The sequence below is a fragment of the Falco cherrug genome, chromosome 3, assembly GCF_023634085.1.
Source record: "Falco cherrug isolate bFalChe1 chromosome 3, bFalChe1.pri, whole genome shotgun sequence".
NCBI lineage: Eukaryota > Metazoa > Chordata > Aves > Falconiformes > Falconidae > Falco > Falco cherrug.
Genome location: NC_073699.1, coordinates 106,609,074 through 107,517,244, shown reverse-complemented (window position 1 = coordinate 107,517,244; position 908,171 = coordinate 106,609,074). Strand labels below are relative to the sequence as shown.

The following is a 908,171-nucleotide window of genomic DNA, read 5'->3' as shown; positions in this document are numbered from 1 at the left end:
GTCCAACCGTGGCCGGTGGCGGCAGGCGGGGGCGGCCGGGCTCCCGAGCGCCGGTCTGCTGGAAACGCGAGACGTGACGGCGGAACACACAGCGCAAATTACGTTATTTTTAAAAGTTACGCAAGCCCCTGAGCCGAAGGGGGCAAAAAAGGGGGAAAGGGGGAGGGGGAGGGAAGGGAGCGAATAAAGACAGACACTGACGGAAAAGTTACTGTAAATAAATATTTTTCAAATGAAAAATAAAAGCATGACTAAAATAGGCACAATTACCAGATGACACCCGTTAATAAACTCCTTCTACAGCATTGCTATTCAGTAGCGGTAATAATCGTAAAAATAGTAATATAATGATAATCACCTCTTTATAGGATGGCACCTTGATCCTTAAGTATTGTCCAGTGTGTAAGGTCAGTGTGCGGAGGGTTAGGAGCGGAGAGGGCTGATTTTTCTTAAAGGGGCAGATCGGGGGAAGGCGGTGATGGTGCTGGGAGAGAGGAGGGGGGAGAGATAAGTGGTCTGAAGAAGAGGATAGGACAAAAAAAAAAAAAAAACCAAACCACCCTGATGATGATGAATACATTGGAAAGTTTTTTTGGCCCTGGTGAGGGTGTCAGATTGAATGCTCTGTGCGCATGTGCGAAGGTGTCCAAACTGACAATGCTTGGGAGATGAAGATAGTGTGTAGCTGCTTCTGGGCTCAAGGAGGAGGAGAGGAATCCACAAGCCGACACGATGAGATCCAAGGCGAGGGCGAGAAAACTGCCCAAAAGTAGGTCCTTTCTCTCCTTTCTTCCGCGTACCGCCTCCCCGGCGGCCGGGGCAGGAGGGCGCGGAGCCGGGCCGGGGGCTGCGGGGCTGCAGCCCCTCTCCCTCCCCGCGGCGGCGGCCAGCCGCGCCGCCCGCCCCGTGTGTGCGGAGACCGGGCGTCCCGCGCTGCTCCGCGCCGCTCCGCGTTGCTCCGCGCCCGGGCGCGCTATAGCGGGGCGCCGCGGGCGGACGGCGAGCTGCGCGGGGCCGGGGGAGAAAAGCGAAAGTTAGCTGGAAGTTGACGAAAGGGGATAGCAACTTTTTTTTTTTTTTTATTGAGTCGTTCCAAGTCTTGTGAAATAATATTCCTGGCTTTTGAAATAGTGGGCGCTAGAGGTCTGCGTTTGGCATCTGCCTGCGAGAGCCGGAGAGACTTAACGCTGGGGGGGGGGGGGGGGGGGGAAGAGGGAGAGAGACAGGCAGAGACGGGGGGGTGAAAGGAACCCTTCTAGTCTCGGGAACAATTATCGAGGAGAGGGAAGGAAGAGAATTTGTAGCAAAAATGGATCCGCTCTCAGTGAGGGGCTTTGGATTCGCAGGTCCAGAGGGAAGATCCTGAACGCAGCTCGGGTGTCCCAGCTGGGGGTTAAGAAGGTCTGGGGGAGGGGAGCGTGGGGGAGTGTCTTTAATTTTTAATTTTTTAAAATTTACTCGGGGGTGGAATTGCAGCTCGTAAGTCTCGCGCAGCTCTTTTTTTCCTCCCTCTTCCAGCGGACCCTTTCCCGTTCTTTCCTTTCGAGCCGCTTTGGGGCTGGATTTTCGGAGGCGGCGAGCGCGGCTGTGTCGGGCGGAGCGGGGGTCGCTCGCCCCCGCAGGGCCGGGCTGTGGCTGCTCCGCCCGTCGCCTCGCCGGCGTTAGCTCTGAGGCTCGGTGCAGCGCAGGATCCCGGTGCCCGGGCAGCCCGTCTGTACTTCTCCAGCAATAGTTAGTTTCTGTTTCGCTCTGGGCGAAATATCCGGAGGCTGCAGGAGTCCCAGCGCAGCGTGCGCCCCGCAGGAGCCCGGCAGCGCTCGGAGCAGGACCCGGCGCGGCGCTGCCCGGCTGGGGCAAACCCCGTGCGCTCCCCGGGGGAGTCCTGCGGGCGGGCTCGGGTGCGTTAAGAGCTGGATGATGGGGCTGAGAGTGGGGCTCCCTGGCAGCCCCCTCGCATGGAAATGGCCGGGGGGGGAGCGCTCCCCAGGTGCGACGACGGGGTTTGGGTTCAACGCCGGGGGGTGCAGAGCCCGGCGGCGAAGGGTCGCGGGCGGCGGACCCCCGCCGCGCTCTCACACGTGGGTGCAAAGCTTTTATTTTGTAATTCAAGTTCGTTATTCGGGAGCCTCTTCGACTCTTCAAGGTCAACGGGCATTTCTTGCCGCAGGTCTGGTCCCGGCTCCCTGGTACAGGCTGCAGTTCCGCCCCCCCCCCGCCTCCCTTCCCGGAGAGGACATGGCTCTCGTAAATGCTGCCCGACAGAGCAGCGCGGCTTCTCGCTCCGGCTTGCTTAAAAAAAAGAAAAGAAAAGAAAAGAAAAAAAACCCAACAAAAAATCGCTTTGTTGCTGAGTTTGCTGGCGGTCGCGGTCGCAGCGAGTCCCGCGGTGGCCCGGCACCGCCCGCCGCTCCCCGCTTTTATTTTCCAAACGACGCAAGACGCAGGCAACCCCAAGGCCCAACAATTTACCTTTATGTGGCTACATTTTACAATGCGCTCCATTAAGATTCCCCTGCTCCCGAAACAGCCCCGTGCCTGTGTTTGTGTGACATCCGAACACCTTCCCCGGTCCAACAAGCGCAGCTCTGTACGCAGAAATGCTGCTCGGAGGCGGGGATGCGGTACCGTCAGCATGGCCAGCACACCGCTGCCACGATAGCTGGGAGCTTGTCTTTTAATTAATCCTGCCATTTTTATTTCTTTTTCCCCCCAATAAACACACGCTTTAAACGCCCCCGTTCAAAGAATAACTTTTTTCCAAAAAAGTCATCAGTTAGTGTTATAGGTTGTTAAGGGGGAGAGTAATTTTCAGAGGTGTCTCAGCTGTGAAAGCGAGGTTGAATAGAATGGAATTATTTCTCCCTGTAAAAAAAAAAAAAACTATTTCCCCCCTTTTCCCCCCTCCCTTTTTTCTCCTTTTTGCTTCTGCGAAAGGCACACGGGGGTTTTCCAGCCGTGCGCCCGGGCGCGCAGCGCAGGGGCCAGCCGCGCAAGCTGCCCCGGCCTCTCCCCGTGAGCTCGCCCGGCTCGGGAGCGGTAGCCATGAGGCTTCTGCAGCTGGAGGGCTACGAGGTTGCCGGTGGCTGGGGAGATGCGCGGGGGCTGCCGTGCCGGGGAGCGAGCGGGTCCCTCCGGCAGCAGCCTCGGGCCGGAGAGCCCCGGTTCTCGGGCGAGCGCCGCTGGGGCTGGAAGTGTCTGTTCGGAAGGCTGAACTCTGATTAAAATCAGGTGTTTAATACAATACAAGGCCCAACGGTTTATGGGGTTTCAGCTGAGGATTTTTTAGGGATCACAGTTCAAAACAGTAGTCCAAAGCTAAGGTTTCAATATCCCAGGAGTATTTATTTGCAAAACAGATTAAACACGGACACGAGTGTGTGGATCTCGCTGCATTTACCGCGGTGAGAAGTTCGGCTGCTGGCCGGGATGCCGGCCGGCCCTGCCCGCACACCTCCCCGCCCGCACCCCGAGGTGCCGCAGCCCCCGTTAGCCCCCGGTTGTATTTATTAACGCCTGCACGTATCCCGGGGTAAAGCCATCCGCACGCGCTCGGCCGACGAGGTATGCGAGGCAGCAGTATACAGTATATTAAAAACACAATATGTTGTAGAATTTCATTTCATTGGACAATATTTTAAGCAGATGTGAAGCTCCTCTGGGAATTCGACTCTATTACCTGACTTGGAAAGGGGATGAACGTGTGTGTGCGCGCTGGGGAGGGGGCGAGAACGAAATTCTCTACAATTTTAATGCGGGTCTGGAGGAGCAGGGCAGGTATCGGAGGAGCTGAACCGGACGGGGGTGCCTTCGCTCGCTGCCCCGCTCGCCTCGGAGGGTGGGAGCCCCCGGCGATGGGTGCACATCGGCGGGGGCGGGGGGGGCCGCAGGTGAGCGGGCACCGACCGGCCCCACAGCCCCCCCGACGGACGGGGCCGGTGCCCGGCGCTTCGGAGGAGCGGGGCGAGCCGGCAGCCCCGGGGGGGCTGTCTGCTGGAGCAGGCAGGGAAGGCCGGGCCCCCGCAGTCGGCAGGCCCCGTCCTTCAGCCGGAAAATAAAGTGCTGGCGGCCGGGGAGCCGCTCCTGCGGGAGCTGCCCGGCTCTTCCCCGCCGAGGGGGAGGTGGGGGACGGCGGAGGGACGGGGCAGCGCTGCTCGGGCAAAGCTGGTTCGTTTCCTTCCGAACCCCCCGAGCGGCGTGTGCGGGGCACGGCTGTAACCCCGATCCCCGGGCGGGCATTTGTTGGGTCTTGGGCTCGAAATAAAAAAGTTCGTGCTGGATAAACGGCGGTCGGGATTTCTACGGTCCCGTTTGTTTTTCGCTCTTGGGAGTATGACAAAGTCAAAGTTCCGAGCCGGAGTTTCCAGGCAGAGCTGCCGCATCCCGCGGGCAGCTGGAGCGACGGGAAAATGGTCGCTGTGCTGGTACCTGCTCCCCGGGTCCCGACCTCGTTCCCCTGGAGGACAGGCTGTTCATTTGTGTTTTATTTTATTTTTTAACTAAGGCTGACGAGATGGTGGAGGGAAGAGGGAGCGGGAGAGAAGGGAGCGCAGAGGCTGGAGTCCAAGTACCACTTCTCGGCGTGCGACTATGTTTGCGCTTGAACAGACGGTTCCAATATTGGAACACACGGAGGATGAGACTTTACGGCGGTTTTCGGCCGTGTAGGTTTTTTACCTCTCCGAGCCCGCCAGCTCTTCTGCCCGGAGCCCCGGTCCCCGCTGGCAGCGGGCCCCTGCCCGGGCAGCAGCTCCCCTGCCAACGAGCGAGCGAGGCACGGGCAGCCGCCGAACGGCAGCGCGAAGCCGCGGCTCGGCCCGGGGGCTGGGGGGGGTGTCCCGGGCCCCCCCTCCTTGCTCACCCCGCCACGGCCGGGCGCTCCCCCTGCCCGCCGGTGCGCTCCGCGGCTGGGTGCGCGATGCGCTGCGGGGACAGGCGCAGGTGTGGTGGGCGCTGGGTCCCCCCCCGCAGCTGCTTCGCCCTCCCCCGGATCCTTTCAATTAGGCAATTAGGGGTGCTGGGTAGGGAAAGGGGGGAGGTTGATCCGCTAATTAAGGTGATGTGTAATTAGCGCTTCAACAAAAATTACCGAGGATTTAAGATGGGTTTAGGCTTGGAAAAAAACCCCAATCAAATTCTACAAATATAATTTATCAATTCACCCGCCCTCCCCGCTTGATTTATTTAAGAAAGTGCGGAGGGAACAACTGCAGAGCGCTTGCCCCAGGAGGGGACGTGGCGAGCGGGAGCCGCGGGCCGGGTCGCAGTGCCAGGCTGTCCGAACTTGCCCGCAGGCTACCAGGTTCAAGGTGCCCAAGCCTGCGGAAGACCCCCAAAACCGGGGGCTGAGTTTTGACCCGCAATAAAGCGGTTGCTGGGGGTGCCCGTGCGGTCTGTGTGTGCCCGAGGCTCCTCTAGGTGCGCTGGCATCGCGGGGCGCTCGCCGGTGCACGGAGGAGCGGGAGGTAAAGCGCACCCAAGGGTGGTACATCATTCCAATCCCACTAAATTCCTGTCTCCTATAAAAACACCGTGCCGATGCAAACGGTGCCCGTGCAGATGCGTTTCCCTGTGGAACTGGCGGTGGCCTCGGAACACAGGGTGAAATCGTAGGTACCGTGTGGTCAGGGGCAGCGCGCTGTATGCAGCAATTGCGGCTTGTGTTTTAAAAACTTCGTTTAATAACAACTAAATGCCTGATGTTTAGACTTTGTATCGGAACTGCGGTGTAAGTTCAAGTTCAGCGACAGCAAATTAGGGCTTTAATGAGCTAAGGGCGGGGGGGAATGAAAACAAGCATTTTTCTAAAGGTTGCTGTTAAAAATACCAAAAAAACCCGAATTGCTCTCCTGCTCCCCACACAAACGCACCCCGTCCAACGCTCAGCCGGGCTTTAGCGGTGTCATACGGCTTTGAAATGGGCCGGATTCTGAGTTATCCAAGGGGAGAAAGCCCAGCGTACCTGTAACACGCCAAACCTCCACCGCCTTGTAGGCAAAAGGCAGCGCAGGAGCTAGGGTTTCACACCGCGGGAGCGGTGTAACTCACCGCTGCTGCTCACTGTAATAATACCCCAGCTCCGCATGGGATGTAACCGCTCCGTGACCGCTGCTACAGGAATGCTCCAGCCCGCTGCTGCGCAGGGGTTACACCTGCCCGCACGGGCTGCGCTGCTGCTGCGCAAACAGGCTCCGTTGGCAAGGAAATACCTGAAGGGAATGACAAGGGAATCTTCTGTCGAGGAGGGAAAAATCCGTCTGCGGCGTGGCTGCGCTCATCCGTGTTTGTAAAGCACCCTGAGATTCTCAGAGGGAAAGGCCCTACTGAGTGAAAAGTATTATTATTGTTATTATGGCTGCGATTATTATGGCTTATATATTTTATAAAAGCTCTGTGCTATTTAATGCAGTGCTTCAAAGACAAAGGCCTGCAGAAGTTTGCAAACATGCCCGAGGTAAAGCTCAGTAGCCACCTTGACGGTGGGGCATGTCCCGCTGGCTCTGCGGGAAGGGCAGGCACGGTGGGATGGAGGATCCTGGCCCGCTGCAGGTGACAGGGTCAGGAAAAGCACTCACATTTTTCAGACTTGCAAATGTTACAGTTAGAAAAGCATTCTCTCTGTTTATCGTGTGTGTGTGCTATTGCAGTGTACTTCTGCTGTGTAAAATTCAGTAGAAAAAATATCTGTGTTTTCAGTCTAGGCCTTTTCTGGTGCCAGGCTGATGGCACAGCAGACTGCTTGTGCTCTCTGTGGGCTGGGGCATGCTCATGCTTCCTTTCTCCAACTTGATGGCTCTCCCACTATTATGGGATATGTTTATTTTTTCCCCAGTTAGAGATTATTTAAATGATAAACTCGCACAATTCTGAATGCTAACAGAAAGGATCAAAAATCTTAGCTGAATAATGATTTTCTCGTGCCTTTTTCTCCAAAAGATATTTTTAATCCTGTAGGGGTAAGTGACCAGCATATCAATAAACACCGATGTACAATGTCCATCTGTAGTTAAGAATGAAGACACCTGAAGGATATGTGCCAACACATTTGTTCCCACTCTCTGGGTAACAGCCTGTTGATACGTCAGTACTTCACAGCGTTCCACACCAAAATCACTGCTGTGTTTTCTGATCTTAAATGTGCACAGCCCCCCCCTTTTTTTTTTTTTCTGGTGGAATTTCAGGTCAGGGATGTGGTAGTGGAAGAGATCTATGACCTTATTATTTCTTTTATTTTCTTTATGGATTTTCATGCATCGCTGCTACCTACTCATGGGCTGTTTATTTTTATTTTTATTACAGTAGGTGGTGCGTTATGTAGCATCCAAATCTGTAGCAGAGTACCCCTGTCCTGAAGAGTTTGTTTCCCTCTCTTCTTTCAGTGAATGATGTGATCCTCTTTGCTAATAAACATGAAATATGACTTTCATCCCTGTAATAAGTGTACTTCTTTGTGCTCATGAATGCTCATACCTGGTATAAGTGGCTTTTTTTTTTTTCCTCCCGATTGGGAAGAAATTGCCCTGTGGTAAGGGTCACAATGTGTGCTTAGCATCAGTAGGTAGGGCTAGAATCTGAACTTTTTTTTGTGGAGTAAAGTGTTTCTCTGTGCAGAGGTACCAACTCATGGGCACTCCGTTCAGCAGCGCTTGCCGTGCAGGACAGTGGGAGAAATGAAAGTTTCTCTTCAGAGGGTGGAAGCTCTCATCACGTCCCCCCAAAGATGTGCTTTGCCCAAATTTATGACCGACAGTTAGCAAGGCATTTTTTGTGCCACTGAACACACTTTTGTACTGCAAATGAGGCCACTGGCCCTCTTGGGGAGACGTTTTCCAGGTGAAAATGGACCGAGACAGCCAAATTATTTCCAGTAGGCCACAGAATAATGCTTCTATCACAGTAAATCTTGGTCTCTGTTGAGCTGGTGGGGAAAGACTTCATCTTCTCTTACCCGTTTGCTTTTTGCAATACGGTGGACTAAACTGGGGGAGGCTGGCCCACAGCTCTCCAAAAAGAAGTGACTTCACAAGCGTTTGGGGTGAAATGTCAGACCAAAATAAACTGGCTGGTGATTTATTTTTGTCTCGATAGTTTTACATCTTTCAGGTGTTTTGCTTTAAGGTAATATTTTGATGTGGCAGGGTTTTGCTGGTCTGTTTTTTTTGGCTTGCGAACTCTCCCACCAAGGTACGAGACACAATGCCCCGGCGTCAGTTGTTGGGATCAATTTAGCCATCATTACTAGATAATGCTGTCAGCCCGTTTGAGATACATATTTGTTTAATAGTTAATGTTCTGTACAAAATATAGAGGGTGGGGAGAAGTCGAACTGTAGTGAATGCTCTGCTTATTTTATAACCACTATAACTATTTTTGTCCATGAAAATTGGCTTAATTATATCAATGGAATGTTTCTTTTTCAATTCTGTATGCAATTAGTCCATCTTGCTGGCTGCAATTTATTTTAATAAAAAAATAAACCAGTGGCGTGTTCAGTTCCTCATCCCCTGGGGACAAATGCGATTGGTGTGTTTAATTTCATTAACTACAATGCGGCCTACTGGAAAAATGTATAAAATCAGCTTTATACAGCTTAAACACTGGCATTTGAAACAAATCATTACTGCATTAGCTGTCACACTGGTAATTCTAGAATCCAAGACAAAAATATTATAGCTGTTTTTATAACCCTCTGCAAATACACTGTTAAAATAATTTGTAATCATTTTTTAAACATGCCCTGATGCTTTCAGTTAAAATATCTTATCACCACCAAAGAAGGCTGGCTATTCATTATCGCATGTATGTTTTATTGAATGACTCATAGGTTGCTTCCCCCCTAGAAAATCCACCCTTGTCTGCCCAGAGCTCCCCAGTTTGAAGATGGGCTGTTAGCATGGAGTGAAACATGCTTCCCTCTCTATTTTTTTAACTGAATTTGCTCAGCTTTTGCTAAGGCAAGTGCAAGGATCGATTTTTCCCAGCAGTGTAGGCTCAGGACATCATGCAATGCAGCATCACCTCAAACACCGCCGTCCCCTTCCACTGGCTTTTTTCTTTACGTGCTACCCGGTGTGCAACACCTTTTAAAGTAGTTCTGAATATTTATTTGGTCTTCTGAGGTGGGAGGGAAAGAGGGGAGTGTGCACACATCCATCCCTCTTCTGGTATGTTCCTCAAAACAGATTTCTGCTGCCATTCCCTGCGGTTGTGGCAAGGGCCAAACGCAGCCCACCAGTGCAGAGCTGCCCAGGGCTCAGCGGGGCTGTAACCGGGGGGGTGGGGGGGCACAGCCTGGCACTTCGGTTCACAGGTATCTTGCCTGCACTTCAATAGACGAGGTCTTTTCCAGCTACCACAATTTAGCCACAAGACTGTTCTTTACCATTTTTGCTAATACGTTTTATCTTTTGTATGTAAGCGCGTGCAGCCGGTTTAAGACACACGTGTAATCCATCGCGAGTAACGCTGAGCAGCACGCGTGTGCCTGACTCTTTTCAGTGAAAACAGGTTAAACTAGTAAAACTCAGGATATTTTTGTTTTTAAATGAAAGGCCAGATCCTCAACTCATGTAAATAAGCATCAACATCAATGAAACTAATTTTCACCAGCTGAGGATGTGACCCAAGAGGTTTTGTGCATATGTGCATAAAATATACAAATATTGGGATATGGCTGGTTTAAGGGGATTCACTTTTAGCATCTGCAGATCAATATCTGATGGAGAACCGTAGCTTGGTTTTTTTGCTTTTGTTTTTGTTTTTTTTTACCCTTAACTTACGGAATGATCAATTCTATAACCTCAGCATATTTTAGACAGATTGCTAATTTCTGAAGTGGCACAGACTTCCTTTCCAAAGCAGTAATATACAGAGGATGGGCCATACTGGACATAAGCCATCTGTTCCCTTGCACTCACTGTGCTTCCCCCCCCCCTTCCACTGCTGTCATAAACAGTAGTTTATTTTATTTTCCATATCTTTACTTTATAGCAGCAGTGTTTTGGTAGACATGCTATTGAGTTATTGTTTTATTGGTATTAGGGGGTGTGTGTGGGGGAAAATCAGCTTTATTTCCTACTTGGTACAGAATAATTTCGGGGGGACTAAAGGAGCTCAATGCGGTTTCCCTGGTCAGGCTGAGGGAGCGAGTGGGTCTGGAGGAAGGTGGAGGTAAGCGCCGCAAACCACGTAGGGTGGGGATGGGACCACATTTGTGTTTTGGTTCCCCTGCCTTGCTCCCAGGCTCCGTGAGATGTAAAGGGAAGCTGCAGGATGAGGGAAAAGACTTTTCCTTGGGTGCCACATAAGCCTTCCTGGCTGAGCGGCTCCACCTGAGCCCTCGGCACGGGGCAAGGCTTGGGCCAGCTCTGCACCATGGCGTGGCTGCCGCCGTATGGGCTATATTTAGCGTGTGTATTTATTCTCTCAGCCCAGCATTATTGTGCTTTGAGCGTAGGATTCGTTGGCTGTAAGGAAACGTGGAAAGTTGGATGTGGAGTTTTGCTCAGGACATGGAAAAGTAGAACTGCGCAGCAGTGGAGCCGGGGGTGGGGTCCTGTGCTATTATTAAAATGAAAAACCACCGCCTTTGAGCGTGCTGAGACAATATTACCTGGTCAGAGACTGGTCTGAGAGGCAGGGGAAAAAAAAGGGTGGAATTATGGTTTTTGCTAAGCTGATGAACTAACTTGACCAGCTTAAGCCAATAATTTACCCTCAGCTACTTTATCTGCCAAACAGGAGGGGTACACATACCTGTCTTTGTCGTTTCGGGATAAATGTCTCGTTACTGATCTCTGTTTGTTCCAGCTCCCACCAAGGTCATTGGGATGTTTTTTGCTGAATTTACTGGATTGGAATTTTTTTCTTTTTTTTTGCGAGTTTCAGATTTGGCTAAAAATCTTTTATTCAGTCTCAGATGCTTATAAAAAAAAAGCTTTTGTTTACAGCAGTCTGGCATTTTCTTTCAGGATAGTATTTAGTGCTTTTTATTTCACAATGAATGGACCTTTTGGGCTCAATCATGTAAATTAATTTTTAAATGGCTGCGCTTGAAGTTGATGTAGTATAAAATTGCTTTACCATTTTTTGTTCTGTTTATAGAAAAGGACTGGTTTCGGTTTATATTTTATTACATAAATGTGAAATAAAGAACATGCACAACTTGCAAGTGATCATATATTTTATTTTAGAATTATCACATAGGAATAAAATAAATTTAAATCCCTACATGGCACAACAGTCATATTTAAAAAGCAGTTGATACCTCATGGAGAACTTTGAAAAGCCCTCTGCTCAGAAACAGTTCTGCTCGTATATCCCATACATAATGAATAAAAACCAGATCTTTGCTACTTTGGGAGTTCTTAAATTCTTCCTGCTAGAAAACTCTTCGAGTATTTATCCAGATAAAGTTTAGAACAGAATTTTGTTCTTTGTCTTCTGTTCATGGAGGTATCTATTAAGGAGTGGTTTTAAGAGCTGCCTGGTACTAGCGACTGCAGGGGATCCTTCGGGAAACCCCAGTGATCTCCATGGATGTGTCCTTTCCTTATGGAAATGCCTGCAGAGCCGCTGGTGCTCCCCAGGCTCTCAGCGATGCGTACTCTTCCAGACAAGTACAATATCTCTGCGGTTCAGGCCCTTTACGTAAATTCTAGCGCTTCCTTTATGATTTTTTTTTTTTTTTTTTTTTTTTAAAGCATGCACCTGTGAAGCACATTGGATATCAACCTGTTAAATGCGCCTCAAAGCTGGCTTCTAGATCGTCTGGAGCTGTTCAGAGAAGCAGGTGGATGAGGCAGGTGTTGAAGATCTGCACGTTTCAAAGCCTGAGTTTCATTTTCGTTTCCTTTTAAAACTTGCGCCTTACTTTTTAACTCTTGTTTTGGGTAAACCATCATCGTTGTGTAGTTCTTCAGGTGATGTGCAGATCTCCAAGCATTGAAGGAGAGCAGAGGTTCAGTGCAGCTCGCCACCCGCGTAGCCTCTAGCTATAACCGGAAAGTTTCTTGTATGATCCGGCAGTCAATACCTGAGCTAAACATTGATTTTTCGTAATAGCACTGTCTGTTCCAGTAGATCAGGAAAAGGAGCCTGCCTTTACAGCCTACCTATAAATCTATCTTTACCCAATGGACAGTAACTGTTTTTTTAAAATTTTTTTTTCCCCAAAGTATGGTTGTTTAGCAGTTTGTGAAATAAGTCTTAGGCATTAACCGGAGAAATGCCCTGCTGCAGAATTAACTCTATGAAGCATCTCTCCAGTGTGTCCATGGCCGTGTTGTTGGGGTGACTTGCATTATATTGGTGAATTTTGCTGCTTAGCATGACAGTCATGGAAGAAGTAGCTGCTTGGCCTGTCTGGGGAAGCTGAGGCTTGCATGGGTCAGTGACAGCCCCCACCCCACGCCTGCAGACACAGCTGGGCGCCGTGCTCTGCCCACCCTCTGTGCCCAGGGACCTCCCCTGTCCTGCCCCGAGATGCCAGCACTTCAATAAATGGGGCAGGGGGGAGAGAAGGGAGAAGGGACCTCTGGAAGGCTTCTGGAGTGTTGCTTTGGTCTGGAACTTTCCTTTCTCTCCGAATGAGAACACTTGAGGGCATGACAGGGCAAACCGAGGCTCCTGTTGAGCTCCCAGGACGAGGAAACGTGAATTCCCGATAGAAGGCTGCCCTTAGCTTTGTGCAGCTGATCCCTCTTGCAGGGGATCCCTCAAGGGGATCCATCTGCTTGCAAAAAGCAGCGTTGCGACCATGCTGCTCAGGACCTGCATCCCGCTGAAGTCCATGGTAGCCCTTCCCTTGCCTTGGCTGGACTTTGGAGCAGGCCCTCAAGGCACTGAACTCGTAGGGACATCCATGCCATTGGCATGCAAAGATATATTTTTCTTATATCTGAGTTTGTATGTAAAGCTCGTTAATGATTAGCTACCAAGAGTCTGGTATAAGATAGACCTATTCCCATGGGTGAAATCAGCTGTGCCTTTGTCTCTGCTTCTAAAGTCCTTTTTCTCATGTGACCTGACTTTTAAAATATTGATAAACAAAGGTGGGTTTTTAAACCTGTAATTTGAAGGGCTGTGTGCCTGATTCTTCTCAAACCGCCTAGAGGAATGTGTATTTGCTGCCCCTCCAGAATTCCAGCATAAATGGAATGATCCCATCCTGTAGTCACATTTCAGCTACTGAAAACTGAAGAGACAGCTTTGAGGACTTCCCTGTGTGTATATATATATTTATATATATACATATCACCTAATTCCCAGTTGCAAGCTGCAGCTATGTAAGGGGTATTCTTCTTGCGGGTAATAGCAGAATCTTAATCTTCCTTTTTAGTTCTTTTGGTGAAATTACATCATACCTGTTTGAAAAGAGAAGAATCTCTGCAAACACAGACAAATCTCTACCTGCTGATCTATCTATCTAGGGACTAAATATTGGAAGGGTGCTCATTTAGATCGCTCTTGTGCCTCTGCTCACGTTAGAACACACACACACAAAAAAAAAAGCACTCTTGAAAAATTACTGAATTCTCCTTGCAGTGTCAGGTTCCGAGATAATGATGTGTCTGTGTGTGAAAATATTAAATTGCAATAACATGCAGAGTGAGTGGCTTTCTGAATGGGGTATTCAGTTCACAGCTTGGACTATACATAAAGCTAGTGAGTGACAGAATACAAATGGTGTCATAAAACATCAGGGGAATTTACAGCCAGTCTCAATCTTTTTGATCTATATTCTATCTATGGAGCGCTCTCAATCTATCTATCTTTAGTTAAGGAAACAATTAAACGTATTTAATTATTTATCGCTCTTTAATGTCAAGAGTTATCAAAACAGATTACATACGCCCCCTGCCCCACGCACACACTTAAAGGTATTAGAAGAACTCTAAATTGTATGTACTAAGGTCTGGGATGTTGCCTGTCCAAAGATAATGCTTTAAAAAGCATATGTACATGTTTTTAAATGGCAATTTTTTGGCGAAGGCAGACCTTTTTATTTCTTTGCCTGACAGCATGCTTTATTTCTAAAATGTTGTTTCTTTCTGACACAAACTGCTTTTATCCTTCACAGAAAAAAGTAGGGAAATGAGAATTCAGGTTCATTGGAGATGTGAAATAGAGCGGGACAGTTCTCGGAGGGTGTAAGGTGACCCACCTCTCTGATACGGCCCAACAACAAAGAGCCCAAGTGAAATATCATTCACAAAGCAAGTGTGCTGTGCCCACCGCCTGGTTTGTAGAGCTCCAAAGACTAAGCGCGCTGCGTGTTCCTGCGGCTTCCCACCGCCTGGGTCTTCTTGCACACATATGTAGGAAAGTAAAATGTTATATGTCAGTTCCCTAAGCCACCCCTTGAAGCTGGCAGCCCTTCGGAAGCGCCGGGTGCGGGTCGCAGGGTGAACCTGCCCATCTCTTGTGTTGTGGAAAGACATTTCAGCGCTGCAAACCTTCCAGGAGGTGAGGTTCTTACTTTCCTCCCCTCATGCATCTCCCCCCAGCAGAGGTGTTAATCGCCACCCTCCGAAGGCTGTGCCGAGCTGCTAAAAGCCGCTGTTTGTTACTGAATCTCATCTGCTAATTCCGGGCTGGTGGTAGGTGTTTGGGATCCCCCTCTGCCGTGCCACCTGGGTCTTCTCTATTGGCAGCCCTGATAAGAAATCATTCTTTCTTCTCTACCTAAGCTCTCTCTTTACCAGTGGTTTTGAATTGCTTTCCACTCCTGACAGACTACCCTCGTTCAAAGAGAAATGTGGAGGAGGCTGGTGGTTCTAGTAAGTATTAGGAGTCCATTACCAGAGGACTGAATCCTGTTGGGATCTCTTGGGAGACACCCCTCCTTGGCCCACCAAACAGAGTATGGCATTGTGAGCGGGAAGGGCAGGCGGACAAAGGAATCCGGCCTCGCTTTTCTCTGACAAAGAAACCTCAATACTTTTATTCAGTGGAAAATGGAATAATACTTCTGGGTTTGCTTTGAAAGCTACAGCCACTGGCTACTTTACGCCCTGTGGATGGTTTCTGTACGAGGAAGAGCTTTTTTTTTTTTTTTTCCGAGGGGAGAGGACTTTACACGTGAAAAGAGATTAAAGGCATCTCTGTGCCAACACGGTAAACATTTTGGGGTTTACAAGGAGTATCAATGTTTCATTGCAGTCACGTGCCAGCTGGGAATAAAACCCCTGCCGCGCTGCTGTGCAGCACCACTCGCCGCACAGATGTGTGGGAAGCAACCTTGCCTGCTGGAAATAAAAGTGGTATTGTATGTCATATTCCCTTCAAAATGCACCACGTAAGGGATGCTCTTTTGGTAAAGGAAGGTGGGGGACTGCTCCAGATATTGCAGCACTTAGAAGAGAGTCACTTTTGTGTAGCTAAGTGGCATCCTGGTATCGTTAAGGTAGCCTGCCATAAACCCCTGCCATAAAACTGCTGCCAGCTGCAGAAACCCACTTGGGTGATGTCACCCCCCTTGCTTTTGCATGTAAGAAAAGGCTTCGTATTGTAGATATCCATAAGAACACGTGAGCCACGTTTGAAAGTATCAAGGTTTTTCATGTCTCTGTTTCTGACGTCTTGAAGTCTATTTTCAAATTTCAAAGTGAGACCAAAATTTACGTGAAAAGTAGAAACACACCGTTATGGCAAGGTGCAAGACTCTCTGTTCATACAAGAATGATATTGGAGTTGGCATATTGACATCTGACTTGAAATCCTGCACTCCCTGGTGTTTCGGTTCCCATTTGGAAAGGTGCTAGTGCAACGGCCGTTCTCTACCGAGAGCTGAGGAAAGAGGACAGTGGGCCAGGCTGAGAGCCACTGTCAGCAGCAGACGCTGCCTCGCTGAGCCACATCCTCCCGTCAGGGCTCCCACGGACCATGGTGGGGGCAGAAGAGGGGAGAGGCAGCACGGTCCGCTCCTCCTAGGGCTTTATGTGTCTGGGAACTGCCTCGGGTTTAACTTTTGTCTTGTTTCTGTTTTGTCAAGAGAAAAAGGTAAAAATTCCCAGTGCATCTGCTGGTTCGTTGTATCATCTTTGGCTATCTGCAATGCTGTCGGCCAAGAATTGACTATGCTGTTAGGTTAATTAGTGCACTAGGCTATACGATTACAGCTGATGAGCAAAATTTTTAATACAAGGTGTCAGAGCCAAAGGGAAAGATTTTAGCATCAGGAATAGATAGTGTGGCGCTGCAGATAAGGTTTTCTGCCTTCAGTGTCTTGCGAGTAGTTTTGTGGTGGTAAATATGGAGTGTTGTAGGTAAGCGGACTTGAGGTGAAAAAGAGGAATCCCCATTTTCCCATGGGATGGGAGTTGCTGGGACAATGTCTGTAATCCACATTGGAGGAAGTAGAAGGGATGTTTTGGTGACTGCAGTCTTGACTCTGGTCCTGAGCTCTTCAGCAAATGTATGTTTCAAAGCAAGTGCCGTTATTTACAGGGGTGGAGTTCTGCTTGTAGTGAAACATTTCTGTAACGGAGCTTGAGTTTATGGTCCTCTGTGTTCCAACCTGCCTACTTCTGGCTCTCAAGAGGGTAGGTAGAATAAAGATAAGGGGGGGAATGGGGGAAAAGGCACCGCTTTCAAATAGCTATTTTATGTAGACATTTTTCTCTGTGTTACATAGGCTATTTTTTACCAAATCTTTCTCACTCCCCTTTCTTATGTGACTTACAAAATCTATTGCTAGTTTATGTTTTAAACAGTGTAAAGTAGTGTTGGGTGGCACTGGCCACTTTTAAATGCAACTGAAATTTGTTGTGGCCTTAGACCCTTCGAAACAGGGCCCAGGAGATTCAGGATTGTTTGCTCTCCCTGCTAGCTGCAGTCTTAAAACTAAATAAATATACATCTAAAAACCAAACTTGATTTTTGAAAGGCATGAGCTAGGTCATTGGGATCAAAGTCAAACCACTTTTTCTGTCCTCTAGAATTAATATTTTCATTTCTAATCCTTTAAAAATTGCAATAATTTTTGGTTGTCATGCTCAAGTTTGCACATGGAAACACATGGTAAAAGCAAGCACTGAGCTCGGAGTTCGTGCCGTGCTGGGCCGGGGGAGGAGCTGCTCCGCTTGCATTCAGAAAAGGGAAAAATCAGCAGAATTTTGCATATCTGTAGAAGAAAGATATTAGAAGAGAGATGTTAGGCTTGGGATCCCCTCCAGACTACAGCTGTTACTTCAGTGGGTCAAATTTCCTTTTAGTTTTGTCTCTTGGAACAAAGAGCTGGTACTTGGGAAGACAAACGCTTCAAGAATCTCACGGTTCCTCTTCACCCTTCTCTCCTGAGGTGGAACAGAAATGCTTAGAACCTTTGCTACAAGCTTTGCAGCACCTGAAATATTAAAAGATTGGAACGACCGCTGTTTGAGGTACCCACCTGTAGGACCCAGTCCTTCCTGATGCTGTCGTAGTTAGACCAGGGTGTGTTTTTGCTGCCGAGCCAAGGTGCCTGGAGGGGGCAGGCAGCAGCTGAAGCCATCGCTGGGTGGGTGGCCCGCACGAGGGGAATTGCAGAGCTGTTGCGAAGTATTTTGATACATGCATGCTTCAAGAAGTTCTTGTTGTCAAAGGAAGGTCAAAAATACGCTCTTGGGTTGTTGTTTTTTCTGTGCTGTGTTGCCTCATTCCTGAAAATGCCCAGTGAAAGTATCTTCCCTGGTCCAGCCCTTGCCCTCCGTGTCTCTCTGATGTGCTGCAGAGATGCAGTGAGCTGTGGTGGCCAGACCAGACCTGAACAGACATTTTTCCAGAGGTCAGTCCTGTGGACAGATCTTTCTGCGGTGTAGCAGGGAGGTTATTTATAGTCTTACAGATGTCTCAGTGGAAGAAAAATCAGAGTCCATAATGTCATATTAAAAATATTGATAAATTATTGATTATTATTTAGTCCAGGCTTCAAGTGTGAGTAACTGGTTTCCATAAATCTCCTGATTCCTCCAGGACTCCAGCAAAGCGGAATGTCGCTGGGCGGGCAGGTTTCATTTAGGAAGTAAAAGCCTGGCGGTGTTTCAGAAAGTGATGAGTGAGGCTGACGCTCGATGCCAACTACCGAGGCTGCCACAAATGCAGAATCCAGATGCTCGTATTGTTCAGCTGCTGCTTCTCTGCCAAGACAGGTGATAACTTCTAAACCGTTTTGATGTTTGAGTAAAAGCTTGCTCAAAATCGGAGCTTTCAGTAAACGTATTTGTAAGTCTCACACACCGGGCACTGACTGCCGAGGCGTAATTCCGCTGCGGACAGGGCAGTCGTGGGGGTGATGCCATCACCCAAGGGACAGCATCTTAGTTTTAAAGTTCATTTCTGAATGAGTTCTGTCTACACAATTATTGTGGGAGTGGTTTCTGGCAAAGGGAGGAGTCCTGGTGAATGAGGGGCTGGAATTTTAGAAATGGTCTCTTGGGCTGCTGCGGAGCTGGTCTGCCCTGCGCGAGAAATAGGCGACGTCTAAGCAGCGTTGTGGGAGGGGGACAGCTGGAATGAGAAGGGATACCAGCTTCCCAAGGCAAAACTCTTTGTAAGGGAAATGAATTCTGAGAGTTATTTTGCAGTTGCAGAAAAAGCCCAAATTCTATTCCTATACCTTGACCTACACCTTGTAAAGATGTGTAAGACAAGAAGTTAGAATTAAAATGAATTTATAGCTAGAATGAGATGAGATCTTTCTCACTTGGGTGGCAACAAATCTCTCTCTCTTTTTTTTTTTTTTTTTTATTGGGTGCGTATTGCTCTTCCTTAGCTCGTGTCATCCAAAATAGCTGTGAAAATTGAGTACTTCCGTAATTATTAATTTTAAGGTATTATTTTATTCCTCATTAAACTTCAAACCAAACATATTTTGTTGTGAAAGCTTCTATACAGAACAGGAAGCAAATTTGTTAAAAGGAAAAATAATCCCACCGTTAACATAAGTCAGACATTTATTCCTGTTATTTCTCGGTTTCATTTCTTGCTTCTCTCCTTCATCTCAAGAATGTCTGTCTTCTGGTTGCGGTTTCCACACTAGCAGAGGGAAAGTGCTGTGATATTGTCCCCATGTGCTATTGATTAAAACCCCGTCACCCAGAGCCACTTGGCTATATACTGATTTGCCATGTACAGGGAAAACAACCCAAACAACCACCAACCCGCACCCCAAACCCCCACTGCTGCAGCGAACCAAGTGGATCTTCTACCCTTTATCTAGAGACAAGCCTTAAGAAAGCAAACGCGATCTGATACAGAGCAGATTTCCTGGAGACAGGAGGTGGGTCAGTGAGGAGCTGCAGGCATTTTCCATGTTAAGATAGCTCGATGTGATGGAATATGCCAATGGAATTGCCTGTGGCACGGGGCAGAGGGATGGGGCATGCACAGCTCCCTGCGCTGCCTGCCCCCATGTGTGCTCTGGGCGTCACACCCATGCATGCATGCTCTCCCTCGTTCTAGACCGGCCAGATTATTTTGCAGGGACTTGGTTCACAGCTTTGCATGCTTCTACTGGGAGAACACTGTGTGAGTGATTCCCAGTGCAGGTTTTTTGCTGGCCAAGAGGTTTGGATAGCTGGAGGAATCCCTAGTCTCTGGCAGTGCCTGGAAGCAAATGCCGAAGCTTTTGAAGTCTCCCTATTTACATGCGGCGTGAGTTTCCCGTTTGATTAAACAAATGATGCTTTGCTTAATTTGTCTAAGTTGGCTATTTTTATGAAATATGCACTTAATTAAGCAAGAGAAATACAGAAACATGTTTATTCTCAAGATTTATGCGAAAAAAAGAACCCCACTGAAATTTCCAGTAGTGAAGCAATTAAGTAATGGAATTCCACAGTATAAACATAGTATAATTCAACTATAAAACCGATGTCTAAGTAATGTTAATGAGCTGACTTGAAGCTACAAAACCTAGAAAAGTTCACAGTTACAGATGAAAATTGAATTTGTTCTGAATTATAACTGAAATAAAGTTAGTTTGCATGAGGAACAGCCTGCGGTCCAAGCTTGGTCCACGTGTACGGTGGATCAAGCTAAATGTCAGCTAAACATCGTCGTAACAAACCTGCTCAGGATGGTCTCTAGGCTTTGTGTGTGTGGCTGTGGTCCATAACAGTATTATTATACAAATTATAATTTGCTCAACTGGTAAACAGGGTTTGCCGAGAGAGTGAAGGGAACAGGAGTGCTGTGAAGAAAATAATTTCACAGTTTTACAAGGCTTCCTATAAATCACCAGTTCCAATGAGCGAGTCAGGTTCTTACCGATCTCTTGTTGAAAGTTTGCATGCGCAACCATCCCACCCCCCTCAAAAAAAGAAACGGAGATAAAAAAAGTGTTCCCTCCAGAAAACAAAGGAAAGAAACCCTATTTCTCTGCAGGCGGAGCCCCCACATAACTCCTCCATGGTTGGGACTGACAGTTTGCAAAATTTGCAGTTGTTTGTTTAAATATTTTTCACAGTCACTGCTTAAATATTCTATTTGCTGCATGGTAACGCAGAGCCTGCGCTATAAATCAGTTATTGTGTGTGTAGAAAGAAGCTCAAACCAATCTGATACTTTAGCAAGGTTCCAACTTGAACACTGACAAAATGTTTTTTTTGGATTTAAACCCAAACTCTGAATTTATATTGAAATTTGGCAAACGTGGGAGCTGATCTTGTAGCTGGCAATTTTAATCTCTGTTTTCTGTGTAGCCTCCCCCTCACATCCCCTGGTTTGGGATGGAGTGCTTCAGTAGCATGAAGGGAGCAGGGCCTCTGCAGTGGCACATTTTGAGAACTTTTATTTGTGTGAGACCCCTTTGCCACTAATTCTGACCTGATTTATTTTTTTCCCCCCTTTCTATATTCTTATCTCTTTCGGTAAGTTTCTTTCAAACCTTTTTGCAGAGCATTAACTAAGTTGTTTGCTGGGAAGGTGCGCGTTTACAGTGCTGAGGCAAATTCTCCCAGCTGCGGCTGTGCAAACCTTGGGTGAACGTTTCGTGTCGAGCCGCATTTTCAGCCACGTCCCGGGGGATTTTCCCGTGCTCCAGCCTCCACGCTACGTTTTCTTTTCTCATTCCACTTCAGAATGTTGTTTCTGTCACCTTCTCAGCCTAGTAAATAGCACGCTGAAGATTTATGATGTTTAAACTTTTAATGCCATAACATATTTTATATATTTTTCGCAGTATTATTCAGACGTGTTATGTTATGGTTAGTTGAAGTTCTAGCGCTGCCGCTCCAAGGAACCCTTTCCTCGTGGGCAGTCCCTCTTTGCCAAATGGTATTTGCACTTGCTTCGGAGGAGGAGGGAAGGAATGTTCCATAAATGTTGCACAGGATTAAAACTGTAGATGGCCAAACCGTTATGGATGGAGACTAAGCCCTGCAGCCTGGAGGAAGCACGCAGCACAGTTTCTCTTCACGGGGCGACCTGTGCTCGCCGCCTCTCGGCTTTCCCAGCACCAGTTTAGTGCAGAATGATGCTGGCGGAGTGGAGGGAGGAGGGTAAAGACAAAGATCGTGCAGGGGTGCCAAGGTGAGAAGCAGATGAAGAGGCAATGGGTGGGTTTGGGTGGACATGGGGGTTTTCAGCTCGGTTGCTTTCATGTTGGGCTTCTCCCTGTACCCCTCGGGGCAGACCTCTGCTGCCCACCCCCCACCCCCAATGCGGTTCTGAGCATCCCTCATGCTGGGGATGTGCTGCGGTAAACAGTCACCTTCACTGGGATTGTCTGCTTCCCATGTTGGGAAGGGTTTTTGTCAGGAAAATTATATATAGAGTTGAATAAGCAATATGCAACACTGAGAAGGGCTGAATTCACCTTTTGGTTTTGGGAAAAGTCCTGGTCTTCCCTCTTGCACCATCCCTGTTGAATATATGACCAACAAAAAGAAAAAAAAACCCAACGAAAACCCCACCTAGAATTAATTAGTTGTGGGGCACATCTGCTTTCCCTGAGTTACTTTCACAGTGATACTAATTCTTCTGTGAAGTTTCATGAGTTTATAAAACATTCACTACTTCTAAAGAACAACAAACGCTGCTCTTTCCTCCTGCAGCTCCTAAACCCCAGCTACCAGATGGACCAGGGCTGGTACCCAGCAAGGGAATATTAATTTTGATGGAGACAAACTTAGTGTTCTGGGTATTAAATTATACGCCTTGGGAAATGCAGCACAATAGATGTGTGTTTGTACTGAGTAGCGTCTTTGTCTTTCATATATAAAAACACTAATTAAAATATAATGTAAAAAACTGAAGTATGCTGGTTACATTTTAGTATGCTGCTAAGGTAAATAAAAATGAAACAAAAGATATATATATATAGGGTCATTAAAAGTGCATTGTTAAATCGCTTTATGCCACAAAATTTCCGAATTAAAAGCTGAACAGAAATACATCTGGAATTGGACACAAAAGCAGATTACTGTTACTTTATCCGGAGTTCTGCGTTTGGTCTATGGTTCATTTGCGCTGCCGGTAACCACTGTGCAGAGAAACACAAGCAAGTACAGCTTCTGGAACTGTACCTTGCAAAATTTCCTTTTTACAACATCTCCAGTGGTCCAGCGTAACCCCTAGCAGTTTTACCCCAAGGCTTGGGGAGCTGAACTCCATATGCTGTCTGGTGCTTGGGATATAAGGTCCCTTTTAATGTCTTCAAAACAGAAACAGCTTGGAATATTAACTTAGCTATACCTTACAGCTTACAGTGTGTAACGAGAAAAGTAGACGAGCTGTCAAACTTAGCAATTAAGACTGATCTTTTACAATTTAAAATGTGGAGTATCGCATATAAAACTGAACTATTTGATGTTGTTTAATCAAAGCACGTTACTGATGGCAAACCACCGTGGGCTTACAACAGCAAATCGAGCAGCTAGCTTAGTTTGATATTATCTTCTGTGTAAGCCAGTATGTGACCTCCTGATGCTTTTTGGAACTGGTGCAGTGCATGCATTTATGTCATCACTTCAGCCTTTCGTTGTCTAATGGCCAAAGCAGGTGGCTGGGGTGGAAGGGGAGCAGTCCCTCAGTGGGGAAGGTACCTCTAGCAGATGGCGGTGGTACCCTCTCCGGGATGGCTCATCCCGTGTGCCTGGTGCGGTTCCCTGAACTCTGGTCCCTTGGTGAGAACAAGTACCCTGCACTGGGGACAGACTGGTGTCTAGGGGACACTATGCACTTCTGGAACAGGGCACCTTTCATTTGGATGCTCAGAAGGAAGGCTGCTGGTGGGGCTGGGGGGACCACTGGAGCCTGGAGCAAAGCAAAGCACCCTTCCTTGGGCAGCAACTGGCAAGCTCGCGATGTCTTAAGGTGACAGTGGGGTTCTATGTATTTCTCTTGGTGCATTAAGGGTACCACAGAGCAGTTGTCCAGCACAGGATGGACATCTGGGCAGCTTCGCAAGGCTTAATCCAAAACCCACCAGAAACTGTAATATTCTTTCCATTAGAGTCATCCAGTTTGGGATTTGTTCTTCAGTGTGTGAATGTAATAACTCCTCCTCGGTACTAGGGGTATCGATCTCCTTACTAATAGATGTCTTTCTGGGCAGAAATCCAAGGTCGAAGGCCTAGGGTGCAATAAAGGTTACAAAAGGTCACTTTATCACCACTCTGTTGCTATGATGGTATTTATCTAAGTCCCCTCCAGAACATTCTCCTGGTCTTCCTGGCATAGAATATGGCCACCTTGGTAAGAAGAGAGGAGGAAAAAAATGAAAAAGGAAAAACCCTTTCTTTGTGCCACTATCCCTCTGAAGAAAAAGCTTAACATCTGATTTAAGTTTACTGAAATAACAACAGATGTTTATCTTGTATTGTATGGCACATGGCACTACATCTCATAAACCCCCTCCTGGAGCTTAAAGCAGAGTTTCTGGTCCCTCATTTGGACACTTGCAGGCTTTGTGCTCTTTTTTAAATGTTTTCATTTCTCTGGAGCTTAATCTGCTACCAAAGTATTTATAAGTATCACATTATAAACCGTGAAACGAGGAATAGCAAAGGAGATTTTCAATACTTCCTTCCACTAAGCACAGGACTGCGCAGCTACTTACCTGCAGCCTCAATAATGAAAAAATTGTGCAAACTTTCTACAGGTTTTCATTAAGAAGAATCCACTTGGGGTATGGAACAGGGGACAGATCAATAGGGGGAAAAAAAATAAAAATTGTGCCTTGGGAAAGCAAAAACTGGGGAGGAAAAATGTAACCACCACCACCCCCCCCTCTGTTTTTCTGGGACTTGTAAAAAGTGGAACATTTTCACTTCTAAAATCTATGTATGTTTTACTGTGAAAGCAGTGAGTGCCTGTAGCTGGTGTACTTTTTTTTATATTTATACACACAGATACTTAATTCCTGTCATTGCAACTGTTGAAAAATCTGCATGACAAACGGCAATTTTCCTCCAGCACTAATCTGCCCGTGTTTGAAAATGTCAATATTCTCATGGAAACAGCAGTGAAATTCAGACTAGTAATTTCACACAACTCTTCTTGATGCGCGAGAGGATTAATTCTGGGTTAGATAGACATCTCATACGTGTCAGAAGGTAGGCTGCTGGTACTCCAGGTGACAAACTGTAGAGGCTGACGAGATGTATGTAAAGAAGCCGGTGTCTTGGGAAGAGGAACAGTGGGTAACGGTGCTGATGCTGCACGGCAGGTGTGGGTCTGGTAAGCCCAGCGCGGCGTTATCAAGGACCTGTAATACCGCAGGGGAGGGAGGGAGCACAGAGCAGGCAGCCAAAGGGTCATTTGGTTGTGGAAGGGAAAGGGGAAGCGTGTTGCTTATATGCACCCAGCCATGTTGCTTTAGGTTTAATTGCTCTTTCCCAGCAAACTGGGAGGCTTTGACGACAATTCCTCGTCGGCTGCGTCAGGACATCTTTCCCTCGAGGTCTAGACAGACAGTACGTACGCAGCAGATGCCTTCCTCTCTGCAGAATGTTGCATAGGTGCCATGTTACTGTCTTCAACTGAGACAGATATTTTTTTTTTAATATTTTCTAGATATTTCTGAGCTCCACTGATCCATGAATGTTGCGGCTTCTTTTTTAACATACTCTCCGAAGGCATGGTTTATTTTATGTTTGAATAAATGCAGTCTTCCTTTGTTTCCTCCACTGAATTCTTTATTTATTATTTCCTAAAATGATTTGATTTTCCCCCTCCTTCAAAACACATATGATTGCAATAAGCAGATACAAAATAGAACCAAGAAACAAAAGGCTGAACATGCTGATAATGTACATTTGGTTTGTATTTATCGTTTTAAGATGTGTTTTAATTGGTTCACTACCAACATCCTGTAACTTTCAGTCAGTCAGAAGAGAAACCTGTTTCATTTTAAAGTCAGCTCATTTCTTCCCTCTTTCAGCTGAGAGCAGCGGGTAAGGCCCTACTGTAGTATCGTCACATTTAATTTCATTAAAACTTTTAAATGAAGAGGATTATAATACATCTTGTTTTGCTATTCTCTGTAGGATTTCGTTGTGAAATGGGTTTTTAAAAGAACAACAACGCAAAACACATTTTGTTGCTTTGTAACATAAACCTTCATGCGCAATTCCTAACAAAAATGTGCAGCTGTAAACCCAGCAATGAACAGTTTGCCTGTTATTCCAGAAGCTTAATCGGTTTAGTTTAATGAAGAGAAAGTGAAAAGGTGACAGGAATGCCATCTTAAAGCACTTACCTTCCAACAAAATTTGATTCAATAGGCTAAAGGTGTGAAAACACCCGATTTAATACAAGTCTTTATTTTAAAAAAAAAAAAAAAAAAGTAGGAATCAAAGAAAATGGGATGGGAAGAGTGATCCCAAAGACCAGCTCGTGCCTCCCGCTAGACCCCAGCGAGATAAACGTCACCTATCTGCTTCTGCCAGATGTTTGTTGAGCAGGTTCTTAAAAACTCCCCGGGATGGGGTTTCCATGCTTGGACAATTTGCCAGTGACTTGTAGTATATTGGTGACAATTTAAGTGCTGAGGTTTGCTGCCTCCTAAAAGGTCTGCGTGTACCAAAGAGGAATTAATCTGCGGAAGCCTCATTGTGCAGGAGGTCAGCCCGGAAAACCACAACACAGTCCCTTTTGACCTTGCCTTTATGAGGTTACTGTCACTATCACTTCGGACTGCCAGCTTCTATCTTCAAGCTATAATTTTGGATCGTCAGTTTTTATAAACATCATCAGTTTTCATAAATATTTTGTATTTTAAAGGGTAAAAGTGTCTTTTTGCTCTGACTAAAATCAGAGATAACTAAAAGCAAGCCAGGCTTGAAAGGGGACAGTTGCACATATGTCTGTCCTCCACCTCGTTGCAACATGCTTCACCAAAATTCTCGACTTTGTTTCGCAAACAGCTGTTCCAAAAGCTGTATTTTAATCATGAAACTTCTTGGGTGCCTGTCAGCCTGCATCTTGGGGGAGTTTGCAGGGTGCTTGTAAATGGGGGTTGATTACCACACTGAGGTCAAAGCGAGAGCAGTGTGGATGGCAAGGGTCTTACCTGTGCCTGCTGGGTCCTTTGTCCCCAGCAGCTTTCAGAAGATCCCCAAACCATTGCTGTCCCCTCTCTGGTGATTCTGAACCAGAGATGACCAGAGTTTCACGCAGACAAACTCGCCCCTCCATGGGAAAAAAGCTGCCCCTGCAGAGCTGCCCTCCTGTGTGATAATGAAAGTTTCTGCTCCTGCGGTAAAACTGTTTAATGTGGTTAGTCCAAATCAAGAAGTTTATGAACAGAAGTGGTGAGGAGGCGGAATTACCTGGAAGTTTATCTTGGGTAGTGTCACACAGCGTTGAGGAGACCTGCAGGAGCTGCTGGAGCCCCAAGCAGGGCACTAGCAGCCCCTTGGTGGGCTGGGTGGTGGAGCCCAGGGGAGATGGGGGGCTTGGCATGAAAGATTTTTTCCCTGAAAACTGAACAACTTCGAAGGTTTCAAAACTAAGGTCTTGAAAAGAAGTTTTTGTGTCTTTGGGGAGGATGAGTAGTTGGACACTATTCAGGAAAACATACGGAAACTTTTGTTTTAATAAAAGTTATGGAGATTCTCTTTTCCATTGGCTGCTTGGAAATGTGCGTGGGGGGAAAGATGGAAAAAGATTCATTTTGTTTGTGGGCCAATGTGGTCAAAAAGAGAAAAACTGGGAAGCATCTTTTTCCATAAAAGTTCTTGCTTAAAGCCTCTGTCCAGCTCTGCCGTGCCTGAGACCCAGCTCTGCAGGGAGCAGGGCATCCCCGTCTCACCAGAGGTTTCTGTGGTGTTTCTGTGATTGTTTGAAAAGAAAGAGAGATGCAAAAAGGAGTGGAATGAGTGGGATTCAAGCCACTGCTTGGAAGGCCTGAGTCAGAAAATGAAGGGCCGATATTGCACTACCGTGGGATGTAGTTACTGCAGGCAAGAGTTATCCCTCAGGCGCTGTGGTGACAATACAAATAGTTCCCTGTGCCACAAAACAACTACAGAATCATTTCTTTAGTTCAGCATGCTGGAAGTGTGCCAAGTTCGCACTAATTATATGGTATCTCGTTTTTATCGTATATGTTATAAATGATTTGTTATGCCAAAACGTCTGGACGCTTTTTTCCCCTGGTATCCTATTGCTAGTTTAGGTTACCGAGCATCTTCTCGCTTGTGTTGATTTTTTCCCCGTAGTTTTCTGGAAAACAGTTGTTACCTGCTGCCATAGCAATGCTGCTTAGCCAAGTTCTCTAGAAGTGTGTAAGAAAGGCAGAAAACAAAGTTGAAGTGCATCAGGAGAGAAACACGCCCTGCAGTGTATCAGCCTGTGCCGTACGTGCTGTCTGTATGACCCCCTACTATGTATTTTCCCTTTTGGCAATAACACAAGCTTTACTATCCGTGAAAATTTTGCAGAGTAGCATTAAAGCTAGAGCAGCCATACAGCGAATGAAATGGCTTTTCTTCTGTGATATTCAGTGGGGAGGTAGATAAGTGTCTTTGAAAGTGGAAGGCAAAGGGGCGGTGGTGGTGTGGGCCAGAGCATTGCAGAACTTGGAGAGAGAAGAGCTGAAGCGATGGAAGATAAGAATAAAGAGGATGCACAATGAGGAAATGGGATCAGATGCTGAAGGGGAATAAAGGTAAAAAAAGGTGGCTGGGACAAATGGTGTCAAAAGGCCACAGAAAATAAGTGGAGTGGAGGGGGAGCATTTCTGTGGTAGTTTTTTGTGAGATTTTCTTTTTTAAATAGACACTAGCTGCAAGAACCTCAAAAGTGATTAAATTTTATAATTTCAAGGACAATCAGATTTAGATTGGATTTCCTTTTTGTTTTAGTGAAACTCTTCACCTTGAAAGCTTTAATAGAAACAAAGGTGACTCTCACTGCAGAGGCAGATGATGCACGGTCACAGGAGTCCCCAGACAGCTGAAGTGCCCAGAGCGCCGTGTTTAGGTCGGGGGTCTCTCCGGGGCTGCACGACTTCTGTGCATGGGGCTCTTGGTCGACAGCAGTGAGCAGTGTGGGTGCAGAGGTTTTTGCAAGGGATAGCGGATCTTCAGTGTAGCTCAGCAAGAATAATTTTGCTGTAACTACCCATCCGATGCTCTGTGCGTATCCAGTTCATGGGAGAAGCCAGTCACCCAAGGATGACAAAGAGGTCCTTACTCTTGAGGACTGAGATGCTGATGAAACACCCTTTGAACTGTCTGAGGTTTCTTTGGTTTCTTTCTTTTTCTCCTTTTTTTTTTCTTCCTTGTGGGTTTTTGCTTTCTTCTGAAGAACAAAAAAGTAACTTCCCATGCAGATCTGGTCTGTGCAGGACAAGGGCTCTTTTGAACTATTTTACATACAGTCCCAATTCAAAAGAATTTTCTTGCAGCTTCCGAAGGAGCCCTGACAATATTACGTTTGGGTAAAGGCAGGGCGAGCTTCTCTTTCATGACAGCAGCGATTACAATGGGCCGAAGGACACTGAAGGGATGCCCGAAGGAAAGCAGCAAGCTTGCTTTGCCCTGGTTCATGGAATCTTATTCACTGTTGTGCAGTGGTGAAACCGACCTGAACATCCAAATTCTCACGAATTTTAGTTTATTCATCTGATGAACACACACAATAGAATTCTTCCTCGCCACTCTGTATCGCTCTGCTCCCTGTTACATCAGCACGTGCAGCTGCCTGCAGGGTCCGAGGGCTCTGATGCCAAGAGTCATGTCCAGGGTGGAAGAGACTCCAACCTAAAGCTGAGCAAAAAACTTCTGGCACATTTTCCACACAAACATCTCAAATTTATACTTTCTTTAGCAAAGATTCAATCCACTTCTATTTTTAAAAAAGCCTATTTTTAATTCTGTAGATAAAAATAAAGAAAAATAAAACATACTGGTATTTCCTTCCCATAGGATCTGAACATCTGGGGGGTTGTTCTTTGCCAATTTTCCCCAAAAAACGTTTGTATCCAGAAGGAAATGGCCTTTGCGCAAACTTATTTTGCTCAGATGACTTTGGAGCGTGAAGTTCTGTTGAAAGCTAAATAAAAGGTGACAGGAAAGTGATACTGAACATAGTGAAAATAAAATGTGAGTGAATCCAGGGATGTGAGTCTTGTAAGTGAACGTGCTGTTCAGTTTTGGGGTTTGTTGTTGTTGTTGTTTTGTTTGTGTGTAGGGGTTTTTTTGTGTGTGGTTTTTGGTTTTGGTTTTGGTTTTTTTTTTTACTTGGGGAAGCAGTACCTTCTGTGGAAAAAAACCTGCAGTACTTCTGCTTGGCAGGGTTACTTGAGATGTAGGTTAGCGGAGACACAGCTCACCCCCTGATGGTTTTGGGTGGTGAGGTGGTTGCTGTCCTTCAGGAGGTTTGCCTGCTGGTTTACACACGCAGTGAGCGCGTACGCTAAAAGGGCTGAGAAATCCAATCCTCACAATGTGGCAGGTGCCTGTGCCAGCTGGTCACCAAGGATGCATTTCACCCTTTGCAGCACTTAAGCCATGTTTAGCAGGTCAGTAGATGGTTAGCAAAAGCTCGGTTTGATAAGAAGTTGCCTGAATTAGGCTAATGATGGGTCCTCCTGGGTAATGCAGGGGAGAAAAAGTTCAAAGCCTGGTATTTATGTGCACAAAGTCCAAATACCTGCCAAGTCTCTTTGATGAAGTGTCTTTGTCAGAACAATTAAATGAAGGTTAAAAAGGCCAGACCTTTTCTCAACATATTTGACTTGCTCTTTCTTTCCTCTCTTCAAGGTGTCTTCATGTTACATTTATTTGCTTCATGAATTCTTTATTACACTAATCAGTCCTGATGTACAAACTCATTAGAAAATGAGCTGGAAATGTAAGATCTGTCAAATTTCAGAGACTTCTGACATTGTTAGACTCAAGGGCCTTTTTGCAAAGAAAAGAGAGAAAGGAAAGAAGCTAATGAGGAAATGTCAGATAATGTAGAAGTCAATCCATTTGGGGATGAAGTTTTACAAAGTTCAGAAAGAAAAGTTGTAGTGTTGCCAGGGTAAGCACCTAATTTTTTTTAATGTACACTTTGGCACAGAGGAGGGTTGGTTGTTGGTTTTTTTCTTACTGGTGTTACTGAACACTTCTGGTTTGGTTTTGTAAACAACATCATACATCGGTTTATCATCTTACTTTTTTAATGATGCCACAGAAATGAAGGGAAATAACTATTTGAATGGAGTTTCCTAATTGTGTGGATTACCAATTTGCATTTTGGGTCTCATGCCAGTCTCAGCTGAAACCACTGTCTCGAGATGTGAGGTGCTATACAGACGCAGCAAAATAAATGCTGCCGTAAAGCAGGTTTCGGTGCGCTTTGTAAAGAGCTTGGATGTGTAAGAGCTGTCAAATCAGGCCGTCAAAGATCCCATCGCCCCCCCTAACCTAAGCAGAAAAAGGTGAAAAAAGCAGCAGTGGTGAAGGGAGAAGTGACTTGGCTGCCGTCACGGCTTGGGCTGTGGCGCGTGCCCAGCTGGTGCCCTGCTCGCTGCCCTGCACCTCCTGCTCTCCACACCGCCAGGGTCAGGGCACTTGCTCCAAGCAGCTCCAGCTACACTGGTAGGTCAAAACTGAAGTGGCTTATTTAACTTTATGGAAAAGGAAATTTTTAACATGGAAAAACGGTCAGATGTGCCCCATGCGCTTGGGGAGTGGTGGTTACTCTGTCTGTACAAGCAGCGCAGCAAACAGAAACCTGTTAGATATAGCTGTCAAATCACTCGGGATATGGAAATGCCTACTGTTTCCATCGTTTGCCTTAGGAATATCAGACTCCCAACTGGCAAGGAGTGTGTCTGTGCCGGTCTGTGACACTGTTATGCACCTGTGAAACTTCATCCTAGATGAGAGTTGCTAAGGCAGAAAATTAAGGCTATCACATCGGACGAGGTGGACTGGGGTGCAGGACATCTGGGTTCGGTTCTGGGTCTCGTTATGAACTCATGCGTGACCTTGGGCAACTCTCTTCATCTTTCTTCCTTGACACAGACTACGTGATGCAGCGCCTGCCGCGCATGCACAGCACTGTCTTAACTACAGCTGGGTCTCACACACAGCAATTATAAAACAAGCATCAAAAATAGATCGTTCTTGCTTTGAGATGACTTCCCCCCCCAAGGCTCCTATAAAAGCATTCCCCTTGGATTCCACCTGGGAGATACACTGGGACCTTGAAAGGTGCAGGAGACACACAGCAAGCGCCGGCTCTGTGAATGCCGAGTGACTCGCAGTGCTGGGGCACGGGGGGAGCCAAGGTGGCAGCTCATGTGCTCACTTTCACTGCTGCTCCAGCTGGATCAGCTGGTGACAGACATGTGGACAGCTGCTCATCCACCAAAAAGGCGGATATTTCTTACTGTGATTGCAAACACAGGGAAACAGAGGCATTGGGCATCTTCTGCTTGACAGCGTCGTGCTGGCAGAGGAAGAAAGAGTCTGAGTCCACTGAGCACAACCGCTGGCATTGCCGCTGGAGAATGTCTTTAGCCCTTGGATCAAGCTGTATTACCGCACAGAGTTTAGAGCAGGCAACTCGTCTGTTCATATAAACTAGGGGAGAGCTGCGCGCCAAGAGAAACCTTTCTCCAAAGCTTGTTCCTTCCCTCTTTCGCTGGTAAAGAGCCAGGTGGCAACTCGGATGCCCAGGTCCAGAGGACGACCTGCTCCTCAGGCTGCGGGTCCCAGCTACAGGTCCCCAGCTGCTCACCCAGCCTGTGTATTCCTTAAGGACGTGCACGGCAACCCTCCTTGGGGTCTGCTTGGCGGAGGTGCTGAGCTGAGCATCCCTGCCCTCCCACCTCCAACCGCAGCGTAAGTGAACAGGAGCTGTGGTTGCTCAGCACCTCATAAAATTCAAGCCCCTGTGGGTTTTGGGGGGGATAAATGAGAGAGAAACTGGGCTCAACGAGTGAGATAAGTTTGCTGGCGAATTGTTAGTAGCAGTGCAAGCAAAACCCGAGGCATTTACATACCCATTAGAGGGGGATTTCGAACCTGGACTCTGGCCTGCCTTGCAGTCATTGGTCTCCTGGGGCCACCTCACCGTATCCTGCCAACGCTGCACTGAAGGACAGCTGCCATTGGTGTCCACCCTTTTGATGGCACTTTAAGCACCTCCATCCCAGAACTTGGCTGGGGTTTACGGCCACGACTGCTCCCGCTAAACCCTGCGCCGTGCTGGGCAGGTATGTCTAGAGTAGGGTGCAAAGGTGAACACACAGAACCTTTTGAAGGCAAAACTACTGCAGCACGTGTGGCAGAGAGTGATGATTCCTTGTGATTCCCTTCAAGGAATTATTTTCAAGTCAGATTAGACAGGGTAGGCTGGTGAAAGGGAAGGGGGTATGTTCTGCTTTGCAAATCTAACCCCATCCAAAAGGTGTCAAAGAGCTGGTGCTTCCTTCTTTGTTCTTCCCCCTCTTTCCTTCCTCTTTCTATCTCTAGCTGTTGTCTTGACTTTTTTGCAGACAAAACCCACATCTCAAATTCCTCTTCTTTGAAACCTATGGTTGGTCAGGTAAAGCAATTTCATTAGTCCCTTAGGAAAGACCCTTGGGTATTTTCTTTACCCAAGGGATGTGGATCTGACTTCTGAGGAGCAGTCTGAGTTTCTCTACTGCATCAGACCCATCCACAGAAGATTTCCAGGGAAATAAAATCTGAAGAGCATTGGATCGTTTTGGCTGCTACCAGACTCCTGGTATGTGTTTCTATTTGCTTTATTGAAGACTTTGTTTTAAAAGTCCCCTTATTAGAAGTCTGTAGGTGTTTTTGCATGAGTCTGCTTAAACTTTTCCCTGAATGTGTCATGCCGCTGTGGTGTTACCAGCTTACCAGCCACATCTTTGAGATTTCTTATGGTTTGCTTTCATCTCTAGCGTTCTGAGCAGTACTGGTCTTTTTGTCTTCAAGCGTATCTGCTTGATAGCCTTTAATATCCTAGTGCTCCAGATGTTTCTCTTGCCAAATAAAAACTACTCACTAGGTATGAAATCAAAATGCACACCTAATTTGTTGTTCTTGGCTTTGGTGTTTACAGCTGTTGGCAAACCTTCATTTTGCCTTTGGTCTCAGTTAGGATTTCAGCCTGTGACAACCCATTTTGGCTTTTGGATCTGATTTTGGCTATTTTGGCTGTTGTGCTTTCCAGATGGAACACCAGCCTTGGAAGTTTCACTTCGGTCATCCTTTTCCAAGGATGACCTTCATCCTTCCACTGAATAGTTTCCAGATCCTTCAGCAGTTGTTCTGCTCCACTACAGTGGTCAGGTTCTGCTCTAGGGCGAGGATGGCTGCAGAAGTAGGGAAGAAAGGAATACGCAAAGCGCATCATGAAAGAATTGACACGTTTTCTTTCACCAGACCCCAGGATTTTATGTATGTTGTAAGGAAACTTCAAAATCATACTTTTGGAACAATTCTCCTTTAGAAAACAGCTCGTAAAGAGCTGCAGAAACTGCAGGAGTTTTCCCCTCCAGAGTCTGCTTAGTTCTTAGTGATCTCCCCTTAGAAATGCCTGCCGCCGCTGGGTGTCTGTCTTGCTGTTAATCATTCCTTCTGATTGCAATTCGTTTGCGTTCATTTCTTGCCTGTCTTACCTGCTTTTCCCTCATCTACCTTCTGCAACTGGGAGAGCCAGTGATGGGAGGTCGATTAGATGCTGCATAACCTTTTGATTTGGATTTGCACTAGTGGATTATTTCTGTAAATAAATAAGCAGTTCACTATCAAACCTATTACTTTTATATATATAAAAAAACTTTTTATGCTTTCTTTTACTTTTTCCTCTCTGTTGTTACCAAAATATATCCGCTATGTTAATCTTAATGCAGTTGTTCCCCCTTGAAAACTTAAAAACAGTAGATGAAGAAAAAAAATTTTCCTTCCACAGTATAATATACCTGGGTTGCCTTTCTCATTCGGAATCTGAGGCTGAAAGGGCTGGTTGAGTTTTTACTCCTTGAGATGCCTTTAGCTGTTTTTTCAGCAAGTTCAAACAAATGTATGAAGCTGTATATGGGGAAGTTTACACCTCTGCCAAGTGCGTGTTGATAAAGGGGAGACTTTGATCCCTTGGCCTGTCAGTTGTCCCTTGTATGTGCCAGGTCAGGACAAAAGTCTGTTTTCCTTAACAAATGGATTATGCTGCCTCCGAAGTACGGCATCTCTGTAACAATCGGTAGTCGGTTGGCACGATTATGTTTTGAGAGATTTTGACTGGGGAAAATATTTGTGTAAGAACTGATTTGTAGCATCTACCGCTAACTAGGTGAATGCGAATCATCAAACAGCTGGCGATGGGAGACAATCTCCCTATTTATAGAGACTGTAGATATTTAGAAGCAAACACACATGCCTGCACATTTAACTGAAAGGCCCTATAAATAGAACACCTGACGCTACCTCGATTAGGAGTTGTGTTATTGCAGTGACTGCAACTCATACAGACAGGATTCTTCTAGAATATGTAAGTGGATTATTTGAGGAAAAGGTGTAATTTTGTGAAGAGTTAGTGCTGCTGCCAAAATGCGGTGATTTTAAAGCAAAGAAGCTTCCCGAATACTTGTACTTTTATGTTCGCCTGACCTGGGGCTTGGGAAGTTAAGGATGTTTGAAACAAAAACCTATTAGAAAAACAAGGTGAGTTTCTATGTATAATAGCTATCGCGTCACTTAGTGGCTTTGGGCAAAGACTGGTGAAGGGCAAAGGGGTTTATACTTGGTGTTGAAGAGCTTTGTGCTGCTAAACTCCAAGGCAGCAAATGAACCGCTAAACCAGTTTAATGTTAAATGTAACCTGTAACGCAAGCAGCGGATGCTGAGTTTGTATTTAATTTTATTTAACACTTATTTTGTTGGTGCTCAGGGCTGACGTGCGTGGTTTGGACAAATCTGTTCTTTGCTAGGCTGGCTTTGTGGGTCCAGGGCTCAGGGGCAGGCAGGCGAGCTGCCTGGCTCTGCCGCTAGCCTGCAGGACCACCTCTGCCAGCTCATTCCTTCTCCTCGCTCTGCACCCTTAACAAGCAACGCAAAGATCCATTGGTTCTTCAGGGAAAGGACTCGCTTTTACTAACAAGTTGTACCATGTCCAGCATCAGTTCGAGGCCCCTGGGGATTACTGCAGCACAGTAATAACCTTAGATGGGTTAAGGCAATGTCAGCTGGGTTGAAGAATAGGTGTTAACTTGCTTGTGGGCAGTGCTCCACTTGCTCAGAAATCCAACCCCAAAATACCTGCAAACAGTGCAAGGTGGGTTTTGGTTTTGTTTTTGTTTTTTTTCCCCTTTGAGTCTTGTATCCCATCGGGGTCACCTGGCTTGCTTTTGGCTTTGTAGCTCTGGAAGGGCTCTGTGTAAGTGTGCTAATAATAAACTGCAGACCAAATAGAAATGTGGTGTCACACAGTGTCGAGTGAGTCCCACAGATTCATCTTGGGCACTGCAGAGGGTGTGCAGAGCCTGGAGAGAGGGGACCTCTGTGAAGTGTGAGCAAGTGCTGGAGAAGTGGGTCTGATGTGTTCCTGATCTCCTCTCTCGGCAGCTTCTCACAAAGCAGCCGGTCTGAATGACCTGAAAGCAGTCATTAGAAATACTTTTTTTTTTTTTTTTCCTTTCCTTGAGTGAAGAGGGTGAAGGAACACTGGTTATTGCAGCTGAGTGTTTCTTTCTTAGAGGAGCACCTTAGCTCCAGAGGGCTCCTCTGAAGCAGCCGTGAGCTGCTATTTGCATGTACCACTATCCTGGGATATTTTGACACACACAAGCAGAAGACCTGAGTTGCTTGCAAACCTTGCCAGACATTGCCAGCTCAGCTCAGTACTTGTATAATGGCACTTGTTACTGTTCAGCATCCTCGGCCTCCCAGGGTTCAGCTGGAGTTCGACCCTGGAAAATGGCATTCGCCGCTCAGGGTCCCTGGGGAATAGATGCAGCTAAGGGAGCACCAGGGTATGGCTGATGTGATACTGCACAGGCGATCAGAAGACATAGTCAGCAGGCTCTCTGCAACCTGCGGCGTTGTTCAGTGTCTGACTCCTATCTGGGGGCTGAAGGCCCTGCGATGTCTGACCCCTGAGGTTTGCATCACGGATTTGGCCCTTTGGGTCTGAAATTGCCCATCTTGAAGCAGGGATGCCAGCGCCCTGTGTAAGAGCCTGGTACAGCTGCTCCAGGGATTCACGTTTGGAAGGGTGTCAGCCTGTCTCCCTGCATGCTGCCCACCCGCTCCTATCGCTGCTGCTGGTGGCTGTTCTTCCTGCTTGCTTCTCTGAAAGGAGGTCCTGGCACAGCCCGTGGGGCCATGGAGGATGTCTTCGGTCATGGCCACGTTGCCCAGGGACCTCACCGCTTGCTTTGGTGCATGTACTGTAAACACGAAGGAGAGGAGGGGAAGCGTAGCTTCAAGTTGAGGGTGCAAAAGCCCTTGCTTTTGGCTCCAGGACCTGCTGCAAAGAGATCTCTGAAAGGCAAAGGGGGAAGGAGCTCCTATGGGCTGTGTCAGCCACCGATGTGTCCCCTCCCCGCAGCGGAAGAGTGCAGTGATGGGTACGGCTGGCGCTGGCCTGGTGGGGGGACCAGTGTGGTCAGGGTACTTGCTAAATGAATTTGATTTTTATGCTGTATTTCTTCTAAACGCAGATCTCTTCTACCCTCCTGCTGCTACCACAAAAGTCCCTCGTAGTTTTCAGGAAGCCTGTACAGAATAATTTTCCTTCTACTTTCCCCACTTCCTCTAAATGCTGGGCCAGACAAAGGTGCTGTAAAAATTATAAGCCACAGTTTGATCTCTCTGGGTGAAATGGAGTGACTCTGGGTTCACAGTGGTTGAGACAACATGGGAATTGGGCCTCAACATTTGTTTTTCTGTGGGCTCCCTATATGGTCTTTTATTTTAATCTTATTTTTGTTCCTCTTGTGTTCTCTCCTCCCTCCCCTCCCTCCCTCCTCCCTGCATTCACCATTTAAAATAGAACAGAAAAACACTGCTTGAAGTCGCTTGGAAGGCAAAATAGAAAAAAATATTTCCAGGATGCCCATGTAGCCCCAATTGCCAATGTGCAGCGGGTCCAGAGTTGCTGGTGGGCTCTGGTGCTTTTTAGGGAAGAGAAAGGGCCGCGGCTGGCCCAGCTGAAGGCAGCGTCACTCACTTGCTAGAAGCCACCGGTCTCGTACATGCCTGATTTACGTAAAGTGATGTGGAAGACGGGGCTTTTATCTTTTAAGACAGAGGTGTAGTAAAAGCAAACCACAAGCCCATCCGCAAGTAGATTGTGCCGGGGGATGTACAGACGGGCTGCTCGGCTCGGCGTGTTAAAGGCGCATTGTAGCTCAGTATGAAGGTGTCGAAAAGGTTCCCAGGAACTCTAGTGAGCCCTCAAAGGAGCCTTGAGTGAGTTCACAAGAGTCAAAGACAAAAGCAAGAAGGCAAAGGGTGCAGACAGGGAGTCCCTGCTACGAGATAGCAGAATATATTAGTGGTTTAAACATCCCTTGGTGGCATTTGCTTTATAGACCTTTTATTCCACAAATTAGTGATTTCTGTCCTGAAGGTTCCCGGAGATGTGTTCACAGAAACGCTGGCAGGTGAGCAGTGGTGGGCTGGCAGTCCCCAGCGTGTCCCACAAAACAATCTGATTGCGGTCAAATTAAAAAAAAAAAACAACAAAAAAACCCCAAACCCAAACAAACCAAAAATAAAAACAAAACCTTAAAATATTCTATTAACCCTTTTCTTTTCAACACATTTACATTTAAAGGCCACTCAAAAAAAACCCCCATTCGCTCAGCTGATCTCATTAAAGAGACTGAAGAACTTAAGTGACTCCTCAGGGACTTGAGCTTGTGGTTAAAGGAACTGAGAAGTCCCAAATGTTAAAGAAACCTTAAACTAGACCCTCTGATGGCCCCATATTAATGTGAGTTGAGGCTTAAGGGCTCTGATCATCTTCCATGTTAATTTTCTTAGTGCAGAAATAAAAACATAGTAGTGAGAAAAAAAATCTACTATGAAGGTACATTTAATAGCAACGTAAGGTGTCATCACGTGTAATTAACATGCAAGCTTCAGTCACTGGTGTTGCTCTTGGACCTCTCAGACTGTTCATATGCTGCCTGAATAATCTCATAGGCTTCTTTGGGTTTTGGTTTTTTTTGTTGATAACGGAAACCTGGAAATTCAGAAATTTGGGGATTCAAAAGATGGAAAAAAGGAGGCCCATTAATTGTGATAGTTGAGGCAACTCTAGGTAGTAGTTCATGAGAACCCTGCGGATGAGGCTGAGCATCTCTGCTTCCTTGGGCTGGGAGCAGGCAGGCACCCCTGCCCTTTTGTGAACAGCAGCCCACGTGTCATTTGGTTTCCACAGTTTTGTGGCAAAAATTATTCCAACTGGAGAGAATGTGGTACGGAATATTCTTCCTTGCTGTTTGCAACAGCCCCCCAAAGCGACTGCCACTGCAAACCCAGCAATGGGGAGGGGAGTGCCCACAGGGAATAGCATCACCCCCCTGCTTCTGCTCTCCTCTTCCTAAAGCAATAAACACCCGGTCACGTGTTACTCCCAGGTTAATCGAAGGAGTAGCCACTGTTCTTAGTGGACCGAGAGCATATTCTCTCAGGGGAAGGATTCGTGCCACCCTGCGGGCACCCCACATCCTAAACGTGTGCCTGAGTCTCCGTGGGCACGTCAGTCTGTTGGTGGCCTTGACTCAGCTGTGTCTATTGGATTACACACTCCAGTCTCAGTGCAGGGAGAAACATATGCTTTTGCTTTTTGGCTCAGCTGCTCCCAAACATTCACATCAACAAAGAGAACACTGCAACATTTCCCCCCCACCCCCCCAACTGATTGAGTCATCCACATATGCAGTTGTAGGATCTGAGAACGGAGGATGTGATAGCTAACGCAGAGCATCTCTGAGCCAGCCCATGGGCCATAGGAAAGGAGCGATCAGTGCTTGCTGATCCTGCTAATGCTTTAGAGCTCAGACTGGTCTGGCCGTGTAAGCCAGCGCAGCACCTGATGGTGTTGTGCTGCAGCTGATGCCCACAGGTACTAAGACGTAAGTGATGCAGTCTGACCTGATGGGTCCATGCCCTTCACTAGCTGGGGGTAGGAAACCCATAGAAGAGCCCTCTACACTTGTATAACTTATTTTCCTCAATTGTTGCAAGAAATCCCCAGTGGGCAGGTCTCAAGAATGATGAAAATTATTTCTCTTTCAAAAGTAAACTTTTTTTTTTTTAAATCTTACGACCATTTGCATGCACTGGTTCTGTTCTACTTGCTGCTTTTAGCGATCCAGATATTAGATGCTAGATTAGGGTTGCTGAAGTCTTTTATCGACTGCAGCTGCCTGAGCTGCAGAAGCCCCATGGCTCCGATCCAGTGCCCTTTGGGAAAGGTGACAGACGGCATGTTTGCCTCCCTTGCAGCCCCTGGTGCGGATCTTTTCAGTCCCATCTCCCCACTCGATGTCAAACAGGCTACTGTCGTCTTCCGTGGGAGTTAAGAAACTCTATGATGGAAGGCGCATGTAGCGATCTAATTTTTATAATAAACAGAACTCTTAAACTGACAATGAATTTCCAACAAAATGAAAAATTACATTAGTTTGGCAGGAACTTTTCCCATGAAAAAAGGGTCTTGACATTGCAATGCCTCAATACCGACCATTATGACTGAATTGCCAGAGTTACTGTAATAAACATCCACTCAGAATAGCGTGATGCTATTTTTGAGGCTAAATCTGTATTTCTGCTTATTACCAAAACTGAAGCATTGATGTCCACAATATTTTCTTTCTGTAAGAAGAACATAAACCATTATTTTTTTTGCTACAAAGACTGATTTACAAATTAGCATCACAGCAATGGTTGCCCCTCACTAGGGATGAGAAGACTTTTACTGGTGGTGAACTTTCCAATGATGGAACCGTCTTCACCAGGAAAGCGGAAGAATCTGTAGCACTTTGGGCAGTGCAGGGATGGTGGAAAATGCCTCTGTTGCAAGGTGTTTAGAGCGCCTGCTGTATTTGCAGGTGTTTCTGAAGTACCAGCTCCCCATGGCTGTTCTCGCTATGGTAGCTGAGTATCTTCACTAGGCAAGTACAGAACTTCAGCGCCTTACTCTAAAGCACGAGCACAGCGGCTGGTTTAAGAGCAGGTTTCAGGGCATGCTGGGATTTCTTCCTTTTTGGAAAAGTACTTATGCTTAAATTTAGGCGGCACGTATCTAAGGACCAGTGGATTCCAGCCTGTGACAAGTGCTTTCCTAAATAATGACCATAACGAAATAAACGAGGAGCTTCTGTTTGTTGAAGTAAATCGACAGGGCCCTGCCCAGTGCTCTCCCAGAGGTGACAATGCCAGTATCCATCTGCTTTGTCACCCAGCCCTGCCTACTGCAGATAGCGCTGGCATCTGTCCGGGCCCAGTCTACAGCCTCGCAGCATTTCTCCTAGATGAGTTAAACTTTTCCCCCCTCCCCTTCCTTTCTCTTCTTCCCACCTCCCTCCCTCCCTCCCTGGTCCTTGACAGAGGCGCAAACACTCTTAAATGAGAGATAGTGGCTTCCATCCAATGGAGCCCCGGTTAATCACCGAACATCGTGGGAAAAGCACAAGATGAGGGCCGAGAAACAGCCCATTGTCTGGGCAAGATTAAAGCCCCAAAAGCCGTATTGTCTACTGAGGGGATAAATCTTCCTGCTGTCACTCAAGCACTGAATTAAATTCCCCTTCATTTCTAAAGGGGCTTATCTGTACTGAATAGGCTGTTGCGCCACAAGCGTAAGGGAACGTATTAAGTGAGCTCCTGTCTTGGGCACCTTCACAAATAGACGAAAAACAGGAGCAAATCTGGAAGGGGCGGGTGGGAGGGGGAAGAGCAAAAGTGCTTTGGACTGGGGGAAAGAGGAGGGATGTTAATTGTTGTTGCAGGTCGTTATTACTGAGTGAGGTAAATGAAATGGCCATTTTGTTTGACTATCCAGCTTCCTCACTGCTGAAATAAACGCGATGGGGAGTGTCGGGGGTGAGCATCCTCCTGCGCAAGGGTGGCTTGGGCAAAGGGATGTCCTTGCGTGGTCCAGGCAGTCCGAGAATGACAGCGCGATCCTCTTGCAGGGTCCCGAAGGGAGGAACCGGCCTTTTGGTGATGCCAGGGCTTGGGCTAGGTGTGCTGCCAGAGAGTCTCTGCCACCCAGGTTGTCTCAGGAGGGATGGCTGCAGCGGGCTCCAGGCAAATATTTCCGCATCGATTTTGTAACGCATTTGCTCTGCTGCTGGCGCTGGCTTGCCCTTAGCAGCCGAGGGGCTGGGCTCTGGTGGTGGCTGCGGAGAAGAGGAATATTTTGAGCAGATGTAATGTCTCAACGAGCTCACAGGCAACACCACCACTGCTTCTTCTCTGAATGCTTCCTCTGGCCTTTGGCAAGGGCCCAGCACTGCAAGGACACGGGACACGTGCAGCCATGGTTTGGCTCACTGCGATCCTCTCCTCCTCCCCTTACGCTCACTCCTGCAGCGTTCCTCACCGAGCACCACCGTGCTCTGCCATCCCACTTGTAGCTGCCTCAACGGGAATGAATGTTGTTCTGTTATTTTTGGTGGTTCAGAGAAGCACTTTTGAAAGGCAGAAAAGACAGGCACTCCTGGTCGGGGGATGGAGTGTTAGATAATGAGTGTGACGTGTTCAAAACCAAGGGCTGGCCTGGGGCTCTGTTGTTATGGGATGCTAAAGGCTGAGGGTGCGCTGTGGCTTCCTCTACGCTCCAGGTGCTGAACTGTCATTCTTCTCCAGTAGGTTTATAACCCAGAGGAAGGTCAAACAAACTTTGAAACAGAGATCAAGCGTTTTTCACGTCAGCTGGTATTCCTTAGTGCCAAATTATAGTAATCACGCCAAAGCAATTTTTAATATTTGCAAATCAAGGGCAATGCGTTATAACTCTATGTAGGTGAGACTGAATTCTGCCCATTTGTTGATATTATTATTTTTTTGCCCTTTGATTGGAATATTAAATATTACTTTGCCTTTGGTGATGATTAGGGTGCTTGATGTTGTGCTTGTCTGCAATCTTTATTGATAGCCTGGTCAGTTTATGTTTCTGCAAACTAAAGCACATAAGGAAAAAGTTTTCCATCACAATTCAGGGTTGGACAGTAACTGTTCTTGAACCACAACTGAGCATACCACCGATTGCAAATGTCAAAGGACAGCAACGTTTATATGTTTCTATTCACCACGTAAAATATTAACATGCTCAACATAGCAGTCAGACTTTTCAGTTTAAGAAAACAGGTGATTATGCTTCACCTTGGTGTTAGAGTATTGGATTAGAAGCAGGCTGTGTTTCGCGTTTGGTGTGATTTGGTAAGCACTAAACAGGATTTTCTGCATCCTGAGTGCAGTTTCCTCTTGTTGATAGGGTTTAATGCTCCCATGTACAAATCTCTTACTGTGCAAATACCTCCAATCTTTCCTTTTAGCAACCCAAACCATTGCTTAAACAAGTGGGTTTACACCTGCTTACCAGATTAATTTAATTAGCCAAAAATAGAGCGAAAGAACTGGCTTGAGAACAATAGTTCGCATAGAACACTTTTTTCTATTTCTTGTTGAGTCTGGTAATCTACTGGAAGCTGGATTGAAATATTATTCCTCTTAGTTTCTTGGCTTCTTGTTTTTATAAACTAACTTGAGAAAATAAATGAACAAAATAATGTTTTGATGCTTTTATATTTGAAATAATGCAAAGAAGCCTTTTTCTACTTTTTCCAACCTTCCTATGAAAGACCCGATCTAGTTGCTCGCTATTTCAGGAAATCCAAGCTATTTGCTGTCTGAAATTGTCTCAGGTCTCAAGTTTTGCTCATGGAAAATCCAGAGCCAATCTCTCACAAACCCCACATTATTTCAAGAAGCCTGCATGAGTGCAGAAAGGATTGCAATTCATTTGCTAGAGCTGCGATCTGCGTCGTGGTGTTTTGCACCCACTGCAGACTTATGCGACATTGACTAGTGTTGACGGAGGGAAATGGAGCACTGGGGCACAACTGCCCCATCTGCCCCTAGCCCAGCGGCCAGCGCCTGGTGCCCTGCCTTGCCACAGCCAAGAGCCCTTTGCTTTCTGACAACTGCCCCCGTTCCAGGCAGGCTGAGTTGGGTTTGAGCATTCTTTTAAAACCACCAATTGTTAATTATTTGAAGGGGAAAAAAAAAAAAAAGGATTTTGTCAATAGAAATGTGTTATTTCCGTGACCTTAAATATTTATTTCAATTTCACCCTTACTTTTAAGACTCTTTCTTTACAAGCCAGACCTCTCAATTTAAGCAGACGGCACTTTGCAGCAAAAAAGGAGCTGTATAGTAAATGCCAAATTGTCTTTTCACACTGATCCTCCTTTATCTTTTAAAATTTTCTTAAAAAGACACCAGACAAATCCCCATTTCAGTAAATCCACGTTTTTCTAATAAATACAGTTATTTAGAGGTACACTGGATTGGACAATTGTAAACCCACTGAATTATATACATTAATTTGGTTAGAAATCAGCTGGTATTTTCTTACTGAATTGAGATCACGGACTGTTCCACGCATTTTTCTTCATATTCAACAATCTTTTGGAAGAGGCACAAGATTTAAGTAAAGCACCTTCAGAGTCCTACATAATGCTACTTTTAAAGTAATTTGTATTTAAAAAATAATAATAACAAGCAAACAAACTTGTTAGCCCATAGGATGCTTCTGCCCTGTGGCTTAATGGCACAGGTCTTTATACATCCAAATCCAGCAGCTTTCAATAACAAAGGATGAAATTCATGAAACAAATTGCTTCTCTCCTCATAAGTCACACACTCATATGCCAGGGTAAAGATGTGTTGATAACATTAAAATAGTTTGGTCGCCGATGAATTGTAAATTCCCACCGAGCCTTGGGCCTCGCAAGTGAGCTGCGAACAGCATGATGCTGGACACAGAATGCATTCAGATTGTGGTATTCACTGCTTCACTTTTTATAATATTTTTGGGTAAGAGCTAAGGAACACCACTGGGAGACTTTGGTAGGCAGCTTTGAGGGGGGAAAAAAGAGCAAAATATGCAGAGGCGATTTAATGAACATCCACGGTTCTTTAAAGCTGTACTGGTGTAAATGTGATCTCTGCTGACTGTGACTTTGGGGGGCAGGGGAACAAAGGATAAATTTACATGAATTTCCTTTCTGACAAAAGGTAGCACGTTTGCACTCTACCCAGAGAGCTGCTCTTCACCCACAGAAGAATTATATTAAGCAGGTACTGCTTTACGGATGCTTCACTCCGCGGTGCTCCTCCACCAAAGCATCAGCTCTGGGGGGAGCAATTCTGAAGGCAAGAGCCAAGTTTGGGGTTTGGGCATCTTGGGTCTCTTCTGCCGATGTGATCGAAGAAACATGGAGGTGCATGAGACCTGGACTGCAGAGCTCCCATTCCTCCAGGCACCAGAGAGCATCCTTTGGTGGTGGTCCTGTCTGCACAGGCTTGCTGGGGGGACTGCAGCCCTGTGGCGTGGCACGCAGAGCACGCCAGTGTTCCCCAAGATGCTGTAACGGGGGCTGGTGGTTAGCTTCTTGTTTGAAGACCAAACTGACCTCCCATGGAAGTGCTGTAGGGTGGAGCTGTCACAGCGCTAGGCTGGACTTGTGCCCAGGGCGTTTGTTTTGCAGGATTCCACACTGAATGCTTGAGGGACCACGTATATCAAATAAATAAAAGAATAATGCCGTAGTTCTGCTCTTTAGTTTTTCCCAGTTACTGTTTTAATCAGATCTTTGAATTATCCAGCGCAATTTGAACCCGACCGATCTACAAGTGAAAAAAAGCAGTAATGGATGGCTCGCCATGCCAGTTTTGGTGAATACCTCACTAATTTCAGCACGTTTGGAGGACAGCATTCAGCCTGCCCTCTGCAATTAGAGCCCCAAGCTCTGCAGCAGGATGCTGTGACTTCAAACCCAGGGCAGGGGAGGGGGACCAAACGGCAGGGAGTTCTTCGTGCAGGTCAGGACACTTTGGCAGGACCCAAAAGGGTTAACAAACAAACTGCCTGAATTGCTTTGTTCACTGGAAATCTAATCAGATGTTAACCTACAGTCTATATCCAAGCAATCCTTTCCTTATGATAGTGATTAGTATTACACTCAGAATGAATAGACCAAGGAAAGATTCCTATGGTAACCTTCAAAATGCATTCCATCGGCAGGCTCTGCCTACTCACAATAATTACGTTCTTAACTCGTCTAACAAACGGCATGCTAATTAGCTGCTTAACCAGCCTCAGCTCATTATTACCAAGGTTGGGCAGGCTCGAGTAAAGTGACCCAGAGAGAACAAGCCCACTTAAAAAAAATAATAGTAATAATAAGACATTTGTCAGATTTGCCGTGAAGATGGACCTCCTCCATAACGCCGGGGCTGCCTTTGTGCGCGGATTGGCCTTTTGGCAACGCCGCATTGCAGCTTCCAAGGAGCTGCCCTCCCTGGCTGCGCGCGCTTTGGGTTGGCGTTGGTGGGTCTTAATAATTAGCAACAAGAGCATCGTCAGGGCCTGTCCCCGCTTCGCTGGGTGCTCTGGGGAGCGGGCAGCTGCCTCGCTGCAGGACGGGTGCGGGGCTCGCCCCCCCGGCCGTGGCTGCCCTTGCTGCCTCAGTGACACGCTCCACCTCCACACCTAGGAGAGCTACTGAACGCAGCTGGCCGGTTCCTCGATATTTACTCCTCCTAGCTTTCTCCAGGGCTTGGACCCGGCTCCCTGCATGGTTCAGCAAAGATCTCTCAGGCAGGACTGAAGCAAGTGCCACCCGGATCCATCGTGCAGACCAAGGCTGTACTTGCTGAATCATGGAAGCCTTGGTTGGAAGGGATCTCTGGAGGTCACCTTGCTGCCTGAAAGACATTATAATCTGATCAAGTGCATTTTGAGTACTAACATGTAAAGAAAGCATTTTCTCAGGGTTTGCCTCATACTGGGATTTGCGCTAATCTGGTCTAATCAAAGTGGTTTTTTCTGAGGATCTCTTTAAACTGAGTTAACGTATTTCATGGACATCGCTATTTCACATTAAACCAGACCTGGCTTGATTGAGTTCACTCTAGCATAGGTCAGCTCAATCACAGTTAGGCTAGTGAATAAATCATGCTTTAGCACAAAGGGCATGAACTGAAGGAAACGGGGCTACCTACGTTCCTGAAACATGGTGAAAGCATGAGGACGCTTGTCTCGTTGGGCACTGGGCTTTGCCTGTCCTGTGGTTTGAGAAAGCCAGTTGGGGTTTGTTTTGAGGGATAATCTGCTTGGGGTCTTTCCCTGGATGCTGCCTTTTGGTCCTGACAGCCATACTCCATCCTGCACCTCTGTTCTGTAGTTGTGGTGCTGCTTCTTTGAGGATGAAGGAATTTCCTATGGTTTGGGAGTTCATCCACTGGCTCCAGATTAAAGCAGGGTAGAATGGGCTCAGCTACTGAAATATCCACGCCATCGTGCACCTTTCCTATTGGCTTTAAGATATTACCTCTAATCAGAAAGAAGCTAATCTGCACCCCACCTTGTGTTTCATCAGCTGTTTTCTTTGTTTGCTTTCATTGTTTTCTCACAAAATGTTTAATTTCCCACTTTAGCACTTTAAATTTCTTAATTCGAAATACATTTTCTTTAACATTCGGCATATGGAGAATAAGGAGAACAGTACTTTCATCGCTTCTTTTGGAAAGGTGTGTGGTAGGTTTTTTGGTGTTTGGGGTTTCTTGGGTTTTTTTCATTTTATTTTTTTTTAAGGTTAACACCTGAGATGGGGGAAAGTCCCAATCGATTCCATTTCAGTAGCCCTTGCAAAGGCAGCTTGCAAATAGGAGTATGTTTGGGAGGCTTCTGCTTAAAAAAGCACTCAAGATCCAGTTGTCTTTGCTGCTGGGCAGGTTAGCATACAGTAGCTGATGTGGTTAAGAAAAGATCACAAAAGTGAAGGGGTTTAAAACTCTTTTTACAGTTCTTCAGTGTCAATCCACAAAGTTAATCCTAACGTAAACAAAGAATAACACAATTTATATGCCACTAAATGCAAGCTTGTGATGTCGCAGAACACTGCAATGGTAAGGTTTGGTCTAAATACAATCTGTTCAGTTTTTATGTCCTTACACCAGCTGGAAATGCAAGCTCTCTTACCACGATTTCAAATATTGATTTGGTTAGCATACATCAAAACATTACCTTACTACATTAAGCAGAATGTTTGTTTTGGGGTTTCACACTTCCAACCCTTTTAACACCTTAACGTGCTCTTGCATTTTGTTGTGCTCCTAATTATTTTTTCCCCTCTTCACCTCTGCAGTTTATTCTTATGTTGTTGAAATCTAACCGTATGAATAATGAAACAAAGCTAGGCACACCGTCCCCAACAGAATGCAGTTTCTTCCTTGTATATGCTTACAGAGAACCGCAGGCCACAGAGCACAAAATCCCAGTAAAAAAAAGTAGCCGCCTTTACAATTTGTGCCAGTCAAATGCATTACGCAAGGTGGTCTATGCTGAACGAGAGGCAGTTCTGTACTCAAGTATAGGCACACACAGTTTTAATAAAATACTTATTTCTCTTATTAACAGCAGTGACTTTCTTCATCTTTATCTAATCCTGTTTATCAGTGGAATAGAAATGCATATGTCTGAGAGCAAAATATGTTGCTATCTCTCCTCCTCTTCATAAAATGTTGGCAAACTTTATGTCAGTAAAACCTGGAAATGGTTTTTGTCCCCATGCGTATACATGTTGATTTTTTTGATTGTTAATTCACGCCCTTCTTTGTAGAGATGGGGTTGGTGAAGAGGTACGTACAGCTCTGTAGGCAGATGTTAAAAGGTTTAGGATTTGCAGTTTCAAGAAGTCAGACACCTTTTAATAACCCTGTATGTGCTCAGCAATTTTACGGTTCCCATCAGCAATGGCTATTCATGGACCAGAAGACACCTGTACTGGGATGGTGCCAGGCAGACTAAGAATGATTAAGGGATGGACACATATTTTGGTTATCAACTTATTTTTCTCCAGTGTAATAATTATATGTATCGTGCTGCATACAACTTTATCTTGGCTGGATGAGAAATATATACTGGTGGTAATTTTCACAAGTATCTTCTTGGGTTCTGACTGTGTTTACCCTTTGGGTTTCCTTGTTAATGACTCTCCTACTAGCTGGTCTTCCCTGCAGGTGGAGCAGTGTTTGGGAACAGCGTGTGTCTGTTGTAACAGAACTTAAATTTCTACTTGAATGTAAAAAAAAATCCCAAAGAATTTGCGTATGAGTTCCTTTATGTTCACCAATTGCAGAATAGAAATGATACCATGTGAACGACGCACCCAACCAAAAAAGAATAACGGAGCTCGTATTTCAGCTCTTGTTCGGAAGCTGCCTATTGCTTCAAGTTGAGAGCTGGGCTAGTGAAACGATTCAAGAAAATTATACATTGCTTTCAGGCCAACTCACATGCAGAATTATTATTGCATGTGACTCTGCTATGAGTGATTGGGTCAGCTCTAGCAGCTGCAGCTATGCACTGTGGCACAAAGGGGAGAAAAGCCTGGTTTTTTTATTTTGTATTTTTCCTATAAGGCATAATATTTTAACCCAAGTTCTGCATTGAATGCTGAATGTGAGTTTAACCATCGCAAATGGAATGAGAAATCACCAAAGGCTTCCACTTTGCAAAGAGTCCCTGTCCGTCAGTCACATGTGACAGTTGTGGGGGCTTGTCAGAGGAATGCAGTTTGCTGAATGCCCGTCTTTCCGCTGGAACGTAATAAAAGCTCAAGTAATGTGGCCAGTGGAGAAAAGTATTTTAAAATCATGTGGAGAAATAGAAGCTTTCTTATATGTTTGGGAGGGGGCTGCTTGTATTTTGCATTGGTAATGAGTAGGGCAGATGACAGTGTTTGCTATTTTTGAAGGCTGAGCAGGTTTGCGTGGAAGCAATGCCGAGTATTGCATTCATGCTAAATTTGCAATGAACCTTTCTAAACATCATTGGTCTCTTCAAAGAAGCATCACCCTTCCCCGCAAACCAAAAAAGCTTACCAAAAGAAATGTGCATCTTTCCTCAGAGCCAGGAAAGCACCAAAAGGTAGCATATAGTGTGAAAACAAATTCTACCTGGTTAAAGGAGAGGAGCAAACAAAGTGCCTGGCTTAACCAGATAATCGGGATGCCCTCATACCATGTCCTCACCTCATCTTTGTGTGGTCCAGTCATAAAAGTCTCTTCTAGGGATGGGATCCATCTGCCAGTGGTGATCAGAAACACAGTTATTTCTGTTTCCCGCCCCCTGGAGACATATAATTAGAGGAACTGCTTCCCTAGGTGATCAGTGGCTTTCTGGTGGCTATGGTTGCTCATCCATCCCTTAGACCTGACACTGCTGTTCACACGCATGGCACGCAGGCTGGTCGGGGTCACACTACCAGAACCACTGACAGCGTGGCACCACGGGTTGTCACCCTGTGGGGACAGTCCCCAGCATGGGCAGGTCTGGTACCGGCTGTCCTTGGCACTGCAGGACCGCTGGGGCTGGCTCCCTGTGGAGAGGATGGATGGGAGCGGAGGTACCAACTGGAACATTTTGTTTCTTTTATTTCTCCCAAGTGTTAGAACGGTGTAGCGGTACCATCTAGAGTAACTCGGTGAACAGGAAAATAAACAGCTACGTGGGTGCAGAAGACTTCAAGTTGTCTGGCCCCAGGTTTTTCAACGGTGTCAAGTGATTTTTGTATCTAAGAAATTTCCTTTCACCGCTGACTCAAGCCATGATATGTGTTAAGAACCAGCTGAAACTTTTGCACTAAACCCCGCAGAATCCTCTAGCATGTCAGAGAAATTCTCTCCCTCTTCCTCAGACGAGCCGTAACTTCCAAATTTCCCAACCCTGTTGGCAGGGAAAGTAGAAGCATCAGCAAGGAGATGCCTAGCTTTCTAGAAGTAAAGCAGAAAGCACTGGAAATCTTCCTTGCTGTTTGAAAACTGCTGGGGTTTCGGGTTGTTTAGCTGTTGGCAGCCAGGACCCTAAGCCAGCAGATTTAGGGGGCTTGTTTGAACGGCACCTCCAAAGCTAACGGAGGTCTCCCCTCCTAGTACAGCTGCGGCTTGCGGTTCTGGATGAGCTGCTAACTCGAAACTGGAGCATATTCATAACCCACCCCCGTTTGTCTAATGCAATGAAGGAACAAGGAATATGAAAACACAGCTTCTGAGATCTCTGTGAAAGATTCTTATTATCCTGCCCCAGATGGCACCAGCTGTACTCCTGGACCAACACTAAATGACTGTGGGTTGTGCCAAATATGTACTTGAGTGGGTTGTACATGCCCTTTACAAATAGAAGTTGAATGTTAATAGATACTGAATGAAACCCATTGCCAAACCAAACAGAGCCCCTGGATATATACAGGGCATGCAGGGAAATTATACATTTCAGCAACGCTTGCTGCAGAATGCGTGCAAAGGATTTCAAAGTGTTGGTGGATTTAATGGGGTTGTTGCTAATTCTCTGTATGCTAATAGCTGTGCAAAGATGCACGAAGAAGAATGGGGAAAGGTTAAAAGACCACTGCACTGATATCATGTAAATTCAGGATAGGGTCAGCGTCTGATGTTGTAAACAACATCACATCTCGGAGTACATGGAGTTCTGATCCTTTCAGGTATTCGAGCCTTTGTCTGCTGATATAACGCTTGCCTGTCAGCCCCACGGTCAGAGGCCCAATCTTTTTTTCTTCAGTTGCTGAAAAGGTCCCAGCGCCACATCGGGGCAACATACTGGCTGCCTATTCTCCTTCCCTATGGAACGCAATCACTGGACAACTCTGCTATAATTCACTCCCTGGCCAGCCCTTTGAAAAGGTGGGCTGCCTCAGTGCTGTTAGCCCAGCAAGATAAATCATGTACTCGAAATTAACTTCCATTGAAAGGAAGGGGTGGAAGAAAAGCCGACTGGTCAGGCGGAGCATGCTAAAGAAAAGATGACTAGAGTTGATAAATGTCATTGCGGATAATTTGGGGGCTGTGATTAAGATCTTATCTAGGTAGGAAGTAAATAGAAAAGACTTAATAAAAGTCCTACCCAGGGATCCGTCCTTATGAACTTGTGCGGTTTTAATTTTTTTAAAGTGAATATTGAAGAGAGCACCAGAAAGGTCTTCATTAAAGGGAAAGTTGTTTTCAGGGTGCTGCCTGAAGAGATTTGAAAAGCGCATGGGCAAAACTGTACGTCTTCCCCCCACTCCTTTTTCTTTTCCAGAGGAGAAAGAAAGCATCTTTGTCTAGAAATTCCTCTAAAAAGTTAAAGGATAAACAACTGGGGGAGAGTCGATGAGGATTTCTGGGTAACAATCATCTGTTTTTTCTCTTCTCTTTTTCTTTCTTTAATGAATGGGCTTTACTGCCATAAAATTCCCTACAAATAAAATGTAACCTTATCCCCAATATGTGTAAGGGAGAGAACGCAGAGGCCTGTTTGTCCATAAATTCACATGCTGTTTGCTCAGAAAGCATAAACTGCCTCCTTTTTTTATTGTACTGCCTAGAATTTGCTTTTATTATATTATTAGAAGTAGTTTGCCTTTTTTTTTTTTTTTTTTTTTTTGGTTCAACCAATTACTCCAGCAACCTGCAAGCAATGAGCAGAAAGCGGTAGTAAACTCGGTTAACATCTGTGAGGCTGAGTGACAGGGATCCAGAGCCCAGTGCGAATTCCCTGTCACTGGAGAGGCGGGAGCCCTCCCCTCCTCCCTCCCAGCACTTGGCTGGTAGTACTGCCTGCGCTGCCTTTACAACGCGGAGTGAGCACAGACAATCCTTAACAGCTGTACAGCTGTTTTCTGTGTATAGACTTCTGTTAGCTAATGAGAATGTTTAAAGTTTTATTGAAGAGTGTATCCTGTGATCTATAACCTACCTAATCCAAATCTCTAAGGGATATTGAACTGCTAGAGGTTTCCAGAACCCTCAAAATGCCACCTCCTAAATTACCCAGGCTTCTTATTTACTTCCTCCGTGTCTTTTTACTACTTTCCCCAGCATATAGAACATATTTTGATAGGGAAACCGGGTAATGTACTTTAAAAAAAAATAAAATTTGCTCAAAAGAATAGTTAAGGGCACATAGAAAGAGATGTGAGGAGCCAGGGGCACTGCATTATTACCTAGACTCAAGCAAATCAAGTTTGGAGAATTTGGGAGATAGGAAAAGATCTTGGTGTGTCTCTAATCTCTTTGTGTCTCAAAGTGCGCTTCATGCTGTTGCAAAAACAAATGGGAAAAGGCAAGAAGAGCGAGCGGTTACAAGCTGTATGTCTTTCAGAAAGACTCTGATATTGAGTAAATTATTATATGGTAGTGAAGGACAAAAGCAGAACCTGCAGTTGCAAAGTGCTGTTATTGTGCTCTCAGACGAGCAGTGCGGGAGGCTCTGGTGTGATGGGGACATTTCTACAGAAAAAAAGACATTTTTGGAGCTGGGTGGAGGCTGGTCTTCAACGCGGATAAATTTGTGTATGCAGAGGTCAGTGTCATACTCACTGTGCTTCAGTTGACTAAATATAATGTTAAACCTCCCCAGTTGCAGGTGTGGGATGGGGAGGGCCCGATCCTGTTCCACAAAAGGTGGTGGAAAGCATTCTGCTGAACCTTGGGAAAGGAAAAGGACAATCAGTCGTGTGAGGCTTTTACGAGGGCTGCACTGGCTTTACTAGGTAGGCTGGATAGAAGGTGCATTCGCTGCAGCTTCAACTCCTAGATGCCTGCAGCTTTCTTTGTAATTAAACACTTACTTAAGTGTGTGACTGCATTGTTGCTTTCTTAGCCTGGAGACTGTTGTCTTGCTTGTATTTATTTTAAGATCCTGCAATAACAAAACTTATACAGTTCCAATGCAAACAGCAAATTTAAAAAGTGCATATCCCAATCAACAAAAACATTGATTTGTAGGAGCAAGAGCTGAAAACTTAAGTCTTTTCTTTCCATTTGTAAATTCCCCGTGTGCTGATGCAGGTTTCTATGCGTATACTCACTGTTTATAGGCATGAGCCAAAGTTTAGAGCTTTATTAAAAGAAATGTCTGTCTTGGGGAACTGGTTAGGCACTACTTGCCATACGTGTGTCACTGGGTGCTTGAGTCACAAGAGACTCCGCTGCTCCAATATAGGTTATCTGCATTTAAAAAAAAATAAATAAAATGGCTATAAATGCTGGCTAACAGACGATAAACAGATGCTGTTCTAGTGGTGCTTTTCATGCCCGCAAGTGTGGAAATACCAATGGTCGTGGTAACAAAACGTCTGTGCAAGCTAACTACCGTTTATATGGCTAGTAGTGGATGAGGAGGTAGAGGAAAATGATTAAATGGAACTTTCATCAGACTTTGGAGGGATGGTTGTGAACTCTGTTATGAGATGCAAACATCTCTTAAATATAAACTGTAAAAAAGAAAACTGCGTGTTTGTAATAGAGCAAGCATGCAGCATGCTTCTGTTTTATCTACGTGAATGCTTTCTGCGAGCTGTCTGCTCTGCTTTTGATAACTGATGATAGTGCTGGTGCTTCCATTCTGAATTCTACAAATTCTGAAGGTAGTTACTGAGCCAACTTTTCTTCCCAAGTATCCTTATTGATTTGATCACCTGCAGTCTTCTGCTGGCCTGTCTTTTCTGTATGTTCGCTATAGGAAAACTAAATGTTCTTTAGAAATTTCTCCACTGAAATCTAGCTTTGAACACTAAAAACATCCTTGTTCAAAATACATTTTGTGTCTAATCCATGAATGCTTCCCAAGCTATTGACATCATCGTTTTCCAGTGATCTCATCAGCATGTCAAAATCTCTGTTGTTAATGACTCTGAGAAAACTGTGGACCCAATAAACTCCATGTCAGGTAAAGAATACAGTGAGGATTGGAAAGTGACAGATAAAGCAAATATCCTGCTCCTAAACAAACACAGCAGGACAGGAGAAGATGACAAATGATGGGATTGTGTCAGCTTGAAAACAGATTGGACTAATGGCATGCTGGACTTTGCACTCCAGGGGATCAATACTCTATCAGGCAAGAGAGCTTGAGACCTTGTGAACAGCATTTGTATGGACAGAAGAAAGATATTTGCTGATAGCATGTGCGTTCGCTGCTCGCACAGCACTGTCTCAAGCACCCGGTAAAACTCGAACGTGAGCCTGAAAGGGCTCTGTGGTACGGTTCCTGCAGGCTGAGGGGAACCTTTTCTTCTGGGAGCCCTTCCTTCAGTGCTGGAAACGGAGATGTGGGGGAAAGTCTGCGTCTCTGCAAAGTTCTGGCACTGCGCTGGGGGCTGCCAGGCTTGGGCTCGCTTACTGCTTGCTTTCAAGCCTTCTCGTGTTTTTTGGTTTGTTGTTGATTTTTTTCCCCCTTGATGTCAGGGATGTGTAATTGAGTAGTTATGAAGAGAGGAAAAAAAAAAAAAAAGGTTTACTTCTTGGACTTTAAGGGAGGCTGTGCACATAAAAGGAATACATTTTTTCCTGTCTTTGTCCACTTCTGTTACAAAAACCTCCAGTTGGTATAAACTGGGTTCGCTCTAGGTGGAGCTCAGACAAACTGATGGGATGTGATTTTTCTGTTGTATTTAGCTGCATGAGGCAGAAGCATGGCCCTTCTTCCATACAAATACAATATGTGGGGAAAAAAATAGCTGGCAGTCATTTAGGCTAGGCAGATCTTGTGTGTGCGTGATCCCGACAGTGGGTGTAATGCCAAGCTGCAGGCAAGGGGTGTCCCTGTGCCAGCTGTCAGGAGCCCTGCTGCTGTTCCCCAAGGATCACCTCCTTGTCTGGCAGAACCCCTCTGTTACCTGGGCCCGCTTTAATTTTCACCTAATGAAACCTTTCCACTAGTGGGGGCCACTGGAGGTGTAAGGCTAAAGATTTGTTTTCAATAGCCACATTCTTTTCAGTTGCACTGAGGGCTTAAAATTTGTGCTAACCACCGTGCTGATTTTCTCGTTGGAGGCAGGGGACGTGGTCTACAGGCTCTTTGAAAGGGAACGATCCTCCCAAATGAAGGGAGGAATTCCCAGGGGATGAGATGGAAAGCAGTTTAGGGCTTTCTGTTTTGGCAGCGGGGGAAGAGAAGTAAGGATGTGTGCATGTTTATGTGCAACACTGAGATGTCACTCTAATAAAAGGAAGGGAAGAGTGTGAAAGGTGCTTCGAAGTGAGGAACATGCAAGCCACTGAGCAGGCAGGGAAGCCCCGCGTGTCTCTCACAGGAGCATGTGGTGTCAGTCACTGGTGCTCAGAACCCTTTGGTGTAACTTTGCCGAGCTTTTCAGTTTTCTGCCCACCGCTGCCCCCAGCGCGCACAGTTTTTTTAGGGGCCAGTTTGGTTTTTCTTGTTTTGTTCTGAAGTGAAGCTCTGGAGGTTCCTCGCCAATTTAGCAAGTCCAGATCCCTGCCGCGATTGCCACCCCAGGCTGCACCCTTCCTTTCCTTCCTTTTCCAGGGACTGCGACACAGCCCCTTCCCCTGCACCCCATACAGCCATGGCACGGGGCCCCTGGGCTGCCAGCCAGCGCTGGGGGGCCGCCCCTGGCAGAGGGGCACTGAAGCCTTACGGCGGCAATTTTATATATTACACCAGCAGCGAGGAGATTTAATCCAAAGGGCTTCCCGAAGCTGCAAGTTTCCCGATGGGCCTCTTTTACATTTGAGTGTTCGGACTCAGTCCTGTCCCTCCTCTTTTCACGACTCAAAAGCCTCCAACAGTTTCAGGAAGAGCAATGGGGGCAACTGCCCGGGGCTCTGGGCTAGTGGGCAACCCCCGGGCTGGGTTGGGTAACCCCGTAAGTCACCCTGGCTCTGAGCTGCACCCTGCCTGGGGGGGTGAGGGTTGACCCCAGCCATGGACCGAGAAGAGGCCCCAGGCATCTTCCTGCAAAAGGCACCAAATCTGCTGTGTTCCTGGTCTTAAAAACAGACATTCCTGCTGCTCTGAGAGTTTTCCCCTTTCATCTGGCATGCTCAAAAGGGATAACTATTTCCTGATAAATTGCACTCTCTTTAATAGCTATTAGTTGTTTACCTGAGCTAATAAGATTAATGTCGTTTTGAATATGGGGGGGAAAAAAAATCCCTTGGACAGACCAACACATGCTTTTAGATTTATATGCTAATCATCACGAGCATGAAATTAATGCTAAGGAGACATTGCAGGAATGCTTTTGCTTGATCAAGAAAACAGAAAGAACGAACAAACTTCAGGATGACCTTATACCTCCCATCCTATAGACCACATTGGAGTGCTCACAGGAATGAAATCAGTAGGACCGCTCGTGTGAGCAAGGGTTCGGAGGATCAGCCTTGAAAATGTGTATTTTTAACTTTGAAAGGTCAGGTTCAGAACCCAGGAGATCCGTATATTGCTTGTGCTTTTCCAAGGTGTTTATTCAGCTTTAAAGTCTCTTCAGAAAGAGAAGGAAAGAAAGCCTCTTGTGTGCCTATCAGTTTCTCTGTTGATATTTCTCTCTACCCATTTGATATTTTAGATAAATAGGCATTATCTCATCTGAAGGAACTCTTTGGAAGGCAGCAAGTATTTTTTTATTAGAGTCTAACAAGCTGCTATTTTAGAAATTATATATATAACTATGCTATGGAAAGGCGGGGTTTATATGAAGGCCATTTAATAAAAAAAAAGCAAATTAAATTCCAAGCAAAATATATAGAAATAAATTGGAGAAATTTAGCTATGAACAGCGTAAATATTTTCAATGGTGTAGTATTTAATTAAAATCAAGAATTCTCAGATTGCGCAGAGGTCCTAGAATGCACGTGAGTTGCAATAACCTATATGGACACTTAGCAAAAGAAAACAATTTAAAAATAAATGCATTTTGGCCTCTGCAAGGCTATACGTATTCCCCCTACCTTCCTTGTCTCATAAACACTGATGCAATGGAAATTAACAGTCAATGGAATTGATGAAGTTTAAATGGAAACACGGTACTGCTGGACTTGTGCAGAAAAAAACCCCTCTGCAGGTATGTGCCATGTGCAACCCCCCTTCATAAACGGGGAAGATTTGATGAAAATCTTCAGGACGGGCTAAATACCAACTTCCACTGCCATGTGCTATGATTGCTGCCCCCCGGTCACGCCGCCGCAGCCTCACGGTGGGTCTCGCTGCGCGTGCAATTCCCGACTTGCATCTTGCGCCATGCGTGAGGGCAGCCAGGGAATTCGGAAGGCCGGGATTTTATTCCTACCTGTCTCCCTCGGTAAACGAGGAGCCTGCAGAAACCAGCCTCCACGCCCCAGCTGCAGCCGCACTTCCTAACCCTGCCTGCTCACCTTGCCAGGCTGGGGGGCGTTTGTTCTCATACCAATAACACATTCCGAGGGCAATAAAGCAGCCAAAAGGGAACTGCTAAGGCACAAGAGCCATTACAAAGCTGGAATTTGCTTCTTAAATACTTTTTTGACTGACACCTTCTCTTTCGAAGACTGCTGGAGGAGAGGGAATGCTCGTATACCTTGCTTTTATTGCAAGAAGAGAGAGTTGCCAGTTAAGGATCTCTGCTCCGCGGGAGCTGACCTGCCTTAAAATCAGATTTAGGGGTGTGTACTGGGGGCGGGGGGGCAGGCAGGGAGAAGTTTAGTCTCAGTATTGTCTGGCTGGCTTGGTTACTGACATGATCTCACTGCTTCTGGTTGTCAGACAGTACTAAAATAATAGAAATGATATACTGAGAATGGGAAAGTGAAGCCATTTTACATATATTTCCAGTGTTGCCTCTCTTTTTCCAAATTTTCTTGGACACCAACAATTTAAACCAACTAACAAGCAGAAACCCTCTCTCTTATTATCTTTCCTTTTTTCTGTAATTTACACATAACGTGTGCTCAAAGAAGCTAGAGGAAAAAGGAGTGGTTTGCATTTATTTTGGCTTGTCTTCCCTTGTAACACGGTTGCTTGGGCCAGAGAAATTGCACGTCATATGGGTGGTGGGGTGAGGGCAAGCTCTGAGAATCCCAAGAAATGTTTACATCTCTTTTTTGCTCAGCTTTAATAATAAATGCATTGCTTCACCGAGGCATTAATTGGAATCAGTTGCTGTATATAATAAATTAAAGCTAATTCCCCACTCAAGTGTCTCAAAGGAATCTACTAATTTTGTTTTCTTTAAGAAAATCAGAAAGCTTGGATGTGTCTGTGACCAAAGCTACTGGCCAGCAGATTCCTCACCTGTGCAGCACAAGGGATTTGTGTGCCTGCATGTGTATTGCATGAAATAAGGACACTTTGCATTTTCAGAAGCATTTTGCCAAAAAAAGGAGCTCTGCAAAGAGCCTGGATGCACACTATGAGCTACCCGTGGCATAGCAGGCTACTGCAGCCAGTTACCTTAACAGCCAGCTGCACATGAAGGAAAGTATGTGCGTTGTATTTGACAAGTAAAAATGCATTGAATCTGCCACAGTCATTTGTCTTTATTGTAGCCCTAATTTGAATGAAAGCAAGTGCTAATAGAGGACACGGTTTGAGAAAACTCTGCGCATTGGCATAAATACCTTGCAGAGGGAGAAACTTGTAGTATGATTTAATAGCCTGGTTTATCTTTGCTCCTGGCAAAGTTTGCTAGTGTGGTGATGCTGGTTACTGATGCAGTTTTTATCAATGCATAATGCTTCCTATTCCCCTGCCCCCCTCCAAACTTCCCCAGTGAATTCATCTAGAAACATATCGATTCCATGCTGCGACAGTGGGACAGTGCCCTGCTCTGCAGAGAGCTCTTGCTGTTTCCCTTTTATGAACAGTCACAGACTGTGTCTGTCAGCACTGCTTGTCCTGCAGTACGTCTTCCTTGTGATTCACAATACGAGCTGCTCATCAAGGCAAGATAGACATGTTAAATAAAGTGCCATCAGGCCTGCTCGCTTGCACAGTGGTAGCCCATTGTGCTGCCATACGGGTGAGCCGGGGATGGGCTTGTCCCTTTGGAATCCTTTTTAATTATCTTCAACATGATTCCAGCTTGAAATGATATTTCAATTGAAAAGAACTCAGGGGACAATTACCTTCTTCCGCGTCTTTGTAAATATTCATGTGCTGATTTGTTCGGATGGGGAGTGGGGGTAGGATGCGGGGACAGGAAGAAGTGGAAAGAATCTGACAATTTTAAGCGTAAACATTAAGACCCTAGAACGGAAAGCCACCTACTTTCAAAGATGTGTTTTAGGGTTTGGGTTTTTTTCCCTTCCTTTTATTTATTTTTAATGCAACATGAAGTGACGTACAACCGTTCTTTGACCAAATTCAACAAGTGCAAAGGCTGTGAAGATCTGTCGTGCTGTTTGGGGAAAGCAGACAAACGATAAAAACTTTCTTGTGAACAAAAATCAGCTACTCCATTTTTCCCTTTTTTACTTTCCCCCTGCCCCTTCTTCCTATCTTCTAATATAGATCCTAATATTTTATGCTGTATTGAAGAACCTGATATATGACTCCTTAAGATCTTTGAAACTGGTTTGGGAATTATTCCAGTTTTTGTGACCAAATGGAGATACTTGAACAAGGCTGCAGGTTTTGCCTCTCAGATTCTGCTTAACCCTTTTTCTTCTCTCTCAGTTTCCCCATCTCCTGCATGAAACTGGGTGGTCCTCTCCAAGTACAGACCAACAGTGGCCCTGTGGGCACTCTGACTTGTGGGCTTCCCTCCAACAGATGCTGCTGACTAGATGCTAAATTCCCTTGTGATGGTAACTTGGCAAGTTTGTGCTAGGTACTATCTGAAGACCAAGGCATTAATTCAGCTCTCTAAGAGAAAGAGGCTTTGTGCAATCAAACCCCTCCCAACTCTCTAAGAACGATGTTAAGGCTTTTAATATCGTGCTTTCTGGGTCCCATAGGAGGCTGGGGAAAATAGAAATACTTTCACCAGTCAGGTTCTAGTTTAAAAAAACCCAACACACCAAACCCTAAATAATTAAAAAGATGGATACAGTCTGGTTTAGACCTCTTGTTTATTCAGCATTATTTAATTTCACAAATATTAAGTTTCCCTTTTCCATCATCAACACCCCTCCCATGGGATGCAAGTTACCACCAATTTCATTCTTCTGAAGCCTCATTAATGTCACCAGTTGTTCACTTTGACTTATGGGCTTAAATTACCAGAGACTGGAACAAGTGTAAATATAGTTGTGCTGCCCTTGAAAAGCCCATCCACACATAAAACTTCTGCAGTAAACAAGAGCTGAGAAAGTCAGGAAGCTACAAACGTGGTTGGGATATTACGATAACTCACCGAAAACCTCCTTGACAGTAGACAGAACCTAAACCAAACAGCGTAACCCAGTTGCAGTAACATAGTAAGACCAGAAGATGTGCAGGTACTGGACCCAGAAGGAATAGCATGTTAAATACCTATGCAAAAGTAAGGTAGATGGGTAATTGATGACTGCTTATTCTTCTTTTGTGCTTGCAGCACAAGGAACACAGGTGTCTGCTCTTAATTACACAAAACATTTGAGGCAAAAGTTAGCAGGGTATCTGGGATGTAAAGTTCATATTCATGACAGGAAAAAATCATGGATTAAATGGGAATGGTGAGGGATGTGAGACACCCCTCATCCCATATTTCTGAAGTTGTTTCCCCTAGAAGAGAAAAGCAGAGCTGGAGCCCACCCAAGGCTGAGAGTGTAGCATCGCTGCTTTCTCACAGGGTTTTTTTCTATTAGCCCAAAGCTGGGGAGAAGCATGAAACCAACACACACATACAGCTCGCTGTCATTCTTTACTGTCTCCTTAGATGCAGTAGTTATAAAAGTACACGTTGTTGACTTCTCTTTCTATGCCTTTTAAAGCTTTGAGGTGTAAACCAGAATGTAATTACTAATGAAACATATGCAAGTAACAGGGGTACTCCAGACTGTAGCCTCAGATGAGCTTCCTACGGGAGGGGGCTGAGTGCTTTTAGAGAAATACAGCCAGGGGAGAAAATGGGTTGCACATACAGACTGTCAATAATTTTGGGCCAAGCAACACACACTTAGAAATATTTCCTGAACCTCATAGTTTTACTACAGAGTGTATAATACTGGCACCGTAGCGGGATGATGATTTAGCAAGAAAAAAACCCTATATTTGAGTCACACGCTTACAGCATAATGAACATAGCCACAAGAGTTAAATAATTTCACATGCAGATGTTAAGCTGTTAGTACAATAATTAAGCATTAGAAGTTTCACCCTCACCATTTCTCCTCCAAAGAAGAGCTCTTTGGTATTTAGATTAGCAACAGGGTATAATAAACTTGTTAACATGTCAAAAATCTTGTGTTGGGAAAACCTGCGTGGCCAGTCGCTTCTCTTTAGGTTTGTTGTGCAGTAAAACAGAGCAATTAGTGCTGTGACTGGAGGAGCAACCCAGGCGCAGCCAGGGATGGCTTGGCAAGGCTCTACCAGGAAGCCTCGCCCGGTTTCCAATATAACGTATATTAAGCCAGTGAGACATGAAAATATATGTTAACAGAGTGCTTACACGACTGTAGACGTACAAGGAAACCAGGACCTCAGAAGTACAAATGCACTGTGTTTGCAGATACAGCCAAGTATTGTGGATGTAGAAGAGTGAAGGACACACGGGTTTTCTAGTGCAAAGTTTTTCTGGGAACAGGTAATACAGATTTTTGTTGCACCTATTTTTTATTTCTTTTAAAGCTTTCGACTTGTAAGCTGTTTGGGCAATTACAAACTACAAATGTTCATTAAAACCAAAACAAACCAACAACAGGCAATAGGAAAAAGTTCCTTGATGGGGAACAAAAACATTTTTGTTGAGGCCTAACAGAAGTTTGAGCTTTGTCCTAAAGCTCTCTCTAGTCTGCAGTGCCTCTCGCTTATTGAATAAGTGAAATGAAGCCCTTGGCGAGAGCTAGTAAGTGTGGGACAAAGGGCAGCAGTGAAAAATGAACACAGTTTCAAAATGCAGAGAAACAGATGTGAATCTGCACCAGAGAAAAGGAGGAAGGGAAGCCCATTACAGAGACCATATCAAGGGCAGAATTTAAAGCTGCAAAACATTTTGCTTACTGTGTTGCCAGCACCACACAGTATTTTACAGACTCATCCTCTTCATTATCTCTGAGAGTAGGGTATAGAGTGGCCACTTTTCAAACAGTGTTGGACATCTGAAGATTCTGGAGGAATATGCATCAAAAGACCTCAGGCAGGGCGGGGGGAAGGAGAAGGTGGGCCCTTATTAAGTCCTGCTAATGTTAGTGATGTATTGAGTGAAACATCATGCAAAATGAAAGCAAATCCTACTATAATCTTGACAGAACAAAAGGCTTTCAGTTAAAATAGAAAAATGCTAAGGCGGTATATATCAAACATAACTTTTATATTAAATGTGCATGTGGTAGAATATGGATCACATTATAAGAAATGTTGTTTGGCTTTTTGTCTTCAACAAGCACCTAAAGCTCTTGCTTGGGAAACATTTGGACAGTGCGCTGCTTTCTGTTGGTAAAATTAGATTTTCTTGTGTTTTGTAATTAGGAGGGATTTGCCCATCTGCAGTTGGAAGAGAAAAAATTTTGCTCATCAGTCATTAAGTACAAGGTTTACATGTCTAGCCTGAGTGAAAGTAGCTGTACTTCTCATTCATCTTTCCTTGACAGGATAAAACGAATATATTGAAGCAGTTATTCTTCTTTTTAAAGATCCCACCTTTTCTAACCACTTAATGGTATCAAATTTATCTGATGACTTAGTTTCTTTGAGCACAACTTCCCCAATTCTAATTACTGCAACCTTTTGTTCTAAGAATAATAAAATATAAGCCAGAGTTGGCACAGAGGCAAAGTGCCCCCTAGCAAAAGTCAAGTGCTTGCAAAGAAAATAAAACTCTCCCAGTTCCTCCTTGAAGTCCAGTAGCTCTCGCAACAGCAGTTGCTTCCTTTAATGCATTTAATTTGTCACAACTGGAAAAAAGTCTTTTAAAATACCTCTATCCTTAAAAGTGAATGTAGTCCTCTTTGGCTCATCTAGCCTGGTGCCGAAGTCGTCATCTTGGCAGTGAAGAGAATTCATGTATTAGTTTAGGGCTCAAGCAACATAAACAAAACTCAAGTGGCTGGAGGGAAAAAAGGATCATTATGTGAGTGAAAAAAATTAAACATCTTGACTCAACAAATGCTACAGTCCTGTCTTATACCAGACTGTCTGTATGCCAAGTTACAAAAAAGTCATCTGACTTAAGGGGGTGGGGGGAGAAAGGGAAACAGGGTTTATGTTTCGATGTGCAGAAACGTAATACAGTAAAAAAAGTGGAAAGGGTTTTTCTAAATATAATTTTTGTCAGCTCTTTTTTTTCTTTTTCCTTTTGCGTCCTTACAACAGTTTCACTTTAAATATATGTTGTGCCAAAAGCAAATAAGGGTTGAAAAGGAAGTTTATATGCCTTGCGATAGTGGGGAAAACCAGAACACAACTCAGGCTTATTTCTTTATGGCTGTCCAAGGAGGACATCGTCACATGTTGGGCCGTCTTCTGGAAAGAAACCATGACGGATTGGAGGAAAAAGATTTCTCTATCCATCTTGTTATGTCACCTCTTATAAATCAACATATCTTAATTAATTACATTCTTTTCATACCAAGACTTAAAAATTGATGAGGGTGTGCCAGTGTGTATTTATTGCTCATTAGCTGCATGACTCTACAGACTTTCTGTACTTTATTCCCACAGGTTTAAAAACTCCGCAGCATACTGTGGACATCTCATTTTACTTACTGTATGGATAATTGTCTCGGTCATGGTGACTTAATTGTGTTGCTATCCTGCAGCAGACATAGGAGATGCATAAAATTATTCTCTGTGTGTGTATGCATTTTTACCTGTTACACATGCATGGACATAAATATCTGTACCTAAATGGCTATACGCAGGGGCGTCAGGTTAATTCCACTTAAGAACAGCAGCATATTTGGGGGATCACAGATGCATGTCTTTTGATTGCTTTTCTCATTTGTAAATTAAGGTCAGCAGCCAAAGGGTTAATTGTGTGTGATAGCAGTAATAGCCGTTCCTTAGACAACCCCGCAACGCAGAAGGTCACATACTAAATATTTCTGTCTCTCATTCTGATGTGCCAAAATTTCCTTGAAAAAGAAATCGAAATGAAGCTGAAATAGGTCTTTTAACTTAGCTAATAACCAGGCACATTTGATATAAGCTACAGTCTGAACTGCAGAGATTGATGTCAGCAAATAAAACAAGGCAAAGTTTAAAGGGAAGCAGTCTAAAAATGAGTTCTGCTGGTGACACCGGAGCAGAAATACTGAAGGCTGTGGGTACAGATCAGTGTAGCTATCTGGGCAGACCATGCTCGTCCTGTCTCATTATTTCGCCGGTTGTTTGAAGAGCACTAGCCATTCCTGCCAGAGCCGCAGAGGAAATGGTGAGGGGAAGAGGACAACATGGAGAGTTTCCCAGACTACAGCTAGCATAGGGAGATAGCAACCAGATGGAAACTGTCAGTAATAGTGAGGCTATTGCTACTGCTGTTTGAAAATGGACAGAGTAAGGAAAAGAGAGGGGGAAGAGGCCGAGTGAAAGATGGATTGCACTGAAGAGCAGAAGAGGAGGTAATGACAAAGAAATGGGGAAAGGGTGCGTGAGTAGATCTGGGTAAGAGAAGCCTGGCTCCACAGAGTGCTAATGAACAAGAACTTTGTTACAGAAAAATAACCGAGCTTACCAAATTTCTCTTAAATTTACCCAGGGAAAAAATGGAGATCTTTCAGCATTTGCATTTCAATCCAGACAGATTCGGTCTCCAAAATACTTAGTAAATAGGGCAGCTGCTTGGGATGAAGGTGCAGGTTCAGGTTCCTGTCTGTTTAATCTGGAGCTGGAATTAAAACCCGGGTTTCTCTCAGCCTGTCACCTGCCTGAAAACAACCCCATGCAGGCAGATGTAATGCCTCTGGTGCAATAAACACTAGTTCCCTGGTGGAGGGAGGGCACTGGGGAGAGCAACTTATTTTCCAGCTGGACAGTAGAGCATTTACCTGCAATGAGAGGGATGTAGGTTAAAACTCCCATTCTCTACCAGGCAAAGTTCCCTAACTAGCACATTTTTAGCTATTTTGAGGTGGAGCTGTGGTTTGGATGAGAAACAGAGAAAACTTAGACAAAAGTTCCTGCCAGGTGTACCCAAGACTTTCTCTTCATTCTTGGTGCTCAGAAATGAAGAGTGGCCCCAGGCAGGCACCTACTAAGTCAAGTCGGTTTGTCAAAACCAGCAATGCTTTCTCTGTTAAGTGATCCTCACTGAGGCAGGAGCAGGGTAGCAGCTGATGGGAGTCGGGTCACTTCCTAGTCAATACTGAATTCAGATCTCAAAGTCCGATTCACTTGCCTACTCATTACCTGTGAGAGTTCCCCAAGTGCCAGGGTTTTTTTTTTTGTGCTGAAAGATGGCATCACTTCGCTCTCAGCTCTGGGATCCTAATAACAGCACGGATGCTGCAACGTCCCGTGTGCCCTCCTGACCCATCTGTGCTGTTGTTTTGACAGTGCTGGGCATGCCTCCCTAATTTCTGGACTTTGAGTCGGGGTGAAGCTCAGTGTTTCTACCAAAGATGCATCTCTTGGATGCTATCAAGCATTATTTACGATACAAGAAAGCTTGGGAGACCAATTGCTTCAAAACACAACTGAAAGGAGTGTGAGTCTGTGCTAAAAGCACTAAGGGAGAAGTAGGGCTGCTGATGTTTTTTGATGGGAACTGAAGCGCTGGGTTTCGTTATCAGCCCAGACCTAGAATTTGTTTTGTCCAAACACCAAATTTCTGCGTCAAGAGCCAGTAAACGGCCTGATAGTGGAAAACAAACATCTGGTCCTCAAGAGAAAAGAGGAGTCATCCCTAATATAGCTTTTAATAATTATTATTTCTTGTTCTATTAATTGATGTTCAGCATTTTGTAATATCTGCTACCTACTCCATCTCATGATTTAAGATGCCTGACAAATGAATATTTTGAAAACTGCTAAAGCACCTTGGCATTTTTTATTTCTGCTGCAAAACACAAAAGTATGCTTTAGTAATTCATTTAAAAGACCTTTATTTCTTATTGTATTCTTCAATCTTTGCACTTTAAGAATGAGTTGCTGTACTTGTGGTTTAAGAAAGTGCTTAGCTTTGTCTGTATGAGGACTTCTCCTTAAATCATATGTATGGGGCTAAAAACTGGTGAAAAATTAGGAATGTGCATAAGCATCTTCCAGATTGGGACCTCAGTTTTCGTAAGAAACAGATGCTGGTAAGAAATGGTTTGTACCTATACCCGTTCTTTTTAGGGTATGAGTTATTTTTATTGTGCTACTGGATTTTTTCACACATCTTTGTATGAAGAATTCTTCATTCAGTTTACCAGCAATTTCTTTAAGTGATGTCAAAATAAAAACAGCAATAAGAACGGCTGAGTTTGGGCATGTCCAGTAGAACTTGCACTTTGGTTTAGTTAGTTTGTTTGGACTCTGCTTCAGTGGAGATCTCAGTCTGGTCTTGCAACTCATTCATGGTTTTTTACTTTATCCAAAGTTGTCCTGTCCAGCAACGTAATACAATTTATGTATTCTTAGTATAACTGAAAATATTTTCCACGCGTTATAACAGTGACTCTTCAACGACAGTACAGGTCACTCAGATACATGTTCAGGATGCCAAGATGTCTGTGCTGAGGGGCAGAGAAATCAAGGCTATTTTCTAGCTTCCTTTCTTGTTGACATGATGGATGGCTGTTCAGTAACAGGGAAGATCTATGCATTTTTAGGTATCTCACGTTAAGAGAGATATACCTAACTGCAGTTCTCAGGCTCTGGAAGATCTTGTAAAGCAGAATTTTAACTTGCCCTCTCATTACTAGTGATCATGTGTTGCTCTCGGGGCTAAAGAGACCAGCCGCTTTGCAGAGTGATGCCTCTAGCTGGTACCTGCAGCTAGAGCTGCACAGCTCTGTCCTTCTGTGGCAGAGAGAGGGGGGTAGCACTGGGAGGGGATGCATTCATTTGGAGAAGTCTGTTTACTCTGAGAATAATGATAGGAGCAGCTTGTGAGAAGATGTGAGCTGAGGCAGAGGTGCATAGCTCAAGTCCCTTACAGTCAGGCCTTGCAGTACTGATGGCTGAGGCTGGGAGTAAGAAAACTTCAAGGTTTTTTTCAGATGTGCCTTTCTGTGGTGTAAAGCTCAGCACAGGTCAAAGCCCTGGTGTGCGTGCTGTGCCGAGGGTGCTGTGCCTGCTGCCGGGAGTGCTCGCTCGCCGCGGCCCAGGCCTCCCTCTGCCTTTGGCCCTTCATCCCGCGTGGGCAGGAGCCACCCACAGCCGTGTGCCTCGTGCCTGAGCCAGGGCCTGGGCTGCTGGGGTGCCCCGGGGACCCCCAGGCGCTGCAGACCCTCAGCCGGGCTCACCGCCACCGGTGGCACCCCAGGCACAGCTCCTCACGCCGCCGCCTCCCCCGGCCCCCGCTGGGAAGGGGCCCTGTGCGTTTCACGCTGCTGCATGCAGCTTTTCCTCCCCGGGAGCCTTGAAAAATCATGCGGCTTCATCTCTGTGTGTGCATGCACGCCTGTCGAAATAAAAGTCACGGTGAAACCCTCTGGGGGGCAAGCAGCACTCGCCCCCTGCCACTGCCCTCCCGGAGCCTAATCTGTGACAGGCAGACAAGGCCCCTCACTCAGCGGCTCACCGGTGGAATTTCTCCCGGACTAATGGAGTGCGGAAACCGGAGTCCCTCAGCTGGAGCCACATGTTATGCTTAGCCCCCGGCCGGGGGATGGGGCCCTGCCCGCAGCCGAGCCCCGGCGGGCCCCCCCGCGGGCCGGCCCCGCTGACCCCGCGCACAGCGCCGGGGAGCGGCCGGGGCCGGGCGGCCCCGCAGGTGAGCAGTCGGCGAGGGGCTGAGCGCGGCCAGCGAGGGCTGCGGGCCTTTCTCCTCAGGTTCAGCACTTTTTGCTGCCCGCTCTGGTAAGTGTTGAACATTTGTAACTTGCTTTTTTTTTTTTTTTTTTTTTTTTTTTTGCTGTGAGGGATGATGAAATGATAATGAAATGCCGCCCGCTGGAGGCGACGTGCCAGTGCCCGGCTCCAATGCCGGCATTAGCCTAATTCAGTAAGTGCTAGATGCCCGCTTTGTTTGTGTGGAGCTTGCAGCCCTATTGATGTCAAGCAGGCTGTTAAAAAGCATAATGACATGGCATTAGAGACCCCGAGAGCAATTAACAGGCTGCTTAATTAGCAAAAGGAATTAGAATTTGAGTGGCTGATCTTTGCTTAAAGACTTGTAAAAAAGCTGGAGCAGTTATCTGATTATGCATTGATCAAACAGGCTAACCCTGTCCTTAGGTAATTCTCTTCCCTCCATTGTGGTCTTTGAATATACAACTGTTTAAATATTCTGACCTGCCCCGAGAAACCAGAGGGGAGCTGGGCCCGCGGGGCTGGGCGGCAGCAGGCCCCATGCCTCAGCCCAGGGCCGGGCGCTGCAGGGCTGAGGCCTGGGAGGGCCATGGGCCAAGGCCTGGCCTAAGGGCCACAGCCCAGCCGGGGGGTGGGGGGGCTGTGGGGCCAGCGAGGACCAGGCACCGTGGGGCCGAGGCCTGGCCTGAGGGCCACAGACCAGCCTGGGGCTGAGGCCTGGGGGGTGCCATGTGCTATGGGGCTGAGACCTGGCCTGAGGGCCACAGACCAGGCTGGGGCTGAGGCCTGGGGGGTGCTGTGGGGCCAGTGAGGGCCAGGCACCATGGGGCCGAGGCCTGGCCTGTGGGCCACAGCCCAGCCTGGGGCCACGTCCCATGGGGCTGAGGCCTGGCCTGAGGGCAGTGGCCCAGCCCAGGGCCAAGACCTAGCGTGGGCTACGTGCCCATGTGGTAGCCAGGCCACATACATAGCCACGCAGGCAGCACCTGCTGGGCACTTACACTGGGTGTGGGGTCCAGGGCCTACCTTTGCCCTGTCATGGCTGCCCACACTGCCAGCGGCCGAGTCAGCTGCCCGGGGGCACACAGGGCCCCTTTGGCAGGGAAAGGGGGCTGTCACGGGGCAAGGCCGAGAGGGAAAGCTGTGCCCGCTCTCTGGCCGCAGCTGGGGAAGGCGTGCAGGCCACACAGGGAATGGGTTGGCAAAAATGAGTTTCTTTGCAGCAGCCTGCGCAGGGCTGAGCTCAGAGAAGCTGTGGGTGGGGATGGCAGGCCCAAACAGTGCTGGCCGACCCCCCCATGCAGACACACGCACGCTCTCAGCGTCTCCACTCAGCTGTTGGCAGCCGAAAGCCAGAGAAACCCAGAGTGATTGATTTTTACACAAACACGCACACACACACTGTATTGTTTGTTCTGCCTGCCTTTGGGTTTGATTCACTCCAAGTGTGTTATGACACTCTCCCTCATCAAATAATTGTGGAATCGCAGTTGGGGTGGGAGCAGAGAGTGCTGCTGGGGAAGGGGAGAACTGTGGGCATCACAAAATGCTTGTGTTTATTTTGGGTGGTATGTGCAACAAAATAAACATGTTGAAGTTGAGGAAAAGAAAATAGACCAGACAAAAAAGCAAGCTAGAAACCTACCATGCTACTATATGAGACTGTTTCAGTGGTGGTTGCTGTGGAAGGTCAGAGTAGATGATCACAGAATTTCTTTGGCTGTAACATGTATGTGACACTTACTTGACCTTGCTGTGCTTTTGGCAGGTGGTTCCCTATTACTGTGTGGCACAGAGTTATTAAAAAATCCATTAACGGTTGTGTTTGTGCTTGCCAGAAGCCCACCTTCCCCAAATATATTTTTTTTTTTACACAGGTTTTCTTGAATATTGTTCTTCTTTTTGCTACACATAATTTTGGCTTATTGGGAAGATGTTATTTAACATTTCTTGAGGCAGCAAGTACCCTTTTTTTTTTTTTCTGGATTTGTGAGAGTGAGGGAAGAGAATTAACCTTTACAAGGCAGGGGAATTCTGCTGTACCCAGTATAGTTTTCATTGTTTTACTTGCAAAAGTTTTGTTTGACCAAGCATGATTGTGTTTAGTTCCTGACAATTTTATTTTGGAAATGTTAGTTCCAAACATAACCACCCAGTCTCTAAAAGGCCACCATTGTTTATTGTTTTCCTTTTAATAATCTTATTTTTTCCTGTCTTCTAGATGGCTAGAAAGAGAACAAAAGTCACCCCTACCCCCCCAACTTAGGGAGTGAAAAACATCTATAAAAACTTTCTTAGTGTGGATGCTGTTTGCGAGTGTAATTGTACTGTGAATCTTCCTCCAGTGATCTAAGTTCTAGTGAGAGTCTGATTAGTTTTTAATGCTCTGAAATGAGTAGATTGTGATTTGGGCTACATTAAATCTCTGCTTACGGGAAAGTTATTCTGTAGGGAAATATTTATTACTTCACTATGAGTTTGTGTGAGGGAGATCAAATTTGTATTTTATTTCATGCTGTAGAATTCACTGAAATATTGTAGAATATTATCAGACTGAACTTAATCAGCTAACCCTTAGATCATTGACAGTACATCTCTAATTCATTCCTTTCACACTTTCCTATACCGAATGCAGCATTTAAGGTTTTTTAAAGTTGGGGTTTTTATTTTGTTTGGTTTTTTCCCCTTGGAGGCACAAGTCACTAAAATAGAAAGAGGAGGGAAATGCCTGCTTGTACTATTGCTTTTTCATATCAGTAGGCTGTGTGATGCAATTGCCAAGGAAATTTCGAAGCTGACATTCCAAGGTCTTGATCTAGACATCGGCTCTATGTAGGCAGAGCTCAATGCTCATGATTTAATTGGGATTGCTTGTGTCTTCAGGGATCTGTCCAGACGGGCACCAGTCTGCTATCAGAGAAAAGCCTATGTTGCATACAAGCATTTCCCTCATCTTTCTACTTTAATGACATATTTCTCCAAGAAAAATGCTGAATCTTTTCCAATAACTGCAAAAGTATATTTGAAATAAAAAACTGATTCCTCTAGAGACTTTCCTCGCTGATAAATGGACTATTATACTGTTCAGCCAAAGAAGATACTCGTATCTTCCAGAAATTGAAAGAGCATATTAATAACTGATCCTGTCTTAAATAAATTGCATATTAAGTTGGATAAAACATATTTCTAAGAAAAGGAAATGACAACAGACCCACATGTGATACGCATCACTGGGTAAATAAGTGTGTGAAGTTATACTTGTGTTTCAATGTTTGTAGGATGAAAAATTAATTGCTTTAGGCCTACTCTGCTAAATTTCTGTGGAACTTCTGACTTTCTCAAAACCTTTACCCTGAAGCTAACCAGAAATTTTGATAAAGCCTTTCCTAAAGGAGGTTCCTAGTCATCAGGATCAAATTGTTTGTGAGAGGGAGAAGTAAACACCCAGCCTGACTCAAACCAGAGACTCGCACCTTTTTCTGCCATGACGGTTTATCATGGAGTTATTCTGGGTTGTCTCAGCCATTTTAATAGAATGTAAAAAGATCCAAAATATTAAAATTTGTATCTGGAGAAACAAAAACTTGGAAATATCAGCAAGATGGGTAAATCAATTTTGTCCTAATTCTGCTTAATTTTGCACTGCTTATTTAGTGAGCGGATGCTTTTGTCTTAGTATAAACTTAGACATACGTAATGTAATTGGTGTTGCATTGCCTCTCTGAGGTAGCACTGTTCTACCATCCCCCTTTTACAGAGGGGAAAGCAAATTCTGTTATGAAACTTTTAAAGCAAGCCATTGTAGCTTCTGATTGTCTTTAAAACTACACTGTGAACTGCAGCAGTTCAGGAGCTGATGCACAACATCTTAGACATCTGTGCTGCAGGGGCAGGGCTGACGACTGTGGGGCAGTAACCTTGTCAGCCCTCTGTGCTCATCCGTCAAAACTTTAAGGGCACCCAGTCAGCAGAACTGTCCCAGCTGCTGCTGGTCTGGCTGTGGCTCCCAGCCTGGCCTCACCTGCTGTCCTTGCTCCCTGCCAGATGTGGCTGACCCTTTGAATCTGACAGTTTAACTGTTCATCTTATCTCTTTGCCTTCTGAGTCTGTAACACGACAAGTGAGTCCTTTTAACTCAATTGGTTATTTTTATGCAGGTAATTTCATAGAAACCAGTACAAGCAGCAGCTAGATAGAGAGGTAATGGAGAGCAGTTGGTGTTAACACTTGATCAGGTTCAGCAGCACTTGGGTCAGTTGATCTTACTGGTGAATTAACAAAGGTCACAAGAGAAGTCTGTGGCAGAGCTGGGAACTCATGTGTGATAAGGTAGTATCTTAACTGTTTCGTGATCTGTCACTATGTCCCTGTTCTTACAGTCTTGAATATTCCTTCCCCATATTTTAATATCTATTAAATTAATCTGTGCTATAGTACATTTAAAAAACCCAAAACACCCACCCCCCAAACTTCCCCCAAACCAGCAGTTTGAAAATGGGACAGTTTTTCAACTATTTGAACCCTGAATCAGTAAAAATAGATGTAACTTAGATGTAGATTAAACTCTTAGCGTGAAAAGTAGGTAAAATAAATACTTAAAAAAATACAGCCAAGCTTCTTCAGACATGTAAACAAAAACATGGTAGCACTTAATTTATAGGAAACCAGGATGTCTGCTGACCCTAAGCTGTATGTGAAGTTCACCAGATTTTTTTTCTTTATCCAAGCCAGGCAAAATGCAAGTAGGCAAAAGCAGCCAAGTATGAAATAAGAATCGGGGTGTGTGTGAAGTTTCTCTGATCTTAACGTTCATTTGTATTTTGTAATCCAAGGTGCTTAAAATAATAGGAGAGTATTGTTTTCTAGGAACTGATTTTAGTGTCTTTTAGTAGTGAGAACTGCCTGTCGCATCTTGATGACAGTGGCATATCTTTGTAAACAATTTAATTTGCAACAAAGTCTTTCAGTCACTTGTGTGCATTAAGTACATTTCTTGTTATGCTTCGTTCTGTGGTGAGTGATGATGATGTAATTATTCATGTAAATAAATTTTACCATGTTTTTAAGTAATACCAGTTCACTCATTTAAGCTTAGCAACTAATGTCAGTGACATTTCACTTAGTCCATGCAACAGCAAATGCCATTTTTATTCTCTTTGGTTTCTTGGACCACTTCATAATTCCATTTTTATTAATATAATGTGATGCCACTTCTTTCCAAAATACTAGAATTTATTAAGTATGATTATGTTTGTAGTTTGGCTATTTCAGAGACTGAGATTACTGTATGGAGAAGTTCAGAAGCTGAGATATTACTGAAGCTAGAATTATCTGCTGTGCTTCTGATCCTTTGTTTTGATAGGCATGATTCACTAAAATTTCACCTCCTTGTTGAAGGATGATTTGCTAGCAAAAGGCGTGGCTAGAAGACGGGCTTCTCTGAAAGCGTGCCCTGTCTGCAGAGCTTTTAAATTTCACTAGCATAGTAGAAAAGGTTTATATAGTTCAGTTATGACAGTGCAGGATGGTCATCTGCAGTATAGTTCCTAGGGCCTTTTCTGTTTTAAACATGTAATAGTAACAACAACAGTATTTTATTTTTTTTAAAGATTTGAGTTGGAAAACATCCTGGTGCTTCTACAGCTGATACACCTATAACCTGCAGAATCTGAGACATCTGCCACGTTCCTTTGTGAATGGTAGTTCTGTTTGGTGTTCAGGACACACTGTTGTGTGCGACCAGTGGTCAGGCTGCTAGTGCAGCTGAACATCAACAGTGGCAAAGCTGAGTTTCAGAGGCACACAGACAGGCCTTCCTAGGCGAGTGCAACTTGCCTCTTCACTGGTAGAGTCATGAAGAGCAGCACTAAGAATGGTTTTGGGGCTGGCTGTTGATGTGATGTGGCTCAGCAGCACTTTGCAGACTGTTCAGACAGTCTTAAAATAGCTGAGTGCTAAAGTAATGGTTTTTAACTGCTCTAAATTTAATTGCTTTTGAAGCTAATGTGAAATGTTAAAAGCATCAGGTGAACTGAGGTAATATACCTGCTGAGAGTTTGCTGGGTGAACCTCCCCCTTTTCCCTAACACTTTTCCTACCTAGATGACAGCTTTTTGCTTTCTTGGAGGAAGGGATGGGATGAGAAGAAACAGCACATCAGTGTACATCAGCGTTACTGCTTATGATGCCTAGATTACTCTGATATAGTCTAGCTCAGTGATGAAACTATCCACATCCTCATTTTGAGGACATAAAAGATGAAGACAGGAAGGTGGTATCTCACGAAAACCTGTTTGATGATCAGAAGAAAAAATGATGAGAGAGAGAAAATATATATGCGTGCATACACGCAAACTCTCTTCCTCAAGGGGAAACCCTGCTTAGATACCACTATGAAATCATGTTTCTGTACTGTTGCTGGTTTAATCTATTACAGTACATTTGACGTAATGCCAGTTAAATGTATTTGCAGCTTCAAATGCTAGTAAACTACAAATACTTTTACTCAGAACCTTTAGCAAAACTCTTGTATTTCCACTGAGCTACTTTTAAATAGCTTCTTTAATGTTGCATATATTGAAGTGCACAACAGACTCCTAACTTCTGTAACTTAGAAAGCTCTAGCCTAGCGGTCTGGTTTCCTCTGAGGATCTGCACCCTGATTCTTTTCCATTCTGTCAGGTTACCCCAGAGTCTGTGTATCCTTCCAGAGTTTTATACAATAAGCCTCTCATGCATTTAAACCCATTCCTGAAGTGCAGCACCTCTTCTAGATCTGAATTGACAAGGTGTTTATATGAGTATGGAATGAGGGCAGAGCAATTTAGGAGCTGAGATGAAAGCAGCATGCTGATGTGAAGCTGTGCTCAGGATCCAGTTTTTCTGTTGTCTTCTCTATGGCAGCAGCAGGCAATATTCCTGTCCCACAGACTGTAGAGATGGTGAGCTGAAAGACTTCTGCAGATGAAAGACAATGCTGACTAAATTCTTTGTGTTCTTTGTAAGGATGAAATTGAGATGTTATAGTATCTAAACTCCCTAGATAATACTGTAACTGAATGGGTTTAGAGTTATCTCAGTGATATTCAAGGGTAGAAATGGAAGACAAAATGTATTTAGGTACTTTGAAAATTATGACTGTATATATATACTTTTAATATACTATGATAAGCCAATCTCAGTTCCAAACTCCTAATTCAGAAGAACTGTCTAGATGAAAAGTGAGAAAGCTTAGAAGAGGAAGGGGAAGAAGGTCCTCTCATGAATGACAGTGGAAGGAATGGGAAGCTGCCATAAAGAACAGGGATGAAAACTAAATCCTTTGGAAAAAAGGACCCTTGAGACTTGTACTGTACCCGCATTGCTTTCTTCCTGATCTAAAATGAAAAAACCCTGCATGCTTTATTGAAGGGTGGACTAAGGGGAGATATGCAAGGTTTGAAGCACTTTTGCAGAGATTAAATGTGGGTCATTACCTTCTTTTTCGTTTTGTCCTTCTTTCATATCAGCAGTATTGATTTTTCTGCCTGGACCTAAATCTTGAACGCTCAAGCAGTATCACAGGAGTGCATTGTCCTGGGATTTCCAGCCTGCTTTATGCAACTTAGTGATGCTGGGATTACTAGAGACAGGCACTAGACTGGTCTCATGCTTTCATGAAGTGCAGACCAATTCAAACACCTTGAGGTTCAAGTAGCACTCGTTAACACTCACTGGAAAATTCTACAGCTTAGGCAAGAGCTCTCAGCGTATTTTTTTGCATAGGGGACGGACTTTTCACACAACTCTTCCTGCAACTAGAGCACTGGCTTGTTCTGCTCTCTTGTGAGGTTGTATGTGCTAAGCAAATTATCTACCTTCTTCCAGGAACTGTACGCATTTTAAAAGCTTGCAAGTTGTACTTTCATTCATATTCTGAAAGGTCCCAAATAAAAATAAGTAACTTTGGTTTGATTGTTTTGAGTAATTAGTCACAAGGCTTGGATAACATGAAATATGCGGGACTGTTCCCATAGTTATTTAATGATGCCTTTCAGAAGGTGCTTGATTTCAGTGGGATTTAGATTCTGAGGTGAGTTGGGGCTCCCTTTGTGGGGGGGGGGGGGGTGTAATGTATCCTTTTTCTTAGGTATTTGTGTTAATGTTGAACCCATGAACCAAACAGCCCACTGTTGTGCTGGCTGTGAAGAATATGAGAAATCTTTACTGGAAAAATACAGAAACTGAAACCCATCCATGGAGGTTGGTCCAAGGGGCAGGTGGATGATCGAATGTACCAAATAGCAATGGGTGTTCTGATTGATAAGCAGTGCAAGCAAATCTCTTAAAAGTTTGGTTTTAAATCCACAAACTATTTTATATTTTGCGATGCTTTAATTAGTTATTATTTGCTTTAATGGGTATAAAATATTTAAAACTTTGTGAAAACCTCAAAAACTGAGAAAAGCAATAAAAATACCATCTGTCTTTTTTCATTAACAGGAAACTGTTGACTTGTAGAAGTGCTAAGTTGTATCCATGTTGTAAAGAAAGCAAAATATAAGAATATAAGCAGACTTTTTTTTTTTTTTTTTTTTTGAGTGCTATTGAGCACGGCTGTCCTGAAGTCAGGAAATATTAGTAAAGTTTTGTCCAGTTTGGACTGATACTGAAGACTGAGAGAAGAATCCCTTGGATTTCACTTTAGCAGTCATTCAAATTTTGTTTTGTTTGTTTGTTGTTTTTTTAAAATAATATTTGCTCATGTACTTTGTGCTCTCTGGGGGAGTACAGAGAAAAAGGGGATAAAATTCCAAACAGTGCAAGTTTAGGGACAGGAGGGAGGGATTGTAAATTGAGTTGGTGGAGTCATACCGTTTTAGGTAATCTTGACCTAATTAGTCTAATGGAACATAGTCCAGCACTAAGCATCTGTGCTCAGATTTTTCAAAAAGTAAAGATTAAATTTAAAGAGATTAGACAACTTTTTTTTTTCCCTCTGCAAGATATTAGCTGTTCAAAAATGACAAAAATGTTCTTAAGCCTCTCTGAGGGAAGGGTGACCAAACAGACTGCCTTTTGTTTAGCGATGGAGCTTGCTTGCAAGCCACTGAGAGGTGGTGTCCAGTCACTGTGTGCGGGACCCAGAAACATGACTTATCTATCGCCAGTAAAGCGAATCAGGCTGGGGTATTAGCAGGGGGATTAAAAGTCGAAGTTGCTAGTGCAGCAGTGAAAACACTGGCCACCCACAAGGTCTGTTGGAGAGACAAAGTTGTAAAAGCTTTCTCTAAATGAGAGGAAAAACTGGGGCAATGATCTTCCCAGTGCTAATGTAAATGAGCCTTGGATTCATTATATTAATACTGACCTGGTGTTAAGGTATGGATAACAGATGCTGCTGACTTTAAATAGCACTTAGGCTTCTGCATGTTCATGTGACCTCTGAAAATGAATACAGGTTCCTAAATCTCACCCTTAGGTAGTTTTGAGACCTTCATGATATGCACATGCAGATGGTAAATGCTTTAAGTAGCTATATCAGGAAGGAAGTTACAACGCTGATTTTGCATGAGGTATGAGCTATCTGCTGCCTTGTGTGTAATCAGGTCTTAGTCAGATGATCTGTTGTTAATTTTTAATGTTTCATGTAAGGGGATAAAAGCTACTCATGAATATGCAATACTGTGGAGATTTCAAATGGTGGTCATAGTTCTTTAGTCCACGTAGGTCATATACAGGGCATTGTCCAAAAACTTTTCCTCCTGTCCTTGGCTGGTGGTCTATGTGAAATGAGTTTGTGACTTTAAACTAGTTCTTGATAAACATAACTGTATATTACAGACCCATCAACTTGATGTGCAGTAATCGGCTTCCACATTTTAGTGATTGCACTGGCCATGAAGGATAAATTGTATTGTCATTTTATCTTGCCTTTCATTTTCTGCCTTTCTTTTGGTAAGGATATTGCAAGACCTTGTGTTCATAGTCTAATGGACTTCCAGATAAATGCAGTACTTAATCAGGGTTGGTCTAGCCTGTTTATATATGCACATGTACATCGTATGTCCAGTGGTAAATTCAGGATTTCTGGGAAACTACAATGCCTATAGTTAAAAAGGACTTCTTAAAAATGATGATGCAAGATTGGGCGTGGTAGTATTTTGGTCATAAATTGACCAAGGGCAAGCTGAGTCCTGTGGACCAAGAATGAAGCAGGATATGTCAAGCCTGATTTAAAGCACTTGAATGGATTTTACCATTTAAACTGGTAGCAACAATCAGACTTTCTAATACCATTCCTGAAAAAAATCTTATATTGTGTGTCTGTGGTAAGATATCAGAGCCTCAAATCATCTCAGTCAGTGCCAATATGGATTATTTTTTTTAAGTATGGCGTTTTTCATAGATTTATCTTGGTTTGTTTTATTGTTGTTGTTGTTTAAATGGTTGGCATTAAACAGCATCACTGTCTGAGGATCACTGGTAATTATAGGGGTCATATTGCCTGATGAGAAATAGGTATTTCCATACTATCTACAAACCCCTCAGAGGTGAGCCACACAACTGCAGCACAGCTATTTTGCCGTCAAACTTCAGCAGAAATGTTAAGATGGAAAACAGCTTCCTAAATCTTCCTTTTACCTGTTGGTTAAAAATAAGCTTGATTTTCTTTTCCCTAAGATCAGAACCTTAGAGAGATATTTCTAAGCATTTTACCTTTATGTGGTGCCATTCATTGTTCTGCCTCTGTTGATGAAGTTCAAACCTATGTAATGATAGTCAGATTTAAATTAATTTCATGCCCAGCTGTATTGTAACATAAGATTTTGGGATGTATAAAGATTCTCTAAAAGCTGTTGTACCTCCGCTGTTTTCTCATGAGCTTGGTTATTTGTTTGAAGCATGCTTACTTTCTGGATAATAGATTGTTGTGGGCACCCAAATTTGCTACATCTTGAATCTAGAAAACAATCTCTGGAGCAAACAGATAATGAAAGTATGGATGGGGTTATTTCTCAACCAGTTCTGTAACACACTAGGGAAGTACAGCACTTCTCACCAGTTTCTGACAAGTGTTGTGAAGGGTTCCTGACCTGCAGAAACCTGGTATTGCAGTGTGCAGCTCCACAGTCTCCTACCCAGGAGCTCTGTCATGGTCTCTGCTAGTCTCGGGGGTGTACAACAGCACTGTCTGTACTGCTGGAGGAGCTCCTCTTTCTTGGCTTAGGTATGGGACATTCTAGTCTCAATTTGCACTCATCTCTTCCTCATTATTTTTGGTGATTTAAAATGGACAGATTGCTGGTGGAAGTTTTGTACGCCTCTGGAGCAGAATTGTCCCAGACAATTCTACATGAAATAGCATTGGCAGTAAAGATGGGCTCCAGCTGTAAATGCTATGGAAATTTCTTTCTGTAAAATCTGTAAGTCAAAATATCAGTGTTCCAGATAGCTGTAAGCCTTAGAATTGTGGAACCCAAACACAGAGGGACCAACTTTGCTTTCCATGAGAGACAGGTGAAATAGTAAGACACTGGTATTGCTGCTTTCAGACAAAGCAGTTAGTGTTAGTTGTGTGTAGATACTTTAATCTCAATTTTTCTAAAGCATATGGAAGAGTACAGCAAAACGAAACAGTTTTATCTGCCTTTTTGGTAGTTTATTAGTGATCTGATTATCTACCTCCAACCTATTCCAGATGTGGCTGGCTGTGGTCTGGTTGAGCTTGATTTGTAATGAGAATTTGTAAAGTGCTTGGGAGTTGCCATGGAGTTCTGTGAGGCTTTTTGTAAAGTAACTAAGTACAAGTTTGATACGGTTTTTCAAACTGACTTGTACTTCAGCTTTGCCAGGAGAATGCTGATACTTGCAAGCTGCATGACTATATGAATAAGATCTTGTGACAGTCTGTGTTGGATAGTTAATGAGAGAGGGGTATGTTACGTGGCGTATATTTCAAAGTAACTGTGGACACTGGCAGCCTCCGTGGAGTTATTGATGCACTGTAAATTTTTATACTCACTTGATGACCTGGGAGAGTTGTATGCACAGAGCCATACCCTGAGCATAAATGCAGCCTCTTAGGAATTGGAAAGTATAGCAGACCTAGTTACAAATATAGTTGTCTCTGTTCATTCCTTTCAAGTCTCCGCTTTGACTTTCATTATTTGAAATTTCAAATATTTAGATTAAAATTCTAAAAATCATTGTATATGATAAAAAACGTCAGGTGTACTTTGTACCCATCCTCCAAATTCTCTCCTTAGAAAAACACTGTCTGCTTTTTGCTGTACTGGTTCTCACAGTCTGGGACGTGGTGCCTGTCACTGTCTCCTGAAAACACATACGGGAGTGGCGTCGAACTACTTGGGATGCTGTAAGGATGTGCTCCCTAGAGAAAGGAGAACTGCTTTGCCTGAGAGAAACTCACTGCAAACGTTTGCTTGTTTTGGAGTGTTGATTTGAACAGAGTGCCTCCATCTTATGACATGGCGAGAGCTATTTGGTTAACAAAATTGGGATCAGTGTTGGCCCCATTCACTTCCACTGGTTTGCAGTAGCTCATTATTGAGACCGATGATCTGGGAGGCTTTTGGATATGGTTTTGAACTTGTTTAATCTTTACATTTTGTAGTTTTTGGAGAGGTTTGAATAGCTTTTCTGCAGAGCTTTGCACTTTCAGGTTCTGACAGGCCAGAAGCAAAACAGAAGTGTCTCAATTAGTTAAAAAAATACTGCTATTTGTTAAAAATGTGGTGAGAAACCCTATCCTCTTGACCTAGATTTTGTTGGACCTGGAAGGATTTTAGTTATCCTAGGGTGTGTTAAGGCTCAGTCATCTAAGGTGGAAAGGTTGTGAGACCCCTAACACTGCACCCACAGTCTCACCCTTGCACCTGTGCCTCTTGCAGTCCTTAAATACATCTACACAAAAGAATAAGGAATGCTCACAGTATCTTTATGAAGTCCTGATTCTATCAGTGGGATTTTTTTTTTTATTAACAAACCCTTTGACTTCGAAGCCTCAGCTGAAATACTTCTTGACCTTTACAAGTGAATCGGCGAGACACTAACCATGTGAGGTGGGTCATATGGAACAGATTTAGATACAAACTCGTATCATCCTACCAGAGGAATGCAAAGTCTCTCCCGATCCCTTCCACAAAGCTGCATCATGTGTGTGAGATAAATCCAAGGGACATGAGAGGTTGCCAGACAGCGCAAAGGACAATAACTTTGCTATCTCAAACAAAACAAGACAGCACTGCTTTGAAATGTCACTCTTAAAGGTGTAGTAACCTTCTCTCTTGAGCATTGTGAATTACTAAGTGAAGTGTTGGGGAGTGGAATGAAGAGGGATTTATAGCTGTTTTGAATCTGTGGTGGTCTGGCAAAAGGTATAAGGGACTGCATGAGCATGAAGGTGACTTTGGCAAGCTGCATCGGATTTTAAGAAGTTGGAAGCAGTAAGTTCAACTTTTTTCTGAACCCCAGAGCATCTTGAGAGAAGGTTCCATCAGTTCTTGTTTTACGCTCACCAAATCATTTCTTCCTGCAACAAATCTACAAGGGTAGCAAGGGCTTTCCTGAGAGCTTGGAGGTGAATTTTCTTCTGCCCCTATGTCATCACTTGTCAAAATGCTAAAATGCGTGCTGTTTGAATGCTTTTATAGGAGAGGTTATGTGAAATGTGTACTGTGCTGAGAAATGCTGCTTACAATCCCAAGTGAAGTATGCTGAGCAGATGAAACAAGCAACAGTGGGAGTTGTGGAGGTTATGAAGTATCACCCACTTCAGTGTTTCAGGTGTGCAGTTAGTGATGTGGATCCTCAGAACCTCCACTGTGATAAGTGTTACCCTATTTTGAGATGTGCTGCTTGCCTAACTCTTCTATACAGTAACCCTGTTAGGTACTCACCTAAGACGTGGAGCATCTCACTTGTTTGTTTTGATGATACTGGATAAAGGTTCTGTGGAATTTAGAAAATTTTTGAAGAAGATGCAGTTGTTACTTTCCTTGCACAGTCTATGAATGAGAACAGTGTAATTTAAACCCTTAGGCATTAGCTGACTGGGACATTTTCTTTGTTGTCTCGCTTTCTGCAGGAGGACCTGCTTCGGCAGGAAAGGTTGACAGCATGCAGGCCCCTGTGATTAAGACATTTTTCTCCAGCAACAAAAGGAAATTGCATCTTCCCTTGTGTAACTGCTCCCGTTCCCAATAGAAGACCATTATTATCATCTTCTGCCACTCATTTTGATGAACCCACAAGTCCAGCTTGTAGAGATCACACTTAAGCTTTTGACCAAGCCAGACCTTAAGGCAGACCCGTTGTTTAGCATTTTATTTGACAAACCATAAGTGGCTAACTGTATAAGCGCTTCCCTATTCAGTATCATGGTCCTTTATGAATCTTTGTCTTGCTTTCCCATCAATTTCTAAAAGGAGAGTAGATGCCTAATGGCAGTAGTGTGTCCAAGAGCTGGGCATTGTGATGTGATGCCCAAATTCTATTTAGGCACTGCATAATAGCATAATTTTTCTGAAGGTTTGGGTATGCAGCGAGCGTGGAGTTCTGTCGGAAATGTAGCCATCGGTGTGTTATAATGGGAGCTAGTGAGGCGCAGAGCTTTAGTGGTTGGGCCCCTGTTGGGACTTCTGAACCCTGGTGCCTTGCCTTTTTGCTGGGGAAGGGAAAAATGTGGGCATCAGGCCTGCTGAGACAAACCTTAGCAAGTTTAGTTAGAGAGGTGTCAGGCTTCTGACCAACATCATTCTTCATTCCCTTATTTCAGAGCTTTTCCTTTCAAAGTGTTTTTGCCTTAGGACTCTACAACTCTGACCTCTAGCACCAATATTATACCTTTAATTATGTCTGCCAGACAAATATGTCACTTTCAACTTGCTTTAGTCCTGGTGTGCTATGAATCTCCCTTGGCCAGTGTACTGTAAGGTTCTGGGTCTTGATAATGCTATTAGCAGGGAAGTATTTTAAGCTGTTCGTTGTATAATCATCCCTGTAAGGTGGTGTTTTTCTCCAAATTAATCAGCAGGGCTTGTATTTAATCAACAATGATACATGTATATTTTTTCTTAAGATTACAGACTTCTGTCTCAGTATTTCATGGTAAGCTGGATTCTGCAGTTTATCTGATTTGTGAGATTTTAATAAGTTTGGCCTGCACATAAATAAACATATGTTTGACCTTGAGCATAAGAGCAGAAGAGGAGCTATAGCCCCTGTTGGTGTTGCTGACAAAGCAAACAGTTTAAACGTGGAAATGAAAATTTTATTTTCTTTTAGTATGTATCCTTTTTTAGTTAATGGCAGAAGAAAAATGCAGCTGCACCAGTCCTCAGATTATTAATATTCCTATTAAAGAGCAATGAGGATAAAGAGCAAATGGGAAAGAATAGGAATTTCGTTTGCTTGCTGGCACTACAGCGTAAAACATTATTAAGATGATTTGTTAAATAATAGAAAGGGTTTTTCATTTCCTAATTTTCCAGCTGCAGCTAAAGCTATCTCCTGGCAACCTGCTTCTCATTCCTTAATATTTAGACTTATGGACCAATTTGAGAGTATTTTCTTTCCTGCTATGATTAATGCTTCTATGAAACAATGTCATCGCAAGCCATCTACCTACCTTGTCAGCTTGGCATCAGTCTGGCTGTGCTGTGCTGTAATTTATAGCTTCAGCCAGTAATTTGCAAATCTAATGTTGGGGAGGCTATGAGGATCTGAAATTTGAATGCTTTTTACTGATTTGGTAAATATCTCCCCCATTAGTAAAACAAATGGCACAGGGATCAGACATCATCTCTAAGGCTCAATAAATATTTTATCAGCCATAATGGAAATTGTCAAATTGATCTAATTGTACAATACGTTATCAACAAGATATCAAAGTTGGACATGGCCTCTGCCCTTGTCTATCATTTGCAGGCTTTTGTCTTCGATTGCGACTTCCTGGGAGAAAAGTAGGAAAGTGCAGAGTTCGTTGCAAAGTAGTGTGAATAACATATCAAGTGAATATCCATTCAGAAGATAAATTCTGGAGAAATAATTAACTCTCCCCTGCTTGACTATAAAGCAGGACTGCAGAAGGTTCATGTAAATCTCCCAAATGGTTACTGATATATTTATGTTGAACCTATACACATCGATCTAATACATAAAGGCAAATTATCCATCACTGATTCTGCTTTTGAGGTAACATTCATGGCTTCATTCCTTTCAGAAGAGACTGAGGGACTGAGGGATTGAATGCAAAAGCAAATTTTAGCACTCTGACAGCAACTGGGGGGATTATTTAAATAATATATTTTACAAAGTTTAGGAGAAAAATGACCTAACTTTGGCTAAAATTGAATTTAATTATTACTCTGCTTGAATTCATGGAAAATGGTCAGTTACAGGAAATCTAAATTTGTAAATAATTAAAGACTTATTTGGATGCCTGATTAAAAGACTTTGCCATGCTAAAATTCATGCTTGTATAGTTGCCTTGTTAAACCTCATCCTATAGAGATGTTTAATTAAATGTAGCTCTTTTCAAATCTTGTGTGTGTGGAGGTGTGGGGAGTGGATGTAATCCCATTCACTGATAGAGAAAAATCCATTTGCATAGAAGTGATGAGAACAATTTCATTTAAGAATTTCCTGAAAAGTGAAGAGTGGGGAGGGTTAATCTGCCTGTTGGGGTGAGAGAAACAGTATTGGGATGTTCTCCAGTTGCCTGTTCATTGCAGTAGATCTAACTGGGCAGCTGGTGTCCTGAGGGGCTTTAAACTAGTGGCTGATGGGAGTAAACTTCTGATATTTCTCAAGGTGTCATCTTTTCTTTCAAAGCATTCAGCTTTCAGCCAGCCATTTAATATTTAATGGGTAGGGACGTAGGAAGATACCAGGGCTGTGCACAGAACCATTCACAAAAAAGCATGTGGCCACCTTAAACTGGACAACCAGTATCCAGCTTTTTTGTTCATAGTCATTTTTTCCCCCCAAGTACCCATCGTCTAGGGGTGATAGGATGCTATCTTGAATCTGTTTTTTCTGTGCCTCAGGTTGCTTATTGCTAAAAGTGAGCATGTTGGTACTTTACTGCTTTAGTGGGGTTGTAGGCATTGCCTAAGTGCTTCAGTTCTTTGAACAAAAGGTGAAGAAGGAATGGAATTCTTCCTTTCTTTTTCTTGAAATTATTGTTTGGGTCTCAAAATACCCAAACTTGCCAGTGTCTCACTCTGGGTAACTAGCTGAAGAATGTCAGTAGCCTTTTCATAATTAGAGAATCTTAAATGTGTTCTTGGATGCAGCCCCTAGTTATGTTTTTCATTAGATCTCTTGGAGACTTAAATAAAAAGTCTTCACTTGATGTTTTTGGTTTCCTGTCATTTTGAATAAAAATAAGGATGGAGCATGTGGTATCTTAATAGGAACCTTGAGTAAAAGTAGCTTTAGGTAGCGCTGTCTATGAGAAAGTGCTTAAAATTTAAGCTAACAAACGGCAAACATCCTGTAATGCATTTTTACTGTTAGTTTGTCAGGTACGGCTACTTTCTGCATTGTAAATAGGGAACAGAAGTAAATGGAAGTGTGTGTGGAATTAGAATCAATTTCAGGATGTTAATAACTGAGCACAAGTAAGATCATAATATTCATTAACTCAATGAAGGGTAAAGGGGCTACTTTAACAAAATACAGCAGGCAACTAAGACCAAGTTAAGCTTGGACTTCAATGCAGCCTGTAGCCTCGGGGTTGTTGAGTCAAGAGAGGTTTCTAAACATAAGCCATATGCTTGTTCTTTCTTTCAAATGTTCTTTAAATGTATATGTTCAGTTTTCCACCCCTGCACTTGGTCATTCTGTGCTATGCACAGTAAGCATGCGAGTTATTTAATAGAGTTTTCTCCAAAGGAGCTCTGGGTATGGTTTTTTTATTTTTAAACAGGATCTGAGCATGATGGAGCGGTAGCTCAGTAGATAATACCAAGATCTTGACATTGTTAAAAAATGTTTTAAAACACTGAATTCCGGTATCTGTGGACTCTGTTCTGTAGCAACGTACTAAGAAGTGGATGTAATTCACTTTTTGCTTAACAGGTGATGTATCTGAATAGCTGATTGACTTAGTTGCAACATAGACTAATTTTTAGAGGAATGTTTTCCTAGGTCTTTTTTCAGACCAGCACCATAGAAGGAAAATAAGTGGCTCCCTTGCCTGGCAATGCAGACAAATGTGAAGCGTTTTTTATTAATAATTCTTTCCTGTTAAAATCTATTAGTTGGTGAAAGTGAACAGTCTTTGTGCTATTGGGGAGCTAGGGGGGGATTGCAGCGTAGACCACGCGTAGCTACCTTGGAAAAGAGGCACGTGTTCCTCACTGTGCAGGTGTCTGGGAGAGGCCCATCAGTGATGTCAAATGTTGGTGCTTCCAGGCCCGTGTTAGATGACTGTCGGCCTGAGAACATGCAGGGTCTTGGAGGTTTAGGAATCCTTAAACTGCACAGCACTTATGCTTAGTGATGCAAATCTGAACAAGAAGTAAGTTACTAAGTGCCAAGCCAGTGTGGTGCATGGTCCTATAAGGAGGGAAGAGAAGAGCTTTTATTTGGTATTTCAGCTTTTGATAGCGTTTTAGCAGCACAGGTCAACCAGGGACCCAAGTAGTTCTGCATACTAAAGGGCAGACAGTGAGTGAGAAGGGCTAGGGCAAGCATATTAAACTGTCTGATACTGGCCATACATCAGGAGTCTTTAGACATCCTCTGTATCAGAATATACGGAACTGCCAGCAGGAGAGACATGAGCTGTGCTCAGCACAGATTGTTTTAGATCCCATGGTCTTGAATCTGCTAATTTATTTCATATCCACCACTCTTCGTAGAGGGGTACAGATGCTTTATAGATTGGGGAACTAAGAATTTTTCTTCCCTCTTTCCTGTTCTCCTCTCTCCCAGTGCCAACTTCCATGAAGATGCACACTTACGACTTTGTGGAACAGTGAAGGTTTGAGCCATAAAATCCCAGTTATGGGTTCTTTTCTGGCCTGACTGGGGGGTGACTAATTCCCAGTCTCTTGCCTTCTGACCACTGTGTTCTCTGTAGCATCTTGGAAGCGCTGCGATATTTTGTTTCTCTCTAGCACACACTCGCACAGAGCACAGAACCCCCTTGTGTGAACAATTCAAGTGATGACAAACTTGTGGGTGTGAACAAACCCAGAGTTTAGCACCAATGATCTGCTGCACGTCAGTTAACTTTGGTGAAAGCGCTATTAATTTTTAATGCCAGGTTCATGCAGTCCTTCTTTTCTTTACATCCCATGCACACTCCCACCTCCAAATCAGCAGACCTAGATTTTTATCTGTAATGGCTTCTGGTGAGAGAAAAAAAAAAAAAAAAAAGTTGTTCTTAAGCATTCATTTTCTAGGCCAACAATAACCGTAGCCTAGACGAATAACTCCCTCCTAGTTCCTACAGAGAGAAGTGTTAGACTACACAGACAGTGAGGTCATTCATAGTCACTATTGTTTCTTGATAACCCAATTAAGAAAGTGCAATTTATCTAGCCTGTTTCCATTTAATTATCTAATTTGTCTGACTGAGCCGGACTAGCTATCTTCTCTGCACTCTAGGGTTGCTATCACACTAAGGACTTGTTCTGCAGCATGCTCCCCAGGTGCTTTTCATTCATTTGACCTATAGTCATAGACAGTTATAAATCAGGAAGGTAGAAAGAGCCATCACATTGCTTTCCCTTACTTTATCATTAGGCGGGAAATGTGTGCACTAGATTGAGAGCCACAGTGCTAATCTAAGACCAAACTTTAATAAAGATATTTTATAGTCTTCCATTTAGAACTAAATATGGCTTGAAAAAAAGGTTTGTGTGTGGGCAGAAAGATTTGTCAGTGTGGATGTTCCACAGCAAAGGGTCAAACCCACAATATTGATATCCAATAGAGAAATTATTGATACCTGTATATCACTGTTACTAATGTGCTCTAATGAACGTTGTGTTTGTAAATACTGTCTTTACCAGGATTTTCACTGCTGCCAAATGCACTTCTGGAGATACCTATCTGAAGCAGAGGAATAATTTCAAATGAACAGCCCATTACCTTCAGCCTGTACAAACTGGCAGCTAAACTGCAGGAAGACTGTTTCTTGAAGTTTACTTCTTTTGTCTTCCTTATTGCTCTATCATTTTACTCAGGGCTTTCTCATTTGCAGTGTTCAATTCACAGATTTAGGGATCTTGTTCCTAGAAATGTGTTTAGTAAAATTAATATGGTTGGCAAAGGATGCTGAGGTCTTCACTCATGGATTTGTTTTGTTTTGTTTTTACTGGGTTGTGATTTTACTGGTTGTCTGGCGTTGGACATCAGCTTCCCCTTCTAGACACTTATTCAAGTGATATAGTGTTTTAGAGGTGCTTGTGTTCTGGCTCCCTGTAAGAGTGGTAACGATGTCCTCAGTTTATCTGCCTGGCATGTTGGTGTTGATGCTTGGGAAGGAATTGATGTTACAGATCAGACCAATGGTTCAGCTAATCTGTGTCCTCTGTCTAATGGGAACAGGTGTTTTGGAGGAGATGGAGGGAGAGCACCTGTGGGGGAAAGTTACCTTACAAAATAGGGATTTCACCTTAGTTCAGATAGCATTTTTGTGACAGTTCAAGTGTGAAAGACGTAACAACAGTAGGAGTAACAAAATCTACTTCTCTGATATAGTGCAGTTGCTATTGTGCCTGCTGTTACTTGTGGTTCTGTCCTCTTTGAAAGGCCCACCCATAAATGTTATGCTACACACACTGCAAACATTTATCAGAGATAATAACCACCTCAGAGATTTGTAGTCTGGTTGGAGTGAAGATCTACAGGCCCAAAAGACATCTTTTGAGGCTTAATGTGGTGGAAATGAGCCACCTGAAAAATTCTGTTTTGTGGGGATCAGAGGATTTTCCAGGGTTTCCCTGCTGTTGACTTGTAAGGACAGCAGCGATGATCTCGTTTACATTGGAGTTTGATTTTTGAAAGCCAGGGCCATCCACCCTTCCTAAGGTTGTGGGTGTGTGGGGTTTTTTTTCTGAAGTTGTTTGAGCTGCTGCTGTTTCTGAAGAGGTGTGTTCTGTGCTACTTGAAGTTAACCATGAACTGTGCTATCTGCTGATAGCATGGAGATTTTGTTTGCTTTGCTACAGTCCTGTGCAGCCCAAGCAGGTGGACAAATACCTAAGAAGGGTTTGGTTTGTTTGTGTTGTGTTGTATGTGGGTTTCTTCCTCTCGCCTCTCCACCCCTTTAACCCTGTAGCAGAAGCACTCTTGCCCTTCCAGAGGTGCATGTTGCGTCTTGCTGAATCACGTTTAGAGAAGATTTTCACAGTGTAATCAGAAACTTGGTGCCTGCATGTGTTTCCAGCAAATCACTGAACTCTTTGACTAACAAGTTAGCCAAAGGATCGCGGAGGAGGTATTTGAATTTATCTGATACATTGACAAATGAATATCCCACGCCATGTTTGTAGCCTGTTACAATTCAACTTAATTGTATGGTATGATTTCATGTAATCTGCTCTCTCTGTTTAACAGGGATTATCAGATCACATGGCTTATACAAGGTATTGGGAAATGGCTTCTGAGAAGTTTCTGAATGTGCTAATCTGGCGTTATATATTCTCAAATACTTAGGTGTTTGGCATATTATTAAAATAAAATTTGTAATGCACTGATACGCAATTTAAGCCATAAAGGTCGAATCACCTAGGTGCTTCCTTTATGCAGGCATGCAGACTGGTGCGTGGAGAGCAATGTCTGTACTGGGTTTATGCAAATGTTAAGATGATTCTATTTAAAGCCCTGTACTGTTGCCATCTCATGATGTGTTGCCTCTCCAGTTCCTGACAGTGTGACAATAATGGAGCTTTTTTGAAGCTGTGATCCCTGAAGTTGATTCTGTTCCTGAATACATATCAAAATCTGTCCCTCCAATTTCTGCATCTCCTAGGCTTCTAGACAGCTTAGAGACTGAAGTGTAGGTCCATAGCTGATTGTCCCTTTGCCGGTGTTAACAGAAACTCTGTATATACACCATATGATCTCCTTTGCTGCTTTTCAAGGTTCATTCATGTATTTCTTGATTAAAATGGCGATGTTGCATTGTTTCACCTTCACAAGGGCAATGCTGATGTGATACCTAACAGTTCTTCTCAAAGGTGTAGTCAGAAGTTTCAGGCTCCAAAAAACCCAATCCCATCCATTGGCCCTGACAAAATATGCTGTATAGTAATAGTTCATCTTTCATATTCTTGTGCATAAAGGATCACAGTAGCAAATTTCAGCTTCTGTGTGCTGCTAATATTTGGGGCTCAGCAGAACCTGTGCTTCAGATTTCCTGGAAGCTATTAATAAAGCTAAAGCCAGTTGCTAAGTGTGCAAAAAACTATTGCACACTATATGCTTATGGCTTTATTTTCTTATTCTTCTGTGTAAAGGCTAGGTTGTAAGAATGAAAGTACTGTTTTATATTGAATTAATATTTTGAGCTTTCTTTAAATAGTCATTCATGGCTAAAAATATATTTGCATCACGTTTACTTGATATTTCTCAAAAGTCTGTTGTCAAGGTGGTCAGTAAATGAGGTTTCGGTGACAATGTAAAGTGGTTTTAAAATTAAGATGTACTTTGTTATTATCTTTAAAAAAATTTGCATATTCTCTCTTGAAACATGGCCTTTTTTAAAATTGCCAATCAAGAGTATGTTGCTTTCTGTGGAACAAGTGGTATGTGTGTCTGTAGTTTTGCAAATATATCTCAGTTCTTAGGACATCTTTGGCTTTTTCTTAGACCTTGGGGGGTGTGTGTGTGCTTTTCTGATTAGGATGTGTCTCCAAGGATTGACTAAGAGGGCAGAACTTCCTCTTCTGCTTCTGACCTCATACCTGAAACAGGTTTCCACCTGGAAAGTTTTGTAATACAGAGAATGCTAATTTCTTTTACACCCAATATGCACAGTGAAGGAGTGAATGTTCCTGTGATTGCCGATTGAATGTAGCATCCCCAGTATCCTCTCGTCATTGTAGGAACATTCCAGAGTGCCAAGGTGATGAAGTGTCTGTCTGGTCTTCTCTGAACATTGTTGCTACTAATGGGTGCTATTAACAATTCAGTTGCATCCCTTCAATGAGCTGGGAAGGATGTTGTGTGTCTTAAAGTACCTGTACCTATTCATCTTTTCCAAGAGAAGTACCAGTTAGTTTACTGTAAAATGTAGAGAAATAAAGGCAGGACAAAGCACTGCAGTGGAAATCACTCCAGTAGTACTGACTAAGGGTTTTTTATTTGATATGGAGAAATAGTGTGAAATGGGGACAATGGACACCGACTGTGATTGTATATGTCTACTCAGGAATGTGGGTATGGTGACTAGTCATGGGTGCGGTGTCTGGTCACATAGGCACACAGCTCTGAGGAGACAATTACAGTTTTGAGGAGACGCCTGCCCCTCTTCCTCTAACAAAGGGGAGACGGGGAGACGCCAGCCCTTCTTCCTCTAACAAAGGGGCTATTTAAAAGAGAATGAGAAAAGGATGAGAGACATTCAAATGCTATCTAGAGGGAGGGAGTGCTAAGTCTCCTTGCTGGAGAAGATCGGATGGTCACAAGAACATGAATCACCTACAAACCTGCAAGACCACCACATTCCAGGAAACGGACTGATAAGCTAATTAACATACGAAGCGGGGTTTAGGTAACGAATATGTATAGGCGTTAATTGAATATTCATTTGTTTTATTGTATAAATGTGAGATGGTTCGTCACTTCGGGTATGCACGCTTGTGGAGGAGCGATCCCCCGTGCATCTGCGCGCAGTAAACATACCTACTTTATAACTTTCGAGTTATAGAGTCTAATTCCGTACGTCATATTCACATATGAAGAATGGAGTTGGGTGATTTGATCCTGACACAGATTTTGTCCAGTAGGATAAAACCTGCCTGTTGGGTTCATAATTCTGTGCAGCTGGTGCCAGAAATCATGCGTTTGCTTAATGTGTGTGAGAGTAGAAGCAGGCTGGCTAGTCAGAAGTAGTCGTCCATCTTCTGCTTCTCAGTGTTCCCTTCATCCTTTCATCCCTTCAGTGTGATATTTCATGGAACTTTTCATCTGGCTAAACAGGAGGATGGCTAGTTTTCTTCCATGAATTTGATGAAGTCCAAGTCTCTTCTCACAGGTAGAAGTACCTTGGCCAGCTAAATCAGGTGCCCTACGGTCTAATGTACCATTTTACACAGATTTGTGACCTCCATCTGTCCTGGGAACTGTGCTGTCCGAAAACTTGTTAGGAGTGTTAGTATTGGAGCATACTTGCAATGAAAAAAATGAAATGATCGACTTTTTTGCACCTGTAGTTACATTTGTGCTTCGTAGCATAATATTCTGTTAAGTGCTTGGCTGAATGCCAGGAATTTGGAAAAATGTTTGTAAATCCTGAAAGCTTCGCATATTTCTCCTGCATGATTATTAGTTTAAATATTTATACTGCACAAAGACAACAGGCAGTATTTGTTATCCACTTGTTTAAAAAGGTAGGTTGCCCAGCTGGGGCACTGTTTGGCACTGGCGTCTGCGGTGACCAGCCCCCCGGTTTGTGCAGGTAATTTCAGAAGGTCAGCTCCCGGAGCCCCGTGTTTGATAGCCCTTGTGCCACTGCCTTGCAGGAGGAAACCCTAGCAGCAAAAGTGAACGATTTGAGAAACCAGTGAACTGAGTGTGATTACTCCAACCATTTAGCAGATACTTAAAAACGTCAAACACATTCAGAGAAAAAACGATCTGTTAGCAGAGTTAGGGACTAAGTTTATAATCTCTACCCACTTGAATCCACAGTGGATTTCAGATCCAAAAGCAGAGGACCTACTCATTGGGTCACTGGTTGGCGCACTCTTCTCCGCGAAGTGTAGCAAGGGCTCTTGTAGCTTATCAGGGGCTGACATCTGGCAGATTATGTGTAATACTTAGGCAAATGTTAATTCATAGAGTCCAAGAGTAGAGTTTTGGGTCTTGCTAGCTATGCAGGAGTTGCTGTATTACCCTCAGTTAGCATCTTATTTAATCCTTCTCCCACTGCTCACCCTCCCCCATCCTTCTGAGGAACCACAAGAGTAAATTCTGCATCCTTTCATATGGCAGAAAGCCTGAGAAGGATCCTGTGCTCGTTTCCATTATGATAAAAGACAAAACAACTAAATTAAATTGGAAGCAATCTCTGCATTACACAAGTCTGCATACTCCAAAATTCTCAAAACAAAAGAGGTGCAGGGGAAGCCAATCACTGTCAGAAAGGAGGAAAAAAGTGTCTCTGTACTAGAACTTTTACTGTTCCTTAACTCAGACCTGAAATATTTTAACTCCGCCACAACCACAGCCATTTAAGTGGCAGAATGCAAACAGCAAAGCCAAGGAAGTTGCGCTGAATCTGCATGTTACCTGAATGTTGTGCTATTGAGAAGTCACATAATTTCACAGCAAATATGCCTGTAGTGAGTGCCAGTGACTTTGCTACAGTGGGATTGTCTGAGGCAGCAGTTTGCACATTTTCACCAGGGAGATGCGTTAGCCAGCTAGAGGAAAGTGTGCTAGTGACTTGGCAGTGTAAAAAGGCAGAGGAAATCCAAACTGTCTTCTAGCACTCGGGTTCTTTTTTCACCTACAGAAAAAAAAATCATTGAAACTTTGAAAGACTAGACTATTATTTATTATGGTTAAATTGGCCACTGACCCACTGGCGTAGAATGCAATCTTTTGCAAAAACTTGTTGCTAGATTTTATTTAATTGGAAATGGAGGAATGGAAAAGTTAACTGATCAGGTATCTTGCCTCATCCAATTTAATTATATTAAGCAAAAAAAAAAAAAAAAAAAGTGGTTGTGAGGGTGAGGGGAATTCCTTGGAGCTCAAGTCACAATGTTATTATCAATTCAAATTCAGCTTGCTTTTCTATCCCTTCACTCTGAATGGAACCTGATCTTAAGAAACAAAGATGCTTTGCCTGATTCTGTGTGTGTGCGCGCGCATATGTGCACTGAAAATTGCTGCTAATATTTTTAGCCGTCTTTAACCTTTGTTAGAAATAAATGGAATAGTTTACATTAATTTTTTTATTATTACACAATATTATGGTACATTACAATAATGAAAATTATTTGCATACATATAGGTTTGGAGTTAACGTTCAGCTTTTTCAAAGATCAGAGGTGTTCTTTGTTGTCTACTTGTGAATTAAATTTTCCAAAGGAACACAGGAATATCAAGTCACACTATGCCACATACTGAAACACATTGTCAGTGAAAACCTTTGTCAAGATGATACCTGTAATCTTTAAGGAATTTTATTGCTCAGTGCTTGGAGAAGGGGAATGTCTCTGGAACTCACCGACTGGATGGGATGTTTCTAGGAATGCACTCAGCACTTTGCAGGATTGTTCCTCTCCTGTTGCAAAGTGCTGCGTGAATCGGGACCAGGACTGGTTTCTGCTCATGTTAGAGATGACCCAAAGTGCCTACCACAGACAGCCCTGGCAGTAGGGTTCAACTATTTATGTAGCCCTGTGTGAGTGCCAGCAGTGAAAAGGAATGATGGTTTTGCAGCAAAGGCTCTAACATAGGATTTAGTAAAAGCAGAGATAGTTTCCTAGCCCTCACTCTTATCACCTTGGCGAAATCATATCTCTAAGGTTTAGTTTCTCAACTGTGCCTTTGGCATAAAAATTCTGTAGTTTTCTGTTTGTTGAGGTATAAAGTGTTTCAGGCACATATCTTGTGTGGATTTTGCTTCTATGGCATCTAGCACAAGATCACCTTAATCTTAGTTGTAGCCTGTATAAACGACAGTACTGCACACAGAAGCTATAGTTTAAACTGGGGCTAGGTGCAGGCATTTAAGGACAAAACTTGGCCCCTAAAATGTATATGTAAATATGTGCAGGAGACCTGGAAAATCTCATAAGCCTGCAGTTTGTGGCTCTGAATTTTCCTCCTTGGTTACAATTGATGATGTCAACAAAAACTAGCACAGTGTGAGGACCATGGGTTCCTTTTCTCCTTCAGCTGTAAGCAGTATCAGGACCTGTTTGTATAAAAATACAGAATTTAGAATTTGAAGGTTGGCAGGTAATAATTCAGCTTTATAGGTTTCTCAAGAAGAATTTTTTTGCAGTGAATTGTTCAGCAATGAGACCAGCATGGCATTGTGTTTAATAGAACTTGAATTATCCAGGATGGGATCAGAAGTAAATGGTGCAGGGATTACAAACCAAATCGAGCAAAAACTTTGTTATTTCTGCAGACTTTCCCATTTGAGATGACTACAATAAAAAAATATTTCTGCAGAAGTGATGTAATCCCATAATAAGTTTGTGATGAAAGTACAACTTGCCTTTTCAAAAAAAGGGGGGAAGGTATGTGCCTTTGGAAAAATACGTCTGGTTTTTTAAAAGCTTTTCAAACAAACCGTGAGAATTCCAGGTTCTGTTGATAGACCCTGCAGTTACCTGGCTGTGTCTCCCTCGTGACTGATAAGTTACAGCTTTATTTTGATAATGTACCCGTGGTGAGATAACGGAGACAAAGGAGGGGCTTTCTCCAGTTACATAAGTGGCTACCCTCAGGTAAAGCAACTCAGTTGTTCATAAGTTGACCCATTGACCTTCTAATCACTGACAAATTATCCACTGCTTTATTCTACAGTCTTCATTATGCACTGTTATTAAACAGACTAATTTCTTTTTTATTAGGACAGGATCACTGAGGTGCAATAATGACCCTTTTCATCAACTTCAGTGAGGGGTTATGGAAGTATTTCTGTAATTTTTACATAAATGTTAGTACATTGCGACAGTTCCCTTGGCAGTTTTCAGACATTTGTGATGCGGAGAGTGACACTGGGGGCTTTCAGGTGTTGTATTTTATAAAATGTTAATGTTTTAAAAGCCGAAGTCTCTGTAGAGGAAGAGTCTTTGTACAAGGTATCCCCAGACCCAGAAATAAGAAAGTCACACAAGTTACTCCCATGGCCCTTCTTCCTCCTGCGTTTCCTGGAGCGCAAACGTGGTCCGACCCTCTTTGCAGCGCTGTGGCCTTGTCAGCAGCGGTGGAATTTGCAGCTGGGTTTGTGTGTGTTGCTGAACTGGGTAAAACTCTTCCCACGCAGACCTGCTGCACCACTGTAGGCTGGAGCTTGTGCTGGAGCTGCTCGCTGTGGTTCCTGTGCCCACAGCAGGGCTTTGTACAGGTGAAGGTACTTCTACAGAAGGAGGTTTGTACACTAGTAAAACCCCAGTATGAGTGACCTCTCTAACCGTTGATTGACAGAACAGTCTGAAGCCTGAGCTCTACAGCAGACTGTTAGTAAGTCTGAAGGGAGAAAAGCAGGAAATAAGTTTTGCCTAAAATAACAGAGATAACTTGATGTTCCTTGCATGATATTTTTTAACTTTTCCCATCAGTCTTTCAGGAAAGCATTTCCAGTTTTTCAAAGGATTTATTGTGAAGGTGTAGGGAGCATGGGGCAGGGCAAACAAATTAGGGGTTTAAAATTACTATTAAGTCTCTTATTTTCAACCCCCTTGACTGAGATCCTCAGTTCAGAAGGAAAGAAATCAATGAACCATAGTCTACATTTTGAAAGAGAACTAGTGAGCTTAGGTTTCCGATATTAAACATCCTAAAGAAACACAATTTTTCAGAAAGCTGTAAGTACCTGCGTTTTTTCTGAATGCAGGACATTTCCTTTTTGACGTTTCCAGTGGGGGTAGCGAATGCTGGGACAGTTTTGAAATCAGTCTTGAAAGCTTAAAACGGTACGTCTGGTAAGTGTTTTATTTCCCAATGTCCTTTCAGCTATGAAGGAATGGAATCTATTGTACTGCATAATGTAGGAACTAAAAAATGCCAAAGTAACTATTTCCCCAAATTTTATTTTAGGAGTTAATGATTGGGAGAAGTTACCAACACCACTGAGGGAACAAGTAGATCAAGTTAGAATTTAGCCCTCACCAGGCTTTTGAGAAGCTTAGTATTTGATCTTTTTCCTCCCCCTCTGTGTTTATTTGGATTCTTTTGACTCTGAGCTGTGTCATCAGGAGCAGAAGCAGAACTGTTGTGTACTCCGATAAGGTATATTCAGTATGTCCTGTGCATAAAATCAAGGAATTTCACAAATTACCATGCAAACCTTATCTGGCCTTTCAGAACGAAATTTCTGCTGTTCTGGGGTCTGCTTTTTGCCACCTGTGTTGGTCCTTCTTTAGCTCCATTTATTATTGGCATTAGAAAGCCTGAATTTATGATACAGAACCTCGCGGAGCACCCTGGCGCGCTGTAAGAAATACCAGGTAGAGAAGTAGAAATGAGAGTCAGGTGACAACATGTTGTACAAATACTGCGATAACATGTTCCTCTTTTGAAGGACAGAGGCCTAAAGTGCAAGAACCTTTCAGTTTATGAGTTTGTTGCTAATCCCTTTAAAACTGGGAGATTAACTTTTTTGTCAATGGGAGCAAGAGTAGGTGCTTAATCTATATTGTTGTTATGCTTAAATGGTTGTATGTTTAAACCTTCCATTTTCAAACAGAGTCTCAAGTGCCTAAACCCATAGTGGTGCAGAAAATAGAACAGAAAGCTCTCATTTTTGGACATTCCAGTTGTGCATCCTTACTCTCTGTTGAAGGGCTTTTGCTTTCCCTTAAGCACATAGAGAGAGAATCCCAGCAAAATCTTTGTGATTCTGTATTTCATCCGTGAGTGTTTGTAGGATTGAGTTTAATCAGAGCAACATATAATCTCTTAGAAGATTGTCAGTGAAAAAGCCCGAGACCACATTTGTTGAGTAGATGAACTGCAAATAATTCAGTCAGTTGCTGCGCTGCAGAATGGGTGATAAATTCTTGCAAATGGGTGGGTATTTTTTAAATCACTGGTAGGTATAAACTCTGGGTATTTTAGTCCTAAGTCTTTTGTTGCAAGATTAAAAAAAAAAAAAATAAAAAAAAATCAAGTGAAATCAAAGGCTTGGGTTTGCATGATGGGAGCTATATGAAGATTGTGTCTGGTGATTAGCAGCTCTCACAAAAAGTACTCTCAGTTCAGGTTCACAGAATTATTTCCCTGTTATCTTTGTTGTCGATGGCATGATTGTATATAGATTTCCACAGAAATGTTCTGTTATTTTGGAGTGAAAGGGACCTGTTGTATTGTTTAAAACGCACTTGTTCCAATTCTGAGTACTTTCCATCTGTTTTCCTATTTCCTTCCTCTTGATAGGAGCAGCATTTCCTCCCCTTCTTACTCTGCTGGAGCGGCAGAGAGGGAGACACTGTGCAAAGCCTCACTTAGCTCTGTGCTACAGGATATTGCCCAAGGTTTAAGCTCTGTCTTCAAGAAAAGAAAAGAGAGGAGAAGGAATAATTTTTATTCACTTGTTTCAAAGGCTTTTGGAGAAAGCCAGTATGGAAGGCTTTACACAAAGGGAGCCCAGATAGGGTAGGATCGCCAGTTTTGCTACCTAACAGCTTGACCCAGGCGATACAAGTTTGGGCCCCAGTCCAGGTCACGGTGAATTAAGGGTCCACAGCAGAAAAAACCTTCTTCAGTAAGCGCTAATTTCTCCCTCCTTCCTCTCCCTTTACCACACACGCTTCTCTTCACAACTGCAGCGAACAGCCGAACGTGCTGAGTTGGCAAAGGAGCGTTTATTCTTCTCTCGCCCTTGATACGTGGTTCCTTCCATGCCCCTCTGTGGGACTTGGGGAATAACCCGTCTGAGGCACATCGGTGGTCTTTCTGCCCGTGCTGTGTCCAGTCTGAGACAGGCAGAACTGGTCTAGGCTGTCAGCCACCTCGTGCCTGTGTTAAATAAAAGTGCAGAAAGAAATGAAGAAGAGGAGAATATTAAAGAAAAGGAGATTTTCCAGAAAGACGCCTGGGAGAACTGAGCATGGCAGGGTGATGGCAGCGGGGCTCTGTCTCCAGCTGACCCCCAGCTGCCTATAACAGTTCTTATGTAACCTTGTCTTCCCCTCAGAGCTGTATGGTATAATGGATTTCTTTAAATTAATAATGCGTAAAAGGAGATTTACACCGCAGTGCTAAAATATTGTCTTTGCCTTTTATTCATGCATTTGTCACTGTAATCTCTAATAGAGGTGTTCAGTGGGGGGGATAAATAATGAAGGGTAAAAAACACTGTCATAATCCAGAACCATTTGCAAATTCATCACCAATATTCTTTTGGAAGCAGAGACAGAGGGAAATGAAAAATATATACTGGTGCTAATATATCTCACTGATTTCCATCTCCCATTTATTCAGAGAACCTACTTTGAGCTATGATAGAATGTGAATCCTAGAAATTGCCATTCCTTTTTAAAGACGAGACTAAGGCTGCTACTGAGCCTCTCAAGCTACAGATTAAATATCGTCAATGCATACTAAGTAAATGTGCTTTATAGTCAGACATAATACACTTACCTTGCATTTTTTGATTAATTAGGGTTTAAGTTATCATGTACAAAACAGTAAGGAAGTTGTAGCGATTCTTTAGCATTTAAGCTGTTGTGGAAGCTTTTTATGACATGTTTAAAAAGTCAAGAAAATGAAAGCAAGTATTTTAAAGCAGAAATCTTGTAAAGAATTTTTTATTCATTATTAAAAGTAAGAATGACTGAAATAAGTTGGAAGAGCTGTCCTGAAGCAGATGCAGTTTCTCATGAAGTTCAGAATCCTTTAACCTTCATAAAAAATGTTGCAACTCCAGAATTTTGAAATTGTGTTCTTGGGACAAAAAAAAATAAATGTTATTGCACAAGAGCTTCCCTTGTCATATTCCCTGACCATCTAAGCCTGTGAATTATTACAAAATTTAGAGGGTGAAGACTTTTTTTTCTTTGTTGTTTGTTGTTAGACAGGGGTTATTTGGGTAATGTTGGGATATAGCATAGTGTGCTTATACATTAAGTTAAAAGTAAACATGGGATATTTTATACCTTTTACTGGAGCCTTTATGATTGCCCTGGTACCAAACGGGATAGCTTGATCAAACGCAAATTGGGTTCAACAGTGTTCCTAGCATCCAGACTGCAAAGGGAAGTGACTGAGGGCGAAGGAACTGAAAGAACAGGCTCAGCTGGTCGGAGGGGGTTCCCTTATCAGTAGATAACGGGCAGTATTGTTGCCGCTCTGATCTCTCAGCAAAGCCAAGTCTGTGTTTTTATTGACTTTATGGATGCTTACATGGCAGCAATGCTGCAACTGGTGTAGAGTGGTAGAAGATGTTCTGGGGTGTGAAAAGTTTGGACCTAATATATATACTAAGGGAGTAAGAGTGTGTTTTGTAGTCTGTGAGCTTAAAAGTTCTGGACTTAATGGAATCTGCTGTTGTATGTGTGACTGCTCCCTGCTGCCAAGCTGGGGCTCCGTTTGAACCAGCAAGCAGAGTGAAAACAGAATGTAGTAGCACTCTGAAAAGGGGGAGAAGATGAAATATATCACAAGATAATAAGAAAATAAACCATTAAAAGGTTCTGTTTGCTATTATCATGTGGTTTTATGTTAATGAAGTTGTTCCAGGCCTGTTTGAGTTTAACTCAAGCAGGGGAATATGAGTAATATGAAAAATATGTGGGGATGAAGACCCTAAGTTAAAAAGTCTGTGAAACATTTAATGTTTTCATTCACCATGCATTTCAGAAGAAGATATAAAGCAGCCAGAAAGTGGTACGGAAAAAACATTAAGCACCAGATTTTCGTTTTTGTGATCTCTAGATCTCTGAATCTGTGTTTACAAAAGGAGGGCAAACTTGACATGGATGCTGGCATGGACAACTGTGGAGATGATCGAATTCAGATTAATGTGCTCAGTTTACACATATTTACGTAAATGCCTTGATGAATCTTAGAATCCAGAAAAGATGACATGAGTGGTAAATTGCCCTCTCTGTAGAGGGTGTCTGTCTAGATTTAAGTAGTGTTGGGTTTTTTTAAACAGGTAATTGATTTATAAAAGAAGAAAAAGGTGTTGGAGGCAGAATTTGGAAAGCAGCTTTGGTCAGAAAAGTGGAAAATCACAAAAATGTCCAAACAAGAGACTTGAATATTTTTTTAATAGTGTTTTATTTCAGAAAAGCTAAAAAATTTGAGCTCTGACCTGAAATGACCTAAATTTAAAAAAGGAAAAGAGAGAGCATGCAGGGGCTAAGATGTCCCAGATTTAGAAAAACAGATTCCATTGTGAATTAAGTTGATCTAAATTTTTATTATTATTATTTTTTCAGTTAGTTGAGAACCTTGAAAAAAAACTGCGGTCATTTCATATGCATTGAGCTTTAATTTGTTTTGCTTTGAGAATGAACTAAAAGAATCATGATCCAGGATAGCAAGAATCATATCCACAAATTGATTGGAAAAGGTTTCTTATCTTGTCGGGTGGCAGCAGCAGGCTTTTGCAGCTGTTATCATTTACTGTACGTGAACATCCTAATTCTTGCTCCTCAGTTTTGTAGATCAGTAGGGTCCAGGGCACAGATCTAAGAAACATGGAGGTGCTGTGTTTCAAATAGTGAGCTGAGTTCAGTTGGAAGAGCTCTCAGGAACGGCTAAGACCTGACAAAAATAAAGACGGAGATGCTCATTTCATTGTTCACTGTCTTAGAGCTGTACTGGCTGGTAGTCATGCATCACACCTAGCATTTGGTCAGCCAGAAGAGGTAAGGGGTTTTTGGTGTTTTCTTTTTTTGTGTGCGTGTGTTCTGATTTGGTTTGGGTTTTGTTTGGTTTTGTTTGTTTTTTTAAAGTGCCTTTGCTTTCTGTCTTTGTGCTGGATATAACAAGAGCAGTAAAGCTAGGAACTCTGAATCTACACCTTGCCCCAGGCAAGTGAAAGATGGTCTTTCTCTCTTTCAAAGCCAGACATCTGGTTTCTCAAAGAAAAAATCTCTTAAAAAATCAAAAAGAGACAAAGAACCTACCACTGATTTAAGAAATTAATTTTTTAAAAAATTGTTTCAAAAAGAAAACTTTCTGTAGTAACTTCCATGCATGCAGTATTCTAAATCGACTGCAGAAATAAACAATATGTAACGTAGGAAGAAAGACATGAATGCAAAGGCAGGTGATAAGACAGATTTTCAGGTGAGATATAAAATCACCTATTGAAAGAGGGATAGAATGGGAATTGCCATGAAAAAGGAAAGCAAAAGGAGAGGCTTAGCAGCAAACTAGGTGCAGAGATGGAGTCTGATGAAGTTTGGTGCTGCGCACACTAAGTTTAAACACCAGAAAATACAGAAGATACAAAAAGTGAAATCAATTTATTTATTTAATTAATTTTAAAACGCGATCTTTACAGGGTATAGAGCTTTCTTGAGCATCTGGGAAGAGTTTGTTTTGTTTTGTTTTGTTGTTCTGGGTGGATGATGTTAACATGCAATATTAGAAGACAGTAGCTGTATTTAGTTCTGAATAAAAATAAGATGCTAATTTTGATTGGTGTATTTTCAGTGCATCTGCATGTTTTCCGGAAGGATAAACAGTGAAAAATAACAGTCATTTAGACACCTGGTTGAGAGCATAAGGATTTTTCCTCTTAAGGAGAAAGCTTTAAGTTCCCTTTGGTAGCAGTTAATATTTCAAACAATGTGGGACTATTGCTAGCCAGTCAAAAGCAAAATGTAAAAATATTTTTATCTTAAATATTTTTCTTAATAATAGCTTCAAAGGCAGAAAAATTGCCTGTTCAATTGCAGTTGACTGTTGTACGCTGTGGCCTGGCAAAGTCCAAGCTGTAGAGAAGAGAAGACCTTGCATTTCGGTGGTGTTACTGGGCAGCCTGGAACATGAATCATTTTGCTGTGGTATGTGGCCCAACAAAAGTATTTCTAGCACGAGAAATACAGGAGGAAGAAATGTTGTGTTGTGTAGATCTACTAAAAGATACTAAAAGAGTGGTATCAAGTTTTATAGTAAATCCTTCCGGATTTAGCTATCAAGTCTCAATGAAAATCTTCATAACCAATAGTGGAGGGAGTAACTAGCCTGGGTGCCGATGGGATGAAAATGTGGTGGAATGGAGAGGCAAGCACCAGTTGTGAAGTGGGACAATTAACAGTTTCATCACTCAAACCAGTCATCTCTTGCCTGTGAGTGAGGAGATAGGGATGCTGAATGTAATATTACTGAGGAAGTTGAAGAGACTCATGGTGTGGACCTGTAGGGGAGGGTGTAGTATGGCTGACTGTTTCATTCCCCATCTGTTTCTGTCATGTCCTCTAGCAGTTGTGCTCTCTACGTAACTCAAGGAATCGGACAGGGAGGGAGGAACGGCTCCTGCCTGAGGGAGGTGGGTGCTGGAGGCTGCCCTAGAGAGCCCTGGTTTTGCCGTCATCTTTAAAACCTGGCTGGATTGGCTGGCGCTGGTGAGCTAGTCCTGGAACAGATCACTCCAGACAGGTGTTCAATGCAGCACAAATTTTAGGTAGAATTCTGTTTATTAGCATTAATGCTATTTTTGCCTCCAAACTGAGTCCTTAAAAAATGAAAGGTAGTTGATTGTGTTGTGTATAAGGCCATAGGAACCTTTGCTAATCCAAATGGGTGAAGTCAGCTGTAGAACCAGGGTTAGTGGTTTACACCTAGACCAGTTCATGTTCCTGCTTTGATTTTAAATTCGTAGAAGTTGTACATGGGGCAAAATGGCTTCAGGGTGGAAGAGTATAAATCTGCACAAGGTGGGTACTTGGTGCTGTCAGTAGTGCAGTGAAAATGGCAGCAGATGGGATCCCTTATAGCCCCTGGTTATTACTGTATCAGTGTTGCAGCATTACACAGGAATATCACCTTGCCTTCTGTTTTGCTGAAATGAATTAACTGACAGGAAATCATGGATTTCCGAACCCAGCTTTCCTTACGACATTCCTCGCTGCAAAAGGAGAATTAAACTGGTGAAAGGGAGTAACAAGAAACAGGTTCTAAAATTATTTTATATGGTAAGAGTGAAACATCAACCTGTTTAGTAGCAGTTCCACTGCCTTTAAAAAAGGGTTTAAGAGAAAGATAAACGGTGACTGAGGGAATCAAGAGTGCAGAGAATTGATTAGTAGATGGTGGGTTGCAGTGGAGGCATAATGTCTGTTAGAGGTGGTGATACACTGCAAACACCCCAAGAACTGCTTTATGGCACCGGTCCTCACCGTCTGTGTTACGGCAGCCCTAGTTACAGTGTTTTGCTGTATGTGCTTTTGTAATTGAGGGGGAAGAATCCACTGGGCACTTCTGAAAATTCTCCGTTAAATCCCTTATTAGGTCATGAATGGAAAAAAAGCAGTAAAAACTTTCGAAAGAGATTTTTGGAATTCTCACCATGGTTTTATTATCTTCATAACTTTCAATGGTCTCACTGTTGAAACTGCTTTAGTGGGAGTTATGAACTGATGGTACAGGGCAAGACCGAAAGAATGCAGTTTCTTTGCCACTGCTTGTACAATACAGCAGGAACATTCAAAACTATTGCAAAGAATCATTCTTTTCCCTGTTCTTCCACTACCGCAGAGCATGCGTAAGTCTCCTTCCTCATGCATTCGTACGGGAACTGCATTTCTTCAGATTTCCCTTCTTGGCTGTTTCTGCTGACGCTGTTTTTCAATTTAAAAATTGCAGTCAAATACATGTATTGTTTTGGATTAGTGCAGCACTGTCATAAAGAGCACAAAGACTGTGCCATTTAAAAAACATTACATTTTCAAAAAATTGCAGTGGTTGGGTTTGGTGTGTCTCTCTTCTGAATATTTTGCACAATGTTAAGAAACTTGAAATTAGAAGCCATGTTAAAGCAAAAAAAAAATAAAAATGGGGCTATATGCCAGAAAGCACCGTGGTTTATGCTGACAGTTTCAAAGTGTTTCTAGGCACAAGTGGTGTGTGATCTGGAAGCCAACAGTTTTCAGAGACTGTTATTTTGGAAGTAGGATAGGAGGATTCATTCAATTCCTTATGAAACATGGTTACTTGAAATCTCCGGAGAGAGAGAGGAGAGGCCTTTGGGAATAAGCTTTGATCAAACCAGCTGTATTTCCAAGAATTTCCAAAATTGGCCCCTGTTGCTGTTTTAAGAGGTTACAGTTCCTGCCTTCTCTCTCTCTCTCTCTCGGAAGTTACAGAAGGGATGGCAGAATCTGAGATAGGAAATTTTCTCGTCTAAAGCATTACCTTATATACCGCCACTGCTTTTAGTTTCTGTTAATGTACAAAGCTGCAGACTGCGAGAGAAGGAAATGCTGGTGTGGAAGGTGGGGAGGGGAGGGCAGCTTGGGACAGAAACTTGACATTAGACCGCAGCAAGTCACCGCAGCTGGTTTGGAGGCTTGCTGTGTACCTAGTGAAAGTCAATGGAATAAGCTGTCTGAACCACCTAGGCAATTAAAAAGAAATTAATATGTGATGCTTAAAGTACTTTTGAGTTACATACAGTAGGTGACTTGATGTTTCTCCTTCTTTCCGCCTCTTCTTAGCACCTTTGTGCCTTCCTCAGTTTCCATGTGTAGCTTGCTCCTGCTCCACCGTTACTCTCTGATTTCTTTCTCTATCCCTTTTTTCCCTGCCTCAGCAGCTTAAAAAAAAAAAAAGGGAAAAAAATCCTTTCTTTCCTAGCCCTGTGGCTGTGCTCTCCTTTCCTCTGCTCGTGTCCCAGAGCCGTGCTCGGGTCAGCAGCAAGCTAACGCTTTTGTCAGCGTGATTAATAGCGCTGTGGATTGTCGTTAATTCACTGGCTAATGACTGCAACTCTGGCCGCTCCTGGAGTAATCGGGTGATGTATGTGGGGAGCGCGCACCTCATGGCAGAGGTGAAAATCATTTCGACAAGTCAAATATTGTCACAGGGAACAAATGGCTCTCCCTGTTAATAAAAATTAATGAATTTTTTTTACCACTGGCCTGCTAAATGAAGCTGTGGAGTGACTGAGTGGAGGGGACAAGCTCGGTGGAATTAAGCACTTTATTTGATGGTTAAAACTATAAACATCTTTATTACAGTTGTGATAGGATGTGGCAAGCGTTGGGGATTTTGTTTGTGTTGCAGAGAGGTTTGTTCAGATGCATAGAGGCTTTTTGAAAGTTTGTGTCTGTGTTTGCATTGGGAGGGGGAAGAGAGAGAAAACAAAAGAGGTTTGATCTGGTATAGTGGGGATGAATGGTTAATATTAGTATGTCGTGGCTCCCTCCTTCCCTTTATTCTTTCAAGGTTGTATCCAGAGTGCCCTGGCCGCTCTGGGGCACAGAACTTTGGCAAAGCCACCTCTCTGTGCTTGCCGAGCGCTGCTGGCTAGTGCCTTCCTTTCAGTTCCTTGCCCAATCAAGCCTCCAATTAACACTAGTAATCAAATAACTGTTGACACTTGCTACCAAACCTGGGCATGGAGGGGTCCTCTGGGAGAGGTGGTTCTTGTTCCTGGTGGTTTTTGAGGTTAGGCTGGAGAATGGGGTGAGAGAGGAAGAAATGATATGGCAAAGGCAGTATCCATGAAGAAGTCAGCAGAATTTTTTGATGCTGCAGCAGGAACTGGTACTTGATTACCTGTTAACTAGTGAGCTGCGCCTCGTAGATAATTACAGAAGAGTTTGGCTTGATTTCATGAGGACTTTTGATTCTGTCTGTGCTGGTGAGAAATGCTGGGTCTTCCTGGTGAGGTAATTGCTTCTGTAGAGCATATGACTAATGCAGGGTGCAGCCCAGTGGTACCTCAGAGTCCAGAGAGATGGTGGGAACGCTGCTTGGCATCCTCGTGGTGTTGGCTTTTGGAACCACACTCTGCAGATGCGCTCTGATGGAAGTGATCAGGGAGCTTTGACCAACTTGTTTTTGCTTGCATTACCTGCAGTTTTTATACTCTTGCCAAGCTGACCAATGAAGGACGATTTTGAAAATCCTGGTATTAAGTAGAAAACAAATGTCAAATAACCCTACTATAAGGCCTTATTTGTTTTATGCAGTACGTACGGGAAATCTTTAAGCAATTTCACCATTCTAAAGTCACGTATATGAAGAAAAATACCATTTGACCTGTCAGAGATCTCGCAAGTTATCATATATTTGACTATCAAGGGAGCAGAAAAATGGAGGCATTAGAAAAGGAAAACACTGGGAAGCTTGAAAATAAAAACCAGAAGATCTCAGCGCTGTGCAGGAATGAACATCAAGTGGCCAGGTTCACTTTGCAGACAGGGGCACAGCAACAATCCTGTAGTATTTGTGTGTGTGTGCACATGTGCACGCCGTAGGAAAGGCTGTCTTGCATGCTGCTGCATTTCTTCTGTTTTCTGCACAGATGCTCTGACAGAGGCTGTGTCAGTGAACACAAGAAGAAATATTTATACTACTTAAAGATACATTGCTTTTCACAACAATGTGTGGGTACTGTCTTGAGAGAAGTAAAGGCTTTGTATACTTTTGGGTTGTGCTTCCCTTAATGAACTCTCTTTCCTGTCTGAATTTAATTTTGATGTAAACATGTTTGCTGCATCTAGGAAAATGATCTCAAAAGAAGAACCACAAGAAAGCAGAATGCCATTTCTGCAATTTTAATCCACTTTATGTGAATACAATTTTATGGGTAGCAAAGTTTAGAAATGTGTTTAAATTGCTGAACAGTACTGAAAACTTGCTGCATCAGGGACTGTGACTTGTCCTGTAATTCAGGATGGAGATGCTCTCGTTCAGACCAAACACAAAGCGAAGTCTTGATCGATTGTCACTGTTAAAGGTCTGGTTGGGATGTTTACTCCCATTTCCTATGTGAAGATGCAGTAATATATTGCATAATGAAGCATGGTCCAGCTTTAAGGTTTTTCTTTGAGGTGAAGTGTTTTTCTCTTACGCTGTCAACTATGTGCAGTGCTTCCAAGTGCTGTTAAATGAGGAATTTGATTCCAAACACGATGAGTTTAGAGATTTCTAAAAAAATCCTGCAACGCCTAGTTTATAATTTATACATTGTATTAGAGACCGTGGGGATTGTATAAATGCAGGAGAGCAGCAAACAAGATTTTGCAGCAGCTTCTGCTTTCAAAGTATATTTTATTAGTGTGCTTGAATGCTGGGTTTGGCATATATTTCATAGGAAAATCTACCCTATTTGTCAATGTGAGAGGCAGAATAAATTAAAACTTGATTAACCAATCCCAAATCTGGGTTAAGCATTACTGTGTTGAAAAATTCTTTGTGGTACATAAGGACTGAAGAGCCTGCCTTTTGAAAAGACTTTGAAAATTACAAATTTAAACTTAGTAACTTAGGTAGAAGTCCACTGGTACTTAAATAAACCAATTCTGTATTAAATAAAATACACATTATTTTGGTCTTGTCTGGGACACTGTAGATCCATTAATATTTTTAATAACATATTTGTGAGCTTACACGCAGATATCTGGTTCTAGGAAATTAGACCAAGAACTGTGTGCGTTCAGTTGTAAAAAGTTTCTGATGGGGCTGGTCAATATTTGTTGAATAAATCTTAATTGCTGTGTGGGAGTTTATCAGTATCATTTAATTTCCAACAAGAAAGGGAATTTTTTTAACAAGGCTAAAATATTGGTTGTTCCTTAAAGTTATGCTGAAATATCTTGAAGTGATTTGGCAGCGTTGAACTGAAATATTTTGGAGTGTGTTGTTAAAAAAAAATAATCTTAATTTATGCTTTTCTTCTAATGAAATAAAATTTCAAAGTTGTGTATCATTTTTTATGGGATTGCCATGAGGAGTTTTGAAAGAATGATGTTTCTCCAAGCACTTCTGTATCAGTTCCTTGTGCCACGGATGCTGATGCAGAGGGAGAAGCCCTAGCTGCCCAGCAAAGTGTCACTGGTTCATCTACATACGAACGTGTAACCCGTGTAAGTTAGGCTTTGGATCCCATTCCCAAACTGTTTCACGGAGGTTGACTGCCTCACCTGGTATCAAGGCTCATTGCTTTAGTCATCTTGTACTGCTATAGCTCAGTATTCCATATTGCTACAGTTTGTTGCTTCTGTTGGACTCCTTGGAGGTCCAGGCAGGTCCCTGATGGGGGCTCATGGCAGGATTTGGTTTATGTCTTATTTCCAGAAGAGGGGCCTGGAAGTATAATGTCACTTGGGAAAAGGTTTAAGCTTTCCTACAGCAAATGCTGTTATGGTGGGTCTCCTTAAAAGAACCAGTCTAGCGAAAGAACGGTAAAGCTGTCGAGACTTGGGTTTCTTTTCTCTGTTGTCTTGTGGTTTTTATGGTTTTAATTGTAACTTTAATCGTGCCTTTTACTTGAGGAAGCCCTGTTCTTTTTACTTAGGATCATGGGCCTCTGATAGCCAAAGTCTGCTTATCCAATGTGTTTGAGCCCATTAGCTATCTGTACCACACTTTTTTTTTCTTCTACTTTTTTCTTTTTTTTTTCTTTCGAATATTTTTGTTAGCCTGGACTTTTTATTTGAAGAGAACAGGATTTTCTATTTATTTTTTTAAAAAAGCATCCATACTATTTTTTAACTTAAATCAAGCTGTTGCAATACATATCTCTGAGAGAATTGTTTTCAGTGGGGAATTGGAGCTTCCACAATGCCACGTCTAAATTCTCGTGTGTTTCATTATATGTTTTTTCCATTTATATTATATTCTAATATATTCTTCTGCAGTTATTCTTCCAAAGTGTTTTTTAAACTCCTTGAATGAGATTGAAAGTTGTCAGCTGAGCAGAAGATATTTATTTTCAATTTTATGGTAAATGACTACATGGCTGAATATACCACTTTCAGAGATGGCTGAATTTGCCTCAAATAGTAAATAACATTAGCCAGAGCTTCTCCTTCCTGCCTTGCTCTTAATCAGTGCAGTCTCTCCTTTGCCAGAGCAGATTGACCAGTCCTGACATGCATCTCTTTAACGTGGCCATGTGACTGCTAAAATCCAGGAGTTGAAGAGTTAAGGCACAAATAAAATCTCAAGTTCAGACTGTCAGCTTAGATAGTGCTTAGCAAGGGTCGAGGAAAAAAAGCCAGTTGTGATTTAGAAGAAAAACAGTGAGATTTGACCAATTCCATGGAATACCTTTCTTAGCCCCAGGGCAAGTGGAAGTGGTATATTAACCAAGGAATAGAGCAGAGGAGGAAAAAGGCCAAATCACATTTCTTTGAAACAAAGAGGCTTTTTACCAGGAACAAGCCTTGATAAAAATTACAGTGGCATCGCAAGTCATTTCACCCGCTCTGCCTCGGGCTATATTAAAGCAGTGAGGAAATAGGGGATGCAGCAGCCCTGAAATACAAATACAGTAGTCCCGGGAGTGTTTTTACTATAAATAATCCTTTTTAGAATAATGTAGTAGCTTTAAATAGGGCCAGGTGGTGGGTGCAACACCCAAGATTGCTTTGGAAAAGAGCAGAGGGAAGCAGGTTAGCGTACCTCTGCCCAGATGTGGCTACGTGCCCTGCAAAACACCCCATCTGCCTCATGCTTCCACATCTTCCCAGCTTAAAAATAATGTTAATGGATCTGTCAAGCTAAGCCATAAGAATACTGCAGCGTGATTGTGAACGGAGTGGGTATAAAACTACTGCAGAGTTACCTGGTATCGGGAGATTTTCCATTGGAGATCGTGAGATTCCTACAAACATTATCCACTGTTGCCTGACACTCACTCTCAGCTCCTTGGGAAAGTCCTGTAACCCATCTGCCAAATGCTCAGGAAACCTACCTGCTGAGCAGTACCTCTTCACAAAGTGTTCGAGAAGGGTTATATGTACTGTTACATCCCACTGTCATTTGTTGAACTTGCTGTCATTCCTGTCCTATATTTTGCAGAAAAAGTCTAGGAGCACTTTCACAGTCCAAATGACTTGTAAATAGGCTTCAGTGGCAAAAAGCACGAGGATTAAACATATGCTTAGTCCTTTGTCAGGACTTTTTTTTTTTTCTTATCGAGAGGAAAGCCTGACTTTAAAGACCACTTGAGTGAGCAGGAAAAAATGCCCCAAACAGTAGTCTCTGCACTGGTGCTCACAGTGCAAACATTTGTTGAAATGAGGATGTGAAATATTTAGAGGTGAAATAGAGCTCTCTGCAGAGAATGGGATTAGAAAAAGTTGTGTTTCTTACTGTCATTGCTTGCTCCATTAAAATTCCCTTTTTTCATAGTAGTTAAATATTTCTGTAATCCATCGAACATGGTAGCTGGAGGAAAGGTGCTTGGTCCAGGAAAGGAGTTCGGGTTTGTTCCCATAGTATCAGTAACCTGACTCCTCAGCCTAACGGTGGGAAATCTTCGGTAGACCTCTAAGTCAGTCTTTGCTGAGTTTTCCTTGTTTGCATGTTTGAAATCTGACAGGTTGAGTCTCAGCTGGAAGTTGACAGAATGGATTTAGTTAGAGCTGCACCTCGGCCACGAAGGTCAGATGCAAATTTGAGGTTCAGTTGCTGTTGGTTGTGCTTGATTGTTACGATGTTTTTCTCTCCATGAAGCTGCATCATCAGTTTATGGGCAGTTACTGTTAAGAAAAATCAGTGGGTGATTTCTAATTTTAACAGTTGTGAAAAAAGGCCTGACAATATGGTGACAAGGCTGTCTAGATGCCCAGGACACAGAGAAAACACAATTATTTGTGACTTTTGTTGCAGGCCACCATTAGGCTTGGTGGGCTCTAGAGGCAGGTGAAGGATGTGTGGGAGCACTGAAATAAAGCTCAAAGCCGGGCAGGGGCCGGCTGTGAACCCCTCCAGCATTCCATGTGCTTCGAAAGCGAATCCGCAGGGAGTGGGAAAGCCATTTCCAGTTGAGTTTTTGAACACCATCCTCTGCTCCCAGGCACTGTCAAATCTCAGAAAGTTGGCTCCGTGGTTCTAGGAGGGAACCTTCATGGTCTAACCAGAGGTCCCTCTCTGCAGCGCCCTGTCTGTGCTTGGGACAGTGACGTGGGACCGCGGCCAAACCATGCTTTCTGTTGAGGAAAAGTTGGGGGTCGTGAGTAGGAACTGGGGAGCAGCAGCCAAAGCCAGGGTGCTTTCTGTAACAGGTAAAGTGAGCCTGTGCCCCCCCAATGTGGGCAGAATGCTCAGCTCTGGATGCAGAAGCAGGCAGACCTGCTGCTAAGCCCAGGCAGGGCAGCGCTTTGGGGGGTGATGTGCCAGCCCAGCTCCCGACCACCGCACGGCGTGGGGCACCCAGCTCGGAGCCTCTCGGCAAGGTGCAGCCCTCCCAGAGGGGCTCGGCAGCGGTGGAGGTGCAGTGCCGTGTCCTCATCCATCCTCCGTTCTGGCGATCATAAGGTTTGCTGTGATCTGCGCACAGAGACAGTGTGTGTTCTTTCAGCGTGCCCGTTAATGTGGTTGTATAAAAAATCTCCAAAGATAAAAGCGTCAGCTTAACGTTTGACAACCCTTTGTGTGTCCTGTTTGGGGCAGAGCTCGGGCAGCCTCTTCTGTACAAAGAGGAGTTTTCGCACAGATCTTCACTTGACTTTCAGGTCTGGAAAAAACATTCTTGGGTCAAAGTGAAGTTTGAGGTGGCTGCAGATACGTGTCTGTGAATGTTGTGAATCAAACCTCCACTGGTCGTACACAGTTCTAGGGGGACTCAGCTCAGTGACTGGGTGGGATTTATGTTCTGCTAAGAGGTCTTGAGTTTGATTTGGCTTAAGCAACACAGACATTGGGGGGTGGGTCCTTTGGGAACCTCTTTAGCAATAGAACTGTGCATTTGACTTCTGCTGTTCTTAACTAAAAAGTATGTGAGATGATGACTTTCAAAGACTGAATTTTAAAAAACTTGACTAGGCTAATCCATTCAAAAAAATGCAACAAGTTTTACAAAGTTTTTTGCTTTAAAATAGAAAGGGTAGGTGGTAGAAAATAGCTTGAAATAGAAATCTAGAAATGTGGTAAATTTGTGCATATCTGAGTTTAAAAAATACCTATATAGTGTTGTGAGTGTTGAGGAAAATCAGGTTTGTGGAGTGCAGTGTTACTCAGGATGGTAAAAATAGTATGAAGCAATTTGTCACTGTTTTTGCAGAGCTCTGCCGTTTATTGTATGATATAAAATTGGTGAGCTTCACTGGATTTTTTTTTCGGCCAGGGATGGAAAATCCAACTTATATTGTGGCATTAAATGTGTGCCTCTGTGCCTCTGAAAATAGAGCTCTGCTTTTGACACCCACCTCACGGCTCAGTCCTCTGTCCTGCATTGATTCACTGATTCCCTTTTATTCTGTATAGTCTGTTGACACTGTCCCTTTCCTTGCTCTGCCCTCCCTCCTCTCCTCCATGCCTGGGGTATGTTTGTCTGGCTCATGTTAGGAAATATAAATTGTTATCGATTAATATTAATATTTAGCATGTTTGTGAAAATGTCTTTTCCCACTGCTATTAATCTGCTATGTTAATAATGCCAGGACTCCTGTTCTGGACCCTGGGGAACCCACAGTGAGTTGAATGACAATGAGACGGTGACAACAGCCGAAAAGCACTTGGCAAAGATGTGAATTCCAATTGCAAGGTCTCCTTTTGGAGACTTACAAATGCTTTATTCTTGTTCTATGGTTTGACATCCAGGACTGAGAGAAATATCCAGCATCATTTGATAGTTTTTGGAGAGCTAGTCTAACTGCATTTATTTATTTATTCTAAATAGGTAACATTTCTCTTAGCAGAAAATTTATCTTGCAGTCATTTTTAAAGTTCCACTTTACTACATTTCCAGGAAAGAAATTTCTGTAGAATTGGACCATTTCTATAGTTTTATAGATTTTTAAAGGGGAGGTATTTTGTAGCAAAAATAAGCAAGCCACTGAAAAGCAATTATGATTTTTCTTTACGAAGTGGAGCATTTTCTTTAGGCTTTCATCCCTTCCTTTCTGCATTTTTCTGTTACATTATTTCTATAGATTCTTCACAAATGTTTGTTATGACTGTATGTGTAATGCATTGTACATTTCTTGTGACGCTTCATTGGAGCTATTATTTTGTAAATAGTTTAGAGACAGAAATCCCAAAGGCTAATATTTTTTCCAGTGGCTTTAATAATAAGATAGTAGAGCTTTTTTTGCTTAAAAGAACCTACTTTATCTACTGCAGCCAAATATGCATTGAATTAATTTTTTAACATAGCACAATTTGTAGAAATATTGTCTTAAATTCCAATAGAAAACAAAATGCTGAATACAGAGAGATCAGGTGAAGTGTAGTTACTGACAACAACATTCTCTTAAGTTTGATTCTGAAAGGATCTTGTATGGAAATATTTTTGATGCCTGGTTGAACTAGACTTTTACTGGAAATATAATACTGGCATTTAGTGGAGAGTAATTTGGACACTTTCCCTGCTGGTTTTACTAGAGGAAAATGCATATTAAGGAACACATTGAAATACTGTTTCGAGCTTTATTCTTCATTTCTGCCAGCAGAAATCCCTTAATAAAAAAAAACACTTATATTTTTTTACTTAAAACCGAAGGCACTTTAAATTCTTAATACCTGTTCTTCTTACAGCCAAGTTCTGAAGCAACTGATTTTTTAGGATGTTTATCTAAAAAGACGTCTGATTAACTCTCCTGCTCTGTAGTGAGTCATCATCTGTTCTTACAGCTCACTTCTGATGTAAGGTGTTTCTGTTTCCTTTTGATAAAAGGACTTGAATCTGCTTTGAGAGGTACAGTTACAATCAAGCAGAACAGACCATAAATGGGAAACTTGAAAAATGAATATACAAAGTAAACATGGGAAAGGTGTTATATTTGCAAATAGTTAATTTTTATCATAGTCCTTTTCCTTTTCATTCGTCCTGTCTCCTTCTGCCTCATCCCTCACTGTCTCCATCTCTGAATAACTCTGCAGTTCTTAGTATTCTCCAGGACTAAATTGTTTTTTAATGTATTCCACAGCAGTTCTACATTTGACAGAGGTTCAGGGAAGTTTCAAGTATTACACCCTTAAACATCGATTGCAAAGATGGAGTGATTTGTATGCTAGACTAGGACACCGAAATACAGCAGTAACAGTGAAAGTTTCCTGTTGTGAGAGAAGTGCAAATAGTTTGCTCTTTTCTGAAATGTTACACAGGAGATGTGTTAAAACTTGTGTCTCCTTTGGACTTAATTTCAATGACTTGCATAAATAAAAATTTCTATGAATAGTCCTGGAAATGTGTTTTGCGATGGCATGATTTTTATGGGTTTGTCAGAACAGGTGTTAATTGCTGCAAAGTGACGTGACTGAGGTACAGTGGGATTGGCAAATGGATTTTTGGACAGCTGGATCTGTCAGGACTGTGTTACCTGAGCACTCATTGCCAGGATCCTTTTTACAAAATCAGCATCTTCCGGCTTCTTGAGCATTCCTGAAATACTGTGCTTTGTAGTGTGTAAGTAAAATATAATTGCAGTGCTTTAAGGGAAAATACAGACCAACAGGCTAAAAGAGGTGCATTTGAATGTCTGCTAGAGCTGGGTAAGGAGGGTGTGTGCTGGTGTCACCTCTGATTTAAGGTTAGCAGAATCTGAATCTGAATTTTATATGCACACCTATTTAGTGGAATTTAGCTGGTTGGCTTGGCCATTGGAACAAAGCCAGTAACTTGTGACTTGGCCTATTGCAACTGTGCAACCGTTCTGTCCTGAGCAGGGGATATGAAATACCAGACCTTTACCTGGAACCATTTTGATTGTCCCTAGTTCCTTTGTATTGTAACATTTTGGGTGCTTTCAGATAGTAAAGTTAGAGAGCCTGTGAAAGCCTATGGATGTGCTCTAAAGGAGAAAGAGGCTTACTCCACTGAGAAATATGTCTACAATGTTTTATGTATTAGTGTCATCAGTTATTCAAGGCGCAAGACTTGGGGGGGGGGGGGGGGGGCACGCAGAAATTAGAGCTAACCAAAGGGAAGAAAAATATTATTTCAAGCTGGATATTTCCAGGTACGTTCAGCATCCATGGAGGAAAAAATAGGCATAATCACAGCAATTTATATAGCAGCAGTGCCCATTAAACTAAAAAATTAAGTAGAGGATTGTGTTAGCAGTGTAATTTCTCAAAGGTCACATTGGATCGTGTGGCACTCCTTTGGCACAGGGGCATGTTGGCAAAACCACTTCCCATTTGTGACCACTTCCCTCCCTGTACGTTTATTGCGCGTCTTTTTTCAAGTATGAAACTTGTGAAGATGAAGGGTTTTCATGAATGAATGAAAGAAAAAAAAAAAGACATACTAAACGTTCATTTGAAGCAGAATCTACTTTTCCTCTTGTGGGAGTTAGAGCTGTATGGAACCCTCCGGAGCATGGCTCTGCAGCTGTGTGCAGGAGGGTGCTCTTCGGCACTTCGGCTGGGTTGCTGAATGTGTTGCTCTCTGACCTGCATCCACCAGCAGATGCTGTAGATACCGGTACAGCTTAGTTAGAGGAGAAAGGTTCTTGCAATGAATGGATAGAAGAAATTGTGTGACGGACTTGAGAATCTTAAGTAACTTAGTCTTTACTGTTGTTTCTTTACAGCCATTACAATTAAGTGAATATTGTCTGTGGATGGAGTAGAAGCCATTTTTGTATAGCTGTGAAACATCTCGTGCTTCAGTCCCATCCTTAATGAAACAGCAATAATTCTTGTCACCAGTTTTGGCACTAATTTGCATCCTTTCTGGGGGAAGGAGACCCAAATAATTTAGACTAGCTTCCAGAGATGGTCTTGCACTGAATTTTAGGTCTTTGGCTTACATATGCAAACTCTGTGAGGTGTTACTAACACCAGCTACTCTTTCCTTTACTCTGAAGACTCCCTGTGTGTTGAGGGAAATGTGCCTTTGGAGGTGAACTCTCTTCCCAACAGTCGGTTGCTTTCACCAGTGGAGTGACTGGGAAACCATGCCTAGATGAACTGAATAGTGGAGTCTCGTTGAGGCATGTGTTGGACACCTTGACTTTTTTATTTTGATGCTGGCGTTTGCAAAGCACTCTGCAGAAGACCTGCGTCCTAAAGAACGTGAGCCCATGTGAAATGAGATGCCAGTTCCTGGCGCTGCAAAGTGCTTGAAGTTTGTGGAAACTGGGCTTCATAACCAAGTCCAGACAGATTCAGTCCAAGTAGGGACGAGGTTTCTGATTTTCTATTGTATTTCAGCTGTGGCCATCAGGTGGCAATCTGATCACTAAGATCATTCACTGTTCTGAAGTCACTGTTTGGGTGGGTGCCGTTTGGTGCTTTCGAGTGTCCTGTGTGATTTATAGATGTGTCTTCTAAGTTTTGGTCTGCACCTGGCTGTCAGCTTTCCACCCTGTCCAGGACAGAGAGAGCAGGCAGCAAAGCTCATGCAGAATTCCGAATGGAGTAAGGCAGTGTATAGTACAGGTACTTGTTATAATTTATCTGAAGTAAGTTATAGATGGGCAGCACAATATTCAGAGGTAATGAGCCCTGCCAGTTGTTGGCAGTGGCTAAGCACATACTTGCTTAATGTAAGTATTTGCACTCTTGGCTGGATTAGGCTGTAACATTGATGATTTGTTCCAGCTCTGCTGGTCTACAAATCGGTCATAAACATGACTTTCATTTTGCTGATGAAACATACTGAGTGTACAGCAAATAGAGACAGAATCCTGTCGCCCCAGAGTTAAAAATGTAGGCGGTCTTGTTTTCTGGCAGTGTGAAATATTCTGTGTCTTCTTTCTAATGTAGCACTGTATCTGGTGATTTTTTGTTTGATCGCTTTGTTTTCTTCCCTAGGGAGTGTTTCTAAAGGAAAAGTCATACAGCGTAGGAACCTCGATACGTTCCATGGAGTTGTAAGGGTGGTGGTGACATTCCTCTTTGGGTTGGAAAAGGTGTTTGGGGTCACCCACTGCTCTTCCTCTAGAGTCAGAAAAATGGAAATGAATCCCAGGGAAGTCCTGGCCTAGTGGGTATTTTCTGATGATACCTTTTCTATTATAATAGCCCAAGAACAGACAGTTCTAGACAACGCTACAGTTTTAATACCTGTATGCGCTTCTAAACTTACAGCTCAGAATGAGTTGCAACGTTTGACTAACTGACTAAAAAAACCTTTCAACAACCTAAGGAAAAAGAGTCTGTCAATCTATCACTGCATTGTTTCAGTCTTAGGTATGAAGTCACAATGCTGGGTGCATATTTATATTTTCTACTGTCTTGCTCACATTCTTTTCTGGGGCCAGAGATTCCAGGTTAGCTTCAAAGGCAAAGTGTGAGTTCAGTGGGTGCCTGTAATTCTTCTCCTTGTTGTGTAGAAAATGAAAATACTTGTTTTTTTACACATATTTTGCATTAATATGGACCAATTCAACAAGAGCATCCTCTGACCTGGCAGCATTGTGGACTTCAGCCTGTTGTTACCTTACGCACAAGTAGAAGTGAGGTGTTTCTGTGAACATCCCATTCTGGAGCTGTCTGCCAGATTTGAGCCTGGAAAGTCACCACGTGTCAGCAAACAGCACAGTGCCATGGAATATAACAACAGTGTTAGGGGCTCAGTCCCGTCGTCTCTTTGCTCTGAATATTCCCATTGCTCTCGATGGGAGTTCCAAGTACAGAAGGAATGTGGGATCGGGCCCAGTTTTATATTTATTTCAAGGTCAGTGCTGTTCAAGGCAGATTGTGCTTACTGATCAGACATGAGCAGTCCAATATTAATTCATTCTCGGTGTGTTTGTAAGTGTCCCTAGCGAAGGGGTTGGAGATGCTCTTTGCAATGCCTGTGAGTGTAGAAGGTGCTTAGTCATTTCAGATAAGCAGACATTTCCTTAGCAGAATATAATAATACTCTTAAGAAATGTATTAAAAAACAAATACAAAACCTACACCCCCCCCCCCGAAATCTAAGGCATTGTTTCTTCTAGCACCATTTCCTTTAACATCAGACTTTCTTTTTCTTTCATTACAGCTGCTAAATAGATTATTCATGAGATCTCTCATCAATACTAAAGCATCACTTTCATTGTTGCAAGAAACTCATTGGTGTCACACAGATTTTAAGCCTGTACCCATATCTGATTATCTGTGGAAATATCCTTTCAATGGGTCTTTTTATTGAGTAATTTTGCTAGTGAGCTTTGAAGGACTAATTTTAGTTTCATGACAATAACAATAAGGTCAAGTTGTATTTCTGTACTGCTTTTCACACAACCAGACATTCCAGAGTATTGAAATACTTGCCATTAGAAGAGGGACAGATGTAGGACAGCATGGTTGTCATCAGTGAATGGCCACATCCCACATGCAGCTCTCGAATAGCAGCCAGCTGATTTGTGTTGAAACTCAGCAGAAAGGAAGATTATTCCTAAACAAGATGTTTCTCTGCTCTTTTTTTTTTTCTTTTTTTTTAAAAAAACCAAACCAACCAGTTGTGTTGCATCTAGAGTAATCCTGAGAAGAGCAGTAAGGTCAGCAACTGGTGCAATAAGCAGCAATGGCAATCTAGAAGATTCCGCCGTGCCATGATTCTAGGCCTATTAGCAATGTGATAACCAGAAATTAGCGAGGTTTAATCAATATTGAAGAAGTAGTGTGAGTAGATGGACTTGTCACAGATGCTTCAGCTCCAATCAAAACTAAACCCCAGCTGCTGAGTTTGCCTAAAATCCCTGGAATAAGCATGAGCTGTGGAGAATATCAGCTAGTGCATCTGTGTGGTTTAGGGGGATCTCTGGAAGCTCTTTCCTAGCAGGGCTTACCGCTTCCGAGGCGGACTCAGAAGGCACGCTGCCCAGAGTTTTGCCCAGTGATGTTCTGGAGAAGGCAGGTAGCAATGATAGGAAGGGTGGATGAGGAGCTGTGCTGTCCGTGCACCCACAACCTCCAGCGGGTCCTGGCCAGATGCAGGCTGGCTGCCCCTTCTGCTGGGCAGCGCACGGAAGGAGCGACAGGTACAGGAGCAGCTCTGATTTTCTTTGAGAGCCCTGGCTGTTAATAAATACTATGTCAGAGCTATTGATCTAAATATTTGATTGTGGTGACGAACCCAGCGTGCATCCACATACCTGTTTGGTGATTCTGCTCACACGGATGCCGTATGGTATCTCTTGTATCAGAACTATCATGACCTGAAAACATTCTGTTTCATTGTCACCACATGCCCGTTGCCAGTCCTTGATAACTGATTTTAGCAACTAAAAAGGCAGGAGGAAAAGATGACCTGTGTTTCATGATTTCTCTTAAAATATGAGGTCAGTCACATACGGGTTCAACTTTGGAGTAAATTAAGTTTAATCAGAACCAGCCTGATTGTCCCATAGAAGAAATAAAATTACCAGTGTTCAGTAGCGAGGTGTCTTTATGCTCTACTTGTATCATTTGAAAATTTTCACAGGTTGTGCTCCAATAAACCTAGTTTTGCTTTTCAACTCAGTTGGAATTCCTATTTCTTAAGTGCAAAAGAGGCTAATCATAGAGTCGAATATAATTTGACTTGCTAATACTAGGAGAGAAAACATTTACAGCAACCACAAGTATTTTCAGGATTATGGAGTATATCATACTTATGAAAGCTTGTTTCTGGCTACATATTTGAGTAAGGAGGGTTGCACTTTTTAGCAGAGGAAACATTTGTAAGCTGTAGCAGGCAGTTCTCTGTATTTCTTAAAAGCTGGAGCAAAAAAATGTTGGCAAAGGAATGAAAATCCTCGTCTTTAGTGAAGTCTGCCACCAGGTTTCTTAGGCATGAACTCAGGAAAATCTTTATTAGGCATAAAAAAAAAAAATAGAGAAGGAGATGTGTCTTTCACACAGAAGGTATATTCTGAGGGTATAGAAGACGTGTAGTATGTATACCTTAAGTTGAGCCTTGCTTTTTCAGCTATTCTTCCCTGATGGTTTCTATTTGGCAGCAAGAACTGTCTTCCATGCTGCAGTGAAAACTGTAATTTTTGTTGGGTGCTGTTTCCCCCCCGATTACATCAGAGGTCGGTCATTAATATGCACTGTGGGAGTCCCTCTCATTTCTGCATGGTCCACAATGAGGCGGTTGTTGGACTTGTTATCATAGTGGAAACTACTGTGCAATGAAAGCACAGTCATGCTGCCTCATGTTTAATTGAGAGATGGCAAATCTGTTCCCAAAATACTTCAACTACTTGTATTGTATGACAAATGTGTTTTTCTTTTCCCCTTCATCTGTTTCCCTCCCCCACTTTTTTCCTTTTTGGATGAAAAAAAAGCTCCGTTTTCGTTACATCTGAATGTTGTAGCTTAGCAATTGACTCCTCTTGGAAAAATCCCCAAACATTATTGCTCTCCAAGTCTACCGTTTTCACCCTTTAAGCTTCCTATCTGTTACGTATTTCAGGCTCCCTGGGACTTGTGGTTACACCACCCCCCCACCCCCTTTTTTCTTTTTTTCCCTTTAGCATGTTGAGAACTGGTTGTGTAACTTGCTTCTCCAGCTTATTTCATGTTCATGCTGCTGTTTGGCATCACCACAGGTGTGTTCTGGTGGGACCTGGTTAGCAGGGATGATGCCCTTATGCCTCTAGCGGGTGAGACTGGCCACATGCGGAAGGCGGCCCTGGGGTACCACCTCTTGTCTGATGGTGTGGGACAGTCAAAAAAGGCCTGGTTCTCCGCTTGTTTACCCTGAATCTTCTTCACCTACCATAGCTCCGATGACTCTTTGTACTAAGAGTTGATGTTACGAAATGCCGGGGCCTACTGAAAGGTGCTTCCAGATCATGCATCACCACTTGTCTGATGGGTGTGCAAGAGAATTACTTTGGGTATCACTCATTTTTTGATCCAGAGCAGTTGTTCAGTCTATTCGTAATTCTCCAATTGCTGAAAATTATTTAACATTAAATTAATGAATTAGACCATCCCTATACCAGCTTTATTCCTGTCAGGTAGAATTTCCAGAATCAGAACTGCAGAGCTCAGCTGATTTTTTGGTCAGTACCCTGCTCAAAGCTCACCTTTTTCCAAGTCAGTTTGTTCATCCATCTCGGTTGCTTGCCACTTCTTTTGCACTGTTCCCTCTCCTAAATCTGCTTTTACATTTCAGTACACCTCTTTTACAAGTTCTGCTCTGAGACTTCCCCACTAGAATAATATTTTCGTGTGTAAGTAAGCAGTGTTTGCAATTCCTTGAGATGCTCTCCCTTTCAACAGATAGGATATCTTTTGTTTAGTGTTGAAAAAGTTGGGTACTAACAAACATCCCATTTTGCTCTGTGAGCTATGGGATTAGAAGGAAATAATAATCCACGCTGAGTTTCAATTAATGGCTGGAATTGTACACTACAAAGTTAATGCACTAGCTGATGGGAATATTTGTCTTTTTGTTAAATCAGGATTAATTTGTGATTTATAACTATGGATTTATTATGGGGTAGCTACAACTAACTTAAATGTAATGTCATGCGAACCATTTTAGCTTTACACAACGAACCATAATTTTCTTACTGACCGGTATTTTGGAATATTACTTAAACATTTTACCCAACTTTCTGTTAAAACTACAGTTTTCTTGCCAGCTGATCCCCCCCCCGCTCCGTATGTGCATGTATTATCGATTGTGCTTCAGATTGATACAAGGCATGTGAACGTGCATCACTCAGTTCAAACAGGGTATTCTAATGTGCTGATGTGGCAAAAAATTTGAAGATGCGTAGTATTTACTTTTTTTGTTTCCTAGTAGCTTTCAGGGAAGATGTCTGAAATTTACTTCTTAATCTCAAACCATTAGAGTAAAAATGCTCTTTGTTAGTTAGAGGGAAATCTCATTAGTGGTCTTTGTGCACTGGAAAGTTGGACCTAAATATGTATGTATATCATGTTTCAGATATAGGAAATAGAAGATACAAGAGCCCAATTCTGATAACTCTATGTTGAAATGATTGATGATGCCTGAAAAACTGTTCACTTAAATACAGCCTATGATGTTAAAATATTATACTTTCTTTGTATGATAAAGATTGTAAAATCTGTAAAAGGTCACATTTAGCACTAGGAATCCAGAGAGGTAAATGTATCCCAGAGATTAAGCCTGTTGTCTTTAGTAGAGCTCCTTTGATAAATTTATTTGATTTTATATATATAAACTAATTTATATTATTTTATGTATTATATATTACAATATATATTATCTATTATGTATATAAAATATGTATTATATTATTTATAAACTCACTGGGTTTAGCACTTGCTTGGATGATCCTGGCATCCTCTAGCCAGTTCTAATATAGAGAGTTCAAAAAAGTTGTTAAAAACCCACAGATGGTCCAGTCAGGAGTCTTTAAGGGGTTGGAAACACACATTTCAGTGAAAGATATTCTATCCTATGTAGCTCATTCAAGAGGTTAAGAGGTGACATCCTCAGAAATTGAAAAGGGAGAGATGCTGAATGCGGAAGGTAAAAAGGAGGCAGACGGCTTGGCAGGGAGAGAGGAGACAAAGGGGCTTCTAATTCTCCATTAGCACTTGCTGTTGAACTGTGTGCTTCGTGGGGGGGGGTGGGTGTTGTACAAGCCCTTTCCCCTTAACGGTTATTGCTACTGGGCAGGAGCCTCACAGTGCGGTGTGACGGTGGGGCGGCGTACCAAGGCTTGCTGGCCATTGCTGGGAGATCTTAAAGCAGGGCATTTTTTCAGCCTCAAACATAAGCAACGTACCACCTTTTGATCTTGAAGATGGAAATAATTCAGAGGAGTCCCGTGGTCTAAGTAATGTAGGAGGTTGTGTGGACTTAGCACAAATCCTCTTTTCTGTCCTTAAAATCTATCAGTGCTGTACCTATTTGCAGATCTGTTGGTTGTTTATGGTACATCTCTGCCTCGCTGCATAGGGGCTCTCTAGTGTGGCAGGCCAGCTTGGCTCAGGAAATCACACCACCAGGGTTTTATAGTCAGAACACAGATGCTACAGTGGATAAGAGAGAAACTAGTGACGTGGGGTTTGGTTTTTGTTTGATACAGCAGCTTGTGTTTTTATTTTTTTTTATGCTCACCCCCAAATTGCTTCTTTTGTTTGCCCAAAGAATGTTTCAGAATGATCGCTACAATTATAAACCTGTAACATCAAACCTTAAACCCCCTGAAAATGTCAAGATTTTTAAAGTGGAAATAATGTACTATTGTGCAGCATATTTTTGGAGTCCTAAAAAGAACTCAAGTTCTTGATTTTCCAGCAAGCTAGGAGAGACTGATGGGAAACACTTGCGTTACAGCTGAGGCCTGGTTAGCTGTGACCGTGGGCCTGTGTTTGGATTGCAAACTGTGGCAATACTTTTACGAATTACTCTGCTCTATTTTTTTCCCCAGTGAGTGGACAAACCCAGTCTCATGTATTCCTATGCAGTATAGGTGTTTGTGAGGTTAGAAGGCATTTTTTCAGACAGGAACTGTAATGGCAGTCTTGCCAACTGAAGTATCTCTCCTTTCTGTTGTATCTTTGGAGTAAGGAGGTTGCTTTCCTCATGAAGGTGCTTGGCTAAGACCTCTGAGGTTCATTTTCCAGCTGTGTAGCAACCTGTTTATTCTCATACGGCTATGTGTCTCACCTGTAAGACTCTGTAAACTATTTCCCCTTCTGTCTCTTTGTAAATTCTTTGAAGAACGAGCTCTCTTCTAAGCAGGGCTGGTTCATCAGACTGAATAGGAGCTTTCAGCAGTGGTGTCACGATAATAGCTGCATTTCATAGGAATAAGTGTATGCCAAACACAAGCACGTCAGAATGTGGTTTGAGTGTGGGAATTTCACTGTGTACAAGTCCAAGGAAAAGTTGGTCAAAACCCAGAGTTTTCTGTCTTTGGGGAATTTTGTAAAAAAAGTAATAAGTTTTTTTTAAAAAAATCATCTTACTTCTGTAATCACAACACTTAAATTTCAGAATTTGGTGTGGTCAGGAAAGCAAAGGAGGAAAGGGGATAATTAACTTTGAAATGATTGGAGTGTTTGGTTCCGAAAACAGAAAAATGAAATGTATTTTTGCGTTCTGAGATCTGATGTCCACTCAGCTACGATTCCCTGCAGCCCTGTGACAGGGAGGGAAGAGTCCAAGCAGAGCTCCAGCTGTGTTCTCCAGGCTCCTGATGTGGAAATGCGGCTGAGTCTCTGTTAGAACAGCAGGTCCAGGGACTTGTAGGAGCCCATCTGCACAGCATGGAATAGCTGGAGGAAGCCCTAAGAGTCCATATGGCGAGGCTACCTTGGAAGATTGGCCTCTTTGGTTGACACATACCTGAACTTGGAGGAAATGTGGCAGTTTCTTAGCAGAACTGCACCCAGCAAGCAGAATTCTGCCGTGAAATCACTGAAATGCATGTCTGAATGAAGCATTTTGGATTTGACAGACTATCATTTTCCGGTTAAAAGTATTTTTCTGAAAACTTCTTAGTCAACTATTTTTCTGAAAACTTCTTAGTCAACTGCTGTGCTCACAGACTTTTTTCTTTATTTAGTTTTCTTTCGGTGCATTCTGGTAAACATATCTCAGATTATTTGTTTTTGGCAAGTAATGGAAGAGCAAGGGATGTTTGAAGAATACTTTTAGCTTGTACAAGCCAGTATCAAACCAGAAAATGGATACATGTTCTTACAGTTTAATAATGTAATTGACTTGTAATCTGTGAAGTGTAATAATTTGTTGCTGGAAAATGAAGCTTAAAAATCCTTGCAGGATTAAGGGCATTTACTTTGTGTGTGTGTGTGTGTGTGTGTGGTGTGTTTGTTTTCCCCAAACACACACGCGCACACACACACGCTCCCATCCTATCCTCTGAACCAATTTGATTCCCACTCTTTTGTAGTCACTGAGCTGAACAGTGCTGTGATCATACTGAAGATGCTAAGCATGAAAGATTTGATATGGTATTTCTAACTGGATGGCAGTTACCTATTCTGGCTACTAATATTAAGTCCTTATACTTAAAATTTTGCCTTTATTCTATATACATCCCATTCAAATTTTCTTAAGTGTTTGTGTGGGTTTTTTCTACTACCTTATACCACTGAAGAAGTTGAGGCATAGGAAAAACAGCTGCAGTTTTGCAGATGTTTTGTGGAAAGACCACACAAATCATTATTTTAAAAAAGGAAAAAAGAAATAGTGACTCGCCTCCGAAATTCTTACATCCTAATAGTATGAAATTAAATAAGCATTTTAGGCCTGTGTTTTTAAGTGCTTGGGTTTCTTTTTAAAGAATAATCTTATCGTACTGCTTGGGTTCATCTGTTCCTGTCTAGTTTCTGAGATGTTGTGTGGCATAGAAGAGGGTACAGCCTTTCCCTAGCCCTTTGACCGTTGTTGCACTGCTGCAAACCAGATCCTTGTCCTGTGGAGTTCAGTGAAACAATATCTGTACTGTGGCTGGGAGTGTAGCTTAAAATGCTCACTGTTCGAGCACTTAGGACACATTAGCTCAAAGTAGTGTTAAAAACTAGCGATGCTTTTGTTACACTTGAAAAGGTACATTGCTGAGACGTAGCTGGAAGGTCAGATCAGGCACCGCTTCTGTTGTGTGACACATTGAACCCAAGAAACCCAAATACTAGGCAAGCAGTTCTTGCCAAACGTAACTCAGATTTTACCTTAATTTCTCTTTTATTTCCTCTACAAAATATACTGAGCCAGTTAAAACAATAAATGGTTACAGGGAACCTCGAACACTTCTTCTGTGTTTTCTTCCCTCTTTTTGTTATTGAAAGACAGCCCCCCCCCCAGTAGCCCTGATCCAGTATGCCGGGGCAGGCCGGCAGTTAGCTTCCATCTCATCCTTCAGGAGCACTGAATATTGTGCAACCAGCAGGATTATTCTTACCTCAGTTCCACCTGAGTTCTGTAGGTGAGGATTATCTTTTTTTCTGCCACTACTTTTATCCTTAAAGCATGTGAACTAGGCTTTATGAAACTTTGTCCCAAGAAGAGATTAACTGATGTTCACGTGAGTATTTCAGTGTGTTTTGTTCTGCTGTTTCCCCTTTTAGGTGACAGCGAGATTGTAAATAATATGTACGAGACCGACCCTGATCTCCTTGCTGGCGAAAGTGCAGAGGAGGAAACAGAGGACAGTATTATGTCCCCCATTCCTGTCGGACCTCCATCACCCTTTCCCACCAGTGAGGACTTCACTCCCAAGGAGGGCTCACCTTATGAAGCTCCCGTCTACATTCCTGATGACATTCCAATCCCACCAGATTTTGAACTCAGAGAATCTTCGATTCCAGGGGCAGGGCTAGGGATTTGGGCCAAAAAGAAGATTGAAGTTGGGGAAAGATTTGGACCCTATATGACAGTACAAAGGAGCACATTAAAGGAAACAAACTTTGGATGGGAGGTAAGCGTGCTGAATGTGCTAATCACATTCATTTGTCTTCTGTGCAAACTGTTCATAAAGCTAGACTGAGTCCCGACTGGCCTGGGGACACCAGTAGTGGCTTTGCTAATGCCGTATTTCCCTGCGTTATTTTGCATCCCCGAATACCTGCAGTATTTAAAAAGCAGCAGAAATCCTTTTTAAGATAGCTTCTTGGGCTACAAATACTGCCCTAGCACCATTTTGGAAGGTTGGTTTTAAGTGATGTTGGGTCACTTCTTAAAGTGCTTGTCATTTTCAAATTGTGTTCAGAACTTGTCACAATGGAAGAAATATGATTAGTCGCATCATGTTTTGTAGTTGGGTGTGTTACCTTTGACTTCCAGTCCATGTTAGCTGTGCAGGCGTTATTAACTGGTCATAGAAAAATAGCATGTACCCATTAACACTCTAGATGTTCTTGAGTTCTTGTTCTGCAGCAAAGATAAAGAAATGTGAAAGTCATTTTCCCCTAAGAGCTAAACAAAAAACAATCTTCAATGGGAAAACCAGCACTATCCCAGAACTCCTGTCTTTCTCCCTGCTTTTCTGGGATTGTTCCAGAAATCATCTTACTCTCTTCTGCTCCTATATTCTTCATTTGAAAATATCTCTACCCCTACTAATTACCATCAATTATAGTAGATTCTGTGAACAGTGAAACATAGCCTAGGATTTGTGCTCTGTGTCCACAGCCCTATCCCAGTGCCTCCAGTGTCCGTTATAGAATACATAATTGCTTCTCTGTTGTAGCCCCATGTCCACACCAACACTGCAACACCCGTGATGGGCATCAGATCTGCTGTCTTGTCTTGAGAAAGGGCTGCATCTGGGGAAGCTGGTTCAGGCTCACGTGCTATTTGAGGGCTAGCCCTGTCCATCCAAACACGCCGAAGGTGAATTTTACCTCCCTTTTGCCCGGGTGAAGCAGTAACTTGGCCTGTTTCCTCCACCAGCCACTAACTGACATGAAGCCACGGTTTAAAAGCTATTTGAGTACAGAGGTGAGAAGCAACTAAGGGATAAAACTGTAGGACTTATCATGTGGGCAAGCCAACAGTGCAATCACAGCAGCTCTGTTTTCTTAGAAAACAAGGTCAAAAAGGCCAAACTTAAGCATTAACATTTTAAATTGTGTCTGATTATATTTACACTCTTGATTGTGAAGCCTGAAAAATCAGTGAGCAGTTTGATCCTGTGAAGCCCAAAGAAGTATGTCCAGATGTTTTAGTTTACTTTTTTAATTGTCCAAAGTGCAGAAAAAAAGCAAACCCCACTTGCTAGAAAACCAAAACTCAGTCATGTTTTGTTGTTCAGCAGTAGGAAGTGTCTGAATGAAGAGCTAAAACCAGAGTTTGGTTAAATGGCAGAAGTTTGCTTTTCTCTCTCTCCTAATGCAGGGGAAGAAGGGAAATTCAACAGAGTTTTGATTCCCTGTCCCCCCTGCCGACGACATTGCTTAGAAGTTCATCTTTGTGTTAGCTTCTCTTCTTGTGAATATCATGACAGAACATTTGATTAGTATTACTGTATTGGCTTCAAAACACGGGGATTTTTTGGAAAAAAACCCATCCCTGTAAATACACTGGAAACACTTGCCTGTTTCAGGGAGGCTGTAGTTGTAGGGCAGCTTGAGGTTAGCTGATGCACTGATCACTTTAAGGTCTCTCTGAGACAAAGCACAATTTTCCTCTAGGAATATGAAATATTTATTATTTATAGGCTGCAATGTGGAAGTGGCTCCTACAGAAAGGTGAAGTCTCTTTTTCTGAACCTAGATTTTATAGGTGGCATTTGTTGTTTGGTGTTTTGTTTTAAGGTTGATTTTTTGGGAACAAAAGTTCTATCCTCCTTGGCTACTAGAAGTAAGATCAAATTTGAAAGGCAAATCTTTTTTTCTATGACCTTGGCAAAACTTTGTCCTTGTATTTCTGATAAAAGTTTGTATTTACATTCATGTTTTTAAGAAATGTTCCCTATATCCATTCTGCACTGAGTGCCAGGCCTGATACAAGCCGTATCTATTCACTTCGGTCTACGTTGACTTTGTGATACTGTTTATTTTTGTAGCGTAATTGAACAAACTTTCTTTCTCTGCGGTCCTTCTCGCATTCCAGCGGCATTCTTTTGTTCTCTGATTCGGCCCGTATGTTTCATGCCTGAAAGGAAGGACTATGTGTCCTCCATCAGATGTCCTCAAACACTGCCTTCGACCCGCCCTGACACTCTCTCTTTTGACCTTGCCTGCACTTGCAGACACCTCTTGAAGTTTTCCACTTTAAAGGCAGTTCAGAAACCCATTTTTAGTCACTCGGTACCTTGTCATTTCACCGGGGAACAACGTACATGGATACCTTCGTGTGCTAAATGGGAATTAATGTAATCAATACTGTCTGCTTGTGGGTTGGTTTCTGAGCAGTTTCCTTTGTGTGTAAGGTTGAAAAGGCCTTAAAGAGATGTTCAAGGCAACTTGACATGATGTCACTAGGAATGATGCTAGGAAATTGTAACTTGGGCTATGTTTCCGTCCTCTGTTAAGAAAACTTTAGTTGGCAGACAACCGGCAGCAAGGGAAAAAAAGAAAAGGGAGGGTTTTTTTGTCAGCCTGTAACTTGTTGACTAGACTTTTGCCTCTACGTGTTGTTTCTTACAGTAGTGATAAATCTAACAGATCTAGTTTCTGTAGCATTCCTTGAGAAGTGTTCCTCATGCTGTTTGATGTTATTCTTTGACAATACTTCTCTGTAACCTGTCGTTTTGACTTGCAGTGACTTGAGAGGTGAATGTGGTTGTAAGACTTCTTACACGTGACTCCTTATTGCTGGTTAACGAGATATTACCATTATACCTGAAGTGCCTGTCCTAGTAGTTGTATTAGTATTTGTGCTTCAGGAAAGATGTCTGTGCTTCACACCCAACCTTCTTATCTATTCATGCTTCTCAGTTCATTTTCTATGGTTTATACTCTTGATAATGCCACTTCTCTGGACACCCCAGCTCACGCCCTCAAATCCTAAAAACCTCATGTTTTTTGTTTGTTTGTTTTTAATAGTCGTCAGTTCCTTAATTTTAATAGTGTTTCTGCCTTTCGCACAGAAAGTTCATGCCCTTCATCACAGGAAATTTGTTGTCAGTCTTTGACTAAACAAAGAGTGCCACTAGAAGTGGAAATATCTAAGAATGCTTTACATCACATTTTAAAGTGGCCTTTCATTAGCAACATCTCAGTTTTGCTAGAAAACTGTTGTTTATGGTGTTGTATAGGATGCATCTTTGTGCTGAAAAATGCCTATCTGGCTTCTGAACATGGTCAGTGTGCAAATTTCTTAATGGGTTTGGACTTGTGCCCATCTGTAATGGGCCCCCATCTGCTGTGGGTAGCCTCAGGCGTGAAACAGTGTGGGGGGACGCTGAAGTAGGCTCTTTATGTGTAGGTGTGTAGGAAGGCATGGCTTTATTGCTGTTCTGTGGATTTTTGTAGTTAAAGCTTAGGCATGCTAATTCAGCGTATTAAAATACAACACAAATTTAAAAATGCTTCAGTTTGTACTTCACAATTAAGATTGGTTTCTTCTAATTTCTGTAATTAAAAACATCCATTGGGAGGGGGGCTGGAAAATGGGCTGCTGAGGGCTTTGATTTGAAAATGGGTCTCTCTCTTCTGTCCAAGGCATTAATGCTGCAGAAATAGCTTTCTCCTTTCAAACTTCAATAAGACTAGATCTGTGAAAATTAAAATGAAACAAAACAGTTAACTGTGTTTCTTTGCAGTCTGCAAGAAACATGGGCTCCTGTTTGGAGGCAGCGGCCAGCTCTTTTTTTTTTTTTTTTCACCTGAACTGTTTGATCCAGACCTGGCTCTGGTGTAAAACATCTAGCTCCAGGAGGTAAAAGAAGAATGTTCTTTGCTGAAACTTTCAGCTTTACTCATTATTTCTCCTAATAGCCTAAAACGTCATAGAGAATACAGAATGCTGTGTCTTACTTGCCGTATCTTGAAAAAAAGATACGTATTTTTTTTATTATAGATGTTTTTCCTTTTAGTCAGACTGGAGGGACTGGGTTAAGACTGGGTGAATACATGTCCTACTTTATCTGCAGCAGGTCTTTACTATCTTGTTTCTTTGAATGTTTTTCCTCCAACATTTGCTTTGTGGAATATGTTGTAAAAAATATTCTTTAAATTAAACCACACCTATTATTCAAGGGCTTTTTTAACATGGGATGACAGTGAGTGATTCATGCTCATTTCATAAAAATAAATGAGATGTGTCGGTCTTCCGGCCCCCACCCCCTCACAGGGATGATTCAGTAAGTGCTTGTATAGGATGGTGTGCCGTGTGTTTTCCCTCTGTGCCTCATTCCCTGACACTACTGTGCTGGTCATGTTTATCTACCTTTTTTTCCTTAAAAGACACCACCCAAACTAAAAGCCTTGTGATTATTTAGTGTGACGTGATTGCATTTCTGCTCTGCTCTCCTGATCCTATTACTTCCTTGCCTGCTGACACAGAACATACCATTCAGAGTACCCCAAATAAATCACAGCATGTTTTCACTTTATTGCCTCTGGGACCTAAAAAAAAAAAAAAAAAAAAAAAAGGCGTAATGATTTTGATCACTTTGTTGAGCAAATAGTGATATTTATCATAGCACTGTTTATTTTGCTAATTGAGAGAAGAATGGGAATCACATCCTGGAGAGAAATATAGCAACTGAATTCCAGGGAATTTGGAAACAATCAGATACGCTTTTAGCTCAGTTTGCTTCACAGGGTAAATACCATTAATAAAATTTAGTTATTAGTTTCCTTGTTTTGATTTGTATTTTAAGAGAGGTTATTTCCTGAAACACAAGAGACTTCTCTTACGCTAAAGTGTAAGAGGCAGGCTTCTTCTTTACATATGGAAAATAAGTGCTTTCATTTGATACTTTAGGGTGAAGATATAAGCTGTCCCATGGAAGACAAATAACTGTGGAAAAAATAAGAGCCGGCAGCTAAGGATGCAGCAGACATTCTTGGCTTCACATCTGTGCCAGTGGAAAACTCTGCTGTTTTTTGAACATGCTTTATAGTGTCAGTGATTCATAGTAGTTCAACCTCCCTGTTCCCACAAAATAGAATATTGAAATTTTGGTGGGGGGGTGTCTTTTGTGTTTATTTTATTTATTTTTTTTTTAAATACTTGTGAGTGCCAAGGGAAATTTATTTCACACGACTGGCTTTGAGTGCTGAGAGGAGAATTATATTGTATTTCCTGGAGTCTTAAAAATATTAAAAAAGGAAGGAGACTCTAAGCATTCTTCTAGCAGTGATGGTTTTGCCGTGCTTTCCAGTTAAAAGAACATGAGGCTAAATTCCTTCAGTTCACTTTAAAGGCTGATACGTTTTGTTAAAGAAGCATGTTCTTGTCTGTCCTGTTTCTTAACAAAAGATGCTAAAAGAAGTATGAATCCTTTAAATGAGCAAAGAAATCCCAAAACCTGTTTGCACTCATCTCTTGCTAATGTTCTTTTAGCTCTTAGACTGAAAGGATGTGATGACATTTCCTTGTAGTTTTTCTTCATGTGTCTTCTGATTCATTCATTTTCTCTGGCCTCTGCCTTTCCCTTTGGCTTGAGAATAATGTTACTGTAACAGCTTCTATTGCTCAGGGTAAGAGCTTATGAATTGCTGTTTTCAAAACCACATCTAATGCTCTTGCAGGGAATGAGCAGTCTTGGAAATTGCTGAAGAGTGGTGTGCATGGCCATTCCCTAGATGGAGCGTGTTACCTACGCAGAAAACATTTCCCATGCAAGATTACTTCACAATTTCTCAAAGTTTTGTTTGGCTAGAATAATTCTGAAAAAGAAAGAATCTATGGCTTCATAAGGTAAACAGAACGTGAGAGCACTCTGGGACCTCCCAGATATGCTCTTAGCCACTAGTAGTTGCTAGTGGGCATCTGTAGTTAGAATTTATATATATGTGCATTATAAAACTGCAGGTAAACTTTTGCTTTAGACTGAAAATGGGCACGTAAGTGAAAAAACTAACCTCAAGGAGGACAAAAAGCTCACTGAACTCTAAATATTGTAAATACTCTGTGATTTTGGGCCAGCAAAGTTGCTCAATGTTATATGTGCTAGATACTGTCCCCTTTCCAGAGGACAACTGTGGTGAGAACAGCAACACTTTAATTTGCTCCACAATACATGGCCTTTGTTGTGGTGAGGAAGGGGAAGGAGTTAGCTTCCAGGTCCTGTCAACTATTGGGCTGTTTCCTATGCCTGGTATTAAAAACATGCCAGTAGGCACATGCTACGGGCTTTTGATTCAGAAAAAGAAGCAACAAAGAAAAAGCAGGGAAGTGTGCAGGGGAGCTGCTTCTTGTATCAAAGGCAAACCCCCATTCTCTACAACTAAATCTGTTGGGGGGTGGAGTGTAATTTATTAATTTCAACCCTGGATACAAATGAAAAATGCTCTCCGTGACATCCAAGTGAAATGACTGAAATTTGTACCATTTTTTGATGTTTCACCAAATGCTTCAATGTCAGGGTTAAAAGAGTAAGCCTTTTTTAGGCCCAAGAATGCCAAGATATCTTGCTCTATCTTAGGCCCTTCTCTAAAACATGGGTATATAAGGAATTAAGAAAAAAAAAAAAGAAGAGACAGGGGAAGGGAATGACTAAGAATACCTCCTGATATTTCTCCTTTATTTCCATAAGGGGTAATAACTCATGAGCAATCCGGCAGAGGGCACTTTCTTTAAATAGAACATTCTGATTCACAAGCAGAAAAAGGAAATAAATATTTTCTTTTCGTCTTTGAGAGACATCCATGAATATCAACTTCTGAAACAGTATTTTATCATCCACACTTAAAAAAAAAAAAAACCCAAAAAAAAAGGAGAGAGAGAAAGAAGAAAACGAGGAAAAGAAAATCCCACAAAAAGCTCAGCGGTGACCACAGGGTTTGAAAAATAGCTCTTCTTCTTGTTGAAAGCCTTGCAGAACACAGGGCACTACTTTCTCTGGAATGTTAACCTATGTAGAAATCCAGCCTTTATTTTGTCTGTTCCCAGAAAAGCCTGGCTGATGGAGCATTGGAACACAGTAGGCTTTTGTAAAGGAAGTGATCAATAAGTTAAGAGTTAAAACATAAATATACATGGGGCTTTAAAGGACACATCACTGTGGAGTCTTCCAGTTGCAATTTCAGAAGGTGGAAGCAATGCAAAATAACTTGCTTTGCTGTTCATAGGCTGCTTCTGCATGGTAATCACAGATGTGTTTGCTGTTTGAGAAGACAGCACTTGTGCTACTTAGTAGTAGGTGTGATAGTATGGCACCGAGGACTCCAGCATGAGCTAGCCATACCAGAATGTACCTGAGTTCTCCAGTGACCTTGGGAGGTGTCTTCGAAGGTCGGAGCTGCTGCCGCTTTCCTACTTAAAGGTAGGCTATCCACACCTCTCTAGTACGGTCCTTGCTGCGTGAGGGACCCTGCCAGCCAGGTTCAATGTTTTATGTGTTCACCCAGTTATTTTCTGGGGTCCTTTTTCTGCGTAGCTTATCCCTAGCCCCTGAGTCCCAGTGACCTTGTGCTAAGACATTAGAGACAGTCGTTACTCAGCTTTGAGGTAAGGCTTAATTACTTGGAGCTGTGTTTAGACTCCTAAGGTTTGTGACATGAGCAAACCTTTCAGTGAACCTCATTTGAGTTGCTGGTTAAACATGAAGTCTGAAGGTTTTAAATTAAATTTCTTTGCTTCAATCTGTATGATACAAGAAGTAGCAACAGTGAATTTTCCAGAATAAAATGTTCTGTTAATTACTTTCAGAGAAAGGAGAAATCACATTCTCTGCATAATTTGGCACTGCCCTCCTCTCCCCATAGCAAATATGGAGCAGCACCGCAGGTTTGGAGAACTGCTAAATGTAGCAACTCTTACTTTGTGGTATTTAGCACTTGACACATTTTGGCACTTTGATTGCTCCTTACTTGGCTCTGGAAATGCAAGTGGGTTACCTTTTTGTATACAGTGATGAAAACGACCCCTTTGGTCTGTGGTTCTTTCTGAAGTAGTGGGATGTAGGTGGGTCTTTGGTTTTCACTGTTGACGTATTAGTTATTCATCCTTTCCTTTTTTTTTTTGGTGTATTTCATCACAGCAAAATACTGGGACCTGTACAAAATGAGACAGTCTTTGTACTGAAAGTTTACAACTTTGGAATGCAGGACCTGTTTATCCAAGGAAGGTGCGAGGCTAAGTTTGAGTCACATTTAGAAACATTAATGGAAGAAGCATGTCTGCAGGAGGAGGGCTAGTGGTCAGACAAGGTGGCCATTGGTCAGTCAGAGTGGAAGGAGTGTGTCCATGCATAGGGATGTCTTTGAAAATTTTATTACTAATCGTGGGCTTTGTTTCTCGAGTTGTGGCTAAGGCCAGCTGCTTTGCAAATTGTCCTTGTAAAATACCCACCTCGACTGGTTTGTGCATCTCTCATTTCCTAGTTCTCTCTGTTCTCTCTGAAAGCAAACAGATAAGAAGATCATCAGAGGCACAGGCCTAAGTGGAAGCTGGTTAGCTAATTGGGTTCCAGACTGGTAACAGTATGCTGTGACCATTTAATGTGTTTGCATTGATCAGAGACATGCACATTCAAGTGGGATGAGTAAATAAAGGAGAGGCATCTCTCTTGCAAGGGAAGTCAATCTGTGTACACATCAGGAAGCACAGACGAGAGAGCGGTTCGTCAGAACTTGCCATCACTCACTCTCTTTGCCCTAGAAATACACAAAATGTGCTTAAAAAAGGTAAAGTGCTTTGCACTGAAGAGTATTCTCACCCAGACACCCTGCCTGTGCGCGCTCTTTAGTGGGGCTTATTTAGGCTGCTCTTGGCAACATGTTGCGAGCGAAGTAAATCTCCAGCGTGTCCTGGAAGCAATGTAATGTACAGTAAATGATGCAGTAGTTCAGAAGCCCTGATCTTTAAGAATCAGCTTTGTGTTTAATGCATTTCATAACCTTTCTGGTATAGAAACGGCAACGTTCGGCCCACTCATGCCTGCATTTGTACTGAGGCAGTTTGTTCCACACGCAGAAGTGGGTATTTTCTTCCTTTTGATCTGATTAGCAAGCAGTATGTTTCTTCACTTTCAGATAATGCCTGGGCAAGTCATTGCTTTAATTGTACATCTTATTGTGTCATCCCTCTTCAATCATGTTCAAAAATACCTACATTTCACCCTTGTCCCCCACCTCCCTTTTCCCATTTAGATCTCACTGAAGTCCATTCTACCTTATCAGCACAGTAATTTCATGAGCAGAGCTAGGATTTCTGCCGTTTAGGCCCCGGCCATTGTCTGTCGCAGCTGCAGTCAAGATAAACCCTCACCCAGAACAAAGTTGGAATGACCTTTTACAAGCAGAATCTGCCTTGTTTCCCTCCAGACTAATTTATCAGCCTTCATTTCAGCCTAGTCTCTCAGCAGAGGCCTGAAAGAACATTACAGAGAGCATGAATGAACAGGGGGATTAAGATGCTTGGCTAGTCCCTCTTTTTCCTCAGACACCTTCTGGATTTACTGAGATGTAAGCTGTAAATGACCGTAAGTGGTGAACTGCCTTAAACTTGGAGTAAGGGAAAGGGAAGGAGCCGGGGGGTGGGGTGGGGGGTGAATCACCAAAGCCAAATGTTTGGAAAAGGAGAGTGATGTTGGGAACTGGATAAACCTCCTGTCTTGAAGTCAGAAAGTGGTAGGTCTGAGCAGTAACGGAGTCCCCCGGCTCCGCTGACCGTTGCAGGGAGGGCTCCTGCTTGGTAGGCCAGTCTGTCCCCACACGAGGGGCAGGGAGGGGGGACAGCCTGGGCAGAAAACTGCCCCGCAGGGAGAGGGGCTCCAGCTTTTTCAGAACTGCTAACAAGGGGGTCTTGCAAATTTAAATCCAGTTGCTTGATTTAAAGCAAATTTTAAAAACTGGATTACATATGTGTGTGCTACCAGTATTTTTGTGCAGCAGACCAGCAAAAATGTTATTGGGAGCATGATTTTAATGCTGCAAGAGCTGTAGTTTTTTTAAAGTGAACTTGACAAGTGTCAAAGAGCCTAGTGTGAAAGAAAAGATCCACTTTTACACTTTTAGCTGGCAACAGCCATAGTCCGAAGGACGTGCTGTAAGCAGGGAAATAAATATTTGTCTCTTGCAGGAGGGGAGGGTTTTCAGCTATAGTCTGGGTGAACAACCTGCCTCTACAACATGGGTGGTTGTTGTTAGCTTTAGCGGAATTGGGTAATTCCACCCCTGATACCATAAGACATCAGGTATCTTTTTAGTGCTTACACCTTTTAGCTTTCTTCATCTTTTATATAATGCACGAAAGGGTTGTTTAACAACTTTGAAACATTACTGTTAAATCACAAGCTGCTCAGTTGAGGGGGGCGGAATCCTTGTCTGTAAAACTTGAATCATTGTGGTGGATTACTTTAATTGAGTTGACTTGAAAGCTTTTGCAAGGGAAGAATTAAACACAGCTCCAGTGATTTAGCCTTTGATATTGGTAGCGGTGGTTATTACCGGTGCTGTATTACTGCATGTGTGTCTTCTCCCGTCAGTCGAGGAACACAGCCGAGGCACAAAGGCAGGCTGGGAACCTGCCGGCGATGCTCCCTTTGGAGCCAGGTGTGCAGTCCTGCTGCTGTGGGGTGGGTCGGGGGGGGCTGGCCAAGTGGTGGAAATGTCTACATAGAAAAATGTAATGCAAGCAGATTTTTCACCCTCGGTAGATTATTTGAGCTTCTGGTATATTTGAATGTTTTGGAATGTTTCAGCTTACAGTGAAAAAGAAGTAAGAGGCGAAGGATGGAATGAATGGCGGGTGTGGGGGGAGTGTGGAAGCAGTCAAGTGAGCAGCAGGGCAAAAACATACTGAAGAACCAACCTGTGAAATTCATGTGGCAGTGTCAAGCAATGGTGAACATCAACCGCAAGATGTTTAGAAGCTGGATGCAGATAAAAGACCAATGTTTTGAAATTATTTTAAGGTTATGAGGAGTTTAGCGTATTCACTGGACAAGCCTGGCATTTTGGCTATGAGAATTTCAGATCTTCCTGTGACTGTACATACCAAAAAACCCTACTGCAATTAATTGGTATTTTCCTTTCTGAGCAGTAAAAGCCCTCAAAATGCAGTGACTTGTGATTATAACAGAAACGTCTAGGTTTTTCTAAAGCTTTGGAAGACTTCTGATTTAATTTAGATATTTGGGTGAAAGTTCAGGCTGTGATTGCTTTGTATCTTCTGTGTGGCTAACCCCTATTTGTGCCTTGCCAGTCTTTTAGCTAGTAATGTGGAAGTCATAGGATTTCTAGAGTTGATGCAATCTTTTTTGCTCTCAGTAGCGGGTATGTTTAATCTCTTATTGAGAGAGCTTAATAATGCAAAAGTACTATACTGTTATGAAGCTTGCACCATGTTATATGTTTACTTGCATTCAAACAAGAGGTGTGTGTATCTGCTCTCGTAAATACTAACCAAACTGTTGTTCAAAGTACTGATTTACGGACACTTCCACTCTCAGAAGTTAACTGTCTTTTGCTATTCATAAGTGCTTAATATCATCTCCAAAATGAATTTCAGCAGTGTGGAAGGGAGATAAAAAGGCTGTCTTTCTGGAGAGTTGTTGAGGCAAAATGCAGATAGTTACTTATAATGGGAGAGATTATTTTTGGCTTTTGTCCAGTTTCCTGGGAAATGGACAGAAAGAAGCTTAATTTCTTGTAGTCCACTGCAGCTGTGCTTAGGTTTTAATAAACACACAAGCTTGATTAAAAAAAAAAAAAAAAAGGAATCCAGGAAGTTCAGATTCTTGTCAAGTTGTCTATGTTCTTTGGAGGAGAAATTGGGTTTTACTGCTAAGTGGACTAGCAGTACGTCACAGACATAAGTTAAGCGTCAGGGATGGTGCTGACCGAAATGTCAGTAACCCTGCAAAACTTAGTAAGTGAGCGAAAACAGTCACAGGTTAACTTCCATTTACATACGTGTAAGGTCATGTAATTTAGTGGAGAATAATCTAAGCTGTGTCTGTGCAATGCTGAACTTCAAACTGGCAGAATGGAGGGAGGAGAGCTTGCAGTCTCTGCTGACAGAGCTGTGAAATCATTGCCTCAGTGTGCAGTGGCAGCCAAAAAATAGTCAACAGTACACGGGGCTTACCAGGAAGGATGTTGAGTAGAAGGCAGAGGACATCATTGTGCTGCTGTATAGATCGTGGTGGGCCTCCATCTTGCAGCTGTGGTGTGAGGAGAGGTAGAGCAGAGCTGGGGAAAAAACAGGGGAGGGACACTGAAATTTCCCAAGGACTGAACAACTTTTCTAGAAGGAAGAACTAGAAAATCTGGTTTTGCTGACTTTGGAGAGGAGAAGGTGTAGAGTAGATAACTGTTGAAGTTTACAAAGTCCTGAAAGCAGTGGATAAAGGGAAATTGTAATTTCTATCTAAGAAATAATGTAATACCTGTAGTAGGAGCATTTGATGAAACTAGTAGAAAAAATGTTTAAATTAAATACAAGCAAGTACTACTTCATGTAGTGAAAAGTGAATTCCAGAACATGGTATCTGCTGAGGCAGGTAGATCAGAAGGTTCTGAGAGGACTGGGGTGGTGTGAATCCAGCCCATGGATGGATGTATCAGCAGGAGTAGGCAGGGATATTGTCTCTAATATCTCTTACGTAGTGGCTCTGGATACTGGAGGACTACGAGGCAAATGTAGTGGTAATGGGCTCCCTAAATACTGTCTCCAGCTTTCATTGTCATCACTGCTCTTGTCCTAAGGTCAGGCAAAGACCAACCCTGAAAACGTCCTTGAGGCTGTCCTTTGGCAGAAAGGGGCATCAAGGGCCAAAAAACAACCAAGGAAGAAGTTAAATGTTTCTGGGTGGTAACAAATGACGTAAAGGGAGAAGTTGTGGGGTCAAGGGACTAAAACAGGGAACACACCAAACAGTGCCCCAAGTTAGAGGGGGACATGCAGCCCTCCTAAGGCTTCTGGGCTGGGCAGACCATTGGTCTACTCAGGGCATTTCTTAGGACCTGATGAAGGTGTAAGTGTTCCATTCTGTTCCCTGCTCTCTGGCAGTGCTGCACTCGTGTTAGTGGTGCACCAGTGTTTCTATTGCAAATCTCATTTTCAACTCTTTATTTAGATCCAAGCCAACAATCACACTGTAAATTCACGTCTTGCCTGCAATTTATTAGGAGATTTTGTAGTGATTGGCTGGAAATTTCAGATTTAGAAATTTGAGCCAAAGTGACTTTTTTTGCTGTCTTTTCTTGGTTTTCAAAGTTCCTTCATTTTGTAAAGGACGTGTGTGTGTGATATATGTATTGATAAATGCATGTGTAAATTTACTGCTTACTATAAACTGTAATTGGCAAGAGTAGTAATATAGCAAATTCAGAATGTGAATGATAAAATACAGATACTGTATCCTTTAATTTATTACCTGTATTATCCACACTCTACGTTTTCCACTCTGTTCCCTCTCCTTCATGAGTTGTGTTTTCACTAGACTGGCATTTTCCTACTCTGATGAATTAACTGTCAATTGAAGTTAGTGAGATAAATCAAAACAAATGGACACACTGCTCCATATTGACTTTCTCGCTGCCTGGTTCTGAGAACCACTTTCTGAGCACTGTGCTGCTATTATGCTCGCTTGGTTCTAAGCAAATGTACAAGAAAGAAGGAACTGGGGGAGGTAGGTGTTTAATAGCCATCAATTACATTTTCACTATCTTTGTTTTATTTAGGATCTTGTCAACAATGAGATCTGTCCCATTTACCTAGAAAGAAGACACTTGGCATTGTGTCAGAAAAAGAAATGTTAGATGGCTCTCAGGAAGCATATGCTGAAGTTTAGATCTTTTAAAATGTGGTCTTAATCTACACTAGAAAAAAGTTTTTGAAATAACCACAACAGTTTTAAGTAAAAAGGAAGGCACATTTTTATCAGCAGGGGCTATGTGCAGGCACTGGCCGGAACAGAGGAGAGAGAAGTCTGTAGTCTGAATCAAGTGAGATTTACTAACATTTGCTGTGGGAATTTGCTGCATGTAATCACATAGTCGTTGGGTAGGGGACTTCAAGATGTTGAAGTCTTGGCTTTTATCCCAAGATAGCAGAGCTGTTTCTAGCCTGGTTTATTCTGTTTGTGCAAGGAGATGAGTGATGATCAGGCGCCCCATAACTAGGATCATCTATGTTGCTGATCAGACAAAACAGTGTATACTAAAGTAATCTAATACTAAAATAGTATTAGAAATTAGATCTGAAATACGGACATGTTTAAGACTGTTACCCTTGCAGACATGGTAGAACTTTCACAGTAAAGAAGACATGATTGCATAGGTACAGGCATTCATTTTATTGTCATCAGAGTTATAATTGTATGATAGAAAAGTGATTGATGGTTTTTAAATAATGAGAATAGAAAATCCATCCTCATGTCTTAAGCAGTGCTACTGCAGGGCTGCGTAGATGAAATACCAGCCATACCTCTGGCTGACCTTAGTTACTCTGCACAGTTTCAGTAATAAGAACAGGCATATGCCTGTCATACAGCAAGTGTTGAAATTCTTTTGTTATTTGTTTACTTGCATCTTAAAAATCTGCGCCTTAACACTTGGCTTTGAAATGCATTCCAGATCAACCAGATTATTTTTCCATAGCTATGGCCCGATTGTGTGTGTTGTATCTTCCTGTGTAACCAGTACCACGTTTAGCAAATAAATTTAACACCTTCTCACCTGGAAGAGATCTTATAAACTTTAATTCAAGAAGTAAGAGGTTAAAAAGATGTATGTGCAGAGGAATGGATGGTGGAAAAGGGGTAAAGCCTCTCAGCAGTAGGTTAATTGGAGAGTGGAATACCAGTGTAGATAGGAGCACATAGTTTCCTTGGACAATGTGCTAAAGAACTGGGAGCTGGGAAGGACCAGCTGGGATTGTTAGTGAATTAGCTGAAGTCAGAAACTGCTGAATGGAGCAAAGAAGTAAAGGGGAAATGAAGGTTAGGGTATAATTCAGTCTAAATTAGGTGGGCCATTCACAATGCATAAAAGGGCTCTGAGCTTCCTTTCTTGGGGAAAATGGGTAGGAAAGCTCACTTTTATTTGGATGCGTGTTGAGTGGTTGATTTTAAGAATGTGCATACCTAGAGCCTACTTTTTGGAAGTGCATTATCCCACATGAGTTTGGAGGAAGCATTGAAAATGCCATGAGCCTGAAAGACAACAGATTTAGTAAGAAAGACTCACAACTGTTATGCTGCAAAAGCATGTAATTTTAATTTCTTATGAACTGAAACAAGTTCTCTTCATTTATTCTGTCTTTGCTTGCTTGTTATTAATGATGAAAACTCTGTATGTGATCACCTCGAAATCCTGAGTGCTTGAAATCTGATTTAGTTTTGGCTCATCGCTACTTGTAATTTTTGAAGACTTTATTTTTGTATGTTTTCATCTATATGAATAAGAATTTATTACAGCACCTGTGTATACTTTCATTAATTTCTAAGTTTTGTTTCTAAATCGTTATACCCATTGAAAGCAATGTGGCAAACAGCAAATGTTCTTGGAGACTGTATTTTTTCTACCTTAAATTGTGAAACAACAGGGGAGCCCCTCTCTTGCATGAATTTAATATACTGAGAGTTAATTTCAAACAGTACCTCAGTGAAGCATAAGGCATTGAACATGCAAGGGGAGCTCTTGGGTGGTTTGGTAAGGTTCTGTCAAATCCCATGTACTTAAGCAAAATTAGGAAGAAAAGCAATAAAACTTTATTTGTTTGTTATTAGGAAATGGCAAGTCTAAAAGCCTCCGTGATACTTACTGATATGAACCTGCAGAGGTTAACGTGGCCTCACCACGACCAGAGCAGTCTGTGATGACTGGGAGCAGCCAGACCCGAAGAGGTGGCTGGCATTGCTACATGCACAGCCATTCACAATCCACACACACGTGGCAGCATCCATTTTCTTCACTGAAATCTGGAAGGAAGGAAGGAAGGGATTTGCAGCATCTTTGGAGATCAACAAATGTTGACTGTTTCATAGAAAGTGGATAAAAACATTTCAAAGCTGAGGGTTTCTCAGAGCAGCCTGCTAGAAGAACCTTCTTGTCAGAGCTGACCCATGCCTCTGTCTAATAATCAGGTGCACAGTCACTTGAGTCACCTCCGATGGCTTCAGTTAATCCATCTGTTGAATAGTATCTTTAGAGTAGGGTAGATACAAACAGCCCGCTAAAAAGTTTATGCAGGGTGAACACTTAGGACAGTATCATAGAGGTAAATGCAAAGAAAGTTTGTGTTACAGATGGTTTTTCTTTTTCGTGTTAAAACAGATATCTTGCAGCGATACTTGTCTGTGGTGCATTGCTTTCTAATTTCATGGAGGAGTTTTGCTGCATCCCTTCTGGTGTGGCATTAGGTTTCTATGTAGACCTTCAAGCTTGTTTTCCCTCAGTTTGCTTTGTATCCCCCAGAAGTACAGGATCTATTTGATGACAAAAAATTGCCATTTTTCAACTTTGCAGATATTACAGAACTCCTTAGAGATCAGCGTTACTCTGTTGTGTATGTTGTCTGCGAGTGCAAAGTGGTTGTACCTTCTGTTTAAGTAATGTGGTCTTTGTGGCTGCGCAGAGCGTGCTGAAGTCACGGAGCCGTCAGGTCCACAGAGAGATAATACTGAGTTTCTGGTTTAGAAACGTGGGTGATGCTAGATGCTCTGTGTCTTACGAACCTACCTGCTGAGACATTGTGCTGGATCATTAATAAACTAAAAGCCTGTCTGACTGTTGGTATTCTGGTTTTATCAGACATAAAATGCTTAATAAGGAATATATTACATGGCTGATTTTATCAGCGTGCAATTCCAAGAAGTGCTGGGGCTGGAGGTGGAACTTTTTTCCCCTGACACAGCCCGGACTCATTTCTGTGTTCACTCTAAAGGCTTATGTCAAGCCCAGTCAATTTAAATGAGATTCAGAACTGGAACAGCAATAAGTGTTCAATCAAAGTATTTGATAAATCACTTAAACAATCTTGCAGATTGCAAATTCTGTAAATGCAAGTTCTGCACTTATTCAAAACTAGTGAATGTGACAAGACTAAGAGACAGCAAAGTCAAAACAGCAGGAAGAAAAACTCAGATTCTTTGATGAGATTAAAATACCAGCAATTTAAGTGGCAAACAGGTAGGACTGCTGCTCATGTAGCTTTCTAGCCAATACTTAAGCATTTACAAGGAGAATATACAGATGGGATAAAGAAGGGAAGGCTGATTTGATGATTGCAGCATAATTTTACCTTTACTTTGGGGTATGTGTGTTTTCTGTAATATGGCATAATTTAGATGGTCAGGAAAGTTTTCTCTCTTATTAAAGGGAATGACAAGTGACTGTAAAAGTAGAAGGGAAATCTCAACAAATGCCAGATTGCTTTGAATGCTAAACAATTTTTCTTTGCTTAGTCAGATTGGAGCATGAGCTTCCTCAGGGGGAATTTGTTCTGATAAGTGTCTGCACATAGAAGGTGAAAACAAAGTGTTGAAACAAACTCTTTGACTTGACTTTAAACTGGTTTGTTATCCACTGCAGCTATGAGCATGCCCAACTGTGTTTAATGATTTTATATTTTGCTACAATCTTGATTATCTTGAAGAAATATGGCAGAAATTAAAGCAATTTTTCTTTAGGTTTCAGAATGAAACCTTGCATTTTCCCTTTTAACCTTTTCCCTTCTTATTAATGAAAGAAGTTTAGCAGATAATGATGGGAGAGGAATACACTTGTTGTCAGTACCAACACAAAGGCAAGAAGCAAGATCTGAAATAACAGTTTTCATGGTTACCAGAAGGAAGATGAAAAATCACATCATTTGAGGCTGTAGCTAGTGTTGATGTTCAGCATTTTAGTCTAAAAAAAGAGTTGTTGATTCTGTGTGTGACTAGTTCAATGTTCTCTTAGCATCTTTGTCCTTGTTGTAGTAGGAGTGTTTTTATTAGGATCCTCATGCCAATCTTTTGTTTACAGTGTATTTTGCTCAATTCCACCATTAATATGGAAGAATCCTCAGAAGTCAGGAGTTGGATCACTTTTTGTTAAGATTACAGTAGGAGCCAGTTGACCTGAAATTTGTGCTGGTTTCCTCCCAGGCATTTATTTCCAAGGACATTAGCAAGTGGCTGATCTCTTTGTCTTCTTTTCCACACCTGTTTTACCGCAGGTGTGAAATGTCTTAATTGGTGCTTAAAACATGCATTCTGAAAACATATACATCTATTTTCAGGCAGCATGAGGCCTGATTCATGAAAATTTTGAGGGACTTTGAGATTGTTGAATGAAAACTACTGTACTAATCACAGTATACTACAAATTTAATGTTTTGCCCAACTGTGAAGTTGGACAGATTTGCATTATGCTGGTTGTAAATACATATGTACGTGTCTGTGTATATTTAGATACATATGTATGTATGTATATGCATGCACACATAAAAAATGCTAAATGCTTCCTAGAGGTCTTTTGCGTCACTTCTGTGATAGGCTTGCTGTGACCTCCTGTCCTCTGAGAATGTTTCAGGCAAGTCACTCTTAGTTAAGCTAGTTTTCCAAAAGCTACCTGAATACAAGTGATTTTAGTAACTTAGTTAAGATCTGCATTCTAGATCAGTAGCTAATGAAATGCCTTATTCTATTAAAAAAAAATAGAAACAATGCTAAAACTACTTCACGAATGTGGATATAATTGTTAAAAATATTTCCTCATTAATTGAAACCAATTCTTTGCTCTTAAAAAAATGTAATTTTTCAGACTTGCTAGCAGTCGTTATTCTTTCTCCCATAACATATGCACGTTTGGCACATTGCACACATATTAGTTAATGGAAATCAGCAGATTTAAGGATTCATGTAAAACTGTATGATATGTACAAGTTAAAATTGCTTTTAAATCTTGATTTGCTTGCATGATGCCGGTGCCTTTATTTTCTGGTATGTCTGTGGCTCTGTCTAGCAGATTCAGAGAGGTTAAGCTGTGTGTGTGCGTGCAAGCGTGTGTGTGCATGCGTCTGTTGTTTCTTTCTTCTTGAAATGCTTCACCACAGTAGGCAAAATGGATGAAACATAGAAAAAGAGAGACAATAAATAGTTTCCTAACCTGGCTTGGATAATAGAGAAAGTTCGTTAGATTTATTAATCCTCATTTTCCTTTGGACTGTCAGGCTTAGAGTGACAGTAAAAAAGCTTGTGACGACTTTGGCTAATTTGCACTCCATTCACTTTCTCATGAAAACCCATCAGGATGACTGAAGAACTGCTCTGCAATTGACCTTATTCAATGGCAGAGTGATATACTGGGAAACAGGCCAGTTTTTACAATGCCGAAAAGAGCAAATTGGACGGAATCTTTGTTCCTCTCTTTTTTTCTCTTTCCTTTTTATGCCAGTCTTGCTCTAGTTAAGCTCTCTCATTTGTTCCAGCAGTAGCTCTAGGGCTCAGGTCACCCTCTGTGGCTGCCATTGCAGGTGATCACTGGACTGCTTGTCTTGGATGCAGAGAGGAGAGAGAGAAAGGGAAACGCTGGAAGATTCTGCTGCAGTGAAAAAGTCTTAAGGCATCGTGCTCAGCCAGATGTTCAGGGACAGGAGGCTGGTTTTGTCTTTGCAGGCAGAAATCGCCGGTGCTCAAACAGATTGTGTGCATCTAACAGCCAGGAGGCAACTGATAGCCACCTGTAGTATTTTCCTGCTGCTCTTCGGGGGAGGCGTTAAAGCTGGTGGCTGGCTGGTGGTGGTCACGGCAGATGAGAGATGGGGGAGACTCTGAACTCATCTGTGAAACTTTTCTGCGTTCCTTTTATATGCACAGCAGCAAACCCAGGATCTTTTGCTCTTCCCCCACATGAAGGGAAAATGGGACACACTTAGAGTGGCCTGCAGGCAGACAGGGACAGCTTTCGCCTAGGGTGTAGGGACAACTGTTCCCTTAAATGAACATTTAATGTTTTATGCAAAAGAGAACAGCCATGAATGAGAGGCTGAGTCAGATTAGCACATGAACAGTCAGTAGTCTGGCAGATAGCGGATTTATCTGGGGCAATGGAGGAAGGCAAAACAATTTGAATTTGAGTCTGAGAACTGGGCTGTTGCTGTTTTGGGGTGGATTCGCTCTCTCTGACTAAAATTACTGAAACTGCTGCTTTGTTTCAAGGTTGCATCGAGAGTGGGTTGTGTAAAGATTTCTGACTAGTGAGATGTTCTGTAGGTCCTGTCTTTACTGCTGCACAAAGCGTGCTGCATTTCACTCCTGAAGCAGCAGGCTTTCACTGGGTGGCTGCCGTGTTCTTGGTGCGGTGCCTTGTTTGATGAGGCCCTTTTGAGGAAGCCAACTGAACATGACACAGATCAGTGTAAAGCTTTCAGATGGCTTTTGAGCACTTTGGTGACCATTTCAGATTGTCTGAGCCAGCAGCCTTGATCTCTCTTTGCAGAGGTCAGGATCCAGCAAGACAAGCCTAAGAGTTACCAGTTCAAAGAAGTGCTATTCAGTTGCACCTTGAAACAGCAGAATGAGCAAACACTTAATCTGTCTTCCACCTGTTAGAAAGAGATGTGTGACAGCTGTCTGCTTGTCTCTTATGCTGTGTAGATGCGCTTATCTTGTTTATCCGAATCACCCAGCGCCTCCCCACGTGCAGTTCCCGGGTCAGCGGTGCACAGCTTGGGGCGCTGGCAGACTGGGAGCAGGAAAGACCTGCGGTCAGTCCTGGAGTGGAGTGGGAAAGAGACGTGTCTGTCAACCCTTCTGCCTCAGGCCCCTTGGCCAGCCTCTGGGGACAGTGACTGTGAGCCCCAGCAAAGTTCTTTGGCAGAACAATGACTGTGGGCCAACTGGAATGCCACCTCTGCGTTTATGTGGCTTCACCACCTAGCTGTAATCCTAGGCCAGCTGCCACGCCAGGCATCTATTATTTGCCGCTTTATAATCTGTATTGGGTCATTTAACCCTGTAAAGAATTCCTTGATTTTACTTACGATATTTTAAATTAATTTGCAATTGCAAATGCAATTGCAAACAAAAGTTTCCTCCAGGCAACACTGTGCCTCATGGGGAGCTGCCCCCCCAGTCTGAAGTGCTAAGTAGAGGTGTAAAATTTGTTCTCCAACTAGTACACTCATTTCTCACACCAGAGAAAAACAGTTACTTTGCATACTTGTATTTTGAGACCAAATGAGAATGTTTCCGTGTGGTCCAGCTGCTCTTTTACTATATCCTTCTTTCTAGAAATGTTACACATAACTTGCTGAACTATTAAATCCGATACATGTTAGATGTAAGATTTTTGCTACTTAGACTTAAGCTTTTTGTTAGTGGTGTTGAACACAGACAGTAAGAACAAGTATAGCGGCACCTCAGTGAAGCAGCAGGTGAGAGTGATACAAAGTTTGAAGCCACAAATATCAAATTCTGTTCAATCATATTTAAGTGCTTTTGTCTGCTACATTATCAAAAAGTCTGAAGATTTCTGGATGCAAAAAAGATTTTACTGGATCTTAAAAGATTGCAGTCATTTTTCATTGCTTGTTTTAAACTTTTCTATTATACACTTAATTTTTTTTCCAATTTAATGCAACTAAAGAAAATGTGGTGACTGTATGCTTCAGGCTTCATTAAGCCCGAACCACTCGACAAGACTCAAGAAATGTATTGTTCTTCTCCTACAACTTGACCAACTGATTAAACACATTGTAGGCCTAGACTTCTGAAAGGACAGGTGGGTTTCTTAAATAAAAAAAAAATAATAAAAAAAAGCCATATCACATCCCCCAAACTTTCAGCCAGCCAAAAACATCTCTGGCTTTTCAGTGTATGAATGACCAGCATAAGTACTTTTGATTTATTCGCGTGAGAAAATAAAAGACATCCTACTGAAATAATAGGATTTGGAAAACTCTTCTCTTTACAAAGCGATACCAACCTAACGCTCCCCAAACATCCTGAAAGCCTTGATCTGAGTGTTCTTTTTAAGCACAGTCGTTATGTGTGTTTTAGACTCCTGCAGGAAAGGTTACAGGCCGCGGTGTGTTTAGGCTCTGAAAGCAAACCAACAGGCTGGAGACTGAGGTATGTCTGGAAGAATAGGGGAAGCAACAAGGCTTTTTCTACCAATAATTTTGGGGGCAAATGTTGACATGAAGGAAAGGGTTATGTTGACACAGCAGGTCTTGACATGCAGGATAAACCTAGAGAGAGGTGCGACAGTCTCTGAAGTGCCCTGCTGTCACTGTTAGGTCTTTCCCAGGATAGAAGAAGTCTCTCCAGCTATTTCGGGTCTTTCACAGTAGATGGCCCCCAGTGGTGTCACTTCTGCTGCTCGCTGTTTCCACATAACTGCGCGGAGTCACTGGCATCGTTCTAGTCTTCTCTCTGTCATCTCCTTGCCCTCCTCCTTCTGGTGCCCTCAGGTCCTCCAATTTCCCCTTCTCTCTCTATCAAATTCTGCCCATGTCCGCACCCTCATTAATCAATGTCAAGTCACAGAGTGTACAACAAGGGCTGTATTCTTCAACTGCCCCCTCAGCCCTCATACATCCCATTGTTCCAAAAAACTGATTCAGATGGCAAGAAAACAGCCGATGCAGCACATAAAAGAGATGAGACAGAAATGAAAAGAATCAAGGAGGGGAAAAAAAAAAAAAAGAGGAGGCATTTTTTTCCCCTGAAACACTCGAATAAATACTCGGCAATGATAATTTAAATTATTCATACATTTATGAAAACATCCATTGAAAAGTGAAGTGTATGATGCTCTTTGTCTACTTTACTTGTCTCTTGTTTGTGATTAACCTTTACTGTAACTTGGGCTGGCAGTGCCACAATCACAAAGACCAGACTTTTCTTTCCATGGGAAAAAATGTTTCATCGTATCCAAATGAAAAATTAAGTGGAGGTATTTAGTGCTGATGTGGCAATTTGTTGCAAAGCATTAAAGATGCAGTATTATCTGTGCCTGTAGTCCAAACACTGCCTATTAAAGAAAAAATAATAATAATAAAAAAATAGACAAAGCCAGCTTTTAACAGTATGTTCCCTTACATTGTAGTTTGACATATATTCTACTTCCAGTACCATGATGTCCTTCAGGAGCCAGAGAGCTTGACACCACGCAGTGTACGGGGGTTGCTGCACTCAAATAATGGGAATCTGTATGTGTATGAACCACAGACAGAGTCTCAATGGAAATTAAAAAATCAACTCCGTTATTTTAATTACAACTCCTGAGATGTGCAGACTACGTAAGACTTACTTGTAGAATGGCAATAATTTAATCAGAAAATGTGAGACGTTTGAGACCTGACAGTCTATGGAAGTCCAGACAACATTTCTTTTGCCTTTTAAATAGACTTTTTTCTCAGTCTTTGTGGTCATTGCCTGACTTCAGAAAACCTTAATTTGCAGTGAGATGAGTAGTAGAATATTAAATGCCAATACTGATAAACAGTCGAATATTGGGAATAGCAATAATAATTTGTGAGGTTTTGGAAAACTCGGATCTGTGGGGATTGTGTTCTTTTGGTCTATCTATGCAATTCTTATTTTTTTGCTGAGACCAAGAGGAGTAGTCAAAGCGAAGCTTCTCTTACGTTTGTGTCTTGCTTGTAATTCATCAAATTTCTATCCAACTTCCAAACCAGAGAGGTCTGGATAGTGTCATATAATTTATAGATAATCATCCAAACATTTATTCTCAAGTGAACATACTTAGTCCTGCAGATATGCATTTATGCCTTTCCATAACTGGTTGATTACGTGGGAGGGGGAGCCATTGTCTAGCAGTCAAAGCCAAGGGATTTTAAGCAAAGATCTAGTTACTCTTCTGTTGACTCTGCAGTTGACTCTGTGTGTGACCTTGGACATGTCACTTATACTCTGAATGCTTCACTTCCTTCTGTAAATGGATATAACAGTTTTGAGCACATGCAGAAAAGTGTGTCTGGAACTTGGTAAAGCATTTTGAGATTTCCCTTATAATAGGTGCTATTGGGTCTTGGCAATTAAAACTAATAGCACTCTTCACTAGCTGGGTTTTGTTAAGCATTATTATTGTGGCACTCGTCTCAGGAATTTTGCAGATTTTCTTTCATGCCCTTTTCAGTCACGTTCCACTTTTGCATTTTGTCTTCTGGTTTTTCTACCAGCAATTTCTGTACAGAATGACTCCAGAAGTTTTTCTTTACATCTATCTTGTCTAGGATTTACTGGTATTGTATTTTAATACTGTCTCTTGATTTGTCTTTTGCCGAGGTGAAGCATGTGCCCTTGTTTCAACAGAAAACATTTTTAGTAAATCCACTAATGGATAAATCTACTAAAAGAGGCTGTCAGCCATAGGATACAGTATTTATATAGAAAGTGTGGTGGAAAACTGTATATTAAAAGAGGAAAGGAGCTGGAGCAAAACTCCTAAATCAAACTCCTGGCAATATACTGTCTTGGTGTGTATTTCTTGCTAGGCTGCGATTCCTTTTTCTTGGAAATGATCCAGAACTTCCTGGCTCAGTGATCTGGGATACTTTTCAATATACTGGATATATGGAGCAGTGGGCAGACTTCAAACAGCTCTGAGATTTTTTGGGGTATGGAGAGACATCCAAAATATCGGTTCCTTTTCTCAGCTGATTTGCATAAATCTTCCTTCACTGCTTCCAAGCCTTTCTGTAGTTTCTGAGCAAGAAGCAGGCATCACATCCCTCCCTGCCGTTCACACACTGAACCAAATTGTCTTTGGGGTCAGACAGCCAGATGCAGGTCCCACCAGTCCTACAGCTCTTTTCTAGCTTTGCACCTCAGCTCCTCTCACACCTTTATTAATGAATGGGCAATGATACAGCCATGCAGAAATAGCCTGAGTGCTGCTGGCTGGTAGTAGGAGCTGCGGGAAGGATGGATCTCCTGCGTGTTCACACCCGCAAAGACACCCCCAAACTTCTCAGTTTGGATGAAGATGGCTTAACTGGGTCTGGTTCTTCCCAGCGCAAAGTCATCCTGTTAGCTGGTTGTCAGTGCCTGCGTTTATAGTAACCATCGCACCCTTTTTTTTTTTTTTTTTCTGCTAGGTCTTTCTAGGCTGAGGAATTAAAAATGCCTTTTTTGCGGGCTTCATATTCAGGTGGTGTAGAAATAATAACTGTGCCGTCCGTTCCCTGCGTGGCTGTTCCAGGGCAAGGCTGAGTCCTGCCGTGCCGCTGTGCCCCGGCTGCGCTGGCGGCCGCCCCCCCGCAGCCCCCCGCACGCTTTGCCCGTAGAAGGGATGGAGATGCCTTGTTGTGCAGCACTCCCTCCTCCCACCCAGCCACCAATACTGGGGTCTGGGAAGGTAGCCAAATGCCACTGAGGACACTGGAGCAATAAATCATCCTCCTTCCAACATCTGCAGGCCCCAAAGGCTAGCCCCTTGCCGATGATGATCTCGCCTCCCACCCCCTGCTTTTTATCCTGTCCCTCTCTGACAAAACACCTATTGTCACAGCCTGAGTGAAGAAGAGTCCTTTTTCCTTTACAAAGGCCCTCTGAAGCCAAGTTGTGAGCTGCCAGAGAAGATGCCTATGTCTCGGCAGGGAGTCTATATCTCACTCTTTTTCTCTGTAGTTCATACTTTTTCTCTCTCACGGGGGTCACCCAAAGCCTTTCACTCTGGCTTCATATTCACATAAAGACATCAAGAAAAAGAAAAACCACACCAGAAAGAATTATTAGGCATGGCTGTCAAATGCTTTATGGGGGGGGGGGTGTGGGGGGGGGTGTAGGGGGAAAGAACAGTAACTCTTTATGTGCTGGCATTGTTATAAGAGCTAATGTACTACTGCTGGAGCGCAGTTTGCAGGAAGACATTACACGCTGTAAGAACTGGAGAGAGACACGCTAAACTAAAATACTGTATTTCAGCAAAAGGGCATTTTGTTTTAATTTCTAGTTTCTTAGCAGGTTTTCCTAGATTATAGGAGGCTCTTTCCTGATCCCACTTTCTTGAAGAACTTTTTTTATTTGAGGAAGTCATTATCGACTGCCATTTGCATGCCGTTTCTTCACTGCAGTGATTTTTAGGATCAAATAGATCAAACTGTCCCCAGTCCACTTTTGCATGTGAAAGGAGTTTCAAATTCCAGACACCGTCACCACCAAACCCTGCCCAAAGTATTAATATTTCCTCATTAAATGGGCAAAGCTGCATTAATGCAAATGAGCTGCAAAAATGGAAGAGAAGAGCCTCCTTGCCCCTCTTCCCTAGCAGCAGGGATGGAGGGGCCAGTCGTTACACTTCGGGTCTGTTTGGGGTGCAACTGCTGCGCTAAGATGCGGATTCAGGGTTATGAAATTGCCCGTTTGTGGCAGGTTAATGCTGAAAAGCATTCCTGAATCTGCTACCCATCTCTCTCCACCATGCTCGTGGGGAACTTTGGAGAGCTGTGAACTGAAGGCTTCGCAAACAAATCGCCTGCCCAAGGTTCATCCAGATGCCACGTAGCCGTGTATGTTTTTAACCCTTTGAAGTTGTGTTCCCTTTCTTTGCTTGCTGAGAAGTGGGCAAGCTGTGCTAGGCACTACTTTAAGAAGACCCTGCTGCCTTGGAGAGGAAGATAAATTAAAAACTTCATTTAATCCTTTGGAAGGCTGAGACTGTAAAGTTAACAGTCAAGTAACCTATTAAAATTTACAGTGCAAGGCATCAAAACAGAAGAAAAGTGCACATGTATAAAGTTTAAAGCATCCTTATAAAAAGCCGGAAACCTAACACTGCATTCCTACAAATTATTCCCTTAGCAAACATTTTTATTTCCAATTAGTAAAAGAAAAATTGCTAATTTGCTGCAGTTGGACAGGCCTGACGTCTCAATCTGCAAAGTGTCAGTGCTGTGAAAGGAAATGTTTCACACTGTGCTGGAGAGAGAGAGCAGCTCTAAAGAGGGTCAGGGCATTGGGCCCAGAAACCAGATTGACTGGCCATAGTGCTAAATTACTCACACAAGACATACATTGTCTGCAGTGCCAGCTACAGAGTACTCACTTTCTCATTCTTTCCCTTTTTTAGTTGGTGCTTGTGGGGGAGGTGAGGGGATGGTAGGGTACAGCAGAAGGGGGGCACGGAAGAGAAAAGGGAGGAGGGCTCTGCTCAGCAGCAGCAAAGTGTATGGTCTCATCCTCTGCTTCTGTCTGAAGGCAGAGACCCCAGACAGCTGCAGCGAGAGGTGGGACGCCACTCCGAGCCAGCTACAACCCCTTTGGGAACCGGTCGATAAAACCAGGCACCCTTTGTTATGGCACAGATAGTAGGTGGACCAAGGTGAATGTTGTGCTGGGGAGAAAGGCTCAGGCTGTTGATGAACAGCCCCTCTACATCCTTAACAAAACAACGTGTCACCCAACAGCAGCAGTGGTTGTTTTTTAACGATAGTAGTGGTATTCCTGGGTATTGCTTGTGTAAGAGGAACAGATTTGTATGACATGTCTTACCACGTGAAGAGTGTAATCCTTGAGAACTGCTGGAGGATTCCAGCAATGTGACAAAGGGGTAGAAAGAGAAAGGAGTAGGGAGAGAACAGTGCGAGTCTGCAAGGATATGGAAGGCAAATAATAATAAAAAAAAAAACGGTCTGTGTATTTCAGCACTGTTGTGGTTCTCTCCTTAAAATACCCATGTTGTATTTATTTCATGGGGTCATCAAGAGCCCTTGAATCAAAACGCTGTTTTTGAGTGTACTGTAATACCTTCATCAGCATGTAAAGCTGGATTTTATGAAACTTTAGCGATCTGGATCATCCCCACTGACTAATGAGTGATTGCTGAACCTTTCTGAGAGCTTCAGAAGGTTTCATTTTTATGGCTTTGCCTTGGTGTTTTCCTGTTACGCAGCTGCGTTGAGCAGAGCTGAGACTAACAGATTGACATGGTTCAATTTTATATTATACAGGCTGGTATTTGAATTTAAAGAATTGTTATAATTGTTTTATTAATCATTTATAGAAAAAAAAGAACAAGGCAAGGATCAAGTTAAAAAATAATTACTACTTTCTAAATGGCAATCTTATTATCTGCCTGTAAAAAAGTTATTTTATTGTTTTGGTTCCTGTTTCCCCCTTGCTGCTCCCACCCCTCCATTTGTCTCATTCTGTGTATTGCGAGGACTAATTAGCTGAAGATGGAGCAGTGATATTGAAGGTGTGAAGTGCTTGTAAGCTTTAGACGACGTTTGATTCATCATAATGGGCAGTGCGGTGCAGCACTTGGATGTATAACAGGGATGAACTTTGTACACTTCTTAATGAGCTGCTTGAAAGTAACATTTTATTTCGCTAAGATACTGGTACCTCTTGTAGAGCAACTTCAGTATGCTAGGCAGACATCTTAATTTCTCTTTCCTTTCTACAAGGAATCAGCACGAGGCAAGCACTGATTTATTTCTGCTAAAAATCTTCCATGTGGACACAGAATTCCAGTTAATTTGGTGGAGGAGACTAATTAGTAGCTTTTAGTTTTGCCTGAAGGAAGCTATTGCACCTTGACATAACAATCTCCGCAGCCCTTTTCCCAACTAGACAGGTTCTGGGTTTCTTTCTACTGATAATCCCATCAGGACCTTTGTTTTCTGATAAAACTGGATTCCGCTGGAGAAACCTAAACACATTAGAGGCTCCATTACATCCTCTGCGCACTTCTTGAAACCTGCCCTGCGCTTCCTGTGTGTTAAACAGAGCAGATGCTGCTCGGTGCCTCTGTGGCATAGTCCAGTCCAGCCAGCACGGTTATTACTGATAGCTGCGTACAGCTGCCCTGATAAGACGGTAACATTTTCAATGCGTCCCTATTAAAAAAAAAAAAAGAAGAAAAAAAAAAAGGACGAAAAAGACCTCGCCTTTAGTAGATAACTGAAGCACAAATGTGATGGTTTCTTTCTGTCGAGAATGAAGATGCTATTTCTAAGAGTCGGTTTACAGTTTTCATTCCTGTGGATCTCAGCAGGCAGTTATTTATGATCTGATATGAAAACAGTACTACTTAGTTGATATGAAGAAAGGGAGAGAGAAAAAGCAGTTTATTTTGGGTTCCAGGTTTGAATGTTACAGAATGGAACGCGAAATATGTGTTTCCTTTTTGAGACGGGCCTTTCACAACGCTTACTGCCAGAACAGGGAGCTCCAGCACTTTGTGCATGAAACCAAGCCCATCGGTGAATCCAAGAATTAACTTCCTTTGAAGAGGCACATTCTAGCATCTGGTACAGGAAGGAAAGGAAAGGAGAGAGTGATTCAAACTTCTGGGAGGATTTAGGAAGTTTTTGTTGGGGCTGGGTGGAGAGATCTGTGAGCCATGGACTGTACTAGAATGAGTAAGTAACCACAGTTGCTTCCATTTCAGTTTTCATTTTCTTTGCCTTTTTGGGGCAGAACTTTGCCCTATGCAATTTGAAAAATAATTTTAAGAAGAAACTTTTATGGGAAGCGGCTCAGAAAGTTACTCCTTTTTTTTTTTTTTTTTTTTTTTAAAATCATTATCCTGGTATCCAAAGAATGCAGAGAGTGAACAGTGGTGGACTGAGTTCCCCATGCTAGCTTGCCATGACCTCCTGTGTGCATTGCTTCAGTGAGGAAGGCATTTGTGGACAGTCAGTGCTGAAGGGAGCGGTACTCATGGTTCATAAATTTTTCAGGGTGAAGGAATTCAGTTATTTCTCAAGTCAAACGAAATAAAAAGCCCTGAGTTGCCTTGAGCCACTTGGTCATTTTTTGTTTCTTTGTCAGCCAGTGAAAAGAGAGTGCTCCAAGCACGAGCCAAGAGTGATACGGGGTGTGCTTTCTCACTGTGCGCGCAGCCATGGACATACACCCCATGCCAGAAGCCAGACACGGCGGCAGAATTAGCCTGAACACCGTGTTCCTCCTGCGTCTTAGTGCCTCTGCATTTTTCTCAGTTCTGTAGGACTGGAAGCAGTCCAGGCACTTTACATATGCAAACACCTTCACCTCCGAGCTGCTGCTCCCATCACAACGGGCACATTCTGTCAATCAGTCCATGGACACAGAGCAATGTAGTAACCCTCACCACAGAGGGTTACTTTGAATTTGTTTCCGTGCATCTGGGAGCTCGTGATGTGTGCGAAGGAGGGAAGTCGGTGCCTTCCATCATATGGGGTTTCCTTCTTTTTTTTTTTTGTTGTCTTTTTTTTCCTTCCAGGCCTTTAGTGTCATCCTTAAAGCCCAAAAAATACATTCATGTTCTCTACAAATTGTTGCTATAATTACAACTGTGTGTGGCCACACAGAGATCCTTTGGAAACCAGATGTCACATTTTCTAACCTCTGCTGCAGGGGTAGTGGCTGGCCACATAAACTTTACAGTACAGATATTTATCTTTTTGTGGAAATGACCTTGATGTTCAGAAATGGTTAAGGAAACTGGCCTTGATCTGTAGTTTTAAAAAGGATTTGTCCTAATTACCTGTTGCTTGTTGTCTTCCTCATACTCTTTTTTTCTTTTTTTTTTTTTTTCTTTTTTTTTCCCCTCAGTGTTTCACAGTTCAGTGAACCAGCACTGACTACCCCTGGTGTGTGGTTGGTGGTGGTGGGGACCTGCGTGTCCCGTGCTGGAAAACATCTTCCAGCAGCAGGAATCTCCAAGTGGCCTTTCTGAAGCCTCATCTTTGGCAACCAGTGCAGGTGCTGCTGCCATACCAGTGTGCAATACTTTTCTTACCTGCTCTTACAGGTCCATCAGGGGTGGGTCTAGTCCTCTGAAGGGGGACATTTAATAAAAACCTTTGGGTTGCAGGGATTGTGTCACTTGTTCTTCTGAGCTGATGCCCCAGAATGATGTTCTGATGAACCTGAGCTATTAAAGAGTTGACTTTTCAAATAGGGGTACATCAGAAACTCCTAACTGGTATCCGCCAGGGTTTGATGACCGGATTTGAACCTGGATTATGACATTCCGCATTCTCAGGTGCAGCCAGCAGTAGCCAATGGAAATGCTACATCAGTATTTGTCCTTACCTCTTCTGCAGGTTTGCATGGGGTTGTTAGATACTTGCTGTGGTTCCTCTCTGAAGCTGGTCATGCTTCAGTTAGGTTTTAATAGATTCCTAACACATACAGAAACTACAAAGCACTTTGGCTTTGGCAGGTCAGAGTAGAACGTAACAAATGCAAAACACTTGCTTCTGACCTGAGCTGTAGATTTTGTTTTTCTTTTTTCTTCCTTGACTGTTTGTTTTTTACTCAGCTATCTCTGTTAGTTACAGTGGAGGGGACAGTTACACTACAGAGAGATAAGCCAGGCTTCAAAGTCTGAAATGATGTGTGTATAATTCTGAGCTTACTGGGGTCAAAGGTGTTTGCATCTGAGGAGGAATGACAGCCTTATTGTTAAGATTAGGTCTAAGGAGCTTGAAACTCAATTTCTAAAAGCCAGAGACTGTGTGATTTGGGCACGTCACCTAATTTCTTGTCTCAAGTCTTGTCTGTAAAATTGGGATAGTAATCCTTCTCTTCTTCTGTTCTCAATGTTTATCTGTTATGTTTACTTGTTTCGCAAGGTCTTTTAGGCAGACTCATCTTTGTATTTTATGTATCAGCTAGCGCAGATGGGCTTTGGTCTTTTGTCCTGGATGCTCCTGATAATAATGGTGGGAAACTTCGGCGGGTAGTGTTGCACCAGGAAGTTCAGTCACAAGGTTATCTGACATGGTGCTTCCTCATTACTTAGAAATATCAGATGTGGGGAATAATGGAGAAAAATGTGTCCCTGAAAACGGTGGAGTTTGTTGCTGAGATTCTTTTAAGTCTACCTGCTTAAAGATAAATTTTGCATATTTTTCTTCACAGCTAGGCAGAACACATTAAGGGAATTAAGATTTTCTTATGCTAATTTCCTGCATTTCACAAAGCATGCATAGCTTGGTGAAGCCTATACGTGGGTTTGAGCCAAATTTGCCTTTTGAAACAAACTACTGTGCTTTGGAGAAACAACAACAGTGGAAGCTGGTGCTAGGTTGTCCAGCCACATAAGGCATTTCTTCAAGTAAATTATCAGATAAAGGTCAACTTGTATCACCTTAACCGTGATGCAGCTAACAAAAGTGTTGTTTGTGAAGCAGCTGCTGATTATCATTGGTGAGCAAATGTCTTTGAATTTTATAGCTCCGGTTATCTGAAACTAATAAAAACACAATGCCAGTGACGAGTCGAAGGTCATCTCATCTCTCTGTTGAGGTGGGTAGTACTCAACAAAGCTCAAGATTACACACCCCTTTTTGTCTAAATATAGTCTGTAAACAAAAGTTTGTAAACGAGGGATGTAAATCAAGGATGTATTCTGTCCTTCCATTAACACTTAAAAGTTTTCCTTTTCCATTTTCACACACTGCTTCCTAACCTCCATGCTCCAGAAGATAACAGGGAAGAGGTAGCGTATTTCAGACTCGATCAGGTGCCATTTCAGTTAACCAAGCACTGGGAGGGTTGTGAGCCACTTCTGAAAAATCAGATTTAATAGAAAATCTATTGAAACAGTCAAAATGCTCACCTTTCAGAGAAGCCATTGTGCCAAGTGCAACGTAAAGAGACAGCAATAAATCACCATGCTATACACCTCAAATAGATAATCAATTTAATTGAAAGCATCAATAATCATAGTTTGACATTTATTACCCTGTGGATGTTTTATCTTTTAGGCTAGGGGACAGCAGGGCAATGATGAATACCAGTTCTACCACGGAACACAATTACGTGGTGCAAGGGATAGGATTTTATATTCTGCAAAAAAAGCAGTCAAATTCATAATTGAACCAGATTGCGCGAAATCTGTGAGAAATAAAAGCTTATAACTCAAATGCACATAACTTGAATTCTGGTGTTATGGCCCGTGAGATAATGTCACAAATGCTGCTTTGTGTATTCTTTTAGAGTGACTTAGGACAGCAATTGTACAGGGCCAAATCTCCCTCTACAAAATACCATTGTTTTTTATACGTGCACAAGAGAAAACCAAAAGTAAGCCTGGATTGTTCCTTCCTTGGCTATCTTCCATTGTTTGTGCTCACCTGGTCCCTTCGTTGTGCATCCTCAAAGGTGAAAAACAGTGTACAAGTTACACCGGTTGTGTAGACAGAAGGCCCTGAGAGCAAAAGAGGGGTGGAAATGTTCTTTCATGCTTACTTTCCAGTAAAGGAGGAATGTTCCTTTTCACCTGAATAATTATTTCCATGTAGAATGCCTGCGTCACACCATCCAGCGTGCTGTCCGAATAAAATAATGGAGTAGATGTATCTGCTGAGCTTGTCAGGAAAGCCCCCAGGACTGCCAGGGTTGCCTTGCGTACAGCTGCTTCTGATGCACCCTGGAAGGCTTTCAAGAATGTAAAACCCCCAATCTTTATAACTTGGAGTTGTGGAATAAGTGATTCCAAAAACCTAGATTGTCTGTATTAGTTTGAGTCATAATTGTCTGTATTAGTTTGAGTCATGCATTTATTATGCATCAGTTAAAGCAGGTATTTTACCTTTTTTTTTTTTTTTTTTTTTTTTTTTTTAGGGCTCTCTTAAATAGCTTTTGCTTTCAGAACAGTGAATTAAACACTTAGTACTTTTGCTGCCTAGTACAGCCTGGATACGTTGTTGTAAAGTTCTCTTTTCACTTTTTCTTATTTGAACTAAAACACAATTTAGACGCCATATAGACTGGCAGATAATGCCACTGTCATTACACTGCTGGCAAAAGTGAGAGCGTAAAAGTAAGTCTTTTAAAGGTGAGTGATTTAATCAAGTCAAGCTCTTGTCCCAGAAAAATGTCAGACAGATTATTGCTTTGGATATAATTTTAATGTTCTTCTAACCAAAAGGCTGAATTGCCTGCATTAGGGAAGGAGTATATACAGTTGTGTATTATAAATTTACAGTCAAGTTGACAGTCTTGGCTATAGCAAAATAGCTAATTATTCAATATAGTATGGGGTTTTTTTGTTGCTTCTCTGCTTTATTCCATTGCTTATCCTAATACAAGAAATCATTATTTTATTGTTTTAAACAAATACAATTAAAATGCACATTGCTTCTGCGTTATAAAAAGGCACATCTTAAATACAGTGGTGGTATTTAGGAAGCCTGGTATGGAAGAGTGTGATGACGTGGTGTCTTTTGAGAAACTGAAGACACCACAAACTCATCCTGAGCCTCAGAGTCCCTTATGGAACTGTCTGAATGTTAGCACGATCTACAGTATGATGCCAAATGTTCATAGCAGTAGATAAGCCTTCAACAAGAAACATAGGAACGTTCCATTGAAGATGACCATATTTTTCTCTGTAAAAGCTACAATATTCATTTTACAGCTGTTCATCTGTTTGTGGTCCTGGAACAGCCAGGACCATCCAGCTTGGCAGGTTTTGGTCCGTTTCCCACTTGGTCCCAACAGGTGCCATGGGCAAACAGGGGGAAATTATCACAGCCTTTCGCTAATGAGTTCATCCTTCCCTTCCTTAAGTCAAAGCAGGACCAATTGACCCTGGTGACCCAGCAGTAGGGACTGACAAGCGCTAGGGAGTTTGTTGCTTTTGCAGTGCTTGCTTTACGCTTTCTCAGTCCCAAGAGGTTTAGGGTGTTGAGGAAGACAAGAACCAAGTTTAGGAGAATGTGAAACTGCTGTGTTGTTCTTCCTACAAAGCAAGAGTTTCCTTGATGGCACATTCAGATTATTTGGTGAGTAAGACAGGATCTCTTAACTGTACTCAAATCAGTGATTATTTACTTTGGGCTGGCAGTTAAAAAAATGCTTTACTTCATTAAACCCTCTTCAATGGCTTAAATACATTTTGTTTCCCGCATCTGGATACATTATGGACATTTGTCTGTGATCTATAGGTGGTAGTTTTTAAGACATAAACAGAAATGCTATTTGGCAAGTTCATGTATGGAGCCATCTTTTAACCTCAATGTTCTTTTTGGCATAAGATGAAAAAACTCCTTTTAATCAATACTCAGAGCTGGATCTCCCAAGTTTTTCATCAGAACTCGGAGTGTTTAATAACAAGAAGAGCTGTGTGTGCTTTTCAGAACTTCTAATGAAAAAAAAGTCCTTTTTTTTTTTTTCCTGCTACTGTTCTGAATGAAGCTCCAACTGTAGAATCCATTTTAATTCTGATAGCAAACAACTGGAGTTACTAAGGATAACATATGAAATAAAAAAAAAAAATCTGGTAGCATTTTGGCTTACTTCAGGAAAGTCTTTTGCAAAGATTTCAGAATTTTCTGAGCCACCGCTCTGACAGCTAGGACTGTTGCTTGAGAATCATGGTCAAAGCTGAGGGAAGCGTTTTGTCAGGTGTCTGTTTGAAGTGCTGGCTGTGAGGTCTTTTTACAGAGAAGATGTGTAATCAAGAAAACGTGAGCAGACAGATAATGGTCATGTTCTCCGACCTCAAGAAATGAAGTGCTCACTGTATTTGTAAGCTCATTTCCCTAGTTATTCACTGGCTCTTTTAATCAGTGTTCTGCCTAGATTAGGACTGGCCTCTCTGTTGGGGAATAAAAGCCCATTTCTGTCCTGGAGGCCAGAATCAGTCCTGGTGGAGAGGGTGGTGTTACTGTCTACCTCAGTTTTCACATATCCTATCGCTGATTTATTGTATGTACTTTTAAAGTAAAACAGCCCCCTCCCCAATGCCCGAAAAGTCTCTGCTGTGAGTTCAACAGCTGTCTGGAAAGGCAGATATAATGTGAGAATGTGTAAAGAACACATTCTTTCAAGTCCCATTGAAAAGGGAATTGTTATATAAACAGATGGGAGGATGCCATTGCCCTGGAAAACCGTCTGAGTGCTGCCCCAAATTACACTTTGGCAGAAGGAGGCTGAAGGGCAGAGCAGAAGAATGAATTATGCTGTGGAAAGACCTGCTGGAAAGGACTATGTGTAGAACTGTTCAGTTTGGAGAAAAGAAAAATATATGTTGAGGAGCATAGACAATAAGGATACGTGACTGCCAGTTCCTGTAAGGCTGGAGTGCAGAGGATGCAGGACAGGTTGATGCTGCACCTCTTCTCGTGCACCGTGGCACTGGTGCCGACAGTCTGTTGCCCGTTCTAGTCTTCAGGCCTCCTTTCTTCACTGTGTTCACTGGGAAAGGCGAGGGTAGGTGCCAAACGATACCTGGGATGCTATCTGAAACAAAGGGAAGGGAAAGAAACAGATCTTCAGTGCTTTTGCTATGGGATTTAGTGTGGGGACAGAAGCTTAAGCAAAAGCTTCTAAATCTTACTCATAATCCACGGCTCAGGATGGTTTGTCCATTTCTCTGCAGTGCAGTGTGTGGTACAGAGGGTATTGAGCTACATCTGGCACCAGTTGCGGGAGAGTTTCAGCTGTGGTTAGTCTTTCTCTGGTGCTGCATGGGAAGAGGAAAGCAGCAGGTTTGAGCTTCTGAGAGGGATGCCTCCCGCTTGTGTAGAGAGTGCAGAAGCTCCTCTGGCCAGAATATGCTGCCTGGAACTTGGTGGAAGAGGTGCTCATGGGATCCATAGTGTAAGGGATCATAATGAGCTAAAACCTCCACATTCCTTCATCTTTGAAGTTCCTGAGAGGCTCAGTGCATCCTTCCACTTCTCACCAGCAGGTTTTAGTCTCTCCCAGGAATTACTTTAAAAGCCTTTGAGGGGCTTTTGAGGGATTTACTGTTAGGGTTCCATCCTTTCTAGAAGCTTACTTGGGACAAATGCCAGATATCTACATAGATAAAAGTTCTCTCTCCTCACTCTGGATGTCTTTTTACTACCTGTTTTAGAAAGTTTTGGAAATGGGACCAAACCAACTAACAGTCTGTGTCTCAGTGACTGTGTTGTATACTTGAGAAAGTGAAAACTTCCTTCTAAGCTCATGACACGATGTGCAGTCATAGATTTATTTTGAGGAGTGATTCATATTTGTAGTTTATACAGATGCTCTAAAGATTAAAGATTACCTTAGGTTTAATGTTTTTTAGCTTGCAGTTGTAATTCTCTTATTTGTCAATGCCTGACACATAGCTGGTTTACAAACTAGATGCAAAGTGAAGCTACAGATCCTCAGGATGGCATTCCCCCCGAAGCAGCACTGGAGCTACACCCAGCCCTGATGTATGAGTGTCCAACCCTTGGACACTCTAAACACAGATTCCCACCTGTGGAAGACATCAGCAGCCTGAGAAAAAACCAGAAACTTATTTCCATTTGGACTCCCTGAATTCCTCTCTCAAGAAAATGCATTGACATTGCCACCCACTCTCTGTCTGGCTGATTAAATAAAATATTGACCTTTTCCAAACACAATATTATCACTCCAAGCATAATATTATCCAGTTCTGTCTGAGATTGTTTCTACAGCTCTTAAAAGGGAGCTCACCTGGCACCCCCTATCAATACAGATAAAACACCCTACGCTTTTTGAATAAGAAACTGATTGTGCTGATGTCTGAAGTTAGTCCACACAATAATTCCATATTTACTTTATAGAGAGTATCATTTGCTTAATATGACTTCTGAATAAAGGAAGACAAAGTGCCCTTTTCTGTCCCTCTATCATTCTCTTTCCTTGCACAGAACATCACTTACGGGGAACTCCTCTCCAAGTTAACTTACTAACTCAGAGTAAGTACTTTTTCTGTATTTGAGCGGCAGTGCATCTTGAGGATGAGTGGCATATACAACAGCAGAAGCTGTTCCTTCTTAACCTGTGTGGTTAACACAACTCATACCATGGAAGAAACACACCAGTACAGAATATTCCCCTCCTGTTTAGAGCCCGTGCAAGGCTCTTCATAGCTGCAGTTTATCAAAGCCCTGTTTTGCTAAATTAACTGAGAGTTAAGTGATGTAAACTTCCTTCAAGCTGTCTGTGGCAGGCACCCGCGGTGGCTATGCTAGTGAACGTTGTCGTCTTATTCTTTCAGAAAAGGTCATCCCTGCAAAGAAGCACGAAGTATCTGCATCTTCTGCTAAAATAAACAGGATTCGAACATCTCAAAATCAGCCTTATGTTTCTCTTCCAGTTCTTCTCGAGCTTTAATGGGCCATTTTTCTTGCTGCAGCACACTGGCTGTCTGTGACCTTGTCATGTTAAAGTGACAGTTAGGTTATCCTGCTGATGGGTATCAAATTGACATATCCCATCCTTTCTGTCTGAGTGCCAGGCGGGGATACATTCCCAGACAGCCTATGCTCCCCCTGGACGGTACCAGCCATTAGGAAGGCTGCTGTTTTCATTCGGTCCTTTCACAGTGTGAGCAGCAAAACTAAGCTGCTAAATGAGACAGTGCATTTCCCACTTTAGACTTTTGAAATTGGTGGGAACGTTGCATATTGGCTTTATTTTCCTTCAAGTGTGATTAACGATCAAAAACCTACATGTCACAGCTTAGCTATTTAGCTTTGGTGCACTATAGTGGTTACATCGAAGGCCATTATTTTGATGGAACCGAGGATAAGCTCTAGATACAGCTGCGGTTTATGGAGCTGGATTTTGGGCAAATTCTGTACGCGGTGGTTCGCCGGTTGGCTTTTATGTTTTATGTTTGTGCTTGTGATTTGACATACTGGCATGTAGAGAACTTAGAACACTTTCAGTGAGCTCACAAAGGTGTGTGTTACTTGAGCAGAGGGAAGACTTGCCTTTTGAACCAAGACAGGCGAGCATGCCTGTGAAAAAAAATTATCCATTATATACTCTTGAAAAGCGGTAAACCAGTTTGTAATTCTTATCAGTGTCTTTTTAAGCTGTGAGGAAGAGAATGAAATTATGTCATTTTTCTCTGTTCTTTCTCAAAGTCCTAACTGTAATTATTACATTTTAATAAGGATGGAGGCTGTGTCGTTCAGCATGGGTGACAGAAGAAGGCAAAGCCAGCTGGCCCTGCTCTGTATCTTGAGACCCGAGGAAGAAAACCTTTTACCTGGGTGCATTTAATCCTAGTCCTTCTCTTTGGCAACTGTGTGTACAGGGAGATGGAAGTGCTGAGGCTTCCCTGTTTCCTACAGTATTGGTGCTCGTCAGTTTCAGCATCAATAGGCTACAATGAAGGGGATTTTGTAAGAAAAAAGAAATAGTGTTGATGTCACCATATAGGTTGGAAGGGACTTAACCTCTGCTGCTGCAGGGAGAAGGGCAGGAGTCTTTGAAGTCTTGCCAATGGAACTGGAAATGAATGCCACCTCAGTGATACCAAGAATGAGGCAAACCAGTTGATGAGCTGTCTGTGAACCTCACCCAAAGGGAGGCATACATGACTGGAGTTCGAGTAATGAGTTGTTCTAGGGACTAGGTGGTATATTTGTTGAATCCATTTCAATACACTTCTTCCCTTTGAGGGTATTTTCCAAGATACCCTAGTCATAACAGGTAGGATTAGATATTAAGGTTTGAGTGCATTGCCTTTATAGATTCATATGTCAATGTGTGTCCTGGATAGAAAGGCTGCAATTTAATATGAACTATGAGCTCTTCAGCTGAAGCCCAGAGGTCCCCATACGTCAGATCAAGTGCACGTCAGCATTGCCATTACAAGAAGATGTATGATCTCTCTTTATTTACTTATGATTATTACTGATCATCTTAACAAACAGGTTATCAATATATGAAGTACAGAGTAAGTTCATTTATATTATTCTGTCAATATCAAGGTCATTTTTATAACTAAAAAGGGTCGAGAATAAAGGCTAGATGGATCATATATGACTAAAGCTAACCGTCCAATCCATTTACATTGCTGCAAACAGCAGAGCTTTATCTGTTAACCAAAACATTACACTTCACTCTTCAAGATGATTTTTTGCTCAGATAATAAATAGCTCTAGCTACATTAAGTGATTGTGTTATGTAGTTCTGTGGCAGACAGAATTTAGAGTTGATGACCCTAAGCTTCTGTTCTACTACTATTTTCTCTGTGGTTAGAGTGGAGATGTAACGGGTTTGCAGTTCAGAAGCACGTTGTCTCAGTGAATCTCATATTTTATTTAGTATAGAAGTCTGCTCAGCATGTTCCCAGGTTTGAAGGTGAGCAAACTGAGCAAATATAGATACAATTCAATAGATACAATTCAATACTTACAACTTCTGGTTTAATCCACAGACTGTACACACTGCTCAGTGCTAGACACGAAGAGAAGTGTCCCTTTCATCTTTTCAGAATTCAGTTTTATAATGGAATGTCCCTTCAGGAAAAAGGGAGTTCAATTTAATATTGGTAAGCGTATTTAAAATAGAAAATCATGATTAATTTAATGTTTTTTTTCTTCATTGTGTGTACAGTTACATATTTCTTTGCTGGGAGGTGTTTCAAGAAATGAGCAAAATACTAGACAATAGACTTGCAGGCTTCTGTTATTAATTGGGACTTACTCTGCCTTCAGGAATCACTATACACTGGAACAGGGGGATGCAGTGGGTGTGCACTTCCTACGTAAATGTTTCATCTCCACTCCAGGGTCCTTAAAGATCTCATTCTCTGTAGTTGGTAAGACTAAGGTATTTCCTTTGAATTGTAATAGTAAATAGACGGTTGCTAAAGGTGATGTTGGATTGCTGAAGTGGAGAGGAAGAGTAGGGACAGGTTAGCCGTGGTGTCCTATGGAAGGAAAATGCATCTCTAACTTGGATCCAAGGAACACATGTAATGAATGAAATATATTTTCTTTTAGCAAAACTGCCAAACTATCAAGCAGATTTCTCATGCTCATTAACACTGGACTTTAAGGACTCGATAAGAATGCAATATAAAATCAAAGAGCCCCTAAAGACTGTGAGATTATATTTAATACTCTCCTATCACCAGTCCCTGAGTGCTTGGCAAGAGAAACGGTGACATTTACTAATCAGTACCCTCTCTTATTTGTCTTGGCTGAAAGTCTCAAGTCCTCAGCTTATTGAAGTTATTACAAATGCTCTCCATTAGATTCTGTTTAACTTCCTGGTATTTGCAGCTGAACTTGATCGCAATGCCACGGAGGAGTTCTGTCTTTAAAAAGTGATACAGACGTTGTGATACCATGTATGTAAATTGCGTGTTTATTTTCTGTCTTGTTGTCTTTGTCTTTAAGCACGTTCTTAATGTTTGATGTTCATTCTTCTTAATATTAACTACCCCTGGCATTTTCCTGCACCTCTGTGGATGCGTAGAAGGATGTTTCATGTTATAAGAAGGTTCTGTTTCTTACTAGAAGATGACTTAGGATGTTCTTTTCTCTTGAAAGCCCCTTGGAATAACCTGTAATGATTTACCTCTGTAAACTGCAGTTTGTTCTCCTGAGAGCTGGCAAGCAGGAAGAATTCCTCTGCAAAGCCGTGCAGGACATAAGGTGTGAGCAAGTGCAGAGGTGTTCCCTGCGGCAGGTTACCAGAAATTTGGGCCATGAACCCCTCCTAATTTTGCATGTTTTTCGTGCAGTGCTGTACCACCTTTTTGTTCAGACTTTCAGCTGAAAAATAAATGGTTATAAAACGGGCTGTGGAGTGCATACCACAGCTTTGCAGACTGTTACTGGTCCGCAAACCACAGTTTGGCTGCTCTACAGTGTTCCCAATTGTGCTGGGGTTGCCCTTAGCAGTGAATGGTTGGTTTATTCTTTATATTCTTTTCAGCCCTTGGCTTGTTTCTTGCCAGTCAGAGTAGTGCTGTTCATCCTCCTTCACTCACCAGCCAGGAAAGGAAATTCTTCCTCTCAGACAAGAGCTTTCCTCCCTTTCCTCTTAATTCCAGGCACATTTGTTTCAAATTCCCAAGGCAGGATATTGAAAATTTCCTCAAGTTAATAGGGCTTCACAAATTTACGTACTATAGAAAAAGTAAAATTTGGGTAAATTTGTGGCCAGAAAGTGCTCTGAAATCCCTGTATTTTAAAAATATGGCTAATAGAAAAAATACTTAAGTACTGAAATGGTTTTCCACGGGTCCCTTCTCCCTCTGGCTTTACTATGAAAGAACATCATCTTTGTGACTTAGCTATTGTGGCGTTGTTAGCCGGTGCGGTTTAAAGGACCGTTCCAGCTCCTGAATGCAGAGTTTAACAACACGCTTACAGTTATCACCAGGGTGAGCCCATGCCATGCTATTTGCTGTTTTCAAAAGCCTGTCTTGCTCATCCTTCTTGCTCCAAACTGCAAAGGAGGTTGACAGGTTTCAATAGGCTTATTCTTCAGCAGTTTGTGCAGTGATGGGACAGCTTCCCAGTGGAAAAACCAAATGACAGTAAAGAAACACAATGTAAACCTGGCAATCCCAAATTAGGTTCATGTGTATTTTATATCTGTTTTCTTTAATACCACTCTTATATGGTTCTTATGTCCTCGTGCACCAGCGTTCCTTTGAAGTCGGTTACCATCAGAATTAATCTTGTCTGCATAAATAGCATTACAGTGCTTTTTCATCAACTCATTTGGCCTACGTCAGCGTATATAATTTCTGACCTTTTCCATAGCTCCACCTTGGGGGGTCTTGGGATGATCATCTGAAGGCATTCCTGGGCAAGGCTTTCCTAACTGGGTGACGTTATATTTATAAAGACAAAAGCATCAAGTATCAAAAATGGGCATTAATCATGAGAGTGTTTAAGGACATTAAGGAAGCTCAGATGAGGAGTGTCTCTTTGTGCTGGGAGGTAAAAACAGATACAACACTGAAGGTGAAAATGTTTACACGGAAAGCATCTGGATCAAAATTAATATTAAGCCAGCTCATTCCCTGCCAATACTCAAACAGCATCATGAACTGGATTAACACCCTTAACGGTTTTTGCGCAGGCTGTTGTCGCTCATGAAGCACTGTTTGGCCACCCATATAACATTAATGCAGAGAAGATAACCAATAGTCCTGTTTGTATTTCAGGACTTGATAGCTTTGGTGACAATAGATCGGATTATTAATTATTCCAGTTTATTCATTTGGCAGGCTCCATAGTCTGTTAGTGAAGGCGAAAGAATTTTGCCACTGATTTACCATATAACTTCAGGCAACTCAGTCTTTGGACCTCAATTATAGGCTTTTCAAGTAGATATTTTCCTTTCACAGAGAGCTCAGAACTCACCCAATTTTCTGTTTAATTTTTTCATATTTATATAATGATTGATTGACAGATCTTGGGTTGGTTCTGTGTGCTGTTTGGAAGGTCTGTGGTGCCCAGGGTAGTGTCTGTATTTGGTCGGTGATGCTCCTAGCCTGTGCGATGGAAGGGTGTGCTGCAAAGCAGCAGTGAGGCTTTGATAACCCAGCTAGATGCTGCAGGAGACCTTCACGTAGAACGCCAGACTTCACGGAAGAACTAGAAAAGCAACAGCTGTTCCGTCAGTGTTATGCTTTGCACAAATCAGTTTTTTGGTTTCACTTCAAAATTGGCAAAGTGTTAATAAATAAACAAACGCTTTCCTGTGCGTGCATTCACTATTTGCAATCTACAGAGCTGTTAATGGCAGAGTTGATTAGCTCTTTATTGCTACAGCAAGAGCATTTGTCAATATAACGAATGATGGCTTTTCATGTCTCAGGCAAATAGTAACAATGAAAAATACTTCATGTGATTTGTTTGGTTTTTTGTTTGGGTTTTTTGGTAAAATTGTCCTTGGGCGCCAGGGAGTGAGAATGCTGTTGTGATTTTTGCGAAAGCTAGATACAGACAGATGTAATGAAGAGTCTCTGTATGTGTTAGAGCCAAGTGAGCCAACGTGTACTAGCAGCCAGTTGAAAAGAAGATTCATTTTTTTGTACCAAAACCCCTATATCCCAACTCCAGCCTGTGCATCCTGAACATTGCCGGTTCTCCATGGAGGCTGAGGTGCTGCAGCACAGCGCAGGGCACCTGGAGGTGGGAATGTCTGCCCAGTACCCGAGATGAGTTTTGGTACTAATTTTTGATTCTTTGATACTCATTTTGATCCTCATTTTTGATACCCTCTGTGCTTGGAGGGCTGTATCCCATAAGGTGCATCCCGTAAGGTGCTTTGTGCTGCAGGCCTCTGGAAAAGCCCTTATGTATGTGAATGTTTCTATCAATATCACCGATACTACTTGCTGAAACACCTGACTGGGTCAGGGCTAGCACTCTCTGGAGTTTGCAGGAGGCAACTTTTAAAGGAATAATTAATGGAAATGATGAAGAACAAGATTTGTAGCTTAGTAACAGTGTCGGAGCTGAACTGGAGCAGAGGTACAGCAAGCAGGTGAGCTGCTGCCTGCATGCTGGGCAGGAGTGGCCGTTCCCTGGGGATGCTATGTGCTGTAGGGATGCAGGGATGCGTACCGCAGCTGGGCAGGTGGGTTTTTATACTTAGGGACCATGTCCTGGAGGTGGAGGGTACCAACCAGGATTAGGACGCCCAGTGTCGGGTTGGTATGATCGCTGTGCTGGTGTGACTGCTTCTCAGCAGCACGGCTGAGGCGGATTTTAAAGCCTGTAACAAGGTGGCTGGAAGAAGATGTTTGCTCTGCAGGTCCTGCTGTTCCCATGTGCACCGGGTGACGGTGCAGACAGTATAGTCATCGCATCTCAGTCAAGCGGAGTAAGTTACCTATTAACAACAGCAAATTAGACACAGTAGACACATAATCTGTGCTTTCGTCTGAAGTATTAACGTGAACTTGGGCACAAGTAAGAATCACAGCGCCTCAGCTAATTTAAGGCTAAAGAAGTGTCTTCAAGGTAAGTTTTTTTATGATCCGGCTGCATGCTGCCCCCTGAAGAAGGGGCAGGTTTAAGACAGCGTGGGTGGCACAGCCTGGGTTATGGAGTTGGAAGCGATGCCCCTGTAATGCTGACCTAGGCTGAGCAGGGATGGGGGTGCAAGGGGCTCTACAGTGTGGGTGTAGGGCAGGATAGCTTGGAGAGCGTGGGCTTCAAGGGCAGGTGCCTGGGCACTGATGTAAACATTGACATGCTGGCTTAACTTTACATCTCACTGACTTCAGCCGTGATGTATTGAGGTCTTACTAAAGAGTCAGATGATAATGAAGAACAAGTTATTGAAAAAAGTGCTAGTATCTGCACACTGACTTTTGTGGAATTATTGGGCATTCTTTTCTGTTTCCAACTCAGAGCAGATGTGGAAATACTTCTTAAAAATAAGTGATACAGCAGGGGCAGGTTCTAGTCTGCCATCTTCACCGTTAGTTTGCTGAATGCATCAAGCCATGCTTATTCAAGTTTTCTTTCTTTTTTTTTTTCTTTTTTTTTTTTTTGAATGACAGTTTATCTGAGCTCACAGAATGAATGGATAACGTTACTATTTACATAAGCTCATTGTGATCTGTCTCGGTAATGTAATCAAATTAGGGCTAACTGCAGCTGGAGAATGCCAGCTTGTAAACTGTTTTTCAAAAAGAATCACATGGTGTTACTTGACATGTTTAGTATACATTCAGGAGGCTTTGCAAAAATTATAGCACATCCCTAACTAATGTAACTAAGTCAGGATTCTGTTGCCACCAGTTTGCTGAATCCAGGAAATGAAATGCAGTGAAATTCATCAACAGTCAGAGGAGATACACCTCCAACCAGATTCCTGAAACACAAGTTTTCCTGACGTGGCTGCTGCTGACATGTTGTCTTTTTTTGGCTAAAATCAACATATCAGTTGATAGAAAAAGCATATGGTGTAAATTTTGAGTACATTTAAGAACATCTGTGTTAACTGCAAAAGTGCAGCCCACTGTACACGTCAAGCACTATATTTAGTCTTATGGCATTCGCATAAGATGAAGTCCAGCCTGAGCTAAAATTACCCCATGAGTAGATTTTCAAAGTATCTTTTGTTATTCTTATTAATAAACATCGCATCTGGTACTTAACTTTCCCTCTTTCTTCCTTTCTCATTTAATTAAGAGGTACTATTTACATCGCGATGTTGCAGTCATCGGGTTCTCCTCGTGCTGCGGGGTGAGCTCACAGGACTTTGCCCCTCAGAGCTTGCAGTGTGCCAGCGTGCCCAAGCCAGCTGCTGAACTTGTGTCCATCTAGAAAGGTGGTGGCAGCAGTTTTCATTCCCAACTGGGAATGCAGAAGAAGGATTTTGGCATTTCCTCCGTAGCCCGGGAAGGTTTCTGAAGGCTCTGTCGGAGCCGTGGCAATGGCTTTGGCAGCAGGAGGTTTTGGGTTCTAGCCTCTGCCCCCACAAGCACACAATACTCACCACACCCTGCCAAATACCCAAACTATCTCAGTGTCAGACTGCCAACCTGTCCTACTGACAGGGGCAAATAGGAAATGTGGGACGTTCAGGCTATGGGTCATGTCCAGCCTAAGGCAGAGTGGCTGTGGCAGAACTTACTCCCATGCTGTTGCATTTTGGACGTAACCATCTTTCCTTTTTACAGTCCGGTGTGAAGGAAGGATGGATGATACCATCTAAAAAGAGTTCCTAATCCCCTATTACTGCTAAAATACCTTTTTCCACACGTAAATGTTCTGATAATTTGAGGGTGGAGATGGTTTCATTGAAACAAAACCTCATCATGAAATCAGGGCTTGTTTCCCCAGAAGTTCTGTAATAGAAGGAAACTGAAAAAATATTTCACCTTGTCAAAAATCAGCCATTTTGCAATATTCTGAATGAACAGTTAGATAAACAGCCACCAATGCTTTCCTGTGGAAGTGCCATTTTTTAATATGTATGAAATACTTTTTACAGAAATTCTCTTCTCTTAAGAATTTTGAAATTTGGGATTGGCTATGAATTGAAAGGAAAAAAAACCCCAACAAATACAGTTTGAAAAACAGAACTTGCCCCTTGAGTGTGGATCTGTCCAAACCAACAAAAGGAAGCTTGTGTTGGCATTTAGATTCAGACTCAGGAATTCCTGACTCTTAAGCCTGTTTATATAGGACTATACCACAGCCCAATTTGCACTTCATTTTAGTTTTTTTTCCCCTTCTACGTTTATGGTCATGTTGAACGGGTGGATTATGTACTCTGAATGCACATACTTAACCAATTGTATTTAAGGGGTTTTTTGCATATAATAATTATAGTTAAGTGTCTTCATTTGGAAGCAGCAGTGTTTCATGAAGGTTTTTAAGGCATTTAGCACCATCATATTTATATTACAGCTCTGAAGGTTTCGTGGCCTAATTCTCAAAAGGCTTTTGAGGGTCACTAGTTCCCAGTGAAAGTAATGGGAGCTGCGAGTGCTCTGCGCTGGGGAGTGGTCAGCACCCGCCAGCAACCCCGTGACGTGTGCTTCTCGCTGTGCGTGACAGATATTTAACTTTCCATAATTCAGCGTGAGATTTCAGCTTGCGTATGTGCAACACACAAGTGCAGGAACACACAGATTTTTATTGCTCTGGTATTCACCTCTTGGTCCTGTTTGCTTTCAGCTACTTTCTAAACCACAATTTCAGTATCTATTAGAGCTGTTGTAAAACACAGAATGGTTTAGGATTCTTATGATTTAAAACCTGACAAGTTGTTATTACAGCTGAGCTTGGGGATAGTTGCCAACATTTTTGAAATTGGTACATTGGTCAGTCTCACCTGGGCATGGTCAAAGGGGTGCACGAACTCTGTGCCAAATCCTCGGCTGCTGAAATGCAACAGAGTCTCCTTGGCCCTTTCTTTTTGTTTCTTTTTATTTTTATTTAAGCAAGGGTCCTTCACAATGTACAGCCACTCTCATTTCATTTTGGGTTTCCTCGCGTTTTGGTCTCGGTTCCTTGGAGCTTTTTTCCGCTCTTCTTTGATAGCCAAAATACATCGGGTGGGCCTGGAAGCCCCGAGGACCTCAAGCCCACCCTAGCACTTGAGTATGTGTTTAACCTTAGACACCTGAGATCCCCACTGAGGTCAGTGAAACTGCTCAAATACTCGGGAGTCCAGCTGCTCCATCGGGTCCTGGTAGAGAGTGTTTATCCTGGTGGGGCTAGCCAGTGTGATGGGAAGTGCAGGTACTTGACCTCCCCGAATGCCTGCTGACCTAGATTTAATCGGAGGTAGAGCACAGCAGCGTTTTAATGACTTGTATCACCACACCTCTGCTGGAGGAGGAATTAAAGAGCTTCCTGCGCAGCTGCTGGGAGCGCCGAGGTGCCAAAGTGGTCCCCCAGCCCGAGCCCCAGCCCCACAGGCGGTCCCCGCTGTTGGTGTGGGCCCTGGTGTGCTCTGAAGCTCAGCACCTGGCTGCAGGAGGGGAGAGCACGCATGTTTGTCAGGGGAGAGGCGCCTCCAGCATCGTGTGGGGAACGCGGCTGTCACCAGGGCTGCCCCTGTCACCAGGACTGCCCCTGTCACCCGTCGTTTCGGCCAGCTGGCACAGCGAGCTGTGGCACTGGCAGCTGGCTTTGGTCACCTGCACCAGGGGACTCACTTTAGGAGAGCCCGCAGGTCCCCATCCTCTTAGTGACCACCTTCTATATCACCTGCCATTTGGGAAACATGTTCTTGTCAGCTAAACCTAAAGAAATTATTTCTAGAAGCTGCAGAAAACCTTAAAATATGTGGGAGAATACAATAGTAGTTCTGGTATAAGCCTTCCATCTAACTTCCAAAATGTCCGTGGTGCTCTGTTGCAGTTGAGAGTTTGCATTTTAAAAAAATAAAAACAGCAAAAACCAAAACGTAATCATCATCATCATCATCATGTTCTTTTATTATTTTGTAACGTTCTTAGCTGCAACTCAGTTTTTTTCCTGTTTTGTTTTTTTTCTTAGCAAATACTGACTGATCCTGAGGTGACCTCCCAAGAGGGCAATATAAAAAAGGTAGGACGTGGATCAAACTTACGCAAGTTGTTTTACTGTCTGGCTTTGAAATACACGTAGACACTTTTTTCCTCTTTTGAACAAAGGTGTGTATCACAATAGCATCGTAAAAGTTTTCCAATATTTGCTGTTGCTCTTTTGGATTAAGTATTGTGGTTCTTTTGGCGTATTTTTCTGTCTTTTTGTGATTCCAGTATTTATGAAAAGGAAAATAATAGTTTGAAGTGTTTCTTGATTCAGCTACAGAATAAACAGCTACTAGTCCAAATCGAAAAACCTCATTTACCTCTTTTCCAGTAAAAGAAAATGTTGGTCCTTTGTTAAAAGTGCTAAATTTTTAGAGGTCACTTCACCATGTAAATGTGGCTTATGTGAAGTCCAAGGGAAGAGGAACAGATATATGAAAGGATAAAATGTAACTCATATGATGTATTACTGGTGCTTTTCATTGCGTTGTGATGCTTAAACTATAATACTGACCAGAGAAAAATGTGTTCCAAATACAGCCCAGCTGTATAAATTTCTTCGTAGTAGCTGTGAGGCAGCCTCAGTACTACATATTTCAGTAGCCAGTCCACTCTTTTTGTTGGGGTTACTCTCAGTAACACTAAAATGACATTCTTTCCGTGACTATCTGTTGGTTAACAGCTTTACCAAAGTGAAGTGTTACAAGTCATATTGGATTATACCCTCTCTAGACGTCTAGAGGTAGTGCGTCCTTGTTGAAATAATGAGCGAGCTGTAATTCTTTTCATATGCAATTGTCTTAGAATGGCTATGCACAGTCCTATTCATCAAATATGATTTTTCGCAAGTGGAAAATATTTTAAATCGGAACTCGCAACTACTGCCATTTTTATTCATCCATTTAGGCGAGCTTCAGTACTGTTTCTTAACTCTGAAAGCTAAAAGGAAACACTTGTTTCACCCTGCCAAACAAAGTGAAATATAATACTTGTCGGGCTCCGAAGTTTGGGGAAAGATATTTAGACACATGTCCAGTATGGCCCGTTCTATTCTTACCATGTCGAAAAAAATGGGCTTTTATTTTAGAAAGCCAGGCTACCGATACGAAACATCCTTTGACCATCCGATGACCTTGCGAAGGACCTATCGCAATACCGCTGAACTTTTTACCTTGTTCATCTCCATAACTCATTTGGTGTTCGTCTCTGCCTCTGTGGGATCCTTTTGTCTGAACAGACATGGTGACAAGGTGGCAGGTTCTTATTATCGCAATGCACTTATCACAAGGATGGAGTGAATTCTCCATGGCCTAGGACTGCTCAGCTATTTCTTTCTCAGCCTTTAATTACAATATCACAAATAAATTCTGCATCCCTGCCTCGCAGAATCCACGTTGCCCTAAAGAGAGCAAGCTTTGTATGAAACCAGGGCAGAAGGAAACGTTAGACTGGCAGCTTTATATGTTCAATACATGGTTTTGGATTTAAAGTTCCTTACTGTTATTTCAAAGGGAAATGCTGCAAAACTACAGGTCTTTGAAAAATCCCGTGCCCTTAAATATTTTTTTGTACAGCAGGTATAAAACTGGACAATTATGATATTTGACAAGGGGGGAAGAACTGGCCTTCCACTTCTGTCTTTTAAATGCATTGTAGAGAAGCACTAGTGGGAGTTTATGAGGTGATAAATTTATTGAAGGATGGGCAGTAGGGTTTTACAGCTAGGGTAAAAAAGGTCAAAGCAGTAAGGTAAAGAGTTCAAGTCTAAACTTTATGGCTTGTGAAAAGACTACTGCTAGACAGCTTTTCAGTCAGAAGAAAATGAAAAATAAAGAATGAAAAATCATTCTGTACAATTTTTGTAGTATCTTAAAATTGTTTGTAAGTAGTACTCTAGCATTTTGCTCCGGTGGTACAGAACCCTCTTGGGAGAAGATTTCCTTTTCCAGCCTCTCTAAATCATTCAGTTGTCATATCCCTGAAGATACAATAGTTGAGATTTGACTTCAATTTATTCCTGTTCCTTCAGAGATGGGTTGGTGGTGAGAAGGTGACTGAAGACAAATGTAACTGTAGTGGGTGGGCTGATTTAAACTAGTCGGAGCCAAACTGAGGGACTGTAATTTTCAGTGGCTCATTTGACTGACTGCTGTATCACAGGTTTAAAATTGGGTAGTAACAAGGGCTAGAAAGAGGAAAAAAAAATCTCTAGAATGCAGAGAAAATCTGTAGAAACAGGAAAAAAACAACAGAGCAGCGAAGGGGAAGCATGATAGCAGTGAGAGGTAGAGGAAGATGCACAGGAAGCAATCTCTGCTTAAAAATTGACCCCAGTATTATTTCTGCTGTTAAGCTGCCAAAAAAAAATTATAAAAATTAAATGCTCTCTTGCCTAACTTTTCATACACTGAAAGGCAGTGAAAAGTCTGAAGATGTAGCACAGCAGACACTATTATATCGTATAATAAAGCAAGGCCTTTTTTGGCTTGGAGCAAAATAAGAAGTGTTTTTCCACTATGCCCAGTATTTTTCAGTTCGTATTACTGTTAGTTCTGCTGGGACCACTAACACCAGAAAGCTGATTTGTTTGGTGCTGGTTGTCTCACAAGAATTCAGATTTCTAGCAATACTATTAAAGGACCTGTACCCAGGATCATTTTTCCTTATCTGGAAACGTGCTGTGCCATAGACTAAAACGTGGTGTACTCATGGCAAGATTTCCTTGTATCTGCTTAGCTTGCTGATACTTAGTTTAACTTGCACGCAAATGTACATGCCTGTTTGGTTAATTTTAGATAATCGATTGTGAAAGTAATGCTAAAAAGGGAGATTAACTTCTTTCAGTGCACTGAAGGCATATATTCAGAGATGTGCACAAATGCATGTCATACCTGTGGGTGTTTTGTCCTATACTGTCTCACAATCCCAAACTTCTTTTTTTCCCAGCCATCTTCCCGCAGTCTGTTTATTTTGCTTAAAGAGCAGCTCACATGCTCTTGCCCTGAATTTTCTAAGCTTCTCCACTGCATTTAATACATGGAAAAAAATGGCTTGTTATCATTATCTCCATTGTCATTTTGATTTAACTTTGAGAGGGAGATGAAAGATGTAGACTTCCTCCAGCAGGAAACAAGGCCAGCATCCATTACGAGACACCTTTTTTTCCCAAGGAGCAGTGCTAGGTGTATTTATCTCTCCTCAAAAAGTCACTTTGGATGATGGTTTGAGAATCATATTGAAGGAGGCTCTGTGTGTAGAGCTCCTAGCCAGCCTCCCCTGGATGGGCTGTTTTTCTGACTGTGGTGACAAGAGACCTCAGGGACTTCTCTCTTCAGTAGACTCTCTATTTAGTTTCTGTTTACTTAGAGGGAATAGCCTGAGGGGCTACTGGAGAGAAAACATCTGTGGGAGATAATCTATAGAGTTATCTATCTATCACTCTTGTCGACCCTGTCTCCCTTGAGAGCAAGCTGAGAGACTTGTAATAAAAAGGCATCGCTGAAGAGGCTTTAGGGACAAATAAAGAGACATGTTAAGGGCCAGCTGAAAAAGGATAGAAGACATTATTAAAGCTCAATAGCCGTCTTATCAAAATCCAATAGGATAGGCATTTGGCAAAAGGCTTTAAATTTATTCTTTGACTTTCTCGAGAGCTTGAATTTATCCATTAACAAGAATGTACTACACAGGGAGCGGGAGATGCTATCGGCTTCAAAAGAGTTGGATTCAATCTGGTATTGTACAAAACACAACAACAAAAACTGAAGACAGAACCAATTTTTTTTGCCTGCTTTGGCTGACTTTGTACGTACATTGCAAAATACTAGAAGCTGATAATGTAATGCTGATGATGCTATAAACTGAAAGAAATTTATCCAGCATAGTAACTAATTCTCTACTCCCAAATCATGTAGATTTTTTTTTTTAAATAAAGTTGCTGTTAGAAAACGGGGTGAGATTAGAAATCTTGACCTCTTAAAAAGCATCAAGTAGTAAAGAAGAAAGCTAGGTAGATGGAAAGGCTTTATTCCTAAAACAAAAGTAAAAGCCAACTACTGTTGTGTTACTGCAGATGCCAAGTGGGATAGGGCCATAAATCTCTCCAGATTTATTATTATATACAAAACGCTACAGGTCACAGGAACCATCTGATACTTCAGAAACACATTGTTCACACAAGATGATTGATTGATAATTATGATAATTTGCAAAATGATTATTTAGGTATTATAACCATAGTTTGTCCCACTGGATTGCTGTGAAGACATTTTCTATATCATGGGCCGTCAGAAATGGCCTCTGGCAACAAGGGATATGGAAAGGTCTGGTCGGTCTCTCCCGGTGGGATCTGTAGGACTGATGAATGATGACCCAGAGGAGTAAGAAATCAGACTTCAATAAGCAGTCAGGAAGGTAGTTAGAGAAGAGCAAGGGAACTGTTAACTGTCTTTTGTGGAGCAATTACTAGCTGGGCCATACACCCTCAGGCCGGAGCACAGACTGTCGTAATATTATACATGCAGGGAGAGATCGAGATTTTAACCTGAGCCGTTTAAAGTTCCAGGATTTGCAGCACTTTGCACAAAGTACATTTGCATGCCTGCATTTAATATATACTATGAATATATTTATTATCTATATCTAATAAAAGGTGTTTTGAAACTGTTAGTAAGGATTTAAAAATCCCAATTTTGGTGATATTTCTTCATCTTTCAGTTCTGTATATTGGAGAATCAACCCCCCAGTTTTAGTGGTTTTAAAACAGTCTTCGTACTCACTGAGAATTTACACTATGAACCAGACTGAATTATTTTTCATAGAGCGCCTGCTTCTGTGTGCTTAAGTTTAGGTGAAGAAAGGAGAGCGTGTTCTTATAAAAGGGACCAGGCTATCGAGAGCTGGAAGGCAGCGCTGCACAGTGACCAAAACTGGAGGTTAATGATGCTTCACAAACCCCTCTGAGATTGTGTAACAATACCAGTTATCATAGTTAAAGTCCAGTTTCAACATCCTCACTGCCTTACAGTTACTATTTCAGAAAGAGCTTTAATTTGCTTGTTTTATAGGTTGTATCTTTATGAAATAAAGGTATGTTTAGCTGCCACAAACAGAGGCAGCTTTGAGTTGATTTTTATAATCTTTTCTTGAATAGACTTGCGTCATTCCAATAAGCCCTGGACAAAAGAGTGGACAGTTGTCTGAGAGTCTTTTTTATAACATTTCTCTCTTTCTATTGTTGGAGAGCTGCTAATAAAAGAACCAGGAGTCCATTAATTCAGTGAATGAACATATAGTAAAGTCAGTTCCCTCTTGAGAACAATAATGTTGCGGTCAGCTTAGGTTTCCATGGAAACTAAGTACTTCTAAGAAGTTTGCATCCTTGATTTTGCTGAAATGAAGCATGTAAAGTAAAAAAAAGGTGTAAGGCTGGCACAGAAAAGTCGGGGGAGAAAAGCGATGGTTTAAATTATTTTGCAAGAATAACAGCGCACGTTTAATTTCTGTGATACAGATGTTTGGGCTTGATTGTATAGAATGTGTGTGTGTGTATGACAAATGATTCCACGAAGAGGTCTCGAGGGGTTTTGAACCCATAAATCAGGCCATGTTAAGACGACTAGCAGTGGTTAACTTTGCTCCCTCCATATCTCCAGCACGTTCCAGTCAACTATGGCCACATGCATCACAGCGAGATGTGGGCAGCGTGCCTCAGCACGGGTCTGTGTCCAGGAGTTTCAGTACTATAGATGTTTTGGGTGGTGAACGGCAGTTCACCATGTTCCCTGTTGGCAAGATGATGCAAAGGATGGATACAGTGTGAACACCTCATACATACAGTTTGAAATCCGACCTTTTCATAGATGAAGTTGGTTCTTTTCCTCCCTTCCACTCTAGGCAAGTTTGTGTTTAAATCACTGCAGCCACCAGTGTAAACCGAAGAGCAGTGATGCTGATTTGTTCTTTTAGCACTAAGTTTTAACCTGCTGTCTTATTTTCTTGGATAAGTGAATTGCTGTGGCTGAGAGGGCGGTGGACAAATTTTGGACAAATGTATTGCTGAGCTATTTATACACCTTGTCCCAAATGACGTGCATCTCTGTTGAACAGTGTCTCTTAAGATAAAAGTGTCCATTTAACTTCAGGCATAGACAGTTACGAGAGGTCACCTTGTCTTCTTACAATGCATCTCAAACATAAACACACAGCCTTTATGGTGGCCTCAAGTTATTAACAAAACCAGCTACGCTTTTTTGGAAGCGAGAAGGCAGGAGGCTGTTCCCTTGACAAAACAAACCAACCCGCTCATGTCGATTTGAATCACAGAGCTGCTGCGTCTCCGAGTACAAAGTATGAGTAGTAAGAGTCAAGTCCAAATTGCTGTCTTGTTTAACCCCTGTGCCCGACTAGTGGTCTGCTTGAGGGGGAAAAAAGCCAAAACCACTCCACTAGTGATTTATAATAAGTGTCAGAGTCATATTTCAGCATCAGTGCAGCCTCATCTCGTTAGGGCAGAAACGGTAATTCATTAGCTAGCTGGCCAAGTCATTCATTCTATCCCTTTTTTTTTTTTTGTAAGTGGTTCAAAATATCTTGCGTTCTGCTGGTGAGCATTCCTAGAATCCCGCGGTCAGCTGTCCCGCAGCCTGACGCCGTGTCCCCTGTCCCTCTGCGGGCCGTGCGGGGGGCTGGGTACCTCCCCTAGAGCGGCAGGCGGTCCCACAGGACAGTGATGGTAAAGGAGACTTGTTAAGGCATTTTGGCTGAGTAATCGGTTATGCTAAAGATGTATGCAAATTTAAAATTTATAAACTTCTTTTACAGCTTAGAGCTTCCTAAAGGGTGCGAAACCCCCGTGCCCCAGCGAGTGGGCTCTCTGCTTGGCGTTTGTGAAAACGTGCACGAGCACACACTGACAGTTTTAACACTTTTCTCACAATCCTGCTTCTCTGTCTGTATAATTGGTTTCAGTGATTCCCTGTTGAAAAAACACGTGTAATTTCACATGTGAAATTAAAAATACTCTACGCACGTGTCTATTAATTTCATTCAAGAGATGTTTTTAATGGTTTGCATCCCTTTGAGCACATACGCTTTTTTTTTTTCTCCTGCTAACAAAATGAATTGCAAACTGAAAAGCTGGCATTTATGTACCGCCTGTAAGACGATTACTAGGGAAATAATATTCTGGATGATTAGGAGGTATTACAGCCTCTACTCAGTTTAAAAATGCCAGAATGCCCCAGAGATCCCCATGAATCTGCTGCCAGCCGGCCCCTGTCAGAGCTGAAGGCAGCACTGTCTGGAGCCCAAAATCAACTTCAGGAAGGTCATGTGAAAGAAAATCCTCCGTCATCAGGAAGCCCTTGGCCTCGTGGCCTTTCTGACATTTTCTGACAAACCTTAAATCACCAGAGTAGACAAAACATCACAAATTTTGGAATGATAGCCTCTGGGATTTCAAAACTGTATGTTAACTTGGAAGGTAACCCCCACCTCGGTCGGCCCCCGCAGTCCCTCCTTGGCTGCAGAGGGTGAGCCTGCCCGGAGGTGTTCCTGGAGCTGGGAACCTGTTCCTGGAGCTGGGAACCTGTTCCTGGAGCTGGGAACCGCTGCAGGATGGGCTGGCAGTGCCAGGAGCCTGCGACTGGTACCCCGCCAACGTGGGGCTGCGTGCAGCCCTGCCCTGGTGTGTTGCCACCAGTTACACAGTACTGGGAATACATCAGTGTTGTAAGGACAGACTGTGCCGTGTAGGACAGTTTCTGTTCCGGAGTGAAAGTTAGGATCAGGATCTGTCGTATATGTTACATACATTATAGAAGCCAGATGGTTCTATTAATATAATCTGTGGTCTTGAGGTGTGTGCAGGATTTGGTTAATCACACTGTGCAGCTATTAAAGGGAGCATCTATCGGGAGGGCGGGGGGAGCTTAGAGCTTGCTAGCTAAAATGAACAACTTGGCTGGTAACTGGTGGGGGGGAAGGAAATGTGGGGTTTGGGTGGAGGGGGTGGATAGCAGAGAGTGACCCGGAGTCAGCTCCTAGCACCTATGGTGCTGCTTTCAAAAGAGAAAAGAAAAGCCAAAAAGCAGGGAGCTGGATGCCAGTGACCTATAATTAAATATATATATCATAGCAAAACAAAAAATGATTTTGTTCTCCCCCCCCCCTTTTGCTCTAGAAATATATCAAGGGTTTACAAAGCAGTAAAGATATGACTGTTGTCCCACACACGTTCCAGGAGTGCAGTATATTTTGATGATGCCAGTTAGATGGGGTTTTAGATTAGATGAGGTTTTTATGAGATTATAAAATATGTGTTCTGAAAAAAAGCCCCGATTTATTTTTCATAGGGCACTTTGGGGAGAAAAATAATTACTAGAAGTCAACTGTTCAGTGATATTCACTAGTCTGGTCTGTCTTTATCCGTGGAAGTTTCAGCATGCAATAGCAGCACTTCGTAAGCTAATTAAGTTAATTTCCTTTGCTCCTTGTAGTAGATACAGTAGTTGCATGAATGAGTGCTGTATGCTCAGACCCGCCATATGAAACTGGACTTATTTGATGGTAATAAGAAAATTTTGGCTCCACATTTTAATCATTGTCCTCAAATTATTTTTACTCAATATGGATGTTTCTTTTCACAACATTGTGAGTTTTCAAAACTGTTTCGTTTTGAGTTGGGCCAAAAATATTTCACTTAAACTTAATTGAGTTATACTTTCAGATTATTTCCTTTAACTTCTGATAAATCTAAATTTCTGTAAATACTTTGATTTAATCAAATTGTAACTTTTCAACAGTTTGGGGTTGAGAAATGTACAACCAATTCTAGCCTTAGTGTTAATTTATATCAACAATAGCAGTGAGTATTTATGTAGTACTTAAACTGACGGGGACTTGCCAAGTTCACAGTCCCAAATCCCCTGCATGCTAATTCGGAGGCACAAGAGCTTGCAGGGTTGATTTCGTCCTTCCTAAGGAGGAGATAAAGCAGCAGGTGAGGAAATGGCAACATGTCCAAGATTCTATACTGGCATCATTCATTTTCAGCCCTGCCTGTTGCGTCGGTGTTAGCCCGTGCTTGCTGGGCTGGTGGTCTCTTCTGCCCTGGTGGTCTCTTCTGCCCTGGGCTGTGCGCCGTGGCTGGCAGCTGGGGTTGCTCAGCATCCAGAAGAACAGAATGTAGCCTCTGCTTGCGCGGGTGGACTTTGGGTTTGATCTACAGTAGGTTCAGGGTACACCTCAAGGGCCCTGTGGCGCTGGTCCTGTTAAAATTGGCAGATCTGAGTATTCTTTCACACGGGTGGGTGTTTCTCAGAGTAGTAGGGAGAAGAGGTGCAAAGTCGGGGGGGGGGGGGGGGGGGAAGCACTATTTGCAATTATCTCGAAGTTGTTCAAGGTGACCTATGAGTTACTAAGATTGCAACCTGGAAGTCAAGATACGTAGTTCACTTTTCTTCTCCCCGCTAGCTGGTCAGCAGTTTCTAAATTTATCAGCTGATCACAGAGTTTGCAACTGGTGAGCAAGGAGCGTGCCTGATGGGGGACACACGGCTTGCAAAGCCCACGGGCTGCCCTTTGACTGTCAGCGGTGCTCCACAGCTCGGGGTTCTCTCCCTTGTTGCCTTTGGTACCTTCATTGAGTTGGCAGCAACTTCTTTCTGATAGACCCTACAGAGAAGATAATGGGGGCGGGGGGGAGCATGAAATGTGAACGTTATCCTTCCATCTTCAGTTACTGAGTAATTTTCACTGAATTTGTAGCCTTAGCTTGATGTTAAGTTTTGAAGATCTCCTGATTAATTTCCTGAGCTGAGCAAAATGAATATTCTCTCTCTCTTGACACTGCAGAGGGTTTTTTTATACCAGTTTCTGTCCAGTTGGGCAGCTGTAAGGCTTTGAAGTCTGGTTACTTTTCTTTGAAATGTACAGTTATACATGTACTACGGTAACTTTCTGTTACTGCACAGAGAAAGGTTGCAAATAAAAAAAAATATTAATAATAGTAGTAGTAATAGCAGAAGTAGAGGAACCTAAATTAAGTGCTTAAATCCTTACTTGGCTACCCACATGATTTGGGTTTTTTTTTTCCTTCTTTTTTTCCTCCCTCCTTATTTTATAATAAAATACAGAGGTGTAGAAAAGAAGTATAGAAAGCTGTGGAATAGATTACAAACCAGTTTATAAACTCCTTCTATTTACTTAATGTGTCCTGTAAGTAACTGTCCTATAAGTAACTGAAATTAAGAAATCTTCTTTTGTATCCAGGCATCCTATCTCCTAATCTTCATGAGTTAGCTGATTATTTTAGGGGTTCGTTGAAGTGAACGCTGGCCTCAGAGAAGAGTGAGTTCAGCTTGCTACTGAGCATTTTTCCAGATCATTAATAATTACTGTAGAGATAGTTACGCATATCTGCTGTCAGAACATTTTAGACCCTGGTTGGTGCAATAATTCCTTCTGTTCCAGAAGAATAAATCCCAAGTCCTAAAGAAATTGTTTCTCTTAATTTCCACTGGAATTTCAGTCTTCAGCTTTAGCTTGCGTCACCCAGAAGGCGACTAGTTCTTCCTTCTGTGCAGTCTGGTGGAAACTCTGGAAGTCTGCATAAATGCTGTCACATCCAGGTAGTTTTTATGGTAGTGCTAAAATGTTATAATTCTTCTTTCCTTAGGAATTAAGTTTTGAAATTAATCAAGAGGAATTTTCATTTTTCCTCTTTCCCCCTGCAATTGCATATAATTTATATATAAACCCAGAAAAGTATTGACTTTCTTGTTCATTCACTTCCCTTAATATCTGGTTAACTTTTTTTCTCTTTCCATTTTCTCTTTCCATTTTCTCTTTCCATAGTTATGCCCTGAAATAGTTTGGGGCTACTTGCTGAGTTGTATTGGCAAATTCAAGCAGTCTTTTACTCACTACCACTACCTTGAAATAGAGATTACTAATTTTCTTCGTCGTGAGAATCTTAAAAAAGGTGAATCCTGAAAACTATGTGGAAAGAGCTCATATATGATGAGGCCCGGGTTGCCCTGTAAAATCTACACACTAAGAAAAACACTGTCAATCTTCTGAGACTGCTCAGCTCTACTTTGGTCTGTCTCGAGTTGCAGTGGTCATTATTCTGACATAATTCCTTTTCTGTTAATTCATATGCTTAATACAGGTAGTTGTTTCTTTTTCACCTTAATTCCTGTTAGGAACAGAGATCTACAGCAATCCTGTTGGGTTATTTTGTCCAATTTCCTACAGTCGCATGCGGTAAGGATGTACGATCTCTCACAGAAGGATTGTGCCCCCGCCTAAGTAAGATAATTTCTTTCAGGCTTTCTGTCTTCTGATGACTAGAACATGTCTGCTAAGTTCCAATGTAAATTTATTCCTGGCAGTTTATATTTGCTGGTCCTTTTGCCAATAAAAACTTTTAATTTGAATGGTATCCCATCTTCCATTCCAGTTCTGATGTTCACCATATGCTCATTTGTTCTTTGCTTTGATAGGCTTACGGCAGAGAGCATCTATCTCCTGCTTGAGCAAACTTCAGTGTATCTGTGCTGCCCTTGGTAAAAATGGGGCAATCCTGGTGTACAGAGATGTCAGGCTTTAAGGTCACACTCGTTTTCCCAAGGCATTGCTGTATTGGTAGATAATGTCTGCAGCAGTGGCATTCAGCAAATCCCGTCCTCATCCCGAAGCTGGAATGACTTCAGGCAGAGCAAGTCACTGCTTTGTGCCCAGATTGCTGTTCACACAGCTGTAGGATCAGTTTTGCTTTTTAAAGTTAAATTTAAGTCCAAGAAAAGAAGGCATAATATTAAGAAATAGACATTTTAATTATTATTATCCAGATGACAAGATTTTCTCAGAGTAAGGAAGTCAGAAAAGCAAGGATTATTATTTAATCCTGGTATATGCCTATGTTATTTCTGAACGTGGACCAAGGCTTTAGCCATTTGCTATATGGATGTTTGTGTTCTTGTGACTTAAAAGTGTTACACAGACGGAGGTGAGTAAAATGACCATGACCATGAAAGCAGATTATTCTGAGATGATTTGAAATGGCCCTTTTTGCTGTGTGATAGGAAGGTTGGCAAACAAGTCGCTGATGAATGTCAGAGTTTGCAGTCTTGTTTGGTTTGGAAACTTGCTCAGAAGTTTGGATGCATCTCTGAAATTCATCAGAACCCCTTTGGTCTGAAAAACCTTGATGAAAACTTTGCAGATGACATTTTTTTTACATTAATTTCTTCTAATTCCTCACACTAACTGGGCTGGAAATACCCAAGAAATAGGTTTCCTTGTTGTATTTTCTCTGTTCTGTTTGTAATGCCAGCCAAAGTCTTAAAGTGTTAGAAGCTTATGTACATAAATAGTGAGAAAAGAAGCTAATGGATTTTTTCTTTTTCTCTGAAAGTTCAGAAATGCTTTGGAGCTGGACAAGGTTTTGAGATTGTGTTTTCCTTCTTGCGCTGGTTTAGTAGAATTAAAGAGCAAGGACTTTTTCTTTTAGTATGTCTGAATGGATAGTTCTATAACAAAGCAGAACCACAAACGAGGATATGGTTGGCATAATGAGCAAATTTTAGAAGCTCACTAGCTATTAAGTAAATGGTAAATATTATGAATAACAAACTTATATGCCACTGATTTATTAAAAAAAGGGATGGATAACTGGAAAAAATGCCTGACTGCAACACTGGTAGATTTGGCCCCTGCCTTCAACTGCCTTCAGACGGGTGCAATCCTGTGCACATCTATTTGAATGACTGAAAACAGTTGCTTTTAGTATTATGTTGTTTTTAGTATTTAGTTGCTATAGTATTATGCCAGAGGAAAACCCTTCACATTTTTAGGCTTTGAAGAGGGAGAATATATTTTTCAGATATGTGGTTAAATTAATATTTAGTGTCAGTCAGAAAATATACTGGATTCTCTTTGGGTAGGAAAAAAAATATCTGTTGATCTCATTCACTGTATCATCCTGTATCCCTGCTTGTTCTGTTAGCCTCGTGCTTTTTCTGCTCTTTTTCTGTGATGCTGAAATACGTCAAACGCTGGGTTATAATAGCCATGTGTTTGGTAAGCATCCTTCCCATTTGTGAATAACCATACCTCTCTCTTTGTGTTTACGTGGCCATGATTTACCTTTGTTAGTAGCCCTTCTTCCCTCAGTTTGTTTTCACTCACATAAAACAGTTCACCTGCATTTACTGTGCTTACACAGTGCTCCCCCTTTTCATGCTAACACAGCACATCAAATATTTGTTCAATTTTTCTTTAAATATCTACTTAAATGAATAACTATTTCCTTTTCAAAAAGAAAAGGAAAAAAACCCTCCTGAGCATCTTAATTCATGGGTCACAACCGCAAAGCCAGTGTGGTGTCAGAGGGAAATCCTCTTTAAAAGAAGCAGAAATACTTTAAATAAATAAATTCAGTTTAATTGTGCTTCTACTGGAAAAATTCTTTAAGATAAGCAGATGTCATTCTGTAAAACAAACAGCTGAAGCTAAAATTCATATTCTGCATTAACCTGGAGGGCGATCATCTGTATCACACATCCATCAGAATAAGATGAGAAGAAGCCAGCCTTGTAGCAAGAAAGATCTGGGTTAGATGTGAAGAAAAATGAAATACTAGACTAGTTTAGTACCTGAGTAGACTCTCTAGGGAGGAGATAAAATATCTGCCACTGAAGGCTCTTAAGAGGTTTAGACAAATACCTGCCAGGCTGGACTAGATATACACAATCCTGCATTAGAATAAGGGAAAGCCTAGGTGACTTCCTGAGTTCCTTTCTAGCCTTACGGGTTTTTATGGTGCTTATAAGTTTATCTTGTTAATCAGTGGGAAAGCAAGCCGTGGAGGGAACGAGGCCGGGAGGCTCAGCCTGTCCTTTCATTCTCCAGGTCGGCTGCACGTGCAGGCTGAGGCATACTGAAAAATGGGAGATGGGGCATGGAATGCTTTTCTTCCTATTTTAGACTTTTTTTGCTTTTCTTTTAATGGCACCTGGTAAGTTTTATGCTCTTTGTTTTCAGTGTTCCTTATCAGCCAAACATTTTTGTCCATTTTCAAGTGGATTTTGTGCTCAGGAGAGCTGGCAGGTTAAGAGAAAGTCGATGTGGAGGGCTGAAAGTTACCTCCTAAACTCTGATGTAGTTGAGTTTCCTAGTATGGAAACTAGTTGATCCAGGTTCTAAACTATGTATTTATACACACCTGAATAATAGAAAACAAGAAAAAAAGAAAAGAAAGAGGAAAGAAGAAAAAGAAAAATAAAAGCAACTGTAAGCCAGAGTTCTGAATTAATATAATAAGGAAAAACAAGGATGGTGGAATATGGAGTAACAAATGCAATAAAGGATAGCAAGTTAATGCTGAAACGTGTTCTGCTTTTATAAAGAAGAGTTAAGGTGTCAAAATATTTTCCTGTTTCAACATGGAAGTTATTTGTCCTTGTGGCTGACATTGCTTAGTTTCTATGTATCGTTGCAATGGGTGGAAACATCCTTTAACTGCCAGACAGCACTTACCGATAAGCCAGCCAATTAATAATGTTGATTTGAAAAGCCCAAGAATAGGTGAGAAAGCAAAGTCCTTTGGTAAGTCATATTTGCACAGTATTAAGAGTCCCCTTTTACCTGATCTCGTAAACATGGTATTAGGAACTCTGTGCTATTGAAAAGTTGAGAGACTATAATGATATGTGTAACTGATAATTGCCACTCCTAACTATTCAGCACCCACTTATCATGCCTTTTGTACATACATACCTTTGAAATAGACAGCTTATGGCATATGTATTTCTCTTGCCCTAAGTACTGATGGGGTGGTGGGGTTTTTTTCTGATACATTTGACCTGTTTTATCAAAGAAATAAGTGTAGAAGAGGAATCAGTGTTGCCTTCAAAGTTGGTGCCCCTCAAATTGTAGACTTTACGTTAGGTCTGGATATGCAAACAGCAAGCCTCTGTTTGCTCAGCTGATGCCATAGTCTTCTCTTACTGCGTTGCTGTGTGCACCCAAAAGACAAGATGAATACCGTTTCTGATGAAAACAAAAAGTCATCTGAATCTATAAACGAATGCAAAAGCAATTCAGTGTGGTAATAGTAGCTAATTCCCCACAGCCTTGGCTTGTTACTTTCGGTCTTTGGCGTGCATCTGCTCAGTCTTGAGCAGGAGCGATACTAAAGATGTAAGACGGTGACGCACAGAACTAGGCTCAATCATGAGGGAGACTTGAGCAGAGCAGAACTTGTCAACTGGCAACAGAATGTACTCTATCATCTGTGTCTTTGTATGTTCCTGTACTCTTAAAAAGGCATAGAAATGGAATTAATTAGAAGTAGATGAAGCTCTTTGATTAAAGGGCTTATTTGTTGCGTAGATGTATGTATAGGTATAGAAATGCAATTAGTTTGAGAGTGCCATTAGCAGTGTCAGAGACCAGAAGTAATAGAGCTTAACCCTCACAAGAGCGGCCCTGTAAAGCAGTGTGCAGTTTTGATCCTGTCGTGAAGGACTTGTGTTATACTAGAAGAACCGATTTTACCTCTTAACTCTTTCTGCGGAGTAATTTCCAGCAAATCATCCTGTTCTGGGAAAGTACACACAGTGCCAGCTCTTTCCTTCCTGCAATAGAGAGGGTTGAAAACAAGAAGTACGTCAAAGGCTTTCTTTAAAATATGCAGAATGCATAAATTCTGCAGCTTTGTATGCGCTGAGGATCGGGCGGGGAAAGGCCCTGCTTCAGTGGCTGCTCACGTGCCACCGTGCAGCTGCTGGGGTGCGGGAGCCTGGTTAGATGCGTACGGGATTAAAAAGAAATCTTTCAGAAGTGACAGTACTGGGGTGCTGCACGGTGCTGCTGCCTTCAGCAGTTTATCAGTGGCTGCCTAAGTTCACGTAGGTGGTATTTGAACTTACCTGCGTTTCTGGTCGGAGAGTGGACTTTGGATGCTGCTGTGATCTGTTTTAGTGAGTGTCGTGCAGTCTGTGAGTGCTATTTGTTGTCTTCCTAGATCTGCAGAGTATGGGGAGGGGAACACCGAACGTAGCGAGTGCCAATGGTTTACTTGTCCTGGTTGAGTGACTTTTGAGGTTCAGTATTTCTGCCCGGTGCATGTTGTGTTGCTGCTCTTTAATGAAAACACTGTTGACTTAAGTGCTGTAGTGCAAGTATTCGACCACGGGGTTCACCACTGCCAACTTACTAATACGTTGTGACGGTCCGCAGTCATGGAATACTTGAACTCCTTCTGCGGGAGAAATATCAGCATATGTGGTACCCATCGTGTGAGAAAATGTTCACCAACATCAGTCAGGGTTGGAACAAACCCACCCTTAATCATCATAAATGTATATTATATATCTGTTCTTTCCCTTGAGAAAGCACCTTACTTTAGATGAAAAGAAATGCACTTCATATTTCAGCTGATAATGAGAAGTTAATAAAATTGGGATTTTGTGCAATGCAGGACCTCTGACATCTTAATCTTTATTAAAGAGACTTAAACTACCAGGAACTGCTGGTGCTGACTGGCACAGCCAGACTCAAGAAACACCAGGAGAGACTGGTCAAATGAACTGTTAAACAACTCTTCCTAATCCATCAGGAAGAAACAATAAGTGCTGGAAACATCTATTTACCATGCATCAATCACGCTTACCTAAGCAATTTCTAAGTAATTATACTTCTGTTATATAGTTCCCGAGATGACTAGTCTGAATGAGACATTTGCTTTATTAAAACAAAAAACTTTACTTTAGTTGACATATCAAATGTTGTTTCACATTCTGACAAAGTAGTAATTTTTCTGGACATAACCTCTACTAATTGTTGTGTTAAAATCCTATCTGGAATTCAAATAGCTACTTTTCCCTTTTAAAAGCTTGAAAAAAAGGAGAGGTTTAAAATTTTTAAGTGGTAGAGATTTTGTCTTTTGAATTTTGCTAAGTCAGTAAAAAAAGTATTAGGACCACCTTGCCAAGATGTGACCTACGGGAGGGTAATATTTTAGAGGTGGGGGAGTAAGAATTGATCTTTGCTGCAGTAAAAGCTTATTGCTTCTATCTTTCCTTCCTTCTTTTCTCCTCTTTTCTTTTCTTTACTCCTCTTTTCTTTTCTTTCCTCCTCTTTTCCTTTCTTTCCTCCTCTTTCCTCCTCTTTCCTCTCTCCTCTCTCCTCTCCTCCTCTTCTTCTTCTTCTTCTTCTTCTTCTCTTTCTTCTTCTCTTTCTTCTTTCTTTTTGTTCTTGCTTTTATTCAAAGATGTCCATGCAGGTGCACTTCTGTAAGAGACTGCGATGGTCTGCAGAACAGAGCAAGCTGTATACATCTAGCTGTTCTTGTTCTTAGTTCTGAAGGTTTAAAAGTGTCACTTACATTTTTCCTGACCAATATATAGCATTCTAGACTGATAGATAAATTAATGAAGGGCCATTTGTATCTACATTTTATATAGCTGTAGAAATGTAATATCGTGTGTCTTGTTGACCTCTGGTGTTTGAACATTGTGGAGTTATAAAACCATATATTTGTGTGTGTGTGTGTATATATATATATGCGCGTGTGTGTTTTACAAACCCATCGTTGTGTGGGGCTTTGAAATGTCGTTTTCTAATCCACTCAGAGAAAGGGGAGGGATGGAGTCTTTGTCAGTATCCAAGCAATTAAGATAATTAAAAAAGAAAGCTTATTGGGTAAACATGCTCTTAGATTGTGACCTCTTAATTAATGGACTACAGGGAGAAATTACAGCAGTGGCAAGATAATTAACACATGCATTTAAAAAGAACTGTTAGACAAGGGTATTATAGGATAGTAAGACACAGATTTGAATCACCGAAGGACTATGGAGGTGAACAAACACAGTTGAACAAGACAAGATTTGCATGTATGAGTGCCCCAGCACACAAGGGGGAACAGATTAAGTTAACTTTGTTATCACATGTAGGCGGCTCTTTTAGTAGCACATTCCCCTCAGCAAAGTATTTTAAGAGTCCATGCTGATTTTTGTAGCCTCCACGGAGAAGAATTCTGCCACAGAATGTGTTGCCATTTCTAATAATTGTGAATATTTCTAGTAGAGGGTTGGAAATATCCTTGCTCTCTTGAAGTGCATGTTGCCAGGCGCCCATCAGCATCGGGGATGCAGGATGGAACCCCTGCGGGAGGCGGGAGGGTGTGGCGATAAGGACCTGAACGAGGCTCTTCTGTGGCACCTTGCACATGTCTTCCTGGTTTTGTTGCTCTTACTAACTCTAACCATTCCAGTAAATAATTTGGAAATTGTATCACTCATTTAAAAAACCAAAACCAGTTTAAGAACCAGATTGTTACATTTAGAAGTGTTCTGTATTTCCAGGAGACAAAGAGGAGATCTTATGTCATGTCAAATTTTCTACGCTTTAAGAGATCTTCAACTTTGTTACATCGCAGACACATGTAATTTTTCTCTCCCTTCATCTCCATGCTGAGACATTTATTTAAATTGAAACTTCCAATACATTTCCAAAGAATATAGAGTGGACTTAAAAAAATCCTTCTGTGCTTTTCCCCGTGCCTCTGTAGAGGTGTGCACCATTTGTGCATGGCCGGAGAAGGCTCCCACAGAGCTCCTCGATGCCACCCCTGGCGGAGAGGGGAGGAGGGTCTCACTCACTGTGAGCCTGTGGGAATTTCACAGGTTTTTGGTACACACAAATAACATATAGCTGGTCACAGAAAGGAAGCCGATTATGATAGTCTTGGCTGTAGTAAATGCTTAGGAAAGTGTGGAAGATGGTGAGGATAAAAATTAGCATATTGCTAACGAACCCGATGAGAGTGTTGTGAAGAAGCAGTCTGCTAGGAAAAGGGATCTGGGGGGATCTTCCTTAGGATTACAGCCGTGTACTGAAGGGAAGTTTGAGATCATTTCCTGGCCCTGAGTAAAATCAGTTCGTTACTGGGTTTTGCTCAGACATCACTGCTAAAAGTAACCTGAAGCCGTCTTCTTCAAATGCCCCCACCTGCTCGTAGCCCCACGTTACCAGTACAGTCAGGGGACCTGGCTGCACCACCTCTGGCATGGCCACCCAAAGCAGGGCCCTCCGCGGGGTCTGTCCAAGCCTGGGGGGGTGGAATTTGCATTCCCCCAGAGAAGCCACCAGCGTACACAGGGCACGAGCTGCTCTGCGGTGTCATCTCATGTGATCTCTGGGGCACCTCAGTCCTCGGCAGTTAAAGCTCGGGAAGGCAGGTGGGCGATGGACCGTCTGTGCCCCCCTGCAGCTGCGGAAGCAGTGCGGCACGCGATCGCAGCCGGAGCTCAGGCGTTTGCACACTTCTTGTGAGAAAGCAAAGGGTGAATTGTAGGGTTTGGCTCATGTGCGTGCTGGTGGGGCCCAGCAGCTGATTGCAAAACCAGTCATCTCCCCAGTGTGGAACCAGCTCAGCCCAAACGAGCTGGAATGCCCAAACCAGACACGGTCGGATTGATTTGCCTCTGCACTAAACCGCTCTGCTCCTTCGCAATTGTGAAGCGGCGCTGTGCCGGTCATCGAGTGGGATCTCTCAGGCCCCTGTCTTTATACATGAGCAAGTAACTTGCACCAAAATAGACGTGCGGTGGTTACCACTCATGGCTATCGATAATTCAGGAACCGTAGCTTTTAGGAGACACTATGCCACTAAATGTGCCTGGCAAGCGGGGAGCTGAGTGGGGGAAGCAGGCATCTTGCTCGTCTGTGCTTATTTTCTGCCCCCTTTGGATGTACATCCAGTTTTTTGAAAAAGAAGGGCACAATGACGTGTGAAGGTCAGGCTGTCTGTGAGCATCAGAACTACCTCTGGCACGTGCTTTTTCCTGTGCAGAGTGTTTCTGGGCTCACTGTCAGGATGTTCGCGTCTAAACAATATAGGGAAAAAAGGTCACGCCGTTAGAGCTAAGGTCTCTCTGATGGAGCATCATGGGCTTCGCAGTGACCAGCAGCCAGTGTCTCGAGAGGAGTATAAATACCTAACAAATATGTGATGACAGCACGTAGAATTGTCCATGAATTAAGCTCAAGCTCGCCCAAAGCGCAACCAGCCTGCAGGCAAGGTCTGAACTTTGGGTGGGATACGGGGGTGCTTTGTCTGTGTAGAAGCGCTCTCGTACACATGGTACATGTAACAAAGCAGTTTTCTGTGCTCTCTATTCATTACATTTCCTAAACTATGATTTGTAAAAAGAACAAACTGGAGAAAAGTCTAAAACTAAAATGATTTTTGTTAGGCGATCAAGCCTCATGTTATAAAGGTACACACAAGCCAAAGCCGAGCCATTACGTACAGTTTAAGAACATGTGATTTGCATAAGTTCCCACTCCCTCACAGTATCATGGGGAACAAAGAGATGCTCTGCCAAGCCAACATTTCACATATCCAACCGTGCACTTATCCCAAATCCCACCCACTTCTTGGTAAGTCTTAGCATTGCTTCTTTTGTCTGTATATAAATGTCCCTGTTCAGTACAGTGTTCATCCTACCTGGAACATTAAAGATGCATGTAGACAAAAAAAAATAATAAAAAAAAATAATGCTTTATGAATGTTTGATTAGTGACTTGGGCCCCAAATTTTTAACTAATTGAGTACATTAAATAGTATGTCTCTGAAAGACTAATACAAGACACTTTTCAAAGCTTCTTTAATAAAAATTCTATTTGGGATTTGACCATAATGGCTATCCTTGCTTGCCAAAACATGACTTCTTAGCAGGTGACTTTCATCAAGTACATCTGAAATAGTACCTAAATGAATTAGCAATAAAATGGACTTAGGCCTAGCAGTAGGAGCCTCCATTAATCTTGGGTTAATCACTAAAGAGATGCCATTCACTTTTCTTAAGAAGTCACATTTTTCTCCCCTTGCTGGCGACCAGATTTCATAAAGTAACATATTTCTAATGAAAGGGCTCTGCTTGAATTAAAACCCTGAAGGTTTATGCAGATTTTAGTTTTGATTACTGCTGGCATGGGCTCTTAGCAGACTCCGGAAGGTAGGTCCGCAGTGAAAGAGTCCCAGCATGCAGTTCATAATATTCTTTGAAATAAAATAGTGCACTTGTACTTAGTGGCTTTAATCAGCTCTGACTTTTGATAGTCAAACAATAGCTAATTACAGTAACACCTGCCTTCTAAGTCATGTCATGTAGGTTATTGCCAACAAGAGACCTTGTATCTTAGCTGCATGATTATTATAGAGTCTAAAACCTATCTGTTAAAAAAAGAAGGGGGAGAGAAGAACTGAGTTTGGTAGCCATTATACGTATTTTTATTGTCTGATGCTTTTCTGGCTTTTCTGTTTGCAGCTTTCTGTGTTTGAAAGGCAAAGAGTTGGTGTTTATGACCAGATCAGAGAGGGGAGCTTCAAGGAAAAGGATATGTTTTTGCAGCTCTCTGTGAAGTAACGATAGATAATGCCGAATGTATGAATTTCTAAACATATTTGAATGTGTCTCAATTTTCAACGTACCACAAAATTTAAAATATGTTGCGAGCTGTTCCCATCATCTAATCTCTGGCGTATAGCCACAGAGCAGAATTTTATTTCACTGCCATTAAATGCAATGGTACAGTGAGGGGGACAAAGGCCCATTTATTTCAACCTTCATCAAATTTGGAAGGGCTTCATAAAATAAAATACCCAGCTAAGAACCTGATTTTGAAATAACAGACAACGTTTCTGAAAATCAGTCCACTCCTTTTTTCCCTAATATTTGCCTTTGCTGTGAAGACTACAGTCAGATGAATTTCACTGTACATGCTAGCTGCTGCGGAAGCCATAAATTATTGTCTCATTGAAGACTCTTCTCATTAATTTTGCTAGCAAATAAGGCTTCGTTTTCACAAACTCAGTCAAGTGAATAATATCAGATGTTCGCCGGAGGCTCAACAGCCACTGTAACAACTCTCCAAGAGTCAGAACTACAGAGGGGTGTGCTGACATTGCAAGAGACGCTCCCTTTTCCAGACCCAAAAAGATAACGGGTCAAATTATGCACCTGGTTCTGCCAGACTTGATCTCAGTACTGTGTGACCAGTAAAGCTAAAAGGGCATTTAGTAATCTGAGCATTTAGAGAAAGCTTGCTAATGAAAAAGGGACAAAACTGAGCCATCGTTAGATCTTGGTTTACAAAGCGAATTTCTAGGAGCATGTTTTAGAAGAGCCTTTACATTACAGTTAGGTGATGCACAACGCAGAGAATTTCACCACTTTCTCTCCATGGTTTTGGAGGCAAATAGATGAAGTTCTGGGAAGAGTATTGATCTCAGACAGCTCTGTTCTGACTGCCAATAGACTTCTCTTCAAAATATTTTGGGATTTTGACACAATGTGATGTAGCTCTGCCCTAGGCTTTTCATCTGACATCTTTTCATTGCTGTCAGCAGTGGCGAAGCAGCTCATTTAGACAAGGCACTTGCATATTGGCCTTTATTATTGAAGCTGCAGCGGAACACTTACCCAGGACCAAGGCCTCATCGGGTTAGGCAGTCTGTGTATTCTTAATAAGTGACAGTCTGAACCTCTTACAGTGTAAGTACATGAGTTTGAGGGAGGTGGTCTGGTCTGCCTAAGGTGGCATACAGGTTGCATCTGAGCTGTGGGCTGAGTGTGTTTGGTAGCATGCCCTGCAGCCCTGGTACCAGGCAGGGGCAGTGGAAGGGACTGGATCTGCTGTATGAAGTGAGGTCCTGCAGCTCCGCTTGGCCAGTGGAGACACCAAAGTGCAAGGTGTGAAAAGGCTGTTTGAGACTGAACCGATCAGGCTGAGCAGGGAGTCACATGTAGGGTTTCTTTGATCCGAGTTCCAATCCAAGGCTGTGTCATGCTGCTCCCACCCTGCCCCGCCCCCCCCCCCCCCAAAAAAAAAATACCCAAACCAACTCGAAAACAGAAACAAAAATTTAAGAAAAGACAAATTTGAAGTTGTGTAGAGTACTCTGCTGGCTATAGGCATGTTAAGACTCCAAACCTCAATGCATGATACAACTCAGTCCCCTAGGACAGAACAGTTTTCTGTCTTTCCTGGCACCCGAGCACCTCTCTTAATACAGATTTTGCCATTTTATTTATTGCTTTATACAGAACTTTGACTCAGAGTTGTACATTGGCTACTCTTCACATTTTAGACAACTGAATTGCTGCTCAGCTGTCATACGCGACAGAAAATGAGCCATGAAACAATGTATTACCTGCATCATATCTGAGTACTGAAGACCTGCATATGTGGTTAGAATTTCTCTTTACAATCTGACTGTACATTTAAAAACCATTCCTTCTGGGTTATACAAGGAGTATGCAAGGGAATGCATTCAGGGTTGCCTTAATGAACAGGGAATATGAGTGCATGTTAAAAGGAATTGTTGTTAACTCTGCTTCCCAAAGCTACTTTTAAGTTCAGCATTTAATGGGCTATTTTCTTCCCCTGTAAGTTATTCTTTCTCACTCTACCATTTGTCATGTTAACCTCAAACTGTGTAGTAAGAAATCTTCTTTATATCAGTTACCATGTTTGCCATATCTGATCAGTTTGATTGATCATTGCCCCAGCCACAGGTTGGTAATAAGCTGTTTTGAGAGAGACACACATTTCCCATAGGACAAAATTGGCATGACAGCATTATAAACTGGCCATTTATCAACCTTCTCCCTCGTGGTCACTGTCTGAACACTGTTAGGCAGGCAGGCAAGCTCGACTCCTGCAGCACTTGGGGGGTGGGGGGGGATAGAATCGGAGCCAGTGGGCACTGTGGTGCAGCTAATACAAGAGGCAGTAATAAATGACACTGTATTTGAATCAAAATTGTTAGTGCAAATGTCACGCCTAAAGTCTACCAACTTCCTTTTCTAAAAGCGTCTCCTTCAGATGCGTGTCAGGTCGTGCTGTTTCCTCAGCTGGATGGTCCTGCTCCGAATGGGAGCAGGTCAAAACTATCAGCACAGGGAAAGAACTGCTTCACAAGAAATGATGGGATGCCTTTCCTGTACCACAGGGTGACGATGCTCTCTGTGCTGTCCAGAATACTGACTTAGCAAACGCACCTTAGTCAAAGCTTTGCATGCCGTGGGGTTTTATAGACCGTGTTTCTGTAGATATGTGTGCAGGAAAAAAACCACCAACCAACCACACACACCACCTGAAAACTGTTATGCAGATATTCTTCACTTACATTTTTACTAAAATCCAGGGAGGCAATAAGGTGGTGCAGGGCCTCCAACACGCTGTAGTACGGTCACGTAACTCTTCCTTGCACTGTTGCTTAAGCAGTGGCAGCAGATCCCAGCCCTGGGAGGAGCAGCAGGCCTCCTGGTCAGAGCTGGGTTTTGGGAGGGCTGGGAGTTTTGCAGTCCTGTATCTTACACCTTTACACTGCTGCTGTGCCAGCTGTGGGTTCCAAGGGTCTGGAGGGTTGTAGTAACTCTTGGAACTGTTACTGCAGGTACCTCAAAGACTCAGCAACCAATCTTGTGTTAGCTTCAGGCAGTCAAAATGATGACTTCTGCCTTTCTGTCTTTAGCAAGATTAAAGGTATCTTTTTACCAATCCACAATCTGGGCAGCTCCTTCATAAGTGAAGAATTATTAGGGATATCATCCATCCTACTCTCAGCAACAAGCTTAGAAAGGGAGTGGGGAAAAGAACAAGAATTCAACTCCATGACTCTTAAGACATGGGTCCTGAGCTGCAAGCCTGTATTTCCTATATTTTAATTAGACCTTTATTAAATTTGATGCTGGAGTTGAAGAATCCCTTTAGTTAGAGCTTCAGAGTGAAACATGACTGGAGAAACCCACAGTTCCCTTTAGTGGATGCTCCTACACCTGTCCTGGTAAGTCTACAAAACCCATCCTGTGCCTCAGCTCCATCCCTTATCTGGAGAGATTATTACATTGTGTATGTCCTGCGGACGCCATGTTACCCAGATGAGCCACGGGACCGTGACGTACTAGTGCGTCCTTTATTACTTTTGTGCACAAAGGACAAAGGATAAGCAGAAGCTCTTCCCCATGGTGCAGCTGTGGAAGTCCAGTGGATGGGTCCCACAAATCCTGCCCAGGTCTGATTTGTTCCTTGTTACATGGAAATGAAGCTAGAATAAGCTAGCAAGGAAATGTATCAACGTAGCACCCTCAGTATAAATCTTTGGAGAAAAGTTTTTCTAATACCTGCTCGGTACAGTCTGTTAAGCACACTTGGCTTAATCTCCTGGCAGCAGGCCTTGCTGCAATCTTGAATAATATATATTTTTTTATTGCAAAAAATTTAAATCTATTAAAATATTTCAGATTCCTCATGTATTGCCTTACTGTGCAATACAAGGACCAAATGATGTTCCTAATTAGATAGAAATTCTTGTATTTTGCAAGAGAATATCTGTGTTGCAGAAATAAAAACAGTGGGAAGCTGACTTTGCACTAAAATACGTATTTTATAAGATCTCGCTTGATGTAGAAAGGTGTTTAATCACATGCTTAATTTGACTGTAGTGGAACTGTTTACATGCTTAGAGGTAACGGATACCTAAGCTCTCTGCTGGTTCAGGACCTGAGTTATTGTCGTGTTGTACACTGTGCTTGCTTTAGTGATGCTTGGTTCCCGGAACCCCCTGTACGCAGAGTTTCCAAGTGCTTTAAGGAAGTCTTCCCCTGTATCTTGCCTGACTGAACATCTTTAGCTTTAGCAGTATGTGATGCACATTAGGGGAAGGAATTAATCTTCTGAACAGAACTGAATGAGGTGTTAGAAAACTTTTCTTCTTTTAACCTGCTCGGTGTGCTGTGTTTTTTTCCCCGCAGAATTTTGGTAAAGTGACTTTTATTTTACAGCTTGAGTGTGAAGTTATTCCCAGACTGCACAAACTGCGATTTTTAATCTTAACGATAGATTTAGTGACCACTGAAGTGTAAAATAAACTACTGTGGCCTAATCAATCAAATCTGCATAGTTCAGAGAAAGCACCTGTATGAGGCTTTTATATCAGAATGTCTGTAATGGTAATAGATGTTTATTAGCAACCATAAAGCTGTTTGAATTTAATATCTCTCTAAATAACACCAACAGCATTAAAACAAATCTCTAAAGCAAATGCAACTGCACCATAAACAGCCCACAATGTAAGGTTTAAAAGCCATTACAAGAATCCTGCGAGATTCATGGTTTGTTCTGTGGCTTTGGACACTCAACTGTGAGTGAAAAAACACTGTGGTTATTGTAAAGAGCCCCTAGAATTGAAGCATTGCCCAGATATTAATGAATTGATAGATTTTGTATTTTAGCACAAAATGTGTAAAGCTATCTTGTTAAATGGAACAGACAGCGGAGGCTTCCAACAAGGCCATGTTCACAATGCAGCTACATCTGAAATGTCTTTAGAAAATGAGATTGTAAACCATCAGCTTTTAACCCAGGAACCTGCACCTGTGAAGCACTGAAGACTCTGAGGTTGTTTTGAAGCACCAAAGTGGTTGCAAGCACTCCAGACTTGTTAGGTTACTTACTAATCCCTCACAGTTAGAAGTGAACAGGAATTACCTCATGACCAGTTTTTTAGGCCTTCTTGGCACTTTTCTATCTGTAGTAAACATACATATGGTTCTAAGAAAACAGCATACAAGCAAAACCGCTAATAAACCATTAAGCCCATGTTGAATGCACTTTTGAGGATTTTAAAGATACTCAGAATTTAAAAATAGGTCAGGTTTTCTTCTGTTTAATCAAGAGTCTTTCTTTGCTCCCTTGTTTTGTAAAACATCCTTGGAGATGGATATAAGCTGGAAAATCCTCAGACGAGCTGCTTTTAAGTCCTGGTCTCCTGCTTGCTTTTCAGGTTTGGCCCTGTATAGTGAAATCTACAGCAGGGTGCTAGGTCTCGGTTTCATTACCTGGGCTCCTGAGGCAGGAGGTGATGGAGTGTACATCCTTGTTTATGTCCTTGCCTTCTCAGCAGATCAATATTCTAAATTTCATCTGGGCCCCTTTTTAAAAACTTACCAAAATGCAACTTTTTTTCCCCGCCTTAAAAATACAGTTTTGACTGAGTGAAGCTACTTGTGGACTAGGCTCTGAAGTGTTTCAAAAACAAATAAGCCACGACAGGAGTTTTGTGCATGGCTCCTTTCTTGAAGGATCAAGGGTAAGGGAAGCTTTCTGCACAGATAATGTGGGCAGTGGCTGGCTAAAGCGGATCGATGGTGATCTTAGCTGCGTAAAGCTCTTCCTGAACGGTGAAGACAGCTGCTGATCTCCCATACGTTTATAGGATATGGAAGCGAATAAATCGTTGTTTTGTGATACTGACGCAGTCTGAGGTCGGGGCCCCCAAGAAGCAGTTGTTTTTTTGGGTAAATGTGGTCAGATCAAAGCGTTTGAAAAGAACAAGACATTCAGATGACAGGAGGTCATGGACGCGTTGGAGAATAAGGGGCGACAGTGTTCGGCCGCAGCTGCGGTTAGCTGCCGGCAGCTCTGAAGGTAGTTCGCCCCGGCGGGGAGCGAGTCGTGCCTGCGAGCGAGGGGAGCCGAGCGGCCCTTGCAGCCAGGGAAACATTGCTGCACTCTGTGCTTTCAGCGCCAGCCGCACAGAGCCGGCACACACGCTGCCCCGTCCAGCCTCCGCGGGAGGATGCCTGCTCCCAGGATGGCATCCAGGGGGGTGAATTGTCCCAGAGAAGGGAGGCCCAAACGGGGTTTTATTCCAGCACAGAGGAGGAGAAAAGAAAAGAAACCCAGCAGCCTTTTACTGGGAGTGAGCAGTGCCCGGGCACCTGATGCTTAAGGAGCAGGGATGAGATCTCAGTCGTTTCTGGGAGGAACTGGAGTCGGAAAGAGACTCTTTTGCTGTTTGCAAAAATGAGATTTTAGGACAAATCTCTTTGGTATTAAAAAATCTAGTTGGCCCCTGTGGTGCTTTCAGCTGGCACACAGGACGCACTGATGGCCTGCCTGTTGTAGCTGTCGTGTCCAAACACTGAACCTGGTCTATAAGGAGTCTGGCAGACAACTGTATGTAATACCCCATCGTGGTCACCGTTGTGGTGAGCGCTCGGAACACGCCAGCTTTACATTTGTGCTCTGCGGTGTGTAGAGGCATCATCTGCACCGAACAGAAAACAGCCTGGTCCTGCTCCCAGGGATGCTACAGACCAGCTGCAGACAGTTTGGGGGAAGAGGTGAGAGACTGAGAGAGAAACCTATCACTTACGAACTCCCAAAACAACTGGGATTAATCAAAAGGAGTGTTACTTATCGTTTATAGGAAGTTAAAGATTGATATGTGGCATATGGAGGGTGTTAAGAAAAAAAAGCTGTACAGTCAGGTCTGCTGTCTGTCTCCTGTACATGAGCAAGTGAACAGCTTTTCCTCCACTCTTTAAATGCAGCTAAATAAGGACTCTGTGTAGTAACAGAATGGTTTCTGTTATAAGAAATCATTCTTATTTTGCTATAAATTGCAGAACACCATCGTCACCCTCCCCCCCCCCCCCCCCCCCCCCCCAAAAAAAAATAATATCTGACTTGAGCAAAAACAATTCCAGGAGACAGCTAACAGTGCTGCCTTAGTGTGATAACAAACCATGATCTCAGCGAGGGAAGCTGAGGGGGAGACAGTGCACCAGTACTAGAGATTTTTTTTCCATCAGAGAGAAAAATTTGAACAGAAGGCAAGGAGGGTGAGATTGGATACTAGAAGCCATAAACCAGAGAGAGAGACAGTCATTGTCTCAGGGAATTAAAGTAATGTAATTGGTGCTCGGACAAATATGTTCTGTGTTTTGTTGGGAAACCCACCAATAATAGGAGCAAGTATTTTGAGCGTGTTTCGTGTATCTATCTATCAAACTGTGCACTGGAGACAGGTTTAAGTTTTGCCCATTGTTGCAAACTGCTGTTGGTTTTGAGCCATATTTTCCTAGCACCCATTGGCATTTTTTCTGATTCACTGTTAAGTAAGTCTGTGAGTTTGCCTTGATCCCAGAAATCTACCGAGTGTGATCACCTGTCGTGAAACTGTACACGACGAGCTCAGGAACAAAACAGCAAACCCACAGTGACCCGGAATGGCTGGTTCCTCCTTCCTTCCTGTTTCTTTGTTGCATCTAACTTCGATGTCTTGCTTCACTCTTGACTTACTAATTCCTTGAAATAGGACCTATTTTATGTGTCACTTGACTACTTGGCATTTCCTGCAAGGTGCCAATCCCTGACTGAGTTTCCTCGGTGCTATGACAGTGTACTGAGGAATGCTGAAGGAGCTTCTCACTGGAAATACAGTTATTTTTTGTGAGGCAGGCATGAAGTGCAGAAGACAGAAACAAGATGTTCTGGGTCTGTTAAGTGGTTACACTGCTTATTGTATAAGCATTTACAGTTGTGTGAATAGCTGGGTGCAAAGCTGGCATTGTGTCTGCTAGTTTTCATACTCTGCAGGGTGATGAATGAGTGAACTGAGCTCAGCAGGTAGCAGACCTATCTTGCAGTGAGTGCATCAGGACAAGGGAAATGAAGTAAGGAAGAAATGGAGAAACTGGTGCCCAGCCTTCCCTTAGGTGTAGAAAGATAATTCAGTCCTATTTCGTTCATTCCTGCCTTTTGAACTTACCTTTTAAAACAATTTACCAGTTTGTACAGCTTGTCCAGAAACATAATCCTTACTATATCAAAACACGCCCCATTTATGAAGTTCCAGTATTAAATTAAAGTGTGGACTAACAGTAGTAGACTAAAGCTAGTATTGAATCTTAAGCAAGGTACCTTAATGTGCTACTTGATGACAAGAATAATCCTTTTACCTTATAAAAAAGTTAGTACCGATGCTTCAGAAAGAGGAGTACTTCTTAAGTTTGGGTAGTTAGCGCACGAGAGGAAGGTGGCCTGTGTTCTGAGGGCTTTGGGTCTTTCTTACCCTAGCGCAGACCTGCTATGACTGCTTGAGCAACGTACGGCGGTGTCTCAGTTCATGGATTCCCATTCCCAAAACCCGGGGAACTAGGCTTTGCCTTTAGGAGGTGGAGGACTGGAAGCTTCCTCAGCAACGTGGTGGTTACAGCACCTTGTATAAAGAGCCTGGTGCTCTGAGACTTCTGTTGCAACACCAAAAGCAGTAATTATCCCCCGAAGTTCCCCAGTTAGGCATTTGTGAGCAAGGTTACGGTAAAGAAGCTGGAGCCTGCTGCAGAATGCCAGCTTTAGTACAGAGATTACACAGCACGAGGTGCCATGGATTTGCAGTGAAGGTGTAGTGTCCCTACAATGCAATGCCGTTAAAGCCATGGAACTGCAATCTAAAGGAGTTTATATGAGTTTTGTTAAAAAATAAATGTACTGTCCAACCACAGCACTCGTTTTTCCAAATGAAATAATTTGTCTTTAAAATGCATCTTTTCTACTTCTTCAGGCAGAGCCAAAGGCCTTAAGTCTGCCTTCAGGATTAGCAGCCAGTACAATTTCAATTTATAAATGAAGCCCTTTTTGATTTGCAAATAAAAAGCATCTGAAACCACTAACCAACTTGGCTTTTATTTTTATGTCTATAAAAATGTCTGAACCATTTGTTTTTTAAATTTTCTAACTAAAATGTGCTCCTACGAGCAAGTATGTCCAAGTTTCAATTGGAAGAGAACTCTTTTTTGATGAGAGGAGTTAAAACATCCTCATGTTTGCAAGGAAACTCAGAGCAATTGGTCCTCTAGAAGTAGGCTAGCAAAGAATTTCATTTTAAAATAACCGTCGGTACCTTGTTGCTGCACCTGCACAAGTGACACGAGGGGCTAAAGGGCTAGTTGTACTTGGAGCCAAAAATTCAGGTGCAAAATTGTGGTCCAAAGAACACAAGGAGGAGTTTTCACGTGGATTTCGGTGGGACAGGGGCTGACCCAGCATGACTGGGAGGCCCGTGTGTCGTCTCAAGGGGAAGCATTCTCCCAAGAGCCATTGTATGTGGTGTGATGCTGACAAAAATGCCATGGGACTGGGTTTTCTTACCATGTTTCTCTGGCTGTGTTTGCCCATGGAGCCACTGAAAAATACTAGAAATAGTAATTTACAGCAAAGTAATTACAGTTTGGTTGCAACTTTATCAGCAAAGCATTGTCCTAGTGTAAGAAGGCTGACCGTTGGTAGCTCCAACACGCCGTGCAGGTAAGCGCCTGTTGCTAAAAGGCTGTGTCTGTGAGGAAGGGATCTCTGCTGGCGCACCTCTGCCAGTCCCGCTTCGTACCTTTTCTCTGCCCTGATCTGCGCAAGAATGTTAGGAATATTTTTGTGGCCTTGGTTTCACATCAGAACAGGAAAATAAAAAGTGCAAAAAATGAAAACACAAGACGGTCACTTCTTTTTAAATGTTAACAAGTTGATCTGGGCTAGGGCTGTGGTAGAAATTCAGGATGACTCCTTTTCTGGTTTTTGTTTCTCTTTTGTTTGCGTTGGAAAGATTTAAGTAGTCACCCCTTTTCCCAGGTCCAGTTGCATAATTTCTTAAAACCCAGTTTAAAAGTGGTTTCTGCTGATGAAAGGTGAACATTGCTTTGCCAGGCAAAACACTTGAGACAGCGAGGCAACCATTCTCTGCTCCTGCAGACCTGAGGCAGAAGAAATGACAGGTTGCAGGAGGGTATGCTCTGCATTTGGTTTTACTTGTTACTTTAGAAACAAATTTAAGAGGAAAACAAAACGTATGAACAAACAAAAAGCCTTTGCTTCCAGGGAGTTTGTATTTTTCTGGGTTCAGGCAGTGATTTTCACTTTTCCTGCAGCTGGTGCATCAGTTTTGGCTGTTGTTTGTGTGTGTGGTGGGAAGTGTTGCTGTAAACCCACAGGGAAGGAGCTGGAGGGCTCAGTGGATGTGATCCCTGCAGGCCATTTCACCTCATCTCTGCCTCCGAAACGGTTCCGATCTCATTGTCTCTCAGCACTGTTTTAAAACGTTTGTGTTGGGTCTGCGTTGCCCTTGTGAACGATCCCTTAAAAAAGATGTCTTTTTTTTTTTTCTTTAAACCGTTTAAAAATGGTTCTAGGAAATGGGTGGAAGAGTGGCACGGATGAGGCCGGCCTGGATGAGGCCAATGTGGATGAGGCTGGTGCAGCTGAGGCCGGCCTGGATGAGGCCACTGTAGGTGAGGCTGGCCTGGATAAGGCCAGTGTAGGTAAGGTTGGCGTGGGTGAGGCTGGCACAGCTGAGGCCGGCCTGGATGAGGCCAGCATGCCTGACAGGGTGGTGGCCACAGTTCCCCACCTGTGTGAGGGAGGGAGAGCCCCGGACCCGCTGTCCTTCGCCGGGCCCTTGGCCGGGACACTGCCCCACTGAGGGGCTGCGGCCAGCCCGGGCTCTGGCTGTCACGGGCAGCCGCGTCAAGACACAGTAGCTTCAGCCCAGGATTAAGCGAAACTATTCTTAAAAGAAATCAATGCGAACCTCATTAAAGTTATATGCTATTAAAATATAAATGGGATTTCAGCGCGGTGTGCGAGATGGAGGGTGGGGGCGGCCGCCGGCAGCGCCGCGGTGCTGTGCCGGGGTGCCCGGCGAGGGGGGCTGCGGGGGCGCCGCGGCTGCCCCGTCCCCTTCCCCTGCCGCCGCCTCCCGGGGGGCGCCGGGAGCCGCGCTCGCTCGCCCGGGGGCGGCCGGCGACGGGGGGAGAGCCCGCCGCCTGCCGCCCGCCCTGCCCGCCGCCGCCCCCCGCCGCGCCCCGCCGCACGGCCTGTGCGACGGCGCCCCCTGTGGGCGGGAGGCGGGCCCTGCCGCGGCCGGGGCGAGCCTTCAGGCGCGGGGCGCTCCGCCGTGCGGCTGGACCCGGCCTTCCTCCCCCGCGTTGCGGGGCCGGCGGGGCGCCGGGCCGCGAGCAGGGCCGTGCTCGGGCAGGTGGCGGGGCACCTCGGGCCTCCTCACGGGCCGCTGTCCCCGGGGCGGCAGCCGCGGAGCCGCTCCGGGCGCCGCTGGGTCCCGCCGCCCGCGCTCCTGCCCGCGGGCGCCCACCGGGCTGCGGGTTCGAGCCCCGCCGCGCCCGGCCTTGGCGCGGGGTCGCCCGCCGGGGCTCCGCTGAGGCCGGGCAGGCCCGGGGGCAACGCGGGGCCTTGCTGGTGGGACGCGGGGAGGCGGTGGGAGGGCAGCGAGCCTCCTGCCACAGCCGGTCTGCTATCGAGCAAAGTGCACTTTGTTCCAGATGTGAACTTTGAGGTAACGTGGTTTTTTCAAACGGCCTTTGGCTGGAAGCAGAACCGCAGTGAGAGGTGGCCGCTGCCTCCTGGCAGCAAATGCCAAAGTTCCCAAGGTTACGGGCAGTGTAACTGTATTTCAAAGTTGTCCTTTGGAAGAGGGAAAACCCCCTATTTTCCACTTGTTTTTGCAGGTCTGATCAGAGATAATGTTATTAAACAACGATGAGGCTAAATTCTGGTCCTGATTATGCAGGTATTTCTTTTCGTGGAAGAGCCGTTCCCTTCCACATCGCTCCAAGTGGGAGAAGAATTTGCTTCGACAAATGCGCTCTTTTGTTTCGAAGTGTCAGCTTGGAGGAGGGTTTGGTTTCAAAGGAACCATGTAGTAGTTTATGTCTCTATCAAGTCCTTAAGGATTGTGGTTCTGTTCCTAATAGTAGATCTGTGAACAGTATATCAAAAATGACAGCGCTTTTCTGGATATTATTATTCCAATAAAATAAACTGTTCCTGGATACATGACTTCCAGGGCATGGAGAGTAGAGCTCTGTGGGAAGATTTGTTAGAAATAAGATACAGCTTAGAAGTTCATTTATCCACGTTTAAAAACAAACGCTGAAACAAACACGCAAACAAACCCCGAAAAAGCCCTACAATACTTTTAGTCCTAAAATACTTTAGTTTTGCACCAGAATGGTGATTTTCAATTTTGCCAAAACAGCAAAAGATTTAACTGGAAGATTTCTCTGGAAGTAGCTAAATGTTGCCTTGTAAGTCAGTTTATTAAATTATTCCAAACACTGTTGAAAAAATACCACTTTTTGCATACCAACGCAAAGAATTTGGCAGCCTCGCTAACGTGGAATTTTTTTGCTTTGTTGTATGATTATATGTTCCTTATTGTATTTGGGGGTGTCTCCCAAGATGAGAGATGGTACCGTGCCGTTAGCCTGCCCTGCTGTGGGAGCAAGCCCGGGGGATGCCAGCTCCCTGCTCCGTCTGCCCTGCATAGAGTGGGAACGTGGAGGGAAAAGGCTATAATACAGATATCAAGTGGCTTTGGTGGTAACAAAACTTTTCTGAAATTCTAGATTGATTTCTCGAGATATTAGAGCCTGCAGTACTTTGGGAAAAGTTCCAGGTTTTGAGAATGTTGAAATGCTGTTAGACATGTTCTGAATTTGTGGTTAACTTGGAGCTGCCTGAACCTTGTTTTAATACTATATGCTTCCCTTTAACCCCTGAACCATGGCAGAATAAGGCCCTAAGCTAACAAAATAACTGTGAGTGCCCTGTTCCAAATTGTTCACATTTATAATGGCACTGGAAATATTTCTATGGCATGTGTGTGTGACATTTGCTAAAATTTTATTAGACCTACAGTTGGAAATTAATTCACAGAGGGCAGAAGCAGAGAAATCTTGATGAACCGTTAATCAGCCCCTTTTTAACAGCAAAAGCAGCCACATGTTTATATAACAAGTTGAATGCATTCAATGATAATTTTCTTTATCGGGAAGTACTCTCTCTGTTTCAGAGTAACAGTGAATGCAATTTGCTTATTATTGCTACTTACAAAAATACGTTTGTTTAGTCTTTTATTTTTATATAGCTCTTACTGTCTGGAAATACTCGGAAGGCTTTTTCTTTTGTCATAAACGATAATACTTTTTTGTACACGCGTGCACGTATATAGGCAAACATGGGTACATATGGGTATTTATACTTGTGAGTCACGGGTTAGGGAGTTCAGTCTCTCTCCTAACGCTCATCATCTCCTGTGTTTGTGAACCAAAACTGTTCTCGTTTAACGTGAGGGACGTTTCAGCTTTTACAATTTGTGGGAGCAAGGGAAAGCCGCACGTCTGTGGATCTGTTCGAACCCCACTGCAAGCTTCTGGGCAGAAATCTGGGCACTGTCCACCTCCTGCGGCAGAAGTCTGGGCACCATCAACCTCCTGCACTTTGCTCTTCTGGCCCTGCTTCACCAAGCTGGAAGAGTAAATGGCACATTGGCACGACAGGCTGGCTCAGCGGGGCAGGGGCCATGGGAGAATCAGACCCCCTGTTTCTGCTGAAGTGGAAGATGGCAGAGCACAACGTGGCAATCTTCTACTGTGGATTACTGCTAAGCCTTTAGTCTTCACCTTGCTGCGGCTGATGTAAAAGTTCTTAATGACTAGTGTATATGACCAGTATGTATTCCTGAACCAGTGACTGGTGACTCGGTAACATCATAAACCCTGGGGCAGTTCAGCCGGGGGGGTGTGCATCACTACTGACCACTTGTGTGAGTGAAGGGATTCTGAGCATGCCCAGGAGACCTTGGTTATAAACCCCCTTAGCTACTGTACATTGTGTGCAAAAGAGCCACTTGTGTTTTAATCTAAATAGCTTGAATGGTTCATTATGGGCCAACACGGACTGAGGAACTGCAAAATGTTGGGCGTTATCCAAGTTTGTTCCCAACTAAAAGACCCTCTTCAAATGTTACATATATGTTTGCTCTGGACTGGGTTTATTTGATTGTTCTAAACACCAGTTGTATATACCACGCTTTACAGACACTTACAGATAACAAGCTACCAGTATGAACGACTGCCTTGCGGTCAATGCCAGTACAATACAGCGTACTGCAATATAGCACAACACAAGGAAGGTATTCGCATTTTCTTGCATTTTCAGCTTGCTTTCCATTAATTTATGGGACATTCTTAGTCTATTTTTATTTGACTATACCTGTAACAGTTGGTTTGAGAGGTGAAAAGCCTCTGGTTCCAGATACCTGAAAATATATATCTGTGTCTATTCAGCCTAGAACTGTGCCCGAAATCTGCTGAGTCGGGACAGGCCCCTGGAGATTTCTGCTGCCTCCATTTACCCACGCGTGAATAGCGGAATCCAAAAATCTCTTTTGGTGTGACTTTCCAGCCTCAGTTAGGCCTGAAAAACAGGCGCAGAAATTAATTTGAATCTAAGCAATGTCTTATTTTCTGATCCTCTTAAATTTCTTCTGAACCGTTTTTAAAAAGATCTTGAAAAAAAATCACGCTTTATGGAAGTGAATTTAACTGGAAATAAGCAGGGAAAATGGGAGGTAAAGGATCTCATCTGTCTCATGGCAGATATCAAGCAGTTTTTCTCAGTGAAATTAGCAGAGTTTGTAAAGACAATTTCAGGTCACTTAATCATCAAAGGGTTAATTCTAATTTTGAACTTCCCAAATGTCAGTGCTCTTCTATCCAAAAATACAGCAACTGGCTTTATCAACATACGCTTTTCATTACCTACAAGACTTACAATATTTTTGGTGTCTGTATCAACTTGATTCAATTACTGGTACCACTGCAAGGGAACATTACCTCCAGGGAAAAGGGGGTGAATGCATCAGTGCCCATGGATACAGTGTACAGAGCAGATTAATATAACAGATTTACATCAAGACTGCTGACTCCATTACTTTAAAACTCCTGTAATTGACTTTTTTAAAAATGACATTAGCATTTAAATGGTACTATCGTTACAAGGGTGAAGGTTCAGCAGAATATGATCAATTTATTGAGCTCTTCAAATGTTCTTTTGATATTTATTTTTTGTTGTCATGCTGGAGGGTTTTTTAGTGTTTGTCAGACACAAGAAAAAGTCTATACCATTGAGATCTTGGTCTATGCAGCTACTGAGTAGAAATGCATGAAAAGCTTACCTAAAGCAGGGTGTGACCTACTCAGAGTTGTCTTTCTCACCTTCATCCCCCACACCTCGCAGCTTTTTCTGATGTGTAAAATTCCTGTATGACAGAAAGAAATAATTTACAGAAGCAGTCTTTGGTCTGTGAGAAGAGACTGGTGTTCGTGCTTCTTACGCAGAAAATGGCCAGGGAGATTATCCACCTTTTTCAGCATTACACATCAGAATTATTTCCATTGCATTTGAAACATAGATAGCCACCAGTTCAGCCAGTACGGCTACTACGTCGAGGCACTTTGCCAGAAATTTCAGATTGGCTTGGGAGAATGATATGCTCTGTACGCCATCGCCTTTTGGGAAGAGTTGGATGCCTAATGCACTCCGTACCTGTTCAACATCTCAGCACAGTGCAGGTTTTCTGCTGGGGCATTTGTTCTGCAGAAGGTCTGTCACAATCTCATCTGCAGGCTCTCAGGCACAGGCAGTGCTTTCCCACAGGTGAGGAGCTCCACGTTCCACGCAGACAAAACTGGCTTTTACTGCACTAATGGAAATTTGGAATGGTTTCGTTAGAGCAGATGACTTAACCATGGTAGTAAGTGCTCAAAAGGGTCATCTTGCAACACCCGGCACTTTGCAGTTATAACTCATTAAAGACTGAATTATTGTAAAGAAATGTTGTTTGGGATGTCTAACAATTGGAGCGCACGGCTGCAAAGCATGTTGTGAAAAATCCCTCTTAGACAAACTTAACAGGACACAGCCTGTTCTCATGGAAATTCTGACCCAGAAGACTGGGATGGCCCACAGCTGATGCCTGCCTGCAAGATTAGTCCCCAGCAGTCAGCACCGATCTACATATCTTTCTAGATGTATATGTATCTATACCTGAGTGCAAGAGTGTACGCATCTGTATCTATCAAATCGGTTAATTCTAGTCTAATATTCCGATGTCATCTATGAAGTAAAGTTTTGGAAATCTCTGAAGACAGATCAAGGACTACCCGTGGCACTGAAATGGCCTAAGAAGGGCATCTTTTTCAAGCCTACAGGCAATGCAAGTAGCGGACGTTTGAGAGTAGATCTGTGGTAACTTAATCGAACGTCCCCATTTGTGTGTAAACAGGCTTTAAGTCTTTTCCTCTTGAGCCATCTAATGTCACAAAACCACACACAAAAATCTAACAGTCCCTGGGGCTTTGCTGAGTCTCCTTTGTTTTCTCCAATTTTAAAAAGCAAAATCTAAAAGAAGAAGGGTAGAACAACTGCATTGATTATTTTTTTTACAGTTTTAATCGGCGGCTCTTTGGCTGCTGCTGCTGCAAACGATGGATCCCAGTCCCATTCTGTGTGGGAAGGCAGGGCTGGGATGCAGCGGCAGACTTCAGACTACAGCGGCAGTAGGTAACTCAGTATCCCTCCTGTTTGCCTCGCTATAAAAATGCTTCGTAATGACCCAGTTCGACCCTGCCAGTTCTCTCTGACCTCCTCCTTTTCAGGATGCTGCTTAATTTGCACTAATTACATTCCATTCTGACAGGAACTTGGACATTGTCTCAAGCTTTCAGGTATTTTCACTGCTGTATTCCAATACAGAGTGCTTTTGAGGCTGAGTACGAAAATGGCAAGAAGTAATTTATGAAAATACACTTGGTTTAAACGTGGTTTAATATAATATGTAAATAGCTTGCATGTAGTGGAATCTATATGTATAAATACCCCTTCAAGTTTGACTTTGCTTTAATCATGAATTCTTACTAGGATTCAGGAGGTCTTGTTAAACCCAGCAGTAGCAGATTTGAATAATTAATACATTTGTTGGCTTTGGGGTTTTGTGTTTGTTTTTTGGCGGGGTTTTTTTGGTGGTTTGTTTTGGGGTTTTTTTGGTTTGCCTCCAGAATCCCAGGTTAAATTCCTAATAATACTTCTGGGGTTGTTGACCACTACAGAAAATTCTGCTTCAAAGAGGTCACTAGTGTAGGAAAGATTTTTTACAAAAAGGAAAAGTTAAGGGACAGGTTTGGCTTTGCTGCTTCTAAAATCAAAGTTGAGCGGGGGCGTCTGTGTGTATGTATGTGAATAGATAGATGGAGAAATATTCATTCAAGTGTGGGAGTTTTTTGTTTTATAACAGAATGAATGAGAAACGTGTCCAATAAGTGATTTGCAAAATTGAACGGTGTCAAAATGTCTGCTTTGGCCTAAATATAGCCTATTTACTGAGGAAGGATTGGGGGCTCTGGCACAAGTGTGTGTGAAAGAACACGGGACTTCTCTCCCTTGCTTTGCATTAATAGGCTTTCTGTTCCCTGCTTTGCTGATTTGCATGGAGTTTGTCATCCCAGAACCCTCTGCATGGTAGAGAAAAATTCCGTGAACAAAACGTTCCGGATGCTTTCCTCCTCATTTGTCACATGTGGATCGCAGGTGTGCAATACTGAGGATGGCTCAAAACCTGTGCCTGCCTGTTTCAGAATCACCGGGTCGCAATTTCCTTTTGCAAAGAGCAGGTAGAAACCGCTTGGTGTTTCCAGCAGTGTGGCAGCAGCGCAGCCCTACCGTGGCACAGCTCCTGGGGCTGGGAGGAAGGGACCGCTCTCCTTCTGGAAGCAGATCTCCCTATGAAGTCTCAAAGCGACGGATAAAAAAGTATCAAGCACATGCCAAGGCTTTGTATTACTTTCAAAAGAATAAGATACGAGCCATTGTTGGAGCTGCACTAAGGCTTTTAGGCACAGACAGTATCAGTAAAGTAGTTGCATGTTTCAAAATATTGTATCATTTTAAAGTGCAGCACGCATTAGATCAGTGAAACGGGATATGCCAATTTGAACTGTGTCATATAATGCAGCTCTGTGTTTGGAGAGACAGAGGCACCCCGGACCCAAAATCCCTGGAGCTGTCTTTCAAAGAATGATAGTTACGGAAATTAGCAGTGCAGAAATCCATACTAATCATTCATCGGGAGTCTTATTAACTGTCTTACCAGTGTTATTAGGAGAGGGCCCGGCCCCCGAGCGGTGCAGCGGGGCAGAAGGCAGCTGCTCCCGAACCGGCACCGCCGGCTTCCCTCCTGCATCTCAGCCTCTTGCTCACTGTGGGAATCAGTTTGTAAACTGTCGCGGCACAAGGGAAAAAAATGACCCAGTCTTTGCGTAAACTTAAGCGACGCCTTGTGCCAGAGAATCTGACGCGGAGCGAAGGAGGTGAGGCTCAGCCCTGAGGACGAGCTCCTCCTGCTCCTCCGTGAGCACCTGGGGCTGGGCAAGAGCGTGGAGAGGGCTCTGGTTCGCGGCAGGGGCGGCTCGAGCGTATTGGTGCCAGAGGCTGGTGCCTGCTTTGAGTAGTCACGGCTGTACATGCTGAGCGCCCTGAACTCGCAGGCTGTCTCTCCAAATTTTGTACTTAATACGCTGGGAGTTACCATAATGTCTCTTTACTTACTGACAAACTTTTACCTACCTAGGAAAAAAACAGTAATATTCATCCTGGCTGAGCTTCCCGTAGGGAATTTTGCAATATGCTTTGCCCTTAGTTGTATCAAGTGATTTTGGAGTATCAACTTGAGACCTATTTCTTAGGAAAAAGAAAGCCTTAGTGTTTCAGAAGGGTGAGTTTCAAGTGTGACCCTTGGTATTCCCATCTGATGTGAGTTTAAAATGAAAGAAAATTAAATTACACACTTGGGTTCAAGGATTTAAGTCTGTGAATCTTACTCTAGCTAGTATCTCCACCATAAGGGAAACAAAGAACATAGAGGAGATAAATAATACTTGAAAAAGACAGAATCTTTTTTGTCTGCTTCTTTATCTGTAGTTTGACTGTGTTCCTTAAGTGTTGAAAGGGGCACTTTCTTGGCAAGTATGACACAAATAACCTTCACCCTTGACTGCACTGTCTGAGACTGTTATAAATTTGAGGATAAAGGACGTGAACAAGAGTTACTTTATATGACATTTTCTCATAATAACAGGGGATGGAGAAATGAATGAGTAGTCCCATCGCACTTGTCCTGAGATTGTTTTGTCAAACCACCGGATTTATAGCCCGGCACTTTTGCCGTGTCGCAATGAGTCGCCCGTGTCGGTTCTGGTTTCTGTGGTGCGGCGTGGCACCTGTGCAGGCTGGGTGCTGGGTGGTCCCGGTCAGGCAGCCTGTTCCTCATGCTTGTTCTGTTACGTGCTTACGTACCCGTAGCTGGTTTTCCTCCTGAGAGGGCTGCACTGTGGCGGTGGGCAGCCCCGGCCCTTCACGAAGCAGAAGCAAAGCATCCGAGGAATTGGCGATCTGGTGGCACAGTGGTGTTGAGTAGTGAAACCTCCTAAGTGTTTGCACAAATGAAGTATTTCTGGCTAAGAACGCAGGTTTCGTTGTAGTAGTTCCACGAAGATAGTTTGCGCAGTCCTCTGTATGGAACTCAGGGGGAGATTTCGGATTGCCCATGAAGGAATTGTGTGCCCAGCCAAGGGGCGAGCCGCCTGATTCCTTGGGAGCCATTTGGAAATCTCAGCCTCAGTATTTAAATTATCTGATCTAGTAATCTTGTGCCCTCCGCTGGGGGCAGGGGGAGAGTCATCTTGTCATGAGACAGCTGAAAAGAATCATTTTTTCAAAGAAAGTGTTCATAATTTTTAAAATTAAGCCTTTTCTGTTGAGGGTAAACACATAATCTAGAATTTCACCATCCCGCTTAAGAGATACTACACATTAGTATATTGGCATAGTTTTAAATGAACGTGAACAGTTGAAAGATAGTAATTAAATTTATCAGCGATATATTCTTAGAAAGAATTTTGTAATCCTTTTAGATAGATTCAAAAGCATTTCTCAAGATTTTTCACTGTTCTAAACATTTTTGTTTAAATTACAGCAATCCGCAGCATATGGTTGTATTTATGCTGTGAATAAGCTTCGGGTATTTTCTTTCTATGTATTCCTATTGCAGAGCCTTTTAGGGAATTTTTCAGACTTCTATAAACACATTTTTAAAATTTTTAAAAATGTCTTCTTGAAGGATGGTATTTAGCGAATTGCAAAAGTCTGCCTTAAAAAACCGCCAATAACATGACATGTTTGACAGAATCTTTAATCAAGAAGCACTGACGTGATCGGGGCGCTCCTGTGTACGATTTGTGGATTTATTTCTCCTTCTTCCTCAACCCTGGTTTGTGCAGTGGGTGCCCGCTGCCGGGGCTCAGCTGGGGGGTGGGGACAGCCCGGCACCTGGCAGGACCCAGAGATTCTCTGCAAATAATTCATCATCCGTACTACAGCAGTTACAGCTGAAAACACTCAGGGACCTTAGAGATGACAATCAGCATAAAGATTTGCATCTCAGCCCCACACCTACATACGGTATTATAATGAAACCTTCTAGACTCGCCATGGACACTGGTTTTGATAATAGTATCTGGCTAAAACTGTACTGATGTCTGTATAGTGATTCATCCATCTATGAACCAGGACAAGGCATTAATAAGAGGTGTAGTATTGCCAGGGGCAAAGTTAGAGTGCAAACTTATCAAAGGCGCTGAACTTTGCTTCTGCGCTTTAAATATAATTCCATTATTACTTCATAAATAAAGAGATTAAGGTATGTAAGCCATGAGCTGGTGATTATATGGGAACGTGGTTTAGGTAAATTCATGGATGCTGTTTGGTTTGGGGAGCTGTTTTTATCAAGTGACATTATGGGCTTGTTTTCAAAGAGTTTGTTGAATAGGTTTTTGAGCAATTCTGTGCGTATGGAGCTTGGTAACACAAAGTAACAATTGCTTTAGATTCTCCATCCATCTTTCTCATCTATTTCCTTTCCTTTAAGAATTGGGATTAATTCTCATGGGCCTTTTTTTGCTGTGAAATTTCAACTATTAACCCAAACCAAACCCCAGCCAAAGGCAATCCCATCTTCAGCTGTGGTTTCTAACTTGTGGTTTCTTGAATAATAAAATCTATTCCCACAACGAAGAGAACTCCTCAAACATTTACTTCTTAGCTGTTTGCTGTACTCAAACATGTATGCTGCTCATCCATAATACGCAGAAGTACGTGTGAAAACATACACGGATGTATTTTCTATCAAGGTAGCTTCCTGGCTAGCCACTCGGTAAGCAGAGAACTTTTCCAGACATGCAAACGTACCAGTGCCGTATCAACTTTGCTCAGATATATTTTCTTCAAGGAATATTAGGTCAGTATCACTGTGCCACGAGGTGGAAAGGAGTGACTTGATCTCCTCTGCTCCATTTGTTATGTTCCTGGGTGATTGGTTTTTAGTATTTTGTCCTCTCTGGTTTCGTAAGACAAAAAAATATGGTCCTCTCCCATTTCCGTCTAGGGCTCTATTGTCTGAGAGTTTCACCTGACACTACATTTAGTTACCCACTTGCTCTTAACATCTTTTGGATATTTGTAAACTAACATTGCTGGACGTGCAAAAAAGTGTGAGAAAATAAGAAGTGTGGCTGTGGAGCTAGCAATTTTGTATTGAGAAAGAGGAAAGGGAGAAAATAGAATAAAAAGATGTTAGGCATCTTTATAGGAAAACTACTCATTTTGAAACGGGATCTTTTGTAACGGGAAAAAAAAGGAAAATAATTGAACCGAAAGTGAAATAAATCATCCTGATTTACACCATTTATAGAGGGGCTGCTGGGCTGCCCAGAATGCTGGTGAGAGGCAGCGAGGCACTGGGTGTCCTGAGACTGATGAGGCAGAGTTGCATGGGGTCTGGCTGGGTGCCCTTCACAGCCCCATCCCTCAGGGCAGCGGGGGGAACCTCAGGATGAATCCCTGCCTCTCATCTGGGAATGACTCCTGGAGTTGCCTTCCCATCAGCTGGCTGAAATGGTGTCTTGTGGCTTTTGGCACATGACTGTTCAGTAGTGCAGCGTGTTGACGGGGGAGCTTGGCCATCCTTTCGTGTCTTGTGCCTTTTGCTTTAGCAAAACTCTGCTGCTGGGGTCAAAGAGCCTCCCCCTGCGCTGCCTGGCAAACAGGCATTCCTGCAAGTATTCCCGCTGCTGGAAGGGACGCGCAGCGAGCCCAGGGTTGCTGTTGAGCAGGTTTTCTGTGTACTGTATTCCTGTGGGATTCTGGTACAAGGTGTGCAGCTAATAGTTTCTTTAATATATCTGGGAAAATTATATACAAACATGCATTAGAGCAAAACACAGCGTATACTCAGTACTTCTTTTCTGGAGTGTTTGGATCTTTGATTTCACAGGGAAAGGGTTTCCCTGGAATGGGAGGAACTGTATAGCCTTTCCTTGCAGAGAATACAATTGTCCTGCTTCCTAGAGGAATGCAGCAGGTCTTTCCCCCTCATCCTTTTGTTTAGTCTGGACTGTGTTTGGTTTTTAGGCTTTCTTTTTCCTCTAGAGCTTTGTAGGCAGAAGACAGTGTGTGAGGAGCCAACAGTGACTCAATAAATTCTGACGTGGCAAAGTTCCTGTTTCTGCCTAGGGCAGGTCGGCCCTGGCTGCACCAGGCAGCCTGCTGCATCATGTGAAGGGCTGTCCCATCCTTGGAGCAGAATCTCTGTGTCCACTAGGAATCAACTTGCAAGCAGGTGTTACTATATCTTGTAAAGCATTTCTCGTATGGTAATCTAACCTTAAACTCCCCCTACACGTTACATTTTTCAGCTAGCCCGAAGAAGTGTGGCTCTTTTCCCAAAACACAGCAAGACAAGGTCTTTCCCAAAACAAGCAAGAAACAGACAACGTTTCTGTCTGTTGCAAGGACTGTGCAAACCAAGTCTCATTTTGTGTATAGGCTTTTATATAAATATTTAAAATATATATTCATTTTCATACCATACCACTTCAGTGTCTGCATTGCAAATGATAGTTCCATTTTAAGCAAGTCTGTGTCCTTAAGTCTTTGCAGAATGGGGAGCAATGCAGAACTCTGCTCCAGAGTACTCAGCAAGCTTTTTCCTAACTGTGCTTCGTAACTCTCCATTGCAGGGTGTTTAGGATAGGAACCAACCTAGGATGCTTAAACAACTTAGGCTGTTTTGTTAGGTATTTGGTAAAATAAATTCCTGGGGGAGATGATATGAATGACTTTCTCACTTAACAAGTGTTTTTAAGGTTGCAGGATCGATGTATTTACACTTACCCTGTTCATAATGAAAAAGTAAATTCTGCTTTAAAACATATTTTTGTTCCAAAATGTAAGCCAACATTTTAATACAAAGATTACTCTAACTTTATACCATCTCAGCTCATGTCAGTGGAAATGTATAAAGCATGCTTCAACTCTTCAATATAAGTAGGAATTTCTTACTGTGCATAACAGAGCACTGCTTTTGAGGGCTTTGAGCCCTACAACAGAATGAAGAAGGGAGGAAATATTAGAGAGCTTCATAGGTGGAGCAGAGATGTTGTCCAAGTTTAGTTCTAACTTTGGGGTCTCGGAGCAGCTGCTTGAACTTGACTGCCCACATTCAGGCCTTCCCCATTAGATTTCTTCCCTACTGTGGGATTATTTTAATAAATTGCAATTTTAATTATATTACAGCTGCTGCTTAAGTTTGCTCTGTTGCTGGCCAAAATGTAGCAAACTTTAGAAATAACTGTGGTAATGTAAAGCGAGCAATGTATTAAAACATTGAATAGGAAAGGAATGCCTTATTATGTGGTCTAATACATATTGCAGTCTGCTTAACCTTCCAAGCTGGGCGATGAAGGAGGTCTTCTGTTTGTTCCTGATGAACTTCATTTTTTGTAGGATTATCCATAATTAGAGAGGCCCAAAATTTCTGAAGACTCAAATTAGGCAGTTAGAGCAAAGTATTGTAGGTCAAGACTCTTCGGTTTCCTGACACTGGTCGGCTGCGGTCCTCCTCTGCACCCCGGTTCACTATCTGCAGAATGGGTATGGTAGCTTTCTGTCTGTCTTTCAGCAACATAATCGTATTTAATTCATACCTCTAAGCATTTGATTCCATTCAGCATCAAGCATTCACATTTCTTTCCTAGGATTTCTTCTGGTCTTTATTAGCCGCTGTTGGGAACATGACTTCCCATTGATGGGACAGTGTGGGCCGGAGCAGCGTGATGTCCTCTCTGTGTAGGTGCCTTGGTGTCAGGGGAGCTCTGTCACAGGTCCTGTATCCTGTTCTTTCCTGGGCAGAATTGGTCGGCCCTTGTTCCTCCTTTTCAACTGGAAAAGGTACTTGGCACGCCTGCTTCGGGGGAACTGTGGCCTTAATATGCATGAGGATGCTTATCATCCTCCCTAAGTGTGGAAAAAAAAAGCCTACTTCATCTTTGGTGAATGTAATGTGTTGTTTTGTTGTTTGTTTTTTTTTTTTAACTCCACACTACCACACACTTCTAAGTTAGAGCAATATACCATTGTTTTGTTTTTAAAGAAAATCCCTCTTTATTTTTCCTGTGATTAGTTAAAGCTGTATTTTGATCTGTATATAGTTTTGTATATATGGCTGTATATGGAACCGTATTTTGCTATAAAAGAGATACTGCAGTTGAAATTGAAGTAAGAAAACAGAGAAACAACAGGCATTGCTGAGATTGCAGCACTGATTAGGAGTGCAAATTAGATTTAGATTTCCTGAGTATCTAACAGCAGCTAAGCATTTTTTTGCCCTTTGTGTATGAACATTTCCATTAAAATTTACAAAGGGTTTGAACTGGATTAGACTCCCACAGTCACTTTGAAATAACAAAATACAATTTGGCTGACAGGGGCTGTTTAGAAACCTTTTGCAAAAATTATCTTCAGAAACGTTAGCACTTAGCAGTTACAAAATGTCTACTTTTGTCTTGCCCCCTCTGCCAAGTTCCCTTTTTGTCTTGCCATGAGGAGGATAAATTATCCGACTTGCAGAGATAAACCACAGAGAGGTGAGATTACTGAAGCTGAATACTGGAAACTCCCAGCGCTCTGTCCTCCTCAACAGTTTGAATTTAAAACCCTGCTTCTGGCTGTGTCAATCAGTCACTTAATGAATACATTACTAAATGTAGTTGTTTTTTTCCTTTCCAGGAGATGCAATTAATGTTTTGGCTTAAGACACCTAGTTTATAATAAACGTATGGAGTGCAGCAAAAGGTCTTTGAAGTAATTCAAGGAATTATCAGAACAGAAAAAAGGCATACAGTACATTGCTTTGGAGAGTCTGAAATGCATTGGCATAGGGCAACCAGGGGCAAACACTACCTTATCCATGCTACCATAAATACTTTACAACCTGACGTACCGTGCTTATACTAAACATCACCCAGGGATTGGGCTACGGGCAAGGACACAAATAAAAGCCTCTTCTGCTGTTACAGTTTTGTGCTCTTCTGTGGCATATAGCTACGAGAGTGTGTTCAATATAGTGGGTGGGTGTCTAAGAGGTTTCCCTCCAATAAAAGGAAGAGCAGGGTTTTCCTTCCAAGATAACTTTTTCCAAAGAACCGGTGAAATGCAGGCTGGCTGAAACAGGAGGGTGGAAAATAATTTTAGCAGTAGGTGGTGACAGTTTCTTTTAACCTTCTTTATGTTCTGCATGTATTAGTTTAGTGGCTGACTAACAGTATCTTTGGATTTATCTAACCAAGGAGCCTTTTGACAGAGTAATTTTTTCCACTTATTTATTTCTCAAGATTTGCACTCTGAGGATGTGATGGTGGTGACATTGGAGGGGTCAGAGGCTTCTGGTGGCTTCCTCTCTTTTTCATGGACAGGTATAGAGCTAAGGGTGATGCAACAGGGCAGATCTGTTTGGAGCAGGTTGAAGAGCAGCGGTGGTGGTTGTTGAACCGGGTGAGATTGTCATTTTCTATCTAACATCTACTCTGGGAGCAGTTTTGTGAATGATGTTTTCCTGGTCCAGGGTGTTGGGATTGGTAGGGGAGGTGGCTTGTTGAGAAAAGAGGAGAGGCCAGGAAATCTCATGTCAAGCAAACGTTTTATCCTAACATGTTCTGCTTAGTGTTTCCATCCTGTGTAACCTGGAGGTAAATCAAACCCAGTAAATAAAGCTTGGATGTTGTATACATGTTGTGTCTAATTCTGGTAGTTAGGGCCAGGCACTGACTGCAGTTTTCTTTTGGGTCTCGTACTCTGTAGATAAGGTCTGTAGTATCAGATCTGTCTGTCATTGTTAATCTTACCCTCTTTCCTTGTTTGCTCTGCGTATCTCACCCACACTTCTTCTCGTCTTGGAAATACCTCAGTGTTGCAGTGGGATGCTGTGTGGGTGTGCAGTGAATTTACTGTAGAATAAGGGGCTTGACTCTGAGTTCCTCTTGGCAGAGGCTGTGCTTGCTTGTGTCCGTGAGGAGCACCCAGAAGAACGATCTGGCTGTGGCTCGGGGCTCAGGCAGTGTGATGGGACAGGTGACAAGCCACAGGAATTAACTCTGTGATCATTGCCGCAGCTTTTGTTAGTGCTGGAGCTTGCAAACCCTTCAGCCGATTTGCACTGGATTCAAGGTCCATAAAGGAAATGAAACCCTGAGTTTCATGTTTCAAAACACAAATTTTGCAGTGGCCTGTGCGGGAGGATATGGTGTGAACAGTGCTATATAAAGGTAGGATATTATTTATAAAACTAACATGAGGAAAGTTTTAGGGCTTTGTAACCAGCTGCAGGTGATCTGATTTGCTTACCTTACCCTGAAATCTGAAAAGCATACGCAAACGTTTCCACATACAGCCGCCTTCGTTTGGGCTGGTTACTGCAAAATGGATGCAGTTTGAAAAATCCTTAGGTTGAAAGTGTGCTAGTACCCAATTACCATTTTTTAATGAGATTGTGGACCTCCCTTCGGGGCCTGATGTGTACTGCACCTCTTTGGCCTACACAGTATGAATGTTGCGGCCTTGCGGTGCACAGTCGCTGGGCTGACTTGCTGTAACGTGTTACAAGCGGCAGCAGAAGGAACACTTCAGACGTCTTGCCCAGCGGCCCTGAGCACCCTGAAAAAATCTTCCGACCTTTGAAATCCAAGACCCTTGTGTGTCGTTGGGGCAGTGCTGGCCACCGAGGGGGCAGGTGAGCCTGGCTGGGCTGGGGGGCGACGGACGGCCATGCGTGGTCCAGCAGGAGCCCTGAGCGCTGCCCTCACCGGGAGCCGGCTGCCCATGCCGCTGCTGCTGCCACTGCTGCCACTGCCACCGCTGCTGCCACTGCCACCACCACTGCCACCCAGGAGGCTTTTAGGCTTCCATAGTGCCAGCTCTCCCATTTCCCACCAGAGAAGAAATATGTGGAAATTTAGGAATATGAAGGTTTGCAAATATTGGGCCTAATTCTCTTCACTGATATATATATATCTACACACACAGAGACATGAAATAACTTTAAAAGTGGAATTATACTTCTAAAAGTCTTTCGCTGACTGCTTTTATACCCGTTAATTTATCCCACCTTAATTAATACATAATGTAAATGGTGGCATTGATACTGATGAATTAACTCATAAATAGAAAACATTTCAAGACTTGAATTGTTGTCCTGTGGAAATTTAACAGAGACGCTAATTTTTAGCTAGTCAGATATGGGAGTTTTTATCAACATAAGGAATAAGGACTGAATTTGAGGTGACCTGCTTGCAAAGCATCTGTAAATCAAGAAGTATTCACAGACGTGCACAAAGCCAGTGAGTCTGAGTAGTGAATACATTGCAGAGTTTGACAGCTAATTCACAGAAACTTGGGAATAAAAAAAGAAGCTAAATTAATTCAGTAATTCATTACCATTGTGTAACTGTGGGATTTTGTCGTATCTGGAGAATGTGAAACTTGGACTGAACACAGAACAGTTTACTGGTGACATTAGTGTATGCTAATATCCTAATATGCTAGAATGAAATATATATGCATAATTTATATATAATTTCAATTAGTGTCTTAAAAAAGAAGTTAGCAATTCCAAAGTGTTTACTGCTGGCTTTGCCTTGGTATCTCCCCAGTAATTTGTTCATTACCATGTAATGTTTCTTGGGGCATGAAGGCAGCGCAGAGAAGGACATCCCAAGGACATCCCGAGGACATCCCTTTCCTGCGCTCCTGGCGGGAGTGGTGGGCTGCAGAGGTGGTGGCTGGGATGGTTCTGAACCCGCCTGGTGAATCGCCCCATGGCATCTTCCACAAGCGCTAAATTTGCCTGGAGGGCCACCTGGTCATGCAACAGTCAACCTGGTCTTAATTTGCATGCATGGAACTTCAGCCAATTTATAGCTGTCAGTGCATATATATATGTAAGTATAGATACTTTTCCCCTCTTTTTGTGTAAAACAGTCTCTCCAGCCCATGATCTATTTCTAAATTCCTTCCAACTTGAGATCAAAGACAAAAGCTTGCCTATCCACTAAGCTTGGCTACAAACACCACCTGGAGTAATTTTACACTGCTCTGTGTAGACCTGAGGGGCCGAGTTCAGCCCGTTATCCCCGCGTGTGCCGTGCCAGGAGTGGGGAGGACCTGGGGGGCAGGCTCCGCCACTCATCAATTAAAGGGTTAACTGCCAACGCAGAACACAAACAAGAGATGCAAGCAAACAGTCCCCAGCAGAAATTGGACCCATCACTTCCCTCTAATGAAAACCAGATTCACTCCTGCAACAATCATTCCACTGTTCCTAGATACCCTTCTTAGCTTGAGAGAAGCATTATTGTTGTTCCTATTAAGAAAAAAAAAACATCCCACAACTGAGCCCATACACTAAATTTGTAGAGTTGATCTATTTTATCATCTGATTTTCTTTCTGGGAAAAGAAAAACTGAAGTAAAAAGGTTTGCAAGGTCTGAGTGTTGAGTCTTGGAGCAAAAGAAAAAAGGGAGGGAGTTTGCAGTGCCGTTGGTCCAGATCCTAATGTGAATTATCAAACAAAATAACTGAATGTATGCTAGTTGGAGGTTTAAATATGTGTCTTGCATCCCCACCTCCCCCCTTTTTTTTTTGGAGGGGGGTGGTGCAGGCAGATCCATGCATAAGGGCTGTTTACAGAAGGAGTGTATTTCACTTCGTTAAGCAAACGTTATTCTCCTGCTATCTGCCCCGTTCCTTCCTGCCTCTGAGCTTCACTTACATACCAGACTATGCACCAAAAGAGAGACTTGACCTAAGAAATATTTACTTTATAGTGCACAGTTTGCCTGTCAGATTTAGGATGAAGGATTAGAGTTTCTCTGGACTGGATCTCATTGGCCCTCGCATGGACCAAAACACTTGCTTCTGATCTCATTAGGCAGATGTAAAGTGACTACAACTGTGACAGGTTATTTTTTTTCCTTAGGAAAGAAAAAAAAACCACAACCAAAACAACCAAGTTTAAACCCAGTCTAGTTTTCATGAAACCTTGAAAACACGGTTTTCTCACACACTTTTGCTTGAATTGCGAATATTTTTGCACATCCTTCTTGAGATCTCGCGTCTCTTTTGCCTGTTTCTTGGATGACACATGAAGGCTTTTGTGTGCTTTCAGCTAGCTGACCTTGTGAGCAACATAAACTTGGTCTTTAGCAACCTGATCAAAATATGCAGTGCTGAGGCTTTTTTTTTAGCTGTTGGTTTAAATTTCATGCTTTGTAGCTGATTTGGTAGAGGGTAGAACGAGATTCTGATTTGGCTGCAAAGAAATCAGAATTCAGACTTGTCTTACTGAGCATTTCTTTTAAATAGACAAATCAACTATGAGGTCTTTATAGATTTATCCTGCTCCTTGGTATCTCTCAACAGTCAAGCTGTTCTTCTGTGAAGGCTAGTATTTCAAACTTACACAAATATTCCAATGCTTTTTAAACATGTTCCAAATAGATATTTATTTTGGCTACAACAATATTTTCCTTTTATTGCTGTTATGAGATTCAACATTTCCAGAAATAACTTCTGAAAGGTGCTTGGGGGTCTTGGATATAGGTGTTGTCAGATACAGCGGAGAAGTATTTTACAATGCACAATGTATACTAACATGTATTTTGAAAAGCAAGGAGTGCATTTGGGAAACTGAAATATTTTTTTCAAGAAATTTCTTGTGAGTCATTATGAAACAATACCCTTTCCCACACCCCACAGACTTGTTATTCCATAAATTCACTGTGTTGGAGTTGACTTGGTGCATCTGGTGATCACTGACTGATGCTTAGAGTTTTGAGTTTCTTCTGAGTATATTTTTGGTGGTGTGTGTGACGATTAGGATGCCATCTGTAAAGCTTTCTTTTGCGGTTAGATTTAAGGTATTGTGTGATATTTAATTGACTAGCAATCTAGTAATCAACAAATTCCTTTCTGTCCTCAACCTAATGGCAAATTCGTCTCTTTCCATTTTGAAGGGACTGTGTAACCGTCAGTCAGTTCCCACATGACCCCTATCGAAACCCCAAGTATTAGCATCACTTCTTCCAGGTAGTAAACTGAAACTCCGGGAGATTCAGTGACTGGCTAAAGGCCAGAGCAGGAATTCAGTGGTAAAACCCCGAGTTGTGTCGTTCTGAGGTGCTGCCGCGTTGCAGTCTCCTGTGCTGTCTGTTGGGTGATCCTCCTGTCTTCTGAGTAAAGCTCACGTACAAAGGTAACTGAGGGAGGAACATCAGCGGTTGCATGGGAACACACAGCAAGTTACAGAAGCGTTCAGACATCTCTTTACGGTATCTTGTGTTCTCCTGGATCCTTCTTGGGTGATCTGGGTTCTGCTAGACATCAGTAAAACTACCACAGACTTCACCCAGGGCCAGACTCTAGCTCTGTTCCCCAAGAACAGAAGTCGTGCTTCTTATTTCGACTTTGGTTACCGGGGGTTCCCTTCCCCTTGCCTTCCTGCCCAGTCACCCAGCGGCTGGGGGCTTCTCTGACTGGGCTTGCCTGGAACCAGATAGTTTGGCCACAGGAAAAATGGAATTCCAGTCTATGCCCAGTTCAAATTCATACTTGTGTCTGCTGCAAACATTTCTTGAATGCTGTGCAGTTGTGATTTTTGTGAATGGTCTGGTTAGTTTTGAATTATATGACTTATACCTAGAGTCATATAGTGGGGCTTCTATAGGACTGAAAGAAAATCTGTAATGTTGCATTTCTGTACATTAATTTTAGGGGGTTTTTTTGCAGGGCATTACACAGACATGCAGATGTGTACACCTATATATCTGAGCGTATAACGTAATGAACATACATTTCTGAAGAACTCTCACTGTTAGAGCCTGATGTTTAAAGAGGACTGCATCACTTCCCATTCATTTCTGCAACACTCCGAAATCTGCTGACCCAAGCCAAAACCTCTCCACTCTCTTCTGCTCTTTGGGAGGAGTTAGGGATTTGTGAATGTGTGAAAGTATTAGCTGCCAGTTATAACTGGAATCAAGCCTAGAGGAACCCAAATCCTTCAGCGGGAAAGTTTGTAATACATTATCTCTGGAATCGGCCCAGCTTTCAAAACCAGGAAGTATTAATAGGAATAAATTTGAGCACCATTAGCACTTCCAAAGGATGATTTATTATCCATTTTGGTTGCAAAATATTGTTTAGTTGCATAACCTTGTTCGTTGAAATAGGAAATGTCATTAATGGATTAGTTTATTAAATACACGGACGTGAAGGCGAGGGAGTTCCTGTTAACACAGAGCCTGAGCAGGCAGGCGCTTTGCACTGTCTTTGCCGTGTTAGCATTTACAGCCATGCTGGACCTGATTTGGGAGAGGGGGAGCGTTACTTTTTCTGCTTAGAAGAAATATCTGAGCTTTTGAAAAGGAATGACAGTAGAAGAGAGTGTGGACAGGAGGCGCAGAGTCCTCTGGCCGTGCCAGGTGGGGATGCTGTATGCATGCATCCTTGGAGGGACTGGGAGCTGCGGGTCTGGACGGGAGGCAGGGGAGGACTGAAAGCAGCGTGCCATGCTCAGCGTGGTCTTTTCTGTTCAGATTCTGGGTTACGTATCTGTGCACATGGGGGGATGAAACTGGGTATCTCATTCTTTCCCTGGCTCTGAATAACACACAGCAGAGAACAAGGCTGCTTGGGCGTAAGTGACTGATAAGGCTGGCTTCAGGCAGCGCTGCTTTGGGGTCGATGCTGTGACAGTTGCCCAGGATGTCCGAGCAACTTGCTGGCCTCTCAAGTCTTTTGTGCACTAAATATTCTGAGGGTTGTGAAGATTCTGATCTTGCTGTGGTTCTGTTTTTTTCCCAGTAAATGAAAAGTGAGTTTTCCAGCACTTGTATGTGACTGGCTATTACCACTTACAGAGAAAATTTACTTAAAACATCATGTTCTACTTCAATAGGAATAAAGGGCTGGCCAGTGGTCATTATATTTAGTTATCTGCTAAGTTTTACTTGGTATCTGACTGATTCATGGAGGCAACGCTAATTATACTGGCTTTTTTCTATTACAAGATATTTTTTTTCCTCTAATGTTTTGCCCCTGTAGTCAGTCTGCTCCCTGTAAAATCCTCTCCTTTCCTCTCCTCCTTTGATCTGCTGGGTAGGGTTCACCTCCTTCATTTTTTGCAATTACCAGTCGGGAGTGAGGATGCCCCTGACCTTTTTCCAGCAGTCTGGCAGACACATGGGACAGGAAGCTTGGGTTTTATTTCAGGCTTTTCTACTATTCATCTTGGATGGATTACAACAGTAGCAGCTCCAACTGTCTCAGAGCCCTTTTCGTGATAAAGCGAAGGTAACCTCCCAGACACAGAAATGTGCAGGCTAGTGCTGTCTGATTTGGGATGGACGGAATAAGCGCACATCTTGGGTGGGTGATCCCATGCAATAGCCCCTCATGTTCTATATGTTGCTATAGTGGGAAGAATTTCTTTTCTGTCAAGTTCAGCAGCAGTTACCCGAGAGCACAGTCTGTTCTGGAGAAGAATCTATGTGGATGTCAATGCAGCAAATGAGTCACTTGCTCAAAAAAAAAAAAAAAATAATAAAAGGACTTGCTTCTGTTCTGCTGCTGCTTTGCTGCATTCTTTTGCTTTCAAAGTTTTGAATCTACAGCAGCAGTGGAACAGGCAAAATAAATCAAACTGCCATAAATACTTTGCAAAAGATTAGGATAGAGCTTCGGATTTATGTTTAAATTTCAAGGAGATGGGTAAGTTTCTTATAAAGGAATGCTGTTTCTGCCTGCCTTAAGTCTTGACTGAATTATGTTTTCCCACCTTGCAGAAGTAATCAGGAAAGCTGACACTGTCCCTGACATTGGTACAACTCCACAATAAGAAGTGGCGGTAATTCTTACTTTCCCTTCTTTGTTTAGATAGCTTAAAAATACAGAGAAATCAATTTTTCATAGCTAGTTTTAGTAGACAGGTGATTAAGAAGCTCTGTGTGTGTGAGCTTGCCTTTCTGTTTTATCGTTTCACAGCAAAACATACAAAACCAGACAGACATCTCCAAAGAAAGAAAATGTGATAATTCCTTTAGAAGTGCTGTGATTTGTAACAGCAAGAAAAAGTGAAGACAAGCTCATATGCAAGAGGAAGGGGGTGGGGAGCTGGAGAGATGAGCCTGTGGAATGACATTATAACTTTACCTGCTTGCTGAATGTATCTGTGGATTTAAATGACATCTCAGGGGACAGTATCAAACTTCTAAATTCCATTCATCAATCAGATGGGAGAACAAGACCTGGCTTTCAGTCGGGCAGGAGCTGGAGATTTCTCCTGGAGTAAATGAGCTCCGACCACACAGATAAAGAACGTCTTCTGTTCCGTTTTAAAACATTTCAGGGGAGAATCATCTGTCACCCGGCTCCGGGCTGGAGGCCTTTCAGCTCCGACTGAGGTGCCGAGTCCGGTGCAACAGCGACGCTTTTCAAACTCTTCCCAGTCCTTCATTCCATTTTAACTTCCAGAATTTGCTTCACAGCTTTTCATAGTTTAAAACAAACTGCCCAGCACGGTCGCTGCAGGTAATTTCATGCGGGCAGGGGGAGGCTGGATCGTGCCAAGCAGGCATTTGCTCCCCAACGTCTTGCAGAGCTGCTGCTTTATGAATTCTCTGTGTGTCTGTTCACTCTTTCCTAGCCAAAACCAAAAAGGAAATAAACAAAACAACAAAGGAAGTAGATTTTTGCATGGGGAATCACTTTTCCTGGGTGGATCCTGGACTCGTCTTGTCTCGAGTTTTATCGAGATTCAAATGTAATTTGTACTATTAATCTGTTAGTACAAATCCAGAGTAGACAGTGACTTGTTCTCTTAATGTGGAATGATGCCTAGGGAAGAACTGAGGCTTCATCTGTTAGCTGAACTGAGTGTCTGTGATCTTTTTTTGGAAAGTTTTACACGTTTTATTGTACCACTTGTGCTCATCTAGTCCAGACAGCCCTGCTGGTACTCCAGACTATGATAGCTCTTTTGAATGTTAAAAGCTGTTGGTTCACCAGAAAGTTCTGTTTCAGGAGGCTGAAACTAATCACAGACTTGGTCAAGTTTAATGGATGTTTTTAACTGAAAGAAAGATGAATTTTAAAATGCCAGAAATCCATAGATGGTTTCAGAGAAGGGCCTTCACACGATTATCCCAGTATACTTTTCCTTCCCAGTGGCTTTAAGACACTCCCACTTGAGGCTTGCCCAAACTCCCTGGTTTAATATCTCGGTCTGTCTAAATAATGACGTTTTTATTTGGCTGAAAGGGGATAACAGCTTTTACATAGTAGAATGGAGATGCCTGCCTGTGTATGGAGGAGAGGGGGGTATGGGCAGCATACAACAGAAGGAGGAGAAGCCGGTGGCGTGTTACACCCACCCCCCCACCCCCCATCTTATAACTTGCCCCTTGAGGGGTAGGGACGGTGGAGACTGGTGTTCAGCTCGCCCTTTTCCTCAAGAAAAATCCTTTGAGCCTGCACCCTAATAGATGGCATCTCTCAAGGCTGGGTTAGGTGGACACCTCGGCTTCATGGTCCTGCAGGGTGAGTGCTCCTGGTCAACGAACTGACCCGCTGCTGCATCCGCTGCGTGGGATGATGGGCTGGGAAAGCCTGTCCTGCCGATGCATGGAGCTGGGGGCGCAGAAGGGGGAAAAGGCACAAGGAGTGGTGTGAGCTTTGTAACTTAATTGCCCAGAAAAGAAAAAGTGAGCATAGAGGTGGAAGAGAAGAACTTCTTCCAAGACAAACAAAAGTACCTAAAGATCAAACCTGGTCTCTCTGGCTTCATCTTTAAAGGGAAGCAAAACCACCAAGGTGTAATGAGATGCCCTCATAGTCCCAACCTGTCAAAACCAAGAATTGCTGGAAAATTCTATGTCTGTTTTTTTTTGTTAAATATTTCATCTTGATTTCCAGAACAAATGAGTTTGGGTAAACTGGAGATAAGGATCTGAAATGTGAATCACTGGCTCATTTCATTGAAAGCTGCCATGGAAACATATCCCTGGTTAACTTTACTATCTACAAAGGCTCGATCAGTACATATGATCCTAATGATTTCCACCCAATTCACAGCTATCTGGGTCAGACACAACTTACGTAGTATCACAAAAGAATGTGTGCCTCATGTATTTATAGTATGTTTTTCCATGCAGAATGAGAAAAATACACTGCGGGGGAAAAAGGGGGGGAGCATTTAAAGCAAAATTTCATTTTAATTAAAATAAAAAGCAACTTTTCAAATATGAAATGTCAGGCTGGTTAACCTTTCATCCTGAGTCTGGAAAGATACATTTTCATCTTTGCAATCCCTTAGTTAGTGGTTCCTGGCACATTACATTAACTAATTTGAGATCGAATTATCAAATTTGCTCATTGCTGCTAGCACTAATTTGAAACCTTACAATAAAGAACAGTTTGAGAGGCAGATGAAAGGTTGCCACCCACAGAGGCTCCAAGACCTGTCCCTGGTGTATCACAGCAAGGTTCGGAAAGATTTGGGGTAATTGCAGTCATGAGCTGGAGTTGATTGAAGAAAATTATACCCCAGTTTTTTACTACGAGCTTTTTTTTCCCCTTTTTCTTCCTTTCATTGTGTGTGTGGCTTTTCTTAAATTATTCTGTGAAATACTACTGCAAGAAAGACAAAGTATTACATTTTTAATAACTTTATTAAAACTTCACCTACAACTCTTTCAGCTGTAATACTACTGAAGTTTCTGAAGAATTATTTCTATAAATGTTACCTGTATTTTCCAAGTTTTAAAATTTTATTGTATCTGAGGTTTTTGTCTTTGCTAAACTTGTAAACAAAAATACATTAATGGCTTTCAAAATGATGTAAAATCTTTTACATTCCTATTAGCAAAGATCCCCTGGCCCTTCTGAGTCTTACATTTTTATAAGAAAAATTTCTCATCTGCCAGGTTTAAGAATGGCAATCGTGAGCTGCAAGCAATTTTCTAAACATCAGAGTTTCGTAATTGTTATAAAAGTGATGCCTCAGTTTCTTCGACGGCTTGGTTGAATTACCATCCTCAAAGAACTTGCATTTTAACAAGTTATCCAGGCTGAAGCAGCAGGGGTCCTGAGAGAGGCATTTTCTTTCTGACCTTCCTGAGATAAATAATTAAGATGGAGTCTAGATAAAGATCACTGTCAAAGGTGAGGGGTCAACCTGGCTGGCTGACCCAAGAAGTAAAATTGCCCTGCTTGCTGTAGCAGCAACTTGAAGGCAGCTGTGTGTCAGCAGGAAACAAAAGTTTTTTTCTCTGTTGAATAGGCAGAGCACTGGAAAAGAAGAGATGGGGGAGTAAAGGTCTCCTATTTACAGTGTATATCCATCAAATGGTGTTTATAAAAAAAAAAATTCCTTCTCTGGTCAAGGTTAAGGGAGCAGATTAGGGGATGGTAACAAGGCTTGAAATTTGAAGAGTGCAAAGGTTAAAATGTTCTTCTAATTTGGAGCCTGTAGGCATTATCTGGGTTTGGAGCAGGCTTTTCAGCCATTTGGATTTTGTTCTGTGAAATAAGTCATTATCAAACATGTGCTTCTATATTACACCCTCCCCCAGGGTTTTTGTTGTAGTGAGGATGCTTCGACACCTAGGAACCGAGCTAAGCAAGCTTTAGCTGAGCAGTGCCCGTGGGAACTGTGGGTACCCGCCTCACGCCCATGCTTCTCGCTTTCCAAGACCGTGGAAGTCATCTTTTCATCTGAGGAGCATCCTAAGGGAGTCACAGCAGGCCCTGGGATGGGAATCACCTCTTTTAGTCACACCATCGCTTCTTGGAAGGGACCGTGTCCTGGAGGGAAGGGTGCACGTCTGCAGCCAGGTACAGGGGAGACAGGCATCAGCTAACTGCCGGTGACGGGTGGAGGCGATGGCACTTGTTGCCTGTGCTGAGCTGGTCCCTGTGGTTGAAGGTCACTCACCGACTCCCTAGACGCAAGGAAATTTTATGCAAATTAAGGTGCCTTGGAAGGAAAACCATCCCTCTTTGCCCTGCTTCCAAAGTTGTGTGGCTGTTCTGCAGACATCACTTCATGAGTCGGTGGTCACTGAACAGCAATTAAAATAAGCCAAAGGTTTAGGAGCAGTTTGGAAATTGTTTGTAATGAACTAATCCATTATCATTAGAGAACCAGAATGTGAGAGGGAAAAATGGGGGGGAAAAAATCCCTCCTCTCTCCAGACCCACCTCCCCCCAGCCCCTCTGTTCCTGAGCTCACTCCTGTTTGCAGCACCCTGCTTTGGGAAACATTCTCATGAGACAGCTCAAAATGTTGGGCTTTACCCCCCTAGCAGTTGCAACCGTGCGTGCCTTTGTCCCCAGGATGGAGCAGAGCTGCACGTGCTGGCTCCGCGGGCAGATGTCGAGCGTGTGGGTGCAATGCGGAGCAGCAGGTCCGTGCTTCAGCGGGGAGCAGAGCCGGCCTGGGCTGCTCTCGCACAGCGGGTGCCCCTGCAGAGCTGTGGGGCCAGGGCTGGCCCCCACCTTCAGCCCCTGCAACAAAGGAAAAAGGAGCTGTGCCTTTAACTGTCCCTGCAAGATGCCTGCAGTTGGGGCTGCCTCTTGTTTGGAAGAGGGAATGCTTGGGGGCTAGTTCCAGAGCTCAGTGACAGAGAGGAAACAGGGCCAGGAATAAATGGCCTGTTGATTTACTCAAGTTACATCATTTTCTTCCCCTCAAGAGCCTATAAATCTCACGCTCCTTGTAAAAACAGAATTTAAAAACAATTGAGAGCTTCTGAGACGACCCCATAGCTTCCAGCCGCTGTGGCCTCTGAATATAGAGCTGCCTTTCACAGGCTGGACCACTTGTTTCATATTAGATACTAGGGGAGCCCTGCTTCCAGCTAAGCAGCAGAAGCTGTTAAGATATTTTATAGTCGTCCAAGCGGTTTAGATAACACTCTCCCCATACATATCACCGGGCTTTAGCTAAATAGCAGGCTTCCTGACTTGGCCGTGAAGCTTGGAGAGTCATTAATTCACACGTTTGGGTTTCTCCTCTCTTCGGTCATATTTCTGATCAAAGACACCCAGGCTGGCAGAGGTGCCTCAGTTAAAAAGTGGATTCTTCTGATTATTTTACAATTTATAGCCTCTTTGCTCTGAGGGTTTGCATTTTCAGAAAAATGCTCAATTGTTGAGCTTGCTACACTGCTCATTAGTTTTGCATTCAGCCTCACGTCTGAAGAGGGTTTTAAATTCAACAGGGATTTGTGTTTTATTATTTTTTCGTTGCTGATGTGATAACGGTGGGCTGCAGCTCTTTCCATAGCTGGGTTAATCTTTTGGGTGGTTATCGGTGTTGTGGAGGGTGAAAAGGGGGCTTGTGTGGAGCAGGGCATCTTCACTGTCACTGCCCCTGGCGAGTGGCAATGTGCCACTTCTCACCCGTGAGCGAGGTGCTAACCCAGGAGAGCTGGTGTGTCGCTTGTCTTGATGTTAGAAGCCACGTCTCGATGATTTTTTTTTTGGTTTTTTTGTAATTGTTGTATGGGGATGTGGGGGTTCTGGAGAAAGGACTGGAGTTGCTAAAGCTGAGTGGGTCCTCATTCCTTAATCCGTGGCAGTAAAAACTCTGGTTCAGAAGTCTCTAGGAACCTTGAAGAAACAGAAGGGGCTTTTCTCAGTCTATTTGCAGCCTTTTGCCACCCTGTGTAACAGTGTGGGATCTTGCCTAATGATGTCTAAGAAGCATTGCTCAGCCTGATCCAAGCTTTCTAATGGCTAACATCCAAGTTTTAACACCAAAGCCCTGAAGTTCTGTGCTCTTTATTGTAGCTGATAAGCTCTAAAGTGGCTTCCATACTATTAGGTATGTAAACATACAAAAATCTGTAATTTAAACTGCTTTCTTAGACATACACCATGAGCAAAGATTGTTCTTTTCATTCAGTAAAGGGGAGAATAATAGTTACTACACTTGGCCGGGCTGTTACTGGCTAAACTTACAGATGGGAGAGTTTGTATTTTACTTATCAAGGGATGCTTTGGTAAAGATATTGTGGTTAAGTGCAGGAAAAGCAGATCTAAATAATGAAACCAGTAATTCCTTCTAGACTGATTTTTTTTTTCCCCAAGAAAAGAAATAAACATACAACTTGACATAATTCAAAAATGCTAGTATTTGCTCGTTTCTGGCTTGCTGCCATCCCAGAGTTAGCACAGGGGTGAAGAAGAAGGAATCCCTGCAGGCACAATTCATATAAACTAAGTAGATTTACTTATCATTTATGAAAACAAAAAGAAGGTATCTGATTAATCACTTTGTGGATTGAGGTCTACATCGCGATGGTTTAAGCGGCAGTTTTTAGTGTGCTGTGTCCCCACTATATTCTGATCTCAATTTGTGCTTTCTTTTTAGAAGTTTCCAAATGACTCAATGGCTGGGTTAAAACATCTGGTGGATGCTTCCCTCCCCAAACCTTTTAGCCTGATGAAACTCAGGTAACCAAAAAGGGTGCCTGTACACATTAAGGCATACATGCTTCTATAGACACATGTTTAAGTAAAATTTATGGTCTATATTTTTGTATGTCTTTACAGGGATATGTATGTATGGGTTGTGGAAGTCACTGCCACTGGAAAACATGATACAGGGCCCCTAGTAGTAGGAAATGTGCCAAACCAGGTGGAAAGTGTGAGGAGGAATACGAACAAAGAAACGTGGCTTGGTAGCAGGCTCGCTTTCTGTAATTTCACTCTGGCCTCCATCAGGAGTGTGTTGTGGAGCTAGAACAATTATTAAGTATTTCTGTGAAGGTACGTAGCACGCTTTATCTCAGAGTAAATATCTCATTTGTATTCCTAAAAATACTGTGGACATAATATTACCCAAAGATTCTTTAACACTGGAAACCTAGTCATTTCTCTAGGCAACAGGTGGTGAGGCCACGGCTTATTGCTCCTCAGCTTCCCTGAATTAGGGAGCCTGATTGCAGTGAAAGGGATCTGAGACTGCAGAGTTTTCAATTTATGTAGTGTGCTGCCTCTACCTTGTGATAAAATAAAAAGGGTAAACCCTTCTATTTTCATGTATTATCAAAAAATATGTAAGTGAGAGACAAGTTACTTCAGGGTGTGGGTGTGTAGTGAGGCGTAGGCGCAGGACGGAGCAGCACCAGGTGAAGGGTCAGTGTATCTTACATCCAAATAAGATGATAATTACTACAGAGCTCAGACTGACAGTGTTGCGTAAGGGTTGTTGTTCTGTGTCAGATACCAGAGATCGCAAGACTTGGCATCGCTTGTCAGAGGGACAGGACACTAGCCTGTTGGCCTTTGAAAAGATTTTCCTAGGTCAGATCTGCAGCTGAATTTGGAAGTCAGGTGTGTGCCAAAGGAGCATGTGTGCGGGGTGCTGTACCCAGCTGCCGTCTGTGCTGTGCCAGCGCTGTGCCGGGAGCCGTGTCCGTGGCCACCGTGGAACTGCCACCCGCCGCCACTGCCGCTTGGCTCCAGCCTGGTGCTGGTCTGTCAGCTTCTCACTGGTCCGTGCAGGAGGTAGAAAACTGTCCATCATAATGCAATCTTAAGACTTCATGTGGTGTTAATTGCTTCCCAAATCGTCAAAATCTATTTTACTATCACATCACAGAAATCTTTCATTTTATGTAGTGAAGACTACATTGTGCTTATGACTGTAACTGCGCTTGAAATGCCTGGCGCCTAAATATTGAACTCGTGTTTTGTCAAAGCTTTCACTCAGAAAATATCCAGGAGGATGCATTGGGCTGACTGTGGATAGCCAAGTCGTTTTGTAATACATGGAGCTTAAGCCCTAAGAGAGTGCTAGGATCTACTGCCAATATTACTCTTGATTTGTGTGTCTTTCTTCCATATTATACCTGCACATCATCCATTTTACATAAATTATAATCAATTAATATGCAGATGCAATAGAGCCACAGTTTACCCCAGTTCATAATATAAACCTGATTTTTCTGTAAACCTTCTTTAAGGAAATACTTGCCTGCTACAATTTGGTGCCCTGGGATTTGGCAGAGTATTGCCATATTCATAGCACGTACCTTTCTCGTTCGGTCAGCGGTGTGGTACCCAGAGGTGACGTGGCAGGCAGCGCTGCCCAGCCTGGGGGACATGCTGGGGCAGTGGTGATCACACGGTGAGCTTCACGAGAAGCTGAGGGCAAAGTATTCCCATTGGAGAATAAAAAGTTACGGAGTAAAATTCCAAGGGTAAATTGAGAAAGTCTGTGCAAATTCCCCCGTTCTGAAAAAAAAAAAAAGACTGTCTTGCGTAAGTAAGAGAAGTACTTGTACCGCTGGTGAGCTCCCTGTCAGAAGCTGCATAAGAAAGCCTGCCAAAAGCTTTTGGGAGCAAAAAAGCCTTTTGGGAGGAGAAACTCTCTGCCAGCTAATAATTTTGAACTTGTCTTTGCATTACCCTAATGGCATTGATTTTGCGTAGAAATTTGTAGGAGGGTAACATAATCAGATCAGGACTAATCCACCTGACTCTTCAGTTCAGTAGCTGAAGGGACTGGATGTTACAGACCTTTTCTTACGCTCATGGAATTTTCTTTCTCTTCATTCTCAAATACTACCTAAAAATGAAGAACATTTTATGTAGCTTAATCAACTTCATACTTTCAGTATTGTGAAAGGGAGTTTAACTGTTTTTTAAATTGGCATAGGCTTTTTTGTTTGTTTGTTTTCTATTGCCTACTGTTCCTAACATGCTTGTTTACACAGTGTATTGGTTTATGTCTTCCAAATTAATTGAAATCTGTAGGGTTGGTTAGATGTGGTATTGAATAACCACCTGGATTAACCAGCTGCAGTCTCTGAAGCAGAGCAATATGGGTCATTTAAGAGTGCTAAGCTCCTGGCAGCACCTGAAGGTACTTTTGGAGCCCACCCTAACAGACCACTGCCCCAGAAGGTGCTGTTCGGTGGAATAACATGGGGATTGGTCCTGAGTGTCGTGGCCTTCAGGTAATGCCAGGGAGGAAGACATTGGTTGACCTGTTTCTGATGTATAATTGCAAATAGTAGTATACTGTCTTCTTGTGTCCATCCATGCCGTATTTGACCTTTTCAAAAGCGTTTCTGCAATTTTTTTAAGTGCTTCACTTACACTTTCTATTCTCATGTCACTGCAAACTGCATATGGTTTTGTGTGAAACGGCAGTGGCAAAAGCCTTCGGTAGCAAATGCAACTTCTCAGCAGTGCAGGGTGGTGTCCTCATGCCTCTGGTACACTTGGTACTTCTCTTTGGGTCTGTTTCCCTGTCCCCATGAGCCCAGCGCCGTAAACCAGATTGGAAACCTAGTTCACATTCACGCCATACGCTGCAGAATCTGCCTGTTTTCCTCCCCTTTCAGGAAGAACAATGCCCGTTTCCACATCTCCAGGAACCACCCGGCTGACCAGCTCCCGGCACGTTTGGCGAGCCGAAGCAGGTTCTGAATCCCACTGGTGCATACAGTATTTTCTTTCACCGGGGTATTAAAAAGCAACTAAGAAAGAGACCTCACAGATGCCAAGAACTGTTGAGCATTGAGTTGTAGCCTCCATGGTGCTTCAGTTCCTCCGCTCTGTAGATAGGCAGCGTTTTTCATGCTGTTTGACAGTTATCTCCTCAGCAGCATTACTGGGCTTATACATCTCCTTTCAGCAGCTCCAGATAGAGCTGACAGCAGGGGGATTCTGTTTTGTCTCAGCGCAGGAAAAAAAAAAAAAAAAAAGGTGGTCTTTTGGCAGTAGCCAAGGCCACACTCAAGCACCAAGGGGCACAATGTCTCCTCTGTCTCGGAGAGAAAATAGCTTCTGACAGGAATCAGCTTTCAGTCAACTGCCAGGCATCTCTCATTATGGGAGGCCCGACCTGCAGGCTGCTATGTAGATAACCTGTTATCGTAGAAGATTGAATGCGGAGTTAAATTGCCTCGCGCTGCTGTTTCTGCAAGTTCCGGGGAAAAAAAACCCCGTAAAATATTATCCTTGGGAAAATTTGTCAGAAGTGGAAAAAAATGGAAGTTGAAGGAAGGCAGTGCCCCTCGGTGGGTGGACGGGCCAGCAGAGCCCGCGTGTGCCTCGACTTCTTTTAATATGCCACACGATGTGTTCAAGACAGGAACGCTGAGCACACGTATGTACATACTCGGTTCATTGTAACAGGCAGCACTGCGCTGGAATGAGCTTGTGCAAAATGTGAGGCTGATAGTTGGGCTTTGATTTTTTTCTGATTATAATGTGAGAAGTCTCAGTGACTCGGTGTTCTCTACAAATCGGTAAGCTGGCCCTTGCAGCACCCTTCTGGAATGAGTATAGAGCTACCTGGGTAGGCAGAGACAGGGAGACGGGGAGGACAGGCTTTCAGACACATCTTACTTCTGTGTGTTCCAGTTACCCCACTGGGCACCGTGTTCCTGGGGCACTGCGCAGGGGCATGTCCTCCCTGTTTCTCAGATGTGGGGCACGCAGCCCTGCTGATAACTGTAGCCTTTCATGTTTCATCTCAGCCATCCAAAATAGCCTGACAAAATACTCTGACAAAAACCAAACCCAAAAGAAAACATGGAAAGCAAAACTTCTGGTGGCTTCAGCAAGACCGATGGCGAGCGCAGCAGTACCTTGTGATTGCCAGCTCTTGGGCAGCTTTCCGTAAATCTGCACTAGGCTCAGTCCAAGCATTTTCTTTAATCTGTGTGTCTTTGCATGTGGTGTGAAAGGAATCAGCTGCTGCACCCATTTCACTGAGCCCTTCCCCACGCACCCTTTTGTGCACTGGGAATCATTTTTCATTGAGGCCATATACAATTAAGGCCAACACAGTTAGATGGGCCTATTATAGTAATTCTGTTTATGCTGACAATAAGTTATTTGACCTTCAGGCTGATCATGTTTCTGATACGGAATATATCAGCTCACTGACTTACCTGCTGATAATGTGAAATCCATTGCATTGGCGTCTGGGATGCTGCAGTTGGACCTGTGTTCACAGGCAGAGGAGGAGCATTGGGGAAGAATATGTCACCTTAAAAAAGCTTTTAGATCCTCTAGCAAAAATGCCTTGAAATTACCATATTTTTCTTTTTTGTGACTGGGGAGAAGGGTCTTCTGAATAATTCATTCCAGATTAACCGTAGTAGCTGTTTGTTCAGGCTGCCTGGAAAGGTGATAAACCAATTAAGAGGGGATGGAGGTGAAGCTGAAGGCTTCTGCTAATCGCCTGTAGATGCAGTTAAACATTCCTAAGTTGAACTGGGATGCTTTAATTACAGCAACATTTTGAAAAATGGATGCTGTATTAAGCTCTCTGGAAACATCCTTCCAAACTCTTTTTCAAAGGCTCTGATTCTTCCCAAATGCTTAATGTAAAAGGGATGTCCGGGCACAACTTGTGTGCATGTAATTCAGTGCGCCTTCGAAAGGGGACCTGGTGCTGGCAGGAAGGCTTTGTCAGTACAAAGTGGGATGTTTCTGGAATGGGAACTCCGTTTCCCACTGAGGAGATGGCCTCAGTCAGGACTTCAGCGTTGTGTTCCTCGCTGTCTGTTGTTCTGTGATTTTAAGCGAGTCACTTCTCTCTGTTCTCTGTGGATGTGTGCAAATTGCTACAAGATTCTGGGGGGAAGGGTGGTATTTTTGAGGTAGTATTTATGTCTCTCTGTCTTCATATCAAAGCAAAGGAAATAGCTGTGCAGGCAAAGAAGTTACTTTCTTCTGCCATGCATCCCAAAGGAGCTGCCTGAAATCCTTGTGTAGTGGGATCATGCTTGTATCAGTTATGGTAGCAAACGTCTGCTCGTCTCTCATGCCCCTCAGACCAGGCGTCTGTGCTCCTTGCAACCCTGTCTCGATCTTTTTGCACCACCTGCCTCGGGGTCTGGAGCAGTTACAAAAATAAAGAGGAGAAAACACACAAAGCTCATCACGAGTTCAAAGGACCACAGACACTTTGTTAAATGCAGGCTCTTTGTGCTATCTTGTACATGACATAGTTTGCTGAACAATTTGGTGACTACTGTACACTGTCAGCTATCGCTGTCCCGCCACGGGACACGGCAGGGCTCTGAATGCAGCAAAGAGAAATGCTTTCATGTCACTTTTATCTGACACTGGACGCCTGAGACAAGTTTACCGAGGTAGCATTGAATTCTTTTTAGTAAATAGTTGTGGGATCCTGCACGGCTTTCCCTGGGTGCGCGTGTACTGTCCTGTTTCACCCGGTCACTCATCTGAGTAAGGACCACAGCGTCCTGTAAGATCATCCAGCCTGTGGGATGATTCCCCCGGGGATCTGTTCCCTCCCGTTACCCAGGCAAGGGCGGGTAAGGCAGGGTGGGAGCAGGCTGCAGCTGACCCTCTCTGCTTTGCTGTGGCTGCACAGGTATCAGGGCTCAGCGCTCCACTCCTGGAATTGCTGGAGGCACAGTCCTCTCTCCAGGGTGTTCCTTCTGTTCCTGCTGCGTGCACCAGCTGCAGGACCAGAGAGGCTGCAGCCATCGCAAAAGCCAAAGAGCGATGGCAGGCGGTGGCACCGCTCTGCTGCTGCATCCGTCGCAGGTGGCCAGGCCACAGCTCCGTGCCCTCCGGTGGGCAACCGCTGCCCTGGGAAGCATCAGCAGCCACAGGCAGGGTGACAGAGGTGCAGAGCCAGGGACTGACGGCTGGCATGGGGAGGGCCATCCCAGTAGGTCCTCATTGCCAGGCTGGCTGCCTGCCCATGGCCCAGACATGGGAGTGCTCGGTTCTGATGAGTGTTCAGGCGTCTCCTGCGTGCCGTGCCCTCTGTCACCTGCGCTGTGTTTGCTGCTTGCCCTCAGCCAGCTGCCTCTTACCTGGCCTCTTCCACCAGTGCCAACTTTGGTCAGCGTTTGGCTTTAGCAGTAAGATGTATTTAGTAAGATGTATTTTAGAAGAAATTGTAACAGGAGTTTTAGGAGCCGCAAATAGGAAACCCAATTTTACTATGAGGTTCGGAGTTTTTGTGTGGTTTTGATTTGCAAAATACCAAGTAGAGCTTCAGGCTGAATTATGGAAGTCCATTCACATGTGAGGACAACGCGCTGTCACTAAGCAGGGGTTGAGGGCAGAGCGTAAGCCCACGGGGCTAATGCCTTCTTGAAATACAGGTTCTTAAAACAAAAATAGTTACGCTTCTGAAGGCCAGTAGTTAATTTTGAAGGGTGGAAGCGTGAAAGTTGTCTCACAAGTAGATGATGTTTTTTCTCCCAGATCATGAATACTACACATCTATTTCTGCCACTTTAAATTTTCATGGGCGCTCACGTTGTAGTTGCCTTAATTGTCTCGTGTCCTTTCCCCACTGAAGCTTCTCAGCTCAAGCGGTGGGGCTGTGAGGCTCGATAAACCTCTTTCGAAGCCAGGCTGGCTATGAAAGTAAGCTATGATAAGGGCTGTTATGTTGTGCGTCTTCGCTAAAGCAGCCAGTTGTCTGGCAGTCACTTTGAATCTTGGGCTTTAGTGACAGAGAAAATTCACTGACCATTTTCCTTGCTGAAAATTCTCATACTTCAAGGTGATTCTGATTTTAATGCAAGTGTCCTGCTAATTTCTAAGGTGCGTTTACAAACGGTAGATTGTTTTAAAGGGCGTTTGCCGATGGACATTTACCGTATTCAACACAACAAAAATATATCGGAAGGTGGTGTTTCTTCTGTTCTTTAACGACACACAGAGCCAAAGGACTTTGTCACCTGTTAGCTGCCCGGCAGAAATAAAATCCTGTATTTTCAGCCCTGATTCAGGGTCAAGAGGTAAGGAGATAAGGCCCGTCTTTTGTGAATGGGAGCTTGACTTTCAGAGAGCAGGAAGTGGGAATGAATGCGGGAGAATGGCAGGAGTCAGGATGGTGAAACCCCAGCCCGCACTCATCTGATAAGAAAGAGACACTAAACTTAACGCTGACGGGGCGACTCCACTCCGAGGCCAAGGAGAAAGGCAGCCGCTGGCCCGCCGGAGTTTGTTTTGTGTATTTACAATCAAAGCAGTAATATCATTTAGCATTCATCAACGGGAATAACGCTGACCCCTGCTCCTCTCGCCCCCCGCCCCTGGCTCTCCCTGTCTGCTGGCCGCTGGCCTTGCTGCGGGTGGCCGGCGTGATGCTCCGGGTGCTGGAAGCTCCGAGTCTCCCTCTCTCTGCCTTTTCCCCCTTTCTACAAACATTTTTGAGTCTGAAGGAAAGCAAAGCTTCGACGGGCAGAATTTTGAGAGGGAGGTTTCAGAAATGGTTCCGTAAGTTATCCCCGTGCAGTCCCAAGCTAGGAATGTCACCGTGCCGCAGGAGCAGCCATATACGTCGCTCTGAGTATCCGGACCGGGGGGGGGGGGGGCGGGGGGGAGGGCAGCAGCAGGCAGAGCAGAAGCTCCAGGCCCTGGAGGAACCCAGGGCAGCACAGTGCAGTGCTGGGTGGGTGCCCTGGAGCCACCCAGCTGCCCAAACCCATCCCTGGGTGCCTGCCCCGCTGGGACGGATCCCCAGGGAGAGCCCACCGGGCTGGGGGTCCATCCACGCGGCAGCGCTTGGCAGGTACGGAGAAACAGGGCTGGGACAGCCACCCGTCCCCTCCCCCGGTGGCGGGCTTGCACGTGAACAGAAATTGGTCTAATGAAGCGGAGCAATGTTACTTCAAAATCTATACTGTGATTTCAGTTTTTTCCTAGACTCTGTAAATGTAATTAGAATTTGCCTGCATCAAGTAGCAGTTCCCCAGAAAATCATCAATTAATTGATTCCAATTACTCGTAATTGTTTCTCATACATTTTAATTAGTCTGCTGTGTTGTTACCAGCAGTACGAGTCAATTATACAAGTAATCAACATGCCTTTAATAACTGTCATGAAAAGAAGTTGTGAAAAAGAGTTTAGGGAGGAAGAACAACATTCTGGATGTCAAAAAAATGCCTGTTAGGCTGATTGATGGTTCAGCTGCCATGATTTCTGGAGACAGAGAAAGTAACCAAACTGTACAAGGCAGATGTTACGAGTAGGCAAAGGACTCGGAACCTGAGCTACACCCCTGTTACTCCACAAATAATGGAAGCGGTTAAGGATGAAAACCAAACCAGCTTAGGAGTAATTAACATAAAATACATTAACTCATCATCCGTGAAGGGCAATTATATTTCTTTTATAAAACAGGAATGCAAGTTTGCAAGAGGAGCGTAGGGGCCAGGGTTTTGAAGTCTGGAAGTGTTGTGTTTCCTCCTGTACTGTGACTGCTCGTACAAGTCACAGTGATCTATTGGAGATGTGAAAATAAGGGAACGCCAGGTTTGCCGACCTCCCAGTAAGTCAGAAAGTTAAAACACAATCCTATTGAATGGAAAACATTTGCATCCAACAGCTTTACGCGTGGTCCATCCATTCCAGTTTTCTGTTGTAGAGGGGTTTGTTGCCTTCACGCAGGAATTCACCTACGCACCACAGCCCAGCTCATTGCACACCTGCTTCACGTCCAGTGCCAGGGCAGCCTGCGGACGGAGCAGCCACCGCCGTCTGCAGCTGGACAAAAGTTTTAGTATTTTGTGCTGCCGTCCCAGGCTCTGTGTCTCTGAAGGATGATGCTGCCTGATGTGCGTGTGAGACTCCATAAGCTGCAAGGTTTCATTTTACAGGCATTTTAATGCTAGCCTGCCTAGCGATGCTGGCAATGAGCAAAAGGGGATTTATTGTGCAGCTTCTCTCACGAAACAGTCAGTGGCCACCGCAGGACTCGCGGTGGGAGGACGCGTTCCCTGCTGCTGAGCACGCCGAGTCCGAGTGCTCGTGTCGCCTGTCGATGTAACCGGAGAGGGTAGGAAATATTTTTGCTAAACTCTCCTAATGACAAGGCAGTAACACTTGTTACCAGTGCTTTTTCCATCTGTGCTGGGACCCTTTGGAAACAGGGAGAACACCCCTCCGAATAGCATTGTGCCATTCTAAAATGGGTTTCTCCTTCAAGCGGCACCAGCTTGCCATACAATTCTGTAATCTTTCTGTTGGGAATCTTTGCCTTGGTGGCACTGTAGGCATGATAGCCCACAGACCGGGACTTTGGAGGGGTGGTCTGGACTCCAGCATCCCTCGGGCACTGGAGGCCATTGCCTGCGCTGCAGTGGGGTGCCAGCCCCCGGGACACCTGGGCAGGCAGTAGGAAGCTGGGCCTCAAAATGCTCAGTGTCCTCTTGAGGATCGGCTTTGGCCCTGCATGGTCCCCTCAGCATGGGAGAACATAACTTTCTTACCTTAAATTATTCTCGTGTTTTTGCCAGTTTGCCTTTGAGTATGTAAAAAAGATCCTTTAGACTGGGAACCGGTCTTACAGAAAGGTGGTGACAGTCACACCACCATTCGTGAGCAAGTTACTTTAAAATGATTCAACAACAAACCCAAATAAATAGTTTTCCAGGAGCCCAGCAGCTCTGCAGACCTGTGGCATTTAACCTTTACGCTTGGGCATTAAGAATCTGTGGACGCATTAATCTAAAAGGACATTCCAGTGGAAAACTGTGCACGTTGCTCTGTGTGTCACCTTGGGTTATTTCACTGCTTATTTACAGTAGGTGCTTCGTAGAAAAGGGGAATGCAGGTCACTTTTAAAGATTTAAAGAAATGTTAATGTTCTTAAATGTCTGCCTGAGCAACCTTCAGAATTAGGCTGTAGACTTACTCCACGTCTTTTGTGATATAACTCAATTTAATGGACTCGAGTTCTTCGTTGTACCTAAGCACAAGGCATCCTGCCTAGACAGTCCCTTGCCCCCAGCTGGCAAACATCTCAGCTCTGCCCCCACCTCTGATCCGTACAGAAATCCGAAGGACTGAAACGTCAGAGGTTTATCAAGCCAATAAAGCTAGTGAAATAATTAACAGGAGAAGTATTGGAATGATTATAGTAGATCTTTTCATATTGATTACAGATGTGATTTTAGTACAAATATTTAAAATCAGTAGCAACTTCTACTTCCAAATGTTCGCTAAGAGCTCTTGGAGCGTGGGTCTCTGTGCAGAGCATTCCTCTTACAGCATTCCTGCCTCAGAAGAAAACAGTGGGAGAAGCTGTTTCTAGAGGGGGATGTTCCGGCTTATTCAACCAGCAACGCTCTCATGGCTGCGGAGGGGAAATGGTTTGTTTCTTCAAAGTCAGGCTGTTTTCCATGTTTGGGATGTGTTCAAGAAATGGCAAACTGGAGTCCCTCGCAAGTTGGTTAGACCTTAGAAATTCTGCAATTCTAAGAACTGAAAAGTTCTTTTTCCCTGTTTTTTTCTTTTAGATTTGAGGTAGGAAAGGAATGTCTTTATTATTGTTGTTACTGTTGCTGTTATTATTTACCCGTTTGCAGTTGTTTTCTATCTCCAAGTCTCTATCCTTGTCGGGAAGAAGTAGATGGAGTTGGCTGGCGCTGGCCAGCCCTCCTATGCATAATGACATAATTTCCCATTGCAGTCATCAGTGGAAAGAAAGCCAGATCACTCTCGCTGTTGTGACAGCTAGGCTTGGCTGTGAAGTTTTAGAAGAAAATGTCGACATTCTGAATGTACTCTCTACATTTGGACAGCACTGAAAATAAAAAAAGGAGGTATTCATACATCGTGCTTTAAAAAATCCCCTCGTAAAGGTATTCTCCCTTAGTCTAATAGCTTACGTGTGCCACAAATGGCTCTTGCAGGTGCCCGCCCGATTCTGATCTAATGCTTTAAAAAGTCACTCAGGAATAGGAGGGGATTCCCAGATTCTCTTCTGGATTCTGTAGTGCCTTGCAGCACCTGTACGGGTTGGTCACCTCAAGGAACGATACCCTCTTTTGTCATCTGGGCCAGAGTTGTAATGATGTCAGGATTGAATATTTATGGTATGCTGAGGTATCCCTAAAAAAAAAATAATATTATACTGATCCCAGGTAATACGGTTTATTCCCATCATACGCACGTACAGACTCCACATTCTGTTACTTTGAGCCTGTTGTGCCAGGCATCGCCAGAATAGCCACGTTGCCAGAACATCCATTTTGCAGGCAGACTGCTGATAGTTACGTGTTTAATAATGAGGTTAACTATTTTTCCATCAGGAAGAGAATTGTGTAGACTCTAAGTACATGTCTGTAGAGTACTGCGCTGTGTATAGATAGGTTTTGAACAGGTTTCTGACTGTAATGATGTAATAACCACTAGTTCAAAGATGAAAGAAAGTATAGGAAATCTAATATTTTGAATGTTGCCAGTAGAAAAGCGTTGCTGAGGCTACTCAGCGTGGCTTGAAAAAGCCCATTATTCAGTCAAGTGATAACAGTATCTGTGATTTAATTAATATTGGTGATTTTTTGATGCGTATGGACTCCATTCTCAACAGAGTAAAGATGTAGCACTAAACAAAGCCTTAGGGGTCCTTAGGTCAGGGACTGTCACTATGGAGCTGATATCAGTTACAGAACAGACAGGAACAGATTTCGTTTATCTGACACTGAGCATTGTGTTGGAAAAGTTGGCAGTGCTAATAATTAGAGATGTGAGTGCTCACTAAAGAAACCCTGCTTAGCATGTAATCAATCTTTACGGGGGAAAAAAAAAAAGAAAAAGGAAAAAAATGAATCAACGCACACCTGCAAGGTTACAGGGAACTTAAAAGGAACAGAGAAAGTAAGGTCCCATCTTAGGCAAACACTAGATGCTTTCTGAGCATCGGACCGCAGCTTTGAATATAGAGAGAAAACAATCCAATTCCCGTTTTCAGATCAATTTCCTCTGCTGCTTTTTGCTGTCATTACTGGAGGGCGCTTTTTGGTTATTCTTACTCAAATAACGCTATACGGGGCAAGGTTGTTCAGGTCAGTATTAAGGCAATTACAGGATTCACAAACAACATGATAGTGAGATCTAAATTTTTTTGCGTTTTAGTGCTTAGGAAAGTAAGGGGGAAAGTTGTCTGATCTTCAGGCAAGACACTTGGCTTGCCAGAATTTATTATCATCTCTTTGTGGGGCGGATTAGCCATGCCCCTGCCGTGCTTTGCAGTCAGGTTACTGCAGTGCTGAATTTACCTGTGTGCTGAAGGGTCGTTTTCACCTTCATTTTTGTCTGAATGCCTTCTCCTGCTGTGGGCATTGAATAGATCCACGTTCCTTGCGTGGTACTGAACGATAATCGGTGCAAAAGGAGCATCTTCTTGTTGCAAAGTTCAGTGCTTGCAAGCAGCTACAGCAGACAGAGTAAATACTTTGAATTTGTTTGAAAGAGGGGAGGAGAGGTTCTGGAGCTATCTGCCTCCACCAGCAGGATGTTTGCGAACTTATTTTTTTCACATTCTACCTTCCAGACAGTCCTTTTCATACAGATAATACAAAAATTAAAAGTAGGCTACTGAAGCATAGATACATATTTAAAAAATCTCTTTAAGTTGGTAACAAAACACCAACACAGGCAAAAGCCTTTGAACTTCCCAAGCTTCAGCTTTAACGGGTTGGTGTATGAGAGAGTGTCTTGAACATCCCCTGAGAGAATAATTATTTTTGGCAAACTTGCATCGATCCAGTCTTAACTTTTCAGCAGTGTGCTCTGCACAGCAGGTATCCTTTGCACTCTCTTCTATGTCTTCAGGAAATAAAACTGACAGAAAACTCAATAAACCAACTGTTTTCCCATTGATCATATTTTGATTCAGAAAATTCAGCAGGCAGCACGGTGCTAAATTATTAACTGAACGTCATCATTCACAGGGGACATTTTTTTTGGATGGTCTTTAGGGAAACAAAATGGTCCTTTACATTTAATAGGCAAAGGAATATCATCGGCTCATGAAAAGAACTCCTGCCATGCAAACAAGTTGGAATGCATGTTTGAGTTCATGATAATTGTATGGAAAAGGAAAAGATTGTACAGACAAAAGCATATAGCATATAGTGAGTGCTTGTTGCGCCAGTCCTGTTTGCCTTCCTGGGACACAGAGCTTCCCACAGGCTCAGGGCTGGTGCCCGGTGATGTACGGTCACGTACGCACGTGCACACACGCACGGGGGTGGAAAGGGCACGTGTGTGCGTGGTCAGGCTGTTCTGATGGGCCGGGAGCAAAGTGGCTGGCGGCATCCCTGCGTTGGAAATTCTGGATGAGGGCAAAGACTCGGGGTGCAGCCAGCTGGGGAACTGCTGAACTGTCCTGTTGCTCTGACTCCTAACAGTGTGCTTGGCTCTCAGGTAATTCTGTATTTTGACTTCTAATAAAGGCCATATTAGGCCCCGGAGACATGTGACATCATTTGAAAAATATGACATAAAAAAATTCCCCAACTGTTCTAATGCCAGAAAGCCCACATACCTTCAGTAGTCATGTAGGTGACAAGAAAAAGAACAAATACTTCCACATTGAGGTAATACTGCCATAATACTTTAACATAACAAATATATTTGCAAAACAGAACAATTGGATACTCTGTCTTGGTCTTTTTGTTTTTCTTTCTGGGAAGAAAAGAAAAGTTGAAAGAAGAAGGAATTGGAACAAAAATGTGTATTTGTTATGAAGTGAAATGTCGTTTGGGGATCGGGTTTTCATGATGGAGAAGTGGCCAAAAAAAAAGCGTGGCGTTTCGTGCCGATCTCTGCTCAGAAGAGTCTCTGCCAGGGTGGGCCGGGTCTGCTGTGACTCGGGCTGACGACAGATAAGTTCACAAAGCTGCCACGGCTCCGTGGGACAGACGTCTAACGCCACAGCGCCCTGGAGCATGGCGTGTCAGGGGCGCGCTGGAGAGCTCTCTGAGACCTTCAGGTGCACCGGTGTCATCCCTTTGCAGAGCACTTCCTAAACACGAGCCATTAGCGACGATGCCATGGGAAGGGGCTGGCCGGTGCTGAGCGGCCACTTCCAAACCCCAGGAGAAAGCGAAGCCCAGTGGTGCTGTGTGAGCCCGGCGGTGCTGGGCAGGATGGTGCTGGTGCTGGTGCTGGCCGCCGCACGCCATCCATTAGACAATGCTGCCTCTAGAGTGCACAAAGGTGCATTGACTGCTTGCAGAGGTTAAACAATACGGGCTTTGTGATACGCTCAGCTACTTCTGCTGAAGTGGAACCTTCTTCCAGCACCAGGATTCTCTTTTATTTTTCAAAAAATGACTTTTCCTGGCATGTTGGGTATGGAAAGTGTTTATCGGGTTTTGCTTTTGTTTATATCAGTTGAGAAAAGTCACGATGATGTTCCTGGTCAGTTTAATCCGTGCAAAAATATGTCAGCCCGATGTGTTTATGTTTTCTGTTCTGTGCATTTAGTCAGCCTCTTTTACAGCTTTCAGCAGGACACTGAGTTTTTCTGGCAGCTTATGTTCTGACATGGTGTTACCCAGCAGGGGAGAAATAAAGGGAGGATGTTTAGGTTAATGTGGTTTAATAAAAGATCTGGTTTTAAGTCTGGAAAAGGCATAGAGAAGAGCCTTTATCCCAGTGTTGATTGTAAGGGATCTTTTAGTCTCCAGGCTCAGTAACAGTTTTTGGATATGAGAAAATACTATGGAAGATCTAGTGATTTTTCATAGTTTAGCTGCTGGGAACCAAATTGTCAGACCTGTGAATTTTACAGCAGTTAGATCCACAAGTTGTTCTTTCCTAGTCATGCTGTTAGATCATTTACAAAAGAAAAGAAAAAAAAAGTGAGAACAAGATGCTCTCTTAAAAAGCAGAGAATAAAGGACAATTAGAAAAAAGAGAACACTTGAGCTGGTATGCAAAACTACATTTTAGTACTCCACAGATCTTGAAGTGGCAAGAAAAGCAGCCCTAAGCATGGGAGATAAATGGTATTTCACCAGGAGAGCCACAGACAGAATAGGCTCAAACAAAAACAGCAACACTTTTGACAAACCTACCTTTAGCTCACCAGATCTCAAGAGGGTGGTTTTGCTTGTTTGTTTGTTTGTTTTTAATTCAAAGGTGGTAAATTCACTTTAGTGAGATTTGGCGTTTGTCTGGTGCAAAGCGATTACATGGTCTGGGGCTTGCGCTGGCTGTAGTCGCCCTGGGTGTGTGATGAGCAGTTGTGCCGCTGTTAGGCACAGTGAATGCATTTGCAGTTTTGGATCTGTAGAATGGGAATTTCGGGTTTTACCTAAAAAATCAAGTTAGAGAAAAGATTATTACATCGATTTTATAGATGAGGCATTAAAAAAAAATAAAAAATCACAGAACTTTCTTGAAGTTGCACGGAGCGTCAGTGACACATCGGGGCACGTGCCCTAGCGTTTTGTCATCGTAGCCGGATGCCGTGAGCAGCAGATCATCTTACCTATTCATTGCTCTCGACAGAGCGGGCTCGCCAGCTGCAAGGCCAGAGAGCAAAGAAGGCAGGGGATTGTTCCCAGCTAGGTTTGACGGGATGTGCGGTCTTTCCTTTGGCCATTGCCTGTTTTGGTCTCTTAACGCCTCCTGATGCGGGCAGTAGTGACCAGCACGCTCACACTGTGTGTTTACTTCGATCTAAGCCCAAGGAATTTTTCCATGCCGTCTGGGTTTGTTGCTTTTTTCTTTGACATACGGTCTAACGGGCCCATTTGAGTTACTTTAAAATATCCACGCCTACTGGATTTCATTTTAACAACGGCAGCAACGTGTGTAGAGGGCTCCTTATAACTCTCTGAAAGTATGTATGCTGGTGACTCGAAACCACCCCATCCCTGCGCTCCACTCCCTGCTGTGCCGAGCACTCCCTGTGCACCGAGAGGGATACACAGCTTCTGCCATGTAAATGTGCCATTTTCCTAGCAAAGCACACCTTTTAAAAACTGTCTTTAGAAGAATAATACTGGGTAAACCAGCGTAAGACATTCTGGCATGATTTTGATGTCTACTCCAGCTCGCTGGGAGCGCTGTGTTTTGGGTGGGCTGCTTTTTCTCCCATTATCCAATTTGTGAGATGCAAAGAAGGATTTTTATGTGAAATTAGGAGAAAATACTCTTGTGATTTTCAGATACGGGAAGAGATTTCCACCTTCCAACCACTAGGAATAAGCCTGTGTTTTTGTAAGTGAAAGATACTGGACCTTGCTCATGTAGTGGTGATGAGAGGAGAGGAAAGCAGCTGCATTCTGGATGCAGAGTGATGGAAGTGTCCCAGTAGCTTTGCTCTGAAATTACAGTAATAATTCTTAAATTATAGCAGTCAGAAGTTAATGTATTTCTGCTCAGTATTGTCAGTGGCGAACCAAAGCCCATTAATTTCCCACTCAGTGTTTGTTTGAGAAATCATCCCCTGTCAGCTGCTGCTGGTGAACTTGTCTCCTAGCTGCATTCCTAGACATGCTCTCTGTCTCCCAGCGAGGGTCCTATCCCTGCAGGAGATAAGATACAACTGGTATTCACTATGAGGTGTCAACGGGCGGCTTTATGACACATGATGAGTGATAAAGGCTGTGGAGAGGTGCTGATGTGGCCACATTAGTTAATGAGGTCATAGCTGAAGTTGCTGCCCCACTGATAACCTGCAAATCCAAATAATGTGAAGATATCAGTAGGGTGTTCAGAAGTCCTGTCCCCGTATTCTCTTGCTGTCCATCACGTTCAAACACCCAATAAAAAAAAAAAAAATAATTAAAAAAAAGACTATACTTCCAGAAGGGTAACGCTCATTATTTTGGCAGCTCCCAGAGCTGGTCCAACTCTGGGAAAGCAGTGGGATACAAGAAATTTCTGCACAGGCTCAGTAGAGTGCTGTTGTAGAGAGCCCTGCATTCTTTCCGTGTCTAAGAAGAGAATTGTTATGTTGGATTAATAATTCTGAATATGACTGGCAAAGCGGGGCCTCAGTTAGCTTGTGAGCCGGCTGCGGAGAGCGGTACGTTTGGTTTAAATGTACTAAGGCTTAGCAAAAGCCTCTTTGCCCCTAAACGCATCTCAAAAGAGTTCCTGTCCTCAGACAATGATCTTTTTCATTGATGGTTCTAAATATGTGAAGGGAACATTCCTCGTGTCTCACAAAAAAAAGCGTTGGGATTTCAGGAACGGTATTTTTAGAGAGGAGCGGAGGGAGCCTCCCCGCAGTGGCACGTGGAGGCTGGCAGGGACAAGCCCCAGGGCCACCGCGCTGACCATGGGGTGACGTGGGAGCATCCTCATCCGAGGTGTCCCGGCAGCATCCCAGTGGTGGGGGAGCCTTCAGCGGGCTGGAGCGATGCCTGCAGTGCTGGATTGGGGATGGAGCAAAGCAGCTTCCTTGGAGCCACGGGAGGAGCGCTGGGACGCAGTGGCAGTGGTTGGGCTGCGCGCGGAGCATCCTTGGCTGGGTCCTTCTCCCTCGGCTGCAGCAGTTGTTGCTTGGCAGCTGTCAGCGCCGTGCGAGGGGCATTGTATTTGCTTTATTCACAAATCACATGCGATCGGGTAGGTTTGAAAATCACGTTGTCACTTAATAAGCAAAAAATGCCTGGAATTTGGAAACCTGTTAAAATGTGCTGGTTTTCCCCCTTTTTCTCGTCGTAAACAAGTCAAGGCCTGGCAACGTCTTGTGCTGGTGGTGAACTTTCTGTCCTTCCCTTCTTAGCAGCTCAGGTCTAATTTATTTAATCATTGGAGCAAACTTTCAAAGTGCTCCGTGCCTCCTCTTTTGTTTCTAAGGTTCAGATGTATTTTTAGTGCTTGTTACTGAACTGGGTCTGTGCATTGGAGAAGAATTAATTATTGTTTTGGGTTTGTTGTTATTCAGACATTCAAAAAAAGGGGATTTACAGACTTTGAACACCTCAGGGGCTTTGTTATATGCCGTTTGTGTGTTGTTGGGGTTTTAATGATGATTTGGTTTTTAATATAAATTCAGCGCTGGTGAAAGGTGACAGCCCTACCAAGTCAAGTCCTCGGTCACCCACAGGACAATTTTAACCTCAGGAGCAGCGCAGCCTTCCCTGGGGGCCCTGGTGACCTGCCCGAGGGCTGGGGCATGGGGACCGGCTCAGAACGTGGGAGGGAAGAAGCTCCCTTTAAGAACCAAATGCTGAGAAAGTCACTGAAGTTCCCCCCTTTTTTAATAAACAAAGATAGTGAGTCCATCAAGCTGTTTTTACATGCCTCCAGCATTCCTAAATAGAATATTTACCATTGATTTAGCACATCTTCTGATAATACTTGTGGTTCTAAACCATACGGATCCAGGAAGGCAATTGATAAGCTGTGTATGTGATCTCAGCTGTGTTCCTTCGATAGAACAAATTGAATTTTTTTGTTCCACAATGAGTTGATTGTAGAAAAAATGCTCCGGTTGGCCATCACGCATGTGAATGCAGCGTGCTTTTTCCAGCATTTGAATGCAGCTTTGTACAAAGTTCTTGCAAACAAATACTGACTTTGTAAAAATTTGTGGAAATTGGAGATGGATGGGGTACAAATATGCATTGGGAGTATTCATTAAAAATGACCGAAAATTCAAAGAAAAGATATCTACAGTATTCAGTAAGTTGTGATTTTTATTTTGTTCCATTTGTGTACCCGAATGCTGAATGGTGACTGCATCTTTATCCACCTTCAAATCCAGAAGGAAGAATCCAGATGTTAGGTGAATCTGGAGAGGTTTCAGGAAAGAAGTTGAACTTTTAAATGCTTATTCTTAGCCAGGCTCTGGAAGTTGACAAGAAGTTCACAAGAATCGGTGCAGTGTCTGGGCTTTTTGCTAGATGTGCCATGGAAAGTGCCAATTTAGTAGTTGTCACTGCTTTTCAGCAGAGGAGGTGACAGTTACCTTTGAGGTCAACATAGAAACTGTAAAAGTAATAATAAGGTCCTAATTCCATGCTCACCTCAATCAATGTAATATTTATTCTGGAAGATACAGAACTCTCCTTGCTCCAGTTCTTTCTTTCCAATTCTTTAGAAGATTGGTTCTGTAGTGAGCATGTTGTTAAGCCTTGGGTTTTTTTAGGTTTTTTTTTGTTGTTGTTTGTTTGTGGATTTTTTTGTTATTGGTTACTTTCTTGCAATCCATGTCTCTCACTAGCAGCAGGAATACTTGGAAGGGATGAAGTCTTGATCTTACTACTTTTATTTAAATTTTGCATGTGTGGAAGAAAATAAATAGGTGTAATTTGAAACTTCTCTGTCAAATTATAAAATGGGAGATAGAAGAGCAGTCGCAGTATCTTGCTGGTACTTTGTTTCAAAATAGAGGCGATGTGCTGGAGGTGAGGGGGGTAGAGGATGCTCCGCTGGCTGTTCATGCCCAGTGTGCTCCTGTCTGCCATGGGCTCCTGCAGCTGCTGCTGCTCCCAGTAGGGATATTTTGGCTCTGCAGGTTTAGGAGAGCATAAAAGTTTCCTGCCTGTGAGAGCAGCTCAAAAACTTGCATCCTGGACGTTTAGCGTGTGGCCCTGAGTCTACACAACCCGTGAAAAGCCATGTTTTTAAAAGGCTTCGTTTTTGAAAGTGCTAAGTACAGACTGTCTGCCTTTGCCTTCGGTGGGAGCTGCTAAGCGCTCAGCACTGCTGAAAACAAGCCAATTTACTGCAGAGTCTGAATAGTTTTAGGAACAGGACTTCATCTGCCTGTGTTTGTGGCTTTTAGCCATTTTCTTCAAAGAAGGAATCCCTACTCCACTTGGTATCGAGCAGCGTTTTGCCGGTATTGCCTCCTCCTTGCCAGCACGCTTTGTACTTTATAGCAGACCAGGTGAGTAACATGTAACGTTTTAGTGGCCCAACCAGTCCTATAAAAGGTGTCACAATCCATTAATCTATTTCCCTGGTATAGTCAGTCCCCAGGAGTGACAGCATCAAACCTTTCTATTTAGCATGTAGATATTTTACAGCTTTTCTTCACGGTGCCCAAGCTAGGTTCCCCACAGCCCTCTTGTGATTGCAAAGCTGGGAAAGCACACCCGGGCTGGGGGCTGCCTCCTGCCCATCCCCGGCTACTGCCCAGCCCGTCCGTCCGACTGGTCGTCGTCAGGAGGGCGAGAGGCAGGTGCCGGGGGCTGGCACACCGGGGGCTGGCACGCCAAAGGCCGGCACACCGGGGCTGGCACACCGGGGCTGGCACACCAGGGACTGTCTACGCTGGGGGCTGGCACACCGGGGACTGTCAGGCCGGGGGCTGTCATGCCGGGGCTGACACACCGGGGCTGGCCCACCGGGGGCTGTCACACCAAGGGCTGTCACGCTGGGGGCTGTCACACCAAGGGCTGTCACGCCGGGGGCTGTCACGCCAAGGGCTGTCACGCCGGGGGCTGGCACACCAAGGGCTGGCACACTGGGGCTGGCACACCGGGGGCTGGCACACCAAGGGCTGGCACACTGGGGCTGGCACACCGGGGCTGGCACACCGGGGACTGTCACGCCAAGGGCTGGCACACTGGGGACTGGCACGCCAAGGGCTGGCACGCCAGGGGCTGGCACACCAGGGCTGCCCCACAAGGGCAGCCTTTGCTGCAGGGCAAGATGTTCTGAGGGCTGGGGTCGCTGTCGGGATTCGGCTATATGGAACATCCTGGGAGTTTTATTGGTGCTGATGGCTTTGTCGTGTTGGAAACGTTGTGTTTCTCACGAGGCAGGCACATAACCTGCCAGTTAATGCTCGATAAGACTATTTTCTGGATAATGGACTAAATACCCAGTCCTGGCTGAAGGTCCAGACTCTCCGGTAAGATGAACTGAGCATCTCCACGTTGTTGGTTTGTTTTTTCTCCTGTGCTGGAGAGTAAGTTCTTTGGTAGTTTGCAGCCCTGCACAGAACCATAGGGAGAACTGGGAAAATGGTGCCTAGGGTAGTGTTTTAAGGATCGTTAATATTTGAAACCTCTGAACACCAAAGAAAGGGATAAGAGGGAAACAATTAGCAAGTGGAACACCGGGATCCAGATAGGCTCCGGCACTATGTGAAGTATCTACTGACTGGCCTTCAGTGCTTCCGCACCTTCTGGAGAAGCCGTTTGAACATCACCAGGTCCTAGCTCTGTCCCCTGCAGCCAGGCAGCGCAGCTGCTGTGGCAGTTTTCTCCTGCTCTTCGCCTGCTGCATGGAGCACTCACCTTCACCTTCCGAGCCACTGTGCTCACCCCTGTGGCTCTGGTTTCCTCTGTGCTCTTGTTCTAAGACAGAAATGGCAGAACATCCCCACCATTTTTGCTGAGTACATTGTCCCGAGTTCTTCAGACACCAACGTGTCCCTGCACTAGGGACTTCCACGCTCAGCGTCCTTCTGTACCCTGCCCAGGTTATTTCAAAGGGAGGATGCTGAATATTTAATTACACAGATTACGATACGAGCCTCGCCTGAGAGATCATCTATGGTTCTTTACTGTGAGTCATTGACTGTACACAGAAGAAAGATGCTGTCCCACTGTGCCAGGGGTCAGGAGGCTGCTGGGGATTCAGCCTGGCTACACTTGGAGCTCTCAACGTTCCTGCTGAGTTCCTGGAGACCTCAGTTGGGTCTGTGTTTTGTAATGAGGTTTCCAGCCATCCAGAGATGACTCTGACTCTATGAACTAATAGCAAGGCACCAAACAACAGTAATGACTTACAGTGCCTTTCTCTGGGTGGCTTATTTTCTCAGATTTCTCACCTAAAACTGTTTTGATGCATTTTTCTAGGGCCTACTGCCATATGAAGCATTAGTGTTACCTCTTCTGCTTTTGGTCTTATTTTGTCTTTCTAAAATTTTTGCTATTAGACCATAAGTAATTCTCACCTTCAGCTCTTTGTTACTGTCTCCTGCAGTCTCCTAACCCTACCTGCTTCAGCTTTGAAAAAAGATGTTACGTTTGAATCATTTTTTGGACACAGATTTTTTTTTTTTTAAAAAAAACCTCACCTGGTTTCATAGCTGGCTTGAGCACGAGTTAAGCCCCGCTGTCGTGCACCTCTGGTCGGTCATTCTATTCATTCTCTCCTTTTTTTGTATCTCACTCTTCCTCCCTCCATGGGCCCAGCCTCTGTGATTAAGTCTGCAGCTCTCCTGCTGTTTTTAATAGGCCTGTAGACCTGACCATCTGATGAGAACCAAACTGCACAGCGTGCTCCTGAATACTTTCACTGGAATCTCCTAATGCAGGGTATTAATCATTACTGTCAAACCATTCAGGCCCTAAATGTGTCCACCCAGTATAAAATTATACTAAACAGGAGGGGAAAAAGGACTTGGCCCATATTAAAAACAGACATCAGGCAGTGCCCAGAGCTCTCGGGCATGATGGCCGAGGGCACTGTCCGGTTTAACCCACAATAGCTTATTCAGCACAGGCTGTTTGTGATTGACGTTCATACAAGTTTCGGAAAATTAGCATAATGAGTTAAAGGAAATATAGAAAGGCGTGGCTTCCTCTTGCCTTTACTAACACAAATTCCTGGGAAATAGTTTGCTTGTGTGTGTAGTTCGGTCACATCTACCTTAGCGATCTTAATAAATATTTTGTGCGGTTGGGTCGTCTTTGGCTGCAATTAGAAAACAGTAATTGCTAAATCAGTTGCTGTCATACTGAGTTATTGTATATACAGAGCTCGGGGATTGCTTGCTTCACAGTATCACTTGAATTTGATCCTGGGAAGTGCCGAGCACAGCGTGTTAGTAAGGCATGGGGTTACTTGACAAGTCTCAAGAAAGGTAAGGCTGTTTCTCTGTTAGCTGTGATTTAGACATGCATGTTTTGAACTGTATTTGTTCTTGATGTTTCTAAGCTGTCAGGGAATGCAGCCCCTAATATTAGAATGCGTCTTTCTTCTCCCTCCCCCCCCCCCCCCCCCCCCCCCAAAGGCTGTTTCTAATTCTCTACAGTAAGAATGCCTTTATTCTTTGGAGTTGGTTATAAAAGTTAATCGAGTGTAAAATAAAAGTTACATAAGGTGAGTGGTAAAATTTTATTATTACTGATGTTGGATTTATTGATGACTCCATTCGGTGTTATGAGCTATGGCATACCACCAACCCCAATGTGCTTTCCTGCCAGTCCGTTACAAAGGCTGTGTTCGCAGACGCCCTTCAGCGATGCTGTGCGTGGAGGATGCGATGTGCGGTACCACACAAACCCTCAGATGTGCCTGGCATGGCCATAGGAATTTACAGGGAAAGCTCTCCAGCTACCAGTTACTATATTCTTAGGTAAACGCAGGAAATTGTACTGGCAATTGAGAGGAACTACTGTTTATTCCAGTAAGGCCACTGCTCCGTGCTGACAGCATTGGTGAGAGAAGGCTGCTAAGGATGAGCCTGCCAGCTCTTACCCGTACAGGCTAGTGTCAGTAGTCAGCTACCACTGTCATCCCTCACCACAGACTTTTTCCAAGCCCACTTAGATAAATAACTAGCCCTTAGCATACTGATCAGGGATCCTTTTACGCAAGCTAGGAGGGAGGGGTGAGCTGGTAAGGGTACCAGTCCTGCGTCACTACTACAGCAACAGGCAGAAGGTTCCCACTGCTCAATATAGTTGTGTTGTTTTTTTTTTTACTTGCTTTTCACACAATAAATTTAGATTATCTTCACTAATCTTTCCCTTGTTTTACTCTATGCCTATCAGAAGGCTATATAAAACCAACAAAAATAAAATAAAACATCTGTATATGTTTCTGTGTACAAACTGAGAAAGTTAGCTTCTTTTTGCACCCATCATTAGCTGTATTAATTGCTCTGAGTGGCTAATGGGGTAATGTGATCGTTAGTGGTTTATACATCTAGTTCAGTGTACTACTGATTTAATGTTCTTTTTTTCCATTCGGTTATCTCTTTGATAAATATGGCTTGGAAAGTCAGGGTGTTTGGCACTTCTGAAAATCTTGCTAGGTTTTTCTTTCTTTAGCAGCTTTTGCATTTGTCCCTCTAAAAGCTGATTGAAGCAACAGCGACAAATAAATAAGCCAACTGATACTGGAAAGAACAGTAACAATGCAGCGTTTCCTACCCTGACTTGCATTTCATATTTACCATGCTGTGCAAAAAACCCCAAATCCTCCCAGAATTGTGGTGCAGTCGGTTAGTTGTCACTGATCTCGGCAAGAATGCTTAAACCTGCCAACTGTGTTAGATGCTTGAGGTCTAGACGAAGATGTAGCAACCAGGCGGGTTTCAGCCGGGTTTTGCTTTTGAAATTATGTAGAGATTCCAGAAATCGGGGTGGAGGTCAGTGCTCAGAAACAAGAACGTCACAACTCTCCCTAAGAAGATCCGGTTTGTTTGCTTATCTGAGAGGGTTCAGCTGCCAAAATAATGAATTTATGGTGGAAATGAGAGAAGAGTCTTCTCTCCCTTACTCTGTCCTCTCCAAGCGATACCACTGAATGCTGGAGGAAGGAAGGAGCTATTCCTACTCTCATAGCAGCATCGGTGGAGATCTCGGGGCTCGGGAGGTGCCGGGGCAGGTTGTGCAGTCCCTGCTCTCTGACAACGAGATCTTGGGTGAGCTGCGCTTTGCAGAAAAGTTTCTCCAGGTTTCGGCTTCGTTACTGTGGGATGGACGTGACCGTTGTCACGACTCAAACCGAACGGCTGGCAGTGACAGCCGCCTTTCTGTTCCCCCCAGGTGCTGGGTGCTGGGATGCAACAGGGTACAACAAAGTGGGAACTGGGGTAAAGAGCAGTGCGAGCCAGCTTTCTGCATGGGACCGTGCTTAGTAGCACCAGAGGTGCAGGTCGATGTGCGGGTGCACACAGACGTTTTGGAGCAGCTCAGGAAGGATTCCCAAAATTCCTGGGAATTCCCAAATTCACTGGCTGTAAAGCACTGGGAGCCAGAAATGCTGGATGTCAGCATATCAGTGTATCTTTCCCTGGCTTGTTCTTGGATGCTTTTTTGCTAAAATTACTGGAGAAAAAACAGTATGAAGAAGGGACCAGTGTTTCAAGTAAGTTCCAGTGGCTGCGGTTTCGTTAAGTGAGGGGGAATTAAAAATTCACGTAGGAAGAAAGTCACTAGGGTAAAGTCCTTGCACCCCACGCCCGCAGTCAGTGTGCGTGTTTTATGTCCCCGGCATCACTGTTTTTATAGGCAGTACTGTCCTCTGCGTGCGCTGCCACCGTGGCTGTTGTCTTTGGGGCTGCTCTCCCCATTACCTTTTCCCAATCTGTACGTTGTTGCCACCCTTCGGTCCTGGGGCTCATGGGGCTGATGTTGGTGCTGTCCCCTCTGCAGTGTCCTCGGCTGGTGGTCCTGGTCCACGGTCCTGGCACGCGGGCACCTGGGCTGCGAGTCCGACCCCCCCGAGCAGAGCCTTCCTGCTCCCCCAGCCGTGCCGCTCGCTCTGCCACGCATCTCTCCGACGCTCCAGATACATTTCTTGCCCTCCAACGCAACATCTGTGCTCTGCTTTTATCCCTTTCCAAACCTGTCTGCTGGGCCGCGTTGCTCCCCGGCGGAAGCACGGCTGTTGGGCTGCTCTCAGCAGCACTTGGCAAAGGCTTCGCACGGGTCCGGGCTCAGCAGAGCTGCCCGGCTGCTTGCTCTTGCTCTTCTTCAGTAGCTGTGCTGCAGGCGATTGGGAAGGTCTGCGTGTGATCAGGACCACGCTTTCACCTCCGTGGCTCCCACTAGCCCTTACCCATCAAGGACAGGCTGTGTCTGCCCCAGCCCTCGTACCGGCTCGCCACCGGCACCCAGCACGCTGCCCAGCCAGGGCAGGGGCAGCTCCCTGGTGCCCCCAGCCCTCTGAACTGGGCAGGGGGCTGCTCCCTCCCTGCCCAACGGTGCCATTTCAAACCATCTCCAGCATCATAAGAAGAGCAAATGGTGCTCTTAACGAGGGGAGCCAGGCTGGGCTCATGGGACGCATGCCTTGCCATACTTAACTCTTACAAGTAGTTACTGGTGTTAATTTGACATGACAAAGGGGATTTATATATGATTTCTATCTTATATCTTTCCTCTACAAATGGTATGCCCAGTGACTCATGCCAAGAGAGAGGCAAGGATATCACACAATTCAAATTGTTTTGAAGAAAAGGGACCCTCAGTGCCCTGAATAAAATAGAAAATTGTTAATAGATGAAAATGGCAAAGCGTTCTCTTCTGAAAAGTCATTGTGAGACAATTATAGCCACCAGCGCTAATACTGTCAGCTTACGCTTTCTTTTAGCAAAGGTGAAGGGGAAAAAAACCCCATTTGCCAAATGCAGTCTTTAGAAAATAGAGAATTATTATTCTCCAAGATCAAAAGATCAGTGTCTCAAATTAAACATGTGCCACAGACCCACGTGCACACACGTGTCCATGCACGTGTGTTAAGTGAGATACATTTATAACGTATTATATATTTCTGTGTATGAAGGACTTACTTCACTTTACCTATTTAAAATACACGTGGTTACTGGTTCCAGCTATGCGTCTCTTTATCAAAATTTTATTGATCTTATCTTGCTCTCTTAAGAGGATAACTTAGGTGTATTAAAGGCCATTTATTCCTTAGGTGTCTGTACTAGTGTAGCATGTTTCCATAACTGTATTATTAGTTTTGTCCAGCCTACAGGAAAAAGTGATACTGTAGCTGGCATCCCAGTGTTAGGTCATATTAAAACCATCTGTAACAAATCTTTATTTGCAGTTACTTTGGAGTTCAAATTTCAGCTTCTACTCCACCTGTCATCAGTGTTTATCCTCATAAACTTTCACAGCTTCTTTTATTCTGTTTCTTTTATTTTTTTTCTTCTGAGAGACCTTTTCAGAATTTTTGGCAGTCTTGCACTTACTTTGCCTAGCAAAATGTCACACTCTTTCATTTAGAAAAGACACAGGTTTTAATGACTCTACAGTATTTTTAGAAGAATAGAATATTTTTTTAATGTGATTTCCAAGAAAAACTAGCACTGTTGCTAGCTGCGATTTCTGTGGCAGAGGAAAATAAAATCTTCAGGGGAGTCGTCTGCAAACTGTTGCAGCAGAGGCATGCTTTTGTTTTGATGTGAGTAAATCTGCTCAGACTGAATAGCTGTGTAAAGAGGATACTAACGAATTTTAAAGGTGGGTTCATTCAGATCTATTCAGTTTGCTGATGAAGATTATAGCCAGTTGTTTTTAATATTGTCCAACGAAAGGTAACAGCATTATCAAGTTGATAATTATCTAATTAAGAGCATTATCAAATGTGCAGTGTGCATTTCAGAGTGCTATTAAAAAAAGCCCTTTACTTGGCATCATCTAGGATATGTTGTTATCAGAATAGCCTTATTAAAGATGGTGTTTGCATCTTGAACCTCTGAGAAAGCACCGTGTTTGCCAAGACCACTTTGGTTTGTGTCTTATGTCAGGGCAGACAACATACATACTGCTGATGCTGGAGGCAGCCAGCAAATCTGTACCATAGATGCCTAACTTTGTTCATGCAAAAAGACTCATGTTCTTAAAAAAAAAAAAAAGTCTGTAGTCTTCCATGTCATTTGATTTTGAAAACTAAAAATATTCTCGTGTGTTTCCTTAAAACAGCTCTTACCATCTCTGATTGCTTCTTGTATCAAGTGGGCAGTCTCACATCCCACTGCAATTAGAGGAAGGCTGAGCTTGGAACCCCAGTTCACAGAAAATGCAGATTTGAGGAAAATTTTGTTCACATGATTATGTTGTGATGGCTGTCTTTTAACAATCGGGATGAGAAACCTGGATTTCAAATTCTTCTTTGACCTCCGTAGTGGGTACTGACCGGTGTCCAGGGAGGACACAGCCACCTGGAACAGGCAGGGATGCGTGCCTCCCAGGAACCACATCCATCCCTGCGGGCCGCCCATCCCTACGGGTGTCCTGGGGGGGTGGCACTGGCCAGCCACCAGCTTGGGCAGGCTGCGCGGGGAGCAGGCAGCTGCAGTGAGTGCAGTGCTGGGGGCAGAGGCAGCTCTGCAGCGCCCGTCGGCACATGCCGTCCAAGCTGGTACCACCGTGGGGCACGGCAAGGTGATGGAGCACTAGCCAGGACGTGAATGAGAGCTGGCTGCTCCGGTACGGTTGTGTATCCTGTCTGAAATTCCATTAAGCTTTCTTTTTTTCCAGCAAACCCATTTATGTTGTATTTAGTAAAGATGCTTATTAGACAATCAGCGTTGTGTCTGCTAGACAGCACTGCGCCGAGCCCCAGCAGCCTCTCCGCAGAGAGATGGGGCTGCAGGCACAGTGCTACCCCACACCTACGGTTTATGGGCTGTCCTTTGAAATGGGGCTGTTCTTAACACATTTAAACTTTTATTTGTTGCTGTGTCGGCATCCATATTGATGGGGAACTCCTGCCTTTTTATCGATGCTGTTGCCTGGGTCGATTTGCAATGAGACCATCTGTCAGAAGGTTGTATCTAGCTGTGGTTCCTATAAGGTGCAGTGAGCTCATGGGTGCTGACTTCCTGGAAAATACTGAAGACACGTCATTTTAAAAGTAAGCAGTGGCTCAGGTACTTTGATTTTAGTGTCTTGCTTGAGAAAGGGGAGGCTGCTCATCGCTACCTTTGATGTCTCTTCTGTACGGCTACGCACTCGCCTGCACCTCGCAGCTGACGCGTGCTTTGTCAGGTGTGCCACATCAAACGGCTCAGAGCCCTGAAAGAGCAAACACAGAAACCAAGTGGCATTAGCAACTTTAAAATTTTGTTAATTAGAAGGTCTGATTTGGTAACCGCTTGGTATGCATAAACCTGTGTGGACTGGGCTCGTACAGTATAAGTTTTAAAAGCTTTTTTTCCCCAAATTTATGGGTTTTAATCAACCTCCTTGGTCTTCCGAGCAGAACTGTTTTTAAATGTCAATCATTTCCGACTGTAGTTTATGCCGTCAGATTGTTGTGGTGAGCAAAGACGGGCATGCCAAAGAAAACAGACGTTCTACTGTATTGGAAGAGTTGTAGTTTCAATAATTTTCTATAAAGTGTGTTTTCCACTGTGATATCTGCTGTTGTTGTTTCAAGTGGGGTCTGGGGAACAGTTAATACGCACATGTTTTCTCTCAGAGTTTCCAGAGCTGCCCAGTGAAGTAAAGCCAGTAACTCACATTCCTGTATCAAAGCATGGTGCAATCTTGAAGGAAATAGGACACTCTTACAGCTGCTGGGGGTTTTACCGTGTTCTCAATAGTGTTGTAAACACACCGTGAATCAAGTGATTGATTTGAGGATCATATAAGATCTTATTAAATGAATGAACCCTTGGAAAGGAGGCAAAACAAAAGTCACTTATTCTACAGAAAATGGCTCTTGAAATAGCTGATGATCACAGCCATTGAGGTTATTGTGATAGGCGCTTGTGTAAATAATTTGTCATGTTGACAACTTGCAGCCAAAGGAAGAGGACCATGTGCTCCGGCTCCTCATAAACGGCGCCTGCCTGGGGCTCTGGAGCCAGTGTCCTCTTTCTGGTCCTTTCCTCTTCACCTCTTACTGCTGCAGTGCAAAGAACACGTGAGTCTCCAGGTGATACAGGTGTTACAGGATTTGATCCAAACTGTCAGTGTGTTTTCCACCTTGAGACATATTTTATTTTCTCATGCATTGTTGCGTTTGATTTTTTTTGTGAGGCTTTCTGCCTCTTATCCCACAAATCATGTTTCTAGGCCCTCAGAATGTCAGAATTCAGCTGATCCAGCATCTCCTCATCTTTTTAAATGATTGGCATAGCAGTACCTCATCCTCAGGCCAAACAGAAACGTGGTTTTGTTGGACTTGCTATTTACTACAAGCAGAATGAAGCAGAAGACCACGTTATGAAAGAAATCGGTGGGTAAATAGCACATAGCTGAGCTCAAGTGTGTGCAGAGTTATTTGTAGAGGTAAGAGCCTTCCAGAAATTTGACGTGAGGGCAGTGGGGTTCAAAACACAGAGCAGACAGGTTGCTCACACGATGTTCTGTGGTTTTATAGCAGAGGCACCATCAGGTATCCTTCATCACAAACTGCGCTATTATGTACTGGGCACAAACAGAAGACTAAACACTGCACGGAAAGTGAGAGTAGTTAATGCCTGCGTGCATATTTTGAAAACTACAAACGTGAGCGGTTCTGGAGGATGGTTAACTTGCCTGCCTTTGGTGATGCAGATTTTGATCATTTCATTAGCTTCAGCCTAGGGTCTTTTGTCTCCGGTGGGAGACTCTTGCATCCAACTGACCAAAGAAATGACACAAAACGCTGTTTAAAATGTAAAGGAAAAAATCTGTATTTAAATGGACTTTTGTGAAGTATTTTTGAAGTCTGTCAAGTTTCTTGGTACTTTTGTTGGTCTGTGCCTTCCTTTCCCGATACCAAGCAGAACGGCAGGGGAAAGTGGGGTGCAGTTCTCTAAAGCACCACGGAATCGTGCAGCTGGCCAGGAGAGGGATCCGCTCACAAGCCTGACATTTCCAGCTTTGTCTTCCATCAAGCGAAGTATGAACGGCTGTATTTTGGGTGTCTAAGCAGGGTTCTAGGGCTTCTTCTGTCACCACGCCGTCTAGGTTGGCTTTCTTTTGATGTGTAAGTAAATGCATACGTAGATGTATATAAAAAATAATAATTGCTCTTGTCTGTCTTTTGCGATCTGTTTTCCTGTTTAATGATTCTGTTGGGGGTGAGGGTAGAGAGGCGGGGGAGCTGGCTGCAGCCATAAAGCGGACAGAAAACAAGCTTCATCTTTGTAACTCAGAAGAGTGCATTATGGATGTTTTTAATCTCTTTGACCTCGTGGCAGAGAAAGAGGGAAGTGAAGAAATTGTGACAAACACCAGCTCTTTAATGCCAGGTTTGTTACTGCTTGGAGTGCCCTAAGGGTTAATGTAACAGTTTTAAGTCCTTCAATCACACCCACCCCCAACTACAGAACACTTCCAAATAATCCCTTTATAATAGACCTTTTCCACAGATTGTATCTAACCCATGCATTAATGGGGCCCATTGGTGTCAAGCATTTCAACAAATATGGGCCAGCCGACTGCTCTGGGAGCCCCTCTTTCGAGCTGCAGACGTTAATGATCTTTTGCCCCTCTGACTTAGCTCCCCTGCTGCAGGGACAAAATTAAACTACTGCGGATGGCAAAATAGTTATTTGCTGCCCAGGCAATTACATACTTCCAAAACTCTCCATCGCGGAAGGCCAGATGGACTTTATAGAAACCAGACCCAGGCCACAGTTTTAATTATCATAGTCCTGTCAGAAATGAGTGAAATTCTGAATGACCGCATGAAACGAACCAAAAGCCTTACACATGGATTTTTTCCTCAATAAAATTTTATGGGTTCTTAAAGAAACAGCATTCATATATTTTACGAGGCCTAATCATTCACTAATGCCTATATTAGTGCACCTGTGGCACTCGGCCCCATGGAAATTACAGCGCTGGTCTCAGCTATGTTCTTGTGCGTGTTATTACAAACCCCTTGTCAAAAATACGCAGCACATGTTCCAGGGATAAGCTGGGTTCGTTTTCATTAGCTGGCAGTCATTGTAATAAGGTAAAGAGATTTATGAACCTTTATCAGCCGACATTTTTGTTTCGTGGTGTGGGTAAGACTTGTATAAAGAAAATGACCCTTCATCATGCAAGTATTTGCAAAATTTGTCACAGGGCATGATTGGAAGGGGTTGGATGTGTTGTCTTCCTGTGCTGATTCAATGTGAGAAAGAATTTCCACGGAATGCTTTCCTCCTCAGAGCGTAGTGCTTGCTGAGTAAGTGCTCGGGAGCAGTTTGCAACTATTTGCAGAGGGAACCAGGTAACACCTTTGTGTTACTCGCCTGCTCAACCCTGCAGAAATCTCCGTTTCCAGTTCATGTCACTCTGATGGGCAGCGCTGTGCTTTTCTGCCACTTCTCTGCAAACTTGTCCTCGCTGCTGGGGTGGCCCTGGGGTGCAGAGGGGTGCTGGGGCGGTGCTGGGGTGGCCTTGGAGTGCAGAGGGGTGCTGGGGTGGCCCTGGGGTGCAGAGGGGTGCTGGGGTGTCCTTGGGGTGCTGGGGCGGTGCTGGGGTGGCCTTGGAGTGCAGAGGGGTGCTGGGGTGGCCCTGGGGTGCAGGGGGTTGTGCAGTGGCCTTGGGATGCTGGGGCTGGTGGCCAAGCCTCCAGAGTGGAGATTCAGTGTGGGGCAGACGAGCTCACACCCGTCTCCTCCCTGGCTGGGGCTGGAGGTCCGAGCTGACACCTCTCTCCTGGTATCCCCTTCTGTTTGGTTCTGGTCCCAAAGGGACTAATAGATGTGCAACAAATTTAATTGCTTAAGATTTTTCCCCCATGGATAACGATTCTAGATCCTGCGAGAGCCCTACTTTAATCGGTTCATGTTTATTTGTGCAGGTGGCCCAAGTGTTTTATTGTACCACAGCATGTTTAATCACACAGAGGCTGCAGAAGCTCCTCATCCCCCTCTGACCAGCGCGGCATCTCCAGGGCATCTGGGGCAGGTATTTGTCTGCCCTGTTGGTTTCAGGCAGAGGCTCTGCAATCCCTGTAGGTGATTGCCCTTGTGTTCATTGCTCTCCTGACTGTTAGACAGCGCCCTAACGTCTGAACTGAAGGCTGTTGTTACATCCCATCACTCAGTCTCACCAAGGCTGAACACCGCCGGTTCGGCCCGCTTTCCTCACAGCGGTGCTTTGAGACTGCAGCTCATTGCCCTGCTCTGCCCTCGACTGTCTCTGCTTGCTTTGCCTCTTCCCTGGGGAGTGCTGCCCTGCCGTGGCCGTACCAGCGCTGCGTGGGGTGAAAGTCCCTGTCACCTCTCCTGAGGGCTCTGGTCCCTTTGTATACCCCAACACGTTGTTATTGCACAGAGGAATTTTAAGGCTAACCAACAGAGAGAGCGTTTTGCTTATATCAGAGGGGCTGGACGGTGACAGAGCCAGCCCGGCACAGCATTGTGTGCAGCAGGTCACCCGTGTCCGGAGCTGCATCCCCCGGCTGCCCAGCAGACCTCATGTCCCCCAGCTGAGCCCTTTGTGTCCTGCCTGGCCGCTCTCCGGCTGCGTCCCTGCAGGCTCGGGGCTGCTGTGATCGGCATCACCGGCCACAGGTCCCGTTTGGGGCGGCAGGGGAGTGGTGTTTAGCCCGGGACTCTGGTGTCAGCCAAGGGGAGGATGAGCAGGTCAGCTCGCAGCAGAGGGAAGGTGGCACCAAGGAATGCATCTCCTCGGGTTGTTAAAGTCAAATTTGCTAACGAGGTCCACTTCAGCGACGTGCTGACAGCCACAGAACATACTGGGTGTGTTAGCTCCAGTGCTGCTGGAATGAAGTCAGCTTTCTCTCCCTATGCTTTCTCATTACTTCATGCATTTGGCAGCTGCTAACAGACTGGACAAGCTTAGCCAAAATAAGAACTGATGTAGAAACATGGAAAAGGCTATTTAGCATTTCCAAACATTCTTCCCGAGGAGATGGCCGGAGGGGGAGGAGAAACTGCTTGATGTATGTATTTTCTTTCTGTGGAGCTATCAGACCTGAGCAGCTCTTTGTCGGGGAGCGGGATGGGGAGGGCCGGCGTCTCCAATGGGCACGTGCTCGATTCCTTGCACCGGGCGGCTTCATCCCCAGCCCCAGCGAGCCGCCCCATGGCATGGTGCTGGGGTACAAAGTGCACTTGTACTGCATCTATCGGTTCCGAAAGGGGCTAGTAGTAAACTGAGAATATTTGGATAAACTTGCCAGCCCCCAGGACTAGAAAAGGACTTTTGTTCCTGTAAAGAAAAAGACTGTTACATTACCATAGGATGACTGGATCCAGTCCAGTAAAAACTGAACTGCAAGTATAAAAAATGATTAGGAGTGTCAAACGAAGGATCTTTTACTTGAGGTCAGATATTTATTTTCATTTATTAGAATGTGAGATCTACATCTACGGCCTAGCTTTGGTCTGAAGCGATGTCTCTCTTAGGAATACTGGCCGTCCACAAAGAGAGCGTTGTGCCGAGGGAGGGGGCTGCAGGCTGGGGCTGCTCCTGGTGCCATCCTCTGCGCCGGCCCTGCCATGCACCTCTGCGTTCTCCAGCTTGCTTATTTCTGGCTTCCTGATTTTGAGTGGCAGGGGCAGTGCCCTGGTGTGAGATGCTTCAGCTTAGCCCAGTTCCTGTGTCAGCGGTGGAAAGGCCGGGGGTAGCGCCTGCCGGCCTCAGGTGCATGGCAGGGATGCGGCAGAGTATTTTGTACACACCCCACCATCAGTGCAGACTTGTTTTCCAAACATTCTTTCCATCCCCAAAGCGGTTTACAAACATGTACGTGGTTCTTTGCAGACAGACTCTTCCTTTTTGCTCTTGGAAACAGAGAGAACAGAGCTGGCAGAGCCCCCGCTGCCGGTTAACTCTTTCCCCAGTCCACCAGCAAGTGTGTACTGGTGCTTGCTGGCCATCACGAGGCAGAGTGGGACGGGCCGTAGCTTCGTCCTCTCATGGCTTATTTTCTGAACTTCAGGATGCTACAAAAGGGAGCAGGAGGCGGGAGGTAGCAGTTTTGGATGGAAGAGGTAGGTTTGTTAATCAAAGCAGAGGAAAAAAGAGAGCGCGCTAGCTGAAGTCATATGAAATCACCCGCAGAGGTGCAGCCAACAGATTATTGAGTCCATGCGCCTGCTTACGTCTTTTTTTCATGATATGCTTCAGTGTAAAACGTAGAAGACATATTTGGTGCAAATGTTTTCCTAAGATTTATTTTTATCTAATCACTTATGAAAGTTTTACTGACTTTAAAGAACAGATTTGCTAACCACCCATAAACCACGTTTTTCTGCTTTAATTAAACCATTTTTGTCCATGAGGTTTTGTTCACACACTGACAACATCAATATAAATATATCTCTGCCAGAGTAATTAATAAAAGCAGACAGCTCAAGGGAGAAAGCATATGTGTCGTATCATCTTCGTAGACTCTACTATTGTATAGTTCTTCCAAAAAAAGTTAAGAGTTGCCCCAATTAAATTGTTATGTGGCTTATGTATGTTCAGATTTAATTTGGTATAATTGAATTTATGTTCATCCTTAGAGAACTCATGGGGCTGCCAGATACAGACAGAAACCATTTATACCATGGAAATACTATGCTGTTAGATTTTTTTAAAGGCTGTAGGATTAGGTCTCAATAAACTGTTTCAACAGCATTTCAAGGCTTGTACGGTTGCTTCAACTTACCGTGGGTATTTGCAAAGGGAATGAAGACAATATTGTTGTGTTCGCCGCATGTTTCACTTACTTTGCATGCTAAAGCACTGCTAAAAATGGGATATGGTGCTTCCTACTTAGCATTAAATTAATGCTTGCTATCATGGTTGAAAGGAATTTGTGAAGTCCTGTGTTCTATAATGTATGATTTTTAACTTCAAAATATGTTACAGAAGAAGTATCTCCATCTGATAATGAAGAAGACTTTCAGATTACTATCAGGTGGACCTTCAAAATACCTGAAGTCTTTGTATTTTTTTCCAAGCATATTTCAGTGGTGGGAAAGTGTTCGGTTTGAGGACACAACCATCCTCATGTCTAGTGTGATGGGGAGCTGACTTGGGAAAATAATACCATTTTCTGTGCTGCTGATAGATTTAAACAACCCCCCAGCCTTTTTCCAGGCGTTTGGCTTCATGTCCCATCTTGTGTTTGGCCGACATCAGCAGGGGTTTGGGGCAGTTGTCCTGGGGGGAAGGTGCACATGTTGCAGTAGATGCTCGCTTGCTGCAGTGACAGTGGTGATGCTGAAATCCCAGTCACAAGCAAACTCTGTACAAGGAGCAGATGTCTGCCCTGTTTAACACGCAGGGAATGAGTGGCCCAGACAGGATGGAAGTTCTCTTTTCCTGACCTGAGAATCCTGATGTGCTGTCTTCATTTTAACAGAGGAACCATGTTCTCATTCTGTAGTGGGGACCTTTTAGAAAGCAAATATCTGTCATCCTCAGCTCCATCTTCTGGCTTTCTGATAGCTGAGAAAACTGCTGTAAAAGGCACATGCTATTCTTTTTTGTTTTTCCTTTCCATTTGGCTTCAAAACAGGTCATCTTAAAAAGAACAGAAGTCTTCTCCTGCTGGATTAGAAAGTGGATCAAAATGCAAAACTTTGGCTTTAGTTGTCCGGTGGCGTCTCTAAGGCTTCAGACAGGTGCCCACAGAAGATAAGAAATGCTGCATGGAGGTTATCAGAATCTCCTTAACTCAAACCTGACTTGCTCAGGCACAGCAAGGTATATGGTATGTCAGATTATGTATTGTTTTGAGACCTGCTGTCAGAGAACCAGATGTGTTGGAATTGCCTCGGTAAAGTAACCCGAGCAGAGGCATCTGGGTACCTTTCATTTGACACTTTGCTGTGGCTTTCCATTGGAGCAGTTACCTTAACAACATCGTTCTGCTGAACTGTCTTCTGACCCAGAGATGGTCTAAGATCTGAGCTGGAGATTTTGAAATGTTGTTTCTCAGCATATTCAAAGGGCAGATTTATCATTAGAATCAATTCCCTGGAATATAGCATTTCATAAGTAGGTGAATTGGCTTGGGGTAAAGTTCATCCAGGCGGCACTTGGGACTGTGTAGTTTACCCTTGTACTTCCTTATAACTAAGATTTCAGTTTGTGATGTCAGACAAGATACTTGTTTAATTTCAGCTGCAGAGAGGTCAGATCACTGAGCTTTAGAAGGAAATAATTGAACCAGTCCTTCATTGGTCATAGTTTTGAAAAGAGAAGCAAGTTATGGCTTGAAGAATCGTAACACTTGCTTTAAAAAAAAAAAAATTCCACATGTTTGAGTGAGAAAGGGTAATAGTCATATTTCTTTGGGGGATGCAAATGCCTGAAAAGGGAGGTAATTGTTCTGGGATGGCGTATGGAAGTGCCTGTAGGTAAGAGGCTCCCTGAGCCAAGACCCATGGCTGTCACTTCTCCTGGCAAAGAGTGGAACAAGCCACTGTCCCATACCAGGGTTGCTGGTGACAAGAAGGAACAAGCAGTAGTAACGGGACAGAACTGGGCAGTGGAACTGGGCTGTGGTTCCTTTGCCTCCTTGGAGCGGTGGAGCTGCCCGGGCTGGAGCCATTTAAAAGGCGATTGGAAAACGGGCTGGCGAAGGCATCGCAGGGAGGACTCCTGTGGGCAGGGGTGGGCCAGGTGACCCAGCGCAGCTCCGCGTTACGGACCTGCAGCGACACTTGGAGCAGCGCTTCAGATACAGAGACACCATCGGCTCAGGGACATCACGGTGTCTCAAATGTTCTAGAGCTGCCAGGGTCCGTGGCTAGCACTAGCCCAGCCTCCCGGCTTGCACACCATCGTGTTACGGCACTTGTCCTGCGGGACACATCGCAGGCAGCGTGCTGCTGCCACTGGGCTGGCAGATCGCTTGTGGATCACTGGGTGGTGGCCCGGACCCCGCTCACCGTCAGGTGTGATGTACATGAAGTATATTCAAACAGGCATAGGAACGTCTTCTAGACAGCGGATTGTTCAGCTGGCAGGAATATTATTGCTTCTGAGATTGTGGTGAAAAATGAGCGTGCCAGAATTCCTTTGCAGTTTGAGTAAATCTGTTAGAGGGCAAAATGACTATACTCACTGCATAAATTTGAAGGGAAATTACTTTGCTCATTCTGTTTATGTGTATCTGGTGGGTGAGAATGATGCTAACTTGCGGGTGGCTGTCAGGTGTTTACTCTCCTTCTGTAAAAACACTTTTCTATCTTCAGCTGAGAAGCGGCTCCAAACCCCTTTTTTCTGGTGCAGAACCAAACCACGTGAGGCAAAGATGTAAAGATGTCCACCCTGGTGTCCCCAGTTCTCATTGTAGTGATGCTTGGAGTGAAGACAAACCGTGCATAAGAATTGCAAATTGAAGTTCTCCTTCAGGGTGCAGCACATATGAAAAATCTTCATTTCCCTTGGGGGGCAGATGAGCCCAGGAGCAGATTCTCTAGCAGCTGGAAGTGCTCTGAGGATCTGCTTTCCTGGCCTTGCTCTCGTTATTCAGCAAATATCCCAGTGCTGTGAGGCAAAGGGATGGAATAAGCCTGGATGCTTCCCTGCTGGCTTCTCTAAGCCCAGGACAGAGAGGAGGCTTTAACTGAGGAACTGCCTCCCCAAGCCCTGCTCTCCCAAACCGGACAGCTGTCCTCCTTGGCCCTCTAGCAGCCCAAGGCAAGGTGAGCAACTGGTTATGGATTTTCCTTCCTTCCCAGCCCATCTCTGAGCCTCTCCAAGCCCCCGCGGGTCTGTGCCAATGGGTGGCATCGTGCTGTGGCCGGCTGGTGCTGCCCTGGGACCTGCCCCTGCTGTCCTGGCCACACTGCCTGAGCACCCCGGGGAGCCCACCAAGTACCCCCCGCACAGAAGGGATCGGTTCTGCCTTTGTGGCAGGTCCTCTGGGAAGGTCTCTTGTGATCTTGTTTGTCTATAGTATTGTAAGGACTCAATAGGCAGCTGTTACGCAGGAGGTCACTCAGTGGGTCCGGAGCCTCGGGTGCTGCTGTGGAACGGGTGCACAGGCTTCGGCGCCTTGTTTTTGCACCTTCTCTTGGTAATGTTTTCAGTAAATATCAACTATAAAGAAATCACACATTTCAGCTTTGTTCACACATTTCAGCTTTGTGCGAGGTGAGCAGCGCATTGTTACTGCATCAAGAGAAAATTTCTCCCGGCTCCGTGTGAGATGGCTGCTTTGTTTTCAAGTCTCTTTAAACAGGGGTCTGCTGTTCCTGTTTTTGATCAGCTGCCTTGTTCAGGAGGGAAACCTATAATATCCTTTCATTCTTTTTCTCAGTGCCAACCCGGTTCACAAACTCATCTATTTCACACCTTCTAAAGAGCATGAGAATAGTCTGCAAAGCAGCTGCCTTACTCATTTCTGATAAGAAAGGTTACAAGGACTGTGCTTCCTTGTACGATTGTGGCACCTTTGGGGGGTTTCCTGTGTAAATGAAACCCTGGTGCAGCTGTGCTCACACTGGTATCAGCTCTGGGGGAGGGGAATGCCTTGATTTGCTGTAGGGTTTCTTTTTTTTCTTTCTTTTTTAAAATCTCTGTTCTGACAGTGTAGGGTCATGGCTAAAGCTATGGTAACGTGCACCCTTTGGGCCTGTAAATTCGAGGCATTTGAAGCTAATATGTGGAAATGTATACACTTTCAGGTGGATATTCCTAGGCTGCTTGATGGCCATTACATGTGCTGACGTAGAAAGGAAAGAGGGGCAGCAATCCTCTGTATTAGACATACTGTTGCTGGTACATGTTGTTCTGGAAGAGCGTGATACCTGCCTTGCTCAGGGCTCTCCTCCTCCTGCCTGTTTTGCTGCTCTAAACCACCCCTTTGGCATCTTGGGTGCTGGTGGTGCCTTTCTTTCCGCCGTTGTGTGTAGCTGTGGCGTGGCCGTGCACAGCAGTACTGAGCAGCCTGACCCTGGTGTAAGCAGTGCTACAGGGTGCTGCTACTCAGGTGCTCGTGAGCCAGCAGCCCTGGGTGAAGGGAGACCTGAGACCAACACTCATTGCATGGATGTAACTGGCACCAGTGACGTACAGAACAAAACCTCATGGCCTTTCCTACCTCTCGAGACGTGTCTCAGCTCAGTCTTGTTGCATTGTCGTAGCCTATACTGCCAGCAGTTTTGATGCCCTGTACTTTTGATTCCCAGTAATTTTTGACAGAAAGCTTGATTTGCGGTATGCTGAGGTGTTCAAAACGTGGCCCAACCACCAAAGCCAGGTGTGCAGATAACTCCAGGTATTGAGCTTTAGGAATAGTTCTCTTTGCAGTTTTAGGGACTGAGACCCAGCAGTTGTACCCCTCAAATACGCAGCAGGACGTGGGCTTAATTATCTGGACATCACTTAACTGTACCTTCCTGTTACTGGAAGCTGGGCCATATATCCCCAAATCTGTCAGTTAAATGGAAAATTTGTGCCATTTCAAGAACCTCAGCACTCCAAACTCATTCACCTTTCCCTGGGGTACCTGGATAATTGATGTTATAATTTGTTTCATTTATTATTAATGATCGAGTATAATCTGAGAGGTAGGGGAAGGGAGTGGAGCTGCCAGGACTGTCGGATGACAGTCCGAATTCTTCCCGAGGAAGAGGCTCGTAGGAGGCTGTAAGATCTCCTGCAGGTCATCTTGTTCTAGATTCGTCAGTGGACTTTGCTAGTGCTGTGAAGAGGCCGGCATTTTGTAATTGATATTAGTATGAGTGGGCAGTTGAGGTCTCTGCTACTTTTTTGGCCAGAGTGTAAAATGCGGCAAATGGTTTTGGCACTCAGTGCTTTCAATAAATCACTCTGAAGAGGCCTACATGTTAGTGGTGTTCCACAACTCCATTCCCAAGACGTTATTAAAATAAAGTTGCAGTAATAAGAAATGATTTAAAACAAGCAGCAGCTACCTCCACACATACAGATCTAGCAGAACACCCAGCACACACCTACCGAAGCTGATCAGAATTTATTTTTAAGGTTGGCTGTGTTTTCGTTAGAGCAGTAGCACGTTTTGAGTATGAGTGAGGGGAAGGAGCCAATTTCTTTGGTTTTATCATAACAGATGATGCCTGTCTTGCCACTCTTAATGTTCAGTGTAAAGCCCCAGTTCCTGGAAACAAGCGATTAGTAAGGACCTAGTAAGGACCTCAGGGTTCTTAATTGCCAGGCGCAGGGGAACCCCAAGGTCAATCAATTACAGACAACAGACCCAGAAACCAAAAAGAAAGCAAAAAGAATCCGTCAGCCTTTTTTGTCATCTCATTAATTTTAAGACAACCACGTGATTTTGGACCCTAATTTGCAGAAATTGCAAGAAATAACTGTTTTGTACTGGGTATGTTGCCCCTATACCTGAGGATGTTGTAATGTTTGCTTTAGCTGAGTCAAAAATGACTCTTAAGCTCTGCAGAGAATCATTCAATTTCAGACCTTGGCAGCACGTATGTGACTATTTTAACAAAAGGACCTGCATGGAACTGGCATCTCCACCGTGCCGCACAGCTCAGCCTGCTAGCCTGCTGAGGGACCACAGGTACTGAGCAGGCAATGAGGAAAAGCCACCAGCAAGAGAGCAGACGGACTTCCTTTGGCACCTTCCTATTTCCTTGGCACTTCTGCTTCAGGAATCAGGTGTTTATAGGACGTCTGCCATTTCCAGAAGTCATGCATGGCTGCTAAAAGCGGTGAAACCAAGGCTGAGCATCATTGGGATGCATGTAGCAAGCTTGTGGAACAGCGAGGCTCAGGCTTGAAGTCTTACAGATCTGCTGGGACTAAGGGTGAGCCAGATGCTTGGCTTAGTGAGCACTCTGGAGTTCTCCACCTCCACACGGCACCAGCGCCGTGAGCTGCTGGGGGTTTTGTCCTGTACAACAGGACTGCACTAGTTAGGGAAATTTAGGAAGAAGTCTTACATGTCCGGCTTTGCAGTGCCTTCAGCTGGACTGTGGAAATGGTTCATGTTTGAAAAACAGCAAAACTCATTAGCTGGAGCACTGGGGAAAAAAGGCTGGGGAGAGCTGTTAGGGGAGCTGCGTCTCAAGTGGTAAGAGGACTCTTGGAGAAATTACCATCAGAAAATGTTCTCATCTTAACACAGCAGTGTTCTGTTCGGCTTCTGCGCCTGTGTTTGCTCCCTTTTGCCAGGAGTGCTGCCTGCATCTTCCTTCCACTTGGCTAATTGTCACTTTCCTTAAGGAGAGCCGTTTTAACACCACATCTTACTGTTGAAATAGCACCAGGCTAATCACCCTAAAGCATTTTCTATCTCCACAGAAGCTCTAAGAAGCTCCAGCGAATCACGCCTGGTTTAATCCCTTGGAACGGCACTGGGAGTTCAGTGCTGCTGGGCTGAAGTGCTCCTGCTCCCTCTTCCTAATTAAGTGAAATGAAATGTCCTGAACTTGAAATCCTCATCTGCCTGCAAGTAGACTCTGCCTTTTGTTTATCAGATGAGGACTTCTTGCAAGCTCCCATTTGTTTTTCATCTCTTAAGCTTTTAGAACTTTACTAATTACTGTTTTTCTAAAATGAAGCTCGATGAAGTAGAATGCAAAAGTGCGACGTATTGAACTCTTCCAGGGGGGAGGAAGACTTCAAAGTTTTTGTGTGTGTATTTTACAAAGAACTGGAAATCCCTTTCTTGACTTGTGTGTACAATATCCGAGGCAAGCCTGTGATTTGATTCAAGCATAATTTTTTACGGTTTACTATTTAATTTAAATCAGTGTGGTATGAATTATGTTACTAGTGAAAAACGAGCTTTTGTGGAGATAAATGCTTGCCATCATCTTGAAAGTTGTCTTCTGTTTTGACATTTTTACTTTATGTTTTTCTGCATGGTGATTAGATGTTGCTGTGCAAGCGTAGCTGATTGCCCTCAAAGAGAATGAGGGTGGGAGAGAAATACAAAGAGGTGGAATTGGTTTCATGCATCAACAGGAGTTGGCACTGGTAGCACCTTCTCTGACATCCTGTTGTATTCGGGGTTGTCTTCTGGGTAGCAAAACTACACCTCCAAAGCAAGAATATAAGGGGTGATATGTGCAGGGGGGGGAAGCGGAGCTGGTGTTGATTTTTCTCAGGAGTTCTCGGCTTCTCCTCCTTGTACAGAACTTGCTCTGCCCTGTAATCAATACTGCGTCTGAAATACTGTGGTGCCTGTTGCATCAAGCTGCTTTGGAGAGCAGGAGATGCTTTCATGGAGATCATATTTAACGAGCTCTGTAAACGGTGTACTATATAATTATTGCTGCTGTTGGTTCCTCCTGCGAGGCTTTGTATTTACGGTCAGGTCTGATGTACGTTCAGCTGGAACGAATCTGCTGTGCTTGAAAGACACATCGATGACACTGCGATTTTGCAGGCTTTTTGCCCTGATGCAATGCTAACTGACACATAGGAATTACTCGCTGGCTGTTTTGTGCAGGTACGTAAGAAAATAGCAGTTAATAATGGGCAGACCTTCAAAAGGCTCAGCTGGATTCAAGTATGCTCAAGAAATTCAGCCTTGCTTGCAGAGCTTGTGAGCTATCCAGACTCCTCTGCTTTGGAAATTGAACAGGGCGTTTTGGTAGGAACCAGCCTTGTTTCATGTGATTTCTCGTGTTCTTTAGATGTGGTGGAAAAAAGAATGAGAAGGTTCTTTTTTCGTGGCAGAAGTATGTCTCAGAAGCAGCCTTCCCTGTAGCTTGCTGATGTTTTTCCTCCAGATCCTTCATGAAACCAGATAGTACGGTAGCACCACAGCAGACTCAGAAAAACATCCACCAGTGGAAAATTTCCACTCCTGACGTGTGGCTTGAGTGGGAGTGAAAGTTCAAAAACATTTGTTCTTTTAAAAACCTGAATCAGCCTCTCTTGCGTTGGCTGCTGCAGTACGGTGCCTCCCATGAGCTACCAGTGGTACTGGGCTCGGAGGTGGCATTGGGGTTGGCAGTGGCACTGGACTCAGTGGTGGCACGTGGCTCAGGGGTGGCACTGGCCTCAGCAGTGGCACCAGGCTCGGTGGCAGCACTGGGCTTGGCGGCAGCACTGGGCTCGGCGTGGCACCAGGCTCAGTGACGGCACTGGGCTCAGAGGTGGCACTGGGCTCAGAGGTGGCACCGGGCTCGGTGTGGGCACTGGGCTCAGCAGTGGCACCAGGCTTGGCAGTGGCACTGGGCCTGGCAGTGGCACCAGGCTCGGCGGCAGCACTGCGCTTGGAGGTGGCACTGGGCTCAGAGGTGGCACAGGGCTTAGCAGCACCACTGGGCTCGGAGGCAGCACTGGGCTCGGAGGTGGCACCGGGCTCAGCGGTGGCACTGAACTCAGCAGTGGCAGCGGGCTCGTCAGCGACCGCTCCTGCCCCTGCCTGGCACTGCCAAGCCCGTTGGCCCCGGAGCAGTCCAGCTGGGTTGCCTCACACCCGTGATTCTCCCAGCTCAGTTCCAGGCAGGAACCCCTTGTTTGAGAGCAGGAGATCCATAAAGATCGCTCTGCCTCTCCGCTGGGCTTTTGTCACGGAGCCGGTGGTTTCTGTGCACCCGCCGTTCCGCTGAAAGTTGGTGTCTGCTGGCAAACTGGGCTGCGTGTGGATGGGGAGGACTCTCCTGAGGATGGTCACACGGCCAGCTCATGGAGCTGGACAGTCTGTCACAGATGAATTAAGTTCTCTGATCCTGCAGGCTTTTCATAGCCCTTTGAACTTGACCCTGGAGTCCCCTGCACTACACATGTACTTGCTTCCCATGGGTGCACACGCGTGGTTTGGAGATGAGGACCTGAGCGATGGCAAGGGGTCTGCTGCCCGCTCATACCTTAAAGCACAGGTGGGGGCTTTCAGGGAATAGCATTTTCTCTCTTTATCTGGCGTTTTTGGGGATGGGGAGCTGGCTCCGGGCTGTGCTGAAGGACCTTTCGTTTGGACAAGAAATTAACTATATGCAAGGAAAATCAGTTCTCGCTGAATACGCTTAAGAGCTTTTCCTGTGGCCCTAAGCTCGGGGCAGCAAACCAGTTGGGTTTGGCTCAGCTGCTCTTCCCATCGGTTTTCAGTGCTATGACCTGTTTTTGTCTGACACGTTTCTCATTAATTCTTTGTCAAATCACCAGGAAGCCTGCTTAATTGCAGGCAGAGCGCTGAATTTACGAGTTCATCTAGGCTTCGTGTCTACACATTGACAGAGGTGTTTCTCTGGATGAAGTCTTTTTCTCTTCATTTTGTGGCAAGAATGGTCTTTCTGTTTCAGTTACTTCTGAAAGTCATAAATTGTAGCAGTCCCTCCCTCCCCTTTATTTAAAAGAAACACAACAAAACTTCATGGCAACAGTTTATTGCTCTAAATCAGCTTGTGGGTCATTAAAGCAAAAAGGGGGGGGAAAAAAAGGAAAAAATCTCCCTCTAACTGCTGCCAAATAAAATGTGTACATCAGCCAAACTGTCAAAGGCAGATCCTGCAACTATGGGATGAGAAGGTTTATTACACTTTCAGCTTCTGGGGAGGGATGTTATAGCAACAGGACGCTGGGTCACTGATGGCAAACTCATGGTTGCTTCGTTTCTTCAGGCACACTAGGAATCCATTAAGCTAACTGACGACAGATCCCTAGGCATTCCAGTCCTACAGCACACCTCCGCGGAGGCCAAATGTTGGACGCTGCCCATTAAAACGTGAAAGAAACAACCCAACAGAGAGCCCACAAATTAGAGAAGCAGGAAACCTCAAATGATGTGCAAAAAAAATTGTAAACGTTCAAGAGAATTTTTCCATAACTTTTGCTTCATAACTCAGCATTTCTGATGTTAATAAATTATGAAACAGAGCCTTTGCAGGATCAATGAGCCTTTTGGATTCAGATCCTGAATGCTGTTCAGCAGACAGCAGATGAAGCTGCAGAGCGAGTCCTGGAACATGACAACAATTTCCTTTTGGCTGGGTCGAGATGAGCCTGAACCACAGTCACCGCCAGCATCCTGGCTCAGCACCCAAAATCCGCGGCTCTGTGATGGGCCGGTTTAAACCCCCGTAATCCCGGTGAACACGAAGGTGCCGCTGTGTTAACCAGGCAGAGTGAAGAGGAGAAGGATGGGGACTGCAGCGTGGGGAGAAGGGAGCACGCTGTGCAAAGACAGCAAACGGCTCAGCAAGACAAAACCGTGATGCTGTTCCTGGCAGGGAAGGGAGTGGAGTTGGGAAGACTTGGATGAACTGTTGGATTTGAAGGCAAAAGTGATGGGAGGTGCCTTGGGTTAATAAATAAAAGTATATACTGAACTCGCCATCTGCAGCAGAGGGAAAAAAGAGGAACTTAGTTTTCAGTGTGTTCAGTGAAAAAAAACGCAATGAGAAATCCATGATTGGGTGGGTGGGATAAAATGGAAGATGGATCAGAGGGAGATGAGGCAGAAGAAGTGCTCCCACAATAATTAACTTTATGAGAATGCTCACAGGCTGCAATCCAGGTGAAAGCTTGCTTTTCCAGCAGATCCACAAGTGCATGTGGCTGTCCCAGACCGCCTGTAGTTTAACTTGGGGAAAAGGTAAGACAGACCAAGTGTGTTCTTGCACTGAACGCAGCTCGGTGAGGAGGTGAGCCTCGGGTTCGGATCTTCGGTAATCAAGAAGGTAAAGCGCATTGCCCCAAAACTGCCTGGAACATCAGCACGCAATGGTTTTAGACTTGCAAAAATGTTACCAGTTACCAATTATAAATTTCTCTTTTCCTCCCCTCCCTTATCTTCCCCCCTTTTTTCCCCTCTCCTTTTCCTCTGATAACTTCTTTTAATGTCTAAACCAAATTATCCACCAGAGGACCTCTCTACAACCCCCCTGATCTCAGAGCTAGCCTGAGTGCAAAGAGCAAGCAGAAGGACAACTATTAAATTTCAGCTCCACCAAGTCAGATTCCTGCTAATTACACGTGATCTTCTGTTGGGTTTTTTTCTTCCTGTGGTGTCTTTTTCTTGCTGTTGGTGCTAAATACCTGATGTCAGCCTTCACCTGCCCAGGAAAACAGGGATATCTATGGATGAATGGTCTTATGATTAAAGCTAATGATTAGTCCTTGACAGAGATGAACTCGGTTCTGGTGCTAACTCTGAATGACCAGTTGCTTTAATATATGACCGTTAATAAATATGACCGTTTTAATGAGTAGGTCCCGGATCAGGTGGCTGTGGTGAATTGAGCCTTCCAGCAGGCTGCTGCGGGCTGGATCCCTCTGTGCTTGCATTTGCTGTTGGTATTTTACCCATAGATAACACTATTCGCCTCCTTTTACTTTCCCCATTTGGTCTTCTTCAGAGCATCAGTCATCTCTTAGTGCTGGTCATGCTTCTTCTAAAAAGCATATACAAATGAATGATTGATGTGCATTCCAAAAGTGTGCCTTCAAACAGAAAATCTTTTTTTGTTACTGAAAACGACTTCTCAACAGTTGGTTTGGGCAATTTCGGCAGAGGAAATTTCTGATTTCCTTCTGGTCTGAACTGGAAGAAGATGTGGTAAAAGGTTTCAGTTTGTTTTTCCGGAGTTTTTTCAGGTGGCAAGAAGAGGGACTTAGAATATTTTTCTCTCTGTCTACGTTTGACAGAGGAAAAAATATGTACTGTAGATGGTAATTTGCGACTACTATTGGATTTTTTTCAGTATTTTTGAAGTTGTGATATAACTTTCATATAGAACAGCAGAAAAAAGCATGAGTGTGTGAACTTGGTCTTTAATTAGAGGTGTCAACCACAAAGAGCTGGGCTCAGTCAAGAATGCCCCTGCTCTGTAGCAGGTCCTGCAGCACTTTGTGCTATCGGCTGATTACACTTACTGTATCTGGGTCTGAGAAAAATCATCCTTTCCAGGCAGTTTGACACTTTGTTAGACAAATACTGAAGCATCCTAGTAAACTAAATTTAAGGTATTTGCCAACCTTGGAGTTACCACCTGTATTTCTTACTTCAGCTGTAGGGGAAAGGCATATACTACAGGTTTGCAAATACTGATATTTTAATGAAACAATAGTTACTTAAAGGCAGGATTTATAAGACTGGCCTGCGTTCTTGTAGGTAGTCTCTTGCTTCTATTTTTGTACCTGCGATAAACTGCAAGTATCTAATGAATACCTAACTAGCAGGGACCGAATAACTAGTAGTTTAACCTATACTTACCTTCGCTTACTCCTGGATCATGGGCACACAGAACAAATCACTATTATTAATCAGGCAGATAATGTTCCTTGAAAATTAGAAAGCTAGATAAATCTAGACTTACAGAGGTTTACACCAAGACAGACTGTAGACCAGCCATTCTAAACAACTTTGCTAATAATCTGTTCCACATCATTACATCCCATTGTGATTGATTTTTACTCATTCCTGATGAATGTTTCATCTTTGGAACTAGTGAGCAAGTGGAACTGCAGCACGTGGAGGAAGCGCAAGTGGCGTCAGGTCTCTCTGGTCCACATAAAAGGTCGCACACCTAATGTGTAGAGTTCTGAACAATTTTCTGCTTCACTGTCTACACTATGGGTGGCAGTGGAAGCCCAGCTCTTTGCCCCGTGGTGACAGGTGCTGTCTGGATGCAAAGGAGGGGACATCATTCCAGGAAGACGCTTACAGAGGTTCAGAACTTAATCCTGCCTGTCTTGATTCGCTCTTCAGGGGCATGATCACAGGCTCAGCATCTCCTGTGCTGCCGGCGGGTGATGCTTCCGTGGTTCGGGGATGCGACGACGGGGTGGTATTCCTCCTTTTCTGGTGTGGTTCAGGTGCTCATACATTTTGCAGTTCTTCCCAGAACTGGCCAGCTCCACGTGCAGACATTCCACTGCACATTGCGCTGCCGCTAGTGCTATCTTAGGGGCATCCATCGCTCAAACACGATTGTATTGTTTTGTCTTGAACTGTAGCCCCTCTGTGGACTGCCCGCATGCTGCCATTGTGATTGCAAAGGAAAAATGTGTTAGCAAAAATCCTAGGAAATGCCCTAGTCAAAAGTAATGCCTTTACTAATATATGTAATGGGACAGGAGAACTCGCATAATTGCTTCACTGTGGTTCAGCTGGAAAGCGCTGACTTACAGCTGTATGGCTGGTAATACTTTGTCCACTTTCTCCTACCTCCATAACACTTTATTTGTTTCCAGCAGTTTCAAAGACTCCTTCTTGATAACAACAGAAGCGTACCATTTGATAAGGGATAGTAATATGCAAAATGCCGTTCAGTGATGCTTCTGGACCTTGGTTTGTGATGCCTTGTTCTATTTATGGTGTGGAGTGAGTGTGTGTGAAAAACAGGGGCTAAAGTTCTCAGGGTTTCATACAACCTCTTTTTTTCTCGTTTTGATCTGTGAGATTTCACACCCCCTGTTTGGGTTTTAAAGCTCCTCTCAGATAAAACCACAGAGTTTCAGGTGATTTCTAGCTAAGGCAAAAAGACATTCTGAAGCTGTCGAGCCTTGTGCAGGGGCCCTGCAAAACAGCTGGTGAATTTGAGCTGAGCGTCTTCAACCCAACAATTCTAGAATATGAAAGAAGGCATCTGTAAGATACAGCTGTGGAATAAAATAGACTATTAGTGTAGTCCTGGAGTGTGCCATATTGTATTCCCAGGGTGACTTAATTTCAGTGGTTGCTGCTGTATAAATGAATGGTACTGGGAGGTTAGTGGGCTGCTGCTTATTCAAACCATTAAAAACTAGATGCTGTGTACCCAAACTGTTCAGTGGCTTCAAATCAACAGCGGAACATTGACGATTCATCTTGGTTTTGTTTTCCAAATGATTCCTGTGGGACCTGTTGCCGCTGTCAGTGTCAGTGTGTCCCCTCCTGCCCCTCAAGGTGCTGCACTGGCTATTCCACGTCGTTACCTAATTGAGATAACTGCTTCAGTCTCAACAGCCACCAGCTTCAGTCAACCCCGACATTCCTAGAGGTTCCCTGAGATAAAGCAGAAGTTACTGCTCTTTTAGCTTGAGTAAACTCAGTAGAGTTGTTCAACCCACATCAAGAATACTTTTGTTTTTTTCTTGCAAAGTCCAAACTACCTTAATTCAGCTTCCTGTGACATGACTGCTGTGTGTCAGGCCTTTGCTGTGAGGAGCAGAGCTCAAGGGGAGGTAAATAAGGGCATTAAAAAGTACCAGTTGTTGAGAAAGAGTCTAGTTAGGGAAGAGCAGGGACTTTTGTGGGGTCTCACTTCCCCTACAAATCGCTGAAGGGAAAATTCAGCACCTCCAGGGTAGATCTTTTAATCAGGTTGCTGCATAAATGCAACAGATTTTAAGGGGAGTATCTACAGTAAAAAAAAAGCAACCAAGCACACTCCCAATATCCCTTTGCATGCGATATGTCCTCAATTTGATTCACATATGTGTTTAACATTTGATGTAAATTGATGGCTCCTGACGGGGTTTTCACATCGCCCTTTCCCTTGGCACGAGCGCCTGCCCTGGTGCGCTCTGGCAGGTGATGGGTTAATTCCAAGTGCACAGTTGTACCTGTTGGCTGTGGGAGTGGTGCTTACGGTTGGACGAAGGGCTGTAGGTGTTGCTCCCCGGTGTAGCCCTCAGCCCCTGGTGAAGACCAGCAGCTCGTCCTTCGAACGCAGCAAGCTGGAAGCCCTGGTGCTCCTTGCCGTGGGGCGGCTCACCCACTCAGTGGGGTTCAGCTCTTGGCTGTGTTCAGTAACACGTTTTAATGGTCTGAGACTCATTTGCCTAAGGAAATTCTTCTATTCCCTTTCTTTCTCCCCACCTAGAAAAGGGAACCGTATTTATTGTGGGACAAGAAACCGGGAGATGCTGTGTTTGTGGTAGAGAATGCAACTGGGAGCTGAAGAGAAAAGGCAGGCAGGGCTGGGGTGGGGGAGTGACCGATGAGTGATGAGAAGTGATGGGATCAGGCATGACTGACTGTGGGGACTGAATTCTTCCAGAGTCATTTAGGTTGGAAAAGAGCTCGAAGATCATCAAATCCAGCCATTAACCCAGCACTGCCAAGCCCATCGCTGACCCATGTCCCTGAGCGCCGCATCTGCACGTTTTTTAAGTGCTTCCAGGGATGGCGACCCCACCACCTCCCTGGGCAGCCTGTTCCGATGCTTTGACCACCCTTTCAGTGAAGAAATTTTCCCTAATATCCCATCTGAACCTCCTCTGGTGCAGCTTGAGGCTGTTTCCTCTTGTCCTGTGGCTTGTTACAGCGATGCAGGTGGTGGGGAGCGAGCCAGGGCTTTGCTAGTGAGGACACCCGGTGCCAGGTACCGTGGGTGTGGGATGCTGGGAGGAAGGAGCTGGCACGCGAGGAGTGGGGACCGAGGCTTATCCTGGCCAGGGGACAGGCATGGAGGATGTAAGAGGAGAGGTTTGCAAGCTCGGCAACAGGCACTGGGACGAGGCACGGAGAAGATGCTGGGGTTGATGGGCAAGGAACCTGGGCTTTGAGTCCTGAAAGTCAGAGCAGTCTGGCAGAATGCTTGGGAATGGGGTTCGGAGACAAGCCTGGATAACCTGGGGTGAACTAGGTGGCATGGGCTGAAATTTGTGGAAATGGGCAAAAGATTTGTGTTTACTGCCCTACAGTCCTCTTGAGTGCCTGAATACATGTCATTTACCTTCTCCTCTCCCACAAAGTCTCGAGACTCGAGGGCAGGGAGCTCGGGAGCTGCCGGGGGGCCAGGGATGTGCCGCGGTGCCGCCGGGGTTGCTGTGTGGTGCAGCGGCAAGCCACGCACCTGACCTAGAACACCACACAGGAGCGAGTGCTGCAGTTAGAGTCTGGTTTGAAACCAAAACAAACTAGAAGAAAATGAAACAAATGACTGAGAATTAGCTCACATAAACCAGAATTTGCTACTATAATTTTAACAAATTCGCCAGCAGGAAAGGTCTTGCCATGTAGTTTTTGACTTGTGAAATGTGTGTTTGTTTGGACGGGGGAGTTCTCCTTCATTTACTGAACCTGAACGGATAGATCTGCTCCAGAAATTAACGGGGGCAGTGTGGCAAAGGACGTTGCCAGTGCAACTCCTGTTTTATTTACTCAGGAAGCTGGAATGTGAGGCGTGAACAAGGCAGGGTTTTTCTCCAAGAGGAAGGATGATGTTTTGTGGCCAAGTCAGTTGAATTGAAAACTATAAACTCCATCACTGCTTCTGCTGCTGTGTTCTGAGGAAGTCGCTGAAGCCAGACTTGCCTGAAGTGGCCACTAATTGCATTGTTCCTCATTATCTTTGTCTGAATGCCCAACTTGACACCTGGGATGCCAATCCACCGAGGTGCCGGCAGCATCAGGCAGGGCTCTGCTCTGGGCGCTGGACGTGAGCAGTAACCTGAAAACACGGGAACAGCAAGAATGCTCCAGGTGTTTCGTGTCCCTCTCTTCGTCTTGTTTCTTGGGCTATAAAGTGAGTTTATTAGGAATCCCTCACAGATGTGTTATAAAACTGAATGGCAGTTTGGGTGCGTGATGTTGCCACGCGTGTAGTGTTTGTTTAAAATAACTTTTGTGCGTTGTTTGTGCACCTTCTGTGCTTCAGCCTGGTTAGAGTCAGAGCCTGTCCGTGTAGCTGAACCCGCCCAGGTCTCATAGGTAAGCAACCGGGAGAGTATTCCCAAGCAGGGGATTAATGACACTGAACACAGGGAGTGTTGTTTCTCACCAGTCCTGTCCCAAACACACATATTCTGGGAGAAAATGCGGTATTTCCATGCAGCTTCAGTGCCATCGTTTGGTTAGGAAGGAAGAAGCCAAATCCTGACACCGTGATTTTCCCTTCCTCCGTTGTAATACACGTAGCTTGAGAAAAAAAAGGGTTAGTGCCGGAGGTGGGAGACCAAGGTACGTCTGCTGGGAGCGGTGCAGGGAGTGTGAGCTTGCCTGGTGCCGCTGGGGCTGCCTGGCTGGGTGGCGCTGGGCTGGTGCTGGGGGCACACAGCCAAGACTGGCACGGTCCTGATTCTCCACGGGGGTCCCGAGCTGCGCAGCCAGGGTCCCAGCCGACAGCAGCGCTCCAAGATTTCGCAGCCTGACCTTACACTTGATCTGTTGCTGTCATCGCTGCATTTTCGTTTCTCCTTTCCTTTGTTCCTATCTTTTCTTTTTTTCTCGGTCGTGAAGTGGATGGGAAAGTATTATCGTATCCCATGAGATTTTGAGAGAATTAATTGCTAGTAAAAGCATGTTAAGAGCTTTTGATGACTGAAGTAATTTGCAATGACACAGGGTCTGGTAAGGGTAGAGGGAAATCTAAGTCTAGGGGAAAAAAGAGTTTCTGTAATAAGGAGGCCCACTTATGAGCAGAATACACCCTCGCCGTACTTAGGACTCAAAGGGCTTTTCCTCATTTTGGTGGTGTCCTGTGTTGTTTTTAAAATGTGCTTTTTTCAGTGAGTTGCAGAATGGGTCATCACAAATGTCGAATGGAATGCCGAACATGTTTTCTGTTTCAATGTCATCGAACTTACTTTACTGTCTTAAGAAAGAAAAAGTGCTAAGTCTCTTCCTGGTAAAACAGCGATTTTCCTTAGACCAGGACCCTTTATTTAACCCTTGTTTTTCACACTTGGACTTTTAAGCATTTGAGGGTTTTTATTTGGAAAGATCCCTCTTTTGCTCACTGGCCAAATTTTATCTCACCTTCAACCACACAGATCCTCTGCTGTCAGTGAACTTCTAGTGGTGTACTTAGATAAATGAAAGCGTCACTTGTTACAGCATTTTCTAAAATATAATTTCACAGCACTGGGGTAAGTGACCTGTTTTGAAAGTTTACTAAAAAACAGAATGTCATTATTTATAATAAAACCTGATCCTGTGTGGAAGGATGAAACAGTGTGAAGATGGAGCAGTTTAAGGGCCTTGTCATTAAAATGAATACGGTTTGGAGGAGTTATCTGCTTTGATTACTGAAGTGGTGTGGATACTAGAAGTGTTTGTCTCCTAATAATTGTATTCCTGAGCCTATTATCATGGACAACTGATATCATGTTATCATTGTAATCATGGATGACTCTGATACATGTCCTTGGAGGTTCTGCTAACCAGGAACATCAGATTATGACTAAGAGCTGCTTTTAGTCTTCCGTATGTCTCTTTTTTTAATTATATATGCCAGCCAGCTTTCTCCTCTCTGTTTCTTCTTTGGAATCCTGCATTGCAAGTAATTCTCCTTTCTTTCTTCTTCCTGTAGCTATCATTTTACAGCAGATGACCCATGTATTTCTTCTTCTCCTGTTCTACAGATTGCTGATGACCTGGGAAATGACAAGTTCTGTATTGATGCTGGCCAGAGTGGAGCTGGGAACTGGCTGAAGTACATCCGCGTGGCCTGTTCCTGTGACGGGCAGAATCTAGCCGTGTGTCACGTTAACGACCAGGTAACGACTTCGGCAGCTCCAAGGTTGCTGTGCCCACCTCGCTGCTTCCACAGCTGCTGGGGTGGGTTGGCAGAGGGTAGTGTAGAGTGGCAGCACTGAATGGAAGCAACCAGCGGGGTCATCTGTTCAGCAGCTCTGCTGCAGCATCCCTGAAATGATCTAAAACCCCTGGACTCATGTGATCTTCCAGTCCCTGACTCCTTTTGTGGTGGGGAAGATAATTTGAAATGTTAACACCTGGTGTGAAGTGTAAGTTGTGTTAACAAAACACAATGAGACAAATGGAAACCAGTGTTGGTATTTCGTTGCCATCAAAACCATAGGAAGTTCATGTTACCGGTTGACAGTGGTGGGTAGGGAGTGTGATTCCAAGCTCTAAAGTCAGCTGTTCTCTGATCTAAGAGGGGAGTGAGGGTTTGGGAGTCTGTGGAGGAGGAAAAGTAAAAGCCTAACAGGCATATTTACAGAAATGCTGGTAGAGCAGCCTCTAGGTGGGGGTGCGGGCGAGGGATATTACACAGAATTAATAGGATTTTGATAATGTTAGCTAACGTTTATAAAGTTCTTTGAAGATTAAACCCAAAAATGGATTCAAGATGAGCAAGCCAAGCTGGGAGTTTCACAAACCTCGGAGTGCAATCCAAGTACAAGTTACTGTTTCAGACCTAACTTAAATGAGAAATGCACTCTTAATGTTATTACCAGTCCGCAAACAGAAGGCATGTTTGGATGCACACAAAAAATGAGCTGAGGATGGGAAAATACACTTCTAACAGAAACATTTTAAAACCTGTATCTGACAGGGAAGCTAGAGTGAATCTGAAGCCAGCTCACATAAAATGAGAATAGCTCAGGGCGCACCAAAATATCAGCTCACTTTGTGAACTTAGTTCCTGTTTTAAAATGCTTTTAAATAACTTAATTTTGGATGCCAAAAAAAAATTACAGAAATACCGCAAATGTTCATGATTCAAGCAATCCAGAAGAGATTGAGGCACAAAGCTCTAAATTTCAGCCTGCTTAGTTAAAATGAGCTGCTGATTGCTGCAGTGCCCACTCACCACTACTCACAAGTGCTCTTACAACAAGGAGCCGTCTGAGCAAGAGCCAACATTTATCATCAGCTCCTTGTCTTACACCGTGAGCTGCTCAGTGCCTTCTGTGGCACACACAGGGCTGCTCCTGTGTCTCAGTTTCACAGACCGACAGGATAAATACCTTCGGGGCCGTTGCATTTTCCCTCACCTGTTACTTAGGTCTTTCACCATCCTTCATTCTGCACAGAAAATACGGGTTTGCAGGAGCCTGCGACTGACCCGGCTTCCTTGCTGTGCATCCTGCAGCTTGCCTGAGCACAAACTGCTAGCCTGAGGGATACCTTTTTAGACTTTCCAGAAGATTCAGCAGGACCAGTGCAACTGCCTGTGCTAATACTTCCCAGCACTGCAGCACTGTGCATGAAATACAGCTTTAGCCAGCCGCGTGTGTTCACTTCTTAACAGCAGTTTTGCTCAGTGGTCTCTGCAGGTGACTTTGAGTGCTCATCCTCGCAGCTGCTACCGAGAATGTTTACCAGCAGCAGTAGAAAAGCACAAATATTAAAAGAAGAGAAAACCAAATATTTAGAGGTTGGGTTTCATAAAAAAGATCTTAGACTGGGGAACAAAACTGAATTAATACAGGGGTTTTTTATATGAATACACATCTCTTCTTTTTAAAATGTTAACTTGTACACTGCTGGCTTTTCCCAGGTTCTCACAAATGCTTAGACTAAGGACTAGACATATATACAAAATCTGCCAAAAACCTGAAGGCTGTATCACGTTTTATTCTAAGCCCGGTCACTGCATGTCCTTCTGTTCTTGTCCCTCATCTGGAGATTTTTGGTTGTGCATATTTTTAGTGCATGCAGCAATCTGATTGGAAAGAACAGCTGTTTATCATACCCACTCATCTTCTTTTCTTTATTTTTTCTCTGTTATGACCACTCTCCTACAACTCTGTAGTAAATAAATTTACTACAAGTCACATAAAAGGGGGTAGGTAGCAAGCAAGTGCTTCTTCAGGAGGAAGAAAATAAGAAGCTGCAGAACACAATGAAACAGTAGCAAAGGAAAATGCTTTCTTCCCCTCAGCCTTCTTTCCGGAAAGATTGAGAAGTCTTAGGTCAGGCCAGCTGGCTGGAATGAAAAAATCCAGTGTAAAAAGCAGCAGATGATGGTGATTGATAACTAGAGGCACTGGGTGCTTTGGGGGGGGAGGAGTAAAGTCAGAGTAAGGATATACTGTTTCCTCAGATATTGATTAAGACAGCCTATGGACTCATTTCAATGGCACAGTACTTAGAGCAGTCAGCAGCACATTAAAATCTTTGTGGACTTGTATTATTATTTATAGAGGAGACAATTTAACCATGTTTGTTCTGGAATTTCCTGTTCGTTCCAAGTTTTCTCTCACACCACTGCTACACAGAACCAAGCCTCACTACTTTGTCTCCTGGAAAGATTCTGGTGTTAGTTGGTGGTTACTTGTTTTACTGAAACGGATCGTTGTTCCAGATTATGAAGCTTCAAAGGGTAAAGGTGGCTGTGAGTGTCTTTGGTTGGCATGAAAACTAAGAGCGTAAGATGCAAATATAAATAGAAAAATGTCCAACAGTCCATAAATGTATATGTCTGCAAGCTGACACGTGCTTTCATCAAACTCAGTGAATTCATAATTCACAGGTAGCCAAGGTGCCTCTTGGACATAAACCCCTTGTATTTGAACTCTTTAGACACTCAAAATAAAATTACTAGCATGCAAAATCAGGTTCTTCGTCCTGGTCCTAAGAAACCCTGGCCTGCTGAATACCAAAGCAAAAGTGGCATGCATTTTCAAAGATACTGTAGTTAGACAGTTGAAGGGTACAAAATGTTTTTACACTTCCTTGTTTTTTCTTTAGCTGATGTCAGTGTGAGGTCCATACTCATAAAAAAGGGGGTGTGGGGGGGTGTTACAGGTCGTCTTCCTGCAGATACCTCCGAGGGTGAGCAGTTCTGCTCGTGTGATTGCTTCACTGAAGTCAAGGGCACTGAGCTGGATTCCTCACGGGAGTGTGTGCTTCTGGCCAGGGCCGTTGCATGCTTTTAAAACGAATCCACTCCTTTTCCCTGCAGGATATATTTAGAAAACCGAATTTGTGTTGAGTTCAAACTTTCTTTCGTGCGCACAACACCCCGCGCAGTCCGTGCAAGGGGAGACTCTGCTGGGTGCCGGTGCTGCGCGCATCCTGCGAGCGAGAAAGGAGACATCTCAGGCCCTTACGAGAGTGACTCCTAAAGCCGGAAACATGTTATAAATTTTCAGAGTGACTAAGCATTGCTAATTTCTACCTAGTGCTATATCCTAATGCTGCTGGTTTTAACTTCATTTGATTTCACTTGCTAGCCAGGTACATTTTTTTCCATAACAGGCACTCAAAAAAACAGGGAGAAAGGCTTTGTGCAGTAGGTGTGCAAAGATTTGGGGGTTGTTTGTTACGTACATAAAGAAAAGCTTTTGCAATAAAAGATTATCCACAAAATAACTAAGCAGCACTGTGATGATAAGAGCCAGGATAAGCTTTTAATCAAAACCACTTCCTTTTCAGGAAAAAATAAACATTTTTACATGGGGAGATGGTTTTTTGACACACACTGTGCTACCACCACATTCTGTTCTGCTCTGCACTCCTGTAACTTGGGAATATTCCCAGGGATGTACAGAGAATTTTCCTTTATTTTTAGTGAAGAAATTGACAGCAGAATCTGGACCTCTGAGTATTTTGGGGTGGTTGGTTTTTTTCCCAATTTAAAGATTAAAATGTTGCTATTTAGAAAGAGATTAGTTGAGGCATTTCATTAACTGTTTTTCAATTGTGAAACCAATTTTCAAATGTAAAATAATGTTATCCAGTTTTCTTTATGTTTATTCTTACTTGACAGGTATTTGAAAAGAATAGAAGATCCTTGATTGACTGAAATAATTGTGTGCCTAAAAGAGGGCTAGAAAAGAATGGTAGAAAAATTATATGATTTGCTAAATGTATCTGGAAAATGAGACATGACTTCTGTTTTATTTTTTCATGTTGCTACTACTGCCTTCATGGGGCAAATACTTCAGCAGTTTAGCTGTTCTCGTTCAGGAGACTGTAATATTAAACAGAATACATGTAATAAAGGTAATAGCCATGAGCTTGCTTTCAGGATGAGAGCTACTGCTTTTCTTTGTGTTACATATATTGGAAAAAAGAAGGAGCTGCAGTGATGGAAAAAATCGGCCCTCTGTTTAATAAGCCAGTCTTCTGGGTGTGTGTATAATAGAGGTATTTTATATGTATTTTACATACATATTCAGTGACTGTCTTCAGGATTCCTAGTTGTGTAACACAGTGCCTTAAAAAGAGGAAATAAAAAGCAGTGTGGCTTAGTTGAAACAAAGGGAAGGCGATTCCAAAGGAGGAAGACATCTGAACAAAAGCAAAATGTGCAGCCCCGTTCTGGCCAGAAATGCACGAGGCCAAACTTTTACGTGTTCGCTCCTCCTTGAGCCAGCCAGACACACACAGGTTTGATAGTTGTCTTAGACGAGCAGTAGGTAGGAATATTTGCCTTGTTACTCCAGCGGATTGCTAGTATAGTTAACTATTTGCAAGACAAGAACGTAAAGCAGCAGCTTTTTAGCTCGTTTTGAATTGTCCCTCGGCCACTGCCGCACACTGATCCAATTAGTGGGTGTGTGTTTCGATCTTTAGGTAAACACTGCAGCTGTTTTCTCCATTCTCTAATGCCGTTTTTTTCCTAAAGCACAAACGTGTTGCCGCAGTGAAGCTAAGAGAAATAGTAGGCATAACTCATACAGCAGGTAAACAGTGCTGTTTTTTATGAAAGATGCCTAACTAATGAGGTAATATACGGACGTGGTTTTCTCACTTGACGTGTTTCATCTCCATCTATTGCCTTGATACTGGAAACAGTTAAACAATTACTGCATTGTTTCTGAGCTGTGTCTGTCTCAAGAACACTTTTTCTCAGAGAAAAGATGTACAGCTTTGATTACTTTGTGCTCCGCTCGGGGTGAGATCAGCCTCAGAATGCGATTGTGTGCTGTGGTTCTGCATTATCGATACTTTCAGTAATTGTACCAAATTGCTTGGTTATAGGCTGCAAAATGTTATAGCCAGAGCCAGCTTTCTATTACATCGCGTTTACATCCACAGAAGCAGTTATAGAGCAGATCTGTGTATCAAGCCTAGACTGGAAAAGGATTCCTCTGGGTTGTTTTTTTTGTTTTGTTTTGTTTTTTTCTTTCTTATTTTTCATCTTTTTCTAGTGCCCTGTGCCTGAAATAATTTTGATACAAACTAAGCAGCATGGTATTTTCAACTGTCTGTGAGAGCACTACCCAAACCCTAGTTATATTGTTAACAATTTTGTGTTAAATAAAACTGACTGGTAATTAGGAGAGGTGCCTCTTTTGTTGTGAGAAATAAGAAAGGATAATGTGTGCGTTTTTTATATAAATGCTGAACATAAATGATTTATGAATGTAAATGTTCTGATGGATTAGTAAATCCGATCTTGGTCGGCGCACAACAAATAAGAAAGGAAAGGAAACACAGCAGTGGTTTTAATTAATTCAGACCATCAGTAGCATGATTGCAAGATGAAGTTAATTATTATAATGAAATGTTTGATGAAATTAATGTGACTCCAGCAGAATCCAGCTTTTCCCTGATCATTAATGAAGCTTGTACTATGTGTCTTGAAAGACCGTGACAGGCGTGTTTTCACCTACAGCTACTTTGTTCTGAGCACAAGCAGGAGAGGTGGAGGAGCTCGGGATGCTGATGCCGTGGCACTGTTTGCCTTTGTCCTAGTAGAATCCTGACGGACTTTTCGCAGTGTCAGATCTGTGGATGTGTCTGTGCGCTAGGCACACCTTTTAGGATGTGGTTTGTACATGAGTGCTGGTTTGGGTTGGGTTACTAGCCGAAGGAGAAGTGTGTGTTAATAGCTGTCTTGACTTCTTTTTCGCCTCAGCTGGCTGCAAGCGGCGGCGCAAGGATGATCCTGTTCCTCCGAGTCGAGCCCCAAGTGCTGTGCTTATTCCAAGTCTTTTCTTTTTGTTTTTCAGGCAGGTTTGCCACGGGGGGTTTAGTCCTGGGGAAAGCTCTCCTCGCTGAGCGAGCGGGCAGGGGATTGCTGAAGCGTAAATCAGAGAGATGGTGAGGGGAAAGAAGGCGGATTTTATACCACTCGCACTTTGCAGCGGGGTCGTGGAAACCGGTTACAACCCGGTGGGAGACTGGCGGCGGGTGGGGGCCGGGCCGCCTGGCGGGGGTCAGGGCGCCCCTCGCGGCGGGGCCTGCGGGGCCGGGGCGCACCGGGCTGCCCAGCGCCTTGCCCGGGGAACCGCGGGACAGCCGGGCTGGGCTGACGCGGGGGTGCCGGGCCTGGCCCGCCCCGCCGGGGGCACCGCGGTACCCACCCCCCCCCCCCCGGTAACCCCCGGGCCGGGCCCCGGGCGCCACGGCCCCGACTTCCCCTTCCTCCGTGCGGCGCGGCGGCTGCCGGCGGCCTGCCCCGACGGGGAGAGCCCGGGGTGCCCCCCCCGCCCCGCCGCCGGGCCGCGCCTCGCCCGGAGCCCGCAGGTCAGGCGCCCCGCGCTGCCCGGCCCCGCGGCCGGTCACGGCGCTGCCGGGCGGCCCCGCGCTGCCAGGCCGGGCCGCGGGTGGAGTCTGCCCCCTGCTGGGGCGGGCCGGGCCCCGCGCCCACGGCCCCGCGCCCGCCGCCCGGCCCGCCGCCGGCTGCGCAACCCCCGCTGCCCGGCCCGCGGCTGCCCCACAGGCGGCGGTGGGAGGGGGGGGTCGCGCCGGGGGCAAGCTCGCTGCGTCGGTGCCGGGGAAGGTGTGTGGCAGCCCCGGTGCGGGGGCAGCCGCCGCCGGGAAATCCCGCACCCCCGGGGCCGGCGCGATCGCGCCGCAGCGCCCGGACGGGGCCCTGCCGGCCTGCGTGTGCCGTTGTACCGCGGTGATCGCTCCGTGAGGGTTTTCCTCAGCTCCATCAGGAGGGAACGCCGGCAGCAGTACCGGGGTTTTCCCGAGGTGCCCGCGGCACCGTGGGCAGGGGGAGGCACCTGCTGCCCCCCGGGCTCCAGCCACCCGCTTCCACGGTGGAAGGGAGGGGGGCTCGGGGGGGGACACGTCCCGGTGAGACCCTTCACGCAGCCCAGGGTCGGAGAGGTTTGTGTCTTTGTGCCCTGCAGACGGAAGGGTGGCAGCTCGTGCAGGGACCCGTGCTGGGTGAATTGTAGTTGATGTCCCAAAGAATAATTTCATGCCTCACTGTTAAAGGCAGAGCTAGCAAAACCTGGCGGTTAATAACTGTTACCTGTTGAAGTCTTACGGTGTTATTGTTAAAGAAGACAGGGTCCAGCATACTCTAAAAATTTGGAAAACATACAGAAGACAACAAGTTTCTTGGATTTCACATAGTTCTGATCCTCTTTGTCAGTCATGCAAACTCCCATCCTGCTGCTGGTCTCCTGCTGCTGTTTCTGGCCTTCCCTGCAGTGGTCTGCACCAGCGTCCTCCCAGCCGCAGGGACCGACTGGCTCCCCATGCCCCGAATGCCCCAGTAACCGCGCTGGGTGCCCACCAGCAGCGTGCCACCACCAGCGCCTCAATGGTTACAGGGGACCAGCCCTGCTCTGCCTGCCGATGCGAGTGAGCCCCCACCAGCACGCTCTCCCCCCCCGCAATCTGCCGTTGTGTCAGGGGTGATGGGGTCCGCTTGCCCCCCCAGTTGTTGCTGGAGATGCTGCCGTGGGTTCGATTCAGTTCAGGGGTAAAACGGTAAGGATGGGTGCGTGGTACCTATGGAAACACACTGATACGTTGCTGCCTTGCGACATTCGGCTTTGTTGCACCTCAGATGCAGGGGATTTCTTTCTCATTGCCCTGTTTTCTAAGGAATGCATCCTTGGCGTGTGAGAATTCATTTTGGTTCGGGAAAGCTGTACTAGGTGTCCTTTAGACCACGTTCTGCACACCGCAGACAGCAATGTGAGCAGGGCGTACAGCGGGTAGGCGGCCTCTGCCCTTGGCTGAGGGCTCTGTCTGTGCTGGGGTTTGTCCTCCAGCATGACAGCGAGGGCGCGATAGGCGAACAGAACCATGGTAGGTGAACAGAACCACAGAAGGTCCAAGTTCTGTGGCTAGGCAGGCACTCTGCGTGGGATAAACTGCTCACCGGGAGCGATTCACATCTTGTCTTTAGGGGTCAGCTCCTCAGGCTTCAGGTGAGAGTAATCTACAAAATAATTCTGTGAAGATACGCTAATTCAGCTCTCTAATCATCAGGCCAGTTTCACCTTAGAGCAGCAGAGGCTCAAATGTGTCAATTCCATCCCTTTAATCTTCCCTTCGCTATAACAAATATACTAAGCTTATAGGAGGTAGGGAAAACAATGGGAAGATTTTGCGTAATTTGAATGAGAGAGGCTGTTACTGTAAATACTATTTTATTGTCCAAGCCACATGAAACACTTACACACATAGAGTAAAATAAAGGCAGAAAAAAAGAGCTCTCAGTAGCAATTATCACACAAATCAAGTGACAGCCTCCCCTATTAGCTGGAATAATTTGAGTTATTGGTAAAATGTAAAATGCAAGTCTTTGCACATTTAACATGTCTCTCAATTTTTGTTTCTGATTCCCAGATCTATTATAAAGTTATTAAAGAAATTGAGCCAGGAGAAGAGCTCTTGGTGTATTTGAAGGAAGGTGGTTATTCACTTGGGAACATGGCGCCCAGCATGGAAGGTAAGGCCTCGCTTTGCTAGACAGGACCTTTTTGCACCTCTCACCAGCAAACCTAGGAACGCTGAGAACCTCAGTGAGTGCTGGACTGGGACAAAAACCTGGTCCGGTACCTGCCCCTTCTGTATCTGTTCATATTTTATGCTTATTTTCACTCTTTCTCTGGTGAGAGTAGCTGTCCTAGTCAACGATAGCAAGCAGCGTTTGTGAACCTCAAGGCAACGCAACAGATTAACTTGCTGCTTCTCTTTGAGGAATGTTGTGGGTTTTAATGTACTTGGAGGTGCCTTTTTAATCCTCAGGGTCACTGTGTTTCTTTGGGTGCAACAAAAATGGGCCAAACATTCCAAGGCTTGCAAAGCACTGGTCTTTAGAGCTTTAGATGACACGGAAAAGGGGTGGCCAGGCAGAGGGTGGAGGAGCCATCGCTAGAATTGTTATTGCTAGAATATAGACACCTCTGAAACCCTGAAATGATGCAGTGAAGGCCAAAGGAATGATTGTTTTTAAAAGAAAGGTCACATTTTTGTTACTGCAATGTCTCTCCTGCCTTCCTCCGCGGTGTTTTGCCGGACTGGCTGCATGGCTCAAACAGGCTCGCAGCTGGGGGAGTTCCCTTAACCCTGTACTGTGTGTGGTGTGGAGCAGCCTGAAACACTAACCCGTAGTCACTTCCATATCAGCATAACCATTTTCCTCTAAATATCCTGCTGTTAACTACAGAAGTTCAATAATTGCACAGACTGTCTAAAGGACTGGTATGCTCTCCAGGTTAAGCGAGTGTTTTCTAGTAAGCTAGAGGAGTGACGAGCTGAGATTTTGGGATTCTCTTCCTATGCCAGAATGGCGCTCTGTGAAATTCAATAGGACAGGTAGAGAAGGATGGGAGAAGAGAGAGAAGACTTTGAGTCCTTGTTTCTTCTTCATGGTGCACAAAGATGGCTATAAAACACCGGTTTGATACACAGCAGCGTGGAACTGTGCTGGTCATTTGGTTAGATGGTTGAAAGCTTTGGGTTCAATTTTAGTTTCACAAGGAGGAGAAGCATTTGGTACTGAGAAGCAGGAATAGCCAGAATTCCTACAGTAAAATGACAAATCTAATTCAGGGGTTTGGGAAGGAAGCGCAGGCGGAGCTGATTCCCTGAAGAGGCAGTTGGGAGGCAGCGTTCCCTGCGGACGGGTCGCTGCTCACCTGCTCTTCGCAGGGTCCTTGCACACTTCCCTGTAGTAGCTGTTGCTGGCTCTTGTCAGCAGTGGGAGAGCAGGTTAGCAGGACACGTGGCCTCAAATAGTCTGGCAATCCCAGAGTGCTGCCAGGATTTCCCCCCCCCCCCCTTTGTTAGAATGCTTTTCTCAGCATTCATCTGAGACGCTGACTGATGTTTGTATCCCAGCTCTTTCCCTGCCAGTGACAGAGCCTGTCAATGCGCACTGCGCAACAGAAGTGATCTCTTGGGAAAACTAGGAAAGATGGGCTACACCATTCCCAAAATTATTATAAAAACAAAGCAACACCACATGCATGTCTAAAGTAATCAAAAAATGCAGATTCTTATTTTAAAATGGTTGTTTGCAAGCCCTGAGATGAGCACAGGACCCTGCTGTGGCAGAGCATTGCAGAACCCTGACCTCCTGGTAGGTTTCCCGATCCTGAAATGAAATGAAATGAAATTAAATTAAATTAAATGAAAATCAGTCTGGACTCGAAAAGTTCTGCTCTGTTTTCTAGGGCTCTTAGTTTCCTTGGCATTTGGTGACAGTGAAAGTTAGAGAACAATGTAAAAGGTACATGATTTTTTTCAAGATTATTAGGGCATATTACTCAGCGCCTTTTTCTGTTCATTCATTGAATGTAGAGGCTGTTGCAGGCTTCTCATTATTATTTGGTGACTGAGTTCTAGAAATATATTATTAATCTACCAGTTGGTTTTAAGCTATTAGTTGGAAATACTGTTTGACATAATTAATTGCTGAAACTTGAGTTGTCTCACCTGGGCATCCTACAATACATTTATTTTCTGTATGTGCCTGTAAATTTCAGTTTCAGATTTGCAGTGAAACTCTTTCAGAGTGCACATACTTACGATATGCATAAATAGTGTGAAATATTTCTGAAAAAAAATGGGTGGTTTGAGGATTAGTGCTGCTGAAAGCTCTTTTGGTGAAGGTCAGTGGGTGAAGTAGATGGGCAGGCAGTGCCGTAGCTACTGTCTCACTGAGATATCAGCTTTGGGATGATTTTTTCAGTGTTCTCCTCCAAAAAGTTAATAATTTTCTTGAGACCAGCACAGAGAGATTAATAGTTTCTGGTTTTCACAGTGAAGGAGTAACGCACGGGGGGGGGGTTTGATGTCAGGAAGAAATCAGAAAGGAAACTCACCACTGTTTTGCATTTTTGTTTCTAATAGGCTTCTGTTCGAACAAGCAGAAAGTGCTCCTTGTTTTCCATCTTTGTCATTATGTAACATTTATCTGTATCTTCCCGGTAACGTCTAGTGCTTTTGCCACATAATTGCTTTCAAATGATCGTAGGCCAACATTAAACATTTGACTTCTTAATACTTTTTACTTTCAGCAGTGCTATCTTCCTGCTGCCTCGCACCCCCATTTTGATTCTGAATTAACAAGAAAGAAAATGCAAAATTGTTCCACACAAAGATAATTATCATAAAAATCTTTTATCCAAACCCCAGCCAAACACAGCAGACCCCTTATCACTGCAGGAATTTTGAGTAGGGCACTTGAACTCCTTTGAGATTCAAGTCTGGTAGATTAGCATGTAGATGCCACATAATTGTGTTCCCCTTGGTTTCTCTGAAAGCTATTAGGCGCTGATTTATTTTTCTGTTACATTCCTGCTTTGTCCTGAGTGTTACTGATGGAACTTAAGATAGGCACATATAACCATAGATTTGACAAACAAGACATAGAGAACAGGCAGCAATTTTTTTGTAACTGGGTTTTCCTTTTCTTTTTATCCCCTTCTCCCTGTCAGATACTGAACTAGCAACCTTTTTTGAACGGCAGTATTTTCATTTGTGGTGCTGAAAGGAAGAAGAAAACTTTAATGAGAACTTGTTTTGAAGGGCCTTTTTTTTTTTTTTTTTTGGTGCTTAAAGAAAGGAAAAAAAACAAACTTCAATGAATCTGAAGTCTGCAAACTGGATGTCTGATATAAAGACACAAAATAGATACCGGGTCTTCTTAGTTTAGTCCTGAGCCTCCTTTGTTGCTGAGGTTTCGTTTCTGCAGGGTGATGGTCTGGCTCTCAGGCTACAGGTCAGTTCCTTTCCCAGCACAGCAGCGGTACTTCCTGAGAAGTGTGATGTCTGACCTTCCCAAGTGCAGAAACGGGGATGCCCAAGGGATGGCCGTTGGATATTGATATGATATAATCAGCTACTCAACCAGCCAGTCAGTGCTGCCTCTGTTTAATCTGTCTGAACATCAAAACAGTGTTTGCAACCAGTGGCAACATGAATAACATGGGACTACAAGGCTTTTAATCATACTTTTGTCAGTTCTGTAGTTTTTCTTTTCGATAAAAATTTCTTTTTCTACACCCAAATATTCAGAAGCACATGCATTTCTTTTCTTGCTGTCCATCTTTTCCACCTATAGAAAAAGTGGTTGTGTTTGGTGATGGAAGAGGAGGGGTGTTGTTACTGAAGCATGAGCCTGTACAAAATAGACGGGGTTGTTTTTTTTCAATTTAGTGACATGCGAGGGCTCGAGCTGTAAAATCTGAGCCGCTCTGAAAGTATGCAAATGCGGAAGCAAAAAATGCACATGCCTCAGCTGAGCTGTCTTCTTTCTTACATCTCTTAATAGAAGGCTGATAGGGGCAGCTCCTCAGCTTGTATAAATGTAGCTACACCAGCTTTTACTGGCTGAGGATCATGTTATATTGTGTGGGATCTGTGTGAGATCTGTAATTCTGCTGACAAAGGCCAAGGAGAATTAGAAGCAGAATCTCTTTAAAAGTTATTATTGAGGCTATTAATGTATTTCATCTGTCTGTCTGTCTGTCTGCCTGCCTCCTCTGTAATCTCATAGAAAGGAAAAAATGATGTTACTGCCATTGATAGCAAGAGGCAGTGCAGGATCAGGATGTGTGCTGTGGGAGGGGGTGCTTGCAATTGTCCATCTCTAGCCAGGTATGCAGCAAATTATTCTCCGTGGGTAGTTTTCCAAACTCAAGGTGAGTTTCTGGTTCCTAGAGGATAGTTTGGGTGAAATAAGATGCAATTAATTGTGTAAATCTCAAACTGAAGTAGAAAGAATTTAGTATGAGTTTGCAGAAGGTACCTAGATGCATTGACTCTGAAGTCCAAAAAAAAAGAAAAAAATTAAATCTGTTTCCTCCATTCCAAGTTTTCTGGTCTGGGGAATTGCCAGTTTGAGCTTGAGACATGCTGGGAGTTTTGCAGGAGCTTCTTAAGAGATGAAGGTACCTGGGAGTTCCCAGTCTGGAGGGCTTTCAGTCACCTCCGCAAAAAAGCCTTCTTGCCTTGAGCCATTATTTATGAAAGAGTGAAGAAGAGAAACATTTGATTCATGGGGTGAATTCTGAGGCAGATGAACACTTCACCAGAGCAGTTCCACATTATCTGGAGCTGGTGAGGGATTTATCCTGTTACTCTACAGTTCAGTGGGCTGCATGAGTCAAAGGAACTTCCATCCCACGTACGTCTCTAGGAGTCAGAAAGAGAACAAAAGTAAGGTCATGTTTATTAGTGCCAGTGACACTTCTGAGTATGCCTTGACGTCTGAGACTATGAAAACTGAATGTTGCAGCAGATAAAACACTTGTTCCAGGGCTAACGTGAATTCATTAATAATGAGGAGTGATGGCACGATGAGATTATTGCCTCAGCCCATGCAGTGCGTGCGCTGGGGACACTTGATGCTGTCAGGCTTGTCTCTTCTCACCCGAGTTAGGGACGTGTGGAGGGAGAGAAGGTACCTAAACCCACCTAATCACAGCCCTTGCCCCCCTCGCTTGCTGCTGTCACACTGAGAATGTTTTCGGTCCATAAACATCTGCCTATGAAACTTTAAATTTTGCTGGGTAATGTTGTATGCTTCGTGCTGTTGTTACAAGTAAAATGCAATAACAAGACGTACCATAATGCTACAGTTCTTTATTTTTTTTCTCTTCCTAAAAAGTAATTTGGTTTATTTTAATGGTAGTTTATACACAGTCTCTCAATACTGCTAGGTAGTTTTTATGTCCTGATTTCCAGTTTTCCCCTCCTGGGGACACAAAACACATGAGATATGTATCAGTACTGTTCTACAAAATGCAAGTAAACAGAATTTCTCTAAGGAGTAGAGCAGGGCCTGATCCACCTCCTTGTGAGGCTGCTGATAGCAATTTCAGAGTATGCGATCTGTCAAAACTGGGTGAAATGGGAAAGATATGTGTGTTCTCTTCCTGTAGGTCTCCTTTAGTAGTCAGAATCCCTTCCCACCCCCCCACCCCCAGCAAAGGAAAATGATGACCTACTGGATTGTATTTCTTTTTACATCCCTCTCTTCTGCAGTTCAGGAAATCCTGTAGCATCTCTGTATTTTATTAATTCCTTGTGTAAATGGGGTATAGTACCAGGAGACGTGCCGCTTGGATAAATAGCAAGGCTGCGCTGATTTTGTCTTGGTGATATTTTCTTTTTTAGCTGTGTTTGACTTTTTCCAGTTTGTGGGCATGTCGATACTTTCCGTGTAGGTGTGGGCCACTTTGGGTTTCATCTGCCTACATAGCTTGCTGTAGCAGCTTATGGGATCTTGTCTGTCTTAGTCACCGCAGAAGCAAGTCGCGGACTCCCCGGTGTGCAGGGGCACGGGTTGAAAACCACAGCCTGAGTTTAAATAGGCTGTATTGAGAGAAACGGAGAAAGGAGATTATTGCCCGAGCGCAGGCGGGGGAGCGGCGGTCTCGGGGTGTGACACTGCCTGTGCTTGTACTCGTGCCACACTTCTAACAAAATTAACCCTGATTTATATAAAACACGATTTCAGGCCTTAAAGCACAGCCTAAGTTGTTGTTACTGTGCAGAACTTCGGGCAAACAAGTGCACGGGGGATTTTAAACCAAGGGTTTGCCAAAAGGCTGCCAGTTTTGAAAGCAGCTGCAGGCGGAGAAGCAGCCACAGAGACGCAGCAGCAACCGCGGAGACGCGAGTGCCACCCGCATCACGCCCGTCATCCCCTTCCCACAGCATGGCCACGCTCGCGGATGGATCAGCTCCGTGGCAGCATCGGCTTTTGGCTGCATCTCTTAGAATATTTCCACTCTTCCCTCTGAGCTAGTGCGTTTTGCCACAGGCTTTCCTGTTGACAGTAAAGTGATCAGAAGAAGAGAATAGAGCTTAACACGGAACAGAGCCCCCGAGTGCGGAGGGTGGGGGTAGGGGAGGACAGGGAAGCACGGCACCGGTGACGGAGTGGTGGCTGGAGAGCTGCTGTTTGAAGCTGGCTGCTGGGTGGAGAAACCCAGAGCTTTCCCAACTCCCTCGCAGAGGTTGTTCTCCTGGAAAATTTACAGCTCTGAGCTGATTGTTTGGCTTGGCACTGTGGTCAGGATGCTGCCTTGTAAACTTAATAATAGCTGCCCTCTTTTTAATTTGTTTGACCTTGACTACAGTAATTTATTATGTGCATTAGATCTTTTTTTTTTTTTTTTTTTTTAATACAAACAGCACAACAACAAAGAATTTGGCTCCCTTTCCTTTCTTCCATGGTACTCTGGTTTTGAACTCCTCAGGTCTGATGGCGCACTGTGCTTCTGCAGTTGTGTGGGACGAGTTAAGAGGGTAGCATTAGAAAGACATTTTCTCAGAAAGGAGCTTCCCCAGGTTTGTGCTGTGGCAATTTGCTTTTCCCAGTGTCTGCCCTTATATGAGCGTGGTTTGTTCCTTTTCTCCCTGGCAGCCCCTTTTGAGGAAACGCTCATTCGTATTTTCAAAAAAACCCATTGCAAACAAGCGCAATGCTCCAGAATAGCCCCAGTATTTCATGTGTCTGCTAATTGTTGTAGGTCTCTGTATCTTGGCAGAAGCCACGACACACAGAAAACTGGTTGTGTGATTTATTTTTTTTTTCTTAATGCTTAAAGTGAAAGCAATCTGCTGGCACAGCCTACCTTGGTTTCTCTCTCCTGTCACTTGCAAATTTCCTCTTTGATTGTTTGATAGATCCTCACAGAATACTATGTTTTCTTTACAAGCCCAGCATTGGGTACAATAATTAGACTTGCTTGAACTGCCTGATCCACAAGTCAAAATCCTTTTCTCTGTCTGTTGTAGAAGAGCACACGTTTCGCTGCGAGGACTGTGATGAACTTTTTCAGTCAAAGCTCGACCTGCGGCGACACAAGAAGTACGCCTGTAACGCTGTCAGCTCCCTGTACGAGACCCTGAATGACGAGATCAAGCAAGAAGGTCTTGGGGATGGACAGGTCTATGAGTGCAAAGACTGTGAGAGGATGTTCCCCAATAAATACAGGTACCAGAAAATGGCCAGAGCCTCCTCTGACCTGCCCCTTTCCATTCCTCCTGCGCAGTCATGTCTGATGATGGAAAATGTGGGACCGAGGTGGGAGCTGGGTGGCTCAGGACAGCTTGAGGGATATGCCTTTCCTTTCTCCTTGGGGTTAAGGAATGTTGTTTTTAGCATCCTTCAATGTCATTAGCTGTTGGACAGCATTGGGTTTCACCTCTGTTGCATAGACTGTGATGCTTTGCATTACTCCTTGGTAGAAGCATCCACAGATTATTGGCAATATAAAGTTTTAAGTGGTTGCTTTCTGAATTCCCTCTGACTTTTCCAGGGCTGTGACAGAGAGGTTGATAGACCTGGTTAGTATCTTCACAGGAACTGCTCCCATGTGATATGGTTCTGAGGGAAAAAAGTGGCATTACGTTCTGCCAGTATTTGTGTGAGGACTTTTTTTATTTGTAATTCTTGGTCATTTGAGATCAGCGGGTATAAAGAGGTGTTGTTACACTAAGAACTCTTAATGTGGTCATGAGCTCCTATTTGCTTCTGCAGAAGCAATTAAAAAAATTCTATGCCAATCAAATTTTCAGTTTTCATTTTTTTTAAAGAAAGAAAATGTTCATGAAAAAATTTTGTGTTCACCAAGCATTTTTGTAATGGAAATGTGAACAGGAAAAAAGAAGATAGCATATTCTCCTGCTGATATTTTTATTTGCAGTAATTATTCAATTGTTATTATAAGGCAACTCTAAACAAGAGTTAAACTGTTTTTACAAAGGAAAAATTATTTGGCCCAGTAAGTTTTAACTTAAAAATTGCATCTTTCAAGCATAACATGATAGTACTCCACTGCAGCTTTAAAGCAGAGATCTTTGAGATTTCTGGTTCATTTGCAATGTGAGACTCAAAGAGTTAAATTGTAGGGGTCAGCTTTAAAAAGTTGAAGGGTTTTTTTTTCATCATTTTGGGATTGTGTTTATATGCATCCTAAGCCTTCAACTCCTGGGCCATAAGTTCAAGGTTTTCTCCGCAGCATAAGGACTCGACTTTTATCTGCTTACCGGAGGCTGAAGCTCTCACATACTCATTTCAGTTGACTTCTTAGATGAACAAACACCACAGGCAGCAAGTTACAACCTTGTGAGAACTGGCAGTCCTCTGCCATGTGCTATATAAGTAGAGCAAAACCAGTGAGTTTAAAGCCAGTATAAGGTCTGTTTCATTTCAGGTAAAAAATTAAAAAGATGATGTTCACCAGCATTAGTCATTTTGAACCTAATTATGTTGTTGCTTTCAGTTCTTTTATCTACGTAAGTGAAGAAAAAAACCTGATTTAAAAAAAACAGAGAAAGGTGAAACAGAAGGAACATTCCACTAGTTTATCTGTATTGAAAAGCTTGGCTCTGGCTGTGTTGTGGGTGTTGTAGGGGTTGGTAATAGATACTGTCTGCCCGTGACAGCTGTGTAGCCGTTCTGGTAGCACAGTTTGCTATCTTTATTCCTCACCCTGTGTTTCTACGTTGTTGATTAGCTACTAGGAGGCTGCAATTCTCTTAATTTCTTTACCTGACAAGAAAAGGAGAACATCCTTTAAATGTTTTAAATGTCTATGATTTCAGTGGAAGTTCCAATTCTTTTATCTCTCTGGCTGTGTTAGAAACTTTTTCCTCTTTAGCTTCCAGCACTCTGTAGTTCGTATGTTAATTCAGGAAATACCCCTATGAAATGTATGGGTCCTCTCCTCTTTGTAACATCTGTGCGTTCCTTGGCTGCCCCCGGGGGCTGGACTTCCATGGTCTCTGTTTTGCAGGGGTTAAGAGAAGCAGGAAAATTTTAAGGGGAAAAAGTCCCTTTAGTGATTACACATCCCTGTGAATAAGATGTTCAGAGTCGTCTGGCGGAGCTAATTCTGGCTGTTCAAATGATGCGGCTGAGTTAAGGTTCCAGTTTCCCTCGGGTTTTGGGGGGGAGAGGGTAGGTCAGACCGGGACTCCATCCAAGCCTTGGCTCAGCACGGGGCACATTCCCCTTGCGAGCATCGCTGGCGGTGGAGCGGAGGGCTCCGGAGCAGGCACTGCTTCTCAGTGTCGGTAGGCAGGAGGGACAAACAAATGACTTGTTCAAAGTCAGGTCAAAAACCCTGGGGAGGGCCAAGGACAGAACACCCATTTTAGAAGCCCTGTCCCGATTTGTTTTCAGGACCTTCTTCCCATTTTGATTCTTCTGAATCATCACTCTGAACAGTTACTTCACAGACCTAGTGATTAAGAAGGAGATGTGGCAGAGCATCCACCGGTCATCGGTGGGCTCAGCACAAGCATCTCGAGCCTGAGGCAGAAGCCCATGTGTGTGCTAGCATGGATTCCCAACTTTTGAGCACCCCTAGGTGATGGAGGGGCCTCTTTAAGGTATCTCCAACTGAAGGAAGATGGAAATACTCTGGAGTCATGAGCCACAGACCTGTATGCTTGGAAAATGTCTGGAGTGGTTAGAGGCTCCTGGGCTCATTGGGTGCCTTGCCTTGTAGACGATGGATTCCAAACTTTTGCGTTGGGGTTTTCTTGAGCAAATAATATAAAGTTCAGGTTTTTGACAGGGGAAAGATGTAAGTCAGCAACATGCTGATGGACTTGATGGAGCTGGGAGAGAATGTTCACCCCTATCCCTCCCCCATCGATCTGCTGCATTTTATGTTCTCAGAAAGACACTGAAACACAGACTATATCCAGTCAGTACCTTGATGGTCTTATAATTTTTCGGAAGTTAATACAGATCAAATCAAGAGGGCCACTGGGGAACTAAAATTGAGCATTTAGCAGCTGACTAAATAAATAAATGTTTTGCTAATCCCAGTAGGCACTTGCCTCTAAACAGCCTATTAGTTTGTCCATATTTGCTCTAAATAAGCTCATAAATCACAGTTAACAGGAACATACTTTTGTATATGTATATGAAAGATATATATTTCTTTGTACGTGTAAAAAATTCTGTAGTGTTAAGAACACCATTTCTTTAGCAAAATGAATATTGCTTCTTTAAAATTAGTGAATTGGCAGTTTGTAAGGGGCATGTTCAGGAATATGAACTATCTGACTTGAAGGAAGGAAGGGGCAGGCTGGTGGCTGCTTGGATTCGTATGTAGCATTTCGCACCAAGCCCACCTGTGATGGAGCCACCTTCCACGAGGTTGCCCTTGTTCCTGGGCCAGCAAATGCCTTCAGGGCACAAAGATTTCAGTGCTAGTCAGCTGCCCGTGCTGTTAGCCTTTACACTGGGAATTGCAGAGGATGCCAGTGTCAGGTCCATCCTGCTCCGCCTCGGCGCGGGCTGGTGCTGGGGTGCCTGTCGGCGTATGGTCCCGCTGGGGACCGGCTCCCCGTAGGCAGCTGCGGACAACCAGAGCAGTGCAGTCCTGTGGATGTGTCAAGGCTGGATCAGTTTCGAGGTTTCTAAATCCCTCAGGCTCTGTGGAAATGCCCAGGGGTTATCTGCTGGGAAGCTGTCCTGTACCATTTAATGAAGACTGGCAGGATTTTCCAGTAGTGTTTAGTTTTAATGCTCCTATAAAAAATACAGCCATGCTTTAAAGTTCCATAGGAACGTTTAATATCGATCTGTAGGGGATTTCAGGCAGTAGTAGATTTCACGTGTTTGTCCATCAGAATTCACAGTAAGTAGGAGTATTTGTAACTCTCCTTCAGCTACGCTGACGGCAGCAAAGGACACAGTTTTTTTCCTTTGTTTCTCGGGGCTGGCCTGAGACGAGCGGGATTTCCAGCCCACTCGGTACATTTTACAGCACTCCATCCCCAGCAGAACAGTTTCCCCGGCTCCGTCCCTGCCCCCCTGCCACTGACGGTGACCTCCGCGGAGCATCGCGCCGGGGCCGGTGGCTCAGCTGCCTGCTGCTGCGTGGGGGATAACGCAGCTCCCCACGCCTGGCTCTCAAGCCATCCCCGCCGTGGCCTTGTTTCAGCAGCCGCTTCGGTTTGCCATCATCCTCCCGGTTTGGGAGAGGCTGCCAGTTGGCAGAAGTCGCAATTGCCGAGTTAAGTAATCAAAGATGTCTGACATTTAGAAGTGAAATGTGTTTGCACCTTATCATGTTTCTTTCCAATGTTAAGTTGCTGTGTTCTGGGAAGCTGTGGGCTTTGTGCCCATGAAAACGGCAATGTGATAGTCTCAGCAGCAACAGCTAATATCTTGTCTTTCCCTGTGGGGATGCCATGGAAGTCTTGGTCACAAAGTGCTCATTTTTCCCTTCAGGAACCTGCGGGGTCAGGTCTGGCTTTACCTTCCTTTTCCCCCTTGTAAATGGACTCGGGTATTTAATAAGAAATACCATAAAACACAGTGACGTTTTGAGGCGGAATAGGGCAGCTTCCATCTGTGAAATAAATGGCAAAAAAAAGAAATCGTATTCACCTGTCGACATGCTGCTCACCCCCTGTTCACGAAGCCCTTTGCATTCACCCCCTGCAGCAGCAGCCGGTCCTGGCCAACCCCCCCACCCCCCCGGACCCCCCAGGCTCGCAGCCTGTTTCTCTATCACCATCTCTAGTTGCTTCTCTGGGTTTCAAACCTCCCCGATATGGGGCAGGAGTTCTGTAACGGTATGTGCCTTGGCAGCGAGTGCCCGCCAGGTTGAGGTGGGCGCGGGGAGCTGGGCTCCGCTCGCCGCCGGCTGGGGGGCTGGGGGCTGCTGTGCGAGGTCAGCCTGTCTCTCTTCCCCAGCCTGGAGCAGCACATGGTAATCCACACCGAGGAGAGGGAGTACAAGTGTGACCAGTGTCCCAAGGCTTTCAACTGGAAATCCAACCTGATTCGTCACCAAATGTCTCACGACAGTGGGAAACGGTTTGAATGTGAAAACTGTGTGAAGGTACGGTGCAGGACACGGTTACCATGAGCAGCTTGGCCTGGGGGGCTGTGTGCTGGGACCTGGGGGAAGGGGTTCAGAGGATGGGTTACCCGTGCTGGTGTGGTTTGGTGCTCTGGCTTGGTGACACAGGGAGAGAGGTGTCTCAGCTGGCCCCGGCATCATGGTTTGGATGTGGAGCTCAGCCTTGCCCCGAGCCACTGGCCGTTGGGCTTTTCCCGGGTGCTGGAGAGGCTGCCGGGGCGGCGGTGACCTTGCGTGGGGCAGATGTGGGCAAGCAAACAGCTCTTAAACTGGGAGCACTGCACGGTGCCGGCAGCCTGGCAGGACACAGCTCAGCCCTGCTCGGTTCATTAGGTGTTTGCAGCGGGAGGTGAATACCCCGCTCTCCCAAAGCCAGGAGTGGTGGAGACATACCAAAAAAAGTAAATGCAAAAAGTCACGCTTTTGACATACGGGCTCTTCTCCCTACTGCTGTGCTTCCCCTTCCTCAAGGTGTTTTCTCTTTCAGGTGTTTACGGACCCCAGCAACCTCCAGCGGCACATCCGATCCCAGCACGTGGGCGCACGGGCACATGCCTGCCCCGACTGCGGCAAAACCTTTGCCACCTCTTCTGGCCTCAAACAACACAAGCACATTCACAGCACTGTCAAACCTTTCATATGTAAGTTGTCACGGCCATCACCGAGCTCCGGCTTTTGCTATAATTGCACGTATCCTGCAGGGCCCCCCAGTACTAGCTGTCCCTCTGTGAGCAGCCGCTGTAATTTTATAGGTCAGAGCACAAGATGAAATTCCGCAGCAATTCCGCGCCCCCCCCCCCCTTTTTTTTTTTTTATGCTCCCTGTTTTTTCAGTAAACATCCATGGCAGTTTTTGACTTTCTTGACAAGTTAAAAGCTGAGTCTCTCAGCAGTCCTAGCGATGCCATTTTCTCATATCTTTTCTTTCTCTCGTCTTTTTTTCCTTAATAATTTTGGAATGTTCATGTTGGTGACATAAATAAATAGCTGACATGGCCTGATCTAAATGTTTTTCAGGGGTGCCTCAAATCCTGTAGCCGTTGTAAAGAATTTGGAATAGTCACAGAGACAAGAAGAAGGTGTTTTTTAAAGAGTTTTTGCCTTCTTTATTTACTGCATGTTTCATCTAGATAATGCTTGGAAGCCAAATAAATAGCAGATTAACTGTGTCCTTAGTGCTCTCTTTAGTGGAATATTTCTCATTTCCCTTGAGAGCCATTCATCTCATTTCTTGTCGTTCTTGGGGTAGTATATTTTTTTAATTGACACAGCACCTATTGGATTTTGATAACTGTGCAGAAAAGTGGATTGTGTCACAACAAAGCTATAGAAACTTTCGGGACTGCTTCCTGGCACTCTTCAGACAGCGTAGCTCAAGCACAGGACAGGATCTGTGTTTGATTCCAGGCTTTGATGTTACGGTAGGGAAGCCACTGAACCCACTCCTGCCTTTTTTTCCCTGTTGGTATAATGGGAACAGTATGCAAGAGTATCCTGGGAGACTCGTTTCATTAACGTGTTCTGAGATAATCAGATGGGTGTCAGTGGAGGAAGAAAAAATACTCTTATTGCTCATTTTGATGCAATCTTTCATTTGATGACGGGCACATGAAAGAGATAATTGGAATCTCATAGTATCGCTGCAGTGAGATGAATGATTTCTTCTCATAATCTCCTCACTCTCACCTCATAAGAATTAGGGAGTTGTCAGTCTAAATCAGTGTGTGAAACAACTGGAGGCTGATCCTGCCTAGCTCAGATGTGCCAGGTGGAGTCACATGCCTGAGTATGGAATCCATTAGCCACTTCAGGGAAGCCGTGAGGCAGGATTCGCTGGAGTTTTTCTTTCCTATTCCGTGGAAGAGAAGGATTTGGGGTGGGGGGAGGGTGTGTGTGTGTTTGTTTTTCACAATATTATACTTGTCATTAAAAAAAACCCTGAACCCATAACTATTGCTGCAGAATACAGGATGGCAAGAGGGGACATCACATGCAGGGTTACTGAATCATTCTCTAACTGGAGATTTCACCAAATGTTTTCCAGTTTTCCCTGTTTTAGAATGATGATGTCTGCTGTCATATCCGTAGCACTTTCCTTTAGGGAATTTTATGCAGCATCATCTATATCTAGCAACTCATTCTGGCGTGGAAAAGGGAAAACCAGAACCTGATTCCCTTGGCAGACTTGGCTTTCGTTATCCTTAGTCTTCTCATAAAGTTTTGCTACATGGGAACAGTATAACTTCTTTTTTGTAATATTGCGAATGCATACAATAAAAATAGTGCATCCACCACAAGCAGAGTGTTGAGCCAGTGAAAACTCAGAAAAGAGCACTCAGTTGTGGTAGAATCTGCTTAAGCAGACGAGCCATTTGTTATAAACTTGTGCGTATCTTCTAAACCACAATATAGCATCCCTTGGCACATGGCAGGGGAGATGATTAAAATTAGAAAGAGGTAGTTTTGTTCTGGGAAGAAAAATAGACAAGCATCTTTTAAAGAAATCCACCCAAATGTGACATGTATTCAGATATTACTAGTAATTGGAGAGGGAGCTTACTCGTGGTATCTTTACACGTGGAAGTATTTGCACCTGCCTGTTTGTTTGGACACACACGGTCACTCCCGCAACCCTAAAGGTTTTAAATATTAAAAAATATTTAAAATGTATTTTAAAAAATATATTAAAATATTTAAAATTTATAAAAATATATATTAAAAATATTTTCTTAAAAAAATAGACGAGCAGGACAAGAAAAATACTCACCCATCCTGGGACCGAGGGTATCAAACCTGAGAGGCAGCCGTGACCCGGCTGTGCTGGGTTCAGCTGGCCATGCCTGCGGGGATGCGGCACTTGGCATCCCGCTGAGGGTCCCGTGGCCAGCGCATCCCTGGTGATGGCAAAGCACAGGAGCAGCCTGCAGGGACAGAAGGAGTTTGTGGGACTTGTGCGTTACATGGCTGCTGGCGTATCCTTCTGCTTAAATTTCTATAGGAACGGGGATTGTTGCATCTAATGGACTGTTAGCTTTATAGAAAATAAATCGAGTAGGGTTCCCATGAAGAGTTCTGTTTAGATGCTTTTCTAAGAAAACATTTTAAAATGAAGTAAATAACCTAAAGAAACCCTTTCTTTGAAGGTCTGAATAGCTGAATTAGTACACCTAACAGCCATAATGCTGTATGGCTGCAATAACAGTAGTTCAGAAGACCTGGAACAAGGTTTTAAGGTGTGATGGCCAAAAACTAGGGGCGGCTTTAGCATGCTCATTTGAACACGCTGTTAGTCAAACCCTGAAACTCTTGTGGTGACTTTCTAGTTCTCCTCCTTCTGTGCTTCCTTTGCAGCTCCTGTATCTGGGTCCAGAGCAGAAAGGCTGAAATACTGTGAGGAAAGATGGCTCATGCTAAATTCCTAGTGCAGTCAGAAACCAGACCCAGCAGGCCCTTCAGTGACAACCCACTGAATTTTGGGATGTTAATTCGAACACAAATGTCAAATTTATTAAATTTTAATAATCTTTGCTCTGGATTTTGACAGAAGGGGCTTCCCCTTATATTTTCAGAGCTGAAATAACTCAGCTGACAAACATTTGATATTCAAACGCTGCTGTAAATCCTAAAGATTTAGGGTGAAATACAGGGAAAGTCGGGCTTGCAGGTACCTGTCAGTAAAAGCTGGGAGGAAGGAGGGAAGGACCGCTCCGTCATGGAGCTGGAGGACTGGGTATCGGGGGGGTGGGCCCTTCCCTGCCCATCTCCGAGCGATCCCCTTTCCCTCTGTTTGTCCCAGTTTCCATGTTTACAAAAAGGTGGTAACAGCAGTTCTCCAGTGAAAGCAGCGTGTTAATTCACTAAGTAGAATTTATTCCCATGTTGAAAGAGGCATCAGATAATAAAAAGTTATGGTGTTTTCATACACAGAAGAGTTTGGGTGGGATTTTTTTCTTCCTTTGCCCTGTTCCTTCCACACCAGCAAAGGCTGCAGGTGAAAGGGGTCATAAAAATTCACATTTTGAAAGCTTAGTATTTACAGGTCGTTAAAGAAAACACCGGTGTAGCGTTAACTTAGCATTGCTAGGGTGTCTTACTAATTTAACGACTGCAAGATCTCACCCCGCTTCTAGCTGAACCGAGGCCTGGCTGGCAAAGTATTTATAGAACATCCCTATGGAGTGGTTACTTACTATTAATGGCATTAAAGAAAGGGTACGTTTGATTAAATGAGGCAAAATTCTTCTCCCTTCAGCCTTCAGCGCTTCCTGCCATGCCAGGACTACAGGGAAAGCAGGCTAGCTAATATGAATCGATATTATCATTAAAACACATAATTATCTTTATGGGAAATTCCAAAAAATACTTGGAACAGGAGTAGTGCATCCCCTCACACATAGAAGGTGGCTTGTTGAGAGGGTTGTGGAGGGGAAGGGTGGTGTCACCTTGCCGTGGTGGCAGCTGGACGGGCGATGCCTGGGCTCCCAGCGGTGCTTTGCTCTGTCCGCTCTCCCTCAGCCTGCTCCCCATCCTGGCTCTCCCAGCGCCGCGGCTCCCAGGCTGCCCCTTCCTTTCCTGAGCGTAGCCGGGATCGCGGCTCGGGGGGGCTGACCCCGTACGAATGCTGGGAGAGGGAGACAGCTTTTCCCGTGGACCGAGGGGACCTGCTGGGCTCAGGAGCCTGGTTTTATATGGGGGGAGCTGAACCCCAAAGAGACTAAGCGGTGTGCTGAAGGCTACGGAGGGAAGCGCCAGCAGGAGGGATGCGGAGGCGAGTTTCCAGGGGTCCAGGCTCTGGCTGCCATTTACCTCCTCGCCCTTGGGGGAAGGGACATTTCAGGGGTACGGGTGGGGGACGCTGCTGAAGCGCCCGCTGAGCTCCCTGCCATTTGCTGTTAATTTCATATCGCTTTTGTTGTTGGTTTCTGTTGATGCTTTAGGTGAGGTCTGTCACAAATCCTACACGCAGTTCTCCAACCTCTGCCGTCACAAGCGGATGCATGCGGACTGTCGCACCCAGATCAAGTGCAAGGACTGCGGCCAGATGTTCAGCACTACCTCCTCCCTCAACAAGCACCGGCGCTTCTGCGAGGGCAAGAACCATTACAACCCGGGGGGGATTTTTGCCCCTGGCCTCCCCCTAACGCCCACTTCCATGATGGACAAATCCAAGCCCTCTCCCAACCTCAATCACACCAGCCTGGGATTTAATGATTATTTTCCATCCCGCCCGCACCCGGGGGGGCTTCCGTTCTCACCTGCCCCCCCAGCGTTTCCTGCCCTCACTCCAGGATTCCCAGGGATTTTCCCACCATCTCTATACCCCAGGCCCCCCTTGTTACCACCCACGCAACTGCTCAAAAGCCCCCTCAACCACACTCCCGACGCAAAGCTCCCAAGCCCCCTTGGGAACCCAGCGCTTCCTCTGATCTCTGCAGTGAGCAACAGCAACCAGCCCACCTCAGGGGAGGAGAAATGTGAGAGCAGCCTGGAAAACTCCTACCTGGAGAAGCTAAAAGCCAGGAACAGTGACATGTCCGACGGCAGTGACTTTGAGGACGTCAATACAACCACAGGCACAGATCTGGACACCACTACCGGCACCGGCTCTGACCTGGACAGTGACGCAGAGAGTGACAGGGACAAAACGAAAGAAAAGAGCAAACAAATGGAGAGCAAGCCAGATTTTGTCAGCAGCTCTGTGTCTGCAAGCTCCACCAACAACACAAGTGAGATCCCTCTCTTCTATTCTCAGCATTCCTTCTTTCCCCCCCCTGAAGAGCACCTGCTGCCTACCACGGGAGCAGCCAATGACTCCATTAAAGCTATTGCCTCCATTGCAGAGAAGTATTTTGGGCCTGGCTTTATGGGGATGCAGGAGAAAAAGATGGGTTCGCTCCCCTATCATTCCATGTTCCCTTTTCAGTTCCTCCCCAATTTCCCCCATTCACTCTACCCTTTCACGGAGCGGACCCTCAATCACAACTTGCTGGTCAAGGCAGAACCAAAGTCACCCAGGGACCTCCACAAAGTAGGCAGCACCAGCTCGGAGTCACCCTTCGATCTCACCACAAAGCCAAAAGAGATGAAGCCAATCTTGCCGCCACCTAAGGTCCTGCCAGCCCCGTCTTCAGGGGAAGAACAGCCGCTGGACCTGAGCATTGGCAACCGCATCCGAGCCAGTCAGAACGGAGGGAGAGAGCCACGGAAAAACCACATTTATGGGGAGAGGAAGCTAATGGCAAGTGAAGTCTTACCCAAGATTTCCCAGTCTCAACTGCCTCAGCAGCCATCCCTGCACTATGCTAAGCCATCACCCTTTTTCATGGACCCCATATACAGGTATTAACATACCCTGCCTTAAGCATTTCCTCTAACGAGCTAATTTTCTAGCTGACGTGGCAACTGGAGGCAGGTTGGGATGTAGGTTGTTTAAAGAGGGCAGCGACACTCTGCTGCAGTTGGTTGTAATTCTCTGTCCTTTGTCACAGCACGTTGAATTTTCTGGATTGAAAGGGCTGAATAATTGAAAGGGGCACTCATAATCAATATGTATAAAGTACACATCCTTATTTTGATAAAGAAGAAACTTGACCTATTTAAGGACTCTCCCACGAGCCAACGCTAAGATGGCACTTCTGCTGGGGAAATTCCAGAGGTTTGATTCGATAAGAATGCAGAGTTCAGATGCCTCGGAGCCCAGGCTCTCATGGCTTGGGAATGAGTCAGGAGCCCTGGGAGCCTGGAAATGCAGCTCTCCCACTGACTTACTTGATGGCCTTTTGTGAGCCACTTCACCTTTCTACCCATCCCCCCTTTCCACTTCTTCTTTCCAATTCCTTTTCTTAGAGATTTTCAGTTCATAGGAGCTGCTGCGGTGGACCCAGACCTTTGAAACATTTGTAGGTCTGGAGTAACAAGTCGTGTGTCAGTACACGGTGGCGTGTGGTTATCTGGATCTCTCCCAGACATGTTTCTTGCAGGCTTAATATCTCTTAGAAGATAACAAGGGTTTTGTAGTTTCACTTGAAACGGCGGGGTTTTGGGGAAGGCCCAGTGTGTTATGTCATGCCTAGAATAAGCCGGACACGAAAGGCATGTGTAAAGCAGACGGGATGGAGTTAGCTAAACACCAGTTAAACTTCCAGAAGGCATGAGTTCCAAAGAAGATGCAAAGGGAAGACTTAAGTCTTTTGTCATTTTAGAGCTTTGTATAACACCTGCTTGTAAAGGAAGGTTATTTTAAGCTTTATGGTGAGGGCATCAGTAAGTTTGTCTATTCCCCATCCAGGCACTGGCACTACCCTTGTTATTGTCCTGCTGGGGGTGAGAGCTGTTTGTTGCATAGCGAATACCGTTTGCTTGTTTTTAGCAAAGTGTGCGCTTGTTTTTAGCAAATACCGTTTGCTTGTTTTTTAGCAAAGTCTGTGCTTGTTTTTAGCAAAGTCTGTGCTTGTTTTTAGCAAAGTCCATGCTTATTTTTTAGCAAAGTCCGTGCTTGTTTTTAGCAAAGTCTGTGCTTGTTTTCAGCAATGTCCGTGTTTGTTTTTAGCAAAATCCAGTGGAAAGAGGTGTCCTGAACCAGTCTGATGTAGTCGTTAACATGGCAGTTTGTTCTCCCATAGGACAGGATGCTTCATAACACCCATTTCGGTACATGGGTTCGGCCCCAAGGGCTCCTGGGCCCCGTTGCTAATTAAACAGCCGGTTCCTGGCAGCGGGTGGCCTGTGCTTGTGTGAGTGGCGTGAGATGCGAGCGGTGAGATGTGCCGCAGGGTTGTGTGGGGAGCCTAGTGCTAACCCAGCCTGCTGGAAGTTAATGGATGTGCTGCAGAAGCTGGTGTTTCCTTAGCGCTGGAAGGACTCCTAGTCACCACAGAGCGATTATGTCAGCGCCGGGATGGTTCCTTGAGCGTTCAAAGGGCTGCGAACAACAACGGGGTGGCGTGGCCTTCGCCGCCGGCTGGCAAAGTGGGCCAGGAGAACAGCACCTATGTCACTGCCTTGCCGCTATTGTACAGTTGATAACTGTGGGAAAAAATGATGTCAATGTCTAGCCAGGCCAAAGAACTGTCAGCTGAGATGAGGATTAGTGAGCCCTCGTTGCTCGCTATTAAGAAAGCGTCTCTCGCTTTGCCAGCACTCTCGGGGTTGATGCTGTGTTGCTTGCTTGCATGCTTACCATCTGTGATGGAAACGGCTGCATCACAACCCGGGATATGTAATGTATTCTGTCTGCAACCCACCATGGTCATCTCCTCCTGGAAAAATAAGTAATGATGTAAATAGTCCGGCATTTATTTTTGTAAAAAGTACTTCTGGAAAAAAAATAAATAAATGGGAGAGAAAGGCAAAAGCTTCGAGTTAGCTTAGGATCCTGCCACCTCTGGGCATTCTCAGTAGGAATGTTAAAATAACATGGGTTGAAAAAGCCGTTGCCAATTAAAATAGCAGCCTCGGGAAAACCGTAAAGGTCCCGAAGGCAGATGGAAGTGAAGGATGGGGGCATCGTTTGTTGCATTCCATGGGATGCATATAGTTTTAGTAATATATTAAAATAGAAAGTCAGCGGTGGAGTTGCTTGCGAATCAGACTTCTGATGTAATGAGCTAAACAGCAGAGCTTCCAAGTCCCAGCTTAAAAAATATGGAAATATTTTGTTTCTAAACTTCTCTTTATCAGACTCTCTCACATCATTTGGCTCCTTCATTTTTCTCCCAAAGGCCACTTAAATCCTTGACATTTTCTCCTGGTGATATAATTTAATGCAGCCAGACAGCCTGAAATCAATGCAGTTTTTAGCTCAGCCTTGTTAAGGTAACATTCTCAGGCACTGGGCTGAAAAGATCAGCTTAATCCTCTGCTCGCCGCAGAATTCAGCTCTGACGAGGAAGTTTGTACGTTGGTTGTGTTCTCGTTACCCGGCACCGGGAGATGGGAAAGCTGCTTGAAACTCCGTCACTTTGCTGAGGTCTTACGTTTCTGATGCCGGTGGGGCTGCCTGTGGGGCCACCAGGGCCAGGGGACATTCCCTGGGGCACCGGGGCCGGCCACGCCGCGTCACCGAGAGCGATGCTTCGCGGGTCGGGCTGGCGCTGGCGGTGCTGGGCTCTTTCACCGTCTGCCAGCGACTTTTGACGTGTTGTTTTACAGATTGTCGCTTTTCTAAAAACTCGTGCCCGTAAAAACACGCACCTTCCAAGGCGCAGCGATTCTGACTGCATTTCAAACCCAGCTCTACTCTTTTCTTCTACCCAAGAAAAATGAAATGCAGATTAAGTACAGTTCGCTAAATAGCACGCTGCATGACTCTTCTTTTAAACTCTTCGGTAATTTGATCCACACACCAATCAGCTGAAATGCAGCAAAATAATTTGCTCTCATTTATGCTGGACTAATGTAGTTAAAATTACTTACTATTGGATTTCTGCTAGTTTAGCTGAGATGGACTCTATTCCAGTAATTTAAAGATGCAGCTGCATTTATTTGAGTTTTTTCGTAACACTTTTTTTTTCCCACAGAGGACATTTAGGTTTCTCCTTTTGGTGGTTCCATACCACGTTTTCCCTGCAAGTAGAATATTTGGTGAAAGTGAAGCCAATTGTTTTCAAACCCAGGAGCCTAACTATAGATCGTTCCTCCATAGCAAGGTGCTTAAGCATGGGATGTTCGAATGGACCAGAGCGACATCAGAGGAACTCGGGTTCCTAAGTCACTTCAGAAATCTCCCACCAGTTCCTAACTTTTTAAATTGTTGTCCGTATATGCTTGCCAAAGAAACTCAATGCAAATTATATCTCAGCTGCAAGGGAGGAAATAAATATGAAACACCTAGTGATTTCAGCACACTTGGGGCTGCAAAGTCTGGCCCCGTGTTAACTCTTAAGGTAAACTCTTGAAGACAATTTTTTTCCATGCAGTGGCTGCCTGCTGTGGACTCTAGAGCTTCTCCCACTTAAATGCTGCTTTTTCTGTAAATGTAGGTTTTTTCATGATGTTTCACCACAGCAGAGGCTTATAAACCACTACAGCAGAGGCATTAGCTCTCACATAGAAAGATCAAAACAATTTCTTAGTCGTCAGTCTGCTGACGGCTAAAAAAATAGCACCCAAAGGAGGGGATCCAGTGCCTTTAGTGGGGTAACTTGCGGGTCATAATTTGTAGTATCCAGTAGAAGGGGAAGAAGGATGTTTGTGTCAGGAGGAGAACAGCAAGAACTGAAACACCTCGGCAAATGTTTTGGCTCTGTCTTTGCTGCCTGTAGCCCTGTAAGGTATGTAACCCTCTGTGTTGTTGTCCAGCAGGGTGGAGAAGCGGAAGGTGACAGACCCTGTGGGTGCCCTAAAGGAGAAGTACCTGCGACCCTCCCCGCTGCTTTTTCACCCCCAGGTAAAAGCAGTGACGTTCGTATGCGGTGTTGGTTGAATGACAAGAAGTTTGAGGTGGGGCTGGTACGGACAGGTCGCTTGGATCAGACTCTTTCTCACCCAAGAGCCCAACTGGAAGCTCCACTACTTTCTGCCAGTTACTTTCAGATACTTTTAATGTCATACCTGGTTTGAGGATGCTGGTAGTTGTGCCTTGCTGTTTCTTTTGCATTAGCAAAACAGGGGTGAGGTCTGGACAGTGCATATGGTCGCCAAATTCCCCTTGCCCGTGCCAGAGTGCCTACGGAATTTTTCCATTGGGAACACCTGGTGCAGTTACCCGCAGCAGTGCAAAGTGGGGGACCGTCTGGCATCCGAGCAGTAGCATTTTATACCTGTCTGAGGGTCCCTTATGTCATCTAGAAGGTGTGAAATTGCAGGGCAGGGGAGAATGGGGGTTCAGTTCTGCCTGCTCCAAAAGGTGACGGGACACCTGACGGAGAACTTGTGTTCTCCTTCCTGCCCAGCTGCTTTAGGCTCTGTTCCTCTGACAACTCACGGATATTTGCTCCCTCTGCATCTCCTTCAGGTCTGAGTCACTGCAGAGCGATGGGAAATGCTGCAGGACAGCTTTCCCATTTTGCTGGGCTGGGAATGCCAGCCCATCAGCCCACAGAGCAGCCGGACCAGGCTTTTACCCCAGGGCATTTGAAAGGCGCAACTAAGTCCAGTGCAACCAAGACTGTTCATGGGAACCAACCCCAGTTTCCAAAACCCCTTATGAGCAACAGATGAACTCTCCGAGCAGCGATATTACTCTTTGCCCTTAGGATTCCCTGCTCCAGAAGGATCATGCAGCGAGTCCTGCCACACGCTGCCCGACATCCTCTCCCGTGCGATGGTCGCCAGCTATCCTCCATCTCCTGCTGCGAGCGCATGCTGGGAGTGAGCAATGTGGTCCTTATTGTACTCTCCTTTATATTCACATGCATTGTTCTCCTCTGATAATGTTTCCCACCTTAGATAAATAACTTGCAGGTTTGTGAAAGCTGGGTCCTGGTTGCTTTCACAGCTAAACTTAGTTCCCTCATTGTTTCGCATCAGCCTCAGAGTTTGGTTAATAACTTCCCCTGATTTTTCCTTCATACAGGCTGGATAATGTGACAGGCTGGCCAGGAACATCCTGTGTTTGTGTGAGTTAGAATAGTAGGGATATCTGCCTGTAAAGAATCTGATAGCAGGGAGGAGCTAGTGTGGCAAAGCAACCCAACAAGATGATGAGAAACGTACAGACCCCGAGTAGGAGCAAGCATTGGGTGGAAGCTTATTAACATTGTTCCTGAAATCCTGACCACGTCCTCTTCCCATGGCAATGAAAAGATGTGGAAGGTCTGGTTATCTCTAATAGCTTATCACACAGAATAGCCTAAAATTTACAATCACTCAAGCCCGAAACTTCCTGGTAACTGTTTTTTAATAAAGCGGGTCGCTGTGTAAAGATCACTTGGTCTAGCGAGTTGCTGTTCCCGTGCTATGAAATCGGTCAGGTATTTCAAATACGGTGAACGAAGACGGGTCATTTGTTCAGGAGCATGTGAGACTTGTACTACCAGATGCCCAGCTGTTATTGTGGATCTTTTCCTAAGAAATCGTATTTTCAGGGCCTCCTGCTTCTGCCGTCCTCATTTGGACCAGCGTTCACATGCCGGCTCAGCCAGAGGCATGCTCCACGTGTGTTTCTTTCACACTAAACACAAGTCTGGTCTCAGCCTTTTCTTCTGTGAACAGTTCTGCGGCTCTCCTGAGGGCCCTGGGTGGGATGTGATGAAGCCAAAAGATGTGATATGACTGAGCATTCGGAAGATGCTTTCTCTCACAAACTTAATTGCAGGCAACTTTTATTTCTGAGCCAGTCGTCAACAGTAGTTTCTCTGCTCTGATGGGAGTTATTCCTATATCATCTATTTTAAATGAAACTCTGGACAACATTAACAAATGGTGTAACTTTTTGATAACTCAATGGAAAACCTTTTCTCACCTGTTAAGTTTCTTTTCTTCTCCCCTTCTTTTTTATTATAACCAGGCAGTTGTTCCCTAAATAGCAAAGTGCCTTTACCACTATGGCCGGTGTTTAGAATTTTAAAATAAGCCTACGGCTATCAAGCCAGCAAACATCTCTGACTAAGTGCCTAAAGAACAGGGCACAACAAAAGATATCTCCAGGTACTCCAGCAAAGGGCTGAGTGGCATAGCTCTGAAAGATCCGGATAGCATTTTAACATGATGGTTTTGTTACATGACTGGCAGCTGGGGCAGAGCTTTTGCTGTAAATGATCAAGTAACCTTTTCAAGTGGCTGGCGCTAAGTATTACTTACTATTTATCATGGGCTGGGAGCCTCCAACTAAGGGGCTGTGGATCTATTATTGGGAAATGGGTTTTACTACTCCTCTTTTTTACAGCTTATGAATGGTTGTCAGCCTTCCACAATGTATTCTTTGGTGATTAAGACAACTTTTTTTTATAGTCATACATTTTAAACAATATCTTGGCTCTCTTCCCCCCCGCCCCCGAGCCCAGTTTAATAAAGTGTAAACGTGCAAAAGGTCAGCCCTTCCTGTACAATAGAGCATCTAGTTTTGATATATGGCTTCCTACCGCCTTCCGCTCGCTCGCTGTCGCCCCAGCGCTCGGGCTGCCTCTCCATTCAGGCTCCCACTCCCCCCAATGCTCCCTTCGTTCCCGATGATGTCATCTGCAGCGAGGAGGCAGCTTTATTGCTGCCTTGTTTGTTTTATCCGTGTTTTCTGCTTGGTATCTTAAAAGTGCTCTCAAGAGTGCATAAAATTGAATGTTGGAGATGTCAGCGTAGTCCTCGAAGTTGCATTTCTCTCTTGGATTTGGATTTCCTGCTTTGCTCTAATGAAAGTAAAAGTGGTTTTCTTTAGGTAGGATTTTTATGCTTTTTTTTTTTTTTTCTTTCCCCTTCCCCTGTATCTCCAGGTTTTTCCCTTTGTCCCTCTTTCTGGTGTGGCATTTAATCCAGTGTTTATGTGAGAACATGGCCATTGCAGTCTCGTGCAAACCAAAGCCGATAAAGGCACCCAGAAAGGTTTTGTTCAGTGCCTGCCGCCCCCCGCCCGCTCAGCGTGGAGCTTGTGGTCCTCCTGACCGTAACTCATCCAGCCACAGCTGACACAGAGCATTTTGGCTGGAATTCCCTTTCGCTCCAGGAAGCCCAGCCATCTCCCACCCATCCTTCCATCACCTTTACTGGCTTCTGAACCTTTCTTCCATATAATTAAAATGTTGGCCTCTTCACCCAGCAAACTCTCTGTGCACCCCTTCCATCCTGCATCTGAGCTTAACTCCTCCTCTTCCCCAGCTGCTCCCTCCTTACCCCTCCAGCCTCTCCTCTGTCCCAGCTCCCTGATCCACAGTCACGCATCCCCCCTGGGCTCCCTCCCACTCCAGCCAGGATTCTTCTGCCCCAAACTTCCCTGCCTTCTCCAAGCAGGACTGGGCTGCCTGCCCTGCCCGCAGCTTCATGTCCCGTCCCTCCGTGCCTGTGCCAAGGTAGTGGGTGCCAGAGGAGAGCCCAAACCTCCTCGTGATCCAGGACTTTTGTTCTTTGTTTGAGAGGGGGGGTTTGGGCGGTGAGTTTTACATCCAGCAGTTGACCACGGTGCCTGATTTCAGTGTCATCCCTGGGAAAAGGGAAGCCAGTATTCTGAGATAATTTTTAATCTGGAATGCTGAAAGTAAGCCCGTGCACATTGCAGGAGGTGAACAAGTGCCCCGTTTCTGAGCTATGATGCTTCCTGCACGGCTTTGCCAGTTGTATCTTTTATGGTTTCTCTGAGCCTGACACGCTATTTCTGTCTTTCCCGGCTGGATTTGGTGGCTCCATTTCACACGGAGCAGCTAGCTTCTGACAGTAAGTGCAAACATCAGCAACGGGCTTTGACCAACACACCAGGGGTAAAAGACATGTTTTTATGCATCAGATACTGTTCTTCCTGTGGATTTTTATGACGTGAGATCTTGCCTTGTACTTGTAGATGTCAGCCATAGAAACAATGACAGAGAAACTGGAGAGTTTTGCAGCCATGAAGGCAGACAGCGGCGCTTCCCTGCAGCCCCTTCCACATCACCCCTTCAACTTCCGATCTCCGCCGCCCACGCTGTCCGACCCCATCCTGCGCAAGGGCAAGGAGCGTTACACCTGCAGGTAAGGGCCTGTGCACCCCCGGCTGTACCCCCGGCTCTCCCCTTGTTGCAGCAGCCCTGGGAGGATGCCACCACAGCCGGGATGCTGCACCAGGCACCGGCATGCAACATCTCTATGTCTCGGCAAGGGTGGGAGTTAAAACAAGAAGCGGCAGAATTAGAACAGAGCTTTCTGATGACTAATTCGCTCTGAAATAGCTTGTTTTGTCTGGTAGAAAAATCAGCATCTTCTATTTTCTTTGTAATTTTGAATAACCTTGAGAGCAGATCTGGAGATTCTCAAGCAAACAGAATTTGCCAAGCCAAGTCTCCTGTGCGTGGTAGCAAACGCCCCGGTTCTCAGTGCGAGTGCAACCTCAGCTGTGTCCAGTCCCAGCTATGCAAAATAATGGAATTTAAAAACCAGCATACAGTAAACAGCTTTTTCAAACACAACTGTATCCACATCGATACTTACATATCCACTGCAGCTCTAAGAGCTCGTGTTGGAGCAGATCACTGGGGAATAAAAACCTTTATCTGCTTGCACAGTTACCTGCAGCTGCTAGAGGTGGCTCCCACTGCATTTTTCTTGGGTGCAGTAAGGGGGTACGTATTTTGTTTGATGGATCTCTTATGTTCAATTTGCCACAAAAGCTGTGGATTCAAATTCATTGGATAGTTAGAAATTTGAGGTTTCTACCTGCAATAGGAACTAAGCACGTTTAGATATGCACTCACAAGGTAACATTTGGATTTTTATTATTGATGAACGCCCACCTTAACCGTTCATCTTCAGGACATCTGAAGGTGCTGAATGTCTCTGAAATTAAGAAAGTCTGCTCATGCATTCCTTCTGTAACAGTAAGCATCAGCTTTTAGAGTCACAGACTGTAACCCTTCATCCTTAATATTTTATTTCCCGATTATTATTATTATTTATAGCTCCCTTCCTTTTGAGTTTACTGTGAATCAGATTTATTGTGGAATGCAGTTCATTCTCTTTATTTCATTTCATATTGCTGCATTTCCTTATTCTAAGCAGGCAGTCAGACTCGCAGCAGCATACCCCAGTAACAGAAACACAGTGCTGCAGCGTTTAACTAGAAGAAAATTCTGTGAATTCCGGGAAGGACGATCAGGATTATGTATGCTAAGCTACTAAACAGGGCTGTGAAGGAGATCCATAAAAATCTCAAGCGACAAACAATATGAAATGGCAGTGACTAAAGAATCTTGGTCATGGTGGTACGGAGTGCAGTGCCTGGGTGGCAGGTGCAGACAAGCAGGAGGTTCTGTCGCACGACACACAGTTCAGTGGAGGAACTCATGGCCATAGGAGGCTGTGGATGTCCAACGCGTATGTGCGTTCAAAAAGCTTTTAGGAAAATAGATGGAAGAAACTCAGCAAAAGGGTATCATTGAGAACGGGTCTCTTCAACCATAGGCTCAGGAGGATCTTCAACTTCAGATGGAAGCTGGGAGAGTATCCTGGGGATGGGTTGCTGTGCTCCGATGCACTGGCCCAGGCCTCCAAGACGAGCTGCTCTGTCAGCCAGCATTTGGCTCTGGCTGTTCCAATGGGATTTTTTCTTTTTTCCTGCCCTTCCCAGTGATGCAGCATGGTCAACTGTTGTGCTGTGTCTGGGATGGGGATGGGTTGCACCAGTTCTCTCACCACTGAGAATCCTGTTGTTCTGGGGTGGGTGTTGCTCTGTTAGTTGTCACCTCCCCATCTTCCTCCCCCAGTACATCGGTGCTGAGAGTCTCTAGGGAATAAAGGGATTTTCAGGGATTTCCCAGTGTTGGGAGCGGTATGACATGCGCGAGGTCGATGGTAGCTGCTGATAGAGTGTTTGTAAGTGACCTGGTGTGGCAGGCCTTTCATGCACTGATGGTGACTTTGCCTTTCACTCTCTAGGTACTGTGGTAAGATCTTCCCGCGCTCAGCAAACCTGACAAGGCATCTGCGGACACACACTGGAGAACAGCCCTACAGGTGATGTTGCCCCCCAGACAAAACCCCTTTCCCAACACACTCCTCATTCACCACTCTGTTATTTTTTCTGCTTTCTATAAACCTGTGCCAACATAATACCGTGGCCCCATAGCATTACATATAGTGATTCATAGGATTGTATATTATGTGTACCAGCCAAAAATAATCAGGCTTGGCAGCTTGAAGATAGACACTTAACTTATATTTAGATGTATGCTGGCAAATGAGTGGTCTGATTTGCAGTGTTGTTTAACACTCACATTAACCATTCATCTCAAGGACAGCTGGAGGTGCTGAATGTCTCTGAAAATCGGGCTGTTTTGAAGGGCTTGCCAGTAAGTTAACTGCCGGCTCTAGGTAGATTTTAATTCTGTTTTTTTTTTCCTAATGCATATCAGAGGTGCCTGGAGTGGTGGATCAAAATGTGAAAGAGAAGCCCTGTAGTGTTGTCTGCTTTTAAAATCCCAGTTTGGAGTTTCCACCTATAATTGGTAAAGTTTAAAAAGAGTGCTGAGAGCGGGGAGAGCCGCGTGCTGTTTCACACGTTCAATGGGTGTTTAAGGGAGAAGGCTGAACGACTGTTTCTGCCAGTTTGTGGGGCAAGGTGATGTGATTTTTATGCTTGAGTTTGCGTGGTGTCTATGCAAAAGGGTGCTTTGCAAAACTGCAAAAAAACCCCTCCATCCCGGGCCAGCACCCTGCGGGCGGGCATGATGCTCCAGCCTGGGCACACGCAGGTTCTGCTTCTCATAAAGGGGCTCCTGTTTAAGTGAGTGTTTTAAATTTGACTCAAACTCACAAGAAGGTACATGCAAGCGTGTATGTGTGTGTAGGTATATAAAGGAATATTTCTCATGGAAGACAGAGTTGGATTTTTTTCCCCCAGTGTTTTCTCCTGGTGTTTTGCAGTCCGTTTCAAAAAACTTTGGCAAAAAAAGCATGCTTCGATTGTTTTCTTGTTAGAATAGGTACCTATATGAGCAAAACGGAATGAGTGATGACTTGAGAGCTCGCTGAAAATCAAGCACTGTGTTTTCCATAACGTGAGTAAGTGTTTTGCGCATTGTCAAACAATAGTAACAATTCAGTTAGTTTCATTTTTGGTAGCTGATACTATGGTATTTCCATACACAGTCATAAGTTCACAACAAAGCTAATGTAATAGTTATTATATAAAGAGAAACACAAACAAATTTATGAGCAGCAAAAGGCCATGTGGTCAAATACATCAAATTTTTATGCTTAGTTTAACTTAAGAAGCTACTCTCTCGCACATTGTAATCGCTGGTGCATACAGAGTCAAATTTTTTTTCCATACAGAGGCATGCAGAATTTTGAGTGTAGACATTAGGTATATTAAAAATAAAAAAAACCCCAACTCTCCAAAGCAGACATATATTTTGGAACCATTCCCCGTTCTGATTTTTTCAGTTGCATTACTTGATACGCCTTGAATGAATAGTGTGTACTCACTATACACCCCTGTCTGACTAAAATGCTTGCTCCCGATTATTCAGAGATTGTTAGTTCAATTTTCTTCCAAAAAAGGAGACTTGCAACTTAACAAAGGTTAGGAAAATAAAGATTTATTTGATCTGGTCTTCTCCCATAAAATGGCCTGTGTGGGTTTTTTTGTAACAGGGTTTTGACTTCTGGACAATGTTGCATTATAATAGCACTCCTGAGAGTTAGTGCTGCGTTTACAGAAGAGCTTAATTATCGTTTACAGAAGAGCTTAATTATCATTGCTTTTCTTTTGCTCTCAGAGAACTGAGATTTCCAACTTTTGCAGCAGTAATTGTTTGGAAAGCTTGGGTCTTTTTTAAGTGCCGACTTTTTGCAGGTAAAAGGAGGTGGCTGACTTCTCAGTGTTTAACTGATGCCTTTCTCATAACTTTTCATTGGTTAACTGTTTTTTCTTTTGACTCTGTCAGTGTTATATAGTAATCCAAATATGACTTAACGTGTTCTTAAAGCTAAAATAAACTGACCAAATGTCCAAGTGTAGACCAGGGAATGGGCAGGCCAGAAAATCAGGTGTTTTGGTTGTGATTCCTGCTTGTCATTGATATGTGGTGTGTTTTTTACCAAGTCACTTAAACTTCCTAGGTGCCTATTTACTGCTGTATAAAGGAGGAATTAATAGCACATGAGCAATAAGGAGGCAAAATAATTCTTTTTGTAAAGGGAAAGTGCTACGTGAAGAGTAAGAAATACCTGTGATGCCCTTCACTTCCTAAAAATCAACCGATTCCTGAAAAGACTCAGACAATATGCCCTAGGGTGAAATTCGGCATGCTTCTTTTCATTCCTTTTTCCCACACTACATCCAAAATTCCGTAGTATGTATTTCAAAACCCAGTGGTACAAAGGACTATCGACCTTAACTGTTTCTTTCAGAGAAATGCAAAAGAAACATTGGGCTTGTAAAACCACATCAGGCTTACCTGGAAACTCAGGTCATAAACCCCAGGGCTTTGCTGTCGGTCTGAGCTTACCGGGCAAAGGCCAGAAGGGGCAGATTTTGGGGAAGCTCCTTGTGACCCAAAGGGTGCATCGTTGTGGTGGGTTTGCTTCTTAGTTTTGATTTCACTCCCTGGAATCACAGAATCACATAAGCTGCATCAAACCTGGACTGAGGACAACTAAAAGCTGCTTGATTCAGCAAGACTTTATTTTCTTCTCTTAAATGTCTGTTCCCTCCAGGATGCCTTCTAATTGATTCTTGAATTACACCCAGTCCTGAAGCACTGCCTGTAAGGCTGTGATTCCTCCTATAAAGATGTGCTTCCTGACGTCTGTTTTGAATTTGTTTTTCTTTAATTTCCTTGTAGGCCCCCATGTCCTGTTACCTGCATTAAGTTGAAACTAACAACTAAAGCTGATGTCTACCAGGTCATTTAAGATTGCATATAGCTCACTAAGTACCTCTTCTCTCTCGTTTTCTCTTTTTAAAAATGTAGCCTGAATTCATCCCTGGCATAAATGTGCTTGAGGTTAAGGAGTTACTCAGAAGGAGATTAGCTGTCCATGTGGTTTGTGCTTTGTTCCTGCAATTTGGTCTTTACAGCTCACATTGATCATCAAATAAGGGTAAAATTTTGCAAGTGCTGTTATGCTGTTGGAACTCTACAAAGCCTGTTATCAAATGCCTGACTGTCGCACGTGGAGTGTTCCCAAACCGTGTAGTCACACAGTGATTAGCTACGTGACTCGTTCTTACGTTACTGGGTCTTGCCGCCTGTTTTTCCCCGCTGGTGGTGTTATCCCAGGTACCCGCGCTCCTCGGGGCCCGAGGGATGCTGGCCCTTCCTCAGCTTTGGCTCCTTCTTCCCTTTTGTTCACTCCTACTTTCTGTTTTTTTAGCCCATTGGTGTGTTACTTTAAACTGATAAGGAAAAAAACTTTACTAGCATTTTGTCAGCCTGTTTACAAAGCAAATACCGCTGCTTTTGAATTTTATTCTTCTCCTGCCTCTGCGTTCACCCCTTCCCTGAATTGAAGCTGGTTCCTCTGTCTGGGTCATTTATTTAGATTAAAACCAGCAGAGATCCAAATACCGACCCCTCTGGGACCACAAATAATACAGTACGTCTCCCTCATCCCTTTGCTTTCAGACATTAGCTATTGCTCCTTTCCAATGCCCCTCTGTTTTCTATTTTTTTAACAAGCTCTTTATCCTTTCTCCGTACCCTACCCTGCATCCACATAGCTCATCGTTAGAGCAAGGACCTGTCAGGGGAAACTTTTCAAAGACTTCCTGAACATCTAAATAAATGGACATACCGGAGGCCCAATCGTTCTTGCCTTGCGCAGGCGAGCGCTGCCTTTGAAGTCCCTGGGGCTGCTGGTGTGAGTAATGCAGGAGCCCCGGCGCGGGGCACCGCAGGCACGGCGGCATGGCATGGCACAGCATGGCACAGCAGAGCCTGGTGCTGCCAGGCATTAGGCAAACACCAGCAACGCAGCAGTGCCCAGCTGGGAAGGGCACGGAGCATGGGGACAGGCAGGGAGCAAAGCCCTTGGGCATCAGCAGGGGCGAGGAGGGGGCGGCTGATCCAGCACCGGCAGAACTGGGCTGGGCAAAACTGCGTGTGGAAATCCCGTGGGGTAACAGGGGTTCTGGCTGGTTTGGACACCGCAGTTTTCTGAAGCGCTGAACAGTAGGAGCTGCCGAAGCCTGGCAGCTCCTGAGAGCAAATCCTGCAGTGGCTAACGGAGAGGAGGAGAGCAAGAGCTGGAAATCTGTGCGTGATCAACCCTCTGTGTATAAACCGTGCTTGTTCTTGCTGGTGTTCAAATAATGCCTTGCTTTCCTTAAACAAGTTTTTTTTGAGAAACCTTGGGTTTTGGTTTCAAGGTTTTTGAGAAAATGAAAAACTTTTGAAGTCTGAGAAAACTGTGGCTTAAAAAGAGATTTTACTTTCTTCCTAGGTTAATGATAATAAAGGTTCATTATTTGAAAGCTCTTTATCCTTTTTGGTGATTTAACGGTAGGAAATTTGGAGGTGGACATGGAATCCATAAACATTCAGCGAGAGAGAGTGTTTCATAAATGTATCTCTGCTATTTCCAAAAATAATATCAATTTCTTTTTAGAGACCAAATAAAAATCACAGCTGTGGCACATCTGGAAATTATGTGTGTGTTTCACAGCATAGATTTTTTTACACTCGCACCTCCTTCCCGCATTTGAACCTGTTGTGTTTGTAGGGTGTCCGTAGGGTCAAGGCAAATCCCGTCTCATACTGGAGGGATGGAGCAGAAGGTGGGGAAGGGCTGGGTGCCCTCCTCGTGTAGGGAACTAACGCCGTTCCCAAAATGTGCCCATGTGCATCGCCAGCTTCTTGCCTGATCAAATAGTGGCTCAGCCCAGCGGGGAAAATTTTGCTCTCGGTTCGAGGAGCGCAGAGCAGTTCTGCTAAAGCAAGCGGGTTTGTTCTGGAATTACGAGGGCTTTAAGGACAGGTTTTATTTGGTGCCGTAAGTGTCCAGGATTTGCAGAGGTCTGTAGCGGGGAAGGGATTCTACTTCTCATGGGGTTTGGAAGTAGAGCCATGAGGAGAGCAGCTTTGTTGAGCTACAAATGACGTATTTCAAGGGAGAGCTAATGAGGGGTTCAGGCGGATTCCAAGAGGAATTAGGTTTTCTGTAGCGTTAGCGCTGGAACTCTCCACCGCGGCTCAAAGCTGCCCTCTTCAGTACATGGCCTGCCTTCCTGCTCTGCTGGGGGGGGCACTTCACCAAGCACCACGGTTTAGCAAAGCCTTGTTGTTATTTGGAGGGAGTCTGGATCCAGAGAGGGGGGTGGCAACTCGGAACAAGCTTCCAACGCATCTACCACGGGTCCTGCAGAGGTTCGTTTCAAAGAGGAAACATTTCTTTACTCAGCCAGTTTCCCTAAACATTCTGGCTTGGCTTCTTAGATTCCGCATTTTTTTCATCGTAAACCAGATATTTACTCCATAGGAGTAAATCTTACCCTGTTTGGAAACTCCAGTGTATTTCTTGGGAGCTATTGTACTATCATAATAATCATAATTACCTTTAAAGTCATGCTGTACTGCCTGCATCCTGAGTACAACAAGGAATTTCACAAAGTCTGGAATCTTCTGTATGTCCAGATTACTGGGTCGTGTAGAGATACACTAGCTAAGAGCTATTTTGTACATTTACCCTCCCGTCTTTCTTCTCTTTCTGTCTCCTTTTTCCTCCCTCCACAGCCATATTTCACCTGCTTCCCCTACAAAATGAGAAGGGTGGAAGAAATAAATTCACCTTTCTTATTTTCACATTCACGTGTGGAAAAGTAATTATTTTGTTTGAAATTCTTATTTGTTTGGATGACTCACTTCTTAATTAATCCTAATCCTTTTTTTTGTGCTCCTTGAGTAACAATAATATCAGATTTGTCTGGAATGATTAATGCCTCGTGCTTCCCAGGTCCTCAGCTGAGTAAAGATTTATAGACCAACGTTTTCTGGTTTTCTGATAGTCAGATTTTTCTTTTGCATTTTTTTTTCCCCTCACGTTGCACTCTTTGGCATTTGCTTCTATTTTTCAGGTGTAAATACTGTGACAGGTCATTCAGCATTTCCTCCAACCTCCAGCGGCACGTTCGAAACATCCATAACAAGGAGAAGCCATTCAAATGTCACCTGTGTAACCGATGCTTTGGGCAGCAGACCAACTTGGACCGACATCTTAAGAAACACGAACACGAGAATGTTCCAGGTAGGAAAGGACATGGCTGGGTGGTTCTCTTGCAGCACTGGAGAGAGAAGACACCGTGGTCTGGTCTCTCTGGTCCTTGGGAAACCTTTCTGGAAAGCAGTTTCTTAAGGCTGAATGTCATTAGGTAGAAAAAAGCCAAACACCAGCTCCTTGTGCGTCCTGAGACACGTTTATCTGCGATGCCTGATTGTAATGTGCACACAGTCATGCACGGTGCTCCGCGCTGCCAAGCTCTTGTCAGGTATTACTTACACGTGCCCTTTTGCAATCCATAAAATAGCAGTCGTGATGCTCGCTTCCTGGGGACTCTGTCCAGGGAGCATAACCTCACCTTGTGAGACCTCCTGGTACAATGCTGATGTGGACATGTCAAGCTCTACCAATCTACCAAGAGTTTTCATCCCGAAATGCCTTTGTAGGTACGTGTGAAGCTCAGGAAGATAAATTAGCTTTGCCTTAAAATAAAAACTGAAGGAAGACATTCCTGTGCTGAATCCTACTAAGTGATTTCCCAGCCTAGGAAAAAAAAAAAGTATATACGGAAGAGTTACAGGCAAACACTTTTGCAATGGACAGTGGTTCTTAAATTGTATATAGCATCTGTAAGTGCTGCATCACCATATTTCTCTCTGTAGTTCAAGTCTGGAAAACACAAGCTTTATTTGGCTGCTTTGGCCCATGAGATTTCTCTTAAATGTTAAATCATTAATATATAGTGAGGGGATTGTTGCGTAACATTCGTCTTTGATTTTTCCTCTAAACAATAGCTTTGACAGTATCTGATAGTTTCTCCTGTTCTCTTTTCTTGTTTCCCTCACTCAGTGAGCCAGCACTCCGGAGTCATTACGAACCACCTTGGGACCAGTGCCTCTTCCCCCAACTCGGAATCAGACAACCATGCACTTTTAGATGAAAAAGAGGATTCGTATTTCTCTGAAATCAGAAATTTTATTGCAAATAGTGAGATGAACCAAGCATCAACTTTAGCAGATAAAAGGTAGACAAGCAAATAAAATTACCTGGTGACATGTGTTGTTAACGTGGTTGAGAGACCAGTCAGCCTCTGCCCTGCAGCACTTGGTTTAAAATGCACAAAAGAGAGAAGTGTAACAGTTTGGAAGGAAAACGCGTTCAGCTTCAAGCTCTAAGCCCAGTGTTGTCTTTTCAGCCAGCGACTGAAGGTAGGAGGGCTGACACCAGGGAGCCGCTGACGGTCGGACCATGGCTGCAGCTGGTGGGGCACATTTCAGGAGCAGCTGCACTAGAAGGCAGGGCGGCCCACGGCTGCTGTTGGCTCCTGTTGGCTCCAGCGCAATAGTTGTGCGAAAATACAATTTGTTCTCTAGATAAAAATGTCATTATTGAACCGTTTCCTTCTGCCATGAAGCCACATGGCCTGTTCCCTCACTGCTCAGAGTGCCGACTAAGGGAACCAGAGGCACCTGCCTTACTAGTCTGTTAGTTCATTTCAAATTATCCTTATTTTGACAGAGTGATATTTCACCTGCTGCTATCCTGATTTCCCAAATAGCTATTTAATCCCAACGCTAAGATTTAAGTCCAAAATGCAAGTATGAGAAATCCACATGGCGGTGTGACCCACCTAAAGAACAGCAAGTCGTGTGAAACATGCTGACCTAAAGTTTCTGGTGCAGATGTTAATCATAACTTTAGGTCACTTGGTGGCATCCTCTTGGTTCCAAGTCCGTGGCGCTGGCGATCCCACTCTTGTTCTCTTGGTCAAACTGCCGGTGTTGTGTGCTCCGCTGGGTCCACGTGGGCATGAATAACAAAAATAATAGGAGAGAGGATTTAGGCTGGCTGTTGGATTGCACCATGAGAAAGCTTCCTCCTCATGGTTGCTCGAAGGCAGATTGTTAGAATACAATAGGACAGAGAAGGAGGAAAGTCACTTGTCCCACAGATGTCATATTTCAAGAGATGGAAAGCTATCATTTAAATCCAGATCAGACAAAATTCTAGTTTGAAAAGCCTTGGAGTTGGTATGTACTTGACAAGCGTATTAGCCCTCAAGACATGGTGGAAGGCTGACTTTTAAATGCCTGAAACATGTCTGTTTTCCTTTTCCTTGCTGTTTAAATAATATGCATATGTACATAAATATGTCTCTATATTCATACACGTGCATAAAATTCTCAAAGTCTTAACATCACAGCGAAAATGCCTGACTTATGCACTTGGCATCTTTTTTTTTTTCTTCTTTTCTTTCTTCTGCCCCCACCCTCGACGAAATATTTCAGGCCAGAAATCCAGGATATTGATGGCAATTCCCAGTGTCATGGATTAGCAAATGAGAAAACAGAAGATGTGGATGATGAAGATGAAGAACTGGAAGAGGAAGATGATGACAGCCTGACAGGGAAGTCACAGGATGAAACGGTATCACCCACCGCAGAGCCCCGAGGAGCATTTGAGGATGAAGAAGATGAAGAGCCCACATCTCTCACCATGAGCTTTGACCACACCCGAAGGTGAGGTGGGCTATTCCCTTCGAGAAGTCACACGGGGCTCAGACTTCTGGCCCTGTGTCAGTGGTAGATTGTGAGTGCTTTTGTTTTATTTTTCAAGCCATGTATCATACCTCCAGTTTGATTTAAGCATTCACTTGAGAGATTCCATTTTCACCATGGTGGGGGACATGAAACAAGTGGACTGCAAGGAGGATCTGTGCTGAGGTGTCTATCCAAGACTTAAGAAGTTAGTTCCACACAGAAAACAGCATTTTCATGGTACCACAGTTCAGCAAATAATGTCTTTCTCGCTAAAACACTGGTCAGGGCAAAGGAAGAGGCATACGTGTTGTGCTGCTCTGGCCATTTTAGTTGTAGCAAAATGTGGTTGACTTCAAGTGGAGTTCTCAGAGCTCGGGGAAAAAGTGAAGCCTTTTTTTCCCAAGGTCAAGCCATGCCTAGATGCCTTTAAAATTGAAGTTTGTTGCACATAGTGTAGGCTTAGCTTGCTTTCTGCCTCGGTCTGCCTCCAGTTTCCCCGCTGGTATTCGTAACAAACGTCCCGTGATGCAAAGTAGTATCTATCTTGATTTCAGCGCATCACTATTTTAAGAAAATTCAGCAGTGTTCTTCAGGCACTGGTCCAGTGTCAAACATTTCAAGGAGTGGGCAGCAATTGGACATCTCCACACAGAAGACCAAAGTGAATCGTAGCCACGCTGAACGACAGATCTCTATAGCACTAGTGCTTGTCTGTGCATAGTCATGCTCTCCACTTTTTCTTTGCTCCTTGCATTTCGTGTCATTTTGGTGTTTGTCCGTGTCAGTTCACGCATGTGGCTTGTGAGACCCCCATGTATGTGCATGCAGGCACTGGGTTAGCAGCACTCACATTGGCTAGATGTGAACGGTGAGATGAGCTAACAACAGGTCAACCCCTTCCCCTGGTCATTGGTACAGGTGTATTGAGGAGGACGAAGCCGGCTTGTTAGATTTGGAGCAGATGCCGAATTTTGGGAAGGGGCTGGATCTTCGCAAAGCAGCCGAGGAAGCATTTGAAGTTAAAGATGTGTTTAATTCCACCTTAGACTCTGAGACAATAAAACAGACTCTGTACAGGCAGGCTAAAAACCAGGTAGGTATATGACAGACCATTTTATCTAGCTTGCCGCCGGCACGTACGGTAGGGTTAGCAGGCAGCTGGCCTCCTTTAGCTAAGGTTTATTTTCCTCTTCCAGTGAGCAGGAATTCTAACTGTAATGTGTGAATTGTGTGTGAGCTGTGTCTTGTTGCAATTACACTGAAATAGAGGAGAAACAGAGTGGGCATCGGTTTTAGGTCACCAGATGAATTTATCATTTAGCCTGTGCTGTGGGAACATGCTTATCTAGAAAGATAGAGGCATCTGTCTGTTTTTCTCTGTCTGTATAAATGTTTTTATAACTTATCATTTATTTACACTTTGGGATGGGTCTTTAGTTGGTATATACTAAGAAAGCATCCTTGGGTTTGATTATCAAAGGTGCAATAGGCAACAAGATTTCCAGGACGTGCAATCCAGCAAGTCTAGAGGACTTCCTCACTTACCTCCCTGATTTCTAAAAGCAAACCTTAAAATAGAAATCTGCCCTGTGAGCTAGGCCAGTTCAGACCCACCAAGAAACCTCAGAATGACGTCTTGGCACGTGTTGGAGTTCTGAGAAAAATCTGGGGATATGGGGCAGATCCGTTTGTGCTTTCTGCTTTGTCATTAAACCAAAATACTCAGTCAAGTTTTATGAAGTTCACGTCTTGATCCCTACAAAAGGATTCTCACAAAAGAACCAGTCAGTGAAGTTCCACCACCGGACTGGACTGGAGAGAGCATACCCACCCCTTTGGGGGGGTGAGTGTAGCTGTTGCCTTGGAATCCCTTTCTAACCTTCCAGCAACAGAATTTGTCATGAAATCTATTCTCAATGTCCAGCAAAGCAGTAGCTTAGTGCAGTTGCCAAGCAGAACATGATTTTTGATTTATGGTCACCCAAAATTATGAAATTCTTGTCCTTCTTCACAGTAGGCGCTAGTGCTGAAGCTGGGGAAGGGCTGCTTGAGGCTAGGACACAGCTTGCCTCTGGGTGAAATGAATTTAAACACAAGCTGCTTGCCTGACTCTTCCATGTGTCCTGTTACTAATATGCCAAACGTGCTAACGACTCAGGAACAGCTCACTCTTTTAAAATTTACACTGCACTACATCCAGCCTGTGCTTGGATGGGGGGATATTTTGTTTTTTTGAATGGATTTTGTAGTGTATGATACGCAGGACTGGTTACACTGGAATCGCAAGAAGTGAATCACTCGAACCATCTCTCATGCAGAAAATGTAACGGTAAAACCCAAGATGTGCGTGAGCAGCACGGTCCTTTGTTGCTCTTTCTTTTAAGCAATTTTAGAAGCGTGCATGTCCGTAACACTACCAAGCTGTACTCTCCCAGCACTCACCTACAGCACCTGAATGTGTTGCCTTGACAAGTAGAACTGACTCTCAGCTTTTACGAGGGGAGGCTGAAGTCGGGTAACTGGTTCGTATGGTCACTGTTACAGTTGCATTACTCAGGGTCCTGCTGTACTGAGCGTCGTACTGATGTCCCAGATAATGTATGGTCTTTGTCTTCTGTCCTGCAAAGGGTTGTGTGCGGCTGGGGGCAACCTCAGTAACCTCAGTGTGAAGGAGAGGGCTACACAGCCACCAGTTCAGTGCCAAGTAGGAGTGTGCGTTGCACCAGCTGATGTAGGCAAGGGAGGCTGGGGACAAGGTCCTCCTGTGTTCCAGGTTGTGGGTGGCGGTGACATTGCCTTACACCTCCAGTATGTGAGATTGTCGTCTCCCTAAGCCTTCACATCACTTGTGTGGGCTCTGAAAGGATGCGCAGCTGTATGAGACAAGTAGTCCTGGGAGAGGGAGAGCATCCAGATTACAAAGAAACAAGCAGATTGTTATAGAGAAAGCAGAAGCCTCAATGCATTTTTCTAAGCAGACACTTTTAACCGTTTCACCGCAGCAGTAAATCTACCCTGACAAGGACATACGGACACAGCGGTAATGCCAGTGAGCATTTCATGCCTGTATTCCTGAACATACGTGCAGGTTTCTGCAGGCAGCGGTGGGCACCTCCAAGCAGTGAGTCACAACAAGTAGCCCGCTGCCCATCGGGTTCCAGCTGATGAGGGTATGGCTGCGCCACTGCTGGGGCCCCTGCCTCGCTTAGCCACTTGCTTGTCTGTAGGTGTACTTTTTTGTGAACAAAACAAAATAATTGGCATTCTGCTGGTAGCTGCTTTCCCCTGAGAGCAGAGCCTAGACTCAGGTGTGGGGTTTGTGGCCGAGTGCAGAGCCGGCACAGAATGGATTTGGTCCTTTAAAAGCTGGTGGGAATGATGGCCTCTCCTGACTAACCCTACAGCTGCCTATACACTGGCAGATCTGCATAGCTGGAGTGATGGGTATCATCCTGGTGTATGGATATAAATTGAGACCTACTGGCAAGGTTCTTTGCCGGGGCCCAGGGGTGCTGGCTGGCCTACATGTCCTGTGTGGTTAGATGGTGCTGTGCTTTGGAGGGTTTGTTATAGCCTGTCCTGTGTGTGTATTCACACGTGTCCTCTGCATTGCTCTTCTCTCCTCCAGGCTTATGCAATGATGCTGTCCCTGTCTGAGAACGCTCCCCTCCACGCGTCCTCCCAGAACTCTCTGGGTGCTTGGTTGGACATGGCAGGAGCAGCTTCAGAGTCGGGGACCTTTAACCCCATCAACCACCTCTGAGAGGTCAACAAGGCACTGGCCAGAGTCCAAGCGAGGAGGCGGTGGTGCTGCAATTATCCTAGCAAAAAATCCTAGCAAGCAGAAGATGGATGAGAGGGCCTCAGGGAGTCGTCTGGACTTTTGGCTGAGAAGGAAACCTGTTGCATCTGACCTACAAGTCCTGCATTTTTATCTATCCGGAGTTTTCATTTCTAATTTATCAGAACGGACGTCTCCAAAACTGGATAACCCTGATGCAGCCCTAGGATTTCACAGTCTATAGGAATAGCATGAGCAAGACACGAATTGCAACAGTGCAATCAAATATTGGCCCCTCTAATGTTACAAACCAGTTTCACTGAGCCAGTAAAGCCTGCGTATCAATGAAAGCTTGAAACCATTCGGTAGCATTTCCTTTCAATTCAGCTGAACAGCGAAGCAAGAAGGAAAGGGAGCCAGGTGACCTATCCCTGGTGCAATTCTGACACAGCCACTGAAGAGTTATACCAGGGAAGGGTAAATTCAACCCATTTAATTGACGCCCAAAAGCCTTTGAAATTCTGTGCTCTCACAGAAATTCCGTCCTATCCTTTGTTCCCCACAAAACATACCAGCACAGTGCAAAGCTGCTGGAATGCGAGCCCACGATCCACCACGTGCAGTGTCCTGGTTGAGGAATCTTCAGCCCAGAGCATTGCTGAGGTTGGGGTTATCAAGGTGTCATGCAAATACGTGGCTCACGCGCATCGGCTGTGCCCTGAACACCCTTCTGTCTCCACCAACACTGCAAGGTTGCGAGAGCTTTCGATCTCTGCTGCTGCCCGTGAGTCCAAGCTGCTGCTTGGACTTGAAGCATCGGGAGTGTTTCAGAAAACGCCATGCTCAGCGAGTCTGTGGGGTGGGAGGACGGGGGGCTGTGGCACTGCCCTGTGCTGGCCTGGCTGCCCCCAACTGAGCTGCTGAAAACACTCAGAATTTCCCAGGCAGAGAGGTCCCGGGCTGAACCCCCACCTGGAGCGGGGAGCTGTGCAAGAAAGCGTGGGAGGTGGCGAGTCTCGCTTTATGAAGGGCAATTGGGACACATCTTCTAGTTTATCTCCCAGGGTTTTGTTTAGAGTGACATCCTTTCAGTGTTGATAGTATCCGGGAATTGTGGCAGAAATTTTTGACTCGTGCAGTTGTTTTAGTATGCTGGATGGTTGCTTATGCATCACACACTGCTACTTGGCCTATAATTTAAGTAGAAAGGTTAAAATTTCCTTGCTTGAGCAACCTCAGGGTTACAGCCCTCTATTCAAGCACATCACTAAGAATAGAATTGTCTCTCTGACTCTAAATTGCTCACAGGTGTTTTATGAGTGATTTTAAATCACTTCAAAGTCTCATCTTCGTTACTGATACAAAGCAGCCTCCAGAAATACTGTGATGTTGATGCTAGTCTACGTTGCGATTACAATCTGCTGTGGGAGCAGTGATTTGCAGGTAAAGCTGAATTATGGAATAATCAGGAAAGCAATTAGACCTTGCAAAGGGTACCGTCAGCTACGCAGATCAAGTTTAGAATGCGTGTCCTAAGAATTGTTGCATTACAGCATCTAAAAATTGGAAATGCTGAGGACTGGACTACTGCTACCACTGAGGGCAAGCACGTGCCTCTGCATCTCGCCCATTGCAGTTCTGCGTTGGCAGCTGCGGGGAGTCTGGGTGCTCTGGCAGGCTGGCTCTGTAAGGATTGCATCCAAAGCCAGTGAAGCCGAGAGGAGCTTTTCCCATTTACTTCAGCATATTTTAGTGCTGGGTCTGCTTCTGCGAAGTGCTTTGATCAGGTAATAACGCCTGCAGAACTGGGTTAATGGCTGATTTCAGAGAAGCAGCACGCAGCCGTCAGTGATCGCCTGTAAGTACTCGAGACGCGCAGCCGCTCTGCCTGCACGGGGTGGGAAAGGACGGATGGTGGCTCCTGTGTCATCCAGTGGGGAGAGACGCAATGGGGAAGCCTCACTCCAGCAAGCTAAAAGAAAGGAAACAGCTACCGGAATAAAGCGGAGGGTGTGTTAGGAACGATGCCGTGGCAATTCGCTCTGCGCCCCAGAGCGCACGTGAGGCTGTTTTCAGAGAGCCGGGAGCCTCCGGCTGTCCGCAGAGGAAAGCATCTAGGGTGGCTTTGGTACAGAAGGAACAAAAGGTATATTAGCAGCATCAGTGTATTTTCCAAGAAAATTTACCCTTCCTTTTTGGTTTTTGACAACATCCTGTGAAAGTGCCCAAGGCTCTGAGACCAACAGTCAGTGTAACCCGAACTGCTTCATATATTTGCACAAAGCTCTTGGGTAGGTCGGCCCGAGAGCTGCCAATGTCGAGAGAAGCCAGGCTCTGCGAGGGGCTGGGACGGCCCCGTCCCCGCACATCTGCCTCTGCTGCTGCCGCAGCACAGCCCTGCCCAGGCGCTTGGCCTTTAAATTATTCCCACGGGGGCCAACTGAAAATAATAAAAGAATTGTTTCTTTTCCTGATGGAATTTATTTTAATCTGTATATAACTTGTAATTTTTTGCTAATTCTTTTCTTATTTTATTTCTTCCTTAACAGTATTTTTTGCATTAGGTATCATTATTGTGAAGAAATAATGTTAATATAAGTACGTAGTGAAGGACCAAAATTGTGTAATTAAGGTTGTATGTTGTATGATTGATAACCAGGGAGTAGGAAGATGTTGTCCATGTGCCAAATGACCCTGACCAGCCCTGCTCTAGTCGCGCTGCCGATTCTCCAGACAATCATAGGGTTTGTTAGTTCGCCTTGACGTGACCGGTGCGTTAGACGAAGGTTTCTCTGTAGTTCCTCGGCCGCTTGGAAAGCAAACGCAGCCCCCACCCGAAAGCCAGCAGCCCCTCCCCGCGCGCCCGGCCACCGAGCACCGGCAGCCCGGCTCCGCAGGGCAAGCAGTGTGCCGGGACAGACCCGGGAGCCGGCGGGTGCAGCTGGGGGGCCGGCAAGTGATGCCACCGTGCCAGCAAGCCACACCACCATGCCAGCAAGCCATGCCACCGTGCCAGCAAGCGATGCCACTGTGCCAGTAAGCCATGCCACCATGCCATGTCTCACCCAGCAGCCCTTGCTGCCCACCGGCACTGAGGTGCAGAGCCGGGAGCTGGGTGACGTGGTGGCGCTCGCGGGTGCTGCCACCCCAGGAGGGAGCAGCCGACAGAGCCAGGGTGACCCCGCTGATGGGATGCAGCGTGTCGGAGTTGGCGGCAGCGCTGGGTCCACAGCAGACGTGCACTCCGCTGCAGCACCCCCATGCCCTGCCCTGGGAAGGCCACCGGCTTGCAAGCCCTGAGCTGCGCCAGCTGCTCTCCCCGTGCATGCCAAGGGACTCATCCAGTGAGCGCTGGTGGCACTGGGGCCCATTGCCACGGCCCACAGAAGCACTCGGCCCCGATGGGACTGTCTGGCCCTGCAGGATCCTGGACCCCACTCCAGGAGAGCACAGAAATGTAGCCCGGCCTTACACACGGGGATAGATGGGTCCTGTCCCGTTACAGCACGAAAGCCTGAGCTGCAGCTCCGTGGCTCCTGGTACCTGCCTGGAGGAAACCGTACATCTGAGCATCTTTCTGAAGGGACCGCAGCAGTGTCTGTCTTGATGGAGCAAGATCTGTGGGTAACAGTAAGTGTTTGCGTGCTCTGACCCGATGTTTTCTTCATCACTGAAGCAATCTTTGAAGAGGCTGGCATCACGCTGCTCAGCGTGAGGAGGGAACAGAGCAGCTGAAGGAGCAGCGATGAGCTGGGTTCCAAAATGTGGGCCAAGTACTAAGAAATGCAAATGTTACTGCGAGGATTTATTTGGGGTGTCTATGGTCTTCCCTTCGGTATCCCAGCCCTCCTGGCTGTCTCGTTGTTCCTTCAGAGGCTGAGTTTGCCAGCAGCTCCTCACGCTGCCTCAGCTTGCGCCGTTACTGCCCTGGGGCTCCCCAGGAGCAAGGGCATCTCCTGCTGCGTGCTGCTGCCCGGGGACAGGGAGGTCCAATCCAGACAGGGACTGAGGACATTAAAAATTAGTTCCTAAAATCATGAAATGATTTTTTTTTCATACTTCCTGATTAAGTTTTCTTCCTGTTTTCTTTAGCTAGTGTCTGTTTGTTGTAGGATCTCCCGACTCCTCTAATTTAGCACTGATTACAAGTTTTAATTTTTCCGCAGTTAAGATAAATAAACAGAAAGCCTCACTGAATCTCTGTTTATCTCGTAGCTTTCATTCAATTGCACTTGAAACGTGTTGCAGCTCATAGCAGATGTTTAGGTTTTGATTTGCTCTTGGAGCAATAGCAATCCCTTGTTTTGCAGGATGTTTCCCGAGAGGTGCGCGTGTTGCGGAAGGTTCTGTGCTTCCCAGCGGGGGTGGGGTGCAGGGGGCAGGCCCCTGGGCTTCGGTGGGATGTGGAGCTGCCGTGCTGGAGGCCATCCCACGCCGCTAACGCGTTGTGCCAGGGAGGTGTGACACAGCAAGGTGCGAGCCGCAGGGATGGCGATAAGATCTGCTGTTAGTTGGAAAGCCAGGGCACCGCTCGAGGTGTGATTTAACCCAAGAATATTTGCGTAGGATCTATTTATTAAAAGTGTTTTCACATCTCATAGCCATATTGCCACAACAGCGAGGAGGAGAGAAGGGGAGAAGCCCTGTGAATTTTTTGTGTCACCGGGTGAGGTGGATGCCACTGTCACTGGCTGGTCAGTGCTGCCGCAGGGACAGTGCTTCGAGCAGCATCCTTGCTTCTGAATGCGACTTCGACCCCAGATAAACCTTTCAGCTAGTTAGGGAGGAGAAAATCGGTCTGCTGTATGTGCTTTCCCTTTCTCTTGCCTGCTGGGATGCCGGCGGTCGGTACTGGTGTGAGTCACTGCCTGATGCAGGCAGCCGAAGGCGCAGCACGTGGTGTCGAGCGCGCGGGCGCACCGGGGTCTCCCACGGGATGTGCCAAGCAGCCGCGGGTCAGAAGCACCTGGTTTGCTCGTGGATGCACAGGGGTGTTCCTGCGGGGCATCTGGCTGCCTGGGCGCGTGCCTTTGTAACGCACCCCGTGCCGGCTGGGTGTGCGCGCCGCAGGTTGCAGCAGAAACGAGTAGGTGCGCACAGGGCTCCAGGGCGGCAGCCGAGCGCCGGCAACAAAGCCAAACCAAATGGGGTGAAACAGCAAAACACGAGCCAAGTTGGCTTGAATGCGTTCCAGGATGAAACACAAAGCTTGGTTTGTGTCTTGCTTAAAACAAACTAGTGGAAGCTTTCGATTTCTCCCTAACCAGCACTTAGACTTTCAACAGACGTTCTTGAAAACGGCTTCTTTTTCACTTCATCTGAAGCGTTTTGAAAAGCACTTGCACAATGACATGAACACGTTTGACTCTAAGCATCAAAGCACTGGATTGTGAGCCCACTCCCCTCGGCCGATTTCAATCTGCTGACTTACATTCGACTTTTACATGCTGTATTTTGTGTGTGTGTGTGTGGCGGGGGAAGGGGGAAAGCATCACGGTGTAGGAACCTGCCCGTTTCTGCCTGTTGGAAGATGGGCGGGGAGCGATGCGGTCCGCTCGATCAGTGCTGGTAACGTAAGGGCAAAACCCTCTGCTCCCAGACGATGGTCAGTAGTGCTTTCACAAAGCCATGACACTTTTTCTCTGTAGTGTTGAGTGATACTGTGACTAAAATGCTATTGAATGATTCCAAGATTATTTTTCTCTTTTCTTCTGTCATTACTTCTTGTTACCACTTTGGAAAAAGAATGAAAACGGAAAAAAAAGGCAGCTTTGATTTCCAAATGTGCAATTCACATGTGAACAAAGTAATTCTGAAAGTAATTCTCAATGTATTTTACGTTCTCGTTGCTCTCTTCAGAGCAAGAGATGTTTTGCCCTGATGTCATTTCCAGCCTGCAGAAGATGTAATTTAAAACATATATATATTGTGCTTGCAAGAATCATGAATCTGTGCATCCTATGTCATTCCTTTTCCCATTGTTACAATACAGATATGATTTAGGGTTTGGGTTTGGTTTTGTTTTGTTTTTTTCTTGCTTTAGAACTGTATAGTGTTTTTTAAAATCAATTGTAAATGTCTGGTTTTCATATGTTTAAAAAACATTGAGAAAGAGGATGGTGCTTGTTCCATATCATTCTTGATTGTATATTGCTTCTGTTATGTTTATAAGTAAACTGTGCATGACTTGTGTTTAGCAGTCATTATTGTGTCTGTTTGTGAAATTTTTATTAAAAAGAAAAAAATTCCGTAGATGCACTTATTGTATATGTGATTAGATTTTGCGTCCGAGGCTAGAAGCCTTGAACTGCCAAGGAAGGAAAAAAAAAAAAGTGTTGGCAGTTATTAATTAATATGAAATCGCTTTGTTGGGAGCATAATGAAATAAAAGATATGAAGTGTAGAAAATAATTAAAAAAAGCGATTTTACAAATTTCATTTTGATGCTTGTGATAAAAGACAAATGTACTTGTGTAGAGAAATTCCTTTAAAATAATGAATAGAAAAAGCTGATTTTGAGGTTAATGCTGTAGAATAGGAATGTATACCAAATGTAATCTTTCCAATGCTACAATGAATTTATACATGAGATTGATATGCAATAAACCTGTGTGCTTTTATAAGCCATGGTCCTGTGAGCTTTTTTTCTTGGAGGAGTGGTGGAGACGCAGCGGCATGCGCAGTGGGGGGGTGGGAGTGACTTGCTGGCTGTGCTAACGGGAGGCTGTGAAGGTGCAGCAGGGCCAAGCGAGCCCGGGAGCTGAAGGGGAACGTCACAGAAGGAGAACAGTACACAGGAGCAGCATGAGGGTGTTCGGGGAATTGAAGGGGAACATCACTGAGAACCCTGTACAGGAGCAGCGAGCTGGGTGTTTGACGGGAAGAAACAGTCTGATGAAGAATTGGATTTCCAAATCTTTATAGGCTGCAAAGATAACAGCTTTTACCCCTCTTCTTCCCAGGTGGCTTGTTCAGGTGGAGAAGGAAGCTGGTCCACCACCGCCTCGGCTGCTTGCCGTGCCGCGCATCCTCCCGGCGAGCCCGTGAGGCTCCATGGCACTTCCCACCCTCGCCCGTGGGTTTCGCTTGCCTGTTCTTTGGTCTTGCTCTGATGGGGGGGCTGGTTTCCAGGGAGGTGGGGGGGGTGAGCAGGGAGCCCTGGTGGGGCTGGCAGCACCTTCCTGTCCTCGTCCAAGGGCTACACGGGATGGCTGCCGGCGCTCGTGCCATCCAGAGCTGGCAGGAGGGTTCCACGGTGAAGAATATGGCATAACGCTGAGGAGCCCTCTCGCTTTGCTGTCGGGTACTTTATGTACTTGGCTTGTAAGACTTCAAAAGACCTTCAAGAAATGAAACAACAGACCCTGAAATGAAATGACGGACACCCCTCCTTGCTGCCGGGGCCCGGGAGGACCAGGCGGTGCTGCTGAGCCATGCCAGCATCCCGCTGGAGGGATGCGTTCTTCTCGCTGGGGAGCTTGTGTGGGGCAGAGTGAGGATGTTCTGGGGTGGGGGGACGGGCTGGGATGAAGCATTATCTGAAAACGTCAAGGATATTTCCTTTCACAACGATGAGCTGAGAGTTGGTGAACTATCTAGTGATAGCGGTCAGATGGTTCAGCAGGGGCCCTGGGAGCAGAAATGACTTGAAAGCAGGGTCTTTGCGCTAACACCGTGCATTACCGCACTGCTGAATGATCTCTGCTCAAAAAGTCATTCATCGGGAGCAAATGATGGCATCCCACATCCAGCATAATAGCCCTTCCCTGGAGTTTGCCGGGGAAGGTTTCAGTCTCAGCGGCTGAACTCTGGAGCAGAAACCCTCAGCCCCGCCGTGACGGCTGGCAGCCTTGCTCCTTATTAGCCCCGGAGCGAAGGGGGGAAAAAAATCTGTGGGATAAGAAAGCCCTGATAATAGAGGGATTGTCAGGCAGGCTGCGGCAAGAGGAGAACGGAGCCTTTTAAAAGGCTTTTGCTGACAAGTGGACTTTGTCATCCAGAAAGCACTTGAGCTTCACCACAGATCAGCGAGAAAAAGGCCCGTTTGTGGGGATGGGGAGAACCGGGGCGGGGGGCGGCAGAAGGTCAGGGAAGGGGCTGTTCCCAGGGAGCGCGCGGGAGCCGCTCGGGGCAGCGGGAACTGGGGCTGCCGGCGGCCCGGCCCGGCACGGCGACCTCCGGGCACGGCGACCTCCGAGCGCAGCCCCGAGCGCGGTCCCGAAGTGCATCCCCGGGCGCGCCCCCGCAGCAGCCCGCTCCCAGTCCGCTCCCGGTCCGCTCCCAGCCCGGGCCCGGCCCGCTCCCGGCCCGCTCCCGGCCCGCTCCAGTCCCTTCCCAGCCCGGGCCCGGCCCGGCGGGCTGAGGGCGCTGGGCCAGCGGCGGCGCCGTCCGGGCGAGCGAGCAGCCGCCCCTGCGGGAGCAGCGGGGGTGCCGGTGGCCCGACCGACCGGGGCCGGAGTGGGGGGTCTGTCACCCCCTGACACGGGGGAGGGGGATGCCCAAGAACGCTGTGACCTCAGTGACCTTGGGGACAGCCCGGGGCGCAGGGCGGCGCTGCGCAAGCCCCGACTCGGGGGACCGGCGACAAGCCCCGGCAGGTGGCCCGGGGGGGAGGGGGCTGCTCGCTCCCGCCGGCCCGGCAGGCCCCGGCACGGCGCGCAGGTCGAGCGCATCCTCCCGCCGAGCGGCACCGCCCCGCCCCGGGACCCTCCGCCCCCGCCCGGCCGAGGGGGCCGGGCCGCTGCCGGTCCCTCCCCGGGGCGGCCCCAGCCCGCCCCCGCCGCGGCCCGGCCGCCGCCGCGCTGGGCTCCGCGGGGCGCGGGTAGGTGCGGGGCGGGCGGCCGCCTCCCGCCGGGGGGTGCGGGCAGGGCCCGGCTGCCGCGCTGGGCCCCGGGGGGAGGCGGGTCCCGGCGCTGGGAGCAGCCGGGGGGGCTTCGGCCGCCCGCTGGGCCCGCCCGTCCCGGGGATCTCTGTGGCCGCAGCGGGCCGGGGCTGCCCCCCCGGCTGTGCCCCGCTGCCTGCGCGGGGCTGGGGGGCGCGGGAGTTACCGGGCCGAGGGGACCCCCTGCGCCCTGCACCCGTGATGCGGCAGGGGTGGGGGGGGCGAGGGGGAGCTCCCGTGGGTGGGGGAGTCCCGTGGCGGAGGGAGGGGTCTCACGGGGGAGGGGAGGTCCTCATGGGAGGTCCCATGGTGGGGGATTCCTGTGGGTAGGGGAGTCCCATGGGGGAGAGGGAGTCCCATGGCAGGGGGTCCCGTGGGGGGGGGGTCCCTTGGAGAGGGATCCCTATGGAGGGGGGGTCCCATGGGAGAAGAGAGGGTCCCATGATGGTGGACTCCCATGGCAGGGGGGCCCTATGGGAGGGGCTGTGTCCCTTGGAAGGGGATTCCCATGACGGGGGGGTCTCCCATGGGGGAAGAGGGGGGGTCCATGGTGGGGGATTCCCATGGCAGGGGGTCCCATGTCGCTGTGCAGTGCCGGAGGAGCTGGCAGCACGCAGCACCTTGGCTGCAGGCATGCCTGCTGCTGGTGCTGGGTGCTGGATGCTGGTGCTGGGTGCTGTGCCGAGGGCACACGTGGTCCTCAGCTCAGGGGTGACGAGCAGAAGGCAGTGCTCCTGAGGGGCTGTCGGGCAGCCCCCTGGCCAGGGGCACATGCCCCTGGGCCCAGGGCAGGGAAATGGGGGCACCTTGCCCTGGGGAGCTGCTGTCGGGGCTCTGGCGGGTCCCCCCCGGTGCAGGGCAGCACCTTCCTGCCGCAATTTCTGTCCCTGGTCTGTGGCCTTGGCGAGGGAGCGGCCAGAGGTGACGATGGCACGCAGCAAGGTTGTGGCTGAGAGCGATTAAACCAGGGGTTTTTCCTCAAATGGTGCAATGGGGTGGGCGGTGGGTGTGAGGGGCTGTGGGCTGTTTGCTCTGTGGGTGCTGGGTACGTGGTGTGGCACAGGAGGAGCTCGGTACGCTTCGCCTGGGGCGAGGAGCTGTGGGGACGGGAACGGTGCCTGTGGTGCTGTGCAGCCACCCCGGGGGGTCTGGGACAGGTACCAGTCCGCACGGCACGTCAGCCTGGGGGGGTGGAGGCCAGGAAGGTAAAGGGTGGCCCTGGTGACTTGGGTGGTAGCACCCCTAGTCCCTGAAGGGGGTTTCGAGGGGACATGGAGATGTGGCGGAGGAGGAGCAGGGCTCCAGGCCTGCCCTGGCTGCTTCCCAGTGCCTGGCCGCATCCTGCACTGCTCTGCCTGAAACTGGGCACGGGTGTCAGGAGCCACCAGCCCGGCTCTGAGGGATGCGCGGGCAGTGAGGGGGTGTCTGTATGGGCTCTGCCCGCCTGCAGCGCCTGGGGAGAGCGGAGCCTGGGTCCTGCACTGTCCAGGGGTTCCCCATGCGCATCGGTGCGTTGGCCGTGGCTGCAGAAATGCCCTCTGCCATGCTGGAAGAAGGTGCTCAGCCGTCTGTCTCTGTCTTATGCAGCTTTCTGGTTCACTGTGCCGCCACCATGTCTCAGAGCCCCCCTGGCAGCTTTGTGGACGACAAGACCTTTCTCCTGGAGTACCGATGCCACCCTGTGCGGCCGGAGCCCCCCAGCCCGACCTACCTCCCCAGGAGGCCCAGCTCCACCACGGTGCCCGAAGCCACCTCTCCCACCTCGGCCGAGCCCCACCGCATTGTCCTCAGCACGGACAGCCCGGCTGCGCTGAAGGTGGGAACCCAGCAGCTGATCCCCAAAAGCCTGGCTGTCTCCACCAAGACCAAGACCAACCCCTGCCGGCACCAGAGCCTCGGGGTGGCTGGGTCCAGCCGGGAGCCCCTGGGCCCCGACACGAAGCGGGTGTCCGTCCCCAGCCTCTCCCCGGAGGTGGAGGATGATGGTGGAGGGGGGCTGAAGCGCAACCTGAGGAACATGTCCTATCGCGCGGCCATGAAGGGCCTGGGCACGGAGCCGGAGCCGGTGGCCACCATCCCCTCGCTGAAACCCGTGTCGGAGGAGGGCAGCGCCCTGCCTGCCCGCAGCCCCGGCAGGAACAAGGTGGGTTTCTGCAGCCACTGTTGCCCACTTGCTCTGGGGTGGAGATGGAGCCCTGCTTTCCCTGGTGATGTGCTGCTGCTGGGGACCCGCAGAGCCCTTTTCCTGCAGCTCTTGTGGGTTACAGAGCTGCGTGAGCCCGGCGTGGAGCTGGCAGGGCTTGCCAAGCCTGCTGATGTGACTTGTGCCTTGGGAAGCGTGCATGGCCCCGCAGATGCTGTAGGTCCCCAGAGAGCCTGGAAAGAGCTGACATGGCTCTAGGGGGGGGAGACTGGCTGTGCCGGGGCCCCCGCTTGTCGGCAGGCAGCTGCGGGCATGTTTGCAGGGTGGGGCTGGCCGGGTGTGTGGCTCCGAGATGGCGGCTGGTTGTACATAAACATGGGTGAAGCCGGTCTGGGGAAAAGGAGACTCCAGTGCAGGCAAAGTCCAGGTGTGAGGCAGATAGATGTGAAAGGCAGCGGTGTAACTACAGAATGGCTTAGATGGTGACCCCGATAACGCAAGGTGAAAGCTGAGTCACTTTGGTAAGGCAAACAAAAGCTAAGAAAAATTGGGCTGAAAGAACGGGGTGGTATTTGCTGACTGGCTGCGCGGGTACCTTCCCTTCCCTGAAGGTGCTAAACGCTTCCCAGGGCCACAGAAATACAGTAACTGCGGTGTGTTCTCCTCTTCCTCTTGCAGAGAACCTTTGGGCGGAGGCGGGTGCAGAAGCGCGGTGGCTCGTTCAAGGACCGTGAGTGCTGCCTCCCGTCTTACCAAGAGCACCGGCTCTGGCGTCCCCCAGCCTCGCAGGGCACTTCTTGGGGATGTGAATCCCTAGAAGTCCCTTTGCCACGTGTGCTGCCGCTTGTCCCTGGCCTGGGGCCATTGCTCTTGCCTCTGTTTCCCCACCTGCAAGAGGAGCATTGCAGCCCTGCTTTCCCAGGGGCACGGTGATGCTCAGGCTGCGGCCGTGCTCGCTCCCGGCTTGGCTTGCTCTGGGCAGACGGGGGAGAGCTGTGTGCGGTGTGTGGCTGTGGGAAGCTGTCAGGAGCAGGAGCTGCTGGCTGATCGGTGCAAAGTCCAGCCTCAGCAGGGAGGTGCTGGCTCCTGGCCCTGGCGCTCATGGCAGGGCTTTTGGCCGACGGGGTGAGGTGGTGCTGGGAAGGGGAGCCATGGGCTGCAGCTGGGACAGGCTTCACTGACCTCATGCCTTCTCCTCTGCAGAGCCCCGGCTGTATCAGGAAATCCGTGAGAGAGGTCTGAACTCCATCGGCCATGAGTCAGATGAGGATTTGCTGGAGGAACCCATCCCAGAAGAGCCGTCCCGTCCGGATGCCGCTATCGTGGTGCAGAGCTATCGCCCGGCGCAGGTGACCTGGAGCCAGCTCCCAGAGGTAGGGGCAGCAGCCCAGCCCGGAGGGTCCCAAAGGCCACGGTTGCCCTCGCCACAGGCTGCTCCGGTGCTCGAGTTGTGTTGCAGCCCCAGCTGCATGTCTTTTAAAAGCTTGCCGAGCTACCAGACAAGCTGTGAGGGGCTAATTCTGCGGTATTAGTCTTTGCAGTGGGATGTTCTGGGGCTGTCCAGCCCCGGCTGGGACGCGCAGGTTCCTGCCCAGGCTCGTTGGGATGCCGGCTGAGCCGCTGCTTGCGGGAGCTTCACCCACAGACAGGGGAAGGCTTTCCCCGCTGGCCCTCGGGAGGGTGGTCTCCTCCCGTGGAGCAGCATCAGCGAACCGCCGTGGGCTGGCAGCTGCGGTGGGAGCTGCGCTGGTGGGATGCGCGGGGTGGGCGCAGCCGCGGGCCGCACTAGAGGGCGTGCAAGGACCGCCGGTGGCCGTGGAGGCGGCTGCGAGCGTAGAATCTTGTGATGGTTTTGGGTTGGAAGGGATCTTAAAGCTCGTCTGTCTTTATTTACTTATTTATTTATTAATCCCGGCCTCTCGCCCACAGGTGCTGGAAGCGGGCATCCTGCGAAAGATATCCCCTGAAGAGCGCAAACGGCAGGAGGTGAGAGGAGCCTTAGACATGCCCAGGAGTGCGGCGTAAGCGCCAATAGCAGCAGGGACGCGTGTGGCCATGTCTGAGCCCCCGAGCCCAGGGGTCGGTGCGGAGCAGGGCTCAGCTCCTGCCTATGGGGTTTGTTGTGCTGCTGCTTCCAGCTCTGGGACTGGGTGGTGCTGGGAGGGCTCATCCCCGTGTCCTGGCAGGGAGGCAGGCAACTCTTCTGGATGCTGATGGGAAATAGCCACTGGAAGGGGAAATGTCTTAGTGCTGGGGCTTGTTAATGACCGAGTGTCCTAAACCACGCTGAAGTTATTGGTGTAGGCCAGGCAGTGCCTGAGATGGTAGAGGCAATGCCGTACTGTTGGATCGAAGCTATTTCCAGTGGCTTCGTGCCAACCGAATGTAAATAAGATACAGCAAGTTTTAATTCACTGCCTTGTTTTGTCAGTTTGTGCTGTCACATCTCCAGTGCCCTGCTTTTTTCAGGCAATGTTTGAGATCATCACTTCTGAGTACTCCTACATGCACAGCCTGGGCATCCTGGTGTGCCACTTCATGAGGTCAGAGGAGCTGAAGGAGACCATGACGCAGACGGAGCATCACCACCTCTTCTCCAACATCAGCGACATCCTGACTGTCAGCACGAGGCAAGTGGGGGCCGTCGGCGGGGGGTTGGGACCAGGCAGGTCTGGAGGGGGGGCTCTGACCTCTGTTTGTTTCCCATTGAAAACAACCGTCCCTTGGATAGTTGGTGGTACTGGGACATCCCGCCTAGTGCCTTGTGCCGTGGCACGCTGCCGAGCAGCTCCTTCCTGCTGTTACACGCTCGGCACTCAAATGTCTAGTGGAAATGTCTGTTATCCTGACACCCAGTTTTTTACTGGATTATTACAGTGGTGCTCAGCCCTGTGGCTGCAATGGGGCACCAAAAGCTGGCTGAGTCCCATCCCCCTGCTCTGCTTTGCCTGAAAATTCCTCCTCGGGTGCCCGGCGCTGCCACAGCGGTGGTCCCTCCCTTTGCCTCTGGGCTGGGGAGCCGGGCAGGGGGAGCCGGTAGCTCTGGCGTGGCCGAAAGCGGGGGCCGCTGAGGCTGGGGCATGGGGCAGCCGAGTTGCTGTGGCTGCTCCGAAGTTGCTGTTCCGAAGCGCGGGCTGGGGATTGCTGCGGTGCCAAAACTGCAATGGCACCTTCAAAGAGCCGGCGCAAGCGTGGGCTCTGCTGCCGGGGAGAGGGGAGCGAACACCCCGGGAGCCAGTGCTGGGGGCGTCCGGCGAGCCGTGTCCGTGTGGGAAAGCAGCCGGAGGAGAGCGCAGGCAGGGCTGCAGCAGGCCTGGGAACTGCTGCGGGGGCGGCGAGGGCTTGCGGCTTCCCACAGCTGGGCAGGAGCGGCCCTGATGGGGCAGAAATTAATTTTCCCAGAGAGCTAAAGCGGAGGAGGGATCTTGTGCGGGAACGGAGGAAGCGTGTGCATCTGGGGGCCGGGGAAGCTCTGGAGCTGCGTCCCCCATCTCTGCAGCGGAGCTGCTGGGAGCCACACTGGGGATGTGGCTGTCTCCGCTGCACGGAGCTGACCTGTGCAGAAGGGACCCTCTGGGAAAACGGGAAGAGTTGCAGTGGGAGCGTTGTTAAACATCTGTTCAGTTTGTCCAGCCCTTATGGGTCGTGTAGTGAAGTTACTTGAAATTCTCTCCTTAGCTTCTTTGAAGACTTAGAGAAGCGACACCAGGAAAACGTTCTAATGCCTGACATCAGTGACATAGTGGAAGAACACGCCTCAAACCACTTCAATCCCTACATCAGCTACTGCTCCAATGAAGTCTACCAGCAGAGGACACTTCAGAAGCTGCTGTGAGTACTGCTGAGGGCTTGGACTTGCAAAGAGGTTGCCTGCAAGGGGTCTCCGGGCTGCAGGGGGGCTGGCTGGCTGCACATGGGGCAAATGGGGCCGTGACCTGCACGTGGCTCCCTGTGGCTGTTTCCTTTTCCCTAGGGAAGGCTGTCTGCTTTTTGAGCAGAGGTCAACTTCTAAACCTCAGTGTGTCTGTGCAGGGTGATTAGGACATGATTTGAGTTGTGCTGTAAGAAGGACGAGGATAAGTGGGGGTGATGCTACCATGTACTGAAGTCAGGCAGGTCTTATAATATACATCTATATATATATATATCAAATACATCAATAACACATATGGGGTGTGTTAGGGACTTGTATGGAGGCTGTTCTCCCCATCATACTGGTGGTACAGGTCACGTTTGTGTCCGCTGTTGGCACATCTATGGCATTACCCTTCTGCCAGTGGACTCGACATCTCCACGTGCTTTTCTATTGCCTGCTTAATGGATCAGTCCATTTTCTGCCCCAGCTGTGTGCTCTGAGCGTGGCCACCTGCCACGGAGCACCAGAGGCAGAGCGGTCACTGCACCGCATTTCCCATGCAGGGAAGGCTGCTGGAGAATCTTGATAGCTGAAGAAGAGAGTTAATGGTGCTTTCTTGTCCTGTTCCAGAACCACAAACCCCTTATTTAAAGAGACCTTGAAACAAATTGAAAGGAAACCAGAATGTGGAGGCCTGCCAATGATCTCATTTCTCATTCTCCCTATGCAGAGGGTAACACGCCTTCCTCTGCTGTTAGATGTAAGTAAGTCACACTGTGGCGTTGCTTGGCCCCTCTGAAGAGGTGACTGTTTATACCCTTCTTGGTTTGCTGAGCTCAGGACAGCCTTCTGCTTGGCCTTCCATCCCATGGGGAGCTGAGGCTGGGATGCTCGAGCCTGTATTCAGGATTTGGATCCAGAGTGATCTGCTTCTCGTGGGTGTCAGATGCGCAGCTTAAGGCTTTGTGAATAACGCTTCCCATCTCGGCACTGTCCACCTGAGTGACATGTGGTACTTCAGTGCCCCGTGCTGCATCTGGGTACCCAGGGTGTGGTGGCATGAGCGTCCTCTTTGATTAATGGTCAGGTGGCCCAGGAAGGGAAAGCAGGTCTTCACTGAAATCCAGGACTTTGGGACCCAGCAGCTCTAAACAGCAAAGCTGCTGGGTATGGGATTTCTAGTAACTGCTCCCAGTCTGTAACAGGCTGCAGGGGTGAGGGCTGGGGGGGCTGCCCCGTGTGCAGGGTGACGTTGTTGGTCAGGCACGTATCTGATGGGAAAGTCCCAGCAGAAACTGGCTTCACAGCTACCAGCACTGTTAAACCTGGCTCTGACCTGTCCCACTGCCAGGCTGGCAGCTGGGGACAGCTCGAGCACGTGTCGCATCCCGAAATCCCAGGGAAGCAGTTGGTGCGCAGTCTTGCAATATCACTAAAGCGTCTTATCTTGAAATTCTAGACCCTCTGTCAAAAAACAAAAGCAGGCACTGCAGCGTACGGAGCTGCCACCCAAGCGCTGAAAGCCATCAGCAAGGTGAGGCCCGGCTGCCCGCCGTCCACCTTTCTTCCTCCCAGTGCACCGCTCCCTCACCCTGCCCTTCTGGCCTCTTGGTTTTCCTCCCTGCGTCGGTTCACTTGAGACTTCTCTTCTCCAAATAGCTGCTGGGGGTACATGTCTTCTCCCTTGGTCACCTTTTTCACCTGATCTTGGGTTTTTTCCTTTTCTTGACTTCTTTTCTTCTTCCCTATTTGGCCCATCTTTTGTCCTTCCCTCAGTGTCATCTTCTCCATTAGTGCTCTCCTTTCTCAGAACTTCCCTTGAGGTGACAGCGAGCTGCGACGCTTGCCATGGTTTTTGGAGATGTAGGCAAGGAGCAGTAAACAAAGCAAAGCGTGGAGGAGTGAAGGAGCAGCAGAAGCAGTAGCAGTCATGAGCCGTGTGCTGCTCCTGCTCCCACGTCTCATCTCCATCTGCTTTCCCACCTGGTGGTCATCCGCACAAGGCAATGCACCATGGAGGTTATGGCCACCAAAGTGGCGGTGGCAGCTCTTCCTTTTGTGTCCCTGAAGATCGGCTCTTGGCAGTGCGCTCCTGCCACTCATGGTCTGTCCTGCTCGCTCATCCAGTGGGGGGACAAAATGCATGTTGCCTTGGCTGGGCCAGCGGGACCACCCTTCCGTGGGCTGGGGGGGCGGCTGGCAGGGGGGTCTCTGCTTGGGACAGGCAGCGCGAGGGGCTGGGGTGCCACGCGGCCGCCCTCTCGGCGGTGCAAAGGGCGCTGCTGCTTCCCCTGCCTGTGGAAGGCTTCTGTCCTCCCCTCCGTCTGTCTGATTGCTCATCCTCCTGTCTAAACCTCCTCTCTTCAGATGAGTCTTCCTCTTCCTCTTGCCCCTCGGTGAAGCTCGGTGTTGGTGTGGTTTCACTTTGGTCCTTCTGCAGGCAGAGCAGACGTGCCATCTCTCCGCTGGAGATCCCTGGCAGGGGACCCTCCGGCTGCCTGTCACGGGTGCCGGGACCCGGCTGTTCCCCCTGCCCGGGGACGCAGGGCAGCCTTCGCCGGCAGTACTGGTGCCAGTGCGGGGGATGGATGGGCTCAGCACCCCGTCATTCTCCACTTGTGGTGGTTTTCTCCTTCTAGCTTGTGAAGAACTGCAATGAGGGAGCTCGTGCTATGGAGAGGACAGAGCAGATGTACACCCTGCAGAAACAGCTGGAATTTGGAAAAAAGAAGGTGAGGTCCTGTGGAAGTGGCAGGGGGAGATCTGCTGGGGTGCGCTGTTAGAGTGGCCCAGCCCAGGCGTGTCAGACCTGTCCCGGGAATCCTTCCAGGAAGCCTTGGCCAGCCGCAGCATCGCTGCTGCCAGGAGCAGCACCACCGCTCCGTGCCCGGGGTGACCGTTCTTCCTGCTGTTCTGACTTCAATAGAAGTGTCTGGGCACCTGCCCTGCCAGCTCGGAGGGTTCAGTCCTGGATAATCCGCTGTCCCTCACAACCCTTCACTGTCTCTTCTGCCTTGCCCTGAGCTTTCACCTCCTGCACGCGAGTGGTGAGAGCTGGACTCGTCTCTGACGAGAGGAGGTTTTACGTGGGTGGGTCGGCTGGCAGCAATGCCTGCCCTTGCTGTCTTGTTCCAGACAGACCTGGGGCTTCGTCTGTCTGTACGGACTGTCAGATGTGGGCAGCTCACTCAAGGGCAGCAGTAAAGCCTCGACATTGTGCCCCACGGCCGCAGTTGGGGGGGCTGCGTCTCCAGATGGGCTGCAGTGGGGTGCACTGCTGCTCCGCTTGCCCGCCTGCCTCCTGGAAAAGATATCTAAAAGCATGTGATGTGTCCATCCTGACCGAGCCCAGGGGCCGCTGCAAGTTCAAATACAGCTTCTTGGCTTGATTTTGCGTGCCGCTTGTGAGAGGGGTATGAAGTCAGACTTCCCCTGGTTCCGTTTCAGCCTTTCCCGCTGATCTCTGCTTCCCGCTGGCTGCTGAAGCGGGGGGAGCTGCACCTGCTGCTGTCGGAAGAGGTGGGCATCTTCCGCCGAGGCGCCGGCAGGCTCTGCTACCTCTTCTTGTTCAATGACGTCCTGATCATAACCAAGAAGAAGAGGTAAGGCTCAGAGGGGCTTCCTTTCCTGGGAAGACAACTAGGGGGATGAAAATCTCATTGACCAAGCAGCACGTGGCTTCCTTTCCCTGGAAGACAACTAAGGGGGTGAAAGCCTCAGCTGCCCAAGCAGTGTGTAGCTTAAGAAATTCTTGAGATTTCCCCGTTTTGACCTTTATTGAAGTGTCCCTTGTTAGCCAGAAGGGAAGCGCCCAGCTCCACTGCCCGTGGCCTTGCTTCTGTTTGTGGGTTGCTGGCAAGGTGACAGAGCCATGTCCTGCCCCTGGGCATCAGCTCATGTCCTCACTGTGACGGCTGAACGTCACCTGCCGGGGCTTTGAGCTGGCACTGGGTGGCAGCTGGGTCCTGGCCGGCTGCATCCTCTCTCTGGCTGCGTGCGGCTGAGCTGCGGATCCCGTCTTTGCCACAGCGAGGAGAGCTACACCGTCATGAACTACACCACGCTGGACCAGGTCATGGTGGAGAAGATCGAGACTGCAGACCCACCTTCCCCTCCTCCTGGCAAGAGCGGGAGCGGTGGCACAGCCCGCGGCACAGCCGGTGGGCACCTGCTCCGGGTGGTGATGGAGAAGGACAGCGAGGGCAAGCGGGAGGAGATTGTGCTGTCAGCAGAGACACTGTGAGTGGGCCGGTGGGATTTCACAGGGTGCACATTCTTGTTTGTGGGATAAACTGGTGCCCTGGAAATCCCCCTGAGGCTTCTGCAAAGCGCCCTTTCCCTCCCCACTCCTCCTCCCGGAATGGGGGACCTGCACAGGCTTCTCCCCTTGCTCTGTTTGTTTCTCTCTCTGATTTCCCTTATAATTCCCATATAACGCTTCCACTGTCCAAATTAAGCAAAGCAGCTGGGTGGTGTGTACTGCTTGTGAAGTATCTTTAAGTTGAATGCTCTTGATCAAATGCTTGTCCTGCAGGAAATTTCCAAGCTACTGCTGGCAACACGGATGCCGTCTCTAAGGCTTTCTCTGTAATCTGGTCTTTCCCTTTGCCAGGAGTGACCGGGCCCGGTGGATTGCTGCGCTGATGCACAGAGGAAAGGAAAAGCCTGACACCACTCCTAAAGGAGGTACCAGCATCCTGGAGGGCAGGGCTGGCTGTGCGGGGATTAGAGCTTGTGTTTGAGCTGGAGCATTTGCAGGTTTCTACCCTGTTCTTACCTGCTCCTGCCGGAGAAGGAACTGAGGATGTGTGTGGATGGAGAGGGGAGCTCAGGGTACCGCGCCTTGCTCGTTGGGCATTGCCTCCCATTAAGTTATCAGTCACAGTAAACCTTAAATACATTTCCTAGGAAGCACAATGAAATTCCAGGAATGCCTCAGGCTGGTAGTAGGCTGGGATTTGGCTTTCCCTCCCCGCGTTCGTGCTTGGAGGGGGCAGCAGGAGAGGCCAAGGGGAACGGAGCAGGACTTGCGGTGGAGCCTGGAGGGGTGGGCAGCCAGGCTGGGCTGGGGAGGGGGGCACCGCCAAACAGGGGTGCTGGTCCTGCCTTTCACTGGGTCCCTGTTGTCCTCTTGCTGTCGTCTGCAGAGCTGAGCCAAGTGGAGATCACCCACGCCTACCTGGCTAAGCAGGCAGACGAGATTTCCCTGCAGCAGGCAGACGTTGTCCTCGTGCTGGGGGGCGAGGATGGTAAGTGCCAGCCACGGCGTGGAAGGCTTACCTTGGGCAGAGCTGTGTGTGGGGAAGCTTCAGTGATCCCACTGAACTGGGATTTTGGCAATTTTTGGAAGCCTCCAGGAAGCCCTAGCTGCTGGTGGGGTCCATGTCGCTGGCTGGCTCTGTGTCCCAGCAGGTCCCCAGAGGCTGATGACGGTGGCACTGCCATGGGCGGCTGCTGCACTGCTTACCAGTGCCTCCTGTGTGCAGGCTGTGGCTGGCAACCAGCAGCAGAGACCTCAGAAGTGAAATAAGCCCCAGAACAGGCAGTAAATCCACAACCTCCTCCCCTGCAAAGCTTTCCCCGGGTGCCTCCAGCTGGCCCCGCTGTGGGAAGGGGAGCAGTGCAGCCCTCTGCTTCCACCTGCATCCCCAGGAGTCCTGGCCCTTCCTCGTTGTGTGACCAGCTCTGTTCTCCTCCTAGGCTGGTGCTGGGGTGAGAGGCTCAGGGACGGCGAGAGGGGCTGGTTTCCCCAGTCCTGCGCTCGGCAGATCACCAGCCGCACGGCGGTGGAGTGCAACGTCCGCCGGATGGAGCGGCTGCGCGTCGAGACCAATGTGTAGGCTCATGGCCCAGGGAAGGTGCCTCTGCCGTGGCGTGTCAGGGGTCTTCAAACCTCTGCGGACTGAGCCCGTAGCGAGAAGGGAGTGGGAGAGCCTTTATTCTTGAATTTCATTTCCCTTGAGCTGTCACAGGCGGCAGATCTTACCGTTCCGCACTGGCCTTTGTAGTGGCCGTGACAGCAGCTAATTAATGTGAGACCTGGCATTTGAGCGCTCCTGGCCAAAGCTCATATTAATGACCTGGAACAGGCTTCAAGAGGCAGCCAAGGTGCTGGCTGAAGTTGAAAAGGCTGCGGCTGGGTTCTGGGCTCTGTGAAGCGGCTCGTGCCGCCGTCTCTCTCCCTCTCACTGGCTGCATGCCTTGTGGGGTAAGACCCGGCACATGGGGAGTGTATACCTGAATCAAGAATTTTTTAGGAACTTAAGTCTATATGCTAGGCTTATTCCTTCACCCCGTTTTCCCCTCCTGTTTCTTTTTTTTTCTCTCCCCCTCCACAATTATTCTTGGTTTTCGTGCACGCTCTACAGGGCGAGGGTGCCCACCGCCCATCAGTCCCACGCTGAACTGGCAGGTGCTGGGGGCTGGTGCAGTCCAAGCTGTTCTGGAGTCAGCTCTGGGGCCAGGAATGGGATGCTCCGGCCAGTGGGAAGCAATCTGTGAGTCCTGCCAGCCGAGGAAGCCAGGCACACCAAGAGGGAGCAGTGCTGTACCCCCTGCTGCGCTTCCCATCTCCTGAGATGGCCAGGCAGAAGCAGGGGTTTTGGTCCTCCTGGAGAGGGATGTAGTTTGGGGGGGGGTCAAAGCTCAGCCTTCCCACAGCAGAATGGTCCCCTCTCCTCCCCTTCTCCCTCAGGATTAGCACCAACAAGTCATTAACGAAGAGGGCTGAAGAGGGCTGAGGCAGGGTCGTTAGTCACAGTGGAGCAGTTTGCATCTGGGGTTTTTATGGGTCAAATCTTTAGTGCCGCTGGCAGGAGATGGGTGGGCAGCTCCGCTGGGGGTCTTCGATGCTCAGCCAGTCACACCTCGTGGAGGGGAACCAGCACCTACTATTTCAGGATGAGGCAGCTCCGTGTGCTGCCTGGCTTTGGAGTCACAGGGGCAGCATTGTTGGGATGTGGCTGTTTTGATTAAACTGTCAACAGATTAATTAGATTAACAATAAATTCTTGGAGCCCAGTGAAATCCGCGTTCTCCTCGCCTAAATAGGAACTGCACGCAGTGTCAGCAGCACCGGTGGGTCCCGGTGTTTAACCTGTTAGTGGCAACGGGTGGCCCTGAGCATGCAGCTCCGTGTTGCGGGGACACTGGGGAGCCAGTTTTCCCCACCACGAGCTCGGAAAAGCAAGCGTCCTTCTGCTGGCAGCATCGTTCTGGCCTCCACACCTGCGCTTCTAGGAAAGCATCCTGCAGAATAGCTGACTAAAAATCCACTGTCAGTTGCAACACATTTGAAGTGTAATCCACTGAGACAGACAAGGTTAAGTACGAGATTTGGTGAGGCTTTCTGTTTATTTCTCTTAACTGTGGAAGAATTTAAAAATTTTCATGAGTGCTAAGTTAGAGGAGGCGGGATCCAAAAAGAGACAGTAGCTACATGAAAAGAGGAAACAAACAAACTGTATTAAGAAATATGAACAGGAAAAAAAATGATGATATAAAAAAATACAGGTACAAAGTTGCTGCAGTCCCACGCTTAGACGTACAGTTTACTCCAGGCAGGTACCAGGAGCCACGGAGCTGCAGCTCAGGCTTTCGTGCTGTAACGGGACAGGACCCATCTATCCCCGTGTGTAAGGCCGGGCTACATTTCTGTGCTCTCCTGGAGTGGCATCACTTGCTGGCAAGTAGCATGGCATGCCAGCACGGCGGCATGGCTCTCTGGCACTGTGGCATCAGTTGCCAGCACAGTGGCATGGCTTGCTGGCACGGTGGCATCACTTGCCGGCCCCCCGGCTGCACCTGCCGGCTCCCGGGTCTGTCCCGGCACACTGCTTGCCCTGCGGAGCCGGGCTGCCGGTGCTCGGTGGCCGGGCGCGCGGGGAGGGGCTGCTGGCTTTCGGGTGGGGGCTGCGTTTGCTTTCCAAGCGGCCGAGGAACTACAGAGAAACCTTCGTCTAACGCACCGGTCACGTCAAGGCGAACTAACAAACCCTATGATTGTCTGGAGAATCGGCAGCGCGACTAGAGCAGGGCTGGTCAGGGTCATTTGGCACATGGACAACATCTTCCTACTCCCTGGTTATCAATCATACAACATACAACCTTAATTACACAATTTTGGTCCTTCACTACGTACTTATATTAACATTATTTCTTCACAATAATGATACCTAATGCAAAAAATACTGTTAAGGAAGAAATAAAATAAGAAAAGAATTAGCAAAAAATTACAAGTTATATACAGATTAAAATAAATTCCATCAGGAAAAGAAACAATTCTTTTATTATTTTCAGTTGGCCCCCGTGGGAATAATTTAAAGGCCAAGCGCCTGGGCAGGGCTGTGCTGCGGCAGCAGCAGAGGCAGATGTGCGGGGACGGGGCCGTCCCAGCCCCTCGCAGAGCCTGGCTTCTCTCGACATTGGCAGCTCTCGGGCCGACCTACCCAAGAGCTTTGTGCAAACAGATGACGGGGCCTGGCTGGGGCAGGCGGCAGGTCCGGGAGCCCGGTGCCCTTGCTGGGGTGACACGGTCCCCGCTGCCGCAGGTGGCAGCCTCCTGGCTGCTCCTCCCGCCTCCATCCCCTTCCCAGCTCCTCGCTGCAACTGGAACGGAAAAACAGCGCAGGGTGCAGGCTTGGGGCGAGAACACTTCAACTGGGATTTGCATTTACCGGACCATGCAAGAGCTTTGTGTCTATCCACACGCTGTCTTTGATTACTACACTTAATTAAGGCTTACTTTACAAACGACACGGGCAGCTCAAGTGGGCTTTTCCCGGTGTGAAAAACAGGCTCCTGCCCCCCTGCAAAGCTTGTCAAGAGCCCCCCGCGCTGCCAGCAAGGCAGGCATTGCCTGGTGCTGGAAATGCCAGCTGGGGGGCTCGTAACCGGAGCTGGCAGAGGGGGTCGGGCTGTGGGCACTGGCTCTGCAGAGGTGGTGGGGTCAGTGCCAGAGCCCAGCGCCTTCCCCCACGGCACGTGATAATTTACAATAAAATTACATTGCAAATTCAAATTTTTAAAAAAATAACAATTCATGCGGGCTGATGCTTCTTACAGGAGTGCCGGACACATTCAGCCATCAGTCCTGACAACACTAGTCCCGTACTTTTGCATAAATACCTATTTCAGACCGTAACTTCAGCCCCCGCCAGCCCAGCCCCCAAAAGATGAAGGCCAGCAATTTGCCGTGAGCCACCAAAGTCCGCTGACCAGAAGCAAAAGCTTCTCAACTGTTCCTTCTGGTGCCTGGCCAAGGGTGTGCGCCCGTGCTGGCATGTGTGCCCCCGCAGTGTGCCCGGAGGCCAGCCCCTGCTGTCACAGTGAACTGGTTATACTGGGCACTTCAGCCTCACTCAGCAACTCCAAGAGCAGCAGCTTAGGCTGTCAAGAAATGATAACCTCTCCCATGGCTTGTAAACAAGTTCATTAAATAGGATGTTGGCTTCTTCAGGTGGCTGCTTGGTCACACTGAGGGAGCGCTGGCGGCAGCTGCAGGACCTAGTGCCCGTCCATCGCGAGCCCCCCCTGGGGCGGGGGTGAGCCAGTGGGTGCTGGGGGCTGCACAGCTGGAAGGGAAGCCGGGACAAGTCAGTCCTCGTGGTCTGTGCCGTGGTGGTCACAGCCAGCCTATGGCTCTGGAGGGGAGATGCTCCAGGGCTGACCCTCCTGCCTGCTGCCCTGCCTGGGGGCTGCACCCCCTGCCCTGCTCCCTCCCCGCCGGGAAGGCAGGACCTGGGAGCGCTGGCCCCGCTCTGCTGCTGCACATTGGAGCAGCATTTTTAGGTTGCTGCCTGCAGCTGGGGTGTGCAACAGGCCACTTGTCAGGGTCTGTTACTGACCTGGGACTGAGGAGGGGTGCTCGGCCAGTGGCAGGTGAAGGGTACCACTTGCAAAGCAAGCCAGACCATCCCGCCACCCATCCCCGCAGCAATGCTCTGAGCCAACAAATTCAATCAGGGTTTGGGCAGAAATAAGGTGGGGGGAGGGAGGGTGTTCCACTGTGGTCAGCCCATGGGCTCATTTTGTTTTGGTGTGCCCAGAAAAGAGTGGGCTTTACCCGCACAGAAGGGTCCTGGCATTACCACCGGCACAGTTGGGGTTTAGGCTACTCAACAGCTTTATTTCCACGGCACTGTCAGCACACAGCCTGCATCTTCATAAAACCTCCCTCATGGCTGGGGTGACAGTGAACAAATCATACCAAATGAGGGCCTTGGGAAGAGGTAGGTGCTACACCACATAACTTGTTTTAGTTGATAGTGCCACTGCCAAAACCAGCCCACCAGGGCATGCACCACAGCCCACGCACGCGTACCGCAGCATCCTCCACAGCAGCTGCTTTTGCATTTGGATCCCCCCACCGTGCGCCTTCAGCGGTACTCACTGCGCCTATACATTACCTTCCCGACACGTCGGCCCCATGTACCCGTTCAGACAGAGGCACTGGCCGTTCTGAGCGTTGCAGTAGGAGCTGCTGGGGGCACACTGGCACATCAGGCTGCAGTCGGGGCCATACCTGGTTGGCCGGCAGTCTAGTGAGGGGGCAGAGAGGCACTCAGACCGCTGCTGGCAGCTTCTGCGGCTGAGCAAAAATGCTCAGACAGTTCCCGCTGTGCAACAGCCAGAGCCTGCAGTGGCGGCCGAGGGCACAAGGCGGGGAGCTCTGCCTGCCCCTGCCCCAGCCTGCTCTTCAGCCCTGGTGATACAGGACATCAGAGCATTCCCAGGCCAACAAGGTGGCCCTTCTGCATTTGCCCCTCATCCTTTTGAGTCTGGCGATCTAAATACAAAGGCACTGGAGGCTGGGGGAGGATTTGCATTCAGATCTGACTACAAAGCGAGGTTGGAGAGGTGACTACCACTGTTCAGATGCCCTCTTACTCTTTGAGGGGACGCACACAAAAAAGAAAGTCCCCTTCCACACGAATTCAGCTCCAACAAGAGGGGTTTTGCATCCACGTTATGACTGGGCTCCTAGCTTACTGTCAGTGCCCCTCTTGTCCGCTCCCCTTTCTCACTGCCCCAGGCTGTGGCTTGACTCACCCGAGCTGCACTTGGGGCCAGTTTTCCCTGGGGGACACAGGCAGCGCCCCGTGGCCGGGTCGCAGGGCGCATCACCGACACAGTCGCAGAGTTGCTGGCATCCCTGGCCGTACGTTCCCTCCTTGCAGGCTGTTTTGAGAGGTGAGATACGGCACACGCGCTATGAGATCTCACCTTGGGAGCCAACTTGTTTCTCGGGAAGCCAGAGGAGGATGGGGTACCTGACTGACAGCGCTCGCCGCCGAACCCAGCAGGACACTGACAGCGACCGGTGGCTGGGTCACAGGCTGCTCCGTGCTCGCAGTCGCAGCGCTCCCAGCAGCCAGCTCCGTGGAAACCCGGAGGACAACCTGGGACGGAGCCAGGTGGAGAGCTCATTAAAGCACGGCTGGGTGGAACTCAGGCTCTGCTGTAGGCAGCCTCTGCAGCAAAGCCTCCATCAGCCCACCAGAGAGAAGCAGCGAGCTTTTTCTCCAAGTGCCCAGACGCCTGCGGTTGTTCAGTGGCCGGGGACCAAGCCGCAGCGATGCTCAGATGCAGAGCACAGCATTTCAGCCCCGAAGGGTTTGCTCAGCACCCCCACACCAAGCTGCGCAGTGGTGACCTGCACACCCAGCTGCCTTGAAACAGCACCTCTGTATCCAACAATCTCACGGAGAGAACAGAAACTACCTTCTTGCAACTACTTCTGCCGCCCGGGACGGGTTCGCTGTGAACACCAATAAGAGTGAGCCCACCGGCGCATGCCACCACATGTGCAACTGCAGCAGGTCACACCTTTGTCCCATGGTCCTGCCCTCCAGACCAGCTTTAGAAAACAACCGCCCCTCGCAAAGCCAAAGGTTCTTCCATGGGCACAACTCACTGTGCTCGCACAGGGGCCCGTAGCGGCCGGCGGGGCAGCGGCAGGCTCCCGTCAGGGAGTCGCAGGTGGCGTTGTGCAGGCAGGCGCAGCGCAGCTGGCAGTTGGCACCGTACCTTCCCGGCGGGCATCCTGCGGGGGAGATGCAGCAGCAGAGCTGCTCAGTGGGCAGCGAGCCGGCCCCGGCCCCGCTCCTGCGCCTCAGGTCAGGCCAACAGGCACAGGCAGGGATAACAGAAACTGGACCCGGTATGAAACAGACTGAGCGAGCCCTGCAGTTACTGGGCTGGTGAAGGACAATGCACTCAAGTCAGGTTTACCTAATTCACAGGATTTCCCCGTCCACCCAAGCGCACACAAACAGGAGCCGTTGGCTGCATCACACAGCCCCCCGTTGCGGCAGGAGCAGGTCTGCTGGCAGCCCACCCCGTACCGGTGCTTCTCACAGCCTGCAGGACAAGAGGCAGTGGCAGTGGGCACACAGAGCATGGTGCAATTCGGGCAGGAATGCCCAAGCACAGGCAGAGGTCTTTGGGCAAGAAAACAGGTTCCTGCTCAGGACCTTTTCCAACCCACTGCCTGAAATGCCTGCTTGCCCCAGTGCATGACCCTGCAGCTGGTATTTACCTTGCTCACAGGCGGGACCAGCTCTCCCTGGTGGGCAAACACAGTCTCCGGTGACCGGGTGACAGGTAGCACCTTCCCCGCAGGAGCACACCCCAGCACAGTCCTGGCCATAGCGACCAGCAGGGCACCCTGGCGGGAGGAAAACCTTGAGCAGCCCTGGTCATGCCAAAGCACAGCTGGCTACGTTTGAAGCCCCAGAAAGGAAAGGCTTCTCAGCGGGGAGGCAGAGGAGTCTGCAGCCCTGTCACTAGTGCACAGGGTGGCTGGCAGGCCAGGGGAAGAGCTGTTAGGTTTCCTTCTGCCGGAGCAGCAAAGCATTTTTAGCAGGGAGACAGCAATACAGTGATGGCATGATGCAAAGGCTCATGTCTCAGGCCTTTCGTAGGGGAGAAATCATTTTGGCATAAAACAAAAGGAGCAAGAAAATATTTCCGTGGTTAAGACTGACAGCAAAGGACATCAGCTGCAACTGCATTCCCGCAGCGAGGGTGGCACTACATACGCCAGCCTCCGTGCTGAAGCAGGGAGGGCACTGCTGACAGTGCAGGTTGCAAAGTGAGAGCAGGAGCTTTTTCCTGCTGATGGGCCGATGCAAGAGGCAGCCACTGGGACGCTTCTCATCTCCCACAGGGTCAGCAACCTGGCTGTGTGCAGGGTTTGCATCTGCCACCATCGACCTTCTGCTGAGGAAACTCCTGCCAGCTCATGTCCCCTCTGGCTGACCCAGGCACTCACCAGTACCGCAGTCAGCACCGACGTAGCCAGCCGGGCAGTGGCACATCCCCGTGGTAATGTCACACAGGCCCCCGTTCTTGCACTTGCATGGCCTTTCGCAGTTATGGCCGTACCAGCCAGGAGAGCACTCTGCAGAAAAAGAAAAGAAACAATGGCCTCAGTCCCTAAAAAGATGAGAAAGCAGTACAAACACCCTGGAAAACCCCACCACATGGATTCGCACAGCCATTTCATCAGACAGCTCTTGCTGGAAGCGGGTTCATGCCTGGCTGGTACAGTCGATGGGTTTCTGATCCACTTTGTAGCACAGAGCTGCTCCAAAGCACTGAACGGGTCAACCAGAAATGCGTCAAGGGCACACGACTCGCATGCATCCCTTCCATGACCTGATTGTGCCAGATGTGCCCCAAACATCACAGCCAACACTAGCTCCATGCTCAGGTGCCTCTGCCCTCCCGGCAGCACACGCCGGCACCCAGGAATGCGACAGCTGGTCTTTAGCAGGAGCCAAAGACAACCCCACAAAGCATTTCTAAGTAGCCTCATGGCAAAGAAGCAACACCACCAGACAGTTTTGGACTGTTCAGAACCCCTCTGCTGAATAGGTGGTAAATATCCCACAATTTAAAAGGAAAACAGCAAAAAAATCCAGCCTGAGCAGAGATGAGAATGATGTTTTGTTTAGATGAACTCCTACTTGCAAATCACTCAGCAAGAGACACTGCAGAGGTCAGAGCCTCTCGTCTGTGCGCAGGGCTGGGCTTGGACAAGGGAGCAAGAAAACGCTTGCTTGGACAGATTCAGCTCCCGAGCTGTGAGAGCTGGGCAGTGGTAAGAACAGAATGAGAGCAGACCTCAGCCGTGCTGCTGAGGACAAAGGCAACATGGCAAGACACCAGGGAAGACAACCCGTCCAAACCTGTGCTTCAAAGCCACTCCAGCAAGCTGGCTGCTCCCCAGGCTGAGGCTTCTCCGGCGGTCAGCCCAGCACCGTCCCCTGCATCGGGGGTGATGGCTCGGCACTGGCGCCACCAGTGCTCCCAGCACCGGCACTGTGCTTCCAGGACGAAGCGCAGCAAACTGCAAAGGTCTGCGAAGCGGTGGAGGAATGGAGCATGGACTCACCCAGCTGGCAGGCAGGACCGTGGAAGCCAGCGGGGCAGACGCACGCCCCGGTGACTGGGTGGCACTCCTGGGTGGCTCCGGCACACTGGCAGATCTGACCACAGCCCTCACCGAAGGTCCCTGGCCGGCAGGCTGTCAGGAGAGAGGGCACCAAGGTGATCTGCTTAGCGGGAGTTATCCCACCCCTCTGTGCCAGATTTCTTTTCCCTTTTTTATTTTAAGCCAGGATTTAGGAAGTTGCTTTTATGACAGCGAAAGTTCTCTCTGCTACTCAAAACGCAAAGGGACCCACACGCAAATGGTTCCTTGACTCCGAAGACCTGGCTTGAAAGGAAAACCGAGTACTTAAAGGCATTAGATGCCTTTTACAGTGCTGGCCCTACCGACCCTCGTACTCCTGCAAGCTTCCATCCACACACAGGCATCTCAAACACAGCCCATCCTCTGGGTCAGGAATGTGCTCACATGCCTATGTCTCTTCCAGACTTGCTCATACCCACAGGAGCTCATTTTAATACTGATTTATTGCTAATCCTCTGGATAAATACATAGCTCTGATTTCCCACTTGGCTCCCTGTGCTTTGCTAACATTTTGTGGGCATGCACCCAGCTGCCAAAATGTGAGTTGCTCCTTGGCACAGCTTGCTGTTGGGTTTTTTTTTTCTTGTTGTCTTCCCCCCCCCACCCCCACCCCCCGCCCCCTATTTTATGTAGCAACTGCTTGACCCGTCATGTCCCAGAGCCTGTCAGCAGAACTGTAAGAGGATCGCTGCCTCCTCCGTACATTTTTCACATCCAGAGCCCGTGAAGCCCGGCGGGCAGCCGCAGCGGCCAGTGATGTGATCGCACGGCACTCCCAGGGGACAGGCACAGCGACTGGCACAGTTCTTCCCGAACGAACCCGGCAGGCAGGCTATGGGAAAAAAAAAAAACCAGAGATGTGAGTCTCCTGACGGGCTTTCAAGTTAGTGTCAATGCTCGAAAGGTATCAGAGCCCAAGAACCAGCTCCTGCCCTCAGCACCTGGCTAGACAGCATTTTTTGCAGCAACCCAAAAGCCTCTTTCAGGCCAGGCTCTCAGATCCTCAAAACGCGTTGCCACAACTTGTAACTCTTATTAAAAACGTATTTTCTCTCCTTCCCAGACTCCAGAAGGAGCCTCAGTTTGTCCTGAGCCACAGCTGAAGGGATGCCGTGCTGCTGTGGGGATGCTGGCTCCGAAGGGATGCCGAGGGGGTGCTGGCTCCAAAGGGATGCCGAGGGGGTGCTGGCTCCAAAGGGATGCCGAGGGGGTGCTGGCTCCAAAGGGATGCCGAGGGGGTGCTGGCTCCAAAGGGATGCTGAGGGGGTGCTGGCTCACCTTTCTCACAGCGCCGGCCCCTCCACCCCCGGGGGCAATCACAGGCACCAGTAACGTGATGGCATGACACGTTGTCCCCGCAGTCGCAGTGCTCTTCGCAGCGTGCCCCGAACAGCCCCTCTGGACAAGCTTCAGAGATGCAAACATGGGAGAGACAAGTTACACAAAAAAGGTGACGTGGGTCTTCTTTCACTGCAGTTTCTGTAGGCACACACTTCACACTTTCTGTCCCTTTCATGCCAGTGCTGTGACAAGGCTGGTGACATCGGCCAGCCTGCAACGGCATTATTGCTCCGGGAAGTGGCATGGCCAGAGCCAACGGACGGTCTCGCCTTTGGTTTGGCAGCGATGGGCAGTGCGGGGAGGACGGTGGTCCCACCCTCACCCCATGGCACGTATGGTGCAGGAAATCAGTGCCCAGCCCTGAACGCGTGCCCGCGGCTGCTGGCATGCAGGAGCACGACTGTCTCGGCAGCAGCACCGGTCACATCTGCAGAGGGTACGCGAGCAGGAGGCACCACTGGAGGTCACCTCATTCGATGTGAAAGTCTCTGTTTAGCTGCACCACATGGCTTTGCAAGTGTTATTCCTGGCACTGTTTAATGACAGCTGGGTGCCAGAACAGTATATTTTAATCACGGCAGCAATCGTTTAGTTTTGCTGCTTCTCCCGTTGTCAGAGGCACCTGGTTTCTAAAGCAGCTGCAAAACAGAATGTGTGCAGCACCAGAATTATGCAGAAGTCGGCAACTGCAGGTGCAAAATCTATGAATCTAATTTTCACTTCTGCCTCATGAATGAATGAAAAAAAAAAAAAAAAAAAAAAAAAAAAGGCAGTCAGTCCCTGTACAACTGTCCAAACAGGTTACTTGTCCACACAAGGGCCAAGTTTGTACATGCAGCTGTGGTGAGAGCGCGGCTGCACCGCGCACACAGCGAGGCGGATATTTGCACATACACGCAGTTTGAAATACAGCTCTGTGGGAAGCCAAGTAGGGGAGCCTAGATTATTTTTTTTTTTTTTAAAATCATATAATTTCTGCATTTGCGGGTGAGATTTTTAGTTCATTTATATTGCAATTATAAAAGTGGCCCTGCAGGTGAGCTCAGTGCAAGCAACTGTGGGTAGGGTGAGGCAGGAAAAGTCCCCGGGGTGTGATGGCCAGGACCACAGGGGCACCTGGAAGCCAAAACTTCCAAACACCCGTCTTCTATAACCTCCACCCTGGCAGAGGGACCTGGCTGCTGGGGGTTCCAGGTGCAGGGTTTTGGAAGCGCGTGCTGTGATGCTGGGAGGGGATGACGTGCCCGAGGATGCAGCACAATGCAGCTACTCGCCCTTGGCCGGTGAGGTGAGCTGGTAGCTCGACTCTGTGGCTGCCAGCCACGCTGCTGGCAGCCTGTGAAGGGGGACATCCCCAGCAGGAAACCTGAGAGCACTTCGATGCGGCCAAGGGCAGCCACAGCAGCAGCTAACTGAAGCCAACAAGTAACGGCATTGGACTCGGTCGCGCCTTTTGCACCACAATATAAGGAATATGCCAGGCTGAGGTGTCATGACCCCTGAAAGGGAAGAACCTTGTGGATCTCTTCTTGGCGTGCTGATACTCAAAGTCCCTGTTGCTGCTCTTTAGTAAGGCCAACAGGCTTTTCAACACTTCCTCATAGCACAGGGATTGCCAGGGTATGTGTTACAGTTAAAGATAAGGCGAACACAGGAGCCGGCTGAATGACAGATGTAATTATTTGCTGGGGCTTAGGACCGAAGCCAGGCATTTATGGCCACCATAATACAGGGAAGTGCAGAAGAAAGAATGGAAAGGCGATGATCTTTTGTTGCTATTAAAATAAACAGGCCACAGGAAGACCTTCACTCAGTATTTTGGTTTCACTGTGCAGGTAGTGGGGGGGGGATTGCGGTCCTGCCTTACATCCCTGCTTGGAGCCTGCAGCTCTGCAAGGATGCCATGGGGCCTGTGCCTTTGGGGACGCCATCCCTCTCCCACTGGCATGACCACAGGCTGCTGTGTGGCCTCTGTGTGCCTCATCGCTTTTAGGACAGCCCTCAAAGGAAAGCCGAAAGCTCAGTGGTGGGCAAAACCAGAGCACCCACCAGAATCATGGCACCCACAAGCTCCCTCTGCATGCTGAAACCCAAATTTTATGTCCTTGCTTAAACCGCCCCCCCGGTCCCCAGAACCCCTTCGTGCAGCACTGATGTACCATCAGCATGCGGTACCCATGGCCAGGACCCCGCCTTGTGCCCCCACTTACGGCTCTCACACTTCTTGCCCGTCCAGCCAGGCTGGCAGGTGCAGTGGCCCTCCTGGCGGTCGCAGAGCCCTCCGTGATGGCACTCGCAGCGCTGCCGGCAGTCCGCCCCGTGCTGCCCCTGCGCGCACTCTGGGAGGAGGCACACGGTGAAAGGATGCCCTGACACCCAGCTCCCCGCGCATGCACGGGGAAGGACCCCACTCTGACACCCACCTCCCCTGACACGCACGGGGAAGGACCCCCACCCCCCTCACTCATGAGCTCACACCACCCGCACCACGCACGTCACTCCCCGGTGGAAGACAAATCCAAAATGGGACCCGTTTGTGGCAAAGCCCATTCTGTGGCACTGCTGACGCACCGTTACTCACCCAGCTCGCAGGCCAGCCCTGTCCACCCCTCGGGGCAGGCACAGAGCCCTGTGGCAGGGTCACACGTGCCACCGTTTTGGCAGAGGCACCGCTGGCGGCAGCTCCTCCCGTAGAAACCCACCGGGCACACTGAGGGAAAACCAGGCCAAACACCCCAGTCAGAAACCAGCTCCGAAGGCAAGCATCATGCCTCTGGCCACCTGCCAGGGCAATAGGTGGACAGCCCAATATAAAACGAAGCCCTTATTTCTTGCGATGAGAGGCAGGGAGAGGAGCCAGCAACACCCTGAGGCTGCCGAGCTGCCTGCATAAAGACATTTGGTATTTTAACCTGCTCAGGTAAGAGTCAGGGATGACACACGGGACCGGGTGCTTTTAGAGCCTCTTAGCTCTGGTGGTGGCAAATATGCAAAATAAAGGTTGGGAGAGTTCAGCAGCCAGGAGAGATGCTCCATTGGTAGCCAAAGCCTTTGGTCCTGAGCTGCAGAGCACCCTCCTCTCTGAGACCCAGACAGTGCCAGTGCTTGGCAGAGAAAAAAAGCCATTTAAGCACATGAATAATTGTTCTGTGCAGAGTTTCACTGAGCTGTGCCTAAAGGCATCACTGACTTGGTGTCAGAACGCTCAGTGCAGCGGATGAACAAGATGTTCCTCTTATGTGCTGCTACAAAACTGCAAGTCCACGCAATTTCTGGTGCTCTCAGAGAAGGCAAATTCGGCTTCTCTCTTTGTGAATGAATCAGGAAGCACCACACAGCTAATTACCATCTTGGTTACAATCTGGCCTTGCTATCATACTGTCTCGGCTTTTGGTAGTCACTACTCATCGAAAACTCTGACCCACCTAGAGAAATGCCGTTTTTAGCACACACTGGCCGAGTAAGCCGGCAGTCTGAGTTAGGAAGCAGCCATAAGGTGCGTTACCTTGCTGGCACGTGGGTCCCGTCCACCCGGCTGCGCACAGGCACCGGCCGCTGACGTGGTTGCAGGTAGCGTTATTGAAGCAGTTGCATGTCTGGCTGCAGTTCTCGCCATACCTGTTCTCCTGGCACACTTCGGGGGAGCAGAAGCAGGCAAAACTGTTAGGTAGCAGGTATGAATTACACCAGCCAGACTCCTACTAACCATCCCAAATGCACTCATCCGGGAGAGGAACCCACACCGGTGCGTGGCTGCTGTGGATGGCTGCCTAAGCTGGTTTTTACGGTGCTACGGGGAAACTACAGCTGTATGCTACAGATGGCTGCCAGCCAAACGTGGACACTTGTTATCGTCAGCGTTACTTCATTTTATCTATTTGGAAAGCGTTTTGCTGGATGCCCAAGCCCTCATCACATTCAGCAACAACGTGCTCAGCCAGAGCCCCCTGCAAGTCCCTCTCCAAACCCAAAAGCTGCCCTGCCACAGAGAATTAACTTCCACCCAGAGAAGCACGCACATGGGGAGCAGACCCCCAAACCTCTGGTCTCTCTGCTCCAGCAGCACAAAAGACAGTGAAAGCTCTGGCTGGAGGGCTGCTCCTGCCTCCCCCCGTCCCGTCCCCCGCCACAGCGGGGGGGGCCAGGCTGTGGGGCACCTACCCTGGCCGCAGCGGGGGCCAGTCCAGCCCGGGGGACAGCGGCACTGGCCCGTTGCAGGGTCACAGTGGGCACCATTCAGGCAGTCGCAGGCTTGCCGGCACTCCAGCCCATAAAATCCATCAGGACAGGCTGTGGAAAACAAAGGAGAAATCCCCACAAAATGCCTGTACGGGGAACTGGAAATCCCCCAGCAGAGAAGGGATGCCCCTTGGTAGCCTTTTGGCTGTGCCTGCATGACAGCCACCTGTTAACAGCTCTCCCTGCAGCAAGCAGGGCAGGAGAAGATGGGATGCATGTCCGTTATGGATGGTCAAGGTAGAGGACGAAGCTGTGGTGGATCAGAGGAGCAACGGCATCACGTTTCTGACCACCAAGAGCCCAAGCAGGCTGGTGGGGGGAGCCAGAGCCCTGCACCCAGGGACCCCTTTGAGAGGCTGCTCCAAGACCCTGTGTGCAATGCGTGTATGCACATGGGTGGCCAAGGCAGCTGGGCATTTACTTCTACATTTTGTTAGTTGGGGGGGGTGGGGGGGTTGGGTTGGTTTGTTTTTGGTGGTTTTTTTCCCCTAAACCTTCTTCCTTCAGAATTAGAACCAGAGACTTAGCAGCTTGCGGACACGCGGTTTTCCCCATCACCATCCCGAGGGATTCTTTTTGCTGTAACAGCATAGCAAAGTCAGACAAGCAGTACAGACCCTGCCAGCAAGGAGCCCGCGGTCTGTGGGAGCTGCTGCCACTGCCTCCTCCCCGGGCACAGGGACTTACCGTGCTCACAGAAGGTTCCTCGCCAGCCTGGGCTGCAAGTACAGGCGCCGCTGACGTGGTCACAGGCAGCCCCATTGTCACACTGACACCGGTGCCGACAGCTCAGCCCAAACCATCCCTCCGGGCACTCTAGCAAGCAGAAGCAAATGAGACTGAGAAGCCTGTCCTTCCCTGGTGTCGCTGGGAAGCTGTGCTAAGGCAGGAGCTCGGGCTTTGCATGGAATAACAGTATCTGGCAGCTGCTTTTTTTATAGCAGCCAGAGAGCTCTACCCTACCCCTTACAGATGTACACCCACGTCACCCAGCCACCCTCAGGGTGGGACTGGACTGGCAGCATCACTGACAGGGCACGGGGACTGAGCTTCTGTGGCCAAACCAAGAAGCACCGTGGGAGAAATCTGCACCACGGCTTCCTCTGCTGCCTTTCCAGGGAGAAGGCAGAAGCCTCCCGGCCCGCCTCTCCAACGCCTTTCCCCTGGCAAACACATCTGTACGGCCTGGCTGGGTTTCAAGGCAGCAGGGCGGCCGGCTGGCAGCACTCACTCTTCTCGCAGCGGTTGCCCGTGTAGCCAGCTTCACAGATGCACTGCCCCGTCTCCGCGCTGCAGCTCCCGTCGCCGTTGCTGCAGTTGCAGGTGTGAGCGCAGTCGGGGCCCCAGCGACCCGTATTGCAGGCTGAAACACAGGAGGGAACCAACCCTTAGCAGCGAGCGCGCCACTGGCTCAGCTTGTCGTTGGCACAGCGCTGCCTCCTCCTCGGGGTGTTGTTCCCATTGATCACAACTGCTCGCTTGGGCAGAAGGAGAAATGCGGCTGTTGGAGCTCAGAAAACCCAGTGGGACAGTGAGAGCAGGTGCTACGTTAGAACGTAGTTGATGTGAATTCATTCTGCAAGCAAGCCCGCTGCAGCAAGGCAAGTGGCACCCGGTGGCACCAGCAGGACAGACTGGAGACACCTAAAGGATCTCAGATTTTTCTGGCTGGCACAGCATGATGGTGACAAGGAAGCAAAGGACGGCATAGCTTTGCACAGGTCAGCACCTTCTAGAAGCGATGGACAATGAACAGCGGGTACGATACCTCTCTGACAGTTGTGCCCCGTCCAGCCAGGTGCGCAGCTGCACGTCCCGGTCACAGGATGGCAATGCCCATCGTTCCCACAGCTGCAGCTTAGCTGGCACTCTGGGCCAAACCAGCCAGGCGGACACACTGCCAAGACAGACATGGACCGACTGCAGGCGGGTGCCGTAACACCACGGCAAAGGCTTCCCTCCTGACTGACCCCAGGGGACCTGGCCATGAGCACTGATGCTCCTCGGCACAGCGTGGCGCTGAGCGGGATGAGGGGTTACGGTTTTACCTCCCATTTCTGCTGATGCCAAAGCTACCGCTGTGAGGACCAGAGGGACCTCAAGGGAAGAACCCAGCCCATGCCCTGAAGGCACACGCAGTGCCAAGCCCTGCTCTGCTGAATGTGGCGGTGCCTGGTCAGCAGCTGGATGCTCTGCTTGCTAAAGCAGCTCCTCCAGGTCCACCTAAACAAGCCTCACCCCAGCTGGAGGCAGCCGCCGCGGCGTGAGGGACCCGATGGAAGATGGCACTCACCATCCTGGCAGCGGCGGCCAGTGTAGCCGGGTGGACACAGGCAGGCTCCCGTGGCAGGGTCACAGCTGGCGTTGTTTGCACACTCAGGACAGATCTCCTGGCAGCCCAGGCCCCAGCGCCCGTCAGGGCAGGCTGCAGCATGGGCAGGGAGAGAGGACACGCAAGCCGAGGCGTAAGAGGGAAACGCTTGTTTTCTGGTGCACAGAAACGGGTTCCCTTTTCTTGTTCATACTAGCAAGGACAACAACGCTTTGTTTGTTTTATAAACAGTGTGTGAGCCCTCGTAAGTGCTATTCTGATCTCATTCCAGTACTTTCATGTCAATTTTGGATTCACATCTACTTGTGGGGAGCTCAAGGGCTCCCTGCTCGGAAATGGTGTTGCTGGCAAAGGGTCTTCACAGCTGCTGTCACATGTTAGTCAGCATTCCCAGATCCACTTTTAGTTGCAAAGATGAAGCAGAAGGCTAAGAACTGATAGAACTGGGGCAAGAATCCTTGTCTAACTGCTCCCCAGCTGCTCCAAGGCATGGTAAGCACTGTGCATGTGTCGTTTTATTGCTCAGTCAAACCACTAGGAGCAGGACATCTATCTATGGCCAATATCTTCCAGCTGCTGTAATACTATATAATCATGTACAAGTTTTTAATTTAGAATTATCTGGTTTTCCAGAAGTTAAAGAGTAATATGGTGCAGTCAATTAAAAATACACATTAGTTGAGGAAGACTGCTTTCCTATTTTAAGGACTGCAACAACTGAAAGATCTTCATCTTTTTTTATTGCACATGTTTACTTGTACTTCCCTCAGCTTCAACAGCAGAGCCAAGCTAGCTGAGGCTATTGTTTAAGACTTACCACCAAAAGCTGCATTTTTTCTAATTTTCCATGAAGATGATTCTAATTGCACCAGACGTTTTTAAAACTAATTCTAGCAAAAGAAAAATAATGGCTAGATGCCTAAATCCCTACCTCGGCCCATTTGCTCCTGTTGCCTCCTCACCTTGGCCGCAGTCGTGTCCCGTCCAGCCTGGCAGGCAGAGGCACTGCCCCGTGCTCCGGTCGCAGGGTGCTCCCCGGCAGGAGCAGGGCTGCCGGCAGCCCGCCCCGAACTTCCCCGCCGGACACTCTGCGTTGAAAAGAGCCAGGTGAGAACCGCTCCCTCCCCAGCCACCTTTCCCAAGTGCGTATCGCTGACCAGAGCCACACAGCAAAGGAGCCTCTGGCTGCGTAAGGAAAAGCTGAGCGGTGAAAGGTTCCTGTGCTGCAGAGGGAAACGGTGCTCACGGTCCTGGTCAGGACCCTGTCACGCACATGGGTCACCTCTAGCATTTCACCCCACTGCCTTGATTTGCCTGTCTTAGCATCGCTTCTCTGCTGTTGCTTGTCCTTTCAAAAAGCAGTTCTTCATACGAGAGCAACCGGTCACATGCCCAACAGCTGAGGCTAAAGTGGTCTCCGACCTGTGAAGGCGATTTTGCAGAACGAGCCGCTCCCTTGCCCTGCACCCCGCAGGCTGTGCCCCGGCCGTGCTGCAGCCCTGCTACAGGCACCCACCGCCAGGGAACAGGACAGGGAAGACACGCTTTTGCTTTGCCTTGAGACAGACGCTCGTCCCCCGGGCCATGACCCCAGCCACCCTGCTCTCTCTGTGCTGGGCTGCAGCACACCAGGCTCACAGCCCCCAAACCCCGAGCATCCCTTGACTTTTATAAGATGCTGTGAGGGCTTTTTACTGCCCTGGCCGAATGTCTCCAGGATCTGGAAGCCAGCCTTTTAAGAAGCAGCAAGGCTTGCAGCGGGTACGTTGACATGAAGCAACAGAGACAGAGCATCCTCACAGGGCAGGAGGAGTAAGGGCTTTTCCTTCCCCCTGCTCTGAGTACCAGGGTGGTACTGCTGATAGCAGAACACTGGGTTTGCTCTTTGTACCCAATGATACAATTTAGCAGCCAGCTAATTACGTGCAGACTGAGGGCCTCAGTCCCAAAGATCCTTAAATCCTATTTTGAGTCTCCCAGAAGAGCTCCATTGCTCGCAGTCCTTTTTGTTCACTGAAGCCAATGTTTTGTAAGGCTCTAGCAGATGCAAATACACCAGCATTCACAACGCACGGAGGAAAAGCACACCAGCGCGTAGATTTCAAGTGACACAGTGGAGTTTTTGTTATTCCTCCTCCTTGCTAATTGATGGCAGATGTTTGTCTTCACCCTTTAATAATTTCCAGATCCAAACAACAGCCAAGAGCCTACTATTTCTATACAAATATTTGTGTTATTTCCTGTGACTCCCCCCTACAGGCTTAAGCTCCTTTCTTATTCTTTTTAAAAATATCCCGAGCAAGAGCACCCAGCCCGCCGAGGCGCCGCATGGCTCTGGAGGCAGCAGCATCCCGCCACGTCGGGGGGGCTCTGGGGCTGTCGGGACCCCTGCAAGGGGGCACAAGCCCTGCAAAAGCTGCTCACACCTCTCCTCCTAATGCTATTTCAGCTCTGTTAGCACTTTCTTGCACTGGAACTTTTTGTGCCCATTTGCAGCTTTTGTTCTGACCACAGAGCAGCTATGTTCTATCAGTTGTGGTGTTATGCAAGGCAATCATGTGCTAGCAGCTTAATGAGGTTGGTTAATGGTTGTAACTTTTGGGTTGGGTGTGGATGGAGTGCTTGGTTAGACCTAAGTTAGTGCAGAAACTGCTGGGACGCTTGAAGCAAAATTCAGGTGCTGACCCTCACAAGCCTCTTAATGCAGTCTGTCTTCAAGGGCGGACTTCATTAGTCCAACCTTTTGCATTTTCTGCTGGATCCAAGCAGTTGAAGTGTGATTCGGAAGGAAGCAACCTCACAAGAGGAGGAGGAGGTTGGTTTTTCAATCGTTGGGCAGCTCTGAGGCTGGCAGAAGTTATTTTCCAGGAACCGTGCTCATGTTTTGTAATCATCCCCTCGTGCCAGTGACTCACTGCCTTTAGGTTTGCCCAAAACACCTTTGTTCAAAGGCAAACTCTCTGACACCCCAGCCATCTTCCGGGATCTTGAAAAGCTGCGGTCTCAGAGCCCGAGCGTCAGCTGCACGCACAGAGCTGCGCAGTTCAGTACTGGCATGCACAAAGAGCAGAAAACTGCTCGGAGGTTCATGCAGAGGCAGTTCAAACCCTAATGTAAATGGAGGGTAAAGTTTTCTGCTTGCAGATCAAATAGAGTTTCAATATGGAATAGCGAATGGAACGGAAAATATGATACTGTTCTGCTGGGCACTGATTGCCTGGAAGGAACAAGATATCAAGGGGGGTGAAAGATAATTATCTAATTAACGTATCGATCTATCACCTTTATCTACAAAAGCTGAGATGCCCAAGTAGCAGGATAAAGTAAGACCTTGTTCTCCTTTTCTGAATAAGGCTCATTATGCTTCCCTGCCTCAAAGAGACTGCAGTACTTTACACCGACCTGCAACGGCAGCTCGTGTGTCCTCTAAAGGCATTTCAGCTCCTCGTGCATTCGCTCAACTGCACTGGGCCAGGGGGCAGAGCACGGGAGGAATTCTGGAAGTCCTTTGGTGTTGTTTTGTGAAGAAAAAGGTGGTATGTGTGAGGAATCATGAGTTTACAGCACGCTCCGGGTGGCCTGGCACGGCCCCTGCCTTACCTTGGTCGCAGTTCTCGCCGTGGTAGCCCCGGGGACACTCCTTCCAGCACTCTCCGGTGACGTGGTCACAGGACACTTCGGGAGGGCAGCTACATTTCTTCTTGCAGCCATCCCCGTAATAGCCAGGGTCACAGTCTGTTAACAATCATAATGAAAAAGAAAGAACATCTGGCATTACTCACTCGACCCTGGAAGAGCAGGCAGCCCCAGCTCGCAGTGATGGGCACTCACCAGCACCCTCCCGAGCTGACAGCTGGGCACAGCAGGATGGATGAGGTCCACCGTCCACACACACAGGCACTCCCACCCAGCTGTGCAGGTTCTGCCCGCTAATTTCACGTGACTAAGTTTTGTTCTTAAGTTAAACAAGAGGCGAGACACCTTCCAAGGGTGGAAAGTGAGCTGAGCTACTCCCCCCAGAAAACCAGCTAGGAAAAAAGAGGCTGCGGGAGGAGGAAGGGCGATGCTCTGTGAATGCTTCTCGGCAACTCACTCATCTCACAGCGCTTGCCACGGTAGCCAGGCTTGCATCGGCAAGAGCCATCCCTCTTGTCACAGTCCTGCGTGTTCTGCTGCATGCAGCGGCACTCCTCCGAGCAGCCGGGGCCGAACGCCCACTTCGGGCAAGCTGGGGGCAGAGGGGAAGAGCTGGTCAGTGACCTGCGCGGCTAAATCACACCCGGCAAGGGACATGAGCTTTGTCACCAACACCGGCCCTTGCCAGGGGTGGTACCTAGAAAAGGCTGTAATCTAAGAATAATTTCTCTCATAAAAAAGGCAAGGACAAGCATACCTAAATGGCAGTACCGTCCGTACAGGCCAGGATCGCACAGACAGGCTCCGTAAATCCGATGGCAACGACCCCGGTTGGCACAGTTGCACTTTTTCCTGCATTGTTTCCCAAAAAATCCTTTTGGGCACCCTAGTAATAGAGAGAGGATTTTCTGGGAAGATGAGCGGAATTCAGCCTGTCATTCTCTTTCCGGCACGCCACAGAAAACGCAGCAAAATCAAAGCTGTACAACACCAGAAATGAACCTAGGCAAAGGATGCAGCGAGTGTCGCAAAGGTGGCCGGCTTCTTTTCTGACCAGGAGCGCGCTTGTGCCATCAGGTAACAGTAAGAGCGAGCAGGTCCCTGCACCAGCTCAAAATAGGATTGCTTCAGTATCTGGCACTCCTGTCCTTGCACCCAGTGGCACAGCGCATTTCGCTTGCTGCCTCTCTCCAGCCATACGAGGTGCCTCGAGGGCACCCGTCAGCTCGGCACCCCGCTTGAAACGGGAATGCTGGTCGTGCTAGAAGCCTGCCCTGCAGGGCGCTGGGGAGGGAAGTTTGTCATACATGAGAAAGTAATCCACGAGGCTGTTCCTATTGGTAAGTAACAGTGATATTTGCACTATTAAAGGAATAAATTTACTGTCCTTTCTCTGTTATGCTAAAGATCTCACTATTAGAAGCACATGGCAGCCAGACTGTGTCAGCAGAAAGCTCCGGCCACCATCTGTCCAGGCAGCATGTGCCTCCTCCCCTACAAAAAGAACAGCACAGACAGTTTAAGCGGAGGAAATGCCACCCTGGGACACCAGATCAGTTCTTTGTTGTTTATTTTAAACCTACCTTCCTGTTTTCTCTCTGTACCCCTCAATCACCTCCTTCCTACTGAAAGAAAAGGTTGGGGTATCTCTCACATTCATTTACATTCTGCTTTGGTCTCCTCCAGTAATAGTTCCCATATGCTCCTAACCACTTGTCTAAAGTCGTTTTGTCTCAGGCTCTTACTGGCTCATTTTTTCTGTGTTTTCAGATTATGTCCCCCAGATTTTAACTCTTTGGGAGCAAGAAACAAATACCAACAGCCAGTGACAGCTCTGTTGGGTACTTTGGGTAACTACTGTTGTCACAACTTTTCGATTCTTTGGTTTTTCTTCAGCAGAAGAAACCTCCGCGGTTCTGTACATTCACCACTGAATGTCCGCTTTCGACTTCCTTTTCTGTGTCATGGTGTAATACGGACAGATGGCTGCTCGCGGTCATTGCTGGGGACTGCAAAGGTCTTCCAGTGCAAAGACAAGGCATGCTACCTGGAGCACCACTTTGTGGGTGAAGAATGCCCTTTATCATCTTTTCCTTATTAAAACATTTTTCCACGCAAGACTAGGTGACTCAGCGAGTCAGATGGAGCAGGGATGTGTCAGAGCCACTTGTGCTGGGATGGTTCCACAAAAGAGTTAGAAGATGCTTTCAGTGAACAGCTACAAAGGGACCGGTGTAAGGCATTCCATGGAAAACACTTGAAGGGTTCAGAGAAGCACAACGGGAACATCAAAGAGTGGCGTCAGAGATGGCTGTAAGAGCCATTTATCAAATTACAGCAAACGCTCTACGCGTTGAAACAGAAATGAGCTACTGCCGCAGGCTGGGGAACATCACTTGCAACTGGCAGCTCAGGAATATTGCCATTTTCTTGCAGGAAAACGTTTTAGGAAGAAAACTGCAAGGGAGGCCCCTGTGTTTGGTGCCGGATTTTGGGACCCCACAGAGGTGCCGTCCTGGCGAGGTGAGACACCCCGTGCCCCACCAGGTCCCTGCGCCTCGCCACGGCTGTGGTGCGCAGGAAGGGGACAGCGATGGAGAGCCGCGGGCTTACCGTCTTGGCAGAGCTCGCCAGCCACCCCAGGTGGGCAGCGGCAGGCGCCCGTGGCGGGGTCGCAGGTGCCGCCGTTCTGGCAGCGGCACGCCAGGCTGCAGTTCCTCCCGAAGGTGCCGGCTGGGCAAGCTGGGGCGAGAGAGAGAGGCGAGGCTCAGGTGGCTGCCGCAGCCCCGCATGCAGCCACTGCCTCCCTGCATCCCACAGCAGGGGCCAGAAGAGCCGTCTCGCCCGCTGCCCTCCAGCATCACTCACTCTGGTTGCAGAGGATGCCGGTCCAGCCTGCCGGACAGTCGCAGCTGGTCTCCTCTGCGTTGCACGTGGCTCCGTTTTGGCAGTCCTCACACGTCAGGCTGCAGTCGGGGCCGAACGTGTGCTCCAGGCAGACTGCAACGAGAGGCACTGCGGGTGAGGGGCCCTCCCCAAGCCTGCCTCAGCATCTCGGGGACTTTGGGCAGAGAACCCCCACCATGTTCAGGCTGTGGCAAAGCTAACGCACCTGTGCTGTAACACAGGTTCTGTGTACACAAACAAGGCACTCGACACAGGCAAATAAACAACCCAGCATGCATGGTTAATTCTGAAGACTTCCAGGCAAGTTATGCCAGCTACCACTGCTGCAAAATGCCCACCAAATTTTTCTGAAAGCGTGTGCTCTCCTCTTGCTTCCATCTCTTCCTCCTCATCTTCATAGTCATCATTAAAGAGCTGGGTAAATTCATCTCGCAGGATTGCGACATGAGGGATTGGGCGGATAACGGGGCGCCGACTATCCAGAGCTTCCACAGGGTCCTCTATAGCTAGGGAGGCAGTCACAGAGATGACAGTGTCAGAGTGGGAGAAGAGACAAGATCTCTAAGAGGTGAATGGCAGGACAGAACCTCTGTAATAGGAAAGGGAAAGCCGAAGTATCTATACAGGGGCGGCGCATCTGGTTTGGCATGGTTGGCACCACTGATCTCTCTCTGCATTGACACCTCCAACATTTTTGCAATTTGTTTGCTTGTTTTGGCTAGAATAAGCACGGGCCAGCTAAGTGACTTCAAAATCTATGGGTGAAGCTTTGATCTTAACCTTGACACAGCTCTGGCTTCTCAGGATCCTGAGCTCGCACGCATCCCATCACCTTTGCCCTGCTGTCATTCTGCCCAGACCGCTCAGCTTCTTTGGGTTTTCAGGCAACTTAACTCTTTCGTGGAAAATTAAACAAGACCACCCATCTAACAAAACGAAGCATTTCAGCTTGGTTCTCCTTTCGGAAGGAGTATCTATCAGGTATGGCTAAAGGTTTCCTTCCCTTGTGGGGTTAAAAATCAGGCAGCCAAGGGATGCACAGGCACCCTTGGGAGCCGGGGCAGGTGCTGCAGAGCCAGAGCTGGTAAAAGCCAGAGGGGCTGGAGGATGCTCAGGCATTTTGCCAGAGCAGTGAGGTACTGAGTGCTGCTCTTCCGGATCCAGCTTTCGGGAAGCCTCTCCAAGAACCTGGACAACACTGCTGGGGGTCATCAGATGGAGTGACGTGGTGGCTGCCCTAAGTAAGTTGGGTAATAGTGTGTTTGGTGGTGGGATAAAGGCACTACTGCTTAAAAAAAACAATAATCTGTTATTTCTTACAAGGAAAAACCGTAGAGGCTGGCGACCGTGGAAAGGACTCCAGTACTTAGGTTAACGTGGAGCTCTCGCTGCGCTGTGCAACGTGGCTGAAATAGGACTGGCCCTGTCAGGGGAAAGCTTTCTGCTGGTGGTGCGAGTCATTTCCACTGCTATCAGTAGTTAAGTGCTGTGGAAAAGGTGGTGTGCAGGGCTAAAGAGCTCAAGCCCACACTGGCCCGGGCTGCGTGCGGGGGGCTGTGCTGGGGGGCAGCCTGCTGCTCGACCACGCGGCAGCGCAGGCGTCGCACTTACAGACACAGCTCCTTCGGTCCTCATCCAGCCTGTGTCCGATCTCGCAGCCACACTGGAAAGACCCTAGCTGGTTCTGGCATATGTGTTCACATCCACCGTTATCTGAAGAGCACTCATCCACATCTGAAAAACATGGGATATGGCAGTGTAATGAGAGCGGAGCCTCTGTACAGGACCGGGGGGCAGATATATTCCTGTCCACAGGTCAGCAAGCAGGTTGGTGGCATCCTCACCACTAGTTATGTCAAGCCACCTGACTCTAGAAATTGAGTGAAACCACCCAAAGTGTCTGAGGGAGCCCTGGGTTTCAGTACCATATGCTGAGTTTCAGTTCATGTCTCCCACTAATTTTGTAGAAACAGGTAGGTCAGCTTGGATTTTCACCTGGGAAATATTACGGAGAACTTTGGTAGTGAGAACAACTCATTAGGAGGAACAGCCCCACATTGTTACTGCTAAGAAGGCAACTCATCAGAGAGCTGACAGGAAAACTGGCACAAGCTGGGAGAAACGGGAAGAAACACCTGGCTGTTTGAAACCAGGTAGGACAATTCCTTGTTTTCTTAAAAGCTTGTGTTAGTCGCTGTCTTAGCATATTTTCTACAGACACATTTATTTTCCTGTATCTCTTGGGTGAAAATGATGGGCAATGTTAGCCTCTGGGGTTGAACATAAATTGATTTCTGTGAATTAATGGAGTCAGACCTGGACCAACTCCCTTGGAATTCGAACTGGGATAACGCCATGTGTTTAAAAGCCCCATCACTACTCTTCAGTTGTGCTGGACTAGCATATGGGTTAGAATAGCTGAGTTGCCTTAGCTCTAAGCAAACTGAGGAGGCTGACAAAATACAGAAAACCAAGATTAGTGGAACCTGTTCCGTGTATCTCTCCTGCCTTGCGGCGAGGCTGAGGACCGTGGCGTTGCTGGTTTACTTGCGGGAATCCAGCTAGATATTTCTGCTTACCATCACACCCGCAGCCGTCCGTGCTGAGCCTGTATCCAGCATAGCAGGCACACTCGTAGCCTCCAGGATAATTGTAACAGTCTTGCTGACAGCAGTGAGAACCATCATCACATTCATTGATATCTAAACAAAAAGCGAAGGGCACTGGATGTTAATGCATGTCTAGCTTTGCAGTGGTGATACTACTTGTTAAAACTGCTCCGTGACTAGTTCTGGGAAGATTTTACTGATCTGACTGCCAAACCCTGAGCTAGTAGTCTTGTTTTCCTCTTGAAATGAGTGAGGCTTATGTTAATGGATCATCCTCTGCAATGTGCTCCCCAGCCAAGGAGGAGTCCTGAATCCTAGAGGCCTGTGGGAAGATAATTGTGATTTTCAGCTCAAGATTGTTGTTAAAGGCTTTGTGTACTTACAAACAGGGGGAAGATTCCAACTGTAATACTGGCTCTTGTTTCTGATTTACCCTGTTAAAAATACTGATGCTGAGTTTGGAGATGGTTGAGGTCTGCATGGTTCCTACAAACTGAGTGAAGTCTCTGAAGGATGGGTCTAGATAACCTGGAGAAAGCAGAGCTCCTGCAGCTTGACATTTCAAGCCCCTTGTATTTATGGGACTCCATTTGTCTGCTGTGAAGTGGAATTACCGCAGTGCCCGTGCAGTAGAGGGGTTTGTGAAGCATCCCCCTACCAGTGGAGGAGGCTGGACCAAGGAGGTATCTAGCAGGAAAACAAAGAGCACTGCTGGGCTACAGAAAGTTTACCAGGCGTCGTAGCATGCAAAGGAATAATGATCTTTCAGGGTAGACTTCAGTTCCGGTCCTGCCTTTTTTGCTCCCATCTCGTGATGCTATATGGAGACAGCTCCTACTGCTTCCTCAGAGCCACGGAGGAAAGCCAGTATCCTGAGGATTTTGGGTCCCTCTCCTCCGGCACAGGAATTGCCCCTCTTTGCACAAGAACTGTGGGTGCCTGCGGCAGCCTGCTGAGGAGCGAATCCATCCCTAACAGATGCCCTGGACCGCCGTGCCCCTTGAAAACTGCAGGAAGAAGGTGGTACTGAACAAAGACGGAACAAATTCAAGAATTACTTCCTGGGTAAGATGAACTGCAACTCTACACTGCATGGAAATATGTGAGTATGGTTTTGCATCACTAAACACTGTCACTCTTTGCTAGCAGCCTCTTATTTGCTGGTTTTCTAGAAAGTATAGGTATATCTGTCTCTAGGTATAAGTGCCTCAAACTAACCTGCAGGAAGGGCGCCAGGGTTTCTTACAGCTTTGGACTGCCTGAAGGATGGAAACATTCCCCCAGCCTTGCTGGGCAAGCCTGAGCCACAGCCCTATCGTGAGCACGACGTAAACCACAGCCCTATCGTAAGCAAGGTGTAAACCACAGCCCTATCGTGAGCACAGACGTAAACAACAGCCTGACACACCGGTGAAGTAAATGTCTGGCTACTGAGCATTACAGTGGGATTCTGACTAGGTTATTTGCTGCAAGGGGCTCAGTAATGCAATATAAAGTGCATGCCTCAGCTGTGTAGCATTTACAGAGCTCGAGGTGCATTTCACCCTTACCTCTCCATCAACACATATTTATAGAACCGGATGGGGCTGAACTATGTAGCTTGGCTTGCACATAGTGACTCATCCACATCAGTCATTTACTCAAATTACATGGAGATAACAGGCAGGATGGTACATTTTGAGTATCATCCCTTCCAGATGTAGGCTTATAGGCATCTGAGATGCTAGTCTCCGTATCTGCCAATGCTGCCTTAGATCAGTTTCAGCAGGCACGAATTAACTAGTCCTGAAGTCAAGAGTTAGTGTCCAGGGAGGTCCTTGAGCACAGCTTTGAGGATTCCAAGCACAGCAGTATCTCACCTCCTTTCCCTTTGCATCTGTTTCTAGCCTGGTTAACCTTTTTGTAGTGCACATACACAAAGTAGCTAACACACGGAGGTCCTCATCGTTACGAGATGTACTTGTAAAGACAAGATTATGTACCTTTTCCCTTGCCTTACCAGTGCATGTCTTCTGGTCCTCTTCGAGCCGATAGCCAAAGTTACAGGTACAGACTGGGCCAGAGCTGGTGTGGTGGCACGTATGGGAACAGCCACCATTGCTGGCTTCACAACTGTTCACAATCTCCATTTCTATCCCTGGAAAAGGCACACCGGTTAGGATCCTGCAGCATGTGCTGCACATCCGTCTGTACATACTGGCTGCCCCAGCCTTCCCTCGGTGCTGCCCTCAAGCAGGTACCCACACGGCAGCTTCCAGCCCAGCTCCTCGCATGCACATTTGTGTGCGAACAGCCCTGCTGAGAAGTGCTCCACAGTGGGGGAAGGATGAAAATAGTTTTGCACAGAGGCCACCGTTGGGCTGGGAAGTGATGTATAAAAATAAATGGATGGATCCCAGGCAACGCCCCACGTAGCCTCTTAGGGACAGACTGGCGGAGCAGGCTCTGGACAATCTCTGAGATGAACCAGACTGCAGACAAAACTGCTCCCATTCCTGACAAGCTGCAGTATGTGCTGCCAACTGAAAGTTGGCTCGGTCTTTGTGAGTACAGAGCTGTTCTGATGCCAGCTAGAAATGGGAGCAGCAGAATGCAGCTAACTATGGAAACATCCAGATGCCTACAGCTAGAAATGTTAGTTACTGACACGTCAAAAATGGTAGGCGCAAACATCAATAGCAGCCATATATCTTCTTAGCTTGGCAAAGTTTATGTAAACTTGTCTAGTCAATTAAGCTTTCTTAAACTAAAAAGAACTTGTACCATGGAGCTTTGACTCAGTCCTGAACCTCAGGAAAATAATTTCTGCCTTCAAGAACATTTTTGAGTTTTTGGTGTGTTCAGACCCAAGGAGGATGAAAGAAGGGGAGCTTGATCCTTCCCAATGGATCTGTGTGCGTCAAAACCAAAAGCTGTGCCCTGGTGGAAGACTATCTTCCAGATTTCACACCATGAATATAGTCTATCTTTCCTTTTCTCATTAATGCAAGACAACCAGAGTTTTGCATTAGAAACATGCTAGAAGGGGCAAGGAGAAACACTTCCCATACAAGAACGCTACTTAATTCTATAGCTGGCACCTAAGTAGAGGTATTGTCGATGTTATGGCAATGAGTCGTGACAACTGGAGAAGCCACGTCCAAACATGAGTGGGGCTTGTGCTTCCACTGTCCCTGATGTCAAGTGACCCTCCAGGGTTAGCATCTCTTACCAGGGGCTTACTTGGAAAACCAAGACTTGAGTAGCAATGAAGCTAAGCTTTTTGTCACCGGTCGGCCAGCTAGCTGAAGCCACAGAGGGTGATCTTCCCTCCTGCACAGTCACAGGGCTAGGTGAGGAGGTAGGATGCATTAGGCATAGACCTGGCTTCCGAACCCTATCCTCTGTAAGCCTTGCTGGCAATCACACACCTTCACCCCAGCAGCTGAAAATAAATGTGCTGTTGCACATGAAACTGAGCTACGGCATTTTCTTTCACAGAATATGCAGTGTGAAAGAAACCATGTTCCTAGAAAGAAAGGTGTGTGTGTGCTTAGGTTGTTACATAGCATGTCATCAGTCTAGCTCCGTGCATTGCTCTGTTTGATGCCTTTCAAGACCCATTTATGGTCTGCACAGCCTTCCCCTCATGCCCTTGGCAGGCTCACAGTGAGAGCTGCTGCAGAAGTGGAGCATCACGGGTTCCAGTAACACCAGCTGCCAGCACTGGGACTACCATGGTGGCTTTCATCTGTAAGGGGGTGCTAGTGCTAAATGCCAATAGCTCTGCTTTGGGCTGTCCCCGCTGATGTGTATTAGCTGAACAGACGTTCAGGCAATCTGGCTTATTCTTGCATAATAGTGTTTATTTTTTTCTTGATGGGAGCAGATGCAATCACTTCACTAGCTCAATTCCTTCTTCAGTGACACATCTGCAGCTGCCTGAACTGGTCCAGCAAAGTCCCCAAGAGCAGAACTTGGCCTATTTGGAGCCAAATGGCTCCAAATACATTGCCTAAACAAGGAAAAGTAGCTTCATGGTAATTTTAAAGATCAGACAAACTTTTTTATCTTGGTGGAGAGTAAACAGTCCCAAACCTGCTTGTGAAATCCTTCAAAAAAAAAAAAGAAAAGAAATTGCTATAACTTGGCCCCACCAATTCACAGAGGATAGTGCACAAACACTTGCCTGCAGAAGCAAACCCACCTCCCATCCCTGCCTGAGAGGGGGTCCTGCATGCAGTACTCACGATAGCATTGCCTGCTGTCCGCCCCCAGCTCGTAGCCTGGGTTACAGGTGCACTTAAAGGAGCCGCGAGTGTTGAGACACTGGTGTGCACACATGGCCAGCCCAGTCGTACACTCATTCACGTCTGCAAGAGATGAGCAATCAATAAGCAAAGCAGGCTGAACCATCAACATTCTTTCAAAGGGATGATTGTTACCATCATCAAGTTTTTCACCGGTATTTTGCACCCTAAATTCTTCACCAGTTTTTCACACCCTAAATTCTTCACTGGTGTCCAGGCCAACAGAGAAACAGAGTTAAGAGTTCAGAATTGCTGTGAAGCTTCCTGGGAAGCTGGATCACATGAAACTCAAGTGTTGTTCCAGAGAACTTGAGCAGGGCTCTTGGACAGACATCAGCTGAGCGCTCTCATGCCACCCCCAAGAAGGCTTGTGCCTCACTCGTAAATTCACAGACGCTGACAGCTGCTACTGCTGAGCACTATTCTCCCCCATCAGTTGTTTTTCTCCGTGGAAGCTTTGCCGCAGGCGCTTACCCTCACAGGCCCTGCTGTCGGGTGCCAGCCGGTAGCCAGGGTGGCACTCACAGCGGGCAGTTCCGTGGTGGTTGTGGCACCGGTGCATGCAGCCCCCGTTCCTGTCGCTGCAGGGGTTCCTCACTGCAGATCAAAGCAGAAGAGGCAGGCTTATTGCATACCAGTCCGAGCTCTTGCTGGCATTACGCTTATGGAAGAACAGAGCATCGAGCAGTTTCTAGCAAAAAAGTCTGCATCTGTGAAAGACCATTCTCCACCAGACAGAAAGTCCCTGCTGCTGCTCTCTGTGTGCTGCTGCATCCTGGCAGGAGGATTTACGTGGTGCAAGATCCTGCAAAAGGCAGGCACTGATCTGTGTAAAACCTTTCCAGCAGAAGCTTGGCAGGGGCACGTCCCTCTGTAGAGATTACAGAGCAAGCGCCAGGCAAATTTGCTTCCAGTGCTCCTGTCGGGAGGTTCTGCCAATCCCTGACCTGCTCCAGGACCTGGACAGATGCTACAATCCCCTACCACTGGCTGTGGTTTTAACATCCCAGTTGTTCCTTTTCCCTTAGCAACTTCACAGCTAAATACTTCCCTCCTACTACTTCTTGAATACCAGCTGCTATGAATGAGAAGATTAAATTTCTGCTCTCTGTCCCCTTCAGTTTCTCTCCCTCCTGCAGCTGAGCACAGGTCAGCCAGAAAGTTGCAAGCAGGGGGAGAAGATCCCGTCCTGCTGCGACATGTTGCTGTCCTTCACTTTTCCAGAAGCACGCGCCTTCGTACAACCTCATTTTTGTTGGCTACGCTCCTTCAGCTCTTCCTAGCCTTTGCGAATAAACTGCAGAATAGAACCACAACATAACACGCAGAGTTCTTACTGGGGAGAAGCACTGCAGAGTGCTCTGTTTTGACATCTGAGTGTGCGAGTGCGTGCTCCCTATTCCCCCCACCCCTCAGCCACCCATGAAAAAAAAGGCCAAAGCTCAGCTCTGCCTCCCCAGCCCCCCATGCGTGCCCGAGGGGACTCACGGACGCAGCGTTTGCCGTCTTCCTGCAGCTGGTAATTGTGCCGGCACCGGCACTGGTGCTGTGCCAGCGTCACCTGCACGCAGTCGTGTTCGCAGCCACCGTTGTTCAGGGCACACGTGTTCACAGCTACGAGACAAAGGGACATGAGTATTTGTCGCAAAAATAATGGCACCTGGACAAGTCTCCTGCACAGGACCAGGGCAAATTGCACACGCTGACACAGAGTCCTGCTAATGAGAATTTAAAATTGGGGCATATTCAACCTGGGCTAAAGCCAGAGCTGTGCTAAAGGTGAGCTGTTGCTGCAAAAATCTGTGTGCAGCACACGAGAGAGGTCACCGGACCCTCTCCAGATGGGGCCCCTTTTCTTTAAAGGTAAAATTGGCTCAACAGTGTCGTATAGCAGCTTAAAACCACTCTTTTCTGCAAAAGAAGATCCCAGCAGCAATCCTGGGAGGTAAGACCGGGATGTGGGAGTCTGGGCTAGGTCCTCCGTGGCGTCACACAGGAGGGAAGGTGACAAGCGGCATGCTTCCTAACAGGGACCTGCCCTCTCCGAAGGGTGCCCGTGTCGGCAAGCACGCTTCCGCACTGCGTTATTGCCAAAATCCTCGTACTTTTATTCAAAGGCAGTCACTGCAGGTGCAATGCCACCACTACTTTAGCTTAATTACTGCTCAGAGTTGCACTCTGGTGTACTCAGGTTTCCCTGTAACAAAACGATGCGGAACACTAAGTTTCTGCCTCCATGACGTGCAAAAGACGCTGACTTCACCATGCAAAGCCCAGCTGGTACCATCAGTTCTTCTGGGAACGTTTAAGGAAAAATATTTTAAGATGCATCCTGCATGTCTGCACCTCAATCAGGTGTTATAACCCCCAGCTCAGTGCTTTGACTAGGAGATTTCTACACGCAAGCCAGGACATGTGCTCATCCACACTGCAAGTAACTGATGCTGTCACCAGCAGTGCAGCTGAGCACAGAGATATGCTGGTGGGAACCGTGATTTCATCTGAAGTGCAGCCAGGACTGGGAATTGAGATTCCCAACTGGTGTTCCTGGCCGTGCCACAGCGTTTCTGTGTGGCCTTGCGCAAGGCGCTTTCCTGCCCAAAGGATTTCAAACAGTCAGAAAACAGAAGGCTTTGCCTAGGCTACGGCAGAAAACAGATCTTATGACCAAACACGTGGACTATCTTTATAAGTTTGCTATCGTTAATCAGCCCTAAAATAGCCTTCTCCTCCCCACTTTCTGTTCTTATAATCTGGGACTTCTCTGCAGGATAAGCACCAAAAGCACGATGTTTAATGGGAGATGTGTGCACCTTGCCACCGGCAAGCGGGCAGTTTGCCTGCTTATTTTTACTAGGCTGCAGCTATCCAGGACCACTGACCTTGTTGTATCCAGGAGAAATTTGAGACAGAAAACAGAGCAGGGAAGGACTTTCCAGAATGGAATTCATGGACTCTGGTAGATAAGTCATCTCAGGGTAACTACATATCTCCAAAGTGATGAAGCCTCCTCTTGGACCATTGCATGACTCTTGAGTTAGCCTACTCCTAAATCTGTGAGCATCTCAGAGACTGAGAGTGCTGCAAAGACAGGTGTCCCTTACGGGGGAGCTGGGAAATCGGCCTTTAAAGCCTGTTCCTCCACTCAGGAGACACGAACGTGCACGAAACGCACCGTGTGCTGCACATCAAAGCTGTGTGGGTGCAACACGGCTAAAACCCAGCCATGGTGTGGGATGGAAACCCAGACCTGGTTTCCATAAGCAGAATGGTACGATGAGTTGTGGTATCACACATTTCTGACCTGTTTTTCAAACTCCAGAGTAAACTAATGTGCTGACTCTGAGGAATCTTATAAGCAAGCTAAAAATATCTCTAATGAAAAACATCTCTCCACAAACTAGCACTTCAGGTAATCACAGTGCCCTCAACAACCTCGAGAGTTTTGCTAAGCAGGCGAGCCTGGAAAGCATACGCTAGTAAATGCCTCTGACTTTTAACAAGGTCTCTGAATCCCAGGGCAAGCTGGGTCTGTCAAACACCCATGTGTGGGGCACAGATGAGCGGGTGGGCTGCAGGCACCATCATCAGGTGCATCATGCATGCAGCCCACCATCAGGTACCAACGCCCTGCAACAGGCAGGCATGCGGCACTGCTCTGCCAGGCACTCAAAGGAATATTTCCTATAGAGAAAGCACAGCAAGTAATTTGATTAAGCCTGTCTTGTATATTAGTGACAAACAAACATTTGGCACAGGAGGAAGATAAAAGGCAGAACAGTATATTCATATATTTTTTTCTGCAAGCAGTTCCCTTCCAAACACTATGCCTTGACTCAGAGCTGAGGAGCATTCGCATTTCAAACTTTTAAAAACCAACTTCCCATTGTATGCCTCTAATTACTTAAACAACATTTAGGGGAATTAAAGCAACTTAATAGAGTCGAAGTACTGCCATACACAACGTACAGCTGGAGCAAAACCTATCAGTTTATGTTAGTTGTGCTGACATTGTTTCCAAATCCATTTGGAAGGAAACAACAGAAATGCTCAACGTTCCGGAAAAGTTATGGGTCAGAGTTACAGTACTTAAGCTTTAACAGAGATGGGTGGTCATTTTAGAAAATTCTGATATATTAAAGTGTTTAATAACATATATTCAGAAATACCCATAAATAATGTGCTTGTTGGAGTGTTCTTTTTTTAAAAAAAAAATAAAGTAAGACTATGCTAATGCCTGCCAAAATATTCCTTCATATGGGAAAACTACTGGGCCAATGTGTAACTAGCCAATGCATCTTACATCTAAAATAACCTCCTAGTATGCAGTTATTTGTATGGATTTGCAGTCTAAATAACCGCCCTCCTTGCATACCCCTAAAAGACAACATTTCAGAGTGGAAAAAACTCATGTCCGGGTTCTTCTTTAACCTACAAAATGTAAGCAGGCAGAAATCCTGTCAAGTCTGGACACAGCAGCCTTTCCAAAAGCGTTACTTCTACACACTAAGCTCAGCGTGTCTCTCCGGGTTGCACCGACCCACGCACCAAGGCACGCTGCCGGCACCCACCAACTGATGGAGCTTTGCAAGGGCAAAAGCTGCTCCTGGACGGCAGAGGAATCTTCAGGCACTCGACACGTGGGACGTGGCAACGCTTGGGCACTGCGAGCAGCTGGAGGAGGATACGGACGCAACGGAAGGGACACGCGGTCCTGGTCCAGTGGGTCCTCCTTGGCCAAGGTGCTGGCCAGGCACACACAACCGAGTGCCTGAACCGCTTGTGCCGATCTTAACCAAGGCCGTCTGCCGGCCACTAAGAGAACATAAAAGGTGAAGCACTGAGAGCACAGGGGTCTTGTAGAGCATTGTTTCCTCCTGTGTTTCTTTAGTACAGCTTATTTGCTAGCAAATATCCTCTTCAAGACTAATAACCCCATCTGAGCCTCTCCATTCTGCGATTGCACACGATGACGAAGGGGCCAGCGCACACTGCTGTCTCAGCCATCGTGGGCACGTTCCAGACCACTACGGGTAATGGGAACCAGAAGCCCTTCTCTGCCAAGAGATTCATGCACAGGGAAGAAGTGGCTGGCATCACCGGCTATACGGTGCTCGTAAGCTACACAGCGCTGGTGGCACGCACACGACGTAGCAAGCAAAGCAATTGCATCCTGCAGCGTCGCAGAGCTGCTCATGCTGCACAGACTGGCAAGGCTGCTTGTGCAGTACCACCATTTTGCTAAGATACAGACTAATTAAATTTAACAATCAGGAATAATCAGATGAAACAAATGAAAATGTGTTAAAATTGTTCTGGGTGTCTTTCCATCAAAGCAAGGGCCTTCTAATTCTGGTCTCCTTAGCTGGCTTCTCGCAGAGTTAACAGCCAGCAGACCTCACTGCTGGCCTTGCTTTAATTACTGCTCTTTTTTTCTGTTTACAGAACCACTCTAAAAATATTTCCATTCCCAGATGCTTTCCCGAGATTAACATTTCTGTGACAGCGTTGCCAAATCCAGTGTCATCTTGTACATCACACAGACTTTTGTAATTAAAGCTCAGACAGATTTTCCGCAGATGATATTTCATCGTCTGCAAAAGGGACATTACTTCCATCCCCTCTGTCTGAAGGGAGTGCAGTGCTGCTGAAAGATGCTAACTCCTACATTCTGACCCTCTCAGGCCCAGGAAACAGATAAAAAGGGAGGAAAAGGACGTCGTTTTTACCAGCTGCATATGGGAAGTGAGGCTACAAAGCAGCAGCCTAACACAGGAGTCAATCTAATAACCAAGCTACCCAAGCTCTGTACATCCAGCTGACCTCCTCGGACTGGGAAGAGCTGACCCCAGCCCCTGTAGGTACGCTGAGACACCCTGGGACCCCCTCACTCAGCCCAAGGGCCGTTACCAACCCCCCGCCGTCAGCATGCGCTCCTTCTGTGTCTCTCCCCGCTTGTCCCCGGGGCTCAGTGGCAGAGACCAGTGTGTGGGTCTGCAGCATCCTCACAAACCCAGAGCGTAACCCTCGTGCCACAGCGAGGTGGGGGTAACGCTTCGCTTGGGCTGACTTGGGCTCCTCCACTTAACTTCCCTTCAGATCCGTGTAACCGGCCGGCGGTGAGCTAATACTTTAAAAGTAACTGTAAGCGGCTGTAAGTAGAACTGAGCACAACGTTTCCTTTTGCAGCGTCACACAAAACCATCGATTCTGAGAAACAGCTGAGAAACGTGCCACTGGACAAAGAAAAGGTCAGACTTTCTGAGACGTGCAAGCTGTCTGTACAGCGCGTGCAAATGGAAAAACTCTGCAAAGCCCATACGGGCGGTCACCCTCCGCGCACAGTTCGAACCCACAGACCTTACAGCATAGTCCTTCTGCACGCCGTATAAATTGCTGCTATATTTGAGATTCCTTCATTTGAAGTACTCTTAATGGGGATACATCATGTAATCCCAAACTGATTTATTCTAACCTCAGACAATTTCCAGAAACATGTTGTGTGTTAATACAGACCATCTCGCTACTCTGCAGGCCAACAAAAGCAATTGGCTCAGATTAAATTCTTTGCCTTGGACTGGATTTCATCCCTCTGCTGAAACAGCAGAGAAGGACCTGAAGATGTCAGCTTCCTGCCTCCCGCCCATGTGGTTCTGATAAAGAGAGGTAATTTCAGGACGTCCAATGACTCGTTTTGTTCTGTTTCACTTTCAGTAGGATTTTTTTCTCCTTTTCTCCCTCCCTTCTGCCTTAAGATCATCAGTGACTTGCTACCTTTGAACAACAAAGATGCAACGACAGAATCTCGCACAATGGAGCTGCAGCTCACCCAAAGCATCGATGACGGTTGAGAGCTTCTGCAAGAGGAGCAGGACACAGGGAAGTGGCTTCAAGCCATTCTTTGTGCTCTCCTGAGCCCCAGGCACCAGAGCGGTTCCAGGTACGCATTAACCCCGGAGAGCTGCTGCTGCCTTTTGGGTCGCATGGGCACACCCTGAGATGCAGGATGCAGGATGCGGGATGCAGCCCCTGCAGGCTCCTAACACCCCAGCTTTCACACATCACAGCCTGACGCCGAAAGCTTGGCCTTGGCTGTAAGCTTTTATTCCACTCCTGCACCACAGGAATCGCGGTCAGGCTTTTGGAGCCCCTCGCTCCCATGCTGACTGATAGGGGCAGACACAGCTCTAGGGAAGGAAGGGATCCTGAGGTGTGAGCGTGCGGGGACACTGGGAGTCTGTCATCAACTGCCCTTGGTTCTCCAGGCCATGTCAAAGGCGGGATTTAGGAATCCCCTGTGGGCCTGTGTGGAGAGCCAAGCTCTGTTCATGCTGTAAAAGGTACTAACGGCCTCGAAGAAAAATGCTTTTAAAGGCAAAACCTTTCTTCCAATCCTACAAAACACAAGGGCTAATCCAAGCAGCTATTTACACAGAGCTGCAACACACTTCATAGGAAATTTCTTTTAAAGGTGCCTAAGTAACTTCTGAAAACTGTTACTGATCTTCCCTGCATTGTGCCTTTTTTACCATCTGCGATACTAAACACAAAGACGTGAACAGTTACCTAGGGTGCAAAGCCATCAAAAGAAAGTAGCAAAAGGTTTCATCTGTTTTCCAATTCTTTGACACCTTCCAGAATAAAATCAGCTTCAACCTTCCATCACAAGCTTGGAATAATAGTTCGGTCTGAAGGTGGAAAAGGACCAATCTCCCTGAGTCCACCCTGGAGAGGCGAGCTCTGCGCCCAGTCCTGCACTCCTGGGGTTAACGGCCACCAGCCTCCCAGGGGAATTCAGGATCATCCCGTTTCAGGCAGCGCTGCCAATTAATTGAAGCTTTTGCGGCTTTTGTGGGGATCGGAAAACATTTAAAGAATTAGATCCGTGGTTTTACAGACCTTAACAAGAAACTTCACGGCAATAGTCTTTTTCTGTCTCCAGAACGCTCCCTGGCTCGCGCTGCTGCTCGCTGGGGCTGCCAGCAGCTTCCCAAAGCCCATCTCCACGCCTGACCCAGCCCAAGGTGCCAGCATGCTGGCAGCCCTGGCTCAGGCCACCAGCAGCACTTCGCCAGCCTCCGAGGGCAGAGAGGAATGGGCAGGAGAGTCTCGCCATCTCCAGTTCCTAGCCTCTTCTTTTTAGTTAGTGGCATTTTTTTTTTTTTTCTGTTTTAGCAGCACTGAATCTTACCTGTCCAGCAAAATCAAAGCATATCCCAAGCTGAAGAGAAATGTAGCTTTTATCAGTTAACCTAATCCCTCGGAACCACGCAGGGAAAAAAACTATCCTGGCTGAAGTCAAGTTAGTGCCTGAAACTTCACAGGGCTGAAGAAACATGGTTCTGACCCTCCTGAGCAAACCCCACTGACCTGCAGCCGAGGAAGCAGCTGCCAGGCACTGCAGCATCTCTGCTCTGCTCCTTGCGACGGTGGTTACCTGCCCTGACACACCTGCTCTGACCCACGCTGCATCATGCTCCGGCTCCAGCCCTGCCCTGCACCACAACCCATCTCCTCGCAGGTACCAACCAATTCAACAACCATACAGCAGCTCATTACCAGGTAGAATTTCAACTTTTTTTCTCCCCACACAGGGGGCTATCATGCCTGCTCTCTGCACTGCCCTCACTCAGCCTCCAAGGCATTGAAAAGCTCCTCTGCTCCAGGGGACACCTTGGTGCCTATGGCTTTGGTGGCTGCTCATGCTGCTTTCCACTGCTCAGTCATGTTGTTCTGCCTTCCTGTTGGAGCTGGCCTCAAGGTCAGCATTGAAAATGCCTTCCTCTTCCCCAGCAGCGCTGGGAAAGCACTCCTGAAACAGCAGCGTGGCAGTGTGGAGGGAAGGCAAGTGGAGCAAAGCCTCCTGCCTTCGCTGCTGCCTGTGCCCTGCCATCGCTGCCTGGTAGCTCCTCAGCAATACTAGCTTAATAAAAACTGTGGGATTTCCAAGACTGGAGCAAAGCCTCTGCCTTTGCAGCGTAAATATTTATGTAGATGGAGCACTAAAGGAAAGAACCACTTGTGGGTACTTGTGAAAACACCACAGAAAGCGAGGGCTTGCTCAAGGGCTCGGGATTACCCTAATGTGACCCATGGAAAGCCACCTGACCGGACCACAGCTGCTGCCAGGCTCACAGGTGCGCTGCCCCAGCGTCAGCGAAGGCAAGAAACCGGAGAGCGCATCCCACTGCAGCAACCAAACCGGGGGCAAAAGCATTCCCTTGGTGGCCTCCCCGCTGTCACCAGCCAAGGTGCTGCCCTCGCCAGGGCTCTGCTGTGGGGTGGGCTTGTTCCAAGGGCACCAATAACCGGTATTTACACAAATCAGGGCTGTGTCAACTCAAACCACGTCACGCTGGGCTGCGCGTGACTGCTGCCGTGCAGCTGGCAGATGCAGGAGGACAGCTGCTGGGCTCCGGCACCAAGAGCCACCATATGGAATCCATAGTGGCAGGGAGCTGTTCACCAGGGAACAAGCGTCAGGATGGGGAGTCGTGGCACGTGGGCACCTGGGGCACAAGGCAGCCTTACATCTCGGGTACACAGAGGGCAGCCACAAACCCCAGCAGAGGAGTAACCTCTAGGTCTGTGCTCTGTCCCAAGCTTTTACTAGAAAAAGATGCTTACTCCTCCCCCTCCGCACAGCCAGCTTAGTAGCTTAGGACAGAGCTATTACAAAGGTGTGATACATACGCACACTTCTGTCACAAAAGCGTAAAGAACAAAAGCCACCAGCCCTGAAGCGAGAAAGCCAGATTTTTAGGTCTGCTCTGTTGTTACTTTAGAAACCGCATTGGACAATTACGTAGCGAGAGTTTTGACTCACCCTGCCTGGTCTGCATCTACTTTCCTGTGTACTTTGTGGATCACAGGGGTACAGGCACCACTGAACTAACAGCAGATCCTGCCAGCTCCACTCCCCAGAGCTTCCAGAAACTGCCCAAGTTACTCCTGTAGTAGATCAGGTTTCATGAATAGAGACCCCTTAATTTTGGCAGATGAATTCCAATGCTGTGCACGTTATGGCAAATACTTGCTCAGAAGTTTAATGCAAAGCAGGTTTGCAGTGCTCAGCGCAAGCTGCACGGAGCAGGGAAGCCCTGCCTGCCCAGATCCCGGCAGAAATGCTCCACACGTTGCAGCCACACCAGCAGGTAAGCCTGAAGAAGGAAAGCAAAGGATGGAAATTGCTTTTGAACAAGAGATTCCTCCCTCTAGTGATCCCTTTTGTACTTCCTCTGGAAATAGCTTCACCTTCTGGGGCTGACCCTGCTGAGAACATCCTCATTTCAGTTTGCCTCATGTTTTATTCTATGAGGCAGAGGCGGCAGAACCACTGTATACCACAAAAACAAGAACTACATATTACAAAGAAAATTATTAGATGACAAACCGCATACATGCTTACAGGCAAAGAGCAGCAATGCATAGCCATCAACACAAGTTTAGATGCTCAGTGCTAGAGCAGTGGGCTGGGAATAATTGGCTTTTTTCTTTACCTTGTGGTCCTTTTGCTTCTGGATTTTTCCAGCGAAATAGAGGGCACTGGGTGAACTTGCACCATAAGGGCATGTCTCACTGTGCCTCTTAGAGCATCGTCATATAGCAGGGGCAGCTGCAGAAAGATGTGCCATTTGTGCTGCTCTGGGCATGGTGGGTACCACTTCCTTAGGTGGCATTTTTTCTACTTGCATCACCATTCCCAGCTGCAACACACAGGCTCACACAGTCGTTCTTAATAAACTCTGGGACACAGCTATATTCTGAGAAATAAAACAGCAAATGGCCTTTGTAATACCATCGCCCAGGAATTCTTTCCACTTGCATGAAAATATCCCTCAAAAAATGGAAAAATGTGTCAAAAAAAAGCTGTGAGGGAGAAGTGGTTTAATAAAAACAACAGCAGCAGCAGATGCTGGGAGGCAGACTCCAAGCTCCACCCTGGTGTCTCTGAGCCTCTAGTCTGGGGCAGGCAAACAACAAAATCTGAAGAAATTGGCCCAGAAAGCAGCTGCAAGCCAAACCTGGCATCTGAATTGTAATGTCTGGACACGCACCGTCCAAGCGGACGCATGACCAGCATCCCAGGGAAGCAGGTTTGGGGATTATTATGGCCACATCCCCACACACAGCCATGCTTATTTTCACTTGTCTGTCATACCTAGTGCATACTGGGCAGACTGGGGAAACAGCCGAGGCAGAAATGGAGACTAACTTCAACCTTTTCATCATCTAGTTTATGTATTTGTTCTGAAAATGCTGTATCTGATATATCCTGTATCAAAAGCAGAAGCTGGAAGTTACTTCTGAACCAGAATAAACTCAGGAACTCCAAAGAAGTCAAAATTGTACATGTCCACGCTGAGGAACAGCAAACATTATGAACCCAGTAACAGAAACACGTTAGGGAAGACTACCAGGATCCTGAGAAACAAAGGAACTCGCAATCCATCACTGTCATCTACAGTTCCCTGCAGAGAGGATGGATGTGAGCGGGGAAGCCGGTGTAGGCACTTTTTGTACAATGCCACACATTCACAGGTAGGAAAAGGGCTGTGAAGAAATAGAGATTCTTGAGAAACGTAGGACTGTGACTTACCAATGCAGGTCCTGCCATCTGTGTGCAGGCGAAAGCCTGGCTTGCATTCACAGTAATAAGATCCAAGGGTGTTCACACATCTGTGCTGGCAGCCACCATTGTGGACCTGGCACTCGTCAACATCTGCAAAGGAAAAGGGAAGAGGGGAAAACAATTAAGTGGGCATGACGGTATCTGAAGTCAGGATTATTTATCCTCTGTTGACTGACTCCACATTTGAGAAAGGAATGCAGAGGGAACAGAATTGCCATTTCATTGTTTAATCAGTCAAGCTATTTAAATTTCAAGGACAAGCATGCAACCAGTGGGGGGTAAAGAAAAAAAAGAAAAAAAAATCAAGCATCTTATTTGTCAATTAGCATAAAGCATCCTTCATCTCGTTCACCTCACAATGGTCACTTTTCCCATTCGCTCTAAGATTGTGGATTAATTAATACTTTACGCTTCCATACTCTTTATATGTGGAAAACAGGCTGGGCTGGTCCATCCATTACTTCCATCAACGGTGGGAGCAAACAGCTAACGTTACAGACCGAAGTGAGGAGGAACGATACGAAACAGCCAAGTTCAATGCTGCGGTGCCACAGCAGCAGATGTTCTCATCCTTTTGAAGCACAGAAGCTGGCTTCCACCGAGCTCAGCCAGGGGTCACAGGTGAGAGGTTTTACTGCCGTGCTTCTCATCTCAGTGTTTTGCAAAGCGTTTAATGCATTTCACACCATTTGCACCTGGAACTCACTTGACCTGCTGCTGAAATGCAGCAAAATCTGGGGTATCTAATGATAAGCTATGCTGAGAATTGCTACGCATCACCAGAGACGAGAAAGAAAATGTGTTAATACCTGGAGAAAGTTATTAAAATGGATTTGTTCATAATTATACGATGCTTCAGAACATGATGAAGTCCAACTGGACCCCTAAATGTTGCAGAATGCAAATGGTGAGACTCTGACCACAGGTCCCCAGCCCTCTCCTCCCAGCCCTGTGACAGGAGCAAGCCCGGGAGAACGGAGGCAACAAGGAATCCGTAGGGCCAGTAACTCTGCATGTCCATGTTTCTTGGTAAAGCTACAGGTCCTTGAACAAAACCATCCTTTGAGCCAGCAAAATCTTCTGCCAAGCACTGAGACATCTTTCAAGAGCTGAAATAGGAACTAGCCCATGAGACAAAAAGTCCTGTTACATCTTATTATCAGAGCTTCAAAACCAGGGAGGTAGACGGCAGCGTGTTACCAAAGGGAGATCCCTTCCTGTTTCACAGACCTTACACTGCCTTTAAGCGCTGGGAATAACTTCCAGAACTGAGAAGAAATGTAAAAATGTTTGGAGCGCCCAGTTACATGGTGCTAACTAAGATGTGTATCAGAAGCTTGTCAAAGGCAATTTCAAGTTTCTGAGACATAAGACTCTTTCATATGGCTATAATTAGAAATAATAGAGATGTTTGCGGATATGGCTGCACAGCTCCTTAATTCCTGCCATTTGTGTGTGTACACGTATACATGTGCACTATCTTTCAGACTGGAAAGGATCAAAGATCTCCAGTCTGAGGGGGGACCAGATCACATTGATGCTGCCAGCACAAAAGCCAACCAGTAATTCCTTTTTCCATGGAGAGAAAATTTCAGTAGCCTTGGGTCTATTAGCGTTTCTACACACTGTCTGCATTTTGCAAAGATGTCTTCAGCACGCACAACTATTTCCCGCTGGCACGGCAGAGCGGGTCACGCAGGCAGCAGGACACTACGGAGCCAAGCTGAGCAAGGAACCAGCACCGCTTCATCAATGGCTGTTACTAATAAGATAAAGAAACATTTCCACGGTGCAAAAACCTGCTCAACCCTCACCCTTGCTCCGCGCCAGCAATCTGCTCCCCTGCCCGAAGCATCGCTCCGCTTGCTCTGCTCCCCTGCCCTCCCCCCCCCCCTTGCAGCCACTGCTGCCGCCAGGGTGGCACGTAAAAACCACAGGAGGGGGAGAAATGCAACCTTGACCAAAGCCAATGCTAAAGTTTTATGTTAATTAGATTAATTTTATGTTAATGAGATTAATTTTAGGTTAATCAGATTCATCACCAACAAAATCTGCTAGCAGCAAGTAAATGGACTGGAGCAAAGAAAAATGGGAAGCAAAGCTGGAAAGGTGAAGCTTGTTTGACTCTGTGTTTTGGAGCCACACAGTAATAAAAAAAATAACGATTGTTTATCAGGTTACTTTTCATTAGAAGGCTTCTCACTGCTTTGAAAGTTAAGGTCAGGGAATGAGAATGCCCCTCTGCCCTTTCTGTCCTAGCAGTGTCCACTTGACCTCTGATGTCCTGCTGCCTCACGGGGCTCCCACTTCAGAGCTCCCCATGGCAGTCATTAACCTGGCAGAAAACAATCATCTCTGTAATGCCAGGCCTTTGCTCAGCATTACAGAAGGTTTTGGTGTTTTCTTCCTGTTTTTTTCCAAGACACTTAATTTTTAAAGACAGGAAAATGAATAGATTTTTGAGGTGGAACATAAGCTTTAAGTGATGCTCTCCAAAGTGTAACCCAAATCCAAACCAGCTTTTCACAAGGGAAAAAATGCTGCGGCATGAATCCGAGATGCCTGTCAAAGCAACTGAGTTCTAATTAAATCATTTTCCTTTGCAAAGGCTTTACACAGTTTGGATGCTACTGAGCCCTAGAGCCGCCAATGCACTCACTAGTCGCGCAGCAGAGCAGCAAGCTCATCGGGAACCCACTGGAGCAGGCGTCCCCACGAGCCCTGCAGCTCCCCAGCAGCCCCACCAAGCTGGAGCTCGGGTGTTCAGGTCCGACGCCTCTGAGAGGAAATCGCCCAGGGTCTATCGCTCACGGGAAGGAGGATGGTGCTGCTCATGGCACAGCACACAAGGGAAAGGCACTGCCCTTCCTGCAGCTGCCCAGGGCCAGGAGAAAAGCGACGTCCCCAGGCTGCACGGTGGAAGCAGAGCCAGCCCTGCGCCCGGCCAGCCACTGCGGTGAGCAATGGGTGCTGTGTCCCCGAAAGAGCTCACGGGAACACAGGCACCGCTTCCCGGCCATGTTCCATATACTGCATTTGTGCTACTGCTTTTTTTCGTTGTCGGGTTTTTTTGGTTTTTAACATCTCTATGGGCAGAATTAGGTATTAATATACACAATTGGCTCTATTCAGGTCAAGAACAGGAAAACCGGGCTTTGGGAAGATTTTATAGAGTAATAAAGTTTTTTGGTCTGCATTTCAATGACTGTTCCACTGCTTCCCTTCAACTCTAATCTGAAACCACAGAGAATTTACCATCCAAAAAAGTTAGTGATGTGCTGAATAAACTTCTTACTTTCACCCCATTACTCATACTCAGTAATTACACATCTCCTCTCTAAACATCTACTCTTCCCACTTTCTCTTTTTCACCCTCTAAATCTCAGTATTATCCAGGGCTGTCCCCACCCCACAGCCCCCCCTGCCCCATCCCACCTTGGCTGGGGAAAGCGGACAGCCCTGCCCCTGCCGCACAAACACCCATCCCTGCGCCACCGCACGCCGTCCCCGCAACCTGCCACATCCCCCTCCGGAGCCTCGCTTATCTCCTTCTGCAGTAACTGAGAGATTTTCGGACATACACTACCACGATGGTGCGACCAAAACAGAACCTCCCATCCTTCGCAGCAGTGGAGGGCAGCAGTGTCAGCACCCAAGAAATCTTAGGTTTGCATCTTTGGAAATAACGCAACTCTGCAATTTTTCCAAACCAATTCCAACTCTGGTATGAGCGTGCAGAGAGACGAGGCACCTCCCAGGCGGATGCTCTACAGGGAGTTTGCATTTTCTGGTCAAGACCCATTGCTTTTGGTCATCAGCCTACGGAGCCATGGGCTGCGAATGCCACAGCAGCTGCGTGAGCACTCGCAGAGGGGAGAGGAGCCAAAGCTTGCTCGTGGCTCTGTCAAGCAGCAGGGTTTCTTCTGGTGTGACCTGAAAGGCATTGCTAAAAAGAAGGAGCCGCAATGATGGTGTGCTGGAGCCCATGCTAGATCCGAGAGGATCACTCTGTCCTGCCTAAGCAACAGCAGCAGCTCATGCTGGGGAATGGGAGTTGCTCCCGCTCCACCAGACACCCCGGGCAGCCCTTTCCCGGCCATGCCCAAGCATCAGGGTCCATCCCGCAGCCCAGGACTTCTGTCTGTCCCACACCCTGCAACAGACAACAGAGTACAGAGAGAGCAAAGAGGCAAGAGCTGTGTTTCCCAGCAGGACCTGGGATGGAGGAAGGGCAGTGCATTGGTCCCGGGGATGGGGAGGGGGCAGGTCCACTGGCCACCCCAGCAGAAGCATCTCCAACCTGCCCAGGCATGCACAAGGCTCACCAGCAAGTGATTCACCCAGGAATATAAACTGTGAAGCAGCAGGAGCTGCCTCCTGGGGTCAGGACAGAGCATCGCTGTGAAGGGTCACGTTGCCCTCAGTGCACATCTTGGCAGCATGAAGACCCGAAAATTTACGTGATGCTTTGCGAGATGCGGTTTGTAGCACGCTGAGGTTATTTTCCTATTGGAGAACTGACAAAATCTGGTTGAAATTAGTATACCAAAGAAAGAAAATTAGAAGCATACAGGCTTTTCTTCAGGGGAGGGTAGCTGACACTGAGCAACCCAGAGCCGTGCCAGGATGGATGGGGCTCGCCAAGCCCAAGTGCCTGCATGCTCCGCTGCGCTGGCACGGACAGGGAAGCAGATACCGGCCACAGCCCACCAAGGCAGACACAAAAACCAAACGTGGCAAGAGCCTGGGAGTGGGACTTCATTTATTGGGTGGGGAAACCTCCCTGCTGTGTAAGGAAACCAGAGTTCATGTCCTCATCCATAAGGACACAGGGCTTGCCCAAGAAACAGCTGATGCTCTGTCAGACCCCAGGTTCTGGCTATGTGGACCAACAGGGGTAATGCTGCAATCAAATGTAGACAGGATGAACACAAGACAAAAAAAGAGGGAGCAAGGAGCACTTTGGTTAAGTGCACTCCATGACCATGCACAGGTCCTTTGAGAAGAAATACTATGATTCATCTCCACCAAGAGCTCCATGTCAGAGGAAAGAAAGTGGCAACAGCAGCTCTGCAAATTACAAAATATTTGGTACAGAGGCAGTTTATCTCCTCTGAAAGGCTGAGGAGGAGGAGACGGATCCCAGCTGGAAGCACAGGCAGTAGATAGGCTGCTGAGGCTCACTCTGTCAGGCCAAAAAGCAGTGCCAGGCTTTAATCCCTGTGGCAATTAGCCTGGATTACAGAGCAGAGCTGCAGGGAAAAGGTTAATTAAAATCCATCAGGCTGAGCATGTGTGGGATTTAGTGACTTTATCTTTCTGGTACCAGTTTGTTGAAACTACTTCAGCAATTTATAGAAGAGACTGGAAGGAGACAAACCAAGAGAGCAGCACGCTGGGCGGCCAAAGCTGGCTGCTCCCGAGTCGTGGAGCAGAGCATCACCGCTGCTGCCCCGACCTACAGACACCCATCAGAAACTCAGGGCACAGAACAGTGCTGGGATGTGGTAAAAGGAAAACTCCTATGCATTACTTCGTCTCTTGCACAGTCCCTAGCACGGATAACCTGGAGATGTGAGAGGCCCCGTTCTTCCACCCTCCCCTTGTAGACAAGACTCAGCAACAGCTGGATCCAGCAGCGCAAGGAAGACATGGGAGCAGGCGATGCCCTGCCCTGTCTCGGCTAACCTGGAAGCCTTTCCCTTCTCCAGTTAAATGAAGAACAGTACCTGCCTCAGGCTGGTCTCAGCTCAGAATCCAAGGGACTCATGTGAGGAAAGAAGAAAGGTCATTTTGGGCAGTCAAAATGCCTCCACACCCTCAGTTTTCATCTTCTTGTAAACCAGGCATTTAGAAAAGCCTTGAAGGCACTTACAGAGCTCCACAGAGTAACTGGGGCTGGCGTTCCTTCTGCTGCAGCCACTCCTAGGCAGACAGGAGATGCCCACAGCTTTCCCACACTACTTGGGCCACCCTCAAGAGCAGCAGTCTCCAAAGGTGCTTCAGAAACGGGTGCATTGGTTTTAGAATAATCTGATGAAGTGAAAATGTATCAGGGAGCTGTTTCGCCTCAGTCACTTGCTTTGTCCTCAGCTCACCTTCTTTTGCCTTCAAGCGCAGCAGCTGGGAGAGTCGCCCAGCTCTCATTTGTGCTCACATTTCTGTCTCCGGATGGTGCTGATAATTAGCTATTACTCAGAGCGGAGCAGAGGTGCACGTAACAACAAGCAGGCAGCCCGCTCTTGACTTGCTGCTATACTCTCCCACTCAAACCTTCTTTCATAGCTTTGTTTTACCCCACTTCTCTGTGGTGTTTTGAGTTTTGAGGGTGCCGTTTTGAGAAGACATACCTGTGCAGAGGCATGTCGGCTTGGTCCCTGCGCCATGCCATGGAAGCTAACCGCATGGAGATAAACACTGACACGCAACAGTACCGACGGATGGAAATGCAGGTCGCTATTGAAGAAGCTAAGGGAAACCATATAATCAAATAAAAGCGACCAGCTATGCTCTGTGCTGTTTTCTGACATACTTAGAGAATCACAGAGAGAATATCAAGGTACCAGGTCTACTCACACTGTGATGATTTAATGCCAGTCCCCAGCAGAGCACGACCTCTCCTGTAAAGGTTAGCTGCGTAAGGGCACGATGCACAGCACTGCAATTAGCCACTCTAACACAAGGATCCAACAGAGCACTGTTTGCACACAGAAGGCATTCTAAGGCACTCAAAACCTCAATGGAACATCCACTGCCATTACACAAAACACCTCTTCATTCTCCATTCATACGATAAAATTGCCGATGAAAGGCATTTACAGCAGTTCCTTGTGGTCGCTTTGCTTTTGCAGCTGGCTGATGAGAGAAACACGTCTGCAGAGTTTGCAGGGCTTGGACTGGCAAGTGGGAACGCACTGCAAGTAAACCAGTGCGTGGTGTTGTAAAAATCACAGGATCAAGAGAACGTCTGCTACTACCTGTTTAAGAGACGCTCAAGCAGCGGAGGAAAAATTACCGACCAAACCCACAGTAATACCGAGTTTGGGATGAACAGCGCCCCTACGATTCTCTCCTCTGCCCTACTGCCTGCAGGCGTGACACCAGCTTCCTACCACCCAGCTCCTGCCACCCGAGCGCTCCCGCGTACCTTGGGCTATCTACCTGCACGCTGGTGGGTGAGGGGCTGCAAAACCCAGGGGCCACATCTTCAGGGAACTCCCCCCCCCCCCCCCCCCCAGCACCTCATCTCAGGTCACCTCTCCTGAGGATCAACTTGCATTTAAAGCCAAAAATTAAGCTCCCTGAAAAATCATCTTGTTTCTGATACCAGCACCTGCAGAGCAAGCTCTGGACAGCAACTGGGGCAGTGCAGGGAACAGAGAGCACCTCCGAGCGCTCCTGGCAGATGGGAGGCTGAGACCCCCTCGCTCTGCTAGGGGCACGGCAGTGGTGTGAGCAGAACAAGCTCGTCCTGGGGGAGGAAAGGACCAAGGTGTTTGCCCGAGTCAGCCTTCACCCTCCATCTGCTGGCTGTGTCAAAGCACCATTCAGGGGAAAGGTATTTCATGCTGCAACATGTCCAAAATTCACTTGTTTCAGAGGTGGAAAGAGAGAATACATCTTTTTTTTGGTGTCTTTTTCTGTTGTTCTCAGTTGGGTGGGCCTGAAGGCTGTGGTGGGTGCGCTTGGGCTTGTTTTATTTTGTTATCTGCACCTACTTCTTTGTAAACTATCTAAGAACATTAGACACAGCTTCTTGGAGGAAAGACATACTTAGCTTACCTGCCTGATTTTGGCTTGGATATTCACTCCTTTTCTAAAGATGAAAAAACCCAGCTTCCTGAAAAAAGAGGCTTAGAGGTAAAACTTTTCAGTAGATTACTTTTTCCCCCAGGTTCAGAGCACTTGCAAGAATGGCCAAAAGGCCAGGGTGAAGGTGCTTTGCTTTGCTGCTCGAAGCTTTAAATTCCATTCCTCCCAAACACAAGAAAAGACCTCAGCCTTGCAGACTGAAAGATACTTCACACAAAAATCAGGATAAAGCCACGAGCGTGCACAGAGCTACCTGTCTGTGGATAAGCAGAATCAGGATCGGGCAAATTACACAGTAGGGAAGGGAAAGCTGGAGGTTTATATTCCAGACACAAAGCTGGATCTCAGGAGCTTGTCTTGGAGAAGTCGTATGAGCTAGTGTAGTTGGATGGAGACAGCAAATGCGATCTGAATTTGAGACAAACATCTGATCTATAAATAACAAAACAGCAACTCACCCCATTTCTGAAGGTCTGGCACATCTCACAAGTGTACTGATATCACTTTTATAAATGCTTGGGGCATTTATTTATTAGGATTATCTCATGATGAGATAATGCATTCCTTGATGTCTACATTACTCATAAGCATCCTTTAGTCTTTAGTGAACTTCACATATTCTCCATTATTACCTAAATCTTCAGGCAACCACAAAATTTATCTGCCACTAAGTCAGTTGAACACACAAAGAGGAAGGGGGGGGTGTGTGTACTTGGAGAGCATACACCTCGCTCAACGTACCCATCTACTATCACACATAAGCCAGTGGCCAGTGCACAGAAATGTTCAACAAAAGGGATCAGAAAGTGGCAAAAAGACATTTATCACCTCCTCACAGTGCCGGACACAGCGCAGCAGAAAGCACAAGTCTTGCAAAAGAAAGAAACAAGCACAAGTTAACCCATCGATGAGAGGGAAGAACCAAGTTTTGCTCCTTACTGACGGGGAAATGGAACGACTGAAGCTGATCGTGTACCTTCTGGTATGCTGGAACCTCCATCTATTGCTAGCAGCCGCAGGCTGCTGATGCCTCAAACTTTCTGACAGGATGACAAACTGCTGGGGTACCACTGGCCGCAGGCGCTGCCGCACACAGCGGGAGCACAGTGTGACTCCAGCCCCTCCACCTGCCCACTGGGACACCCAGGCTGGCCGAGCGCCACGCACACAGCAAGGGCTCGGGGTGCCTTTGCTGGGGATTTGCTTCAAACAGACGCTGCCGAGTCTGAACATTTCGGCGCAGAGCAGTAAACTGCGAGATGTGGCTCCTCCGACCGCATCCACCAGCCGCAGCCCCCACACTCCTCATCCCCCCACGATGCTGCCAGAGGATTCCCCTTACGCATCAAGTGCCACCAATGCTGAGCTCCGTCCTTTGCAAGGCTCCACCGCACGATCCTCGTGCAACCCCAACTCCGAGAGCCTCACAGAGAGAAAGGCAGGGGAGTTTCCTGATAAAACAGCATCATCTTTCATTTATTGCCCTGGACCAGAGTAAGATCCTTCAGAACCGAGGAAAAACTTAACCAACGTACTGTAACGGAACGCGTATGTTTGTTTTTTAAAGGACCGTGTGAAAGAACCGGCGCAGCGGATGGAAAGAAACTCCTGGTTCTTTCTCCTCCTGGCAGAAGCAGCCCCCGGACCGGCAGCCCCCGCAGGCTGTGCTGGAGCAGCACTCGGGGCCGGTGGGAACGCGGCCGGCGGTGCAGCCTGGCCGCCCGCCGGTGACTCCAGCCGGTGACTCCCGCTGCCAGCCCCGGAGCCCCCGCCGGCAGCCGCGTTATCCGCCCCCCGCAGCAAGCGAGGCGCGGGGAGGGGAGGGTACGGGGGGTCACCGGGTGCCAGCACGGAGGGAGAAAGCCCCCCGCAGCCCTCCTCGGCTACCGACCTGCCCGCAGCCCCCCCCACCCCCCCACCTACCTGCCCGCAGACCCCCGCCCCGCTACCTACCTGCCCGCAGCTCGGGGTGCCCCGCCGCGTAACCCGCACGCCCCCCGTAGCAGGGGTAGCAGCTCCTCCAGAGGTAGGGGTAGTGCGTGCCGGCGGCGCCCGGGGGGGCACCCAGCAAGGCCAAGCACCCCAGCAGTAGCCAGAGCCGCCCCCGCCCCATGCCGGCCACAGCCCCGACCCCGCGCAGCGCCGCACCGCGCCGGGAGCGCAGGGTGCGCAGGGCAGCGCGGGGCGCGCAGGGCAGCGCGGGGCGTTGCGGAGGGGCGGCTCTGCCTGCGGGCGGGCTCCGCGCCGCCCCCGCCCCCAGGTGAGGCCGGGCCCGCACCCCCGGACCCCCCCGCGGGAGGAGCGAGCCTGGGGGAGCTGCTGGCCCGCAGCCCCGGGGCGACCGCCCGCGGGAACGGGGCGGGGGGGGGACCCCGGGGGGGTGGGGGGCGGCGCTGCCCCCGGGGCTCACGCCTGGAAGGGGCTGAGCCGCAGGACCCGCTGCCACATCGCTGCCCCCCGTAGGGGGTGGGGCGGGCAGAACCAGCTCCAGGAAAAAAGTAATAAACCAGCGTATTTGTCCCAGATCGGGGCACAGCGGGGGGGGGGGGGGAGGGGCAGGGTGCCCCACGGGGGCCCGGCAGGGTGCCCCACGGGGGCCCGGCCCAGCTGCGGCGTGGGGGGCTTCACTCACACATCACATCACGTGCAGGGTGCAAGGCCAGGGCCCCGCAGCATCCCACCGCCCCGCCAGCATCCCGCAGCTGGTGGCACTGCAAGCAACAGCAAACCTTCACCGGGCTTCTCTTAAAATAATGCCAGAAAAGAAATCTTCATCCACAGAGTCAAGCCCAGATGAGGAATGGCCACTGTGGCTACCCCAAGGAAAACCATAACATTACTGTTTCCTGCAAGACAGAGCCTAGATTTTTATTTTACCTTTTTCATTAAACAAGACTAACAGATTGGATTTTCCAGAGGCAAGCTCAAAAGCCTCATTCAACTTTCTGGAATGTTTTGAAACAATGTGCTTGCAGGGTTGAGCTGAGGGAGAGCACAGCCTGCTACTTTGAGATGTTTTAGCAGTATTATTTGGCTGTAGTAAAATTCCAAATTAAAACTTGTGGTTTAGGCTGCAATGAATAGCATTCCATGAAAAATTTTGAAACACAGAGAGAAGCTGAATCCAGAAAGAAAATAACGATTTAAGGCTATTTCTGCCACGGTTTCCAAAGGAAGGTGGACTCCAGTCACAAGTCCCCTCTGTAGCCCATTCCAAGCGGAAGCATTTCAGGGACCGCTTCAGCTCATCCGAATAGTCACCCATCGCAACAGTTCACCTGCTTCTCATCAATATTTCAAGTTTAACAAAAAGATCTGACTCAAAAATTTCTCAGTTACTTTATGGCAAAAAAAGATAATCTTTCTGAACTGCACATTGTTAGAAACGGTCTGTGGAGGTAAAAATCTGTGCAAACCACTGATGTGCCACAGCCCGGCAGCCAATTAACACGCATCTTCCTCTCACTGCCTGGTAGGTGCAGCAGCATCCCCCCGAGATGCTGCTCAGCACCGGGGCAGGGAGGACACTGGGCAGAATAGGGACAGGAGGAGGGGAAATGCTGGAGGGGTATTCCCAAGAGGCACCAGAAATTATACCTGCCCTCCCTGAGCCCCGTGATGGGCTGTCCCGGTGTGGTGCTCTGCAACACACCTCTGTGTGCATGGTCGTGGGCTGCCGTCCTGCTAGAAGCCCCTTTTCCATCTATCCAATACTTCACCCGTTTAGAAATAACATATTGCCAGGCGTCAAGAATTTTCATTGCTGGCCCAGGTCGGGTCCTCGGGGGTACGCCCTCCGAGCAGTGACATTTAAGCCGCTCCGATGGCTAGTGTTGACACTTTTCCTGTAAATGTTTCCAGTAGTGTTGACATGCAAAAATGAATGTTGCCACAGAGCTATGAAAAACGGTTTAGACTGACTTCCTCAGTTCAGTGGTGTTATTAAGACATTGTCTATATTAAATCAGCCTTGCATGGAATGCAGATGAGTCACAGCGAGCGCAGCTCTCCCAGTGACTCCCGGACTCCACAAGCACCAACCAAAGGGATCTTTCCACTGGCTCCATGACCTGGAAATTTCTACTACCTGGGTATAGGCAGCCCCCGACAAAGAGTGCTTGCTCCTCACCCTGCACAAACGGATGCTAGCACAGCCGCTGATGTTCAACAACTTATGTGACAAACTTGTTCAATCTCATCCTTTCTTAGACTGCTAAGAAAAAAAAATCAATAATGATGAGAGGCTCAGAATTTTCCAGATGGCTCTGTATCAAAAGTACATCAGGCTTGAACATAAACAGAATCCTGCTTATGTAATAAGTTATGCTTGGCCAGGGTTGAGCCAGCTCGAGCTTCCTTGTCACCTAATTTACTTCAGCTGATTAAGTACTAAGAGTTGGTTTGAGTATGGCAACACATTACAATCAGCAGCAAATCGTTACTGCTTCCTGTGGAACCAGCTAGGAGAGCATGAACATCCAGAGGGGTTCTTTAAACAGCGACCGAGCTGGGCTGAACCCATAACTCTCACAGAATTTCATTCAGATTCAGTCTCGGCATTAATAAATTCTCGTAAGAACCCAAACAAATCACAGCTGATGATGCGGCACTTTGCAGTTCAACAGCACGTTAAGTCATCCCTGCACAGCCACAGGTCAACCGGCTTAGGTAAACACAAGTGCTGGAACCTTCATCCAAAGAGTACCCAAACCCCAAACCAAGTTTCTTCTGACGTTTGAAACAGGATTCTACAGTTAAAAGGAAAACGCCGAACAGAAAATATGGAAGCAGTCCAGAAAAATGCAAAAGGTGAAACACAGAAGGGGAGCGGGAAGGAACGCGGCTGAGGCACAGGGTTTGCGATCTCGGGGTCAGCACAGCATGAGCCGTCGCCTCGTCTGGTGTGTAAAAAGCACGTGGCGCATGGCTGCCAGGGGATACAAGCAGTGCAAGAAGATTTACAGCTGCTGGCTCACGCAGCTTTGCACAGCGGAGGTGGCCAGCAGTGGATGTGCGCTTTACAACCCCTGCTTCAGCATCTTTTATGCGCTTTGCTCTTCCCCGGGGGGCATTTTCCCTGTTCAGGGTTAGCTTCCCAGCCTCAGCTACCTGGGGCTACTGCAGGCGAGGTTTTCATCTTATTCATCAATTATAGCTGAAGAAGATACCGGAGGAATACAAAGTGGAAAAGTTAAGAGCTTGTAGTTTTTCCAGGTGTGGAGTCTGAACTCTCCCTCTTCCTTCCAGTCAGGAGTTGGCTTATTTCAAACAAGCCATCGAGCCCTCCCTGACCCATTTCAAAGGGAATTTAAAGGGGGGAAAATCCCCGTAATACGGTGTTCTGTAATGGCACCTGGATTAACCAGCCCATGGCACTGGTACGTAATAGTTCCCCGAACCCCTCATGACACTAAGGCTTGGCTGGTGCAAATCCCAGGATCATCCACTCAAACGGTTTCAGCAGCTGGAAGAGGAAGGTTCACCACTGCGGTTAAAGGCTAGTCCACAGCAGAGGCTACCCCTCTAACAGGCAGTTACAGCTTAGGGAGGTCACTCGCCACTTCTCTCTCCTGCTAGTCTTTCAGCCGAGGTCAGAGAGAACTTTGGCACCACCTGGATCTATCTGCCTACACCAAGAGGAACCTCAGGTGCCAATCTCTTCGGCTATGACATCTTGACTCCATGGATTCACAGCTCAGGCGCTCTGTCGTCATGCTGCGCCGTAATGTTGGCTGATGAAGAGTCAGATAAACAAATAGCTCAAGAAATTTAGCATGTACCAGTTATGCATGCTAATAACTGCATGCTGAAATGTATTCCAGACAGATTTTTGAACCCCTCTGCATGTGCATAAGGAAAACGTTAGCTGGCAATTAAATGAACTAAGACCCCCCCTGTGTGCATGAACAATCCAGCTAAAATGTGAATTTTCATTTAATTTTGGAGCTAATGCCCTTGTCCTAAGAAGGCTATGAAAAGTTAAAATACTCTTCTCTATGTGAAGTGGTGCTTAGAAGAATAAAATAAACAAGCCTGTGAGAATCGCATTTTAGAGGTTTGGTTTATGATGCTTTCTAAGACCTCTCTCCACTGCATACTTGGCTGAGCTCTCTCCATCATGCCTGTCACTAGTGCAGGACCCTGTGCATGCCGACTCTTCCAAAAGTGTGTGCAAGCACCCTGGTTTCCTGCAAAACCTCCTTCAGCGAAACAAGGAAGTTGAAGGATGACTTAGTACCACTGCAAAAATGAGCTCCTTTCCCTGGGATGTAACTTAGACCTGAAGCAGTGGTGGCCGATGGATCTAGAAAAGGGGCTTCCACATCTTTCAAGTCTCTAACACATAACGTTGTATAGCAGAACCTCAAGATGTTGTTCAAACAGAACTTGAGCTCCCCTAGAATTTGCTATACCTCAAAAAGGCTTGTAAAAAAGAAAACCTGTTTGTTTCTGGTAAAAAAACCAACACATAATGTCCCCAAACCACTCTAAAGACAGCTTGTCTGCTATAGCCAAAATTAGAAATACAGCAATGCTTGAGAGGCTCATGGTTACAGGTGTAACCATCCCATAGTCAACCAAACAGAAACACTCTACAAGCCCCTGCGTAGCTGTATATTATTGATACTGGTAAATCATATGAGAATTAGTAGCGTATCAAATATATTTCTTTGTGACTCTAGATCACTAGCTCATGTTCACACCATGTAAATAAGGATGAGAGCTGGTACCACCCAGGGGCTCAGCGCTGTAATGTCAGCTTGTCAGACCCCAGATGGGTACCAGAGCTGACTGGCCCCTTCCTGGTAGCATTAGCAAACAGCCCAGGACCATATAAATCCAAGGGCAGATTTTCTTTGTAACTATAATCCCTTTAGCTCAGAAGTGAAAACACACTGGACAGCCAAACACTGCTGCTGCTACTGCCCGTCTCTGCCTGTTTCGTGGATAAGGTCAAGCCAGGAGCCATCCTGTAAGGTACCAGGCCAGGTCTGAGCCAGCAGCGTGCATGCACACACATGCACACACACGCACAGACACATACCCCAGCCCCGTCCTGGGGTGGGCATTACTGGCACTGGGACATGGCAGCCAGCGGGAAGGAACTGGGGGGGCCTGTTGCTCGGAAGATGCCACATGTGACCATCTCAGCTCATCGTTGTGCCTGCCAAGCGTGCCAAGCTCTGGACAGCCAAAGGTTTCAAGAATTTCTTACATTTCTTTGCAGTGTTTCAGGAGAACATTTGCACTCATTTTAAGATCCCAGTCATCAGCCAACCAACCGGCACCCTGGCATGAGCAAAACTCCTTTTCTTGCCCCTTGCTCCTGCAAGGGTATTCCTCCACCTCCATATTTCTACAGTGAGTGAATCAGCATAACTTCAACCAATTCTGGGCAGGAAAAGCAGCAAGCTCGCCCTGAGCCATACCATCCCTCTGTTTCTGAGCAGAGGTTAGGTTGGGAGGGCCTCACATAGGCAAGATTAATTTTTTCTAATAAAAAAAATCTCCTACCTTAGAAGCAAACACCGAGTCCTGGTAGTTTTCCGCCTCCCCACACAAAACATCCTGCTGATGTTATTGCGTAGTTATTTGTTTAGCAGATACTTCAAAGAGGAGGACTCTGAAGAGGCCAGCTTGACGTCACTCCCAGCCGGGCAAGAGCCAGGAATCAAGTCACAAGGGTAAAGCAAGTGAACTGCTGGCTTCTGAACCCACGACTCATCTCCTCGGGCCACCCTCAGAAAAGATGCAAGGTCCAAACCCTCCTGCCCAGCACAGAGCCAGCAAAGGGCTCCAAATATATAACCTCATCTTTGGAGACCCAGGCTGCATTGTTCAGGCTCCATCAGGACTTTGATCAAGAAGAGCTGAATATTTTGCAAACTTTAAACATTAATGAGTGCCTCCTGTCTTTTCAAGCTGCCCCGTCTCTACAAACACGGATCTAATCCCATCCACTTCTTCATACTCGCATTAGCATTCAGGGTGTTTGGAAAGAGTTCCTTACCTGACGCAGAAATAAAAGTTAATGTCAAAAGTGGTGAGTGCAGCAAGGTCCACCCACTGTCACGCTAGTAAGACTGATGGAGAAGCACAAACCACAGAGAGGGTAACTAACACCTGCTTTGCTGGTGCGTAGAGATTTACACTTGAGCAAAATGGGAGTATATGAGTGATGTGACCCAATGCAAATTGTAGTCTCTGTTTAATTTAGAGCTTAATCTTTCCCATGGTCTTTTTTTGTGCGTGATGAAACCTGCACACTGAACAAGGAGCTCCAGGAGGATGATGGCAATGACCGCTCCACTGCCACCAACACCGCATCGGGGAGGGACGGAGGCAGGCTGCCACCTCCACTGCGACAAGGGGATAGAGGGGGCAACTGCCGGCTCTGTAGGCATGACTGGTTACAAATAATACTAAGAATATATTGACATGGATTCACATTGTCTCCCCTAAAAACGAACAAACAAACAAAACAAAAAAAAAAGGAAAAAACCACCCCAGATTGTTTGTTTTCACCAAAATCCTGAACCTCTTAATCATCTGAGAAGCTAATCCTCATCAGGGGAATTCTGGGGAAACCGAAAATATTTTAGCTTGGCTAAGATAAGGGCAGAGCTGTTTATTTCACACATCTCTACAGTGGTATAGAGCCAGGAAATACTTTCCAGTTATTTTCAACAAAACAAGACAAATGTACCAAATTGGCAAGAAAGTGACATTTTTCTGCAGAATTCTTTAGTGTCCAAACCGATATCCACAGAAATGACTCTTTCCCAGTTTGTCAGCAATCTTTGTTAATTATTTGGAATACTTTTGGACTTCTGCTAAGCAAACCAGTGCTGAAAATATGCGAGAACTCCACCACAAAAACGTGACCATCCTAAGCAATCAATAAAGTACCCTGCAGCAGGCATTTTAGTGTCACCCTAGAGAATACCTGAGCTTCAGATTTCTGGATGGCAGGAGCCCGGTAAAGGTGGGTTTATGATATTGTCAGTGAATCCTGGAACTGCAAGATACTCTAGAAAAATGTATCTTGCTCTTGGCTCTGATAAGCAAATAGCTTTTTGCATTTTTCTGACTCTCAGCTCCAGCCGACTCAAACATGCAGCACTTGCACAGATAACAGTCAGGGAGAAAAGGACGGGGAATCTACTCGGTGCAAAACAGATTTGAGCCATAGGAGAAATGGCCACGTGAGGTGAGGCTTGCTCTGGATGCTACATAAATCCCATCCAGTATTTCCATTTTGCAAACACAAAGCTGTGTCTTCTCTTTGGCTTTGGTTTGAAAGCAGGAGATGTGAAGGGGAAGGCAGGGAACAGTGTGACAGTATAGATGCCGAAGGAGAAATCTCACCTCTTTAGAGGCAATACAATACATGCCATCGACTTGAACAGGACCAAGATGTCACCCTGAAAACATCACTTCTATCAGGTCAGGCTTTCCTTCTATGCCCGTTACTTGCACCTCTAAACCTTCAGCAGACAGAGAGCACCTTGGGTGGCTAAACAACATCAGAAGCGTGCACTGTATGAGAAGGTTTCCCCAAAAGCCTCTCCTCTGACAGCCACCCTGCCGCCCATGGCTCCAGTGCCGATCCCCCCGCAGCCCCTCGCTGCTGGGGCTGGGGTCGTACCAGGCGGCCGCGCACCCCTACCTGCGCATGCCTTCCCGTCCTGCTCCAGCCGCAGCCCCGCCGCGCACTTGCAGTAGAAGCTCCCGATGGTGTTGCAGCACTGGAACTCGCAGCCCCCGTTGCCCGTCTCGCACTCGTTCACGTCTGCAAGAGAGAAGGGGGAGCACAGGTGAGCTGCTGCCGCCGGACTGACTTCGGGGTACCGCACGACAGCAAACCCAACCGCTCTTATTGCGGCTTAGTCTCCTAACTTTTCACCGCCAACAAGAACATTAACCAGTACAAAATGATCCCCCTCGTTAGATGCTCAAATGCTCAAGATGGCACTATCCAAAATAATCCCATCCTGGATGAACACTGGCACTCATATGCATGAGAATATATCTGTTATCACAAAGTGATGCTACACTCTGTAATAGCCATCTTGCTCATGAAAATAAGCAAACAAATTTTTTTCACATTAAAAATCTGTTGGTATAGAAGTTTTATCTTCTTGTCTTAAATCAGAGTGGTGGAACTATCATAGCTTCCCACGAAAATGTCTTCAAAGAAACCCATGCCAAGTTGCCTGAATAGTATTAATCCAGAGAAGACTAAACTAAAAGGTCGACAAAACCAAAATATCCATGTAGTACACATTTTCTACTATTTTTTGTAACTCAAGCCCAGAATAAATCACATTACCTTACCAAAACCAGATATTTCTCTTCCCTTCAGCCTGGGGTGGGCCAGACCCTTAAGTAATGGGGAGCACCTTTCTCAAATTACCTTTTAAATAGAGTGAATGACTCATTACCAGGTAAAAACAGAGGCATCACCCTCCCCCCACCCTTATTTTCCTTGTTACCTAAACACAGGCTCCCTCTGCTCCTCCGTTCAGTTCCCAGGGATTTAACAACTGGGGACCCAAAGGAACTGAACCCTGTACTGCCCCTCTAACTCCAAGGCAGCATCCCCCCCAGAGTCCATTGGGGAGCTATTAATAAGCACTGGAGATGCTTCCCATTCAAGCATTTTCACACCTCGTCAAAACATGACAGCTACTTTAATTAGTAAAAAAAATAAAAATAGTGTAAGTTGCCAAGGTTCCCAACATACAGCGCATCAACCGGTTACATCACCCTGGGTGAAGAGGCTGGAATACCCGAAGCCCGCTGGCGACAGCCTACCCGCACCAGCTGCCCAGGCTCTTCAGGAAGGTGTGGGAGCGGGAGCCAGCCAGGGAGCTCTGCCTGACTGCCCATCCCTGCTCCAGCACACAGCCTGCATCCTTGGTCCCTGGGAGAAATACCAAAGGCTCAGCTATGAGCATCGCTCCTGCCACAGCCTCGGGAACATCTGCCTATGGAACGGCGGGGAACGGAGACCGGCAGCGAGGTGGGAAGGAGGCAACCTTGCGCCACATCGATGTTAGGCTGGTGTAATATTTTCAGTTACAGATCAAAATCGAGCCCAGATTAAGAAACGCTAAGTTTCAGTTCAACATGTGAAATATATGGGGAGGTTTCAAAAAGATTTATCAGCTGTTGGCAAATTTTTGACATTTGGCACTAAGCGAGGCACTCTAAAAATGTATTTGCACTTAAGAAGCCACTTTTTTTTTTTCTCTCTTTAAAGAAGCATTTCCTTCTTAAAAGAAAGTAGAAATATGGAGACAAATACTGTTTTAAGGCATTTGGTCTGGATGGAAGAATAATGAGCTGTAGCTTTGCCAAAACCCTGTGCTGCAGCCATACTATACTCTGTACATTTCCCTCTGCTACTGCAGATAAATCTTGGTTTTCTTTTGCTCACCCAGAGCCGGCAGAGCTTGCTGTCTGTCAGCAGCCAGCCCCACTCCCATCTGCTCTTCGCTCTGAGCCCGACTCCAGCTCTGCTGCCTTTGTGGCCAGAGGCAGACGGGATCCTTCGACAAGCCCCAGGGAACAAGGCTAGGACAGGCCCACACCGAGAGGGAGCACTCCTCGAAGGGCAGCCAGCCTGGCTCTGCTTCAGGATGCCACAAAGAGGTGGCCTGCAGGCAGCTGGACCGCTGTGGACCTCTGCACGTGTTATTAGCACGTCCCATGGAAAGGAAAAAAAAATGATATTGAGGTGAGCTATTGTGTTATGCTTTAGTGGTCTGCAAATAGGGACCGTGAAGTAGCGCAGCGCAGCGCTCGCTGCAGGTGTGACTGCCAGTGGTGATGGGGACGAGGATGGGAACAGGGATGGGGACAAGCAGAGCTGCCACCGTGCCCCAGGCACCCACCGCACTCTGCCGGCAGCACCTCCCCCACCTGCAGGAAAGCTCTTTGCAGAGGCATCCCTTGCAGTGATGCTCTTTATTCAGGATAAAACAGGCCCTCGGTCGCTCCTGCGATACCAATAATAAAAGGTGTCTGCGGGTAGTGCACAAACCTGTCAAGTCGTAAAGAATGAAACGTATTACCAGCCAAGAACAGAGGCAGGGAAAGACAGGGATCAAAACAAGGCTGATGTGATCAAAGAGACGCAGCGTTTAATTCCCTCAGCCTCTTCTAATTCAGTCCTGTCTGGGCTCGGAGTTCCCTAACTACTTCTGAAACACCAGACCGTGCAAGTTTTGTTTTACCTTTCAGAAATCCTAAAACCTGCTAGAGCTTAACAAAATCCCCAAGGGTTTATACTTGCTTAATCCTCTCATTGCAGCAACCTGCCAGTGTTCAGAGACCCATGGCTTGTTCCAAAGGCTTTGTGTAAGACAGGTTACTGAGTGGTGAGCAGGGCTACCCAGCAGTTCCCCTGCCTTCTCTCTGACAATGGATTTTCATGCTACAGGTGTTACAAAGATGAATTCAGCAACACCATAAATTGTAATTAGATTTTCATGTGCTGTAACTGCCTATTGCAGTGTCTGTTGAAGAAAGGTGTGTTACTGTCACAACTGTAAGGGGAAGAGTTTTATAAACCAGTTCTGGGAACGAACGGTTCATCAGTTAAAGCTTTTCCTCCTTTCCTGTTCTCCCCAAAGACCTGGCAAACCTTATACATGTTGTCCCACCGTGAACGGTTTCCAGACAGACGCCAGCTCTGGCAGTGACGCTAACTGGTGACAAGACAGACCCTGGTTTACGTGCTATAAGAAAAGTGAATCCAAGTGCTGTGAGTGATGCTCACCACTACAAGAGCAAATTCTTGTTCCTGCTTTGTGCATTGTTCCTATAGCCATTATCACATGGGTTTTACTTACACAAACAGTACCAGTGGTTCGACGCATTGACCGGGCAGTGCAGTATTTCAAAGAAATACTCACTGACTTGTTATGGAGAGCAGAGGGGGAATTAGGAAATGCGACCCTGGGGGATTTTATAAAACTTGGAGAAGGCTTAAGAATTTGAAAACCTGATGATTTAGAAGTTAAAAGGGCACCGAAACATCTGTCATGCGGAGTCAGGCAAGGGGGGAGGAGGAAGAAAGGCTTATCGGTTTGAAGGTCCTTCCACAATGCAAGTAGCCTGCTAGGAGCGTTCAGGGAGAAGCTTATAATCCAGAATTTGTCTGTCTTGGCCCTGCTCATCCTCATCATGTTTCCTGGTTTAATAAGCCTCTTGTGAGATGGTCACAAATCAGCCACTGGCTTTTCAAAAGGCTTTGCTGTCAGGTTGCGTAAACTCTGACGGAGAGGAGTTAGTCAATGAGCTTGAAGGGTTTCATATGCTGTGTCTGTGCTGGGTACAACTGAAGTCTAGCATATTTGAAGGGGGTTTTGTTATTATAATTTTTTAACAGCAGCTTTTATATAAAGTTCCCTTTAATCTTTTAAATGGATGCAATCTCTGCAGCTTCCCCGTGAGCCAGAAGTTTCCCCAGAAGATGCAGTGAGAGCAAGAGTTATTCTTGCCTCCACGTTTTGTAAAAATAAGCATTGTGGTCAGACTCTGCAAACACTTTTTTCGGTTTCATAGAGCTTGTATTTATCAAAGCTTTGTGAAACTTCCTTCCTCCGTGACTGAAACATATGATTCATAAATAAAAGGATGAGTGTTCCTCATGCCCTGACTCACCCCATGCTCCGGCACCACCACGGCCTGTCTAACCCATACGCCTTGATCCCGACCCCCCATGTCCTGCCCAGGAGCTGCTCCAGCTCAGAGCTGACCCCAGTTTGATTTTGTGCCACTGCACCCAGCGAGGCATCCCAACTTTCGAAAGGAGGGAGTCCCAGCAGTGCTCTCGGGGCAGTCAAGCAAAGCATGAAAGCTGTCAACAGAGGGAAGTCCCTGCACTGACCAGGACAGGGACGGGGAGGCTCAGTGCTTGTCTCCACGGCTCCTCCTAAACCTGAATCGCCTGAATGCCAGAGCAGGCTCCTGTCCCCTGCCACCGCCGGCACCTCAGCCAGTGAAAGTGCCATCGCACTCCCAGGGCACTAATTGCCAGCGACCGCAGAAAAGCAGCTCGGAGATACTACGGCCCATCCTTGTTTCAAAAAGCGGGGAGGCCGAGGTTAACTATTTCGCTATCATCAATTTAGGGCTGTTTGGCCATCCTGAATTAGAAGATCTTTGAACAAAGGATACCTCGAAATTGCCAGCAACCCCCCAGCACAAAAGTACGAGATTTATTTTGCCTCTGCCAGGCAGCCATGAATCAGCTGTCACCACCAGCCAGGTGTCACGAGCAGAGAGCGGTAAAGCTTGGTCCCTAAATCAAACCTGACCCTCCCGAAGCTGCGAGCTAACTCAGAGCAGCTGGGCTGGAATCAGTCCTCGCGGGCCCTCGGAAGGCAAGAGCCTGTATTATTCCCTGGAGGTTATTGTGCACCTTTGAAACAACCCATCAGTATTCTAGAAAGGTGTGATGGCTGCAGGCGCTCCCTCGCTCAGCGTGCTTGGCTTACACTGAAGCATTTCGGCATGCATGCCATATGCCACCCACAATTACAGACACTCTTCTCCTTGCCCCCAAGGGACGGTGCCTTTGGTGCCACAGGCCACCAGCCAAGACCTAAACCTGGCCCACGGACCGTGTGTTCCTGAAATCACTGCCTTGCGTCCAGCTTCTTTTGCTACAATATTAATCCTGCCTAGAGCTTTCTTGGACTAATATTTCCTGACAAACATAAAACTCAGTTCAAGTTCACTGAAATGTCTGAAATACTTTCACGGAAACCAGGGCTGGCTTTGAGCACAAGAAGGGACAAGTTACCATTTCCCACTGAAGCCAGGCAAAACTCGTGGAACCTCCATGCTTCTCGTAGGGAATCCAGCCAAAGCATGCAATTCTGGCAAAAGTCTTAGCCCTGTCCAAACTCCATCATTCAAATCCAACCTGAGAGACCATGATCCTCACTCAGACTTGAACATTGCATGTTTTTTTACAAGACAAGCCTGGGGTAGAAAAGAGTGCAACATTGCATGTGGCTCAATAGCAAGGAACGAAACGACTGCAAACAGCCTCGTTGGTGCTCAGAAAAGTGCTTGCAGGTACACAATCACCTGTAAATGTTTGGGGTCATGGATGTAAGTCTGCTGCAGCTTTCTCAAAAGCTCAGCTGGAGGGGAGGGGTGAATGGAGGCAGGACTGCACGAGACCCTTCAGGTTATTTTGATGCGGTTTCTGTGTCCAGATTACTCCTGTTGTTCCTATCACCTGGGAAACTCAACTTTTCACCTGCATTGGATGGTTTTTCAAAATGAAAAAAAATAAAGCCAGTATCCAATACTACTGAGCCCATGTGAACCTCAGCAACGATGGGCTGGCATTTCCTGCACTCGTATTTTCGTGGCGGTAACACAGCAGCCAGAGCATGCACTGCAACGTGCTTGCTCCTCTCTGTAGATTCCCTGCAGACCCTTGAAACCAAGTATGGGTCGCCTCGAATCACACCCACAGGCTCCACCTATACTTGATTTCTAAGGTCATGGGCAGTGGATGTCAAGGAGCTCCTGGAAACCTGTTCCCCAAGAAAGGCTTCTTTCTATCCTTAGTTTTATTCATACATTATTGAAGTGCCGTGTAAATGTAAATCAATTGTGAAACTCTATACAAGATTTCTGTTAAAAATTGGTTTCAACTAATCTGTTTGTAAAATACATACATTTCCTTTTTATTTTTTAAGAGAGTTAGGAACAGATAAGAAAATACTGTACTGAACATTCAAGCACATAACAAGTTTCTCCAAATAATCTGTGCTCATTTAAAAACACCAATCTTCAGATAATTCACATCCCCACTAAATTAAAGGTAGGCAGGAATCAAAGGTTAATTAGAGGAAAGATGCTCCAACACAATAAAATTTAGACTTTAGATATCACCTCACTTTTCTAGCTCTGTGCTCCCTCTAGGCAGTGATCACTACAGGTTTTACAGCATTGCAGTAGTTTATATTCATGCTCATTATCTTTAGCAATTGTCTACCTACCTATGCAGTGCCCAAGCTAGCCAGAAACAACCACAAGGTTCCTATGATAGAATCACCCCTGAATTATTTAATCCTTCCCAGACACAGCCTAGCCTTCAAAGATTGAAAGCAACCTCGACATCTGAAGTGGCAGGGCTGCAATATGAAAAGAAATACATCATTTTAGTTAATTTTTTTTTTTTAAATATCCATAATTTTAAGCAGCTTTGCAGAGGAATACTTAAGGCTTTTTATAGAAGTTCAGTCGCACCCAACCAATGACCACGTTTCTCATAAGACTGAATTCATCCGCTTTGGAAGAATTTCATACTGCTACTTTAGCCTTGCACCTGTGCAAGGTTTGTTCCAAATATATTCCCAGTTTCCAGCTGAGTCCAAGTCCCTCCCAGTATCAGGAAGGGCAGTGACTGACTGTCTTTGCATTGTGCCTTTCCTTCTGCATGGCACTGTACAGTCTGCTTACCTGTATTATCCTCCTGGCATTTCTCTCTGCTGGCCCAGAATAGTCCTTTTAAACGCATCAATGTATGTTCTTATGCAAAGCCCGGACAGACAGACAGACCAAAAGCTGGGGTGGGTTTTGGGCTGGCCATCAGGAGGGCTGTGGCATTAGCACTGGGCTCAGATGCTTGCTCACGGGTCCAGCTGAGGTCCTGCCATCTCCTTTGCTCCATCCCAATTTGGTGCCTGCCAGGAGCTGCATCCCTGTCCCCGTCCCTGCCCAGCCCTCTCCCAGCACGGGCCAGGGCTCCAGCCAGACCGAGAGCCCTCCAAATCAAAACGTGAACCACATCTCTTGAGAAACTAAACGTCTTGGAGGATCTGCATTATTGCGATGGGATTTGGAATTGCAGGTAAACCTGGCTTGATCTGAAGAGTTCAGAGCCTCAGGACCATGGCTGAGCGCCGCAGTGGTGGTACTCATTCTGCATTGACCTGGCTGCTATGCTCCAGCATTCACAAACCCACTTTGATACCTTTTGCTAGGAAAGGATTGAAACGAAATACTGGTAACAGTAGGTATTCCTACCCTGTATGAGAATCCTCAAGTCATTTTAAGGAAAGCAGAATTCAAGCACATCTGGTATTTTATTTATGGAGGTTACACACTCCCACATGAAAGAAACCATCCACTTAAACTGATAACAAACCCCCCCCCCCCCTTCCAATCTGCCTTTGGGCTAAGAGACCATTAATATTCACAGCCTATTGTCAAGCAACTTTACAACATCTTGTAAAAAGGCCTGAAGGAAGTTTAAATGCCAAGAGGCCCCAGTTTCCAGCATCTGGCTTTCCCTTGAACAATGGCTGCCCCTTTTCCAGCACACCCAGAAAACACACCATGAAGCCACAGAGTCATCTCCCAGCTCGCAAGCACACACATCAGCCGAGTTTTGGGGATTCAGGGCAGAGAACGTGACCCTCGCTAGAAAAAGGAATGTCTTTGTACGTTATCCTGACGACTCATAAAAGGTAAGCGCACTGCAGACCACAAAATCATCTCAGCTATCTGCATAACTTGCAATTCCCTAGAAAGGAGGACCAGGGTCCAAATTTCGGTGCCAATGTGCCAACCTCTTCCCCATCCCACCAGGTTAAGATTTTACATGGCTTAATTTCCCTTAATTGAGTAAAATCAGCCAGCAGGAAGGTGAGAGGAGCTGGCAGGAGGTTTTCTCGTGTTCCACTGCCATCTCTTCCTGGCTGAGGATGGCAGCCCTGGAAAGTGCTGCAGTAGCAATGTGCCGGTGGATTATGAATGAGCAGTTACCCACGGGTGTCAGCAGACAGGTCTCCAGAACCCCACCACCACCACCCCCACACACGCGCTGAGGGGCTGGCTGCAGCGGGGCAGCCCAGGGCATGGTCCAAGCCTGGAGAGCATCACCACCGCTTCCAGGAGCCGGGGGCAGGGAGAGCATCTCTCACCGCAGCCCACGCCAGCCTGGCAAAAGGAGTGCCAGCGTCTGCTGAAAGCACAACTGCAGGATTCAGACTGTGAACAGGGACCTTGCTGGCACCAAATTCCCTCTCCAAATCAGAAAACAATGATCACCATGTAGGCTGTGGAAAGAGGGTGTGAAGCAGGACTCCGGGAGGGACGATCTCACTGGGATGTGTCTCAAAGGTGAGGCTGTGTGTGTCAGGCTGCCAGCCAGGAGAGCGTGGGTGGGAACATCACGCGGGGCTGCAGGTCACAAGCTGCAGCACCAGGCTCGGCTCCCCCTCACAAGGGCCCTTTCCCCTCCGAGCGCAGGGAAGTTGCAGATTTCCCAGCCACGAGCAGACTGATTCCTCTGCGGTTCTTACTGTGACTGTTCTGTGGAGCCAAAAGCTTCCACTGTGCAGGTGGTTTTGACTCTCTTTGCTCTCTCCAATCCTTTACGTTCATCTTACCTCATGCCGGTGTCCAAGGAGGCTCTCGTGCTGCCGGGGTTTTTCCCACAAGCCGTGAGAGGGACCCAGATGCTGCTGGTGCTCTGCCGACAGCCAGGATGCTGCGGCTCTGCCCGAGAGGGAGCAAGCGAGAAGCAGAACCTCAAATACTGCTGTCTTCATTCTTGTTCCTTCTGCTTTCAGCAGCCCATTTCCTCACCTTGGATAGAGCAAGCAGACTGGATTCATTCCCAGTATTCAGGGAAAACCCTCTTGCTGCTGGGACTCTTCCTTTTGCACATCCTCTAAAGGTGGCTGCAGTGACTCTCCTCCCATCACTCAGCCAAGACATCCCTGGCAGATATCGCAGCAGCTCCCTAACCTCACAGCCACTTGCACACCAACAGCTCATTATTGGCAGCTCTCTCCTCTCTCTCTTCATTTAAACACAGCCTTTATTATAAATATAGGGGCAGATATTTCGGAGATCAGCTGTGCACTCCAAGCGAGACAGCTGTATGGCCTCCCCGTTCCCCACTGGTGAACCAGCATCCCCAGGAAAATAGAATTACTTATCTGGAAAATGCAAAGCTCATATCCTCAGCTGGCTCAGTCCCAAATACCTGTCAGCGATACTGACCTGATGCCTATAGAGAAAATCATCTGTCTGGATGCTGTGTAAGTGGTTGCTGGATGTTTCTGCTCTGTGATGGTCCGGAGATTGGTCTTGCTGCCTGGGGCCTTGTGCCAGCGTGGTCTCTCTGGCTACAGGAGAGATCCAGTGCCAGTCTTGGCTTCAGAAACATGGAATGGGTGTCCGAGACCAAGTGTTCCTACTGATGTTACTGCGCTGGCTAGGTCAGTAGAAGAATGATTTTGATTCCTGGTTTCAGAAACCATCTGCCTGACTCAACACCTCTGCGACGACACCTGGGACAACGACCATCAGGGTGAAAAGCGCGGTGATGCTTGGACTGCTGTCTGCTGCTGTCTAGTGAGAAACAGTGTGGTTGCTTTTTCCCATCATCAACTTTTTCCTTTTTTTCCTAAAATAATTTTTAACTGCTTCATTATTTATTATTGCTAAGGGAGAATTTCCATTTCCTGAGCATTTCAGATCCCGAGACCTGCCTTTTTCCTCTTTAGCACGGACAATTGCGAGCCAGCCCAAGCTGGCCGCACACAGAACTCCAGCAAACTCCAGGTCAGACGAGTGTAAGACTGACCCTTCACATCTAGTACTTACAAGACTGGAAGGTTTGGGGCATATACTGCTGGTAGGGCAGCATCCATGCCCGGACAGGACACTTCAGTTTCTTAAATACCTACCAAAGGTGGATGGTTCAGGTCCCCAGAACTCACAGCATGGAACTGGCAAGCCAGCAAAGACCAAATGAAAAAAAAGCCAGATTAATTTCTTAGAAGGGAGTCTCCTGAAGAAAACAAAACCTGTGAAATCTGTTTTTCCAACAGAATCTGCACTTACACATACACTATTACATACACATAATATAAGTTCTATCTGTAATGATTTTTCCCAAAAAAAAAACCTCCATAAGCTTTGAAAAAGCATGATTTTTTTTCCTTTCTTTTGTAGGGAAGTGACCTTTAAGAAGACAAAAAAAATTAAAAAAAGTTGCTGTGTTATGTTTGACCAAAAAAACCCAAAAACTTCTAGAGTTTATATAGATTAAAAGTGGTTAAAATGGGGATAAAATATTTTTTATTTAACTCCAAAGGGGTAACCCTGCAGCTCTTCAATGGGACAAGTTCTCACCACAGTCCGAGGGTGAGGCAGGCGCTGGAAGGAGCCCCAGCTCCCGGGATGGGTGAGCAGCACAGAGGCTCTATCCCCTCCCTCTGGCCGAAGGAAATTTAACAGACGCAGCAGTTTGGAAAGGGCCGCTGAACGGGATGCACTCACGCAAAGATGAAACTTCGGGTAGTTCTTTTCTAAAAATCAAGTTGCTGTAGCGTATCTTCATTAAAACAGCGGCACTGGGAAAGGAGCTGGGTGATGTCCTGAGAATCTGAGCTACCCTGGTTTACAGCCCTTATAACAACCCGTCCATCCAACCTCACGGAACATCGTCCCAGTGACGAGCACTCCTGATAATCGAAAGGAAATAAGAGAATATGCCTTATCTAAGCAGTTATGCACAGAAATAACAGAACTGCATGGGTCCTACAGACACTTCTGCCTGCCTGAACGTGGGTTGAAAGACGGTATTTGCAATTGTTTCTCTGAAAATCTGCCAAACCGATGAGCCTGCGGCACGAGCACATTGGTGTTACAGCTTTGCTGCTTCTTCAGTAAACTTGTTCAAAAAGTTTGTCAGCAAAGCAGAAATTAAACATAACAGCCATGCTTGGTGGGGATTTTTTGTTTCTTTGTTTCTTTCTTTGTTGTTTTTCTCATTTTGGTTTTGTTTCCCTTTCCTACAGCTCAGCACACCCTGGGCTTTGGCAACCAATTATGTAAAAACGGCTTTTTCCCATGGTGTAGGCAGGAGGTCCACCGGGCTACTGCCGCCCAGGGAAAGCGTGCATTGGGGTTGCAGCCCTGGAGAACACAAGGGTGTAACCGAGGGAAGAGTTTGGCCCCAGGACAAGGAACCCAAGGCATGGGACTCTCCCCTCACTGCTCAGTTCTTGCTGCAGAAAGCGACGGAGCCCCTGCTTTGGGCAGAAGTGCTTCAGGTGCAGAAGGGTATTGAAGGTGGAAAAGACAAGCTGCAAAATACAAGGTTATAACCAGATTTGTAAAAAGGAGAAACTGTAAGGATGGATTATATATTTTCCTGTCTTTCAGATTCACATCTTTACCCATCTAACCATCTATAAACTCAATGTCTTTCCACGGATTATATTAAATGCTCAGACAACCTCAGCCTGTCTCCTCCTGATCTACAATAACAAAGACATAATAAAACAGCCATGACAGGCAGCACCTCCAGGAAATCTCTCTTTTTTTTTTTCTTTTTTTTTTTTTAAAAAAAAGAAACAACAGAGCACAGCTTTTCAAGAGAACATGCCTGATGCGATCTGCCGCGGTCTGCAGGGAGCAGATTATCTTTCACAACTCTGTAGCTTCCTGCAGTGCTCAGATAAAACTTACGCCGTGCAATGTTCATTGCTTTTCACAGGCTTTTTTGTTCACCCATAATTTCTTCCGTAATTCTCTGTCCAAACTGACATCATCTTAATTTTGTTAGTCGCTTATGCATCATTTTTCAAACACTTTTGATGTATCTGGGCTTTTCTAATTTTTTTTTTAATCATAATCTTTGCGTCATAAAGCACAGAGCACAAGGCTGTACCTGCTATGATGCCAAGGGCAGCGTGCGAGTCATCTCTGCGATGCTTGTTAGGGCATGTTGATGTAGGAAATGCAACAGTATGCATATAAAGATGCATACATATGTATATACATGCACTGTCTGCTGTAAGCAGAGGTTTGGAGAGCTCCAGGGGAGACGGCCTAGAGGCCACAGGTTCATTTCACCGCAGCAGGATCATTCCCACATGTACCAACGGTGGATGTGCAATCTTACATCTCCTGTTTAGTAAAAGCCAACCTTTCCAGAGGGATTGCATTATCATTTTTGGCTCCCGTTAAACTTCTCACAAATATAAATATGTTAGATGGCCAAATTACATTTAATCAATATCACAATGAGGGCTTTAAATTTTTATGAACTTCCATTATGAATTTTTATCAAGTTGCAGAAGACAGTGAGTTGATGTACGTTGACTGTAAACTTTGCAGGTCTTTTTTAATTCGACCCCTGGACATGATGGGCTATGCCATGAAGAGTTCCAAAGGATTTTGTCTACTCTTTAAGGTATTTCTTTTTTTAAAGGTAAGGAAAATGAAGTTCAACCATGTCAGTGGTTCAGTTTGGGTAAACGCGTGACAAGAGGTGCATTTCTGCTCATCACCTTTCCCAGCTGCATGGCTTCCTCCAAGACAACACAACCATCTTTCCCATGAAACTGTGACCAGGGACTTCCCAGAGTCTCCCTGACCTAATGGAGACTCAAAATCATGCCTGCAATCTCTTCACCTGCATCGAAATGCAGAAGCAAACGGCTTGCTGGGATCGGTCTGTCCCTGCTGGAATGTGTGCGAATACCTGCCAGATCAGTGCCAGTTACTTCTTTAGGCTGTGCAAATGTTCTGGAGGGAGGAACATCTGCAAGAGATAACAGCTTCACGGATCTGAAAGTATTTCCATACACATAACTAGGTGTGCTGGGTATCTTCCATGAGGCTTCCATTAAGGGGCGAGACAATGATTTTCATCGATTGTTCTCACTCCACTCAGAACACACACATTTATTCCTGTCAATGTTGTATGATTCCTGATTTCCTTAGCTCCTTGCCCATCGCAAGCCTCAGCCAGACTTCAGCCCACACCACCAGAGATACTCTCCTCTTTCTGTCTGCTCCTGTACTGTGTCACTGGTTTCCACTAAGCTCCTCGCTCTCTACTGCCATGCCCAATCCATTTCCAGTTTTGGCACGTTTCCACTTTATCTTCCCGAGGGTCCTCAGGAGATGGAGAGGTGGGACGGGCAACAGCATTCAGCCAGGCTATTTCTTTACAAAGGTTACCCCCGCACTCTACAGACCTGCTCCCACTGAAGTCAGAGGCAACAGTCTGGCGAGCCTCAGCGAGAGTAACCTTAGACTCTCAACTTCTGCCATAAAACCTTACGGACTATAAACATCTCTCCATAGTGGAGAGAATTCTTTCTTGACACATTATATAATGGATGCAATATAAAAATATACTGCACTTGGCAGGCTTTCCAAGGCTTCCCTTCGGGAGCTCAACAAATGGGCTGGTGTTTGATGATTTTTTTTTCCCACTCTATGGCCAAAACTGCATTTCATGGAAAGACAGCAAGATGGCTCTCCTGGGAAAGAACCTGTATTCCTCTTACGGAGGAGCTTGAAGAGACTTCCTTCACAGTTTCCACATCTTTGAAGTGACCTCAGCTCCATGAGATCACGGATGTGTTTGCCAAGGCTGAGTGTATGAAGGTGTGAATGTCAGCGGCACTTTTGTCCTGTTATTAATTGCTTCTTGCAGAGAAGTCCGTGCCAGGGTGATGCTCTGCATTCACCAGGTAGCTGGTGATCTTTAGCCACATGTCCCCACGGCACATCACCCCTGAACAGAGCCCAGTTACGCCTCCTGCTCTTGCAGCAAAGCGGCCAGGCTGGACCAGGCTTCCAGCTCCGCACCTGATGAGATGAGGCAGCAAAAGCACGGAGCTTTGTTCTCCCGGGTTACATCGTCCTGATCCAAAGCCAATGCAATCCACAGAGAATCAAGGAAACATTATCAAAATGGAGTTGGAGGGTTCAAAAGAAATGCTGTTGCAACAGGCTAAGCTGCAAAGAGTTCAGATAGGGACTGAAGATGAGTGAATTGGTCTGAGCGCCAGGCGCACGTGCACTGGGAGGCAGGAGATCTGGGCTCCAGATACATCCCAGACTCACTGCCTTGCCTTCCCACCGCCAAGTCACGTAACCTGCCATTCTGATTTCTCCACCTAAAACATCAAAAGACATACCTACTTCACGAGCCCTCCTAGCTGTGATGCTTAACACATCTGAGTTTGTTAGTGGTTTTATTAGCTGCTCCGTGCATGGTGCAGGAGGCTGCTCATCAGTGGACCTCACTCTCCTGGAACCTGAAATCGGCATCAACACTTGCTTCTCCCAGACATTTGCAGTTAAGCAGGGGACTAACCAGGATAAAGAAATCAAAGTTCTCTTCTTCTCTCATTTAAAAAAGGAACAAAGCATTGACTTTAACATAATTATTCCTGATCTATAAAATGGCAATTCCATTGTAATGTAGACAGCAGTGAAATACAGCTGCCTTTGTTTACAGCAGTGTTGCAGGAGTGTAGTCAAGTGGTTTTCAAGAAAAATATTTCCTGTGAACTAGGTGCACTTGCAATTTAGCAAAGCTCTCAGTGTCATTACAAACATACCATGCCCAAAGTCACCAGAGCATTCAAAAGAGAAGAATCTGAACAGATGCCTGTAAAATCCCGAGGTTTTGTTCTAACTTCTTGGTTATTGGATTTGGTCTTTCCCCAGGAGGAGGAGGATATAGTCTGGTATAACAGCCATAAATCTGTTCCTATCCCTAAACAATGCAAACAACATAAACCTCCTGATTTTTGCTTTCAAACAAACCAGAACCAGCAGCTCTCACACAGCGTCATCCTAAAAATGTGTTTGCTAGCTACCTTTAAGATGTTATTGTACACAAATATAAATAATATAAATTAAATCATAAACAGAATGCAGAGACATCCAAGAAGAGCTTACCTGCTGCATATCCCTTCTTCAACCAATTAACTAATGCTTCTGGGCTAGCCCCAAATGGTCCAAAATTGGTGATTTGACAGCTCCTCTGAACAGCTGACCGTAATAACCGATACAGTCTCCCAGGGTCCTGACATGCAGCTCCTCCAGCTGCTGACCTTGCCAGACAGGACCACCTAAGCAGCTGACAGAAGACAATGTCAATTACAGTGAGATTTCCAAATATGACTTATGGCCTTTTTTAAAGCCAAAAGCTTTGATGAAAGTGATTGAGTGGACACTGATGATGACCTGGCAAAGACTGTGCAGCTGGAGAGGTAAGACTTGACAATGTATTTTCAGGAGCAAGCACGTCAGAGGAGAAGGCTCTGCTACCAAAGTAAGAAATGAGAGGAAGAATCAGTTTGACATTCAGCTATTTCACCAGTCAGGCTTAAACTTACCCATCTGAATTCTTATTCAGATAAGTAAGAAGATATTATCCTTAGCTACAGGATCCACTCTCTTTGTTCAAACGGAATTCTAAACCAAGCATCTTTCAAAGCTCTGAAGCATTGACTATCAGCTGCTCCTTCCAGCAAACTTCCTTTTTTTGGCTGGAACAGCCTCAGAAGTGCCGAAATACCATAAAGATTATGATCACAGGCAGCAGGGTTATAACCTGAATGTTCAGCTACAAGAGTCCTTCTTCGTCCAGTCTGTCCTGGCACTTTGCAGAATTTTGATTGTATGCAACACTAACGTAAAGAGCACCTCTTTTCTGAGGCTTGCTCACTCAGCTACCAGCGCACAAAGGGCAGTACATGTCTTACTCTGAAGAACTGGAAAGTCCCTGGGGAAAAAATAATCTTCTTCTAGTCTCTTTGTCTCTGTATAATTAAGCTCAACACAGCAAAGCACCCAAGGGGAGGAAGCTTTTTGTACGGTTCTCAAGAGCTGCAGTAACATTTATAGTACAGGATGGTCTATGTAAAACTATTGATCACTGATCTCATTATTTATATTTCACTACAAAAGCCCTTCATGTTCCCAGATGCATAATAGGTGTCAAGAGTAAGAACCTTGAAAAATAAATTGGAAAAAAGTTACAATAGCAAATGGCTTGTTTATGCCATAATTGGTATTAGGCAATTAATGGCGGGATGAAACATCACATTGCTTCTGAAAACAAAAAGCAATACTGTTTAAAGAACATTTAATGAGCATGTTTTATGTTGTCCTCAGCAAGTTTACTGCCAAGCCACAAAAGACATTTATACACACTTCCTTTTGTCTCTAATGAAAGGGTCATTGCTACTTGCTTCTTGTTAAATTCACAAGTTTTTTTTTTAAAAAAAAGCACAAATGTAATGTTCTAAACTTGAAATCCACCTTCCTGAAGGAGCAGTTGTTTAAGTTCAAAGATGTTTGCTCAACAGGGACAGCCACAGCACTGGGCAGGCGGTCAGAATTAGAGGCAAAGCAAACACCTCCATGCAGAAAGACGGCATTCAGTGACCGCCTGCCACAGAGATCTATTGTATAGCTCTGATACCCAGATACTCCAAATATTTGACATTCCAAAATCTTCACTATTAATGAGGTGAGATCCTGAGCAACTGGGGAAAAAGAAGGCGGAAATAATGTATTTCTTTGCTAGGAGCGAGCATTTTGCTGTGCAATTCAGGGCAGTTTCCCAGACCACAATGGAGGGGGATAATGCCTAAATCATTTTAAACCAGAAAAATTACCTGATCTGCTATTTCCCAAAAATAATTTGCTACATCTGTTTCTGCTATGCATTTCAAATATGACTGCTCTCTGCTGTTACATTAAAAAAGGTCAAAGCCAATACGCTGCACAAGAAAGGTGCTGCATTTCCAGCTACGGAAAGTTTCAGTACTGCAGAATGGAAAATGGTGGGGCAAACATCTCCAAGCACTTTTAAGAGACCAGAGTCCTTTTTTCCCTTATCTCCTGCAACTTGGCCATGGAAGCACCATGCAGCTATCCAGACAGCTTCCAGCAGCGCCTGCACAGCGCTGAGCTCTCACCTTCCTCCTCCTGAGCCAGACACAGCCCTAAAGGAAGTTCCAAGGAGAAAGGTGTTAACAGTAGCACCAGTGTTCGGGAAGGGAAGTTAGCGGCATTGTTTTCCTAACAATGAAGCTTTTTTCTAGGTTTGGGGAAAAAAGAAAAAAAAAGAAAAATTACCTAACAAACCATTTCAAGAAAATAATTTTCTTGATTTTCTGCCTGGGCTATACATGCAGGAAGGAATGGACTTCAAAAGACTTAGAAAATGGTATATTCACAGAATAAATAAGCCTACTACGGAGATGTATCAACCAACACATATGAAATTTCACATAAACCTCAGATTCCTTCTGATTAAAAACCTGTGTAAAGTACAAATATTTTCATAACAGATTTCTCCCTAAATATGCCATGATGCATTCTGTATTCATACTGTCTGCACGGCTTACTGTTCTCCTTTTAACCATTTCTTCAGTTTAAAAATGTGCATTTTTAAAGAGCGTATCCTGTTACACTAGAGACCGTAAAGTGAAAAGCCATGTCTTATTCCCACATAAGTACAAAAACATCTCTGGCACTCTTTCACTTAAACCCTTGGAGTTTTCTAGGGATTCATTTTACAAGTTAAATGTAGAATATAATTTTCCAGGCAAGTTTATCAAGGCAAATCATAACTGAGCTCCTGAACAAATACAAATCAAAACACATTATTTGACTTTTGCACATGTGGTTGCCTTGGGACTGCACAAGCCCATTACGTATCAGGGAAAGAGAAGCCTGATAGCATCTGAGATATCAGTAAATTGTGGGAATTCAAGCTTCTCGTGATGAAAATGCTCAGCAGAGGAAGTGATGGACAATTTGCAGCTGGTAAAAAGAGGCATCCTCTAATGACATACATCTGGCATCCATTATCTCCGCATCTGCTGCACTGAAATCCAATATGCCTTGCAAAAAACAATGGTATGCTGAGGAAAGGCACAATATCCCCTGGATTCTCTTTAACAGCTTAAGACCCACCCGTCCCCTTTATGCGCTGCACACCGTACCGTTAAACCAGCGCAAGCAACTCAGCATCCTACCGATCGCTTGCATTTATTACACAGGACTGCATTGTTTTGGCCCTTTGATCTCTGACAATCAGATTAGGACCATGAATCAGCATAACTGACTTCCATTATCAGTGATTTGAAACAGCTCCTGGCTGAAAGAGCCAAGAGCTGGTTTGGAACTCTGGTAATGATCTATCCGGTCTTTAAGCAAGCCACTTAAATCTCTAAAGAGAAAGAACTCTATTTTAATCTGCAAACACAGGCTATCCTACTTCTTTGTTCTCACTGTTCATTTGTATTGGCATAGCTGTCCACAGCACAGTCCACCTCAAAAAGACCTCTTTCAGAAGCCTGGACCGAAAGCATCCCAGAAAGGCAGATGCACTTAAGGTGAAAAACATCAAAACCAGCTTCTGCTGCAAAACTGCTGATGGCCACTGCCTGTGTGCGAACGGAGCGGGACCGGCCTGCCCAACGAGCTATACGCGAGACAAAACCCAACTGCGATGACAGGGTCCTAAAAGCTGCAGCGTGCCAGGCTTTTCAACTAATGTTCCAGAATAAATGGAAAGTAAAACACAAATGCGTTACTTAAGAGAGCAGCTAAAGGCCAGCAGCCCTGGCGTCTAGTCCGTGAGTGTGCTAGACAGCCCGCCGTGGAGAAGGGAGCTCGTTTGGACTTTTTGGCACCCCCGTGCAGAGCTGCCTGCTGGTCTGGTGTTGAGTGGAGGATTTCCAGATTCAACTGTGGTTTTATTTGCTTGGGGAGGCGGGAAGAAAACCAGTTAATATGCATTCACATACGGCAAACTAGAAACACCTGTTGGCCTTCAAAACAGTTTTCTGGCTGGCTTAGAGAGACTGAGGGTCTAACAGGTGTCCCTCTAGCCAACGGGAATGTAAAGAGCTTACAGAGGCCCCACAAACACTGCATCATGCAAAGGAAAACCGTCTGCACAGCTATATAGAGCACATGTGTCTGTGTGTGCAAGCTGAACCACAAGAAACTGAAGTCCCATAAAATTAAGCGTGTCTGGGAGGAAACCAACTACTCTGGGACTGGGAAATCTCACCCCAGAATAGCACAGGCTGCCTGGATCCTCCTTTCCGTCTAGAGCCGCTGCTGCCACCACCGAACGCTTGCTGTGCGCCTGCTTCCAGCAGCTAGCACTCCTGCCCTGCTCCCGGGCAGGGGGACCAGCCTCAGAGCTGGGAACCAGTGACACAGCCCTGGCACAGCGTGATCCCAACACTTCCCTGCCACGTCAGCACCAACACCATCACCACCAGCACGAGCACCGCACGCAGCTCACACCTGGCGGGCCGGGACAGCACTGACTCCGGGGGGAGCAGGGTCTGGGCTTGGCTGCCTAGGGCATGTGGGGCACTAGCCATACACAAGCACCGAAGGGTCTGCGTGCTTATATATGGCTAGAAAGATTAAGACTCCCCAGTCAGGTAAATACTCACTCCACTGCAAACCATTTCCATGTTTCCCACGAGGGAACCATTAAAATGCAATGCATATTCTTGAATACTAGCTATAGGTGGTATTAAAATACTACAAACCATTTCTGTACCATGCTATCCTACCGTTCATATACACACACATACATATGTGCTACAGGATGAATTTAGAACCCTGACATAGCTGTAACCAGCCAACTCAAGCTAAGCACATGGGAAACCTGAGGATAAAAGAGCTGCAGAGGCACAAACTCCCTGAGCTGCTGCTTTGAACCTGGTGCCGCAGTCTCTGGAGAAAGAGGAATCCTATTTGCAGAGATACCATTTTTCATCTGAATTTTACAACATACCTAGCAGTAAAAAGTGACTATAACAAACTCCTTTGCTGGCTGGTGCCACCCTTGATTTGTTTGAGGGCGTTGTCGGAGGGAGATTTTCCTCCTCCTCTGCTATCAAGCAGCTTGGTTTGGGTTAAGGCTGCACGGAATGGCAAGCTTCAGCCCAAGTGAAGAAACTGCATTGCACAACAGGAATGCACAAGCATTTGAATTTGGATCAAGTAGATACAGAAAGTGTCCTCCCTTTCTCACATACCTCTCATTAATTAAACCTCTGGAGCAGGAATCCTCCAAGCATCTTCCCGGGAAAAAAAAAAAAAAAAAAGGAAAAAAAAAAAAGTATTTGTAATGACTGGAATCTCAACATATCTTTGTTTCTTGAGGTATTACACAAATGACACTGTGTCATTTGTGTAATACAAAGGACATACACAAATGAGACCATACAGCAAAGGAGATGAAATAGACTGAAACAGAACAAGGGAAGCAAAAATTAAAGGGAAAGCTGTGGCTGAGGTGGAGATAAGAAGTTTCAGAAGCTGATTGAAAGATGTTATCACCTGCTAGAGAACACTGCTTTAAAAAGATGCTTTGGAGAAGGCAGCGCATAATGAATAACAACGTTTTCTCCAACCTTTCCAAACCCAGAAATTGAAAGCATAACATACTGACGATTTATTACAGACCATACTATGTATTTAAGCATAAACTAATCCTAAAAATTCCAGGAAGGTTTACAGCAATACTTATCTTTTTTACTTTGGCCTTCACTCCTCATTTCACTCACTAAACCCCCTGCTTTGGCTGGCACGTGTTTCCCTTGTGCCCACAGCCAGCACAGAACCCCACACTGCCAGTTTGCACAAGACCCCCGGAAAGCAATGGAAGATCACAGGTCCCGAGAGTTAAGCCACCCTGTATCATTTCTCTTCTGTAACGTAAACTGGCAAAAGGCAGAGCTGCTAGGGTCCGCAGCTGGGGACACGAGGCACGGCTCAGATGTGCCTCCAGAAACTGTTCTTCTGCACAGACTGAACCGGGCTATGGTTTATCATCATCTTCTCTCATTTCCAGAAAGCAGCCAACTGGGTGAGCCAGTGAAAGCTTGGGATGGCCCTTGGCTACCTGACCTGGGCGATGGTCGTGTCCTCTCCAGTTAACGGTCCAAGGATTCAGCATTAATTCAGTCTACTTGGCAACCACGTATCATTCTTATTAGCAATTACACAATGGGATCCCAGCAGTCCATTGTTAGACTGCAATATTTTTCATTGCTTGGAAAACAATCTGTTCTCCTACATAAATATCCCTTGACTCACCTCTGTGCTTACAGTCTGACTTTCAACATATGGTTTATGAGAAGTACATACTTAGGGTAGACTACATGGCTCTCAAAAATGTAATGCTCTTCAGACGCTTAGCTCAACTTTGCAAGTCGCTGAGGTTTCGCAAATGCAATTCCCCCTTTTTAATTGGTCACAGCTGGCTGCGAACATTCATGGAAATCCTTGCAGGGAGATTAGAGCGGGGCCTGACATTTTGCCATGGTGCTGGCACTGCAATAATTAAGGAGTTTCAATCCTCACTAAAGGGAAAGCATGCACCGCTTTGAAGATGGCATCCAGTGCTTCACATGACTTGGCCCAAGGTACCAGTCCCTCAAAACAAAGTGTAGATTTGGCCTTCTCCAGGTGGCACAACAAGCAGTTTCCTTCCAAGCTTTTCTTACCTCTGACAGATCTTAATGCAAGAAGCAGCAAAGATCTACATGAACGTTTCAAACCAGTGTAATGTCAGCGGTAGGATTCCTCTCCCGTTTATTTGCCAAAATCCAGGCAGAGGGCTACAATTCATCTAAAAGACTTGAGCCGTTTATTTTCTTTCACCCAATAGAATAATCTCTTTTAAATGATAATGGAATCCTTAATTCTTGACTTCAACCCAACGAAAGCTTGAAGAGAACATAGAAAGCCATATTTCGAATTCACTAAAGCCCTTAAGATTTTGGTCTCTTTTTCACCCACTATCATGTTCCTTTAAACAAATGTGTCAGTAACATTTTTGCCTGTGCATATGCTGCATCACTCATCGGTGAAGCTGGACAAAGCTGGACAACTTTAAGCATGAGAGCGTACATCCAAAAGGCTGTTTGCTGTACTCCAGTTAACCTTTAGAAACTCAAATCATATGAACTATGAAGTTATTCACAGAGTAATTGCCCTGCATTTACATCCAGATTTGTAAAATCGAGCTCGTGCCAGGAAGCTCGCAATGAACATGGGGCGTCTTGGTGAGGGATGCTGGAGCCCAGACTGCCTCGCAGATGGATGTCTGAGGAAACTTGTTTTGCAGGTACAACCCCAGCCGCTCCCCCAGCTTCAGAACATTTTCTCTTTTCTTCAAAACTCACTTCACAAAAGATTATTTTTTTTTTAACTGAATGAGCCCCTACATAGCCTTGGCTTGTTTCCTCTCACTAACTTTTTCAAAGAGCTCAGCGCTACCTGTTTGCCAGCTATTAAATACCTAACATTTGGCTGATGGACAAGCAGATAGCACCGGACGAAGCAGAGCTCTGCACAAGCTGCCCTTGTTCCACTGCCTCCCTGAGCCAGAAAGAGAGAAAATCTCAGCAGGCAGAGCTGCACGGCAATGCCGTGAAATCTCTGGGCTCAGGCTCTTCTCCCCTCCCCAGCAGAAGGCTAAACTTTTGAATCAGGAGGCTGTTTATAAATAAAAGTACTCGGACTTCTTGGCTGTTGGAGAAGTGCTCTGCTTAATTTAGCCCTGGTATTATTAACAGTGGATTCTCTCCAATAAACTGACAGCTGAAGAACAATTGCTGCTATTTAATCCCGTAAACGGATTTTAAATTGGCCTCGTGAACTGTAAACCCACGAAACATCGAACACAATATCTTGCTACAGTCATTCTGAAATCGGCACCAGGGTGCCTTTGGCCCAGGGAAGTCACCCAAGTCCAAGCAAGGATTATCGCACGTGCACACTCGCTGCTGGTGTCTTTCCACCTCGGAAAGAAGCATCTGGCTCCTGCATCCAAGAAGAGTCTACAAGGTGCTTTCCTTTGCTTCCAAGGATGAGAAAGACCTTTCCCATTTTGATTTCAACACCTTCAAGTGCTTGGCACTCCTGTTTCTCTTTGAAAATCCCCTCCAGCCCGAAGGCTGCAGCAAACCCCTCTCTCCCACCCCTCCGCCCAAACAGCCCCTGCCCTAACACATCACAAAGGCTTCCAACTGAACAGCTCGAAGAGATTAGCGGGAGAAATAGGGTCATTAGTCAATCAAACAACACTGAGGGCATGTCAAACGCTTGTGTAAATGAGGGCAGCGCTATAAAAGAAAGAGACAATAATGGTCTCCTGAAGCAGCAACAAAGCCATTTCAGCTGGCCTTGCAAAAGCAGACACTAATCACGGGCCCTGCTTGCTTACAGTTGACCTCTCCTTTGTGCAAAGCTAAAGAAGATTTGGGCTGGCCGATCCTTCAAAACGCAGCCGGGCTAATTAGGAAGGGTCCCGTCCCTACGGCACGGCGAAGTTCCCACACAAGAGCCCCCAAAGCCTGAGTGTTGCTGAAACGATCCACTCCACCGTGAAGTTTTCAGTAAGCAAACGTTGAAGCCAGGCAGCTGATTTACAGGACAAGATGCAAACAACAACAACCTTTATGCTCCGTGTCCCGCAGCCGGACGGTCCCTGCCACCAACACGCAACCCCCCGGCATGCAGAGGTCTTGGGCGCTGCCAGAGCCATGCGGGCAGCTGCTCCGTGGCACCCACTCGGGTACACCCAGCTCACCAAAACCGGGCCCTGAAGCATCGGGTGGTCTGAGGGTCCCTGGGAAGGCAGGGCAGGCTTGGAGCAGAGCCCAGGTTCACCAGCACCCCCTCCCTCCCACCAAAGAGCCCTGTACAGAAAGGTCATTTACATCCCAGCTCAAAGAAGGGAACTCCTAAAGAGAGTCTCAGCCCAAACCAAACCTCCAACACTCCATTTACAACCCTTTCATCTACCAGACACGGAAGATAACGAAGGAGTTCAGGACAACCCAGCTGCTTTCTCAGTTCAGAAACACTCTCTGCAGCCACTATAATACCGTTCAGCTCAAACTCTTCCTCTCGTTTGCTGCACCAGCAAAGGCCCACTTACGGCAGGTTCGCAATGCCACGCTGCAAGGGATCAAAAAGACGATAAATCTTTACACTGACAGCACTTTACAGGATCAAAAATGCAAAAGGCAACAGAAAAGGCATTGAAACCCAGGCAGGTAAACAAGATGCACTGCAAGACCTTCCTGGAAGAGCTCACTCATCCCTGCTGAGAGGTCTGCCTTCGGAGCACAATGATTTAACACAGACGGAGGGTGCTCACATGTTATCGCTTTCAGCAGTTCAGGAGACCAGGAAGGACAGCATCTCACCCCTGGAAGCCAGGCTGATTGGGTACCGCTGGTTTTCCAGCCAGAGTAAACACAGGACTGCTGTTGCTCCAGGCTGGCCAGTAAAAATATCCCATGGTGAAAGGTATGATAAGAGTCTGGCCAGGACAGAGAATGTCCTGCCTTTAAAACAAACACGTCTGTATTTCTTTCCAGAAAAGAAAAAGTGATACCATTAAGATCAGACACAGAGATTTCTGGAAGACAAATGACACCACAGAATACCGCTGTGGAGCAACTTCATTCACTCTAGGTTATTTTCACGTTGTTTTTAATCAAACAGCCTCAGCAGAAGCCCTCCGGACCACATCCAGATCTACCCCAGTCAAATGCTACACAGCTACATTTGGGGGAACAATTTCTCAAGAAGGCATCATCATCTCAAATACCAGGAGAGCCTCTTTTATAGGTGACAGATGAGGAAAAATTGATTCACTGACTAACCATTATGCGTCTTTTCCCAAAGCTGCCTTCTCAGAAGCAGCCTCCAGCCTCCCATCCCATCACTAAAATCCAGCACAAATGTTGACTGACGGGCACAGAAGTCAACCACCCAGAGTACTTTTAACAGTGAAAGACAAAATGAGAATCCAGGCAATTAGGTTTCCACCAGAAATTTGTCAAAAAAAGTATTTACTAAGAAAAACTATTTACAGTAATCAATAATAAAAGAAGATGAAGGGAAGCATGAGTTTCTTGCCAGAATCTTCCCATATGCTCAATCAGCACGTTCTCTGTGGCAAGGACCGTGGCTTTTGGAAAATACTATAAATAATGAAAAGCACCAAGAAACAGGGAAAAAAAAAAAGATTAATTTTCTTCAAGCTAGGGCTAATACAGCAATTTCATTGGTCTTTTTGAGTATTCAGGAGCAATATCTGTTTAAAAGTGGGATGGTAACAAAGATTAAAATGAAGCCTGAAAGCTAGGAAAGCTTCCTGAAGATGCTTGCAAAGCAACTTGTGTTGCAAAATGAACGCTGTCCCTGGTTTACTGTATCTATACACTTCATTCCTCTGCAGGCGATGAAAACGTGCCATCATTTGCAGAATCTACATCAATGGGTTTGGGGTTTGTTTTCAGGAGTGGGCGAGGCTTATGGAGCAGTGCCCCAAGAAAATAAACCACTCCTCTTCTCAGCGTGCTGGCATCTTTCATGGCCACCACGTGCCCTCTCCAAAAAACCTGCTGCAGATACGAACTGGTATTGATCACATTGTATTTTCTACTGCTTTACCAGGAGGCGAGGGAAAAAGTGGAAATCCTGAGCCAGCCAGCACGTCCTGCTTGGGTGTGGGCTTTCAAAGCCCCTTCTCCTTCCGTCCAGCCCTTTAAGCAACCAGAGAGTCCCATCTGGGTGGATTTGCTGATGAAGCAGGACAAGGGTGCCTTTGCAAGCTTTACAAACAACAGGCCTCGGAAACAGCAGAGCATTGTCCCAGCAGAACGGGATGTCAGGGGTTGCTATTGCCCTGAGCGCAAAACGTAGATCACTTGGGAATGAAAATAATTTGAGGTTACAAATGCAGAGGAATGCTCCCAGTTCAGCCGGGCTTTGCTGTTTCAGAAAGCAATAGAACAATTAGCACTTTATAAACTGACAGTAAGCAGCATGAAGAATGATTTATCCACTCTATTTCACATTCTTCCCTGTTGCTTGTAATTAGCTCACTCCAAAATAACGAGTTTGGGTTGGTTTCTTCCTTTAACTTCAGGTAGCAGAGCCATAATTTGCGTATCCTTGGCCATCCCTCATTTGATGTAATGCAGCCCATCCCCCCTGCTCTGCCAAGATACAGAAGGTAAGGATGTGGCCATGGGTATTCACGACTTCAGATACTTATTTAAATTTGACAGGCATACTGGAGCTGAGCAAAACAGGTAAGGAGCTTCTCTGAGCTGACACTAAACCCATGCTTTTAGTAAAGACATTCTAAAAGTTCAAAATAAAGATCAGAAATCCAGTAAGTTTCAAAAGCTCTTCCTTCCTATTATTATTATTATTATTATTGATGATTATAATAATAATTTTTAATCTGGTTTTACAGTTTGGTTCCTTGCTTCTAGGTTCCAAATAGAGGCACATCCCAAAACATCACCATAAAGGTAAAATATCCTGCGGAACAGCTCAACAGCCAATTCATTTAGAATTTAGAAGAATTAAAATAAAATCAAATTGCTTAGAAATACAAGTGAAAACCATGACACAGATAACTTGTGCTTTGTTCACTGGCAGAAAAATCCTGGAATTTTTTAAATTTTTGTTTTGTAACTCAATTTATCACTTCCAAAAGGTGCAAATGTTGTCATACTTTACATGATTTCCCAAAGTGCAACTACTGGAGGGTCACTAACATCTGATTTTTAACCACGGACTATAATTGTCCAATTTTTCTGACTAACAGCCACCTCTTAACTGATGAGACCATCCTTTTCCCCAGAAAAGGGGAAAGGCTTCTTGTACCAAGGACCTGTTAATCCGGAGGGGGGAAGCAAGCTGCAACCCACAGCTGCGGTCACAGCATCCTGCATTTGCCCCCTGTCTTTCTCTCCCCTCCTGAGCAGCCCTGGGGTGGCACGCAAAGACAGCACACCACACCGAGCACGCTGGTGACACGAGCCACTTTGTCCTCCTTTGCTGCCTTTTTTTGTCTGCAAAAAGGTTTTGCAGGGCAGTAAAATAAAATCCGATCCTCAGCCATCCCCAGGCTGACCTTTTAAGACGCAAAGCACCAACCTGGAGTCCCTTGCCCAAGGAGGTAACACCAGTGCAACTCCAGATGTATTTTCTTCCCCTCCAAAACAAGCTAGTCATTTCCCTTTTAAAAAAATATTTGGGGGTCTCAGAAACATGTGCTTTATTTTCAAAGCTGCAACCAATTATAATTGCAGGAATTGTTAAACATTTCCAAATGTGAACATGCTTTTTACCTCTCAGGTTCTGGACAGGAAAATGCCCGGTGTTTATTTTATTAATTTGTACAAAAGAAGCTATGACAAAAAAATTTCAGGGACAATTTCAGGACTGTTTATTTCCTAGAAAACCCTGTAACATGTGCAAACATGAACCTCAGCAGCGGCGCAGGATCATGCGCATCTCTGAGAATTAGCCATGCTTTAATCCTTTGGGGGGTCAAAGGATGAGAGGGAAGCAGTATTTTAAGTAACATGTTTAGACTGCAGTTAGAAAAGTGTAACTGGACGGATAAATATTTTGGACTCACGGTAGTATTGTGTCTGCAGCGTGACTATTTTAGAAATGTAAAGCAAAAAATCAAAACAACCTGAAAACTGGTTCTATACTAAGCAGCATCCTCTTCACCTTACTTAAAATGTAGAGTTTAAACCATTAGCACTAAAACAGCCATAGAGCTTCACGTGAGCAGCAATTAAAGTTGGACTGCTTGGGTCCCTGGGCATTGCTCTGTTTCCTGCACAGCAGTGGGGAGGCTCCGTGGTGCTAAACCCCAGTGCAGCAGCGAAAAGCTCAGCCCAGGGAAGCTCGCGCCCTGCTGCATCTCCGCAGGCACAGCGGTCCCCCAGCCGCTTGCATCACCGTGCTTATGACAAGTAGAAATTCATGTTGTCCCCAGACAAGCAGAAATTCACGCTGTCCCCAGACACCAGCCCATTTTTAACACGCTCACACAGGGACAGAGCACCCTGTATTTATAGCACACGGTGTTAACTCTGGGTGATGCCTTTGCAAATGCTGTGGGGAGAAGGACAACCAGCCCGGGAGAAATGGCACGCCTCGCTGTAACAGAGATGAAGGCTGGCTGGTAACAGGAGGCTCTAGCAGAGATGCAGACCTATGGCCAGAACTGTCTCAGACTCCAGGAGTGGTTTATGCCTCGTGTCAGAGGTGTCTGTGCCACCTCGCTGCTTGACAATGCCCAGGCTCTGCTGAAATCCCACCGGCTGGGCTCAGGGGCTGGCTGTAGCCACACGGAGCCTGCACTTCTACAAGTAGCTCCCGTTTAGCAGCAAGAGAGCAGCAGCCAGGCTCATGATCTCTACTCTGTGGTTCCGGGCACTTCTTTTTGATTCTTCTTACCAAGGAAATTGCTTCATTGCCTAATTGAGAACTTGTGCTACCACTGGAAAAGGGGGCAGGGGACTCCTAACCATCACACACACCCCCACTGTCCCAGTCAAGTTCCAGAAAGCCTCCGACTGTAATACACACACCTCTAGTTCCAGGTAACAATACATATTAAAGAAAGAGGAAGGAAGGAATAGCGCCTGAAGTCAACTGCATCAAGGAGGTTTGGCCAATCTAATCAGATTTGCCAATCTGCAAATCAGCTACAATCAGTTTGTATCTGACAGAAAATCTTCTTTCTTTAAAGGTACTATCTAAATGTGTAAGGGCCTTTTAAGCACTTCTAAATTGGCACTTGTAACAACAATTAAGGTTCCTTAAAACAGATGCACCATGAAAAGTGCACAAGAGCAGGCTGGTTCAGTGGCAGCGAGACCTCACACTGTCCCTGGACTGATTAACTTGCACGGTCACCTTTCCACCTTCTGCTCCAGTTACTCTGGGGTTGAGGGGCTTCAGGCTTTGCAGAACATGCTCCTCTCCCAGCCCTTCTCGGTGGGAAAAGACCGGCTCCTGCTGAGGACTATTCCAACAGCAGCTCCCCTCACCTCCATCCACCTCCTGTTTGTGAGAGAGCACGGAACCACATATCTCTGAAGGAAGAGACATACATTGATGGATGATTAAAAAAAAAAGTAGTCTTATTATTATTTAATTTGCTATTATAAATCCATATAAGCTAAAAATCGTTTGAGTAATTGTTACCGCCCTGTACCTCACAGACTTTGCAGTTAGAGGGAAGAAAGGGACGGCCGTTTCTCCCCACAGCAGCACGAGGCACACTTTCCCTTACCGTATATGCAGCATGCAGAACCATTCCAGCTTTTAGCATTTGTTTGCTATAGACTATCATGTTACCAAATCAGAACATCTGTGAATTACCAAACATAGGAAACTCAATAACCTTCAAGAGAGAATTTGTATATTGCACAAAGGTTAATTAAATAAAGCTTAGCAGCCCCAAAATAAAGCCCAGCCAAAGATATAACTGATCCAGCTAGTCAGAGAACTATTTTGCTTTCTGATGTGGCAGCCCATTGCCATGCTCCCCCAGGCTGAGCTGCACTCCACAGGCCATGACCCCAGGGTTTCTTTGTTTGACCCAACTTTAATCGCCTTCCTTCTCAGATTCCAGCAAATCCCTCTGCTGATGGCAGCCAGGAATAAAGGCTATTGTACAGTACAGAGCTATGTTTCACAGCAAGTTGTGATAAGCATTTCCTTTCCAAACATCCAAGTTCCCCAAACATTACAAACAGTGGCCAAAAAAAGTAGAGAGCAGATTATTGAACTTTTGCAGATAAAACAATGGTGAGGATAAAAAAAATATATTGGGGCATCCCTTGCTCTTTATCCTCTCCACTTCTGACTCAAAATTAAAGGAAGAATTTGAAAAGGCTCCTTACCGTACTGACAGCGAGGTCCTTGGAAACCAGAGGAGCAATGACAGAGCTGGGAAGATCCCTCCACGCAATTTCCACCATTGAAACAAACCCCATAACTGCAGACAGCTGGAAGGAGGAGGGAGAGAATAATTCCCGAGGTCACAGTCAGAAGGGTACATGCACTAATAAGTAACTGTTCACTGATTAAGTACCCATAGCCCCGTAGCAAACTTGAATAGTTATAAAAATACTGTGGAAAAGTTTTTGAAAGGTGACTTTTTTTTGGTTGACAATATATTAAACTACAGTGTCTCTCAAAAAGTAGGATAGGAAGTAAAATACCTTAGGGCAATGTCTAAGGGCTTTTCTTAAGGTGCAGCTAAATGAAAATACACAAGAAAACATCAGTAGAGCTGCAGGGTTGTTGCTTTTCCAGCCCACAAGTGGGTAAAATAGTCAGAAAATAACTTGTGCAGAATCGTATCAGACCTTGTGGCAACAAAGATGAGTTAGTTATTTTGAAATCGGAGGCATCTTTCAGGAAGAAAGCATTAGAAGCTGCTTTCCACCTCTCCTCTGAGCTTCCCTGGAGAGCTGGCTACCCAAATGTGGCGTCACCTTCTGAATGGGCGAGAGGATGAAATAGAGCTAAACTGTAAGTAAGCCTGAGCAGCCACATTTCTCTGTTCTCACCAAGTGAAGTGTAAAATGTACACAGAGACAAAGAATGCTCAATTAGGCTTCTGAAATCCACCTTTTCAAATCATCTAAATAAAACCACAAACAAGGATATGTTTTTCCAGTGAAATGTGTATTTCTCATAACCCGTGAAATGCTGCCAGTATTTTATACTTCCCACTAGAAAATGCACATCTCAGAAGGAGAAATGTTGTTAACAAGTGATGCTGTCACGTGTGCCATGCTTTGTCAAAGTGTAAGGATGCAGAACAAGTGCTTATCTTCCTTTTTAAGTCCATTTAAAGATTCAGACAATGAAATGTTCTCTCTATTCACTGATCTGGACATAGCTATGTTGCCAGCCAATTTCTCTTTTCTTTCTTTTTCCTGTACCTCCTCTTTTTCTTTCCCTTTTCACTTTCATTGAACAAACTGTAACAAAATCCAAGAACAATGGGACTGGGTAGGAACACATTTCACAAAAGCAGTGGCAAACCAGATGATAACAGAGAGCAAAAAGAGCTTAACCTGTCAACACGGTACAAGAGCTATCACAGTAGTAGCTGGTCCAGCAGTTCCCACTGGCCTACCCTGAGATCCCTGCTCAGCCCAGGCTGGATTGTGGACAGCCCTGGGCCAACAGCAGCAACGGGGACCGATATGCATCCCGGGAAGGAATGCACTGCAACTGCCAAGTGTGTCACGGTCGCCTGTGTGAGGGGCCCTCACGTCCTATTGATCCAGCCGATGGATCCAGAGAACGTCTTTATTTCAAGTAGCTGAAATTACAAAAGACAGACCTGGCAATCCAAAACCTGTTGGCTCAGAAATGCAGATTTACTAGAAAGAGCACAGAGCAGAGGCGAGCAAGCGCTGACAGAGCCAAGTGCAGCTTACACTGCGATTTACTGTGGATCGTGTGCCGGCTGAAACACGCTGCTGCCCTGCGCGGTCGCCGGCTGAAGCAGCTTGCCAACAGAATAAGTGAACCATCAACCTGCAAATGTATATTGCATCCTTAGGAAAGCTCCTCTGCTGAAGTGAAGCGGATCTTTGTCTTTGGCTTTAGTGGAAACAATAGGAGCGAAAACGAGAGCAATGTTTTCTCCTGCTAGGAGAGCCAGGGGTTGTTCCAATCTCAAGGCACTCATGGGTGTAGCGGAGCTGATGGTTTGTGTAAGGTGATCACAAGCCATTAGTGACCCCACTCCAGACCCACAGTCACAATTTACCCCAGCTAAGAGCAGTTGGCTTTGCTGATGCAGCACATGTACACACAGCGATTCTTCATGCTCAAGAAAAGCACCTTCCAGAACGATATCAGAACTGGCCTCTCCTAGAAACTTCAGCAGTCACACTTGCTTTTAAAAAACCAGATTGTGTGGGTCAGGCTAAAGACCATTTTCAAGGATTTCACTTTGTAAAGAAAAAGCCTGAGACATTTCAGACCGACTGCAGAGTCCTGCATGCTGCTGGCCACTCTCATGACATGTCTGCAGCTCCTGACGGTAAATTCACATCATGTGGGAAAACAACACAGCAACATCTCCTGCGTTAACATTACCTGGGCTCATGAGTGCAGACAGGCTGGAATGAATGAATAAATAAATAAACACACACTCCTGGAAATGCCATTTTTTTCTTCTCTTGAGCTGCAAGGCTGCCAGTTCCGCATGTCCTGACTACCTTAAGGACAAAGGTGGAGAATTAAGTACATCTCCGGCAGGTACAGCCTGGGGAACCACTGTCAGCTGCTCAAGCACGTTGAGTGAGGACCCCAAGAGACACTGGTGGCACTGGCCAGTGCAGAGAGCAGCATGTGGTTCTGGGCATGTGCTGGTGGAGAAGTCCCCAACCAGAAGGCTCTGGACCATGCTCGAGGCCAGCACTGAAATGGCACCTTTGCAGTTACCAATTGAACATACAAAACCTGTGATTAAATTGCAAACCGACGTATGATATGGGACCACGTGGAAACAATTATAACCGTGCTTACGGGACTGAGGCTTCCACACGCATGCTGTCTGTAACTTCCCGCTCCGATTCGCAAGTTGGGAGCCCCCCAGCTTCTCTTTCTATTCCAGCTAAAGCTGTAACTAATTAGTAACAGAAAAAGCAGGTCTGTGATTACACATTTCATTTTGTGTTATTATAACTGGGGAAGAAAGGCACCTCGTGCAGGCTTCAAAAATGGCTGCAAAATACTTGGCACAAAATACTCCTACCCCAAAACACCAATTGTGCACTCGGAATTAAAAGGAAACACAGATGGAAACAGTGCAGGGAAGCGTTTGCCTTTCTGGGTCACGCTGGCAGGACATTTTGTGTGCACCAGAAGATAAATCTGCAACATTACCAATCCATTCTGAAAGGTAACTCAAAACTTTAAGACATACACACCAAATCAGAGATAGGAAAAAGCATGTACGGCCTGCATGAAAGAAACCCAAATCTTGCAGGTGCCAGCTTGCACACCTGAAAAAATCCTTCCCTCCCCCCTATAGGTCTGCTTGCAGCTGCACAAATGGGAATCATGTTTTGGTGGTACTAGCGTCCCCTATAACCAAAGAGGATAACCTGGGCAGTAAAGCAGGTCCTTTTCCTCTCCCCACCCTCACCTCCAGCCTCCTCTCTGCTGAGTAATGAAGGCAATGTAGTCAGTGCAGCGCAGATTCATGTCCTCAAACCTCCTAAATGCTGAATGGTTTCACCAGCACGCACAAAACTGCCCTGACAATCTCTGCCTCCTGACGATATTTTGGAGAAAGACAAGGCAGCACTTTGTTTCGGGACTCAGTGCAAGTCAAATCACTGGCTCAGACCCTGGAGGTGGCCCACCCCTGTGCCCTACATTGTCAGGTATCTACATAACTCTTACCACAATGCAGTCAGTTACAATCCGCTGGACATGGAATTCTAATAACCATGTTACCAAGTTTCCCACTATTCCCCTCCTACCCTTGAATCCTCTGTATATCAAATATACGCCCTGGTTTTTCCTACAGAAACACAACTGACTTCCTAATTTCTCCTCTATGCTAAAATTCGATACTGTTTTGCGCGACACTTTCTGCCTAGTCTGCGGTGATTAAGAAGTTTTTGTGAAGGTTTAGGTGAACATGACATTCCACAAGTTTGCACATTTGCTGTCACAACACACACTCTGGCTAGAGAAACTACATACCTACCTTCAGGATGTTTGCTCTATCACCTCTTCCACAACAGAGCTGTCAGAGCACCCCAGGGTTAGGCATGGCTGGGGGATGCAGGAGCTGCCTCGCAGCTCACCAGCTGAGCGATAGCTTCAGCTCCTTCGAGTCTCACTCTCACTGACATCCCAACTCCCCAAACTTTGCACCTTGGATGTACCAGGTCTGAAATATCTGAGCCTCGGTGTCGGCTCTTTTAAAGACCTGATGATTTTTCAAGTCTCCCTTCCAAAAAAAAAATTACTCAGTAATACAAAGGTAGCATTGAAGTCCAAATACTCATCTACCCAAACTAATGAAATGGTGACGAAATGTTGTTTCGGAAAGCCAGTTATCTTCTCATCTAATGTTTTAATCACTTTGCATAGCCATGTATCCTCGGGGACCATGGTGATCCTTTACCAGTCCTGTGCTGGCCTGCTGGTGCAGAACACTGGAAGTAGGGAAACTCTTCCACAAGCACCCTGCCCAGCTGAGCCATGCCGTGCGATGCCTGTGACTGCAAACACTTCCCCGTGTGCGTCCTCCCCCAGGGTGAGGCAGAAGCAGCTCTGGGCAGTGAGCAACTTCCCATCTCCAGGTGTGCACCAAGATTCTCCTAGGGCTGCAGCCTTAAGTTTTCGCCAGTCCTAGTCTTGCAAGAAGTGCCGTCTTCTGTTTTGTCCCTTTCCTTCAGGCCTCAGCACCACTAGATCGATTTGACTGCATGGCTGCACGGTAAGGCAGTTTGGTTTTTTCCTGAATCCTTCGCCTTAATCACCCAAAACCCAGACTTTGGGCAGGGTCCCAGCAAAGCTCAGCCTGGCTCCACGATGCCCTGTTTGCCAGCCTTCGAAGGCAGTTCAGTGAGACCCAAAGCACAACAATGGAAAATATTAGAAGCAATTGCAGCAACACAAATCAGGGATTAGAAGATACGGGTGTTATTCTTGGCTGTGCCCCAGATTTTCTGAATGAGCTGGACAATTCCCTGCTCTGTGATTCAAGCCGGCACATACAGAGTGGAAATGATAATAAGCTACTTCCCAGCCCAGTGGGGCTGAGGGGCCTGTGGGTCTTTTCCAAGCCTTCTGCAAACTAGCTCCTAATTCAGAGCGACATAATTTAATGCAATGAAATTTGGGAAATGGGCAGCAATGCTTTGCTAGGAAACAGGAAAGAAAGGATAAATTACAGAAAGCATTGCTGCCTTCTGCTTGAAAGGTCAGACAACGTCCTTTGTGAGGATTTAGCAAGGCAGAATTCTGGGGAAGTCAGAGACAAGAGACTGGTTTAAAAGGAGGAGTGATGGAGGAGAGCAATCCTCCTGTGAGACGTATGGGCTCACTGCAGTACAACACGGCCATTCCCTGCGCGGCCAAAGACGGTCTCCCAGGGGAGCGTACGTTAGAAGTTTAACCAATACTAGGCTTGATCCCAGGCGAAAGGTTCAGAAGTTCAGTCAAAGCCTTTCAGCTGACAAAACAATGAGCCTCCAGGAGCCAAGAGGTGATGTACAAAGGAAAGCCAGCCTAACAGGGAAATTAAATTGTTAGCCGAACACATTTCCTGCAGAGCCTTCCAACCTGTATCACAAATAATGGAGCTGCTCCCGCCGAGGCCGGCTCAGCCGGCTCCTGCGTGCCTGTGCATGCTCGCCTGCGTGGCCGAGCTCCCGGGGTTATGTGCGAGCTGGGCTCGGCAGTGCCGGCGGAGCGAGCGCGGCAGCCGAGCACGGCTACTGCAGCGGGCCCTGCTGAGCGCTCTTCCCCTTCCTGGCCAATGATATGCTAAAGCTAAGCAGAGCTGGCAGGAAGAAATGTGGTTCAGTGCGGGGTAACTCGCTCTGGAGCCTTTTATAGAAGTTTCTCTTTTAATGAGGCAATTAAAATTCAGTGGTTTTCTACTTAGCCCTTAGGATGTTCGAAGGGGCTTTCATCGTGTCTCACACTCCGATACTTCCTTGCCCCTCCTTCACACTAAGCGAGCATTAATTCTCTAACTAGAGCCAGGCTCTACCTCTACCTGAGCTAAAAACCAGAACAAAGCACGATCCTAATGAGGGCTGGATAAAAACTCCAGTTAAAGATAACTCGGGATGGCGACGGAAGCTTCAGACCAGCACCTCACGCTGAGCTCCTCCCCTATCTCCGCAGAGGCAGGTGAACAGCACACTGCGCCTGGTGCAGGCTGCCAGGCAGCAGCAGCTCTCCGGACACGCAGCTGCACAATGGCCAGAGCTGGCTCAAGCTTCTCGGCCAAGCTGTGCTCACCTAGGCTGTTCCATTTCCTTCAGCTAGCTCACTGAAAACCGACTCGGGTGTTTCCATCCCACTTGGCAGCGGAGCCGGGCTCTCTCCCCAGCTGCAGTCCCAGTTACGACTTGGCCTCGCTGCCCGTCCAGCCTGAGCAAAGAGCCGTGTTTTCTGCAGGAGTGTGCAGCCCCGGCAGAGCTGGCACGGGCATCTCCTGCACAGCTCACAGGCAAACGCTGCAATCGTGACAAGGTCACCGGTACTAAATCTTCTAGCAATGGCCTTCTCTTTAGCCTCCTCCATATTTATTGCTCTCCTCAGTGCCTTTCTGCCTCATCGTGTCACTTCTGAACGTGGCAGGGGCTGGCCCAAGAGCACAGACGTGGTGTCTGCGGCTGAGCTCCAACTCCTCATGCACATCAAGAGCTAAAGACTTGGAGGGACCCAGCTTTTCAACATCTTGAGCTGAAAGTAGAGATCATGGGGATTACCAGACATGCAGGCCCCTCATCCTAATCAGCAAGGGCTTTAACTGTGTTATTGAACCCATGTGGAATTTAAGTAGCATCTCAGAGGCCACTTGAAACTGAGAAGCTTAGTCTGAAAGTCCATCTATCAGTAATCGGGCAGGGAAAGAACCTGAAGCCATGCTAAAAATGCAAAGGGTGTCTTGACTTCTGACCTTTTCCCTTCCCAAATGGGACTGGGTGGATGAATGCTCCAAGACTGAGGGCAATGGAAACGCAGTAAGATCTCACACTTCTGCTGCCAGCAGAAGAGATGGGACAAAACGCAGGCACACTCCGAGGGAACCGGGCACTCTGCCTTTACAAGGTGAGGTCTGACAGCTCCATGAGGTGCTACGAGCAAGCACAGCTGTCACGATTTCAAATGGCACAGTAGGAGTGGAACAAAGAAACCAAATATTCTTTGAGACCCGTGAGATCTCTGTGGAGCCATTACTCTTCAGACCACTTGCTTTAGCACTGTTTTACAGGGTGTTTCTATGAAATTTTCCATCTCTTTCCAAGCTACTAGCTCCCAGCAGAGCCCACGCACTCTGAGTCACCAAGTGCTGTCCTCATAGCCCCTTACTAACAATCCTCTCACCTCTATGTGCTTAGAGACACCAACCTGCACGTGAGGAAAAGGAGTACACCCTTTTTTTGCTACAGACAGCCATCAATCTAGGCAAACAATGAGTATGCTCGTCACGGTGGCTGCAGTGGGACAAGCCCTCTTCTTCCAGGCACCAGTGTGGGCTCTGAAAACCCGAACAATTTCACCACGGTGCTGGGACCACCCATTTCACGGTGCTATTTAACATTGCTGTTCAAGTAAGAAAGCAGCAGGCTTCAGCCAGCTACACACAAGTCTACAGTGGTGAAAATTTCCCCTAATATAACATCACATGGGTTGGGCTTTTTTCATTTTTGAAGGAAAAGCAATGAACAGTCCCGCATTTGGAGCAAAGAGCACCCTGCAGTGAGGAGATGCCAGCCTCCAAGAGAAAGCAAGATAAGATGTCCTTATTGGACTGATTCCACCACACAGTGTCCAACAGCTCTAATTAAACTGTCAACAGCCGTGGCCTTCCCCACCTTTGTACTCCTGGAACATGATCAATGATCTCTGAAGACAGATAGGAAGGGCCACAAATCCTGTTGACATATTTTGGCATAGCTTCATTGCGTTCAGCAGAGCTATGCCAGCGAACACAGGCTGGCTCACGATTGCTATATACAAAATAGAAAACCCTCGAACATACATAATGCCCTGGCTGTGGTTCCCTGCCTCAGCACTTCGCTAATATTTCCTGACTCATTTCCCCTGCCAGGCCTTCCTACACCCGCTTCTGGTCCACTCTTGTACTAAGGTCAAGGCCGCCAGCAGGAAAAGTCATCACACCCCTGCAAACCAAAAAGCTGGGAGCTCCTCAGGATGAGGATCTAGTTACACAGAAACCAGAAGCGTTCCCCAGGACAGTCTGCAGACTGGGACAGACGGTCCCGGCTCAGGGCACTGGCCATCCCGCAGGAGCCAGGCAGAGCTCTCCCGTTTGCCTGGGTCCAGCCAGCGGGATGCTCAGCCAGCTGCTGCTAGACCAGCACCAGCGGCAGGGGAGGTCTGGAAACAGGGAGCAAGAGTCCCGTTGCCACACTTTAGCCACCTAACCAGATGACTGGTCTTCTGCTGCTCTCAGGGTATTCAGATGAGATATATTAATACCTGTTTTTTCAGTCCCAGCAGCTTAAGGTTACAGCCCCATCCCAGTTTTAAAGTTAACAGTATTCAGCCAGGTCTGAATCCCTGAATGGAGACAAAGCCCCACGCATCAGAAACACACGTCTCCTGGTGAATGTGCAACACTGAAGACGGAACATTTATATTTTCAGCATCACAAGAGTATTTAAAAGACTTACAAGAAATCAAGCATTGAAATAAAGATGTTAAAACGTAAGCTCCAGCAAGGCACTTGGAAATCCCAACACACGCTTCCTTGTGAGCTTATGCCAGGTATGATCAGGGCAACCTCTAACTCTGGAAACAGAACCCTCTCTGCCATAAACACCAGCACACCCATGATGCTCTTACATTCTGCTTTCTCCCTCCTGCCATGCCAAAATTTCTAGTGAGGTGGTTTTAAGCCAGCCATGATCCTCCCTGAAGCAGCACATATAGCTTGTCTGAGTTGCTCACCAGCCAAAGGTCGTGATCCATCCCAAAATCCCACCGACAGCTTGGCAGCAATTTCTGCTGAATGTTTTGAGTTGGTGTCATTCTGCTTTTGCAGAGAGCGCCAGGGCTGGCTGTCCCTAGGAGCTGTTAAAAAGGAGAGAAAAACACACAAGCTGCCTATCACAGGAATATTATTTAAGATACTTTGAGTACTTGGGGTTAGCCAAATGCAGAGAGTTGGCTGACAACTGCTGGGACAGTTCAGCAGTTGCCAGAGCAGACGTGGGAGTAGATTTGCAGTTAACCAGCGCTACACCACGGCACAGGGCACATTGCTGGCCTCAATTTGCACGTTCGTGTCCTTCCTGCTAAAATACCATTTAAATGATAGTGTCATCCACATTGTCACTTTGGAATATAAAGTTCAGTGGATGGAAACAAGGAGGGGGAAAAGGACTTTGCAACCTGTTCTTCAGCTTACACTTTGCCTGCAAAACATCTACTAGCTTTCCTACTCTTGGGAATAATGCACAGAAAACACATAAACAAGACCCACTTAAAAGAGAGCAACAGGAACCACTGACATCCGAGAGACAAGAAAATAAACAGCAATGGCTTGCCTGTCACATCAGCAGTAAGTTTGACATCAATAGCAAGAGTGCCCGAAAGAGCTGGACCTCCCTCTCTGTTTTCATTCCAGACCGACTGCAGTGAGCAGCTGGGTGAAGATCATTGCCCAGCCTCTGAGTGCTGGTCCTAATGATGAGGATGATGAGTTAAGAGCATGCCCTGAGCAGCTTTATTTCCTACTCTCTGCTTCCTTCCTGGATGGAATTACTCACTTCCTTGGCCGGAAAAATCATTACAGAACACACTTTTTCTGAGTTCATCTGAGGTTATTATCTGCTTGCTGACAGCAGGTTATTAGGCACTGATGGAGTTTCCTCTTGCACAGTGGGGCTGCTCTCCTGTGTTGCAGGCTTTTGAATAGGAAGAATAAAGATTGCTTGCTAGACACACCTTTTTTTTTTCTTTTTTTCTTTTTAACCTTTGCTTCAAGCATCAAAGCACACGGAAGGTATACGCAGCCTCTTTACAGAACAAAAGATGACTAGCTGTGGGAGACATTTTCCTATATTGTAGGTCAATTACAATCAAAATTGCCTTTACAATGGAGTTGGACACAGCCAGCTTTCATTCCCTTGATGACAAGGTAGGTTGGATCCCAAATGCTTTGTTGGTTCGCCTGCCTATTACTTAAAAAGAAAGCTGCTTTTCTATGGCGAGGGTAGGAGTGCAACTCCAAAGCCTGATCCCGAAAAGATCAGAGCTCCATTATGCAACTAGGCAGAGAATTAATAATATATCACAGGGAGTGTGTGTGATTCTGCCTTGATGGTGACATTTATTTCGACACGTGCTCAGATAAACCTTTGTTTGATTCAAGAGAAGATTTTACTTTGCTCTCAACATCTCAAAAGCAAAGTTTAAAGTTAAATATTTCCCCAGCTGGATGCGGCCGTAGGATAGAGGAAGGAGCAGGGAGCTACGCAGCATCAGCCTCCCATGGCAAGCAGGGCAGCCTGGAGAGGGAGGCGGGAATATGGGGCCCATGAGGATAAAGCTGCCTCTGTCTTCTGCAGCAGTAGCGTAAAATCATTTTATATACTAATATTTGCACATCCCTAGCCTGACTTGTGCAAATCTGAATACATATTCCAGCTTCCCTGCACAGCTGGGAAGCAGATACTTCCACACCTGTTTTGCAGAGAATTACACTAGACCAAACAGAAAAGAGCAGGAAAGCTAGACACAGAATCCAAAAAAATCTCAGGGTTTGGGTCTCCACTTCAAACCTTAGAGGTGCAACCACTTCACCCATGCTGGCAGTTTGCCTTCTCCTCTGAGGCCAATGCTGCAGCATCCCTTGCTGGATCCTACCAGTCCCGAAGACAAACTCTCACTCTCTGGCTAGAGGAGGGAGCAGGCGAAGGGGAGGACTGCAGAGATCTCTAACCTCTGGCAGGGGGATCTCAAGCTCAGTAAGTCTTAAAAATAACACATTGAGTACCTGATAGATGCCCCTTTCCAAAGGAGTTGAGGAGTCACATCCCTTCACAAGTAAGCTGATCCCGCTCCCACCCACCGGACAGGGCAAGGAGCAGGGAATGGCCAGGGAGCACACTCAGAAAGTGACCACACGCTGCTGGCCAAACCCCACCGCCTTCTGCAGCACGGCACCGCCGCCCGGTTTCTCAGCCTTTGTGCAATTAGTCAAAGGCTGCCTCTTCCAAGGAAGCAGCTCTCGCAAATGCTGAGTAAGACCAACTAGCCGGCAAATAAGCCATCACCAGCATGTTCAATCACAGAGACAGCAATTACTGCTTTTGATAATGAAAAGTCCACTCAGAGCTTGGATAACAGCTTTCCAGCTGCCACTGGCACCATCTGAAACACCGGTTCGGGCTTGATTTTAAACGTTTAGTAGCAGTTGGCAACTGGATAAATGAATGCAACTCTGAAAACCCTTTCACGCTGCGATGAGGAAATTCTCCACAAACAGAAAGCACCACACAGCGCTTCCTGGGAAGCCAGAGAAAATTCCTTCTGACACACAGTTAAAATAAACAAAAATAAAACCTCCAAACAAACAACAAAAAACCCAGCCCCGTTTAAAGACATTTTTCTAGCATTTAATGCAGGCACAGGACTTGAAATGAGCACCCTCAGCCAAAAAAACAATACGGACAGTAGCAAATGAAGAATTTCATCCAAACAGTGTGATACTTACGGTAGAGACAGCCAGCATCCCCTCCCAGCTGCGACCATCCTGGGCAACATCTGTATGCAGTCTGGTATTTCACCTTGTACACTTGCCTGTAGCCCGTGTAGTATGCAGTTCTGAAACACAACAAACCAAGATACCACCCGGACAACGTTAATTCCGGCAGAACGAGGAAACTGGAAAGAACAGAGGTTGTAACACTTAACTGTGGATATAAACAAAATGAGGTTTTCAAATGCACTGACATTTTTTTCCACCTGGTCTAGCAATGATCACTGATGCTAAGAAAATACTTCTTAATTTACTCTAATCAGAAACACAAGAGATGTGTGTCCAGGTCCTCATAACACCCCTGACTGTTTTCTCCTCTTCTAAACTATTTCACAGCTCTGAGCTCCTCTCTTAAACTTGTTAATGAAGGAAATTTAAACTTTAAGAGAAACGGGTATTTCAGTCCAGCTTTAGCGTGCATGGGCAAGTGTCTCCAAGGGGCTGGTGAGCTAAAAAAATTGTCAGAATCCTGATGGGAATATCCAGCTATGCAAAAAGCTCTCCATGCAGGTACGATTTATATAGCAAGGTTCCCACAGGTTAAAGCCAGCAGAACCAATCTCCCTGATGGAAAGGGCTTTCTCCTCCTTGCTCTCCTCCCGCTCTGCCCTGCAAAACCCTCAGCTAAACATTGACAAGCCCAGCCACGCCACGTGCGATCACATCTCCCCCATCTTCCAGAAAAAGCAAAAAGCCCTCTCCAGCACGGCACAGTCCCGGGACGCGGCAGCACTGTTGCCTGCTCAGCAGAGCCAGCACAGCCTCCGCAGGGGATGATGCACTCAGGTGGAAGCTGAAGGTCCCTGCAACAACTCCTACGAGTAACTTCCAGGGTGGGAGTTGGGGTCTGAAAGCAGGAATTGATCTGAAGCAAAAATAAATATAAGTGACGCTTTTTTTTTCTCTGGAAATTTGATGTTTTGTGTATGTGAAAATTGAAACACAGATAAAACTCTTGAAGGCAATTTTTAAAAAGATCCTTTGGCAGGACATGAAACTACTCCACCAAAGCAAATCAGACAAACAACAACAAATATTTGGCACAGCAGATGTGTTGTACATGTCCCCTGAAAATATTTATCCTAACTCAGTCTAGTTGTTTGATTTTGTCGAATGTTTCTAAAAAAAACCTAAATAACAGTGAACCATGAATTCCCATGAAGAAAACCTTTGGCTACTCCTCTGTGCCAACCAGCATATGGAAGCACAACTGAGAAAAATAAAAGCAGATACCATTTTTTTTGTATGAGCTATTAACAAATTATGAAGGAAATGCTCGTGTTCCCGAAGCAGCTGAGAAAACAATTTACAGTCCCTCAAACACCAGGAGAGCAGCAATCAGGCTCAGATCCACCCAGATCCTCTCGGTACCAAGAGCTATGTCCCAGCCCAGGGCTGCAGCGCGGTGGGCAGGGTGCGTTAGGAAGCACAGGAGGACATGACAGCAGTGGGCTGGTGCTAATGCAACAACCATTCCCTGCATGGGCTATTCTGGAAAACACCATCCTTCTCATCCAAAATGAGGAAGACTGCATGGCCACAAGCAGCCCCTTCCCTCTGCCCTGCACGGGCTCAGAAACGGGGAGGAAAAGGTATACCAAGAAATAGCAATGTAGGACAGCTCAGGACTAATCCCGGGCTCCTTTCTGCCCCAAACATTACCCTGAACAACCTCATATCCACGAATTTGATGGGCTCGTCTGGACACTTCAGATCCTTAAGTCAGCCCAAGTGGATTCTAAGGAGATGCAAATATTTTGACAGCCTCCATTGCCTGAGGATATCTGGATGCTGCAGACTGGAAAGAACCACATAGGCGATATTTTATCTTCAATGTTTCTGTTTTCTTTCATGTTTTAAGGAGTCCCTGGCACAGAAAATGTTGAACGAGCCAGAACTAATGGAACCCAGGCTTAAAAATCTTGCTATGTCCTGCTGCTGGAAAATCCACTTCCAGCCTCTCTGGGACAGCTCTGCTGTTCCTCCAAGTTTCGTTACTGAGGGCTGAGCAAAGCTACCTTCTGTTGTTACCTAATTCAGGAAAGTTACACAACCAGTAGCAAAAGCATTGCTTTACCAGGAACAACGAGAAGCGCAGCCCAGAGGATGCTCAGATCATCGGCTGAAGAGCAGATGCTGGCTCCCTGAGCAGGCAGGGCCCGTGTTGTGAGTGTACGGAGCAAGGTTTGTTCTGACTTTTGGGAAATCTTTTATCTCTGCCTAGAGTACAGGACTGCAAGTCCTATAAAACCAAATGCAACTGGTTCTGAAACACACAAACTCAGCAGATAAACATCCCCTTGGCCACCCTGGGTCCCCTGCCTGCCCCAGCCCACCCTCCTCCCCTGAATCTCGCTTACAGTTTAGGCAAAGCGATGGAACTGTAGTGGCGTCTGCAGCACCCCAGGCATGCATGGGAATTTTAGAAAATTAGCTCTAACACTTATGAACCTTGCATGTCAGTGACTTGTGCTTCAGCCCCTGCAGACAGCTGGTCCTTGCCAGGCAGGTGAGCTAGGCAGCGGCACTAAACGGTGCACTGGGGAAAGGAACAGCAGATGCTGGATTTCCCTAGTCATGTCCATGAACTCAAAGGCACTGAGGCCAATTTCAGGCTAACCCTGTGTGTGTCAGATCCTGAAGCTGTTAATATGCTTCCTGAGGCCTGTGCTGCTGGAGCTGGGTCCAACTGGAGCAGCTCCAGCGGGTGAGACAGAAGCTGCGTAGCATCTCTCCGAATGCACAAACTGTGCGCTCCACTGCCCTCAATTGCTCAGCACAAGGGAGCTTGGCAGGAGATCACCCATCTATCGCAATAAGCTTGCTGCGATGGGAACTCCTGAAAGAAGTTTAGAGCAAGGGGATATAGGACAAAATCTTGCCTAGAATGACGAAAGTTCTGTGATAGTCCTTTTACCATCTTGCTTTTAAAATTCCTTGGGTGAAATCCCTCACAGAATCTCTAGGCTTCATCTCTGCATTTTCATCAAGGAACAGAGTTATAGCACTAGGCTGTTCTAATATTCACAATGAAGCACAACAGAAATTTTTTTCATTTCAGTTCCTTGATTTACAATGTCAAAACAGCACATTAAAGAACGCGAGGGACAGCTGGGTCTGAAAAGTTCCCAGCCTTTGAAGCAGGAGGAGACAGGGCACCTATCATTTCAAAGCCCTCTCTTAAAACACGGTCAAAAGATGGACTCTGTTTGCTCCTTTATTACCACTACACAGATATCATCACCAAGATAATTACTGGCAATTACAGGTTAGGAGGAATTCCTAAAGTCAAGACTTAAAAGCTGTCTCTAGTCCAAGATACTTCTTTGAAACTACTGCTATCATTATTATTTTGTAAAGGCTTGTAACTGCCTAACAAGGCAGGAAAAGCAGGTGGAGCACAGAAGAAGATGGGGCACACTGTAGTTTGGCTGCTATGCAGGTAAAAAAAGTTCATTATTTGCACTGTTGCACACGTTCATAACCCTCCCCCTGCAACCCTTCCTTGCCTGGCCTCCCAGCTCCCAGTAAAGGCCAGTCAGCAACTCAAGGGCTGTACCATTAGCTGAACAACTGCATCCATTTTCTGCTCAGTGTACAGACAAATTCCTTTCTTGCCCGTGCAAGCCTACCTCCACTGAGCTGTACACTCTTCTGAGGTGGGCACAGCCCCACTCTTGGTGCGAAAGGAAGCCGGTGACCCACAGCAAAACCTGCCAACGACCACCACCTGTCCTCATGGAGCATCACTTGCACGATGGCCACATTTTTTGTGGTATTTGTTATTTTTTTTCAGACCATACACAATAAACCTCACTTGGACCCAGCTACTGCCTTCAGCTTTGTAAAACTACAGAGGCACTGAGATGCCTCCGCCATGAAGCTGAGACATCTAAAGATACAGGAAGAATGCACGTGATGCGATTAAGTCATTTGGTTAACATGGCAAGATCATAGGAAACAGATGTAATACATCGTCAGATGACTGCAAACAGCTAACCAGAAGAAAGCTTCTTTAGAACAAAAGCAATATATCTTCCCTTTGGGAATTCCTTAACAATTTAAAAACTCAGTATCAAAAAGGTGCCAGGTAGGGTCAGAAACCCCTCCAGCTAGACACACGTAGGGTTTACAAATCTCTCACAGTCTCCAGGTTTTAGCCAAGAAAAAAATATCTAATAAAATAGATTTACTCTTTACAGCTCATTTGTGGGTTCAGAGCCACATCTCCCCCTGCACGTAACTTTCTGTTTACATTGGCCCCTAAATGAACTGCTTTGCTACCCTAATGCCAGACCCGCTGACGGCCAGGTACCAAGTGCAGGGTAAGTCTCCCCTCTCCCTAGAGAGCTGCAGGGGATTGAGGAGAGCCACAGCCATGCTGGCTGGTCACTGAGGCTCCTCGGAGGGTACCACGCAGTTATCAATGCTATTTCTTGTGCCAGACCCCAGTGTGGGCAGCAAGACAGGCACACATGCAGCTGCTCCCAGCCCTCTCCCCCTGTGCCCAGACCCACCAGCTGCGTGGCCGGTGCAACGGGCTCTCCCCTTTGCAGATGCCAAGTGAGCAACAAGCTCGCTTCCCCGCTGCTGATGATGAGAAGGAACCAATTTCCATCACGCAAGGAGCAAATCAAGCTCCAAGGAAGAACACATACCTCCGCTCGTAGCCCGTACACCACTGCCGTCCCCCGCAGTCCTGCTTCCACACTTTGACGGTGCGGGTGAAGGCCTGGACACAAGGCTGCCGGTGCCCCACGACCGCCAGCTCCTGCTCCGCACAGACGTTTGGCCTGCCACAGAGAAAAAGAGGTGTCTTTGAATTTCCTTACTTACGAGCTTATACAATATATGGTGTTTGCCTCCTCCTTTAATTAAATCAGTGTAGGGAAAAGAAATCTGCCAGGTTGACCAGCCACAGGCAGTTGTCAAATGCAGCCTCTCCAGCTGCCCCCAGAATTCTTGGATTAAATGCTCTTGTGAACAGATAGAATTGTAAGAGCGTGACACTGGCACCAACAAAACACACAGTAGAATAGTATAATCTGTATTTCTCAAAAGCATGTCAGTAGGCTTTTGTGAATCAGTTAAACATTGGAGAACTACAAGGTGAACATCACAAACCCACATTTAGATGGAAAACGGCCATCTAAAGCAGAGAGGACACGGGGAGTAATCCCACGCTATAAGCCAGTGGCAGACATGAGAAGCCTGCTCCACCCTGAACCCCCTCCTTGAGTCTCCAGACCTGCAGCCTGTGATGAGGCTCAGATACAGGAACAGAAATCTAAAGCAAGATGTTTTTATAACATTGCAACATAGCAAACTTCAGTGAGATCGGGAAGCCGACATTTGGTACCTCTAGGTCCTGGGATGCTCTACAGCCCACTTGAAAAATGCAGCAGTTACTTTTCCACTGATAAATTAAGGCTGATTTTTAGCCTTGAAACAAAAAAGGATGGATCAGAAAAGATCCGATAGCACCATAATTTCTATGTTTGTCCATCCTGTCTGATCTCAGTTAAAGAAGAACACATTCCTTCTTTGGACCTAGGGCATTATTTTCCTGACTATTGTCATTGTAAACACAAATGGGATCTGCATCATCTGACAGCAATTGGAAAAAAAAAATATTCAGCCAGTAGAAATGATACATCATTTTGTTAATACTGCTTTAAATCTGTTTTAGACATTTTGCTGTCTTAGCTGCTCTCTCACACATTCAGAACTGCAAGACTAATTCCAGTAAATAAAAGTGAATATATATATAATTTGGTAAGAAAATAAAGAAAATACCATTTGTGTTTAATTTCTTTTCTAATCTAACTCTCCTTCTCCAAGTACAAATCAGTAGTTTTAACTAAGAACAAAGAGGGAATCATTTATCCCTGACTTAATAAGTTATGAGCCATTCATTATTTGGGACTGCTTCTGTTGCTTCAAAAGGAGCCGAGAGTTTTCACAAAAATACTTTCTATAAAAGAAGTTCAACTAAATAGTTTGGACATGGTGAAGCATAGAGATTGCAGCTGGCATCTGACTGCTCCAAGATGTTCAATTACACTGCTCTTACAGCAAGCCTGGCAATGCCTTTGGGATTAATGGCATGTTTTCTTCCCCCTCCGGTTTTGCTCTAAAATCTCCTCTCGTCATCCCCACATGTGGCCACTGCTGAGCTGCTTGGCTTGCAAAGCTCCGCACACATCACTTCACCGATACAACAGTTCCCAGCACTAATGGTGACTGCCAGAGAAGCTGTTTTATTTTGTGAGCGTCTCCATACACGGCGAGCTGCAAGCTGATGCCAAGAGCGGCATCTCCCTACCCTCTGGACCTCCTCTGCTGCAAGCCTGCCGGCGCCTCACCTCCCAGCTCTCTGCACGTCCAAAACCAGAACTGAAAGGAACCACAAGAACAAGGCTGGCAGCAGTGCCGTTTTGGTGTAATTGATTACAGTGAAGAAAGGTTTTTGTGTGCCCCAAACAGTGGTTGTGTGTGCAACAGGCATCGTCCGCAACGCCCCATGGGAAGTGACAGCCCTGCCCCGGCGCTGGCAGATTCTTTTCTCTCATGCTTTGGCACACATCTCATCTCTAGCATCTCATCCAAGAAGACCTAAAAGTAATTGTCAAGGCAGGAGCACAAAATCTCTGCCATGGGGAGAAAAGGCATTGTCTCGCAAAACCTTTATCTGCTGGAAAGGACCCCTTTCCCATCAAAAAGTTAAAAACATCAGGGAGAGCAGCTTGGAGTTAGCACACCATGCAACACCGAGTTCATTTACAGAAAGAATTAGAGCAATCCCCCTGCATCGAGAGATCATCTTCTGGCAGGAGACCAAACTTGCAAGGAAGTTTTCCAAAGAAGCCAAATGATTAACACCAAACTGTAACTGTAAAATTTAATTAAAAAGAACGGACCTACGTGCTGCTAGCCTAACAGCAAAAGGGGGAAAGAAGCATGCACCAAGAGATAGACAAAGTGCAATAAAAATAGCAGGTCTGTGAAGAAAGGTCAAGCTATTTACACAACAATCACCTCTTGCGCTCACACAGTAGCAACATTGTGGTTAAAAACAGTGAGTTACCTCCTGCAAGCAAAGCCTATCCAGATTTTCAAACGTCTATTCCCCTTTATGTACATCTGGTGCTAGATAAAGAAACACAGAGCAGCCCTCCCTCCCTTTCACTCTCTCTGCTCCTGCCTTCACCCTTGATTTGAAAATACTGTATTCAACTTCTGCTTTGCAGTTCCCTGCCCTGTAAGAACACTCCAGCACTCTTTTCTCGCTACTTACGTATGGGGCTGCAGTTTGTTCCCAGAAGCCAGAGAAGATATTTGCAATGCAAGGATGAATGACAGTGCCACTGCACGAAATTCCATCGCAACACCTTCTCTCTCCCCTCCAAGGTGCTTCCAGTGGGTGCCTAGAAAATCTCACAGCCTTCTCAAGCACGACTCGCCAGTTCCTGTATCTCAAAGGACACTCCTGGCCATCTCCTGCTTCTAACTTGCCGGTGTCTCTCTTTCTTGCAAAAGACAATGCTATTGGAGCACACGGGAATTCTTGCACAGGGAGAGCAGCTTTATCATTTCTAGATGCTTCCTCACATATGGGTTCAGTTCAGCAAGTTTCTTCAGTCCATGGGAAATGATTATAGTGCAGATTGTAGCTGGGTTTTTCCCAAATCCAAACCAGGCTTCTTATGCTCATTTGCTCGCATTGAAATGTACTGAAGTGACTTTTCCTTCTGGCATTTGCTTCTTGCCAAAGCCCGAAGACCTGGTGGCTCACAAGACCTGGGTTCTGTCCAGCGATGAAGCCCCATGTGGGTTTAGCTGATTTGGAATTGCGACCCACTGCACAAGGCAATATAAAAATCAGCACCCATCAAGTGAAAGGAAACAGGAGGCGTGCTCTGCTGCGCACCGAGAAGTCCACTTCCAGGGGGCTTTTCCAAAAGCAAGCAGAGTCTCTTTTACCCCACCTGCATAGGTGAAGCCATCCAGCTGCTACAGCCCCCCACCTTCCTCCGGAGACGGGCTTGAGTAACTCCTGCACGCACACACACACACACTAAGAGCAGCTTCCCTGCATTTCAAGGGAGTAACAAAACTTTCCTCCTGCCTTTCCCAGGTCTAGCTCCTTTCCCTCACGTGCTCTCTTGTTTCTTTTCTTGCTGACAGTCAGAAATCCCTCCCACCAGCTGTGTCCAACCCCGAGGAGAGGAGGGGGGAAACCCTGCAGAACAGTAGCAGAAATGATTCGGGTTTGTTTCTCCAAAGACAGCTCTTTTGCACTACCCAAGGCCAACTCTGTACACACCACCCAAAATCCCTTTCCCAGCAGCTCTAAAAATATCCCACAGAGACTGAATCTTTCCTATGCACTTTAACAGATAACAAAATTGATCACTTCCCAAGGAAATTCTGCTGTGCACATAATACGGACAGGGACACATCTGACCTGCACTCAGCTGCTCGAGTGCTGTTAACAACCAGGTCCCAGGGTGGTGGGGAAATACACTGGGCAAAGAGGGAGCTGGGGAACAAGATGAAATTGCTATCTGCCTTTTCCCACCAATCTCCCTACTGACCAGGGAGAGAGCACAAGAAGTCATTGATGAGGATTTTGCTGAACCTGGGTGACAGTCCGCTGGCCCCTGCAGAATGAAAAAACAGAGAGGAAAGTGCCCAAGCCTGGCTCTGAGTTGGTTCACTGCTGAGTTTCCTCTTCCAAAAAACCACCACAAGTATCTCCAGTTGTTATTGCCAGGCTTGGCGGCACTGGGGAGGGCCAAGGAGCTTACAGAGAGCGGAGCTGCCTCCTGCCTGCCTTCCTGGAAGGATGGGTGCATGCATAGCAGCCAATGCAGCAGGATGGAGAAGACGAGAGCGGAGCAGGGATGCTGCGCTAAAACTTTCCTGCCTCAAGAACCCACCATCAAAGCCTCCCACTGAGGGCGAGGACTCGTCAAAGCAGCAGCTGGGCACTGCTCCACTGCCCTGGGGCAGCCCCAGGCAGACCTGACCTTTGGCAAACACCGATTTCTGCGAGTGAAGTAGGATAAGAAAGTTTGCGCAGTTTCAGTCCCGTGCCAGGCGTGTATTCTGCTACTGAAAGACAACGATTACATCAAGACTGAAGTCACCCACAATCCATGCCCAAAAGCTGGTAGCTCTAGGAAGAAACCAAGGCAGCTGCTTTAACACCTTAACCCTTCCAACGTCACAGCAGTTGTATAAATCATTTAGGTCACAGAAAGAGTAGGTATGGGGGGGGCTAATGTTTCCACTTAGAAGTAAAGTATCTGCCAAGCCTAACAGATGGGAAAACAACATCTTTCATTCTTCCTAAAGAAAGGCAACTACATCAAGATGTTTTGTAGCGATGGAGAGCGTTCCAGGATACAATAAATTCAGGCCCACGTTTTCCTGTCAGGACTTAACAGTTTGGACTTTTCTTACAGTAGGAAGCAGTGAGGTAGCTCCTGGTTAGTCTCTCTGTGCTGACTTACCACCACTAGCCAAACGCTTTCTCTACACACAGCTGATCCTCTGTTTGGGCCCAGCTTTGGCAAAAATGGTGCTGGGAAGGCAGTGTCTGCACCTGTAGGAATGGTTTGGGTTGGAAGGGACCTTAAAGATCACCTAGTCCGACCCGTGCCAGGGGCAGGGACACTGGCCACCAGCCCTGGCTGCTCCCAGCTCCGTCCATGGCCTTGGGCACTGCCAGGGATGGGGCACCCACTGCTGCTCTGAGCAGCCTGTGTCAGCGCCTTGCCACCCTCAGAATGAAGATTTTCTTCCTAATATCTGATCTAAATCTCCCCTCTTTCAGCTTAAAGCCATTCCCCCTCGTCCTGTCAGAACATGCCCTTGGAAAAAGCCCCGCTCCAGCTCTCCTGTTGTCCCCCATAGCACCGCAGGGTGCTGCAAGGTGTCCCTAGAGCCTCCTCTGCAGGCTGAGCAGCCCCAGCGCCGCAGAGGGGCTCCAGCCCCCCCAGCATCTTCGCCGCCTCCTCTGGGCTCGCTCCAACCGCTCCGTGTCCCCCCGGTGTCGGGGGCTCCGCAGCGGCGGCAGGCGGTCCCGGTGGAGCCGTGCGCCGGGCCGGGCCCGCCAGGCCGCGGGCGCTGCAGCCCGGGCGGGCAGAGCCTGGAGTGTGGCTCCCTCTCCAGGCCGCGGCTCGTCCGCGCCGGCCGGGCCCCTGCGCTGGGCCTGGGCTGACGGGGCTGGCCGGGCCACCATGCCAGGAGGCCACCGTACCCTGCTGGCCGACCACCATGCCCAGGAAGCCACCATACCCTGCTGCCCACCATGCCCAGGAGACCACCATGCCCTGCTGGCCGACCACCATGCCCAGGAAGCCACCATACCCTGCTGCCCACCATGCCCAGGAGACCACCATGCCCTGCTGGCCCGGCCACCGTGCCCAGCAGGCCACGATATCCTGCTGGCCACCATGCCCTGGCAGCCACCATGCCTAGCAGACCCCCCATGCCCGGCTGGCCAATACACCCAGCAGGCCCCCATGCCCAGGAGACCACCATACCCTGCTAGCCACCATGCCCAGCTGGCCACCATGCCTAGCAGGCCACCATGCCCAGCTGGCCACTACACCCAGCAGGCCCCCATGCCCAGGAGACCACAGTGCCTGGCTGGCCACCATGCCCTGCTGGCCACCATGCCCAGGAGGCCACAGTGCCTGGCTGGCCACCATGCCCTGCTGGCCACCATGCCCTGCTGGCCACCATGCCCAGGAGGCCACAGTGCCCTGCTGGCCCCCATGCCCAGGAGGCCACAGTGCCTGGCTGGCCACCATACCCTGCTGGCCACCATGCCTAGAAGGCCACCATGCCTGGCTGGCCTCCATGCCCAGGAGGCCACCATACCCTGCTAGCCACCATGCTCTGGCCACCATGCCCGGCTGGCCACCCACAGAGCAAAGGACAGGCTTTGGTGGGGGAACAGCTGGGCCTGGAGCACAGCAGGAGACCCCACAGCGTGTAAAGCCATCCCTGCCACCCTTTGCAAGCCACTTCAAAGGCAACAACAAGGCTTCCCACTTCAATGGATTCATGTGAGCGAGCGCTGCAGAGAGAGCACTGAAGGGAATAGGTGAAACACATGAAAGATGGATATCGAAAATGCAGCACTGTTTAATACAGTCTTAATTTTGTATCGTTTCCCAACACAAGGACCTGCTGAAGATGTCATCCTTTGGCTCGGGGTAAAACAGCCCTGGAAAGGGCCCAAAGATACAACACGGTCCGACAAAGACTGATGATAACATCTGCGATAACACCAGAGACCACAGATTTAGAAACATTAGCTTGTCATTCATTCCCTAGCATTATTTAACCTCTGCCACCAAGCGTGCTGAGTGTGGAACGGGCTTCGGGGCTCTCAACTTGGCCAGTTCGGCATCGCCCCGTCACCCCACATCCCCCCTTCATCCACCACACCGCCCCGGCAGTGTGGCGGTAACGGCTGGACACGATGACCTTCAAGGTCTTCCCACCTAAAGGGTCCCGCGACACCCGACCGGGCGGCGCGGAAAGGCTCTGCCCGCCCGCCCCAGCCCGGCTCGGCGGGGAGCCCACGCGTGGCCCGACCGCGCCCCGCAGCCCCGAGGGCCGCCCCCGGCGGGGGGAAGGCGGGCCCGGCCAACCGCCCGCCCCGGAAGGCGGCGAGAGCCCGGCCCGGCCGCGATGCTGCAGCTCCGGGACACGGCGGAGGGCGGCCCGGCCGGCAGCCCCGGCAGCCCCGCGGCGGCGATGCTGGTGCCGGAGGAGACCGGGCCGCCCTTCGAGCCGCCCGCCGCGCCCCGCCAGACGCTGCGGCCGCTGAGTGTGCGCACCGCCACCCGCGGCGGCCGCCTCCGCCAGTACTTCGTGTTCCGGGTACGGAGCGCTGCCCCGGGCCGCCCAGCCCCGCACCCCGCCGCTGCCCCGGGCCGCCCAGCCCCGCACCCCCCCCGCCGCTGCACCCCCCGCCGCTGCCCCGGGCCGCCCAGCCCCGCACCCCGCCGCTGCACCCCCCGCCGCTGCCCCGGGCCGTCCAGCCCCGCACCCCCCCGCCGCTGCCCCCGGGCCCGCCGAGCCCCTCACACACACCCCCGCCGCTGCACCCCGGGCCGCCCAGCCCCGCACCGGGCCCGCCGAGCCCCGGCACCCCCCGCCGCCTCTGCCCGGGGCCGCCCAGCCCCGGGCCGGGCCCCGCCGCTGCACCCCGGGCCGCCCAGCCCCACAACGGGCCCGCCGAGCCCCTCCCCCCCTCCCCCGCCGCTGCCCCGGGCCGCCCACCCCCGCACCCCCCCCCCCACCCCACCCCCAGCCCCTCGCCGCTGCACCCCGGACCGCCGAGCCCTGCACCCCCCACCCCACCGCTGCCCCGGGCCCGCTTAGCCCCCATCCCCCTTAACCTTGGCCCCGGTGAACTCCGCATCCCCCAACCTCTGCCTCGGTTAACCCGGCACCCCCCGACTCTGTGAACCCCGCAGCCCCCCGACCTCTGCCTTGGTTAATCCATCATGCCCCAACTTCTGCCTTGGGCTGCTGAACCCTGCATCCCCCCCTAACCTCAGCACCGGTGAGCCCCACATCCCCCTGACCTCTGCCTCAGCCCGTTATCCCAGCACACACCCCCAACCTCTGCCTTGGTTAATCTGGAACCCCACAACCACTGCCTCAGGCCACTGAACCCCGCACCCCCCCAACCTCTGCCTCCCCCATCTAGTCTGGCACCCCCTAACCTCTGCCTCCCCTGTTTAGCCTGGTACCCCCTAACGTCTGCCTCCCCCGTTTAGCCCGGCACCATAGAGCAAGCAGTCAATGAAATCCGCGTGGTCGTGATGCCCACCGAGGACGGGGCAGTGCAGAGCGTCTGGCTGCTGACCGAGTAAGTAGCGCTGCCGAGGGCCAGGCCCCCTCCCCTTGCACCCTGCGGCAGACCCCAGCCCTGCAGCCCACCTACACCTTTCAGAGCCGTGTGTTGTATTAACGCTTGTGAAGTGATGTGGAAGCCTCAAAGTGGCCTCGCATGGCTGTACCATATCGCTGTTCCTGTGTAATCCAGCCCACTGGGGGATTTCGATGAAAGCTCCCAAGTTCACTCGTTACAAAATCCAGTACAATAGGGAATTTGCTCATACCCTAAACCCACTAACGCAGCTTTAATAAACTACTTCACCAAAAGGCAGTGAGTTACAGGCCGTTAGCCCTGCAATTCACCGATCAACGAAATGGAAGCTGACAATTTGCAAGGTGTCTGGACTAGGGGATAGGAGCAAAGCACGAGCCGAGATGCCTGATTCTTCAGAACAACGCTCAGCCAGCTCTGCCAGCTCCAAGCACCCCCTGGGGTGGGCAGAAGGCAGGGGGCGATTTCGGTCCTTTCACTGTGGGACAAGTCAAACCAGCAGAGAGAAAGGTTCACGGCAGGTGGAAACGCTCCAGCCCACCGCCCGGCCCCACTATTTTGCACTTACCTTGACACAGTAAGGGTAGCTGTGGTCTCATCAGCTTGACATCAGTGTTCCTGTTGAAACAGACAATTTTTAATTTTTGTAAGGGAAGAGAATTAAATCAGTAACACTATCAATAAGCTGTTGCAGATTTCAAAGCTGCTAGTTTAAAAGCTGAGCTCATTACCCTTAAGAGTAAAAATATGATGTACTCTTAGGTTGCCCTGATAGTATTATAGCTGTGATGGTTCAACTATGCAGCATGGCAACACACTCCAAGAAAGGTAAGATCTTTTAGTTAGGAAATTTGAAGAAACAAATCAGTTTTGAACGTACAGATTGTTCTTATGGAGGGAAATAAGAAGTCAGACCACAGAGTTAAAGAAAACTATTTCTCTCCCCTGAACATGCACCAGTGCAGTTAATAATTTAGCAAACATGGCAACACACTAACAGCATGGTACCAAACTACTGGAAGAGTCATTGGAGACTCCACTCTTAATGGAGGATGCATTACATAGCATTCAAGATCTTCAGACTTATCTGATTTTCTTAATATTTTCTTATGTTGTAACAAGATGACGTTGTGACGTTCCACCTCTCACCAGACTTGCTGATTCAAAGCAGAGGCCATAATGGAAAATAAGTATGACTAAGACATCAGATTTGTTCTCCTTAGCAACTCTTCTATCCATCAAGCTGTAAAGTGTTTCCAGCCAGTAAAACTGCTAAAGCTCAGTTGTGTTATCTTACTAGAATTGATCACTGGAACAACGAGAAGGAGCGTCTTATTCTTATCACAGATTGGTCCCTCCTGATCTGCAAATACAACTTCATCAGCCTGCAGTGCCAGCACGTGACAAGGATAGCCCTCAGCGCAGTCGATACCATCTCGGTCGGGGAGTTTCAGTTCCCACCTAAATCGCTGAACAAGTAAGCTGGCATCGTAATACGGTAGCGTCACTGCAATTCCTGCGTTATCATTATAAGCAGTTTGAACTGTCAACCTTTGTCACTGACTGCTGGACAAGTTTGAGGTTTCCTTTTGCGCATGTGGCTTTGCAAATAATTACTGAAGCTTCATTAGAAGGCCTCAGAGTAGCTGCTGTTTTGCTGGGATAGTTACTAGTTACGTTAAATGCCAATTGCTTAAGGACTTTCAGGGTAAGACAAATAGATTCAGAAGTTCATTGCCATTATGTAATGCAGTAAGTAGCAGCAGCAGTAGTAGCACCCTAGCATTACTAGAAAGCCACGTGTACATGTTGGTTCATGCATAAACACAGGCTGTCACAGGCGATACAGTTCAGGCATTGTGTCCTAAGTGTCTAATGAGCTTAACCTTTTTGCACTCAGCTTATAAAAATGTTCCTTTGCGTATTTCAGGGGCTGAATTCTTAACCGCTGTAGAGGAAAAACTTACTATCAAACTTATATTTCAGCTTCCAGTTTTAAGTAGGTCTTTTCCAGACAGCACACTTCTAATTAAACTTGCCTCAAAGACTCCAAAGTCTTACCATATTAATTCCGCTGTCTTCGGTATCAGGCGAGAAGGTACTGGTATCCGAATTCAGTGGGACAAGCAAAGCCGCGCCTCCTTCATAAACAGATGGAACCCGTGGTCCACAAACATCCCGTACGTCACCTTCACCGAACATCCGATGGCAGATGCTGATGAGAAGATTGCATCCCTTTGCCTAGTAAGGAAGTTGCCTCTCCTATTCCAGATGGCTTGTTGGTCTCATAAGCTTGATACGACTTGTATTATTTTGAAAAGGTAGAGCAGTTAATTCAAAGGGACAGAACGCAGAGCTGTAAGCTACGTTTCCCCGTTCTCCAGATTTTGACTTGCAGGGCAGCCTAACTGTCAGTTTTGGCCAGCTGCCTATAAGTGGTTTAGACAAGAAGGAAGCTGAAACTTCCAAAGGTGTAGAGTTATGTAAAACCCAAAAGAAAATGGATCTTGGTGCTATTCCTGCTCTTACTCACCTGACAGGCTGATGCCTGACTTTTCATCTAGGACTGCTAGCTAATTAAACAAATAATTCCTAACCGTTAACCTTCACTCAGGTGCTTCAGTTTTTCTTGCAATAGCTGCTGCTTTCCTCTGGAGGTTTCCTTAAAAATAGAACACTATAGTAATTTAACGCACCAATGAGAAGAGCAGAACTACAGTCAGAAATAAACTATGCAAGTCATTGATAAATCTTTATGCATCTAGCTGATGTTTAAGTTACATGTAAGTAGTGTCCCAGTATGAAATTAACTGTATCATTAAGGTTGAATGCCAGAATGTAAAGTTTACCATGGCATGAGAGCTCTTACGACTTCTACAGCTTTAGCGTTAATCCTTCACAATTCAGTATCAGTAGCTGTGTGCTCTGCAATTTTTAGAACAATGGAAAAACAGAGAGGTGGGTTTTTTCTTTCTTTCAGTTGGAAAACTTCAAAACTCAGCTAATTCAAGCTGTGAAGAAAGCCCATAAGGAGTGTCCGTTGCCAGGAAGGGCTAATGGCGTGCTAGTGCTGGAGCGTCCTCTTCTGATCGAGACCTACCTGGGATTGATGTCCTTCATCAACAACGAGGCCAAACTTGGCTACTCCATGACAAGGGGCAAAATCGGATTTTAAAATCCACTGCATTTAATCTTTTCAAGGGGAGGTGATTTTGGTCTCCTGGGGGGAGCACGCTGTGTGGCAGAATACGTGATAAAGTGAAGATGCTGGGAGAATGAAAGGAGGCAGCTGTAGAATTAACGGTTCACAGGAGGCCCTGGTTGTTATGGAGGATGCACAGGTCAGATTAATCTGAAGCAAACACAAGGTAGTGTCATTCTTCTATTTTGTGTCGAATTTACAGTTCTTACTGGTTCTCATACAGGGCTAGTCAGCAGTGGTGTTTTCCATTTCTAACTGCGTGTTCGTCCCCATTAATTAAGTGCAATTGGTACCTGCTACAAACACTCCACACAAATATCCAAGATACAGGAGAATGTACATGCCATATTACAGCTGTATCCCTATATATGGTGTCAAATCATGTAGTGTGCTCAGGATCGATCTGTATTGTTTAAAGAGGTATTGGTGTTCACGGTTCACTGTAATCCTAGCATTTTGATTAATGCCTGTGAAGAATTTCAAAAGCTGTGTCAGTCATTCTTTAGCAAAAGAGTCAGCTAATTTTGTAACAGCTGTACTGTTTTGTCTGCTCAGAAGCAGTGCACATGAACTATTACTCTGTAAACCGAAGTATATGGCTGAAAATGTGTTTATTAGCTTTTTATAAATATCCTTCCGTCTAAGAGTGTCTTAACTTCCTAGCTTATTACATGTTTTCCTGCTGCAGCCATAGAATAAAGACTCTTTCGAGAAAATATTGCCAAAAGCCTCAAACACATTTGCCTTCAAAGCTATTATTTATAAAACTAAAAAGGAATTCTATTTTGATTAGATTTATATTCTTAGCAATTTTTCTTACATCTACTCTAGTTTGGGACAGCAGCAGTGCAGGACTTTTTAATGGAGACAGATAAAACTTTAAGCACTGTATGCCAATCTTGATTTATATATTCCTGCACTTCACCTCCTACAAACATCCAGTAATGAAATTCAGAAGCCACATAAGAGACAAGTAAATTGCTCATGAGGTTACTCTAGCAAGCTTTTTCATTGTGTGTGACCTTCTATACGTGGTGTTTTATCAGGGTATTTATCTGCAGAACTACAATACTGACTAAACGCTGCACTGCAGTGGTGTTTTTTGAACTTCAAGTAGATGTGTCTTTATGAAACTTACATAAAGCTGAAATCATGGTGGAATGCAACAAGGCGCATGCCCCTCTCAATGCATTTTCTAAGATACCGGTTTAATTTTCATTAATCTTGCAGTAAAGTTACATTTCAACTCTATTTGTTCTTCGTTCTTCATTTCGTGGAGACTGAGGCTGTGAAACTAAGTAGCAAAAATATCCAATAAAACCTTAAACAATGGGCTCCCTTCTTTCGAAGGATACTGTGGCTTGCTACTTGGGTTAAAGGATAGTCCAGTGGCTCTTTCCCTGCTGAGCCATCCACTCCACTTTGGCACTGCATAGTTGGGTCAAAAGCTCCCATTTCAGTTGCCTGTATCAGCTACAATCCCTCTCAAAAGATTCAGTATACTAAATCTATGCTAGACCAGGCCCAATTACTGTCACCTGTTAACATCTTAGTCTAGAAAAGCAAAATTATTACAGATTACTTAATTTGCTTTCTGAACAAAGAACTTGTTTTGCTTTAACAGTAACTGATTTGCTAGAAAGTATCTACTTTGCTACAGTATTTAATTCGAATTAGAAAAATCTGTTGTCTTGCAAGACTAGATGTAAGCTGTACACTGTTGTGTGCAAATAACTGTTTCCTTGTGCTGGGATAAATAGCTACATAACCACAACACTGGTCATATAGAAACAGACTTTAGAGTGGAGAAGTGCAGGTTTGTAGTTAGAGTCATACCAAGTTTGTAACTATCAAAATATTTATTGGCAATTATAAACTTTAAATAATAGCTATACATTATATACTCAGAGCTACAATTTTAGAAAAGAAGGGTTCATAGTTCACAAAGTTCAAGAGAAAGTTCAACCACATCAATGCTAAAGTTTTCTTGAAATGCAGACTTCATTCTCTACACTTCAGTTGCTACGTTACTTCGAGTTTGGGTACACTCCTTCAAATAAATAATTTATAAATACAGAAACTTCAGACTAGGCAACAGGCTTTGACCCCTTTCCTCATTCTTCCTCAAACAAAGCATTTTTAATGCAAATGATTGTTATTTTACCTCTTCTCTTTCTAAGTAACACACACAAAAGTTGTCCTTACTCAGAAGCACGATGGAGTCTCCACTGGAATGCCAGGAGAGAGACACGATCTGGAAGTCACCTGCAGAAACAGATCAGAATTTGTCAGCAAGAAGCTGACAGGCCATGCTCTTACTCCAGGAAAAGGTAGCTGGAGCAAGTCACACACAAGCATAGATTTTTCTGGACTTGTCATTCTAATTCAAACTGATGCCACAAGATTGCTCACCACTGCAGAGCTGCATACCCTGATGATAATTGCTGCTCTTGTGTAGAGAGGGAGAAGCTGAATCTTTGCTATTTCTTTTCTGTTTAATAGGCAGAAAGGCATTTATGTGCTCTAGCTAATGGCCTTGCATCACTTACTGCCAACCATAAGACTTCAGCACACAGGCTGACTTAAGAGTTCAGGTTCACGTATGTTCTTCTATCCTTCCATATCCTATCCATATCTATCCTGATATGGAAGCGTACTATGTTACCATGAACATTTTTCCCCAGTCTTGTTTTGTTGTTTAGTTGTTTTCAGAATACCCAAAAAGTAATTTTTGGAGTTTTTATTTCATTAATTATTTCTGGCATTCTGCACAACTGCAGTGTCTATGTAAATAAACCAGTATGAATATAAATCTTGAGAGAGAATTCCACATACCATACAAATAAAGCAACAATTAAATCATTGCTAGCCCCCGTGCCCTGTCCTTGATATATTTTATCACATTTACTATGTCTCATCATGAACTCTTTTTTTGAGGAAGAAATACTAGCTTTTAAAAAGCTCCAAGGACACATCTGAGCCATTTACATGGTAATGCTCAGACCAATTTTAAGTGGAAAAATATTTTTTAAGTAGGAACCTGCTGCTGACCTATGGAGGTTATGGCAGGCAGCCTTACCTTCCACCGGGACCTGCACTGACACACAGCCAGCTGGGGACCATAAGTAGACTTTGTTATTTCCTGTACATACAGCAAGTCGAGGCTGTCGTGGATCCCACTGGAAAGACTGGATCGCACACAGCTGCTCTAAGACTACAAATAGTTTCAGCTTTTGAACATCCCAGATCCAGACAGCGTTAGGAATGTTATCTGTCAGGAGAGGAAGAGGTAATCACGTAAATAAACACCTGAAGGATGAAGACATCTTATTTTTTTTAAAGAAATGGGCATTAATTGAGGTCTTAACACAATACAAACCATTTAGGTATGCTGCAGGTTTAACACCACTAGAATTTTGCTGAGCAGTTCCTTCAATTTTGCCTTGGAAATATTGCAAAAAGGATAAAAGAAGTGACTTAGTTTGTCTTCTGGTCCTTCACCAGCTTTTATCAAATTATTCAGTTATGCTGCTGTTGATGGGGTTTGCATCCAGACAGAAACAGCCCTTCAGGACCATCGAAGGGAAAGATAAAAGATTAATTCTGTAACTTCCACCATTTGAGGTAATCGGAAGCCCCCCTACTACAGGTTGTGAAGAACTCTGCCTTTCAAAAGATACCTACTGTAAGTGGAGGAGGAAAGATCTATGTATTTCATTTTCTAATACAGTGATCTTACATTTGAGGGAATATGAAAAAGCACACTATTTTCATTGAATACAAAGCCACGACCGAGTTAATGCACTGATAAGCAGTTCTGGCAGCTCACAATACTTCATATGTGAATATGAATATGCTAGAAGACGTAGGCTGAATTTTCTCTGTAGTTACACATTTCCACAACGGAGACCTGATTTTAAATGGGGCCATGAGCCTTCTCATAGCACAAAATAACTGACCAATTATCGTCCTAACTTCTTTTATGAAAACACACCACATGCAAGGAGTAGGTTTCCCCTTTAATATAGGGCAGTAGGAACTTACCATTTTTGGTGGCCAGGAAACAGTTATCTGGACTGAATGCCATCATCCCAATTCCCATTTTGGGATTTGCCCTGTCAGCAACTGGTTTGACATACTGTAAGGAAACTGGCACCTGGGAAATGTCATCTGCAATTTGAAATAAAAGTACTTTACTAAGCAAGCTTGAATGGACACAGTATTTAAATGCCAACTGTTAACAAACCCTCTTATGTCTGAAGCAATAGGACCATATTTTAGTCTTCTCCAAGATGTTCCCATCAATGTAAGATATTGCATCTTCATATAAACAGTTTACTATTTCGACAAAAGAAGAAAGGCTGGAACAAGCCTGAGATTAAACTATGAAAAAAAGGAGATGCACTAGTTAAGTAGCAGTGGAAATCTTGATTTCAAACAAACACCAATGCCAAACAAAGGTGATTTACAGTACTATGAACAATGAGATAGTAGAAAAAGGATAGAAAAAATATTATAATAATCATACATTGTCTACCACCTCCTTAATATTTCAAAGCCTGTTACCTGCAGGCAAGTTTAAAGCATTTCTGCTACTACAGCTTCTCAGACAAAAGCCAAATGGCCTTTTCACAGTCCGCTTCTTTATATAACCTCATACCTAAGGGATTAATCACTATCCTAAAACAGACAGCAAGACTGTAACACCTTCTGATTATTTTTTTATTATTATTATTGAAATTGCCACATACTATAAGATTCTCAATTGTAATAGTTATCTGATTCTAGCAATTATTGGCAACAGTTAAACTACGCCATTACATCACACTGCATGGATAGAACAAATGAGAAACAAATGCACACAATATTAAGACAACTTTTGCAAGCAGCTCCAAGACTGGACTGAGATCTGGATGCTATTTCTGCACCCAAGCAATTCAGTTCCTTCCTGCGCTATCCTGCCCATCTTTAATCTGCCTTCAAAGCACCACACAGACAGCGTCCCCACTAGCAGGGTGCTTACTACCTGTGGAGCTCTTCAGTGAATTTGAGAGCCTCAAGCAGAGTATCCAGAGGATCAATTCCAATATCGAAGAGGCAGAGTTCTCCTATAAAGTTTATTTATAGAAAGACTTCACATGGCAAACTCAAGTGTCTCATTTTAGTAAATTTTGGCTTACATTTACTTTGTGTGCTGAAGAGAGAACTAGCCAATGCTCTTGTTGGAGGGAAAGAAAGTCTCTCTGTTTCAACAGATGGGGATTTCTCCACTTCTTTATACACAATCTACAAAGAAACAAGCAAGAGTTCTACAGAAGGGCCCCGGAGAATGTGAACATGGGCTGTTAACAAATCATCCACATCCTGCTAACTCATGTGCAAGTGTATTATATCTCAGCATCCCCTAGTTTATCAATGGGGAAAAGGCCTTTGGTAGGCAAATACCAAATCCAGCATTCTCAGCAACTCATTTGCTATTTGGTACCATGATCACGAAAACACTCCTGTGACAAATAAATGAACCCTGAAGTCTACAAAGAATGAGTCTGCCAGAGTACACCTCATTCATTATTCCCAAGCGCTAAATCTGGCAGTACAATAAATCACCTTCATTACAATGGGAACATAGATTTTATTTTTGCAACAAGGAATCTTTAATTGGGTACTATCATAAATAAGTGCAAACAAAGTGCAACATTGCAGAAAGAAATAGCAAAAATATTTTAATGGTGTCCTTACAACGTATTAGTCCCAAATGCAAGCTTAGGATAAAATGCACCAACTGCAATTCCTGTCTGTGTAGTAGAGATTAACAGAGCTATTTCCATTTGTCTTCCATTACATATTTCACACATAACTGGAAGTAAGGGTACTTTTCAGTCATGAGAAGTTTTGCTGAGGTGCATTTAACGGATCATGTCTCACTTCTGGTTAAGATGCATCAACACAGACACATGAATATTGCAGACTTGCAGTCTACACACGTAAAGTCTTACAGGATATCAGTCCAGACGCGATAATAGTCTTTCCTCTGCAGTGGCATGCAGCACTACTACACTGTGTGTTCTTTTTACCTTGACAGATGAGAACAGCTTGTGATTTTTGGAACAAAAGCTATAGCTCTCCACCTGCTGCTGACTACCCAGAATCTGCTGGGCCTTGCATATGCATGTATGCAAGGATAAAAATAAATTATGACAGATGTTTACAGGAAATGCTCTTTAGGTGAGCTGATGAGTTTGTACATACAAGATGTAAGTCTGAGCACAATCCATTTCCAACGCTGTTTCAAGTCATGAATTGTATAAAGCTGAGACAAGTCTCTCCTGTTAAGTTTCCCAGTTTGCCATCATCTACATACCTAAATGTGTAATGCAATCACCATCTACATCAAAATACAGTGGCATATGACAGAAGTCATCTGAGAAATCTGTTAGTCCTAAAGCTGAGAGGATCATATGCATGTGTTCCTTGAACTTGAAAGGATTCATCCGGTTTTCTTACATCTCCAATTTTCATGCAAATTCCCAAGCCCTATTTACACATTAGGAGGGGGAGAAAAACCCAAGATCCACAGAATGAAATGGATACAAACGGCAGCAGCAAAGCACTGTTAATGATTCAATGGATTGTGGATCCATACTTACAGTCTTTGTATTAGCAATTGTTGCTGGATGCTCAAACTCTGTGATCTTCTTCCACGTTATATGGTTCAAGATACGCACCTAATTCAACAAAGCATTGCAAGACAGAACTGTTAGGACAATGTTCTACAAATGGTTTAGATAAAAGAGAGGAAATAAACCTGTTTCCTACCTTTTCACCATAGCTGCCAATTGCCAAAAACTGGCTGCTGGGACTCCAGGCAACTGATTTTACGCCTAGAGACCATTCATAAGCCCGATACGTGGACAGCAGTCTGCCATCAAGGGAGTACAGCAGTATTTTGTACTGAAACATAAATAGATGAATTCTAAAGACTAACAATATTGTTCAAAGCCACAGACATGCAAAACCATTCCCTCCAAACTCTCCCTGCTTGAAACACAGCAATGGGCATGGTCTCATATCTGTGACTTAAGAGAAGAGGCACTAGGCTTCCAGTTCAGCTCTTTTGGCACTTCCAGAACATGCCCACCCTGACCCCAAGAGCACAAATGCCCCACTGGGCCCGAACAACAGCCCATCCAGCCCAACGCTTCAACAACAGCAACAGGTGCCATTACAGAAGACTCTCATGCTCCTTCAGCATCTGCAAGCCACCTAACTAGGGATGTTACAACCCTGCCCCTTCCCAGGGTTATTTGTTTCCATCACGCTGTTCATAACTTCATGGCCAGAGGAGGACACTTTTCTATACCTAGAAGTTCACCTACTCGAGCAGGAAGGATAGCAATTTATATGTTCCTTGCTAACTTTTTGGATGAGTACTTTTACTTAACTGTAAAATTACTGTGCAATGCCATGTAAAGTAAAATAGTAGAAGAATCTTACAGAAGAATTATTTCATTGTTAGGTCAATAGTGCCTTCTGCAGTGTTTACAATCAAGGGGTTTTTTCCAAGGCAAATTAGAAAGAAAGCTACTAAGAATTTGCTGTCATTAAAGATTTACATAACAGCTTGACATTCACTTGTAAGGGCATCCATTACCAATACAAGGATATTCTTTAAAATTGAGTTCAGCTTTTGTTATGTTTAAAAGAAAAAACAATTTTAACACTAGTTATTTTAATTACCACTTTATACATGGTGGCTAAAAACCAGCTTGAATTCTCCAAGAAAATAATGTGCTTTTTCCTCATACCTCCAGACATGTATCCCACACTGCCAGAACACAGCCATTAGGAGCCCATTCAATCCCAACCAGATCTTGTGTTTCAGTGTCAAAATGCTGCCCGCAAAAGAGAAAAAACAAAACCATTTGAAATATTACGCTAACAAAGACTGTTGCACCCGACCTAACATAATTGTCAGTTTTCACCTTTAAATGCTACTGCAAATGCAAAAAGAGCCTTTTGTACACTAGTGTAGAAAAAGAAATACTTCCTTTTGTAATAGTATGCTGCACTCACCATTTCTTTGGTTTCCCTCTACAGGAAAGAGAAATAGTTGCTATACCTCAAAACAAACAGCATTTCAGAAGAGAATAAAAGTAGTTACACTGAATCAGTCAAGAAATCTAGCCAGCCTAGTTCCTTGCCTCAGAAAGACCAGTACAGGATCATTAGGGAAGAGACTGGGAACAAGACAAGCATTTAGTGGTGTTTCTCAGATTTTGCTGTCAGCTTCTCACAAGACTCAGAATTCCTGCACCAGAGGTGACACGATGTGTGGACTGGCTCTTCATGGGTTTTAATTTCTCAGATCCATCCGGTCCTCTAAGACATGCCAGTGTGCATCCTTCACAGACCGTTCTCATTGTTAAACAGAGAATGTGACAGTTTATATAATACATTCCAAATGACCACTTTATCAAGCATCTGATACTTTCATTATTATTAATGTAGCATAGCTTGTAAATCAGCTCATGCAAGAACGTAAAGGTGGAACTTTCACATTCCATCAGAAATTCTTTACCAATATATAGAATATATTGGCCTCCTGCACAGAATACTGCTGCAGAAGTATGCCTGAAGGCCAACAAAGGAGCCAGATGCTGGATAGAAAAATGCATTACCAAGCCTAAAATCAGACTACCAAAGTGACTGAGTCCGAAGCAGCATGCACCATATGTTTGTAGTCTATGCAGAAGCAGCGGAAGGCAAGGACATATCTTACTCTCAGTAGCTGCCAGTCGCTGCATACAAAGATGCTAACAAAGTCCTTGCAGTCACGTCTTTCTGCTACTGCCATATAGCGGCCGTCCTTGGTGAACGCTAGCCCTGCCAACAAGACAAGGTTAATTAAAAAAGAGAGAAAAAAAAAAATAAGACAGACTAAGTTGACAGCTCTTCAATGAAGAGCATTTACTCCCAATTCAAAGGAGAAGTCAAAAGGAAAAGTATCTTCACAGAAGATCACATCAATCAAGGCAATGCATAGTTACTAATTCGCTTGTGTCAGCCATTCTTAAACTTTGTACTATTTCTAAGAACATGGCTTCATAGCCATTTCAGAACTTCAGCATGCTTCAGAAAAACACATTTAATCCCTGACACAGTTGTTCTATAAAACACACAGATTTCAAATAAACAGTTCATTAAGTCTAGCTAAGTGGATTAGTTAGGCAACCGCTGGTATTGCACCAACTTCCAGGCATCAGTCCCCATCCACTCTTATTTTACATGTAACACATAATTGCCTTTGTCATATATAGAATACAAGCCTCAGGCAGGAAACTGTAACCACAGCCATGTGGCTACAGTCCTAACATGAGCTTTCCTTTCAGATCTTTCCATGTGTAAAAGATGACAAAAGCCACTTTGGATTAGTGTTTTTCATCATCAACGCATCCAGCTTAATTTAATTTAAGGTCCCTTTGGAGAAGAACACACCAAAGATGCATATCTGAAGAACAGGCAGACAGAGCAGATGTAACCCCTCATCCACAGCGAGAACATGACAAGCCCTGAGCACACCTTGGTGCACTTGCAGGAGGCGGCACACAGGTACTGATCTCAGAGCTGTGCACCCCTGTGGGCAAGCTAACCCCTCAGCAGGGAGGGTGCCAGAGCCAGTTTTGAAACACATCTTTCATCGTTACATGTCAACTTAATTCTTCTTTTCCGCCATATTAAAAAAATACCATTCCTGTGTTTGGTTTGTGGCACTTACCCTGCTGACAAGCTTTGGGATACTTGATGTACGATATAGATTTTATACACAAGGACCACACGGTTATCCGCAGCTGTCAAAGAGAAAGAGACAAGGAAGTATTTGTTTATTTTGTAGGTTAAAAAAACCCCTAAGTAAATAGAAACCCATAAATCCAATTTAGCAACACAAAGTAGATCAATACACGTACTGTGGCTAATTAAGCTTTGCAGCTATTCTATGTAGCTCAAACACAAAGCCCTGAGAAGTAACTGCAAGGAATTCCCTCCCAACTCCCTTCAGTTAGCAAGGTTACTTATTCCAAATTAATATTACAGGCACACTGGATACTCCAGAAGGGTATATAAGATGCAGAACACCAACAGGGAAAAGAGCTCCTCATTATTAGTGACTTTAATGTTGTTATCATGAATCCAGCTACGTGGTTGCCAATGTATCATACATAGACACTTTTTAGTTGCTAAAAAGTTTAAACACAGAATCTGGATGATAGATAAGAAGTTTCTTGCATTTAAGAATGAATAAGAAGTTACAGCAACTTAAGAACATTGTACCTCTTGCCACTAAGTATGAAAATTTTGGTGTATTTTTCAGCTTTCAGACACATTCGGCTTTGACAGAGAATTTGCATTTTGCTCTTCCCTCCTCAGCCACACACAAGACTGCAACGTTATGTAATTACTGAGAGAATTAGAAAAGAACGAAAAGATGCTACGCAAAGCAAGGCATTAGCCATCATGTTTGGGGTATTTCTGGATGCTTGTGCATCCATAAAACACTAGAACTGCAGGGAAGGCAGTCAGGTGTAAAACAAGCCTCTCCACCACTCTTCAAGGTCACAGCCTGCATTCTGGAAGCTCTGTGTTGCCATCTGCAGATTATTCAATTAAAAACAAATACTTACTCTCCCTTAGCAACAGCAGCCACACCAGACATATGTGCATTAATCAGTATGTCATGTGAACCTTTGCATTTATATCTGGAGTGAGGAATGTTTCCAATGTAATTTTTTTCTTGTGTTTTCCTACATTTTATTGCACCAAGGTAAGAAATTCTAGAAGAGACACAGGTAAAACTATTCTTGCAGTAAAGCACCACAGTCATAAAGCTATCTTTCACAGAACTACTGAACAACAAAATTAGTTCTGATTCATTACAGAATTAAAACTTTAGCTCTGTCTACCATTTCACCATCCTGCTTCAGATGCAGATCATCAGCATTAGCAGCAGTCGGGGGAGGAAGCTTCTGCTACACTCTTTTGCATGTTTGTCCTCAATGCACACTCTCCTTCCCTAAAGTAATTGGAACTACTCAATGGTGACTAAGGACTCCAAGGCAGCATCCTAGAACAGATTCACTGTTCTATGTGGTAATGCTACAGACTGTGTGTTGCAACAGGTTTTTTTTCATTGCTGACACTATCATTTTTGCTAGAAAGCATGATTCAAGTAATTGATGTGGTGTCCAAACTGAATTTTGGAACCCTAGTAAGTGCTGCCTCCTTCCACAGACATGTGGAGTCCCAAACAAGAGCCCTACTGCTTTGTATATACAGAAGCAGCTTTTGAGATGTGAAGGGACAACCCAGAAATAATTAAAAAAAAAAAATTATTACAGGAAAGAGCACAACCAGATCAGATTCCAGTCTGCTTCTACCCAATGTTAGCAAAGGTATTGGACCACTATTTAATGTGGTGTTTATGATTCTCTTTATTTTACAGGTATGAAATTACAACTAGACATCTATAGTACCACCTTCAAGTTTAGCAGGTCCTAAAGGAATCCACTACATGAACAACATTAATCAAGTTTTATATGAGCTGCAACTGCTCACTTCCGGACATACAAAAATACAGCATTGTTAGTCTGCTCTTCATGCAAGATTTACTTTAAAAATACCAACACAATGCCTACTCACATTCTTCTATAGCAACTGCAACAGTGATATGCTGCTTGCTCCTATTAATTGCAGCATTAAATGTACTTGCTGCTGTTTCTCGCTTGACCAAAACACGCAGCATACACAACATGCATTCTACACCCACTTAATACAAGCTTAGCAGCTGAAGCTTTGAATGCTGAGGTCTGGATCATAATTTTTTCTGACAAAGGCATCCACGTTTACACTTGTGTGGCTTCTTGGGCTCACAACCAACTCACCTGGCCTACTGTGTGCCAAACACACTTCTATCCTGGACCACATCGGCTGGCTCAGAGCCTCAGAACAAGGTAAAACCTTACCACTCACACCAAGCTCAGGTACACAGGAAGAAGAAAATCTTTACAGAGGTGAGAAACAGCACATCACGTGCTGAGCTCTTACTGTCACCTCCGCCTTGACTGAGACTCCACCGCAGAAGAGGAAAGGCCAGTACACCTTTGTTTTGAAAAGTCTTTCAAGCATCCACCTCCACGTCACCTTCAGGTGCAGTCCTCTGATATTCAGACAGAATATTCCCTTAAAGGGTCAAGTTTTCTAACTCCTCAGAGAAGGCACAGATAACAGCTTCCCTGTTCATTCTTGTCAGGTTGTACTTAACTGCCGAGCACACACTTCACCAACACCAAAAGTTTCGGTAATGCTGAACTCTGATATTGTTGGAGCAGTACCGTGTTGCACTCTGCACCTCCCCAGCCCATCATTTCTAGCATGTACAGCATAAACTGCAATAATGTCACTGCAGTGCTGGGGAAAGGCTACAGAGCACAACCAGCACACTCATGGGAGACCGTGTATATGCTCTGCCATAACTTCATCGCAACCTCTTGCCCAAGTCACATGACACAACCTGAATGCTTTGGCCTAGGGTAGAAATGTGTAAAGGCAAACCACTTTGATTCTCCAAATTAGGGTTCTTTCCAGTTGTTCTATTTGTACACACTCAAACACTTTTATAAACTGAGAAAGTTACACTGTGTGCTTGATGTATGGACTTCACACCCATCTTACATGGATTAGCAATATGTTTACAGTTCAATTGTGACAAAATGGGAGAACCTTCCTATTCCCAACTGGAACAGAAACATTATTCCACGATCTTGCCCAAGCTGCCCGTGTAAAACTAGCCCAAGAAAAGAGTATTTCACAGCTAGCAGATATGATTATGAGAGACAGAAACCTAAAATGCCGAGGGTGAAAAAAGCCAATCACTTAAAAAATTACAATACATTGCATCAATCTTGTTTGCTTTTCTCAGAGACTTTGGGGGAAAGGGACAATTGCTTTTACAGCAGGAGAACAGATTGTGGTCAGCAAGCCCTTCTTCACTGATCATTTTGAGGGGTACTTTCTCTTTAGCATAGATGACTTGATTAAGTGGAGTTGTCAAACTCAAATCCTAATGATAATGGTGTCTGAGAAGTTTTCAGCTGTTGTTTTGCAGTGGAAAACCAAACCAAAAGCAGACACATTTTTAAAATAGCCTAAAAACAGCTGAGAAATAAAAAGTATTTAGATGGTAACGTGATAAACAGTCTCCAGTGCTGGGTTCAGGACCACGTCCCAGTGTTGACAGCTATAGGCAGGTGTAAGACTGGTGATTTTCAATAGATAAAAACACACTTTTAAACAACCTTGCATCTCAAATGACTGTCAACTTTTGTCCCAGACTTGACTGGGTCACAAGGCCTCCTTACATAGCAGTGTCTGTCAGCACCGGATTTCAAAAGATTATTCAGAGCACATTCCTCGACAGAGAGCATTTTTCAACCAACATAGCCATTTACAGTTACTAAGGATTAGCTCCAATATACACAGAAACACAATTTTTCCCCCGCTGCTGTAGTTCGAAAGAAGCTCCTTAATGATTCAGTACCTAACATGGAACTAAAGAAAGAATATATGCAGTTTATAAGTAAGGCTCTTAAAAGAAACACTGAAGGGCAATGCTGCTGGTCTTCAAACTGTTTATCATAAAATACGAGTCATGAGGAAGCACAGGATCCATTTGCTTTCTTTGTATCTTTTATCTTCAGCTCTTTTTTAAGCTCTGTACGTGCCTATGCATTCAGGTGGAACAAGGGCGCAATGAGGAGAGATAACTGGTACCACACCTTCCACTGGACAAACTGGTAACATGGAATCTTCTAGCCATGAGCTTGCCATGTAACACACTGCAGGCATGCAGAACTGCCTCGCAGAGTGCCTTTCAGCAGAAGTACCACCTACTACAAAATAAGTAACAACCAACAGATAGGGGACAACAAGCTGCTTTCCAGTGCACTGCATCAATCAATACAATCAACATGGGGTTCCAACTTTTTCAGACACCAGATGAGACTTTGCATAGCAGGCTTTCAGAACATGGTTTTCCAACTACTTTAGATTTGCTCTTCATTAGTTAGATGAGAAAAAAGTACCTTCATTCCCCCACTCCCAAACCTGCTTTTCCTAACAAAACTGTACTCTAGCTTGGTATAAAGAACAAGGTGATGAAAAATCAATTTGCAACTATTCTGGCCACTTCTCATGTGTACCTGTGAGATATAAGCAGACAAAGAAAAGCTTTCTAGATTTGGATGTACCTTGGAATATATCTGGCTGCCCAGTAAAACTAGTTTTTGTCTGGCAAAACCTAGCAAGTTTGTATCCGTGTGGTTTGCCAGTCTGGACAGCAGCACTGACACCCCCCAATGGAAGGAAATCCTTCAATCCAGCTTAGCAAGAGTTTAAGTAACAAACCTACATCATTTCTACATCTCAGCAGGACTTCCATCCTAGATGCTGACAGAATGACACACACGCACATTCTTAAGCTGACACACGGCACAAAGACACTTTCAAAATTTTGGGTCAAGTAACTAGGTACTATGTACACTTTTGCAATTAAGCATGGTAAATTCCTCTGCCTCTGCCAGTAATCTGTTACTGTGAAAAACAACCCACTATCAAGTGAAAAGACAGAGTTCTCTATATACTTCCTCCAATAAGACTGTACCATTTAGTTGCCTTGTATATCATGCTGTTTATCACAGTAACAAAGTTTCAGACAGGTACCTGTGCCATTCAGTATTACTGTACACTGTGCAACAATTCTGGGATCCAAAGACTTGCACATCATTACAGACTCATCTCCGATAAGACCATCACATTTGCAGAGTTATGTTAATATTAAGTGCACATAGAGCGTGGCTGCCCATCTCAAAGACTGAAAAGAGTCAAAACGGAATTTTGAAACCTGCATCAGTTCTGCTGTACTCATCTTGAGTTAGGAACTGCACACCAGTCACATCAAAAAACCCACAACATTATTCACTAGAGTGCTGACCAAAAAAAGAACTTGACTGCAAGTTAGCCAATGAATAATTTCTCTGTGGCACAAGTATGTATCGCTAGAAATAAATTAGCACCATCATAACCTTTAAAAAAGTTCTAGGAATAAGAGAGTTATTTGTGAGCTTACAGTGGAGCTCACGTGTTGATCTGAAGAATTAAAAGTATGAGTAATTAGTTGGTGCTGTTTGAAAATGTCAGGCTACCAAAGCCGAGCTGCATTGATTTACAGGGAACCCCCAAGCCCTCCAACCAATTGCTGAATTTGATAACACACATAATACACCATTATTAAGTGTCCTGACAGTTTCTGTCACAAGCACTACTCATGTCTGTCCCACCAGACTATGGATTTAGCAGAGAGAGAGTAAACACAACTCAGACATCGGCATAACCCAGGCAGCTGTCTGACAAAAACTAATTTAGCAACCTGTTTACAGCTGGAAAGAAAACTTATCCCAACACATATGCCAACTTGGCAAAGGCTTAATGAAATCCTCTAAGGTCAAACCAAGTTCTGTTGGGAGGCAATAAATACTTGCTAGTCCACCCACACACACACGTGCCATGAGATACTCACTTGTAGCACATAACACCAGCCTTCAGTTTGGGTTACCAACTACAACACTTCTGCCTGATGAGCAGGCATGTCTTTACTGACTTCGGGTTGAAATTCCGGACTCATTTCTTATTTTAATCGCCATCAGGGTGATTAATTCCTGGGAAAGCTAAGGCCTAAATTCATCACTCCTCCTAACCCACTATCTAAAGAAGCAGGGGAATGGGGCGGGGGGGGGGGGGGGGGGGGGGGGGGAATGCTTTACAACCACAAAATCTTTACCCCAGTCAGCACTAAAAATCCTGGCCAGCACTAAACACCCTTGCCAGAGAATTCTGCCACATGTGCAGCAGGAACCACACCACAGCTGTATGCCAGTTTCTCCACAGGCTCCCCCGAGAGCACCAGCATTTGCACTAACACCAGTCCACAGACACAGATGACAAAGCCCCTCATCTATGCACCACTAACATTGGGATTCACACAAAACAAGAAAAAAATCTTGCAGCGTAAATTTGCATTCAGTGCTAGCAAGGGTTACAGTGCAATAACCTGTACTCTAAAAATCCGTCTACAGGTTTGAAAACAGCAAATACAGCAAAAGAAAAATGTCTTGCATCTAGTTCTTGGCTATTTTCTGACTGTTCATCATTGTACTGAATAACATGGATCACCAGCTCTAATGCAAAGACTATAAAGGTGGAGAGTCAGACTTCCCCATGACTTCCAACAAGCCCAGTGCCCAGCATCCACAAACTGATTTGGATTCTACCTTAGTTTGGAATCCAGAATAAGACTCTTGACCGCTAAGCACTTACAGGTGTTATAATTTTAATTTCACAAGTGGTTATATCAACAGCAGTCTGGCTCCTATGTGTAAAAATCAAACAATTATGAAAGTATTTCCAGGATGTGGATCTAAATCTCACCTCATAGGTCAATAAACCTAAGACAGTATTTTTTCATTCCATACCCACTCTTAAATGTTTATGGTTTGGGGTTTTATTTGCTGGAAATCCTGAGCCTTTGCCAAGCTACAAACAACACATTTGATTTCTAAAATTGCTTCGATAAATGCTAGTTATCCCTACACTTTTCTCAAACACATAGTTTTACTTTCAAAGCTAAGCATCCATTTTCTATCTCATCACCAGAAGCAAGAAAATAAAACGTTAACAGAATAACCAACATCTAAACTGAAATTAACCTAGATTACATACAGGAATATGGGAGAACTATAAATGTATTCTTTACCACCACTACAGCTTTAAGAGCTTTAGGTTATTTTAAGAGGCAAAGGGCAGACAGTAACATCTGATACTGTCAAGAGTAGTAATCATGACTTCACACTCACATGGAACTCAGTCGTATTGAGAATGTGACGACCATCCGGACTCCAGCATGAAGCCACCAATCCTGCCGACCCCTCGTCAATCTTACAGTGCCAGTCTGGCTGCTCCAAGGACCAGACCTAGGTCAGAGAGGAAACCAAACAGACACTGCAGCAAACAAACAGCTTATCAAAATCTCTTCTCACAAGCACACGCTACAGCTGTGAAAAGCTTCCTGCGTTGCATACCAGAGAGGTCAGGAAACTTGAAAGCCCGTGGCCATGAAGGACTGGCGCTGGATCCCTCTGCAAAAGTAAGCCCCACACCTCTATGTGTTAATACAACCATAAAGTAAGGTGGGGGGGGGGGGGGGGGGGGGTTCTGTGACAAATATTCTGAACGTGCAACACTAGAAGTTTTAGTCCATTTAACAAGTTTGTATATATTTATTTCCTACTGTACTAAGAAACTGGCAAGATATTCTCCAGCTTTGATGTGTTTTGACAAATATTTTTATTCCTTGGGGTTTTTTGTTTTTGTTTTCTTCAGAGATGTTTGTCATGGTTTTAAAAATAAGGGCATGCTGTATTATCCTCAAACCACATGTTATCAATAACAATGTCAATTACTTTGGCAACAGCCTTGAGCTAGTGCTTGCTGTTAAGGAGATCCCACTCACAGCACACACGAATCCCCAACAGGAAACATTCTGCCCCGTTTTTGTCCTTACCTGAACAATCCCTCGCTTGTACATGGCACACAATATGAACAGAGAATCAGACGACCATTCTATATACTGGATCTGATCCAGGCAAGTGTACAGCTGGAGGATCTGGAGGGAATTCACGTCCCGAACCACCAAACGGTACTGCACACACGAAGCCTGAGCAAGAACAAAACCAAAACCAAGTTGGCACACCAACACCAGGCTCGAGAACCGCAACTTTTACAGCGCCGTGACAAAACACTGTGCTGCTGCCACCTTAGACACGCTTCAGACGCCACTGGGATTTTTTATTTCAGAAAGGCTTGACGTGTGCCATGCTCTACTGCAAACTGATAGCCAAAGCAGGAGGGAAGGGGGGTTATAGTAATAAAAAGAATCCTCATTCACTCTATCACTGCTGGTTAACTAATTCTACGTTTTTTCAAAATTATTCATTGGCTCATAACTGTTATTTTATTTAATTAACCTTAATCAGGTCTCCATTACAACGACCCTCGTTAACTAAAAGCCTTTTAGCAGGCAAGCCGTCCCACAGACACGGGTTTTACTCCAACAGCGCTGCCGCTGCTTCTCCAGCACCCGGCTGGGGGGCCCGCCCGGTACCACACGCCCCGGACTGGCGGGGAGAAGCCGCTGCGTGGCCGCGGGCCGGGCCGGGCCGAGGGGCCCCCGCTCCGCCCGGGCGTTTCGCCCAGCGCTCCCCTCAGGCCGCGGAGCCACGGCAGGCGGGCGGGAGCGGCCCCGGTGACACGCGGCGCCCCCGCCGTACTCACCAGGCACTTGCCGTCGGGGGAGAACCTGCCAAGCAGACCGGAGAGCTTGAACAGCTCCGAGAAGTTCATAGCGGGGAAGGGATGGAGGAAGGGAGAAGCGGTCGCGCCGCGATTCAAACACGCCCGCTCCACCCGCCGCCGGCCCGGCCCGGCCCTTGCCCCGCGGCGGAAGCGGCCGGAAGAGGCGGGAGCGCGTGGGCGGGACAGCCAATCAGAGCGGGGCGCCGCCGCCCCGCGGCACGCCGGGAGTTGTAGGCCTGAGGCGCGGCTGGGCCGGCCCGCCCGCGGGCGCCCGGCGGCGGGAAGCGGGCGGGAAGCTGCCTCATTGAAGTAATTGTTATGCAGATGAGCCGTGTAATGAGCCGCAGTGCGGTCAGACGCCGGTTCCCCCCTTCCTGGTTCCACAGTCTGCCCCCTCCCGCGGCCTGCCGGCGTAGGCCAGGCCTCCCCTGGCGCGTTTCCGCGGGCCCTGGCGCGCGCCCGGTGCCCGGACTAATTACCCCTCCTGGCTAATTACTGACTGCAACGGGAGACCGGGCGCGATGACCTGAAAGGTTCCACAACTAGGACAAGGGAACTGCAAACTGCAATAGAAATACCCCAGTAAACAGGATGCTAATTGGATTAAAATGAATAAAAAAGGAACGTTTTGGGAGGAGGATTAGCCAAGGATCACTGGAGAGGGGGGAGCAGCCTGAGTAACCCCTCCCAGGGTACATATACCTTCAGGAAACGGCCACCCCAGTGCAGCCAGCTGCAGAGGAGCCAAGGAAGGGACCAAGGATTTTGACAGGGACATCTGTGTCCAAAAAATGGCCCAGTGCTTTGGGCACCAAGCACAGAAACTGAGGAGGCCTTGGTGTCCCTTCCTTGCTGAACTGCCACCCAGCAGTGGGGGGGTACACAAGTCTTCCTCCTTTGGTCCTGCCAGCTCATATTCTGCATTTGTGCATGGGCAATAAGCCCCTCCTGGACAGCAGACTGGCTGCCAGGCCCCGCAAGAGCAGCTGTCTGCGTGGAACCCACCTCCTTCTTCAGGGTGTATAATCACCACCATTTAAAAATCAAACCTTGGGATTAGAGCAGACATTTGAGTCTTGGTCTCTATGGATTAGGTATTTAGGCCCCTGAAACTGGTTACAGTGACTCTGATGTGTTTAGGGGCTAGTAAATGCATCTGTTTTCTGTCCCTGCCCATACCAAAGGGACAGAATGTGACAGCTGCTCCACAGCCACCATCTGCCCTGGAAAGCAAAGTGTGGGTGCCTGCGGGCAGGGGGTGGCTGTTAGTCCCTGAATAGAGGCGGGTGACTTCATGGCACAGCAACAATTTACCAGTAATGAACCCCGCTCGCCGTTTTCCCCAAGTGACCAAAAGACCAAAGACTGACCGGCAAACTGGTAGGTTTTGAAAATGGCTGTCAGTAAGAAGGTGTATCAGTGAGTCCACACAACACAGATAATAATCTCATGGCTGATGGTTTTAATCAGAAATACTCAGTCTTCATCCACAGCCACTCTATGTGCGCCTCAGCAAGCCATTTTTCCCCTGGGGGAAGCAGCATAGCGAAATGCAGGGCCCTTATTGGTCCCCCAGGCAGGCTGCCCCAGTCCTCTGATGCCCCAGGAGAGATGAGCTGGTGATTTTGACCAACGCAAGCACAAAACCAACTCAGTCTATCAAACTGGTGAGGGGAAGAGCCTCCTTTGGTGCAGCAGTCTACGTTGAGTCTCCTTCCCCGCTCCATCGCAATTAAACCCCAGCAGCCGCCTCAGGCACAGCGCTGCTGGGTGGCTGCCGCTGCTGGAGCCCCCAAGAGCCAGCTTGCCCCGGAGTCACTTTGGCACTGGTGACCAGCTTAATTCCCCGGCACGCTTGGCTGAGCATTCCCCACCCCCTTGCAACTGCCTCCTATTCCAGGAAGGAGTGCACAGGGTTTTGCCTCACTTTTCACATAGCTTTCAACAGCTCCAATGTCATTGCCTAGGCGACCGGGACGCTACTTGATTGTAGTGCAGTAAATAACATAGATCCTCAATCCCAGGCCGCTCCTGTCCGCGGGAGACCTCCGGAGGAACTTGAAACGCTCGGGAAGCCAAAGCAGGTAGGAGGAAAAGAAAATGACTGAAGGAAACCCCTTGCTATTTTTGTGCGTGAGTTACTCAGCACGACCCTCTCTCGAGTGCTCGAAAATGCAGCTGTAAGATGATTTGCAGCTCCTTTGCTTGTAGGCTAGTGACACGATATTAAAGTGTCTTGCAAAGTTTGCTCCCAAGTGGCTTAGATCTGGAGTTAGAGCACTTGCGGAGAAAAAAGTGGCCAAACCTTGAATGGGAAAAGCAGAGGTGGGGCCAGGTACTGGCAGGATGCTGAGGCTGGCTGCCTGCTGCCAGGTCCCTACGCAGGGCTGATGCTTGGCTGACAGGGAGGGAGGGAGAGTTGGCTGGTTTAGCCTCCTGCCCCATCATGAGTTGCCTGTCAATGACTCTGGCCGTCAGAGAGGATTTCTGTTGGACCTGCCTGCTTCTTGGAAAGAAAATTGTTAATAAGCTGCTGGACCCCAGGGAGGTCTCCTGAGGTTCAAGTGTGCTGCAGGAAAGCTTGCTCACTCGTTTTTGGACACTTTTACAAGCCTTGTTTTGCAGGTGTGAATTTAATAATCTGGGACAAATGAGCAATAGCACAGGCTAGTGTTGGCATCTTGGGAGCCATCAGTGTTTTGCAAACTTTTATGTGCTGGGGGATGGATGAGCCTGATGGTTCTCATTTTGCAGAGGAGAGAAGGTCCAGGGGCCAGTTCACAAGACATCAAGTAATACACAGCAGCTTGGTGTGAGACTTAGAAATGGCTCTCAAAAGCCTTCCTCTCTCAGGATGGGCCAAGAGGCTTTTGGAATTAGGAATAGCCCCATTATACAGGTTCTCTGCATGTATTTCCCTTTAAGGTGGCTGTAAAATGCTGTCACATTTCATTCTGGGCTGTTGGAGTGACAGGATAGTGGTTAATACATTATTGCTAGGTGAAATAGCAATGCACATTTCTAGGTGTCTAAAACCAAGGCTTAGATTTAATGCTGAGATCAAAGATGCACATTCCAGAGAGTGCAGAAACTCAGCTGCCAGGCATCACTCTCGGCAAGGCATCAGCCCCCTGCAGTACCCTCCTTATATTGATGAAAGAAGGAAGTTGAGTTTATAATAATTATAAGAATATATTCAGACCCTGTGGTCAAAACACAAACCGTCAGCTGAATGAAGCATGGTTGAATATATGCAAGTTCATCTGCTCTGCTTCTCCAGAGAGTCATTCTCCCTTCTCGGGATGGCTGTAGTGGGCTTTGGTGCATGCTTTTCATTCTGCTTCTGTCCCTGGGGCTGGGGGAGAAACGGCTGCTTCAGCTGGGCTGGGGTTGACTTGGCATCTCAGACATAGCCAAAGTCACAGCAGTGGGAAAAAGACTGAGGACACTGAGCGTTTCCATACTAATCAGTGGAAATCACTTCAGTGGCAATTTACAGGGAGGGTACGTGGCCAGAAGGAGCTGGCCCCGGAGCGAGCCAACCCGCTCCCGCAGCTCCAGAGGGGTGGCAGCCCCCACCTTGGTGCTAAGCCGGCAGTGGGCTGAGCTGAGCCCCAGCGCAAGCGAAGGTGGTGGATCGCCGCTTGGTAGGGTTTATCTCTGTAGTCTTGGCCTCTTTTTTCCATGTGCAGTTTCCCTGCAATGCCCTGACTAGCAACAGAGGGAAGCAGCAATCCAGCGAACAGTGGAGCCGGCTTGGGGAAGCACATGGAGAGCAGCTTTCCCAGGTGAAATCTGGCAAATCACGCCAGCAGCCTTGGCACCAAGCACCAACCACCCTGCTTTGCATGATTTGGTCTTTCTTCCCCCAGTAGCCTTCAATAAATGTGGTGTACATCCTGTGGCAGCCCTCGTGCCAGCCCTGCCAAGCATCCCACATCGCCTCCCTGCTGTGTCAAGGCAGAGGGGACAGAGGACCTCTTTGCCCTTCCCTGGGCAAAGAGATCTGCAGTTTAATAAGCAGGTTTGGGTCTCTAGTGTTAAACTCTCCTGGTGGGGGTTTGGCTAGAGAACTCTTTCTGGCAGAAGTCAGGGTGATACCTCAAGTTTTTCTTTTGGTGCTGTGAAGCTGGGGATGTCAGGGAGCTGACACAGTTACAACAGAGGCGAGATAGTCTCCAAATGGACCAGGGGGGCTGGAGGTGGCAGAGAAGCTGAACCTGAGCTCTGGCTGATCATGAGCTCTGCCACTGCTGATGTGTTTAGCCCCAGGTCATTCACTTCCCAGTGCCATTTACATACCCCATAGGCACTGGGAAGGTAGTTACATCCCAGCCATTTGTAATTCTTATTTAGCAACACAGAATTAGTCTCTAAAGCTCTCCCTAGTTCACCTTTAATTTAGCTGTGCCACAGGGCCTCCACTGCTTCTGATGGTGATGGTGTGTCCTTTCCTTCTGCTGGACCTCACCATCAGAATGCTTTCCCAGCTTCCCTGAATGTGACTGCCTTCACTGTTCATTGCATAATGGGACTCCAAATGGCACCTCATTTTTCTTACTTTTTCTAGTAAATGACGTTGTCATCAGCACCACTGCCAACCTTGGGGAACCCTATTTGCAAAGGCTTTTGTGATTCTTGCTCATTTTAGATGCTCAGCCATCAGGCTGTCATTCTTGCAGCAGAGGTACTTTCCCAAGATGTTGGATGATCGCAGCAGCAGGGATGTGCATTAACAACACCCACAGCCTGAGCTTCTCTTTTGTACCATGGAGTTTAGAGCACAAATGTGAGAAGATACTGGCCTGGCTTTGCAAGTGCTGATTGTGCTTTGAAAGAGAAAGGGAACTTCCAAAACGCCCTTAAAATATTCAGATTTTTTTTCCTTTTGAAAACGAGTGCAGCCACGTGGTTAGAGCTGGTGTCACCCATCATGACCACGCAGCCGGGGCGGTGCGGAGGTGCTTTCACCACTGAAGGGAAAGGCCTGGCTCCTTCCTGAAGCTGCCGCTGCCCTGGGCCAGGGAAAGCAGCATGGAAGAAGGGTAAGGCCACTAGCAGTCACCTGCCTCAGCTCTGAGCTCTCCTTTTCTCAAAGCTGCCATGTAGGTCCTTTCCTTTCTCTGTGTGTCACATGTGGGACGAGGAGGGATGGGAGGACACAGACTCTCACTGCTAGCTATTCCGCAATGACACCCATGGGGAATGAGCCCTCCTCTGCTGTGGCAACCCCTCCTGGAAAAGCATCTGCAGATGTCTTGTCTTGCAGATGCAGCAGAAAGCAGCTCCCAGCATCAGCTGTCGGAGGGCACCACACTGCTTTCGTTTTAACTCCTGGCCCCTGCAGCCACCCAGTCCCTGGCTGATTCAGAGGAGCCCGGGCGACCCCGAGCATCACTCAGAAAGCTGCTGCCCTCATGCTCGGCAGCTCAAGCCCCAAAAGCAGGAAGTTCTCAGGCTTTCACTATTAGATGTCGGTACCAAGTTGAAATGAGATGCTAACACTGGGATGGGTCAGAGGCGTAGTCAGGTGGTGCCTGGGGCACATCCATGTCAGCCAGGGCAGGGAAGCAGCCCCACTGCAGGTAAGGGAGGAAGAAGACGATGGCATGGCGGGGCTGCCAGCAGAGGAAGGCAGCATGGGGATCAAGATGGCTTCGCAAAATCTGCCGCTCTGGCTGCTGGGGTCAGAGAGGTGCTGGGCACAAAGGGAGAGCTGCGTACTTCCTTCCGCACTTGCAGGAGGCCAAGAAATGTTGGCCAGGGGCAAGGGGAGCCGACTGGATTGAAGATGACTCTGCTTGTGCCTATGCAGTAGCATTCAGAAGGCTTTGGCTGAAGAGTGGGCTTTCCCACAGACTTCCCGTATGCAGTCTCGGATAAACTGTGCTTTCTCCCATTAATACTTTCTTGTCTGCAAAGCAAAGGCAATGTTCCTGCCTCGCTTTATTTGGGGGGCATCATATTCCATTCAATAAAGTTTGCAAGCTGCTTAGAAGTGGGAAGGTCATTTTAATGTCTGAACAAGTAAGATTTAGGATATCTGCGTCATGGCTTCACTAAACTTGCAGTATGCATCTGGGTGTCTTATGGATTTGTGGGCATTTGCAACTAGAACTTCCTGAGAAAAATACATTAGCCTGTTGGCAAACGATGTTCCTGGGATAAAAGGTGCCCCATGCCCAAAATGCACAAACCAGGATCAGAGCTGAAGGGCTATCTATCAAGATAGAGCACAGGCAGACTTTTGAAGTGAAGTGGGCACTGGTTCAGGATGCCTGAGCTCCTGCCAGTGCTCAGAGCTCCTGCAATCCTGCTTTTTTGGCACACCTTGCTCAGAGCCAGTGGCACCCGCAGATGTTTCATGTACCAGTCCATGGGGTATACAGCCTGTGGCCTGAATTTGTGGCACTGCTGTGATTCAGAGACAGGAATGTCTCTCCCGCATTCCCCAGATTCACAGAGGTGGACTTCCACATGCAGAGCAGAGCAAAGATGACACCATGCAGCCCAGCAGCTTGGACCTGGGGCTGCAACAAGGGTGCACTGATTCTTGCTGCAAGATTATTTTTCTGCCACCTAGCTTAGGGTTTCAGTTTGATTCAGAGAGCTGGTACTCGAGAGTTTGGTATCACTTTGTCTAACCAGAGAGCCCAAGATGTTTGCTGAATGAAGCCAGTCCAAAGTGATTACTAAGAGCAGTTGGGCAAAGCCTCCCCAGGGCTGGGAGAGCTGTTTGTAGCCACACTGAAGCACACCACAAACATCTGAAATGGGAGCCTTGAGTCACAGAATGAGTGCTTAGCAGAAATGGGCTGATGTCCCAATGCCCTTTCCAAAACACCCACATATTTGTAAGAGCACTGGCCTGCGACGTCATCACCAGAGATACCACCCCTACGGGAAAGCCTGGCAGTTTTCTTTTGTTATCTGTAGTCCTGGTCTGCAGTGAAGGTGTTTCCAGTCACCTCCCATCCTGTGTATGCTGTCTTTCCGTGCAGCAGACTCCAGGGTAGGCTAAGCTTGGGTCACCCCTCCTGCACCCCACTCCTTGCCTGCAGCTTGCCATGGGGGTGAGGGGCACGGTCTCCCTGGGCCTTCTGGGGCTCTGGTCCCTGTCGTGCTGCAGGGAGCAAGGTGGGACACTCCTGCCCTTTGCCAGCCATTTTGCTGACATGAGGTGGCTCTCCAGCAATGCTAACCTTGCTGTTTCTTTTTACCCCTAGAGTGATTTATCCTTTGTCAGACTCCCCCTCCGCAAAGATGTCCCAATCATCTCCAGCTGATGAAGGCACAACGTTTGAGCACCTCTGGAGCACACTGTAAGTGGTGGTTGATCATTTGCCTTGAGGTTTATTCTGAGTCAGAAGTGACCCTTTCCTCTGTAGTCTGTGTTAGCACCTATTATTGCTGTGGCCTGAAAGGAAACAAGTTTCTTTCGCATGTTCCAGTTGCCACATATTCCTTTTCTACATTGAGAGTTTTGCTGCCAGACTCTGATCTCTCTGCTCAGACCATTTCATTTGCCAAACCCTTTTGCCCTGGTGGCAGTAGGCAGTTCAAAGATGGTGGAGTGTGCGTACCCTGAAAGCAGAGCCCCACAAACCTTGTCTCCAGGTATTGGACACTGTTTCTGAAAAGCCACAGCATTTTTGATGCACACATTAAATATAAAGGCAGGAGAGCTGCAAATTGCAGCGTAGCATTCCTACAGCATGGATGCCCTCATGCACATTGGAGGTCCTTACTGGGGCACGCTTCCTCTCACTCAAGGAAGCAAAGGTGTTCGGCGAGCAAAAATGCCTCAGCAGCAAGCTGGGAAAGGGAGCCACTGACTCGTGCTTGTGCAGAGGAGAGCAGCTGGGCCACATCCTTCATGCCCTGCCTGCTGAGGAGCCCCACTGGCCACAGCAGCACCCTGGGGACCCTGCCCATGTCCCCATGGGCACATGGAGCCAGCTCTGGTGAGCCGCGGCTGAGTACCAACACACCTGCCTGCTTTTCCTGAACCGTGGCACTAGGAGCTGGCATTGATAGGTGATTTTTTGATGCGGTGCTCCAGGACCACACGGAGATGGTGTCAGGGTCAGAGTAAAGGACCCCTTTTGGCTGGGACCCTTGCTTGGGGTGTGGTGGGAGACACTGGCGCCAAGCCTGGGAGGATGCATTCTTACTTGTTAGTCTTCACTCATCAGGTCATGAGGCTTGGTGACTGCCCAATTAAAATGGGTATTTTCTAAAATTAAGCGCCAAGTCACACCAAGACTTTTGCAAGTCTTCTGGCCTTTGAGCCTCACACTCTAATCAAAAAAGGAGGAAGAACTGTGCTTAATTTTATCCTCTTTCTTCCTTGGTATCCTCTCACTTAAAGATATCCCAAGGTGACAGATACACTAAAGCAACCAGATGGATGAAAAACTTCCCAAATCTCTGGTTGCTTTACCCACCAGGCAACAGTTTGAGCAAAACCTGCTCTGCCATGTGAAAATAAAAGCAGAGGATGGAGGAAGAAGTCAAGAAGGGGACAGGGATCAAGGGAATTGCAGGTTGTTGTGTGGTTGTGGTGCAGGCTGTGCTGGAGAGCTGGAAGGCTGACTGTGCACATCACCTTTTTTGCAGGGAGCCAGACAGCACCTATTTCGACCTCCCTCCATCCAACCATACAGGCAGCAGTGAGGTCTCCAATCGCACAGAGGTCACGATGGATGTCTTCCAGATGAGAAGCATGAATGACTCAGTCATGGTGAGTGTGCTCAGACTGCACAAATGGGAGCTGGGGTAGGAAGTGGGATACTTGCTGGTTCATAAACCAAACACAAACACAACAGGTGCAGCTGTCATTTGTGCAGGGTGTGATAACCTGTAATCGACTGCACCCCAGGATTGCAGCTGGATGGTGCAGTGGTCAGTATAACAGTGGCTACTTATTAATAGATAATATTGCTGCAGGCAGCAGCGGGGACTCCGTGCTGAAACAGCAGCAGAGCCTGAGTACCTCAACAGGAGGAGAGAATAATTTGCTCTGGTATAAACATGACGTGTAGTAAAGCCGTTTGTAAGCTGCTGACAGTGCAGAGCTGCTGGAGGGGCAGATCACACTCCCAACTCCCAGCTCTGCTCCCGCCACATCCCCAAGCATCTGTGCCATTGCCCTTTCCTCCAAGAAGCTGGTGTGCCTGTGTCTAAGGCAAAGCGTTTGAAAAGCATAGCGGGTGTGTGAGACATCTGAGTCACTTCTGTGTGTTAAGAGCCCTGAGCAGGGCAGCCTCCCAGGAGCATACCTGAAGCAGCTCTGGCTGTTGGCAGCGTCTCCCTCCAGAAAGCTGCAGTTTCCCTCCTCGCCAGCTTGCATCCCCTCCCCCAGCCCCCTTTTCCCTCGCTTTTCACTTGCTTTCCCTCCCTTCCCTGGCCTTTGTCTACAGCGGGCAGGAGCCTGGCAGAGGGATCAGGCAGGGCGGTGGTGCTAATTGGGGAGCTGCCCCTCGCTGAGCTTGCTGTCGCCTTCCTTCTTGTTCCCGCTGTAACCGAAGCTGAGCCTGAGGAGCCGGTGCAGCCCAGGGTGCTGCCAGGGCCACGCAAGCCCTGGCTTTGCAGCACTCTGCACACAGCGGCTGCACACAGGCAGGGCAGAGCCAGCTCCTGGCCCTTGCTTGGGATAATGAGCCGGTAGTAAATATTTACGTTGGCCTGGTCGTGCAACCAAGCTCTGCGCTGCTGAGCTCCCAGTGAGCCGCGGCCAGCTCTCACTGGCTGGCATCACCGAAATGCATGGCAGGGTGATGTGTAAATAAATACACAGATAACATGATGCCACCATCCTGAAGGAAAGGCAAGACACAGGAGCCACAGCAGAGGGGCTGCTCAGCCCTGCTGTGATGCCTGCTGCTCATGGTGCTCAGCAGTACTGGAGCGGATGTGTGGGAAGCAGCAGGTGTTGTGGCACCCAGCAGATGCACCGGTGCAGATGCTCGGTGGCTGTGAGCAGACCATCAAAATGCTCTGTGACCTGCCCTCCAGCCAGGCATGATGCTCCCCCTCAGCATTGCATGGGCACTGTGTTGCTCCTACAGCTTGCTTCAGGGTCTCGTGGGAGGAGTTGCTGTAATTAGATGCGAACAATTCCTCAGCCACCCTTTTTGCTTAGAGATGACAACTTTAGGACTGGTAGTTTGTGCAGTGCTTCAGGCTTTCCATACGACACCATCACAGACCTTCTTGTGCATGGGTGTGCATGTGCAGGCCACTGCTGGGCAGTGGGTGATGCACGCTGGTTTTGCCATTCAAAATGTGCCACATCACTCTTTGAACTGCTTATCTGCTTCAGTATGGAGCCCCGCACAGTGGGGTCTGGCTGAAGGAAGCACCATTCCCCCATCTGCCTTGAGTCAGAAGGAAATCAGCCTGGTCACTCCAGATATCTATCTATCCATCTACCTGTATCTGTCCATCTAGATATCTATCCATATCTGTCCATCTAGACATCTGCCTGGCCATCTATCCCGATCTATCCCTATCTAGCACCTAGATATCCATCCGTCCATCCACACCTACCCATATCTACCCATCTAGATAGGGATAACGCCATATCTCTGAGATACGGAGCTATCTCAGAGTCACTGCATCACCCAGTCGATGCAAGCACAGCCACCTCGGTCTGCTGGTAAAGGGTGCCAGCCAAATGGGTTTCCAGCCCAGTGCAGCTGCAAGTAGCTTTGTAGAGTGGAGTCTGGCTGGGTTTGATGATGGAGCTGGACCCCCTCTCTCCCTGCAGTGGGAATGGTTGGTATCGCCTAGTCCATCACTGGGCAAGCTGGGGCCTGCCCTGTGCTTTAATGAATAGTCATGAGGGACAGAAGGGGTGGGCCCCGTTTTGTTGTTGGATGCAGCTAGTTGACAGAACTAAGGGAGATGAAAAAAGCAAAAAAGCCAACACACAACAGCACACAGGTGGCCAGCGCAGCATCCCTGGCGCTGCCCGCCCCAGCCCTGCTCCCGCGCTCCCTTGTTCCACCTGCCTTCCTAGCCTGGCCATCCCCACCGCCGCCCCGACCCCATGACTGCCGTGGTGGGACGCTTCCCAGCGCTCTGTGAATCCCGAGACAACTAAAATGCTGTACATTAGTGACCCGATGCAGCATTATACCACGGTAGGTGCTACTTGTTATTAATGGGGTTTGCCTTCCTGCTTTTATTTGAAATCGTCCTCCGCTGCGGAGGCAGCAGCTGGGCACGTGCTCCGGCTCTGTCTGCTGAGCTTTCGTGCCTGCTGCTGCCTGGGATGCACCAGGGGCTTGTCGTGGTGTAAGCCTTTCCCTGTCCTGTGGCTGCACAGGGGAGCTGTGGCAGCTCCAGCCCCAGTCATGCAGGATAAGCTGTGCCAGTGTGGGATGCTGCAGCCTTGGCGGCTCGGTCGGCATTCCTCTCTTGCTTTGCCTGATCTGATGCTTGCAGAGCCCAAGGTGTGATTTAAAGCTTTGGTGCGAAGGGGTGCAGGCTCCCTCACCCATGTATGTGCAGACAGGAGCGGTGTTAGCTGGAGCATCCATCCGAGGAACGCCCTGTGGTGCGGGGCACCACCAGCACCAGTTTGCCTTCCACTGGGAACCTCCTCAGCCGAGTTCATGACATGCACCTGAGCCCCAGGCAGGCTTTCCTTCCCTGGTTTAAGGTCTCAAAGTCTCAGGGAGGGTAGAGTGGCTGAAACGGTACCTGTGCTGCAGGTGATACATTTTCAGCCTTGTCCTCAAGCGCTGAGGTTGCTTTCCTAGTCAAAAGGGGGTTGTGTCTGCTCTCTGGCATTAAGAAAAGGTAGATACAGTTAGAGATAGAAAGGTGTGGTGTTGCACTTCCTGACTAGAAATTACTTCATTCCTCTTTTTTGTCTTAGGTGTGTTGGTACAAAGCATATATGTACCGGCTTCATTTTGTGTTGTAGTGCTGTTACTTGGGAGGTCGTTTCTGCAGTCATGTGAATATTTATCTATGTGTGTGGATAAACATATGTGCGTATATATATATTTACAGACACAGACACACAAGCCCTGCGTTGGGTTTGTTGACACACATACACACATAAACACTCATGCCTTCAATTTGTCTTTTAAAGGAATGTTTCCAAAATTTACTCAATTTTAAAAAACAAGTTGGTCTTTTTTCCCCCTGCACCTGACTTTGCGAATCTCTGCCAGCAGATTTCCAAAGCCCCAGTACTCGGGCACTGCCTGTAGCTTTGTGCTGGCAGGGGATCCCAGCTCGGGGTGGCCAGCCCGGCTTGCGGAGGTGGGGCTCTGGGTCTCGGATCTCCTTCATGTGCAAAGTGGTGACCGTTTTTGCCAAGGGAAGGCTTTCTTCTGTGTGGAGGTCAGGATGCTTTTCTCACTGGGTTGATCCCAATTTACCTGCCCATTAAGATGTACAGCTGCAGGTTTCAGCTGCTCACACCCCTGGCTCTAAGCTCCAAAAATGCACAAAATCATGTGGGGACAACTTTTGCAGATTTTTTTTCAGCTACTTCCAAGAGCCACCTCACCCCTAGCCTGCCCTGCAGCTCCAGAGCAACAGATATTGCCGGGAGGGGAAAGGCTTCCCGGTTATTTCCCATTTCGGCAGGAGATGAGCAACCATGGCAGCACACGCACCGTGTTCTGCTGGGTGGTCCAGCCTGAGTACACACGTACATGTGTGCAGGGGTAGTGCTGAAGATGGCCTGTTTACTCATCAGGTGCAGAGCATTTACTCTCCATTCATTCCTAAAAAAGGCACGTGGCTGTGCTCCGTGCGTGTGTGCAGCCTGTTCCCTGGGGCCCTTCCGTTGTCCCAAGAGAACAAACCAGTTCAGTCATGATACTTGTGGATTATTTGGAGCAGCAATCCCTTTTCCCCTTGCTGCTGTCCTGGTTGAAGCTTGAGCTTTTCTTTTTGAGGGTGACTTCTGCCGCATGGCTTCCAGCCAGTGTCACCCACCTCCAAGGCTGCCCAGCCCTGCAGTCCCCACTGGCTTGCTGGCTGGACTGCAAGGGCTTTCCACGTGCCTTTTTAACGCTTGTTTTGCTAAAGTTTCTCATAACTTTTTCTCCAGGTGAAGCCTGGGATTGTGGAAAGCTTGAATGAGGGTGGTTTGTCTTCAGCTGGGCTATTTATAGAGCAGCAAGAAGGAATAGAGGGGTTTGTGCACATATTTTAGGGGAGAAAATGGCTGTATGTGTAATAGCAAGCCAGATCTTGTTCAGCATTCCTCCAGTTAGTCACAGGCTCCAACGACCTTGCGAGAGATGCAGACAACAGGAGAACTTTCCTGGAGAAGGATGATTGCCTTTAAACCATTATACATCGTAGATGTTTGGGTGAGGTTGGGATCCCAAGTTAAAACACGTCCCCTGATTCCTAAGCTGTGAGCCTCACAGCCCTTCGGAGCAGAAGGCTTCCTGCAGCTCTCAGTTGCCCAGAGCTGCCCCAACTGTGCTGGTGGCTGGAGGGACAGTCCCCGCCAGGGTGCAGGGGGACACAGTGGCTGCAGCTGGGTGAAGGTGGGGTGCAGGCGGGTGGCCCCAGTCCTCCTCCAGTGTTGGGTGCTGTGGGGAATTGGGACAGCAACTGGCAATGCAATGGCCACTGTGTGTGGTCACCAGCAGAGCCCAGGCAGCCACCAGCAGCACCCGCCTTTGGCACTGCCATGATGCTGCTGGCTTGCAAACGTCAGGGAGCAACCCTTGAGCAATTTGGGAGCTGCAGATTTCTGGGGGGAAAAACATCCTGTTTGCTTTGAGAAACAGTTATGTTTGAATGGTTTTTTAAAAAAAAATATTTGTTTATTTCTCTACTATAGAAAAAATGATATTTTTTTTTGTCTGATTTTCAGATGAAAGATGAAGGCTGCTTTAGCCATGCAGCTTTTGAGAACGTAGCTTTGCTTAGGCTATGCCTGCAGGTAAAATAGCTGCCAGGTCTTACTGGAAGTATCTGACAGTAATTGTTCAGAAGAGGAATAAGAAAAAGAAAATACAAAAAGTCAGGATTTGGTCCAGCATGTCTGGAATAAGAGCCAGTACATGCTTGAATAGGTACATTTGCTCTGTGACCTTTCTGCAGTGCTGCAGAAAGTGCTGCAGCTACACACTTTGTAGGTTTGAGGTTTTCCCCAAATTAGAGCTGCATCAGGGAAAGCCACTGAAAGCAAACACCCCGGCTAGGAAACGAATTACACAAACCACCATTCAGAGCTGGCTCTTCTGAGAGAAGTGGTGTGCCTGCGTACCTTTGTGACAAGTGAACGCATGTGGGGGACCATCTGGCAAACGGGTCGGACATTCAGTAACGCTGTGGCAATGGGAGTGACACCATCGTCAGTGGGCTGGTGGTCGCTCTTGCACTGGTGCTGAGTGCTAGGGCAGCTTCACCAAGCCTTGATGCTCCAGCTGCTGGAAGGGCCACCATCGAGCAGAGCCCTGCACGCAGGATTGGGGCTGCTGCTCCCCACCCTGCAGCGAGGCATCTCCCACACCTGAGCGAGTCCTGGAAAATCCCTGCCCAGTGTCCCGCTGGCAAAAGAGTGGCTTTGCATAGGCAGGTGCATTAGAAATCTGGGTATCTTGGCACCTCGCTGCCTCCAGCAAGGACGGAGTGGATAGAAGGGGATGATTTAAGTGTTTTGAGTTTATCCCTCGCACAAGTGGTGACCTGTTCAAAAACCCAAGCGACCCAGACCAGCTCTTTGGCTGGCTTTCCCGCATGCTGGCCCTTTAAGGAGGCTGTAACAGGACACCTGGAGCCCTGGAGAAGTGTGGCTGAGGTTTCCATGTCTCTAAACTGGCTGGTGTTTTCTTTTTTCCCTCCTCCCCTTTTCCCTTCCTCCAGTCCCAGTTCAATTTGCTGAACAACAGCATGGATCAGAGCATCGGCAGCAGAGCAGCCTCCACCAGTCCCTACAGCTCCGAGCATACCTCCAATGTCCCAACGCATTCGCCCTACTCGCAGCCCAGCTCTACCTTCGACGCCATGTCCCCAGCTCCCGTCATTCCCTCCAACACTGACTACCCTGGTCCCCACCACTTTGAGGTGACCTTCCAGCAATCCAGCACCGCCAAGTCAGCCACCTGGACAGTAAGTTGCATGTCTTCTTGGCTTCGCTAGAGAGATGCTTGCTACTGCCGACAGCGTTTTCAGCTGGCTGGCTGCAAACACCCGAATATCTTGGTGGTGCTTGCAGCGGGATGCAGAGGGTACGCTTGCACGGGGTGGCTGCAGGGTGCAGCCACCGTCCCACAGGGACTGCGCCTGCACAGGTGGCTCTGGAAAACAAAACATGCGGGAAACATCAGTGCTTGCTTGGCAGGGATTTTCTCCAAAAGGGCCGTTAAGCACAGTGGTTTGAATGGAACATCTCTCACAGCAATTCCTTAAACTGAGGGTAAATGTCCCCGAGAACTGCAAAGCTGGAGAAATGTCCTGGGGAAGTACCTGCCTTGTTCTCGTGGTGCTTCCCTATGCATTTGCCAGTGACTGCTGTCAGAGGAGAGGCAGCAGGCGAGACGGACCTTTGCTCACATCTACTGGGACCGTTCTCAGCTTTGCCCTAAATTCTTGTCATTTACAATCCTTTTTCCTCTTGTATCGGAAGAGTAACTTAATCTCTAGAAGCCACAGCAAAATAACAGAGTAGGTTCTTAATCATAGAGGGATCACTGCATGGCATCATGCCGGTTGTGATGTGGGTGCAGCAGCCTGGTCCTCGGGAGTGGAGATGCAGGGCTGGGCCACTGGTGGTCTGACCACACGGCTGCAGCCCGGCAGAGGAGTCCTCCACAGATCAGGGACCCAGGAACAGGGCAAAGCATACAAGGGCTTCTTTGCTTCTTGTGGCAAAAGGACCTAAATTCACATCCTGGCTCCCGGCTTAGTGTAACACTGTCCCTGTTTTTAAGAAAAAATTGCACTTGTGGCTGGTGTGGGAGATATTTCTGCAGCGGATGCCTCCCTGGGTGCCTGGGAGAGCCGCTCACCAGCATGTCTGAGGCAGGCAGGTTTTCTCTTCTGGGAAGTGTTAGCAGAGCAGAAAGGCTGGGATGAGACAACTGACACAACGAGGGAGCAGCAGGGTTTCCTCCGGTGCTGCTGTTTGACATTATCATGAAATGGGCAGAGCAGACCAGGAGCGATATATCAGCCCAAGGTGTGATAATGACTTTTATTTTTGGAAGCTGATGTGTTTAATTGCCAAGACAGTCCTTCCCATGGTAGACAGAAAGCATCCTCAGATGCTTCTGTGCAGGCAGACCCCGGGCTGCAGCCAGTGGGTGCTGCTCCGCTCGCTGCTGCTGGTGGGCTATGCCAGGCTGCTGCCAGTGCCTTGTGGGAGGGGGTGGGCTATGGCAGCTGCCACATCGCTGCGTCTGTCTCCTGCAAAAACCAGCAGGTGGGCAGGGTGGGCAAACCAGCAGCAAGCTGGCAGTGAGCTGATGTTTGAATGCAGCCAAATTCATGGCTGGGGCAGCAGAGCAGCTTCCCTGTGTCCGGTTGCTGGAGCTTCACGGCTTCACTGCTAAGTTGCACTGAGCAGGGGCTTGGGACCAGCACCGTGATTAAATTGACTTGCCCTCATAGGAGCAGTTCAGCCTTCACTCTTTTCCACTGTCTTTCCTTGCAAGATGTTGTTAAACGATGCGTTTCATTAGATATTGAATAAACTGCAGGTCCTCAGGGTAGGATGTGACTGCAGCCCCATCCTATCCCTACTAGGGAAAAAGTCACACTAGGTAAAAGTAAAGCTGCATAGGACCGGCACAGGGAAAGGAGGTATTCCTGAGGCACAGAAGCATCCAAATGGAAATCTAACCCACAGTGATGCAGGGTGTCTTGTCCCAGCTGTCACGGCATGGAGGAAGGAGGACTGGAAGGTGTCTGATGCTCACTCACCACTGTTCCCAGCTAGCAGTGCTGGGGAGATGGCTTTGGGATGGAGCAGACACAGCTGTGGGCAGGGCTGGACTGGGTGCTGCAGGACACCCTCGGACAGCACTGTGGACAGGGTGTGCACAGGCATGTCAAAAGATGTCGAGAGCACCTACTAAAGATCCGCTCTGTGCTCACTTTAATTAGCAGTAAGGAAATACCCTTCCCTCATCCCAGATGATGCATCTTGCAGCTGCAGGGAGTAAATGGAAAAAGCTGTTAGGGTCTTTTTGACTGATTGTTCTCAGAAGAGCAGAGGGAGCAGCAAGAGGCTCCCTGAGGCAGTTCCCGTGGCAAGGGAGCCTGTGACAGCCCCCTTCCCTTGCTAGCACCATCCCAGCCATCTGGGATCTTTCTACATCTTTCCTAACTAAACTGAGCCCAGACTGTCTTGGCATCACCCCGTGCTGACCGTAGCTGTTGTGTCCTGCTGGGAGCAGTGCTAATCAGGACAGGATTGCTTTTTTTTCTCAAGCCTTTGTGTTAAGGTCTCCTTTGTACATCAGAGCAGCCAGTGCCACATCGATGCTGTGCGAGCCCACCCAGCCTTAGGGGAGCAGCTGGACGCCAGAGATGCCCAGCGAATGTGCCACGGGCAGCTGTAAGCACCTGCGGAGGATGCGCCTGCCAGCCATGGCTGGGAGCTGAGGCTGCTGAGTGCGCGGTTGCAAGGGGGGGGCCTCCTGGGAAGTGGTCCAGAGTGGAGGAGTTAAATGCCTGAACTGGCTTTAGTACTTGGCAAGGCAGTCAGTGAGATGTGCAGACCTCCAAACGGTGATGCTGAGCTGATTGTGCATCCCCCAAAAGCAGGCTGGCTGCAGGACTAGCACCAGCCAGCCCACATTTCACTGCGCTGAAGCTGAGCCTCGCGGAGAGCAGAAGTGGATCAGCAGCATCTTGCACCCTGGAGAGCGCAGAGGATGTTTCATTTGAAATAGTAATTTCTGCAGGAGTGCAGATGTGGGTGCAGACTGTCCAGCTTGCCAAGGTTGCCACATGAAGAATGGTCCTGCTGTGGCGACAGTCAGTTTTGCTCCATGTCCTCCTGACTGATGGCTGTCACAGCCACGCAGCTGCACGTTTTGTGCTGAAAGACGGGGCTGCTGCCTTCCTCCTGCTTGCCTTGTGCTCTGTATGGCCACTGCTGCACTTGAAAGTCTGTCCCGGTTAAACGGGGAAAGGAATTCAGCAAAACCCGATATGTTACGATATGTTATGTGTTGCCAGTCAGTTAACATACAAAGAATGATGTATGTACACAGTGAGATTCCTACAGAAGCCGTGAATGCATATATAACAGCGTACAAGTAAGACTAGGAAAGCCATTGGGAAGGGCAGGCACTTGGGAAGGAAAGTTAAATGTACAGTCGGTAGGGCTGGGGACAGTGTGGTGATGGTCCAGCCAAGGGTGGCTGACTTGACCATCTCAGTGTGCTGAAGGATACAATGGTTTGATTCAGCACTTTGAAAGAAACAACACGGCCTATTTCATCCACAGCTAGAGTAGCCTCATGGCTTTCCAATACTTTAAGATTAACTGCACTAAATATATTATGCCAGGACCATGAATTCAGCAGAGCTGCCTTGCCAGGCAGTGTTTTGGAGCAGCGGAGATTCCTCCACCCTGGAGGAAGGCTCTGCCAGACCAGCAGCTCCAGAGGCCTCCTGCAATCTGAGGTTGGATCATGGGGAATGCAGCCAAGGAGGAAGGGACAGCTGGTGCATAGGCAATGCCAAACCAAATAGTTCAATGCAAGTCACCTTGTCAAATGATTTGGTATAGGTTTTCTGATACAATCATACGCTTTGGTTGATGGATGTGTGTAGCCCAATAGACTCCTATTTTTGAAGGGTTTTGACTGAATCCCTCTGGCTATTCCTCTGGGAAATGCAGTGTTATCCATCCTTCTGTGCTTAGCAAAGGAGGCTCCTACAGAGCCCAGGGCTCCTGGCCAAAGACAGTTTGGAGATGAGCTGTCTGCATGGCAGGGTGGCTTACTCCACAGGGGCTGGGCAGGCAAGCATCTCCCGAGCAGGGGGAGCAAGGCAGCACCGAGCCTGCTGCCCTCATGTGCACACACAGTTCTCATGTCCACACTTCAAACCCTCTGTTGACAAAACAGAAAAGGTTTGGGAGGGAGATCCAAAGAAGATGAAAGATCTGGAACAGATGCCTTCTAGGGTGATACCAGAGAAATGTTCTGCCTAAAAGGTCTCCACGAGAAGAGTAAGGATGGCTTGATCGCAGTCTGCACAAGAGATGGTTTCTGATAGCAGACAGCTCTTTAATCTAACAGAAAAAGACATAATGAGATCCAGTGCTTGGAAGCTGAAGCCAGGCAAACTCAGACTAGAAACAAGGTGGAAATTTTTTAACAGTGAGGATAATTAACCATAGGAACAATTTACCAAGGAATGTGGTGAATACTCCAACTCCTGAAGTATTCAAATGAAGAGTCTGCATATCTCTCAAAAGATAAGCTGCACTTCAAGCACACACCATGGGCTCAAAACAGAACAAGCAGGCAGGGGTCTTAAGCCAGCAGCGTAGGGAATCAAACCAGAGGATCATCACCTGTTCTCTCTAGCCTTAAAATGCCAAACCTAAATTTATTAAATGGGTGAATGGAGAAGAAGCGAAGACCTGGGACAGGGGTTTGGGGCTGGCGTTCCCAGAGCCAGGTCTGTCCTTGCAGAGGGGTGCTGAGCAGCGGGTGGGTGCCGCTGCATGTCCCGACTCCTGGGCTGGGCTCTGAGCACCGCATGTTGCCCCAAACCCTGAACCAAAGCAGCTGCACTGGTTTGTGCTGCGGGAAGCCCTCCAGGCTGCCACCACCTCCCTTCTCATTTGTAATGGCCTTCTTATCAGCAGAGAGCAATGGCCAGATGCTGAAAATAAGGTTTTCCCTGTAGGTTCTAAGCCCCCCTCTGGTAGGTTGCTTCGATGGGGCTGGGAGGAGGACCAGGAGCTGCGGCGCTGCAAGACAGGGCATGCCAGCAGCCTGCCTGTTTGTTGGAAGCTATCAGGACTCTGGGTTCCCTGGAGCTGCCCATACATGCTAGAGCCGTGAGCCGATCTCGACTGTTTTCTCACAGGCAGCCCCTCGCCACGCTAGCCAGCTGGTAACTGATAGATAATTAGTATTTTTCTCAAGTCGGGTTTGTGGCAGATCGGTGCTCCCTCCCCTCTAAAATGCTGTCACGTGCACCAGAGCCAGAAGAAGCGTTAATAGGGTCTTTGGCCTCCCGCAGCCTGGCTGCAAAAGGACATGGGGGCTCGAGCCCCCAGCACAGTGCAGCTGCCTGGGCTCACACGGAGCCCCTGGCAGCGGGGGAAGATGGACAAACCTCAGAGCTAAGTGGACAGGGGGACCCCTAACTCAGTCGTGGGCACAGGGGGCCCCCTGCCCATGTCCAGGGCCTTGCTTGCTGCTTTGGGGAGCAAACAGCCTGCAATGGAAAGGCTGGAGAGGCTCAAAGCCAAGGTGAGGTGCTCCTGCTATGATGGACAGCTGTCCAGCAGTCACCTACAGCAAACTGGTCTGCATCCCAGCGCTTGGCCAGTGGGAGACTGCTGTGTTGTTCCAGTTGCTCTGTAGCTTTCAGAGCTGGAGAGTGGGCACTGGAGAAGCTGAAATGGTTTGTCTGATGCTAACTGAATGAGGAGGATGGAAATCCTTGGTGTGGCAGGAGGTAGGTTCTCCCTTGCTGGTCACTGTCTGAAGCTGTGTGGGGGAGAGGCAGTTGTAAAGAGGAGGGAAAAACCTTCAGGAGCATGTATAGAAAATGAGCCCCCTCTTCAAACTTTCTCTGGCACTTTACCATATTTTAGGGAGGTACCTGTCCAACAGCAATGGCCTGCAGATGAGTAGGGAGCACGCACAGCTCAGTACGCTCTGCCTCTGAGCCACAAACATCTTTGTTTTTACCCGAGTAGCTGGGCAGAAGAGTGTGGATATTTTGGCACGCCAGAAGTAGAAAAGCAACCTCAGCATCAGCCTGCTCCAAAGCCCATTGAAACCAGCCCACTGGAGGCTTTCCACCAGCTTTCGCAGGGCGTGGATGAGGCTCCAGGAGCTCCAGACACAATGGAATTAAGAAAAAAGGCAAAGGAATTCGGTGTGCGATGTTCCAACACGATCCCGCTATCAGCTCCACTATCTCGAACGTGTATGGTATGCACAGGTCAAGGGAACGACTTACTGGCAACTGCTGCTCCAGCAGGAAGGCAACACTCTCCTGCAGGAGAGGCTGGAGAGAGATGGGAGAGGATGCGCCAGGGAATGAGGCTGCTCCGATCAGCTGCTCTGCATTTGGGTCTGAAGCATGCAGAGGACGTGGGGACGGAGGGACCTGCTGAAGGAACAGAGACAATAAAGGCTGCAGGAGGAAACACACGTCCATGCTCTGGCTCAGCAGTGAGCTCGAGTGGTGGCTCCAGCAGAGCCCCAAGGCAGCCCGACGGCAGCATCCTGGTGGGTCAGCCAGCGGTGCTCCCCACCACAGGTGCCCCAGCCAAGTCCCTCGGGACTGGATGCAGGGCCTGCTGCCGCACCGCTGGAAGTGGGGATTTACCACCTGGGATTGCATCCCACACCACGAGAACCACAGCTTGGAAGCGTTCTGGGGAGCCCTGACCTCCAGCACTTTAAAGAGGAGGGGGATGGATGCTGGGTGTGCCCTGGGTGAACCACGTTCTCTCCCTGTGCCCACTCCAGGCAGTGGCTGTCACAAAGCAGGAGAAGCAGCTCCCTGCTGCTTGGCACAGCCTGCCAGGGATGCTGCGAGGGGCAGTGGTCTCCCCCCAGAGTCCAGGACTTGCTGCTGTGGCTTTTTGCATTTCGTTTCCAGCAGCAATTCCCAAGCCAAACCCAGTCTCTTCCTTCCTCCCCTCCCAGCTTGCTCCCCTTATCCAGTTTTGATAATGCAGAATGAAATAACTGTTTTGCTGGATTTTCAACTTCCTTTTTGGATGAGAGGGAACTCCAGCACCAGCTTGGTCAGGGGACCCAAGTATCCAGACATACAGGAGTCAGACTTACTAGAAGAGGTTAAAGCAACCCAGAGTGTGCCAGCGCTGGCTGGTTGAGCAGTGACTACGAGAGGCTGTCATCCTGGTTGGCAGTTATTTTAAGGATGTGCACACTAGGGAAGGAAGGGAGAGGACTCCTTTGGGGGTTAACCAAGGGATTTTAATTAGCAGTAATGGCATGATAATAAAGGTAGAAGAATGTAGGCTGTAGCGTGCACAGCCTGTCTGTGCTGGTTCTGCTGTGGGGACAGCCCCAGCCCTGGATGTCACCGGTGGTCCAGCGCTGGTGGCAGTGGGGCTGGGGGCATGGCATGCAGGGCTCTGCATGGGGCGCTCTGCCAGGCACCGTGAGAACCCCCGAGTCCTGGGCTCTGTCAGCCTGATGTGTCACCAGTGTGGTGCAGGGGCTGCAGGCATGGGGAGGCAGGTGTTGGGGCATCCCTGAGAGCCATCCCCAGGCAGTGTCTCTGCTGCCCAGCCTGCCCGTGGGGCTTGGGCACCAGCAGATGCTCTCCCCTCAGGCATCAGTGATGCACCAGACATATTTGAAACCAGCTCAGAGTAAATGAGCAACAAAGTAGCTTTTGGGGAGGAATTTGCAGCTCGATGAGAAGTTGTATAGGCCAGTGATTAAAAATATGGTTATTAAAAAATTAGAAAGAAAAAAACCCTAGCTCTGTGGTCGGTATGTCTTCCAGGATCTGTCGTAACAGATTCGTCCAAGCCGGTTAACGGTATTTGCGGTTTGCAAGATGCTACATGTCTGAGTAAGATGACAGACACGTTATTATCACCTCTCCTCTGCGATCTGTCTGAACCTGTCCCAGGATGCAGCTCCGCAGCTGCTTGCTGGGGAGTGCAAGGAAATTAGCAGCCGGAGGCAGCACTTTTCTTCTCTCTCTCTTGCCAGGCTAGTGGCTTTATTGGGATCCATTGACTGCAGTCCTGGACACGTCTTGAGTAGAGCTAATGAGGAGACTGGAATGTAGAAAAGGAGGAGGAGGCGGCTGGTAGGGAGGAGGGGGGGGGGAGGATTTGTGGAAAAAGTAATTGTTGAGCAAATCATTTCCTTCAAGAGGGAAAGGAGGACTTGGCTGCAGCCCTCCCAAAGCAGGCAAGTCTAGACGCTTCAGTGTCAACAGTTGAAGATAAATAAGATTTTATCAGCTTCGAATCTGTTGGGACACATCCTCCTAGCGGTTCTGCTGCCCAGGGAGGGCTAGGACACATGGACTTTGCCCATAGATCTTTCCATGCTGAAGATTCTGGTTCTTTTTTTGTATGAGGCTGTCAGCATCCATAGGGAAAAACACCTCTCCCTACTCTGGTTTCCTGTGCTGGAGCAGTAGCTAAGGGTCTGAGCAGCGTGGTGGCCTCTTCCAGAGTGGGTCCTGGGTACTTGCTCAGGGTGGGCAGCAGTGGATGCTGAGACCTAATTTAATGCTACTTCACAGCTGCAGCTGTATCGGTCACTGTGAATCATTGCGGGGCGTTAGCTCATTTGGATCTGGTGATGTGCAAAACATTTCCTTGGATGCAGTGGCAGCAGTACCAAGGTAACCTTGGTAAAGCCCTGCAGCAGCCAATTGCACCGCGGGGCTCTGTCACCCTGCTGTGCTTATTTCCCATTATGTTCGTCACTGGTGCAGCAGAGTCTCCATCTTGCCCAAGAAGTAGCTGTGTTTTGAACATGGAAGTGAAAGGAACCCCATCTCAAGACATATTGGGGTACCAAGTCCCTAGAGAAACAGAGGTTCATGCTGATATACCACTGGTATTTAAACAATCCAGCTTTTCCAGTTGTTCCTAGTGCCCTGGACTTGCTTTGCAGGACAGATCACAGTAGCAGGGAAGGGATGGCAATGGAGGTAACATTATACTTTCAGCCCAGCAGATGAGGGCAGACATTGAAATCAGCAGGACTACAGAAAAAACCCAGAGGAATATACCTTCTGCAAGTTTACATACGCTTCAGGTAGATCGCTCAGTGCTGTTACTGCTGTTTAAACCAAACCAGCACCCACGAGCCACACTAACATGCGAACCTGTTGTGCACCGCAAACATGCAATAACAGACACTCTGGCTTTTTCTGTGAACAGAGATGACCTTAGTAATAACGTAACTTTGGACATGAACAGTCCAAAGGGTAGAGCAGGGACTGAGAATAAAGGCAGGAGGTGCCCAGGGGTAGAACTTACCCAAGCTCTTCTGGAGGTGTGAAAGAAATCTTGGGGCTGAGCTCAGGCCGTGCTGATGCACCAGTGCTGGGAAGGCATTCAGGTGTCCCAAAATGTTGTTCCCGTGCCCGGGAGTGGCAGCGAGCTGGCAGCAGTGTGAGTGATGTGAGTGCTGGCTGTGACCCCGCTGCCACGTGTGGCTGGTTTCACGAGGTCAGCTTGTCCAAATGCTGCAGAACGGGAAGGGTATGAGTGACCAGCCTGAGGTTCAGCGCTAGGATAGCTGGCAGAACCATGGCCGTGGCAAAAGAAGTAGTACCAAGCAGCGAAGCGGCTGCACTAGCCGATGGGATTAAATACTGGCATTTCGATCTCCCGGGTTCCACTTTGCAACTGTCTCGTCTTGTGCTTGAGGAAAGCGCGGTGCCTTTGTGCTCCCTGCGAGCCGGGTGTGCACATTTCAGCTGCAGCTTGTAAAGCACCAGTAACTCAGATTACGTAGTGCAGCCCTGCGCAGAGATGCAGGTCTGATTGATTATTAGCAAATACAGATAACCACATAGGAGCAGAGGCGTGCTCTTCCCCTGAGCAAGACGTGCATTTTGCTGTCCCCTATAGAGAGGGTACAGCCAAGGGCCCTTCCTGGCTTCAAACATGGCTGGGGACATGGAGCCTCTGGGGATCCCCAAACCTTAATGCTCATTCACCCCATGGCCATCAACAGGCCAGGTCTGCGAGACCAGGCGCACTTTGCCTTAGCAGCAGCTGGAGGTACAGCTGTGAGGAGCCGGGAGTGCGGCCGCACAGGGCACAGCCCTGACTGTTCTTGCCCAGAGTTATCAGCATGGAGTTCCTTAAAAGAATAGTTTGTTATTGTGGAAGGATCTTTGAAGGCAATCCTGGAGCTGTTAAGACATGATAAGGTTATCAGTGGAGGCATGCCTGTGTTGAGCGGCAGCCTTTCTCCCTGCGGGGCAATTGCTCTGCTATTTAACAGAGATTTATCCATGTCATAACATGGTATAATGAGAGAATTTGTTACCAAAGAACTTGCCATAATGCACCTCTACTCTTCCAGAGCAGTTATATTTCCCAGGCATGTTGAGGACTGCCCGGGAATGTCTACATGAAAGGATCCTTTGACAGGAGTTGTCAGTATTTTAACACCTGGCAAGGAAGAGCCCCCCTCCAACTAACCCTTGTTTTGCCATGTTGTCTCCTAAAATGAGGGCGTGAAACCCCCATTGCACTGTGGGCGAGTAGGTTACGTGGGCCACGGCCGCACGAGTCTCCCCTCCCAGCCGGGCAGGAGGGAGCGACTGGGCGCTGAGCAGAGCCTGCGCTTCCAGCCTAGGCACAATCGCTGCCGGGATCGCGCCCAGGAAGCTAACCTGGCTGTAAAGCCAAGGCGTGGGCAGTGTCATCAGGTATCGCTGCAAAATTTGGGGATTTCCATGAAAGGTGGTGTTTCCGCATGTCCTCTCTCTCTGAGAAAGTCCACATGCCTCCAATACTGAGGATTAATTCTTGCTGCCAGATTCAGCTTCATATTACACCTCCCAATCTCACCCTCTAATGACCACAGCATTCTCCCACTCTCTCTAGCCCGGAGCAGGCTCTGACCCCAGCATACACCCCCCATGAGCCGCTGGCGTGCCTCTCTGGGAGCTGGTACCTGCTGCCAGCTGGCCGTCAGTCCAACACATCCCCACCATGCCCAAGCTGCTGCAGTTTGCCTTGGTAGAAGCCTCTCCCCTTTATATCTTCCCTGACCTTCCCTAGAAATACCACCTGGAAAGGGCTTATCATCTTGTTTGCCTCTTCAGCAGTTTCTCATTTGCCTCTGCAGCACTTGCCAGGCTGATGGGAGCCCATCCAGTCCCAGCAGGCTCGGTGGGAGCCTCTGTGGGCAGGGAAGGCTCGCTCAGCCCACGGGTGGATCCACTCCTACGGAAAGGGCAGCAGGATCAGGAAGCACAGATCCCTTCTGCAAACCCACCTGATGCATGTGTGCACCAGACTAGGCTGGCAGCAGTGGGAAGACAAGGGCTGAGCCACCCGTGTCAGGTCCCTAATGCCCTCCCAGTCCCATGCCAGCTGCCAAGCCCTGCCATCCCCCGGCTTCAGGCAGCCCCGCCACCCAGAGAGCGGAGCAGATGGCTCACGGTGGGGCAGAGGGAGCCTCACTGGCCTCTGCACACCTGTATTCGGATGGCTGAGGACAAGCTTTAACATCCTCACAAATACTCTGCACGGTGGTATTTTCTTGGCATCGGGCATTATGTTGTGGGGATGAGATAAAATACTTTGAGCAGGAACATGCCCTGCCATGCAGGGACTGGCTTCTCTCTGTGCGGCAGGGGTGGGCTCTTGTATAGCAAACACATTCTTTGTGAGATGGAAAACAGCGTGGCACTGGTGAGGTGGAAGGGAATTGCACATCCCCACACCTGGGAGCCGAGACACGCGTTTACTGGAAGGTGAAGGACGGGCCCTGCCTCCCCCACCCCTCCGCTCGAAGCGTGCAGCCTGCTCCTGCCTGCTGCATGCTGCCAGCCCCTGCCCACTGCACGCTGCCAGCCCCTGCCTTGCTGCAGCCCATCACCTGTGGGTGCGGTGGTCCTGGACCAGCGCTGGGTCCCTGTCCCGAGGGTGCTGTTGCCGAGGGGCTCTGCCGTGCTCCAGGGCCGGCTCCCAGGCACGCTGCTGTCTTCAGGCTGCCATTCCCATTTTCAGTGGCCACCAGGAGCTTCCCCTGTACTGAGCAGGTCCACAGCCCTTGCAAGGGAACCTTACCCCTCACTCCAAACCGAGCAAATCCCTTGTGCCTTTACGAGGAGTGTTTAAGTGGTCATGAACTGTTTTCTATTGATGCCTGCAGAGCATCCTCCTCCAGCAGCCAGCCTGGGGAGCGGGTCCCGCCGTGTCTCCTCTGGGAGCCACTGCTGCTGCAGCAAGCAGCTGCAAAGCATCGACTCATGGTCAGAACAAACCCTGTCTGTGTCATTCGTGCTACTCAGAATTAAACTCTGAGGTTTTGCATAATTAGCTGTGATTCCATTAACGACGTTAAACACAATTTCCTTAGGCTGTGGTGCGTCAGCACCCTCAGTGCTCTCAGCTCAGCCAGGAGCTGTGCACAATAGGAGACTCAGGGTTACGTTTCCAAAATGGGCTGAGTGATGTATGCATGAGGGTTTCCACTGATTTTCAGCAAGATTTCCTCTAAGGCACAGCATAGTGGATGCTCCTGCTTTGCCGGAGCAATTAGGCTAGCTGGGAACCCCTTCCTACAGCGCCCAGCCCTTCGCCCTGTAGGTGGGTGGTATCTGGCTTACGTGGGAAGCGGATACGATGTGGTGCGGGTGAATTTGGTCACATTTAAATATTTCCACGGGAAAAACAAATATCGAGCCTAGAGAATAAACAGTTACCACAAAGACAGGCTGAATGTCCTTTGGTCACCGTCCCCTACAAAGCACTGGGAGTAAGCACCAGCAGTTTGCAACGTGGAGCAGCCACGGAGGCCAGGTGCCACAGGGGTGATTGCTGGTACCTGGAGCAGCTTTGCACTGGCACAGTCCCTCCAGCGTGGCTGCAACGCAATAGGTGGTAATTGGTTTTATAACAAGTCATTATTTTAATTTGCTGCTTTACTGCCGTGCTCGCATTTTGCTTGGAGTGGTGAGAAAGCAGCAGGCGGGTGGATGTGAGGAGCCGAGGGAACAGAAACGCCTGTCTGGGTGCAGTGGGAGCGGGGGCATCAGCCTGAGCCCAGCACGAGCCCCCGTGCCAGGAAGGGGAGGGAGCCCTGCACTTGCACCGCAGCAGCAGAGGAAGCCGAGGGCAGGCAGGGGAGCAGTCGCTGCCCCATCAGGCCCAGTGACATTCACCCGTCTCTTCTTTTCCAGTACTCCCCTCTGCTGAAGAAACTCTACTGTCAGATTGCAAAAACATGTCCCATCCAGATCAAGGTGTCCACCCCCCCACCGCCGGGCACCATCATCCGGGCCATGCCCGTCTACAAGAAAGCAGAGCACGTCACCGAGGTGGTGAAACGCTGCCCCAACCACGAGCTTGGCCGTGACTTCAATGACGGTGAGTGCTGCTCTCCCTGCTCTGCCGGGGACCACCCTGTCGTCGCGGGGGGCCATGTGTCCCGCCCTGCGCTGCAGCCCTCGCGTGCACAGGACCAGCATCCTGGGCAGCCACGTCCTCTAACGCAGAGGTTTGCCTTGCAGGCCAGTCAGCCCCAGCCAGCCACCTCATCCGGGTGGAAGGCAACAACCTCTCCCAGTACGTGGATGACCCCGTGACAGGAAGGCAGAGCGTGATGGTGCCCTACGAGCCCCCGCAGGTACCCTGCTGCCCTGGGGTGGGGGGGCAGGATCAGCCCCTGCCTCTAGCTGGGCTTCTGCCGGTGCTGAGGGTGAACCCATGGGTGACAGGGCAGCTTGGTAGGACACAAAGGGCAGGAGCGTCCTGCTTGCCCTGGCACATCTAAGGCCACCTGCTGCTTGCTTCCTGCACTGGTGGCAGCTGCATTTGAGCATCTGCAGCTCCCAGCCTTGTGATGCATCCCAGAGCATCCTATTCCAGGGGAGCAGGTTGCAAAGGGAGACCCCTCACCGTCCTTGTATGGTCCCCTTTTCCCAGCTGGGACCATCCCCACACCACCCTTCTCTGGTGCTCCCCTGCTCGTCCTGCCAAGGCGCCAGCCCTGCGCTGGGGGCTGGGAGGGCCCAGCCTGCCTCCCCCCATCACTCCCTGCTCAGCGCCGGCTCTCCCCTCCTGGGCAGGTGGGAACCGAGTTCACCACCATCCTGTACAACTTCATGTGCAACAGCAGCTGCGTGGGAGGAATGAACAGGAGGCCCATCCTCATCATCATCACCCTGGAGACGAGAGAGTGAGTGGCTGTCGGGGCATCTCTCCCTGCTGTGGGAGGGCTGAGGGCCCTCGGGAAGGAAGCCCCCCCTGCAGAGAGCACCCCCAGGGGAAGGGGATGTGGCAGCCCCCCGCAGCCTCAGCCTGGCACAGGGGAAAGGCTCTTCCCTGCTGGCTAGGAAAGGGCTGGCCTGGAGGGACTGGGGACCCAGCCCAGCACCAGCTGCAAGCTGGAGCCTTCCTCTGCCTCAGGAGCTCCTCTTCCCCCAGGAGATTGCTGCCAAGGGGCTCCCTGCACTCAGCACCTTGGGGGCTTGATTGCTTCCCAAGCAATCCGTTCATATGGAGCGATGAGAAGATGCTTGACTGGTTTGGTTTCTGAGCTGGACCAAAACATGGACTGAGCTGCGACACACTTCCCAAGCAGAAATAGGGTCACTGAATTCTCTCTCCTCCCAGCGGCCAAGTCCTAGGAAGGAGATCATTTGAGGGACGGATCTGTGCCTGTCCCGGGAGAGACCGGAAAGCTGATGAAGACCATTACCGAGAGCAACAAGCCCTGAACGAGAGTGCAGCTAAAAACGGCAATGCCAACAAACGCAGTAAGTCTCCTTGCCAGGAGAGGGAGGGGGCTCAGGGCACTGCTCTGCTGCAGCCCCAGGCTCCTGGCCTGCACCTGCACCCCCTTGCCACTCAAAGCCACGCAGAGGCTTCTGCCTCAGCTCCGTTCCCATTGCACCCAAAATCACCGTGCTCCAGAAGTTTCGGGTCCAATCCCCATCCAGGCACCATGCTTTGACCTTTCTCAACCAAATCTAAAGTCTTATAAAGAGGACCCACTCCCTTTTCCCTCCAGAGTGCAAAGCTGTTTGTGCAGGGCTTTCATGTCCACGTAAATTTGCTCTTCATTATTACTAATAAAGGGACATCATCGATGCCAGAACCCAGGTGAACAGCCAGCACGCTGCATGGCTTGAGCTTAAATCCTGCAGGGAGCCAAGGTGCTCCCGGCCCGGCTGCGAGGACAGCATGCTAACGTTCTTCCTCTCTCCTTCCCAGCCTTTAAGCAGAGCCCCCAGGGCATCCCAGCGCTGGGTGCCAGCGTTAAGAAACGGAGGCACGGGGAGGAGGAGATGTATTATGTGCCTGTAAGTGTTGGTGAGCTGCGCTGGTGGGGAGCTGGGCTGGGAAAGGCGGTGGCATTGTCCCCTCCGCGATACACCCCTTGGGGATGTGATGTTGAGCAGGATGGGGTTGCATGGTCTCCTGCAGGGCGGCAGGTGTGTGTAAGAGCAGAGACATTGAGAACAGAGGCGAAAGCATCTGTGGGTGCACACATCTGAGGGAGTTCTGGACCCCCAGGTAGTCCCTGGCCCCAGTGAAGCCGCACCTTCGGCTGGGTGGAAAAAAGGGGCCACGAGGAAGGTGGCTAGGTGGGATGGGAACAAAGCAAAGCCCTGGACTTGTTCCCTCCTCCAGGTGCGAGGCCGGGAGAACTTTGAGATCCTGATGAAGATAAAGGAGAGCCTGGAGCTGGTGGAGCTGGTCCCGCAGCAGCTGGTTGACTCCTACCGACAGCAGCAGCAGCAGCTCCTGCAGAGGCAGTACGTATCACCACAGCCCCCCGAGCCTACAGCCCGGAGAGGCTGGGCAGCCACCCCGGCTACAGGAGCCCTCAGGCAGCCCCAGTCTGGGGCTGGTTCACCGGCTCACAGCACGGCTGCCCAGTGCCAGGTGCTTAGCGAGGGCTGGTGACCGCTATAGGGCCGGTATCGGTGCGGAGTGGCTTTTCTGTGCCACAGTCCACGTCGGCACAGCTGCCTGAAGCCTCAGCGGGGAAGTCTGATCAGCCAGAGGGGAGGTGGGCTGGGGCAGGGTGCCTCCATCCCCCCCTCTGCTGCAGGCTGACCGGCCGCTTGGTTTCCCCCGAGCAGGAGTCAGCTGCAGACGCCTTCCTCCTACGGTCCTGTCCTGTCACCCATGAACAAGGTTCACAGCGGAGGAATCAACAAGCTGCCCTCTGTCAACCAGCTGGTAGGGCAGCCGGCACAGCACAGCTCGGGCTCTGCGCCCAGCCTGGCGCCCATGGGTAAGGGTCCGCACCTCACCGGGCTCGGCAGACCGCAGGGTCCCTGCCAAGGGAGCGGGTGGTTGTCACAACTGGGATGATGTCTAATGGATCTATTTGTTGCATTGACATGGCTGCTGCCCAGGACCCGGCATGCTGAACAGTCACCCCATGCAACCCAACGGAGAAATGAATGGGGGCCACTCGTCCCAGTCCATGGTCTCCGGATCACACTGCACCCCCCCTCCGCCCTACAACCCCGATCCCAGCCTCGTCAGGTAGGGAAGGCATCCGACGCCCTGTCTGTCTTGTCCTCTGATGTTTCTTGCTGTTGTCCCTCACTCTAACCTTCAGATCTGTCTAGCAACTGGTCAACTGGCCACTGGTCCCAACTGAGAAATCACTGCTCACGCAATCACGTAGACCATTCTTCTCATCTCAGAAACCAAAGCCCAGCTACCTACCAGTTAGAAACCTCTATCGCCCTCACATACCTCTATCTGGGTAATCCGTCCCTGCTTAATTAAAAATTAAATGCATCTGAACAAGAGTCTTTTCCTGCATGTCCAACCAGCACGTAGCTTTGTGAGCTTCCCCCTTCCCCTTCCTCACCCGCAATGCCTGGAAATCAGTCCGCGTGGCTTATTTCCATCAGGAAGGCATTAACAGGTATGCAGCCACTTTTTAACATGTCAGTCTTTAAAAAGACCACAGACATTTCAGCAGACACCCTACCGAAGTCAGGGAGGCTGTACGTGCAGTTGAACTAGAGGCGCGTAGCCACAGCCCGGCACGATGTACAAAATACCCCCGGCAGCCCCAGCCTGCGCTGCGGAGCTCGGCCTCGCTGCCCAGACCGGGCATGGCCCCGGCTCCTCCCCGGGAGCTCCAGCTCCCTCAGGTTATTCCGTGTAAGTCACCGAGCTGAAACTTCTGACAATCAGGAGAAAAATAGTAATAATAAAAAAAGTAGTTCTAGGAATGAACGTCATCTTGCTTCACTTTGACACGAGTGGCAACCGAGGGCACAGTAGGGATGTATGACACAGACAGAAAGCCTGCCCGAGCGGTTGGAGCATCCCAGAGCTCCGTCCCTTGCGCCTGCTGCAGTCCTTCTGCGCCGCAGGGCTGCGGGAGCTGCCAAGGCCGTTGGCAGCAGGAGCTCGCCGCAGCCCCTGCCTCTTCAGCGACCTGGAGCACGGTTTGCACTACAGTGATGGTTGCGAGCACAGCTGTTATTCGTGAGAAGTTAATGCCACTTTATTTTCCAAATTTTTTCTGCAGTTTTTTAACAGGATTGGGGTGTCCAAACTGCATCGACTATTTCACCTCACAAGGGTTACAGAATATTTACCACCTGCAGAACCTATCCATAGAGGTAAATGCTTTGGGAAGATCTGTTTTACCACTTGTTTCTGTCAGCTGTTGATCTGAAAAGCATGGACAAAACTGTTTTAAAGGAAAGGGAAAACTGTGCACCAACCCCTCACACAGAATATACGCTCCCCAGGATTCGTCCCTTCCCTTTATGCATCCTTTCCAGTCCTTCGGATTTAGCGGTAGTTTAGCCATCAGTAGCAGCCATGATGGTCTCCATGGGTTCTTCCAGACTGTCAGAAACAAAAGAGCTAAAAGATCCCCAGCCCAGCCCTCAGGCAGATTTTCCACCTACCCCAGAAAAGCCGGCTGAGGTGCTCAGCAAAGTAACCCAAAGCCCACTGAGCTGGCACGAGCACCTCCACTGCAGTTCGGTGAGTTTTAAATCTGATCTTATGTCTGCCTTATTAGTCTTTAAGACAAAAGGAGCTAAAGTAAGGGAGTCAAGCCTGGGATGTTTGTATTAAGGGACCCCTGGAATGAAATAGCACAGGTCTGGCAAAAGCTGGCATGAACAGCAGTAGAGGGGGTGCTAGAAGTACCTGCGCTTGCACACCGCGCCAGCCCTCTGCTGCTGCCGTCCTCGGTTAAAGCACAGTCTCTGCAAAATGCGGTTGCGGGTGGCACCAAAGCAGGAACTTCCCCAGCCCATCAGGGTAATGAAAAAAAATGGGGGAAAAAAAAAAATATTCTTAAACTCTCTGAACCATAGCACGCCCTGTAAATCCCAGTGTTTTGGCTGAGACAAAGCTCCTGCCCCGATCCCATTTGGCCCCCAGGCAGTTGGTAGAGATGTCACCTGCCTGGCAGTGACAATAAAATGCGCGGCCGTGCGTTGGTGATGCAGCTGTTGGAGACACGATGATTTTTCATTGGTAGCTGGGGCCAGTTGCGTAACCTTAGCCTGGTTTTGGACCATTTTCTGAACTAACTCCGTGACCGTCTGTAAGCTGTCAAAGGGAAGGTTTGGTACGGCCAAAACTTGTACCAGACCGCTGAGCTGTGTGTCCAAGTCGGCATTTGTAATTACTAATTGCATACTCACTGTCTTCTCTAGTTAACACTCACGTGAGTCTCTGTGTTTGGCATTAACATGGATCTCTGGCAGCTCTCCGCTACGACGGTGTTTGTCCTGGTGCAGGGCCCCCAGTCCTGAGGTTATCGACCTCATTTGGCTTGATGAGTGTGGCCCATAGCATCGTAACAGCCCGCTGTCGCCCGCCTGGGTGCGTTCGGGCATGGCGCTGGCCCCCGTGGGCAGAGGCTGCTCCAGCTTCCCGGTCCAGGACCGGAGAGGCCAGCCCGGCCGATGGCTCCTTGCCCAGGTGAACGGACATGAGGACGCTTCACATGCTGCTCTGCAACCTGCGTCCGAAAGGGATGGGTCCCCTCCCTTCGCATTTCCACATCAGTTTGATGTGAACCCATGCCCTCCAAAAAAGAAAGCAAATTTCTAATGAGCAAAGCTGCGTTTGAGTAACTGGGCAACTGGCCACCGGTTACAAATGAGAAATGGCCTGTGGGGGATGCGCCCGTGGCCTTGGTGCTGTGACCCAGAGGAGGTCCAGCCCCGCCACCGGTGGGTGCTCAGGGATTGTGCCCATGTGCTCCCCCCCAGGTTCGGGGGTCCAGGGCTCGCTGCCACAGGCAGCCGCATCTCTGCCAGCTGCTGGCTGTGCCTCAGCGGTGCTGTTCTTCCAGGATCTCGGAGCACTGAAGATCCCGGAGCAGTACAGGATGATCATCTGGCGAGGTCTGCAGGAGCTCAAGCAGAGCCACGACTACGGGGCCCAGCAGCTCATCCGCTCCAGCAGCAACGCCTCCACCATCTCCATCGGCAGCTCGGGCGAGCTGCAGCGGCAGCGTGTGATGGAGGCCGTGCACTTCCGCGTGCGCCACACCATCACCATCCCCAACCGCGGCGGGGCCGACGAGTGGGCGGACTTTGGGTTTGACCTCCCAGACTGCAAATCTCGCAAACAGTCCATAAAGGAAGAATTCACGGAGGGAGAGATCAACTGAGGGTCTCCAGAAGGCAGCAGCAAAAGACCGGAGGGGGGAAATGAAACCCCCTATGAAAAATGTTTTCAGCCTTGGGCATCTGGAAAAGTGTAATTTTGTTGTCTGGAGGGGAACTGCAAGCCCTGTGTGAAAGCACGGCCCTGAGCCGCACGGGGAGTGTCTGCCCCGGAGAGGAAACCGTGGTGGCTTCGGCGGAGGGGAAGAGGAGGGTGGCGGAGCCAGCTCAGCCACGGGCGTGCGGGTTGTCTGCCCGCTGCAGGCACCCGCTGGTGCTTTACACTGTTCTGTGTTTTACTGGAGGATCCCCGCATCCGACAGACGTGGTGTAAAGACGGTACATTTTTCTCTTTGCAAGACCAGCCTTCGGTACGGCTTACCTACCCCCGTCCCGTATCCCCCGTCGTGTCCAGAACCGACACCATCGTGATGGTCTTCACCATCGTGACGAGGACTCGGCCCTTCCCTGCTCCATTTTCTGTACAGAAACCTGCCAGTGGCTGCTGCGAAGCCACACGACCTGCTCCCTGCCCGACTGCCACCACCCACCCCTGCCCTTCAGGTCTCTGTGCAGCCGCAAAGAACCGCAAAGTTCCCGATGTGGTCACGTACTTAAATATTTGTGTATATAAACAGAAGCAAATGTACATACGGTATGCTCATTGTGCTGTAAGGAGAAAAAAAAGATTTATTTTCATGTACGCTATAAAAATTGATACTTACTCCTGAGACACTATAGTGCCAAGTAAATTAATTTCATGTTCTAGCATGTAAAGAAGAAGAAAATCGTGTCTCCAGCCTTATCTACTCAAAATTCGTATTTTTTCCTCCTCTGAGTATCTTTCACACAACTGCAAAGGAGGGGGCAAGCCAGGGAATTCTGCTGGGAAGTCTGAGGTTGGCTGACCCCTCCCTGCTCCAGTGGGGAGCGTGGCACACGGCTGAGCCCCAGCGAGCAGGAATGCAGGAGGGGACATTTGATCCGACTTTGGAGCAAGGAGACAGACTAGGTGACCACATGAGGTCCTGCCAGTTTCGTTTTCTGTCGCTGGTCATTGTTTCCAGGCGTAATTTGTCTGTTGATTCAGGCTGGAAAAAACCCTGAGCAGAAAGCAAGGCCACCGGTGGGTGCGTTCCCTCCCTCGCCAGCGCCTGCACGTGTTGAAAGGCGACGTCCCACAGCCATCTCAGCAAGGCGCAGAAAGTCACCGGGGCTGCCACTGCGCGGAAGGAGGGGGGGCGGGAGGGCAGGGAGCTGCTTCTCAGCCCTCAACCTCAGGTCGCTCAAGATTTTGGGCAGCTGGAGGGAATCAATGCAGAAACGACGCTGCCTGGCACATTCCCACTGCTGCGTCTCCTCCCCGCTTTGCCTCTCTGCCGGAGGCAGACCGCCCACCGTGTCCCAGCTCCCCCAGGCCGGGGAAGGAGCCAGGGGGCCCTTCACAAAGCCTCCAACCAGCAAAGCAAAAGAAGAGGAGCCGAGTCCCACCTACCACCTCCAGGGCCGTCTCCTTGCAGGCTTGCAAGGAGGATCCCGGGGAAAACAAGCATGAGCTCCGACACTGTACCAGCACCCCCAGGGCCCAGGTCCTCCCTCTGCCACCTCTGTCCCAGTGTCCCACAGCGGCTCTGAGACTTGGGCATGCAGGAGGTGGCCTCCTCTCCCTCCCACCCTCGGCAAGGGGCTCAGCTCCGCTCCCCCAGCCGGATTGAGCCGCAGGTGCCAGGGCAGCATCCCGGAGGCCGTTACGCCCCTCTCCACTGCAGCAATTAGGAACCTGACTCCTTTGGTGTTGCCGAAATGTGAACCTAAGTCCTAAGATAATGACTAATTAAAGCACTTTAATGCTTTAAAGGTTTTGAAACAATCATTCGTGTTTTTCAATGTTAACTAAGGCTTCTTCTGCCAGTATTAACTAATACACTCCCACCATGGTATGAATGGTATTTTTTGTAATGTTATCTTTGGAAAATGTGTTATTTTTATAGCTGTGGGGTTTTTTTGTTTTGGTTTTTTTTTTTTTGTAACACAATAAAAACATGTGGGAATGACAACATCTGGCAACTAAAGTCTTGCTTACACCGTACGGCAAGTGCCCTCCTGTACCAGCTTAAGCCCTAAAGCGTAAGGCCTCGAAGGGCCACAAGTTGCTTTGCTTCACCAAGCAACTGCAAAGATACACAGAGACGCAGCCCTGTGCAGGAGCAGCTGCCAAAAGTGTCTTTAAGAGGCCTTCTGCTCCTTGCGGACACGGGGGCAACTGGCCTGCGGCAGCAGAGAGCTTCCTCCAACACCACGGTCCCTGTTTTGGGGGACCCCTGTTCTGGGGGAGCAGGGAAGCGCAGCTTGTTCCCTGGGCACAAGCAGCCTTACCCCACCGCAGGCTCTCGGTGCTGCTCCCTGTTCCCAAGGCTCCGCTGAAGGAAGCGTACGTCACGCAGAAGTGACACCCACGCAGAGCCAGCCTCGACACCCCAGCACAGCGGAAAGAAACCTGCCTGCGATAAAACAAGTTGCCACAGTGACTACAGAAAGGCAAATGCCGACTTCTTTATATGTAAAACTTCTCTTTTTTCAATAAATGACTAGAAAATAGAGAATGAAATCAATAGCAGCCTTTATCATTAAGACATAGCTTTTCTGAGTTTGAAAAATTACACCATTAAAACCAATTTCCACCAGAGAATTGTCTTTAGTTATAAACATCACCACTATTTCTAGTTTTAGTAATACATATTCCATATGTAGGAAGTGGAAATTGATTGAATGAAAGAATCTTGCAAGAAGTGTCATTTCCAAACTAATACTTAAGGCAAGAACTTTATTTTAATACAACACAAAAAGCTTTCAAAAGATCTTGGAAACTGACGCGTGAGAAAGAGACTACAAACAGTCAAACCCACACATCAGCAGTAAACTTAATGCAAGAATAAAAATGAACAAAGAACCTGGCTGAAAAGCAAGACCTGCCTGTTGCTGAAGGCACTATCTTGTCCTGTGACATGTATTCCAAATCTGCTGGACTGTAAAAAACCATACCTTTAAAATATGCCATCAGATGCCCTTCCTACACTCAAAGGACATGATTATTAGTTCAGTTGCTACAAAAATGTAACCGTACAACTCCTGCATTTAAGCAAGGCAAAGAGCTGCCTGCAGATCGCTCCCATGCTGCTGCAGCGAGTGATCCAGACAACGCTAAGCCTTGAATAACCCGCCCGGCGGCCGCACGTCTTGGTCGCAGACGTTGTACAGGGCCCCCGTACATACTCACAGATTACGCTCTGACACAAGCCTTTCACAGCGCAGTGTTTGCTACCGAAATGCCCAAGTGTGTTGCTCCCCCAGAGCAGCCTTGTTTAAGGCCTCACTACGAAGACTCTCATCTAACATCAGGGCAGCCACAGGTCTCCCTCCCTGCTTTATTACTTCCTTCCCCCTCCCCAGAAAATTAGATCACAACTTATTTTCAAAATGTTTTAGAAAACCCAGTAAAAACAACCGAAAAAGCAATATATACAAGGCCCAGAGGCAAGTTCAGCACAGAAGTCACATTCCTGTATATACTGGAAGGAGAAGAGCACGGACCAGACTGATCCTCCCATATTTTTTTGGAGCATTATGTCATCTTGCTTGCAAAGCTGCCAGGGAAGCCACCCACTTGCACCGTTCCCATCATGGCTGGTGGTGGCCTACACCACCTTACCACAGCCTGAGGAGCAGCCGTCTTCTCCCAGGAAAAGAGAATTTCACGACCAGCAGAACTCTCCAGGAGGAAAAGCTGCCTGGATGAAACTACCCAGAATTTCTCGAGGGCTCTGGCTGATGCACAACAAAAGACACACAAGCCTCAGCACCGAGCACTTCTGGTTCAAAAATTCTTCCGTCTTCTGGGACTCCCAGCGGAAAGGTTAAAACCGCAGGTCTTATTTTAAGGTTACAGTAGAGACATCCATTGCTAGGTGGAAAGACCTCCCTGTAGCACAGCTTAACGGTTATCCTTCACCTCAGAAAACAGCGCTGTGTGTCACACTATCTCAGTCTTGATCACGCATGAATCTATTGCTTTGTTGCGCAAGTCAACAGCAGATCCGTTTCTCCAGGACTGTTCAGCAGCTGCAGCGACCTGAATCGTCCACAGAAACTGCTCTTTGGTGATCGCTGGGGGCTCCTTGCCTGCAGGGACAGGGACGAAGCGCTGGCTGAAACCCGCATTATCGCCTGCTCTGCCTCGCAGCACATCACCCACCATGGCATCGCTCTTCAGCTCCCAGAGCTGGGGCCTCTGATTTTAAAAATAAAGTTTCTGCCCCCTCCCCTTACTGCCCTGTGACCAAAACACCGCGTTTCCCTCCATGCAGCCAGCAGAACAGAAATACTTTGATTCCTCCTGGGTAGCCAGCACGCTAGGTGAGGGTCTCTTGCTGTTACAAAGGGCTGCTGTCTTCACAAATGGCAGCAAGGTCCAATGTAATTTTCCCTCCCAATTTTAATTTCTTCTCAGAACACAGTTTCAGATCAACACTCCATCCCTCACCCGTCTCACTGACTTGGAAGTAAGAAGAGCAGCAGCCCCCCCAAGGAAATAGTCATTAATTTTCATTTACTGAAACGAGATCAGCTGTTCGCATTTTCACCGAACTAGCCACTCCTTCGGAGGGTGACCGCTCCACGCATGTTTTTTCCCAGCCACGTGCGCTGTTGTGCTCAATACGCATCTGCTGAGAACATCAGGGTTTGTTCAGGGCAGCAGACCAGCCCGTGAAACCCCATGTTTGCTCACAGGGAGCTCCCTCAACCACCTGCACAACGCTGGCTTTCACTTAACCAGGATGAATCTCTCATTCCCAGTTTTCACACCGACTCGTTTCTTTGGGGGATTCCAGCCACGCAAACACCAAACTGCAATTGCTATTGGAACAGCTTCCAAGGGAAGTTTTCCCTGAAAGCGAACCCAGAGCAACACTGGTCGTTAACGCAAGCTTCCTCCTACCTTTCAGGGTTCTCAGAAAGTGTCGGAAGAGCTCCCTGTGCGCATCCCTGTAGCGATCAGCTTGGGTCTGTGAATAAATGGACACGGAAGTGCCATGCTCCGTAATCCCCAGGGGATTCTGATTATCTACTCGTAGCGTCCCTCGAGAACCGTGAACCTGCAGGGAAGGCAGCAAACAGGAGAGAAAGCAACGTTTTTAATTTATTGTGCTTTCCATCTTAACACCTGGCTAGTCTAGAAAAGCCCTGGTTCATACAACCAAGAAAAAAGTAGCTTCTAAAATTAGGAGTTACACCGACATACCCCCTTGTATGGCTCAAACGCGACAGAAAACACCAGGTATGCGTTGTGGTACAGTGGCTTCTGCTTATGCGATACCTTCACTTTTCTTTTTTTATTTTTTTTTCCACCTGAGCAGAGCTCCTTTCTTAAGTATTTAACAGATATTACTCCCCAAATCCAGCCCATGCATCTGTTATAATTCATGACTTCAGAGGCAAATTGCCTGTAAATTCCTGAATTTATGCTTTTCTTCCCCTTTAATATCCTTAACCCCTGGCTTGCTATACACCTGAGAACACCTTGGAAAGGCAACAAATGAACTGTGCGACAACATTTCAGCCTCGGGAGAGCTGACACCAGTTCCTGCTCCGGTATGATTGCATGCAGCTCATAACCCCAACAGAATACGCGTGAAAAATCGGGGTAATAGAAGAGAGAGCAGACTGTAGGTTACACAAACACAAGCAATCCCCTGCTGTTGTGGTACAGAGGTGTTTTGTGAAACGTGCTTGCAGGTGCAGGCACAACATGCAGCGCCCCACATGAATGCATACAGGGGAAAACTTGTGCTGGCCTGCAATGTCGCGACAGACTTAAAAGTAAGAACGCACCTCTAGTCTGTGATCACAGCTTCTGGTGCAGTGCTGACTGATGTCCAAAGTAACAATTGCTCCGCTAGGAAACTTCATGCTGACTGCTACAGTGTCTGCATCCTTCAAGCAGGCCATATCTGAATGACAAAAAACAGGCACTTGTTCACACCAGGAACAGCAAACCAGCGAGTCCTACGACTACAAAGTGTTCTTCTCCCGTTAAGAGGCGACACCGGCTCTACAATACCTTCAGGCAGGAAGCAACGGTGACAGCAAAGCGCTTTCCGCAACATACAACAGCTGGTTTACCTTTATTGGCACTTCTGATGGAGGGCAACAAGCTCTGCAGAAAGACACAGCCCCTGGGCCTGCACTCCACCTTCCCAGCCCGTGGCTCTCCCTACAGAAGGCTTTTGCTCCTTCTTCCAAACACATTTGCCTCCACAGCTTATTACAACCGGGATCAGGCAACTTTCAGCACGTAGCTAGAAAGAGCCAGATGGTACAAAATCCTCCCCAGGGCATTTTGTTTGTTGCATTTCAATGCTTCACCATACATTATAACATAGCAGGCTACACCTTCTAAAACAGCCAGTCAAGGTTGGCGGCAGCTACAATTACCTTAATTAAAACTTTGCATTTCCATTTTAAAAATGGCAGGTTCCAATTTTATGGTTAGTTTAAATCAGGCTGGTAACCCAGAGCGTGCCCAGCAGCTTGACGTAACGCAGAGTAAATTCACATCTTTAACTGTGCCGAGACCAACAGGAAAGTGCCAAAGAAATCAGAGAAAGCACAGAACGGAAAGAGACTGCACTGCCATTCTTGTAAGCACAAAGCTTTGCTCAGTGTCTCCTGCACTCTGGTTTTCCACTGGCAAACTTGATACCCTTCAATTGCTGTAATACGGGGTAGAGTTCAACACCTCTACAGCGACCGCTTCGCATCAGCAGGGAGTCAAGACAAGTCAGAAATCATCCCTGAACACCCTGTCTACAGCGACTTCTCGAAACACTTGCCTTATGTTTCGCTAGACTGTTTTTTCAACTGTTCTGTGATGGAACAATTCTGTCAGAGCTACTGTGCTCTTATACACGCTTTCCTTCCAATTTCAGTACTGATGTCCAGAGATAGACAATAACCCATCAACAGATTTATTCTTACCTGCGCAGAACGCATGCCCCAGTGAAAATATTGTATCCAGCGCGCTCTCTCCCAACAACAAACTGATAATATCTATATCGTGTACAGCAGCATTGTAAAAAATTCCACCTGGAAGAAGCAAAATAGGACAGTAGGGTCTCCGCATTTAAAACCCGCAGCCAACGTCGATTACTGAACTGCACTGAGATCGATATAAAAAGCCCCTGATGTCGAAGAAACTAATACTCAAAGCCAACAGAAAAACGCAACCAAAATAAAGACCGGTAAGGAAACGCTCCCCAGAAGAAAACCCACATGGCTTAAGGCTACGCAAACAGGGGACTTCCCACCAGAATACGGGGCAAGATACATTTCCAGTCCTTTGAGAACCAACTTTTCAGAAGAGAGCTGCTCGGTACCTGATGCTTTCAGGAAGCTCGGGGACGCTGCTGGATATATGCTGCTGATGGTCGATATCCGGTGAATCCTCCCCAGCGCCTGGCTGTCGCGAACTTTCTGGTACAAGAACTGCAGCGCCGGGTCAAAGCGCCTTCAAAGAGAAGCGAGGAATGCGGCAGAGCGCTCGGAAGAGGCAGCAGCCACCTGGGGCCGTAACCACCGCGGCACACGAGGCCGACTCCGCGGCAGATGACATGCGACACAAACCCCACCAGACTGACGGGGTCAGACATGGCTTTCTAAGTTTGGTCACTTATTGTTATTATGAATTTTGCTTCGTGCAAACAAGCCTGATATCTGCACTCGTGAAGACAAAGTAGTAACTGTAACAAAGGAATTAAATTAAACAACGGGGACTAAAAGGTCCAGTGAATTACCTACAGTTCTCGTATACAAAATACATATATATTTGTCCAAGCAAGTTTTATTTGCAATGAAATTAACTATCCTCAGCAGAGAAGCACAAAATGATCACACGTGTTTACTAACCACCCACATCCACTCAGCGCATGGTGGTAAATGCTGAGCACAAATTTAAGGTGGCTTTTTCTTGGCTTTTAGCAAAGCTCCCCAAGTTCCTGCAAGTTTAACCGAGTAGAAGCGAATTAAAATTCATCTACTTTCCTTCTGTTTCAATCATTTAATCTAAAGTGTCCAGACGTAAGGTTACAAGTGGAAATATCATTTTACAAAGATCAATAAATCTGTTCCCATCAGACAGGCCAGTAATTCTAACAAGCAAGTGGAATTTTCACAGCCACACAGTTTGCAATCCTCAAGGTAATCCTCAAGCACCATCCCTTCCAAAGGCGTTAGAAAAAAGTCAGAGGTAAAACGCAGCTCTGTGCAGACCCCAGTGCTTGGAAATTCAATTTGAGCGGCAAGTTAAATAGTGGACGAGGGTCAGCGCGTCCCTAGAGACGGTGCTCTAAAAGAAACTTCAGAAGGTTGCTTGTTCTTTCATTGAAGAGTTACTGTAAGCTTCCACTAGTACTTGCTAACACTCATACTTACGTTTCACAAGGCATCATCTAATTACAGAATGTAATTAGCAAATTGCTGAAAATACAGAAAAGTTACAAAAGAGTTTTCAGTATTAGGAAAATACATTCAGAGAGCAGTCGTCTTCTCTATCTTTTTAAAGAACGTGGCTAATTCACTGTCACCTTCCAACATTATTTCTAGTTTACTGCAACAAAGCTGTCAAACGATGAAAGGCCAGATACCCTCAGGTCCAGACAAAGTATAATACATGCGGGCAGAACTTTCATATGGAAGTCTAAAACGTGAGCAAAGTTTAATGTCATCAGGCATTACTAGACTGAACAGGGTTGCAAACTAAATGCTTTACAACACAGCAGTGAAAAGCAGCCCTCGGTAGCTGCACGCTTAACGTAAGTCACAGATCTGCCTGACCTGGCGGTTGTATGTGCATGAAAAACCAGGAGCAAAAACCGTCCTAAAACCACAGACCAAGAAACCGCCTCAGAGAACAGCACAGCACCATCAGAATATTTCCTTCTCTGAAGCTCCAATGGGCTGCAGCATTTGCAAAACCTTGGAAGGACGGCAGAGACGTGGACCCCAACTGCCTTTGGCTATTCTAAAATAAAGCAATGGAGCTTTCACATCAGGAAAGCTTCACCATTTGAGTTCCACTAGCATCCATTCAAGTGAACATTTATTTTAATCTCATGACAGCTAGATTTTTATCTCCAGTAAGCATGAAGAATTAATCCACTCCAATTAACTCCCAGATGAACAACGTTAACAAGCAGCAGTGAAACTAGGTTTATTTGAGGACAAATTCAGGAGAGCCTGAGGAATCAACACTACTTTCAGGCATGTACTTCTTATCAAGTATAAATCAGAAGAAAAATACAGGTCTTACTTGTAGAATCCGCACACCAACGGTCTTCCACATCTGTCAGCTTCATCAAAACAAGCTTCTGCCGTCTGCCTGTCAAAACTGGGCAGGCTCTCACAAAACACACCTTTTCCTGTGCAAAACAGCAGAGAACACAGGACTGAAGGCAAGGCACAGTCTGCACAAAACGTTTGTAGCTTGCAATACACGTCATGACATTCTAGAAAGCACGTTTAATGAAACTGGAGCACAGCTTTTTGTTTGTCGATGCTGCTACCTCCCTTCTGGCCTCTGGCTGTGGTTTCACCAGCTGGTTACGGACGCCAGGAAGCACGAACGTTTTGACAGCTTTGAGTCCTAGTGCTATTTCTAGGACTAGACACTCTGCATGGCCATGCTGGGACCAGTACAGTGCAAAAAACATCGGTGTCCAGCCATTAACATCAGTGTCAGCAGCAGGCTAATTTATCTTTAATAACGCAATTAGCCTGCACAACTCAAGGGCCGCTGCTGAAGCAAGAGGGCGTTCATGTTGAAAGCCTTTAGCAAGCACACAAAGTCTGCCTCAACGCGTGCTACTGACTACAGAGAAAAGCTGAGCTTGCAGCTGTTCCTCTTACCCGCTCGTAAAGCATCGATTACAATCTTGGAGGCTTCTTCAGGTGGTGAACAAATAATGGCTCCAGAGACTCTGCAGAAGTCAAAAGACAGACCTTCAGTGAAGACAAGGTTTTTACTAGAACAAACAATGTTCAAAAGCTCCTTTTGGTTACAGTTATTTTTGTGACAGACAACTTAAACTTGAGGAAGAGTTAAAAAAAGATGTAAAACCTCTGCAAGAGCCAGTTACACTATAAAAAGAACTCGATAACCTGCCTCCAAGGATGAACTACGGGATGACACACACAGGTTAAAATGACACACGTGGAATTCTATTGCTTTTCCTGCACCTGAAAGGTCTTTTAAAGGTGTCCTTTGAAAACAAGTTAAATCCTGCTAGTTAACACGCACAGTGAAATCAAAAGTATTTATGTGGTAGACCTGCTGAACAAGTGATCAGTACATCTCGGCTCATCACAATTCTCTGGTTTCCAACACCAAACCCATCTTCCTAAAAAGCTCTGCCTTTCAGTTGTGCAATGGTATTTCAAACACCAATTTGAGAACCAACTGTAACCACATCACCAGATGTTACTCATTCCGTTCAACTGTAAAGCAGAATGCCACAATCTTTCCTATTTACAGCAACCCTCATTTATCTCAAAGTTTCAAAAGAGCCACCCAAAGGCAGCCAGCTGCTCTGAGGCAGAAAAACCAGTAGGCAGCAGCAAAGCATGTAGTTTGTTGCTCTACGAGAACGGAGAAGAACAAGGGGTTGTTATATTTCTTAACAAAAGTGCCTGCAGCTAAACTCCTGAGTTTCCACCGGCTCTGGGCACACGAATCAAGCCAAGCTTCTCAGGGACTCCTGAAGTACCTGTGGGTAGATGACATCCTACGTGAGGCTTAACCTGCAACAGCCCCTTGGTCTCACTCCGTTCCTACACAAGGGGCCAGACAAGCACAGCCTGGGTCCGCTACAGTGCGGCAGCGTTTTACAGAGAGGGAAGCAAGCCTTGCGCAGAGACACTCGCCCCCAGCCTCGCAGCTGGGAAGAAGCACGCACAGGAGTTAGCGGCAGACAGTACCGCTGATCGTTGAGTGCGACATCAGCATCCTGCTGCCGCAGCACCATGGTGACGGCCAGGAACTCAGCACCAAAGGCACGCTCCACCTCCTCCAGCTGATCCGCCACAACGTAAAGCAAGCAGCAGCCATTTTCCTCCATCAGGCTTTGAAACAAGCCTTTATTAATGAGCCCAATGCCAAAAAGGGCAAGGCCGACACTGTTGCTGTCACTGCCATGCCCTAAGGTGGGCATCGCGCCGTTGGAAGCCTCGGCTGTCGACGGGGTGGGCACGATCCTCATGTGGGAGGTGGCAAGCGCCGAGGGGTGCCTGGCAGAGGTGGAAGGCGTTGGGTCTTCCCTGGGGGTAGCCACACTTGCTGGGGAGCTGGCGGTGATGGGGTGCTGGGGAACCAGCGGCTTGTGGTAGGAGGGTGGAGAGGGGTCCATGCCGTAGCTGGTGCTGGTGCCAGCGCTGGCGGCGAGGATGAAGGACGGCTGGATGAGCAGTGAGGGCGCGTCGAGCTGCAGGGGCAGGCTGGTGCCAATGTCTGGACCTGCAGAGCTGGGGGAAAGAGAGGAGAGTTTGGGGTGAGGCTCTGCACCTCCTCGCCGCGCAAAAGGCTGGGGCCACGTGGTTTCAACCTGCTCTGACACCGGGGGCCGACCAGTGGGGCCAGGGGCTGGGGGACAGCCTCAACCCGCTCTGACACCAGGGGCCAGCCGATGGGGCCAGGGGCTGACCGGTGCGGCCGGGGCCGCCAGCCTCGACCTGCTCCAACATCAGGGGCTGACCAGCGGGGTGAGGGGCCGGCCTCAGCCTGCTCTGACACCAGGGACCGGCCGGTGGGGCTGGGGTAGTCAGCCTCAGCCTGCTCCCCACCGGGGGCTGACCCGTAGGGCCGGGGGTCGCCCTCAACCTGCTGTGGCACTGGGGGCTGGCCAGTGGGGGTAGGGGCCAGCCGACTGGTGGGGCTGGCCTCAATCCGCTCCGACACCGGGGGGCAGACCAGCGGGGTCAGGGGCTGCCTTCTGCCTGCTCCACACCGGGGGCCGGCCGGTGGGGCTGGGGGGCCCGGCCTGGCGCTGGCACTCACAGCAGCAGCGGGGCGCGCAGGCCGTGCTGGCGGAGCAGGCGGCGGTTGCGGTAGTGGCGGCCGGAGGAGAGGTGCTCCAGGATGCGGTCGCGGCGCACCCGCATGGGCAGCTGGCAGGGGGTGCAGTACAGCGTCTCCACCACCGCCGCCGCCTCCCCCGCCGCGCCGCGCTCCAGCAGGTGCCGCTTCACCGCCAGCTCCGAGAACTCGGCCGCGTAGTCATGCAGCGTCTTCTTCTTCCGCCCCATGGCGGCGGCGCGGCGCGGCCCGGCTGCCCCGGAAGCGGAAGGCGCGGGCCCGTTGCCTGGCAACCGGCTGCGGCGCCGCGGGTGGGGGGCGGAGGCTGCGGTAACGGCCCCGGGCCGCTCCCGGCCAGGCCTGCTCCGGGCCTCCCTCGCCGCTCCCGGACCCTGCTCCCCTGCCCCGGGCACTCCGCTGTACCGGCCCCCGGCCAGCTGCTGCTCCAGGCCCGCCCAGACCCCGCTCCGGGCCCTCCGCTGCTCCCGGCCTCCGCTCCCCGGCCCCGAGCCCTCCGCCGCTACCGGCTGCCACTGCCCCGTCCCGGGCCAGCCCCCGCCCCCCCCCCCCCCCCCTCCCAGTGCACCCCCGGCCCCCCGCAAGGCGCCCCCCGCGCCCAGCCCACCTCTCGGGTGTCGCTCTCCCCTCCCGGCGCGGGGATGGAGGGCGGGGGCGCAGCCGCAGCAGCCCCCGGTGAGGGTCTCCGCCAGGCCCAGGCCCCATCGCAGGGGCAGGTGGGGGCTGCCGAGCCCCCCGAGAGGGCGGCAGCCGACCCAGAGCTGTGGCAGGAACTGTGCAAAGCGAAGCATGAGTGCAGCGTGGCCGCAGGTACCGCGTCCAGAGAACACCTTACCCAGCCACCGAGCTCCTATTCTTGTGGTTCTGCTCCTGTTGCCTCGAAAAAATTCTATGTCAAGCTCTCGTGGGTGCAAACCCTCTTGCTTTTCGAGTGGACCTTAAGAGTGAGGCTGAAATGCCACTTGCCGTGAAACCACTTTCTCTCTTCCCCTGGAAGCAAAGCGCATGAGAAAACCCAGCAGGGAGGGAGACAGACAGACAGACAGACACACACACACATACCCCCGAGTGCTTGATTCTGGGGCACCTGGTAGCATTTCAACAAACCTTTGCTTGCTACCAGCTCTAGCGGTCCTCAAAGTAGCTTCTACCTCACACGCTGAAGTTAGCTTTGTACCTACCATAGTACAAAATGCATTATCAACCAGCATCACCGCAGCTGCAGCATTAACCCCACACACAGCCTATACTCAGCCGGTTACAACAGCAGCTCTGCTTATGCTTACCTGAAAAAAGGAGCCGTGAAGCTTTTGACAGGCATTTTGTTTGCTTAACAGCAGTATTCCAACTTGACAGGTACCATCTCTTCCCTGCAAAGACAACTGGAGATCCAAGAATCCCAGCTTCGGAAAATCCAATCTGAAAAGGAAACGCTCCAAAAGAAGCTCAGAAAGCAAGAAAATCAGCTCCAAGCCATGTCTGCCAAGGTACTGCCCTGGGAACATGGTGCCCATCAGCCTGGGGAGAGTGGCGGCAGGGAATTCGGGCTGTCTGCAGCAGTTCCCTGTCTCATAAGACAGGAGGTGCACCTGCGAACTGCAAAACTGAGGTGTAAAATACTTTTTAAGTTTTGCAGCCTGACCGAACAGAAACATGAAGAACTGATGTTGATGATAGAGAAGGAGAACTGCAGCCTTCTACAGGTAAATTTGGTACAAAGCCGCTATAGCAAATTCTTATATTAGCTGCTTAGTTGTGCTTGGTTTAGGCCTGGGGGAGTTCACCACATTAAAAAAATTCCTACTCAATCCAGCAGTTTTAGAGAAAATGCCAAGTAATAACAGTTACCAGTACTGGCAAGGTTGTTAGTCTGTAGACTCTGCCCAGGAAATCCAAGAAGCGTTTGGACCTGATACTGGGAAGAGGCGGCCAAGCCTGCTCACTTTCTTCCTCACGGTAATGGCTTGATTTACATATTCCTTCAGGCTGTTACAGAACAAGAATCCGAAGTGGCCAAGCAGAACAAGCTGATCAGTGAGTTACAGGGGACAGTCCGCGACCTGCAGGCAGAGCTTCTGACCAACCAACACCACATTCGCAAGCAGCAACAGGCCCAAGAGGCGATCCAGAGGGAAGCTGAGACACTGCAGCACAGGTTGCTGCAAACTCAAGTGGCACTGCAGCGCATCACCAGCAGGGTAAGCGTAGCTGCCTTCGCTTCAGACACCTCCTTCCATCATGGGAGACACTTCAACCGTTTCGAGCATAGAATCTGAAAGCTTAGAGACGTTCTTGGGCAGGAGCACAGTGGGAGATGCACCAGGGCAATGCAGCCCTTTGCTCTCAGGGCCCAGCTTCCCTTTGTGGCCAGAGTAGCAGGAAACTCAGTCCATTTGCTTCCCAGCTTTTTGGCATGCAGCTCTTCTGTCACTTACAAAGCAAACAGGCCTCAAATACCAGAAGCCCTTGAGAAACTAGAGTTCAGAACAGGTACCTCACCAGACTTCTCATATCTTTTCAGATTCAGAGTTAACAGGTGTCACCCTAAAGCCAGTTCCTGCAGGCATACGTGCCTGGTAGCAAGTGCTGAGCCCAGTACCTGGGTAAGGGACTCTGTCCACCCATCGTTATCTCAGCAGTTGCAGTGAAGCCTACCCAAACTACCTGTAATTCCACATAAACAGCCTTTCCATTTCGTCACTCACTAGTACTCTCTCCCACAGTGGAATCCCTAAATCCAAAGAGTTGCATATAAAGACTAAACATACCTACTTTCCTTTTTTTTTTTTCAAAAGTCTGAAAGATACCGAAGCAAAATAATTCAGGCTACATTCAGTACAGCAGGCATCCAGCCTCCCCAGGCAGAGCTCACGGATGAGGAGGTGCTGGAGGCAATGCAGGTATGTGGCTCTGCTTCTGGCAGCTGGCAAGGGACTGATGAGGTAAGAGAACACTCTGCAGTACTGCTTTCCACCTAATGCATTTCCACCTCTTTACACACCCCTAATTTTCAGAAAATCATTAATGAACGGATGGAGTTCTATCAGATGCTGAAACAGGAAGGCATCAAGGTCCCACCACTCTAAAGCGTCAACACGTCTACTTCATTGCCTGCCAGCGCTAAGGGAAGGAGAAGTCCTGCAACGTGGCGCCTTGTAACACCTGAGAGGCAGCCCCAACAGCCTGGTGAGAATACATCACCAACTTCAGGCCCCTGCTCCTTGGCTTTGAGATGGTGACTTACTAACAAATTAAAACCCTTTTACTAAAATAAAGTTCCACTGGAATATCTAATTCTTTAATTGTTTAAACTGACTTAGAGCACAATTCACTGTAAATCATTGGTACGTAGAAACATTCAAGTTCACAGGGAAGCTTGAAGCAGTACTAAGGACTGCTTGGCTCCAAGCAGCTAGAAAGCATTACGTCACCATTTTTGCAGTATATAGTAGCTGCTTTGGCAAGTTGGTATAGTTACATGGCTGGAAATTTCACCGATGCCAAAACAAGTGACAGTGACAGATGACTGCAAGAACCGTTTTATTTTTCCATTCAATATGCAAGTCCCAACACATGGATGTATTTGACACAGTAGCTAGAAGTTCAGTCAGAGCTCTGTATCATTTTTAACAGAAAAAAAGTCCATCTGTAGGTCACCCTGGCTTACAGCTTACCTGTATGCATACAGGTAGTAGCCTGGATGTAAAAGTCACCCACAGATCACCAAAATTAGAAGTGCTCAAACTAGTTGTCTTTTGGAAGGTGTCCCCAACGCTATTCATGAGGGAGTGTGACAGAAAGGGAGTGTGAAAGACCCTCCAGGAGGGTCTTTCTGGGCAAGTGTGCTTGTATTCTAGGGAGACCTGGAGCTTTAGTAGTGTCAACGTAAGGCTGCATTAGCCCTCTGAATGGAGCTGCACTTCACGAGCAAGAATAAATTCAGTGCTCGATCAACGGTAACGCAACATGTACACAACAAAGTCACTACAACTGGTATTTCCACTAGGATGGATGATGGCATGAAAATGCACTGGACATAAAAACCCCTACAGCCAACTCAACTGGCTCCACTTAAAAATGGAAGTTGTGTTTATCTCCGAACACAAACCCCATCACTTTAATCCTCAAGTTCTCACAGCAACTGAATTCTCACAATTACTCCAGATATAAAGATAAAATTATGCAGAGTAAGATGTCAGCAAAGTAGTTTTGCAAGCTGTCTTCGTTTCACTGCTGTCACCTACTGGATTTCTCTGTTTAGCTGCCAAAATCGTAACTCAGCTGAAACGTACCAGGAAGCAATAGTGACCTTGCAGGAAAATATGACTATACTCATAACCACTAGGACATTGTCATGATTTTCTCTACAAGTTAATTCCTTCTGACTTCCAATACCTTCTCTGCCTTTTAAGTTCACATTTGAAGATGCTGTTCTCCCTACTTACTCAGAATACTGATGACTTTCTATTAAGGCTAAAAGAATGCAATACGTCTTGCTGTAGCTTGATCAAACTTTCAAGTTTTTACATACCCAGGCAGGATGTACTGCATCTTTTCTTTAAAATAACCAAACCAACTCACTGCGCACAACTTGCATTGTTGAATATGGGGAAAAAAAAAATAGAAGAAGAAAATGGAATAATTTTCTGAGCTTTGATAGCTGCTAACGTGTTACAGTCAGAAGAGAAGAAACTGTGGTTAGGTCAGTTTTTGAAGGATAAAGTACTTTCAAGTTCCCATCTGTGTCCACCACTCGAACCTGCTCCACTACCAACGGAAAATTCATCGGCTGTACATTTTGGCTGGGGTTCAAATTCACTGGTCCACAAAGAGGATCAGATTCGTTATCCGAGCCAGAGTCTTCCTTATTTTCCAAGGTAAATCTGTTCAGTTCTGCAATTTTCTGTTAAAAGCAAAATACAGAAAAGAAGATTAATTCTGCGGCTGAGGCCTCACAGCAACTCCAAGTTGCTTCCAAGGTGTGGATCTTGCCAGCCTCCGGGGGAACTTCTCCATGAAAACATTCTTCAGTGGGTTAGAATCCTTTAGGAAACCAAAAGGGCTTTTGATGTGATCACTGGTGTGCTCTCCAGGAGGTTCTGCTCCTCTCAGCAGTTTAATTTTTTATGTTTAACACAGAACTCAGGCTTTGTCAAAGCACAAAATTCTGAGCACCGACAGCCTGCTGTGGGATCACCACTCTTAGCACATCTGAAATTCTCTCTGTTACTACCTTGTGTCAACTACACAAACCAGTTAAGCCTTCACCAAGGTGTTCTAAGGGGTATGTTAACCGGACAGGAAAAGACACATGTATCTTGCAAAGTATCTGACGGCATGCTATCCTGCACTTGCCATATGGCAGGTTTTATCTTTTTCAGTGAGGAAGCTTTACTGAAAATAAAAATATGTTGAATGGCATTTAATGAGACTGTCCTGCTGCTAATACAGTATCTGAAAGGTAATTCTGCAACAATGACAGGACCAAGCAAGCTCACTGTCAGGCAGGCTGAGGTGAGAATTCTCCCTAAAGGAATTTATTGGCAACAACTGAAGCCATAAGATTGCTAACAGGGCAAAGGTGTTCAGAGTATAACCATAAGTTTCCAGTTGTGATAACACAACATTATTTACCCTGGTGAGCTTTGAGGGTCGGGATACAATAATATAAAAGCCTTTTGCAATACAGCAAGAACAAAGAGTAACTGAGGGGGAGGGAACTTCTCAATACACATGAGCAATTAAACATTTTGCTAAGAAGCACACCAAGACAGAGGGATTATTTTCCTGAACTACTTACCAGAATTAGCATGTCCATAACATCTTTACATATCTGCAAACTGGTATCGCTTGTCACCTCCAGGAATAGATCACGGGTGTCCTTTCTAATCTGTGAGAATTTCACAGGAAAAGCAAGTAAGGAGCCAGAGCTACTCACCCACAGTCACTTGGCAACATTTCAATACACAAACTGAATGACAGGCCAACTCAATTTGACCAGAGGCAAAGCGCTGCCTTTCTTTATGAATCAAAAACATATTCCAGCCCTTCAATAAAGCCTTATCTGCAGAGGCAGGCTGATGCCTTTGGAACAGCTTGCTGGACCTCAACAGATTTACAAAGGTAAAAATGTCACTCCAAGATCCATCCCAATCTGACAGTCTAGCAGACAAGATGCAGGCTTTGAAGATTTGTATTTCGCATGCAATCACAAGTTTCACAGAACTGTGCCTATCTTTGAATCTGGAGGTAAGTATCTCTCAACAGAAAGAAACACTGTTTAATTCTGATTAACGTACTTCCACTAACAAGGAGTACCTTTGTTTTCTCACTGTTGGTTATTGGAGGGAAAGAAATCACAACGCCTTCGGCGTCCACAAGACACGGGTAGTTATCTTTGCCATCCAGTAACTGGAGATACCTGCCAAGAAAAAAAAAAAAAAAAAAAAGCAAAAAGTGGGCAACTGAAACAGCAGCTGGACACAACAGCAGAAAATAGCGACAAAACCGAAAGAGTGTGCTCCTCATCTACCATGCAGCAAAACCAGAAGTCAAGAGCAACAAAATTCAGTAAAACTGTATCACGGCAGTAAGGCTGAAGAAAGCCACCGGCTGCAGGAAGTGATGGGCTAGAACCACGAAGTAACTCGCATTTCAATCTCCACTCTGTCAAAACAGATAGACATGCTCCTAGTGCTCTCAGAGATCCAGTGCTCAAACAGGAGTACCAGAGTCCGCTGCCTGGTTCTTCCAGACAGCCTTATTTTCCCTCTTACCCACCAATACACAGTTCTCCCATCACGTACTTGGCAGATTTCTCCAAGCTGTACGAGAGATGGATATGGGCGAGGATCTCTGCACGAGCAGTAAATGGAACAGGGCGGCGCTGCACCCCGCTTCCTAGTTCATCTGTTACTACATGCAGATCTACTGCACCTCTGATTTGCTTTGTTTACTGCATGTACACAACATACACTTCATTCCTCTTCGTTCCCCTTCTACTTGTTATTCTAAATATTATCCGTCACATCTAAGAATAATTCGTATGACAAGAATTTACTCTTGATGCAGCTAGATATAAGACACTCATCACCCTTGTTTCACTCCAGGTCACTCTTTATCCGTTAAGTTCAGCTCAGTGTTTCTCATCCTAACTCCTGGAAGCTCGTGCTGGGTTTGTCAGCCCACCACCATTACAGAACATGCTTCATGATACATTTGAGCACATTTTCTTCAGTGCTGTTTTTCCAAAGGCATATGAGTTACCAAAATTCACATGAATAAAAACATAAAAGATGAGTATACTGACTTGTGCAGTCCAGAAACATTCTGACGCTTCTTCTGTTTCCTCTGCTCCTCAGCTTCTAACTGCAGCTGACGGAGAAGATCCTTTGCCTTGATCTCCTTTCGACCCAGGGGCATTATCTACACCATACAAGAAAACATTTCAATTTCAGAGCGACTCGAACACCAAGGTTATTAAAACTCTCCTGTAAGCGAGTCAATAATTAAAACCATACTGCTGTATGCTTCTACATGCTTCTTCTATGCTAATGCTTCTTTCAGCACAGAAAAACACTTTCTATTCACAGAGACCAGTATGACCACACAGAGTTTAAACCTTTGTGTGAGCTACAACATCCACGTGAAGAACAGGCTCATTCATGGGTACTAAACTAGGCGTGGACTGTTTTCTTAGCCAGTTCCTTTACTATCATTACTTACTGAATAATGTGAAAACCTGCTGTCTCCTAACAGAAGCCATGAAGGAAAGGGTCTGTAAGCCATCAGGAAAAGGAAGAATTTGTTCCTGAGGATCAGGCCACGTGCACAGAGCAGTTACAAACACAACATGTCTAGAGAGCAGAATGCAACAAAAACATTAGGTCAGCCCCAAAGGGTCAGAGTATTCCAACTGTTCGGTCCTTCAGCGAGATCAGTTCTGGAGGCAGTGTACTAACCGACACAGCGAAACAGGCCTACATAAATAAGGATAATGAATTTTAAGTATTGTTTTTATATTCTGGATTGAAGTGACAGGTACCATCTAAGAGCTCGTCACAAAAATGCACTGCGAGCTTGGGGGGGGGGGGGATGGGTGGGCGTCCCTCCCTCTTTGAAAGCAGCAACAGAGACAACTCAAGACCGGGTAAACCAACAGAACCTGAATGCATTTTGATTAGGTTACCTCGAAGGCTGCTGCCACCCGAGACGTGCTCACACAAAGGGGCACCCGCTTTGCTCTGTGACACTCCAGGCACATCCTAACACATACGGACCTCCGGGGAACACCGAGGTGGTGACACCGCAACACAGGAGAAAAGATCAACACTGAAACACCAATACCTCAGTCACCCTAAGCAGAGGCACATGTTAAATGAGATCAGAATGCTTTTAGAGGGGGGGAAAAAAAAAAATCTGCATCTGCTTTCCCTGATTACTCTTCAGTTCTCGGGCAGACGCACTCTGAACTGGTGCTGGAGTAATACTAGGTAGCTCTGTGAGGCTTGTTCAAGCAGGCTTTGTTACAGCAGGATAACAAGAAAATGAGTACAGCTTCTAAATTAACGTTCTTGGAATTAGTTTTCTAGGATCTATGGGTAAGAAAAAAATTCTTTCTGTTCTGTACAGCTCCAGAAAACAAAAGGAAAAAAGCAGAAAGGCCCACCAATGCCATGGCCCTACCTTCAGTTTATCAGGAGGCTGAACGTCATATATCAGAGGACCTTTGATCAACTGCAAGTCATGGGTGGCAATCGTGGCTGCTGTCCTCTTTTCACAGATGTCTTCGTGCAGTTTAGTCTAAAACATAAAGAATGCCATCAAAATACATCAGAAACATCAACATGGTATCTTCCTCCTCGGGTTCAGATTATGCTGTATTTCCCATTTGTAGCTTTACCAGCCAGTCGAGTAACCCTTTTGCACCAAATGGAGACCTCCTCTTCACCCGCGAAACAAATCTGTCTGAATTACAACCCAAACGCAAAGACAGCGAAGCATAACACATGACGTATTTCTTGACTGGGAGATAAAACAGTTTTGAATCAGAAAATCACAAACACAAGAGCCTTGGGATCAGAAAGCAGGTAACGCCTGCCATCTAATGGACCCGCACGCCAGCGGCGAGCCCGTGGCTCGGGGACCTCCACTGGAAGGCCGGGCGGGTGTTTTAGCAGAGGGCAAGGAACCGGAGCCAAACCAGGGCACTTCTAACGCAGCGTGGGTTTAGTATTAGCTGTCAACAGGTTCTGCAGCACTGACAAGCTGTCGTTACAGAGGCAACGCAAACGTGCATGTGTTTGCCGCCCTCTCACAGTAACATCCCAGCTCCTATCAGGTTCTTCAGGAAAACCAGCGTTGCTTTTTCAGGACCGGCCAGGCGGCACGCTGGGGCCCAGCTCCGCACCACCAGCCGTGGGGACCCTCCCCACCAGCCAGGGGAAGAGCCCGCCCAAATTTCAGAAACTCATCCGCTGGAAGGAGCCTAGAACGGTCTATTTCCAACTCTGCCAGCACCGTTCTCGTCGCGAACACGTAACACAAGACCGCAGCAGTTACCTGCACAGACAGGAACCTCTTCAGAGCGTTTCCCGGCTTTAAGTTCACTCCCTTCAGCACGCAGCAGACGATGAAGGGCCGAACGTCTTTGATGCCCGAGCTCGCCTTGACCACCAAGGGCGCCGGGTTGTCAGAGACGTGCAGGACCTTCACCAGCAGCTTGGCTACCTCCTCCGGCTCGTCCTGCTCCCCGTCCCCGCCGTCCTTCTTCTGGTGCTTCTCCCTCTTCTTCTTCCTGGCCTCCTCCCTGGCGCTCTCGGCCTTGCCCTTCCCGCGGCCCCCAGCCCGCAGGTACTCCAGGATGGCCTTGGTCTGGCAGCCGTTGACCATCTTCTCCAGCCGCTTGTCCCTCAGCGGGTTGCCCCTGAAGTTGGCCTCCTTCAGGCGGGGGCAGTCGGCCAGCGCGGCGGGCAGCTCCCTCAGCTGGTTGTTGGCCACATCCAGGCTCTGGAAGGGGACACGGACGGGGCGGTCAGCGGGGCGGCGGCGGCGGGGGGCGGGCGGGGGGCGGCGGGCCCGCTCCCACCTTGAGGGCCGGCAGGGCCGCGATGTCGGCGCCCAGCTCCGCCAGCTCGTTGTCGGCCGCCTCCAGGCGGCTGAGGAGCGGGAAGGGCCCGCCCGGGACGGCGCCGGCCGCGGGCAGCAGCGCGCCGGGCAGCACCCGCAGGCGGTTCCCGGCCAGCAGCAGCGCCTGCAGCTGCGGCGCGGCACAGGCCAGCCCCGGGCCCAGCTCCCGCAGCCGGTTGCCGCTCAGGTTGAGGCTGCGCAGCTGCGGGAAGGCCGGGGCGCCCGCCGGGGCTCCCCCCGCGCCGCCCAACGCGGCGGGCAGCGCCTCCAGCCCGTTGCCCGAGAGGTCGAGCAGGCGGAGGGCCGGCAGCGGCCCGCCCAGCCCCGCGCCCAGCCCGGCGGGGCCCAGCGCGTTGCCGCGCAGCACCAGCGTGTGCAGGGCGGGCAGGGCGGCGGCCAGCCCCGGGCCCAGCTCCCGCAGCGCCGCGCACCCGCTCAGCTCCAGCGCCTGCAGCAGCGGCAGCGCCAGCAGCTCCGCCGGCAGCCGCCCGCCGCCCGCCGCCACCCGCTCGGCCACCGCCGCGCCCGCCAGCGCCAGCTCCCGCCGCCGCTCCCGCGCCGCCGCCTCCAGCTCCGGCCAAGCCGCCGCCATGGCGCCGCGCTGCGCCCGCCCCCTACACGGCGGGAAGGACCGCCCCGCCGCACCCGCCCCGCCCCCTGGACTGCGCCCGGCCCGCCCCGCCCCGGCCCCGCCGCCCCCGCCCCGCCCCCGGGACTGCGCCCGGCCCGCCCCGCCCCGGCCCCGCCGCACCCGCCCCGCCGCACCCGCCCCGCCCCCGGGACTGCGCCCGGGCCGCCCCGCCCCGGCCCCGCCGCCCCCCGCCCCGCCCCCGGGACTGCGCCCGGCCCGCCCAGGCCCCCCGCCCTCCCCCCCCCCGGCCGCTGCGCAAAGAGCCCGGAGCCTCCGCGGTACCGCCCGGCCTCGCTCGCGGAGCAGCGCAAGGAGAATAACGCCGCGTTCCACAGCGGCCGCCGGTCCCCTGGCAGCGCTGACCGCTGCGGGGTCACGCACCTCCCCAGCTCACCCGGGGCGTCGGAACCGCGTCAGCCGCAACCCGAGCAGCCCCACCGGCCCTCCCGGCAGGCGGCGGGGATGGAGACAGCGGGGCTGACAGCCCGGCACGGCGGGGAGCGAGGGATCCGGCTGGAGAGGAGCCCCCGGGGCGGGGCCCGCGGGCTGGGCTTCGTTAACCATCTCCCGTCGCTGCCGATGGAAGTTCCCAGCCCAACGCTTCGGGGATCTCCTGCCGTGAGCCAGCCCCGCGGCCGTGCGGCGTTTTGGCTCCGGAATATTTCGCTGGAGACTTGGTGGCACAGGAGCAAACCTCCCCCTGCTTTTCACGCTGCTGTTTGTTTTGCCGCCGCAGAAAACACAGGTTGTTCGTTAAGCGAAAGGGAGCAGCCCTGTGAAATCGTCCTTGACAAATCAGCGGGGGTAGTTACGCTCAAAGAAGGTCCTCCCACATCCTAAAACCGCCTCCACTTTCTCAAGTCCTTTCCCATCTGTACCATTGGAGTTGCTATTATTACCTTTATATCTCACTTTAGAAGTGCTTTTTTTAAAAACTCCAAAGATACCCAACAATCTCAGTGAATGTTTCATACTGAAATATTTAAACTATTTATTTAAAACATTGGCTTAAGAGCTGTTCTGGATGTGAAAAAAACTTGCAAAGCCCTTAAGAGGCAACGTGCTGTGCTGAAGCCTATGCATTTTCCTTTTAAAGGAAAGGTCCTTTTTGACAAAAGGCTCTGGCCATGCACTTCTCTTGCACACAATTCCTGCTCCTTCGGGAAGTGAGGTGTGTGGTGAGGAGAGGGAAGAGGCAGGAATCTCCTACAGGACAACGTCTTGCAGTGAAAAAGCTGCGGAGAGTCAGTGCGTGGGTCCCTAAGGCGGAACTGCCCCGCGCTGCGATGGAGCAATGAGAAAAGCAGCTCCGGAGCCCACTCTGGCCCCAGTGACTATGGGGGAGACGGGCAGCCCAGGCATGGGGCAGCAGGAGAGCATCCTCGGGCACCAGCGTGGGAAACCAGTGCTACCCATGGGAAAACGCCTGCAAAGAGAAGGACTGTAAGTGTCTCGCATAGCCCCCAGCTCTTCTGCTACTCAGATCAGTCAGCACCAGGAAATACGACCCCTCGCTGTAATTAACAATGTTTGGGGGATTTTTGTTTGTTTTGGCTTGGTGGTTTTGTTTTTTAAATCATGTGTTAATTTTTATTTTTCTTTTAAAAAACATGTCTAAAAAGCTTGTCCCATAATGTAAAATAGAAAGCACGTATCCTGCTACGTGCAGGATGTAACTGGTTATTTTAATTACACCTGGCTTGACTGGGTTTGAAAGCCATTGGTTGAGGAGCAATGGAGAGCTGCATTTACCAGTTCAATATACATACTACACTGGCCCACACAAAATACACGGAGGACCTTTGCACATGGGTGGTTTGTTTGGTTTTCATTAAAGTTGCACAATGGAAAGCTCACAGTTCTATGTCCAAAAGGAAAAAAATACTCTGGGCAGCAGCTGATGAGCCCACAGTCCATTGCGCATGCTAATCTCTGAGCAAAATCAATGATTATTTTGCTTGCATATCAGGTTCTCAAATAGGAATCTGTGTCACTAAATAACGTGATTTGAGTTTCATGTTACAGGAATTACTATAGTAGCAATAAACATACATACATATTTATTAATAGTATGTATATTCCTAACATATGCATATTTGTTGATATATATATATTAGGAAGGGTTAAAGAAACAGTTTCTATAAAGACTTTCAAAATACAAGCACACTGATCTGCCTGCAAAACTCACAAGCTTGTAGGCAGGCTGCACACAAACTATAAAAACCGCGTATTACAAAACCAGTGGTGTATATACAAAACAGCACCACAAATGCACTCCGTGGTAGCCAAAAAACCCAACCCTCAAAACTTCTACTTGTATTAGCACAATCACTCAGTCTCATACCTGTGGTGGACACAGATTTAGGACCAATTAATTCTATCCCAAGTGCTGCAAGTAGAAACATTAAGATTGTTGCTTTGGGTACAAAAGCTTCGCACGCTCTGTATTAATATTGAAACTATTAAATGGTCACATGCTGTAGTCTACAGATGCTTATTTTAATCAAGATCTAACAGAGAAACTCTGTATTAGAGCTGGATTTAGAAGCAAGCTGAGACACAGTACACTAAAACAGGAAAAAAGATCTAAATTTAATTAAGCTTTTCAGAGGCCCGCTAAGATTTTTTTTAAGAGGCCATTACTTGGGGATATATTTCAGAATTAGCCGTGAGATTTTTAAAGCATAACTTTTAATTTTTACAGTAGCTTCATCAATACATACTCTTGTCACGTACCGAACAGGACTCTTGCAGTTGCGCTTAATCCATTTCTCAAGTGGACTAATAAGGCACTTGGTGTACAGCGAGAGAGCAGCACGGAACAGCAGTTTCATGGTACTTCCTACGTAACAGCACGTCCTACAGCAATATCCAACCAGCCCTTGAGCTTTCGGTGCCGATCCTTGGGTGTTCGGTAGCGCTTCGGGTACTGCTCTGCTGCCCTTAAAACTGAAATAGATGTACAGGCCAGGCTTCCGCAGCAAAGCCACGTCTCACCAGGCAGGTCTTGCTGTGCTCCCAGCACCTCACAGACCCAAGGATGAGACATCAATTTCAACCTTATTAACATGCCTGAACTCATAAAATTAATTTCTCTGATACGAGAAAGGAGAGCAGATTTATCTGTCAAAATAATGTTTCTAAGCATTTTAAAAATGAGCAGAAACATTTTCTAACAACCCTGATCCCATTCCTTTCTTTGCAGGGTCAGCTAGAGCTTTCAGCTGATTTGAGGTGTTTAAGGATAGCAGTCAGTTTTAGAAGAGTGTACGCTTCCCATTTCTGATGAAGGAACCAAGAGTTTTAGAGCCTAGCACGCAAGTGGACTTGCAAGCTTTCACAATAGCTATAAATTTGTCCCATTTTAGCTGACAAAGTTTATCATGACAAATACATGGAAGAAAAAGACAGCTGTTGTAAACATAAAAATAGTATCTTTCTTACTATCAAAATACACGAGATCTCGGCACAGTGGCTACGCTAACCACCAAAGAACAGCATCATTCTTTGACTGACTGCATTGTACTTGTGGAGCGGACACCTGAGAAAGCTTTCCAATTCCTGGCCCTACTTCTAAATATGTCCTAACTGAAGCAAATAAATCTACACCGTAGGATTTGCAGTGGAAAAAACAAACACCATAGCCTTCCTCATCTACATTGCAATTTTTCTTTTTTTTTTTTTTTCTAGAAAACACATGAGTAAACAATTCTATAAAGCAGAATTCTATTTTACCCATTAATTGGCTCAAGAGTTCATCTATACAGGATCATAAAGGTCTTTCAGATAACTGAGATATGCACTTTGTAGAGACTGACATGTCTTTCCTTCTACACACGCATGTATTTTTCATTTCGCCTTAGGCTAGCTGCACGTCATGGCAGGTGAACAACGGTATTGTGAAGATACCCACATCATCGTTGCATCAAAGGAACCTGCGTGACTGCAACAAGCCTCATTTGCTAACGTGTTTCTAACGTGAGCGATCTAGAAAACCACAGTGCTGCACAGACAGCTAACACAGAAGTTACATTCTGCAGTTGCCAGACTAGGCGAGCACTGCTCAAGGCTGACAAACAGCCCCATGTCATCAAACGAAAAAGATGATACGAGTTGCCCATACTTTTAAAATTACTATTGACAACTGTAGGCCCAGTTACTAAGATGATGGAATAAATACTTGTCCTGTCATGGCTTTGAATATGTTTTGCCAGTGCTTTTATTTGGGCCCCCCTCTTGGAGTTGGGATCTTGCTTTCTATAGAGGGGCGTTGAGCTTTTGCTCCTGAAGGACTCGACTTCCTTAAATACTGGCCACCTGTTTTCCCTGTGAAAAGAAAATACAGATCGTTATTGCAAGCACATCTAGTCCGTCTTGAATTTTATCTACCATTTTGATTCTCAAGTTATATGAAGTCCGAACGGCTGACCCGAGGAATTAAAAGTTGGCTGGTATCCAGCCTGAGGTGTGTCTCATACCAGGAGCGGTAGAACTAAAGGCTCAGGGTTTCTTTCCTATCTCTAGGAAATTGCTCTGGAGCTTTAGCTGTACCCAGAAAGGATTTAAGCTCCTTCTATGTGTCCAAATTCTAAGCAGCAGCAAACTAACTAGCATTCTCGTTAGCAAATAGAAACAGCAAAGCTGCAGACAGACATGATTGTAGGTCCAGTTCAAGACTGGAAACCATTGAACATCATTCACTTCTGACAGCTGAAAGGGACAATTCAACAGTACTTTCCAGGAACTTGGAGTAGTTGTGAAACGCAGGCGTGTGGGAACATTTTGGCAACAGCCATGGCCACGTGTGTGGGCTGGCAGACGGCCAGGGCATCGCTGCTGTTTCTGCGCTGCTGTACTGGGCAGGCTGGAACTCCACTGTGAACTCGAGCCAAAGGACCTGTGGCCGAGTCTGTGTGGGAGCAGGACACCCCAAAGCGCCTGTGGCTGGGAATAAGCCCATGCCCAAGCAGGTAAATCTTGAGTGGCTGTGGCTGTGGTTATGTCTGTGCCGCAGCAGGTACCTCTGAAGGGACTGTGGCCCAAGGACAAGTCCACGCTGGAGAAGGTATGCCTCAAAGCATCTGTGGCTGTGGATAAGTCCGTGCTGCAGTAGGTACACCTTGAAGCATCAGTGGCTGTGCGTGAGGTCATGCTGGTGCACCTCAAAATGCGTGGTCATGGATAAGCCCACGACAGAGCAGGTACATCCCTGGAGGGACTGCGGCCGGGGATAAGGCCACGCTGGAGCTGATTTACTTCTGAAGGGACTGTGGCTGTGGGTAAGGCCACACTGGAGCAGGTCTACGGTGATGGCCCATGGATAAGGCCATGCTGGAACAGGTGCACCTCGAAGCGACTGTGGCTGTGGACGCGCCTATGCCGCAGCAGGGATACCCCTGGAGAGACTGTGGCTCGTAGCTGAGGCTCCACTTGGAGTCCCCTGTAAGGGACCGCAGTCTGTGGATAAGTCCAAGCCAGAGCAGGGGCAAGGGGGAGTTCATTGCAACGTTAAACCCTACGGGCTGGTCTGAAGGGACCAGGGGTGGAGACTGTAATGGATATACCTTTAAATTGTTGTAATCCATGATTTGAGTTTCATGTGATAGGAATTACTACAGCAGGAACCACCTGAACCGTTGGAGGACAGGCCTTACAAGAAGCAGTGCAAGTGCAGCAGTGACCCCACCTGAGCTGGCTTTGATGCCTGATAACCCCATACAACACACAACCTCTCTTCTCCTGAGTGAGCACCATAAGAGGTCATGTTCATGGACTAAATGAACTCAATGGACATTTTTGTAGACATTTTATAGACTTTTTTACAGGGGTGGTCCACAGACCAGTGGAATGCTATCTGTGTATTATATCAAAGGACAGGAAGGGTGATGGGGGTTAATGAGGTTGCATTGGAAAGCGTGGCATGACGTAAGTGGTATGCAGTAAGGGGTGGATACTGTCCTGGTTTCAGCTGGGACAGAGTTATTTTTTTTCTTAGTAGCTGGTGCAGTGCTACATTTTGGATTTGGTGTAAGAACAATGTTGATAGGACACTGATGTTTGTAGTTGTTGCTGGGTGATGCTTATACTAAGTCAAGGACTTTTCAGTTCCTTGGGCCCTGGCAGCGAGAGGGCTGGGGGGGCACAGGACAGGAGACAGGACATGGAGAGGGGACACAGCCAGGACAGGTGACCTGAACTAGCCAAAGGGCTATTCCATACCATATGGCGTCATGCTGAATATATAAACTGGGAGAAGAAGAAGGAAGGGGGGGATATCAGGCATTATGGCATTTGTCTTCCTGAGTAACAGGTACACGTGATGGAGCCCTGCTCTCCTGGGGATGGCTGAACACCCGCCTGCCCGTGGGGAGTGGGGAATGAATCCCTTTTTCTGCTGTGCTTGCGTGCGCGGCTTTTGCTTTACTTATGAAATTGTTCTTACCTCAACCCCTGAGTTTTACATTCCTTTCCAATTCTCCTTCCCACTTCTCTGAGTGAGTGGGGAGTGAGTGAGCAGGGAGTGAGTGAGTGGCTCTGTGGTACTTAATTACCAGTTAGGGTTAAACCACGACAGCAGGTATGAGCAAAGCAAGTATGGGGCAGAGGAAGTTAACTCTAGCAACAACCTGAACATGCAGTGAACTAAAGAACTCTGGAAAAATGTCTGAAGGAGGAAAGGTTTTGGGGTTACTGGCCAAAAGAGTTTTGGTGCTGCAGGCAGCGAAAATAGCCTGTTTAACTTGTGTGCTCAGGAAATAAAAGGATTTGGCATGTGCTTCATAAACAAAGACAACTGTTAAAAAAATAAACCACCTGACATCAGCATCAATTTCTCTTTTGTTGGTGAAGAAGCTGCACCATCATAAATTCTGCCTAGCTCCTGGGTCTGAATTGAAAAGGAAAAGCAGTACACAGCACTAACTATTCAATTCATCTTGTAATTAGGATTAGATTAGCATCCACTGATTGGACATTAGAAGCTAAATCAGGCACTCAGTTCTGTGTGTCAGCGTTCAGGAGCTTTCCAGAACGTTAACTATTTAGTATTGCTGCTGATTGTGCTATTCATGATCACGCTATTATGCAGGGAAAAAAAAAAGCCTGAACTGATCAAATTATCAAATACACCAGTCTCCCCAATCAACTGAACTGACGCTCTTGTTTTGAAATTATTGTTACTGAATGATTTTGGGAATTTGCTCCCCAAAATATCAGCATAAGAAATATCAGTTAGGTTACACAAATGCAAAAAAGGTGTTGAACAAGTAGTTAAGAGCCAGCTTACTCTAAAGGACGAAATACTTTTCTCAAGCAAAGGCCACACAGTAAAAAGTATAGTCATTATGATCATAAAATATTATCTTACCTGGCTGCAGCAGAAGAGTTCTACTCATTGTGGAAAACCTCCGCTGATTCATTTTACAGCCATTGTTGCCGATTAAGTGAGATTTCCAGGCCTAAAGTCAATTAAAAAGAAGTGATACTACAATACCAGCAAAGTTAGTCACTCTTTTATCTGGTCATTATACATCTTTTTAAAACATTGGGAAAATGAGAGTTGTATACAGACTTTATGGCAATAGCATTTCAATCTGCTCACTCATAAAAGCACGAGCACCTTATGACTTACAACTGAAGCAAATCAATATATCCTTGTTTTTAATATAACTTAAAAGGTACATCACAATAACCCCACCCCCCCCCGCCCCCCCGACAGATCCTAGAAATTAAAAGCAAGTGTCATTTGTCTTGTTTTTTAAATCTTCTTAATTGACACCTGAGTTCAAATCAGGAAAAAACAGTGTACAAATAACATGGAAAAATCTTTCATCTATACATATTTTAAACTGAAAAAGCCTGGATATAACTACAAGGTTATGACAATAATTAAAGCATTCAGCAACCTGAAGGTATAGGAGCTACTGTTACAAGAAAACAGGATGGCCTCTTCAAACTAGAGGCTAAGTGAAGTCCCTTACCTACAAGAATAGTTTGGGCAGAAGCAAGAAAAAACCCAAATCCAAACAACACACATTTCTCAACAAACATTTCAGACTTGGTCACAGTATTTTCTGAGCTCCTCATGATGGGCAAAGCAAAGGATTTGGAAGAAGCTTGGTTTTGGGATCAGAAGCACTACTCAACAGGCCCATTGCAAGGAAGAAAATTACAAAGATTGTGTATCAGCCATTGACATTTAACTGGATCTAATATGCAGTATAGAGTTGCTGGCTGCCTCCTGGATAGTCTTTTGCCAAAAATCATACACCTAACTTCTTATAATATAGCGTTGGATTAATAGAAAATACTGAAACAGGTATGTTACATATTTTCTGAACAGATCACTTTTTATATAATACTAATACATATTTTCAACTGCTGAAAGCATATTTTGGAGCTGGCATGTCAGCGATTTCATAGCATTAGGCAGTTACAGGGAAGAGCAGGTAGAAATTAGAGAGAGGCCATCTCAACTCTGTAGACAACTAGAGCAGTTCTTGCTTACTTTCTTCATGTCCATTTTTTCTTACACCCAAACCCACAGCACCTCAATCCTGGCTGCCCTCTTGGATGTGCTCAGTCCCGCTGCAGGGTTTTAAGCTGCGTGACGTCACTCCAAACACTAGGGCTGACAAATGAACTCACAGATTCTAGCAGTAGTTGGGAATTTGGAAAGCTGTAAGGTGTATAGCTGCCTATGCAGGAGGAGAAAGACCTGCACTGAACAGCCTGTAGCCTCGTGGTTCCCATATACACCTTTATGGGCAGAAGACCCCAGAGCATGAGGTGGCCATTAGGGACCCTGGCAATAATCCAGGCAAGTTCTTCAGGTGTTGGGTATAAGCCAGTGTCAGGACAGGCCACTAATTCAGCCCCAGTGACACAGCAGCATCAGACCCACCTGGAAGGCAGCCTTACCTCCTCTCCTGGGGGAAAGTTGTCATGGCACAACGGGCAATGGTTTGCCACGTCCTCTGGTTTGGCAGCTGAAGTGATTAGAAAAATAGCATAAGAATTACTGTAAAACAGGTTAATTTCAAATACAAGAGGACAACTTGCAGAACAAAGAGCATAAAACTATCCCATGGCTAAAACAGCTCCTACTCTGTCATTAAATGCCATCAGAGAAGACCTGTGTTTAATCATCTACATCAAAACACAAAATCAAAAGGGCTTAATCTGCAAGGTTGTGGTACAAGCTTTTTGTTCTCCTCACTCAGCCTCCCCACATACATTTATAGAAGCAAAACATTTCAAGTACTGGAAAACTCAGGCGCTTATCCCAAAAGCCTTCCCTCCTGAGGATTTACTTAAATTTCAAAATCCACAGTGCAGTACCTACACAAAAGCAGTCTGACTTGCCAAAGATACGCAGTATTTGAAAGTCTGACTGACTGGACCTTTAAGTTCAACTTCTCTGTTGGAAACTACTCACAATTGCAAGTCTTGCTCTTAATATGTTTGGGCAACTCGTCTTTTGGAAGGGCCTCAGCGCACCGCGGACATTTCCTAAAGCTGTCCTTTTTATCGCAGTCAGTCAACAAGTGCTCTGTCAGGCCTGCTATTTCCACCACCTGCAATAAAGCAAGAGGCACCCAAGAAGATTTGCACCTGTACTGAGCAAATAAGGATAGCATTTTAAAAAATGCTTAAGTCATTTTTTGGAAATTACATCTCACTTTCCAAAATGAGAGAGGGAAAATGAAATTTTAGTCTAATTATTAATACAATTTATAATGCTGCTCTTTTCGAAAAGCACTATCCAAGATCACACAGTTGTGTTCAGAATTAATCTACCTTAGCACTGAATGTTTTCTAGCACCTTAAAACCAGAATAACAACAGTTAATGTCTTGTAGTAGCTCTAGAAAGTTTATGCCTAACCTGCTTGCAGTGCTCACATCTGGTTAACATAGGGCAGTGTTTCCAGTAATGGAGATCCAATCTTTCCTCTGTAAAGGATTTGTCCCTTTCACCACAAAACACACACATGCTAGGAAAAAAAAAATACAAACATCAATAACATCAGAGAGAGAAATGAACCTCATGTCTTCTGTCAGGAAGTACTCTGAAAAATAGCTAAAATCTTGGCATGCCTTATTTCCCTTACATAGCACTGACCTTCAGTTGGGGCATGTACAGATACCATTATGTAATTTACCGTAAAGACAGCTATAAAGCATATGTTCGCATAGAAAAACATAATTCCACAAAAACACTGAGAACAGCTCACTGAAACTGGCTTTCATGGCTCCAGAATTTTGAAATGGCTTCTCTATGCCCTTATCCTACAATAACCATGAAACTACACTGTATCTTTGCCTTATTTTACACTGGCAGTTGAACATTTGTGGCAATTTCTTATCCCACAAGCAACTACTCAGAAAACAAGTTCAAGGTCACACTATCCAAGAACTTAAAGAAATCAACATCTAGTTGGTGATAACTCCAGATCTGTTAGAAGAGATTTTTTTTTTTTCATTGTTTCAATGCTGTAGGTATGAGCTTTGATCAACTGGAAGAACGTTATTACTGTTATTAGCTTGCAGGTTATATAAAGTGCTTAAGGTGATTAGAAGCTGCTCTTCTAACTTACTTAGCCACGTAATTTGCACCAGAGGAATGATCATCTGCAATCTCTGCTGCTGCAGGCTGTGGGCTTTCATTTACCTGGTAACCTGTAAAAAGAGAGCTATTAAAACTAAGATCACATTTTAATCAGTTCTTTTGCACGCCTAACAATACTGCTTCTTTGGATCTCAACAGCAAAGAACGCTAACAGAAGCACACCACTGCCATATTGGTAAACAAGCGCTGAAAGCCAACATACCCGTAAGCAACTGGGACACAAGTACTTCAGTGATCTATTACAATAAAATATTTAACTGATTATTTTTATATGTAGTAGATGATCTACCTCAGGTTGGGGAGAAATCTAAAATGGTTTCAGGCCAAGCCATGCTAATTTCTTATTAGAAATTAACTAGTTAGTTGATGGTAAATTTTCTTTCATGAACATTGTTACCTCTACAGCAGGTTGAGGCTCAACCACTCCAAAGTGTTCTGGCATGTTTTTAACCAAGATAATTCAATAATCTATTTAAGCATCTTACACTATTTCACAGACATCTTGAAATGTCTCTATTTTTCTTGATACTATTTGAAATTACCTACCTTGATTCTTTGGCTTCTGAAAATCACATTCTTTCTCCTATCAAAAAAAGACATTTAAGTCAGAAATTTGCTTAATGACTGTGATTGCTTGCCAGGGAGAAAGAAAGAGCAGATAATATTCTGATTTTTCTCTGGAATTAAAAGCTTAGAAGCAGAATCCATGCATTACAATGTTTGTGCTTCTGGTCCTACAGCAAACCTCTTGGGTAGCGAGGCAGCAATCTCTGAGGATGGAAAAATCAGTCCTACACCCTGGCACTGAGGTAGCTGACTACTTTTCTGAGGTTCAGATATAAAACTTAATGGAAGTGCAGCACAGCATGCTACTAGAAGGCCCTGACATGCTCAGTAGAATTCCTATTCTCTAGCTGGTACAGAAACACTTAAGAGTTGTAGAAACACTCTCAAATTTACCATCCGACAGACAAAGCTGTTATAAAAAAGAATCCAAATTTTATACTATGTAAGGAAAAACAACGCCTCAGATTTTAAACCAGACTGCTGAGGAGGAAAGGCAGTTAGTGTATTTCAGAGAACTTATCTTTTTTTTGTTTTTTTTGTTTATAATGAGACAATAGTAACGTTAGTTGTCTAAGCCTATGAAACCCATGGAAAAAAGAATTAAAAAAAAAAAATCAAACCCAAACTCCAGCTTGAACTTCTGCTTTTGTCTCCTTTAAAGCTGCCAGCTGATCTTGCAGAACTTTTATTTCTTCCTTCTTCTGTTTCTCTGCTTTTTCTGTTGCTGCCTTTCTCTGTGCCTGTCAAGAAATACTTTCAATAAAACACATCAGCATAGAACAAATGGTCAATGGAGTACAAGAAACATCCTGCTCAGTTAAATGGTCAGTCTGTTACAGTAACACCTCCCTCTCCCCAAATTCTTCTGTACTACTTGAAAGAAACACATAGCATTTCTTCTGTGCTTACTGCTTCCAAGGCTAGCCAGCATAAAATAGTATATGTGTATTTTCCAAAATGATTGTGTCTTATTTCAGAAATACCATCTCTGTAGGCTTTATTCCTAAGAAGCAGCATATATAATAAACTGAACACCAGCTTTTTTACACTAAGTAATGTTAATAACACACTTTATGATATTCTGCTATGTGCGTCACTCAATGTCTAATATAGCTATGAAATAAGTATATTGACCAGCTGAATGCAATGCAACTGTGTATGTTCTTCAGTCTTACTACGTACCCTGATTTCAGCTTCAGAAATTTTACCATCTATTTTAGTGAATCCATCAAAGAGTGTTTTATAGAGAACAGTCTTGCGAATGCTTGCATCATCTGGAGGAAGATATTCCAGTACAGCAGCCTTGTGCTTCCTGTACATATCAAAGATAATCCGCAATGCTGCATCGCGAACTTCATAAACTCTGTGCTCCAAAGCGCCTGTTGCAAACTGAAAATAATAATAATCATAAAAAAATAATATGTCTCTTTTCCCACATGTTTTTAAGGACTTGTTTATTCATCTAAGACAATTATTTCACTGCAGTGGGAAAAACCTTCATACAGACAGGTTTTTGCAAACACTTCTTGACCCAGTGATTGTTTTTTCCCCATATTGGCAAGTTGCTTCCTCACAAGCTTGTGTGCTGCCACCCTCCAAGCGGGGCTCAAATTCTCTTCAGCAACTCACCAAGCACTCCAAAACAGACGAACCCCAATAAAACAGTAACAGAAAAAACTTGACGTGTTGTGAACTCAGACTCCTACCTTCATGACGTTGGTGATGGTAAACCCCGAGTTTTCAGTTCCCATTTCTTTCAAGAGGTATTCCACTAACTCCGCTTGACTCATTGCCAGACGTCTTGGGGAGTTTGGTTTTAATGGTTGAACCAGATGAACTGGAACAATCTGAAGAGGTTTAACTTCACTGCACAGTGCCATTTCCTATAAACATACAGGGAGTCAGTTGCGTGTAGGAACATTAAATGAGGAAAATTAACTGTCTTTGCAAAGTAGAGTTATTCTAAGTTACCTATAACAAGTTCAGTAAAATGAAATAAGCCTTCCATAAGAAGCTTATAATAGCTGCTTATTCGTTACTTTCACAGCCAGAAGTGCAAACACTTTAAAGAGAAGATTATACAGATGTTTGGTCTTGCTTTTGGCATCAGAGAGAAAGCTATTGAGAAATCAATAAAAATCTTAGACGTTCTCAGATGAGTTCTAGAACTGGACTGTAAGAAAAATGTTGTAACTCCATCTGACACTGCACTACATGCAGAGGAGGGAGAAGTGCCACAAAGGATGCAAAGTCTTGACATCACATCAAGATGGATTCCAAGAGTGCTTCAGAAGACACATGCCATCTTATAATTTCTCCTTCTATTTTGCAAAGAACCTTAAGGGCTAAAATCTGCTGTTATTCAAAGCTCAGTGTTTATTTCTTTGCGGGTAGCAGTATGTTTAATAACCCAAAGCCCTCCTTCCTCCCAGTTCCTGTCAGCTGACAGATGCTCCAGCAGATGATGGTGTCCTGCAGTCCCTCTTCCCGAGGGCCAGATGCAGCTGTCACCACAATGGCTGCTCTCTGTTGGACATACTTATTTCTAGAAAGATGGGGCACCTTCCCTTGAGAACTGCTTATTCAGGCAGCATGTCATCTATCAGCAGCCATACAACATAAACACATTTTCCTTCTCTCCAGGCCATGCCCTGTCTACAGAAATACCTTAGTAACCATTTTCTCATTTGCTTTCTCATTCAATTACAGAATCTATTGCAAACAAATCAAGTAGTAGTAATAAAGCAAACCCATGACGTTTGGGTTCCAGCGGCACACCACACCACACAATAATGCTGCTAAAATTTTAGTTACATCTACAGTGAAAGAAAGTCTTTTCCCTCCATGTGCAGATGCAAGCACGGATAAATAACCCAGAGCCAGTAACTCACTCCACTCCTGGGACTGAACTAGCACATTTTCACACAGAACTCCTGTTCTTTCTTCTAAATTCCGCTAGAAAAAGAGACTGTAATTCTCTAGCAGCTATTCACAGCTGCTCTTTGTCAGCATTAAGCAAGGAACGGACTGTGTCTTTTAAAACGGGCATCTTTTCTATGCTTTTGTCAAGTTGACTTTCAGAAGTTGACTGTCAAAAATGGAATCAAATTACAACGTACTGCTCAGACTGTGTGGTACTTTCTTGCTCTCATCTCTGTAGACTACTTGCAGCAAAGAACACAAGAGTCACACGCTCCTTGCATCTGCAGCAGCAGGTTTTTTCCCCACACTGTCCCCCCACAACAGAGGTGACAATACAGGACTAGAAAAAACACTGCAAAGATACTAATTTGGTTCTACCACTTCGCCTTCCGTATAAGGTGTAATCCTTTACAGCAGCAAACCCTGGTCTCCAAGTGGAATCTGATTAGCTATTACCCACCTGTAAGCTCTGTGACATTCTTCATGGAAATAAAATGGTAATTTGAAGAAAAACACCTACTTGAATAAAGTTAGAAGCCATGAGGCGAAGGCGTAAAGAAGAGTCTCCCGTCCTAGAAAGCAAATTAGGAAGCGTTTTTTCCACACAATGAGAAGTTTCTAGTTTTCCCAGTTTATGTTTTGGTATATATTGGGTAATGATCATTTTTAGAAGTTTCAGGGCAGCTTGAAAAACCTAAGTTAAAAAGAAAAAAGAAACAACACAAATATCACACAGATCTCTGTTTTCAGACAATATTGTGAAATCTCTTCTGTAGTTCTAAAGAACAGCAGCAACAGGAATCTAGAATTACGGTAGCATTCTTAGTAGAAGCTACTTCAGATATCTCTTTTCCAGCAAACATGTTGCGAGGGCTTAGGTGAAAGGCTTCAGAACTGGTATTTTATAAAGAGTAACACAGTTCTTGATTTTTTTTTTTTCTTTTCTTCTTGTTTAACGCTTATTTGAAGCCCAAGTCCCCTTAGGCTAACTGTACTCTCAAGCTGGAAACTAGAAGTTACTTCCTTGCTGTATTTCAACTTGAAAAAAAATAATCTCAACCACACTACACATTTACTGCATCAGCAGCTGTTTCTCAAGCTCATTACTCAGCCCAGGACAGTATTTTCCACACTGCTGAATGCCAGACATTGCTCAGTCCTTGAGCCTAACTAAAAGCTGACATTCCAGTTGTGGGTTTTTTTGTTTTGGGTTTTTTTTGTTTGTTTGTTTTTGTTTTAAAATTTACTCCACAGTTGTTTTGCAAACTATTTGTTCGAAGTATCTTAATCATGTGGTTCTACAATTTTGGCTGCGTTCCTTATCAAACATATCACAACTTACGGAAGACACTATGTCTTCGATGGCTCTCCTTACAAGAAAAATGGCAGCCCTCAGCATGTTTTTTAAATCATCCTTTGGAGTGTTTACCGACATTTCCATCAGCTTCTTATATACTGCTAGTAACGCATCTTCTCGATACGACCAAGTTTTGGAATATGCTCCTGAAACCTGAACACAGAGCGAGATTATCTCTTAAAAGGTCAATACTGATATTTCAATATTTATTCAACATTTATATCTAGAAACAGCCTCAAACAAACATATGAACTTAAGCATGAAATCCCCAGGTGTTTCCTACAGGAACGTGGCTCTTATTAACAGTACTTATTTTTGAAAAATTATGAGAAAAATGGATTAACAGCTCAGGGTATAGGAACCATTTCAGGCAAAGTAATGGCTTCTCTCCCTACAAAAGACAGTGGCAAGTTATGGGTATTGTGGCAGGGTTCATACTCAAAAACAGTCTACTGGATACTACCTGCTTAATAGCTCATCAAGTAATCAATCATAAAAGCTGCAGCATCATGTCAACATTGAAAACAGGCACCCATATATCCAAGGTCAAATTTTAAAGTCAGATTTTTAAGCAGCAGGTCTGAACATGTAGAAAACATATCAGTAGGTCCTTGTAGATAAGCGCATATCAAATAACTCCACACAGATCACAAATAATCTATGTGTTATTTTGCTGTTCTTTACCAAAGCTTCTCCAAAAACTTCAATAGCGGGGCTGGCCTCCCTCAGTGCCTTCTCAGTTAAGGTTTCTGGTTCCCCAGTAATGCCACTCCTTGGAGTATCGCTGATATACTCTTCAGTCACCTCTGGCTCAAGGTATGCAATTGCTTCATCAGACTGTTTGCAGGCAGCTGGAAGAGGTCTCTCATCATAAGGCAAAAATTCAACCTAACACAGAAGATCACATCTAAGTAATTTCTAGAACAGCAGATTTTAAGTTCTTTCATCATTCTTCACTACCTGGATTCACCTCAATACATTGCTTCCCCCACTAAAACAGTGTCACTTTTACAATTAAGGACAGATATTGAAGTTCCTATAATAGCATTATGAAGAAACAGAATCAGCACCTGTGAATAAAATTTATTCCTTGTCTATAGAATACCATAAAACCCACACAAGATGCCTTTTGTGGAAGTGCATGCATCTACAGAAGAAATCACCCATTGATCAGAAGCAAGCAAGTAATGAACCTTTATTTGTTAAATAATTTTAAGTCAACGTACAGTTAGGAGAGAATACTACTACTAGCAGAGTCAACACAAGCCTTCTTTAACTTTGCCAAAAGCCGGAGCAGCAAAACCTAGAGGTCAAGCTAGATACATCAATTACTTCCTCTCTTTAGACATGACACCAAGACTTTTGTTCTACAACCACATTCCAACAAATTCTCTTGCTGCTGTAGATTCATCCAACGTGATCTTCAAGAAGGAGATTTATGAAGCCATTAACAGAGCAAGCAGAATTCAGCTTCCACTATATTGGCTGTGTGACCCCCGCTGAGTCATTTAATCAGTCTATTTGCTCCCATTCACCTATATATAAATCGGGTATAATCCCTTTTTGCCTCCATCTCAATGAATGTCTCTAAAAGCTTCCAAAGACATTCATGAAAGACCAATGCCAATTATTAGATGGGCACTGCTCAGCAATACAGTCAATTTCAGATACTACAGAAGCTGTGAGACTATCCGCAAAAGGCCTTGTTTTGGAAGATCAAATACAAGATCATTTGTTCCAATAGATTTCCACAGCAAGAGAAGTACACTACTCACACTTTCTTTGGGAAACGCTCCCCCAGAGGTTGTGGGATGAGTCACAGGAGGAGGAGGGGATTGATGGGGAATAATGGGCTCAGCAGAGGTGGGATCTGGTGACCTCTTTTCCAGCAAAGGCTCTGCTTTCCGCAGCTCTCCTTTTTGTGGTTCTGTGTGCTCACAAGGAGGTGAATTTGTACTTTTTGTGCGCTGAGGACTGTCAGTAAAAACCGTAGGTTCCAAAGACAATTCAGATGGTTTCTGAATCTGAGAGAAGGAAGGAGATTTTGTAAACCAAGGCTAACAATATATGAAAATCAGAGTTACTACAGTTATAACTCTGATGATCAACAAGGTTCTGGTGCGTTCAAGTAAGTATCAGGCCTCACTCACAGATGTTCAACCATTTCCACTGGATGCAGCTTTACGAAACAATCAGAAAGTAATTCTGTGTGGATGCGTGTGTGGAGAGACTATAAAGCTTCCTATTCTGGGAACAGGATAAAACTATATATATATATATTTATATATATATATATGCACGCATGCATGTATGCACACATGCATCTTATCGCATTAATTCTGTATGGTTAACCTTGAGGCCAGTATACGCCTGCTATACCCTGTCAAAATATGAGAAAGTATCTTATTAATCTGCATTGGGTAGCCCTGAAATTACCCAAAACATTCAGGATTCTAATGTCATTTGCTTGAGACCTTAAAAGTTTAATGTAATGTCATTTATGGAGAACTAGGCATGTTCACAAAGTGCCACATGCAAGCCTTTGGTTAGGGAAATCCACAATCCAAACAGAGAACTTAAAATTCATGTATGTATGATTGTCATAAAATACTTGCATAACAATTATTCTTCTTTGAATTTGTTTTGGTTGTTCTGCCATTTCTACTTACAATACCCACACGATAATGCCTCATGAATTAGGAATAACAGCACCCACCATCAGCTTGGCGTCCAGAAGATCGTGGAGCTCCAGCTGCTGATACACCTTCAGGCGGTATGCTTCCATTTGCTGTTTCCTCTTTTTAGCAAGATCATAATCCTCTTTCTCTACAGCGTAACGCTTCTCTACTTCATACCGTCCAAGTAGTTCCCCTACCTAGAAGATGGTATAACAAACTAGCTTGAAATCATATTACTGTACATACGTATATATTTCAGTATTTCCAGCCGAGTTTTTAAATCAAGCTATCTGACTTTAAAATTACTATTTTGAAACTACACTGGAAATCATTATGATTCCACATGAACACTAGGGTCCCTGGTGGACCACTGGAATACCGTTCGGATTCAGAGATAAACAGTCTTTCAACAACACCTTTTGCAAGTCTGCAATAGCTTGCTTGAGTTTCTTGGCATAATCATAGTATTCATGATGGACAGCTTCGCGCTTCTTCTCATCCAGTCTACGTATGATCTGAGCAACTTCTGGATCCTGGTACATGTCAAAAGCCAAATCGTCCAGAGGCGAAATGGAGTCAGGTTTCCTGAAGATATAAAATGAGTAACTTTCAGCAAATCCAAAATAAACCAGGCTGTGCGTACGTCTTCTCTTTTCACTAGCAGGGAACTAACAATGTATAGAAGTTGAAAACTACTTTTGACCGAGTAAACGTTTTGCCAGGGTGTATGCAAAAGAACATCCTTACCTGAGGTAAGTTCCATCTAACGCAGGATCATCTGATTTAATTCCTAAGTAATGGTCTATCAGCTTCTCTCTGGAAGACTTTGTAAGGGGAAAAAAACACAAAACCATCTTAATTAATCAATATCGAGTGCATGTTCAGGACAGAAATTCTGACTTGCCACAACCAACATAAGCTACGCAACTTACAATACTTATGTTTTGGGGTATACTGAAACAAGAGAATTTGGAGAGGCTGAAAATGCAAATGTTCAAATGGATTGTTTTCATTTTTGTACCTGCATATTAGGTTCAATTTTTGAGCCTTCTTTCTTCCTTCAAGATAACATTTAAACAAACCCATAAAAATCAACACATGGCAGCTCTGCTACAGCACAAAACTAGCAGAAGAAAGATGTATTCCATTACCCCAAGAACCCTGTAACTAAATATGTGTAGCAACAGTAAAGAGAAGGGATGCTTTGCACTTACAGTATTATTGCTGTCATTACTGTAGTCTGCTGGATCTCCAATAATGTTTATAGCTACTAGGGCAACCTGGGATAGATTTAAAGAAAACATAAATGCATAAGGTCATTACTTTTTCCATATCCTATTGAAACTGAAACAAAACAAATGGAACAACAAAAATAGGACCTGTGGTCTCCAGGGTGGTATGGAAGCAAAGAAAAGCACTAAGTGCTAAACGTGCTTCATGCTTCATTAAAAATTTATTACCAGATCTACAGACCACATTGTACAGTCCTCAGTTGTTCCCTTTTCCAGTCTGGGATGGAAGTGAAAAGCGTCACTGCAGAACTGAGGCAAAGAAAAATCAAGTATCTATCTGGCTGGCTGTACAACACTTTCACCTAATGCCACATCAGATTCTAAAGACTAAGTGTGACTTTGTAGCGACTACAGAGCTATTCTCAGAGGAAGTACTTTGTCTTCAGCACAGTCTCCTTTGCCGTCAAAAACTCAGAATGAAAGGCAGTAATGGAAAGTGCACTTGACTCATTCGTTCTGAATAAGTTGCATACACTTGGTCATGATTCCAGGTCACTTATAACCTCTCATTGGTATTTTTTGTTTTAAGAGAAACCAAAAATAACTGCAGGAGCTTTCAACCCACATTTTTAGCTTCTACAAACCAAAGGAGCAGATTTCTATGCCTGTTCTGTACTACTGAAACATCATCTAGCTTAGCAAGTAAGGACTCTTAACTCAGCTTACCTGACCATATACATTGTATTTATTGACATAATTTTTATGGAAAATCAGCTTCAGGTACTGGCCAACTGCATCCATATACACAGATTTTAACTCTCGTGCTTTGAAATTGGTCTTTTCGTTGTCTGAGAGAGGGACATAACTGAGAAAGAAAACATAACAAGTAAGCAGAGGAAACACACAAATACACAGCTGTATTTCTGCTCCTCAGGTTTGTGCTTCAGTACGATTTTAAACTGCCTCATAACTGAAACAATGCGTGCTGTCATCTGGCAAGATTGTTCATCTGTATCACGCTTCTTACACCTACGTCTTCATTACAGATCTAAGCACGTATGGAATCTCTTTACTGCTTCCAGCACAGCGTATCAACATCGCAGGCAAAGCATAATGAGTATTATGTCCTCCTGAAGCCTTTCTGATTAAGGTAATAAAATCATTTAGAGCTTTTTGACTTACCCTAGTCTGTGAAACCTCTCTGACTGATAAGGAGCAAAGTATTCAGGCAAGCTTTCACTGATGTAGAACTCAATCTTGCTTGAAATCATGTACTGGTGAGCAAGCAACTGCAGCTTTCGTATTCGACATCTCTCCACCAACTGCAGAATAATTTCCTGTGGATACTGACAGAGTCTGAAAACACACACAATTTCTGAATCATCTTTTTAAAGACGACTTCACTTCTAATTTGAGTAACATCTAATTATGAAACTTTCCAAAGTTATTACAATTTAAGTCAGTGTTACAAATATTCGTAACAAGAAACCAAAGAGTAAAGTAGAAACTCTTTTCACATTATCGCATGTATGTGTATGTTAAAGTGTCCCATACGTACCTAGAGGATGTGCTGAGAGGACCAGATTTTTAACACTAAGCCAAAGCAGCTGCAAACTCCAAGACGGAGAAAAGCAAAACCTGTTCCCTTTTTGTCTTTTAAAGGACTTGATTTAAATGCAATGTGATGCTTTTAGGTGCGGAACAAAATGCGGAACAAAATGCTTCCCCTCCCCCCCCCCCCCCCCCCCAGGACAAGGGTTCCATGGGATTAAAGTAACTTTTTTGGTTTTATAACTGGTTTGGTCAGGGATGCTGTAAACTACTGTGACCATGCATGGTATGTCTCCCACTCATTTGCAAGTCAGTGCTTCAGAACTAGGCACATTCCTCCCACTTGCAGTACCTGGGTGATCGCCATCCATTCACTGTTGGTGCATGAACCATCAGCTCTTTTGCGCTGAAGCCATCTTCCTCTCCTGACGAACTAACAACTACAAAACCGATCTTGTGTGGCATGCTGCAGAAGTAAGCTAGTCAAAGCGTTGATGTTTCAAGCTTAAGATAATCCCTGGAAGGACAAGAAAAGAACATTGAAACACTAGAGTTAAAGGACTAAATCCTGCGGTCCATCGGTCAGTAGATAATGACTACAAACCTAAATTTCCTTTAATGAATATTGGCATTGTAAACCGCACCACATTCGTATGCGGAGTGTTTTATTACTACTTACTGAAAGAAGAGTTTAGCTAACTTGTATAGCAGTTTGCCAATAAACTCAATTAAATTTGCTAATCCAAGATGGAGCTTGAAACCACAAGTTCCAAAACAAGCACAGGAGAAACCCGTACCACCCTCTGTGCTTAAGCCAATGGAAAAGCACAGTGAAGAACAGGGTCGGTTTAGCACCTTTTAACAGCCGCGCACACGGGGACAGCACAGGATGGGGTCAACGACCGGCGGGACAAGCACCAAAGACCCCCGCTCCCCACGCTGCCGCAGGGATATTATAGGATTAATTTCAGCCTTTGCCGACAGCCCCCCGGTCCTGCCCCGGCCGCCTGGCCGTGGGAGGCGGCAGCAGGCCTCGGCGGCAGCCCGCAGGCCCCAGAGGCTCCCGGCGCTGGCTCGGGGTCACGGCCGGGCCGGGCCACGGATAAAGCCGGCCTGCACGGCGGCCCAGAGCCCAGCGGCGGCCTGACCGGGCCCCGGAGGCGACTCGCCCGGCCGGAGGGGAGGGGAGGGGAGGGGAGGGGAGAGGAGAGGAGAGGAGAGGAGAGAGGGAGCGACCGGGCCGAGCCCCACTTGCCTCACTGCGGCCCCGCCGCCGGGTCCCATGGCAACGCCGCCCGCCGCCGCGCATGCGCACACAGCCCGCCCTCCCCCTCCCCCGCGCATGCGCGCCGGGCGGCGGCGGGGCCGGGGCCGGGGCCATGGCGGAGCGGCTGCGGGCCTTCCGGCTGCGCGGCTGCGGCAGCCCGCAGAAGTTCGGTGTGGCGGCCGGGAGCCTGCGCGGGCTGCTGCGGAAGGGCTGCCGGCTGCTGCAGGTGCGGGCCGGGGGCGCGGCGCGGGGCCGCGGGGGCGGGGGGCCGGCTCGGCTCTCACCCGCCCGGGGCGCAGGTTCCCTTGGCAGGCAGCCGGCTCTGCCTCTGCGAGGACGGGACGGAGCTGAGCGAGAGCTACTTCCACACGCTGCCGCCGCAGACGGAGCTGGTGCTGCTGGGGCCCGGGGAGACGTGGCAGGGCTGTGAGTGCACCGGGGCCGGCCGGGCGGGGGGTGGCCGGCGGCGGCGGCGGGGCGGGTCGGCGGCGGGCGGGGGGGGGTCGGCGGCGGCGGGGCCCGACCGCGGCCCCTCAGCCCCTCGCCCGCGCAAGCCGCAGGTGCCAGCGACATCGAGCGGTTCCTGGCTGCTTCCTGCACCCAGAGCCGTGCGGTAGTGGAGGCGGCGCAGAAGCTGCTGTCCGACGAGCGGGCGCCCAGGAGGCAGAAGCTGCTGGCGGATCTCATCCACAACCTGAGCGAAAACATCCTGGCCGAGGACAAGGAGGACGACAAGAAGTGGTTCGAAGGTACGGCTGCCGCCCGCCCGGAGCTGCGGCGGGGCACCAGGTCGCACTCTGCTCCAGAGTCGCTTCTGCCAGGCTACTGTTCTTAAAGGAGTTTAAAAATGTGGGAGTCCTTCTGCCTAGTGAGATTTGGCATCTGGTCAGGGGATTAGTTACTGCTTACACTAGCATGCGTTTCTAGGTTTCTTGAAAATATACCTGTATCTGCTATCAGAAAACGGTAAAAAAACGGTGTTCCCTATCGCTGTATCCCAGATCACTCTGGAACAAATTTTTCCCCATTAACACAGGTCTGCATTTGCAGTACTTTAAGTTTGCTAACAGCATATTGAAATTTGCCCATACGAGCCAGCAAATCTTCCCTTGTTTTCCTTATACCTCCTTTGCAAGGTCCCCCTCCTATTCCCAAGTCATTGTTGCAGTTCTGAACAATTTGATTTTTCATCATCTGTTAGTGTTCTGTGTATGCACATCAACGTGTAACATTTAACATCTATAATATCAGCTACTGCTCTCGCTGCATACGCTCTGCATGGTCCTTTTAAGTGCCAAAAGCAGGGTAGTCTTGAACTAGCGGAATAAAAATGGGAAAGAGAAAAAAAACCTGTGCATACTGAGTCTGTGAAAAGGGAGAATGAAAAGGGGTAAGTTTCCAGCCAGGTAGAAGCACAGCACTGCAAGTGCTAGGTTACAACACAATCTAATTGCTTTTAGGTCTAGAGTCTCGTTTTAAGAACAAATCAAGCTATATGCGATACAGTTGCGAAAGCAGAATACGAAGCTACATGAAAGAGGTAAAAAGTTTCTGTTGAAGTAACTTTGTCTCAAGCTGCTAGTAAAAGTAAATCTGTGACCACATGTGTGTGTATATATCTGTAAAAACACTTTTACAGTGCAACATACAGATTGTAGAGAAGAGCCTTAGGCTGCTATAGACACCATGGAATGATTGGTTTGGTTGGTTGTTTTTTTTTTTTTTTTACCCCTCCTCTAGGTTAGTAGTTTTATTTCAAATGTTCATCCTACAGCAAGAGATGCATATAAAAGCATAATTGACCTGATGTCAGACAAACTGAAATCTGTGAAATACAACGGATGCTACTTTGACAGAAGAGAGGAGGAAGCAGTCCGCCTGTGCACTATGGAGGGATGGTTCTCTTGTCAGGTACGTTCAGCCCTTGCTAAAGCAGAGTCATGCTTCCAACAAGCGGTGGTGTGACTTGCAGTGCTGTTAGACAAAGGGAACAGCTACATGGATGCTTGTGTAGCACAGTGTGAAGTTCGGTTGGGTGATGTCACAGCTTCCACGATCTATGGTTAGTTCTAGCAAACGGGAGCGCTGTGCTGGGGTGACAGGCAGTACACCTGTCATCACAGCCCTCTTGATTTACAGGGGCCTTTTGACAGAGATGACTGCCCATGTAAGCATTCAATCAACCCCTACAGTAACAGGGAAAGCAGAATCCTCTTCAGTACCTGGAATCTGGATCACATGTATGTACAAAGTATTAATCTACACTTACCCATTTCATGCCCTTCATCTTAGGCAGGAAAGGTAGAGCCATTGAACCTTTACCCCCTGCCCTGTGCAGTTAGTTCCCCTAAGAATAGTGCATTGTGATAAAAAGATGCTTGGATGCTGCAGCTGTTTGCAGTAACATAAAGTCCTGAAGACAGATTTATAATGTCTCTCATTAGCTGCTTTGCTTCCCTTCACATTTTCTTTGGATGAGAACGTACCCCTCCTCACCATGTTATCCTTTGTGGCAAAAAAACCCAGGCCCATTTTCAGGCATTGTGTACTTGTGAAGTAAACAGGATTTGCTAAACTAATGTCCTCAGGAAAAAAAATTATAAACCTAGTTACGGTGAAAGAATTCAAATTCTGCCTGGCTCTAAAAGAAGATGGCGGCTTGATTATTATGAAAAAGCTTTTGACAGCAATATTGTTTTCTTTTGTGTACTATAGAATAGAGAAGAAACGTGCTGTTGTCCCAGAACTGGCAGAAGCTGTCAAAACACGAGATGGAAGAGAAGTGAACTGGGAATATTTCTATCAGCTGCTGTTTACAGTGGATAATTTAAAACTTGTACATATTGCTTGCCATAAGAAAACCAATCATAATCTCAGTTGTGACAAAACTAAAATTTACAGAAAAAGGAAGCAAAACCACAAGATTTCGTAGTGCTATCTCTGGAACTGACTTCTGCTTTTTTCAAAATCATGTCATGTGGTATCACTTTTAAATAGCTCTAGTTTCTTAAACAAGAACTTACGTAAGTCTCTGGCAAAAGAGACTTGCCAAGTAATTCAACTGCAGTCTTAAAAGCATACGTTCATAATTCTACTCTCACTTACTGCAAGCCTTCCTTAGATCACACTGTGTTAAGTGCAGTAAAACAGATGTGTGTCAGGGTATAAAAATGAGGTCAGAGGCTGGCACTGATTATGCCCTACGATCTCCTTCTTGCTGTGACAAACATAGGCCCAAAACTCACAGTACACGGAAACGAAACTTGGACAAAACATTTCTTAAGAACTGAAGAAGGGGTCTTGTAGTATTTCTCTGACCATTAAGCCAAACAAAGAATATGTTAGGATAATTCTGTTGCTCTGTGCCTTTTCCAAGCAGACAACCACTGTATTTCAGGTATGCCAAGGGGCAATTCAGTGACTGAGCGGCTGGCTCCTCTGTACCTAAACACCTGTGCTCATCCACAACCACTCTATTTACTGGTGCTTTAGCTGTGCATCTCCTAGAGGGAAGAGCAAGGCCCTTTCTGTCTTTGCTTTTACCACTTTTGTTCTTTGTCATCTTTCCAATTCATTTCCCTCTCCTTTCAAACGTTTTCTGCATCTTTAGCTTGGAGTTTGCCTGAAGCAATACAAGCAATGTTACTGTAATAATAATAATCATGTTTACCTGCTGCTTTAGAGAATACTGCTTTTGTAAGACACTTCCTACCTCCGGTAACAAAATACAAATAGATCAATTTTTACTTGATTTTTTAGTTTGTTTTTAAATAGCAGCTGATAGCAACTGAACTCTTAAGGACTGGCAGTGTAAGTGATGTGAATTTTTAAAAAATAAATATAATCGCCACTATCTTTCTCTGTGTTTATGTGGAAGCAGAGGTGCATGCGTGGTTAGTGCATGCGTGGTTAATTGGGTGTAACATAGCATGGCCAATTCAGGCTAGGAAGACTGGGCACAGGGAAACAAACACGTTGATGAATGGAACACTAGCTACTTTCTGCTACATAAATAACTTCCCTGATCTCTAGGGTAGACTTTTTTTTCTACCGTGTTGTTGGTGTTCTTTCTCACCTGGGTAAATTCAGCTAGTCCACACAGAATTGTATTAAAATAGCATTGCTGTGTGACCTATACCTTACTATGTCTTGGAAATGCGGGAACTTTGCTGCAGAGAGTACTGATTTACTTTTAAACAACACACTCAATCCCCCTCCCAAACATTTCAATACGAAAAGTAAGTCTGTGTGTTTTAAAGATGGGATTTCTAATACCAATGCATTTAATCAATCGATCCTTCCAGATTGCTTTACTGAATATATGTCATCGGTAACTAAGCTAGAATGCACCTGACACTCTTTTGACATTGGGGAAGGCATCACAGCTAACATTCTGATGACAAACACAATGTCATCTGTACGGCATGCTTCCTACAAACAAAATCACCATTTTGCACAGTGCTGAAATGAAAATGAATGTGTGTGAAGGCATATTTGCTACAAAGAGGCAGTAGCAAATATGGCATTTAAGGAAAGCTGGGAGAGCTACTTCAAGATGGAGTTGTGCTGAAAACCATGAATATGCTATTAAAAGATTAGATTTTTCTGTGTTACAGAATTAGAGTGAAAAGGAGCCAAAAAATACCGTTGACAGAAACAGTGCATCAGCCAGAGTGGAAATGTGAATAAATTAACATGTCATGCATATACAATTTGTTTGGCTTACAACTTTTGAATGTTTAACAGGCTATAGCTGTAGAAATTAATATTTATTTAAACCATCTGCTGATAACATCTTTATATTTTTAGAAATGTAGAAGAAACTGTAACAATAAAGATCTGGAAGCTTATGGCATAATCACACTTTCAAAGAAGTATTATAAACACTGGGTGAGTTAACACTTCCTGAAATCTGAAGTTGCTCATTATTTTCTGAAAATGCAGGTCAAAATCACAAGTTTGGGGAACTGACCCATATCCTTAGCACTCATTCATATACCCATCAAGTCCGACATGGGATTTCGTTCCTCCTTTATCACCACCAATGCATTTGTTTGCAAAATTCTTATTCCTAACCCTTGAAGTCAATTGAAAATACTGTGGTGGGCTGCATTACACAACCATTATAAAAAGCAATGCTGACACCTGGTCTGGTGGAAGAAGGGAGCAGTCAGCTTTACGTGGTGGTCCTTCAGAGAACTGACATGCAATAAAAATGCACTCAACTTCCACGAATTAACAACACTGAACTAACACAAACATCCATGCATTGTGTTTTGCTGGAAGAACTGCATTTTACACGTTTAATTGGTTCTGGTTTAGAAGTAAACAATGCAACACAACTTGCACAACAGAGGCCAGTGTCCCCCTTTGTACTGGGCAGTCAACTGGCCGTGTCACTATCTGGATGCTGCAATGGCAGACATCGCAGAATTAAAAGAAAAAGGCCCTTGTTCTAACATGTTTTTCTTGGCTGTTTTTAAAAAAGGACCAAGACCAAGTGTTCACCCCAGGTAGGGTCTCAAATTTATATATAAAAAAGCAATAAGAACTTATATTTTCCCTGTTCTTTTCCTAAGTATTTGAGGTAAAACAATAAATTACAATTTACTTCCAACTCACTGAAAATTCAGTTAAGTCTTTGCCTTGCCCCAGATAACCGTGGGAGAATACTGTCTCTGCCAATTCCAGAAAAACAAACTCTACCAGTCCTCTCTCTCAGAAAAGCAAACTCAGACACCTTACGTCAGGAACATAACCAACCATCATTACGTGGTTGCAAAGAAAAAGGTTTAATTTGATAACACTTTGTTGTTAGGCAACATCCTCTTCCTCCTCCTCCTCATCTTCCTTTGCAATAAAATGCAGTTTTCTGGATTCTCGCCTGCTCATCATTGTGCTTGGGAGTGCAACTGCTGGGAGATCCTTTAAGAAAAACATAAAATCATAAAGGAAAGTCTGTTGTGGCAAACGGCAGACCTCCTGCCTCTCCAACACCTCACATACTTCAACATCCAAGACACAAGGCACCAACACACACCTCTTCACTTGGAAGTGGTGGCATAAACCCATAGCTATAGCAGAGGGACTTTGAGGGTATGTGGTCATGGAGAGGGCTGGCATTCCATCTGCAGGCTCAAGGATACAGAGAGGGTGAAATGCTCCACAAACAAGTCCACACTACTTCCACTAAATACCATTCCTCATGAAACACCTAAAAGAAGGCAGCATCACTTGCCCAAAGTTACAGTGTACTAAAGGCAGACCTGGGGCTTGAATTTAAAGCTCTGGTCTTTGATCAATGTGAAAGCAGAGGTGGCCAGAATCCAGCTTCCTTGCCAAAGAGCTACAATAATCGCTACTAAGAAACAGTAAAAAACTATTTTGACAGTAATGCTGTGTCTCCAGAATATAGCCGTGTACGTCATACGGAATTGGACTAGGTAATCTAAGTAAGAGAGGTTTTACATCTTAAATTAATTTGTCTGGGCAATTAATTTCATCTCTGATTGAGACAATTCTGTCTAGGGGCCAGGGATATGACTCCAGATGTCTACTGATACTGGTCAAGTTTGCCTACAATTTTGACGCTAGCCTAACTTTGAAGATGCAAGACTTCAGGGTAACAGACCCGAGCCTGTAAAGTGTGAAGAGACTGTCACCATCTTACCTGCAAAACCCCAACATCTCCAAAGATACGGTCCACTGGCATTGGCTGGTTGCTGTCTTCATCCAAGAAAGCACTATTGTCCAGTTGTATTGGCTTCTTTGGGAGATCTGCATCCTCCAAGCTGGGCCCATCTGAAAGTACACTTTTACAGCTGCTTTCCTCTTCAGTGCAGGCATGATGACACAGATTTTCATCATCATCCATTTTTGATGGAGCACCGCTTGATTTCATTGAATGTGGCTTGAGAGAAACATTATGCTCCTTTTCCTGTTTCTCTTTGTTAGTCTCTGGAGTGTCTTCACCTGTTTTCTGCTGAGTTATATCACGATCTCCTGAATCTTTTGAATGTCCATCCCCATCACGTGTTTTCAGCGTTTCCCCCAATGCAGTGAGGCTTCCACTTCCACACTCAAGTCCTTCCAGTTCTGATTTTACTAGACTCTTCTCACATTTTTTCCTCTTTGAGGGTGGTCTGTCAGCTGCTTCATGTGAAGAACGCTGTTAGAAAAAAGGTAAGATCCTAAATAAGATTACTTGAAATAAAGAAAAATAAAATCACTGCATCTCTTTAGTTGCAAGGCTGCATGTGGAACTGAAGGGCTCTATCAAGTGAGCGGCACCTCGATCCAAAGCTATATTGTTAAAAATATAATTAGTAGCAAGTGCACATGAAAAGAAGAAAAGAGGAGCAGATAGCTTACACTAAACAGTCCATCACCAGTGGAAAGCTGCTTTTCAAAGCATAAACAAGCACTGTACATGTCTAACTGGCATTTTTGTATTTTCTTAGGGATGTGGTAGATGGCAATTCAAGCAGCAGACTGGTACAGCCAAGCATCCCACCACTTGCTAGCGGCATACTAAGGGCCTACCGCCCCTTTCAGCAGTAACAAATCCAAAATCCGGCCTAGTAGCACACAAACCTGCCCCCGCACCGTATTCTGCACGCAGGTGTCTAACAAAGCGGCGGGAAAGCAGGAAAAGCAAAAAACCGTATAAATTTACCAGGGAATTCCCTCACGGTGACGCGCAGTTTGTCGCGGTTAATAATCAGCCGCAACCCCCCTGCAGTGCCGCGGCCCGGTCCCCCGGCGCTCTCCCCCCAAGCCCGGCGCTCCCGCTCCCCCCGGGCCCCCGGCCCTCTCCCCCGAACGCTCTCCCCCCAGGCCCGGCGCTCCCGCTCCCCCCGGCCCTCTCCCCCGAACCCTCTCCCCGCAGGCCCCGGCTCTCTTACCAGGCTCGTTGTCCGCGGCCCTCGACGGGCCGCCGCAGGGGCTTCCCCCGTGGGCTCAGCAGAGGCGATTGCCAAGCGCCTGTCCTCCAGGGACCCCTTCACACAGCGCCCACGAGGCCGCTGCCGCCGTGGGAGAGCCGGGCCATGGGTCTCCGTGTGGCTCCGGCCCACCGTGACCGCCCGCCGCGCCGAGCCGCCCGCCGCCATCTTGAGGAGAGCGCGGGAGCTCTCGATCGCCATCTTGTGGAGCCTCCTCGCCTGAGGAGCTGCCCGCCCTCGCCATCGCCCGGCTCCCCGGCAGCCGGCCGGCCCCCGGGCCAAAACGGCGGGCGAAGGGAGCCCTCGTCCCCGCTCGGTGGTGGGACGGGCCGGGGCCGGGAGCCCGCCCCAGCCTGCCGCAAGCAGGGCGGCCCGCCCGGGCCCATCGCCCAGCTTTCACCCACCGGCAGCTTTACGTTAATATAAGCTTTAGCAAAGTGAGAACAGAGGAGCTTGCCTCCAGATCTCCCTGATGGGCAGCTGCCTGGGGGAAAAACCCAAACAAATTCTGCCTGATCGTTCTATAGGTTATAAACGCTTCAGATCTTTTGCTTCCCATTGTGTCTTCCTTCTGGAGCGATGCTTGCTCCTGTTGTATGATGTGCGGTCTGGGAGTTATTATTCAGATATGCCTCTCAGTTCGCTTCCACAGCCCTCAGGGAACAAATTATGTCAGTAACTCAAATCCCTCTCTAACTTCAAGGACTCTGAAGATAACAAGATGAATTTCTGTGTAGCAAAGCACCCCGACACCTAGATTTAAGTATGTAATTATCTTCACTTATTTTATTGGGGGAGGCGAGGTAGCACACTTGCCCGTTTTGAGAAATTGAAGGTACTGCGTGCCCTGACGGTCTGCGCCGGAGGACGGACGGCAGCATCCACTGCAATGGAGCCCAGGGGCTCTATCCATCACATTAAACTACAGCTCTTTCTTCTGTTAATTCAGTGCTTTGAGGACGCTGTGGGGATTTTTATAATTCTGTCCGGCTGAGGGCACAGGAGCTTGTTTCTTTATAGCAGCCTTTAATGTTCTTGCTCATTGCAGAGCCGTACCACAAGTCTCAGTGGTTTGAGGATATTACCTGTGCTTCTCAATCCAGCTTAGCTGATAAAACGCTTGTCCATTCATTCCGGCCTTAAAAAACATGAGCAACAATTTCTACCGCAGAAATAAGTGGCAAGAACGTACCTATGGGAATATTCAAGTAAGACATTTTTTCTCAAAAGCATAAAGTCTCGCAGTTAAACTGCCGAGGTTTGGAGACATGCCGGATACGTTGTTCTGCAATTTCTCTTGGTGCTCAGGGGTCCTTCTGTGCTTTGTTCTTTGGCTGAGGTAATTCATATTCTCCTCAAAAAGCTTCTCAAGTTGCTCCACTCTCACAGTGTTGTTGCTTGCAGCCACAGAATACAGATGATTGTTTTTATTAGGCAGTGAAAACTTATACTCTCTCTCGTAAACAGAACAGGGCTAGAACTGGCTGAAGAACAGCATTTCTGCAGCTGGAAAACTTGGTGGTGGTTTTAATTTCCCCAATGAACTGAAAATAGAGGAAGAATTTTGAAAATTTTAAGAAATACTTTTCACACGATATGTTTCTCATTCTTTATGCTGCTTTGTAAAATTGACGGGTGTTTGAGCAATGAGGGCAGGGGTCGCTGAGCCTGAAGCAGCTTTCTGTGCTCTGGTGACCCAGCACAGACGTGAGCTCAGAGTCTGTGGCAGCACATGGAGCAGGAGATACACAACCACAAGCACCCGGGACTGTTTGGGGTGGTCTTGGACACTTTCAAGGACAAAGCAACTTAGGCAGATGAAGCCAGGGTGCCCTTGAAGAGCTCTTGTCAGTGCATTCTTCCCTATGACCACGTTATTTTGTGAGAAAGTGGTGACAATTTTGCAGATGCAGGTGTTGTTGCATTTTCTGAAATGTGGCTGATCCCTGTCTGAGAAAACAGCTCTCACATAGCGCGGAGAGCATTCCGGGAGAAGCAAGCAGGAACACAGATCCCCTCTGAGAGCAGTCCACATCTCAGCAGCAGGCAGTGTCTCCGGAGTGACTTGAAAGGCTACACAGGGACTGCTAACAGCCAAGCAGCTCTTAAAGAGAATCAGAGCAGCACAAACTATTTACATTAAATCCACATTTCCACATAAAAGAGGACTTATTTTCAACAATATTAAGAAGTGGTTTTTATTAGAATCTGTTGTCTAAGCAGGCAGGCAAAAAAAAGAAAAAAAGATTTTGTGAGCTCCCTCATTTTTATGAAAGCTGGCTGGCGAGTATAAAGCAGCAGCTGATGAGCTTATTGAGCAGGAAGGGAGGTTCAGGCTGTGAAACTCGATGTGTAAATTAGCTTCTTGCAGCACTTGTCTCTGCGCCTGTCACTTGCACCAGTGTCCCTGTCTGTTATAATCCTCCCAGTTCATTTGGCTAAACATTAGTGACATGCCAGGGACAGCAGCCAAAAAAAATGTTGCCTGTAAACATACTGGCTGTTAAATGTTGAATGCGAGGTCTATCAAACTAAACCGTCATCCAGCAGGAGCACTGGCTGGTCTTTTCCTGCTACAGGAAAGTTATTTTTAGTGAAGGTGGCTGAATTCCTCATTAGCAGCACCTGGAGAGAAAGCAGGAGGAGGATCCGCTTCCTAATAACTGGCGGCACAGGGAGCCTTGCTCCCTGCTAGACCATGCTGCGGCATCCTTCCTCCCCACCGCCTTTTCTGCCTCCCCAGCAGAGCAAGCACCAGCGGTATGAAGTAGTCTTTCACTCAAGATTTGAAGACACAGCTTTTTAGCTGTTGTTCTCCTCTCCTGTCAAACGATGTTGTCATGCCAACTTGCGTAATGACAGTGAAGTGCCAATTTTGGGCTCCCAGAGGCACTGTCTCCTGGATGAATTCCTGATAAGTTGGTATCCCAGATGGAACTAAAACATTCAACAATGCAACCCTCCATTGCAGCTGTCCTCAACACTGCTGTCTTGAGTACCTTTGCACCACTCAGACTGGATGAGACCTTCATTTTCATTACTGAGGAGTATTCACACTGGGAACTAGGGAGCCCTGACATAGAAATAACTGGGAATTTATGATACATAATGAAACTTTATGATTGCCATGTGAGAAATCTCTTTGAGTCTTATTTTGGATTTCTTGCCTGGTATCTTATCAAGAACCAAATGTGGAAAGGCAGTATCTGAAGAAATTAATTAACACAACTGAGCAGAGTACGTAGGCTTTGCAAGAAAGAGCAAAGAGAAAAACTATGAAATTCATTAAAGAAAAACCTTAAGGGACATCTGAGAAACGGAGACTACAGAGGATCCGTCTCAAGTTGGTGAGCTGTAATACTTGTCTGACTGAGGAGCTGCATGGCACTGACCTCCCTGGGGTGGGTACAGCTGGAGCTGTGGGACTTCTGCCCAGGTCCTGCTGCTGGCAAGCGGATCCTCCCTGCTGTTGGTGCCCCTACCCAGCTTTTGCAACCATCTCCAGCGTTTACATGGCAAATCCTTTTCAAAGCACTCTGCAAACACCCACCAATGAATTTGGAGTACCTGGTTTGCCAAGATTTCCTGCCCTTCCAAAGACTTTAATTGCTTTGAGCAGCATTGATTTTTAAAGCATTTCACAAAACCTAAGTACGTTTCTCCCAGCACAAAGCATCCTTCTGAGACCAAATCATTACCTTTGCTCCGGGAATCTGATTACATGGACTGTGGTGACTTAGCCTCACCGTTAAAAAGCAACAGCTTACAGAAAACTTTTCCTGACTCAATTAAATAGTTGCTTTAGCCGCAGTCATGCAAACAAGCATTCTCTTCCCACCGGTTTCCTCTTTTCCTTATCGTTTTGCTACAGAGATTATGGTATCGTTTCCAAACTCAGCCTGCTTTACCTTTGCTCCCCGTTCAGCATCTCCCAGTAGTGCGCAAGCTCCCAGGTGCCCGGCTGAACTGGGCCCAGCGCCGGGGCGGGCAGGCCGCTCGGGGCAGCACCCGGCCTGAGCCGCCGCCAGACGCTGGGGGTCAGTGTTCCACCGGCGATGCGCCGCCCGCGGCCACGCGTGGGCACCGCGGCGAGGGGCAGCTCACGGGGCCGCGGACACCCCCCGTGGCTGCCCCGTTACCGTGGCACGGGCTCGCCGCCCCGTCGAGCCCTTGTTTCCTCCCGCGAGTGGCCGGGGGAGCGGCTTCTTTGCTGGGGAACCGCAGGGAGCTGGAGCCGTTGCGTTTGGCAGCCCTGAGAGTCTGCGATTCCCAGCGGGGAAGGATCTCAGGCAGCCAAGAGCTTCTGCCCGTTTCCTCCAGCCCACCCTGCCCTTTCTCTTCCCCGGCCTGTCCTGGCACTGCCACCGGGCCCAGCTGTCCGTGGGACAAGCTGGGAACATTGCATTCAGCAAGGCTGAACTCTGTCCAGCATTTGAACCCAGGGTGCACTCAGCATTATTTGCCTACTTAGATTACATAAAAAAAGAGATGCTCTTCCTCTGTCCTAAGTGCCAGGGAACATCAGGCTTGCCTAGCCATAGCTAGATTCTCTACCAGTGACAGGTAGTGTTATACATTTTTTAAACGTTGCTTAGAGGAGATTAAAAACTCTTTGAGTAAATGCAGCTCTCTTCCATACACACCTGACAATGACAGAAGAGGCTGTTTTACACAAGGGTCATTAAAAATAAAACCGCAATGTTGATTTCAGCAGCTTAAATTACTTAAGCCAGTGTAATGGGATAAATATTTGATGGTAAAGTTTATTAAATTTCCACCACTATTATGTTGCTGCTAAAAATAGAAAGGATTCTTTAAAGCCTGCTTGGTGGTCTCCAAAGGGAGATGGTTGGAAACCTGTCTCAAAGCCCGCCTGCAGAGATTGCTTTTGGGATGGGAATGAATTATCTTCTTCCCTCTATTGTCTGCAGGTAATAGCAAATTCTTTCTGCTCCCATCAGAATTAGTCAGTCCCTGCTAGCAGCACAAAAATAGCACAGGCCAAGCCTGAAGCTGTTGGGAAAGAATGATGCTCTGTTGAGGTATCCTCATTATACCTACCAAGGATTTATTCTGTTTCACAACTGCTCCCAAGCATGGGATAATCCTTGGGAGCAAGGCAGGAAAAAGTAGGGAGTGTGACTTCAGGGTGGCTGCTCTCAGCCATTTATTGGTTTCCAAGTCTTTCTACCCCTCAACACAGGCAAACCCCCAGGACTCTGTTCATCTCCCCTCCCCAGCTTCTTCACGTCGCAGCACTCTGCTTGGACCACAGCAAGGAGCAGAAGCATCGTGGGACACTGCACAACAAGGAGCCACAGGAGACGCAAGATATGAACGCATGCACCCAATGTCTGACCTTACAAGGCGGCAGTAAGTGCTGCCTGAAGGTGACCAAGCCCAGCAGAGCCGTGCACAGGTTGCCATTGGAAGGGACATGGGGCACCCGCTCCCTCCAAACCAGTGGCTGGGTGCAATGGGGCAGCTTGGAGTGAAGGTCATCTCTGTGGGCCCTCACAGCTGCAGTGGTCCTCAGCAAGCAACAGAGATAGGGAATCTAAAGAGGGACTGAAAATAGATCACCAGGATATTTTAAAATTTTGATTTTACCAAATTTTACCTGATTTTGTCACATTAGCACATGCCTTTGAACCCAGCTTGATATGAGACTTACCTTTTAGCAGCACTGTGGCCCACATGACTGTCAGAGCTCCATCTTCAAGTGTTGCTCTGAATCAGTAGCACATGTCATGTCAGAATGCAGTGGCAAGTTTTGCAGTCCCAAGTCTATAAATATTCCTATTTGCCTTGGAAGTGATTACTACGCAGCAGCACTTTCCCTCTCTGTCATATAATTAACTCTTGCTCATTTTCTGTCACTTATCTTGTGATAATTCAATACATAACATTTATAAACCCTCAACAATTTAATTCTTGGCTCCTAAGAGTCACCAATTGCTGGGCAGACAAGTGATATACCTCCAAGGACAGAGCTGGCCTGAGTGGAGGCGCAGTCCTCACTGGTGATCACAATCTGAGATGGAGAAGGCGGCTGGGCCAGGTAGCACCTTCTTAGCAGAGCAAAAAGCTGTCAGCATTGTCCTGAAGAGGCATCTTTCCCCCTGGTATCTTACAGGAGTTGGAGTTTAAGCCACTCCAGGAATGTTATCACAGTTCAATTTAGAAAAGGTTAATTACAGTTGGAACACCCTAGAGCAGCACCATGCAACAGGCCACAGAGGTCAGTCTTTTGTCCCATCTCACAAACTCATTCCAGAAAGGGAGCAAGCTTCATCCAAAAAGCACTTAGATTTCCCTCCCCCCCCCTCCATTACCAGTGCCAGAGGTTACATGTAAAGAGCTGTAACTGTACCTCAGAGAAGACCTTCTACCAGTGGGGATCTGCAGACAGCATCTATCTCAAAAGAGCAGGAAAAAACAATCAGAGGAGACATGTTCTGTTCATGCAACAGCAAGCAATATTGTACCATTGGCAGGATTCATGCTAAGACAACTGCTCCAGTGTCCTAGAGTGCTGTGTGCTTATGCGTTCGTTCCAACTGGGGACTTCAGTGCAACAGGAGCGATTCAGTTATCAGCCCTATGAGGCTCCAGTAATGAAGCCAGACCTTCATTACAATCTGTTTAAGTATTTCCTACATGCAAGCATGCCTCCATCAAGAAATTGCTGCTGGATCTCCTGTGTATTGACTCTTTTGAAGCAGGTTTTCCAGGAGCAGCTCCCTTACACAATGCCACAGCGCTGTAGTAATCTTCCACCTCTTTGCAGGGTCGGCTGTGTGCCTTGCCATCCGTACCGCTTGCATGCTGTAAAGCAAGTGTAGTGTGACTGTCCAGACACTATCCCGGGGTGTGATAGCTGTACTTCAGAGACAGATTAATCATGTAAGTGGACAAAGACCTCAGCTGAGAACTCCTTCACAAGCAGTGAGTTTCTAGGGCTCTTTTCTGCATGCACTCATAGTGTTTAATACTTGAACAGAATCAGAATTAAATAAAACCTAGCAAGAAGGCTTAGAGCTTAAAAGAGTTCTAGTAAAACAAATGCTGTTGTACAGTTCAAAACTTGACTGGCACATTGTTCTGTCCCTCTCCTGCCTCTTTCCACCCCTGGGGTGGGTGTGTGAGGCAGTAAGGCAGACTGCTTACTGAGCTTGGGCATTGGTTGATAGAGCACACAGTGCTGAGCATCCAGCCAGGAGCTGAGCTGTCACTAGAAGGAATGTCTATTGCCAGGCCTTCACGGTGCTGGTGATGGCTCTGCTTTGGGGATGCCAACAAGGTCCGGGGCTGCCTGGTGCACAGCAGAGATGAAGCGGTCAGAGGGGCGGCTGTTGTAATTCCAGTCTTCTCAGATTCTAGTAAAAGTTTGTGCATTAGTTTCTTCTTAGCACGCGTCTTGGGTCTTCTTCACTAAATAACCCTTGCTGGTTATCCTTTTCAACTAAAAATATCTGCTCCTCAGATGTCCATCGAGTGGCCAGAAGCTGTGGCTGGCATAATGGGGGTGTTATTTTGACACTTTGATTTGATGTGAGGATACACGAATAGAAAGAATAGAAGAATAAATCTATATATTCCTTGCTGTCACTTCAACTAGAAAGCAGACCCAGCAGCTCTCGCTCTTTGGGGAATCTGAGATTATTTGGACAAAGGTTTCCCCATGAGTAGCACACTTGCAGCAACAAAGAAGTAGGGTTCACAGTACGAACAAGTGTCCTACGGCCAGTGTGATCAAAAGCAAGCCCTGAAACAGTGTGTAAACCAGGTTAGGTAGGAAAGATTTAACAATGATCAGGCTGTGAGAAGCGTATTCAGATAGTGGGTTCTGAGAGAATTTAAACAAGCGTTGGCTCTGTCATTCCCAGAGACAACTAGTGCAGGCAGACAAACTGCTCCATCTGCGGACAGCAGCAATGTTTAAGGAGAAGCTACTACAATATGGGTGGCTGCGATTTTGTCATCCTGCTTAACGTGGAAAGAAACCAAGTTCCTAGGCAGTGCTCAGAAAGGCAGCTGCAAACTTACCATGGCCATCGGTCTCCACTGTCTTTATACACTTGCCAAGGCTTGTCATTGCTTCTCTATGTCCTGCAGAAAAACAGCCGCATCACCAAGGACTTCTGCTTTCATGGTTAACTCGGTGCATTTTGATGGCAGAAGTGTTTCAGGACAGATTTCAGGGTTAAAAGCAGAAAATGGTAGAGCTATGCTAACCCCCCCAGCTCTGGCCAGCTGGGAGCATCCCACTCTGCTTGGGGAGCATCCCGGAGGGAGCAATGCTACCTTCCCAGGTAGCAGCACTGTTCGGTGGGCTGCCTGTACCGTCTCCCAGGCGCTAGCAGACTCTTCTCCACTAGCGTCAAAGGCAGCAAAACTGCTCTGAGCCTGGGTGGGAGCCCAGTTCTCTGCCACCCAGCATCCACATTAGGGTGATCCTCTCAGTAATGGATTTCTTACTGCAGATGAAACGAAATACAATGCCGCTCATTGCTCAGCATGCAGCAAAGCACCAATTTCTTCCCTCACAGCTCTCCAGAGGCAAGCTTCTCTGGCCAAGAAGCCCAAAGGCACATCGGTAGCTAACTCCAGCCCCTGGATCTTGCTATTCTCCAGGGAGTGCATTGTTTTTACCGTTGCATGACATTTCCACTGTGTTGTCAAGGTCAAGCTCTCTGCACTCAATGTGCACCTTCCCCAACATTTGACCTGTGGCAACACTCTGTATTTGCAGCTTCATATTTCTTACCACTTTATGCTGTCAGTCATGCTTTTTTGCAGGAAACATGCGAATTCCTCAATTTTGTCTTTGCGTTCAGTAACCATGGAAGGAAAAACACCTTAAGAAGTGCCTAGGTTGCATCTTTGGGAAACAGAAATGTACAGGTGTGCACTTCCATAAATATTTCAGAAAGGAGTTTATTAGATTCTACTAACATGGCAACTGCTGCATTACAGATGCCTAAGAGTTTGGAAGGAAGCCAACCACCAGTTTCCCAAAGAATATTTTTATCGCCATTGCGCTGTGCTGAGCAGGGATTCTTCTCCTCAAAGCCTAGATAGCTGGTTGGGAGGAAGAGAGGGGCCGCCACAGACAAGTTGAAGCAATTCTTTCTTCTGTAGCTTAATCCTCTTCCCTCCCCCGATATGCAGTTTATTTAATTGCAGAGACAAGATGCATTTCTTTCTTGAGGGATTGTGGGAGAATATTTGTAATCCAAGGGCTGTAATTGAACTCAGTAATAATAATTATACTTCTCTTCATTAATATGCCTTAAAGCTCATTACAGACTATTTTTGTGCCAGCATCTTTGCCAGGTCCCCACGGGGTTAGAGATAACTTTTCATTCCACTACAGCAGCAACTTTAAGGAGTACTCCTACTCTTGCAGGATAACAGCAACAGCCAAAACCTGTAGCTTGATGTTGAGGCTAGGGAAGCCCAGTCTCAAGGGGCACAAGGAGTTGCCTGATGTGCTCCAGCCAGCCAGGGGATGGTTTAGGAAGGGGGGCCCCCAGGCTTGCTGTCACCCAGCCTGTAGCACCTTCACTGCTCCCCACTGGCCTCCCACTTTCATCTGAACTGGGGCTGTTCAGAGCAGGGACCTCTTCTACATACCCATGCCACAGACTAAAGACACTGTTCCAAGCTAAGTAGTGAATAATAGCACAAAATATCTTGCTTGAATTTACCTGTCCATAGAAGAGGAGTCTTTCTGGAGCCACGAGGCATTTCTGAGATTTTCTGGCTGGCTGAAGCGACTGCTGAAGTGCGAACACACAGCTGTGCTCTTTGAATGCAGCGTTACAGGCAGCAGAGACCAGGGACATGCCTTTGTCATTGCATACCCCAAGGAAGGGAACTAAAAGTGGATGCTTTTCAGTACATGAATGTCTATTCCATCTCACAAGCCTATGATTAAAATGAAAAATTCAAACTCATTTTACTTAGACAAGATATATGAGGGATGCAGTGCATTAAGGTGTTTTCCAAACTCACAAATCCCATTAATGCGGGAGTGAGCTCCCCATGCAAATCCCAGTGTGCAGAGGGGAAAACATTCCCTAGACTTAAGATAATTTTAAGTGCCTCTCTAATGCAGGGATGCTGCTCTTTCAATATTTAAGCTCAGCCTGCGAAACACGCAACTTATCTAACATTCATTATCCTGTGTGTGCCAGCATCTTTGTCAAGTCACCAGTGCACTAGGGAGAATCATTTTCTTGCTACCACACCAGCGCTAAGGTGTGCTGTTGAAATTACGGGGGAATATAAATTCATAGCTCTCCTGAAATCGCAGCACTCCTATTAAAGCAGCCCACTGGCTATGTGCTAAATTTGCCCGACAGTGGCACAGTCAGACAATGAAGGCCTGTTGAGATCCTCCAGAATACACCAGGTGCTGCTGAGTTTGCTTTTGGATGAAATCAAGTCCTCTTTCACTAGCTCTCTGGCTCATATCAGTTTCAAGAGAAAAAAAAATATGAAAAAGGAGCAGAACAAGTGACAGCAGCCACAATAGGCTGTCTTTGAAGCAATTCTTCCAGGTCTGTATGTGCTTGCTCTCTAGATCTGCAAGTATTTGTCAAATAAATTCAATTAATTTTCTCAAACAACCGTTACTGCTTTTCATTGGAAACTTTGCTGCTGAGCTCACCTGTGACACTTTCCTGTTCCCCAGAGAGCCAGTATAACCAGCAGGCAGCAAGAGATGCTGTGTCCCAGGAAGGCGGCTGGCCACCCAGCCATGGCACAGGGGACAGAGCTGAGCCGCCTTTGGCCGTCAGAGCCATTCCTCCTGGCCGGGTGAGCAAAGAAGACTCTGAACTGCATCATCAGCTCCAGGTGGAGTTTGCAGGGACAGAAGAAAAGCAGAAGAGAATGAACTTAAAATGATGAAGTTTTGGGTTTGAGTGACAGGCACGGATGCCTGGAAAATCATTTCTGTGGCTGGTTTTGAAGCAGAAGACGTGTCAGTAGGCATTCTGGCTGCAAGGAGACCATTCCTTCCATCACCGAGAGCTGTGGCTGCACAATCCTGAGCTTTAAAGAGAGCCCCAAATCACACAAAGAACATCAGAAAGACCCAGCAGCAGTTAGCTTGGCTGAAGACAGCAGCACACAAAGCAACGACTTGGAGATAATTTTTGCCTGTCTTAAAGCTGCCTCACTGCTGTGAGCAGCAAAAGCAGCACAAACCTGCACGGGAGCCAGACATCTGGATTCAGAGAGGCACAGTATCACCAAGCTGGTGCTTTTCATTTCTTTCTGAAGGGGATGTGGAGGAGCACAAGCTGCACGCCTCCGTTCCCTCTGGAGGCTCCTCTTCTGTGGGCGAAACACTGGCAAGTGCTCATCTGTGGGATACTTAGACACCCCCCCCACCCCCCACCCCCACCCCCACCCCCCTGGTCCCAGTCCTGCTGGGAAAGAGGATCAAACCCATCTCAAAATGGCTGCACGCACCACATGCATGTTCTCGCATCTTTCTTCTAAGCCATTTGCTGCTGAGAAGATTTTTGCCTGTTTCACATCTCTTTCCAAAACATCACATATCCCTTAAACTGACTTGAATGTAAACTATGCCAATGCAGGAAGAAGGTAATTAGTCTCTGGAGGTTACAGCTGGGATTTAAGCAATGAAATCATTTTAGATGGGTACAATTTCACCTAACTGAGAAAGGAAGAAGCCCCTAAAGAGCTCACTGGTTTGGGGAGGGGTGGGGTTGCAGCCCAGCTATTGCTAACTGAAAGCTGCCACCTTTCTCTTGCAGGAACTGCCTCGGATTTGAACTGTCGTGGATTTGAACTGCCTTAAAGGCTTTGCTGCCCAAAGGAAGACAGGAGGACGGACTCAGGCTGTAGCTCAGCAGTTCCCAGTGACACATGATGTTCCCATCACCATCTGCTCAGCCCCATACAAACACACCGCCCCTTGAAACCACCCAAGCGCTCATTGCCCATGCCCTGGTGTTTACCCCCATGCGCTGCGTGTTCCCACAGTGCCTGACTGCCAAACCCCATTTCTGTTCCTAGCCATGTCTCGCTTTGGAGTCCAGAAAGTCATTTCTCACCCTGGACCAGGAGCTGCAGCTGCAGTCAGCTGGCTGGGCTCATATGCTCCAAATCACCCTAATGGCACTTCAGAAATGCAAATAAAAGTGAGATTATGATATTTTACGTAAATAAGCAATGTGGCAATCCCAGACTGGCTTGGCCTGCCAGGGAAATTCGCTGGAGAGATATTAACATTGAAATATGTGAGCGTGTTTGCATGGAACATTTATTGTATAACTCTGGGCTCCAATAAAGGCTTGTATAAATTATTCATTTTGGAACAGAGATGAAATGCCAAAAAACCCCACCCACCAAGGGACTGCTTTTATCACTACTAAAGATCTAGTCTTAGTTAGCAACTATGCGATTAAGACAGCATGCAAGGTAATTACAAGAGGGAAGCGGTCACCTCCCTGATGACAGGTACCCTATGCTCAGGGCAGCTGCTGGTCATCCCTACACCAGGCTGGTCTTGAATGACGTAGAACCAGGTCCCTGCTTAACCAAGAGCATAACCCTGCTGTGCTCATCCTAGGGAGCCTGCAGGATGAGCAGGCATTTGCTAGAGGAAGCCACAGCTCAGGCAAGTGCATGGCATGCTTAGAGCTGTGGGCCATGAGCGGCTACCTAGCTGTGAGCTCGGCTACAGGACCCTCTGGGGCACGATCTCCCTGCAGCAGCCACCACACGTGCCCAGGAGAAGAGTGGGCACCGTGGGATGCAGGCCGCCTTGGAGCAAAGCGGGCAGAGGAGCACGACTGCTGCGCTGTGGCCGGGCACACACAGCACAAGCATTTCCATGTACCAATGTGCAAAAAACCCCGGGTAGCAGTTGCCACGGCAACTCCTCTTTTTAAACACTGCTGTTAAACAGTTGCATCGAACCCTCTGTAAGCATCATTGCAGGAGCATCATCGCAGAAGCCGCGGCACTGTCCTGGCTGCTGCGTGGGCTTTTGCTGCTCCCAGCCTGGCTGGCTGTGTCCCAGAGCTGCATGGTGAGGCGTTACAACAGGTTGCTGTGTTTTCTGGAACTGCAAAGCTAACATTAAGCATGTAGTTACCAATTTGCAGCTGAAAACTACTTTTTTCCATCTCAAATACCTGCAGCACTCACAGTCCCAAGGTGTAGCTACAATTAGTCTTCCACATGCCCCCTCCCTCCTCCCACCTTACACCTCCTGCTCCCATTTCCAGGAGGTAAAAAAGGTGATGGATCATGGACATGAGTCTGGGGGCTGCTGGCTTTCCCAATTTGAATGCAGGGGCTCCCTTTTTTGATCTGCATGTAGCCTGTCCAGCTTCACCTCCAGCCCACTCAGGTGGGCAGCAGGATGCTCCCCCAGCCTGCACCCACACAGCTCCCCCTGCCCCTGCTCCCCCTGCCTCCTCCTCCAGCACTGGGGCAAGGGAGCTCTAGAGCCCTTGTTTCCACCTGCAGGTTTTTATAGCCTTGCACTTGAGGCTGATTAGGCTTCTCTGGTACCTCCATTAACCCTCTCCTGCCTGCTTTGATGGCCCGACCTTTGCACCTGCGGTGGGATGTAAAGCTGGGTGGAGCAGCTGGTATCTCATGAAGACCTCTGTGTGCCAGCTCTTCCCTTTCGTGCTGCACCCACTATGTGAACAGCACCATCAACAGCACCGTCTGCAGGGCATGACATCCCTTTGCCAGTGCACAGCGAGACAGTGAGGGAGTCAGAAAGCCACGGGTGCCAGTGCAGTCCTGAGACACCCAGCCCTGCTGGCACATGGCATTCCAGGGAATGGGTACGGGAATGGCAGCAGCAATGGTGCTTTATTGCCGCATTAGCAGCGCAGCGCTTGCACAGTCACAAGCATCCCGTACAACAGCAATAAGTTCTCTTTACCAACTGTAACTTTCTTATACCAGCAGCTGTCTCTGCCTCCAGCAGTGTTTTATGGATCATAAGAAAGGCTAAGTGGAAGTTTTCCTTTTTTTTTTTTTTTCTTTTTTTTCCTGGAAGCAGATCAAACAGCCCTAGTGGAGCAGTTTCGTGTGGTCTGGAGCAGAGATCTGTGTGACAGCCACCTGGACAGGAGGTGACGGGGGGTGGGGGGTGGGGAGCTCTGCTGGGCTCCCTGCTGTGCTCCCCCCAGGAAAGGACATGTGTCTTGCAGCTCATTGGGAAGCTGCACAGTGGCACTGCACTGCTCTCCCATGACACTGCTTGTGGTATCTTAGCAAGTGTGGAAGATGGGAGCTGCAGAAAGGCACCTATAACATGGTGATCTTGTGCATCAGCCTGCTCTTGGCTTGTTTCAGCTGTAGGATGGGGAATAATTTCATTGCAGGGAATGCTAATAAGAGGTTTGTATGAGAGAGAGAAAGAAAAGAGAGGTGAAGCTACCTATCACAACTGTGAATAATGAAATTAGGAGAGTAATAATTACCAGCCCATGAGATTCCAAGCAGAACAATTATCACAAGTGCTGTATCTCTAACTGCCTTGGGTCTCTGCAGACGTCTCCCACCCCTCAGTTTGTTTTCACACTGCACAGCTCTGGGCGGCTCTGGTGCTCCGCTACGGCTGCCAGCACCCTCCTGCCACTGCCATTCCTGTACCTCCCGGGGACTGGAGCTGGTAACAGCCAGAGAAGGGCTGAAAGAGCATTTTCTTGCCCTGCTGCTACTGCTCAGGGAAGTAGCCAAGTAATTTCTTTCCCTTAAAACCCGTGCTTAGAAGCTGAAGACAAACAAGCCTGAGTCTGCTATTGGATCTCAGTGGTGTTAGACTCCCTGAACGGCTTAGAAAATAAGCTGTGCAACACTGCCTGCTCTAGTGCTTTTACAAGACTTCTAAAGGTGTGGGGAGCACCAGGGCAGGACGTGCAGGTGATGTCTGGCTCCGTTATCACCTGCCTCAGCTCACGGTGCTTGGATGAGCTGCTAGCACAGCTGTCCCGGGAACAGAGCCCCGTGTCTCCATGGGAATGCAACCCAGGCCTGAGTACTTAAAACAAAGATACATTCTGAATACGTCTGAAAAATGCATCCTAGGCTTCAGGGGCCAAATCATGCCATCTCATTGTGTAACAAGAGATGATATAATTCCAGATCGTGGCATCTTTAGTGGGTATTTTATTTCTTAGCTTGCAGCGGTGTGTCTTCGGGAGTGCTCAGTGTTTTGTTAGGGAGATGATCAAATGACTCCGAGGACCTGGAGACAGACAGCGATATCAGCCTCTCTTCACAAAGTTTATATTTAAAGCCCGTGCATTGTGCTGGAACGCTAATTTGACATATTTCTGAGGGTTGCCTCTGTGTCAGCCAACGCTCGCAGGGAAGCAGGGAAGGGGCCAGCTTTCGGCAGCCTGCAGGGCTGGGGCTGCCTCTTGCCTCCCCAGGCACGCAGAGGAGCAGAAAGCAGGGTGGGCACCTGCCCCTCCTGTGGGAGATGGGCGAGCATCCCTCACGCCTCCAGCACCGCATGCTGGCATGGGGGCGCTGAGCCATGCCCCCCCCCAACTCATGGCTATACCGGGGAGCTTGCTGTTGCTTCCTGGATGGATCGTGGCCGGCAAGTGCAGCTTGGAGGGGCCGTGTGCTGGGCCCCCTCCTTCCCACCCTGGCTGCCCGAGGAGGGTCTCGTCCCACACAGGCACCTTTCCGTGCAGCATCACACAGCATGCCAAGGAGATTCAGCCCTGAAGAAATCCAAACAATGAGGGAAAGTGTCAATAAACATATATTTTTTACAGTCCATTATCTTACCCTTGCCAGCTTTTAGACTGTTATTGCACCAAGCCATTAAATCCCCTCCATGAGCGAAACATGCCGTTTGTGTAATACAGCATAATGGGACCATTAATGCTTTCCCTCCCCCTGCCACAGAGCGTTTCCAGGAGAGGCATTAATATCCACATTCACAAAAACAATCCCTTAGTTCCAGGTTATTTGCACTTAATGCGATGATATTGCTAAAAGCTCCCTAAAATTAGCACAGATGATTTTAACAAAACCAATAAAATATATTAATTAATAATCTCTATGATGAATGCATGAATATAAATAGGTCATTATATCTATCTATGAGCTCTTCCAGGAGCAGAAGGGCTCCTGATTTCTTGACAACGGTCATCAGAGGACATGAATAATTTGCAGCTGAGTGGCTACATCAAGGCACAGCTGACTTGCCCTCAGAACGGAGGACACATTTGTTGCTGTAAGACTAGCAACGTCATCTGTGTTCACTGGTATTTCCATTTGCTGACCTTCCAGAGTCTATTTTTTAAAAAATAATTAAACAACTTTCCAGCTCAATGCTGTTTTGCTCTATTAGCGGTAGAATCTAAGATGCAGAATTAAAAATAACAAAGTGAAAGAGTCAGAGTCAGTGTGCACGATCCTCTGAAACCAGCAGCCCCTCTCCAGGCTGCAGCCCCATCTTTGGGCTCGCTGCTGACGTTCTCCCTGCTGAGGCTGGCATGTGGTGGCGGGGACAGTGCCTTTGCCGGTCTGCCAGTGGAGCAGAGCCCTTCCTTCTGTGCTGAGCAAGCCCACACCCAGTGCGGCAGCCCTGCCACCTCCAGCCCCCAGCTCCCCTCTGCTCTTTTTGCACAATTTCCCTCTTCTTCAGCCTGTAGCTCGGCTCAGAGCACACAGCTGAGACATTTTTGCTCTTTTACTGCTTCTTACACAGCGGCTGAGGCTGCTGGCAGGGTGTGCCAGCGGAGGAGAACGTGAGAAATAGCATGCTGGGATTATTAGCAAACCCCTTCTGAAAGCGTTGGTTATTAGCAGGGTGACATGGGGACAGCCACTGTGGTGCTGCGGGCACAGAGCTGGGACATACCCAGCAAGCAGTGAGCACCACCCAGGGCCAAAACCAGCTTGGAGAAACCATGGTTTAAAAATGACTGGCTCTGGAAGAAGCCAGAGTCCCTGTGCAGAGCATCGAGCTGGAAGCGACGCAGAATGACCCAGACAATGTCCCCAGTGCTGCCCAGTGCGAGGTGTGGCAGGACCAGTTGCCGGTGCCAGGCCTGGACATGCCAGCTCCAGCATTGCGATTGCGGTGCTAAGCTCACATTTGTAAATGTTCAGATACTGCTGAGACATATATTGACAGCAGCAATTAATCCCTTGGTTTATTTGCTGACCTGCTGCATAGGAGGGGTCATACTCAATTCAGCTATCGAAACATGCTGTTATTACTGTAGGCAGCAACTTCACTTCATACCTCATGCCAGCTTTTAGATGTTGTTCTTCTAAATCCTGGCACTAAAAGGCTTAACCCCAGGCAGCACTCGAGGCTTATGCCTGGTCGGGATGGGACAACCAGCAAGAAGCCTTCGAGGGGAATGTGCATTCAGGACAGCCGAGGGCCACCGCTGCCCTCCCAGCCCCTTGCCCACAGTGTGTGCCCACTGGCAGGAGGGAAAGGACTGCACCCTCGGGTGCGTTTTCCAGCTTGTGACCAATGCACCCCTTCGCAGCCACCCTAAAAAACCAGCTGGCCAGCACAGCTGTGTCCACAGCCGTCTGCAGCTTGCAAAGCCATCTGCCTCCATACTCCATGGCAGCAAGTGCTTTATGTTAGATAACACCCGTGTTTTAAACCTTTATCACTTACTGTATTGTTAAGACCTGATGCTTAAACAGCAAAGCTGAAACACGCTGGAATTTATAGGATTTTTATGTACATGCCGTCATCTTGAACAATTGACAAGAATTTGAGAAAGATGATGCTGCTTTTCTCCCGTGGCATCTTGAGGATGAGCTCAGGAAATGAATTGCCTCGCTGAAGACAATGCCCTTGATGCATAATAGTGGAGCCACCTCTGAACAATTGGGGACTGATTTTTATTTTGGCTTTAACTCAGCTTTCTCAGCACAGGTGTCCAATTTGTTCTTGCCTGTATAAATCCCACCATTTAAATGACTCAGCTGTTGGCACAAATCAACCCGGGAGATATTTCCCTGGCTGGGTTTGTACCTCCTGAAGGCAGAAACATCATGCCCGTAAAACGGCTGGCTGTGATATACTCATACCCTGGAGGAGATTTACCGGAATAAATTGCACGTGAACTTAAAACAATAGCGGATTCCTCCAAAGTGTGTTTCACCCATGGACTGGGGCTGCCCGGGAGCTCTGGCAGAGCTGCCTGCCCGAACCCCTGCCAGGCAGAAAGGTGCGGGCAGTGGCTGCTAATTTACTGCGGGGGCTGGCAGTGGGTTAAGTGCCATAATCTGAAACAGCATTTCTGTAACCTTACGACAAGGGTAATAAAACTGGATGAGATGCGCGTTGTTCCCTGGAATTTATCAAACTAAGATTGTCTTTCTCTTGCAGGAAAGGTCACAATACCCTGTATTTTATGGTGTACAAAAGAACAAGGGCAACTACCCTAGTGTGTGACTGAGTGTCTATTAAGAAAACTTTCAGGTGAAAGGATGTTCATGGGATGTTAAGGGTAAGATGATGGAGAGCAAAGCTAGGGGCTCTCAGCCCCCAGCGAGCCTGCTCCCATCCAGTTTTTAACTCAGCAGGCCTTATGCATCCCACGGTTTTCCATATGGACCAGGCGGGGATTGTCGCTTGCCAGAGCAGAAGTGCAGAGCACCAAGGCTGCTCTTCCACCCTGCTGACCTGTGCAGACTGGCGTTTCTTAAATACAACGTGAGGCAAACCCAGTCTTCCCATCTCTGAAAGTCCTTGCTTTTCATAGGAAATATTTGAATTTGAGTGTTTGTGTGTTGTTGCTGCTCTGGCAGAGGTTGCAATCATCACCTTGCAGCTGGCTGCATGCCAACCGCCACTTAAAATTGGAGAAACTTGAATAAACTTCAGATTACCTAAAGTGAATTGTCTTTTCTTTTAGCTGGAGCTTTCTCTGATGCTGTACATCAGATGTGTTATGGAGGACACAGAGTCCTGCTCCTCCTGCACACAGCCACGCATCCCCCATGCCCGCTCTTTCCCCTGGACATTTAGAGACTGCTTCAGGCAAAGTACCCATGGAGGCTCAACCTGCTCTAAACAACAGCTACTGTGACCAGGCACTACGTTATTTCTCTGCTTTATTGCACTGCAGGCGGTTGCACACCTTTTGCCACCCAGCCCCATTCTGCTGCTGGCGTGGGCTGGGGTGACACTGGCAGGGGCTGGGAGGAGCTGGGAGGTGCTGCCTTCCTCTGCTGCCACGGGGACTTTGGGCTCTTTGCAGCTTTGCAAAGAAAGGTGCAACAGGTAAGATGGGTGCTCCCACCCCAGTGGTCCCCCCAGCTGGGCTGAGGGTCCCGGGTCCCCTCGGACCCCCAGATTGCTGAGCTGCTGTTCCCCTACTGCCACCCTCCAAGCGCTGCTGAAGCCCCATGTGCCTTAGCAGCTCTAGCAGGAAACGTAGCTGCCTCGAGCTCTGGCTTGTTGTGGACATTCAGAGGATTTGTTATTGTTCGAGGCTGAGAAGCAAAGCCTGTATTGTATAAAGTAATTAAAGAAAGCCATCAGTCTTCCCTCTGAAGTGGCTGCTACTGGCTGTTTCATTATGTTTTTTACTCTTTGGAGTATGACCCAGACAATGCCTACACCGCTGTAAGGTTTCACTTCAAGGGTCAGAAAAGGAAATCAATTATTTTTAGAAATATAAATATTTTATGAAGCTGCTTCTTTTTCTAATGATGGAATAAAGAAAAGTACAATCATTTTGGTCTTTTGCGATAGAAGTCAATGCAGCAATCCAATCTCAGAGCTTGCAGCACTTCACCTGAGTCACCTTCTCCAGGCATCTTAGGAAGGACTCTGAAAATTCTCTGTTAAATTATGCATGTCGGAGCTGGCCGTTCTGCTGTCAGAGCGGAGCGGTCGGGCTGCGGTTGAAGGCAGCTGTGCCCTGGCTCTGCCGCGGGAGAGGCAGCAGCTCCCTCCTGTCCCGGTGACCCCGGTACCCTGGTATGGCGATGCTGTTGGTATGGGCAGCTGAAAAAGCGGTGGGACCTTCTCAGTGGTGGGCAGTGATAGGCACACCGCACACAAGGAAGGTGCATCCCCTCACGCAGGGGCATGGCCGGGCTGGCCGAGCTGTGCCCCTCGCAGCCTGTTCCGTGGATGTGCAGCTGCTGGGAAGGCAGGAGGTCCTTGCTCCAGCAGCAGAGGTGGACAGAGGGCGAAGCTGGGACATGCTTCAAAGATGCCGTCACAGCAGCGTCTGGGCTTGAACTTCCCACTGATGGGGGCCACAGCACTTGGATGGGATCCGGCTGGGAGCAGGCACCCTGCCCTGCTCCCTCTCTTAACCTGGGAACTCAGCACAGCTGAAAAATGCAACTATTTGGATTTTAATATTATTATTGTTTATATCAAATGAGTGAATTCCCAGCCACTTTGGTTTGCTCTTACATAATTTAGACCAATCAGCACGCTTCCTAACGCAACATGCTCTTAACTTTTTTTTTAACATGCTGAGCCCTAAGGCATCGAATTTATATTCTGTTCTGCTGCTGTGAAAATGAATGGTGTGATGGTGACAAGAGGAAGAAGGAGCTTTAAAGAGAGAGAAGCCGCCAAACAGAAAGAAAGATAGTTGAAAGAAGCAGAAAGACAGGGAGAGGAGAAGATACAGAACAGCAAAGTGGTTTATAATGGAAGGACTGTAATTTATTTTGACACTAATCATGTATTATTCATTTGGAACAAAAATAAACCTTATTAACCAGGAAAAACAGATCTCCCATCTCCAGCCCACGTTTTGACAAGTGAGTCGCGATGGTGAGGATCCTGACAGCCACCAGGCTGTCTTTGGGCTGCATCCTGCACCATGCGTGTCGGTCCTCGCCTGGCAGAGCAGCACCCGCAGGCGCTGTGGGCAGGAGCAACGTGATGCTCCCACAGCGGTGCAAGGAATTACTGCTCTTAGTCTCTATGAGGAAAGATGACTTTGGCTGTCAGGGAGGCCAGATAGTGCACTTGTATTGTTTTCATCCCCAGCCGATGTACTTTGTCTCCAAAGCTTTCAACATCCTTTCCAGGCTATAAATAGCTGGGTCGCCCTGTCCGCTGCTCGGGCACAGTGGTGATGGGCCCAGCAGCAGCAGCACTTAGAAGCCTGGAGGAAGATCAGATCGTCCCTGTGAAGCTGCTACTCAGCAGAAGGGCATGGCAACAGCCAATGTGAAAACTAAGCCAGGCTCATTTGTGCCGGGAGGGCACGATGGTCCTGCTGCGAGGCTATTTTGGGTTTTTTGAAGCAGCATCACACTGCCTGAGGCCAAGGTGTGCGGCATTACTGAGCGAGGGGGATTAGTGAGGCTGAACCCAAAGTACCACTGGAAACTTCGCCCTTGCCAGCCAGGGAATTTGGATATGTGTATGTATTCCTCATCTCACTGGCAGTACCTGCCTGCAGGCTTCCTCTACCCTGCAGTCGCTGGCTAGATGTCTCAGGAAGAAAAAGCTTGGAGCTGGGGGCTGAGGCTCAGCGGGTATTTACAAGGGCGTGAAGCCGAATAACCTCTGCTGCTCTGGCTGCGAGGAAATCCATAGGTTTCTGGCAGTGCCGAAGGGGTCTGTGTGCCTGGATGATGCGTATAAACACACACTGTGTTACTCTGCGCTGCTGAGGAAGCCTGTTTCACCAGCGGCCAGGAGCCATCTCTTGCCTGGGCGGCGGGTGCAGCACAAGCCCCGCAGCCGTCAGCCGTGGGCAGGCGGCACGGTAACGTTTTGCTTCACCGGTTTGTTTGCTGTGAGGTTCGCAGTGAAAACACCACTGTTATTTCAACTGGTAAGCTCAGAGGATGAGGACTAAATAACTGTGTTGGTTCCCCACTTTAGAAATCCGAGCAACAAACCCGTAATCACCGGGGCTTTCCTGCCCATGCTGCTTGTGAGCCACCCGTGCAATTACAGCACTAAATCCCTCTCCCGTTAGACCAAGCCAGCTGCCTCCTCGCACACCACCGTGCTCCCGCATCGAAAGGGCTCGGCGTCTCAACCCTGCAGGCGCTTCTCCCCTGGCTTTGCCCATTCTTCTTTTCCTGTGAGGCAAATAGGAACAGGCAGGAGAAATTGAAACCGCTGCTAATTCACTTTATATTGGCTCCCGCGAGCATCGGCCGTGGAAGGGCTGCAAGGAAAGGGAAGCCAGCGCGGGGAGCAGGAAAACGCTGACGTATCATTCATGCTGATCCTAAAGTGCTGCTACCGCAGAGTGTATTTCAATCATGGAGGGCTTCGTGTGCCGGGGAGCCTTCCAGCATGAACTTCATGGGGTACCCTTCCAGCATGAACTTCATGGGTACCCTTCCAGCATGAACTTCATGGGTACCCTTCCAGCATGAACGCAGCCTTCCCACGCAGAAACAGGAGCTGCCTGTGCTTCCTCGGAGGTCTCTCCCTTCCCCGCCACAGCACGACCAGTTGCCAACAATTGTTTCTGCTTCCTTACCGTACTTGTGCACAACACGTAAAATGTAGCTCATCAGCTCCCAACGCCAAACCAACCCTCCCTGGCTCCTGGCAAGATTTAGGGTGGATTTTAAAGCGTTATTACTGACTTATGAGGCTTTAAATAATATTGGTCTCTGCATATCTTTCAAATCTACTTTCTTTTAATATCCCTGATCAGGTTTTAAGGTCTAAGACTGGAGATTTATGGGGCTGTCCTCTCTGTAATTCAGAGTCATGTGTGGCTTGCGATTTCAGCATTTATGTTCCTGGTTTTTGAAGCAAGTTTTGCTTCACGCTTTGGGGCTTCTATTTTAACATGAAAAGCAAACACATTTTAAGCAGCGCTTCCTTTTTGCTGGTGTAAGGAGAGCCCTGGAGAGGGAGTTGTGTGCTGCAGCAACATTATCCCTGAGCATCCCGAGGTGTCGTTAGCACCTGAGAGATGCTGAGATACCACGTGGCAAGGAGCTGGTTCTCGGGGCCAGTTTGAGTTTGCAGCGCCCAGTATCCAGCAGTGGGCTCAGCAGGTGAGGTGGGTCTCAGAATGACTGACCATCTGTTGTGCAGCGAGCCGAGATTTTTAAAGAACAGAGGAGTGTTGTCTGTTGTTAACACGTTGAGAAGGCAACCTTTCCCTCTGCCTCTGCCACAAGGACTTGCAGTGCCTGTCCCACCCCTGTCCACAGCTCCTTGCCTGATGCTGCAGCTGCACGTGCTGCTGGGGTTTGTACTCACCCCCCTTGTCTCTGCACGCTGCGGATCACCAGTTGACAAGTTTATTTACTTGTTATAACACAGAACAAATTACGAAGGGGCTCCTTGGGACCTCTAAGGCAGGAGCAAGGGTGACCAGTACACATGGTGAGTGAGCAGCACTGATGGAGTCATGGTTGGAGCAGGCGGTAAGCAATAGGACAACGTGCTTTGGGAGGCAACAAATTATAAATTGAGGTATTCAATCCTTACAAAGCTTACATATTTAATTCTCTAGCCAGATCTTCGGGGAAAAGAATTAGAACAATAATTATCAATTAGTTCTTTGTATCCAAGGGCAAATTTAGCATTTAGAGGACAGAGTTGTTGCTGGCTTCTCCCCCCTCCCCGCCCCCCCCCCCCCCCCCCCCCCCCGGCTCTTTGTAATCCTGATGAGCAAAATGTACTTTAGTCTTTGAAATGAATGATTCCTCCTCTCTGGCAAGAGGAGCTGCTTCCCTGGAAAACATCCTGGGTGCCAGGGTGTTTGCTAGGGGCAGCACTGGGGTTGCAGCCAGGTTGGAAATGGGAAGGGGAAAGGTGTGGGAGATTTCTGCTACTGGCCATCCTGCTGGTGCAAGTCCTTAATGCTTTGCCGTTACCTGCTCCTAACTAACAGGCTTTAATCTATAGATAATGGACACCTTTTTACGGTTATTATTTGAATACATCAGTTTCTACTTGACCTGTCTGAACAACTTCTTGATGGATATTCAACCTCTTTCATAAACGGAGCTTACCCTTCAGCTCGAGGAGGCAATGAAACATTAACAAGAAATATAAAATGCAATTTGTCCTCTTCACAAGCAGAGTAATTCCCGGTCAGGCTGGATGGACGGACATCCCTGCAGGAGCACGGTGGGGAGCTACTCTGCCCGGTGCACAGCCCCCCAGGCTGGCCCAGCCACCAGTGCTCAGGCAGGCAAAGACAACATCACCCAGCCCATCCCTCCTGCCTCGGGCCGGTGGTGCGAGCAGAGTTGCATGCATGAAACATGCTCCGCAGTGCGTGCTGAACCTGATGGAGCTTTCATTGCTTATTTCTTCCTTTTTGGTCCTTTCTGAAAGTATAAAAAGTATAAAGATGCTGAAGCTGGCATAGAAAGCCTCCTTGAATGAGCTACATTATTAAAAATGCTCAATTTAATTCAGATTGATAACTGCATTAAAGTAGCGGGTTTTCCCTTCCATAATTGAGTTACACCTACAGCATTGAAGTCAAAATGATTTTAATCACCGTCAGTGTTAGGTGATGTATGCTAAATTCCCGGTGTCAATGTGAGTGCTTAGAAACATCAATTAGAGATGCCACTTTCCGCTCCCTCCTCTTGCTGCCATCAAATGTTACATGCTGGGGGAGAGCTTGGCTCACCGGTGGCTTCCGACCTGCTTGCTCTGCCCTCAGTGAGCTCCTGCAGCTGCTCCTCATTGCCTTCAACTGCTCCTCGCTGGCCTTGCCCTGGGAGCATCCCCCGCCACCGCCAGCCCTTCCTCTCCTGTCCTTTCTCAGGTGAGTGCCTGTCAGGATTTCCAGGTGCCTCTCATGCCATGGGTCCATGGCCACGGGAACTGACCCTGGGGGGACACCAGGGCTGCCCCTCTACAAGGAGGTGTGCTGGCACTGCTCAGGGGTTCAGCTGCACCACAAAAACAGGGCTGGAGCCTGCAGCCAGAGGGGAAATGGCTCGGCACCCTGCACTGGGAGCTGGGCATGAGGCTGGAGCTGGAGCATGTTCTCGATGGACTCTCCTGGCCCTGTCCAGGAGGCTGCGACAGCGTGGCCTCAGCTTTGCCTCTACCACATGTATTTGGTGCCCGGATATACGATGTGGACACACACACAAACACATGGCATCCCCCAGGCAGTGAAAAAAGCCAGGCTCTCTTTCATTTTGACATCAGATAGCGTTGATAAATTCTCTTATTAAATTTAATATCTTTGATCAATCACAGTAAAACTTGAGGAGATGAATTATTAAAATGAAGAATTGCATTGTAGGGTTTATGGTTATTGTGCTACCTAAATTAAAAATGTAGGTGCTGTTATTTAAAAGAAAAAATATTCCCACTGTCCCTAAAGCCATGTATATCATTTTAGCTCTAGCTAGAGATCTCCGATAAGCAGAAATCGCATCCCTTTCCTTGCACACACTAATTAAGCAGCACCCTCCTTTCCTAAGCCATGAATTACAGGTGTGAGATGGCACACAGGTCCTCGCTATGTGGCATGGCAGAGCAGGTCACCTCCCCCTTGATGGTGCGATTTCTGTGCCAGGGCATCGCTGCCCTGGGGTGGATGGAAGCAGGGATGTGGCTGGTTTCAGCCCCTCAGCTCACGGCAGGTGAGCAGCTGGGTGGGTGGGTGGCCAGCAGGCATGGCTTTAGGAGCTATGGGCTACACAGCAGCACGTGCCACCTGTGCAACGGTGAAACCAGCTCAAGTCGTACTGAACCTTCACAGTTTTAGCTACCCCAGAGAAAAATACAAAGCTCAGAGGTGAGGGCATCACCCTTTCTCAGATCCAAAGGGGATGCATGAACCTGAAGCCCACTGGTTACTCCAGCTCTGGGGACGAGCAAGAAACCACCAGCTCTACCCGCACCCAAGCTCAGGGGTGCCTGAGACATGTCCTGCATGAGATCACCTGCTTCTGGAGGTGGTTCATGCTCACCGGCATGCTCTATAAATGATGGACCTTTCTTTCGGGGGTGTTGGGCACTGGCGAGGTGTGCGTGTGTCGGAGGAAGGATGGGAAAAGCTGCTTGTAGTCAAAGAGCCGCAGCCCCAACATCCGTATTGCACATTACATCCTGCATGTCATCCTACCGATAATGGAATGCCATTTTTCAAAGCTGGTATCTGTTTGCCAAATACTCCACTCCTCCAGCCCACACTCTCATTGCACGGTTGGACAAGGTGTCATTACAGTGACTGAAACTAAACTTAATTTCCTGGAGGGCTTGTCTTTGCTCTGTGCTGCTGTAATGCACGTGCTTCCATTTCCCAGTTAAGCGCCTTGTTCTTTTCTTGGCTATTATACTAATTTGATAATATTATATATTTTTTAAGCTTAATTGTACAAAATGTAATGAAAGCAGTGAAGATGTCAGCACCTGTGGTGCAAAAGGGGCGGTGAGCGTGGAGGGATGGGGCTGGGATTCAGATGTGAAAGTGTCGTGTGACACCAGTGCTGCTGGTCTCTGATTCAGCAGCTGCCAAGCTCCGGTGCTCCCGGTGTGCTGTGAACCCAGGATGGGGCAGGAAGGCTGTGCCAGGCTCCTCGTGCCTGTCACAAGAGAATGGAGGGCAGCTCTTCTGTTGGTGTTTTGTTCTCCAGATTTCCTGTCCTGTTAGCAGGGGGACACCCACAGACAGCCTCCCATGGGGGCTTTACCCAGCGTTGTGGCGAGAGCAGAAATAGCTGCTGCTGAACCCAGCCCCAAGTTGTTACAGTGGGGAAAGGGCAAGAAGAGGGATGGCCAAAAGAGCCAGCCACCCCGATATCCCCGGGCTGCTGTCCTTCCCCGTTACCTCACCATGCAGCCATTGCTGCTGCTGCCCCAGAGAGGGGGGCTGTGACTCCCCGCAGGTCTCACACTTGCCACCCCTTCTACACCTGCCCGGCATTTTTACGAATCACTTATCACTTCTGTAGCTTTTCTGACAGCCTTCTTGGTTTTCTTCTTCCTTGAATTGTTTTTCTCCAAACCCTTCAAGACACCATCAGTAAAAAAGAGACACTGGGGAATTATTATTACATGCTGGCTTTTTTTCAGCACTTGGAGCCTTGGGCTTTTTTGGGACACAATTAAGGCACAATTTTCCTGTGTTGAAAGGAAAACCATCTCTAAACCCCTGCGTATTTCCTACGCAACACATAATTCCTATGCTGTAAGTGCTAAATAACAAAAGGCTGAACCAGGGTCTGCAGACTGAGGAGGATTTCCAGTTTTCATCCACTGCTGTGGTGGGTGTTTTACAAAGCAGCAGGTACAGGGGGAGCGCAGAGTGAGCATTCAGGCTGGGAGCAGCTGGGAGAGGCACCTCGCCCGGGGACGTTGGCAGGGCAAGAACACCCGTGGGGCTCTCTGGCATTGCCAGGGGAAGCAGCAGGGCTATTGGGATCACGACTTACCAGCTTATCAGTTGAGCGTACACAGAAAAGTTCAGGGCAGAGGGAGCAATTCATCCACCCAGGAGACCTCAAAATGAGGTTTAAACTTTTCCAGGCTTATTCTAGTGTTTGGAAATCCAGAACAATATTTTTTTTTTTTTTTTTCATGTGTGTCTGTGTGAAAAGACATAGAGCAACTTAGGGTCAGTGAACAAAGAAACATCCAGGACCTGATGTGAGCTGCACGAAGCTGACTTCAGCGGGGTGAACGCTGGCCCCAGGGCTCGTGCTTTACCCGCAGCTGGATTGAGCGAGTGACATCGGCCAGTGCCGGTGAAACTCCCTGGCTGTGGCACCGGTGCTCTGCCACACCTCACTAGCAGTGCTGGGAGCTGCTGGGGCATCCTGCCAGGTGCTGAGCCCACGGGGGACAGCAGGAGATGGGGAGGCAGTGGGCAGTCAGAGTGTGCCGGCAGCTCAGCCCTGCCTGTGCCCATCCGGCTGCACTGATGCCTGCACAGCTGACCTTGAAGAAACGCCATCTGAATTTAGGGAGCTCTTAGGCTTAGGAGCTGGCAGCTTTACATATTTTTTTTTCCCTTAGATTGCAGGGAAAGACAATTAGAAGGGATAAAATCAGATGTTTTTTAAAAGAATGCACACGCAGTGCTGCCTTGTCGGGATGAGCTGCGAGAGACCATCAGAGTTTGGGGGGGATTATATCTTCAGAGGGATAAAGAGCAAATCCAAACCTATAGTTCTGCATGAAGGAAAACCTGCAAGGGTGTCAGTATGTGAGAGAAGAAGCTGAGGTGCAGGTGGGAAATCATAATTACCTGCTGCCGCCTTCCTGAAACTTTGTCTGCAACATCAGCTACGGGTTATTTTGGGAGAGAAGACACTGAACATGATGGGCACTCTTCTGCCTTGGCTACCCTGTGGAGAGGCTCGGCAGGCAGATCTAAGGGTGGGAGATCTGTTCCCAGCATCTTTTCACCTCGGGAAATGTGGGCAATGTCATAAGAAATAACGATCAGCCCAGCTGCCAGAGCAAAGGAGTGCAGTGAGCCTCCATATTTCAGGCTACTTAATCAAAGTGAACTTCTCCATTTCTCACCCGTTGCAAATTTTCTCTGTATCCTTAAAAACAGCTTTAAACTGCCAGGTTGCAGATATTTTCCTCCCACTGCTTCCTCTGTGTTGGTTCTTCCCATCACAGCCTGTCAGTCCTCCTGCTCGCAGCTCCTCAGCAGTGATGTACGAGTGTGCCTCTGGAGGACCTCCGGCTGGAGCCAGGGCTGCTGTGATGGATGGGCTCGGCGCAGGTTTTCCTGTAGCACCAGGTTTGCTGGAGCTCTGCAGGACGCTGGAGCTGTGCGAGGAGCTGCACTTTCAAAGGCATATTTTGGCTAGGGCTAGCAGGGTATCCAGCTGTGCCACGCAGCTGCCGAGGGCAGGGCTGATGCTCAGGGGTGACAGCAGTCACCAGCAGCTGGTCTTTCCTGGAGCTGTGACCGTGGCTTTCCAGAAGAAGCTTTTCGCCTCCTGGTGTGCAACCTCACAGCTGTGATGCTCAGGCCGAAATATGAAGGTAGCCACAGCCATGGCCAGCATCACCCCTGCAGTGCAGCCAGCTGGCGTCTGGCGATGCTGGGGCAGCGGGAGGAGGCAGGGGCAGTGGGGGAGAGCCCAGGTCCTTGTGGAGGTTTGCCATGTGCTCCCTGGCTAGCTTTGGACAGATAACCAAACCTCCCAAAGCTAGGGTCACCTCCCATTAGGTGGGGTGGAAACAGCGGCCATGCAGCCAGCCCCCAGGAAATATTACTGTTATATTGACTCCTCCGTTCCTTTGGCACCTGAAATTAATTTTGTATTTGTTTGGACCGTGATGGGTTTTAACCTATAGCAACAGCAAGCCCTTGCCAACCCCAGGCACTTTAATAGCTAAAGCGTTTGATTAAAAAATTTAATAGCCCCAGAATGATGGAACAGCTTCTGTCCACAATATATTAAGCTTCTGGCATTCAGATTTATATGCAGTGTAAACTTCCTTTATATGAAAACATTTGTTTCCTTTCCTACATCCACGGCAGAGCAGACTCTTCTCCTACTTCATTTCCAGCCACTGGTTTAATTGCACATTTTTTTGAAGCTGCCGCATATGGGGAGGCGGGTTCCAGCTGCTGTTATGTGAAGGAGCAGAAAGAAATGCTGGCGCTGGCAGCTGCAGACAGCTGGCTGTGTGGCCTCTGGGCTCTGAGCGTGGGGAAGAAGGGGCTCCACCGTACAGCAGGGTTTTCCAAGGGACCCCAAAGTGAGCAGCTTTCCAGCGGGAAAGCTGCCTGGGAGTTTAGTGCTATCATTCATTTCTCCCTACAGCCAGTTCAGCCCCTGCACCCAGGCTTGGCTGAGGGATGTGACGGGTGGCCTCTCTGCCATCCTGCTGAGTTACACATCCTTACCCCTCCCTCAGGAGCACTATTTTGGAGCCTAAATAAACTCTTGCCACTGGCAGACCCCATAAATCTTCATTGTCATTTGCCTCAACCGATCTGCCCAACGTTTCTCCTCTCCCTGAGGGTTCCCAAAGTGGCCATAACTCTTCTCCAGGTCAAGGAGTTAATCATGTTTTATAGCAGACGGATACATTCAGTTGATATTTTACTCCTCTGCCTCATGTTTTTAGGCAAACTTTGTCACTTTGTACCAGTGAAACAGCTTGGGCCTGGCAACCAAAGCCAAGGGCTGGGGCCAGATCCAGAGGAAGATGTGAAAGCTGGCTAGGCTCGGCAATGGGCCAAGGGACAGACAGAAGAGCAAGAGGGAGGGGGACAAGTAAGGGCATCGACTTGGGCTCCTTATCCAAAGAAGGACATTTTCGGCCGCCCACATCTCTCAGCATTGAGCCCTCAGCCAGGAGGGGCACCAGCAGAGCTTTCCTCTGCTCTTCTTCTGGAGAAACTGGCATTTAATTTCACTTTGCTCCTAATCCTCTTACTCCTGTGGACTTTGCAAGGGTGGATTTTGAGCTGTTTTGAGCTCTGTCATAATGCCAGGCAGAATCGGGGGCTTTAGGCTCTGTCGTAGGACTTGATAGCAATTTTTGTCAGCCCGGGGAAGGCTGGGAAGAAGGAAGAGCCCCCCCCAGAAGAGCAGCCCAGTGGGGCTGGGAGGGATGGCTGCAGGCTGCGGCTGGCTCGGGGGGAGCACGTGGCCCCCAGCATGGGGCAAGGCAGAGGACTATAAATACCAAGTCCACGTACCTGCTATACAGTAAAAGGAAATTGCCGATTATCTGCGGCGACACTTTAGTAGTGAAGAACAGTTTGTTCTTATACTCTTCGGATTGTCTGCCTTTTCTTAGATGAGAAACTACATGAAATATGCTGTAAAATACCTAATGTGCCTTTTTGGGATAATAATTCATAGTCTGTGTTCATAAATCCACATTTTGCAAAAAAAGGGTGAAAAAAGGAGCAGGAGATCTCGGGTAATTTATAACACTTACTCTGTGCTATTACTCCCCAGCCATCCTGATGCTGTTGCTCGGGGATTTGGATCCTGCACAGAGACAGCAGTTGGTTTGCAGTCCTTCATTTCGGTTGTTCAGGCTACATTAGGTTTTTCAAAGCTGAAGAACAATTTGGAAAACACATAAGCCCACTTCTGAGAGCTGGAGGTAAGTATCATATCCCAGGAATGGAAATGCATTTATACCCACTTTGATATACTGGTCAATTAAGGATTGCCAACAGAACTGGGAAATTTGCATCAAAATGTCATTTCCGTTGTGATAAATAGGAGTTTCCTACCTATACTCTACCTAGAGGACAATCTCGTTTCATTTATTGTTAGACTTTGTCACCGTGTGTACGACTTATAGCATTAGTCACTCAATGACAGAAAACACGTTTGTTTCTCCTAAGAAGATTTTGCTGTGTGCTGAGGATCAGCTGTAGGTCTGCAACAAAACGGCTGTTTGTTCATGGGTGACTTTTCTCAATTAATAGCTATTTCACCTGGGACAGCAAAAAATAACGAGAGAATGGCTGTTGGAGTCCTCTACACCGAGGTATTGAAAGAGAAGGGCCGTTGCAAGGGGCTGATTGCCAGGGCAACACACCGTGGTCCTCGAGGAGAGCTGCATGCCCTGGAAACAGTCTGGCTCCCAGCCGTCACGGAGGTTTGGGTAATAATACACTGATTTAAAGTCTCTGTTTCTGGGTTAAGAAGATACATTTTCAGGGCAAAGCCAGCCTCATCTCCAGGCTCTGCAAGGGCTCTTCCCTTCCCAAGGCAAACAGCAGGACAGCTTTCTCTGTTTGCCTTCTCTCCCGCTCGAAAAATTGAATTATTATCCTCGCAATGATATTCTTAAGGTTAAGAACAAATATATATAAGAACATTGTGGAAAATTTTGTCCACTTAGGAGTCGACAGAATAGCACAATATTTAAAGCTCTCTTAACAGTTTCTCTATCTTAACAGAAACACTTTTCATTTCATTAGCGCCAAGTGCACTCGTCAAGCAGTTATTTTAAGATGAGCTTCTGTGTGAAATCTGAGGAATCTCCACTTCTGGCTGTGCGATGGAGGCTGTGCGTGGCCGATGCAGCAGCATCTATGGGCTGCTCGCTCCGAAGGGCCAGGGGATGCTCCTGTGCCCGGGATACCCCAGAGCAGGCAAAACGGGCAGCAGCAAAGCTCTGCCACCCTGATCGGCAGCCCCACCTCCTAATAAAGCTGTAATAAACCTGAATTAGGATTTATTACACCATACAGACATTTCTTCAATACCTTGAGTCAGTGACCTCAGTGTTGGTTTTGAACTATTGTTCAATTTGCACTCATTGCAATTTGAAACTCAGCACCGTGATTAATCATCAGCCCGGAACATTGCAGGGCTGCACAAACAGGGATATGGAAATTAATTAGTGAAGGGTATTTGAGTACAGTTCAGCATCTCAAGTAACCAGGGCTGCTGCATTGGGAATTCTGCCAGCGCGCCCCTGACCTGCCGGAGAAGCGCTCACGTTGGGTGGTTTTGTGTGAGTGCGGAGCTGTGGGAAGGATGGGATTTGGTTCCTGGGGTGCCGATGGCGTGTGAGGACCTCCACGTCTGATAGCAGCTTCAGGCAATTGCTGCACTTTGTGGGTGACACCCGAGAGCACCCATCACAGGGGAACTTTTCATCTCCTTCATTAACCAAGTTACCTCCCTGCTCCTACACCACACCTGAAAGCATGTTGGCTGTGGCACATAGGTTTCCTTTGATCCAGCTAGTACACTTGTGTAACGAGGAGATGTGCAGCATTAGCATTAATTGCAGCTTTCCTCGCGTGTGGGCTTCTGCATCTGCTAGTCCTTGTCAGAAAGAAAAAACACAAGAAGTGAGGAATTACTTGTGCACCTCTAAATGAATCGGCACGGTGATGTACCTGTCAGAGCTTTCAGGGAGCTGTTTTCTCCAAGTAATTAACTCAAACGATGAATTGAGAGATGACGATTCTTTAAAAGAGGTTATTTTAATATATTTGTCGTTTAGATTTGCACTTGAAAGTTTGGAAGTTGTTCTGAATTTCTTCTGCCTGCAAACAAATCCCCCTCGTGTTGTCTGAGCCACGGTGCTCCCTGCTGCTGCTTACTGTGCAGATGCTGCTCCTCTGCTTGAGTTGTTTCTTGGAAGAGTGGTTTGAGCAGACATCTACTTTCCTCCCTGTCAATGAAGAGCCTGGTATTTTGGATGGCTGGGGTGAGCAGGATTGAAACGTGAACTCTTCAGTGGCTCGAGTGGCTGTGAAGAGTAAGCATTTGGGGCTAAAATAAGCCTTTGTTGGTGCTGCTCTCCGCTACAAACAAGTATAAAGTGTCTTTTCATTCCTCAATAAGGGCATGGATCGTATCGAATGAAGGCCAGTGGCAGTGGCCAGCGGTGCAGGAGCTGCAGGACCACGGTTCATGCCATGGTGCCTGGCCAGGTGCAGTGCTGGCCCCAGCGGTGCCTCTCACTGGCCCACAGAGAGACGCGGTGGATGGTCAGTGGTGTCACCTTGCTGATGCCGGGAGCTGGGGACAAGGATGTCATGGGATATCAATCAGTGGCAGGGCTCCATGTAGTGAACATTAGGTTCCACTTAGCCTTTATTAACCAGATACATCATGTGCTGGAGCAGCTGAGCGGGTGGAAGAAAAATCAATAGTTTAGGGCTGAAGTTATAGGGAACAGCCCGGCAGCTGGAGCTGCCTCCTGCCGCCTTTAGCCAGTGCTCAGGAGCCTTGTGAAAACAGACCGTGGATCTTCCTGGCAGAAGCCATGATTGATAAAAAGTATTGATTTACAGGGATTTGCAGACACATTTGGATGGACTGTGAAGCCTTTTCTCTGCTCACAGCTTCACAGTGGAGCATCCCAGGTGAGGCTCACTCCATAGGCAGCATCCCCAGATGGACACAGCTGCATCCCCAGAACTGGCACCCGCTTCGCTCGTGCCACTGCACCTCGGTTCTGGGATACCAAGAACTAGATGAGAGCCTGCTTTTTTCCTCCTGGTCCACTACAGATCTCGAAGTTTTTATAAAAATAAAAATTACTATCAAAGATAATGCACAGGCTAGATCAGAGCCCAGAGGTGGTGTCAGTCTTGACGACTTCATTAAAGTTTTAATATTCTCTTCACCTTTAGCTAATCTCGCAGTTATTATGATTAGGAAGAGGAGAAAATCAGGCTGAGGAGATGATCAGCACTGTGCGTGGAGCAGCACTAAGGCAAGGGCTCATGTCCCTGGTCCCCCAGCTTGGCTGCTCCTGTGCTCCCCCACTTTCTGCCACATTTTGGCATACTTGCAGAGGAAGGAGACTGGCAGCCGGTGGTTATGCTCAGTTGGGTCACTTTACCGGAGCCCCATCTATCACTGTGAATGCTAAGAATGCCATTAAAGAAATAGTTCAACCAGAATGTATTGATTTGCTGAAAATGTCTGCACCTCCAGCAACTCCTGCAAGGACGTATTTTAAAATGGAAATGAAACTCGGAGCAAAACCTAATTTGCTTAAGATAACTGTAGAGGTTGAATTGTTTTGTGCTGGAAGAGCAAATAAACAAATGGAAGAAATGGAGTTTGAGTAACGAGTGCAAGCTTCATATGACACTTTTTAATATAGAATTATGGATGGCATCATCACAGGAGTACATCCTATTTATATTGTAAAACATGTCTGCTTGTTTAAACAATTGCATCACAGACCTGAGACCCAGCAGTCTACGTGGGATTATTAATGAGTGTTTCGGCATGGCTTTCTTTTGCAGAATTTCTAATAACTCTTTAATAAATATGTAAATACGCATCCACCCATTTTAGCAGCACGTGCCAATGAAGCCGAATGCTCTGCCGGTGGCAGTTTTGCAGAGGGTGCCTCTGCCAGGAGCCACCCTGGCAGCCTGCCGCACTGCTGCCGGTGGGCATGGGCGCTGCCAGAGGGGCTGTCGTGGCCGGAGCTGGGGCTCAGCAACCCTTGTCCCCTGCTCTTCCCTTGCTCACCTCTGGGACACCCTTTACAAGGAAAAGTTCAGCAGCAGAGATGAGGTGGAGCTGCCCTGGCATTGCTCACAGGGAGCTCCGGCCTCTCCAGCTGCACCGGTGCTGGGGCATCACTGGGTCCAGGCGAGAGGTGACACAATTACAGTTTCACTGAATTGCTTTTTCATGGCCGCAGCTCCAGGCAGTAAGAGGCTGACAATAAAAATAATTTGTCGGAGGACTGTTGATAAAACCCTGCTTATTGCGAGCTGTAAATTCAGCACAGACACTTCCACCTTTATTTCCCACCCAGGGAACAATATCCCCTCGTGCCAAACTGGGAGGAGAGGGAAGGATATACCGCAATCATTCTGCTTCACCAGTCTTACCGAGAAGCTCGTAAAAATTAAGGAATGGTTTTTATGCAGCAAGATAAGGGCTCTATGGTTGCCAAAAACGAAACGCAAAATTGCTCCAGCCTGAGGAGACGATTGTAGCGTAGCGAGCTTTCTTTTTCTATGTCCAAATTACCAAATTCTTGTAAACTACAATTAAAGAAGCAGCAGCAATTCCAGATGTCTCATTAAGCTTTTCCTTAACCCTCAATTTTGTCCAAGGAAGGATAATTCGGCAGGAGCAACACGCTGGCGGCGTGCAGGTCCCACAGGCAGCTCCCATGCCTCCCGCGAGCCACTGGAGGGGCAGAAATGGGGGAAAACCAACAAGCTGAGGTTGTTTTGGTCTTTCTCATTCTCTCTACAAGTCAAACGATGCTCAGGCCTTGCTGAATGGATAGCAGGGCACCAGCACAGCACGGGTTGGCGTTACTGCGCTCAAGAAGGAATACAAAATGTGATTTTGGTGGTGACTCAAGCTGGAAGTTGCCTTTCAGCAAACATGTGGGCGCCTGAGCACTGGTGGAAAGCCGTGAGGAAGCAGCCGTGGGGAAGCGAGCACTGCCTTTGCTTTGGAGGGGTCCTTATGCACATGGTCGTGAGCTCTCAGAGACCTTCTGTCACCCTGGCATCCCTGCCTGGGTGAGTGCACAGCCAGGAGCTGCAGCTGCTGGGCTGCCTCTGGCCCCTGTGAGCCTGCAGGGACTCAGGTGCAGTGATTCGGCACGCAGGGGCTGGGGTGCAGCGATTTGGGGTGCAGCGTTTCAGGGTACAGCAGCTGGGGTACGGTGTTTGGGGAGGCAGTGGTTCAGCAATGTGTGTGCAGCCGTTTGGGAGCAGGGGGGTGCAGGAGCACCTCACAGGTCTGTGCAAGTGCAAGCAGGACAGCAGAGATGCTCCTCTTCCCCCCCAGCTCAGCTGGGTTGGCCAGGAGGGAGAGGGTGCATCAAGGGAGAGACCTCCTTAGTCCCATTACTATTCCCATGGGATAAACATCTTTTAGTGGGGAGGATGCAGGGAGCAGGGGGAGCACGTTCCTGAGGCAGGGCAGGGCAGAGACCTTCCCCACGAAGCTCTGAGGTGCTCCAGCTTTGCTCTGAGCTGGAGCTGATGCAAGCCCTGAACCGCTGAGATCGCTCGAGGAGCGGAGTTCCCCTTCCCTGCCAAAGGCTGTGGTGCCCGAGGGGTCAGTGACCTGGCTCAGTCTCACAGCCAGCCCACCCCCTCCCAGGGCTGGGGGTCGGGCTGAGCCTTTCGCCTTACGCTTTGCAGTGTTTCCAAATGCCTAATCAATTATTCTTTATTAGGTTTATTTCTTTCATTAGTCATTTCTTCAATGCTTTCAATGTTTCATTAGTCTCCTCTCAAGTTGCAGTGGATTTTGAGCACTGTGTGGAAGAGGATAATTCATTTTATTAGGTCATTTATTTTCTGGGTACATTTTTAAAGGTCAATTAATTCATCTAAATGGAGGAGGAAGTATAGAATGCCATATAGTGCCTCCTTCCACCGCTGCCAGAGAGAGCCCGATATGAGTTTACTTGCCCAGGTAGGGAGAGGTGCATCAGTAGGGGTGAGTGCCATGTATTGGTGTGACATTTGAACTGGGAATTATGCTTTCATAAGCTGCTTTCAGGGTTATATTAACTGGTCCCTTCCCAGGGATGGAAGAGCTCCTTGGCCTGAGGGAGGGCAGCCAGCATCTGCCACTCATTTTCGACCCAAGAGCTGGTCAGCATGCTGGTCCCAGTCCCCCTCACCTCAGAGCATCCCCTGTCACCAGGGATCAGTTTGATTTGCGCTGATGCTAATGAAATCAGGCTGGGGATGTCCACACGGTTGTTTCGGAAGGGGTTATATTCTGTCTGAGACTTCACTGGCTTCTCCTGTCAGTAACGCTGCCATTGATGAGACCAAATATTGTCGTGCAGGGATTCAAAACCATCATTTTATAAATATTTCCACCAAAGCAAGCATTTTATTCCGTTCTAGGGCCATGATCATTATGGAAATTTGGAAGCAGCAAGCTACTCGTCTCGCTCATGTGAATCATCCCATTAATTTCCAAACAAGGGGAGCTGGCAGGGCCACATGGTGGGCAGGGTGTGAGCGATGGTGGGGAGCATGGAGGGACCTGTGCCCGTCCCTGCCGGAGCAAAGTGCTGCCGTGTCAGGCACCGTCACCCCCTCGCTGCTCCCCAGCAATAACAGGGAACCCAGGGGTCAGCGCAGGAGCTGTGGAGGGGCTTTTGTAATGAGGCTTGGTTGAGAAGCTGGCTGGCCCCCCTCAGACACTTAGTTATTATTCCTTACGGAGTCCTGCCAGTTCAGCCCAGGGAGCAAAAGCCAGAAAATCCATTGAAGCTGCTGCCTTTCCTGTTTGTGTTTACAATTTTATTGATGCTTACAGTGTAAAATACCAATTATTTTAACTGGAAAATCCATCGAGTGGTCTAATAGCGCTTCCCTTAAAAAAGGGATAGAAAAGCATGAACAGCTTGATGACTCCACTGAAATGTGAAAATGTATTTTACTCCAACTGGGAAACACTGGGAAATCTTTGAAAAATCAAAGCCTTTGCATGCAGGTGCTGGAAAGGAGCCCGTGTCCAGTCTGGCGAAGGGAGGGCGTGGGCTTCCACGCCTTGCTGGGGCACAGTGGCGATGCTGCAGGTGACTTCTCTCGCCGCCTCCAGCTTGACCCTGGCGGGAAGGTGCCACTTTACCAAAAAGTCCCACTCTGGCGTTACTCCAGCAGCTTTGCAAAGTATGGCTCTCTCCATGCAGAGCTTCGGCACTGATGAGCTGCAACCTTTGGCTGGTCTTGGGAAGAGTTGGAGCCCCAGGGCAATAGATAAAAGCAGTGGAAAAGCAGGTGTGTTGCTTTGCAGAGATGCTGTCAGGCTGGGGATGGCAGCCCTCCAGCCAGCTCAGCAAGGAGCCTTTCCCCAGAGCCACCAGCCAGGGAAAATAATAGTTAAAACACCCCGACCTGGTATTATGAGATCCATTCGGAGACCATTTTTTGGTTACATTGGAACAGCCTGGCAGAAGAATACTAATGAGGATGCGTAATTAGTCCCAATTCTTATTAATAGCCTGGCACATTAGTCATAGCTTGGCGGTACCTCCGCACAGGGAGCGGGTGCCACGGTGCAGGATGTGCCCGGCCGCCCTGAGCTCGGACCCCGTGTGTGGCTCAGCCCTTTGCAGTGAGGTGGGGGGGTCGGCAGCTCTGTCCCCCCGGGGCAGACCCTCCCCGGCTGCCAGGAGGATGGAGAAGCACAGAGAAAGGCCTGTGCTTGCCCAGAAAAGTGCTGCTCATATGAGTTGGCCACCAGAAAAGACAGGGGGCTGATTTTTTTTGCTGTTTCAAAGCTGGCTGGTGTGTCAGTTAGCCAGGGGCACAGGCGCACGAGGTCTCCCCCGTGCAGCTTAGTTTCCACTTCTTCCATCCTTGCTTGATCTCATTAAATGTGTTGAAAAACTTTGCTGGGGGCTCCTTAAAAAATCCAAAGCAAACCAACAGACCAATATTTGAAGCATGCACAGCTGAGGGGAATGTGTCTGTAATTGCAAAAAAATGTATTTTTTTTTTTCTTCTTATAGTGCAGGAACGATTTGAAAACTCTCGGTGATGCAAGGCAGGTTTCAAACCACTTATTAAATAATGCAGAGCAAGAGTTAAAAATTGATGTTAAACTTTATTTTTTTTGGCCTCCTGAGAGGCCGCTCGGCTTGTTACAGCCCCGCATCTTTGCCATTTATCAAGAGCCATGAGACTTGCAGCTTGTTAATGCTTATCAAAGCTCACGGTAAATCTCCTTTCTTTCATCTCCTTTCCCATCCCTGACTTTTCCAGTGCAATAAAATGCTTTTTCCAGAGAAGCCCCCATGCTGTGGGGTAGAAGGGGCTTGGTCTGCATTGGGTCAGCATCTTGCTGCCCTGCCTGGGTGCTGGCAACCCTGCTGGGTGCTGCTCCTTCCATGCCCTGGACAAGCACCATCCCCTGGGGTTTTTATTCGGAATAGATTCCTGAAAATGGAAGGGAATGGATGGTGGAAAGCAGACCTCTGCTGAGAACGGAGCTGCGCCAAGGTGATTTATCCTGCCGGCATTGCCACTGCAGAGCTTCTGCTGGCGCGGTGCTGCAAGAAGCCTCCCGATTCCTCCTCAGATTATTTGGCAATTTGATTTCCACTTCTTTCTCTGCCAGCACAGAGCTGGTGCCTTCGTGGTTTATAGCCATGCAGGCCTTTGATAGCTACGCCCCTGACATGAGACAGTAAGAAATTCAATCTAAAGAGGCAGCCCAAGCAGCCCTCACCTGGCACAGAGGAGGGAGGATCTGCTGGGAAGAGCGTTGAAGCCTTCAATGCACCAGGAACAGAGACCGAAACCTCCCTCCTGCCGATATTTTCAAAGGACTTGCAAAGCGGAGGTCACAGCGGGATGTCTGTGTGGTCTGGGTGCACGGCAGGGAACTCCTCCATGGCTGTGATCCCCCTCGTCACAGCCATCGCACTGCCCAAGGAGATGCTGGGGACATACGGGACGAGTGCTTGGGTGCAAGGGAAGCTCCTGTGCAGCACTTAGGCTTCCCCACAAAGGGTATCTGCCAGCTCAGAGGGGAAATCCCTTGGAGAACGCCCCGTCTGGCTCTCTGAGGGTGCCTGGGTGCAGCAGTGGCCACATTGGCAGATAGAATCTTTGTAGATGTATCACAAGTCTCCTGCAACATGCTTAGGTTTTAAACAGGCTAAATAAATATTAATAGACCATAAAGAACATGGGCTCCGTTAGAAAAGTAGAGGATAACAGATGGTCTGTAGTTAACCATAAAATTATTTTCAGCTGAGGAGCTGGGCTGGTATGGACGATGCGAGCAGCGCTCGAGCTCCTCTCAGGGCTCCTCGGACTGTGAGATGTGAACGCTTTGATGAACTCCAGCCCATCTGCTGCTCTCCGCTGCAGGCGGCAGGATAGGCTCGCTGCGGAGGAGCCCTGGACAAAAGGCACCCTGTACCCCTCTGCTGGGCAAACCCATCGCCGCTGCAGAGCATGGCATGCTGCCACTGCTGCTGCCACTGCCGTCCAGAGCACCCAGCACCCACCGCCACTGCTGTCTGGGGCACGCAGGGCACCCACTGCCACTGCACAGGACATGCAGGGCACCTGCTGCCACTGCCCAGGGCACCCAGCACCCACTGCCACTGCCCAGAGCACTCAGCACTGTCACTGCTGGCCAGGGCATGCAGGGCACCCGCTGCCACTGTCCAAGGCACCCAGCACCTACCGCCACTGCTGCCCAGGGCACCCAGCACCCACTGCCACTGCCCAGGGCACCAGCAGCCTGCCAGCCCACGCCGCCAGCCGGGGACGTTGGGCAGCTGCCCACTGATGAGCAGCTCGGTAACTTGGGGGTCCATCTGTGGGGTGCCAGCTTGGTCCACCAGTGGCAAAGGGGGAAAGCAAGTCTGCCAGCTAAACGGGGCTGGATCCGCAAGCAGGGTAAGAAGCTGACTGTCTTCTGCCTGCCTACGGGAGGGCAGGAGGTTTTACTCATGGGCACTGCTCAGCCAGGAGTGCAAAAAGCAATTAACAGAGAGGTAAAACACCCTCTGACAACAGAGGGGCCAGGAACCAGCAATAAGCAGAATTATCTTCAAAGAAGCTGTCGAAGTGAATGAGAGAAGCAAAAGCCATTAAGCTTTTTAATAGTTTGTGCCAGGCTTGGAAGAAAACCCAGTGATGTAAAAAGAAGCGTGGTGTAGCGTCCTCTAAATTGTCGGGGGAGCCTGGGGGCTTTGGGGTGGTGGGTCCCAAGACCGGTGGGGCCTTGTCTGCATTTAGTAAAGTGCTTCATGAAGTCTGCTGCTGGGAAAAAGATGGAAAGGGGTGAAATGCATTGAGGGTTTTCCGAATTTGTTTTGTGTTTTCTTTTAGCGGGGCAAATAGCTTAAGAAAAATGGCCTGGCTGCCTCCAGTCATCATCAGAGGGAGTTCAGGTGGCTTACAGGTTCACTGCAAGTGTGTAGGATACGCAGAGGCAAGGGTGGTGTTTCTAACTTGTATCTGTTAAATCTAAAGGCGGGGAATGAAACAGGAGATAATTGAGCTAACCACTCATTGCAAGAACAAAATTTCAATTTCAGCAGTCAGCAAGAAAGTTTTCATAAATAGAAATACCAACTGTTCAGGTGGAGAACGTAAAGATCTCTGCAGAAGTGAATGATAAAAGAGTTGCTTGAATACATTCAGAGCCCATTGTTCGGGAAAAGAAAGCAATAAAGAAAAGGAAAATAGGGCTCCTCAAAGTAATGAGTGGAGCAGATGAGGGAGAACAAAGGCCTGGCAGCTCCTGTATCCAGTTAATTTGTTCCTATCTCATCGAGGAGAATGAGAAGCGGGCAAGGCAGCAACGTGGCTGTTTGATACTACAGAAAGGGTACCGTTATTAAAGCGTAGATAAATAACCGAACCGGCCTGAGTTAGGAGCTGATAAAGCAGACCAGGCTCTAGAAATTGACTTCGGTGTGCAAGTGCTTCCAAAGAGGGTTTAACGTCTCCAGTGTCTTTGTAAGGAATGTAACTGCTCCTGTTCCCTCCGGCAGCCCTGGCACGGGGGTCACTCGCTCGCCACGCTGCTCAGGGATGCACCAGCAGAGATGTGCCGGCATCCCAGCACCCACGTCGGGTGGCCGCCGAGCCAACACCCGCTTCCCTGCGTTAAAGCAAGCTGCCCGTAACCTCTCCCACTATGCTGTTTATTGTTCTGGGCTACACTTATTTCCAATTATGATTCGGTTTATCCCAATTAAATGCTACTTATACTTCAATGTAGTTATCCAGTCCAATACTCTTAATTACTTTGTGAAGTATTAGAAGTCAATTGTAATTATTTCCAGTGGGTTTCAGGGAAATCTCAATTAGACGTCTTGTGCTTTTACTCCAAGCAGCAGCTCTTCCTCTGCCTCCCCAAGTGCCGTTTCCTTCCCCAAGTGTCCCCTCGCCCACTGGCAAACCCAGCCGGAGCCACGGGGATCTGGCAGAGCCCCGCCAGAGCTGGGGGATCTGTTGGCCAGCCCAGGAAGGGCAGTGGAGGGTGGGGGGCCACCCAAAGCAAACCCACCGGCGGGGAGGGGCAGGGAGGCCAGGCCACCCACCTCCCGTGTCCAGGCAGCCCCCGCTGTGGCAGGGTCCGACGGGAGCATCCCCGCCGGTGGGTATTGGGGAGGGTGAGCAGCCACCAGGCTCTACCAGCTACCTGGGGAGCCTCCATGCTGATAATTATCTACAGTCATACGGCGCCTTTTTTTGGTAATTGCTTCATTTTGCATGGAATTTAATTACAGGAATCCACAGGGGGAAATGGCTGCATGGTTTGATTTTATGTGGCTTGTTTGCTTGGCGGTGAAGCCGTAGCTGGGGAGGTCGGGTACGGGTGTCCCTCACCTTCGGGCAGCCCTGAATAGCCCCATCTCACTGCTGAGAGGTGGCAACCGGTGGTCCGGAGAGCAGAGCCCGTGGCACGTGGTACAGCTGAGCTGGGCTCATGCATCCGGGCAGCCAGAGAGGACCCTGTCCTGGCACCCCCCTCCCTGGACCCCAAACCCCTTCAGATCTGCTTTTTCTGACTGACTCCATGCAAAGCTGAGCCTGAATTGATTTGCCCCAGCTCCTTCTCAACATGAGCAGCACTAGCTAAAATTAATTTCATGCACAAGATCCCCCTTGGAACCCCCAGCTTGCCAAAGCAAGGTTCACCTGGTCCTTAGCAGAGTAATGCTCCTGAGCATCTTGGGGCAGGAGGTCCTCGTGCCACCCCTGCCCTGCTGCAAGGCTGCTCCGCTTGGGATGCTGCTTCCGCTGTCCAGCCCCACGCGTCTCCCCGGGCACCCTGGTGTGGAGTGGAGTGGCCAGCGCTGGAGCCTCGGGGAGCTTAGTGATGTTGGCAGGACAGTACAGCTGGGGCTTTGAGAGCTCACAGGTCAGTCTGGGCTTGTTTTGCAGCAAGGGATGCTTAAAGGTGGCATCACCCAGGGTCTGGTGCTGCCTGGGGTCCCTGTGCCATGCTGTGCCGTGCCCCAGCCCCCTAGGCACTAAACATGGGAAACTGCCTGGTGGCGCTGCACGTCACCAGGTGCTGAAGAAGCAGTTACAAATGGCAAGGAGGGGAAAAGATGACTCCTTAAAATGATGAAGAATAATCTTCCAAGTGCCCCGTTAAGCGTTATTCAGACGTAGCCTTGCTGCGCAACAGCTCTGTGGATGTTCAGAGTCATTTGGGGAAATGGCACATTAGAAACCTCATAGGCATGGATGCTGATGAGCAGCTGCCTGGCACTCGCGCCTTTTCGTGTGCAGATAAACGCTCCTCACTTGATCTTCGAGGGCTGGGAAAGCTGAGCAGCAGAATCCCCCCTTTAGGTTAACAAAATAACACCAGGAAAAAAAAGATAAAGCAATTCCCATCTCTGACTGAAGATGAATCCTCCTTTCTGCTCATTATAAAATACCTATTATCTCCCTTTATCTCCTAGCCAACAGTGTTATTTCAATTTAACAGTGTATGAGAAATGCAAGGAAATATAATAAAAGAGCCATGGATGCACTATTTAATGTCAGAATGACAGATGCTTCAATTAGGCAGACAGGGCTATTTCTCCCCAAAATAGATAAAGATGAAATTTTTATAAGATTGCACTGTTTGTGTTTACGATACAGTACTGTTACAAGCTTTCATTACAATATAAATTAAAATAAAAGCTTCTCTTTCAGTGGAAACCCAAACGGATTTGCCAATACTTTTGCAAGTCGTCAAACCAGTCATTCCCTCGCCGTGCCACGGTGCCTCGGTACTGCCAGGGCCGCGGGCAGCTGTACTGCCACTGCAGCCACCTCCAGCAATTTGCTGCTCCGGGATGTGTGTGTCTCCCTGCGAGCCCTTGAAATCTCTGAAGGGCTTGCCTTTCTAGTGCTGCTAAATTCCAAGGCATATTTGTACAGTAACTGGGTCAAGGAATAGTCAACAGAAAAGTTATGTCTGTGTTTACCCTGGATTTATATATATAGTTTGAATTATGCATGAATTAAAAAAAAAGTCAACACGAGTGACACAGTAAACACGTTGGCTTTGCCAAGGGTTTGAGGAGGGGGGATCAAGTGGGTGATTGTGCCGGGAGGCTTCCCATGGCACTGGAGTCAGAGGTGGAGTGGTCCTGCAGGGTGCCAGGATGCAGGTGCCGTGCCGTGCCGTGCCGTGCCGTGCCATGCCATGCCATGCTGTGCCACGGGCCCAACAGACTGGTTTTACCAGGGCCAGAACTGAAGCGGGCATGGGGCTGTGGAGCATCCCAGCCCACACGGCAGCTTCGTGCCCGCCTTTGCACACCCGCAGTCGCCCTTGAGCTGTTTATTTATGGCTTGAGCCTGACTTTAATTGTTTCCATCTTGTACGTTTTAGCCATTTAGTGTGTGTCTGATTTGTCACATAACGTTGAGGATGTTTTGGTAACTAAGCACTATAAACATTATTTATTATTGTATTTCAGCCAAAACAAGCATTACTCTAATTTATTTATTAATCACTTTTCAAATTCAAAGGAAACATCTGTGCAGATTTGCAATTAAGTGGGTTTATGGCTCGAGTGAGATTTCCCTAGAATTTCTATAAATAGATCCAGTGTTTATTCCTCATTGTCTTAATATTTCTGAACAATAATAATCATCGTGATAATCTTTCCAGCCTGCTGTAACCCCTTCGCAGCCCTGCGACCTGGTTGCATCCTGCTGGGAGGATGCGGTGATGCAAAAGTGCTTCTGCCCCTCTCCAAGCGCATCCCCGCCGGAGCTGGTCTCATGGGCAGACTGCTGGCGGGCTGGAAGCCTTCTCCTTCCAACTTGGGTGGATAAAATAGCCCCGTCCCTGCAGCTGCTCACCCCAGGGATCCCAGGAGCATCGCTGCTGCTGCCCAGCTGCCACTGCTCCCCAGGAAAAGCCTTCTGCTGCCCTGCAAATCCTGAATGAGTGCTGCAGCCCAGAGCCCCCTGTGCCACCAACACATCAGGCATGACCGTGGGAAACTGTTCTTACTCCTACCTGCCTCCTAATTAAGCCCCAGCATGTCACTAATCCATCACAGCTTGAAGCCTCCTCTTCCCTGCTGAAGCACTAAGCTTTGCTAACCAGCAGCCCCGCTTTCCCGCAGCCTTCGGGGCGCTCCGAGCTCCCCCTGCTCCTCCCCACCTTTGTGGTGTTCCTGGCAGAGCCCAGACCGGGCTCCCCGAAGTGCCATGTGCCACTCCCTGTTTGGCACAGGCTGTGTATTTATAATCTGACAGCAACCTCAGGGACAAAAATTATAAATGAGGTGTCGCAACTCAGCAGTTTCATCCAGTTCTCAAACTTAATAGATTCGTTAATGATAAATATATTAATGCCATTAGCATTTCAGAGAATGAGAGGATGATGGAGCGCAGGAGAGATCTCAGGACATCTAGGTGGCTTAATTGCAAGGCAATGACTTTTGATAGGTGGCAACACACCGCCTGCACGGTAACAGCAAGTAAACACCTTGACCTGAATGATGTTGCTGCCAGGACAAGAGTTTCTGTTCTTGCCCCTGCTCCAGCACGTGGGGAGCATCTCATCTCACCATCTCCTCATCTCATCTCACCATCTCCTCATCTCATCTCACCATCTCCTCATCTCACCTCCCTGAGCAGGTGGCTGCTGCCATCCCACCCCGCCGGCAGCTGCAGCCCTGGCCATGCTGGCGATGAGCAGCCCTGGCAGCCCCAGCTGAATTTTCAATACTTTCAGGTCTGGGAGCTGAACTGCATCTAAAGACATTGGGGAAAAGGCTCCATCTTTCAATAATTTCTTCCATTTCACTTTCAGGTCTATGAATCACCATCTTTTAGCAGGAATTTCCATATTCTGGCTGTGCTCTGCTCTGCCACTCATCCCCTCCAAGCTCGGCTCTAACCTGGTTTGCTACCTGCAGACACAAGTAACACATTTAACCTTTTTTTATGAGGCATATTTATTGCTTTTGGGGTCTCCCCTTTCCAAATCTCCTCCAAAGAGACATTTGTCTTTTTGAGGTTTCCAGTGTTTCCAGTGCAAAGCCTGAGAATCAATACAGCTCGCATCGTTTCAGCTTTCCCAGCCGCCAGATCCAGATTGGATTTAAGCCGGGCTCTGTCCCCCGTTTACGCTTTAAGCATCCCAAGACAGCGTGCGCTCGCACAGCTTTATTGACTGTGGTGGGGAAAGCGTGATTTATCCTCACTGATCATCAGTTCAATTTGCCCAAAGGAACCACTCCTAGGGATAGTTGTAAGTGGGACTATAAACGTATTTCATACTCTTCTCCTGCAGTGGAAGAGGTAAAATACAGAGTAGACAGCTCTATTATATCAGCTTCTGGTTATTCTCTCTGATATTTATTTCAGAAGTCCTGTGCAAAAACCACTTTGTGCAGGGAGGAGATAAACCTGCTTTTGAACTAATTGCAAATCACTTTTATTGGCAGAGAAGCCGTGCAAGGGAGACTTTACCAAAACAATGGTGCGGCTAAGTTAGTGTCTGCAGAGTGCGCTGGGAAACCCGGCAAGGAGGGAGACCGAGATCCGGACGCCCTCCCTCACCCTGCGCAGGACAGGCTCCTCTCCCCTGGCTTTTACCTCCCTGGCTGGCTTGGAACGGGTTTTATGCCATCTTTTAGAAGCAAAGCCGAGAAAGTCCGTGGGAGCTTCCATTCCTCATCCGGAGACATCAGCAGCTGCTGCCCCAGGTGCCAGTGCCTCCCGCGGCACAGCTCCCGCACCGTCCCAGTGGGTGACGTGACAGAAGCCATATGCCTGGCACAGGGCTATCAGAGCTGATGCCAGCTTGCCGAGCTTTGCCGTCGGGAAGCCTGGGGCAGAGCGCTTTACTGGGACGTGTCATGCAGCTGCTGAGACATTTCAAAAGCCTGAGGTTGAAAGGATCGGTACCCGTGCTGGAATTGCAGAAAAGCTGGTAAAAAAGAGGAGGGATGTGGTGCCCAGGTGGTCCAGCAGCTGCAGCCTGGCACCCTGCTCTCTGTGCAGCCCAGTGCGATTCCTCTGGGTGGTCTCTGGCCTGTGTGCAACCGCAGCATGCAACCTGAGGGCAACCACAGCATGCAACCTGAGGGCAACCACAGCATGCAGCCTGAGGGCAACCACATCATGCAGCTTGTGGGCAACCACAGCATGCAGCCTGAGGGCAACCTCACTGTGCAGCCTGAGGGCAACCACAGCATGCAGCTTGTGGGCAACCACATCATGCAGCTTGTGGGCAACCACAGCATGCAGCCTGAGGGCAACCACAGCATGCAGCCTGAGGGCAACCTCACTGTGCAGCCTGAGGGCAACCACAGCATGCAGCTTGTGGGCAACCACATCATGCAGCTTGTGGGCAACCACAGCATGCAGCCTGAGGGCAGCCACAGCATGCAGCCTGAGGGCAACCTCACTGTGCAGCCTGAGGGCAACCACACCATGCAGCCTGCAGGCAACCACAATGTGCAGCTTGTGGCAACCGCAGCGTGCAGCTTGTGTGCAGGGACAGCATGAGCAGAGCACCCATACGGGTCCAGAGCTTCACGAGCAGCTGGGGCTGCTCAGGTCCTGCTCCTGCTAGGATGCATGTTATTGCTGCTCCATAGTTGGCAGCACACACAGGGTAGAAATCAGCCCTTCCAGGGCCCTATGTGCCAGCCACGGCTGTCCGACCAAACGGGGAAGGGCACCCCATTTCATTAGGAGCTGGGCTATTTGTGGCACTTACTGTCATTATTTGCTGGCAGATGCAATTTCTTCACGAAGTTCTGTTTCCTCCCAGGAGAGGGCAATAACACACGCACGCAGCGGCCACCCTACTGGAAAGGCTCCTGCCGATGGGCTCCAGCGGTGCCTGTTGGAACAGAGCAGAGTGGGACCGGACCCCCCACTCCCACGGCTCCTGCTGCACATCCACAGCCTGTACTGGCACTCCCACCGTAGGCAAACCCATTTAAAATACAAACCTCCACTTGTCTCCACTGAAGATGCCTAGGAAATCCCAGAATGTATGTGCTTTATCAAATCAGTAGAAATTAAAACAGCTTATTCTCAGGAAATCATCCATTTCCCATATAGTCAGGAATGACGATTGCTGGCATCCACCCAGCTCGCAGTTAACAAGCAATCCTTGAATGTGTGGCAGAGAGATCCGATGCAAATTATTTGTGCAAAGCCAGATTATTTCATTTCAGATGAGCTGCCAAAGTGGGAAGTTTTAATAAGTGAAATCCTCCAACATAATTAACCAGTGAAGAGATTGGCCCTGGAAGGTTTAAGCGCCATGGGCTTCTTGGCACTGCAGACTGAGGGCTGAGAACGGGAGCCGGGACCACGGCCGGTGCCTCGCCGGGAGGAGCTGGAGCCGGGATTAACACGCTCGCCTGATGCTGTCTGCAGGGCAGGGCAGGCTCCCCGCGTGCACGAAGCACCACAAACAAGCGGAGTAATTGAATTATCTGTACCAGAAGCGGGGCAGAGGCTTGACCCACAGCAAAACTCATTTCCCGCCTCACACCCTCCTCCTAATTCCAGGGCCAGGGAGGCAGCCGCCCTGCCTGCTCTCTTTCAGGCATTTTCCTTTCAGATCTCTCCCGAAGCAGCACGGGCAGGGCGATGAGCCTTGGCAACCCTCCCCCAGGTCTGGCGTTCCCCCTGACAATTCTGGTCAGCACAAAGCCCTGAGCAAAGTGATGCTGAACCAGCCCTTCCAGAGCCGGTGTGACCCGGCACAGCGTGGGGGGCGATGGGCAGGAGCCCTGCAAAGCGCATCCCTGATTCAGGATGAGACAGCGTTTGGCTGCAGGTCCCGCCGGGCGGGAGAGCCAGCGCAGTTCATCAGCATCCCTGACTGTCAGCTCCGCGCAATTCCCCAGCACGTGGAGTTTCTTAAAGACCCGTATTAAAGCAATCATGTTGTCTTCTCTCCTCTGCTTTGGTGACAGTTTCCCCCTGACAGTGCTGCGATATTCCTGTCACGTCAGGAGTACGGATCAGCTCTCTGGAGAGTCCTTCTTTACTGGGAAGTGGCATCTCTGTCGTGTAGTCCGGAGAGAAATCAATGAGAAAACTAGTCAAGGATCAGCAGATGAGGCTGATATCTCTTTCCAGTTACACCAGCGTGCCTCATTTTGGTTTGTTGAAGGGGAGAAATGGCAGGGGTGCAGAAGAGAAAGAAGGTGGAGATGGGGAACCAGGCGCTGGGGCTTCCCTGCTGTAGTCATCTGCTTTTTCCCATCCCACCTTCTACCACTTTCCTGCATTTCCCAGGCAGTAGCTTGCACCAGGACTGCAATGTCTCAGTCTGGAGGTCAGGTGTGCTTGGGGTGAATTTCTTCACACTCAGCAAGTCTTTTTTGCAACAACCAGCAAGCAGGGAAATAGAAGAAAAATGATCAGATTTTCTTCTTCATTGAAACAGTTGAATATTAGCTTCTGATATATGAGACAAAGTGGGGATAAAGGGTCACATTTCCATTAGATCTTCTTAATTGTCCTTTTTCCTGAAAGCACAAAATCAATATTTTCATCTACAGGTAACCAATAAGCTATTTAGGTCTCCTTTAATAATGCAAACCTGGCCTTTGTGCATGCAGACCGATGGGGTACGGGCAGCTGCCTGCTGCAGGCAGGATGCTCGCAGGGTCCTGCTGGAGGCCAAGAGGAGGAGATGCCGTGAGACCACCGAGCAGCACCGCTGCCACAGGCAGCCCTGCAGCCCCACAGGCAGGTACTGCCCCATGGCACACTGGAGACATGTCACCTGCAAGGGGACGGGGCTGTGCCGGCTCGGGGTAGCCTGGCCAAGCGCCAGTGGTGTGCGAGCGATCAAAGAATTCGGTGCCGGAGAAAAAAAGCTAATTCTGAGCCCAGCATCCTCAGTCAATATCTGCCAATTCATAAGAAATTGGCCACCTTGAAGTAACCGAAGTGACGAAATAGAACCGATTAGAAAAATTAAACTCAGAGCAAGCTGCATAAAAGGCCATTCAGCTCACTGAAAACATTATCAGCTCTAATTGGAAGCTTTGTTTAATTTGGCTTTGAAATTGAATTCCTTTTCCTTCCCGGAGAACTATTATTACCTTAATTCTCTGCTTTGAATAAGATCATTTATACGGTCAAATACGGCTCGTTTGCAGCACGGCAAACTCCAACTGGCTGAGTGAAGCAGCGATTGCCCTCCTCCGTGCCAGCCAGCGTCAGGCAAGCCACGTTTGTCTATCCCCTGCATTAGTTCCTCATACTGATGCATTTTCACCTTTTTTGTTTTGCCTCTGCTTGGCAATTATATTATTCATGAAAAGAGTGAAAGATCAGTTTTAACTTCATACTCCTTCTGAGGCAGACACGAGCACTGGTCACGCTCCCCACGTGCGTTCAGAGCAGCAAATGGGCAGCGAGCTGAGGGACGGGGACATACGCAGCCTGGGACGCCTTCGAGCAGGAGGCTGCAGCCCGGTCCCTCCACAGCCACTGCTCCAGCCGGGGCTGGCCAACACCAGCTTCCCCAGGGAAAAGCAGCCCATCCCAGTGCGCCTGTGGCTGCTGCTGGTTTGGGGTCTGAATGGCAAAGCAGGTTTTCCCAACTCCGTACTAGCTCGTTTCATCAATTTTAGGCAGCTCGCTGTCATGTAGATTATTTGCAGAACAGCAATAGAGGGAAGACAACAGCGTAATGAAAGCATTGCATCCCAATTTCCAAGTGTGGCCAACAAGATCAATCAGGCACTTTGGAAAAATCAAGAACTTTATCTCCAATCAGCCAGCTTTTATCTGCTTAGGAATAAACAAGGCTGAGGAAGCTAGCGGTAGCAACAGCTGCATCGTAAATAAGCCTGAAGCCAGACCCTTCTGCTGGAAGTAAATAATTGATCTCAGAAAAATTCTGCTTAGGCAAAGCCATTTCAATTACCTGGTAGATGACAATGAGTGCTGGGAAAGGTTAATGGCTCTAAAATATTTAAAGAGAAGATGTTTGCTTGGGCGCACTGTAGTTTGTCTTTCATTTACCCAATAGAGGGAGATTATTTGAGAAACGAAGCGGCAGGTAGGCGTGAGAGTCCTGGCCCTCTCCGGTGGGATTTCTCGGGGTGACCCATGCACCAGGAGGGCAGCGAGGGGCACCGGTTTGGGGGTGAAAGGCAGAGACGGCTCTCGCCCGGCTGCGTTCCGACTGGTCACACCAGCCTTAACTGCGACTTCTGGCTCCTGGAGAGTGTCATGGGCTGCAAGCTTTTCTTGGGGACTTATCTCTAACGCAGCAGAAGCCAGGAGCTTTGTGGAGCCAGCGAGATGAGATGGAAAAGGGAGTTACTGTAAGTGAGGAGCCACCGTGCAGTATTCCCAGGGCCACGGATAACCTGGATGTTTAGTTTAGTGCTGTGATAATTCTTCCTTGGCAGAGAGGGCAGCCTCCTGATCCGCTGCTGGAGCCAGGGAGCAGTGGAGCCACTTGCTGCTGGGGGGGCGGTCAAGCCTGGATGTGCCTGGCATGGCTGGAAGCAGGCCTTCTGTTGGGGTGGGGGAGGGAGCCCTCATCTCATTTCCCTTGAATTTCAAAAACAATACTTTGTCGCAGGATGCATTAAATAAAGTATTAGTGAAACAATGGCTCTTGTTGAGCGCTGTGTGCCTGACTGGCCTCCAAGTCCCCTCCCCAGAGGTGAGGTGTGTCCCCAGATGGCTACGCATGGGAGGGGAGCACCCCAAGCCCGGACACCCATGGGATGGGGATGCCCCATGCCCAGGCCCACCTGCCTGCACCGTGCTGCTCGCAGCAGCTATCAAAGCCTCGGCGCTGATCGCCGCAGCAGGTTGCTCAGCGATCGGCTTTGGTTTTGCAAGAGCTTTGATCATGATACCTCAGCTGTGGGAAATGTGTGGTTCCCTTTGTTTCGGTTAACTTTCCTTTCTTCACTTTCATCCTCATAAATAATTTATTCTTGTTTGTTCTATTCACTTTCATATTTTTGTTTTCTTCCCCATTAAAATTCTGCTTCAGCTGCTTGCAGAGAAACTTTGAAGCTCTCCCTCCCTGCCCTCAACATTTTTGAGGGAACAAATTTCTTCCCAGTATGGTCACCAGGAGGGAGACACTTAACTACCTCGCTCCTGGCTGCTCTTTGCAAAGCCCCTGCCTGGCGTAAGCCCCTGTCCCTGCACACCTCAGGGGTGAAGAGCATCCCTGGGCATGCAAGCAGCAAGCACCCCCCGGGGAGAGCTGGTGCGCCAGGGACTGGACAGAAACACAATTCTTTCAAGGAGCTGGCTATGAAGATGAAACTATTTCTGGTATTACAACGTATTCTGCTTTGGATACACTGGGTCAATAAAAGGCTTCTCTAAGGAGGAGCTGCTTCTTTGATGTTAAAAAGATTTAAAATTTTCAGAGCAGAGCACAGATTTGGTGGACAAAAGTGCCCTCGTGCACAGCTGCTGAGAAGGTATTTCAAAACCGCAGCATTGCTTGTTCCCTGTTGTGGTCTTTAGCTGGCTTTTCCTTTCCCTTTCCATACAGCAGTTTCTTTAGCTGCTCTATTTTTTATCTTTCATCAGTATTTTTTCCCCATGGGTTTTATTGTATTCTCCCTTAAATGAGCCCTCCAAACCCAAACAAGGCACACCTGCCATTTCCTACCGTATCCCTTACGGCCACGTGGCTCTTTCTAGGTTTAGTAACTCCACCTGTGTTTGCATCTGAGTAGGTGGGTGTGAGACACACCCCAGGATGGCAGCAGGTTTTTCCACTTTTGTGATTAACACACAGGCTTTAAACCCCCCCAGGGCTGCAGCTGTAGTCAATGGGTCCTCTCTCTGGGAGCTCTCCAGTTTTCCTCCTGGGATGGATACTGCCTGTGCTCCGCGGGTGCGCTTGGGGAGCTGGCTGCGCGGGGAGGAGAAGCTGGGCTGTGTGTCCTCTTGGATAAACAGGTCATCTGCAGCCTTTTACAAGAATCCGAAAGGTAATTACTTGGAGGCGAAGTGAAATGCTTTTGCGTTAGCAGGTATGTTTGTTCTCGGGTAGGGAATTGTGCTGTTGTTGCTGTTCTTGCTCTGACAGCAGCACCCAGGGCCGTTCTGAGGAGCAAGTGCCGCTCCTTGCCTTGCTGAGCGCGGCGTCTCTTGTCTCCTCTAGTTACCATCAATATTTATAAATGTGTTGTGGAGAATAGGGTGCACTTTCTAGCTCAGCGTGTGTGCCACCTTGAGCTACCCAGTGCAATAAAGGTACAATTAACAATTATTATCAAATGTGTCAATGACATGGCTTGCCCCAGAGGGTTGCTCTCTAAGCAACTGTCCCTAATCCTGCAGTCAGTGAAAGGACCCATGAAAACTGACTGAGAGTGAGTCTTGCTCCTTGTATGCCATCCAAACGTGCCTGCAAGGCTGCCTCTGGGGACATCTTGCCCTGATTATAGCTCCTGTCTGAAGTATCTGGGTCAGGATTATTGATTGGGATCATTAATTGGCCTGGCTTTGCGAGGGGTGGGGACATGGGGCTTTGTGCCACCGAGGCACCTTCATAGGTGCTTCTCTTCCACAGCCTGCCAAAGCTTTCATTCTGCTTTACAGGTCTCCTGGAGGGTGCTGCTGCTTTTTCATCATGGCCTTTTCTCTGTCCCTCTTCCACTGCTTATGAATACTGGGGTGAGCCTCCTTTTCTCACCTCTGCTTATCCCAGCCCCTGTGTGGCTGTACCCAGCTCCCCAACTCATGTCTCTGCTGTCAGCGACCAGTGTCCTGCTGGGTCCCTGGGGACACGGAGAGCTTGAGCATGAACTGCTTGGACTGATGTGCGTATGGCAGGAGGTCTCAATCTGTGATCCTGAATAAAGCCCATCCAGTTTTCCCTTCTCCCACAGGAGAGATAAGATGCAAACCCCACTTGTGAAAAGGCATGCTCATTTGTAGGGAAACTTCACATCTAGGACTCTCGTGGCAAATATATTTCAAGCTGAAGGGCTTATGGCAATAATAACCCTCAGATATGTGTCTCTTTCTTTACCACTGTGGGATTTATAACATCCGGAAAACAGTCAAGCCCAGGATAGCACCTTAACAAACACGTATTATGCCAGTTCACACCATGTTACCCTCCCTGCATATTTTTCGTAGTAATCGGATTTGACTACTTCCCTGCAAATTGACAGAGCTCGCAGGTTGGCACACAGGCATACACAACTCTTTGAATTAAAAATAGTTCTCCATGTCAGGGCTCATATGGGCAAACGACACCACCAGGCAGCTTTGAACTTGGGCCCATGTGAGCCATGATGGCTTTCAGCTCGGTGTGGCTCTGGCATCGCCCAGGTGCATGTGCCCAACACGAGCAGGGATTTGTATGTGTGCACAGGGGTGGGCGGGCTGCTAAACCCACCCAAGGGATGTGTGGTGAGTCCCTGTCCCTCTACAGTGTGTTGAGAGCTCCTGTTGATGTGAAGGCTGAGACTTCTGGAGTCATGCAAGGGACCTGAACTTCCAGATGCCTTTAAAATGGGTAGGCTTACCTAAAATGAGCCATCCACATCCTGGAGAACTGGCAGCAGGAGACTGAAGTGATGGGAAGGGGGTGATGGCAGGGCTTGGTTGCCCGTGGAGGGCAGGAGCAGCCCAGCATGCTGCCGGTGCTGCATTGTGTGTTGCTTTGGCTGCAAGGGCAGCCCTGGCTCTGGGGACACGTGTGTGCAGATTATGGTGCATCAGGTTAACTTGCAGCATGCAGCTTTCTAGATGCTGCTGTAATTCTGCTGCTCAACATGACAAGAGCTTCAGCTACCTGGAAAGTGGGGAAGGGTCTCCTGAAACAGCCCTCCTTGGCTGCCTGTGGGAAGAGGCTGTTTTGGGGAGGAGCAGGGTATTTCTCGCATCCTGTGCTCCAGTCCTGTTTGGTTCTGACAAGCAAAGAAAAGGCACTTCCAAGAACCAAACTCACAATGGTGCGTTTTTCAGAAGCAGCGGCTGGTTTGAAGGAAATTGGAATTTCTTAGCCCGGAGGAGGGAGGAAAGACAATAGATACAGTTCAGTTAAACAGTAATCACAGGCTGAGGAAAAGAGCTGAGAAATTTAAAGCTAATTAAAAGTATCTGAGGTTTTTCTAAAACCACTTCTAAAGCAGAAAAATGGAAATAACCCACCAGGTGATGATGATGAGCTCTGAATTTTGTTAGGAATTGCAGAAGAATAAATTTAGCACATCACCAGGAAAGGCTAATGCAACACTGGAGCTAAGGCACACAGCCAGTACTGGTAATTCTACAAATTCCTGACAATTATCCATTTCAGGAGGCATTTCCACTTATCTTATCTCACCTTAAAACCTTCCTATCGAACTCTGGCTATGATTCATCCCCATCCGTGCCTACCTTTCTCTGTTCTTTATTATTGCTTTCCTCCGTTTCTCAGTGTGGTGACATCCAGCCTCACCTAGCTATCCTTTTTCCTGCTACTGCTCCATTTAAGAAGGATTAAGCTCTTAATTGCAGGAAGTTTTTAGCCTGCTGTTGCTGCAGCACCACAGAGCTGCCTGGCAGCTTTCTGAGGCTTCTGGGGCTGCCCAAAGGCTTTCCGGAAAGCTGTGGCAGGCTGGTGTCTTCTGGCATTCCTCGATGGGCAGGATGCTCCTGGCAGCAGATCCCTTCCAGGAGGGCAGAGGTTGGTGTTGACCTGAACCAGGCACACAGAGGATAGCAAATTCTGGCTCTGGGAGCGAACATGTGAATACCGATTTTTTTTTTTTTTTTTTCTTCCAAAGGAATATGGAAGTGGGAATTTTCCAGAAACTGTGGGTTTTTATTAAAGAAGGACAAATGGAAGACAAAACCCATAGTGGGTGAGGACGCCAGCCTCAAGTTGTCCCAGCATCCCTGGCCGCAGCACGCAGGAGATGGGCAAGCTGGGGAGTGGAGAGGGAAAAATATAGGATGGCATGCTAAGGAAGAGGAGATAATAAAAAAGGAAAACGAAATACACACAAGAAAAAAAAACAAGCTGCATCTCAATAGACTATAGGGTTCAATGAGTAGCTGGGACAAAAAAAAGCAAACATCATGGTTCCTGAATAATAGAGAGATGGCAGTACAGGTGATAAGAAGGTGACGGAAGGAAGGAGGGGGGGGGGGGCGGGAATAGAAGGGAGAAATTACTGGAGGGAGAAACCTGCAGGTGATGTGCTATTTTGCTATGCTAATAAAGAGATGAAAGCAAATGGAACAGGAGCAGAGACTGGCAAAAGTCTTACTTTTGTTGGAAAGAATAAGAGGATAAATGTTTTTAACATTTATGAAGTAGCAAAATAAAGCAAAGAAAGGCTCAGAACATCAAGCTCATAGATGAGGAAATTAAACTACATAAAATATTTATTCATTTGTGCTTAGTGGCTGTCAGCCATGCATGCATCGGAGAAATGGTATGTTTCTAGGCACAGTTTTATTCTTGCTCCTATTTTTTCCTCTTCTCCCAGAGATGAACAGGAACAGTTTAGTAAATAGTAGCTGAACGCTCAGCTCGTTTTCTACATTCCATTAATGTTTCATTTCTTAATATTCTCAAAACAAACCAGAGAAGTTGGTATAAAATGTGTCCTCCTTTCAAATCATGGTTAAAAGGAGTGTGGTTTCAGGCCAATCATCAAGGTTATAAACTGGCATCTGTATTAGAATGGGAGCGTAGCGCTGAGGGTGCATGCCAGGCTGGAAGAGGCTCTTTAACGAGCCGCGGGAAGGGAGATGTAACACAGGTTTTTCATGTCACCAGCTGTCTCTGGCCTGGCCCGAGAGGACCATTTCTGGAGAATGTTCTTGGCCGCTTGTCCTCTGAATATTTAATCTGATGTCCTCACTGACACCGGGAGCAGATTCAGGTGACTTGCTGGTTACTGTCCTGGAAATAAAAGCGGCTTCCTAATTATGGATGGGGGCCTCGATGTGTTGAAATGGCAACAGAGTGCAGCATGTTCCCGAGACCTTTGTTAGCTGCCTCTCGTGATGGTGCTGCAGGAGCAGTGCCACCAGCGCTGGGTGCTGCACTCCTGAACCCTGGCACTGGGGACAGGCAGGGGCTGGCTTTGGGGGCTCCCCCTCCCTCCCTTCCCAGCCTTTCTAGAAGAAATCCAGCTATGTGCGTGGGCAAAAGCAAGGTAGAGATTGCTGCTCGGAGTGGGTGTCTTGTCCTTTGGAGCACTGTGCCTTCATGCTCAGGCTGGGAGAGGGGTGGGCAGGGGATGTGTCTGCAGGGGACCCATTTGCAGCAGCAAGTTCCTGCCGCTGCCATCGGGATGAGCGGCACAGTGCTGTCCGCACCAGGAGAGGGGTGCGGAGATGGCTCGCTCGCCCTCATCATCTGCACAACAGCTCTGGCCTCAGGCAGCGGGCATGTCAGCCTCTGGCCTATTGCTAATTTTAATTTGTTTGATGGGGAATCCCGGGTGCTCCAGTGACTTGGCTGGCATTGCCTGCTGCCTGTCAGATGCATTTATTCTCCAGCATCATCATCTAGAATTTACCAGCCCTGAGCGAACTTGCTGCTACTCTTGTTCAGCAAATATTTCTTTTCAATCGTCAAGCTGCTGTTACTCATTTTCTTGCTTATTTGTTTAGTCTTTGGGAGCTGAGCTGGGATCCTGGATCAGGTGGCTGGAGCATCCCAGGAGATGGATGGGCTGCAGCACAGGAGGCAGGGAGGTGTCCAGGAGAGGACAGGAGGATGCGGAGGGGATGAGCCTGGGTGTGGAGCTGCACAGGCAGAGCAGGGTTCTGTTTCCTTCTTGTTGCTGGCCTGGTAGGATGTCATGGGTGGCCAGAGCATGAGGACCTGTGGCTGGAGGAGGAGGCTGGGTCCAGAGAAGGACCTTTGTGAGCAGCACCATATGGGGGAAGCTGCTTTGTCCTTTCAGTGAAGGTTGGGTCGATATCTGGTTTTCATAATTACAGGTGCTGATGTTACGTTACCTGTTTCCCTGGGTCTCTTGGGATGAATGGAAAAGCTGCTGGTGAGCCCAAGGGGCTCTTCTAAATCCTTTCCTTCCAGGAATGATATCACGGGAGAGCTGTGAGCAGGTCTTGGACAGGATGGGAAGCACCAGCAAGCCTGTGCCACCTTCTTGCACATCCTTTGCAGCCTTCTGTAAAGCTTGGACATGTCAATGTTAATTCTGTTATGAAGCTTAAAAAAGCCCTTGATCTTGGCTTTATCAGAAATGATAAATTCCTGGAGAATTTCTTAGTGTATTATGGTTTCCAGTGAGATACTTGCATAATGTAAGCTAAAATCAATTCATTGACTTTACTTGGGATCCGCCAACTTATAAAAGCTGAAAAGATAGGGGTTTTTTTGTCTTCTGGTGACAACTTTATTTAAGTAAAGTGGCCCCAGCCTGAAGGAAATGAGGAGAAGCTGATAACCACAACAAGCAGTTTACTGCATACCCAGATGATGCAACTTTCATCTCTGATGCAGGATCAGAGTTTTGTCAAAGAGAGAGGAGAAACAGAAGCAACAATTTCTCAGGATCACCACTGAGAAATCACTTTAACAGCTTATAATGACACTTTGCGGAAGGCGCACACGAACTCCCACATCACGGCGATTACAGTATTTCTGAACCGCGGGCGCGGGTGGCGTGCATCCGAACCGTGCACGACTGGAAGCCAGGCACTGTGGAGAGCTGGCGAGCGGTGTGTGTCCCCCTCCCCTCCAAGTCCTCCTGGGTCCTTGCCAGCCGTGGAAATCAAAGAAAACCCACCTACAGGGCTGGAGCTTGGAAATGTGAGGGAGGTGGAATCCAACCGTGGATAGATTTAACTATAAGGGAAAAATGGGCTGTTTTGGAAGAAGTCTTCTGTATGATTTCCTCCAGATTCCCTCGTGCCCCTGTGGTGGTGGTTGACAGCAGTTAGCTGTGGTTCGTATGCTTGGCGGGCTGGTGCGAGGTGCTGCAGGGGTGGTCCTGTGCCTGCATAGCAGTGGGGGGGGGGGATTTGTGCTTTGCCTCCTGACTACGCTAATTCTGCCTGTCTCACTCTCCCCTGAAGTGCATCCTACTCTCCTTTGTGGTGCATGTCTCTTTGCTGGGTTCCAAAGCCCTTTGCATTTCCGCCGTGGCCTTTGTTGTCAATGTTCTGCATATAGACTCTCTCACAAGCCCTTGCACTTGATTCAGTTGCTGCTTAATTTAATCCTCTAATTTAATCAATACTTCATAGACCAGGTCTTGGTTTTTAAAAAAACAACAAACAAACAGAAAACCTTCTAGTCTCTTTTTGATTGCTTTATGCAGGTATTATTAGGTTAATGCAATCAGCAGTGATAAAGCTGCCCTCATTTAATGAGGGAGCAGTCTCGTTCTGCATGCTGTGTAAAGGAGGGGAGTCCTGGGGAAGAAAGCCACATGCTGCTGAAGTTGGGTACTCAAGATGTTACCACTGGCATCATCAGATTCAGAGGTGACCCTTTCTGTTGTAGAAATGATGGGAGGCACCAGCAAGGACTCCACCTCCTCTCCAGGTGCTCCATGGGATGAGAATAAGAGGCAGGGCAAGCTGCAGTCTCAAGAGCAAGGAAGAATGGAGAAAGGTAGGAGGATGGAGAGAGGGGTGCTGTGAGGAACGCAGGTGGAGGCAGATTAAATGGTTTGCCCAAGGTCCTGTGGCTCTTGAGGTGGGGAGTGTGGTCTCTGGTACAGCGTGAAGCTGCTTTTCCTTGTTGGAGCTCCAGTCACGCCGAGGCACTGGCCCACGGCTCTCCAGCGTGGGCTCTGCCCTCCTCGTGTCTGCCGGTAGCGCTGATGGCGCACATGCTTGATGCTGGCTCTCAGCTTGATGAGATGATGCGCCTGGTCTTGATAAGCTTGAGTCCTTCAGCAGTTGTTCCATTTGTAATCAAATTTGTAGAGCCTTGGGCCATTCATGGGGGGGGGGCGGAAATTGGTTTCCATCTGTAATATGAGGAAAGTTTAGCTGTCAAGGGGTGCGAATCCTGATAATGAAGTTATCCTTTCTTGTTGCATTATACCATAAGTTTCTTAAGGACACTCTCAACAAAGTAATGATAAATATTTTTTTTCAAGCTGTATGAGAGGGCTGGTAAATAGCAGCAGTAGCTTCCACTTCCAGGGCTTAGTGATGCCTTAGCATGTCTCTAGCTTTCCAAATAGTGATGTGCAAAGCAGGCAGGGAAGCCTGCTCATACAAAACCACAGTATGGATGGGCTTTGTTTAAAGAGATAATGGCGCAGCAGGGAAGGAGGGACCTGGCAGAGGGTGAAATGGGGGAGCAACGTTGCCAGTTTCTTGGAAGGAGCTGCTTTGCCACTCCATGGCCACAGGGAGTTGTGGGCTGCCAGCTCTGGGGATGCTGCGGGTGTCCCCGTGCAGCTGGGACTTGGAGATGCACTCGATGTTGCGGGTCCTAACCCTGGTGTGGTGTGGGGCTGAGATCGTGAGCTCTGTGCAAGACGTGGAATGAGAGCTGTGATCTGGCAGCTGCTTGCTGGGTTTTTTTGGTCCTTGATTCTATGTTTATAGATGGTGCTTGTGATCTGTCTTCACCTGTTTGGGAAAATGTTATTTTGCCTACAAGTTTTAGCACTTTGGTTGTGCTGCATTTGTACTGAAGAAAACCAACCATAGTAAAGCTAGGGAGGAAATAACCCCCGAAGACACTACAATAAGCACCAGGAGGGTGATAAAAAGCAACAGAAACATCTTTACCTTCTTGTTTTTTCGAGAAAGGTCAATTGACTCCCTGCCACCTTGGAGCCCATAGCAAAATCGATGATACTTCATCTTTAATTTGATTTTTCCATTCAATAAGGGTGGTAAGCATTAGTGTCACTCTAATTTTACAGAGTGCCATTAGATAACAGGAGAATATTAAACGTGAAGATTATGTGCTGTATCAGTGGCAAAATATTATACTCAGCAATGATTTAGAAGAACATTTATGTCTCAGGCATGCTATAAGACATGTCATGAATTGGACAATAAAATGTCTCATTTTTCAAATAATTACTCACGAGCTGATGTCTGGTGGGTTGGGAGGCAGGTTGGTGCCTGTGGAACTGAATATCCCATCCGCAGCCGGTGACCTGCCAGCATCTCTCCCAAGGCAGGTACCTGCACTCTCCTGGCGCTAATCCTGCGTGGCAGCGAGGAGGGCGGGTGACGTGGCCAGAGGAGTGATGGATGCTGCACATTTTAAGCAGGTCGATAGCAGGATTGGTGTAGACCATGGTTATTTTTGTGTTTAATTCACTGAATAAAATGAAACAGGTAAATCACTCGGAGGAGATGTGAGCTGATGTTAATAGGCACATTTGCAGCACTATCTAAAAATGAGTTCTGCAATTACTGACTCATGCCATCATTCGTGCTCCGCAGCATGAAGCCTCTGTGGCACTGCTGGGAGGCAGCCCTCCCTACCAGCACCCCAGGGAGCAGCCCCTGAGCTCTGGCAGCAAGAGCTGGGGGGCTGCAGCTGGGGGAGAGGGCCAGGGCAATGCCAGGGCTTTGCTGGGACAACGTCCAGTCCCTGGCTATGTGTGGTGGGCATGTGCTCTGCTCTTCTGTGGCCTCGCAGCAATGGGGCTGAGCCAGCAGAAAGCAGTGGGGCTGGGCAGCTCTTCCAGGCTGCGTTTAGCTACGAAGAGGAGATGGCCCAGTCTTCTTGCCTGAGGGCAGGAAAGCGAGCTGTTAGCCTGCCGGTGGCAGGGAGTCAGCGATCTGTTCAGCTGTCTCTGCTCCTCTGGCTTCCCCCCCAAAGGTCTGCACTGTGCATGGTCCAGGGAGCTCAGCTAATTTGGTGCTGCTGCTGCTGAAGAGCCCATTCACCCAGGGCTGACTAATAACAGCAGGTACCCAAAAAGCACAGCAGCTAACGGCAGCTGCGGTGGAGGACGGAAGACTCCAGCAGAAGCGTGAAATTGCATCAGCACTGCTGTTTACCAGCGAGTGACTCCCACAAGAAGCCACAGTGCGCCCAGCTCCCTGCCGAGGAGGTTCAGCTTGCTCCCAGGGAGGGGGCTGTGTGTCTTGAACTGCCCTGGATGAGCCTCGTTAGAGCATCTAGCATCCATCCGGGATGGGAGAAGAGATGAGGGAGATCATGAAATGATTATGGCCACATTTCATTGCTGTTGCCATCACCTCCGGCAGCAAGCGAGCCTGCCTGCAGTGCGCTGGCTTCTGCTGGGCTCGTTGCCTGCCTGCTTTGCCTGTGGGCTGAACGTGCATGGCAGGGGCTGCGGCGAAGTGGCTGAGCTGAAGGGGTTGCAGGCCAAATGCCAAAGGATAGGGGAAGAGTTCTGCATCCTTTCTACTGAGTAAACTGCCTTGCAGCACCCCAAGGTGCCTGGCAGTGGGGTGCCGGGGGCGGGGGGGACGGGACAGCGGGGGTGCCGACAGCCGCTGCCTCTTGCTTGCAGTGGGACTGGAAATATCCCCGGTGGTACAAGGCAGCCCAAACGTGCGTAAGGGTGCAGAAGAGGCGTAGGCACCCACACACCTACACTACTACATTTCAGCATCTGTGCCAATTCTGTACAGCAACCAGATCAGAGGCAGGGTTTTTTCTGTGACTAATCTTTATCCTGCTGCACTGCTGGCTGCTGCGATGGAGGCGTTGCCGAGCTCTTCGGCTAGCTTCGCCATAGAGGACACGGCGCCTTTCTCCAGATGAAATGTAAGAGCTTGGCTGCGGAGTGTGTTTTTTAATCTCTCTCCATGGCTGGGGTGGGATGCGGGATGTCCTGAGCATCCTCAGCCCTGGTGCTTGCAGGCCTCTGTGAGGAACAGTGGTATAGGGGTGGACCAGGCATCCAGACGGGCACTGCGGAGAGCTCGGCCAGCTTCCCAGAATAGCATCCAGTGCGAGGCCGGATGGGTCCCTGCAGAGCCTTGGCGCTGGAGCAGCCCTGCTGGGAAGCGTTCCCCCCAGCACACAGCATTCCCACCTCTGCGGAAGTGGTGAAGGATCAGGGACCTGGATGACACAGCCATCAACCCATTTAACGTGAGGGAGCAGAATTAATCGCTCGGATCAGCAGAGTCATTGTGGCTCACTGAAAACAAAACAAAGCCAATTATTATTCGACACTTGTCGGGGGGGGGGGGGGGGGGGGGGGGGGGGAGGGGGCTGTGGCTAATCTCATTACGCACAGAGCAGCAAGGCACTGGGGAAATCTTATGGTGCCGATAAAGTGCTCGGCAGCTGCACAAAGCAATTACAGTGAAACCTCTGGGCTGGTCACGGGGATGTGCTGGGGGCTCAGCCCCTCCTTTGGGCCAGGAAGGGACTCCTGGCAGGGCTGCCCCCAGCTGAGCATCTCCTGCCTGCCTCTGCAGGGAGCCCCTTCTTGCTCACAGCGGCGCTGGCAAGCAGGAGCAAGGTGGTTGCTCTTCGAGTCCATCCTAGTGCCTTCCTCCATAGAAACATGTTTGATGCCTGGTCAACGTGCAGCTCTGCAAAAAACCCTCTGCTCAAAGCAAAGGGGTTTGCTAGGGGCTGCGGGGCCAGCCCCTCCATTGGTGCCCTGTGTAGGCAACATCATCCTCCTGGTCCTGTGGCAGGGATGGTCATCCAGAAGACATCAGGCACATAACCCTCCTAGTGATGCCAAACAAAGATGTCTTGTCCCAGAAGGTGGTAAAAGATACTTACGGTTATGCAGGCCATAGCTGAATGGCCTTACAGTGGTGCTATTTTTTTATAAATCTTAAATCATTCCCCAGCTCTCGCTATTGCTTTAAATTGGAACTTGGCTTTTTAAAAGTTTATCGTGCACTAATTCATTCAGCCTGTTCATTTACATTCTGCTGACAGGGTACAAAATTGCTTCTTTTTTTCATCCCAGAGAACTCTAACTTTGGCAATTTATGGTGCCTTTTTGATTTAATCAGGATATTTTCTAAACTTCCATGGCGATAATAAGACATTTTTCAAGAAGCACCTGAGAGGTGGTCGGGTGTTATTTACGTTGCTGGTACACGCAGTATTTCTGAAAGGGCTTCCCATGAGTCGCTGGTGGTTGTGCATGGGCTGGAAGCCACCAGTCAGGACAGGGTTCCCTCCAGCGTTGCCTGATCGTGCTCCCCAGGGAGGAGCTGGAGACCCCATTTCTTGCATATTTTTTGACGTTGTCAAAAATGCTCATGTGTTGTTCTCCTCCCCTTCCCATGCTGCAGGAGCCTGGAGCCCTGCGGAGAGCTGGGCACCCAGGCTACCCGCCACTACCGGCACGTCGCTTGTGTACTGTGGATGGAAGCCCTTTGATGCAGCTCTGCAGAGCCAGTATCATACCGTCATGTACTGAAACACTGTTATTTCACTCTTCCAACACTGTCAGAGCAAGTCACAGGAGGGATTATTTTTGGCTCTGTTCAGCGTAGTTACCTAGCAATTTGCAGGAGGCTTGGTATTACTGGGAAGATACTCAAGCCGTGTGAGCTGCTTTGCAGCGAGCAATTCATTTGTTGCTTTTTGGTTCCTTTTACTGCTCACAAATAGTCCAGACACCAGCTTGGGGTCTTAACAAATTTGTTCTCTGTTGGAAAGATTTCAGCCCTGTTGGTTGTTTGTGAAATATTTCCTCTGATCGTTGCTTTTGAGTGCTCACCACCTGTAATTCCCAAATCGTGCCTGGGCTCAGTCCACTGGCATGACGCAGTGCTTTTACTCTGCCCTGTGAAAGGAAGGGAAAAGAGAGATGTATGCCCATATAAATATTCTGTAGGACATTGCCTGGAAACGTCTTTGGATTTTTTTTTTTTTTTTTTTTTTTTTGCTTTCACATTTCTCAGGTTGAAAAGAAACAATGTGCAAACACTTTCCTTTTCCGGCTTCTCGCTGTGCAGGTTCCCATGCACACACAGCATCACTGCCTTAATGAGCCATAAATACTGTTTACATTTGGCTTATTATCTTCAAGGTAATTTATCCTTTTTTGCTCATCCAGGGTGTTTACAGACCTTCTGTTCCCTCCAGAACTTGAAGCATTGTAATAAAGAATTGTTATTATTCAGCTAATAAGCAATATCGCTTGCTAAAAAGCAAACAAAGTCACCGCCTTCCGTCCTCCCAGTGTCAAACTGGAGGGGAAAAGCCCCAGGGAAAATCCCAAGTGGTATAGAAAAGGGAAAATAACATCCAGGTGGCAAAGAGCCACAATGCTATGGTAAATTTTCAAGAATCTTAATTAGGAACAAATTAAAGATGGTTCAATTCCATGCATAGCATTACCCACGCTATTAAATTATAGCTAAAAAGAGAGAGAGAAAACCTGCTCTAGACTTCTTTCTCTTAGGGGCATCGCTGACATCCATCCCCAGCGCTGCGGAGGCTCCCAGGTACCAGGTCTGCAGCCGTTTGTGCCTGTCCTTGTGGGTGCCGGTGCTGGCCAGCAGCTCTGGCCACATTTTGGCCCAGCCAGGCTGGAGGATGAAGTGATGCTTCTCCACACCGTGGGACCTGTACATGCTGCCAGCAGCTCCAGGTGCTCCAGCAGCAAACGACGGCCATTCCTGTCTTTTAGTCAACACTTCCAGCAGCAAACCGGCCCTGCGTCAGCATGGCATCAGGCAGCGCCTGCCTGCAGCCAGCACCTGACAGCAGAGCTCTGGTGTGTGAAATGCATTTGCATACATTGCAGCACAGATGTGTGCTCAGGGTTTTGCAGGCAGCAGTTTCTTATCCCGATGAAGCGTTTGGTGTGGGCAATAATTCAGAGCTAGACTTGGCTGAGTTAGAGCAAGGCACCACCTTGATGGGTGCCTACACCTCCAGCCAGCCTTGGTGTGCTACCGCCTGTGGTTTGGGCTTGCAGATGCAAAAGTGAGGGTTTATTGCCTGCTTGGCCAGAGGTTCCTTGCAGCTCTGCGCTCATCAGAGCACCTGCATGATGCTGGGCTCATCGTGGGGCAGCAGCGGCAAGTGGGAGCATTCCGGTCTCCTGGCAGAAGCCTGGCAGCTCGAACAACCTAATGAAGTCATTACTGTAGCTGAAGGACACTCATTTAATCTCATCAACGTGGTGGCTGTGGTTGTTCTGCAGCGGGCAGCTTCTGCGGGTGATAACGTTACTCAGCACGGCTGATGCTCTGCAGGGGAAATGTGTTTATGAAACTTTGCTCCCGTGGCACATAAATGTTCATTAGATCTATTATCCCACCTATTTTGTTCTCCAAAGTGTTGCAGAGAAGACAAAATGAGAGCGATGGTTCTTTCAGAGCTCCAGCACGCGCTGGATGTTTGCTTTAAATAGAATTAACCATGCAAATTGAATCACGTGAGCCTAAATTAGTGCTCATTTCACTGGTGCTCTCGGTATCACTTAACCTACCATTTACCCCAAGACATCTGCTAAGTGCCGTTCTTTCAAGTACTTAAACAGCACCTTTTGCTACCACCGAAGCCTCAGCCCCACGGAATGGAGCTGCCGGGAAGCCTGTAATTATCGTTAAAGGGCTATTGTGCTTCTGGCAAGGATGAAGCCCGGGTGAGGCTTTCCAGGCTGGCTCCCCTGCCTGCCAAGGGGAGGTGGAGCAGAGCTGGGGCTGAAGCCCAGCTGCTCCAGCAGCCAGGAAGGCCCCCCTCACGACTCCACTGGTTTTCCCAAACCCCACTGGGCTGCAGGCAGGACCCAGCGCTGGCAAAGCTCTGCAGTGAGAGGTACCACGCAGTGGTTAACGGGGGGCAACCCAGCACAACGCCCCCGGCCAGGAGCTACAGTTGTGCTGGGCTTCGGTGCAAAGAATTGGAAACGTGCTGCTGGTGGAAGGCTGGACTGGGGCTGGGCTCCCCAGCACGGTGTGAGCCTCGGCGAGGAGACTGCCAGGGTTTTTCAGCCTCTGCCATCTCTTGCCGGCATCGCTTCTTCTACAGCCGATAAGGAGGGAGAGGGCCCGGGGCTGCGGTGAGCATGGTGTCACTCCTCCAAGCCTTCTGCAACCTGATCTATTATTTACACGGTTATTTAAGCCCTTGTTGTCATAGCTGGGAGAATTAATGCATCAGCCTCGCAGAGAAGATGGAGTGCCGGCAGGCTGGAAGCACCCTGCGCTCTGCCCTTCAGCGTGGTTTTGCTTCGGCACATCAGCTCGCAGCTGCAAGTGTGACGGGTGGGGAAGGAAGGTGGAGGGGGATGGGTTGGCATCACAGCTCGAAGGGGTCCCATGGATGCTTCGTCCGCTCCTCGGCCGGGCCCCTCGTGGGAAACGGGGCTGTGATGTTCATTGGCTTCTTGCATGATTCCTGCCTCCTTCCTGCAGTGTGAGAGAATTCATTGTGGCTGGTATGAATAGAGTTGGACACAATTCCTCCACAGTGGTTATGCAAATTCCCAGCCATAATGACACATTGTCTTGTGTGATCCTGCGAACAGATGGCCTAAAGACAGGCTCAAGATCTGATTTAGTCCTGGGCTCCTGCAATGTAGCTGGGAGCATATGGTCCTCATAGATTCGTGGTTTAGCCTTAATAGCGAAGTGAACTGCTTCAGACGAATAAAAGAGAAAGACGATGAGAAAAAAACAATGTTGTGATGATTCAGTAGACTTGGGCTCTTCTGAAAAGCTGGAACTCTCCCTCCTCAGAGTGGTGCATCCTTCCAGCAACAGACGAAGCTTTGCTGTTGATGATCCTTAAAGGATGCGTGTGAGCAGCTCTTCTCCTCTGCAGAAACACAGATCGCTCGGGCAGGTGCCTGTTTGGGGCACATCCTGGGACGGCAGATGTCACACCGATGTGGAGGAAAGCCTCCATCAATAGCAGATGGCTAAGTTGGCTGTCAAGCTCACATTGCCTAAAAGCCTGGCTGTAGCGAACCTGTCCTGTGTGGCATGTTGGTGGTATTTGTGGTTCATGTGGACATTCCAGAGCTGGACTCTTACAGAGGTCTTGCCCCTGGGCATCATGGACCACATGTGTGGTGGGCAAAGGCCAAAGGACCCTGATTTCATCCTTGCTGTGAAAAGCAAGCTGCCACTATCTCCAGCACTGATTCCCATGCAAGGTGGAGGAAGCGGGATGCACTCCTGCCTGCATCCCTGCCTGCAGTCCCACTTGCAGCAGCATTGCCTTTTGGCCAGGGTGGCTCCTTTGGCTCCTGCGGCACCACTGCCATCAGCTGTCTGCATGGACCGAGCTCAGAGCCCGCTTCAGACCTGCTATTTATGCTACAGCTTCCCAGCCAGCTCTGAAAGTACCAGCAGTGGTTTATCATTCCATTTGGCACTTTGTTTTATCGTGGGGCTTTAGGAATTGCTTTGATAGATAGCCTTTTTTCTCCTGTTTGTCACATCTGTGCTGCATGTTTTATCGGTTGCTGGTTTCCAACTTGGAGCCATCAAGAGGGGCACCTCTTTTGGAAAATGGGGCATCATAAGCTCATTTCTTATATTTTTGTAAATCCATGAAGGGAGAAAGGTTTCTTCTCCCTTTTCCACCTAAAGACATTTGATGGTTTTAAGGCAACTCATTGCTGCTGCTTGGGGTTTCTCCAAGGACCAAATAGGAGGCTAATACATATGGTGAAAGCGCTGCGCAACAATGATTTTGTCAGTTAAATACCATACAAGTATTAAACAGTGGATGCTGCTGTAACTGCCTCCCCTCTGACATCAGAACAACTGTAGGCTCCCTATCAGCAGATGAGCTGTCACTTCAAGTCCAAAATGCAGCATCTGGATGAAAAGGAACCTTTTTTTTTTAAAAAAAAAAAGCTATTTCTAATCAGCTTGGTGTCTGGGTCCTAATGTTTGCCTGGAGCAAGTTCTTTCAGTATATTGAGTAAGTGGTCCCCAAGGCTCGTAACCGTGAAAGTGCACAGAAGGGATTTTGGTGCCTGTGCTGCTGCTATGTGGTTTTACGGTGCTGCAAACATGGCTATGCCAGGACCGGACTCTGCTGGCTGCCCCGCTGGGAGCAGAGAAGCTGTGCCGGGGCTGCCTGGCTGCTCCTGTGCTTTTTTACAGTGCCCCCCCTCTACAAAAATAACAAGTAGTGACAGATGTTCCAGCTGATTTGTTTTTCCTTTTCCATGTCTTGCATTAGTGTAAAGCAGCTCGGCAGGTCTGCTGGGATTTCCCTGCTATGAGGGCATGCTTGCTGTGCGCGGAGGAGAAACCCAAAATTCAGAGTCTCCGTGAAAATCAGCAGCTCCAGACGCTTGGGGACCCCTGGGAGGCTTCAGGCAGCCGCGCAGCAAAGGCGCCGTGCCTTTCGGACTGGAAATGAAATACAGTGCTGTGCAGCGTGTCCATCAGTCCTTGCTGCAGCTGTGTTTTTGTAACATCACCTTTCTGTCTCATGTGAGCAAATGGAGAGCTTGTTGTTGGCCCTGGATTAGTCGTTAGGATGCACTTGGAGGAAGTGCAGAGCATTGCAGGGAATGTTAGTGACCTTTAATTTCCTTTTAATTACAAAGCGGATTTGAAAGTAATTGATCCTGATATTTTCTTGAAGAATGATGAAGAGGACAATGCACTTGCAAATCAGGACAGATGAAATAGGCGGGGTGACGATATTTAATGGGGCAGCACTGTGAGCTGCTTCACCAGGCTTCAGGGGACCTCTCGTCCCTGTGCTGGAGGAGACTGGTGACCAGGGAACACCATGGGGTTTCTTTGTCCCGTTTGCCTGTGTCCTGTGAACATCTGGTAGAAAGGGGTTTTCTGACGCCCTCAGCCTCAAAGAGAGCTGGTCCAGAGCTCACTTGTGCCATCCCCTGCCCTCTGTGCTGACTGCCAGCTTGGCAGCACTGCCAGCATCTTTGGTTTCCATGGTGACCATGAGATGCTGTGCAGTGGAGTTGGGTACCAATGCATACCACGGCACTGGCAGCTTCTTCTGGCTCCTTTGGGAAGGTGGTGGCATGAGCTGCTTCACAGCTGGAGGAGCCCACGGGTGCAGTGCATGGTGCATGGACAGAGCCAGCTGTGGGGGATTTATTTCATGGTAGAAAAAGAGCAGAACCTCTGTGCTGCAAGGGAATGTTTGCAACGCTGTAGAGAAGCACAGTATATATCTATGTATATATATATATTTTTTTTTTTTTTTTAGAATTGCAGCAAGACAAATGAGCCCAGCTCTTTGGACCATTCATCTAACTTGTGTGCTCTGGACCCCACAACCTCTTCCAAGTGAATCAAGTCCCACACCTGGCACTGTTTGCTCTACCAAGCTGCTGTGCTCAGAGGCACAGCAGCCTGCAGTGGGTTGTCAGCAGCCTGGGGTGAGACCCAGCTCTGTGCAGGGTGCTTGGCAGGCAGGGCATGATGCAAAGTGACCGGGCTGCGCGCCGTGCAAAGAGGAATTTCGGCTGCATGTTCTTCTGCTGCCAGACGCTACTACCTTGGGGAGACGGTGGCTTGCAGGTAGAGGAACTGCCGGAGCATCTCCACTTGTGCTGCTGGGGAGGGCGTTGTTGAGCGTGGGATGATGACTGTTTTGGTTTGCTGTTAGAAAATGACCTGTCTCTTAGTTCTGCTTGCACAGGGCAGATATACGCCACGATTGCTGGGAAAACAGCTTTCTCTGATTCTGTCCTTGGAGTGAGAATTTAAGATTATATCCCCTGCCCTAACCAAAGAAACCTTGGCTGGATGCTCGGTGTAAACCGTGGCCTTGCAGTGACCATGGCTGCCCCACGGTGCTGCCCGTAGCCCCCGAGCAATGCCAGCAGCACTGCGACTCCCACACCTGCCCAAGATGCTGGAGGCAGAGCGAGTGCGTGGCGGGACACAAACTGTTAAAATACAATCCTGGTTTTGTTCTAAGAGCAGTCTCCTGCTGTATGAGACTCCCTGCTGCCTTCCAATCACTCTTTGCTGACATGCAGCAGAAAAACCTGAGCAGACAGGCTGCCGGCTGAGGCTCCGAACATGCTCCCTGTGCCCGTGGCAGATGGTGCTGCCACCTCCCATTCCTGGGCAGTACCTGGCTGTGCTGGTGGGAATTAATAATGCTCAGAGCCAAAGGGCAGGGAGAGGCAGGTTACACCTTCTCCACCAGTCTTGGGAATCTGCAGATGACTGATGCTCATCTGTTGGTTTAATTTTCATGATTCTTGCACCCAGGGTGAGGATGGGCAGGGCCAGCATGACACCGAGTACCCCGCGCTGCTGCAGCTTGCATGGCCAGGGCTCCCTGCGCTTCTGCTCCCTTTGATATATGCACTTTTCTCTTTCTGTAGATTGTATCTTTTATGTGTATTGTAACTCATCCCGCTTCTTGCTGATGGTGGTGAGGAATTAATCTCTTCTCTGCCTGACTCTGGTCACGGTGGGCTATGGGGGGGGGAGAGCTGTTTTTTTAAGGCACATGGACAGCAGCAGGTGGGCTCCCTTGCTCCATACTGCTCCTCTGCGCCTGCTTGCTGAGCCAGAAATGGGAGTTCAGCCCTCCTCCCCCACCAACTCTGTTACGGCTGGAGGGAAGAGGCGGTTGTTGGCATCCACCCCGAGCAGGACCATGCAGCTCTGCCGCTCGCAGCCCGCTGGAGGGTTTTAAATAGAGAGCTTCAGTGCTCTGCTTATGTAAAGCAGTCGTTCCCTGCTTCGGCATTATGTCTGAGCAACGTTGCCTAAAACAAACTCTTCTCAAAGCCAAGATTTTCTATTTCTATAGCGACAGTCATGCCAGCAATGGAGTAGCAGGAGGTCTGCAGGACGGTCATGCCTCAGGGCTGGCTGGCTAGATAGCCGCAATGTCAAGGTTCAAGACCATCTTGTTCAAGTGAGGTCTGGAGGTTTGCCTAACCAGCACGTTGTCACTTTGAGAGCCTCAGCTCTGCAGGTAGATGCGCAATATTTCTTTGCCCGCTTTAACAGGCTAGACTGCCTTGAAACCATCCACAGCTCAGCTTTGAATACCAAATAGAAATAGCTGCTAAACAGAAAGTTACTTTCAGGAGTCTGGTGAAGCTCCTTGGCTGACCATGGTGTCTGGGGCCACCTCAGAAGGAAGCACAAACTGCCTTGTGTTTGTGTCAGTCTCGTGGTCCTGCTTTCCTGGACTGTGGAAGGTACTAAGAAAAGTCCCAGGCTGCTCCCATCGGGATCTGGGGAGGACCGACCCTGTGCCGTAACTATCCATACCAGCCCTCGCTGGAGGCCGCAGCAGACCTGTGCGTTCCCGCTGTGCTTTACATCCCCAGCACCTACTGCCGCTCTGGTATGAACCAACCCTCCGGGGCCTGGGGCTGAGGAATGACCATGGCAACTACAAGAGAAGCCAGTGACTTATTACTCAAATTAAAATTTCTGCTGCTTATATGAGTGTTCTGCTAAACCAAGTGGAAAGGTGGGATTAATCCACTGTGCATCATACTCCGTCACCATTGCAGCCCCCGTTGACAGGGCATCGCTTCCCTGCCTGTCCCCTCTGCCTGGGAGGACTTTCCCCCCTTGCTCCTGGTGTTGGAGGCTGGATGCTTGCAGCAGGTCTCTGTGGCCTCACCACCTCCCCTCCCAGCTACAGCCAGGCACCGGCACCTCACAGATTTCCCGTGCATATGATCGATGCACCTTGTTCCCTTATAACAACCCCACAGCCAATAAAAGGGAATAAAATGTAAAACACCACACAAACAGCATCCCCAAAGACCAGTAAAGCGCTAAACGGCTGCTCCTTGTGACAATCAGATGAGATTTTTGTCTTTAAAAAAACAACCCTAGTTAACAAAGACAAATATTCAAATTCTGTAACGGTGCATGGGAGGAGTAGAGGTGGCTCCTTGCAGGCAGTGGGGCGTATCCTGCCCTCAGCAGCATCTGTGTACCTAGGCAGCCAGAATGCGCAACAGTAGGGAGGAGCAGGATGTGGCCCCCTGGCCCTGTCCATCTGCTGCTGGAAACAGCTTTAATTTCTCCTAGTGCCTCGTGTGAAGCAGCCAAGCACCCAGACCTTGCACCCAGCAGGTCTGGGTGCTGCCTGGCAGTGCTGGTGCTGCTCTTGGCCATGCACACCCACGTTTGCATAGCAGGGGAAGCCACACAGCAGCATTTTGCTGGGATTTCAAAATGCTTTATAAATCTTATATGAAGGTGAAGTGCCTGTGCTGCACCCCAGGGACCTTCCCACCCTGGCAGGTGGAAAAGTGCAGGAAAGGAGCCCTCCAGTGCAGTGCAGCAAAGAGAACAGGGAAGGCACGCAAAGCACAGAGGTAATTTGGGACCATCCTGGCCTAAATGAAGTTGCGTGATGGAGATGCCTGGTGCAGCGCAATGGAGAGCTCGGTCTCCCTGGCAGTGGTTGCCATGCGATAGCTGCTGTGGCACTGCATCTGCCTGACTTCACTCAAACACGTCTTTCTTCCCAAGGGAACGTGCTTGTGTCAGAGTCCCCAGGGGAGGCACAGGCACCGAGGAGCCCTGCGATGTGATGACTTGGTGCTGTGGGACCGATGGGACCCTGCTGAAGGGGAGAGGTGGAGATGCCCCCTGGTCTGCAGCGAAGGCGTGAAGCCAATGATGTGGTGGGATCAAACAGCATGTTCACCAAACCATGCCCATATCCAGCCTTTCCAGGGTCCTTTCCAGGTCCAGAATCCTGTCCTGCCATGGAAAATGACTGTCAGCTTTACAGCGGATGCAGTTTCCCAAGCATAACATGGCCTGGAAGTTATTTATAACCCATTTTTTGGTGGTTATTCAACCCATTCAGGTCAATGTCCAAGCTGCAGGTTGTCATTGCAGTCTCACAGTCTCTTCTGTGCTCCGCAAGTTGATGGACTCACAACTTTATAGTACTGCTTTCCATCCCCCAGAGAACAGTTAGAGCTGCTCTGTAAGATAACTCTGCTATTTTGAAAAATGTCCTCTATAGGAATGTAAGTTTCTTAGTTTCAATCCAAATGTAAAAAAAAAAAAAATTTAAATCGCATTAATGCAAGATTGTAGAAAAACAGTGGGAAGAGGCAACGCCCTCAAATGAACAAGTGCTTTGTCTTTTGGCATCCCATGACTAGCTCAGCTCGGAGATGTACCCCAGTTCACACTGTACCACCACACAAAGCTGCGAACATCATGAAGAGCAATGCCTGAAGAGCAGAGGGTTGCCAAGACATCCGTCAGCACGGGTTTTAATAGGCATTATGTACAGAGGGGTTCTGGCTTGGAAAAGCATCTGATCATGCATTGAAAATAATCCAGTCGACGTGTGGAGAACTATGCACTGGTTGTATAGAGTCGGCACCCGTCACTGCATAGAGCTGGGGCCTGAAGAACTGCCTGTACTGGGGCTGTTGGCTTTACCCACGATCAGCAGTGATGAGAGAGTTGTCCCAACAGCAATCGCCTGGTGTTTCATAAATTACTTGCATCTGATTTTTGTATCCACTTTTCCACATGAGCAGTAACGTTGAACCAAATGCCAGTCATCAGACAGACATAATTGGATTTGGAAAGTGTTATATTGTGAATTAAGTTGACTGATGGGGAAGTGTCATTTTTATTAACAATCTTCCCTCAGATGATAATTTTGTATCTATGAGGATGAATTACAAGAGTACTCGAAGGCAGTGGTTCAAAACAATGAAGTCATTTCAATAAAGGCTGACTTTCTCTTTCATATACTTGTTTTTAAATATTTTATCTCCTTGTGGGAAACTGTACCCAACTAGGAGCCAAAGCCAGTGTAAAAAATGCCTTGTAGTCAAGCAATGAGTTTGCATCCGGACTCGGGGCATGTGGAGCTGCCAAGCAGCAAGCCCTGCCCAGGGGCAACTTTGGTTTCCATTTTTCTGGGGTGAGCTGGCCTCTGGAGGCGATTGCTGTGTGTCTGCTTATTAATGAGAGCAAAGTGAGTTTTCCTCTTCACACACGGAAATACCTTCACCCTCCAGAAAGCTCCCTGAGAGCTGCAGTCTTGCAATGAAGGCAGAGGCACTGGCCCTGGGGAGATGGATTCAAGTTTTGTCCTCTGATGCTGCAGGGTCTGAAAATGTTTTACTGAAGTTTTCCCCTTTGCCATGGCTGTGGGGAAAAGCAAACAGGCTGAATTCTCCGGGCCAGAAGAGCTGGACGTGTTCTGCTTCCAAAAAAAGTCTTTGAGAGTCACTGTGATACAGCGCTTTAATAAATCCAAGGATTATACCAGTGTGAAAAAGCTAGAGTTCTGCAATCAAAACCTGTTTCTGTTGTGCATTATGATAAACAGCCACGTCACGTGCAGATAGGAGCAAGCAGTGCCTCAAGACACAGATTTGGGATGTTGTTAACATTTGAACTAGCCAGCACAAGCCAGGATCAGGCGACAGGCACTGGCACCCCGTTGCACCCTCTCCTGGTGCCTGTAGCAGGGTGCTGGCTCCTCGCTGCGTGCCTCCGGGAGTCTGTAACATCGCCCCACCAGCGAGATGTGGGAGGGAGTGGCTCTGGGTACCAAGCACATTGCCACCGCCTTGGGTAGCCACCTCTCTGTCAGCTCATCCCTGGCCTTTGCCTCCTGCTCCCGGTATCCCGGTTCTGGCTGGGTGGGGAGGATGACAAGCCTGATGCTATCAAGGAGCAATGGGGCCATGGGAGCCTGGTGTTCGGCCAGAGGGGATGGTCCCTGGGCACAGCACCTGCACCAGGACAGGCTGTCCTGTCCCTCCGATTTCTCCATTGCGTCAACGCCTGCTGATCCCTGTTCTTGGGGCTTCAATGCAAACCTGAACATTGAAGAAATCTGCTTCCTTTCATTGCAATTTTCCAGAAGAAAGAAGTGGGAATGGCAGCAAGAAAAGGAGTAAGGCGGACAAAACTAAAGACTTGGAAACATCCCCAATTCCCTTCCACTGAAGGAAACTTACTGTTGGCTTTGTTCCGTACCTTTCACAGCAGGGAGATGGTTTTCCTCTTGTCGTTTCCAGTTGCGGTACTGCTGAAATCAAAAGGGATTTGGGTTTATACATCAGTGCTAGTGGGGTGGCTCAGAGCCCTCTTCTAAAGATGCAGGTCACCGTTTCATTTCCCTTTTCAACTTAAGCTCATTCTAATTAAAAGCACCTTAATAAATATTTGATGTGCATTTCAGTTGAAATGGAGGTTGTGAGCCATGCCTGTTACAAGCACTGGTCAATGCAGTCTGCAATCCACGAGTCACCTTTGATCACTCATTTATCACTGGACAATGTCCACTTCATTACATCTCTATTGATCAGTTAAATAATTTGTGCTTTATTTATCTCATGGACAGGAAAGAGTATTGCAGGAACAAAGAACAATCAGGTTAGACTAAAATCTAAGGAAGAAAAATGAGCTGATAAAAGCTGTGCTACACCTGGCTTCTCTTTTGGAAGGGGCTTTGCAGACTGTGGAGTGGGGGTTTTTTTCCTGGCTGCAAACCTGCGAATCAGTGTAAAAACTCTTTGGCCAAAGTTTTAATGTTCCACACGTGTGCAAATGATTCTGCAATGTCCCAGGCAAAGGAGAAGGTCTGTGCTTCCCAGGGGAGCCTGAGGCACAGTGGGGCTTCAGGGAGCTCAGGGCTTTTGTCTCCAGCTCCTCTGCCTTGGTGGCACATGGTTTGCCTGCTGCGGGCAGCCTCGCTGTGCACGGAGGCTTTGAGGGCTGCGGGAGATGCTGGGAGCCTCCTGGCCCGGAGGATGGGCTGATCCAGCAGTGAGCACGAGCTGATTGCCAGAGATGCCTCTGCCTGGTGCTGTGGCTGGGAGAAGAGCGAAACCCACTCTTCTGAATTGCTGTTCTAAAGTGGGTCATTGGAAAACAACAGGCATTGAGCACAATCCTCCCTGACAGCGTTTTTCCTGGCCATTTGTTTCCCTTCCCCTTGTGGTCCTTCTCCCACAGAGAGGTAGCGAGATGCTCACACCCAGGACCCCGGGATGGACTGATGGCCAGGGCAGGCCAGCTGGCTCCCAGCCCCGGGTCGAGGTGGCCACAGCCAGGGCCGGGCAGCACAGGCACCACTGCCTGCCTCTGCAGTGAGCAGACTGTTGGTGCTGCCCCGGTGAGCCCGTTCACTGGCACAAACCCCCGCTCCCAGCATCACAGCCCCTCTGAGCAGATGGGATGGGTGACCCATTTGTTTATATTTTCCTTGAGAGATGAATGAAGAGAGCCAACCACTGGGTTGGCAAGTAATGAGATTAAACGCACCTGCATAACACCTTGGGAGCCCCAGCGCTGTGCAGAAGGGCTAGGGGTGCTGCTCTTGCTGTCCGGACTACTACTATTGCCAGGATATAAACCCTGTGTTTGGGGAGACCTGTCCTGACCGTTCGAGGTAGAAAAGTGCTAAGTCAGAAGGTGCGATCAGATATACCTGCTGCTTCCCCCCCCTCACAAAAGGAATCTCAGGTTTCAAAGTAAAATTAGAATTCCGGTTGTTCTCTGGTGAAGATCTGAATCTCTGTCTTCCGCCGAAATGGTTTTGTGCTGAAATGGTTTGAAGTCAGATGCTTTAGCGGCACAGAGAGCGTGAGGCCGGATTTGCATGTGAAATGAATCATGCCCGATGTGATTAAAAATGCCATAAAGGATGAATTTAAGACTTTTTTGTTACTTACTATTAAAGTTTTTCAGTAATTTTCCACCCCCTCAGATGAGCGTCATTCAGATGAAGTGAAGAGAAACTTTCCCTGCAATTCATTACTGAGGGGTCTGAGGGGAATTCTTCGTTTTTCAGCAAAGCTAAAAATAAAGGTTTTTCCATCAGATAAGTGTTTTTGTAGGAGCTGAGATTCTGGGAAACGCAAGGGCAGTGTTTTAGCTCGTGGTAACTAGGAAAAGGAGAAGGAGCAGGCAGGGTGCAGTGTGTGATGGGCACAGAGTGCCGTGCCGCTGCTGCCGCCAGCATCCTTCGGCGTGTACAACACGCGGTGAGCCACAGCTGGAAGGCATGTTTGGCACTGGCAACAACACCGATATAATTTGATCTGGAAAACACCGTGCAGATCAATGGAGAAGGGGCAACATCCCTGGCACGGGATGGTTCCCGGCACAACTCAGCGGCTGACCGACAGCGCTGGGTTTACATGGCTCCGTGTCAATATTTCAGCATTTGAGTGCTGCCAGGGTGACTGTTTGGGAAAGCATCCACTGGGCTCAGCCACGGGGATGAAGAGCTGATGGGTGAGTTCCCAGCCATCTCTGGCACTGTGAGCACAAGGCTGTTGCCAGCCCTGGAGCTAAATGCAAACACCCAAAGTTTGCACAGCGCCTGCCCAGCCCTGCACAACTGGCTGCACAGCTGTGCCTCGAGGCCCGGGAGCAGCTGCTGCCCACATCGCCATCCCACCTGCGTTTCCATCCCACCACATCCCTGTGCCCACGGACACACCAGTTAGTCCCTGAGGAAAGATTATTTGCATGATTTAAAAAAAGGAGAAGGAACATCACAGGCAGCAAATCACGTTCCTTAACCTTGCTCTTATGAAACAGATGCACGTCAGCGTATGTCTTAATATGAGTGTCTATACCAATGAAAGCAGAATCAGTCAGTGGCTGGAAGAAAAAAGGAGATATCTCTCCATCTACGTAGATGTGGGGCTGAAATCGTATTTGTATGTAAATGTGGTTTTTCTAAATGCACGCTAACTTACCAGTTGCTACAGGAGACATTGCATATTCATAGCAGGAGAGCTTTTTACCAGAACAGGAGCTTTCGAGAGTACTTTGCATGATTTTTTCCTTTTTCTCTGAGTGTCGGAATTTGAGTAACACATTGAAAATTAAAAAATAATTGAAACAGATCATATGCAACTCAGCAGGGGCATTATTTTCCGGTGAGTGGCAAGGGAACGGTGAAGCGGTAATGTGAGGCTTTTGTAGCCTTGTCACTTTTATGAATTCTTTAGTACCATCAGAGGCAGCGCGGGGAGGCTCGGGCTTTACACTGTCTCTCCTGTCAGGGAGATGCCAGCTGGAGCAGCAGCGCCGGCTGGACTCGGGGAGCTGCATTCCGGAGAAGAGCGGCTGTTTTCTGCTGAGCAGCGATGTACTTTTTCCTTGTAAAGGCAAATTGGACATGGGGAAATGTCGTTAGGAGGAGCACTGGTTCATGCCTGCACTTCTCCCCAGGAGCAGAGGAAAGGGCTGGTAAAGGCTCTCCCCAAAGCTGGCTCATCCCACTCAGCAAGCCGCGCAACGTCAACGGCTTTGTGTAAAAAAGCCCCCAAAAGCAGCCGAGTGCGGGGATCTGAGCAGGGCGGTCAGTGCGAGCGAAGCTTTACCTCCTAGTTGTCCACAAGTGCTATTCCCCCAACCTGTGCCTTTGAACACAATCGAGCTGGCCGCCCTGGGCTGCCCCCGGTCAAGTTCACCATAGGCGTTGCGGTACTTGGCATCAGTTGTGAAGTTTTGCTTGGGGTGAGTGCATCTCTGGTGGGCACCAGCTCCTCGCGCTGTGTGGGTTGATCCTGTAACTCTGCGTGGGCAGCCGTGAACCGTGGCTCTTGGCAGACCTCACCAATATGTCTGGCAGTGCCGTTTTCTGCCAGCAGATTCTGCAAAACCAAAGCCCAATCCCCTGAAGGTGCCGAGTGAACAGACATGGGGGTATGGGGCTGAGGTGGTCCCAGGGCCCCCAGCAGGCTCCTGGCTCTGCTGGGGAGGGTCAGCTGGGGATGGCTTCCCAGCAAAAATAAAAACAAGTTGTGGCTTGGAATCATATCTGCCTGTAAACATTTCCATGCCACATCTGCTGCTTTGAATTAGGACCTGAATATTCATCTCCAAAATGTATAATTTATACTTACAGCAGACAATTCATAATTTAAGTGTTATTGCTCTAAATTAAGTATAACATTTAAGCTGGCTACAGACCAGATAACTAAACCCAAGATACCATGAAGGAGGAAACCGGTTCTCTTGGTGGCTCATGCAGCAGGGTACCAGCAGGATGGTGATGCCGGAGTGCGTCTGGAGTGGCTGGTGGGACGATGCCCTGTCCGGAGCAGAGCAGGACCCGGTGGCATGCTGTGCCCCAGCCAGCACCTCACTCTCCTCCAACAGCAGTTGTTCAAGAAAGAAAAAAAAAAAGAGAGAGAAATGAAAAAGGAAAATTAAACATGAAAATTTAATTAAATCACCCTTTGATCACTCTCTGTGGAATGGACTTCGTTCAGAAGATTATTTGTTGGAGAGCAATAATAGCTTCTAATTAGGATAGGATTCAATGTGAAATGAGGTCTTTATTTTTTTTTTTAAATCAACCCCTTTTTCCCCTACACAAATCAACAAGACTCTGTGCACATTACCAGCTAAATATTATTAAAATTTTATTTTATAGACCAGCTACTTGCCATTGTTTATCCATCTGAAATTTCTGGTTTAAAGTTGATACAGGAATCTAATCAAAGCAGTCGACAGAGAAGCATTTTGTGCTTTATTTGCAAAAAGTGGGTGCAGGTTGCAGCTGTGTGACTCCAGCAGAAAGCTGGGTTGAAGCAGAGTGTTTTTCCCCACGAAGCCATCCAACCTCTCCGTGGGCACCGCTGTGCTGGGGTGGCTGGAGCGGTGCGTGTGGCCCCAGCCCCAGCCGCTGTCCCTGGGAAGCAGCTCGCCCAGCCGGGATGAGGGGCTGGGAAGCTAGAGAAGCCAGAGAAGCCAGGGCTGGCAAACCACGCGGTGGTGGGACAGCGCAATGCTTCCCGGTCTGGTGGAGAGTGGGGACTTGGGGCGGCAGTCATCCTCATCAGCCCGACTTTGGCTCCCGTACACTAAACCCCCTGAAAGAATGGCTGCGGCTGCCTCGGCTTTGTGAATGAGGCCCTTAAAGATTTGCATATATCATAATAAATGTGAGTCATAACCAGCCAGCATTTAAAATGCTCACCGAAAGAAAGAACCAAATATCCCCATTAGAGCTTTTATCCCCTGCTATTTCATATCACAATAAAATGTCAAAAGGAAAAGAGAAGCAGATTTCTGATATTATTACTTTGAACTTTTCTTGGCTATACTCCCCTGAAGCATGACATTTACTGAGGAGAGGAAAAAAAGAAGAAGCTGGAATATCTCCTTAATCATCTTTATTTCAGCGCTGTGGCATCAAGCAGCTGGACCCTGTCCCTGCCTGTATGGGAGCGGTGAGTTGGGGGGGGCCTGTGGCCCCGGGACCCTGCCTTCCCCTGCGACCCTCCGCGCTGCTCTGCTTGGCCACAGCCGGAGGGAAGCAATGGGCGGCATTTATACTATCATCATCATCATCATCATCATCATTATCATCACCACCATTATCAGTATCAACAGTCATATTAATATAATAACACACGGTATATCATCGTACAGCGTGGTAATACAACAATAACAACATTTAGTGCTTTTCAAGGCACCAGCCGGCCAATGCTCCTGGGAAGAGCAGCACGAAGAGCCTGTCCCTGGGCACGCTGGCACAGCCGTCCTGATGGATCTGTCCCAGCCCTGCCCCTGAGGTCTGGCTTTGCCATGAGATTTACACTGCCCGTAAAGGTGCCTCCAGGGGATTACAAATGAATTGGTTTGTAAAAAAAATTCCAAGTCATTAAAAGTTCGTAGTGAGAGGAAAAGTGTGAATAGATGTCATAAAAATTAGAAGAATAAAGTGTTTCTTCTGTCAAAAGCTTTTACGAGTCCATTTAAGAAATCCATTTTAACTATATTTTAATTTCATTTATGGCCCTAATAAAGTCAAATAGTGTCAGGGAGATTCACAAAGGTGGGGCACTAACACCATGTGTGACTTGTGTTTCTGAAAAAATCCCACCACTTTTTGCCCTGGACTGAGCTTCCAGGGCTTTGCTGGGGGGAAGCAGGGCAGCCAGCACTGCCTTGGGGAGAGAGGTGCTGGGGATGCCAGCTGGCATCTACCATTTTTGGTGGCCTGATGGGCAGCTGAGGAAAAATTGGATAGCAAAGTTGGAAAGTTAAGCCGGTGGACCAGGGTGTGAGGAGCTTCTCATGGGCTTGAAGGGATTCTGCAACAACTCCGAAGATGAAATCCCAACCCCTGCATTGGGATGCTCAGAGCTCTGGCATTCCCACAGGGTGCCAGTGGCTTTGCTCGTGGGGAGTTCAAAGCAGCTCCTCCTGAGCGCTCCACAGAGCAGCTCTCAGGCTGAACGCTTCTTTCCCATCCGTTCACCAGGGATATTCAAATCCAGGCTGTGCTGCCAGGTAGCATAAATCACCGGAGCTTGTCTCTCTTCCCTGCACCCTGGCTCGTGGAGGCGACCAGCCAAAGTCTCAATTTCATGTCATGTTTTCATTCCAGATTTGCTGGGGTGCTGGTTAATTCTGCAAATCCAAAGGTCCTCCTGCCAAGCATTCAGGTGTGTGAGCTGCTTCTGCTTTTCCACCTTTGCAACGGCCAAACCACGGCAAAGTTTTCCCAAAGTGAAGTAAGATGGTGAGGGGCCAGATAAAATGAGGTTATTAAATAAATAAATCAATCTTGTGTGGTGAGAAAGAATGAGGATTAACACACACGGGCATTACTTGGCAGCGTTTGCCTTCTTCCTCTGGCAAGCAGCTTCTCTCCTCCTTGCAGCCGAGGGGTTGGTGCTGCCTGGAGGAGGGGGCTTCCAGGCTGTACCACTGATTTGGATGGGTCTGGCTGTGCCGTGTACCCTCACACCCCACTTGAGGCAGGGAAAGAATGTGGGGATCCGTGGGCTGTTTCTGGTCCCTTGGGAGCATGTGGTGGTATAAATAATTTTCATTTTATTTTTGCAAAACTCCTTGAACGGTGGGCGGCATCCGGCTGTTGGCTCTGGACGGCTGTTTGCACTGCCGGGTCTGCATTCCCCTTCCCAGAGTCTGCACTCCATCCCGCGTGCTGCTGCTTTGCCTGCGAGCCCAGTGCCGGTGCTGCCAGGGCGATGTTGATCTCTGGAAGTGAATCCAATTTATCAGCTTCATCTCTTGTCTTTAGATTTCCTGTCAATGCAGCAGGGTTATATCCTGGCACAGCAAAGGGTCCAGAGGCGGGATGGGGGATCTGAGGTACCTGGAGAAGGAAGTTCTCAGAGCAATGCTTTCCCTCTGGGCTTTAGGCAGCTTTCAGGGTGATTAAAAAAAAAAAAAATCATTAAAGCTCCCGGCACTGAAAAATCTCGTGCAATCAGGTTTCAGCTCTAAGCGAGGACCTGGCAGATGGGCATTGACCTGCTCCTTCGAAAGACAGAAGCAGCAGGAGCGCTGCCGAGGAGATGCTGCACGTGGGGCTCCAGCTTTCCATGAGCGATGCCAGAGGCGGCTGAAATCCTCCAAAACTCAGACCCAGAGCTGAACCGTTGAAGGGCCATGTTGAGCCATGGCAGCCCTGGAGCCATGGCAGTGCCAGGGGGTCTTGCCCCCATCGGGGTCCTGCCCACACCGGGGCCAGTGAGGTTTGCTGGCTGCAGTGGGGGAATGGCAGCAAGGGGAGCAGCGGCTGCGCTTGGCGCTTGGCGGTGCGGGAGGAAAAGTGTTGTTATGGTAACAAATGACTTGTATTCTCCAAAGGAAGCACGATTTCGGTTTAATAGGGGGAAAACACAGGGAAGAAGAAAAGGATAATATTTCAAAAAAAATTTAATGAGACATGAATTGTACATGCTCATTCTCTGGAGTGCGTAATGGTGCAAGAGGGAGGATGAGCGGCGCTTACAACCAGTCTCACGTGGCGAGTGGGGCTGCCGTGCTGCTGCCAGCACTGCGCCTGCAGAGAAGCCAAACTTTGAGGCACCTGCTCAGCTTCTCCCATGCCAATGAGCTGCCTCAGCTGGGAGACCCTGAGAGATTTTGTTGACTTTCAAGCCTCAGCATCTCCCAAGAGGTGCTGCTCGTCTGACAGCACCCTGGGGAAGCCAGGGCCACAGGACCCTACGCAGGAAAGTCTGGTGAAGGGGAGGACCCCAACAATGCCGTGGAACGGCTTCCCCCAGACGGACAATGTTCTGCAGGCAGGGGGGTGAAGGCAGAGCTGCCCTCACTCTGCCTGAGCTCTCGCCATGACCCTCTGGTCCAGGAGCATCCCTCCAGTGTGGCACTGCCAGCACCACCCTGGGCTTCCCCCGTGGAGCACTGCACCGACTCCTGCCTTCGTCTCCTCCACCCGACAGTGCTGATCTTCCAAGTAAAGGCAGTGGTTTGATAAGGAACACAATAATTAGGAATGTGCCAGAAACCAGGTATTAATAGAAGCGCTATTAGAGAATTTATGGATGATTTAAGATGCAGCCCATTCTGCTAGTGAATGCCTTGTCTGTTTAAGAGCAGTAATTGCCTATTATCTAGCAGCTTCTAATGTGCTTGGCTCGTGCTGGCATGACATGCGAAGATGCAGCACATATTTAAAGCACTAACGCCAATTCAAAGGACCTGCTTGTAATTTTAAACACAAGAATCCAATAAAATGCAAATGGCAGCTGGGAGGTGAAAAAGCAAACAGCACATGCCAGGCACCAAATCAATAACCAGGTAAGTGCCCCGTAGCAGGGAGGTGGGCGCAGCTCTCGGTAGCTGCTTAAGCTGCAAAAGACAGCTCTGCTTATCTTCAACGCGGGTACGTTTTACCCCTCCCTTAGTATATGCCACTTCTCTGTGCCCTGCAGCAAAGACAGTTTCATTGATCAACCAGAAGCCAGATAATGGCTAAAGGAATGTGAAAAATAAGGTAACACCGAGCAAGCCTGTGAGCATCCCGCTTGTTTATCTGCACATATGTCTTTTGAAACACACCAAGCTGATTTTTTTTCACAGTATTGCAGAACCTTTTTGCTCTTTGAAGTGCGCTCATCTACCAGAGAAGCCCTAATTTCTGGGTCAGGGGGGAAACATGCCCGCTCATCTGCCAGCTGCTTTGTGCCCCGTGTCTGAGCAGGAGTGTGATGCTGGGTGGTGGGCTGCCCCAGGGACGTGATACTTGGGGCAACATCACCCTGCTCAGTCTTGCTCCAAGGCTCCATAGCTGAGCTGACCTGTGAATGCCCATTTCTTGCACCGAGGATGGAGAGAAAGCATCTGGTGACCATGCAGGAAGGAGAACCAGACCCATGCTCACCCCACCCCAGGCAGCCCTGGACCTTGTGCCCGCAGACACAAACCCTCCTCCACCGTGCCCTGCCACCACCGAGCCCAATGCTGCTGCTTCCAAGCCACCCCCATGCCTGCAACTGATCCCCCCAGTGCCTGCCTGCTGCCACCCCAGTGCACCGACCGCCGTGGCAGAGGTTTTGCGTATCTGTTGAAAGGAATCTTTTGGTGGCAAAAAGCTTTCTTGGCGGCAGAGGGAAAGTTCCTGCTGTTCAGCTTGCAGGGCTCTAGCTCGCTCTGTGAAGAATAAACGCCTTTTGAATACCAGACGCAGCTGCCGGAGAGCGTTTGACTGTCTTCTCGGAGGCTTTTAATTTATAGCGCCTGCACTTTGACGTGTTGGTCTTCGTGATTGCACAAGGAATTGAGTTTGATTCAGATTTATTTGTTCTAATTTGTGCCTCCTGTTACTTATCGCTGCATCATCGCAGGCTGTGGACAGGTTCTGTTCAGCCATCCCAATTAAAGCCTGCGAAGTGCAAAAATACACACAAGAGCAGCTGGAAACACAATGAGCAAAGAGCAAACAGGCAAACAAGCCGAACCCCACAGTGACTGCAAAGCCTGAGCCATTTCGGTGCGAGTTTCACCAAAGGGAATTTTGGCAGTAGAATTGTCTCTGCTCATTTTCCAGGAGCCTCTCCTCCTGCCCCTCTGCTGATTGGGAATCGCCTTCCCACAGCTTAGCCAGCAGCCATGCTTGGTTCGGTGTTGAGCAGAAAATTATTGTATGTGGTCTAACCCTGGCAAAGGCTTCGGCCGCCTGGGGTGCACAGCGGGGACCCCACCGGGAAGGCGCAGCAGGGGGCTGGGGCCCCCGAGGCTGCACTGCGACCCACCTCTGCCTTGCTCATGAGAAGACGATGCTAACGGGAACACTCACAGTGCTCGCGTCCATGAAATATTGCAAGATGTTTCTCCTGAGCTGCAGTGTCCGTTCTGCTGCCCTGGACATCCTCCCGCTCAGGTTATTATATCCTGCCTCCCTCCTGTCCCCTGCCATCTCGGTTATTTAGAGCCTCATTTTCGGAGGGTTGAGCACTGGCAATTCCAGCTGACTTCAATCTGCTTGTCTGCAAAAAAGGGGACAATGAGAGCGACCTCCTTTATGGAGTACTTGGAGATCTGCTGATCGACAGCTGCATCCAGGAGGTCAGGATTAGTAATAATGATTTGGAGTTAAAGATAAAAGGGCTTTGCACTTTTCAGTAGCAGTTCCTTTCCGGCTAGCATGGAATTTTTTCCCCTCTGAGCAGCACCCACAGCCACCAGGTCCCGGGTTAGCGCCTTCCCTGCTCCCTGACTCTGGTGCCAAGCTGGCACACGAGTGTGTCCATCCTTGGCTGCTCCCTTGGGAGAGCAGAAAGCATCCTCCTCAGTCTGGGAAGACCAAGAGTCCACAATTTCTTTCTGTATTGTTAAGTACCCATGGTGCTACCAGCAAAAAAAGCCTTCCATTTTAATTGGAGTGTGTTTAGCTTTAATTCCCATCCTTTGGTTCTCACAGCACTCCTCTGTACCTGGAAGCCCTGCAGTGCTGTCCCTCCCATGCAGGTCCCCGTGCAAAGGGGCCAAGTCATTCCCCAGGCTTCTCCTAATAAGCTCAGTAGACTGAGCTCTTTCATTTCCTTTGGGGGAGAGATTTTTCCAGCTCGCAACTAATTTTTGCCTGCCTTTCCTCAGTGAAGAAGCCTGCCGCCTTTTGTGGAGCAATTGCTCTGTTTCTGTTACCATCAGGCGGGATTTTCTTTTCTGCTTTTTAAAAACCCCTCTGCTCTCCTCACAGGTGGCACTATAGAAATCCATAAATAAATAACAATACCATTAAATGGCTCTGGTGGGTCACACCATCATACCTGGTGCTCCAGAGTTCAGAAGCATCTGAGGTCTGCTCCCCGGCACGGCAGGCTCTGAGCATCGAGCAAAGCATCGCGGGCTCTGCCTGACCTGGGCACACCTGCCTGTCCTGGGGAAACTGCGGCTCCCCGCCGGTGCTGGTTGCTGCCGGCAATGTAATCTTGCTCCCTCCGGCCTCCTGTTGTGCCCAGAAGTGACAATGACATGGCAATCAATGGCAATGATCTCCCAAGTAGCCCGGCTGATAAACACGCTCTCAAGGCTGCTGCGAGCATGTCTGAGCTGCTCGCTCTGAATAAATTGGGTTTGATGTATACAATGCGAGGTCTATATACATTTAAATTTCTTCCCTCAACTCCCATTGCTTCTGAAGCCCTGCTGCTGTGGGGGTAGATGGGGGTGCTGAACAACTCCCTAAGGAGTTGCCAGGGCATGGCTAGTGCCTGGCAGCTCCAGGTGCCACAGGGAGGAGGGGGACCCAGCTGCAGGACCCAAGCACCCACCTTCACAGCCACACATCGCCACGGCTGCCAGGGTTGTGCTGCCGCTGCCCGAGGCTTGGGACTGAAGGACTGGTACCCCTGCGTGCTCAGCAAATTTGCCACGAGGATACCCCTGCCCCCCATGGGGAGGGAGCCTGTGTAAAAGCAGCAGCCAGCCATTGCAGGTGAAACGCTTACATTCACTTCCAGCAAAAGGGCTGAGCAAAAATTGGGCTTTAATGACTCCACTAATGCCAAAGGACAAAGCAGCAGCAGTGCTGCTGTTAGCTGGGGTGCTGTGCCGGTGACTCGGATGGCAAACCTCTGAAAGCCGGCGATCCATGGGCTGGGGCGGCTGCTGCAGGTGGGCAGTGAGGGCTTTGGAGTCGGAGCTGGGCTGCTTCCCAGCAGGTGATGGCTAGGGCCAGGCATCGCACTGAGGTAGCACCACCACCACCAGCCTCAGTTGGCTGTTTTGTTTGTGTTTGCTTTCTTTGTCGGGTGTGTATGAAAATTTAATATAAAGGCGGTAATTGTATTTGGTCCTGAACATGGATCTGCCACAGGTATGAACTGAATAGCAAGCAGAGGGGAAGATTTTACTAGAAAACAGGTTTTCATCTCAGCCAGGGGGCTGTAACTAAAGCTCGGGCCCCAAAACCTCCGTGGGCTTTGTGGTCCTTAGCCTGGCCAGAGCGAAGCAGGTGTGTGCGCAGGGACGGGGCTGGGGCGTGCAGGCTGTGAGTGCCCCGTGCCCCACCAGTGCTCCTGCTCCCCCAGGCTGCATGCTGGGGTGCACTCCTGGCAGGGGCACACTGCTGCAGCCTTCAGCACCGCCTGGTCCTGTACCCTTGTCCTGTGCTTGACCTGCTGCTTGCAGCTCTGTGTGAAAACCTGGTGTTTGCACAAGGCGGGTGAGAAACCCCGGCTCCCTGCCCCCCCCCCCATCCCCCAGGTCCTTCTGTGCAGGTATCCATCATCTCCTTTGTTTGGTTGCCTTAATTGAGCTTGCTATTTATAGCTTATTATTGGAACCAGGTCAAACCCATCTTGGTGTGATTTCCATAAGGAGACAGGCAGTGAGTTGCTCCAAGTGCCTTCCGCCTGTCCCTGGCGTTGTCCCCAGGCTCAGTGGCAGCACGCAGGGCTGTGCACACCTGGGGGGATGCGTGCACACCGGGCCCCACTATTCCACACTTTAGCACTGTTACTGCCTTGCATCCACCCAGCAAGAATGCCTCTTCAACCTGAGGTTAGCCTTTGATTTACAGTTTTGTTCTGCAGAAAATATACATTAGCCTTTTGATCCCCAAAGTGAGCTTTTGAGAAGGATTGCAGTAAAGTCTTCAGGATGCGAGTACTGAGCTGCGTAATTATGCTCCTGGTAACATAATGAATGGCTGCAGCCAGCGGTTCTTTGCTGGGTCTCCACGTACTTCAGCTGCCGTTTAACACAATCATTTTCTTTTCCTGGCTATAAATATATTTGAATTCTCTGACCTCGGGAGCCAGCATTATTCTCGGAGGCAGAATTATTTCTTACTCTGTGGCTCGTAGGTTAGCTTTGGCCTTGAAGCTCCCCAGCCCCTGACAAGTGCACGAAGCCCAATTTACAAAGCAAACGAGACACCAGCAGCAGACCTTGGAGGGAGGCAGGGCAGCTGAGCAGAGAATCCCTCTGCCTCCAGCCCTCACCAGCACCTTGGTTGTTGGGTGACAATTAGCAAATGCTTGAGCCCACGGATGTCGCTGCTGCGACTGCAATGCACGTGTGGGTGGTCGCAGTCCCAAGAGCTGGGTAAAGCCCACCCTCCCACGTGCGGGACCCCGATGCTATGCTGACATCTGCAAACACATTGCTGCGCCGCTGCTCATGCGTCCCTGCCAAGGCCTGAGCATCCCTTCCCGCGGGCACGGCTCAGCCGGGACAGGGAGCAACCCTACCTCGTGCACCCTGCCTGCTCCTGCCTACACCCAGTCCTGTGCTCTCCCTTCAGCAGCAGCAATTTGCTTGCATAAATAATTAAGCCTATGGTCTCCTATGACTTGCTCCTCATATTCGCTGTTAATCCCAGCGTTTTGTTGGAAACCTGTTTCTTATTAATCACTTCTGTTTTACAGTAGCTCTTAGCTGTACAGTCACTTATTAGCAAAGCTATGCCTGTCGCGATGTTCTGCTGATGGTGACCTTGTCCCTAAACCCCTCTCTACTGCTCTTCCCTACGAAATCACTGTGCCGTAACAGTGCTAGAGTGGAAAGAATTTACTGCTTAAATAATTTATCTAGATCCAGTACAGAGAGTCTTTTTAAGAGATTCATCAGCTAATAAAGAAAATTGATTCTGGAAGCCAAAGTCAATACAGGGTTAGAGAAATGCTGCCACCCACCATGGGCTCCCTTCCAGAAGCCTCTGCTTCCACATCTGGCTGGCACTGCCACATCTGGCTGGCACTGCCACCTGCCACATGAGCATCGCTGCCTTTCCCAGATCAGATCGTATCTGCCTCCCAACCTGCCAACCCTTGGGCCCCTTCTTTTGGAAATACTGTATTTCTGGCGAGATCTGTGGCTCGGCACGGTGTCGCTCAGCCTGCTCTGGGAATGGAGCACAAGAGGGTGATTCCTGTGGCAAAGTACAATGCCACAGGGTGATGAAACCTCAGCACAAAGGTGATGCACCCCTCCTCTCTCTGCACGCTGCACTGCTCGGGGTAGCTGTTCCATCTCTGATTTTGGAAGACAGTCCAGCACAAGCAAGATCCTTCTGAGCTCAGCGATGGGCCCCTGCTCATGCAAAGCTGCTTCCTGATTTGTCTTTGTCAGGTCTGACAGACTGTCCTTCCCTTGGCTGGTCCTCACAGCCATTTATCCAAACCACCTTGATCACTGTAAGAAATTAAAGCCACCTTTGCCCCGACATGGCTTTTGCCCTCCCTGAGCTCTCCTAGCAAGCTGTGAAGCATGAGGTGTGCAGAACTGCAAGCACTCGGTGGGCTTAGACAGTTAATTTACTGCAAGCCAGATGATGTTTGCTGGGAAAGGAACTGCTTTCGCTGCCTTCATTGCCTCTGCTGGAACCCATGTACCAATCAATAATTCAGGTGCCCTTACAGCTACCACCAGCAGATCCCTCCCTGCTTGCTTAATGGGAAACCCAGCTTGGGCAGCAATCAGCAGCCAAGGAGCTGGTGGCCGAGTGGCCACTGTGACCCGAGGAGCTTCCCAGCATCACTGCCCCGGCACACCGAGCCTGTGTCGTTCTGCCCTCCACCGGGCAGGGAACCGCTGCTGAGCAGGGAGCCAGGGGCTGCTGGGCGCAGGGGGCTCGGGGGGCTGCTGCCCTCTGATTCCAGAGAGATCAGACCTGAAGGTGAAGTGTACAGCTGGGAACACGGAGGGGAAAAAAAATCCCAAGTCATTGCAATCTTTACAACTGAACAAATACCTCCATGTGCCAAGCCTGCTCGCTGAGCCTGATTTAAGCTGAAAATTCAGAACCATTTCCTGGTACAAATCATTCGAGCGGCATGAAACAATCAATGGGAGATATCATCTGCGACCCGTCTGCAGCCAAAACCATCTCATCTGTGAACACAAACTCATTAGGAGCGTGATTAATGGGGTCTGAAGGCAGGAGTCGGGGTAGCGAAGCTATCTGTGAGCTCTGCCCTCTGATTAACCTGCTCAAACAGTGCGCCGTGCCGAGTGGCAGCAGCCCCGCTCCCCCAAAGCCCGGGCATCCAAGCTCACTTGTGGAGGCAGCAGAGGGATGAGGAGCTCTGCTCCACGTTAGCTGCCTCAAAAGTGATGCAATGCTTCAGTTTCCCAACAGCTTTTTCTTCCCTTGCTGGAGGGAAGAAATTTTGTGCTCACTAAAGCCAAGGGGAACAGCCAGGCCACTGCATCGGCAGGATAAGCAAAGCCCAGGCTGTCAAAGATAGGAACAACAGCCCAAAATGGTCTCAGAAGAGCAGGACCAACTGTGGAAAGACACAAAAGAGAACTGTGATAGCAATTACTAGATGGCAGATGCAGGGGGCTCTGCCCGGGGCTGGCGTCCCTGCAGTGCTGGGGCAGGGACACAGAAGTTTCCCCGTACCGTGATGTCCCTGCAGCACAGTCCATTTTCAGCATCGGTGAAATTTGTATTCAGGAGGGACCTGATTTAGTTTCTCTCCTAAACTGCTTGCTTGATTAGATGTATCAAAAGTGCACTTTGAGGAACAGAGCTCCTCTTGCCACTGCAACCTGACACTGGTGTAAGAGGTGACCCAGAGCCTCTCAGTTTGCTTGCCCAGCACTGATCCTTGCTCAGCAGCAGCCTGAGCTGCCTCCTGGCATGACTCAACCTCCACTTTGCTGCCCTTCGCCACTGCGGAGCCTCACCCAGCAATGCCAGCACGCTTCCTTTCCCCCTGCTCTGACCGGCATGCTCCCCTTTTCCCTTCCCAGCTGCCACAGGAGATCCCTGGTACACCCCTCCGGGATGCAGGAGGGGAAAGCACAGCCTCTGCTGCCTGCCCCGCTGCCTGCCCTGCTGCCTGCAGACCCCCAGGTCCATCCTCTGCCCGCTGCCCACAGGCTTGGTGGGACATGGCAGTGCTGAGCGGCAGGGGCAGGCAGCAGCGTGAGGATGGGCAAGGTCAAGCAGGCTTAGAGAAGGGAAAAGGGAGGAAGATTTTAGGAATATGGTTCAAATAGTGAAGGAATTAATTCTGGAGATGCCACGGAAATGATGGCCCATAAAGTTAATGAGATATTGCTGAAGAAAGGGTAAACAATTAGGACTATTAGCTGGAAAGATAAACCAAGACCTATTGCCCCCAGAAATACTGAAACTAATTAAATTGAAAATTACAACATCAGAGTACAAAAACAAAAGCAAATAAATTGAGAGAAAGAATTAACTGGCTTAATATCGTGATGATAATATTATTAGCAATAGGAAGTGGGGACTGTATGATTAAAGCTGTTTATTCTCATGCCTTTTTGCTGAAAGCCGGTGGCAAGGGACTCGGGACAGGCAGGAGGGAACCCGCAGCACCGGGGGGTCTACCTGGGGGTCTGGCTCCTCACGGGGGTGGTTGTATCATCCTGGTGCCCCCTTCACTGCCAGGACTGGTGCTGTCCTTCCTTGCCGGGTGGGAGGTCAGGCTCATCTGCCTGCAAACCTTCCAGTGCCCTCGCCAGCTGTGGCCTGGGAGGGACCTCCAGAAGAGTCACTAGCACTCCAATAATTGGTTCCATTTAAAGGGATTACAGCCAAATTAACTTTGTGGTTTGCCACCCAGAAGTAATCCTATTTTAAGTGGACAGATTCTTCTGTAGCGTCCAAGGAGACTATGAATGGGCGATGTAGTGCTTGAGTGAATTCTCAACAGCGAAGGGGGCTCATGGTCCTTCCTTGAGGGGACCTCTGGCATGAACAAAACTCATCTAATTGGGGTTGATGAGGTGGGGGGCTGACACGTTAGCAACGGATTTAGCTGGCATCCCAGCGTGGGTGACAAATTGAGGAAGAAAACCCAGGCGGAGAACAATAAAAACATGCTTCAGGCAGGAATTTGTGTGCCATGGAGGGAAAGGAGACAAAATCAATCTGGCCATTTGCAGCGCACTCGCTCCCAAAGCCAACTGGCCCTGCCTGGCTGTGCCCTGGGTGTGTGGAGGCTCGGGCTGGGACTTCCAGAAGCACTGACCACCCCCCTCCCTGGCAACAGCGAGGGGCTTAACTCACTCAACGGAAGATTGCAGAGCAGATTTCTGTGTATCCGAGATGCTCTTTGAGAACATCAGTAAAGTGGGTGCAAAGGCAGCAAGAGCTGTGGGTCAGGTTGGCATTGCTCACAGCCCCTGGCTGGGAGAGGGCTCTGGCATGAGCCCTGGGCTAAACCCCGGGGGCTGCTCACATCAGTGCAAGGCTCCAGCTGATAAAACCGGCTTCTTACTTCTGTGCCATTTACCCATTCTGGTAAAGTTATCTTCCCTGGTGCATTGCAAACCCTGTCTTCAGGTATGTGCGACTTCTCCAGAAAACAATGTTTCCTCCCTTTCCAGGTTGGAGAGACTTAGTGCTGGGTTTAAAGCCATGCGCAGTGTTTCCAAGACCCTCACATTTTTCAAGAGCAGAAATAAAGCCAAGCAAAAGGCAGCAAATATACAGGAAATTAAACAAAAGGTGAGAAGCTTGGGAAAGCCAAAAGGGTCTGCAAATCTGAGTCGAGTTTATCACTTGGTTCCATCCAAACACTTCTGTGGGTGAAGGTCAGCACGCGTGGGCAGCCCAGGCCCGGGAGCCTGCAGTGTTACCAGAAGCAGATCTGCTGGAGGGGGAGGCAGCACGGCAGAGCTGCTGCTGCTGCGCAGCGCTGGACGAGCCGCTCCTGCCCTGGTGGGCTTGGTGCCCCCACCTGCAAACTGCGCTGTTTGTGGTCTGGGGATGGAGACAGAGCAAAGTCTCTTGTTAGAGTCATTTTGTGATGATGCTTAATTTCTTCTGCAGAAGCAATTATGTTCTATGGGTGGAAAGCGATATCAGAGATGTGTGAGTGTTATTGCCATCCCATCAGCTCCTTGGCTGCCGCTGCCTGTGCTCCCACTGCTGCAGGAATAGCAATTGGGGCGCAGGAGGCAGCGGCTTGGGCTGTGCCCACCTGTGCCAGGACAGATAAGAGACTTTGCAAACAGCAAGATAACCCCATCCACTGGCCAAATATTTACCTGAGAGCGGGTGTGTATCGCATCCAAAGGACAGCTTTACAAGGGCTGATCAAACACTTGGGGACCTCTGTGAACAAGCAAAATTGATAATGTGCCCCTGGGCTGGGCTCCTTTGTCATCTGTTTTCATTGCCAAGTTCTCTAATTATTCAGGAAGCACAGCAGCAACCTGCGTAGTTTGGGCTTTGCTTCTTATTTCTTCCACCATCTTCACCTAACAAAAGGAATTAACGCAAACACCGTAATGTTCTATTTCTTATAGGCTAAAAAAAAAGTTATGTCTTCATTCGGTTAAATGAATCTGGTAGAAATACAATATTTTTTTCTCACCAGTGGCCCAGTCTGCACAGGTATTGAAGGGGTCTAATTACAGAACGTCTGAAGCAATTAGGCACCTTGCAGCCATCAAACAGTCGGCTGTTGTGAAGATTAGCCTACTTAACATTACTTCCCCCATAATTAAAAGTTGCTTATCAAGGGTTATATTGCTGAGAAAGAAACTGTGAAGGCAAAGGATAGAATTGCCTGAGATTTTGCATGGGCTCTGTGTCATACCACCATGTGAAGGAGCTCGAAAGGCACTGACTATGTCCAGGACTGTCCAGCATTCCTGGGGGAACACGTGCTGCAGTGTAGCCCCAGCGAGGGCCATTGCTCCTGGCTCCAGCACGAGATGTCTTGGCGTGAGGCAGCAGAGAAAGCGGGGACCGCTCTCTGGGTGCCATCCTTCAGGGATCGTCCTGGCTTTGGTTTTCGAGGGTTGAAGGAAATCAGCTGGGGTGATTGCAGGAGCTGGGTTGGATGGTGACGGTATGACCGGGTGCTGCGCGGGGCAGGACAGGGATGCTCGTGCCGGCCAGCGCTGCCCGAACAGGCAGCAGGGCAGCCTCGAAGTTGCTGCATCACAGCAGCCTGTTAAAAGTGCCATGACATTTGGGGAGCCAAATGGTGCCAGGAGCTGCGGACAGGGATCTCCCAGTACAGATGGCGTGATCTATGCTGTCCATCAAGAGGCACTGAGGTGCAGGCAGGGCTCCGCTTGCCATCCAGTTGTCTGCTTTTAATGGATATAAATGGTTACCTTTAGTGGCGAAAAAGCTGAATGGGTACAAATATTACCAATACCTTAAGGGTGCATTGGGCCTCATTATCCTTGGGTAATCGAGGTTATGTGGAGCTCTTCTCCTTTATCTGTCACTGTCTCTCTCAGCAATGTGCTGAAGCAGAGAAACCTCGAGGATGAATTGCAGGAAGCTGGAGAAGGGCTGGGACCCTGGAACCTCACCGGGTGGAAGGAGCACCTGCCTCCTGCCCTGCTGCAGGCACGGCTGGAGGGATAGAGGGAGCCCCCCCTGCAGCTCGTGCATGATTGCTTTCAATGAAATCTCTGCAAGTCGTTACTTATTTGGTATGTTTTCTCTCGGTCTTTAGAAATCACCGGCAAAAAGCCAGTGACATTCTCAAATGGATCCACAGTTATTTCTGAATTTCTCTGGGAAACATTGCAATTTGTAGTGTGTGCACCGCGTTGGTATCACACAGGAGAGCTGCTTTTCCTTCCCCGGGTAAACATCTACCTACGTGCTACCCAGTGCTGCGTGCAAATGCTATTCTGGAGAGCTACAGAAATATCCCGTCGGTAAACAAACCCAATACTACCGAGACTACCCCCGGCGGTGAGTTTCAGGGGGTTTATCGGTCTGGTGAAGCCAGCTGCGTTGGGGAATCCCACAAGCCACATGCGGCTCTTCCCGCTTTGTGGTGGGAGTTATCTCGCAGTGCAAGTTGTGTATTTTACAACTGAATCTATAAGGCAACATTTGCAAGCACCAAATGCACGAGCATTCAGGCTGAGAATGTGCTTTCTGCAGGTATTCTTCCTAATGACACTGAGGCCGTGAAATATTCCTGGAAAGTGCTTGCAAAAGGCTTTCAGATATGTCAAATAAAGTTTTTCATGTTATCTTGAATTTGTTTTCCGTTTCTAAGGAATATTCAGACTTTCAACTCCTCCCCTCTTCCCCCCCCCCCCAGCTTGCTGCGTAGGAGTTGGGGTTTGTAAGGAGGAGCAAGGCAGTGTGCTGCGTGTATAATCACGTACCAGCGCATCCACAGATCTTCTGAAGAAAATCTCGCTGAAAATACTGAGCTGCATTTTTGCACCACAACATTCAAACAGATTCAAAAACTCCAACTCTATTTACTCCTTCATTCAAAGAAGGGAGTAAAGCCGAGTTTCACATAGTTGTCCTTCCGTTGTCTCCTTGGCAGAGCAGATAACTTGGTCACAGAAGCCAAATCCCCGTCCCAGGGCGACGTGTGGTGGCTGCCAGGCAGGAGTCAGGACACGGCTGGAGTGTCCATCCAGGATCACAGCTGCCTCTGCACCGCTCGCTTGCAGTTTGTGGCAACATTCATCGAAAACCACGTCTCAGCAGAAAAGCAGTGCCATTGCGGAGTCGGTCCAAGTCAGACCGCTTTTTTACTATATGCAGGAAAACCATTAATATGATGAAAATGACCTCGAATTGCTATTGCTGGGTTAGTTAATCTGGCCAGGCTCCTTTCGGCTCTCAGCCACCATAAAAGAAGACAAATTGCCTGTCTGGTGTTTAAAGGTTTTGGAATATAGGACAGCATTGATTTTGTGTATCTGAAAAGGTGACGCTCCCTGGGCTTGCCAGGGAGCAGGGGGTTTCGATGACCAAGCATTCTTTGATGCTGATTCCCCCCACTGATACCGCACCTGTCGCCTCTGCTCGGGAGCGGGTGTTGTGGACAACCCAGGGGATGGGGAGTGGGGGAAGAGGTGGGGTGAGATGACAGGGTGGAAAGCGTCACTTCCCTGGGCTCTCTGCTGTTGCCCACCCTCACTGCCCACCCTGCCCAGCTCTGACCTGGGCTGGCTGGGGCTCGGCTTGGCTCCATGGTGCCCCTCCATGCCCACTGCTCCTCCAGGCAGCCGAGCAGATGGAGCGCTTTGCCTCTTGCTGGGAAGCATTATTTCCAGTCCTTGACTCAAAGGGGATAAGCGTTCCTAATTTCAGGCATTTATGCAGCCCAGAGGGCAGCCTGGTCCCCGTGGTGCTGGGCTCACACAGCAGCTGCCTCCTGCTCTCCCAGCACTGGGGCACTTCTCACCCCAACTCCACCACCACTGAAATGGGTGGGAAAGTCTCCATCACCCCCATCGATGAGCTGCTGGGGCCGCCAACCTGGAGGAGAGCCCAACCTGCCCTCCGGGACTGCTTGCCCCTCCAAGAGCTGCCGGGCAGGGGGATGTGGGGCTGTGTAGCCCAGGGGCCTGCTGCTCGCCCCGTGGCATGCCAGTGGGGTTCTTGACTTTTGTCTGCCCAGCCCCGCTCTGTGTCCATAACCAGGGCAATCACACCCCAGATCTAGTTTACACGCAAAATAAAACTAATTCCTTGTTTGCGTTTCCTTCCACAAATCCCCAGAAATAGCCCACAAAGGGAAAGCTATGAAGGAAAAAGTGATTAATTCTCCGTGGCACATTTAAACACCGTTTTTATTACAATTCAGCCTTTTCACGCACTTTGCCCTTTTCTGATTCATCCTTGCTCTTTTGAGGTGGAACAAGGCTGATGTTTTGCAGCTCCCATTTCCCAAGAGGAGCTTTTAACTCTTGATTTGCTGCTGTAGCTGTGTCAGTGAAGGAGAGCGGTTCCCACTGCGCCCACAGAAATGGGGATGCCTGGGAATGTTCCCTGGGAGCAGCAGCATGCCCAGCTCTCCCAGCACAGCCTGTGGGATCTAGCCCAGGCATGATGGGTGCAGTGGGGTGCAATGGGGTGCAGTGGGGTGCAGCTGGGCCAGGGACATCCCCAGCTGAGCCGCCGGCACCCTGGCTCTGCTGCACAGTGCCCGTGCAGCAGCGTTTTACAACACAGAGCAACAAAACCTGAAATGTACTGGAAATAATTCTACTACCAAATGCATTCAGCTCTGTTTGTTTGCTTTTAAATTAACATTGGGGATGAAATGATTCACTGAACTACAAAGAGATCCCTCGACTTGACAAGAATCGCAGGCAGGATTTCTTCCACTTGCAGTTATCACAGGAAAAAACATTTCAACATCTTGTCTGCTCAGTGCAAGAAAAATAGTTCTGTACTCTATGCTTGGGAAACAAGGAGCTTATCAAAAAAATCTCAGGCATCAGGGGGATGAGACGGCAGAGACACCAATGAGGCACCTTCTCTCTCTGCTGTGCCTAACCTGGGAGCTGCTATGGGGAAGGACAGCTCTCTGAAGCAGCACCACAGGGCTGCTTTTATTAACTGCTGGTGTCTGTGATTAAGGGGATGGGTCTGCAAGAGACAGAGTAGAAGGAGCGGCCACCAGCACCGCAACCCCAAGCCACACAAATGGGGGACAAGGGAATGTTTCTCACTCATTTTCCTGCAGACAAAAGGGGGGAAAGGCCCGGAGATGCAGGGAGAGGAGCGGGCAGTGGGGTCTGTGCCCAGCCAGGCTGCCTGTGCCCCCATCCCCCCAGGCCCTGCATGCAGATCCCTTCAAGGTCGCTCACCCCTCCTTGCCACGCAGCATCCTCTCAGCCTGAGCAGGAAAAGCTTCTCAGCCTGAGCAAGAAAAGCTTCTCCCTGCTCCCTGCCCCCTGCCCCCTGCCCTCCTGCCAGCAGCCTGCAGCGGGGCTATTCCAGGTGCCTCCGTTATGCAGACACACATGGGCACGCACACGGGGACAGCGGTAAAGATTAGGAGCTGCTCGAGGTAATGATTAGGAGCTGCGGCAAAGCAAGCACGGGTGGGTAAGCTGAACTAGTCAAAGAGCACATAAGCCTAGAGTCATAATTAGACGTGGGGAGAGAAGCCATGACCTTGACAGTATTAGGGAAGAGGACTTCTAATTAGGAGGCAAAAGGGCCAGGTGCTGTTTAACCTGTTTCTAAAAGTCGTTAAACTGCCCTGAATGACTTTATTGCCAAGAAGATTTGGAGGACAAGCTGACAAGCATTAGCAAAGCTGACCGAGCGAGAAGAGAGGCCGGGCTGGGAATGAGGGCACATTCCTCTGCGTCCAGCCCCAGGTCCTCAGGGCTGCCCTTGCCACCAGCCGGGGATGGGGACGAGGTTAATGGTGGATCAGAAACAACTCCTGAGTACCCACCGGCAGCCTGCAGAGAAGCGGGAGTCTCCAACAGCTCCATTTGCAGGACAGGTTACTGCACAGTAAATATTTCTAGGTGGTTTAGGGCTGGGGAAAAACATTTAACTCAGGGAAAAGACTGGTGAGGTTCTGCCTCTGGGAAAACCGGACAGAAAGATGGATGTCAAGAAAAGGCTCCAGGAGAACGTCAGGCCACAAGTCATAAATTTTCAAACCGTTTTAGTGTGCAAATCCCTTTAATCTTGGCACCTTGGGACCAAACATGAAACCAAGCTGGTTAAATTAAATAAGCCAGAGGAACTAAAAATTTCCCTCAGTTGGTTGCCCTTTAGGTAGGAAGCTCCAGCTGCTGGTTCTCCAGCCATGCACAGGGCTTCCAGGAGTGCCCCAGCCTGTGAAGGCGTTTCTCACAGGATGCTGAGAGCCCACTCTGTGGGTGGGCTTTGATGGAAAGCCAACGTTCTAAGAGTTGCTGAGACAGGCAAGAAGCTGAGGAATGTGGAAGTTTAAGCTTAGGCTGCTTTTAATGTCTTTTTAATTGAGCTGGTTTGCTAATTCTGGTTTCAAAGCTTGTGACTTTTCCAGAGTCAACAAGGTTACTTGATGATCAAGCTCTCTGTTTCCATCAGGTCTCTTCCACCCACTTAATGAAAACAAATGCCACCCGAGACAAGGGCCATCCTTCTTATTTGTCTTCTGGGGCCCTGAGAATGGGCTTGCTTTAGGCTTCTTTTTATATACGTTATTTTAACAAATGAACCAAATTATATTCTGGCTGCTCCCAGATACATCTAATTCCCAAACTGTAATGGAGCTGTTTCTGGTTTCTGGTCATTAATCCCATTAGTGTCAGCCGTTGCATCTGGTCCTGGCCGCGTGAAATTCTAGTTGCTCCCGGAGAGTGCAGAGTAAAAGCTCTTGGAAGCGGTTCCCTGCAGCAGGGCTCCAAAGGGCAGGAGCAGGGCTTAGTGGCCAATTAATGGCAGCTAATTCCCTCTCACCTGCCCTTTGCCCACAGATGTCCCATTTGAAGGAGGGTGCGGATGCTGCTGGTGGTGGAGCAGCCGGAGCGGGGCAGCCGGGGAGGGTTATTCCCCTTTTATGAAGTTTGCCATCCCAGCTATTGTAATAAAATATTTCGACCAGTGAGATGCAATCGCCTTTGAAAAGCAGAGAATTAAAGCTTCCTAGATGGCTTATGGCAGACCCTGAACAGGAGAAAAGCACGGAAAAGCCAGGCAGCGGGAAAGGATATTTGTGCAATAAGCCAGTCCTAAGGCCGTGCAGGCAAGCAAGTAAGAGTTGATGAGAATCAATTGGTTTGCAGCAGGACCTTGACTGCAGCAGCTCGTATTTCCAGCAGCATCAAACTTCCTTCACTCCTAAGAACCTCCAAACTTTAAGACCATTTTTCCCCCTCAGTATTCAAGTGCTGCCACAGTCTCTGGCTCACCAGCCCCACGGGTACTGGGGGGATGAATGAGTGCGGCATGAAACAAATTGGAAACAACAGCTTACTTTTACTGTGAGATAAAAAAAAAAGAGAGAGAGAGGCAAGGGGAGAGTGGAGAAGTGCTTAAATAAAACCGTGCAGCTCAGGCTGAAAGAAGTAGGTTGCTTATCCATCAGTCCGTCAGCAGCCTCGTGCGCTCGATCCGTGCCGGAGCCCCCAACCCTGCTGGCCCTACAGCTCAGCTGCGTCTTGCTGCCTTGTGGCTGCTGGCCTGGAAAATGACAGCAGGCACAGAAAAAAAGAAAAAGGAAAAAAAAGTATTTAGTGCTTTGGTTAGGGCAGAGATCAAGTATTTAGGTGTTTCTCCCAAAGTTGTTACATTTGGCATTCTTCTGAGGGTGTTTACTTCCTCCTGGTGCCGAAAGCAGCGATATATATCAAGCAGCAGGAGCACAGAGAGGCTGCGGATGTATTACGGGGCTGGCATGAGAACACAGTGTTTTTTCTGGCTGTTTCAGAGACCACAAGCCAGGCTGCGAGGAGACCTGTGGAGGACGGGATGCGGGCTGTCCCCTCCCCATCCATGCTACCCAGCTGGATGCTGGTGGGCATGGGGGGAAAAGGGCAGCAGGAGCCTTGCAGGGTGGTACGGGACACCCCCTGCCCGATGCCTCACTGTGCTCAGGACGGAGCAGCCGGTGGTTGGGATCTGGGGAGAAAGGCACGTCCTTTTGCCAGAGGATGGTACCAGCGAGAGCAGCGGTGTGCCAGGGCTGCTGCCCCTGCCGCTGGAGCAGCACAGCGAGCTGCTCAGGGGCTGCTGGCGAGAGGGTTTTACCCTTGAGCACTTGTTTTGCTTTTGTTCTCTGGAGCAAGACACCTGCTTTTCCCACAAACAAAGCCATAAATTGTCGTGCAAGCAGGTTTCAAGGGGAAGAAAAAGTGGAGCTGGGATGACAGCAACAGGGAGTTGTGTGAGGAGGTGAATTACTTGAAATATTGCTGAAAACTTCCACGCCATAAATATATTTCTGACCACAGCTAATCAATCATCATAATTATTCTATAAATAAGGGAAAGGCTGGCTGTATGGTACCTGACTTCTTTCTGCAGGCCTCTGGAGCAAATTTGTTAGCATCTTAAAATAAACTATTTGCTCCAGATAGTTTGTTTGTACTCTCCAGGCTGAATTGTCTTCTCATTCATTTTTCAATGCCTTTGGTTTGGTCGTTGGGAATCTTTGTGCTTTTTTCGCTGTCTGGTTCTGACAAAGACATATGGGGAGGGGAGGGGAAGCGTGTTTAAAAACCAACGAGAAAGCACTTGCTTTTCTTCTGTGCCGTGAGGGGTCTTGACAGCAGAGATCAAAGTTCTGCTTCCACATCCCCCTGGACTGGTTAACATCCGTGTTTGCCTCTCAGCTGGGGAAGGGACATGCTGGATCATGGTTATTCCGTGGTACGGAGCTGCATGCTCGAGCATCCCAGCCTGCCGGTGCCCAAACCAGACACCTGCCTGTCAGCCACCCCCTTTGTGGTGACAAAAACCACACGATATAAGCCACAACCAGAGAAGGGACAAAGCATAAAGGGTAATGCTGCTTTCCTCCGGGCAGCTGCAGGGAATGGTGTCTGGCTGCTGGGTGAGAGGGGACTCAGCTGGGCCACAAAACCCTCAACAGGTAAACAACAGATTTCATGGCCAGGTTGCCTCAACTGCTGGAATAAGCCTCTCTGGGAATTAGGGAGTGCGAAGTGCCCCGTGGTGCTGATGCCAGGCAAGGAGCGGGTCCTGAGCCATGTGTCAAACACACAGAAAACTGCAGAAGGAACGAGGTTTCCATCTCCCGTTTGCTCCGTGTGTTACTGGTGAAGACCTGCACCAGACTGGGGAGAGCTGCACCCGTGCTGCGCAGTGATGGGGAACAGCAGGAGAGCATCGCTGCCTCAGATGGCACATCCCATTTATTTCATTTCAGGTTTCTACAGTGGGAAAATTATCAATCAGCTCCGCTTATATTTAAAGTGGCTGTGGCAGGGAAAGCTTGTACACATGTGGAAACTCATTCCTGGAGCCCCCCTGGTTGCAGGGAAGGAGCTGTAGGGTTTATGAGTTTAATTTTGAGCCCTACAACCTCACGTCAGCCACCACCTGCTCATGGACCTATTTCTGCAAGAGTTTTATAAGTGATAAAGTCAATATTGGTCTGTGATGTGACAAAGTGTCTTGCACCAGTTTTTATCCCAGGCAGAGGTAAAGGATGCTGAATGCCCTTGCAGCCAGGGGCGAGCCCAGCTCCTGGCAGGTCTGCCACAGTCAGGCCAGTCTCCAGCCCCCTGGTCTCCTTGCAGCCCTCCAGGCTAAGGAGGCCTCAGTTTAATGTCTTTTCCACAGGGCTATAAACTCTCAACACACCATTTTTTCCTTTTTATAGATCAGCATTACTAATTTATTGGCAGTTTACTATTTGGAAATGTTCTCATATAAATTAATGGGAAGGTAATATTAAAGCTCAGTCCCTGGGGGAGGAGAAAGCCAAACAAAACCCACATTCCTGGTGCTCAAGAAAAAGCAGCCCTTTAAATCACTCCCTTTGCTCTGCAGAGGCCATCACTCCAAGGGCAGAAGCTGGGTGGAGCAGCCCCAGAGCTTGGGCTCCGGCTCTGCCAGGGCTTCCCGAGGGTCCTGGACCAGGAAGCCAGCCGGCTCCAGTGCCCGGGGCACACAGCTCACATTTATCGCTCTCCACAAGATTTGTTCCACTCCAGCTCCCAGGTCCCTGTGATCTTTCTAACTTCCATGGGGAAATACGCACCCTGACTGTACTTTCCTTAGAGCTTTTCAGGCGTGCAGACATCTCAAGACACTTCAGCAGGCATTTAATTATAAGCCAGAGGAAGAAGCGCCCTACTCAGACAGCTTCAGCTGCTGCTGCCAACCAGCAGCGTCCTGCAGGCCACGGCGCACAGCACAAATACATGCATTTGTGTCAATTAAATGGCATAATAAGTCTGCGCATTCCTCTGCTAAACACAGAGGAATGTGTGCTGAGGGGGTGAGGAGCCGCTCTGTGTGTATGAAGGAGGAGAAGTGGTTTTTTCAGAGGCATGAGCCGTTACTGAAGGCTGCTCCTTCGTCTCACGTACTTCAGGAGAAAAAATGAAGCTATCTGCCCCAAAACAAGGCCCCCGCAGCATCTCCCACTTGGTGGAAGGTTGCCCAGTGCCGGGGGTGCAGCCCCATGTGCGAGCCCAGCGCTGGAGGGGGCTCACTGCTGGGGGTCCCTTGGCATCCCCCGCAGCTGGGCAGGGCTCAGAGTGACAGAGCTGATGGGGAGTGCTGTGCTAATTTACATGCGCCTCCTTTCATTTTATAAAACTATTGCCATTTATGAGGAAAGCTTATTGAGTTAAATCACTTCTCCCGCAGTAATATAAAAATGCTGCGGCTCAGGAATACTGACATGCATGAGAGTCGGGCTCACTTTTCTTGCTGAGCAGATGAGGAACAGGAATGATTATTTCGTATCACTTTACGAAAGAGACCTTACTGTAATATACCTGCTGTGCATTGATAAATAGCACCAGCAGATAATAAGGGCCTTAGGCAAAGAGCAAGGAAGAAAAAAGGCTTTCCAGCATGTGAACACAAATGCTTTAAATGTGAACTAAATTGGCCTGATCATTCCTCAGATTTGCAAAATTAAACCGTGCCCAATTGTCAGCATCACTGAGATTTACGAGACAAATATAGCCAAAGCAAAGGGAATCTATAAAAGCCCTGCTAGAGATGCTTATAGTGTTTAAAAGGCATGTATTGCTTATGAAACCAAGTGCTATAACTTGGTTATCCTCCATACCACCTCCCAGCAATGGAGAGCTGGAAAAGTTCATCAGCCAGGAATGCGCGAGAGATGTACGCCGGCACCAGAGCTGGAAATAAACCAGCCTTAGCACCGAGCCTCCGCTCTTCAGAAAACCTTTTTACACAAAGAACTGTAGGGCTGGACCTATGCATTCTATGCACCACCATTGAGGTGAAAACCTGTAATTCAGTATGAATAAGCATCCTAGGAAGCCGCCTGCTGCAGACATGCTTGGGAGCTGTGGAAAAGCCCATGCGAGATGACAGCTGGTAGCCCGCTCTTTCAAGCTTTGCCAGGCGCTGGGTTTGCTAACGCTCTCTCTCTGCTAGGGGCTGTAGTCTTAAATCAGCAGCTGCTCTGCATGGTGCAGTTACCGCGTGGTCACTGGGAACTACGAGTCAATGAAATCAAAGTCATCTTTGCTATTGCCCTGGCTGCACCTCATTCACCCAGAGCCCTCAGACTCCTGCCATAGCTCGAACCCCCACCCCCGTAGACGTCCAGAAAGAACACCCATCTTGCTGCATTTCTCTCGTCATGTTTGTCTACCTTGTCCCATTTAGCAAACCAGGACTGGATTAGGTTTTCTTTCCCCATGAGGAGCAGTGTGAAACATTGACCCCGTAACGGTGCTGCTCCTTTCCCAGGCAGAGAAGACCTTTGCTTTAGCTTCACGTCTCCAGGTTGTTAATGTCTCCCAGCCGACAGCCACCGCATGAAGGAGAGCCACCTTGCTTCACCTTGCAGCAGCTAGATGTAAAACCTGGGGAAACCATGGCAATGCTGGAGTCAGTGTCACCTGTCTAACGATGCCAAGGACTTTCTGCAGAGTTAACGGAGGCAGGTTACCTCTTGAGCTGTTAAAAGCACCATTTCCAGCCTCCTGCAAGGGCTGTTTCTTGGGCATCTGCTTTTGACCCCAGCTGGCGCACCAGGCTCCATGGCCCCTGCCTGCCCTGTAGCAGAGGTGCCGGCAGCCGCAGGGCAGAGGGGGCAAGGGCTCGGTGTGCCGGGGATGAAACCAGCCAGGAGCTGGCTGTGTCTCCATCAAAACAAACGGTACCTGAGCACAAAGCGTGGGGTGAGCAGGTGGATTCTTGATGCCTGTGCTGAAGACAATTAAGCTGCTCAGACGTTTCATCTGTCCTCAGGGTCCTGCTTCAGGGTCAGGATTTGCTGCCCGGCCAGGAGGCGGGGGGATGCAAACTAAGAAGCCAGTTAGAAAAAGATGATTGATCTGAGCTCGTTCCTATCAGCCGTGCTGGAACAGAGGCAGAGCCAGAGGCGCTCCATCTACACAGTACGGCTGCTGCATTCGGGATACTTGTGCCTGGAGGTATCTTGCATGAGGAGCTTGTCCCCATCCTACCCCGTTTAGAGGCACGCTGAGAAACACGACATCCTCCCCTACGCTAAGTTCAACCAGGGCCCCAGAAATTTCTTAAGCAAGCATTTGAAATAAGAAATGTAAGAGTGCCTCAGAGCTGGTGCTAAATATCAAGAAGAGAAAGCACCGAGCTTCTTGCTTAGCTCCAAGACCAAAGGGCTCCCCAGCTCTTTCCCCTGCCCAGTCCTAAGCCAAACGGCTGGCAGGCACCCTATGGGTGGCTTATAAGAGACCTGCAGGCAACAGCAGTGAGCACCGGCACCTGAGCAAATTCAGTGTCTGTCTGGGACTGAGGCTAGTGGGGCTTTGGCATGCTCCGGGGCTGTGTTAAGGGTATGGACAACGTAGGCATTTTTTGCTTCTTTCATTAATCTCTGAGGCTTTAGCTTAGTTATGCTACTGGGCTGCTAAGTCAGGGCTTCATGCTTTCTGATTTTTTCTTTTGTCTTGCATGCACACATGAGACAGATTTTGCTTCCACAAGGGATATTTATAGGACATATGTTGGAGCTTGAAGAAGCTGATTAGCAATGTTTAGCTTAAAAAAGAAGAAACTGCATGAGAGCAGCACGGCAAGACAAATACTGTTTGAGATGTTAGCTTCTGGGTAGCAGCTCCCCTGCCTTCCTTGCTGGGTCTCAAGTCCTGGGCAAATGCAGCCGGGGGAACACGGAGCCAGACACGTGAGGCAGGCTCTGCAGCAGGGCTGGCGTTAGTCAGCGAAGGCAGGGTGCTCTGCCTCCTCTGCCTGGGGAAGGACTTTGGGGACAGGGGTGGCTGAATAACACCCTTCCCTGGCAACGTGGGCTGAGGCTGGAAAGCTGGGTGATGTCCCCTGGGCAGACAGCCCACGCTGCAGGGAGGCTCCGTGGGGCTGTGGGAGCTTGCGGTGACTCTTTCAGGCTTGGAGAGTGGGAGAAAGGCAGATGTGCCCCATGGAACTGTTTCTGGCTTTTTCACACCTTCTCACCCTCCCCTCCAGCTCCCCTGCCTTGCAACACTTTCCTTCCAGGGGTCTGGTGTGCTGGAGCTGTGTCTTGCTTCTGCCAAGACCATTAGAGGAGTTTGAGACGTTGGGGGATGTTTTCTTATGTGAATACAAGTCTTGGAGTCCCCTAAGAGCTGCTCAGAGGATAAAAACTACTAGATGCTTTCCAGAATTCTATTCCCTGTCAGCACTGGTCTGACAAACCAAAGTACGATGTTACAAGGAGGCAGCAATTGCATTATACTCCTCTCTTCTTCACAAGCTCTAAGTAACACTTCTTTTTCCGTATGAAAGGAAAATGGGTAATGGCAACCTATTTCTATTGAAGAGACAATTTTCACTCCTCCTTGGCAAGTGTAGCCAGGGCAGCATCTTTCTTTCCACTCAGAGGCAAATTAACAGATTTTGCCTCAAGAACATGATGAGTGAAGTGCACTGCAGCTGTCATGGGTGGCAGCACCCTTGGGGTGCCCACGCTTATTAAAGCTTGCTGGAGCAGAGGGTCGTGGGTGATAATGCAGGTGCTGTTACGGAAAACCTGGGAAGTGCAGTTTCGGATCATAGGGAAACCTGCTCATTTCTTCCAGAACACAGGTCTGCACAAACATCTGTGACCCACAGTGCAGCAGCCAGTTCCTGTCAGTGCTTACAGCTTTGCACCAGCATCAGGAACTTCACTCTCTTTGGAGAGATGACTCTGAGAAGGACAAGCTAGACAAACGAATTCACTAATGACTTCCTTCCCTCCTACTTAAATGGTGGAATAATTCACAGTTCCTGCTCCCGCAGCGGGCTGCTCCGTCGCCTGCCACCCGCTCCCTGCTAGGCAACCCCGGCAGCACTGCTGAGTACACGAGCCAGACAAAAGGGGCCAAGATTGCTGATGGGCATGGATCTGCTTTTCAAAACGCCGGGAAAACGGGTGTGCTGGCTGTTTTCAGAAGGCGCAGAAGTGAGGGGCTCATGTGTTGCCTGGCCCGGCGGCAGGCAGGCAGCAGGCAGGGCTCTCTGGAGGGTCAGATGCCCAGGCCCTGGCCACCTCCCCGGCTCCCGGTGAGGTTTACACTCCAAGCATCTCAAACCGGCCCCGAACCCAAGTAATGGCCTATACATAAAAGCTTTGTGTGCACGCTTGCTTTGCCTCTGTTGAAAGCCTCAACTCTCCTTTGATCTCTTGGGGTTTTTTCTGGTTCAAAAGTACTCTGGGAGCTTCTGGCTGGTGATGTTTCAATGCAGGGCAGAGGACAGAAGCTCTCGAAGAGGCTCGGGGCCAGAGGAAAGCTGATGGCAAGAGCACAGGGCTATACATTACCAGGGCTCGCTTGCTTTACTTATGTATGTAGAGGTATCACAGCTGTTTACAGCCAAATAAATACGCTCAGAATTTCCTGCTGGCTTCCAGACCCCTTTCTCAAGCTTGACCTGGGCTGCCAGGCCCCAGAGCTGCCTGGCCGCGGTCCTGCCCCCCACCCCAGGGTGGTGCCCCAGCGTGCAATCCCCATGCTGGTTCCATGCAGACAGCACAAATGGGGAAATAATATTTTTTGAAGTGGGGATGAGTTAAGAGGATTTGTTTCAGATACAAGATAGCTCTCATTAATGTTTGCTCGTTTGGGTTTATGTAAGCCGTAATTGATTGTCTTCTACTTAACTGCATTCCAGTATCTCTCAGGCTCCAGAACAGACTCTTACGAGACTGACAATTGCAAGCTCTTCCCTTCTTCTCTCTAAAGATCTTTCATGTTAGTTAGCCGGGTTTAATGGAGGATAAAGTCACTGGGCTCGCAGTAAAGCTGAGCTTCCTCTTTCAAGTCACCGCACACACCGCCCCCAGAAAGGCTGCGTCCAGGTGGTTCTTGTGCTTTGATACCTGTTTTTGCTGAAGCTGTTGTAATTTGCAGCTACGGACATCGTGCGTACAGTTGTGGCTTTGCACGTAAGGAACGTCCCTGGGTCTTACGGCTCCCTCCCCCCAGGCTGCGGAGGGACAAGAGCTCTGCCTGAGCAGAGCCGTGGTCCTGGTTGTCACTGGCCTTGGGGACAGCTGCTCTTCAGGCCAACCCCCGAGACTTCATCCTTCCCAAAGCAGGTTCCTTCTGACCAGGAATCCAACTCCAAGTAACATGGGGATTTGGATGCTGAACTACAGCACTTCTAGCGGCAGTCGGAGCCGATCCAGCGGGAGCACAATACGGAGCGGGGACTTGCGAGGTGTCACAGGGACAATGCTGACCTTTCAGCAGGCTGCCTGGCTGAAAGGAGGCTCCTTCTTTTTCTAGAACAAGTTTATAGAGAGGCAGAAAAGAAACCCAGTGACTCAGAAAGGCAGCGGAGAGACTTGTTCCTACTTAGGTCTTGCTCTCTGGGGTGGCTGTTTTGAACCGAGCGAGCTGTGGGTGTGCAGTGCCCCTTCCCTGCTGGCCCCCTGCGGAGCCAGAGGACGAGGGGACCGCCAGGCAGTCCGGGCTCTGCAAACCGCAGTCCGGCTCCTCGCACGTAGCCAGGAGCGGCTGAGGAGAGTCTGTCCCCAGATTAATGCAAAAACTTCGCGTCTTGCAGCAACTGAACGGAAAGCATCCAAAGGCTCCTTGTTTCAAGAGAGACACTTTTCTTTCGACACAACTAGCTGCAGGAATAATTTAGCTTCTTACTGGCAGCCCCCCTGGAAGGAGCGAACGCGTATCGGGCTGTGATGAAACACCTCTTAAAATAACCAAAGCCTTTCCCCACGCGTGCACTTGTCCTCCTTGCGCTCGGTTGTCTTTAAGCGAGCGCAGAGCAAAAAAAAAAGGCACCAACTTTCAGCCGAAGGAGGCTCGGTGGCGGCGGTGGCTGCGAATCTCCGCGGTTCGGGGGCCGGAGGAGGAGGCGGCTGCCGGGGAGAGGCCAGTCGCCAGCGCTCCCGCTTTGCCGGCCGCTCCGTCCCGCAGAAGAGCCGTGCGGGAGCAGCCGCGGGATGCGCTGGCGGTGCCGCCCGGCTCCCCCCGGCAGCCTGCGCCTGCTCGTACGGCCGGCTGGTGGAGCACGCTGCGGCCGCCGCCGGGCCCGCTGCTCCGGCCAGCGGGGCCGGGGGGCGAGGCAACCCCCCCGCCTTCCCCAGCACGCCTCCCCGGGGCTTCGCGGGGCCGTGCCGTGCCGGAGACCCCGGCGGCTCGGGGGACCCCTCGGTGCCGAGCGCGGAGCTGCTCCGGGCGCAGGACTGCGCGGGCGCTGGGGCTAGAGCAGGTGCGTGCGGCCGGCCAGGGCGAGCAGCCGCCCCCCGGGGAGCCACGGGCGAGCTCCGGGGGCCACGGGCGAGCTCCGAGGGGCAGGCGGCGTCCGGGGGCGCGGGCTCGGGGAAGGCTGGTCCCCCGCGGGACCCTGCCCGCCGCCGGAGCCGCGCACAGCCCCGGCCGCCCCCCGCCCCAAGCCCCGCCGCGGAGGGGCCGCGCTCCGCCCCCGCCTCCTCCCCGCGCAACTTCCCCGTGCCGCGGCGCCCCCCACCCCCGCCCCCCGCCCCGCGGGTGCGCGCACAGACGCGGGCGCGCCGCGCTGAGCCCAGCCGCGCCGCGCCGAGCCCAGCCGCGCCTCCCCCGCCGCGCATGGGGCGCGCAGCCTCCGCGGGCGCGCAGCTGCCCCGCCGCCGTTGCTGAGGGGCCAGGGCAGCCGGCGCAGCCCGACCTCCGCCGGCCCCCGGGCATGCCCGCCCCGCTGGCCGCCGCCTGCCCCGCTGAGCGCTGCCGCGGGCGCGGGGCGGCGCGCCCGGATGGAGAGCTGAGGCGGTGAGCCCCGCCGGGCCGGGCCGGGAGACGTGACGATGTGGATGCGACGGCTCTCGGGAAGCAGGTAGGGCCGGGGAGCGGCGGCCCCGCTCCTCGCCGCCACCCGGCCGGCCGCACTCGCGGAGTGCGGCGATGAACTTGGCGGAGCGGGGCGCGGGATGGTGAGCGGGGCGGGGGGCTGCCGGCGCTCGGGGGGACGCGGCCGGTCCCCGCTCCGGGATGGCCTCCGGCCGGCTCCCCCCGCCCCGCTCGGCCGCCTAGCCCCGGGGCAGCCGTGCGCCGCGGTCCCGCCGCCGGGCAGGCCCCCCCCTGCCGCCCCGGCGGGGTCCGGAGCCGGGGCCGGGAGAAGTGAGTGTGTGTGTGTGGGGGGGGGGGGCTGTGGTGGGGAGATTAAACGGGAATTACAAAGCAAAGGGGGGACGGAGGCAAAGTGTTACGTAACACATTTCCATTACCGCTGCGAAGTCATCCGAGCCGAAATCTTGTTATTTCCCCGGTACCGTGCTTGGAGCACGCTCACCCCCCCCAGCCCCTGCCCGCCCCCCCCCCCCCCCGCAACCGCAGCCGTACCCGCTTTTCTGGGCTTTGAGCCCATCTGGGTGCAATACGTTTGAAGCAGCAGCGTGTTAAACAAGTGAGATCGGAAGGAAAACTACGCTGCTGTAAGATTTGTGATCCCTTCCCCCCCCCCCCCCCCCCGCCACCCCTTCCTCAGCCAGATTTTCTATCTAAAAAGCCCTAGTTTGGTTCGTGTGGGGCAGGGGTCAGAGCCTGCCCCTGCCCCGAGCATCCCCTCCGCGCAGCGGGACAGTGGCTCGGGCGCGTTGCCGTGTTGTCTGGCAGCCTGGAGGGTCTTGCTGCTGCAGAGGGGTCCCAAGGCAAGGGGTCCTGCTCCCGCGGCTGGCACCGGCCCCTGCTGCCGCTCCCCGGGGAGCGGGACTGGGCACCATGCATGGCTGCGGGGTGAGTGGATGGATGTGGTCCCCGCCGCCCGCCCTCCCCCACGCAGCAACTAGGGGAGCCCATCAGCCCACTCCGCTCCCCGCACCCCTGCGCTCCGGCAGAACATGGCTGCTGCTTTGGGGGTGCGGGAGGGGAGGTGGGCAGAGCCCCCCGAACGCTGCGGGTGATGGGAGAGGCCTTTGTCTGTCGCCCTTTGGAGCCGCGGCAGGCATTGTCCCTCTGCCTGAGCTTTGGATGGAGTCCTGGAGGGTGAAACTTGCAACTGAGGTTTTTGTCTGTGCCGAGGAGCTGGGGGAGACTCTTGGCTTTTGATTTACACTCGCCCGTGCCAGGCAGCATATTCCAGAGGCACGTGGCAAGCGAGCTCCTGATGCCCCCCGGCCTCGTCCCCTGCCCTGGCCGAGGTACCCCGATGGCCCGGTCATGCAAGCATCTTCACGCTGCCACCAGAGATGTCCATCCATCTGTCCGTCTGTCCTCTGAGGATGTGCTGCTGCATGGTGGGAAGGGCAGAGTCTCCAGGGAGTCTGCGGTGATGTAGTGGCCTTAGGAATTACTCCTAGGGAAAGCACCTGAGACGTTTTTCAGGGTGCCTTGCATTTGGATTTAATGTGTGGCAGGTGAACAGCCCAGTGGAGCTGGAGGGCTGCTTCCTGAGGCTGGAGCCAGCAGAAGACCGTTATCTTGGAAACAGAGGACGCCCTCTGCTTTTTTATTTTTGTGAAGAGTTTAGCAATGAAAACAGGAGCCTTCCGGTCTCTTCTCTCCTCGGTTTGCCTTGCAAATTCCTGTGCTGTGTATCCTGGATCCCCAGCGTCAGGCTGTCCTCTTTGCCACCTCGTCAGCCTTCAGTCCCTCCGTGTTTTATTTTTAATAAGAGATAACTTTACTGCTAACCTTGCCTGCTGCTCTCACTTCTCTCTAACTCTAATTGCTTCTGGCTTTATTTCTGACATTTCCCATGTCATTTCCCCTCATTTTCTTGAAGACTGCTGGAAAAATAGCTCCAAGAGAAGCAGTAGACCTTTCCAGTGCCCATTTCACCCCGCACAGTCTCTGCCTGGAGCTGCTGGCTGCCGTGGGGAGATGGTACCTTATTGCTCCTTTCAAGTCGGATTCCTTTCACCCCAGGGCAGCAGCAGCCGCCTGACCTTGCAGGCGAGCCTTGCTTTTCAGCTGAGGAGGGCAAGACCTGCAAACTCGCATCACTCGGAATTATTCTGCCCTTGCTTTCGTGAAGGGGAGCCTGCCGCTCCCCGGTTCTGAGCGCTGCAGGCAGCGGGGCTGGGTGTGCAGTGTGGCCCCTTATGGCCCCAGCGAGGTCCCGGGGATGCTGCGGGTCCATTGTGCCCTTCGCAGCGTGGCAGGCACAGCCGTGGGTGCTGTGGGGCACAGGTCTGGTATTTGGGGGGACAGCAGCTACTCTGTTGCTTCCCAAGCGTGCACTGACATACGTGTGCGTGCACGCATCTGTGTGGGTTCCTGCGCCTGTCTATAAGGGCATGGCAGCTTTCTGCGACGTGCCGCCTCCCTGGCTCCTAGCTCTGGCTGAGGACTTCCCTTCCATAGCTACAAATATCGCTTTTTAAACAGTATGGCATGATTTTTACAGAATTTTGCTCCGGCATGATTTGCAGTATGAGGAAAAACACTGTTTGCAATTTCTTCCTGATTGTATAAAACAACTCATTAAAAGCATACATCCCTGTGCATTGACACTGAGGAAACTTTATGGGCCTCGTAGTCACTGCCAAAGCAAACATTTTTCCATGAATTTCACTCATCAGGTTCACGCTGTCAAATGTAGATTCAGCCACTCGTCAAAGATGCAAGCCTTGCAGTCTGGAAAGTAATGAGAGCAGTAAGCAGTGGGAGTTAATGGCCTCCACTGAGGAGTCCTTACTCATCCCGCATCCACACAGGGGCTGAGCTGGCTGCTCCCGGGTGAATTGATTGCCACAGAAATTCATCTAGTGTCACCGGCTATGATACTTAACAGCCACAATAATGCTTGAATAAACTGCACTTTTATGCAGCGGTTCGTACCTCTTAACTGGCAGCAGTTTCACAGATGAGGCAAAGGGAGCGGCGCTGGTCTTTAGCAGCCTCTTACCCAGAGCATGAATAATTGTTGTAATAACGCGGGAGCCACCGCGTTGCCTTTGTGGCATCTCCGGCAGGGTGACAGTCGCGTTGTGGTATCTCCGGCGGGGTGACAGTCATGGGGCTCCCATGGTCATGGAGCCGCTGCTTGCCCTGATGCCTTGGGGGCTGCCCCACATCGCCAGCCATCCTGCCCACCTTTGGGATGTGGGACGTGCGTGCTGCCGGCCTGTCTGCGTCGGAGCACTGCAGCTTGGGTTTGCTTTACGTAACGGTCACCTGCTGAAAAGGAGGAGTTGCTAATTTTCCTCCAAAGCCTGGCCTGTAAAAGGGAACCACCACGAGTAGAGACCAGCTCTCCAGCTGGCCCGATAACCTTGTTCCTGCCTTTCCTCGCCCAAGTCTGAGCCGCGAGGTTGCCCGGCATGGCTTATTTATATTTGTGTCGATGTGTACATATACAGGGTGGCCGTGAGCACCGAGAGTGGCTTTACACAACAGTTCTGTAGGGTGTGAATAATCCATGGGACTTCCAACAGGTCTGAGGTTCATTATGGAAATGTATGCATGCCTAAGCCTTTAAATATAGCTAATAGGAGAAGGACTGGGAGGAAAGATTACAGGAATCAATATGCTGAGCTGGAGGAGTGGGAGCTGCTCCCCTCTGAGTTGCAGTACCTTATATTCTCGTTAAGGGTTGGTGATGGTGAGGTGGGTTACAGCAATTCAAGGCCAACGGAGTTTGGGTTTGAGACCAAAACTCTTCCAGTGTGATGACTCCTGGAAGCCAAGTCTGTTGAGTGGGATCAACAGGGAGGATGAAGCAGCCTCGTTGGCACTTTCACCCCTCATTTAAAACAAAGGATTTTTCCTTCCTTCCATCCTTCCGTCTGTCTGTCCTTCCCATAATGGATGGTACCGCTGGAAGGGGTTGCCTGGCTAAGCCCAGCGACCGGTGGTGGCTGCCATGGTTTTTCTGGGGATGCTCCCGAAGTTGCTGCTTGGCCCTTCTTTGCCTTGGTACATGGTTTTCATCAGAGTGCATTTTTTCACTGGAATAACATAAAACTCTGGACCTGAACTGCCTCCTTAAAAACGGAATTTGAGTTGATATGAATATTGCCTGTGGCTCTTCTTACCAGGACCTGCACCTACAGACTTTGATAGCTTACATAATTTCCTGTGATGGAGACGTACTTCATCTAATTTCACTTTGAAATGCATTGATTAAATCAGAACTGCTGGGAGATTTAAACTGAGTCTCTGTGGCCTGAACTTAACTGTGGGAGCTTTACCTGCCTTCATCCTTCAACATTAATTTGGTTTTATGAGGATTCCTCCTGAAATGAGGTTTTGTCTGCCACCGAATTGCTACTGCTTTCTGGGTTTATCAATTTCTTTCCCCGGCTTCAGTGGATCTGTGAGCAGAAGCTGTGCTAAAGCCTCCTTTCAGCGCGGTGTTGGATGCCATTGCATGGAGCCATGCAGAGAGGGAACATTTCTGGCGAGGCTTTGTCTCTCTCCCGTGCTTCTCGGATGGGTTGCCGAAGCTGGAGGTGAAGCACCCACGCTGCATGTGGCAGGGCCAGGTGATGCTGCGGCTGAGCTCTCGCCCGGGGCCAGGGATGCTGGGTGTGATGCTTGTGGAGCAAGATGGAGACCTGTAGCAGTACCCCCGAGTGCAGGAGGATGTGTCCTCTCGCCAGTGCTGAGTGATTCAGCCTTTCTGGTACCAAGCAACGGCGATAAAAGAGAAAGAAACCCAGCTTGGCTAGAGATGGATGAGTAGTCACATGGAAATAAGCAGGGATGGGGTCAGAGAGTGCTGGGTGCCCCAGGGCAGGAGGCCGAAGCACCCGCCAGGGACTCACCCGAGGTCCTTCCCGGCAGAGCAGTGGGTCATACATCCCCAGCAAAGCCTTTGAGCTTGGCTCTGGTTTTCTGTCTGAGGCCACTGACTGCCTTTAGGCAGTGCCCCACCACAGTTCAACAGCAGAGGCTTCCCCAGCCCTCAGCCTTTGCTGGCTGATCTGGAGAAGCTAAATGGACTTCAAATAACCCAACTGTATATATAAAAAAATAAAGCTTGTCATTCATAAAGTGTTCATTTTCAACTCTGATCTGCAAAATGTCTCATTGTGACTTGGAAATGATGTGTAGGCAGGAGATACGCTTTGCCATGTGATGATTTTTGTTGGAATTTGCTCTGTAGGTCTTTCTTGGCAGTTTTTCTTTTCTGGAAGCAGTGCTGCATCCCCAGCGGTGCTGTGCCTGTTCTGCCGGTGGCTGCTGATGCGTCCCGATGAGCGATGCTGCTGGTGCACTCCAGCAGTGTCTGGCTTGCCCAGTCCTACACGGTGCTGTGGGGAGCAGCAGCCATTCCCTGGCACTGTGTCCCATGGGGGGCCGTGGCTGGAACGGGTGGCGAAAGCAACGTGCTGGTTCCTAGTGAAGAAGCTGGCTGGCAGTGAGGAGAGGCGGAGCCTCAGCTGCAAATTTGCTCTTAGCCCGGGCAAAGCCGTCCGTGGGCTGAGGCTTGGCTGTTGCAAAGTGCTGAGGTGGGAGCAGTGAAGCTTTCCTCTGCCTGGCTGGGGTGCAAGTGCCTCAAACTCTGCTGGCTTCCAAACAAAGGCTGAGTAAAAGCTGCTTCAAGCACAACACGTGGTCTGGGAGCGGTGGTGTGCTTTCTGCAAGAGAAATGCAAGTCTGGACCCTTGAGGTGGAAAAACCGGAGCTTGCTGGCATGCACGTGCCCTTACACAAGCGGAGTGAGGGGATGGGGACGTGCTGGTGCAGAGGGATCTGTGGCGAGGGGGGTGGCTGTCTGCTTGAGGACACCGGCAGAGCAGCACATGCTGTGTGAGGGACTGCACCGTCCCTGCAGGAAAGGGGGTTTATGGACTTCAGCTACGACCTTCGCAGGGATCAGTTGTTCCCATCCGTATGGGGCTTTGGCCATGCCTCCCTTTCTGCAGCGTCCTGGGATGTTTGGAAGAATCCTCTTGCGATACCCACTCCAGCTGTGGTTTCTGGCCCTATAAATGGGAAACGTGGCTGCGTAATGCTGGCTTTGTAGCTGTGTAGTAGAGCTTTTGTGGCCCAGTGTGGGAGGGCTGAGGGCTCGTTGCTCAGCAGACAGCATTAGAGGCTGCGTTAAGAGCAAACGGCGCTAATTGATGTTGCTACTCGACTGCATGTCATTCAGGTTGGAGATGTGGCAAGGTGGGCAGGGAGCCCGGGCTCCCCTCGCCCTGGGATTTGCGTGCCCAGTGAGCCGAGCCCGCGCACGCACGGCTTCCTCGGGGACGCATCCCTGTAATTGTCAGGGCCCCGCACGTGACCCCAGCCCTGCTCCCAATGCCTGTGATAGCATCTCTGCCTCCATCTGCAGGACTGAGTAATGAAGCGTCAATTAATTGACATGGATTAGGACATCTACTTAAGTACCCACTGAAACGTGGGTGATTAATGCCGGGAGCCGAGGCCACGTGGCTGCGCTTCCCACCGGGAGCATGGCTGGGCTCTGCCTCTCCTATTAAGTTTTCTCTGGGAAGGATGAGAATGAGTTACTCATCTTCCTGTGTCTTGCCTTCGTAAGAGGCTCCTTACTCATGTAGCATCCTCCAACGGGAAATATTCAGGACTTACTCTGGGTTCCCATCAAAGTGACATATTCTTCTGACAAAATCAATTTTACTAATTTTGATAGATGAGGACGGATATGTTTCTCATGGGCAATTCCCTGGGGTGTTCTGCTCAGGCAGCTGTCGGGAAGGGATACGATTCCACGTTTTTCCCTTCCATCCTTCGGGAGGTCCAGACCCGCACAGTGTAGAGGCTGCTGGCGTGTGGACCCGGTGCGAGGTGTGTTTGCGGGAAGCTGAGATACTGCAGGAGATGCAATAAAGCAGTGAGGGATGCGGGAGGTCTGTCGCCACCAATCTGCCTGGCAGAGACCTCTGTCTCTCCTTTGGAGATAACACTCTGAAAAGTTTAATATCTCCCACAAAGGTTTTTGGTGGTGGTTTGTTGTTTGGTTTTTTTTAATGAGATGCAAAACACAGCTATATCTGACTCACTAGCTATTAGGCTCCAGAGGGTGTGTGCCCACAAACAGCGCAGTGTTTTCTAGGCGCTGAGAGTGCCTCTGGTGACGCGTGTTCACCTTGATCTGGCGGGGTTTCACTCCTGTGGCTCTGGAGCGGGAGAGCCTGCGAGCTGCCTGGATGCTGTATGTGTGATGAGGTGGCTGTGGCAGGGAGAATTGGTCTTCTCCATGAAAAAGAAATTGTTCGGTGCTAAAAGGGGATTTAAACCTTTGTATGAAAGGATCAAGAGTCTTTGCCCTGGATTTCATTCTCGCTGCCTTCCCTTTCTATTTTGGTTCAGCTTTTTCTCCATCTTTTTGGGCTGCTCTCTTTTCCTCTGTGAAGCGCGTCAAGCTGTGAGCCTGCTGTGGGGCTGGGCAGGGCCCCAGCGCTTGGCTCGGGAGCTGGGGGGGCCGGGGGCTCCCCGGCAGTGCCGCAGCCAGAGCCTTGTCCAGGTGGGGCAATGCCCTGCGCTGTGCTCCCCTCCCTCGCGCCCCACCTCTCGTGCCTGTGCTTTCTCCAGGCTTTCCTATTGATGTTTGACACCTTTAAAGAGTGCTCCGCCACTTCTATTTTTTTAAAATTGTATTTCTCGCTCCTTAAAAGCCATCTGTCTATCTGTCTCCTTTTAGAGGCTTTATTTCTCTTACTTTCTTCATTTCTGTAAGAGTTACCGGAGCTTTTGAAACTCTTCATGCTTACTCTGCGTTAGCTCCCATGGATGGCTGCTGAGGTTTCAAGGCAGGCTGTGCATCCCTGGGCTGCCAGGGATTTCCCGGGAGAAAGCCAGGTTTGGATCTTGGTTATTCTGGTGTAAATTGAGAGCAGCTCTACCAGGAGACCACAGTGCTGGAGTTAGACCCGAGCAGGTCGGATTTCCCAGGGAACCGCACAGCCCCGTGCAGACACCCAGCCCTTGCCATGGGGAGAGGTCAGCTGGGCCCTGTGCCGGTCATCCCAGTGTTTCCAGTGGGTTCAGTGCTTGCCTTCATTCCTGGGAAACCAGAGCAATTTGAGGTCATTAAAAATCTCATTAGAAGATGTTTTCTCCCTGAGTGTTTTCCACAGTCGGTTGTATTTCCCATTGATGCAGGTATCTCAGTGGGCAGAGCAGTGGAGTCGGACGCGCAGCTCCTGCCAAGCCCTATTGTGTTACAGCAATGCAGTGGACCTGCGTTAATAACTTTGTTTTAAAGCTCATTAAGCTGCTACTTTATACTTACTGAGCTAACTTACCTTATTTTTTTAGATCAAAGCGTTTCCTGTGTAAGTTGTAATGACACGCTTGAGCACATTTATTTAGAGGCTAAGATAAGCTCTTGGCTTATTTACCAGTGAAGTGGTGGTGGTAAAGGGAGGTGCGAGCAGCAGTTGTGCCGTGATCTTCCTCTCTGCGTGGGTCCCCTCAGAGCCGGAGGGCTGGGTTGGAATAGTCACTTTTTTCTTGAAATGACTGTGCCTTTGTGGATACGGGCTTCAGAGGAGGGAAACCCCTGGTAAGGCTCCTGCTGCAGCCTGGGCTCAGGCAGGAGGATCGCACTCCTGGCAGGGTGAGCCCCGCTCCCACCGTCCCATCCCGCAGCGTTTGGGCTTTGCGTCCCGCTCATACGCCCTGATGCGGACGTTTTGTCCGAGGAGGAAGCCTGATCATCCTGCAGAAGCCTGGCTGTGCCCACAAATTGATTATACAGGTGGTAAGCGTGTGGCAAAGGAAGAATATTTGTGAGGAGAGCTGGGACACGGGCAACTCCTTCCTTTGTGGCTACAAGGGGAAGCGTGCCTTCCTCCGGGAGCCGCTAAACCCGACCACTGTCCTTATTTATTCTGTACAGCATTAGGGATGATCTCTAAGCTCCCGGGTTTAGCGCTGTCATACATATGTCGCAGTCCCTTCCCTTAAGCTGACCAGTTTTTGCATGTATTTGGTAAAAGGGTGGTGGTGGTGGTGATGGGAGAGGTCTCTCGTGGCAGTGATGGGAGAGGGCAGCGTGGTCCTGTGTGCCTGGGTAGGTGTTAGCAAGTAAAGGCTAGGAAGCGATTTTGTCGTGCACGTGAGGTGATGGAATACACAAAGAGGTTTAGATAGAAGGTGAAATCAGGGGAAAACTTGTTTCCTTAGGTGTATGGGATTTTTCTAATATCACCAAGAACGGAGCTCAAGGCTGTGACTCTTCGACAAGTTTTTTGGTGGATTTGGAAATCTGAGAGAAACTTCCCAGCAGGTTGTGTCTGAACTGAAGCTCTTGCTGCTGCCTGGTCCCCGGTGCTGGTGCAAAATTCGGGGGGGATGAGTGGGAGAAGTTGGCACCAGGTGCAGGTTTGGGCTGGAAAGCCAGCGCTCACAAACCCCCTTTATCCAGGCGGGACAAAAGCTGAGTGTTATTTCCGACGGGTTGATGAAATGCCCCACTGTCCGGCCCTGCCATGCTAAATGCACACAGTGTTTGCTGGCTGGGTTGGCCGAGCGGCGGCGGGGGAAGCGGTGGCCACGCCGTGCCTGCTGGGGGGGATGCTCCGGCAGTACCCCAGGCTGCAGGTCCAAGCTGTGTGCCCTTGGGCAAGTGCTCGGGGCAGTTTATTGCCTGGCCAGGGTGGGAGGCAGCATGATCACCAGCCCCTGCCCGCAGCAGGCAGCGCAGGCAGCTCGGGGCGGCTGGCAGATGACACTGCAGCCTGCTGAGTCTTCCTGGGGGAGCTAGACCACGCGTGGAGCTCCTTCTGCCAGAGCAGCAGTGGGTGAATCATTGGGCGCCAGTTTTGCACAGAAATTTGCTGAGGACATTCCTCTGTCTGAAGGTCCATGCTGACTTCTAGGCTTCCTGGTCCTGGTGCTTCTCAAATCCTGTCAGAAATAATCCCGCAAGACTGGGGAAAAAACTCTACAGCAGATGTTGTGCCCTTCCTAGAGCAAGTCAAACTGGGCTGGCAATCTTGGACAGTGTTGGCCAGCTCACTGCGTTAGCTGAGTTCTTGCACTCATCCTCAGGCCAGCAGCAGGTGCTGAGCATCCCTTAGTCCTTCGGTATCCTTTAAAATCTTTGAAAATGGGAACTGAATGTGAAACCTGGGGTTAAAGGTCGGCTTGGCTTTGGTAGCGACCAGGCACGTGGCGAAAGCCTGCTTTTGCCATTGCAGCAATGCTGCGTGTGCCTGTTCTCTCTGGTTTCTCCTTTTTCCCCCTCTTTCCCATGTTGCTGTGCCAGACTATGCCTTTTCTCACAGTGTGGGTGTGGAATGTGCTGGAGGGGTCCTGCACCAGAGGGGTCCTATGCTGGTGGGCTCCAGCACCAGCCCCGCACTGCTGTGCTTGGGGCTTTGCCCTTTCTCTGCCTCCAGCAAAGGATGGGACCCAAAGGCAAGAGCAGCCAGGGCCGCGGCACTGCTGTGCCAGATCTGTTCGCTGACTGCTTTGGCAGGGTCTGCACCTACCGCATCAGCATATTGGCGGTACCGCTGGGTATTAATTATGCCTTCCGCACTCGCGGCTATTCAAATGTTAAAATTGTTTATTTGCAGCTGGGTGAGCTACAAGACAGAGGCAGAAAAGCGAGCGGCTCCCCTCCACAGTGGCTGCCCTCCTGCCGCCCTTTTCTCCACAGGGTGCAGCTCCCCAAGCACAGGCAGGGACAGGTCCGGCCTCCTCCGTCTCAGCATCTCTGTCCTGGGGAGGACCCGCTGCTCCCCAGCCCCAGCAAAACTCTTTCCACCCCATTTTCCCAGGGAAACGGGCGCTGTCTGCCTGGCCGCAGCATTGTGATGGTGAGGATTCAGCCTATTTCACCCTCTGCTGATTTCCCTCCATGATAAATCCTATCCCCTCCACCACGGGAAACGATGTCAGCTTAATTACTTGTGGGGAGAAGGGGGAGAGCGGAGGAACTTAGGACTTGTTTTAAATATCACTTTTATTAGTAGGTAATCCTGAAGCTCAGTTCTGTAATATAGATAGGTAGTGATGTGGCACATTTAATTTACCTAGGTGCTACTGTGTGTCAGCTTTTGTGCCTTAATTCCCAGTCCTGGCTTTAAAGAGCTTGGCAGCCATATTTTTGCAAATTTAGAATTATCTTGGAAGAAGTCAGGGCTGCAGACAGCACAGTGAGTAGTAAGTTCCCAGTTCCCCTTGAGTCTGGGTTTGGAGCAGCTTGTCCTGAAGTAAAACATCACTTAGGGTAGAAGTGCTTGGGCCAGCAGTGCCCACGGTCCTTTGCCTCTGTGCCGGTGCCTGGGAGAGCAGGGCAGGATGCAGTGGGCACCTTGCTGGGATGGCCCATGGGGTCTCTGCTGATCCTGCAGCATAACTTGCCGTGTGTCTTTTGGTGCTTGTCCATGCCGCCGTCTCATGGGAAGGTGCAGCTTCCTTCCTCCCAGCCCCAGCGAGGGTCCTGTTCCAACCATGAGTGAAACGGTGATGCTCTATTTCCATGGCGATGGCTGCTAGTGTCACAACAAAGGACAGTCGCTGCACTGCAGGGATCATCGCTCAGAAAGCGGGGCTGGAGAGGAGAGCAGCTGCTGCAGGCGCCGGGTCTGCAGTCCCCACCTCGGCAAGGACACACGATTGCGGGCCAATATCTGCCGCTGCCCGAGCTTTCCCCTCTTCCTCTTGCTCCAGTGTGGAAGTCACCTGCTGAGATGCAGCGGCCTCATTCTTTTCCCGTACGAAGCCAGCGAGTCCCTGCACATACTCTCATAATGCGCTGTGCTCCAAACGCCTTTGTAGGACACGCAGCTGCGCTGCCAAGGATGCTTTTCCTAGAGTGTGTCTTGCCTGGGACAAGCAGACATCGCCCTGTCCCTCCGGCCGCAGCTCCTGCTTGCACTCTGAACATTTGCAGGAATGCTTTTGTCTCTGTCTTTGCTCAGCGTTTGGAGATATGAAATGCTCAGAGTTCGTAAATCATCCCGACGAGGACATAACCTTGATTCCCTGTGCAATACCAATAGATTACCTAACAGGAGGCATGAAATGGAAGAATGGCTCCATTTGTATAATTCTGCATTAAAAATCAGCCTATTCTGCATTTAATGCTGCCTGTGAAGTGTCTCCACAGTCAGGGGAGAAAGGGGCCGGTGTTGGAGAGCGAACAAGTACCTTATGAAAGGGACGCAAATAGGCACCTCTCGCCGGCACTGCCCTGGGATTCACACTCGAGTGAGCCCTTTGAGGCTTCGGGGAATGGGTTGTGCGCAAATGGCTCACAAGCTGCTGACAGTTCGTGTTTTGCAGTTTGTCGGGGCCACTCAGTGGCCATGATCCCAGTTAATTACCTAGACATATTACCTGATTCTGGGTGCACAGTGGGTCGCCTGGTTTTATAGCCGCTGGATTAACCCATGTCCTGTCTGTGTCATTTGAGGGGTCCCCAGGGGTCCCTGAGACTGGGACGGGGGTGGTTCCCTCCTGTCTGGGCACCTCCTCTGTGCACCGGCCATGCTGGATGTTCCTGGTTTCCCTTCCATGTATGAAGGTCAGCACCACGTGCACAGAGGCGACAGCAGCCAGTTTCCAAGGCAGCATCCCAAAGCAGCGCTGTGCTTCGCAGCTTTCAGAGCTGCATGAATTAAAACCTCAGGAGTTATAGGGAGTTGGCTGCTTCTCTGGAAACTCTGGTTGTCGCTGGGGCATGGTGCAGAGCGGGTGTGCGAAGTAGCCTGGCACTGGGGTGCTGCCAGCCCTGGGTTCAGGGAGGTCTTGCTGGGCTCTGCACTTTGCCCTGGGGGTGCTTATGCCGGGCTGCCTCTGTGGATAGAAAAGCAAAATAATGTCTGTGGAGGGCAGCAGGAGAGGGGTTTCGCTCTGTTTGTCCTGATTGCTCTCATCTTTTGTCTGTGCATTGCTTTTCCTGAGGATTTCTGTCCAGCTTCCACACTGCGCTTGGGTACTGTGCCAGTGCATGCAGCTCCATCATTTCAAAAGCACTAAGCAACCCTCAATGCTCCTTATTGATTTGGAACCATCGTGTAGTCAATGCAAACAGCTCTACATACCCGTGTAGCCTGTGCACGTGCTTCAGAGTTGCAGCGGCTTTGCAGGGGCCGTGGCTGCGAGGCGGCGGCCCTGGAGCGGTGCCCAAGGGTTGGGGTTCAAGGCCGTGATGTGGGTCGAGTGGGGCTGGGGGATGCCTTTCCTTGGCTGCGGCTTCACATCTTTGTAAGGTAGCCCAAGGAGAGAGATAATCTTGCATTTTCAGCTCTGCCGCAATCCGAGATTGCTAATTACCAGAGCATTTCTCTTGTGTGTTCGTGCTCCTCAAAACGCTCAGGGGCTTGTGGCTATAATGAAGCTTCATCAGGGTGGGTGGGATTCAGTCATCCCAGCTTTTCCTGGTGGGGAAGGAGCTGAAGGCGCACGGGGCTGGTGGCAAGAGCCATGTTGACGCTGCCTGTGGGGGTGGTAAGGCCGGAGGAGCTGGGCAGCATCACTGTGCAGCCCTGGGCGTGAAAGTGTCCCGGCAGCTTCTTCCCAACCAGCGAAGAGCGTGGCGAGCTCACATCCTCCAGCCTCCCCGAAATTAATCTCTCAAGTGCCAACTTCCCTCCTCTTCAAAGCAAGCGGCTGCATCGGAAAGGATTAGGGAAGGGGTTTTCATACTGGAGAGAGTTCTGAAACATGCCGTGTATGGTGGGAAGGCTGTGATGGCTCCATCCAAAACACCTTCCGCAGCCCTATTGCCGTCACTTTTAAAGCACAGATTGGCTTGGGTGGGCTCAGCAAAGCAACCTGGAGTGCTTAATGTGCATGATCCCTGTAATTATCCAAGTAGTTTCCTTGAAATCTACTCTTGCACTTCTCGCGAAGAACAGGTAAATATTTGTAGGAGTTTCCCTTACTGTGTGAGAACACGGCTGCCTCTCCATCCATTAAACCACAGGAGAGGATTTGTGGTTTCCAAAAAAAAGGGCTTCGGATGAGGAGGGCGAAGAAGGGATTTTATCTTCTCAGATATCTCTGCTGCTCGTTTCTTTTTTTTCTTAAACCCAATTTCAGAGTTTTGTTGAATTTTTCCTTGAGTTTGAGAAGTATTTTGGGATAACGTTCCCATTCATCTCCAAGACGGGAAAAAAACCCCCATGAAAATTGCCTACGCTCCCCATCTCTTTGCAATGGAAAAAAAAATGTGGTTTGTGTGTGCTCTTATGGGGGGAGTCATGAGTAATCAAAATCTGGATTGCCAGAGGGTTCTGCAAGCAGCGTAACTGCAGCCCTGCCCGGAGCATCCCTCCAGCTCCCCACAAAACCCCGGCCAGGGCTGGGTTCGTGCCCCAGCCCAGGGCAGCTGGGTGCTGCGTGCATGGCTGATGGATTTATGCCCTTCCCTACAGCAGCCCCCCCTGCTTTCAGCGCAGCCAGTGAGTTCCCCCATGCAGCAAAGGCTCCTCTTGCCTCTGCTCTCTGGTGAGGTGCAGCTCGTGCAGTTGGAGGAGGGTTTGTGCCAGTTGATGTCTTGGCACAGCTCAGACATCCTCTGAGTAGCATGACTTTCCACTCGCACCTGTCGAGAGGCGAACGGGTGCTCTCCTGCCAGTTTCGACGATGGGGAGGCAGAGGCACGGGGGTCGCCAGGGCTGGCGTGTCAGGAGCCGCAGCCTTCCATGGGACAGCCTGTTTTTTGGAGGGGCAAGCACATGGTGGTGGGACCTTCAGGAGGGACACGTCCCCTGGGATGCTCTTTGGGAAGCCTCTCGGGCCACCTACTGTGGCAGGGTGCTCAGGCAGGGCTGGGGGAGCAGCAGGGTGGCTGGAGCCCCTGGCTGCCGCTGGCCCTCCACGCGCTGCCGCATCCCCGCCGCCGCGCCGAGTGCATCGTGCTGCGTTGCCTAGACAACAGCAACTCCTACACGCTGCTATTTATTCTGAAGGACACTTGCTCTTATCTGTTGTTGCAAAGCCCTCAAAAGATTGCATGCCACGCAGAATTCCTCTGAGGTAACCGGACTTGCTGCTCCCGTCCCAAAATCCCAAAAGCTGCTTCCTGAGGACATGCCAGCCAGTGGGGTGGCCAGGACAATGCCTCCTTGGTGACAGCCCCTCAGCTGACATCACTTGAAGGGACACGGGCAGGAGGGCAACCTGCGCTGTCCTTGGGGCAGCGGCTGCGTCTGAGCCATGGGTGTCCCCCGCTGTGTTCCTCGCCATCACCAGGGGCTCTGCCCTGGGGAGTGATGTCAGCAGTGAGGGACACCCCTGCCTTTGGGTGTCACTCAGCACTGCCTGGCCACGCTTGGGGATGGGCTTCTGGCAGGATCCACAGGAAGCCGGGGGTTGTACGTTGCATTTTCCTGTGTGTCCTCTGCAGGAGGCAACAGTGATGCTTGGGCAGGTCCCATGCAGGAGCACAAACCCCTGCAAGCTCAGGGCTGCCATCACTCTGGCTTGGGAATGTCACAAACAAGCAGGAGGAAATGGGAAGAGGGAAAAAAAATGTGTTTTTCCTACTAGATGCCAGTATAGAGGACTGGCATTTTGTCTTTCAGAAGCTTCCACACAGTGGCTGGAATTTAGCCAACACCAAGTTTGGGCTGGGCGCATCGTCTCTTGCCTCGTTTGGCAGCTATTAATAAAAGCGCGCCACGTGCACTGCCTGTTTGCAGAGAGCTGGACAGGCAAGGAAGAGGTTTGGGTGCATGCATGGGTGGCACGAGAGGCAGTACCTGGGGCGAGCGTAGTGCCAGGGAGGTACCTGGCACCTTTCCTTCCTTGCAAGGAGGTGTTTCAGGTGGTGTTAGGGTGTCAGGCAGAGCCTGAAAACAAGCCTGACATGCCACTGGAGTGAACATGAGCATTGAGAAGGTGAACTTGTGTTTAAAGCTCTTGCTGGAAGCCTGAACTCCTGCCTCCTCGCTGGTGGAGGCATGGTGCTGCCCGTGGCACTGCTGATGCACGGCACGTGGGGGATGCTTTTCATGCTGCCCCCCATGGCACTGGCACCACTCTGCTGGCCTCTAAAAAAAAAAACAACCCACCCTACCAACAATGTGTTTTGGGTGATTTGTTTTTTTGAAACCTTCCTCCCCCAGCCTGAACTATTTTGGTTTATGTTGTCTGTTTCTGGCTCTTCCCTTTCTCCTTCTGCGCTCTTTCCCTGTGTTGCCTCATTCCTCCCCAAAATAAATGCTGTTACGCTTTGAAAAAATACCCAATTAGGAAAAAAAAAAGAAAAAAAGAGATTCTCTGAGTAGAAAAAGCCTGTGCCTGAGAGTATCCAGGTCAGCTCCTTTAGCTTCATTTGCTCACGCATGGAGGGAGTGTACAAATGCTTCTGTCAACCAGATGCACATTTTGTAGTGCTACCAAGGACTTTACGGGGCGCAGCGCTGCGGAGGATTAGTCTATTTAGCCATGTAAAGCTCTCATTAACTCCTGCTGAGTTCGACAAAAGTCTTTCTTGTGTAAAAGCTAAATAAAATGGAGTAAAGATTTTTGGGCTTTGGCCTAATGATTTTTCTTCTGGGGAAAAAAAAACAAACCCAAGAAATATTTGTGTATCAGGCATTTTCTTACCGTGAAACACTGTGCTTCATGTGGGATAGCATCTCAGGTGGAGCAGAATCTCGCAAGGTGCGATGCTGCTGAGGAAGTGAGAGGGCTTTGATATGACATGGCTTGACGTGCTGGTGGCACGTTACATCAAAGCAAATTTTAAATCCTGAGCCTGCTGACGGCTCAGTGGGATCTCCAGCTATTCTGTGAAAGAGCTGTGAAAGGGGCTGCTCGTCCTTCCCTCCTGGGTCAGGGGTTTTGCCGAGGAAGCTCTTAGGTCATGTTCAGCGCTGGGTGCTGTGCTCTGCAGGAGGGGATGCTGCTGCTGCGGTGTGGGCAGGCACCTTAACAGGAGGTGACTTACACGTGCAAATGCAAGAGTCCGTGGACTCTTCTGCTTCCGCTCTTCAAGGGATTAATACTGCCGCACTCTGCGGGCTGGCTCCTTGCGCCTTGGCTTGGAAAGCCAGGGAGCAGAGGCTGGGCTCCCAAGTGGCCTAGAGACCCTGGGGCAAGAGTTCTGGCTGCCAGCACTCCTTCTGCTTTAGATAATTCACCTAAAAGGGCTGCATTTGGGCAACACAGATGGTGGCTGCTGCCTCAGGGCAGTTTGAGGTAAAACCCTTCCTCGAGTTGTTCCGGGCATTCAGAGATGGACTGACAAGCAGCAAAGCTGGGGTTTAGGATGGGGGTCCTTGGTCTGCCATGTTCGTGGTGGTTGCCCTGGGAGGAGGGTGGGGAAGGGGTGCAGGGTGCCCTGCGATGCTGTTTTGTGGGACACTGCCCAGAGCACAGCGGGAGGGGGACGGTGCTGCTTTTCCACGCTGCTGGGTGCTGCTTTGGGTGGCCAGGCTTGGGGAGCCAGGGTGTGCCGTGCTGGGAGGGATGCTGGGCTGCTCCCCTCCCTTTCTAACATGGTCACTGTCTGTCCACAGGTCAGGTTGCCCGCTCGGAAGCCATGCTTGGATTTTAATAGCCATGTTCCACCTAGCCATGGACCTTGCCAGCTGCCAGCCCCCAGCCAGCGGTGCCGGGGGGAGGCTCTCGCCACGGCCAGCGCTCCGGCACAGACTGTCCCGCAGCTCACTGTGGGGCACGGGGAGCGGGGAGGAGCTGCGTCGCCCCGGCCCCCCCTGGACCTGCACCCCTGCACCCCCCCTGCAGAGACCTCGCTCACGCCGGCTGCCCCCCACTGCCCCGCTGCCCACCGGCCGCCCTCCACGCCGGCTCCGCTCCCAGAGGGGCCGGCGGCACCTGCGTGGCCGTGGCTTTGCCCCACGGGACGGACGACCCACGGCGCTGCCCGAAGTCATCGTTTGGGGCCCTACGGGTGAGGAGGACTCCCTGGAGAGCAGCACGCTGCCCAGCGCCTTTGCCACCGCCGCCGCCACCACCGCTGCCACCACCACCACCACCACCACCACCGCTGCTGCTGCCACCGCCGCCGCTGCCACGCCACCCCGTGCACCCCCCAGCACCCCAGCTCCCGCGCCCGGTGGGGATGTACCCCGCAGCAGCCCTGGTCGCACCAGCACCGCCGAACCAGCTGCCGGCCACAGCAGTGGCGGCAAGGACGCTCGCCCGCCCCGTGGGCTGGGAGACACCACAGGTAGAGTCTGCCAGGCGTCCAGTGCGGCAGCGGGTGGACTGGGAGGGTTGGGGGGTCCTGGAGCAGAGGGGTCACCGCCACAAGAGTTTCCCTGGCAGCCGAGCTGCCTGGGACAGAAATAAGTGTGGGATGTTAAATAAGAGCACTCGGGAGGCAAGCGGCAGCTCTGATTCATCGCTTTTATCCGAGGCGTTTTCCAGCAGCTTGCTGTGTTTTTCCCATTAGCAGTATCCATCCATAGCCCATCGTCTGTAATCGTGTTTAGTGTGGTGCTCGGCACGGCGATGCGTTCCCCCAGCGCTATCTGCTGCGTGGCCATGGATGGGAAAGCTGCTTCCCATTTATTTCAAATTATATTTGTTATTGCTAGTATTAAACTGTGGGATACCGTTGTATAGTTTACAGAATTTACTCACTGTGCATCGACTGCTTTTAGCCCACAGTGATCTTCTAGTGAATCGAAAAAGAATTTTATGGCCTAATCTTAATCCAAATTAATTTATCTGGCCTGCCCTGCTTGGCAGAAATAGATGAGGCAACCATAATGTTGTTCCTGACTTAAAGGAGTTATTTATAGCAGTGAAAAATCTCAACCTACACACCTTTTAAAAAAACCGCTGGAATCGGCTGCACAAATTAGTGAGGGAGTATCAGTAATGACTGCCGACATCAGCTGCTGGCTGCATCACACGCATGATGAGGACTTCAGCCTGGTGGCCCCAGACCTGCCACAGTCAGTGCCTCTGGCGTCGGTGGCATTGCCCGCGCCGGGTGTGCGGGGTCCGGTGGGCTCATTGCTGTCAGCCGCCTGTGGCAGCCCGTCCTGCTCTGTTTGCTGCGGGTAGGAGGATGGCTGCTGGCACGTGCTGGTGCTCAGCAACTTGCTGGAGTCAGCTGCCTCGTTCGGGTGAGGACGAGCTGCCGGTGCTGCCCGCCTGCCTGTCGGTGCTGCCCGCCTGCCTGCTGGTGCTGCCTGCCTGTCTGTCGGTGCTGCTCGCCTGTCCGCCCGCGCATGCCACCGCTGCCCTCCCCGGCAGATCGGCAGAGACCGCAGCCCCGGCAGCCTCCCGGGGGACCGGCTGCTTTAATCTGCCAGCTCTTAGCTCTAATTAGGGGCTTTTTCTGGGATTGGAGTTTTTGCTAATTAACTTCTTTTCGCTGAGTGGTGAATACAATGAATTCCTTCCCAGGGCTAAAGGACCTTTTTGATCTCAGCCCGTCCACCCTAAATTGAAAAGGGCCTGAGCTCTGGATCTGTTTTTCCCCCCACCGCTGAGGCTGATCACCCAGGAGAGCTCCCGCTGGGGAGCCCCTGCCCTGCCTTGGGGCCAGCATTTTGGGAGCAAGCGGCCAACGCCGTCTCAAGGCACCGGCCGTGCCATTGCCGTGTTGCTGGCGGTCTGCCTGTGCGAGGCCGTGCGTGTTTCCAGCCCAGCTCCTCTCTGTTATGTAAGCTTTAGCGGCTGGAAGTGTTTGTTCTCTGCTGGGAAAAACATATGGCTACAAATTAGGATTAGGTAACTTGTCTGTACTTTTTAATTTGCCTCGGCAAGCATTGCAAGTCCTTATCCTGTAAGGCGCCGCACGTCGTGATAGGAGCCTGGGGTGGGTGGGTGGGTGGGGAGGGATGCTGCTTTCGCAGCTTGTGGTCCTTCAGCTTTTTCTGGCAGCAGCCCTGGGGGTCAGGGTGGTCCTGCCTGCAGCACCCAAGGGAGCTGGGGCCACTGTGGGAGCTGGCAGAGCTGCCCCAGGGCTCCCGCAGCAGAGTGGACCCGCGCTGCCTGGCATGCCAGCAGCACCCTTGTTCCCGTTGGATTGCGTGCTGCCGTTGTGCTAACGAAGGTGCTGCTTCCCTCCTGCGCCGTGCCCTTGCTTCCCTCCATGCATTGCCAGAAAGGGACTCACTGCTGGGCGATGCTGCGGGCCTGCGGGGGTCCCTGGGCTGGGGGCACTTCAGCAAAGGGAAGCAGCTCACTTAGACTAGCCATGAAAGCAATTCTGCTCAGTGAGATCTTCCTCTCGCCCTGCTCCTCCATGCTGAAGAAGTGAGAAAAAAAAAAAAAGCCAGAAACAATGTCTCCGTGACTCACTAGCAGCAAAAACAAGCTTGAAAAAATTCCTTTGGAATAGTGAATGCTCTGCTTGTAGGTAGAAGAGGAGGCAGACAAACAATTACTTGTAATGCCCAGAAAGAAAGGAGAGGCTGGTATGTGCTGCTGTGGCTTGGTGGGTGCCGCCGTGCCGCGGAGTTGTTCTGGGTAACCCACAGCTCAGGTGTGTTTGTCCCGGTGCCACCTCTGCCTGCTCGGCACTTGGCAGAGTGCTGATGGCAGTCAGATGGGGACGCAATGTGTTCACCCAGGCGTAGTTTATGCTTATGCTTTTCAAAAACGTGCTTCCTTTTTCGGGGGCTGTCATAATCATTTTACGCTGGAGCACGGAAAGAGAGAAATAATTAAAATTCCAGCATGTTGCAAGAGGCAAGGGGCTGTAAGGAGCTTTCACCGGGGCGGCCACATGGATGCTCTCCGTGCGGGCTGGGCTCCTCCACTGAGGCAGAGCATCCTCCTGTACTGTGGGCTCAGCCAAAAAAGAGAAGAAAAGAGGAGAATGAATCAGAGACTGTCAGAGCAAAGGCATGAATTGCACTTGCTGGGTTGTCTGAGGCTCTCCTTTCAGTATTATTAGAATAAAGCCGTCTTTAATTAAACTTTTAAGTGCTTTATAAGGCAGAAAACTTTATGCACTGTCTGCTGCTCTTAATGGGTGATTTGATTGCTGGTACACAACGAGGCTGGCATTGTGCTCTGCAAGCTGCGTGCTGGTGAAGGAGCCGGTGCTAAGGGGCACTTCCTCCCCATGGCTGGAGCAGAGGTGGGGGCCAGGTTTGCCAGCTGAGGGGGGATCCTGGGTGGAGGCAAGGGGCTGCATGGGTGCTGGCACGGGTGCTGGCATGGGCACCCACCATCCCAGCAGCCAGAGTCATGGCATACTCCAGCCCACCCTCTGCTCCTTCCCACCGCTGGCCAGGAGCGTGTCAGGAATAAGTAATAATAGAGAGACATTCACTTCCCCATGGGGAGATGACCCTGCCTTCAAAAAGAGGGTGCAGGAGAGGGGGCGCTGGATGCAAGAAGATAGTGGATGCAAAAGGCTTCAAAGGAATTAATTAAAGATAAAATGTATTTAAGAGAGGACCCTGGGCAGTCAGGATGGAGCCGCCTCTTTGATCCGCCGTGCAAAGGCGTGGGGAGCCATGGCAGCCGGGGGCCGGAGGGGAGGCGAGGGGGCTGGATGGCATCTCCTGGGCCAGTGCCCACCAGTCGCCATTCCCAGGGGGTTCCCCAAGGAGCCTCTGTAAGGCCATGCATCGGCTGCAGTTTTCCTTAAGGAAGGAGGAGGATGGCTGCAGCAAGCAACGTGGCCGTAAGCTGAGCTTTCTCTGGCAAGGGAGAAGGGACTCTCTTTCTCCCCAGGATTAGCAGGTGCCGTGCGTGCGTGTGTGCCTTCACCCACGTCTGTCTAAATGAGCCAGAAACTCTCCTCTGCTGCTCTCAGAAGTATTTATTGCTCGCTGATATTTGCTGTAACACCTGAGAAGATAAGTCCCAGTGTCTTTAGCATAAGCCTCTAGGATCTTCGTTCTTGGCAAGAATATGTCTCAGCAGCAACAGCAGGATACTCCCCTCCTTTCATCCGCTTGACCCAAAATACTGGGAGGTTTCCAGGAACCTTGGTGGGTTTTTTGCTGAAGAGCTGCATTTTCAGTTCTGGATGACTAATGCTGACTGGGCTGGGGTTTGGATGCTGATACCCTGGTTTGCCAGGTGGAAAACTGAGGGGCTTTGCAGGCAAGAGGGGTGTGAGGAGGAGCGGATCCAGGGCAGCTTCCCAGCACGGTGGGTCGGGCAGTCGATCAGCTGGCTTTGTACCAGAACCAGGTTTTCCAAGAATATCTCCTCCCCTATACCTAACCCTCGTGGTTTTAGTAAATTATTTTTCTTAGAAGCTATTAAACAGCAGTAGGGTTTGTGTTAACAGCAAAGTCTGACTGATCCCCCCTGGGAAAGGCCATTTGTGGCTGCAGTTGCAGCAGAATGGCCGCACACCGCTCCTGATTGAATTTTTCTGTCCGAAAGCAGCTTTATTGGCTGGAGGAGGCTTTGGGGGATCAGATGCATTTTCTGATCGGGAAGTTCTAATGCCTCTGAAGTCCAGCCGATTTTCCCCAGCCTCCCCACGCTGCTCGGGAGAGGGATGTGGCATCCTGATTCCCATGGCATGCAAGAACGGAGGAAGGAGGCTCATAGCAGGGATGAGGGTGGGATGCTGAGTCCCATGAGAAGACCCTGCTTTGGAGAGAGCCCCTCCTGGGGCGCCGGCACTGAGGTCCCTGTGTCCACAGGCAGCTAGGGACAATGCCCAGAGCGGGTGGCCAGGCAGCTGCCAGCCTCATGTGCCCGATTGACTGGTTTTAAGCGGAGTGGATCCTCTCTGGTAGTGGCCATCTCACGTTGCCCGCTCCGCTGCCGGGAGATGCGGTACCCGATGCTCAGCTGCAGCAGACTGGGGGGATCCGCAGGGCCCATCAGCCTGGTTGTTTCTTGTTCTGCACGTGCTCGGCTCTTCCAGCTGTATTTTGCCTGCTGGGACACGGACAGGGAGCCAGGCCATGAGCCAGTTGCTGAGCCCCCTGAGAGGAACCCTTTGCTGGATTCCCTCATATGGCTGTTTCAGGCAGCAGCGCTGGCATGCCCGTCAGGCTGGGAGAAGATGCGGCGCGAGTGGCCACCCCATGCGGTGCTGAGCCGAGCACAGCACAAGGCAGAGGCAGCAGTGGCAGTGCCGGTTGTTGGCTTCTGCGTAGGCTGTGATGCTCACCGTGGAAATTGCTTAGAAGGTTATTTTGGCCAGAAGCAATTGCCACAGTAGCAAGTCCATCTGCATTTTCATTGTTTCCCTCTCCATAAGGTCTTCAGCCGCTCCCAGGAGCCAGTTCCCTTTCAGTGCTCATTACTGGGAGCCCATTGGGATGGTCGCTCCCCAGCTAGAGGTGATGCTGTGAGCGAGGAGTGAGAGGGAGAGGTGTTAGGGCCTGACCATGCACGTGTTAAATGCTGCCGCAATCAAGTACTTGCCTCTCTAGCTCACCCCTGCGACACCAGACGGGCTTTCCCTGCTCCTCGCCGTGTGCTGGCAGACCTGACCCTGGAGATGGTTCCTCTTTCAGCATTTTGGCTCAAACTGGGAGTTGTGGGAAGGGGCTTAGGCACCTGGGCTGCAGCAGGTATTCAGGGTGTCTGCTGTTTTCCACCCACTGCCGGTAACTCAAGATTAGGCTCTGCAAAATGAAATGGAGCTGTTTTTTCCTTTTTTAATTTTATGCAGCTTAGAGACCTCGACGAGGGTCTTCAAAGAGTTGCAGCTCATAGCTGTTTTTATTGGGAAAATGAAAAATACGGTCTCCCTAACCAGAGCTGTTGAAATAAAGGCCTTGGGGGATAGAGGTTCTCTTTGTTTTTAATTAAGAGCTTATATCTCCTGTTCGCTGCCATTGCGCACTTCTGCAGCAGCAAGACATTAGTCTCGAATGGATTTTCTCATGGAATTAATTCCATTGATGCAGAGCTGTCCGAGAGCCGTTTCAAAAGGTGGCCAGAAAGGCCAAAACTCAGCGCTTTCATCTCAGTGGCAAATATACCGTCCTTAAAATCACACATAAAAAAAGCCCTGGCATTTGCTGGCTTTGAGAAAATTGGGTTTCTCCCTGGGATGTAGGGAATTTGGAGTCGCATTCTGTGGGGCGATGCACGGCTGCTGCCCACGGGGATGCTGAGAGTGGATCTCCCACCATGGAGGGGACAAAAAGTCCTGGGTGAGAGCAGAGTGTGCTCGGATGGCACAAGAGTGGAAAAAACCAGCAATATTTCAGCATTTCTAAGGGTTCAAAGAGCGCCTTTGAAGAGCTTTCCCTCCTGGCAGGCGACACATGAAATTCTGCTGCACTAGCAGAAGCGCAGGGGTTTGGCCACACTTTCAATTCCATTAAATACTTCTCCTGTAATTACCCTCGAGTTAAATGGTCACTGCGTCAAATTGCCTAGTAAAAGCCTTGTAAGAGGGAACCGCTCGCGGTCCCCTTGCAGAGATGAGGCGTTCACAGCTGCCGTGGCTTGTGCTGGGCAGGGCAGCAGCTCGCCGGGCATCCCTCCGCAATGCCAAGTGCCAGCCTCTGCCCTTCCTGCAGCTTGTTTCTTTGCCGGTTATTAATGTGTAATTAATTGACCGCCGGGTTCTGTAGCTTGCTGGGATCAGAGCTTTGCCACTTGAAATGTTTGCCACAGAGGTGAGCAAACAAAACCCAGCCGCCGTAATTCTTGCTTCCAGGGTCTTTCCTGTGGCTTGCCCTGAATTTTGGGGGTGCAGGCTTTCCCTGCGAGTTACATGTGTGCCAGAAGGCTTCCCACACTGGGGGAGGAGGAGGGTAATTTTACTTTATGAGCTATTGACTTTATCCTCCAGACCGATTGGACTCCTAGGGCCATGTTTAAAATACTGCTCTGCTCTTTGCAGCCCACTCTCTCTTTCATCTTACCTCGCCCCCTGCCCCGGGTGGTGTGTCCCCCATACGGCATGTTCCCCCCTCCCAGGACGCCCCATCCATTAACACCTTCTCTTGCAGACTGGATGTTTCTGCTCGGTTTCGCTCTGTACAGTTCTACATGTTCCTTTGAAGGCCTGGAGGGAAGGATTTGATATATTTGCAAAGCAAGAATAAAGACCTATTAGTCTTTATTGCAGTGGGTATTGCTATAGGGCTTCCCAGGTAATCGTCCCGCTACCCACCAGGTCCCTTCCCCTTTTTCCGTCGCTGCCATGGTTAACACTGTTGGGAGAAACATCTCCTGTCCCCTTGAAATCGCCCTGGGCTCTGGTGCAGAATTTATGTGCGATGCAAAGGAACTTCTACTCCAGTACATATGGCAACTTATGTATGTGATGGAGTCTAAAATTATCCAGCCCTTCTTAAAATCCATGTGTCCTGCTCCGAAGAGCTGCCATCCTTCCCAGTGCTCAGCCTCCTGCAATCTGTTCTGCCTGTGCGTTTCCCTTTATGTAAGTGCAAAGATTAATTGCATCGTTAGGTTCTCCCGTGTCCCTGCCGCCTCTGCCTCGGCTCCCATCTTTGCAGAAGGTCTCATTTCCGACGCCGCTTCTGTTTTCAAAGGAATTGGGCACTGGGCTGTTTTTATTTTATTTTTAGAGCCTTTTATCTTTTTCGGCAGTGTCCCACTGGGAGCTGCTCCAAGATTGCCGCGAAGGACACGGCCGGGCTGGCTGTGCCGGGCTGCTGCCGGGGTGGGCGTCAATCCTGACCCGGCACATGCAGGAGTGAGCTGGGAGCTGCCGGCTGCGGCTCCGTCAGGACACGGCTCCCGTCAGGACACAGCTCCTGTTGTGACAATCCTCCGGAGCCAGAAGTCTTTCTCTGCCCCTCGCCTTCAGCTGGTGGGGTGCTGGCGGGAGGTGGGGAAGCCTGTGGCGTTTTCCCTGTGAATTCCTTTGGGAAAGGAAAGCCGGAGGCAAGCAGCCCAGGAGCATAATGATTTGGCTCTGGCTCCCCAGTTGCTCGTGGAAGCTGGCCGGTCTCCCCAGCTGTGGGGAGGATGACCCTGCCAGCCTGTGCAGCTCTGGGCTTGGTGGCTCCTGAGTGATCCTCCCTGTCCCAAGTGGCATCCCCATGGTGTGGGCTGTTAGTTTGGATCCCCGCCTCTGCCTGTAGAGCCATGAAGGGGTTCTGCGAGACCCTGCTGGGTTTCCTTCTCAAGGGCATGAAGCATCAAGGCTGCTCCTTGATGTCGGACCCCTCCTGGGGTGGAGGAGGTGGGTGCTGGGTCATCTCCATCCTCTGCCTCCAAGGTCCCCAGCCCTCCCGTTTGCTCCCCCTGACCCGCTCTTTGTTCTGGCAGCTGGTGCCAGCCTTTCTCTGGAGGAGTCTTGCTGTTCGAACCAATTGACGGGTAATTGGGAGTAAATGGAGGAAATGGGTCATTTGCAAAATAGGTGCTTGAGTTGATGGAGAAAAATAACCCTGACGCATCCCATCCTGTGCTTGGCATTGCAGGGGCTGCTGGTCCATCTGTCTGATGGCTCCCCAGGGAGGGAGCCATGTGGCTTGCAGCCCTGGGGAGCAGAGGCAGGACCCCAAAGTACACGGGGTTTGCAGCATTCTGCACCTCCCTGCGTTTTGTTGAGATCTTGCCTTCTGGCTCAGCCCTGGGACCATGCCAGGATCTAAAGAGCCGGCATTTCAGAAGCGTTGGCCTTTGGGAACTTGTTTCTCCTTGGTCCTGCCTCTAGAAAACCCCTTCAGCAGAGATGTCTGCAGTGTGGCTGACATCTGCCGCCACCTCCCGCGCCAAACCATGTCCTGTCCTTAAATCCAGCTGGGATCCTTGCTCTTTTCTCCAGCTTCTCCCAAATCTCCTGCATAGCGTATTCGCTGGCAAAGCAGAATAAGTGGTAGAAGATGTCGGGTGTATGCTGCCTTCCAGAAACCCTTCTGCAAAATAAAAATTTTGGAAGCGAGTGATTTTGCTCCACCACCAGATGCCAGAGCTTTGTGGTTGCCAGGGCAGGTGCCAGGCCATCGCTCCCCTCCGCTTCATGCTGGCCCTTCCTGGCAGCTCGGAGTTGGTCACTGGCTGCTGCCGGCACACCGGCTCCGGGGCTGGGAGCGAAGCCTTCCCCGCGAGCAATCGCTACCCGAGTGCTTGGCACTGGGTGTGTTTTGGTGAATCAGATTCACCGAAGGTGACCTTGGTTTTATGATATTAAACTGTCAAGACTCACATTTCTGAGCCTTTGATTTATGCCCAGGATGCATCCTGGCAGCAAAGTCCGCAGCGCTTCCTAAAAAGGTGTTGCTGCTGGCTGGCGTCATTGCTCAAGATCAGGGATTTTATGGGTCTCCGCATCTTGAGCGGGGATCCACGCCTCCTTCCCAAGGCAGCCAGCAGCAAAGCCGGGGTCCTGCAGCCTGGGCAGTGCACTGACACTGACAAGCGTGAGCTGATGGTGGATCTTGAGCAAGGATGCTCAGGTGGTGAGGTGTGCTGAGAGACACGTGCCCATGGGCAGGGCTAATGGAAGCCGGGGTAGCCCCTTGAGCCGGGGTGTGATGCATTTTTGTGCTCCCGAGAGCTGGGAGGCTGCTGTGCTGCGTGCTGGAGGTAGCCTTCAAAAGGTGAGTTACATCTCGTTGTGCAACTGTGCCGAGCTGTTTCCATGTCCTCTCAGGTGTCACCATGGGTCTTGGTAGCCTTGCATGGCTTTTCTCCTGCTCTTCCCCACGCCTGATGTGTTTTCCTTCACGTTTCTGGGGGATTAGGGTTTCTTTGGAGGTGCGTGGGCTGGGGAAGCGTTGAACACCCACATGCCCTGGGAGGTGGCAGCTTTGCCCTGGGACTCGGGCTAAACTTAGGTAGCTTTCCTCCCTTGATGAGCATTGCCAGCAGTGTGGGCATATGGACAGGGACCTGAAACCCCTGGGGTGTGGGTATGAGCAGGGGGAGATGAGATAATGAATTTCAAGGGAGTCAAAAATTTTGTCCTTTGAGAGAAGGGAGCAGAGCAGCAAGCATCATCTGCAGTTTGAAATGCCACTGATAAATCTTGTCTGGCCCAATTACCCAGCCTGATGCTTGGGCTGCTGCTCAGAGTCTTGCACAAGCTCACCGTGAGTGGGGTGCACTGTGCCGAAAGCAGGGGAGCCATGGCCTGGCCCCAAATCTGCTGCCCAGGAGCGTGGGAGAGCCCTGAGCAGCATTCCCATGGGAGCATGGGGATGCTCTGCGCCAAGTCCCCATAGAGCGCAGCACTCCGGGCTGTGGTAGGGGCACGCTGCCCCCAGCGAGTCTCTCCCAGGAGGGTTTCCCACCCTCCAAGGAGGGGACCGCTGGGTGCACACGGCTTTTACCGGGCAAAGGGTGTGCGCACGTATAGCTGCTGACGCTGGAAAGAGCTGCTGTGGCCAGTTCGCTGCCGAGCGCCTGGCCAGGTCTGCAGCCAGGTCTGAAGCCCATCTCCTTGCCAGGGCTGCAGCCAGGGTGGCCCCAAAGGCATCCCCAGCTCTGGCCGTGCCGCAGCCCCTGCACAGGTACCATTCTTGCCCATGGGCAGTGGGCTGGGAGCCCGTGCACTCTCTGTGGGAAGGAGCAGTGATTTCCTTGCTGCATGCACCCGCATGAGCTGGGAGCACTATTGCACAGATGCACATATAGATATATAAATATAAAAAACTGCTTGTTTTCCTGTCATGCTAACATTTATTTATTAAAAATACCATCCATCAGGAGCTGCAACATCTGTTTGTGAAAAATAGCACATCCTTGGGCTGCAGCCAGGAAAATCATTTCATTACGAAATTGCAACTGTAAAGCAGCACAAAATCACAAACATACTGTACATTGAGATGCTTTTGTTTCCAAACTGCTCATTAGGAATGATACACGAGGCAAAATTATACCCTGTATAAGGTGAATTAGGAGAAAATGAGCCCATCCGACCTTCTAAGTGAGCAGCAGTTAGTGCGGTAATTATTATCTCTGGTTAATCCCGCACCCACTGCAAGGCTGCGCTCAAGTTTCCCTTTCCGTCCCGGAGGGGATATGTCTTCACATCTCTTCCGTTCTTTGTGCCTAATTCGGGCTGACAAGGAACATACTTGAGAGGATAGGAAATGAGAAGCCTGGCTTAAGGATTATTTTATGTAAGGCAGGAGAGAGGATTGCGTCGCCGCTGCCGGGGGCTGCGTACGGCCCCGTGCCAGGGAAGGGCTCAGGAGGAGGCGGTGGGGGGGGGTCTGTGCATGGCAGGGGGCTTTGCTTGCCGCCACCCAGGATCCCCCTTGCCTCCCGTCCACACTCTCACTCGTGTTTTTTTTCTCTGCAGGTCTGGCGGTTCATCAGATAATCACTATTACCGTGTCCCTCATCATGGTCATAGCTGCTCTGATAACAACTCTTGTCTTAAAAAATTGGTAAGTTCCCTTCTGGGTCTGTGGCGCGGGGATGGGGACAGGGTGGGGATGGGGGTGCCCTTCCAGCTGTGGGTGCTAAAGCCCGTGGCATCCACCAGGATGGCTTCCAGAAGGCATTGCAGGAGAAAATATTGGTTTTATATATATATACTGAAACCTCCAAAGGAGGTTGAAGCACCTCAGTTTGTCTGTGCCCCGGTGGCTGCCCTGCCTCTTGCCATGTGGCGGGTGGCTTTGGGGACCAGCATGTAGCCAGGGTCGGGTGGCTAAATCCCATGTGGGACATGTGCATATTGCTGCTCTGGGATCAAGTCGCTGCAGCGTGGTGCCACCTGGTGAGGTCAAAGTGGTGTGTGTGGCTGCAGCGGGTGTTCCTGCAAGGGAGCCGGGACCCGCCTGGCGCTGGGTGGCATCTCCTCTGCCACCTTGCTTAAGCAGCTTTGCTGCTGCTCCTGCAATCACCAGCCTGGCTCGGCAAGGCACAACTGCGTTTTCTGACCTTCCCTACGGCTCCAGGGACTGAAGGGCACCTTCTGAGCCCCTCAGATGCCAATGGTTTGAAGCGTGCCCCATCCCCCTGGGCCCTCGTGTGCTCCTCCGGCTTAATTTGCTCCCATTTATTCTCTCAGCATGGCTGGGCGTATGGCAAAATAGGTTAGCTTTCCGCTTCAGGCGCTCGTGGCTTTACCTATTTTCCCAGGGAAACTGGCCTACTTTGAGGTCAGTGTTGCTGGTGTAGTGATAAGGCGGCAGCTCTGGGCCGCTGGGAGAGCTGCCGTGCAGTGCTGCCCTGCTCGGTGGCCGTTCTCTCCTGCCCGCTCTGCCCACCCGAGCTCTCCACGGGTGCTGCAGCAAATCGATTCCTGCACCCAGGAGGAAATTAGAAAACCAAGCTGATGAAGAAGCCTGCTCGCTTCCTGGGATTAGGGAAAAACCTATTTGCAGGGCTACAGAGGCATCTTAATCTCAGCAGAGTTGTAACGAAGCGTTGCAGCTGGCCAAAAGCACTGAGTTACTCGCCTTGCAGCTGGGTGTGCTTTGCTGGGAGTGGGCCCATGGGCAGGCATCAGGAGTGCAGCTGCTGATGCTCGTTTCTATATCTCAGATGGGATTTACTGAACTAAACTTCCCTACTCGTAGTAGTATTTCAGTGAAGGAGAGGGGAAAATACTTTATAAAACACTTCTGGGATTTTTCTCTAATAGCCGTCCTAAGCAGTCCATGTCACTGATCCGGCCGACTGCAGCTTGGCAGAGCAGCTCGAGTAAGCTCATGCTGAAGCCGGGGGCGGGGGCGGGAGGAAATAAATACGGTGATCAGTGTAGAATAGAAATTGTTCACAATAAGTGAAACTGGGAAATCACTGGAGAATACCCAGAGGCAAGTGCGATCAGCAGTCAGACGTGTCCCAGGCAAAAAAGCAGCACCTCGTTGAGTTTGCTCAGCTTTAACATTTGCCGAACTGCTTCAGTTTTTCACACCGCGTGTCAGGCTGCCTCCAGCTCTGCTTGTACTGGTGAGGGCTGGCCGCACGCTGGCTGCAGGCTCCATGGCAGAGCTGACCCAGATCACAGGCTTAGTCCCTGGTCCCAGACAGGATGAGATCTCTGCCCCTGTGCTTTGGCCGGCACCTGTTCCCCTCGGGCAGGACAGGTGAGCGATGGCCACGTGCCATGCAAGTGTCCTTCTTGTCGGTACTCCTCCTGCAAATGTGCCGTGGTGGGGTGATGGTTATTTTAGTGGCTGTCACTTTCGGGTGCATCAGCTGGTGCAGAGCAGGCTGTGCCCCGCTGCTGGCAGATGCCGACAGCCCAACCTGTGCCACTCCCAGGGGAGCCCCACAGGTCCCCCAGCGCAGGCAGCACAGCGTCCCCAGCTCCCCCACCCTCGGAGCTGCAATATTCCGAAACTCCAGCATTACAACAGGTACTGTCAATCCTGTTTGGAAAAAAGTGACATCTTAATGAAATCAACGTCTAGACCCTTAAACAGGACCAGCCTGGCTGAGGGGGGGTTCCTGCTAGCTGGTGCTCTTCCCGTTTCATACGTACCGTACCAGAAGTGCTGCACAGCCCTGAGATCCTGTTGGAGCCTCCGGAGCCACTGGAGTCACCAGGGAGCAGGGCTGCCCTGCCAGCTGTCCCTCGGCTGAGCATGTCTGCTGTGTCAGACCCGTTTCTGAGCTTATTTATCCTGATAACTTAAAACCTTTTGGTGCTTCCCAGATGGAAAGGGTTTCACTTCATTGTTCTCACCAACATCTTTTTGCTTAAAAAAAGGCTTTCATTTCCTGCAGGTATAAACGTATGACTTGTTAAGTAATTCCTCTGATGATAGAAAGCTTGTATCTAAAATTTAAATCTGATCCTTAAAAAAAAAAAAGGCGAGCCAAATGCCTGCTTGATTGTGGCTGAGCTTTCCAAAGTGCCTGAATTCTAAGCTAATATTGAGCGATGTGTAATGAATGGCTGGTAACACGAGTTCTGCTGAGCATCAGCGACGCGTGGTGCGTCGTGTCCCTTCTTCTCTCCCCCGCCGCCCCAGCTGCGCACAGAGTGGGCGCCCACGGCGCAACAGCCACCAGCGCAAGCTGGACCAGCAAGAGGAGAGCTGCCAGAACCTGACCGACTTCGCCCCCGCCCGCGTGCCCAGCGCCCTCGACATCTTCACCGCCTACAACGAGACGCTGCAGTGCTCCCACGAGTGTGTCCGGACCCCCGTGCCTGTCTACGCAGAGGAGGCATTGCATTCGCCCGGGGATTATAAAACAACCTTCAACGGAAACAGGTGAGGTGGCCAGCGCGGTTTCACTGCAGGTCGGGGAGTGCCATCCTGCTCCGGGGCTGGGGGTCCCTTGGCCAGGAGTGATGCCCATGGGCAGGAGATGCCGGGGGGGCGCATGGCAGAGCTGCCTTCCCCTGGCTCTTTGAGCTACGATTCTCACCCACCCTGTGTCTCAGGATGTGCCCCGCCGCTGGACCTCTCACCCCGCTGATGAGGGTGGGTGGGCGGCTCGGCAGCCCCTTGCTGCACGCCCGACCCTGCGCCCAGCTCGGCCAGCCCTGACAGCGTGCGGCACCGCACATTTTTCAGTTCCCAGCTGTTGCCGCCAGCACGTAAAACGCCGCTGGATCCATCTTCCAGCATTCGTGCTGTCTCCTAAGTGGCATCGAAAGAGCTGCTGGGTTGCGAATGAGCGGGATGATTAATGGAGGAGCAGGCAGTGAGAGCCAAATGAACCGTTTGTCTGGCGTAAAATAATGATTCATTAGCAAGGGGGCTCCATAGCAGCTGGCGGCGTGGTGTAGAAGATGCGAGCTCTCGCTCTGTGTGCCCCGTGCCGGCACGGGGAGGGAGGTGGTCAGAACTGACCTCTCCCTGTGCCCTGGGCTGGCTCCCAGAGCCCTTTCACTGGGTGCTGAGGCAGTTTGACCACACAGTAAACACATGTCCCCCATCAGAGCTCAAGGAAAAATCAGCAGGAGAGTTATGAGGGGGAAAATGAGCAACTAGCACTGCACACAGCCTGGCTGGACCGTGGCATGCGTGCCACGCGCCGCTGATGTCTACCTGCATGAAGGACAGAAGCCTGGAAGCCAACAGCTTGATAGACATCTTGTTAAGCATCATCTTCTGCGTGTGCATGGGGTTTTGCTAGTTCACGTTTTTCAGGGTTTCCTCAGATCTTGGAAGGCGGAGAATTGGCAGGGATTTTCAAACCATTTCGTTGAACGTATGCGTGCGTTGATCTTGATGTGAACCCCGGCCAAGCGATGAAGGGGTGCCCTTTGGCTGGAAGGGGTTGTGGCTTTTATGCCCTCAGGTGATGCTTTCTGGGATCCCGTTGGCCGCGGTGCGTTTCCAGGTGTGCCGTGCAGGTGGTGGGCACGGCAGAGGTGGGCGGTGCGGGGCAGTGCTGCTGTTCGGTGGTGGGGAGGTGGCAGATAGGGGATGTCCTGCTGCCCTTTGGGGGTCAGTATCCTCAGAGCATTTGGCTGTGTTACAAGGTGCTTGTGCACAGGGATAAAAACATTCAGTATTGCAGTCCAACTTTTTCTTCTTCTTTCTCTGCTTTGCACCACCCTGGTTTCCAAGGCCAATAAGCCCATTCAAAGCATTACTTTTGAGATATTTGGGGGAGTTTTGCCTCTCAAAAAGCTGATTTTACAGCAGGCCACCTTGGCTTGCTCCTTCTGTGTTACATACCAGCACATGCAAGCCCCTTTTTCTGCTCGCTGCAGACCCTCTTCTTCTGACCGGCATCTTATTCCCGTGGCCTTTGTGTCTGAGAAATGGTTTGAAATCTCCTGCTGACTGGCCGAAGCCTGTTTGACTTCTGGGGGCAGGGCAGACGCCATCGGGCTGTTTCCTGGTACGTACCGTGCTCCCCCCGCGTCCATCCTGTGCCCATCCCACATCCATCCCGTGCCCATTGTCCCCTGCCCATGAGCAGCCGCTCTCTTCCCTGCCTGGTGCCATCCTCCTGCTTACACTTCTTTTGGGACGGTCGGACCCAAGCAGGGTGGCTCACCTGGCTGGGGTGGCCGGACACATCTCCTGCTATGGATGGGATGTTGGCTTTTCCATGGAGGTGAATTGCAGCCAGGCCCAAGCTAAAAGGCAGGGATGGATGTGGACTTGAGAGAGAAGTACGCCTGGGGCAGCCTTGAACTTCAGCCTGATCCTGTGGTTCCAGCCCACCTCTAAAAACCTCGACAAGCAATAGTAATTTTCGTGCTGTGAAATGGCCTGATCTGTAATTAACCTCTTGTTGCATGATGGACAGCCTGTCTCATTCAAGAGTCATGCATCTGACGTGCACGTTCCTTTGGTACCTCAAAGCTCATTTGATGATGTTTGCTGTCATAAACCCTTCCATGCTCCTGCTGAGATGGTGCCAGGGTCGTTGTCCTCCTCCTCCTCCTGCTCCCATGCCCCTCCTTGCTCTGCGGGGAGCCGACCCTGCAAGCCTGTGTGCGCAGTCCCCAGCAGCCAGGTTCACACCTTGGGTACTGCTGCAACCAAAGGGGTACAAAGATGTTGTGCTGGTTTCAACAGTACATTGTTGTGGGATTTCTTTTTTTTTTTTTTTTCAGTTGGCTTGAGCCGTTTTCACCTCCTTGTATTGTTTTTGAAGGTGGCACGGCCGATAGTGGTGGCAGGAAAAGCAATTAGGGTTCATCATGTGCCAGCTCACCGCAGGGCAGTGGTGCCCGTTCGAGCCACACGCTCAGGTGAATTAATTGGTCTGTCCCAAGTCCCTGCTGTAATGAATCATATATTCAGTGTAAATGAAATTTCCAGCCTTCCCTGACTGCAGCTTGCTCAGAATAGCCTGTTTAACATTATGCTCAGCTATTGAACACAGAAATATAATTAGATTAGAATGGAAGGGAATAAAAAGTTAATGGTGTCGGCTGTGCTCGGGGCTGGCTGTGTCTGGGCTGGCAAGGTGAGGTGTGCCTCTGCCCACGGCGGAGGGCAGAAAAAGTAGAAAGCAAAGGTTCAGCTGTCTGCCCACCAGCATCTTTGCTCATGGGGTCTCGCTGACATGACTCACGGCTCAGCCGGGGCAGCTCTGCCCCCAAGAGCCCCTCCTGGCTGGGGGAAGGGCAGCTGGATGAGAAACAGAGAGGGTCTGCAGGGTCTTCCTCAACAGCACATGCGGATGCTAGCTTCAGAAAGCAAACAGCAATAATCCACTGCCCCTTTTCCACCATGGGCTTTGCAGTTGGTGATGTCTGTCCATTGCCTTGAAATGATTTTTTTAAAAAAGCCAACACAAACCCCAAGCCAGTCACACTCAGATGCCATCAGCAGCTCTCTTGCCTGAAGTAGAGGGAAGGAGAATGGGCAGCTCCGAGCTGTTGCCTGCTGTGGGAGGCCTGTGCAATTCCCACCACTCCTGCCCGAGGTCCTGTGAAACTCCGTGCTGAAGACTGCACCCTGGTCATCTCCATGGATTTCTTTAAATAGTCCAAAGCTGGTCCATTGTGCCTTATTAAATCCTTGAAATTCTTATTGACCCGTTTTCATGGAATCCATAAAATGCATATTGACGTACTCTGGAAAAATCTATCTGAGTCGTACCTGGAGCATTAGCTCTGTAATAGTGTTTCAATTATTTATACAGTTCTGGAAGCTGATGTTTGGTTTCATTAATGTTAGCAAAATGAGATTAATTCAAAGCCTGTTCTCTGCATGCGTGCTCATGCATATGTGTATTTGCACCAGGATGTTTCTGGAACACACGTGCATATGTGGTACATCATGGTAAAACCCACGTGACTGCCATAGATCCCTGCTGTATGTGGGGAGTGACGTAGGGATTGTCACCACAGCACAGATAACAGGAGAAGCTGCCCTCATCCCCATATGGGGTCAACGCAAATCCTTTAGAGGTTCAGAAAAAGGCTGCTTAATAATTTTTCCACACTGTACTTTTTCCCATGCACAGCTGCCTACACTTTCTTGCCAGGGCATGGTTGTTAGAGCGTGGAGCTGCCAGGGTCATGATGTGTGTGCCTTCTGAGCAGGCTTCGCTCTGCGTGGTGGCACTGCACGGCTGTCCCTGCAGCTCGGTGCTTGCCCTGCAGCCCGATGCTTGTCCCACAGCCCAGTGCTTGCCCCACAGCCTGTGGCGGTCAGCACGGCTCCCTGCAGCTCCCCAGGAGCCTGCACTTGAAAGATGCATTGCAACCCCATGCAAACAGCTTTTTGCATGAATGCATATGTGCCAGTTGGGACATCCAGCAGAAAAAAATGAATATTTCAAGTTTTACATGTCACTGTAAGGTAAAACCATCCGAGAGCAGATGGCATTGAGATAAGCTCCCTGGTAGGCTGTTCCCTGTCCTCTTGGTGGCCTTATACTGTCACTGGACAGATGCTGCTAAGCACAGGAGGAGCGGTGGGACTGAGGATGCTTTTCCAGCTCTTGTTTTTAGAGGAGAGGCTGGTGGAAGAGGAGAAGCAGCTGCTTTGGGCTGCCCCTCTTCTGGAGGGATGGCTCTTTTCCTGGCTGGCTTTGCCAGCAGCAGCAGTGTAGCCTGAAGGTGACAGTTGATGTTGACCTGCTGCATCTCGGCAGAGGTGGAAGGATGCTCTAGAGTACGTGGAGCTTCCTGGCCGGAGGGGTTGCATGCAGCTTTCTCTTCCCAGCCCCTTTCTCCCGGCCTGCACAGGGGACAGTGGGCAGCACAAGTGGAACACCCTGGCAGCTGGGGTAAGCAGAGCGGGGGGCTCTCCCAGGCACACAGCCATGCACCAGGAGGGGTCAGATGCTGCACCAGTCTCCATGACAGAAACTTCTCTCCTTGGAAAGGCTCGGAGTGCTTTGTGAGTTTCTATTGATGGCACTTTGCAGCTCTTAGCTGTCTAATAAGCAAATTAGTGCTGCTGAACATGTAGAGTCAGAGCTGAAGGCACGAGATGGATGGTGTGGCCAGAGGCAGGGATGGCAGGGCAGAGAGGCTGTGCAGACATTTTGACTAGATGAGCACCGGGAGGGTGGTTGGAGTTTAATGCGGACTTCACATTACAGTCCATCAGCACTGTGCAAGTACCGAACATCGTGCTGCCTAAATGGCAGTCTGGCATTTGACGATGCTGATGGCATCGTAAGGCTGGGCTGAGCAGTTGCAGGGAGCAGATGTAAGGGACAGCACCGCAGAGCAGTCTCCAGCCTGGAGACTTGCAGGCAGCACTGAGGTTGTGTCAGGAAACCTGGTGAAACTCATCTAGTTACAAGCCAAGCAGATGCTGAATTTTTTTTTCCTGGGGTCAGGTTCATCCCGTCCCAACAGGAGCCATGGGGAGGGTTCTTGTGCTGCTGGCACAGTTGCCACCAGGGTGCCAGTCGTGTCCCCCCCCCCCCGGTGCAGGTGATGTCGCCTGCAGTGAGCAGCTGTTGGAGCTTCCCAGCAGATTGCCTCCACTGGCTGTCGGGCCCCGCTGGAGCGCTGGCTTGTGAAGGGATGTCACACCTCAGCAGCAGGCAGAGCCCGCCGGCTGTGCCTGCAAAGAGCAGACCTGGCCCATCCGTGGCAGCCCAGCGTAAGGATGCTGCAGCAGCAGTGTGGCCCAAGGCTGGATTAGGTGAAGAGTAAAGGGAGTCAGTTAAAGCGTTTGTGCCAGGCAACTCACTGAGGGATTACCTGCACGGGGGTATAAGCAGCAAAACACCCTGTGCCCTGACCATGGCAGATGGAAGAGAAGACAGCGCCAAGGCAGAGGCAGGAGAAACCACCCTTTCAGTAACCAAAAGGTGAAATTTGCTGAAGGCTCAAGTGGCTTTGGCCGGGTACCCCAGCAAACTGTGGTTGTTTTGGTTTGATTTCATACTGGCTTTGGGGCTTTCTGAAATGAAGTTTGAGATTTGGCGTTATTCTTGTCCTTAATCCCACTCTCTTTGACTGAAAAACCCCATGGAATGAGATTATACAAAAATCTGTAAGGTTGATCAAACGCTGACCTACTTTGCACAAAGAGGCTATTTGGAATACAATATAAATTGTACATCCTGCGATGCACGCATTGAACAGCATTCATCCAGAACTACGTAAGTGTTCGGCATCGCTGTTTGGGAAGTGGCAATTTGAGACCTGAAAATCATATCGGTGCAGTAACATTGATGTGACCCTTGCTTTTGCACAAGGCAGTTGAAATTTACAGTATTGTATGTTAATTCCATGCTTTGAACACGGCGAGCAGCTGCTGTGATGGCCCCGTTCTGCCTAACAACAGCAAATGGTTTGTATTAACATTAACAGATAATGAGTCATCATAAAAAATCCAGGCTTGTCTTCAGTGGCATAACAGCGGTCCCAACACAGCCCGGTGCGGGAGATTAAGGACTCTGTAAAATCTGTCTCGCTAATTAAGATTTCAGCGTTGTTCTTAGAGATGGCATACATTGGGCATCTTGCTTAAAAATAATGTTGAAGAAAGAACACTTGAACAAAAAGCATATTGCATTTCTAAATCTAAATCTAAGCAGCGTAAATTAGGGCATGTGTGTCACCAGCCCACTGTAGGCAGCACCCCTGCACCTGCTGTATTTGTACCTGCAGGATAGAAAGCCCACACGTGGGTAGCTGTCAGGCACACGGAGCCGTATTACAGCATGTATCGCTGTACCTAAAGCCACATGCTCGTAAAATGAGTGGCTGCATGCTAATGATGGGGAGTAATTGTTCTAAAGATTACTAGGGAGAGATCTTTCAGAAGACGGCAAATAAATAGCTTAAGAAGAACTTCAATAGGATCTCTGTTTTTGATGCTTAACCAATTCCCTATTGATTTCTTTAGGGCATTTAACTTTAGAAAATCTTGTTAGGACTCATCATCGTCTTCTCATCTGCCAGAGCACTCACTGCTCTTAGCCCAAGTGCGTAAAGGTCCAGAGCGTAGGGACAATCAGAAGCTAATCACGTTTTGGAAATGGGCTGGAGGAGTTGGAAGTGTGCAGTAAGGCACACTGAAGCCTCTCAGTCACTCCCACCACTTGCCAAAGCATCCCCGGCCCAACACGTCCCCAGTGCTGTTCCAAGCACAGCTGGAAGCGAGCCAGGCAAGGCTGCGGCTCCTCCAGGGAGGCACAACCAGTGGTCCCAGTCCCAAACGCGGGCTGGCAGCTGGGGAGGAGGAGGTCACGGCCGTCCCGCTTCCTCCATCCTCTGCTCCCCCGGGATGCTCGCCTGCTGCTGTTTGGGTTTGCTGCCCTGAGCCCTGCGGAGCTGCTCCTGGGAGGAGGGGGGAACCTCCGGGCTCCTGGGGGGGGGCTAAAAGGAGCAGTGTGAGTCACGATGCGTTTCCCTGTTGTAACTTAATCTTTGGTTTTTTTTCTCATCCTTAACAGGATTCCATTGGTGAACCTGTAAAAAATATAAAAAAATAATGGGTTACCTGTACCTACCATTTCTGTTTACCAGTAGGAGACTCAAAGAGCAGCGTTCTATGGGCCAAATATATTTTTATAAAAATGAACACGCCTATAGGTAACTGCATTTTTCAAGGAGCGCGTTTTTTGGAGAAGAGAAAGAGAAATGTGTGAGCAAAGAATCCTGTGGAGGAAGAGGAACCGGCGGGGGACTGAGAGGGAAGGACTGAGCGCCTGGAGCCTGGATTTGGACCGTGACTCTGAACCTGTGCCAATAATACCATTATGTGCCATGTACCGATGCAAAGACTTCACGAGAAGCTGAAGCTAAGTCGATAACGCCTAGAAACGTTGTGGAGGACGAATGGGGTGTCTCTTCTGCTGGGATCATTCATTCCGGTCCATAAACGTACATACATACAATATATGTAGAGAGAAAAGATATATATACACACACAAACACTTTTTGTACTGTAGCAATTTTTGAAGATCTTAAATACTCATTTTTAAAGAAGATGTCATGGGCTAAAAGTCTCGTTTCTTTAACGTGCATAATACAAACTAGGTGAACCGATGTTTTCTACTTTGGCAGCTTGCCTTTCAAACCTATATGTGTATATATAGGTAGACATATATACATATATATAAGTGTGTGTGTATGTATAAACATATATATGTATGTATACATATATATATATATATAGTTTTGGTTCTTTTTGGAAATGCTTTTCCAACGGTGGTGACGTGATGGCAGCAGCGAGCGGTGGGGGCCAGCTGGGGCGGCACGGTGGGCTGCTGGTGGGAGCAGGGGAGAGGCTTCCCAAAAAACAGCCGGAGCAGGGCTGCGCTGCCCCATGGTTCCTCCAGCTGTGGAGGGGATGGCAGAGCGCTCTGGAGGCTGGTCTGGAGGGAAAGGAGAACGGACATGGGCTGGGATTAGAGCTAGAAGGATGCATCTGGGCCAAATTCACAAAGTGCATTCCTGCTGTAGGCCGTCAGAGGAGGCGTAATGGCGTGGCGAGAGGAGCGGGCAGCAGAGGTGCTCCCCTCTCTCCCACCTGCCCCACTGCTGTAGGGCTCCTGGCTGCACCCGCCTGGTGCAAGCCCCTTTCCCCGACACGGGATGCTGCGTGTGCATGGGGCAGTTCATGCTTCCGCTCCCCCTGCCCCCCGCGGGGGAGATGTTCCCCGCAGCAGGGCGGCAGGTTGCGGGGCAGGGCAGGGTGAGCAGGCAGCTCGCAGCAGGCGGGTCCCCTGGCTCGTGGCAGCTCGCTGGAGGTGGTGGTGGTGAAGGGTGCGTCCAGCCTTCTGTAGCCTGATACCTCATCAAGATAGATAGGATGAAGCCTGCAAGCCTGTGCCTGCCCTTATTTCATGGAGCTGTGGTCCCTGCTGTGTCAGGTGTGATGCCTTGGGGCTGGCTGGGGATGGCTTTTAGCTGTGGACTGTCAAAAGATCAGCCTCTTTTGGCAGAAGAGATAAATTTTAGGAGAAGATGTGGGAGGTGGTTTTTTTTTAATGGCTTCTGAATTTGTCACAACACCAAAGCTTGCTCAGCCCTTTGTGAGAAACATGAGAGGAACGAGCCTATGGCCTCCTGAGCTAGCCCAAGGCCAGCGAGCTCCGGGGAGCCTCTTCCTTTGCTCTCCTGGTCTTGGCTGGGTCTGCCACGGCAGGAGAAGATGCATTCCACTGTCCACAATCACGGGGGTCACTTAATACCATTAAAAAGGGACTTTTGCCCAACAGTTTGCCAGGGAAGTATGGTTCTGCTGCCTCTGGTTTGGTGTGTTGCTCTAGAAACGTGTCACATCGCCCATCCAGCTCCTGCAGAGGTGGGTGGTTTTGGTGGGTGCTGATGAGCATGCCAGCCCACCAGCAAGCCCCCCTGTCCAAGTCTTTCCATGGAGTCAGGTGCTGCTGTTGGTGCAGCAAGCTGTGCCATGCCATGCCGTGCCCCTCCAAACTGGCACGGCTGGGAGAGCCAGGCAGGAGGGGGGGATAGTGGCAGCGGGCTGGGGTCTCCCAACATGCCCAGTGTCTCACCACACTTTGCTTCTGCTCTTTAACATGTGCCCTGTACCAAGCCTGGGCTTGCCCATGTAGATGGTGCCAAGGCAAAGCTTGCAGAGGGGTCCCGTACAACTCAAGTGAGGGTCTGCTTCACGTCAGACACCGCAGTGGGTCTCGGTTGGGTTGCTGCAACGTTACATGGGTGGGAATGACAGCAGAGTTCAGACCAAAGTCCTCCAGTTCTTTTTTGTAACTGCCCTTGGTAAATACTAGCGATTTTTTAGAATTGTCCAGATATGCATTTCTACTCATCCACTAATTACTCAGCTCCATTTCTTTATTACAATGAACTTGCAGTTAAAAAAAAAAAAAAAAAAAAAAAGGAAGTAGAAACTTCTGGCATTGCATATAGCTTCATGTGCAGTCTCTTGTTTCCGTATCCTTTTCTGTCCCTTTCTGATGGAATTGCACAGTCTGGATTATTTTTCCTGAATTTTTGGAAGCTGCCCTGGGAAGAAGTCTTCCTTGCCAGACCTGATGATTACCTGCAGGCTTAAACCGAGCATCTCTGAAGGCGCTGGCAACAATCCCTGCAACTCCAATGAGCCTCGAGCATCGCCTTGGGTGCATTCTGCACCCGGGTCACTGCCGACCGGCAGCCAGAGAGGAGGAGGAGGGTTCCTGTTGCTCCTGGCCAGGTTTTAGTCCATGACTGAACCCATTCCTTCTGCGGAGGTGGTTTCTTGTGAACACTGAGCTGGGCGGGCATAGGCGGCAGCAGAGATTCGCGTCCCTGGGGCTGGGTCTTGGTGTTGGAGGGTTTTGAACAGGTCTGGGTCCCCTTAGACTTTGGCAGCGGAGTAGAGATCTCATCTTTGTGTGTGTTTCTTAAAAGCAAACCTTGCAATGATGGGGCTGGGCGCTGAGGGGTGTCTGCTGGGCGGCTCTCCAGGGTGGTGGCTGGGATGCCTGCCCAGGATACTTCTGAGGCAGGGGATGGTGTCTCACTGGAGGAGCAAGCCCCCCAGGCTTTGGCCTTCCCTGAGAAACATGGGGAATGTTTGCCCTCGGGGTGTGCCAGGATTCTGCCCCAAAACAGGGAGGCACGGCACTGCGGGAGGTCCCAGCCCCACCGCAGGCAGCCTCACCTGGGCGCCAGGGAGGCTCTGGGCTGCAGTGGGGTGCAATTAAAAGCATGATGCGTTACCCTGCTTGGATGGTGGATGCCCCCATGCAGTGGCTGTGCAGGGGATGCCCTGGGTGCTGCTGGCCCCAGGGCTGCCCTAGAGCCAGGCTTTGCTGGGATCAGCCAAAAACCCACACAAGGAGTGCAGATTCTGAGCGACGACTCCAAGGTGATCTGTCATCTCAGTACGCTCGGATGTTTGTGTTCTACTGTTGTAAATGGTGCAGCCCCTGCAAATTACCCTTGCTGGCATAGTTTTTGAATTCTCCTTCTTCATTTGACTTTGCTGGCATCAATCCACTCCAGCTCGGGAGCCGCGTCTGTTGTGCTTCACCCATTGATCTTCCTGTTTATTTGTATGTGCTGGCTGCACCCAGTAGTTCTTGTGGGGACTCCAGTGTAAGCTCAATAGCAATTTGACATCATGAAATATATCTTGACTCCCTCGTTCCCGAGAGTTTGAAGCATCGTTCTGCATTTCTGCGTGTATGGAACACGCTGCCTGAAGGAGAGTCGTCAGGCGGAGCTGGGGGCTGGGAGGGCGGGCAGCACTGGTGCTGGCGGTGATGATGATGGTGATGGAGAGGCGCCCTGCCTTGAACCTGGCACTCAGCTCCTGGGAAATTCCCTGCAGAGCTGGAGGCAAGGAGAGGAGAATGTGTGTGTGTGTGTGTCTGTGTCTGTGTGTGTGAGAGGGAGAGAGAATGAAGGCAAATAACTTTGGCCCCAGACGACAGGAGCAGGTTTCTGATGGCAGGCTTTGCATGAGCTTTCCACATAGTCTGCAAGAAGGACACGTCCTGGTCACCGAGAGATGAGCGGTGAACCGAGGAACAAAAGTAGATGCACAATCTTCCCTTATTTATAAGGACCAACAGCACTTGCACTTTATCAGAGAAACCCTCCCATCCCTATGCATGCTAAGCACACCAACAAGGGACGACTGCCTGAAGGAGGGAAGGAAGAAGGGAAGGGCTGGAGCTGCATATGCGGTGATTGATGAGGCAGCATCCTAGCATCCCAAGGCCTTTCACAGTAAAGAAGAAATGAACTATGATTATTTCATTCCCTAGTATTGACGAAAGCCAAAATACAAGACAGACATGAAAACAGAAAGTCACATTTTCATGGAATAGACCTATGGAGCAGATCTTTCACGCCGTGGAAAAAGCAGGCAGGCATGGTCTTCACAGACACGTTTCCTCGTGAGTTTTGCCACGTTTTGGCCACATCATCTCACCCTGAGGTCTTTTGGCTGCCACAGCCACAGGTGGTAGCTCGAGACGAGCTCCCTTCTGTCACTGCCCTTTGCCGGACACAAAGCTTCATCCTCAGCTCGCGGGGATTGTGCCAGGTGTCGTTGGCTTGAGCCAGCCCAAAGCTCATTCAGCAATAATGGGGGAGATTTTGCCAATGCTCATGCCACTGGGTACTTCGAATCAGCTGGAGCGGCTCGTCCAAGCAGCGGAGTCTTGCTCCAGTGCAGGGACAGAAAGGACGTGTGTACATTTGGAGAATTAGGGATTTTTCTGTTCTCACTCAGAAGCTGAGCCCGTTTCCCAGTCTGATAGCATTGCACAGGTAGCAGGGAATGTTCCACCGTGAAATACAGCCCCGTGCGCTGGATGGTATCGTTTGCATTGCAAGGGATAAAGCTGCAGCTTGTGAGCAGCAAGGTGGCAGATGTCCCTTGTGAACATCCCTGCTGTGTCCGGGGCAGTCTCATTGCTGTGGTGCAATGCTGGGGAGCTGCAGGCACGCGTGTGGTGGGACTCAATGGATGTGCAGCAAATCCAGGGGAGTATCTGCAGCAGGCACAGGGTGCCGCGCAGAGCACAGTCTGGATGCAGCATCAGGTGTCCACCACCGCCTAGCAAAACTATGCCTCCAGTGCGCCCTTCCCTTGGAAAACCAGAGCTTTTTACTGTGTTTTATTTCATTGTGTATCTGGCAGCTTGGGAAAAAGAAGTTTTGACCCTTGCTTTGCCATAAACTTCCAGCTAGCTGCTTCTTGCTTCTTTTTTATTAATTTTACAGATTTCTTAACCTTTTCATAGCTCCTAAGAAATGTGTCGCAGCTGCTGAAAGGCTGCCAAATTCCCCAGGTGTGTAGCGGTGTGCCTGTGTGTTGCTTGTGGCTCTGTCTTAGAGAATGGCTTGGGATGAGCCCTTTTTGTCACCAGCCGGCAATGCTGGCTGCTCCTGTGCAGGGATGGCAGCTGCTCTGCTCCCCCCTGGCATAGGGGAGGCTGGCTCTTCCTCGGGCTCTGCAGCAAGCCCAGACCTCCCGGGGCTGTGCGGGACCCCTCCTCCATCCAGATTCCTTGCAGACACCGAGCAGGAGCTGCAGCACTCGCTGCTCCTGCCAAGCCAGGGAGTTGGTGCAACTCCTTGTGTGAGAGCTGCGGGCAGCACTGCTCGCTGTGGCCGGCGCTGGTGGGCTTTTTTCTGTGCCAAACTCAGCTAGTTTGGGGCTATAGGTCTGAGCTACCATATCACAGCAGCTCCAGGTACAGCGGGCAGATTGCGAGGGTTTGGTACTCAATCCCCTGGGGGGTTTTGGCAAACAGAGCTATCCCAAGGGCAGCAACGTCCCGTAGCATCCCCGGGCGTGCAGGGCAGAGCGGCTCCCGGGCGGCTGCCCATCTCTCCAGATCTGATCGTTTACCTTCACTCTGTCTTCCCAGCTAATGAAAAGGGCAGGCTGTGGCCGTGGCCGTGGCCTTGGCCATGGCAGTGGAGAGGCGGCAAGGGAGGCTGCTCCGCAGTGGTCTCCAGCCTCCGTGCCCTTCGCGCTGCCCTCGGGAGGTCAGAGCAGCAAAGGCAAAACGGGCGCGGGAGCATGTGCCGGGGCGGATTTCAGGTTACCTCTCCTCCATTGGCAGCTTGTTGTGAAGGAAGGTAGTTCAGTTAAAATGGTAGTTAAATAGTAGATATTCTACACATATTATATATTTTGTAAAAAAAAAAAAAATATAGAACAAAAATATATATGTACTATCTCAGCCCACCCATTTCAGGATGAATGTGGTTGGAATTTTTGTTCAACCAGGTATAAAATCTGTAAGTGATTTTTTCAAAACCAGCAAGAGATCCCTCACCATTTCAGAAGTCCGTGGGTTTGGTCTCCAGATCTCATGTAACGCTTCTCACGCATTTTTAAGAATTATTCTCAGCATTTGTAGGTACATTTTTAATAGTGTCACGAGTGGAGATAATATTTACTTTGAGAAAAAGTATATGTTGCACAAAAATGTACACTAAGGGCACAGATTTCTGACCCAGATTCTTCTATTTTAGGTTCCGAGGGGTTTATTTTTTTGTTTGATAGGACATGTACAGTGAAGTTTACACTTTATTTTTATTTTGCCAAAAACCGTTTTCTAACATGAGACAGCTTTTACTTTGTAACCGGTTTTACATCACTGAGTACTTCTTTCTTTTCCTGGGAAAATCCTTCACCGCGAGACATCCAGCGCATACGTGTGTGATGCTCTGGCAACTTCAGGCTGTTGCCGGTGGAAGCGGCCATCGCCTTTGGCCATGGCAGTTCCTGCCGGCGCACCCGCGGTGTGAGCCAGGGCGATTGCAGCAGGGTGCCGGCTGCCCACGGGGCCACACAGGCGAGAACTGTTTTCTTCCCGAGTGGTTTTTAATTTGTCTCTGTACTTCGAAGCTGTGTATTTGGAAGCACTGTAAATGCCACCCTATACCGATTTCCCTGTGTATATTTAGTACTCTGATGTTGCTATTAAAACTGATATGAGAACCGCGCAGCCGGGTAGTGACTGGGTTCCTTTGCGCAGTCCCTGGGGAGGGGACGGGGTCGTTTTGGGGGTTGGGGGAACCAACCCCTCAGCACGGTGGAGCCCAGGGGCTTCCCGAGGTAAACTTCTCTGTCTCCCCAGCTGTGCACCCCTGGGTGAGCAGCTGGGAAAGAGCCCTGCCTTCATCCTGGGAAAAGGGTCTCGGGGTCCCCGTCACCGTACCGCCCACCTACCAACCCTGTGGCAGAGGTGGGAGGGCGCCGGGTCCCCAGGCTTGCCCAGTGTCCCCCAGGGCTCGGGGTAGCAGGACCCGTGTGTGTGCATTGGGGCAAAGTGCTTGAAAGAGGGAAGCCCTTCCACAGGACAATTAGAGAGTTAATTAAATGTTGCTAATGATGTTTTAAATAAACAGCTATGCAATAAGGTAAGCAGGCGTTACAGAATTGCTTAACCTAGATACATGCTTTACATAAAGAGAAATTTTGGCCCTGAGCGGTTGCATATTAAAACGGTATTTCTTGTTTGCAAATTCAGTTTGAAAGGGGTGATGATGGTTCACACTTGAGCCGTCGTGCTTCCAGGCGGGGCTGGTTGTGCCATTGCACTGCCGTGATCTGCTTGCTGGACAGACGGACGGACGTGGGGACCTGGGTGCCATGCGGAGGGGGCTTGTGCAGAGCTTGCTGGGCAGCCGGGACAGCTTCCAGAGCCCCCTGTGCTTCCACCAGCATCCTCCCCTTCCCCAGCCACCACGGGACGGCGTGCCTGTGGTTCTCTGAAATGCCAGCTGACCTAGAAAGGGGGGAAAAAAGCCTTTTCTAGTGTCCGTGTCAGCTTTGAAAAGGGATGACCTGGGGAGATGGCTCAGCACAGCCGCCTGCTGCTTTCATTTCCAGGCTGTGGCAGCAGCCGTCCCACGGTGCCGTGCCCTGACGGCACACCGAAACAAGGACCAGAGGTACTGCCCAGCCCCAGCCCGGCTAAATCCTCCCCAAAAGCTCTCTTCTGTGGGAATATGTATAGGAAAATAGGGAGGGACAAAGTGAGATGCTCTTCATTTTAGGGCCAAATTGCCAGCTTAAATCACTGTGACAGTGTGTACAAGCTAACAGGATGCGAATGGCCCCGGAGCTGCATATATCAGCCGGAGAACTCTGTTCATTTCCAGATACAAGCGGGATTTCAGAGCATGAAATACAGTGTTGGGATCTCATTCCTTTCCCTGCTATTTATCACAGCCGGAAACATACTCACCAGCCTGAATTGTTGCCGGTGTCGCTGCTGGGAGCGCAGAGGAGAAATATTGTGCTGAGCCATGTAGCGTGGGAGAGGGGATGTGGGGGACAAGGAGGAGCCGAGCGACTGGGGTGGGTGGGTGCTGAGCGGTGCTGCACGGGTGCGTGTGGCTTCCTCGCACAGACTGCAATGGCCGTGGGCAGCTGGTACGGCTGCAGGAGCAGACAGCAGCTCGTCGTTTCTCTGCTGCTTGGCTGACTCCCTGTGCTTCGTGGAAGACCGTTGCTACAGGAGCTGCTGCCCAGCCCAGCGAGCTCAGCTTTCTGCATTGCAGCCAAAGAGGACTGGCCAAATCGGGCATCCCCGAGGAGCTGGCCATCCCAGCTGCCCTCCAGCACCGATCGCTGGAGCCAGGAGCATCCCCTCCTGCTGCTCCCCCCACCATGCGGTCAGGACGAGGGCAAGGCCACTGCGTGCCATGCCCCCAGTTAAATGCACCTCGAGTGGTCCCCAGGGCTGGAGGGGCCTTGCCTGGGTCACCGTCCCCTTTTCAGCACTGGAGGCAGCAGTCTTGGCATCCTTCAGGGGTGCCTCAGCCCAGCAGCGGGGCGAGACTGAAAAATGAGCTGGAAACAAAACACAAGCACACTGGTGCCGCAGCACATAGTTCTGTTAAAAAGTAGGACTAAGCATTATCCAAGTTTAATTATTATAATTATACCGGGGTGAAGTAATTGCTGGAGATATTTTAAGCATCAATCAACATGCTATTTTGAAAAATGAAGCCCTGATTTATCCAGGGCTAGGTAGTAACCATCAACATGCAACAATGCTGCCTGCAGAAGGAAGAGCCCACCAAGAAAGGTTTTTAAGCCTTTCATATCTTCTTTATTTGCAAAGAGGGGCTGGGTGTGGGGGGTGGTGGTGAGGCAAGAGCAGGGAAGGAGGAAGGGGGTGCCCTGGCCATACGGAACCTGCTGTGCCGGCGTCGCTGTGTCCCACCAGTCGTGCACTAGGAGCCAGGCTCCCAGCACCAGGCTGGGCTGCAGCAAGAGCATCAGCTTCAGGAAGAGGAGCTGTGCGTGATGCGGTGACCCCACCTCGGCGGTGGCTCCGAGGAAGATTGGCTGGGGCTGGATGATGTAGCGATGCTGAAATCATTTAAGCTTGTTATTGTGGTTTCTATGGCTCTCTGGCTGGATGTAACAAATTGTCTGCATCATTTTCCAGATGGATCGTTCTTAAATCATCCAGGACAGGCTTCAGGGCTCAGCACTGAAGCAGTAGAAGGCACTTCAGTTCAATAAATGCTGGAAATGTGCTATATTGAGTGCTATTTCTTATTAAAAGTATAAGTACATCATCTGAGCTGATGGGTCTCACAGCCAAGATCTCTGCGCTTCACACCCCTTCCAAGTGCCATTAGTTCCCCGTGGGGATGGGGGACGGGGACGGGGCTGTGCGTGGGTGCCTGTGGCAGGAGGCAGGGTGGCTCTGCGGCAGAATGGAGGGGACACTGGAAGATGAGCTCGGCCAACAGTGGGGCTTGCATCTCAACATTTGGCCACGGAAGTGCATGCCCAATAAATGATGAGCGCTGAGAGAGCATTTTATTACTGCCAGGCAATTTGTGCTAATAAGCAGTTTGAAGCAGCGAAGCCTTTCAGCAGAGAGATGAATTATGGCAGAAGGGCATTGGAAAGGAAGAGCCCCAAGGATGCTGCAGTGGAGGAGGCCTGCACGTAAAATGTTGGCGCAGCCTGTGGTGGGATCAGTCTGTGGTGGGATCAGCCTGCGGTGGGTTCAGCCCATGGTTGGGATCAGCCTATGGTTGGGATCCACCCAGGGGTCTCCTCTGCTTGCCCACCTGGGATGGGGAGCGCGACAGCTGCCCGTGGCTTTCACTGGGTCCTGCTCCCCCGTGGGACTTTTGCTGAAGACTCGGGAAGTGTGTGTGGATGCAATCCGCAGGTTTCAGATGCCAGACTGGTGTTAGATCTAATCTCAGGTTTTATTGACACTGATACGACCTGAGCCCCAAGACTCCAGGACTTGTTCAGCTCTGCCAGGAGTGACATGTCTATGTGTTTTTAATAAACTTACCAGAATGAAATCCTTGCTGTTCCTGTTCATCCTCCAAGCATGATATTAACTGAAAACTCACATTTATCTTGGTTTCTTGTCAGGCCAAAACGGAGATGGAGTTTCTTCAGGGCTGTTACTATCTTTCCCTTGCAAATTTTTGAGTGTGAATAAAAGATGTGACTGGAGCAGAGGATGGGAGGCAGGAGCTGGTGGCAGGCGTCCTGGGAGCCTGCTCATCGCCTCTGCCACAACAGAGGACGAGCACGGGAGGTGCATTAGCAAAAGCCCCGCTGGGACCTCAGGGCTGGGGCAAGGCACTGTCCACGTGCAAAGCCCCGTGCAAAGCCCCGTGCAAAGCTGAGGTCAACAGCAGGCTGGAGTACACAGCACTGGGCCCATTCCCAGTGCCCAGCACCCACCCAAGCAGGGTGTCACTCAAGCAGCAATGCCAGGGGAGGCACATCCACCTCTGCGGTTGAGCCGTGTTCTCTCAGGTGCGGTATTTATTGACCTGTCAAAGGGCTTGGATGTGGCTGACCACGCTTTCCCCCTGCAACAATTGATTTCAGTTGGCTTAGATCAGGGAACAGTTGATTTCTTTGCCTGATACTTGCTCTGGCCTTCGATAGTGTGAGTGTTTAGAAATATATCACCTGATTTCACTGGCTGGAGAGCATCACCTGATGTTTCCAATGGGCAATGCTAACACCTATGGCCCTGGAATGGCCTTGGGGCTCTAGTTTCCAAAAAGAGCCTTAGTTAAGGAATGCTAATTCAGCCTCTGGTTGCCACCGAGTATTTCCTTTGCTAACCCAAGGACTGCTCTGCTTGTGTTAGTAACAGGGGAGTCCACCTTTCATCCCATTTTTCCCTAACAGTGGGATCCACTCTATGACAACTCAGTACTTTGAGTCTCTGCTCTCCAGCCCCGCTGGCTCTGTAGTGGGGGCAGACCTGGACTGGCCCGTGCCCAGGCTGTGTTGCGAGGGACGCAGCCCCTTCGGCCTCAGTCAAGCCAAATCTGATACAGGGAGTCAGAGTGCAGCATCCCAGTGCAGGACTGGCCAGGCAGGTGTCCCGATTGCCTCGTGGTGCAGGGAGCCAGCCTGCCATCCTCCCCCGGGTGTGTGTTTCCAATTACCAGCACATCTTTCTCCACTTCAGGGGCTGGCCAGCACTTTGCCCTCAGTCTATAAAAAGCACAGCTTGACATTTGTTTTTCCCTATCTATTCCTCATTCATGTTTTCCTTCTCCTTGCTTCAGACTCCGTGCTGACGCCCCGACCACCAGCTATACACAGAGCAGTGGATCACAGCCAGCACCATTTATAAAATGGTTTTGTGAAGCCATGAGAAGAGCAATATCCATGTAACAGTCCATAAACCTGTACATCGAAGCAATTAGCCATGATCACAGTCCCTGGTAAAGAAAAGCCCCATATTCACCCATTTGCTTTCAATCAGCCCAAACAGCCTCTCAGCTGGGAACCATCCCACAGCTGGTGACATCCATCGATGCCATGAATCCTTTGGGCTGGTATATTTTGCACTGGTACTCTCCTGGGGTTTTAGAAGGCAGAAGCCCTCAAAATCTGGCCCTCTTGGGCAGAGAAATGGGGACACTGGGGGTTTTCTGTAGCCATATGTCACATGTTGCCTGGGCAGGAGCTGGCTCAGAGGGGCTACCCTTATCCTACCAACGTCTTTGCCAGTCAGGTGGAGTGTGCGGCTGAAAACCAGGAGCCAGTGCTAATATTTAAAATGCAAATAAAACCTTTTCCCTCAGGCTTGGCAGGTTTTAGTGCTGTCTGGCTTCAAATAATTGACTCCCAAAGCCGCTGAGGCTGCCTGTCCTTGGGCAGAGGGTAGGGCAGAGCAGCAACTGCCTGTACTGAGCCTCCCAGGGCTGCCTCTGCCCTGGGAGCAACTCTGTGGGATATGGGGGAAGAAGCAGCCAAGAGCCCCCTCAAACCCCTCTCCTGAGCCCGTGGGTCACTAGTGCTGGGGAGACTGGGAGCAGGGTGAGCGAGCCCTTGGGAGCAGACCCCATCCAGGGGGACGACACGCTGGCAGGGGCAAAGCCTGATGACAGCTGAGTGACACTGAGCAGGGGCCAACCAGCCGCCAGAGCCCAGCAGCATCCTTTCTCCAGGGGGCTGGGAAGAGACCGGACAGTGCAGCCTTTCCAGAGGCAGGCAGCCAAATGCACTCAGCACATTGACTGAGCAAACAAAGTGGCGGGACAAGAGGCCCAAAAGACGCAGTGCTCACTGGAGACCATCCGAGCATGGGTTTAACCCGCTGAATTGATTTGCAATGGTTTTTTGGCCAAGCGCAGCTCTTGAGTCACGCTGGGGCTATACAAGTGGAGTGTCAGCTTGAGCTAGGTTTGAGAGCTGCAAAGAAAAGAAGTGAAGGGTCACAAGCTCTGTGAAATTCCTTCCCAGAGTCCAGCTGAGGCTCCCTGCAAGGGACCTGAGCAGGGAAAATGCAGCATCCTCGGGGGCCAACACAGCAGTTCCCAAGAGCAGGGAAACAGAGGCTGTGTTTTCAAGGAGAAAAAAGATGAGAAAAGGGAAAGGAGCAGGAGAAAGGAGGCGAGACATCAGTAGGATGCAGCAGGAGCAGTACCAAATGGGCACTTCTCGCTCAACTTCAGTAAAGTTTGGAAGAGCTATTAAAGCAGGCGATCAGTGAAGGGGGAAATTGAAATGTTAGGGGATGGAACGAAAAATTAGGCCCAGATAATGGCACAATAGTGCTAGGGTTTAAAGCACTCTCCAATAATTTGTTGTGAAGAGCTGTAAAATGTTCCCATGTGAGATCGTCTCTGTATCCAGCTGCCCAGCAAGCAAAATCCCCAAAGCAGTGGCGTGACGGGCACGACTGCCCTGGGGTCATGAGTCCCTGCCACCAATCCCCAGCATTACCAATCGGGGCTATAGATAGCAGGAGAAAGCCCAGAGATGAAGAAAAGGGTGGAGATGCTTGAGCAAAGCAGCAGCACGAGATTTGAGGGAGCCAATTTTTGCAGCTCTTTCCAAAAAAGCAGCAACAGCTGGTTTGGCCACCCGAGGCTCTCTGGACTCTGCCCCTCTTGCTGCGGCTCTGCTGGAGGAGATGGGGCCGGTGGGCACCCATGGCTGGGCACCACGCTCAGCACCACGATGGCAGTGGGAATTAGGGCTCTGCCTGGGAAGCCAAGCAGTTGGGGCAGGGGAGGCAGGATGATTCTTTGAAATTAGTCAGTCAAATGCTTTTTGATCTAAAGAGGATTTGGAGTGGAGTTGGACACGCTCGGTCCCCCCACACTGCTGCTGCCAGCAGCAGTTAGTGCAGCTGGCATCCATCTCCCACCAGTGCTTTCATCCCAGGCCAGGGCCATTCCAGCAGCAGCCAGTCCTGAAACCAGTGCACAGCCTGGGCTTAGCGAGCGCTCAGCACACCACACTCGAGGGCTTAGCAAGTGTTTGAAAGCCCATCGCTGCTTTGGGGTGGGGGTGCCCCACAGTTACGTGATCTTTGCGTCAGTACTGCCTGGCCCACTGTAAAGTGTACGTGGGACAAATCATTCCTGCAGCTCACACCCTCTGTCAGCACGCTCACAGCAAATGCAAGCATGGGTGGAGCATGGATGTTAACACAGAAAGCTGCTGGAGACCCTTTCCCCTGCTCACACGGGCCATGGGAAGCGAAGGGAAATGGTGAACATAATGCACGTAGCGTGCCAGAGGCTGAGCACAGCCACAGGAGCTGGACACAACAACCGTGTGCGTTGGGGTGGAAACCGTGGCAGGGACGGACGGAGAGCCTATCCGTCACACTTGCTAGCAAGAAGGGCTTTGCCATGGCTGCTAGGACTTGAAACACCGTTCGGTCCACAAAGCAAGAAAATCTCTGCAAAGAAAACCGGCTGTAGCAGCCAAACACAGCTACAGTTGGATGCCGCTCAGCCAAAGCAAGGCTCTCTAAAGCAGTGGCTCTTGGTAGCCCAGGGCTCAATGCTGCCTGGCAGGGGCTGGGGACCACCAGCACCCAGGACGCATTTGCTGCAGACAGAGGAGCTTCTGCTGGGAGCCCATGGTGTGGTGCAGCAGGTCAGACCAGGGCTGGGTGCTGGGTCAGCCCTTTTCACAGGTGGGCAGGTGGGCAGGCAGGTGCCTGTGGGGTGGGGGCTTCCCAGGCTGGGTTGGGTGGGGGGAGAGGTTATTGAACCGGCAGGTGAGGAGCTGGTGCTGCCTGTAGCTCAGCCTCTGTCTGTGCCTCCAGGGAGCCTGGTGGCAGTCTGTCCCTGGCAGGCATGCAGTGGCCTGTGGGGAATTGCCCCGCTTTCCAAAGCTGGCATTGCACGCTCTTCCCTCAGCTCGCAGTGATAAGCCTGGTTTAGGGAGCTGTGCTAATCTGGCAGTTGCTATGAGACCCACTTGATGTTTTTGACGCGACGTGGAGGCAGGTGAGTCATTGCGAGGAATATCGTGTTTTCTGGCACTGTTTGAGGAGCCGCAGAAGTTGCCGGGCGGTCGGTAGGATGCAAACACTGAGAGTCCCAGCAGCAAGGGCAGGCGCAGCCCGGGAAAGCCGGGATCAGTGGGTTCTCCCCGTTGTGGTCTCTCTTTTCGGTGTGGCTTTCCAGACTGTCTATCTCCAGCTGCTGCTAGCTACTTACAGGGGGATGTTTCCAGGGTTAATTATGAGGAAGAGAGAGCTGAGTATGTGCTTCACTAATTGCGGCTCGCCCTGGCTCGCCCTCTGCCAGCAGAGCTCATGCTCCTGGGCTGCAGCCCGGTGGCTCCTGCTCCATGTCGGTACCTCCAGCTCCTCTTCAAAACCAGCACAGATGGAGAGCTGGCCGGGAGAGCCGCTGTGGCCACGCACGGCCCTGGGACACATTGTGGCAGCACCAGGCACCCACGTCCCCCACCAGCCGCAGCTGGGGTCCCTTCCCGGTGTCCTGGTGGTGAGCGGGAGGGGAGGGGAGGGCAGACCACGGCTCCTTCCATCCCTGGTGTCAACCAGACTGGGAATCATCCAAATGGGGTCCTGGGCTGCAGCGAATGCATCACGTGCAGTAACTTACATAACCAGTGGAAGGAACTAGCGCAGCAGAAATTTTTAATTATGTATTTGACTGTAACATTCTCAGTTTGAGTTCATGCAACGTTGGTTAGTTACCTCAGTTAATTAGAAATTTTACAGCTGGATAAAAAGTTTATAAACCACTGAAAAGAGCAGTGCATTTGAGATGGCAACAATCTCTCCCTCTGTTTGTTCTGGAAAACAAAGTGATGTGCTTTGGGCTCCCAGGGGAGCCGTGCCCGCAGTGGAGCCCCAGCTCCTGCTGCCTCCCACCCCACCCCGAGATGGTTTTACTGGCAGATGCAGACCTGCTCTCTCCCAGCATGGGTTCGGAGCTCCTCGGCCAGCACTGGAGGAAGGAGGGGTCAGTGTGAGCTGCTGGCCTGGCCAGTCCCAAGTATCCATCCCCTCGTGGGAACGTTAAATGAAGCGTGATCTGGTGGTAATTCATGGCCCTGTTAAATGTGATCGATGGGGCAGCCACCTTGATGCTGTGATGGGAGAGTGGTCCAAGGCCAGAGGATGGTCAGTTTGGAGGTCTCATTGCGCCGACCCCCTAGTGTTTGTCTACAGACTCCAAAGGTGCTAATTTACATTTTGTTAATGATGTTTTTTTCCTTCCTCCCTTGCATCCCTTTATTCAAGTCTCTTAGACCAAAGGCTCAGAGAGGATATTAACACTCACCTTGACATTATCAGCACATTGGAGAAATGGGTGTTTGCTCCCTCGCTGCTGGGAAAGCACATCTCAGCAAGAGCTGGCCCCTGGAGATGCTGAGCCCGCTGTGCCGGCAGCAGCAGCAGGTGTTGCTCTGTTGAGGGGTTTCTGTGGCAGTAACGCATCAGCCTGCAGCATTTCAGTCCTCGGGGAAGAGGGATTCAAGGAGGGAAACATTAAAATAATACCTATTGCAAAGGAGTGGAAGAGCGCAGGCTGTTATTTACATTTGAAGTAATAGCTTGGTGCTGCGGTGGCTCATGGCAGCGTGAGAGGTGTCTGAAGGCTGCGTGCGAGGAATAAAACTGATGGATACCTGCACTTCCCTTATGTATAAGGCTCATGATGGAGGGTGCTGCTGTGATTCAGCAGAGCACAGCAGGCAGAGAGGCTGCTGCTTGGTGGAGCTGGAAACTCGGGGCAAACACCCCCCGAGCTGCTGGCCAAGGTTTTGGCCCCATCAGCTCCTGGGAACACTTGAGCCCGGTGAGCATCGCCTTGAGCCCGGTGCAGCAGCATCTCGGGCATGGCTAAGCCACTGTGGGTGCACTTTCCCCTCTGGCTTTGTGCAGCTGCTCACCGTCCCTGCTTGTGGCCTGCATGGGAAGTTGTTCTTCTCCCTGAGCAAATCTGCAGGAGATCCCTCCCCCGACAAGCTCTTGTCCCTACAATTTTAAATTATTTTTTAGAACCTGCCTGATTATCAGATTCGGCGCTGTTAATTTACAGAAATAGATACCACAGAGGAAGGTTTGGAATGGCTGGTGGTTCATACAGATGCTAAAGCCTCCTCTCAAGCTTGCAGCCTTGCAAATGGAATAAAGTGATTCTTCTTAAAGTAGTTGAAATCAGTTTTATTTATGTAATTGGAGAAGTTATTATGCGCAGTCCTTATCTGACTTCATGATTTATGGGAAAGATCCTCAAATCTGTATTTAAAATTACTGTTAAACAGAATTTTTTGCCTCTTCAGCTGAGAAAGAAGAACCATTAGCAGTTGTTGCCCTAGAGCTCAAGTACTTCATTAGTTTAGGAAAATTAATTTTTTTCCCATTAAGTCTTCCTAGGATTCTGACGCTATATTTGCTTGTAAACTTTCAATGAGAATAATTTTTTTAAAAAATGTTCTGCTAGTAGTGATCTTTGGTTTCCTCCTCTCTTTAAGGTCTTGTGTAGATGTAACCTGTGGCAGCATCCTCTGGCTCTGGGTTGAGCACCAGGAAAGTGTGCTGCCATTGGGGGAGGTATGTGTAGGCAGGGTTAGACCTTGTAGTTGAGGCGGGGAAAGAAAATTGCCACCTGATTCAAAGAAGCTCATCTTGTACTGCTTCTTGTTTAGATTATTGTAATGCTCTTTCAAAGGGTGGTTGGAAAAGCTGAAATTTCTGTGGCTCCTAATTCAGGCTGAAAAGCCTAAGTGTGCTTCAGCAGCCTCATCACCCAGGCTTGCTGCTCAAAGGCATTTTGCTGCTCGCCCTGGGGCATAGCTGCTGCCACTGCCTCCTCACAGCCTCCTCCCCAAAAGCGTGGGTGCCTGCTAGAGGGGTCCTGTAGGATGTCCCCCCGGAGAGGCAGCAGGCAGGAGCTGGGCCAGGGTGCACACTGGCACCTGAGCATCCCGGCAGCTGCGTGGGAGCTGCCACGCAGCATAACTCGGGGCCATACGCTCTCTGCTGTTTCAGCCAGTTGCTTCTGGGCCACACAGATTTTGGTGCCAGCACTCAAGTGTCACCGCAAAGCAGGAGGACCAGAAATGACAGCAGCTGCCCCAGAGCCCCAACCTAGGGAACAGGTATCCCAGCATCACCCCAGCTTTTGGCATGCTGCTGCCCACTCTGGGCACCCACGGACAGGGTGCTGCAACCATGCTAGGAACGAGCAGGGGCTGCAGCTGCTCCAGAATCGAGTGGTACAGGTGGGCAGGGCTCAGGGTCAGGCACTGGATCCCCTTGCACTGGCTGGAGCTCTTTTCTCTTTCCCAGCCCTCACTGCATGAGCAAAACCCTGGATTCATAAGAGATGGCACATGCTGTTGCTGTTAAAAAGGCTGCTTGGTGGAGATAATGAGTTTTATTTAACGCTGAATCATAAACAAAACCCCAGTTGAAGGGGGGTCAGATAAGAGGCGTTAGCTGTGTAAGATGAGCCGATTGCCCAAGTGGCGGGTGCTCCCTTCAGGCATGATAATGCACATTAGCAAAGCCTGAGAAACCCAGCGTGCCCCTTGTGCCCTTTACCATCTCTCCTCATAAGCAGCAAAAAGGAGGCAGCTTCTAACCTCTCGTATGGGAGTGAGGAGCGGTGGAGCAGGGAGCAGGGGCGGCAGGGGCAGAGATGCCATGTGTCGGGGGGTGCAGCATCCCACCTTCGCCCAGCGGCAAGCACTGAGAAGTTGTGCAGAGATGCTCTGCGGGGAGTCAAGAGGTCAATTCCGATATCCAAACCTGATTGTCAACAATCTTTGATAATGCACGATGAAAGGAGGCAGCACTGTGGGGTGAAGGTGATGCTGTGAGGCTCCTGCTGCCAGGCAATGCTTAAATATCCTTTTGTCAGGGTTTAACCCTGCAGGCAGCTAAACACCACACCGCTGCTTGCTCACCCCCCACCCTCACTGGGATGGGGGAGAGAATTAGGAGGGGGAGAAAAAGGAAAATCCATGGGTTGAGATAAAGATAGTTTAATAGGACAGAAATGGAAGGGAAGATAATAATAATAATTATAAAAGAATTAGAATATACGAACCAAGTGGTGCACAATGCAACTTGCTCACAACCTGTTGACAAAAGCCCAGCCAGTTTCCCCAGTGGCCAGCTTTCCCCTCAGTTTATATGCTGAGCATGACATCATATGGTACGGAATGTCCCTTTGGTGTCCTCTCCCCGCTCCTTGTCCCCCCTGCCGCCTGCTCGCTGGTGGGGTGAGAGGCAGAAAAGGCCTTGGCTCTGCGTAACTCCTGCCCAGCAGTAACTGAAACATCCCTGTATTGCCAGCATTATTGTCACCCTAAACCTAAAACCCAGCACTGTACCAGCTACTAGGAAGGTAATTAACTCTATCCTGGGTGAAACCAGGACGTTGATACACACACGTTTCAAATTAAACTCTTTAGGTCCGAGCTGGGGACCTGGCCAAGGAGCTGGCTGGGATCTTGCCACCACAAGGCACCGGCCAGCCTGCTGCCAGCACTTTGTGTGGCACTGTGATGCCCAGGCAGCAGGAGATGCTCTGGAAGTTCACAGTGCTCCTGTTCTCCATCCATCTGCTGCTCAAATCCTGCAGAGAGGTGGCTTTTCAAGTGAAGATTAATCTGAATTAATTTGGCTTTCTCTTCATGAGCCCAGAGAAAATGCCAAAGACTCTTGTCATGTGTACAGCTACTGCTGGCAGGTTTGAGGTCCTCAGAAGACGTGTTAGAAGACATGTTACTGTTTTCATGCTCCTCCAACTTGGTAACAGAAGAGCTGATAGCAATTGCGCATATATACGTGTGTATTAGTCCAAACCTGGAATATTTATATTGAATTCTATCACATTTTCTTACACCTTTCTGGTGTAAGGACTGCGGAGGTGAGGACCTCTGAAACAGAGCTGAGCAGGGAGGCAGCGGTTGTGTTTCAGAGAGCCAACCTGCAGCAGGATTTACAGAGATATTCAATGCTTTATGGACAGCATGGTAAATTTCTCTTTTAATAGAGCCTTAAATATTCATCGCAATATTTACATAAGGATCGTAACGGCAAAGGAGTCGTTAAGGACTACTTACAGAGATAATCCCGATTTAAAAATTCCTTTGATGTGCATTTCCAGAGAGATTACAGCCACATCTATCTGGTCAATAAAATGCATGCGCCCCTCCACAGAGTTTGAGAGCAGACCAGGAAGGCAATTGAAAATAAAGGGGCAAAACTTACTGGGCTTAAGCTGTGTTTGTTTCTGGCTTCTGTTGGCTTAGTTTGCAGCCTCCTGCTATTCCCAAGGAATAGCCAGTGTGCTAATTAGCTACTGAGCCTGAGTAATCAAATGCACAACCGATAAAATTAATCAATGCCCCTGATAAAAGGTTCTCCTCATCCAGTTCCATCCGCTGGGGTTATTTGTGCTTTCGAAGAAATTAAATAGGGTTTCCCATCTCCTTTAACTAACACAGCAAGGCATGTCCAAGCCGTTACACTTGTGCTACCTGAGTCAGGGACTGCTGTTGTGTCGAGTTACTGCTCGTTGAGGTGTTTCTGGCTACATTTTGCTATTTTAGGTTGGTTGGTATATTCAGTTTCTAATTGTATAACCATCCACAGCATCTCCCGGCAAGGATGGGTTTTGCTTGTGTCAGACTTCCTATCACAGCACCGAGTTTTGCCAAAATACCCTGCTCGGCACCTTTGGCTAGGCGGCCGTAGCTGCTGTATCTTGTATATAAAGTTTAGTCTCCTTTTGGAGACTTGCTCAGGTCCCCCATGCAAGCAGGCTTTCTCCGTGGCTTCTCCAAGAAAAGCCTGGTTCCCACCTAAAAGGAGATGAAGGACACCTAATTGCAGAATGCTTTCTCATAAATTAAGCTATAGCACAGTATGTAACACAAATTAAAGTTTAAAGATCCTGACTCCTTCCCCTCTTCCAACATCTGAGTCTGCTTGTGTGGAAAGACACTAATTTGAGCTGGCAGCAATTCATGTTCACTTTTCAGGACAACAAGGCATCAGAGAATAGGCAGGAGCAGAGCTCAGCTGAAGAGTAGCTGAGAGGCACGGGGGCAGGGATGCACTGGGAGCTGCTCACAACGGATTCAAATGAAAAAAAGGAAAAATTAGGCTGCCATCTCTACCTAGCATCGCTATTGGGCTCGGAAGTGCTTTTGAAGAGGTTTTCATGCTTTGGTTTTCCAAAAAACAGCGCTGCGGGGAAGGGCGGGGGCAGGAATCAGGGCAGATGTTGGTGAGGACAGTGTTTTGTCCACAGCTTCTTCCTTGTGTGAGTGGCCAAGTGAAGCAGAGAGTATGGGCTGCTTGCAATACCCCAAGCACAATCACTGGCAGCAGCAGCGTGGACCTTTTCTCCTTTCCCTTAAGCTTACAAAATGGGAACATTTCACTTGGAATCGTGAAGAGAGAATAAATGTGGATCGTGTTGCTTTACGAGTTTCCTGCACAGAATGGCACTTTAAATTAAGCACAGTAAAGCTCTACCGAACGTAATAGGAGAACAATTCAGCGTTGAACTGAATGCATAATAACCTTTCCTTTTCCTTTTTGTCCTTTCCTTCCTCTGCCAGTCCCATTACAGCCTGGACCCGTCCCTGCTCCTGCTGATGTCTGCAGCCTGCACCATGCCAGCTGTGTCCCGGCAGAGCAGGCTGGTGGTCTGGCTACCACTCTTTCGTGGGGGTCAGTCCACGAGTCAGGGCACCGGTGCTGTGTCCTAGTGCTGAGCCGTGATGAGACACTTTTCCCAGCTGCACAGCCTTCCCTCCACTCACTGCAGGGATGGAGAGCTGCCGTGGCCGTGGGGTTAGAAGCAACACTAGGTGTAGCAGGCTGAGAGTTGTGTAAAAGACACTAATGCTTGGCAGCATAACATGCTGTTACCCTTTCAGCCACTACACGGCACATCGTGTGAACTGTTGGCTCTGAGGGCTTGCCATGGGAGTCCCAGTTTCACTCATTCCTTGCCTCTCTGAGCCTGAGACTCTGGAATCTCATCCGTATGACGGTGAGCTCAGACTGCTGGGGGCTTTCCCGGTTGCCAGCCTGCGATCCCTCGAGTGAGCAACAGCTAGCCATGGAAGGTGGTGACGCAGCAGCCTTACTGCTCCCCCAGCATCAGCACATCACCCCTCGAGTATTCACAGGTCACCACAAAGCCTGGCTTTGCCTTTCTGTCCAAACCCTCATCCTGCAGGACTTGTACTTCTGGTTATAAGTGCGTGGTGTGGCCAGGATTTCGGTATGCTCCAAGCTGGGGGGGCAGAGCCAGCAGGCAGCCCCCGTTCCTGTGCGATGCTCCCCATGGGGGGCTGGGTTGAGGCAACTGGGGGCAGATCTCAGCCCCAGCTGCTCGCGTGAACTGATTACTTGGAGTTTTACACAGCAGCTTAGTCCCAAATTTGCCCGGTGAGAGTGATTTCAATAACTCCACCCTGCCTCTGAATCCATGGAAGTTTACAGAAATAAACCTGTTTGGTGCTGAAGCTGATTTGAAATGGCTTCTCTGGGCAGCCCTGCTTCACTGAGCCAGAAATGTTTTGTTTGAAACCTCTCCAGTCCAATGAACCTCTCCTGCCTCCCAGGCTGGGGTCTGGGCCTGGCAAGGTGCCCTGCAGTAAGGGACTTCCTTTGGAACAAGCCCAAATTCAGGGAAAAGATGTGGTTTCCTACCCAGGCAAGCCTGGTTTTCTTTCTGCTTCAGTCCATGCCCCAGCAAGCCCCAGTTCTGGCTGGCGATGCCCTGGTGCCGCTCCTTGGCAGCTCTCTGGCCTTGAAGGGAAAGCTTTTGATGGGGAGGTTGCTCCCTTGAGCTGGTCCTGGGGATGGGGGCAGAATCCAGCGTGGGGTTCCTCCAGGTGGAGATGCTGTATGGTGCTGGGGAGGGGGGGATGCTGCACATGCGGGCAGAGCCGCAGGTCAACATCGGGATCTGGCTCCTGTCACAGGATCCAGGAGCAGTTCGGTTGTCGTATCCTCCACTCCGAGAGGTTTGCTGCCAGCAGAGGTGAGGGCAGTGGGTACATATTTTCCCACGGCCCACTGCAGAGACTCACTCATTTTTAACAGCCTGGCTTTGAGATGCCTGAGCCTGCTTCCCACCAAGCCAAATTTTCATCCCTGGTGTAAGCAAACAGCACTCCAGAGAAACCACGTTCTTCCTGAGCTGTCAACTATTGTTTTGCCTGTGCTCCCAGAGAACAGAAAATATTTTCAAAGTAAAGTAGGAATACACTTGGGAATAGGTGTAGGGGAGAGGAACCAGGACCCTTAGGATGTTCTCCCTCTCTGCCAAGACTATATGTGCTCCTTTTAATTTCAAGAGGTATTTATAGCTCCTTCCTTCCTTTCCAATTATCGCCGTGTGAAGGCGGTGGAAGGGAAGAGGAAAGCAGGAGGGAACCAGCTCTGAAGTCCGTGGATGGGAACTGGGTCTGCTGGGTATTGCCCCCTGCCTTGCCCACTGCAGTCCCACCTGCAAACATCCAAGGCTGAGCAGCATGCCATGTCCCTGTGCCACATGCTGGGAAGATCCCGAAAGGTGCCAGCTCGGTCACTGCCTTCTCCCTTGCAAGTGAGAGGGAGTCAGAGGAGGGGAAGAAACAAAAGCCAGAAAACAAGCTGCAATTTCAACTTTTAATTTACTTTGCTATAATAGCTGAAGCAATAATTGTATTTGTGGAGCTGAAAAGTGAAAGGAGACAAATGGTTTAATTTGGATCAATATTAATTTTATGCAATTTAACTTTTTATCACAGCAAATACAATTATCGTACTTGCGATCCATCAAGAAATAATAAAAAAAAAATCTCTTTAGCTCAGAAAACACTTAGCTAACTAGGCAAGGTGTTTTGTGGGCTGAGAGAATTTTTATTACCTCAGTTTTGACAGGCTGCACGTTTGTGTTTTAGAGGAGCAGTCCCTGCAGCAGCAGGCAGCAGCTCAGGCAGGCAGGGCTCTCCCCCAGTATTGCTGCAGCAAGCAAAGCTTGGCAAAGCACCTGAGCTGCCTTTTCCCTGGCACTTTGGGCCACTGTAATCAGGGAAATGTCTGAAATTAAGGAATAGGATCCCTAGCATTTGCTAAGAAAAAAGAAGCAAAACTCCATGTCCCTTGCCTTCTTTCTGAATAGACATCCAGGCAAGGAGTAATTACACTGCTGCGGGCTAACAAGAAGCCTTGTTTGCATCTTTTAGCTTCCTCTTCACCAAGACTGGTGCGGGAGCAGCCTGAAGTGCACACAATTTGTGGTTGCCCTGGGGCCGTGCCGATCTGGGGTGCCCATTGCACACCTCAGGGGTGCCCATCGTGCACCTCACCACAGCAGCAGGCGTGCTGTCGGTAACAAAAGGCTTTTTCCTGATGGCATCCTGTATCTGTGCTCAGTTTCCAAGCTGCGTTCAAATCTCAGCTGCATCCCCCTTACACCGGAGAGCGGTGGGAGAGGTGCGGAGGGGTGTTCACCCCTAGCCTGTGCAGAGGCGGGGAGCTCGTTACTGTGCGGGGGCTCCGGTGTGGGGTCCGGGGCGTGCAACCCACTGGGTCTGAGCCAGCATCATTGCTCTGAATCGGCATCATCTGCCCGTGTGAGCGGGCAGGGCTGCAGGCAGGAGATGTCAAGTGCATTTCTAGTTACACCCAAACGAAGGATGTTTGTGAATCGCGTAACTGGAACAGAACAAAACTCTGTGGTTTCATTATGAGCCTTTATGCCTTGCGACCACCTTTGAAAAATATTGACAGGCTGCTTTGGCCAAAAACGATTTTTTCCTTACAAGTCAAAGCTACATGCTGCCTTTGGGGTTTTTTTTTTGTTTAAAGACATGAGAAGGTCACCAAAACTAGCACACAGTTGGCTTCAGAGATGCTCCAGCATTGTGCTGGTCCCAGCACGGCTCCTCAATGGGATGTGGGAGCCGGGGGGCTGGGCAACATGGGCTTGGCACATCCTGGGGAACCAGCCATCTCAGTTTGGCATGGGGGCCCAATCCCTCCTGCTCCTCCCTGCGTTGGTCCTGGGGAAACTCAGGTTTATAGACCTGGAGTATATTTGCTGCAATGTGAAGTGTCGGCATCCTTTAAAACCGCCAGTGTAAACCATTTTCAAGTGAGTCCTTGCAGATGCCCGTTTTATCTCTGTCTGAAGTGTCTGTCCTCAAACCACGAACCAGTCAAGGAGCTGCATTACTAATGCATAGGCATTAATTGGGAAATGCTGGTACTGTCTCATATATGCACCGAGGACAGCTTCTTGAACAATCATCGCAGCAAAGTATTAAACACAGCATTTATCTTTCTGAAAATTGGTACAGGCTTTGAACATTGATTTTTACCTTAGGGCTAACGTGTTACTTTGGGGAAATGGCTTTAGAATAAAGGATGTTTTGATCTGTTTTGCTTTAACCTTTTTAAATACAACTCGAGCACAAATGCTGACTGCTCGTTCATTATGTGTTTTTGATCGCCTGCAACATTTGGAGGAAGAGAGGAGGGAGATCAGAAGGACAGAGCGGTTATTGCTGCCGACAGCAGCTCATGTCCACCGGCTGCGGCACAGCGTGCCTCCTGCTTGCTTCGGGACCACACCGCAGGGCCAGGCGCTGGGCAGATGCTCAGCCTGTGACCGGGTACCAGCTGGACCAGCTGTGGCACAGTGTGGCATGGTGTCTGGGCACAGCAAGTTGTGCTGAATCAGGATTCATCTCCTGTACTTCAGGTAGCCAGAAGCTCAGAGCATCACTCAAGCTCAGCTCCCTCAATATCCCCTGCAAAAAGAGAAGCACCTGCAGGGACCCGGGGATGCTGGCTGGGGGCTGAAGAGCACCGGAGACACGGCTGCACCTCCTGCCTGGTGCTGCGGCTGCATCCCAAAGCCTATCCAGTGCAGGACAGAGGGATAGGGGAAGCCCAGAGCAAAGTCAGGAGCAAAATCTCCCTTTGGGCTTTGCAGAGCTCTTGGACGGGCCCTCGTGGGTGGATGCGAGCTGCAAAGGGCACTTCTTGACTTGCTGACACAGAGATGCTCAGGCACTGACATAGCCAAAGATTTTTGGCAGTCAGAGCGGGCAGCCAGAATAACTTGTTCTTTTTGCACAGGCCTGGGGGAGGTCTGTCTCTCTTACTTCTTTCTGAGAACCAAAGAAAAACCCACCAGAGACAGATGTCCGAATTTTAAGGTCATTTTTTTCCCTTTTATATGGTAATGTGTTAGCTAGGCAGAAGCAATCCTCAGTAAGTGCCTTAGGACAGAAAAGCTGTTTTAGGGAATTGGCTGTGAGATACTATCTTTCACTTAAAGTGCAATAAAAAAATACACTTTCCTCTTCAAAAACACAGGCAAGCTATGCCATGAATCTTCCGGAAAGTTAGAAGACCTTTAAAGCATTCCGTTTTAGACATAATCAGTCATGTTACGCATTTAAAAAGCAAGCAAACTGGGAAACCAAACTGTAAACCTCTCTTTAATGTACAAAAGTTTTGGGAAATTTAATTTTTCACGGTGACTGATGGGTGAACAGGCCCAGCCTCTTGCTGAGATCTGCAGAAAGATCGCATTATGGTAAAATTTATGATTCTGTAACATGTCTTTCACATGCTCTACTAAATTCCTTGTGTTTTATGCCACCTCCTTATCAGTGCCAGGCTGATAAGGTGTTATAACACCGAGGCTCTGTAACATTAACAGATGACTGGATGGGCTCCTGCATGCCTGACGGCTGTGTGCTGCCACACTGCAAGGGTTTGGTGCCACCAGAGTGACGTGTGGCTGCATGTGGCATGGTCCTCCACCCCTCAGCCTGTGGCAAGGGGCCTTCGGCCGCTGCTGCGGTGTGGGAGTCCCCACCGAGCTGCACCTCCCTCGGCGAGAGGGGGCTGCAATGGCATCTTGCAGTTCACCCTCTTGCAATTAAGTTGTCATTGACAGGGAAATGGTTAGTCAATGTAAGTAACGTGTCTTGACTTTGCAATGCTTTTCTTTCCTGTGAAAGGTCAGGTGTAGAAACCATTGATGGGTGAAGTTGTGTTCGGTCTTCAGTGCAGTGCTGGCAGCTGAGTTGCCTTTTGAAAGGCAGCAGGACCAGGGTGCTGCTCATCCCTGGTGTGCAGGTCCGAGCTGTAGGCAGGAGCCAGCCAGGAGGGGCAGGGGCCGGGAGCAGGCATGGGGCTGAGACCCCCAACCACTGGTGTTACTAGCCTGGAGTGCTGCAGGCTCCAGCTGGAGCTGATTTTCATGGACGCTGTTTCCCTAGCAGGAGGTCACTATATTTTTACTGAAAGCAGAGGCAGCTCAGCATCCAGCTACTGGGCGAGCTTTCCTTCCCTGCAGTCCAGGGCCAGGACCTGGCAGGAGCCTTGCCAAGGGGCTCACCCTCTGGCACAGCAGTTACTAAATGGTCATATTCATCAGCAAACACAAAACAAGGGAGCGGAAGCAACCAGGAGTTTTTCAGGACAAAGCAAGCTGGTATAAAAAGACCATTTGGAAATAAAACTTGTTTGGAATTCATTGTTCCCTTGGAGCAAATCTCCCTTTTAAGGTAGAAAAGCCTTTTGATAAGTGCAAAAGCATGTACCATGTTCTCCTGGAAAGAAGAACTTGTGATTCGCATTGCTTTTAGCACAAAAGCCTCCCAAACGTATAGAGCGAGGCTGTGGCATTTATTCCGCTTGCAGGGGGGCCTCAGGCAGCTGCACCCCTTGTCTCACCCCGGGCTGTGGCAACGGGTGCAACTCCTGCCCAAAGGTTCCCAAAAATGCTACTGGGAGGGACCAAGCAAGCCTGCCCAGCATCTCAGCAGCCTTCCTGAGACTGGGGATCAAAGCCAGTGCTTCCCTTCATTGCTCCTCTTTCTCCTCAATCTAATCATTAAGTAGAGCGTACATCTGCATGCCTGCCACGGCATTTTCACTTCAAACGTGGCAGAGGTCATGAATTCCAGAAGGAAGCTGCCTGGCATGTCTTTCCTATGACATCTCACCAAAAAGAGGCGAAGCAGGATAATATTTCAAGTATCTCCATGAGGTTCCCATGATGTGTGCGGTCGGTCCTTGGCTGCTGCTGTGCCTTTTGTCTGAGTTCTGCCAATGTGCTGCCCCTGCCCTGGGGCTGGCATAAGTTGTTCCAGGTGTTTAAGAATTCAGGGAAGGAATTAAAGGTCATTTAAGGATTTAAGCAGAGGCCTCTTGGTGATGGAGAGAGCTGCCTGGGGTGATGGCTTTGGCCAGGATGTCCTTGAGGTGATGGATCTGGGTGCCCAGTGCTGCACTTCTCTGCCCACCTGTCCTTGGTTGCATGAGAGGGGAAGGAAAAGGTGCTGAGGACACAGAGTGGGGAGGTGGGTCGGATGGTCTCTGTGCTGGCTGCTGCCTCCCATGGCAGCATTCACACACCCAGCGACCCACTTCGGTGCATCTTTGGCTGCTGCCCTCAAAACTGCCATTGAAGCAAAGGGAAAAGGTACAAGAAGCTTGATGGAGAACAAACACAATCCTGTATCTGCTCGAGCTGTTAACTGGTGCTTTTCCAGCAGCGGTCCCTGGCTCCAAGCCACTGCTCAGGCTGTGAAAGCAGAAGCACGGCTGAAGGTTGCTCCTGGCTGGGACTGCAGCCGTGGGCTCCCTGGGCAGCCCGTGCAGCACGTGCCCAGAGAATTAGGTTCAAAGCTCATCGACACTCGGGGAATCTCAAGCTGGGTTATAAATGATGTTTGCAGTCTGAGATAACGATGAAATACAACGTGTTGTGTCAACAGGTATTGCTTTCTACAGCATTTGCTGTACTAAGGCAGCAGAGTGCACAAAAACTCTGCCAGTTAAGTGGAATAAGGTGAAACAGCTCGCTTCTCTGAGCTGGTATTTCCCAGCAAGTTTCCCTCATTTCAATAATGTAAAAACACTTCAGTGTATTTCTGACATTTTCCCATCAAAACATGATTATGTTTCACTATTCAAATATTTAGAAGAAAGTTCCTAACCAATCCTTGCTACATTAATTATTCCTATTAATTATGTATGCATTTATAAATAGCAATATAATTAATATTTAATAGTATTTTTATGAGAGAATTTCAAAAGCGTATTAAAAATCTGCATATCTGAATCACTACCTTTTAAGCTGAAGGACAGTTTTCTTCTTCATCTTCTTCCTCACTCTCTTTCATACCAGCTTAAACGCTGTCCGCATTTCTCCCTAGGGAAGATATTTTTAGTTTGGGGTTTTTGTTTTCTTAATCATTATTTGTAGTAGGATGTATAAATTGGGTGCTGCTAATTAGAGCTGATCCTGTGCACACATTATTCCCAGGCGGGCAGCAGGGCGAGGGCTGTAGCTCTGCCCCATCCCATCCCAGGGGAGCACTGCACCTGCGGCTATTACCAGGTAATTAATCACCATGAAGCTGATTAGTTTCCTCCCAGGAGGGCTCAGAGCAGCTCGGCCATGCCCTGCCGACTGGTGACTGGCAGAGCGGCATCTTCGCTGATGCAGCCGGGGTGGCCACGAGGCTGAGATGCACCTTTGGTCCCTGCTGGCATCGCATCTCCTGAGCTTTGCTGGCACGAGGGCTGCCTGCGTCCTGCATGCCCTGCTCCTCCTTAGTGTGCCGGGGGGGCCCTTTGCACCGTAACCAGTGCCCACCAAGCCTGAGCCATCAGGAAACCCCAGCAGCTGCTCTGTGGGCTGTGCAGTTTGAAGGCCAGCGTGGCACATGGGTGATGTCAAGAAGAGGGGGCTCAGTCCTACCAAAACCAGCAAACAAACGCAGGCTCCCCAGTGTTTGCGGGGCTGTTGATTTGCTGCAAGCAAAACAAAGATGACTTGGGATAGGGCTAGAAATCCGGGGGGGTAAACCCCCAAAGGCTCAATCTGTGAAGCAAATGGTGAGCCTGACGCTGTGCTCCCCATCCCAGGTGGAAGGGACCCGGCCGCCCGTTGCGACTGTGGCCTGAAATGGGAGCGTAGTTGTTCCTCCGCATTTTCTTCCATCACACAATTCAGGAGCAGGTGCCCCGTGCCTGGTGGTGCTCGATGCCATGTGGCACAGCCCGGCAGAGCCCTGCCAGCTGCATACTGTGCTGCCAGTGATGCCAGGCACGGTGAAGCCACTCATGCAAAGCACCCTGCTCCCGGGATGCAGAAAAGGCAAATCAGCACAAATCCTCCCCTCTGAGTCAGGTTACATGTATTTTCTGTTAACATAACGTGAACCACCTGCCTGTGGTGCACACATTTTATTTTTATTTGCAATGCCTTTTACTTTCCCAGTGGGATCCTTGGTCACCTGAGTGTGGTATTTCTTGCCTCCAAACATCGGTGTCAACATTTCTCAGCCAGTGCGTTTGCTCCATCTCGGGGATGGGCCTGGTCTTGCTTGACTCATCACTTTCTTACTGCTTTCTAAAAAGACATTGCAGGTTTTGTTGCTGATTTTATGCAGAGTGTAACATCCCAGGAGTAGCTGGTATACTCCAATGGGGCATAGCATCTGCCTAGATCTCTAAATTACGGCATTTAAGTCCCTGTGATGGCCAGTCCCGCCTGCACGCTGCAGCTGCGCTCACGGCAGCCAGGTAGGTTACTGCCCCGAAGTGTGTTTTCAGTAAGATCACTAAAACTATTTTCTCAGGAGAGTGCACCTCTATCAAAAGACAAAATAATAATCCTCTTTTCTCCTGGCCCATTCTGCAGGCTAGAGCAGAAGAAAAAAAAACAAACCCAAACCAACAAACTTAGAATGAACTAATGGAAAATTTCAGTACAGCTTTACATTGAGAAGGAAATAGAGCCTCTGTGTCAGCATCCCTAACCGCTGAGGAGGCTGCGTTCCAAGCCTGCGTTATGCCGGTGGTGGTCCCCAGGCTCCAGGAATGATCCTTAGCAAATGGGTTTCTGCGTTTCTGCCTTGCGCCTTGAATTGTTTCCAGTCTTCCATCACCTTGAAAAAAATCTGCATATGGTGATGACACTTGGGTCATCAAGATTAATAACGATAGACTTCTGCTAGTGTTTAGTCAGGGAAAAACACCTGGAGCTGCTCTTTTATGACTGATTAATTAGGGGGGAAAAAATGCCGTGGTTGTAATTGGCATTTGAGTTCTTTCTGAGTTTTAACATTCATGCTATGCAAATATATCAATTCCTAACAATGTCTAACAAGATCATTTAAAAATGAGTCTCCCTGGGGTATTGCAATCACGGCTTTGGGAAAGGCCCAAGCCTCTTTGCCATCCATGTGCTTACAGAAAGCAACAAAAAAGTTGCGATCTGCGGTTCAGCGGCTGATGCGCATCAGTTGGGCACTGCCCCAGGGGGAGGGGGTGGCTATCACCTGTACCTAAGCGCTGGGAGGAGGTGCTGTTCATCTAACTCTTGTTTCAGTGCCTAATTAAGAGAAAAGATGGGATCCTAGTCTTTTTTTTTTTTGCCCCTTCGTCTTCATGCCACCCCTGTGCTCCATCCCTGCTTGCTTCTCCGCAGCCCACTGACAGGAGCCAGCGATCTGCCCTGGCAGGCTGGGACAAGGAGGCTGTGCTGTGCTGTGCCTCCAGCCCCTCTCCTCCCCACCAGGCACCAGATGTTTCAGCAGAGGGACCAGAATTGCCCATGGTTAATTGAGCCTCATGAAAAAGCCATGTTTGACTCCAGCTAATAGCTGGTTTTAAGGGTGTTGCATAACTTGGCTCTGGAAGGAAGACTGCTGATGCCGTCTCGGTGATGTAAGGTGTTCCTGGAGGTCTTGTTTACACTGGAGTGATAAAACAACTCCTCGACATATTTTAATGTGCTAATTGGGGGTTATTACGGCCCTTTTTATTTACGATTATATTACAAATGTAATACTCCATCTCATTTTACGCTGCGCGAAGAGCTCTGAAAGGATGATAATTACCTCTCATGTAAACCTATACTTATATAGAAAAAATGACGTGTGAAATGAAAGGCCTGAAGAAACGGCATAATCTGTGTTTGCTTTGCGTAGACATGCAGGATACGCGCCCGCTCCGCTCCTGGATGTATGCAATATTTACACTGGAGCAGCTCGTTAGCGCCGCAGACGCACTGCTGCGTTTGGGCACCCAAGGCAGCACGAGGGGACCGGCATCCCTGCATCTCCCCGCTGTTTGCTTAATATTAAGGCAGCCCTCTGCATGTAAATGCTGGCTGGGAGGGGATGAATAATTCATCACTAGCACGCGGAGCAGATGGATTTTGCCTCTTTTTCCCATCCGGTTGAAAGCCGGTGTGCAAAGGGCATCATTGCCTGCTCCGGAGCCTGTCACAGACTCCGGAGGATTGCAGAGAGGTCTGGAGAGTATTGCCTCCTTCTTTTATTCCCCACTGGATCAGCGTTCTGAAACTATCAGGTTTGGAGGGTTTGCTGGCGATGGCTTGCACTGCTCCACGCTCAAGATTGCCTTTGCATCTGCTCATCTCGTTATGTGAAGCACGTCGTGCCACAGCGTGAAAAATTAGCTATGGATTTAAAAAAAAAAAAAAAAAAAAAAAAGTACAAGTACAGGGCTATAAAAGCAACAGGTTGGTGAGGCATGCAGGAGGGTACTGAAGCACCCGGCTATGCTGCAGCTCCCTCCCTCAGTAGCACATAGTTTCCCTGTGCCTGCGGGGAAACCATCAGCTCCCAGAGCTGGCGAGAGAACTTGTTTCTGTAGCTCTTCCCTCTCACTGCCTTTTCTGTTCCTTTTCCCCTTTTTTTATCTCCAAGGCCTCAGGGCGATAATTATTTTTTGACTGGAACAATAAGCTGAAGCTCTGCAACTGGCAGGGTAAGTTGCAGTTGTTGTTTATTTTGTATGACTAAGCTGATTTGCTTAATGCTGATCTCTCAGCCTGGGATGTGGAAGGGGCAGCTCAGCCCAACCTCTCGCTTTGCTGCTGTGGAGGAAAGGTAAATATTTCCTTGGCAGCCAGTTTCTCCAAGGCTTGTGAGATGTGGCAGCCACCACCTTCCAGCGCAGGGTGAACCTGCAGCTGTCTCAAATGCACAAAGAGAATTTAAAAGGAACTTTGCCCACCCCCCACCCCCTGCTGTCCCTGCTGCCCCATGAGAGTCCAGGCGGTGTGGAAGCCTCAAGGGATGGAGGTGATCCCCAAGAGAGACAGCCCTGAGCTTGGGGCTCTTGATGGTGTCTTCATCTTGGTGTCATCACCTGGGAGTCATAACAGCGAAGCAGAGGGATGACATGACATGGGCTGTGCCGGGTCCTCTCTGTTCCTCAGCACCAGGATGCCAGCACCCCACAGAGAGATCAGACCCTGGTACTCAAAGCCCATGTCTGCATGGCAATGCCACCAGCAAGGGCATGTTTCTCCCATGTTGCATCAAGAATGCAATTCTAGCTACATCTGAATATTTTTTCCTTCTGTTTTTGAAGCTTGCCAGGAAACTTACTAAGGAAGCTAATACGGAGGTTTAAGCCTTTTCAGAGCAAAGCCAGCTAGCTGACCCAGTTAAGTCACCTGTCCACCAGTATAACGGGATATCTGCTAAACCCTTCAGTGCCACCAAGGGACCGCTGCAAATCCTCCCTGATGGCACGCTGCATCATGCCAGGGATGGGGTAATAGGGAAAGCATCCCACAGGCTCTGTGCATGGCTGCATCCCTCCCTGCCAGGTTTGCTTTGGTCCCGGACCAGACCGAGATCATCCCAACATCCTCAGGCTCACCCAGAGCACTAGAAAGGACTTGCCATGTGGTGGATGCAGCTCTGCTGTCACTCTGCTACTCACTTGCCTCTTTTCTTTTTGCTTTATTTTCCCAAAGCATCCACAAATAAGTCGGTCTCTGCTTTACAACCCTGGCAGGCAACAGCTTTGCCGCACGGCTGGCTGCTGCAGCTCTGTGGGGCCTCCTGCGCCTGCGCCCGGGTCCAGCGGACGATTCAAGGGCACTTAATAAAAAAACAGCCAAACTTCTTCCGGCATCACTGGGCTGCTCTTGGGGTGCCGCAGCAGAGCAGCCTCGCACAGAAAGGGCTGCGCAGCTGTCACGGGCTCTCTGGGTATCCCTTCGGCACGCGTACTGACAGGGCTCTGGACCCCACCGGCCGTCAAGGAAGATGCTGACAAACCACGACTGGGATGTTTTCCATGTGCGACTGGGCCAGGAAGCGTCGCCGGTGCAAGCTGCCACAATCCTCCCAGATATTTGCATTGCAACAGATGTTACTTTCTACATTTCCTTTCCCTTAAGTCGGCGGTTATTACTGAGAGGCAGAGACGCCAGGTGGGACTCTAACTACCAAAATCAGGACTCGTTCAGTGCTTTGATGACATCAATTAGCTTCAGGGTGCAAGTGCCAAGATTTCTCCAATTACGGCAGGTAAATCTCTCAGTCTGTAATAATCTTGTTTGAAGTGGTTCAAATTAGTTCAATTGCTGTAATACAGAGACATACATCCATATGGGCCTACATAAGTGAAGTAGAAAACTGCTTGCTACACTGTGACTTTTGCCTGCAAAGGCTGTGTTTACATATGCCATAATTTTTTGGAAAAAACATCCCTTTTCTGCTGATGCCCATGTGAGGATTGAGGCCCCAGAGAGTTGCCAGCCCAGGAAGCTTTCTGCAAGAAGAAAATGACCTTCCCAGAGCAAGCTGAGCCCTTCCAGGCAGCCACTGAGAACTAGTTTCTGGATCAATCTGGCAACAAACCTCCAGAATTACCAGTAAAAGAAAGCAAAAGCACAAAACCAATCAATTCTCCAGGTGCAGAGGATGACTTTCAGACTGTCTAGGGAGTCTGTTCCTTCGAGGACTCTGTCGCTAGATAAAAACACAGTTGTCAAGTACTGTCACAAGGAGGGAGGTGCTCGGTGCTGGCTGAAGGCACTGGGATGACTGATGGGCATCAAGGCAATGCCTCTGCGCTGGGCAAATTCTTCTCGAGCGCTTCAGCCCAAGCAGGAGAAGAAGGGAACTTCAGAGATCAGCTGTGCAGAGGGAATAAATTCATTATAACTCTTGATGTGGAAAGGGCTTTGTTTAAGTCTGCTTGAGAACAGGCACCATGGTCCCACATCACTGCCAGCGCTGGGCACAGACTGAGCCGGGGTGGCTGTCCTGCAGGCAAGGCTGCCCACATGGGGAGAAACCTCGTTGTCCTTAGTGTAACTGTTCACTGGATAAACAGCCATGTTTAATCTTCAGAACTTTTGCTTAGACACCTTTCATCAGAACCGTATTAACTTCTTTTCTTTTTTTAATGAGAGAGTATTAAATCCAAGAGGATTTGCAGCAGAAGTGAGTTTCATATCCCAATTTCCACACCCAGGAAATCAACTTCTGAGTCCAATCGTTGTCAGAAAGAGTTACCAAAAAAAAAAAAAAAAGAAAGAAGAAACTCAAAATCTGCACAGAAGAAGAAACACAAAGTCTTTGGTGTGAAGGGAAGAGGCGTATCTCCCTGGAGAATATGATAATTTATAACGAAACATTATCTACAGACCCATATGTTACGTTTTCTATTTATGGCTAATTTGCTTAAGCATTTATAATGTGCGCCCCAAGGGAGGACAATTTGTCTTTGGGCAGCTGGCTAGCCAGGGAGGGAAGAAACAACACGCTTTTTCATCTGAGCATGCCGGCAGCCAGGAAGCAAACAGCACCCGCTCGGTAAGGTGCTTGGAGATACCTTGGAGAGGCTGCTCCCGCTCGGAGAGCTCTCCCTGCAGCCTGCACAGCTCCTGCCGAGCCTGCTGCAGCACAGCCAGGATGCTCACCATGGCAGAGGAACCCCAGGGCAGGAGCCGGGGTCCGTGATGGTCTTTTGGTCCCTGAGTTACCGCTGCAGCCCTCAGGCTGGGGGCTGCCCCCACCCACCTGCAGGGCCATGGGCTCCAGAAGTTAGCCTCCTGTCCTTACAATTTCTGGTGTAAAAAAAATGAGGGGGCAGCTTTCCCCAAGCCACAGAATATCCGTGGCATTTCTTGCCAGCATCTCATCCCTCCTGGACCAACCTGCCGTGGGTGAGGCTGAGGACAGGGCTTTGGTCAACCCACCTGGTGCAATCAGGTTAAAGCTGGGAGTGGTGCTGAATGAGAAAGCCCCGCAGCAACCCGAAGAGCGTGTATGAAAATGATGAATGCCTCTCTCAGCCTTGCTACGAGGCTGAGGAGATCCTGGGATATAAACATGACAGTTTCTACGCAGGGTATGACTGCTCTGCTCTTCCCGGATGATATTCAGCCACAAACATTTCAATCACATCCTCAGCGAGGGGTGGATAACCCAGATGACTCTCTGCATCACTAAAATATTTTCAGATCTGATCATAGACGTCTCAACAAGATGTTCACAAATCAGCCCAGGAACACATCTCCCTGCCTCTGATGTTCAAATTTCACCTGTGAGCTCTCAGAGCAGCAAAAAAAAAGGACCATTCCAAGATTTCCTCCTGCTATTTGACCCAGATGCTCCTTGCAAGCACACAGAGCTCTTCAGGGTGTATGGGCCAGTCCGGAATCCAGAGCGCACCGGCCCCCGCACTGCTGGCAACAACGGCCCCGCCGCAGAAGATGACTTCATTGTGCTCAAGCAAGGCTTGCCCGCAGGGCCACAAGCTGCTTGTGGAGATGACGTGATTTTGCTTCAGAGTGCGGCGATGCTGTTTTGCTGAAGTCCAAGTTACGGGTGCTCTGCACCTGTGGGGCTGCAGAGGCAGTTCACTCCTCACTCTGTAATTCCTTCTGGGCCTAAGGCCGATCACAGGAGGTTGGAGTTAGATAGTTAATTGATCGGCTATCGGTGGGATCAGTGAGAAGTTCAACCACGCTTTTCTTTCAGGGAAGGGAAGATTACAGACCTGGATTTCTGCTTTGATGATCGAGTGTGTACACGCCAACCAGCTGGCACATAGATCCTCGGTGAAAGGAGCAGGTGTAGCTGGAGGTGTACGTAAGTGTATGTGTCTAGCAGTAATGTGTGCACTTCAGAAATGAAATAATGTGTCAGTCAGCTCCTGCCTTCCTCGGGCCAATTACATCCCCATCCAGCTAATCAGCAGCGGAGGAGAAGCTCGCTCTCCCTGAATACTCGGATGACAATTTTATGGGTACTTCACACTTCGGCAGCATCAATCCAGCTCTCAGCTTTGCCCAGTTTATTTATTAAAAGCGTATTAACAATTGATAGCTGATCTAATTGTGGGGCTGCTTTAATGGCTGCTTCCCACGGCTCCCAACGATGCTCGTGAGCAGTGGCAGCAGCAGCAGCAGTAGCGTGCCGTTCCCTCTCCCTCACCCCCTGGGAGCTGTACAGCTGCCTGATGTGTGACTGGGGATCTAACATCTCCCCAATACAATATCAGCCTCCCAGAGTCAATTTCAATAGAGGAAATCAAAGTGAACTATTAAAACTCATTACCATTTTTATCTCCAGTGCTGCAGATTCTATTTGCTATAATTTTTTTTGAATCTGAATGCATATTGTATTTGCATAGGCAAGAATACCCTCTCTTTCTCCTCCTCCTTTTTGTTCTAAGGAATACCTAGTCATAACCGTAAGTGGAAGAACAGCAGCCACACACATCCCTTTCGCAGCCAGGCTCTGGAGAGAAAAGCAGGTTTGAAGTGCTGAGGCTTGGTGGGCTGCAGAGCCGCTGGGAAGCTTGGATGGCACAGAATGAAGTTCAATAATACAGGCAAACCTTTTAGCATGCTGAAGTATTTTAAACCAGTCAGCAGGTGCACTCATCGGTGTTTTTCCTTATCTTAGTGACTGTTGTCTCTGAGCTGCGTAAAAAACAAATGGGAAAGATGGACTGCGTGAGGCAGCTGCTGGGCTCCGAGAGCCCCCACACTCCCCAGCCCTTGTGCTGCCAGCCCGGGCATCTTCTCAAGCAGATGCTGGAGTTGCTTCCTTTTGCCAAAATCAAAGTTTAGCATCTGTTTTTACAGTAAACCCTGATGCTGTTTCTCCAGTCCCCTTCCAGTGCTTTCACTTGGGTGTGCTCCTGCACTTCCTGGGGGGGGCTTCATGGCTGCCTTGCTGCGATGCACGCAGTGCCAGCTGCCAGCAGTGAGCCGGGCACCAAGAAGCTGCCTTCCCCCTGTGCCCCTTGAAAGGGATGGACTTGATCCCCCACTGCACTCAGGCTGCTTGCTCAGCCTCTGCTGCAGCCTTGGCTGCAGGGCACTGGTGCTTAAGAGCACCGTCAAGAAACACAACTCATCCCACTGGTGCTGTTCAGAGCAGCTGTTGGGACCGAGACAGTTCAATTCCCTCCTCAGTAGAGGGGTGCCAGCCGGCAGTGTGCTGGAAGGAGCCAGCCAACATGGTGGGTACCCCTGCCATGCTGGGGTCCTGCTGGGGTCCCCCGACACAGGCATGGCCGGGTGCCCCACGGTGGCTGCCTGGGTCTTGCTTCCCCTCGCCCACCCGGGCAGACTCATTTTCACACCTGCCCCCTCCCTGGGAGGAACCACACATTTCCCCTCACATCATGTGCGCACCGCATTTCACTGCAGCCTACATGCCGTTTAAAGTTAGAAACAGATTAACATGATGCTAGCACCAAGACGTTGCTCTGAGCAGCACGAAGCACGGTGCCAAGCTGCGGGGAGCCAGGGCAAGCCTGGGTGAGCCCCCGCCAAGCCCCTGCAGCTGCTGGGGCTATCAGGCTGGGATGGGGCTGGCAGCAGGAGCATCCCATGGGATGCTGGAGCACAGAGTCACCCCCAGCCCCAGGGTTCCCACAGTGGCAGCAGCAGCAGCACTGCTTTTCCCATACTGCTAAAAATGACCATCAAATGGCAGATTAATACACACTCATAAAGGCAAAGAGCTCAGATCCTCTTCCAAGGCTGGGCTTTGATGTTTCGCTCAAAACAAAGAGAAAGTGCCAGAAAGAAAGAGCCACACGCCAGTATTTTTAGAGCCCAGTGTGCGGCTGTTGCAGCTGCTGAAGCTGTGGTGCATTTGGACTCATTACAGTTCGTGCTTCTCCAACAGGGCAGCCTGGCCACGGGGACAGAAGGACCGCAGCCGATCGAGCAGGTCCATGCCGTGCCCCGAGTGTGAGCCCTTTCCTAATCACCGCCCAAGCGGGCTGCTGGTGTTGCGGGCACAGTGATGCTGCTGGCTGTGCTGGAGCTCACAGCTTCCTCCCCCACCAGCAACTGCTTGCCGTGAAAACATTAATAGAAATTAAGATGCAAAGATGTGAAACATCCCCTTGGTAATTGGAACATCTTCAAGAAAGGAGGCAAAGGGGTGAGGATGGCCACTGCTTGTATCTCTTCCTACCTGGGTATGGAGCTGGAACTCTAGGAGCATTTCCTTCTTGAAATAAATGATGCCCAGTTGTGTTTGCACTGCGTGCTCACATGGTTGTTTATACCAGCAACAGAAATGTGATAGCCAGAAGAGTGATGTTCCCCCAGCCTCCAAACCTCCCAGGAGCAGGGGCAGCTGAAGGCAGCAATGGAGACCAGGCTCTGGGACAGCACAGAGGGGAAATGCAGAGCCGATGCTGTGGTTTGGAGAGGGAAGACTTTGGCTGGTGGAGCAAAGCCTCTCCACCTTTTTCTGAAGGCACAGAGGGTCTGGGAGCCCTTGTGAGGTGAAGCTGGGTGGCGTACAGGCAGTGGGACAAACCCTTTCCACCAGGAGAGGCACAGAGCCGCAGCAGGAGGTTGCACACTCCTTCCCATCCCCTGGTTTCCTTCCCCTCCACCCAATGCCAGTACGATGCCATGATGGTTTTCATTATGAAAACAATATATTTCAGAGTTTGCCAAAAGAAAACGATACCAATTTACTCACAGCAGCACATTTCATTTGACATTGTTTTTTTATGGAGCATAACGAGCTGTGCAGTGGGTGTGATCTTTCCTGAGCATTAATGCAATAGCTCCAGTAGATGCGGACACTGCTGGTAAGAGCATCCATATAAATCAGCTGCTTGTGATCACCAGGTGCCAAAGGCTCCCTGGCCCCAGGAAACTTCTCTCTGCTTCCCACCAAAAATCCAGCAGCTCCTCACCCAGCCTCTGCTTCACCGTCATGCTTTGTAGTAGAGCTAAAAATGAGAAAGGATTCAGAGCAGCAAGAAGACGCTTATTCTCAAGGCAGAGAAGATGCTTTGTGCAGCTTGTTCTCTGGCGCAGTGAACATTTCATCTCTGGAACACTTTTCCACCTTTCAGCGATTTACGAGTTTCCCTGAGACACGTTTCTGTCTATGGATGCACTAAAATTCCCTCTCTGCTAACATACACTGGGGCTTCGCCTCACTGCAGTTAAGGCTCAGAACACTGAAGGGTTTGTTTTTCCAGCACTGGCTGCTCTGAAGTTTCCTTCCCGTGAGCCACAGATGTTATTTCCAGCTGTTGCCAGTCTGAGAGTGCAGGGAAAAAATTTACAGCCAAGAAAAGATGGTCTGGCTGAATGCAGGTAACTTCCAAAATCTTTCCTCAGACATATTAAGCAGTTTTCTCTGATTTCTCTATATAATTTGTTGCTGTTACACTGCTGTAAACTCTGCCTGGCAATAGTGTGGCAGGTGCTTGGTGGCAATATATATTTTAATGCCTGGGCCACGCATAAATGTCCCATATGTAAACCCAGAGGTATAGATATACTCAGCCTCTTGCTGAGAACAGGACTGGCTTTCCAGCCCATGTCTCGTTCACTAGCAATATCGTGTCTGAAAAAATAAAGCCCTGACATTTCTTAATTGGGCTGCTGTTCTCCCATGTGCCGCAGACTGCTGAAAGCCTCAGCTGAGTTTAATTAGAGTTGCCCATTCCTGCCAGCCAGGGCATTGGGAAGCTGAGCTGCAAAGGCATTACCCGACAGCTACCGCAAAGGCACATGGCAAAGTGAGAAAAACTGTGTAGTGAAGTAATAAAATGAAAGAGAAGCTACCAAGCAAGAAGCAAAGTGATTAAAAGTAAGGTGTTGCACATGGGACACAAAGCATAACGGGTCGTGTTCATTTTGCTGGAGTGCGTAGAGACGTACTCTTAAGTTCACTGGGATTATTGATGCTGAGGAAGATAACCTGTAGAAGAGTTTTGCACCATTTTCCTGTGGAAGGCACTCCCTGTCTGTAAGAGGATTCCTGGAATCACTGCCGCCTGTGACGTGGGACGTGCGGTACCTGGCATGTCTTCATGACTCACGCTTAGCCAGGTTTCTGCCAAAAAAAAAAAAAATACAAACAGAAAGGTCAAATAGGGATTGACAGACATTCCTTCCGAAGGCACTTGAACCCAGCCAGCCGCTCTCCATGCAGGCTGCCATCCTTACTGTCAAGGAGGGTCACGGGCTGGTATTCGGCTTTCTGCAGGCTCTTACCATGTGGGAAAAATCCTTCACAGGCAAAGTCTGCTCTTGTCTGCAGAGGTGACGTAAACCGAAACACTGAGTACTGTCTGCGTGGTCCTCAACTGTGCAAAACCTCAGTGCTCAGCCGAATGACTGCTTTATGTCATGATAGCACGTGCCAGGATCACATGCAGGTTCCTCTGCTCTCCCCTGTGCCAGTACGTACAGGAGGAGACACTGGCTTTCCCCAAATGCTGTCCTTGCTGGTGAAATCCTATCCCCTCCCCAGGTTTTAGCACAGGAACCTAATCTTTTGCAATGAGCAGAGGTGCTTTTTTTGACAGCCACATTAATATTCATTATTCATCAGGGAAGAAAACGCTGAGCTGTTTATCATTGCTTCATTAGATTTAGCCAAATACCAGCTAAACATAATTACTTGCACAAACTCCAGTGGCAAGGCTCAAAATTTGTACTGAAAAAAGAAATATCTAAGGAAGAGAGGCAGAAATCTGACGGGAGGTCCAAGCTCACCGCTGGGTTCTGAGCTGTAGCGCTGCTTTCTGACCAGCAAGAAGGCACACGAGCTAAAGAGGTCCCGAAGTGCTCCGTTCCCACCTGACCGAGCTGCAGCTCCGGCAAGGACACGCCGGTACAAGAAGCAGCTCCAGAGCCACCAAGAGGCCCCGGCGAGGCTGGGTGATTACCGATAACCGCCTGGTCCCAGTCCCTCCCGGCACAGCCAGTGCCGCTCACCTGGCACGGGAAAACCTGTCAGACCCCCAGGCTGGAGCCCAGCCCTTCTAAGCTGGCCCCAGAAAAGAAGCGAGGGGAGAAAATTTCCTTTGCTTGCTCTCTTGAGCTACTCGTTTATTTTGTGCCCACAGGGGATGGTGGGGAGCCTGGACCTCCCTCCAGCCCCCTCAGCATGGGTCAGAGCAGGGCCAACAGCCCCTCCAGGTGCTTCCGCTGGGTTTTGTAGGTGGGGAAATATAAGCCATTCCCCCTTCCTACAGGCTTAATTAAGCTAATCAAGCCTTCCCTTCCCTCTGTGCTTCCCTGCCAGTGAAAGCCGGGGCGCAGGGCTGTGCAGATCCCAGCGGTGATGTCCCATGGAAGCCCCACTCCATCCCAGCCTGCCTGACGGAGCCCACCCAGAGATGCTCTCTAGCATGTGTGGAAGGCAAGTCACCTCTACTCCTCCCCCAGGGCCTGACCAATGTTAAATACCTCTAGCAGGCACCTGAAAAGGAAGCAAAGGTTCTTCTCTGCCTTTCAGATCTACTTGCTAATTACAAAGCGCGTTCATTTTAGCACCCTGCTATCCCATAATTGATGTTGGATACCTCTCACAATGAGCCTGATTTAAATGTATACATGTTTCTCCTTCTCCTGAAACCCTGCTGGCTGTGAGACACCTAATTAACAGCAGAGCTTTCAAAGTCTCCCTAACAAACGCATCCCTGTGTTTCTTAGCACAAGGACTCTCATTAGCGAAGCTGTGCTTTGTGATTATTTATACCCCCTTCTATAATTAAAAATTCTGAAAGCTAATTACAATTACCCATCAGTTCTTCAACATTCCGGGACTAGAGACCTTCACCTTTTTTTTAACCATTGTTTTTCTGTTTTAAGTGACATCCCCTCACCCTTCAGGCACAAACACACACACACACACACACACACACACACACACACACACGCCCTTCGCTGCAGCTCTCCCCGTCGCACTTCACAGCCACTGGTTATTTGCTTTTCTGATGCGTTTTGCTCCATTGTTGCCAGCAACCCTGTTTGCTTTGGTAGCTGGAAGTAGAAGCAAGTGACAGCAATTGCTCGTGGCTCCCAAGAGGTGAGGGAGCATGTGAGGGGCTCACGTGTGCGTGCAAGGGTCTCACATGTGCGTGCGAGGGGCTCGCACACCTCAGCTGTAGCCCTGGGGAACTGGTGCTGCCGTGCTGGGGAATGATGGGGGGCAGTGGTTAGGGTCCCTCTCCCGGGACCAATTGCCCATGTGTACGTTCTCTTTAGGTTTAGGCCAGGTTATTCCCATTGTTGTGGCCACCCACCAGCTGAGCTGGGTGCTGCATCCAGCCATGCCAGGCAAGGCACCCACATAACCCCATTCCCACCTCGTTCTGTGACCCCCTCCCAACAATTTTTGGGTTTTAGGAGCAGGACTGAAAAGGGACTGTGAAAAACGACTTTCAAATAGAGCAAGTTCCCTACACGGGCTGAGTCTGGGAAGTCATAATCTTAATATGAACATCTTTAAATATCCTTACTAATGGGCTCATTCTTTAATTTCCTGAAGCAATGACAGTTTCAACAGACCCTATATCACAGCTAAGATGGGATCTGTCACCGAATGGCTGAATTATATTTCATCCTTTATTTTTATCAGCTCCGCTGACTTATTTATTACATTTAGAGTCTCAGCTGCCTTTTGTCTGGCCTGTACTTTGCTGATCCGCATAGAGGAAAAAGCAATAGTTTATAAAGCCATTTTCACAGCGTCCCCATAATTTTAGGCCATGTCTGAGGCTTCATTTTGAATGAAACTCTGTAGATAAACTGTTATTCATGGTGATGCCTGTGAAGTCCTTGGCAGCCCCCAGAGAACGCTGCCTGCTTATAAAGGGCTTTCCCTCAGATTTATTTCTGAAGAACAAAGGGCAATTTTCCCATCTTCACAGCAGCAGTCCACGTGGCAGATGCCGCTCAGGGCATTATCTTGCAGCACTTTTTTTACTGAAAACATAATACAATCCCGGGCTGCGTGTGGCCAGAGAACGAGCCTTGAGGATCGCTTCCCATGCAGGGGCCGGGTGGGTTTGCAGCTGGTGGCTGCTCCTCAGGTCAGCACAGCCCTGTTTCTAGCTGGGATGCTGGGCAGGGCAGTGGGAAAGCCCCCACGTGTTTCCCTGCTGGGCATCACTGGGTGGTCCTGCCCTGCCACCAGCTTTGCTGCACAGCAGCTGCCCGGTTCACCCCCCGACATCGGGGCAAGAAGGTGATTTCCCACTCGACTTGTCCCCCACCTTGCTGCTCCAAAAGCCTGGCTCCTGGCAGTTCAGCCTGGAGCAGGTCCCGGCCAGGCTTTAAGCATCTGGACATTACGCATATGGGTGTTACTGCGCCAAGAGAGCAGTTGGTCATGTTGTCCTGGATGCATTCCCATGCTCCTCGCTCTGCTCATGTGTTGGCTCCAGCATCGTGCAAGCGCCCGGGAGCAGCGAGCATCTTCCAGCCCGCACCGCTCAGCTGCTTTGCCGCACTGGGATGGCTGAGCACCATCTGCGAGCCTCACTGGCCTCTCCTGCCCACCGAGTGGTTCAGGGCAGCTCCCAGTGGGGCACAGAGATGAGCTGCTGGCAAATGTTGGTGTCCTCGAGCCAGCCACAGTTTCGGGGACAGAGAATTTTCCAGGCAGAGAAGGAGAGCAGAAAGGAGCTGGGGGAGCAGAGGCAAAGCACATGAGCAGCTCTGAGAGCTTCTCCTGAGACCCAGCAAGTGCCAAAGTTAATACATTTAATATATTTTGTATGCGCTATGCCAGCCATTAGAAATGTGCTTGTTCTGTCATTGCTCTGAGGCAATCACGGTGAAGCATTTGTCCTCTGAGTGCACAGGGGAAAATTAGAGTGCCCTGAGCTGAATTGGTCAGCCAAAAATAATGTACAGCTTTATCCTTGGAAGGAAATTGGGCATTGATTGGAGGACAGAAGTTCGGTGCAATAGTTAAAGCAACGTGATATTTCTGTACATTAGGGAAGCGTGCGTGGTAGGCGTAATTCAGGGCATACACCACTGGTTCCCCATCACATTCCTTTGCATGCCTTCGCCCATGGTGGGAGGAGAGCGGCTCTCGCCGGGCGATGTGTCCCGGTCCCTTGCTCAGCACATCACCAGGCATGGTGCTGTCCCACGGGAGCAGCGGTGATTCTGCCACGGAGGTCTTTAGCACAGCTGTAAACTTTGAGTGGGGAAACACCAGGAACGTGAATACACTCATTGCCATGTACTGATTTAGCAGTCGTGGGGGGAAGCGATGGAGCAAATCAGCTTTGGCCTAAATGCGGGCAGCTGCCAGCCTGGACCCAGCCTGACCCACTGCTCGGTTGCCTGCCCTCCACTGCTGCTGTACAGCTCAGTGATGGGTTGGGTGGGCTAAGACAGATACGAGGAACTGCTTCAGTTTTGGGGTGTATGGTTTTTGCATCAACAGTGGATTTCCAAGTCTTTTCATATTACTAAATATCTCCTTAGCAAGTGTTTCTATTCCTTCAGTTCCTATGCCAATGGATATTAAGAGGGGGGAAAAAAGGCAGCTTCTGGCTTAGGTAATTATAAGATTGCTTCTATTGCTGCTGACAGAATGGTGGGACTATCTGAGCTTTATTTCTTCCTGGAGAAAGGCTGAGGAAAGACCTAGAAGAGAGCTTTTGCTAAAGCATCCTGCTAGCATGAGGCGCCAGGCAGCTAGGCGTGCTGCCTGCTCAGCAAGTCCAGGCGTGCTGTGAGCAGAAACCCAAGATCATCCGTTCTCCACTCTGGGGAGCGTTTCCAGCCTTATCACGGGATGTAGAAGGGACGACCTGGTGCCACTTGTGAATAAAAGGCCTATAGAAAAATTCAGCCTGTGGATTTCCCTGGGAGCTTGCCCGAGCTGACAGCTTCTGCAGCCCTTAGCAGGCTTGCGGAGGTAATTTCATTAGTTTCTGTGCATCGGTCTGGAGAAGTGGAAGCTCAGATGGGACTGGCACTCACGAGAGGAAACTCACAGCCAGCGGAGCAGCAGCCGTGTCTGTGTTACTCTACAGTGGTAAAGCTGCTTTGGGAGCCTTCGGGATATGTTTCCACAGCAGCGGTGCAAGCGAACTGATGTGCATCAGGGCGAGAACGTGCGTGCCGTGGCCTTCCTCTGTCTCCCCTCACCACAGCTAAAACCTGGAACAGGCACAAAGCAGCAAGTGACCAGGAAAAAACACTGAGGTGCCTGCCTCCGGTGGACAGTCCCTTGACAGGGTATTAGCTTTGAGTGCCAGGCCAGTGCTGCCACTGGTGCAGGCTGCTGAGCCCTGGGTGACTGGCACAGCAGTGCCTGGGCTGGGATGCTCCATCAGGAACCAGTGGCTGTCAGGGGAGAAGCAGCCCGGTCCCTTCAGCTGGAGGCACTTTCCCCATCACAGCCCGTCCAAACCATGAGAAATTTCTCTGGGCCCTATGAATATTTAAAGTAACTTGCAGGATCTCAAGGGCTCCCTATCTGTCCTTCTTAAGGACGGTAATGATCTCTGAATATGAAATTAGAAATAATTGTAATCTATTCATCCTTTTAATAACGAGTCAATAATTCCAGTACTCGTTGGCAGAAGTTCTCTGGAAGTTTTCCATCCTGCGTGAGCTGAAGCAGTTTCACTGCCGGCTGAATTAGCAGCTTTTCTCTTTGCAGCAGCTCGTGGCCTTCCAACACCTGAGAGACTCAGCACCGAGTGCCACAAGCTGTGGTTGGCTCCTGCACTGGCTGTCGGTGAGCTGCTCTGTCTGACCGTGCATCCTCAGGGCCCCGGCTCATGGGCAGGAAGCATCCGAGAGCAGCAGCTGTGAAGCGATCAGGAAAGGCAGAATGCTTTTATTTTAGAGCAAACTTTCCAATTCCAGTGGTAACTTCAGGAATTCACAGGCACGTCCAAGGACAGAAAGCCAAGTGCTCTGTTCCCAAAGTTAATATGTGTATATTTATACAGACAACAAGAGAAAAAAGGAGCTTATGACTAAACATTACAGTAGCCCGAAGAGTACAGCAGTATTTTAAGCTCCTGCCTGCTATCTTTGGACTGTGACTCTCTGATGAGTAACAAAATATTTGCGCTTTTTTTTCCCTTTATGGGTCTGTCATTTCACTGGCAGAATCTTGTCCTATTGACCCAAAGAACCTCAATTTTGAAGCTATTAAAACCTAATTTTCTATACCAGGCTCCTGAGACAGGCACTAACTTTCATAGAATAATTCATTCCTTTCCTCTGGAAAAAAAAAAAAAAAGAAAGAAAGAAAAAGAAAAAAGAGAGAAGAGAGAAGAGAAAGACGTTCAACTGCCTATTCAAAGGGAAGCCTGGGATGGAGCTGCGCAGCCAGGAAAGGCTGCCTGTGTGTTTGCTGCTGATACTTCCCACCGCAGTGTCCTTCCAGGACAGGAGCAGAAACACTCTTTAGATAAATGCCTGTTTAGTAGCTGTGGAGCGTCCGCTGTATTTACACAAGACAACTGCCGTGGAGTGATAAAACCCACAGCCCCTGCCGCTGTGCTGCATCCTGCCTGCGGGCAGAGCTGGGCCGCCAAGGTCGGGGCTTGGCCCGCAGCGGGCAGGAGCCGGCAGGATGGCTCATCCCCTCTCTTCTGGTGGGATGAAGTAAACTTCCAGCCTCCTTCACCTCCAAAACCCTTGGGTTTGCTTGATCCCAGGAGCTCGGTGCTCACCTGCATCCAAGCCTGAAGCCCTGCATGCCATGCTGCAGTGGTGCGATAGCCGCTCAGCTCCTAATATTCCTGAAAGGCTGATGGGGTTCCAGGGAGGTGTTAGAAGAGTTTGGAGCCACTGGGTGAGTTAATCCCACATTGCTGCCGCTTCTTTTGCCAAAATATAAACATTGTGGAAAAGAAAGGATTGACAGAATAAAGCCTGAATTGCATTTTGGCACCAGGAGGAGGGTTTGCCAAAGAGTAAAGCCATGATCCCAAGGTGGGATGCCTTTTTCCAAACCAACATGGAAGAGCGGATTTCGAAGGCTAATGCCAACTTTGCTGCCAGGGTCATGTTCCCTGACGTCATTAAAACACGTGAGGGGGAAAGAGAGGGTGGCAGCAAAGGAAAATGTGCCATTTTCTGGGGCTGGCATCTCTTTTTGGTTGCTGGGTACCAGGTGACTGAGCAAATATCCCGGGGCTGTCATCTGTAAGAGGAACAAAGGGAGGGTTTGGCTGGGGGATGAGTGCAAGGGGGACCCAGGGGGCATGGGCAGAGCTGGGAGTTGTGTCCTGGGAGCAAACTGAGCAGAGTAAGTCAGGAAACTGGGGACCCCCCCCTTGAGTGTCATGAAACCAGTGGGAAAATAGTGGTGTTTTGCTGGGCTGTGCTACGGTGGGGCCAAGGAGATGCCCTGGCTCTCCCCTTCTGCTGCAAACTCCTTGCAGTGCTCACTCCGGTGCCAGTGAACCCGGCAGCTGGTGGTGCTCTGCCGGGCCACCCTTTCATATTCCCAGTCGTGATAACACTTTGTTGGATAAGTGCTTTTTAAACCCTACAGATAGATAGAGTATCTGGAGTGGCATTTCAAAAGAAAAAATCGAGACAAGATTCATTACAGGCACCAGTAAATGTCAAACATTTTATCAACTGTGTAAAGTGCCATGTTAAGCTGTCTTTCCCCCCCAAAGCTTGATTAAAACTATAAATGCCTTTTTAATATTAATATTATTCCCTCCTCCGTGCTGCCTGTTTGGTTATTTGCAATGGCAAGGAAGGGCCTGTGGTTAGCAGAGGAGGCAGTGTGGGCAGGAGAGGCAGGGGTGCAGACAGCAGGAGCCCCACCATTCTGTTCGGTCCCAGCGATGTGGGTACCTGGCTCGGGGTTGGCCCCTGGGAGGGTAGCAGTGCCCACCCACCACCCTGCCCCAGGCTGAGCCCTCCTGCTGCAGGACCCTCGTCCTGGGGCAACGACCCAGGCAGGCTGAGTGCCTTCCTCCCCTTTGAACTCGGTCCTGCTCTGAAACGCTTCTGCACCCATCTCTCTCCTACAAGGAGAGTTGTCTATAACAGGTCCTTCTCACTAAGCTGTGTTTAATTAAAATCTGGCTCTGTTGCATGTGCTAATTAGCACTCTTTGCTTGGAGGCTCAGACTCAACGCATATCTAAATCCGTGGTCCAAATCTAGTGTAATAATAAATAGCTGCGCAGGCTGTTTCACAAGGATCCCAAAGTTGTTGCTGTCGTCATCTGCAGTGTGACTCCCAACACTGGCAGTGCTGAGTGGGTCTGCCGGAGCCAGCCCACGGGGCTGGGAAGGCCTCACGTGTTTCCCCAAAGACTCCTGGAATTCACAGGGAACATGCGCTTTGATATGACTTGCATTGCGGGGAGGCAGCAGCTCCTGCCTGGCTCGGCTCACCCTGGCTCTGGGGGTCCGCAGGTCCCCCTGTTGCTCAATAAGGCTGAGCCAGTGTTTATCCTGTCTTTTCGTGATGTTTTCCCTGCAAGTCGTCTTCAGCCCGGAGCTAGTCTGGCTGTTCAACCTGCCTTCGTCCCGAACACCACCGCCGTGCTCTTGGATGATGTCTCATTGTGTGGATGTGCCGACACAATGAGTTATGCGGGGCTGTGGCAGAGCAACAAGGCTATCAGTTAAGTTCACGGAGATTGATAGGTAAAATAAATGATGGTAAACGAATTAACTCTGTCTGAGGATTGAGGCTGCCTGTGTACAAAGGGAAAGGCTCACGCGGGTTGGTGCTTTCCACTCATGCTGGTCCCGGTGAGGCGGGTGGGAGGACGGTGCCAGCGCTGGCAGCCTGCATGGGAGCCATGCCACAGCTGCCTGGGGGGGAGGGGGGGGGAGTGAGCTGTAGGAGCCCCGCTGAGCCCCAGGCATGGGTCCTGTCACCTCACTGAGAAATCGTACATGAATTTTAAATTAACACTGCTGTGCTAGATCTACAAACTCCTCTGTAAAGATCAGCACTTTACCAAAAATGATGCAGTGAACTGCTAGAGATATTAACTGATGCTTCCTATCCACCTGTCACCTTGTACCGACGCTTAGCCTCGGCTACGTAAATGCCATTTTGCAGAGTCACTTAAAAAGATGTGTAAATTGAGGGGAAGAAGGGATGCAGAGAGAAGCCCAGAGAGCATTAGGGGGAGTCTGGAGGTTCCTCTGTTGTGATAAAACAGACATCTAATGGCACTGGGCAAGACTAATGGGCGCTCTGCGGGCAGCACATCATTCAGTCCTGGCGACTTTGCCTTCAAGTCCCCGCACGTTATAGATGAGGTAGCTGGTAACTACTTTGTCGCCACTTGACAGCCTTGATGGCTTTGGGGCGCGGCAGTCTCCTGTCTGGCACGTCTCCCCTCACTCCCAAGGGATCTCATCAAGGGAGAGGTGTGGGATGGCCAACGCTTTTTGGGGATAACCCAATCCCTGCATCAGCACTGATGCTAACCCACGTGTTAAACTGGAATATCAGACTCAAGTCCCATACCGAGAGCACCACAGAAGTGGGTTAGAGCCAGACATTTAATTACCACAGCAAGGCTTTTATTTATTTTTTAGGTTTGGGCTGGGAGCGGGAGGTTGATGCGAGCACAGACAAAACGGATGGTTGGCAACTCCCATCTGTGCAGTCCTACAAATCACCCATGATTCACAGTTATATAAAGCTTCTTATATAGTAAACAATCTTGTTAATAAAAGCAGAAGTACAAGGTCCAATGTAATCCAGCGAGTGTGACTAACTGGATTTATAGGCTCACTCCCAGTGCTCAGTGCAGAAGCAGAAAGATTCCTCAGATCTTACAGGAACTAATTTTTGCAAAGATCCTCAGCAGTGATGGTTCCGCCTGGAGAAGGGACAATGGCCATTCCGGGGACACTGGTTGGTTTGCTCCGGAGGCAGTGCTTCCCACCCTGGGCTCGGCTCACTGCTGCAGGTGACTCCCAGGCTTGGCTCCGGCACTGCTGGACCCCCGACTGCGCAGCCAGCCTCAGTGGGGGCTCTGTTTTCTTGCTGGCTCAGTGTCAGGATGGAAAGCTCTTTTTCCTTGGAATAAAGCGGTGATTATGGGGTGCCTATCACCTCCCCAAGGTGCTTTTGCAGAGATGGATGTATTCCCGTGATCTCTGGCTTCCCTGTAGCCAGAGCTTTTCCAGCTTTCCATCTCCAGGTCTGGGGCATGATGAGTTGGGTCTTCACATTCCCGTACTGGTTTTGTTCGTGCCGTTTGTCGCCCCTGGAAAGGGAACGGTGAGATTTGGTGCACGGTCTGGAGGGAGGAGTGGGCTTTGGGGAGGGCTGTTGAGAAGGAGGCTTTGAGAACAGCCAGTATTTATAGACTATGACAGCAATGGCATTTGCAGATAATTTGGGATATTAAGGGAAAATAGCAGCATTTGCTTCCCCAGTTACACAAAGTATTTGTGCTGACAGCCGTCCCCGTCCCCTCCCAATCCAGCGAAAGCACGGTTCCCATCACTCACTCATAAAACCTCTCACGACTTTTTGCTTTTCTCAGAGACAGCAAGTGGGAGAGTTTTGTCATTCCAGAGGCACCGTCAGCCTCAGTGCTGCCTGGAGCGTTCCCCAGTTGGGAGCCCTGTAAGTGCCAGCCCCGGGCACTGGCAAAGCCCTTGCCACAGGGGTCTTGGTGGTGAGCCCCTGGCTCTGCCCTTGGCCACGCTGACCTCCCTCAGCCCCTTGCTCAGGCTGCGCCCGGGTTCAGACGAACACAAAGTGGAAACAATGACATTGACATAAGCACCTGCCAGACCTCTGCCATCACTGAAGTGGAAGAAAATTCTGTAATTATGCACGCGTGCTTTAATTATGTATTTGAAGAACTAGAGGTTCAGCTTCGGCGTTGACAAGAAGGAGCCTGTTAATTGGCTTATTTTATCACCCAGCGCCAGTGGATGCTTTGCGGTTTGGCCAGGGCGGCTCTGGCACTGCACACGCCCGCAGGTAACGGCACCCGCGGGCACAGGAGGCAGCAGGCAGCATCCTGGTGGGACCGGGTGTGGGCGCCTGCCCTGGGGAACGCCACTCTGCTCTATTTTCCCTGGCCCTACCAGTGTCGATTAAACCGTCATAAGCTGAGGTGCCATATGTCATCTTTTCCTACAGCCTTTTTAAAGTGCGAAGAAAGAGACAACTGTGAGAGGTGGCATTTCCACACTCGGTACCGCAACATATGCTTCTTGTGAATAAACTTGGCCTATTATAATACGGGCAACAGGTAGCGTGACATATGGCCAGGCTATTCTGGAGACTTGGAAAGTAGAAGCAATGGTTTCCAAGCCAGCCCTTGCAAAGATGCTGCCTTCCCAGTGTGTGCTCAGGCCGGGTCCCACCAGGGAGGACACCCATGCCCAGATGCAGGGGGAGCAGGCTGCCCAGTGCTTGCAGCAGCTGCTATCGGCATAACCCAGGGTACCGCAGACCCAGAAATGCAGCTTCACTCACCAACACCAACCATCTTGCCAGCTCATCTGGCTGCAATAGCTCTTCGCACCACCAAATATGAGATTGAGCCACTGGCCACAGGCTGTCTACTTGCCTAATTTCCCATTTTCCCCTTTCCTTTCTTGGAAATTTCGCTTAATGGAATTCACTCAGGAGCCATCACAGCATCCCTGGTGGTGGCTGTTCAGGCCGACTGCCTTATGTAAGCGAGGGAGGGTCCTTGCAAATCTTCCTCCCTTCTGAGGCTTATTTAATTAAAAGCCAGTTCTATGGTGCAGGCGGTAATTATAACTTTTTAGCCTGGAGGATCAAAATGAACTTGTTGCTTATAGTTCTATAATTCAAATCTCCTGCAATGAGTTTGGACACTCAGGAATTTTCAGAATAATTCCTCTATATAAATGTACTTTGCCAATATGATTTTTCCTCACTTGAACTTTTTTGTGTGCTTATATGCAAAGGAAACTGCCTGGGGATATGTTTCTTGCAGAAAGTAGGGATGCTGATTCTCGAAACTATTATGATGGTGAACAGCACTAATTATCCATGTTTTTTTAATACCACAGTAAGATATCTCAGGCAACTGAGCACTGCAGAAGGGGAAACTGCCCTGGGGAAACAACCAGCTGTTTCCTCTGGTGAGGGCGGCAGCGATTTCCCATCGTGATGAGCTGTTGAGACTTCACTTTGGTGTTTTCCTTAGAAATATGCAGGTTGCAGAAAAGCCAGACCCCGTCTGTGATTGAAGGGAAAAGGGTGGGAAAAGCAAGAGGCCGTCAGTCCCTTGTTAATTACCTGCAGGTTCTTTTCCTCTCGGGCAGCTCTGGGAAACCACAGCAGCAATAAAGATGATTCCAATGTTTGGATGCAGTGCTGAGTCATGGGTAGGATTCGGGGAGGTTTGAAGTGTTGGCCAAAGGGCAGCCCGGTGGTACAGTGCTGGTGCGGGATGGCAGCCGGCAGGCGAGGGCCGCGGTGCTGAGTGCCCACAGCTGGGGTCCACAGGGAGCCAGCACAGCCCAACCTGGTGCTGGGCTCTCGGTTCTCCCTTTCTATGTGGCTGGAGGGGTTTGCTGTCAGCTGTGACAGCAATTACAGAGCCAGCAGCCAGCAGGGCTGCTGCCTTCCCGCTTGCACATCCTGATGTGTTTGCCAGCGTGGGTTTGGGCTGTGGGTGGATTGCAGCCCTTCAGTGCAGAGATCCTGGTGCCAGAGCATGCAGTCCCTTTGCCATGAGACAATGATGATTTGAAATGACATCTGCATCCCTCCCAGCAGGTACGCTACCAATCACAGGAATTCTGTGCCTTAATGAAGCCAATTAGTGCTGTGGCTCTGCCAGCATGGAAACCTCAGCAAAGTGCACTGAGTAAGGATGCCTGTGCATCCCAGGATTGACCCGCCAAACGCAAGCCATGCTGGTGCCAGTGCTCCTGGCATCTCCCTTCCACACTGGCATGCTGCTGCCAGAGGCCACGGAGCCACAGGGAACTGGAGGGATCTTGTGAGGTGGCAGCACATCACCCACCCCGGCTGTGGGTAGGTCTCAGCCCCTGCAGCCCGTGCCCTGGTGTAAACACCAGCCTGCCCTGCACAGGACAGAAGAGCCATTCGTGGCCTGTGTATCACCTACTTTCGGGCAGACTGGGAGAATTGAAAGGAAAAAAAAAAAAAAAGACTAGTCTACATTCAGAGTGGAAAAGGGCAATGCTGAATTTATTCTAGAGTGGAGTTGAGTCTCCCGAGTACAAGCAGCAGCTGTTTTTCCTGAAAGTGAAAGATGGGGGCATATTCTGCCAGGAGTTTTTAATTTTCTATCCAGTGATTTCAGTGCTGTTTCCATCCCGACTCACCGGTCACGGCAGTGGGAAGCTGCACGTGTGATGGTGCGGGGAGGCTGCTGGCAGCACTGGCTTTCCTGGCTGCACCCCGGCAGCACTACGGGCTCTGGCCCCTTCCTGGAGTGCAGATCGCACCTTTTGGCCCCAGTTTCTTATTCTGCACTTCCAGGAGTATCTGCAATGAGCTGCTTGCTCCACTTCCACCAAGGAAGATGATCTTTTTGCTTCAGTTCATTATAAATACTCATCCAGGGAAATATTAAGTCAGGAATTAAATTCCAGCTACTTACGGGATTGACAAAGGAGTACATCATCCAACTACCTTAGACTGAGGGGTAAGACGACAGAAGCTTATGTAAATAGAGCAGCTTATGCCTGGCTCTAGCTCCCCGCTCCACACCGGTGCTCCCTGAGCCCCCAAACGGGGATGCCCACCCTCCCCAGGACCGGCGTGGTGGTGGGCTCAGCTGCTCCTCCCCAGGCACAGCAGCAGGGAATCAAGCACGAGCTTGGCCCTGCTGATGGAGGAGAGCGCAGAGGTGCAGGTCACGCCGCTTGACCCCATCCTCAGACAACCCTTTCCTGCTTCTGCACACGGAGCTTGCATTCAAAGGGGGGAAACCCAGGAAAGCCTGTTGAAAAGGTTACAATCTGTTAATAAGAAAATTACTCATCTAATTATCTTAATTATGGTTTCACTGAGCTAATGTTATTGCCAATACAAAGGGGAAAAAACCAGAAAAAAAGCAAAAAATCTCCTGGATTAGCAAAGCCTTGATTACAAGCAAGTGAGTAAGATGGTTCTTTTTAAAGCCTCCGTCTACCTCCGTTGCACTTGGTGGGCACAGGCTGAAAGGAGGGGGTTAGAAGGAAGGTCAGGTTGCTTCCCCTGCTGTGATCTGTGCCTTGCTGCTTCAGGCTCAGGGCATGGCAGCCGCTGGTTTGGTGCTTGGCTTTTCACTGGCACGATGTTCCCCGGCTTTGAAAGTCACGGCTAATGGAATAAAGGTGGCTAGAGCCAAGGAGGAGTGACTGCCATGCCTGGGTGCCTTGCACTAATGTATTTACGCCTGCTCTGTGACTTCTCCACAATACAGGAACTGATGCTGTACTGCTACCAAATGCTGTACGCGGTGCCCAGAGTGCTGTGCTGGTGGCCGGTGACATTGCCAGTTCCCTCTGCGGTTTTTCAGATGAGATTAAATCTGCATCTCCTCCTCCCTCAGCCAAGGATGGGGAGCTCCATCGGAAGATGCTCCTCAGGGCAGCATCCACTTGGGGTAGGCAAACACCCACAGCTTCATCCTCGCCCTTCCTCTGGCATTCTCCCCCCTGCAAACGCCTCTGCAGGAAGATGCAGCTCTTACGGTGGCTGAGACTTGTTGCAACCACGTACCGGTTGGGATAAAAATAACGTCCAGGTTTTCAAGGTGTGTGAATGTCGGCTTTCAATCAGCACAAGGTGAACTGGGAAGGGCATTGCCCCCGTTCAGCCAGCAGCTGGCAGCCCTTGCAGAGCCCACAACAAAACTGCTACTGAACAGTGATGTGTTTAAGTGTATGCTTAAACATTGTGTTAATTATGGCTTGTGAGAACGTGTGCAGTAATTACTTTTTTTTTTTGCTGTTAGAAAGCGCAACTACTATTATTGTATAAATAGATGGAGCAAAAGCAAATATGTTTGCTTCTACCTTACCTTGTGCGTTACAGGAAGAAGCACCAGCTGCCTTAGAAACATATTTATTATTCACTCAGAACACACTTTAAAAAAACAGGAATAAACAGCAAAGTCAAAATATTTGGTTTCCACAGCAAGCCAAGGCTGCTGTAGGACTTCTTAGAATGCGGCAGCTAAGGAGCCACATGTCACAGAGTTGTGTAAAATGGAAAGAATATTTTGAGATCAAAAGCTCATTTCAGGTTGCTTTGGCATCAAGCTGTTGCAGCGCTGAGGCACATCATTCCAAGGGCATGGATTTGCACCCCACAACAGAGCCAGCCACCTCCGCCACTTCCATGGGGATGCAGCTCTTCTGAAACCCTCCTGTTTGCTGGCTCTTTGCACCCAAAAAACTCCAACAGCCCCTTCGATGGCTCATTTCAGCAGTGATCGAGGCACCTTGCAGCACCCCGCAATGGCAGAGGCCAAAAGCTTTTCTGAAAGCTGTTTCTTCAAGGCATAGCGGGCGAGCGCTCCTGCCCCCATACAGCCCCTGACCGCATGCTTGTGACGATGGCACAGATGGTAATTACAGGCATTTTGTCTGAATGTCTGTAGGTGTTTTCTCTTGTCAGACTGCGGCCATTTTCAGTTTTAATGATGATAATGGGTTTTGGAGGATGAGTTATGGGCAGCGGGGAAAGCACAAGGCTCTGGAAAAGCAGAGAAAAGGAGAACTTTGCCTGGCACCAGCACTGCGGCAGGTGATGCGTGTCACCTCGTGTTGTTGTCCTCCCCGCACCTTTCTCCCCAGCCCTGCTTCATCCATCCCCACCCTGGGGAGACAAAATAAATAACAGATAAATAGTAAATGCTGCAACAGGTGCTTGCAGCAGCAGGAGTCCGAGTCCTAGTGGTGTTTCAGAGTGGCGAGCTGATGTGTGACCTACTTGCCAGCCCAAAGGTGGCCAGACTTTCAGGTGTTTCAGAGACCACTTAGCCAGGGTGGCCGATGGACAACCTTGACAGCCGAGCACGCGCCACTCCCACCACCCACTTTTCGCACGCCGGGAAGCCGAATAATCCGGTTTTCCCCAGCCCCAGACAGAACAAGCACATCATAAATATGCATCTGCTCAAATGAAAGCATTAGCCCTTGTTTCCTCGAGTGGAACTAACTGAAAAGTGATGATAGTTTTCTGAAAAATGCAAGATTGTGTACACAGAAGCAATTATATATAAACTTATTCATTATTTAACAGCTTGTTAATGAGCGAGTTTTGGTCTCGTAGCTTGGGCCGTACCACCCATTCGCTGCCGTGGGCGGCTGGGCACAGGGAGCAGAGGGACCAAGATGCTGTTCACGTCTGAAGTGGTGACCCCTGGGCACCGAGCTGCGGGAGATGATGGTGGAGAGGCTGGCTGCGGGGCCAGGGGCCAGCGGCACAGCAGCCCTCTTCATCTCCAGCTCCAGATGCCTGCTCGCAGCCTGGAAGCATTAGCTGCATTATACGCTTTTGAAATTCTCATTAAACATGTATAAATGGAAATAATTTGATTTTCTATTGCAAGCAAACAATTTGCATTGATAGAAAATGCATGTTCCTTGAGTAGCGCTGGTGTGCCGGAGCAACCAGCACCACCGGCCGGGCTGCCAGCGCCCACTTTGAGCCTCTGGCAAATAGAGTTTCTCACTTCTATTGGAATTCCCAAACATGCCGAGCTCTGTTATGTGCTGTTGGCATTAACTGGTTGATGCTATTGGGTGTGCGTGGTCTCAGGTCAGGTCCTGCGGTATCACAAGCACGCTGCAGTCGTTTTGGAGGCAACAGGAATGATAACCTTTCTCTCAATACCTGTTACGATGCTGCTTTCAGAAATATTTTTCACATCATTACCCGTTCCAGAATTGAGATATGTACCTGCAAATAGGTGCATGGCACATGGGGATTTGGGGCAAATCAAATCCAGCAAGCTCTTATCCTTTTGCTTGGTGGAAGATTTGTGTGTGTTTAAAAAACACATAGATGCGGTATTTGGGGACAAGGTTTAGTGATGGACTTGGCAGTGCTGGGTTAATGGTTGCACTCGGTGATCTTAAAAGTCTTTTCCAACTTAAATGATTCTATGATAATAAAAGTAAAAACTAATAAACACTGGCAAATGCACATAAGAGGAGGTTTGTTACTTCTGTTAAGCAGATGATGTACATTACTTACACATAGATGCTTATGTGTTGATGGACATGGAAAGCAAAATACTCCATGTACTTGGATGTGGAGGTTCCTTTACATGTCACGATACTCCGCCCCAACCCAAGCCTCTGTCATGCAGCAGCACGAGGGATAACGATTCCCCAGCTGAGGAGCGGGTTCAGCAGGAGCTGGGGTTGGGGCGGTGGGTGCAGCACTTGCCTGGGAAATTAAACACAGCTGCAGAGGAAACTGCTTCGATGGCAGAGGGTGAAGCTATCAATCACCTCATCAGAGGGTAAGCTGCTTCTCAGTGCTCTCCTGGCCTTTCTTTCTCTCTGTGTTGTTCTGGAGCAGAAAAGCCTTGTTGTTTTGGGTTTGGTTTTTTTTTTTTTTTTTGGGGGGGGGGGGGGGGGTGTTGGGTTGTTTGTTTTTTTTTTAATTCAGAGCAAAATGGGCAAGCCCAGGGAAAGCTGCATTTCTGCAGTGAATGGGAGCTGGAGGAGGAAGGTAGAACTGCCTCACACAGGGAGCGGTAACAGGGTGGCCTCCAAGCAAGCCCTGTCCTTGCTCTGCGGCAGAAGAGCACCAGCTTGTCCCATTGCACGTGCTGGCAGGGATGTTGCTGCCCAGCCTGGGCTGGTGTCAGCTATGCCTGTGGGAAGGCAGCTTGGGAAAGGGCAGGAGCTGCTCGCCTACATCTCCACCAACTTTGGCTGTTGTGGAGGCACCAGGTATGGTGGCCTCTGTGAGGCAGCCCCTTGCAAGGAACTGGTCAATTAGTTGGCACTTAATTCTCTTTCCCCCTCAGACAAGAGGACATTTTAAAATATAGTGTAATCTAGATTACTCAAAATTGATGTAATCGGCTCCCAGACTTCAGAACCAGCTTGACGGCAATGGCTTTTCTTCCCCCATGAGCTAATTTGTTTATTCCTAGAGGAAACAATGCGAGATCTTGTTAACAGAAGTCTGCAGAGGTTGTGTTTTAATTTGGGCAAACAGGAAAGCTGTCAGGCAGGAATCTGAGCAATGGGAAAATTATTAGGGGCATTATTAAAGACACACAATCCCATTAGCATCAATGGGGACAGATAGGCAGGGCTTCTGATGTCTCAGTGGTCATTCTTGGGGAAAGTGGATTCCACATCAGTCAGGACGATGCTTTCCCATTATTTTATTCATCATTATGAATGCGATGAGCTGAGTGGATGCAACTTCTTTGCATTTTAAGCATTAAAACCTGCTGTGGAGGCATGCTTAGCCCCAGCCAGGCAGGGTAGGGACCCTCTGGAGGCAGCTGCCTGCAGCTTGGCAGGTTCATTGCTACAGACTGGTGTTTCCTCCTGACCCTTCACAGTTAAAAAGTTCTTTTAAAAACTGCTGGCAGCAGGTATTTAGGTGTCTTGATGGATATGCTTCCTGCAGAAGACGTGTAGGTTTGGAGTGGGGAAGAAGTCCTATTGCATTTTTTAATACATATCGCTGATGAGGAGTTTCATTGCATTATTCATCCTGGAAACTGTGCGACCAAGAAAGTTAAAAAGGGGGAAATTGCTCCTGTAAGCTGAGGTGTTTTAACATGCAAATGATGGCTTTTATTCCTAGTGACAGAACCACTAGATTTTTAATTTTGCACGCTATGTGCTCGGTTCGCTCTCTGTGCTGACACGGCAGTCCTACGGCTCTGACTGGTGTCTCCCCTATTTCCATTGCTGTCGAGCAGCTCCCAGATCTGTGATAATTTAATTAACCTGCCTTATTCTGCCATATCTGTTGGAACAGGGGAAAAGGATCCAAACAGCCGGGGAGTTACTCCTTTGCCTGAGCACATACATTTCCTATACAAAAGTCACAGAACGGCAGTTTATCCACCTGGAAATCTCATTGTGGGTTTTTAAATTATAGATTGTTTTCCAGACACGTGCCAACTGCCTGGGGAAAAGAAGAAAGCAATCTATCGGGTGGAGTCGTGTCAGAGCTGCCCCTGCCCGTGTGGCTCTGGGGTGGTGAAGCTCTGGGGCAAGCTGAGAGCCAGGTCTCGCGGCAAGTGCTGTGTGTCGTTAGGTCCGATAGCCGCCTGGAAAACCAAGGTGCTTGTGCAAGGGCAAAGGAATGTCAGAAGTTTAGAGGTAAGCTTTGACCCTGCCACTTGTCAATGTGATGCTTCATAGCTCTAAAAATAGAGCATCTCCGATGGAGGAAGGATATTTTTGGAAAAGCTAGTTACTGCAGCCAAGCTCACGCTGTTAACGCAGGTCTTGCTCGGAGCCTTCCTTTAATTTCTTTCTGCACGTAAATTTTACGAAGTGCCAAGAAACAGCTGGTGCGTGCCCTTGTGAAGCAGCACCCCTGGGTGAAGGGAACCTCCCGGGGTCACATCCTGCCCTGGCAGATCTGATGCTGAGCATCCATACCCAACCTGATGCATTACTCTGCCTCTTTGCACATCGTAACCAACCCCCAGCCTGTAAAGTCTGGCTGGGGATAGCAAACCTGGCCAAATATCCATCTCTGTCTCTGTGCGAGGGCTCAGGGAGCTCAGCAAACCCACACAGAGGTGTCAGATGCAGGACGCTGCAAAGAGAAGGGGAGCATGTGGGGTGCTGTGCAACATCCTGCTCCCAGCTGGCCATCACCAGGCTTTCAGAAGCAAACTAATGAGCTGCTTGCAACCGGGTAGTAGGGCCAGGAAGTGGTGGGAGCCCCAAGAGATGCAATTAGTCACCACTTCACTCAAGGCACTACAGTGAAGCCTTATTTGAACCATTAGAAAATCTGATCCCCGGGATCACGCACGTGCCTGGTAATGAACTGAAGGGAATGCCCCCAGCAGTTTAGTTGCCAAAATCACTGCTCAAAACACGCTTTGAGAAGGACTGTAAATACAGGGAAGTGGGTAGAAATTATGAACTCGAGCTAGAAACCTGCACTGAGAGAGCAAGCGCACAAGATCTATTTTTTCTTTTCATAAATGAAAAAAGAAAAATATCCTCTTTTTTTCTCTTGGCTCCCAGCAGGCAGCTCACATCAGCTCCACCACATCTCCCCAGCAATGATGGAAGCTGCCTCGAATGTCTCTTACAAGCACAGAAATTAATACCCTTCTTCACTGGAAGCGGCATATCCAACTGCTCCCCAAAAGGTGAATGTTGATACTCGGACTTTCAGTTGTTAGACATGTGCTTTGGCCTCAGAGCTGCAGAGATGGGGGCATGGGGGAGGAAAGTGTGGTTCTGGGGTATCCTGGTTCTGGGGTGTCCCAGCTCCATTCCTGCAGCATCAGTGGTGGGAAATGCTGCTGCTGAGGCCTGATCCTGCTGGAAAGGTTGTGGCATGACAGCTCCTTCATCAGATGGGTGTCTCAGAGTGTTTTCAATTCAAGAAAAGAGGAGAGAAATAATCATGGATGCTGCCTTATTATCTATGTGGCATTTAAGCGTAATTTATGCTCAGTGTCTCGCCGCTTCTCTGGTAGGAAATTGCATTGTTGGTTCCCCAGCTCTCGGCTTCTGTGGCAACTGTGTCAGAAATACTGAAATAAATCGATCAGTCTTGAGTTCCCTGTGCATTTTTATTGCCAATTTATCAATGCAGGCAAGGCACTAAAAGAGTTACGTTGGCAGGAGGAGGAGGAGGAAGGTGAAGACGTGGTGGCCTGGCTGTCTGCACCATTGCTAAAGAGGGGTTTGGCTGTCTTGGCAGTTGCTGCCCACGCTAGGGATCCGCCTGAATTGTCTGTGCCTCGAGTTTTCCTTCTTTTCTTTTTTTTTTTAATTGCATCCTAATTGGGGAACCAGCAAAAGCTTTAAAAAAAGAAAACAAACAAGCAAAATTAATGAGCAGCGTCAGGGGAGGAAAAAAGCATTTTCTGGCCAGAGTCCTTGGCATGGGTAAGAAATAGCTGCTCCTTTTGGAGAGCGTTTAGTCCGCTGTGAGCTGCCAGCTGAGGAAGTCAAGTGAAAACCAAGTGCCTGGAAGCCGAGTTCACTGCAGCCTCCCTCGGCTTAGCTCATTTAGTGTCTCTGCCTTAGCAGTGGGTACTTGGATGTTTATTCCCAGACTAAATTGCTTTTGGAGCTCCGACTCATTTGTCAGCAAGAGAGAAAACAAGCTGTCGTTTGGACTAACAGCCTTCACAGCTCTTTCTCCAGGTTGTTTGTGCTCATGTCAAGGAGGCACGCGGCGAGCATCCTCAACCGAGGGCCAGCACTAGCCCTGTTGTAGGCACTGCTCGGCCTCCCGGATCAAGGTGGCTGGTGAGCAGGGGAGGAGCCCTCGGCATCTTGCTGGTTAAACCCTTCTGCAAAGACCCAGGGCAGCAGTTCCAGGAATGTCCCGGAGCATCCCGCAGGAGCATCCCGAGCTCCCTCCCTGTCCCTTAGCAGCTGTGCTGCCCAGAGCTGCTTGGTGCCAGTGTTTTCCAGCATGGAAAGAAGGGCTCCTGGTGCTGGCATCCACAAGACACTGACACACTCGGAGCCATGCATCAAAGCTGCAGACTCTTAATGGGAAAAGTTTCCCATGTCTGGGCGATGTCAGAGCCTCTGTCAAACCTCAGAGCTTCCCAGTTCCTCTGGGAGACCAGCTTTGCCTGTGGGCTTTGCTCAAAACAAACATTGCCAGGTGCTCACACAAATTAGGAGGCTGTCTGGTATAGACTGCAAGCAAAGTAAGAGGTGATAAAGCTCCAGCAACTGTCTGTATGCACAGCTCGTTTATATATGGTGTCATAAACCTCCTTCATTTGCATGTCTCCCTCTACAGTCTGGTGGTTGATTCTTTCTGGACAGTGCATGTTTTGGGGTTGATTTTTTTTTTTCCCCTTGTTCTCACTTTGGGTTTTTTTTTCACTGGTTGGTATCTCTTGCCTGTGGGGAAGCAGTCTGTCTTAGAGCAGAGCCTTGCCTTGCCTTGCCTTGGAGCATCATCCACCGCTGCGGCAGCCACGCTGTTTGGCCACGACCAAGTGTGTGGCTGCATATGAGTAAAAGACTGATCCTGGTAGGTATTTCCAGAATTCTCTGAGTCACTTACTGGTGACTTTAAGCCTTCATTGTGAACGTTGCTGATGTCATGGGCCACTTGTGCAGCCTGTGCTACCTTACCCACAACAGCTTTGCCTTTCCTCCCAAGTGCTAAGCAGCAAATGACTTCCTTGTAGGCTGCGTGAAAAACTCATCGTAGGGGAAAGATTCATATGATGTTGCCTGTGTCCATGAGGTCTGCTTTGCAAAGGTGGGAGGAGGTAACTCACTGATTTTTGCTAACTCTGCTGTGTACTGGCCTGGGAAACTCCTCACTATGTGAAGAGGGCTCCTTGTGCACGTGTTCTTCCTCTCTTTCTCCATGGACCATCCCAGTGCTCTCTAGAGAAACCAGCAAGTTGTTTTTAGTCCGCAGGGGAGCGATGCTAAATTGCTTTTTTTAGTAGTGATCCTTCTCAGCAGAACTTGTGGAATTTGCCCCAAAGTTTTGGGTAGAAAGAAGAACAGTTTTCTTGCTTTGGCATGAAGTTAGGAATCCAGATGGAGACATTTAACGCCTCACAAGGATTATTAGAGACAAAAAAGCATTGGAACGAAAGCATGCCATAAATCCAAGCCTTTCTGTAAGCTCTAAATCTGTTACACGTTAGACCGTAGTCTTCTAAGACAAAAGTGACTGCACCAAATAGAGACTGTTATTGTTTAAATATTCCTGCTGGGAAATGCTGCATGAAGAGAAGACACAATAGCCGCCCTGATGCAGGATTTATTAGAGCAAGTTGGCACCAGTCTATTTGTAGGGAGTGGAATATGCTTGTAGAGATTATACCAGATTTACAGTGATTAATAATGGATTGGACATGGCAGACTTCAAAGGGTTTGGCTCCCTCGCACTTTGGTGGTAGGTTGAGTTAAAATAAAATTGCAGATTTGCTCCAGCGGTTCGAACAACTGTTTTTCCTTGGAGAGCAAGGCTCTTGGCCAGACAGCATCAGCAAGGCTCCTCTTCTCATGCCCTTGTACCCCCTTGGCTTTGTGCCAGCAGCGCGGCCGATGCCGTGGCATGCCGAGGTTGCCACCCAGCACAGTGTGGTTCCTCATGGAGACCTGCTCAGCACCACAGCCAAACTCAGCTCCGCTGAGCACCCAGCCAGCTCCGGCACCCTGGGAGATGCCTTGCTTTGGGGAAGCTGCTGCATCGGACAGAAACGGCCTGAGGGCCCTGAGCCCATGGCTGCTGGGGAAGGCAAAGCCCGTAATTATGGGAAAGGCTGTTCTCTGAGATGGAACGGGGAGCTCACCTACCAGGAGGATGAGTGGGGATTTTGTCATCAGTCTGAGGGATTAAGCAAGCTGGGAAATGTAGGACATCCCTCTCGCTCGCAATGTTGTCTGTGCACACACACAAAGCTCAAGCTATTTTTAAAGACCTTGCAGTGTACGGCGTGGCTGTGACTTTTAGTATTAAATGCTTGAAATCTGCTTCTTGCAGCAGGAGTTCCCTCTCCTCCTTCATCTGGAGGCTCCCACCATGCTGAGGAAAACACAACAACCAAAGATCAAGACTTTTAAAACTAATAGTAGTGTTATTAAATATGCATTATTATAAACACGCTGTCATTTGATCTTTGTCAGGCAGTCTAGTAGTGTCCTGCATGCAGCTGTGATTGCACTCTGCCTGACTGCATCGCTTCTCTTTCCCTGTCTGCTCGAGCCCTTGGAGGTATGCTTGTTAACGTAAGATCATTCAGACAAGCTGAGAAAAGGCCAGGGCAAGCATGAGTTGCCAAGTAACCTCAGACAAATGTATTTCATAAGTAATAAATGCTTCAGCATTAATCAAATGTTATTGTGTGTTATAGTTGTGAGGCATCTCGAGCTAATGAAGACGCTTCCCCTCTATCTGCTGTTATCGGGTGCCTGGAAGGACTGCGAAGGAGCTTCATCCTGCTCCAGGCAGGGCTGATGGGATTTGTACCGGTCCCAGTTGCCATGGAGAAAGTGTTGGATGGCTTTAATACATCTCCGTGAATTTCTCCCTGGAGTTTTCCCGTGACAAGCTGGACTGGAGGTAGCACATAAGAAGCTATAATCTTCCAACTCTATGAAAAAATGATTGACGGAGTGTGAGGGGCGTAAACAGCTTACCGGGGCTCTGGCAGCATGTGGCGCGGCGCAGCAGGTGCCAAGAGGGACCGGCCGTGGTCCCCATGGGATGCGCCCCTAGACCGGGGTCACCCAGACATCACTCCCAGACCTTTGCCACCTGTGGGGTGGGATGGGGACAGAAGCCATCAGGCAGCCTCATGGTGGGCTGTGCTGGTGCTCCCCTTCCTCATCACCAGTCCAGGTGTTCTCTCATTACCCCTGCTTCTGTCAACAGAGCTGAGCTCCCCACCTTCTCATTAACATGCATTCACCAGGAATCAAAGGAAACTAAACCTCTATTTATTTTCTCATCAATATATTCCCATTTAATAATCTTAACTTTGCATTTGCCTGTTTGCTCTTTAAGTTGATGAAAATATGAATGATTCCTAAAAACAAAGGAAAAACAAATTTCCAGCTGGGCATGCCAAAAAGCAAGTCATCCACCTCTGTGGCTAGCCCGAGTTTTTATTTTGGTTTTTTTCCACCCCCCCTAGATTCATCAGTCTGCCCTGCCTTTAACCTAAGAGGTTTTTGGACAGGCACCGTGATGGAATGAAGGAAACCTGATCTAGATATTTTCAATGAGAGATGGCAGGACTAGGAGGAGCAGAGGGAGAAGGGCTGACTGCAAAAACCTGTGGAGGCTTCTGAAAACTTCTGGACTGAGACACGGGATGGTGGGTTTGGGAGCCAGCCCCAGGGCCAGCCGGGAAGCCGGCAGTCGTTTTGTCAGTGCTGGCTCCTTCCTTTTCCTTTTTGCCTTTTTCTTTTATTATTTAAACCCACACAGAGACTGTGGGGCTTCTAGTTTCTTTAGACTCTCTAAACATTTTCTCTTCAGCAGCTCGTGGGCTTTTGAAATATGAAGTCCATCAATCAGTGGTTAATGTCACCTCCGCAGCAATTTCAGCTCCTGAGCAGCCCCCGCTGTGGCCAGGCACAACACTGCAAGGGGCTGGATTTGGCGAGCGGCTGCAGCTGTAGCCAAAAGTCAGGTTAACCAGCTTCTTGTTCTCTCCTTCCTTTGCTTTCCAGGGGTTTTGGTGAAATCCCCTGCAAATTCAGCTGCTTTGCTTGAGGCTGCCCAAGCGCTCGGCTCAGAGGACAATTTCCCATGGAGTGCTGTGGAGAGGAGAGGTTGTGTGGTGAAGCATGTGCTTCAGCTGGTACACTGGGGTTAAAAAGTAATTAATTAGTAAGTTTATGGTGTTTTCCCATCTGAAATTAAAAACAAAAATTATGCAGAACATACAAGGTAATTAGGAAGCAGCAAGCTACAACACACCTTTAAACGAAAGCTCTAAAAAGCATGATGTTCGGCAGCAGATTTTTAATGTAACAGCTAATAAAGGCTCATGCCCTCAATCGTGTTCCTGGGAGCATTCATCACACTTCGCCCTTCCCTTACAGATCCAGGTGGGGCCCCAGCAACGCTGAATTTTTCATATTCTCAGTGCTTATCCATGATCAGATTTCCCATTTAAAATCTATTAGCCGAGATGAGAAAATTGGTTCATGTTTTATGTGCCTAGTTTAATTTTTTTTTTCTCTTGCATTTACAACTGGCCCCTAGTGTTTCATCCACCCCCTAATGATTTAGCTGTGCAAGATGTTCCACCAATTTATTAGAGTGGAGTGCATGGAGCAGGTCATGCATATTAAACGTGAAGTTTTTACTACAGTTGGTTCAATAATCTGAAAGAAAAACAATTTTTTTCCCCATTTTTAACTGTGTACCACCTGCTGCTGTTGGCAGGGCAGTTTCTCAGCTGGGCACCCTGTGATGCTGATGCACTTCCCCGGGGGAGTGATGCCCAGCAGCAAAGGGCGTCCGCTCCCTGCCTGTCGTGGGAAGCGAAGCTGTGCTCTGCCAGTCGAGGTAATGAAGTACATGCAGACATAGCACCTTTCGGGAGACAAGGTGATGGTTGATCCCTAGGTCTCTGTCTCAGCATTAAAAGCTGGAAACTGAGGTTTTATGCTGTGTTTCCTTTCAGGCAGGTCTGCAACGTGGAGGTGTTTCATAGCACGCTGCTCCCTCCTTTGCTACCCTCGCCTAAGCCTGGCTGCACGGAGGCTTGGGAGTCTCCCCCGTGGGTACCTTGCCTTTGGCGTGTGTTTCCAGGGGCTCCTCATCTCTCCATGGGAGGTAAAGGCTCATCTGGGGAGCTGTGACTGGTGAGGCAGCTTCTTGGCTGGCCATTTGATGGGTGGGCATGGCCAGGCTCCTGCCTGTAGCCCTGGGATGCCCAAAGGCCGCTCCAGGAAGGCAGCCGGAGCTATTCAGCCAATACAGCAATAACTCCCTGTCTGGGACATACCAACCTTCCTGCAGCCCCGTTGGCGTTCAGCTGCCACTCAAATTTCCAGTTGCACTTTTGTCACCTGTATCTGTCCTTGCCTGCCCATCCTGCTGGCCTGCAGAAAAGCTTTGGTTAGATTGGGGCTGATTTAAGCTATTTTGCATAGGTTAGCATAGCGGGGTGCCAAATGCCAGCCCAAGGCAGTGGAACTAGCGTGTCCGGCACGGCTCTGCAGCCCCGACCCCGCTGCCAGCCAGGCAGCTCCTGCCTGCCAAGTTCTTTCCAACACTTTGAGCGCAATCAAGGCTAACACATTCCTGAGATAAGGCCGACTAATTAACATACAGCCAATTGCTGCTGCTCTGCTTTCCCATCTCTTTCACTTGTCAGGCTCCGAGTTGTATTGTAATTGGAAATTTTTAGGAACAATGAACTCAGGCAATTAGCCATGGGATGGCAGCTTCCCCTCGGATCCAAAGGGAAAGTAGAGCTAACAGCCAAAAATATGGTCCCAGCATATTCTGCTGCAGGAGCTACGGTGCTGGGCTTGTGGTCCACTGCCGCAGCAGCGGTACTCAGGGGAGTCCTAAATGAAATTTTTAATTATTGTGGGCAGCAATAGAATTGGTTAAACAATCTTAAATAAAGACCATTCTTCTTATCACGTTTTCCTTATTTCCCTAGGTTTTCCCTATTTTCCTCCCATTTTCCAGCCTGTGTGGTTGAGCACAGAGCACTTTATGAAACACGGGGGGGAATCGGCATGAGAAATGGTGGCGACATGAGCTGAGCCAAATGGGCAGTGGAAGAAAAATCATCCTTGCAAAAGTGCCAGCATCAACCCTGGTAGGGAGAGAAGGAGAAAGAGGGTGTTTGAAGGAGGAAAGCATAAAAGCCTCCACAGGAGCGGTACCCGCCCAGGAATACTGCCCCAACAGACAGTGTTAGGGAATGTCGGAGGTAATGACTTCTCTGCTTCATTAGCTTCACGTGCATGCTCTGGGTAATGACTGATCATGTTTATGCTGCTGTTTCTACAGTTCTCTCTGTATTTTCCGTTTCTATTCGTTTCTCCCCCCTTGGCTTCCCTTCTGCACCTCTTTCTGCTGTTATCTGTCTTTTCCCTTCCCCATAGGCTGCTCCCTCCCAAGCAGGCAGGTGCAGCTGTGTTCCCCACCGTGCAGCCTTGGCTCCTGCCCCCCGTGCATCCTCCTGCTCATAAACTCACTCAGCCTGCTCTGCCGGCAACATCTGCTTATCCTTCCAGGGAATTCACTTATTAATAACTTTGCTCAGGCCGCAGGTGCATTTGCTGAGGCTGCCCAGCCCCACCAACCACCGTGCCACCCTTTTCTTGTCCCAGCACACTTAACCTCCAGGAATCCAAAGGGTCCTCCCGAGGCACCAGCTTGGGTGGGTGGGGGAAACTTTCTGTGATGAATTCGCTGCAGGCCAAGGCCTTTTGTTTCTATCCCAGAGCTTGTGTGTGGAAAGGACTGGAGAAGCAGGATGAAATGTTGGTTTGCTGTCTCCCCTTTACAACAACGTGGGGGACGGGACTGGGGCAGGAGGAGGCAGGACCTCATGGTGGTGGGAAGTTGCTGAGGATGGTGGGTGCAGAGCAGACAGCACCGGCACAAGGGCATGCACGTTGCTGGTTTGGTTCAGTGCCTGCAATCAATACGAGCTTGCTCAGGGTAGATTTTTTGAGCCTTTGGAACAGTTTATTTGGTTTCTAAAGTGCTCATTTTCTAGAGTAATTTCTCAAGCCTTGTCTGAGCCTCTTGTCATGTCTGCACTAAGTGAGTTTGAGGGCTGTTTTCTAGTCCGCTTTGTCATTTCTATTTTATTGTTTGGTTGGCTCTAAATATACGTTGAAGTGTAATTCTGTTTCGTTTTGCTGACTTGGGCATGAAAAGAAACACGTTGCCATCATCTGGAAAACCCCAAGAGGCATTTGTTTTCTTGGGCAACCTGCTGAGCTTCATGAGGTTTGCCTTTCCTCACCCCAAGCCATTTTCCTCCGATGTCTCTTTCCCTTCGTCAGGCTTGGGCAGTGCCTGGGGATGCAGGGATGTGGGGATGCGCTGTCCTCACAGCCATGCCAGCCCTGCTGTCCTAAGCCCCTCTAAAATCAAGCAGTAAATGAAAGGATAGCCCATGAACACGGGGAAGAGAAGAGAAAGCCTGATCTTTACAGATGACATTTAAGCCTGGAGAAGGCCGATGTATTTTACCCACTGTCACATTATAAAAGGCACTGAATTCATTATACTGTTGAATAAATCATTTTTTAAAAAAAGTATTTATCCAGAGAAGAGCCACCGCTTTCCAGTCAAGAGCTCTTCCTGCTCAGACGAAAGCTTCCAGCGTGGGAGCAAACAATCCGGCTCTCTCCTTGCTGGCAAAGCCCACAGCTGGTGTCTGGATCCCATGCCACCTTTTGCTGGGGACGAGGAGCCGACACTATGCTTGGGGGAGCAATCGAGGGCTGACAATGTGCTGAAGTTCTCGCACTCTTCTGCCACCGACCATCGCAAAGGTTTAAGTTGCTGAGATGGAGCTTGGTATGTCAGGCAGGAAAATAATCAGCTCCCAATTGAAGTGGGGAGATGCATGATATCTTACAGCTTCTTTCATACACTTCACAGAAACCAATGGTTACACAAATAATACCTGTGGGATGACAACAAGCTATAAATAATTCAGGGCTCTCTGGCACAGAGCTGATATGTGCAGGTTTGAGGAGCGCCTGGGTGCCATGGAATGCGTCAGGTCCTGGGCCTCCCAAAAGAGGCAGGGGCGAACGGTGCCATCTCACTGACCCAGCAGCTCTCTTGGCAATACCCCTGCCATTTTCCTAGCCTTTCCAGACCAGCCCCACTTTCTCCCTTTCACCCACACCCCTGGCCACCGCGGTGCTTATCGGTGATGCCCTTTGCCTGTGGTGCCAGGAGAAGCTGAAGGTTTCCCGTGCACGCTGGGACCACGCAGCTGGCTTGGCAAACCCATCACCCTCCACACAGATTTGTGCGTAAGCTGCTTTGACGTCTTCCTGACCCAAAGGAGTGGCTGGGTTTCTACACCTGAGCTGAGCTGAGCATCTCAAGAGAGCAACTGCCTCCTGCTAGCCACAGGTCCCAGCCGGGCATGTGCAGGGAAATGGCTCTGCCCCAGCAAATTCCACAAGTCTTGGAGGTTTTCTGGGAGCCATTGTGCAGTTTCCCATCTACGGATGTAGTGGTTTCAGTTTAACTCTGCATCTAAATATTTTGACAGCCTCTCTTCTTACAGCCTAGCACAGCGTGTCATGTTGTACAGTAACAGTCCTCTCAGCTCCCCGCTGTGGCACACCGGCATGCCACGTGCTCCGTGCCAGCACACCGCACGCTCCCCGCTGCCGATACAGACTGCGCAATGTGGCTGTGACCCCCCCTCGCGGGACGATGCTCCCGGCTCAAACCCCAGGGATGGGGAAGGCGAGGAGGGAGAAAACTGCTCAGCAGCTGGCTGTCTCAAAGCAGGGGACGGCTGGCTCACCAAGGGGGGGTGTCTCAGCCTGTCTCCACCCAAAAGATTCCCACATGCCAGATCCCCCAGCTGCCCCGCTGGCTACCTTAACATTTAGCCCGTGAACACCTTGCTCTCTTAATCAGAGCACGAACAGAAAAGTTGGTGGCAGGACACATAGCTCAATCAACCAGGAGAACAAAAACCTTCTCGTTGCAATTTGGAAATGATTTTATTTCGCAGCCCGTTTCACAGGGAGGAATTGATCTGTCTAATCTCTTATCTGTGACTATGAAATTGTATTTCCCTCTTAATAGGCCTACAAATGTTACAGCTGAATAGTTTGGGAGACACACTGCAAACGGCAGGAATACTAAAAAGGAATGTTAGATTTTGATCACTTTGGGCTGCAGAAACCAGCGCACAGGAATGCCAGGGTCTGCATTGGCTTCATCCCCACTCCCTGGGGACCGGTCTCCAACCCCAGTGCGTGTGCCTGATTCCTGCTCAAATCAGGCTGGGGAGGTCTCTAAGAAGCTGTGTTTAGTTCAGTCATCACAAAGCTGCCCCGTTCCCTCCTTGCTTCATGCCTGCATTGCAAAGGAAGAGGAGGCAGTTGCAGACCCAGCTCTTGCTCCACTAATCCCAGTTTCCCATACTGAAGCCTGGTTTTCCATGCTGGGATGACCACCAAGTGCCTCAGCCATTTAAGCTTCCAGTCGGAGCGACAGCTGCCATCTCCGAGGCAGCGGAGGGGGCTCTCGATACCTTCCTGCTGTCATTGCTGCAGCTTTGCCCTATGCAGCTCCATCACCTGTGCTCTCAACTATTTTGTTTGTAAGTTTGCAGGCATTGGCTCCATGCTTCGATATTTGGGTTGCAAAAATGTGAGCTAACAATGTCCTTTTAACCTACGCTCCCTGCCTCGAGCCTGACAGGGGCTGTCTCACTTGGCAGCATCTCCAGCGTGGCCGTGATGTGTTGATGTGAAGTGCCTCCAGCCCTCTCCATCCCCGCCACTTCCATCACCACAAGTTCCTGGGACCAAACATCCGAGGTGATGCAGAGGTGCAAAATGTTTGCTCCAACTCGGGGATTTGGAACTGCAAGCAGCCATCCCAAACCACTGCTAAATGTTTTAGAACCAGGAAAAAAGTCAGCCTTCCTCCTGCCTTGCTGCTTCTAGAAACCTGCACAAGCAAGGAAAGCAGAGAACCATGCAAGCCTCTGCGATGAAGCTGTTTGATAAATTAATTTAGAGTGGCCAAGGAGACCTTTTCAGGAGGAGACGGATGCTGTGCCATCCCTGCGCGTCCCTCGCACCTGCCCAGGCAATCGCGCCCTTTGCAGGACACCGCTCAGCAAAGTCCCTAAGGGGCACTCGTCACTAAACCATCACAGTATTTAAATACGTTGGTTTAATCACTTTATCATCCAAATACAGGTGGATTAATGCAGTCACTTAATACTCTGTTTAAGCAGCTGATTTTTTCAAAAAGCTAAATAATTGAGGGAATTACTATAAAATAAGAAAACTTAACAGTTTATTTACTGCTTGTTGTCAGAGTTGCTGGCCACAAAAAGCCAGTAGATGCATGCCACTGGCGTGGCTCAGTGGTGTGGCAGGGACTAAGGAGATGGCAGGGATGAGGGGACGGCGGTGCTGTGTAGCCCCGGCTGCAGAAAACAAACAAGTGCAAGAAGTGGCATGCCTCTGCCTCCCTCCCACCAAAGTCTTCACAGCAATTGCTCCTGCTGGTGTAGCCAAGTCCAGTTACCTAAATGAAACTGAGAAGGTGAGGAAATAATTATAAAAGAAGCTGAGGCACCGTTATTTTCTCTAGATGAAAATATTTCTTTGGTTACAGTGGTATCAATAAATCATTTCGTCCCCTACAGCCCACCTCTCTTCGAGGAGCCCAGCTTTTAATACAAATCTGGCAATCCTGTGCTTCATTTGTCTTGACTGTGCCCATGGCAGCCAAGTCAACTCGGGGAAAAAAAATTTGGATTTTCAGCCCCCCACGCTGGCGTTCGTTTATCTGTGTGCAAAGGCATTTTTGTAACAGGTCTTTATCTTTCTTCTGTGAGAAGAGGCAGCTCCCTCATGCCATGTGGTAGCAAGAGATGCATCCTTACTGAGTTTTGCTACACCGACTCGGTGCAGGCAGTCAAGCCATACCTGACCCAGCGCGGAGGCTGTGGGGAAGCAAGGCGTGATGCCTTGTGTGTGTTTCAATCACTTGCACCCCTGTTCTTGTTGCACATGTCTGCAGGGGAACTGTGGCTGGCTGTTTGCAAAGGATCTATCGCCTTGTGCGCTGGAGACACCCTGCTTGCTGCAAAATGTGACCGGGAGCGACGGCAGCAGGGCGCTTGGTGCTGTCACCTGGCTAACAGCCCCGCTTCCTCAGCACACAGGAACCGCAGCCACTGCCAAGCAATGGGGTCACACCGTTCCGATTGGCAGGGAATGGGACAACGAGCTGGAGAGCCACGTGCTGTAGAGGGAAACCCCTTGTACCCTCTTCCCAAGCAGCAAGAAGAAGGGGCTACAGAAAGAGGTTTCTTGGTGGGTGCCTGCCCAGGGTATGGGCTTCGTGGCCCTGGTGAGTGGATACTGGAGCCAAGGGGCCAGTGCTTGGTCTCCCCAAAACACAGCTGTGGAGTGGGAAGGGGCTCCCAGGGCCATGAGTGGGTCCCCTGCCTGGATCGCTGCAGCCAGGACTGAGCAGGCAAGCATGAAAATACCTCTGTCGTGGGAAGAAACGAGCTTCAGCTCCTCGTGTTTTAATACGGGAAATGTCACCTGCTTCTCCAGCTCCTCGCATAAACAGAGAATTTATCTGTCAGCAAGCTAAACCAATATAAGTTGAATAATATTTGTTGATTAATGTAGTTGATGAATTTCATATTTTCTTTAAAATATTTGCTGCATATTTCTGTAAATTATTCATCTGGTTTATAAGGCAAAGCAAATATTTGTGAATAGATATGAATTATGTGATTTATAAAAATGAAATATTCATGAGTCATTTTCATTATTCACCTCGTCCTGGAATTGCTACATAAATCTGATCAAGCAAATAGATTTGGTGAAGCTCAGCCCGAACTTAGATATCGTGGAGCTCGCTGGCTCCTGCACAGCAAACCAGAGCGGGTTTGGACCAAACGTTTGAATCGTGTGCCCGACTGCTGCTGCTCGGGCTGCTGTCCCATGGCTTTGCAGGGAGGCAGGGAAGGACGTGACGGCTGCGCCCGCAGCGTGCTCTGCAGCACCTGCTTTGTGCCGAAATCGGCTTTAACCTGAATTTCAGCAGAGGCAAGGACAAGAAGAGGAGGCTTATGTTTTCGTTCCCTGACAAGGACGCTGGCGCTGCCAGAAGGTCATGCAGCACCATGGGGAAGGGTGCCAGGGAGAGGTGTTTCGACTCAGAGGGACGACAGCAGGAACGACAGCTGTACAAAATGAGTGAAGAACTGGACAAAAAGCCTTGCCGTTGGATGGCTCTGAACCCGGTGCTTGCAGATGCCTTTTGCCAGCCTTCAGCAGGATGGGGCTCAGTGTGGGTGCACAGCCATGAGACGTCTCCCCGGCTTCCCACACATCCCTCCTCACCTGCCCGTTGTGCTCCTGCCCGCTGCTGGGCTGCTCGGGCTCTTGTGTCGATGGATGCTGAGCCTCAGGGGGGAAGGTTTTGCCCTCCACTGACTCCCACCGACTGCCAGGCTGCTCTCCCACATGCCTCCTCCAGAACGTTGTCTTTGCCCCCTGCCTTTTCGTTAAAAGCTATTTATTTTACGAAGGGCTGGCTAAAGGCATTGCCCAAAGCGCTGAACAGAGAGAGCAGCAAGAGAAGCAGCTCATGAAGGACGTGCTTGAGCAAGGGGCATTTATCTCAGCCTCTGCTTTCCAAAAAGCACCTTGGCATCGTGAAACAAGGGCAAGTATGGAAAACGCTGATGGCTGAGCCATAACTCCAAGGGAGAGTCCTCAGGACGGCAGGGGACAGCAGGACCCCCAGCCACAGCTGCCTCGCAGAGACAGGGTGAGTCCGGGAATGAATCTGGTGCCAGCCTTGGTGTTAAAAGTAAAAATAATCTAATGTTAAAAACTCAGTTAAGCAGATGCTTAACTTTTAGGATGTGAGTAATGCCTCCGACTACACTGGGACTGTGGGTCTGCTTAAAGTTATGCACACGCTAAGTGCTGCTTGGACTGGTGCCACCCGGCACTCACTGCTGCTCAGTAATGAACTCAGCTTTTTCAGAAGCTGCAAAATGAGCACTCAAAAATTCAGCTTTGGGGACCTTCCTATTTTCCAAAGTGTTACAGTGCTTTCTTTTTAAATAGCGAGCTGCCATTTAGGAAATAGACTGTTCCACAGGTAGTATTATACATCTCCTGCCACTGAGGTGTTTTGCTTGACACTGCACGGGAACGTCATAAAAACCATGTGCTTAGTCAAGTGGAATTGCTGTCTCTATTATCCTGGTCAGAGAAAATCGTCTGTCTTCATCCCGCCTCTTATCCGTCAGGAAGGGGCTGGCAGCTCAGCACTGTTACTGCGCATCTTGGATCTGCAGCCAGAGCCCATCAAGCTGAATTAAATGGAAACTCTTTGTGGATGCAGAACCCGAGGCCGTGGCTCCTCTCTGCATGTTGGAGAGGTCGGATCGGCCCACAGGATTATTTAAATCTGCGAGAGGGAGGATGGGCAGTGCGGACCCCCCGCAGCCCTCACCCATGCTCCTGCTTGGAGGACACGGCCATGGAGGCCAGAGGCGGCAGGGTGGGCTGCTATTTTAGTGGCATCTCAGAAAAAACGGAATGTTCCCGCAGTGGCTGTGGGTAGCAATTGCTCCTCACCCTTGTGTGTGGTAGGGGAAGCCAAGGGACCAAATCCCCCAGGCAAAGAGTGGGCACATGGGGACTCCCCAGCACTGGGGACCCCCAGGCACTGGGCAACCCCGGCAGGGGGGGCGGTGGTCACAATGAGAAGGGACAGAGGAGCTTTGGATCCCAGGCAGCTCCTTCCACGCTGCTGGCTACTGGCGTGCTTCTTTGCAGCCCCTCTCCCAGAGGTCCCATTTCTGCCTGCCAGGCAGAGGCAGTGATGTTTTATTCTAGCTGAGGCAGCTCCTGAGTTGTTGCACTAAACTCTGGACTTGTTCAACTGTGGGATGGCATTTTTCCCCTTGCCGGCTCTGCAATAGCCACAGAGAAGCCATTTATCAGCACCATGTGTGCATCCAATCTCCGGGGCTCTCTGCTTCGCCTCCCATTATCGGCCGCCTCTGCGGCACTTAATGAAGCAGCTATTCTGAGGCGATGGCCTAATGAATTTGAAAAGTTTTTGACCCTTTTATTGCAACGTATCAAATATCAAATATCAAATATCTGGAAAATAGTTCTAATGTTGCACAGACCATTATGAACCAATGTATTTATTCTAGGTATTCTGCTCTGAGATGTTTCACAGAGCTTTGGGACAGCAGCTAGCAAACTGGAGTAGTGGGAAATTCAGCAGGTCGGGTTTTTCCTTGGAGAGATGTCTCTATTTAATGGTCTCTTCCTCTCTCCCATGCCTACTAAGCATGTCACTGCATTGTGAGGCTGAAGGTTAAAGCAGACTCATGGTCACCACAGGCAGAGCCAGCACTGGCTTTGCTGCCGTGAGGAGGCCGGCTGTCCCATGGCACCGCTGGCACTGAGACGCTGCCTGCCCAGCTGGTCCTTTCCAAAGGGCTCCCTCCAAAGCAGAAAAGAATACTGTCTCACTGGCGGTGGGCCCAAAGGGCAAGCAGAAGTCACCTGCGGGTGCCTTCCCCCCTTAGAACACAGGCTGCAATGTTGAGGGGTAAGACCAGGGTCAGGTGGCGCTAAGCCGTAGCAGCTTTGCAGGTCTTGCACAGGCGCGCTTCATGCCAGCACTGTTGGCATCTCCAGTCCCTGGGAGGGCAGGTCTGCACTGGCAGCGGGGCACTGAGAAACAAAGCCTCTTTCTCCAGAATATCAGTGTTTCCATAAATACGCCTTTCCCATCAGAGAGCACGGCAGGCTGCTAAGCTGCTTAATAGCCACCAGCTGCCGATGCAGGCGATGCGGCAGTGCCGACAGCCGGAGAGGCAGCTAGCTGGCAGCAGCATCTCCGACAGCGAGCTAGGCTCACCAGCAGCATCTCCCCGGGCAGCATCCCCACGCAGGGTCTGGCCATGCCTGGCTCTGTTTCTAAGCCCCTTCAAAGCCTTTGCTGCAGCTGCCTTGCTGTGAAGAACGCCTTCCCACAAAACTAGCCCGCTGTTGGGAAGCCCTCCTCTGAATGAGCATGTTCCTGCAGGGTTTGGGGCACCAACAACCAGAGTGCAAAGAACCAACAACAAGAGTGCAAAAAGCCCCAGGAAAACGCTCTTGCTGAAAACGGAGCAGATCCTCCTGTATCTGTGCATCTGGCCTGTGTGCTCGCAGCGTGCTGGGCAAGGGCTGGACCACGCGGTGCTCACATCCCACTGCACCCCCATCATCCCTCTGGCTCCCACGCCCAGCTGGGAGTGCCCCACGGGCACCTCTCCCTCTTGCAGCACGCACAGCTCCCAGAGCCCAGCTTTCGGGAGATGCAAAGCCGACCTTTACAGGTGGGTTAAAACCCCATGGGTTTTCCCAAAGCAGGAGAGGGGGGATGCTGGGAGGCCATAGCAGGGCTGCTGAAGGAGGGAACTGAGCTGGAAACCCCCAGGCACCAGCCAGCCAGTGGCTGGGAGAAGTTTCCATGCTTTGGCTCAGCTCTGTAACAATACATGGATTTAGTAGTGGAAAGAAATTGCACCCTTGGGTTAGCACAGCTAGAAACACACCTGCCAATATCAGCCCATGTTTGTTTGGGGTTTTTTCCTCCTGGCTCTATACAGTCTCAAGAAAATGAAGCACAGCATGCAGGTGAGGGATCTGAGCTTGGACAGCAAACTTTGTAACTGGTTTGGATAATACAGAATTTTACACAAGGAAGTCAAGAGTTTGGGGACTTCGAGACAACTGAAGCTTTCAAGGGCAAAGGCAGTAAATCATCCCTCGTTCGCAGCCCTGCTCCAGAGAGACTCCAGCTGCGGCTGAAGTGCATTGCTGCTTCGGGGTCAGGGGATGCTCATTGAATTACTGCTGGCATGTCTCAATAAATACAGGATCCCAGCTTCCCATCGGCACACCGTGCAGTCCCCTCTCCTGGGCTCATGCAGCTGGGGAAAATCCCAGCCACTTTCCGGGGTGCCGCTGGCTCCCTCCAGGCACCCGGCAGGCAGGCAGGGGAGTGCAGCTGTCACAGCCTCCCGTTTTGGGAATGTCTCTTTTCAGGTTTTGTCTTCTCCCCCATCCGCTTTGCCAAAGGACTTTGCTCCTTAGTCATTTATTTTTAGAAAAAAAAAAACAAGATAAAAATCTTTAGTCCTCCAAGGAATATTAAATGCTGCTACTTTGGAGCATACAGGGCTGATAATTATATTTTTTGCAGCTGATGGACTTGGAAACCGCTTTTAACCCTGACAAGGAAGGGAGAGGCGTGCCATCTCCCAGGTAAAGCGGGGACATGTCTTCAAGCACTGGGAAAATGCTTACATTCTCCACAACAGCAGGAATCCTGTAACAAGGGCTGAGCATGGGGAAATTCCAGCCCCAGATCAGCCCTCTGGGGAGCCCTCCCCTCCACAGACATCTCCCAAAGCCTCCTGCACGCTTCTCACACGGGACACTTTGTTTGTCAGCACCAGGAAACAAACGCAGCCAAAGCCATCGTTAGCTTGTGGCAATATCGGCTATAATTTTAAGGTCCGTTAAATATGATTTAAATATTTTTTTACTCATTAGCAATAATTTAGAATTATTTTCTCTTTTTTCGGAAACTTCAACTATGATTGTAATGGCTTTGTAATTTTGGGCTCTATCATTAAAATTAATGATATCCTAATGCTCTATGTGCACTAGAAAAGTCTGATCAGTTTTTTTCCCCTTTATATATCATTACTAATAGAACATTTTAATGGCTGTAATTTCCAGCCCTGTAGATGGAAACCTAAAAATAGGAAGAAAGCCTATTTCATCACGCCATGCCAGCCCCTAAATAATTCAATTACATAGACCAGAATATCTGAAGCTGGGTGTGTTCCCAGCTGCAGATAACCAAAAGTACTTGATACCACTCTTAGAGAAGCACTGGCTATTACAAGGTCTCACCTTTTTTATATATCCTGCAAAATATCTTGTCTCCTCACTGAAACCACCCCCCAAATCCCCCTTGCTGTGTTTTCCCTGCAAGCAAAGTCTGCCTCTCCCAGCTCTGCTCTGCCGTGGGGAAGGGCGAGAGCATCACCACAACCAAAGCCTAAAGCTTCCCTAAAACCCTGCTAAGCACCCGGTTTATTACTCCCCACGGTCTTTCTCCTGCTATAGGTACTTCTAAAGCCTTTCATCATCCTACATACTCCTACGCACAGCTAACTCATTTCACATCTTTACCTTGCGGAGTTTATCAGACGTATTTCTGCTATTTATTGGTTTATGCTTTGCCTCCACCAGCAAGAGTTGACGATTAAATTCTTACTGAGGTTTTGTTGGGGGTTTTTTTCTTTTTCTTTTTTTTTCTCTTTTTGTGCCTAAGGCAGTGAGAGATCATTCTCATGTGCCCAGATACGGGTCTGATATCTCCCCTGGGTGGCTGAACCCAAGCAATGGGTGGGAGGAGAAGGATGTCATGGGTCAGTTTCCAGTCAACCCTTTTTCTCTTGACAGTAACACATCATTTTGCTCCAGATCTGCCGTGTCACCACCGGTGTCTTGCAAGCAGAGCAGAGGTTGGCACCGAACCTGCCAACTGCACCTGCTGGCAGTTGCGCATCCCACCATCCTCACCTACACCGCAGCTCTGTGGGCATCACGCTGGCACCCAGCAGAGAGCACTGCCAGGGGAAAAAAAAGTCCAGGAATTACTGACAGAGGAAAGAAAAGCAACTTTTATATGTCTTTATTAACAGTTCATAAGTGAAACATAGACACAAAGGATGCAGCTGGGCCCACAGCAGCAACATCGCAGGGGCAGCATTGCAGCTCCAGCCGCTCAGCCCCAGCCACTGGAGATACTGGACTGGTTGCAGTTAGGTGTGATGCAAAAGGCCAATATAATTAACGTGGGCACGGCCCATGCCTCAAGAGCATCACCAGAAAGCCCCCGGTGCCTTGGGCAGCTGGCTGCGCTTCGCCTCTTTCACCATCACTTTTCTCATGCCTCTCACTGCCCAAGTTTGCAGACCCACACCCAGGGCAGCCCCCACCTGTGCTCCACATTTGCAAGGGTTTTCATTTGGCTCCAAGCAAACAAGTTAGGGGCATATTGTCCACTGCTTATTAAACACAACAGTGAGATTTTTCTCCTTTCTTTTTCTTTACTTCTCTAGGTTTGCATCGCCTGTGTTCCTGGTGCAGCCATGTGAGCAAGCCCCTGGCCAGGGAAGGCTATGCCAAGACCGAGGTTAGATGCTCACTTTTATGTTGAATATTTGTTTTACAATAATTACCTGGTCTGAGCTGTTCTGTGGTCCCCCCAGGCACCGTGCCCCGAACACCACCACGTACCACTGCACAGGGAGAGACAGCCAGCTTCTGGAGGCAGGCAGGGCAGTGCTGAGACCTGCTCTGCTGTGCCGGCAAACTGGCAGAGGGATGTCAAAGATAATTATTTAGTAGAATGGACCCAGCTCCCCCCCAAAACCCAGCAGGCTGCAGAAGTTAACTCCTCGCTGCAGCTGCAGGCATGTAGGCACGGTCAGCCTTGTAATGTGTACTGGCAATGAAGAAACACCTTTTTGTCTCTGCTGAAGGTCTCCTCAGGCTCGACCATCACTTACTGCCTCATAAGGAGAACTTTTATGTTTGGGCATTTCTTTTCCCGGGGTATTATTAATGCTTGGGAGAAAAAGCCAAAGCAACAGAGAAAATTAGTGCAGCCACAAGTTAGTGGGCTGGAAGCAGGAATGAGTGCTGGAGCATCACTGGTCTGTGCCACCGGAGCTCAGGAACGGGATGTGCCTGCAAATGCCACATGCTGGGAGAGAGCACATTAACCCCCAGCCCGCTGTTAGAGCACGGCTCTTCCCTCCTCCATTAGGCAGGTGAGACTAGCAGGGGTGAAGCCTCACCTGAGAAATGAGCATGGAGGAACAAACCGGAGACAATTAGGGAAATGTCAGCAATTGCGAAACTAGAGATGAAAACCCTCCGCGTGTGGCTCAGCGCGAGGCAGCCGCAGCGAGGAGCAGAGCTGAGCCCAGACCGAGTGATGTTACACTGCTGGACATGTGTGCGAGCCCTGTACCATGTTTCCAAGGCTGTTTCCAACTCAAACCTCGCACCTTCCTAGGCTGTTGGATTTGCCACCCGCTTCCCACAGGGACCCATGGGCACAGCTTGGCCACAGCATTTCTCACATGCTCAGGGTCCCTTGCAGACCTGCAGCAGCAGCGGCAGGAGAACCTGCATCACCTGTGCTGCCTGCAGGGCCACAGCATCCCCAGATCAGCCCTTCCCAGCTGGTAAAGAAAGCTACAGCCAACTTATACAATGTGCTGTGGATGCATCTCAGAGGGCTGTTAAATCGATTTGACTGTTCTCAGGTAGCCATATCAGAAGGAAAAGTGGCTTCACCAAGAGAGAAAAATCAAGGCACGTTAGGGAAAAATGCATTTATTTTCAGGTGGGATGCAAGCAAGGGCAGCTGGTGGTGGCCTCAGCCTGACAGTATTGCATCGGGTCTCCAAACTGACATTTACCACAGGACAAGGCATTTAACATAGGTTAATGAGAGGAGCTAATACTGGCCAGCTGTTAGCCACGTGTTCAGGAAAGAAAACCCTTGTATTCCACCTCTTCTGTGAGTTCCCAGCATGGCAATGCCATAGAGCCAGTCCATGTTTCGGTTTGCCTTTTATGTTAAAGTTTGGGTGCTAAAGGGAATAAGTTATCACCCAAAGAGCAGCACCCCCAGCAGCGAGCTGTAGAATATACGTGAGTTCCAAACTGGCAAGAGCACGCTGAGTAAAACAAGGTGCTGTTCCTTCCAAGATGCTGATTTACAGCGCATCAGCCCAGACCCTGCTGACACTTTCCCTGCAAAAGGAAGTGATTTTCTGCTTCCAGCAGTCCACTGAAACATGGTGCAAAGAATTTTAGCTGTGTTATTCTGTATTTTGATTATTCTGCACAAGTGGTTTGCCCACATTCCTCAACGATTCAGGATGTGTTTCGCTGTAAAGCGCAGCCAGCCCTGCCCTGAAGCAGGCAGGCGCAGGCAGAGGGGGTGCAGGCACCCAGCTGCTCGGGAGGGGGATGTCATCTGATTGCCCCTTGGAGGCAAGAAGCAAAGTCAGTAAGCAGAAGGCTTTCCATGCTCTGCAACAGATCAGAAAACCACAATATCTAAACATTTGGACTTGCTGTTCCCAATGTATCACTGCCTTAATAGATAATTAATGCGTTAAAGGTACAGCTTTTAAAGGCACAGCTCCCTAAAACCACCAAGGTTGCCTCCTTTCATCATCTGAACGACACAGGTTTAAAAATGTGGCATTCTGGCTGTTGAAGAGGAAGGATTTCTTCTGTATGACACTCACATTAGGACGTCCTGACACTTCCTACCTGCCTGCCCTGTGCTGGCTGTGCTCCTGCCCATGACACCCGGCAGCCCCCGGGCTCCTGACGTCTCCGTTGCTCCATGGCCAGGTCACAGGTTTCAATCGCAGCACAGGTAGAAACCCAAAGCTGGGTCTTTTCAAGGCATTTTAAGAGGCACGGTCATTCGGTCCATGCTGATTTGCAAGAGTGCTTGGCTTCCCACCTGGAAAAGGGCAAACCGAAATCTTTTGGAAGAAATAAACTGGGTCCATGGTATAAAAAAAGCTATTAGAAAGAAAGCTCTGGCCCAATTCCCAAGGAGCAATGCTGATTTGTTCAGCACAGGGGGCTGCAGCCCGCAGCAGTGATGTTTCCACCGAGGATCTGGGATGCCCTGCTCGCTCCCCAGGTGCTGCATGCACATCATGCCCAGGCCACAGTCCCCAGGGCTGCAGCTTGTCCTAGCCCCACGTCACCCTGCCTGTGGCACTTCCACCAGCTTATAAAGGGGTTGGCCTGCACATCTCTGAAAGCAGGTCCTCAAGCGCTTTGCAGTATTTTCCCTGTGTACAAGGATTAACGTTTTCTTAGAAAGTAAGAATTTGTCATCGTACTTTTCCCCCTCCTTTCAGTTTTCCTGCCCAGCACAGGGGGAATGCAGAGAAGAGCAGGTGAAGCGGTGGTGTGACCCTGCCGAGCCCCTCGTGCGCTATCGACAGGCATGGGACGGTCGAGCCATGACTATAATACTTTTATCCAGTGATACATTCAGCATTTCTGTTCCAAACTGATACATTTTTCTATCTTAAAAATACTAATGGGGTTTTATCGGTTGCATCAAACTTCGTGTGAGTACTGCTCCGCTATCAGCTGTATGAGTGTTATGGTGCAGTAAAAGATATCAGAACATACTCAAAGCTGTACATTTCTGGCTCCTCTCCTCTTTGGAAACTCCATTCCCTGTGGGAAGTTGTTCAAACACTGGTTCTCATGTCCTCCATCTTCATGCCAGGAATGCAACCCTGAGCCACAGCCCCACAGGACCTGCCACCACAGGCATTGCGACATGGACCCTGCCGCGGAGTATGCAAAGCCTCCTCTAACTGTGCTCCGCTTCCTTGAGCACACGGCAGGTGCTCAGCCAACGCCCTGCGAAGGAGATTCCCAAGTGCAGGAGAAGGAGGTGGCTGTGACCTGCGAGCAGTGGTGTCTGAGCCCGTAACACTCGGCGTAACTCCAAAACTTTTCTCGCAACCAGAGAAAGCACTCAGGGCAGCTATTAAAGTGTAATCCATCAGTGTCAAATAAAAGTCATCAGAATATGACTAAGAGTCTGATTGCCTGTAACCAACATAATTAGATGGTGAGGATTTTCTTTCTTTTCCCTTTCCACAAGAAGGCTAAAATCCTCCAAAATTGGAGCTAATATCCTGTGTCTGTTGCGAGGTGAATTCACATTTGACCTATTGTTCAAATAAAAATTCTCCTCAAATCCAGCCCAACCTGGCAATGGCAATCACGGCAGGGGCTTCAGCACAGACCTATCCAAAGAACACGAAAAAAAACCCCCATAATCCCTGAAATTTGTTTCAATTTAGTATGCGTGATCGGGCAGATTTCAAGGGTGACAGTCCAGGAGAGAAGGTCTTTGTCTCACTCATTAATCACCGCCTTGCGAGCAGCCTTCGTCCCAGCATAGGTGAGCATCGTGTTGAAAGCGTTTGCTAAATAAAGCCGTGTGTGTGGTGGCGGCAAGACAAGGGAGGGCGAGATAAATGGTGCTGAGGTGGGAGAGGAGGCACGCTGCAGGCAGAGCCCTCACCCCAGCCCCAGCGTGGCAGCATCTTTGCTCGGGAAGGCTCGGCCACGGGTGGCCACGAGCCCAGCTCCCTCCAAGGGACACTGGGCTCCTGCTGACGGGTGGCCCTGGGGTGGATCGGGGCTGGGAGCTGAGCCTGGCGCTGCCGTCAGCCAGGCAGAAGGGCTTTCCCTCTTTTTTCTGTAAAGAAAAAAGACTGTGCTAGGAAACAAAGGGTGAGTCTTTAGAAGTGACCCCCTGGTGCTGCAACGCTGTGGTCCTCTGGCCAGGACCCACATGGGGCCGGTGCTGCTGTCCCGGCTGGTCCCAGCCTGGGCATCACAAGCATCCTATATCAAAGCCGTCTGCTTTGCATTTCCAGTAACACTGTACTGATATCCTCAGGCTGAAAAAAGTAGGCTGTGTTTCCATATTCCCTGTCACTGCTTATCTGTCTCCTGTCACCCTCCAAATCCTCTTTCCATTTATATTGGCTTTAATGAAGTGTTTCTGTCCCATGCCGCCACTGCACCCTCGCCTGTCCGGAGCTGCCTCACGTACCAGCACCCTGGCACCCTGCAGCTGAGCCAAGGGCCAAAGTTACGGCTCTTGTCCCACATTTGCAGAGGTGAAGCATGAGGCTTTCTGTCTGGCTGATGTTGAGGTGGGGATTTTTTCTCCAGCTGTTTCGGTTTTATCAGATTTTTTTTTTCTCCTGTCATCCTGCCTTTAAGGTGACCTGCAAAGGAAGCAAACAAATGAGGTGCTCATTATTTTGTCCTTTTTTTCTTTGCTCCTTCAATGTGTTATTGATCCATTTCTTCCTCACCTCATTTGTGCGTGTTTTGGCATGGAGCTTGTTTGGGAAGGTGTGTGGAAAGAAAGGCCAGTTCTTTTCCCAATTTAATTCTGCTCCTGGTGAAGGTGGCTGGCGGTGGCAGGGTGCTCTGGAGGAGCTGAGCATCCTGGTGGTCTCTCTGGACCAGGGCTCCTCTCCCCAGGGCCAGGTAAGGTCAGGAGCCCAGGGGTGCTGAGTAGTCTGAGCACACAGCCCAGATGGTTAACCCCTGCCTCCACTTTGTGGGATCAGCTCCTGGTTTAACCAGCTCTCTGGTCTTCGGCATCACCCTGAAAGGTCCTCGACATTGCCTACTGCGCAGCCCCACCTGTGCGGAGCATCACCAGGCTGCCACAGCCAGCAACCAAATCAGCTGACTGATCTACTTTCCTAAGCACTGAGTAATTAAAAAAAACAGCAAATGGAAGTAATTCCCACTTATGAGAAAGGACCTGCTGGAATTCATGATGGGAAGGAGGCATTCAACAGATGTGCATTAGCATAATGTGGAAATGGTGTAAAGCATGACGCTATTTTTCACCCTGAGCTGCTTGCAGTAAGCAGAGCTGCCCTCCCTTCTGTCTCAGGTTTTCCTGGTGAAAGGGAAAGTCAGAATAAATAAAGCCTGGGAATGGTGGAGCTGGAAGTTCTGGTCAAGAAAGAGCCAACCTTTCTCCCAGGGCTCACCAGCATGGGTGCAAACCAGCTCAACATAAGCCAGGAGAGGTTTCCTTCAGAGGTGGGCAACCTAGCTGGGGTGGTGGGCGCCCTGCACAGGGCACCTGGGCCCCTGCTCCCACCGCAGCTCCCCCAGCTGCTGACATTTCTCCTCGGGCTCTGGCATTTATTTTAATCTGTCTTGGTGTTGCATTTCCCTCCTAGGATTAACAGGTGAAGCAGCAAGCTGTTGATACATAAAGATTGTTACCTCGCGTTGGGAGTGCCTGCCATCAGCCACAGCCCGTGGTGCAAGAGGGGAAACTGAGGCAGCCTCAGCATCCCGCGCAAGGGATGTGAAGCCCAAAGAACCCCTGTGGAGCAGTTTTAGTGCCCCTTGAGTGCTGTCAGAAGTTGTCTGCTGTTACAGGTTGTGCCCATTGCTGTCTTACTGTGAGATGGCATCCCTGGCCTCAGAGCTGCCCAGTCCTCCTGGGAGCAGCTCATTTGTGTGCTTAGGGCTGGAGGGCACACATGTGTGTGCACAGATGCTCAGACACACGCACACACGTGACCAAGGGCCTGTGCCAGGTCCCCAGTCAGCTTGCACTGCAAAGTGAGACAAACCAAGACAGCCGCTCTCCATCCCTGTCCGGGCACCACCTAGGAGATGGATGGATGGACAGCCAGACAGGCCATTCTGCATCACTCTCTGGGCACTGCTGGGGAGACAGACAGACAGAGAGGCCACTGTGCGTCAGGATGGACTGATGGAAGGAGAGCCACTCACTGTCCGGCATCCTCCTGGCTGCACATTGTCTGCCCACAGGCTCCATCTTGTGGAAGATGCTCCCCCAAGGAGCTGGAGTGGGAAGGCACCCCTCAGCGTGGGAATCAGCTTGTGTGGGTCCCCTCGGCACAGCCAGAGTCCCAGCATGGCAGGAGGGTCCCCAGCAGGCTGGCGGTGCTGGCACCCTGCCGGCACCCCAGCTCCCCTGCTCTGCCTCCGCGGGCTTAATAATGCATTACGCCCCCGTACAGTTAATCGGAGAAATAAATGCCGCGGAATTTACCTCAACAGATGGAGGACAATTTTCTTCTCATCATTTACCCGACACACTGTGCACCTCCCTTCACAGGGTCCCTGCGTGGCAGAGAACCGATGTGGAGAGCAGGTGTACCACGCCGCGCACATCCTGCCGCTCTGTTACAGACAGAATTTATCTCTCCCCATTTAGGGGAATTTAGATTCAGCAAACAAGAGGAAGGAATGAAAAGCAGTGCCAAGTCTCGCCACACTGTACTAGCTAGCGATGCCTCGGGCTGTGGCATGGCAGCACCCAGGTTTTGCCGGCAGCGGCACTGGGCAGCTCCCACCGTCCCCCAGCACCCGGTGCTGAGCAGCCTTTCCCTGGTTGCACCTCTCAGTGCTCGGCTGTAGGATAAACCTGGGTGGTTTTCAGCCTACTAGATGTTCTGCCTTCATTGGGGTTTATTTACCATATAATGTGACACAGTAATTTCACTGTATATAATTTAATGACACATTAGGAAAGAATCAATCACTGGAAGCGGCGCTCGCTGGGCTGCCTTGCTGAGGTCTGGTGAGAGGAGCCCCGCTCCCACCCCTCACTGCCCAGGTGAGGGTGGTGCAGACCCTCGGGTGCAAGAGTCCAGCAGGCAGCACCGTGGCAGGCAGGCAGAAACGCTGCCAGCACCGTCGCTGTCGGCTTTCTCGCCCTGAGCAGCCCAGGTTCCTTGGCAATCCAGCTGTGCCCCGGGGGCGGGACAAGGCTAGAGGGATATGTTGGAGGTGGTGCTCAGCAGGAAAACAGGATACGCAAAATTCTCAAGAGCACATCCAATTTCCCCTCATTAAGCCATAATTTCCATCATTTTAATTACATAAAAGGCAGATAAACGGCGAGTATGCTCCTACTTGTGCCTTTTCTCTTAATTATTAGTCCTTTGCACGGGCCAGTTTGTAATGAATCAGCCTTTAAACAGTGTTCAATCGGAACATGTTCTGCTTTATTTGAATTATCTTGTTGGCCGATCGTTCCCCAGCACATAATAAAACAAACATTAATTACTACTTCAGTGGGTGTAATCTTCTTGAAAGCACTCAATGCTACTCAAATGCCATTGTAGCCTCATGCTCCACACTTAAGACATGTGGGTAAACGAACTCATGCAGCAGGTCTGAACGTGTGAGCAGAACCCTTGCCAGCCACTCCAAATGGGTGGTGGCAGGAAAAATCTGGGAAATGTGCAAGTACGCAAAAGAAAAAGCCAAGCCCGTTGTCCAAAGAGGATGGAAGATCCAGTGGCTTGGTGGGATACAGTGGGATGCAGCAGGGTCTGATCATGCCACGTGCTGCAGCAACACCAGGCTCCCAGTGCTGGGATGGACAGGACTCAGGGCAGCCAGCAAGCGGCCCCAGCTTGTACAAGGCTTATTTGAGTCTTGCCTCAACCAACTGGGAACATCTCACTTATGTGTAAATGGCAACTCTTAATGCCCCCTCAGTTTCTGATGGCATTTCCAGTGCTGTTCCTAGAAGACCCCAGCATCACGCCTCACCAGGAGGCAATGGCAAGCCAGGTGCTTGGTGTGTGCAAAGGTCTGCTAACACCCAAGCTGACGGCTTGGGATGGGGCGGCAGGCACGTGCCTCGGTCTTGCCTTTCCAGCTCCTTTGCCGGTGAGGTCAGCCTGGAGGCTGGAGGCCAGGAGGGGCTGGGCGGGGGTCGCTCCCTCCCCAGCTGCAGCTGCTCTCAGCCAGGGTTGCTCCCAGCTGGGGCACTCAGCCTGCTCCCACAGCTCGCCTATAAAGGGCTGATGCAAAGACCAGGAGGGCTTTTGGCTGGAAGGTGAGGAGGTCTCTGGTGTGGGGGCTGTCCAGCTGGGTTCACTCCTCCTGCTGAGCTTTGCTTTGGAAAATGTCTGGTACGATCTGCTGGGGAAACCTCTGAGCATCAGCTGCTGGTGGGGCTGCCACAAGCTCCTTTGTGCAGCCAGGCTTTGCATCCCCAGGGCTTTGCTGCCCTCAGGAAAGGCTTTCCCACCAGCAAAGCCATCGGAGAGCCAGGAAAACACCAGTGTGGGGCAGAGAAGAGGATTTTCCAGGAGCAGCAAGCTTTGGTGAATGTGTGTGAAGCCTCCTCGTGGTCACCCCCAGGCCAGCTGTGGAGATATGAGGTGGGTCAAGGTTTGGGCTTTCCCAGCTAGGGAGTGCTGGCTCAAAGGTGGCTCCAGAAGTCTGGTGGTCTTAATTGCCAACACCAAGGTTTGAAGATTTGGCGGGGGGGAGTCCTATTCCCCAGGGAAGAAAGCCCAGGACACAGAGTGAAGGGAAAGGCAGGGCTGCAGCCAACAGCCCTGGTGATGCTGCTCTGAGATTCAGGCAGAGCCGAGCAGGTTTCTATACCACTAACCAAAGGGATTTGTTTTGTTGGGGACTTTCAAATGTGGAGAAGAGAGGAATAAATCTCAATTCTCAGCATCCTTCTGCCACGCTGACTTACAGCAAAGCAGTGCATATCCACCTAATTAAGAGCAATACTTCTGGCAGTAGAGTTTCTTCCTCTGAGAGATCAGTGGGATTTCTTGCCACCAGCATCTCTCAAGAGCATCTTAAATGTTCCCTGCCATGGAGCCCTCTGTGCTTCTGGGGTAGGGGTAACCCTCCAGTTTCCTTCGTGGGTTGTGGCTCAGGAAACTGGATTTGCTGGTGCACAGACATAGCCTTTTTGCACACCTCTGCCTTGAGACTATGTTGCTCCTGGCTCCAGTGCCCCCAGGACAGGGATGAGTGTTGGCCTGGAGGGTGCCAGCTCCCACCAGCCAGCAGAACTGGTATTGCCTCTGGTGTTTTAGCTTCTCTGCAAGCAAGGAGCAGTTTAGCTCAGTGTAATCCAGCCGTGTTTTAACTGGGAGAGGAAAGAGATCAGTCTAAAGCCAGGCAGCAGCATGACATTTTTCCAGCCAGTTTAAGTTCAACATCATTAGACATTCCTCCTACACATAGCAAGGCACAGAAATGCTCCGGCAAGGTCTTTCCCTGGTGGGGCTGCCATCTGTGAAGCTGGTCCCCACCTCCCTCCTGTTCCTCCACCTGCAGAACCCAACCGCTTGGGTTATCTCCTGGAGTTACTAAAAGCCTTAAAGATTAGGACAATTTTCCTTGCCCATAGCCCCACTGCCAGCTGCAGTGCATTTCCAAGAGGACCTCTGCATTTCATTAGATGCAAAGCTTCTGTCCGAGAGAAATCAATTGCAGCCTGAATCTTAAAGACAAAAATCAATTGTAACTCCACTTTCCAAGTGTGGGCTCATATGCATACATTGACTGAAGAGGCTCAGGCAGCCTCTGGGTCTGAAGGGACCCTTATGGACTGTCATGTTAGGCATCTACAAGAATAGAAATCAGATGTGAATGCAAAGAAAGCACAGGCTCTTCTCTGGGGTGCAGTTGTTTAAGGACCTGGTCCTTGTCAGTGTGGGAATGTACCCAAGGTGGTGAAAAACCTGTTGTCTGTCCAGGTTTTCTTGAGAACTATGTGGAATCAAAACTTACTCCTGTGTGGATGCATCCTCGGGTGTACCTATTCAAATGCAGGTACATGCCTAAAAGAAAATCTCTCGCTGTCCTAAATATTTGGTGCTGTTACTTTTAAAGTCTGGGTTTCCATCTGTGTGAGAAAAAAGGAATTTAAATATGCTTTTAAATAAGAAAATTATTTCATGTCTTTTTCTTAACATCCCACCCACCATCGAAGGGCTGTTTCACCCAAGCAGCATACCCGCAGCCAGGGTGAAAGGGCACAGGGCAGCCAGGGAAAGCCCCGGTCCAGCCCTGGCATCCTGGAGAGGAGGAGGAAGAGATGCTCTGAGGATAGAGCCATATGTTGTCAAGTTAATAAAAGACCTTGAAAAGCATAAATCCTCTGTATGCTGGCTGCTAGCCCAGGTGCATAATTTCCTTGCCATTCGGGGGGAGCAGACAGCATCTGTACAGCTCCTGTATTGTAAGCTAATGAAAAAGCCCACAATGAAAGGCTCCATCCCCCAAGGACGTCAAGGGAACTCAGCTCTCACTGTCAGAGCCATTATTTGTGTTGGAGGAGAGGCTGGCAGGCTCGAGCAAGGCTTCCTCCCACTCCCCGTGCCGGGGAAAGACTATCCACGCTGCAAACTGCTCCTGGCTCAGGCATGAACATCCAGGGGTCCTGGGAGGCACGGGGTGGTGAGGGGCATCTCTGTGGGGGGAGCGAGCCAGGACATCACCGGTGGCACAGAGGGGAAGGAGCTGCTCCTGCGAAAGGGGGGGGAAACCCTGTTGCTGATCCGCGAAGCTCGCTGCTGCAGGAAGAAAAGTTGTGGATGTGTGTGGTGGGATAAGTGTGGAGGGGACGAAGCAGCAAGGGCTGTAGGACTCTGAGACCTTTGCTCTGACCCAGTCAGGTGTCTTGTCAGGTAGCCCTGAGCCCTGCTACCTGCAGGATTTGTTCCAAGAAACTGGTATTTATCAGTAAAACAAATTCTCAATGACTCACCTGAGGCTTAGAAGGAACAGCGAAGCTATTGTGTATACGACTCTACCATAATGCAAAGCTATTTCCTTTCTCATTTGTGAACCTGAACATTCAGACATACACAAATTAATGAATATTATTATGAGCCTCATTAAAAGAACTGTTCTTTAGGGGGAACCATCTTCCCCAATACAAGTACCGCATTCTGTTTGCTCAACTCATCATTGATGGCAAACTGCAAAAGTCTCTATTTTATTACAATTAGCTTGTGCTGTTTGTACCGTGCTGGTGCCAGCAGCGATGATGGCACAGGGTGCCACGTGTGGTTACGGAGGCAGAGCTGGTTCTGGCACCTGGCTGCTCATTCAGGCCCATGGGGACAAAGTCCCGCATAGCTGGGAGTCCCGGCGTGGTGCCGCTCTGAGGACAGCCCTAGGCATCTGATGCCAAGCAAATTCATTTCACTTCCCACAGCTCTGGCAAAGATGTTGGACTTTTTAGAGAAATAAATACCATGCTGACTTTTTTTTTCTCCTCATCCTTATGGGGATTGATCCAATACAAGTGTTCATTCTCACCTTAAGTAGAGAACCAGCGCCGCATCTCAAAGCCTCATTTTGCCTTTTGCCATTAAATCATATTAAAAGGGCTTTCATGTTATGTCTTAAGTAGGTGCTTTTCATTCCAGCCACAGTTCCTCCCTTACCACCAGTCTCCTCTCCCCTGAGCGAGAGCTTTCCTTGTGCGTACAGAAACAGGAGGCATCTCTGCTATTTCACAGATTTCAGGCACCTTAAATGTGATGGGATGTTATGATCTGAGCGACAACCTCCTTTCTGTGAGCACATGAATAAGCACGATCTGCAGCAGCCTGCGGTTCCCTCCCCAGTCCCGGGGAATTCAAAATTCTTGCAGTGATGAGCTGAATGCCAGTATGTCTGGAGTTGTGCTTGCGTGCTGAGGTTGAGATGTGTGTTTTCTGTTGCGCACCCATCTCTAACAGAGGTGCTGGAAATTGAGAGCTAGGCATGGATTCTTCTAATTACAAGTTTTCAGCAATTATTGTCCTGGAAAAGGCTGTGCTTTCCTTGCAGGCATGCAGATCAGGCCTCGGGGAAGCTGGCACAGTGCAGAAGGCTCTCCTGCCTGCTCACCACAGTGGTTTCCTTCAGATGCATTTGTCTCGGAAAGTGGGAGAAAAGGCCAGCTTCCCCGTGCGCCTCCCGCAGCCTGCTGACCCTGCTAATGCAATGCTGTGCCACTGAATTCTGTCCCTATTACCTGCTGCTCCCAGAGGATGGTGTCAGCCAGGGGAGCAGGGAGACCAGGATCACCACAGATGAAGTCTGCAACTGAATTGCTCAGGGAGGAGGAGGAGGGATGGCTAGCTCATGGCCTGACAGTAGAGAAACCATCAACCGATCCCTTGGATGCCAGGAACACCACTGACTAATTGGGAGTGATGCTTGGCCCGAGCCCCATTTGAAGTCTCAAGCAGATTTTTCTTTTGCAATGAACGAAAAAACTCAATTTTCAAGAAGTGCATCAAGCCCTTAATTGGGATTTTAATTCCTAAATGGCAGCGGGTACAGCAAACCTGGCTCCCCAGGCTAATGCATCCTGGTTATTAGAGAGCAGATACCCCTTCAACAGAGGAGAGGCATTTGCATAGCAATGAGGTGTTCTGGCAGCCCCGAGAACCAAAGTTGATTTTTCTTTTGCATCTAAAAGCAGACATGAGTGGTACTTATTAATTTGAGTCCACCTCTGAATGCACTTAACGATTCAAGTCCAATTAGGTTTCAGTGCCCAGGTAGGAAGTAATCATTAAAAACATGTAAATTAAGTTACTGGGGAGCTTAATAGATTAGTCATTGACTTTCTAGCTTATGTTGGCTCTTAACCTTCAGCTTAAATTCATCACTAACAATTTCTCTGAACTGGCTACAAAAGGTTAGAGCCCAGGAGCCGTGGCATTGCCAAAGCAAGCGCTGACCTTGCCGGCGAGCATGCAGGGGCTGGGCAGCGGTGCTGATGGGCAGAGCCCTCCCTTGGCATCTCCCTCGGGAAAAGGAGCCAGCTCCAGGCGCTGTGCTGGAGACCCCCTCTCCTTCCAAAGGCAAAGACCCTGGTTGCTGCAAGCACTTCATTTGTGGGTAATGAGCCGCTGTGCCTGAGCAGGGGGGGTGCCTTCTGGCAAGGGGGTGTCCCTGGGCATCAGACCACCCGGGAGGTCCCGCTCCCCCATGTGGCTGCTGGGGTCTGCCCAGGTCCAGAGCTCAAAATCATTTACTCTGTGTGGGAACGATCGCTTTCTCGACTTCCAAACAAGAATGTGTATCTTGAATTGGTGCCTCAGGGATGAACTGCTTCTGAGCACGTGGCCAGTTCTCCCACTGGCATCACTTTGGCTGGGCTCTTTTCCCCCTGCAATCACTAGCAGGATGGTTCCCGTCCTGCTATAATTAAATCTCAGTTGCAACTGGAATTAATAAGAGTTAATCTGAAATTATTAAGGGACTCCTAATAGATTAGGAGGTGCCAGATAGAAAGATGGAGTCCCCTGGGGCAGTACAAACTTCTCTCAGAGCCCCACACTCCCCTGGGGTATCCCCTGCCCCGGACTCCACTCCCCAGCCTGGCTGCCTGGGGCATGGCCACTGCAGGCAGCAACTTTATCATGGAGGGGAAAATGAAGGAAATATCTTCTAAAAAGATAGCAGGCTGTGAGCATTTGAAAAAGCTATTTCTAAAATTGCAATTACCAGGAAAAAGAACAAATTACCACTTCAGGGACCGTCGCACATGGAGAATCAGAGCTTTGGGAAATAATCAGAAGAATATATTCACAGAAGTGCATTATTTATATTGAAACATTTTAAAGTAAAGGTCACAAGGAGAAGCTGAAGATTAGTAAATAGGAAAATGCAAGGATCACTTTACTGCCGTAATGATTATGGTCCATTTTGATTATGACTGCATTAGTCACCGAGGCACATAAGTCACTGCAGATCAGCGCCCAGGCACAGGCTTTGCAGAGTTAAGGAGGTGATGGATCCCTTCCCACCCTTCCACGGTGCCTTCCCTTGCTCCTGCTCTGGACCAACGCTTGCACCGTTGGCCTCGTCAGTGGAGGCAGGAGCCAGCCAGCTCTCTCCTCCCCGTGTGCCCTTTGGGAAGCTGCACGGCAGAGCAGTGGATTCCCGTTTCTGCAGACCCTGCACACTGTTCCCAAGCCTCAGAGTCCCACAGCTCCTGCACTTGCAGGTAACGGGCATGGATCCTGTGTGCACTGCCTTCCTGCCACTCGCCTCACACTGCATCAAGGTCTTGGCGTTTATTGATGGTACCAACCACCTCTAAAGAAAAATCCCAAGTGTGGGGAGGAGTTCTCCCCCGAACCAAACAGTGCATGTGTGTGATCCAGCAGATCTGTTAATCACGTTCCCTTCCGTGCCTTTCAGAGATGACTTCTTGTAAGACAACGGTCTCTTGTTCATCCCCTTTTATTATCATAGATCATTTTTAATACTGCACCAAACCTGTCAAGCTTCCCCTGGCTCCATCTAGGCTATTACAAGGGATTTGAAAGATATATACAGAAAGGGGTTTTCCTGGGTGGTGCAAAAGCCAAAAAAATGAGGCAGGAGATGACAGTGCTGGCAGGTCTCCTGAGCCCCTGGGGTGCCAGGTAGCACAGGTGAAAGCCGGGGGCTCACAGCCACTGCCCCCCTCGCACATCCACAGAGGGATGAAATAGCCACCTGAGCTGGACTGCAAGGCTGACCCGGCTGTGCTCAGCTTTGCCAACAGCCCCTGGCTCCTACCCTTTTCCCTCCATCCCGAAGTAGTCCTGCAAAAATATTTGCCGTTTATAAGCAGCAAAAATAGGATTGATTTACTGTAGCAACATCTCTAAGCATGAAGTGGCACTTTTACACTCCTATCACCCATTAGACATCTGAAGGCATCAGCACAGCCCATTTCATTTTTAAAGATGTACAAAATGCTCGGAGGAAGCCATTTGACATCCCCATTCTGGGAGCTATGATAGCATGCTGAAAATAATACAAATGCATCAGAAGTCTTATGTCTAGTCGTTTCGGTCCCTGTTTTCCCTCCAAGTTGTGTCAATATGCTGCTAAAGAGCTAGTAAGTGTTGCACTGTAATTTTTTTACGTGTCACAGCTGCTGAAGGAGCTGCCCGTGGACAGTGCGCTTAAATCAAAGTGGCAGCCAGTCGCATCCGCATCTGGCAGGTGCTCCAGCCCCGTGCGCAGGGAGCACCTGATGGAGGGTGCAGCAGCATCAATGGGAGATGCCAGAGCACCTTAAGGGAGATCTGAAATTACTGCCTTGCATGGGGCATTCCCTCAGTGTCCAGGCATGGAGCAGCTCCAGGGCCTTTCTCTCCAGACCCAGCAGCAGCTCCATGCTGGAAATGCTCACGCCTTTTAATGGTACTAATCCGTCACTGGGTGCCAGAGGGGAAAGAGCCTGACTGTGTTTCTGAACTATAATAGCTGCGCACTGAATAGTGCTGGCTCTGATTTATTAACGAGGAGATTTCACAGATTCTGAGCTACTGACTGATGACCACAATTTTAACCCCCTCCCCCCGCCCCCCCCCCCCCCCCCCGCCCCGGCCCAATCAATACCTTTTAACCAAATCCAATCTCACCAAATTAAATTAAGGAAGATGTCCATAACCCCAAAGTGTTGGGGGTGCCAGTCTTGGCACAAGGCAGTGTAGGGACCTGCAGGAATTGATCACCTCCGTGCTGCTGGCCAGAGGAGCCCTGGGAGTCTGGCACGGAAGGAAAGGCAGGTTATTCTGCCCCATTGTGGGCATGGGGAGCCGGCTCATCCATGCCATCCCCACGTTTCCTGCCTGAACTCCAGTAGTTTTCCCAAAGGTATCCTGGACCTGGAGATGCTGTAGACCCCCGTTTGATTCCAAGGTCTCCTGTGGCCGAGGGCTGCTCAGGCAAAGCATTTATACCACCCAGGATGTGCTGGAGCCACATGCATGGGAAACAAAAGGACTAAATATATATATATGTGTGTATATATATATTATATATATACTGAGCATACAAAAGTAATGGTGCTGTTTCTCTGGTGTCCAACTTGGCACAAGCAAGTCCAAGGAGCTGTATCCTTCTGCTGCACAAGAGAAGCTGGCAATGAGGGGGGACCTCCCACCCCTTCCCAAGGTTTTCTTTGCTTCCCCCCAACCCAGAGCAGTGGTGTGACTTACAAGAACTATCTTGGAATATTTTTTTATCACTGCTTCTGTATTGTGCTCGCACTTCCATCATGTTTGTGCAGTTTCCTTATTGTTCCTTGGGGTTTGCTCTATTTAGCTGCTCATGCTTCCACTAAGTTTTAGAGCTATTTCTGCGTATGAATTATTCTCTGACATAATTTTGCAGCACTGGTTATATTTAGAGAGCTCATTCATTGGGTGAGGCTTTCTCATTTTCCGTTTCGTTGGGTGAGCTCCTCTGATTTCTGTATTCTGTATTTCAGGCTCCGGTTGATGTGCGCTAACTAATTACATTGTGGGATGCCAGATGAGGCCAAGCCCATGCTTTCTTTAGTTTTTGTAGTGATATTTATTTGTGATAACACAGAAGGCAGTCGTGGAGAGACACATCCCCCTGCGTGTGTATTACAACTGTATCAGCTTGCGCTAGATCAGCTATGAAAGAAATTTGCACCATGAAAAGAAAAAAGCTGCTGCAGTGGGACCCGGATTACTTTATTATGTTTTCTAACAAGGGCCCAGCTTTCCGCTGCCATGTCTGCATTCCACATCCTCAGCCAAACACGGCTCTCTCTGGGTCTGTCTGGATGACTTTGTGGGACAGCCAAAGCCTCCCAGTCCCCAGCAGGGGTTTCCCTGGGGGCTGCAGCTGTTTGTCTATCCATCCTCACCTGGCTGGGTGCTCCCCCTCCATCTTACTCTGCCTTTTATCCACCAGTCCTTGCACGGGCTCTCATTTCCCCAGCCACCTCTCTCACCTCGTTACCTTGATCTATTTTTAATGCTGCTCTTGTTTTTCCTCCTCATCTTTCTGCCTTCCATCAAATGTTTGACTTTGTACAGTGTAATTGGCTTTTTATGGGTGCCCTGGCTCCCCAGCTAGTTGGCCGCTCTCAGGAGCATCCCGGCAGCCCCACATCTGCCTCCCCAGCCGCTCGCCCAGCTCTGGGCACCACCAACGTGCCCCCACAGGTGCTGCTGGCCAGCTGCGTGCAGCATGGCCTTGCTCCTGACAGGACCCCCTGTCACCCAGTTGGTAGCCTCAGTGACCAGCCACTCTCCTGGAGCTCTTCATGCGGGCCCAGCATCCCAGCACAGCCTTCGCAAAGGACGGCTGGGCTGCTGGAGCGGCGCCAGCTGCAGCAGCTGGAGCCTGGCAGAATTAAAGTCTTAATTGCCTGCAATAATTAAAAATCTGAGGAAGTTTCCCCAAAGCATGAAGCTGTGTCCTGGCTCAATCCGAGCGTGCGCAGTTACCGGTGGCAGAAGGACGCCTCGTTTGTGCCTCCACGCCAGCCCGGCGATGGTCCAGGGTTGGTTTGGGTTGTGGTTTTTCGGACTCCTGCAGCAGACGGTGATGCAAAGCCGCCCGAGCCCTTTTCCCCGGGAGGAGGTTTGATCCAAGCCCCGTGCCAGTGTTATCATACGGACGGCTTCCACAAACTGTGTTGGCATCTCGATAAAAGCAGTGCCAGCCCACGGCTAATTAACAGCTCTGCAGGGAGGACAGTGCTGGGGGGCACAGGGATCCCAAGAGGCTCCAGCCCTTCAGTGGCAGTTTGCGATCCATGTGTGCTCGGCCCCACGTCCGTCAGGAACGACCTTAATGTGCCCCCAGCGTGGGCGGGAGGGCTGGGATGGTGACAGAGCTGGAAACTTGCGGGGCCTGGCTCTGTGCTGGTCCCTGGCCCGCACGCAGCAGGATCGTCTTGGCCACCGGCGAAGGAGTTGGTGCAGGAAAGACTTTAATAACCATCTTTAGTCCTGTGCATACGGTTAACTGCAGCTGCAGATTTATGGTTCCAATTAATTGTGCAAGTAAATTAGAGGCACCCAGGTGAAACCATAGACAGAATTTTCTACGTGCTTTTTCTTTCCCTGGCGCTTCCCTATCCCTGCCCACCCCTGTGAGGGAAGGGTGGGCTCCTGCAGACCTCAGTCCTCCCACACCAAGGCAGGCATTGGGGATGCTGGTGCTTGTCCCCAGAGGTTGATGCTGCTCCCCTGGGTGAGTCCACCTTTGCCCCCCAAGCTTCTCCTGGCCTGCCACCCCCAGCCTGGCCCATCACCCCTGCCCCTCCTTCATCCTGATCAGCTGTACAGGGGCCAGGCATTCCTGAGACTGTTCCAGGGGCCTGATCCTGCCCCTGTTTGGATACTTGGCTCTGCAAGCCCACTCCAGAACAGCGCACAATGCTGCAGGGCAGCCCCTGTACCATAACTCCCTGCCCAGAGCCATCCTGGGAGGGGGTCGTCTTGTGCTGGGGGCTTGTGGGATCAGAGCGGAGTTCACAGCAGCCCTGCAACCTTGCAGCTCTCCTCCCTCCATCGAGACCAATGCTGGCAGAGCATCGCTGCTGCGGGAGGATGACCTTGCAGTCCGCGCTCCTCCGCTCCCTCTCCTTGCCAGCCGTCTAAGCCACGGGTGAGCCGCCGCTTCCCAGGAGAGCGCTCCATCATCCTCGCTGACAGTGCATCCCAACTCCCAGTCATCAAGCAAATCTCATCAAGCTCCCTCCTAACCTTTGCACAAAGGTTGTGAGAAATGCCAGGGCCATATTTCACAAGAAATATGAGTCCGAGCGGTCCCAGGCTCGTAAAATCTCCAGCAGGAGATTCAGTGGGGTGGCCGGGCTCTGCCCAGCCCTTGACAAGTGCTGCAGCAGCCACGTGGGGACGGTTCGTTTGGAAGAGGCCGACCTTCTGTGGCTGGCTGCGATGGATTAGAAGAGCCAGGCTTGCCTGTGCTGCCTTATCTGCCCAATAATTGAACGGAATAAGCTCTCTTATCTCGCCGGTCCGGCTTTTCCCTGGCAGTCCCCTTATCTCGCAGCCCTTGGAGATTGCGAGCGGCCGTGGAGCGTCTCACCAGGGTGCTGCATCCATTTGCTCCTGCCGGGCTTGGGCATCCCAGCACGGTGTGGGACAGGGCCCCTCCTCTACCCCTCATTCTGCTGCTGAGATGAGGGGGCTGTCCGGGAGGATGCTCCAGCCAGCAGCTGCGGGAGCAAGGATACTGCTGGGGGCTGGGGCTTCAGGCAGCAAAGAGGCAGCCACGGATGTGCAAAAATCTTGTCTTTTCAACAGGAATGGCACCAGAAAGTCAGCACAGACCCTGCCTGAGTGCCTGGACCGCCCAGGGTTCCTGTTGCTTTCACAGCATCATTTTCACCCACTCTGTACCCTGCTGCATGGCCTGCTCATTGCCTGGGTAATACAGGGGAAAATTGAGTCTGCCACTGGTTCCGGCTGCAGTGCTGGGGGCTGCGCCGGGGGGTGGATGCCTCTCCACACGGGTGAAGGCAGAACTGAACTCTTGGAAACAAATCCAGAGAACTGGTTCATCCCTTTTGTTCCTGACCACCTCTTTGTTTGCCTTTGATTAACACCTTGTGGTACGGGCACTTCAGGCCCATCCATCAAGCAGCTTCACACAAAAATTGCAGGGAAAAATCTTCAGTACTCAGGTTTGGTTCTTTTATTATCGGTTATTGTCAACTGAGAAAATGGAGGATAAAAAGCAGCTGTTAGTGAGAGCCACTAGATAGCAATGAAAATGTCGCTGCATGGTGACAGACACAGCCTGGCAGGGCTGGTGGCCCTAGGCTACCAGTGGCACAGCCTGCAGCTCTCTGGAGACCTCCCCAGCTGCTGAATGCCCCCCAGGAGCAAGCTTAACCCCTGGGCCAGTGTAGCCCAGTATCCCCACAGCCTCCTGCCTCTTCCCAAGCCTTCCCAGGGAACCAAATGGAGTGGGACGATAGCTGTTCTGCTCTTCATTTTTTTCACCCAAAGCCTTAAAATTATTCCCCTGCCATAGGTGATGCCAGAGCAACGGACGAAGCAATTGGCGATGGGGGTTTATTTGCCATGTTCAGAGTCAGCCCAGTTGGAGGAAGGCACGTAATTGGGTCTCTTAGGTAAACTGCGCTGGATTGAAGGCGGCTGCAGCTGTAGGAGCTGATGGACCACTGAGGAGACATTAGCATGTGAAATGATGACCATTAACTTGATTAAAGAAAGGACACAACACGCATTTTGTTCTTGTGTCGGAGCAGCTTCTTCCAGTGAATCGTTGGTTGGGGATTTTGATTTCCTTATGCCAGCAGACAAAACACCTCGGAAACGACGGGTAATTGCTTATGGGCTGAGTTTTTCTAGGCTAACTTAATCTTGCCAGGGATTTGCTTTTAGCTTCAACGTGAGGATGGATTTTCTTTAAGATCAGGATGAAAAACACTGTCATATATTAGAAGCAGAATAAATTACTTCTGAGCACTGGATTTACACAGGCTTTTCTTAAGCGATGGCTAACCCGAAAAAGCCAGCCCCAGTCCTATCTGCGGGATCCAAGGACCAGCCACAGCAGGTGGGATCCTGACCACGCCATTAGCTCCCAGGAAAACAACTGGACATGTGGGAAAAGCAGCTGGGCACCCCAGCCTGGGATTACAGCAGGGGAAATTCCACCTGCAGGACGCGCTCCCCTGGGGATGGCTGGGCACCATTCAGGGCTCACTGCTGGGGACCAGGAGGGACGTCCGCAGGTCCCAGGGCTGGCAGTGCTGAGCAAGCACTGCTGCCCCATCCCTCCATCCCTCCCTCACCCCTCCCTCTGTCCCTCCGCTGGCCCTGATGCTGGTGCAGGTCAGCTGGGACGCCACGGGAGTGGGCAGATGTGCTTGTAATTAGGATGCATCAAATCAGTTAAAGCTGAAGACAAAGAAAATTAGAGAAAATGAAGAGGAAATGAAACGGCTCGCGCAGATGCAGGAAAAATATTTTTAGTCCTTCTAAGTCCGTGGCGTCTGTTGTTTTTGAAGAGTCCGGGCTGAATCCTCCTGGGACTTGCTTCCTTTCAAATGAGGTTGCCATCTCCCAGTGCTGCAATTAGACATGTCCGTACAGCTTCCATTTAGTACAACTAAAGTACTTAATTTTCATTAAAAAGATGACATTGCGAGCAGTTATGAAGGACGGGCAGCAGCCACTGGTATCCACATTCCTGAGGACAGAACAGGACACACAGATGAATAAATTATCGGGCTTCTTTTCACATTTCTTCTTATGCTTCTCTGCAAAGCAGATTGACTTGATTGTAGGTACCTCTCCTGATAATCTCTTTTTAAATCCTATTTACATTCGTCTTGGATAATTCGGTATATCCATAAATTAGTGTTGAACGTCAATTGGTTTTATGGACATGTTGAATAATTTCTGCCTCGTGTATATTCATGGCCCATCCCAGGATCCCCAGCAGAGGTAGAGGAGGCTGGTGAGCATTCATGGAAAGGACCCCATCCTTCTGCCACAGCCTTGTGGGGTCCCACTGAATTACTGCTGACCCATTGCCCATTGGGGTGCTGGCCATGCTGCCCAAGAGCCAAAGCCAGAAGGGTCTGGACAGAGCTCTCACCCAATTTTAGCTCTCTGTAAGGTGGGAGGTAACGGGGCTGCATCACCTCCCTTGGCACCTCACTGGGATAAGTGCTGCCCTTGATCCAGGAATGCTTCCCTGTGCCAGAACAAACCAGGGATGTCCTTGGACCATGGATGCCACACCTTGCATCTGACCCCATCCTGCCACCGTGCACTGTCAAGAGCACCTTCCCTTGCTCCGGCTAAGCCATTGCTGTCTTTTAAAGCATAAATCCCTGGTGCTGCTGCCTGCCTTGCCAAGAGGGCAGCTGGCACCCAGCTGACTCGTCCAGCTCGCCATGCACCGCACAGATTGAGGTTCACACCACAGCATGGCCAGCCTCCCTGGGAGCAGCAGCGGCCCTATGCAGCCATGCTGGGTGAAGGCAGCCGTCCTCGCATGCCCGAATGAGAGCCCTGTGGTTGAAACCTTACAGGGTGCCAAAAGGAAGAAACCAGGGCTGGATAAAATAAGGTCATTTATATTTTTCAAGTTTTCCATGTTCATGAAAGCAAAGATTCGTGTGGCTGAGCCTGAAGACAAAACTGCTTCAAAGAGCAATTTTAATTGAAATGATAATGATGAAAGTTTTGCAGCCAATACTGAAATGTGCATTACAAGTATTCCTTTCTCCCACGAAGCGCATCCACAAAGAGCAATAACAAAAATAGGGGTCTTTTGTGAGAGCCCTTTGGTCTCTGCCTATGAGTGGTTGTGGATTCCTCAGTCCATGGATTAGCTTTTTCTCTGTAAAAATCAAAAATTAACTGTGCTATTCAACCTTTTTGCAGCTTTTCTCATGTTGTTCTTCTCCCCTTGCTCCAGGTATCCAGGCTGGCTGAGCATCACTGCAACACTTGCCTCTGCCCATGCCATGGCCACTCCACCTGCCATGCCAGCAGCATGCAGGGCAAACTCCTGCTGTCATGTTTTACCACAACACTGTTTCTGCTCTGAAATCCATCACGGGCGGCGGCACTTGGAGCTGGAGCTGTGTCATGTATCACCAGCACAACAGCCTCCCGCGGGGCACCATGCAAAGCGCTGCCGTCCCGCTCATGCACTGGGAGTCCCTCACTAAATGCCCTGCTGCCATTGATGGCCTTGAAAGGGCAATATTTAAGAGTTTTTAGAAAGGAGAAGGCAGAGGAGCCTGAGCCGGGGCCTCGGTGGGTCCCTGCTGCAGAGCACCAATCTCTCCGGAGCAGAACCGTGCAGCAGCCACCTGCCCCAAAGAGGGTCCTGGGGCTGCAGAAACACCTCCAAGGTTTCTGGCATTGCTTTGCTTTTCCTATCAAAGCCCAAAAAAAGGGCAGGGATGAGGAGGTGGAAAAAGAGCCTTCATCTTCCCCCCGGGAGAGGAGCAGGGCACCGAGGAGGGGCAGCAGTAGGCAAGTCTGAGCACAGGGAAACGGTCCCAAGTGGAACAGCTCTAGTCTTATTTTGAGGAATAACTGTCAAAACCAGCAGTGCTTGCTTTTCATCAGGCTGGCACCTGGGGAGTTATGACTTTGTTTCTAATGAAAACCAAGCTGGCTGGAGGAGCCAGTGTGGGGAGCGCACACTGGCAGGTGCTGGTCCTGTGGCAGGGCAGGTAGGGGATGCTGTTGGGGTGGAGGAAGGGGTTCACGCAGGCTGTCCCACTGCTGGCACTCAGGGAGTCCGGCTGGGAAACAGTCCGGGAGCTGCCAGACTGACCTGCACTTGCACAGTGCTGTAACTTTCAGGTCTGCATCCAGCGGATGCCTCTCCTGCCTTCCCCATGGGGACAGCTGCCTTCCCACTGCCCACATCCCAATGCGCAGCACTGCAGATCTCTGAGTAACATAACAGAACCTTCCCTGAGCAAAGACCGTCAAAAATAATCCCCAAAACCCCAATCTGTTCCAAAAGGTTACATTTGTGGCACATTCCCATGCAACCTGTGACCGTGCCCAGAGCGATGGCCAGATGAGCCCACATGTGATTCTCATTATCTGGCACCAGGCGTTTGTTGTTGCACTACAAAGCTGGGAAAGAACAAAGCGGCATTCGACGGGAGGCCGTTACGGGAACATGTGTCTTTTAAGAGCAAAGCAGAAGAACAGAAGCTCATCTCGATGGAGATTCTGTTTTATTATCGGAGGAGTAGCAGAAGGCTGTGCTGTGGGGTCAGCACCGGCGCAGCAGGAGCAGAGGGTCTGTGCGGGGCTGTAACGGGGACCCCTCGGCTCTGCACCTTGCGCTGCTGGCAGGTTGTGCTGCTGCCGGATTTAGCACCGCTCTGCCAGCTTAGCAGGGATAGAGCTGAGCTTCCTAAGCACCTCAGGGGTGAGCTGGCTCCCAGTGGGTCAGGATGGAGCCCCAAGGCCATGACCACTGGCTGGACTGCTGCCAGCTCCCAGCAGGAGCCCAGGGCCCGGGGGGCTGAAAAGATCCTCCACTCCCCAAACAGAAAATGAATGCTGGTTCCCCTCTCCTCGGCATTAATCTCTGTCCCTCCTGGGAAATTACGCCATGATAAATCTTTATTTCTCATGATGGCTTGCCAACTTTAATAACCGTTTCACAGGGGATGGGAGAAGGCAGCAAGCCGGAGCGTGGGCTGGAGGATGCTCCACTCCCCCTGCCAACACCAATGGGTCAGGATTGATTTATCCTCCTTCCTCAAGCCCTGTTTGTCCAGCTGTCGTGTAGGGCCAAGTGAATAACTGTTTCCTCAGTAAATTTAGCCTCTTCTTAATCTTCAGGCATCTATGCTTTTCTGGAATTTATTTGTTACCCAAATGGAGCTGGATGGTGTGAGACCTAGGTCTCCAGACCCTTCCTTTTCAATAATGCCCACCTCACTACTGTACCCACAAGATGGGCAGAAGAGCCGGTCACCACTGGGCAGGCTCCTGCGCCCTGCCCCATGCCACCAGCCCCAGTATGGCTGAGCAGCACCAAGGGACAGTGGCTGCCCAGGGTCTCATGCCAATGGCCGGACGCTCTGCTGCGTGACATGGCGATACCTGCTCCCCGTTCTGCTGGTGTCTGCAAGGAGAATGCATTGCACTGCAGCTCCTCGAAAGGGCTGCTCAGCTGCTTTGTTTGCTTGAATGTATGACTGTTGCGGTGCCAGGGATTTTTATTGTTTTGTAACTCAATACAACCCATTTGTAGAGCTGCGTGTAAGAAAAATGGAATTTGTTCTCAGTTCCCACGGTATCCGACTGGCGAATGTGAATAATTGTGTTTTCCCTTATTTGTGGAAGTACCTGAATGGCCAAATCCAATTACTTCTGGAAATTCAGAGACCAGCATAAGCCCCAAATTGGTTTTCTCTGAACCAAGGCAGCCAGTGGCCAGTGTTCCTGGTGAGCCTTGGGATGCCCAAGAGCCAGCCTGCACCCAGCCGCCTGGCTCCCCTCCTGTTCCCCTTCTCCTCTGAGGAGACAGCTGAGAATATAAGTTTATGCCCAATGAAAACATGACCTGCTGATGAGGAAGAAGTCTGAAAGATGCTGCGCAGGGAGAAAAGAGCTGTTGCACCTTGCTCCAGTGGGAGCTGCCGCGCAGTGCTGCCCTGCATCCCCTTGCTGAGCAGCCCACCGGGCAGGGGCCATGCCTGCTTTCCCACTTGCCCGCTGGCATTTCTTGGGGAAATGCTGCCAAATAAACCCCCAAATGGAGATGCTGTCCCTGTGACCAATCTGCTCCCACAACCGCACGTACGGTGCTTGTAACAGCTTAAAGCGGGTCCTGTAATGGATGGAGAAAAATGAGTGCGGGGGCTCTTCACGAACCCCCAGCCGGGGGCTGCTCACTCAGCTGGCAACCAGGGCGGCAGAACAGCTTTAGCCGAGGTGAGTGTCAAATGTTTTTGCAGGGAGTTACTATAGAAACTATCTCAACTCTTCTTTCTGTGCAGCCTGGTTGCTGCTAATAAATAGCCTCATTATTTTGCAAAAAGTGCTTTGGAAACCAGCAGCACCACCGTTCGGGCCAATATAAAATTAATGATCAAAAATAGTGGGGCCATTTTTTTCCTGCACCATAAAAAGCGGGGAGGCCGGGGTTTCCATTAGGGAGAGTTATGGCTCATTTCTCCACTTTTGCTGTATTTATGTTTTATGTATTCGAAAGTGATTTCAGCCACTACCACAAATTACTAATTCCCACGTTGCATTAAACGTCTGTGGACAAGAATGGCTCCTGCCTGTCAAAATAAACCAGTAAGTTCTGTGCTGGCAGGGTCCCAGCTCCTCCTTGGTGCTTGCCCGCCCAGCTCGCGGGCGATGCTCCCAGGGGGCTGCCGTCCCAACTGGTGCTTGGGGGGGATCACTGCTGCCCAAGGCAACAGCAGCCCTAATTTCCGTGAGGAATTTCTCCCTTCACTGGCCCAGCAGTCGCAGCCTCCTCCACCTCCCTGCCCAGCTCCTTAAAACTTGCAAAGTCCCTTTCATTCCAGACGTGCTCTTCCTGGTGCCCCCAAGCATCCCAGGAGGAGACAATTAAAAATAATAACAGGAATAACACAACCCTCCAGAGAGAAGCTAAACCACACATCACTCTTTATATACCAATAGGTCCTGCTCTTAATCACTTTTATTGCTGTTTCTCTCCCAGCTGGCAAAGCGTTCCAGCCAGGCAGGGCACTCGCTGTGCCTGGGCTCAGGCTCTGTGTTGGGGTCTCGCAAGTTTGTGGCCACCAGCCCTCCGATCAGCTCGCCGTGGGCACCATCCCATTGTACATGCCCGCATCTCACTTAGCAAAGTGGTTTCTCATGGATCCCTGCAGTGCTGGAGGCTCCCCCAGCTTCCCCTGGATTGGGAAGATCTTGTCTGACTCAGACTCCGAAATCCAGCTCGCTTGTGCCAGCTAAAAGCCCCAGGTCTGGATAACAAAACCTGGGGCATTTTGCTCGCACAGCCAGGCTTCACTTCATTACCAAGTATTACTTTAACTGCATGCATTCACACATACAGTTCAGCGGCAAGTCCCTCTTGTAAGTGAAAATGGAGCATTTTTAGGGAAAAGCCCCACAGGCAGCCCACAGACCCTGTTTTTCCTGACAGGTGGCTCTGCCCCGCGCTTGCCACCGAGAGCACAACTGCCCCGATGGCAATAGTTGCATTTTGCTTGTTGCGTTTTGCGCTGCCCTGCCTGTAGCCCACTGATTTCTGCTGTGTTCAATACTGTAATTCACGAATCTGAGAGGTAAATACTGCCCAGGAGATGAGTTCAGTATTTACCTCAGGGCAGGTTGGAAGCTGATAGTCCCCACAACAAACTGTCAGCGCACGTAGTGTGTTGCTGTGCACCTTCCCCCGCGGTGCCTGCAGACAGCTCACCCATGCCACCAGTTTGCAAAACCTTTCGCAGCCACAGAGTTTTCTCTCCCTTTGCTTAGGAAGGGCTGGACACTGTTGTTTACATTCTCACACCATGTCTCTGTATGTACGCACTTCTGTAAAGATCTGAAAGAAAATAGAATTGATCACACCGGTTTGCCCCTGGCATGAATCACCACATACAAATAGGAAATAGTGCTCTCCCCAGCTCTTCTTGGAGATCACATTAATGACTTGCCATGGTGCAGCCCCAACATCTCGATGGGAGGCAGCCAGGCATCAGAGAAAATGATGGGGAATATAATGAATCATTTGTCTTGCCTGTAGAAGGAAGAGTGGTGGTGGAAAAAACCAGACCCTTAACTCTTCGACAGCCAGCTGCTGCTGCTGCTGTTCCCAGGGTCTCTGACAGGCAAGCAAAAGGGGGTAAAGGAGCACAGGAGACAGATGAAAGAGGACATTACCACGCTGGCGTGTTTTCAGTGTTTAAAATGGATGCCAGCGTGCTCTCCAGACTACTCTGGATGTCAGCAATTGCTTATTTTGCTGTTAACAATACAGGACCACTTACGGAAAAGGATTTAACTTTCTCAACAACGCTAATAAAGTGGATTTAGCTTCGTGTGCAGCATCCTTCATCTGAGGTCCTGGGGACCTGGAGAGCTACACCTCCAGCACAGGCCAGCGGTGGAAGCAGCTGCATCTGCTGGGAGACAGCTGAGAAATCAAGGAAGGAAAGCCCCAGTCCCTGCCCAGAGCTGCCGTTCCCCGGGATGCTTTCGGATGGCATTGCTGTCTCTCCCCAGCGTGGCTCTGAGAAGCAGCTGTCTGATGCAACAGTCTTCAGCACCCAGCTTTTGGGCTTCATCACCCCCCACCAGGACGTCCCTGCTGGCTGCTGCCCAGCCTGCCAGCTCGCATCTCCGCCACCAAACCGGGCACACAGGGCAGGTTCGGCAACGCCAGCAACGGCTTCAGTGCCTCGGGTGTGTGAATCGGGTTGTTGCGTGGTTATGCATTGCAATATGAAAGGGCACGAGCGTTAACAGCCTTGCACATTGAAACACAGTGACGTGCAGCTAAATTAGAAGAGAATTTGCTCGGTGTGCTCAGCACCAGCCCCCTAATTACCGGTTGTGAACCAGCAATGTTAACGCAGCAGCACCAGCAACTTCATTATATTGGGTTTGACCTTTCCTTTATTGGACAATAAAAATGAAAGCACAGGTGAAAGAAAGATTGTGTGGAGAAGGCAAAGGTAATGCATCTGGCCAACCTGAGTGCCTCATGATGCAGGATAAAGGGGTCTTCAGAGGCAAGAGGGGGGTGAATGATCCAAAATTACATTCTCGAGTTTTATTACAAAATCTGCTGCAATTTCTCCTGTTGTGTTCATATATTTGCACATTTTGTAAGCGGTGCTTTTAGAACAGCGAGGGAAGCATGGAGTAGGAGGAACCATACCATTAGCTGTGACCACAAAGAAATTATTTTGGTCTAATGAAGGCACAGAGCGGCCTCCCCAAAAACAGACCCTGGTGCCCTGAAACCCAGGGTGCAGGCAAGGCTGTCTGGTCCCCCCATGGCTGCCACAGCCTTGCCTGCAAAAGCATCCACTGGGTGAAGCGTGGGGTGGGCGTGCTGTGTCAGACCAGTCTTCCTTTCATTTAAAAATATGGTGCAAGATCTGTTAGTGCGAGCGATTAAAGCGGTCCTGGGGGAGGGCCAGCCTGGAGCGAGCCCGTGCCAAACAGCCTGTCTGAGCTGTGCAAGCTGGGGGGCGCTTCTTGCTGCGACCTGGATAGACATGGAAGGGAAAGATTTATCTGTCTGCATGGGTTTGTGTTTGCACACAAGAAAAAAAGCACCCAGGGGCTTCTTTTCAGCTCCCTTTCTGCATCCTTGCTGCTGAGGCCAGAGCTGAGCTGGGGCGGCTGGGGGGGGACACCTGCTGACAAGGGGCAAAACTGATGCCAGAGGAGGGGACTGGACTGCCATGGTTGGCCCCACGGCTGCAAACTTTCTGATTTCTGACTGCTGATGGCTGGGAATAAATTACCAGCTCCCATTTAATCAACTCTGCTTGTCGTTTCCCGTTGAGTGAATTAAAAAATCTTTCAGCGGCACATACAAATTGGGGTCCAAACTCATGACTGATAAATGTTTCTTTTGAACTTCAGGACAATAGGGTAGCCAATTAAACTTTTAACTTTTTAAATCATATAATTTATTAAAAATGTATTAGCTGAAAGAAAAGAACACAGATTTTTTTGCTTTGTTATTTTCTTAAGAGGAGTTGATGTTAGATAATGTAGTCCAGTGACCTCGCCTCTGACATTGCTATTCAAACCGAGTCCCACAACTCGGGCTGAAATTGCTGACTTTCAGGGAAATCTGGGACTCAGCCAGGGCAAGAATTTCCCTGGCAAAGTCTGGCAGCATTCCCTGTGGTGGAGCGGGCAGCAGGAGCAGAGCCAGTGGCTCTCTGATCTGGATTTGCACGGCTCCTCATCCTCGATCAGTGTCAAGGTAACGTCATCCCTGAGCGCCAAAGCCCTGTGGGACAGACCTGATGGCAGCGCTGCGCCTGGCAAGGCAAAACCAAATCGGCAGCTCCCCCATCTCTGTCAATTAAGGAATTAAAGTCGTTTCCCTGATGAACTGCTCAAAAAGAGAAATAATCAATCTAAAGCAATTTCATTGATACAGACATAATTGTCTTTTTTGCTTTTCAATAAAATGTGACTTGTCTTCTTGCAATCTGGTTCTGCATTTTAACTCAACTCATGCTGGGATGAATAAGCCACAATCACCCTTGAAGTCTGACAGTGTAACTGGTATTTGCAATTTAAATAGGGCAACTGCTTGCAGAGCACGAAACGAAGGTTACACAGCTAACCACTGCCCAGCCCCGCTCCCACCGCGCTGCCCTTGCCCTGCAAACCTGCTGGCCCAGCGCTCACCAGCCCGCAGGACTTGCCCAGCCGTATGGATGGGTCTCATTAACCACATCACATCCCAAGGGGAATTCACATGGAACGGCACAGTATATATGCACATTACAGCCCAATGAGCTTTCCATGATTACTGTTATTACCATAATTACCAGAGGAGTTAGTAATGGTAAACCATCGAGAGGTGGAGGCTAAAGAGGAGTCCCACACATTGAAGTACCGAGAAGCATTTTCCTAGTTAAAAGCCGTACAATATTTACCTGGGATAGCAAACCCAAGAGGGCGGTGGGTAGGCAGGGTGCTCAGCACAGGAAATATTCACAGAACACTCGGAGCAGAGGCCCTGGGCTGCTGTTGCACCGGCAGGCGTAAGGGATGCTTTAGTTCACTAGACTGAAAATCAATACAAGAGGAAAGAAAAAGACCGAGCGCTTCCACGCCCCAGCAGAGCTGAATCCCACCTGCCACGGACTGATAGCAGGAATGCAGCCGTCATTCCCTCCCAGCTGGCTCCTGTGGACCAAATCCCCATCCCGGCTCGGCACCGGCCCTCACCATGGGTCTCACCAGGAAGCAATGCTTGGCTTTCCTTTTTTCCAATCACGTTGCTGCCACGTAGCGCAGAGCTGATGGGATTGCTTTTACACTCCGGCTCCAGCCAAACTGGGGGCACGTTTTTCCTCCAGGAGCTCACCCTCTCCATTAAGCCAGGTGCCAGTGCGGTCAGCACCCACTGCTCTGGCAGTTCTCGGCACCACATGGCTCGTGCTTCGGGCAGCAGCCTTAAACCCAGCCTCTCGATCTTTTTGACAACTTCATCTTTATTTGCTACTGACAACAATATACGTAATTGCAGCCCTTGACAGATCAGATAGAAAGAGCACTCCAGACATGGCAAGGAGTAAGCGGTAATGCATGGTTCAAACCCGGCATGTCTTCACCTCATCTTAAGGCAGCTGCAACCCTGCTCTGCCAGCAGCAGCAGAGTGAGAGCAATGCTCCTGCCCCCATGTGCTGCAGGCAGTCCCCAGCCCGCTTCTGCAACACCTGAAAATTGGCATTAAGTCCTGCAATTGCACTGGATCCCCGTGCCTCCCGTTAGTTCCATCAGATAGAGTCACTCCTGGGGTGTTTGTGCACTTTGGTTTTTGGGGACAAGGACCAGGCATGCAAGAGGATACTGAGCAACCACTGCCTCCTGCGAGCCTTATTGCCATCTCGTAATCGATTCCCCTGCCAACAACGATGCCAATAGCTTTAATTCTTGATAAATGGCAGGCATAAAACTGAGCTATTGTGTTGCTAAAAGAAATTTAATTAAGGGTGAACAGAAGGGATTCATCGCTTGGCAGTGTAGCTGTTAAAAGTCGACTGGTCATCTGTCGCAGCACTCTCCAAACTATCAAGCTGCAACAAGGTCTTTTACCACCACATAACAGCACACTCTTCATATAGAGTCCCTCTGCTGCCTTCTCCTCACCTCATCCAGGGCCCGTTCTCTCTTCTTCTTCTTGCATCTTCCTCGGCTGCTCCCCCTTCATTGGCTCTCAACCACTTAACTTAACCAGCCACACCTGCACCTTATCTACATCGGCCAACCCACCGCCCCTGAAGCCAACCCACAGTTGTATATTATCAATGCTAATTAACCCAGCTTCATTCCACTACAGTCATCCAACTCCCATCAATAGCCTTTCAGCTCCTGCCGCAGCTCACAGCTCGTGCCGGTAACAGCAGGTCCCTGGACACTTGCTGTGTCCGTCCCCGCTCCCAAAAACCAGCCTGTTCCCGTCACGCGGCTCAGTGCCTCTCGTTGCTGCACAGCCAAGCAGGTCTCCATCCGCTGCAGCATACACCCCCTCCCCAGCATCCCTCCTTGCCCCCTACATTGGGACATCCCAGCACATGGGACTCGGTGTCACCCACAACCAGTGACAGCCACCTCCAGCCCACCCTGCGGCCGCAGCTCCATCACCCCATCCCCTGTATCTGCACCGAAGGGATTTTTGTCTAAGTTTTTAATTTCGGGTGGCCTTTTCTTTGGGACAGCCACTTATTCATGTCTGATTATCTTTCTTAATGTATCTGTGACATAATCAGGGTTTCCTCCGCACACACAGGAAGACTTCCTTCATCAGTTATTAGATTTCAGCCCCCGAAGAGCAAATTAGGGGACATGAATATGCAAATCTAATGCTTCTAAACTGATAGCACCAGCGCTTCCTCCGGAGGGGATCAAAGCTGCGGTGACATTTGGCTTCCAACTCTTTGCATTTTGGCAGTGGAGTTTTACACTTTCTTTAATTTGTTCTTTGCACTAGAGAGAGCTAAAAATAAAGCTTCCACAAAAGGTTCTTTTTGCTCACTTGCTTGGCATTTTGTTTTGCTTTTTGTAAAGAATATTTGCATTGCATTGACAAAGCTGTCCAGCTTTTGGCCAGAGGGGCTGGCGTTTTCCCAGCCCCACTTAGGTGCTGTCCCGGGCGATGCTGTGCCCAGTCCCCGTTTAAAGCTGCGGAGGGCAGTGACATGAGCACGGCTGCCACGGCGAGATGATTTAGCGTGAGGGACAGCTTGAGGATGTGCTGGATGGCAGGAACTGCACGGCATCGCAGATGGCTTCAATTTGGGCTGTAACTTCCCTGAACAAGCCATTTCCCCCCTTCAAGCTTTTCCAATCCCACCCCTGGGAATCCTGCGGCAGAGCAAGCGAAGTCAATTGAAAGAGCTGCTGGCTCGGCTCCCCGGCCGGGGCTTGCTTTGCCAGCACACCCTCCGCAGCCCACGCCGGGCAGGCCTTGGGAGGTGCTGGTATCTAACACGGGAGCGTTAGCTCGACAGCCGACGTGATTTTGCCCACTCCGACTTCTAGACCAAGGTTTTTAAAACAGTGTCGCTCAGCGGTGGTTTCTTCCCACCTGTCAATGCTGGCACAAGCTGCCGGTGCCGGTGCCGGGACATACCCCCAGGCAAGGCAGTGGGATCAGTGCCAGCAAGGCACCCGCTGCCTCGCATCCCTCCTGGCCGTGGTGCCCCTTCAGTGGGGAAACAAGGACCTCCAGGGGGTAACAAACAAGGGAACCTTGTCAGGAAGGAGAAGGGGGGGGCAAAAAAAAAAAAAAAAGAAGAATGTTCAGTTCTGCACATCGAGAGAGTGGGATATTTTTAACAAAGACTCCATTAACTGCCAGCAGGATTTTGTAATTTTTTTTTTCTTAGTGTGCAAAATGCTTGGGGAGCTTCAAATGGCACTTGGTGGCAGCTTGGCTCCTCCACTCCCATCTGTGCAATGCTGCTTTCAAATTATCAGCTCTGCCGGAGCAGCCCCCACCCCGCCGACCCCCCCAGCTCCCCTCCCAAGCCCCCGGCTCCCTCCCTTCTGCTTGGGCTTTTGGGTCTGCTTGGCTGGTTCTGCACACCGAGCCGGGGGCTCTGGGTGCCTCTGCAGCTGCCTGGCGTGGCGGCACGCAGGGCTGGGGGGGAGGCAGGCAGCCTCACCGCCCCGTTAGCGCTTTCGAAAAGAAAAACACCCTTTTTTTGCATCTTCAGAAAAGAAAACCACCCTCTCTGCATCCTGGCCTGGCTGGAAACAAGGTCAGTGCCACCGGGACAGTCATCAGCGCAGTCACTACGAGCAACCAGAATTGGGGTCTTCCCCTGCCAGGGGGGGTCAAAAGCGAGCACAAGCAGTGAAATGAGTCCCACTGCAATTAATGGCGACCCCAGGCAGGCCAGGGGGAAGGTGATGGATGCAGGGGAGCCAAGGGGGGGTGAGCCACACTGCGTACCTCACCCTCCGCTCTCAGGGACAGTTCAGGGGAATTGCTGAGCACCAGAAAAAGAGCCAAAAAATTGCCAAACCTCTTTTCTTTAAATTACATGGTGCTTCAGGAGATTAAAGATTCCCCAGAAGCCAGCAGCCCCCAGGTTATCAGTCTCTAGGAGGAAACAGGAGCTCACAGGAGCTGTGCTGTAGATGTTTGCAGAGCATCAGTGGTAATGCATTTCATCATTCTTTGCTGCAGATTGGAATAAGACAGCCTTTCCATGTGGAAGGAGAGCTGATATTTCACGGGAAATGGGTATTTGCGAAAGCATCAGACAAACCAGCAGAAAACCTCTGGACACAGTGTTGCAAATCTCTGGAAAAGCGTTGCAAACCCACAATGGTTTTGCACACATTCACAGTGAACAGCCCAGAGATGCTGAAGCACTTGCAGGATCCAGACCCGCTCCTGGCGTTGCTGCATCCCACACTCCATCACACGGCAGCTGCCACCAGCAGATGCGTGGGCCCAAGTGGCTTTTCCCTGCCTCACAGTGATTTTTATCACAGCATGCATCTCTTCACAGAGAGCTCATCCTGACTTCTGAGGTCAGAGCTAGTCGCTGTCTGTCAAGGCACATACATTCCCAGTGGATCTTTGGCAATGTGCGTGCAAACGGGAGGATTCCCCACACTTCCCAGGAAGGGCTGCACGCTTTGCATCTCACCTCCACCAAAGCACCCCTCCCAGCCCCGCACCCACGCCCAGCACTACTGCTGCAGGCAGCTGCATGTGGAAGGTGCCTTCCCCTCCTTCCCTTGCCTGCACTCATTAATGATGCACTGCAAATGAAAGCTAGCGTGGCGCGCTCTTTTTACATCTAATCACGACAAGGAGAATTATAGCTGCTCAGAAACAAATATTTATGCTTTCTCTGGATGGCTTTCCAGGTCCTCGCAGTCAGCAACCATGGAGGCAAGGCACAAGGCTGGCTGACACTTATTTGGATGGAGGACAATGTGTCCCTGGCCTGGAGATGACCACATGCCGATCCATCTTCCGCACTTAGATATATAGAATTAAAACCAAGAAGCCCCGTGCATTGCAGAGGATCAATAAAACAAGAAGAGATGTGTTCCCGCTTGCCACATGCGTGAGCCCACCGGGTTTCCATCCTTGCAGCTGACTGTGCAGCCCCCCATAACGCAGCCCCCCATAACGCAGCCTACCGTCACCACCAGCACCCACGTGCCAGGCTCAAGAAAGCACCGGTGCCAGGGGTGCTCGGCTGGCAGAGGGCTCTGCACCGTTGCATCCCACATCCCTGCACAGCATCCCCATCCAGGGGGACTGCTGGGGCCATTCATCAGTAAATACTGGGAATAAGGGTGGGAATGATGAGGAACTCCACTGAATTCCCTGCCAGAAGCAGCTGTTGGTTTCTCTACCACCACCCAGGGCTGTAAATGCCCTTGGCTGGCTTTCACCTCAATCTGTGCCAGCCCAGCCTCTGCTAATAAGTAATTAGGAGATAATTAACATTTGTAGCATACAGTGGGAAACATCTGGGCCTGATAACATATAAGGAGCCTTCAAGGGTGATTAATGGGGTCCAGAGGAAGAAGAGCTGTGGGTGGTTCAGCAGAGTGTTGTGCTGGTGGAGACGGGCTGGGGACTGCAGGGAAGGGCTGAGAGAGCCCAGAGGGAGCTCCAGGGATGGATGGGGATGCTTCTTCCTGAGCTAGAGTGGGAAAGCAGCATTGTGCCCTGGGAAGAGGGTTTCTCAGTCAGAAGCCAATTACTCGGAAGCAACCCAGAGGAAAACCAGAGGGCATTTGGTGAAGCTGGAATTTATTTTGTATGACTCCTACTTAATTAAGTACTTCATTTGCTTAACCTTGTGCAGTTAGTCACTTCTGTCATCATGAAATTCAGCCATGTGCAAACAGTTAGCAAAAATAACACACATAACTCAAACTTATGTTTGTTGTAAAAATGGTTTTACACGATGCGGTTAAGCGGGTCTGACATACAGCCCGGAACCATCCTTCCTTCCCCTTTAAAAAGAGGGATAAATCTCTGCATTGATTTCTGGGGAAATTATTTTAGATTTTTGCTTGGCTCCATCATCTCCTCTTTGACAGATTTGCCTTTCTGATCACTCTGCTGTGCAGCTCTGCAGCGGAGGGGGAGCCAGTGGGCTCCCCACAACCAGTCACACATTTATTTCCCTGTAAATTAGCAAAAGGCCAAGGTGAGGGGTCCTGAAGGCTTAATGTAATCTTATTAAACCTTTCCCTTGCTCTCAAAGGTTACCTGTGTTCAGGTCTCTCCAGCCTTTTAACTAGCAGCATGTGTGTCGCATAATGAAGCAGCCAAAAATACATACGTGCGCATACAGATACATATTTTTAGGCTCTGACCTTCTGCAGCTTGCTGCTGTCCTCCTCATGTGACACCAGGAGAAATATCCCCGGTGACACGCGGTGGCCGCTTGCGAGGGGCCTGCGAGCAAGCCGTGCCGCACTGTGCCACGCGGGCTCGCTGCCTGTCGGGCAGACGGTGCAGCCAGGAGGGTTTAGCGCTGTAGGATGCTTGGCAAACCCAGCTGACATTTCCCAGCGTGACATTAACAAAGGTGGGCTTGAGCGATGAAAGCAGCTCCAGAGGCGCCGGGGAAGAAGCTGGAACATCCCTGAGGAGGGGGACTCTGAGGTCTGGCGGATCCTGCCCTGTTTTTTTCTTTTCTTACCCACCACGGAGCAGTGCTTAAAACTGCAGCAGCAGTCCCCGGGCTCACCACCACCCAGCAGTGTGCAGGCGAGCAGCCTTGCTCCAGCCTGGCATTTCTAGGGCACCCACATCCACAGCAGCTTGAGCAGCAGCTGCCAACAGACTCGCCGTCTCACAGACTGACGCTGCAGCCGAGCCCTCCCGTGGGCCCCAGCGTGGGGAAAAGCATCCTCACAGGCAGCAGCCTTTCACCAACATCTGAAAGTTTCAGAGGCGTTTGCAAAGTTTTAATTTCTTAAGCACGAGCAGGTCCGGTTTGCCAGCCTCTATGCCACCCCTGGGCGGCTGCAGCATCGCTGCTGAGCCTGGAGGTTGGGGGGTTATTTCCAGGCAGCCAAATGCCAGCTGCTGGTGGTCCCTGGGACAGCTCACCCTCGGATGTACTCACCATGGGAAGCTTGTTTGACCGTGCTCCAAGAGGCTCCAGGAAGCAGCTGAGCCTGGGATTCCCCCCGGGATGCGCAGACGGGGTTGTGTAGAGAGCTTCACAGGCATCGTGGCCTCCAGCACATGTCACTCCAGCATGGCAAGTGCTGGAGGCCACGATGCCTGTGAAGATCTCCACAGGGTTGCATGCTGCACAGGGGAGCCACTGCTCTGAATCCCCTCGTTAACAATATTAGCAAAGAGCAACAGAACTCCCCATGCTCTCACCTCCTCTTCTGCCCGCGGACCTGCGCGGCTGCACGCTCCCATCTCCAGGAGCATGCACGCTTGTTTCTTACGGTGGAGGAAGAACTATTCGAAGTGCCTATAAATACCCAGGAAGGTAAATGCATTAACCTTATCTTGATCCCACAGTGTAATTACATAAAGCCTGGCTCCCAAGTAAATTAGTACATTAATAACAATTTTGTTCCTGTAATTACCATCATTTCTTACATCTCACAGCTATTTGCTAATTCAGCCACACATGGAAGGGTATTTCCACTGCCAAACCATGCTGCTGCCTGCGATGGCCCAGCCTTGGCCAAACAGCTCTGTACAATGCTCAGGAAACTTATTTTCAGATTACGAGGAGTATTAATGGTTTAAATAAAGGTGCAGCACATGTGCACGAAGGAGCTGCCTCGCGCAGGATGCACCAGTGTGGAGCGAGGTGCCCAGAAAGGGGAGACGGGCAGTGACAAGGAAGCACACAGCCAGGGCAGAAGATGATGTTTTTCACAAGGAGCAGGCACAGGTCGCAAGGAGAGGTCCTGGGAGCTTCTTTTCGGACTGCCCAGGGAGAAACCCGTGTTCACCAAGCTATTCCTAAGCCCCCTCCCACTCACATACGGCTCCTGGTGGGGGTGGGTGCCAAGCCCAGCTCCTTGCAGGCAACGCAGAGGAGCTGCAGTGGATCCAGCACGTCAGGACCAAAGGCACCGGGTCCACCCATGGCAGCACACAGCAAACATGGCTGCAGAGCCGCTGGATGCTCACAGACCCCTGCACCCCTCCACGGGCCAACCCTGGGAGGATGCCTCTCCATCGACTCCAGAGGAGGCAGGAGCATCCACTCAGATCTCCATGGAAACCTGCACGAGCAGCAGGGAAGGCTTTCATTTGAAGTGCTGATTTGGCTGAGGCCCTGGGAGAAATCGGCAGGAGATGAGCTGCATTAAGAAGCAGCAGGGGTGGGAAGTTTCTCCGAAAATGGGTGCCAAAAGGGTATCTGATACCATTAGGCTTGAAAACCTGCTTCCGAAAGGCAGGGAGCCGAGCTGGGTGAGCCCATCACAGCAAAGGATTTATTTAATTCATTTGGCCCCTTTTCTCTCTGCTCAAATTATCCATGAAAAGACTTTGATTTTTTTTTTCCCTGAATTTGTTCATTAATTTGAAGTGAGGGGGCAGATGGTTTGTGCAGGCAGAGCTCAGCGCATCCTCCAGCAGGCGTCCTGGGTAAAGGCAGACCCCACCACCATCCCTGTGCTGCAGGGACCTCAGCCACCAGCTCATTAGCTGGGTGAAACACTCCAGGTTTGCAAAACATGTTCTCCAGAAATATGTAGGGCTCTAGTTGGGGGGCAGGTATTCCAGGGCCAAAATGCCAGCACTGGTTGCACCATGCTCTTGCACCATCAATAGCTTGTGGGGCTCGCCCAGGGGGAGATGAGGCACCAGATTCATTATTTCCTATTTGCTGGTGTTGGAGTTGTTAATCATCAACAGTTAACTGGCATGGCATGGCATGGCATGGCATGGCATGGCATGGCATGGCATGAGGAGCCGCACAGACCCAGAGCCCAGGGCTGAAAAGTGAATGTTCAAGCACCCGTCACTCAGGCTCGTACCTAGCAGCACTGGAATTATCCCTCAGTGGCAGATGTAAATGTTAGCCTCCTTCCCAAGAGGAGTCTAAACCTGTGCTGAAGGCAGAGCATGGACTTTTATGACCAATTCTCTTTTCCAGCCTTTCTCCAGCAATACAAAGTATTCCCAAAACCCTGGGTGACGCCATGTCAGATGCTAAGAGGTGACTCACCAGAAATTTTAAGAACTTCCCAGCTGTAAAAGCAAAGCCCGGGCCATCTGGCACATAGTGAATAACTGTGCTGTAAGTCCGGGTAGGAAGGGCAGTCCCTGCTCCTCCAGCTGCCCCCACAGCCCTGCAGCAGGTTTTCTCCTGGGCTGGTATTGTCGGAGATGCATCCCCCAGGTGATTTGCAGAGGGCTGGTTGTCAGCAGATTTGTGGGTCTGGCCTTTCTCGAGAAAGAACACAACTTTCTTTAGGGAGAAAATACAAAGCCTGGAAGTATAAAGTGTTCCATCATACACGGAGCTGCACAGCAAAACTAGCAGAGATCTGGCCTAGCCCTCTGGCATCCCCTGTTCCCATCTCCCACACCACACATATTTTGGAGATAAACAGAAGGCCATAGCCTCCGAGGCTTTTATTCCAGGACTTTTCATTTAATTTAATTATGGAAGCATGTTTCCCCTGAGATAAGATCTGTGTGACATTTGATAAGCCGTACCTCCTGGCATAGTCCACTCCTCACGCACCAGCTACCAGCTGAATAGATTTGCAGAAACGAATAAACGGGTCTGATTGCAGGAGGCAAAACCAACATCCCTGGGAGGAGTCTTGGGAAAGCTCCATCGAACATCTCATGGATGAGCAAGGGGGTGGCAAGCCAGAGGAAAGCAGGACGTGAACTAAATGCTAATCTGGGCTGGAAAGCGGGAAATGGTTGTCAGCACTCGGCTCGTTGTGTCCCTAAAAGCAATTACTCTCCAGGTGTGAATGTGGGTCTGCGCTCTGCTGGACCTGTTCTGGGGACCTCCATGCTGGACTCCCACCAACCTGCTCAATGATCCAGCCTCAATCCCATGACCAGTCCATCTCCATCCCGCGGGAGCTGCTGCAGGAGCGGGAGCAACCTCGCCAGAGGTGCCTTCCATTGCCTACAGCACCCCCCCCAGTTGATTTAAAGCCTTTAACAGTGTTTGGAAATAACAAGGAAACACTCCGTGCTGTTGACCTTCGCTAAGGTGGACGCTGCTTCCCACCTTTGCAGAATAAATTAATTGGTGAATGAACAAAAAGCCTCTGCTCTTCAACAAATGTCAGGCCTGGGACAGAAAGAAGGGAAATGATTTAAAAGCAACCGGCAGTTCACAAATGCTACAACTTTCTCACTATATGGCTGTGGATTTTATTAAAAACTAATCTGCATTTAAGCATCGGTCTACTGCCCAGAGCAGGCTGGGGTGGAGAGGCCCCAGCTCCTTCACCTGATGGCTGCAGAAAGTCCCATCAAAGACCTGAGAAAACCTTTGAGCACTGCAAAGTTGCCCTGGCTCAACTTTATAAACCCAGGCAGGACACGCCAGGCAGGGAAGCGGCCGACACTTCTCACGCTGAATTTTGATGTGTATTTGTGAGCAGGGTCCCCAGCCAAGCATCCCCTCGCCACAGGTCTGGCTGCTGCAGCCCAGGCAAAGGCCACCACTGTGCTACTTGACCTCAGAGCCCAAAGGGATGGCTCCCATCACCCTCTTCCCAACAGGACCTGATTAGATAGTGAAGATGGGTTTTGAAAGTGCCCTTCACATCTCATCCATCCCAGCTGAACGGGAGTGCGGCAGCCGCAGCTCGGAGGCTTTTCATCTCTTCTGCCAGCCCTCCTTTCCGCGGGAGATGCTAATAACATGCATTTCCTACAGCCATTGTTTCACTTATGGAACCTTCAGCCTGGTTTTGATTGAGTGCACTTAATATAGTTGCTCCTGTTGTAGAAAGGATTTTGCGCCTGGTATTTGACAGCCTTGATCTCAAAGAAATCCATTAAGGCCAGCTTTATCTCTGGGTTCTGTAACCATTAAATCGGTTTTTTATCAAGTCGGTGGTACGCTTTCAGGAAGGTGCGTGGGAGAAATGGGGAATAAACCTCCCAAACTCCAGTGCTGGGACTGCTGAGCTGTATTGGGCTACACATTAATAACCAAAAGGAGGGTTTTCTCTGCAGAAGAACATCTGACACGTCACAGGTGAAATACAGGGCTGGAACTTCCAGGGGACAAGAAGTGAAACTGGCCTAATGAATAGTCCTTAGCACATTCCCTCTGGAAGGCAAGCACTGGGAATCATGTCTGGCTTCGGACACTGCACATCCACTGGTCCCAGTACCAGCAGCCACAGGGACTCCAAGTTCACATCCTGTTGGAAACACCTTTTCTTCCTTCCCAGAGAGGAAAATCAATGATCCTTGAAAACTTTTAAAAGAAAGCTTTTTCTAAAAGACAAGGCACTGGGACCTTCCCTGGGGCGAGGTGGAGCTGGGCACTGGGCACAGCCCGAGCTGTGCGGGAAAGCCGGGATGCTGTCCCTGTGCCACAGCCAGTGGATCTTTGTTTTTCACGTTTTCCTCTGGAAAACCATCCCAAGGAAGGAGAGGGCAGAGTCCATGCTCAGTTTGGCTGACTTGCCAGTAAGCCCAGAGGAGCCCACCCCAGCCCAGGAGAGCCCACTGCCCAGCTGCATGAGGCACTGGCACCTCCGAAGTAATTTGCTTGTCTTAAAGTTAATATATCATTACTACTGGCAACTATTTCTTCTCCATGAAGCCCAGTCCCTGGAGTAAACTACTACAGGTTTTCCAAAACACTTTCTCTAGTAAGGAGTGAAGTGAGTCAAGGTGTGCTGGAGGCAAGGCACACTGCTGGCGTGCAGCCGCTTGACACGGGGCCAGGAGCAGGAGCAGGTGGGGCTGGAAAGTGTCGCTTGTCCCACTGATGGCCTGAGAACATCAAGGTGAGCTTTGGCAATGCTGCCCAGCGGCTCCCACACTTTCTCCTCACTTTCTGGCACATTTTCCCTCAGCCCTTGCAGTCAGAGACACCGTCCCTGAGGAGGGCAATGGGAGAGCTGGCAGCCCAGGGAATGCTCTGCCTTCATCTGAGCTGCAGAGCCAGCGGGGCTGGGGGCTTCTCGGCCGGTTCTGCTGCTGCTGCAGCTTCTCCTCTGAGGGCAGCCAGGGCCACGGGGCCCAGGGAAGGCATTTGGCTTCCCTTGGGTGAAATGTGCTGTTAAATTAAGAAAGGAAGAGATGTGTGGTGCTTGGAACCTGAGAGCAAGCGCCAAGCCCGCAGCCAGAGACAGTCTGTGCAACCGCGTCAAAGGTGGCTGGAGAAACAACAAACTTGTCGCATCTGCACATAACAGATACACGATGCTTTGTGTTGCACACATCAAAGTGAGCAGAGCGGCACTCTGAAAGGTAGAAAAAGTACCTGGCACTGACAACCCAGCCCATGGCTCCTGCACAGCCGCCGGCAGCCGCCACTAGCCCAGCAGTGGCCACGGCGTGCTGTGTCCCACCGCCCAGCACACAGCCAGCAGGCTGAGTTACCCTGTGTGTGCCGAAAACAAAAACTAATAAATTCATCTCAGGTGAATCAAAGTGTTTCATTTAGATTTTGACCTTTCAAAAGTAAATGAATAATGGATTTCAAAATAAAAACTCATTTTGGACTTGAGAATCAAAACATTTCCAGCTGGAAATGCCAGGGTGACACATTATAAGACCAAAGCTTTCTGATTCCTCAGGTGGAAAGAGCGCTGGGAGCAGCCCCTTTCCCTAAAGAGCAGACTCAGTGTTGCAGAGCTGTCTGCAGCTCTTGGCAGGGACGTGGCTTGGAGGGCACCCCCATCCCAAAAGGCCGCGGCTGTGCAATCACAGCAACGCAACAAGGGGAAAAAAAAATTAAAAACAATTTATCAAAAGATTTTTTTTTTTTTTGAGGCTCGCTTTCACAGATTTCCCTGGGTGTTAAAGTCAGCACACTGCTCCTGTAAACCTCAGTGCCAGCAGCCATGGACTGCTGGGGTTTTTCTGCCCTCCTCCTCCAGCCCCACCAGGATCCTTAGGGAATTTTTAAGGAGCCGATGGAGCGGTGGCTTTCCCCGGTGCTGTTGTTGCACAGCATCAGCCTGCTGGTCACCCTGGGCTCCGGCAGCACTGCCAGCCATGCTCAGTACCCGGCGCAGAGACCGCACACCAATAAATTCATAGTATAACCATCCCTCCATGTGCCAGTGGTTAATTGATAATGAAATTATGTTCCGGGATATAATTGCTTGGAGGAGCCCTGGGCCCTGCAGCAGGCCAGTGTGGTTGGCACAGGGTTTTTGCCAGCCTCGAGGCTGGGTGATGGGCTGGTCGTGCCTGCACAGCCCCAGGGTTCAAGCACTCTGCAAAGGGACTCACTCAGGAGCGGGCCAATGCCAGCCAAAAAGTGATGCACTGCTCTGCCAGTGGGATGCTGTGTCTACTGTAAGATGCCATACCATGTCGGGGGGACAGCACGGGGTGCCTTCCCACCCCCTTCCACTGCTCAGGGTGACACGGCCACCCTCGGCCCTGGCCAAGCCTCACCAGCAGGTTGCAAAAGTGTTTGCTTGATGCTGCAGTGTCGCTTTCAAACACGTCTATTGACTTTCAACTTGGCAGAGACTCTAAATACTCATTTTAGCTAATAAAGATACCCGGTAATGTCGTATTGCAAGGCTGGCGAGCTCCCAGTAAATATTATGGTGAGCCTTTGTTTAATTAGAGGTTTCTCAGGCAGACGCAAGTTTGTCCTCATAATGGAAAAATAAGCTGGGTTTCAAAGTCTGGGCTCGAGGCACACCCTGCTGAGGCTTGGGCACCTCGGGAGCTGGCTGCCGAAAGGGCACGTTGCTGGTGCAGGAGTTTTTGCATCCAAGTCCCTTTTTTCTTTTTCTTTTTTTTTTTGGTTAATTTATTTTCTCATTTCTAGCTGCTATTTTTAGTGGCCCCTCCCTGCCCTGGGCAGATATACCTGCTCTTCAAATTCCTCTGCCGCTGTTCTGGCAATGCCTCCTGTCTCTGAAAACTGGGCATAACCTCCAGTGCCAAGGGCTGGGGATGTGGTGGTGCCAGCGCTGGTGAGCCGGTGCAGCTCCGGGGGGAAGGCAGCGCGGGCAGCCACGTGCAAGCGTCAGGCAGGGCTTTCTGCCTGCTCCTGCCTCCCCTAGGTTCCAAACGCAGCCCTGGAGAGGCTGTTTGTTCTGAGGATCAGTAAAGTTCAGCCACCGCAGCAGCGCACCGATGATGACTCCTGTCTGGGTAGGCAAATAAATTTTGATGGGTTTTCCATCCACCCTGCTCAGGATGGGAAATGCCAGCACTGGCTGGGCAAAGCTCACGGAGAGCCAGCAGCACACGGAGGCAGCAGGAGCAGGAGCCATCCCAGTGCAGCTGCCCCAGTCACCTCCCCGCAGCACATCCACAGCTGGGGAGGGCAGAGGAAGGCCCCGGGGCAGCAGTGCAGTGGCGCACATGCCGGCATCCCTCAAGGCTCCCAGCATCGCTCCAAGGCAAGGGAAGCCCACGTCCTGCGGCGCTGGGCAGCCAGGCCAAGCGACAGCTACGACCCCACCAGGATACCGGTGCCTGGAGAGGCAAAGCACAAGTGGAATCAAACCGAGCCGTGGAAAGCCTTCAAAGTGCCTGGCAGCGATCCTGCCTTTGCCTCCAGCCAATTCAGCAACCCACCCCTGACCCCTGCCAAACGAATTCCATTAAAGAGCTGCTGTTCGATCAATTAAAGAGCCGCAAGTGTTTGATCTCCTTTCCCCAGGAAAACACCGCAGTCACGATGCTGCGGGCAGCAGGGAAAGGCAGCCCCTCACCAGGTCTCTCCCAGGACCTGTCCCCCGTGGGCTGTGCTGCCTTGGGAACCCAGCTGGCCCCACCAGCACCAGTGCTCACCAGCTGCCCCAGAGCTCAGGCAGATTTAAGAGACATGGGGTTGCCTGCCTGAGAGCATCGGCGAGACAAAGGCAGCGATGCTCCGGTCCCCGAACACTCCCGCCTGCTCTGAGAGGGCAGAGCACTCCCGAGAGTTACCAAAACCACAGAAAGCGCTTCCCAGTCTTTTCTTCCCTGTGTGCTTCGGTGATGAGATGTGAGCCAAGATTTTTAGGGTGAATTAATTATATTGTTACCGGAATCGAATTTTCTTCCTGACCTGAATGAAATGGGAAGAGAACAAGTTGCATGCTAGGCACACCATGCTACGAGCATAGTGTCATTAACGGGGACAACTTCGTTAACAAGCGTGAACCCAAGAAGTGGCTCTGCCCCAGCTTCTTGTCCCTGGCAGGGCCAGGCAGCAGGCACTGCTCCTGTGCCTGCACCATGCTCTAGCAGCAGCAGCTCCAGCATTTCCAAGGGCCGTGGCTTCAATGCCAAGCAGCCCCGCACACAGTGCTCGCTGCATGCCACACACCTCTGCGGAGGCTCTTTGCACTCTGGCAGGACAGGGTCTTGCCCCCCAAGGCCCCCTGCTCATGGGGCTGCCCCTCTGCAGACCCCGCCACGCCGTGCCGACAGACCTGCTCAGATCAACCACTGCGGTTTGCTTACGTTCAAAGAAAGGAAACAGTTTAATTAAAGCTAATATAGTGAAAACAATTTAATAGGCACCAGCAGGGCATATGAATGCCCTACAAAGATTTACGGGACTGTCCGTGCTGTAGGAAAGGTATTCCGGGCTGGAGGAGGTAGCGTGGCTCTCACCTGCGCTCCCTCCCTGGACATACAGGGGAGAAGGGAAAAGCCCAGGCTGTGCCGCTGCCTCGCCCCAACTGGCTCCTGCTTTCTTGCACTCCACTTACAGTCTGCAGCTAAATATAGGCGCCTGTGTAAATAATCCAGCCACCTCATTACACCTCCATCATCTGCAACAAAGCCACTAGCACTTATCTAGGCTGGCCGGCAGACAGTTCAGACCCGCTTCATCACAGCTCTGCGGGAGCTTTTCCCACATACCCTTACACCACTCAGAAGTGACAAATTCTCACACACGTTTCCTAAACCAGTGCTGTCAGGGGCTTGCAGCACCACAAAGGAGGAGCAGCCACAGGTGTCCGGGTCCCTCTCGAAGGCACCGGGACACAAGACATCTCTGTTTCCTAATGAGAAAATCTTTTTCAGCTTTCCTTAACAGTCTCATCAGTTCTGCAGATTTTGGGTCAAAGCCATGGCACAGCTTTGGGGGAGCAGGCAGCACGCTGCCTGCACGGCTGCTGCCCACCGCACCGTACATATTTTGGTGAGCAAGAGCCACGGGCTGCAGCGGCCGGTCACGTTTCATGGCAGCGTGGCTGCCGAGCTGCCGGCTCAGCTCGAGTCCCCCTGACAGCATTCCCTGCCCGCCGGCACATCGCTCACTGGCGGCTGTGAACGCCTGGCACTCAAGCCGTCTCATCTGTCGCGGCGGAGGGTACAGCACCAGCTCATTCATAAGCCTCAAGAAATATCGTTGTGTGAAAACATAATGAAAATTATTCAGCTAATCTACTTTAATAACCCAACTTAGGGGCCTCTCTGTGCTGCAGACAGCATAATCATTTTTAAAATATTAGCTGTCATTTCCAATCAGGCCTTGGGAGGCAGAGGAACTCGGCACGCTACTTCAGTGGGGCTACTAATTCTCCAGCTTCAGACCCACAAAGAGGGAGCACAAGTCCCCTGGGAGCAGTGGGCTGCCCACCGGGGCTCTGCTCACCGCTCAGCCACAGCAGCAGAGGGGCACAGCGAGGGGCAGGGATCCCCCAGCCACCCCCACGGCTGACACCCCCCTTTGCCTGCCTCAGCTCCCTTTTTTCTCACCTCTCTGGGTTTTTCCCCTCCACACAGTGATCTTAATACATCACAGCGTGAGCGAACAGCTATAGATGTGCTGTGAACTGGTGAGGAATGGGGGGAGCCTTTTAGCACCCAACACGCAAGATCACAACACATGGGGATGGGGCTGTCAACCCTCACCCCCCGGGGCATCAGCCCGCACCTTATTTTCCCATCATTCCCCTCCGCCTTCCCTGCCTGGACACCCAGATGCTCCATGGAACTGGGAGAGGACACAGGGGACCCCCAGTGCTCCCCACCACAGGACTGACAGCAGCACAACGGTGGGAAGGGTGAGCCCAGCACTCGTCTGCACAGGATGGGGACGCAGAGTGTTTCCACCTCCCACAGACAAAACCGCTGCCTCACTCTGCCAATTCTGTGCAGCAAGTTTAACTTTATAAGGATGAGCAAAAAGTATCAAAAAAGCCAGAAAACTGCTGCGGTGTGTACAAAACTCAATGTATAACATAAAATACTTCAACAATATTCTGCAGAATCAGATCTGCAGACTTTTGAAGATGCCAACAAGCCTAAAATACAGTAATGCTTAACAAAAATAAGGACAACCTGCAGCCACAACGTGTGGTAACAAATACGTCTGCTCTCCCCAGTTTGTGCTGACGGAGCCGTGTGGCAGCGCCCGCGCACATGGCAATGGCCCAGGACCCCAGCAGACAGTGAGACCTCCCGGCTTGGTGACTACGAGGGGACCAGGGTCACGATGCCCTGTCAGAGAGACATGGGCATCTCCGAGGCAGCACTACCTGGGGCGTAGCGGTGGCCGGCACAGAGGCCAGCTGCTTTGCTGCAGTAGGCGGGTAGCCTCACCGGTAGAGGACCTTCACACAGAAGGTCTCCTCATTCTTGTCCTCACGATCATTGATGTGAATCAGGATCTCCTCCTCACCTGTGCTCTGGCTAGGGGCGAAGCGCAAGCCGATGGTGTACACCTCCCCGCCGGCAACCTGCAGGACAACAGGCGGGAGGAGAGGCAGCGGGACCAGCAAGGACCCCTCAGCCTGCCCTCCCTCCCCAGCTTCCCAAGGCAGCACACCCGGCATCCACTGAGCACCACGCCACACATCGCGTGTTGCGGCCGCGTGAAGGCAGGGGTCTGGCAAGGGGGCAGAGGCGGCAGGACGTACCTCAAAGGAGTCCTCCTTGAACTGCAGGAGGTCAGGTCTGTTGGTGTACAAGAAGTAGAGTCGGGGCGAGGGGTAGGGGTTGGTGTAGGTGATGCACTTGTTGCAGCCTCTCCCGCCTCCCACGGGGAGCGAGATCTCGAACGCCTGCAGGTCAAGCACCAGCCATAGCAGAAGCGGCACAGACAGAGGGAACAACAGGCGCTTCCCCACATCAACTACGGAGAATTGCCTGTCACACCGACACACCGCGAGGGGAGTTTTGGGGACACACTGCCTTATGTCTCCTCCTCTCCCCTTTCTCCACCTTACATTCGAACTCTGCCAGCAGGTACAAAGAAAGCACCTTTGAGCAAAAGCCACCTTCTCACACTGCTGCTGGCACCAATGCGCTCACAGAAGTAATTACGAGCCCAAGCAACAAAGGGCCAGGGGAGCAGCTGGGACTGGCCAGCTCATTCTCCAGCTAATTAATGGACATCCACAGGGAGAGCCATGGCACTTGCTCAGGTAACACCCTGCAGCACCGGAGGCAGGCTGGCACTTGGCAGAACACTAAGGCATCAGTTTAAATGCCAATCCAAACTTCCCCCTGTACCGAGGGTTTCAGGAAAATGTTTTTAAAAGGAATGCATCAGCTGGGAAATGTAATTTTCCATCTTGGAGGCAAGGCCTCTGCCAGCACAGTGCTACCAGAAAGCAGCATGCTGTAGCTTTAATTTCACAACAAGGGATACTTTGGAGTGGCACTTCTCAGCATGGGACTGCCTTCAAAAGAGCAAAAGGTGTTTTACCACGGTCTTCTGCAAGACTATTCAAGCACCCGAGGGCTAAGTGTGTGCTCAGGGCAGCAAAGACCAAAAAACCCATGGATGGAAAAAGAAGCAGCAGCAGGGTACGGCCCTGAGTTACTGGCTGGACCGTGACCACTGGTCCAGCACCATCACGGCCTATTCCCCGCACGACAGCCACCGTACCTTGGAGATGAGGGGCTGCCTGCAGGACAGGCAGAGCAGCCAGGATGACAGCAGCTGGTGGGACTCCACATCCACCAGATTGAGGTAGATGAACCTGTTGCCAGCCCGCCGAGGCCTCACGCCGATGTACAGGTCCTGGATGCCGTTGGCAAGGAGAGCGAAGGCACCATCTGGATCCAGCTGCAAAAACCAACACCAGGAGCTGCAGCCACCCCTGCGATGTCCAGCTTGGAGCATAAACTATACCCAGCTGCTCTTAAAAACCCGTGCACCTATGCCACCGCTGCTGAATCCCACCTACACAAATACACCGGGATTGGCTTCCTATCAGGAAGGGTAACAGCCTCTTGCTCAGGGAGAGCCAGCTACTCCCCAGCCCTCCCCTCCCCTTGCAGGCTTCATTCGGGGAGACTTTCGCTTTTGTTTACGTGACAGCGATGGAGTTTTTGTGCCTTTTATTATTCACATTTGCAATTACGGCCGAACAAATTCTAAAGAAATTGTTAGTCTTCAGACGGTCTCATTAACGCAGATAATTTGCCCTCTGGGGTTTTGTGCCAACGATCCTACACATGACAGCTCTAATCAAAAGATAATTATCACAAACACTTTACGGCAATAAGTCGTTCATAATTCCAAGCGGGCTGCCTTTCCCTTTCTGTGAGGGATTTCACCAGGCCGGTCCAGGCCCGCCCCCTGCTCCCCACCGCCACCAAGGACCTCAGAGGCCCTGAGCCCACCTACGGGGGGTACCTCCAGCTCCTGGGGGTGGGAGGTGAAGGCCTGCACCCTCCGCGTGGCCAGGGTGCCCCGCAGCAGCAGGGAGAGGCGGGTGAGCTGCCCGACGGTGCAGCTGACGTCCAGGCGCTGCAGTGAGTGCAGGTAGAACTGCCAGATCTGGATGGGCGCTGCCAGCCACGTGTCCCTGCAGGACAGACAGACGGACAGGGCTTGCCGATGGCACCGCAGGCTCAGAGCAAGCAGCCAAATACCAAGGGGTGAGCCCAAAGCGGGAGCCTGAACTCCAGGTGAGCATCTCCCAAGGAACCCATTTCAATCCCACCCATTCCTAAAGCATTATCTGATGCAGAGATAGCCCGGCTGGCTCAGAAGGCTTTAGCCAGCACTCCAGGGATGCTCTTGCCAGGGATTATTCAGAGGGAAAGAGAATGATGTAAAACCCTAAGCTGTAAGCATTTTGGGAAGCCTCCTGCCCAGCCTTGTGCTGCTCAGCAAAGCTGGCTGGGCTCGGGAAGCCACGAGCAAGGAAAGGGCGGCGCGAGCTCCCCTCCTGCCCTGCCAGGCGCTCGGGGCCAGCTTTTCATGCTTTTTGGGGGTCCTGCTACTTACATGTAAATAGCAACAAAGAACTTCTTAATCTGCGGGCTTGGTCCTCCAGCTACTTTTAGGAACATGTCCTGCGGCTCCCCAGGCCCCTGTGTGCAGAAATCAGAGCATCATCCCAACAGTTAACCTCAAGATCAAACCAGCTAACGAGGACTCCAGGGTTTCCTTCCCATTAACAGAAAAACCCGCCACCAACCCACTTATGAAAGCAGATGCTTTCAGCATCTAGTTAAACTGTGTTATTAAGTTATTATACAGCTTGGCTGAGCTCTTCCAGTATTTTTAATTACAAAAGAGGATACAAACGACTATCGCATTCCAGGTCTGCATCTGTAATCAAATTTTGGCAAACTTTCCCCAAGTTCTCTAACAAGCTATAATCCAATTACCACGCTAACGCATTTCTGCAACAGCAATTAGCAACTACCCTTCATCACCATCTGCATGTATGTGCCCAAATTTAGTTTTCCTTTCCACCTCCCCCAGCCACAAAGCCAGCCCTGGAAACTTGCACTGGGCATATCCATGCTTGGGGAGGGAGGCAGAGCGACAGCTAGGCTTGGCCCAAAGAGCCGCTCAGCCTGGCACTGCCCTCCCCACCGCCCCAGCACCACCCCGCAGGGAGATGCTCTGCCACGCATCCAGGGGACGCGCCGTGCTCCTGCCTCCTGTCACCAGCAGCTGTGGCCACCCTAAACAGCAGGGAAGGTCTGTCCCATGCCTGACAAAAAGGCTGCTTTTCTCCAGCATCTTAATCATCTGGTATTTGCTCAAAAGAACAAGCAAGTACAGGTTGCTGCACAATGCGATAAGGCGCAACATTCCGCTTCAACCGCAAAAACAATGCGGCTCCTTTTAATTGGGAATAAAAGGCAATTCTGGCTTCATCACCGTCAGTGTTTCACTACTATGGGCTGACAAACGGGGATGCTCTGTGGGTGCGAGGCAGTTCTCTGCCAACAACCCACACTACAAGGGCACAAAGGATAGAGCAAAGCTGAAGCGTAACCAGTACCATATTTTTGGTTTCGCAAATGATGTCAGGGTCGCTGCAGCGAACAAACATCTCAGGCTGCCCCCCCAGCATGCCCACCGGTGCGCCTGCAGAGGAGAGAGACAGAGATTAAACTATATTCAGCATTTTGTCTGTTTGCTACCCCACGCAGCCACAGACCAGAATCCCTTATGCTGGGCTACCAGCAAACTCCACAGCCATAATGGTGCAGGGAATTAAGTATCAAATCAATGCAGGCAGGCAGATGAAGAGCAAGCGAGGAGCCCTCACCCTTTTGGAGCCTTGGAAGCAGCGAAACGCTCGCTGGGTGCTGCCACACCTCCAGGAAGGCCCCTATGAACCATGGGTGCCAACTAAAGAGGAAGAGCCCAAGCCCCCACCGGGCACACCGCAGGCTTACCAGGGAGGGTGTGCCAGGGGGGCAGCCGAATGGTCTTCTTCAGGAAAGTGAGCTCCGGGTGGTAGAAGCGAAAGGTCTGGTCCACCACATGGGGCTGCGGCTCCACCTTCACCCGCAGCAGTGCGATGGGCTTCCCCGCGCTCACCTGGAAGGAGACCTGTCCCGGAGGGCAGCAGGAGAGGAATGGAGTTTTGCCAGGAGGGATGCTTCTCCTCCCACGCAGCCCCTCGAGTGGCGTTGTGTCTGCCTCCCTCACCTGGATGTACTTCGTCCGCCCGGCCCTGCTCATCCCCAGGGAGCCGGCGGTCACGTCTGCACCGGTGCCAAGCCCTGCCGGCCCCTGCAGGGTGCAAGGGTGGGTTGCCTTGGGATGCAGCACTGCTATGGCTGCACAGTGCTGCCCGTGGCAGTACCGCCACACCCTGCCGAGGCAAACACAGCTGAGGGAAATGCTTTCCGCTGGGAACAGCTCAAAACAGGGGCTTGCACCTACCTGCACTGCGACAACAGCAGGGTCCGCAGAGAAGGTCTGGTATTTGAAGGGGATGCGGACAGTCTCGTTGGGGCGCAGGTAGACCTGAGGCCTGAGGTTGTCACGGAGGTGGAACATCGCCTCTTCCACCGGTGTCACGCTCTTGGTCAGCTCCTTGAAGTGGCGCCACTCCCTCGGGTCCAGTATGACACTGGGGAGCACGCGGCAGAGATGCTGGTAAGGACTGGTTGGGAGCTGGTGCTGCCCACGCATCAGCCCACACACGTGGGAGAGACCCCACCTTGGCCCCCACCTGAGCTCGGAGTGGTCCACTTCAATGGTCACAGTCTGCTGGATGCTGTAGGGGTTCTTCAGAGTGAACTCAAAGAACTCAGCCATCCCCAGCACAGCATGCACAGTGTGGGTGGAGGTGATGGCCTGGCTGAGCATCTGGCAGATGTTCTCGCCCTTGATGTGCTCCCGGTAGGTGTTGGTGATCTGCAGGTCCCGTGCGTGCCTGGCACACCGCTCCTGCCAGCCCTGCCAGGAGGGAGAGGACCATAAGCCCAGAACCACCACAGCAGGCCCCTGGCCCCTGGCACCCCTCTCCTCACCGACAGCTGGGGCATCCTCCCACCACTGGCTTCCTCCTGCTGCCGCACTAGTGCCATGCGCCGCAGCTTGCACCAGTTGGCAGCCTCAGCCTCACCAGGGGCATCCGGGGGGGTCAGCCTCCCCTCTGTCTGGTGGCTATGCAGCACAGCTGCCAGTTCGCTGTCCACCTCCACCAGCCTCCGTGCCCGCGACACCCGCCTGCCTGCAGGGAAAGAGCACCGTGGCACTCATGAAGGACCCCCAGTTAGTGCAGCCCCAAGAGCCCCCCACAATGTTGTGGGGCTGGGAAAGGGAGCAACCAGATGGGGCAGTCAACCCACGGCTGGGGGCAAAGCGCCAGCACTGCAGCAGCAGAACTGGCAGAGACCCTGTCAAACCGAATCCACGTGGGGGGACAGGCTGAGCCCCAGCCCAGCAGGACTCACCACCAGCGGCGTTCAGAGAGAAAAAGCTGCTGGCTGGGATGCTGCCAGCACTGTCCGGTGTGGGCACAGTGTGGGAGCAGGATGGCAGCAGGGACAGCGGCTGCCCTGGGGTCTCCTCGCACGGGTGGCCTGCCATGAGAGGAGACAGTGGTGAGCAGAAATCATCCATTTTTCATTGTTATAAAGTCTACTGCAAATTTTTATCCTCATTGCAGGTCTTTACAGACAATTTTAAATAGCACAAGTAAATACCCGATTGCTAACGATGCTCTGTGAGCCCTACGGCGCTCCGTCCAAAGCCTGTCACTGTTACCACCATACATCCATCCACACAGATAGGGAGAAGCATCAAAAGCATGGCACCATCCCAAGCGAGTCACCCCTGAGCCCCTCACCAGCTCTGGTTTTCACTTCTGTGCTCTCCATCCCCAGGCTGCAGCACTGCCAGCAGCGCTGCCACCAGGCCAGGCACGTGCCACCGCATCTCTCCGCTCCTGCCACCATCCACACTCCCATGCAGGTCATACCAAGCAGAGCTGGACAAGGCTCTAAACCCTCTGGGTATTTACTCAGTGTCCAAATCCCATCCCCATCCTTAGGGCAGGGGCACCGAGCTTTTCAATAGTGTTTTTAACAACAGTATTTTGGAATTTAGAAAAAGAGGACAGGGAAAAAAAGAAATCAAAGGGTGGCTGCTATCCTGGTGCAGTATCTCTGCTTCCTCTCTCTCCTTTTGCAGGGTGTGAGTTAAACCTCTCCCTGGGTTGTGGATCTCAGACTCTCCTTCCCAAGAGCTTATCATCCCTTTGCAGGCAGAGCATGGAAATGACGATTTAAGATATCTTATAATGGAGTTAATCTTTCTTCTGAAGATAAGATTTTGAAACCTGGAGTCACTGCACATTTACAGGATGGGGAATTAAATATATAAAATAAGAGCAGCCAGCAGGTTCTGGGAAGAATAACATTCTTACAAGCATGGTTTGCGTTCAGGTACAGCCCTGTGCATGTCATGCACTTCTCCTGCAGCCCCGTGCTGTTTGCTAGCACTTAACTGCATGGTGCTGTCCCCACACCGCCAGCTTCTCTGCCACCACGCACTGACATTTGCAGCCAAGCAGGGACCGCAAGCACAGCCAGGAGCCATGCACCTGGAGCCAAGCAGCTGGTGCCAGGATGGGGGCTCCAACTGGCGTTGGAGGTACTTGGCAAGGGGCGTGTGCCATGCGGCGCTGGTGCTGGCACCCAAGACTTATGGCCGCGTGAGTGCTGGGCTCTTACCAACATTGGCCAGGAAGAGGTGGAGGTGGCCCCTCACGGCCACGCGGATGCCGAGGGGTCGCAGGGCACCATGCCGCAGTGCTTCCCAGCCCATCACTGTCCCATCTGGCTCATACTCGGTCATGGCCACCTCCAGCTCATGGTGGGTCCTGATGGCTGCCCGGCCCTGGCGCAGCAGGGACTGGGGACAAGGCAAGGGCAGGTAAGGGGTAACAAGTTACTGAGGAGTCTGCTCTGGGGGGTAACAAGGTCTGGGTAAGGATGCTTCTGGATGGCCAAGGTCAGGGGCCTTTAGCCCTAAATACTGCAGGAGCTCCAGGGACATAGAAGAAAGTTAATGGTTTGCCATTGCTTTGGAGGAAGAGATGAAAAATTCCACGATTAGGGGCTTGTCAGGCTGACATTGGTCTCAGTTACACAGAGGGGCTGACAGCAACTCGATTACTAACGACACAAGGGTAAGGCAACAGCATCTCAACAAGGGACCAAAGGAAAAGTCAGGCTCTTCCTAAACACTCCTGCACACTAAACAGAGGTCTCCTACACCATTAGCAGTCCTGAAGGCTTAAGAGGAAACACCTTCAAGTTAACCAATACCTGCAGTCTGACAGCAGCAGACCCAACAAGGAGCAGGGAGTCTCCATCCCAGACGTCAATCTGGAGGCTGTGCTCGGCCAGGTACCGCACAAACCAGCGCTGCTCCCCAGGTCGCAGGAACGTGGGATCCACCATGTACTTCAGCTGCAAGCCTGGCAGTCCTGTGAGACACGCGACATTGCGACATCAGCATGGAAATGGAGCTGCTGCCAGCACCAGCACATCAGCCAGGACAGGGACACTCTTCTGGTTCAGAGAAGGCTGCCTGCTCACACACCCACCCTCTTTCACCTGACAAACCTGTCAGTCAATTAGCAGGGTCTAAATTCCCCCAGGATTGGCACATCCCACAGAAACGCTCGGTCTGTACAGACCCCCCTCTCATTGTCATTAACAGCTCCACACAGGAGCTTCATCACTCACAAGTGTTTGGTGACCCTTGGGACCAGAATTTAATAAGCCACAGAAAGACAAAGAAAAGCATTGAGCGAGGAGGATCAGAGCTGCTCACACCGGGTGCTCTGCTCTCACATGCTGCCTTTCTTTTCAAAGGCACTTAGCTGCAACGGGAGCCAGCAGCCTCGACATGCAAATAGCACCAACACTTAGTGTTTTACTTCAAATGCTGGACATTTTCAATGCTTTTCATGATGTGCCACACAAACTAGTCGAGGTTTACTATTAAAGCAGACACCAGCCTGTTCCTCATCGCAGAGGAAAACCCAAATCTGACCTATGGAAGAGGATGCTAAAACCAGAGCTTACCGCTGCTGTGGGCCCCATCCTTGTTCACCTGGACAAGAAGCTGCACTGGCACAGCCAGCCTGGTCGCCAACCCCCCGTCCATGCTGACCAGCTGCAGCCGAGGAGTGGTGACCGGTGGGAAGCGGTAGAACTGGAAGGTGAGGAAGATGGTCCTCGGCCACGTCCCCTCCATGCCATCCCGGGCATCCCTTGAGGGAGAAGGGTTTGGGTTAGCTTGTGGCACAGTGCTGCCTCCCCATCACGAACTCCTCATGTGTTTGGCACACACCAAGAGGCAGAAGAACAGGAGAAGATCAGCAGCATCACAAGTATTTAGACTTCTCTGAAGACAGCAGGCATACGGTTTGCCTTGGCTTTCCAAAAAGCTTCATAATTCCAGCTGTCTCCTGCCATATGCTGTGATGGAGAAGCCCAGCAAAGGCAGCATTTTACCTTCACACAGCACGCTACCATCCACGGAAAAAACACAAGCGGGGCCTCATCTAGCCAAAGCCACCCCCACGGGTGCCAACTTTCGCAACTCCATATGCATTTATGGAGAAACCCTGCATTAACCGTTTTTTACATCACATTGTGGCTAATGGATACAAGCAAAAAAAATGGAACATGATTTAAGAGTGCCCGGAAAGGACAAGAGCATCATCATAAAACCCTCCAGGGTTTTGCCTGTATGGCAGGTGATGGAGGAAGCAGCACCTTTGTAAGGACTAAGGACTTATCCCACTCAAGCAGAGAAGCAGCTTCGAGAGATTTTGGGAAAGGAGGAGGCCCCTAGGGTCTGTCCACCAAAGGTACCATGAAGAGCTGCCAACCCACCTGCCAAAAGCCAAGAACTGTAGAATTATTTCATTGCCTTGCAGAGGGTCAGCTTCCTCCAACTGCGGGCTGAAACCCGCCAGGTCTACCGGCTCTGAGATTTCCACTGGCTCCTGGTTGCAGTCCAGGATCTCCGGGAAGCCGGCAGCATGCAGGCACGCCAGGAAGGCACGGGAGAGGGGCGTGCAGGAACTGATGGAGAAATGGGGGTGAGGTGCATGGCCACAGGTGACCCCGGCAGGCCGGGCGATGGGGAGGCGGGAGCCTGGGGAAGGGCAGCCGAGCATCACCTGCTTGCCTGCAGCCCCACAGCAGTGATGGGCACCTGCAGCGGGGTGAAGGGCAATGCCCGCAGCTGGTCGCTGGCACCAGGCTCTGGGTCCGGCGAGCTGAGGTCAGCCTCCAGGTGAACGATCCCCGCCTCATGCCAAAAGCCAGGGCTGAGCGGCAGTGCCGGGGGCTGGACCCTGCCCCGCGGTGGGGCCGACAGCTGGGACACTGACAGCTTGCGAGAGAGCGGCGAGTGTGAGCGCTCGCAGCCCCACGCCGGGGCCGGGTCAGAGGAGCAGCCCTCCGCAGCAGCCCACCCTGCAGAAACCCCTGCGGCGAGGTGGGCCAGCAGCCCTCCTTGCTAAAGCAGCTCAGCCACCTCATGCTCTGGCACCACCGCTCTGCCGAGAAGCGGCACAGCTCAGCTGCTCGAGGGTTCACATCCCTGCTACCATTCCCTGGCAAGGAGGGATGAGAATATGCAGCAGAAAGATCAAACCACTTAATGCAGTCTTATGAAGCATTTCATTTCATCAAAAATATTTGTGTGCATTGATCCCTGCATCAAGATATAAAAAAGTATAAAGAGGGATCTTGGTATTCATAGCTTTAAATCCCGGTATCTCTACATGAAGAAATCATGCGTCACTGTCAGTATGTACCGGGGACAACAGTACCCAGCAAATCTGGGCTGTCAAAAACCAGAACTGCCCTTGCAAATACATCTGGGGTGCGAAAAGAACCCAGGGAATCTTGCCCAGCCTGTTACAGGCAGGATCCATTTTACTGCCCCAGAGGAGGTGGATTTGAGCAGGACACTCTTGGCTGCAGCAGCCAAGAAAACCAGCAAAGGACGTGACCAAAAGCACATCCTCAGCACATGGGCTAGCCCCCACAAACGCCACTGCCCACCAACCGCGTCCACTGGCACGCAGGACACTTACCCCTGGTCCCCGCGGGGAGGTTGCCATTCGTTGTAGGGCCGGCACACCTGCACAGAGGGACAGGTGAGATGCTCTAGCAGAGCCATCACCCCCAGGCCCCACCACCACCACCAAGTTCCCTCCAATCTCCCACCAGCCCTTTTAAATGTTGGGAGCAAAACCAGCTCAGCAATGTAGCTTACCATCGCTCAACCACTTATTTGACTTATTTTTCCAATAAGACTGCTGCCTTGGGGGGATAACATAGCACATCTCCAAACCTATCCATTATTTTGCCGGGAATTAGGCTAACTGCCGCAAAAGGCAGCTCCTCCATCCCCAGACAGTGCCGCCATTCCCTACGGCCACACGGCGCTGCCTAAGTGGGATGTTTAATGAGACATGAAAGTTTAAGGATACTTAAGGTTTCTGTTGTTCCTCCGTTATTTCTGGTCACTCCCTTCATCTGTTCTTGCATTCATGCCCCAAAACGGTATGAGCTTTATCATATTTATAGTTGGCTGCTTGGCTTGCGTGGCAGCACAGCTGAGCTCACTGTGCCGCTGAGCTGCGGGTCCTTCAGAGCAGAGCAGGGGCACAGATGTTCTGTCTCTGCAGCCACGTGATGCTGAGACCTTGTTTTGCTTGCGCCACCATGTATGTGCCAGCTTTTTCATGCTGACCGCTATGCAAAGGAAACCACCCCCTCCCTTGTGGCTAAAACACTGTTTTCTTTCAGTTAGGATGGCTTCAGCCAGCGTTAAGGAGATGATGGACAGATCCACCAGCACCACCGACAGCTGAGCTGACCAATGATGCACTCCACCTCCCCCAGCCAGAAGGGCCAGACGGTGGCAAGTTTTCCAATGGAGCTCTACAAACAGTTCACCAAACACTCTTTTCAGCAGCTCGGGGTGCAGGCTGGCTCTTGCATGTAGCCACTCACCTCACGGCACTGCCCCGGGACCACCGCTGCATTTCCCAAGCTCTCCCCAGTGCCGCCAGACCCCAGCACCAGGGGAACACCATGCAGCTCACCCCCTAAAATCACCCTGCTGGGGCATGTCCCCATGCCGGGCACCCTATCCCCACTCCACCACACTCCCCTCAAGCCAGAGCATGCCAGTCTCGTGCCGGGCTGGAAGTTCGCTGTTGGCGCACACCTGCTTCTCCCTTCACCACACTGCAACTCCCTCAGCGTCCTGGCCGCTGCCAGCTGAAATGCTGCCAGGAAAACCTTTCAAGCAGTACCAGGAAGGTACCCACAGCAACACGGCCATGCCAAAGGGAGCCTAACCCCAGCGCGTTCCCAGCCTCACCAGACGCCTTCACTTCACCCCTGAAGCTTTCTGCTCTAAAGCCCCTTCCACCAGCAAACCTGGCTCCTCGCCGGCGGAAAGCCAGAACTCGCTGTGGCAAAGCTGTGATGCCACTGCCATCTCGTGGAAGGCACAGCAGCACCAGAGCTGGCCTGGAAGGTGCATCCCCTGCAGCGGCCATCACCCTGACCCACGGGCTGGCACCTACCAGCTCACCAGAGGAGCCGGGTAAGCTCGTGACTTGTATTTAAACGTTGTCAGGAACCTGGATCACAGCGCTGAGACCTGCATGGGAACTGGAGCAGGACCGACGCTGCAGAGGAAAGGGAAGTTTGTTTCCTACCGATCACAAAAGGGGGGATTAGACAGAAACAAGCCAGGCAGGAGCTCCAGCAGCTCAGGGCACGGACTCAACTCCGTGCCCAAACCCAAGCCAACAGCAGTTTTCTTTCCTCATCCAACACACACAGCAGACAGCCACTGAAACCCCGACCACCTGGCACCCCTGCACTACAGATGAATAGATGGATGCATGCATTCGCAGCCCAGTTTTCCCCAGCTAGGCACTGGCACAGCCCATGCACGCTGCTCGAATGCCTGCTGCTGTCATGCTCCCCAAGTGGCAGTGCGATGAGATTAACTGGTTTTTCCTCAGCCTGTAATTGATCTCTCTCATGTCCAGAGGGATTCAGTCCAGAGAGACGAGCAGCGGCACTGGCAGAGAGCAAGGGGCTGCTGGTGCAGCCGCTGTGCCTGTCCAGCGGTTTGGGGTGTTGAGCATGGGAGCCCCAGTGCCATCAGAGCAACCCAAAACAGGAGCGGGCTGGTGGCGCACCAGAAATCTCTGGGGATTTTGCACATGGCTCAGCACTACTATCACAGGGGAATTATGCAAGTTAAAAAGCGTGAGCTGAATTCAACTTGATGGAAACTCAGTTCATTCTTGTAATTCATAAACTAGCTCACTGAAAGCCATTGAAGTCATGTTTTTTCTCCTGAGCAGACACCAGTGCCACACTATATTTTAAATGTCAGCGATCTGGAAAACACTCACTCAGCGATAGCGTAGGAGGCTTCTCCGACTCGTCCCTGTCTTTACATCGGATCTCCGCAGTAGTTACAAGATGTTCTTCTGAATCAGTGGAAAAATGGAACTGGATAGTCCCAGACTCCACGTCCTTCCCCTAGAAATTGGAAATAAAATACTTTTAGACAGCATGCTACACGTAGCCTCCCTTGTACCTCTGACAGATGACTCCCTTGTCCTGCAGTCACAGAAATGGTGGCACAAGCCAGAGGCAGAGCTAGCAAGGGGTTGTACTTTAATAAGCTGATCAAATACCTCTGTCCTTGAGGAGACACACACCTGCCAACTCCACCCACTGCCACCCAGTATAAGATTTTACTGAGCAAGTTCTGCAGACGCTCATCCAGCCCTCTGTTCCTCCCCACGGCAGAGAGCAACCTGTGCAGCTTAGCACCACAGCCGTATTTTGGCCACACACCTGCCTCCCCATGACTCCTTGCCCCAGCCCTAACCTCCTTTTGCTGATAAATATTTTAGAGCAAGGTCTTTATCTTTTGCATGCAATCACTCAGAATAAGCCAGCTCAGCTCACGGTGGCCTCCAAGAAGTATCACAGTAAATAATTGTGTCGACCAGCTACATGACAGCTCAGTCTGCACGTTTGCAGTAACTAAAGTCAAGCAGCGTTCGGCACTGAGCACACTGTCTGGCTGCATGGATGCTCGCTAGCAGTGGCGGGGAGGCTGTCCCCTCCTCTCCCCATGCCTCTGCATTCACTCACGGGTTTGCAGAGAACTTCTCCATTGCCTGGGCACTTACAAAGGTTTTGGCAAAGAGCCTCCCTCATGGCAAGCCTGCCCAAGCACCAGCAACATCCCTGTGTACTTGCCATGCAGAAGCAAGCCCTTACCTTGTTGGAGCTCCTGCCGCTCGGTGGGGTCCGGCAGACCAAGGTTTGGCAGTGGCTGCGGTGGCACCCACACAGGGGCAGGACCACCTCCGTCTCACCAGCACCCGGGACGGGGCTCCAGGTGGCCCAGCACACCCAGCGTAGGTCGGTCACCTCACCACAGGCGCTGCTGGGCAGGGCCTGGATGGGAGCAAGGGGAACGCAGTGAGCACCAGGCACCCTTGCCTCGTCACTGGGATGAGGGAGCAGGTACCGCCAGAGAAACACAGGCTCTTATCTACCACCATGCCTTGCCATGCCCAGCTCCAGCATCACAGAAACCGCTCCCCTTCAACCCATTTTGGAGACACACCACTTTTCAGCACCTTATTTCTCTTTTTGTACCTGTTTTCTCCCCCACCAACCACACCTTTCTGCTCCCATCACTTTGCAGGCTCTGAGGAGCACCAGAACTGCTGCCCTGATGGAGAGAGAGACATTCGTCCCAAGGAGGGGAACCAGGATCATGAGACTTCTCAATGGAAGAGGACCAAGGTGGCCTGCAAGGTTTCTAGGTTTGCTTCTCTTCCCTCTGCCAGCAGCACCGCAGGCAGAACCGGTGCCTTCCTACCTGATTTCACCTCTTCAAGGCTGACAGCAAACTCAGCTGCACACAGGTACAAATACCATGTTCTCCCTGTAAACCCCGTACCGCACTTCCCACACGGGTGCTCTTTGTTTTTTTCTTGCACTTACCCCGTTTACCCAGCCCGTCACCAACATTATTCCATTTCCTGCAGGCTACAGCTGCGGGACAACAGACACCCACACACCAGGTAATCGTACCTCATCCTTTCACCAAGCTACACAAGGAATTAACACCTCTAGCTTATGGATCAGTGTAATATAATGCTGACACAATATAAAACTGCAGCATAACGCTTTTCAAAAATAACAGGGTTTTCAGCCCTTGTAGGTATTTAGCACACATAGGCTGGGACAAAGACCAGCACCCAGCCAAAGGGCTGTAACCCGCTCCCTCGAGCGGCTCCGTTAAGAGATATAAGTTTGACACCCCCCCCCCATCCCTGGCAGATGGGAAAGGCAGCATAAAGTCTTCCACTTACCCAGGCACATCCACAGCCACCCCCAAAACCAAAGGAGAGGCACAGAAGCAAACCAAGGTCTCTACCAGTACCTGCAATCACCCTCACAGCCTGCTAATTATGGCACGGAAGACAAGGCAATCGGCTCCGCAAGCCGCTTGGGATTAACCACTCCGCCTAAGGGCTGCACCACAAAAACCGGCTCCACCACCACCCCAGCCAGTGCTCCGAGCACCCAGCACAGCCAGACAGATCTGTATCTGGAGCCCCAAATCTCTGCGAGTCCTTGGGTTTTAGCTTTTTCAAGGACTTGAACCCAACACATGATTTCCAACAGCAAGGCTCAGCTTCTCCTACCCCCATAATGCAAATCCCTCTGGCCTGGCACACATGTCCCACTCTATAAATACCCATTTTCCTCCCAGTTTTGCTCTGGACAAGAGGACACTTGCTGCATTTTCAATGAGCATCTTAGTGGGATGATTAGAGCCTCCTAACAAACCCACAGCCACTGATTCAGCCACGCTACAAGCTAATGGCTCCAACAGCCAAGGGTCTCTGGAGCAGACGATTGAGGGGTGGCCTAACCTGAGTTGGACCTGCAGAAAAGTTAAACTGAAATACATGTACGGGATCAATAAGTAGGCATTAGCAAGTATGGTCTCTGCAATCAATACACAGACTTCTCCAGGCTTTAACGTCTGGAAAACATCAGGCTGAAGCTCAAAAAAAACCCCTCAGCATTCAGAAAATTTAAAAAAAAAAAAAAAAAAAAAAAAAGAGTGGGAGGGGCTAACTTCTTTTTGGCATAAACACTATATTCTAAATAAAACCTTTTTTAAAATTGAAAACCATCTGAAATTTTCCAGATTAGTCTGCCAGAACACTACGGGACCACTGCAGGTTACGTTTCTCCATATACATATACTCGGTGGAGAAACACAACCACACGCAATTAAAATGATTCAACAAGCTCATTTGCAGGATATTTTGCATAGCGCTGTGAAAAGCACCTGGACACAAATGGCAGGCAGCGTGGCCGCATGAAGGGGGGGCCACCACATCCTGGGGGGTGCAGGACAGCAAAACAGGAGCAGAGGATGGAGTTACTCCGGAGGGCTCGCTCCCCCAGCAGCAGATCTCCACTTAACAAAGGACAGAGATGAGGTGCACGCACACTCAGTCCTACCTTCCCACCACCTCTCCCCGAGCTGCAGAAGATGTACTCCAGCTGGAAGCAGACCTTGAACGCTGGGTGAGGGACCATTTCGCTCAGGTGGATGCAGCTCCTCAGCACCAGGGCTCGACCCACGCCCCTGCACCAGGATGCAGAAGCAGCTGTGGGCAGCACCTTAGGCAGGAGGGAAGCAGCACTGGCAGTGGAGGGTGTCCTCCTTACCTGGCTCCAGAGCTGGGTGCCTCTGGGCAGCCGCCCTCTGCCACCTCTGCCTCTGGCACCAGCACAGCCACATGTGGCACCTGGACGAAGCGCAGGCCGTTGTGGACACCGACGTGCAGCCGTCGCTCCCAAACTGCCATCCTGTTGCCGTCTGGTGCAGCGTTAGCCTGCAACAGGCAAGTTTTCCAGCTTGGGCAGCAAGGCAGCACAGCATCCCTCCCTGCACTGCCCACAGTCAGGACAATTCAAGCAATCCATCAGAAGCTCAAAAAATGGGAGCCACCCCTCCCCGTAGCTGATGGATATTAAAATCTTTTGTCTTTGTGACAGAGTTGGTGCAAATCTGGCAATAAAGAAGGACTTGGCCAGCTGTCCTTACTGCACACCGAGCACTGCTTGTTCCTAAATATGCACTGCACCTGATCTTTGACCCAAATTCTGCTTATTCAAAACAAAGCCTATGCAGAGCACCTGTGTGCTAAATCCAGCCGTAAAGCAAGCAAAAGGCTTGTGCAGAGGGGGAAAAAAAAACCAAAAACAACCTATGTCAGACGAATACACAAACACCATTTATCTGAACTTTTCCACTCTGCCCATAAACAAAGCACTGTCATTACTGCTCGTGTGCTGCGCTTTCCCCTGCCATAAATGCATTGGCAGTACCTGAAGTAAGCGATCACTATTCAGTAAGTCCAGCAGTTCTTCCTCAAATTCCTCCAAGGAAGGGTACAGCTGGACAGACAGCCTCTCCAGATAGTAGGTGACTGGCTTCATTGGCTGGGGTTTCTGCAAGCAGTCACCTGAAAAGACAAGGCAGTAGCCCCAGGTCACACTGCAGCTGGGGGGGACATTGCCAGGACCACGGTGGCACCCACAGCCAAACCCGAGACAAAATCAGTGCCAGGGAGCCATGGTCACGCACAGGCCCCTGGCCAAAGGGCCACCATTGTTATGTGGCCATGGGGATTCTGCAGATGCACAAAGAAACGTTCCCACTTCACCCAGCTTCCCTGGCACACCCACGTCTTTACACCCAGGAGAGACCCAGAAATACCCAATGCCTTTGGTGTCAGTGGATGTAATCTGTTTACTTACTACAGCTACCGCCACCATTGTGCTGAGGTGCCCTGCAGTGCAAGATGCTGGCTCTCCCCTCTTCTGCTTCCGAGCAGTGGTCTTACCAGCACCAGGGACTCAGTTGCTTTGGACACCTCGCTCAGCTTTAACATTAACAGTTACAACCCCCAAAATGGTTAGCAGTAGGGTTTTCCAGGCAGCAAGCTGAAGAATAATTCAGCTGCAGAACTGAGAGTACTTTTTACCCTCTGAATCTTCAGATCACATAATTTTAATTGCAGCAGTGCGAACGGCAAGGCTGCTACCCATGGGGAAAGATTAATGAGGACTGAACGTGCAAGAGCTCGTCCCCTGAACCTGCCAGACCCCCAGTGATCCTGGGCCCCGTCACTGAGGAGGATGACTTTAAACAAGCTGCAAGGGCTTCTCCTAAGACTCTGCAGAATGACTTTAATTAAACCAACCATCGCTTATCCCTCGCAGCTTCCCAGGAGCAAGGCAATTAACGAACGGGGAACAGACTGAAGCCATTTTGACATCCTTCAGGCTGAGCTATGAATGCAAGGGCTGCAGCCCTGCCAGTCCACACAGAGGAGATGCTCATGCCAAGAGGCAGCACTGCAGAGAACCTGTCAGTGTTCCCAGGAACCCCATGTCAGCACCCTGCCCACAGCCTCCCCAGGGACCTGCTGCCTTCAACAGGAGCAGCACAGGCAGCAGGGAAAAGGAAGGAGCCCTTACTTGTGTCTCCGCACGCCGGCATCAAGCCGGGAACAGTCTGCAATCCAGATATCAGGTTTTCAGGCAGGAGGTGGAATATCATCTCCAGGGGATGGTGGGGCCTCAGGGTGTACTGCAGGTGGCTTTTCTCCATCACCGTCAGGTATTTGTTCTCTGAAGAAAACATAACATCCTGACATGACCAAAAACAGGAAGACAGCTTTGCAGTGCCACTGTTGAAGAAATCATTATACACAAATGCACGTGTTGGAAGCAAAGGAAAAAAATCCTGTGTTTTCCCAGCCAGGCTGCTCCTGATTGTCAGTAAGGCACAGCCGCTTAGCCCTACCAGGACATGGACCACATAGCACATCAACTGGACACACAGAGTACTCATTGGGATAAGAGAGGCCACCAAGAAAGGAGCAAGACGCAACATCTTGCTGCTGCTTACTTTCCACAGGGTCCTGGAAGTGTGGGTGCAGTAGGGCACGTGGTGTCCCATGGTACAGCTTCAGTCTGAAAACAAAGAGCACACATGCAGCAGTCAGTAAATCCACCTGGAAGCTCATCTTCATCTTCCACAATGCTAACAGTACAGAAACACCTTCCTACTCTGCACCTGCAGTAAAAAAAACTATCCTTTAGGGAAAGGACAGACATCACTTACAAACCCATCACTGCTTCTTCAGCAGTGAAGAACTGCAGGTTTCTAAACACTGGCTTTGTTTCTGCAGCCCCAGGACCACCCTTTTTCCCCCCAGAGCAGCTATGCATGTTGCCACCCCAGTTCCCAGCACGCCCCAGCACACGGTGGCAGGGGAGACCTACACTCTGTCCTCAGCAGTCAGGTCTGTCGCCTCTGACCCGCTGCTGAAGAGGGGGATCACTCCAAAGCCACAGGAGAGATTCTGAGAGTCCCCATCCCCTTTCCTGGCTGTCACCACCACTTCCATGACGATGGTGATGCCATGGTGGTTCAAGGAGGTGTGGAAGTAAACATCCTGGGACAGGAAAGGAGAGAGGAAGGGTATTTCAGAGCTGGTAGCAGCAGCTGCAGGTAGAGCAATACCTGTTGCATTTGGACAGCCAGCAGCGCAACCAGAACATCCATTAAAACTTCCAGACAGCGGCTCACAGCAAATGACCTCCAGCCCAGCACTGCTCAGAAATCTCAGCCTCCTTAAATCTCAAACAACATTAATGTTTTTGGGGGTGGGGTTTTTTTTTTTCCTTTTCTTCTGTTGCTAACACCTGTTTCCAGAGTCACTCACAGGCTGCAGAAGCCCACCTGCCATAGCCAGGGGAGATGGGGCTGGCCTGGACCTGAAGGCAGGAGCAGACAGGATACAGGTCACCTCCCTAGGACAGGATTTAAGGCTAGGTTAATCTTTCTATTAAAAACTCATTACCACGGTGTCCCAGGGAAAACGTTTACTGTAATCACAGGCTGTCAGGAAGGGATAACAGAGAGAGACATTACCACATCAGCCCAGGGAAATAAATCGTTATTCTATTATCTTTTATTGCAAAATGTTGAAATAATGACCGCTGGCTGCAGACTGATGCCTCGCCTTGCAAAGACAGAGAGAGCCTTTAAAGCGGATCTCTTGTAAAACCAAGCTCACCGCTCCCTCCATGAATGCTAACAGCTGTTTGCAACAGTGTTCTTCTCCCCTCAACCCTATGAGGACGATGCAGCACAGGGGTCACCTTGACCCAGCACACATGCAGATCCAGTCCCCTGCCCACGCACTTTCCTCCTCCAGTGAGGCTGGTGAGCATGCAGGCAGCACATGGCCTGCACCAGTAGAGGATGCAATGCTCCACGCTCCCGAGCAGCCAGCAGCTTCTCCTGCACAAGGAGCAGTGCCTTTAGACCTTCCCTCACCCTTCACAAATCGACTGCATCTGCACCTGACCTCTTTGCAACACTAAACTGCTGAACATTGCAGAGCTAAAAGATCCCAGTGCTCAGCTGCAGCAGCAGTCATCCACCTCTTCTCTGCCCCGGCGCCTTTGCAAGACCCTGAGTGCTGCAGATGCACCGTAAGCATGCAGGGCAGGCTGCAGGGGATGGGCAATGCAATTCAGCGACTGCAGAGGCATTGAGAAATGTAGTCCCCTAACACCCCAAAGCTCCTGCCAGCTGCTCCTGGCCACATGCCAAACACCCAGGAAGCCTGCAGACATAGGGATAGTGCTCGGAAAGGCAGCTCTACCCAGCATCTGGCAAAGTGGGGAGCAGCACCATGTTGCTCTCTCCACAGCACTCTGCCCTTGTTTTTTTCTCATCCCTCTTCCAAAAAGCAGGGAGCAGCACCATGTTGCTCTCTCCACAGCATTCTGCCCTTGTTTTTTTCTCATCCCTCTTCCAAAAAGCAGGGAGCAGCACCATGTTGCTCCCTCCACAGCACTCTGCCCTTGTTTTTCTCTCATCCCTCTTCCAAAAGGCAGGGAGCAGCACCATGTTGCTCCCTCCACAGCACTCTGCCCTTGTTTTTCTCTCATCCCTCTTCCAAAAAGCAGGGATAAGCTGGAAATTAAAACACTTGGGGAAGAAATGCACACATCAATGCCCCTCAGATACCACTACTGATCTAAATAAACGAAGGAGCACAGTGCAGATCTGTGCTAACTTCATCTGCAGCACTGGAAGAGGTGGAAACAAGAGTTATGAATTAGAAAACGTGACATCTCAGCTGTCATCCACACTACGGGGCAGTGGGATCTTCCCAGTAAGGGCGCAACCCAGCTGGCTGGTATCAGCAGCGGATGGAAGCATGGGGCAAGTTTAGTTCCCAAGTAAGGAGAGAAAAGTGCTGTGCCAGAGGGAAGGCAGAGGGCAGGCGGGCTGCGCCTTCCCTTCCTTCCCACTCGTGAAGGAACACTGCTCTCTGCCGCCAGCTCTGAACACGGCAGGCAGCACACCGCGGCTCCCACGCCGTCGCCCAGCCCTGGAGATAATCCAAGACGCCAACTTCACCATTCCAATAAATCGTCTGTAAAAGCTTAATAATTGGCTGGTTTCTGGGGTGCGGGAAGCACCAGGAGAGAAAAGGGTTTGCTGCTCCTGTCTGCCTGCATGCAGGAGAATAAACCTCCGCAGACGAGGCACAGCAGCAGGTAGACCGACCACGGGCCAGAGCCCGTGCACACTTAGGACTCGCTGCTTTAAAAGGCTCACAGCTAAGTGTGCGGATCGTAGGCTCCCAAAGCGATCTGAGCTATGCTTCCACCAGACTAACAGAGTAAACCAGCACCAAAGGAGAGCAGCTTCGGGCTGAACTCTAACAAAGACAGCTTTTCCCTTTGTGCATTAAAAAACTCCCTCTCTAGACTTGGCTCCTGCAACTCCAGGGGCCTCCCTGTGGGATCACTGCCCCCCATTCTGCTTCTCGCCACCCCTTCCCAGGGGGCTGTCGCGTTTTCCCAGACCCAGTTGGCACAGCAACTCCCTGGCCTACCCACAGCCCTCCAGCACCCTACCTCATTAAAAGCCACCCTGGCTGAGCGCGGCAGGGCAGTGCGGGCAGCTCGCCAGCTGCTCCTCCATGTCCTCCCGAAGAAGTGGTGGTAGGTGGTATCAAAAAGGGAGAGACGCAGCTGGTACTCAGCTCCCTGCAAGGCAAAACAGGACAGGAGACACAGGCATTCACACCCACTCAGGGACATGCCAGCTCAGCACCCTCAAAGCTGCAGAACACACACTTCAGTAAAAGAGGACAAATAATTCCCGTTTCCTGATGGATGCCCGAGTCAGGCAGGCAGCCCCAGACAGCTTCGTGCATTGCTGGAGAGCCTGTCTGAAAGCCAGAGCTTGAATGAGCCAAGCGAAAGCGGAAGAACTGAATGTGAAGCATATCACAAAGGGGTGGCAGACTTCTGAAGTTACTACCATAGTAGTAGTAAAGCGCTACCTACAGAATGTAGATTAAAAATGCTTACTCAAATTTATAATGAACAAAAATTATATTAAGAATTAAACACTAACTCAGATTTGCAGGTAAAAACACATGGGACTGAGACACGGTTCCAATTCATGCTTCTGGGAGTTACAGTTTGATCCCCCAAAACAAGGAACCGTGCTTTGAAAGCCTCCACTGCTGTGAGCTCTGGCCCACAGACAAAGCAAGTCCCAGCAGCACCATGGAATGGGTTTGGCAAGAAGATACTGCTGGCCTCCCCACTGCAGAGCCAAGTCCCCCCTACCTGGGTGAAGACAGGCCCTTCTAGGTGCTTCAGGACACACTGGAAAGCCGTGGAGCGTTGTGGGCGAGCCTGTCTCCGCTGGGAGTGGGGAAGAACAATGACATCCTGCAGAAACACCCGCTCCCACTCGCTCATCCTGTTCCCCCAAAGGTCACCTCTCCCTCCCGGCGTTGGCTAGGGCGAGCGCTGGGCTGGAAAACAGCAGGAAAGGCACACAGCGGGATGGCACACTGAGTGGGACACGTCTGGGATGGCTCCTGGGCTCCGCAGCACCCATAGGAGTGAGCAGCTCAACTGGGTGTCTCACCAAGTCCCAGGGCACAGCTGGGTCACCCGCGGGGACCAGTCCCACTTCTCCCATACCATAAGACATACACAGGTGCATACAGCTGCCCATGCATATAGAAGTGTGCACGTGCACAGAGATCCACAGACGCACACATATAGATTGCCACATATGTAGGTGCATGTATACACAGACCTGCATACACATGGGTAGGCAAACCGACACCCAAATACATACATGCATGCCTCCGCTAAGGCCCACACACCTACATGTGCACATGCAGGTATTTACATATGTTCCACAGGTGCTGTGGAGCACCGGGTCAGCGCACCTTGGCACCCACCCGTGCCTCCCTGCAGGTGTGGGCACACAGCAGGTGGGGTTGGGCCATTGCCCATGGCAGGCTGGGTCAGGCCCATTGCCCCCGGCAGGCCCCCTGCCCTCGGCAGGCCAGGTCAGGCCTGTTGACCTCGAGTCAGGCCCGCTGCCCTCTCAAGAGGCCGGGTCAGGCCCGCTGACCTCGGCAGGCCCACTACCCTCGGCAGGCCGGGTCAGGCCCGTTGCCCTCAGCAGGCCCGCTGCCCTCAGCAAACCCGTTGCCCACGGCAGGCCGGGTCGGGGCCGTTGCCCTCGGCAGGCCTGCTCGCCCCTATACCCACCCGGGGATGTATACACGCGTGGGTGGCCAAGGCCGCGGGGGACCTTACGCTGCGCCCACCCGCGCCCCCAGCCCGCCCCAGCTACGCGCGCCCCGCAGCACCCACGGCGCCGGACCCCTCCCGCGCACCCATCGCGCCCCGGCGCAATCTTCCCGGGCGCGACCACCCTCGCGCCAGCCCGGGGGGGATACACGGCCGCGCCGCCACCGCTCACCGCCCCGCCGCCCGCGCTTCCGCGCTCCCTCCCGCCGGCGGATGGCAAGGAAGGGGCGGCAGCGGGGCCTTCCCGGAGCGGCGCGGAGCGCGGCGGCGGCAGTAAGACGCGGCAGCGGCGGAGGCCGCCTCCACCCCCCCGCGCGGGTGGTCGCGCCCAGCTCAGCATCGGGTTACTAGGGCGATGGTGCCGCACCGCGGGGGGCGGTGCCTCGCCGCTAGGCCCGACGGCCCCTGCAGCCAATGGGAGCGGCGCGGGGCGCCAGGTATTTGTATGCGGCGGGAGAGGCGGACGGCTCGGCCAATCGGCGGCGTGAGGGGTGGGGCTTGCCCCCCACGAGGGCGCCGTGGCGGAGCGGCGGGGAGCGGCGGACGGCGGGCAGGTGCGGGAGCGGCCCCGGGGCTGTGGGGCGCGGCGGGGGGGGACGATGGGCACCGGGCTGGGGGCCGGGGGAGGGGTGTGATGGATGCGGGCACGGCGGCGGGCAGAACTACGGTAAGGCCGTGCCACCGCACGCCCCGCCCCGGTGGGAGAGCGGGGCCCCTCGCCCGGCGGCGGCTGTGCGGGCGCCGCGCGGGGAGCGGCGGTGACATCCCCCTGTGTTCTGCCCCCAGCCCGGCGAGGCCGTCCCGCCGCCGGTGCTGCCGGCTGAGGGCTTGTTGACGTTGCACCGGCAGATGGCAGGCGCTTAGGGCCCGGTGGCACGGCGTGCTGGCCGGCCCGCAGGCAGCAGGAGGGCCGCGCCGGTGGGCACCTCCAGCGCCGCCCCGGGCGGAGCTGCCCCGCGCTCGGCCGAGCGGAAACTCCGCTTTTCCAGGCTGTTTTCCCTGCGATGGGGACCCCGTGCCCGCTCGGCCAGCACCGTGCCCTTGCCGTTAAGGCAGGTGTCGTGGGATGCGTTATGGCTTTGCCCTCCCGGCAAAGCACACCTTCCCGGGGCGGAAGGTGGGCAGCGTGCTGGGATGGCCCACCCGGGGATGCCGAGAGGTCCCCCAGTGGGTCGGAGCAGGCAGCATCACCGGAGCAGGCAGCGTCACCGTCAGGAGCGCACCGGGAGGCCAAGAGGAAGCGGCAGGATGCTGCTGTGAAGCTGAGCGCCACTCGGATGATGGACAGGGGCTGCTTTTTCCAAATTTATAAATGACAAAGTGTTGCTGCACCCTTCTGAAACCCTGACCCCTTTTTTCTGGCGTGGCCTCTGGTTTTCCTGTTAAATCCGGCCACATTGGTGGTGTTATTGCTGCAGGTTTACAGTGCCGTGCTGCTGCCGGGGACCAGCATGCTGCAGTTACCAGGGTGTCTCTGGACCACGCACCCCAGGGTGGGTTTTTTTTCCCCAAGATGGCCAAAAAGCGAAAGCTGCTGAAGAAGGCACGATTGGGGCGAGCGGAGGAGGATGGCTGGCTTGCCAGCGGGACACATCGGCTGAGCAAACCCTGGTGCTGGGAGGTAGCCCCGCAGCATCATCTGCAAGCACCCTCATTTTATTTTTAAGAGAAACACCCAGCATGATTTAAAGGCATCCGATGATGGAAACGTCCTGCTCTGGGCTCCCCATGACCGCTGGTTGAGCCTCCCCATGCCTGAGCCTCAGGGTGGCCAGGTGGCAGACGCTCACTCACCCAAGCGAGGTGCCAGTGCTGGGCTGTGGCGCCGACACAGTTAAGGCACCGGTGGGATCGGGAAACCGGGCTGCACGCCACGACTGCACGCCACCAGCTGAGCCAAACTTGCCGAGTCAGGATGTGAGAGCGGCAGGGACAGCTCTGCAGCATCCCTGGGTGCTGCCGCATCCCGAGGTGCGGAGGGCTCACCTTCCCCTCCTCCGCTGGATGCCTTTTCCCAGGGACGGAGTGGGAATGGGGTAGGAACCATCATCCGCTGCGTTTGCCTCCGGCTGTCGCAGCTGCTCTGCACCGGCACCGGCGCTGCTTCCCAAAACCTGCAGAGCCTCCAGCTCTGCTGGCAGCTGGGGTTTTATCTCTTTTTGTTTGTTTTTGTTCCTCCTGACTGCGCATCTCCTTTAGAGCACCAGAGCCAGGTAGGTGCCGGTGCCGGGGTGGTCAGCACTGCCGGTGGGTCTATGGTACTGTGGTGGTGGCTCAGCCGTGCCAGCAGCCAGGGCACAGCAGGGAGCCTGTCCACCGGCTCACTGGGGAAGGTGTGTGTGTTGCCAGTGCTGCACATCGGGGACCCATGGGTGCTTGGTGGCCTGATGGACCCAGTTACTCTTGTTCCAGTGTACGTGATGGCCAAGCAGGCATAACCCCATCTGATGTGTTGCCTGTGGTTTTGGGCTGTGTCATTGACTCGGGGAACCAAGCAGTGCCGGGTGCCTGCGCTTGGGCACACACGGCGCATCGCAGGCGACCTCATGTGTCGCAGCTAAATCCCCATCGCCCGCCACCTTCATTGTCTTAATAACCGGCTCGTAAACATGCCCAAGCCCACCAGCCATGGTCAGAGGGAGTCCGGAACGTGATGGCAGGCTGGGGGAACACTGCTCTGCAGCAGAGGCTTCCCGGGCAGAGAGAAGGGGCAGGGCTGCTGCTCTGCGGCTCCCTGCGGCGGCCGTGCTGCAGGCAGGGGGCTGGGAGCAGCCAGGGGGTGCCGAGGGCCCAGTGCCAGGCATGAGCCAAAAGGTGACGGCAGGAGGTGCCAGGTAGAAAGCCATTTGCAAGGCAGAGCAGGGCAGTGTGAGTAATTGTGCTAAAGTCATCTTTCTTGTGGCGTGTTGAGGTTGGGGGGGGGGGGGGGGCATTTGCTGAGGGCGCTGTTTGCAAACAGCGTAAAAGAAAGGGGGAGGAATACGGGGACAGGCACCTGGAGCAAGGAGATGCTTGATGCTGTCTCCCCTGCATCTCTCACCTGAGCAGCTGGGAAGAATGCTGGAGTGCCCAGGGCAGGGGTCCTGCTGCTTCCCCCACCCCAGCACCTCACCCTCTGGGGCTCGGGCTCATCAGTGGGTGCAGAGGCTTTGTCTCTAATATTCTGATTAATTCCATGTGCAGTTTCGCCTCTTGCTTTGACGACAGTGTGTTTGGGAGGCTGTGGTCTGCAAACCGTCCCCCAGGGTGATCTGCCAGAGCTTTGGCTCCTGGGGGCTTCTTGGCCATAAATCCTGCCAGGGTCTCAGCGCCCATGCTCTCATGCCCCATCGTGCCAGCCAGGGACAGGGATGGAGCCCAGTGGGAGCAGGAGCTTTCAGGGCACCCTGGCATCTGGGTCCCAGGCACATCTGCAGAAGAAAACACTTTTCTTCCCTTTCCGTGCATCACCCTGTGGAAACTCCTGCAGTTGTGGACTCGTGGCTGAGTTTTGCCATGAGGAAGCTGAAGGTGCAGGAGTGGTATCAGGGAAGCACCCAAACTGCCAGTGTGGAGGGGACCGGGCTTTTGGGAGTGTCTTTGGCTCGCAGGACCCAGAGGGGCGAGTGGGCCCCAGGGCCTGGGATGCTCTGGCTTCTCAGGGCACGGAGCCCTGCCCCGTGTGCCGGTGGTCCAGCAGCGCTTCCCGGCAAAGTTCCTCTGATGCTGCCGGAGACTTACCAGCCACCGCACTCGGTCCCCCGGCATTACCGCGAGGTAACGGACGAGGGCTGTCGGGTCCTGCTGAAAACTGCGGAGAGACAAGCTCCTCTCAGAGCTGAGCTCATCACCCCACAGACCCCCAGGAGCCGCAGACGGAGCCGGTCCTAAACTGGGCAAGAAGTTTTAAGTCGTGGTTTGTGGCAGTGCAAGCGAGGAAGTGGCACGGCTGCCCCCACTGCAGCTGGGGGGCCAGGGGCTGGCCGGCCCTCCTGCCGGCATCCCCCCAGCTCGCCTCGGTTTCGTTATACTGCTGCTAATTAAGTGATGCCGAGAGGGTGTAAAGCGCCTTGCGGGAGCGGGCAGGACGGTGCCTGGGCAGGTGGCAGCTGCTGCTGCCGTCATTGCAGGCAGCTGCCCAACACCAGGCTGTGGGGAGCTGTGAAGGCGATGCAGGCAGCCCCCAGAAGAAGCCAGGGGGTCGCAATGGTTTGGGGGGCTCAGCAGGGTCCGGCTCGGGGCACACAGTGCAATGGTGCAGGGCCAAGGGCAGCAGCTCCCTCCTGCCCTTGGAACGACAAACCCGGCTTTACGGACCCTGCCTGGCCTCCCGCGCTGGCGTGGCTGCGGCCAAAGGGAGCCGCATTTCTGCGGCGCTCAGGGGAGGGGGGAGATGGGGCTTTGCACTGGGGGCTGCAGTGGGGCCAGGAGCTGCGGTGGGCGGGCAGGTGGCTCCGCGGGGACGGGCTCGGCTGCCGCAGCCGCTGCCATTGGGCCGCGTGGGCTGCAGGGGCTGCACCGGGATGCAGGCATGCCGGGCCAGGATGCTGGAGGGTTGCAGGATGCTGGAGGGATGTGGGATGCAGGATGCAGGCACACCATGCCAGGATGCTGGAGGGAAGCAGGATGCTGAAGGAATGTGGGGTGCAGGAGTATTGTAGGGTGCAAGCACACTGGGCTGGGATGCTGGAGGGATGCAGGATGCTGGAAGGATGCAGGCACACCAGGCTGGGATGCTGGAGGGATACAGGATGCTGGGGGGATGCAGGGTGCAGGCACACTGTGTCAGGAGGCTGGAGGAATGCAGGATGCTGGAGATTTGCAGGGTGCAGGAGTGTTGCAGGATGCAGGCACACCGGGCTGGGATACAGGAGGGATGCAGGATGCAGGAGAGATGCAGGCATGAGCTGCTGGGATGCATGCAGGATGCGATATGCAGGCACACCAGGCTGGGATGCTGGAGGGATGTGGGATGCAGGCATGCTGTGCCAGGACGTAGGCAGGATGTGTGCCAGGACATGAGCTCGCTCTGCAAAGACCAGCTCCTGCTGTGCCCAGGACATCTGGGGAAGGAGCCTGGAGATCTCTCATTTCCCATACAGGAAAAAAAAGCAGCTCATGACCTGCAGCATGAAGATGGCATTTCACAGATGGCCTGAAGAAAGATGGGTTAAATTTAAAAATTAGCCCCGATTTTGTAGGGGAGGTGTTGTGGTTTTCTGTGATACTGGAAACTGCTGATGGTGTTGTGGGATGGGGAGCGGGAGCAGCTCCCTAGGGAGTCATGCCAGATGGCTCCTTGGAATGGAGATGAGGACGGGGAGGGTCAGGGGTGCCTGGGGTGAGCCCCCCTTTCCCTCGCAACTCCTGCTCTTGCTCACGCAGTCACATGCAGGCTGTGGGAAAGGCCAGGCTGTTTTCCTTTCCTTGACTTGTCACTCACAGAGGGACCCTCCGGGGGTTGTGTTAGTGCTGGGCACCAGCAAAGCATTTCATTTCGCAGGCCCACATTTCCTCACCATTTCCTGATATGTTGCAAGACCTCCATGGCACGGGTCACTGCCTCGCTGCCGCAGCTGGGTTGCCCAGTGGCATGCCCTGCTTGCCTCCCGTGGGCAGCGAGGCGGGCGGGAAAGTGGGCAGTGAGGTGGGCAGCGAGACAAGCAGCAAGCAGCCCTGCTCTGCCCTCCCCAGAAGCCCCAGGAATTTGGGGAGAGCAACCAAGTTAGGGAGTCGGCAGCACAGGGCCAGGGTGGGATGCATTTGGGATCGGCGGTGGGTCAGTGTTGGGGGGCTGGGGCTGGCAGGGCTGCGGTGCCCTGCCTTCACTGCCTGTGCCACACACCCATCCGGCTCACCAGCTTCTGCAACAGGAAGCACCGTCATGCATGCGCCCCAGAAACCCCCATTTCTTCCTCTTTTTCTCTTCCCCTGTGGCAGGGGTGAGGCGGCGAGCGGCTCCGGGGAGCCCAGGCTGGCTCCATGTATCCCGAATCCACCACTGACTCCCCGGCGCGACTCTCGCTGCGGCAGACAGGCTCCCCAGGGATGATTTACAGGTAAGGATGCGGGTCGGTGCTGGGAGGGGGGCTTCAAACCCAGGACTTCAAACCTGGGGCTACGACACCCCAAAACCACCCCGGCAGACTTTGTGCAAAAACTTGCAGGACTGCAAAGCCCCACATGGCAGCAGCAGCAGTTTTAGGTGCTGATGCCTGTTATGGGAAGAGTGGGTATTGCCAGGGATTGTGCCGGTGCCCGCTGCGTGGTGTCCCCCTGCCATGTGACACGGGTGGGCACCACCAACCCTTGCCACGGCTGCTGGCTCTGCTGCTCGGTCCCGCTCCACCTTTCTAACGGGGTTTGTGGCATCTTTCTTCTTTCTTCCCTTTGCTGTCGGAAGCGCGAGGTATGGGAGCCCCAAGCGCCAGCTCCAGTTCTACAGGTAACCCAGTTCTTCCCCCTCCCCAAAATCCTCCCCCGACAAGCGGATGCGGCTGAAGCCCCGGCAACCCCTGCCCGTGTCCGTGGCGCTGCCGGTGCTGATGCTGCTGGCACAGCCCTGCCCACGGTGCAGGGGACCCTCCGTGTGGGACGGGCATTGCCGGCGCGGCACCCCATCTTCACCTGCTCACGGGTTTGGCAGAGCGGCGTGGGGACCCTGGTGTGTGGCTGGGTGGGTGGGGGCCATCCTTGCCAGGCTCCCCAAGCAGCAGAACGTGGCCAGAGGGCTACTGGGGGACAGCCACCGTGGGGGTGCAGGGCTTGGCTTGGCTCGGGGGGAGCATCCCGTGCTGATGCTGTGCCTGGAAGAGCCTTCTGGGTTTTCCCAAGGGCAGCTCCAGGAACCTGGCCAGCCGCTTCACTGCTCCTTCCATTAAGAGAAGCGTCTTTAAGTGGTACAGAAGGCAACACTTCCCCCTGTGCCCCAGCTTTTACCGTCTGAAGTGAAGGCAGCACTTTTTCCTGCACTCTGTGCCAGTGGCTGCTTCAGTGCTCTTGGGGCCACAGCAGCCCAGCAGCGCTGGACCAGGTCTGGCCTGGCTGCAATGGGCTGGGGGCTGGGGGGCTGCCCCCCAAGGGAGCCGTGGCCTCCCCACGCATGGCGGGAGGAGGAGAGGCTGGCTGGCACCAGGCTGGCTCGGCGGCACTGCGAGCTCGCCTGTCCCAGCAATGTGCTACGACCGACACTGCCGAGCCTGAGCCACTGGTGGGTTTTGGCTGCCAAACTGGCCAGGCACAGCCACACACCTGAACCGCTGGACACATCTGGTGCAAAAGGCTCCCGAGGCTGATGGGCAGGAGCCAGCTTGCCTGTAGGCTGCCTGTAGGCAGCTGCCACCGGTGTCTCGTCACCCAGCCCCGTTCCAGGGCTCCTGCCTGGAGGAGTCCGTGTTTCGGTCCTGCTACAGCCCAGCTGCTGTGGGGGTGGCAGGAGGGCTGCGTGCGCCGCAGGGGTCCAGCTCGGCTCCCTGACTGCCCCCAGCTGACCCCACATGCCGGTGGCGTGGGACCTGTCACAGCAGGGCGAGGGTGGGCTGTGCTGCGGGCAGAGGCAGCGATGCCAGCGTTGATAAAGCAGCGGCACATCCCTGGGCTTTTAGCAAAGCGGGCATGAATAATTTAGCTCCCTTTCGCAAGGAAGAAAATCCCCTAATAGGGCTAATGGAGTGTGGTGAGAAAGCTGGGCTCTGGGGGGGCCCGTCGCAGCCGCCAATTGCTTTGGACGCCAAGCGCTGACACTCCCCTAATGCAAAAAATCAGTGGCCGTGCGTCTTTTATAGCTGCCCCGGGGCAGCCCGGCTGCCCAGAGCTTTGCTGTTGATGAGCAGCATCCCCAGCGTGCGGGTGAGTCGGGGCCGACGGCGCGGGCGCAAGCTGGGATGGGCATAGCTGGCTGCGGGCAGCAGGGAGGGCGTTCTGCAGGGGGTGGCTCAGGATTTGGTGGCTTGGGGAGCTTTTTGTTTGGGGTCTTTTTTGGTTTTAAGCAGGCTGTTGGTTGCCAACAAGTTCCCAGCTGGGCAAGCTAGGCTGGACAGATGCCTTTCCAAGCAGCTAACCTGTGCACCCAGCTGTCACCCATTTGTTGTGCCCTGCCGTGCACTAGCGGCCCCGTTATCCCGCAGAGCCTGTGTCCCCATTGCTGCTCCTGCCCCACAAAACAGCCTCTCCTGCTTGGGCATGGCGCTGCTTGGGCTTCGGCAGCTCCTGCAGCCCCCACTGCTTCTTCTCCCTCAGGCAGCGTCCGGATTTCTGCTAACGAAGGGCCCACGGGTGAACCCGCTGCCTCCGCGCTCTCTCCGCCGCCCCGTAACATTGCGCAGCCGAAAATCAGGGAGGTGTCGAAGTGAGGTGGCCCGTGGGCTCCTGCCCCGTTCCTTGAAGCAGCCCAGCCCAAACCCCCCGCAGCCCCGCTTGCTGCAGCCATCTCACTGCAGCGCGGTGAAGCTGTAGAGCAGCCGTGCAGCCAGCTCAGGCTGTTGCCGGCAGCTGTAGCGCGAGGGGGTCCTGCCAGGGACATGGGGGTCCTGCCGGGACCAGGTGCTGTGCCCATGCCCGTCAGGAGCCATTGGTGCTGCCCTAATTAAACCCACCAGCCATGGAGAAGGTCTGGAGCTGGCTCTGGACTCGAGGCATGGCAGGGAGAGGAGGCTGGTGGCCGGGGTTCAGTTTGGCTTTGCCGCAGGAGAGGAGTCCCCTGTCCACATCTCCCCGTGCCCCCAAGCCATTGCTGCCCAGCCAGAGGAGCATGGGAGGGTCTCCGGCAGCAGCTGGTGCTCTGTATTTTCTGGGTTTTCTGCTTTTTTTCTTGAGGTCACACCTCAGCGGGATAGCGCGCTTTGCTCTTGGCTCCTGCTGCTGTAAATTTGAGCTTTGCAGGGAAAGAAGAAACCACCAGTGGGAGCCGGGCTGGAGGCTGGTGCCGGTGTGGTGACTCCCAGCGGCTGCTTCAGCGCCAGCGCCGCGGTTTTGGCCCCGGTCCTCACTCCTTGCAGACACTTAGTGTGAGGGACGCTGCAGAGAGTGGCAGGGGTATCGGTGCCAGTGCCACCACTGGCAAGATCCCAGCCGTGGAGGTGGTGAGCACCACCGGTGCGAGGAGCCCGCTCTGCGGCAGGCTGTTTTCGGCAGCCCGCGCTGACTGGGAGGTCGCTGCCACACCTGTGGGGGCTGTGGGGAAGGTGTTGGCTGGTGGCACTGGTTGCAGCAGCCTGCCATGGGCATGGCAGCCACCAGCGAGCACCCAGCGCCTACAGCCCCTCTGCGGATGCCCACCCTCCCCAGGGAGCCCCACAAGGACACATTTCTCATCCTGGACTCTCCTGCTGGCACACAGTGCCGGCTTCTCACCGGTGGCACTTGTGCCACCACTCGCCCCACCTCAGCCAGCTCCTGGCCCCAGCGCATCCCTCGGGAGGATGCAAACCAGTGGCAACCCAGCTGGTGTGAACTGGGACAGCAGCTCACAGGGCTCAGGGTGGCCGTGGCTGCACCCCTGCTGCGCTGCCACCCATTGCCACCAGCCATAGGCAGTGCCACGGCCCTTCCCTGCCACACTGCCGCCTTCTCCCTTCCTTTGCGCTTTGGCTCCCCTGCCAAGGCTTTGCTCTGCTGAAGTGACTGGCTTTGCCAGGGTCCCTGCTCTCCCCTCCCCGTGCTGCAGGTCCTTGCAAGGGTGGGTGCCACCACTCCAGCATCACAGCATGGGCAGGGCTCTGCCCTGAGCAGCGATGGAGCCTGGCGTTGCAGCGGGATGCTTTCCCAGCTCTCTCCATAGCATCCCTGAGCGGTCAGCGGCAGGGCCGGCCTGCAGAGCCCACGCTGGGGTGGCGGGATGCTCTCCATGACATACAGCGAGAGCCTGCGCAGCGTGGCCAGCCGGCACCCTCCCGAGTGGGGGCTGCCACCGGCCCCCCGGCCGGCGGATGGGCTGGAGCTGCGGCGGCTGCGGGATGTGCGGGTGGCAGCACGGGCAAAGACGCTGGAGGAGTTCCTGCGGATGCACGGGCTCTCCCTGGCCGACAGCACCGCCCGCACCACTGGCATGAAGTACAGGTAAGGCGGTGCCGGTGCCTGCCAGGGCAGCGAAAGTGGCGAGGGCTGAGCGCACCCAGCTCAAGATGCGGGGATGGAGCAGGGGATGCTGCTTAGCGCTGGTTTTACACTTCACTGGGGAAAAATCCGGCTTTCACTGATTTCCCTGTGCTGTGCCGAGGTTGGGAGGAGCAGGTGTCATTGGCACGATAGGCGATCTGGCACAGCGTGCACAGGCGAGGCTGCAGCAGGTCAGCACCGTCATCTCTTGCTTGCTCGATATTCTTTGAGCTTCTCACTTGGTGTTCCCTTTTGCTGTTGAGAAGTTTGCAAGTGCAAACACACTCTGTGCTTCTAGAGCTCGGGCGGGTAGAGCAAATGGCTGCGGAAACGCTTTATCCCTTTGATGAGCATTCGTGGCAGCGCTGGTGCTCCATTAATTTTGTATGTGGGCCCTGGGCGTGGTGCAAGGTGTATCAGGGTTTCAGTCGACTTTTGTCCTTCTCGTTACGGGCTGGTGCAAGGAGGATGTGCCGGGCAGCTGGAGAGTTGGATGCAACTGCTCTGAGGGCACATGGCTGTTGTGCCCATCCCATCCCTTGCTGCTCTCCCCCAGTGTGGCAGGTGGGGTGTGGGGCTGGACACCCCCAGTAACCTGGTTCAGGCTTGGGCTGGGGACGGCAGCTGTTCCCCCCTGAGAAAATGCAGGGGTGTCCCTTGCCCCCCTTCTGCTGCGGTGAAGCCGCCGGGAGCGGCAGCTCTGCCGGCTCCTGCCGTGCCACGCTGCAGGTCAGGTTCCCCTCCACTCACAATGACAGTGGTAACATTTACACAGCAGCAAGAGCCCATCTAATATTCATGGGGTGGTTATTTATTGATGGGGAGAGGCTGGCACAGGCACCCCTGAAGGTGATCCTTTGAGCATGTGTCCGCTGCCCCCAAAATCTCTGGGGTTTCTCCTCCTCCAGGGAGCTGCTGATTGCTGCCAGGTCCCTCCTGCGCCGGCGCTGGTGGGATTACCCAGCTAAGGAGCTTTGTGGCACAGGGAAGCAGAGGAGATTACAATATTTCTCATTAGGTCGGGGCCAAATGTCCATAATTTCCCCCACAAGCCCCAGGGGGCATGCCAGGGGCCAGCAGCTGGGACATGGCCCCAGCCACAAAACGTTGCTGTAGCACAGCCAGCTTGCATCCCCCCTTCATCAGGAGATGCTGGGCTGGGTTTTGCCTAAATCCGCTTAGCTTGCGCTGGGTGAAATTTGGGGGGTGTGCTGCTGGGGCCATGGCCCTGAGGGGGCAACCAGCCCAACTTTAGCAAACCACTGGCCCCTGCCCCGGTGGCATGGCCACCGCCTGCGCTCTCGCCCCGGAATCGTGTTAGTTGGTGATAGGCAAACGTTCCTGCCGGCAGGTTTTGTTTGGGGTTTGCATCCGCCTGGGAGGAGGGATGCTGTGCCGCTGTGGCGCAGCCAAAGGCAGACGAGCGGCCCCTTCACCCCCAGGACCCCAGCCCCCCACTGCACCCCACACGAGGGCTGGGCTGGAAGCATTGCCCACAGGGGCTGCCCGGTGGGGCACCAGGGTCCTACCGTGCCGCGGCCTCTTGGGGGGCACCCGCAGCGATGCTCCCCGTCCTGCCCTCCCACCTGCCCGGGTGCCGCTCGCTCGTTTCCTGAGCTCATCAAATATTGAGGGCAGGAGGGCTGCCGGGAGCCGGCTCGGTGCCCGCAGCCCCCCGCCGTCACGTTGGCGGAGAGACGGGAGGAGCTCCCCGCCTCGCTCCTCGCTCGGGGCGCCGGCTAAATTTAGGCAGCTGGCGCGGCTGCCCGCCGGAGCAGCATGCAGGTCTCCTTTGTGTGCTCCGAGCACAGCATCAAGAGCCGGAGCGCGGAGGATCGGCTAAACCGGCAGAATGCTGGCAGCCCCAGTCTCGGCACCCGTGGCAAGTTCCGAGCAGTGGCCATGGTGGCCCGCAGCCTGGGGCAGCTCTCGGTGCAGAACGCCCCCTCCTCCAGCGAGTCCAGCGTCAAGCAGCCGGGGATGAAATACCGGTAGGAGATGGGCGCGCTGCTCGGGCAGGCAGGTTTGCTGCCTGTCCAGTTGCTTTCTCTGTTCCTCACCGACATTGGGGGGGCAGGGGGGAGCGGGGAGGTTCTGGGGGACTAGGTGTGCTGTGCTCCCCTAACCCCCAGTTTGCATCCTGCTCCCTTAGGTTTCTCAGTGCTAAAAGTGCCGACCAGGTGCCTCCGTCGCCTTCCTCACTGTTTGCTCCTGTCCCCTCTTGGGGTGGCTTTGATCCAGCCTCGTGTAAAACCAGCGGGATGGGGGGTGGTGGTGAAGAGACTAAAATTTAGGCTAGGACTAGGAGCACCCCCAGTCCCTGCCAAGTCAGGCAGGCTGCCGAGCCCGGGGGGTCTGAGAGTCATGGCACGCGTTAATCCACGGGCTGCCATGGCATCGCTACAGCGCTGCCGGAGACTTGCTGCCCTGCGAAGCGTGCACAGAGCTGTAAGCCTGGATTCAGACCTCAGCTGCCCGCGGTGGGTCTGGAAATGAAGGGTGGCATGTGCATATTGTGCCCCCCCGCAGCCAGCACCCACTGGGTTAATGCGCTCCCCATCCCTGGCACTGGAGCAGAGCACTGGGGGCTTCCCCCTCTGAGATGAGCGTGCAGCCGGGCATGGGGCTGGGGGCTCCCCCCGGATGAGCAAGCACGCACACCACGGTCCAGCTGACAGCCACTGCATGCCCCCGTCACAGCCCAGATGTGACCAGCGTTAGGCACAAAGCGCTGCAGGCTGGTGGAGCACTGGGGTGAGACCAGCTGTCACCCACCATCATTGTCCAAATCAGCCGAGTCCCCTCTCCCAGGCTCTGGGGAGGGGTCTGGGGCTGCTCCGTCCAGCTCTTGAACACCAAACCCTTGCGGCAGCAGTGCTGGGGCCATGTATGGTGACATCCTCCGGGTTCAGTGCCAGTCACGTCCCCATTCAGAGCAGGGGATGTGGGGCATCCCCCACCCAGGCAGTGGGTGGCCAGCTCAGGGGGGTCCCCGCCGGCAGCTGCGGTGGGGACAGTGGCATGGGGGGATGCTCCGTGCAAACAGATGGGATAGGGCGGCCATGGTGCAGTGCGGGGCGATGCTTGGCCTTCGCCGGTATCTGCCAGCATCGCCGTTGGGCAGCTGGTCAACACACTTTCAGGGAGGAAAGCCAGGAGCGGTGATGGGCTGCCAGTGCCCACCCACCCAGGAGGACCCTGGTGATGCCTCCGTGGCCTGGAATGGCTGGGATGTGGCCGATGCCATCCCCCCACCGCCACGACCCCCCATCACAGGGGCTTGAGCCGCGGCCATGGCCTCTCTGTGCTGCGAAACGCTCTAAAAATAACACAGGGTTGAGGGGGGAGCGCCTGCGACTCCAGATGTTGGGCAATAATGCGGTGGCGCGGAAGGAAGATGCCCCGACTCGGCTCAGGCCACGATTCACCGCCGCCGCTATCGGACCGTGGCTGCTCGCTGCCTGCTCGCCGTGCCCGTGTCGCCGTGCCCGTGTTGGCGATGCCGCGGTGGCGATGCCTCCCGTTGCTATGCGACACCCGCGCGGGCGAGCTGCCGCGGCTCACCTACACTTTGTTTATTTTAACGCTCATTTCTTGAGCTTTTGTCATTTTTAACAAGAAACTGGCTCTCCATCACTGTGGCGAAGGCGTCTGCCAGCCCGGCCCCCTTCCCTAAAGCTGTTCTCCAGCTCCTTATGCTGCCTAAATTTTCAGGGGTGCTCCATTTCTCCGGGACACTGCTCCACTCCCGAGCACCCTCTCCCCATGCCAGCCCTGGGCCGTGCCGCAGAGAATGGGCACAGCTCATGCCACGTGTGGGATGCTCCAGGCCTGACTGCCAGCATGCCATCTGCCCCTGCTCCTGCCTCGTTCCCCCGTGCCAGCAGCACTGCCGGGGATGCTGGATACCCCAGCCTCGTTACGGGGAGCTGCTTTAACGAGGTCACAGCCCACTGCCGCTCTGGATTACCCTGCCGGGCACGGCAATTATTTTGTGTGCGGGAAAACAGCGTCACTGTGACAGTGCTGGCAAGCCGCGGCGTGCCTGGCCTGGGTTGGCTTTTTAACCAGTTGTTGGGGGACCCTCACTGCAGGACCACCCCGGGCAGGGATGGGGACCAGGGACTGCCATCATGCCTCCCAGCCCATGCGGACGGTGCGCTTGGTGGCACGCGGGTGCATGAGATGGCGTTTTGGGGCTTTCTGGTGGCTTTCCTAATAGGTGTCTGTCTTCCAGGAACCTCGGGAAGTCTGGGCTGCGCGTGTCCTGCCTGGGCCTGGGTAAGTGCCAGGGTTTGCCGCAGCCCCTTGGCATCCCCCTATCCCGCAGTCGCTGCTGGCCCTCCCTGGCGAGAGCAGCGCTCGCCTGCTCCAGTGATGCTTTGTGAAGGGAAGGAAAGGGTTGTGCTCTGGCCCAGCGGCGGTTTTGAGATGCGGCCCAGAAGTTGTCAAATTATTTTCTCTTTTTCTCCTCTGACATGAATAGAAAGCGACCAGGCTGTGCTGGGAGCACCGTGCCGCATGCAGTGGGGCCAACTGTGGGCACTGCATGCCAGGGGAGCTGGGGTGGGGGGCCAGGGACTGGGGGCAGTGGCGTTCGATGTTCGCCGTGCTCACTGTGCTCACCGCGTTCACCATGCCTGCACCCTCTCTCCTCTGCAGGGACGTGGGTGACTTTTGGAGGGCAAATCACAGATGAGGTAAGGACTGCACCCCTTCGCCCCATCCCTCCCCAGCCGTTCCCAAGCAAAACAGGGAACAGGTTGGGCCAGCAGAGCCACAGGCGCTGGTCTCAGTGCATGCGGTGTGCCGGCACTCACCAGCGCTCCTGAGCGCACAGCTCTGCGCTCCAGCCCTTGGCCAACCCTCTGCCAACCCTCCCCGCTCTCCTCTCGCAGATGGCGGAGCAGCTGATGACTTTAGCCTACGACAACGGCATTAATCTCTTTGACACAGCAGAAGTCTACGCTGCCGGCAAGTAGGTACCCCGCTTCGGCAACGGCACAGGGGGCCTCACCCTGCGCCCCAGCCTCCAGCACGTCTCAGCTGCGGCGGCGTGGGGTCTCCTGGCTTTGCTGGCTGAAAGCGGCTGCCAGGCTGGGTCTGCGAGCGCTTGCTCGGCGCAGGTGATGGCTTGGGCAGTCCCATGCTGCCCATGGCCATCGGTGGCGCAGCATGGTGAGCAGTGGCTGCTCCCGGGCCACGGTGGCCCGGAGGCATCGCAGCAGCCAGGGCAGCAGCAGCTGATGTCCCCTTCCCTTGTAGGGCTGAGGTGGTGCTGGGGAACATCATCAAGAAGAAAGGGTGGAGGTAAGCTGGACTTCATTCCTGTGCGGCAAAGCCATCACTGCCGTGGCGATGGGCTGGGGAAAGGTGGCAGGGCAGCCCATGGCATCAATGCGTGCGGACAGGGAGCAGGCAGGGCTTTGTGGGTGCTGCCCCCAGTGACTCTCTCTTTCTCCCCACAGACGGTCCAGCCTGGTCATCACCACCAAAATCTTCTGGGGAGGAAAGTAGGTAGCGTGCCCACCCTGCGGCAGAGCAGCCGGAGCGTGCCAGGCTCTCACTCACCTTTCCTTTTCCAGGGCTGAGACGGAGAGGGGCTTGTCCCGAAAACACATCATAGAAGGTAGGGATGCTCGCTGGGCGCTGCCAGCCTCGGTGCCAGGCTGTGCCCGCACCGGCTGCCTCACCAGCTGGCAGCACAGGGCCCGGCGTGCCTGACGGTCCCGTGGCTGCGGCAGGTCTGAAGGCATCGCTGGAGCGGCTGCAGCTGGAGTATGTGGACGTGGTGTTTGCCAACCGGCCTGACCCCAACACGCCGATGGAAGGTGGGTGCCATCCACGGTGCCACGCTCCTCCCCGCTGCCTTTCATCGCTGTCGCGGTTGGTTTGCACCAGGCTTTTATTTCAAGGGCATCTTCCCTTCCCGAGCAGAAACCGCTCCTCTGCCACCTCGGTCAGCCCATGCCACGGTTAAGGCTCTGCCACCCCAGCCCGGCGCCAGGACCCGCCTCGGGCTGCGGCGGGGGCGGGTTGGTGGCGCGGCAGCAGGTCGCTGCCCCCGTCCCGGCAGCGGCCGACTCCACTCTCTCTAAATCTCTCTTTTATCACCAGGGGTCCCATTTAGTTCCTCCAAGTCCAGGACTTTCATCGTAGAAGGTACTCCCTGCCCGCACTCTGCCCGCCGGCCGCTGCCTGTGTCCCAGCGGCATTTCCTGGGGCAGAACCCCCACTCCTTTGTGATTCCCATCCCCATCCCCCCCGCCCCAAGCAAACCCTGCCATAAAATGCACAGACAGCAGCAGCTCACCACCACCAGCCCCATCTTGCAGTTAGAAGGGAAAAAAGCAACGAGGCTCCCCAGCCTGCCCAGGGTCCCTGTCACGGGGCACCCTTTGCAGCCATGCCAGGGACCGCGGCAGGGTCCCTCCTCGCCGGGGTGGCTGCGAGCATGCCGGGGTGCGTACTCTGGTGCCGGCCAGGCAAACCTCGCGCCCCTCGCTCTCCCCGCTGCCCGCCTTTGGCTGCAGGAGCGTGCCTTGGCTTGGCCCCAGCCTGCATGGCTCAGGGCCGGCTACCCCCAGAGACCCCCACGCCCCTGCACGGGATCCGGGCTTCTCTCCTTCTCCTGGGTCTTGGTGCGTGGGTGATGCTTCAGGTCCCTCCCCTGGCAGCGGTGCCAAGCGTGGTGCTGGTGCTGGTACCCTGCGGGGCATGGGACCGGTGCCAGGACCCCCGGGCAGCTCTCCATGCTGGGAGAGTCCTGGCATCACCAGCGGCACGTCAGGGTCGGCCGTGGTCCCTGGCAAATCCTGAGCAGCTGCTCCCTCGGTCCCCATCCTGCTCCTCTGAAAGCATCTTCCAGACACAACCCAGCTCCCGCCTCGGTGTTGGGGAGCGGGATGCTCGTCAGCTGTCGGTGCGGCGTGAGCCCCCTTCTGCCAGCACAGCACCCTGCTAACGCCCGCCTGCCACTCTCCCCTTCCCTCCGGCAGAGACGGTGCGAGCCATGACCCACGTCATCAACCAGGGGATGGCCATGTACTGGGGGACCTCGCGCTGGAGCTCCATGGAGATCATGGTAGGGGGCCCAGGGGGCCAGGGGCGGCTGTGGTGGAGCAGCCCCAGTGCCACTGGTGACACTAATTTAATTAGACAGCAGCTCTCAGGAGCCAAGCGCTTGCAGATGCACTTGAGCCTTCATTATTTTTTGGGGTGGCTGCTCAGGGCTCAGCTGGGGGCATCAGGGTGGGGGTCAGCAGGGGGTTCGGCATGGGCAGCGGGGCACTGAGAGTCCCGGCTCTTTGGCAGGAGGCATACTCGGTGGCCCGGCAGTTCAACCTCATCCCACCGATCTGCGAGCAGGCCGAGTACCACATGTTCCAGCGGGAGAAGGTAGAGGTGCAGCTCCCTGAGCTCTTCCACAAGATAGGTATGGCAGCAGGGGTCCCGCTGCAGCCCCCCCAAAGTATGGTGCCCACCAGAGCCTGGCAGGGCATGGCGCAGCCCCTGTGCCGCTGTCCCCGGGGGAGCTGTGGGCTGGCAGTGTCACCCCCTGCTCTGCTCCGTCCCCAGGTGTTGGAGCCATGACCTGGTCCCCACTGGCTTGCGGCATTGTCTCAGGGAAGTACGACGGGGGGATCCCCCCCTACTCGCGCGCCTCACTGAAGGTGAGCCTGGCTGGAGCCGGGGCGGGGGGCACAACAGGATGGGCAGAGTGGGGGGCACAGGGCCAGGGGTATCAAAAGGTCCCTGTGGGAGCAGGAGGTCCAGCAGCCACAGCCCAGGGGGTTTGGGGATGCCTTGATGGTGCAAGGTCCTGGTACACCTCAGTTCCACCGTGACGGCCCCTCCTGCCCCCCAGGGATACCAGTGGCTGAAGGACAAGATCCTGAGTGAGGAGGGCCGGCGGCAGCAGGCAAAGCTGAAGGAGCTGCAGGCCATCGCCGAGCGCCTGGGCTGCACCCTGCCCCAGCTCGCCATCGGTAAGGGGCTGGGGATGCGGGGAGGGCCGGGGGGACGCCAGGGGTGGCCAGGCCATGCTCAGGCTCTGCTCTCCCTCCTGCCGCAGCCTGGTGCCTGCGCAACGAGGGCGTCAGCTCCGTCTTGCTGGGTGCCTCCAACGCCGACCAGCTGATGGAGAACATTGGAGCAATACAGGTCAGTACTCCCTGCCTCACTGGCATGCCGGCAGCATGTGCCAGGGGAGGCTTTACTGCAGGGAAGGGAGCAGACCCCGCTCGTGGGGCTTTAACGGGGCAGCACGTGCCTGTGCATGCATTGCTGCAGCAGTGCTGCAATGCATGTTCCTGCAACATGTGCTCCTGCAATGCCCAGCGCTGCAGTGCTCACTGCTGCAATGCACCAGGTAGGAGAAGGAGGTTCCAAACCTGGCTCCAAACAAAAATTAGGGGCTTTGCTTGATCTGAAACCGAGCAGCAGAGATGAGGCTTCGCTGGGCTGAGAAGGCAGGGGATGAGCCTGACCCAGGTTTTCCGTAACTGGGTTACTCAGCCGGCAGGCTGGGGCTCATAGCATCAAGGTGGCGGGGTGGAGGCGGTGAGCACAGCATGGCTGCGTGGCGCCAGCGGCTGCATCCTCCCACATGCACCAGTAGCATGATCCCAACTCCCAGCAGCGGCCCCCGTCCCCCACAGGTCCTTCCGAAGCTGTCGTCTTCCATCATCCACGAGATCGATAGCATCCTGGGCAACAAACCCTACAGCAAGAAGGACTACAGATCCTAAACGCGCACCCAAGTGCGCTGCCCGCCGCGCAGCCCTCGCCGCCCGTTCGCTTGCTTACGCTTTGTTGGAGCAAAGTGGAGAGTGTGGTTTGCACCACGAGCGCCGCGAGCCAGTGCTCCCACCCGCGCTGCCCTGGACCATCGTACCACTTCCACCCGGCGTGGCTCTGGAGCACAGGGATGGCCGCTGGCGGGGAGCGCATGGGGGCAAGCCCCGAGCTGCCCGGCCACCCTGCCCGCAGCCCAAGTTGCCGCGGGTGCCACCGGCGCGGCACGGGACCCGTTGCATGCGTCGCTCCCGCCCCCTGTGTTACTGGAGGTGGTGGGCGCGGGGGTGCGAGCGGGTGCTGTACGCCCACGAGGTCAACAACACGAAGCTGTTCCCCAGCCTGTGCCCCGGCCCCTCGCCTCTGCCCTGCCTGCGTCGTGGCCGCGCCGGCACCACCAACCTGGCACCGGCCCTGTGGGGGCTGCAGTCCCATGGGAGTACCCGCTCCAGGGCAGGGGGGGCACGGGCTCCACCTCCCAGGGCGGGATGGGGGGAGGATGGGGGGGGTACCCCTGCAGCGGGGCACTCGCCCATGGCCACAGCTGAGGGAGCCGTGGTCTGGGACAAGCACGGGGCTGGGGTCTGCTGGGGGGAGGGGATGGCAGGGGTGAGGGGTGCAGGCAGGTTCGTGAGCAGGTATGTGCACGGACCCACACATAGGGATGGGCACCTCTCTGTACGTGTCATACAGCTGCGAGTGGACCCGTAAGCAGCTGTGTAGGTGTAACGCTGTCTACGAGTAAGTACCTCCAGCTAGCTTTACATCGAGGTGCGTCGGTGTGGGCACAAGCAGAGACGTGCGTATATACATACACACGTACATCTACAGGTGCGTATATAGATGTAGATCTATCTTTACCTATATCCCTATAGCTATACCAGTCCTTATACAGATACCAATACCTATTTAGAGATGTAAGTAGATATATATATGCACACATCTATGAAAATTACATATATATGTATACAAGCACACAAGTATAAATGTGTATTTGTGTATATAGACATATATAGCTATATGTATATATCTGTAGATGTATAGATGTGTACATATCTGTGTGAATATATTGATCTAGCTAGCTACATATTTGTATGGATATATATGCACGCATCTATGAAAATTACAAATAGATATGTACATAAATGTGTGTTTATATAGATATACGTGCAGATATATCAATACCTAGCTATATAACTATATAGTCATACCTATACCTATATATAAACATGCCTATATATACACATATACATATTTGTAGTTTAGATATAGCTATAGATCTCTGTGCAGAAGCACACGTCTTTGCCAATACCTATATATATATGCATCCTCATATACACACACGTGTGTGTCTATACACACACACCACACAAATAAAAATTACAAATGTGTGTACAAAACTGTAGCTCTACACGCAGACATATAGATGTGTGTGAGTTTACCCACTCTATAGGTAGCTATCCCTATAACCCCACCTGAAACATGCTTGTGTGTGCACGTGCGCGTGTGTAGCATTATGGGGGGTACGTGTGCACGTGCACACCCCCCCCCCCTCTAAGTAGGTTGATTTATCTGTATCTAAACCTACATACCTTTATCTATATATGTATACCTGCTGTAGAACTACATGGATGTTTGTATGCATATATAAACATAACACATACTCATATATATATAATTACAAATATATGTGTATGTATCTGTAGACACACGTGCACTATATATACGTAGCTATATTTATACATCTTTATCTGTATCTATACGTCTATGTATAAATATATAGATTACAAATATGTGTCTGTGTATACATTCACACAGATCTATATACCTATACAGAGATACAGATATGTAATATATAGATATATCTAC

At 48.5% G+C, this 908,171-nt stretch overlaps 15 protein-coding genes and 1 long non-coding RNA gene across 36 annotated transcripts; 9 read left to right on the top strand and 7 right to left on the bottom strand.

Moving 5' to 3' along the window:
• The first annotated feature begins 691 nt into the window (after positions 1–691).
• Positions 692–347,042, top strand: PRDM16 (PR/SET domain 16). The gene is made up of 17 exons (XM_055705566.1): positions 692–769; positions 127,468–127,817; positions 176,603–176,653; positions 292,363–292,497; positions 301,241–301,343; positions 308,651–308,849; positions 313,578–313,725; positions 314,234–314,387; positions 318,683–320,084; positions 324,048–324,132; positions 328,171–328,340; positions 330,240–330,317; positions 336,382–336,551; positions 337,374–337,548; positions 338,813–339,043; positions 339,983–340,157; positions 342,693–347,042. Exons 1-17 carry the CDS (start codon positions 733–735, stop codon positions 342,825–342,827), a joined length of 3,798 nt encoding a protein of 1,265 aa, XP_055561541.1. The 5' UTR covers positions 692–732; the 3' UTR covers positions 342,828–347,042.
• A 5,745-nt stretch (positions 347,043–352,787) lies between these two features.
• Positions 352,788–364,751, top strand: ARHGEF16 (Rho guanine nucleotide exchange factor 16). The gene is made up of 14 exons (XM_005437714.4): positions 352,788–353,869; positions 354,548–354,599; positions 355,073–355,242; positions 355,799–355,855; positions 356,339–356,499; positions 357,548–357,700; positions 358,356–358,485; positions 359,185–359,259; positions 360,365–360,457; positions 361,173–361,327; positions 361,755–361,964; positions 362,338–362,411; positions 362,873–362,974; positions 363,426–364,751. Exons 1-14 carry the CDS (start codon positions 353,156–353,158, stop codon positions 363,563–363,565), a joined length of 2,286 nt encoding a protein of 761 aa, XP_005437771.2. The 5' UTR covers positions 352,788–353,155; the 3' UTR covers positions 363,566–364,751.
• A 304-nt stretch (positions 364,752–365,055) lies between these two features.
• On the bottom strand, positions 365,056–472,363 carry MEGF6 (multiple EGF like domains 6). Of its 3 annotated transcripts, XM_055704785.1 has the most exons (39): positions 471,519–472,363; positions 468,880–469,014; positions 464,177–464,286; positions 461,407–461,529; positions 452,607–452,711; positions 422,672–422,794; positions 405,157–405,279; positions 395,046–395,171; positions 394,032–394,154; positions 393,498–393,620; positions 391,268–391,405; positions 389,239–389,361; positions 388,271–388,393; positions 386,998–387,165; positions 386,621–386,752; positions 386,366–386,494; positions 384,510–384,638; positions 384,210–384,344; positions 383,717–383,851; positions 381,079–381,204; positions 380,078–380,209; positions 379,553–379,681; positions 379,016–379,147; positions 378,472–378,600; positions 377,707–377,835; positions 377,051–377,179; positions 376,127–376,255; positions 375,756–375,884; positions 373,483–373,611; positions 372,908–373,036; positions 372,124–372,255; positions 370,999–371,127; positions 370,264–370,392; positions 369,957–370,085; positions 369,640–369,768; positions 368,996–369,124; positions 368,775–368,903; positions 368,132–368,263; positions 365,056–367,297 (listed from the first exon to the last, which is right to left on the bottom strand). In XM_055704785.1, exons 1-39 carry the CDS (start codon positions 471,602–471,604, stop codon positions 367,230–367,232), a joined length of 4,917 nt encoding a protein of 1,638 aa, XP_055560760.1. In that variant the 5' UTR covers positions 471,605–472,363; the 3' UTR covers positions 365,056–367,229. The 3 variants fall into 3 exon arrangements, with proteins under 3 accessions (XP_055560760.1, XP_055560761.1, XP_055560762.1); XM_055704786.1 differs by lacking the exon at positions 461,407–461,529 and having other exon boundaries at positions 471,519–472,362; XM_055704787.1 differs by lacking the exons at positions 422,672–422,794; positions 452,607–452,711; positions 461,407–461,529; ... (1 more) ...; positions 468,880–469,014; positions 471,519–472,363 and adding an exon at positions 414,955–415,272.
• Positions 472,364–475,895: 3,532 nt separating this feature from the next.
• Positions 475,896–481,596, top strand: TPRG1L (tumor protein p63 regulated 1 like). Its single transcript, XM_055704795.1, is given in 7 exon segments — positions 475,896–476,125; positions 477,031–477,122; positions 478,444–478,620; positions 479,234–479,387; positions 480,124–480,313; positions 480,316–480,475; positions 480,477–481,596. Coding segments are annotated over 7 exon segments (1,089 nt in total). The 5' UTR covers positions 475,896–475,933; the 3' UTR covers positions 480,601–481,596.
• A 588-nt stretch (positions 481,597–482,184) lies between these two features.
• WRAP73 (WD repeat containing, antisense to TP73) lies at positions 482,185–498,942 on the bottom strand. Its single transcript, XM_055704794.1, has 12 exons — positions 498,784–498,942; positions 498,014–498,166; positions 497,307–497,423; positions 490,121–490,193; positions 489,125–489,228; positions 488,151–488,237; positions 487,162–487,296; positions 486,993–487,070; positions 485,526–485,631; positions 484,390–484,515; positions 483,425–483,616; positions 482,185–482,610 (listed from the first exon to the last, which is right to left on the bottom strand). The coding sequence occupies exons 1-12, from the start codon at positions 498,850–498,852 to the stop codon at positions 482,501–482,503; spliced, it is 1,350 nt and encodes a 449-aa protein (XP_055560769.1). The 5' UTR covers positions 498,853–498,942; the 3' UTR covers positions 482,185–482,500.
• Positions 498,943–503,738: 4,796 nt separating this feature from the next.
• On the top strand, positions 503,739–535,332 carry TP73 (tumor protein p73). Of its 2 annotated transcripts, XM_055704790.1 has the most exons (14): positions 503,739–503,849; positions 506,031–506,126; positions 507,424–507,547; positions 513,658–513,903; positions 526,873–527,059; positions 527,203–527,318; positions 527,761–527,870; positions 528,308–528,450; positions 528,908–528,996; positions 529,328–529,452; positions 529,783–529,937; positions 530,062–530,194; positions 531,201–531,294; positions 532,995–535,332. In XM_055704790.1, exons 1-14 carry the CDS (start codon positions 503,839–503,841, stop codon positions 533,313–533,315), a joined length of 1,950 nt encoding a protein of 649 aa, XP_055560765.1. In that variant the 5' UTR covers positions 503,739–503,838; the 3' UTR covers positions 533,316–535,332. The 2 variants fall into 2 exon arrangements, with proteins under 2 accessions (XP_055560765.1, XP_055560766.1); XM_055704791.1 differs by lacking the exon at positions 531,201–531,294 and having other exon boundaries at positions 532,995–533,143.
• A 770-nt stretch (positions 535,333–536,102) lies between these two features.
• Positions 536,103–545,984, bottom strand: LOC106631068 (myo-inositol 2-dehydrogenase-like). The gene is made up of 9 exons (XM_055704793.1): positions 545,414–545,984; positions 544,339–544,881; positions 543,271–543,341; positions 542,675–542,783; positions 540,744–540,874; positions 540,346–540,453; positions 539,200–539,318; positions 538,307–538,463; positions 536,103–537,489 (listed from the first exon to the last, which is right to left on the bottom strand). Exons 1-9 carry the CDS (start codon positions 545,659–545,661, stop codon positions 537,341–537,343), a joined length of 1,635 nt encoding a protein of 544 aa, XP_055560768.1. The 5' UTR covers positions 545,662–545,984; the 3' UTR covers positions 536,103–537,340.
• Positions 545,985–546,044: 60 nt separating this feature from the next.
• On the top strand, positions 546,045–548,821 carry CCDC27 (coiled-coil domain containing 27). 2 transcript variants are annotated; one of them, XM_014278781.3, is made up of 6 exons: positions 546,045–546,259; positions 546,806–546,936; positions 547,078–547,152; positions 547,435–547,647; positions 548,245–548,349; positions 548,464–548,821. In XM_014278781.3, the coding sequence occupies exons 1-6, from the start codon at positions 546,091–546,093 to the stop codon at positions 548,533–548,535; spliced, it is 765 nt and encodes a 254-aa protein (XP_014134256.2). In that variant the 5' UTR covers positions 546,045–546,090; the 3' UTR covers positions 548,536–548,821. The 2 variants fall into 2 exon arrangements, with proteins under 2 accessions (XP_014134256.2, XP_055560772.1); XM_055704797.1 differs by having other exon boundaries at positions 548,245–548,821.
• A 151-nt stretch (positions 548,822–548,972) lies between these two features.
• On the bottom strand, positions 548,973–556,185 carry LRRC47 (leucine rich repeat containing 47). Its single transcript, XM_055704792.1, has 7 exons — positions 555,537–556,185; positions 555,011–555,457; positions 554,135–554,251; positions 552,759–552,874; positions 551,768–551,870; positions 551,250–551,339; positions 548,973–550,352 (listed from the first exon to the last, which is right to left on the bottom strand). Exons 1-7 carry the CDS (start codon positions 556,167–556,169, stop codon positions 550,113–550,115), a joined length of 1,746 nt encoding a protein of 581 aa, XP_055560767.1. The 5' UTR covers positions 556,170–556,185; the 3' UTR covers positions 548,973–550,112.
• A 2,695-nt stretch (positions 556,186–558,880) lies between these two features.
• CEP104 (centrosomal protein 104) lies at positions 558,881–578,458 on the bottom strand. Of its 4 annotated transcripts, none has more exons than XM_055704788.1 (22): positions 578,399–578,458; positions 577,496–577,660; positions 576,775–576,948; positions 576,319–576,457; positions 575,575–575,640; positions 575,108–575,184; positions 574,777–574,945; positions 574,399–574,557; positions 573,458–573,706; positions 572,367–572,570; positions 571,668–571,835; positions 570,846–571,019; positions 569,110–569,286; positions 568,586–568,792; positions 568,024–568,143; positions 567,383–567,419; positions 566,805–566,886; positions 566,093–566,201; positions 565,645–565,783; positions 565,128–565,195; positions 563,575–563,665; positions 558,881–560,534 (listed from the first exon to the last, which is right to left on the bottom strand). In XM_055704788.1, exons 2-22 carry the CDS (start codon positions 577,606–577,608, stop codon positions 560,428–560,430), a joined length of 2,829 nt encoding a protein of 942 aa, XP_055560763.1. In that variant the 5' UTR covers positions 577,609–577,660; positions 578,399–578,458; the 3' UTR covers positions 558,881–560,427. The 4 variants fall into 4 exon arrangements, with proteins under 4 accessions (XP_055560763.1, XP_014134251.1, XP_027659083.1 ...); XM_014278776.3 differs by lacking the exon at positions 578,399–578,458 and adding an exon at positions 577,999–578,311; XM_027803282.2 differs by lacking the exon at positions 578,399–578,458 and adding an exon at positions 577,999–578,310 and having other exon boundaries at positions 568,030–568,143.
• A 20-nt stretch (positions 578,459–578,478) lies between these two features.
• On the top strand, positions 578,479–582,263 carry DFFB (DNA fragmentation factor subunit beta). Of its 2 annotated transcripts, XM_055704783.1 has the most exons (7): positions 578,479–578,636; positions 578,710–578,836; positions 578,971–579,159; positions 579,871–579,950; positions 580,151–580,321; positions 580,550–580,650; positions 581,126–582,263. In XM_055704783.1, the coding sequence occupies exons 1-7, from the start codon at positions 578,523–578,525 to the stop codon at positions 581,340–581,342; spliced, it is 999 nt and encodes a 332-aa protein (XP_055560758.1). In that variant the 5' UTR covers positions 578,479–578,522; the 3' UTR covers positions 581,343–582,263. The 2 variants fall into 2 exon arrangements, with proteins under 2 accessions (XP_055560758.1, XP_055560759.1); XM_055704784.1 differs by lacking the exon at positions 579,871–579,950 and having other exon boundaries at positions 580,185–580,321.
• Positions 582,264–583,164: 901 nt separating this feature from the next.
• On the bottom strand, positions 583,165–586,614 carry C3H1orf174 (chromosome 3 C1orf174 homolog). Its single transcript, XM_014278760.3, has 3 exons — positions 586,315–586,614; positions 585,081–585,578; positions 583,165–584,335 (listed from the first exon to the last, which is right to left on the bottom strand). Exons 1-3 carry the CDS (start codon positions 586,552–586,554, stop codon positions 584,225–584,227), a joined length of 849 nt encoding a protein of 282 aa, XP_014134235.2. The 5' UTR covers positions 586,555–586,614; the 3' UTR covers positions 583,165–584,224.
• A 109,881-nt stretch (positions 586,615–696,495) lies between these two features.
• AJAP1 (adherens junctions associated protein 1) lies at positions 696,496–743,516 on the top strand. Of its 3 annotated transcripts, none has more exons than XM_055705865.1 (6): positions 696,496–696,839; positions 714,949–715,622; positions 726,576–726,663; positions 729,208–729,450; positions 730,905–731,035; positions 736,523–743,516. In XM_055705865.1, exons 2-5 carry the CDS (start codon positions 714,992–714,994, stop codon positions 730,975–730,977), a joined length of 1,035 nt encoding a protein of 344 aa, XP_055561840.1. In that variant the 5' UTR covers positions 696,496–696,839; positions 714,949–714,991; the 3' UTR covers positions 730,978–731,035; positions 736,523–743,516. The 3 variants fall into 3 exon arrangements, with proteins under 3 accessions (XP_055561840.1, XP_055561839.1, XP_055561838.1); XM_055705863.1 differs by lacking the exon at positions 696,496–696,839 and adding an exon at positions 696,920–697,439; XM_055705864.1 differs by lacking the exons at positions 696,496–696,839; positions 730,905–731,035 and adding an exon at positions 696,882–697,439.
• Positions 743,517–783,725: 40,209 nt separating this feature from the next.
• Positions 783,726–820,476, top strand: LOC114015484 (uncharacterized). Its single transcript, XR_008731526.1, has 7 exons — positions 783,726–784,218; positions 796,458–796,681; positions 797,567–799,553; positions 801,400–803,866; positions 804,676–804,951; positions 816,943–817,016; positions 820,167–820,476. It is a non-coding gene; the product is annotated as an uncharacterized LOC114015484 (long non-coding RNA).
• Positions 820,477–862,404: 41,928 nt separating this feature from the next.
• NPHP4 (nephrocystin 4) lies at positions 862,405–887,703 on the bottom strand. 5 transcript variants are annotated; one of them, XM_055704547.1, is made up of 29 exons: positions 887,605–887,703; positions 886,446–886,636; positions 885,723–885,854; positions 883,065–883,237; positions 882,688–882,752; positions 882,255–882,407; positions 881,100–881,236; positions 880,437–880,603; positions 880,227–880,353; positions 877,953–878,132; positions 877,070–877,199; positions 874,718–874,764; positions 873,794–874,008; positions 873,504–873,695; positions 872,688–872,875; positions 871,923–872,083; positions 871,326–871,506; positions 870,045–870,173; positions 869,619–869,821; positions 869,318–869,544; positions 869,026–869,215; positions 868,789–868,872; positions 868,533–868,689; positions 868,133–868,218; positions 867,121–867,206; positions 866,515–866,695; positions 865,771–865,950; positions 864,797–864,940; positions 862,405–864,616 (listed from the first exon to the last, which is right to left on the bottom strand). In XM_055704547.1, exons 2-29 carry the CDS (start codon positions 886,578–886,580, stop codon positions 864,476–864,478), a joined length of 4,191 nt encoding a protein of 1,396 aa, XP_055560522.1. In that variant the 5' UTR covers positions 886,581–886,636; positions 887,605–887,703; the 3' UTR covers positions 862,405–864,475. The 5 variants fall into 5 exon arrangements, with proteins under 5 accessions (XP_055560522.1, XP_055560521.1, XP_055560520.1 ...); XM_055704546.1 differs by having other exon boundaries at positions 887,519–887,664; XM_055704545.1 differs by lacking the exon at positions 887,605–887,703 and adding an exon at positions 887,251–887,313 and having other exon boundaries at positions 886,446–887,220.
• A 179-nt stretch (positions 887,704–887,882) lies between these two features.
• On the top strand, positions 887,883–906,642 carry KCNAB2 (potassium voltage-gated channel subfamily A regulatory beta subunit 2). Of its 7 annotated transcripts, XM_055704550.1 has the most exons (16): positions 887,905–887,986; positions 893,352–893,470; positions 893,815–893,856; positions 901,744–901,787; positions 902,169–902,206; positions 902,405–902,484; positions 902,772–902,816; positions 902,975–903,019; positions 903,092–903,135; positions 903,251–903,337; positions 904,505–904,590; positions 904,821–904,941; positions 905,085–905,179; positions 905,374–905,494; positions 905,581–905,669; positions 906,167–906,642. In XM_055704550.1, exons 2-16 carry the CDS (start codon positions 893,394–893,396, stop codon positions 906,254–906,256), a joined length of 1,104 nt encoding a protein of 367 aa, XP_055560525.1. In that variant the 5' UTR covers positions 887,905–887,986; positions 893,352–893,393; the 3' UTR covers positions 906,257–906,642. The 7 variants fall into 7 exon arrangements, with proteins under 7 accessions (XP_055560527.1, XP_055560528.1, XP_055560525.1 ...); XM_055704551.1 differs by lacking the exon at positions 893,815–893,856 and having other exon boundaries at positions 887,908–887,986; XM_027803292.2 differs by lacking the exons at positions 887,905–887,986; positions 893,352–893,470; positions 893,815–893,856 and adding exons at positions 897,232–897,467; positions 903,624–903,668.
• The last annotated feature ends 1,529 nt before the right edge of the window (positions 906,643–908,171 follow it).

Bases quoted from the DNA above. Each gene is read 5' to 3' on its own strand.
- PRDM16 (XM_055705566.1), top strand. From the start codon at position 733: ATGAGATCCAAGGCGAGGGCGAGAAAACTGCCCAAAA. The intron at 320,085-324,047 runs GTATTAACATAC...GTTGTCCAGCAG, and splicing joins TTCATGGACCCCATATACAG to GGTGGAGAAGCGGAAGGTGA. The intron at 337,549-338,812 runs GTAGACAAGCAA...GAAATATTTCAG, and splicing joins TCAACTTTAGCAGATAAAAG to GCCAGAAATCCAGGATATTG.
- ARHGEF16 (XM_005437714.4), top strand. From the start codon at position 353,156: ATGGGCTCTGCCCGCCTGCAGCGCCTGGGGAGAGCGGAGCCTGGGTCC. The intron at 354,600-355,072 runs GTGAGTGCTGCC...TCTCCTCTGCAG, and splicing joins CGGTGGCTCGTTCAAGGACC to AGCCCCGGCTGTATCAGGAA. The intron at 355,243-355,798 runs GTAGGGGCAGCA...TCTCGCCCACAG, and splicing joins CCTGGAGCCAGCTCCCAGAG to GTGCTGGAAGCGGGCATCCT.
- MEGF6 (XM_055704785.1), bottom strand. From the start codon at position 471,604: ATGGAATTTCGTGCAGTGGCACTGTCATTCATCCTTGCATTGCAAATA. The intron at 469,015-471,518 runs GTAAGTAGCGAG...TCTCTGTGGCAG, and splicing joins AACAAACTGCAGCCCCATAC to GCCAAACGTCTGTGCGGAGC. The intron at 381,205-383,716 runs GTAAGGCAGGGG...TTTTCAACGCAG, and splicing joins CGGCGAGAACTGCGACCAAG to AGTGTCCGGCGGGGAAGTTC.
- WRAP73 (XM_055704794.1), bottom strand. From the start codon at position 498,852: ATGAACTTCTCGGAGCTGTTCAAGCTCTCCGGTCTGCTTGGCAGGTTC. The intron at 489,229-490,120 runs GTAAGTGCCACA...TCTTGTTGGCAG, and splicing joins TCCCAAAGCTTGTCAGCAGG to GGCTAGCGTTCACCAAGGAC. The intron at 485,632-486,992 runs GTAAGTATGGAT...GTTTCTTTGTAG, and splicing joins CAATTGCTAATACAAAGACT to ATTGTGTATAAAGAAGTGGA.
- TP73 (XM_055704790.1), top strand. The intron at 513,904-526,872 runs GTAAGTTGCATG...CTTCTTTTCCAG, and splicing joins CCAAGTCAGCCACCTGGACA to TACTCCCCTCTGCTGAAGAA. The intron at 529,453-529,782 runs GTACGTATCACC...TCCCCCGAGCAG, and splicing joins CAGCAGCTCCTGCAGAGGCA to GAGTCAGCTGCAGACGCCTT.
- LOC106631068 (XM_055704793.1), bottom strand. From the start codon at position 545,661: ATGGGGCGGAAGAAGAAGACGCTGCATGACTACGCGGCCGAGTTCTCG. The intron at 542,784-543,270 runs GTAAGAGGAACA...TGTTTTGCACAG, and splicing joins AATCGATGCTTTACGAGCGG to GAAAAGGTGTGTTTTGTGAG. The intron at 539,319-540,345 runs GTAAGAATAAAT...TTTGTCATTCAG, and splicing joins GGGGCATGCGTTCTGCGCAG to ATATGGCCTGCTTGAAGGAT.
- CCDC27 (XM_055704797.1), top strand. From the start codon at position 546,091: ATGGAGGGCGGGGGCGCAGCCGCAGCAGCCCCCGGTGAGGGTCTCCGC. The intron at 546,260-546,805 runs GTACCGCGTCCA...CCAACTTGACAG, and splicing joins TGAGTGCAGCGTGGCCGCAG to GTACCATCTCTTCCCTGCAA. The intron at 547,648-548,244 runs GTAAGCGTAGCT...TTTTTTCAAAAG, and splicing joins TGCAGCGCATCACCAGCAGG to TCTGAAAGATACCGAAGCAA.
- LRRC47 (XM_055704792.1), bottom strand. From the start codon at position 556,169: ATGGCGGCGGCTTGGCCGGAGCTGGAGGCGGCGGCGCGGGAGCGGCGG. The intron at 552,875-554,134 runs GTAGGGCCATGG...TGTATGGTGTAG, and splicing joins AGCCTCCTGATAAACTGAAG to ATAATGCCCCTGGGTCGAAA. The intron at 551,340-551,767 runs GTACTCCTTGTT...AAATTCTCACAG, and splicing joins CCAACAGTGAGAAAACAAAG to ATTAGAAAGGACACCCGTGA.
- CEP104 (XM_055704788.1), bottom strand. From the start codon at position 577,608: ATGCCACACAAGATCGGTTTTGTAGTTGTTAGTTCGTCAGGAGAGGAA. The intron at 571,020-571,667 runs GTAAGTTGTGAT...TTTTTAACTTAG, and splicing joins TCGAAGACATAGTGTCTTCC to GTTTTTCAAGCTGCCCTGAA. The intron at 569,287-570,845 runs GTAGGTGTTTTT...GTATGTTTATAG, and splicing joins TGGCTTCTAACTTTATTCAA to GAAATGGCACTGTGCAGTGA.
- DFFB (XM_055704783.1), top strand. From the start codon at position 578,523: ATGGCGGAGCGGCTGCGGGCCTTCCGGCTGCGCGGCTGCGGCAGCCCG. The intron at 578,837-578,970 runs GTGAGTGCACCG...CGCAAGCCGCAG, and splicing joins CGGGGAGACGTGGCAGGGCT to GTGCCAGCGACATCGAGCGG. The intron at 579,951-580,150 runs GTAAAAAGTTTC...CCCCTCCTCTAG, and splicing joins TACGAAGCTACATGAAAGAG to GTTAGTAGTTTTATTTCAAA.
- C3H1orf174 (XM_014278760.3), bottom strand. From the start codon at position 586,554: ATGGCGATCGAGAGCTCCCGCGCTCTCCTCAAGATGGCGGCGGGCGGC. The intron at 585,579-586,314 runs GTAAGAGAGCCG...TTTTTCTAACAG, and splicing joins GGCCGCGGACAACGAGCCTG to CGTTCTTCACATGAAGCAGC. The intron at 584,336-585,080 runs GTAAGATGGTGA...TTTTTCTTAAAG, and splicing joins GAGATGTTGGGGTTTTGCAG to GATCTCCCAGCAGTTGCACT.
- AJAP1 (XM_055705863.1), top strand. From the start codon at position 697,411: ATGTGGATGCGACGGCTCTCGGGAAGCAG. The intron at 715,623-726,575 runs GTAGAGTCTGCC...TTTTCTCTGCAG, and splicing joins TGGGCTGGGAGACACCACAG to GTCTGGCGGTTCATCAGATA. The intron at 726,664-729,207 runs GTAAGTTCCCTT...CCGCCGCCCCAG, and splicing joins ACTCTTGTCTTAAAAAATTG to CTGCGCACAGAGTGGGCGCC.
- NPHP4 (XM_055704547.1), bottom strand. From the start codon at position 886,580: ATGAGCGAGTGGGAGCGGGTGTTTCTGCAGGATGTCATTGTTCTTCCC. The intron at 874,765-877,069 runs GTGAGTGTTTTC...CCCTCTGTGCAG, and splicing joins GCCTCCTACGCTATCGCTGA to GTGTGCCGGCCCTACAACGA. The intron at 872,876-873,503 runs GTGGGTTGGCAG...TTCTCCCTCAAG, and splicing joins CAGTTCTTGGCTTTTGGCAG to GGATGCCCGGGATGGCATGG.
- KCNAB2 (XM_027803292.2), top strand. From the start codon at position 897,247: ATGCTCTCCATGACATACAGCGAGAGCCTGCGCAGCGTGGCCAGCCGG. The intron at 902,485-902,771 runs GTAGGTACCCCG...CTTCCCTTGTAG, and splicing joins GAAGTCTACGCTGCCGGCAA to GGCTGAGGTGGTGCTGGGGA. The intron at 904,942-905,084 runs GTATGGCAGCAG...CTCCGTCCCCAG, and splicing joins TGAGCTCTTCCACAAGATAG to GTGTTGGAGCCATGACCTGG.